General features: G+C 38.3%; 3 protein-coding genes and 1 non-coding gene across 8 annotated transcripts; 1 reads left to right on the top strand and 3 right to left on the bottom strand.

Annotated features, from left to right (window-relative positions):
• The first annotated feature begins 93,437 nt into the window (after positions 1-93,437).
• Positions 93,438-922,032, top strand: HDAC9 (histone deacetylase 9). Of its 5 annotated transcripts, XM_036327963.1 has the most exons (27): positions 93,438-93,751; positions 168,536-168,653; positions 458,343-458,405; positions 547,306-547,547; positions 551,225-551,375; positions 552,349-552,475; positions 555,070-555,191; positions 579,562-579,693; positions 583,890-584,005; positions 593,800-593,922; positions 596,917-597,127; positions 597,517-597,734; positions 614,288-614,551; positions 676,577-676,745; positions 686,378-686,511; positions 701,607-701,727; positions 706,566-706,615; positions 730,653-730,760; positions 760,106-760,161; positions 760,406-760,493; positions 766,335-766,454; positions 766,767-766,864; positions 804,773-804,891; positions 860,038-860,171; positions 877,484-877,568; positions 899,875-900,052; positions 921,590-922,032. In XM_036327963.1, the coding sequence occupies exons 2-27, from the start codon at positions 168,632-168,634 to the stop codon at positions 921,627-921,629; spliced, it is 3,291 nt and encodes a 1,096-aa protein (XP_036183856.1). In that variant the 5' UTR covers positions 93,438-93,751; positions 168,536-168,631; the 3' UTR covers positions 921,630-922,032. The 5 variants fall into 5 exon arrangements, with proteins under 5 accessions (XP_036183856.1, XP_036183858.1, XP_036183857.1 ...); XM_036327965.1 differs by lacking the exons at positions 676,577-676,745; positions 686,378-686,511; positions 701,607-701,727; ... (9 more) ...; positions 899,875-900,052; positions 921,590-922,032 and having other exon boundaries at positions 551,234-551,375; positions 552,349-552,469; positions 614,288-618,026; XM_036327964.1 differs by lacking the exons at positions 676,577-676,745; positions 686,378-686,511; positions 701,607-701,727; ... (9 more) ...; positions 899,875-900,052; positions 921,590-922,032 and having other exon boundaries at positions 552,349-552,469; positions 614,288-618,025.
• LOC118666701 lies at positions 192,910-193,033 on the bottom strand. The gene has a single exon (XR_004971044.1). It is a non-coding gene; the product is annotated as a U6atac minor spliceosomal RNA (small nuclear RNA).
• Positions 922,033-982,231: 60,199 nt separating the features above from the next.
• On the bottom strand, positions 982,232-984,439 carry TWIST1 (twist family bHLH transcription factor 1). The gene is made up of 2 exons (XM_036327962.1): positions 983,410-984,439; positions 982,232-982,892 (listed from the first exon to the last, which is right to left on the bottom strand). Exon 1 carries the CDS (start codon positions 984,052-984,054, stop codon positions 983,452-983,454), a length of 603 nt encoding a protein of 200 aa, XP_036183855.1. The 5' UTR covers positions 984,055-984,439; the 3' UTR covers positions 982,232-982,892; positions 983,410-983,451.
• A 28,119-nt stretch (positions 984,440-1,012,558) lies between these two features.
• On the bottom strand, positions 1,012,559-1,013,052 carry FERD3L (Fer3 like bHLH transcription factor). Its single transcript, XM_036327092.1, has one exon. The coding sequence runs from the start codon at positions 1,013,050-1,013,052 to the stop codon at positions 1,012,561-1,012,563; it is 492 nt and encodes a 163-aa protein (XP_036182985.1). The 3' UTR covers positions 1,012,559-1,012,560.
• Between the last annotated feature and the right edge of the window lie 36,973 nt (positions 1,013,053-1,050,025).

The following is a 1,050,025-nucleotide window of genomic DNA, read 5'->3' as shown; positions in this document are numbered from 1 at the left end:
TTCCTTGACACTAGTGCTACTGGGAAAGCGAGATTTACTGAACACACGGCTGTCATCGCTATGCTGTTGTGCCCTCACCAAGGAAACAAAATGGTTCTGTAGTGAGCCAGAAATTAAAGGAACGTCCTGATTTTACTTGATTCTACTAATTGAGGACAAGTAGGCTTTGTTGTTTTGCTCTACATCCGATCCATAAGTTCCATACTTCTGGGCCAGCAAAGAGGCTGGCCTCTGCAACACAGTAAAATGTGTGAGTGGTAAAATGTGACAGAGTAAAACCATGAATAGGAAATTGGATTGGAAAATACTACCTGGATTAAGATATTAAGGGAAACCAAGAGACACTAGAGACAACAGGAACCTGGAAAAAGATACTCTTCCAGCCTGTAAATAAAACAGAGCAGCAGGCGCATTAATATTTAAGTTCCTAGCTAGTGAATTAAAACTGTAATTTAGGTGTCTGACCCGATATTTAATTTTCTACATGTTTTTCCAATTCCACAAGCAAGGCATTTTCACTTATTTTAAGGGTGATCTAGACACCACTTGAGGTGTATATCAACCTGAAACATGACATGGATATGCATTTAGAAGTGTGTCTGTGGACCTTAGATCAAGCCAAAATCATCAGCTCCCAGCTTTTTCCGCCAGAGTCCTTCCTGTGACCTAAAAACCATTCCTACCGAGTTCCTACAGTCACCTCTCTGACCTCATTTCTACTAAGCACTTTGTTCCAGCACCTTGCTCCTAGACTAGAACCACAGGGAATCCTCTTGCCCTGGGGTCTTTGCACTGACTATATTCTCTTTATCTGGAAAGATCTTGCCACTAGGTACCCTCATGGCTAGCTCCCTCACTTCTGCCCCATCTTTGCTCAAATGTCACCCTTTTCAAGGAAGCCTACTCTGACCACCTCATTTAAAATGCTGCCCCTCCCCCAGCATACTCCCTTCAGGTTTTTTTTTTCTTAACACTTACACCTTCTAACATAAATACTGTTTTTCTTATTGTCCGTTTTCCTTCCATTGGAATGTTGTTTCATGAGGTCAGGATTTTTCTGTTTTGTTCAAAGATATTTCCTCAGCACCTTTCTACAATTCAAGAATAGTGCAATGGCATATAGTAGACAATAAATATTTATTAAGTGAATGGGTAAATCACTTCCTAAAAGATCCCAAAAAGAAAAGACCTAATTAATATTGATTTTTTTAAGTCCTAATGTTGAAAGGTTAATTTTTTAAAAAAATTTGTCATTGCATGTTTTTATCTTGCACTTATGGGGGAATTACTTTTATTGTCACTAAGAATGCTGGAGAAAAGTTTATGTCATTTGTTACCTATTCCTTTCCTTTCACCTTATCCACTGCATATATTTTCAGTGGTGGTAATAGTGGGAGATTATAAAGATAAAATATGTTAAAAACAAACCTATTTTAAGCACACATCAAAGATATTTGCTAGCAAGGGACGCAACAAAGTGAATAAGGAATGTCATTTCAGAGAGTTATGGAAATTTAGGAGTTACATAGTTGGGAAAGAATGCTCACAGAAACAGCTTTTTTTTAAAAAAAGTAAGCAACCTAATTTGGTACAGATTGCAGTTTTATTCTATGTGCTCTTAAAAACATCGTATCAGTTATAGAGGAAACCTGAGACAGGCTGATCTGAGATGCTGGATTCTTTGGCTATCAATCAGAAATTTAAAACAAAACAAAACAATCCATCTTAAAGAAACACATGATAAGGATACATCTGTGTCTATCATTGCAAAAGGTTTGATTCTCCAACAGAGTGTCCCATCTGTCGAATTAACACAGGAAAGGATGACAAAAGAGGTCAAGGGCAGTGGACAGAGCATCGGCCTGTGGACTGAAGGGTCCTAGGTTCAATTCTGGTCAAGGGCGCATACCTCAGCTGCAGGCTCAATTCTCAGCCCTGGCCAGCGCCTTGAAGGAGGCAACTAATTGAGTGTCTCTCTCACATTGATGTTTCTCTCTCTGTGTCTCTCCCCCTCCCTTCCACTTTCTGGAAATCAAAGGAAAAACTCCTCACTCGGGTGAGGATTAACAAAGAGGTCAGGGCAAAGATCAAGCGTCTGATGCTTTCAAATAGGTCACTGCCAGTGATTTCTAAACCTCCAAAGAACAATTTACAATGTCCAGTTTGCTAATTTTTTAGTTTTAAAACAAAAGAATTGTACATAGTGTCACAAATTTGCTATAACTCATTTTGAGAAACTGGAAAAGTGTAGAATCAACCTTCCAAGCAAATTGCATCTATCAATTGTCACAGTTAATATTTTGATTTCTTAAGCCACATTATTAATCCAGTTTCTCATAATGCAGAGTCATTTACCACCTCTACTGAACACTGAGCATTAAATAGTAGGATGCATCCAATGACAAGGTCCAGTATCAAAGCCAGTGAGTCAGTACTAAAGTAATGCATTGCCAACAGAGGAGACACTGTCCGAGAACAGACAACAGCAGGACATCCCGATTCTTCGTTACTGCTTTAGTAGGGCAACAGTAAGCAGAAATCTCAGGGCATTTATGTGTGATCTGATATCTAGCTTCAAATAGCCCAGCATGCACTTTTTTCTTGTATTTTTTGAGGAAATATTGAAGCAAGTTAAGCCTAAAAGACATAGATGAATAATATGAAGTTTTGCTAACAGCAGATGCAGCCATAATAATAATGTTCACAAGTGTCTTCAATAATAGCTCCACAATGATACCAAGATCTAAAGCAAAAGGACCATGTTATTTATATATATACATATACGTATGTAGAGGTCTGTAGTATATTTCAAAAGTATTACTAAATCACTGGCAACCTCAGTCAATAGTTTATAAAATATTATTACATCACAAAAATTAGAGCACTTTTCAAACATTCAATTCTCAATCATGAATATTATTTTTCAGTATCTATTATGCTCCAGGTGCTGTGGGAGGCATTTTACATATATTTAACAATTGAAAAAGACCATCACAGTAGATGTTACCCTCAGAGGCCATGAGAGGTTTAGTAACTTGCCCCAAGTTACCTATCAAGGATACATACTATCAACATGATTTATCACTCTTGATGTTGCCTTAGGCTAAGGCAAACTGTGGCTCGCGAGCCACATGCGGCTCTTTGGCCCCTTGAGTGTGGCTCTTCCTAAGCCTTAGGAGTACCCTAATTAAGTTAATAACAATGTACCTACCTATATAGTTTAAGTTAAAAAAATTTAGCTCTCAAAAGAAATTTCAATCGTTGTACTGTTGATATTTGGCTCTGTTGACTAATGAGTTTGCTGACCACTGCTTAGACCACCTGGCTGAGGTAGTGTTTGCCAGGTTTCTCCACTGCAAACTTACTCTTTTTTCTCCCTTTCCACACTATACTCCTTGGAAGGAATTCACTTTGTGCAGCCCACACTTAACAATCCGGGATTTATGCTCCTCCTCCTTGAGGGTAATCTACATTAATTATTTGGAATTATTTTGCATAGGAAAATTTTCTTTTCCATTTCATGGATTCAATAATTTGTTTATATGAGTATGGACTTATAGATATTTATTTTATACTAGAGGCCTGGTGCATGAAATTCGTGCACTCAGGGGGCTCCCTCAGCCTAGCCTGTGCCCTCCCACAGTCTGGGAGCCCTTGGGGGATGTCCGACTGCTGCAGAGGTGGGAGAGGCTCCTGCCGCCGCTGCTGTGCTTGCCAGCCGTGAGCCCGGCTCAGGGCTTCTGGCTGAGTGGCAATGACCACCAGGGGGCAACTCCTGCATTGAGTGCCTTCCCCCTGGTGGTCAGTACACGTCATAGCAACTGGTCATTCTGCAGTTCAGTCTATTTACATATTAGCCTTTTATTATATAGGATTTTGGGTTAAATCCAGTACTATTTTATTTTGTTACTCAAATTGTCCCAGCTGTGGACATTGGGAGCTCTTTCAGTTGTCCTATATTTTTAAAATATCCATCTATGTGAGGTGGTTTTTTGTTTGTTTTGGTTTTTGAGCACTTCCTTACATCATGCCCTAATCCTAGAATCAACCATTTCTCTAGGGCACTTTGGTTGTTTTATTGGAAAACCAGTGGCCCGGTGAATGGATTCGTGCACATTGAAAGGAAATTAATTAGAAAAAATATTTTAATATTGCTATTTGCCACTTCTCTATAATAGAAGTGTCAGAGATGAAAGAAAATTAGTAAAATGAATATGAAAATAATATATAAATTTATTAATAAATAAATAACAATATGATATAACAACAAAGACATGATCAAAAACAACAAAAAATAATATAAAAACAACATTGATAAAAACAGTGACTGATAAATTGATTAAACTTATTCTGATATCTTCTTGTATATTTCAGAGTGCTTGACTGATTTCCCTTGTGATGAAGTATTTACAACTTTAATTTTAACATCACACGCCCTTTGAACTTGAGAGAAAGCAACACATACTGACCATGTCTGAAAACAGGTTCAGGTAGGAATATTCCTACTCTGTCTAGTGTTTTTCTTGTGATTTATTAATAGTCATTGCAAATGCTGGCATCATGGGAAACTTCCTTGGAATTAATTTAAATGGGAGACCAATGTAAGACAGGGAGAAATCAATTCTTGGAATCAGAATCACCTCTCCACCCACAGATCCTGTTAATACTTCAGCATCGATTATGTTAGCTCTCAATCTTTTGTGCCAATAGTTGGTCTTTAGACATATTCTGTCAATGATGACTCTTTCTTTCAGCTTCAGAATGTCAACAAAAACAACCAAATTCATGACCGACAATGACAAATTGAAACACGTGTGTGCGATTGGCACCAGCAACAGCTTTATATGTATCATGCATGAGTGAGTCAACATTCATTTTTAAACTAGAAGCCCGGTGCACGGATTCATGCACCAGTGGGTTCCCTTGACCTGGCCTGTGGGGATCTGGCCAAAACTGGCTCTCCGACATCCCCTGAGGGGTCCAGGATTGTGAGAGAGCGGTTCTCAAGTGATGCACCCTGGAATCGGGCTCCCTCCTCTCTGGTTCTGGGTGCATCACCCGAGAACCGCAGCTGCCAAATCACCACAGGTTGGCAGCTTCTGAGTTGAGCATCTGCCTCCTGGTGGTCACTGCATGTGATAGCTACTGGTCAGACGGTCAAATGGTTGAATGGTTGGATGATTGCTTAGGCTTTTATATATATAGATTGTCAGCATGCATCATATGTACCGGTCAGTCAGACAGACAGATGGATGGTTGGTCACTTAGTCTTTTATATGTATAGATGGCATTAGAAATCAAGCTATAGTAGGGATTAGATGTGTTCTTTACTACTCAGGGTGTCCTTTCTTTTCAGCCCTTGCAGTTGACAAGGAAATATATGGATGTACACTAATCTACATGTACTCACCTATCTGTGAATATTTCTGTATGGAACTATCTGGATCTATATTAGGCTAAACATGCATTCTACTGATGTATCCAACTTGAACCCATTACCAGAAGAATCATTCTAGGATGGATCACCTCCCCTTTGCTAATCTGTAAAATCCTACTCCAACAGTGACAAACCTGTTTCCTACCATCTGCCATCCATTTACTTAATTGTTCAATTTCAGTATACATGTATATAGGAGTAATAGAATTGATAACCAATACCCCCTTGCAAAACAACTTTATCAACCAGAATACAATGTCTATATACAGTTCCTTTTGTTTTTGTCTTACAAACTTAAATCATTTCCAAAAATTGCTTACTTTAGCGCCTTTTCCCCCACCCTCTTCAGTGAGGTTGTTTCATAAATTTGTAATACTGTTAGATTCTCTTGTTGCAGTCCACTTTCTTTCTTGAGATTCCCCAACCTCCTAAATGATTTGATTTTTTAAAATTGTGTCACTCTTTGTGCTGACTTTTGATAAATGTATGTTATATCATACAGACTATTTTCATAGCCCTAAAACATAAAGGGAAATGCATAATAAAATTACTTTTACATTTTTATCTACATACCCAAACAACTGATGATTTTATAGAAAAACTTCACTTGTATATAAAGATATAAATAAGGATATTATATATATATATACATATATAATCCTATATAATAAAGATGTAATATGCAAATGGTTGTTGCACCGTGAAGCATAATGACCAACCGCATAACGACAGGATCACGGATCAGCAGGAGGGTGGGGCAGCGAGCTACAAGCGGGCAGTGGAGAGCTACAGGAGGGGTCAGGGCAGCAAGCTATGAGGGGGGCGGGGAGGAGGGAGGCAGGGGGAGCTACAGGAGGGCGCGGCAGCAGGCTGAGAGCTACTGGAGGGCTGCAGCAAGCTACTGGCGAGCTACTGGCGCATGGATTCGTGCATAGGGCTACTAGTACATATATAATTCTCTATAATAACTAATATTAAGTTTTAACCATGTGCCAGACTCTGTGCTAAGTGCTTTATAACAATCCTATAAGATAGGAACTGTTATTATTCCCATTTTACAAATGAGAAAACTGAGGTTCAGAAAGTTAATTTTTTTTTTGCCCAAGTTAACACAACTAGTAGTAGAGTCAATATTGAATGGAAAAAAAAGAAATATATACATATATATGTTTATATATATATGCTATATAGTTACATAATTCAGAATTATATATGTATATAATGTGTCTTTAAGTATAATGAATCAGTTAACTTTAAAAAACTAAAATTTTTCAATGATCTTGTCCCCAATTTCTAATGTGAATCATAAGAATTGTAATGAGCTTTTGACCTGTTTTTGCCTTCAGCCAAAGGAGGAAATGAGAAAAGGAATCAAAGACAAAACCTAGTACATCCCCATATTTAAGGCTTACCTCAGCTAGTTCCATCTTTACAGAATAAGGGTGAAATCAAAGACTGTTGTTATATTGCTTCCTACTTTACTAAACTTAATGACTAAGGCAAAAAAATGAGATTGTTCTAAGAATCACTATTGGTTTTAAATGGTAATAAAAAAAACAAAGTTACTTTGACCTGCCTTCATCCTTACATATATGGCGATCTTTCTGTTTTCAATAAAAATTTTTAATTTAAAACTATTTGTAATATCTGTACACGCAATTAAGTGGAAGAACTAATAGATATATGCCCAGTAATATTGACTGTGGAATGAAAAGAATAAAAGCTAGGGAAGATTTGCATTTTGGTTCTGTCTTTGCAGTTAAATAGGATTAAACCTTAGAGTGAAAATTCATCATTGGTTAAGCTGCAGTGTCTTTTTCTGTAAAGTTAAGAACTTTAAACTTGTAATTAGATTAACACTAATATGCTACATACATTAAGAGGTCGGTTGTTATTTGAAGCATTGGGCAATGCCTTGTGGCTCAAGATCAAATGATCCTTAAGGTTTCTTTCAATTTTAAAACTGTGTTGCTTATAATAGTAAGTTGCAGATCATTTTCCTGTCTCTTTCCTTCAAGGAGTATATTCATCATCACCTTTTTAAAAAACCTTGCCACCAAGCACAGATACACACTGCTGTGAACTGTTTTTGCATACGGTAATGAACTTGACTTACCACATTTCCACTTAAAATGAAACACCTCCTACCTAATCATGGTCATGTGTGTAAATACACATGAACAGAGAAATCAGCAGAAATGTCAGGAAAAGGTCTAGTGTATAAAAAACAAACTAAATAATCAAATACAAGGTATGTAAAATCAGGCTATTTATTCTTGAAAGCTATAGGACATTCACCTAATTTAAATGGATAACATTTATCTTGTTCACTAAATCGGCAAAATGCTGAGGGCTTCACATTTTATTTTTAAAAATAGATGTCCTTTTCGGATTTTCCTGTTGCTGGGGAAGTGTTCTTTCTGTTGCTAACAGAGAGCTTAATGTTCTTCCTTGAATGGGACGTGTTTGTTTTTATAGATAGGTGTGGTAGAAGGATGAATGAAGGGAGCCATTTTTTTTAAAACTGTGTTTCTGTAAGTTAGATATTTCCTTCTGGGTAAATGCATATGATTGACTAGTTACCAGAGAGTCCTTTAATATAATCACAAAATTTGCTCATTCGTTTACACATTATTTTATTCACTAAACCCTAAATGGGTTAACTATTCAAATTTTAAAGATCAGAGGGTTATAGAATTCATGTTGAAACCTCTATTACCACTCAACCTCTAGTGGTTAGAAGGTACAAAGAGGATATTGATCATCTTTATATTTTTGTCTGATATAATACGTTTTTGTCTGATACAATTTAGCCTCAAAACGGGGTGCAGATAGATGAGATCTGGCTTTCCCTTCAAATCTTATGATCAATACAAGCCATCTTGCTCTTCATCTTTATGTATGCACTTTATGTTTGCACTGTCTAGGCCAGGAGACTGATGAAGGAAATATCACAGGCAAGCAAATCTGTACAAAAGATTATTGTAGTATATTCTTACGCTTAAAACTACATGGGGGGGGGGGGGGAGGCCATTCTGGCTATCCTAAGCTTAAAATAAGAATTACAGAATTATTTCTAATGTAATTTTATTAACCTGAAATTAAGTTGTATATTCTCTCCATCTTACTTGTGTCAAAATAGTGTTGATTTCTTAAATAAGAGCTTTTATTTTATTTTATTTTTGAAGCTGTGTCTCTGGGTAATTCATCAAATTTTTATTTTATGGTTATGCCAGAAATTTCGGGTGCATTGGAACACTATGCTGTGAAAATATAATTGAGTTTCTGTCTTCCAAATTTCATTTTGTATTCAGAAGCAAGCTGTTATGCTATAAGCCGTTGGCTTTGGGGAAAGAGGGAATATTTCAGAATATTTCTCTGAATCATTTTGTGGCATGATGATGCTGTGTTGACCTTTCATTTCACTTTTCTAGTCATTTCATTTTCCTCCTGGGCATTGAGGGAGATTACATATCCTGCCTATCTAGGTGGAGTAGTATAACTAGCTCAGATTCATGGAATGTAGCAATTCTCTCTCTCCACCCACGATGGAGACACCCACGATACCACCGAGCAGCGTGGAAGGGAAACCACAAAGGAAGCGGCCCGTGGGGAGGCAGTGGCCGCCGGAGGGAGACCGGAGCCAGGGCCGGGCAAGTGGCAATGGCGACAGGAGAGGGATAGATAGAAATATCAATGATGAGAGAGAATCATTAATCAGCTGCCTTCCGCATTCTCCCCTACTGGGATTGAACCCACAATCCGGCATGTGCCCTTGACTGGAATCTAACCTGGGACCCTTCAGTCTGTAGGCCAAAGCTCTATCCACTGAGCAAAACTAGCTAGGGCAAAAGGTATTCTTTAAGAAGAGAAAGAAAAAGAAGATGAAGATGAAGAAGAAGAAGGAGAGATAAAAATATGAACAATAAAATGGCAATAAATACATATCTATCAACAATCCTATATAATAAAAGGCTAATATGCAAATTGTCCCCTCAACTGGGAGTTTGAACAGTGGTGGGGCCGGCCAGCCAATCTCCCACGTTCCTTTTCCCCGGCCAGCCCCGCCTGATCCGCCCCGATTGGTGCGGGCCGGCTGGACCCCACCCATGCACGAATTCGTGCACCTGGCCTCTAGTTGACTCTAAAAATCAAAATAAGTGAACAAGAAATCTAATGAAAAATAAACTGATAAATAAAATAGAATCAAAGGCATGGAGACATGGAACAGATTGACAAATCTCAGAGGGAAAACGTGGGGGAGGGGCTGGAAAAGATTAACTAAAAATCTTATATGCATATATGCATTACCTATGAATACAGACAGTAAGGTGGTGAAGCCTGGGGAAGGCAGGAGCAGGGGGGAATGGGGTGATGGGGGGGAGGTAAGAGGGACCTCTGTAATACTCTCACCCATAAAGATTTTTTGAAAAATAAATAAAAGAGAACCGCTTTAATAAGTCATGGCCTGAGTGTTACAGATTAGACACACATGCATGCACACACACACACATTCACAGAGCACCTGAAGATTTCTGGGGTAGGGGACAGGCCAAAGATCTCATTTCATCCAGTGAACTCTGAGAAGAAAACTAGGGAAATTAATGGAATAGGAAAAAGAGTGAATAAGACAGGCATGAACCAGAATCAAGGACCAGTTGCTCTGAAAATCCTGAGCCTTTCTAGAATTTAATAGCCATTACAAAACGAAGGGCCCAAATTGGGAACTAAAAAGGGAGTACGGTCAGGTGTTTGGCTCAGGAATTTCTGATCACCTGGACTGTGGGGCAGGTTTTGCCCTGGGGATGTCTTAAAAGTGCTCCTCACCTCTGATGGAGGGAGTCTCCCATACTGAGCAGTCCACTCAGGAACAAGGGAACTGTTTATTAAACTCCTCCTCTGTGCCAGGTGCACTGCATATCTGGTTACCTTTAATCCTCATGGTAAGTACTTTTATTTTTAGTCCCATTTTTAAAATGAGGATATCAATGCTCAGATTATTTAATTTTCCTAAGAGTTCTCTGCTAATAAATAGCAAATCAATTCAAGTCTAGACTTTCCTGACTTTGAAACTCACTTTTTTCCCCTACTATTCCTCTCACAAGCTCAGCCTCAGACCTAGGAGTTAATCTACTTTTTGCATAGCCAATAAAAGTTTATCGCTTTTCCCCAAGCATTTCCTGCTTTTTACAGTCCAGGTCTCATGAGGGTCTCTTGAAATAAACTGTCATGATGACTTGTTTTTTCCCGTTTACCCACTTGCCTCCCTACCCCCACATCCCACATCTTATATAAGAAAAGAGTATGAGTCCAACAGTTTCATGATTTCTTCTGTTAATTTGTCAAAATCTAACCATAGTTCTACTCTGATGTAAATACATTTTACCTATCCTGATTGCAAAATGCTAATCTCACATATTTATTTATTTTTTCTCCTTGATCGACATGTATTATACATTCAGCCATTCTTACGGAGCCCACTTAAGGCGTCTTTATCATTGACATCAATATGACTTCATATGCCTGCCTCATGCTTATTGGCCTCTGCCTCAGGCCATGCCTATGACAGTAACCCAAGGTCTCTGGTCCATTTCTTTCATTCTGCTTCCCTTTCCATGTGAGCTGCCAGCTGTAGCAGTTCTATTCTCCTTTACTTTCCTCCCTCAAAGGATTATGCTTTCCTCTTTTTCTAGACCAATTGCATCTCCCACTCCTCATCTGCTCCTGACATTGATAAGTCTAGCATTAATCAAATCTTTCTCTTTCTCATTTAGGCTAATCCCTAGTCCCTCAAGTATCCTCTGTGACCATGGTTACAGGCTGCTTCTGAGCCCTATTAGAGCAAAAAGGGATGACCCTGTGCTCTGTAATCACCAAAAAGAACAAACCACCACCTACAGATGGTACACTAACTTCAACAGCAGGCCTATATTGCTGCAGCACCTGGACATTGACAAGAAGTTAAGTCCAGAGTTAATTGCAAAATCTTCCATTTTTGACATTGCAGACAACTAATGTAGATTTATTTTCATTATTTTCAGGCAATTCTAATGATTTTTCTCCTGAGCTTCAGACTATCTTTTTCTTGTTTATTAGTCTCACTCATTATTTCTTTTCTTTTGAGCCAACTCCTTAGAAACACGTTTGGTGCACTGTATCTCACATATGTTTTTCTTTGCTCATTTTAAGAGATTAAGACACTGCAATTGAAAATGTATACTGAGAAAACTGATAGGTCTTCACAACTGCGTAATGTTTAAAAGTAACAAATCTGTACTCAACATAGCATCAAAGACAAAATAATTACTAAATGACACTATTACTGCACAGTTTTCAATTTAATTTGTTCAGCAATTACTCTCATTTATCCATAGCTTCATTGTTTGAAGCACGTAAGAATTTGGGTCACCAGAAAGCCAACAAGCAGACACTTCTGCATTCAATGCCAAATACATAAAGTAAAAATATCAAAAGCGTTTTTCACTGTTATTTCCTTTATTCCTGTTTCTTAGCCAAGTCATATTCAATATTCACTGAAAGACAGCAGTATATCTGAGATAAACAGCATATTCCTAGTGTTCACTGTCCCACTTTGTCTAGTATAGTTTTTCAGAAGATTATTAAAGCGTGAAAGAGATTCTGATAGAGTTTATAATGTGAAGAAATGGAAGTCAGATTTTAATCACACACATGAATGAAGGAGCAGAGAAGGCTTTCTGAGATTCAGCATTTGCTTCCTTTTCTAACTAAAATATAAAGCTTATGGAAATTACACTTTTTGTAAATGTGATAAAATAACCTCTCAATCACTTGCACTAATAAAAGAGATGAGTGGATTTGAAAAATCCAAAATGGTGAATAATCTAAAACTTGCCAAACTATAAAGTAAAGCCATTCAAATTTGAGTGTATCTGATGCTGAATATCCAGCTAGCTCTATTTATTGTACATATTGTTTTAGATAAATCATACTGATGCCATGACAGAACCTTGATTTCACATGTCAGCTCTCTATATTACAATAACTTCAAGTCATTATTTCTTAACTACCTTTCCGACACAGGCATCATGCAAACGATCACTAGTGGGATGCTGGAGCTGGCTCAGACTGGCTCATGAGCTAGGGCAATATTTAAAATTCTTGAAATTTTATTAGCCATTTTTCAGATATAGTCGTTATTAAAAGTTTAAAGTCTATAAACTTATAATTAAGTTATATATAAAACAAAGGAGTTAAATAATCAGAATCTTCACTTTCTAGTTATTGTACTGCTTTTTACTATTATCTGTTTTTGAGATTATGTTTATAGTAAAACTAGGGACCCAGTTCACAAATTCGTGCATCTTGAAAGGAACTGTGGGCTGTGAGGCTGTGGTAGGCACAGGGGCGGGTGTCGGCCCATCCTCCACGCCCCTGCCCGGCCCTGCCTGCCGTGGTCTCTGGTCCCTTGTCTGCCAGCAGCCCTGCTCCCACCACTGCTGCTCCCACATGCTGAAGGCACAGGCTGCTCCGCTCACACCTGCTGGCAGCCCAGAGCGATTGGGCCCAATGCCAGCAGTGGAGTGGAGGCTGCTGCCCCAATCACCCCTATGGACCAGGGGGAGATAGAGAAGACTTCAGAGGCGATTGGGGCTGGCAGCCACAGCTCGCACCCCCTGACGGCACCGAGCGATTGGATCGGGACTGCCGCTGGGTGCCAGCAGCGGGCGTGAACAGGGCCGGCGGGGGCAGCGGGTGCAAGTGCCGGGTGGGACTGTGGCATGCGAGAACAAAAAAATTTCAGTAACCACCAGAGGCTTGCCCTGATGACAGTGATTGGCACCCAGCTTGGTCTGGTGCCCCTGCTCACCTGCTCCACCATCCTGCTGTGGCTGATGCCTGCCATGTTCTGAGTTCTGCTGCCTGCTGCTGATGCTGCCATGTTCCACATGCGCCCCCTGGTCGTCAGCACACATCATAGCAACCAGTTGTACGGTTGTTCTGCTGTTCAGTCTATTTGCATATTAGCCTTTTATTATATAGGATACCATAAAATACTGTGCTAGTTCACATCTCTTCCAGACTGTTCAGTGACATGGTGTTGGTAGCTTAAATGAGCTCTGGTGGCAGTATTTATACCATGGACATTGAAAAATATTACAAACCAATGCTTGGATTTTTGTCTTGTTGATTTCCTAGAGTTAAGAAAGTGATCAAGAATATATTAATAATTCATATTAAACTAAAAAGGCATCATGGCTAATTGTTACATTGTGAATAACACCAAAATAGTTTGGAATTATCCTTTGAGGATTAAAAACAAATACCCAATTCAGCAAGAAGTTGTTCACACCATTAACAAATGAATGAAGTTCTAACATCTTCATTATTAATGAAGAAGTAAATATCAACCAACATTCATATTTATCAGACACTTGTGTTAATTGCAACCATCATTTAGCTAGGATATAAGAGTTCAGCAAAACTCAAAAACATGCCCTAGCCGGTTTGGCTCAGTGGCTAGAGCGTTGGCCTGTGGACCAAAGGGTCCCAGGTTCAATTCAGGTCAAGGGCATGTACCTCAGTTACAGGCAGGCTCCTCCCTCTTTGGGTACTTGCGGGAGGCAACCTATTGATGTGTTTCTCTCACATCGATATTTCTATCTGTCTTTCCCTCTCTCTTCCACTCTCTCTAAAAACAAAATCAATGGGAAAATTCGGATGAGGATTTAAAAAAACTTCAAAAAATTTAGAAGAGAATCAATTGGCTGAAAGCAAATATTTAATATTGTATCATTTTAATAAATTGTGTGCCACTCATTCTTTATATCAGTAAAATCTATAATAATTTATATGCATCTATAAATAGTTGCATACACTATTTTTCCAGAGAGCCAGTTTACCAGTTCACCACCGTCTACCATGAACACTCCCTCACATAGCCTCAATTTACCCATTGGTTGTCAGCTTATTCCCCTCGCCTCCATTTCACAATTAATTGGTTAAGACTTGAAAAAGTTCTCAGATGAGATTGAAAAGGCTAATTCCTTGGCCCTTATCTCTATTGTCTTAGATTTTTGATGCAGGGACTCATGGATATTTGGTTACAGTATTTAAGGTGATCTAGCCTCATTTTTTAGTTACAGACTCTGTTTCCCTTGCCACAGAGGTGGCAATGGAATTTGGATTTGATTAGTTTCAGCAACTGATTAGTGGATTGACAGTGACCTAAGCAGAGATAGATTCCTTCTCTGACTTTAGTACCTGGATACACAGGAATACTGTTTTTCCTAGGGTTGCTAAGCAGGATCTGCTGGCAGGTATGTTCTATATCACACGAAGAAGGTATCTCTGCGGCAGGAGAAGATTAAATTAATGTGCCAAGAGAAATGTAGATCATCAGAAAAGAGCAGTAGATAGAGTATGTTAAGTTCCCAGACCCACTTCTTCCCATACGTCTTGCTTCCTATAGCCATTTATTCATTTTTGTGTGTTATTTCAACATCTTTCCAGCTACATGGACCACTATATTTATCTTTGCCTTAAGATAACACGAGCTGTTTTTCTCATGCTTCCAATATTAAAGTCCTAATGACACAGTTAATGGACAGGCTTCAGCAAGTCTGCATAATACCTGAAATTGTATGCAAGATTTTATGTGTTTGCGTTTAAGTGCAGAAATAAGGTTTGTTAAGTTCCCGCAGAGTTGCAAAGAGACCTATAAACTCACAAAAGCTGACTTAAGTTTATATGAATCAAAATAAACTAAACAGATAGCTCTCTGTGTCAGAATTTGCTGAGCACATACCACTCCAACTTGAAGATTGTTAATAAACTAAGTAGGAATTCAAATATATCTTTGCCTGATGTTTTTAACCTAGATTTTAAGGTTTCTTAAGAGTTTTGAATCCCAAAGGTACTTAATTTTTATTTAATTCCGTTCTTGTTACTTTCTTCACATCCTAGCCTATTTGTATATGTGTGATATTATTAGCATATTTCTCAAGAGAGGCTAAAATGGGAAGCATTTGTTACTTGACTTATAAAACTTCAAGGAAGATGAAGATCTAATAAGAAGCAAGTATTTATATTTTATCAAAACCTTAAAAGGAATCTATCTTTAAGAATAACTTTCAAGGAAATAATACCAGGCATTAAATTCAAATTTGATAAATACATCTCAGATGTTTTAAGATTAAAATGCAAAATGATTCTATGTTAAAAGGTCAGTGCATTAAGTTATAAGGCAGGAGGAATCTTTATTGGGACAAATTAAAACTGGACTCATAGGAATGAGAGGACCGTGAAATATAGGCAACCCATCTTATTCTCTTGTGATGTTAGCTATCACATGAAACATAATTGTACTTGATAAAAAGCAAAATAAAGTGTTCCCAATACTATGCATTCAATACCTTTTACTTCAGAAAAAGCTAAAGCAATTTCAGAGGATGATTTTTGTCTAAAAAGTAATTTATTGCTTGGATAAGCATGAAACAGAAGGCTGTGCAGGTTCTGCTTACTGAACTGAAGCAATATTTTCTGAAAGTTTTGGTTGATTGTACCTATTGCACCAAAAATAAATTATTTAAATCTCACTTAAAATATAATGGACAGAATAAAATAATACAGCCAAAATGTCTTTAGAAAATAAATTACTTTAAAAAATAAGATGTGGTATATTTAAGTTTCTAAAAAAACAACAACAGCCCACTTATACTCACAGTCAATAGAAAATATAAATATCCTGTCAGGGTTGAAGTGAATAAACAATTTAAGGCTTATACTGAATACAATTAGACTAAGATGTCAGGTTAATTGGTAAATCTAGTAATGAGAGTTTAGGAGCTAAAGAGATCAAATTTACAACAGTTAGACTTCACTTTTACTTGGACTTTATTGTTGCTTCTCTAAATCATATAAACCATCTAGTTACCAGTTGAGAATGATGCACAGAAGGAAATTCTATTCTTAGTCCTAATGCTGCCGGAGATTATACCTGTTTAATGGGTAGGTGGGCTAGTGTGACCTTTAAGGCTAGCTCACATTTTTGGAATCCATATTTTTGTCTATATATCATCTTCACAAATACGTCTTATGCTACTGGCTATAATATTATCCAAACATGTGTACACATAGATAAGCATGACACAGGAAGCTATGAAGACCCTGATCACCAAACAGAAATATTTTTCTATCCTTTCATATATAGCTTAAAGAAAGGTTTGGGTACAATAGGATTAAAAATTGGTCTCTGGATGTTTAGGGAAAAAAACCCTCAGATTTTCATGATGATAGCTCACTATAATAGAAGTGCAAATTAACATTGCTCTAGGTGTTCAGCATCAAGAAGAAAAAGTTAGATGCAAAGAAATCTAGTTTGGGATAAGAACTATGTGACTTGTTATTCTTTATCAAGTACTTATCAATATCATTTCATTTCATTTTAATTTTGATGTCTTACCCTGACATCAAAAATAGTAACTTTATCCCAAACTAAACAAAATGCTGTAAAACTGAGCTTGGCACTTATCCTAAGTGACATGGAGATGGAGTTGAAAAAGCAAAAATATATAACGAATAGATCCGTGTAACAATTCCTCACCAAAGACTTATAGGTACTAAGGAGCATATAAAACACCACACACTCACCCATACATAGCTCCAGTAAAGAGTTAGGATATTTTCACCTTTATACTATCAGGGAGAAAATTATGAGCAGATGATATTCACAGTCCATTGACATGCTTAATACACATACCCTGTGAAGTGTAGAGAAACTATCAAAAAATAAATTATGAACAGAGTTCCGAATGTTTAGGAAGTTAATGTTATATTTCAGAAGAGTAATGATCAAATACAATTTCCTATTTCACACAAATTACTTAGATAACTGCATAAGTTTTGCCCTACATATAAAAAGCTGAAAGTAAAAGGCAAAAACTCATCAATAACATTGTCGTATCCAGAAGAAAGACAATGTGGCATCTTCCACAGCCGACAGCATTTCTGCTAGGCACCTGTTGAATTGTCCTCCAATGGATTTCTTCTTCCACCTCTTTCTTATTTGCAAGTTAGTTCCTGCAAGTTAACAGCCCAGCTAAATTAATAACCCACACTCCGGAAAGAGCCTGTGCCCTGGGACTCTCGTTTGTATTCCATTTTAATCAACAGAGGTCAGTAAGCTAGAAAAATCCTCTTTACTAGTCCCAACTGAAATACATCTAGAATTAGTCCTAGGCCACCACCTTTGTGTTTTCCCTTCTCATATTGATCTCTCTATCTTTTCTGATTAATGAGTAACTTCAAAATTGAAGACGCCCCAGACCAAAGAGACAGAGAGAGAGCCTGCCAGGAGGAGAAAGACATGCAAATGCTGCACCAGGTCAAGCTGGAGTACATACGAGGCCAAAGTTTACCCCAATATATGTCTAATTTTTAAAACTCTACAGTCCATTTTAGTTTTAAAATTTCATCTCTTCTTTTTCCAAAAGTTCCACTCCTAGCCCCGACCACAGCATTTGGACCATCTTCTCTACTATCCTCTAAATTTGAAATTAGCTGAGAAATTAAAAAATAATGAAGTCAATGGGGACCAAGAGGAAACATGGTTCTCAGAGTTGGTTTGGGGTAGGTACAGAATATTTAAAAAATTAGTGTAGCTCGGCCAGCATTGCTCAGTGGTTGAGCATTGACCAATGAACCAGGAGGTCGTGATTCAATGGTCGGGGCACATGCCTGGGTTGCAGGCTTGATCCCCAGTGTGGGCCGTGTAGGAGGCAGCAAATCAATGATTTTCTGTCATCATTGATATTTCTTTCTCTCTCTCCCTCTCCCTTCCTCTCTGAACTCAATAATATACATATATTTATATAATAATAATAATATATATATATTTTAAATGTTTGTTGAGCAAATACCATGTGTTAGGTATTATGCTAGAGAATACAAAAACAAAAGGAGGAAAATAATTTTCCTCATACAGCTCATTGTTACAATAGAGTATAGTTAGTACCATAATAGGGATCCAGAGTGCTATACGAACAATGAACAGGAGACTCTAAAGCAGACAGCAAGGCAGGAATGGCTTCTTAGAGGAGGTTTATGAGCTAAGTTATAAAACATAAGTAGCAATTAGCTAGAAAAATAAGGAGGCGAGGGAAGGAGGGTCACCTCAGGTAGGGAGAACATGAGATGCAAAGCTCAGATTCATGAGACAGGAAGCACTGATGACTCACTAAATATAGCAGCATACAAATTAGTATTTTACTATTTTGTTTGTTATAACTTGGCCTATCAGACTGAACCACAGGCTAGTTCACTGACAGGAAGTCCATTCAAATGATGAGCTAGTTCATGACCAAAGGCAAATTATTATTTCACCTCACTGTGTCCTGTTTACTTCCTCTGAAAGATGAAGGTACTGACTTGCTTCATAAGGATGTTGTTTAATATTTGAAGTTGCTTTGAAAATATCAAGCCCTTCTCAAACATGAAGAACTAGTAGAACTTTCTGGGGAGCTGTGCTGACAAAAGCAGAATGACATTTAAATCTTTAGACTGAAATATGTGTAAAGAAGAAAATACTTGTTGGCTCCCTTTCACTAGTACTAAAAGACTCTACTGCTATGTGTTTCATGATCTTGCACTAAAGAAAATGGTAAAGTTATGATCATTCCATGACAAGGCTGAAACATTTCACAGAAGATGGGAACATTTTCTTCTCTTATTTTAAAAAATATATATTTTATTGATTTCAGAGAGAAATTAATAGAGATATAGAAGCATCAATGACGAAAAAGAATCATCTTAAAAATTGGCTGACTCCTGCCTGCCCCCTATTGGGGATCAAGCCTGCATCTCAAGCATGTGCCCTGACTGGGAATCGAACCCTGACTACCTGGTTCATAGTTCAATGCTCAACCACTGAGTCACATCAGCTGGGCAAGAACATTTTCTTTCCTTCTTTTTTAAATCCTCACCCAAGGATATTTTTTCCATTGATTTTTAGAGAGAGTGGAAGAGAGAGGGAATGACAGAGAGAAATATCCATGTGAGAGAAACACATGGATTAGTTGCCTCCTACACGAGCCCCCACCAGGGCCCAGGCTGGGAAGGAGCCTACAACGGAGGTACATGCCCTTGACCAGAACTGAACCTGGTACTCTTCCAACCGCAGGCTGATGCTCTATCCACTCAGCCAGACCAGCTATGCCTGGGCAAGAATATTTTAAAAGTGACCATCATTGGAAGATGCTCCCAGGGACATGTACTCAAATGGCCCATTTTAAAATGTAAATGCCAATGATGTTGATGATCACTACTAGTAATACCCAATGGGCAAAGACTATGTTCTACTGTTCAAAGTGCTTTTCCAATTATTATCTTTTTAAATTCTCTGGACAGTATTATGCAATAGATTTATTACTATACCTGTCCTACAGATAAGGACATGCAGTCACATAGTTTACTAATGTGGCCAGGGTCACTCAGTAACCGTGGTGGCTCATGGCTCTGGCCATATTTCTGAGTACTCATGGCTCTGAACGCTGTTTCTCTACATCTTTTTATGACACCTACAATTTCCCTGTAGGTCTCATGGGCAAAACAATGCCATTAAGGTGTCACCAAAACTTTTGTGTATGTGACTGGATTAATAAAAACAGTTACTGTAGAAGGCAAACTATATGGAAAATTTAATCTGCATTCTCCTCCTCCCTGCACCTGCCCCCACCCCCCGCCCATCACTTTTGTTGACAATACTTAGTTGTTCCACTTACTTTCCAATTCAGCTTCCATCAAGATCATGGGGGGATTTCTGATTATTTTCCTTCAGAACAATTGTGGGTATGTACTTTTTGATGTACAACTGCTCCTAAAACTTCTGCCCACCTTTGTTTGATGTCACTTCTCAGAATTCAGACAGAACCAGAAACTGCCATAGGCCCATTTTACTGACCAGACCACTTCCCAGGTTTCTTCTTTGCCTATGTTAGGATATGACGTTAAGCAAAAATACACACCAAAATAATCCCCTAGGAAAACATATTTTTGTTTTTTGAACACATTGAACATGTACCCCCTTAGAGCATATATATTTTCAGTGTTCTCAGATGTATCAATGTATGGAAATATTCTTATCATCTTTTTCTTTTTTTAAAAAAAACAAACCACTCTGTATTTATCTGATATTCAATAACTTTTCTTCCCAGAGAAAAAAATATACAATCTGAGGTATCCCATTTTAATAAACCCCTTGCTTCTGGCTTTACATCCTGAATTTCTATGCCCATTAATCAAGGTTTCATATGGTCACACACATTGGCTAGAATTTTCCCCTGAGATCATCAAGGCTGTGTCACAGAATTTCTTGCCCTACCAAATTTCAGGAGAAAATATAGGAAACTAGAAGTCTTTTGGTGCTGATTTACATTTTTAAAGCAATATTGATATTGCTTTAAGTTTACCCTGACAGCATATATTCTGAGAGCCTCATTCAAAGTACACCATAAAAAAAATAATATAGATCAAACTTCAAATAAATTATAATTAGTGGTAAGAGAATAGTATCACATCAATCTGAAGATATACAATAATAAAAGCAGAATAGAATATTAGTCAGGCTTTTAATATTCGGTGATAAATTCACTTATAGGACAGTAATGAAAACAATCCCTAATATTTTTTAAGCACTTACTATGTACCTGGCCCTATGCTAATCATTTGACTTGCATTAGTTTATCTAATATTTAAAAAATTTATGACATATATATATATATACACACACACATATATACTGTGTATACTGATAAATGGTAGAATTTTTGTGTATATTGCTTAACATTACCATTGTGTGCACTAAATAGTTGTCTCAATGGTATGATTTTATGAGAACTATGAAAATTCTTCTAGTCACCCTGCATCGATTTATCACTTATTTCCTACAGAAAATATCCTCTCTTCTCTAGGGGTTTACTTATTATTTCTAGTGAATTTTATTTTTTAGTTACTCCTCACCCAAGGATATTTTTCTATTGATTTTTAGAGAGAGTGGAAGGGAGGTGGAGAGACAGAGAGAGAGAGAAACATCAATGTGAGAGAGACACATCGGTTGCCTCCCACACGCACCCCAACAGGGCTGGGGATTGAGCCTGCAACCGAGGTACATGCCCTTGGCTGGAATCAAACCCGGGACCTTTCAGTCCACAGGCCGATTCTCTGTCTGCTGCCCCTGACCTATTTTGTCATCCTTTCCTGTGTTAAGTGGACAGATTGGACACACTGTTAGAGAATCAAACCTTTTGAAATGATAGACACAGTTGTGTCCTTATCATGTGTTTCTTAAGATGAATTGTTTTGTTTTGTTTTGTTTTACTTTTCTGATTGACAGCCAAAGAATCCAGCATCTCAGATCAGCCTGCCTCAGGTTTCCTCCATAACTGATATGATGTTTTTAAGACCACATAGAATAAAACTGCAATCTGTACCAAATTAGGTGCTTACTTTTTTAAAAAGCTAGCTGCTTCTGTAAGCATTCTTTCCCAACTATGTAACTCCTAAATCTCCATAACTCTCTGAAATGACATCTCTTATTCACTTTGTTGCTTCCCTTGCTAGCAAATTCACTTTGATGCATGCTTAAAATAGGTTTGCTTTTAATATATTTTATCTCTATTATCTCCCACTCCTATTACCACCACTGAAAATATATGCAGTCTATAAGGTGTATAGCTAACAAATGACATAAACTTCTCTCCAGCATTCTTAGTGACAATAAAAGTAATTTTTCCATAATTGCAAGATAAGAACACACAATGAGCAATTAAAAAAGTTAATCTTTGAATATAAAGGATTTTTTAAAAATTAGTTTTAATTAGGCCTTTTCCTTTTGGAGTCTTTTAGGAAGTGATTCATCCATTCATTTAAGAAATATTTAGGGGGACAAGAAGAGATAAACCAGAGAACTTATATACTTATATGCATAGCCCATGGACACGGGCAATAGGGTGGTGAAGACCTGGTGGGGGTGGGGGTGGGAATGAGGGCTGGCAGGAGAGAGGTTAAAAGGGGGAAAATGGGAGACATCTGTATACTCTCAACAGTAAAAATTATATTAAAAAAGAGAACTATTTATTGTCTACTATGTGCCACTGCACTATTCTTGAAGAATAGGTGCTGAGGAAATATCTTAGAACAAAACAGAAAAATCCTGACCTCATGGAATTTACATTCTAGTGGAAGGAAGACAGACAATAAGAAAAACAGTAAGAATTTATGTTAGAAGGTGTAAGTGCTATTAAGAAAAAAACTGAAGCAAGGAAGGGAGGATGCTGGGGCAGGGGCAGCATTTTAAATGAGATGGTCAGAGTAGGCTTCTTTGAAAAGGATGACATTTGAAAAAGGATGGGACAGAAGTAAGGGAGCTAGCCATGGTATCCAGTGGCAAGATCTTTCCAGATAAGAAGAATAGTCAGTGCAAAGACCCCAGGGCAAGAGGATTCCTTGTTGTTCCAGGAGCAAGGTGCTGGAACAAAGTGCCTCCCACACAGGGCCCTGGATCAGGGCTGGGGATGGAGCCTGCAACTGAGGTATGTTCCCTTGACTGGGAATCAAACCCTGGACCCTTCAGTCCACAGGCCGATGCTCTATACACTGAGCCAAACTGGCTAGGGCAAATTTTATTTTCCTTTAAAGTCTGGAATTTAGCAGATGTTGACATGAGTCAAAAATTACAAGAGTGAACAATTAGGAAAGATCAGAAGGGAAAGATAAGGTCTGGGGCCCCAGATCTTTATCAGTTTCGCTAGCAGCCAGCCAAAAGACAGCAGTGGATGGGAAGAGACATGACTGGGACTAGAAAGGGGGCAAAAAGAAAGAGACTTAACTTCATGTTTTAGAATCATAACACAGGCTAACTATAGTTATCTAAATTTCCATTTCACACAAGATGAACTTGAAAGGTTAAATAACCACACAAAACCACACAGGTGATAGAGCCTGAAGTCAAATCCCAATCTGATTACAATCCTTGTAGCAATCTGAAGTGAGCTGACTTTCTCAGCCTCTTCTCAAAGCAACCTAAATCTAGGTTTTCTGATGCCTTTTGAGATTTGTGTGCAGTGGAAACAGGAAGAAGGGCTAAGTGCTGAGGTGTGGAAGCAGTAGAGCCTAGTGACTAAGTCTGTAAACTCTGCAGCCTAACCTTTTGGGGTTCAAATTCCAGCTTTACTACTTGTTGCCTGTGTTCCCCTGGGCAAGTGACTTAGACCTCTGATGTGTAAGTTTCCTTATTTGCAAAATTGAAACAATAACAATACCTAGTTTATGGAGCTTTTTAAAAACAAAAAGTAATAAATACCGCAAAGGACATAGAATAATGCCCTTCACACAGGGAGTGTTCAATTCATGCTGTAAGAGGTTTCAACATAAATGGCAAAATGCTAATATTATGATTGAATTGGAGATCAAGCACTGACATTCTCTAAAGTAGATGACAACAGCTTAGTGGAAGGAAGAGAAGAAAAGAGAAAGTGCAGAGGGACTTGTAGGCAAGTTGAACCAAAGGGTTAAGGTGGAAATGTTAAGACATGAGAAAAGAATTTCAGTTTAACAATACAGAAGTTGCTAGGGAGTGGGAAGGAAACCTCTCTAGCCTCCTCTGTAGCTGATTGTAGAAGCATGGAAGGCAAGGGCTTCCTGGAGGAAACAGAGATGCAAAGACCCCGGCGAAAGCTTAGAGGAGAGAGGGAAGCTCTAAGAAATAGGTAGGATCAAACACAAAGTTGTCCTCAGGGGAATGGGCCATGAAAGTCACAAAGAAAATAATGGAAATGAAGGGGAAGGAGTGTTGAAAGAAAATTTTATGGATAAAAATGAGGATAATAAATGTGTGTTGGGCCCAGCCAACATGGCTCAGTGGTTGAATGTCGACCTATAAACCAGGAGATCACGGCTCAATTCCCTGTCAGGGCACATGCCCGGATTGTGGGCTTGATCCCCAGTGTGGGGTGTGCAGGAGGCAGCTGGTCAATGATTCTCTCTCATCATTGCTGTTTCTATCTCTCTCTCCTTCTCCCTTCCTCTCTAAAATCAATAAAAAAATATTTTTAAAAAATGTGTGTTGGGAAAGTGGGTGGGGAAAATAAGAATGAGGAAGTACTGGAGTCGGAGAAAAAAGCAGGACATTATATGAGGCAGAAAAGAGTCACCAATCTATTTTTCCATGCACCGAGAGACTTCAAGATAAATCAGTTACATGGCTAGGGTTGAAAAATGAGAGTAGTCAGGTGATAGACCTACAATCACAGAGTTGTGTTGGCAAAGAATTATATACCTTATTTCTAAACCCTTATCTCATAGGCACTCTCTTCCTCATCCAGAAATCCTATACTCACCGTAAGACATACATAGACTTACAGCTTCATCCATGCTACACATGAGTGGTTAGGATGTAGAAGTCTTTTTCACACTGTGGGCAGGTAGAAATTTAGGATGAGAATGTGCTATTCACAACTGACACGGCAGAGGTTCTATTATGGCTACTATGTTAATTTCAGGGGTTCTGACAAGGGTACGATTTTAGAGCAACCTAGTTAAGGAAGTGAAAATATCAGCTTTCCAGGCCTCAGAACAAATAACTGTCATATTTAAATCTGAATAGTTCACTCAGATTTTGACAGTGATCTTTGTGAACAATAGAAGTCTTTGGCTCCCAGTGTGGCTGTAAGTGAAGTAGGAAATCAAATAGGTTATGAATGGAAGAGTTGGGCTGAATATATTTTTGTTCCAGGAATTTATAACACAACATTCTAAATAATTTGACTTTTTTGTTTTTGAAGCACTAACCTGTGTTAATCTGTTAAATATATTTTCCCAAAGACTCATTTTTTAAATAACTATATCCAATGAACAGCAACATATTTTACTTCTGGTAGCCTTGTATTTCCTCATAAAAATATTACCCCCTTTCTTGGGCACAACTCCCAAATATATAGAGACATTAACTTTCACAAGTAAAGGACTTCTGTGTACATGTAATATTGAGACATTAAAAGATCTGAGATTGATAGAATCATTTCTATAAAGTATTTTGAACTGAATTAAAATCTCAACTCTAGGTGGCAGTTTACTCCATCACTTACTTACGTTCATTTATTAAGCAGTAGATTCATTCACAGTTTTTCCACGAATACACAATTTGTGTGAAGAGTAGTCCATGGCTCTCAATAGGTGTTAAAAATAGATTTGATTTTAGGAATAAAATCATAGCTTGAGATGCAGGTTTTCCATGTATCTTGTCATCCTTGGTTTCATTAAGTTGATTGGATGAAGTAAAAAGAATAAAGATGAATGTTTTAACCAATTTTTAAAAATATAATCCTCAAATCATGCTACAGTTCTATGACAAGGTTGTATTTCTATCATGCAGAATAGAATTTAGTGTGAATAATTTTTTCATGAATAATTTTCAGAAATATCAAGGATGTTCAAGATCCTGGATTTTCTAAAATTGTTTAACAGTATTGATTTATATAAGAAAAAATGTATTCTACAAAAAGGAAAATGACTCATATCTGTGTTTCTTTGCATCTCATTGATGGAAACAGCCAAAGCTACAGTTCAATTGGGTTGTCAAGGACCAAAATGTTAAGGCTGCCCAATTAAAAACTGTGCTTCTCCCCATCCACTCTCCCAAATACATCTGTATGAGTTTTGTTTTATATTTGTAAGGGCCCTAACAAAAATCTATGCAGAAAACTCCAGTCACACCCCACTCAAATAATTTGCTACACTTCATAGTGCTCTCATTTTTTAGCCCTAGCAAGAGAAAATGGATAAGGATTTAAACTTTATCCTAAATTAGATTTTCTTTAAAATGGGGATAATAGTACCTACTTCTCTGTGTTGTTGTGAGCATGAAATAAGATAATGTTTGTACACAGTAACTGCTACCTGGAATACATGAATATTAGTTATGTGTGTATTCTTATTATTACTATTCCTATTTTTAACTAATAAAGGGTATCAACTAGAATTGCAAAGAGACTGCTCAATGTGACAAACTCATATAGAGCTTTTATTTATGGCGTTGCATACCTTTGGCTCCTGGGCTAGCCCTGTCTCCATACTCTCTACCTATAAAAGGAACATCAGAAAAAGCCATATGACATGGGTGTAGGGGGTGAGGAGGCTATTAGCTACTGAAGTGGGAAAATGAACAATTTCCATGTCTCTAATCTACACTAATAAAAGAGAAAAATGGTAATTGGCATACGACACTACCCTTTTCATTGGCTAATCAGGACTATATGCAAATTAACTGCCAAATAAGATTGGCAGTTAACTGCCAACAAGATGGCGGTTAATTTGCATATGTAGGCACAATGCCGGGAGACGAAAGGGAAAGCAGGAAGAAGCCCCCTGCCACTGACAGTGATCGGAAACCCAGGGGGGAGCTAAGAGCTGGGGGGCAGGGGCCGCCTTTGCCCTGCCCCCCAGCCATGATCGGAGAATCAGGCGCCTTTGCCGCCCTGGCCAGTGATAGCAGGAAGTAGGGGTGGAGCCAGCGATGGGAGCTGGCCACGGTCGAAGCTGGCAGTCCCAGGAGCTAAGGGTCCCTTGCCTGGGCCTAAAGCGGAGCCCACGATCACGGGGCCACTGCAGCTGCGGGTCCCCGCTGCCCAGGCTGGACGCCTAGGCCAGAGGTGTTAGGCCTGGGCAGGGGCGGAGCCTGCAACCGCGGGGAGCTGGGGGTCCCTTGCCCAGGCCTGACACCTCTGCCGGAGGCCTCAGGCCTGGTCAAGGGGCTGATCCGGTGATTGGTGATCGGAGGGTGATGAGGGTCAACTCCTCTGGCTGAGGCATCAGGCCTGGGTGGGGGCGGAGCCGGGGATTGGGGGGATATGATGGTCCCCTTGCCAAGGCCTGAAGCCTGGGTCAGAGGCGTCAGGCTTGGGCGGGGGGTGGAGCAAGCGATCAGAGGGAGATGGGGGTCCCCTGCCCAGGCATGATTCCTGGGCCAGAGGCCTCAGGCCTGGGCGGGGGCCAGAGCCAGTGATGGGGGGGAGATGGGGGTCCCCTGTCCAAGCCTGACACCTCTAGCGGAGGCATCAGTCCTGGGCAAGGGGCCGATCCTGAGATTGGAGGGTGATGGGGGTCAACGCCTGAGGGCTCCCAGTATGTGAGAGGGGGCAGGCTGGGCTGAGGGACACTCCCCCCCCCACCCAGTGCACGAATTTCGTGCACCAGGCCCCTAGTTGTTTATAAAAATGATTATATAAAATATATTTGGCAAAACTGAAGTGGTTTCTGCATTTCTCCTTAATATATACTGTATATGTGTGAATATATATAATATATACACACACACATATATATAATATACACACACACACATATATATATAATATATAACGCACACATTTTTGTGTATATATATATATATATATATATATATATATATGTATATTATATGTGGATGAAGAGAGAAATATGCATTGTAATGTCATCACCATTTCCATTCTCATTTTATTGAATGATCTTCAGGGTTTATGTAGAAATCAAAGGTACCAACCCTAATAATAGAATGTAATCTTTTTTTTTTACTGTTTCATTTCTAAATTAGTCATATAAATATGTCTAAATACAACGTCCCTATGGCAGAGCTTTGTAATTGGAATGCCATAGAGAAAATAGGCAATAGGTATACTGACAAATTGATCCTAGAAGGTGTCAGGGCTGCCAGGTGGGGCCTAGAACATCCGTGCATGGGGTCCTCAGCAGTCAACAGCCTCACCCATTTAACATGGGACACCATACAAATATTATTACTTCTATGTATACTTTTACATGAAAGAGGTTAGAAAGTACTATCCTAGCATAACCAGGTATTCTCATTATCAAGGGCTGAATATGTTCCATCCTTATATGACCTGTCAATTATCTTCCCAAAGAAAAGCACTGATCATATACAAAAACTTTGATGACTCCCCATTGCCTATTAAGCAAAGCTCAATACACTCTGGCTCTATGCTGCCTTTCACACCTTACCTTGTGATGCACTTTCCCCACCTCATTTCCATATACCACATCCTATGCATTTCAAGTGCAACTGTCTCTATATAGCCTTTTTGATTCCTCCCTTTTCTAAGTAACTTCAACATTTTAGTTCTCTCTCTGTATGGCCATTTCCATGTGCTATAAGCATTTTATATTCCAGCATTAATGAGGATTAAGCTCAGCTCCATGTAATTTAAAATTACCAAATTATTCAAAATAATAAGAGTTTAAACAAATAAAGTCCAGAAGGAGGTACTTAAGAGCTATGTCAGTGCTTCATAATGTCACTAACCTTGGTTCTTCTATGTTGTTGCTCTTCCTTCCTTGGCACATGGCTCCACCCTCATGGTCCAAGATGGTTGCTCAACCTGGGGCAATTTAACTAGCTGAATGAAGAAGGGAGAGACAAGCACTACCTTTGCACTTTGAAGACCCTTTCTGAAAGTTGTTTATACCGCTTGCACCTATATTCCATTAGCCAGATTTGAATTATACATCCACATCTACCAACCAGGTCAGCTGAAATGCAACATGTATTCCACATGGCCACATGCCTATTTTCTTTAAATATAGGGATTATATTAGAGGAGAAAGAAGATAATATAGGGGACAACTATTAATCTCTCCACGAGAATTTAAACTTTTTAAAAGATAGATTCATACTTGAATTAACTTTGTAATCCAGGAATGAGGAAGAGTGACATATCCACTAATATCAGATGAATAAATACATGCATAAGGAAAAGGTATGAGGATATTAGTCATCTGTTCTTTTCTTGACCCAGTCATTGCAAGTAACATTTAATATTTAGCTTGAATTTATCTGGACTTGATTTTATATACACTTTACCATGGGGAATTGAGAACCAAAGTGATATTTAAATATAGGGAAGTGAAATGAAAAGAGATTACCCTATAAATATTTTGGTGACAAGAATCTGGAAATCATGTATATTAGACTTGTGTTAATACCAAATATAAATGTTATCACTGGTAAGCTTATTGTCATTGCTCCACTCCAACTACCTGTGTGGGCATGTATTTGAAGTTTACAAACCTGACCCTACCTGATTATTGGAAGCATTGGGACTGTCAATTATAAATGAAAAGAAGAAGAAATGTAGGTCATTCTCCTTCTTGTTCCTTTCTCTCTGAGGCCAGTGACAGGTTGTGTCAATTTGTCACTGATAGTACTTGGAGTAGAAGAAGCTTCCTCAAATACACCCTTCCACTCTTTCCTACCACCAAGGGAATACGTTGGCTTTGGAGGAATTAAGACATATCTTGTAAAGGTCCCATGCACTATAATTTGATTTTTTTTAGTTTCATTATCAGATTGTGATTTGGGTAGAAGACTGCTGAATTTTACTTTCTAGTTCTCATTCTATGGGTCATTATTTCGACCTTTTTATCATGTTTCACATGAAGGTTTAAAGCATGTCCTTAAAAACACACAGACACACTATTGGGAGAAAAGGGCTGTTTGTTTGGGCAATAATAGGAAGAGGGAGTGAGACTAAAAAGCTATGGAAACTTAAAAATAAGTTATACCTCTGTCTCTTACTTTTTCTCAAAAATAGCCACAACCTACTAATTTCTTTGACTTCATTTATGTGCCTCTCACTATCGAGCAGGCTTTATCACTAAAACTTAGAATTTATTAGGTTTCAATTAAATTCAGAAGTTTAATTTTCTGTAAACTGATAGGAAGATTTAATATTGAATCCACCCATTAATTCAACAAACATTGATTGAGTGGCTATAATATGCAAGGCACTAACATAAACACCTAAAGTGAATACAGAGATGAACCGCATATCAGGTTGGCTCTCTGGGAGCCAGCCACACAAAATAAATATACAAGAGGTATCGGTTAGTATTAGGTTTAGATGTGAGTAACAGAGAAACTCAAAATAGTAAGGGCTTAAAGAAGATACTTCCATTTTAAGAAATCTAGAGGTGGTCAGTACCCATGCTTCTGGCAGGGTTACTCTGCTGTGCCTGGCTTTCATTTTCAAGGCTTATTTTTGGCCTCATGTTGCTTTGGCGGATTTCAGCCTTCATGACCAGTCAGCAGGAAAGGGGAAGGGAAAGAAGAATGGTGTACCCTCTGTATTAGTTTCTTGAGACTGTTTTAACAAATTCCCACCAAACTGGTGGCTTAAAACAACAGAAATATATATATTCTCTCACAGTTTTGGAGGCCAGAAATCTGAAATCAAGGTTTGGACAGGGCTCTGCTTCCTTCAGGGATACTTGGGAATCCGTCCTTGCCTCTTCTAGCTTCTGATGGCTCCAAGGATTCCTTGGCTTGGGGCTGCATAACTCCAATCTCCACTCTGTCTTCTGATTACCATTTTCTCTGTGTGTCTTTAGGTCACAGAAGGCCTTTGCCTTTCTCTTATAAGTACACTTGTCATTGGATTTAGATGTCACCTTCAATCCAGGATGATCTTGTCTGAGGACCCTTCACTTAATTACATCCTTAAAGAACCCTTTTCCAAAGAAGGCCACACTTACAGTTTCCAGGTGGACATACCTTCTGGGGAGTAACAATTTATCAATTATAGTCTCTCACATTAGTAACGCTTCCTGAAAGTGGTGCTCATCACTTCCACTTTTATCCCACTGAATAGAGCTTATTTAGTGTCCATACTATTATTTACATTGGGCAGCTGAGAAATGTAGTCTTTATTTTGGGTGACCATGCATGTAGTTAAAAACCAGGAGTTCCAGTAATAATCACAGTAAAAGTGATATTGTTTTACTAAAGAATTGCTTTGAAATGTTACTAAAACATACTGCCCACGTGAGTCAATGTTATTTTAATAAGTTAGACTTGTATGAATTATAAGCATTTCTAAAACTAGTAACTTCTTATGAAGCTGGAGCTGTACTAGTAAAAGCCCTGCTAGGAATTTGGCACACAGCAGATTCCATAACTGTCACATCTTCCTGGGGTGTTTGTGAGGTTTAGTGATGCTAAAAGTCTACAAAAGTCACAAAAGTCTCTTCAGTGCCTCTTCCAGTTGCTTTTTTTCTTCCTCAATTCTAGTTCCTAATAAACTCTGAGAATCCCAGACTTGTTTTTTAATCAAGAAAGAAATCAGTTTACATTTGAGAAGAAAAAACTGTTAAACTCACAGATCTATAATTTGGAGGCTATAAAGTGTTTGTATTTGAAAAGGGGCAATTGGCTCATTTGAATCAGATGGAACAACTGCTATAAAATGAAAAAAGTGGATATAGTAAGCCTAAGGGTTTTAAATGAACTGCACTAAAGGAAGAGCCATTTCTGGGACTCAGTCAGAAAGCAGCTTAATATGTGAAGTTCTGGGCAGTGGATCTTGGTTTATAAAGCTGGGAAGAATAAAACCCCCAAGATATAAGTGAGGACCTACGCATCTACAAACCTAATGATTGAACACATTGATCTTGTAATCTTAGACTTTTCTCTTACTGTCAAAATTTTCAATCAAATTTGGATCTTGCAAATATTATTTGTGTGCATGTATACGTGAGCCAAGAATACATTTAGAGTAGACTATCAATTCCAAATTATTTCTTTATATTGGCTAGAGTTTCTTTTTACCACACTACTGAGGTTCTATTTTTGTACCCCAAAATAGAATGCCTCACCTTAAAGAAGAATGGTTTTGAGTAATTAACAATCTCATAGAAGGAAGTGATAGGAGAAAGAGGAACCTTTCTCAAGGTACATGAAACAATTTATTTAAGAAATACTGAGCTGGTGTGGCTCAGTGGTTGAGCATAGACCTATGAACCAGGAGGTCATGATTGGATTCCAGGTCAGAGCACATGTCCTGCTTGCGGGCTCAATCCCAAGTAGGGGGCGTGCAGGAGGCAGCTGATCAATGATTCTCATCATTGATGTTTCTATCTCTCTCTACCTCTCTCTGCCTCTCTGAAATCAATTAAAAATGAAAGAAAAAAGAAATACTTGGCTGTCACAAAGTTACCAATCAGGTTCAGATTCTAGGTGCATTTCACTTTCTTGATTCTCTGAGCTGCCCATCAGGGCAGACTCTGGTATATGGAAGGGAAATGAACACTCTTCTTCTTGCCCAAAGTATCCAACTTAAGGCTGTTAGCCATCGAAGTTGCAAGAACTCCAAGCTACAAAGCTACCACCCTCTGGGTGCATTGTATGCTTAGTTCTGTCCAGATTTATTCCATGTGCTACCATTTAGAAAACCCAGATGCTGTGTATAGCTAAGTTCTGTGAGGAATTTTCCATTTAGCACTCAGTGTTATACATGGGCAATTCTTAAATTTTAAAAGCCTATTTAACTTTCATTATTACTAAACTTTAATACCATCGTATTAGTCAGACTTATGGGAACTGCAAAACAGGAAGTCTAGTTTTCTTTCCCTGGTTTCCTTGGAAACAGGCACATTTTAAAAATGAAATGCTTCCTGCTTCCCTTTTAGTATCTTTTCTTTTCACTATCTACTACTAGTCCAGATTCGCTATGTCTTCTTCCTGCTCTAAGTGCCCTTTACAGGACCTAAGGCCCATGCTATTCACTAGGGCATCCACTGTTCCCAGTTACCTTATCTCCCCTCTTGGAGTCCACACTCAAGTTTCCTCCCCCACTGCCTTCCTTTAGGTAGTGTGGGGAAATAAATCTGATTGAATTCGTTTGAATTATTGTGTTTCTTTTGTGTTAATTCCTACTGTAAAATTAAGGAGTTAAACTGGATGACTTTCAATGTTCCTTTAGCCCTGATGTTCCTTTATTTTATGACTAAAGCGGGGTTGTATAAGGAAAAGCTACTTTTGATCACAGGCCCTTTGCCTCCCATAACATGTCTACTCCAGGCTAAGTTGAATTGCAGTTCTTGGACCACTTGGACTTCAGGCTGGAAACATGTAAGAAGTTCTAGACCAGCACTGTCCAATGGAAATACAATGTGAGCCATTATGTTTTTTAGCTCTGTTAGCCACATTTTAAAAAGGAACAAAAAGTAATTTTATTTACCCCAATATATCAAAAAATTAACATTTCAACATGTAATTATAAAATGTTTAACCAATAGTTTACATTATTATTTTTATAGGAAGTCTTTAAAATCCAGTGAGTATGCTACACTCATATCTCAATTCAGACCAATGACATTTCGTGTGCTTTATAAATAGCCACATGTGGTTAGGGGCTACCATATTGAACAGTGTGGTTCTAAGACCATGAATCTCCACCTTGGCTGCACATTAGAATAATCTAGGGACCTTTTTAGAGTTCTGATGTCCAAGCCAAACCACAGGTTCATGAAATTAGACTCTATTGGGATAGAACCTGGCTTCAGGATATTTTTTAACTCTACCCTGTTGATTACAATGGACAGCCAAGGTTTAGAACGCTGTAGACTAATGTTTCTCAACTTTGGATTGGAACACTTTTGTGCCCAATCTCTAATGCCCAATCTCCACTCTAGAGATTCTGATTTTAATTGGTTTAGGTTGGGTGGTAGGCAAAGATATTTGTTTTAACTTCTCCCAAGTGATTATAAAGTACAAACCAGGTGGAGAAACATTGGCTGACAGTTTTGAATTCAGTATTCTGTCAGCAACTCTCGCTATGGTTTTCCTTATCAACTGGTAACAGGCTTCTATCTTGTTTCTAAGACCCATTTGCAAAACTACACCCAGCGCCTTGTACTTGAACCTGGTTTTTATTTTCTAAACGGGTCCCTACTTAATACCCATGTAGAAATCCATTTCCCATAGGTCTGTCGTCCCTTGCCTTGTTGGTGTCCCTCTCAAGCACTAGCTATCTCTCCTTATCTCTCACCCAGTGAATGAGTCACTTGCTGGCAGACATTCCCCCAATAGTTGTCTGCCTGCTAGGATTCCCAGATATTTCCCTTCCCTGAATTCTATAGCAGTATGCTTGGTTGCCATTGGACACCTTTCCTAAGATCACAATAGATATTCCCATTGCCAGGGGTTTGCCTCTACTACCACCTACTACCTGTCTCTATGCACTCTGGGTGCCACAGACTTCTTCAGCCTTCAACTGGATTTGTCACCTCATCACATGCCCGACTACAGTATATCCAGGTTACATATTCTCCCACTCTGCTCCATTGTAATGCAGCCAAGAGATCTCATCAAACTCATGAAAAGGAATGTATTTATGACAAGCATACATTTTATTGTCAGTTCTCCATTCCTGGAAGCCCACATTAGAGTAAATTCCCTTAATCTGTTGACCTTTATAGTCACCCCCCTCCCCACTCACCTCCCCCTGGGCCCAGGTCTACTGTTATGCCACTGCATTGTGGTCCTGTGTTTCTCAAGTTTGCTCTTTCTCTTATCTCAGGCACCACTACCAGCATCCACACACTTACGTAAGCTAGGAGAATTTGGAATGCCCTTTACTGCCTCAATCTCTACTACCCGTTGGTAACCATGCTCTTTTTGATTCTACCAACTTTCTTCATGTTGCAACATTTCCCCAATGACTTATCTTTCTAAAATCATTGCTGCATCACATATTTGCTTAAAAGTTTCTGGCTCCCATTTGCCTACAAAGTTAAGTACAAATTCCTGAGGGTGGCACATAACAGTAAAATTAACAATTAATGCTATTCCAGGACTGAGTTAGGAACCTGTATTTTCAACCTGGCCTCAATCTTTGTGTCCAGCCTGATCTCATTACACTTCTGCCTTGTACTTTCTTCCTAGTCACCCAGAACATGCATTGTGCATTAGGTTTGTTGTTCCTTCCTCCCGTTCTTTGCTTGGAAAACATCTCTCTTTAAAAAAAATTTTTTTATTGATTTCAGAGAAGAAGGGAGAGGGATAGAGAGATAGAAACATCAATGATGAGAGAGAATGATCAATTGGCAGCCTCCTGCACGCCCCACACTTGACCCAAAACCTAGGCATGTGCCCTGACCAGGAATTGAACCATGACCTCCTGGTTCATAGGTCTATGCTCAACCACTGAGCCACGCCAGCCAGGGCTAGAAAACATCTTGTTATCTTCAGAGCTTAAATGGAGTAGACATTCTAAAATTCTGAAATTTGACATTCTTCCTCTGTGTATCTTTAGCGTGTTGCATTAAATTATTAATTATTTTTGTCCACCCTAGGATATGAGCAGAAATTTCTGGTTCAGCCCTGTGTTCCCATCCCTGACTTGTTAGATGTTCAATAAATGTTAGATAGTTATTGTGTAAAAAGACCATCCCTTCGTTTACATGGAATTGCATGAATTCTTTATTTCCATCCACTTGAGAAGTCGGCATGCATTCTGAGACTATACAATAGGAATATTTCAAATTTCAGCCTCAGGTTTCTTTTTCCCCTCCTTTTCTTCTTTTCATAAGCATCATTACCCAAACTCTAGTGCTATTCATTGCCTCAGAGGAAGATATAATAGAATCTGGAATAAAGAGCTAATACTTATTCTGAAATTTTATGGCAAAGACAAATAATAGGTCAAAGCACTTTGATTTGCAAGAGCCAAAGAATTTGAAGGAGAAAAATATTTTAGGCCCCCAAAGTCAGAGTTTGTAGAACTGAGAAGAGTTTATACCTGAGCTTTTCAAAATTATTTTAAATAATAATTCACAGAAATATGTTTTACATCTTGATCCAATAAACACACACATACACACACAAACACACACACACAACAGAAGTTTTACAAAACAATAGTTATCCTTATTACTTTTCTATACTGTTTAATTCTATGTAATTTAAATAAAAATAAATTTATTTATAACATATAAATAAATCATAATTTGTGGTTTGAAATTGATGGTTTATGCTACAAACTGTAAAATGGGAAGAATTTATTACCGAATGTCAGGGCACCTTTCTCACCACTATGAAAAGAGATAAAATTTCAGCCAGCTATCAAGAAGGTATAAAAGACATGACTAAGATTCAGATCCTTCTTTAGCTAGAAAACTCAAATAGGTTGAGTAGGGATTCAAGGAGAATAGTGAAGAAGGACACAGGCCCCTTAGAGAAGCTTTGCAGGAGTCTTGGTGCTGAAGGACTCTGATGAACACCGCTGGAGGAGGTGTCTGGGCGGCAGAGCCTGAAGGCACACTCAGAGAGGCCCACACATTCCAGCAAGGGAGGGGAAAATAGCTTAGTGCCCTTCAGTTCTCAAGAGGCACATAGAATTGCTGAGAGGCCCAGGGGCTGAAAGAGGCCTGAAATGAAGAAAACCTACAAACGCATAGGATCTTGTGACCAGGCACCATAACAGGCATCACATATATCAGTAGCACATTCCAGCTCATGATACCCCACAGCCTAGTATGGGCGGCTAAATCCCAGAAGATGTCATGTTATGGTGCCTGAAGACCAGGTGGGACAAGAGACAGCACAGATATGCCTATCCTCACCCTCTCACACAGATACACAGGGTGATACATAAATCCCCTGGGAACTTAGTTTACGTAGTGGAGAGGGAAGGGAAGACTGAAGAGGAGGAAGAACAGAAGGGAAACTAATTTTTTTTTTTTTACAATGCCTGAAAGACATTCCATTTTAAAGAAGAGTTTAAGATATGGGAATGGCAAAAGTACAAGATTTCCACCATCATTTCTGCACATTTAAGTAATGACTTCAAAATTTAAACCTACTAAGAACTGCCAAAGTGATACATTAATGGCTAGTGTCCGTTATCCTCCACTCCTGTTACCAGCAGAGGTTTTCTCACTGATACATATAAGGATGAAAATTTTGGTATTCTTCCTGTCTATCTCAATCAAGGTCAGTCAGGAGACATTGCACTAGCCACTGAGCATGCTCTCTTGTGGCAGCTGGGGGCACTACAGCAGTTAGATTGCGGTAGAAGAGAGCAGAAAGTCCTATTGATAGGGAAGCTATTAATGAAGAATAAGGCAAGGCTACAGAGGGGGTCTGAAATGAATGGTTTGACTAGCACCTGAGGGGCAGAGCAATGATTATAGTAGGGTCCCAAGAGAGGACACTCACAGAACCCCTTATGTTAGGGGGTTCTCACAATGGGGAGAGTAGGATCCAATAATGGGTGACCAAAGAGAAGGACCCTGAGCCATCTCAGGAAGTTGCTTGAATTCCAGTGGAATAGGAGACAGGAAGTATAGAGGAGCTAGGAAATTGATCTCATGATGTGGGTTTTATTGACCACATTTGGACTTGCAACCAGCCCTACCTGCTTTCAAAGGCACACTGCTTATGTCAGGGCTCTCATGAGTTGCTACTCTCCATTCCCACGAACCAATTTCTTTCTTCAACACTTAGATTACTTCTTCTAATTTTTTCTCTACCTCCCTTCAACCCAAGGATACCTATATTCACTTAATATCTTCACTTTTATCCAACTTCTTCCCACTAAACTTGTTTCTCTACAGACAAGGTACCTCACAGTAGATGACAAACCTTCTCTCACTAACACCCTTAAAAGTTCTTTTGCCAATCCTGCATGCAAATTCTCAATTCTGTATCAACTGTACAATTTGTCTTAGTTTTTTCCTCCTGTTATATCCAGGCTGCAAATGAGAGCTCTAAAATATGGCCTAACTGTAGAGAATGAGGCCATTTCAAATATATTCCAACTTCAATACCACATGAAAATCCTTTTCAAAATGTTATATGTCAATATACATTCTCTCCAGAGCTCTATTACTCTGTCAACCCTTTTACTTGTCTTAATATTAATAAATACAAGCTAATATTTATTGAACACTCGTGATAGGCATTTTACAAGCATCATCTTATTTAATTTTCACAATTACACCATGACAAGTACTGTTACTGATCTCATATTACAGGGAAGAAATTTAGGACTGGAGACATTAAACCATTTGCTCCCAGTCAGTTAGTAGATAGAAGAGCCAATTCAGATCAATTCCTCTCTGTTTCCAGAACAATGCATTTTAACCACTAGGCGGCTCTGCATACTTCTCAACAGGCTATTCTAAGTGTTAATGTTCTCTCCTAAAGACCCTCTAGGGATGTAGCCGGTTTGGCTCATAGCTTGGTTGCAGGCTCATCCCTGGCCCAGGCCCTGGTCCAGGTTGATCACATCAAGGATTAAAAAGAAAAGAAAAAGAAAAAAGAAAGACCCTTTAGGACTCCTGCCCTCCAGCTCTTTTCAGCTATCACTCTTACTTTCTACACCATTGCAGGAGTACATGCTGACCTACTGAAGCAACTATAACTCCTTCCCCTTACTCCAGTATCTACCACCATCTTTTACCCAGTATTTATGTGAGAAGATCAAATCTAGATCCTTCTGTCTCCTTCTAGGTTTTACTTTATCATTTAATCCTTCTTTGTATTTTAACTTCTTCCTCTAGCTATTACCTCATAGGGTATATAAGCATGGTAAAAGCTTTCTCAAAAAAAAAAAAAAAAAAAGAAGAAGAAGAAGAAGTTGAACCTGGTCATTCCTTCTAGGTACTTCTATTTTTCCCTTTCATAGCCAAGCTTCATGGAAGAATAGCTTATGCCTCTGGTATCAACTCTCGTTATTGGGAGACCCATGAGGGCAGAGACCACATCTATCTTGTTTACTGCTTTACCCGCTTACCTTCCATGCTTAGCACAGTGGAGGCACTAATAGGAATTTGTTAAAGTTTTATTCAGTTAATAAATGGATGCATTGAAAAAACAAATGGAGATTGTCATCACCAACAAGTGTTTGAAAACTCTGATACTCTTGCTTCATCTGAATTAAACTCCTTATTTTCCTTCATGACTATTTCTCCTTTTGTAACAGCTTCCTCTCCCTTATCCCACATATGCAGCAGGTTACCAGGTAAAACTATTGCATCAAACAAGTATAGCTTATATAGTATAGTAATAAAAACATTTATCTTTGTCTCCCATTCTCCTTGGAAATGTTTTTTTTTTCTTGGACAAGTTTTCATTCTATCTCTGGATGAAATTTTGGTCAAGATCCATGATTTTCTGGTCACTTTTAGTAACCAGCTATATTGGCAGTTCTGAAGACCCAGTCTCCCAGGGCTAATCAAACAAATTCATTCAACAAAAGTGGCTTTCTTCTTAAGGAGAATTTTTAGACCAATTGCTTATATACATATATGTATGTATATATGCATATATGTGATAAACACAATATAAGTTATATATGTATTTTTTCTTTTTCCTTGTTGTTATATTCTTCATTTCTCATTCTTGGCCCCACTTTTTGGATTCATGCCTTTTAATGTGATTTTACGCCCCCCACACCCCCCTGCACCGCACACACAAAACAGTTTCTCATTTGTCTCTTTGCTCTACGTATCCAAATCTATTAACCAGTTTCAACATATTTCTGCTCTTAATCTTGAAGTTGGTGAGCCCAGGTCATCTTGGAGGAGGAGGGTATAATTTCTAATCACTTGAGAGCTCTTTAGTGGAGGGCATCATATCCTTTCATGCCCCCAACAAGCACCCTGATATTGTTCCTGTTTTACACTCGTGCCTTAGAATCCAGCAGAATATTGAACCCTTAATGGTCAAGCTACATATTTTGAGTTTGATTTGTTAAGTGTAAAACATCAGGTTGAACACAGATGATCACAACTCACTTTCCACACTCCAGTGTCTCTGCCATGGGAATGCCACAAATTCAGTACCAAAATCTGCGATACTCAAATACTGAGTTTCAGTATTAGAACTTTATGCAGTTCTTCCTAACTTTTTTCATTAGACCCACTGATGGCTTTCTTCTTCCTCCTTGCCCATCCCACTCCTTGCCTATTGGACCCTCCTGTCACTCACTTTTTGGCATGAGTAACTCAGCCTCTGCTTGTGTCTAGGTGCAGTATGTGGCAGCTGTTTTCATTACCATCTCATTATTTCACTGAGGGGGAGATGTTTCCATGGTGATGCTGAACTACATAAGTAGAGATTTTACTACACTAAGCTTTCATCTACTCAGTGTTCCAGTTAGAGGAGAATTGAGCTAGAACCTTCCCAGTAGGAAAAGCGATTGTAAATCTCCCTTCTGTTCCCAATTATTTGCCTGTGCTTTTTTATCAGTGAAAGGATGATGTAATTATGAATTTTTAACAGATGGAACTTGATGAAGAAAACCAGTAGTTGTTTCTTTTTATGCTAATTAACTTGCCCTTTTTGAATATCCATGAAAGTTTTCAGAGTAGCATTACATATACTAATTGACTGGCACTATTAATATATTTTTTAATAGCTCCACCAGGAAAAGAGAACTTGGAGTCCCCGGAAAAATTCTGTATGACAACTGGACCCAATTACTAATGTGATTGGTAATTGTGATTACTAATGTGATTGGGCCTAAGCTTTGATTGCTTCCAAATTTGTCAATGCCTGGGGAAACAAAGGTCACTACAGTTTTGAATGACTACTTAATACTTTCTTCCACATGAATGACATTCACTTTCCATTAATTGCTTTGTGGTTAATCCTACATTTGCAAGAAGATTTTTATTAATACATTTCCCCTTGCAGTGAGCTTTCAATAATTTAACGTTCACTAAAAGTAAATCTATCCATAGCAGTGAGTTCTTTTTTCACCATTTGTCTTTGGACTTTTAGTCAAATCAAAATGCGTTTGTTTAACACTGAAGTTCTTAAGCATTATATTCTTAATTTAATGTTACAACAATGTGCTAACTGAAGTCCAAAGGCAATAAAAAAGTTTAGAGTAAACAACACTGACCAAATTATTAAACAAATGCACCAATTTATCCACTGGACTTCATGACCAGAAGAATATTGTTTTCACATAATTCTGATGTCTTAGTGTTACTGCTATAGAGATTCTGCTGTGGCTGATTTTCAATAAATATAACCCAACAGGTGGTACAGTAGGGTACAGTGTAACAGAACACTTCTTGAGGAAGGAACTAGTATGCATCAGAGATGGTGGAAAATTTGTTTTCCTATATTACCTCATTTATTCCTTGCACCAAAGTGAGATGAATATTACTATTTCCACTTAAATGATGAAACAAAAGTTTTAGGTGTTTAGGTAACTTGTCTGAAATGTGAAACATCCAGGCAGTACTAGCACTGGTGTTCAAGTTCTAGTGTTCAACTCTACTGTTTCTAACACCTCATTGGAAGTAATCGTGGAATTATGTTAGTCTGGTCTCTAAATAAATTAGACAAGTTTTTGCAAGGGCACTGTGTGAGCAATTACAGGATGAGAGTATGATGGAGAAGCATAGAAGAGAGAGCAAAATCTAGCACAAAAATCTGATTTTATGAATAATTTTCACCTGGCTGGTGTGGCTCAGTTGATTGAGTGTTGTCCCATGAACCAGGAAGTCACGAATCAATTCCCAGTCAGGGCACAAGCCCGGGTTGTGGTCTCCACCCCCAAGAGAGGTGTGTGCAGGAGGCAGATGATCGATGTTTCTTTCTCATTGATGTTTCTATCTCTCTGTCTCTCCTCTCTGAAATAAATAAAAAATATTAAAAATAATTATATGTTAATAAATAATAGTAATATCTTAGACAAATTCATCTCATATTAAAATGAAATATTTTGTTTTTGTAGGTCAGGATTGATTTGGTGGGCAGTTCAAACTTTAGAACAGTTTCTTTTCTCCAGGAACCTCATTTCAAATCCAAGTGCACTAGAATTGTCCATCACTTTAAGCTGCTTCTATTTCAACTAAAGCCCCACTTTTAGGGAGTAAAGCTCCCATCCCATAAAACTCAAGAATTCTCTTTCTTAAATATTTAGATATTATCTATAGAATTGCCATAAGTTGTACATTTGAAATAAGTGTAGATTCAAGACATGAGGGTCTTGCCTTAATATCCCATTTGGCATTCAAAGTTCTATTTCACTAACCCACTGAGCTAGATTAAGTATAATCATTCTTTGCTTATTAGAGTGTTCTTATTTATACTCCCTGCAAAACTTTGTTTTCTACGTCTTAAATTAAGAAGAAACCTTGGAGTTGAGGAAAGAGCTGTGTATTGACATAGGGTTATCAGGATATCTTCTGGTTAGAATATTTCTGAAACATGCAAGATGAAACTAACACAACCAAAATGTTCATTCAAGTGTTCGTAGAATTGAGTTCTTTGAAAATTTTATTTATAGACAAAGTGAAGCTCCATTTGACTACCAGCCAAGTATCACCTGGTACTATTTTTGTATAGTCTATTCTTATCTAGAAATGTCTTCACAGAAAGTATAATGACGTTTCAGTCTTCTAAATGTGGATAAGAGCTCAATGTCAAAATACATTGCTATGCCTCACCACATAGCTAGGAATAAAATTCGTCAAAATTTTATGTGTGCAGATGGAAATGCTTAAGCCAGTTTTACAAACCAATTACTGTTCGGTTCCAAAAACCTGTAACTTGTTTGAGATTTAATACACACCGAGCAGCCTCAGAACTCCTTGAAGAATAATAATTCAAACTTAATGTAGAATGTAAGTTGACTACTATTTCTGTGTTCTTTCTTTCCTATATTTTTTCAGTTAAGGCAAGGATAATTCACGACCACGCAGGAGGTGCCTTTATAGAATGTGTTTTCTGCTGATTGGCCTTTTTACAAAGACTTATCCAGCACATTTTTAGTGATGTAGTACCGTTGCTATTAGGGGGCCTGATTCTGCACTCCTTGTTCAGAATTAATGTCCTGAGAATCCTGGATAAAGACAGCTGAATTTAGGATCAAGAAACAAGGTTTTACTTTAGCATTTGTTGTAGCTAAAGCTTCAGAATTACTATCAGAGAATCGAATTCTGCAGTGATTTTTGTTTTTGTTATTCTTTTTATTTTTGCTTAGAAAAGCTGTTAATGTCCAGATCAAAGAATACACTTTACTGTATTAAATAATTTTTTCTTATAATGTAAATAATATGTGCTCAGGATATAACAGATATACTAAAAGGAAAATAAAAATCACTCATAATTGCACCATCCAGAGATAACCATTATTAATATTTTCATGCTTAATATTAATATTATAATCTAATGAATATATTTCAAATAATTAACAGAACATGCTAAAATTAATGACATTTGTAGACTTAAATTGCGATGTATCGGCTCGGCCAGTGTGGCTCCATAGATTAGCACTGATCTATGAACCAGGAGATAATGGTTTGATTCCCAGTCAGGGTACATACCCTGGTGGTGGGCTCGATCCACAGTGTGGGGCATACAGGAGGCAGCCTATAAATGGTTCTCTCTCATCATTGATGTTTTTGTCTCTTTTTCCCTCTCCCTTCCTCTCTGAAATAAATGTATTTTTATTGATTTCAGAGAGGAAGGGAGAGGAGAGAAAGATAGAAACATCAATGATGAGAATAATTGATTGGCTGCCTCATGCATGTGCCCTTGACTGGAATTGAACCTGGGACCCTTCAGTCCACAGGCCAACGCTCTATCCACTGAACCAAACCAGCTAGGGCTAAAAATACATTTTTAAAAATGGAAATGTATCATATTATGACTGTCATTTAGCAAGCAATATATTTTGAATGTTTTCATGACTTCAATAAGACTATCTGTAGAGTCATAAAATATTAAAGACTAAATATAAGTGTATCTTTTATAAATCTTCAATGTCTCATTTTATTACTCCCTATAAACATTTTGAAAATTTTAGATACTCAATTGCTCATTTTATTATTTTCTTTCTCTCTCTCTTTTTTTCTTTTAATCTTTATTGTTGACCAATTGCTTATTTTAAATCAACATTTAAAATTTTCATTATGGGTTTAATAGTTACCAAATGTGCCATTTCTACAATATTTAAATATTAACATTTTAAATTAAAACTACTACAGTGCTCTTAAATATAGATACTGGAATCTAATTCCATAGTGATTTGATACCCAGAATTGTATATTTAAAAGACACATCAATAAGTTCTTTTGTCAGAAAGTATACATTGTTCCTTTTCCTCCTTATTCCCCTTACACTTGCCTCACTGATTTTTTTGGTTAAAGTCTTTATGTTTTGATAATACCTTTCTACTTTTCTGAAACAAAATATATACACAATATGACATTTGAAAACTCATTTATTATCTGTTACCACAAAGCTCTAAGTGTTAAATAAATTTTTTTGGATTGAGTTGTGATTATATTTAATATTAATTGATCAAAGAAACCTGAATACATTATATTTTTTATAAATAATTGCTATCCACTAAAGTAGATTTAACAGAAATGCATTTATTAATATGATGGATGCAGTTTTTAAATAAAGGGTATGTCTCTGGATAAGTATGCCTTATTTCTAAAATGAGATGAGTTTTAGTGCAAGTTAACTAAAAGGTCACTAAGAAGTGGACAGCTACGTAAAATTTTCTAATGATTGTTTCTAAGTGCATTATTTGCAGAAGAACCTACAACACTTCCTTTAAAGTTAGTCCAAATCACATAAGTATGTAGCGAGAAAGAAAAAATAAGCAGAAAAGTTGTTGACGTGTGATGGTGGGCAGGAGACCTGCTCAAAAAGAAGACACATGTGAACTTACAGTATCAATAATATTTCAGCAAATGTTAATGAAAATATTTCTTCTATGAGTCTGAGTATATGCTAAAAAAAATAAAATCTCACAAACTTATCTCCACTCGAAACACTCAGAGAAAGTTAAAACAGAATATTTTATCCCCTCTTCCTTGAAATCTTAAAAAAAAGCAACGGAAACCCAAAATGTGTCTTAATGATTAAAGGAAGCTTCACAGACATCAAAATTTTGAATTGCCCTTTGTTTGCCATCCCATAGTCTTTACATCTAGGGAAATGCAACCTTCTTAAGTTCACAACGGGCAAGAGGTGTTCCTTGCTTTTTTTTCTTTGATAAAGTGGAAAAAGGCAGTAGGGAAAGTAAAGGTAGAAAGGGAAAATAGATATGATACTTTGACCACAGGCACATTCTCAGGTTTAGGAAAAAGCCACTTAAAATATAAAGATCTGGAAATTGATTTTCTTAAAACTGTCAATACTGACATTCCATGTTAAATGACTTCAAATACTGAACCTTTAGTTGGACATCATTGGCAAAACATTTGCCTAAATACATTGCCAAGTGATTAATATTAAAACATACTTGTTTTTTAGATCGTTACTCAGAGAGAGGGAATTCTAAAATCCTAGATTAAGTTACATAATAATAAAATCATCACAGTTTATGGCTGGTGGAAACTCACTCGATTACTTGATGATAGGTGGAAAGCTGAGATGCCCAGAAAGGGAAAGGATTCTTCCCATGTCACCTGCATAGGTAGTCATAACATAGTAATTGGGATTAGCACTCAAGTGCCCTCTTTTATGAAGGATAGTGCTTGAGAAATAAATTTTATTGCATTTATTCTTTAAAGTCCAGGCTTAACATAGTTGCAAATTAGAATTCAAAAATTTCCAAGTGCCAGGTACAAAGATCCCCATGAAGGAGCTGCTCTGCAATCCAGCTTCTTGCCAGGAAATTGGTCTAAATTTCACAGAACCTGCCTTGTACAGATGTCACCATATCTGTTTATTCTTCATGGATTTGACCAAATCCTGCTTCTTTGGTTTCTGCTGTGGTGTTTGCCTTCTTGGTCCTTGGAGTCTTTAGCTTCTTTTCTCCTAGGAATTTCTTAGAGACTTTCCTCACCATGACAGCACTTACCTTGACAATTATCTTTGGGATTCTACTAGGTCTCATGGAACCTGGCCCAGGTGAGTCTTGAATCCAAGAAAGTGCTGGAGACCCTCAACAAGTGTTTGTGGAGATTCACTTATGCTGCATATCAGGTGCTCTCTTGGTCTTTCCCCATTTTGCATGTCTTTTCAAACTATCTCCCCTACCTCCTCTTGCTGACCCATCAGTGTGTCTGACTACTTCACAGCATTTGTTTACTACTGTTTTCAACCTTTCCATTGTTTTAGCTTTCTCTTGGCTCCTTCTCTGCCGCAAAACCTTTTTTGTTTCCCTTGAATTTCAATTTTAGCGCCTGATTGCTTCAAAATTCACAATTGCAGTTTCCTTAGAACAAGATTCTGATTGCCCAGCTTTTATCTGCTTGGTCAGAGATTTTGATGCCAAGCAAACCTGAGCTTCTGGCCCACTCACAGACTGTCTTCCTATAGGTCAGCAGCTTAGTTTTGGTCCAATCAGATTTGGTAATGGTGGAGCGTGTCACCAGACCAAAGTGAGGAAGGTGACAATGAGGCTGTCCCTTCAGTGAGATGATCAGCCTTGCTAATAAAATACAAATTAGTGGTGTTCTGTAGAACACAGCTGTTTTGCATCTTGGTTTTTTTTTTTTTTTTTTTTGACAAAGCAATATATTGTGAACATTCTTTCATGATAATAAATATTTTTCATATCACCTTAACGCAATGGTTTCCAAATAACATTGCAATTGGGGAACTTAAAAATATCATAATCTCATTCCCAGGAATTATGATTTAATTGGTGTGGAATGTGACCTGGGCTTTAGAATTTTTAAAACATCTCCAGATGATTCTAAATTGCAGACAAGCTTGGGAACCAGGGCTTGTGCAGAGTGTCCTTGAATGGACGCACTATTTAACGAATACAGGGAGGGACAAAAACAAGTTTATAGTTGTTTGTATGGAAAATAATACAATAATTAATAAACAAAATATAAGAATAAACTCTGGGTTTTGCATACCTACTGTAAACCTACTTTTTCCCTCACGCTGAATTTTCTCAATGTATATACTTTAAGGATGTTGTCACATTTTCACTATTTTAAAGAACACTAGCAAATTTTTTTAAGTTGGATTTTTTTTTTTTTGGCTACAGAGTTATATGATTGTTTATATATTGTGGATATTAATCCCCTTTCAGATATATGACTTGCAAATATTTTTCTCCCATTCAGTAGGTTGCCTTTTCATTTGTTGATAGTTTCTTTTACTGTGAAAAAAGCTTTTTAGTTTGATGTGATTCCACTTATTTATTTTTGTCTTCATTGCCTTTGCTTTTAGTCAGATCCAAAATATTATCGCCAAGACTGATCTCAAGGTTCTTCCCGCCTATGTTTTCTCCTAGGAGTTTTTTGGTTTCAGGTCTTACATTCAAGTCTTTAATTCACTGTGAATTAATTTTTGTGTATGGTGGAAGATGGGAGTCTAATTTCATTCTTTTGCATGTGACTATCCAGTTTTCCCAATATCATTTATTGAAGAGACTACCTTTCCCCCATTGTTTATTCTTGTCACCTTCGTCATAAATTAATTGACCATATAGGTGTGGGTTTATTTCTGGGTTCTCTATTCTGTTTCATTGATCTATGTTTGCTAGTTTCTTGACTTAAAAAATAAAACTTTAGTTATTAATTTTCTAACCTCCCTAAAATAACTTTTATCAATAAAATTTATTGTTTTTATGATAAATACATAAAACCTAGAACAATATAATGAGTTTGTATTATTTCACCGTTATTTGCATCCATTTCCTACCAGAAACATAAGCTAAAAAACACAAAAGACATGCAAAAGTTTAACTCCACCAAAGATTTTCCTTTTTGCCATATCTCTGCATTTCAAATACTGTAATTTTCCTGGGTAATAAAGCAATAGGGGAACAACGATGATGGTGTAATAAAGCCAGATGATGTTCAATTGAAGACCGTCTTGCTCATTTTATTTCATAATCAAAATCCTAAACATAAAGTTTAAAAGGGATTTGGTTTCCCATAGTGCCACCCTGACATTTGTGTTTGTCTGTAATGTGATCTGTACATATACATCTTAAGTCCCCTGGAAAGTTAGCATTAAATTACCAGTTAATGTTCCTCTGGAAGAATCGTGTTCCTTACAGCATGTCTTTGAAACAACTCAAATATCCTTATAGTTGTCCTTCAGTTTATGATGCTGAACCTATGGCGCTCCAGCCCTATAAGAAAATAGCAAAGATGAGATTGCCTTGTAGTCTCATTTAGACAGTTAATTTTATCTTTGTTTTCTTAAGTCACATTTCATTGTGCTTCTCGATGGTGCAAAACTAATTGGCTGTTATCACAGTTACATTACCTTCAAAGGCAGATAAAATTAATGCAAAGTAAAAGATCGCTACAATCAGAGATATCTGCTTAAAAGGGAGACAGGCTTGCATAAAGTGGCTGCACAATCCACAGAAGGCTCTGGCAGAATAATAAATCATGACTTTCTCCAGGTTATCATCTTGTGCTCTAGTTCATTATTTTGTATCATTTGTTTTAACCTTGGATTGTCCCTACTACATCTGCTCTGCTGTGATTAATTCTGCTGATGGAAATAAACTGTCGAAGGGCAATGCTGTACTGCATGACTAATTAGCCTACCGAATTATATCCATAAATTAACATTTTGTTTTTATTCATTTAAATAAATCTGAGTTGTCTAAACTTTTGTATAGATCATTCTAATATCCATGTATTTTTATAAACTTTTAGCTAGATCAATTTATTTACCTCTTGGTCAACTAATTCTTAAATGGTTTCTTACCTTCACTTTCTTAAAACTATTATAGCTAGGTTATTGTCCCTGTTGGCCTCAGAGGAAGAAATATATATATTTTTTTTCTGTTAAACTGAGCTTCCTACCAGACTCTCAGCTTGAGCTTACCCTCCCTCAGCTTCCTCCTGCCCCCCAATGCTGGCCACAGACCATCATCCTCTGTTTCTATTGGTTATATGAAAATGACTATGCTGTGGACTGAATGTGTCTCCCTCAAAATTCATACATTGAAACCCTAACCTTCAGTGTGATAGTACCAGGAGAGGAGGCCTTTGGGAGCTAATTAGGCTTAGATTAGGTCATAAGGGTGGGACCCTCATGATGGGCCTAACATCCTTATAACAAGAGGAGGAAAAACAGTGTGAGGATGCAGCACAAAGGAGCAGGAAGCATGCTCTCCCTAGCACCTTGATCTTGGACTGCTCAGCTTCCAAAACTGTGAAAAGTAAATGTTTGTTCAAACCTGAGGCCTGGTCTTCATATAGCACACCTTGGGCTGCACTACATTGATGGTAAAGAAAAAGAATGTGGGAGCCCTGTGTGTAGCCCAGCTACAATCATTGTGTGTAGCTGTTGAATTGCTGCAAATAATTCGAAACTTATACCAGATTGCAGACTCTAGCTTTTGATATTGTTAGGACTGGTTCAGAAACTAGCAAACCGCTGTGAGGGTAGCTGAGGAAGGACAGATAGGAGACATACACTGATTGACTCTTGAACTGATGTGATAATACATGTAGTAAGAGCCTGTAATTGAACTTTTTGAAACTTAAGCCTAATACGCTTTGAAAAAGTACACATGCCTGAGGGGCAGAAGAAACAGAGAAGTTGGGAAAACTTGAGAGGCATTTATATTCAACTTCAATAAAATGATGAATAACTACCTTGTTCAGGTATTGAATTGTTCTGATTCATTTCGATTTCTGATTATTTGAGCTATGTAGAATATTTCTTGGGAATAAACTTTTCTTAAATTTATTTCTCTTAAATTAGCTTAACTTTACTAACTTATCATGGGAGTATAATGCACATAGCATAAATTACTTCAATAATTGAAGATTGTCCATAACTCATAATCATTACTCTACTGAAGAAGTATTAAGTACAGTTTTGAACAAGTCTTTATTAATTCCAGTATGCAGATTTTTGTAAACAAGTCCCTAATTTGAACTTTTTTTCTTATCATATGACTGTAGGAATTCAGTATATTATACTAACTGTGGTGAGGGTCCCATTTAACTATGATTTCTTGGTTCCTTACATGTCTAGGGCATACCCCCATACATGTAAAAAAAAGAGATTAATTCAAGATTTTGCTTGTCTGAATATATATTAGTTATCAAACTTTGAATAAATAAAATTTTAGAGTACTTTTTCAAATTTCCACATTATACTATCCAAATCTGTTACCAAGTAGAGGAACACAGGAAAAAGTCTTATAAGCATGTCTATTAATAGAGGGAGATTTTTATTGCAAAAGAAAAAGAGGAAATGTAGGCTTTATTTCATGTACACACCATGTAACCAAAACTGTTCTAGCTGTTTCACATATATTCACATTGAATCATAGCAACTGTGTGTGACATTTTGTCTCCATTATGGAAATGAGGAATGAAAGAGTCAAAGATATGTATTAACTGGGTATATATATTAACTGGGTAGCAGCCCAGCTAGGATTAAAATTCCTAATTCTAAAGCTTGCTTTTGTTTTCACAGTCACATACTTTAGAAACGTCTGTATGCATAAGCTTTTATCAAAGAAATTTTGAAATCCATTTTTTTTTCAGATAATGCTGCAGTTATGGAATCTATTTCAATATACAGGGTGGGGCAATATACAAGTTTATAGTTCTGAGTACATGAAATAGTTTATTCTTATATTATTATTTAATAATTATTGCAATATTTTTTATATGAATGACTGTAAACCTATGTTTGCGCCCCCCCCCCACTCTGCCCCATATAACACTGACTCCATAAAATCCTACATATCAATCCCCAAACACAAATATATTTTCCTATGTAATAATTCAGTATTGCTCAGAAGAAAAATCAGCTTGAGAAGGCCCCTGGTGTACGGATGACCCCACAGGAGGGATGGCAGATAAGTTTCATCTCCTACGTCTCATCAATTGGTAGTGGCTGCCTGGATCTCTGTGTGGAGAAGAAACTGAGCCCATGTCTGAGCCCATGCAGGAAGCAGCCTTGGGATCCATTAGAGACCACGTCCATGGTCATGGGAGAGGAGACAGCAGCACATGTGCCATGTGTTGGCAAGAGCTGTCACAATTATTAGTAAAATAGTATGTGATTTAGGATGCAACTGCTCAAAACTGCCTTCCGCACTCAAAATTCTCTCTTTAATCTCACTTTTGGGGCTTAGTGTTTCCTAAGCTGGCCTGTTTGTAAGAATCAGCTAGGCTTATTATTTAAAAATACTATTCCCTGGGCCTCTTCTGGAGATTCAGGATGCTAACAGCGGGAGGCCAGGAATTTTATGATCTGGCAAATTTGGGAATATTCAAGTTGCCTTTGTGCTCAGAAAGTCCCTGTGAAGGACAAACATTAACTTATTAAGCAGTGATACTTTAAGGTATAATCTTTTTAGTAGAGATTTGAGTCCATATAGGCCAGGGGCAAACAATGGATCAATTTGATGAACTGGTGGTCAGAGAAATTCACAGCACTTGAGAGCCCACCTACCTTATCTGGCTCTGCCCAAATTGCTGACTTTTAAAATATATATATATATATTTTATTGATTTCAGAGAGGAAGGGAGAGGGAGAGAGAAACATCAATGATGAGAATCATTGATCAGCTGCCTCCGGCACACCCCTTACTGGGGATCCAGCCTGCAACCTGGGCATGTGCCGTGACCAGAATTGAACTGTGACCTCCTGGTTCATAGGTCAAAGGTCAACCACTGAGCCAAATTGCTGACTTAATCTCATTCTGCTTTTCCTTTCACTCACTCTACTCCAGCCACACTAGTCTTTCTGTTGCTCTAACAAGTGCAAGGTCTCACCTCAAAGCCTTTGCCCTGGTAGTTCCCCAACATGGGATGTCATTCCTGGAGACCCTCTCAGGGCGGGTGCCTCTAATCCTCTGTTAAGTTGCAGGGCTATTAAGTGAAAGAGCCTGTTGGTAAGCAGGGGGGAAAGAGAAAGCACAATTTTAAGACTGTGAAGCAGACACTACGCATTGCCCACCTGACAACCAGAGACTCTTTAATTTGTGAAAGGGAGGATCCCTTTCCTAGCTATAAGCAATGAGTTATGAAAGTCATCACATAGCATCTTCAGTGGAATCGGGGCATGGAAAATAATGGCTTTCCCAGAAAGAAAGAAACAGGATGCCGAGAATAAAAAAGAAAGAAGAAAGTCACTAGTTGCATAATAATTAAACCTGGATAAAACATATTCCTTAAAGCCATTCAATCACTGCCTTATCTTTCCTGATCCTTGCAGGGTGCTCATAAGTGTAATCATCTGACTGTATCTTTGAAATAGCATTAGGAGCTGGGAAGCATCTTTATAAGCACTAACTGGAGCAACTCTGAAGAAAACATCATTAATCATGTCATCTGATAAGAGATGCTGTCAGTGTTACATTTAGAAATTTATACTCAGACTGAATTCCAGTAAACATCCCTCGTGTGTGTGCTGGGGATTAGGACAATGAAGGCTTCTTTGTTTACTATAAATCTTTAAAAACATCAGATAGGCATAATTTCTCAAAATGGAACTCACAGAGACACATTTGGTCTCGCAGGTGCAGGCTCTTTCCAGTCCAGTTCACTTTGCACAATGTTGCTGCTGTCTCTTCAGAAAGTATGCCTTTCACTGCATCAGCCACCTCCTGAACATACACTGAAAATGCTACCATCGCTCCCCATTGCTTTTCTGAATACATTTTAAAATCCTTAGGTTGGTATTTAAGACACATACTTACTTAGCTATTGCTAGATTTATTCATCATCAGGTTATAATAATCAAGTTATATATTATATATATAATTATAATATATATATATAATTATATCAAGTTATAATAATCAACCAAAGCATAAGAACCAACTGCTTAGTATATATTAAGTATTATATAAGGCATCTTGAAGATACAAAAAAATATATAAAATACTTTCAACCCTTAAGGACCACCCAAACTAACCTAATAAGAGAAGGAACATTGTAAAGCATGATGCAGACATCAGGAGTTTATGGAAGAGAAAAAGAGAATGGATATTGAAATGTATGTTTCTCCAGGTAGGTCCTTCCATGTTGTCTCAAAGGGTAAGAGATCCATTTTTTTTTTTTTACTGCTGCATAGTATTCCATGGTATAAATGTACCACAGCTTTTTTTACCCACTGATGGGCACTTGGGCTGGTTCCTGATCTTAGCTATTGTAAATTGTGCTGCTATGAACATAGGGGTGCATATATTCTTTCTGATTGGTGTTTCTGGTTTCTTAGGATATATTCCTAGAAGTGGGATCACTGAGTCAAATGGCAATTCCATATTTAATATTTTTGAGGAAACTCCATACTGTCTTCCATAGTGGCTGCACCAGTCTGCATTCCCACCAGCAATGCACGAGTGTTCCCTTTTCTCCACATCCTCACCAGCACTTGTCACTTGTTGATTTGTTGATGGTAGCCATTCTGACAGATGTGAGGTGATACCTCATTGTTGTTTTAATTTGGATTTCTCTGCTGATCAGTGACTGAGCATTTTTCATGTCTCTTGGCCATCTGTATGTCCACTTTGGAGAAGTGTCTTTTCAAATGTATTTTTGTGCATTATTTAAGGAAAGGAAAAAAACTGGTTTCCCAATCATTAGTTATCTAGCATTATTAATGGACCAGTGCATTATTTATATAGTGACATAGCAGTTTTATCAAATATATGCATACTTGACTTAATGTCACTTTGGTAATTCTCTTTATGTATATTTCCCCCTCTTCAACCTCCAAGTACTGTTGTGAACTCTCAGCCAACAGGAGCTGGTATGTACTGAGATCCACTGTACACAACAACTCTCAGCTAGTAAGCATAAGTATACTATAGCTTTCAGTTCAGGAATATGCTACTTAGCTAACTATGAGATGAATATTTTCTGCAGCACGTGTTATTTAAAAGATGCTGTGGCCTCTTTTTCCCTTATTTTATATAATGGAGAACAGTTTGCCCAACAATGGCTGGTTAAATGAGTGGAAATATTAATATGAGCTACACTTCATATAAACAAAGTGTTAGTGTTAAAATAGGCCTTGAAATGAACATTTGAAGAGGATGAAGTTGCCTTTTAGGATATAACCAAGAGAGCAGAAAGTTAAGATCATCAGGAAGCTAGATATTGACAAGGGACAATTAACATCAAGAAGCTCATCATAAGCATCACAATGACCTGGATTGACTATACAATTGTATGAAGATACTTAGAAAAAAGCCATGGCAGGAGTCTTGTCCTCATTTCAGAGGCTCTAAGTAGATTGCAGGCGTGGCTGCCAAGGCAGGATATCTGGAAAGCATCTCCATAGGGACTTGGTAATAGTGATTCTCCTATAGAATTGATTCAGTTATGCTCCTTTTTACAGTAACACAGTCCTTCCATTAAAAAGTGTATGTGTGTACCAAATTCCCGTAAGTACACATGGGTCTGTTTCAGGAATCTAAATTCTGCAGTATGAATTTATGTATCCATCAATATGTTTTAATTACTGACACTTTTTCACATATAATATAAAGACATTTTCAGAAAGAGCTTGAATATATTTTTTAAAATATTTTTATTGATTTCAGAGAAGAAGGGAGAGGGAGAAAGAGAGCAATTCATTGATTGGCTTCCTCCTGTATGTCCCACCTGGAGATTGGGCCAGCAACCTGGGCACGTGCCCTAATGGGGAATGAAACTATGACCTCTTGGTTTATAAGTCAACGCTCAACCACTGAGCCATGCCAGCTGGGAAAGAGCTTGAATATTTTTGATGACTTATTTTCCCAAATGAACTTTAAGAAAAACTTGACAAGTTTTCATAAATAAATTTAAAAATTAAAAAGTTCTATCAGTGTTTTCATTGAACTTATACTGAATAGATGATTTGGGGAAACTCTCATATTGTTTTTCCTATTCTGGTTCATAATATATTTATTTAGGTAGATTTTATATACTTTAGTAAATTTTTATCACACAAGTCCTATAGTTTGTTACTGGTTATTTTGTAAAGTTAATTGCTGTAGTTGTGGAAACTTTTAAAAATTATATTTTTAAATTATGTTTTGTTGGTGTTTAGGAAAGACAACTATTTTATTTACCTTACATGCAGGCACTTTATTGACTTCTTGTGGGTCAGTTTTCCTTTTGATTGCTGGATTTTTTTGTTAACAATCGTGACATATGCAAATGACAGTTTAGCCTCTTCCTCCCCTCCCCCCCCACCCCCCAGTATTGCTACCTTTCTTCTTTTTCTTGCATTATCCCACTGGCGTAGAAGTTTGTCTGATTTTAATGGTTCTCCATGTTTTATCATTAAGCATATCTTTGTATGTCTCTAGTGCATTTTCTTGATCAGGTCAAGCAAACTTCATTCTATTTGTATTTTAGTGCTATATTTTTTCAAGATGACTAGTGATTCTATGTTACTATACATATATGGTCTATATAAATTCCTTTTTAAAAATTTATGAAGTATTTTGTGACCTATTGTTAATATTTGTAAATGTTTTAATTCATTCTGGGAAAAGACGAATTATTTTTTAATTTTCACATACAGTTATTAAATTGTGATTAGGGAGTTACTTAATCCTATATCTTTTGACTATTTAGGAGAACATTTTGTTCAAACTTTCCTCTGTTAATATAGATTATACGTTTCTCCCTACCTTTTCACTGTTTTGTTTTTCATTTTGCATTTCAATTGAGTTGATAGATACATAAAGATTCATAATGGTTGCACCTTATTGAAGGGAGGGGGAGATGAATCAACAAAACACATTCCATTTTACTTTGACTCTAAGTATCACTCCTAGTCTCTCTTTGTCAGCACTTACTTGGTATATTTTTCATCATCCCTTTATATCCAAATTTTTGTTTTAGATACATCTCCTGTAAACAGCATATCATTAGATATTTTTGCTACCCAATATAATAATGTCTTTTATAAGATTAACCTAACATTTTGACTTTAATTGCAATAATATTAAGAAAGCATAGTAAATAGAAAATACCAAATGCATATACCAAATGTTTTCTTCCTCATTTATTTCCTATTGCCAGCTTGATCTATTTGGTTTTGCCTATGTCATTTTTTTTTCTGTCTAGTTTAGCAATAATTTGTCTCATTATTTTCTTCTCTTGCTTGTTTTTATTTTAACTCAGGTTTTTCTATAATGCCAATCATTGCTGTCAATAAGTTTTCACCCAAATTAGATAAGATCTTTCATATCCTTAACCTCTCCTAACCTCCCATGATCTGTGGATATCATCTGTATTTACTTACAGATTTTTAAATAATTTGCTTTACATTGTGGTTCAATTCCTATGTGAATTTTATCTTATAGACTGTGATAACTTTTACAATAACCACAAAAAACCATATTTCTGTCAGTTTCACTTCTTTCTTTGCTCACTATTATCTCCTATTCCACATATTCTTTCTGGTTGTACGCATTTTCATTTTCAGTATCTCAAAGTGATACTTTCAGAAAGCATTCATGGTGATCATTTCTGAGTCCTTTCATATATAAAAATGTCTTATTTTTGCCCTCTAAACAATAATTTGGCTAGGCACAGAAATCTAGGTTAAAAATAATATTCCTTTAGAATGGCAAAAATATTGTTTCATTTTGCTTATTACCTGGGAGATCAAATGAGAAGTTTGACATCAATTTGAATATTATTTCTTTTTTTAAAAGTCTATTTTTATTGATCTCAGAGAGGAAGGGAGAGGGAGAGAGATAGAAACATCAGTGATGAGAGAGAATCATTGATTGGCTGCCTCCTGCATGCCCCCTACTGGGGATTGAGCTTGAAACCCAGGCATGTGCCCTGACCAAGAATTGAACTGTAACCTCATGGTTCATAGGTCAACGCTCAATCACTGAGACAACCCAGATGAGAAATCCCAGTGATTATTCTCAATGTGTTTTCCCCCAATTAAAAATAAACTAGAATATACCTGATGTGGGATGTAGAAAGCCACACTGGTGAACTTTTAATCAAATATCAAAGGAAAACAATGGGAAGGTTATATTTGAATTTTTTTCTTATTTTATTTTAAAATAGAATAACCCCGAAGTTATTCTATTATAAAGGGACATGGTAGGAAACAGATTCCCCATTGTGAGTTCTCCTGATGGCTTCTACAAAGGTCATGGAGATGCCAACTGCCTGTGTTTTAGAGCAATATTTCACCTCATCCTCCTGAGGTATGGTATTGGCAACTACTACCACTTGAAAGCATGCACTATTGATATGGGTAATGGCTGGGCCAGAAAAGATACTCCACTGGGTTGGGTTCATGGATAGGATAAGCTCAGGACTGGAGTAGGCAAGAAAAATGGTAAGATTTGGTAATGTCTGTAAAATATTACTTCACAGAAAAAAAAGTGTTGTATATACAGAATGTACTATTCTTACAAAGCTAAACAAACGGCTATGTCAAGAAAACTACATCAAAATGTCCTGCAGCTGATCCAATCACATCTTTCCCCAGCATCAACATGCTTGTCTCCTCATTTCAGACTCTTCATGGTCGACAGTGCCTGCCAGCTCATTTCTGTCCATAATCCTTCATTCATGTTCTTTCCTATCGTAAAATCAACAGACCCACCAATACCACATACTTCTTATCCCTAGCCAGACCAAATACAGTGATTTTTCTTTTAAATACATTTTTTATTGATATCAGAGAGAGGAAGGGAGAAGGAGAGAGAGAAATATCAATGATAAGAGATAGTAATTGATCAGCTGTCTCCTACATGATCCCAACTGGGGATTGAGCCCCAAACCCAGGCATGTGCACAACCAGAAATTGAACCCTGACTTCCTGGTTTATAGCTTGATGCTCAACCACTGGGCAACACCAGCTGGGCAATACAGTGATTTTTAAAGAAAATACTGTGGCTTAATTTAGCAGCACTAAAAAGTACTTGCAGCTTCAATTAAAATGATTTTTCTCTTAGTGTTCTCAATGTGTCACACATTCTTAAAGTTTAAGAAAAACAAAACAGACTTTTAAATAGACTTAATATTACCTAAATAGGACTGAATACTAATGTAAACATTAAAAACCCATAGTTGGTTGCATTTTCCTTGAGGTGTTAAGTAGGAGAAGTTTTTGTCTTGCTGCTATTTTTGCTTCAAGCTCTCACTGTTTCAACATCTCATAGTTTCAAGGATTTGTCTAGAATCATAAAATGTTCAAGATGAAAATGGCCTTAGAGACCACCAGTCTAACATCCCAATTCACAGGCAGGGAACTGAGCCCCAGATAAATGAAGCAACTTGCCTAGGATCTAACCGCTAATTGGAGGCAGAATATGGACTAGAATGTGGGATTCCTGAATTTTCAAACAGGGATTTTTCTCACTGCCCCACTAATAGGTCTTTTCTTTGAGATTTATCAGAATGAAGGAACAATTAAAAAGTTGTGCCGAAATTTTTGCAGAAAATGTTTACTCTTTCATCAAACAACTAACTACAAAAAGAACAAAACCCCAAACCTGAGGTTGGAAAATTCTCTTACTTTAGACAATTATTTCTGGAAAGAAATGGAGCATTAGTAGGGTCGTGAAAATATCTTTATTACTCTGACATTTCTGCTACATGGATCTATTTAAAGGAGACTTAGCTACTCTTTACTTGAGTCTCTGTAGGTTGTGAGACATCTATCTCATCATTGGCTGTTTCTGGCAAAAGCTACAGGTAGGAATGATGCCTAGAACAACACATTCTAAGACTTTCTTTCCCCTCCCTTCCCCTTCCCCTTCCCCTTCCCCTTCCCCTTCCCCTTCCCCTTCCCCTTCCCCTTCCCTTCCTCCCTTCCTCCCTTCCTCCCTTCCTCCCTTCCTCCCTTCCTCCCTTCCTCCCTTCCTCCCTTCCTTCCTTTGTGTATCTGCATAACACTCTACCAAACTGAGCAACTGGGAAAGGGCTTAAGACATTGTTTCTTCATAAATTACTCTGAAAATAAAAATTGTGATCTAGAGAAAATGCCTTATCTTTCTCCTCCCAAGGCAAGCATATTTAAATGTAATTTCTCCAGATTTGTGGGAATTGTTGTATTTTGAAGGTCCTTTGAACCAATACCCAGAATATATGTATTACCTTGGTAATAGTTTCTTGCTTTACTGATGATTCTTTTACCCTTCACAAGTCTGGCATAATAATTCAAAAAGAGCCCTGATGCAGCTTGATCAGCTTAGGAGAAAAGACATTCAGTCAATTCTTTCAGAAAGTGCAGAAAAATGGTTGTAGTATTTTAAGTAAAATAAATGCTTTCCTAAACATACTTGCAGTTGACAAAATGCTAGATGTTTAGGTGGCAATTATAGTTCTTTGATAAACTGTCACATCTTGTCACAACACACTTTATAAACAAGGAAAGATTTAGATGTCCTTTATGACAGCTTTGTGTAGGTTGAGAATGTTTGGCAGTTAGTTTCCAACAAGGAACATATTTTTCTTTCCAGCAGTTATCTGCTTGTTTATTAGGAAGAGTTTCTTTGTGCCTTTAATCTTACTCATTGGACTCACAGTTCCAGATCGTTATTGTAATATTACCTCCCCTCACTTATTGTTCATAATCATCATCCACAATTCTTTGAGAAAACCATTTCCCACAGAGCTTTACATTGGTAGGAATGCTTTAAAGCTTGTTTGGAGATTGCTTATAATTGAAGTTGACTACTGCGTGTTTTTACTGAGCTTTCTGTTGGAAACCTGTCCTTTTATACAATAGATGTGAAGACAGTGATTAGGTAAATAAAGCGGAGTGAAACAAATAGGGGAAAAAAAGGAAGAAAATTTTGTGGTTCAGAAATGCAACTTTAATTCTGTAGACTCATTTTTGAAGCACACTTTGGAATTGTTTTTTTAATTTTCTGGTGAACTTAAAAATCTTAGTATGAAATAATAATCTTAGAATAACAATGAGATTACATGCGCTGAATCTATACAGTGACAGAGGAATCAATATATGGAGAGGTTTCTAGATTGCAAATAAGAAAATATCTCCCTAGTGTTTATGTGCAATGTTTTAAAACAGTTTTGATAATGGATCTTTCCTTTCTCATGTAGAATATTAGTTGCATGAAATTACTGAAAAGATACTCATGTTAATTATATTTTGACAAAATACAAGCTCCACTTATGCTATTCAAACCTATTTTAAAGACATTTTATTCTTTTCCCTTCAATTGTGACTATTAATTTAACCCTCATGGTAAATATTAAGACCATCTGTTCATTCACATAAGCAAAAACTGAGTGTAGTGTGGTTTGGAACGGGTTAGTGGCTCTCAAACTTCAAGGGCATCAGAATCAGCCGGAGGGAGTGTTAGAATCTAGATTCCTGAGCCTCATCTCCAGTTGCTGATCAGTAGGTCTGGGTGGGGCACCACACTTTGTTCATCATGACACCAGGTAACGCTGATGCTGCCATTCCGGAGACCACACTTTTGAGAACCACTAGATTATATACCCAATATTTATTTTGCTCTTTGCGAAGATAAAAAGTAGAGTTGATTTATTTTGCTTCTACATATTTCACTATTCCTTATAATGTGACATATTTTATTTTGCTTCTAGAACTTTTCTCTTAATATTCTTCTTTTCTATGTATTAATCTTGCTTTTAAATCTTACAATACCCTTTAGGAACTATACACATATATCCTCACAAATGTTCAGGGTACTGCCAGTGAAAAACTATTTTTTTTTCTTTTGGTCTGATATCTTAATTTCACTCTAATTCTTAAATATATTTTTACTAGGTCTGCAATTCCAGGTGGTCAGTTATTTTCTCTCAGCCCACTGAGGTCATCATTTTCTCTTTGGATTTCACTGCTGCTGTTTAGATCTCAGCTTCCTTTGAAGTTACTCCTTTGAAGATAATGTATTTTCTTCCTCTAGCTCAGTAGTTCCCAATGAGGGGCACATGCCCTACAGGGGCAATTTGATTTTTTAAGGGGGCAATTGGAGAATGAGTTATGAACAGTGATTTTTTTTTTGCATTTCTTATGGTTCTAGGGGCCTCATATACAGTATATAAATGTATATTGTGACATAAGTATGCATTTCAGTTCTCTGGTACATGTTTTGAAACTTTATTTGCTATTTTTCATATCATTTCATATTATTATTATTTTTTAAACAATTTCTTAGTGATTTCTTCCTCAGTACTTCAACTGTCCTTTCATTCTTTTATTTTCCTCTTTCATGGATGCCCTGTTCTTTGGAAGCTTGCTTAGACCAAGTTAATGGCCTTTTAAGTTTCCTCCATGTGAATAGGAGTTCACTTTTTGAATAATAAGAATTATATGACATGGGTGGGGAGCATCAGGATTTTAGAAATGCTTAGGTGGGGCCTGGCCAAAAAAAGGTTGGGAACCACTGCTCTAGCTGGTTTTTATGGCCTTCCTTCCTTCCTTCCTTCCTTCCTTCCTTCCTTTCCTCCTTTCCTCTTTCCTTCCTTCCTCCTTCCTTCTTTTCTTCCTCCTTTTCTTCTGATTCAAATTCAGTGTTATATGCAGAGGTCTGGAATTGTCTAAAGTAATTACATGCTTGAGATTCATTTGACTTCTTCAATCTGTGGATTGTTGTTTTTCATCAGTTAGAAAAAAAAATTCTCATTAATTATCTCTTCAAATATTGCCTCTGTCAAATTCTCTTTCCTCCTACTGGAACTCTGATGAAACTTAAAATATACTTCTCATTCTATTTTCCATGAATCTCCATTTCATAGTTTCTTTTAAAAAATCATTTTTTTCACGTTGCATTTTTCTGACCTATCCTGCAGCTTCCTTTATTCTCTTTTCATCCGGATCTACTGTGTCATAAAAACAGTGATTGAAGGTTTTTGAATAACTATTCTTTTAGAGCAGTGTTAGGTTTACAATAAAATTGAGAGGAAGGTACAGAGATTTCCCATATAGTCCCTGCCCCCACACATACCCTCCCTATTATCAACATTATCAACATCACCAACCACAGTGGTATTTTTTTTTTTTTTTTACCAGAGATTAACTACATTGATGTTGTAATTATCTAAAGTCCACAGTATATCTTAAGTTTCACTCTTGGTGTACATTCCATGGGTTTGGACAAATGGATAGTGACATGTATCCATCATTATAATAACATACAGAGTATTTCCACTACACTATAAATCGTCTGTGCTCTGCCTTTTCATTTCTCCTCCCTTCTCTCACCACTGGCAACCACTGATCTTTTTAGTGTCTCCATAGTTTTGCCTTTTCTGGAATGTCATATCGTTGGAATCATACAGCTTGTAGCCTTTTCAGATAGACTCCTTTCACTTAATATGATTTAAGGTTGTTTCATGTCTTTTCATGGCTTGATACCTCATTTCTATTCAGTGTTCAATAATATCCCATTGTCTGGATGGACCAGAGTTTATGTATCTATTCACCTAGTGAAGGACATCTTGGTTGCTTCCAAGCTTTGGCAATTGTAAATAAAGCTGTTATAAACATCTGTGTACAGGTTTTTGTGTGGACATAAATTTTCACCTCTAGATGAATACTAAAGAGTGTGATTATTGGATCATAGTGTAAGAGTATATTTAGTTTTGTAAGAAACCTTCAAACTGTCTGCAAAAGTGACTGGACCAATTTGTATTTCCACCGGCAATGTATGAAAGTCACTGTTGCTCCACATCCTCACTGCATTTGGTGTGTTCTAGACTTAGGCCATTCTAATAGGTGTGCATATCTTTGAGTTTTTCATTTTAGTTCTTGTATTTTTCATTTGTAGACATTTTGTCTAGTCTCTTTTCAATCTGTCTGAGACAATTTTTAGAGTTCATTCATTGTTCTCTGAAGATATCTCCAAACATGTTCTTTTTTTCAAACTATTTTTTTAAAACATAGTATAATAGCTATTTTATAAGCTCTATCTGGTAATTCCAATGTCTGAAGTTCTTGGAATCGGTATTTGTTGTCTATTTTTCTTGCTTATGATGAGTTTTTCTTTTGTGGTTGCTTATGTTTATGTGCCCTCATGTTATATGCAATTTTATTTGAGGAAATTCTCTGAAGCCTCAACTGTAAGTTGTTTTTCTTCCAGAGATAGTTTGTTTCTGACTCCTCTATGGAATGGCTGTTAGTCTGGGACCACCTTCCATGTGCTTAAGTTTCCCTGGCCCATCTGGGTGATATAACCCCAGACTGCAGAACCATGCAAGGGTAGCCTAAGGTCGAGATTCCGCCCATCCCCCAACCCTTTCATCCCCCTTTCTCACACTATTTTTCTCTGCTATGCTCACCAATTAGTCATCCCTCCCTATTATGGACTGTGTAGGCTGGTTTACTTCTGCTTCACCATTAGTATTCTGAAGATGGAGAGCTCTGGGGTCCTAATATAATGAGTAGAAGGTCTCCTATGATACTCTTCACCTTGGATAGGCCCTGGGCCTTAAATTCCATTACCCTCGACCCATGAAGTCTATAAAACTGAAACTTAAGCTAATTATACCTCGTCATAGCTCTTTATCAAGAATTTAGGATGAGCTCACATCCCCTCCCTGAGGGCAGAATGGTGGAAGCAGCAAGCAGCCACTGCCACTGGCAGAGAACACCTGTCCCTGGGAGAAGTCATCCCAGCAAGACTAGTGTGCATAGTGGCTGATGAAGAGCTTGGACGGGGCGAATCTGTAGGATCTTGTATAAGTTAACAGAAACCAGTAGTTTGATATTTTGAGACAGGGCTTATGTTTTGAATTAGCTAGTATAAGCCTGTGCTATTATAGTCATTTACAGTTCCCACCTGGTTTTCCCATGTCAGCTAGGACCTCTGATATCAAGGTTACACACTTATATTTATGATAAACTTAAGGTTAGTGATAAGAGAGACTACATACACGTAATGAGTGTATATTCAATATACTACCTTCTAGTAATTTGTCTTTAAAAATGTTCTTGTAATTGTTATTCACTTTAGCAGTTTACTTTGCCAACAGTCAATTTTTGTATAAATACATTCTGCTTCATATCCTTATATGTTAATTTACTTCTTATCAATTCAATTCATGAGCTCTCATTTCAGATAAACAACAATGAAAAGCAAGAAACAGCTTATTAGCGTCAATCTGTTTTCTTCCTTTTGTAGACATACAAAAAAGGTTTTGCCAGTGAATAAATGAATTTATGACAATAAGCTATTATGTTATTTCTTGAAAATTATGTATTTTTAAAGAAATATTTTATTTTCACTAACTCTGGAGTGTTCTGCTCTGTGCTTGGGGACTAGAAAAATAGTGATTAATGGTACTTCCAAGTATGAGGAGTAGGATGGCATTAGTTGGTGCCTGATTTTCTGTAAGGTTAATCCAACTGCAGAGAGTAGTTTGATGTTATGGATTTGCACACAGGCTCTGATGCCAGACTGGGTTCAAACCCTGGCTCAATAGCTCAATATAAGTGACTTTAGGCAAATTACTTAGCATATTTTTTTTGGTCAATGTTTCCTTAGCTATACAATGGATGACAATAACAGTACTACCAAGCTCTGAGTATTGTGAGGATTTAATAAGCAGAACGAATATAAACCATTAGTAACCAGTACTTTATATATTTTATGTATATCACATGTACTTTATAAATCTTGGTTACTCATGTAAATAGGATATAGGTAGGTGATGAAATTTTTAAAAAGTGGTAGCAGAATCATGTCTGCAAAGAGTCCTGCTCCAGATTCTTTATTTTCCCTATACCTTCCTCCTGAAGGGGCAATAGCAGGGAAGTAGAATGGGGAGATGATTGCTTGTGCTGTAGAGTGAGCCGTGATGAGATGGTCACATGCTGAAAGTATGCCTGCCCCAGAGAGTGCATCGTTCCCTTGGACTCCTTGAGGCAGAGGGAGTCTTCACCCAAAGACTCCTGACGTCAGGCCACGTGGGAGTCGGAAAGGCACTGACATCTTAAAGCATCCTTGAGGCAGCAGGCTCTCTCCACATGTAAGTGTAGAACGAGGCCCGTAAGAAAGAGTTTAGGCATAAGGCCATGTGGAAAATTACTAGTTAGCCAAAAGAGGATTGCTTCCTCATTTTTCTTAGTTTATCTTACAGGGATTAAGCACCTCTTAATAACAGATCATAAAATCTTTTGAATATTTCAATGTTTAATTCTTATAACTATACATTTTCTCAATTTTCAGTATATTTTATAGCAATAAATGGACATTAGAAAACACCATCTTCCTACCCTGAGATTCTATGATAGTAGACTATTGCTCCCAGCAAGACATTGCTGAAACATTTTGAACAAGGAAATATATGCTTTATTTATAATATCTCCAGAGAAAGAAATCTTACAGGTCCTTTTGATAATTTGCTTTTTAAAAAATACATAACTCATTTAGGAAATTCTCTTACGTCTACTCTCCTGAAGTTTAATCTCTTTCTCGCTTATTTATTCTTCAATAAAGATGGAAAGCAGCTGATACCATCCTCTTCATATACTTGGGAACCATTATTTAAAAATTCCTCTACCAAGTAATCTCATTTTGTCAAGGCCTTCATTATAGGTTCTATTTTTAAATCCTTTGATCTTTTTTATTGTTCTCCATCTCTCTCTCTTAAATCTCTGAATTTAAATAACTTGTGCTCCTGTAGGTCTGACCAGTGTAGTATTCTACTGGCTGTGTCAACTACTATTTATACAGCCCAGTATCACACTTGCTTTTTTAGGAACAGTAAAAGCATTTCAATGGAGGTGATACATTATCTCTGAGCATTTATTTGTGTCACAGGTAAACTAAGGCCATTTGAAAACCAGTATCTTCCCTTCATATAAGAGAATAGTTTGATTGTATTTTTTTCTAATTAAACAAGTTGTTTAACAGTTGTTAAAGAACAGCACTATATTCCAGAGCTACTTGGAGTTAATTATGGCTTATAAATTGAAGGACAAAAACAAAACACACCAAAAAAAAGTGTAAAGAGGATAAAGAATGGATTTTTAGCAATTAATTGGATTGTATAATTTTTAAAAAGCCACTGTTCTGAAATAAATAAATCTTGATTGAATTGTTGGATTTCATCAGTGATATGCTTTTCATCTTGCCACTTTAAACGTGGATTGTAGGCCAAGGTTTATGTTTAAAGACTGCATCTGCCATTAGTATAGTTAAATACAATTGGGATAATTATGTTATGAAACTGGAACCAAAATTGGCAAGGTAACTCAGTGAAATTTAAGAGTCCCTTGATTATTGTATTAGCTATCAGATTATTTCTTTGAGTTTATGATTAATATAAAAGGTACATGGCCCAGATTGTTTCTTATTTTAACTCTGTTTGCATGATAGGTTATGATGTTGCTTTGTTTAATGACAAAATTTTATTTACTTATTTCACTTATCTTGGTGTCTTTAAAGAGCTTTACCACTTCTTAAAAACATTGCAATCAGAGAGGATTGTTATTAAATCCTTCCTTCCATAGTTACTCTCTTATTTTGCTGATGAAATCTTTGTTTACTTTTCTTTGAAAGGTTTAGATTATGGCCAACCTTTTACAGCATATTCATAATTTATTTATGATTCAAAATAAAATGAGACCAAAAATTAATGAACTTAACACTTGAAAGGTTCCATATGTTTGGATATGCTCAGATTATTATTTTTCCATATACATTTATACAAATCACTGAGATGTAACTTATGTGGTAAGCACTGTATAAGATTTCATGAATATTTAGTGCTTTGTTTCTATTTCAAAGTCTGTGAAGTTTCATAAATCAGCACTGTTTTTTTGCTTGGTTGCTACATAGCTGTGACTTTTGTGCTGTCTCTTCTGTATTATAAAGGCTGAGTTTCATACAATTTGCATATGAAAAGAGTTCCTGGTAGGTAACAGACATGCTATTTTGGTTCAGTGTTAAGGGTTATGCTTTAAGTATATAATGGAAATGTTTCATGCACATTTAAATTTCACCTTAAACCTCCAACTCTTATATGTTGTTTATAGATTAGTAAATAGAGAGATTTTAAGAATCTATTTCCAATTTCATGATCTGGAATTCAAACTATTACCAAGTATTTATCTATCAGAATGCTCCATTGGCAATTTCTCAGACTCCATAACCATAAAAATAGGCCCTCAGTTATTTTATTGGGGTGTTACATGTTCTAAACCGGATGACACTGGCTAATCATCAGTGTCATCAGGGTTGTTTTCTGAAAATACATATTTCCAGACTCAACCTAGGACATGTTTTTTACTTGGTAGCATTAAACCAGTAATTCTCAACATTGGCTTCTCATTAGAATCCGTCAGGGAGTTTAAAAAACAAAAACAAAAAGCTGATGTCTCATCACCATCCCATGCCTGGGATCCGGATGTAATTGGTTCTGAGTCACCCTAACTCTAACCTGAACCCTGAGAGCTTTTCAGGCTGATGGCTAGCCTCTTCTGAGAACCGCTGCTTTAAACAATACATTTCTTGATTAGAGTGTCTTACAATGCACATTGATTTGTTTTACAACTTTACAATTTCATTACTGTCTTCAAATATTTATCTCTTTTTTGTTTGTTTGTTTATAAAGTTATACTGATAACCCCTGGGAGCAGCAGAGGAGGATGGCTCCATGCACGTTCTGGCATGGAGGGAGGTCTGAGCCTGCTCACCTCAGGGAGAATAGATGACTTCTTTGAGAAGTACAGTAAGTGGGATTGCCTTTCTCCTACCGGACGGAGAGCCTGCGGGCAGGGAAATTAAGGATGGTAGAGTTAATAAATTGATTTTGTTGTACCCAGCACATCCAGGAGAGCTACTTTAGTTTGAATTGGCCCTTGGTAATAACAGCTAGCATTTATTGAGTCCTTGCTATATGCCAAATACTTAGACTTCTTCATCATAATCCCACTGCCACTTTACAGGGAAGCAAACGGCAGGCACAGAGAGGTTGAATAGTTTTCCCAGAGTCACACAGTTAGTATGTAGTAAAGGCTAGATCTAGATCTAACCCAGGCAGTCTGACCCCTGGGCCTTTGTGGCTGCCTATGATGCCCCTTGCTGGACTAGCTAGACCACAATATTGTATAACATATGAATGAGGAGGATATAAGCAGATTGAAGTCTGATCTCCTATAAGTAATGTTAATATATACAACCTACTTGACTTCTCCCAATTCAATGATCCCATCAGTAAAATGGGGCTACTAATAATACCTTCTTCATAGGTTATTATGAGTTTTTTAAATAAAAAACTTGGTTTCTGGGTTATAAAGGTTCTCAGAAAATGACTTTTGTTTTTATAAATCAGCTTAGTTTATGAGTCTAAAAGCATAGAAATCTGAGGCTTAGACTCATTGACATTCTTCCTATAGGTAGGCTAGATGGTAGTTCCAGTCAGTGTATATAGACTGGTTAAGGTTTATTCTAACCCTGAAATTTTCTAATTTTTATAAATTGTATCAGTCACCCAGATACATGACCATTAGCTGGCAAAATTCTTCTATTCTATTATTAATCACTATGATTAATAATTTAACTTAAATACATCTTTTTTTTCCATTGATTTATGGAAGCCACACTTCATATTTATGAAATGTACTACTTCAGGTACTGTATAGAAGAGTTTTCCTGAGGAATTAATGTGGTAACTCTCTTAAAAGTCTCCCATGCTCAGCCGGCGTGGCTCAGTGGTTGAACGCCCACCTATGAACCAGGAAGTCATGGCTTGATTCCCAATCAGGGCACATGCCCAGGTTGAGGGCTCCATCCCCAGTGGGAGGCATGCTGGAGGCAGCCTATCAGTGATTCTCTCTCATCATTGATGTTTCTAATTTTTTTTCCTCTCTGAAATCAATACAATTTTTTTTTTTAAGTCTCCCATAACATGGTGCCACATGAAATTACTGACATGGGTTTCAGAATACTTGGATTCTTTCTTTCTGGTCTTCCTTCTTTAAGTAACTGGCAGTTCCAGGCATGTTCACTTAACCTAGTAAGTCTTTGTCTTATAGTACGCAAAATTTAGAAGCAGTATTATATGATAGTGATGGTTTCTTCTGACTAATATCATGTGATTTTGGATATTACAAATAGCAGCAAGGATATATTTATACATGTAAACTGTATATATAATGGGAACTGCAGTTCTCACCCACCAGTTCATCTTTTCAGTTCCAACAATTTCTTCCTTATTCTGATCTCCTCTGTCAAAACAAAGACGTAGAATTCTGTGATTTCTAACTTCATGATTCTATTAAATTTTTTCCCCAGTATCAGATATTTGCCAAAAATGCAACAGCTCCAGTCTAGAGATTCCTCCCCTGGTTACTCTCTAAAAACTTTTGCAAAATTGCTTTATCTTCTATAATTGAGTATTTTTAGTACCTGATTATAGTGTTTCTCAAATATTGACTTCTGGATATGCATTCGGTTACACAGATAATGAAAATATTTTCCTAATTCACACATATACACACAGACATAGAAGTTGAATTAATGGATAGAAGACTTTTTCCCATAAAATATTTTTAAACATCTGACAGCTGGTACCATTTGTTTGTATTAGAACAAAATATGACAGTGTTCCATTTAACACAGAATTATTTATGTTATAATATAGTGCTCTCAAACTAACTTTATTGAAGAAATGGCTCTTTTTTAAATACCCAAGTCACTGCAAACCAATTCTTCTACAAAATACAAAAATAAGGCATTACTAGAAAAAGGATACCATCAAAAAGACAACAAAACATATAAATCTAAATTTTTAATATTATTTGTTTCAATAGACACTATTTTGTCAAACTGCTCTAAAATTATTTCTCTTAAATTTTTAATCTCAATTTCTATACTTGTTCTAAACAGATAGCAGAGTTCACAGAACTACACTTTACTGTGGCTAAGACACTGAGTTGCACTGGTCTTGAAAAGCATGTTTGACTTCATTGTTTTTTTATAAGGTTGATTTTTTTTTTTTTTTTTTTTTTTAGCAAAAATAGAGTACAACATCTACAATGCTGTGACATTATAGTGAAAACATTCACCTCTTCATTTACAGAAAATATGTTGCCTTATAATATTTGAATAAGAATGACATATAAACTGTAATGAACTTTAAATCTCGTTCCTTTTCCCTTCCTTAATCCCTCCCTCAATTTGTAGTATTTCTTCAAAAGGTTAGATCTGGCCGGCTTCAGACAATCCCTAGATTCAGTGACTGGATCCTTCAGGGTCTTTCCATGATTAAAATGTAAGTAGATATTAAGCCTCACCTCTATTTAACCTTAGTGGGAATGAGTTATTCAGATTCTTTCTTGATAATGGCTTTTAATTAAAAGGGGAAGAGGAAAGCCTGGGGGAACTGAGCAAGTGTGGAGAGGGGATATTACCAAATGTGCTGTCTGTGTGAGCCACATCTTGGAAATAGAGCACTAGAGTTTTATCCATGATTTAAAAATCAGAATCATCCCGGCTGGCATGGTCAGTGGTTAAGGGTCAACCTATGAGCCAGGAGGTCATGGTTCGATTCCCTGTCAGGGTACATGCCCAGGCTGTGGGCTCAATCCCCAGTGTGGGGTGGATGATTCTCTCTCATCATTGATGTTTCTATCTCTTTCTCCCTCTCCCTTCCTCTCTGAAATCAATAAAAATATATTTAATAAAATAAAATTAAGTAAAATCATTGTCCAAGTGGAAAAGAATCCAAAAGGTAGATGATTTGATGAAGGACATACATGTTAAGATGATTGCATTGTGAAAATATATGAAACTCTAAGGCATTTTCCCCCGTTATATTTCTTGTTAGAAAGAACACAGAAATTACTATTCCTCAAAATAGTAATTCTACTGGAAACTTCAAATAGCAAATTGGAAATATAGGTAAATATACGTATTTTTAAAGATGGTTGCTAAGTGAGTAGATTTTCCAGTCCCCTAGTGAAGGATTCATTTCACAATCAGCTTAAGCCTACACTTTTGAAACTTGAACCCTTACTCATCTGGCAGAGAAAAGGATCATAACTGTTGAGAGGAAATATAAAGATCTTTCAGAGCATCCAGATTTTACTTTTAAATTTCATCCTTCGTGGATTTTACTCTACACTTAAAAATCTTATTTATCCACCGTGGAATTTTCTGCATTATCATACAACCAAGTCAACTATTATAATGCAAAATCTACCTTTATAAGGAACCTTGAGATGAATAAAGTAGACACTCAATAACTAACTTTATTTAGCATTATTGAAAAATTCTCGAAAAAGTGAAGATCATATAACAGATTTATGATGACAGGTTAAAAATCAATATGAATTTGGATTTAAGGCATTAGAGTTCTTATAATTAAATTTATTTTAACATGATAAATATGAAAAGGGAGAACCATGTTTTTAACTTCCTCCTAAATAGCATTTCGCATAGCATCATGTGCTAATAGACACTCACTAATGATTTTGATGAATGACCAGCAAGCAATTTGCTTCCTTTCTTCACATCTCCTTAAGGATCTAGTAGAGAGTCAAATGTAAGAGTGTAGACATAGTATTAGAGCAGTAGTGCTCCAAAACCTCAGCATAAGCACTGGTTTCCAGATGAGGCTATTCTTGAAAGACTTAATTTAAGCTTTTCCACTTAGCATTTAATGTGACTTATTTTCTACAATGACAAAGCTGCAGGTGTTAACAAAATCTAAGAGTTTAAAAATGTGCTGTGGTATATTTAAAGTGACCAAAATAACTTTTTTTTTTTAAGATTTGAAAATAAACTGTTGACATAAATCACAGAAATATCACTGCTTGAGAAATAAGAGTTGTCACATTTCACAATTTTCGCTCAGAATTAAAGGTTCTCTGTAATTTAGCCCGTTTAACTTCCCAACAGCTCCAGCACCCATCTTCTTCCTAGACCCTCTACAGTCCAGTCTTAAGATGAACTTTTTCTCCATTTGCCTTCAATTCCTCCTTAGTCTCTGATATATTTTAGTGTAAACACATGCCTTTCCCATCTCTTTATTCCAACACTAGGTCCCTCAGCCTAGCCTGTGCCCTCTCGCAATCCAGGACCCCTCCAGGGATGTCAGACTGCTGGTTTCGGCCCAATCCCCACAGGCCAGGCTGAGACCCCCCCCCCCCCACCCCGGTGCACAAATCAGTGCACTGGGCCTCTAGTACGCACATAAGATCTTTGGTTAATCTCTTTCAGCCCTCTCCCCTCCCACCTTCCCTCTGAGATTCATCAGTCTGTCCCATGTTTCCATGCCTGTGCATTGAGTGTCTGCCCCCTGGTGGTCAGTGCATGTCATAGCTACCAGTCGATTGGTTGAACGGTCGCTTAGGCTTTTATACATATAGATGAGCTGAAGTGCAGGGCCTGGCAGGTGAAGACGCCCAGGACACTTGATTAGAGGTGAGTGACTCAGAGAGCTAAGCTGGGAAATGGAGAAATCAGATACATCCAGTCCTTCTTGAAAGGGACTGGGGGCCTCAATGGAAGGCCAAGAACTAGAGTTGGAGTTGATCACTTTTCTCCCCAGGCTGATAATAAAAGCTGTGTTCAAACTTCCCCAGCAGTATGCTTGATGGAGAACCGGGCATCCTGAGTGGCAGGGGAGCTGAGGTGCACAGACTTGGCCCAGACAGTTCATGAAGGTCAGAAGGGAAAGGGAATTTTGAATGAATCACAAGGCATACCATATAACTGGTCTAGATCTTCTCAACTCCTTCCTTCCTCAGGATTTGTGGCAGAGCCCAGAGAGAGGTCTTTTAAGTGAGAAGACACACAACTGAGAGCCACCAAGTGAGTGGTAGGTAATTAGTCGCTTTAGACAGCAGTGCAGAAGGGCAGCACAGCTGGGAAGCTGAATGGGAAGTATGTGATGCTTTAAAAAAAAAAAAAGATTGGCTTCTTCATCTCCCTGATTCCCCTCACTTCTAAGTACTAAGCCTAAAGCAATTTCCAGAATCTGTATTCTTTCTTAGAGAAACAAGGGAACAACATTTAAAGTGCCTTGTAATGCCTCTGATGAGATTACTTCTTGGTAGGGTCCATCAGATGGAAGAAACTGAATGTGACATTTCACAATATGGGAAGGGTGAGGCTCCTCATCAATTGAGAAAACGTTTCTATTCACAGTCTTTAGAGTGAGAGTTAGGCTATACCAAATTAACATCTGTTGTTGGTAAAGACAGCATGACTAAGCTCAACAAATCTGTTATTTAAAGGCTATGGCATGGCTCCATTTTACCTTGGTGGGTCCATAGAGGAGGAAATACTATCAGGAGTATTCACAACCTTGTGATTACACCAACTATTCTTTTTACATAGAATTACTTATTTCTCCATCGCCTCCAGAAGGAAATCTGAAAGGTTGAGCATTTGTCTTAAAAATACTGAGTCATCCATAACAGTTTAAGAGACTGAGAAATCAACATTTGGTAAGTTTGTATCCCTCACTTGTAGCACTCATTCTCTCCACCAACTTTCTGCAGTATTGGGCTCAATATAACTATTATAGCCATTATAACAAACATACACACACACACACATACACACACACTATTTTCTTTGCATATATGGTGGGTAAAGTGTTAATTTTCTACCCAGTTATATGTAAATGATGACCATATGAAATACTTTCCCGATTTTCATCAAGTATTACCCATCCTTTAAAACTCAATTTAAGTCCTAGACACTTTGCGTTCCTACACTTCCTCACTCCTAGTTTATTAAATTTTCTTAAGTCACAGTAGCATCCTCCTTTTTAAATTTTTTAAATTGATTTTAGGAAGAGGATCAAATGCACAACTGGATGATGTTCCAACCAACTGAGCCACCCATCAGGGCACACCTCCTTTTTGACCTCTGAATTTAAAGCACTGTTACCTATATTTTGTATCTGTCTATTTGATAGTGGCTCAAGGACACATTATTTCATGGTTAGTCTTTCATATAAAAATTTAGTCACCTTAGTCACTTATTTGTTCATACTTGATTGGGTTAGCCATACTGTACCCCTAGAACAGTGATGGCGAACCTATGACACGCGTGTCAGAGGTGACACGTGAACTCATTTTTTGTTGTTGATTTTTCTTTGTTAAATGGTATTTAAATATATAAAATAAATATCAAAAATATAAGTCTTTGTTTTACTATGGTTGCAAATATCAAAAAATTTCTATATGTGACACAGCACCAGAGTTAAGTTAGGGTTTTTCAAAATGCTGACATGCCGAGCTCAAAAGGTTCGCCATCACTGCCCTAGAAGCTAGAAATTTGGGAGTTCTAGTCTACAAAAAGTTTCAAGATTATTTTTTAAAAAGGAATAAATGAAGAGTTGGCAGTAAAGTGACTATCATAAACACCATACTGAGTATGTAGCAGTGGGATTTTTTCCATAGTGAACCTTAGTTCCTAGTTGTTACTTTTTGCATGCAATTTTACATTTTCTGTAAAGCTGTTTATCTATTTCTTCATTTTTAAACTAATCAACATTTATTGTTGAAATTTTGAAAAATGTGAAAAAATCTAAATGACTAGGGAAAAAAAGTAGCTTAAAATCCTACTACTCATTATGGCATATTTCTTGCATTTTTTTTGTTAATCTCTTTGAGACTACACTATACATATAATTTCATATCCTGCTTTTGCATTTATATTATAACACGAGGATCTTCTTATTCACTTAAAACATCTAGCAAACATAATTTTAAAGCAAAAATGGATACTTCTTTGTTTCCTATTCTCATTATATGAATAATTCATGTTAGCTATAGAAATTTGAAATAATACACAAGTATATATAGTAACAGTAATCCTATCATACAGAAATAAATACAGTAAAACTTAGTGTATATCCTCCCAAAGTTTTGCCCATGTGTTTAAACATAAACTTACATGATATATACAGATAAATATCTATAAACATGCAACAAAATGATCACATTTTGTATACAGGTTGGCAGCCTACATTTATCACTTAATACATTTTAAATATCTTACTATCAACTACATATTTATTGTTTTCCCCATTAAACAGCTGCATAGTGTTAAATTCTAAAAAGAATTTTAATGATTACATATAATTCCTTTGAGTGGATGTGTTCTAATGTACTTAATCTTTCCTCACTGCCGCTGCCACGTTCCCACTGGTATAGACTTGCATTGCTTCTTAACTTTTAAACTAAGAATACTTCTACACTAAAAATAATGCTGGGATGAACATCTTTACTTATAAATAGTGTCCACACATAAAATTATTTCTTTAAAATGGAATCTCACTCTTGAAATTATTGATTCAAGTATGTGAAAAGCTTAAGGCTCTTGATAAGTATTATAAATTTTCTATGATTATAATGTTAAAATTTTCTTTGCTATTCCTATTTAATGTAAAAATTCTTGCATGTACCCACTCTTTACTTTTTATTGCACTATATTCTAGAAGTATTTGACATTTAAATTTGCAGTTCTGTCATTATCACTAAAGATACTGGACACACTTTTATAAAATTTAGTTTGACTTTAAGAAACTGGGCAGATGACTGGTGTGTGTGAAATTTGCTGGTAGGTTGATTTGATGCCCATTTTATCTTTTGTCCTTTGTCAGCCTCTTGGGGAAAGTTTATGACACTAAACACAATGTAATGTACCCAGAAATGTGAAATTGGTCACCAGGAACTGCATTAATGGCTCTCATTCTGCAATACTGAGATGACAAGATGGGAGATGAGATTTGAGACCTCATCTACTGAGAGATGAAGTTTCATTTAGACAAGTATTCAAGTCTGAAGTCTCTTGCAATCTCCTTTGAAAGGTGTGCGTTCAGAGTTAAAATTTCTTGAGAACTTTGTTCAAGGAATTACTTTTCACCTCAGTTCAATGCTAATTTACTCTACTTGTAAGCAAACAGAATGTAGCAATACTATTTCTATCCTAAGAACATATGCATGTTGTTCCATTAGTAGTAATGTATTCATCAGAACATTGTTGAACAGTAGTTAAGTGATAACATTTGTAGGCAGTAATCAGAGACTTGACAGCTTTCCTCATCACTAGCATTCTTCCTTCTAGGAGGCGAGAGATGTGAATTCAGAGAAGGATTATGAGCTGATGTTAACACAAATACTAAGTTGAATTATTTGTTTAAAAAATTTACAGTGATCTTCTGAAGTTGTTGTATCCCAGTGTCTGCATTTTATAGGTTACATTCATAATAAAGAATTAAGCAAAATTTCTGAACTCACACAGAGAAAATATCCCATGAGTAGTAGAGCAATAGTACCCTTCATGGCACATAGGAGGGAGTTTAATTAATAATACACAGAGGATGTTTTTTGGTCATTAAGGCTTAAAATTCTCTTCTAGTGAGACCGTCATTGAGGATGACCTATCCCCCCACAATTTATTTCCCTCTCTATGGAGACAGCCACTTTTACCCTTCATTCTCTTCCCCCACCCCTCCACTACCTCTTAGAACCCTCCTTACTACCTAAACAATTTTTAGGCTTGCTTACTCTTCACTTTCTGCTAAACAAAACTTTCCCCTATATTTAACCAAATCTACTTATTTTCACAAAGCAATTTATCAACCTTCTACTGTGACTCAAATTTGACTTTTAGGTGACCAAAATACTTATCCAAATATCTACCCTGCCCTGGCTGGGGGGCTCAGTAAATTAGAGCATCATCCCATACTCTGAAAAGTTGTGGGTTTGATCCCCAGTTCAGGGCAGGTACGAGAGGCAACTGATTGATGTTTCTCTCTCCCATTTCTCTCTCCCTCTCCCTCTCTTTCTCTTTCTCTCTCTAAAATCAATGAAAGCATACCCTCTGGTGAGGATTAACAACAACAAAAAAATCTGCTCAACAGAACAGTCTTCTTTAAGTGTGTGTGTGTGTGTGTGTGTGTGTGTGTGTGTGTGTGTGTATAAAAGGGAGAAAGAGAAAGAGACCCGATGCTGAAGAGGGGACTCTCCAAATCAACACAGATTTGTTCCCAAGTCTGGATAAGGACTACAATGTAGGCTAAAAAGGTATTTTTATTTGGTAATCATTTGAATAAGGAACAATATCAAATGCCAAGGAAATTTTGATCATATCCTCACAATCTTTATTCTCATCTTTAGCATCTTATTACTTATTCATGTTAATATAATTATTTTGAAACTCTCCTCCTCTACCATGTAAATATGTATCCTTGGATACTTGGATATAAACCAGTATATGTTCTATTTTAACATTCTTCCATATACTAGTCTCCTCCACTATCGTGGATACTGCACTGTGCTTTTCAAATCTCCTGTATAGAATTGAGGGACTTGCTCTCTCCGCTGATGGGAAGAATTGTCCTCTGTTGAAGACAGCCTCTTTGCCCCATTCATGCCTTTGAATTAAGGATAAAAATGGCTCAGCCTCTCCACCTCAATTTGGGACAACTTGGGAGGCCCCCATACCTTCAGAAGCTCAGAGCTCACTGTGAGTCCAGCCAAGGCCACACTGTGGCTGCACCACAGCCCAGCGTCTCCCTCTGCCCAATCCTGCTGCCTTCCCTTTCCTGCTGGGGTTGGTCCCCAGAGCTCTGCTTAATAAGCTTTCTGTACACTAACCTCCATCTCAGAGTCTGTTATCTGGGCAAACCAACTGTAACACTCCCTCATTGTCATCTCCTTCCAGAATATTTGAGATTGCGTTTTTCTCACACCTGTTTCTGAGCTGCCTGCCCTCAGCTGTTTCTCCTTATTCTGTGCTTGTCTCTGTCACCACTCACTTAGCTGCTGGCTATTTCCTGGAACTCTATGCTCTCTCCCAGGAAGAACCCCTCTAGAAAAATCTATGTGGGACAGGAACCACTCCCTTTACTGTCCTGTTTTTATTCCCTACAATATCACCGACACCAGGCTACAAGAATATATCTGAATTACTGAAGCATTGCAGGCAACTGAATGGTATCACAACTAAATCTGAATAACTCTGGAGTGCAAAAGAGAGAAGCACAAAATGTTAAACCCATTATTGGGGGACCCTCGTGGATACATCCCAGGTCTTTATTATGCTCTTAATACTCAAATCAATTCTTTCCCCCCTACTAGAACAATAAGCATCTCCTTTTTCAAGCATCACAATTTACCTCTTCTTTCTTTTTCAGAGAAACCCCACCTTCAACCTGCAAGATTTCTAGGATTATCTCCTTCAGTGCATTCCAGGAGTAGTCATCCAATTCCTAAAATCTGCCCATCAGGCAAACAGAACCATGTGGATGCTGGCATTTCAAGTCAGTCTACTGTGTGGTCTGGTTATCAATATAAGTATAGCTATGTCTCAGTTTCCCTGGTCATCCAGTCATTCACTATTAAATTACCCCCTACAGACAAATGAAAATTTCTGAGCAACTGTTATCTAACTCTGTACTCCAATGCCATTTCCACTAGCCATTGCCACTTGTAGAGATACCTGTTACTCCCAATTCTTGAGCAGTGAGATGATTTAGTTCTAGTTTTAGTCTTCTCTTGGCTTCTATCCATCTCATTTTCCAACAACCAAAATTGCACAGTTGTCATCTTCTTTCCTACTTTTTTTGTTTCCATAGTTTATGCTTTAAGAAAATCTTTATTGTCACTTAAATGGGGTTTTAGAGAGCCCTTGACAAATACATGTTCAATCCATTAAGTTTAATTCAAAGTTCCAAATAGAGTACTCTCAGTTAACCTTTTTCCTCATAGACCCTAAGTTTATAATAAAATGGTTGAATGTCATTATTATGAAATATAGGGATTAGTCTCCAAAAGAATGTGTTATAGCATAAATATTTTGGCTACCATTGAGGCTAAGTGATATTGAAATAGTAGTAAGGGAGATTTCCTGTAATTCCATATGAAATATATTAAAATAGCATTTCTATATAAGGATATGTGAATATCACCTATTAGCTCTTCCAAAATTTCTGGGGAAGGCTTCTTCACCCTTTTAAAACTTAGAAGTAAAAAAAGCAAGTGGGAAAGAACATTTCCCCAGCAAGAGTTTGCTTAACATTAATTTATGTCTCTCATGTCCTATATTTTACCTCAGGCTTTGTCAGGCTATAAAACATATTTTTTAAAATCATGGATGCATTTCATATTAAAAGATGACAAAATATGCCTTTCTTACTAGGAAGCTGAAGAGGGAAAATAACACTTTGTTTCTGAGTATTAAATGGACAAGTCTGAGCAATGCACAGGCAGAAAAGATACATATTTAAGATAATACATATTTAAGAGACAAATTACAAATCTAAAATGCCTTTTTAAAGCACTGAAGTATGCAACTGTTATGAGTTGAGTAATACCCTATAAAATACAGTTGCTGAATTCCATCTTTCAAGGGTTTTCAACTGACACAATAAAATTTTTGTTCATGAACCAAAGATCAAAGTCTATTTTTGAAGAGAAGAAAGATGTTCTCGATGGGACTAGGATTTACAACACTCTGAAATCATTCAGAGAAAGTCCATTTCTTTAAGCTACAGAGAGCAAAGCATCCATAAAGGTACAGTGCTGACATTACCTTAAAAAAAGTACAAATAGCCGAAACCGGTTTGGCTCAGTGGATAGAGCGTCAGCCTGCGGACTGAAAGGTCCCAGGTTCGATTCCGGTTAAGGGCATGTACCTGGGTTGCGGGCACATCCCCAGTGGGAGATGTGCAGGAGGCAGCTGATCGGTGTTTCTCTCCCATCGATGTTTCTAGCTCTCTATCTCTCTCCCTTCCTCTCTGTAAAAAATCAATAAAATATATTTAAAAAAAGAAAAAAAGTACAAATAAATACTGAGACTGGAGGAATAGGAAACATGCAGTTCCAAACCAACAGAAGTGGTTTAAAATTTTCCTTACTGTATTAGGGGACTAACCCTCATTCACCGAGTTAACTATATTTTGCTGATTATTTTGTAAACATTACAGACTATTTCTACTTATTACTTTGATTTTGATATGAACCATTATGCTAATAAAACCACCGAGCGGGAGCTAAGCATTTTTCCTTTTTCTTTATATATGGTGGTTAGCCTCAAATATGAAGCTTCCTGACCTCTTCATACCTCATTGTGGTGTCAGACCACCTACCCTACATTGGGTTGGTTGGGAGTATTGCGCACCGTTTTGAAGGTTGACAGGAACATTTCTTTCTTTCCAATTTTGTCTCCTAAGAACACATTGTAATGGAAAGAATGCTTTTCTATGTTAAGTACTTTTAAAATGTTTATTTTTGGTCCACCATTTACATATTTTATATAGATGATTCACTTCCATGCAACCTGCCATGTCAATACTACTAGTATTGTGTTAGAAATACTCATTGAAGGCATACATGTACATCTTAAGTTGACACACATACACACACCTGAGAAATAATTATTCTTCCCTTATTGATGAGGCCAAAGCTTGGAGGACTGCATACGCGTCCCAGATGTCCTAGATACCGTGAATCATGTTGGATGGGAAAATCCAGTGTCCATGGGAAACCTTTGAATACCAGGCTTTGGTGAGTTCCTGGTTGTGCCTTGGATGTTATATACTCTTACTCTGGTGATGGTGACAGATATATATGGTAGCTGACATTAGAGCATTTTGTGGTTGACTGATTTAAAACCTCATTCTTAGTTCAGGTGGTTTTTAGTCCAAGCAGGAAAACAGATGGCACAATCAAAAGGGTAAAGAGGGTTTGAGTGACTCCTTCTAGAGGTGTGGGCAGGGTGAGAGGAGTCAACAAGTCATAGAGAAGTGCCTAGGGCCCAGCGCTAGCAGCCAGTCCTTAATGTCCCCCAGCCTGAACTCCATGAGAGCTGTGTCTGTGGGAGCTGTAGGTTTAAGGAGAATGTTATCACTGCCAAACTATGGCCCAGCAGGCAGAGCTGGAGTGGTGGGACTAAATAAGGTGGCACCTCTCTCTCTGAGCCTGCTACTGGCAAAACCCAGTCCAAGTGATCCAGTCTACAGAGGCCAAACTTCTGGGCATAGAGACAGACTGGGAAGAGAGTGGATCTGGAGAGAATAGATGATATATTCCTTTTAAACCGAAAAATGTGGCCCAATTACTATCAAACTGAAATTACATGGGAATTCAACAAAAATGTGACTCAGTGAAACCCAGCTATTGATTGCCCATTACACAAAAGGCATAACTGACAAAGAGCCGAGAATAAATGTGCAGTTCAGGTTGGAACCCAAAATGAATCGACACATTTAATAATGTGCTCAGTCAATATTGTGTCTTCACTTATTTATCCATTCAGTCATCTATCCATTCTAGGTAAGTGGTTTACCATAGACTGTAACTTATATTCAAAGCCTAACTTAATTATTAATGAAAAGAAAAAAAGAACTTTCCCCTTTGTTAGTGTATCAGAGGATGAAGATTAGAACCCAGGAAGGAGGAATGAAAGAAATATGCTACATTTTATGTGATAATTAAGTTGTAAGTGGATATGCAGACATACCTGGGCAATTGTATGTTGAAGAACTAAAGAAGAAGAAGCAACTGGACCTGCTGGGACAAAAGAGAGAGGACTTGGTCAATTTAGGTTAGTAGGGAAAGAGTGGAACCAACAACCTGAAAAATCCAGTAACAGCGTTATTTACTCATTTGTTCACACTTATAGTCTCTAGAAACAATTCTATAGTAATAGCAGTGGGCTTATCCTCTCCGCAGTGAGAAAATTAATGAGAATTTATTTGCATTGGAATATAATCAACATCAGATCTTTCTTATTCTGAAGGATGTGGGATATCACAAAAGAAACAATGGGCTGAAAAGTGTGGAAAGTAAAGTTGCAGGTTTGGGGAAGAAACTTGCTAATTGATCCTATATGCCTTTCTTGTAATTGTGTAAATCTTGGCTTTAATTCTATATACTCCTGCCTACTTTTCTTAACGCATTCTGGAGAGATACAAGTAGGACGACTGAAGTGACTGTCTACGTCAGTGATGGCGAACCTATGACACGCGTGTCAGAGGTGACACGCAAAATCATTTTTTTGGTTGATTTTTCTTTGTTAAATGGCATTTAAATATACAAAATAAATATCAAAAATATAAATCTTTGTTTTACTATGGTTGCAAATATCAAAAAATTTCTACATGACACAGCACCAGAGTTACGTTAGGGTTTTTCAAAATGCTGACACGCCGAGCTCAAAAGGTTCGCCATCACTGGTCTAGGTACTAATGTAAAAGCTGGGCTGTAATCAGAAGTGGCATCTAATCCTGACCCACCATTTACCTGCTCTGTGACCTTAGGCAAATTACTTAACCCCGAAAGCCTCAGGTTCTTCCTGTGCAGAAGACGGATGATACCGATGCATTTCTCAAAAGGTTACTATTTGGACTGTTTGAGATAATGCATGCAGAGTGAAATGCCTGACGCGCGAAATCTCACTGAATGTTAGCAGCTGTGATGATGATGATGACACCAATGGCGATGTCAGAATGGTTCTGTCTGTAGGTTATTATTACTGAGAGCAATATTGACTAAAACTTTCAGATGTAGTAAAGGGGCAGCATTTGAGAATGAGTCATATGTACAGACAAAACGATTATTTAAATTAAGATTTAAGATAACACTTTAGTATACTTAGCTACAAGTCAAGAAAGATTTGATGTGAATTTAGTTTTGATCACAAATCCCTCTAAACCAGGAGAGGTAGTCTGCCAGCCTGAAAGGCCAAGGATCCACATCTTAGTTAATTTCTGAGGTCCCCTTGGTCTTGATCTTTTTTTTTTCCTCTTCAATACATATTATTTCTCTTATATGATCCTTAGGAACATCTCTCTCCATATTATTCTGGATATTGCAAGGGCTGCATGGCTTGCTTTTGCAAGTAATCAAGTTTACTAAACATGTATATTATGGGGACTTGCTGACTTAGTGCTGAAGACTTATGAGTTTCCTTTGTTTATCGCATATTTCTCAATATTGCATCTTTTGTCTTCTGCATTCCATATTCAGTAAAGTGTGGCATAGGACTTTGTGTGCTACTTCAGCACATCGGTGAGGATGTGGGCCTGGAGTCAGCCTGCCTGCGTCTGAATTTAGGCTCCAATGTACACTTGTTAGCAGTGGGTTTTAGCATTACTGTAAAGCGGTGGGATTTTAGCATTACTGTAATTAATTTTACTCTGTCTCCATTTCCTCTTCTTTAAAGGTGAAGTTATAAGTACCCCAATTGTAGGGTTGTTGTAAAACTAAAACGGGATAATCTATTCACTAGCACCTAGCTTAGTGCCTGGTATCTAGGAAATCCTTAATAACCACAATTGTTGTTAGTACATGACTATCAGTACTGCGTGAGGTTCCTTTGTCTGAGGGGATCATACTTCCCACTACCGTAAAGATAGGCTTGGCTAGGTGATTTGCTTTCGCAAATGAAATGTGAGGGGAATTCATGTACACAACTTTCAAAGGGAAGCTTTTGGGGCCAGTGCGTCTGTCCACCATAGCTTCACTCTGCCGTGAACATGTACTTTCCAGACAGCGATGCTCTCTGGGACGGGCCCTGGAACAGACACAGCATGGAGGAGACTGGCAACGGAATAACCAAGGACCGATTTCCTAAGAATAAAGTAAACCTTTGATATTTGGGGGATTGTTTATCATTGTGCATAATTTAAAGAAGGCTAATACGGTCCTCATACCATCAGAATTCACTCTCAGACAGTTACTTGTTCACTGTCTTTATATTGGTGGGTCTATGTTTATGTTTCTTCCTTATTGAGCAAAATCTATGTTCTATGGCCTCGTAGTAAAGTTGATTATTTGGCCACTGAAGACTTGACCTTTGAGCAGTACCACCCTTAACACATGTCTACATTACCACTGCTCTGTTCCATCATTGTCATATATGGCAATACTCTGTTCAGAGTAACAGGGTAACTTTTGAAAATTTAAGAATAAAATCTTGGTGTTTTCTTTTTAAAGAATTTTCTGCAGTGACACTCAGGTAAATTAAAAGCTTCTTATTGCTATACATTGCTTAGAAGAAATAATGTTTATCTATATAATGGGAATTGATTTTTTTTTAGAGTTTTCCACATCTTTATTTTTATTTTTTTTTAATTAAATCTTTATTGTTCAGATTATTACATTTGTTCCTCTTCCCCCCCCCCCGTAACTCCCCTCCTCCCAGTTCCCGCCCCACCCTCCGCCCTCACTCCCCACCCACTGTCCTCATCCATAGGTGCACAATTTTTGTCTAGTCCCTTCCCGCACCCCCCACCCCTTTCCCCCCCAAGAATAGTCAGTCCATTCCCTTTCTATGTCCCTGATTCTATTATAATCACCAGTTCATCCTGTTCATCAGATTATTTATTCACTTGATTCTTAGATTCACTTGTTGATAGATGTGTATTTATTGTTCATAATTTGTATCTTTACCTTTTTCTTCTTCTTCCTCTTCTTAAAGGATACCTTTCAGCATTTCATATAATACTGGTTTGGTGGTGATGAACTCCTTTAGCTTTTCCTTATCTGTGAAGCTCTTTATCTGACCTTCAATTCTGAATGATAGCTTTGCTGGGTAAAGTAATCTTGATTGTAGGTTCTTGGCATTCATCACTTTGAATATTTCTTGCCACTCCCTTCTGGCCTGCAAAGTTTCTGTTGAGAAATCAGCTGACAGTCGTATGGGTATTCCCTTGTAGGTAACTGAGTTTCTTTCTCTTGCTGCTTTTAGGATTCTCTCTTTGTCTTTTGCTCTTGACATTTTAATTATGACGTGTCTTGGTGTGGTCCTCTTTGGATTCCTTTTGTTTGCGGTTCTCTGCGCTTCCTGGACTTGTAAGTCTATTCTGTCATTATTTCTTCAAATAGGTTTTCAATATCTTGCTCTCTCTCACCTTCTGGCACCCCTATGATTCAGATGTTGGTATGCTTGAAGCTGTCCCATAGGCTCCTTACACTATCTTCATATTTTCGGATTCTTTTTTCATTTTGCTTTTCCAGTTTGGTGTTTTTTGCTTCTTCGCATGTCAAATCTTTGACTTGATTCTTGTGCTCCTCTGGTCTGCTGTTGGGAGTCTGTATAATATTCTTTATTTCAGCCAGTGTATGCTTAATTTCTAGTTGGTCCTTTATCACAACATCGAGGGTCTCATTAGATTTCTTGAGGCTCTCACTATATTTATCGGCGGTCTCACCAGTCTTTTCGAGGGTCTTACTAAATTTATTGGCGGCTTCTAGACAGTTCTTGAGAGACCTTAAAAGTGTGGTTTTGAACTCTATATCCAGCATTTTGCTTTCCTCCATTTCTGTCATTTGTGTCCTGTTTCTTTGTCTCCACATTTTTTATGCTTTCTTGGTGCACCCCCTTGTGGGGTTTGTGCACAGTCTTGTTGTAGTTAAGCCTTGATTGTTGTAGGTAACACTGACGGGGATTTGACCTCCAGGCCAACAGGCTGTGAGAATCAGCTGTGTCTGCAGTGGGAGAACTTCTGTCCTCTAGGGAGATGCTAATCTAGCCTTTGCCTTAGGCTATCCAGCAAATGCCTCTGTGCAAGGCTTGGGCAGGGTGGGTCCCATGGGATCAACAGGGCGGGCCGAGCGAGCAGTTATGGCTGCTCTCAGTCCCAGAGGCTCTGCCTCTCAGTGTCCCAGCAACCACTGCAAGTACCTCAAAGAGAAAGCTGCCCTCGAGTTCCGACCGATGCCAGACAGTCCCGCTTCTCCCGTTTGAGTCTGGGTCCCTAGAGACTCGCCCGGAACTGGAGCTCAGAGCCTGAGATTCCCTCCTGATTGAAAACGACAACCGCGCCCTCAGCCGCCAGCCCGCTCCACACGCACCTCCGCACCTTTGTATTTTACTTCCGCACTGCACCTCCTCTGAGTCTCGGTATGCTTTTCTCTTTCCTTCTAGTTGTAGAATTTCCCCTCAGCCAGCCTTCCTGTGGTTCTGGGTGATGTCCGTTCCGTTTTTTAGTTGTATTTTTGAAGTGGTTGTGTGAGGCAGCAATCTCCGGTGTTCACCTATGCCTCCATCTTTGTTTTCCTCTCTGGGGAATTGATTTTTAAAAAATATATTTGTATTGATTTCAGAGAGGAAGGGAGAAGAAGAGAGAGATAGAAACATCAATGATGACAAAGAATCATCGATTGGCTGCCTCCTGCATGCCCCACATTGGGGATCAAGCCCACAACCCTAGCATATGCCTTGAATGGTATAGAACCATGACCTCCTAGGTTGACGCTCAACCACTGAGCCATGCCAGCCAGGCAGAAATTAATTTATTTAATGCGTTCTATGTGTTCCTGAATTGCATGAAAAGAAAAATTGGGAATTTAAAAATCACTAGAAGAGCTCATCCTATATAATAAAACCCTAATATGCAAATCGACCGAATGGTGGAATGACTGGTTGCTATGATACACACTGATGCTGAAAGCAGGAGCTTCCCTGGTGGTCAGTCTGGTCCCATAGGGGGAGTGCTGCTTAGCCAGAAGCTGGGCTCATGGCTGGCGAGTGCAGTGGTGGTGGCGGGGAGCGGGCCTAAGCTGGCAGATGGACATCCTCCAAGGGGTCCCGGACTGTGAGAGGGCACAGGCTGGGCTAAGGGACACCCCCCACCCCCAGTGCACGAATGTTGTGCACCAGGCCTCTAGTTTTATAATAAAATCCAGAGGTTAAAAATTTTAAACACTTCATAAGTTTTAAGAAAAATTCCCACACATTTTCCAATTATATTTAACAGTACATGACAAATAATGTTTTGTTAATAATCATTCTCCAAATTAATATTTTTTTTAAATTCAATTTTTCCACTAAGTCTATTTTATGGCTGTAGCCCATCTTCTTAGGCAGCAACAAGGAGCTATAGGAAAGAATGTACTCCTTTATAAGCACTTACAATTAACTTTAGAGAAGAAAGGTGCATTCTAATGTTCTTAATTTTCAGAAACAACAACTTCAAAGTTAGTGAAAGATTTAGAATGGGACAGCAGAAGAGCAGGGTTACAATGTCAAACTGTCTTGAAATACGAATCCAAGTAATACCAAATGATTTTTACCATGTATTTGAAATTTTGACTCAGAAGAGAATAACTTAGAGGAGGATGGTAGGCATACTTTTTCTTTCTTTCTTAATAGTTAAACAGAAATGGCTGGGCAGGGTTTACTCTGGGAGGAGGATGCTAACATATGTGTTAGATTGGAGCGGGTTTTAAATTTTGGAGTAATTAAGAGCTGATTGGCCCTGGCCAGGGAGCTCAATTGGTGGGAGCATCACCCCCAATTAGCCAAGGTTGTGGGTTCCATCTCCAGGTAGGGCACATACAAGAAGCAACCAATGAGCGTATAAGTAAGTGGAATAACAGCTCTCTCTCTCTCTCCCTCTCCCGCTCTCGCTCAATCTCCATCTCCATCTCCATCTCTCAAATCAATTCGAAGAAAAAACACCTGACTGTGGTCTTGGGTGAGTTACTTAAAATTTCTGGATCTCAGTTCTTCTTTTGTAAAATTGAGTTGGTTTGATATGATCACTAAAATAGGAGTAATGTACTTCTGAGACTATAAAATTCTCTACCAAAGCACATTTTTTAAAAAAATGCGGAGTAACAAAAATTTTCTAGTACAGTCAATATCAATTTTAAAAAAATTAACTTTGGAAGTTATGGCAGATATTATAATTTGGTTTACTTACCTATTTAAATTCTCTTTCCCTTATCATTCTCTGGTATAGAGGCTGAAAAAATAAATAAAACATAAATAAATATGACATAAAATTTGTTATCTCCTCCCTTGCAAACAGAGTTGATGATTTGAGATAGCTGTGGTTAGAGAGAACTAAGTAGATGTCTGTTTGGGATTTCTGGGAAAGTTTGTTTTTCTTGATACAGGTGTTATTCTTTTTATATTTCATCTTACCTTTGCCTTTTCTTGCCCTCAGTCTAGAACAGGGGTGGGCAAACTTTTTGACTTGAGGGCCACAATGGGTTCTTAAACTGGACTGGAGGGCCAGAACAAAAGCATGGATGGAGTGTTTGTGTGAACTAATATAAATTCAAAGTAAACATCATTACATAAAAGGGTACGGTCTTTTTCTTTTTTAGTTTTATTCATTTCAAACGGGCCGGATCCGGCCTGCAGGCCGTAGTTTGCCCACAGCTGGTCTAAAAAGTAGATTTGATGGTAGGAGCTACAATAGTCATAGTGTGACAATAAGGAAAAGGCCTTAAAAAATCACAAAACCTTGTCCTTCTCTTCTTGAGCTATCAAACCAATACTAGTAGCTTCCTACTTCTTATTGTGTTAAAAAATAAATACATACAACTTTTAGTTAGCTTAAGCCACCGCTCATTTAGATTTTTCCACAGCTGAAAAAATAAACCTTATCTCTTAGAGTGACTGAAAATAAGTTCCTTTACAAAGGCATCCTAAAATTTGTATACGTTTATTCATAAAGCAAACAATACTATGCAACTGGTTGAATGCCCTACATTTAAAATGCAACATTAAATTTATACTCCACATTATAAGGTTACATTATATTAGAGCTGAAATATAACTTAATGATTAGCCCAAGAATAATAAAAAACAACCTGAAAATATTGATTTGTTCATGTTCTTCTCTAACTTAATTGGCAAAAATCTTATTTATGTTAGGAATTATTTTCCAATAAGCACTATAATTTACCTGCCAATATTATTTCTCAATATAGGCACGCACATATAAATATATATCCACATTTTGAAATAATTTTATTTCAATGTAAGTGGATTAGAGATTGAGGTATGTAGATTACCTTAATGTGAAATATCTATAAAAATGGATATGAAAATTATTTTTTTAAAAGACACTGTGAAAGTATCAAAAGCAAAGGCTTTTGATTGTTTCATAATTCAAAAACTTGGTCTGACAGCCTGCTAACATGCGCACAACAGCACTTCACATTTGTATGCGACTAATTGCAGTTCAGAATATTTCATAAATGAGCAATGGGTTGTGATTAAACCTTACTGTGAACCACACATTTTTGCATAAGAAAGGGAATTATTAAAAATAGAAGCAGAATATTCATCCAGTTTCCATTCAGAATTTAGCAAGGGAAAGAAATCCTTAATGGGTCACATTATAACCTCTATTACTGCACAGACCTCTCCCTTCAATGGGGAATTCCTGAACAGATGATGAACAATACAATATCCATTGCTGCAGACCTAGAAACAGACCAAATTAATTGAGAAAAAAAATAGTCACTTAAACCTTCCGAGGAAGCATTATCAGTAGTCATGAGAAAAATTATTTTCAAAATGAAATGATTTCTAGGAAACAATGATCTCAGTGAAAACTGGAACTTTTATGGAGAGGACTAATAATGTGCAAGATAGAACAAGAGTGTAGGTCCTCTTACCATGTTACTTCCCTTAAAACAAGGTTAAATCAAAACTAGGCTACTAATCATTTAGTTGATAAATTGCAAACATCCTGGTTAAATGTTTTTACTTACAATAATGTAAAATACTAGACTAACATAATTATATCTCTCTACCTTACTCTCTCGGGAACTATTTTTGCAGTAATCTAAGTGGCTATTAAAATTACAAGATAAATTATGAATGCCAATTAGAAACCCCTTGACTTTTGAGAATTTGATACTAAATTAATGGGAAAACAAAAGCAATGAAGAATTCCAGACATGACAGACTAAGTGTTACCAAGTCTTGCCTTCTTTCTGTAAATACCTATGTAACTGAACAAAATATATAGGGCAACTATTTTTAGGCACTGGAAAGTTGGCATCTTAACGTGTACTCTCAGATAATTCTGGTATACCTTAGCATCTTATAAGGACTTTTAATCAGCTATTTATAAATGTTTAAGGACTTAAAGGAAAACATCATCTCAATGACTGAAAAAATGGGAAAGTTCAGCAGAGAAATGAAAATTACAATAAAGAACTATATGGAAATTCTAAAACTAAGAAATGTACAATAGCATCAATTTCACTGGGTGGGCTTAAAAGAAAATTTTAGATAGAAAATAAGGATCACTAACTAGTTTTAAATCTGGCCAGGGAATGCAAATGTCATTCTCACCTTCAACAGTACCCGTTCTGGGAAGTCAGATGCATAGATTGTGGGAGTGTCTCCTGTTAATGTTAGAATTCTTATAGCTCTCTGCTTTCATCCTTTTATACTTGGTAGTATCCAAGGAAAGAGCCAGGTTTGGTGGGGTCTGAAGCTTAATCTCACTTGGGGACCTTTTAAATAACATAGTACTAAATCTTGAATACTGGGCCTTAGACAGCACCTGTGCAAACAAGAGTCCCTAAAGCCTACGCTTCGTTAGCTTCCTGGTAAAATAGTCTTCTGGAAGTATATCGCTCTAGCTAAATTTCTTTACCTATTACTTCTAAATGTTATAACTTTACTTTTTAAATGGCATCACCTCTAACTAATCACAAGAATACAATGTACACAGCACTTCTCCTTATAAGGAAAACTACAAAACACCTACCATCACACCACCCCAAACACCACATTTATCTTCTCCATGCCTAATATTTTTTTTTAAAAAAAGTGGAGATTTAGCATGAGGCATATTTTCTCTTAAAGTATAGAATATTAACAGTCTTCTTAGAGGGGCAAAAATTTTGTTTAAATCTAATCATGCAATCCATAAGAGCCTACTATTAGGAAGGCACTATGATGATCCCTAGAAGGAAAAAGTATGAATGAATATACAAAAAAATCCAAATAAATTATGTAGGCAGGACTAATTCCCACTCCTTAAGGGCGGGCTGTGCATAGTGACTCCCTTTCAAGGACTGGGAGCATGGAAAGGGGGGGGGAAGTAAGTCTGTAGTTGCAAACACTCTTTCAGCCAGGTCAGCACGGACAGTGACCCATGATGTCGCTAATATGTACCCTTGAGATGATGTGCTGAAAATGACACTATACTCCTTTGACCTTCCTCCCCAAACCCATCATCCCAGTCTCATCATGAGAAAAATGTCAAATTCCCATAGAGGGGCTTCCTACAATATACCTGGTCATTACTCCCTCTAGTATCTTATAAATTTCTCTGTAAATCTAAAACTGTTCTTTAATAAGTTGGTTCAGTTGAGAGAATAAAATCAGGAAAAAAATCACAATATGGCGCCATAAATCTAGAATACAGGTTTGAACAGAGGACTGTGGGAATTGCATCAGGATTTTAAAATAAAGTATAATCTTTTCTACTTAAAATATTGGAATCTCCAGCAGCACCCAGCAAGTACCTTGCTGAAAGTCAGCAAACATTTCGGAGAATGCTGAGGAAGACAGCACCCTTTTGCAAGAATGACCTAGATGTGGTAGACATAAACAGAGGTAAGTGAAGACAAACTGCTCCCTGTACCACCTTCCTAAATGGTGACGGCAAGTTTCAGTTCAAATTCTGTCATACGCACCTTTATTACATAAAAATTGAGTGAGATCTCAGCAATTTGTCCTTTTTTGTGCTTCAACTATACTTCACATGAAAGTATTTTTGAGAAACCAGAGGGGAAATTGTTTTTCTTTCCATCAGTAGTAGGCAAACAGAATCATCCTCTCTCTCTCTCTCTCTCTCTCTCTCTCTCTCTCTCTCTCTCTCTCACACACACACACACACACACACACACACACACACACACACACACAGGACTGGCCACTTGACCATTTCAGAAAAGACTCCATTTTTGGAAAGTACAGGGTGAAAGGTCACTAGATGTTTATATCTGCTTATTCCGTGTTTATAAGCGAATGAGGAGTGTCTTCAAAATAGTTTAGTCAACACCAGATTTCACCACTGGAACCCATTACTGAGATTTCTCAGGCTGAGGAACACAACCCCCGGTGCAGACAGAAGGCCAAACCAGTTTAACACCCAGCTGCAACAGCCTCAGGAGCCCCATCTTTTCTCTTTAAAGCTGGCTGACCACCCAGGAGTGTGAATTCCTGATCAGATCAAAGTGAGGGTTAAATCTAACCATCGCATGTCTTCATTCTACAGTGACTGTTTAAGTCTTTTAAATTAAATGACAGACACTGTACCGCCATGGTGTCCTATGCTATTCTCCAAGCTATCCTCGTTTGAATCCGAACCCTGCCACCAACTGGGAGGCCTCCCTTACTTCTCTTGATCCGGGTTCCTTCCTCTGAAAACCAGGGCACTGGGTTAGGTCTCTCTGGTTCTTTCCATCCATATACTTTACGAACCTGCCGTGTTCTAGCTGAAGTAGAAGGAAACATAAATGTACGCGTAGAGACACTAGCTTTCACTCTTTGGAGGGCCAGATTACACACACCATAAACATTAGCCTCTTTGGGGGATCAAATGTTAGCATCAGACCAGTGCGTTTAGGGTTACACTTTCAGTGTTCTATGCTTTATAAAGGATTCTATAGGTATTAGTGATGCTAGTATAGAGTAAGTTATAGCGTGTGTGTGTTTAAGTCACAAAATAAAAATAGTAACCACTGAAGGGGCCAACTCGTCGATTCTCAGCTGTACTCTGGGCCTCCCCTTCTCAAGGGGTTGGTTTCATAGCGGATGGTGCTCTCCTTTCAGCTTTCAGACGCGACAAACCTAATTCATGTGTCCAGCAGCGGTCACCATGCTTTCCCATTTGGTCCTTTATAAAATCCCAAACGTAGCCTTTTTCTTTCCAAATTCCCTTGAGTATTCTTTAAGCTCCACGCATAGGTGGGTACCCTCCAGGCACCGACCCACAAAGCTCCCTTCCCTCAAAAAACAAGGCGCGGAGCTGTGTTCCCCCCCCTCGCGCTGCGCGGCGCGCACCTGAGCGGCCAGCCTCCCCGAGCCAGGCGGGCGCCACGGCGGCCGGCCTCCTCCCGCACGTCCACGGTCACGGCCGCCGGCTGCCTGGGAGCCCGGCAGGAGGAGCGCCCGCCGCCTGGCCATCACCTGGCGCCTCGTGTGGGCGTGTGGCGCCTCAGCAACCCCAAGTCTTCGGCGCCCCGTCCTTCCCCTCGGAGGAATCGCTGGTGCCGCCCCGCGCTCTCCTCCTCTCCAGCCCTCCCGCCCCGGTGCCTCCTTCGGGGCTTCGGCCCCGCGCCCAGGTGTTCCCAACCCCGGCCCCCGCCTACCCGGCCTGCGGGTCTCCAGCGCCGGGGCCCGCGCTCCCGCCCCGGGTCCGGCCTCGCTTCCCACCCGGCCCCGCCCCGCCCAGCCTCCGCCGCGCCGGGGCTCTCTCCCCGCCCGGCCTCTCCGTCTCCCTCCCACCTCCGCCCCGCACCCCCCTCCCCAAGAGTTGCTATTTTTAGCGAATCCTCCGCGCGCCGCCACCGGCTCAGCTCGCAGCTCACAGTTCGCAGCCGCGCGCTGCCGCCCTCCGAGCTGCAAGCCCGGCGCGGCGTCCCCGGCCGCGGCGCGTCCCGCACTCGGCGCAGCGCGCACGGACCCGGCCCCCGCTCCCGCCGCGCTCGCCCCCGACTCCTCCTCCGGCGCCCGGCGCGGCCGCCAAGTCCCCGCCGGCGGAGCAGGGACCGTCCCCGAGTCAACTTTCAGTCCCCCCTCGGCGTCTGCCTTGGCCATTCTCTTCTGGAAAGATGGCTGTTTGGAGACGGGGGAGAAGTTAGGGGGTCGCCGCGCGGGGCGAAGGAGGGCGCGACCGCCTCGGCAGGAGCGGGCGGAGGTGAGTGGCACCGCAGCCCGGCCCCGGGCTCGCGCTCCGGGGAAGCCCTGAGAAGTGGGGGCCGAGCGTCCTCTGGATGCGCCGCTGCGTTCCCAGCCCGGGTTCCCCAGGTTCGCAGCATCCCGGGCCGGACCCCGCCGCCGCCTGCCTGGTATCTGGCAGCCCAGAGATTGGGGGGTTCCGGGGAACCCTTGATCAGAAGTTCCGTGCCAGGTGCTCTTTGGGTGTAGACCCTGACATTTGCGAGGCAAGCCTAGGCGAGGGGTCAGTTACGTGAGCCCCCCAACCCCACCTGGCCCCCAACCCCAGCCCCCAGTGTATGCTGGAGCGAGTTATGGATGGAAAGTTGTACTGCCAACGTGTTGCTTGAGGGGCGCAACACTTAGTGGGGGTCGGGGGGCCCCTGATGTTTCGTGGGTGACTTCAGTTCCAAGTCTCTCCATCAGAATGCTGGGTTTTCAGAAAAGTTGCGGAGCCCGGGGGATGGGAGGTCCAGCCGTGCCTCGGCTAGTGGAAGGAGAGTGATGGACCGTAAGCTTATTAATGCCAACGGGCGAATCACACGCCACCCGAGACCGCGGCGGCGGGGACGCGAGGGAGGAGAGGACGGGGGCGTTCCCCGAGCGCCCAGCGGGCTGCGGTCCTTGGGCTGTGAAGCCTCCGCCCGCGGGTGCGCGGGGAGAGGCGCTGGTGTCAGAGGCCTGGGCGTCCTCGGTGGGACCCGCGGGACCCAGCTGCTCTCCAGGTCCCAGGCGCGGCGGCGGCCGAAGAGGTGGCCTGCGGCGGGAGCTGGGGACGCGGCTCCTGGGCTATGGAATTGTGGATTCTCTAGTGAGTCTGCTACGCTCTCATTTCTGGAAGATGGTCGCGTTTGTTTTCCCTGCCGGGGAGGCGCGTGCAATCTCCTAAAATGAACTTTTAGGTTAGGTAACGATAACATTGGAAATCGGTGAGACATCTACATATATCCCACTATACGTGTATGTTGTGTGTGTTGTGTGTGTGTTGTGTGTGTGTGTGTGTGTGTGTGTGTGTGTGTACAGAATGTGGGAGTGGCATAAGAAAGGCTTGAAAAGTTTAACTTCAACTAGAAAAGAAAGTGAAGAGTTAATTTCTTTTTTTTTCTCCCCAAAGGGTATAACAATGCTTATACAAAATACTCTTGGCGTGCTGAGAATTCTCATAAAGGGTAAGATTTAGGAATTACAGGTATTTGGAGTACAATCAATGTTTTCAAATCGTGTAAGCGTTATTGAAATCCAGAAAAAGGGAGTCTGTATACAGAGAAGCAATATTAAAGAAAAGCCATTGAAATTACTTGGAAAGAAAATCATTTGACATTTGAAAAGGTCTGGATGTTATTTTCTGATGCTTTAGAAATCTTTTTAATCCTGTAATTAATAACAGCACAGAATAAGTTGCAGTTAGTAAATGAGGACAATTAAAATACCATGTTTGGAAAGGATATCTTTTGAACTACTCTCTGGTACGTTGCGTGTTTAAGGAAATTATTGTGACTGAAAATTTGTTGTTTAATATATTTGCTTTTTACCACAGATAATTAGTTCTTTTCCTTATAAACCCCTGTTCCAGTTTGGACCAATTTAATTACCCAAACACCAAGTCACTGATGTGCCTTCTGGAAAGCATTTGCATTTAAAATGCTTAATAAGGCTATTGCATTTCCAAAAGGACAAATAATTTAGTTGTAAAACTTTCTTGTGATTTATTTTCATCCATTTTGTTTGAATGAGACAAACCTGAGGGAGAGAAGCAGTTTCTTGGAGTAAGTTGTTTTCTGTGTGGGGGAAGAGCGACTGTTTGCATGTGTCTCTGTCACAAACAGGTGTATGTAGTGTGGACATCCTGAGTCTGGGCTTTGGTGTCAGGCTGCAGCTGGAGGGAGAGATGCGATCACCTGCACTACAGAATGGACATTGTTAGATGCATGTACGATTGTGCAGAAGGAAGCTAAGAGTTTTAAGTGAAGTACCAGTTTATGATTAGGAGGGAAGGTTTTTTTTTTTTTTTTTTTTAAAAAAACTTCTGTCTTCCTGTTTCTTTCCCTCTGCAGTTGAGCCAATGGACCAGCCTTTATTATAAAGTGAGACTGGACACTCTTTGGCTAGAATGTTTGGCATATTGCCATCTTCTGTAAATATAATGATGGCCTTCTGAAATGAAAAAGATAATTTTATACATTTGCACAGACTTTTATGATCAAGTGTTTTGTGAGCATTATTATGGCCTATTATGCTCCCCCTTCCCATCCCCCCACACATTTGGGGTATATTTGGACACAGGGTGTCCCCAAAATGTAAGCATACAGTTTGAATAATTATAAAGGCAGAGTTTATTATTTTTTAATTTTTATTTTTTTATCATATATTTCTTTATTGATTTCAGAGAGGAAGGGAGGAGAGAGAGAAACATCAATGATGAGAAAGAATGATTGATTGGCTGCCTCCTGCACACCCCCTACTGGGGATCCAGCCCACAACTCAGGCATGTGCCCTTGGCCGGAATCAAACCTGGGACCCTTCAGTCCGCAGGCTGATGCTCTATCCACTGAGCCAAGCTGGCTAGGGCAAGGCAGTGTTTATTAAAATACATTTCATTTTCAAAATTGAGCTATTAGCTGTTAAAGTATGTATATATTTTGGGGGGATATATACTGTATTTGGGTTTAAGGGGTTGTTTTTTTTTAATGATTTGAGAGAGAAATATTGATGTGGCAGAGAAACATCGATCAGTTGCCTCCAGCATGTGTCCTGACTGGAGATCAAACTCCCAACCTAAGTATGTGCCCTGATGTGGGTATGTGACCTGAATGGGAATTGAACCCACAACCTTTTTGGTGTATGGACGATGCTCCAACCAACTAAGCCAGGGATAGGATTAAGGAGTTTTAAATCATAAAGTCAACCTACCATATAACCTGTTTAATTAACTAGTTTAGATGATACACACAACTCACAATTGTATTAATACATCTGCATCTAAGGACTTTTATGGTTATAGTGCTGTCATTTCTTTTTATTAGAATTACCTCTATTTTGAATTTGTTTAAATATTACAACATATCATGCTGTAATTTACACCCGTTCAGTGGGGAAGGTGTAGGTTTTTCTTAAATAGAGATATGGAGAAATAGCTAACAAGGAGAGTCATTTGAGAAACATATGGACATCATAAAATCCTTCTGCATGTAGCATCTGTACCTTCTCATTAGTGAAATATGGTAGCTATGGACATTTTTTGATATTACATCCAAATGTGGCTTTTAATTTTTGCTTCAATGGATTTGTTTGTTTTAAAATGTAAGTTATATTAATGTTTAAGTTGGCAGGGGCTTTTATTGTTTGAAACCTTTCCCTTTCAATAAGGATATCATACTGAATTTTTATTGTACACATCCTCTGATACATACAGTTATTTCCTAGCTTATTACTGTAACTCCCACCTTTCATTTGAGAAACAGATAGGAAGACATATTGTTCTCATTTTCGGAAGGAGGCCGCACAGTACATCCAAGGTCACACACTAGAGAACCAGTGTGCAGCCGAGGATAACATCTATAGTTCCTGTATGTATTCACAACAGCAAACTGCTCTAGTGGCTATATTATGACATCTTCATAAATTTACACATTTCTAGATTTTTAATCTACTTTTTTTTGTTAATCTTTACCTGAGGATATTTTTCCATTGACTTTTAGAGATAGTCGAAGGGAGGGGGAGAGACAGAGAGAGAAATATCAATTTGAGAGAGACACATTGATTGGTTGCCTCCTGCAAGCCCCCACCAGGGCCCTGGGCCAGGGAGGAGCCTGCAACCAAGGTACATACCCTTGACTAGAATTGAACCTGGATCCCTTTGTTCCACAGGCCGCTGCTTTATCCACTGAGCTAAACCAGCTAGGGTCATTTCTAGATTTTTAAAGTGCTTAACTTTGTAGATTTGCACATCAGCTTTTATATCAGTAAATATAGTCATAGGGAATAAGCCCTTAGTGTTGCCTGCTGATGAAGGAGAGTGTGACTCCTATAAGTAGTGCTAAAACAAACATACACACCTCTGCAGGGTATCCATTCTTTCACATCTCTCTGCCTACACTGGCCCCACCTTATCAATTGCATACTGCCCTTTTATTGGCCAAAATGGATTTGAAGTTTATTAGCACAATTGTCAAGTTTGAGGATCATCAGGCTCACTGGTGAGAGAGCTCAGAACATGATTTTTAAGAAGAAAGAGTATTGACAAAGGACAGTAATGGACCATCCACTCTAGAGCAAGCCAGTAAGGATTAGGGACCCTATTGTTTTGGGTGTCAGGACACCCACCTTCTCTAATTTGCTCTGCTTCTTTGGCCGAACTTATGGTTCATGATTATCTGGTCATTTGTTGGCCATGTAGACCTGGTATTTAGATAAATCAGAGTGAAAAAAAAGAAAAAGGAGAACAATTTGTTCTTTTCTGGAGAAGATATTCTTATGACTTTTTCTTCATCCTCCCAAATTCCTTCTCCTTCACTTCCCTCCAGAATCTTTCAGGGCAATTGCCCACATGATTTGAAACAACCAAGGTAATAGTTTTCTGAGATTGTATAGTTAGATTCAAAAGTGGAATATATTATCCAGGATACAGAAGAAAGCATTGTAATTTCATAGACATATATATTCTTATGCAAGCCCATATGTATTTGATGAAAATACTTTCAGCATTTTTGAATAAGCAGACAATACAAGGAGCTTTCTATTATATTTTTTGTACTGTTATTTTTCATAGGAGTGTATCCAAATCATTTTAAATATGAAATACTGAAAAAAGTGACGATTCAAGTGTGGTTTCCTATTTACTATGATTAATTCTGTTTAGAGCCCCAAGGAGAGGAAAACTCCCATTCTGTATATTCTTTGCTGTACCAGAGTATAGCATGATGCTAGTAAGGTTGACAAGGGTTAAGGTTGCTAGAAATGGTACTTTCTTCCTACTTCTGTAGAAGAAGGAGAAGGCTGGACTAGTCTAGTTTGAATGAAATAGTGATGAGTGGAATTTGAAATGGCCATTGAAAGCGAGTAAGACTTGGAACACTCAATTATCACTCAAGAAACTTGGTAGCACGCATCCTTGAAACTAATGTTAGTTAATTTAAGCATTAAGTAAATGTATTAGAGGATATTGACTCTAATTATTTTCTATTATTTAGTAACCTATGTGATCACAGATTGAGCAGCTTGAAACAACACAAGTTTATTATCTCAGTTTCATTGCTCAGAAGTCTCCACATGACTCAACTGGGTCTTCTGCTCAGGGGTTTCACCTGATGTTGGTCTTTTCAGAGGCTTAACTGGGGATAGACCTACTTCCAGTAGATTGTTAGGAGAATTCATCTCCTTGTGGCTGTAGGACTGAGGTCTCCATTTTCTTTCTGGCTCTCGATCAGAGACCACTCACAGTTTTAGTATGATAACACAGACAGCACTATTCCTTTCAAACTAGAATAGTCCACATCTTTCTCCTTCTTCTGTAACATACAGGAGTAATATGACATCACCTTTGTCATTTAACATAATCTAATTAAGGAAGTAACATCCATCACTTCTACTATATTCTGTTAGTTAGAAGCAAGTCACACAGAAAGAAAGAAAGAAAGAAAGAAAGAAAGAAAGAAAGAAAGAAAGAAAGAAAGAAAGAAAGCCCTAGTGGGTTTGGCTCAGTGGATAGAGCTTCGGCCTTCGAACCAAAGGGTCCCAGGTTTGATTTTGGTCAAGGGCACCTACCTTGGTTGCAGGCTTCTCCCCAGCCTAGGCCCTGGTTGGGACTTGTGCAGGAGGCAACCAATCAATGTGTTTCTTTCACATCAATCTTTCTCTCTGTCTTTCCCTCTCTCTTCTACTCTCCCTAAAAATCAATGGAAAAATATCTTTGGGTGAGAATTAACAAAAAAAAAAAAAAAAAAATTAAAAGCAAGTCACTTTTTCTACCCAAATTTAAGGGGAGGGGACTATGCAAGGGCATGACTCATTGGAGGTCACCTTAGAACTTGTCCGCCATATCCACTAGCTGATAGAATCTCTTAAATAAGTTATTTAACAGATGTGGCTTAGAAGCTACTCAGTCAGAAACAATGCTCTTGATCACTCTAAAGAACCAATTCTATGAGATAGTATTGCTGTTGCTGTGGCACACCAGCTTCTATAGTGGAAGGTAGGCTCTGCACCATAAGACAGAGGATTCTGCGTATATAATAATAGGTTTCAGTTGCTCCTGGACAAAAAGAATGAAAAATGTCCACTGCTGAAGGAAAGGAGAAAAAAAAATGTGAGCAAGTGATTAATGAAATGTTGACATTTTTGATGAGGATCAGCATGATACCATTTAGAGGTGGGATTGAATTGGAGACTAGCTGGAGTCATGCCATTCCTTAGAAAGAAAACTCTTCTAGGACTTAGGAGAATGGTGGTAGTGAGGCTCTATTTAGGCATGGTGGTGGTAAGAATTGAGTAGAAGCATTTAAAAAGATGAATCACTAGCACATATGTTAGCCTAGGATTTGACTTAATTAGTTCCTTAATGTATTCCATATGTGAACGATTTTTAAGGGACTGGTGCTACCAATCCTTGCAGGGAACCAGCACTGTGATGTGGAGGCCCACAGCCTGGCCTGCCCTTATTTTACAAGAGGGAACAGAGCCAGAGACCACCTCAGACCTACTGTACATCTGTGGCCCAATGACTGTAGAGTGTTGGGTAGAGACCTGGGGGTCTATTGAGCATAGCCTGTTGCTCCAAGCACTTTGCAGGAATGACTTTGTCAATATGCATCTCATCTTTGGCAACTGAGTTCAAATTTCCTAGTTCTGCCTTCCCTCTCACTCCCCAAGAGAATGGAGGCTTTGAAAAGCTAAATTACTTGGTAAGGGTCATTCAGTTAGGATATGAAATCTGGGTCTGATTTCAAAGCCCTTAGTCTTATAGTACACATCCCATACTCACAAGCAGTAAGTGAAGTTTCCAGGGGAAGAGAATTTTTTTTTTCTATTGAAGAGAAAGGCAGCACTATAATTGCTCTTGGATTCCTTCATTCATCATGAGAGAACTGGACACTGAAAGATGAGGGTTAAAGAGAAGAGAGAGAGTGTGTGCTGTATCATGCCTTCTTTTATTTTCCCAGCAGGAATCACAGATTTTAGGTCTCTTCCATGTTACAGTAAGAATGTGGAGTGCTCTGTATTTTTATTTCTACTTGTCATCTTGGCTACAATCAAAAGCGCTATGTCTCCTCTATGTAGATATTCACTATTAAATTCAGTCAGGAAATGTTATGAATTCTCATTGCCTCTTTGGCTATTGGGTCCTTTCTATAGCTTTTTCAGTTTTTGATCCACTTGAAAAGTCTATTCAGACATTCCTCCTTTTTTCTTCTATTACTTGATCCCCCTTTCTACTCTGTGGTGCCTCAGTATTCTATTCATAGATATTCTACTTTTCTTTTTTTCCTCTTCTGTTTTATGTACTTAAATCTCTTCTTTAAATGGTCTAGTTCCATTGATCGGAATTGTTGGCCCAGATCCCTTTGCTGCCAGTACTGGAACATACAAGCTCAGTGTGGACTCATCTGTATTCTGTGAATTTTACGGAGTTGTACCCTGTGTCCCAGCACAGTTGAGGAAGACCAAGATTACCATGGGGATTTGAGTCAAAATGTAAACATTTACGACTGAAAACTCCAAAGCAGTATCCTATACACCTGTTAGGTCAGGTGTATACCTATGGACCACTCCACTGTGGCCAGGTTGACAGAGTGTTAGGATGGCCACATCTGGGCTCAGGTGTCTGTCCTTCTCCAGCAAGACTGTTCTCCCAGAGGGGACTTGTGGACCACCTCTGCCAGATTATGCTGGACTATGATAACCTAATTCAGAGCAAGCTATAACTCAGGAATTCTTTTTTTTTTAATTAAATCTTTATTGTTCAGATTATTACATTTGTTCCTATTTTTTCCCCCCATAACTCCCCTCCTCCCAGTTCCCACCCCACCCTCCGCCCTCACTCCCCACCCACTGTCCTCTTCCATAGGTGCACGATTTTTGTCCAGTCTCTTTCCGCATCTCCCACACCTCTTTCCCCCCCAAGAAATAGTCAGTCCATTCCCTTTCTATGTCCCTGATTCTATTATGATCACCAGATTATTTATTCACTTGATTCTTAGATTCGCTTGTTGATAGATGCATATTTGTTGTTCATAATTTGTATCTTTACCTTTTTCTTCTTCTTTCTCTTCTTAAAAGATACCTTTCAGCATTTCATATAATACTGGTTTGGTGGTGATGAACTCCTTTAGCTTTTCCTTATCTGTGAAGCTCTTTATCTGACCTTCCGTTCTGAATGATAGCTTTGCTGGATAAAGTAATCTTGGTTGTAGGTTCTTGGTATTCATCACTTTGAATATTTCTTGCCATTCCCTTCTGGCCTGCAAAGTTTCTGTTGAGAAATCAGCTGACAGTCGTATGGGTATTCCCTTGTAGGTAACTGAGTTTCTTTCTCTTGCTGCTTTTAAGATTCTGTCTTTGTCTTTTGCTCTTGGCATTTTAATTATGATGTGTCTTGGTGTGGTCCTCTTTGGATTCCTTTTGTTTGGGGTTCTCTGCGCTTCCTGGACCTGTAAGTCTATTTCTTTCACCAGGTGGGGGAAGTTTTCTGTCATTATTTCTTCAAATAGGTTTTCAATATCTTGCTCTCTCTCATCTACTGGCACCCCTATAATTCTGATGTTGGTACACTTGAAGCTGTCCCAGAGGCTCCTTACACTATCTTCGTATTTTCGGATTCTTTTTTCATTTTGCTTTTCCAGTTGGGTGTTTTTTGCTTCTTCGCGTTTCAAATCTTTGACTTGATTCTTGCGCTCCTCTGGTCTGCTGTTGGGTGTCTGTATAATATTCTTTATTTCAGTCAGTGTATGCTTAATTTCTAGTTGGTTCTTTATCACAACATCGAGGGTCTCATTAGATTTCTTGAGGATCTCACTACATTTATCGGCAGTCTCACTAGTCTTTTCGAGGGCCTTACTAAGTTTATCGGCAGCTTCTAGACAGTTCTTGAGAGACCTTAAAAGTGTGGTTTTGAGCTCTATATCTTCCATTTCTGACATTTGCGTCCCGTTTCTTTGTCTCCACATTTTTATATCTTTTCTTGGTGCACCCCCTAGTGGTCTTTGTGCACAGTCTTGTAGTTAAGCCTTGATTGTTGTCGGTAATACCAGGGGTGATTTGACCTCCAGGCTAACTGGCTATGAGAGTCAGCTGTGTCTGCAGTGGGAGAGTTTCTGTGCTGGATCTCTAGGGCGGTGCTAATCTAGCCTTTGCCTGAGGCTATCCGGCAAATGGCTCTGTGCAGGGCTTGGGCGGGGCGGGTCCCCGGGGATCTACAGGGTGGGCGGAGCAAGTAGTTATGGCTGCTCTCAGTTCCGTCCCTAGGGGCTCTGCCTCTTAGAGTTCCAGCAACTGCTGCAAACCTCGGAGAGAAAGCTGCCTTCGAGTTCCGAACGAAGCCAGACAGTCCCCCTTCTCCCGTTTGAGTCTGGGTCCCTAGAGACTCGCCCGGATCTGGAGCTCAGAGTCTGAAACTCCCTCCCGATTGAAAACAACAACCGCGCCCTCGCCGCCAGCCCGCTCTGCGTGCGCACTCCGCACCTGAGTATTTCACTTCAGCACTGCGCCTCCTCTGAGTCTGGGTATGATATTCTCTTTCCTCCTAGTTGTAGAATTTCCACTCAGCCAGCCTTCCTGTGGTTCTGGATGATGTCCGTTCTGTCCTTTAGTTATATCTCTGAAATGGTTGTTCAAGGCAGCAATCTCCGGCGTTAACCTATGCCGCCATCTTGGTTTCTCTCCAGGAATTCTTGAAATACACTTATTTTGTTTATAAGAATATATTTTTATTGATTTTAGAGAGGAAAAGAGAAGGGGAGAAAGATAGAAACAAGAATGATGAGAGAGAATCATTGATTGGTTGCCTCCTGCACACCCCACATTGGGGATGGAGCCCCCAACTTGGGCATGTGCCCTGAAGGGAATCAAACTGTGACCTCCTAGTTCATATGTTCACACTCAACCACTGAGCCACGCCAGCTGGGCAAAATAAACTTGTTTCTTTGTACAGGTTTTAGAATTTCTAGTTTAGCTTAGGCAAGATTTGGCTCTAAAAGCCCAACCTCCTCAACATGCAACCAAATTTTCTCATAGACTGGACCTCATCTATCTTATTAGCTTTACATTTTTAAACTTTTGCCATTCCCTGCCTTATGGCTTTAAGGATGTAGGCCCTAAACTTGGAGCTAGCAAATGGCATAGATTTTAGATAATAGGAACATCAGACCTGAAAGAATAAGTGACTATATAAAAAAGTTAAGTCAAGATGTGTGTGTGCATGTGTCTATGTGTGTTTGGCAGGCAGGGAACAAATGAAAACAGCATTTCAGTTTTTCAGTTCCTACATCTAGTCATTCTTGGTGACTTTGTACCACTGATTTTTCTGGGATTACTAGAGGCCCAATGTACGAAATTTGTGCAAGGGGCTCGGCCCTCACAGACCCGGCCGCCTCGCAGCCCTTTGGCCCCGCCCCCCGCCCACTGGTTGTTCTGGAAGGTCATTCTGCCATCTGGTCTAATTAGCATATTAGCTCTTTATTATATAGGATGTTATGTAAGCAATGAATTATGCCCAAATTGAGTTGCCCCTTGTAATTGAGAGTACTAAATAGCACAGGTTTCTTTCAGCCTAACATTCTCAGTACATTTGCTGAACCTGCTGCCTCCAGAGCTAGTGGTGGTCTTCTCTCAGCCCAAACCAGGCTTTTTCTCCTCTGAGGTTTTATTTAGAAAGTGTGTCTGTTAGGAGGCTGCACCTTCTCTTTTCTTCTTTCCCTCTAGGCCAGCCGTGGGCAAACTATGGCCCGCGGGCGGGATCCCGTTTGAAATGAATAAATCTAAAAAACAAAAAAGACCGTACCCTTTTATGTAATGATGTTTACTTTGAATTTATATTAGTTCACACAAACACTCCATCCAAGCTTTTGTTCCGGCCCTCGGGTCCAGTTTAAGAACCCATTGTGGCCCTCGAGTCAAAAAGTTTTCCCACCCCTGCTCTAGGCCCAACTGTTGCTCCGCTTCTTTGTGATGCTGCCTCCGATTTCTGCACCTGATCATGATCTGACTCTTCTCCGAATTCCCACAGTAATTTAGGATTATGGCAGTGGTTCACATAGGCTTACAAGTTGAAGTTTAGCATTAATTGATTACAAAAAAGGCTGCTGTATGATGATAGCCTTTAAAGGAGTTTGCATTTTATTACCCAGAACGGCATCTTTATACTTTTGAAATATAGTAGTATACTTCAAACATGGAATTATTTACATGTGTACTTGTGGTTTTGTCAGATTCCTCTGTAGCCTGGTAGAAAGCCATGGCCTCCCATGCCTGGATGAAAGGAGGGCAAGAAGGTTTTGCCTCCTAATAAGCTCGCTCTTCAAATAAAACACCATTGGAAAAGTGGTCTGATTTTTAGCTAAGACTACTGCTCTATACAATGTGAACCTAAGTTATTCTTATTACACATTTTACTTAAGTATGTAGGAACATAAAATAAATACAGATGGTTTCACTTGTAGATTTCACAAATTATAAAACCAAAACCAATGAACAAATATTAAATGGGAACAGTGGAACTGATGAAATGAAAATTATGTGGCAAATGATATTCTACTGTTGAAATTATATGGCCCATGCAGGGTTTAAGAGTATAAAGATGTAACTTCAGGTCCTGTTCTTTTTTAATCTGTTTGTATGTTTTATATTAATAATAGAATTGCAGAAAGTATCCTTTTAAAAGTATCCTTTTAAAAGATTTCAAGTCTTTGTTTGCTGGTTCATTAATCAGACTTCATATATGACCAGAACTCTACCAGTAAATTATCTCTGAATGTCAGTTTAAGTGAGACATCGCCTGAATACTCTGTCATATCGTTTTGCTCTCTTAAAGATGTGATTAGCATTGTGGAGTTATTGAATTCTGAATCACATGTTTTAGCAGTCTCCCAAGAATGCAGGAGTGGAGAACAGATTGTGTAGAAACTACACGGAGATAGGATGCATGCATCGTCTTCCAATGATGATGATTTCAACCATAGAGTGCAGGTGCGCTGGATGCCTTTGCTCTCATGTGTTCTATAATGACGCAATTCATCTCCACTGCTTTTCCCATCAGTATTTGTTTAGCAAATTGTATGTTATTTGGCCTTCACCTCATACATGACTGAGAACACCCACTGAGAGTGCCAAAATGAAAATGCGGTAGCCATGTTTAGTTTTAAAACGATTATTCAGAAAATAATTAGAATATATGTATGTTTATTTTAAATTTTCAGATTAACATTTCAGTGTAAGCCTAAAGTGAAATAAAAGTTCACATCAAACTCCTGTCTGTCTGTCTGAAGTACGCAGCTGCAAATATTAATTGCTACTTAATGCATTTCACGTCTAACTCTGTGTAATACGTCATTAACTAGGTTTGTGAGCCCTTTGAAGCCCGAGAGACCTTGTTTACTATTTTTTGTTTTTTTCCTCAGCAGTAAGTGCATTTCAGATAGTGGCTGCCCAGTAGGCATTTGCTGGTTGACCAGTTGTTTATATGTCGTTTGTTCCTTACTGCACTGTGAGCTCCTTGAGGACAGAGACTGTTTTGTTTTTTTGTGAACTCCAAATGCCTAGCACAGCAACTCTTCCATGAGAAACGCTCAATAAATGTTCTGAAATAAAAAAAATGCATAAATTATGAGCTCTGTGTCTGTGTGTGGGCATGGGTGCATGTGTCTTCTTTTCTGTCTCCTCTGTCATATATGAGAGACTTCTAACAGTTGTACAGATCAGCACTGCCCAGTGGAGTTTTCTGACATGATGGAAATATTCTATCTCTGTGTTCTCCAGCTCCATAGTCACTAGCACATGTGACCTTTGAGTGCATGCAGTGTAGTTAGACCAAGAGCCTGCATTGAATTTTAATTATGAAATAGTGTCATGTGGCTACTAGGCAGCCCAGATCCAGATATAATGCCTCTATTCTCAAACTTATTTGCCTACATCTCCCAACACTACTACATTTTTTGGTTATAATTGTATGTTGTTATTAGATATTGTTATTGGGTGGTAAAAGTGAGTCGTGTCATGTTATCCATAGAGCAGTATATTCCATCAAATCAGTTTCATTCTCCTCCCAAATGAAGCAACAACATTGCATACCATGTCTTCACTCATCCATCATCTGGTTTTTAAAATCATTTCCTTGTTATTCTATAGGCCTGACACTGACTACATTACCAAATACTGTAAGTTTCACATACACTTTTTTTTTGTTTGTTTGTTTTTTTAAATATCCTAGGTTTCCTTGTGTTTCTTATTCTCACTGTTTTACTATTTATCTTTCCTAAATATACATTTAAACTTGTGTTAGCTATGTGGTGGTGGTGGTGGTCATCGTTGTCGTCATCGTCGTCATCATCATCATCATCATCATCTAAAATGGTGTTTATGCTCTGCTAGCCTGTATTTGATGCACAAATGTCTGCTGATATTGTGAACAGATTTCAGATTTACTATACTCTTAAAAATGCCTTTGAATATTCCTTCTCTTCATTTCTTTTTAAATATGTTTTTTTTTTTGTTAATTTCAGAGAGGAAGGGAAGAGAGAGAGATAGAAACATCAGTGATGAGAGGGAATCATTGATTGGCTGCCTCCTGCACGCCCCCTACTGGGGATCAAGTCCACAACCCAGGCATGTGCCCTTGACTGGAATCAAACCCAGGACCCTTCAGTCTTCAGGCTGACACTCTATCCACTGAGTCAAACCGGCTTAGGTAATTCATTTCTTTGCTTTTATTGTCCTTTTATTCTTTCTAGCATAGAAAATGAATGAAGAATAACCATATGCATTTAAATATAACCTAATCCTTATCTAAGATGTAATCCCACCAAAACAAGTTTCACAGCTGGTATCAAAATGAATGAAATCAATACAACAGGATTTCCCGTTTAGAAAGGCAAGAATTGCTTCCTATAAGTGGCCAAGTCTTTTATGCAACTTGTAGCACTGCAACTTGTAGCACTTCCAGAGCAAGACTTAGATTAATATCCATCAGACTTTATTGAGTCACAGTATTGGTTATATTCACATATTGTCTCATTTCTTTCAAGAATGCTGAATCTAGTAATACGTAATGGTTATAAAGAGTAAATATTCAAATAAATTGAAATAAACTCTGCTGACAAGCAGAAACACTTAAGCATTTCCCATTCATTCTCTGTTGCTGGAGATTTAATAGTTGTTTTAAATGGCAGGATTTGAAAGCACAGGCGATTTGCCCTAAAGCATGGAGATTTGCCCTTTGTTCATTCTTTTAGTCTAGTGCAGTAGTCCCCAAACTTCAGCATGCATCTGAATTTCTCTGCAGGGCTTTACACACAAAAGACTGTAAACTACTTTATGGCTGAGTTAACTCCTTTTCCAAGGTAATTGTGTACACACTAGGTTTTTATCTTGGAACCTACTGTTTCCTCGCTACCCAAAAGATGCAACTCCTCAATATTTCCTTCTTTACACTCTCATTTCAGCACAGTGCTACTCATTGTGGATATGCTATTTATTTATTTATTTATTTATTTATTATTTTAAAATCTTTATTGTTGAGATTATTACAGATATCCCTCTTCCCCCACCATTGCCCCCTCCACCCAGCTCCCACCCCGCCCCACATCTTTGCCACCCTATTGTCTTTGTCCATAGGTAATGCATATATGCATATAAGATCTTTGTTTAGTCTCTTCCCACCCCCTCACCCCCTCCCCCCTTTGAGAATCCTCAGTCTGTTCCATTTCCATGCCTCTGATTCTATTTTATTCACCAGTTTATTCTGTTCATTAGATTTCTTATTCTTTTACTTTGATTTTTAGGTTAAATTGTTGATAGGTATGTATTTGTTGCCATTTTGTTGCTCATATTTTTGATCTTTTTCTTTTTCTTCTTCTTCCTCTTCTTAAAGAACACCCTTCAACATTTCATATAATACTGGTTGGATGGTGATGAACTTCTTTAGCTTTTTCTTGTCTGTGAAGCTCTTTATCTCACCTTCAATTCTAAATGATAGCTTTGCTGGGTAGAGTAATCTTGGTTGTAGGTCCTTGCTATTCATCACTTTGAATATTTCTTGCCATTCCCTTCTGGCCTGCATAGTTTCTGTTGAGAAATCAGCTTACAGTCATATGGGCACTCCCTTGTAGGTAACTAACTGCTTTTCTCTTGCTGCTTTTAAGATTCTTCCTTTGTCTTTAGCCCTTGGTATTTTAATTATGTTGTGTCTTGGTGTGATCCTCTTTGGGTTCCTCTTGTTTGGGACTCTCTGTGCTTGCTAGATTTGTAAGTCTATTTCTTTCACCTGGTAGGGGAAGTTTTCTGTCATTATTACTTCAAATAGGTTTTCAATATCTTCCTCTCTCTTTTCTTCTGGCAGCCCCATAATGCAAATGTTGGTATGCTTGAAATTGTCCCAGAGGCTCCTTACACTATCTTCATATTTTTGGGTTCTTTTTTTCTTTTTGCTCTTCTGGTTCGGTGTTTTTTGTGTTTTTTTTTTGCTTCCTCATATTTCAAATCATTGATTTGATTCTCAGAATCCTCTGCTCTACTATTGAATCCCTCTATATTATTCTTTACTTCAGTCAATGTATGCTTAATTTTTGACTTGTCCTTTTCCATTTTTTTAGAGGTTTCTAGAAGATTCTTCAGTAACCTTATAACCGTGGTTTTGAATTCTATATCCAGTAGTTTGCTTTCTCCCATTTCTTTCATTTGTGACATGTTTTTTTGTCTCCACATTTTGTCTACTTCCCTGTGTTGGGTTCTATGTATTGGATAGAGCTGCTATGTCTCCTTAAGTTAGTAGAGTGGCCTTGTGTAGTAGGTGTTCTATAGCTGTTTTCTCCTCTCCGTCCTCTCTTTCATGGTTCCCAAACCATTTGTATATTAATATTAGGATCACTGAGGGTCTGGTTATTTATGTCTTTATTCTTTTTTTTGTCTATGTGTTTCTTTTTTAGTATTTCTACTGTTGTGTCAAAATCACTACCAGCCATCACATTTGGTGTGTTTTTCATCTCATACATTAGAGTTTTTATCTCTTGTAGTTCAATTTGGGTGTTTTAAAATCTTCCATGTCTCTATTGAACATTTAAAATATATGGAATGGATTGATAATAACTTTTTTAAAAATATATTTTATTGATATTTTTACAGAGAGGAAGGGAGAGGGCTAGAGAGTTAGAAAGATCGATGAGAGAGAAACATTGATCAGTTGCCTCCTACGCAGCCTCTATTGGGGATGTGCCCACAACCGAGGAACATGGCCCTGGCCAGAATCGAACCTGGGACCCTTCAGTCCGCAGGCCAACGCTCTATCCACTGAGCCAAACCGGTCAGGGCGATAATAACTTTTAATAACCTTGTCTGCAAATTCTAATATTTATTTTAGTTCTTAGTAAATTTCATTTGTTTAATTTTTCTCCTTATGGGCTTTATTTTATACTTCTTTGTGTGCCTGGTAATTTTTAATGGATACTAGACATTGTGAATTTTACCATGTAGGGTATTGGATATTTTTATATCCCTATAAATCTTTTTGATCATTTTTTAATGGGATGTAGTCAGATACTTGGAAACAGTTTGATGCTTTCAGGTCATATTTTTAAGATAAGTTTCTGAGTACTGTACCCAAAATCCCATGAATTCTAAGTTTTCTGGTTTGGCTCGATACAGGCAGGATTCTCAGTTCTTTGTGAGTGCAAGGTACTGTTTCCTCTAATTCTTTCAAGTATCTTCTTCCTTGGCCATGGGTTGTTTCCTCATATATGTGTGCTGAATACCTGAGGCGTATTTATAGATCTCTGGAGATCTTTCTTGTTTAGCTCTCCTCCCCCTGGTACTCTGCCTGAGATTTCTAGGTGCTCTGCTCTCCCTGTTTTTTTTTTTTTTTTTTTTTTTTTTTCAGATACACCTCTGCAACTCAGGGATTGCGTTGGGCTCCACCTCAGTTTTCTTTTCCAGCACCATGGTCTAGACCAGGGGTGGGAAAACTTTTTGACTCGAGGGCCACAATGGATTCTTAAACTGGACCGGAGGGCCGGAACAAAAGCATGGATGGAGTGTTTGTGTGAACTAATATAAATTCAAAGTAAACATCATTACTTAAAAGGGTACGGTCTTTTTTTTTCAATAGTTGTATTCATTTCAAATGGGCCGGATCCGGCCCGCGGGGTCTAGAACCTGGGACAGTCATAGGGCTCATGTAATCAGTTTCCTATTTCGTAGGTTTGCTTTATGTTTCCCATTTCTTCAGAATCATTGCCTGGTGTACAGCATCTTGTAAATGGTTGTTTCATAAATTTTATAAAACACTTGAATTTTTTTTTCAGGAAGATGGACAATTCCCATCCCTGTTACTCTATCTTGATTAGAAGTGGGTGTTCTTCATTCATTTTTCTCTTCCATGTAAAATCTTGGTCAAGATGATTTTGGAATTTAATTCTATTAAATTCTATAAAATTCTATTTTATTTAGGTATTTAATTCTCAATGTAATGCAATTCATTGAGACAGTCTTTTATTTTTCAGTAGTTTCCAAACTTTCTATAAGGAATACTTTCCACTATAAATATATTTTCAAAAATTCAGTTTTAGTTGTACTCAGCCAGGTCTTATAATATGCTTTATGATTTTAATCATCATCTTAGCAATTCAAAAGCATTTTTAAGGCAAGCCAGTCATTAATCAAGAAGTTCAATTGGTTAAACATAATAATTTCCATACTTTTAAGTGGATAAAAGATGTTGTTATAGTGAAGTACTGTGTTCCTGTTAGCTGTTTTTTAGAAGGATTGAAGCCAAGTAACTGAAATGATCTACTTTTGAATTTGTAGGTGCAAATGATCATAAAACAGTTATTAAATGTATCACTCTTTTAAATTGTATTACTTTTTATGGAGTTCCTGTTTATGTTTATGTAGGGAATTCTATAGTTCATGGGTAGACCTTCAGAATATTTATATATCAAACTGTAGTGAACTATTTTAATTTTAGTTTCTCTAGTATTTGAATGATAAAATATAGCACTGCGAGCTAATATGAGAATAAAGTGTCAAAATTCAGAAGCACATGTTGCTATAGTGCGTATATCGTGTTGCCTCAAGAGTTTTCTGGCAGTAAGGGCACAATTGACTCTTACTTTAAAAGAATCCTTGAGGTGGTATAGTTCCATATGCTGTAGGAATATGTCAGTGATTTTTAAATTTTATTTTAGAATTTGAGTTTTTAATGCAGTCCTTTGAAATCTAGTTGTTAAGCATGGCAAGAAGACTAGATTTGCTTTAGAAATTCTTAGGAAAATAATTTTGTAAGAACAAATTAAAATTAACTTTAACTTTCTTCGGCACTGTCATAAATATCAGCATGCGGAAGCCAAAATTGCAGCGATATTATATTGCTGTGTTTCCAATATTTAAGCATATGTAAAGATTAGGCCAGATTTATATTCTCTTGTAAAATTGAACAAAAATATAAATTATTTGTAGAATGTTAAGAACAGAATCTTAAGAACTTTAATACCACTCTGTGGTGGAGGCTGCTAGCTGTTTCCCGATACTCCTTTTCTCCATCATCCTTAGACATAGATCCCCTGAAATTTCAGTGGGGACAGACCCCTACAGAATACAGATGACATTTCTCAGCCTCCCTTGCAGCTAGACATTATGCCATGTGACAAAGTTCTGGCCACAGGATGTAAGCAGAAGTGATTGTGCAGATTCCCAATGGGGCATTAAGGACAGGTGTGGATATGGCAGGGTACTCTCTTAGACCTTGCTAAAGAGGCCAGCATTCTAAGGATGGTGGGGCAACAAGACATTTTAAAAAGCACTAGGACAGTGATGACAACTTCTTGAAGCAGAGCTGCCTTAACAACTTAAGGTTTTATGTGAGCGAGTAAGAAACTTCTATCTTGTCTAAACTACTGTTACTTTGGGCCTCTGGCAAATAGGCAAGCTACATACTCTGTTCCCACATTATTTTGTTGTTTATAAAATGTTAGTAGTTGGTTTTTATAACTGCAAACTTTAAAGGACCAAGTGATCATGCATCATAGATATCTAAATTTCTCTAAAGGACCTGTTTTGTTTGTTTGTTTTTTAATGGGCTAGTTCATTACTATCAGCTGAAGAAAACAATACAGTTCGTCTCATTTGACTCTTCTCTGAGAAATTTAAAGATTTGAGGCACAGAATCCTTATGCTGACTTTTGAAGAAACCCAAGTTTGGGAAAAGAGAGAAAGCTAAATTGTTCAGTTTTCTACTTTGCTTCCAGTCACCAATTATTTTTTTCCATTTCTTCAAATTTCATAGTTGTCAAATCCCAAAGTCCACTTTCAGTTCCCAGTGTAAAGTGGTTCCCTATGCCATTTTACTCCATTTACTGTTCCCCGCTCTGGAAACTGTTATCCCGAGCCTTTGGGATGTCACACCCTTGCAGTTTCATCCTCTGTCTCTGCTCGCTCTGTAGTCTCCTCAGGGAATCTTCTTTCATCTTTCTCTTCTTTGTGGGCACACTCTGATTCTTGGCTCACTGCTTCTTTCTCTTTGTGTTAGGGAGATTACAATTTGACAGGTTGTAGGTATGTTTTGCTGATACACAGAGTTTAAAGAAATATTGTATTAATTGGCAATATTTAAAAATCAGGATATTTAACATGCAATTCAGAATCGGGCTTTTCTTGACCTAGGAGAAGACTTGACAACACCTCACCTACATTCCCATAGCATTAGGTGGTTGGAGCTGAGTTATTGCTACTCTCTTGAGATCGGGCATGTTCTTTCTTCTTGGTTATAGCCCCCACCACTCACTATTGCTTGCATCTTGTTTATTGATTCTTATTACTTGCCTGATTATTTAGACATTTAAGTTTATGATACTCATATTCTTGGGTAATTTAAGTTTTAATTATCTTTTCTAAAAGTGATTTTTCTTTTCTTCGTCTTCCTTTTCATTTCTAATTCCTCTTTCCAGTCACTACTACTACTACTACTACTACTACTACTACTACTACTGCTACTACCCTAATTAGACTATCTTATTATCTCACATAGCTTGCTTGAGTAGAATCTTAGTTAAGTTTTATGCCTCATACTATTCAGATCCTCTGATTATCCTCCACACTGCTTCTAGAATGATGTTTCTAAAATTGACATTTCCATATGACTCTATCCAGCCTCAAGACTTTGAGTGGCTCACCTGGCTTCCAGCTGACTTCAGATTCCTTAGCATTGGTTTCAGTGTCAAGTGATGCAGCCACTTTGGAAAACAGTTTGGCAGGTACTCAAAAAGTTAAATATAGAGTTACCATATTACCCGGCAGTTCCACTCTTTGGTATATTCCCAAAGGAATTGAAAACATAATTTGTGCATGAATGTTCATAGCCATTTATAATAGCTCCAAACTGGAAACAACAGAAATGACCACCCACTGGTGAATAAATAAAACATGATATAGTCACACAGTGGGATATTACTAGGCCAAAAAAAAGGATGAAGTACTGATTCATCTACAACAGGGGTGGGAAATCTCCGGCCTGTGGGCCATGTAAGGCCTGAGAAATCATTTGGTCTGCCCTGCCAAGGCATCATGGGTGAATTAATTAAATGTTTGACCAAATATAGAAGGTTGATTTTTAAGTTGATAATTTTACATGGCCTGCAAATGATGTTCTAAATATCCAAATGGCCCTTGGCAGAAAAAAGTTTCCCCACCTCTCCTCTATAATGTGGACGCGCCTTGAAAACTTTATGCTAGGTAAAAGAAACCTTACTTGGAAGGTCATATACAGTATAATTCCATTATATGAAACAACCAGATAGAAAACTAGAGTAGTGGTTGCCAGGGGCTGCAGGGAGGGGAAACTGGACGTGATTTTGCTGGTTTCTCCAGTCTCCTCTCTGCTACTTTAGTCTTCCCACAGCCCCTCTCTCCCTTGTGGTGGTGTACTGACCTCCTAACTGCTCCCAGAGTTCCATGCCATCGCTCACTGTTATCTGTTTACACATTCCTGCCGGAAGAATCCTACCTGCTCCCTCTCTATGACCTAGCAGTGATGGCGAACCTATGACATGCGTGTCAGAGGTGACACGCAAACTCATTTTTTTTTGGTTGATTTTTCTTTGTTAAATGGCATTTAAATATATAAAATACATATCAAAAATATAAGTCTTTGTTTTACTATGGTTGCAAATATCAAAAAATTTCTATATGTGACATGGCACCAGAGTTAAGTTAGGGTTTTTCAAAATGCTGACACGCCAAGCTCAAAAGGTTCGCCATCACTGACCTAGAGAATTCCTGATTTCCCTTCAAGTTTTAGTTCAGATCTCAACTCTATTGGAGTTTCTACTTTATTTAAGATTGGGATTAGGTAGATTCCCCAGAACTAAGCAAGAACACCTTACAAAATAAAGAGACTCACTTTGATGAGCTTATCCAAATTTTGTAATCAGAAAATATAAAAAGAAAGTCTTTTTATTTTAGTGCAAATGTAAGTATTCATGTTTTATATTTTTTAATTTTAACTTTAAATAAAATATGGTAGGCCAAGTGTGGGGAATCATATTTTAAAGCAAACATCATGTCAGAATCTTAATCCAGCTTTGCTTCCTCTACCTCCATCCCCATCCTGTGTACATTAGGAGAAACTTTTTTTGTGACTCCCCAAACACCCTGGACACCCCTTACCACCCTGAATAGTAACTATCTGTTTTACCTTTTTCTGTCTCCCCATCTAGATTGGAGACTTTTTGGGGATAGCTCTTGTGTCTTTTGTTTATCAGTACAAGTAAATCCTAGTATATTTCCATAGAAAGTGTTTGGCGAATTTTGAATAAACGAATGGACATTTTCAGTGACTTCAAATGCAGTCATATGGGAGAAATAGCTTGCATTTGCTTTATGGAAGGTCAGAGATCCGAGGACTGTTTAAAAAAAAACCTGTGTAATTTTAGATAACTTCATTAAAATACAGCCTAGCCCTGGCCGGTGTTCCTCACTGGTTAGAGCATTGGCCCCCAGATGGAAGGGTCTGAGGCTCGATTCCTGGTCAAGGATACATACCTGGGTTGCAGGTTTAATCCAGTCAAAGTTGGGGGAGTGTGGGAGGCAACCAATCCATGTATTAGTCACATTGATGTTTCTCTGTTTCCCCCCTCACTCCTTCCCTTTTACTCTCTCTCTAAAAATCAATGAAAAAATATCCTGGGCCCTGGCTGGTTTGGCTCAGTGGATAGAATGTTGGCCTGAAGACTGAAGGGTCCTGGGTTCGATTCCAATCAAGGACATGTGCCTGGGTTGCAGGCTCGATCCCCAGTGTGGGGCATGCAGGAGGCAGCCAATCAATGATTCTCTCTCATCATTGATGTTTCTATCTCTCTCTCCCTCTCCCTTCCTCCCTGAAGTCAATAAAAATATGTTTGGGTTGAGGATTAACAATAAATAAATAAATAATAAATTTAAAAAATAAAATCCAACCTTATCTCTCCTTTTCTCTCTCGCTTCCCCTTTCTTTCTGTCCCTCTTTCTCCTTCTCTCCATCTACACACACCCTTTAAAGAGCTCTTTCAAAAAGAGTACAATAAAAAAATGAGAATTTTCACTTTTCTCACAACCTATGCACTTAAGGAAGTTGTTAGATTTATGGCCTAAAGTGGTATTAAAATGGCACTCTCCCCAACAGATTTTTAAGCTGTTTTCTGTATTTTTTGAAACAGTCTTTCATCTTATTGGCAGAAAAGTCTGAAGTTAAAATTCACGTACTAACATTAACTCCCAGTTTGGATCTTTTCACTAAACAGTGGCAAATAGAGGCCAGTTAATGTTTTCTTTTTTTTTTGTTTGAAAAAATGTGGTTATACTTAATTGTTTATCTCATCCCTCACTTCTTTATCTTTCGTTTTTAAAACCAGAAATTTCTTTCCTATTCTATAGTGCCTTGTTTGGGTTCCCAGACTCAGACCCTGAGACAAAGGTTTGAGAGCAGGTGGTGTATTTTGGAGGCAGAGAACCCATGAGTAGCAGTAGGGAAGCCAGTCAGTAGAGGGTGTGTATTTAGCCAGCTACCATTTGGGGAAACAAGCTAATTCTTCAGCAGAAACTGTAAAAGGCACCTCTTAGAATTGTCTCCGTGAGAAGCAAGGGAGCTGGGGTATTGTACCATAGATCCATTACTGCTCAGTTGAGGGTCGCTTCCAGCTGGCTGGGCAGGGCCCCAGAAAACCCAAGGCAACAAAATAGAAGTCCTGGAAGTTGAAGGTGTGTGGGCGTACCTTCCAGTAGTAATGGTCAGGGGATGTGGGTGGGCAGCAACAGTGTTCGCTATGAAAGGAGATGGTGCATCAGAGTGGAAGGAGTGCTGAAGTGTGAAAATACCAGAATTTAAGTGAGTCTTGCTCAAACATTTACTCAGCCATCAGATAAGTACTTACTATGTGCTAGATACTGTGCTAGGTGATGGGATATACCTCTTTGCTTGTTGAGGCACTTAGCTTTTTAAAGCTCAGGCTCTTCTTTTATAAAGATAACTAGAAGCCCGGTGCACAAAAATTTGTGCACTTGCAGGGTGTGTGTGTGTGGGGGGGTCTCTCAGCCCAACCTGTGCCCTCTCACAGTCTGGGACCCCTCGGGAGATAACCACCTGCTGGCTTAGGCCCGCTCCCCTGGTGGCAGATGGCATGCCCGATCCCGTGGTGCCTGCCCCGTCTCCCCCGGTCGCACACGGCAGGCCCGGATCCCGCGCTGGGGTGGGTGGCGCAGTGGGATCTGCCTGCAGTATGCAAATTTAATGGCCATCTTTGTTGGATTAATTTGCATACTGTTCTGATTGGCTGATGAGCATAGAGAAGGTATGGTCAATTAGCATCTTTGTCTTTTATTAGTGTAGACGTATTTCCTTCCTTTCAAAGTTGAGACATAAATGACACGATATTTCCAAAAGTACTCTGAAATGTTCAAGAGAGTGTTTCAAATTTATTATTATGGTATTTATCCACATTTGCCTTAGGAGAGGAGTAGAAATGTGGTTGGCCCAGAAACTTGTCTCTTATCAGGGATATATTAGCCAGTCAAAAGCTGTTTTTACTTGGTCTGTGTGAATCTGGCCTCCGTGCCATTTGTATAAGACAGCACATTAAAAAGTTCTATGAAAGGAATAAGGTACCATGGGGATGGTTATTTTTAGCCGGCTGGCAGTGAAGGGATCCCAGGGAAAGTGGATAAAATGAACCTTAAAGTAATAGGTAGGACTTAGCCACGTGGAAACAGGGCATTGAGGAAGGAGCGGTGCATTCCAGGAGAGCTTTTGTTAAGTCCACATGACAGAGCAGGCCAGAATCCACTCGATGCCCAGGGTAAGCTTTGGGCCTATGGGCTGGCTGGGATAGAGTGACATTCTGTCTCTATTGCTAACTACCATGTGGTATACTAGTATGCCTAGTTGCTTCAGTTTTCTTAGCCTTTCTTTCCTTAACTATAATTTAGGGCTACTAGTACTACCTGTACTAGAAGACTGTTGTAAGGATAAATGAGATACACTATGTAAGGCAGTTAGAATACAGAAAATTCTCAATAGCTTCATCTGTAGCTTTTTGTATCAGTGTAATTTCAGATTACAAGTCATATTCCCCTAAAAATGCATCCAGCCCTGCAAGGTTGCCTAAAGTAATGGCACATTCACCCCACAACATCTGCAAGAAAAAAAGAATTATGAAGAATTTGAAAAACCGTGTGTACCATACATGGACTTCATGGAGAGACACATGAGGATATTAATAGCACTGAGGTATCTGGGAAAGTTTTTTCACTTTGCTTAATACTGTGTTTTAAATTTCTTTAATCACCGGTTGCTCTCTCCCCTCAATTTTTTTTTCCGCCCCTCAATTTAATACTGTTCACCTTGGATACTTCTGGGGACATGCTGATTTGAAGAGCTTCATGAGTTGGATTAAGCAAGTTACCAATACTTATACATCTGCATTAATATTGTCTATCGAAGTAATCATCTGAAGGACTTGTAATGTCTTTCACTAATATGGCCTTTGCTCAAAATATTTTTCAAATCCTCTCTTCAGGTATGCCTCAGCCAATTAATGAGTCAGTCCCCCAATCAGTCATCAATTCTTACATGATCTTTAACATATTTCATTCCTCATTTTTTATATAGAATTATGATTCGTTCTAGGCCTCAGATCTATTCAGAATGATGTTTTTTTGGCCTCACTTGAGATAAATTAAAGAACATTCCCCAGACAGTTCTGAAAGTCAACTTCGAAAAATGCTTGGAGTAATGCCATTGTCATTAAACTAAGCGGATAGATTTCAAGGTGAATGGTTTTAAAAGGGACAGCAGCTACTTGGATGTATTTTCTCCACAGAATAAATAGTTTATCATTTTATCTTCATACAAGGAGTGCTGAGTTCCTAGCATGTGCTTGTCCATGAGGTAGATATAGTTGATTTGGGGCAGATGTTCATAGTCTAGTGGGGGACAAATAACTATTCAAAAGTAACCATGATAGAAGAGGATAAATTTAGTCATAGAAGGATCAGAGAATTTTGAAAGTGTGGAGGAGGGGTCTGCCTCGGGGGGTCACAAGAGGCTTCCCAACTTCTGGGGCACTTACAATGAGCCTTGACTATCATGTGAGCAACAGAGAAGGGATAGTCCAGGCTGAGAGAAATACATGTAAGGAGGCTCTGAGATGTGAAGGAGGGTGGGGGAACAGCAACCCCCTGAGGGCAATAGAGTGCAGGCTCCTCCTAGGAAAGTGGTTGGTGATGAGGCTGGAAGCCAGGTGGAGTTCTGACTACAAGGGATATGTAAGTGCCGGGTAGAGAGTATGGAGTTTATCCTCCAGATGGTGGGGCACCTCGGATAGATTATCACAGAGATGGCCATGGTTGTAATTTCACAAAGGCTGGTTTGGTAACAGTCTGCAGTTGCTTGGGGTAAAGAGAGACAGGAAGTGTGGCAGAGGAGGGGTGTTCCCTGGGCCATAAGACAGTTGCTTGTTTGGGGAGTGTGTGTGTGTGTGTGTGTGTGTGTGTGTGTGTGTGTGTATGTGTGGGATTGAGAGAGAGAGAGGAGAGAGAGAGGGAATGAACAAGTGTCTTTACTTGGATGAATTTATAGCCCTAAGGAGAGGAGCCCCTAGAGAGGGAGAAATTGATGGTACAGAAAAAGATAGAAATAAATGTTGGGAAAAGGTGACAAAGAAGTGGAAGGAAATAAGAACGCAGACCATTGTGAGACAATTACCCTTGAATACAGGGAGTACCCTTATTTCTGTAAGGATGAGGAATGATAGTGGAAGATGTGATAAATTTAACTACATGTACATTAAGGTCATTTACTGTACATCAGTGAACTGTAATTTAAGAAATGGGCAGGGTGAATTCCAGAATATAAATCAAGGAATATCTGTTAATTTATGAATAAATTATAGAATAAGAGGTGATTACTGTGATTGACCAGGGCAAGTTTTCATGATAATTTAATCTCTGAAAGACTGCATTATATTTTTAATCTCTTTTTCTACGTGGAGATTTTTTTTAAATAAAAAAGAGACAATGTAAAGGAACCTCATGCATTTAAATGCAAAGTATTATTTCTTTTGCCTGCTAAATTTTCATGGATACAGGTTGAGTTTCTACACGATGATCAGAAATGGGGAATAATTTGAGGTTGACTAAAAAGCATTCATTGCATGCATGGATAGTTTGAACACAAGGTAAAATGTTATCCAGACTGCTGAAGAAAACAAGTCTTATTTTGGAACATGACTTTCTTCAGCATTATAATTTATGACTTTTCACTTGGATTCTTGCTTTTAGCACACTCATATTTATATATATGCTTCAATCAAAGAAATGCATAACATTTTGCTTACACTGTCTCAGCTCTATTAGTTTTTCACTCTTGAAATTTAGAATCCTTATTTTTCTCTCAATTGCAGTATAGTAAAATAAAGAACTATTTTATATTTTCACAGTGCTTTAACATTTGAAATATTTTCAGGTCTATTTTCTCAAAATATATTTCATTATCCTGATTATGCTAAATTATCCAGGTTATATTAAAATGTTAGATGCAGTAGGCCCTTGGTTGCCTTTATAGCTATTATTTTTTTTATAATATGTTTTTATTGATTTTTAGAGAGAGAGGAAGGGAAAGAGATAGAGACATAGAAACATCAATGAAAGAGAAATATTACCGATCAGCTGCTTCCTGCACACCCCTACTGGGGACAGAGCCTGCAACCCGGGTATGTGCCCCAACTCAGAATAGAACCAGCAACCTCTTGGTTCATGGGTTGACACTGAACCACTGAGCCATACTGGCTGGGCTATAGCTATTATTTTTTGATATTATGGCTGCCTCATTTGCAGTCTGATAGTCCCTTATCCATCTGTCTGAGGCTGCCAAAGTCTTAGTCTTGACTTTTGGAAGAAGAGTCTCTCACTCTGTACTGTGTTGTTAGAGTTAGAACAGTGACTTAGAGTTGTGGCCCTGCTCAGGCAACTGGTTCTTGTGTTTGTTGACTGATTTGTGGTTGAAAGATGCTATTGCAGGTCTAAACATCATGTTCATGTTCAAGTTAGAAAAAAAAGGGTCGGGGGCAGGGAAGGGACAATGACAGGCACGTGTGTCCTGTTGAAAAAGCTTTAGAGACACTTCCCCAGCAGAGTTCTGCTGAGACCTCATTGGCCACCTCTAGGTACAGGAGAGTTTGGGAAGTGAGTATTTAGCATCCCAATGTCTATAGTGGGGGTCAACAAAAAGGAAGTTGGTAGAAAATGGCTTTGGTTAGCCAATTAGCAGCGTTTGCCAAAGGTGAGGATCTCAAGTCCTGTTTAGCTCCAACATTTGCGTTTCTCTAACATCAATTTAAGGCTGTCTTACCTGAAAGTCATCCTTTTTTTGTGTCCTTACCTGCAGGCCTAGGAGAAACTTTGTTGGTCCCCCTCTACACTTTCTTCTTCTTTTTTTAAAATATACTTTATTGATTTCAGAGAGGAAGGGAGAGATTGAAACATCAATGATGAGAGAGAATCATTGATTGGCTGTTTCCTGCATGCTCCCTACTGAGGATCGAGCCCGAAACCCAGGCATGTGCTCTTGACTGGAATCAAACCCAGGACCCTTCAGACCACAGGCCGATGCTCTATTCATTGAGCCAAACCGGTTAGGGGTACAGTTTTCTTTTAATTGGTAAGTAAAGCCATTAGTCCTTTCTGGAGGAGAGGATCCATCCTTCAGTATCAGTCTAGGTCAGCCGTGGGCAAACTATGGCCCGCGGGCCGGATCCGGCCCGTTTGAAATGAATAAAACTAAAAAAAAAAAAAGACCGTACCCTTTTATGTAATGATGTTTACTTTGAATTTATATTAGTTCACACAAACACTCCATCCATGCTTTTGTTCCGGCCCTCCGGTCCAGTTTAAGAACCCATTGTGGCCCTCGAGTCAAAAAGTTTGCCCACCCCTGGGTAGAACCAGCCAGGAATTAAGACACAAGTCTGAAATTGAAAGGGCACCTCCTCCACTAACTGCAACTCTCTACCAAGCATGGCTGCTGGGAAAGCTCCAGGGAACAAAAGATCAGCCTGCCTGGTGTCGTTCAGTGGTTGAGCATCGACCCATAAACCAGGAGGTCACAGGTTCGATTCCCTGTCAGGGCACATGCCAGGGTTATGGGCTTGATCCCCAGTGGGGGGCATGCAGGAGGCAGCCAATCAATGATTCTCTCACATCATTGATGTTTCTGTCTCTCTCCCTCTCCCTTCCTCTCTGAAATCAATAAAATATTAAAAATAAAAAAAGATCAGCAAGGAAGAAAAGTAACCTGAGAATCTGCCAGATAATACTTTTTTATCTGAATGATTTAAATAAGTAGAGCTATATCTATTACTGGTTGTCTTCTGGTTGGTGTGGGACCATATATCAAAGGCTAATTGTTTGAAATATGTTAGTTTCTTTCTTTGCTGCTGAAAATATTAGAAAAGAGTGAAATTTAGGCAAGCTGTCTGATCATGGACCACTTGGGAGCACTGAGAATGGACCTGAAGTGACAATATTTCCAAAATTCATGTTGAGATTATGTCTAAATCTTCCACTCTCACACCTGCAAAATTAAAGTATTTCTCTGTTTTGTATTTATAGAATAATTATTTGTTTTGCATTTATGAGAATGGTTTTTAAATGACAAAAAATGTGCAGTGCATGTAAATGAAAAGCCAATTACAAATTATTTATAAAATTAAATTCCATTATGAGGGTATAATGAGACATATTTTTTCAGAGATCATATTGTATTCCAGTATTTGGGCTAAGCAGTTCAGATATATTGTTTTATATTCTCAAAGTAGTGAGGATTACTTTCCTCTTTTGAAGAACATGATGCTCATCGATGTTAAGTCACTTGTCCAAGGTTTCAATGCCAGTAATTCCTAGCAGCTGTGATTTGAAACCAGGCAGTTCGCCATACCTGCCAGTGTGGACCTGTGCTCTTAATAATAATAATAACAAGTAGGCACTATGCCAAAGAGTTTATATTCATTTCATCTATTATTCATTAAGATCCTACACTTTGGTACTACTATCATGGTCCCTGGTGTACAGTGAGAACACCGGTATTGGAAAGAGATGCACTAGCTGTCTCAATTTTTCACAATGTCCAACTCATGGCTCCCAGCCCTGCCAGTCAAACCTGACCCCATGTGGACCCTAACCACTTCACTACACTGCTTATTATATAGTCAGTCACACATCCGACTGTGTCTCTAGAGTTTTTTTTATAAAATGTGGTGTTTATTTCTGAAGAGAAAATCACATCCACCTTGTTAGCTTTCAGAAAAACCTTCTCATGTTTCTCGATGGTTTCATGCTGAGACACATTTTCTCTGCGTTGATCAAACATGGCAGCTATTTTTCTGGCGTACATTAATAAAAATTTGATACAGATTGCTTTGCGTCCTACATATATGACCCGAGCTTAGATTAGTTTCACTTCTTAGGTGACTGAGTAAATTTTTCTTTATAAAATGCAACTAAATTATATTAGAAAATTTCCAGGCTGAGAAAAATCTGAGATCAAAATCCAGTAATGATGGAAGATTATGCCTGACTGGAAAAGTTATGTTTTATGTTAATTGCTGCTGTTTTATGCAAAGGGAAAAGTGATCATTTTAATTCACTCAAATACCACTTTGTTTTAAGGATATTAATAGAAAATAATATGTACTTATACTGTGAATTATGTTTGGAAAAAAATGTGATTGCTGTTGAGTCTCAAAAAATGTCTACATTACAGAAATATCTATATGAAATTATAGTTCATTCTAGACCAGTGGTGTTTGGTTTAAATGTATATAAAATTTAAAAAAAAGTTACATGAAAAAAATCAACTCTGTATTGTTCCAACCGAATTTCATCACTTAAATCTATTTTACCCAAATCCACTGCTGTATTTTATAGTGATTGACTCACAGATGTGACTTCTGTATCTTGCTGCATGACCTTGGGGAAAATTGGCTTAAATGTATGAAAGGATATTTCAGGTAGTGACTCAGACTAAATAAATGTGCTAAATTTGATACAGTGAGTGGGAAATTTTTCTCACCACATCGAACCACTAATGAGCTTGGGAAGTAAACATGGTTAAGTAGATATAGTTGCCTTTTTGTTACAATAATTCTGAATTGGCCTATTAGCATGAATATCATTCAGTGAATTTCACATTTGTAGCTTTAGGGCTGACCAAAAATCCAAACCAAACAAAAACAAAATAAAATGTCTCTAGAGGAGAGAGAGCTGTTGTGGGTTGAATGGTGTTCCCCAAAAAGATATGTTTAAGTCCTGACCCCTGTGGTACCTGCGAGAGTGACTTTATTTGGACAAGGGGTCTTTGTAGAGGTAATCAACTTAAGATGAGATCATACTGGAGTAAGGTGGGCCATTAGTCCAGGGTGACTGGTGTCCTTATAGGAAGAGAAGAAATAGAGATACTCAGGGAGAATGCCGGGGACAACAGAGGGAGAAGCTGGTGGTGGGGGTGGCGGCAGCAAACCAAGGAATGCTAAGGACTGCCAACCACCACCAGAAGCGAGGGAGAGGCAAGGAAGGATTCCTCCCGGAGCCTCAGAAGGGGCATGGCCTTGCTGATGCCTGGGTTTCAGACTTGCAGCCTCTAGAACTGAGAGGAGAAATACCTGTTTTTTAATTTTTTTAAATATATTTTTATTTCTTTCAGAGAGGAAGGGAGAGGGTGAGAGAGAGAGAGAGAGGAGAGAGAAACATCAATGATGAGAATCATTGATCAGCTGCCTTATGCAGGCCTCACACTGGGGATGGAGCCCACAACTGGGGCATGTGACCTCCTGGTTCATAGGTCAACGACCAACCACTGAACCACTCCAGCCCGGCAGTACTTACTGTTTTCAGTCACTTAGTGCGTAGTAGTTATGGCAGTCCCAGGAAACTCACGCGAGAGGAAAGGATGGAGCAGTGACGGAAAGAGTGAGTGGTGGCACTCTGTGGATTTGCTCTTTCTCCTCTAGTGCCGCGTCTTCCTGCTCCCCCCCATGTTATTATAAACATCAGAAAACTGGGTTTCCCTCTCCATCATATACCTTTGCAACATTACTTAGTCTCCCTGGGTCGCGTTTGCTTCCTTGCTGACGTGAGGACCTGTCCCCCTTCTGAGTGATAATAATGGCCAACATTTGTGAGACTTTCCCCCACTCAGACTTAGGGCTCAGTGCTTAACATGCATTATTTCATTTACTTCTCCCAGGAACCCTATGAAGAATGCTTTATTACTACCCCTACTTTACCAAGGAGCCAAATAATGACATTCACCTGTGACTTCTCACTTCTTTTCTTTCTATCCTTTTAGCGACTTGAACGTGGGAGTCAGAGCTGAAGTAGGCATTTATGTTTCCTTGATGGGACAGGTGACAACAAGTACCCAACTTGACTTAACCAGAAAGGGTGGGAGAGCCACAGGGAAGGGGTCTTACATCAACATGGTCCTCTCACACTGGCCGTGTTACATGTCTTCATATGCAGAACACAGGGCTCATATTTTCATTTAAAATTCCCCTTTGGTATACTTTACCCCTTTTTATTGTGAAAACGTTTTAATACAGTTTTCACATTTTCTAGCCTGCTTAAAAATGTCATTATTGGGGCTACTTCAAGTTAGGATATAATAGGGGAATTTAATGATATAACTGATGATGATGATAATCTCTGTGTGCTACACATACATTATCTATAGCAGCCTACGAGATAATTGATATTATTTCTCAGCTTACAGACTGACCCTTAGCTTAGACAAGTGATTTGGTCAAAATTACTAGTCTTCAAATCCTTGTCTATTTTGCTTCCAGAGTCTATTTTTGCACATTTTTGTTAGAGAAGGCCAGTAACTCAGTGGCATGGATTAATCAATCAGATTAATGATCAATTTGGAAGCTAGGCATATAGGTCCTAAGGAGAGACTGCCAAGATAGGTAAGTATGGGAAATCTAGAAACATCTGAAAAATGGTATGCTGAATAGAGTAGCTTAGCCCTGGGGATGGGGCACAACATGAGGACCCCAGGTGTGTCAGCATCCCCATGTCAAAGGTGGACTGGGCTTATCTCAGAAAACTTAATCGAAAGCTATTCTAGAATTAGACTAACCACCCTTAATTACCATAATTAGGGCCAAGCAAAAATGGAATGTTTCCTGCTTAACTTTTTGTTTGCTTATATTTTCCCACTCAAGAACACGGTGACAGATTCTACACTCTACCCTTAAAATGGGCCTTTCAGTCCATGGTAGGTTAATACCCTATAATAGAAAAGATGCTATGTTTGAAATCAGAGGGCAAAACAACCATTTCATGCTGTGTCTTTCATATATACTTTGTCACATGCCTCTGATATGAAACATTCTTAGAAAATACCGCAAAGCAGTGGGATTTGAGTAAAACTGATCAGACCAAGCAGGGTACGTTGGCTAAGTGAACTATGAAAGACTGTCTGTTCTATCTCAGCTGAGGGTGTCTGCCATGGAAAATGTTTGCTGTGGCACAGTGGAGAGCCCGAAGGTCCCAGTTTCTTGCTACCCAAACTTGCCTTGGTTAAATTTGCCTTCTGTCTTCTAGCCCCTGCGAACTGTCCGTCTCCTGACGAACTGGGCACTATAGTGTAGGAAACAGGAAGAGAGTCTGGGGAGCTTAGCCAGTTTACCAGAAGGATTTTTCTGGGAAAACGCACTGGTTCAATGAATAGACACTGGAAAGTCTGACTGTTCCGTTTGGATTTTCCCTTTATACCTGTCATGGTGAAGTGAAATATCTGTTGGACTGGGACTAAGTGTGGCAGTATTTTGGCCCCAGGTTTGCTACAAATTAACATTAGGGCTGGGAAGTGGCGCTTTGTGGCAGTAACTTTCTTCATGGGTCACAGCTGGGGTTTTCACATTTTCTTTAACTTCCCTGAAATTCCTCCTCCACTTACAGAAGCTGCCATGTTGTCATCAAGTGTTGGTCATCCCCCTGGATGTTTGCCGCGACCTTGCCATCTTTGATGGGTAGCATATTGGAAGTTTGAAATGTGGATGATGCCACATTTTTTTGTTTTCTGGAAACTAGTATCTAATGGATAATGGTAATGTCGAGTACTACTGTGAAGTAAGTGAGCATGTATTAGGGGCTAGATCACTCACTCATACTCCACCCAGGAAGGCTTTGCCCCGGGGACACTGGCAGTGTCTGGAGACCATATGGGCTGTCACAACAGGAGGGAGGTGCTGCTGGCATGGAGGGGGTAGAGGAGGCCAGGGATGCTGCTCAACGTCTTTTTATTTTCTCTTAACCCTCACCAGAGGACATGTTTATTGATTTTAGAGAGAAAGTAAGGGAGAGACAGAGAGACAGAGAGAAACATGAATGTGGGAGAGAAACATCGATTAGTTGCTTCCCATAAGTGCCCTGCCTGGAGATCTAGGTATGTGCCCTGACTGGAAATCAAACCCACAACCATCTGGTGTATGGGATGATGCTCCAACCAACTGAGCCACCCAGCCAGGGCTGTTAAACATCCTTTAATGTGCAAAACAGCCCTCACAGCAAAAAAGTTCTGACCCTAATGTCAGTAATGCCAAGACTGAGAAACCCTGCTTTTTAGCCAGTTTCTTGTTTAATTTACGTACTTGATGATCACAGAAGATGATAAGCCCCTTTTATGGCTGAGGTTCAAAAAGGTTGAGTCAGTTTCTCAGTGTTAGTTTATGACCGACAGCCAGCATTTCATCTCAGTCTCTGAAGCTCATTCCTCTTACACTAAGTGATGTTGCCCAAATACAAACCCTTTCCCCCTATACTGGGAAGTGCCCTTCACCTTATTTTCTTCATATTTAATATGACAAGATTTACCTAGAAGTTTGTAGTAATATATTTTGGTTGGGGGTAGGTCGTGGGGAGGAGAGAGAGGGGGTTTGCAGATTTTCAAAAAGTTGAGGTATTATACTTAAATGTAATATTTTTGGCAAAAATCTGTAGTCATAAGCAGTGTGGGTGAAATACAAAATATATATTTAGCGTTTAGTGTTGCTCATACATATGCATTGTTTTTAGATTAAGAATGAGAGCTTTTAGTTTCTGCTTCTCTTTGTATCTTTCAAAAGCAATTTGATTTGCTCTTCTCTTGGGTGTGATGGTGATTTGTAGAGCTTGCTGTTTGTTGAGGAATCGAACACTCTTTGTGAGCCCTTAAGGATGAGAGTTTACTTCCCTGTAGGTAGTTTTGGGGTATTTTGGACTTAAAGCATAACAGAAGATGTAGAGATAAATTGCCCTTGTGACAAGAAGTATGGAGAACCCTACGAGGAAACTGTTTTATTTACTTTTGATGTCACTGATAAATTTCAATTTTTAGATAAAGCTCAACAGGTAAGGAAGGTCACTGGAGTATGATGCAGAGAAACATTAATATACATTGATTTTATTTGAAAGCTTATATTTCATGAGTGGGAAGTGTAGCCTAGGAAATTGACAAACCTCATCCCTCTCTGATGTGATTTTTTGGGGCCAAAATATTAAATTGTCTTTTGCACAGTGTATTTGGGGACTTGTACATTGACATGTGTGGACAGCTGCCCTGGACATGGTTATACTTGCCCCAGGAGTTTTACACCTGCCCAGTGGGTCAGGTTTTCTTCTGGAGACTTGTGGCAGCAGCTTCAGTTGCTTTGCATGATAATCACCCAGAACAAAGGTGCCTCTTTGATGTACCTGCTGTTCATTCTGTCAGTTGATAGATTTAACAGTCAGAGAAGGGACAGAATTTACAGCCACAGTAAGGCGAGTCCATAACAACATGCAAATGATGCTTTGGAATTAGCTATAGAGGAGTTGAAAACAGGCAGCGCCTCTGATCAGCATCAGCACATTGAACATTTGAAGGGAGCAATACACAGAGATATGCTCAGTGTGGCAGTCACGTTAGCTGAAAGCATGAATTACAGCTTTTTAGCTTCCATTTCAAAGCGTGAAGATGATAGGCCTGGTCTTTACTGCATTCTATTAGCTATAGACATCATTATTTTCACAGGCATCCACTGATCATTGACACTTATTTTTTTATTAAGCTATTACATATCCTTATCCCCACAGACATTTATTTTTAAGTAATAGAAACAGTTACTATATTTCTGGAGAATAGTTTGGACACTCTGAAACTTACTAGTTCACAAGGAAAAGATGAGACCTTGAAGGAAAAAGGAGATCCTCTGGAGCATAGCAAACCTTGATCGGAATTACAATTGTTAATTTGTGTTTTTCATTCTTTCATGAAACAAAGCTACCCCTGTGTTTCTTCATCATGCCGATTCCCCAGAAGTCAATATCAAGATCCATGGTTTCATCAGAATTTAAATGTTACAATAATTACAGTATTGAAAAGTCCCCCTCGCATTCCATCATAGTGTTTTATATAAGGCAGAGAGAAATGTCAGTTCATTTTCACATACAGTTGAAAGATTATGTTAGACTTTATTCTCTTTAGAGACCATGCATAGGTACCAGGAGTAAACTCCGGCTGCCAGTTATATGTGTCAGTTGGTGAGAATTTAGATGCTATATGAGGGCATTATTCTTGTAGGGAGAAGGACTAGAGGGTAGTGGAACTGACACAGGTGCTCACGAGATTTCAGGCACAGCGCTGGGGATGTTGTGTTCTGTCCATGCATGACAGCTCTGGGTCTAGATGGTATTATTCATTTTCCTTTTACAGGTGAGGAAAGAGAGACAAAGGCTACAATAAGCACTTTTTCTTTGTTTTTTTTTTTGTTTTTTTTGTTAAATGTATTGGGGTGATGCCCTGGTCTGGTGGCTCAGGTGTTTGGAGAATCATCCCGTACACCAAAATGGTGCGGGTTTGATTCCTGGTCAGGGTACAAAACTAGGTTGTAGATTTGATGTCTGGTCAAGGTGCATATGGAAGGCAACCGCGCAATGTTTCTCTCGCATAGACGTTTCTCTCTCTCTCCCCCTTCCTCTCTCTTTCTAAAAAAAATCAATTAAAAAACCCAAAACTTATCCTTAGGTGAGCATTAATTTTTTTTTATTAAAAAAATTATTGTGGTGACATTGGTTAGTAAGATTATATAGGTTTCAGGTGTACATTTCTACGATACATCATCTGCATATTGCATTGTGTGCCCACCACACAAAGTCACCATATGTTTGACCCCCTTTACCCTTTATTATCCCTCAACTCCCCTTCCCTCTGGTAACTGCCATATTTTTGTCTGTGTCTCTGAGTTTTTGTTTGTTGTTCTTGTTTGTTCACTTGTTGCTTTTATTTTTTTCCTACTATACCCTAATCCATCTCTAGTACCTGGAGCAATAAATGGGGATTTTTTTTTTCCGGGGGTGGGAGGGAAGGTGGGTTTCAAGTTATAGTTGGTTAATCCTCTGAGGTTTTGGTTTCATCCTTAAATGCAAAGATTTCTGTTAGTTGGAGGGTAGGTTCCCATACTCTCATTCCAATTACTGCTTGAAATATTTCCCAGTCTTCCTAAAGACACATTGGCTACAGGGACAGATTGGGCACCACAGGCACTATTTAATTTGTACGGTAACCCCTCCTCCAACAGGAAGTTACTTCTCAGTGGAAGCTGGTAGGTTTTGTTAGTTCTGACTTTGCATTATTTGGTACTGGAAGATGTCACAGCCCCTTTTTATTCAGAGCTGTTTTGTCCCAAAATGGCAAAGGGACAGAGTTCAATTTAAAGCCAGAAGTTCAAACGTGATTTTTGTAGCTGATAACTTAGTTTCATCCCTGTGTATTTTAATTATAAATAAGTATACAACCTCTCCATTTAAAACAGGTTGCATTCAAAAGTTCATTTGGAACAGAGTAGTTTGGAGTTTGAGACATTTTTCCATAGAAACAATGTTAGGTTTCCAGGCCAACCCACAAAAACCTACTTAAACCATATTGTACAGTTTCTGCTCTAAAATCATCATGGGGCCCACACAACATATATAATAATATTTCCCTGGGAAAATGCAATTGGAGTTTGGCTTAGAATAGACGAGAGTTTCATGGGGGTATAGCAGGGCACTTGAAATCCTTCCTGACAGCGTGGCAATGAGGATTGGTGGGTTTTTTTGTTTGTTTGTTTTTTTGTATGATAATATCTATGGTTCCCATGACCTTTGGTGAAGACTCTAGGAGGAGGAAGTTTAAAGTCAGATATGGGGCATCTTCTAAGACTGGATACACGATTCAACATGCTTTTTGCTGCAAGCAAGAGACTCCTAAAATAATAGGGTTTATTCTCTTGTACAAAGTCTGGAACAGGCATTTTCAGCATGGGTTAATTTAACAACTTAGTGAAGTCTGAGTTCTAGGTTATGTTAGGTTCTTTGAAATCTTAATAACCCCATGGTTGTAACGTGTCCACTGAGGCTTACCACCCCTGGTTGTAAGACTTGTCCTTAGTCTTATTAAGTAGGACAGTATCTCCTAGAAGGCCCTCCCCTCAGCGTATTATTTTACATACATGATCAGAAGTCTGCTCCTAAACCAATCACCGGCCACTGAAAATTAGCTTGCTAGAACTGGCTTGGACTCTAGACCTTAGATGAATTATATTTCATCTTCTGGGGAGTAGGGTAGATGCCTACCTTCTCCGAGCACACTGCCAAGCTCATTTTGGGATCTGTAGACAATGAAGAAGGGATTTCTGTTGGGTGAATGTCTTCCATGTCCTCCACACTGCCACTAGGGAGCCAAGGCCTGGGGCAGGGGGAAGGGCAGAGAATCTGAGCTTTTGTCTTAGCTCTCTCCACCCAGCTGTGTGAGCTTGGAAAAGGCATGTGATTTCCCACCCTTGGCTCCAGTTTCTGTTAAATAAGGGGGAAGGACTGATTTATTCATTAAGCATATGTTCATTGAGCATCTACTTTGTTACAAGCAGTACTTAAGGCACAGAGAACATAACAGGGAACCTTCAACAGTCCTCCCCAACTCTATTACTGGTATGTTCCTGTGTCATTCTGTGTCGTGAGCTGTTGTCATGGTAAAACTTTGGCATTGGAGTAGGATGGTGTAAACAAGTAAGGTTGTCTGAGTGTAAACTCTAGGGAGAGTTTTATTGCCCATTCTAGACACAGTCTCACTGAATTTTTCTTATACGTCTGCCCCCAAAGAAACAGATAACTTGATTCATGTTTTTTAAGGGTGTGTGTGTGTGTGTGTGTGTGTGTGTGTGTGTGTGTTTTAAATATACTGTTAGCAGTAGAGAAAATAGAGGGTAGTTGTGGTGGTAGTTTTCTCTCTCTTTTTTTTTTTTAAATATATTTTATTGATTTTTTACAGAGAGGAAGGGAGAGAGATAGAGAGTTAGAAACATCGATGAGAGAGAAACATCGATCAGCTGCCTCCTGCACATCTCCTACTGTGGATATGCCCGCAACCCAGGTACATGCCCTTGACCGGAATCGAACCTGGGGCCTTTCAGTCCGCAGGCCGATGCTCTATCCACTGAGCCAAACCGGTTTCGGTGGTAGTTTTTTCTCTTACACCTGTAGAGAAAGTTACCCAAGTGCATAAAGAGAATGATAGTACTTCCTTGAATCCAAAGTACTGAAGTAAGATCTACTTATATTTCTGAGAAATATCTAGATTTGGTGAGGAAGGAGAAAAGTGGGTTGGAGGAGGTTGCTTGGTGACTTGAGGAGAGCGGTAGGAGCACTGAGGAATGAGGTTACTCTCCCATCCCCTAACCTTAGTCCAGCCTTATCCATTCCTGCCACCTAGGACACTGCCCTACTGTCTGAGGTGATGTGGGTGAGGATCAAGGGCTGGAGAGGAGAAGGGGTTGTGCAGGTAGCATCAGAGATTGTGGGCCATGAGGGAAGGGCGGGGAGAAGACAGAGATATCCTCTGCTGAGAGAATAGCAAGAGTCCTGCTCCAACCCAGATTTCTTGAATATCTGTTTGTTAAAAATATGTTTCAATTATAGTTGATATATAGTATTACATTAATTTTAGGTATAAAACATAGTTATTATACATTTATATAACTTAAGAAGTGATCACCGCGATAAATCTAGTACCCTGATACCATACAGAGCTATTATAATATTATTAACTATACTAGAGGCCCGATGCATGAAATTTGTGAAAGAGTGAAAGAGTAGGCCTTCCTTCCTCTGGCGCCTGGGACCCGGGCTTCCCTCACAGACCTTTGTCTGGAAGGTCGCCTGGAAGGACATCGGTCTAATTAGCATAGTATGGTTTTATTATTATAGATTCCCTATGCTATACTTTATATCTCCATGACTGTTTTTATAACTGGCAGTTTGTACTTTTGAATCCTTTTCCCTTTTCACCCATTCTTCCCCCCCCAATCTGGCAACCATCAGTTTATTCTCTGTGTCTATGAGTTTGTTTCTCTGTTTGTTTCTTTATTTTGTCCTTTAGTTTCCAATATAAGTGATATCGTATGGTATTTGTCTTTCTTTGTCTGACTGGTTTCACTTAGCATAATACCCTCTAGGTCAGTGGTCGCCAACCTTTGGACCTCATGGACCACCAGTGGTCCACAGACCACTGGTTGGCGACCACTGCTCTAGGTCCATTAATGTTTTTGCAAGTGGCAAGATTTCATTCTTTTTAATGGCTGAATAATATTCCATTGTACATATGTACTACATCTACTTTATTCATTTATTTATCAACTAGAGGCCTGGTGCATGAATTCGTACATGGGTGGGGTCCCTCAGCCTGGCCTGTGCCCTCTAGCAGTTTGGGACTCTCCAGGTCATGTCTGACTGCCAGTTTTGGCCCGATCCCTGTAGGCACTGCTACCCCCGAAGGATGTAACAGTGCTGAAGCGGCAGGAAGCTGGGGAGGAGCCTGAGCCGGGGCCGGGTGCTGTGCTGCTGCTCATCCCGGCCCTGCTGTGCCTGCCGCTGCTGCTCGGTAGCGCTGCTGTGGTGGCTGGAGAGGCTCCTGCCGCCGTAGCTGAGCTCGTCAGCCATGAGCCCCACTTCTGGCTGTGTGCACTCCCACTGTGGGAGTGCACTGACCACCGGGGGCAACTCCTGCATTGAGCGTCTGCCCCCTGGTAGTCAGTGCATGTCATAGCGACTGGTCAACTGGTCGTTCCGGTCGTAATGGTCGTAAGGGCCACTTAGGCTTTTATATATATAGATAGGCATTTAGGTTGCTTCTATGTCTTGGCTATACTAAATAATGCTGCATTGAACATAGGATGCCTATGCCTTGTCAAATTAGTGATTTGCATTTCTCTGGATAAAATATCCAGAAGTGGAATTGCTGGGTCATATGATAGTTCTACTTTTAATTTTTTGAGGAACTCTACACTGCTTTGGAAGTCCATTTTCTAAAGAAAAGCCACATACAACCAAAAATAGCATTTAGATGAGTACTGACATGAGATATCTGTTTTGCTTTTTAAGTGATGATAAAATATATTCCAAAGTACTGTGATGATTTTAATTACCATGCTTTTGAATTCCAGTGAAACTTTTTGGCATGTGTAGATAGTAGAGTTTTAACAATTTTCATTATCTACCTACATATCTGTCAACCTTAGGAGTCAGCATACTTTACTGCAAAGGACAAGAAATTAAATATTTTTGGCTTTGTGGGCCGTATGACCTATGTACACTCTGTTGCTGTGCCACAAAAGTGCCATAGACAGTAGGTAAATAAATGAATGTAGCTGTGTTCCAGTGACAATTTATGGACAACTTCCTGTGTTTCCTTCAATTTTATATACTTTTCACATGTCATGAAACATTCCATTGATTTCCCTCCCCAATCATTTAAAAGTGTGAAAGCCACTCTTACCTGGTGGACAGTGCTAAGACAGGGCAAAGCCCAGATTTGGCCCCAGGGCTATAGTTTGTCAACCCTGGTCTATCTGTTATCTGTTTATCTATTACCTTGCTTCTTTCCTCTTTCCTGTGTGAGCAAGAATCTGGTTCCAGCAAATTCTGTACAAGGAATTCTTACATACTCATATTCATATTCATATTCATATAGTCAACTGCTCTAAACACTTAGGAAGGCGATAGAGCCCCGGCTGAGTAGCTCAGTTGGCTAGAGCTTTATCCTGATACACCAAGGTTGTGGGTTTAATCCCCTGTTAGGGCACACATGCATGTACCAGAATCAACCAATGAATGCATAAATAAGTGGAACGACAAGTCAATGTTTCTCTTTCTCTCTCCTTTCTCTCTCTAAAATCAATAAATAAAATTTATTTTTTTTATAAAAGAAAGTAGATAGAGGATCTATTGAATCTCTAGTATTGATTCACTTCTATTTTCTTAGGTTGAACTTGTATATGCTTTAAATATTATAATTTTGATTTTAAAATACTACACTTAGCATTCTTATAACCAATTTGGAGTGATTTTATTGTAAAATATCCTTCAGGGAGCACATTATATCTAATAATAAAGGATACTGGACCTTAAGACCTGAAAACCACAGGTGCGTGGTCATGTCAAGTCCATTTCTGCATCCTGAATAGGGCACTTGTTTTTCCTGAGTAGACCGGCAAAACTTGGAGAGCAGTATATTACTGTTTATGAGCCTTATCCTTTACTGCAAATCAAGTGTTTATTCCACTCCTGAACTTAATTAGCAGCTAAGAGCTTTGTGCTTTGTATTTTAAGGAAGCATGTGATTTGTTGATTAGTTCAGAAGCAGATTAATTATTATATCTTTAGTCAGCATCTGTAAACACATCTATATTGGTGAGCTCTCTCCCGCTGAGCTACCTTGAAATGCCCTGTGGGGTTTTATTAGCTTTCAATTCTGTGTTTATTACAGTTGGCTGGAGATTTTTCAATTTAGTTTATTGGCCACGGAAAGTCCAATCTTCTGTGAAAACTACCATTTTCTGAGGGTGAGGGATTTATTAATGCTGGCTATCAATTTGCTATAAACATTTTCCCCAAGTCATACTTTTGTTTTGGTTTGGATTAAAGATATTAGTATATCAATTATAAGCCAAGCTTTCAAGTACCTTATGTGCTGTCTGGGTTCAAGGAAGAGCAATTGGGAATAAAATTAGTAACCTGTATGAAAAATGTCTTCCAAGTCCAAGTCAGCCCGAGACAGAATTACTAAGTACATGAGGGCAAGAGGATAAATGAATAGTTATTCATTATGGTGCATTGGCATTTTAATATTTTTAAGTTTTGGTATGGCAAAAATCCTTTCAGGTTCCAAGTGATTTTCAGAGAATTTAAAGAAGTAACATAAGGTCAGTGGTGGATCTGGGATATGAACCAAAGTCATATGGCTTGTGAGTTTATGTTCCTCTTCACCAATATCTAGATTGCCAGATAAAATACAGGATGCCCAATTAAGTTGAAATTTTATATAATTGAGAAAATTTTTTTAAGGACAAGTGTGTTATAGTAATATTGCATGGGGCATATTTTTACTGCAAATATTTATTGTTTATCTGAAATTTAAATTTAATTGGGCATCCTGTGTTATCATTATATGCTAAATCTGGCAACCTTATTAGTGACTTTCCTCTCCCCTTCTCTAGGCATTCAAGTTGTCCAATACCTCCCACTGTGCTGCTGGCTTTGGTTTATTAACTCTGTCTTAGTTCCTTCAGGTTGCTTTAACAAAATACTATTGGCTAGGTCAGTGATGGCAAACCTTTTGAGCTCGGCGTGTCAGCATTTTGAAAAACCCTAACTTAACTCTGGTGCCGTGTCACATATAGAAATTTTTTGATATTTGCAACCATAGTAAAACAAAGACTTATATTTTTGATATATATTTTATATATTTAAATGCCATTTAACAAAGAAAAATCAACCAAAAAAATGAGTTCGCGTGTCACCTCTGACATGCGTGTCATAGGTTTGCCATCACTGGGCTAGGTGGTTTATAAACAACAAATTTATTTCTCAGAGTCCTGGAGCCTGGATAATTCAAGACCAACACACTAGCAGATTTGGTGTGTGGTGAGGTCCTGCTGTGGTGGAAGGGGCAAGGGACCTCTCTGTAGCCTCTTTTATAAGGGCACTAATCCCATTCATGAGGGCACCATCCTCATGACCTAATCACCTCCAAAAGGTCACCTCCATCATTTTGAGGAATTGGATTTAAGTGTATGAATTTTGAGAAACAGAAATATTCAGATCATAGCAAAACCCTTTTTTTTTTTTTTTTTTTTTTTTTAGTTTTAAGTTTGCCTACTCAGGATCATTAAGTGAGGACCTTATATTTCAAAGTTTCCAGTGACTAATCTGATAAAATAGTGTGGGTTGATCTGTTTATCAGGGCTAATGGCTTCATGCATTATTTCTTCCAGGTTACATATTTTATTTAACACAGCCTGCTATCACTAATGCTTCAATGCACAATAACTCTAGACGTCTCAACTTTAGACACCTTGCAAATAAAATGGAGATGAGTTTTGAAACCATTTTTTAATTTATTCTAGTAGCACTTTTTCTTTTTCACAGAACCTTAGTTTTTGAATTTGTTTTTTTTTTAATTTTATCTAAAATTTTATTAATATAGTTGTTGCTATGCGGGTTTTTTTGTTTGTTTGTTTTGTTTATGATTCCTGTGGACTTCACATATTATAAAGACAACTTTGGTGCATGTTTTTTTGAAAAAAACAGTTATAAAATACTTTACATTTTAAGAGATGATTGAGATTCCTAACAATTCTGAAACTATATTTTCGTTTTTGGTAAAAGGTACTATTTTCTAGTAAATCTTTTATTTCTTGAGCAACCAGAATACAAAGCAGAAGTTAGAGTCTCATCACTGGGGTAGGAGGGACCAGCGGTTCTCAGTGCAGCTGATCCAAGCCAGTACCTCCTATACTCTGCCAAAACTCTAGGAAACGTAGCTTTACTAAGAAATCTCAGACATTGGGCTGGAAAACCATTGGTATATTAGAATGATGGTTTCATTATCTAGTTAACATGAAGAATTTAAGAGGCCCCCAAACTCTTTTCAGACCACTAAGCAGAAATGGTGTGATCTTAACTGTAATATGGATCAGCTCATTTCATCTCTGGCTGTTGGCTTTCTCTTTGGTAAAAGAAAACAAAGGACCTGGCTTGTGTGGCTCAGAGGTTGAGCATTGACCTATGAACCAGGAGGTCATGGTTCAATTCCTGGTCAGGACACATGCCCGGATTGCAGGCTTGATCCCCAGTCGGTGGGAGTGGGAAGGGGCTGTGCAAGAGGCAGCAGATGGGTGATTCTCTCTCATCATTGATGCTTCTCTCTCTCTTTCTCCCTCTCTGAAATCAATAAAAATATATTTAAAAATAAACAAATAAAACCAGGTTGGGACTAGGTAACCTCTGAGGTCTTTATTACTTCAGTACTGGCTCCAACTCATTGGGAAGCCCAAGGCATATGAAGCGTTTCCAGAACTACTCTTGAAGATACCTTAGGATAGTTAAGTGGTTAAAAGAACCGCCTTGACTAAGCTCTATTGGAATAGAAACAGTGGATGGGAAAAGGCTGTTCTCCACGGTCTCTGCAGGCAGTAATGTATCTACATTTGACTGCAGACAGGGCAGGAATGTTCACGGGGTTTAAAGGCCTGTTTTATCTAAATGATGGGAGTTAAATATCTTCTTAGTGGGCCTTGAATTGTGCCACGCCTCTTTTCCCTTACAATCATTGCATCAGAATCTTAATTCTTGTCCCTTTTCCATCTCTTCTTCCCCTCTCTTCCTCTTTCCTAGTCCCTTCTTTCCTTTTCGTCCTTCCTTGCCATTTTAACAATGATGAGAACAGGATGTTTAGGGGATAGTCTTCCGGAAATAGTTGTATTGATTGCCTATTTAGATTTCCAAACCTCATTTTTCTCCACGTGCTTTCCAACTAGAGAGAAAACTCAATACAAGCACCTAAGCCTTTCAAATATGTTGAAGAGAATGATGCTGTCATTAGAGCAAGAAGACTGGGCTTTGAATCCTGTGTCCTCTTATTATTACTATTTTATGACTATTGGAGAAGTCACTGAATACATTTCCTTATATCTAAAGTGTAAATATAATCCTACTGCACTAGTACAGTTTCCTTAACATTGAAATTTTATGGGAAAGCACTTTTTATACTGGTATCTACTATACAAATCATTTTTTATGTACCTGAGGAGAATTATTTTCTTTTCAAATTCAGAACAAGTCCAATAATTAAATTTCCATTGATGAAGAGTTCTCTTTCTTGTTATTCATTATTGTTCAAAGTTTAGAACTCTTTATAGATCATCAATTGGTCTCCTTTTGTCTGTGACCCAAATCTGATCTCCTTCACTTAACAGTGTTAGGGACCTGGACTGAACCTTTGTAATGTACTAGGCACATTAAGCATAAAGCTTCCTTGCCCTTCTAAATAAGAGGCAAAACTTGGGGAGTTGTGCATTTTGGTTTTGGATGGTATGCGTAAGGAAAGATACTTAAAGTCTATTGCAGTTTTTTTTTTTTTTTTAAATGGACTCTCTGTTTTGAAGATAGAACAGTGACAGCTCTATTCTTAATACCTGTTAGTATGAACCTGGTTGATAGCTAATAGCACTATTTGGTTGCTGGTTAGATATCCATAGTTTGCTGAGAATCAGAATGTTATGGTTGAAAAACTAGTTTAGGAGCACCAATCAGAATTCTGTGGTTTCTAGGAAACTAGGGGGTAATTCTTTTCTACGTAGGAAAAGAAATGAAGAAGAATTAATCTTCATTTATTTTTGACCGGACCATTTATGGGGTGGAGTGGGAGGTATAGTTTACACTATTGAACCAGTTTCTGAAATCAGTTATAGAAAACATCTCTTGAAGATAGAAAAGGAAGAGTCAATGTCTTTCCTGGTTTAAAGCTTTGGCCATTATCACCATGCCTCCCCAGAGAAGGAAAACATTTCTGATATTATCAGCAAGAGAGGATGGTGAAAGTGCCATTGTAAGGTGATGTGTAGCTTCATCCTAACAGGACTTTAGACCCTCTCCTCACTGCTCATTCATCTTTAGTCTTTGCCATCTGAGCAATGCAAAATTTAAAAATCATGAAGCAATGAAAGATAATTGGAGTCAAAATTTAAGACAGAGCTTCTGCAATTTGTTTTAGGCAAATTGAGGAAGAGGCTGCCATCGGGTAGTTAAGAGCTATTTCAGCTAATGGCAAGGGATAGATTATGGAGTCACTGCTTGTTCTTTGGGCCAAGTGGTAATTACAGACTTAGAGAAATGAGTCGAATGTGTTCCATTCTCTAACACCTTCACATGCTTCTTTTTAAAAAGCACTCTATTGCGTGTTCCTTCCTTTGCTACCAAGTTATAGCAATTAGGGCTTTTTCTTGCCTCCCATGTACCAATGTTTCCTAGAGACATTGTGTCTCTTTTCGTCAATCAGTAGTTTCCAAAATCCACAATGGTCTTTAAATGGCTAACGACAGAAGTAAAATATAACTGCATTCAAGGTGTTTAGAAACTCAGAAGATTAGAGTAAGATGAGGAATAGTAGGCAAAATATTTTGTCATATCTGACTGCATTCAAAAGTTGTTATTGAAGTCTGTAGCCTATTCTTTGTGGAGTTAAAAAAATTAATATTATCTTCTGAGTTAACTAGAAGAAATTAATACTTTCTGAAAAGACAGTGTGTTCTTTCAGGTAATATTATTCAGAAAATGGTATAAAGTCATTAAATGACCTCGCTGAGTCCTTTGGACATGTGAGCCCTTAGTTTTATTATCTATATATATGAAAGCCTAATACGCCAAGTGTCCAACTGAGTGGTCGATCGCTCAACCAGTTGCTATGATGAACAGTGACTACCAGGGGACAGATGCTTCAACTTGTAGGTTAGCTTGCTGCTGGTGTCCAACCAATCGGGACTGGGTGAGATGGGGCCGGACAAGCCCTGGAGCCCTCCCACAGTCCATCCCCGGCCAGATGCCCTGATCAGCCCTGATTTGGGGCCAGCTGGCCCACTCCCGTGGTCCCAGATGGTCCCCGATCGGCTCTGATTGCTGGCCAGGCCTAGCGACAATGCTACCCATGCACAAATTTCGTGCACCAGGCCTCTAGTCTGTAAATGAAGAGCTTGGCCTAAATTGGTCTTTAGCGAGGTGGGTCTTGCAAGGCAGACAGTGAGGAATAGCTCTTCTAAGTGATATTGTTCCTTTATATTAGAATCTCAGTGTGCCCTGCTCTGCCTTCCCTGAATAAGGTGACTTCATTTTTTATTTTATTTTTGTAAAACATCCTAAGGTTAACAGTCTTTGAAAATAACTCTCAGAATTAAATCAACTGGCTGTGAACTTTGGGCCCTGGCCTCACTGGGTCTTCTGGCCTTTAATTTAGATGAAATTGATCACCATGGAAACAGTTGGTATTAGTGGTCTGTTTGTCAAGGAAAGCGAATCTTGATTCATACTTCTGCTCCTCACCACTCCCACCCCCCTCCAACTCATCATCCTTAGCTTCTGTCTTAAATTGCATTGGAAATTAATAACAAAAAAAACAACACAGAGATATGAACTCTGGTTCAGAGCAGAACAAATTCCTCCCAGATTACCCATGGCATGTCAGCAAAGAAAAACAGAATTAATCACAGAAAATAATTGTAGCCTTTGGACATGCCAGAACCTCATAATATATTTAGAGCTGTTCATTCCTCATACCACCTTCTTAAGAAAAAGAAATCCACTGGGCTTTGAGTTAAGTGGTGGTGTTGTTCTAAATGACATATGAGAAGACTTGTCAAAGATCCATGCCTTGGAACTAGAAACAGCATGACTTCTTGTCATTTTAAGGAGACTTAGGAGCTAAGACTGGTAGCTTTGGCATCAGCTTATTTTTAGCAGCATGTGATGTCTGTTTTTCCTGGTTGTTCCCCCCGGGCTTAATTTTGCAATTATAGGATATACACGTTATTCAGCAGATAGGAACATTTTCACTTCTTGTATTTTATAAAGATGAACACCTTTTTACTGAGTTAATGGGATCTGTGTTTGTTGGTTATTTTGCATTTAAAATGACACTTGAGTCAGATAACTGAAAGCATCAAAATGGAGAAAATGATTATTGTAGGAAAAGGGAAAGCAAGCACATTTCTGTAAATGCTTTCACGTCGCTTCTTCAGAGAAACCATTTGCCTGTTGGTAGTTGCTATGGGAAGCATGCAACATTTCTATGGCATTCTATTTTATTTTCTTGTTTGTTTGTTTAAAATTGTTCTTAAAAAACCTATCTATATATTTGTATATTACACATATACCTTTGTACCTACATATATCTGTGCGTATACTTACAGCACACAGGTAGATGGATATATATTTATGTTTTAGATGCCTGAGTGCCCTTATCAGGCACGGCCAACAGAGTGAAATGTAGCTTTGATTGTAGTGTTTCCTCTCCTGGAATTGGTCCATTGTAACCATTGTGTGAATAACCTTGTGCAAGCTTCCTGTGACTGTGCAGGCTCCGTGGCACCACAGCATGCTCTGTGTTGGTGCTGTGGGACTGCTTAAAAGTTCAAGCCTCTGTACCAAGAGGCTTGGTATTTCAGAGAGTAATTCACCTGGGGCTGAGCAATGCAAAAGTGACCTGCTTTGCTCCTAATTTGGCTGGATGGCCTATTATTTTTCACTAATGTCGTAGTATATATTAATTAAGAAGTGTTATTAAAGAACTGCTAGGGAAAGAAATGAGCCTTTGGGTGACCATATAATTTTTTTTTATAACTCTGATGGATTGAAACCAACAAAACTAGTGGTTACTTTCCACCATTAACTGAATGTATTCCTGTCATTATCAAAATTCATGGATTGAATATGGCTTAGAGATTCTCATGTGTGACTCTATTTGAAGCAGTAGAAATTGGATATGACTCTTCAAAGGCAGAAATTAGTTCCAGGGACTGCATAAGAGGAAAAAAGAAGAGGATCAATTAAAGTTGTCAACGTTAGTGAGCAACCTTATTGCTCATTCTTAAACACTGAGAGTGATTCTGAATCAGATTTATGTTTCTCTTTCTCGGCTTCATCTCCATGCCCGTCCCCACCCTCAACCCAAATAATATTTGACTCAAACCAGAAATATACCTCTCTTTTTATTTGCTGCATTAGGGATTTCAGAGGGAGTTCTGTTCACCCAGGGAAAAGAAAAGCAGGCCAGTTCTGCAAAACTAAAAATAAAACTATGCAAAATTGTTTTCAGAATGGAATTCATTGGCATTTGTTTTTATGCACGACAATCCTTTCAGAGTATAGCATTGAATCAAACTGTGATACTGACATCAATGATTTTTATAGTCATTTAAGAATATTGACTATAGATTTTCTTACATGGTTTACATCTAAAGAGATCTAATTTAATCTTTGTAGCATACTAGTAATAATAATGATGAGAACAATAATATTTATTGAGTACATTACATGTGTCTGACAATGTGCCAAATTATTTACGTGTATTTTCTCTTTTAATTCTTTTCAGTATCTTTCCAAGTGGGTAGTATTAGCCCCATTGACAGTATAACAAGGTGGAGCAAATATGTTGACAAAAATAAAAATTTCTCTTAGGAAGAGAAACGTGGTCTTCTACAGTCTGGATAAGGGTTCTGGGGAGACCATCAGCTTCTGACCTACCCAATGCCTTTCTCTCCCTCTGTCCTTTCAAGGGCTTCTCTTATTGTCACTGGTGCCAAGACTTGAGAATGAGAACTGTATTTCTAAGTAGCATAAGCAGGGTTTGGAGTTCCTGGATTTATCTGAGATAGAGGGATTGTGGAATAGAGGTGAGAGGAAGAGGAAAAGGGGAACCAAAGGGAAAGATGGTGGGAAGCTTTTGATAGAGTTATTGTTGTTGTTGTTGTTGTTATTATTATTATTAAAAGCCTGGTGCTTGGATTTGTGCACCAGTGAGGTCCTTCTGCCTGGCCTGTGCCCTCTCACAATTCAGGATCCCTCGGGGGATGTCAGAGGCCTGGTGCATGGTTTCGGCCCAATCCCTGCAGGCCAGGCCGAGGGACCCCACCAGTGCATGAGTCTGTGCATTGGGACTTTAGTATGCACATAAGATCTTTGGTTAATCTCTTCTCACCCTCCCCTCCCCCATTCCCTCTGATATTCATCAGTCTGTTCCATGTTTCCATGCCTGTGCATTGAGCGTCTGCCCCCTGGTGGTCAGTGTGCATCATAGCTACCAGTCAGACGGTCGAACAGTCAGACGGTCGCTTAGGCTTTTATTAGGTAGATAGATTATTTTGTGTGTATGCACATTTAGGCTGTTGTTCAAATACACACAGTGCTGGAGAAATAAGAGACAGTGACAGGCTGCAGCCTCCCAAAGAACTGGTAGCAAAAGAGATAGGATTATTTTGGACTTGCACCAACCAAAGACTTAGAGGCTCAAGTCTACTTCATATTGGATCTTGAATGGCAGGGAAATGCCCAGGAACATCTATCTCTTCACCGATTGGCAAACTGAGCATAAGTGCTTCTCTGAAGTCACTCACCTGTCAGGTGCCAGGCAAGGATGCAAATCCAGGACTCTCTCAATTCAGAGGGCTTGATTCTCTTTATTCTACAAGGATTTATAGCATGAGACATGGTAGAGTCCCAAAAAATAAATGTTATGATTTGATCTGTGTTTCCTAGAAGTTCTAATAATCTCCGATTTCTAAACTTGTTAATCAGACGTGTTTGAAAATATTTTTTAAATTATGTAAATTCAGAGATGAAAGAGAATGGTTAGGAATATTAAGTATTTGATTCTGTTGGCCATCATCATCACACCATTATAATCTATGCTTTTTATGATACTTTATCATACTCCAAGCAACAACAAATTAAGGAACATGTGATGCTTATGATCGACACATACTATTCTTGGCTATTCTTTTGTTTTCTGAGAGTCATGAAGAAATAAATTGGCAGGTTTTTCAAATGGCTTTATAATATATTTGCTTGTATGAGACATCTGTAGTAGGCTGAATAATGGAATCCCATAAGATATCCACATCCCAATCTTTGGGACCTGTGAATGTCACCTTATATGGCCCAAAAGGGACTCGGATGATAAGATTAAATTAGTGAACTTGAGATTATCCTGATTATTCTGTATTATCTAGGCAGGCCCAGCAGGTAATCATATTAGGAGAGGCAGAGGGATATTTGATGCAGACAGAAGAGGAAAAGGCACAGTGACCATGGGGGAAGATTAGAGTGATGTTGCCTCAAGCCAAGGAATGGCAGCAGCTATCAGAAGCTGCAAACATTAAAAAACTGATTCTCCCCTAGAGCCTGTGGTGGGATTGCGACCCTGCTGACATCTTGATTTCATCCATTGAAACTGGACTACTGGCCCCCAGAACTTCTGTGAGGAATAAACAATAGAACAATAAATTCTATTGTTTTAAGGCCCCAGTTTGCGATAATTTGTTATGGCAGCCCTAGAAAATGACTACAACACCAAAGACAAGTCCAAGCCCCTCAACCAATCTCAGTCCATAAAAAGAGCAAGGGCAGGATGCAGGCTCCCCCCCTACCCCCCAAAGCCAGGGCATTCATTGCCCAGGTAAAACTCACATCTTGCCAAAGTGAACTCTGCAAACATATAGGGCCCTCCCACCTGTAGAAAGGAGGCTGTGGTGAGAACCAGTTGTGGCAGGATAGTCTCCTGCTTAGGGATCCTTGCAACAGGGAAATGGCCTCTATCTCCTCAAAGACAGAGTTGGTCTAAAGAAAAAGTAAATGTTATGGATCCTGCTGTATTTTCTTTTAAATTGAGATACCAGCAAACAACTTATTTTACAGGTTTTTTAGTTTGGGCACATCAAACTAAAATAATTATTATTAAATGTATTATCTTCCCCAGCATTTAGAAAAAATTATGTGTCCCTCTTTGATTAGATCCAGATTTCATCTAATCTCTTAATGTCATTTTAATTCTAATAAGTCAAAATAGGAAACTGCATCAAAACTTTGTATTCCGTAGGAGGAATTGTTAGTAATTGTGTTTAGACAATCGATTATTCAAGATTTCCGTTTTATTTAGCTGTACAAATAACCGTACCCATCTAGTTGTAGTAACCTAGACTTTTTTTGAAGTTATTGCTTGGGATGCAATAATTTGAAAAATAAAAATAGGTGTTTATTTTTTTCTCTTCAGTACCAAACATTTTAATCTATAGGTCTATGACATTGGACATCCTATATATTAAAAGCCTAATATGCAAATACGTCCCTTTGGCCAGGAGTTCGACCAAGAAGTGGGGCCTGCCGGCCAACCGCGGGAAGAGAGGCCCTGGCTGGCAGCCGTGGCAGGCAGCCAGGGGAAACGGAGGTCCCGGCCAGCAGCCAGTAGCCACTAAGGACCCTACCTGTGTATGAATTTTTGCACTGGGCCTCTCATACATGTATATTTGTTCTTTAAATTTCTCTAATCATTAATATCAAATTAAAAACAAAGCTGCTCTGCTGACACAGCAAGTAATGTGGAGGTCACTTATATTTTGAATGGAAAATCAAACGGTAAGCTTTTTTTTTTTTTTTTTTTTTAAAAATCAAATGGCTACAGGAGAATTTGACTTCCTGTCCCTTCATAAAAATGACAATTCTCAATGAGCAACATTTTCCTTTAGAATTCACCAGCCACTGTGCAAACCAGCTTCTTCAGCTGGTGAGAAGTTGTATGCCCTGATTAGCAAGCCCGCCACACTAGGCTTCAAGCATTTAAGAATTGAACCCAGGGCCCTGCTGAAGCACAGCTTCTATTGTTTGGTAATGAATATTTTGCAGAGTCCTTTCAGAAGTAACCTGTATTGTTCCTTGGCCAGTTACAGTACATCTGAGTCAGGTGATTCCTAAAAAGCACTTTCAGGACTGCAAAAAAATTATTTGAATAAAGATTCCTCTCCCCTTCCCACCTTGTCTAGTGATAAACTTTAAAACCTTGAACATTTCCTGAGCACTCGAGCAAGGACTTTAAATTTATCTGAAAAGCCTGCCTTTGATCCCAGGTGTGCAGAGTCTAAAAACCATCAGAGCGCTGCTGTTTGGGCAGGAAATTCTGCCTAGTAAATAATTTAAAACTTTGGTATTCAGAAAGTCCAGGGGAGGACTACCATCTCTGAATAAATAGAGCAGGTTACTAGGCGTGAAGGTGCTTATGGTGTGGATATTAAGGCAGCCTTGCTCATCTAATAAAATGGGACATTTGGAACTCATTTGCATTTTCTGAAGGAATGTCTAAGAGGCTCTCAGACTGGGGGTATAGGGAGGGATTGGGGATCAACTTTTACCTCTGTGCATATATCCTTTCTTCTTAGTTACTTGTGTCATTTGATTACTAATAAGTTGAAATAACCACAGTCTTGGTCCTGCTCTAAGAGATTACGTATTTATTAAAATGTTTGCTCTATAGCCCGGCAGGTGTGGCTCAGTGGTTGAGCATCGACCCGTGAACCAGGAGGTCTCTGTTCCATTCCCCATCAGGGCACATGCCCAGATTGCGGGCTCTATCCCCAGTAGGGGGCGTACAGGAGGCAGCCAATCAATGGTTCTCTCATCATTGATGCCTTTCTCTGTCTCTGTCTCTCTCTCTCTCTTTGAAATCAATAAGAATGTATTTTAAAAAATGAAAAATAAAATGTTTGTATTATAGGCTTTAGATATTAGTTTAAGCAGCATTTGGAATACTGGGGGCAAGTCTCCCCTATTTCTCCATCCCCTGCAAGCATATTTTAGGGGACATAGAAGGGATTAAAAGTGTCTTAATTTGGCCCAAAGAAATAACTTAAGTTGACCCAATGACACTATTTTTAAAATATAGGTGCTTCCAAAAGAATCAATTATCAAAGAGTAGTCTCCTGAAAAGACCCCTCACTTCTGTGCACCCTTCGTGCCCCTCTGGCTGTTCTCATTCTTATTCCTGAGGTTCTTCTCCCCATTGAAAAAATACGTGCTTGAACATTAAATACATTGGAGTTTTAGCACTGCCCCAGTTTACTATAGAGACATCCGTTCTCTTGTTACTGGGATGAGGTCACCATCATCACATAGACTTTTCTTGTCCCATCTTCATCGTGCAAGAGAATTAGTCTGAGTTCTGTTAATTCCCAAGCTGTTGCTCTGTTTCTTGCAGAAGGGACAACTAGCCATATCATTGTTTATTTGTCTTTTTCTTTCTGGGACCTGCTCATCTGAGGCCAGTCTGATAATCTCCCAACTTGCCTTCTCCCACGACTCTCAGCTCTGGTGGCCCATAGCGTTGCAGGCTTTTACTTTGCTTGAAGTGTAACAGTCAGCCCCCATCCCAGGAGTTGGCAGGTCAAGAGTATTCAACTTTATGTTTACAGTTTGTGATTCTAGCTCTTCCTGCCCCCAAATCTGTGGAGTATGCTTGTAGCAGCCAACATTGCATGAAACTGAGGGGGCCTCTTCCCCTAAAATCTTCCAATATCTCAGCAGCACCCACAGAAGCACTGGGTTTAGTTGTTGGGTCTATTTAGTCCCACTCTTTAGATCCCATAGGTTTATGGCAACCAAGTGGAGACACTCCCCAAACCCTACCCCTTGTTGTTTTCCCACCTAAATATAAGTTTCATGAGGTAGGGAGTTATTTCTAGCCCCTCTTTTGTAAACCTATTGTTGAATGAACAAATCTCTGCAGTGGCATATTTGCATTTTGTTGCAGATACTACTAATAATTCTTTTCAAAACCTGGAAGGAAAATTTCTCAAAGAAATCAGGAGATGGGGCATAATATTTGTTAACGCGAACCACACAACTGGCTACATTAAGACACTTCTGAGAAATATCTGTCTACCCAATGCTTGTGGTCAGTCTGTTCATGAAGGCAGCATGTTATGTAAGAAGGTCTGTTGGCAGAATGGTAGAATCTTCCTAATAACCCATGTCAAGTAAGAAAGATGAGTTGCTGTTATAACTAAGTAAAAGTTGAAAGCAACATCATTTGCTTATGGGTAGGGAGGGCCCCTTTTGTTTTACATATTAATTTGGTGCAAGACTATGGCTTTGCACGACATACCTAATAGGAAGCATTGCACAGAAGCCCTGTGGCATGTGACAGGGTGTCTCCTTACAGGACGAAAAGAAGCGCAGGTTGACGTGGGTCACCTGGTTGTGTCATCGTTTTTTTTTTTTGTTTGTTTAATATATTTTTATTGATTTCAGAGAGGAAGGAAGAGGGAGAGAGAGAAAGAAACATCCATGATGCGAGAGAATCATGGATTGGCTGCCTCCTGCAAGTCCCCCACTGGGGATGGAGCCCATAACCCAAGCATGTGCCCTTGACTGGAATCGAACCTGGGACCTTTCAGTCCGCAGGCTGACACTCTATCCACTGAGCCAACCAGCTAGGGCTAAATATGCATTTTGAACAATAGTTCCCTGTTCCTCCTGTAGAACTCAGCTTGTCATCCTCAAAGACTTAAGCTTCCCTCATTCTGGGATTCTATAATTTATGGCCAGCACTTGGGCATTAGATCAGTAAGTGATCCTGAATATATCTGAACAGTTAAAAGTATATATGGGCTATCTGTCATCTGCCAGACACTGTTTTCTGGTTCCTGTAAATTAGACAGATGTCACCTTTGCTTTCATGGAGTTTGTGTACTGGTAGTAGGGACAGACACTCAACAGAAGCAATGAATAAGCAAAGTGATTTCTCATGGAGAAAATAATTTGAAGTAATAAACCCAGGGTGATGGGATGGGATTGAGTGCAGAAGAATGCTTTTAAATTGGCTGAGCTGGTAAGGGCTGTGCTATTTCATATATGCCAATCATGTCTTTGGTGAACATATAGTTGGTAGTGAGAACTGTACATATTTATGGGGCTAATGGTATTAGGGGTAATGGCTTATTTGAATGGAGAGTGGGTTTTTAATTAAAATTTGAAGAAACAAATAACATTCAAATAAGTGACTGACTATATAACATACCAGATTCTGGATCTCTCACAGGAGACTGAATGAAGTAGACCCATAAATAGAACTTACAGAGAGGTATATCTCAACTTAATATTGATGACATCTTTTAAAAAGGATTGCAATTTACTCATCAATAGAATGGATTTGGTGCATCTTTGACTGGGGATGTGCTCAGGTCATCTATCAGCGTTCAGTGGGGAATTTCCTCTACAGAGAAAAGCAGACAAGATGGTTTCAGGGACTGCTATTGTGATAAGTTTAGGAAGCGCAGCCTGGGAGGAATAGGAGTAGGTGCTTGGAGAGGAAATTATCCTAGCCAGAGAAGGCAGACCCCTCAGGAGAAGTGGATAGAACAAGACATGACATTTCTCTGGAGAAGAGGACACATGGGAAATATGTAAAATATAAATCCACCAAAAGAAAGGTCTTCATGAGGATTGATTGGAGGAAAAGGAAATGGGAAAAAGAAAAACAGATCAAGCAAGGCAAGGGATCTTGTTGAATTAGAAGGATTCTGAGATCAAGTGATTCTGGGATGCAAAATGCAGTCATACTTTGCATAAATCAAGGTGTTAATTAGAGGCACAAGCTCAGATTATACGATCACATCTGGCTGGGATATTTCTTAAGTCACTACTTCTTCAGTAATAGTTCTTATTGCATTAGTACCCTACATAGTATTATGTAAGTTAAAGTAAACTGGAGTAGTATGTTCATCTTTTATTTTAGGCATAGTGATGTGGCATTCTCATTTTTGATATTCAGAATTGCCAATTGAGGCATACATTTATTTGCACTCAGGTTTGGCTTAACGGGAAAACAACAAAGAAGCATGATTTTCTTTAGAGCTGCTATTACTGCCTTTTAGTTGTGGTTGGTGTTTTGGCAGACATGGGTGGTAAATTGTGTGCCACCCAGAACTAAGTGTAACCCATTTAGTTTTCTAAGGCTTAAAAGAAAGAGACCTTGGCCTTTTAAGAGGTGAAGTAAGCTTTATTTGGTAACAATGGGTTGCAATATATTGCTTCTACTTTTACTCATGTCATATATTTAAGTGGCAAAAACAAATTAAGTGCCAATATTTTAAGTGGTACGCTTCCTAGAGAAAGAGTTGAAATTTTCCATTCATGAGGTAAAGCAAAGTGGAAACCCCCTCATTTTTTACATTTTCCCAAGAAGCAGAATAGTCATTTCCTCATCTCATCATGCCCTCGGGGTATTAGACCTTGCCTCTTAAAAGAGAAATAGCAATTGAAACATGTTTGATGGAAGTATAAATAATGAAGGAAAAATATTAAACCACAAAAAGTAGATTTATATATTTCCCCTCAGTATTTGTGTTTATAGCTAATAGGCTTATTAATCCTTATGGATGGAGGGTTTTGATAATGGTAAGTGGAATGTTATTTTGTTTACTTAACAACTTACTCAAACACTGTATTTCTAAATGAACCATTTCACTTTTTGTTTGAAAGGTGACAGCATATTTATTATGGTCCATTTCATAAATACCCGCTCACAAATAGACTTCTTCACAGCTGGGTGTGCCTGTTTGGAGACATGCAGAAAAAATCCTCCCAATGTGAATTAGTTCTTGACTTTCAGACAAGGAGATGAAATTGCTTAAAATAAATGGAAAAATAAGAATCTGCTTGTACATTTGGAAGGTTACAAAAATTGGGTCAAATATTGATATTTGCTTTTTGGTATTTTTGTCTCTTAATTGGCAAGTTAATAGGGATACTTCTTTGGGTGAGATCACTTTCTGTGAGGTTGGGAAGTATCAGTTGCCTGTTTGCCGGTGGGCACATGGAAAATACATCATTGGAGCATATGTTGTTTATTTTTGGATGATGAAATATTTCAGTAGTACAGAAAAATATTAATAATAAATGTAATCATCATCTATTCACTATGGACTTGACAGACAGACCTTTTTTTTTAAAATATATATTTTATTGATTTTTTACAGAGAGGAAGGGAGAGGGATAGAGAGTTAGAAACATCGATGAGAGAGAAACATCAATCAGCTGCCTCTTGCACACTCCCTACTGGGGATGTGCCCGCAACCAAGGTACATGCCCTTGACCGGACTCGAACCTGGGACCCTTGAGTCCGCAGGCTGACGCTCTATTCACTGAGCCAAACCGGTTAGGGCCAGACAGACCTTTATATTTTGTCTTACTTACCTCGAGACTTTTGTTTTTGTTTCATAAAATAAAGCATTTAAGACTTGCTTGAAGCACTGTGCAATTCACTCATTGCTTTGAGATAGCCACTGTCCTAATGGGTGTTCATCATTTCAATTCATTTATTTATTTTTAATCACAATATATTTATCCACAAATATTATCATATCATTTTGTATGTTTCTGAACCTTAGAGAGATGCTATATTATATACATCATGCTTTAGCTTATTTATTTACCATGTTTTCCATATTGACATGTATAGCTCTAGATCCCATATATTAATAACTATGTATTAGTGTATTAGACAGATTTCCAAAATGTTCATATATCCATTCTCCTGCTGATGAAGATTAGTTCCAGAATTTCTGTTCTTAATAGTCTTGCTGTGAACATGCTTGTGATTTTGTCCAAGAACACACGTGGGAGAATTTCCTGAGGAGTAGAATTGCTGGGTCATTAAATGGTTTCCTATTGCTGCTGAAACAAATTAGCCCAAACCCGCTGGCTGAAAACAACACAGATTTATTCTCTTACAGTTATGGAGATTGGAAGTCTGACTCGGGGTCTCAGTGGGCTAAAACCCAGGTGTTGGCAGGGCTGTGTTTCTTATGGAACCTCTAGGGGAGAATTCCTTCCTTGCCTTTTCCAGCTTCCTGTGAGTGCTCACATTCTTTGAATTGTAGCCTCATTCCTCTGTCTTCAAAGCCAGCAGTACTGCATCTCTCTGATTACTATCCTATAGTCACACCTCTCTCTGACTCTCTCTGCCTCTATCTTCCACTTTTTTAAAAAAATATATTTTTATTGATTTTTTACAGAGAGGAACGGAGAGAGATAGAGAGCTAGAAACATCGATGAGAGAGAAACATCGATCAGCTGCCTCCTGCACATCCCCCACTGGGGATGTGCCCGCAACCCAGGTACATGCCCTTGACCGGAATCGAACCTGGGACCTCTCAGTCCGCAGGCCGACGCTCTATCCACTGAGCCAAACCAGTTTCGGCTATCTTCCACTTTTAAGAACTCTTATGAATACACTGGGTCCACTAGAATAACCCAGGATAATTTCCCTATTGTAAGCTCATTTATTAGCAAACTTAATTTCATTGGCAATCTTAATTCTCCCTCGCTGCCGGAAGCCGGTCCATCCTTGCTGCTTGATGCAGTCGCTGCAGGGAAGAAACATCTGCACAGCATATGTTTCAAGGGACCTGGCGTATATGGCATACTGTTCTTAATAAGTTTGCTCACCTTCTTGGCGCTATGTGTTTTAACCAAGGTCACCTCTCTGGGAAAGGTTGTTTCCCCAGGTAGGGATTTTTCCCTGAAGTTAGGGAGGGAATAAAACCCCTTACCTAAATGCCAGGCGGGTAGTTAATCACTTTAACTACGAACAATCACCCTTAAGCTACATAATCTTTACTCCCTGGAATGGAGATAAGAAACGCCCTAACCTTTGGAATAGAAATTGACAGGATTAAAATCAACTGGTATAAATACAGATGTAACAAGACAATAAAAGACAGAACCTGGCTGGAGAACCTGGACAGAACTTGGCTAGAGATCCTGGCTAGGCTGCTGATCAACTGAATAAATAAATAAATAAATAAAGCCTCAACCAGTTTCTCAACTCATAGTTCATGCTTGTAGCATCACTCCTGCCTTTGCCATGTCAGGCTCAAAAGTGAGAGCTGCAGTATTTGTAACTGATAATGTTTGCCTTTCCCGGGTGAAGCCTCAAATGGGTGCATTGGCTTTACCTTGGTGCCTATAACATTGCTCCATTATTACACCGTGTGTACTCAACATTTTCATTGGGCCAGTCTACAAAAAGTCTTAGTTGTTAAAGCCTCAACCAGTTTCTCAAACATGCTCTGTCACCAACATAGGCTTAAAAGGACAGTCCCGTTTAAAAGACCTAGCATTAAGAGGGGGAGCAAACATATTAAGAACAGTATGGCATATACGCCAGGTCCCTTGAAACATGCTGTGCAGATGTTTCTTCCCTGCAACGACTGTGTCAAGCAGCAAGGATGGACCGGCTTCCGGCACCTTGCTATATAAGGTAGCATAGTCACAGATTCTGGGAATAAGGTCCTAAACCTCATCGTTTTTTTTTTGGGGGGGGGGGGCGGGAATGGGGACATTATTCTGCCTACCACAGGTCATAGGGTATTGTAAATCTCCCACTTGATTAGATAGCTTTAAATTGCTATTCTAGATGGTGCCTGCATTCACAGGTTCTCTGAAAGTGTTTGAATTGTAGTTGTTCCATAACCTTGCCAACACTAGAATTGCACGATTTAAAAATGATATCCAATCATATGGGTGTGATGGGTACCTCATTGAGCATTTTTTTTCAGATAATTATTGTCTGTTGAAATTTTCCTTTTAGGTCATCATTCATTCCTTTTCCTACTTCTAAGTTGTTCTTTTTTGCGTTGTTTTCTTACTGATTTATGGGTGTTCTTAAAATATTCCCATTACTAATTCTTTGTTGGTTTGCATTGCAATATTTTCCTCCATGTAATTTATTTTTACAGTTTTATTTAAGAGCTTCTCTTATTGAACAAAGGTTTTAATTTCAAAGTTGACAAATTCTGTCTTGTTTGAGAAATAACACCCTACTTGAAGTCATAAAGATATCCCTCTTTATTTTTTAAAGATTTGTGCAACAGAGCAAAATTTACATTTTAATAATATTCTTTGTCTCTAGATGTGTACATTTCTATCTACATTTGTGAGAGCTAGCTACACAAACAAGTCTGATTTATTGGATTGGTTCAATTTTATAGGCTGCTACTGAGAACTATATAATTTAAAGATTGATGGGTTTATGAAATGTTATTGCTTAGAAGAACTTTAGAGGCCATCTGGTCCGAAACTGACGCCCAGAGAGACAGGCAGCAGCAATTCTAGAACTAGTATCGACAGAGTGAGCTGCACAGATCCTGCATTCTGTTATCTTCATGGCTGAGGGGCCTGCCTCACCTTTAAGAGGTGTGTGTGTGTGTGTGTGTGTGTGTGTGTGTGTGTGTATGTTTTAAATCCTCACTCACCCAAAGATATTTTGGGAGGGGGGAGGGAAGGGGGAGAGAGATAGAGATAGATAGAGTGAGAGAGTAAATAGTTACTCGTGAGCAAACTGAAGGCCAATGTTTCATTTTAATAGAGACATTGATGCGAGAGAAACACATTAACTGATTGCCTCCCCCACCGACCCAGACCAGGTCCAGAGATTGAACCTGCAACTGAGGTATGTGCTCTTGACCTGGAATCAAACTGCGACACTTTGGTCCATGGGCCAAATATCTAACCACTGAGCAAACCAGCTAGGGCTTGAAGAAAAGTTTTATCTTGGAACTGAGTAAAATAATGGATGCTGATTTACATCCAAGAAAATAAAACATTTACATAGTAGAAATTTTCACAGTATGGTAGCAAATCTCTTTGTTTCTAAGTATCGCAGGGGGGAAAATACAGCATGTGAAGCAAGAAATAGTTGGTAACTGACTATAACACTTATTTATCCTTAAGTGATAAACATGCGACTATAAAAATAACTATAACTAGACATCACTATTGCTGAGAATCACCTGTTTTGCCCAGAGTGCGTATCTTCTTTTGGACGGCTTCTGTCACAAACATGCCTCTACTGTGGACCAGGTTCCAAACGTGAAACTTACTTCAGCCAAGTCCCTCATCTTTCCTGTCTGGGTACTTACTCACATCACTACCTGCACCACCACTGCACTCCCCCAACTCACGAAACATGTTTACTTTCCCAGTACCACTCAATTCTCAGACTCTTTACACTCAGGGCTAAAGTTAAGTGCATTTCTTATGCTCTAAATAAGAATCTCAATAATTTTTCACTATCTTTTTTTCCCCCTCAAAGGAGTATTGCAGAGGAACTTAAGAGTGAGTGACAGTTGACAGAAGATGTGGTTGCCTGGCAACTGGCAATTTAAACAAGTAGGAACTGATCTGATTTACCAACCTGATAAACAGCAAGAACTTTAATACAATCTTAAGGACGGCTACAGATGTTGCATTGAGCTATTTATATGTGCTGATCTGTCTCAGTCTATTTTGATATATATGTATATATGCATATTTTTTTTCCTGCAGGACTAGAATATGAAAGCAAAGGCTGTAGCTCTCCCCTGTGTGACATTAATAGCAGTTGCCTGCAATAAAATGAGTTGTCTTGGCCCCTTTGTTTTTATGCAGATACTCAGTTACCAAGGCGGCTTTTTCACTCAGAGGGGATGCATGTTCTGTGGATTGAATGCTGAGCTTGTTTAGAGTTCTGAGATTATATTTATACACTCAGTAATTGTTGTCACCTTATTTTGCAGGTTTTATAATTTGAAACTTCTCTCCATTTCTTTGAGGTGCAGTAGTAGTTACTCTTTATTCTTCACAGGAATAATGAGGTTTAATAAGATTGGCTCTGAGTTGGCGTAAATGATTAGTGTGTTTTGCTAATGAGATCAAGAGGCTTGATCCCATAATGAGCCAGTTAGCTTCCTGGAGCAAGTAAATCTTTATCCTGACTTTAGGGGACATCTTTCACATGGTTCTTCCAAGAGACCATAGAAAAGCTGCAACCCATCAGTAATGGTAGTAGAGTAACCCAAAGAGTGCCCCCTCCTGGCAGGAGGTCAGGGCTATCATCTATCTATCTCTATATATAAAAGGCTAATATGCTAAGTGTCCAACCGTCTGACTGGTTACTATGACACACACTGACCACCAGGGGGCAGGCACTCAATGCAGCAGCGGTTCTTGGGAGTTGCACCCTGAAACCAGAGAGGAGGGAGCCCGATTCCTTGCGGAGCCATGCAATTCCACCTCTGGCCATGGGTTATGTTGTTGCTGGGCACTGTGGACCCCGAATCTGGTTTACTGCCAACTTTTGTTTGCATTCCACACCCTGTATGATAGCAACTTTGCAGAGTGCCCTCTTGCACTCCAGGACCCCTCGGGGGATATCAGAGAGCCAGTTTTGGGACCCCACCTGCCGGAGGGACCCTGCTCACTCTGCAGATGCCGGGGAGGGACTGTGGGAGGTTGGCTCTAGGGTGTGTCCAGCCCATCTCGCCCAGTTCTGCCCCACCAACCGCCTTCTAATTAATTTCCTTTCAATGTGCATGAATCGGTGCACCTGGTCACTAGTTTTGTATATAAAGAACATGGTATACCTGAGAAGCAGTCTGTATAAACTTTCACATTTTGGTGGAAATGGAATATATGACATAAAACAAGCCACCAGCCCTGGCCAGGTGGCCAAGCTGGTTGGAGCGTAGTCACCAGGAGGTTGTGGGTTTCATCCCTGGTCGGGAGGCAGCTGATCGATGTTACTCTCACATGGATGGTCCTCTGTCTCTCCCTCTCTTTCCCTCTTACTCTCTCAATAAAATCAGTGAAGACATATCCTCAGGTGAGAATTACAAGCCACCAACATCCTGTTTAGCACAGAACTTCAGGTAACTTTAAGGATAACTATCACATTGAAAATATTTTATAATATGGGAGTACAAAAATAGATCATTTTAATCGTGAAATGGTTGAAGGACACAGCAAGTAATTTTTAAGTTGTTTCTTGAAACTATTGACAATTCATTAGATTAGGACTTAGGAACTTCCAGGAAAGGAGGACAGCTCTGCCAGTCATGCGTGTTTGAGTGAAATTAAATACTCTAAAGCTGCATTCCAGCTCTTCCATAGTACCTTCCCCATCTCCCCCCAATTACAATGAAGACTCTCTTCTCCAAATTCCTGCGGCGCTTGTGCTGTTCTGTTCTTTTTAAGAATTAATACCTATTAGGGCTGCAATGTTTCACAATTCCAGGGGCAGTTATTTTTTTTTTTATAATATATTTTATTGATTTTTTACAGAGAGGAAGGGAGAGAGATAGAGAGTTAGAAACATCGATGAGAGAGAAACATCTATCAGCTTCCTCCTGCACACTCCCTACTGGGGATGTGCCCGCAACCCAGGTACATGCCCTTGACTGGAATTGAACCTGGGACCCTTGAGTCCGCAGGCCAACGCCCTATCCACTGAGCCAAACCGGTTTCGGCTCCAGGGGCAGTTTTCAGCACAGAGGCCCTATCATATTGATATCTCACATGTATTGACTACCGTGCTAAGTATTTTACATATATTGTCATTTGTTCGTAGTGATCCTGCAAGAAGTATTAGAGCCAACAACTTACTCGTGGGCAAACTGAAGGCCAGAGTGGTAAAGTAATTTGCCTGTGAAAATATAGCAGGAAAAGTCAGAGAGCTGGTATTTGCATTAAGATCTGTCAGACTCCAAAGCCAGGGCACTTTTTTCACATGGTGTCACTCTCTCTCTGTACGTTTTGTTATGTGGTTCTCATACTTCAGCTAAGTGATCCAGGACATCTTAGAAAAGACTGCATTTTGAGGGGAGTCCTTGGACCAAATTCTGGGAAATCCCTGGTGTAAAATCTGCGAGGCCGAGACTATCTGAGCTACCCGCTCTGCTTTGTACTGGGCAGTCATGGTAAGCACTCAATAAGCACATGTTAAATCCAAGCATGGTTACAACTGTCGCTGCAAGTGCTAAATGTAGCCCTCAAAGTTCCATAGCATGAACCGGAGTCCATCTCAACTTGAACATAAAGTCTGTGCAAGTTAGAAAATTCAATACTAATTGAAAAAGTGAAACTCAGAGATTCATTTCTTGCATGTCAGCGTATTCTGGAAATTTAGGTGTATGCTAAGATATCAGTGTGTGCTCAAAGGAAGCCTGTGTAGAAAAAGGAAAAGCATAGGTGAAAAAAAAAAATCAGATAGGGATGGAGTTGAGAGAAATCTGTGGGTTAAAGTAGAGTTCTTTGGGAGGGGGTGGGAAGGAGATAGAGGTGGGAGTTGGGAGGTTCGTTCACCTTGTTAGTGAAGAGGGGTGCATTGGAAAGGGATCAAGGAGGTGAATGACCTATTTGGTTGGAAGAGATCCTGGAGAAGACTAATGGAAGAGACGGTCAAAGATAAAGGGACGAGGAGTAAAAGGAGTCAGTGATAACCTGGGTGTTGTTGGGGAGGGGTCCCAGGCACCTCGCATCTTTTGGCAGTGGACCTGGTGGCTCAAGACTTAATCCTGTTTTCTTCTCCACCATATGCAGATCCTGCTACTGTGATTTCTTCACACGTGGTGCATATCTGTCCATGTCTGGGATGTCTCTCACTTGGCTGGCTTAAAATTGAACTGACCACTAGCAAGAGTTAGAGCAGCGAGTAAAAGGATCCATGAAATCCTCCTCAAAGTAGGAAGAGAGGCTTGAGAGTCTATTGAAATTCCCAAGGTGATCTGTTAAAACGATAGAAAAGTCCTTTATAGAAAGATATATAGAGTACTCAGGGAATGTGCTTCATGTTTCTACAAAATGATAGTTGTTTTCCCTGCCATCAACACCCAAGTGATTTTTTTAAAAAATATGAATAACACCAAGTGAAAGATTTGGGTGAATGTGGTATATTCACAAGCAAATGAGAACAGTGTATATTTCCTTAGAGTACGCGTTGCCTTCTAAAAGAACGAAGCAAAGAAAAAAGCTTCAGTAATTGGATCCCCGTTGTAGCCCTAGTGACGTGAGAAAGATGAATAGCTGTGCTAAGAGAACTCCCTCCCAGGGTGAGCGGCACCACGTGCCACTGCGTGTTCCTGGGATGGAAGTTGGCCTGAAGTAAAACACAGCCAACGTTTTTGAGCACTTTGCCCTTACTGATCACATTCATTTTCCCCAAGCCTCGCAACCACCTGGTAAGTGAAAGAATCCATGTTTAAGCAACTGAGGCTCTGAGAGGTGAATGGACCTAGTGACCCAGGCTAGTGAGACATTTCACGTGGGCACTTGGCTGCGGGAAGGGACTGTCAGATCTTCAAGGGGTGGGTTGCAGCATGAAAGAAATCACAGCCATTACAAATACATATTCAGTACTGAAGTTTGAAAAAGAAAACCAAGTCAGTCTAAATTGCAGTGGTGGCTAAAGATCTTTCACATCTCTCTCACTGATCATAGCCCGAGTCTCCACCCTGGTGGGGTGGTAGACCTGGAGCCGGTTCTTTGAAGCATGTTTGACCTTGACCAGGCAGTTTTCTGCAGGGAAGGTTACAGTGTAAGAGTTACAAAGCCCTCCCACTGCACAGGTATCAGAGGTTGTCTCTTACAAGTTCCTTCACTTCGACTATTACTTCCTTTTCACAATTCTATTCTGGACTTCTGTCTCGTGTGTATTTACAGGAAGACAAAGCTCCCCCCCCCCCCCTCCATTTCTTTCTTTCTTTCTTTTTTTTTTTTTTTTTAAAACAAACCCTTTGCCATGGCTAAAAATGAGCCTCCTATTTCCCGCAGTTTCTGGGCATTGTGAATCTTGTTCTAAACACAGACTAATGATAATGGTGACTGTGGCTCCCTGTTGCCTATTGCCCAAGGCGGGAAGTTACAGGTAGGAAACTTCAAAGGTGATCCAATAAAGATCGGTGAAGGAAGGCTTTGTGATAAAATGGTCTTTACTAGATAGAAACTGTTTGGGATATGAGAATGGGTACTTCCCTGGGGCTAGTCACAGTGTTTTAAAAATCAAGGCTTACAAAGAAAAGGTCTGTTTTTATTAGTGCAGGTACTGTAGTTGGCAGAATTTCTTCTTATGAAATAAAATATCTAGCAGACCATTCCTGATTATGTTATGTATTTTTAAATGTTACCATTGAGATATATTTATACTATAGACTACGAATCCTATCTTAAATATGCAAAATATATGCATAACTAATCTCCAAAGCTGAGTTTCTGCTCCATATTACACCCTACAATGTAGCCTGTGCTTAAATGGTTCTTCTAAAAAGCGTAGCATGGATCTTATTATTTGCTTTTAAAATGTAAGCACAGAGCTTGCAAGGGAAATGTGTGGTCCTGCGGTGGGGGGTGGGGGGGGGGGAGGGAAGGGGGCACGTTTTCCTCTTAGCTGTATTCTAAGGGGGAAATCAGCAAATATCTGGCAAGCAGACTGGGATTGAAACCAATAGTCTTTCATTGGTAACTGCCCAGAGACCAGGATGAGACCAAAGGAGTAGATGTACTGTTTTTTCTAGTCTGTTCAGTGATTCTGAGCACCAAGTGTCTGCCATGGTGTTAGGGGAAGTTAAGTCAGTGAGTTAACTGACTATATCATTGATGTGGCTCCCGTCTGTGCCCATCGGCTTCCCAGTCCCCAGAGTCTCCCAGGTCCTGTTGCTTAAGACAACTTCAGTCTTGTCCCCCTTCCTGCTACTGAAGTTGAAAAGAATAAGTATCCTTTTTTAGAAACATATTTTTATCTATTTCAGAGAGGGAGGGAGGGAGAGAGAGAGAGAAAGAGAGAGAGAAACATCAATGATGAGAGAGAATCATCGACCGGCTGCCCCCTGCACATCCCACACTGGGGAAGGAGCTGGCAACCCAGGCATGTGTCCCGACTAGGAATCGAACTGTGACCTCCTGGTTCATAGGTCGACGCTCAACTACTGAGTCAGGTCGGCCATGCAGAACAAGTATTCCTAAATCTCTGTATCCCATTCTTCTGTGTCTTGATGAAGAGTGGTTCCATTATTTTGATGTAATCCCGAGGTTGTAGAGCTTAGAGGAGAAAAACTGAAGCTTATAAGAAAGTGGGAAGTTGAAACCTTCCAATGATCTGAGAAAATGACAGTACCTTGGACAACATAATTCAGGGGTGCTTAGGGGTATCTGGTGTCTTCTGCTGATCCAAGAAGGCGCCCACCCCATCTGGATCTGCCCTTTCTAGATGGTGGCCCAAACTCGAGTGTTTTTCTTTCTTCCTTTGATCCAAATCAAAGGACGGTGTTCTAGTCCTTCAAAGTGCTGTACTAACAAGTTGGGCAAATGATTCTGCCCCAAAGTTAGGCAACTACAGATTCATTGATTTAGCCCTTTCCCTTTGTTGATGCATTTATCCATGAAGAATTTGTTGTGTACTTACATGTACCAGTCACTGTACATGGTAAGGGAATTATTGAGATGAATACAGTGTAATCCCTAAACTGAGGAACATTGTCTCATGGTGGATAAAAGTACTTGGCCAACATAAGAGGTGTTAGTATTGCCTAACATAAGGGTGTTAGTATAGTTTTGGTATAAGACACAGTGGCAGCATAGATGAGGAAGCTGACTTGTTCCTTTGAATGGTTGGTTAAGAATTCTCATTGAACATGACCTTAAAGAATTTGAGCTGGGAGGTAGAGAAGAGGTGGTATAGTAGCCTTGGCACAAAAACATGGAAATGTGAATAATACTATACAGAAAAATCAGGACTCACAGTCAGCTGTTTAGTGTTTATTCTGATTAGTTGATGCTTGTGCCTCAGCAGTAGTTCATGATGTGGAATATCACCCTATGAATAACGACAGATTGCCTGGAAACATAGGAGTTCCATGTGAGAGAAAAAAAAGAAAAAAGAGATAACGGGGTGGGAGGAAGCGAATTATGAAGGAACTTGAATGCCGACTAAGGAGTTTGTGGGACATCAGATTTTACTTACCCATTTATTTATTCATACATTCCCTAGAGGCAAGGATACCAGATAGGAGGCTAGATAAAGAATCTAATAAAGACTGAATGATTACTTGAGCCATGGCAGCATTCATTGAAATGGAAAGGAGGACCCAGCTATGAAAGATATTTTTAAGATATCAATGGACTGGCTTTGATGACTATATATGGGAAATATAAGAAACAGAAAATGAAATAGAATATGTGAGGTGTCCACGATGGGTAATGGAGTGTCTTGGATGTTGCCAATAAAAATTTGTTGAATTTAATAGGATGTTAAGAGCAATTTTATCATATTTTTCTCTGAAGATGAAATTCAGGTTCTGAGGCATGAGAGAGAGAGATTGTGGGTCTGAAGAACCTCCTGATATTCAATGAACTGGCACAGTAGGCTTATTCCACTAATGAACTATCTCTGCAGTGGATATTCTGAATTGAGTCAGCTCATGAAGCCTCCTCTTTAGAGGAACTGGAACTAATGGCTCCATCTGAGAAGAAAAGGACCTGCCAAGTGAACTGTGCATTACCACTTGCCCTAAATCTGGGAGAGATGTATTAGAGATTTATTAGAGACACATAGCTTTTGCTAGCTACATAGACTACAACAGCATTCTGCTTCCTCAGTGGCACACTGTCAAAAATAATACCAATTGCCCAAAAGGAAAAAAAAAAGAAAACTGTAATAAGAAGCTCAGACTACAGTTAAAAAACCAACAGAAAGATTGTGGTAGGAACATGACATCTAAGTCAGATTTGAAAGCTTATGCTGTGAGGTCTCTTCCAGACATTTATTTTAACTATTTATTTTATCATCTTTGTATCTGAATTCAGTCTATTCACTGGCTAAATAGGCTCTTTAGACCTGTAACTCAATGACTCATTATCAGAATTGTGATGACTGGTTAGACAGTCTTGATACTCAAGTAGCTCGGCCAGAATGGCCTGCAATTCCTTGTGATGCAACCCAAGAGAGCACTGGGCCGAGAGTCAGAAGACTAGCCCTCTCATTTACCACCTGCATGTCTGTGAACACATTCCTGAAGCTCTCTAAGCGCCCAATTCCTAGCTATGAAATGGGGATAATAATGCCTTACTCACTATACTCCAAAGGGCTGTTGTGATTATCAGAGGAGATAGTCCTTGGGCCAATTCTTCCTGATGTATAAGGCTCTGCTGGTTTGCCATGTGGGTGGAATAGTTAAAGGACTTACAGAATCACGACCACAGAGATAATGAGAGCAATGTGGGCTGGGGCAATGTGATGTGATAGCGCCCTCTCTTAGATTTTCATAGGCAATATAAGACATTGCAGGATGTCACCTCTTAGGCTGTTACCCTGTGCTGTATCTCAGGATAGTATAGCAGTAACCTGCCTGCAGGCCTCTGACTGACTTGCAGTCAGAGATGGTCATTTTGAAGCAAAGACTCTTAGTTTCTTATTGTGGATCCAGGTAGCTCAAGGATAGTCAAGAGCCAAAGCAACAGTTCTTAGATCTCAGTAGGTAAAGGATTCATAGCAACAGTTTTACTCCTGCTGTGTTTGTGTTTATCTCCTTAAATGTGTACATATTTTTATAGTATAGGCAAATTAATGTGAAAATTAATTGAAACTATTAATTAAAAACAGATACAGTCCTATATCTGCTTTGATAATATGTATTCGCAATCAGCATTACTTTTTTTTCTGTTCTTTTCACTTTTTTCATTTATCTACCCACTTGAAGGCCAGTTTCCTATAATTTTTAGTTGAGGATTATTGTAAAAATGACTCATATACTAGGGAAAATATCCCCATTCTCAGAAAATGTGTGATTCTCTGAAGCCCATTGGATAAAGAATTGTGGGAAGATTTAAGAACAAATGGCCCAACCTGATTGACAGATGTTCTCCACCGACCCCTCTTTCTTTCTGAGCAACTAAAAATGGGCTTCATTTGTAAAATTTTTTAAATCAATTTTGTCCCTAAAAGATGTGCATTAGGGCTGCTAATCTTTTGATTTGTTAGCCACCAGGAAAGGAAAATTTAGATAGTTGATATGCACATATGCACGCGCGCTCGCTCTCGCTTGCTCTCTCTCTCTCTCTCTCTCTCTCTCTCTCTCTCGCACGCGCGCTCTCTCTCTCTCATACACACACACACACACACACACACACACACACACACAACACACACGCATGTATGCATAGAGAATCAGTACCTCTGAATCTTTTAGGAAGGCTCGTTTAGGAATCATTTCAGTTATGCAGCTTTGGTTGTGACAACTTTGGCTCATTAAAAATGGAGGTGCAATAACTGGAAACAAGTACATATCAATATAGAAATGCATATTAATTTTCTTTATAATTGTTCAGATAACAAGGCTTTCATAATGTTAGAAGATATGTCAGGATTGGGAAGTTATCAAAAAGATTGAATGGCAAAGAGAGTAGTTTACATTTTAAAAAGGTATTTAATGATGTTATTTTAGAAGTAGAATGTGTATTTCCATCTGTGATTAACTTTGCAACTCAAGTCTAGAGCTCTGAAGGCAAAAACCCAACAATTATGTAACTAGCCATACATCGGCATGTCATTATTTATATTTGTGGAAATAAGAGGCAGACATGGTAGAAATAGAAACATCCTTTTCATGTTAGATTTTGGGACAAGTAGTAACAGTGTAGTATTACTACTGTTAACTGTTGGAGATCATTAGTTAAATTGAGTTGTATTTGTAAATTTATAAGCATCAATTGTACCAAGTGACATTATAGATTAATTTGTTTGTTTGTTTAAACACAGGGTAACTGTGCCCCGATGGAAGGCATCTTTCAGTGCTGCTGTACTTATGTTCTCTTAAGGTTTCCTGTCCCTTGCTTTTGGTTATTCTTAATTTGAAATCAAACCATGCCATTAAGAATCAAGACTATAGCAAGATTCACTCTCTCTTCTTCTACCTTCTTTTTCTGTATACAAAAAAAATCAATTAAAATATTTAAAAAATAGCCCTGGCAAATGTGGCTCAGTTGGTTGAGCATCATCCCATGCACCTGAGGGTTGCCAGTTTTATTCTCAGTCAGGGCACCTGTGCAGGTTGCGGGTTTGATACCTGATCGGGGTGTGTGCTAGAGGCAACCAATTGATGTTTCTCTCTCACATCAATGTTTCTCTCTCTCTTTCCCTTTCCCTTCCTCTCTCAAAAGTCATTTTTAAAAAACATTAAAAAGAAAATATGCATCAAGAGCATTTATGAAATGTTTCAGATTGTAATGTAACAAAGTAAAATAATGGCAAAAATTCAAAGTCCACACTCATTAATTTAGGTGCTCTATAAATAAAAATCTTACTCAATTTTAATTTTTTAAAAATATATTTTATTGATTTTTTACAGAGAGGAAGGGAGAGGGATAGAGAGTTAGAAACATCAATGACAGAGAGACATCGATCAGCTGCCTCCTGCACATGCCCCACTGGGTATGTGCCCACAACCAAGGTACATGTCCTTCACCGGAATCGAACCTGGGACCCTTGCATCCCTAGGCCAACGCTCTATCCACTGAGCCAAACCGGTTAGGGCTTAATTTTAATTTTGATTTATTACCTTTTAATTAAGAAGCAGATGACCTCTCAATGTTCTCACTCATGAAGAAGGTGTAGGAAGAGTTATAAGTACCTATTAGTATGGTTGATGTGAAAACGACTTAAAATGTGGTCTAAAAGTACTTTGCAACTATTAAGAAGTATGCAACAGATTTTTAAATTTAAAATATGATGTGGACATTTTTAAATTTAGAAGCCAAAGTCAGAGTTCTGCTGATACAGAACTCAAAGAATTTTCTGCTCTGCCTTTTTCATTTTTTCCAGAAATATTGCTTTCTGATCACATGGACATTGAGATTCTTTTTTAAAAATATTTTTATTGATTTTAGAGAAGGGAGAAATAGAAACATCAATGATGAGAGACAATCAATGATCAGTTGCCTCTTGCATGCTCCCCACTGGGGATCGAGCCACAACCCAGGCATGTGCCCTGACTGTGAATCAAACTGTGACTTCCTGGTTCATAGGTTGGCACACAGCCACCGAGCCAAAACAGCTGGGCACAAATTAAGATTCTTTAAATCATGTTGACAAAATAAGTACATCAGTAAAACTTTAAAGATTTATGAAAATATATATTTTACTTGCGAAATCTTAATATATATCTAGCACTAAAGATGTGATGAGAAGTCGCCTGCTACAACTGATAAATCTATTTAACTCTTTTAATGAGCATATTTCTATTTAGAGACCATTTACAATATTATAAATATTCTTGGTGAGGTTACATAGTTCTTCAAAGGAAATACTTATTTATATCCTGCTTTATACATTTGGGCAAAAAATAGTAATAACACTTTCAAAATACGGATGAGAAAATGAATCACAATAAATATGTTGGATTCTCAAGATAAAGAGATGCATAATTCTCAGAGTTAACAGCATTCTTTGTATAAAAATAGTGCAATTGGGTTATACTATTTTTGCATGAAACTCATTAAGTGCAACTTTAAAAGCTTCTTCTTCTTCCTCCTCTTCTTTTTTTAAACTTTGACAAGTTCCAGTAAACCGTGAGGAAACTGTCCTTCCAATTGCTTTTCCTTTGCCGAAATGTCTAGCAGTGAGAGTGCATTCGAATTAAAAGCAAAAAGTCCCCTAAATTCCTGTCAAGAAGTCCATCCTGTAAGTGCCACTCTTGGAAGGACTATGGCTGTTATTACTTCTGGCTGGAAAACGGTTGTAAAAGTCTTCAAGAAAAAGTGGAAATTGTGATGGGAGTATTCTGTCACTCTTATAATTTATGGTTTACTTATTCCTTTTTTTAGTCCATTAAAATTCCTTTGCCAAGAAGTCTTATCTCTAGAAGGAAATCTTTGACAATGATAAAAATACTATGTAATGAGATACTCATATCCCAAATTCCAAAAACTATTTTAAATTTCTATAATAACGATAATAAAAAAAATGATAGTGACTAGTAAATAGGAAACATTATAATTCTCAGATTTTCTTTTATTTTGGTGTTCATAATATTCCTCTTTTAAGCATGACTGGTAATTTGCTCTTTTACAGGTGAAATTATAATAAATGTATAAATAATGTTAATTATACATCTCTATATAATATATATCTATATTAAATAATATGTATTGATATAGATCATTATTGGTGAAGATTTAAGACATTTGAAAGGTTGATGTGACTGCCTCAAAGACCTGCGGTGGCGTTGTGGCTGAGCTGAGACTGTTTCTTTTCCTTTGTGGCTCGACATAAGCTATATCATCCACATTGATTTTTCTTGCATTCTAGGTTTCTCTTCCCCCAGCCCCTCGGGACCGAAATTGCCAGCTGCAGGAAGGCTGTGAATCCACATCCCGCCCATCAGTCCTCCTCCTGACTCCCACGATGAGCTCGCCAGTGCAGCCCGGTCAGTCTGATTGCTTTTTAAAACCATTAGTAGACTTTATATGAAAGATGTTGCTTTGGATTGCTTCAAATCAGAAATTTAGGTCATGAAAGGACTGTTTGTTTTTCTGATGAAGATTGCTTGATATAATGAATTTTGAATTTTGTGTTCTACAGTGTGTCCTCTGTTACATAACCCAGTTGGCTTTCTGGGCAACTGATTTTGTTTGTGTTGTTATCTGAGCACTGGGTTTTCATTCCTCTGCTTCTAAGGAAACATTTGGGTAGAACTTTGTGAAGTTATACATTTTTATTAAATATGATGTAGGCATCTAATTCATACCCATAGCCTTTCTTACCTAATGAGTGTCTGTATGCTCTTAAATGGTTCTGTGGGCCTTGAACGTTAGCGTGTGGACTCACTCCTTCATCTTTTGACCCACAGGAAGGATATTCTTCCTCCCCACCCTTCTTTGCTGTCCCTCCTGTTTCCTATATACATAGTTAATTATAATCTCAGCACCTGCTTCCTCCGAATCCAGGGTAACATGTGGCTGGTGTAGTGCTGTGACCAGCATTGCCGACACCCATGCCTCCGGGAACAGGGTGTCACTTTTGGCACAAACACAATCCAAGTCTTAAGAATGATGCGGTCGGATCAGAAAGCACATGTTTAGCATGAAAACATTTTAAAAGAATTTTCCATTTGGGTTATTATAGGAGCATTTACTTACTTCTTTCTATCCAACGTCCAAGATTGAAGCTAATGTAATATTATATTCAGAGTTTGGAAAGGAAAATCTTTTGCCAAGAGTTTCACTCTGTGGAGTGCCACACCCAGATTAGCTGCTCTGAAATGTGCTGGCCTCATCCATCTTTCCCCGCACTCCCTGTGGGCCACCAGCTTGTGTGTTGAACTTGGAACTGGAATTGATTGCAGAGTGTAACTGTGATTGTTGATTCTAACTGATGTAGCAAAGCTATTCCAGAGCCTTTAGTCACAGTCATGATGTGTAATTGGCATTGACATCTGGATAAGCAGATGAAGTGTTACCTGGGCCTCTTATCGCTGAGTCCCTGCAGCACAGAGGTTCTCAAACTTTACCATGCCTTAGCATCTTTGGAAAGGATTGTCCAAATCAAGCCCATGCCCATAGTTTTTGACTCAGTAGTCTGGAGTGGGGCCCAATAATTGTGATTTTTGAGGGTTGATGCTACTGTTGCCCGGGGACTGCACTTGGCAACCACTGTCTAACCTGCTGTTCCTGTTCCTTCCCCTGCCTGCTCTCGCCCTGCCCCGCCCCACCCTCACAGATAGCCCTGTGTGAGCTGCATTGCTCATCACAATGAGAGTATAGTAAAGTGTATCTTCTTATCTTTTCTGTTGAGATGAACTTAAAAACCATGTTTCCATTTTATATATGGATACGTTGCATTTTAAATGTATATTATATATATATATATATATTCATTTATATATAAATTTAATGTTTCAAAATTGCATAATTTAACAGAGGCATTTAATTTAGAACCACCACAGTCAAACTTTTTTCCTTGTGGTGGAATGTGTTGGAATCACTAAAAAACATACTAAAAGCAATAAGAACAAATTGGCTAAGTACAGAAGTGGCAGAGAACATCTTCCATTTCCAGAAGTTATTGTTTAGAATTTACATAGAAGCTTGTCTTTAATTCTCAAGACCAGAAACTAGGCTTTTTATATATTTTAAAAAATTTCTCCATGTTCCTTTTTTTCTACCCCTAATACCTCTCTCTCTCTCTCTCTCTCTCTCTCCTTTCCACATGGTTTGTTACTCCCATCTTTGCTTCAGGAGAGTGACAGGGGGACAGGGCAGATTGAATGACAGGAGAATAGAATTTATGGCAGTAACAACTGTATCCAAATGAAATATTTGAAATGGCATTTCTACCTGTCTTTGTAATCTTGAAATGGACACAGAGCGCAAATACCATCAAGGCTAATGGAGGATGAAGCTACACAGGAAAAATCTGAATCCAGATGATAAGATCACTCAATTTTTAAAACTTATTAACTTTCAAATAGTGCAGGTGTAGCAATTTCAGTGTTTCTGTGGTCTTTATTTACCATCTTTCTAACATGTGTAGATTTGGATACACTCATTTTTTAATGAGAATCACATAGTCCCATTAAAACACTATTGGAAGGGGTTAGATTCCCAGTTTACCGCGCCTCCCCCGCCCAAGGCTATTTAATGGTGACTAGATTGCAATGAATGGATACTGAAATATTTAGATAAACTTAGTTGAAAAAGAAAATCAATTCAAGATAGTAAGAACTATTTTTAAATTTTCCATGCTTAAAGAAAAGAGGGTCAAATGGCAGAAAGTTAAACAGATGATAGATTTTATGGTGATTCTTAATGTGAGCTATGGGCACCTTAAAGAATTTCTCAGGTAGGTCTGTATTACATCCAATTTCATTCTAAAAAAGTAATGCTTTTGGAGAGGTCTGTGTGAGAGTGATATCACTCTTGGTTTTCTCATTTTATGTGTGAAACAGAGGGTGGGGTGAGATTTTTGTTATTAATGTCGCTGCTGAGGTAATTGCTTAAGAGGTAAAGTATATTGGGCAAGAAAGCTATAGAAATGGTGTATATATGTAAGGAACAGATGGTCAGAAGTAACATTTGCTGAACTTTGTGAGGTAAGAGAGAGAAGGAAAACAGATGAGTGCATGAGCTAATTCCTCCTGAGGGAGAAGAAACAGACACGATTAAAGGGGACTTGAGGTTAAATACTATCCACCCAGCGTAGGTGGTTGGTTGTGCATAAAGTGAATGTGAATCCATACTTTGAGGTGCATATGGAAAAGGAAGAACTACACTGCATAGCTTGGCTTCTTATATTCCAGATGATAACAACTTGCAGCATTTTAGAAAATACTCAGAGTTCCTGTATATATATGTGTGTGTGTGTGTATATGTGTATATGTGTATATGTGTATATATATGTGTATATATGTGTGTATGTGTATATATATATATATATATATATATATATATATATATCTTGTAAGACATAAGATAGTCAAATACAGTGGACTCTCAAAAAGTAAAATAATACCAAATACTTGGGTGAATTCCACATACAGTATTACCACAAACTCACAACTGGTAATGTTTGACAATTGAAATCAGCATAATCTGTCCTCCTCCAAGAATATTGACTTTATAATATGAAAATATCTTGCTATTTCAGGCTGCTATTTCAATGGTGGAGTTCTTGCCAGAATGATAATTGTTCAGTTAGGAGAAGGATAAAAGTGGGTGACAAATGAGACAACTGTTGAGTGAAGCTCATTTGATTATAGAGTCATTAAAATTTCTTTGTGTACTTCCTAATACATACTTTTGCTCTATTGAGAACAGCATTATACAGAGGCCTTAATTCTTTTGGGAAGTTTTTATGAATGAAGTCTGAGTTGAGGAAAGTCATAGCGAATGGGCCAGGTGGGTGGCAGTCTTTTCTGTTTATTGCAAGTACAAACCTGAAATACACTTGGCATATATAAAGGAAAAAGCTCGGCCACAAACATAGATACATTATTCTGCTCTTAGTCTGTATCTTATGGCACGATGAATATTCTACTGGTGAGAAATAACCTAATCGTTTGACTTAGTAAAAATGTTTTTCTTACATCTCCTTTTTCTTTAACTATGTAAAAAGAGAATTAAATTGGTCGTATGCATTCGCCATCGAATTATTTTGCTTTTGTTCCAAAAGGGCTCTAAGGAGTTTTTGTGCACCAGAAAAATAGACTCATTTCAGTTATTACAGAAATTCTTTAATAGTTTCTCAGACAGGGTATTTCTGTTTGTCTTGAAAATTGATCCTGGGATAGTGTGAATCCATATTTTCCCCATGCATTGATACCATTCTCATAAAAGTTCTCCATTCATATTCAAGTATAGTTGATATCAAGTACTAAATATTATGCCTTGATCATGCATTCAAAGAATAAGTGCTGAATTTTGAATATAGAATTACTGGTTTTTATTTTAGTCTTGCTGCTCCAATAACGTTTTGAGTCAGGGCACTGGGTACTGTTTTTTGGCCTGAATGGAGGGAAGACTATGTGGATAAAATTGGCAGCTAGCTGCTGCAATTGAGATAGTCATTCGTTCAAAATTTATTAGGCATCTATTTTATGCCAGTCACAGTGTTATTTACTAGGGACACAAAGAGTACTAAATAAATCAAGATTTCTACCTTTCTGGACAACACCCTTCAGTGGGAAAGAAGTGTAAGTAGTTCTGATTCATTCAGAGTGCTGAGTACTTTAAGAAATATATGAGCAGAAATTAATTTCTTCTGTATAGCAATATGGATGCCATTTCTAATAATTTAATTTTTCTCAGGATTACCAAATCTCAGAAGGAAAGACATTAGGCCTCATCTAATCTAGAGTTTCCCAGACATGTCTGATAATAAAAACCACCTGGAGTTCTTGTTAACAAAACAGTCTCAGACGCCTCCCTTAAGGAGGATTGAGTGGAGGACCTGGAGGGGGTTCTCAGTAGCACCGCGTGCAGTGCTCGTCCCTGTGACTTGGTGAAGTGCCGAAATGCTCTTTAGTCTGTCTAATAAAAAATACACCATTAAACCCAGGCTCAGAATAGGTGTTTTCTCCTGTGAGCTGAGATATAACTCAGTTATTTTGCTTTCTGGTAAATAAAACACTAGTGCTGTTGAAAACGAGAGGAGGGTATAATTTGTCCGAAAATTCTAATGGCTTATATGTATATGTACCTAGGCCATTCTGTGTTGTTGGTTTTTTTAAATTGAATTTTAGAGAGACTGGAGAGGGAGAGAGAAACATCCACGTGAGAGTGAAACATCGATCCGATGTCTCCTGCACACCCCCTACTGGGGATCTAGCCAGAAACCCAGGCATGTGCCCTGCCCAGAATTGAACCATTTAGTACACAGGATGATGCACAACCAATTGAGCCACACCACAGCAGCCAGGGGTTGGCCATACTATTTTTATGTAGAAATAAATCAAAGAGATTCTTATAGATAGAATACCATTCTCTCCACCCCACCCCCTCAAAGCAAGTCTTTACTTACTTTAACCCAGATCAGATTTTTAGTATGATACCGAGATTATAGAAAACATGATTTGAGCCTGAGCATTTTTAAGAGTAAATAAATTAGGCTGCATCAACCCTAGAATGACTTTTAATTTCGATGAATCTAATTTATATAAATTAGTTAATGAACATGCACCCAAAGGAATTATCCAAACATAGACACAAGGTACATGATGCCCCCTGGAAGTATGCAATAATGTGGCCTTGTGCGCTTCTAGGTGACTTTGGATGGTGGAATTGCCATAGCAGTGACTGCAGAGCCCTATAACTTTAGTTTTCAAAGCCCATTGCATAAAGGTAGCTAATTTCTCTTTTCTTCACCGTTGTGGGAATGTGTAAAAACTACTCCACCCATATGGGGTGAGAGGACCAGGCTATTTATATGAACTAAATGTTTGTGGCAAGATCTTATACTCTACTCCTTTTCTTTTCTCATTGGCAAATCTTAGGCACAAATTCCTTGGGTTTTCCCTACATGCCTCTGTTTTGCGAAACGGCTGAATTCTCTTACAGAAATGTAGAGTAGGTCTAACTAATGATCAAAAAGTTCTTTGAAATATAACTTTGTTATGAAATGCTAAGTAGTATAAACAATTTGAGGGCAGGCATGAATAAAAGCTTCACTGCAAGCATTTTGAAAGAGGACTAATAAAAGCTTCACAGTTCAATTAATACAGCACCACATTGGGTCTTCTGGAAGCATATGGGACCCAGAAGGCCTGCCCCTGTTTTTAAAATTTACGAACGCTTTAATGATTCACCACTTTTACTCCAGCGCATTACCCACTGTGGTGCCATTTAGTCATTAAGTTAGGGAAGGAAAACCAGGACAAAGCTACAAACAAATATCATAATGTCCAAGTGGGGACTTTTTCTTCAGTTTGTTCACTATGTGTTACCATAAAAAATGAATGGTACACTCAATAAAGTCAATAAAAAATGTTAAAAAATGAATAGGAAATGAAATAGAGTCATAGGACAAATCAAGTAGGTTATAGCTTCCCCAGATGAGCGATCCGTTGGCTTTTTAATGAAATACAGGCCAAACCTCATTGCAATAAGCTCTGTGTAACTAAAATATTTCAGGTTCTTGCTAATTATCTATTTCAGGTGGTCTTCAAGAAAAATATTCTAAGGTAATCAAATACATTAGTCCCTTGAGTTTTGTGGGTTTTTTTTTTGTTTTTTTTTGTAATAGAATTGGATCACAAAGTGTAGTATTGGTGGGAAACACAGAATATTAAATTTATAAATATTGTCTTGGTTGTATTTTTTTTTACTAATATAACTTTCCAGCTAAGTTTTTCATTCTTTTGGCATTTCTAAGTCTAAACTTCTCAATCTGATATTCAAATGAGAAACATAAAGCAGAGTGAGCATTTAATTTTATTAATTCTCCAGTTCCCAAGGGACAGGGCTTTAAAAGTGAGGCACAAACCTTTTCCCAAAATGCTCAGTTTAAATTTATTCTGCACGTTTACTTGTTCCCAGCTTTGCTTTCCACAATAAATTCTGGTGCGTAATTTAGTTTACATATTTCTTCATTGTCGTTACACTACCGAAACCCCCATAATGCAGTTCAAACAGGAAGGAAGGCTCTTTCTCACTCACATAAACACCAAAGAGGTTTTCCTGAGTGGTGGGTGGGCTGTTCTTTTTCTAGTGGCTGTTCAGGGTCCTAGACAGCTTGGGACGTGTGGCTCATGCTTCTATAACTAATGGATTCTATAACCAATGTGCATCTCCACATCATGCTGATGGAAGGGCAGTGGGAGAATGGACTGTGTGGAAGTTTCCACAGGTACATTGCTTCCGTGCACACTGTATTGGGTAGAATTTAGACACATGGTCACACGTCATTACAAAGAGGGTTAGGAAATGTAGTTAGCAGTGGTCCAGGAAGAGATGGAAACAGGCTTGGTGAATAGCTAGCCCGTATCTACCATATTTGTCTTGAACATTTACACCTGGGAGTGCAAATAAGGTATTGCTTACAAGAGGTGGAGTATTTCATAATGTACCTTTGGTTAAGCCAGTTACGGAAGAGTTAAGTAGGATTCCTTTAAAGAGATAGAAACACATTAAAATCAGGGCAGATCAAGTTATACACATTTTCCAAGAGCTGCTTAACTAAACTGTTCTTTATGAATCATGGTAAATAGCGAAGCAGAGTAGCTATTAGAAAAATCTGAGTTCTTGTATTTAGTGGGAACACTCCAGAAAATGGGAATAATATGTATAATGTAGAATATTGTGTCCTTAATTAGTGTGTAAAAGTCATGTCAGTGACAGCTGAAGACTGAAAAAAAAAAAGGTCATGTCATTTATCTCAAATTATAGTTTCATATATGCTGAGGAAGGATTCACTTAATATTCACAATTCTTATGATTGCTCTTTGTTGCATATTTGGTGTCACATTTTTAAACACCTTCATGGTTTTAAACATTACTTTGAAAATCTATGTCAACACAATAGTTGGTAAATATTTGTTTTACACTGATGTTTTCAGGAACACACATATAAAACAATACTAGGCTTTATTTTCTGAGGATTCACAAGCAAAATTTTGGTAATTCTGCAAAGTACACGGGGGCAGCTTTTGTTTATAACATTATGTGGGACCTTTATGGAATTTTTTTTCTCTGTATAATTTAGGGTTTGCTCTTAAGGGCACCAAAACTTTGTATAAGTTGTGTGGTGTGTGTTTGTTTTTGTGTTGCAATGCTATAATAACTCTGAGGAATACAGAGGTATATAGAGCAATATTCCTTTCACTAAATAACATTCAAATGCTTTGCTTTATATGGTTTCTGTTTATTTATTAATATTTGTCTGTCATCTTTTGAGAATGTCAATATGTAGCAGTCCCCTCCATTTATAATTTATTGCCTCTAATTTGTTGTTTGGTTAGAAAGCAAAGAACTATGTTGAATGAACGTAGTAAGATAAGAGTAAGTTCTATACATTCTAAGGAAATGCACACAGGTCTCTTTTATGAGCAAAATACATGTTTGTTTTTTCTTGCATTTAGTAATTGTATTTTAACTGTCTTCTGACACCCTTATTTTCTTGGTTCCCTCTGTCTTTGCTATATAGATTTTGAAAATTCTGAGTTTTTGTAATAGGTGAGGCATTATTATGGTTTTGATAGGCATGCCTTGCAAATTATGATCAATAAGTTTACTCAGTGCATATCCATGTGTTGCTTTATTTGTGTTGTTTCAGAGTCACTTTAATATCCAAAATAAAAGTCACACTACTAAAATATTGGTGTTTTTCTTTAAAATATCATATCGAGTTACAGAAAAGGGAAAAACTGGGATAGGCTGTGAACTTGTTTTAAGTCTTTCTTTTCAGGATCACTTTCAAGCCTGTGTTTATATAAGCCTCTTTCCTCTTGTGATAGATGGTTGCTCCTTAGGTAGTGCTGCATAATTAACCTCTTCTCCCCAGACTCTTCTTAACTTCCAAGAAGACTTTCTCTTCACACTGTATTATAGTCCCCCTGGCAGCTGGCCGAGCTGGGGAATTTCCTTTAGAGTTGGAATTTGCCCTAATAATTTTACTCTCTTTGGAATTATGTGAGTCCTGAGAGGGTGGATAATCATAGGGGCACATATGTAGGCATTCGTCTTTTATCGTTCACTCTTGGATGAAATTGTTCTTCAGAAAGAAATGCTGAAATGACATAGAAACAAATTATTAATAAGAAAAACAAGCTATGAGGTTTGGACTTTGGGAATGTATGCATGTTTAATAAAAGTGATGGCACTTTCTGGGTCTACTTTTACTGGAGAAGCTACTTCCTTACGTAACCTGTGTTTTGCTGATCGTGAGATTACAAGTTTTTCTGGAGATCTAAGACTACTGTGCAGTCAGATGGGCAAAGCCAGAACTTTATCCCGAACCCCTCTTTTTAAAATTTATATTTGATAGGAAAAAATAGGACAAGTCATTGTACTTACTTGTTCGGTTTTTCACTGGGATCCCAAATGTCTGCCTAATGTGTTCATGGACATGGGCGTTTTGGGAATTTTACTATAATTTAGGGTGTGCTGTCTATTGAAATAAACTATTCAGCCAGAGATTGTGAAAGAATTCTTCCTGAAGTCCTATCTTCTCTCATCATATGTTGTAAAATAAGTATTATAATTAAAGACTTAAGAAAATAAAAAGCATGTTGCTATGAAAATTCTTTTGGGGTGGCTTTTATGTTATTTTAATGTATTATAATCTTTGTGCCTATAATATGATGCTTCATTTTTTTTTAAAGATGAAGAAAATTGAATATATCTTATTTTGGTTTTATGTTGAAAATGAAATGATAAATTGTAAAACATATTTTAAAGGAAATAGAATATTAGTAAAAGGGCCTAGGTATTAGTAGAAAATTCAGAAAGCCAATTATAGAAAGAGGAGAAATAATACATACCATAACGTGTTAGGCAATGTGTGCTATTGAATCTCTGAATTTCAATAAAATATGTCAGAGTTCATTTTCCCTTCTGTTGAGGGAATAGATATTTCACCTACCCATCTGCTTTCCTACCTTTCTTTCTTTTACTTTTATGCTGCTTAACTCTAAACCGGACTTGAGATCTCTATCATAAGTTTTTAAAAATAAAATACACGAGGAGGAAAGGGCGTAAAGGAAGGAAAGTTGGATAAAGTAAAAACTCTTAGTACACACACTCAAGTCAGAAAGTTTCTAGAAGGAGGCTAGGCTCTGAGCTCCCTGCTTGCACGTCTGTTTCCTCTTATGAGGTTAATCTTCCTCCAGCCTAAATCTGAGCAAGTCACCGCTTGTTGAAGAAAAAGTCGGTGGCTATCCATCACCTCTACCAGAGGGACACAGGCCCCTGCCCTGTTCAGGGGTGTCTTCCTTCGTCTTTTCAGTGAACCCTGCACCTTGTTCTGGTCGCCTCACGGAGCTGTGCGCCTTCCCCAGGTCCTGCTCCCCTGCCTTTCTCTCTGCAGGGAGTGCCATGTCCCCAGTCCCCACCCCACACCACCACACCCTGGCTCTTGAGGAATCCCTTTACTAGTACTTGTCCTCAAGTCTGGGCTTCAGTTCCATTCTCCTCTGAAGCCTTCCTGGGTGATCCCAGGCCTCTCTGACATCTGTTACCTCTGTTGCTTATAGGACTTACCTCTTACTATAGTGCTGGGAGTTGTCTTAGTAATAGACTAAGCTTTTTGAGAGCTAGGGACAGCTTTCTAAGATTTTTTTTTTTTTTTTTTTAAGTAAAGCAATGCTATTTATTTTACTCGCAGTTGCTCGCGTAGTTAAGTAATACACTGCCTCGCCCATAAAAGGAGCCAAGTAAGTGAGGGGGGGAAAAGGACAGTTTGTGAGGAGGCTGATGATAGTGGTGCTATCATTGGAGGGTGGGGAGGCAGTTGAAAATATCTGAGCGAAACCAAGCTGCTTGATCTCTGGTAAATCATGTCCCTTCCTCATTGTATTTTTCTCATGTACTCATTTGTTGACTTTCTGTCCTTTTCACTTCTTCTGAATGACAGTTTTGAGATGTTCTTTAACCTCTATGTAGTGCTGAAGTGTTTTTTCTTCCTTCTGGGGTGGCTTGCCTATTCCTTGAACAATTACCATTGCAATAGGGTGGTTATAGTTTGCAAGACTGTGGCCACATACTGAGTTCCCTAAATGTGGAGAAGCCTCTAAATTTGGAGCTGCTTTAGCTAGCACAGTGGGGTTGAAGCAACCCTACCAGCCTTTTTCCTTTTTGTAATTTGGACCTCTCCCTGTTCTAACACAAGCTACCTCCCTCCCCATAAAAAAAAACAAAACACGCTGTAGTTAAGAATAGAGGGAAGAGTAAAAGTATTGTGAATAGTGGTTAAGCAGGAAATTGTTTAAAGTTAAAGATTCATTAGTCCAACATCCTTTAAACTTTAAAAAATAAATGCATTTTTGCATACTGTATTAAGTTGCTTTTTTATATATTGTGTTTCCAAGGACTTTGAATAAAATAAGCATAGAAAACAACTGGTTTAAAATTTATGACTTTTCTAGAAACACCAATCAGAAAGGATACATGCACCCCTATGTTCATAGCAGCACAATTCACCGTAGCTAAGATTTGGAAACAGCCTAAGTGCCCATCAGCAGATGAGTGGATTAAAAAACTGTGGTACATCTACACAATGGAATACTATGCTGCGATAAAAAGAAGGAATTCTTACCATTTACAACAGCATGGATGGAACTGGAGAGCATTATGCTAAGTGAAATCAGCCAGTCAGAGAAAGATAAATATCACATGATCTCACTCATTTATGGAATATAATGAACAACATAAAGTGATGAACAAAAACAGATCCAGAGACAGAGAAGCATCTATCACACCGTCAAACCTCAGAGGGAAGGTAGGGGAGGGTGGGGGTAAGGGGTAGAGATCAACCAAAGGACTTGTATGCATGCATATAAGCCTAACCAATGGACACAGACACCAGGGGGGTGAGGGCATGAGTGGAGGGGTTGGGGGTAATGGGGCGATAAGGACACATATGTACTACCTTAATAAGTAAAGAAATAAAAAATTAAAAAATAAAATTTATGACTTTTCAATCTATATATGGTTTCAGTTCCTCTTATTTAAAATAATTTTTATTAACCAATATCACCCAATACATTTGATAAAAATTTGTTTGATATGAGGAAAAAACAATGAGCCTCTAAGTACTTTAATATAATAGTTGAAGTCTTCAGAAATATTAAATTAGGATCTTAAACTTTGTGTGTTTCTGGCTCTGTTATTTGACAGTGTTGTAGTATAATAGTTAATAGACAAAGTGGTCTCTTACCTTATATATCTAGTCAATTGAGGTTCCTTTCCTCTCTGCCCAGGAAATTCATTTTTCTAAAGACCATGGACAGAACAGATGTGGAACAGGCAAACACTACAAGTCTTTCACACAAGGTTCTCTGGGGAACCCCTTCAGGGAGGCTTTTGTTTGTCACACACATAACAAGTATGTCTTTACCCTGAATGATGCAATGGTCTGGCCTCCTGTGGGGTAACATCCACTGACAATAGTGCCATAACCCATTAGTTTGATCGCACACTCCCCGAATCTGTAGGGATTTGCCAAGTCCAAATGAGTGACTACATCTTAAACTAAGAGAGAAACCTGAGGTCCTTGGGGAGCAGGGATTTGTTAAGGTTAGATTGTTTACTTTGCTTGTTATAACTGTAGGATTATTAAGGAAATGTTTGCATCCTGTTTTAGTTGTGTGTTCTTAACCAATATATGATGTGAAGAAGTTTGATCTTGTTGTTTCTGCTTCTGTTATAGTCCGTATTAATCTCTACCCCCTCAACCCTATGAAGAAAAGTCTTCACGCTCGTGAGGTCTAAATAAATCCTTATATCTTGCTTTGAACACTTTGCTACCTTGTCTGTCTATTAATGATAAATTATGCAAATGCATATTTGTAGTCATTAGCAAAGGCCCAAGTATTTAAACAAGCTCTGGAAACAAGTGTTACTTGCCGTCTATCTATTATTCACTAAATCTCCCTTTGTCCCAGTTTCCTTGTTTGTAAAATATGTCATGAGTTTGTTGTATTGGTACATAAAAGGTATAATTGTAAATAAAAATGATAAATGATAGTAAAGGATCTGGTATTCATTTGGAGTTATTACACATAAGCTTGTATTTTTTTTTCTCACCTGAAACCTGTGGCTACCCTTTTGCGAATGTCACTGTAAACTCGAATGTTGGCAGAGCTTTCTACACTGATGAGAAAGACCATCATTTCTAGGTTCTGTCACAATGTCCAGTTTGGGTTCTGTCTCCAATTTATTCACTTTTGAGCAAATGAAATCCTACTATTTTTCTGCTGAAACCAGTTTGGCTCAGTGGATAGAGCGTCGGCTTGCGGACTGAAAGGTCCCAGGTTCGATTCCGGTCAAGGGCATGTACCTGGGTTGCAGGCACATCCCCAGTAGGAGATGTGCAGGAGGCAGCTGATCAATGTTTCTCTCTCATCGATGTTTCTAACTCTCTATCTCTCTCCCTTCCTCTCTGTAAAAAAAAATCAATACAATATATTAAAAAAAAAAGAAATCCTACTATTTTTCTTTCATATTATATGCCAGCTCTCTTTATTCCATCCACAGTGGTGAGCCATTTTCTTACCTTGCTTCACCTTTTTGGTATTTTTTATGCTATTTGCCATGCCAGCATTTATTGTAAGCACTCCCTCCTTCTTTTGCCCTCTGGACATTTGATATTGTACATTAATTACATATGGTTTAATGAAAATATTGGCCAGGAGTATCTTTCTGGATCTTATACTGGCAACATTGCCTTGTCATTTTTGTCGAATGACTCTTTTGTGGGTCAAATCAGGTAACATGCTGAGTGTAAGTAATTTATCATTTTTGCAGTTTCCATCCCATAGCCACAGAAGAAGTTATATTTGGTACCCAGGTTTAGAGCAGAGAGTTGCAGAACTTGGGGAGTTTTATCATCTGGAGCAAGCAGCTGAGTCATGTGGAAAGAGCATGGAAGTGTGCCAGCAAGAGTCAGGAAATCCCTATTAGAAACCCGGCTCAGCCCTGACTAATGCATGGGGCTTTGGAAAAGTCACTTTACCTCCCCGGATATCAGTTTTCCATCTTGCCTTAGTATCTCTGTGGCCACTGTAACACATTACCAGGAAACTGAGACAAAGGGAGATTTAGTGAAGAATAAACGACAAGCACCACTTGTTTCCAGAGAGCTTGATGGCTTAAAAGAACAGAAGTTTATTCCTTCACAGTTCTGCAAGCCAGAAGTCCAAACCTGGAGTCAGTGGGCAGACTTCTGGGTGTCAGCAGGGTGGTGCTCCCTCCAGAGGCTCCAAGGCAGAATTGGTTCCTTGCCTCTTCCACCGTCTGGTGGCTGCCAGCATTCCCTAGCTTGTGGCTGCATCACTCCAGTCTCTGCCTCTGTGGTCACGGTACCTTCTCCTCTTCTGAGTCAAATCTGCCTTTGCCTCCCATTATAAGGGTACATGTGATTGCATTTAGAGCCCACCTGATTAATACAGAATAATCTCTCCATCTCCAGATCTTTAACCACGTCAACAAAGTCCTTTTTTTTGGCCATATGAGGTAACACTCACAGGTTCCTGCATTTGCTCATTCATTCACCCATTTGCCAAACTTTTATTTCATGCCCACCAAATGCTAGACATTGCACTAGGTACTAGGAATAACACACGGCCTTGCCTTTAGTAAGTTCATTACATTGTGGAGGTGTACCATACACAATAAATATAGAGATCAAGGTAAGAGAGACAACTTACTGCAGACCATAAGATTAATCCTTTGTATGTCTCCTTTCGCATAATTCCAGAGGAGAAGTCCCCATCATCCCTCAGTGCTTGTAAATTATTTCAGTAACTGTAGGGCTTATAAGCAGCACGTGGAACAGATACATCGAGACTTTCAGGGACAGTATCTTGTCCTTTTTTAAAGATGCCAGTCACTTAACACATGATTCATTTTTTAAAAATCTTAAATATTAAATAAACAAATGAACCAGTCTTTCAAGCCTGGATTTTTCTACCTATGCTTACGATTCTACTTATTAACTCCAATGGCTCAAAGGAGACAAATCTGAACACTGTCTTAACTTCTGGTACCTGTATTTATGAACCCGATTCAGTTTCTAATCCTTGGATTCCATTTTTTCTACCTTACTCCATGTGTTCCCCAATGGAAAGGGTTGCTCTGTAGAGCGGTTATGCTAGTGTCAGAGGATTGGCAGAGTAGTTCCATATTTTTGTTCTTTTAAAGCAAATAACCCACAAATGGTGAGGTGTCTTGGCTGTTGTCTTTCTCCTCCACTCCTCTCTGAGGACCTGAAACTTTATTTCTTTTGTTTTGTTAATCCTCACCATAGGATTTTTTTTCCCCATTGCTTTTCAGAGAGAGTGTGTGTGTGTGTGGGGGGGGGGGGGGGCGGGAAACAGCAATAATCCAATATGAAGACAAATGTTTCTGTTTAACCAATTAGTTAAGACCAGAAAATTAAAGCTTGTACCTTTTTTATAGGAAAGCTTTCCAAAAGACTGTCCTGATATTCCTGTGAGAACAGAAGATTTTTCTATTGGGGCTAACAAGGATGAGGTGAACATCTCTTGATCGCAGGAGGACAGGTGTTCTCTGGTGCTGGTTGGATGTTGAGAAAACAGTAGTTCTCTCAGCACTTCCTGAAATCCACAACATTGTTCTCCACCCTTCACTTCCAGACTGTAGGAGGGAAAACAGGGTGGGAGAAGCAGAGGAGAGCTCAACTGAAATAACATAAATGGGCTTGAGGAGTGTGGGTAGTGGGAAGCTCGGGACACTTGTGGTCAGAAGACCCCAGTGAAATTCCTGGCTTTGACACTTCATATCCTAAAAGTCACTCAACTTTACTGAACATCAGCTTTCTCATCTTTAAAATAGAAATGAAGGTAATAGTAACCGAATCCCTTAACTCAAGGGGTTGAAGATCAAATGAGATAAAATACTGTAAAAACTCTAAAGCATAAGGTGTTTTTAAAACTGTTAATGGTAATGAAGCAGATTTCTTTTTCTAGCTGGAAGCTCTTACTTCTTTATGCAGAACAAAACAAACCTATAAACTGCAGAAAACATTTTCTCTATAATACAACTGTATTAGACTGTCCTCTCCCAAGCACTTTGACTTATACTTCATTCATGTGCTCAAAACCCCTAGGCATTTAAGCAATCTCTAAGTGTACCAATTACTGTCTAATGGGCAAATCCCATGATCTTTTCTCAGTCTTCAATAGAATTGTAATAGCAATAGTAATTTACTCATTCAACAAGTGTACTGAGTGCCTACTATGTGTCTGGAATAGTTTGAAGTCATTGAAAAAAGTCAGAGAAAGTAAAAGTAGGCATAAATGAAATTATCTATTAAGCACCTATTGTGGATCAAGTGTGTGTTTTTTCTGAAAACAAAAAAAACGTAGACCCTTTGGCCCTTGTACAAGTTAGTCTTAGAAGGAAATAGGAATAGATATTTAATTGGAAGGTGGGAAAATCATTTTTAAAACCCTAAGTAAAACGAGATAGATAATTATACATTTCAGAACAGCGGTTCTCAAACTGTGGGTAGCAACCCCTTTGGCGGTCCAGCGACCCTTTCACAGGGGCCGCCTAAGACCATCCTGCATATCAGATATTTACATTACGATTCATAACAGTAGCAACATTACAGTTATGAAGTAGCAACGAAAACAATTTTATGGTTGGGTCACAACATGAGGAACTGTATTTAAATGGCCAGAAAGTTGAGAACGACTGTTTCAGAATGTGACCAATTAGTGTGACTATGAGTTCATTCTTTCCTGCATCCATCCTTTCATCCACCCATTCATCCACAGTGTATTTATTAAGTGCCTACTATACAGGTACCCTCATTGAACCTTCACAGCAACCTTGCAAAATGGGTTTTAATAGCATTATTTATAAATGAGGATATTGAGGTGCAAAGAGCTTAAGAGATATATCTAGCACCTCCTAGCACAGAGATGGTAGAAGAGGGGTTAAGCCACTATTTCCCTTCCCAGCAAATGTTCTCTCACCAGTCATTTATGAACTCATTTACTCAAACTTCACCTCGTCTAGATCTGTTTGACCTTCTGTCTTTCTGTGAACATCACAGATACCTTCTTAGCCACTGGTGCTTAAAACAGTGGTGCCATTTTTGAAACCCTTACTCTGCTCAGCTCCTTCACATCAGGTTGGCTGGAATCTTGATTGACTCTATTTTCCATATTTGTTGCTAACCGTTAGCACTCATTATTTCTTGCTCCAGCTATTGTAGAAGGCTCCCAACTAGCCTTTCTACTTTTAGCCTCTTCTCCATTCAGCCTAATTGTATAATACTGCCTATGACTCCTATTAAAGCACAAATCTAATTACTTCCTTTTTCAAAAATCTTCCAAGGTTTGCCATGGTCTACAAAAATTTCTAGTACTCATGAGATATTCCTAGTATAGGGTGAAGCACATTTCCAGACTTCTCCATCAGTGCACTCCCTTCCATACTTGACGTCAGTGTTTTCCAGGCTTGTCTGGTACGAATCCTGTGGGGCTTCTTAATACACACGTTCTCTGGGTCCCACTTGAGCCTGCTAAGCTGGAATCCTCAGGGATTCACACGGCCTTGTGGGGCCTGGGAAGGAAGGCCTGGTGGTCCTCTGATAGGCTCAGAACACAGGTGCATGGGCGTGACCACTGTGGAACTCCTTCTGCATGTGTGCTGAGGAAATCAGCCAGTACTGCCTGACATTATGACACTTAGTCATACTGAGTTCTCCTGGCCACCTTTTCACACATCACAGTGGTGTCAACCAAGTACTGAGAAACTCAGACACATTAATTAAAGTGAATTCCCCAAAGAGGTGATTTTCTCACATTTTATGAGCATGAGATATTTTTTATGAGGGTGCATGTGCAATACACAAAGGAGTTTAACTTGTAGATAAATGTTTAGCTAACACACGAATTGTCTCATTTCTAAGTTATATATAGAGAGATGTATACGTATATAATTATATGTATTAAATATATGCATGTAAATGAGTATTGGTATATATGTGTATGAATGTATGGCTTGTCTTTCACCAAAATGATACGAACTGGCTTATAAAAAGACCCCTGATAATGCAAGATAAAAGACATTAACAATAAGATTATGAAACAAGAGATATACTATGACCTGAAAAAAAGATGAAGGAAAGACATTTTTTTTTTCTGTAAAACTTTCTACATTATCATTGAAATGATTAAATAATAGTACATTGAAATAAATATCATTTTCCTTTTATCTTTCTTAATTTGCACCACTAATAAGTAAAATTACCTCATTTAGAAGTCTGTTATATTATCATCTCCATATATACATATTTTTTCTATTCTCAGCAATTTCTATTTTCCCCAAATTACTTTTAAGTATAGTATTTTTTATGAACCCCAATTTAAATTTTATAAGTAAAGAATTAGCATGTAATTGTGTGTGTTTTTTCTGAAAACAAAAAAACTTAGACCCTTGGCCCTTGTTCAAGTTAGTCTTAGAAAGAAATAGGGATAGATATTTAATTGGAAGGTGGGAAAATTATTTTTAAAACCCTAAGTAAAATGAGATAGAGATTTAATTATACATTTCAGATTGTGACCAATTAGTATGACTACGAACTCATTCTTTCCTGTATCCATCCTTTCATCCACCCATTCATCCACGGTGTATTGATTAAGTACCTACTATGCAAAGTGCCAGAACAGATGTATGTCCTTCCAATTTTGCTGTAGCCTTGATAGTCACTGAGTAACACTAACTCCGTTAGAGCTGAAGTTAGATAAATGTGATCTGTGTCACCATCCTAGGTTGATTTGTTTCAGCATTAACATGATTTTTTAAAATATTGATTTAATATTTCAAATATGTACGCATCTTTATTCTCCTGTTACCCAGCTTATGAAATAGTTTTATGAGAATTATAGTCATATTTGGCCATGAAGTCAGTGGCTCTACTGTCTTATTGGGAGGAATGTTTTCTGTTCCAGGTGGAATAGGTTTTTATGGTGCCAGCATTCAGGCCTTAGTTATCTCCTATACAGAGGGATTGTATGTGCTCTGTTTGGTGGCACCTGGCTCGTGGGCCTACTCCATTTCTTGGTAGGGAGAGGCACGCTATGCACACCCTACAGAAGGCAGTGATGGAGGCTGTTGTTGCCTTTGATTAGAGCTCTCCTGTTCTAGTGGGAAAAGGCTAGGCTTTGAAGCTAGGTCGATGCATGTTTAAATCTTTCTCACTTTTTGCCCATTTGACAGATTATCATCTCTGAACCTCAGTTGCCTCATATGTAAAATGTGGAGAATATTGTCTATATTATGGATTTTATTCACTGTCAAAAATTCACTTTTTTATAGTCAGTTAGAGGCCCAGTGAACAAATTGGTGCACCAGTGGGGTCCCTTGGCCTGGCCTGTGGGATTGGGCCGAACTGGCTCTCTGACATCCCCTGAGGGGTCCCAGATTGAGAGAGGGCGCAGGTCAGGCTAAGGGACTCCAGCAGTGCATGATCAAGGCTGTAGAGGGGCGAGGGAGGTTGGCCAGCTGGGGAGGGACCACAGGAGGGTTCCAGGAGTGTCTGGCCCATCTTGCTCAGTCCCGATCACCAGACCCCAGCTGCAAGCTAACCTACTGGTCAGAGTGTCTGTCCCCTGGTGGTCAGTGCACATCATGGCTACTGGTTGAGCGGTTGAGTGGCCTTAGCATATCATTAGCATATTATGCTTTGATTGACTGAACGGCCGACAAGTCGACTGGACACTTAGCTTTTTGGCTTTTATTATATAGGATAATAGTGATAACTATGTATGGTGACAAGTGTGTATTGGAAATATGGGGGGCTCATTTTGTAAAGTATATGATTGCCTAACTGTGCTGTACACCTGAAACCAATGCAAAATAATATTGAAAAACAATAGAAAATGTAATTGGAATTTTTTAAATTTGATGTTAGAAAAAGTATTTTTCTTTCACTATCAACATCTATTTCTTTAATGTTCTTAAATGATAATGTTTTTAGACTTACATGTGTGAAGTTAATTTGATTGTTTGTTTTACCTGTTGGGTTTCTGTTGTGGAATATTTATGTCATCACAAAATTCATATGTTGAAACTCTAGCCCCCCAATATGATGGTATTTGGAGCTGGGGGCCTTGGAAGGATTAGTTTTGGATTAGGTCAGAAGGGTAGCATCCTCATGATGGGATTGGTGCCCTTATAAGAAGAGGAAGAGAGAGATCTATCTCTTCATGAGCTTGGACCCAAGAAAGACCATGTGAGCACACAGCAAAAAGGCCATCTGCAAGCCAGGAAGAGGGTCCTTGCTAGACACTGACTCGGTCAGCACTTTGATCTTGGACTTCCCAGCCTCCACAACTGTGGGAAATCAATTTCTGTTGTTTTAATCAGTCAGTCTATAGTATTTTGTTATAGCCGAGCAGACTAACACAGTTCTCTATCTAAATTTCTTGCTAACTCCTTAGGGTAAGAGCTATAATTTGCATCTGTTTGGGATCCACTGTGTACTTCCTAGTGTGTAGGACCCAATAAATACCTGTTGAACACAACTGAGGGTGTAGAATAATAAATACTCCCCATGTTCTTAGCACCCACAGCCTCCATTAATTGCTCTCTCCACCACTCATACAAAAGGCCCATCATGGTTTAGAAAAACAGGCTAAAATAAAAACCTACCATTTGATCAAAAGGTTCACTGGGAAGAGTGTGATATAGTTTCCACCATGAGGCTGGGTCTGAAACAGAATGGATTTAAATTCTAACTCTGCCCTGTATTAGCTGCGTGGGTGGATCAAAGTTATTTATCTTGACCTACTCCATTTATTCATCAAATAATCTTGGCAGACCTGTTTTTAGCATTAGATGAAATCATGTAATAAAAAATGTGAAGGTTTTCTGGGTAGTTTTATCACTCTGTACCATTATTTAAATATGTTTATGCTATGTCTCAAGCCCTGAAAGACTAATTTTCAAGTCACCCAGAGAATTCTCTTTTGAATATCATTCTTTGTTTTAACTGTATTTCCTTGTGGCAGGAAGCGATAAAAACACATGGCGCAGACAGCTAGTGACTGAAGAGGAAGTTAATGGTGTTTGTTTTTCCTCCAGAATTAGTAGTTCAAAGATTAAAAATAAAAATGTGTCTTGCCAAGTTTGGAAAATACACAGAATGCTTTGATTACAGGATTACAATGGACCTAATTTTTTTGACATTAGTATTTCTTTCATATTTATGAATTGAAGTGCTTTAAAAATTGAAGCTTTATGTTTTGTTTTATAAACTATAATGATTAAAATATTCAAATTCCATTAAACACATGTGGAATGTATTTTTTCTTTACCCTGCAGACTTAGAAACGAAGAGAAGGTTTAGAGGAAAGCAATTTGAAACCACTGACAAACACAAATGATGCTGTTAGGGTTCCATGTGAAGATTGTAAAGCCCCTGAGGAGACTATGATTTAGGTGGTGTTTCAACTATAATGGGAAGAAGTAAACAAGGCCTTTTTCCAGCTACATACTGAAAACCCCCCAGGTTTGTGATTGGGAAATATCATTTGACTCAAAGCCAGCCCATTTTCCACCAGAGATTCCTGCACTCCCAGAAGTTGGGGGCATTTCCAAAGATCGTGGAAATGAAATGATTAGGTAGGGGGTTATTGCAGCAGAAGGCAGCCAATTAAAAATCTACAAAAGTGACAATAGGTTCTACTTTAGAAAGTTAGAATATTTTTATTTTGGGAAAATATTTTATAGTTTGTAACATATTTTATAGTTTTATAGATTTCTACTTTGAACTATCTCTCATTTATTTAAAATCAAGGTTTATGTGGTTCGCTGCTGCTGCACGAATATCATGTTGACTTCTGCGTAGCTAGTGCCTGATAGTTGACACGTATTCAAATGGACTTGATTGTGCATTAAAGGGAGTTTCTTTGGTAGATGTTTAACTTTTTCACAATTCCGTGTGCTCACTTCTACTGTCTAGTTTGGCTTAGTCATGCAGCCTGGGAAAATCATTTTGAAAGCCTGTCGAGTGGAAAGGATCATAGGTATTTACTGTGAGGAAGAAGGGAAGGCAAAGATATCACAGGGGATATATAATTTCACTCAGGAATTAGCGCTGGGAAGGTCATGGAGGATCTATTATTTATTTAGGAGTGCTGGATGTTTTTAGGTTGCTTCATAATAAAATCATGATTTTTTAAAAATGAACTGGAAAGAAAAAATCTAGTCCAGTGTTCTGCAAACTGCCTATCATGAACTATTAATTATCCATGACATCAATTTAGTAGGTGGCAGTAAAACAACAGACTAGAATAAGCCATATCACAACATACCAGGGTACACACACGTTGTAAAATTAAGTATTAATATGATTAATAGGTGAAACTGATGTTGAGTTTATATAGATAGTCAGGTTTATATGTATGAATAAATATGCATTTAATGTGACATGTCTTTCATTTGTGTGAGTAGATATTGAAGAAGCTTGAAAGCCACTGATTGAGTTCTAGCATCCTTTTCAGAGGAGGGCACTGGAAGAGGCTGACTCCTACTTTATTTGAGTGGGTCTCCTTGAGGCGGCTTACCTGTCACCAGCTCTCCTCTGTGAGGAGCTTCATTTTGATCAGCTATCCATCTTCTGTTTCCCTACATGTTTTAAAATTTCTACATTTTTGCTAGCAGAGATTGGGCCAAAGATGCTGATTCTGGGGAACTGAACCTTCACCAAGCCTTTGAGCACCACGCTGGGTAGGTGGTTGGTACTTGTGATCCCAAGTGGAAAAGAACAGAGCCTCTCTATAGATAAGGCAGGTATTTTCTTTGGGTTAAGTCAGGTGGAAAGTTGGAACCATAGTCAACTCCATCAATAGAGACGGGTAATCTGTATTAGCTTCTCCTACTTGTTTCAGTTCCAGCTTGGTGCCAGATATTTTACCAGCCACTTCCTTCTGTATGGGGACTGAGTCTCCAGGTGATGAAAGCGATCCCTCACTGTGCGTGAGAGAAACCCCAGAGGATTTACCGCAGCACAAAGTGCTGGGGTTGTTTGTCAAAGATAAGAGGGATGTAATCCCACGTTTTGTAACACAACATGCCACTTTGGAACTCTGTCAAGCTTTATCTAGAAATGTTCCTGATATCTTGAACTCAGACTGGCACTCATGAGGAAGTCTGCAACGATCAAGTTCACGTAGAATGTTTTTCTTTATCTTTGCTTTCATAACACATTGATTTTCATTGGACTTTCTCCCTGCCGCTATTTACACAGTGTCAGTTCCGTGCTAAGAGCCCATGGAGGTTTTTAATTTTTCTCTGACAACCTGAGAATCCAGGCAGCAGGACCAAGGCAGCTGACTGGATGCCAGTGTGTGTGTGTGTGTGTGTGTGTGTGTGTGTGTGTGTGTGTGTGTGGCGGGGGGGGGGGCGCGCGGGGGGGGGGGGGGCTGTTGTCCTTCCCACATTGTCACTGCTTCTTGTTTGCCTTTCTGTGTGGCAGTTCCTGAAGGTGGCATCTGTTTTCTGTCTCTCCTTCTTTTGTTTTTAAAAGTGTTTGTGCAAAATGTTCCATTCTCTGTAGTTTGGTCATTAGTTGACTATCGGCCACACCGGTCATTGCCAGAGGCAGTTACAGCATCAGGAAGTAGACCCCAGATGGCACCCTGAGCCTGCTTTTTCTTGTTGGCTGTCAGGGTAGAGAGGTATATCCATTAGGTCCAAGCCAGTGGAGGAGATGTAGACAGAGAGCCTGATCTTGTTAGTGGGTAGAGAAAGTGCTTATTTAAAAAAAATTCTCAATCTTTTAAAAGATCTTATATTTCAATTGCAGTTTGCATTCTATATTATTTTATATTAGTTTCAGGTGTACAGCATCGTGGTTGGATAATCATATCCTTTACAAAGTGATCCCCCCCTGAAATTTCCAGTACCCACCAGGCATCATATATAGTTATTAGAATACTATTGACTGTGTTCCCTATGCTGTACTTTACATCGCTGGGACTATTTTGTAACTACCAATTTGTACTTACAACTTCACAATCTTTTTAATCTTTCCTAATTTGAAAGATGAAACATGATAGTTTAGTAATTTTTACTTGCATTCTTAATGATTAGTGGTTTTGAACATTTTCCCCATATATTTACTGGATTTTATTCCCCTGTTTTGAATGTCTGTTTATGCCCTTTGCCCATATTTTCTTTAGCCATCTCTATGTTGTTATTGGTTTTTAAGAGCTTTTTGTATATTACTGAAATTCTTTTTCTATCATGGTAAAATATATCTAACATCAAATTTACCATTTTAACCATTTTTTTTTATATTTTCTTTTTTTTATTATTAGTTAAGGTATTACAAATGTGTCCTCATCCCCCCCCCATTAACCCCCAAACTCCCACCATTTTAACCATTTTTTTGAGTGGGCACTTTAATGGCATTTGTATATTCACAGTATTGTGCAACTATCACCAATATTTCTCCCCAGAACCTTTCCATCATCCTAAAATTGAAACAAACAAACAAACCCATGATTAGATGTCATGAAGTAGGTGGCAGTCTTAACCAGATGGGTGTTGTGTAGGCCTGAGGACCTCTTTTCTTCTGCCCAGGGGAGTGCCAACCTTTTCTTCTTTCATATAGCACCAGAAAAACTTCTTGAATTATATATATATATATATAAATTATATATATATATATAAATTTTTCTTGAATATATATAAATTATATATATATATATATAAATTTTTATTGGTTTCAGAGAGGCAGGGAGAGGGAGAGAAAAATAAAAACATCAATGATGAGAGAGAATCATTGATCAGCTGCCTCCTGCACACCCCACACTGAGGATTGAGCCCACAACCCAGGCATGTGCCCTTGACTGGAATTGAACCTGGGACCCTTCAGTCTGCAAGCCAGTGCTCTCTCCACTGAGCCAAACCAGCTAGGGCTTGAATGATATTTTCTCTGGATGCAGATCTTCCTTAATTACAGCTACTTCACTTTAAAAGATGTATTCATACATTAAAAAACAGGCAGAGACCTGCTTTCATAGGAACATCTTACTGAGCAAGTTCTATTTTGTCGAGTCTTCATAGTTCCTCCACTTTTTATTTAATCTTCTGGAGTTGGATGTTTTCCTCGCTTGCCAATGTGGTTTTTCCAGCTGTGCATGGAAATTAATTTTCTCTCTGAATAGACAATTCCAGGAAACTATCTATTAAGGTTATAGGAGGCAAAGAGAATGTTGTTTGACAATTGTTTTCTCTGGTATTCTTTGCATTATAAGGGGAGGAAAAGGGTTGATGACTTATGGGCTCAATGATTGGCAATTTATTTTTTGTTTTAACTAGTTTTATTTAAGTAAATTAAACTCTGCCACTGATTGCAAATGTGGTTAATAATAATTGAATGCGTGTGGTACTCAAAACTTCTTCATTTAACAAAACAATTCTAAGTGGGTCTTCCATGAACTATGAAACCTTTTTTGGACAATAAGCCCCTTTTAGGACAATAGTATATCTGACTGATTCTGTGGAACCTCAAATCTAAGGTTCATAGACTCTTACTCAAAACCCTAGGGGATGTGTGTGATTTATGATTGAGAATTTTTCATATTTTAAAAAAGTAGTATGAAGCATAGACCCTATGTTACATGTCATGTCACCTTTAATGGGATCTGAGACAGGTCTTGTGGTAGGAAGGGGGGAATATAAGTGTTAATAAAAATTAATACTTCTACAGTGGAATTAATTGATATTAATGCCAGATGAGATAAAGAATAAAGAGCATCATGCCTGTTTAGGCCAGTTTTTGTTACCAGATGAGCTTAAATTTGTCACCAAATAATTTATGAAAAATCTTTGTTCTTTATGATCACGAATAAGGGACAAACAACATTATAACTATATTTTAGGGACTTCCAACTCCCTTGGTTAGAAGTGGCTTGGCTCCATCTCCGGCCATGCCTGCTTCTCCTCAGCCCCATTCAGGTTGTGACTTAGCACTCTCAGCATTACAGACCTTTTGCCTCTGGGTCTCAGTACCTATTACTCAATGATTTTACTGCAGAATTAAATCTCTTGTTTTTCAGCCATCCTGCGTCTGAGTTCTGATTCTTTACCCCATTATGTTTGCCATTGTGGTAAATGTCTCTCAGCATACTACATAAATATATTCTTCATCTCTTCTTTCTGTATATATTCATCATTGTCTCTATTTCTTTGCACTCACTCTCAGTACTTGAAATATCTTTTCCTCTCCTCCTGCTACTAAATGTATCCCCTAACACCTCATTCTATTAGGACACAACTTAGTTCCTTTTGTTATAGGCCCTGCCTTTCCTTAGTGTCTTGTTATGCATGTAATTGCTGCATAATTTGAAAAATGGTCTGTCTCTCTTATCACACTGTAAGGTTCTTGAGAGTAGCATCTCCTTGTATGTCCATTGTCTTACACAGTGCTTGGAATATCACAGTCAAAGATTTTCAGCTCAAAATAAGTAGAAAGTGTGTATTTGAAGGCAATAGGGTGAGAGATTGGGAACCAGGGAAGGAATGTGCAATAGAAATAAATTAGAGAACAAGATAGAGTGGCTTAGAGGAGCAGTGGTTTTGTTTAGCTTAAATGCATATGAGGGTTAGAAAATGAAAATATTTATACTGTTTGGAGAATTAGGAAAACTTCTGAAAAGATTTGAAGGTAGGGACAAACCTTAGCAGGTAGATGGGATTGGGGTGGGCAAAGAAGAGTGAGTGCACAGTGCCTTCCAGAGAAGGGGAGTATGTGGAGGAGAGAATGGGGGTTGGCGAGTGAAGAAGGTATTTAAGCTATTGGCCAGTTATAAATTCCAAATTAGGAGAGTGATGGAAAAAAAAGTCAGTATGCCAAAGAAGGCTGTGTTATATAAAGTAATATATTATAAGGAAAAAAGATGGGTCGGTTGAGAGTAATTGTGAGTTGTGGAATAGAACATAAATGATAAAAAAAAATTCTGAAAATAAATGTAACCACAACATATGCAGCAATACCTGAACTAAAGGATGGGGGGAGGGGGACGGTTTGCATTCTTTTGCTGAAAATCAGTCAGAGATCATAAGGACCTGAATGGAGATAATAGTGTGGGAATGAGAATGGAAAAGAGTGTGAAACTTTTGAAAAGTAAAACCATCCTTTGATTGTTAATTTTCTGTGTCAGTTTGGGCCTCCTGATGCCAAAATATTTGGTCAGAGATTATTTCTGTGTGTGATTTTTAAGATGAGATTAACATTTAAATCTGTAGCCTAAGGAAAGCAGATTGAACTCCATAAAGTGGGTGGGTCTCATCCAATCAGTGGAAGGCCTGCATAGAACAGAAAATATATCTAAGACATATCTAATATCAGTTTGGGCATTTGATTGTGTGATGTTTAAATTGCAATCTTCAAATTGGTAGTTACAAAACAGTCACAGGGATTGAAGGTACAGCATGTGGAATGTAGTCAATAATTTTGTAATATGTATGTGTGGTACCAGGTGAGTACTTGAAATATAGGGAGGGGGCACTTTGTAAAGTGTATGATTATCAATGAAAATAATATTGAATACAAACTGTAATTGAAAAATAAAAAAATAAACTGTCTATATGCCTTTAACAATTTTTTTTCCAACTGTACAACTTGAAATATGGTGAATTTCTAAAGATAGTTTGGAAAAATTATGACTGCTCTATTTTAAGAATGTACAACATGTATGTTTGATATATTTGACACAGAAACTATCCAAAAGTTGTCATAAACTTTAATCCACTAAAGTACTAGCATTAAACTCTAACATTTTAAAATGGAACTTACTGTGCCCCCAGGATACACTCTGTGTGTTAGATATTATTTATCGTTCTGTCTGCCTTCTCACTTTCTGGTTTGCAGGAACACTGGTCGTTCTTGCTCAGTGACCGTCTGCAATGTGCACCTTCCATCTGGAAATAATCTCCTGCCTTGAACTCACAAAGTGCTGATGCTGCTCTTTGTGTCATTCAATGTCTCCGGTATTTACTTGGGGGCTCCTTAATTGAGCCCGATTAACAGTTAAGAATTCTCTCAGGGAGTAAACATTGTCACAGCAGTAATCAGAGATGTTCTTTCCTGGATCAATTCCTCTACCTACAAAGTAAAACCTAAAAATTTTATTTATTTCTAATAGCAATACATTAACATTATTTATGATTACTTCCCACAGACCTCCAATGTATGGATTTCTTATGAAGGCAAACTAATTTATCGTTGAAATAACTTTGTTTTCATGCATATTTATATCCAAGTCATTTAGCCAATTGTCTTAGTTCTGTTTGCATCTGCTTTTACTATTTGCTTTTCAATCAAATATATAATAGTCTTAAAAATAAGATCTACATATTCAGGAACATACAGAAGCATTAGTAAAACTTTTGGGACAACTTTGTTCCACTTGTAAGTCACACTAATGACTGCTTTGCTTCCAGTAATTTTCCATTTGTAACGTTTTATACCTGGATACACAAATGTAATGCAATTGCACAAGGAAGCAATTATCTGCCTGGTGGAAGTAATGTACTTATCTCATTGAAACAATTGACTTGTTTAATAATACACAGAAGTTCTAGTTCTGCTCAGACTGTGGTTACCTGTAATTTATAAAGAACTTCCAGGAAAAATGAAGACCCTCTGCTGTAATGGGATCAGCAACTGAATCCACTGGTTATGAATGATAACTTTCCATGCAAAATTTTCTTCTAATGCAAACTTTTGTTTGGAACTATTTTGGGTTTCAGAGCTTTTTTTTTTTTTTTTTTTTAATCTCTGGATCTTGGCTAGATCTCTGGAAAACTGCACTCAAAAAGCTGTGTCTTGTGGGTTCCATGTCAGTGGAACGTGTCAGCACTATTTGGCCTGGCTCAGATGTTTCTTGGCATTTTCTGAGGACTTTGGCTCATCCCATCTATAGGATCACACTGGATTCTGGAAATGCCCTACATGCCATAATTCATCTGCAAGCTTATTTGGGATTTATTGGGTTTTGTAGTGAGCTAACATCATTGGACAATTAAAGATTCGATATTTTAAAAATATTTCCAAGGACATGCCTACTTTAAAAATAATACAGGGAGAGACTACTTCTCCTTTAGCCCAGTGCTTATTCTTCTTATATCCGATCTTGTCACACAGGTCAATGTTCTATTTTAATTCCTTATTATAATTTTTCCCCTCCTCAGCAGTTTCTAAAGCTATTGCAGGTCAACAGCTTTCTTCTTTTTTTTTTCTTTATTGAAGAGAGATTGCTCTGGCTCTTGGCTGACTCCAGTCTTGTGATGTGGGACTGATGTGGGTTTTTATTTTTCACTTTAAAGGTGCTGCCAAAGGTAGTTGATTTTGGTTATAGCACCATAGAGTGTTGGTTCCTATAGGTGCTCTACAGATGATTTGATTCAGTGTTATTTTATTTTATAAAAAATATGTTTTTGTTAATTTTTTTAGAGAGAGAGAAAGGGGGAAGGGAGAGGGATAAAGAGATAGAAACATCGATAAGAGCGAAACATCATTGATTGGCTGTCTCCTGCATGCCCCCTACTGAGGATCCAGCCCCACAACTGGGGTATGTGCCCTGACCAGGAATCAAGCCAATGACCTCTTGATTCCTGGATCAATGCAAAAGCTACTGAGCAACACCAGCTAGGCTCAGCCTTCTCATTTTACATAGAAGGGGTCCATGCCCAGTTCCTTAGTTGGCCCAGAAAGCCATGGCACTGTTAGGCTGAACGTCTGACCAATTTGCAAGGGAGCTGGTCTGTAGAAGCTCCCAGGACTTCTTAAATCTCTCTACCTCTTCTCCCCATTTCTTGCATCAGATTTTGTATATTTAGGTAGTTTCCTTAATCCCTTTTAAATTTAGCTTTTCATACCTCATATTAATTTGGAAAAACAGCCAACCTTTAATAGCTTTATATTTGTTGGGATTCCAGAGTTTTATGTACTACTCTGTTCTCTTGTTCTTAGCTGCAAAGAACTAAATACAGGACACAGAAAGGGCTCAACATAACTGCTTTATTACAAATAATGTTGAGGTTTAGAATATATAGTGAACCCAAGGCTGAACCTGGCTTCCTCCCCCAACCCACTATTAAACTTAGCCACTGTTAAAACAACTTCCATGGCCCCAGCTTTTCTCCGAGACGGGCTTTATTGAGCCAAATGCTAGCCAGAAGAGGACCACATCCTGGGGCTCGCAGTCTGAGCCAGCAGCAGTGCTGGGTGGAGAAGACAACACGCTGTCATCCTGGGGACGACAGGCTCTTTCATACATTACATTTTAGAGAAGAATGTTTTGTAAGAATTTACCTTGGCTACAGAGAAGGGGGTAGGCAGGACAAATTGAACTAGGGACGGTTCTACGATAGGTGCAAAGTACATACAGAAGAAATATGTACTACTTTTGATTGGTTACAGGCAATAAGCCTGAAAGTTCATGGATTTGTGGGATGTGGGGGCATCTGGTGGACACTGTAGAAGTTGATTGATAGCTCCAGCTTACATTCAGGAGTGTGAGCAGGCTATTGTTATCCCTCCCCTGAACCCTCCCCCGCATCCTCCCATGAACTGGTTAACTACTCTTGTCTCTTTCTCCCACTCTCTGGCCCTCTAGAATATCATTTAGGATATTGCAGAATTTTTCTCTTGTCTCAACCCAGTTATAAGTGGAGAAGTGTGGGACTGCAGGTTTCCACCCAACTTCCATGCAGGGTGATCCTCAGACCAGTGCTTCTGAGACCCCAGGACCTTCTGCCAGGACTCTGACCAATCACAGAAGCCCTGCCCCACCCACAGGAAGCAGTTCCTTTCAAGTAGCTCACCTTTTTGTGAGTATCTTTGTCTTTTCTTCTTTTTTCCCCCCACTTTTTCCTCATGCATGCTGACATGAATGGAATTTACAATTTTTTCCCTGAAAGATGAGTAATTTTCTCATTATTCTCCTGAATAGAGTAAAAAGAGGAAGGGTAGTAAAGTCAGTCTACGGAACTGATTATTTATCATTGAGGATAATAAATGAGCATTAAGCCCCTGGTAATGAGTTGCCACCTTATACATATGACTACTTCATACTCATGGGAAACGAATAACTTCTCCACTTTCTCTTCTTCTAACAATAGAGGCCTGGTGCATGAAATTCATGCACTCGGAGGATCTCTCAGCCTGGCCTGTGCCCTCTCGCAGTCTGGGAGCCCTTGGGGGACATCCCCATGGGGAGTGGGCCTAAGCTGTCAGTTGGACATCCTTAGCGCTGCCGCGGAGGCGGGTGAGGCCCCCGCCACTGCCACTGTGCTCCTCAGCCGTGAGCCCCAGCTTCTGACTGAGCAGTGTGGGAGCACACTGACCACCAGGGGACAGCTCCTACATTGAGGGTCTGCCCCCTGGTGGTCAGTGTGCGTCATAGGGACCTGTTGTTCAGCCGTTCAGTCAATTTGCATATTAGCCTTTTATTATATAGGATGTTTAAGAAGAGAAAGCTGGGGAAGACTTTCATCTTTCTATTTACCATTTTGTTTAAACTCTAGACCCGTACCAGCACCCACCATTATATTTTAATAAATATATTCCCAGTTATTCATAGGCAGATTCGAATGATCTTATGTTTGTTTTGCTTTTGTTTTCCTCTGGGCTAGTGGAATTAAGTAAAATTTCATGTCACAGAACTCTCTTGGAACTTTCAGTTGATTTTTAGGTTTATGTAGGTAGGTTTCTACTAGATCTCCCCCTCTCCCCCCAGACATTTTAAAATTATCTTATTTCTTTACCTTCTGAATTTAAGCCTTTAAGATAATTACCTATGACAGTTCAGAAAACACTTAACAGTTTCATTCCTATTAAAGGATTTTTTTTCCCTTAGGATTTTTTGCCTTGTGGAGCATGTTGTACCTGTGTGCAGATACTTGTACTTAGCTAAGAGGAAAATGAAAAGTAATTTAATATTTGAATGTTCTGGATACTCCTGTTCTGGATTCTCATGGTTACTAGGCGTTTGCTTCCTTTTAGTAGGCTCAAAGACCATTTCGATAAAAAGATACAGAATTGCTGATGAGTAGACTTAAGATTTTATGTTTTAAGATGTTAAGATTTAAGATGTTCCAATACCAGTCTTGGAAACGAAATCATCATCTTTAAGATGAATTGTTTCTGACGTGGTTTAGCTGACATCTTGTCAAACATCATAATGTGTTTGCTTAGTGTCACTATCTGTTTCAGTAGAAACTAAGAGATGGCACACAGAAAATAGCACAGTGGTAGGCACAGTCCACATTGGTTGGCAACTAGGCAGTGGTGGAGACTATGGGCTCCAGGGCTATGCACCTGGGCTGCAACTCAGTTCCAACACTGACTTTCAGAGTCTCTCTCTTTCAGTTTACTCACCTGTACAATTAATGGGCAGAATAATCAGTGGTATGTACCTTAAAAAGTACATTTTGAACACATGTAAAGTACTTTAGAACAGTATCTGAAATATCTTATGTGCTTTAACATGTTAGCTGTTCAATAGTCTTCACATTCCTAATTAGGTTAATGGATCATCTGTATTTAAAAGTGTTTTTCTTAGGACACTACTATTTAGGAAAACCTGCACTAGAAAGTTTTTTTCTGAGGTGGGCTGGCTTGCATTTTCAGAGGCGAACTGTGCATCAAAAGATTGTGAGCCTTAATTTTGTATAATTTGATAATAATAACCCGGGCTCTTTGGTTGTCTGTGTGAAATTATTTAATGATTTTAGGCAATTTATTTATGACTGCCAAACTGTATATATTGTTTTCACCAAACTGTAATATTGTATATATTGGGACTGGTTTGGGTACTGCAATTGTTCTGTCCTCACAGTTGCTCGGATTAGAAGGGAAATATTGAGGAAGTAACCCTCCTGTTATTGACAGACCTCAGTAAGCATACAATAGTTGGGTATTTTGGAGAAATGTAGGATAATATACCACCCAGGGGCATAATACCCCATAATATGATGTATATTTGTTTGTGTGGATGGGGTATTATGTGGTTATGCCAGTTTCATCACATAAGAAATAGTGAAGAAAAAGTTTTAATTTATTTTGCATAATAACTAACTTGGCTACATAAATTCCAGGGAAATAATTAGAATAACAGATTATGTTGAAGGCCTAAAGAAATATGTTTGACAACTTTTAATTTGCTTTCCTCCCACACACCACTTCCTAGTTTGTTTCTGGCACATCAGATGTGCCCAACACAGTGGCCCATCTGGGGGGAGTTGTGTGAATACCCGTGATGGTGGCATAACACATTTTCTCATTTTGGTTACATTAATCAAACTAAGGGTAGAAGGAGCACTATAGTTTGCAGATAATTTTATACAGACTTAAGACATAGCCTGCCCTTTCCTCCTAACCTCTGCATCCATGTGCCTTTTTAAAGTTAATACTAAAGTTTGTATCCACATGGTAAATGTTCACAACAAATGCTGGTTTTAAGCTTCTTACTTTTCATAGTTGGATATCACTGGGTACAGGGATGAAGAGGGATGACTGGGGGAAAACTGGAAAAAAATAGCCACTGGCAAGTTTTTAAAAAAATAATATTTCTTTTTCTATTTTCCAGGTTTTTTTAGACCAGTTAATTTGCTGCTGTTTTTCTTTGTTTGTTTGTTTGTTCTAAGCTTAAAATCAGCTTTAGTTCTTGATTTCCATAGAGAAAGAACTTTCCATCAGCATTTTTGTCTTTCATTTATTTACTGTATTAATTATCCCATTATTCTTAGTCTTTTCTCAATTTAAATGCCAGAGTAAGTGCTATATAGTACTACATCTCAGGAATTGTAAATTTCTTTCAGAGGAATTAGTTTTGTTTTTAGCTTTGGTCTCATATGTGATCCTCCCGTGTATCCCTCAGTTTTGATCATCTACTAATAATTTATATGGGTTTTTTCCTTTTAGTTTTGAATTTTGGAGTAAATAATCGCATAATCAGAAATAAACTGTGCCTCAGCATACCAAGTTGTGCAATATGTCTGTTTCCTTTTAGTTTCAGATCATACTCATTTTCAATTTATATTGCCCTTTACATGTATTAGAGTCTTTAACGAGCAGTTTTCAAGAGCGGTTGTTGAATAATTGGTAGTTTATTTAATTATTCCTCTGATTTAAAGAGCTAGATTTATAATGTTTTGCTCTTATAAATTATATCACCGCAGACATCTACTTGAATAGGTCTGTGTTTCCCCCCACCCTCTTTTTTTTTTGGCAGTTATTGACTCAGTTTAAATTTTTTGGCCTTTAACGTTAGGCTAAAGGTTTTCAATATTTTTATGGGTCAAACAATATATTTTAAAAATAGCCTTTGAACTGTGTTGTCAATTTGCTTTGCAATGAAAATTGCCAACAATAATGTATGGCTTTATCAGTTTTATTTTTCCAAGAATCTGGACAGTGTTGGATATTATTTTCCATAATTGTTGCATGTATTGGTTAAAAGTAAGGTACTTCAGTGTTCCTTTAATTTGTGTTGCTTTGATAAATAAAAATGCTTGAATGTTCTTTTTTATCCTTTGTATGCTTAATAATTTGATTTCCCCTGTGCATATCCTTGTTATTGCTTTTTGTTTCTTCGGGATTTTAGGTTTTTCTGTCAGATTGTTTATCCCATCTTTGTAACATAGAAATCAACTTTTATCTCCTGTATTTGACAAATGTATTTCTGGAACATGTTGTTTTCCTTTTACCATGACTATTACTTTTCTTAGTATTAAAGATTAATCTGTTAAACAAATTTATACTTTTTTGCTTATTTTATTGACAAGGTTTAGAAAGCTATCGTTCTTTCAAAAATGATCAATTTTATTTTTTTGCTAATTTCTATGAGCTAAATTTATATATTATACATACATATTTATACATATATACATAGAGAGGAGATATTAGTATTATAATTATAAAGTATGATATAAAGTTTGCTCCATTTTCCCTCAGATGATCAAATGATCAAAATTAATTCCTCTGAAAGAAATATACAATTTCTGAAATGTAGTACTATGTAGCACTTACCTGGGCATTTAAATTCAGAAAAGACTAAGAATAGTGGGATAATTAGTACAGTAAGTAAATTAAACAAAATTTTACCGGTCATTCTATTCTTATTTACCAATCTACTACAAATTAGATACTACTGCTTTATATAAATGATTAATGCTTTGTGATATGTTTAAAAATCTAGAAGGTTCAGCTCTTCTTTTCCAAAATCATCGAGCTTCTACAATGTGCTAAAAAAGCAGATACAGAAATTAGAATTACCCAGTTTTTCCACTCCTGGTAATCAAAATTTTGTCAGGTAAAAAAACATGTAAAAAGGTATTTATTTTATAATGTGATAAAAACCATAAAAAAAAAGGTGAATACTGATATGAGGTAGCACAGAGAATATTATATTTTCATGCTTATTTTTGTAGAATATATTTTCTACTTCTAATAAAAGTTCTGTTTTAATTCTGATTGCTATTTTATCATATCTACAAGATAAAATGAGAACACTTGATTTTTAATCTTATAATCTTCTCAGAATTATTGTCGGTGTTGTCTCTTTTACTTACCAATTAAGTTCTGTAGTTTTCTTTAATATTTAATATGTGTTAGAAAAATTTCAGGTTAAACATGTATGTATTAGGAATATTATTTGTGGTAATGTCCAGGTAATTCTAAATTTGATTTCTTTAAAAAAGTCTTTATATTGGGTTTAATACTTACCAGGAAATTGGAACACATACTCACTTCTTTATCTTTTCTTTATTGGGAGACGTGCGAACTCTCATTGATAATATTTCTGGGACTTGATAGGACTTAGGGTATATAAAGGGGTTGGCAAAAGTAGGCTTACAGATATGAGTATGCGAAACATAGTTTAATCTTGAGTTATTATTTATTAATTATTGTATTATGTATTTGTCTTACAACTGTAGCCTACTTTTGCCCTCTGTATAAGGTACAAACATAGAGGTGTCATTGATGTGTACTGATAGTTAATTTTTGAAACAAAAAATAGGCCAATGAGAAATTCTTGTGTGGAGAAAATTATATACTTTTGAAATCTGATTGAAATTGTAGAAAACAATCTGTGTTCCATAACCATGGAAACTTTAAGCTGATCATTTTTGGCATGTGAATTATGGCTTCTATCATGGCAGCTGTTAACTGTGAAAAAAAGGGGATAAAAGGTGCTAAGGAGTTTTGAAAAATATAACATAAACACATATTAATTAAATAATAATCATTTCTGTAATGCCACTCATATTAGTTGTTTAAACCCTACTTTTAAAATGCAGAATAAAGCTTATTTTATTACTTCAGTGTTCTAAAAAATTATTTCTATTTATTTAAAAATATTTGTGTATTTGCAAATTAGGTTTGGAATAAGCAGGACCTCAGTGATGACGTAAATAAATCCCAAGGGAAGATTGTCTTTGGATTTTTTTCTTTTTATATTCAAGAACACTTCTCTTGGCTGGGATCCCATTATTAAAAAAAAAAAAAAAAAAGGTAGAGGTGTAGGGGAATAAATAGTCCCAGAGAGACTTCTTAAATTTCAGCCTTTCAATTACTCGATTATTCGTGTGGCTACAGGAGATGAAAGAATAATGAGGCGTTCATTTCCTATATGAATCATAAAAAATAATATGGGTATACACAGGGCCATTGACTTGAATAAATGGATAACCTTTCACAAATTCTCCTTCCGGGGAGCACAGTGTTTTGGGGTGCACACTGAAATTGTTTTAATTGTTTAAGTTCTGTGATTCACGAGTAAGTTCTAGTGCAGGAAGAGGAGTAGCAGGCACATGATAATAAATGTACCCCAGGGTTTATTTTATTTACTATGTGCCCTGCCTAATTCAAAAATTATTTGAGACATCTTCTAAGAACATAGTTTACTTATGAATAAGAGAAAGTATAGAGAAGAAAATATTCATTATTAGGAAAATATAAGTAAGTAGGAAATCCTAACTATAAAAAAAATAAGTATCTTATTTATTTTACACGTCATATCTCATACTACATACATGTATTTATTACAGTTATGTGTTTTATACTTATGAAATCCTATATTTGTATCTTTTTAAAAGCAAATTGCATTGATGTTTCTTAGGAAAAGCACAGCTATATGAATCTCTAATTTCTAAAGAAATTCTTGTACAGACCTTTACAAGGCATGTACCAATCACTGTGCTTACTGTTAAGTGATTCTCTTAAATAGAATTCACTTAGCCTGGCTGGCATGGCTCAGTGGTTGAGCCTCGAGCTATGAACCAGATCACAGTTAGATTCTTGGTCAGGGCACATGCCCCAGGGCTGTGGGCTCCATCCCCAGTGTGGGGCCTGCAGGAGGCAGCTGATGATTTTCTCTCATCACTGATGTTTCTAGCTCTCTCTTCCTCTCTCTCTCTGAAATCAATAACAAATATTAAAAAAATAGAATTTGTTTACCTGTGGGCGATTTCAGATCAATCCATTCAGTACCTCATTTAAGAGTGGAGGGGTAAGAAGTATTTGGGGGAGAAGTGCAGGCATAAATGTGATGTGGAAAAGTTACTGAATCCTGCCATTAAGAGACAACTTCAAATGATTTTTCTTTTTTCATTTTTATTGAATTTATTGGGATGACATTGCTTAATAAAATTATAGGTTTTGGGTGTACAATTCTACAGTACATCATCTGTATATTGTATTGTGTATTCAACACCGAAAGTCAAGTCTCCTTTCACCACCATTTATCCCTCCTTTTTCTCTGGTAATAACCATACTGTTGTCTGTGTCTATGAGATTGTTTTTCCCTCACCTTTTTCACCCAGCCCCCAACCCTCCCTCAAATTTTTAAAATTTAATTTATAGGGTGACTTTGCTTAAGAAAATTATATAGGTTTCAAGTGTATAATTTTCTGATACATCATCTGTATATTGCATTGTGTGCCCACCACACAAAGTCAAATCTTCCTCTACCACCATATATTTAACCTCCTTTGTTTACCCTTTACAACTCCTCCCCCCAACCCCTTTCCCAGTGGTCACCATCATACTGTTGCCTGTGTCTATGAGTTTTTGTTTGTTTTTCTTGTTGGTTCATTTGTTGCTTTCAGTTTTATATCTCACATATGAGTAAGATCGTATGGTTCTAGATTTTTTAAGTTCCAGCTAAGTGTTTTTATTTCAGACAATGTAAGGTAAATTAGCTTGTACCATGAGTTTAAATCCTTTTCAAGTAGAACCCAAATTTTACCTTTAGAACTAAAGGGTGCTGAAAAGAGTTCATTTTAATGTAATTGAGTCATTTACCAGGCCTATTTTAAACCAGCTGCTTCCTTTTCTTTCTTTGTACCCTGTGGCACATGGACTTCCAGAATCAGGAAAGCATTATTGTTGTTTTTAGGGAGTTGCTATATTATGTGGTACCGAGACTAAATTAATATGACTAGCATTCCATTCAAGGTAATAAATTAAATTGAAATTTTCTTCTTTCCCTTTTAATGTGGGCATGAAGTAGTTTCTCATGTTATAAATGGACAATTTTTTATTTATTCATAATGAAATAATCCCTTTTATTTATAGCCAAGCTCATCATCTTAACACTTAATCCTCCATGACAGTCGGGAGGAGAGGAAACTTGGCAACCACTCATTATTATCTGTTTTTACCATCAGAAGGTCTTTATTTGTAAGGAGAACATGGCCGTGATGTTAAGGACAGCAATGAAATACTCCCTAACATTTTCATCCAGGGTGGCCTTTCCTTCAGTGTCATGAAGGTAAATATGACCGTAATTACTTAAAATGCATACAACGTCCCCTGGAAACACAAAAGCATGTAATTATAGCTGTGGAAGGAGAATGTGTAATCATGAAAGGAGAAAATGTCAGTGTTGGATTAGTGATTTGGTAATCCCATCAGTGATGATCTTATACAACAGCATTTCATCTACATTTCAGAGCAGCTTACAAAGTTTTGAGCCCAACAAGTGTTGGGGTATATTGAGGAAAGTTTAGTGTCAAGGACATCTGAACTGATTTGACTTTTCCCCATGCATGTGAGAGTGATGAATGCCTATGAAAGTGCCCATATCTTCATGATTTCCTCCCTATACAGTCATGGTGTTTTATGGCTATTATTTGACTTGGTCTTTCTGACCAAGTTACATAGGAGATCCCTACTGTCTACTTAATTGAAGATGACCAGGAAGAAAGCTCTAATCTGGAGAAAAATTCAAATACTTGGTATTTTAAATTAGTACCTGGATAGAATGACTTCTGTGGTCACGAATTCTGCAAACACTTCTGAGTGTTGATGATTGTGCTGAGCTCTGAGGAAGAAGAATGTGCAGTGAAGACCTGGACATTTCTAATGGCTGGAAAGATATAAATAAGTAATGTTAAAGGAATATGTAGTGTAGATTTGTTCATGTGAACAAAAGCATGGTCATTGTGATTTTTTTATTATGGTGATTACAGGGTGTTGTGAGAGTATATAATGGGGAAGGAGTAGGAAAACAGACGAGGGGCATTTAGCTGAGAAGGATGGGTGAAGAGTGAGGAAACTTGGAAGGGTCTGAAAAATTATGGACAGAGGGGAACGTGAGCATTTGAGGGGCAAAAGACCACTGGTGGATTGAGCCAAGGGGAAAGTGGCCCGAGCTACAGGTTAAGGTTCAAGTATTCTCTTTGGAGAGAATTCTTTAGTTATAAAAAGATCAGGTTGTTTATTGAGATCAGAGCTTCATTGACCGTGTTCCTTGGTCATAGGTCAGTAAAAATTAAAATTCCCATGTTGTGATACGGTATAGAGAGAACCCTTAAGATTCTATAAAAAAAAAAAAAACCCTGTAACTGATAACTAAATTTAGTAAATTAGCAGGATACAAAATATCCAGAAATCAGTTGCATTTTTATACACCAATAATGAACTATCGGAAAGGGACACTAAGAAAACCTCATGTATAATAGCATTAAAAAAATAAAATAAAATACCTGGGGAAAATTTCACCAAGAAAGTAAAAACAAAACAAAAACTGTCCTCAGTCTGTAGATTCAAGGCAATCTACCCCTATGAAAATAAACAGTGGGCTTGATGAAGCAGAGGATTAAATCAGTGATGTGGAAGACAAAATAGCAGAAAACACCCAATCAGAGCAACAACAACAAAAAGAATTAAAATGCCTACGTCTAAATGGTTTTTGCATCTTTCTGTCTAGCACCCAAGACTGACTTCATGCTAATTTGATGATTAGGCTGATGAGGAGGAGGATAATAGAAGATACCACTATAGAGACTTAAATTAGAAGAAAAAGTTTCCTTATTTAGTATTCATCATCTTTATTGTTCTAAGATTCAATTCTAGAGTGCTCTAATATGTTTCTTCCATCCAAATTTAGTACTTCTTTATGCAATACCATTAACTTATTATGATAAAATGAATTATTAAAATTCATTATTAACACTGACAGTGATGAAACAATATACTAACCTTCTGGTTAGTAGCTCAGGCTCAGGAACCAGAGGAGATGGGTGTGATTTCTGGTTGCATTGTTCGCTGCCTTTGTTAGACTGAGCTTGTTATTTAGCCTTTCTAGACCATTGTTTCCTCATCTGTACAGTGGGATAATAATTGTACCGGCCTCCTTGTATGGGTAAGATAATGTTTCTTGAACTATCTTCTTTTGATTATTTCATAAGGCAGAGACAGTGTCTTTTTCTCCCTTGGGTCACATCCAGAGAGGAGCAGGTACTCAAAATTAGGCTTCAGGCTGTCGTATCCAACACACAGTGTATCTTGTGTAGCTGAAGACCAAACCGTAAACCTTTTTGTAATCCAAGATAGTCGTTCACTTATTAATGCCAGTGCCTTGTGCCTTGGAAGTGTGAGCCCTAAAAATATACTTACAGGGATAAAAATAGATCTCTCAGAGTTCTGAGATGCTGCTTAATCAGAACCAGCTGCAAGCTGTCTAGAAAATGCAAGTTATATGAGCCAGATGGCTTTTGCCCTTTTTGCTTTAGACAGCATGTAATTTGGATAACTAGAGCTACAGTAATACATTTTGCCAGTCACACTGTTTGATAAACATATTTGTTGAGAACAGCCACTTCCAATTAAAGCTCCAGTAAAATGTTAATTTATTTTAATAATTTTCCCCTCTAGGGTAAGACAAAGAATACTTTTAACAGGTTCCTGAAATATCTGTTCACAGGGAGAGTACAGTTCAAGAGGTATTGTATGCCAGTGCTTAATTTTTAGGCTTGGCCTTGAAATAATGATGCGGGCTATTCATGACCAACCCTTCCTTTTCCCTTCTTAAAACCTAGTGTATTTATGAGGGACCATGATTTTCCATATTTTATAATTATGTTTGCTTTACTTGTACAAAGATGCTTTGGCTTGTTTTTCACTTTCTTCTTCGAATTACTATAAACTCTGATGATGGTTACTGCATTATTGTGTGTCCACAGACCATTGGTGTTTCTGGGGATTTACTCTTATGACCATGTTCTTTGAGAAGGAATTTTCTCTATTAGCCTGATGACTGATTTTCATAGACTGAAGATGACTGCCTAGTCACTGATAGTGGCAGAATTTTAATTTCACCCAGTTCTCCATCGACTCAGATAAAACTGCAAAGTTGAATGTTTGGGCCATTCACATTCGAAGACCTAAGCTCAAGTACAGCCTGCTTTTCAGAGATGGGAAGCTAGCAGTTCTATTTCTGATGGGGGCACTTCTTGGAAAAGCATTCTGAAGCCCTAGTCTCCCACTACATGTGATGAAGTATTCTCTACTTTATTTCTTGAGACATCTACCAGGCAGCAAATAATAGATTGCTAAGTACCTCTGAAGGATCACTTGTGTCATAATTTTTTCCACAGTTCCAAGCCTCCTAATATGTAAGTTTAACAGTTTCCCACTAGTTTTATTTTCCTTATGCAGATGAAAGGAGAGGATATTTTATCTACACCATTAGCGATATTAGAACCTAACTTCACTATAACAGCAGTTATAGGTTTATTTACTCTTACTGTAGTACCAGGAATGGCGCTGATCACTCTATACATCATCTATACTGCATCTAAGTCTCATGCCCACGTAACATTTTCTGCTGTGTATTTTTATCCTGTTTTAGAGATAAAGACGCAGTGGATTTGGACTATCGTTAATTATTTAATACCATATAAAAGTGTCAGAGTCAGAAATGAAAGCTACTGTTGTATAATGGTCTGCCTGATTCATGCTCTTTCATTCCACCCATGAAGCTATGGAAAGTGGCATTTGACTTAGCCAGAGCTGTTTTTTTCAGAGATATACACATGCCTCTGTCCATCTTGGGATAACGGTGATGCTTCTTAGAATTTAAGCTCAAATGGGAAAGGGTCTAATCTTTCTCACTCCACTTTATTAGATACATTAAAACTGCTTTAAAAGGAAACATCCTACCGTTTGGGAAAATCTCACGGTGGTATTTTCCCAATATGTTGGTAAGAATTATACTGAAACGTAGTCCTTGGAGAAACTGGCTTAATGCTTTTGTGATACAGAACATAGGAAGCTAATGTTTATGAAAGTTACCAAAATCTAAATCCTACTTTTATGTCTCTGTTTAACAGACTGAATAATAAGACACAGAAATTCAGTAGTGAATGCAACAGGTCATACCTACACAATGTGTCACAGGCCGCAGGAAATAAAGCAGAATGTTAGACCAGATATCTTAATTGGCATTCTGTCCACCCAAAGCAGACTGGTGCATCATGTTATTATTTCTGACTATTTCAGATGATAGTGTTGTGATTATGTACATTTGGAACTACAAAAGACTAATGCTTGAAAGATAATATGAAATAACAGAAAAGCTTGTACTTATGTACTATGGTTTAATAATAGGCTTATGCTGTATGTTAGTGAATACTTCATATTATTTGTTGTTTCCTGGAAATGAAAAGGAGAAATGCATAAAAAACATTACTTTCTAATAAGCTGATTATTTCTAAAAAGTATTATACAACATTGTATTTAAATAATTAGTTAACCCCTTTCTTCATATCTCATATAGTTGTACTCAGTTATCAATTGAGATACAGATTCAAATATGAAATCTGCTTGGCCCAACTGAGCAAAGCATTTTTATGTCTTTAGGTGAGAGACATTATAAATGGCCTGGAGAGAACCTCAGTTCTTTCTTTATGTAGAGAGATACAACTTGAAATGACCCAAAAGGCTGATTGAGTCAATATATATGTTTTCTGTTCATATGTGAGGTGTTGCCATTCCTGCTATGAAAATCAGTCTCTGCCAACTTTATTCATATTTATGCTATTGTGTGTGAACTATTCCTTTTTCGCTCTATTAAGTTTTAGTAACTTAATAATTAACTTGGTTTAAATGATTTAATAAGGAAATACTGAACATCAAAAAAAGTGACTGTGTCATTGTCCTCGAAGAACTTTTGGCATTTGGCACCAAAAAGAGCCATTGTTCTTGTGTGTGATTTAAAATGTGGTCTCAGAACATTGTGACTTTTGGAGAAGAAAATAAAGTAGATGAGAGAAACATGTTATTCTCTTCACCCATCGGGGACTTTATTGCCTTTGTCTTCCTGAAGAAAAGATAGGTACTGGCCTGAAAATCTATACTTTATACTCTTGGGCTCTGTTGGCACATTCCAAGCTGTTATTGTTGATTACATAAATACATATTTAGACAATTTATGAAACATTTCTCAGTGCTTGAAAAAAAAAAAAAGAAGTCATCTTGATTTATCAGCTTGATACATATGGTGGCTTTCTAGAGTCATGTCATTTCTTCACCATGGCTTCTCTTGTCCGGTACTTCTGCAGAGGCCTCTTCACCCCTTTCTTTTCTCATTAGACAGCTGAAGTTTTATTTCCAGGTGTGAGGCAGTATGAGGTGTGTGTGTGTGTGTGTGTGTGTGTGTGTGTGTGTGTAAAAGAGAGAGGGAGAAGAAATATTGACATATTGAAATACTGGCTGGTTTTCTGTGATTGAGGCTTTTTCCTGAGAACTTCCCAGCTATTGGTGGCATATTGAAATATTACCAAAATTTCTTTACTTTTCATGGATTTCAGTTAAGTCTCTTGATTAAAATGTGTATATATATATATATATATATATATATATATATTTCTATAGATATAGATATTGATAGATATAGATATATAGTTATTGATTTCAGAGAGGAAGGGAGAGGGAGAGATAGAAACACCAGTAATGAGAGGGAATCATTGATCTCTTGCACGCCCAACACTTGGGATTGAGCCTGCAACCCAGCCATGTGCCCTGACCGGGAATTGAACCGTGACCTTCTGGTTCATAGGGCTACACTCAACCACTGAGCCACTGCAGTAGGGAAAATCTCTTGATTTTTTAAAAGATAAGTGCTGAGATTATATGCACATATAATCTGCCATTCCAATGTTTATAAATCTTGGTTATTTGTCTTTTGTTTTGGTAAGAATGTCACAATTTCATCCTAATGTTAGTGAAGAGAACATGTACAACTGCCATTATTTGAAATGCCTGTTAAATGTTTAATAATATTCTGAGTCTAAGGTGAAGAGAGTTTTTATCACATTATTTACTAACCTGGTTTACTAGTCTATGGACATGTGTCCCAATGACTACTTTTATTTATTTTTTTTGAGGGGTGGTTCTGTTTTAATTGCTTTTGACCAGTTGATGTTTATCAGTAGCTTTTCCTAATATTGAGTCACTAGAGGCTCGGTGCACGAATTCGTGCACCAGTGGGGTCCTTTGGCCTGGCCTGTGGGATTGGGCATCCCCTGAGGGGTCCTGGATTGCAAGAGGGTGCAGGCCAGGCTGAGGGACCCCACTGGTGCACGATCGGGGCTGGGGAGGGACTTGGGAGGTTGGCCAGCTGGGGAGGGACAACAGGAGGGCTCCAGGGCGTGTCCAGCCCGTCTCACTCAGTCCCGAATGGCTGGACCCCAGCAATAAGCTGACCTACCAGTCAGAGCGTCTGCCCCCTGGTGGTCAGTGCATGTCATAGTGACTGGTCGACCAACCAACTATCTGCCCCTGGTGGTCAGTGCACATCATAGTGAGCAATTGAGTGACCTTAGCATATCATTAGCATATTAGACCTTGATTGCTTGAATGGACGACTGGATGACTGGACACTTAGCATATTAGACTTTTATTATATAGGATTCTGGAGTTCCTGAAACAAACTAAACTGGACATGTTTCATTATTTTTTTAATATGCTACTGTGTTTGTTGTATATTTCATCTAACATTTTTGCCTGTGTCCATAAATGATACTGACCTGCAGTTTTATATTTTTCCAGCTGTTTTTCAGGTTTTAGTGAAAGGGTTTCTAGGCCCATCATTTGTGATTGTGCAGCTTGTACTTTGTCACCAATTGTACTGTAATTTGTACAGCTGTGACAGTTCTACAGATGATGCAGTAAAGTACCTTGAGGGGACCTTTTTCTAATAAACTTAAAATATCAGCTAGCAGAAAGGTAAGGATTACTTTAACATCCTAAACTAGATTTTTAAAAATATCTTCAGATTTTTATATTCCTTCAATGATTAAAAAACTAACACATAAAATCACTGTGATCTGGAAACTTTATTTGGCTATAGTTTTTCAATTGCTTTGTGAACTTCAGTCTGTTTATATTCTCTACTCTTCTGGGAGAATTTTAAATTTCATTTAAATTAAATTTTTTTTTTACCAATTAACTATACATAGCACTCCATAGTTCTTTTAATCTCTCCTGTGTTAGTGATTTTATCTCTTATTTTCTCATCTTGCTCTTTGATCCTTTTTTTCAGTATAGAAGTTTGTCTTTTTTTCCCTTCTTTCCTCCTCAAATACCTTTAGCTTTATTTACCAGATTTTAGGTTTTACTATATATTTTAATTATAATTGTTTTTGTCTTTAGTAATTTTTTCTTCCTGTTTTCTTTAGTTATAGTTTGTCCTCTTTAAAAAAAACTACTTGCATGATTGCATAGACTATTTTAGTTAATTTATTTTTATTTCTTATTTGCAAATGGCCTTTCCAGGTATTTTTTGGCTTTCTTTCTAATTTAGTGTAACTGTGGAATTCAACTTAGAGATGACCTGGACCTCTCTGCAGCTCAACTAGCATGTGTATGTTACCTGGTGAGAATTCTTTACCTGGTGAGAAGCATTTAGCTTGAAAAATTGACATTGGAGTTAATCTTAAAAAATCTGTAGTCAGATTACACTGACAAACAATTCTTGTGTGTTAAGATGGCATTTTGTTCTCTCTCTAATTTTAAAGAGCAGTACATGTAATCTATAAAAATTTGGAATGAATAGAGAAACCTACCTTGTTACCCTGATGTGTAACAAATTACCTCAAAATTCAATAACTTAAAACAAAAATATTTTCTTTTTTGTATTTGCAATAAAAATGCTTTTATCTTTTTTTAGGGCTTTTATTTTTAATTACCATTGATGTTTATTTTTTCACACGGTTTCTTAGAGTCAGGAATCGGGGTGTGTCTTAGCTGGGCTCTTCCGGCTAAGTGTCCCTCATGAGTTGCAGTCAAGCTGCAGGCTGGGGCTGTTGTCATCTGAAGGCTTGAATGGTTTGGAGGACCCATTGCCAAGATAGTTCCCTCACATGGCTGTCAGGTGGATGCTTCAGTTCCTCACTGACTGCTGGCAGAACAGGCCAGCCATATAGGGCTTCTTGCTTTTCTCAGAGTGAGTGATCCAAAAGAGAGTGAGGTGGAAGCTATAGCATCTTTTATGAACTACCCTCAGAAGTGACATATTATCCTTTCTGCTGTAGTCTATTAATCCCACCTACACACCTTGATACAGGGTGGGAATTAATAACAGAAGTAAGTGAATGCCAGAAGGTGGGGAAAATTGGGACACCTTAAAAGTTAGTTAGTTATACTTAAGGCAATGAAAATTACCTGAGTTCACTGTTGACACAGAGTGTTTTTTGTTTGTTTGCTTCTCTCTTTTTCCCTTCCAATGCGGATATAACCTTGAACATTTTAAACAAACAAATTAGGTAATATAATGTGTTCAACTTTTCTCATAAGAAAAAAAGGTCACAAACATCTTTCATGATATAAAACAGTGTTATAAAATGGGGTTTCTATATGTTAACTTAGCATCCATTTTGTGGGCATGCCACAGTTTATTTTTTACCAATCTATCATGTTGCTTTATAATTAGGTTGTTTTGAGTTTTTGACTATTATAAATTATTATTATTATTTTTTGCCCATGATTCCTTGAGCACATCGTCTACCATTTACCTATAATGAATTCTTAGAAATGATTGCTGGATCAAGGCATTAAATATTTTAAGGTTTTATATTCACATAACCAAAATATACTCTGGAAATTTGTATCAAATTTATGCTCCCATCTGTATAATAAAAGAGTGTCCAGTTTCTTATCAATACTAGATACTATGTTTGAAAAATAAAATAAAAAGAGCATGATAGGGACATAGTATCTAATTGTAGTTTTAATTATTATTTTTGGATTACTAACAAGATAGGGGAATTATTTTAAAAGTCTTTTTCCTGACTATATGTAGTATGTTTCTTCTTGATTTTTAAGAGGGTATCGTCCTCATAATTACTTTTAAAGGTGTAAATAGTTCTCTTTGAAAATGTCATGTTTTGTTTTCAATGGAATTTTCCATTAAGGCTACAGATTGTTCTGTAGTGAACCTGCAAATACTGGAAAGTAACTGGATAACTGAAGCACTTTCAAAATACTCATCAATTAGTTTGATGGTTACTAAAGTTTCCCTAACTTACATTTTATTGTTTGAACATTTGCTAGACTTGTGGATAAAAATTGAGAAGATGCTTTTTTTGTTGTTGTTGTCAGCCATCTGCCAAAATTTGGGTGAGTGTTGAAGAACATTTGTCCAGGGCTCTAAAAAAGCATAATTGAGAGTTGTCTAGTCTAAAAAAAAGAGAAGCACTCCCAGTGTTCCATGCGATAGAATGACTGTTATTACTTGAAAAGTTTTCCTGCCCAGCACTTTCATATCGCTGATCTTCCCGCTATTGTACCAAAAGAATATTAACCTGCTAACCAGGTTTCTGGATCTCAGCAGAAAACTTTCATTTTGATTTTTTGGTAATAATTGATTGTAAATTTTAAATGTCATTGGGAAGCTGAGGCTTGGGGCAGGGGCGAGGCAGGAGCAGAGTGCAGCAGCAGAACCTTGCAACCTGAAGGTCCTTGTTGGATGGTCAGCTCTTGCTCACCTGTTTTGTGATCTTGGCCCTTTCAGTCTCTGTTAATGCAGTCTCTGTATAAAAGGGGTACAAATACCTACTGTGCCACATTACATAGCTACACACAGTGCTTGACACACACAAGTGCACAACATGTGTATGAAGCAACATGAATGACTATGGAAGTGTATGCTAACCTCAGGCTTCTCAAGACCTAAACAAAATGAAATATTCAGTGATTTGTTAGGTGAATATTAAATTTATTCCATTATTCTGACCAAGAGTTTTTGTGACTGGGGAGGGCGCAAATACTTATATTTGCACCAGTGAAGAATTTTGTCATTATATTATATAAAAGTACTTTAAAGGATTAAAAATAGAATCATATTAGTCATGACTCTCTATTCTGAACTGAGGACCATGTCAGGCAATGAATGATAAATTCTGTGGAAGTGGCTTTAAATGTATAACTCTGGATACATATATGATTTCATTGAGGGAGGGGTGGGTCTCGGGCTGGATTCGAAGAATAGATTGGCTTGCACAAGAGCAAGGGAAGGCGCGTCTTAGTCTGGGGATGGTAGGGGCACTTGCACAGAAACTGATACCCAGGTGGTGTTTTGCAGTGAGTACATAGACCTTAACCTTGAGTAGAAAATCTGCGTTTGGGATTCAGTAAGGATAGGGAAGGTTGATTGGCGATAGAATAGGATGCCTATTATTACTTGAGAAGTTTTTCTGCCCAGCACTTTCATATCACTGATCTTCCTGCTGTTGTATCAAAAAAGGCAGAAGATACTAAGCAGACAATAGACAATCAACTGAAGTTTCTGGAGCAAGAGAGAAGCCATGATTCTAGAGTTTGAGGGACTTGAATGTAAAAGAAGCGAGACTTTGCCTTCGTCCTAGTCCTGATGAGCAGACGCATGCTGGAAGAGTCAGCTCAGTCACCCAGGATTGAGGGGACCAGATTCCAAACACTGGCACCAGCACTTCGGTCCTGCTCAGGAAGCTTCTAGAGTTGTGCTCTTATTCTTTTCTCTTTTGAATATATTGTTTTTAATAAAAGGAGATAAAAATCTGAGATGGTTGGTAAATGGTCGCTTACCTTTAGTTGACTTTGCTTTATATTTTTTTAGCACTTTATTTTCAAGTAAGCCAAGAAAATGCATGCTTTAAAAATCAAAATCACATAATTGTAATTTTACAATCATAGTTACTGCAATATTTCACAATTTTGTTCTGTCTTGGTGCACTCACTGTGAATTATCCTGGCTATCCACAAAATGGAAAGAAAGTAGCATTTTTTATTTTGAGCCCCTCTGTTGTGTTATGCATCCCATGTGGTCTCCATACATCTTATAAAGCAGGTGGTGTTATCCCCATTTTACAGCTGTGCACACTAACCAGCGCTCTGGTGAGTGTTGGTGCAGGCTGCTCTGCTTTGTAGCATGATGCTTCCTGAGAGAATCTAGAGGACACACATCTTTGGGCAGGAGGAAAGAAGACTAAACTCAGAGCAGTAGTGTTCACTTTTCATGCTGTAGAGATAGGGAGGTTACTCTCTCGGTGAAATCCATTTCGGAAGGATATATCTAGGATGAGGGCTGTTCCTCTGCTTCCTGAGGAAGTGAAATTCTTCACTAAATTGGGTGGTGGCTTTCTATATTTAAATTCAGTTGGAGCTTGCTTTAGGCAAAATGTCAAAAGCTATGGAAATGCAAAATATTTGATCTGAAGAAGATTCTAATACTCTTCATTGATGAACAAGAACATCATGTTTTGTTTCTGCTGTAATAATAATGAATTATCCACTTAACTATAGTTTCTGAAAGAAATGAATTAGTGTATCCTTAATGGTAAGAAATAAATTTTTCTCCTGGAAGTTAGGATGAAAGGTACAGGTCTCATAGGATGCAGGGAACCTCTTAGTTTCTAAAGTATAAAAACACTTTGAAAGTTAAATTAAATCGGATCAATTCCAGTTAATAAGATTTCTTTCAATGTTCTGCCTGCTATGGGTTACATTTCTTGGTTTCAAGTACTAATGGAGATGTTACTTACAAGGTAAACTTTGAACTGAGAAACATGTTTGTGAATTCCTTTATCAGTGGCTTTTTAAAATTGTAGTTCTTTTAAAAAGGAAGTTAACACTTAAATATGTATTAATTCTTGACAAGGACCTTATTGAAAAAAAGTGTTTTAAAAAGGCAGGTAGCTGTTAGCATTATATGAGAATCTAAAAATAGGAGAGTAATTATTATGAATTTCTTAATCTTTTATTTTTTCAAAAATTTAAATTGCTCTTTTTCTTATGAAAGCAATTCTTAATGCTAAAAAGTATTAAAACAATACTGAACAGTATAAATTAAAAAGTGAAAGCTTCCTATAATCTTACCTAATCAAGATGACCACTGGTTAATTTCTCTTTGCAAATATAAACTTATATTGCTATCCACATATGTTTAAATAGGGTTGATTATATTATATGTACTATTCTTTAATTTGCTTTTTCTTACTGAATATTGGTCTATTGATCTATTTCTGCTTCAATAATTACAGACCTACCCTCTTAGGTTATTGATTTGCTTCTTTTACTACTTTTTAAAACTCTATATTTTTTATTGATTTCAGAAAGGAAGGGAGAGGGAGAGATAGAAACATCAATGATGAGAGAGAATCATTGATCGGCTGTCTGCTGCACACCCCATACTGGGGATTAAGCCTGCAACCCAGGCATGTGCCCTGACCGGGAATTGAACCGAGAACTCCTGGTTTGTAGGTCATTGCTCAACTGAGCCCCGCCGGCTGGGCTTTAGTTATTTTTTAACTGTGTGAAGAAATACCGATTTTACATCTTTTTACCCACTTCTCTATTTCCTTAGGCTAAACTCATACCAATAGAATTGTTAAGAGAAAGGTCATGTATATGTATTTAAGTTTCCATATGTCCTCATAAACCTCTCTTTGAAAGGTTTTTACCAACTTATTCTCTCATCAGTATTATATAAGAAAGTCTTTTTGCCTTACTCTTTTACAACATTGTGAATTATCACTTTTTTTCTAATCAGAAATGAAAAAAAGAAATGTATTTCTTAGATTATTAGTGAGGTTGAAAAAAATGCAATATGTTTGTGGGCCTTTATATTTCTCTTGGGAATAGCTTAGCTTTTTCATGACATTTGCCCCATTTTTTCTTAAGGTGCTTATTTTTCATATTCATTTAAAGAGCTTTTAGTATATCCTTGATGTATGTTATAAATATCTATGTACTTTTTTCTTTTACCCTTGTTTTGGTGACATTTGTTGCAAAAGTAATTTGAAATTTGACATATTCACATGTTATTCCTTTTACTATGGTTCTGGATTTGTTTTCACACTAAGAATAATAACCACAGCTAACATTTCTTGGGCACTTGATAAGCATCTTACATGTACACTATCATTGAATCCTCACACCAACCCTATGAATAGGATACTATTAATCTTTATTTTACAGAAAATTGGTAAGTAACTTATCCAAGGTAAGTTTTATTTATTTTTTTATTAAATATCTTGGGATGACATTGATTAATAAGATTATATACATTTCAAGTGTACATTTTTATGACACATGCTCTGTATATTGCATTGTGGGACCACCACCCAAAGTCAAGTAATCTTTCATCACCATGTATTTGGCCCCCTTCACCCTTTACTATACCCCACTTCCTTTCCCTCTGGTAACCACCATACTGTTGTCTGTGTTTATGAGTTTTAGTTTTATATCCCACATATGAGTGAAATCCTATTGTTCTTAGCTTTTCCTGACTGACTTATTTTGTTTAACACTATATTCTCAAGGTCCACCCATGTTGTCACAAATGATCCAGTCATCTTTCCTTATGGCTGAGTAGTATCCGATCTAATAAAAGAGTAATATGCAAATTAACCATCACTCCATCACAAAAGATGGTGGCGCCCATAGCCACAAGATGGTGGTGCCCAGTCCCCTCAGCCCCACTGGAGTCCCCCAGTCCTGGGGGGGTGGCCACTGAGAGCAGGCAGAATGAGCATTCCACCCTGGTTGTGGAGAGCCTCTGGGCAGCGGGCACGGAGTGGCCAGGCCCTGCAGAGAGCAGAGAACCACGGGAGTGGGCCTAAGCTGTCAGGGCTCCCGGGTTGGAGAGGGCTCCTCTGAGGGCTCACAGATTGGAGAGGGTTCAGGTTGGGCTGAGCGGTCCACCCCAAGTGCACGAATTTCATGCACTGGGCCTCTAGTTTATATATATAAAGGCCTAATATGCAAAGTGTCTCCTCAGGAATTCGACTGGGAGACAGGGAGTTTGATTCCTTGCTATGATATTCACTGTTCACCAGGGGGCAGCGCACAACGAAGGAAGGCCCTGGCCAGCAGCTGGGGAAGGGAGGCCCTGGCTGGCAGCCAGTAGGCCCCAGTTGGCCTTGATTGCCAGCTAGGCCTAGGGACCCTACCCATGCATGAATTTTGTGCACTGGGCCTCTAGTTCATATATATATATATATATCTCACACTTACCCAAAGTTATTTATAAGTGATAGTATCACAATTCAAATATAGGCAGTTAGATACCCCCCTAACCCTAAGATTACTGATACAGACAACAAAACCTCTTGTATTGTTTCTACTTTTATTTTTCTTAAAATAATTAAATGTAATAATTCTTATGGAATTCATCTTTATAACACTGTAAGGTAAGAGTCTCACTGTTTAATTTCATTTTCATCTTGTACTGAATTTTTATGCACATGTATCTGTGTCTATCTGTGGACTCTCTTTTTTATTATAATAATCAGACTGCTTCAAGGCTAGCATCATATTGTTTAAATTACTCTAGTTTTAGAGTGGTTTTTATATCTAAGGGAAGGTCTTTACTGTTATTTTTGTCTTTAAAACTTCTTTGACTATTCTTACACACTTTTTCTTATAGAATCAATATATTAAATTTGATTTGCAAATTCTCCCTTCAACATAGTTTGTAATTGCACTAATTGTAATTGCACAATTAGTATCTTTACAATATTGATCATTCCATTCGGGAAAATAGTATGTTATTTAATTAACATTTAATAAGGTTGTACAATTGATTTTGGACATTTTATTTTAAGTATATTCCTGGTGAATCTTGATTGTAGTGATTGCTGTTCAAATTTATAACTGAATGCCACTTGATAGTGGATATATTTTAACTGTCATGAATAGTTATCCACTCAGTTTCCATTTTATGACTATTATGCTAGTTTGTGGCCTTTTTTGTATGGTCAGTGTCAGAGAGCCAGGAAGGGTTTCAGTGTCTTGATGGCCAAAGACTCTACCTAATGAGCTATCTGAAAATTCAGTTTCCTTTGCTATATGATTTGTTCATATGCTCATAATTGTTAGTTGATTTGCATCCCTGATACTTATTTAAAATTATATTTGAAATGGTAATGGTCTTTAGGGACCAAAATTCTTGAAAATTGAACTGCAAGTTACATGGCACCAGTAAAATAGGTAAAAAAGTCACATAAAATAGTTCTGTGTGAATAAGTTTGAGCCCCTCCTCCCAGTTGGGGGTGTTTTTGCCTTCAGTGTAGAGTTTGGTATGCTCTTGAAATGGAGGGCCACATTGACATCACCCATAGCACACACTGAAACTTTCTGCTGTTTCTTCCATTGCTGCTCTGAGTCTGAGATAATGGAGAGGAAGGCCTTCGTTTACATCTTTTTTTACAAAGCATGACCAAAGGATCGTAGAATTAGAAGTGAATGAGACATTGATTTCCCAAAGAAATATGAGGCTGGAAAGTAATTACAGTAGTGAAAGAAGCCAGAGGGAGCCAGAAAAAAAGGAGAAGGGACAATAAAAAGATTAAATGGGAAAAGATGGAGGACATTGAAACTCCCCCTCCCCCAGATTAAAAAAAAAAAGCGTGAGAGGAAGTTGGAGAATATGGGGAATAGAAGAGCAAGGAGGGGGAATGACATTATGAAAAAAATGCAGCCAATTAAAGATAATGAAAATGTAGTCAAACTGACTGATTCTTGCAGACAGAGTTGGCTTTAAGAACACCCCACCGGTCTTTCCCTTTAAACGGCTCAGTATCTAAATAAAGAAGTTGTTGACTTCTCTTTGGCAGGCTGTTTTGGTAGGTGCATTTTGGAGATTTCTTCATGGAACGTTGGGATATTTTCCTACCTGACTGAAAGTGAATAAACAGCCCTGGAGGGTCTGTGCTGTGCGCATTTCTGCAGCTTTATTATATCCTTATATAGGTAGAGAGAGAAGTTCTGCACAGAGCGTGCCAAAATGACCACATGCTACACACTTGCACTACCTCTTTTTATGAAGCTAAATTTGGAGTTTTCAAAACCTCCTGTTTAAAAATACATCCCCAAAGACTTCTGCTTATTGCACATTTTTCCCTGTCCTATACAACTTAGATCTTCATTTATAATTCTTTCTTGGAACGTCTTTCCTTTTGTCATCAATACAAAAGGAAGATATTGACATGTAATCCTTCATGCTGTTTCATGCAGTAGCATCATAATTCTCAAATGGTGAGAATATATATATATATATTTTTCTTCAAGTCTAGAAACACATTTTACAAGAATGTTTAATTATGTATTCATGCATATACATGGACTTTTAAATATAATTGAATGAATAAAAATGAAGTTGCCACAAAATAGTTTATGCAGGCATTCTTTACTTAAAATAACAGACACTTTGCAAGAAAAAATTCTCTGACAGATATTTCTATTATATGATTTATATTTTCCTGCTAGATCTTATAAAATTATAGATATTTTTAATCAAAGAGAAAACTTGTTTCATGATTTTAAATAAGAAGTCAGAAAATATATTCAAGAATATATCAGTCCTTTTAAAAACATATTTAAACATAAAATAGTAATTTTATACAATTAGCAAGCGTATTTAGAATATTAACATCTTTCTTATGCTCAATAACATTTTTAAAATTAAAAATGACAGCTTCAGAAAGTCTCAAAATGCAATAAGTAATCTATCTCTCCTAACTTAATTCATAATGTAATTCATGAACCTATTTGTTCTTTCCGAAATGCTAACTTGCCTCTTTTCAACTCTCTTCAACCATACTTAACCATAACATGTTTGCACTTTATTGTATGTCCTGGATAAGACAAATTTAGAGGATGTGAAATTTAAGGCTAAAATGTTAGTGAAATTGCCATTTGAACATTTTTCTAAATGTGTGATTTTTCTGAAACGAAGTAATGGATGAAAATAATCTGCAAATTAGTGAATTCTTAATGTGCAGGCTCATCTATTTCCAATTTAGGGCTTATTTAAATAGAGTGCTATTAATAGGAATTTTTAAAGTATATCAGATTTTTGTAGAGACTCTAAAATTTATTAGATAGAAAATGTTGGAAAGAGTTTTCTTAATATATAAGAAATATATTAAGAATAGCTACAACTTAACTGGTGGTAATAGCCAGAAGAGTGGATAAGCTGGATGGATGATATCTAATTACTTATTCATTTATTCAATAAGCAATAATTTATGGAGTCCCTCCTATTGGCCAGGAACTTACTAGGTTAGAGGGACTACCAGACATATAGTCTCTGCCTTTCAGAGCTTATAGATCATCACCAAAGACAGTACATAATTATAATTTTGGGAGGAGGTTGAGTTCCCAATAAAATCACTCCTTGTCTCTGCCTGATTTATGAACAAAGTGAGAAATGAAAGAAGAGAGTATGGTGGGTGGAAAACAAAACTATCACCTTTATACTGATGTAGCTAGTATCAGAAGGTGTAGCTTGTATCAAGGGCTAAGTGGGCTCTCTGATCCTAAAACCTTTGTGATACTATGCGAGATGCACTCAGACTGTCCCTGGGGTGGGGACAACTGCAGGCTCCTCCACAGAGCGAAGCACCTGACCGCCATGGGACATAGAGCATCAGGAAGCAAAGCACACGTCCCTGTGGGCGAAATGGCTCCCAGGAAGAAAGCGGTGAGGGAGTCTGAGTTGCCCTTAAAAATCCACCAGGTTAGTCTCTTCTTGGAGGAAGAGGAAGAGTATCATGCTAGGAGTGCTCCTCTCACATGAGAGAAACTTCAAGAATGGGGAAGAAGCATTTCTCCCAGCTCCCCACACCCCACACAGTAATAATGTGTGGTAAGTTGGGGTTTATGGGAAAGGAGGCATGGGGTACTATGGGAACATGAGCTCCTCTAGGGCTCTTCGGTAGAAGTGAGATTTAAGCGGAAGGGTTAGGGGTAGCATTGGGGAAAGATTTTAGGGGGCAAGATGAGAACCTCCTGATACATCTGTGGAATTCAGAGCAGTTCAGTGTGGCTGGTTACAGCCTAAACTGTGAGACAAAATGGAGAGCGACACAGCAGTTCTGTGAGCTGTGACCAAATCTCACAGGGCGTCGTGAGCCAAAGTCAAGTGAATCAAGGGAAACTGGGAATGTTTGGAGAGTTTCAAATAGAGCAATGACATAATCAGATTTGTGTTTCAAGGGGAAGGTCATTCTGACTCTAGCTTGGAGGGAAGCAAACTGGAGAGAGGAAGGCCTGTTAAAGTATGCAAGGAAAGCAAGTTTATCACAGGGGGTGTGCAGGAATTTAGTATAATTGTGCACATTTTGCCCTTGAAGGGCAAGATATTCAGGTAAAGGTATTTAGAAGGTTCGTTGAATGCATACATGAGAATCTGCTAGGAATACATTATATTTGAAACATTGATCCATGAATTTATGTTACGCTAGGGCAGCCATAAATCTAATTGCACTTCTCACCTTCTGATAGAATCTATCTAATACTTTTGAATATTTTCTTTAGTTTTCTGGTGAATCCTATTATTTGAATAAAATTACTTAAGAAGCAATGAACACATAAAAATTTACCGTTTTCTGCCGCTGTTTGTTACAAGATGCTGTTGATGTCTTGTAAGTGTTCTAGTTTATGAGAGGACAAAGGACATTTTAAGTTCATTTTTGGCAAGGCACGTTTCCTTTGAAACTAAATTTGCCAAAAGTGCATAATCATACCCAAAGTGTATTCATCGTACAGTCCATTTTTCTTAGATGCCACCAAAATATAAACATTTAAAGGCTGCGCTATTTCAGAAGATAACATTTGTTATCAACATTCTTCTTAGGTGCATATAAAGATCCCAGAACTGCACCTGATAAAACTTCTAAATTTTTAGGAGCATGTCTTTTGCAAAGATAATTTTGTGCTTCCTAGCTGAAGATCCCTCAGTATTAATTAAAAAATGCAGCGTACTGCCTGTCATCATTTTTCCTCTGTTAGAAATATTATCATAATAGTATTTTTTTTTCAGTTTTTGTGTAATATTAGCTTCCAAATAATTTTTCCTAAGACTTTGAAAACTTCTGTCTGCCCTCTTCAGCTGAAACAATGAGACCTGTTAGTGCTCACTGGATGAATTATATATTTTGGATGGCTCTTTTCCTAAACCACTGTGCTAATACACTTTTTTATTCACTTTCCCTTGTGTTGTAATAGTTGCATTTAAGTTTCATGGCAATCTTCTTTATATATGTGCTCAAAAGATTTCTTTGTATTTCTGCCTAGAATAAATCAAAATAAATTTAGCTGGAAATGGCACCAAGTGTATTGAATTTCTTTAGTTTGCAATTCTTAATCACTGTGCTTTATCTGGTGCAAATGTTAATGTTTGATGGCAAAAAGAGTTGCAAATACCTGTAAACCCCTTTAGTCATGTGCCCTTTCATAGAGTAAAGGTGATTGATTGCTTAGTGATCCCAAGATACACTCCTTCTATTCTGATTTTGTTATTATTGCCAAGTGTTTTTATAAAGAAAAATTATCTTTATGACTAACTGCATTTTTATCTGTAACTTCAGTGTTGAATAAAGCAGGTGAACTTACTGAAAATGGAGCTTAAAACTTCATTTTTGTGATGGGTACACACTTCTCTGATTAAAAACCATCTTACAACACCACATCTCTTAAAACACAATTTCACCCATACAGCAGTTTATTCTCTGTGTTATAAAGGAAACCCGTGACATTAGAGGGAAATATTTCTAGAGAAAAATAGGCAAATTATGTTTCCTTCCCTCCAGTGAGGTTTCTAGAAAGCTCAAGCAGGCCATGAGGTGGAAACAGGAAGTGAGAAGACCCAGCAACGCCCTTTTCCTTTTTTTACTCCTTTCCTCTCTGGTTCTAGGATCAGCACGAAAGCGTGGGCCCTCCTGCTCTCGTAGTTATGCCTTTAGTAGGAGGAAGGCTGGAAAAAGCACCATGACTTTGGGTTTAGGACGAGAGCTTAGTCTGAGAAAATTAGGCTGAAGAGGGTAAAGTTTGCGTCTTTTGAAACAATATTGTTATCTTCACAGGTCCAGGAAGGTAGTGACACGGAACTAATGATAGCTAACAGCATAGAGCTGCATGAGCCTGCCATCCTGAAAGGGACGCGGGGGAGAAGTCAAAAGTCTGTCTGACCCAGGCAGAGGAGGACCCAGGTGCTGTGGGTTGTGGATCTTACACAGTGTGGGGGTCCTCTTTAAGCAAAGAGATACATTCTTTATTATAGCTGAGTGAAAAAAATGGGAATGGTACCATTTGCAACAGTATGGATGGACCTAGAGGGTATTATGCTAAGTAGAATAAATCAGACAAAGACAAATACCATATGATTTCATTTATGTGTGGAATCTAAAGAGCAAACTAAACAAACAAACAAACAAACAAAAGAGACAATAGATACAGAAAACAGACTGTATCTTTTGCCAGATGGGAGGTGGGTTGTGGGGCGGGTGCAAAAGGTGAAAGGATTAACAATTACGAATTGGTAGTAAAAATATATTCTCAGGGATGTCAAATACAGCATCAGGAATATAGTACTCTGTTCTCTTAGTGCTGTAATAACTATGTACAGTACCAGGGGATGCTTGGAATATGGGGGAACACTTTGTAAAGTATATGATTGTCTATGCTGTACCTGAAACTAATACAAAGTAGTATTGAATGTAAACTGTAATTGAGAAATAAAAGTTAAAAAAAGAAAAGGCACACAGAATTACAAATACAAACTTAGTGGAAAAGTCTTGCCCTGGCCGGTATGGCTCAGGGAGGGGTTAGAGCGTCAGCCCACACATGGAAGGGTTGTGGATTTAATTCCCGGCCAAGGGCATGTACCTGGGTAGCAAGTTCATCCCCAACCCTGGTCAGGGAATGCGCAGGAGGCAGTGAATCAATGCCTCTCTCTCTCTCTCTCTCTCTCTCTCTCTCTCTCTCTCTCTCTCTCTCTCTCTCTCCCTCTCCCTCTCTTTCTCCCCCCCCCTCTCTTTCTCCCTCCCCCCCTCTCTTTCTCCCACCCCCCCTCTCTCCTCTTCCTCCCCCCCTCTCTCCTCTTCCTCCCCCCCTCTCACTGTCTCTAAAAATCAGTGGAAAAATATCTTCAGTGAGGATTAACTACAACAGCAACAAGTCTTGGGAGGTGCCTATGCAGAGCAAGTCTGCCTCTAGCCTCATACATAAACCCTCACCTATTACCAGTAAGTTAAATACTGAATGGATAAAGCTAAATATTTTAAAGTAAGTTTAAATGTCACATCTTTGGAGAAACCTTCCCTGGTTCCTTCCTTTGTATTCCACCAGGTCATGTGTGCAGTGTGGCAATTATCTGCTTGCTTGTCGGTATTGCCCACTGGATTCTAAGCTACAGACAGGTAGATAAGTCTTGCCCAGGGATGGATCAGTTGTGCCTAGAACTGTGCTTGGAAGAATGTAGTTGTTTAAATGAGAATGGAGGGATGCTGGGATCCAGTACCTTAGACACCCTCTAACAGCAGCTCTGGTGCTGCTCTTGGTGGGCTGATGGAGGCCTCTGGTGCTATTACATGTAGAATCAGTCCCCATTTTTCATGCGGACAGCAGCTGTCAAGCTGTTTCACCTGTTGTGTTATGTATGGGAAAGATGTCTTTCAACTGTGGACAAAAATTCATCAAGAACAGTCTAGGATTCCATCCCTCTGGCAAGAGGAGTAATTAGAGCAGATCTGAAGGCAGAGTGAGGTATCAAATGCCCTCTGAGGATTTTTACTTCTTTTTGAATACATTTAAAAAATGTATTTCTTAAGACAAAAAGATCAACAGAAAAATGCATGGAAGGCATAATTCGGGGATCAGTTTCTTCATTTTGATGAAGTTATGCTTTATCTAACTGGGTAATTGATTTTAAACCAGAAGTCTGCTTACACTTTTACAGCTAAGACATCTAACTATATCTAAGAAAACATCATAATAAATGTGTTATTTCTGATGAAACGTGTCTTGAGCTTATGTACACGAAGGGAGAAAGATATGGCTTTTCTTCTTCAAAATAAACTACGTAATTCTTATGTTAGTGTCTGTAAGATTTAAGATTGGTGAGTTTGGCAAAGGGTGTTTATGTATATATATGGTGAGTGATTTCCTAAAACTTAGAAAAAGATGTAGGTTAAATTCTGCACATGCTACACTTGATGTTGCCAAAGGGGAAACCTGCTAAAAGAAGAAATTTGGGGGCTGATGTAAGAAGGAGATGTTTGAATGACGACAAGGCCATCTCCGTAATTTGCTGTGCCCAGCGCAAATGACAATGTGGGAAATTTGGGAATCCTTGTTAAAAAAAAAATATTAAAATTTCCAAACAACAACAGCAGAGCATTAAGCTAAGGGTGGGGCCCTTATAAGCCTAGGACACTCATGAGGCTCGCATGCCCATGAAACTGACCTTTAGGATGCCTTTGCATGGTTTTTGACCTTACTATGTAACTTGGTGAATTATAAAGAAAGATCCATGTGATAAATTCCTCTTTGATCATGGCAGTAGAATAGTGTTTATCACCCTAACTGACCTACCAATGATCAGGTTCCTTTGAGCTACCAGACCTAAGTGATGTGCTCACATGGGGCCCCTCAGTCAGGACTTCTGATGTCTTTCTTGTCTTTATATTGTTTGACTTGGGTCGTATATGCATTGTTAATGGGTTTTGGTCTTTTGTGTTTTAAGCCAACTCAATTCCTCTCTTGGAAGTACCAGTAGGTAAACTGGATAAATAAACGAAACTCTTAAAACTGGCTTTAAAAGTGGATTTTAAAAGCCTATCATTATCAACATTATTTACTGTGTGCAGTTGCAGTAATAGCTCTATTAATGAAACCAAAGCATTCCAGCAAAGTAATTATTTGTTTAGAGACTTCATAACCTCAGGCAGGAATAATCTTGGAAGCAGAAGGATGCATTCCAGATAAGAAAGAGCACAGGACAGAAATTTTAGTCTTAAACAAAAGCAAAAGTGAAGGTTAAAGGAGGTGAAGGCCAGGCCTTGTTTATACTTGGGAAAGGACAATCCCCTAGGGACAAGCTTAGAGGGAAAGGACCTGTTGGCACACGGCCCTTTGTTGGGGTGATGTAGGCTGACCTCAGACATAACATAGGCTCTTCTATTCCCTCAAGTTTCGAGAAGCCTTAGCCAGCGCCCCAGAAGAGCAGGGAGCTAATCTGACTTATGGAGACCTGCTTTGTGCCTCCCTTCCCAACTCATCCCACAAGAATTAAATGGGATTGTCTTTCAAACACGGCTGCTGTGTTCCGTGACGTGAGGTTTCTCACCGCACAGATCCACTGGGTAGCAGGCAGGTGACACCTGCATTCTCCGCATTTTGTGATGCTCAAGCTGTTTCTCCTCCCATGGCTGTGCCCCACTCAAGAAGGGACAACATATGGGCTAGTGTTTAGGATAATCCGAGAACCAGCTAGGTAGGTTTCATAGCCTAAATATTCAGCAGGCCTTTAAAGTGGGAACATGCCTTTCCTTATTCATAATAAAAAAAATAGCCTTGCTGGCGTGGCGCAGTGGGTGAGGGTTGACCTATGAACCAGGAGGTCATGGTTTGATTCCTAGTCAGGGTACCTACCTGGGTTGTGCACTCAATCCCCAGTGTGGGGGTGTGCAGGAGGCAGACCATTGATGATTCTCTCTCAACATTGATGTCTTGCTCTCCCTCTCCTTTCCTTTCTCTGAAATCAATAAAAACATAAACAAATAAAAATAATTAAAATTGGAGAGCGCTAACAATACAAATATTTGTAGTTAATTTCAGTGTGAATCAGTACTAGTTAAAGTGGAATAGTAAGAGTAGAGTTTCTTCATTTTTTTGCCAGGGCTGTGTTATATGAAGAGACAGAGGCTCTATGTATGAGTTGGTGGCTAGGGAATGGGAAACAGAGGCAGGAGAAAATAGATACAGTGATTTTCCCTATGATGGCTTTGGCTTAGGTGTCCTCTTCCAAAGCTATCTGTTAATTGAACTATTACTTGTATGAGTTAATATTCATACAAGTGACTGATTTGAGTGTAATATTCTCTAAGTTCTTCTTGTTATTCTTCTTTTAAAATGGTTTTATTTTTTTAAATATATTTTTATTGATTTCAAAGAGGAATTAAGAGGGAAAGAGAGATAGAAACATCAGTGATGAGAGAGAATCATTGACTGGCTACCTCCTGCACGCTCCCCACTGGGGATCAAACCCGCAACCCAGGCATGTGCCCTTGACCGGAATTGAACCTGGGACCCTTCAGTCTGCAGGCCGACGCTCTATCCACTGAACCAAACCATCTAGGGCAGCCGTGGGCAAACTACGGCCCGTTTGAAATGAATAAAACTAAAAAAAAAAAAAAGACCGTACCCTTTTATGTAATGATGTTTACTTTGAATTTATATTAGTTCACACAAACACTCCATCCATGCTTTTGTTCTGGCCCTCCGGTCCAGTTTAAGAACCCATTGTGGCCCTCGAGTCAAAAAGTTTGCCCACCCTGATAAGGCAATTCTTCTTATTCTTTAGGTAGCAAAGAAGTCATATTTGTATTCCTTTGTTAAAATAGATGAAGACATATACAATCATGTATGAACACATGGAAAGGCACACACTAATAAATGAGATATCATTTTTTATAATAGCAAAATGAGAGCAAATTAATTTCCATCGATGATAAAATAATGAGCCCATTTGTAATTTGTGCTGCCTGCTCATTACAATGATGAGACACGGCATTTAAACGCACTCACATAAAGTGAGACTGAGCCTGCACTTTCACATTAAAACACTGCTTACCTTCTGGGTAGAATCTTACACTTAGATGGCTGACCTTGCTGCAGTATTCTTCCTCCTTGAACCACTGGGCTTGACTGCCTTCTTCGAAAATAGCGTTGAGCGCCTGCTGTGTGCCAGGCATGCTGCTAGAGGATGTGAAACCCAGAGCCCCCAGGGCTGCAGCGTAATTAGTACATGGGATGATGATAGCCGGTCTTCATTGTTTCTCCCCTTGTTCCTGTCTTCGCCAATACTTCCGAATGTGCACCTTTCAACCACTGTCGCAAGCCTCCACATCTTCGGAAAATTATAGGCTTCTCTCTACTGCTGTCTTTTCTGTAAAAAATCTTTGTCCATTCCCCTATTTGGAGCTAACCTCTGGATCCCTCGTGTTGTCCAGAGCACTTCATATTTGACTTTTTTAACATAGTTATTTTTATTCATGTCTTTATTTCTCACTGGACTTCAGGTTTCTGGATGACATGGATTCTGATGCATCCTTGACTCTCCATTCCTCATGATGTTAGCAAAATGTTTTTCTCATAGTGGGTGCTCAAATACAGTTGAGTATATTAAATTAAGTGGATAAAAAACAACAACAAACAAAACGATTTACCTGCTAACCGTTCAGGGACACAAATTGTTGACCCAGTACACTGTATGTAGAGCCAAGTGGAATTACTGTCAGCATTCCTAATTTGTGCATATTGCACAATGGGAAATGTAATGCCCAATCTCCCATCCCTGAACAAATCAACCATTGTCATCTTTTCTGATCTTTCTAGTCTGGCATATTTGCAAACATAATTTCTGTGAATCTATGAGCATGGCCTTATAATATAGATTCAGTTTTTTGTTCTGTACTATTTGTTCAGATATGTAGAAGGCTCTTAATGAAACTAAAGAAACAGGCAATTTTATTGAAAAGTATAAAACTTGAAAGATTGTTGTCCCAAAGCAGCCTATTAATTCTGAGGGGAGCATGTCTGGAGGCTTCTGATCAAGCTTCAGAAAGCCCATTCTTTCACACATTTCTAATGGCATGTCATCAATGATGCCAACATATGTCAGGGGATCACCCAAGACTGGGGTTTTCCTCCAAGGGAACAACAGTGTCTAATAATTCAGGACAAATTTCTAATTATTTTAATGGGATTATTCTGCTTCTTGGCACATCAAGCAATTTGTTTTACACCTTTCGTCATTATTTTTCATTTTTGAAGACTTAAATAGAGGAGACGTGACAGAGCCGAAGTCCCGTTTCATCTCCCGGACCATTAATTATGCTTTGTTGCTTTCAGTACTGCTGAGGCCCCAGAGAAATGAATCTTGTCGGGTCTTACTTGGCTTAACAGATTTCATTCTCCATACTTCAAACAAGTTTTCTTAGAAAACCATTAATCACTAACCTATGGATTAAATAGTGACAATAATGGAAATATAACCAACAACAAATTGTTCATGGTTGGCTTCTCCAAGGATTTGACAGCTAATTTATAAAAGCACGTTATTTTTATGGAGCAAGACTTTTGCGATAAAGTAAAATTGCTTTGGCAAAAATGCTCAGCACTATCTTGTAGTCTGCAGGGGCACCACACACACGCACACACAGACCATCCTTCTCTCTTGACCTCCTTTTCTGCCACGTTTTCTAAGATTTCAGTGGGTCCTGACTCATTGCTAGCATGTACCCTTGACACAATTACTGTTTGTTTTCATAAAAGACTCTGAAATCTATTTTATGCTGTCAACTCAGGGTCTACATGGGAGAGGTCTCAAGCCATAATGTAGGAAACTTGTCAAATAGGGTGAAACACAAATTCAAGGATTCTGTTGCAGAAGAGTGATGGTCTCAATTCAGGATAGGCACAACCTGGGGAGCGACTGGAGATGGGGAGAGAAGGCATTTTGTGTCCAGGTGGTAGAGGACTTTGAAAGCCAGAATGTGGAGTTTGTGTTTCATCTGTAGCACCACCTATCATCTTAGAGCCACCGGTTTGGGATACCCCCAGAGCTTGTAAAAAATGCCTTTTCAGGATCCTTCCCTAGACCCCCTAGTTCGGATTCTCAGAGGTACACCCTGAAATTTGCATTTTAAACAAGTGCCCCAGATGATTCATTCTTATTCCACTTCATATTGAAATCACTGCCACAGATAAAGGAGATAATTTACTAAAACATTGTATTTGTATATGTTTAAGTATGTTTTGTTTAAATGACAACATTTTTGTGTGGTATAAAAGGGAGAAGAAAAATTTATGTTTATCATTTTATAAAAAACTGACACTGGATAGAGTGCTCTCAAAGATCAGTATGACATATAAACAAACGGTGGTATGCTGGTAATGCTTAACAGCCAGCTCCCTGAAAACAAACAAACCAAACACACACAAGTCCTGATTTGTAGCATTTGTGTGTTTTTTCAAGCTACCAATTTAACATCATTAAATGTGGAGTTAGGAAGTGATGTACACAATTGGTATATTGCATATGTATAGTTTTGCCATATACTATATATACAAATAGTTAAGTTTTTATACACTTAATTATTTAGGCTGATAGGTATTTATGTGCATAATAACAGATACTTACCTTAAATATAACCATCACATATTTTCAAAGCATATTCTAAAACATTACTTTTGACTCATAAAAGTATTCTGTGAAATTTCCATAGTGGGGAAGATAATATCAGCCTTTTTTTTTTTTTTTTGATAGAAGAGAAAACTAAGACTTGATGGAAGTTATCCAAAGTCACACTGCTGTTAAAAAGCAAAGCCTGCCTTAGAAGGTTCCAGAGCAGTGGTTCTCAACCTTCTGGCCCTTTAAATACAGTTCCTCATGTTGTGACTCAACCATAAAATTATTTTCGTTGCTACTTCATAACTGTAATGTTGCTATTGTTATGAATTGTAATGTATATATCTGATATGCAGGATGGTCTTAGGCGACCCCTGTGAAAGGGTCGTTCGACCGCCAGATGGGTCGCGGCCCACGGGTTGAGAACCGCTGTTCTAGAGTACTTACCATTTTTTTTTCTTTCACTCTATACTACTACATCAGCTACAAGATACATCCCAGGGGAGCTATATTTATGTACAATGCTAAGAGGATGACACTGCAGGTTTAGCAATATGATAATTCAGATAAATTCGTTGTGCTTCTACAACTTCTTGTTTTCTTGTGTTATACCATTTGACCCATCCTCAAGTCTAAACAGGGAAGGCATTCATTTCACCCTTACACAATTCTTTCTTGCCACTTGGAGAGGTCAGGGAGACAATTCAGAGAGTGGAAGAAAACGAATGAGCTAAAGTCACCTGGAAGAGTTCTAAACTTATGCCACTACACACTGGAATACTACTCAGCTGAGAAAAAGAAGGAACTCTTACCTTTGGTGATAGTGTGGATGGACCTGGAGAGTATTGTGCTAAATTAAATAAGCCAGTCAAATAAAGACAAATACCATATGATTTCACTTGGAATCTAGTGAACAGAATAAACTAACAAAACAGACTGACAGCTGTCATAGGGGCAGGGGGTTAGGGAGTTAGAGGAAAAGGTGAAGGGATTAAGCAAAACAAACAAACAAACAAAAACAACCAACAACAACATCATAGACACAGATAACAGTATGGTGCTTGCTGCAAGGAAAGGGGGGTGAAGGGGGGTGGAAGAGGGTAAAGGGGCGATGAATGGTGATGGAAGGAGACCTGACTTTGGGTGGTGAACACATGATACAATATCAGATGACGTATTATAGAATTGTACACTTGAAACTGATATAATTTAATTAACCAATGTAACCTCAATCAATTTTATAAAAATGTTTTTAAAAAAGACTTTCAAACAGCATTATAAAAGCTGGAACAGCAACAACAAGAAGTATAGTCCCTGAGACCAACAGCATCAGCATCACCTAGGAACATATTAGAAATGCAAACCCTTGGGCCTCCCACCTAGACCTACTGAATCTGAAACTGGGGCTGTTGCTAGTGACATGTGACCCACTAGCCCTCTAGGCAGTTCTGATGCTTGCTAGAATTTGAGAAGGGCTCTAGGTCTTCCCTCTTCCCAGACCCAGAAACCCTAGAGAGGTTGGGGGATCTTAAAGACGAGAGGACTGATATGTCTCATTCCAAGCTGACTGAATTTAAATCAGAAATAACTGAGTAATTGCTAACTTGATTGCATATACTTGAAGTGACTCAATTAGGTCGTCTGCTATTAGGTCGAATTGGGGATTTAAGGTAGATATTAAGTTCAGTTTAAAGGAAATGAAGATAGTTACACTGCATATACACTCAGGTTTGTGGCTTATAAGATCCAATATTCTATGTGCACTTGGGAGGCACTTGGAATTCTGTCCTGGAATGAACCAAACAGATGAAGTGAACACACAGACCTTGGTACCTCATGTGGTGTCAGATGGCAGTTCACACACTTGACTGAATTAAGATTCATTATGTACAGCTATGGGGTGGGCAGAGAAAGTACTGGAAATAGTAAGCTGGGGCAAACTATGCTCCAGGTGACCTCTCCTTGGCCTCTGGTGTTGTGACCTCTGGTCCGCCCCTCATGCCGTTGGCCTCCCTGACCCGAATGATTGTGCTTTGTTCTTCTTCAGCCTGGCGTGTCTCACCAGGGTCTTAACCAGGGTCAGCAGCTCATCCCAGTAAGCCTGAGATTTTCTCAGTTTTAAAACTGAAAGTCCCATGTCCTGGGCATCTCCTAGTCCCAACAAACTGGCACAGTTGGTCACTCTGATCTCAACCCACTTAAGACCACGCTGGGCATGTCCTTTGCTCCTGTCCCTGGGGCAGGTGGATCTCACATCTAACTGGCTGGCAGCCCCAGCTTGTGCTGCTTGTGGGGGACTCCAGGGCAACAGGCTACTGAGGGTGCCCATGAAACAGTCACTTCCTTCTTGTACCATAATTAATATTTGTAGAAGGCATGATTAGTAGTTATTTTTAGCACCATGTTAAGTGTTTCTTATGATGTGGAAAGGTCCAGTCACATATTACTGACCCAGCCAGATTACGAACTGTAATTTATTAAGGCTTGGAAATGTCTTGCTGTTGAATGACTTCATTTAAGGAAAATCACTCAGGGTGGATTTAAAATGTTAAAGCTGGGCATGACACTGGGTACTGATTACTTGGGTGAGACCTGAAAGCGGGATTTTAAGGAAATTATTCCTGCCATTTGTGGAACAGAGTGCAGGGGTCCGAGGTATAGAGGGCTCGTGAGGAAACACATCTGTTAGTCTAGGGTTGAGATAATAAAGGCACACTAGGGAGTTAATGGTCAGAAAAAGAGAGAAAATAATTATTGAAAGACATTTTGAGGGAAGAATGGATGAAGCACTATCATAGGTTATTGAGAGACTAAAGGTGCTATTGATGACAAAATAGGCAAGTCTAGATTTAGACAGTTGAACTCAATTTTAGGACTTGCAAGTGACAGAAACTCAGATGATTCTAAAGAATTTGAGACTTAGGTTAAGGCTTAGGAGAAAGGAGTGATCTGCATATGACCATTGCGGTGTCTTATTTAAAGGTAACGGGTTTGAAACCTTGGCAATGGCATGGTATTCTTACATCGGTGTCACCAAAATTGTCCAGAGCAGACAGCTGAGTTGTATAGTGTCATTGGCCATAAATCTTTTGGCTGTTCCTCAATACATTTTGTTGCTAGGTAATTAACACCTATTCAAGATTTTATTGTGGTTCCTTCCATGATATTTTAGCAGTAGAAATTTTAGTGAACCACTTAGAACCATGAGCTTGATTGCAGATGCTAATTAGAGGCTTCTTAATTAACTGGTTAATAATAAAAACAGCATCAAGTTTTCAAGAGCTGTTTACTGCCACAGTGATTAGCAAATCAGGGTTTGAGAATACCAGTCATAGTTGAATTCCTTAATTTCTATAGCATTTATACCTTGCAAGACATTTTGCCATGTATTATTTATCTCTGACCAAAAACCCTTTGAGACAGGTGGTTTCATCCCCAATTTATAGATGAGCAAACTGAGGCTCGGAGCGATGGCACTGCCTGCAGACCTATGGTGAAATCAAGTGCAGACAAGTCAGGTCTTTTGATTCCTTTACCAACATGCTTTCCACAGCCAGCTGCCATACCTTCACTCTAGTGGATGACTGGCTCCTCCAGTATTTCCCAGCACAGTGTGGACGTCGGAAGCTTGCAGAGATGTGCCTTCATTAATCATTGCAAGACAGACCCTCAAAAATGGGAAGTTTTAGGCAGATAACTATATCTGACGCTGCTATAAGATGTTGGCACCACAATCGTCCGATTCAGCCATCTTCACTGGAAACCCAAGAATAAAAGTCGGGCTGATCAAGGGCAGAAAAAAGGCTGAACCAATTAAAGAAAAACCCTGGGAAGCCAGGATTAAGCACAAAGATGCAGATGAGTGAGCTGAGGAAATTGCACCCCCAGCTGAAAAGCAGCGCACTCCCAGTAAAACCATAGCCTGACTCTTCTGCTAACTGTTAGCAGCAGGAGTTACATAATGTAATAATTAATTGTCTGCAGCTTCTAGACTTATTAGGGGAGTGTGGGACCCACTCCAGAGGCGCTTCTCTGGCTTTGGTGGTGGTCAGAACATTGCCTTAGGCGTTCATCTTCATTACGGTACTGCCTGTGAGTGGTTTTCCCATCATTTTTAACCCTGGGTTCAGTCCATCTCGGCTAATGGGTATTTTAAGTGCATCCTACGTATTTTTCACTGGCCTTTCACTTACGGTGGAAAATTGCCTAGTTTATAACACTACTTCCAAGGGTCAGATTTGGCCCTGACTTCTCTTCCCTGAAAGACAATGCCCACAATAAAAGGTGACAGAATTATCCCTGGCACACTGGGGAAATACTGAGATCATATACGAACAGAAGGCTACATCCCTTTAAAATAGTTTAAACTGCCTTTGGAAATAGAAGGAACCCCATTTATATGCGTGACTTTGAACAGATCTTACTCTCACAAAGGAGGAATATGCATTCCAACTTGTCAAGGAGGAGCCCCTGTAACCACACAGCATGAAGGGGAAGTTAGAGAGAGGCTGTGAGTGGATGAAGGCTTTCCATCAGTGGGGCCATAGGTCTCGTTTTGCTGAACATAAAAGCTGACCAAGGACTTTATGAAAACTTTGAGCTGCCTTCCTGACCGCCTTGGTTTCTTTCCTTCACCCATAGATCAGCGTCATTGACAACCCTGTTCTTTTCAAGTGGTCAAAGAAGTTAAAAATAAAGTTCTATTTTAGAGGTACCTTTGATTTTCTTCAAACACATTTCAGACGATAGGAAAGAGAAATACAGTGATAAATTTGAGCGGAGACCTGGCAGAGTTTTCCTACAGTTTAATAAAAAATGGGCTCCGCTTCAAATATATTAAGTTGCCACAGGAGAATGGGAGGACCTTTGGGGAACAGCGAATAGTTCCCGGAATTTTATTCTCCTTTTATCATAATACAGGATAAAATTTCCAAGGCAAATGAAGACAAATAATGGTTGAAGGAATATTGCCTGAAATGTAAGAGGTGACAGATTTAGAAAGAGTAATCCTTGTACAGCTGGCCTTTCCTATGCTTTGAGTGGTATATTTTCTCTGGATAATTTGGACTTCATTGTGGACAGCAAATTCCAGTATTTCCTTTTTTCGAGGGTTTTTATTTTATTAAACATTTTTATTTTAATTTTTCAGTTACAGTCGAATTTCAATATTATATTGAAATATATTATCAGGTGTATTGATTAGTGGTTGGACTTTTATATTACTTAAGAAATGATCCTCCCTCATAAGTCTAGTATTTACCTGACACCATGCATAGTTATTACAATATTATTGACTATATTCCCTATGCTGTACTTTACATCTCTGTGACTGTTTTGTGGCCAATCCCTTCAACTTTTTCACCCTCCCCAAACTCCCACTCCCCTGGCAACCATCAGTGTTTTCTCTATATCTAATTTGTTTTGTTTGTTCATTTATTGTATGTTTGTTTGTTTTCTTTAGATTTCACATGTAAGTGAAAACATACGGTATTTGTCTTTCTCTGTCTGATTTATTTCACTGAGCATAATACCATGTAGGTTCATCTATGTTGTTGCAAATGGCCAAGTAATATTCCATTGTATATATGTACTACATCTTCTTTATTCAACCATTTATTGATGAACACTTAGGTTACTTCCATATCTTGCCTATTGTTAATGATGCTGCAATGAATATAGTCATAAATCTTTTTGAATTAGTGTTTTGGATTTCTTTGGATAAATACCCTAATGTGGAATTGCTGGATTATATGGTGGTTCCATTTTTAATTTTTTGAGGAACCTCCATACTGTTTTCCAAAGTGGCTGCACTAATTTGCAATCACACCAACAGTGCACAAGTATTCCCTTTTCTCCACATCCTTGCTAACACTTGATATTTGTTCATTTATTGATGATAACTATTCTGACAGATGTGAGGTGATATGCCATTGTTATTTTAATTTGAATTTCTGTGATGATTAGTGACCTTGATCATATTTTCATGTCTATTGACCATCTTCTACATATCCTCTTTGGAGAAATGCATATTCAGGTCCTCTACCCATTTTTTAATCAGAGACATATCCAAACAAATATTAGTAAGAGCAATGTCAAAGAGTTTACTACATATGTTTTCTTCTATTTTATGGTTTTGGGCCTTACATTTAAGTTTTTAATCCAGCAAAATTCCAGTATTTCTAATGTCCAAGTGGTTGGTCTCATTTCCTTAGAAATTTCAGAAGAGATATTTTAACTTGGAAATTTATAAAGGTAATAGAAAATATTATTTGGAATGTAAATGCGGGGATTTTGGAGTTAATTATTTTAAAATATCTAGCTATTGTCTAGTATATCCTGAAAATAATATACAATCAAAACAGCTGTGGTATTCCTCATGATTTTTCCTACTTGGGTATTGATGAGAGCTATAATCAAAAATTGCTAGATAAAAATCATGGATTTTGGTTGTACTTTGGGTTTATCTTTTGTTGTGCTGGACTTGCATTGTGTGATGATTTCCTTTTTTATATTGCATTTTCCTAGACTGAAAAAATGCCTTCTTTTTATTGGAACTTACTAAAAGAAGGCAGTTATTTGTAATTTGTAATTCACCAGTTGAGGTTTTATTTTTACTATAAAAATATGAAAAATATTACATTCTGTTTTCTGAACAGCTGGTAGGAGAATTCCTCTGAGAAAAAATAGTGCCTATACTTTCTCAGTGGTCTCCTAACTTAACTTCTGTTTCTACCTTGCCCCCATGTGGCTAAGTTTTTCACATGATAGCCAGAGTGATCCTACTAGCAGTCATTTCAGGATACTCCTCTGCTCATAACTTTCCATCTTATCAGAGCATAATAAAGACTTATATTCAAATCGACAGAATGACTGGTTGGCAGGGGGTGGGGCTGGCGAGGGGGTGGCACTAGGCCATCCAAGGTGGGTGCCAGTGGGCAGAGGGAGGGGATGACGATTGAGGGCAGTGACCAGCGGAAGAGGGGTGATGGGGGGCAGGGACTGGCCGCTCACCAGTCAGCGCCATCCCCTGATCGGCCCGCTGGTTGCCACCCTCAGAGGGAGGCCAGAAGCTGTCAGTTGGACATCCCCCAAGGGCTCCTGGACTGTGAGAGGATGCAGGCCGGGCTGAGGGACCCCGCCCCCCCCCCACCACCAAGTGCATGAATTTTTGTGCACCGGGCCTCTAGTCAGAACATAATCTAGAATCCCCACCAACTTCCACAGGGCTGTAAATTATATGCACCGCCCCGCCACACACACACACACACACACACACACACACACACACTTCTGATTGCATCCCCAAAATTCCCTGCCTTGCTTATTTTACCCCTCCTCGCTGGTCCTTGCGTACAGCAAACACAGACCTGCCCCGGGGCCTTTGTATTTCCCTGTCCCTCTTCCCCAAAATATCTGTAACATTTGCCACTCCTCTTTTCCTTCAGGTCTTGGCTCACGTGCTACCTTATCATTGAGACCTTCCTTGACCATCTGAAATTAAATAGCACCACTATGTCAGGTGGATATAGGGTCCAGATCGTGAAAGCTTTCCTCCAGGAATTAGGAGATATTCTTGGGAGATGTAAGGATTCATTCCTGGGGCCTAGAACTGAGGAGGTAGTCCCACTTGGAAAGAAAAGATTGGCGAAGAAAACATGGACCTACTCTTAAGACCAACCCCCAGCGCTACCCGCACAATTGTTTTGCTTATTTGAATGACATATAGAGCTATTTTAAATTCCGGAATAACACAATGGTATCAGTAAAATGCAGCCTAGTTAAAAAATATATTTTATTTTTCCATTTGTGATTGCATTGAGCTGCCGTGAAAATGGAACACACCAGTTTCACAGCAGGAGAAGATAGATACAGCAAGATTAGTAGGCGAGATGCTCAGGATTGGAAGGATCTGTGCGGCTGAAAGTGAGGTAATGATAATGATTATGTGATAATAGTGCCGTTGTGCTGTTTTATGAGGCAGTAATCCAGCTCCCAAAGCAGATACACTATGGGGGTGAGGGCTGAGTTTATCCCATGGAGGAGAATAGATTGTTGCTGAATAACCCAGCGTGACAGTAAGGCTTTTTTGCTTTTTGTGTGTGTGTGTGGCAAGAGCTTAAAAGTTAAGTTTTAAAAGAAAATGAGTAACTTCCCAAATATGAGCAAGTGAACAGCTGAGCAGGGGTAAAAGAGAACCAAATTGTGCAGGGGAGTGGTGAGCTAGAGGGGCAGGGATGAGATTCTGTTTATGCAAAGGAGCCAGAGTTCTAGCAATTGGTGACAAAACTTCCAGCACCCCAGACAAAAACAAAACCCCACTACTGTACCTATTGGCGGTGGAAATGAAATGGTAATTTTCTAGAAAAATATTAAACTACTGCAAAGTGCAAGCAGATTTCCATTCATCTCATTTTCAGCCACTGCTCATTTCTCGACAAGTTAATATGTGAAAGGGGCTGCGTTAGTTACAACAGCAGTTACAGAAAATGGCATAACGTTCTTGCCTTCTATGAGCTCACAGACCAGTATTGCTTAAGAAGATGTTGAAAGAACTCAATCTTCAGTGTCGCTTTTGTAACCAAGACAGACCAGAGAGCAGATGTCACTCATTCTTGGAGATTCCTCCTTCTTCCTCCGTATATATGAGCATCTCAAGGCCTATTCGGTTTTAGAAAACGGAGGATGGATAGGACTCGAGCCTCAGTCCGTGATAGTCACTTCTCCTGGGCTCCTCACTTAGGAATGTGGTGGCAATTCAACTTGGGGGTTTCCCTGGCAGCTGGTTTCCCCGGGGGGCAGCTGGGAAAATTTTGCTGCAGCTCCGAGAGCCTTGGTGCTTAGTACTAATTCTTTCTCCATCACAGGCTGCCAGCAGGCATGGCCTCCGAAGCTTCGCTAGCAAATGGGTGCATCTGTCTTACACCCTGTAGAATCGCAATCCCTATCTTTTCTAAGTATCTGGAAGCTATTAGACCTCCCAAGGGATGAGGCCACTTCTGACACTAAGACCGCATTTGCTCCTCCATTTTCAAACAAACTTCTAGCTCAGCTGCCTGGGGCTTTGGCCTTCCAATGCAGAGGCCCACTAAGGGTTTGTCTTGGGGGCGGCCTCCCAGCTGCACCTTTTTAAAACTAATCACTCAAAAAGGCCAGCTTCAAGGAGACTGAGGTTACTTTTAGGGTTACCTTTTGAGGAATGAGGAGATGAAAAAAAAAAGAGCTTTTATTTCTCCCGAGTGAAGCTAAATTAAAAACAACAACCAAGACTATCTTAAATTCTCAGGAGGTTATTCTGCCACACAGAAATCTCCATAAAGTTCCTGCTATACTTAAGAAGGAGTATTGAGATTATTTGTTCACCACTGAATTCCTAACAACTGGCAAATTGCCTGGCTCATAGTAGGTCTAATATATTTTTCACATAAATAAGGCTGTTAGATAATTTCCAGAAATTGGCTACCCTGACTGGTTCAGCCATCGCCCGTCTCTGGGAGCACCGAAGAGCATTTATTTGCAGATATTTGTGTGTACCAGGCACTTCTCTGAGCACCTGGAATCCATCACTGACAGGATAGACAAAGACCCCTGCCCTCATGGAGCTTCCAGGCCAGCAAAGGAGACAATGCAGATATTCAACGGTTAGGTTATCCAGCATTTTGGAAAATAAGGATTGAGCAGGGTAAGGCTATCCATAGTAAGGAGCAGTTCGTGGTGATAAAGGGGGTGGTCAGGGTTTGCCTCATTGAGATTGTGATATTGCACAGAAACTTACAGGTGGAAGGGAGTTAGGCAAGTGGATGTTTTTTTCCCTCTGGGCAGAGAAAACAGCCACAGCAAAGGTAGGAAGTGTGCTTGGCATTTTTAAAAATTGTAGTAGAATACATGTAACATAAAATTCACCATTTTTACCATTTTAAAGTGTATAATTCAGCAGGTTGACAGTGTTGTGCAACCATCACTACTGTCTAGTTCTAGAACATTTTCATCATCCCAAAAGGAGACCCACTTCATTAAGCAGTCATCCCAATCCCCATTCTCTCCTCCCTCCGGAGCCCTCTGACTCTGGAGACCACGGATCTGTTTTCTGCTTCTATAGATGTGCCTGGCATTTTGATGAAGACCAGGAAGCTAGTGTGGGCTGCAGCATAGTAAGTACGAGGGAGGTTACGAGGGGGCAAGTCAGTGAAGTGACGAAGAGCTGAATCACTTTTAAGCTATTGTAAGGACTACAGCTTTTATTCTGACTTAACTGAGGGGCATTCTAGAGCATTAAACTGAGGGATGAAATGCTCCTTGGTAGAGTAGATGGGGGAAAGTGTGTGTGACAAGGTGGAAGGAAAAAGATTGATTAACAAGTAAGAGAAGATGATGGCTCAGGCAAGATTGGCAGTTAGGGCAAGTTCTTAGAAGAGGTTGAAGTCTAGAAATATTGTGTAGCTAGAGCCAGCAGGAATTGCTAATGAACTGGATTTGGGGTGTGATAGAAAAGGGAAATCAAGGATTATTCCAATGATTCTGACTTAGTGACTAGAAGGATAGTTGCCATCAACTGAGATGAGGGCTTTGCAGCAGGTTTGGGGTGGAATGTCAGGAATACAGTTTAGGCAGATTGAGTTTGAGATGTATGTTCATCCAAATGAAAATGTCAAGTAGAAAGTTAGATGTGAGTAGATTCTAGAAAGTGGCCTAGAGTAGAGATACAATTTTGGGAGTCATTAGCATAGAGATGTGTTTATAGCCGTGAGACTGGGGCAAATCACTGAAGAACTGAAAGTGAACAGATAATGGGAAGAGGTCAAGTGCTGAGCACTAGGGCAGTTTTTCCTCCAATGATGAGGATACAGAAGAGCAGGAGCCAAAGCAGGAGGAGTGTCACGTGTGTGTAGTGTTTTGGAAGCCAAGTGAAGAAATTGAACCGAGGAGGAGACAGCGGCCAACTCAATGGGATGTTGCTGAATTGATTGACTATTGATCTAGCATTTTGTGGGGCAGATTCAGTGGCGTGATTAGGCTGTAATTCAGATTGGAATAGGTTTAAAGGAAAATGGGAAAAGAGGACCTGTGGATAGTGAGTAGAGAACAATATTCAGAAGATTTTCTTGGAAGAGGGCTGAAAGAAATGGGGGCCATGCCCCCTTCTTCAGCTCCTCACTTTTACTAGAAATTTTATTATCTCTTATGTTATAACATAATTATGTAGTTAATTCATGTGGATGATACTTTTATTTGCAAAATATTATTTTATTTTCTTCACCATAGATTCTAAAGACAATCCCTATCATTCAAAAAGAAAGATAAATTTGTTAGCAACAGAGTGATAGGTAAGAAACAGATCAGAGAGAAGATTCTTTTTCTGAATCATGAATAATAAGCGTAATGTTCTATAAAGTAAAATATATTTAAAAACTAAAGGTTATGTTCATGTCCTCTTATAGAGTAATTTGTAAGTATTTCCACAAAAACTAAGAAACTTTGGAAAATTTACACGTCATGGAGAGAATCTGAATAGTCTTTCCTCCCAGCCCCTTGAAAAAACAGGAAATTATATGCAGTGCTTATTTTAAGGCCTTTACAATGCTTACTTAATTTAGGTACATAAAAATGCATTATGTATAACTTTGCTAATAAAGTTATGTCCGGGATAATTAAATTTTTAAAATATGGTAGATTAAGAAAGCAATTGCAAATTTACTAATTAAATTTGCTATCTGATGTTGTTAAGTTTTTAAATTACAAATGGGGTTCTAAATTTCTTGCACGTTCCAGTTGAGAAGCAGATGAATACTGGACAACCATCAATACTTGTATTGCAAATAAATAGATTCTGTTTTAACTAGTTTTGTGATGTTGTGACATTAAAACATTTTAGGGAAGAGTTTTCTGAAAAGTAGCTATATAGCAACCTGGAGGGAACCATTGTATTCATTGGACATGTTCTTTTGACATGAAACTTGAAACTTGGTCGAATTGTTTGCAGTTTTTAGCCATTTCCTTTACAGTGTTTTCTGGGGCATTGTCTTTTTCCTAGCTTGTTTCTTTACCAATGTAAGTGATAAAAGAATGTTTATAAATGCTGACAGATAAGTTTGTGGGTGCTTGAAAACTGAGTTTTTTACTGGATTACTTTTTCATTTGATAATTGTTTTACAAGCTAAATATTTTCAAATAAAGGTCAGTTTCTTTCATGCACTATATGAGATGAAGGAAGTAGAAATAAAAGATGCAAGAGAAGTCTTAGAGAAATGATTCTATAGGAAAAAGAGTTGATTTCACTGAACATGTACTGAGTATCTACTGTGTGCCAGCATTTTGGTAAAGGCTGTGATGCAAAGATGAGACCTCGATTAATTCATTCAATGATTAATTTATGTATTCAGTCAACATTTATCCAGCATCGTTTGAATTATTCAAAGAAATATCTAAAGACAGTCATTCTGCAGCAATTGAAAATAGAAAAAAGAATTATTGTTTGCTTTGTAATTTACATAAAATACTATGCTACCTAATATTATTTACATCTCTAGTTTTGAATCAGAGATTCAAACTTCTTGCAGCTGGGATTTTAGGAATACAAGGGGGAAGCTATTACATTTGTTATTACAAAGCTCATAAGAAAATATTAATTTTAAAAATATTTTATATTTTATATATTTCTGTATTTCAGGATATATTTTTTAAAAAACAGACAAAAAACTGAATATTTTCATAAAATCTTTCTAAAGTATCTTTTTAAAAAAATTATTTTATTTTATTGTTTAAAGTATTATTCATAGTAGTACGTATGTCTCCTTTTTCCCCCCATTGACCTTCCCCTGGCCTCCCCTACCCTCCTCCCCCCCGCCCCCCCCGCACATGCCCTTCACCTCCCTCCCACCCCCACCCCCGGCTAGTGCCTTGTGTCCATTGGTTATGCTTACACGCATGCATACAAGTCCTTCAGTTGATCTCTTACCTTCCCCCCCAATCCTCCCCAGCCTTCCCGCTGTAGTTTGACAGTCTGTTCAATGCTTCTCTGCCTCTGTATCTATTTTTGTTCATCAGTTTATAATGGTCTTTATTATCCATAAATGAGTGAGATCATGTGGTATTTTTCTTTCACTGACTGGCTTATTTCACTTAGCACAATGCTCTCCAGTTCCATCCATGCTGTTGCAAATGGTAAGAATTCCTTCTTTTCTATAGCAGCATAGTATTCCATTGTGTAGATGTACCACAGTTTTCTAATCCACTCATCTGCTGATAGGCATTTAGGCTGTTTCCAAATCTTGGCGATTGTAAATTGTGCTGCTATGAACATAGGGGTGCATACATCCTTTCTGATTGGTGTTTCAGTCTTCTTGGGATATATTCCTAGAAGTGGTATTACTGGGTCAAATGGCAGTTCCATTTTTAATTTTTTGAGGAAACGCCATACTCTTTTCCACAGTGCCTGCACCAGTCTGCATTCCCATCAGCAGTTAAGGAGGGTTCCTTTTAAAGTATCTTTTTTTTTAAATGGGTAGTTTTACAGGTGAGGGGTTATTTCCCCCCCTCTACACCCGCCCCCAGATATTTTTATTGATTCAGAGAGGAAGGGGGGGGGGGAGAGAGGAGGAGGAGGTGGAGGAGGAGGAGGAGGAGGAGGAGGAGAAGAAGAAAAGAGAAGAAAAGAGAAGAAGAGAAGAAGAGAAGAGAGAAACCAGTGCAACCAGGACATGTGCCTTGACTGGACATCGAACCATGACCTCCTGGTTCGTAGTTTGACGCTCAACCACTGAGCCATACCGGCTGAGCTGAGGGGTTACTTCTTAAATTTTCTTCAAGTGGGCAAACTTGTCAGTGTTTGCTGCTTTGTACAGCCATCTACACCTCCAGCCCCAAATTAACTTTTTGTTATCAATGAATGATCTTTCTGTACTTCTGGGGAAAGCATCAATTAAATAATTAGGTAATTAGGTACCTAGTGTTTTTGACATTTCTTTTTAATTCCTGTTAATTTCCTCCTAATGGATAAGTTATACCCCCTCTGCAGGTAGAAAACTAAGATGAGAAAACTAAGTAGATACCTTTAAAATAAGGATTTAACCTTTATAAATAAGCTGGCTAATTTTAGACAAACTTCTGTGCCAGGACCTGAAGAAATAAAAAATGAACTTAATGTTTTTTTCAACTCCAAAGCAAGTGACAATTATGTGATAGCAAAAAAGGGAAACACACATTGTTTAGATGGAATTGCATTAAAAAAAACCTTGCCAATAAATAAAATAAAACAGGAGCACTAGTGGACTATTGAAATCAGAAGGAAAGCCATACCCTATTTAGACGTTCTTTTGTAAAGCTTGTGAAAATGTTTTCATCTCTCTGAATTATCATATTATTGAAGTTGGCACGGGCCTGTGTAATATAAATCAGAAGAGCAAACAGCATTGAATTTCGAGGCAACATCTACAAGGAATAGAAACTAGTGTCTTAGTAAAATAGAATATATCTCCTGGGTGACATATCTTGCATGTTCTTTCGGTATAATCTGAATCCTGAGCAAAAGGCAAAGAGGGTGCTTCTTACTCAGCAGCCTCCCAGCCTTTAGGTTCCTGAAACCTTCCTTCAGATGCTGTTATTGGTGGTTGTTAACACTCGTCTTTCCACCACTCCATTTTTCTCACTCAGAATTATGGGTTGAATGTGCACATTCCTTGATTATCACCAATATGAGAATGAGATTAGTAGACCACTCTGTCTCGTTAGCAGTTAGATGAGGGCCTGGAGTCGCTGGTGCTTAATAAATATTTTTAGTGAATGAGTCACTATCCTAATATCAAAGCCTTTACTATATTAAGCTCTAGGGTGGAATTTGGGGCAGGTAGAGGGTGGGAAGGTTCTAAAAACAATTTTTTGTGATTCAAATAAAAACAAATGAAAGTAACACTGGCATTTGATCCTCTAAGACTTTTCAGGTAGGACTTTACCTACATTTTAAAAAATGATGCCTAGCTCTTAATATTGTGTCTGCTCAATGCTTTCACCTCATTCACAAAATTTATTTAATATTTATGCTTTCATTGTCTGACTGATAACAAGTGAACGACTTTGTATGTGTGTGTATGTGGCTTTCAGATTTAGATGTTTCCCTGTTTTGCAGCTACTATGAAGTTACGTAGCATCAGAAACTTATTTTGTTATGGTTGAGGTATGAGTTAAAGGAAGGAAATAATGTGCACTGGATATGCTTACTGGAGCAGCGGTCGCCAACCGGTTGTCTGTGGAACACTGGTAGTCCATGAAGTCTGAAATGTTGGTGACCGCAGTACTAGAGGACCAGTGCACGAAATTTGTGCACTGGTAGGGTCCCTAGCAGCTGCCAGCCAGGGCCTCCCTCCCTTACCCTGACTGGCCCCACCCCCTGGTTGAACTCCAGGTCGAGGGGACAGTTAAAATACTATGCTTTTATATAGGATGTCCCTTGAGAGCATGCTATGCAAAAATGATGCTTTCCGTTTTTATATTCCTCTAGATTTTCACTTCTACCCCTATCACAAGAAAATATCTACAAATGGTTCTACATGCCATTTAGCTGGTCTTGAAAACACTCAGCATTTATCAGCATGGAGCAATATAAAAGAAGTAAAATATAAAATCTTCTGCCTGCATAAAGTTAACATTTCAATAGAGAAGTTGGACAAAATAATATCTGAGGCTGCCAACATGAGAATGTGTAACTAGGACGGGCTGCAGTGAGCCCCAGATCCAGAGGGTTGGCTTGAGTCACTGCAGTCATGGGGTGCGGTGATGGTTTGGAGACCCATAGACCACTAAAAGTTGGGGAGTATACCAACTTTGTCCAGTCTTTGTGTGACAGATAGTCTTTTATTTCTCATTACAATGTTAACAATACACATACAAATCTTAGATTTTTAATATTTATATAACTAAACAAGAGTATTTTAATTATATACCCTATATAATGAACCTATCATATATATAGCATAAGGTGCATGAAACATAAGCAATATTAACTTAAAAAATAAACACATTAAGAATACTTTCTTATTGCCATGTTTCAAGGTACTACCTATAATCCCTCCTTAACACCTTGAGTTTATTTCTTTGTTTGTGCCAAGCCTACGTAACACCAATGCACACTTATAAAAGCAATTATTTAATTATGAAAGGTAATAATAGCTGGGGAACCTGTACCTGAAATCACAATACTTCTCTTCATAAAACATTTCTTAAAAGAGGAAGTTATTTGTTCATGTTTAAATTAGGGTAGGTGAATATAACTAATAAAGGATTGTTTCTCACCATGTTATCATCCAGTCCAAGTTAGTGTTGGTGGTAGTGCGGCAGGTATTGAGAGCCTTGGCTCTCCCCAGTCATTTAGGAATTCTGGCTTCTTCCATTGAGTGGCATCATTGCCAATGAACGCCTTGGAGGCCCCAGTGAATCCTCTGCATCTGGCCTGTAAGCAAGAGGAACGTGTGGAGGATTATACGGAGGGTATTTCAGTGCAAGTCCAGAGGTCCTAGCTGTCACTTCTGACCATCTTTCCTCAGCTGGAATTTACTCACATGGTTCCACTTAAGGGAGCCTGGATATGTAATCTATTCCTGTGCCCTGAAAGGAAAGAAGACAGGGTTTGGAAACCCCCAGCACTGTCTCTGCCACAGTGATTAAACATAGTGCATTGGTTTAAAATTTTCTGGCTTTTCATTACACTTCAAAAGTGTCCAACTTAACACAGTCAATGAATCAAATGAAAAATAATAATAACCAAAAACATCACAAGAAGGCAGACCTATCAAGTTAATTGGTCATGTTGATGCAGCCATTTTTAAAGAAATGGCTGTCCAAAGACAGGTCCATCTGAAATGAAGGGAGACTTAATTTAGTGTCCCAAATCTTGAATGAAATGAGATAGTGTGGAGAGTTGGCTATCGGGGCAACACATTAACGAGCCATGCGTCCTTGATTAAGCACTCACTTAACTTCTCTCAGACTTGATTACATCCTGTGAAAAATGGAGGTAATACCAAACAAAATCATGTATTTGAAGGGCTCTATAAAATATTAATTTCAAAACAAATTTTATTTCAGGCTAGTTTCATTAAGAAAAAATTACCTCCAAGACCGCTTCTGCCTTTCACCCATGACTCATGAATTTTCACTTGGCCTAGAGTAGCTGGGGAATGTCTTTCAAATATTGTAAAATCAGGGTTGATCTGAGGTAACCTTTGCTGCTGTTGGAAGTATGTGGCTGAGGAATAGTTCAAAAATAGCAAGTTATTTATTTGAGGAAGAACATATGTTCTGTAATAAAATAAGTATTCTAAAGAATAATTTCATGGCATATTTAATCACACTTAAAGTGCTTTGATTCTTGTAATTTGTTCCCTGTAGTACTTTGATAAGAATTTTTAAGTATTTTATTAAGTGCAGTAGTACCACACTGAGTACTATTATACGTGGAATCACATTTTATGAGTATCTCTTATTAACCTCTGTTAAGGAAAACTATGCCATGAATAATCAAAATTGGAATACACAGACTAAATATTTATATGTTTATAAAGTGTGTTTTGCAGGATTATGAATGCTTGCTTATACACACACATACATATAAATCTTAGGGCAATTACAAGAGGCTTGATTCTTAAGTCAAACAAATAAACAAGCAGTCCTTCTTTGCTTTGTAATGACCGACTGGTCATGTCTACCAGGAGTTTGTTGATGGGTTCATTCAATAGACACTTGGAGATGGAGTTGTAGGGAGTAAGGTAGGTGTTTCCAGGATTTTAACAAAAAGAAGCCATAACTTCCTTCAGGGAACTAACCAGTTAGTTGATATCATACATAGAAAAAGACAAAATGTAGTCAGAGGCAGTATTTTTGCAAGGAGTCAGGAGACACAAGTGGTATAAATGTGGCAGAGTAAGATTCCTTTCAGATTGGAGACAAGGGAAAGACAGTGTCAAGATGGAACATTTTTGTTGGTTCTTGGAGGATGAATAGGATTCAGCCGTGTGACAAGCATGTCTAGGATTTTAGGCAGGGAGCATGGATGACCAAGACACGGGCATAAGAGAGGAGCCATTTGAAATGAGTAAAAACATGGATTTGGTTGGAGAATTGGATACATAAAAATAATGGGAAACCTCTGGGCCTGGAAGCATAGGTGTGGCCATAGCCTGGGTAGCCTTGGAAGCCAGGCAGTGTCACGGACAGCTTTGATGAGACATTGCCGAGTTTCTACAATAGAGTGAAGTGATCAAGGAGAGCTTTGAAAGCATTATCTTAAAAAAAAATTAATTGCTTAGGTGACTTCACCATTATGATGGCTTTTTGGAAACCTTGCCATCCTGGTAGATACAGGGCTTTTCTTCTCTTAATAACTTGAAGGGCTGATTCTCTTTGCCTGGGTTTTTATATTTTTATTTTTTTCCCTATGTTGAGTATTTGAAATTATTATACAGTGTCCTCTATGGTAAGGTTCCTACATAAAATAGTAATGCTGTGACTTAGTTAGCAGAAAGTAATAATGATTCTGACTACATGGAAAGTAGAGTACTAGGTGAAGTGAGGGATGCACAAAAATATAAAGACATGATATTATAGTAACAACATTGCATAGCATTTGTGGAGTGGAGTAAGTGAAGTCAAAGACATACAATTTTGTGTAGCTTAATAAGATATGAGTCCTTAGGCAGTTTTGTCATTTTATTGACATCACAGAGTGCACTTACACTAACCTAGATAGTCTAGCTTACTACACACCTAGGCTATATAGTATAACCTACTGCTTCTAAGCTACAAGACTATAGCATGTCATTGTGCTGAAGACTGTAGGTAATTTTAACACAATGGTAAGTGTTTGTGTATCTAAACAAATCTAAACATAGAAAAGGTACAGAAAAAATACAATATAAAAGGTAAAGTGTGTATGTGTGTGTATGCACATGTGTGTGTACACATGTGCACACACCGTTGGGGGCAGAGGGAGGGCTGTGGAGAGAGGAAGGAAGTACCAGAGGGAGGAAGGAGAACAGACATTAGGAGGAGGGAAGGAGGAAGGGAGGGGGGAAAGAAGAAAATGGGAGAGAAAGGGAGAGCAGAGATCAGAAGAGACCCAGAGAGATAAAGCATGCAATGAAAAATAATAAAAGAAAGAGGAGGAGGAGGAGAAAGAGAGAATGCGTATGAAGGGGAACGGGACTGGGAAGAAAGAGTTAAAGAGAAAGGGAGGGGATGGAAATGAGTTTGTGCAGGAGAGTGTGAATGTTTGTGTGTACCCAGGGGCAGATGTGGGTGGGCATGGGTGGGCTTCCACACTCACCTCCACCTAACCCATTCCTTTTGCTCCCTCACCAACTCCTGGTCCCATCCTCAGGCTGGCACAGGGCAGGTGAACAGCATGCTTATCCACTCTATTGAAACCACCCAGAGCTGGCAGACTTTTTCCTTATAATCCATTATCATTTTATGGGACCACCATGATATATGTGGTTAGTCATTGACTAAATGTCTTTATGTGGTACGTGACCATACTCCCTTAGGTTTTTTTGTACTTAATTGCTGAAGTTAAGCAGGGACACTTTAAGGATTTCCTGCATGCATTATGGCTTTATTTTCTAAAAATAAAATGATAAAACTAGATGATTATTCTTTATGATTTTGACATACTGATTTTGCTGCTTATTAGCACAATTTGGCAAAAAAGAAAAGATTTCAAATTAATAAGCAGGTTGGCTCTAGCAAAGATATAAACATATCCTCTAATGTAGTCCCCTTATGAAGGCATTATTTTTAAACCAACAAAGACCATTTAAACATAAATTATACTAAATACTGTCTGTTGCTTTACTCTTTTCTTTTTAAAATAAAACCAAACAGCCCTGTTTGGGTAACTCAATTGGTTAGTGTTGGCCAACTGAATTAGGGTTCACTTTCCAGTCAGGGCACATATAAGAAGCAATCAATGAATGCATATATGAGTGGAAAAACAAATTAATTATCTTTCTCTCTTTCTCCTCTTCCTCCTATTCTTCCTCCACCCGTCCTCCTTCCCTCCTCTCTCTCTTTGTGCTTAAATTTATGCTTTATATTTCATCAACAGTATTTTCCCACTTGTGGTACCTGTTTTCTTTCCAAAGAGTTAAAAATAGAGTAGCAGTGTAATGATCTCTTACCATATCCATGTATCATTTGATAAAAATTGATTTACTTATTTAAGAAATTTAAACCTGTTGTCAGGTTTAATAAAATCTTTTAGAAAGACCAATTTTATCCAACTATGGTCATCAATCATCTAATTTAAAGCCAACTATTATTTATTAACCAAAAGCTTTCATATGTAAAATATCAACACATTAATTTTCATCAACATAACATGAAATCCAATGACTCATCTTAAAAGCAGATTCTCATTTTGTAGGATTCTAGTCAGGTGGAACTGTGAAAATGTGTGAATTGATTTTGATATGCCAGGTTTCAAGCAGTTTTCTTATTTGGCTCACCTCTTCTTCCCATGCTATATCTGGGGACAAAATAGAAAGATGACTTTTTGATCTCAGAAAAGTCCTAGGACAGAGGCCCTGGTGACTTATAGAGAAAGAATTGGGTGTGTTTGACATAGTGGTATACTCTTCCTCATCCTCCTCAGAATACTCATGAAATGATCTCTGAACAAGAATGCAGCAGTGGAAAGATTCAATTATCATTTCTCAAGAAGGTCCCTGAACAAGGCTATGAAGCCAAAGCCTTTGCTTATATAAGTCCTCCTCTAAATAAGCTCTATGTGTTGAGCGTGTGTGAAAGTCACAACACCTGTGGCTAGGCAGCAGGCTGCAAGAGAAGATGCTGCTCTCAGGAGCTTTACCTACACCAGTTTAGAGAGAAGCACTTTGGCATTTTCTGGACACTGTCGTCTTCAAGGTTTTATTGAAATATGCAACCATTGTAACATTTTGACTTTTTTATATTGGATCAAGTTCTGTGTTTTTTAAATCATCTATAAATTATGCAGAGAGAAATTTGTTCTGACAAGCGTAGGAACATGATTCATTCAGAGCCAGGCAGAAAAATATTAGCTAGTATAAAAGGCCAGATCCATAATAAATTAAGTTCTATGTCATTTACTAAAATTCTTATTGAGGATACATCAGTGTCTTGCCTTATATAAAAATGGAACTTTTGTCAGGGTCTACTTTAGGGGAATGTGTAGAGAGATTTGCATATGTCCGGGAAAGACCTGCGAAGGTCCTAATCTCTCACCTCTGTCAGACATTGAGCCTTTGCACAGCAGGAAGTGAGAGATAAGGTAGAGTTACAAACTCCCCACCAGAGTATTGACTCCAACCCAAACATGCATACATGAGTCTCTTGGCAAAAGCTGGGACACATAGTGGTCCAGAGAATTTAAGGAAATCTTGGTCTAATCATTAGCTGGTCACAAATCTAACTCAGCAGTGACTTTGTGGCCACACATGACAAAATACAAACTTTAGAGAATTCAGAAAAGTCACTAAGCAAATAGCAGCAGCAGCAGCAGCAGCAATGACAATAACCACAATAAATAGACAAAACTACAAACCCTGGAGATGAGAGAGAAATCTGATTTCCAGAGTTGCCACATTACATTATTTAACATGTCTAGGTTTCAACAAAAAAGTGCAAGATATGAACAATGGAAAGGTTGGCCCATACATAGGAAAAAATAAGTCAATATAAACTGTCCCTGAGGAAGCCCAGGCTTTGAACTTACTAGAGAAAGAAATTAAATCGCCTGTTATAAATATGTTCAAAAGTTAAGGAAACCATGTCTAAAACACTAAAGGAAAGCATGAGAACAATTTTTCACCAAGTATACAATATCAGGAAAAAGTTTGACATTATATAAAAAAAAGAACCTGGAGTTTAAAAGCATAACTGAATTGAAAAATTTACTAGAGGAGCTTAACAACAGGTTTGAGCTGGCAGAGGAAAAATTAATGAACCTGAAGATAGGTTGAGATTATTCAGTTTCAGGAACAGAGAGATTACAGAATGAGGAAAGCCCTGGCTAGTGTGGATCAGTTAGTTGCATATTGTCCCATGCACCAAAAGTTTACCAGTTTGAATCCTGATCAGGGTACATTCCTGGGTTGAGAGTTTGCTCCCCAGTAAGGGTGCATATAGGAGGCAACCAATCATTTTTCTCTCTCCTCTCCCTTCCTCTGTCTCTGAAATCAGTAAAAAAATATATTTTTTAAAAATGAGGAAAAATGAAGAGTCTCAGAGACCTATGGGACCCCATCAAGTATACCAACATGTTCATATTGGGAGTCCCAAAAGGACAGTAGGGAAATGATGGTGCAGAAATTACCTTTCAGGAAATAATGGCTGAACCCTATCCAAATTTGATGATAAACATTTATCTACATGTCCAAAAAGCTAAAAGAAAATCCTCGTAGGCAGATGCAAAGAGAACCACACCTAGATACCTCATAGTTAAACTGATGAAGCAAAAAACAGCGGGAGAATTCTGAAAGCAATAAAAGAGAAATGACTCATCATATCAAAGGATCCTCAATAAGGTTGATAGATGATGTATTTTCAGAAACCCTGGAGACCAGAAGGCAGTGGGAAACATTTTCAAAGTGCTAAAAGACTATCAACCAAAATTTTTTATATCCAGAAAATTTTATGTCATTCAAAATAAGAGGGAAATTAAAATATTCCAAGATAAAGAAAAGCCCAATTTGTCACTAGCATACCTGCCTGCCCTATAAGAAAGACTAAAGGAATTCCTTCAGTCTGAAATGAAAGCATATTAAGACTACAATTCAAATCCACATGGAAAAATAAAAAACACTGACAAATGTAGCTACATAGATAAATATAAAAAACAGTATAAATTTATTTTTTTATAACTCATTTTTTTCTCCTAGTTGAACAGACAACTATATAAAGCAATAACTATAAAATTATGTTAATGGGATAAAGAAGTAATTTATATTACAATAATAATATAAGGGAGCAGATAGGGGACAAAGCTATATAGTAGCAAAAGTTTTGTATACTATTGAAACTAAGTTAGTATTAATCTGAACTAGATGTTGTAAATTAAGACAATTTTAGTCCACAGGGATTAAAAAGCAAAATATATATTAAAAGAAATGATGAGAGAATAAAAATGTTGCATTATAAAATATATATCTAACACAAAAGAAAGTGGTAATGAAAGAGTAGAGGAACAAAGGAGACATGACATGGAAAACAAATAATAAAATGACAATACTATTTTATCAATAATTTGCTTAATATAAATGGAATGAATAATCTAATCAAAAGGCATATATTTTGGCAAGATGGATAAAAAACATCATCTATCTACATGCTGTATACAAAAAAACACGTTAGATTCAAAAACACAAATAGGTTAAATGTAAAATGATGGAAAAGTTATACAATGCAAATAGCAAAAGAGACCTCAAGTGGGCAATACCAATGCCAGACAGAATAGACTTTAAGGCAAAACTTGTTACTAGAAGCAAAAAAAGTACTTTTATAATGATAAAAAGGGTCAATCCATGAAGACATGGTAATTATAAACATTTATGTACCTAGTAATAGAGTTCCAAAGTATATGAAACAAAAACAGACTGAATTAAAGGGAGAAAGAAATACTCAACTATAATAGTTGGCAACCACCCCACCTTTCCTAATGGATAGGAAAACTAAACAGAAAATCCATAAGAATATGGAAGACTTTGGTAACACCATAGTCAGCTAGGCCTAGCAAAAACCTATAAAACACTCCACCCGACAGCAACATAATACACATTATTTTCAATTGCACAAAGACAGTTCTCTAGGACTAGTCTCTAGGATAGGATATGCATAAAACAAGTCCAATACATTTAAAATAATTGAAATGCAAAGTATATTCTCTAGGCACACTAGAAGGAAATCTATATATATAAAAGGCCAATATGCTAAGTGTCCTTCCCTCCTTTTGCATAATGATGTCACATAGCAACACCCGGCTTCTTCAGCCTGGGAACACAACTTGCTTTATAGCCAGGTGGAAACACTTTACACTGTAACTAAATGTCTGTGAAATGTTTTCCCCTGCGTTATCTCATATGATCCTCACAGAAGTCCTGGAGTAGGTAGATAGGAGATTCAGTGGAATACTATTTTTTTTTCATTCGTCAGAAAATGGAGATTTAGAAAGTTTAGAAACTTGACCCAACTGAAAAGAAGTAAGAAATGGTGGACCTTGAATATGACTTCATGTTTTCTCACTGCGCAGAATATAGTCAAACACTGCTGCAGTTAAATATTTTACCCTTTGTTCTCCCTGCATGCTCTACAATAATAATCAGCTTTGTGTTGATATTTACTGCTGTGTTGCTGACAATTACCTGAAAGATAAGTTGGGGTGCCTCACTGGGCTGGAAAAAGTTTAGCTAAATCAGAAAGCAGGTCTAATTAAGCAAGTTTGTTCTCTATCTACAGAAGACTAAGTTGACTCATGCATGAGTGATACATATAAAGCTCTCGCGCCAATCGCATGCATGTATTTTGATCTGTCATTGTTGATCTTGAAATTGGTTGACACTTCTATAATAGAGAAAGGGTGAATAGCGATATTAAAATATTTCTTCTAATTAATTTCCTTTCAGTGTGCGCAAATTCCTGCGCCGGGCCACTAGTTTTTTTACAAAGAAGGAAATCTGGTAAATTTACAAGTACTTGGGAATTAAGCAACACACTGCTAAATAGCCATTGGGTCAAAGAAGAACAAAACAGGGGAAACATACATACATAAATTAATTAATTAATTTAAAGATATTGTAGATACATCATAGTTTAAAAAAAATTATTGTGCTATTGTACTAGCAAAGTACTTTCTTTACAGCCATGGTAAATTTAGGTATGGGAGATTTTAGCTTGCTAAAAATGACTATACTTATACTCATTATGTAAGAGGGACATGGGTGTAGAGGCCAGGAATTCATTTTGAAGGATTAACACATTTCTATTTTAGGAAGGATGATCCATGTTAAGACAGTCTTACCCATGTATGCTTGCTATATGACTTAGTTCTTATGGGGAAGAATAATTTACTGTCTTATTGACAACTCAAAACTCTTGATACTTATTCAGACTTCAGCAGAATTTAAATTTTAAGATAAAGCTGTTTATATAAGTGGATTTAGAAATTTAACTACATATCTTTTTTAAAATCTTGTCTGCATTTAATGGTGTTAGATAGGCCACATCTTTTTCATTTACTCTTTGCTGTATACTTGCATGCCATTAAGGGAAAAATGTAGTTATTCCAGGGATATTTAAACATTGTGCCCCTAAGTGCCTATGTGTGTCCATCATGATGCATTGTTAAGCTCAGAGCATGTATGTTTAAGAGTCTTGATGCTTATGAAAAACAGCAAGGACTTTTATTAATAGTGAGCTTGATTCAATTTCAGTCTATGTGATGTGGTGAGGAAAAAAAGATCCTACAAGTATAAAAAAGAATACTTACTCTTCTTTCAAAACAAGGAGGAACCAATATTGGGTGTTTCAATATTGATTGAATGAGGTGTAACCTTCAATTATAATAAACTCCATGATTGTTGAACTAGGAGATCAAAGCAAAAACCATGGTACACACAAAAATGTTGTTGGAAATAATATCTTATGAGCTATTTCTCACACTGTTTTCTTTAACAGAATTTTAAGTTTGGAGAACGGACATTATGCTTTTTATTTGTTTGTTTAATCTTTATTGTTGAAAGTATTACATAGGTCCCCTTTTTCCCCCTTTAACTTCTTCTAGCCCTCTCCCGTTCACCCCCCTTCCAGGCCCCTACCACCGTATTGTTTGTGTCCACAGGTTATGCATATATTGGTTGATCTCTTTCCACCCACCCTCCCCTGCCTTCCCTCTGCAGACATTATGTTTTAAAAAAACCAGAGGACCCACTAAGGAAGAATAGTGTGTCAGTTCACAAATAGTTTTGTGCTCTGCTGTGTGTGTGTGGTTGGTAAACACCCAGAAACTGGAGTTATGCCAGCACAAGAGTCTGCACATTTCTTTAGTCTGGGAACTTATGTCTCCTGTGATATCCAATGTATTCCTATAAAGGACTTTTCTGTAACTTATTTCCTCAACTAGAAATGTTGGCTGCTTCTGGTTCTGTCTTTACTATGACTTTATACAGGGTAGACAATAGATATTAGGTGGAAATATAAATACTGTGAAAATATCAACCAAAATCCTTGAAGCCATTTTTATAGTGTATACTAGTCTTCTGCTGATTCCTTTTAATTGATGTCGGTGCTATTCACAGAACTTGGAGTAATTTAAAATGTACATTTCTGGATCAATTAATACTTTCATGAGGACTGGATATTTAATAGAGCTATTAAAAACACCAAACCTATAAGATTATTCAGAAATCAAAAGAGAACAGCAGAAAATATTTTAAAAGTTTCTCCCCAATTATGTTGTATATCTCAGTTATTTTCAAAAACTTGTTATTGATTTCCATGTTTTGTTGATAAACATACAGTTGATATATAAATTGCTTGAGCTGATACTCTCTTTGATAACTGTGTCCTTTTTTCATATACAACTACAGTATTCTACACATTGAACTTTCTCCATAAAATTTAGTTGAGTAGCTTGAATTTTTATCCCTCCTTTTTTTATGAATATTTGAGTTACATAAACTGAATTTCCAAGTGAGTTGAAGAATTTTGCAGTGTTAGAGAGGTTGCCATAACCAAAGTTAGAAGAAAATTGTTTCTGAAAATTCTTTCTTAGGCTCCTCAATTTTCAAATGTGGTTGATTTTAATTAAAGTTTAAAGAGGAAAAGAAACCATTGGAAGGATATTGGAACTAAATAATTCACTTCTGGTGAATAGGGAGTTTGCAGTTTGAGTTAATGGCATTCATTACACTGATGAAAAGTAGTGAGCCATTTTGCCCTGTTTATTTTCCAAACCCATGTTTCCAGCAATGGGGGGTGGTTGGTATTGGATGTTTTATGTGATGAGGTATTTACTGGTGGGATGCGTTGACTTCGCACTTAAGTCGATAACCACTTGGAAGGAACTGAGACAAAAGAACAACTTCTTTGTTGGAGCTGGACCATTTATTCCAGGTTGAGACTGAGAAAACAGTTGAGTAGTTTTTATGGCCACCAGCTGTGCTATGGTTATTTGAACAAATGGAAGACTAAAGGAATTGTACAATCTCATTACATACAGCATTACACAAAATCAGGATGTTTGGGCCTAATAAATAATGCATTTGTAGTTGAAGAACTTATAATTACTTAGTTTTTTTTATTGCTGTGATGAGTTTGCTACCCTTTGAAGGCTCATGTAAGTCTATCAGAATGGAGTTTTCTATACTGCTGCAGGGTTTGTAGCAAATTAATGACTATGTGTCCTACAAATGTACATATCTATCTATCTATCTATACATACTATATTTGCTATATATAGTATATATGAAATATATGGAATATATATAAATATATTCCAAAATAAACAGCATGAAAAATAAGCAAGCTGTCTACACTGACATATTACATTTCCTCATCAAGGAATTCCAGTGATTAATATCATTTGGCTACTCCAGGGCTTTGGAAAAAATGAGAAGTGAGTGTTTAAAATGTTTTAAGAGGTAATTTTCCAAGCAATTGAGCAGGTAGTTAAAAATACCTTGTTTTCGTTTCCTTGCCTGAGAAAATCCTGAAGTCTGAAGTTTAAAGAGAGCAGAAGTGACACTGGAGAGAGGCTGAAGTGTGGGCCCCGGTGTCCGTCCCACACTTGACAGTCTCCAGAGCTCATTCAAACACATGAGTCCTTGTGTTTGAAAAATGAGTATGGGCCCCGGGCCATTCTGTTGACCTGAATATGTAGTTTCATGGAGATTATTGGTGTACTTGTTGTTGTTGTTTTTTAATAATTTATTATCATTGGAGTGAGATGATCTCTCAAATTTCATAGAGTTGGTCAGACCACATGCAGGGTTCCTTAGACTCCTTTTACTGTTGACCTTTGGGGCTGGAAAATTCTTTGTTGTGGGGCTTGTCCTCTGCATTATAGGACAGTTAGCAGCATCTCTGGCCTCTTCCCACTAAGGATCAGTAGGAGCCTCCCCCACATTGTGACAACCGGAAATGTCTCCAGACAATACCAGATGTTCCCTGCAGGGCTAAATCATTTCAGTTGTGAACCACTGTGATAGACAGCGAGTGCCTGGCTTTCATTCATCTCTGGATCTTCAGTGCTTATCGAAGGGCCTGACACAGCGTTGGGCCTCAATAAAATGGTGGCATAAATTTTTAAGAAGATGATTTAGAGAAGAAGGGTGATTTATTTGACTATCACCTTTTCTGCCATTGACTTCCCATATTATTAGTAGAAAGGCATAGAATGGAAAGCCTCAATACTGCATTATTTATAAAGAGCAAAAAAAATATCAGAAAAAAATATTTGAGTGCCTACTCATGGAGAAAAAAGCTAAGTTTATATGAGGCATTGCTTCTGTGGAGTATTACACATTTGTAAAATAGGTCATCTGCCAAATCTTTTGAATGATAGTGCTTTTGTAAAAAGTAGATTATAAACATAAAGGATGAATTGTTTTTTAATGTATGTATTAAAAGAAGAACAAGAGGAAAAATACTAAATGATTAGTCACAGTTGCTTCTGGCATTATGATTAGATTTTATGTGTACCTCTAAATTATTATTGACCAGATGCTTACTTTTCTCTGGTTTTAGAAAAGCCAAATAAAATGAATAGGAAACCAGCTAAGTCTGCATGGATTTTATATCATTATTTGAAATGGCATCTTTGTTCATTCTTTTAATGAAAAGACAAAGATAAATTACTTACTATTCCTGAAATTAAGTTACCCCAATTTTCCTATAATTATATTATTTGATTTTTGTTGTAACATTGTTACCTGGCAAGAACAAATGTAGCATTAAAATTGATTTGGTATGCTAAACATAACCTGGAAAGAATACTCAGTTTCTTTAATAACTCTTAAGTGGAAATTCTTTAAAATGTAGAAGAAATGATTTCTACAAAGTTTGCCTGAGTTGCAAACATCCCTGTCTAATTTTGGTTATCTTTTACTATTATTACATGCCATTATCTTATAGTAAAACCTTTTTGTAGAAACTGTAATTAGGGGAGGAAACGTGGATGCTGTAAGTGCACAGTGTGTGATATTAAAATAATTACACATTTTTAGTTATTAGAGAGATTCACATATGTGTCTATAGTTCTACATGTATACTCTATGTACATATGTGAATCGTGAAGTGAGATTGTATAGGAACTATTTGTGAACTAATCCCAGCTCTCTTGCCTAAGTACATTTTAGGCACACACATCCATTCTTAGAAAGATCCACATCTTAGAACGTTAGGAATCCCAGTTCTGCCTCTCCTCGTCATGTTGGGCCTGAAAGTCCATGCACTTCAGGGTTCCATATGTTTGAGTAAGAAGTCAAATATCAAATACTTCGCACTAGTTTCCTGGTTGCTCCCCTTGGTCCAGCTACACAGACCAACTTTGGAACCTGGAAATGCTGTCGTCTCACATTTCATGCACCCCATGCCTTCCCCTCAGCCCAAACTCATTTTCTCCCCAATTTTCAAGTTTCTTTCAAACCTTAGTGTGAACAGCACTTCTTCAAGGTGGGCACCTAAGATCCCCGACTGCTCTCACAGCACCTGTACTTCCCTTGGCACGCACTTAGTGCAGAATGGTGAGCCCTCCTTTAACGGTTGTCTTTTCCAGGAGCTGGTAAGCTTCTATGAGGGCAGAAACACGTGCATTCCATTCACTGCTGTATCTCTAGCATCTAACAATGTGCCCAATGCAAAGATAGGAGCTAAAAAAATGTTTGATGAATCAATGCATGCCCGGATGAAGGAAGAAGTCATAATTCCAACTTCTTTGGGAGGAAGGAGTCAGATATATCAGAAACAGTTCTCAAATAAGGCAGAGTAATGCTACATTTGCTGAAAAATATTAGGGTATCAAAGTTCAGTTTTCCCTTTACTACCAAAGTTATAATTTGTATTTTGTGGAATTTTGGAAATGTGAATTTTAGGGGCACAATAGATTGTTACAGAATAGCTATATTTCAAATATATATATTTTTTATTTGTAGGATGAGTGCTGCCTATACTAATATGTCGTAGTTTTCACATTTGGATCAAAGATTTCCAGTTTAAATAAAATTTATTTTTGCATCTTAGTGTTGTAGTGGTGCTTTTCTCATCTGGAAAGTAACAACCCTTTCAGTCTCCTAATTGTATTTTAACATTGTAAACACGTTAATTCTTTCTTGATGGAGACATAGTTAAGATTTACAGACACACTCACACACACACACACACACGTGGGTATGTAATAGTAGTAGTAAAACCCCTCCTAGGAGTCAGTGGTATGTAGAGATTCTTTTCTTTCTATACTAAATAAAAATAGACCCTTTAATAAGAGTCAGATTTTTAAAAAAATTGGTTAAATTTTTTTTCTAATTTGGTTTTATCTTTCTCTTCTTGATTTATGAAAAGCAAACTTCTCAACATTTTTCCTCTCCTTATACAGTTTATTTTGAAATTGGCCTGTAAAATTTTGCCTGAATTTTTCTCATGTATTAACCTTATCTCAATTGATATTAAAATGAAATAATGCCTAATAGTATGTCTATTGTTTAACATAACTACATAATTTTATTTCTCACTTAAATATCACAACATTTTATAAGAAGGGAGTTAATTTGATATTTCTCTACTCATAACCAAGATGCATATAAGGAGCACGAAATATATGATGATATTGGATAGAAGGATCAGGAAGATATATTTCCATAGGTAGAAATATAATCGAGGACATCTGTAACATTAACCATAAAAATAAAAGTAACCTTGGAATAAATCTAATAAAAGATACACAATATCTTCATACAAATATAACCTTTAATGAAAGTCATTTGAAAAGACTTAAGTAAATGGAAAAAATACTGTTCTCAAGGATCAGAACACCCAATGTTTTTAAATTAATTCTCCCCAAAGTGAGCTGTGGATTCAATGAAATTCTAATCAAGACTCTTAACGGGTTTTTAAATGGAATTTCACAAGCAAATGTTGAAGTATATTTGGAAAAGGAAAGAAAACACAATGTTAAATTAAAAAATAACAAAGTGGGAAGAATGTCATTATACCATACCTAGACATCATAGAAAAAAAAATCTAATTAAATGAAATTTAAATGGTGTCTAAACAGCTAAAACGTAATGAGGAAATAAATACAAATTAAAACTGCAATGCCATATCATTTCATACACCCATCAGACTGACAAAATGTAAAGTTCAACAATACCAAGTGTTGGTGAGGATATGGAGCAGTTAGAAAGTTCATAATACCAGGGACTGTGAATTAGTACCACTTAGGAGTCACCTAATACAATTTATTCCTGTATGCATAGTCAACTTGTGTATCTTATAAATAAGAGCCCAGCAATTTCACTGGAAGATACAATCTCATAGAGATACTCTCTCAAGTGTACACAAGAAGACTTGTAAAGGAATGTTCATTGCCACATCTAATAGATAAAAGGCTAAGTGGCCGTCTGACCGTCTGATCAGCTGGTAGATATGATGCACACTGACCACCAGGGGGCAGACACTCAACACAGGAGCTGCCAAACTGCAGTGACTTGGCGGTTGCGGTTCTTGAGTAACGCACCGGAACCAGAGAGGAGAGAGTCAGGCTCCTCACAGGGCAGCATGATTCCACCTTGATTGTGGGTTATGCTGTTGCTGGGGCACTGTTACCCAGAATCTGGTTTACTGCTGAGCTGTTGTGACTGCGGCAGTGGCCAGGGAGGGACCACGGGAGGTTGGCTCCAGGGTGTGTCAGGCCCATCCAGCCCAGTCCTGCCCTGACCCGCTGGCCACCTTCTAATTAATTTCCTTTCAATGTGCACGAATCCATGCACCGGGCCATTAGTTGTTTATAATACTGAAACACTGGAATCAAACTAAATATCTGTCAATAGAAAAATGGATAAGTTGATGTATATTCATGAATGGAATATTATGTGGCTTTGATAATGAATGAACTAAGCATATATAGACATAGACATAGATATATGAAATCGTGGAGAAAGCTCAAAAATATGTTTGCACAACTATGTATTATTTAGGGTTACATACATAGGAAATAAAATCAAAAACATCCTTAAGAGTGATAAGCAACCCTAACCAGTTTGGCTCAGCGGATAGAGCATCGGTCTGTGGACTCAAGGGTCCCAGGTTTGATTCCGGTCACGGGCATGTACCTGGGTTGTGGGCACATCCCCAGTAGGGAATGTACAGGAGGCAGCTGATCGATGTTTCTCTTTCATCAATGTTTCTAACTCTCTATCCCTCTCCCTTCCTCTCTGTAAAAAATCAATAAATTTTTTTTTTTTAAAGTGTGGTAAGCACTACATTCTTTATGAAACTAGAAACGGAATTAATGATAGGTTAGGTGTGTATATTGAATAGAGAGCTCATATCAAAGGAGGATAAAGCAAGGAAAAGCTCACCCAAGAGCAGGTGTGGATCTTGGCACAGTATTTCCTCTAGCAATACATTTTAAATTCTTATATGGAACCTAGCAAAACACAAAATCCTCTCCTATTCTACAAATATTCTTTAGAATTTATTGGGTAATACATTCAGCAGGTATCAGCTTCTTGATATTATTTTAACATGTCTTTCTGTAATTGTTTTTTAAGTGAGGCTTTTGAGTTTTCAGGAATGTTCTGCGTTGTGATTAATCACTGTACATGCATTTTGAATGGGGACATCTGTCTCCCAGCATACTGTGTCTTCCGACATGCCATTCCTCAGCCTGACAGCGCACCTCTAGAGGGCATGGGCTTTAATAGGAAAGAACATGTGATTTTTTTCTTCCAGAGGAAGGGGTTGGTGTTACATTTCATAATGAAATAATGAATAGTTGGATTGACAGCTTATCCAATTTCCTTTTATTCGTGATCCACGTATAAAACTAGAAATAATGCTTATTCATTTTAGCCTATATAATATTCACTACAAAAAATTTTAATACAAGAACATTGACTAAATAAGTTTGTTTGTAATCATAGTGGACAGTGACAAAAATGGCTTCTCTTTTTCTCCTAAATTTTTCTTTTTGTATCCTTATCACTTTTATTCTATACCCTAAATTTCTTCTCGCATTTGTTATATGAGCAAACTTAACATTTTAAAACATGGGGGAATGTGGTAATTTTTGAAACATGTTGTCATTTTCATTATTTATTTTAAATTCATTTTGATACTATTACCACCAGTCATTCAGTTATCACAGCACAATTCTTTTTTTCCCCCTTTTTTTAAATTGACTTCAGAGAGGAAGGGAGAGGGAGAGAATATAGAAACATCAATGATGAGAGAGAATCATTGATCAGCTGCTTCCTGCACACCCCACACGGAGGATCGAGCCCACAATCTGGGCATGTGCCCTGACCGGGAATCAAACCATGACCGCCTGGTTCATAGTTCGACGCTCAACCACTGAGACACGCAAGCTGGGCCACAGCACAATTCTTAAAACCAAAAATGGAGGTGCAAGGATAAAGGCATGAGTCTTCTAGAGGATGCCCAGGTTTCGTGTGAGAACTGAGTAAAACACCTTTGTAATGACAAGATATGAACACACAGGCAGGAGTAAGAATGACGGCCTATGATGTTAAAGAAGCAGTGGCAAGCTCTGCTTGAGTGGGGGACAGTGAGCAAGCTGACAGAGAATACAGTTGATTCCAGCCTAAAAAAGTGAATGTGACTGCGCCAGCAAGAAAAGAGGGGAGACGGGGCAGGCAGGGGGACACGGTGCTGATGGGTGGGGGACCGCAAAGTCTTGGCCACTTTAGTGCAAAACTAGAAGTTTCTTGTACACAGAGTAGAAAGCGTTTGGGGAAAACGACAGATGAAACTGGACAAGTGGAATTTCCGTTTATCCATAGAATGTGTAGTCCTTTTCTCCTATTCGGATAGCTTCCGCCTGTCTCTAATATCTTGTCTTGTACTACCCCGACCTCCAACATTTCTCGGTCATTTGAGAAGACTCCTTGGATCGTTATTTTTCCTCCCTTATTTTCTCACTTTTCTAACACCTTCTGTCAACTGTCTTGGTTAACGTCCAAATATGGGAATTAATTTTAGTTACTGTGCTCAAAAGGTTTTATTGAAAAGTCCTACCTTTGATCCAACTAAATAGTTAGCCAACTTACTCATTGAAAGAATTGATTATAGTTATAGTTTAACATGTTTCCAGTTTAAATCAAACTGATTAATGCATCTCTTGGCTTGGTTAATCCACATGTTTCAGAGGGTACCTATTAAAATTTTAAATAATGTGTACCTTTATGCGACTAGTTAACAGTCTTTTTCCACCGCACTTACTTCATCCTACAATCAGGAAGGAATGCAATCTTAAACTTTTCTCGTGTGGAAATCTCTTATCCTTTGAAGCATTTGAATTGTTACTTAACTAGCTATTTCCCATTTCTGGATGTTTCGGTAAATTTTCAGAACATTTAGAAATCATATGACACTTCTTTCAGTTGTAGGAAATTACCTTTTTATTTCAGAACTCTATGATCTGTGAAATGGGTTTTCAGTTACTTTAAAACACGAATGTTTGCTCTGAACAGTTCAAAGGTAACTTTTGTTTGTTCACATTTAGCAATGATATTTTTAAAGGCTTTGAATGGACCGCTTTATTAAAATCATGGAAGAACTTAGTAGAGGAAGAACTCCCAGGGAAGAGGGTAAATAATATAAATAGCTCTGCTGACAGTGCAACAAAGTTCTCTATTGTGCTGTTGCCACAGCAGCACCAGTAATTCAAAACAAGGAAATGGAGTCCCATGTTTAATATAATACAGACTTTCCCCTAGAACTTCTGTGGTCTAGGGTTTTTTTGGGATAGTATGTTTATCTACATATGTCTAAATTTAGACATGCCTTTTATGTAGCATGGTTAAAGAGAAGTACTTAAAATTCTATAAGATGCAGTTATTTCTTAAGCATTTTTTTTGTTTGTTTTAAATTGTATTGAAACCATAAGGAATTTTTCTGCTAAAGTAATGCCTCAGGATATTGTGAACATGTGCATAAACGGAGAGACATAATTTTTTATGGATTTCACATTCCATGTTAAAAGGTCACTTTGAAAGAGGTATGAAGAGGTGTTTGGTAACTTGAGGAAGAAAAATGATTTTTTTTTCTATTGAACTTTTAACCCCATAACAAGAGCTGCCTTTTCTATGGAAGGAGGTATTCTATTCTGATAGTTCATGTCTGAAAACTCAAAAATCTAGATGTAGATGTTGGGGAATTTTTAAGTAAACTTTATGTCATTTTAGAAATAAATTTGAAAGATATTGAAGTTCAATTTCAGGCATGTATAAGATTTAAGTCCCTATATAATAAAGCACAACTAAACCACTGCAAAAAGAAAGAAATTTCAATGCACAACGTTTATTTTAAAGACATTTGTGAATGTAGCAACTTGCTTTTAATTAAACATACTTGACCCAATGCAATCTGGTTGGGAACCTACTTTAAACTTTACACTTTTTTGGTCCCTATCTACGTTAGCTACTTCATCTAGCTCCCCGCCTATGTGGCTTTCAAGCCACCAATTTTACTCTTGTGTTTACTAAAAAGTAAACATGCAGGCAATCCTGATTATTATGGTATAAGAACAAATGAAATGACTAGGGACATTTTCCGGTTCTGATCTTTTCTATTCCGTGACATCATGATGAGCATGAAGCAAAAAATTGGTCAAATATATACTCAGTATGTATGTTTACATTTTATCTATTTAATAAGGACAGATATTATCTAGAAACTAGTTTTCTCAAAGGCTTAATTCACATACTATGTGTAAATTGGCCAAATATTTTTACATGAAATTTTTATTAAGGAATTATGACTACATTTTTCACTTATATCCTCTATCTAATGTTTAAAGGGGAATTCTGAGTCTTGAAAGGATGATTTTCAGAGGTTTAGGAAAATAATTTTGCATTACCATAAAAATGACTGAAAAATTACAAAGGAAATAAAAAATTTATTCATTCAGCAAATATTTGTTAAGAAACAACCTCTGTAGGGTATGTTTCTAGGCATTGGAGATAAAGTATTAAAAGAGACAGGATAGCCTCATGAAACTTACATGTAATAAATATTTAAAGAGGGGATAAGAGGGGATTGGGCTAATACAATAACCTATTGAGATTGTCTAATATTGTTATGATTCCTTCCATTAACCTACTCATTCAGGCAATATTTGCTATGAGTGCATCAAGATTTGTATTATGTATCCTAATCTCCCTTTCTTCATTCAGCGTTATAATTTCCAGTTTCTTATAAAGACATAAAATTTATAAAATTAAATGGATGTCACAAATCATTAGAAAACAGAGTTCTGACCTTTGTTTTATTTTGCTCTTTCCATCCCAGTCATGATACTTTACTTGGGGAAGGTGTGTGTGAGGGAGACTGTGTCAGATTCAAGAACAGAGCTTTGTCTATGAGTTCAAAATAGGATCAGGTGAAGAGCTACTAAGTATATGTGTGATGGAGGATAATAAACTTTCTATATGCTGGCCGTGCTTTCAGTGGTATCAGTGAGCATAACTATTCATTGTTTTCTATTAATAGCTTTTTCTCAAGACAAGGAAATATTGGATGGCCAGTCTTACTCACTACTCAGACGTAGTATGCTTTGTGGAATACACTTTTAGACGTACTCTAAGAGAGAGGGACTGACAAAGGCTTCTGTGACTTGTAGTCTTCAAATGATGAAAATTGAGGACCTGGTGAAGGATTTCAGGAAACCACTTAATTGACTTTCTTTTCAAGTAAAATGTATTTCAAAGGACAACAGCCTAGGATTGACTCCAGAGCTCCAGTGTAGATGAAAAATCCTTCTAGCTAATGCTCAATTACCTTAGCTTCTATTGCACCGTATTCTAAACACCTTCCTTTGTAACTGTCACCTTGTGCCGAAGTCTATATTTTTAGCCTTTGAGCCGAGCTCAAGCACTGTATTTAGACATCTGACTTGAAGACTAAAATTTGCTCAGTGAGCAGAACAAATGTTCAGAAAATAACATTTCAAGGTTAGAGTTAGTGTCCTGAATAAGATTCCTTTTCTTCTCTTTCTCCCTATTGAATATAACATAAATAATGTACCCTGACGGGCTTTTAAGATAAAAAAAAAAGTCAGTGAATAACAGTGAACTTGGAGAGGGAAGTGGGAGTAATTAAAAATTGAAGGGGCTTCTGTTGAACAATTGTTTGCGTGAAACTAAGTACACGTTTTATTCTCATTCAGAAGGAGTATAGATCTTAAAAGGATTTTTAAAAACATATAGTAAAGCTTTTAGAAAAAGGGCCAAAAATTAGCCTACAGCAACCTTAAGAAATATTGGAAGAACACACACACACACACACACACACACGCGTGCGCGCGCGCGCACACACACAATATGTCATAATATTCCTCTCAGAATGGAGAGAAGACTCTTTCAATATTGTTTATGATTATAATAATTGTAGTTATCAAATTTTGACCATTTATAATATGCTAGTCATTGGGTGAAGGCCCTTTCTAGAATTGACCTTATTTAATGTTCACAGTACTCAATGAAGTGGATGTTGTTAGCCACGTTTTACAAATGAGAAAATAAGGGCAGAACATTTAATAACGTCCCCAAGGCTTTATATTTATAGTTAGTGAGTGGCAGTATATTATGGATATTTCTCAGGAAAAGCCCAAAATGATGCCTAAGACACCCTACTGTTAAAAAATAAAAACATCTTGCTTCTTAGGGGAATAAGTGAGAGTTCTACATCATTATTATTATTCTTAAACTTCACCTCTCGGGCAGTCTATATATTGTCTGTCTATGAGGGTTTTTTTGGTTAATCCCTTCACCTTTTTCAATGAGCCCCCTTACACCCTCTCCTCTGACAGCTGTCAGTCTCTTCTCTATCTATGAGTCTGTTGCTGTTTTGTTAGTTTGTCTTGTTCATTATAGTCCGTGTATAAGTGAAATCATATGGTTTTTGTCTTTATCTGACTGGCTTATTTCCCTTAGCATAATATTCTCCAGGTCCATTCATGCTGCTGTGAAAGGTAGTCTTTTTTGTGGCCAAGTAGTATTCCATTGTGTAAATGTGCCACAGCTTTTTTATCCACTCATCTCCTGATAGGCGCTTGGGCTGCTTCCCTATCTTGGCTATTGTATATAATGCTGCAGTGAACACAGGGGTGCATATATTCTTTCCAATTAGTGTTTCAGTTTTCTTCACTTATATAGGGGTGGTCAAAAGTAGGTTTATAGTTGTGAGTAACATTCTTTTGAGTTAATAAAGCTATTGTAGTTATCATAACCTGCAAGTCTTTTTCTATATGAACAACTGTAAGCCTACTTATGCCCACCCATGTATTTCCAGAAGTGGAATCGCTGGGTTATGAGGCAGTTCCATTTTTAATTTTTTGAGATAACTCCATATGCTTTCCACAGTGGCTGAACCAATCTGGATTCTCATCAGCCGTGCACAAGAGTTCCATTTTCTCTACATCCTCACCAACACTTGCATGTTGATGTATTGAAGATAGCTATTCTGACAGGTGTGAAGTGATACCTCATTGTGGTTTTAATTTGCATTTCTCTGATGATTAGTGATGTTGAGCATCTTTTCATATATCTATTGGCCATGTGTATGTTCTCTTTGGAAAATGTCTGTTCGGGTCCTTTGTCCATTTTTTAATAGGATTAATTTTTTTTTTGGTGTTGTATAAGCTCTCAGCAATCTTGAAAAAGAAAAACAAAGTTGGATGAATCACACTACCTGATATAAAACTATACTATAAGGCCCTAGTAATCAAAACATCATGGTACTGCCCTGGCCAGTATAGCTCCGTAGTTAGAGCATCAGCCTGTGCACCAAAGTATCATGGGTTCGATTCCCAGTCAAGGGCATTTAGCTGGGCTGTAGATTTGATTTCCAACCCTAGTCAGGGCATGTGTAGGAGGCAACCAGTCGATTTGACCCTCTCACATCAAAGTGTCTCTCTCTCTCTCTCTCTCTCTCTCTCTCTCTCTCTCTCTCTCTCTCCCTTTTCTGCCTTCCACTCTCCCTAAAAATTAATGAAAAAATATTCTCAGGTGAGGATTAGCAAAAAGAACACAAAAAACAAAAACAGCATGGTGCTGGCATAAAAACAGACATATAAGATCAATGGGACATACTAGATAGCCCAGAAATAAATCCACTGCCCTTATGGTCAATTAATATTTGGAAATGGAGGCAAAAACATACAATGGGGTAAAGATAGTCTAATCAGTAAATAGTGTTAGGAAAATTGGACAGATATGTGCAAAAATGATACTAGACCACCTTCTTACACTATATACAAGAATAAATTCAAAATGGATCAGAGACTTAAATGTTAGAATTAAAACCATAAAAATACTAGAAGAAAACATATGCAGTAAAATCTCAGACATTTCTCATAACAGTATTTTTTTCTGATCTAACTCCTTGAACAACAGAAACAAAAGAAAAAATTAATCAAATGGGATTATATCAAACAAAAAAAAGGTTTTGCATAGCAAAGGAAACCATCAACGAAATGAAAAGACAACCACTCAATGGGAGAACATATTCACTAATACATCTGATACGGCATTACTGTCCAGAATTTATAAAGAACTTATCCAATCTCAGTTTTTAAAAATGTATTGTGATATATGTCAATAAGCAAGATCTTGGCTAAAAATAATCACCTTAGCAACAAGATTAACCATGCCTATATCAGTGTAAAGAAACTACATTTGGGATTGTTTCTTTTGAAAGACGTGCTGCATGATACTATGCTTATGAGGTTTTCATGGCTCCTTTTATTCTGGGCAGTTGGTAATTTTGTTGTTCACCTGGGGTTCCCCAACAGTGTCAAACTAGCAACTTTCAAAACTGCAAACATCTGATTTTGTCATCAAAAATTGAAATATACAATTGAAAGGAAATATTTCGTTCACATTTGTATAATGTTCCCATTCTGAAGAATTGAAATGAATAAACTTGAAAATATATTTAGGGGATCAAGCTCCCATCAGCATATAGACTAATATTGGAGAAAGAGTGGGTTTCTTTTCGAAGTAAACACTAGCATTATTGTATGTCCTAACAAGGAAGGTACCATCCCCAAATAGTGTATCAGAGTTTCCACACTAATAACTATGATTCTAACAGTTTCCTTCTACACAGTCTGTTGGTACATTTTTATAAATTCCAAAAAATCACTGGTAATTACAGAATTTTTAATGTGTATACATGTGTATTTTTAAGGTTCTATTTTGTATGATTTTTAAAAGCTGTTAGCTTATTTTAACAGGATGTTATGTTTGGTGCCTGGAAGAATCAGCTTTGAAACATTTCTAATTAAATATTTCTAATTTGGGTGAAATTAAGTTTTTATAGGAGTAAAGTGTGATCCAATTCTTCAGCAGATTGAAGGATAAGATTGGATTATAAGAAGAGAGGTTTTATAAAGTATTTCTTAAACTTTAGAGGAAGTTAATAAAATAATTTTATTGAATTCCAACATGACTCAGCTTCTAATATTAATTTTGTAAATAGGGAAAGGGTGATTAAATTATTACAGGGTATTTATTTTAAAGGTTAACTTTATTATTATTATTTAGCTCAGAGGGAAATCTACTTTTTACCTTTTTTAAAGCCCTCAGTCTCTTTTAATGGACACACAATTAGAGTGCTTTCTGTATTATGCATTCAGTCTTAGATCCTGCCTGTGGTCTACCTAATAAAGGGGATAAAATAATGACCTATATATCTGGAACACAAGATAATAAAATCCAATTACTTGAGTACATCCATATTCCGTCTTGCAGACAGCCTAATTTTTAGACCTGGTCTTTTTAAAAAAAAAAAAAAAATTTAATTTTTATTGATTTCAGAGAGGAAGGGAGAGGGAGAGAGAGATAGAAACATCAGTGATGAGAGAGAAACATGATCAGCTGCCTCCTGCACGCCCCACACTGGGGATTGAGCCCACAACCTGGACATGTGCCCTGACTGGGAATTGAATGGTGACCTCCTGGTTCATAGGTTGACGTTCAACCACTGAGCCACACTGGCCAGGCTAGATCTGGTCTTTACCCAGTGCTGGCCATGGAACAGAGTGGACCATTGGAGAGGAATTTCATTTGTCCATTTTAACTGTGGTCCGTTCTGAATGTGCTCAGAGAGGTTTGCACAACTACCGTCCTTTAATTTTCAAAAACAAAGTATTCCTTCTATTGCTTATTTCTTACTGTAAAACTTTACATGTTCATTTTGGAAAAATTACAAAGTATTGAAAAGTTAGATGAAAAAATATATGCACCAATATAGATTTTTTTCCAGTCCTGCAAACTGTTTTTTTTCCTTTATTTTACTTTTTCCGTCACCATTTATCCCCCCTAAACCCTTTTCCATCCCCTCCCCATCACCACACTGTTGTCTGAGTCCATGAGTTTTTTTTCTCTTTTTTTACTTCTTTGTTTAATCCCTTCTCCCTCCCCAATTACTGCCCCCCAGCCCCCAAGTTATCTGCCTGCCCTCTATCTATGAGTCTGTGTCTGTTTGGCTTGTTACCAGAGAATTCTTGTTAGCATGTTGGCTGGCACTCCAGAATCTATTCTGTATACTCCCCATATACTTACTTTTACAAAATGGATCAAAGTACTTGGTCATCTGCTTGTTACACTGAGCATCCTGTCTTTGACATTACATATTCTATAAATGACGTTATACTTTTTTAGCAGCTACCACCTAGATCAGTGGTTCTCAACTTTCCTAATGCCGAGACCCTTTAATATAGTTCCTCAAGTTGTGGTAACCCCCAACAATAAAATTATTTTCGTTGCTACTTCATAACTGTAATTTTGCTACTGTTATGAATCTTAATGTAAATATCTGATATGCAGGATGTATTTTCATTGTTACAAATTGAACATAATTAAAGCATAGTGATTAATCACAAAAACAATATGTAATTATATATGTGTTTTCCGATGGTCTTAGGCAACAATCTACCCCCAAAAGGGTTGCAACCCACAGGTTGAGAACCACTGACCTAGATCATGTCAACCTGCAGACAAATTGTTATGGTCTGAAATGTGTTTGCCGATTTTTTGAAAAAGGAGATTTCACATAAAAAAATCCAGATGTCTACTTTCTCTTGAAAACTGGGAAGCTCTGCACTGCTCCTAATGGGCCTGGCATAGTGGGCAGGAGTCCGTGGTGGCTGCGGGTGGTGGCCGCCCTCACTGAGCCTGCACTCTGCGTTCAACGCAGCCTCCTTCGCTCCTCCACGGTCCAGCCTGACTCCCGAAGCCAGCTGAGCTTGCACGGCTAGTGGCTTGTCTAGGGTAGTGGTTTTCAAGGCCACTGCTGCACTGGCTCCTCAGGCAAGGCTGGGAATCTGTGGGTATGTTTTCGGGATGCTACAATGCTTTGGAGCAGCCGTGGGCAAACTACGGCCCGCAGGCTGGATCCGGCCATTTGAAATGAATAAAACTAAAAAAAAAAGACCGTACCCTTTTATGTAATGATGTTTACTTTGAATTTATATTAGTTCACACAAACACTCCATCCATGCTTTTGTTCCGGCCCTCCGGTCCAGTTTAAGAACCCATTGTGGCCCTCGAGTCAAAAAGTTTGCCCACCCCTGCTTTGGAGGGTGCTGCTGGTATTTAGTGGGCCAGTCTCATGGAGATGAGGGATCTTGTAATGTGAGGGACAGAGCTGTACCTGGAAGAATTTTTCTCATGTCCTGCATTTTCAGATATGCCTTTGGATATTCATGTGGGTGAAATACCTGTTTATAATTATTTGAGCCTGGAAACAAAATCTGTTGCACATATAAAAATTGATTTTATTCAACGTAGTGTACACTGGATTTTCAAGGATTAGGACTACCATGTGATTTCATGTTTTATTATTAGACACTTTACTGTGAATTAATTGTCCATTTGGAAAACCATGTCACCGTCAACAACGTAACTCATGGTACCTGAGTAACCAAGAACACACAGCATTATCAGTGTGTGTTTGAAGTTCCCTTGTTCAATATAGAAAAAAGGAAAGTTGAGATGCCTTTAAAATCTTATCAGTTCTTATGTGAGAAGAGTCATCATTCTTCATGTTCTCTCTCTGACTGTAGTCTGTGGTTTGCCTTAGCATGTCATCTGGACTTCAGTTAATCTTATTCTTCTTTTATTTTATCATGTGCCTGTAAGTCTGGTTGATTCTTATTTCAGCACTAGATTGTATTCTGATGTCCACTCACCCTCCAGTCTTTCACTTTCCTACCCTTCTTGTAAGGACTAGCTTCTTATTACTTCTCTTCAATCCATGCTTACTTATTGATAGTAGGGCAAACATTGGAGGATCTCTTACATCTGTGAATACCCATGCCTGGGAGCAATTTATTAATTAAAAAATACTGTATAGAGGTTGGATTTTGAATCTATATGTTTCATTTTAAGAATGAAAGACATTGCAAAATACTTGTTTTAAAAGTGGGGCTTTGGCCCTAGCCAGGTGGCTTAGTTGGTTGGAACACTGTCCCATACACCAAAAGGTTGCAGGTTCAATTCCTGGTCAGGGCACATACCCAGAATGAAGGTTTAATCGCTGGTCAAGGTGTGTGCAGGGGCAACTGATTGATGTTTCTCTCTCTTTCCCTCTCTCTCACTCTCTCCCAGCCTCTCTAAAAATCAATAAAATATATTCTCAGTTGAGGATTAAAAAAATAAGTGGGGTGTTTGCTTGATAAGTTTAACCTTCTAGGTGAGCATAGAGGACATATGTAACTCCTAAAGAGGGTCACAGTCTTCTAGAATGACATATGTCGAACTAATTGATGGCTGGACTTAGAGGAGAAAGAAATGTGCTCTAGGGTTTCAGAGAGAGGCACGTTGGCATGTTGGGTGGAGGAGAAAGGCTTCTGGAAGAGGCTGAGGAGGTGTCCTGAGCAGAGGAGTCTGGGGAGGCTGCATAGAGCTTTAGAGAAGGAGAGAAGGTGTGTAGTTCTTTATTTTTTTCTCCCCTTCTTTCTGCTCTGGAATCTATCTTTTCCTCTTCCTTCCTTGAAGCTTCGAAGCTACAGATGTGAGTGAGAGGGACTGAAGCAATTTAGTCATGCATGTGAAGTATTGATTTTAGGTATTTGGTCTCAGCGTAAACTCAGACAAATATAAAGATGTGACCTTGAGGGCCAATAACTATGTACTTGTTGCTTTTCAAGAGAAATTGGAGGTGGGATGTCAGAGTAAAGCATCGCTTGTATTTCCCTTTAGTACACCGCATTTTCTTAGTTCTAATTAGAAAACAAATGTATGGAGATAGAAAATACATGCAATAGCTCTCCAAAGTTTTCCCTTTACTCATTTATTAGTGAGGACTATTGAGTGAGGGGGGAGAGGGGAATACTAGGAAGGGAAGGGTGACAGTAGTCAATTTCTCGTTTCCTTAACCTGCCTCAGTTTACCAAATTTAAGTCTTTTGGCAACACCATCATCACATGTGAATAAATAAAAACTGCTCTGAAGGGACGTTTTCTTAGCCAATCAGAGGCAAGGGATAATGAGCCTTCAGTGATGGTTTGGTTTTCAGACATTCTTTTCCCTCGTGTCATGATCCTTAGATATGGTGGGAGACTCCCTCCAAAGTGATTACTCCAGATTTAATCCAAATGCCACCCATTCAAGTAGCTCAGGAAACTGAAGGATGTAGGGTTCTGGGGTGACAGTGTTTTGTGTGTTGCAGTCTTTTTGCAGTTGTATCAACATGTCAAAAGTACTTTATCTCTGTAACATCTGTCTTAGGCTTGGTACTTTCCTCTTGTTTATTTCAGATCTTTACAACTAGAAAACAAGTGGCTCCTAGCTTCTTTAGAGGATGTTATCTTCCTCAACAGAGGCACATATCTGCCACATTGTCCTCTGTTTTCATTGCTAATCTTCAGAGGAAGAGAATGGTCAGAGCCAGGGCCCCAAGTTGTGGAAGTTTCTATATATGGTAAACTGGCTCCATTCCAGGGCAGAATAATTCATCAACAGACGAAACACCAGCTACTTCCCACACGTCCTCTGATTGCATTGAAAAGCCCTCCCCTTCCACCCAGCTGACTGAGTTTGCTTAGAGTATGCAGTTGACAGACAGTCTCTCCCCTCCTACTCCTCCTCGTTTTGTTGAATTGCTGGCTTCTGTAGTCTATTAGGCTTCTTATTAATAGTAATAAAACGTTCATTCATTAACTGTCTCATGCTTATGACCTAGATATTGTCACTCTCTTTCCCCTCAAGTTATGCCTTTTTTATAAAGTTGTGCTGTAGCAGGAAACTGAGCTGGAAAACTGATTTTGTGTTTGTAGCATCAGGTACTATTTAACCAGAGGGAGGGACTGATAAAATTAGCAAGTTGACTAACCACTTCCCTTCCTGGTGGCTCTTTAATATTATAACGGATACAGAAAAGTTCAGAAGGACTGGGCTGCTTTTCGAAACCATAGCACGCTCTGGCCAAGAAGGAATGCACAACAGAACGGGTAAGTTTCTTTCTTTTGATTTGTTAAGAGAAACGCGAAAAGGATACTGGAGTGGAAATTTTAAAGTTTGACTCTGCAAATAGTCTAGTAATTCATAGGCTGTGGAAAGACAAACCTGTAAGGAGGAGGGAAGCAAAAGGTTTTGCAGTCAATAGCAGTAGTTTCAACAACATTAGAGTGACTCTGGGAATGTCTTTATTGTTCCAGATAGACAAGATTAAGACATTTTGCAGGGAGGGTTCTTGTATTAGGAAAGTTTTTGTTTTTAATTTAAAAAATAAATTTTCATTGATTTCAGAGAGGAAGGGAGAGGGAGAAAGAGGTAGAAACATCAATGATGAGAGAGAATCATTGATTGGCTGCCTCCTGCATGCCCCACACTAGGGATCAAGCCTGCAACCTGGGCATGTGCACTGACCAGGAATTGAACCCTGACCTCCTGGTTCATAGGTTGATGTTCAACCATTGAGCCACACTGACTGGGCATATTAGGAAAATTTGTGAAAAAATATTTCTACACTCCCAGTTCTCATAATCTAGGCTAGACATGCCAGTAAAGGCACTGACTTATTGACCCAGAATGTCCCTCTGGATCTTGAAACAGCTTAAGATCGTCAGTGATCTTTGTGGTTGAAGTTTTTATTGGTTGTAACTTTATGTTGTTGAAAATCTCAAACACAAACAGAAGTAGCGTGAACATTGTATAGATTTCACAGGGACCCATCACACAGCTTCAAACTAGGGGCTCATGCTATTTCATCCACGCCTCTGGGGCATCCTTCCTCGCTCTAGTTGAATCACAATATTCGAAATGGACCCATTGTGAACATTGAATGAAGAGGCCTGGAATCTCATAAAGGCTCATATCAGTTCAGTAATACGGTTTAAGAGAAATATTGTTACAGAAAATTCAGCTGGGTTTCCAATGGTTATTTTACCAGTGTGAGTGGGACTTGAGGATAGTAGTTAAGATTGTGGACTAGGGAGCCAGGCTCTTTGGGGTCAAATTTTGTTTCCATTGCAATCCTGTGTCCCTGTGGAAGTTTCCTAACTCTTCCATGCCTCAGTTTTCCTCACTTGAAAATGAAGATAATAACAGTCCTGATGGTTCAAGGGTAGGAATCAATGAGACCATGTCTATAAAAGACTTTTCGAATTGCCTAGAACAGGGCGTTCCCTGTAGGTTAGCCACGGAACTGTTCGCTGAAGTTATTAGAGTGAAGTTGAGATGTTTTTAAACAGAAAGCCAAACCTGTGTTGGTGCGCACTTGGTTTTTTTCTGACCATTGTTTTTCTCCTGATTATTTATTTGATGATTTGAGGCTAGAAAAGTCTCCGTGTAATGTCTTACTTGCTCCTGGGCCCCTAGAAACTCCCTGCTCCTGCTCCTGCTCTTCCCCACCAGCGCCGAGTTAACTTTCCCTGAAAACAGTGTCAGAGCTCCTCTGTCCACCCTCTCCCTCTGAGCAGGAGGGAGTAGGAATCTGTCTCAGCTCACAGATCAAGGAGCAGTTGATCTGAGGGAAGAGTCATTAGCTCCTGTCATCCCTGGGGCGGGGGGTAAAGGGAACATGGACTGTTGTTGGGTTTAGGCAAACCAGCTGGGCCTGGCAGGCTGCCTCACAGCCAGGCTCTTGTCCTTTCCTCTCAGAGACAGAGAGGTCTCCAGCCTTGCCTTAGCCTTCCAGGAGCACAAGTTGCCCAGATATTTTTGATTTTTTTTTCCCCTTAGTAATGAAGATGGCACATTTCTGAAGATGGCAGGTGGAGAGGTGAGGCCCTTCCCTCGTTTATGACTTCTCTTTCGAAAGAATAAAAATAAGAATGGCTGCTATTTCCTGTGCATTTACTACGTGCCTGGTGCTGCACTGGGTGATGTTCTCATTTAATCAACCTAATGTCCCAATGTGACACTTACTGTTCATATCTTCATTTTGGGAGGGAAACTGGGGCATGAAGAGATTAAACAATTTACTTTGGTTATCCAGCTAATAGGAGAGAACCAGTATTTTGTTCCAGGTCTGTTTGATGTAACCACTTCTTAGAGCATTTGTCCATAACAAGTCAATTTATTCATATATGTGCAATGCATACATGTGAAGGTGAAAGTCACCAATATTCCTTTAAAGCAAACTGAATGGAAAAGCTGTTGTCCAGCAATAGCTTTCCCACAGTGAATCCTCATAATGGCTAGTTATAAGCTGGAAATTTGTCATACATCTTGACAAATACAGAGGACGGTGGGCCGGGGGTAGAGTTACCACTCCAATGAAGCAAATATTGAACCGAGAGGGTAAAAAAAACAAGAAATGCTTTTTAGTAGATTGACTATGCCTCAGTGGTGGATTTTGCTTTTAAGGCCATTTGTCTCCCTTGAGTTTTTGTGCACAATGAGTGAAATTCATCTAAGTCAATTTTCAAGAACATGCAGTGCTATTGTAAAATAAATGATAAACACGGATGTGCTGCCGAAATTAAAATGGGCTGAATCTTCTGGGAGGTGCTGGAAAGAACTGGGACATGCAGTCAGACATTGTAGAAACCTGGAATTGACTTTCAGGGCTTTTTCTCTTAGAGTGCTGCTACAACTGTAAAAATAGAACCAAATGTGTGAATGAAGGGAGAGGTGAATTTCACAATTTTGGAGAATACCCACCCCCTCCCCAGTGGAGTAATGGTGCTTTACAATTTTTTCTCCTTAACTCAAAGGGACACTGTCTGGAATAACAAGCTAAAAGTGAAAACATCAGATATAAAATGATTGACTTCTCTTATCAGGCAATCTGATACGATCCCCAATCTTTCATTGTTATCGGTCCTTCCTTGGCTACAGTAGTTATGTCATCTTGATAGGATCAGACAAGTTTACTTATAAGAACATTGGAAGAGATTTGAAATGCTGCTATCTTTTTGCAGAGAAGGGAGGAGATAGGTGGAGTTGAGGCTGCCGGGGACAAGGGGAGAGCAAGGGAAATACAGTAGGAAGGTTCATCGTTTTAAGGCACCCTTACCTCCTTCAACATTGAGAAAACAAAGAGGCTATTTAGTATTGATGATTACAAACCATTTTTTCCCCCAGAATTCTTCCAACACCTCTGATTTGGAATTTGTTTGTTTTTTGTTTTGTTTTGTGATGTGTGTGTGTGTGTGTGTGTGTGTGTGTGTGTGTGTGTCTAAGGTCTTTATCTCCTCAGAACACATCATTCATACTTTAAAGTAGGATTTAAGGTTAGAAATGTCCATATTCGTCTGTGGTTAGAGACAGGTTCAGAAGTGCCATTAAGCGGGTCAGGTCCCCTGCTTTGGGACTAGTGTCATTTCTGATGGGCTTAGTGATCCCCCCGATGACTGAATGCTATGCCCTCACACTTCCAAATCCACCCTTTCTCTCCTAAATCCTTAACTTTTGTCACTGCTTAAATGTTTTATTAAAAGTTTTGAATAAATAAAGCATTGGTTTTTTTTTGAGGTGAGTTCTCTCTCTCTTTTTTTCTTTTAACCATTTAGTCACCATTTTTTAGAATCTACCCTAGAGATTCAGAGATCAGTCATCACAGTGCTACCCTCAGAAAGCTTACCCATTAGGCTAGTGGGTGAAGCAAAGTTGCATGAAGTCAGTGAAGCTGCCATTCATAAAATATATTCTGGCTTCACTGGACTAGCTACATGGGAAAGGCAGTGTGTGTGTGGATAAGAACCCAGGTTCTGAGGTTAGAGTGCCGTGGTTCAAATCCTATTACTCTGTGTTTAGGGGTATTTTACTAGCCTCATTAAGCCTTGATTTTTTTCACCTGTAAGATAATAGAGATCATAGGGGTGTTGTGAATTATATGACATGATTGATCTATGTTAATATTAATGTAACAAGGCATGGATGCATTTGGGTCATCAGGGAAAGACTATCTCCAAAGTTCACTTGAAGATGAGCCAGAATGCCACAGAGAGACCCTTCTAGTCACCGGGAACTGCATATGTGCCAAAGTGGTAAAGCGTTGGCTCCTCTGAGAAAGAGAGGAAAGGCCAGCGTGGGCGAAACCATGGAAGAAGGGGAAAGTTGCTCAGAGGTGTCAGCAGCAGAGTCCAGATTGTGCCGGGCCCAGTAGGTCATGGTAGGGAGGTTGCAATCAGAAGTGATTGAAAGTTTACACAGGAAGTTGCATGATTTGAATACTATTTTTAAATTAGTTGCAGAATAGAGACTAGATTCTCAGGGAACAAGAGCAGACACTTCGATTGGTAAATGCTGACGGTAGGCTGATCCAGTAATGATGGTGCCCTGGGCTAAATGGTGCCTGTGAGGTGAGAGCAGTGGACAGAGATGTGAGATCTTGTCTAATCAATACACTTAGAAAATAATTAGGTATGAGGGCGAGGGAAGTGCCAATCATGATCCTATGACATGACCAGCTGGGTCTAGGGAGATTGCCTACATGATTATGGGGGAAATTGGAAGAGGAGCAGGCTTGGGCATCTCAATTGAAATGCTTTTGAAACGTTCAAGGGAATATGTTAGGGAGGCAGTTGACGTCGTGTAGATGGTATGTGAAGCTATGGAATTAGATGTGATCAACTAGGAAGATGATACGAAGTGAGAAAAGCTGAAGGCCCAGTGCTCACGTGGGAAACTCCAAAATTTGGAAGTCGAGTACAGAGAAGCAGTCAGTAAAGGCGATGGATAAGTAGTGGCCAGAGCATAGGGAAAACCAGAAAGTAGAGAGTATTCAGGGAAAGGGAGTGATTACCTATCTCCAGTGTTAATTAAAAGCTAATAAATTATCGCCCTGGCCCAGATAGCTTAGTTGGTTGGAGCATCATCCCATATACTGTAAAGGTTCTGAGTTCGATTCCTGGTCAAGAGCACATACCTAGGTTGGCAGTTCAATTCCCAGTCAGGGAGCATGCGGGAGGCAACCAATCAATGTTTCTCTCTCACATCAGTGTTTCTCTCATGCTCTCTCTCTCTTTCTCTTTCTCTATCTCTCTCTGTATCTCTCCATTCCTGTCTCTCTAAAAATCAATAAAAACACATCCTCCGGTAAGGATAAAAAAAATCTAATAAATTATAAAAAATATTATGGGATTTGGTAACATGGAGCTCATTGGCATATAATAAATATATAGAAAATATAATTTTTTAAAAATGTTTTTGCATTTTAACATATTGACAGTTTTACCATTGACTAATTGAATAAATGGATGTAAACTAATACTATTTAAGAGTCATGTTAGTTTCCTAGTGTGAGTCTTTATAAATTTCCTTATTTTATTTTCATGTAACTATAATATTCAAGGAAGTAGTGATAAACTATTTATGCTTGGCTACATTTAGTTTCCTATAGTGTAAACCGTTTGAAATCAGCACTTTCTCCACATTTGTATTTCCCATATTAAGGCCTCTGGGTAGTTGCTGAGGGCACTCTTTGGGGCGCCATTCACATAGTGGTTCTCAACTGGGGACATTTTTAATTTTTATCTCTAGGTGATGTTCGGCAATGTCTGGAGATATTTTTAAATGTCAAAACTAGAGACAAGGTATGCTACTCTGATCTGGTGGGAAGGGAACAGGGATGCTGCTAAATAGTCTACAATGCACAGAACAACTTCCCATAACAAAGAATTATTTGACATGAAATGTCAATAGCATGGAGCCTGGCATGAGGCAGAGCTGTTCCGAGCTGCTAGGAGGCATTAGCAACAGTAGTTATTCAGTGGGGATCTCCCACTGTGTTTCATTGTCTACCAATACGTTTATGTGGCAGTAGTGGCAGTAGTGGTTTAAGTGGTAGTAGTTTTGGATTTTTTTCCATCTTGAGACTTGGTAGAAATAAGTGAAAATTAAAAGTAAAGTGCTTTCCTATAAACTGCCTCTGCAGAACCAATTTTCAACAGAATTCATCTCTATATGGTTAGAAAAAGAGGGCAGTGCTCCACCCAATGGATGTTAGACTTTCTGCATCAGAGCTGGAAACTTTCAGGTCCTGTGCTAAAGTGCATGTCGGGGAAGTTTAATATTTAAAATTAATTTTAAAATTTATTAGATCGGTTTAAACAATCCCATAATGGTCTAACTCTTCCTTTAAAAATAAACACTTTTATTTTCACTGTATTGTAAATTAGTTTACATATCTAAAATTGTGTGTATAGGTGTGAATATAATAAGTTCCTAGCTACTCATAACCAACTTAGAAATGGAATTAACTATTAAAAATGAGGCCGCCTGTGTGTCTCCCTGCCCATCCTCTCTCCCTTTCAGGGGAGACACAATTCTGAACTTTTGTTTATTTTTTCATTAACTTGTCTTAAAGTTTTACTACATATATATGTATACCTAAGCAAGGTATTAAATTAGAGTTTTTAAATGTCTGTCTATGAAATTAGACCATTATCTTATACCATCCATAAAAATAAACTCAGAATAGATTCAAGACTTAAACGGAATGCCTGAAACTATAAAACTCCTAGGGGAAAACTTCATAATATTAGTGTTGGCAATGACTTCGTGTATATAACACCAAAGGCATAGGCAACAAGAGCAAAAATAGACACGTGAGACTACATCAGACTAAACAGCTTCTGCACAGCAAAGAAAATATTCAACAGAGTGAAAAGGCAACCTAGAGAATAGGGGGAAATATTTGCAAATCACGTATCTGATAAGGGGTTAATATCCAAAATATACAAGGAACTCCTACAACTCAATAGCAAAGTAAAATAATAATAAATAAAATAATATAATTAAATTGGGTAAAGGACTTGAATAGATATTTCTACAAAAAAGACATATAAATGATTAATAAGTATATGAAAAGATGTTCAGTGTTGCTAATTATCAGGGAAATACAAATCAAAATCACAATGATATGTCACCTTATGCTTGTTAAATGGTTATTATAAAAAACATCAGAAAAAACAAGCATTGGCAAGGAAGTGGAAAAAACTGGAATCTTTGTGAACTATTGGTAGGAATTTGAAATGGTGCAGCTGCTATGGAAAATAGTATGGAGGGTCCTCAAAAAATTAAAAATAGAACTGCCATATGTCCCACTTCTGGGTATTTATCCAAAATAATTGAAATCAGGATCTTGAAGAAATATGAGAATTTCCATGTTAATTGTAATATTTAATTCGCAGTAGCCAAAAGGTGGAAAAAAACCTAGATGTCTATCAACAGTTGAATGGGTAAAGAAAATGTGGAATAAGAGGACATTTTGATGGTAGCCAGATGGGAGAGGTGTTGAGGTGGGTGAAAAAGGTGACAGGATTTAAAAGTACAAATTGCTAGTTACAGGATAGTCATGGGGATGTTAAGTACAGCATAGGGAATGCAGTCAATAATATGGTAATAAGTACTAGATTTATTGGGGTGATCACTCATAAGTTACATAAATGTCTAATCATGGGGTTGCACACAAAAAAACTAACATAATATTCTATGTCAACTGTAATTTAACAATTTAAAAAATATTTTTTTATTTCTTTTTGAGTGACACTCCCCCCCCCCAAAAAAAGAGAAAATGTTGTATATATCCACTAGAATATTATTTAGCCATAAACCGGAAGGAAATCTGAGCATGTGCCAAAGCAAGGATTAACCTTGGTTAACCTAGGTCAGTGGTCAGCAAACTCATTAGTCAACAGAGCCAAATATCAACAGTACAATGATTGAAATTTCTTTTGAGAGCCAAATTTTTTAAACTTAAATTATATAGGTAGGTACATTTTTATTAACTTAATTAGGGTACTCCTAAGGCTTAGGAAGAGCCACACTCAAGGGACCAAAGAGCCACATGTGGCTCGTGAGCCGCAGTTTGCCGACCACGGAAGGTGGAATAAGCCAGTCACAGAAGGACAAAGACTGCCTGATTTCACTTAGATGAGGTATCGAAAGTAGTCAAACTCATACACAAAGGAAGAATAATGGTGGTTGCTGGGGCCTAAAGGGGGAGGGAAATGGAAGTTGCTGTTCCATGGGTATAAAGTTTGAGTCAAACACAATGAAAAAGTTCTGGAGATCTTGATGTATAACATTGTGCTTATAGAGAACAATACTATTCTATTACATTGGTTAAGTGAGTAGATATCATGTTACATGCTTTGTGTTCATTTGTCTGTTTTACCACAGCTTAAAAGTGTCTATGAACTGGCAAGAGGAAGGGTGGAAAGAATAAAACAAGCCCACTGACTGAGAAATGTAGGCAGGTACCCGGGAAGCCTCGCACTAAGGGTGGGACAGTGACACCATTAGAAGGAAGTGGACAGTTTTAGAATTCTGTATCTGTGGATCAGGGAGGACCATAAGGTCAAGAGGATGGTGTTTTAAACTTGGGGGTAGAACGGAAGTTTTATTAACAGAAGCACAGAAGGGGGCAGGGGATGAGGCACACACTGAGTGAGATGAAGTCACATGCTGTGCCTTCCTTCAGGAAGGTGGAGGTGCCATGTTGTTCATTATCGGGACTTGGACTTTCCCTGTAGGGCAGGACAGCTAAGACTTTGCTCTCTGGGGCAACCCCAGATATCCAGGAAGGGATATAGTCATTGTTGAGATGGCAGAACAAGAGATGGATATTTGAGAGAATTCGTGCAGAGTTGAAGCTGAAGCCACATAAAGGAAGAAAAGTAGGGCTAGAAGGGAGATGACGTTTGGGGAAACGTCATGGGTAATGGTGGGATTGAGAAAGAAATATTATGACCTTTTCTGTTGCTTTTTTGCTTATATTTATTTTTAAATCTTCTGTCAATTTATTTAGATTATATATGCTTTCTCTGCCTTCCTGTCTTTACAATGTGCATCATTGTAGTGGATGGACATTAAAAACTAGGTCGGACTAAATTTCCTCCTCTTTAAAATAAGAAGTTGGGCCGAAACCGGTTTGGCTCGGTGGATAGAGCATCGGCCTGCGGACTGAAGGGTTCCGGGTTCGATTCCGGTCAAGGGCATGTACCTGGGTTGTGGGCACATCCCCAGTAGGAGGTGTGCGGGAGGCAGCTGATCGATGTTTCTCTCATCATCGATGTTTCTAGCTCTCTCTCTCTCTCTCTCCCTTCCTCTCTGTAAAAAATCAATAAAATATATTTAAAAAAAAAATAAGAAGTTGGAAGAGATAATGTGTAAAATCAATCAAAAACATTTTCTCTGCCTTTTGAGCATCTCTCCCTTCAGCCTTCCTGTGCCTCTGCCCTCCCTCTTAGGGCCTACGCCTGAGGGATTTCACTCTGCTCTTTCCTCCCTCACACCAAATTTCAATGTTACAGTTCACCATTCCTTTTTCTCACAGGCCTGCTAGTTAGTAATGCTAATGTGTTAGGTTTGTACTGTTCACAGTAATTCACAATACGCTATTATTGGCCTAATGTATTCACTCCCAGATGGCATCTTCGCTGGGGGCTGCATTGCCTGCACCTACAGTGATGCTTAATGGTGAACTATTCAGGTACCATCGCAGGTGTAAGCCTAACAGGTCTATATTAATATTACTTATTTACACAAGTACTTTCTGGTCCATATTTATCTAACCTTTATCAACCTAATATTAGCTATTTAAGAAAGACCTAAATTTTATTACGTGAGATGATTTTCCAAATAAATTTTTACTTTTATTGTGATTAACAGTCTTTTCTTCAACTTGTACTTGAATTGATTGTCTAGGTTCTTAATTCAGTTTTTATGTGATCACGTTGCTATGCAGGATGTGATATAGTTTCCAGATATTTAGGTATATGCTATAGCTGCCGGATATTTTTTAATATTCCCACATGAAAAGTTACAAAAACAAATTATAAACTGGCTATTTTAGATTTACCTATAAGAAAATTAAAATTTTATTAAAAACACTATACCAGAATTTCATGGTTTTGTAATAATATCATGAAAGAAAACCCAATGGGTGGGGGGGAAAAGAATTTTATATTTGCAGTTAGTATCAAATGTGTTTTTTTTAAAATATATATATTTTATTGAGTTCAAGATGGAGAGGGAGAGATAGCAACACCAATGAGGAGAATCATTGATCAGCTGCCTCCTGCACGCCCCCTGCTGAGGATGGAGTTCATAACCTGGGCATGTGCCCCAACAGAGAATCAAAGCATGACCTCCTGGTTCATTGGTCAACACTCCACCATGGAGCCACACCTGTGGGCGTATCTGATTTTTTAAAAAATATATTTTTAAAGATTGGCTTCCTCCTGCACTCCCGTTACCAGGGATGGAGCCCATAACCCTTTGGTGCATGGGATGATGCCCAATCAACTGAACCACACTGTCCAGGTCAGTGTCAAATCTATTTGATTCAAAATGATGAGAGTTAGATTTTAAACTTTTCCAGACCCCACTTTTCTCAAGTTTCCAAATGAATAAAGACATTTATGTAATTAAAATTCAGTTTATTAATAAAAACTGAATTCAGATGATAGTGATAGAACAGCCTCAGGTGTGTCACTTTGCATTTTAAAGTGATTTTAATGTTTATGCAAGAGTAAGACTTTTTAAAGGAAAATTTTATTTTAAAAAGTTATTAGCACCTTGGTTGTACAGCTTCTAGGATTTTTTTTTGTAACACTGCATAAAATTTCAAGCCCCTTTTGCTTCAAAATTTGACCTACTTAGAAAAGTTCTGATAATTCCAATGTAATATATTCCCTCCGTTTGGTAAGCGCCTTTGGGTAATGTATTGGAGAGGCAAGTAATCTCATCAAGAAGCGTAATGGACCCTATCACATTTCCAGATATGTTTTTTTTTTATTACTTCTGCTTCAAATTTAGTTGTGTTTAATGATACCACACTTTACTGGCAAGGGTACTTTTCCAGTAGTTTAACTCTCTTTGCATACAAATGGTGTTTGGGGGACTGGTTGCCATTGCAGATATTTTCCTTGAAATGAGGTGACATAATTTGATTTTTTACAGGCAGGAAAAAAATGTTTGTTCATCTTGAGAGGCTAGAGAAAGAAAGGTTGTCCCTGAATGAAATGGACGGCTTGACATGATTTGAAAAATGGGCTGGTGCCAGCTTGAGAGTGCAGGACAGCCTCTTCCTGGTTGAAAAGTAGGACTGGCCTGGGAGGAAAGGAAGACTCTGGGTTCAGTCCTTCTGGGCTCTGCAGTGAGAGTGAGGAAGGAAAGGCAACCAGCCCACCTTCCCCTGAGCACTTTTCCGTGTTGATTCCGGTGAGCTGCATGTTTGAGTCATACATGTTAAGATCTGAAGGCGTCTCAAGAGGTTCTTTTGACATGTAAGATGTTTATTAACTAGACTTTTACCAAGAAAATACTTGAGGTGCCAAAAGTTATTAAGTTATTCAGATATCACCCTAAAATTCAGGTCTTCCTCCTCTGAGAGCTGTCTCTCTGGATATACTGACTTTTCCAAGGAGTGTCAAGGGTAAGATCTGATTTTAACAGCTGGATGGCATGCTTTTATAAATATCACACTTGTTTTGACATACCAGCACCTTAATAAAGAAACATAATGAACAGAAGGACCTATTAGAAGCTGGTTGCATAAGCCATTACAAAAATATATGTCATGCCCTGGTGGGTGTGGCTGAGTTGGTTGAAGCGTTGTCCCATGCACAGAAGGGTTCAGTTTGATTCCCAGTCAGGACACATACCCAGGACACACAGGGAGGCAACGGATCAGTGTTTCTTTCTCACATTGATGTTTCTCTTTCTCTCTTCCCCTTCCTGTCTCTCTAAAATAAATAAAAGCATATCCTCGGGTGAGGATTAAAAAGTGTGTGTGTGTGTATGTGTGTGTGTGTGTGTGTGTGTGTGTGTGTGTGTGTACACGTGCGCGCACACACAAATATATTGATATATAATGTTTTCTCTATAGTAAGCAGAATAAGATTATAAAGCAATATACAGAGGTTTTTGTTTTACCAAAATGAAATTCAGAACACATTGATTCAGTTTTTCAGTTGGCAAATATCTTCATAAGTAAATATCTTAGTCATACATTTTAAAGTTCTTGAACTATATACCACACAAACTATTCAAAAGAAATAATTAGGTTATATTAAAGTAGGCAGAGCCTTATCTTGTCTGTGCTTCCTAAAAAAGACATTTCCTGCATATTTTTGAAGACAAAGATGATCTCATGTCTATAACTGACAAAAAGTTACTTTTAGGAGAACACAATCATTTTACTAATGGTTGTGAAACAACAGTTGAAAACTCTGAAATCGTGGGGTCTAGATAATATAATAAAGAAGCATTTACACAATTCTTCATGAACTATGCCGAGAAAAATACTGTAAAATAAAGAATTAACTACAGTTAAAGAAAGTAATTTGTTTCTTTAAAACTGAAGTTAAGAAAGGCAAACTTTTCTGTCCTTTAAAGGAAAGCACCTTTCCTGCAATGCAATTAAAAAACAGAACTGTGTATTGCATATGCATTTGGAAGACTATATTATACTTATTTTGTGTGAAATTGCTTAAAAGAATAGTCCTTCAAGTTAAATATTCAACTGGACTTTCCAGCTTCTCAGTACAAGCATCAGAATGATATTTTAAGGTAATAAGATCATGAGCTATTGTCTTTGTGATTTTGAAGATGTAATGTCTATTTTCTCAGATGGAGCAGGTTAATCTAAGTATGGTAGTTGAAGTTGCATTTTATGATAGAACATGAAGCTGTCTTTATTGTAACCTCCCACTGAATACAGTTATAGCCAAAAACACCTTATAGATTTTTTTGCATGAAGTGACATAATCTTTTATTTTATTTCAGAGATTTATTTAGTTTTCATTTAGTATTCCACTGAGACAGAAAATAAGTTAATATTTTCTTTCATATTACTATCTGTGCACTTAACTGTAGAAATAGAGACCAAGACGTTGACTCCTATTGCATTTGAATGTATGCGTTTACATATATAAAAATGTACAACAATAAACATATACATAGAATGTATCACCATCTTAGCTTTATGTATTACATATTACAGAGACCAAGGGATCAAAATAAATCTGCCCTCTTATTTCTCCGTCAAACAGTCATATTTAATAATGAACATTAATTAATGATGCAATGGGAAAAGGTCTATCTTGTTATTTAGAAGTTCTTGGATGACAAGGTCTTAACACACCTTTATTTTCCAATTCTCTTTTCACTACCACAGAATTCAATATTTAGAAAAAAATGGATTTTGTATAAATCTCCCTGTGTTATTTTTGTGTGCACATGCATTTGACTAAGTAATTCACTTAAATGTTTGTTAATTCTGAATTATATGTGTAGTTCTCTGAAATGTAAAATATTTAGCTATTAAGAACAGAGGTCTCACCATCAGTTGGCAGTTTCCTTAAGTGGAAATTTCTGTTCTAACTTTAAGAGCCCAAGTTGTAATTAAGTAGACAGTGTGCCCGTGATCAGTTATACTCCCCAGTCTGCTTGTTTGATTACACTCTTGGGTCTGAGCTGCTGTTTTATGCAGTTAATTGCCACTTGTGACGTGTGCCCACGTGCCCAGTTCTCTAATCGTGGTTCCAATGGGGACTCACTTGACATATGTAGTTTTTATGCATCATTACAGTCAGGAAATGAGAAAAAATTTTAGATGATGATGTTAAATGTGTGATCTAGGGGAGGGAGGGGCGCAGTTTAAGTCATTGCTAACCTGTGTGGTGTGTTTGGAGTTGGGGGCGGGGACAGCATGGAAAGGACATTGGTCCCGAAGCCAAGATGATCTGGGTTTTAACATACACAATATAACTGACTAGCCGAGTGACATTTGCAAATTGACTTTACAATTTTGATTCTGTTTCCCTGTCTGTCATCTCTCCTTTGTAAGGTGGTAGCGAAAGTAAAATGAAATACTTTATGTAAAGCTTGAACCTAATCTTCTAGACGACATAGACAAATTGACTTTACTCTTTTTGTTTCATTTTCCTCCTCTGTAATGTTTAGTCTGTAAGGTAGTAGGAAAGGTAAAATTAAATAATTATGCAAAACTAGAAACTATCCTTCTAGAAGGCATACTGTCTCTAGTAATTATTTGTTTGAATTAATTAAGGCACTTAGAATACTAGTTCTAATAAATATTAGTTCCATACGTTTCAGTTTTCAGGGTTCTATATCTAGTTGATTTATGTACTCACAATACTGAAGACCAGATTAAGTAACTTTTTTTTGGGGGGGGGGGACGGTTCTAATTCACCACATATAAAATGTTAAGTGTGATTTTGTCAATTGATCTTTTCATGGCTTTTCCTAAGAGCATATGATTTCACTGGATGCAGTAGCATGAATTGGCCACTAAGAGACTGATGGTTTGTCATAGAAAGAGCAGAGCAGGAGTTAATGCAATTATTAAGTGTGTGGTATATGTATCTCATTGTAACAGAGTCAAGTCAATAGCATAATAAGCTGTTATGTTTTCAGAGATGGCAGAAGTGTAGTGATGGGATGAAACCTTAGATTTTTTATGTTAAAAACCCTCGGTATTGGAGTCCATGGCAGAGATTGCTAGCTGTCTACCAAAATCCATTCCCCTTGTTCCATGGAAATAAAACTGTAGCCCAGCACATGGCTGAGCAGCTGGGCACTATAATCCCCACCCCCCCCCCCGACCCTTGAGGTAGGTGTGACCACTGAGGAAGTTCTCATGAACAAGATGTGAGTGATAGGTCACTCCTGGATCTGTGCTTTGAGAAATTCATTTGTTACTCTCCTTGCTCCTTCCCCTTCTCTTGGCTGGAACCTTAGATGGTTTGGATCCAGCTTCAACTCTAAGGTGACAAAAATGCTCTAGGAAATTTCAGGGCAAAAGGTGAAAAGAACATTGGTCTCAGAAGGCACTGCTAATCTAGAATGCTACACAAGAGAGAAATAAACTTTTCTGTTGTTTAAACCATTGCATTATTTGATTTCTTGTTGTAGCAGCTTAATTTAAACCCAGACTGATACAGAGTCCCACAGACTAGGAGTCAGGAATCATTATCTGGCTTTTATGAATGGGAACTCCAAGGAATGATGCTTGTAAATTACTCTCCCAAAGGTCTAGAGCTGGTAATGACAGTGTCAGGTTACAAGCTCAGATTGTCTGACTCCTGAGCTCACAATCTTAACCAATACCAGCAGCAGCTAGCACAACGCCAGGAAACACTAGGCATTCAGTACATACTAGCAGTGTTACTAGTTCCCTTGGCAAACCCTAGTTGAGAACTTGTTATAGGTGAGACGTAGGGATCGTAGGGATCGTGTTGTGGCCCACACTGTCCTTTTCTTCAGGTCTAGCCGGTTAATAATGTGGCAGACACGACTGTGAAAACTAGTCATTACAGTGCAAATGTTGCATAGATGTTGAAGAAGGGCTTCCCTGTGACAAAAAAAGAAAAAGAAATGTGGATTGTTGAACCTTAGAATTGAGACTCTTATCGGAGAAATTGGGGGGTCCTCTTCCCCACTGGGTCCTGGGGGTGGGGTCTTTACGACAGCTCTAAAAAAATAATTGTCTAAGACTGGCAAGGAAGGATGCGTGATTTTTATTTGCGTGGAATTACATCCCTGGATTTCCAGAGTCCCATTTCCCTGAGTCCATAAAAGAAATGTTGCTGGGGTTTTAGTAAGAAAGCTAGGAGCAAAGCCAGTGTCCAGTTTCCGTTCCATGTTGCACGGGTTGAGTTCAGCACCAGGCTAGTCACAGCCCATTCATCCATTGTGTGAAGCTGGGTCTGTGTTAGACTGCGTGGGAAAGAATTGAAGTATGCCATTTCCAGCCCCCTGAAAGGTGCATCCCTTTATGCGGTATTCCTTTATCTCTGCCTCCTATACATTTATCCTTGGTTTAAGCACCCATTTCCTTCAGGGTCTTTCTAATGAGACTGTATATATTTCCAACAAAAATATATTTTGTCAGTGACAGTTTCTTCACCTTACTTACATAGTTCCAGGAACCGCTCGTTCAAATTTAGATACTGTTTCTGATGAAATGTTTTGACAAAGTAATACCAGCTTGATACTATTTAAAATATTTTGACAGATGGGGAAATTGTTTCAGTCTGAGTGGAGCAATACTCTATTACAGTATTTTGCCACTGAGGGGAAAAAAAAATAATAGTAAAGGTGGCCTCTCTGTTCCCAAAATAACATCCTTCCATTCTCCCCAAGACAAGAAAGACTTCCATTCAGTCATAGATGACAATATGTGTACCACTTATGTTAAGAATTCATGTGGCTTAAACAAGAGGGAACCTTTGAGGATTATTTCCAAACAGGGAACATGTATTGTTCCGTAAGCAAGCGGAACCTGAAGAACTTTTAGGAACGTTTGTTGCTGTGGTACTTGATCGGAGCGCTGTCTTGCTCTGGTGAGTGTGCTCTTTAATTAATGATGCTAAATCGCTAGGATTTAAAACCTGCTTGGTTGAAAAAGAAATCCTCAAACCCAGTGACTTTTATATCTTGAATATTTAGGCTGCTCTTGTAGGGATAAATCACAAGTAGTTCTTCTTTTCCGTACATTTAGCGACTGCGTTGCGGAGAGGATGGGGCAGTGGTCCTCAGTGGCCCAGGAGAGTCAGCATCGCCTGGGAAACTTGTAAGAAATGCAGACCTTCAGGCGTCACACCAGGCCTCCTGCACCAGACACTGGTGCAGTCCAGCCTGCTGGGTTCTAACAAGCCTTCCCCATCATTCTGCTCGCACTGTAGTCGGTCATTCTGCTCGCACTGTAGTCGGATAACTACACAGATAGACTAGAGCAGTGGTTCTCAACCGTCCTAATGCTGCGACCCTTTAATACAGTTCCTCATGTTGTGGTGACCCTCAATTTCATTGTAACAAATTGAACATAATTAAAGCATAGTGATTCATCACAAAAACAATATGTAATTATACGTGTGTTTTCCGATGGTCTTAGGCGACCCCTGTGAAAGGGTCGTTCGACCCCCAAAGGGGTCGCGACCCACAGGTTGAGAACCGCTGGACTAGAGGCTTTCAAAGTATCCCACAGAGTTTCTTCAAGGCCTGCCTTGTGGAAGGAGAAGGAATTGGTGGGGAAGGATCAGAAAGGTTTTCCAATACCCAACCTCCCGTCGTCCCCAAGGCCACTCCCCCCACCTTCTTCAGCTAAGGGAGCCTTGGATTTCTATTTTACATATCACGGCATTTTAGATAGTGTCCTGCCACTAAACAGTGCATTGGAAACCACTGGGATGCACTTTGGAAGCCTGTCGTGGCGGCTCAGAAAGGCTTCTCAGGGTGACAGGGTCTCTTACTGCTCAGATGATTCCAGCCAAGTGGCTCTGGAACTGGTGAGTAAAGGAAGAATTGGTCCGTGTCTCAACCACTGCTTCATAGTCACCAGACTCCCGAGGAACATATGTGCAAATCAGATGGGAGTTTTATTTTTCAAATTATAATGAGGAGCATAAAAAGTAAAACTATACTCATGTTTAACTACTCCGATTTTTTGATTGATTGCTTGATTGGAGAGAGAAAGGGGGGGAGGAAAACATCGACGTGTTGTCCCACTTATTTATGTGCTCATTAGTTGATTCTTGCTTGTGCCCTGAAAAGAGATCAAATCTGCAGCCTTCGCCTATTTGGATGATAATTGAACCAACTGGGCTACCAAGCCAGGGCTCCTCCCATTTCTTCTTACTGTGCACAAGTTAACATATACTAGTAGAGTTGGGGGTATCCTTGTCCAGTGATTGGATCACTGGTGAAACCCATTCAGCTGCCTGCCTTCTGCTTTTGCTGCAGATGAGATTCAGAATGAATGATGGATCTTTCATTTGCATAGAATCAGGGGAAAGAGAAGTTATTTTCTCCACATCATCATGAACCTGTATGATCCTGTACACACACACACACACATGAGTTTATTGTTTACAGAGTGCTGAGGGTCCCTATACTCAGTGTCTCTCTTATCTGAACCATGGTATATAAATCTACTATATTACTTCTTTCTATTTTCTGCTTTAAAAATATTTCAAGTAATCATTGTCACTTATTTCTATAGATATTTTAATATCATTAAACTTCAATAAGATCTTCATTTTATAAATTTTTTTTGCTTGCATTAATTATATATATTTCTTGCTTACTTCTCTGAGTCCTGTAAATGATGATGATGACAACAAAAATAGGTTATCTGCCCTACCCGGTTTGGCTCAGTGGATAGAGCATCAGCCTTCGGACTGAAGGGTCACAGGTTCGATTCTGGTCAAGGGCATGTACCTTGGTTGTGGGCACATCCCCAGTAGGGGGTGTGCAGGAGGCAGCTGATCGATGTTTCTCTCTCATCGATGTTTCTAATTCTCTGTCCCTCTCCCTTCCTCTCTGTAAAAAAAAAATCAATAAAATATATATTTTTTAAAAAGATTGCCAGAAGTTCTCATCACAAGGAAAAAAAATAGGTTATCCTTATTATAACAAAGATCACAAAAGGTAACATTGAAAGTGCTTACTAAGCACTAGGTAGTGTACTAAATACATGGTATTTATTAATACACATTTCCCCCTCATAGTCAACCTATAACAGAGGCTTTTAAGCTTTTGACCCACAATGAAAAGTTGAGACTTAATACTAGTACATATATATTCCCTTTATGTGAATGGAAAAAATTCATGATCAACTTAAAATTCATATTTTTTCTACTGTATTCCATTTTATTCTGTTTCATTCAATTAAAGACATGCCTATTGTGACTGAGCAAATTGATTCTATTCCTCACAATAATGGGTTGCAACCTGCAGAATGAAAGGTTCTTCTATCAGATTAGGTATTATTATTATTATTATTATTATCCATATGTTACAGATAAGAGAATAGGCCTACACAGGTTATGTGAACTGCCCACGTTCACTTAGTAAGTGACAAAAACAGGGTTCTAACTTAGTCTCTCTCCAACACCCTCACTCATAGCACTGGGTTCTGTCTTGCCTACTCACAACCTTCTGACCTTGACCTTCTGTCAAGGAGGACTGTATTAAAAGGGGAATTTTTCTCTCAAGTATGGGGACAGTGGGGTGTTGGCCTCAGAATTCCTAAGTGGAAGGGTTTAGAGATGAAGAGTGGACATTGGCTAAAGAGACTAACACCTCTTTTTTTAAAAAAAAAATTCAGAACATGTGCTTATATTGGGAAGCTTTTATAAGGAGGCCGATGGAGATTAATGTGGAAGGGAAATGTCTGTTGCCACCAAACCACCTTCTGTGTGTTACCAGGGGAAATCTACTCTGAGCAATCCAAAGAACAGCAAGTGGAAACGATGTTTACCCAAAGTTAAAACAGTCTTTGTTATGTGGAACTTTCTGGTGAGTGGGGAGGAGAAGCAGTGGAAATCCTTTGGAAACTGTAGGGCTTTCTATCCTGACTCCTTGTAAGGCAGATAGTTAGGTGGGAAGAAGTGCTGACTACTGGGCTGGATATTTTTGGACATTAGCCTGGCATTAGTCTCTCCTTGATGGTGTTAAATATGATTTTCAAATATGGATTAGACATCCAGATACAAAACTCAAAGACAGACAAGCCATAAAGTGAAAGTTTCTCTCTCTTCTGCCTTTCCCTTGGTTGTCCCTCTCCTCTCTCCAGAATCAGTCCAGCTACCTGTTTGTTGTGTAGATCTCCTGCATGTTGGGATCAGTGGGTGTGTATTAAATAGGAACATATTATAACTCATTTTCTGTGCCTTGTTTTGTTTTCCCCTTACAGTACTACTTGCAGTTTGTTGCATATATTTAAGTACCTTCCTGCCTCCTTTTTCGTGGCTACCTAGTATTTCATTGTATGGATTTTCTAAAATTCCTTTAACAGGTCTTCTGTGAACAGACATTATGGAATTTCTAACTTTTGTAAGCCTGATTATTTTAAGAGCAAATTGCCCTTGGGGCTCTGAGTCCTTTGTGTGGTCTTTTGATTCTCAGCAGAAACTTCTCAGCCCTGAGTCTTGAGCAGGAACTGATAAAGATCAGACTGTTATATTAGGTCAGGAAGTTGCTTGATCTCAATTTTCTCCAGAGCCTATTTTTAGCTTCTGAACACTAATCATGGTAAGAAGTCTTTCTATCTCTTAGCAGATTAAAATATTCCCCTTAAAAAGTTCCAAGAAACATGAGTTGGTAACAGTATTATAAGTTGGTTAGCGACATTGAGTATTTATTTTTAGAAGGACAAAATGTTTGTTCTATGAAAGTTCTATCTCTTTTATTCTTCATAGCCATTAAAAGTTTTTCAGATTTATTTTACTATAATTCATGGAGATTTGGAAAATTAAATGGAAGGTATATATTTCCTTAAATGCATAGTTACCTATTACTTCTTTGTTCTATTCTTTGAAGACAATTATGGGAACTGTTCAGTTTTAACAAAGAAAACATTCATTTACTATCTGCATTTTCTGTCATTTATGCATTTTTAGATCATTTTAGCCAATTTCAGGGAAAATATCAAATATCGGTGAGTGATAATTACATCAGAAATTGAACAGCAAGGCAATCAAATAGAAAGTTGGTAGAAGTATGTGGGTAAGTGATTTGGTCCATCTATGTTTTTCTGACTCAATTATATCCATATCAACTCAGAGATAACAAAATTGGCACTATGTAACCCATAATCTGGAGAAAACAATGCTGTAAATCCTTTGAGAAGTGATTTTAGAATTTAATATTTTCCTGTCAGGAGATTTATGACCTGACACTGAAAATTATTAAGGCTCAGATCCAAATACTTTGTTCATTTCCACTTGCTCAGCATTTAGTAAAAAACTGGAACACGCTAACCAGATATTGGTTAGCCAAGCCTTGGACTCAAGATTTGATATCCTTGTCACCATGTGTGAACGTTGGAATATTTGGATTTTAATATATGCAAATGCTTTTATAATGTGTAATGTGTTAGGTGAAAAATTATTACACATGCCATCAATTTAATTTAAAATGCTTCTCCTGAATATTTTATAAGTCCCTGGAATAACAACATACCCTTAATGAGCATTAGAAAGTTATGCTTTCTTGTCTTGCTAAATCATGTGGTCTCCATTATACTTAATACACTGCCTCAATTTATTCTTTTGTGCTAGGAATTTTATGTTAAAATGGAAAATAATCAACCATCCAAGTTGTTCTGCAATCACATTCACTTGGGAAATTTCATTTAGAGATATTTGATACATTTTTGGAGGAGTTTTAGGGATCTAAATCGGTTCTTTTATATCTGTAATTTGGTTTTATATAAAATTAAAGTTAATCTAAGTGGACAGAATCAATATTCTTCTAAATTTAATTATATGGCCAGCATCCAAGTAAGAAATTATTCTTTTTTGTATCCTCCCTGTCCCTTTTCTTACAGGGTAAAAGAATTCCTTTGCCAAAGTATGTTGGACAGTTCCCTGGTGACAGGTTCTATAGAAACCCATTGCTGTGCTGGTAGCAACATGAGACAGAGGGGAGGAGAGTGTGGGTGAGGAAGCCATTGTGTTTTGGAGATAGTAATATGCCTGCCCTATCGTCACATCACAGCCCAGCCAAGGGGACAATGTTTCATTGGAAATCGATCTTCAGTAACTATTTCTAAACCAAAGTTATTAAAGAAGATGGTATTTCAGGCTGAAGCATTCTGGGACAGAAGGACAGGAATAGTGAGGAAATAAATTATAAGTTAGACTGGACTTGCCGTTTGAAGATCCTACTATTTATAGTTACGTTTGGTGTGGGATGCCTGGAAATGTGGCAATAAATTGAAGCTGAGATTTTATTTCAGGTAATAACTTTTATGTTTATGTCCCTGGGAACATCAGTAAAACAGCCCAAGGGAGTATTAGGAGAGCTGGATTGTACAACCATTGGTCTTTGTGTTTAGTGCCATAAACTGGTTTTTATGTTGTTGAGGAGTAAGTTGCTTACAGTGTTTTAAGAAGGAGATTTGACTGTAGCTCCATGAAACAACTAGGTTGAGTTGTTGTGGTTGACACTATAGAAATTACTGATGGGCAAATGCAATTTTGGCAATAAACTCAAAATAAGTTTAGTAATATATAAGCTACATGAATTATTTCTAACTTTGTGCCTGTCTTTTAAAAAATAAATGGGTTAGGAAATTTATATTATTAATGCAGGTTTTAATTCTTCATTTTGTGTCATCACAGATAAATATGTGTTTAGCCACTACTATGGAGAAGACACAATGGAAGATGCAAGGGAACATAAGAAAGGACTTTGTCCTCAGTAGGTCTCAGCAATCTGGTTGAAAAAAATCCTGGTAAAAGTACAGGAAATAAAAGTAACCATAACCCCATATAGGTTATGATCTTATTATAGGTGTTATGCAGAGTATCCACACATAAATCATTTGTCTAAACTCCCAGGATAAAGGAAACAAATTCCTTTTTATAAGACTAGCAAAGACAGAAGAAATCAACATTTTGTTCTGTTTCATGTACCTTCTTAAAGAACGAGAATTGATTGAGCACTTATGAGCTATCAGCACTGTTCTGTGTGCTCTGCATCCATGAGTCCCTCTAATCCTGACATCTTGTGAGATGGGTACTGTGATTGTTATTCCCTTGGAGCAGATAAAGGAACTGGGGCAAAGGATGATTCATTAGTTGCTCAAGGTCACGGAGCTCATAACTTAGGGAGCTGTGTTAGGAAATAGGAAAACAGCCAGCCCGTGGGACTTCGCAGTCAACACTCTTAACCTCTAGGCTTTATACCATCTCATTTTGCTTATGAGTTAACACCTCTCTTTCAAGCTCAACAGATGTCCAATCTGCCCTAGTCAAATACACGCCATAAGCTAGGATTAGACACTTGAAATTTATTCCTGTATAAAATGATGATATGTTATTTGGATGCAGATGTTCACGGCCCTTCTCATTGGGAAGTAATGTGTTGTACCCCCATCAGTATGGAGTCCTGCTTGGAATAAGATTCCATTTAAAAAATCAGCCGTATTAAAATGTTCCTGTGTGTGAAATAGAGAACAAAAGATGAGATTGGGGAACTTTGTGTCATGTTTTTACTTCGCATAGCCAGATTTTCTTGATGAAAGCAATAATGGGTCATGGATTTCTAATTATTAAAAAAGTAAGATCCTCTTTTGAGAGCTTTGCTCTTGATATAATTTCAATAAGGAAGAGCTGAAATCAAGTATGCTGGATTTTTGTCTGATAAAATGGGATCTTAAAACAGACTTTGGAATACATGAGAAGACAAACTGTGTATGAATACCTAGTGTCTAACATTTACAAAAAAAGGAAGAATCTGCCCGGCTAGAGTGGCTCAGTCGGTTGAGCATCATCCAATGTACGGAGAGGTTACTGGTTCAATTCCTGGTCAGGGGCACATTAGTGGTGGTGGTGGTGGGCAGTTGATTGATGTTTCTCTCTTGCATTGATGTTCCTCTCTCTTTCTCTCTCTCTCCCTCTCTCTAAGCATGACCTCATGTGAAAATTTAAAAAAGGAAGAACCTCTGACTTGCATTTCTCTTTCCCAAACATGGGCTTAGTAACTGGCTGCAGTTTGTCACCGATAACACGCTGCCTTGGTGCTGAATATGTTTTGCCTGACAGCTACTGAATCAACCGCTCACGAAAAGTAATGGAGAGACAGGCGAAAGCCCCTGGCAACCTGTGGAATTGCTGTTAAGGGCGATAGGACTTTCTACTTTGGGGGAAATTGATGGTGTAAGGCTCCATGCTGTGTCTCATGTCTTTTCATTAAACTGCTTTTGTGCTGCCGGGGTTTCTTCATGAATTTTATTGTTCTGTCTTGCACACATGGTCCAGTATAAAAGGCCTTGGAAGTGGATGGTTCTACTGAAAAAATTTGCCTGTAAAAACAGAGATAGGGAAAGAGGCCCGCCCTAGTTATGCCCCAGAAAATATGACAATAAGCCGTCAGGAAGAGCTCTGACTGATCTTGTATTTTCTGATGACATGTGCTCCCTGTCGACACAGTGTGGGAGTAGAGGGGAAAAGCTCCATGTCAGGACCCACTCCATCCCAATGCCCTGGCCTCTGAGGGAGGTTTTAGAATGGAATGCTTTTCTGCATACACCTGCTGGGTACGCCAGCAACTTTGGGATCAGAGCCCTTCCTGAAATAAGGGAGAGTTGCAAAAGGACTATAATTCAGGACTAGGGATTAATGGAAGGGTTACATGTCATCAGAAGATGTTAGAAATGCAGAACCTCAGGCCCTTCCCAGAAACTCCTCAATCAGAACCTCTGCTGGGGGTGGGAAGGCGGAGATTCCAGTGTCCATTTAAGTGTGGCAAGTGCGGATATAGACAAAGACGAAATGTTTGTTAGCAGTGTGTGTGATAACTGTTGGGTGCTTTACAGTTCTGAGCTGAGAACCTTAATAACATCTGACAGTTGAAACAGAAACATTTTTATGCTATTTCTGTGTGTGTGTGTGTGTGTGTGGTGTGTGTGTTCTCTTTATTAATTCTCTTTATTATTCATTACTAACAAAAGTAGTTTCTGTTGCTGGTGAGAATTATTTGAGTGTTTAGTAAAACTTTCAAGATCGCCTCTTAGATCTTAAAATAGCTTTTAGTTATCTCCTCTTTACGTTTATGCATTTAAAGACAAACTTTTAAAGCCAAAGAAACAGTTTAAAAGTAGGTACATGATGTTTACAAATAAAAGTTCATCTAACAACCAATAAAACGGAAACTTGTGAATGTGTTAGGAAAATGCTAGCCAGATTTTTGTAAATCAGATCAAATAAAATATTTGAAAACTATGCTATTTGTTGACTCCCATAAATTTAAAAGTAAGTCTAACAAATTTGCTCTTCTTACAATGCCTACATTTAATGAGTTTCCCATCATTGGAATGAGAAATAAGCATTGCGAACACTGTGCTAAACTTAATTTTTTTATTTGACTTTTTCAACTCACTAATACATTGCTTGTAACTTTGCCCTGGCAAAAATACTAGTATATATAAAAGATTAAATTTAAGAGGCACCTCCATTGTGTTTCTCAGAAAAGTTTTTAACTATGCAACTTTGAAAGGAAGGCAAAGATGCATTTGCCAATCTACAGCTGGACTTAAAATATTACTGAAACCATTTTTGAAGGATTTTGAAAAGTTTCTTTCCAATTATTAAAATAAGCATTTGCTTTTAACAGCAGACAATCAAAACATCCACCCAATTTTTTTTTTTAATATATTTTATTGATTTTTTACAGAGAGGAAGGGAGAGAGATAGAGAGTTAGAAACATCGATGAGAGAGAAACATCGATCAGCTGCCACCCGCACATCTCCCACTGGGGATATGCCCGCAATCCAGGCACATGCCCTTGACCGGAATCGAACCCGGGACCTTTCAGTCCGCAGGCCGACGCTCTATCCGCTGAGCCAAACCGGTCTCGGCCAATTTTTTTTTTTCCCACTTGGAGTACACACTGAGTGAGAAAAGTAATTTTTTTCGCATATAGAATCTATTTTAGTTAGTCCAGCAGGTTTCTGTTGTTGTTGACTGATTTTTAGTTCCACAATATATAACCTTTAACAACTCATGATGGTGGGAACAAAATATATTCTATCAGTTTGCAACTCAAGTCATTTCAGCACCTGCTGCTCCCCCTAGGCAAGCCTGGCTTTTAACAGGCTCATCAGCAAATCTGTGGGAGAAAAGTCTTGAGGGCATTCAACCACACTGAGGTGCCCATGGTGATCATCAAGGATGCTTCCAGGAACAGCCTGTTACATTCCAACATGTTTGAGGATATTAGGAGATCACTGAATGTCTTCCAAGTGAGCTTTGAGCATGCCCCGCCACCCCTATGGTCTGCACAGGTAATTTGGGCTGATCAGATTCTTGCCCATATTCTTCATCTTCTCTCCTCCATGTGCTCCATGGTTAATCTCTCATTACATCCAACAGTGACACTTCCTTCAGACTGGGAAATCTGTCTTTAACTTCCCGCTAAAGGAGGAGCTGTGCTGTGAATGGTATGAGCTCTCCTGTTTCAGGTCAGTAATGAGTGAGGCATGAAACCCTGTGCCTCGGCTCTCCTGTCCAACTCTGAAATAAGTGCCACAGCAGGACGGCTGGCTCTTTGAAGTATCCCTTCTTGTCAATCACATTGACTAATTACCAGCAGAGACTTGTTCACTTGGCAAACTTGGAATTTGCTCTAAAAAACACCACTAACTCATGGAACTTGAGGAACTGTCATTCTTTCTGCTGATTCATTTATTTTATTCCTTCATTGTTGTCCGGTACATGAGGAGGAAGGGAGCTCTATTTTAGTGGATAGAACTTGGTCTCTCAGTGAAATTCTGTGGGTGCAGAGAAGTCTGACGTTTCCTCTTCCTTCTACTTTGTTTCTCTCTTTGGACCCTGCCACTGTGACAACGGTGTTATGGAAGGAGCAGTGGGCAGAGAGGGAGTAAACCCTGGTCTCTGGTACCTGCGCTGCCTGTGCCCAGCAGTGTGGCCTCAAGCAGTCCCATAGCCTTGTTAAGGGATCTTCCCAATTGCCCATTTTTCACCATTTTTATCTCAGTCATGCATGGGAGCAGGAATAGTCAGGAGATAATTAGCGTTTACTAATATATATATATCTTGGAGTGAATCATATGCAGTGACCATTATTGTAGGTCAGGCAATTTGATAGGTTCAAACAAATAGATTTCTCTATCCATACTTCAGGGCCTAAGGATGGATATCTATATTATGTTTATATCTATATCTATATCTATATACTTATACCTATATCTAATATATATCTATATCATATCTATATCTAATCTATATCTATGTCTATATTATATCTATATCATATCTATATATTCCATTCAAATTGTGTGTGTGTGTATATATACACACACACATACACAATACACACACACACACACTATATATATATATATATATATATATATATATATATATATATATATATATGTATTTGGCAAATTATACTTTTTAGGTATTTTCTTACTGTCATGATCAGATCTGTCTTGAGTCTAAATAGTGGAGCAGATAGAAATAGTTCTTAGTATCCACAAGTATTTTTTTCTGTCTTGCCTTCATATTACTCCCCACTTCCAATTTCCTCATCCCCACCCCAGGTTAAATCCAGGCCTTCAGAGCTTCATGATCTTCTCATCTTATTCATGTATCATCAGTCAGTCTACCTCATTCCTGCCCTTGCCTGTCTTGCATGTGATTTCAACACATTATATTCCATGCACTATGTGAGATAAAAGAGGGCATATGAAGAAGAGCTCAAAATTGATGACAAACTCAATAACAGGCTATTTTAAATAGCTATTACGGCATAATGTTGTTAAAGATAATTCCATTTTAACCAGAGGATCATTTGTACGCTTTTAAAAAAAATGTATGTGTGTGTGATCATGGAATTAGAGGGATAATAAAATCAAATGGGAAAGTGGTTGCTTGATTTGGTCCAGAGAACGCTCTTGAAGCTGTATTATTGGTGCATTCTAGAAAGGTTAGTCCTTTTGAGAGTAACACTATATTCTGGGCTTTTTTTGAAGATTCAAATACTTGTCTGTTTAAGGTAGCATGTGCCTAATGGCCTTATTAACTTTTTTTATTTTTTTAACTAAGACACATTCCAATCAAATGGTATAGTGAGGCCCAGACGACAGGCAACCTGATGCACAAGAGAACCATATTCTGGGGTTGGCATCATTTCTTCTAAATCGGAGAGCTGGAATGTTTTTGTGACTGAACATTTCACTTACAATTTATATAAAAGTAGTGCAAGCATTCTTTTTCTGCTTCCTATTATGTGTTAGCCACAAATTCAAAGAGATTTTTAATATCTCAAACTAGTTACATTTGTTTCATTCTTCTTTTAGATGAGCATTCCTTTGAGATTTCTAGTGGAAGAAATGGATAGCTCCCATGTCAGGAACCCTCCCAAGGGCCTTTCTCTTTTACTTGAAGCATCTTCTGACAATGACATATGGAAAAGTCTCATCTGTAGGTAAAGCTTTAATTAAAATCACCCCTTTAGTAGCATTCAACACTGTTCTTTTGCCCAGTTGTGACATAATCAGAAACGTGTGTTTTCCTAGTCAGTGCTTCAGGATTTAAATGTGAGCATCACAATTTGGGTTTCTCAGCTTGTTCCTTTTTTATAATCACAGAACTTGGGCATAGATATTTTGGGTTTTAGATATTGGGATAGGGGTATTGAGTGTAGTTTTAATGATCATAAACTCTCACCGAGTAGCTAATTTTTGAGGATTACTACATTAAATACCACAGCGTCCAGTTTTTCTTTAGGAGTAGAGTAAGATCCATCTTTGGTTGTCAAGGGAAAAAAAAAATTCAGGTTTATCTTAATGAGAGTATATCACTGCTGATGCACTGCAGCTCTCATCTATTTAGGAAGAGTTTATACAGTATTTTATTTTTATTGACTCCTCACCCAAGGACATGTGTTTTATTTATTTTTAGAGAGGGAGAGAGAGAGAAGCATCAATGTGAGAGAGAAACATTGCTTGATTGTCACCCATAGGCACTCCAACCGGGGATTGAACCTACAACCTAGGTCAGTGATGGCGAACCTTTTGAGCACGGCGTGTCAGCATTTTGAAAAACCCTAACTTAACTCTGGTGCCATGTCACATATAGAAATTTTTTGATATTTGCAACCATAGTAAAACAAAGACTTGTATTTTTGATGTTTATTTAATATATTTAAATGCCATTTAACAAAGAAAAATCAACCAAAAAAATGAGTTCGCGTGTCACCTCTGACACGCGTGTCATAGGTTCGCCATCACTGCCCTAGGTGATATGTGCTCTGACCACGAATCCAACCCGTGACCTTTTGATGTATTGGAAGATGCTCCAACGAAATGAGCCACATCGGCCAGGAAAAGAGATTATATGTTCTTATTGAAAAGATTTTATTCCGTAGACAGAAGCAGAGTGGTTTTGTTTGTGTTTTGACACCTCACTAGTGTGCTGGTGTGGGGCATGCTGATTCAGCAGAGGTACCCAAGAGGTTTCCCTAGTGGGGGCGCAAGAGGAGAGCAGGGATGGATAATAGTAAGCAGGGATGTAAGAACAGGACTGAAGGCAAAGTGCGGGGTCACTGTGGGAGACAGAAATGGCAGCTAGTCTCAGAATGGAGAAAGAAGCAAGAATAATGTCCCTGATGGAGAAAAATCATCCAATGAGCATAGGGGGAAACTTGGGAAAAGGTCTGGGACAGAAAGAAGGACTCTGGGAAGAACTGGGCCATCGTCTAGGGAGGCGGGAGGCCTGGTTTGCAGAAGAGCATCAGGAGGAGAGCGATGACAAGGAAAGAACGTCATTATTGAAGGGCAGGCTTTCTTTAAAAACACTGTCCTCAGGGTGGGTTAGCTCCCTTCTGGATTAAATAGTGTCGCATGTTTACATGTTACTTACCCCTTCTGGTCTTCCTTGTCTTTGTAACTAGCAAGCCTCCCAGGCCCAATATCCGATTGTCTTTCATTCTCATTGACTCTACCATAGAAAGATACCAAGACCCACAGGTATTTCTTATCTTCTCCTTTGCTACTTCCCTGGTCCAGACCATGTTCTCTCTTAGCCAGATTGTTACTTGATAGCCCAGCCCTTGGGTTTGGCCCTTGTTCTCCTGTAGACGATTCTCAATACGTCTACGTGAGGGACCTTCCAAGCCCTCCAAAGTATCCCCGCCTCCCCAGCGTGAACATCCGAGCCCTGACTCTGTCCTCTGGGGCTCACCATCAGGGATTCTCTCCTGGCAGCACGTGGAATGCCTTGGGGAGTTTTAATAGGCATGCTGATGCCTGGGTTCTAACCCCAACCAGACAACTTCGAAGCCCTGGGAATGATTCCTGGACGCTCTCAGTTTTGGGGTCTCAACAGTGAGTGAGACCAACTCCCCCTGGATGGATTGGACCGCTGGGTTTGTCTTGGTAGTAACCAGTGAGGCTGCTCAGTCAGGAGCCATAGACTAGTTTTGGGGTTTCAGCAGTGAGCAAGACCAAGTTTCAACTCTCAAGCCCTTGATAACTGGCAAGGAAGACCAGGGCCCCACCCAGGTCATTGTAAAACTCTTTGTCAAGTGCTACACCAGCTGGATGAACAAATTTGGGGGGACACTCAGAGAAAACCAGGAAATGACACATAGTAGAGGAAAGTCAAAGAAATAGCATCCTGCTGGGCCCCGAAGGTTGAGATTTTCCCTGAGAGAGCAGGAGAAAAAGTGTGCCCCAACAACCTCATTTATCTTGGCTAGGAGATGCTAGGAGGAAACAAGTTGATGGGAATAAGAGCTGAGGCCTTTGAATCAAGCAAACCTGGGTTCCATTACGTAGGCAAATTGTTTTACTAACCCGTAGAGCAGGGCCGGGGAACGTCTGGCCCACGGGCCACATAAGACCTGTGAAATCATTTGGTCTGGCCCTGTCATGCCATTAGGGGTGAGTTAATTAAATTTTTGGCCAAATATAGCAGGCTAATTTTTAAGCTGATGATTTTGTATGGCCCTCAAATGATGTTATAAATATCCAAATGGTCCTTGGCAGAAAAAAGGTGCCCCACCCCTGCTTTAGAGCCTCAATTTTCCTATCTGTGAAATGGAGATAGTAATAGTGCCTATCTCACAGGGATGTGAGAACTATCAACTGTATTGGCACATTATAAGTATTCAGTGTTACCAAAGTTAAGTAGGCATTTATTTCTTAGAAATTGGAAGGAATACCTTAAGACTCAGTGGTTCTCAACCTTCTGGCCCTTTAAATACAGTTCCTCATGTTGTGACGCAACCATAACATTATTTTCATTGCTACTTCATAACTGTAATGTTGCTACTGTTATGAATCGTAACAGTAACAAGGGGTCGTTCCACCACCAAAGGGGTCGTGACCCACAGGTTGAGAACCGCTGCCTTAAGTGGTTCATGGGTTGCGGAGCGTGCTGTGGCCTTCAGACCAGCAGCATCAGCATAACCTTGCGGTTAGTTGGTCCGAATGGCAATGCTTTGGCCTGTCCCAGAACCACAGAACCGAATCTGCATCCTAACAAGGTCCCCAGGCGACTCTTGTGCACATTATGTGTGAGGAGCACTTTTGTAAAGCTCAAAAAGATGAATAAGAAACAGCTCGTGCCCTTATGGAGCTTAGAGGTCCCCGAAACAGCTTTGGTGTTTACAGAAATAATTATAATGTGATAAGCGACATGAGACAGCCACGCCAAATGCGAAAATGCCACAGATTGTTTCAAGCTAAAATGGAAAAGCGTATAAAGTTTCTTTTCTGACTGATAAACTCTGAAAGTTCTTAAAGTCGCAGTGAGCCCTTTTCCTGCTCTGCCATCCTGCGCATGCTGTACACTGCAGAGCTTAGCATGTATGGAAGTGGAGAGCTGAATTTGGCCATGCATGTTAGGGACAGTTGACCTGCAGGTTTAAGATGAATCATTGCCTGAAAGAAAAGGAAGTATCACAAGGTAGCAACAATGATCCAAGAATTTTTTCTGTGAAATAAACTACCCACAGAAAGATCAGAGTTCAGATAAAGCATGTGAATGAAAATATTACAGTTACCTTAATTGTTGATCCTCATGCTTTTGAAAAGAAAACTACTCTTTAAATTCAAAAGCAACGAAGAAAACCAAACGCTGCCTACAGTTTCGCCTGTTGACATTGTGAACAAAATATTGATTTGTTAATTTTCTCCTTCTTATGGCACTGATTTTACCTCATCTAGTTTACCAATGCAAGTTACCAGAAGTAAAGCAGTTTAGTCAAAGGGCACGATTAAACTCCTGTAATCACTGCAGGGTACTTATGAGTTTTGGAAGCATTGGCCTCAAAATGGATTTAAATGATTATTAAAATAGAGAAAGAGACTGTTATTGTTTAGTGTATCTGAGGCAAAGAGTGGTATGTGTGGGATTTAAGAGAAACTACACCTACTATCCTTCTACACGTACCCCTCCCCCGCCCCCCAAAACACACCTTCCAAAGGAGATACAGAATAAAAGTTAAGACGACAAGATAATTCTCACGAGATGCAATAATGCAGACCCTTCTCCTGATGAAACGGAAAATTGTCAGGTTTATACAGAAACAGGTAGCTTTGAATTTGAAGGCTGTTTCAGTAATAATAAAAATATCATTGCATTTTACTTGAATTCACTGCACAAGTATTTGCTTTTATATTTTTATTTATTTATTTTCTAAATAAGCAGGTAAATTTTTCAAGTTTGGGGATATTTCACTTCAACTTGTGGTAAAGCCACAAGACCTAGTATAATATAGGCAAAAACAATAAGTTGAAATAAGTCTTTAACTTTCTGTCACTGGCTATAATTACTTTTCCTTTTAATTGAATTTATCAGGGTGACAGTGGTTAACAAAGTTATACAGGTTTCAGGTACACAGTTCCACGACACATCATCTGTGCGCTGCATTGTGTGTTCACCACCCCAAGTCAAGTCTCCGTCACCATTTATCCCTCTTTACCCTCCTCCTCCTTTCACCTACACACCCCCCTTCCCCTGTGACAGTCACCACACGGTTGTCCATGTCCATGAGTTTTGTTTTATTTTTTTTAATATTTTTTTTGCTCAATTCCAGATATTTGATGACTGTGAATAAATTCAGTGGGGTTTTGTTCTCAATATAAAGATGTGAAATACATAGTGAAAGTGATTTTCAGTGACAAATTGGACCAATGTGACTCTGACATAGCAGGAGTGACCTTGTTCATGGTTAATTCTACTTAATATTGTTTTGTTACTAGTAATCTTTAAGATCTGTTATTATCTTATTTCATATTGCAATTTCGTCTGACAGTGGCTTTAGCGTTTACGTTTAAAACTTACTTCAAATTGAAATTTCCTACCTACATTCTTCAATTAATGTGTATTTGAATAAAGTGACCTAAAATAACATGTTTGCCTTTCCAATAATATTCTTAGGACTTCTTAAAAGTTGTTTCAGACAAGGGAAGATGGAAGGAAGTATAAGTTGGATGACAGATAATGAGAAGTATTTATATTATTTTCTTGGCTTCTTATGCACATGAAGTCAGTGCCTCACTTTCTCTTTAGGAATTAGCCATTCTCAGTTCTTCACCACTATCAATTAAAAGTTGAGGGACATTTCCCCCCACATTTCCCATGTGATGATGGCCCATTAAAATTCATATTGCTATGTGACATCTATTCTTAAATTGATTTTTATTTGAGCTCACTTAAATTGGACTTATTATTTATTGGACTTACTTCAAAAGGAAAATCTCTTGCTCATTTTTGAATAGTACACGGAGGGCTTATATGATTACAAATAGTTGTGTTTAGGGAAATAAATTTGCTATAAGTTTAATGTGGTAACTAAAATGTTGTTATTTTTATTTTACATGTCAGAACCTGGATATAATTGGCCAGCAGATATAATGCTATCATTTAGCTAATTTGCTGTAAAAACTGTTTTTCAGTAAATATTAGTTTGAGCCATATGAAATTGCTATTTGACCATTTTTTACCTACAGATAAGGCATTTGCATTTGGTTCAACCTAACACTAAAAGCCAAAACATAGAATGTTATTATAATTAAAACAATAACAAATCAAACCATGGAAAGAGTAACACCTCACACTTGGGGTGCAAATTTTTGTGCTAAAGAAAACAAACACTAAAAGAAAAACATTTCTGAGGAACTTGCTCGTTTTATTATCATTGCATAAATGTGAAAAAGCTAATTAAAACTATTAATAACCAGAAAGTTGAAGGTAAAGTTGAAAGCCTTTACCAACAAAAGTTGGATACACAGCAAAAAATACACGAGTTTCTCTGAAATAACTTTGTGCTTCCTAACGAACATCAAACTAACCAAACTTCCTGATTTTAATTAGCGAGGAACAACCTCTTGGTTATTTTAATCTACTTTGGGTACTTATTTCCTTTTTTTATTGTTACAGGATTAGATGAAATATTAGTAATTACATCAGTTTGTCCCTTTGTAAAAGAGGAGGTTGTGTTACAGTTTTCTGAGGTGCCTTTCACCAATAGGCTGTGTTACAAATAGGAGAAAAAATCTAACATGGTTTAAAGAATATTTACTTAAGCAGTAATTATGACTGGAAAACATTAGAGTGGAAATGAGGTATGTTTTAGAGGCCTCTTTGCTTTAGCTCATTTTTTGGAGCAGGGGGCGGGGGGGAAGTTCATTAAAATAAAAACAAATTATAAACATTTAAACCATAACTATTTTTCTCCTTGAACTTTAGTTCCTGTTGAAATTGGAAAGAAAACTATGTAGCAACCTCTGTGTGCTACCGAGAGTGCTCAGCCACCTTCCAGGGGCTCTCACAAAGTGGCATAGCCTTTAGCCGTTCCTTTGTTAGGTGCCTGTCATGTGCCAGGGCTGCACTCACAGGTTCTAGGACGTGGATCTTAGCAATGGAGATCCAGACACTTGTTTGATTAGCATATTTGGACATGCTTGCATTAACCAAACTCAAAAGATACTAATACATAGACCAAAATGTAAATATATTGGTTTATAGTAAGAGTTATTTGTTCCAAATTATTTAGAATAGACCTGTGAACCTGCTCAGTGCTGTCTCACTGGAAATTACAGCGAAAATTAAATTATAACTAGAAGGCCGCTCAGTAAGTAGGTCTTAAGAGGGAATGGGATGCCTTACATGATTCCTCTGATATTTGGATGCCTTCCATTCCACAATCATGATGCAACTTCCAGGAGGACCAGCTTGCTCAAAATTATGAAACACCGTATGCCTCCTATAGTTAGTGATTGGATGAGGATTATGTCTTTTGAAGATATCCTTTTTTGTCTCAATTTCACATTACGTTTCCCTCCTTGACCAAGTACTTTATATAAGCTTGCTAATCCAACTTTCTAGCTTAATGAATGGCCCCAAAAAGGTGCTCAAGAAAGGCTTAATCAATGGACACCACCATTAAGCAAGCATCAACGTTTTTTATCTTCTAAGACACTTTGTGTACAGTGTATTGGTTCATTCTAAGGTGTGTGTGTGAGTGTGTATGTGAGTGTGTGTGTGAGTGAGTGTGTGTGTGTGAGTGTGTGTGTGTGAGTGTGTGTGAGTGTGTGTGTGAGTGTGTGTGAGTGTGTGTGAGTGTGTGTGTGTGTGAGTGTGTGTGTGAGTGTGTGTGAGTGTGTGTGTGAGTGAGTGTGTGTGTGTGTGTGTGAGTGTGTGAGGTGTGTGTGTGTGTGTGTGTGAGTGTGTGTGAGTGTGTGTGAGTGTGTGTGTGTGAGTGTGTGAGTGTGTGTGTGTGTGTGTGAGTGTGTGTGTGTGTGTGTGTGTGTGTGTGTGTGTAATGGCAAGTACATGATGCCTAACTCCTAAGCCTTGATGCTTGGGGAAAATAAACATTTTCTGATTATATTGTTTTGCAAAAGTTCTAGATATGATTGGGGATTTTTTAAAATTTGCTTGCCAATAAAGATCTAGATTCTTCCTAGAGATGAAGTTTCAAACCTCAGTGAAACAGAGTATTCCTAATTCTCCCCAGTTTGGTGACGTCCTTTTGAAGATAGTGAGGGAGTATTTGTGTGGGTGTATGGGTAGGAGAATCCACTTTTGAGACACTTGGAGGGCATACTCAGGTAATTACTCATTTGCCGGAAACCTGAAATTTGTTCTTGGCTGTAATCTAATCTTCACTAAATTGATGTTTTTTCCCTCCTAAAATGGCTATTGCATTATTAAAATTAGTGAATCTGTGAGATACATTGCCTGTAAATAGAACAGGTAATTTTAATATTTTGCTACAATCCCTCTCAGTATGAGTCTGCAATGCCAACTGATGGGTTGCAAAGATGTTTTCAGAAAAACCTAAGAGAAACCATGAACATCTGTTTTCTATTTTATATTTCTATACCTGAAAAAAAAAACCAACACCTAAAAATATGATTTCCCTTTCTTTTTCTCCCCCTTTACTAAAAATAATTCATCTTGGTTTTTTACTCTATAATACATGCCAAAAGTCAGCCCAGAGTGAATTTTTATAGCCAACTTAGATCCCCAAAATAGAAACTGCTGACAGTTCCTTAAATACAGTAACAGTGGCAGGTGCCTTGGTAATAAATTCACAAGCTTCGAATTCACAAAACAATAAAGTTATGCAAATTGGAAAATGTAGGAAGAATAATCGGAAACAAATAGCAGAGCAGTACGTTTCGCACTGAGGCATCCTGGTTTTACTAACAGAAGGCAAATATCCTGAGGAGAATCTGGGAAATTTAAGATCACGCAGGGAGATGCAGACATAATATATGAACACGCTTTATATTAAATGAGCACGGGTCAGGCTGACCAATTAACAACCGATTTCTGTGTTACCACAACCATAGGCGGAGATGAGAAGCAGATCACAAGGTTCTGCATTTCAGATCTATGTAACAGAAGGCTAATGGGAAATAAAGAGACCTAACTCGATTGAAGTTATCAGAGTTGCTTTGTTTTAATTGTTCTTTCAGCATCATTCCCTTCAGTCATATGCAGGTTAGTGGTTTAATTTTAGTCAAACAATCAAACATGTAATACATTTTTAATTCCATTTATTGTAAATGCCCCTGCTGAATCATCTTTTACTTTTAAACTCTGATATTACTGGTGTAATGGAAAGTTGTTCAGTTAACTTATTTTTAGGCAATACAAGGTTTCATTAAAACTTAAAATAGCTCTCATAATCATAGACAAAAATGGAACTGAGTAATGCAGTGCTACTTTTTGTTAGGTGTGTGGTAAAATGTAACTTTTTGAACCTATGGCTTGCAGGATGTAACAGAAATGTTTAACTTTTCTTCTTTTGGTTTCTATCACCTTTAAGTAATTCCCCCCAAAAGCAATATGGCTGTTGGGTACATAAGACAAATGTATTGGAATAACGATTATTTTTGAATAGAATAAATTAATCATCCCTCTTGAGGAGAAGACATAGTGGGCTACTAGAAATTTCTTGGAGACAGGAACCATGACTGCCCCTTTTCATGTTATATTGCATTACCTAGCCCCATCGTCTGACTCTTGATATATTATTATTTTTTTAATATTTACATTTTATTGGCTCTATTTTAGAAGTGATATTTCAGTTTTTGTTTTTCTTTTTTTTATTTTGTTGAGAGTATTACAATGTCCCCCATTTTTCTCCCATTGCCTCCCTCCTCCCGGATCCCTCCCCCCCGCTGCCAGGCCTTTACCACCCGATTAGCTGTGTCCATGGGCTATACATATATGCATATACATTCTTTGGTTAATATCTTCCCGCCCATCCACCTCACTCCCCATCCCTCTGAGATACCTGTCTGTTCCATGTTTCCATGTCTCTGGTTCTATTTTATTCCTCAGTTTATTTTGTTAATTAGATTCCACGTATAAGTGAGATAATGTGATTTTGTATTTCTCTGATTGGCTTATTTCACTTAGCATAATAATCTCCAGTCCTTCCATGCTATCTCAAAGTGTAATAGATCCCCCCCCCCTTAATATTACCTGAAATAAAAAATATATATATCATTTGCAAATATATGTTCACAAAAATTGAGTTCAAAGGCATGGTGGGGACCATCTCTGCAAAGCCTCTTTGGAAAGGCAGGTCTGGAGAAACATCTAGTGTTAAATAGACACTGAGGTCCCAGAGCCAGGTCTGCAACAAACATACTAGACTTGGTCAGGCTCAGGCTACCTACCCGGGACCACAGTTGCCAGCATTCAACAGTTTGTCTAAAAACAGTGTTATTTTTTGTTTCTAATTAAATTTATTTCTAAGAGAAGAAGATACTGTTTTTTTTCTGATTGTTTCCTCACTTAACATTTTCAAATGAACAACCAAACTATTCCAGTGAAAACAAGGTTGAACAGTAAATATAATGTGTTGTGGCCAGAATTCCCCTACAAGACTTCCTCATCCCACCTCAAAGATTTTTTTTCAGAAGTCTGCAATGTATAGTTGTGCTTGTGTGTGTGTGTGTGTGTGTGTGTGTGTGATTTTTCTAAAAATCCCCTTCCTAGTCACTTAAACTTGATTGTTGCTTCTCTTCTAGCATATAATCTTTCTAATCAAATTAATGAAGAATACTTTAAATTTTAGTGAGTGCATTTCATAATTAAACCAGGATAAAAAAGGGAGCACATTGGAAGAGGACTATGGCAGCAGAATCCAACACAATTGCTCTGCTGCTGCTGCTCTGCACTAGATGTGAGACTGTTAGTAAATCATTGAGGCTCTGTTGATTTCAATTAATGCATCTGTGAAATAGTTTTTAAAAATTCAAGATGATGATTAAGTGTTTGAAAAACACCACTTCTCATTTTGACCTGGCTTTTTGTGTTGAAGCTAAAGGAAGTTCCCTCTTTTCATGTACAATAGACATGGGCTAATAGTTTTGTTAGGGCCAGAGGGAACAGCATGCACCTTCTAACAATGAGAAAATAGAGACCTGGTTTCATTTCATAAGTGGAGGACACTTTGACAAAACATCCATTGTGAGAAGATAAACTTACACAACGATCCTGACTCAAAGTATTTACTGTAGAGTATGAAGTCTGTTTATCGTGCCACATTTAGCTGCTTATGTTGTTAGATATTAAGTTATGTGCCCAACGATACTATGTATAATATGTATGTATGCCATATTCTCCAAATAAAATGTAATAAAACCAGATATTACTATGGAAAAGCTACAATACAAAGTAAACAACTTCTTGGAAGAAATAAGCCATTTAAAACTAATGGGTCAGAGGCAACTAAAACTTCAAGTAGGAGTCATTTAGAAAGTAAATGGGGGGAAAAAACCTGAAATGCAGCAGATTGTCCTCACAAACAAATACATACTATTAAACAATTTCACGAAGTAAAACACAGAATACTTTAGGAATTAAAAAAAAAATGTAACTTATACCTAACTATATAAGGGGAATTGAATGAGATAAAATGAATGAATGAAACAATAAAAAGCACAGTGTATATATCCAAGAGCTGATTCTTAAAAGTAATAATGTAAAATCTTTTGGATATATAACTAAGAAAAAATGTAATACAAAATTATTTAAAAATGAATCAAGAAGTCAAAATGAAATATAAATTTCAATTTAAAAAAGAAAGTATAAACTGATTCTCAGTGAAACCATGTAGCAGGAAATAATTTAGTGGCTGACTATAATTTTGGAGTAAAAACTGCAATATCTGAAATGAAAGAAATTAAAAAAAACATTATTTATGAATAACTCATCAAAATGTTTCACCCATAAGCTTTTCAAATTTTTAAGAAGTAAATTAATGTTTATATGAATAGAAATTGATAAAAAGTATTCCAGTTAAAATTTTTCAAGATCACTCACATAAATCAGAATCTAAAACCTAACCGAAAATATCACAAATATGTATCTATAGACCAATCTCTTTTATGAATAAATACACAAAAAATCTTAGTAAAATATAGCAAATTAAATCTAGTTATATCTTGAAAGAATACTTCACCTCAACCAGAGCAATGGCTTAGTGTCATGAATTCATTAATAATTAATTATAGACATATAGCAAAAGAAAAATTTTACTAGATGTGGATAAAAACATATAAAAGTTAATACGTACTTCTGGAAGAAAATATTAATAAACTAGAAATAAAATAATCCCAATTATGTAAGAAAATGTGTCTCAATCAACCAATATCATAGAGTGACATACCAAAGGCATTCGTGCGAGAAATCTGGCTATTTTTATATTGAATGGCATATTACAGATGATTGGTAGTGATTACTTTTTCCAACTATCAAATAGTTTTCCCAGTGTATTAATTAACTCATACATTTATTTTCATTATTTCCAAAAACTTCATTAAAATAACAATAAAAATTAAAAGTTGAAACTTATAGGAGAAAATAGAAGAGGTAATTCTGGAGGAAGGATGCTGTGCATTTTTTGGAAGATAGGAAGAAGGTATGGGAGTGGTGACTAATGGAGGAAACTCAAGTTCAATGTCTACAGTGAGCCTGGCATTGAGAAAGGAGATATTTTATTCCCCAAGACTCTAAAGGAACCAGGGATTATAGGTGAAGATGAGATGAAGAGCTGTTGAATGATCAGTTGAACGTTTATTTAAGTAGCAGTTAGATCCCCAGCTCACTCCATCTCTTTCTCAAACGACCATCCTATGCTGTTAGGAGACCATCCTTCTTGCCCAGCTTACTTGGGGAAGTTGATTATTTGAAGAAATTCATCCCTAGGATTTTGAGACTCTGGGACACCAGGGATATGGGAATGAGATTGATAAACAGGGGTTTAAAGTCTACATACGGAATGTGAGAAGGGTCAGCTTACTTCCCACCTGCTGGCCTGAAGGTCTGATCTTTCAGAAGAACTTTGAAAGAGCAATGAAACCTCTCAAGCAGGAAAAGGAAACAGCAACAATAAAAACAAACAAATAAAAAACAACTCAGAAGAACTATATTTAATGTAGGCAACAGAAGAAACTTTGAAAAAATTTTAAAAAGTCTCAGAAAGATAAGAAATCCCACTGTCAAAATGGCTATCATCAATAAATCAACTGACAGCAAGCGTTGGGCAGGATGTGGAGACAAGGGAACCCTCCTGCACTGCCGGGGGGAATGCAGACTGGTACAGCCACTGTGGGAAGCAGTGTGCAGTTACCTCAAAAAATTAAACATGGAACTGCGTATGACCCAGTGATCCTACTTCTGGGGATGTATTAGAAGAACCCCGAAACCCTAATTGGAAAGAATATGTGCACCCCTGTGTTCATTGCAGCATTATTTACAATAGCCGAGATCTGGCAGCAGCCTAGTGTGCCTCAGTTGATGAGTGGATAGGTGAGGTGCATTTACACACTAGAACACTACTCAGCTGTGAAAAAGAAGGAAATCTTACCTTTTTCGACAACATGGATGGACCTGTCACCCCAATAAATTCAATAATTTTTTTAAAAGAAGTGCACTGCATCAGTTAAATAAGAAGAGGGGGCCTAAGTTTCTTTTATCATAAATTCTCTTCTCTGCCTTAGACTCATCACTCTTCTCTCTCTCTTTCTTTCTTTTACTCTGTTTACTTAGACTCTAGATTTCTTAGTCCTACACAGTATTTGTGCCATGAGCAATCCTACATTCCTGCCTTGAGGCTTCTTCAGCTGGGAGGATGAGACTGAGAGATCCCACCTCCTGATTCCTCCTGGATTGAGGGATCCAGGCGGAAAATGTCCTCATGGACATGTTCAAGGTTAGACCAGGCCCATGATGGTCTTCGTTTTTCTTAAAAATATATATATATATTTTTAAATTATAAACATAAATATAAATAATATAAATATAAATATAAATATAAATATAAATATAAATATAAATAATATAAATATAAATATAAATATAAATATAAATATAAATATAAATATAAATATAAATATAAATATAAATATAAATATATATATTTCCCCCCTGACTGGGTAGTTAGAGCATTTCCCAGTACAGCAAGGTTGAGTTCCATCCCTGGTCAGGGCACATATAAGAATCAACCAATGAATGAATCAATAAGTGGAACAACAAATCAATGTTTCTCTCCCTCTCCCCCATTCTTTTCCCTCTCTAAAAATGCAATAAATAAAAATTTTGAAAATAGGCAGTTTTTATTGCGAATGTATGTTAATTCCTTCTCTCCATTTTTAAATGAATAAAACTGGTAGAAATTTGGTTGCAATCCCAGCCATTGGGGAGAAAATGAATTATTTTTGCTAGTTTAATCTCATGTAATAGTTCTAAAAAGCTCCTCTCTAAGTTGAGGTGGATTTAGATGAAAATGTCACAGTTGTTGATGAGTGAAAGCTAAAATTTTATCATGTTAATTTTATGTTTCATAAGCCAGCAAATCTATTGCCACTATTTATTTCTCATCTTTTTCTTTTGAGGAAGCCAACTGAACGCTAAGCTGTTGTGGATGTATTTCTTTTAAAAGTAGTGGTGCCATACCATGTACTGTCATTATTTTAAAACCGTGACATTCTGACAGTGTGTCAGAAAAAGTGGTGGCTGTATGAAATTTACATGCCTAAGTTGGTAACTAAAACTAATTTTGTCAGGGAATATTTTATAATTACCAAATTAAAGAACTGTATAATTAAAGTAAAATGAGCTCTGCATGCGCCTAGAAACATAATCTCTTAATGCTTTTGTTAGTTTTTTTTCCCCCAATGACATTATTTTGGGCTATATATAACTTATTTCAGAAATAGTGACAGAAGTAAAATCATTTTCCAGAGATTTGGAGAAATCCGTGAACAACTTACTGTGTTGAATTATTTTCACATTCAATTTAGTGACTTTTAAAAGAGGAACAGCACATTGACCAACTTCAAATGCCCCTCCCTTCTCATACTTCTGTATTTTATTTATAGCAGAGGAAAACCTTTCTTCATGTCTTCCTGTCAGCTGTGCAGAGAGAGGCAGCTCTACTGAAATTGGGTAAAATAATATCCAAAATACTTTTGAGCACTTTGGGTTGGTCTTTGTTAAATTAAGTTAGCTGTTTTCCTAGCTACGTTGATAGGGAGCTAAAGAGCTACTTATTTTTATAGCACTCCTATATATAAAACTTTGAAAAGCCCTTTTAATGAGGAGAATTTATTTTTGCAGATTAACTTTGTCGAAGTGTAGTGAACATTGTCTGTATTTTGGAATCAAATGTTATAATGATATGAATCTTTAGTTTCCTGAACTAGAGTTTCCTTTACATGCACCCTTGCTCACTCTTCAGCCAGTCTGGTCCTCTTATCACAGGGTAAGACTTGAGGAGTGTGAATGTTCTTGTGTGGGCTTCATTACTATTCGGCAGGAAGCTTTATGGCCACACTGGCTAGATTTCATTATTGTGGGTGTATTTGACGGAGCCTATTTAGAAAATAATTGGGTAGGTGCCACTATATTTAAGAAATAATGTGTATATTTTTGAAACCATCTCTCTTTCTGAAACTTGAAGGAGATGGAAAAATACCATCTATATTTGTGAAGAAATTATATAGCTGTGAATGATGGATAAATCAACTCATGTCTCTAGACTTCAGTTTTCTCACCAATAAAAAAAGATGTTGCTACCTTCTCTAGTAAACTTATGGTTTTTGAATTAGATCATAATGTAATGCATATGAAAATGCTTTGAGAAGTGTAAGCACTATGCACGTATAAGGGGTTATTATTTTCCATTGCTGTTTTGTTTTCTAGAACTACAATAGAGCCAAGTGCCTTTATTTTATTCTGCTAAACAAGAAGGGAAATAGAAGTATATTGTATTTAAGGTATTTCAGATCTAAGAAATTAGAAATAGAATGTGGACAGGCCTGCGGCTAGATAGGCAATTTGCATATAAGCATTTGAATATGCAAAAGCAACTTACTATGTTGGCAAGTAGAAGTAGGTGGTAGAGTGCCACACTGTTCATAGAAAGATATAAACACATTAAAAGGGATGATAATGTTGTGATCATAATAACAATTAAAAAGATAGAAGCTCCACGGAGGCAAAGGTTTTTATTTCCCTTAATGTTTTCTGAACCAAGAATTAGGCTCAGTTCTGAACCAAGAATAATGCAATAAATATTAGGCACTTAATAAATATTTGATGATATGACTGAATAAATAGCATTTAATGTAGATACATTTAAAATTTGCACCTGTTTCCCTGTAGCTCATCAATAATTTATTTAGAATTTTTCTGCTTCTCTTGAGATAATCATGTGCTTTTTGTCATTTATTCTATTAATATGGTATCTTTCATTAATTGATTTTCAGATGGTAAATCAATCTTGCATTACTGGTATAAATCTGCATTATATAATACTTTTAATATATTGATGGATAGTGTGTGAGGAAAATTGGCCTGCATTTTCCCTTCTTGTGATGTGTCAGATTTGGTATCAGTAATGCTGGTCTTATATAATGCTTTGGAAGGAGTCACTTGCCTTCACTTTTCTGGAAGGGTCTGCATAGAGTTGGCATTATTTTTTCCTTAATTATTTGGCACAATTCAACAGTAAACTCCACCTGTTCCTGGAGCTTTCTTTGTGGGGAGATTTTTGATTACAGATGCAAATTCCTTAATCGATATAGTACGATTCACACTACCCATTTCTTCTTGAATTTGGTAGTTTGTATTTTTCAAGGGATTTGTCAATTTCTCCTACATTTTCAGATGTATAGGCATTAAGTGGTTGATAATATTTTGTCATTACACTTTGAATACTGTAGAATCTGTAGTGATGTCACGTATTTTATTCCTCATGTTGGTTATCAGTAGTCTTCTCTCTGTTTTTTTCCATGATCAGTTTTACTAAAAGTTTACCAGTACTCCAGATCTTACTAAACAATCAACTTCTGATTTCATTGATTTTCTCTATTATCTTTCTGTTTTCCATTTCATTGATTTCCATTCTGATCTTCATTATTGCCTTTCTTCTGCTTGCTTTGGGTTTCATTTGCTCCTCTTTCTTTAGTTTCATAATATGGAAGTTGAGGTAATTGATTTGAGACCTTCCTTCTTTCCTAATGTACGTAATTAGTACTATCCAACTTCCCTTAAATAGTCATGCTGTCTTAGCTACATCCCACAGATTTTGACATGTTTTCATTTTCATTCTGTTTAGAATATATTTTTATTAAAGTGTATAATGTGATGATTTGACATACATTGTGAATGTGTGAATGGATTCCCCCCATTTCCTCAAAAAAGTTATTCCCATTTCAGTAAATTTATCTTTATATATGTATTTATATCCACCAAAGCGAATCATACTATTTTTTTTAATCAAAAGTAGGAAGAGATGATATTTATCACTAAAGTAATAGTCTCATATAACCTAGAACTAGTTCTAGGATACTTCATTTTTTTCAGTTAGTGAACTCTTGCGCGTCCTGACCAAATTATATCTTTTTATTTTACTAGAATTTTTTCTGTAATGGGCAATTTAATAGGAAGATTCTTATTGAGTAATTACTTGGGTGAAGAGAATGGTATATTTGACAGAAAATGTTCAGTTTCTTACAGAATTTTGTCATTAATAAAATGTCCAAAATCAGGACATTTCAGATTATAAGTGAAAACTAGAAACGTTTTTTAAAAATTATTATTTTCCTTTGGCAAATTCATGATTAGTATCTTGTATCCAGTAGGTGCAAATGACTGTTAGTATATCATAGTAGAGGGATCACTTATTGATTTTCTACCAGGTGGTAGGAACTAGGTTAGGCACTTTATATTTATTGTCTTACTAGTGTCCCAGTGCACGGATTTGTGCACATAGAAAAGAAATTATTTAGTCCCTCCAGTGCAGGAACTAATGCAGGCAGTCCCAGGTAGTGGCCTGTGGGGGTGAGGGGACTGGGCGAGATGGGCCGGACACGCCCTGAAGCCAACCTCCCATGGTCCCTCCCAGGCCAGCTGCAACTGGGCTGGTGCTGCAGCTCAAAGGGCGTCTGCGGAGTGAGCGGAGTCCCTCCAGCAGGTGGGGTCCCTCAGCCTGGCCTGTGGGGATCGGGCCAAAACCGGCTCTCCAACATCCCTCGAGGGGTCTGGAGTGCAAGAGGAATCGCGAGGAATCGGGCTCCCTCCTGGTTCTGGGGTGCATCACCCAAGAACCACCTCTGCCAAGTGACCGCAGCTCAGCAGCTCCTACATTGAGCGTCTGCCCCCTGGTGATCAGTGAGCATCATAGCTACTGGCCAGTTGGACAGTCGCTTAGCCTTTTATATATATAGATTGACTCTTCCCAACAAGCCTATGAGATATTATATCCCCATCTGACAGATAAAGAAATTGAGGCTTTGAGGTTAAGGATATTGGCCATGTAGCAAAGAATTCTTATGTAGTCTTCTGGTTTTAAGCCAGATGGTGATACTGATTCTTTCAGGATATCTGTGTTTACATACGACCTCCAGAAGTAGTTCAAGTAGTATTAATACTAAAACAGCAAATCAGAGTAATCTATAATTCTGCTGGTCTCCAAAAAACCATTTTTTTCCTTTGCATGCAAATTACCATTATAAAGTTTTCAGGGAAGATAGAATCTGCATATTTTGAGCCTTTGTTTTGGCAGAAAAAAAGAGGAGTTAAAAATGTGCAGTTTGTTCAAAGTGCAGATATGCGGTGGCATTTTGGCATGGTTCCAAGGGCACAGATTTAACTTGGGATTTTGGTCGCTGTTACTAGGAATGCACTGTTTATCAAATTCAGTGTTAACTGCACAGTTGACGATTTTCTAGCAAAGCTCTTTTTAACTTAAAAAAATCTTCCACTGACTTCTGGGGGTTGATAAGTAAAATACAGGAGGAGGTACGGTCTTGGCCGAGCCAAATCTTCTATGAAAGCGTCATCCATAAGGTCATGCTACAGAGAGGTTAGATCATCGGAATCTAGATAATTCGGCCTCTCTGCTAAAGCCTCACGGCCTCGCATCTTAGTGGAAATGAGAGAGGGTGGCGTTGCCTTCATGAGGTACTGAAGTAACCAGGCCGCAAACACCTATCAGGTGGTCGTCGGTGCTCCCCAGAGGTTTGACAGGTAATATTTTAATCAGGTACCTTGGTCATTCTGTGACCTGAAAGGGTTATTATGTTTCCCAAGGCCAGCATTTCCTTCCTTCTCGATAGTTTTTGTGTCCCTGTGTTTAAAATGTCTTCAAATTAAACACTCTGACTATGGAATACATTTCAACCTATTGCTGAAAAGTTTTTCCTGGCTTATTTCATCATTACTTTCAAGAAACTCCCCCTTTTTGTAGCTTCCATGGTTGTTCATCCATGTATGTCATGTCATTCACACATGCAAATGCCTGAGAAGGAAAGAGGTCACTGACTTTTAGAGTCATGATTCTCCTAGCTGACCACATGTGGAATTCAAGAAGTTGTTAACTTAATAAATTCCTGTTTAATAATACGATTCATGAACCTGAAACTGCTTTAAAAATCATCTTAATTTTTAAAAGCACATGATTGCCTTCTTGTAGGCAATCTATTCTCCTGACTAGTCAACAGAAGATGAAAAAAAATATTATTTTTCAAAGTACTAGTAAACTGATGAAGAAATTCCCTGTTAATTTATTTTGCTCCCTAGAATATATGTAAAAAAGGTGATTTTTTTTAACAGGGTGAATGATGACTAATTCAAATTTATTTTACCCCAGGCTAAGACCCTAAAGAATCTGTTTATCATTCTTGTTTGATTGTATGATTGATTCTTTTCAGGTTGGGCATGGCTGTATCTCCATTCAGCTTTTTTCTTTATTTTACCTATATTTTGGGGATTTCACGCCCCCTGCTGGCCCTTGGCATGCACGAGAGCTGAATCTTCTCCAAGGACTCTATAGTCTGATTCTATAGTTAATTGTTCCTGTTTGTTGCTCCTCGAGCCTCATGTATAGTAACGTTTACGCTCCAAACACAGCAGCAACCCAAACTTTTAAAGGTAGATATTTGTTGTTTTTAGTCATTAAATTTTCTCAAAAATTTCCTAGAAAGACTAGAGCAGACCAATGCTAATTTTAAAAGTATGGAAAAGACACTCTAAATCGTGTTTGAATGCTAGATGAAATTGGTTTAATTAAAAATCATTTCTTAAAGAAAAGCTATGTTCTTGTTCTTAATGAGGGCAGTGTCTTTCTTCCTCTTAATATACAGCAATTGTGTTAGGAAACCAAAATCTGTTTGCATTTTAAAATAATTCATAAAACTTTTGCAACTTGATGTTGGAAATAAATGGCACCGGCTGATTTCAAACTACATTTACTTTGACAATGCTTTCAAACAAGTATCACCCAAAGCCGTTCTATCTTTTGACTATTTCTTTATGAGATAATTTGGATAATTTTAAATCTCAAAAAAAAAATATCGCCATATGCTATTTTTAGCTCCAGGAGTTTTGCTTCGGTTGGACAGCCCAACCTCCATTACACACGGTTCTCCCGCTTATTTATGTTGGGCTAAACGTGAGTATTTCCTGGGAGCTCTTTGTTTCAAGTGGAAGAAATGTGTGGCGGTTTTCAGATTGTTCTTTTGTTGTCATTAAGGGAAGACAAGTCGTCTGACCAGGAAATAGTATTCTTTAGTAAAATACTCTCAGAATCTTCTTCTCCACCGACCTCTGTAGATTGGTGCTGCTTTTTGATAGCTAGTGGTCCATGGGATGGAAAGACACTTTCCATCTTGTACGTGTATACTCACCAGTATATGTCATCCATAACAGTCATCATTAATATTCACTGCAATATCAAAGTAGGAGAAGCTGGGAATTTCCTATTGTTGGTTGGGAGTCAGAGGATGAGAGTCAAGGTGATTATCCGTGGTCCGAGGACAGTAGAATAGACAGTCTGCTACTCCAGTTTGTTTCCTAGATCCAAACACTTCCCCCCAGTATTTCCTCACTCATGGATGTGGCATGCTTTGGACCATCCATTGTTGCAAAGACGATGCCTCTCAATTTCTTTACTTCAGACCCTGGGGTGGGAGATTTTTAAAAACTGCTCTTGCTTGTTCTGTGCACCACACCAAGCGCACAGTTTATAGCTCTTCTTTGTAGAACATGAAACTATGTGAAAAATATAATTAGTCACCATTTCAATGTAACACCGTCCAGTCCTCGTTACCAGCGCAGCAAAGTAAGTACCGCTCAGCAGTTGCCAGAATATACAGCAGTGTGTGTTTTTAAAGCATATTAAAACTTTCCAAATGGAACCTGTTTCTCTGCTCTTAACAGAAAGCAGAGGAAAAGGAACACGTCATCAGCAACACACTTAATTATGCTACCAAGAAATAAAACATGAAGGAGCGTTTCCAGATCCTGAGACCTTGATCACAGCCTCCTGCAGGGGGATGCTTCTTATAATGACATCTGTGTAAAAACGTCCAATCTTAGAAAATCCTTCCTTAGAGGTTGGCTGGGAATGGGAAAACAACACCCCCAAATAACAACTCCCACATACATTGTTTTTAGGTCCATTCAGTTAAAATCAACAAAGGGATCTTGGACAAAGTTGACACATTGCAACATTTAAAAAAAATTTTTTTATTGATTTCAAAGAGGGAGGGAGGGGGAGGGAGAGAGAAACATGAATAATGATAGAGAATTATTGATCAGCTGCCTCCTGCATGCCCCACACTGGGGATTGAGCCTGCAACCCGGGCATGTGCCCTGACTGGGAATCGAACCTTGACCTCCTGATTCATAGGTTGATGCTCAACCACTGAGCCACGTCAGCAGAGCAACATTGCAACATTTTTAAAATCTGTATTTCAGGACCCTGTGTCGTACAAAGTATTGGGTTTTGAAATGGATAGAGGATTGAAAAGGCCATGTATTCTTCCCCTTTTAAAAGAGAGAGGAGCTAGGTGGCAGTTATAGAGTTGAGAAGAGCGTTGTACAGTAACTATCCAGTGTTTCTCAAAATTCCCTAATCACAAAAGTCTCCTGGATTACTTATTACAAATATCAATTTTCAGGCTGCTCCACCAAAGAGTCAGGGTTCTTCAGTGGGACACAAGCATTCCAGTTGACCCTTATAATCGGAAGAATTTGGGAAACATTAATCTGGTTTAATGAGTTCTAGCGGCAATAGCTGCAATTTGGATGTGAAATTTGGAGTAAAGGTTCATACATCCACTTGAGAAGCATGTGTTGAACACTCACCATAGACTGGGTTTGAGCACACGTACTAGGTGTGTGACTTTGGACGTTTTTCTTTTTACTTTCTTTGAACCTCGGCTTCTCATTTTGAAAATAACTTTAGTATCTTACTCATAGGTTATCGGGAGCATTTAATTACATATACCCTAAGAAATCATTCATTTTTTACTGAGCAATACCAATTTTTTCATCAGTTACACAATAGGGTTATAATTTAATTATCACAATTAGGTGTTTTCATTGTTACACCAGGTGCTCCTTATGAAACCACAGATCTGTTGTTCTGAACAGGTGACTTTGGGAGGTTTATTTAGACATCGAGGGCCCCTTAACATCTTCAGGATTCAAAGCCTGTCCTAATACCAACTTCCTCCCTCCACTTCTCTTCAGCCCTTTTAAAATCTGTGTTTCCTGCCTAAGTTCACATCAAACACATTTTTCCAGCTGCTTACAACACTGTTAAAATGGCAGCTATTATTTATTAAGCACTTATGATGTAATACCCAGGAAGAATCTTAGGTGCTGTTTGTTATTGTTTAATCTTCACTAGACACCGCAGTGTAGGTTTTTTTTTTTTAATATATATTTTTTAAAATATATTTTTATTGATTTTTTAGAGAGGAAGGGAGAGAGATAGAGAGTTAGAAACATCGATGAGAGAGAAACATCGATCAGCTGCCTCCTGCACATCTCCTACTGGGGATGTGCCCGCAACCCAGGTACATGCCCTTGATCGGAATCAAACCTGGGACCCTTGAGTCCGCAGGCCGACGCTCTATCCACTGAGCCAAACCGGTTTTGGCCGCAGTGTAGGTTTTATGACCATTTGTACAGAGCCTGAGAAAGGCAGTCATTAAGCCAGTCTTACAGCTATGACGTCGAAAAATAGAAATTATTTTCTTCCAGATAGGGTAGTTTTCAAGCGCAAGTTCTGGCTACCATGTCACAAACCATCCCTGTAACTCGAGGACAGTCATTCCCCTCCCCCACCCCACCCCCACCCCCAAGATGGGAAAATGCCCTTCTCACCTTGGTTTCTCAATGACTTCCTTCTCACTCACAGTAAAATCCAGCCCCTTCCAAGGCCCAGGAAACACCCCATCCCATGCGTTCAGAGCTTTTGTACTTTCTACATCCCGTGTCTGGAACTGTCTTCTGTCGTCCTCTGTTGTCCATAGATATACACACAGCTGTCCCCTCCCTGGAGACATCTTACCCAACACCTTGTCAAAGATCTGCACACACACACACACACACACACACACACACACACACGGATGTTTCCTTGGTAGCAGGTCCATAGCTAACATCTGCTATGGGTTTTATAGTTTATTTTGTATTTGTCCCCAGTAAATGTCAGTCCTCAAGAACAGTGGCTTTATTTAAGCCACTGCCATATCCCCACTGCCCAGCATGTAGCAGAGATTCAGTTAAAATGCAAATATTGAACACTGAATTGGGGGAGGTGGGATATTTGATATTCTTTATATTAGTAATATTACAATTTTCAGAGCAATGAAAGCCTCATAGGTTATGCCTTGGTAATTACCCTAATATTGTCTGTATTAGCTATACTTTTCATTACAAAGTTCCTGGCTAAAAAATGGGCTGCTGAATTTTACTCTTTGTACCAACAGGAATATCACTATGAAGAAAAAAAAATGCATATCTTTCTAGATAGAATATCTAGAATGAAAAGGCCTCTTAACAGACCCCTTGGTCAAGTAATTGACTAGCTAGTCATATTAATACTCAGTACATTGGGGGCATGAGGCAATGGGGGATAAGGACACATATGTAATACCTTAATCGATAAAGAAAAAGGAACACTCAGTACATTTCCCTTGCTCTTTTCTTTAGAAGCCAGGGTATTAGAATGTACATGAGTATTGGGCATTACCTGGGTATTAGGAGGTCCTCTACGGCTAAGGGAGTACTTCCTATGGGCCAGCTCTCCTCGTCATTCATTAGTAGTATTAGTACTAGTAGTACTAGTAGCAGCAGCAGCAATATATAAATGTGGTACACTAATTCAGTAGGTTGTTCCACCTGTTATTATTTTGTTTTTTACCCTAAAGTTTGCCCTACGGCAAGCATGTCAAACTCATGGCCCACGGGCCACATGCCTCATTTATTTGGCCCGTGTTAGCCTTTGAGTTTGACATGCTTGCCTATGGCAAACTGGATTTATAGGTCCAGCATTAGTGCACCTGCATGTGATTTAATGATTTAAGTGTGCAGTTAGCCGCCTCGTGTTTCCCCACCTAAGTTCTAGAAACATCATTTCATTGCCATCAAGTAATGTAATTGCTAAGTTTTAAAAATCAGTTTATTTGGGGGAGGCAGTATCGGAGTATTTGGATTCCATGAAAAAAACATTAGGAAACTAATCATGCCCCAGGTTCGCTGGCCTCCACGCAGAGCGGTATTTAGCAATGGTCCGCGGCAACGTGCCTCTGATTGCCCTTTCCCACTAGCCAGTCTGTTCTGTACCTTTGTCAATACCAGTATTTTAATTTCCTCTTTCGGGTATCTTCCTGTTTTTCTTTCCTTCTCACACTCCCTTTTCTCCTCACGTTCAGCCACTTTTTAAAAATAATAACTTAGTGACGTTTCGGATGCAAATCACTTTGGAAGTGAGAAGGTGGCTATTTACACATGTGTTCTGTGACAGGGCTTTCTAAGCGCGCCCCGCCGGGGATGGTTGGTGCATTCCACAGCTCGAAGGGGAAAATCCAAGTTTCCCAGAAATAAAGGTCAAAGACATGGAACTACTTTTTCTTTCATTATTTGCTTTCAAAACAGAGGGGGTAAGATTTATGTAGGATATAAGCTGATGTCATAGCTGCGCAGGTGCTGCCGCGGAGCCCTGACCCCGGCTAATCCCCATAGCCACACTGGGCACTGGCCGCCTTTGCTTTGTTGTCAGCGAGCCGCGTTCCCAGGGGTCTGCACGTTTCTGAACCCCGTTCCCAGGGGTCTGCACGTTTCTGAACCCCGTTCCCAGGGGTCTGCACGTTTCTGAACCCCGTTCCCCGGGGTCTGCACGTTTCTGAACCCTGTTCCCCGGGGTCTGCACGTTTCTGAACCCCGTTCCCAGGGGTCTGCACGTTTCTGAACCCTGTTCCCAGGGGTCTGCACGTTTCTGAACCCCGTTCCCCGGGGTCTGCACGTTTCTGAACCCCGTTCCCCGGGGTCTGCACGTTTCTGAACCCCGTTCCCCGGGGTCTGCACGTTTCTGAACCCCGTTCCCAGGGGTCTGCACGTTTCTGAACCGGCTGCCGGGTCGCTGGCCTGCCCGTGCTCCGTGCAAGGACATTGTTTTCAAGGGCAACCTGAAGTACGTTTTCTAATCCCTGTCTGACTTCTATGACTGCCGGTTTGTGGTGGGTCTCTCTGATTGAATCTAAAATCCATTATTAACCCTCTCTTTAAAGAATGAGTTTAATATGAACCTACAAATACTAGCTTTTACATTCCCTTCTTATGTGACTATCTGAACATCATCTCAATGATTTGTTTGTGAAAAGTAAACAGCGGTTTGATATTTACAAGATATATATTTGATACTGACTTTGATGTGTATATTACCAGTAGACTGCAAAATACTCATTTTCTTAAGTGTTCCTGTGTATGCCCTCGAGTCACCTGTGTAGTCTGATTTCTCCTTTACGCACACATGAATAAATGGGCCCTCCTAAACAAGCAAACAATGAATATTTAACATCTTGCAAAAGCTGTAGCAAGTACTACTTTTGAACAGGACAAAAGGAAATGAGGCAGGATGAAATAACTGAGAAAATATGATAGTCTTCTCAGGGGAAAAGCAGTGACTTTTAGATGTATATATTTTAAAATATTTGAGATGGCAGGAGTAAAATTCTAATGATGGTAGTTCTTTGATCCCCACATTCATTGATGAAAGCCTTTGCCAAGCACTCGCCTCTGGAGGGCAGTGTAGTCTCATATTTGTTGCAGGTGCTTTGGGAAACTAAACTGTCCCTCCAGTTCATTTCAAAGCTTGTAAGATGGGAATCACCCCGGGTTTTAAATACTCAAAGGAGATATAAACGGAAAGTAAAGTCTTTTCTGTTAAGGAGGTTAACCTGTTGGATGGGGATGAGGGAGGCATTAAGGAAAGAGGACTGTAAATTCCCGTAAGGAAAGTGTCAGCATTGCTTATTCTGAATTGGTGAAGCTGGGTGTGTAAATAGCCGACTGCTATTTGTCTCTATCTCCCCCCCCCCGCCCCCCACTCCTGGTTCAGATTCCTGTGTCAACTTACTTATCTTTGTTTTGGTCCCCGTGTTACTCCTGAATACAAATCTGTATCTTCTAAGGAAATCTGTGACAACCTAGACAGTTGACCCTGTGTCGTCGTCAAATCCGTTGACACCGTAAATGTTGTGGAGCAGGTCGGTCCTGCAGCCAGCAGAAATCTCCCAGTCCCTTCACAAATCAGCACACTATTTGGAGAAATGCTTTACTTTTATGAACAGAATACCCTGATGGTTATTGGATTTGTCACAGCATCTAAGGTTTCTCTCATAATCATACTGACCTTCCCGTGCTATTAGATTACAGAACCAACTCTGTATGTAATCAAACCAAAGGAAGAATGCTTAATTAGCTCTACACGACCTATGTTACAGTGTAGGCATACACAAGTTATTTTCTTCAGCGCTATCTAACTCTGGTATAAAGAAACGTCTTCATACAACAAGGCCTGGGCTATTTGCAGTCTCAGGAGTAAAGTAATATCCGGATTTTCTGTTTCCTCGGAAGGCTGCTGGCGAGCTTTCAGCAGGGGACGCCACATTTAAAGGCTGCCTAAGATCTCATAACTCCAGGTGTCACAGAGATGTGGAGATTATGAAAGACTTTTCTCTCGAGCAAAACAACTGTACGTTTTAACCCTAAATCATGACATAGGCCTTGTTGTACCACAAAGAATGTAAGAATGTTGAGTAAATGACTTTTTTCCCTCCCTCTGTGCCTCTGAGGATAGTTATTAATGTCAATTCTTGCTGCTGAGTGATCTTGAGGCTACTGTCGCAACCTTTTTATTCCCCGAGTGCAAATGAATCCTTTATGAGGTAATTGAAGGAAATTGATGACATTATTTGCTGTATCTTGGGTATCAACTGCATGTAAATGAAAAACACAGTTATCACACTGATCAACACATTTGGATAGAAAGATCCCAAGCTATTCTCTGCCTAAGCAGATTTTGCACTTTTGTGTAAAGGAAACTACACAACTTTTAAAATGATTAATTCATGGTGGTAGCTTATCATCCCCTGGTATAGGAATAAGTTTTTTAGAAACATCAAGATTCCGGCAGTCCTCTGTTTCATATTCTTCTATTTGCATGTTTCATATTCTTTTATTTGCCAAAGATGGCTTTAACCTTTACTTCTCATCATTTGGGCCATAGCAAATTCTGGGTTGTGCATTTTAAAGGGGGAGGGAGGAAGCACAAAAAAGAAATTTTAAAATACAGATGAAGGATTTAAATAGAAACCCTATTTTAAATTAGCACTTCTGAGTGAGCTACACTAAAAGAACATTCATTTACCAAGCTAGGGAAAAGTCATCTTAAATGTGGTCTCTAGTTACTTTTCTTCTCGGTTATTACATTTGCCACTTCATTGTGACCTTGCTACGACCTTGTAGTTTATGGGCTAAAGGTAACCATTATGTAATAATGAAAATATGCAGGCCCAGCTTTACCACCTAGAAAGAATTGGCTTTTTATATTTTGTTTAAATTAACACTCTTTGCTGTTTATAAAACTCTGTTCCATGGTGCTTGAAAGAGGAGAGAAACATTAATTGCAATTAATGTGCAGATTTGGGCTTTTAGAGACATGTGTTTAGTGGAGGTGAGTCAGCAGGCCTTGTTGCATTAATTATAGTGGTTTGGTCCTCCACTGCTTTTGATTCACAACGATACGTACTGTTCCTAACTTAATCATGCTTTAAAGCATAAATTGCTTAGGAGGGAAAAAGAACCTAAAAATCAAACCATTAATACTCAACTTTCGTTTTGCGTTTGGTTTGATTTGTCTTATTTTACTCATCCAGACCCACATTTATTCCACTCGCACCTTGCTGTGCTTCCAGAATCTGACGTATGTGAAGGAGCACCTTACTACCTAGTTAGGTGGGGGCAATGCCATTATAAGGCTATAAAAAAAAACAGGAAATGCAAACTGTGAGAGTGGGTCAGCACATTCTTGGCACATGAAGTTAATTGTTACCTTCTTGAAGACCGGTCTTGATTTCCTCCTGGTTTGTTCCTTAGGCTTGGAAATGACCTGGAACCATAGCCTGGCCTTGAAGATCCACAAAGCTTGTGATATAAGTAATTATATAAGAGGATAATTAAAAGTCCTCAGTCTGCCTATTGTCAGTCATTTTTCTCCTACCAATCACAGGTCTGTTCTTTACGCAGATAGAAATGATGGTAATTATCCTTGGTGAAATACCAGTGGATTAATACTGATTGGGAACAGTCACTGTGGGCTCTGTCCCAGGCACACATGTCAGCACTTCATTGTATGGATGAGGACATGATACGAAAAGGTTCAGCGCCCTGCCCAGGTGAGCAGGGGAAATTTCAGAGCAGCGTTTCTGCCCCAGAGGGCAGTCTGGATGGAGCTGTAGATCTTCACCTTTCCAGAATCTGGGTTCTTGCAGGGATCTTCACTTTCATCCTTGGGGCCTGTGTCATGCCACTAGAATGAAAGTGCTCTCAACAGATTCAAAATGGAGATTTGTTGTTGTTGTTAAAGCTTGATGGCAAAGAGAATAATTTGGGATTTTTTTCTATAGTTAGTTAAAAATGGATTGCTCATATCCAGTGGAGGCAAATATAAAAACCATTAATGCTTTATAAAACCTTATTTTGAAATAAACTGTTGCCCTAGCTGGTTTGGCTCAGTGGTTAGAATGTCGGCCCTTGGACTGAAGGATCTCCGATTCAAGGGCATGTACCTGGGTTGTAGGCTTGATCCCCGGCCCTGGGTGGGGCGTGTGTGGGAAGCACCCAATCGATGTCTTTCACATCTCTCTTTCTCTTTCTCTCTATCTCTCCCCCACTCTCCTGCTGCCCCCTCCCTTCTACTCTCTCTGAAAAAAAATCAATGGAAAAATATCCTTGGGTGAGGATAAAAAAAAAAAAAAAGAGAGAGAGAGACTGTTGAGCTGTATGATAAAAGTATACCCATAGTCAATTTCTCCATAGACATTAGAGACAGAAGATGAAATATACACTGTGTGAGCTATTAGAAGTAGGTATGTACTTGTACTTCCCCCGAAAGTTTGATTTGATTTTATGACTTTGATCAAAGTAGGGCATTTTGAAGGAGAACCATTACCAAAAGGAAAACTTGTCTTAATAATTGTGTTATGGAGGGTTTCATTGCAGACTTTCATATTTCAAAAATAAAATAAAAGGCAAATCCATAGAGATACAAAGTAGATTAGTGGTTTCCAGGGACTTGGGAGGGAATGGAGATTAGCTACAAATTGGCAGGAGGCATCTTAGTGTGTGTGATAGGAATGTTCTGAAACTGGATTATGATGATAGTAGTACAACCCAGTTTAAAAGCACTAAAAAAGTATTTAATCTGCTCTTAAAATGGGTAAATTTATGGCATGTCATATTCAATAAAATTGTTTGAAAGTGCATGTAAAGCCTGGCCGGTGTGGCTCACTGGTTGGGACCTATGAACATGGAGGTCATGATTCCATTCCTGGTCAGGGCACATGCCCAGGTTTTGGGCTCCATCCCCAGTGTGGGGCATGCAGGAGGCAACACATCAGTGATTCTCTCTCATCACTTATGTTCCTGTCTCTCCTTCCCTCTCCCTTCTTCTCTGAAATCAATAAAAATATATTTCAAAAAATGCATGTAAAAAACTAAAAAAGAAAAAAAAAGATTCAGAATTGTGTTTTTAGAGAGAACTATTTGCAGCAAATTCAGAGTTTCCTCCATATGATATTAACTTGCTCCTCAAATTTAAAGTATGACACTAAATGTAATATTTTCGGACAGAAAAAAACAGTGAAGATGAAGATAAGCATCCTGCCCTCTTTCCCTTTGCTCTTCCCCCTTGTAGTATTTTCAGGTTAAGTCATTTTCCTAGAAGCCTCTAGAGGGCAGCACATATGTTTTTATTTGAATCGCCAATGTCATCTCAGAAGTTTGAACTTCTCAAACTGCTTAAGTTTCAAGGATCAGGAATGCCACTCTGCTTTAGGTAAACCATCTGGTTTTAAGGACTCATCCTGAGGATGTCTATAGTTGAAGGCCTTCCTTCCATGACTCATTGAAAGAATCATCCCTTCCTCCCTGTGAGCTGTCCTTCCCACCTCCAGATATTCATGCCCAATCTCCAGGGGGCAGGTAGGAGCAATTACACTGGAGACCTCAGGGCATTTTTCCTTTACAAGGCTTGGTTCTTAGGTAAGGATAACAGTCAAAGAAAATGACCACTATTTGCACATGGGGTAGTGGGGCGCTCCAGGAAATTGTGATGCGAATCCCTGAACCTCATAGATTTCTAAGGTTACAATAGAAAAATCCGGTTGTGATAGACGCAAATGCAATGTCAGTGTTCTCTTCAATGTATAAATAATTAGGAATGTAAGGACTTTAAAAAAACTTGTAAGATTTTTTTTTTTTTAATTTTGAGATGTAAACATTGGTTTACTTTTTCCCAGCTGTTTTCATGCAACTATTATCTGCTTGTGTACAGTAGAAACCACCAAATAATGGTCAAAAAGGTAAATTAATTATCATTAAGTTATATACCTTCAGGTCATTTTAAGAAATGACTAACTTCCTCTTAGCCCACATTTGATGGCACATTCCCTGTGGTCATTAAGTTAAAAAACAAATGTAACCATTCTAGGATCTTATCAACATACTGGATTTATAAGCATTGATTTTGGTGTAGCAATCTGAAACAAATTTTAAGGTCCACTCACTGTGTCTTATATTTACTTTGGTTCTGAAATTTTTCCTACATACTCAACCCAGTTTATATGTGGAAAAGTGTAGACAAAAGCAGTCAGAAATAACTTGAGAATTGTCTGAACAGACCTCAGAGTCCAAGGTTAAAAAAAATTAAACTTGAGTGAGCCTAACAGTTACATTTTCTTTTCGATCCTTTCTTTTCTCTTTTCTTCCCTCATCTCACTCCTCCTTTCTTCATTTATCTCAATAAATTTTGATTGCATGGTAATTGTGTGTTGGGCATTTTCTTAGGTTCTGCCTATAATGGTGAGAACACAAGCACAGTTTCTACCTTTGTGGAATAGAGCCAGAGGAAAAGAGAGATAAAACAACATTTAAAAGAAAAGCAAATGCATCATTACAGGTTGAAATCATTTCTGATCAGAAAAAGGAACCGAAAGAGTAACTAACTCTTGGAGTCAGCTTTAGGCTAGGTAGGTGGTCAGGAAAAATGTTTTTGAGGGGACTTTAGGTGGCCCCCGACACAAAGAACTGGGGGAAGAGCCTTCTAGGCAGAATGCGAGAGGCCTTGAGTCAGAAAGAGCTTGGCTTATTCTAGGAACTGAACAGGTGTGGAGCTGTCTCACTGTGGATGAGGAAATGGGGCAAGCTGCTGCTGGAGGGGTGATGGGCCAGGTCAGGAAGGTCTTCCCGAGGTGCCGGCATTTGTTTCTAGGTGCAGAGATGGCTTTAAAGAGCGAAAGAAAAACAGTGACATCACCTCCAATTTAGCTTTTGAAAGGGTCTCTCTAGCTGCTGTGTGGAGAAAGGACTGGAGAGGTGGGCAGGCGAATGTGGAGAAGGTAGTGGGCAATTGCAGTAAAAAATCTTATGATGCCGAAACCGGTTTGGCCCAGTGGATAGAGCGTCGGCCTGCGGACTGAGAGGTCCCAGGTTCGATTCCGGTCAAGGGCATGTACCTGGGTTGCGGGCATATCCCCAGTAGGAGATGTGCAGGAGGCAGCTGATCGATGATTCTCTCTCATCGATGTTTCTAGCTCTCTATCTCTCTCCCTTCCTCTCTGTAAAAAATCAATAAAATATATTTTAAAAAAAAATCTTATGAAATAATATTTAAATCTCCAGGAAGACTTTATATGTGTGTGTGTGTGTATCCTATCTAATAAAAAAGAAACATGGTAATTAGCGTACGTCCGCTACCCTTCCCATTGGCTAATCAGGGCGATATGAAAATTAACTGCCAGCCAAGATGGCGGCCGGCAGCCAGGCAGCTTGAAACTAACATGAGGCTTGCTTGCTTCAGTGACGGAGGACTCCAACGTTCCCTGCCTGCCTTGCCGGCCTCTGAGCTTGCAGTTTGAAACATAGTTACAAATATAGAAGCTAAACAAAACCCCAGAAGCCTGCTTTCAGCGAGCTGGGATCTCAGAGCTGGAGTTGATACAGTGTTTTGATTATAGAATACAAACAAACCAGATACCTGCTTTCAGCAGCAGAGGCCTCAGAGCTGGAGCCAGAGCTAAAGCTGGCCCAGAATAAAAAAAAAAGAAAAAAAGGAGCAGTTGGGAGCTTCAGTCACCCGCCAGCCTGAAAACAGCCCTCAGCCCCTCACCCAGACTCGCCAGGCACCCCAGTGGGGACCCCTACCCTGAAGGGTATGTGACCAGCTGCAAACAGCCATCATCCCCTCACCCAGGCTGGCCAGGCACCCAAGTGGGGACCCCCACCCTGATCAAGGACACCCTTCAGGGCAAACCACCCGGCCCCCACCCGTGCACCAGGCCTCTATCCTATATAGTAAAAGGGTAATATGCCTCCCAGCACTGGGATCAGTGGAGCCGTGAGGCCTCCCAGCACCGGGATCAGCGTGACAGGGGGCAGCGCCCAAATACCCTGATCGCCTTGTGGCTCTGTGTGTGACAGGGGGCGGATCCACAACCTCCCTATCCGCCCTGCTCTGTTTGTGACAGGGGAAGGCGCCCCAGCCCCCTGATCAGCCCTGCTCTGTGCCTGATAGGGGGGAGCTCCCCAACCCCCTGATCATCCTGCGGCTCTGTGTGTGACAGGGTGCGGCGCCCCAACCCCCTGATTGGCCCTGCTCTGTGTGTGACAGGGTGCGGCGCCTCAACCCCCTTTCCCCCCACGGGCCCTGCTCTGTGTGTGATGGGGTAGAGCGATAACCTCCCCATCGGCCCTGCCCTGAGTGTGACAGTGGCGGCGCCCCAACCCCCTGATCGGCCCTGCTCTGTGCGTGACGGTACGGAGCCCCAACCCCCCTGATGGGCCCTGCTCTGTGCGTGACAGGGGGCAGCGCCCCAACCCCCTGATTGGCCCTGCTCTGTGTGTGGCAGGGGGTGGCGCCGCAACCTCCCCATCGACCCTGCCTTGAGTGTGACAGGGAGTGGTGCCCCAACCCCCCAATCGGCCCTAACGTGAGCGTGACTGAGGGTGGCATCGCAACCTCCCGATCTGCCCTGCTCTGTGCATGACAGGGGGCGGCGCCCCAACTCCCCAGTCGGCCCTGCTCTGAGCCGACCAGGGGCTGCACCTAGGGATTGTGCCTGCCCTCTGTTACCCGGGAGCAGGCCTAAGCCAGCAGGTCATTATCTCCTGAGGGGTCCCAGACTGCGAGAGGGCACAGGCCGGGCTGAATGTATATATATTTACATTCATGAATGCCTAAAGTATTTTTCAGTAACATGTTAAAATAATAGGAACTTATAAATTTATGAATACTGTTTAGCCATTGTATACGTATACATTGTTGGTGTGGTATGAGCAGAAATGCTATGGAAAACAACATTTGGGATATTTTATACCTGCCACATAAGATTCCATTCTGCTGGGGTAGTTAATGTGACATGGAATGCTAAAAATAGCAGTATCACATCTCTCCACTGAAGCTTCTCTGAGGGACTAGATGCCAGCCAGACCCCACAGCAGCATCGCCCCCTTCCTCCCCCATTCAGATTTAGGAAGGTAGTGCTGAAAGGGTTAATGGTCTCAGATTCTTAAGGTGGACTGCTCTGGAGCTTACTAACTTTGTGACCTTGAGTATGTTAACTAACCTGTCTGTGTCTCAGTTTGCTTCTCTATTAATGGGAATAATAAGTTTACCCCTTGTCATACAGTTCTTGAAGTGACTGGAAGAGTTGTTGTATCAAAAGACCAGTATCTGCCACTTATGAAGCAACACATGTTTGTATCCCCAAGAGCACCAGTTAGTCACTCAACACTATTTGTTAAGCTGAACACATCGGGGGCTTCAGGGTATTTCTTAGGGAACATAGGATTTGCTGTCTCAGGCACCATCTCTGGGCATGCCATTCATTCTCTGGGCACCTTCATTCCTTTGTCAGGTATTGCAAAAGATATGAATAGCATTGCTCTGTTAGAGGCTGCTAGAATAAAAGTGAACCTCTGTCTGCTCATGCTGAGGTTTCGACCCAGCCCAAAAAATTTTTTCCCATATATTTTTATTGATTCAGTGAGGAAGGGAGAGGGAGAGAGAGATAGAAACATCAATGATGAGAGAGAATCATTGATTGGCTGCCTCCTGCACGCCTCCTACTGGGGATCAAGCCCGCAACCAGGCATATGCCCTTGACCAGAATCGAGCCTGGGACCCTTAGGTCCGCAGGCCAACGCTTTATTCACTAAACCAAGCCAGCTAGGCCCAAAGGACTTTTGTATATTGTTTGCCCTACATAGTAGTTTTAGAACACTTTGGATTAGTTGTCATACTCTTTGCAAAGTTAAAGCTCTGTAAACATGGACACATGCCCATGTGGAAACATGGCAACCATTGACTATGTACTAATGGTGACTATGTCTTGAACCTCATTGTGCACTTGGGGTGAGCTCTCCAGTTCCCTAAAATAATGGGTTATTTATGAGCACAGAGTACCATGGAGTACATTTTACCTTCAGTTGTCCCCTCTCTAAATCATTTAGTAGTTAAGAACAAAGGCTTACACAGGCTTGGTGGCTCAGTGACTGAGCATTGACTTATGAACCAGGAGGCTATGGTTTGATTTCTGGTCAGGGCACATGCCCTGGTTGTGGGCTTGATCCCCAGTGGGGGTGTGTGCAGGAGGCAGCCCATCAGTAATTCTCTCTCATCATTGATGTTTCTATCTCTCTCTCCATCTCTGTAATCAATAAAAATATATTTAAAAAAAAAGGTTCTAGAATAGAGAGAGCTAAGTTTGGTTCCCAACTTTACCACTTACTCGCTATAACTTTAGACATATATTCTCACTGATCCTCCTGAACTAGAGAACGATGTTATAAGAATGGGAAGATTAAGTGAAATGGCATATGTGAATGGCCTGTCACATGGTCAGTATTGAAGACATAAAGTACTTTTCCTATAGTCAGTATTTAAGATCAAGTAATTTGCCCCAGAACACCAGCTAATAAATACCAAGGATAATTTATCATCCTTAAGTTGGGGTGGGGGGGGGGGGGAGAGGGAAAAAGAGATGTTTGCTCTTGTCCCTAAACAACCATTTTACTTGTCTTCTTCCTTTCACTTTCATTTCCTCATTTTTCATTCCCATTTTCTAAAACTTTAGAAAGAAATTTTCCATCACACAGGAGAGAGAATAGTACAATGATTCTCTAGTACCTGTTTTCTGTCTCCAGTGATCTACCAAGGTAACTGCTAATTTTCTAACCAAACCCAAGAGCATTTTTCAATTTTCTTTTCCAATAGAGGCTACTGCTGACCAACCCTTCCTCCTCCCACGGAAGCATCACTATACTATACTGTCACCTTCTTCCATCTTCCAGATCTTCCATCAACTCCTTGATTCTTGATCCTCACTCTTATCTTTGTAAACTGTCTTAAGAAAGTTTTTTCTCCTTTCTTGAACTCAACTATACTAGTAATTCCAATTTAGATGGGGACTACTCTAATATCCAGTCCTGACCCCATACCCTAAACATATACTTTCAATTACTTTTAAACAGTTAGGAACAAATTCATCACATCTCTCATCAAGTGGACTTCCTTTGTAACATTAGTTTCCTGATATTATATGAGTGACAATTTGAAGTTCTTTCTATTTTTATATTCTGTCAGTCATTCAGTCCCAGTCTTTATTGGTAATAGTTTTTAGCATCTTCTCTTTTTTTATTTCCCTGCTCCAGACACATCTATGAACCTCATGACTAGACTAATATATACTGACCTCCTGATTGTTATCCCTACTGTAATCTTTCCCCCTACACTTTCATCTCTTTGGCCAAAAGTCTTCAGAAGATCCCCATTTGCTATGGAAAAAGGAAAATTTCAGAATCACCATTTCTCCCTCTGTGCCTCTTTCTCCAGTGCCCTTGCTCTCACTATCACTTTAATAAATTCTGCACTTTTCCCAAGACCCACTTTCAAGAAGGATCTCATGATTTCATGTTCTTCCTTCAAAGAATAACTTTTCCTTTTCTTTAGTTGGTATAGCACTCTCGGTCCCCCACATTTCAGAGTTATTGCACCATGCATTACTGACAATTCTTACTTATTTGTCTTGCTTTACCAGTAAAAACATATGGTGTCCAAGGACTGGGATGACTTTTTTTTTCTACCCATTTGTTCACAGTGTCTAGAGCATCTTTTTTGTGTGTTCACAATTCTTGATTGACTGACTCATACCTAAAATATGGTGGAAGAATTATCCTACTTTGGTATCAGTTTTGTAACATGTTACAGCTACTAGCAATTTTTCAGTTCATTAGGTTCATTCCAAATACCTGGCCCTAGGAGAAGAATTATGTTTCTCCTCTTCTGAGAAAGTGTTAGCCAAGTTTTGTTTTATCCCCTCTAGCTGTTTTTTTTTTGTTTGATTGTTTGTTTTTTGTTGTTGTTTTTTTTTGGTCTCTTATCTAGTAAGTGTTAACAATAATGTATTTCAAAGACTAGATTGAAGTTTCTAAAAACTGAAAAGATTTATTATCCTTTTCTCTGGTCAAGAATAGCAAGGAGTGAAACTAGGTTTTCTTCTAAAATGTTAAATTACCTAAATTATAGGTACTCATTGAAAATCTCAAACAATACACAAGTAAGTGAAAATAGATGGTGACTGATCTCCTTTACCCCACCCACACCTTGAAGTTATTCAGACCAGTGCTCTCTATCCCTTTAAAATATCTAGTCTGTTGAGTGTTGATTTCTTGTTTGGGTAGCTAACCGCTTCCCTCCTCTGGCCCCCAGGAAGAACTTAAAGCTTTAAATTAATGTTTAGTTTAAACATTCTCATTCTGTATGTTTGGCAGATAATTACGTTCAGTTATATTACATCAGGAAAACCAAAAAGAAAGTTTAATTTCTCTTATTTTGGAAACACTTTAACTGACTCAGTGGGCATAAAATTTTACTGAGGGTTAGATTTCTGTTGAATATATGGTTAACACTACTTCTGTTTAAGGAGAAGACCTTAACTTTAATTCATAGAGCAATACTGTTGCAAATGTATAATTTTCCAAATTGTCCATGAAATGCTCTAATGTATTATTTCCATTATTGCAGAGAGAGAAAGAAAAACATTTTGGCAGAAAGCCCTATTACTGATACACTTGGGAGACCCATTGTCAGTGCATGATATGCTCTTTTCCTCCAACTCCTCCTTTTTTCCAACTTGCTCTCTTTGCCAGCTCCCCACCCTTCTGGACTTTCTTGGTTCAAGGACAAGTGCTGAGTCAGCATGGGCCACCGTCTTGAGCTAACGTAGTACTTTTGTTGCTCCTGGGAGTCGCTTTGGGGGGTAATAAATGGAGCACCAGCAGATTTCTCAATTCTCTTAGGAGTCATAGCACTCCTCACTGATTATGAATTGTTTCTGGGAGAACAGAATGAGCTGTTAGGCTGCAAATGATCTAAACTTTCATATTTGGTCATGTGGACTTTCAGCATTCATAAGCTTCCACTCTTCATTTCCAAATTTTCTACAGAATTGCAAAAATTAAAGGTTTTTAATGGCACAGAATAGAAATCTGTGGTGCTTATGTGTTTCTATCCTAGTTTTCCCTATATCTCTGTGTTAGAGGAAAGTGATATGTGTTTATATTATGTTTGTAGAAGAACCTTGGTTTTTAATAAAAATATGAATCTTGCCCAGCTGGCATGGCTCAGCGGTTGAGCATCAATCTATGAACCAGGAGGTCATGGTTCGATTCCTGGTCAGAGCATATGCCTGGGTTGTGGGCCTGATCTTCAGTGTGGGGTGTGCAGGAGGCAGCCGACCAGTGATTCTTTCCCTCTCTCTCTCTCTCTCTCTCTCTCTCTCTCTCTCTCTCTCTCTCTCTCTCCCCTTCTTCTCTGAAATCAATAAAAAAAATATTTAAAAGAATGTGAATCTTAGTAACTTGGAAACACAGTATGCCCAGTCATTAAAATCTTGATAAAGATTCAAACATTGTGGAACTTAGAAATTTATGATTCACAAAGGTATGAAATAATCTATATCTGTACCATTTATATCTATACCTAGATATAAATAGGTTGGAATTATCATGAGTGCAAGTATTAAGTTTAAAACCAGTGATTTGCTTCAGAAAATGAGCAAGAAATGATCTAGGAATACTGAAATTTTTATGTTCACAACCTTTATTCATATCATATACCAACTTATCACGCTGGTTATTTTATTTTTTTAAATATGTTTTTATCAACTTTAGAGAAGAATGGAGAGGGAGAGAGAGAGAGAAATATCAATGAGCTGCCTCCTGCATGTCATCCACTGGGAATTGAGCCCACAATTCGGGCATATACCCTGATGTGAAATTGAACCCGCAACCGTTTGGTGCAAAGGATGCTCATAACGTTGATTTTAAATTTCATATGCTAGCTCTCCTGTAAGTGTATCTTTTAGCAAGAATTTTTCTTGAGTCTCTTATTTTGAAGGTAGAGCAGTCTGGATAATGATATTTCTGGCTAATATTTTTAAGGGTACAAAAATATACATTGTTGTTTAGTTTATATCTTTCTTCTAGTAAAAATCTATGCCTGACAAGTACCGAAAAAGTTCAGTTTATGGGGGAAAAATTTATCCTAAACTAATTCAAGTTTCTAAAGGTGCTGGTTTTAGACCTATATCTATAAAGCTTATTAAAATTGGTTAGCTCACTAACAAGCATTTTTGCATTTTGGATTGATTAAAGAATGTTTATGTCAAGAAAAGCACATTATAAAAGTAATTGCAGCCATTAATTATACTAATTCTATTTATCTCTTTTAAGGAAAAATAGGGTTTAATAAGGTGGTTTTTCATAGAGCCTTTAATCCATGACTTTTATTTTAGCCACAGTGGATTTTCATACAATTTCCTTCTCTACTTTTTCTTAATGTCAAATGAGGTATCTATCTTATGTTAACTTCCTGGTGTCTGATCTCAGATACTTCTAAAGCTAATTGTGAGGATTAATGGGCAAGACTTCTGTCTAGTAATTTTGTGTTTTCGAAGAAATAATTAATTCTAGAGAAAGAACTGGCGCATTTTTGTGTTTAGCAGAATTGGACCTAAATTAGCAACAACAACAACAAAAATTTTTTTGAGTGTCCTCGTTGTTCACTTTCTTAACCGAGAAAGTACCCAATTTTTGTTTTTGTTTTTTAAGGCTTGGTTTTGGTTCTATGCTGTGTAGATAAATCATTGGAATCTAAGTCTGGCTGGATTTTGAATTTCTGTTACTGATTCACTAAGAACCACCAAGTCACCGCATCTGCTTCCTATTTGCAAAGTGGAGATATTTTCTGCTTCTAATTTGCCTCTCAGAAGTGCAGTGTTATATGGATTAATTAGGGAAGGCCAATCGCCGGAGCACGGAGGAAGGCATAAATATAGACCAAAGGCCACAGGCCCAGGTGTCTCTTCTGTTTGTAGGCGGTTGATCTCCATTCTGAGAACTTTTGCTTTGGCATTTAAAATTATATATATATATATATATATATATATATATATATATATATATATATATATATATTATTGATTTTTTACAGAGAGGAAGGGAGAGGGATAGAGAGTTAGAAATATCGATGAGAGAGAAACATCGATCAGCTGCCTCCTGCACACTCCCCACTGGGGATGTGTCCACAACCAAGGTACATGCCCTTGGCTGGAATCAAACCTGGGACCCTTCAGTCCACAGGCTGACGCTCTATCCACTGAGCCAAACCGGTTAGGGCTGCTTTGGCATTTTTATATAAAGGACATCACATTGTGTCTGTTGATTCAATGGCTTGCATGGTAAGGAGATGAACTGCCCAGAGTTTGATACTTTCCCTCCTGGGTAAATGCCCTATCATGAATATTTTTTTAGTCAGAAGTTTAATTCCGAGTGCTTGGGCTGTACCAGATTACTTTGCAATGGCAATCCATTCACCATCTTGTGTTTTCTCAGATTCCCTGCCATAGTGCATAATCCCTCTTATGGCAGCCATTTCCCCTTGTTTATCGCACCTTTCAGCTGCTTACCTTCAAGATGTGAGGTTGGCATCACTGGCTTACTCATGTCTTCTTGAACAACACTGACAGGAGGCAGGATTGCCAAGGTGAAGGTCCCAGGCTTTCGAATTAAATCTCGTGGGGCTGAGTCCCTGCTTCAGACTGGCTGTGGGGTGTTGGTGATGGCACCTCTATTTACCACCTGTAAAGTGAAAGCTTCTCATGGATTTTTCTAAGGATTAAGATAACTAAGGTTTGTAGCATAGTTCCTAGAACAGAATAAATGCTCAAAATATATTATTTTTATTAATATTAGACATTTAAAAAAATGCTTAGGGCCAAGAAAGAAGGAGAAGAAGAAGAAGAAAAAACTCCTAAGGAGGCAGCAAAAGGGCAATCAGGAAATGGAGAGAACTCGCATGGGGTATGTCTTGGGAGTGAAAAAGAAGAATGATCCAAAAATGAAAGAGTTGTGTACAGCTTTGTCACTCAAAGTGTGGTCCGTGGACTAGGAACATGGGCTTTGCTGGAAGCTTGCTAGAAATTCAGAATCTCCGCCTGGCAAGGCCCAAGGAATCTAAATCTGCATTTTGACAAGATCCCCAGGGAATTCATTGGAAGAGCAGCAAAGTAAATAAGTAGGATTAAGACTAAAAAAACAAACGCATAGGTACAGAGAACAGACTGCTGGTTGCCAGAGGGGAGGGGGGTTGAGAAGGTAGGGTGAAAAAAGTAAAGGCATAGAGAAGTACAAATTGGTATTTACAAAATAACAAAGGGGATATAAAATATAACACATGGAATATAGTCAATAATATTGTAATGACTATGTGCAGTGCCAGGTGGGTACTGGGAACATTTTGTAAAGTATAAGATTGTCTAACCCCAATGCTATATCCCTGAAACTAATAGAAAGTAATATTGATTGCGGACTGTAATTTAAAAATAAAAAAATTATAAAAATCATTGAAAAACTTAAAAAAATATAGACTAAGTAAACCATTGAATTTGACTGCTAAACCTTTAGTGGGGACAAAAGGAATGAGTAGGTGGAAAATAAAAGGGAGAAATAATTATTGATCATTATTTCAAAGAGCTTAAAAATTAAGCGGGATTGGAAAAAAAGATGATTCTTTTAAAATGCAGCAGAATTGAGTTTATTTTTATGAGCAAGAATGAGTTGAGCATGTATCACGTAGCGGGCAGAAGATTAAAAAGTAATGAGTAAATGAAGATGTGGATGAATAAGAGATGGGACAAGGAGAAAGAACATTGTTTTCTAGGCTGCAAGGCTATTTGCCAGGAGTAAGTAGGGCAGAGATATGATTGGTGATTGGTTTTGATAGGTTTGGAACCACTGTGGTGAGTGAGAAAGGACGAGAGTGGTATATAAATTTTTGATTCAGTGCTAACTCTGATTGGCAGTGGCTGCACAGAATATCGTATTAAGGATTCTCAGGCCGACATTGCATGAAAAGCTAACAGCTTGATGAGCATCCCTGGCTTTGGTAATCAGGCGAAGTAGTCCTGTATGCTCCACACATTTGCTCCCTGGTATAGAGGATCTCCTGGCATCACATAAAAATTATTGAGTAGAAAGGAATAACATTAACATGAATTTATGGTAACTCATTTTGCAAAATCATTTGATCTTAGCCTAGGAATAGGAAATACAGTCAAAGGAACAAAGTAATAATGAGTTTATTTTGGAAATGCCTGACTATGAGATCCCTATGGCATGCGTAGGCAAATAAAGCATAAATTTGCACAGTCCCATATTCTAGAAAGTGTGGTCTAACGGGAAAACCCCATTCTATGGAATTTAAACACTGGATCTACTACTTATTAACCATGTCATTGGATACATTATAGTCAACCTGTCCCGAGAATGAAAAATGCAGTTTCTTCATCTTTAGCATAGGAATAATAATAGTAATTTCCAAGTAGAGTTCAAGAGAAGTTAAATCTTTGTAACATAATGCCTGATGCACTATCTCACATTAATTCTTTTTCCCCTTTTGTGTTTTTTTTTTCTCCCCTGTCAATTTATCTTCCATTTATTTTAACTTTCTGTGAGCTCCCAAAGCAACCAAGAATCATGAATTAGGATTGAATAATAAAATGGCAGATTCGTATTCCCATGCTCATTCCTCCTGCTGTAATTTAATGACTTCTCCCCTTCCATTGATTTATGTGTTTTGTGGAGATAAACTGGAAGGAAATTGATCATAGGTGATGTTGCTCTGCAGAGCAGTTGTGAGCAAGGCTTAAGAGAAAATGACAAATTCTTTACTAAGTGACTGTTGGATGTAGAAGCTCCATCACAGAACATACGGTCAGTTACTAGCTGTAAATGTTGAGAAGAAAATAGTGGCTGACATAGCCTAGGACTTGAGGAATAAAGTTTCTAGGTCATGGGAACTAGCTGAGATGCAGGACCTAGAATTTGTTCCAGTGGAATATCTCTGCCCCAAAATAACTTGCGGCAATGCCAGTGAAGACTTACGCTGATTCTTCCATGGGCCTCTGGCCTCTCAGTCACACTTGGCTAAGAACCTCCTTGGCTGATGCAGTTCCACATGAATGAATACACTCCAGAGGAGCAGGGCTGGGAGCCAAAGGGTGGGATGCAGACATTTCAGAACCACCTTTTCCTTTTTATTCTTCAAGAAAATGTAAGAACATATGATGCTGACAGATGATGATATTTTTTGGCAGGGAGGTTCGGCCTTTGCTACAAGGCAGCTTTCCATCTTTGCAATTACAGAGTTATAACTTGGTTTCTAAAAGAAATGCTTATAGCTGTTCACCTAGTTCGTATTCCATTCTCAGTTTGAAATCCTAGTGAATTCACTCTTCTATTTTTATGTAAAAGTAATGCTTTTATTTATTTATTTTTATTATTATTTTATTTTTAGAGAGAGACAGAAGGGAGAGGGATAGAGAGATAGAAACATCCATCGGCTACTCCTGCACACCCTCTACTGGGGATCGAACCAGCAACCCAGGCATGTGCCGTGACCAGAAATTGAACCAGTGACCTCTTAGTTCATGGCTCGATGCTCAACTACTGAGTCACAGCGGCTGGGCTAACAGTGATGCTTTTAATTCAATAGTTATATCTTCTACATATTATTTACTCCCTAATAAAAAAACTACTATATAAAATGTTTTGTTTTAAACATGTTTATTAAAATGTTATAAATTAGGCTAGTTTTATTGAAATGGGATTCTTAACATGTAGTATTCACTAGCTTTCCTGGTAACTTGTTTCTCATTCTCTTCTCATCTGTATGGGATTTCTTTATTTTTCTCTTGGAATAGTCATCAAAATAATGCTCATGTTCCCTTCTCATTAGTGATAGTCACTACAGAAGGATAAGAAGCCCAGATAAGCCAAGAGAAGAAGTAAAACCAGTATTTAACTTCACCATTCTGAGAGAGCTATCGTTAATTCCTAGTCATTCTAAGGCATTGCAAACTCAGGTAACTTGGACCAGGATGATAACAAATGAAGGAATCAAGCTGGCCAGGGGCACTCAGACTAGAGGGAGCAGCTTGTACTTAGTTTCACTGATTTCTGTACCATGCGAGAATGGGGGTCTACTAGTATGTCACCAGTTCTTCCTACGTTTCAAGAAAAGAGTGCCAGATTTCTTATATGATATGCCTCATTTTGAAATTTTAATGACATAAAAATTAGTCAAGACCGTACACAAACCAAACAGAAAAGGTATGCCAACAGTTTTCATTCTTCCCTTTATATATATGAAGTCTAGCATTAGAAATTTCAACTCTGTCATTTTTTAGTGTAAGGTTTTATATATACAGAAGAATATACAACATGTAATTTATAATAAAATGAGTGCTTATGAACCCATCACCCCACTTAGGAACTTTACCAGTATGTGTGGTACTGAATTTTACACCAATCCAATTCTGTGATAATTGCTACCCACCTAGTTTGAATTTCTCGTTACCATTTGTTTGTTTTTGTAAAAATGTACTATATCTGGGTATACTATAAAGCGATCTTTAGTTTAGTTTTTTTTGTTGTTTGTTTGTTTTGGAGCTTTGTAAACATAGTATGAGAATATATGCAATATTCTACAATTTTCTTTTTTCACGGAATATTTTGTTGTAAAATTCATTCTAAGGTTATTATGTAGAGCTGGAATTTATTCATTTTCACTGTACTTTAATATTTCATTATTTGAATAAATTATACTTGCTTACCTATTTTCCTCTTAATAGGCATTTTGTTTTAGGCTTTTACTATTATAGTTAATTTTCTTCTAAACATGATGCTTATACATGTTTGCTGCTAGTGGTGTCGCTGTTTTTAGGGTTTATCGGGAAGTAGAATTGCTGAGTCATAATATGGGTACATGCAATTTTACAATGCCAAATTATTTTCAGAGATGTTTGGCATAAGTTTATACACTCACCATCAGGGTCTGAGAGTGCCTGTTGCTCTGCCTTTTCTCCAACACCTGTGCCTTCAGAATTCATTTTGTCATCTGGAGGCTATTAATGTGATCTTCATTTGCACTTCCCTGGTTAGCATGAGGTTGAATATCTTTGGATGTGTTTATTCAACATAGCATGGGGATTTTTTTCTTTTTTTTTCTTATGGGAAAGGCCCTTTGTCTATTTTCCTTTGGGGTGGCTTCTACAAGGTCTTCCAGACATACAGAGGTTATTGGAATAATCTGATACTAATCTTGTGTCAATTTTATGTTGCCAGGACCTCTTTCCAGATTGTAGGATTTTTTTTTCACTTTCTTTATAGTATTCCTTGATAAACAGAAGTTTTTAAGTTTAATTGATTCAAATTTATTATTTTTCTTTAATAGTTAACACTCTTTTATATTTTGTTTGAAGTTTCTTTCTTGTGAAAATGGTCATAAAGCTACCTTCCTGTATTTATTCTAAAATTAAAGCTACCATCATATTTTACCTTTTTAAAAAATATATATATTTTTATTGATTTCAGAGAGGGAGGGAGAGGGAGAGAGAGATAGAAACATCAGTGATGAGAGAGAATCATTGGTTGGTTGCCTCCTTCACACCCCCTACTGGGGATTGAGCCCACAACCTGGGCATGTACCCTTGACTGGAGTTGAACCCGGGACCCTCCAGTTTGCAGGCCAGAACTCTATCCACTGAGCCAAACCAGCTAAGGCATATATTTTACCTTTGAGTCCATTGGGGTTTTTTTGTGTGCAGTTTAAGGTAGGGAATCCAGTTTCCTTTTTGTCTTCCACACGGTTAACCAAGTGTCCCCGACTAATTAGTTATCTCTAATGATACCATTGCCCTGTATCAAATTTATCAAACATAACAGAACACTGTTCTGCTTCTGCAATCCATTCAGTTCCATTGATGAGAACTTTGCCTCTCACCTGAACTCTTTGCTTATAAAGCAAACTGCATTGTTTTGATAAAATGGGCTTTATTTTCTGGGGGAAGAGGTTTAAATTAATTATATGGAACAAAAGACTATCAGTTCAATTTTATGCCTTTTTCTTCTATCCCCTTTGTGTTGGCTTCGAAGATTTATGCTTTCCACTGTCTGAACTTCATGATGATACAGTTGAGTTACGTTGAAGAAGAAAGAACATCTCCAGCTTTCAGACATATATAGGGTGTTCCAAAAATGTATACACACATTTTGAATAATTATAAAGGCAGTGTTTATTAAAATACAATTTCATTTTAAAAATTGAGCTACTAGCTGTTAAAGAGTATATACATTTTGGGGGGACTCCCCGTATTCAGAAAATGAAAACTAAATGTGGAAGCTCTCACATGACCAGTGAGCCAAGTCAAAGAGGGACATGCCTCTTTCTGGTTCCTCTAATCAGGAATGGGGGTTAGAATTGTTCAACTCACTATGTGGGCACAGCCTTATGCTTGGATACACTACTGACAAAAATCCTTATAAGTTTCCAGACACAGAGATTATAAATTATCCTTTTTATCCATCTGTTACTAGTTTAAAAGTCCACTAAACCCATTTTTTAGCCCCTGAAAATCTACCACCTGGCTAAGTGCTTTCACACTCTTTATATATGGGCCATCTATGGTTTTCTTAGTGCTTTACCTTTGTTCTACTTCAGTAACCTTTATGTATTTAAAATGAAAAATACTCCCACATTTTTCATATTTCAGGCTAGGAAAAAATTGACTAGATCATGCTATGTTTTCCTCTATTTTTTGAATTATAAATGAGATGAAATTCTCCGTTATTTGTGATATTAAAATATTTGAGTCCATTCTGTTTTGTGAACAATAGAACATTGAGGTGTTTACGTAAACCATTTCTTACCCTTAAAAAAATTTCAGTTTTGTGAAATCAAATTCAAGAAAAAGGTAATTAACAACTTACATCATTATTTTCTGTAGCAGCATTTAAAATATTGTAATAAAATGGTTATTATGTTGTCCCAAAATGAAACAAGTGGGTTAGATTACAGATTTGAGTGTCTTTTTTCCTTTTTTCCTCATCCCGTTTTGTTTTCTTTCTTAAGTATCGGTATGTTAGTGTCCTTACATTGTAATCTTGAGAATACTTTATCTTGAGCTTCATTTCTAGTCTTTATGAATTTAATGACTCTCTCAGTGGCATTTCTAATTTTGCGTGGGCTGTATTTTCCCTCAGTGCTGTGGGCTTTGCATGAAAGGAGGCCAATTAAAACAAGGTATCTAGCAATGTTATTCTAAAAATTTGTTGAGGATTTTGCAGAGCAAGTCGTGAAAAGTGTTTCATGGTCTATCAAGGTGAGACTCCAAGGATTGATTGAGGAAGTGTGCCACTCCCTGAGTCTGTCCCTGCCATCATCCTGAAATGGGATTGTTTGCATCAGTGTGACTGCTTTCTGAGGGAGAAAAAAGGTTCATAGAGAATCTTTAAATCATTCCAGGGTAGGAAGAAATTATAAGGTCAACTTTCCCACCACCTGCCAATGCAATAATAATTTTTTTTGGTAGGTTCAAAGCACATTCAAGAAGAGTGGGGGAAAAAAAAAGCTGGGAAAAAAAACCCCCACCCAAAATGGTATTTTAAGACTTGCTTTTTTAGTTCCTCTTTGTGGTAACTACTATATAACTTATCCAAAGAGATAATGATACTAAAAAGGAAAAAAAAAGTGTGAATTTTAATAGACTGAAGCACAAGCTATTAAGAAAGTAATTTATTCCAGCAAACCATTGTGCATGTAGTCCTATAGGTTCTTCAAGTCCCAAGTGGGTTTCCTTCTTCCTGTACTCACTAGCAAGCCAGTCAGTGTGGTTCTAGTTAGAATCCCATAAATCTGCAATATAATTAATTGCATATCCTTTCAAGCTAGCAGTGAAAGGAGTAACACTGGCCAGGATTTTGATGTTTTGCCATATTCTGAAATCAACATGATGGTATACGACACTGCTGAAAACATTAATTTAGAGGGTGGCTGGAAATTGCTGAAAATATTGAACTCCAGCTAGTGAACCCAAACATTCTCCTTTTTTTTTTCTACTCCTACATCAGAGAGTCCATGTAGTTAAAACTTCACTCCTAATCTAATTCTGTATTTCACGGATATATGCATAAAACCATATATTTTTTTTATTTAGCAAGCTCAGCACTGCTTCTTATAATATAAGTCTGTAAATCACAAGTGTGAGGCAATTGGATCATTGTGCTCTGTAAGAAGCATATTCCACAATAGTTGGTTTATTTTATTTGACTTTTATCTAGCCCTGGCTGGCCATATACTGGGTTTTGTTTGATGTGTTTTGCATAAGGGTTCTATTTGGTCCATAATGGTTTGTGTAATGAACTATTTGTCCTCTTGTAGATGACATCCAGTTGCTTAAAACCTATAATGAGATGTCAGGTGAATTGCACTGATTGGCATTGATGGATGAGCTTTCTGAAATATTGCAGGGTTTCCTGTAGGGGCAGAGAGGAAGATGGCTGTTTAGAGCTTTGGGTCTCCTAAGCATTGAAACTGTAATCACATAAACAGAACCACTTCTGCAGGTCCAAGGTGTCATCGTGAATTTTCTGGCTAATCCATCCATTCATCTCAACAGTCCAGAACTTGCGCTTCCTGTCACTCTTTGCCTTTGTTCTGCACTTTGATCTTTCAAAATGTCTGTCAGAAGAAAAGTGTTTATGTTGAATTATGTGTGGAAAAGGGTAGGGTGCATACTTCAGAAGCTTGGCATGAAATTTGCTAAATAAACCTTGCCAGTCGCTCTGCTGCAATCATCAAGGGATGGATTTCAGTTTAACAATGTGTAGATATACATTTTCTGCTCAAAACCAGCTTTAATGTAGATATTTAGGTGCAGGTGATTTAATTTTATTGACTTATACTGTAGAAAGCTTCTAGCACCTTTACTGGTAACAGTTAAGGTTAATGTTAAGAAGAAATATAATTTTTTATTGAAATTTTCCTCCTAAAATTCTGATTAAAGGAATGAACTAAATGAGTGCTTGAGAATGAAGATGCACTTCTGTGCATAGTTTATCTCATTGATTCTATAAGATAGTAAGTCTATTTTAGTATCTAAAATGTCCATTATATGTATTAGAACAAAGCTAGAAACAAAATTAGGAACTGATTACACTGAAAGTACTATACAGATGCAAAGGCAGTAAAAATTGCTGTATCCCATCATGGATATTCTTTCTATCTTCCTTATCTCATTATATATATATATATATATATATATATATATATATATATATATATCAATTTCAGAGGAAGGGGGAGAGAGAGAGAGAGAGAGAGAGAGAGAGAGAGAGAGAGAGAGAGAGAGAGATCATTGATCGGCTACATCCTGCACGCCCCACACTGGGGATTGAGCCCACAATCCAGGATATGCCCTGACTGGGGATTGAACTGTGACCTCCTGCTTCATAGATTGATGCTCAACCACTGAGCCATGCCAACCGGGCCTCATCTCATTTAAATAATTATAAAATAAACATTATTGATTTTTTTTTCACCTTTGAGTATCTCAAATGGTTCAAGAAATCTGAATCAATTTTCACTGACATGATACTATGGGCAAGGAAATATAAACTGGTTCCATTTCTTAGACTAACTTACCTTACAATGAGTAAAAGTAATTCAGAGATCTTTTCACATTGACCATATGTCTTTGCTTAATCTGGACACTGAGGTATTGGTGCTCTCTGTTGCTGTTATCAAATTCTCTAGGTAGGGGCAGATTTTATGCCAACCGTAGGACCCTTTTGAATTGAAATTGGCCCGTACCCCCAATGACACTGATGATCTTGAATCAATTATTTTCTCGCTACAAATGAGGGGTTCTTGGATTCTGCATGTCAACCCAATAAGTTTATTACGCCTAAAAGATTTGGTCTTCAGCGAGGCCCAGGCATTAGTATTTCTGAAAGCTCTCCTGGTGATTTCAATATGCAGGCAGATTTGAGAACCATTGAACTAGAGAGACTGAACACAGTGGTTGCAACTATGGGACTATCAGACTGTTCAAGTAGAATGAATTACATGGAAATCAGTGAGCTACACAGAGTGGTAGCTTGCCCTGCTAGTCTTCAGAGGGCTTTTTAATCCTGATAACAAGGACATAACAGAGCAGTAGTCAAACCTGCAGCAGAGAGCTTTTGAGGCCAGAGTAATCTGTTTCCCAGGTTTGGATTTCCCAGCTCAAGATCACTTCAGAAGTTAAATACAATTTTTGATTTTTCATAGGTTTTGACTTGGTTAGTGGAGCCACCCTTTCCCACACCTAGGGTCATTCTCAAATGGTTAAAAACATTTTTATTGAAAAGTAAGAGGGATAGAGATATTATTTTCTGCAAAATTTTAAACATGAGCTCAATGTAGGCTCAGACCAGACCTAGTCTAATCCATTATCTACCAGGAATAAGAGAAAAAAAAAACTTTCTTGACCAGCTAAACAGCTTGGCCAACTTGGTTGTGTTGGATGGCTTAGGTGATCGTGTTGGCAATGTCATGATAGTGGCTAGGTATTAAGATTATAAGAAGGATGTGGCATTTTGTACAGGCAGCATCATTTTGAATCATAGAAATGATTTCTCTATCCAAAGCATTGGATAAAAAAACAAAGCGAGAAATGTCATATCTACACAGCCATTTGTTTAATTTTGGTTCAAAGCATAAATGAACTGGACCCAAAAGACTTAAGTTTTTAATCTATAGTTCTAGCTAAGCTATAAAGAGCATGTTACTTTTATAGCCCAGTAAGACTTGGTTATAGTACAGTAAGAAAAGGTTTGTATGTTTGTCTAGTTAATTTAAAGTTATTATTTATGCAGAGTCCATTTTGTTTCATAAAAATTTTAATGAGGACCTGCAGTATATTTTTATAATAAAGATAAAAGGAAAAATGGATGATTTAAGTATGTCTCTGTCTCAGTTCATTCATCTCTAAAATGGAATTAATGACAAGCTTACCTTATGTGGTTATGATACCTAAATATATATATTTGGAGGGTCTTAACAATGATATTAACAACTATCCTGTTGAGTTTGTGCCCAAGAAATTCAGAACCTTCTTTCATTTGAGTATTGAAGACACTTTTATACTTTAATGGGATTTCATAGTAGTTTAGAGATTCCCAGCCAATGAATGAGATGTTTAAGTGCCACGTCTGCAGTGCTACCTCCTTTGAAATCCAGGTGAGACCCAAGGAACTTCGAAGGGAAAGTACCAAACTACACCCTTGAGGTAACCCTCCCTTACTAATCATTGACATTTTTCAGCTTTGCCTTGAAATTTCATTTGTTTTGATAAAAAATTATAATGCATTATTTCTGGCATTAAAAACACACACTTTTTAAAAGAAATAGTAAACTTATACTTGTGACCCTTTGAATTTTGGGGGGTGATACTTGATATTCTTAGAAATATGAAAAACACTCTGTAATTATATATTTAACCCGAGGACTTCTCAAAATAATGGCAGATATGAATTTATTATAATTTATTAGTACTGTAAAATTTTTAAAATATAAAAATTATTAAACTCATAAAGTAGAATTAAAATGTGACTAGTTCTCTGTTAGATGTGTTCCTTTTAATTGAATGAATGTTTATTCAATACAGTATTCTCTTTTCTCTCTCTCTCTCCACACACACACACACACACACACACACACACGCACACATCTATTATAACCTAAATCTCTCTATATTTCTTGCCCCTGTAGCATGTATAGTAGGAGACAGGAATGTTTCAAAAAATGAGTATGGGCATCGACGTTAGAAATCAGGCTTCATAAAGATTTAGTTTTCTCTCTTATAAACTGAGTATGAAAACGCTTCATTGTAAGGTTGTTTGCAAGAATAAAATAGATAGTTTATATAATGGATGGGCTTAGTATATAGCAAGCTTTTACTAAGTTGTCCCCTTTCCCTTAGCAGGATTACCATGGGACCCTTTACTTTGCCACTGGCAGAGAGGTGTGTGAATATTAATATCCAACCTGCCCTCCTTTTAATCAGCATTCAACCCTATGTTCACACTCGCCTGGGCCTTATAGCCTTGAAGTGAGAATCTGAAGTCCAGGCCTGAAGCCTTTTTGGCCTTAATCAGCTACATGACCCTCGTCAAGTCATTTGACAATTTTTCATCTATTCCTTTATATAAAGAAAAGGCATTATATCTGTCTTCTAATGTGACTGTCATTTTTCGAAGATGAAATAAAATAGTGTCTATTAAAAATATTTATGAAAGTGATGTAAGAAATTCATGTAAATTTTTGTGTAGCAGATTCTTTTTATCCAGAATAGGCAAGATCATGAAAGTTTTTTGATTACTGACATTGAGAGTTATTATTTAGTTGGAGGAATGGCTTTCAAAAAAGAGGCCAAGGGATCATTGTGACTCTTCAGAGCCAGAGTTGCTGTGTGTGAAGAACAAGCACGGATTGGGAATGAGTCTAAGGAGGAGGTGGTCTAAGAAGTAAGAGAGAAGGAGAGACATGCAAGGTCACCGTGAGAGGCAGCAATGACAGATGAGAGTGTGACATTGATCTTGCTAGGGCCAAAAGCCACTGTAAAGGAAGAGATACTCCACTCAGTTCCTATTTTTTTTTTAATATTTCTATTGACTTCAGAGAGGAAGGGAGAGGAAGAGAGAGATAGAAATATCAGTGATGAGAGAGAATCATTAATTGGCTGCCTCCTGAACACCCCACATTGAGGATCGGACCTGCAACCAGAGCATATGCCCTGACCGGGAATCAAACCGTGACCTCCTGGTTCATAGGTTGATGCTCAACCACGGAGCCGTGCCGGCTGGGCCTCAGTTACAGATTTTTCAAAATAAACTCACTCTAGAAGTAGAATTACAGTTTCTCTTCCAAATACTATTTGAAGTGTGTACATTTGTTACAATTCTGTATCAGAGACCTAAATATTATAAAAATAATACTAAATTTGATCTTGTGTTATAATTTTGATTCAAAGAATGAATGCATACTTTTATCATGCTTCACAGACAGAGGGCTTCAATTCATCTAAAATGATACGTATTTCCATTTTTACCCTTAAATTTTTGAATGAATTATTGGATATTTTTATTGCTGTGAACTGTAATGCTAAGTTAATGTCCCTTTGCCTTAGCTGAGATTAAGGAAGAGCTCTCAGAGATGCTGGGGCTAAGATGTAGGTACTAGCCTGCAGACTTATTATGGGCCAACTCTTTGCTCATTTCTAGCCTGGAACTCCTACTCGACAGTCACTTCAATTCATAAATAATGCATTTTCTTTTAAAAAATTGCTACCTTGGTTTTGTAGAGGTTTCCTTTAAAAAATGAGCATTAGTTTTACCTACAAAATGCTATAGGTGTTTTACTAGTTGATAATACTTATTAATTTCTTATTTACTTAGGAAAATTTCTTCTATTTATTTTTCCTTTAAGGATGGAAAATCTTTATATTCTAATTTTTTTACAGTACCAATAAATTGCCCACATATAGGCAGGATACTTGTTTTAGTTGAAGCTTAAGTGTGGTAAAGATAAAAATTTCAATGTAAGTCTTGAACTCTCTTATCAGCGTGAATACGGCAAAGGTGTTTAGTATGATTTGACATTTAAATATCAGCCTACAGAGTTCAGGCGCATTTTATTCTTCCAGTAAATCAGGCAGGCTAAGATATATTTTGAGTATTCTCATCAATCTTTTGTGCTTCGTCCTCCAAGGATAATAAAATGTAATAATGATTCATTGTTAAGGACGTCCTTAAGCATTTAAAAATCTATAGTTATTCATATAAAGATAAGGATTTTTTTATTATTATTTCTCTTTTGTTTTTTCAGATTTAAAGAAGAAACTTAGTCCTTTAAATGGACAAGGGAACATGGAGGTGTTTTTAATTTTACATATTGAGATATACTTAACTTTCATTCCAGAAAATCCAATGAAGGTGTCGGATTCTTCAGTAGGTGGAACTAAACTGGCAAATCTAGAGACTTGAAGTAGCAGAGGGACATAATAGCTAAATGAGATGCCACTCTTTGTCTAGTAAATCCATACTGATAGCTCCTCGGGACTAGCAAGCATGACTGATTCCATTCAGATTTAGGAAAATATAAGAGAAATTTTTAAATTAAATATAAATGCTCCTCCGAGTATAAACAAATGCTACAGCTAAATTTCGGAGAATATATATGTACAGGTTGTGGCAAAAGTAGGTTTACAGTTATTTGTTTGGAAAAGAATACAATAATTACATGATAATACAAGAAAAAACTGTGTTTCACTTACAACTGTATATATATATAATTTATATGCATATATACACATATATTTTCAGTATATGTTATATATATTTATATCTGTGTATATCTTATATTTTAGAAACTATGTGTTTTATATATAGTTGGAAAATACATTTTATTTCATTTCATTGTTGATCATATTATAGTATAGTGTTTTCATATTAATACCAGATAAAAAGAAACTAGGAGTGGATTAAATTCACATTAAGAATAATTAGCTGGGGCGGGGGCGGGGGGGGAGGTGGAGAGCCTAACCCCAGATAATCAAATGTTAGTAATCTAATATTTTCCTGTGGATGTTGACCAGAATATAGTGAATTTTATATATATTGAAATCAAACATAGATTTCTTTATTCACATGTATTTATATGTATATAAATATGTTTTTGTGTATGCATAGTGTACATTTCAGAGTAAACATATACATTTTATAAAGCAGAGCTCATAACAAAACAAAATTCTTTCACTTCAACATGTCTGAGCAATTGAAGCAAGAAAGCACATAGTAAAGGGAGCTTGTTTTTTATTGACATCTGTATTGTTTTTACTAGAACCAAATATAGAAAGCCTCTCTTAATTCAATTTTATCTAAAGCTGTAATTGTTTTTTTTATCTATAGGCACATCAGTTTTATTCAAAGACTAAATTAAACCAAAGCTTATTTTTTGAAAGATTTATACCTAAAAATCATTATTCTCACTACACAAAGGGATCTATGTTTTTATTTGAGGTGCAGTTATTGAAATTTATAACTTCATAATTCAAAAATTACTTCTCTCTTCAGTAATACTTTTGAAAGTCCCACTCAAAAATTCGGTTCTCTGAACAATCGAAGATGCACTTAAGAGAATGAATATGAGGTACATTGTTTTCAGTATGTTGTAGATCAGGTTTTATTGATGCTTAGATGGATAGTTTAACTATATTATCTTACATTAGTGGTTGCTGGTTAGTTTCTAGTATTTCTTTATGTGAAGCAAACAATTAAGTTTGTCAGTGTGGCAAATAGGCCCCAATTCATACATACTGCAGAAACAACTGTTTTGTCTTGCAACAAGAAACCTGTTTATTTTGTGAGCATCTTCTTAGGGAAATCAATACTATTTTTTCATGGATCCTTGAAAATATTATACTATGCTTTATCTAAGTGGCCTTCTGTTCTGTATCAGAAATTGAACTGAGTTAGGTAAGGAATTGTAGGCCACCAATTATGTTTTATTGGACTCAAATGCACACAAAAATCTAACTTCACAATCAGCTTTTAAACTGTAAGATTAACTGTAAGCAACTTTTCTGTCTTAGTTTTAGAATCTGTCACGTTACAGAATTTTTTTTTCAATATTGATTTTTGTATTATACTGGAAAGATTGTTGTCTTTTTTCATAGTGTAGTCATTTCTCTGGGGCTCACAGCACATTCTTGGTAACTAACTATGGTGTCTCTGTTTCTTGACTCTTGCCTATGGTTTTTGAACAGATTTAAGGGATCTTTATTCCATATAGACTCTACGGAATCCCTAATTAATTGTTTGAGATCTCTGCAGTACCCCTGGATTTGTATCTTGTGTGTAACTCTTATCCAAGAAAGTCACCCAAAAGTGAGAATGATATAAAAAATTGGAAATAATATTCTGCATGCTTTTCTCCAAGTGGATAGAATGAGTGAAGTAACTCATTTTAGTCTCTCTCTAAAACCAATTGAGTTCATAAAATAAAGTCTTTGATCCTTAAGTAAAATGAGATTTAATTATGCCGATTTATACCAGTGCATCAAATATCCACTTAAAAAGACAAAGAGGTTCTTTCAGATTAGGCTTAAAAATACCCCGTTTCCAATACTAAGTTTAAAATCAAATAATGGGCTACAATAAAATAGATCAGCTAAGTGCAAATAGTGAAATTGATATAACAACTCATAGAATATACATTTAAAAAGCATTAAATGAGAAATAATGAGCTTATATAATATAAACTTCCACCGTGAAAGCACAATTATGACACGTTGTATATTAAAAACACAATAAAAGGAGTGGGAAATGCAATTGCGTTGGTTGAATTGCATTGGAAGTTTTTTTATTTAGATTAACAAGGAAGAGAGCAGTTGTCATAAGTTTGTCATAAGATTTGCCAGGGGTTCGTGATTAAACAGGAGAGAGTTGGCTGAACAGAGGGGAAGGATGCAGGGAATTCTGTGATGCTTTTCCTTGCCCCTCATGCTGATGCCTCTCCTGGCACAGACATGGTCCTCGCAGGGTAGAAAGGGGGCTGAGTTCCTGCTATGTTGGCATCTGTTCACATGTGGGCTTCCGTCACCATTCCAGAACTAACCCTCAGAATCCTGACAGCCATTTTTCTGGGTTCCTTAGAAAAGTTCATTATTTGCAAAGCTGCATCTCATCTGGGGGGAAAGAGCACTTAATGGGCTGCGGTCCCACCAGATATCTTCACTTCTAGAAAGCTGTCTCTTCATATTTATAGAGCAAAACTTTAGAAAAAGAAGATTAATTGTGTTGGAAACACAATTATTCTGAGTCTTTGACAAATGGTTTGGGGGGAAAAGCTTGGAGGATATAATTAATGTGAATGGAATAAATATTTCAAACTAGAAAGAGCACAGTTTACATGATCTCAACACAAAGCAATAATAAAGTAGAAATTAATAACGAAGTTTTAAACAGAAAATACTAGAGCCATAAAATGCAAACCACTTTTCTAAGTTTTTGGATCATAAAGGAAATCAAAACTGTAATTACTGACAGTTAAGAAAAAATGGCAATGATGGGATCATGTGTCAAGATGTGCGGATAGGATGGAACTGCAATTAACAGACACATTTCAGATCTGTGCTTTGTTATTAAGTATTTAGTGAAAATAAACTACCTACTCAATATGATAACTTAGACATATAATACAAATGAAAGAAAGTGAAGGAAATAATTTTCAAAATAAAATATTGATGACAGGCAAATTTAATAGAGTAGACAAATAAGCTGAAGAGTATATTATAGGAAAAATATATTTTGATAATATGGATCTTATTTTAGGATTTGGCAGTATGTTTAACATTAGAAAATATTTTAATGTTTTATATGATTTTGGATTGCTTGTTTCATGTGGGTGTGTTTTGTTTTGTTTTTGCCTTGGGTATGTGGGTTCTTGGATAGTTAATAAAAAAAAATTAATGCCTTTTCATCAAAAGGCAACTAAATACAAACTTGTTTTTACACAAGTTTTATACAGATTTGTGGATTCAGAGGTTAAATGCAAGCTCCTGCATAAGTGATGTTTTTCTGGGCAGTGTCAATGTTAAGCATCTCAAGGAGATCTGGAAACCCCCCATCTCCAAAATTGTTATTTTCCCTGAAACAGTAAATCCCTTTGGTAGACTAAATGAGAAAACATAGATGGTAACCTTTTTAAGAAATCTCCAAAATGGAGTCCAAGTACATTGTGTATTCAAAAAACATTTTGAAACCAAAAACAAGAACTAAATTAGTTATAGAAAACATGATTTCTAACAGTGACAAATTATTCCTAACCCAATATTTAAGCATTAATCATCTGTAATAGAAAAGTAACATTGACATTCTCAGTGAAGAGCAAGAAAAATATGTACCACTCCCCTCCACATGCTATTCCTGAAGTTCTAAGTCAAGAACCAAGATTTTGAGATATAACTCTTGAAAGTTATGAAGAGGACATTGCTGTTACTTTTGGGAGATAATATTAGTTCAAGCCACAGAGTCGTTTACCAAATACTTATTGCACATCTACTGCGTGGCCAGCGCTGTTCTAGACACGTGAGAGCAGGCTGCGCACAGCATCGGGAAGACTGATCCAGGAAGGGTATCATTCCGAGCGGGTAAGTGGGAGAAGACAGGGGTACGTGAATTAAGGTAAAATTCTAGTGACTTCAGATTGGATGTCCTTGGCTACCTAAAAAGTCACAATGTATCGGCAGAAAAAAATTATTGTCAATAACAGGAGGATGTAAAATACACATGAAAGTAGTAGTTTTGAAATAATCATGTATAAAATGTAATGGACGCATCTCCATTCACAATAGCAACACAAAGAATATGAAATATATAGAAACAAACTTAACAAGAAAGTACTGGACATACAATTTTAAAAAAATCTAGACGTGAATGTATATCACAGGAATACACACTTGTGTATTCATACTTATATATTAATTGAAAGAATACATGACTATATAAATGGAGCAATTTATGTTTCTGGCTAGAAAGACTCATCGTAAAGATGTCATTTATCTTCATATTTTTTATATATTTACTGCCGCTATAATTTTAATAAAATTCTTTGGGACCCTTGTAAAGAGAATATAATATTCATCTGGAATAATAAACATTAAAGAACAGCCATAAATAATTTGATTAAGAAGGGATATAAAAGGGCACCTGGGCTAGGAGATATTAAAATATATCATAAAGCTGCAACGGAATTGAGCTGGAAAATGTAGACACCCATTCATTAGAGCAGGGATGCCACATTTGTTGCAGTTACCATCTTCTTCCATTTTCCTCGCCGTGGCAGACATTCATTGCTAAGTGCCCTAGTGCCCACGCTGGGCCTGGCATGGTCTGAGAATACCCCAGGCAGGCACGGTTAGACCATCAAAGTTGGCACATGGACTAAAACATTCAGGCACTTTATTCAGGTGTGTGATAAAAGTGGCATTTAAGCTCTTAAGGGAAGGAAGGATTCTTTCAGAAATGATTCTGGAAAACCTGGCTAAGTCTTTGGAAAAAAATAGAGGTAGCCTTTACTTTACATTGTATACTAAAAATAAATTCCAGATGGATCAAAGGATTGAATGTAAAAAAAGAGAGTAGGAAAGAGCTTGAAGATAATATACTTATCTGACATCAAAGTAAAGTGGGTCTTAGCAGAAAAGCAAAGGAAGAAATCAATAAAAGACAGGATGGATAGATGACATTACTCCAAAATGTTTCATTTCTGTAAGTCTTAAAAGTACTATTTATAAAACATACTGGGTATGTTTTACAATATTTTGTAAGATATTGTTTGAAAATATATGTGTCTAAACGTGTACCTACTGGTGCTTGCTGCAGCAGCACATAGAATACATATAATTTTAAAAATATTCTAAAGAGATTAGATTGAAACATACAAAAAATATCTTAGCCATTCATTTAAGGTAGGTGATTATGAATAATGTTTTTAAAATTTTTTACAATAAATATGTTGTTCCAAAAAGGAGTGTGTATCAGATTTACAAAGGGAAAAATAGGAAACTAATATATTTTTTTAATTCTTTGTTTTGCCTGGGCAGGGGGCCCCCATCTCCCCCTGATCACCGCTCCGCCCCCTGCCCAGGCCTGATGCCTCTGGCCAAGACGTCAGGCCTGGACAGGGGACCCCCATCTCCCTCTGATCGCTGGCTTGGCCCCCGCCCAGGCCCCTCCAGTTGCCAGCTCCGCCCCCCCCCCCCCCCAGGCCTGACGCCTCTGGCCCAGGCTTCAGTGTTGGGGTCCAGCCCCAACAGGTCCAGGGGTTCCCCAAGGTGTGGATGGAGTCAGCGAAGAAGGAATGAATGGAAGACACGGAGGCAGCGTTCAGTTGATCATCATAGCTAGGTTCTCTCGCCAGGTTCTCCAGCCAAGTTCTGACTCGGAAACTAATATTTTTTTTTTAATCAAATATTCAGTATTTTTACAGACATTATTTCTGAGTTCTTTTAACAACCTTTTGAAGTATCTAATAATATTCCACTTTTAAACATGAGGGACCTGAGGTTCAGTGAGATTGAATAAATGCCCCAGCAGAGCAGTTAGAGTTGTGACCTGAAGTGGAGGTTTTGTGATCCCAAGGCCATGACCCAGCATCAGTTGTGGATCTCTGTTCTGCTTGATGCCAGAATTGGAGAGAAAGAATGGGGGAAGGTGGTTATGTTTATTTCAGGCCTGAACTCTCAACAGTAAAGGGGCTTATTTTATCCCACTCTCTGCCTGTCCCCACTTCCTCCCAGTCAGTCTTTCAAGGGGCTGGGAAGGCAAATGCCTACCTCCTCTACATGTTAGGCTCCTAGAGAGGAAACATCAGAGTTGGGGGAAAGGGGCCTCTTGCTCTTCTTTACCATTTGCAAGATCCTGAGATCCTTGTTTTCCTGGCCCACTGCTTCGTAAATCTTGTATTTGAGTTTTTGTGGTTGCTAAGACTGTTAATGTTTTTTTTAAAAAAAGGCTATTGCTCTATTATAGATGTTCTGGAGCTTTTAATTCTGTGAATTATAGGCACCTTGGTGCAAAATGATGGAATCAAATGTATGCAATATACCAGTAGCTCTAGGTAAGAAATGAGTGCTCTTCAGGAAGTATTTTGAGACTGTTAATTATGCTTAGATAAGTGTGTTTCACTAAATCTTTCTTCTTTCAGCACTCATACTTCTCAAATCCCATCGTTTTCCTTTGGAATGATGGCACCATAAGAAATGAATACACTTATGTTACTATGCTGGTGAATGTAGCCAGCTTTCAGTTTGGGTCTGGGGTATGTTATTCTGCGAAAATAAATTTGCCTGTGTTTTGAAAATATATTTGTGTATATTATGATTGATAGGTGGTATTATCCTCTGGCCTGAGTCTGGGCCATTTCTCTGCTTCTTCTGTTCACAGGGGATCATTATTTAAAAACATCCAATTAGATATGACAAACTTCAAATTGGCTCAAATACGGACCATAGTTATATTTAGGATATTGTTCTTCTAGAACTGTTTGGTGATGGCAGTTTTCTTCCAAGTTAGTTTTAGAAGATATTTCTAAAAGGCATGATTGTGATCACTTTGCTTCAAGCTTCCCAACCTGCACCGAAGCCACTGATCCTTTTAAGTTCAGTTTATGATGCTGCAGCCACTGCTGGCATCTGGGAGAACTGCAGGAAGGACTTGCCTCACACAGGGCCTTTCACGAAGCTCTGTTGTCCTTCCAAAGTTTTAGTTGGGTCCCCACTGCTTGTCAAAAAGTCACTCTTCATATTGCCTAAGGCTACCTTCTAAGCAACTTTTATTATTTAATGTACCTTGAGTTCCAGCAAAATTGTACCAGTCAATATTCAGCTGAGGATGCTCATTTTCTGTTTTCTTTGGTCATTATCATTGTTTTTAAATCCTCACCCAAGGGTATGTTTTTTGTTGATTTTAGAGATAGAGGAGGGGGGAGGGAAAGGAAGAGGAAGAGGAGAGAGAGACATCAAAGTGAGAGAGAAACATCCATGGGTTGTCTTATGTACATGCACCGACCGGGGATCAAACCCACAACCTTTCGGTGTATGGGACAATGCTCCAACCAACTGAGTCACTTGGCCAGGGCTGGTCATTACTATTTTGATTTCCTGGTATGTCATATCTCGTCCTCCATCTCTCTCTGGATGAGATCCTACCTGCCTTAAGCCATCAATGGAGCTTTCCAGCATCTCAGACTTTGAATGCCCACAGATCCTTTGTTTGGATCTCTTATGCCATATACCTGTGTCCACTCTTTATAAGTGCTCTCTGCATCCTTTTCATTCCCTCATAAAAGTCCTCTTTCTTCACTTAGCTTGGTTTCTATTTTCCATTGACTCCAATTTTATGTCTTAAAATGGGATCTTATTCTCCTTGAACCCCTTGCATTGCAAATATCATTTTGTAATTTTTTTTATTTTGAAATGATCTCTCAAGGACAAGTGTTTGGCCCTGTGCATGTCACCTGTACTTTTTTGAGTCCAGAAGGACCTTGAGACCAAACCATAACTTGAGACCCAGGTCACTCTCACTTCGAACCTGCCCTTCATTTGGCCCCGCCTACCTGAGGAGAGGAATTGAACACCCACAAGAATGCTACAGTTAACACTGCAGATTATTAGGTGGCTCCCCAGCCCCTTTTGTGGAGCCCAGTTAGGGTGACAGAGTGACCTAATCTAATGAAGTCACAGTTAGAAAGGAGAGTGTTCCGTCTCTTCCGTTTCAAGCAATCTGTTCCCAATCCCATTGCGTCCCAGGGTGCAGGGGATTCTAGACTGCCTTCTTTGGTCTTTTCAGCTCTTTTACTGGTTTCTACCCATGGAATTTACTCCGAGTCTTTTGGGACACACCATGTGGCCAAATCCACTTTCTACTTTTGGCAGAGGTATCCCTCATGGGTGCTCTACCATTTAGCTCTCCCACCATTATATCCCCTTCCTCCAACCCAGCAGCCATCAGTCTTTTCCTGCCTTTGGACCCCTCTGGTATCTGGCCTTTTATGGAGATTGTTGGTTTCGGATCTGTTTCTGCTAGTGCATAAGAAGTGTGACCTTTAGCTCCAGAGGATAGAAGGCCTCGGGGGAAAGAGTGTATATCAGCTGCTCAAAAGAGTGCCTGTCTCTATCTTTGCTTTAAATGCTCCCTTTTTATATAACCTTAATCTTTCATGTTTTAGCATTGCCTGGGTTAAGGGAAAACTTTCCCTGTCACATCTTTTCTGTTCCTAACTATTCTTGCTCCGCTCATGTTTACATTGCCAACTAGTACCCCACGAGAAGACTTGCCTGTAGAAGGTGTTCAATTAAATGCTGGATTCCTAATCCTGTCCATTTTTTGACTTCCCACATCTTATTCACGTCTGCTATTGCAGAAGCTGAGTACAATTAAAGCCTTCGCCAAATTGCCTGTGTTGTATTTCTCAGTCAGAAACTTGCAAAGAATATTTTAAACAGTTGTCGTGTGGGCTTTTCCTGAAATGCCATGTCACTCCAAAAGTGATACTCTGCTATTTTGACTACTCATAGAAAATGAGGAAGGAGGTAGGCTGAACAGAGAGAAATTCCAACTGACATAGTACTCCTAGCCAAGCCAGTGGGGTAGGCACATTTCTTATCTTTAGAATTTTGGAAATAAGTAAGGCATTGTGAATTCTTCAAGATCTCTCCTGTCTGTGACAAATGTAAATAAGAAATAATAATGATAGCTGGTGTAGGGATAACCTGTCGGTAAAAAAACACCACCACCTCCTTTCTTGACATTTTGTATACTAATTCCAACAGTATTATGTGGCAGTACACTTTGTTAGGCCCTATGTGTTTTAGAGCAAAACAACAAATTATATCAACTCACTATTTGAAAAACACCTTAGCATTTTTTGTATGTTTTAAAATAGGTTACAGGGGGGAAATAACAAACTTTCCATTCACATTAGATTGCAGCAATGCAGGGATTTCCTGTATGTTTAAAGGGTTTCTGAAATGTTAGTTTAAAAAATTCTAGTAATGATATTTTAAATATACATAGGAGATGGGGGAGGGGTTGACATCTTGTCCAGGAGAGAAAAATCTATACCACTGAATTATGGGGGTTGCTTAGTGAAAATAATATAAATATTCTGGCCTAAAGCACTTTGGTGTGTTTGAAAGTGTGGCTAAGATAATCAAATGATACTACTCCCCAGTGATTCCCAGAGGAATTTATTTATGTTCTCAGTGGCTCCTGCCACAGTCCTCTGGAAAGTCCTCCTTGTTCACGTCTCCCCAGGAGCACTTCCGAAGTGGCTGGTGGGGAAGGCCAGGTGCCCATTGTGGAGACTGCATCTCTTCCACAGACCAAGCCCACAGCCCGCGAGCCTCGGTGGGGAGCCCCGGTATTGTCTTCTCAGCTTGTAGGAGAGGAGTAAAGGAAGACCACATTTTTGATGACTAGCTTCAGTGTGCCCTAAGGAAATTCTAATGAGAAAACTTAGCTTTTTTACCAAGGGCTCTTAGATGCCTTAGCAGTTCTCTCATACATTTAGTAAGCTTCTAATGTATTGCTTTCAATGAGTTCCATGGCCATACTCCACGTTTTTATAAACACAGCTCTTAACTCCATTTTTTTTCCCTTCCTCTATCCTTCTTCCATGTGTTTTTCTCAATTCAGTGGTGGCCATCTCAAATCCATCCGAAACAAAGGCCTGGGGAAGAGGTGGGGGGTGGCACTAGGTACAGTCTTATTTTTGTCACAGAGTTAAAATCTTTTTGTTTCATTGGGAATTTTAAATGGAGTTTGTTGTTCAAAGCTCTTGACAATTATATTTACTTTTGTTATTTGGGGAAGAGAAGCAGTCTGATTTTACAGTTTTGCCAAGTCCAAAATTTTTGGACTTCTGTACTCCCTTTCATGTCTGTCTCAGAACAGTTACTTTTGGCCTGAGCTCATCTTCCTTGTCATATGGTGCAATAAGCAGCAAGGAACAAGGACCATGCCCTGATGGTGTGGTCTTCTGCAGCTTCTTCCCTAGAGCTGCAAGTTCATTGGGCACTTGGGTTGCCTTTGGAGTAACTGGAGGCTTCAGTTTTACTGAGTATTTCTCAGTGGCAAGAATTGCCAGCTTTCCGGCTGTCATACCTGTTTTCTTGCTACCTGATTCTGACCAATAAGCCAACATTAACATTCGGGACCTGTGCCCCATTCTGTTCCAAGTGGTCAGTTCATCTCTCTGTGAAGGTAGGGGAGGCATGGTAACAGAAAGACCAATAAATATCAGTGGATGATGAGAATAAAATTATGTTTCTCATTTACGTAAGAGTCCCTGGGTTATAGGAGTTGAAATCAGCACAACAGCTGTCGTCTCCTGTGTCCCCCTTAGACTCATACATATAGTAGTTTGAAATTTTCCACGCACTTCTTCCGTGTTGCGCGGGAACTAGAAGGGAGACAGCATGGAGAGAGCGCTCATGGTCATTCAGTAGAGGCTGGATCTGGAGTGGCCCATGGTATTCCTGCTCACGTTCCATTGGAGAGAATGCTGTTATTTGAAGAACTGCAAGGGAGGCTGGGATGGGTAAGGTAGGTGGAGAGAAGCGTTCGGTAGTTAGCTACTGGTCTCTGCCACAAGATGGTGGGGAGGAATTTCTGTGTGTCTAGGATACGCATAAGGAAAAAAAACCGAGTACCCGAGAGGCAATTGGAATTAAGGGCTAGATCAGTGGTCCTCAACCTTCCTCATGCCGCGACCCTTTAATACAGTTCCTCATGTTGTGGTGACCCCCAACCATGAAATTATTTTCCTTGCTACTTCATAGCTGTAATTTTGCTAACTGTTATGAATCGTCATGTAAATATCTGATATGCAGGATGTATTTTCATTGTTACAAATTGAACATAATTAAAGCATAGTGATTCATCACAAAAACAATATGTAATTATATATGTGTTTTCCGATGGTCTTAGGCGACCCCTGTGAAAGGGTCATTCAACCCCCCAAAGGGGTCGTGACCCACAGATTGAGAACCGCTGGGCTAGATGATAAAGGACTGAAAGGTGAAAAAGGAACTGGTTAATATCAGGTGATATTCTCAAAGGTATAACTGTCCTGATTATTGTCAATGTAGCAAAGGGTGGGCTCATAAAAGTTGTTCTTCATGGTTGTATGTGTTAAAGAGTGCGTGACTGCTTGAGGATATAGTTTTTAAATTTTACTTGGGCATTTTGTAAACATGACTAACATGTTCTCTACACGTATCAATTAGTGGCATTGTTTTGAAAAAATAAGATATTTTCACATACCAATTGAGCTTTCTCCTCTAAGAAGAAAGACCACACACACTCACACGCACACAAATGCTTGAGAAAGGGAGGCAGTGGAGGATGCGAACCAAAACTTTGTTTACAGGTCTGACCATGATTTTCTTGGCTTTTGTTGGGAGAGCTGCATTTAAAAGTAATTGTTAGATAACAATGAGATGATGTTTGCCTGACTCTTGGCAGCCGACTACTCCTTGGAACAGCAGAGGAGGTTTCTGTGCCAGCCCTTAGGCTTCTTCAGAATTACAACTAAGAGTAGTAGGTCAGCAAGTTCTCTCTCACGGGGACTACTGGTCCATAGCAACTCTCAAGGTTTACTTCTGTTCTTGAATGCTTGATTTCCTGCTTCTTGCTTTTCTTTTACTTAAAAAAATATATATTTTTATGGATTTCAGAGAGGAAGGGAGAGGGAGAGAGAGATAGAAACATCAACGATGAGAGAGAATCATTGATTGCTGCCTCCTGCACGGCCCTCACTGAAGATTGAGCCAGCAGTCCAGGCATGTGCCCTGACCTGGAATCAAACTCTGATATCCTGGTTCATAGGTCCACGCTCAACCCCTGAGCCACATGGTCCAGGCCTCCCGCTTTCCTCTCTGCCACCTCCTAGTCTAGCTTACTTTGGGTACCATTTCGAAGTCCTTCGATAGCTTTGTTATGGCTGTGAATGCCTCTCCACTTCAGCCTATTCTGTACCCTGATTTTTTTCTGCTCATAAAAGCTTTCAATGGAGTGCACTTTCCATGGGACATATTTCAAGACCTGTTGCTATCTGTGCCTAGACAGGGCCTGGCCCAGCAGCCAAAGATCTGCAATTCTGGCTTCAGGTTTACCACCGTCTGCTGCGTGAATATGGAGAAATCACTTAGAGTGACTAAATGTCACCGGGTACTCTGCCAAACAATAAATATTACTTGGTCACAGAAGATTAGAAAATATCGTTCACTGTATCCTCCTCCTAGTCATCTAACATTGCAGAGTGGTGTATTTGAAAGGCTCTGAGAGGTTCTGCCACAGAGCGACCTGTTTACCTGGGTTTAAGCCTGCAGACCCTTGCTATTGACCCTCAGATCCTTCTGTTCACATGTCACTATTAACACTCCATGCAAACCGTGTTCCCCAGAAGACACACTTGGAAAAAGTGAACTAGACTTGATGGCACTAAGGACCTTCCAGAAATTTCCCTACTTTGTCATCTTTATCAACGATGGAGAGCGGCAGCCCCAGAGTGAGACAGCTGTACGTTGCCAATCCCAGGTCCCTCACTGACCACGTGGGCAGCCTTGGTGAGTTACTTAACGTTTTTGTTCCTCAGTTTTTTTATTTGTCAAACGAGGGCAATAATAGCTTTGCCCTAATGAGATTGTTTTCAGCACTAAGTGAGCTCATGCAGGTTTAGTGCTCAGAGCCAAACCTGGAGTGAAATAAGCACTTAGCAAATGTTGCCTCTGTTATAGGCACTATCTTCATGTTCCTTTTACTTTCCCATACTTCTATGTTTACATATATCTTTCTCCTTCAATAAAATGACTTTCTTATCCTCACACCTTAGCTATCACCTTGAATGAGATGAGCAAGATATAGTGAAAAGAGAACAGTCTTAGGTTTGTGTTCTCAGCCCAGAACCACAATTTACAAGCAGGGTCCCCTGAGGGAGTTCCTCAGTCTGTCTGACTACAGATCCCCTGGCAAACTGGGATGAGTATGATGACCCACAAGGTTGCTGTGGGTGCTCTGCTGTGTATTCACACACACACACACACACACACACACACACACACACACACTCATAAACACACACACTCATACACACTCACACACACACACACACTCACACACACTCATACACACACACAATTATGTGTTCTGTGTGGGTGGTGCTAATCTCAGTTACGGACACACATAGGTATTTGGTAAATGAGGACTGTTGCTATTATTATAATCAGATTATTAGCTTAAGTCCTATTCTCACGTTGTCGTTTTCCCAGACCACCATTGTCCAAGTAACACAGTTTTCCCCAGAACTGGAAGAGCTTGACATCTGTGTATCACACATCTACATCATTTAATTATTGGCTTTTTAAAAAATGTTCTGTCTTACCAGCAAAGGTTTTGAAGTTAGGGTGTACATTTTACGTGTTTTGCTTTTTTTTTTTTTTTTTTTTTTTTTTTTTTTTTTAAGGACATGGCGTTTCACCCTTTCACACAGAAGGGGCTCAATTGGATGCAATTTAGGCTAAAAAACAAAGGAGCTGAGGGAGGGGGAAGGGCTACAGACTCTGCTGCCCCTGTTTGATTTGCTGGATGTGACAATCAGAGTAAACAGTCCACTAGAAGGCTCAAAAGGCATGAAAGACGGCAGGTGCTGAAGGCCCTTTGGATATGATTGACAGAAACAGTTGGAAAGACTAATAAAATAGTCAAGTTCTGCCAAGATTTAATTAAGAAAATAAGTGTGGAAATACAAATAAACATTGTTAGAAATGGGAATGGGTATAAGGATGCTTTAATAAGGATATTAGTCATAAGGAATATGAAAAAATATGTGCCCAAAACTTTAAAACTTAGATACAATAGTTTAAAAAAAATAAAACCATAAAATGACTCAAAATAGAACCAAAAACTTGATCAGCAAGCAGCAAATACACTATCTCAGGCCAAGGTTCAGGGTGCATTGAACTACTGGATAAGAAATAAAATATAAAACTGGTCAAAATTAGAACTAGTTGAAATGGAGTTTTATCATTTGGGCTGGATGTGATCAGGGACATCTCCATAGAATGAATCAGCCCAAGACGGTAAAGGAGAAGGAAGGATAAAAGAGATTGGGAGTAAATAAGGCACAATGTTAGCCCATTTTAAACCAGGGATGCTTCTCATATTATTTTTGCTACTTCTCTGGATATGGGAACTATCTCTAAGTTTAAAATTAAGTTGTTACGAGAATGGATGAGGCACGGGGGTAAAGGGAGCCAAACACTTCATCTGGAGTGGATTTTGGTTCAGAAGAGCAGGAGGAGAGGGAGCTGAGTTCGAAGGCACGGAGACTCGGAGTGAGATGTGAGCCTCACATTTCCCATCCCTTCTCTGCTGACAGAGCTGCTTTTCATTCCCTAGATGCTGAGAGTTTGGGAAGTGTATATATTTTAAGTGAAATCATTTTGGCCTTCCTTTTCTCGGTAATGGGAATTTGTTTCAGTGAAAATTTCCTACAGGCTGCTTAAAAGCACTGCACGGAACAATGGTCCTTGTGGAGAGTGAAACGCGTGCGGGGAAGTACTTAGAGTTCAATGTGAGTTATTTTTATTTCCATTCATAGGCATGTCTCCGTGAAGTTCAAATTAGCCCTTGGACAGTGGAAGCCAGTCTGTTAATTTAAAGCTAGACTCTTTTTTTTTGGTTCCATAAAGCCAAATTTAGGATAGATTTCTAAAGCTAAATAAACAACAGTCTACCTCCCCATTAAAAATGAGTGTGTCGGGTTTCTGTGTATTTAACTTCTTTAAATAATCTTCACTTAGCATTTCTACAAGGGCCCTTAAATATTTAGGAAGAGGCCATCTTTTACAGGCAGGCCTTGTTTGTTAGAGGGATGCTAAGATGGGAGGGGCCTTCTTAATTTTATCACTAAAATCCTGTAGGTGTCCTGTGGATTTTAACAAGTGAAAATGGAGGCTGAGAAAGTTGTGCATCTTGGGAGGGGTGTCATTGTGACGTGCTGAGAGGCAGCAAAGGCTGAAATCCTTGGAGATGTTGCCTAGCATCCTTTTTCTGTAATGCCGTAACGTATTATTTCAAAAAATTGTCAGAGGAAGCGAATGTTATACTTTATGGCCGTGGTTCTGAGTCTGATTCTTAATCAGAATCCCCTGTGGAGTTCTTTAAAATGTGTACATAGGAGCCCCGCTTTGGAAATTCTGATTCAGTAGTAATTCAAAGGCATGGTGTGTGTGTGTGTGTGTGTGTGTGTGTGTGTGTGTGTGTGTGTGTGTGTTGAAAGTTCCACGAGTTATTCTGGGTTTGAGAGCTATTATAATGTACTGAGTTCCTTCTCTGTGGAAATTAATTGTTTAAGAACTTCACTCTACAGATTTCACACATGCCCAGTTATAACAGGGCTACTACTTAAGAGATTGCAAGGTGAAGGTTTAGTAGAACTGTTGCATGTATGATGTGTGTCATTTTTTCTATCAAAGGACACTTTACAATTCAATCAACAACACAGTTAATTATGTACTCATTAGTTAAATAGTTATGTATTTTAATTTTTAAAATGTTATTTACCATATTTTAAATACAACAAAACCTTCACAGAGTTAAAAACACAGATATTAGGAAATTTAACTATATTCTGATTTACAGAAAAATTTTATCAAAATGATAGGAATTTTACTATGTAGATTTAAGTAGATAATTTCACTATATTTGACATCCTACTGAGAGAGGATTATTTTTGTTAAAATGCTGGGTATTAGGAGGCAGTTAGACAGACTAGACAGAGTTTAAATAAGTTCAGGCTTAGAATCATGGTTCTACCAGTGTGACCAGGCAACTAATGTAACCTTAAAATATGGCCTTATTAAAAATGTAACCTTAACATTATATATATATATATATATATATATATAGAGAGAGAGAGAGAGAGAGAGAGAGAGAGAGAGAGAGAGAGAATATCATTAAGTATTTGGATCAAGACTCACTTTGCATGCTCTCTCCATTGGAAAATGAAGTACATATGTGTATGAGTACATCATGTGGTAATTTTGTGTATGTAGATTATAGAGTTTCAGAAGAAATGAATTATTCCAGACATTTTCACTTTTATACTTTGAGCAACCTAAGCCTTTGAAAAGGGAATTGTTGTAAATAAGTCTACACTTTGGGGAAGGAGATCATTCTTTATTAGAGTATTTTTAGGTGGGAACATTCTCCCTGGAGGTTGGATTCTTCAATATTACTTATGATTACATAAAGGATATATTCAATGTGTTGGAAACTTGACATTGCCAGCACTTAAAAGACATTTCAAACATGAAACTTTCAACCACTGCTTCCCCAAGGCCATTATATTATTTCAGAGAAGGAGCCTGGAGCTTTTAATTTTGCCTCAAAAATTCTAAAGCTGTAGAATTTCATGCTGACAGATAACATCCAATACAACTTTTTCATGCAAGAAAAACTTGGGAGATACCGTCTTCTGAAAATCTATATATTAGTCTAGTAGTTGATTCTACTTCAGGTTCTGTTTTCTTATGTGATGAATCACCATATTTTCAATTATACTTTTGATTCTGTTAGGAAGATTATTGGGAAAATGCAGTCTTATAATATTAATATTAGTTAAGTAGATTTTTCTGACAGTGACTGTGAAATTATTTTCCATAACTCCCAAACCCCTCTCCTTCCTTTCTCTCCCTCCCTTTGTCCTTTCCTTCCATAAATGTTTATTAAGGGACACGGTGTGCCAGGCCCTGTACCAGGTACTGGGAGTAGGTACAGATAAAAAACACAAAGTTCCTGCTCAGATTGAACTTACATTCTAACGAGATAAATAATAAATAGGTTAAAATATATAAGATGATTTCAGAAAATGTAAGGACTATGCAGATATTAGAAAGTGCTGCTGTAGCCAGCACAAGAAATAGTGTGTACTAGTATATGGGCTCATCTCACTGCATGAGATGCAGGATGTGCAAATAGGCCAGTAATACCCCCAGAAGCTTAGAATAAAGAGTTGATATTTTCCACTCACATCCTCTCCCATACATTCTCCTGTATAACGTTGTGTACCCTTTGAGGCTTTTCTTTCTCTTTAATTTGAACCCAATTCTATCCCTGTACATATTTTTAGAGGGTAGAGGTCAAGTTGTTAATTTTTACCCCTGACTGGCCCTGTTAAGAGAGGATGCCCCTGAGTGTCACACTTCTTTATGGGGACCTGGCTTAAACACTCCAGATGTCTGACCATGAGTGATAACTGTGTCAGCCAGTGGATCAGCAGTGGCCTAAGGGGGTCTCTGGTGACAATAATCTCTGGCCAGAGACAGTGCTCTGTGCCCCCAGTTCTTGTCTTGCTTGTAGGAATGAATTCAAACAAGAGCTAACAAATAGCAGCAACAGCAGGCGAGGATTTATTTGTAGGAAAGAGATACACTCAGCGGGCAACTCAGCTGGTGGAGACCAAACTGAGTCCCGAATTTGGCAATTTAGAGGGTTTTTATCCCTAGGCTGGAATGCCCTTAGGCAAGGAGCAAGTCACCCCTCCCTCATGTCTCAGTAATGTATCTGTAAGCCATAAGGCTCCTTCACCCAGGTGTCATGCCACCAGTTAGCCCACATCCTGGAGGGGCTCTGAATCTTTCCTGCTCACAGAGGGCCTGCCACCTCCATTGTCTATTTTCAGTTTCTCACATCGTGCAAATATTTCCTTTAAGCCCCAGCCACCTCTTCCTGGTCATATCTAACTCGCTGCCGACCCTAACAGATACATTAAGGATGGTTAAATACTGGACTTTTTCTTGGGTAAAGTACTTCAGTTAGCATGTTCTCCTTGGAAATACAAAGTCCCCTGCTTGCTTTGATGGTAGAATTAGTGGGCTTGGGGTGATGGTTGTCATCTTGTCCTACAATGTCTTACTTCCCTCCTTGCTCACTCCCATCTCCTTTCTGAGGAGATAATTTATATATATATATATATATATATATATATATATATATATATATATATATATATATATATATATATATAATTTCAGGGAGGAAGGGAGAGGGAGAGAGAGATGGATACATCAGTGATGAGAGAGAATCACTGATTGGCTGCCTCCTGCACGCCCCACCCTGGGGATTGAGTCCGCAACCCAGGCATATGTATTTGACCAGAATCGAACCCGGGACTCTTCAGTCTGCAGGCTGATGCTCTATCCACTGAGCAAAACCAGCTAAGCCACTGAGGGGAGAGTTTGATGCTATGTTGGGGAAAAAACAATTTCTGCTTCCTGTCTTTGGGAAGAACAAGAAGGGAACAGAAGAAATAGATTTGAGATGCATGAAAGTAGGTGATTCAGGGAGATAATGGATATGAATAGAAGTAGATTAGAAGCATATGGGTATAAATGGGTGAAGGTGTGTGAAAGAGGACAGGGCAGAAAGGAGTGGCCATTCTATGTTAGTGTTCATATAGTCTTGTTTCTCAAGAAAATAAGGTATAATCACATTAGCACTAAGTTAATTAATAAATTTGTCGGTAAAATTGCTAGTGTATTTTGAACTCAGAATGCCCTAACTCGCAAGCAAATGCTTATTTATTACAGAAAGAAAAACGTCACAGGATCTGGAAGTGGCAGTGTGAAATCTATAAAGTTCTTCATTAGGCATGATCAGCAGAGAGATTATTCCCTAGGTGAAGTTTAGGCAGGTGGATTATTCACTGTATTTACTGTTTTAGGATAAGTTAAACACCACCACCTCCTAAAAAAATTTCTAGGTTCCCGTCCTCCCTGTGTTAATGAAGATCTTTGAGAATGCAGAATTCTTTCAAAGCCAGACTTCATTCATAAATGCAATATGCTTCTAGAAACTTATGTAATATATGGAAAAATTAAAATATGTGATCTTTAAATGTACAGAAATACATTGCCAGTGGCATTCCCACTGCAGTACCTGATAACAAGATGTTAGTTCTAGTGAGGTTTACATCGGTGATCAATAGACAAAAAATGTCATGTGCCCACTTACTTTTGACACAATTTGCAGTGCTACATCAGTCAGGCGGGCCAGCGAGGAGGCTTCCTGTGGGGCAGTTTTAACAATATCACAAAGCAGAAGGCCTGCAAACCAAGCACTATGTGCATATTTCATCCTAGGGTGAGGATCTGGAAGGGATTCAAGTAATTATTGATCCAACTTCGTCATTTTACTGGCAAGGAATCTGAAACCCACTGAGATTCAGTGATTGTCCAAGGTTACAATACAAAATCTTAAGTTCCAAGTTTTTTCCAAAGTAAATTTATATTTCAGGTAGCATAATTTATTTCTAAACCCTAATCCTAGAGCATATCCCTTGTGCCTTTAGCTCCTGACTCGTTGCCACCATGCTTCAAAATACTGTCCTGGCTCAACAAACAGCATTTTTAAAAAAATTAATTATTGATTGATTTGAGAGAGAGAGAGAGAGAGAGAGAGAGAGAGAGAGAGAGAGAGAGAGAAAGAGGTCAATTTGTTGTTTTACTTATTTATACTTAAATTGGTTGATTCTTGTATGTGCCCTGACCGGAGATTGAACCCATAAGCTTGGCCTATTGGGACAATGCTCTAACAAACTGAGCTACCCAGCCAGGGCAATGAACAGCATTTTAAAATAGGCAACAACTCAGAACACTATTCAAAAAAGATGAGCATATTAATAAGGAACTTTAGCCGTATTTTCTCATATTGTAACTAATGACTTCTTATTTCCCCCTGTAGAAAATAAGGTGTTTTCAGTGTGAACTTTAATGAAACAAAATAAGATTTTGTTCCTCGGAAACTGTGACTTTAAACCTCAAAAAGTGAAACACTGCCTTAGAGTTGAGTTTGTATATTTTCCCTTTTTTCTTCTTTTGTCTTTTAACAACTTAAGACTTGCCAGCTTCCCTGCTTAGAAGCACTGTGTGGACTCCATGGAGCCTCAGATTTGACAAGTGGAAAGACAGAGGATTGTGGGTCTGATCCTTTTCTCAACTCAGTGCTTGAGCTGTGTGAGCCCACTGGATTGTTTGACATATATTTTAGTCACAATTTTATCATTTAAGTGTGACTAAATCGAGGTTAGCAACTTGGATACATTTTTTTTTTTTAAAGAATGAGCTGCTGAGCTAAGACTCTAGATGCCATATTTCAGCCCCAAGCAGATTTTTTTATGACAAAGTAATGAACCCCTAGAAACAGGTTTATAATGGAAAATGCAACTTGACCTTCACTGGAGGAGCCCGAATGCACCTTACAATAGCACATTTTTGAAACACACAAAATCCCTTTCTCCCAAGGGTGGCGTCGCAGGAGGAAGGTGTATAATAATAGTTGTATTTACCGTAAATACCTAACATATTTTATGATGATTTGATGCTATTTAAAAATTTCACCTTATAGATTTTAATAAAGCCGCCTATAGGCAAAGTTATTGCACTTGGATTTCTTTCCCTTTGCCTACTGGTCTCAGTGGAAAGAAGCAAGCAACCCTTATAAAAAGCTTTAGTTTTTAGTACCTGGTTAATAAAAAATAATTTCCTCTCCTTTGGACTTGTTCACGAAGCTGAAAAATGACTCCGCAGGTCAGTGGTGTATGGCAAAGCTAATTTCTATAAGCTTTTTATCAGGTGGTACTGAGTAAAACAATATGGAGAGACTGAAAAACCCGCCCTTCTGTACCACATTTACAAGGGTGAGAGTTATCCCAGTGTCACCAAGAGGGAAAGCAATGACACTTTTTTTTCCTTCCAAATTTCACAACAGAATATTCTGAGATATAAAAGGTACAGAAGGGAAAACGGAAGCATATGGAAAATTTCCACTGAATATAGATTTAAAATCGGACACAAATGGCACTCTTTGTTTAAATCACAAGAAAACTCAGCTTCCATCTGTCGTTTTGTTGACGAGGGACCTCATCGCAGTAAATGGGAGTGAGGCAGGGCATATCCTGGCGACCCAGAAAGTGACTGTCACCCAGAAAGCGCAGGCCTCCTCTGCCAGCCACGCTCCTGTCCCCACCATCGCTGCTCAGAGGAGCATCGGGAGAACACTCTACTGAAGAAAAGTCCGGCTTCTTCCCTGAGGTTCAGCAGATCGAATCCCTCGGTCCCTCCAGGGCATCCACAGGGCCACCTTCAGGAAAGCAGCTGGGAGCAAGGCCACATAACATGCCCAGGCAATACGTAGTCGGCAGCTCTGATCCCACGGAGCCTGAAGTCCCACTTCTTTCTCTACCTCTTCCGGCGGGGGCATTGCAGCGATGCAGAGCACCCATGCTGCTCAGGGAGTGACAGATCCCCTTTCTGCTATCCTCGGGTACACCGGGCACCCTAACACGGGCTATTCCTCTCAGAGCCCAAAGGATGAGTCTGAAATTGTGGAGATCAGGAGAGGTGAGGGGTGAGTCTGTTTTGATTATTTTTTATTTCAGTGGCCAGTATGGATACTCAGAGATGACCATATTAGACAGGATAACAGCTGCTTTGGGGATAAGTCTTAGATGAAGGTGAAAAGACAAAAACAATTAGAAGGCCTTTGGCAGATGTAGCTAAAGAACTTAGTTCTCCTTTTTAAATTCTATTTAACAACAAAAAAGTAAAAGCAGTCATTGTGAGGGATGTTTTGGGTCATCAAGTTAGAAACTATAAGGAGGCCGATACACTGCTGTTAGCAGAATTGGTTGGGATAGTGATTGACAGAGAGAAGGTCACATCCTACTACTGAGAGGGGAGACAAGCATTGAAGGATGGGTGTCAGACAGGTGTATTGTGGGAGCGGGTGGGGGCGGGGGTTGGCAGTGTTCCCTCCCATCAGATGACCTCTTAATTTCACGAAGAATTTGGACATGGGGCATTCACTGAGAGGGTTTGCAGAGGTGCGGATGGAAACTTGAAGAGAGTGGATAAGAGGTTAGTGGACAGTTTCTGGAATGGGAGAGCCCTGCTTCCAATATGTGGATTTACATGAGTCAAGTAGAGGATGGCAGGGGACAAGTAAGTTAGAGGTGTGATGAGAGCAATTAGTCCTGAGGCCTGGAAAAGGAAGAGGGACCTACAATGATTATCTCCTTCAAGAACTAGAGATTGTATCATGTAAATTAAGTCTGTATTTTGTAAGAGTAACTTCCCTCTTAGTTTTTCTTTCCCTAATGGAGTGGGGCATGAGTGTTTAGGTTAAACTATCAGATGTTAAATAAACACAGCAGTCCAATTTGAGTAAGCTAGGCTGAGAAACTTTAGTTGTGGTATGAAATTGATGGGAAACTCTTAAATCTAAACTTAATCATATTTAGGCTATTTGTGACTGTTCTAGAAGAAATAAGTCTTCCTATATTTTTCCCAGCTTTTGCTACTTTTAATCCTTTTGGTGGTGGCATATCAAACATTTGCTCTCTGAAAACTTTGGGGGAATTGGAATTTTATTTAAAGAGGGACAGTCGCTAATTTACAGGCTAATGATCTCCTCCATCAGATCATTTGAAAAAGATTCGTAGTAAAAAAAAAAAAAAAAGGACAACTGGTCCCTCACCTATACACATCCACTGAACACCCCTTTTCCCTTTTGCATGGTCACTGTGCAGGGTTCTATAGTTGTTCACCTTGTTTGGAGAGAAGTGTGGGAGCAGAAATGCTGAGGCTTACAGTGGTCATGATCTCCTACAAAAACCCAGCTCTTTTGGACCTTCTCTAGCCTGGGCTCTTTGTGTTTTGCATATTAATACTTAGTGTCTCCCATTTAGCCCCAAGAAGTGACAGAGCTGGAGTGGTGATGATGGTGACAGGAGATCACTCTAATGCCTCAGCAGCTTTAGACAATGAACAGTGCTCTTTCCTCTCAGAACCATATTCAGAAGTCCGCAGTGGTTCTGCTGGACTTGCATCTTAAAGACTAAACTCATCTCTCTCTCATATATGTATATGGCTAACATGTTAAGTGTCCAACCGTCCGACCAGTCGCTATGACGTGCACTGACCATCAGGGGACAGATGCTCAACGCAGGAGCTGCAATGATTTGGCAGTGGCAGTTCTTGGGTGATGCACCCGAAACCAGAGAGGAGGGGGCCTGATTCCTTACAGGGCCGTGCGATTCCACCTTCAGCCGTGGGTTATGTTGTTGCTGGGGCACTGTTGGCCCTGAATCTAGTTTACTGCACACTTGCATTTGTGTTCCATACCCTGTATGACAGCAACTTTGCAGAGTGCCTCTCACACTCTGGGACCCCTCGGGGGATGTTGGAGAGCCAGTTTCAGCCTGATCCCTGCAGACCCCACCTGCTGGAGAGACCCCGCTCACTCTGCAGAAGCCAGGGAGGAACCACGGGAGGTTGGCTCCGGGGCATGTCCCGCCCATCTTGCCCAGTCCTGACCTCCTGGCCACCTTCTAATTAATTTCCTTTCAATGTGCGTGAATCCATGCACCAGGTTACTAGTTAAATATATGAGCCTTCAAAGAATCCCATGCTCTAAGTCCTATCCTAAACTCCTTTTTATTTTTATTTCACACTATTCAACACCCTATACTTCTCTTGGCCAACATTACTGTTCATAGTTCACAGCCTGTCATTACCTGCTTCTGGGATTTATTTATACAGGTGTTTCCTCTGACCTTCTCTCCATTTTCTCCTATCATGATTTTTGCTCATTTTGAAAGATCCAATTCAAATAGAACTTTCTTTTAGGAAGGCTTCCTTGATTTTCTCAGTCTATTGTTCTTTCAACTCCTACCAGCTTGTATTCATACACTCATTTGTGGCACTTTTTATATTTATTTCCTGATTTATGACTGTATATGTACTTTTCTACTTCCTCTCCTGCCAATCTATTTTGCAAATTCCTTAAGAATCTTTTTGGGAAAGGAAATGACTAATATTTAGTAAGCACCAATCTTGTGTTAAACACCATGGTTGACTTGGGCTGGAAGATACAAAATAAAAAAGACATGCTTGCCTGTTCTTCAGTTCTCAAGGAACTTATAGTATAGCCAGAAGTATGACAGTTACGCAGATCATCCTATATAATAAAAGTGTAATATGCTAATTAGACTGGACGTCCTTCCCGACAAAGCCAGGGCTGCGAGGGAAGCCTGGGTCCGGGTGCCAGAGGGAAGGAAGGCCTACTCTTGCAGGGATTTCGTGCATCAGGCCTCCAGTATCAATATAATGTAATATGTATAGCAATACAGGCATCTGATTGTTCTGAGAGAGTAAGTCACCTAGCCTGGGTAGTGAGCTCAGAGAAGGCCTTCTGGAGGAAAGAACCCTTGAAGTAAATCTTAAAGGTTGATTAGGAATACCAGCCAGGAGAGGGGTCAGTTCTGGGCTGAGAAGAGAGCATTAATAAAGGCACCAAAGCATGAGATATTATGACGAGTGAGAGGAAATATTAAATTTTTAGCCAGCAGAGCATAAAACGCAAGATTGGGTTACCTTGGCTGGTGTGGCTCAGTTGGTTGAGCATTGTCATCCCATGTACCAAAGGGTTGCTGGTTGGATTCCAGGTCAGGACACATACCCAAGTTGCGGGTTCAATCCCCAATGGATCAATGTTTCTTTCTCACATTGATGTTTCTCTCTCTCCCTCTTCTTTCCTCTACCTGTAAAATCAATAAAAACATTTTTAAAACCCCCTACAAGATTGAGCAAGGTTGGGGGTCAGCATGAGTGGAAGATAGGGACTAGTTCATGGAGGCCTCTGCTTGCTAAGCCCAGGAACATGAATTTATCCTGACTGGGTTGGAGCCCTACCACCAGAAGGTTTCAGACATGTCAGAGGCATGATAAGGTTGTAGGTTTAGAAAATTGACTTTTGTGGCAAAGTGGATAATGAATCTGAAGGGGGACTGGTTAATATTTGGGATTGCTGATGGTTGGAATGAATTTTCTATGTATAACAGCATATAAACCAGTTGAATGAAAGTTGCTTTCATGCCCTCCTTCATTGGCTAGGCATCTCTTTGAAGAGCAAACTCAATAAAGTGCTATGTACAATATATTAACCTTCAGAGAGAAAATTTGCGGCGTCATAACAAGACTAAAAAAAAATCCACGGGCCAAACCGGTTTGGCTCAGTGGATAGAGCATTGGCTTGCGGACTGAAGGGTCCCAGGTTCGATTCCGGTCAAGGGCATGTACCTCGGTTGCGGGCACATCCCTAGTAGGGGGTGTGCAGGAGGCGGCTGGTCGATGTTTCTCTCTCATCGATGTTTCTAACTCTCTATCTCTCTCCCTTCCTCTCTGTAAAAAATCAATAAAATATATTTAAAAAAAAAAAATCCACGGGAAATCTGATGTTCAAAACAGAGTGATTATATAAAATGCTAGCATGTGGCATAAGCAAACACAATCATAGAATTGCATAGCTGTGAGTCAGAGTCAGCTTGGTCCTTAAAGTCCCATCTTGATAGCAAATTAGTGGCTTAGGGAAATATGTTTGCATTTCATTTCTTATTGTATATCCGATTGCATGATTTGAAAGTGGGATACTAAATTTCTTTATTTACCAATTTGGAACAGGGGATTATATTGACTGTGTGTGCATATAGACATACATTTCCCAGTTACGTGTATAAATATAGTGGGGTATACCCTTACATAGTAAGATATTGCTAATTTGCCATTTTATTTCAAATGGAAACATATATAAGATACAGTAATTAAATTCAGCCACTCTTATGGCTAAATTATCATTACTATAGAAGGGCACGTTAGGTCTTACGATTTATTTGATCAATAATAATTCATTGTTACAGGAAAAACAGACAAGTATTTTTTAACTATTTCTTCCACCATGGTTCCACATTTCTTCCTGTCATAAAACTTAAGCATCTTACTACACTCATAGTTTTCCTGTACGTTTCTTCTAGATTGTATATCCTTTGAAAGCAGGGCCTGCAATAGTCACAGAGTCTAGCACAGTACCTAGTCACTGTAATTGCTCTCTATATATATTTGTTAAAATTGAATGGAGAAATGACTTAATGAGTACATAAATGTAAATAAAGGAAGATTATGCTAATAATGGAATAAGCAAATGACTGAAGGTGGGTTGGCCTCATTCATAAACATTTATTGAGAACCTACTATGTCTCAGGCTCTGAGCTGGTGCAGAAATAGTAAGCAAGACAGAAACAGTTCATAGGTTTAGAGTTCTTGTGTTCAAGAGCAAGACATATGTTAATCAAATAATTATAGAAGGAAATATGTAATTGAGGTATGCCGGAAGTGTTGTGAAGGAAATGAAGAGTGTGCTTTGCGGGTACTTGACCCATTCTAAGGAGGTCAAGATCAGCTTCTGTGAAGAAGTAACCTTCTAGCTGAAACCTGAAGAATTAATTAATATTGGCTAAATAAAGAGGGGAGACTCTTCTTGAAGATCTTGAGTACTTTAGGAATGTGTAAGTTGGAAGAACAGAAAGACAGATATAGAAAACAGGAGAGTGGATCATGATCAGAAAACAGTAAGGGAGAGACAATATTCTGCTCTGACCTCATGTACTTATAACAATATGAATGTAATGCCATTCAATACAATGATATTATATTCATAGTTAATACCTAGTTATTTCACCAAAAGGTTTCTATTGAGCTACAAATTGATGAGCAGCAAAAATATAAGATAATTTTATTTTTGAGAAGTTTATTATTTACCTGGGAAGGACAACTTTAACATGTTTTTAAAACAAATGCTGTTGGCATAAAATAGAAGTGGGTTTGAGTTCTGAACATATTCAATTGTGTGTCTATGGTCAAATTACTTAACTTCATACTTGCATAGTACTTTCATCATGGAATTATTGGGAGGGATAAATGAGATGAGGTATATAGAATGGTTAATGTTATACTTGGCACAAAGTTTGGTACTTGGAGCTTACTAATTATTATTATTACTAGTTTGTCAGTTTGATCCTAGAAAGGAATGAATTCTGTTAAAACCAGCAAGTATTGAATAACCAGTCTAATGATTTGTCCTCAGTAGCTCATCAGTTACATAAGGCAGGGATGTGTTATCTTTTTGTTATCACTACACCTGCAGTACCTAGTTCTTGGGCTATAGAAGGCACTCCATAAAATAAGAGTGAATGAATGAACCACTTCCTAACTTGTGTCTGTCTTTGGTCTTTACATATGCAGATATTCTCTCAGCCTCAAAAAATAAAAAATAAAAAAAAATCAGACATGATATAATACCTCCACTACCTTTCTGGCATAAATCTTTTAATTACTCTCTGAGGAGGCTAGTTCACATAAATAAAACACTAGAAAAAAAAATAGTTCTGCCTGGTATTATAAGTTCAGAAAAATAACCAATTTCTTAATATGGTAGTAATTCCTAGTGTGACTAGCTGGGTTGGGACTGAGACCAAGGCCCTGACACTAATGGGTCCTTTAAGAAACTTATGTAGCCTGAAGTCATCTTATCAGAATGTTGTTAGTAGCCATCAGCATTGCTGCAGGAAAGAATCAGGAGGCTTTTACTTTCTCATAGTGCTTTCTTTAGATGTCTGTATTTCATAGGCCCCACATTCTGGATCATGGCTTGGATATTTACATAAGAACAAACAGCCCCAATGAATATATAACTAGAGGCCTGGTGCACGACATTCATGCACGGGGGGGGGGGGGAGGGGGGGCGGGGGGGGCGGCATCCTTCAGCCTGGCCTGTACCCTCTCACAATCTGGGCCCCCTTGGTGATGTCTGACGGCCAGCTTAGACCCACTCCCCAACGGGGGTGGGGGGGAGGGAGGAGGGAGAGGTCCTTAGCGCTGCCACAGAAGCTGGAGAGGCTCCCGCCACCACCGCTGTACTCACCAGCTGTGAGCCTAGCTTCTGGCTGAGTGGTGCTCCCCCTGTGGGAGCGCACTGACCACCAGGAGGCAGCTCCTGCATTGAGTGTCTGTCCTTGGTGGTCAGTGCACATCATAGCGACCGGTCATTCCTCTGTTCAGTTGATTTGCATATTAGGGTTTTATTATATAAGATGTCTTTGGCCGCCTCTGGCACACACCTGTAGTGCAACAAAACCAGGAGAGGTGCAGATTGAACCTAAAACAAGTATGATGTGGTCCAAATAAAACCCTTCAGGTAGCAGCTTTTTGTAGATAATCACATTTTTGACTTCCCACCTTTTTTCACAAACTTTATGCCCTCTGTATGGACGTGACTTTTCATATGTATGTGTGTGCTTTTTCTCCTTGGTGACTTTGGGAAGGAATCAGGCCTGGAATATAGTTGCCTTGGGGGAAAAAAAATCAAGGGACTGCTTTCTAAGTTTTGCTGACTATGCCTTGGAAGCAAACACATTATGGTGCAGGGCTGGAACTTTACCTACTTGTTAATTAGCAGGTTAAACGTTTATGAGTTTCTGGTACCCTGGCGATACATGACTATTAAAATTTGCAGGTGGTTCAAGGGGAGAGAGATGTAAGTTCCTGTGCTAGTAATATATCATAAAAGTGTGTATTTCATGTGCCTGTTGTGAAAGTGGAGACTTTAATACTCTTTCACAATATAAGCTGATTAAGGAATCTTTATGGTTCTCATTAACTGTGGGTCTTTTTTTCATGGAAAAGTGAAAAGTGTAATGCTTATAGACAGAAGCGTGGAGGAAAATAATTAGCCACAGTGGTACGTCTTTGAGACGGACTAAAGGCTTAGTGACACCCTTCACATTCACCTCTCAACCTTCGGAAACCGCCCTTGCCTCAGAAGTTGCTTCTACCACATGAAATGCTATAAATCTGATGTTTTAATTTTTCCCTTCAGAAGACAGTGTTTGTTTAATCACACTCGAGTTGGATTTAAATGTTAGCTTATTTCCTTTTTTGAGTCCACCTTTTCATCAGGAAATATGAAGACATATAATGTGGTTAGCGATGTGATTCCACACAGTAAACGGAATTTTGGAAAAAGTGATGTGATTGTAGGTTTTTGGAAGCTATACTTCCTTGTGTTTTATATGTGGTTCAAAGGGTGGGGGGGACCCTCACATATTGGCTAATTTAATCATTTCCCCCAAAATCTTAGAAGTAGCTCTTTCTAATGGGGATTATAGCTTGTTTTAAGATAGGTAAATAGTGGAGTGAATTAGTTTTAATTAAGAAAAGGATAGAAGAATGAATAATAAAAAGTATTTCATTTTTAATTTGACAGTTTCCTTTACCCATTTTTAAGGGGATTTCTCTTTGTTTCCAAGAATAGTTCTTTTGGAACAGTGGATTATAATTTAGCTTCTTCACTCTGTTGGTGAATATTGTATATACATAATATTTTAGGTTGAAGGTACTGCATCCATTTGTTGCTGAGAAAGAAAAGCAATCTTTCTTCAAATTCATTCTTTTAAAAGATGATAGGCCATTGGTCAATGTTAACAGTGACAAAACAGAAATTGTACTAGATGGACCATCTTGTTGGGGCTTTTAGTTCTGCCATCAGTCATGAGATCTGTGTGCCAAGAACCTATAGTACTTTGTTTTGACAACGAATGTTTTCTAAGCATGACAGTTACACACACACACATATATATGCAAACACACCCCAAAACACAGGAATATACTTAATGCTGTTAAGATACTATATTTTAAGGACTCAGGAATCAATTTTATTTATTTATTTAAATTAGTTTATTTTTTGTAATGGTTTTTTTTTTCTCCTCCTCACCCAAGGATATGTTGTTTTTATTGATGAGAGAGAGAGAAGCATTGAGATGAGAGAGAAATATCAATGATGATATGGTGATGCTCCAACCAACTGAGCTATCCATCCAGTGCTAAATTAGTTTAATTTTCAGAATCTCATTTCCACATGGGTAACAGTAGAGCAGTACTACATATGATAAAGTTGTAAGGAAAATAATTCTTTTAAATATTTGTTCCCTTCATCCTTTTATTTTTTGTTAAGAATATTTTGCTTCAGGAAGGAAGAATTAGAGCTTCTTTGGTCTGATGAAATGGAAACATGTGGGAATAGGAATGCACTTTGAGACTTCTATCTTAAAGTATTCTTAAATTGGAAATGTTTTCCAAATGATATTCTTATTAAGCAAATAGTCTTTTAAAAGTGCAGTAAAACTAAGCTTTACCAAAAGTGCATTGCTTTGGTTAGTGGTGTGAGATGCATACAAAAACTTCATTTTCTCAGAATGATTAAAAAAAAAAAAAAGATAGCTCTAGAGAATTGCAATTTAGTTAAGGAAGTGTTTGAGAATGAAAGCCTAGTTTTGAAAATCCATTTGTTGCAAAGTGAAAAGGTGCTAAGCTGCGCAGCAAGAAGCAGTTTGCAGCTCTAGGTTTATAGTCTCAATAAGCCAAGAGTTTCAGCCCTGGGTATTTGGTGTATCCACAGAGTGCTGGTGGGTACCTCACCTTCAGAGAGATCCCAGTCATGCCACGATGGTTATGCAGACATCCTTTCAATATTTAGGACTTCCGTTAGGTGCCTGTCTAGAAGAAAAAATGATTTAAAAACAAGTAGTAGGGATATGTCTTATCTTATGTATTTTTTTTTATTTCCTAGCCAGAAAAACTAACAAGAAATAGCTCCATAGGAAAACTATAATAAGCACCAAAGAAATACAGATAGAGTACGCCAGTCCGAGGGGGAGGCAGAGACTGGGGTTTCAGCAAACTAGGCTTCCCTAGAACTGAAATGGATAGTGGTAGAGATTGCTTGCAGATTCCCAGGCATGCCTTATACCGGTTTGTTTTCATCACTTAGTCTTGTAGAAACCTTACGGTAGAGAAGTGATTTTCTTGCATTGGATGAGGACACTGAAGCTCAGATGAGTGAAGGAACCTGCTGGGCATTGCATCCCTCAGACTCACCCCCATGTCTGACTTCCTGCAGAGCCTGAGCTCTTCGCCACATGGCAGAAAACAACGTGAATGTTATTAAAAATAAAAAGCCTGATAGGAACACTGACCCCTGCATTTTCCTAGTTGGACTGTGACATAAAGATGATATACAAAGCAGAAGACGTGACAGTCTTAACACATGAAAATTCTTCATCTAGTGAAAACTTGAAAAAGTTAAAATCATAGTATAATGGAATTGGTAATTTCTTTTTCTTTATATTTAAAGTGGTATTGATTTGAAAAACTTTAGAAAGCATAATATGAAACAACTTAAAGCACACAATAACAAATGTCATTTCAAGGGTTTAAAATATGGCCATTTTCAGATTAATTAAAAATATGACTTACCTTATTAACTTCTGAGTTAGTTACATATAGGGTGTCCCAAAAAATGTGTACACACACTTTGAATAATTATAAAGGCAGTGTTTATTAAAATACACTTCATTTTCAACATGGAGCTATCAGCTGTTAAAGTGTATATACTCTTTGGGGGTACCCCCTGTATATCTACGCTGATATTTGTTTGAAAGCATTCATTAGTTTTAACTATCAACTAAATAGGGAAGATATCAACATAATTTGAAAGGCATGCAGAATAGTAATTTTCTATAAATATTTCCACTATGAATAGGTATTTCATGAAATGATATCACAAAGAGAAGTAGAGCAAGAGAAAACACAGCAAACTTAATTTGAGAAAAAGTTATGTTAGCTACAATACTATATTTCACTGCTTCTCCAGGTTCAATTTAATATCTATAAGAAAAAAGCAGAATTCTTTGAACTAATGATTGCCACCTGGAGTCCATCTCTGGATTCCTAAGGGTCCACCAACTGAAAATATCGTATCCTAATTAATAATGGAAAGTCCCAACATTAATACTTTTACTCCATTTAGGCTACAGAGGACTTATACTGTTCACTCTTTTTGCTATATCAACAGAGTATGATAACCTCTCTCGTATATAGTGGAAGCTCTGATTGGCTGCTACACATGTCTTTATAAAAACTATGAAATCACATTAGTTCTTATGTTACAGAATTTGCTTGCTAGGAAAAACCTCTGAAATGAATGGGGACTTAGAGGACTAGACGGTAACAAAGGTCGTAGTGGAAAGGCTGGGGAATCACTGTGCTGTATATTTCAACATTTAGATTAATAAAATAACAACTTTAATTCCATGTAGAACTAAGGCTGGTGACTAGGCTGCATCAAACTCAAGATATTTAGCGTTTGGATCAGTAAATATTAATGATTATTTGTGTTAGACACTATTAAATGCTGTATTTTTCCTTGAATATTATACAGGCTAATTGTGATGAGATTTAAGTTAAACTGATAACCACACATAGCCACATGAGCCCAGTGTGGCTCAGTTGGGTGTCATATCTTGCACCAAAAGGTTGCATTTATGTTTGCAAAGGGGTATTAATTTATAGTTTTCTTGTAGTATCTAGTATCAAGATAATCCTGGCCCCATAGGATTTGTTGGATAGTATTACCTCCTCTTCATTTTTCTGGAGGAATTGTGTGAAATTGGTATATTTTCTTTAAATGTTTGGTAGTATTCACAAGTGAAGGCATCTAGGCCTGTAGTGTTTTTTGTGGGAATGTTTTAAAATAAATATTCAATTTTTGGAATAGATATAAGATTATTTAGGTAACATTTCTTCTGGAGTGAACTTTGGTAGTTAGTGTTTCAAAGAATTTGTCCATTTCCTTTAAGTTTTCCAATTTATTTGAAAAGGGTTGCTCAAAATATTGCCATATTATCTTTGTACTATCTTTGGATCTGTACTGGTATCACATTTGTGTATTCTTTTTTCCAAATTTAAATAAGTTCCATTACCTTCTTGTTCATATTGGTTTCAGTGAGATATCTGTTTTGATTCTTATCTTAGTTACTTTTTACTCTGTATTTATAAAATATTTTGTCTTTATAATTTCTTTTGAGTAACTTGATTATATGGATTTTAGTGTAGTTTTCTTTGTGTTTCTTGTACTGGAGTTCACAGATTTTATCAGATTTGGATAATATCCTTTACATATTTTTCTGTCCCCTTCCCACTTCCTTTGGGGATTCCGATTACATATATTACTCCATAGCTCATTGATGTGTTAATATAAGTATTTTATTCTTTTTTCTCTCTTTGTCTCCTTTTGGTTAATTTCTGTTGCTCTGCATTCTAATTTACTAATTTTTTCTTCTACATTGTCTATTCTGCCATTTATCCAATTTCACACAGTGTAATTTTCACCTCTGTAAGTTTAATTTCTGTCTTTTTTATCTTTAATATTTCCACTTAACTTTTTCAACATATGAATTGCAGTTTTAATGACTGTCTTCCTATCTTGTCTACTAATTTTAACATTTGTTTCAGTGCTGTGTCAGTTTCAGTTGATTGTCCCCCCACCCCACCCCACCCCCATGGATATTTTTTTTTCTTTTTTTAAAATGCCTGCTAATTTTTTATTGTAAGCCAGTCACTGTGAATTTTAACTTGATGGATGCAAACCTTGCTTTATTCTGGGTACAGTACAGTTACATGTAAACAGTTTTATTTGTTTCAGGGATTGCTTGAACATTTGTTTGGCAGGACATGATCAGTGTTTAATTTTCGACTAACTATTTTTCAGTACGTACACACCATTCTGGACACCTTTCCCCGTGTTCGTTACATTATGAGGTTTCCTAGCCTGAATAATGAGAGCAGGCACTATTACTGGCTTGTGTGTGTGCTGGTCACTGTTTTTCAGGTATTTTTTTCCTGCCTCAGGCTGTTTCTTCCCAAACATGCACTGACTGGTACTCTGCTGAATACTTAGTGGAAACACTTTATAGATTTGCAGAGTTCTGTCTCTGTGAAGCCCTCCTTCCTCTGGTACTCTGTCCTGAAAACCTCAGCTGCCTTCTTCTCTGGGGAATCTCAGCTCTGTCTCCCCAAGTCTTGTAGTCCGTTGGACTCCTTCTGGGTGTTCCCTCCCTTTGCTGGCACCTGGAAACTCTCTCAAGGCAACAAGTTGGACAATAATAGGGCTCACCTCATTCATTTCCCATCTCTCAGGCTTGCTGTCCTTTGCTGCCTTCAGTTCAGGATCTTGAAAACCATCGTTTCTGTTTCTGGTTTTGTTTGTTTGAGGGTTTTAGTTGTCTCAGGCAGAGGGTGAATTCTGTTCTTGTTACTCCATCTAAGTTGAAAGCAGAAGTTCCTTGGCATTTGGGGCAGAGATGAAGAGGGAAGACTTTGACTGAAGTGTCAGCCTTAGGGAGTAAAACTCAAGAGAATAAATCTTACTATTTTGGCTATTGGTTGTACCTTTATATTATTTTTTTCTTTAACAAAATATAGACTTACTTATTAAAAAATTATAAAACTATACAAACTGAAATAACTATAGTCACACAAACATCCAAAAATTTATTCAGTAAATTAATGAAATAAGCTGCTTGTGGGCTGTCTAAATTACAGGGGTCTTCAAACTTTTTAAACAGGGGGCCAGTTCACTGTCCCTCAGACCGTTGGAGGGCCAGACTATAGTTTAAAAAAAAAAACAACTATGAAAAAATTCCTATGCACACTGCACATATCTTATTTTGAAGTAAAAAACAAAACAAAACGGGAACAAATACAATATTTGTATTTGCATGTGGCCCGCGGGCCATAATTTGAGGACCCCTGGAAAATATATGTAGGTGGTTCCTAAAGTCATATCAATGGAGAAGTATTTATTTTTAAGGATATTTTCACCAGACCATAGAAGAATAAAAAATATATAGGGAGTTTTCATAAAACTAAATTTACTGTTCTTTAAAGACTTTTTATATTACATTCTTTCTACATTTTTAGTGATAAAATTCCATGCTTTATTGACTTTAGTAGATAGCAGATGGATGGCAAGGTCTTTGTTTTCTTAAGTCATTACATGGCAAAAGTACAAGTGGCCCATCCTATGTTGAATCCCCATAAAATTTTTTATTTATTGCTCTTGGTACTCCAATACCCTTGCGCTATGTTTGCTCCAGTACTATAGCTCTTTCTATTTAAAAATAAATAAATATTGATTACCATAACACTTTATTCAGGAAAACAAGTAAACTTTCTCTTTTTGAGCATCCATTTATTTGAGGATATTGTGCTCTTCCTCGTACAATACATACCATCTTTAGAGAATGCAGTATGTCTGAATAGCCAACTTGGGTTGTATTTAAACTTCCTTTCTTTACTCAATAGTAGCTAAACAACTCAATTCTTTCCCAATACTTATAAGTGGTACTTTGGAGACTGATGATTGGTTTTGATTGTTTCCCAACATTCTTTCTCCTTTCTGTGTGACAAACAGGAAATGACTTGGTTTCTTTCCTCTTTGTCATGAACGTATGGCCAGTGTATTAGGGTTTTTTAGAAAAACAACAACACACAAATAGAACCAATAGTAGATAGATAGATAGAGCTATTTGCACAGAAGGAGAGAGAGAACAGAACAGTATCAATTTATTATAGGAATTGGCTTATAGGATTGTGGTGGGTGAAAAGTTCCATGACCTGCCATCTGCAAGCTAGAGGACCAGGAAAGCTGGTGGTATAGTTCAGTGTGAGTCCGAAGTCCTGAGAATGAGGCAGGGTGGGGCTGACGGGGCTGAGAGTGAAAGTTCTGGTCTGAATGAATCTGAAGGCTGAGAACCAGGATATCTGAGGGCAGGAGAAGACTCATGCCCATGCAGAAGCTAAGAAGAGCAGATTCACCTTTCCTCTGCAGTGTTGTTCTATTCAGGCTCTCAAAGGGTAGGATGGCTCCCTCTAGTATTGGTGAGAGCATGCCCTTTATTTAGTCCACTGATTGAAATGCTAATCTCTTCCAGAAATACTCTCATAGACACACCCAGAAATAATGTTTTACCAGCTATCTGGACATCCCTTAACCCAGGCAAGTGACACATAAAATTAATCATCACAGCCAGTAAGAAAAACAACTTTCAATGATGATATGAATAATGGTAATGATATTTTAACGATATTAATAATTATAAATACAAGTGTCAATCATTGATGTACTAAGAAATACATTGTATCATTCAAAACTTACGATAACTTTGTGAGGTGGATATCATTATTCTTATTTTACAAATGAAGAAATTAAATCTTGGGTTTTTTGTTTTGTTTTGTTTTGTTTTTTTTAATCCTCACCCGAAGATCTTTTCCCATTGATTTTTTTTAGGGAGAGTAGAAGAGAGAGGGAAAGATGGAGAGAAACATCGATGTGAGCACATTGATTGGTTGCCTCCTGCATGAGCAACCGAGGTATGTGCCCTTGACCAGAGTCGAATCCAGGACCCTTTGGTCCGCCGGCCGATGCTCTATCCACAGAGCTAAACCGGCTAGGGCAAGAAATTCAGTCTTAAAGAATTTAAGTAACTGGTCAAGATGTCGCAGCTAAGGTACAGCTGTAGAGGAGATTTCAGGTCTGTGTCCATCCAGGACCATGCTCCGCTGCCTCCAAGTGAGATGAGCTTCAGTTTTTCCAAATCATGGCAATGTGTTCCTCTCGAGACACGACTCAGACTCTCCAAAGAGGGGCAAGGCTCCATTCTGTGCGCTGCTTATCGGTCCTTTTATTGCACCGCGCTGTCTATTTATAGAGGAGAATGCTGCTAATGATAAATCACACTCTGTTATTGAAATGAGCCTCTCAGACCTTTGAAGAGGGTTGGAAACCAAAGGAAACAGACATTCCAGAAGAAGCACCACCTCTTTTCTTTTAACACGTCTTTTCTTTTGCTAAGATCTCCTAAAAATATTTCCATTTTTATAAAAGCGTCTGGTTTTTCTGGGAAATAGCTGCATGGATATGTCACTGGGCAGGTTCATTAAAAATTACAAGCCTTCGCCACGACTGCGAAAAGTTCCCGTGGCCCGTTTCCTGCACGTGGGGAAGGGCGGGCTTTCCAGGGAGGGATGCCCGAGAGTCCAGGAGGCCTGCACCTGCAGATTCCAGCCTGGGGCACCCAGAGCAGCCCCCATTTCGCAAAAACAAAAAAGCTCTAAAGAAACGCTATGAGATAAACAAATCCCAGGGACCACAGAGGTTAGATAAATTGCCAGAGCTGAATGGAAGGCCAGGCAGGAACAAACATTCTCTTCCTAAATGCAGTTTTCCCGCACTTGGGACAAACACACGCTCTGATTACCCGGGATGATTTATTTATCTTCCTAGACTGTTGACATGACGTCTGAATCCAGGCACAGGAATAGGTGTACTTCCCGTAGTTCTTTCGTTTGAAGAAATCACTGGCTCTCTCCTGTTCCTTTTTGTGATTCCTGGAGCTAACCTCACGTCATCTGTAAGGACCTGGTTAATCACACTGGGTCTGCAGTTTAGGTACTGGCATAGCAACCTACAACACACAGCACGCCTGCTTTTTTATGGTTTCATCTACAGCTTGTACTAGTGATACTTTAGCTTCTTTTCTCCGTAGGATTTTCATACTAATAACTCATAAACTTTGTGCTGCAGGATAAGCAAAGTCCTGTGAAAGCATTCTTTCATTTATTTGTTTATTCATTGACTTCAAGTTTTTATAAAATATCTAATCTGTCAGAGATTGTCGTGGCTCATGGGAACTCAGTGGTGGGGAAAAAGATCCCTGCTCTGATAGACCTTACGTTTTAATTGGGAAGCAGAGTGGAGGTGAATAACATGAGCAAGGAGCTATCAGGTAGTAATATTGCACAGGAGAAATTAGAACAAAGTGAAGTAGCCCTGGTCACGTGGCTCAATTAGTTAGAGCATCGTTCCTTACACCAAAAGATTGTGGGTTTGATTCCCAGTCAGGGCACATACCTAAGTTGTGGGTTACATCTCTGGTTGGGGCACATGTGGGAGACAGCCGATTGATGTTTCTCTCTTACATCAGTGTTTCTCTCTCTCAAATAAATTTAAAAACTATATTCTCAGGTGAGGATTAAAAAACACAAGCAAAGTAAGTATGTGTAATCAATGTGCCTGGAAGCCAAGTTTAGGTCAGGCTGTCAAGGATGGCCCCTCCAAGAAGTGGCAGATAGGCTGATACTTGAATGAGAACAGGCTTCTATGCAAAGACCTGTTGGAGTAGTATTTCAGTCAGAGTAATAGCAAGCGCAAAGATATAGCTCTAATATGGACATGGCTAGACACATGTCGTGTCTCCTTGACTTATGACTCTGATTTGCTTCCACTCTTACTGTTCAACATGTTCCTTCTGCACTCTGTCCCATCACACCTTAGCCCTTCCAATTAGTTCATTCTTAATGAAAACTATTTTCTTAGGAGACCAGAGAAATGTTGTTTCAGCTAGTTGATTCGACAGTGTTTTCAGGAAATTATTTCACATTTGGAATAATTGTACAAAACAGTTGAGTTTAAAAGTAGTTACTTTACTTAAGAAACAAGTAATTTTCAAACCAATTTCCCCCAAAATCTTTTATCTCAAAACTCCCATTAAAATTGGCAAATATAAGGTGTCTTAAAAACACAAAGAAAGAAAAAAAAACTCAATGAAAGAAAGGAGAAAAAAAAAAAAGGAAGAAAAAAGAAACACAATTCTTTTTATGTCTGGAAAGATACAGGGAACTTTTTTCCAAATAGAGTAACTCTGAAGCTGGGAGACAGATTCACACCTTCATAACGTGAAACTTCCTGGGCATAATTTCCTAAATTATTTCTTTCACTGCCCTCTTGGTAGCTCAGTGCCATGGATGAATGAGTTTACCTCACACGTAAGCAGTTAACTCCCCAAGAACAGAGTTTCACCCTTGGCTCACCACGTGATCAGATTCAGGATGAATGCACAAGATTAATGAGGCCCTGGGTGAAAACAGTCTCTTGTAAGGACAGCACTAAATCTTGAGAGTCTGGTTGCTATTGTTTGTGGAGGCTGAGCCCTGGACCAGCCCCAGAAGGGGCCACTGTGGTGGTGGCTCTTGGCCTGCGTCTGTCTTTAATGCCTTGACCCTGTTTTCTGTGACTGGCATCATGTCATTCTCCGTTGGAATCTATTTTTAGGAGCCACTGCACAGTCTTTCCTTCTCTCACTGTGTCTAAACGCCGATCTTCTTACTCAACTTTTCCTCCACTTATTTTCCCAGATGATAGAAAGATTACACATTCTCACCTCTGGAAGCGCCTGCTTTCGTTCTAGTTTATTCTCCCTCCAAGTGCACTAACGGGTTTTTCCCCCCTTTCCTAGTGTTAGTCTTCCAGCGGACAATAAAACGGTGAGAAAGGAATCTGGAAACTCTTCCCATTCTCCTGAAATATGGAGCAGGGATCGTTGGAGAGGATAGAAAGGAGGCACAACGGGCAACTAACAGTCACAATAACAACTAGAGATTTACACTGGCAGGCAAGATGGCCTGGTTAGACAGTGCATATGCAAATTAGAAATAGATGATAAACAAATACTAATGCACAGGGGGAAAATGTGAATCGAGTCCGCTCTACCCAGTTTCTGTCAATGGACTGCTAACGGTGGTCTCCAACGAGCACTCTTAAGAGGCAAGAATGAGGCACTGATTTTATAAAAACAGAATCTTCAAAGCGGGGGAGGCCAAGCCTGCGGGGAAAGCAAGCGGAAGTCTGGCAAGAGGTCATGGGAAAGGAAGGCATCACCCTGGGGTTTGCACTTGGACTCAGAGAGAAGTAGCAGCAGGCCGCAGCCCAACCTGTCATTAGCTTTTAAAGAAAAAACAAAAAGCTGCCACGAACCTCAGAATGGATTGGGTTGAAGGTTATTTTTCCCCCGCTCTACCCTCATTTCCTATCTGGAGTTTATGTTAATATTTTCACTGTCTCTAGGCAGGCCGAAGTTTGAGGAGCGAGGGACTAGGTCTTAAAACTTCCAATCTAATGGTTCTGTGGATGCCCCCAAAGTGTGATGTGGAAAGGTTTCGACTGGGCTAATAGCTACAAATACATCAGTTTTCTATCAAAAGTCACTTTATAGCCAACTGCTATTGGGTAATTGAGATGGACTTTACTAAAACTCTAACAGGTTTAAACCAGCGGATTTTATTAATACTTGTTTTTGTTTTTTACAATCCAATTACCTGGAACACTACACGTTTACTCAGAATAGGTATCTTTTGTTTTTATTTCAAAATTGCATTATTTTTATCAGTGTTTAAAACTTAACAGCTTTTGTGGAGTGAAAATTTCAACAACTAATTCTTATTTTTTTCCCATGTTGGGTGTGTATTTGTTGTGCTTCATTTATACCAGAGAAATTATATATATAAAATCAGTGATCCTAATTTATTTCTTCTCTGACAGTGCTGAGAAAGGTTAGTTTCTAGGTACTAGATGTTACATCAGGAGACGGCTTTATTCATAAAAACAGGACAAAATTATTAAAGCAGTGGCTTGAAACAACAGATTTACCAGTATTAATCACTATTTTATATTATTTTATTTATTTTTTTTTGATGACACTATTACCAACATCCCCGTTCCATCCTCCTTTAACTCCCCCACTTTGTCCCCCCTTCCCTCTGACCATCACCTCACTGTTGCCTGTGTCCATGGGTTATGTACATACATTCTTTGACTAAATAACCACTATTTTAATTCTCTGCAACAAATAACCCCCAAAATGTACTAACTTAAATTACAACCAATTATTTGCTCTTGGTTCTGCATTTTGGACAGCACTTGGCAGGATGGCCCTTCCCTCACCTCCTGGCACTCAGCTGGGGCTGTGGACGGCAAGTCCACGGCGACCGCTCATTCTCCAGGGCCTTTCTCCACATGGCCTCCTGTCAGTTATAGCCCCAAACTTCTTACATGGAGGCTGGATCTCAAGAGAGTGAAAGCAGAAGGTCTGGGTGTCATAAAGGCTAATTGTGTTTAAAGGTTTGGCTCAGAACCGTCATAGTACCACTTACACCACATCATATGCCTCAAAGCAAGTCATAAGGCCAACCCAGATTTAAGGAGAGTGGAAATGACTCCATGTCTTGCTGGGAGGAATTGTAAACACTTACAAGGAGGGAAGGAATGTTGGCCCCTACATTTGGAGACTATCTAGCATGACCATGGAATAAAAACATCCTTGAGTAGAATAAGAAAACTCCATATCTTAATTAGGAAGGTCTTTTGATACATATTCCCTATAAATTCCATGCTCTAATCTTGTTTTCATTCTTAATCTTGTAGGATGACCTTGTATTTCCTTGATTTGAAGATTGGCATTTCACATTATTGATCTTCAATCTAACAATGAAGAGCTGTACTTCTCACCCAAGTCAGATCATTTCCAAATGTTCCCTGTTATTCACTTGGCAATCAACTGAGTTATTTTATTAAAATATACCATACACTGTGGTACAGTCAAAGAATCTGGAGGCAGATGAATTTAGGTTTAAATACAATCCTGCCTCTTATTGACTATGTACATTGGGCAAGTTTTTAAGTTATGTGGGTCTCATTTTCTTCTTTGTATTATGAGAATAATTATATGTACTATATCAGGTTGGCATAAAGTTAAATAAGTAATTATATAAATCACATAATACATTCACTGGGACACTATGCTGGGAAATAGGCTTTCTTTTCCCTACTTTCCTTCAATGAAGTAATTAAATTTCCTGTATAAAAATTGTTTTTGAACATTTTGGGAGAAATAAGGCCTTTCTGAGATTTGGATTTGATCATTTAGTCACATCTTATAATAGAAAAAATAATAGTATTCTTCCTTTACATGTTTGGAGGACAAAATAAGTAGAAAAATGTAACATTTATTATAAATTCTAGAGGCTTAGTATTTTATGCTTACTGAGATTTTGTTTATATGGAGGTTTTATTTGTTAGAGTTCTTTTTCTTATTCCTTTATAATGACAGCATTCCCCACAAAGGCAAGGCATTTAGAATTTTTTAAAATTTGCCTTTATAGATATTAAATTATTATATGACTTTTGCAACAAGATCAACAAATATTTAATGGGATATTACCCACCATTATCCTTTAATAGTTAAATAAAGCAATAGCAATGATAACATTTTATGATTATTTAATTGGGAATATTTTATTGTGTATTCAAATTACATGGGACTCATGTCACATGACAAAGATATCTGTAGGTTACATTGGAAAGACTTTTGAAAATACTTTATTATGAATTTCAACTTGTAGGTGTCTCAGACACATTCTTTTCTTGTCACAGGAGAGTCTTCAGGAAGTTGAACCTTTGCGTTATGAAAATTAATTGGACAGGAATTTCTAGACAGGTTGTTGGATTGTGTCCAAGTAGATTAAAATTTTTCAGAAAAATGCAGAATTAATATTAACAGAAGTATTACTGCAGAAAGTTTTGTGCTAGCGAATACAGAAACAGTTGTAACACGACGGTTTGCATCTGAGATGTAGCACAAGAACTCTATTTTGAAAAGTTGGGTAAGAGCTAAGATTATTCAGCAAGTACTTGTCTCACCATAAAGAGAAAAATGCGGAGCTGAAGGTGGTGTGACACATGTTCTCATTCACAGCTGAGTGGGCAGGTGACACGTGCCAGGCAGAGCACAGCTTCCTGGCTTTCCTGTGGTGGGGCTTGTCAACGCCGTTGAATTTTGCCTTTTCAAAATAGCACAGTGGCTGGCCTCCCCGGCATATCTTAACATTCGATGAACTCTTACACCTGGCTCCAGGGAGCCTCTTCCTTTTGCGTTACTACCAAGTTAGCGGTGCTTTGGCAGGAAGCAGAAAGTGTCATGTGGGCTGTGATTCTGGAGATTTAACATTTCAATGCTTGTTATACATTATATTTCTAGAAAATATTGAGCTCCATCTGAAGCTTAGGCTCTTTCTAGAATAAACTGCAAGTCTTTTTAACACTGTCCTTGAGATCAATACATATAGGTGGAGCTCAGGCGACATGGCTGGGTGGTTGAACGTCAACCTATGGACCAGAAGGTCGTGGTTCCATTCCCCATCAGGGCACATGCCTAGGCTGTGGGCTTGATCCCCAGTGTGGGACTTGCAGGAGGCTGCCGATCCATGATTCTCTCTCATCATTGATGTTTCTATCTCTTTCCCTCTCTCTTTCTCTCTGAAATCAATAGTGTGTGCATGCGTGCATGCATGCATGTGTGTGTGTGTAGATGTCATATGACGGATCTGTTTCCTACTATAGTAGTTATGTCCCCTTGTAATGAATTCATGTCCACTTGCCTTCTACCAGGCCAGCCTATATTTTCAACTTTGGGAAGAGGCAACAGAAGAGAGACACTTTCACTTTGGACATGACTGAGTAGTCCCTGGCTGCTCAGTGGGGAATAGACCCATATATCAGAACAGCGATACGTAGATGCACAATTGCAGTCACACAGACTCATTATTTGCATTTGATGTTTGGGATTAACCCATGTACAATATTTCTTCTGAATGTCAGGCATAAATATGAGCCACATGTGACTAAATCAGGTCGAGTAATTCCAGGGAATTGATTGGCACACATCAAGAGCTTTAGAAGAGAAATGTCAGTGGTTTATATTTATCATCTTTTGTTCATGGGAACCTCTGAAGGTAGCTGCTCAGCAAAAGCCATTTGTCTTTCTCTCCCTCTAAGTGCCAATTTGTGAAGTGAGCTTCCATATCAGTGACAGCATTTCCACAAATGCTAATCGATTTTTTTTAATCTTAGTGGGAAGCATGCAATCTGAATATTTTACTAAAGTACAATGACAATGGCACTTAATATCAAGCAGCACCTTTTATCCAGGGATATCTGTGTAATTTACAATTGAATGGGCACAAATTATTTACAAACAGGAGGGGAATTAGGTAACCATATTTAGACCATAATTTATTTGACATCTGAACACCCTGAAAGGAAATGTGAATTTTTCATTCAGCATCTTCAAAGAGTATAAAATGACAACCTTGGGCATTTAATAACCAAAAAGTTTAGTCACACTTATATACACAATCTTGGAACTGCTTTTATTTACCACTCTCATCCTTATTTCAAGTCTAGTTGTATACTTTATGAATCCACAAATGATTGCCTTTATGGAAAGGTTTGTGTTATTCAAGATGACTTGTAAAGTTTACTCAATCTTCCCTAGCAAGGGAAACAGGAAATTCCAGAGAACACTAGACTCAGCAAACCTATAAAATCTGAGAAAGCAGACCATTATTTCTGGAGACATTTCACATAACACTTTGGGAAGCAATGACTAATTAGTTTTTGGTCTTAACAATAGCACTTTCAGGGGCTGTGTAGGTTTTTTTTTTTCTCCTTTTATAGCTTTCATATTAGGAGAAGAAGGAAAATAACTCTGAATGATGAAATATTGGCAACGTATGCACTTGCTTCGCTGTAGGAGCTCAACTCTTTGATCCTTAGTACAATTACCTTCAGTGCCTGGCTGGTATGAACTGGCTAGAGAGTAACAACCAATTGTTGCAGACACAACACCATCCTAATATACTTTGTGCCTCTAATAACTGACTACTTCTGTTCTACTCCCAAGTTCCTGTTGTGATAAGTTAAGAGCTAAAGTGAGTGTGGGTGCTTGTTCATGCCTAGAGCCCCATCTTTTCATGGCAACACCTTGCCTACACACCCATCCACAACTGCCAGTGTTTGGTAAGATTTATTCTGAGTTCTCTAAATATAAATATTTGCATGGTCAATCTCCCTCCTGCCTTTCTTCCTTTCTTCCTCATTCATTCATTCATTCATTCATTCATTCATTCATTCATTCATTCTAGAATTCCACTTTTCTACTTCTATCTTAACTCAGTCCTTTTGACTCTTCTCTCCCATTCCATATCCAACCACGAATCCTAAAGCTCCACCTCCGCTATATCCCTGCTGACCCTGGCCTCTACCATGGCCCTGGGATTACTGCAATAGTCTTTTCATTGATCTCCTTGCTTCTGCTCTAAGTTCCTGCCCCTGGACCCCCAAACAGCCCTAGTGAATTCTAGACCCAGAAGACTGAGTGAGCTTTCAGAAGTCAGTCAGACCATGTCCATGTCTGCTCAGAACCCTCTAGTAGCTTCCCATCTCCCTCAGAGTAAAAGCAGAAGTGTTTCCCAGAGCCTATAAGAGTTTCCCCTTTCTAACTCATCTCCTGCCACCCTTCCTTCCACATTGGCCTCCTTGCTGTACCCTCAACATGCCAAGCACACCCCTAATTTGTTGCTTTTGTCTTCGTAGCTCTTTCTGGTTAGAGACAGAAATATCTCCCAGGTGTCTACATTGCTCTCTAAACCTGTCTTCAGACTGATGCTCAATTGTCACCTTCTCAGGAGGCTTTTCCTGGCAACCCAGCATAACATAGCAATTCTACACTCCCCACACCCCCTCTCCCTTTACCCTGCTTTTTCTACAGCACTTACCACCAACCAGCAAGGAATATTTTTATTTAGTTGTTTATACCCTTATCTATATAATAAAAGCCTAAGCAACTGTTATGGCAGGATGACCAGAATGACCACCAGGGGTCAGACACTCAATGCAGGAGCTGCCCCCGGTGGTCAGTGCGCTCCCACAGGGGGAGTGTTGCTCAGCCAAAAGCTGGGCTCACAGCTGGTGAGTGCAATGGTGGTGGCGGGAGACTCTCACATTCCACGGCAGTGCTAAGGAGCAGAGAGCTGAGCAGTAAGTAGTGAGCAGAGTAGTGAGCAGGTGGACAATAAGGAGCGAGGGGTCCTGGACTGTGAGAGGGATGCCTGCCTGCTGGCTTAGGCCCGCTTCCCAGAGGGAGCAGGCCTAAGCCGACAAGCGGACATCTCTCGAGGGGTCCCAAACTGTGAGAGGGCACAGGCCAGGCTGAGGGACACCCCCTCCATCCCAGTGCATGAATTTCATGCACTGAGCCTCTGATTAGAACATAAGCTTCATAGAGACAAAGATGTTTGGAACAACTGTATTCTCAGTGCCTAGAGTAATGCCTGCCATGAAGTAGGGGTTCAGTAAATACTTTGTATTTGTTGAATGAAAAAAATTAATAATAATTTATTTGTCTACTTTCTCCTTTTTATCTTTTCCTTACCTTATGCCTCTCACAACCATCTTTCTTACTTTAGCCAAGTGCACTGTCTCAAGAATGTGATATTTTGTTTCTCTTTAGCCGCAGATGTGCTGCCTATTCTTCCATTTTTGTAGAAAAAGTTACTTTTTGCTGTGCTCCTTTTCATGTTCTCAGTTGCAAATGGCTCCTGGAAGATTGATTAGTGTGTGACTGTCTCTGTATGTTTTTTAAAAGGTTGTCTACACACTGCAATGCTTGCAATAAAAAAAAAAAGAGGAATAAAGATTACATGTTTCTCATGTAACTCTCCTATGTTGTTGCAAGTAAATCAAGAATGAATGCAAAGCATAATGCTTAAACCTAGTGTGGCAGAAATTCACATTTTCTTAACTGAATCATGGAATTCCTGTGCGATTTAGATACATTTCTAATTGAGTCTGAAAACTGGCATCAAATATAAACTCTTCTCAGTAGATTGGATTCTTCTTTCAGGTTTTTGATTTTCTTTTTGTTTTGTTTTGTTTTTAGTACCTAATGACTATTAAAACAAGTCTTTTCAGTTACATTCAAGTAACTTTTCCTAAGAAATTGTAATATAAAATAATACTGATAATTTATTTATTAATGCTTCTCAGGTGTTAGGAAAGCTTATAGGCATGCCATATATTGTTTGTTTAAGTTTTACAATTTATAGTATTTCCATAATGTCAAGAACATCATCCTTATTTCACATCAGGAAATTGAGGCTTTCGCGAGGTTTATTCAAGTCCACAGACCAGGAATGCCAAGGCTGGACATTGACTCAGTGTGAATGGAGCTCCTAGTTATTCTCCTAATTTAGTGTTTCTCAACCTACAGTAATAAAATAATTTGAAATTATGAGTATTTACACACATATACATGTATTTGAAATTTATTATATAATACCCTCACCATATGTCATGCATTCTGAAATTTTCTGTTCTGTTCTAGCCTAGCTTTGCTTTGCCATGCCTGTCCTTTCCTTGTCCCTCTCCTCTCCTCTTTCCTCCCTCCCCTCCTCTCGTCTCTCCTTACTCTATCCCATCCCATCCCATCCTGTCCCGCAACCCACTAAATTGGCTTTATGAGACACCCACTGTTGTGGAAACTGCTTCTGTGTGTGTAAAGCACTGTGGGTACCAGATGCAACAAATTAGACCTTAAGGGCCATACAAAGGGCTGGAAGAAAAATTAATGATTAGATACAGTTATCATTCAAAATAATATATTCAGTGTCAAAGGCCCTCGACTTTGTTACTTCTATGAGGGCATAAAGGTAGGAGAGATTCCTTGGATTCCTCCCCTCCGATTTTTTCAAGAATTTCAGCGTGACAGGGCCATGGAAATTGGGGAAATGACTCCCATAATATTGTTACACCATGCCTGTGCAGCTTTACCATACATTTCTCCTTAGTCTATGTCACTAATTTTGACAGAGCATAGTGCTGTGCTTTAATTTTGTGGATATTATTAATACATATGTAGTATGTCCCCAGTAACACTATGACCTCCAAATCTAGGAAGTGCCAAAGAAGATGGTAGCTATGAATGAGCTTAGAAAACAGAGGGTTAAGCACATGCAATGCATCCTTCCTGACGTTCATATCATTGCTGCTAAAATTTTTATTAACATTGCTATTATTCCTTTATGCCCCTATGATGCCTTAAAACTAAGCATAGTATAACTGCTTGCTGTGTTAATGAATGTGCAAATTATATGCTGGTTTTAATACTGTACAATATTTGCTATAGTGAGTATGACTATGAAGTACATATCAATTTCTCCATATTTCAGCATTAATTTCTTTATCTATTATAAGAAAACCATCCAGTCAGTTTATTCAACAAGCATTTACTGAGAACATTGTATTCATAGAAGAACACTATGCAAGCATCGTCTCCATTGCTTACATCATAAAGTCGGAATTCCTTACTGTGTCATTTTTACCTCTTCAACCTCATCTCCTGTGATTTCCTCCTCACCTGTACCAGCACAAGTGCTCTTTGAAGGGTCCTGGATCAAACATGCCTTGTGTCTTAGCCCAGCTGTTTAGCCTATTTGTCTGATACACCCAGGTTTGTCTTTCGATTGTTGCTTTCTTTCTCAATCCAACTATCTTCCCAACACATGCTCACGGAGGACCCATGAGGCTCCAGCTCTGATCTGGGCAGCGGTGTTATAGCAATGAACGTGTCACAGCCTCTGCCCTGGAAGCACCTCCTTCTTGCTCTTTGCACAGAGCCCTCGTCCATTCCTCTGCTGAGTAGGACTCTGTTGTTTATAACCATTGTATTTCTCTCTTTCTTCTTATAGATTTGGAATCTTCATGAGGCTGTACATTTTAACTAATTTATCTTTGCATTTCTGGAACCTAGCTTTGAACTTGGTAGACACTTAATAAATACTGAATTAATGAATGGATAAACATTTGTAAAAAATTAACATATATTTCTCATCACAAACCTGGTGGTGATGGGAGCGATCCCCAGTCCCTCAGATCCTGGGCCTTTGTTGAAACCACTGATGCACTTCTGTTTGCATCTTCACCTGGAAACAGGAATACTACTACTTCCCACCTACTGAACACAGAGGATTGTTGGAAATTTTAGTTTTATGCCTGAAACATCTGAAAGGAAGGGGTCTGCACTGAAGGATCAAAGTCTATGATTACATAGACTATGTCAACTAGAGTTAAATAAGTAATATTTGTTCTATACTAATAGTAATAGTACCAATAGTGAGAAATATACAATACTTACATTGATAGCTCCTGAAAATTTTCATTGAAGGTTTATGAGAAAGAGTAAATTTTATGAAATTTTTATTGCTACAGTCTTAAGTATTGTTGTTCAATCAAAATTTGATTGAGATGATTTTTTGAGGAGATTTATACTGCTAATAGAGATTAATCTTTGGTCACCAATCTCAAATGTTTGGTAGTAATATTAATAGAAAAAGTTTGCAGTTGTTGAAAGTTGGAACTCTTGTGAATAATCCTATCTAATAAAAGAGTAATATTAAAATTAACCGTCACTCCATCACAAGAGATGGCGACAGCCACGGTGCTGGAGGGAGCAGGAGGCTTGGGTTGCCCCCAGTGATGGAGGAAGCCAAACTTCCTGCCTGCCCTGGCTGGCACTGGGCCCCACTCAAGGCTACAAGTTTCAATTCTAGAAGATAAATAAATCCTAGAAAGAAAAAAAAAGAAAGAAAGGACGGCCATCAGCCCCTCACCCAGGCTGGCCAGGCACCCCAGTAGGGACCCCCACTCTGAAAAGGGTGTGGCCAGCCTGAAAACAGCCCTCAGCCCCTCATCCAGGCTGGCCACACCCCCATGGGGTGAGAGTCCCCACTGGGGGGCCTGACCAGCCTGCAAAAAGTCATCAGCATCTCACCCAGGCTGGCCACACCCCCATGTGGTGAGGGTCCCTTCTGGGGGGCTTGGCCAGCCTGCAAACAGCCACCAGCCCCTCACCCAGGCTGGCCAGGCACCCCAGTGGGGACGCCCACTCTGAAGTGGGTATAGCCAGCCTGAAAATGGCCCTCAGTCCCTCATCCAGGCTGTCCAGGCACCCCAGTGGGACACCCTTCAGGGCAAACCAACCAGCCCGGACCCGTGCACCAGGCCTCTCTCCTATATAATAAAAGGGTAATATGCAAATTGACCTTAACAGCAGAACGACTGGGAATTACTGGTCACTATGACACACACTGACCACAAGGGGGCAGATGCTCAATGCAGGAGCTGCCCCCTGGTGGTATGTGCACTCCCACAGGGGAGCTCTGCTCAGCCACAGGCCAGGCTGATGGCTGCCAGCACAGCAGTGGTAGTGGGAGCTTCTCCTGCCTCCTCAGCAGCACTAAGGATGTTCGCCTGCAGCTTAGGCCTGCTCCCCGCTGGCAAGTGGACATCCCCCGAGGGCTCCTGGGCTTCCAGAGGGATGTTTGACTGCCAGCTTAGGCCCAATCCCCCGGGGAGCAGGCCTAAGCCAGCAAGTGGACATCCCCCGAGGGGTCCCAGACTGTGAGAGGGCACAGGCTGGGCTGAGGGACCCCCCTGAGTGCACAGATTTTTGTGCGCTGGGCCTCTAGTTGTAAGATAAATGGGAAAAGATTCCTCAATTCCATTCATTTTTATTAACAAAAAATCAGATGTGGTTGTTTCGTTTTCATGTTAATTTCACAAAAGACAGATCTTTAGAAAGCTATCTGGCTGTTGTTATATTTTTATCTTAAGTTGTGGAATTATCATGAGGGAATGTTTGTTTGATGGTTCACATATGCCATTAATGTTTCATTTATTTGCAAGAGAAATAATATAAAGCATTTAACATCTGCTAAGAAGGGTCGTTCCTGGTGACTTGTAAATTCAGTAGATTATGTTTTCATAAAAAGTTGCATTTGCTAAATGAAGCTTTATTATAATATACTATTTATAGATTCAAATCACCCAGGTGTTAGTAGCCAGATAATGAAATGTAGATGGTGGTTTAGCACTGTGTGATTATTGAGGAGAGAATAGATGGATGATGGATAAGGAACATTTTTTATTTGATGGAAATAATAGGATTGCTTGTCCTGAGATTCATACCCTGCTACGTATCATTTCCTGGTGAATAAATCTAACTAACTATACTAACACCACTTATATATGTATTATTAACTAAGGAGGCGCTTCAGAATGACACTAAGGTGAAGCAGGGTTTTTAAGATTCTCCTCCACTGGGACTGTAGGTCTGACTAGTTCAAACTCTACAAATCTCCTCCTCGGCCTGGCAATCCAGGATCAGGTTTTCTGAGCTGATTTTAATTAAAGTTGATTTTAGGCTCAATTTCACTTCATCTGAAGCTAAAATGGTCTGTGCAAAGTGGTCTTTTATGTATGAGTGTAAAAGGAAAATTTTAAGAGTGCATTGATATGTGTGTGTGGGGGGGGTGTGTTTATATATGTGTAATGTATTCAAGAACACTAAGATAAATTCTGCCAAAAATATCATATTTCTTTATTGTTACTACAGTTTATTTGAGCTCTGGCCAGAGGAACATACCAACTAAAGTCAGACCCTCTGAATTACCAGTGTATACCTATGTGACTATGGACAAGTCATTTAAACCCATCAAAGTCTCTATGAGCTCATCTGTAACGTTTTTTAAAAAATTTCTAACATCAAAAACACGTCAGAAGTCATAAAGAAAAAGATTACACATTTGACATGTTATAGACTGACAGATAATATCTGTAACATACATATTAGATACTGGATAAATATGTAAGTGTATGCCATAAATATATACATAAACATTCAAAGTGTTCCTATAAATCATCAGACAAACTCAAAACATGCACAAAGGATAGGCAAACAGTATTCATAGAAGAACAAATGTAAATTCCCAATAAGCATATGACATATGCTTAATAAAAAAAATTAACATGAGCCACCTTTATTCAACTTGAGCATTAGTAAATATTTTTTAAAGATTGGTATTGGTCTGGGGAACTGGACACCTAATATATTATTAGAAACATTTTGGGGACCAATTTGTCTTTAAAATTTTAAGTACAATACATTGTAAGCAATTCAGCTTTTTAGAATCAATTTACCATGTGGAAATATTTATGCATTTTGTGCAAACTCATGCATTTAGGCTTTTTATTTACAATCACAAAACAGTTGGAGATGGGATAAATTATGATGCATTCATACTTTAGAATGGGTTAGAGACATATATCAAGACACAAAAAGGTCCAGGACATATTGCAGAAGTGAAAAGAAATTACATGCTACACATATCATATGTTGCTTATATATAGTTGTGTGCACATAAATACTTCAAAAAAAGGGTCTGGAAGGATATACAACAAACTGTTAACAGTTTTTAATCCTGGGAGGGAGTTAGTTTCTTTTTTTATTCCCAAAGCTTCTGAATTTCTTTGACTTTATGAGGCTAAACTTTTAATAATATTTGAACAATTAAGAGCAGTTCTAAATTATTCTTTCCTATATCATCATCATGTTAAGCTCTAAGGGAACCAGTGAGTGTAAAAATTATTTTCTGAACACTACAAGTACCAAATAGACATAAAGTGTGTGCATGTCATTGTATGACTTCATCTTTAGTATCTGGGTTTTTTGTAGAAGGGGCATCACATGTAATTTTCGATGAGTTTGAATAGATCCTACTTGATAAGCAGTTAATTTATTCTACATCAATCATTACTTATTGGATCTGTTGGCTTTTATTTCTCTTCTGTAAATCCCAGAGAATTAAAATGGGAAGGTTACCACACACGGGATTTTTAATCAATCCCTCCATCTCTTTCATGCTCTTTCTGCCTTGCTTTCTCTGTGGCTCTGTGCATTCTATTTCATTCATTCTACCTCTTTCTTCATATCTTCCCTCATTCTCGAAAAATCTAAAAAATAGTTTTCTATAAATACTGCAAGCAAATTGCAATTTGACTTCCTTATAGTAATCTTAAATTTTGAAATGTTTCAAATAGGTGAAATCGAAGCAACAAACTAAAACCTGACAGGCTGTCAATCTTATTATAATCCCACACTTATATAAAAAAAATGTGCACCTCATTTCCACTTCAGGTTCTCTGCGGCTGCTGCACCAAAGATGCTAATATGTTGGAGATTAAACCCTTTGCCAATGTTATCTCTGATAAGGGTTTAATCTCCAACAGTTACAGGGAATTCATGCAACTTAACAAAAGGAAGATAAACAATGCAATCAAAAAATGGGCAAAGGACTTAAATAGACACTTTTGAAAGAGGACATCATTCAGAAGGCCAAGAGACACATGAAAACATGCTCAAAATCACTAATCATCTCAGAGATGCAAATCAAAACAATAATGAGGTACCACCTCACACCTATCAGAATGGCTATCACCAACAAATCAACAAATAACAAGTGCTGGAGAGGATGCGGAGAAAAAGGAACCCTCCTTCACTGCTGGTGGGAATGCAGACTGGAGCAGCCACTGTGGAGAACAGTATGGTGTTTCCTCAAAAATTTAAAAATAAAACTGCCATTTGACCCAGTAATACCACTTCTAGGAATATATCCCAAGAAAACAGAAACACCAATCAAAAAGGATATATGCACCCCTATGTTCATAGCAGCACAATTTATAATAGCTAAGATTTGGAAACAGCCTAAATACCCATCAGCAGAAGAGTGGATTAGAAAACTATGGTACATCTACACAATGGAATACTACACTGCTATAAAAAAGAAGGAATTCTTACCATTTGCAGCAGCATGGATGGAACTCAAGAGCATTATGCTAAGTGAAATAAGCCAGGCAATGAAAGAAAAATACCACATGATCTCACTTATTTATGGATAATAAAGAACATTATAACCTGATGAACAAAAAGATAGATACGGAGACAGAGAAGCATCAGACAGACTGTCAAATTACAGCAGGAAGGCTGGGGAGTGTTGGGAAGAGGTCAACTGAAGGACTTGTATACATGCATATAAGCATAACCAATGCACACAAGACACTGGGGGGGTGGGGTCAGGGCATGTGCGGGGGGGGAGGGTAGGGGAGGTTGGGGGAAGGTCAATGGGGGAAAAAAGGAGACATATGTACTACTATTTGTAATACTTTAAACAATAAAATAACATTTAAAAATAAATAATAAATAAATAAATAAATAAATAATAAGCAAGCTAGCTAATATGGCCACAGCCACCTTTCTTCTTCAGTCCTCTAAGAAACCCTGGATATTTCTTGGTCCAACAACTGGAGAGGTCCTAGCCCTCATTCCTACTGTCTTCTCACTGACAAGGAGACCTAGTCGTAATTTGAGAAATCAAGTTAGTGGGTTGAGACTAGCATTTTAAACACAGAATTGAGAGTATCAGAATGCACATAACACGTAGTCAGAGAAATAGCCTTTCTAAAAAACATTAGTGTCCCTCTCTCTCTCTATCTCTCTATCTCTGTCTCTCAGATGCTGACACCTATGGTTACCATAATAAACAAACATGACAAAACCTGCAAGGCTCTGGAATCTACTTGAGCCTTTTTCTTACTACAGCCTCACATGTCTATTCCATAAGTTCTTATAATCTTATCTTTATCTTTTCTGAAAGCTGCCTGACCTTTGGGCTTCCTCATTAATGTTTTCTAAGCCAATTCCATAATAAGAGTTAATGGTACAGCAGTGCATTAGGGGAAAGAAGATCTTACCTCTTAGTTCTAACTGTACCCCTTTGCTCTTAGAGACTTGGGCAACTCAGTCACCTTCTCTGGACCATGTTTGTTTGTCTGTATACAGTAATGGATATAGTAATACCAAATGTTCATAAAAACTGAAGGAGTAACCCAGGTTGTGACTCAAAGTCCTTTCAAAGATCTAACCTTTGTATGGTCAAGACCATGTCATTCTATTGCCTGTGGCAATATCATGAGCTCTTCATTATCCAGTGCTGTGTAGACATCTGGTCAATTATTTTTAAAAGCATTACATCGCTTCACCCACATCATCTGTCAATTCTTATTATAATATTTTACTTGGACCTCTGTCATTTATCTTGCTCCCCATTTTGGATTTACCTGTATCTTTTATGAGTTTTAATACTTTAACACTTGTGTGACAATGCAACATGTTAAATTTTTAAATAAATGTTTAGAAGGATTTAAGTGTATATAAATGCATGCATATGTGTACATATAAAAATCTATATTTTTTCTACATAGTGGTATGATACTTGCTTGGAAATAATAAGTTGTGATTTATCTCAGCTTCTATTTTCACACATGCATAACACAGGTTGCAAATTACCCTACATTCCAAAGACATTTTTCAGTGTTCACCTGGTTTGGAGGTGAGACTCTCAGGAGACATACATTTTAGAAATCTAAAACAAAAGAAGGCAAATTATATAACAGCCCCACTTTTTCATCCATCTTCCACACATGGAGGGACTTACATGGTTAGCAGGGCTATAGAGACACAGAGGAGAAATTGATTTTCACACAAATTTTCAATTCCCAATGCAGGGACCCTTCAGAGGGAGTGCAAACTAAAGATGATAAGACCACCAATGGCTAGGCTTATGCACATTGCCATTATACACAGGATTTCTTTCCCATTTAAATTTAGCATTTCCCACTGCTCTCTGTTAGTTGTGGGGGTTGGGTAGGAAGAAGTGTAATTTTTTTTTCCTCTGTCACATTCATTCTTTTTATAAGATACATGGCTTCATGCAGCCTGAAATTTGCATTAATGCCTGAAAATAAGATATTTGAGGCAATATAAAAGGCCAAATACACATTCTACCCCCCCCCCGCCCCCATTTGCTAGAATAATTTTTCTGCAAAGCTGAGACTAGAACTTCATGTGACCATGACACATCCTCCTCTTTGCCCTCCCCACCCCTACTGTTGCTAATGTATTCCTGTGTTTATCTTTATCTCCACTGGGGCCCCACATTCAGCTGGATACCTTGGGTTATCAATTGGTTCACAAGAGCCTGTGTTTTCTGAAATACTACAGTTCTCGGGGCAATAAAACTAAACTATGTCTGTAATAGATTTTATTCTTTTGAGTGGAAGGCATTTGTACCATATTGCTACTTTGCAATGTCTATTTTTAATTCTTCGTGCTGCAGTGCCATGGGAAATGTGTATTTTTTCTTCTCTCTAGGGTTTTCAGTGGTCGGATAGTCATGACGGTGCCTGGTTAATTAGCAGCTGGTTTGTCCACATCCCCTGGGGCTCATTCAGTCCTAGCCCAGCCACAAATGTACATCTTCGGATCCGGGAAGGTGACTTTGATGTACGGCTGATACAATTCACAAGGAGGCATATTTGGGGATTCAGCTACAGTGTATGCTTCAGGCACCAGATGAGGGCTGATTGACTCTTAGTCAGAATCTGAAACAGAATTCGCAGTAGCTCCTGCCCTAATACAAATGTACTGCCATTGAATTGAGATAGAATCTTAGTAATCATTGACTAGCCAGGGATGGTAAGTCTACTTTGTCTAAAATGTCTAGTGACCACATTTTTCTGAAGGAAATGCCTCTCACTGCTTTTGATTACCAGTTTCCACAGGGATAAGTTATATTTTAGCATTAATTTGTGTACCATGACATCAGAGAAAATTATTTAGTAATTTAATGTAACTATTTTTCCTCTGACAGAAAATTAAACTGGAGAAAACAAGTGGGTAAATAGTCTCAACTCTCTCATACAACCAGGTTGGAAGCACACACATGCACCTCATAGAAGGAAATAGAGTTAAATAAACAGGAAATAAGTGCCAGTAATACTGTTGAGGATATGGTATATTTTTTAAAGTCTTGGCTCTACAGGTGTTAGTTACGCTCCATTCTACAAAAACATGTTATCCTATATAATAAAGAGGTGATATGCAAATTGATTGTCACACCCTCACACAAGATGGCCACCCACATGTGGTCACAAGATGGCTGTCACAAGATGGCCGGCAGGGGAGGGCAGTGGGGGCCACTGGGCCAGCAGGGGAGGGCAGTTGAGGGCCATCCAGGCCTGCAGGGGAGGGCAGTTGGGGGCAACCAGGCCTGCTGGGGAGGGCAGTTGGGAGTGGCCAAGCTGGCAGGGGAGGGCAGTTGGGGGTGATCGGGCCAGCAGGGGAGGGCAGTTGGGGGCGATCGGGCCAGCAGGGAGCAGTTAGGCATCGATCAGGCTGGCAGGGGAGTGGTTAGGGGGTGATCAGGCTGGCAAGGCAGAAGCAGTTAGGGGCATTCAGGCAGGCAGGCTGGAGAGCAGTTGGAAGCCAGCAGTCCTGGATTGTGAGAGCGATGTTCGACTGCCCTTTAGGATCGGGCCTAAAAGGGCAGTTGGACATCCCCCAAGGTGTACCAGATTGGAGAGGGTGCAGGCTGGGCTGAGGGACACCCCCGCCCCCCAGTGCATGAATTTCATGCACCAGGCCTCTAGTTGTTTAATAATAATAGCCTGGAGGTGAATACTAGCCAAGGTCTCAAGATAGCATCTATCTATATTTAAAACCAGATGTTTAACTCTTATCTTAACTGGCAGAGCATCATACTTTATTTTTAAAATAGAATTTAGGAATATAAAAATGCTTTGTGTGACAATAGAACCCAATTTGCATTTGTACACACATACAAACACATACAAATGTTATGATCTGTATACACACATATGCACACATATGCAAGTGTATGTCTGTATCTATCTAGCAGAAGGAGAAGAGATTAATTGAATATGATAGCTACTAATAATGTGATTTACTATCAATAATGAGATGTCTCTGAGTAGATATCTGAGTGTATATGTTCTACATACTGAGTGGTATATCTTGTAAATAAGAGGAAAACTAGATCACTATATTTTACCCACCAGACATTGTATATACCATACTTATTTTAGTATTTAAATTGTTGCTTCCGAATACATTCCTTTTTTAAGCATATGGGATGAGGTGATGGTATCCTAGATACAATAGATTCTGGGTAATTTGACCTTACCAGAACTGTTTTCCCTGCAGGTTAATAGTTCTTCACACTGTGCCATATCCAAAGAAGCCACTAGCAGATAAATAAAATAGTGCCAATGTGGTGTTAAATGTTTGGTACCAAAATATAAGTTGTGAATGATAACACTATTTTATTATCATTTTTTAAAGTGGTGTTTTGCTAACTCTTTTTCTTGCTCATCAGCATGAAGTACTGTTTCTTATCTTTGTCATAGCATGACTTTCATCTCTTTAATTCAAATGTACTAAGAATAGAAAATACTATCTTTCTCATCTCTTGTATTTAATGACTAAATGTTTCTAGAATACACAGCTAATGTAAGATTCAGGGCTGGAAATGTTAGCTCTATCTGAGGTTTCCCAAATTAGTCAGGAGTTTAATCATTCTATGACCTAAGAAGGTCATGCCCAGTTACCAATATATGTATTACAGAAAGACTGGGGCTTATATTCACCATATCAATGACACAAGAAGTCATAGTGCAGAAAAATGAATTATGCCTCCTCCTAAGACAATAATCATATCATGGCAAAAGATTACCCACTTAATCAACTGTAATCAGCTTTCACTAATCATGGAATATAACATTTCTATTAGTCCAAGTTACAACTTCCTTTAAGTAGTAATATAAATCCAATTACATTGAGTTACTTTAATTTTTATGGTGACTAGTTCATTGTTTTCCACTAGAAGCTATTTTGAATAAGGGGTGTATAACTTGTTTATATGTTTACATTATATTCTATATAGGGATGTTAAGTGACTTTACATATTGACAGATTGCAAAATTTCTTTGCACTCAATAATTTCCTTTACTGTGTTGTGGGAATAAGTAACACTAACATATATAGGACTTGGTGGGTCCTATAATTGTGTTTAAGGTTGCACACAACATCGAAAAGAGAAATACCTGTGATGACATGAGTTGATGTTCACAGAGCTTTCTGAGCCTTTTTTAATGAAAATTTAAGCCCAGTACAGTTCATCCATGCCAGCAATTGTTTTTCTGTGTGTTGTAACCAAGCCTATCTGTTCCCAAATGCCCAGGGGCAGAACTGTTTACAAATAGTCAGAAATGAAGGCATTGTTTTGAAAAGTCAGCTTGCCTGAATCAAATACTTCTTTTATGCTTGGATAGTTAAATGGGTAAAAGAGAGTTGACAGCAATACTTGGAAATATCCTGAAAATGATTTGACCTTTTCATTAGATGCTGGAAATAAAAGCAGCGAATAAACATAAGACTTTTATTTAACCTTTTGAACAAAAACCGGCTCATAAGTCAGACACATCTTGTTTATCTGCATGAGTTGCTGATGGCAGAGGCTCATTTGGCTCTTTAAAGAACAAAATTGGAGCACAGGGAAAGAAAACCTTTCTCTAGAACAAGTAAGCTCTATTTAAAAAGTGTAGGTCTCTATTTAAAGAGAGTAGGGACTGGCAAGGGCCTCTGTCATCTGGCCAGACAAGAGGATAATATGCAGAGACATTTAAATTCAGTGGGACAAACACTACCCTTTGTTGGCTCCCACACTCTCAGACACATACACAGAGCTTCCACTAAAGTTAGAGAACTGTATCTAATTTGGAATTCAGAAGATGGCCCAAAATAGTTTATTGTCATATTCAGATTTTATTCATGGTTGTCTAGGTTGGTGTATATGACATCACTGCTCTAAAGCCAGCCATTCATCGACATTGGTCACTATTCATCCACATGCCAAGTGGGAGGGGAGCTTGGAGAGGTGGTTTTCATAAAGAAATAAAAAAAGCTCTTTAGCATAAATTTGACTAGCCTTGAAAAGAAATGGACGGTTAGGGATACATTTTGGAGTCAGATCCTCTATATTGTAATCCTGCTCTCCCTGTAAACGATACTTAAGCCTTTGGGGTTTTTAAATTACAAAAATCCTAGATGTTTATTGTAAAAGATATTATATTAAGAAGAAATTAAAAAGAAATTAAATGAAGCCCCCTTTCCCCCTCTATTTCTTCCTTGAGGAGAGCACTTTTAATAGTATGGTTCTTTCAAGCTTTTTCCTATAAATTTACAAATAAACAAATGAGCTGCTCTCTCTCTCTCTCCCTCCTTCTCTTCCTCCTTCCACGTCTCCTTCCATCTCTCTTTTGCTTAAAACTTAGCAAAATACCAAGGCAGCCTTCTATGTGTTGAACGTTATAAATGCTCACAATTTATTTTAACATTTGCACATTACCCTCCAGTGTTGGGCATTTATCTTTGTCCAGTTGTTCTGTATTACAAAAAGAAAAAATATTGTCTCAATGAATATTTGTGTTCGTACTAATCAGTGGATGCTTGTGACCATGTGAGCTTTCCTTTTGTTTTGTTTTTTTAAGTTCTGAATATTTTGATAAAGGTTGAATTCCCATGTTGGTAGATTCTTTCTCGAAACCCTAAAAATAATATAGAATTATTGATGTGGTTAAAATAATGAAAATGTTTATTGACTTTAGTATATCTGGGGCATTGTTGACCTTTGAAAAAATCCAAATCTAGTTATGAGTTAGTGGTATGAAAATAAAAATAGGAGAGAGTTTAAAATGATTTATGTTAAAGTATATTGACACCTAAAAATAACCCCTGTGAAGAAATACTGCATGCTCTTTAGTATTATTTCTGTATTTCACAGAAACATTTCTATACCTCTAACCAAAATCATGGTCTATAATATTACCCCCCCTTTTTTTTACTGGATTTTTGGTTTTGGAGGTAAAAATAAATACTGATAATGTTATGCCACTTATAAAAGAGAAGAGATTAAGATGTGTTGCATATAATCACTGTAAAACTATTTGTGTTATTAGTCCATTTGGGGGAAAGACAGAAATGCAGCTATGCCCACCATTTCTTTCATTGATGTGTAGCCTAGAATTTTAAATACATTAAACATCAGAGGAATGACCTTAACCATGCATATTAAAATTATACAGTTGAGATTATTCTTATGAATTGTAGCCATTCTACATTTGCAGTGCTTATAATCTATATTTTATTATCCAGACTTAATATTGTAGTAAGAACTTTATTATTAATTACCATATGCATCTAAAAAGTTGACCATAGATTTCACAAAATCCAACGTTTGATTGCTTAAAAGTCTCCCTTTGTACCTATTGTGTATGTGTTTCTATTATAATATGTATTTGGAAGAATACAGCTAGAGCATGTCCAAAGAAAAGTAGCTAAATTGCACAGTGTCCTGAAACCATGTCACAGGTAGGACTATAGAAGTATCTGGAGGTATTTATCCTGTGAAGAAGAAAGAACCATAACTGTTATAAGCTATTCCAAGAGCTCTCATGTGGAAAATAAGCTAAATTTATTCTGTGTAGCTGCACAGAGCAGAACTAAGACCAATGAGTCAGTGTTGAGAGGGAAGCAATTTTCCTTTAGTCTAATCCTTATAGATATATTCTGCTTGTACAAATAATACATATTTATTGTACAAAATGGAAGTCCTAAAATAAAATAGGATCGCTTTTGATCCCATCAACAATAAATAGATTGGTATTTTTTCTTTCAAGATTTCATATATATATATATATATATATATATACACACACATACAGTTGTATTCAAATTATTTGAATGATCATTATTAGATTTCTAACAGTTATTAAGGTTGCACAGGGATGTAAAGGAAGATAGTATTTCATGGCAAACTGAATAGTTATAAAATTTATTTTCACTCAAATATTCCTACTTAACATCACTTTTTTGTTTGTTTTCATAACTCACCCATTCAGACAGTTTCCTTCTTGGTCAGTGTCCTGATGGCTTTGGATACAATTTGAAAGGGCTCCTTTTAAAAATAGTGCAAAATACAGTGCAAAGTCAAATTATGTTTTTTGGAAAAGATTTTGGATTTTATTAACTTGCTGAGAGTGATGTTGGAAAACAGTGTGAATAGCAAAGCTCCTGAAATTCTGGCAGAATTTAACCTCTTGATTTTCCATTAATGGGAAACCTGCAATGTTTGTGACCTGGTAAATGCTTTAAAAAATGAAGTGAGTGGCTGGGACTGTAATTTGCATGTCAGAAGAATAAGAAGACTCTTGGGGGGAAATTGATAAAGCCCTAGACTATTTTGGCAACCTGAAGACTATGTTATGGAACTCACTTATTTTGCTTATACAATTAAACTCAAAACAACTTCTACAATATGTGAACATACGCAGACTGTATGACCCAGTATTATACCTTTAGATTCAAACCCCAGACAAATGTATACACAAAGATGTGTTTACCAAAACTACATGTACAGAAATGCATATAGCAGTCCTATTAATAAAAGTTAAAAAATGGAAGCACATCAATGTTCCTCAAAATTAGAATAGATAAATTGTGATATCTATACTAACTGATAAAAGCCTAGGTAGCCCTCATGCACGCGTCGTCACAAGATGGCCTAGTGCACAGTAGAGGTGGGGCCCAGCAGCCACTCTGCTCAGTGAGGCCTGGGGGCCCCGCAGCTCCCTGCGGCGTGAAGGAGGCCGGTCCCGGGGTCTCTGCCACCTCGCATGGAGGAGGTGGGTCCCAGCAGAGGAGGCAGGTCACAGCAGGAGAAGGCAGTTGTGGGTGACCAGGCCAGCAGGGGAGGGCAGTTGGGGGTGATCAGGCCAGCAGGGGAGGGCAGTTGGGGGTGATCAGGCCAGCAGGGGAGCTGTTAGGCATCAATCAGGCCAGCAGGGGAGTCGTTAGGGGGTGATCAGGCTGGCAGGCAGAAGCAGTTAGGGACAATCAGGCAGCAGGCAGGCGAGCGATTAGGAGCCAGTGGTCCCAGATTGTGAGAGGCATGTCCGACTGCTGGTTTAGGCCCGATCCTTCGGGGGTTTAGGGATCAGTTAGGGATCAGGCCTAAATCAGCAGTTGGACATCCCCTGAGGGGTCCCAGATTAGAGAGGGTGCAGGCCGGGCTGAGGGACACCCCTCCCCTGTGCACAAATTTTGTGCACCGGGCCCACTAGTATTATTATAATGGAACATCATACAATAATGAAAATGAATGAGCTTTACTGCATACAATATTGAAAGAAAGAAGTGTAACACAAAACTGCCTAGTATATGATTTAATTTTATCGAGTTTAAAAAAAAACAGGGGAAACCAACCTCTGGTGTTAGAAACCCAGCTCGTAGTTACCTAGAGGGGGTTACATAAAGCGACAGAGGAGGGTATGGGAAAGGCTGCTGTGGTTTTGAAATGTTTCATTTCTTGATAGGGCAGGTTTCTTAGGTGTGTTTACTTTGTGTTAGTTTACTGAGATCTGTATCTATGGTTTGCTCACTCTTTTAAAATGTATGTAGCATTGGAATAATAAAAAAGTTTATATAGTTTTACCACCCCTTCCCTAAACACAATACTTAATTCACTCTTTGCTCATTATAAGAAAGAGTTCAGAGTTGTAAGTATAATTAAATTTTATTAAATACATATTAAAACCAACTTATTTTTACATTTTGTTTAATTTTGAATAAAGATCCTTCCCCTCCCCAGTTTATGATGAAATTTAATTTTACTAATGGCCTCCGGAATGTCAGATAAAAATATCCAATTTGTACCTCCAATATATTCAATATCATACTTCTCATATATGCTTCATGTATCATTCTGAGTCCAATTGAGGGAATGCTTTTTAACAGAGATGTTAATAAATGAAACAAGTATCTCAAAGCAGTTTGTTCCCTTTATTGGAAACATTGAAGCTGAGGCTAGCGGCCGCTTATTGAAGTGACCGGAATCAGATGAACACTTGAGTGTCTGACAAATATCAGGCTTTTCGAAAGTGTCTGTGGAATGAATTAATGTTTTTGGAAATTCTTCCAACTCTGATTGCCTAGAATATGTGAGCAAGCAAAGTCAACAAGAATATTGTGAAATGTTCCCTAATTGAGGCTAATTGGTGTATTGTTAGTGCCTGATTCTAATTATTACATCCACATCAATGATTCCTGATTCAACTCCAGCACTTTGATATTTATTCATCAACTTTGCCATTGTTTTAAAGACAAACGATTGACACCATTAATATTGCTGGGAGCCTTTGCTTTTGGGAAATGGTGTAAATGTTTCCAAAACTGGCTTTCATTTCAGTGGAGGAAGAATACTGAACAGAGCTTGTATGCTTTATTTTTATTCTTTACAACTTTTGCATAAGTGTTAGTTCTAGCGCTGACACTTTCAGTAATCTCTTTTGAATGACCCATGTATTTTGTGAGTATAATCTATGATCCCATCATTGTTATCATTAGCCATATGTGAATAAATTTGATTAGAGAACCCAACCTAATCACAAGTACAGATTGCATACAACCCACATGTGGAGTTCCCAGACACAAGGCATCCCCTCTTTCCACATTGTATGCAGACACTGATTTATCTGGATGTGGTAAACTTGGAAAAAAACATGTTCAACCTTCAGTCCTATTGGCATAGTTGGTGAACTGTGTAATGTGGGGAGGCTTAGAGAATAGAAGACACAATTTTAGGAAGGACTCTGTGGCCCCTATGAAAGAATTCATCCAAAGGAAGACATCTGGCTCAGTGACCTGGGCTCATTGGGGAGGTGAGTGCTGGGGGAATTGTGGATTTGGGAGCATTGTTGTGATTTCACTGACTCTGCCCCAGCTCAGCAATCCTTTAGTGGATGCCTATCCTGGGGTAGAATCTAAAGGAGTTGTTTTGCAAAAGTATTATGTCTCTCCCTGCCAGCCTGGCTCAGTGGTTGAGCGTCGACCTATGAACCAGGAGGTCATGGTTCAATTCCTGGTCAGGGCACATGTCTGGGTTGCAGGCTTGATCCCCAGTGAGGGGCATGCAAGAAACAGCTGGTCAATGACTGTCTGTCATCATTGATGTTTCCATCTATCTCTCCCTCTCCCTTCCTCTCTAAAATCAATTTTTAAAAGGTATTATGTCTCAAGCAACGTTGCCCTGAGGGTTGGGTGGGTGGCTGTGGAGCAGGTCATCAAGTTACAGGACAGAGGTCAAGATCAGGGTGAGGAGTGGTATAATGAAGGTGTGACTCACCTTAATGCCTTGGTGAGTCATGGGCTGAGCCATGGTAGCAGATCAAGTTTTGAGCATCATGTAGCAATCTTTCCAGAGCACGAACTGGTTAAGACAGCACAAAGACTATGTCCAAAGTGTAAAGTAGAAGTGACAATAGGAACATTGGCCAGGATAGACCTGTAAAAACACGTAGGATACTCTTAGCAAGCAACCAGAAATATCAAGAAGTGAATCTTAGAGGCCTGTGTGATATAATTGGGACTAAGAAGCTAGAGCTTGGGCCTTATTTGCCAGGAGAACTTTATGTGAAGCTTCAGGTGACATGGAGAGCAGGTGAGTAGCCAGGTGACTTAGAAGCTGCATCAGCATAGAATATAAACTTGGACATGCATGATATAAACTCGGACTCTCCACCAGGGAAAGCCAAAAAAGAGTTATTCCTGTTTCCCAATGCAGGTTAAACATGATTTTACTCTTTTCTCATTGCTGTGATACTTTGCACAAATTAAGTTATAAAATACTCGTTGAATAAATTTATATATTCCAATCAGAATTTTCCTTAGGATTATCTCTGCTCATAAAGTCAGGGTAAAAAAATTGCTTCTTTAAATATGTCTGCTGTTTCAAAAGTCTGGAGTTTACAATTTACTTTTTACTGAATCCAGATAGTCACCTGCTTATTTCATTTGCATTTTTCTCACTGGATTATTCCAAATAATATGAAAGCAGTTCTATGTTTGAAAATGATACCTGCACTAAGGACAGCATCAGCACTGATCCAAGGGAATGTGTGCTCATTCTAGAGGAAAAAGTCATTTGATTAAACAGTTCAAGACCTTACCTAATGGACTGCTGCTATTAATGGTCTAAGACATAAATGGGTAAATATTTTTCTCCTTGAGTGTGAAACCCACAGGATTGGAAGCAGCTGCCTGGTTAAGAAAGAGGCTAAGGATTGGTGGAAAGGAATCGGTAATGTTATCTGGGATTGCTAACATAGTGGCTGGGAGGTTATGGAGGCATAAGTATCACATATATGCCACTCTTGGTCTAAAAGCTTTTCTTAACTAGTTTAACTGATTCACTATCACAATATGGAATAATTACTTATTTTTGTTATTACTTTCCATTATTTTTTCTACAGATATTTTAAGTGAATGTATTTTATACAGCTATCAGTGACTAAATCATCACCATTTATGAGTAAGATTTTGTTCAAACAAATACTTGCCCAAACAATCTATCGATGAAAACCAGTCCCATTTAAACTTGCCTACAAACAAAAGGAGGGACTCATAATTTTGAATACATAGGAAAATTTTTCCTATATCAGTTCAATTGCAGAAATATTTATTTACTTAGCAAGTGCCAAGGTAGTCTCAGCATGAGATTATGTACTGAGAACCTCATAATTGAATATGAAAATAGACGTATTACTCAGAAACTGTGATTGCCTAAGTTAAAAATGATAAAATTACTAAAATTTTCTAAAGTGTTAATTGTAGAATTATTAAAAGCTGGTTTTGATACAGCAAAAAAAAAAAAATCCAGGAGTCATCTGATATATTTATTTATCTTATGAAAATACCAGAGATTTATAAAATCAAAGATTTTTTTCACTTTTGAGCTCAAAAATGATTTTGAATTAATAATTTGATAAATTGCCGTACTTCTTGGTCAATATAATTAACCTTCTAATTTTAGGTGAGTCACTACAATCTTGAGATTAAAGCTTTAGAAAAATGTATAGCAGTATTTTACATTTGAATAACACTTTACAATTTGCGGAGTGCTATGTTTTCAGATACTTTACTTGCTAATGTAAATATCAGCAAGCCTCCTCCTGCCAAGCTTTGCCTGCTCTTCCCATGTTAGGTAACTGGCTCAGTAAGTTTAAATTGTGGCTCAAGTTCCCAAAGCCTGTAGAGATGGAAGTCAACACAAGTATTTGGGCTTTTATTCCCCAATCCTTTCTTTGTTACATTAAGTTGAACCTAACGTATTCTAGAAAACAATTAAAAAATGTAAGCCACTATAAGAAAAAAATGCAACTTTTTTATTAATTGCTTTATTAATTTCCTAATTAAACCGAATCATCTTCTACTATCTTATGCAGCTGTTAATTTTCAGCATTTATCCTTAAAAAGAGTTTTTTTTATAATTAGCTGGTTATACAAGTTTTATTTAGCAATTCTGTTGATCTCATTAGCAGGTTAAATATAACTTTTCCCGTCACTATATAAGGTAGAACATTATAAATTACTTTCATTGTGGATCTTGGTCCTTGCTGACAACAAATATTCAAAATAAATGTTTTCTTTACCTGAAAATGGAAGGGGATGACATCAGAATTTACTTTCTTCTTAACTGATTTCTAATTAGTGGGCCCTGAGCACACAGTTCATACATAATTCATGGGTATCTGGTGTCTGGATTTTTTTCCTTTTCTTTTTTTTTTCTTTCTTTTAAAGCTGAGTGTTTGTTGCCTTCATTCAAAGCCCAATATTTGGATAATAAAACAGGGTCAGGGACATGGAAGTGAATGTAGGGAAAACACCAGATCTCTTCCTGCTTGTGCAAGAAACAATATTCTGCAGCTCAAGTATAGTCCTATAAGTAAAATAAAATGAAGATAAAACTCTTGCTTTTTTACTTTAAGTTCAAGATGATGTTTAAGATAGTTTTTTTTAAATGTTAAGTCTAACTTAATGAATCCTATAAAACTTGAACTAGAAATACTTATAATTGTGGCATCCTTGGGCCCTTTTCCCATGTAATGCGAAATTTTAGCCAGGGCATTGATTTCATTACATGTTCAAAAATATCCTGTGCTACCCCTGACTGGTGTGGCTAAGTGGTTAAGCGTCGTCCCATGAACCAGGAGGTCATGGATTAGATTCCTGGTCAGGGCACTGTTTGCAGGCTTGATCACCAGTTGGAGGCAGCTAATCAATGATCCTCTCTCATCATTGATGTTTCCATCTTTCTTTCCCTCTCCCTTCCTCTCTGAAATTAATGAAAAATAGATTTTAAAAAATATCCTGTGCTATGAAAACATTTAAATGAAATAAAAACAAATGGGTGATTATATTTTCTTCTATAAACTCAGAAGGGGAAGTTCTGACAGTGAAGATTGGTCAGCCAGGTCTATACTTTGGTAATAATCAGAATAAAACACACACACACACACACACACACACACACACACACACACACACACACACACACTATAAATAAGTGTATTTATTAACTCATTTTCCAAAGGATGGATCCAAGTAGGGAATCTATTGCAGACCCAGACGAGAGTGCAAGAAGAATGGGCCAGGGTGGAAAGTGTAGCCAGCCGTCTAATTACACAAATAGGTTCACAGCACAGTTAGGTCACAAATCATGTTTCTAAACTTAGGAGATGAATCTCCACCATAAATTATTGAAAAGCACTCTGTGGTACTCCACTCTCCATTTCCCACAAATTAGATTACTGAGAGCTATAAAGCATCTTCAGAAAGTGTTTTCCTTGCTGTTTTAAAATTTTCCTTTATCATCAATTAGTGTCAACTTTGAAAAAATCAGCTATAACCAGAAGAAGCAAAGAAGTTATTTCTTTTAAAAAAAGAGAGATTTTTTTAAATTTCTTTACTTGCTAGGGAGATTTAGCTTAATAAATTATTTGTGGCTTTCTATGTCCCAAATTTCTCTGGGGTAGAAATATAATAACATATTGCATAAATATAGTTCCCATATTTCATTTTCATGTTGATATCAATGGTTGAAATAAGCATAGTTTTACTGTGAATATAATTTCATTCTATAACATAATCAATTTGTATTATTAGTCCATATTTAGCTTTTAAATCTCTCTCTCTCTCTCTCTCTCTCTCTCTCTCTCTCTCTCTCTCTCTCTATATATATATATATATATATATATATATATATTCATTGTTAAGGGTAGCAAGAAAATAACTTGATATAAAAATAAGTGTTTATTGTTTAGTTGGCCTAGAATTTGAATTAATACAGGTTGGGCCCTTGGTATCTATCCAAAGCAATAACAGAGACATAAAGATGTTGGCTTTTGTTTGCCATTCCCATGGAGGGTTTTTCCTTATTAAACCTGACTTTCTTACCCCATCAGACCTCACTCATTTAGAAAATTGAACCCATAATGAAAAATCTCCCCACAAAGAGAATTCCAAGTTTCACCAGCATTCTTTTCAAAGAATTTAAGGAAGATATAACATCAAGTTATTCCAGGAAATAGAAATGTAGTTCCTGCCTGATAGAATAAAACCAATCCACAGGCAAAGGAAAATGAACCTAAAATTCTTATCACCTGAAAAGCTGTGCGTTCAGACCCAGTTCAGACACAATGAAGTCAGTTGAACAAAACTTTTGACCAATGATTAAAGTGGGTTCTATGTAAACTTAACATTTTTAAAACTCCTACTTTGGATACTATTCTCTGGCTTCTGTAGTCACTTCCCAGGTAGACCCAGACCTTACTCTGTTTCTTTGGAGTTTAACTGAGCATGAGAGGGTGACGTTCCTTCCCAAGCTATTGCTCAAATCTGTGGTCAGCACCAACGTTGGCCAAAACATGCTTGTCCAGTTATGACCTGGGCGACTGACCAAAGGTTTGCCCTTGGGAGTTGGCATGAGTTAGAGAAGCAGGGTTACCAGCTGGGCAAAATGCTAGGGTTGGTTAGGTGTATCTTTCACCCCTCCCTACTCTGTTTATTTATTTATTGGCCTCTTACATCAGGCCTTGGGATCCTTCTCCTTAGCCCCAAGCACTGAAATCTGTTACTTCCTACTAAGTTTTAACATATAAGTCAGACAGAGGTTAAAATGCCACGAAGAAACCTCTCCCTTCAGATGATTTTAAGAGATATCTTAGTGAGATAGGAATTGGGTAAGAAAACATAATACTATATCAAAATAGTAAGAATAGAAGGAATTTTCTAAGAAAAGGATGAACAAATAAATAAAATTGTGTTTTGGTAGGATACATGCTCAGGTGATTTATTTTTCCAGTTGTTGTTTTTGTGTGTGTGTGCGGCGGGGGGGGCGGGTGCCGGGAGGGCGCGGGGGTTGTTTCTGAAGAGGCAATTTTTGTAACAGGCAAGATAAACTTCATCTTACTGACTATAACAGACTAATGGTAACCATAGAAAATGGCCCTTGGCCTCCAGTGTTTGCGGCTTGCCAGTGAGTCCGCCTGCTGAGGACGATGATTTAATTTTCACAGTGTTCAAATTACAAATTGACTTTTGCAGATGTAGATTTTGGGGAATTGTGCTGAAGCTTAATAGAGTTCTCTGAGGATGGTGTGCCCCCTTGGGCTACCTCAGATGACTTTCTGTTAAAGTGAAAGAAAATTGCCTTTCAGTTTTCAGACAGTATATCTTCCAGTCCTCATATTTGAGAAAGACATTCATCTAACCTACAGAATCTTCAAACCCCATAGATTTTCCAGTATCAAAGTATTTCACATATTCAGTTTGCACACTGCTATGGATGAATTAACTTAGAAGCACTGAGAATGTCACACTGTATGTTCACTTCTGATCATCACAGTTCTTCATCAGCACAATGTAGAATTCTAGCCCTCGACCAGAGAGATGATACTTCATAGTGTTACTTGCATTTGTGCTGGTAGTTTAACTTTTATAGAATCATAAAAAGGAAATAAAGCTTTTGACAGTGGCCAGGCTCAGTTTCAGAGCAGAAGAAAGAATTATTTTTTAATAATATAAACTTTTGTGGAGTTATGTTATATAACAACTATATTGGGGGGGGGGAGGCAGATTCATAGGCTTATATATTTTTTGATTTTTAACCTCATTCAAGGTTATCAAGAGTGGATTTTACATAACTGTAATAGAAAATGTTTAGATAGACTAATATTTTTTCCTGTAAGTTAGATGAAGTAGAAAAATTATAAAAACAACCCTAATGCTCTTCTATGACTAACACTTGCAATTCAACCTGTTTAATAGACTCTGGAAAATAAACAGTGGTTTTTAGAAAAGAGTGAAAAAGCCAAAAAAAAAGAAAATTAAATTAGTGGCACTATTTCTTTGGGGAACCCTATTAACTGTGGAAAAGAATAACAAAGTCAGACAAATTCTAGCAAAAAGTCTCCTGTGTGTGCGTGTTGGGGGGGGGGGAGGGGGCGGCAGTGTACAGGGGGGCGGGGAGGGGGCGGCAGTGTACAGGTGTGAATATGTGTGTGTGTATAGAATCCATGTATATGAAATTTTGTGTTCAGAAAAAATTTGTAGTCCTAAGTATCTGGTAACTTTAGACTTGATCCTATTATAAAGTTATAAAATATATGAAATTTAAAAATAAAAGTTTGTTACACAATGCGGAAATAGAAATTGGTAATTTTAAGTAAGTTTAAGCAATTAAGTAAGAGGACTTTTAATGACAATGAATCTTGTAAAACTGAAGTATTTTAAAATTGATTACAATTCAGAAAAAACACCAAAAAAGCTCAAAAAGTTTTAGTTAAATCCAGTATTTTCTAAAATGTTTATAAGACTGTAACCTAGTTATATAACATTTGCACATGATTTTGTAAACAGCTTTATTAAGCTATCTGCTATTTGATAATAGGATTTCTTTATTATTATTATTATATTAAAAAGCAAAAAATTGGTACTATGCAAAGCAACAATTGGTGTTTTTTGTTGTTGTTGTTGTTTTTGTGTGTGTTTTTTTCTACCTTCTTCTTTTTTTTTCCTGGCAAATTCGGACTGGAATTGTCACTTTGTTAAGGTTACATTGCCTACTTGTTTCTCCAGGGCAGCATCTGAAGAGAGATACCCCAATTATTTTAAGATCAGTTTCACTGCATTGCCGTTAGATTTTTTTTTTCATAAAATATTAGAAGAAATATATTTTCTTGTTTGACTTTTGTTTCCCAATCAAACAAAACCAAATCTTTTGTGATTAGTTTTGTTTTATTTTGTGAGCTTATCAGTACTGTCTAACCACAGGATTAAGTGGAACTTAAGCAATTTTTGTAAGAACAATCGTTTAGAGGGGAAATATGGCTCCCCTTACCCATTTATTGCTTATAAAATGCAGATGAAGGTGGGGTAAAAGGTTTATACAGCTGTGATTTGGAGGCATGTGACATTGTTGTTCTGTTTAGGGTAAAGTAATAAATTTGAAATAAATTGAACTATTTGATTGAAAATGTTTAAACTAATATGACAATTTTAGATGATGATGATGATGATGATGATGATGATGATGAGAGCTCACAATTAGGGAGCTTGTTTTGTTATGGGCCAGGCATTGTACTAAACATCTTATTTAGATTATCTCATTTATTCCTCTGAGGTGTTATATTATGATGAGAAAACTGAGGCCTGGGGAAGTTGAGTAATGTGCTCATGGTTGCTGTCTTAGTAAATGGTTGTGTTTGACTCAGTACTTATTATCATTTAAATAACTGTCTCTTACTATTGAGTCAGAAACCTCAGAGTTTGAAACTTCTAATCTTAACATTTAAAAATGAATGAGATGGGAATTATAACTTTGTAACATAAAGATGTGTCTTAACCTTTCAAGTTAAGATGCTATATCATACCATTTCCATAGTCATCCCCCAGTGTTTAATCTTTGATCAGCGGATTATTTGTTACTGCCTCTTATCTTCTTTTTTTGTATCTTGGCTTCCTGTACATATTCACTCTTTAATCTAACTGCATAATAATATTACTCTGATACCAGGTTCACATTATTACCCTCTTATAAAAATAATTTTGAGGATCTTTTTGTTCGTTTGTTTCTTACTTTTTTAAATGAAGTAAAACCCACGTACAGAAAAATGCTTAATGAACATATTCTAGTTATTACCCCTCAGATGAAGAAATATAATAATGCGAGGACTTTATAAGGTAGAGTCAGTCAGGTACCCTCCCAGTCCCTATTAAGCCCTCTTCCACATGAGTATACTCTACTTTGCTTTCCATGAATGTCATTTTGTTTTACCTGTTTATATACTACACATAAGTGCAATTACATGGTGCACACTAGAGGCCTGGTGCATGAATTTGTGCACGGGTGGGGTCTCTCAGCTTGATCTGAGCCCTCTCACAATCCAGAACCCTTTGGAGGCTTGCCCTGTGGGGATTGGGCTGAAAATCGGCACTCTGGCATCCCCCCAAGGGATGTAGCAGTGCCGAAGTGCCGGCGGCCGGGGAGGAGCACAGCTCTGCTGCTGCTCATCCCTGCCCTGCTGAGCCTCCCATTGCCACCTCTGCCTCTGCTCAGTAGTGCTGCTGGGAGACAGGAGAGGCTCCTGCCACCGCAGCTGCACTCACCAGCTGTGAGCCAGGCTTCTGGCTGAGCAGCATTCTCACTGTGGGAGCACACTGACCACGAGGGGGCAGCTCCTGCATTGAGTGTCTGCTCCCTGGTGGTCAGTGCACATCATAGCGACCGGTTGACCAGTCGTTCCAGTCGTTCGGTTGTATAGGTCACTTAGGCTTTAGATAGATAGATAGATAGATAGATAGATAGATAGATAGATAGAGATATAGCTAGATAGCTAGATAGATAGATAGATAGATAGATAGATAGATAGATAGATAGATGATAGATAGATATAGATATAGATATAGATATAGATATAGATATAGATATAGATATAGATAGATTGTTTTGTGACTGGACTTTTCACTCAAAGTTAAATTTGTGAGGTTCATCCATGGTATTGTTTATTTTCACTGCTATGTAATATTCACTCCATGACTATATCAGAATTTATTTCCCCATTCTACTGTTGATGGGTATTCAGGTTGTCTCCAGTTTTGACCAATTATGAATAATGCTGTTATGGAAAGTTTTTGTTCATGTACCTTGGAACATGCATTTGTCTGCTATGAATTGCCATGGTATAGCCCAGCCGTGGGCAAACTACGGCCCGTGGGCCGGATCCGGCCCGTCTGAAATGAATAAAACTAAAAAAAAAAAAGACCGTACCCTTTTATGTAATGATGTTTACTTTGAATTTATATTAGTTCACACAAACACTCCATCCATGCTTTTGTTCCGGCCCTCCGGTCCAGTTGAAGAACCCATTGTGGCCCTCGAGTCAAAAAGTTTGCCCACCCCTGGTATAGCCTGTGAATATATTCAAATGTAATATTTAATATCAGTTTTCCAAGGTGGTTGTATCAATTTACACTTGTTCTCCTTTTAGAGAGCACTGGTGGCTCCCTATCCTTGTCAATACTTGGTATCATCAGTCTTTGTAATTTTAGCCATGCCAGTGGGTATATAGCTTTCGTTATAATTAGAATTTCCCTGAAGTTCACTAAAACTGTTCAAGAAGGAAATCAAAGTTATGCTTTTTATTTATGTCTGCATTTCATTTCTATATTTGTATAGGAGTTTTGTTTTCATGTTCATGAATGAAACAAGTTTATAATTTCCCATCTTGTCAGATTTGGTATCAGGGTATATCTGCATAATGAGTTGGTCACTGTTCCCAAAATTTTCAATTTCTGGAAGAATTTGTGTTATTTATTTCTTAATGTTGTGGTTGAGTTTACTAGTGAAGCCTGGAATTTTTGTTGTTGAAAGATTTTTAAATTATGGATTAAATTTTTTAATGGTTTTATGACTATTTGGATTTTCTTAGTTATTCATGTCAGTTTTGTGTTTTGATTTTTTAGAAATTTGTCCATTTTATTTAATTTTCCACTTTCCTTCTTTTAAACAGAAGTGCTTCATAATATATTTGAATTATTTAGGTCTCCTTTTATATTCCTATTTTATTCTTTGTGTTGCAATTCAATGCTACTTTACTTACTTTGTTGTTCCCGTTGTTGTAGCTTTAGGCATTGGAACGAATAAATTTTTAAATATTTCATTTCCTGGGTATAGTATATAAACTCCAGGAGGATGGGTATGATGTCTGTTTTATGCCAAAAGGGTAGCAAAGAGCCTGGCACCTTGTAGAAGTCAATATTTATTTCTTGCAAAAGTCATTTAATAAATGGTGAATGAATGGAACCTGTAAAGATGAGAAAATAACATCAAGCTTATCTAGTGTTCAATTATTCATGAGTAATATTTATGTTCTACGTGTTTGGTTATTTTTCATTTCTTCTGTATCCCCAGACTATTGGATAGATGAAAAGCAGTTGATATAAAAATAAGCATAAAAAACAAGCAAATCTCTATGTTATTAAGACTATGCATGGTTAGAAGGATGAGATCATTGTTACCTTGGGTATCTGTCTCATTCCAGACTTGTTTTTTGTGATTCTTAGTCATTCTACCATCCCTTCAAGTTTTATAATCACTTACTCTATATTAATTCAGGCCCAAACATAATTGTGGCAGACTTGGTGTTTTTCCATAGAAAACAAAACCACCAGATTTTTGTAATGTCTGGTCTTACTTCATTGGCCTGTGTGACTAAATCAAAACCTATGGGGAGGTGAGAAGGTTTTTGTTTGTGGAACTACCGAGTGTGTGTGTGTGTGTGTGTGTGTGTGTGTGTGTGTGTGTGTGTGTTGACAGAGGAATAGTGTTAGCTTATTTATAATATTCCGCCACTTTCACTTCAGAGAAGAACAGTAAATTTTTATGTTCAAATTTGGGGAGTTCTCACTATTATTCACCATCAAGTACAGATCTCATAAATCAAAGAGCAGTTTTAAATGTCATATTTGTCTATGCTATTTCTGGGAAACACCAGATATAGTCTTATTTGGGGGAAATGTGGGTTGACCTTGCAAAACTCCCATTAACAAGAAAAAAAAGTACATTTTTAACAGTGACACATCTAACAGGGAGCTCAAGAGAGCAAGAGAAAGTGTGTAGGTGTTCAATAGTAACAACCTAATAGCCCCACATTGTATTTCATGAATGAGAGCAGTTCCCACAGTTCCCACACGAAGAACCTCATGCAACAACCTAAAGGTCTAGTAGCTTTCTTTACCACCCGTTCTATCAACATTCCGAGTCCCTACTAAGTACCGAGCAGGATCCTGATTTCTGTGAAAATAAAAACGAGTGAGTTACAGTCCCTTCTTGCACATAGCTCAGTTTAATGGGAAGAACACAGCTTTCATAGGTATGCCATTCATAGTATTTATTTTAGATCTAATGAATTATAGGTGATTAACGTTTAGAATAGAATCATATCACCTAAATATGTCTTCTTGCATTTAATAAACCAATTACCAAAAGGACTATAAGGAAATATGTCAGAAATTTAATAGAGGTAACCTCCATTGGTTACTAATTAGTAGTGATTTTATAAAAATGTTCTATGATTTCTAAACCAAGCATACATTTCTTTAAATTTGAGAAACAAGAAACAAAAAATGACTTATTTTAAGCTACTCTAGTTTCCATGAATAACCTTCATGTTTCCTTAAATTTCCTTTCATAGTGCTTAGCCAGTTATGGAATTTTTGATTTCTTACTATTAAATTAAAATTATGTTTTGAAAGTCGTTAAAATGCAGGGATAGAAGAATTTTTCCCTACAGAAGTTAAAGAGCATGCATGATAATCTCTTAATGCAGGGCTTCACAAACTTTCTCTAAAAAGACCAGGTAGTAAATATAATAAGAGAGGATCATTATAGTCTTCGTAGTCCATAGTCTCTGTCATAACTGTTCAGCTCTGCGTTTTAGCAGAAAAACAATCATAGATGTCATTTGTAATAATGTATGTAATAATATGTAAGCGAATGGGTGTGGATGTGTTCCAGTAATACCTAGATAACAGGCTGAGGATTATATTTGCCAGAGTTGACCTTGCCCATGGCATGGCGTTCATTAAAAATGCAAACACAGTAGTTCTTGGACCTCCCTGAATCTGATTCCAGAGAGATCAGCCCTCGAAATCTGCATGTTTACCCAGTTATCAATATTATTGCTATTTACTCTTTACACTTCAGTTTGAGAAAATCCATTTCCTTACCTACAGGGATACCTGAGCATGAATTTGTCTTGCCAGTATCCCAGAGGGATTTCCATTTAGCTTGACTACTTTGAAGTTTGTGGAGCATACAGGAGGCAGGTGGAATGTCTGTTTCAAATAATTGGTAGAGACTATCAAGGGAAATTTTCTGTTGAATTAAAGTCTGAAAATGGAAACTCTAAGGGAGCAAGGACCTTTTCTCCCATTTACTGCTATATTTCCAGCATCTGAAAATACATTAAGGGCCAAGCATAGGATAGGTGTTTTGGTAAACATTTGAAGAATAAAATGAAGACACTTGTCCATTGCTCCACTCTCAGCATACACTGATGCGCTACATCCAGGTGTTCTGACTGACCCTGCACCAGTAGTTGATATCCAGGCAATCAAATCCTAGCCACAGCCCAGCCAGTGTTGCTTAGTGGTTAAGTATCAACCCATGAACTAGGAGGTCATGGTTTGATTCCCAGTCAGGGCTCATACCCTGGCTCCATCCACAGTAGGGGATGGGCAGTAGGCAACTGATCAATGATCCTCTCTCTTTATTGATGTTTCACTCTCTCTTCCTTTCTGTCTCTGAAGTCAATTTAAAAAAAAAATATTTTAACAATGTCTAGCCACAGCACTTAAGCATTTTTATACTTTATCTTTTAGTTTTTCTCTAAAGTTCCATCTCTTTTGAGTTATGAACCCTGCCTGAAAGTCTCTTGTTGTTCCAGCATTCCCAGTTGCAAAGCAGGATGACATTTATGAGAACTGATTATGATGTTAACCAAGGATCTTTTGGCTGTAATCAATATAACTCAATATGGCCAACTTAAACAAAAAGGGAATCTATTAGAAAAATGAGTTCAGTGAGACCTCAGCCATGGGGGACTTTGCTGTGGAATGCCACCCTACATAACTCAGCTCCAGCCTTTCCCACCTCCAGGCCTTTTGCACATGCTGTCCTGGTGCTGGTTTTAAATTCCTGGAGGGAGATTGGAATTTGCCCAAATAAGGTCAGGTGCCTGCTGTTTACTTACCTAGCCCCTAGGTTGGGGTTACCATTGTGTAGCTAGCCTTTTGGAGAGAAAATCAGAGACTGTTACCAAATGGATGTAGGAAATGGGATAAAGAGATGCTAGGAAAACTCAGCTAGCTTCGACATTCTAATTTGGTGCCTTAAAAAAATTGTACATGACTATGGATGTTGGTTTTCTAAAGCCCATTCCCATGTTTTAAATTGCGCTTCTCACGCCACCTGCAGAATCCTGAGGGGTCCACGGCAGTGCTTCTCTCTCTACTGCAGCTCCGCGGTGGGCGGAGTCGCTCTGTAATTGCGTGGACTTCCTCTGGACCTGAAGATTTGATTTGGAGCCCTGCGTTAGCTGCCGTTAGCAGGAAGATTTGATTTGCAGTCCTGTTTTTGCTTTGCGACTACATTTACTTATAATGTATATCCCTGCCTACTTCCAAGAAAAGTTTGTCACTGGCAGGTTTCCAATCAAATTTCAAGGTAAGAAATAGCGCAGATAATACTCAGGCCACTCCCTCTAATCTGTTCACCTCTGGTTCTGTTCCGGATTAGCTGCCACCCAGATGGCAGTGTCACAGCATGATCCCCAACCTGCTCTGCTGCAGGAGGGCCCTTGGGGAGAATGAAGTTCTTTTCTACTTTATGACCTCATCTCCCCTTTCCCAACCCCTCAAATTCTCTCTAAATTCTGTTGTTGTAACCTGCAGGGATTGGGAGCTTCTGATTGCTTTCCTCTCCTATTTCAGAGAGGAAGAGAGGGAGAGAGAAAGAGAAACATCAGTGGTGAGAGAGAATCATTGATCGGCTACCTCCTGTAAGCCCCACACTGGGAATCAAACCCACAACCCGGACATGGGTCCTGACCTGAAATCGAACCATGACCTCCTGGTTCATAGGTCAACACTCAACCACTGAGCCAAGCCAATCTGGCTAAAGGCAACTTTTTTATGTCTCCCCTCTCCTTTCTTTGCTGCAGTTCTGCTGGCCTGGTTTCATTGCAGACATGCAGAGGGTCTAGTCTAGTCCCTCTGCCTGTGATGTGCCTAAACTGCATATTTACAAGGCTGGCTCCTTCCTGTATTTCCTGGCTTAGCTCAAGTGTCACCTTCTTAGGGAGAGATGACTTCTCTTACCACCCTTTCCAGATCCTTAGTGCCTCCTAAGTCACTCTGTCTCCCATTCCACAGTTTTATTTCATTGTTGAAATGATCACTATTATTTTCTTACCTCCACTAGCCTGTAAGCTCCATGAAAACATGGGTTTCTGGTCTTTCCCAGGGGTTTAGAACAGTGCCTGGCATGCTAACTACTCATTGAACAAATGAATACTTGAATGCAAATTTGAAATTTCCATACAACAATCCATGGGCACAGCCATCCAGGCAGGCTCACCTACCTGGAGTATGGCAAAGCCAGGAATAACAAAGTTAAGTCATCAGCACCTTTCAGATTGTGGAGGGGTGGCGGCTTAGGTCATTGGACTGGCTGAATCCCTGGTCCCAGGAAAAAGCATCCCTTCAAGAAAGGTACTGGGACTTGAAGCACCTTTGATACCTGTGCTGTTGGATCACCTTTTCATTATCAATGCCCCCTCTATGTTTGCAGAGCTCAGCAGAGAATTTTACCAGGCTGGGAAGAAGTAACATGTAGTAGGTATGATGGAAACATAGCACAAGGCACACCTCTAATATTAACTCCGAGCCCTTATTTTTGGTTCAGCCTTTTATAAGACCCAATCATTCCTAATTTCTGCTCAGTGGACAATACTTATATATACAGTAGCCTCCCAAGTCTCTATGGGACAATGTTTCTTTTCTACTCATAGGTACCCCCATAGCCCAGATGCACACATGCATGTACATGTAGACCAACAACATTTCTGAAAAGTGTTGTGCAAGCCAAGCCAGAGCATCCACCACTAAAATGACCCCTGACCTTAGAAGGAGGAATTATTTTGGAAAACTTTGAAGAAAATGTAAAGACAAAAAATAGGTTGAGTTTTCTATATTAACCTTTATTCCTCCCCCCAACCCCCCGCAAATAGCTTGGGCAGCATACGTAATTATTCATAACTATTATGATATATAATGGCTTTAGTACTCACTGACTCAACCTTATGTTTTCCTTAAAGCTTCCTATTGATGGATCAACCTGTTGATGAAAGTATTTTAAATATTTCTAAGAGGGCTTAAAATATTTTAGAAATCAAACTCTTTGACCTCTTTGAGTAGAGGCTAAGAGGGACCTTGTGCTATATTAGATACACAGTAAGTAATGTGCAGTAAATAACATATGGTAAATAAATAATAAGTCTCCTGTACGAGTTAATGGTGATCCACACACATCACTTAAAATGCAGAAATAAAACAACTAGATGTTGACAGGCCCTAGTACTTCTCAGCTTCTTATTCTGCATCATTGATGCCATCTAAGAAATCTTGAAGGAAGGGGATGGCATCCCAGTGTTTGCATGAAGTCTATCTCTGTCTTCTGCCCAACACTGATACTGAGTCTTGAGCCTTGCTAATATCTCACAACTTTTTTTTATGCATGCATGGAACATTCTTTGAAATCTAAATTAAATTTAAACACAAATATAATGTGACACAATGTTAAATATTGGTGGATCTGTGTATCACATGCATTAAGTTTTTTGTATTATTCTTGCACCGTTTTTGTAAATTTTAAATAATCTAAATAAAATGTTAGCTAGAATATCAGCACCATCAGGGCAATCAGATTTGTGGTTTCCCATCGCACTTTTCTACTGTAGCTGCCTCTGCAGCATCTGCTTTTCCCTGGGAAACTCCAGCCACAATAATCTCTAGGGAAGGCTCCACTGAGCTGATGAAATCAGAGACGTAGGGAAATGAAATTTGAAGAAATCAAGTTTGTTATCTAATTTTTAGGATGCATCAAAATGATACTGAGGACATAAAATTTTATAATAATATAATGTTAATATATTCTTTTATTTGTTTATATTTTATTATCTTGGAACTACAGATTTTTTTTCTTCTGTGGGAGGTGGGCTGATTTATTTCCAAATTATAATAAACCTTTACCCTATGAAATAATTTAAAAGCAAGATTGAAATAGGTAATGATTATTTTATATGTTTGTTTTGAGTTGAAATTCATATTATCTAGTGTCAGGATATTAGAGAACTACTTCTTAATAAAGACAACACTAGAAATTGGAAAGTCAGAGGCAAAAACAATGAAATTTAAAATATTCATAGCAAGAATCTGGAATACCCAGAGGAAGAAATGTAAATGAAAATACTACTGGAAGGAAGGGAGAAAGGAGAGAGGAGGTTAGGAGAGAGGAAGAGAATGAAGAAAAGGAGGGACTGAAGGGGAAAAAAAGAAAGGGAAGGGAAGGGAAGGGAAGGGAAGGGAAGAAAAGGGAAGGGAAGGGAAGGGGAAGGGAGGGAGGGGAGGGGAGGGGAGGGGAGGGGAGGGGAGGGGAGAGGGGAGGGAGAGAGGGAGGGGAGGGGAAGTGAGAGGAGGGGAGGGGAGGAAGGAAGGAAAGAAGGAAGGAAGGAAGGAAGGAAGGAAGGAAGGAAGGAAGGAAGGAAGGAAGGAAGGAAGGAAGGGATGGATGGTGGGTGGGTTTGAGACAGGGAGGAAGGGGGAGTAGAAAGAAAGGAAAGGAAGAAGGAATGATCAAAAGAGAAATCTAGAAAGGCATTGTGCAAATATTGCTATCTTCATTCAGTAGAAAGCACACCATATAATTGAAAGAATCAAATAAGTGTTAAACGTTAAAATAATGTTCACCCCATGGTGTGAATTTACCCTGTGTGTTTTATAGAAGCTCAGGCTACAAGCAAGGCCAAGTACAGTGTCACAATCAGGTAGAGCCCTTTGCCCAACAAAGCTTGGAAGGACCCTGTGCCCCAAGGAAACTGCTACCTTAGTAACAAACCTCTGCAAGGGGACCAAGACCGCTTTGCTCTTCTGCCACCGCCCATGAACCCACACAAAGTGTCATATCACCAAATGGTCTGCTTCCGGAACTGATACGGAGCAGTTCTGTCTATGGAATGAGTGAGTTAAATTATCTTAGTCATATTTTTATGGAGATCTAAGAGTTAATTTTTGAGAGGAGGCCAAACTTCTTAGAAGCAATGCTCTGGATAAATATTTTTAGTTACCATCCCCTCTGTCCCTGGAGATAGCCTACTCTCATTATCAGAATTTTTGGGGTATTATTTTAGAAAGAGGTTCATTTTATAGCTCCACACAAGGCCAAGGTGGCAATTGGACTTTAAATCAATGCTTTAGCTGTCAGCATGAAGATGCATTTTCTTCTAATTTTGCTAACACTCTAGCCAGTCACCATGCCTTCCCAGTCCATGCAGCTGCATAATTATACATCAGATCTCCAAAATGAATTAGTTTATTTTTAAAACAGCTAATTGCTTTAGTGGAGTCATGTTTTACCAGAAGCACAAAAGGGCTTTGTTCATTGCAGGGAAATTTTCTTCAGGAATGACTGTGTGAGGCTCCAGCTTCTGTCGTTCATAAATAGAAAAATACCAGCAAAATCCAGTAAGATCACTAATATTCCTGAGCACCCCTTTGTGATCTCAGCATTATTTATTTTACATGTGATCGGAAATGCCCTCCTCTGGAATGTTCTTCGGTACAGTGATAGGCAATAGAGCCCCTCTGCAGGCATGTTTTTTTATGGCACAGCTTAGGTCTCCTGTCTTGAAACCCAACTCTGTATTTATAAGGCACACCTCCCATTGTGTTTGTCCAGCATCATTATAAGTAATAGACCATTTCTTTGAAATCAAGAATTCTCTCTATTACAGTCGTAAACTTGAACGTTTTCACTTTGATTTTGGATGCTGGTATCACATTTAAATTATGCATCTCTGCTTGGGAAAGGTTTTCAGAGAACACCGATTAGGGATTGTTTGCAATAGGTAGCCCTATCAAGTATAGGGCTCTGTTAGCCTGTCTCTGTAGGGTGGTGCTGCCTGGCAAATTCACATCAGCAATGTCCACTGAGACAAATGAATTTAACCAGAATGTCAATGAATAGTCCCAGTGAAAAGTGTTCCTCCAGGGGACAGTACCCTCATGGCCTCTGACCGGCAAATTCTGGGAAACCAGATTATAATTAGAAGGTTGGTGACAGAATTTTGACTGCAAACCATGCTTGTTAGTTATATGGTTTGAATGTTTAATAACATGAGGCAAGGATGACTGGATGGACCTGCCTCTGTGACCCAGATGTGGCAAGACCACCACGGAGAGACTCGGGCTGGCCCCAAACCCAAGCTGACGGTGTCTGGACTTTGTTTCATTGCCCCAAAAGGCAAAGTTAACTCCATAGACTGTGAGGTTCAAAGCATTAGTGAGTATTTTAGACAGCTGTGGAGGAGAGCCTAATGAATAATAAATACCACAAAGTAAAACTTCATTTAAAAATCCCCATTCAATATCTAGTTTCTTCCCTTAGTGTTTCTCCCTAGGAGCCAATAACCTTATCTCTATTTCTGGTGGTGTCCTCCCCCACCCCCACCCCCACCCCGCCCCTATTCTTTGTCTACACAGTCCCTGGAATATATTGTATTGTCCTGAGCAATTCAACTCTGGTTTCATTTTTGTATTCCTGCCCAAAAAAGCAAAGCCTGCAGTTAGCTAAACCCTTCTCTTGTTTTCAAAGTTTTGCTATTTAAGTTTGCCACCTGGAGATCTGTTCTCTTATGCCAAGCGGGTTTTCACCTAATAATTCCTAGAAAAACATGCTGCTGCTAAGAAAAATAGGACTTCCTAGTCCTAATAATAGGAATTCACCGACTTCTGGGACTGAACACCCTCTCCTCTGGGCAGAGCTGAGGTGAGCATTGACAATATTCCCCTCTAGTTTCTATGTTCAAAGATAGCATGACAACCTCTCTGATGGATATTTCATTCAATAGATTAGAGTAATTAATTATATCCAAGTCAAGTGATGGATCTGAAATAGATTACATGTAATCTTCTTTGAGTTTGTTCTCTAAGAACTTCATGTAATATAAATAATAATAACCTCTGAGAGCTAACGTGGCCCATGAACTGACAGCTTAACAACTGACAATCAATGGCTCAAAGCTGCCCAGGGAAGCCCAATGTCCAGTGTGTCAACATTTCTCAATCAGAGTTGGCAGAGGACGTAAAAACAAGCAAACACACACGTACATATTTATTGGATGACGCAGAAGACTGAATTTACCAAATATAGTTGAGGTGGTGTATTTATTAAGATCAAATTGTGTCCATACAGAACCAATATTTCTTTTCTTAGTAAAATACATTTTTAGAATTTAAGCACTTTGAGATGGCTTCAACATTTATTTCTGGTCACATTTCCTAGCATTCATGAATCTTTGAAGCTTAAAAGTGAGATTTCCAGAATTTAATGGTATGTTGGTTCTTAAATGTTGTTGTTATTCTCAAATTCTATTAGCTCAAACATTCATGATAATAAAGAGAATTCTAGAATACTTATTCATTTTCTTTGACGTATTAATACCCTTCCACAGAATATAGCTATCTTTGGCCCAGTCTTCTAGTGGTGTATTTATTTAGCTATTTTAAATAAGAGCTCGCCAAAACCGGTTTGGCTCAGTGGATAGAGCGTCAGCCTGCGGACTGAAAGGTCCCAGGTTCGATTCCGGTCAAGGGCATGTACCTGGGTTGCGGGCATATCCCCAGTAGGAGATGTGCAGGAGGCAGCTGATCGATGTTTCTCTCTCATCGATGTTTCTAACTCTCGATCTCTCTCCCTTCCTCTCTGTAAAAAATCAATAAAATATTTAAAAAAAAAAAAAATAAATAAATAAATAAGAGCTCCAGGAGTTTTCATTTTGTTAACTTAAAAGGTATTTTCCTATCACGACTGTATCTGTATTTAACAATTCTTGCTTTTGACACTGCAGACAAAGATCAGTGAATACTTTAATTGCCTTAGGGCTATCAACAGACATGAAGCCTTCCTTAAAGTAGTAGTCAGCTTTGGAAAGGAAACTGTACTTTTAAGAGAAATTTATGCATTTACTAATTCTGTGCTGCACTCTTGAGATGATGGGCCTCACATTAGCTCTTTCCTTTTATGTTACACGATTTAATTTGGAAATCAACTTTTATATCAGGTGCCATCGTAATTTCTCATTGTTGACAGCAGAATTACAATGAGAAACTCTTAAAAAGAATGTATTTAGTTTGAATTAAACAAAAAAGAGAGGAGAGAGAGGGAAAAAAGTAAGCTTAGTCAAGATTCAATTTAGGATTCTACCTAGAGTATTTAGTTCCTTTAGAAAATACAAAGTGCTGCTGGCTGGTGTGGCTCAGTGGTTGAGCATCCACCTATGAACCAGCAGGTCACAGTTCGATTCTGGGGATGCCAGTTGCAGGCTCAGTCCCCAGTAGGGTGCTTGTAGGAGGCAGCCAAACAATGATTCTCTCTCATCACTGATGTTTCTAACTCTCTCTCCCCCTTCCTTCTTCTCTGAAAATACAAAGTGTTTTCACATGAAATGGGAATTTATTTCAGAAAATCCTTAAAGGAAATGCTTATAACAAATATACTTTGTCTGTGGATGTGTAAGAGTTCTTTGTGCTCAACATTTTTACCATACTTAGTATTGTTATTAGACTAATTTTTACCTAGCCACTGGATTTATGATTGTATCTCATTATGGACTAATTTTTAATTCCATGATTATTAGTAATTTTGAATGTTTCATATTTAGAATGGATGTTAGAGTTTCCTTTTCAGTGTTTATTTTTATCTTTTTCCCACTTTTTATTGGACTGTATCTTTTCTGATTTGTAAATATTATATTCTGAATACTAATAATTGGTTGATTAAATGCACTGTAAATGTTTTCTCCCAATGTCATTAATCTTTTTTTATTTTTAATGGTGTATTTGCACAATTGTATTCTTTTGTCATATTTATCAATCGTTTCCTTTATGACTTGTGTTTTTCCTGTATCTTAACCAATTTATACCTAATCTGAGGATTTGATTTTTTATATATATTTTTCTAAAACTTGTAAGGTTTACTCATTGTAATATAGACTATTAATTTACTTGGACTTGATTTTGTGACTGTGTGTGTATGTATATGTGTATAGTTTAATATAGGGATCTAATTTCTAGGGATCTAATAGTGTAACATAGAGAACCAATTATCTTAGCACCATTTATTGAAAATATTCACTTATCTATGGTATTAGTACTAACATATATAAAGTTTTCATATATATGTGGGCCTAATGTTTATTGGTGTCTTCTGTTATCTCTCCTATTTGTTTATATTTGAACCAATAATACATTGTGTTGAAGGCTGATAAGGCACATCTTGCCTCCAATATAGAATAAGTTGTTAAAACTGAAATTTAGTAAGAGACATCATCTATACTAATAAGAGACAAATACGTAAATTGACTGTCCCTCTGTGATGCCCACAGCCAATCAGGACTATATGCAAATTAACCCAACAAAGATAGCGGGCCTGTGGCCAGAGTGCGCATGTGCCGGTGCTGAATGGCCGGGGTCCCAGGGACGCCACTGGAGTGTTCGGTCCTGTCAGCCCGGCCTGTGGGCGGCTGGAGTTCCCAGTCCTTTTGGTTTCTGCAGCCCCTGGACTGGAAGCGGAAACCAAGAGCGTGGGGAGCACCAGGAATGCTGGGAATCGTAGTTCTGGTGGCAGATGTGTTGCAGGATCTCTAGACACTAGAGCAAAGTGAGCCTGGAGCAAGTTACTCTTGCAGCTGGGGGATGGAGGGAAAGCAAAGGTAAGAGACATAAGTAAAGTCAGAGTGTCTAGGAAAAATTAAAAGGAAGATATCCTGCAACTTCTAGGAAATCTCCACCAATGGAGCAAAGAAAAAAAAGAGACCTCTATTATTCTGTGAGCACCAAACCGAACTGGGTTGAGGGCTCAGACAATTCACTCATATGATTGCAAAGACAGACAGAAACTCCTGGTTTGGAGAGGAATCCCCTGAGGGCTCCCAGATTGGAGAGGGTGCAGGTCGGGCTGAGGGACCCAACCCCCATGCATGAATTTCGTGCACTGGGACCCTGGTGTTGAAATATTCTAAAGCCAGACAACCTGAGCCTGAGGTAGGATCAGTACCTTCCCCTGGCCATGCAGGTCCCTTTGCCAGTTTTAGGAAGGAAAGTGGGTAGGAGAGAAAGTGGCACATAGAAGCTAGATCTGGAGGAGTCCTTCAAAGGTGGAGCAGTGGGTTGGGAATACGTCAGACCAATGGACAGAGGGAGAGGAAATATAGAAAGTTTTAAGATGGTCAGTCTGTTCTGCTACCACTCATGTTCCTGTAACAAAAAATCAAATCAAATGTCACTGGTAAATAGATAATAAGATTATAAAGTGGATGTTGGTTCATGAGTGATTTTTCTCCAGACATTAGAAACGAGAAGATTAGAAATAAAATAATAACTTTCAGTAAAAGGGAAAGGAAAAAGCTTCCAATTGGGCTGATATATTGGCTGCATGAGTCATGGTAACTGTATTTAAGAAATTAAAAGCGAGTGCCTGCATCCAGTGAATCCCAGCCATGAGGCAGTAGGCTCATGGCAGGAGGCACGTCCTCTGAGGTCCACAGAAATGCAGCCCCTGCCTCCATGCTCTAGTTCTCATTGGCTCAGCACCCATTGCTCTAATGCATATGCATTGTTTTGTGCATTTGTCCATCCAGTGTGGCAGCCTCTGGCCAAACTGAGCTGTGGTATTTGTTTATTTTTGGGGGGTGAGAGGCCAACTTATTTCCCCAATTAATAATGATAAATATAAATAATAATGTTAGGTGATGATGATTGCGCTACATTACAAAATAAGATAGGTTTTGAACATTTTGCTAATAACCCTATCATCCCATATAGTAATCATTTAGGGCACATAGTTAACGAAATAATACTTTTTTCTGGAATGCAATTATTACGTTCTAACTGACATACGTGTATCGTTATGAGCTTATTGTTTTGTTCATGGTGTTCAAAATTATACATAAAGGACTTAACTTATTAGGATATTACTTTTGGGTTACTCAAATGCGTATTCCTAACCCAACAATAATGAATGACTGAGCACTATTGGACAGTCCTATGAGGATTCTACTGGGTTCTGTTTCCCCTGAGTACCTGAGTTTCTGTCTCCAGTAATTGGGCTTCACCCCAGTATCCATGATACAACCTAGAAAATTTCTCTTTGACACAAAGCTTTAGGAAGATCATAAATAATATGCAGTAATATACCTGCATCATGATTTATTTATTACATAAAGTGCAGCAAAGTCATGTCTGAGAACTGATGAGTCCTGACACGAATCTTCAGTTCCCATCTCACCTCTACCATGTGGAGTGAAGTCCAGTCTCAAGTTCTGGTTCTGAATAGTCTGAACACTGGAATTTCTCTCCTGGACAGACATCATTATGGCGTGATGGTTTATGTCTGGTTGTTACTTCCCCATGTCAAGACCCTGGCTATTATTTGCATTAAAATGATTAGGCTCTGTGTCTGTAATTGCCTGTGAGTCATTTAAGTGCCAAGTATTCCCCACTAGGATTTCTAAGAGGGTTTTGTGTTTCTCCAATATGTTCATCAAATGCCTGTTTCAGTTGTGTATTCCTGAGCCTCTCTAGTTCTGACTGACTTCTGCGATTTATCTGCAAAGCTAGGCAATGGAAAAGATCAGACCCTGCTCTTTCTGGCAAGAAGAAAAGGGCTCTGAATTCAAAACAGGGGCAGAACCATGAACCTGATCTTTTGTAATGAATGCCAGCATGCCCTGTCTTTCTGTTGTGTTTTTATCTATTTCCCCCTTATGTGGGTCTTGTTTGTATTTTTTGAGTCGATCTCAGCTATCTTCCAGCACTAAATACTTGAGACATTATTCTACTAAAGTATTAGAAATCAATGTAACAGATGGATGAAGAGTCAGTCTATTAGAGGTTTAAAATCATGCCTTTATGAAGAAATACTTTTCCTTCATAATTGTGATGTATCCCTTCGTAATTCACGTTGAGCCCTTATTTACTTATTATTTTTTTCTGGAGCAGCATGGCACATTTTCAAGGATGCAGTGTTAGGATCCAAAGGACATGACCCCTATTTCTGGACCAAAAGAACAGAGTGTGACAGAGTGAACATTAACACCAGGTGTGCCACATTGTCCCTTCTGGTTATGCTCACTTCACGTGAACACCCAAGACCCTTCTTCCCAGAAGCCTTTGCAAGACCCAGTAGTTGTCAAAGGAAACAATATTTGTCGTATAAGTATGGGAAACCCTTAAAATTAAAAACAGAAAATTGGCTATTGTATTTTTTAAGGTATTGATCAGAAATATTACTTTTGCTGCTACTACAGTTTTCCCAGCAAAAAAATTAGCCAAAAGAAAAAAACACTGACATATGTATTTGATGTATACTACAAAGTAAGATAAACGAAGGGAAAAGAGTATGGACACTAGTGGGTAGTAAACATGTGCTTAGGTTTGGGGCAAGAAGAAAACCGACATCTTGTTTTCTGTGGGAGAAAACAAAAAGTGAAAGTTCCAAATTAATTTTATTATTAGAAAAAGTTATAATAAGTTTTTCAGGGCCAGGGATTGAGCCTGCAACCAAGGTACATGCCTTTGACCAGAATCAAACCCTTCAGTACACAGACTGATGTGCTCTATCCATTGAGCCAAAGTAGCTAGAGCTAATACCTTGAGATTTTAGACGTTATTTCCTTTTAATGTTTTCTCCCTAACTTATAATGGGCAATGTCATTAATTTATGCATGAAAATGCCCTGTCATTTAGCCTTCAGAACTCTAATTATTCCTAGACTTTAGTTTCATTTAACTTGGATTGGGTTCCATCAAATCAATGCAGAATTGTGCAAATTTAAATAATCAAAAAGTTATGGAATTTAAAATAAGTGAATTTGGCTTCTAAAGGGTCTCTTTTACTTATGAGAAACACTGTTGAGAATTTCCTCCAGATATAGCCAAATCAGAAGACAACACTCCCCAATTCATTAAGAAAAAAAAAACACACATATTGTTATAATTTCAGGTCAAATAACTAATGTTAGCTATTGATTTTTAGCTAAATAGTCCCTGAGGTCTAATGAAAACATTAGCTGTGGGGATGCATTGTGGATTGAAGGTATTTGTAGGTTGCAATTAAGTGTACAAATATCAAACACATCATGCACATTTATGTAATTCACATAACCATTCAGCCAACATGTGTAGAATGCTAATGGTTTGCTAGGCAGTATGGAACAGGCATGTAGATGAATGACATTTCTCTGTTCTTGACTTGCTGAGGTCTAGTGTGGGGAACAGATAAGTAAACAAATTATTAAGCTATCCAATGGTGTATGTTATGATAGAAGTAAGGATAGTTAGGTCCTCTCATTCATGACTGCTCCGGTCCTGGGAGCTTTGCCCAGGAAGTAATTTTGGACAGAATTTTGAAGAATGAAATGGATTTACCACTTTTGTGCTCAACTAGGGCTGTGTATTCCCATCTGTAAACTTAACCAAATGCAAGGCTTTACTGTGAGATGAAAGGGAAATCTATAAATGTCATACTTGAATAAAGGGAAGGAAAGGGTTAAAATAAGAGCCTACAAAAATATCTAACTGGCAAATGTAAACTAAAAGAAAGTCTGTTCCACAAATTTTGAGGTTAAAACATTTTAAGGGACAAAGAAAGATATTATAATCAGGTGAAATTAAAATAAATTTACAGATAGAAAATAGTGGAAGAGCATTCTCAAATAGAGGAACAGCGTATGCAAAGGTATGGGAAAATGAAGGATTTGTGTAGGTAAAATCTAGAAATTTTTTGTGGCATGAAGTTTGATAAAGAAGGTAAAGGATTAAGCTCTTAAGTCAGGTTTGTGGTGAGAGCATGAATGGCCTGAGAGTTCAAGATTCTCTGTTCTTGTCACTGGAATATAGGAGAAGATTCCATGCCCGTGAGATCTCTGATATACTTAGTGATGTGGCCAATTGCAAATGTTTGTACTTTAGTTATATGCCATTACTATAAATATTTTGATCAGTCAAAAATAAGTAAAGTATGTGTTGGGTTTTGTTATTTCTTAAATTTGGTAGTTGGCACCCAACTAGATGGAATTATGAAGTCAGAATTTAATTGCAACATTTAAAAATGTTACTATTTACAGAGGCAGGCCTTCTGGTATGCTCCTGATTTAACTTGGTGATAGAAATGGTTTGGTATGGTAAATATCAACTTGACCTTTATGGTGAGAAATGACATAAAAAGCTCTGGGTTCACTTTTTAATGTCTGCCTTAATTTATATTAGTGCATGGATATTACTGTTATCACACCTCTCAAATGTAGGATTCATCCAGATGCTACATATGACTATTAATTTTGGTGATCAGAATTCCACTTATTTCCAAGATGATTAAGATCAAAGATGCAGCTACATAAGGAGGCTTACTTTATAGAATAATATAAAATTAAACATTAGAAGCATACCAAATAGCCAAGATCAGAATGCTAATTTTACATAATTGGAACTCTCGCAGAATTTTTATTTTCATAGCTCTGTAGCCAAATGTGGTATTTTGTCTTGAAACTAAGACTTATTTTCAGAGCCTCTGGTCCCATAATACCTGGTCTATACAAAGTTCAGTAAACATAGGATGGTTAGTCAAGGTTGGTTGCTATTTCAGAATCAATGCTGGTGGGAATGCAGATTGGTACAGCCATAATGGAAAACAGTATGGACAGTATGGAGTTTCCTCAAAAAATTAAATATGGAACTGCCATTTGACCCAGTGATCCCACTTCTAGTAATATATCCTAAGAAACCTGAAACCATCAGAAAGAATATATGCACCCCTATGTTCATAGCAGTGCAATTTTCAGTAGCTAAGATCTGGAAATAGCCCAAGTGCCCATCAGTAGATGAGTGTATAAAAAGCTATGGTACATTTATACCATGGAATACCATGAAGCTGTAAAAAATAAGGATCTTTTACCCTTTGAAACAGTAAGGAGGTGGCTGGAAAGTATACTAAGCAAAATAAGCCAGTCAGAGAAAGACAATTATCACATGATCTCACTCATATGTGGAATTTAATGAACAAAATCAACTGATGAACACAAGAGATCAGAGACATAGAAGGGTGGAACAGACTGATGAATATCAGAGGGAAGGCAGGGGTGGGTGGGGAGAGATTAACCAAAGAACTTATATGCATATATTTTTCAAGTGACTTTTGTCAGGAAGGAGATTGAGTCTGAAGCTATATTTTAGAATTTTGAGTCAGAATAGTATAATCAATGGAATTTGCCAATTAAAAAATAGAACCTCTGGTACTAGGCAATGCAATTGATAGCCAGACTTTTCTAAAAGCTCAGCCATCACTGCAGTTATTAGACCTAAACAAATGCATTATTATGTTGATTTATTAGTGCCAACATCTTTAAGATACTTCACAAGAAAAATATTTGAAACTCTGTTCACTCAAAAATATTTGATAACTTTTTTTACTCAAATGATACCATGTAAGACAATTTCTGATACAGTCTGTTGCCTGACCTTTTTCATTGGTTATTCTATCCTGTGAAATAGTGACAAGGCAAGAAAAGTAAATGCAAGAAGTAAAGTTAATTATTGAGTTTTTAATAAGATATGCTAAAATGAAAATCAATGAAATATTAGATGTTGAATATTATATTAGTGTCCTGCTCGAGGTCACTAGTCTCTTAATAGGATCCCCTGCAACTTAGGTACGTGCCCTTGACTGGAGTCAAGACTAACACCCTTGAGTCCCTGGGCCAACTCTCTGTCTATTGAGCCAAACTGACTAGGACCATAGTAACTGTTTTTAAAAGATTTTTTTTCTTGATTTTTAGAGAGAGAGAGGAAGGGAGAGGGAGATGGAGAAAGAGACATCAAGGTGAGAGCAAAACATCTATCAGCTGTCTCCTGCACATGCCTCCTGGGGATCCAGCCCCAAACCGGGCCTGTGCCCTGACCTAGAGTCCAACCAGCAACCTTTCAGTGCACAGGACTAAGCCCAACCAACTGAGCCACACCAACCAAGGCCATTATCAATTTTAAATCACATTTTGCATTAGGATTGGATTCCCCTTTCCATTTTCTATTAAACTGGGAACCATGTCCCCCCCTATTATTTTCATTTGAAGAAATGTAAAATATAATATTTAGAATAATTTCCAAAATATTAAATTAAATTAAAATTTATTATATTAAAATATAATTGAGGGAACGCCTATCTATTCTAGCTTGACATGTGAATTAGTTTTTATGGTTTTTATAATATAGCATTTAATATCCTTTTTTTTCAAGTCAGTAAATTAGTTTTGTAAATGCCCTTAAAGAAATCTAATCATATTTCTTTACTACCATTGTTGAGATGATATGAGAAAAATTAACTCAAAATTCTAAATACTTAAGTTCCTGGATAATGAAACTACGGTAATCAGTGTACTTGGTGGTTGTTTTAATGATGCTTATTTTTCCATTCAGAAACAAGTAGTATCTATTTTATGGTAATTGTCCAAAGTCTTTTCACTCTACACTGAGTTTTTATTATCAAGAGTTGAAAGATAAGACTGCTGATAGAAAAATAAAGCTGAAATAATGCAGGGATGAAATGTAATAGACCTCAAGTTAAATAACTTGGTCAAAATGAAGAAAGCACATTATTCATACTATTTTATGTGGAGTGACCTTTCTTGGAACTGCTGAGAAATAGGATAATTACTAACTCACTCTTTGGAGTTTTATTTTTTATGATTATAAAAGCTTGGAGAGTTTTGTTGTTTGAGGGTATAATTTAAACTCAAAAGGATGAAAGATATATGAGTATATTATAGCAATACTGGGATTTTTGTTATCGATTAGATGTTAATCACTAGTTTTGCATATTCTCTTCATAAGCACTCTGACACAATGAGACAGTGGTTCCATTTTTCATCAGTAGGTACTATTAACATTTATTCTGAATATCTCAGATACTTGTTTGCATCATTTTAATAAGGGACAAGTTGGCAACCGAGAGAACATGAAGACTACACCTACTTAGAGATGAGCTAGTAGAGACGAAGCAAGACTCTGTAGTCATAATAACAGCAATGAGTGCTTTTACAGCCTTCCCCAAGTCTTTTTACTTTCTTCATGGATAAAATAGGGAGCTCCTTTGTATTAGATGAATGGTTTTCAGTTATTTTTTTAATATAACAAGTCATTGTTCAAAATAAATCTTACATATTTAAATGTAGACTCATAAAAGTGAGGCCACCCTGGTGGGAAGAAGAACCTTTTCTGCATGGAGTGTGCGTCAACTCCCAGGTTCCTCAGCATCCTGGGTACCAAGAGCTTGAAGACCATTGTAGACAGTCTCTAAATGTCCAAGGTCTAAAATGCTATGGTTGGTTACATCATCTCCAAGTAAGTTGCCAGATCCACAATATTTCCATCCCTTGAATCTTATATACCAATCCCTTAATTGAGTGAAAGTTCACTTGTAATACCAGATGGAATTAAAAGGTTTTTTTTTTCCACTGACAGGAACATAAGATTCTCTTGTTTAGCTTAAGTAAATGCCGTTTGGAATAAGTTCTTTTTTTAAATCTTGTAATTTATCTGTCCAAATATAATTTTGCAAGAAGTAGGAGTCAATCTATGAAAGAAGGAAAATTCAGTGCCATTTTCTTCAGCAGTGGGTTACCTGCCTAATGACTTACAAGTTCCCTCCCTTCCACCCCAACTCTGTGTCCCCTTGTTCTCTTTCCTCTGCCCCACACTCTTTCCTTGAGGGAGGTCCCTCCTCCATGGGATTGCTCTGGGAACCTTGAAACATTCTGCCTTTTCTCTTTCCTTCTCTGTTGCTACTACTGCCTTGGGAATTACACTTTCCTTGCTCATCTAATTTAGAAAAGGGAGAAAGGCTACCATGATCAGTGGGTTGTCACTTTTGCATTTGCCCTTGGAGTGGCTAGATGCTTGCAACCCAATCTGTGATGTACAAATGATATTGTAAGTGCATACCATAGACTATAGAATTCTTAGGATCACATACTGTAATATATTTACTTTATAGATGAGTTCCCCAATGTGTGTTGGTTTGGGAATCTATCAACTTTTATAAATGCTATTTGTTTTAGAAAAGTGAGGTCTGTTTTTCAGGTAACCAATGTAGAGATGAACAGCTGGGGACTCAGTATATTTATTTATTGATGGTGCATACTTTACTAATTTTGCATCCATCTATAAGAAAACACCCACACCTGCTTCTCCTTTTACAAGTAAATTGAGTTTAGCCTGAGAGGCTGAAAGAGATGAAATATTTTCAGGTCTAAGCTATTCTTTTAAGTGTAAATATCATAGAGGCTGGATGCGATAAAATTGATATTGGGTACCACCATCATATCTAGATTTGTGAAATGGACAATTGCCTTACATAAATAGCAAGTAAAAAAAAAATCAAGCCATCCTTCCTAAATATTTTATTCTGGAGTGTGCTTGTTTTCCGAAACTACCTCTACTAAATCTCCTGTCAGTCTTGAAACTAGAAGGCAGAAAAGCTTCTAGTGCCACAGCCAACTGCAGTGTAGCCAAAGAAACAGGCAACAAAAATAGAACGCCAGGATTGCTGTGCGTGGGTGAGGCAGAAACCACATTATGAGCAAAAGCTTCCAGTATTATTTTAGAACCAATACAGAGCTCTGCACTTCTCTCCTCTCTTTTCCAAAAACACATACTACAAAAATAAAACGAAATGAAATATATGTGCATTTGCCCTCTTAGAATTATGTTTCTTAATTTTTTTTTCTTGCCTTCCTTTCTTTGGATGCAAATCGCCAGTGTGGAAACAGTGTGGAAAGCAAGCTGGGAGGGAGGAAAGAGTTAATTGCTCCTCAGGCCCTGCAATAGAGAATTATGGTTTGAAAGATAGAGGCTGGACAGCTGGGTTTGCTGGGGTATTTTTAAATGCATTAATGCAGGCTCCAATCACTCGGCCAGGCTTGACCTATTTTTGGCTCAGGCCGACCATTGTTCTATTTCTGTGCCTGCGGGCCATGCTGTTGTTGATTCATATGCAAATGGATTATCACTGGGTTTAGCCAACTTGAGCTGAGAGAGACCAGAGAGGGAGGAAGATACACACACAAACAGAGAAGGGCACCAGCTGAAGCCACTCCTAGGACTGCCGCTTCTTGCAAGGAAACTCTAGCAGCCTGAAGAACTTTCAGCCAGGTTTCCTTGGTTTCTCTTTCTCGTGGGTAGAGTTAATATTTTTCTACTTATTCTGACAAAGCAATATCCCCGAAGCACATTCCCATCTCCCACCTGCTTTTTAGTGTTCAGGGTAACCTGAACTCCAGAGAGCCAGAGCATCCACCCGATCCTTTCTGCTCTGCACACAGGTTGGTAACATGGGAAAAGTGTCCAGGTCTTTGGAAAAAGTGTGTGTCCATCTGAACAGAAAGGAAACCGTAGTGGGAGTCGATCCTCTGCTGTTTCTCCTTGGGGAGGAGGGAGGGTAGCCCAGGGAGGGTAGCTCCGGGGCCCCTGCACAGAGCAGAGATGAATCTTTCATGGAGCTGAAGTCAGAGTGATTGCAATATGCTGCAGACAATTTACGAGAGTGACTCGTGTTTTTCCTCAGATGGGGTGGCTGGACGCGAGCAGCTCTTGGCTCAGCAGAGAATGCACAGTATGCTCAGCTCAGGTAAGAGCCCCTCTCCTCTCTGAGACGTTGTACCCAGGAAAGGGGGCTGGCTTGGGGGAGCGCAGCGAAGAAAAACCCCTCTCTCTTAGCTGCTTTTTGGTGCTCGCGCTGCTGTTTCCTTGGTGCGACGGTGGGGTTTATCTTCGATCCCTTTCATTGCTGTTTCTGTGCATATTCAGTCTGCTGAGGGCCGGCTGCTTCTGAATGAAATCGCAAGCTTCTGAGCAAGGATGGGGCTGAGATAAAGTCAGATGTAGTTGGGGGTGTTTGCCTGACTGTGTAACTAGGAAAAGGAGCTCAGTACTGATGGGAAGCATATTCTCATGGGACTTTAAAAACCAGGTAAGTTCATACCGGGGCTCCAGTTTAAATTGCAGCCCTCGCTTGCCTGACGGTTTTGTGTTTACAGTGTGCAGTACAGAAGCACATTTATTTATAGACCTACCTTCTGAAATGTGCGTGCTCCGGAGTTGTGAAGGTAGTTTTAATGTGCCTTTTTTTCTCATCAGCCTGAAATGAAACTATTTAGAATGAAATAGAATTATTATTAGCAGATGGTTATTTTCGTTTTCTTCCAAGCCAGGTGGAAAGTCTAGCTAGCACCGTCAGTCAGATGCAATGGCATAGCACACAGCAGAGGTGTTATATGCAGGTGCAATGTTTTAAAGAACAGTAACAGCTCCCAATGTCTACTTTCTCTGTCTGTGTCTGTGCCGGTGCCTTTAAGGAGGTGTCCTGATGAGAGAGAAAGCTTGTCAGCTTTACCAGGGTCTGTCTGTTCAAAGAGTAGACTCTCCAGGCAATATCACGTATTTGTCACTGGTGCTTTTCACGTGTACTTCCTCCAGCTAGCTCATAAAGACTGGGGTTTGTTTTGGTCCTCTTCTGAATGCGTCCATCTAAATGGACTTAAAGTTCCCCCTCACAGCCCCTAAGTTCCGATGTGGGCTTAATCAGAATCATAGCTCACCATTCAGACTTCCACGATAAAAATGCAACATCAGACAGTGTTTACTTGGAAGAGCTAGATGGGCAAGAAATATTCCACAGGTGGGCAGGGTGTCTGTTTCCCCGTGGAACACCCTACCCTCCACGGATCTGTGTTGGAAGCGAGTTTTCTTTCAAACTCGGTTAATGATGGGGATTTCAAGATTCTCCTGTTGACCCAGTCTTTTCATGGAATTGGAATAAAATAATCCGTTTTGTACGATTTGGTATGTTGACACGTAAGTGACAGGAATTCTATTAATTGATAGTGTCTGTTTACCCAAAGCAATTGTACCAGCAATCCAGCTGTTTATTATCTTCCTGGTTGTGAATTTGACAAGAGCGTGGGGAGGGGTCAGCTGATGTGTCTTTAATGGAACTGGTTGTTTAACTTCTTAGCATTTTACTTTTTAAATATGGACCGACTCTTTCGAAATAACCATTTCAGATAGCTTTTAGTATTGCACTTTATCCTTTTAGTCCTCATCTCTGGGCTGCAAGTTTGATATTTTTTCCAGAGGATAGAAACGAAACGAAGCTGCAATTGTCTCCTGACATTGATTCTCACTACAGGTGTTTACAAGCTTCACTGTTTCTCAGTGTCTGATAATTTTACCTAACTTTCCCTGACTTCAGTTGAGAGTCATCTTTCCAACATTTCATGATTTTTATGCAAAGCAACACTATTCCAAGCAGGGCAGTGCTTGGGGCAGTCCATGCTGCTGACAGTTCTGCAGGAAGCAACATTGAAACACCAGCAATGAAAGGAAAAGTGATGTAGATTGATAAAAACTCCCAAGTCTGTCTGGTATAAAGAAGGAAATTCCACTTTCTATTTATTTTTAAAATTTGAAACATAAACCATTTGCATATTTCCTATCATGCTGTGCAGTGTTTAATTTTGTTTAATATAATATGTCCTTAAATTTAATCTCCCCAGTCTTTATTGTATGCTTCCCCTGAGGAACTTGGCTCTGACACTTGGGGTCACCAGCAGTACTTTACAAAATGCTGATGCCTGGGTTCCATCCCCAGTGTTTCTGATGTAATTGTATAGGAAACAGCTTGAGTATTGGGATAAACTCTTCCAAGCAATCCTAATGTGCAGCAAACTTTGAGTCACTGATGCGAGGAGGGGAGGGGTCCTTTAAATTAATCTCTGGATTAGGGCTGTTTATCTTAGTTTAGTTACAAATCTTGTTCAACTCCCTTTTGGATCAGTGGCATGGATGTGATGGATGGGCTTAGAAACAGATGGAGTCTTTGGGTCTGAAAGAGAGAAAAGAGCTATGGTGACAGTGCAGAGTGCTGGCGAGAGCACTGTTCTAGGGGCCAAAAGCTCCGTGTTCTGAGAGCTCTGCTGCTAGCCCATGGTGGGACTGCTTTACTCACCTGTAACTTGAGGAAGAATGATGTCCTCCTGATTACCTCATGGCATTCATGGGAGGTTGAAATGTGACCTCCTATTATTAAAGTTTGTACTCTATTATTATTACTGTTTCTAGTGAGTGGACCTGGGCTCCTGGCTCTTCAGTCCTTGGCTCTGTCTCTCTGATCAAGACAGATGAGTTAGCTTATTTGTCACATTGGGGAATTATTTTTTGTTTTGGTAGAAAGTTGTCTTTAGTTATCAGTAAATCAGCTGTGTGTTTTTTCTGGTCTGATAAGAATTAAATTGCTTCCTTGTGCAAATTGTGACTATAAGTCAGAGCAGCTAGTGTGTGCGTGCAGGTGTGTGCTCTATGAGATGTCTTAGTGCATTACATAGAATCCAAGGCAAACAAGTTGTAAAATATGCAGTTGAACAGTGAAATCCCAACTAAAGATTTCTTGTGACTAATTGTTCTGAAAGTTTTGTTGTTAGCCACTGTTTTAGAGTTCCCATTTGTTATTCTAGTTATATTGAATACTATGCATTAATAGAGAAGATTTTTCTCCAGAGATCTTTATAGGCTATTGAGTTGTGTTTTATATAGTTCCATTTTTTTTCCCTAATATTGACCCACCCAGGCTAGACATCTTAGGTAGAACTATGTTCTTCATATATAGTCTGCTAATGTCTTTTTAGTTTAAAAGACGTTATAATAGTGAATCTTGGAGTTCAGTATGAGTGACATATTTTGCCAGCCTGTACTTTCATGGCTCGTATGGCCAATATAAGGGATAATTACAGCAGAAACTGAAGCACGTGCAAATATTGACTCAGGTCACCCAGCAGTGGCTGGCAGATCTGGGGTGTTCTTCAGTGGCCAGGCAAATTGCTTAACGCTTTGGACAGCAGAGCTGTCCAGACAGTAATAGAACCATTATTATGAGAGTATTTCCTAGAGTTTGTACAGCATTAATGTAAAATACATTCTCAATAAGGGACACGTTTTCACTATGTCTTCATTCTTTATTGCTTTCTTTTTCCCTTTTTGCTTTTTATTTCTTTAGTTTTACTTTGTATTCTTATTTTAGGGTATAAAAGAAAAACATTTAGAACTAAATCCTGAATTTCTTTATGGAAAGTGTATCTTCACCTTTTGAGACTCTTTTCCCTCTTGGCGTGTGTATTGTCAAGGGGAAAGGAACATTTTAGACTCAGTAGTCGTTTATGTCTGCTTGGAAAGCAGAATCTAATTATGAAAATGTAAGTCTGTGAAATGCTCCTGTCATGTCAAGAATCACTTCTGGTATTCCCCATAATTGCTGTTTTGCTGTTCTCTAACTCGGGTTATCTTCACGTACAAGGCTCTTATCAATTTGAATATTTGATAGGTAGCAATCAAAGAGCTAGTTATAAATAGGCCTGTTCATAATGGGGACAGGAATGAGTATTTTTTTTTTTATTTCTGTGGACACAGGTGGATTATTGTATAATCCGTTAAGTAAGAAGACTAAAAGAAACCCACATTATGAATTTTAAAGGGTGCTTTTGATTTTGGAGATAAAAAATTTGAAAATGTACTGTATAATTTCTCACCACTAATAGAAAATATAGTGATCCTAAAATAGTATAAGCCAGTAACTGCCCCCTCCCCCCACATACACACAATAGTAACAATAACTGAGCAAAGAAAATGAATGGCAGACCTACTGTAATGTACCTCAGAAACTAATAGTCAAGGAAAAAATGGAACCCGTGATCAGAAACAGAGAGACCTATAAGGGCCTGAATCCTGAGAGTCCCATAGAATTTTACTGACAAGATGGCAACTTGCTGAAAATTCTCTCCAACTCTAGAGAGAGCCAAACTGATGAGGTATCTTCCATTTCTGTTGTGTTTTGTTTGGTTTTATTGTTGCTGTTGTTTCTTGTGACTGAGGAATAGCAGGAAGGATTTTGGAAGAGGAACTAGTGAAATGGAAGAAGGTGAACAAACATTGCCTCTCTGGAGAAATGACGGCTTTGGAGCAACACTCCGCATGGGGAAGTGGTCAATAGTTCCTTGCAATGTAATACCCTCCCCCCACTAAGGTTAGAGCTGCCACCAAGAAGAAAACATCAACTCACTGAATCCAGGGAATTGTCTAATAATTGTTTCTTATAAATAGAGTACCTAATTTAATAAGAACATAAATTCTGTAAAACAATAACTCAAAGATGAGATGATGAAACAATAGAGTGAGATGAAAAAGGATATTTTAGATCAAGGGAAACAGATTGGGAATGAAAAAAGCATGATAATTATAGAACAAAAAATATTCATTAGAAATAGCAGGAAACAGAATAGACACCAGCGAAAATCTTTACCAACAAAGAGGAAAGGCTTGAGACAATCAGTTGGAATGAGAAAGGAAAATTAAAGCATTTGGAGTGAAGTCAATGATGAGAAAGACAAAGGCAGTATAACAAAAAGATTATTCATGTCCCTGAAATTGATGTTTCAAAACATTTAAACAGAAGATAATTTTGTGAAAATGAAGAAAGGTCATTTCACTGAAAGAGTAAAAAATAAATCTGCAGATTAAAAGAGTTCCCGTCTTTTAGGATGATTTTCTAGAAATGTTCAGCACACAGTCATACCATAACTGGGCTATTGAATTAAAAATGTCAAATAATTTTCCAGAGGTTCATGCAGATAAAGCAAAGATCTATGGTGGGGGAGGGTAGGAAGGGAATCTGTGAGACTTAATAAAACATCAAACGTTTCCAGTATCTAATACCAGAGGATAATGAAAGATCTCTGAAGTTCTAGAAGTTCAATCCACTGTTCTACCCAGGCAAGATGTTACTAAAATATAGTGAAAATAAACAGGCAAGGTAGAAATTCTCAGACATGAACTACAATGCTTAACAATAAAACCCACACAATGAAGAGATGAACTACAAGCAAAAAAATGGAATTCAGAAGTGGAGAAAGCATAGTAAGATTAATGAAGCAACATTGAATCTATTTAAACAATTATGAGATTGTGGTTACAGGACAGAAAGCGCATTTTATAAAGTAGGGCAATGTAAAAATATTCATAAAGCTAACCAATATGAGACATTGGGGAGAAGTGAGAAGGAGGAATGTGTAAAAGTGTTAATATCTTCTCCCTGAGCAGGGACAGACTCCTTGCTGCTTAAAATAGAAACATAGAGTTAAAAAAAAATAAAAAGACTCCAGCTTTCAGCTCAGTGGAGGCTTAGGTTCAGCTTTCTCCGATTGTCCAGAATCCAGGTTTATTGAACACCAGGTGCCTCCACCATGCCCAAGTTCTACCCCGAGATCCAAATTGTATGCCTGAGGTGCACTGATGGAGAAGTGGATGCCATGTCTGCCCTGACTCCCCAGATCTGCCTCCTGGGTCTATCTCCAACAAAGGTTGCTGATGACTTCGCCAAAGCGACTGGTGATGGAGGGGGTCTCAGGGTTACAGTGAAACTGACCATTCAGAAAAGACAGGCCGGATTGAGAGAGTGCCTTCTGCCTCTGCCCTGACCATCAAAACCCTCAAAGAACCACCACAAGACAGACAGAAGCCAAAAAAGAAAAAGAAAATAAAAATTAAGCAAGTGGAAATATCACTTTTGAGGAGATTATCAACATTGCCTGAGAGATGTGACCAATCTTTTGCTGGAGAACTCTCTGGAACCATTAAAGAGATCCTGGGGTCTGCCCAGTCTGTGGGTGGCGGTGGTGATGGCCACCACCCTCTTGACGTCATGGATGACATCAGCAGCGATGCAGTGGGATGCCCTGCTAGTCAAGAACTACGAAGGGAAGTATTTCCATGAAACATCATTGGACAACCAAATACTGAATGAATGAATGAATGAATGAATGAATTCCAAACACTGATTTTTAAAAATAGTTTATATAATTATGTTTATAGTCCCTTCAACTATAGTTTTTATTGCTAAATGAAATGATATTTAATAATTTTTAAATAAAAATATGTAATATCTCATTTTTATAAAAGTATATATTTTGTCTATTCACTCATATCCCAGAGAATTCATGCATTGATAGAAAGAATCAGGAAAAGGTTTGTGTGTGTTTCCATGGTCTTGGGTGTTAGATGGGCTTTTACTTTTATCATCATACTTTTTTTAACTTGTTTGATTTTTTATAATATGCACGTATCTTGTAAAAATGTGTTTCTTACATTTCCACTCACAAAGCTACTGTGCCTGAATACATACAGTGAGTAATGTAAGGGGTAGGTAGGTATATGAGTAAGGTTCTATTCCACAGCAGGCGATAGCAAATTGTACTCAAAGTGGCAAATGACAAATAAATTTATCAGTTAGTGAACTAGCAGGGTAGTTGGGCGGCCCTAGGTGGTCAATAGTGTAAACAGCATGAAGGTCCTTCACGCTGCTGCATTCTGCTGGCCTTAGAGTTGGTGTCATCACAGGGCTGTTTCCTCCAGGAGTCACAAGTTGACCGTACTAGTTCCAGGCATTGCATCAATTTATGCCTAATAAATTCCAAAGACATAGAAGAGAAAGTTTGCTTTCTTGGGTATTTTCTTAAGGAAGGACGTTTTACCCAAAATTTCTCCAGCAAACCATTCTTCATAACTCATTGGCCAGAGTAACATCATTTGCCAATACCTTCGCCAGTCGTTAAAAGAAGAATGGGATGACCACCCAGATAGCTCTTCAGGGCCATGGCTGAGCCAGGGAGGATCAATACTGCAACTAATTATCTAGTTTCTATTAGGAAGAGGAAAAAGCAAGAAGAATGGATGTTAGCTAGGTACCATCAGTGTATTTGTTGGTGGTTGGAATTCTCTTCTTTGTAATTTTCTTTTTGTTTTTTAGAACAAACTTTTGCTATTGGATTACTTCGCCTTTTTCAATTTTATTTTTCAGTTACAGTTGACATTCAGTATTACTTTGTATTAGTTTCAGGTGTACAGCATATTGCTTAGACAATCATATATGGTATTTTACAAAAGTGATTTTCTATCCCTCACTATATGTCAAGTACCCATCTGTCTATAATTTTCTTTAGCTTGTAATTTTGACAAAATATAATTAATTAAGTGAAGGAAGTGGACTATATAATTTCTCTTTCAATTGAATCTTGGGTCTTCATTTTCATGAAGATACATATCCATTTAAACACTACCTTTTTTAATTTTATACTAGTACTGAATATAAAGACTTTTTTTTAGTACTCTCTGTTGTTAGAAGGAACCCTAATATTCCTGGACAGATAACTCAGTTGGTTAGAGTGTCATCCTGATATGCCAAGGTTGAGGGTTCGATCCCAAATCAGGACATACATAAAAAGCAACTAATGGATGCATAAAATAAGTGGAATAACAAATCTCTCTCTCTCTCTCTCTCTCTCTCTCTCTCTCTCTCTCTCTCTTACTCTCTCTCTCTTTCTCTCTCAATTATTAAATATTTTTTTAAAAGAAGGAACCCTAAGAGACAGAAGTAATTATGGTACAAAACTGGATCTGTCTAGGTTGTAAATCATTTTTTTTTTTTTAGAAAGGAGGAAAATCAGCATTGTGGACTGGCCCATTACAAGCATTTATTATAAGTTTGAGTAAAATATTCCTTTAATATTGGCTTTGAGAGAAACAGAATATTATAGGAGGATTATCTTACAGATATTCAGAATGCAACTTCTTTGCCAGTATGTTGTTTATAATTAATACATTTTACAGTAATGAACAATTTTAACAATCTGGAATGGTAACTGCATTTTAACAATTCTTTTCTGAATTGGAATACTTTGAAAAAAATGTAATTGGGATAAAAGCCCATGAAAAATACTTTAAAAACAAGCTCTCTCTAGATGAAATTCAAAGATATTTTGGCACGTGCTTCAGATCAGTGTGGCTTGCCGTGATCTATTTCATTCTTGAAAGAAACTGGACTGTCAGTGGTTGGCCTAGGAGGCATGGTGGCCTCACAATGGACAGTTTTCCCTTTTCTAATCTTGGGAGATTGACAATCTGGGCATGAAAAGATAAGAAAATACCTTGTGTCCACTACTTCCATTCTTTTTTTCACTAAGTCAGATACACACATAAAAAAATCCCAGTTAATTTAAACAAAAATTTTTAAATACTAAGCAACCTACACTTTTAAATGTTATCAGAGAATATTATATTTTAGGATTACTCTGTGATGCTATGGTTTGTGAATAGAACACTAAGTAAATCTTCTGTTTCATAAGGCTATCAGTTCCATTCATTATTTTAATGTTAATTTTTTCCTAGTAAAATAAGTGATGGGGCTTTTATATATAGTGCTTTTAAAACACCCCATAATTAAATCCAATAAAAACTACATTTAAGGAAGAAGGAAATTTACCAAACCACAAAGTGTAACTAGTCATTTACTTATGATTAAACTGTTTGCATGTTGATGAGGTTGGAAATACCCCAGAACTTCATTTTCTTGCTTCCTCCCCTCATGGTCTACCACTTACGATAGAAATGTTTAATTTATAATTTATATTTAGTATTGACACAATTGTAGCCATGTGGGTGTCATTTTCAATGATTGAAGTAAATTTTAATGAGTGTCTATGGCCTGAAATTTTCACACTGGGTGAAAATATGAGTGTCATAAAGCTTTTTCAAAATTTGACATAAAGAACAAGCAAGAAGATTTCACTGTATTTCCATTAAATTACATACATTGTGGCCTGGGGTTTCTTGCTTTAGTACAAAACTGTTTACCCAGAATGTTTTCAGGGAACCCCATGTAGGGTGAACTAGAAGAGCTCTTGGTGAAGTGAATGCCATTGAAATTGTATTTGTCATAGTGTTTTTTACACCTGCTTACAAATGAAATTCAAGCGTGTATTTTGAATCGTGATTTTACATCAATACCAACCCATTTTAGATTATAAAGAGAAAGTATCACCATTAGTTATCATTATTAGTTTTCTACCACATTCTACTCTGATCTAGTTGTTTAGTCAGAATTTAAAAGGTCAATGATTGGACCCACATTTTTTCATAATTTCTTATCACTGCCATTCTTATTATTATTGATGTAATAAGCTCATGTTTCGGAGCTGTTTCTGTACCAAGCATTGCTTTATCATCCAATCCTCTCCACAATTTGAAGAGGTCTGCAATATGTACAGTTGTCGCAGTGTTCATATTTTGCAGATGAGGAAAGAAGTTCAGAGGAACTTACTGAGGGACAGTCACCACGGCTAGGCACCGACAGGGTCTGGTCTGAACTGGTTCTTATTTACCATGTCCCTAATGCTTTTTCTCCAAGAGGAAAATATTTAGCCTAGGATACTGTTTTTTATATCTGTTTGGTGCTAAAAATATGGACTCAGCTATATTTATAAACAAACATCTATGCACACTTCTTAGTCCTGGGAGGTTTAAGGCACAAGTAGGTTTCTATGTTGAGAGGCTTGCTGGAGGAGCCTTATTTCAACGTTCCCGATGCCTGATGATTAAACTGGTTGAAGTTACCACTATCCAGGGCTGAGACGAACTTCAGGCAGCCTCCAAAGTTCCATGAGACTGATGACACGCAGAGCAGTGAGCAGACACTGGAGACAGAACCAGCAGTCCCCATGCATTCGGTAGCTGTTTGCTAGTGCTCCCAATACATCTCCTATATCATAAGGCAAGGTTTGCACCACTTCATAGTAGCACATTATTACTAATGTATTTTAGCAGAAGGTATTTTTCCAAAGTGGGGATTCAGTTTATTTTGACCCAAATGCTTGAATGCTTGCATTATACCCACCTTGGTTTTTTTGCTAGGTATTGCGTGGGGTTGGGGGTGGGAGTGGGGTGGAGGGTGTTAATAAAGTCTGTGTCTCCATTCAAATCCAGATTTCAACATGCAACATCAAACTCCTGAGCCAAAAGAATGATCTAGCTAGCAAAATTTAGATTCGGTCTGTTTTTAATATATATTGGACATTTGGGGTGAAAAGTGAATGGCGGTGTTTTCAGATACCAACATATGACATTATACTTTATTTTCTTTGCTTGGATGAATATCGTGTGCTCTGCAGGTGGCTTATGCATAAAATTCACTAATTAGATGCTAATCCCATTACTTAAGAGCCAGCTCTGGTTTCCATCAACTATTTTTTATAATCTTATTTGCTGTGAGAATCCTGAGCCATTTTTTATGAATCAATACATTGTAAAAGCATTATTGATTGTCATTTTCATGACCAGCATAATTGATTGCCTTCCTAGGGGGGTGGAAAGCTTTCAGAAGATCATTAAATGCATTAAAATCTGCAGATACCTACATGTCTGTGACTGTCTTTAGCAGGCTGAGTCCTTTGGGTCAGTTATTCTTAGCCTCGGTATTTCTATCTTATGGCATCGCAGGTCTAAGATTAGCTTGTTAGGCGTTATCATGCCATCTGAGTTACCTCCTAATATAACTCTACACTGGAATGATTATTTATAGAAAGAGCATTCTGTCATTTTTGGGTTATTTCTAGTAGTTTAAATAAAGAAGAATAACATTCAAGTGAAACCACAGATTCCTTCCTGCTGCCAAAACAACATGATAACTGTCTGCTTAAGGGGCAATACTGTTTAAATGTGTGCTTAGGGTGATTGCAGAGCTCGTTTTATCTCTGCCACCTTGACAGAGAGGGGAGGCCGTGGGGAGTGCTGGGTAATGCCGTGGAAAGGCAGGAGCAGCCTCGATGCCTCTGTCACAGAGCACAGAACACTCTGGTTGATGATGACAACAAGAGACACACAGGGTTTATTTTTAGAAACAGACATCGCTAAGCTCTCTGTTTGGTGTTAATGTGGCTTATAAATAGGACTGCTGGCTGTTGACCTTTCCAGTGAAAATGGCATTATATTCCACACACACGTACACACTCACACTTCCTTTTTCAACTGGCAAGAATGTATATATTATTAAGAAAATAACTAGGACATTGTAAAGCTAAGAAATCTAAATTCTGTTAAATTCCTGCATTGGATATCCAGTATTTTTTAAAATTTCATGAAGATTGGGTTTAAGAGATGGTGTATTTGAAAAAGCAATTGAATATTGTAAGTACAATGAATCTACAAGTGGGCTATAAGATGGGGGGAAATGGGTGGATGGACTTCATGAATGACTTTTAATAATTACAGTACCTGTAAAATAATATCACGTATGCTTTCTTCCAGCTTTATCACAACAATATATAAAATATAGCTACAAAAGATCTGAAGCATTAATGTCAGTTGCTCCTTTAGGTAGGTGAGATCAAGTTCTCAGTACATAGGAAAGTAGGTATTAGTCTCTGCTCGTTTTTTTGGTATAATGCTGAATCCAGATAATTTTATGAACAATAGCATGTAGTGTCACATTTGAGATCTGTTCTCTTAGCTTACTTAAATTGTGTGCTTAATTCAGACCGTAGTAATTGATATTTCACTATACAATTAGAATTGTGATTCAGTCTGTTTAATGTGCATTTTATATTTTCTGATTATTAACTCATTGTTGTTAGGTGATGACAATGTTAAAATAGTATGTTAACACATTTCATGTTACACATTAATTGAAGTGCTTTAGAATGGATAATTTAGAGCTCCGTAAGAATGTTCATAATTTTATTGTCTACTGAAAAGTACATTTAAAAAAAGACAAATATTGTTGTGCTATGTTCAAGAGAAGGCATCGGATGACCATTAAGAATGTGCAGAATGACAGACAAAACAGGAAGCACACAGCAATTCAAGTGTATTCTCAAAGAAGCGAAGATGTAAATAAATTCAGAGGGTAGGAGGAAAGGCAGTTGTAGGAACCAGTTGCATCCTGGCTGCTCTTAATTAGCAGGTTGAGGGTTTGGGGAGGTGATGTAATTGTTTGAAGCTTTGGAAGCTGAGGTGAAATAGTCAGTTATCTGTTCATTTCTTTCACTCAAAAAATTTTTGAGAGCCAACCATGTGCCTGTATTGTCCTCGGCGTGGAGGATACAGCTGTGAAACAAGGAGATGCGTGGTTGACAGATTGTCCAATTGAATGATGGCTAGATAAGGCTACTTTAGATAGTAGCAAGTACTAAGGAAAAATAAAATCACAAAATGGGATAGAAAGTGACTGATGGCAGCAGGGGCAGTGCTGACTAGGGTAGTCATGTAAAGCTTTGAGGAGGCTAAGATGTAAAGAGCATCTTCTCAATAAAAGGAGGTTTTCTATCAATATTCCGTTTGGGCTCATTCAAACAGAACGCATGCATGGGTAAAATAGAGCAGAAATGTTTTGGAACTCTTTTAGTCTCCACTCACCTCTGTCCTGTGCAAGGAATGGGGGAGCTTTTGTCAGTGAGCAGGTGAGGAAGCCAGGGGAAGGCTGTTTGTTAGCCATGATTTCCTCTATTTCCAAAGAGACTGTGGGACCACTTCTTCCTAGGAGTAATGCTGTTGGCTAGAAATTATGGACCGTTTAGGATCCTTTACCATTGTTCCTTCCTAAAGATTCATATCTGCCCGCGGTGTGGCTCAGTGGTTGAGTGTGACCTATAAGCCAGGAGGTCACAGTTCAATTCCCAGTCAGGGCACATACCTGGTTTGGGACTCGATCCTCAGTAGGGTGCGTGCAGGAGGCAGCCTATCAATGACTCTCGTTATTGATGTTTCTATCTCTCTCTCCATCTCCCTTCCTCTTTTAAATCAATAAAAGTATTTTTTTTAAGTTCATCTCTGCCCCTATCCCAGTATGTTGAAGTGTATTATCTAAGAAGCAATATGAACCATCCTGGTAGTTTACTGAAATGAATAATTCCTCTTCCCTTAGGAGACAAAAAGAAGGGGTACATTATATCCTCATTTGCTGAAGTTAGAAGTCTAAGAACATTTTCTCATAAACACAATATTGCACACTTTTATAAAATACACTTATTGAACACCTACAATGTGCCAAGTATGTAATTCAGAGATATTATGGGTCACAGAGCAACTTGTTAGATGGCTATAGAATGGTAACTTCCTTACAAGATATTTAGAATACATAGTCATTGTGTGGGAGAGTGGATAGATTTGTGACAAATGGCTACAGTCGTTGAAAAGGGAAGTATTTCATGGAGGTGATACTTCTGTTTTTGTTGTGTGTGTGTTTTTTTTAAAAGGAGAAACAGCAATGTGACAGCTAGGAGCTATTTTCCCCACACATTCTGCTTTCTCATGGATAGGGAACAATGATGGATACACGTAGTAGGACGGACAAACATTTTTGAGGGACTGACACATTATCTCACATGCTTGATGCCTCATGGGGTTTTCCCTCGGCATTCCAAGTGGTCTAAGGCAAATGGAATGAAAGCACAATTAGAATAGAGCAGGAAGTGTTCTGGGCTATTTTAATCTCCGCTGACTCTGCCTTGTGGAAGGGATGGGGAAGCCTTTATCAGCAGGTAGACAGGGAGCCAGGGAAGGCTGTCAGCGAAGATTCTTCTGGAGCTTCAGGAAGACTGGGACTGAGCCAGACTCCTGGCCAACATGCTTTGTTGGATTCACAGTGTAGCTTGAGGAAAATAGTTAATAGCTACCTTTATTTTCCCCCAAGGTATTTGAAAGCTAGATGTCTTGTTCATCTGTCATTGTTGTGTGTATAAATATATACGAATAATTAGCTGTTTCCTTTTTTCTGAAATACCCTTTGCTCCATTCCAGCTAGTCTTCACTGGGAGAATTCCTAACTCTTACAAAGGCCAGTTCCAGTGTCTCCAAATTCCGCCCCCTCCCACCATCCTCTGCAGTACTTCCCCAGTTATGTTTCTTTTCCTCTCTTCCTCCCTGCCCTCTCCACTAATACTTTATTATTCTCTTAGAACATTCCCATTTTTTTGTCTTATACTGTGTTATTTAAGTTTGTGACCCCCCCAATTAGTTATATTATAAGCTCCAAGCGGAAAAGGATCATGTTTTACTTCTATTTTTATTCACTACTGTGCCTAGCACATAATTTATCCCTGACACTATTTTTAAATAAATGAGTGAGTGATTAAAGAGTACAGTGGCATTGCGCTGTTTTTATAATTTTTTTACTTTTTAGAAATGATTTCTTCTATGTAGAAAATAAGACCTCGGTTTCATTGTAAATTTGAAAAATACAGACTTTTGGGGAAAATGTTAGAGCCTTTCACTCAAAAATTAAAAACATCCATTCTAGAATGTAAGTCAAGAATGACCTCCAGTGCTTTGACAATATGTATATGACACTTTGAATGATTTAATTATTCTTAACAATCTTATTTGCTGTGGGGAATTTTGGAATATTCTTTTTTGACTTGATTTTTCAATGAATCATACCAATAGAAATTTCATGAGATATGTGTCTGCATTCCAATGTTAAGTGTGAAGTAGCTAATTTAAGAGTGCCTGAATATAAATGCATACTTTTTATCCAAGAAGAAGAATAAATTTGGTTGTGCCACTGATTACAGGTGTATTTTATATTATTCAAACACCCACTTCACACTTAATCCTGTTTTTCTCATTGTGATATTTTTATGTAGAGACAGTTTTCTTAAATAAAAAACGAAAAATGGACGTTTTTCTTTGGCTAACCAAAGTATCGACTGGAAACAGTACCTTACCCCCGATGGCTATTTAGGGCTCATCTGCATTATTTAGGCATTACTTAATTGGCTGTGTTCTTTGGGAAGGAGCAATGAGAGAAGATTTTTTGGTAAACACTTTGATAATCAAATTTCGAGTGCCAAGGGTATCAGTATTTAAAAAAAAAAATCTAACATAAATGTCAGAACAAGGAATTCACAGAGTGAGATATTAAGGGGAAAACAGATGGAAGGAATGAATCAATCTCTATACACAGCTATTCAAGGAGAAAATGAAGTAAATATATTTATGTCTAAGTGGGAGAGGAATGGTGAAGAGAATAAGGTGTAAGTAGGGAAGAGATACATAATTTCATAATTTTTAAGGATTATTATTTCTTTTTTTTTGCTCTGTTTCAGACTTAAAAAACTCAGCACAAGTTAGAATAAACTAAGGGCATTAAGGCACAGAACATTAATTGAGCTAGCTAATAATATAAATATGAGCCAAGCAGGGAGTTGGATAATAAAACCAAATTTTGCAATGAAGCCGTGGAGCGCAGCTTATGAGAGCCCAGGGAACGAATGCTTCCAGCATCCTCTCCGAGACTTTGCGAATGCTGCCAGTTGTGTTTTCTCATCATTGTGAGTGCAGGCTAAGATTTCTAGCTGCTGTAATAATCCGATTGAGATGGAACAAATCAAGACTGGTAGACTATGGATTTAGGAGTTCCCCAGTCTCATATTAAGAATTACCAAGAATTAAGAATTAGTTCAAGCCAGTTTCCAGAGAATTACAATGCAATGGTGGGAGTTATACTCAATTAGAATAACACATTTGTTTTTTCTGTTCTGAAAGTTGAACATGAAAATGTTCGGAAAAATTATCTGGAGATCAACTTAACCTAATGTGTATATTGTAAGAAGGAAAATACTAGAAACAGCCTCAGGCAGCTGATGATTAAACATATTAAAACCAATGTTGCTACTCTAAAATCACTCCTTTCAGGTTTTAATCAAGAGTCAACTCTCACTATCCATTATCCCAAACAAATGGAATCTTCTGTGTCATTGACCTGAAAAGACCAATGATATCTCTCTCTCCCTCTCTCTCTCTCTCTCTCTCTCTCTCTCTCTCTCTCTCTCTCTCTCTCTCTCTCTCTCTCTCCTTCTCTCTAGCAGATGGTCTTAAAGCTGAATATGGATATAACTACCTCTAGAAAACTTCATTGTGAGTTCATTTTCATATGACTAAAAAATATATTAAATTGCCTTGTAGCCATGGGAGAAAACATCTACTTCATTATGTGCTGTCCAGTCAAGTTCCTTGAGCACTTGAACCAATATGTAGTAGAGATTATCTTTACACTTAAACAGTCATGTATGTGAAAACCATTTTTCCCACACCCATGCAGTGATTGGCTGTTGTCAGACTTTAAGTATTTTTGCCAAGTTGAGAGATGAAAATTGGCACAGCATTACTTTTTTTATGTGAATTTCTCTGATTTCTCTGGACTTGAATGATTTTTACATGTTATTAGCCATTTGGGTTTTGCTTTATGGAGAAAGACTTCTAGGAATACAAGAATGTTTAAAGGGAAAAAAAGTCTATCAGTGAATGTCACCCTGTTAGCAGATTAAAATTTAAAAAAAAACAAGATCATCTCATTAGATACAAAAAAAAACAACATTCAATAAAATACAGTGACATTCCAGGATAGAAGCTCTTATTCAACTAAAAATAAGAGAAGAAAGTAAGGGTTTATCAACTACAATTCTTTATGACACTTTATATTTAACTAGAGGCCCAGTGCACAGATTTGTGCACTGGTGAGGTCCCTCGGCGTGGCCTGCTGGGATCAGGCCAAAACCGGAAGTCTAACGCTGCCTGCCTATCCTGCCTGCCACTCCTACTCATCCTGACCCCACTGCACCTGCTGTCGCTGCCGCTCAGCTCCACTGTAGTCTCTGGGCTGCGGTGTCCAGCCATGAGCCCTGCTTCTGGCACTCCTTGGTAGGGTGAGCGGCACTCCCACTGTGGGAGCACACTGACCACTAGAGGGCAGCTCCTGCATTGAGCGCCTGCCCCCTGGTGGTCAGTGCACATCATAGCGACCAGGTGACCAGGCGACCGGTCCAACAGGCAATCGGTGGAATGGTTGCTTAGGTTTTTATATATGCAGATGGCAAAGATAAAACTCATTCTCTTTAATGTCAGGAACTTTGTCTTTGAAGCATCTGGTCAGTGTTCTAAGACAGGAACATTCAATAAGGGTGTGTAAAGAAACTAAGTGAACTAATAGATAGAGTTCAATTAGATTCTTCAGTACAAGGTGAATACAACATAAAAAAAGGGAAAGGATTGCTTTATGCGAGAAATAACCAAACACAAAACAAAAAAAAGTGATACCATTTATAGTAGCATCTGAAACTTTTATGGAGAAATTGATAAAATTATTGAAGGGCATGGAAGAAAACTGAACAAGTTTAAGATATGCTGTGTCCATGAATAGGAAGACTATAGCCCTAAAAAGTCAGTTATTCTAAAATTAATTTAGAAACCTCTCTGTATTTAAAACAGCTAATTTTCTTAAAAAATAGATAGCATTTATAATACAAAAGTCAAATGTGCTTAATTACATAGTAAAAAAGTACATCTCACTTCCTCTTCACCATTCAGTTCCCTGCTTCAGATAGCCTGATAGCAATTTCTTCTCTACTTTAGAGATATATTAGTTCAAATTCAGTTAAAATCCTACCAGGCTCTGTCAGGGAACAGGCCATACTGATTCCAACCTTCAAATGTAAGAGTAAGTGTGCAGGAATGGCAGTTTGGTAACACAGCAAAGGAGGAGAAGGAGATCTGTGAAAGCATACCAAGTGGTGTTAATGATAATTGGTGTGGGCAAGGACAAGGTCAAATAGATCAGAGGGCCAGAATAAAGAGTTCTGTTTAATGACTTTGTATATGATAGAGTTTGCATTACAAATCAGTAATGATAGACTATGGTTTGGGAAGAATTAACATATTCAATTTGTAAACTCATAGATGATATTGTACTCAAAAATATCTATTTTTATAAAACCACTAGAGGCCCAGTGCACAAAAATTTGTGCACTGGAGGGGAGTCCCTCAGCTCGGCCTGCCCCCCTCTCACAGTCCGGGAGCCCTCAGGGGATGTCCTACTGATGGCTTAGGCCCACTCCCTGCAGGAGGCGACCGGCGATCCTGGGAAGGCACTGCCCCCATCACCCCCTCACTGCTGCTGCTTCTGGCCTCCCTCTGTGGGAGGTGGCCAGGTCAAACAGGGGAAGGTGATGCCCCCATCACGCTGCTGCTGCTGCCACTGCCGGCTGTCACGACTGTCATGGTCGCCTGGGCCTCAGCCTGGGCCTCTGCTGTGGCTTTGTCCGGAAGACGTCTGGCCTAGTTAGTATATTACCCTTTTATTAGTATAGATTGTTGTCCAGTTGGACAACTTACAACTTAAACTTCTGCAAAGCCCATGCAATGTTTCATGGATGCAGGGTCTTCCCCTTTATGGAGGGATGTAAAGGAATTTTATGAAGGAACAGGAAGAATTTTTAGTTAAATTTAGCTAAATTAGGTGAGAGAAGTACTCAATATTTAAATAGCACACCAATTTTCCTGAGATAATTTGAGACTAATTTAAATAAAAAGTTCAGAGTTAGGAGAACCTTTACTGTTAATCAGAAATATAAGGTTTTGTCATCGCTTTACTGTTAATCGGAAATATAAGCGTTTATCATCAGTGTGCATTCCCCCACCACCACCCCACCACCCCAGTCTCTGCCTTGAATACAATAGAGGGGTGGTAATTCATTAAGGAAGAAAGATAGATAACGCTACCCTAAGGCGTCACCAAATAGTAGTTGCTAACAATGCCTAAAAAGACGACTGAAGAAGTGAGTTTTAAGGTGAGACCTGAGTGACTCGAAGATCCCAGCCATGCAAAGATGAAAGGACAGGCATTCCAGGCAAAAGGAACAGCCACTGCAAAATATATATGGCTGTTTTCAGAATGAAGGCTAGTGTGGCCACAGCATTTTCCACAAAAACAGAGAGGGAAGGGTAAATAGTTAGGCCTGGTTGGCTTGAACATTGCATCCCAACTGTGTTTTGCAACAATCTTAAAATGATATACCTTCCATATTCCTAACTTGGGGTTTCACAAGCTCATAAGTGTCATATACCACTCTCTGCTGTCCTATGCACGCAAGAACAACTCGTGTGGCGTGGCCTACTAGGTATGAAATCAGGAAAATTGGGTATACTTGTTCAGTCACATTTTTATGGGCCTAGAAAGGTCCTAAGAGATTTCAGGTTTAATGAAATTGATGAAGAAACACCAGACTCTGGTCTTAGGGAGCTTATACCTTACAGGGATGTTAGCTCAGGCTCTGCCAGTGTTTGTGTAAAGGTTGCTAATTTAGTTGTCTTCTCGTGGCATCTATAAACCATGAGGGGAGTTGGCTAGGTTACTATTCGGGTCGCCACCTAATAGTCAATGTCAGTGATTCACCTTTTTAATTACCTAAAATGGATAGGTCACAGCATTATATCTTTTGTGCACACCGAATGTAATTTTGAGTCAGTGGTTAAATTGTCATGCTAACGGGTGGGTATGGTACCGTCAGATTATAATACTACATATTTTAGGCTCAGAATGTATTCTCCTCTAATTTATTTTAACTCGGTTCTGAAGCTTGTGCTGTAACTGGTTTTGAATGTCTTACCTTTCCCCAAATGTTACGGTTAGATGTGTTTACAAAGAACTATTAGTAATTGTTATGTCTAGCTTAATTTGATACGTCAGAACCATCCAAATCAATCTGTTTCTCTGTCCATATACATATATACATGTGCCTGTATGTGTTTGTGTGTTTGTGTATATACTAGTAATGTGTACACATATATAATGCATGTAGTACAGTTATAATTGAATTTATATTGTATCTTCCTGTAGCCAAGAGTCATGGCATTCTTCAAACATAATAGAAGGAAAAATATGATGATGTATTAACCTCAGATGTGGTTTAGGACCAGTTATTTATTTCTACTTTAGAAAGGAAGATTATCACTTTACTGTTAATCAGAAATATAAAATTTTATCATCCGTGTTCATTTTTCCCCATCTATGCCCAATGATCGCATTTGAATTTTCTAGATCTCATTTAGAACTGCATTTCACTTTTAAAAGTTGGGTCTTCTTTCGGGCTAATAAATATAACAGAAAAGCCGATTTAAATAGCACTATAGTGGAAATTATTACAAATAACTGGAAAGTTTAGTTGAATGCTTCAATAAATATTGCCAATTAAAATAATGAATGCAAGTCAGCTGCTAAATAGATAAGAAATCATTTCCAGTTATTTCCTCCCACAATTTATTTAAATCAAAATAATTTTCTTGGTAAAAACAGTATTTTGGAATAAGTACTGCAGAATCCTTAGGAATTTTTTAATTCATAATTTTTTCTATACCCCAGTTTATAGTTAATATGGTTAGAATTTTAAAAGACAGAGATTATATTGGTTATTGGTCCTAAAGTCATATTTTATTGGGTTTTACACTTACTCTGGGTGATATTTAAATGATGCCAAAGCTACATGTTGCAATCAAGATAGCAACAGTATTCTTTCCTTCTTTCTCCTTCCAATCTTTTGAAATGTAATGCATGGAAATTTTTCTTTCATATGTTAAGTGTATTTCTTTGCTGAATATAGTGTGCCTCACTGAAGTATTCCCTTCTTTGCCAAAAACACATCAGTCATTCACAAATATTCAGTACTCTGAGAATGAATTTTTTTTTAGCAACTTGGGTAGTTGGGAAAAGCCAGTTTGCAAAGATTTCTAACTCCATGGTGTTTGATGTATCTGTGGAAGCTGGGGCCGAGTATTAGCACCCAGCATAGAGGTAGAGTCCTAGATACATGGGATCCTGCCGGCTACCATATCATAGACCAAGGTTTGTAGCTGATTAGTATCATGCTACTAATCAGCTTTGTATTTTGTGGATGAGATAAAAATGTATTATAATTTTCAAGAACAAAATAGGTTCTGTCCCTGAACACATTCATTAACATTTCAGGAAAATACCTACAAAGTAAAAATAAAATCCTTGAATGAATTAAAACATGGAAATTCAAATAAGGAAAGCCAAGATCTAGAACAATGCCTGATACATAATAATTGTTCAATGCGTGTTTGTTGAATGAGTAAGTGAATTAATAAATTGAAAATTATTTATAGCAACAAAAAATTGTTTATTTATTAAAATGTACATATACCGTTTTATTTTATGTTTCTAGGCCCCAATATTATACTGGGTTCTCCGAGTATATATTTTAAAAAGCCAATCCTTAATTTAAGGGAATTAAAGCAGAGCCTCTCTTAACTTGTCATACTACTTTTATTAAGGGGATGTTGTTAGGCATAGTAGCTATGTCATAATTTAAATATGGAGATACTTCAATGACACTTAAGGTGTTTGGGGGCTGTTTCCATCAGACAAAAGTGGCATTTGCGGCTGTGCTGTGAACTCTTCGTTCTCCTGCTGGCCTCTTTCTAGTGGACACGTCCTGTTATCCTAATTTATTATGTGCAATAGAGTTAGTTAGGAAAGAGAATGTCACCATATGATGCTACTCAATATCCTACTTACCGGGAACTCTAAAGGAAAACCCCAACTCAACCTTGCTCCACCCCCATCCCCACCCCCGCCAGAAAAATCTCCACAGAGCAATATGATGTGTGTCAAGTTCAGATTCTAGGGTGACCGTAAATTGAGCATCTGCTCTGGCTTAGATAAAAAATCAAACATCATAGTGGTAAAAATTTTCATAAATAGATTATTTTAAAAGACCAACGTTAGATTCTAGGCTTCTTTATTTTTTTGAGAAAAAAAAAATTCAACCCGCATTCTGTAGAATTCTGATTTCCCTTTCTATAAACATGAATATTTAGTCCAATTCCTAATTTCTTGGCTCAAAACTGATGACCTCACACATAGAAAAACTCACTCTCTAATGTGGAAAGGCAGATACGCCTGCAAAGGTCATGTGTGACGAGCTGCCCGGGTTTATGGCATCAGGACTTGCTAGGCTTCAGTGGACTGCCTGACATCCTCCATTCCCTGCTTTCCACCTGAGTCCGTGTGCTTGCTTGTTTGCTTGTTTAAAAAACATCATCTATTCTCTTCCTGATTCGGAGGATGGAGGGTCCTCAGGTCTCCTAAGGCTGATATCTGCGTTGGCTGGGGCAGCACCCTCACATGGGCCGTGGAGTACTTTTCAAGCTCATTGGGGTTGTTGACCGGGTTGGTTTCTTGTAGTTATAGGATGAAGGCCCTGGGGGTTTTTGTGGGCTGTCAGCTTGGTTCATTGTCACCCTGTAGAGCAGTGGTTCTCAACCTTATAGTTCCTCATGTTGTGGTGACCCCCAACCATAAAATTATTTCCGTTGCTACTTCATAACTGTAATGTTGCTACTGTTATGAATCGTAATGTAAATATCTGATATGCAGGATGTATATTCATTGTTACAAATTGAACACAATTAAAGCATAGTGATTAATCACAAAAACAATATGTAATTATATATGTGTTTTCCGATGGTCTTAGGCGACCCCTGTGAAAGGGTCGTTCGACCCCCAAAGGGGTTGCGGCCCACAGGTTGAGAACCGCTGCTCTAGAGGCCCAGCCACATCACATTCTCATTAAATACATGTGCAGCTTCACATTTCTCTGATTTCTTCTAATACTAGTCAGAGAAAACTTCTTTTAAAGGGTCCCATATGACCCAGTTAGGCCCACGTGGGTAATGTCTTAAAGTCAGCTTATTCCTCATATCGCCTTAATTACACCTGCAAATTCCGTCATCATGGAGGTAACACCAGGTAGGGAGCCTCACGTGAACCACCTTACAGTTCTGCCTTCCTCAGGAATTTTTTGAAAATGTATTATTTTTGATGCATTCTGGAGCCATCTCATCCTCCGGCTCAGCTCCAGTTACCAGCTTTGTGCCGACAACTCACCAATATCTAGCCTAAGCCCCTACCTCGCTCCGGAACCTTTAGACCTGCATCAGCAACTCCCACTGTCCAGTTAGAGGCCCCACAAACAGCTAACTTTAGAGACTACATAAAAGACTAGTCACCTGCCTCAGTGTCTATGAATCTAAAAGTCCGAAGAATGCATGATGAAAATGAGTTCTGAGCATGCTTAATTTCTTTACTACTCTCCACTTGGAGGTGCACCTAAAGCATGATCGCTTGCACGTGGTAAGAATCCAGAACACTGACTGGGAATGAATGAACGAGAGTCAGAGACCGCCCTTGAGCCGTTTCCTCCCCTCCGTTCCCACTTGCTGCGCTCAGAGCCTGGCACACCGCTCTCCCAGTTCTCCCAGAAGTTTGTTCTAAAGAATTAGCTGTTTTCTTTATCACACCATCGTCTGCTTCTTGTGTTCTCTTGTTTTCAACCAGGCTTTTCTCACTGCTAATTTGGTCGTTTGCCAACCTTTAGGGACAAGCCCTTGCAGGTAGAGGAGTATAAGAGAAGCCAGGGCACCTTAATTAAAGACGAGGACCTTCATTCCTCCCTCCCACACCCCATTCTCATCTGCCAGGGTTATGACAACAGGGCGGACGGTGGACTTTTGATATTAACTTGGCGAGAAACAGGGCAGTGAGGACAGGAGTCTTCTTTGGCGTGTGAAGGAATTCGGGGCTATACTTCTGCCATTGTGATGACAGCTCTGCCGGCTGAAGTACAGGTTTTCATTTTAAAAATTCAAGTGATCCCCTTCACTTTCTATTCTCAGTCCTCGCATTCACATGCTCACACACAGTGTTCATTTTTCCCCCTTTTGAAGTAATAGGAGAAAGTTTCACCATAGACTAATAATCATATATTTTCTGTTTTACCTGAGAATTTAAAAGGGCATTATTCATTATGATTTCACATAAAATTTCACATATTGGTTTATTGTCCCCCCCAGTGGTTAACTTTTGAGGGATCCATTTTCTATAACTATGTTGACTTCTATTAATATGAACCCAAATCAATAGTTTGATGTAAACCATTAAAAAAGGGGGGGAGGGGGAGAGGGTACCTGGAGAACCCAAGTGGTTCATGAATGGCCTTTAGGTAGTTTCTGAACCCTATGTCATTTGCTTCACAGTAATATATTTATGCACATGCACATTTTTCTTGAGAGACCATCTATTCTCTGTCTAATTCTCAAAGTCATGTGTGACCCCAGCAAATATAACTTATCACTTGTAGAAGAAGTGATCACATATTTGACTATTTGGCATCTCAGTAGTCCCAGATTAACACCAGGGGATGCTACTAGAGCTAGGCTTACCCCCAGCCACAGTGCACAGTGGCAAGCAAGATGTGCCCTCCCTGCACAATATTGAAAAAGTAGAGACAGAACTAAGACAAACAAGGCAGCCTAAACCCAAAAGGACCAACAAGCTTTAAGGGAACCACTGTGTCAGTGCAGTACGTGATGGACACTTTGATGGCCCCCTGTCATCTTTAAAAACAGGAATATGCCTAATCTGTTGTGAAACAAGCCCCTTACAACAGTAAAATGGAATTTAAAATGATCCTATATAATAAAAGCCTAATATGTTAAGTGTCCGACCATTTGTTCAACCTTTCGGCCAATCACTATGATTCGCCCTGACCACCAGGGGGCAGACACTCTGACTGATAGGTTAGCTTGCTGCTGGGGTCCAACCCATTGGGACTGGGTGAGACAAGTCGGACACGCCCTGGAGCCCTCCCTCGGTCCCTACCCTGCCTGAGCATGCACTGGTGGGGTCCCTGGGCCTGGCCTGTGGGATGGGCCAAAACCAGCTCTCCAATACCCCCAGAGGGGTTCTGGATTACAAGAGGGTGTGCACCGGGCCTCTAGTTTCAAAGGAAAACTTCAGCCATCTGAAGTGTTTATTCCCATGTGAATTGAATAGGCATGTGAGATTGTGTGGTGTGTGACCTGACCCTTAAACTGATCCGATGATGGAAAATGAAAGTTGGTGTCCATAAGCCCAGTGCCTGGCTTATTAGTTTTACACACATTTGTCAGCTCTGCTAAATGATTAAACACTTTGTGTGGACAGTGATCCTAAAGCAGTAATGGCGAACCTATGACATGCGTGTCAGAGGTGACACGCGAACTCATTTTTTGGGTTAATTTTTCTTTGTTAAATGGCATTTAAACACATAAAATAAATATCAAAAATATAAGTCTTTGTTTTACTATGGTTGCAAATATCAAAAATTTTCTATATGTGACACGGCACCAGAGTTAAGTTAGGGTTTTTCAAAATGCTGACACGCCGAGCTCAAAAGGTTCGCCATCACTGGCCTAAAGCTTGGTTCCAGGGCCCTACTTCACAGACCAAAATGAAAAAGATGCTAGAAAAAATTATACTTTAGCTACTATGCCTTAAAAAAATAATTCCATTTATATTAATGAGTTTATGGGTGAGGTCACGAGGACTCATTCTAGGAAAGATCTCTTTCAGTGTAATCCTATCTAGAGAGAGTTAAATGAGTGATGTTTGCCTTGGCGGCCTAAGTCAGAAGCAAATTACATGTCAAATAATGCCACAATTTTTTCACTAATGACAGACAGAGGGGAAAATGGTTACCATGTGTCAAACATTAAAGAGGTTAATATCTCTAAGGTACAAATCTAAACTCTAAATCAATAAGAAAAATAACATTAATTTAGTGGAAAGATGGTCAAAGGTATGAAGAGCACCTTCATAGAGGAAGAACCAAAAATGGCCCATAAATAAATGAGTAGATGATCAATCTCAGTCACGATTAATACATTGATGAGCTGCTATTTTTGTGTCCATTATATTGGTAAGAGTAAAAAGACTCCTAATACCCAGTGTTGATTAGGGTTTTGAGTAAAAGGCACCCTTAGTGGAAGAACATACAGATAAAAACTGGTATGAGCATAATTTGTAGTACTATCAAAATTTAAAAAGTACATATTCTGCAGTTCAATAATTCCACTTAAATGCTATACCAAAATACTTGCACAAATGCACAAGAATTTGTGTAGGATATTTATTTGCAGTGTTATTTATAGTCATGATAAATTGAAGGTGATTCCAGTTATTGGACAAAACAAAAATCAATAGCCATAATCCATATTCTAAAATGCTAAATTAAAGTCATTAAATTTAATAAGTAATGACTGAATATATTAGCAGGGAAGAATTGGATAGATATATTATTGAGTGGGGAAAAAACTCAAAATGTATTACTACATACATATAGGATGATAAACTCAAGAAATGAGTCCATAATATCATTTTAGTGCTATAGGAACAGAATAAAATTTTAAATAAGAGAAAAAAAACACACTAGAATGAAACATATAAATTAAAAAAAAGTTGTTAAAGCCATGATTTTATATATATACATACATGTATATATGTATTCTTTTCTCAATGTGTTAACTTGAAATTGAAAGTATTAATAAACTTAATTCACTAATAAGATTAATTACAGATTAAGATAATGATGCTATGTTATTGTTTTTATTCTGCAGATCTCTTGCAGATAGTTTATTATACCATCTTATTCTCCTTTCTATACTTTAGAAAGAGCTCACAATTATACAAGCCAGTTACCTATTACTTGCAGAAATGTCACTCACTATTAATATCACTTTGTAGCACAGAAAAAAATTTTAGCATAATTAGAGGCAACCAGTCTGCTTAGAGTTGGTTAATTAAGTTGCAAAATTCTAAGGGAGATGATGAACTAAGTAGACATATGTATATAGAGCTTTCTGTTCTGCTTTTTTATCAAATGTTTCTGGCACCTGGGTTTCTCAACTGCCCTTCTGTTGAATCTGATTTTCAAATTCATGTTTGGAAGAGCAAGTAGTACTCTCTGGGCAAGTAAGCTCTTCATTTGTAGAGTGATGATATGTCAACACACATTTTCTAAAATAACAGCCCTACTACCCTCAATGTCTTGGAAAGAGTTACCTGATACCCAGAGACTGGAATACAACTAGCTGAGAGCCTTGGACATAAAGCAGGAGGGTTTGTGAAAGAAGATATCCCGGAGAGCTGGAGTCTTGCTCTGCTGTGTCGACATGTCTAGAGCTCAGAATAAAATTGAGTTTCCTGCTTTAGCCATAGCTGGGTCTTAAAATAACCTGAAGAAATTATAGTTCTGATTACATAGAAAGTGAAGGACTTAGAACATTTTCCTAATAAAGCCATGAGAATGACACGAAGCTTAGTCACCGGCAGGCCTTCTCTAACAGGCATTTTAGAGAGAAAAATAGAGCTCTGAAATTGGATAATTTGATTTGAAATCTTGCCTAATAATTTTAAGAATTCAGAAAAACCTTTCTTTTTTGGCCAAAAAAATTAGTGATCTAGAATCCAATTATGAAAGAACAGGCTTTTAAAATCTTTGATAGCTCCAGTAATAGAAAAAAATATAATGACCTGAAAAATCACATTCTACTGGAAATCTCAATCTTGGATGTCTTTGCTTTTTGCATTTTGAATGGGCGCATTTAATGTCATTTCCTTTTGGGAACATGGCGTTGGAAAAGTAGATAGGGTATTTGATTCTGTGATGGAGCCTATCTGCTAGAGTACAGATTTTAGGAGCAAAACACTTCTTGTTTCACTTTAATTCACAAAGGGAGATGTCTCACTTGATGCCTTGACATGTGTCATATCACAAATCGTTTACATGGAATTAGTGCCCATCATCCATCTATTTGATTCACACACCATGAATGAAATAAACAAAATGGATAAAGCTTCTAACACTTCCAGTGAAAAAAATAGTGCTATTACTTTCACCTGTAATGGGCTACCCCACATGGCCTTGATTGCCACACTGTCTCACTCTGTTTATTTATGTGCTGTTTACTTTCTCAGGATAGTTTGATTCACATAGTGCTTGGGATGTAGCCATATCAGTAATATGGCTGATCATAAACAGAAGTCTAGGATTTCCAACTTTAAGAAAGTAACAGGATAACAAAACAAGTAAAGGGAATGTATATTAAGATATTTAATTTTTACCTATAAATAAAAAGGAAAACATTCAATTAATAAGACTTTTTGATTAATATTCAGAAATGGTTCTAGTTATTTTTACTGGATAGTTAGCTGGATTTTTGTATTTCACATTAGATTGAGATTCAACTAAGCCTTCGCAAAGTGCCTTGAAACAGGAGGTTGAAAAAACATTTGTTGAAAGGAAAAAATCAGTTATTGAAATATTGTGTCTTCTGTTACCATTCTTGAGAAACAGTGGTGAGACAACTTAGTAGAAGTGACTAACAACGACAGAGATACAGAAGACAGGATGTAAGTCTCCAAGGTAATCAAGACCATCAGGAGGATGTTAGACCAAAATTAACACCGAGAGAAATGTGTTATGCATATATTACAGCCCACAGGGAGAAATCTGTTCATTTATAGGGAAATTGCCTCGCTGTGAATGGCTAAGTTGGCTCCTCGAGGCGCGCGCGCACACACACACACACACACACACACACACCCCACTTAGGGCCATTCAGAAGTAACAACCATACACTGAAAGATTTAAAATAATAAAGCATCTCATTATTAAATACATGTTTGGATCTAGGGATGGACAGTTTAACAGAGAAATAAATGATAGGGATGTGGAGGACTCCAGGGTTAATTAAGGTCCCAGACTAAGAAATTCTGAGGAGCCAGAATCTTCTAACCATATGCTCAGAATCTACTCCCAGCTCCCAGGCCACGTTTTCATTTCTCCTCTTTATCCCCAGGATTGGTAGTCTGTCCTTAGTCAGCCTTTTCCCAGGTGTACAACCAAACAGGATCTTAGTGTCTTAACTTTGAATCCAATATAACATAAAGTTCTTTTGCTAGTACTAACAGGATAAAGGCAGCTTATGAGCACACGCACACACACACACACACACACACACACACAAAAAAAAAATCTAATTTCTTGCCCCATATAATTTTGATTTTGATTTTCTAGGTAAGGCAGTTGAAAAGGGGACAAGGATGTCTTAAAAAATAGTAATAGTCCATGAGATTCAATGAAGTGGTAAGAGCTTTCAACGTATGCCATTGTACTCCTTCCTCTGTAGGTGGTAAAAAAAAGTGAGGAAACTGAGCGCCTACAGGTTGAGCAACTTAAATTAAAAGCCATTTATCGGATGGGAGGAGAGCTAACTGGAAGCAGATATTTAAAAATATAAACTTCCAGGTATAAAGAAATAAATATTAGCAATAGAATGTGCAGCATGAAGGCTAGAGTTCACAATGCTGTATGATACTATATAGGATATACTATACAGGACAGTTGTTCAGAGAGTAAATTCTAAGCGTTCTCATCACACACAAGAATATTTTTTCTTGTATCTACAGGAGATGGGGGATGTGAACTAGACCTGTTGTGGTAATCATTTCACAATGAATGTAAATCAAACTATCATGCTATATACCTTAAACTCACACAGGGATGTATGCCACTTATCTCTCAGTAACATGGGGAAAAACATTTGTGGGTGCCCACTGAATGAATGGCGTGAATCCAGAGGGAATGATGCTTACAGAGCACACTGTGTACAGTGGAGGGAAAGGTGAAGTAAACAGAATGGAAAAAGCGGATAGCCAAAACAGGATTACGCAAAACTGGGAAGATCTTGTTACCTTTCAAAGGAGGTAACTGAAGGGAACTTCCCTTTGTTTGAGGGGGGCTGGAGGGCTTAATCTGTAATGTTGTCCCAGGAAGAGGTGAGGCTATAAAACAGGCAGGAGACAGATGATTAAGGGCCTTTAATTCCAGGCTGAGACAGTGACTGTGCACCTCCAAAGGATTTCAAGCATTGGAGCTGCATGATCAGAAATACTTCTTAGAAAGGTAACTTTGGCTACAGTGTAAAGGAGGGAGGGGGCACTCCTTAAAATGAGTTGTGTGAGCCCTAGCCAGTGTGGCTCAATTGGTTGAACATCATCCCGTGCACCAAAAAGCCGCTGGTTGAATTTCCTGGTCAGGGTACATACCCAGGTTGTGAGCTTGATCCCTGGGAAGGGGGCTTACAGGAGGCAGCCTATCCATGTGTGTGTCTCTCTCTCCCTTCTCCCTTCTGCTCTCCCTAAAATCAACAAAAACATTTTTTAAATGAGTTGTATGACTATCATTCAGCCTGTTAACTATTAACTATATGTGCCTAGGCAGAAATAGGGAGAGAATAATGAGTGGGAACTGCATGGACCACAAATAGAGAAGTTATAACTTGATGCAAAAATTAGAGGACAAAAATCTAGCATGTCTCTTAGATTTCTAGCCTTCATGTCTGGATAGATGTGATGCCATTATTCACTCATTTGACAGGATATTTTTCTGACCGGTTATGTGCCAGACATTGGTTAAATGCCTAAGATACATGAGGGAACAGAACAAACAACCATGTGCACTTGCCCTGTGGAGCCTGGTGGGAAACATTGACCAGTTTCACCGGGTAAGGGACAGGGAAAGGAGCACAGCAGAAAACCCTTAAGCAGCAAAAGCACAGGAGGGGAGGAATCCCTGTGGAAACTTCAACATCTGGCTGGGTTAGCTGTTGTCAGAATAATCAAGTAAACATTGTATATGGGCATTGGGCCTCTGTGCACGCACACATCCTTACATGTATACATATATTTACACATAAAATGAAGCCGAAGATGATATGTATATACTTCACTACTGTATTCCTTTGAGGACTAGAAGCGATTTTTTATACTTGAAGACAATTCTAACTATAGTCTTAAGGAGTGCAGGGATTTGAAACTCAGAATTACTAGTCAGTTGTAAACTTCAGACGTAGACCATTGCCTTTTGTCATTGAAAGGAACTCACATTGCTTCAGCCCTCTGCTTTGTGAGGGGGGCCACTCTCAGAGTTATACTTGAGAGGCTCACTCCCTGTTGTTATTAGTAGTTGTCCAAGTTATAGGAAGTATGCAACTGGCACAAGGGTTGGAGGTAGGAGAATGGCATATTATGGATTGTGGCTTCAAGATATTTTAGCTTAAAGTCAATAGCGTACAATTTTTAAAAGTATTAAAAAATAAAGTTCAGGCATGGGGAAGGAGGAAGTTTAAGAGAGTAAACATTAAGAGGTGGGCAAAGACACTACCTAAAAGATAAATCATAAGTAAGGATATAAAGTAATAACAACAATAATAAGATGAAGAAAAACGATACAAATAAATAATACAATAATCCTAAAAGGCTAATATGCAAATAGACCAAAATGCGGAACAATGGAACAACTGAACAACCGGTCGCTATGATGTGCGCTGACCACCAGGGGGTGTGCGCAGAACATGGCAGGTGTTGACCACGGCGGGATGGTGGAGCAGGGGAGTCGGGGTGCCAGACCAAGGCGGGGGGCGCCAGGGGCACTGGTTTCTGTCATTGGGGCAAGCCGCTGGTGGTTACTGAAAATTCTTTGCTCCTGCGTGCCGCAGTTCCACCAGGCACTTGCACCTGCTGCCAACACCGTCCCTGCTCCAACCCACTGCTAATGCCATCCCCGCTAGCACCTGCAGCCGGCGCTGGAGCTGCTGCATCATTGGGATGCAGGCACTGATCCCAACCCCTCGGCGCCATCAGCGGGTGCAAGCAGTGGCTGTTGGCCCTGATCACCCCTGAGGGTTTCTTTACCTCCCCCTGCTCCTCAGGTGTGATTGGTGCAGCAGCCTCTGCTCACACCCATTGATGGCACCAGCCCCGCATATACCCTCTGAAGTCGCCAGCCCCAATTGCTCCGCCATCAGCGGGTGGGAGTGGCAGCGGTGGTGGTGGGAGTGGGACTGCCAGCAGATAGGGGGCCAGGGGCTGTGGCAGGAGGGGCTGGGACAGGGGCGCAGAAGATAGGCCGAGACCCACCCCTATGTCTACAGCAGCCTCTCGGCCCTCAATTTCTTTCAAGGTGCACGAATTTATGCACTGGGCCCCTATTTAAGAAATAATAATACAAGAGTAAACTCTGTGTTTTGCATACTCATGACTATAAACCCTCTTTTGCCCACCCTTGTGTATTGTGTGGGTGTGTGTGTGAGAGAGAGAGAGAGATTGTGAGAGACACAGAGAGAGAGACTTAGAGAATGAATTGGATTGAGTGGATATGAATTATAACACTATTTACTAAAACATTTTCACCCCAATACCTGATGCAAAGTATATATGGAGAGTTTCTGCTAAAGATTTTGGCTAGAAAAAGATTGTCATGAAACTAAGTGATTTAAATCTGTATGAAACAAAACTAGAAAAGTATGTACACAGAAGGAAAGTTGCTTTTCTACATTGAATATCATGCTTTTAATACACCACCCAAGAAATCTTCCGAGTCTTCCGAAAATAAATCTAATTCTGCCTGAGAAATGATATTCCTCTAGTTCATCTTCAGGCTTTAGTAAAATTATTCATATGGATATGAAATAATGTCCATTCTAAACTGTTATATCCAATTCATGTGTTTTTTTGTAAACACTGAATTGTTTTGCTTTTTTAAAGCTGTTGGTTTTATATACTCTTACCTCCCCTTTTTCATGGCTAATGTATGCTGTCATTAAAATTAGAAATGCTACTGAAACGGAATATATTAATGGCTTAATGAAGATAGGATTGCTCTTTGGATATAGGGCTGTGGTTTCCCACAAACTAAGCCTGGCCTTGCAGAGCAAGGCAGGATGCTCTCGGCCTGTTCTCTGAAGCTTGGAGTCTTTGACCTTGGGTCCACCTCACTTTGAGCATGCACGGCCCCTGGATTGCTGTTCTACAGGTACCTTTTACTCTCTGCAAATGGTTTCTGGTTCCCCTGACTTTCAGTCCTAACTGCCAGTCCTGCCACTCCAGCAGCTAACACCCCACATTCTCTAAAACAGAGGTGGGGAACTATTTTTCAACCAAGGGCCATACAAAATTATCAACTTAAAAATTAGCCTGCTCTATTTGATCAAACATTTAATGAACTCACCCCTAATGCCTTGGCAGGGCCAAACCCAGTGATTGTGAGGGCCTTACACAGCCCACGGGCAGGATGCTCCCCACTCCTGCCCTAAAACGTAATGTCCTGTAGTTTCTTCATGTTGTGTCTTTACGTGTCACTCAACAGTTGTTCTGTACCAGATGAAGCTCATTCTTTTATGTATTACGTGGTGGTACATTAAGAATCACTTCCTTGAGGAAACCTGCAATTTTCATGGGGAGAGGTCCACAAAATATACAATGGATTAATATATGAACTTCTTGATATATTTTCTTGGCATCCTATAGCAATGTTTTAAGTTAATTTTGAGAATTCTTGTGTCTTGAATCATCTTTTTGCGAGACTGATGTATAAATCCTCCCACTGTCTGCTCCCGACACGCAAAGGGCTCATGTTGTGAACACTGCCCAGCGAACCGCTAAAACCCAGTGGGAATCACATATAAAGGGACTCAAATATGAAAAGGATGGTATTTTATGAGCAGTGGACATTTTTGTCATAGGTATTTCCACTGACACCGGCTTTATTACTACCCTGCGTCCATCTACATCTGAAGACTCAGACTCCAGTAGTTGTAATACAATAGGTGTAAGAGGTGGCAAAAGCCCATTCTTGTCAGTGTGTCACCAAACATATTATCAAAGTTAATCTCATAAGGGTGTCAGAGGAAATTAAAGTTGCCTTTGGCTCTGTGCTGTAGGAACAGACTGAAATTTCAAACTCCCTCAGTAGCTGCCTGCACAGCCGCAGCAGGAACCCTTCAATTAACTGCATCAGTTCTATTTGTAGTACAAAGGATCTATGGCTTAGGATAGCCTACATCACTTAACAAAGGAAAATACCCAACTAGATCTTAACAGTCCGGCGAAGTGCAGCCTGAGAGAAAAAGGATCCACGGGGTCAGGCAGGAGCATGGAGCATAGTAACTGATTCAAAGGCGAAGGGTCTTAGGCGGGGCTTTGAACCATGTTCTGTGTAGTCAATAAGAAATTCAGCCAAAATTTCTTGGAAAGAAGGGTAAGCCAGAATGCAGAGCAGCATTCTCTATTCTAGATAGTATACCAATACAATTCAGTAATATGAAGGGATTTAATAGAGAAAAAGACAGTCTTTTAGAGGAATGGTGTGTAGAAGAATTCTTGAGGTTATAATTAGAGATTCTTATGGATTTGACAGTGAAAGATGATTTCCATATGATGCTCAGCCTGGCCCTGTTTCTGGAACTACAGTTAAGAAAAACATGGAGATGCCCTAACAGGTTTGGCTAAGTGGATAGACTCGTCAGCCTGCGGACTGAAGGGTCCCAGGTGTGATTCCTGTCAAGGGCATGTACCTTGGTTGCGGGCACATCCTCAGTAGGGGGTGTGCAGGAGGCAGCTGATCGATGTTTCTAACTCTCTATCCTTCTCCCTTCCTCTCTGTAAAAAATTAATAAAATATATTTAAAAAAAATAGAAAAAGAAAAACATGGAGAAACATGAAAGAGAAAGCATTAGAGACTGCTAGTGTTTCTAGTATTTTCTTTGACTTTTTGAAACTATACCTTACACTAATTTTTGAGAGAAAAAATTTGGAGAGTGAAACTTGCATGTCTTTTGCATAATTTTAGTTAAAGCCGAATGATCTCAATTTTACCAGCTTTGTTTTTCCTCTTTTGCCTCTTGCTCCTTCTGCGATATGCACTATGGCTAATTAAGTAAATTAATGTTGAAAAAAAGTTTTTGAAGCATTTATAAAATTGGAGGGGATCTCTGGGTAACAGCACAAAATTAGATTTGAAAGTCACGGAAAGAAATACTGTGGCTCAATGAGGAAGTTAGGTTTGTGATACTACTGAAAAAAATCTCTATTTTGGTTTTCTCTAAATTAGGGTTCACAATACAAAAGTCATTCTGAGAATATGATTAAGATAAAAAGTCTGATATTTTGCACAAAATTTTTGGAAGATAATTTTCACAGATGAAAAGATTGATCAAATTAAAAAAGTATCTTTAGGGAACCAATTGATGAGTTTCCTGAATTGATATATTCATGTAGAATTTAAATGATGTTAAATTTTAATATTTTTTTAGCTCTGAACTTATTGGCATGTGTATCTTATATAAATATAGTTTGTATGAGGTGTTCTCTAAAGTAATTATAAGTAAAATTAATGAATTAATTTTTAGAAAGCATACTTTTGGAGCTGATAAGTAGCAAAGATTAATTCTAGTGTACTAGTAACGTAAGTGTAGAGAAACACTTTACTGTAGCATCTTATATGTAATATATTGGAAACAAATAAATTATTAAGGTAGAATAGTACATTGACCCTTGAACAATATGTGATTGAACTGCACAAGTCCACTTATAATGCTGATTTTCCCCCCAATAAATACATGTACAGTTTTCAGTCCATGGTTGGGAGCTGCAGATGCAGAGGGCTGACTGTAGGCATTGATATACACCATTTTATATAGGGACTTGAGCTTTCCTGGATTTTGGTATCTGCAGGGTTCCTGGAACTCATCCCCTATAGATGTCAAGGGACAACTAAGTTTTGGGGGAGTCAAAAGTTGTAGTGAATTTTCAATTGTGCGGGGTGTCAGCGCCTTGAACCCTAGAGCTGTTCTATGATCAACTGTATATTCATAAGCCTGAAGAAGGAATGGACTAAACGCTCTTCTGGGTCTTCAGATCAAATGGACTTTTGGTCCTTCACTTCAAATAATGAGATATGACCTATAATAATAACTTTTCCCCCCTTTTACTTAGTTTTTTGTAGTTCCTATTAGAGCATTAAAAATTACTTACACTCATAATTATATACAAGAGCAATCTCTTTGGTAGGAGTTTTATTTTAAAAGTTATACAAAGTTTCCAATTCATAAATAACTTTGCACTAATAGCATTAGTACTAAATATACATTTTATGGTGGTGATAAATACACAAAAACATAAGAATCAAGAATAAGGATTTATTATGGAATATAGCTTATCATCATTCAACATATGAAGCAATAGAAGGTAATACTTCTCCCTTTTCATTGCTCTTTCCTTCGATATCAACAATTCCCTGATATTTGAATAAAATAAAAAGTTAATGCTTTAAGAACGGCACAATAATATAATAATGTATATTCTACCTGAAACAACATTGTTAACATGCTGTGGAAGCTGCTTCCAGAACTGAGGGAGAGACTTGGGCCTGTGATGTTAGCCAACCCTGTGACCACTTCAGAAAAATAAACAATGTTTTACATACCAGTGTTGAACAAAAAATGATACCCTTACTAAAAGCCACTTCTGCTGCGTGGTTCCAGCAAATGACTTTTACATTTAGTAAGGTGGCAGGGATTTTCTCAGCTAATGAAAAATCTTCTAGGAAAAATAATGCTTGTTGAGAAGTCTCTGAAAGGGTGAGAAGTTTCTTATTTTACATTCATTAACTTTTTATTTTATTCAAAGATCAGAAATAGGTGGTTGGTCATGCATTGGAAACTCACCATCTGGGTCCACCCAGCTCTCTGAGGGATTTCCCCCTCATGTCACAAAATTCTGAAGATATATTTCATGTTTGTGAAAGCATTGGGTGCATAATTTTATAGAAATTTATATAATGTACATTATAAACATTATATATACAAATATATAATTATATACACAAATCTATAATTACATACAAATGTATAATTATGTACTACACATTTATGTGTAGATGCATGAAAAATAAAGTATATGTACCCAACACTTGGAACAGTGTTGGGAGTTTAAATATAGACATGTAGTCTTAAAAAATCAGATCAATCAGTATAGAAAGGCTTACAGTGAGAAGAAGCTGTTCTCTTTCCCATTTCATCTTATTGCTGTCCTGTTTCCCATATCAGTCAATTTTAACAATTTCGGACTTTTATGCTTAAGGTGATGACCTCTATATCTTTAAAGAAAATACTTGATTTATTTACTTTAAACATTGTCTGTTGACCTATTGCATGGTGATGAGAATAACTTACTAATTTTCCTCTTCCCTCTCCTACATCATAATATAGGTACACCACATTATTGTTTTTTCCACTTATTATTATTGTCATCATTATCTCAACTGTTTATTAGTGCTCGGTAAATTCAGGAATAATGGGATTCTTTACTGATCTTCAGTTTGTTGAAGCATATGCAGATTTCAATGATTTGGAATGTAAGACTAGCAAACTGGAAACACCCTTAAATGTGCTTTATTAAGTAAAGTGGTTACACTCAAAAACTACTATTTTTGTTAAGAAAATAAAAATTTAAGCCGCTTGACATAAACTGGAGGAAATTGTTAAATGATGTATCTTAATTTCTTCAAATTCTTTCCTCTGATGTGCATGTAATTAAGAACCAAATAAGAAATGGACTAAAAAAAAAGGAAAAACTTAAAGGAAAATTGACTTTTTCTATTATTGAAAAAAAACACACCACACAACCCTAAAGTTAATGCATGGAGTGTACGGTGTTTTTTGACAGTCTTTCATAAAAGTGATGAATTTCTTATAAATAAGGAAATGGGGAGGAAAAAGAGAAAATCCCCTTTATCCTTTTCTCCGATTCATCGACCAGCAATCCTGTCTTTATGTGCTTGTGTGAGCAAAACTCAATGCCTTGAACCTCCCAGACCATAGAGTTCTTAACTTTTTTTATGAGTTAAAGCAGATTGTTCCTATTTTAATGTACTAGGTAACTTCCTTTATTAGCTATATATTAATTGTAAATAATCAAATTTTTATTTTTTTACCTATACTTTATGCTTTTTCTCTGCCTCCTCCCCCAAGGTTTGTGTTGATCTCTGCCACATATCAGGGCCGCTCAGATTTAGGCATGAACATTTACTCACTGCAAACTCATTATTTGTGTGGCAGTTGTAGACTAGAGGGCCTTTTGGGCAGGAGACTTGAGTAGTTAGCAGTCCTTTGATTGGTGTGTGTGTATGTGGTCCCTGGGGAAGGCAAGGGAGGGGAGAATGTCTTTAGATTTCTTCTCATGAGTTGGTCAGTGTCCTCAGAGAGGAATCTTCTAGGCTTTTGCATGAGGGGAATACATTTAGCTACCAGAGCTCAGGGGGTACAATGGCAAGTAGGCACTGGAGACTGGCACTCATCTATCTACTGCTTTTCAGATCTACCTGTGTCCCATGTTATTCTGCTAAGACTGGGGTCCCAGCTCATCTCAGTTCATCCAGGTAACAATGGACACTACTGTGGAGGGTGGAGAAGGGCCAGGACAGGAGAGTCTCCTGGTTGTGGGAGAAAGGAAATGGAGATGTAAGTGCTCTGTAAACAGGTCTTCAGTCAGTCCCTCTGCCTTTTTTTTTAAAATTTATTGATTTTTTTTTTTTTTTAGAGAGAGAGAGCACATCAATTTGTTGTTCCACTTATTTATGCATTCATTGGTTGATTCTTGTATGTGCCCTGACTGGGATTGAACTACGAGCTTAGCACATTGGGACGAAGCTCTACCCGGCCAGGGCCTAGGCCCTCTGCTTTTGACCAGTCACCTTCCTTCGAGCCTCTGCCTGCAAGTTCTGAGCCTCTTGGGGATTCTCTGGCATCAGGCTGCTGCTTACTTCCTCACTGTACTTACTTCAGTTCCGATGGTGCTGTCTCCATTCAGCAGCGCTGTTATCACTATTCTATTCACTTTCCCTCTTCAAAATTTCATTGCACTCTCATGCTCATTTTTGTTGGTTTTCAGAGTTTTAATTATTTTACTGCCATTGTATGGCATTTCTGAAGAGAGCAGAAGTAAATGTATTTAATTCATCACTTTTATTCAGAAGTAATACAGTTTTAAAATCAACCAAATAAATATTATCAATATGATTCTTGATGTTTTTCTTATGATAACTTATAATGTGAAGGATTTTAAGATAATAATACTGGAACCTTCCCAATAAATTTCCTAAACTAGACTACTGAAGAAGCCCGTTATGGCCATGGACCTGTTTAATATCTATAATTATAATGAGGATGTTGTAAGATTAAAATTCATGATGCACATTTGTGATCCCTATCAGTGATAAATTCAAATCTACATATGTTCATTTCTTTTTTTTATATGTTTCTATTGATTTTAGAGATTGAGGAAGGGAGAAAGAGAGAGAGAAACATTAATGGTGAGGCAGAATCATTGATGGGCTGCTTCCTGCACATCCCCCACTGGGGATCAAGCCTGCTCTGGCTGGAATGGAACCGTGACCTCCTGGTTCAGGAATTGATGCTCAACCACTAAGCCATACCAGCCAAGCTAATAATAGTTCATTGATCCTGACCTCAGCTCTCCAGCAATCTCATTTGATTGGTAACAAATGCCAAAACAGAGAAAGTATCAGAAACATCTTTTAAATAACAAAAGGTTGTATTTGACTCTGCAAATGTTTCTCTGGAGATATTCAATAAGGGCCTTAAGCAAAAAAGCTTTTACTTCTCTTTCATAACCAATTATAACACCTTTTTGAAATGTGCATTCCCAATACACAGACCTTAGACATCAAAACACAAGAAAATAAAAGGGAAGCCTACCAGAGGCAAGAAACAAACTCCGAAATGCTGAAGCACCAAGAGGCACATGGGGGTGAGAAATGATAAACAAAGGCACTCACATTTCTTTTAGGAGCTTGGAGCAGAAGCTGTAGGCGCCCCACCCACATCTCCTGGTGTGGCTCTTGCCAGCATAGATCTCTCTTTGCCTGAGGGATTTCTCTGGTAGCCCACACCAAAGGCCTATTACAGGCGCATGACAGGCCTGAAGTGCCAGAGAATTAATGCCACCGGGAAGTTGCCTGCAACCAATGACTGACAGGAGTTGATGTGTAAATATCTCAGCTTCCTTGCCCCTGGTTGAGTTAAGTCTAAAGAATGTGTTGTGTACTGGTGAGCAGCAGTCCCCAGGGGGATGAAGCTCCAGTTGTCTCTAGTGGTAATTAGCTGCTTTCTTGGCCACCTTCCTTTACTATCTCCTTTGCCTGCTCTCCTGCTGCTGTTTTGTAGAATCATCTCCCAAGTGAGCCACTTGCACTCAAGCCACTTGTCTTGGTTTAAGAGAACGCAAACTAAGAAAGGACTGTCTAGATTTGGGGGAAATGATACATTCTTCAGCAGGACAGAGTTATATGCACACAAGATAAAACATTTAATTTTCAGAATGACCTGCAGGCAGTGTGGAGATATGAAGTGACATTCAGAATATTCTGTTCAAGAACATGAGATTTAGATATATTTAAGAAAGAGTTCCCATTGAAAGTAATGAATACATTACAGTTTCAATGTTTGACCTTTACCTATAAAGAAATTTAAACCGTCCTGAATGATTCATTTGATTAGAATTCTGTATATCCAAGTTGTTACTGTGCTAATTAAAACATATGTGTGAATGTTAAAGTCTTTTAAGAAAATGGGAGATCATTAACTTACCAGTGCTCAATAAAAATCCTACCTAAGTCTCCATAAATCCATGGGAATTGACTAGTGCAAGTAGTAGTGAGGTTAATCCTATAGTTAGTACTCTCCATAGAAGCTTGAAAAATTAAAAAGAAAACTTCACACCTGCTGAAATAAATGCTGATGTGAAACACTGTGTTTATATCTGTGTGCGCTCTTCCCTGCTTCTCCTGGAAATTAGTTTATGAGGATATCGTTATTGCTAGCATATTTCTACATTCTTCTAACCCTCCTGAGGTTATCTGAAGGATGGGACAAAACATATTTCCACTCTACGACAGAAATTTAATCAACGGGAATAATTTTAGAGCAAACATTTTAAGTGTAACCTGAATAAATTTGCCTCTGTGCTTTCCCTTCCTGCTGCCTCATCTTCTCGCTGGGAAGAGTGGAAACAACTGAGGCATGGCTTTTTGGGACAGGTAGTAGAGAGGCAAATCTCTCTGCCAAAACAATGGAAGAAATTTATTTGTTGTTGTCGTTCCTAGAGGAATGGAATTGAATGAAAAGGGTGGAATGGGAGAGAGAACATATGGAAAAGTAATGAGAGGGAGAAGCCAGTGAACTTGAAAAGCAGACATATCACATATTCATATTTTACAGTGTTTATGCTGTATTCTTCAGCCCCAACTCTACAATAAAACCCAGTTCCCACAAAAAGGCCACAAATGAGTGGATTTATTTTTATAGGGATCAAAAGAATAAGTATTTTTTTTAAATTTATGTTAACAAAGGATCAATGCCAGGGCATGGATAAAAGTGAAAAATGCAGAGCAGAAAACAGTAATTTAGTGGAGACAGGAAGTTAAAGCTAGAAGTAGCCATAATATTGTAGGTTCCTGGGAATTCCCTTAAATCTGAGGAAAGCTTTAGAGGGGAATACAAGTCTAATCCAATCTGACCTAAAAGTTACGGGGGAAAAAGTTAAGAGCCAAGGAGATAATATCTGAGTTTTTAACCATTCAGTGCTCACAGACATGACAATTCTTGAAAACTCCCAAGTCCTGAAATTGAGCAGCTCCGTTCATTTTAGCTACAAGGTGAAGAGGCGAACCTGCGTCTTTCCTAAGCTTTGTTGATTGGTGATACTTCTAGTCCGTACTTAACTTTCAGGCGGTGTTGTTCTCAGTGCCTCTAATGATCTCTGCTGTATGCCATGCTGCAAGTTATCACGGAGTTATTTTGCAAAACTCACCCCCTTGAAAATTCTCTGCCATTATTTTTTGTCTACTCCTCTGTCATTCACACTCTGAATTTCTTTTCTGGTCATGCATTTACTTTCATTCTCAAACGGGATTTCACTTTCCCTTGAGTCTTCCTCTTTCCAGATTTGGTGATGTTTATCTGTGTTGTCCGGTATCTGCCCTGATGACAGGGCCTGTCTGTCAGTTTGCTAATTGTCACACAGCTCAGCATAGCCTTATGCAATAGACACGCGGGTTCAAGTGTGTTGGTATGTTAAGGTATGAAGGTAAAATATGTGAGTCGCATACTTAGAAACAGTGGCAGGAATTTATTGCTTCACTTTCATTGGCATTGTTTTTTGGGAAGATGAATGGCCAGTCTGGTAAGGTGACGGACCATGTGCATTTGGGAACCAGATATTCATGGACTTGAATTTGTACTTTTGATAATGAAGCACTGTTTAATTCCCATGAGCCTCAATTTCCCTGTAAAATCAAGATGATAATACTTGTCTAATGTATGCGGTGAGGAATGAATGGAAAGCACCTTTCATATAATACCTTTCCCGTGATAGGATTGTGGATGAGCTAGGTTTGTAACAGTACAGTCATGATGCTAATTTTATTTATTTATTTTTTAAAAAATATATTTCTTTATTGATTTCAGAGAGGAAGGGAGAAGGAGAGAGAGATAGAAACATCAATGATGAGAGAGAATCATTGATTGGCTGCCTCCTGCACACCCCATACTGGGGAACGAGCCCGCAACCCAGGCATGTGCCCTTGGCCGAATTGAACCGGGACCCTTTAGTCTGCAGGCCGATGCTCTATCCACTGAGCCAAGCTGGCTATGGCCATGATGCTAATTTTAAATAAGTGACTCAATAAATGACTCAATGATGGAGTATAAGAAGGGGAAAATAGTAATTTTACAGAGAAGAAACCTTGCAGAAACCTCCATGACCAAGGAATCAAGGTGAACTTCACCAGTGGTAAGTATGGGATCTGCTGTGCTTTTGTGGATGTGATGAGAGGGCCATTTCACCTCTTTTCATTCTTCCCCCAAATCCATTGCCTCAGTCTAATAACGCAAACACATCAGAGAAACCAAAATTGGGGAACATTCAATCTATAACATACTTGAGCAGTATAATCTTCAAATAGTGGGAAGTTTATGAATAATCAGGAAAGACAGGAACTGTCACATATAGGAGGAGATTAAGGAGACAGGGCCACTAAATGCCCTGTGGGTCCCTGATTGGATCTTGGAATAGCAGAAAGGATGCTAATGGAAACTGAGAAAATCAAATAAAATCTGTATTTTAGTTCATACTATTGTATCGATGTAAATTTCTTTTTTCACAGATGTCCCATGGTTAGATAAGATGTTAACATTAGGGGAAGCCAGGGGAAGTGTATATAGGAACTTGATGTATTAGCGTGACAAATTTTATGCAAATGTAAAATTATTGTAAAATGAGAAGTTTAAAAAAATCTCTTTAATGTTTAAAAGTAAAATTTACAGTGACAGAGAACAGATCAGTGGTTGCCAGGGATCAGGGTAAGTGGACCATAAGGGACTTTTGGGGGGTGATAGACCTGTTTTTATTCTGAATCTGATTATAGTTACACTAGAGGCCCGATGCATGAAATTCGTTCAGGGGGCTTGGCCCTCGCAGCCTTGGTCCCAGCTTTGTCTGGAAGGTCACCTGGAAGGTCGTTCAGCTGTCTGGTCTAATTAGCATATTACACTTTTATTATTATAGATTATTTTATACATGTTAAAATTCATAGCCACGTACACCAAAAGAGTCCGTTTAACGCTTGTCAATTTAAAAGAGTAAAAGAAAGGGAAAGTGAATGGAGTTACACGGAACTGGGGAAGAGCTTACTTTGTTTAACACTATTATATTACTTAACACTATTATATTTAGGAAAGGAATGTTTAACACCACAGTGCATTTTGTTGTTGTTTCAAAACTTGTTATTTAAACACTACACTATTTTCTTTTGTTTCAAAATTGCTATGAACTAAATGTTTTTGTTTTCCCAAAGTCCTGATGTTGAAGGCCTGACCCCCTAGGTGATTTCTCAGGAGGTGGGGGCCTTGCTGAGGTAATTAGATTTAGATGAGGTGGTGATGGTGCGGTCCTCTTGGTGGAATTCGTGCCCTTAGCAGCAGAGGCCAGAGATCCTGCTCACTCTCTATCTGCCATGTGAGGGTAAAATAAAAAAAGAGTCATCTTCAAACTAGGAAGACAGCTCTCACTAGCTACTATCACCTCTGGAACTCTGAGAAATAAACCGTTCTTGTTTAAGTCCCCCAGTCTGTGGTATTTCGTTGTAATAGTCCAAGCAGACTAAGACAGAAATGACACTACAGTGTCCAATATTAGTTGGCATTTAGCATATGTAAAAACACAAGGACTTCACAAGTATTAACCAACAAGATTCTTGCAAAAACCCTAACAAATAGATACCGTTATTTCCCTCCAGTTTAGAGCTAAATACACCTAGTCATGGAGCAGTTAAATGAAGTGCCTAAGATCATACCACTTATAATTGGCAGAGCCAGGGGTCTGAGGCCAGGTGTCTGACTCCAGAGCACATACTCCGCCCCACAGAGATACAGGGCATCTACAGTCATGGTGGCTTCATTTTTCAGCTGGAAACAAACATAAAATGTTTCAAATATCAAGAAACTCTCTCTCTCTCTCTCACACACACACACACCTCAAGAAAAACTGCTTTAAAATACAACTAGTTATAAAACACTTTGTTTTTTCTTTCCTGGAAGCAAATGGCCTTTGCTGTGCCCTGAATTGGCACCCTGTCCCCGACTTTTGTGCATGGACCCAGGCCTTTTACTCTGTCGTCTGCCGGCAGAATGTGACCTTGGCAGGCTGGCATGCCAGCCAGGACCAGAATAGCAAAAGTAGCACTTCAGTTCCTGAAGAAACTTTTTCAACCACCAAGTAGCCTTGCCATGTCCATCGACATGGCGATAGTCCTTTCACAGGTGGCTTATTAATTAATGGCTCTAAGTGTGGCTTCATTGTCTCTCTGTTTAGCTATAATGCCCTTGTAATTCTAACATAGCATTTTCTTAATTTTGTGTTTTCCTATTGTTGGATTGCTTAATTTATCCAACATATTTTGTGTGTGTGGATATTACTCAGCAATGACCCTATTTGCTTGCAAGCATTTTGGTGATAAACACAATAATTAATTATATGGGATTTTGTTTTGAATTACTGTTGTTGGAACAAAAACAGGAATTCTAATTGCCTGTACAATTACTAAAAAACAAGGGTGCGCTGTAAGTAAGTTATATGTGGCTAAATGTTCAGTTGTTATAGCCTATTTAATTCTGAAAGCTTAATAATAAATTTGATGCAAGCTGCCAGTGAACGGATATGTAGATAACAGCATATGTTCACAGAGATCCATGAAAATTTAGTCCTTTTATGGTATGCCTTTATATTGTTGATACCAATTCTAGACCACTCTCTATACTAGACCACTTTTCTGAGTTCCAAATGCCTTACTAAATCTACCCATCCTTTACATATATATATTTATCAATATATATTGATTTCAGAGAGGAAGGGAGAGTGAGAGAGAAAAACACATCAATGATGAGAGAGAATCATTAACCAGCTACCTCCTGCACACCCCACACTGGGGATTGAGCCTGCAACCCAGACATGAGCCCTGACTGGGAATCGAACCATGACCTCCCAGTTCATAGGTGGATGCCCAACCACTGAGCCATGCTGGCCAGGCTAAATCTGCTTATCTTGATTGAAGTTTTCCAGCCTTGGCATTATTGATGTTCTGTGCTGGCCACTTTATTGTGGGGGCTGTGCTCTGCATTCTACAATGTTCACCAGCATTTCTGGCCCCGACCCACTAGATGCAAGTAGCACCCCTCCCCCCAGCTGTGACAATCAAAAATTTTTCCAGGAACTTCTTAATATCTCCTGCAAGATAATCCCTAGTTGAGAACCTGACTTAAATGTTCCATAGGCTTATGAAAGATGTACAAACATGAAGCTCATTTTCCCTTCAGATTCTCCCCTCTGGAGAAGTTAGGAACATGTCTGAGGAAAGCCTTGCTCTCCTCCTTTAAGAGCTCAGCTGGGTAACTTCATCAAGCTACTAAATTCTCTACACCTCAGTCTCTCCATCTGTAGATAAAAACATTAATAAAACCTTCATTTGACTTGTGAGGATTGAATGAACTAATGCATAGAAAACATTTAGAACATTTCTTGGCACATAGTATTGCTTACGTTAATAACTGCTTTTAATAACAAAGGAATACTGTTAAGTGTGTACGATGTTCTTACAATACAGCAAACTCCTAAGATTCTTCTTTTTAGAGGATGTATGCAGACAATTTAAAAAGAGGATATATAAGTGACAGTAAATAGGTGAAACGATGTTTAACATAATTACTAATCAAGAAAAAACAAAACAGTATTATGAGGTACTATTTAAATCTATTAAATTTGTAAATAGTTTTAGAATAATCAGAGTCGATAATAGTGTGGCAAAAAGTCACTAACACACTGTGTTGAGAGAATGTTCAGAGCTACATACTTTCTGGAGGGTTAGTGGGAATACGTATCAGAGCTTTCAAATATCAGAGCCTTTAAAAGGAAGCCTAGTTATAGAAAAGTATCCCAAAGGAGCCTTTCAGGACATTTGATTCTGGCCTAAATGTCCCCTGAGCCCCTTTGGTCCTCGACTAAAAGTCCTTGATCATGTGCCATTACCAGCTAGGTACCAAGGCAAGAAGGGTTATGATTGGCAATATAGCCATTACATAATTATTGGAATAAGTGAAACTGGATCATATATTTTATGTATTAATTTAATAAACCAAAGATATAAAAAAACACTATGGGCTATTTGAACCCAGGAATGTATTCAAGTGTGAAAGGTTTGACAGGACCAAATATAAAGGACCACTTGGAGTGGATCAACTATGCTCATGGACATTTTTGATAGCATCAAATTTCAATGACATTTTCTCACTGGATGTTTTAGGATCAAATGTCCACTTATTCTAAGAGAGTAATAAGTTTGAAAATGAAAATGTATGTTGATTACTCTGTTATTTATGATGGGAAAAATTAGAAGCAACTTAACAGGAGAATGATGAAATAACTTATGAGATATATATATATATATATATATATATATATATATATATCATAATATATAGCTATCACATTTTCAATAATATTTATCAAATAGGGAAATGCTGTAACCATCATCCTTTTTGGTTCAAAATGCCAATGTCACTTTCAAGATGAAATTAAAATCTTCAGGTGGGCAGAAGTATAAACACACAAACACTCACCTTTTAAAGTTGTTTTTTGGCAAACCCTGCCTACTTATCTGGCCATTTATTTATTCTCCAAAGTTTCCTTTCCAGTTTCTCAACCCCCTCCCCTTATGAGATTCAGATCCACCATTAGTAGAAGGGCATACATCTGTATTTGAGAATAACGTGGAGATTTTCTGGTAAACAGGTGAATGGTGAATTTACATAATGCAGAGACAAATGGCTGAGGTATACTGATGCTCAAGCTCTACTGACCACGTTAGAATTCCTTCCCGGAATAACTTGCTGCTTCGCCCTCTGCGCTGTGACTCACCAACCCCCTTTTCTCATCGTGGAGTGCTCTTCTTCCCTTTTTGCTTTTCTCTTCTCCTCCAGACCAAGTTAAAAGCATCCCTGCTCTAGGAGGCTTTCCCTAACCACCGCCCCATGCAGACCTACATGTCTTAGTTCCTCTATACTTTTGTGGCTCGGCAGGCAGACATATTCATTCATTCATGCATTCATCTATACTGCTGTTCATGCATTCAACAGATATGTGGTGGGCTAAGACTAACTACTGGATACTGTTAAGTAATGGCTATAGTCGTGATGAGCAAAAAAATAAAGTCAAAAATTTCTGCTCTCATGAGGTCTACACTCCAATGAAGAAGATGGACAGTGCACATATAAATAAATAAAAACTATATTAAGAGGTGATTTTGAGCAGGAGAGGCCAGTGAGAGTAGGGGAGGCAAAACTTGACTTCTGCCCTTGTTAGGTTTTCAGCTGGGACTCTTTTAAAAAATATATATTTTTATTGATTTCAGAGAAGAAGAGCGAGAGATAGAAACATCAATGATGAGAGAGAATCATTGATTGGCTGCCTCCTGCACACTCCCACTGGGGATCGAGCCTGCAACCTGGGCCTGTGGCCTGACCAGGAATCCAACTGTGACCTCCTGGGTCAATGCTCAACCACTGAGCCACGCCAGTCTGGCTCAGCTAGGACTCTTTAACCAAGGCAGATTACCAAGAGAAACACAGTTTATTAATGAATGTAGCACATCTCTCTTCCAATTTCATTTTTGGGACGCAACCAATATTTCTGGTGGCTTTAAAGAAAAAATGAATGCAGCGCATACCATGCAGGAGAAACCTTTATAAAGAGTAACTCAGAACTTTGACTCAGAACTCCAGCTTATGTAGTATCTTCATCAAAGAACAATAAATTTGTAGGGAAGTGACAGGACAAAGGAAGGTAATGTTAGGCTTCCGAAGCAGGCCTCAACGTGGGAGGTAAATACATGAGAGGAAACTAATGGAGAAAAGTTTGTTTTGCAGGTTCCTCTGGTGCATTCTTTGGGCCGTAAGGGGCCGTAAGGAAATCAATAATTCTTCTTTCCAGTAAAAGGAGAATTTATACCCTGCATTTATGTGAAAGGGGGGAGGGAAGAGAGCTTATCCTGAATTTGTTGCTTCTTAGTCGCCTTCAGCTCAAAATAATTTTTATATAAAATCGGCATATTTGAGGGTAACTTATTCTGGTCTCCTTCACAAACAATAGAAATGTCAGAAAGAAAAGCATACGGAACAGCACATGTAAAAGCCCCGGGCTTGCTTCCTATATTCCAGGGACAGAAAGTGGGGTTTATGAGATGGGGATTGAGACCAGTGAGAAATGAGACCAGAGGGTCACCCAGATGTCAGATCTAGAGTGTCCTGAAGGCCATCATAAGATCTTTGGATTTTTACTCAAAATGAGGTTTGAAGCATGGGAGTAACATGATCTTATTTAAGTTTTAACAGCATTCTTGCTGCTTGTGGAGAAGGGATTGTAGAATTAAAGGACAGTCGGTTAGAGACTGTCATAGTGGTTGAGTTAAGGAATGATTGGCTTGTACCTAGGTGACAATAGTGGATCAAGGTAGAGTTGACAAGATTCAATAGATTGGTTAGAGAAAAAATAAGCCTCTTGAAGTTAGGCCTGATCAACTGGATGGATTTTGGTGGTAGTTACTGATAGGGTTAACGCTAGATAAAGGCTATGTTCATGAATGAGAATGTTAGTGGGTTTTAGCTGTGAAATGGGTTAGGTGTGAAATGCCAACCAGACATCAACTTGCATCATCAGATTGCAATTAAAGTGACATCATAGATAGTAATTAAAGTGACAGTATTGATATGTCCACTGACAGGGCTGCGAGTGTAGCTAGATTATGAAAAAAACAAGGTCTGGGCTCGGGGCCACTCCACCACTTAGCAGGAAGAGGATTTAACAAAAAGGTTGAGAAAGGATGGTTAGAACAATTAAAGAAAAACAGGAAATGGGAGAGTAGAAGCTCTAGGAAAAACAGTGTTTTAAGAAGGCGAGGGTAATCATCTGAGTCTGATGCATTAAGAATTTATCACTGGATTTGCATTGTGGAGGCCATTGGCCTACCTCCGTCAGAGGAGTTATGCTATCTCTTGGCAGATGTGATTTACTTATCTGTTCCTTCCAGTAAATCTGGGAATCTCAAACTGGGGCAATTTTGCACTCCCGAGGGACATTTGGTGCTGTCTGAAGGCACGTTTTATTGTCAAAACTATGAAGGGGTGTGTGCGGCATCTGTTGGGTGGAGGAGGCCAGGGCAGGGATGCCGTTAAATATTCTGCAATGTACAGGCCAGCTCCCCCCCCCCAAAAAAAAAAAAAATTACCCAGCCCCAAATGTAAACAGCACCAAGTTGAGAAACACTATGCTAACCTTGCAGTTCCTAAAATTACAGTTCCCAGGGTGGACCCACAAGTGTGCTATGGCACATTTCAGATTTTGGATGGAAACACAGAGACATCTGTTAAACACTGTGTGAACCATTAGCTGAAAGAAGATAACAGTTTGAATATTATAGCTCTTTATTTCATTTAATAACATCGAATCTTTGCAAAACTTGGATTTTAGATCTTGCTATAATAAAAGTCAAGTATTGGGGGAGAATTAGTTTGGAACAGGAAGTGAGAGTGATGGTTTCCAGTCTGATTCCAAGGTTTGAGAAGTTGTGCCGTGCCTAAAAGGTGGTAGGTTGTTAGCACATAAATAGTTATGAGATTGTTTAGATCAGAAAACTCAATAAATTCAATCAATAGGCTTTTCTTTTGACTTAGTAGTGTAGTAAAATAGTAACTGAGATACTAGTGGCACCATGAAGGAGAAAGTTGGGAACTGCTATCCTAGATTCAAAGTTCCTTGGGAATAGATACTCTGTATTAATACTTTATACCCCTAGTACTTAGTATAGTCATAGTCCAGCCATGAGGACTGAGATGCCAAGTGAATGTCCATGTAGAGATTGTAGCAAACTGAATAAATAAAGAAGGTGGACATGGAATAAATGAACAAAGTGGGCATGTGTGCACTCTGGTGTCAAGGTAATGATATGGTAATTAGTAAAACTGTGTGCTACGATATCCCTAACTATCCCTTTATTTTTATTTGGTCAAAAACCCTTTATATTTTGGGGGGAAAAAAACTTGGCTTTCCTACTCTTTGGCCTGTGAGTCTCTAGATTATAATTTCTTGATTTTAGTACTTGCAAGTTTACTTCCTCTAGTTACCACTACAAAATTTTTTTAACAATACAAATTTCTGTTCTCACTTATATTATGCATATTGACACAACTGTGATCTTATTCTGTAGGAATATGTAAGAGGGAACAATTTGAATATCTCAGAAATTTTTGGCTGCCATTCTTCCTGTCCCTTTTGCCAAGTTCTCCGTGCCCTTGCCTAGTTATTACATAGATGCTAGAAAGAGATGTTCTCCTTAGATTTAGTCAGTTTATTTTGTTTCAGGTAAAAAAGAACCTCTTTGGTATAAGAATGTGATTTAAGGGTATAAACTCTCAGAAACATTCTTGGTGTAGCGGAAAGAAGTTGGCTTTTGTAAGGCATAAAAACAGCTCTCTGCATCCCACCCTCACTGAGGGACATAATTGAGCACATTCTTAGATTTGTCTTCTACCAACTTGGAATAAAAATGTTTACCTCTCAGAGTTGTAAGAATTAGATGAGTTTAGCCTATACATGGTGCTGGCACCAAAAGAGTTATTGAATGGATGTTCCCATTCTCTTTCAAGCTGGCCATCCTGACACCTTCCTTCTCCCTTTTCTTATTCTTTTGTTTGACTTTAACACCTAGGATGAAGCTGATACAGCATACCATTTTTAAATAGATTTTAGTTTTGTTGGTCTTTTGTGTTGTATGGTGATGTTTTCCCCTTAATGGTGTGAAACAGTAGTGTGCTATAAACTGTAAACACATCGCAGAAAGTCGCCAGCAGGAGCAGAGTTGGAGAATCGCTGCGTCATCGGGGGCCAGTTCCAGTTTCCTCACCTGAGCGTGTTCACAGCGAACCTGCTGCCCAGTGGTGCAGCCCTTGGTCTTGCTCAGTTGTTGTAGCTAGCCTGGGAGAATGTGAGATCACGGCCCCGGGAAGAAGTCACATTTCAAGATACAGCTGAATTTATATAGTAGTTCTGACTTCCATTAGGGCTTTTTATGGCGCTGCTAAAATGTAACCTGACTATGAAACCTGACTGACTTAGCTTCCTCAGCTCAGTGGGCCATATACTAGCCCTGGTCACAATTCTGCTGGTCACTGTCTGCCCTTTGCCTGCTCTGCTCTGCAGGTGGGTGATGTAGCAAACATCCTTTCCCAGGCTCCTTTGCCAACTGTTTTCTTCATAGGTTCACCCAATGGGAAGCACTGGGTGGAGATCGAAGGGCAGATGGAAAGGACTGGTATACCTCCCACCTCTTTCCCCGCTCTGTGTCCACTCCTTTCCAGCCCCCCCGGAAGTCACATTGTATTGTAATGGCTCTACATCTGCCAAGTGGCTGAATTTTCTCCATGGTTCCAGCTCTAACCTAATGGCCTTGGTCTTGATGCCCATAAGGGTCATACCTTGGTGGCCTTCTGACTTTCTGACTCCATCTTGCCAAACCCAGTCTGGGCTCTTGTGGTCCACGACTTCTCTTTATACCGCGGATCCTGTGGCAGCTGCACTTGTTAAATCTCTGGGGTTATCCTCTTCCTCTATTTTCTCTCTCATCTCTTCCAACACTTCTCCAGCTAGTTATGCCATAATCATTTTATTCTTTGAAATAGCTGCATGGGTTCTCTTTCCCTGAATGGACACTAAGACGATGATGCTGTCTCTGTAACTGCTAATAATGAGTAGTTGATTGAAAGCTCAGAAAACCTAACATTTAAAATAAATTTAGGGAAAACAAAGAGGCTGGAACCTCACTCATGAACACAGGTTTAACTTGGTAATACAGACAGGTTTTAATTTTGTGACAAAGGATTTATGTGTATGAACTCTCTTAAGTTATCAAGAAGAATGTGAGTTATTTGTCACATACAGTAAGAGAGTAAGTTTAATATTCAGTAAAATAGAAACTTATTGAACTTTACAAATACATATGTATGTATTTTTATCGACATATAATTGACATACAAAATCCTATTAGTTTCAGGTCCCATTATAATGGTTAACTATTTATACACATTACAGAATCATTCACATAAGTCTAGTTACCATCTGTCACCATACAAAGTTATGACAGTATTATTAACTATATTCCTTATACTCTACATTATGCGCCCAGGACTTATTTATTTTATAACTGGAAGTTTGTACCTCTAAATCCCCTTCAACTATTTTCCCACCCTCCAAACTGTTTTCTGTATGGTGGCCACTAGTTTGTTTTCTGGATCTATTAATGTGTCTTGTTTTGTTTATTCATTTTTGTTTTTGTTTTCTAGACTTCACATATAAGTGAAATCATGCTATTTGTCTTTCTGTGTCTGACTTATTTCACTTAGCATAATATCCTCTAGGATCAACCATGTTGTTGCCAATGGCAGGATTTCATTTCTTTTCATGACATATGAACAGGGAACCCATTGTTCCAAATTCCACCAAGTGACAAAAGGACAAGATTTGACCATGAGGCGTTTGATACATGCATATAAAAGCTGAGAGTAGTGTGTGGACTGTGTGTGTAGTGGTAGTATGGGTTTATAACATTACATATTATATGCATCTACAGAGTAAGTGTGCATGAATGAATGTAGGATGTACATTTACATATATTTTTATTTTAAATTTTTTATTTTTTATTTTTCCTGAGGAAGCATAGAAAAGTTAAAGAGATAACATGAACAGACACTGAAAAACTAAAGGCACAAACAACAAAAAAGTCATTCCAATATAGTTGTATCTGTTGCGTAATGAGCTCTTGGGCTTATTGCTTTAATAAGTGTATAATATGAGTTTATAAGTGACTGTAATAAAATGAAACACTTTTACGACTACATATATGACAAAGGACTCATAGATGGAATGTATAAGTAACACTCTAAATTCAACAGTTTTTAAAACATATTTTTTAATATATTTTATTGATTTTTTACAGAGAGAAAGGGAGAGGGATAGAGAGTTAGAAACATCGATGAGAGAGAAATATTGATCAGCTGCCTCCTGCACACTCCCTACTGGGGATGTGCCCGCAACCAAGGTACATGCCCTTGACCGGAATCAAACCTGCGACCCTTGAGTCTACAGGCCGACGCTCCATCCACTGAGCAAAACTGGTCAGGGCTAAATTCAACAGGTTTTTTTTAAAAAAGTACTCCAATTAGAATATTGGCAAAAGAAATGAAGCATTGCACTGAGGAAGGTAGACAAATAATTAGCACATGAAAAGATGTACAAAATCATTAGCTATTAAGGAAATGAAATTAAAACCACAATGAGATATCAATATACACCTATTAGAACAGCTAAAATAAAAATAGTGACAATACCAAATGCTGATGAGGAAGCAGAGAAATTGGATCACTCATATATTGCTGATGGGAATGTAAAGTGATACTGCCATACTGAAAAAAGTTTGTGTGTTTTTTTTTTTTCCTAAATTCTAAAAATACACTTACAGTATGACCCAACAATTGTACTTCTGGGAATTTATCCTAGAGAAATTAAAACTTATGTTAACATCCACCAAAAAATGTACACAATTGCTTATTGCAGTTTTATTTGTACCTAAGGCCCGGTGCCCGAAATTCGTGCACTTTGGTTGGGGGGTGGGTCCCTCAGTCTGGCCTGCACCCTCTCACAGTCTGGAAGCCCTTGGGGGATGTCTGACTGATGACTTAGGCTCACTCCCCATGGGGAATGGGCCTAAGCCAGCAGTCAGACATCCTTAGTACTGCCGTAGAGGTGGGAGAGGCTCCTGCCACCGCTGCTGCACTCACCAGCCATGAGCCAGGCTTCTGGCTGAGCGGCACTCCACCTGTGGGAGTGCACTGACCACCAGGGGGCAGCTCCTGCATTGAGCATCTGCCCCCTGGTAGTCAATGCATGTCACAGGGACCAGTCATTCACCATTTGGTCAATTTGCATATTAGCCTTTTATTATATAGGGTAGCTCAAAACAGTAAACCTCCACAATGTCCTTCAACTGGTGAGTGAATAAACAAATTGTTCATACCATGGAATACTGTGCAGGAATAAAAAATGAATGAACTATTGATACAAACAACAATAGTTCATTGGATGGATTTCAAGAAAATTATGCTGAGTGAAAAATGCCAATCCTAAAAGGTCACACACATTCTGTATGATTCCATTTATGTACCATTGTATCAATATTAAGATCCTGGTTTAGATATGTAATATAATTATGTAAGATGTAACCACAGGGGTCTTCTCTACTATTTTGCAATTCTCTGTGATTCTAAAATTATTGCCAAATAAAATTTTTTTTTAAGCCATAGTTTGCACACACACTATTGCTCATTGGGAATGGGTTACTTTGAAATAAATGAGGCATGTAGGCATTTCACTTATTGTGGCCAAAATTGTTTTTGTCTCTTTCTGTGTAGGATTTTCAGATTTCTTGCTTTTCTCATTTAGGAATATGCCCTCACTGGTTCTGGCCTTACTAGTTAGTTCCTTTTTTATTTTTAGAAAGATAATAATTTTTACAATTAGTTAATTAATGTATTGTTATTATACTTTGGATATATGTCTCTTTCGGTATTCAGCCATTTTCTTAACAGATTATAAACAATAAGTCAGTGATATTCAGTGGGTAGCAAAACAGAACAGCCAGTTGCCTCACCACCCTATGCTATTCTGTTCTATTCTGTTCGATTCTGTTTCATCCCATTCCATTTTATTGTGTGGTTTCCCAACTTATTCTATTCCATGTAGGTAATTCTATAAATATTTATTGAGTGTCTGATATGTGCCAGGTATTATCTAGGTGGCTTGGGATGTATCAATGAACAAGTCAGACAAAAATTGTGGGTCTCCTAAAGTTTATAGCCCATAAAGGGGAGTTAAATAAAATAGACATAATACATAAATCAAGTTTATAAGTTAGTAGGTGCTATGGAGAAAAGGGAAAAGCAAAGCAGATGGGAGGTATAAGCAGAAGGGGTGGGGATAAAGGGAAAGTCATAATTTTCAAACAAGAGAAGGTGTGAGAAACTGTGAGGAAGAAAAGGATTTAGCCATAAGTTGATCTGAGGGAAGAGGTTTCTGGGAACTAGGATGGGAGGTACATGCAATATTTAAGGAACAGCTGGGAGGCCACTGTGTCAGAACAGTCAGTGAAAGGAGATCAGTTGAAGGTAAAGTCAGAGAGGAAAAGAAAGGTCTGATCACATGGGGCCTGGGAGGGTCATGACCTTTACTCTGAACACAATGACCAGCTCTATGAGCTCAGCAGAGGATAGCCTGATCCAGAATAGTGTAGGACCATGGTGATCTCCTTGAGAAAGGCATTCCAGTGGTTCTCAACCTTCCTAATGCTGCGACCCTTTAATACAGTTCCTCATGTTGTGGTGACCCCCAACCATAAAATTATTTTCGTTGCTACTTCATCACTGTAATTTTGCTACTGTTATGAATCGTAATGTAAATATCTGATATGCAGGATGTATTTAGGCGACCCCTGTGAAAGGGTCATTCGACCCCCAAAGGGGTCGCGACCCACAGGTTGAGAACCGCTGGATACTATGCTGTTAGCAGTGGAGCAGAAGCAGAGATGTTAGCTATCGAAATTTTTAAAAAATGAGGTCACAGTGTTTTGAAGGTAGAGCCAAAGGATTTCTTGATGCAGTTGACATAGAGGGTGTGAGAGGATGAAATAGGTAAGAGATGCTTCCAGAGTTTTGGGTCAAAGCAGCTGGAAGGAGACAGTTAACCACAGTGAATGTGGATAGCAGCACAGATGAGGTGGGTTTGAGGGGGAAATCAGGAGTTCATTTTTAAACATGGTAACTTCAAGATACCATTTAGACATACATGTAGACATTGCTTGTCAGTGTGTGTGTGTGGCGGGGCGGGGGCGTATATGGATCTAGAGTTCAGGAGAGATTTCCAAAGGGAGATAAATATTTTAGAAATGAAAACACATAGTGGTATTATGAAGAGATTTGATGAGTTCACCAAGGGAGTCACTATAAATAGTGAAAAGGACCAAAGACTAAACCCCAGGAACTCCAGAATTAAGAGATCAAGGAAGAGAAAAGGAACGAGTACATGACAGCAAGAAGCAGCAGCCAGTCCTGCAGGTGGAAACCTGAGTGTATTGTCCTCCAAACCAAGTGAAGAATGTGTGTCAAGAGGTGCCCAGTTGCTAAAACATATCTTACCATCAGTGCAAGTGTGATGTGACTGAATCTTACTAGACCTCTATTTTTTAAAAATTCTATTTTTATACTGGGGAAACAGGATCTTTTTTTTTTTTTCATTAATCATAGCAAATTCTTGGGGTTTTCTTGCTCAAGTTTCAGAGAAAGAACTGGGTTAGGTGTTAATGGTCTTTCTATGGTGATTCTGTATTTATTTGACCCATTATTTACAGTAGGTGATGGTGCAATGTCTCAGTAAGATGCACTTTACACGTACATGACCAGACTAAATTGAAATTATTTTATGTGTGATCATTTGAGGAAAAAGAAATTAAGCTTCTTACCTGTATTATGATCATGCCTGCCATTATTAGCATATTTTATAAATAACACTTTTGTGCTACATTTCTCTCCAGCCTGTGCAGGTTAAAAGATTAAGCATTTGGCCTGGAATTATCAAGTAATCCTTTATAATAACTGTGATTAAAAACTCAAGCAATGACTAATATATGAAAGTTTATACTCTTCTTATTGAATTTCTCCATATATTTTATTCAAGTATAGTGAGCATTCATATGCCAAAAACATGAAGGATGAAAATATAGGTAGAAAATATAAACTTTTAGGAAATGCAATTTTGCTATCTAAGCAAAGGGCTAGATTTTCAGTTAAATTTTTTTTTTCACCCTCAGACTGGTTTAAAATTAATCTGTATGGCCCTGGCTGGTTTTGCTCAGTGATTAGATCAGTACGCAGACTGAAGGATCACGGGTTCAATTCCCGGTCAAGGGCAGGTAACTTGGTTGGAGGCTTGATCCCAGAACTGATGGGGTGCATGCAGGAAGCAACCAGTCCATGTGTCTCTCTCACATCGATGTTTCTCTCTCTGTTTCTCTCTCTCCCCCTCTTTTCTCCTTTTCACTTTCTCTCTAAAGATCAATAGGAAAAATATCCTCAGGTGAGGACTAAAAATAATAATGAAAATAAACCTGCATGTATTCTGTATGTCTTTATGTGGGCTTTTGCTTATGATCTGCGTTATATTTTTCTTAGTTGCACTTTATGAGTAGCCTTTACGGTACCCACAAATTACTGTAACAAAGTAAAACAAAAAAAAACAAAACAAAGCAAAAAACTATAGACCTTAGGAACCAGACTGCTGAGAGGAATAGAGCTGAATAAACACCAGCTTCCTTTTCACAGTGACTGTTCCAAACTAAGCAGAAGCTGCTCCTTTATTCCTGGGAAGGAAAAATAATGACCCCCCTTTCTTTATTTTTCTGGTGAGCAACTTAACTGCTACCTTCATTTGGCCTATTCTCCCACGCCTGTTATTGGAATGTGGCTGTAACTGTAGGTACAGCATTCTTTGCCACATCTATATTTTCTTGACCACAAGGTATATTTTGAGCCATATTTACCAACGCTGATATTTAGTTCTTTCTCTGGGGTGTGGTCTCAAAGCAATTGTTCAGAGAGAAACTCGACCCTGAAACTGGAGGCGCAACCTTTGTTCCAGGCATGTCGGTGTGTGCGCCTGTGTTTGCAGAATTATCATCAAGGGGAGAGAGAAGATCATTCTCCCAGATGGCATTACCTTAATAGAAACCGCTCAGCGGCACAGGCTTGGAAACCATTTCGAGTCCAAATGTTCTGGCAGCATATTCTTTTCGAGTCGTTGAATTAGTCTTTGAACCTTTTAGTTTATTATCTTCCAATTTCAACTGGAATTTTTGAAATGGTGGCTACCCCAGAGGAGTCACCCTCCGTGTGGTGTGTGTGCACCTTGTGCGTGTTTGTGCTGTGTGTGCACCACGTGTGTATTTTGGCCTGGCCCGCGTCAGCAGGACGGCTCCAGGATTGTGGCTGCTTTCATCCTATGTTCCACCCTCACAACCTTCATTTTACCATAATTCTGAAACGTAATGCTCCTGCCACTTTCAACTCAGAACTCTGTTTATTTGCTTGTGGTCTGTTTTATTGTAAAATTAAAATCTTAAGAACCCTGTGTTTTTTCCCCAAGATCAGTATGGTTGTCTTAAAGACTAAATGACTGTGTTTTAATGTATGTAAAGGTTCAGTAAAAAAAATAGATCATGGTGATTTTGTTTTAAGAAGAAAATTTTAAAGGTAATACGTACATGCTGCAGATTTCAAAAAAGCTCACTAAGCCAATTAAGAACAAACTTTACTTGTCTGAACTTATCATTTTATTCTTCACTTTCCATGGTGTGTTCAATATAAGCTTCAGAAGAGTATGCTTCAATGCCAGGTAGCCACTGGTAGGGGATTAGAGCCACAGTTATTATTTTATTTATTTAAAATATATTTTTATTGACTTCGGGGAGGAAGGGAGAGGAAGAGAGAGACAGAAACATCAATGATGAGAGAGAATCATTCATAGGCTGCCTCCTACTCTCCCCTACTGGGTATCGAGCCTGCGACCCCGCATGTACCTTGACTGGCCTCGAACCATGACCTCCTGGTTCATAGGTCGACTGTTCAACCACTGAGCCCACTGACCAGGCAAGCCATGGTTATTTAAAAATAGGTTTTCACAGCTCTTGAATGCTCTAGGATTTTTTTTGTCCACAGCAACTGATAGAGGACATTAATGCTTATTTCTTTCTCTGCCAATGTAACAATTAGAGAGGTGGCTGCCATTGATTGTATTTCGCAGACTGGAAAATTACAGTCTCCTCATTTTCTGATAATACCCCTCGTGTTGATAAGAAAAACATCACTAATTTGAAGCCAAACTAGAGACAGGGAGGAAGGAAAAGAATTCTTTGGTTACTGAAAAGGACCAAATGCTTTGGACAATATGGATTATTTCTGTAGAAAAAAAAAAAAATGGGGGAGGGGCTAGCAAAAAAAGGAGATTTAGTTCATATCTAAGCACTAAAATAATAAAAAATATTGCTAAGGTGTCTTTAATTTTACTTACTAGTATATAACCCTTTGCAAGTAATGCTATCATGTAATGTTAGCCAAAAAAAGGGGGGGTGCATTTTAAAATATTTAAATTAAATAATATTATTTTCAGTTTAACTTTTCAACATTAGTTGGTTTTATTATTTCTAATTACTGGCAATTATTTCGTTACATTATTGAGTAATATGGGTTTGAATATCCATCACATTTGATGGGATCAGAATAATATTTCTGATTTTTCTCACATTGGATATTGTATTGTTTTGTAGTAGCACTTTGTGAGGAAAATGTTTATCGTTATTTTCATAAGTAATGAATTACTAAATGTAAATAATAAGACCGTTGGTGAAATGCTTTCAACATATTGCTTTTTTTTGAAATTTTACTAACTTTTATTTTAATCTATCAAAGAGGTACTCAATGTATATTTACTATCTACCATCCATGTGTTCTAGGTGTGATGAGGGTAACAGATATGTCAAATACGATCTTTTCTCAAGGAACTTACAGTCTGGCTCAGTATGTGTTGAGAAAGGGAGCGTGGGGTACTATTGGCATTTTAGAGAGAACGATCCTTCCTTGTGTGGAAATGCTTAGCACTTTGCTGGAGGTTAGGCTTCTCTGGCCGTTGACAAGTAAAAAGACCTTCATGTATTTATCAGATGTCCCCTAAAGAGGCTGTTCATAGCACCCCTTTGTCCTGAGAACAGCTGGAAGGGCTGAAGTATACTCTACTTGGACAGGAAGCAGTGAGAACTCTCTGATCCTATAATGGCTTCCTATCAGTTATAGAACTCTGTTGAAATGATGTTAAGGAATGATACATACCATAATCGTTGAGAAAACATAGGGGGAAAAAGGCTGAGACAGTTTCCCCTACTTATACCAACTTATATTACAGATTATTCTTGAAGCTCATGCTGGTCCTTCTGCTATGACTATTTTCTCTTTTTCTTTCCTAGTTTTTATTCTTCTGGCTCACTCCTACATAATCATCAAAACTACATCGTTACAGTATCCAAGAAGCCTTCATTAACTTTCTCTTTTCTTAGAGTGGGTTGGATGATTCCTATCTTTGTTCTCACAAATCCTTGGGTATATCTCTGTCATCTTCCAGCATTGTATTGACATCATTTGTTAAGAATCAGGTGTAGCTGCTCAGTAGATTGTATGATTATCGTGGGCAGAAGATGCTATACATCTTCCCCACCTGGTTAAATTCTACCTCGGTAGAACATGTTTAATAAACTGACTTGATCTTGGCAGAAAGACAATGGAAGCACATAAAGTTGTATAGTTTTTCATTGTTTCTTGACATCAAATGAAAATTGTGTTCAAAAGTCTCCTTTAATGTTTAACTATGCTCTTTTTAAGGAAATTCTCATGCCCTGCTGTTGGAAATGTAACTTGGTACAATGCTTTTGGAAAGTCATTTGGCAGTAGGTATCAAGAGATTTACAAGTTCATGGCATTTGATTCATTAATTCCATTTCTGGGAACCTCTCCTAAGGAAACAATTCTAATTATAGAAAAAGCCTTATGCACCAAAGTCTCCATTTCAGCACTGTTACTAATAGCAAAATATTGGAAAGTCTTCAACAAGTCTAGGTCATAAAAATGGGACTTTGCTGGTTTTCAACAAACTAATTCTGATGGGCAATTTGAATTCTGTGGGCTATTTGAGTGGAAATATGATGTTTTGTTTTGTTTTTAGATGAAGTGAATTTATTCTGAAATAGAAACATGGAGATGGTTAATCCATAAAAATAATATAGATACAAAATGATATGTGTATATTATCTTCTTTTAGTTCACAGATACACACACAAATACATGTACACAGATATGTATACAGTAGCCCCCCTTATTCTGAGAGGATATGTTCGAAGATCACCCCCCATAGATTCCTGAAACCAAGGATAGTACTGAGCCCTATATACACTATGTTTTTTCCTACCCATGCATACTTATGATAAAGTTAAATTTATAAATTAGGCACAATAACACATTAACAACAATAACTAATACTATAAAAATTATAACACCATACTATAATAAAAGTTATGTGACTGTGGCCTCTCTCTCCCTCCCTTTCGAAATATCTTACTGAACTCACCCTTCTTCTTCTTGAGATGAAGTGAAGTGAATGACACAGACATTGTGACATAGCATCAGGCTACTGTTAAACTGATGATAGGTAACAAGCATTTTATGGCTTCGCCTTGATATATCTGAATTGCCCAGCATCACTACACCTATACTTTGGAGCCATCAGTAAGTAAAATAAGGACTACTTGAAAGCAAGTACTGTGATACCTAGGCAGTCAATCTGAAAACCAGGATGGCTGTTCTGTGACTAAGGTTTAGGAGCATATACAAGGCTGAAATACTGGACAGAGGGATGGCTCACATCCCAGCCAGGATGGAGCGATTTCATCACGCTACTCAGAACAGCACAGAATGTAAAACGTATGAATTGATCATATCTGGAATTTTCCATTTAACATTTTTGGATTTAACTGTAGGTAACTGAAAGATCAGGAGCAAAACCACAGATAAAGAGGGACTGCTGTATACATAAAATATCCAATAATATATATATTAAGATCTTAACATTGGCAACCTCTGTGTGATAGGAATTGATTTTCATATTTCTGATTGTTGTTGCTTTTTCTAATTTTCTACAATACCCACGCACAGGTGTAATCATAAAGGATATTTTTTAAAAACAAGGAATTGAAAATAATTAGTATGTAACAGTTTCCTTATGGTTAAATTAATTATTACAGGTCTATGTTCTAGGTTATTTCATTACATTTAAGATAGCATTTATGGGAAGTTTTAATAGCATGGTAAAATGTTTCTATAATAACATTCAGTGAAAAGAGCAAGGTGAAAATAAATTTTTACATAGTTTGGTCTCATTATGTCTGTGCTCCAAAAGTAAATCTTACAATTATTTTCTTGTCTTTTTATTTATTTTCTTATATATATTTTTAATTGCTTTCAGAGAGGAAGGGAGAGGGAGAGAGAGAAAAAAACATCAATGATGAGAGAGAATCACTGATGAGCTGCCTCTTGTATGCCTCAAATTGGGGATCAAGCCTGCAACTCAGGCATATTCCCTGACAGGGAATCAAACCTTCTGGTTCCTAGGTCAATCCTCAGTCACTGAGCCATGCGGGCTGGGCATCTTATCTTTTTTATTTTTCTATAATGATTACATAATAGCTTTTATTTGGAGGAAAAAAAATATAGCCATTAGAAGAACTCTAGTATGTGTTTCAAAAGTTTTAAGATATTTTTGTCAGGCAGTTCAAAAAAGTCGTAGTTGCAAATCATGACTGTATTAAAGAAAAAATAACATTTTTATGATAGGAATGCATGTCAGGAGGGGGTTATATCTTCTGCAAGGATAGGATAAAATTCTACAGTTTTCTTGTGGGCAAAAATATTTATAAAATTTTGTATGGATTCAGCATAAAGGTAGGTTCCCTAATATGCTTTTCATTTAACCATTCATTGAGCAATCAGGTATAGAATATAGACTTGGATCTTGGAGGTCAGAAGTAAGAAATGTCAGAGGAGATGTCCTTAAAATTGACTGTTGTCTTATCATTTGGCCAAAAGTTGGGAGGAGGTTAAATTCTCTTATGACAGCAATATCATATGTGATCAAAAGTCCAAAGCATCTTTACTCTGTAAATAATATTTACTAAATTTCCATATGTTCTCTCAGCTCTTTAATTTGGTTCCCTGATTTCTGTCTCATTCCAGTGTTGAAGTCAGCAGCCAAATTCCACATATGGAAAAATGTTCTTCTGGAAGTAAATTGAATATTTTAAAATTTACTGTCACTTATCTTAATATTTAACTCAATAAAACTTCTGTTTCTCAGTGTTTCCCCACACATTTTCATGTGTTTGTTAAATTGTTAGTAATGCTACATAATTCAGCAGAAAACTAAATGGGTTCTACCTCCTAGAGATTGGTTTTAGGGTTAATGTAATAAATCATTCTTTGAAGTACTTGAATAAACGTAGTAAGTACCGCTTGCTTTCTTTTTGGTGTAACCATCTTTATGTACTTCCTTGTTGTAAATTTAGGAGGCTATTCATGTTACTACTTATTCCGAGGGCTTCTGAAATATCTTTTTAATGAGAAAAAATCTACCAGGCAATAGTCAAAAATTAAGGAATCCAGTAGACTCAGTAAGATTTTTTTTAATGGATCTCATTAACATTTTAGTTGTAAGTTAGGAGAGAGTATGCTGTGCCCAACTTCCCAGCTACTTTAGGAATAGTATGATTATGGTTATTTTTAAACCCAGAAGAAGCTATTTTGGTGTCTTATTAGTTCAACATTCTAGATCTATTCTCCATGTGATATTGACTTAAAATTTAAAAAGCAGATGTAGGTCAAAGGAGAATCTGAAAACACTTTCAGTGTTTTATCCTGGGGCTTTGACAACTTTAAAGCAATGGCAAGATGGTGAGGTTTCTTTATATCTAACCTGCATCCCCCTGTATAGGTTGTAGTCATCTCTTCTAACTTTTCTTTATTAGAAGTGAAAATAAATATGTAAATTTTATGCTTGCCCTTCATTTCAGCAGAGCGTTTTATCCCTGATACACAGACAGAAACAACATCACGGGAAAGACAGACCTGGGAAGGACACACACACTGGTAACAGGCTTTTCTTCTGGGAGGGAGGTGGGAGAAAGGAGTGAGAAAGAGAAATTCTGACCTTCTGCTTCATCCTTTGGGCTGTCAAAATGTTTTCCTTATGGACCTACTATTACTTTTATAATGTAAAACCAAAAGGCAAACATTTCATTTATTTACATACAGATGTGACATTTATAATAGGCTTGTGGCATATTATGAGTTTAGTAAATACTTAATTATGTTTCAGCATTTACCTATGTTTACTTTTATCTTTAAAAGTGTGACTACCACCTGCTAAATTTGAAAGAATCTAGCATTACCAAAACTTTAACAGTATGTGAGACCTGGGATAAATAGGCACATGCGTTGTAAAAGCTATTTTAAGAATATTCTTATATTTGTTCAACTTTGGCCTCCAAATACAGAAAGCATTTCTTTTCAGAATAAACCAGAATTGCTGGATCTAGTATTTTCCATGTAGAACTTTATGCAATCAGTACTCTTTTCTGACCCAGTCGTTACTTTTTATTCTTTTTATATTTTACACATTGCATTCTCAGAATTCTCTGAAAACAAACTCATTTTCCTACTACTAAAAATAAACATACAATTTATTCCTAAGTGTCGTGCATTTCCAATTATTGGTGTTTCTTCATAGACTGTGATAATTAACGGGGAGCTGGAAAGATGCAAAGGGTAAAAGGTGATAAGAATGACATTCTGAGAACTTTGTTCTGCCAATATCATCTAAAAGCTAGACCTCAGGGCTCATTTCAAGACTGAATTTCAGAACTATTCCCCTAAATCTTACACCATACTGTACACTGGAAACTGCACTTGAGCCCTGCCTAACACACTAATACCTGGTTCTGATAATACCAAGAACATATATAGATTTAGTCCCTCTTTAAGCAAATTCTTTTTTCTCATAACCAGTGTAACTTTTATATTAGACATGTGGGATTGCAGAGTGCCATAGAAAACCAACTTGAATCTCTTTCCTCTCTGACCATTCAGACTAGTCCTGGAGGAGAAGTCTGACCCAACTCTGGAAATGAACTGTAGTTCCCATGAAGTCCTCAAGACATTTTAACCTTTGAGTGTTTCAGTTCAGTCATCTATATATATATATATAAAAGGCTAAGCGACCAACCGTCCATCCGACCATTCGACTAGCCAGTACATATGACGCACACTGACAATTTAAAAATAAATGTTGAGTCGGGCATGCGCGATACATATAAGCTCTCACTGGCGCCAATTGTACGCCTGTGTTTCGATCTGTCATTGTCGATCATGAATTTGGTTGACACTTCTGTTATAGAGAAAGGGCAAATAGCGATATTAAAATATTTCTTCTAATTAATTTCCTTTCAGTGTGCACGTATCTGTGCACCAGGCCACTAATTATCAATCTAAGAAATAAACTTTATTCAAAGTAGAAATTTCTGTCCTCGTGGGCAGATTCTAACACAGTCCTGGGTCAGTCTTGTCATTTCCCTTTTTCCCTGGCCCAAATCTGGGCTGCACAATACACCTGCACCTTAGACCTGCTCATCAAGTACACCGTCTCTTCCCAAGTGGATTCCATTACCTCTCAGCCTTGGCTTTCATCCTCTAGAGTTCTCAGGCTTGAGTCAGAAACTAATTCATCCCGTCTCCAAAACTTCAGAAAACATACCAAGCTTTCTACGTGTGTTCTCTGAGGTCCTTCTCATTAATCTTAAGGCAGGGGACAAACAAGCCTTCAATCGCTAAGGAGGAGGGTGTGGGGTGTGAAATACAGTGGCGCACTCCCTCAGGAAATTCCCCATGGCTTATCTCCATCTCCTTGGTCAGTTTTCCTGCAGCTCTTTTATACCTTTGAGTGTTGAAGAGCCAAGGGTCCCCACATGGATTTTCAGTTTACTCCTACATGGGTGGTATAGAATGTGGGAGTAGTTGACACCTATTTTTTCTGGAACTTCAGCCAAAATAGAAACAACTACTTATGAACAGCTTTGGGAATATAACTTTTATGTAGTCTATGAGATACTTTTCATTCAGATATCACATTCTAAGGCAGGGGTGGGCAAACTTTTTGACTCGAGGGCCACAATGGGTTCTTAAACTGGACCGGAGGGCTGGAACAAAAGCATGGATGGAGTGTTTGTGTGAACTAATATAAATTCAAAGTAAACATCATTACATAAAAGGGTACGGTCTTTTTTTTTTTTTAGTTTTATTCATTTCAAACCGGCCGGATTCGGCCCGCGGGCCGTAGTTTGCCCATGGCTGTTCTAAGGTCTACTTGTTTTGTATTTACTTGTTAGAGGCAGCAAATGTAAGTTTAGGTATTTAAGATGGATCAAGATGACTCAAATCTTGTATTTTCCTATATTTATTTTAATTGATTATTCATTCACTTGAATAGGTAATACACAACATTGTATGAACATTTATGTACACATTTTTATGTGGATGTGTTTTTCATTACTCTTATATATACCTAGAAGTTGAAGAGCTGGGGTTCATAACTTCTATCAACACTTGTTATAATTTTTTTTATTATAGTCATCCTAGTGGGTGTGAAGTAATATCTCATTGTGGTTTTGATTTGCATTGTCCTGAAGGCTAATGATATTGAGTATCTTTTCAACTGCTTATTGGTCATTTCTAAGTCTTCCTTGATGAAGTATCTTTTCAAATCCTTTGCCCATTTTTTAATTGGGTTGTTTGTATTTTTATTGTGTTTATACTCTTTTCATTTTATTTTAGACATTCTGGATTCTAAACCCTTATCATATATATGGTTTGTAAATATTTTCTTTCATTCTGTAGATAGATGTTAGCATTTTCAGCACAAACATTTTTGTTTTAAGGTACACCAGTTTATCTATTTTTCTTTGTCACTGTGCTTTTGATTTTATCTAAAAAACCATTGTCTAATTCAGGGTCACAATGATTTACTCTTATGTTGTCTTCTAAACATTTTTTTAAAAATATATTTTATTGATTTTTCACAGAGAGGAAGAGAGAGAGATAGAGAGTCAGAAACATCGATAAGAGAGAAACATCGATCAGCTGCCCCCTGCACATCTCCCACTGGGGATGTGTCTGCAACCCAGGTACATGCTCTTGACCGGAATCGAACCTAAGACCCTTCAGTCAGCAGGCCGAAGCTCTATCCACTGAGCCAAACCGGTTTTGGCTCTTCTAAACATTTTTTAGTTTTAACTCTACCTTTATGTTTGTGATACATTTCAAACTAATTTTTTGTTTGTGTATGGTAGAAGGTAGGATTCCAACTTCACTTTTTTTTTTGCATATAGATATCTAGTTGTCTAGCACAGTGGTCGGCAAACTGCGGCCCCTTGAGTGTGGCTCTTCCACAAAATACCACATGCAGGCGCGCACGTACAGTGCGATTGAAACTTCATGGCCACACTCAAGGGGCCAAAGAGCTGGATGTGGCTCATGAGCTACAGTTTGCTGACCACTGTCCTAGCATCATTTGTTACAAAGACTATTCTTTCTCCCATTGAATTGTCTTAAATGTTTTGTCAAAAAAACAATTGACCATAAATGTGAAGCTTTGTTTCTAGTCTGTCCCCATTCTAGTACTTCATTGTCTTGATTATTTATTGTAGTTTTGTAGGAAGTTTTGTGATCAGGAAATGTGCATCCTCCATATTGTTTTTACTCTTCAAGATTATATGGGCTATTCTGGCCCCTCCAATTTCCATATAAATTTTAAGATCAGATTGTCAGTTTCTGCAAAACAGAACAAAACTGACATTTGATAGGCATTGTATTGAATCTGTAGATCAGTTTGGGGAGTATCTCTGAACATGGGATGCATTTCCACTTATTTTGATCTACTTTAATTTCTTTCCAAAATGATTTACAATTTCAGTATACAAGGGTTGCAGTGCCTACAAATGTTATTCTTTTTTGATATAGGTCATATGTTATTGACCTTTTTACTTAGTTTGATTGTATTTAATGTTCAATAATTTTCTAACTGTGACACACAGGGAACTATTTTGATGACTAAGAAAATAGTTAATTTAAATATTCCAATTTTTACTGAGAAAAGATTTTGCCTCTTTAAGAAAGAAATTGTATGTTCTTTTGCCCCTTGATTTAAAAATTAATAAAATAGTTCAACATTGCTGTTAAGAGTACTAACATAATCTAAATATATCAATGATTCTTTAAAAGAATTCCTACTTGTTTCATGCAATTGATCTTCAAACTTTACTGACTATACCTTAAAGATGTCTTTTAAATTTATCCCTTTCTGTTCTATTGTGTTTGCTAGCCATAACTATTCAATGATTATCTTCTTTCTGTTTTTGTTATTGCCTTTACTGTGTAACTCTTTAATTGTTTCCCCATCCTCCAATCTTTAATATCTTTAACTCAGAAGTCTTTCTTATAACCCCTACAGACAGAATTACCTTTTTCTATTTCTGTAATTTCTCAATGTATTTAAGACGCTTAGCACAATAATTTTCATAGAGAAACTCTCAAAAATTGGCACCTATTAAATACATTGTTCCTTATGTCTTCAAATCATTAGTAAAACTTTTATTATATTCTATATTTTCTCACCAAATCTTCCCTCAAATTCCCACCCTGCTTAATTTGTAAATCTTTTTATAACAACTAGTTATTCCTCCTCATCTTTCTAGTTATAGGGGCTTCATAGTTTAGAAAAAAGAAAACTGAGTAAAGTTGTAAGAGTATAACCTAAAAAAATTGCCTGTTATTATAACTTAATCTGTCTTGTTTTCTCTCGGTCAAATTATGAATAGTATCAATTTGTTGATAAATAAATGAGACATTCCAGTTTTCTCAACTTTGAGGTGTTTTTTTTTTTCTTGCCTATTCCTCTCAAGCTTCCAAATATATATGTATTTTGATAGAAGAATTGTATTTCTGGCTTTATTTTACAATTTGGTTTTATCAGTTCTATGTGCATAATAAGGGGAAGCTGGCATATAATAGTCTAAGCTAAGTGAAAAATAAGCCCTCAGTTCTAATGTACAAAAACAGAGTCTAAGATGCCAATTTTTTAAAATAATTTTTCACTCTGAATAATAATTAGGTGCACTACAATATTTATATCCCTTCCAATTATTTTGTACCAAATGCTTATGATGTTCCTTGGGTCTTTATTTTTATTTCTAATTCTTTTGCTTAAGATCCTACCTTTTTATTAATATTTTACTAATGGGATATTAAAATACAATTCATAGTATTCACAACTTAAGTTCTATACCCCCTTTTTCCTGCAAGACATAGCAAGTGCCATTCTCTATGGAGAAAGTTATTTTTAAGCTCCTTTTTGGGCTCCAATGTTCCCTATACTTCCCCTTTTGAACTATAAAATCTATGAACATAAGCACCATGTCTTAGTTTCTGTGTATCTCAAATGCCTAGAATGTATTTTGTAAAGTATCCCGTGGTTTATCATATAATTTAAAATTCAGAATCCAAATATTTTTCAAAGGGAGAATTTCTGAAAGTAGTTTTTTTTTTTTTCCTTAGCATCTTAACACCCAAATTCTGCTTGTTCACAAGATGACTTAATCAGCACCATATCAGAGACAGCTTGCTGTGTTTATCATTGTTAGTTGGGCCAGCATATGTCCCAAACAGTTGGAATGAGAAAAACAGTATTGACTTGAAGCCAAACTAAAGAGTGGGGTGTGGGAGAGGGTTCTTTAGCTATTGAACGGGACCAAATGCTTTGGACAGCACAGGGTACTTCTGTAGTTAAAAAAAGGGTGTGTGTGTATTTTTTAGTAACGACCCCCCCGCCCCACCACCACCAAAAGGAAGGTTCAGCTCATATATAAATACACCAATATAATAAAAATAAATGGCTGATGTGGCTTTAATTTTCCTTTGTAAGCCTTTGTAAGTAGTATTATCTTGTTATGTTAACCAATAAAGGGAATTCTAAGATATTTAAATTATGGGTAAACAAATTTTTTTCCCCAGTTTTACTTTTCAACTTTAGTTGATTTTCTTGTTTCTAATTTCTGGCATTTTTCTGTTACTTTATTAAGCAATGTGAGCTTCTTTGAATATCCATCACATTTCATGGGATCAGAATAATATTTCTGATTTTTCTCAAATTGGGTATTGTATTGCTCTGCAGTAGCACTTTGTGAGGCAAATGTTTATTCTTATTTTCCTAAGTACTGAACTACAGAATGTAGATATTTTTTGTTTGTTACATCCTACTGAGAAACAGCTCTTGTACAAAAAGATTTATTTTCATTGAAGTAAAAAATGGAAAGGGCTGCTTTGCTGTTTGTAATGGAAGGTTTGAGGCGAAGTTTCCAAACAACACGATCGGAATAAAACAATTTTGACTATAATTGAGTTTTATATCTCAGGCAAAGCCTGATCTGGGGTAATTTTTAATTAGATAAAGTTTTTCCAGAGGAGTCCCTGGTTTCCATTCTCTCATTTTCTCCTACGTGGCTGGAGTCCTTCACTTCCCTCCTATAGCCTCTTGCTTTCTTTGCGGTCAGAACCTGCTCTGCTGGTTACTGACTTACCCATAGAGGTGAGTGAAGGCCAACAGTAATGGCCTCTCATGAGACAGACTTTCTGATTGGCACTAATATATCACAATTGTGGGGTAAGGAGAGAATAGCCTTGGTACAGAAAGAGCCTCAGGAATCATTGCTTCAGCTTGTTTGTTTTATACGTGAGGAACCCAAGGCCCACAGGAGTAGAGTGATCAAGAATACACCGCAGCCTAAGCGGTTTGGCTCAGCGGATAGAGCGTCGGCCTGTGGACTGAAAGGTCCCAGGTTCGATTCTGGTCAAGGGCATGTACCTTGGTTGTGGGCACATCCCCAGTAGGAGGTGTGTAGGAGGCAGCTGATCGATATTTCTCTCTCATTGATGTTCCTAACTATCCCTCCCTCTCCCTTCCTCTCTGTAAAAAGTCAACAAAATATATTTTTTTAAAAAGAGAATACAGCCGCAGACACAGTTTTCTATCTGCCATGCTCTGCTTTGATCCTATAGCAAGATATTGGGCATTAGCCACTGACTGAAAGAAGATAGATTAATAGATTAATTTATTCACTTATTTATTCTCTAAAACAACTGTGTCCCATGATAAAGAGAATCAAGTAAGACAAAGACTTGATTTTGACAATAAGATGTCATAAACTGATGAACAAAAATAGATACAGAGGCAGAGCAACATCGAACAGACTGTCAAACTACAGCGGGGAGGTCGGGGAGGTCTGGGGGGGCGGTAAGAGATCAACCGAAGGCCTTGTATGCATGCATAGGAGCATAACCCATGGACACAGACACTGGGGGGTATGGGAGGCTAGGGGAAGGTCAAGGGGAGAAAATAAAAAGGAGACATATATAATACTCTTTGTAATACTTTAAGCAATAAAACAATTTTAAAAAAAGATGTCACTGATGAGTTTGGTAAAAGCATTTTCAGTGCATTGTGGAAGGTGGAAACAAGGTTTGAACCTGGGACCTGGAGCTGAGAGTGGACAGGAGGGATGCACTATGTATTCCCTCAGGCCCTGAGGCTTGGTGATCAGGTCAGGGGTGTCAGGCCAGGCTTCCTCTTTACTGAAGATGAGTTTTTCTCAGGAGGTGCTTTAGTCATTTATGCAAATGGACATCTGCTGTGCCAGCCCCACCTGCTCTTCAGACATGCCCAGAAATTTCTGGCCCTTGGCTTTGACTAAATCCTGCATCCTGCCAAATTTACCTTGAGAGGAATAAACCCAACAGGACGGCCTCCATAAATCTAACAGAGACATGCCTAACGGGGCAGGCAGAATTTCCTTACTAACTTAAAAAATCACCGGGAGTCTTGTCTCCTCTTTCCCCCACCCCCGACAACCCAGGCAGGGAGAAGAAACCTGAATAAGTCCTGTACAAGTGCATTTCTCAAAGGATAAAGCACAATTGCATCTATTTTTCTTTTTGTTCTTTCTTATTTCTTTTGTTTAATATATTTCCTTTTTTCTGAGGTTTGTGAATTCCAAACCATTAATTTAAAACATCTTTTAAAAATAGAACTTAAAATTTTATATAACAAATGAGTTCTCAAGCTGCTGAATGTCCTCTACTGGTCTGATGTAAGTTATAATATGAATTCTGTGGAAAATAAAATTGATACCGTTGGATTCAGAATGGCTTTGCTAAGCTCTATGATTAGCCGTGTATTTCCTATGATCTTGGGTTACATTAATTTAAAATTACATTAATATCTGGAAGAACATTTGGGTAACTATTTTTTCCCATTAGTTTTTTTCTTCTTCCTTACAATGCCTAAATACTGGGGCTATTTTGTTTGAGGCACCAAATTTCTTCAGTGGTTTGGCTGCAGATCTATCACTAGGGTATAATAGCCAACCTTGTAGTAGTATTATTGTAGCTTTGAGGTACATGTGATGTTTCTTTAAAGCCTCAGGTTTTTAAATATTCAATATGAACCAAACCAACCCACACATTGTTAACAAAAATTTTAATGTCGCATAAATACAATATCCTGTAATTTCCAAACATTCCTTTATTAAGCTCATTCAAATCTTGATTTCCATAAGATATACTGACCTTTTGAATATACATAGTATTTTTATATATTACTTATGTTGTTTATATATAAATATACTTACATTTAATATATATGAAATTGTAAACAATTACTTTACAGATGGGAGCAACTTGTTTATTTTCTTTAAAGAGTTTTAATTGAGCAAATATTTATTCTAGATATTGCTTCATGCAGAGTATTTTATCTCTGCCTCATGGAAAAGAGATAAGTTAGAAGGACAACACACTGGAATCTTTTAGTATGGAATATGATATAGTGACTTTCATTTAGCATTATTCAAAATTAATGTTTATCATGCTTTTAAATTAAGTCAACTGAAAAAGTAACACTTAAAAATAATGTACCTGTGCCCTTGGAAAATTATTGTTAGCCTGTCCAGTACTCCTTATCCTCACCTGTAAATTAAGAATGATGATACAGTTGTTGTATCAAATGAAAAAAATTCATGAAAAAAAGTGGTTAGCTACTACTCAGCACATATCGCTTATTTAAAAATGTCATAGTTCTTACTTATATTTTTGTCTTCCAGCTTACTGCTTAATGCAAAGAAATAGCAACAGTCTAAAATTAACATATCAATCCAATGAAAAACAGAGCTTCGTTTATATGACCTTTTCTTGTCAACATAATATGTTTCATAATTATGTTTTATTTTGGCTGCAATAAACTGTGGTAATTTTTAACCTTCTACATGAAACCAGTGGGGTAGAAATTAGAGAAGTGGCTTGGAAATTTGATAATAACAGGGAAGTAGCATATCTATATATTTAAAAGGCTAATATGCTCTGTCCGACTGGTAGCTATGATGCACACTGACCACCAGGGGGCAGACGTTCAACGCAGGAGCTGCAGTGACTTGGCAGCGGTGGTTCTCGGGTGATGCACCCCGTGACCAGAGAGGAGGGAGCCCAATTCCTTGCTGGGCTGTGCGATTCCACCTTCAGCTGTGGGTTATGTTGTTGCTGGGGCACTGTTGGCCCTGAATCTGGTTTACTGCACACTTGTATTTGTGTTCCACACCCTGTATGACAGCAACTTTGCAGAGTGCCCTCTTGCACTCTGGGACCCCTCGAGGGATGTCAAAGAGCTGGTTTCGGCCAGATCCCCATAGGCCAGGCTGAGGGACCCCACCTGCCAGAGGGACCCTGCTTACTCCACAGCACCACCCCAGGTGCGACCAACCAGGGAGGGACCACGGAGGTTGGCTCCAGGGCGTGTCTGGCCTGTCTCTCCCAATCCCGCCCCACTGGCCAGTCTTCTAATTAACTTCCTTTCAATGTGCACAAATCCGTGCATCGGGTCTCTAGTATGAGAATAAAATTGGCCAAGTTTTCCCTGCAGCAGGGTTTGGCAGACTTTTTCTGTCAGGGGCTGATAGTGAATATTTAAGCTTTGCAGGTCATACTACCTGCCTCTATCACACTCAGCTCTGCCTTTGTAGTGCAAAAGCAGCGTTGGACAATACTGTGTTCTAATAAAACTTTATGAACACTGACATTTGAATTTCATATAATTTTTACATCATGAAACGTTTTTCTTTTTCTTTTTTAATATTTTTAAAATTGATTTCAGAGAAGAAAGGAGAGGGAGAGAGAGATAGAAATATCAGTGATGAGAGAGAATCACTGATTGGCTGCCTACTGCATACCCCACACTGGGGATTGAGCCAGCAACCCAAGCATGTGCCCTGACCAGGAATGAAACCTAGACCTCCTGGTTCATAGTTGACACTCTACCTCTGAGCCACATTGGTTCAGCTACTTTTATTTTTTTTAACCTTTTAGTAATGTGTAAAGCAAAGCCCTGGCCAGGTAGCTCAGTTGGTTAGAGTGTTGTCCTCATACACTAAGGTGACAGGCTTGATCCCAGGTTAGGGCACATAAAAGAATCAACCAATGAATGAATAAACAAGTACAATGACAAAATGATCTCTCTCTCTCTCTCTCTCTCTCTCTCTCTCTCTCTCTCTCTCTCCCTCTCCCTCTCTCCCTCGCTCCTTCTCCTCTCCCTCTCTCTTTACCTCTCTCTAAAATAAATTATAAAAAAGAATTTATAAATCATTCTTAGGAAGCAGGTAGTAAAAAAAAAAAAATGAGGCTGGATTTGGCCTGTGAGCTATACTTTGCTGACCTCTGCTCTGCAGAGTTCAGTTCCCATTTAATACTTTAAATAACTTCTCATACTTTTGTTTGCACAAATGGTACCACTTCAAATTATAGAGTGATCATCTCAAAGCTATGCTTAAAATATTGAGAAGCATTCTGTAATGCTGACAGTTCTCTGAATACAGGCTATTTCTATAAACAGATACTATGAGTTCTACCAGAAATAGACATTTTAATGACAGTCTAATTAAAGAGTAGCCAAAGAGAAAAATTATTACATTTTCTTATGCCAAATTATGAATATCTTTAATTAATGCACAGATATAGACACATCCATTCCTATTTATTTATATATCTTTAAAAATTAGATTTTTCTGACAACTTCATTTTCTTCTTTGAGGTAAACCCTCCCACTTACCTAATAAACTGAGCCTTAATGGCTAGTGATCATCTCTCATAATGAACAGGGAATTACAAACCAAAAATAGAAAGCTCTGAAATAAGAAAAGAATAAACCACCCAAGTCTATCCTGTCAAATCCTTTTTCATATTGTCAGAAAACAGCTGCTGCTTCTATCTTGTTACTATTTCCTTTCTTCAATTAAAAAGTAAACTAAAAATGTATGAACAATACATTCAAAGCCCATTAACACTGTGTACAGTTAATTGTGATTGGGGCTCTCTATCTCTGATGCAATCTAGTGGGATTTAGTTAATCAAGTACTAACAATGACTTTATTATTAGGCAGTCTTTACCTGTGAGTTAAGAGATTCAGATTGGATAGTAAGATGAATCTAAAGAATTGTGTAGACACTACTAGAGCTAATAGAAAAGGGTAAAATATCAAATTTTCAATTCCTAGAGTTGTTTCTAAAAAGAGCATTGAAACACACATGTTAAGAAAGATGCTTTAAATTCACCTGAAAATACAAAACTGTCTCAAAATATGCAGAAATGTGTTCCATTCCACATCTCTCCTTGGAATATGTTGGCAGTTACAAGTAATGCTTCTCTTTACCTCTAAAAATAAAAAATGTGTGATGTTATCTTAACAAACATCTTCAGTCTTAATTATATCGAGGAATATCCCAACATGAACTGCATAGATGTTAAATTGGATGCTTATTATATCAATCTCAAGAAAAATAAGAATGCAGTGGCTAAGATCATGGACTCTATGGCTGAATGACGTGTGTTCTGATTCCTGTTGGACCACTTAGTAGCTTAATGACTTTGACCAAATTCCTCCGTGCCTTCATTGTCTTCATCTGTGCATGAGGATCATAACTGTGTCTACCCCATAGGTTACCAGAGAGTACAACCTTCTAACGTAAGGAAGAATAAATGAATCAATATCCTATCTAATAAAGGGGGATATGCTAATTGACCCTCATGCTGTCGTAAAGATGGCAGCATCCACAGCCAATAAGGAGGGAATATGCTAATTGACTGTCCCATCCTCAAATATGGTGGTGCCCACATCCAATAAGGAGAGAATATGCTAATTGACTGCCCTGCACTCAAAGATGGCAGCACCCACAGCCACAAGATGGCCAGCAGGGGAGGGCAGTTGGGGGTGACCAGGCCTGCAGGGGAGGGCAGTTGGGGGGGACCGGGCTAGCAGGGGAGGGCAGTTAGTGTTGACCGAGCCGGCAGGGGAGGGCAGTTGGGGGCGACGAGGCCAGTAGGGGAGGGCAGTTGGGGGTGACTGGACCAGCAGGGGAGGGCAGTTGGAGGCAACAGGACTGGCAGGGGAGCAGTTAGGCATCGATCAGCCTGGCAAGGGAGTGGTTAGGGGGTGACCAGGTTGGCAGACAGGTGAGTGGTTGGGAGCCAGCAGTCCCGGATTGTGAGAGGGATGTCTGACTGCCGGTTTAGGCCCGATCCCACAGGAGGGAATATGCTAATTGACTGCCCCGCCCTCAAAGATGGCAGTGCCAACAGCCAATAAGGAGGGAATATGCTAATTACTGCCCCACCCTCAAAGATGGCAGTACCCACAGCCAATAGGAGGGAATATGCTAATTGATACCACAGGGATCAGGTCTAAATATCACAGAGATTGGGCCTAAACTGGCAGTCGGACATCCCCCGAGGGGTCCCAGATTGGAGAGGGTTCAGGCTGGGCTGAGCGACACCCCCCGCCCCCCCGCCCCCAGTGCATGAATTTCGTGCACCGGGCCTTTAGTTTATTGTATAAAGCTTCAGAACAGTGTTTAGCTCATAATAAGTGAAGTATTGCTGTTGGCTTCATAATTTAAATGAAAAGTCCTATCCAGACGAACTGATATTATGGTATTAGTATTTGGTTTTATGGTTGTTGTTTTTTGCCCATGTTTAGAAAGCCAAATTTAGAATTCGCATAGGGAAGTCACATTTCATTTGAATGCTCAAGCTCTAAAAACTCGGCATAATTCCAGGCTTGCATAATTATTGTAAAACTCACATATCCACAGCTCTTCCTGACAAAGGATAAGTGGGTATTCCTACTTCTGAGCAAAAGTGGTGCCACCATGTGGCAATAATATAAACAGAGGTGCCAATGCATTTGTCTGGCTCTGTTTAAAATTATGCAACGTTAGATGAATTTTTATTTTTTAACATTTACCCTCTCTCCCCCAATTGTATGTATGAAGAGGAACTTTATTAATGTTTTCCAATTCAAAAATTCCAAAGCTCCATAATTCCATGAAACAGTAATGCATTGTTCTTTGAAACAATAGTAATGTAATTTGCCTCTAATTTGAATTTGGCAACTAAAGCTACATTGCAGTTAGAACAATGATTTTCAAACTGAATTCCATGGCGTCTGGATTCCCAGGGAAAGGAGCCAGCGAGCAAGTGAGTGGGTGGGTGGGACGTCAGTTCCCCTTTCGCAGTTTCACTGGCGATGGTTTTCTGAGTAGGGACTATTCATAAGATTTGATTTGAAGAAAGTGTCTAGCTGTTTCAAGAAATGTCTTTGCTTTCTAAAAAGCCAATGCAGTCCTATATTAGGAGGTTGTAGTGGGGCTTTAAGACTTTTGTTTTGTAGTAAAGATTCCGTCCCAACTTAGGAAACAACTGCTATCTGGAAAAGAAAAACAAATGTGCATTGTTTGAGGTCCTCTTCCCATTCTGCAGGGTCAAGGGCAGCAAAGGAAAAGACCTGGTTTGAATGAAAGAGAAGGACAGGGAAGCGCGGTGCATGGCGTGTCTGCCCTTTTCTCTGCCTACTTTCCTGAACCTTTCAAGACATGCCATTGTCTTGAACATATTGAGCAGTGAAGCTTTCAGACAGTATTGGAATACTTCTTTAGTGGCTAAAGGTAATTTGTTCTTGCTGGCAGGACACAAGAGCCAATAATTGCTCTTCTTTTTTTCTTCAATCGAAACAGCAGTTATACACTTCCACAAACACTGCTTCCTGATAGAAGACTGGTAACATATTCTTTGAAAAAAAGTTCATTTGCTGAATAAGCAAATGTGATTTGTTTAGAAAGTGTTGTTAGAAGGGGTATCTGCTGAGGAGGTCGTTTATTCAACTGATATTCATTAAACTTATTTATTAAGTTTATATTACGTGTCAGATGATGGACAAAATTCTGGGGATAGAAAGTAATCCCCTGCCTAAATATTCGGTTTTCATAATGAAAGAGAGAGAGAGAGAGAGAGAGAGAGAGAGAGAGAGAGAGAGAGAGAGAGAGAGAGAGAGAGAGTTTTGTTAGACATTTGCAAATAGTAGTAATCTAGTATTTGTCTGTAACCTAGGAGAACTATAAATTGTAGAAAAAAAACACAGTTTGTCTCATCTCACCTTCATTGTCATTCTTAGAGGAGTAATTTTGCTCTAAATCCTAGATCAGGAGTTTTATATGTGGCCAAATAAATAACTTTTTAAAAATTAATACCCATATTTACTATTTTAAAACACTAAAGTTTTACATCTACTAAAACTTCACTTACAGGTATCATTGTATCAGATTACATCTTCATCTCCACTTACAAAATAATATGGATTAGGTTTTTAGCTCCTATTACCTTGAAGTCACATAAATTGGCTTGATTTTGTTTCCGTGCTGCAAGAAGCTCAATGAAGCTTTTACCTGATTCTCAAATAGTAAGAAACTAGCAAACACTGCAATACTTTAGACCTAAGTGGGTATTACAAATGAGTTGGCAGTTCATGTTTGTGTTATGGTTTGTTATGACTGCTTAATTCAAAAGCATATTTGCAGAGAGGGAATTTGAATTAAGTAAATCAAAATAGTAAGGCTTTGATTAAAAAGTTAGCTTGCTCTAACTTAAATGTTGATATTTCAAGGCCTACTGATATTTTAGTCATTTGTGGTTATTTTTGTTTCCTGTTCAGACCCCTGGGAAATAAGAGAATAGTAAATCAAAGCCCAGATTGCTTCTTGCATTTATTTTCTTTTCACTTATGCCATGTATTAGTGCACTTTAAAGAAACTAAAGACATGTATAACTTGAACAGAATCACTTTGAGGGAGAATTGTATTTCTGGACTAATCAATTTAAATAATTCTTGTTATAAAAATTATACTTTTCCTGTCTGAGAACTTACAAATTCTTTTTATTTTATGGTGATGCAATCATAAATATTAATAGTGGAAAGTCAGCTAAGAATAGTTGTATTACTAAAGTGAAATTTTGGCAGCATTGTCATCAAACTGAGGTTGTATTACTTGTTTTTCCATTTCCCATTTTGTATGCTAGGCACATTTAAATATATTAATTTACTTTTTCAGAAAAGAAATGTACCTTCCAAGACTGAAAGGATATTACACATTTCAGTGAAGAACCTTCAATAAAAATTGCTTCAGTGTTTAAAAAAAAAAAACAATTACTAGTTATTTTTTATAAAATATTAAAGAATTTTGATTAAATAACTTTATGAGAATGTATTCTTTTTTATTTACATTTAGTAATTATTCCTTCATTTTCAAGTTGGAGATTTTAAAAAATTGCTAGCTTGAAGCATATGAGTTCTGGTCTAATTTTCTTTCTTATTTACTTATTATTGATTTTCAGGAAAGAGAGAGAAACATTTATTTGTTGTTCCACTTACTTATGCATTCATTGTTGATTCTTTTATGTTCCCTGCCCAGGGATTGAACCCGCAACCTTGGGCGATGCTGTATCCTGAGCTGTCTGGCCAGGACCATCTAATTTTCTAATAATCTAGCATGGGGTAAAGCATTCTACTGAGGCATTCTATTGACTGTCATTTATTCATTTATTCCTTAATTCCAGGTGTATATTTTGGCTTTACTGTTTTTATGCTGTACTAGGTATGGAAACTATAGTCATGGAACTTAAAGTAATGGTGAAAGGAGGCAGTTAAACAAATGTTAGGGAAAATAACTGCAAAATGTAAGAGGAAAATGCAATAGGACTCAGAAAGACATCCCACATCAAGTCATTTTTAGCTAAGATGTGAAGGATAAGTAAGAACCAGTCTAGAAAAAATGGGGTGAGGTATTTTAGGATAAGAGAGAATGTATGAGGAATCTCTGAGACATGGGAGAGCATGGTGTGTTTAAGGAGCTGAAAGATCAGTGTGACTCAATTGAAGGGACAGTAGATGGTGTTGAAGCCAGAAAAATAAACAGGAAACCCAGTGTAGGGACAGGCCACATGTTCACTATGGGGGGCCCACTGATGGGTTTTAGCCCGGAAAGTGACTGAGGACTGACTGCTTTAGCAAAACAGGCAGTTGTGATAGACTGATCTTGATGAATTAAAACAATATTTGAATAAGAGTAGTAGTAAAAGAATATATATGTGAATAAGAATAAGAGTAGAAGATATCATTTCTGTGGAGTGGATAAGGATAATAAAAGGGAGAGAGGGGAGTCATATCCCTTCCATGTTCTCCTCTGGCTGCAGTAATTGAGACTCAAGGCTCCAGAGAAAGGGCAGCATGAGATGCTGAATGGAGAGCACCAGGAGTAGTGACACATATGGGTCACAAATTTGGAATAGATGCGGAGGCAGGACATAGAATTGTCACAATAGAGGAAGTAAATGCAGTCCTGGGAATGGAAGAGATCACCCTGAAGAATCCTGAGAGAAAATAGAAGCAGCCCAAGTGGGATTCTGGAGCACCAACCTCCCTGCCCTGAATGCATCATGTTTTCTGCATAGGGTCATGGGTTGATCTTCCACATCAGAGTTTGAGTTTCTTGAAATCGGTTCCTTCCTCGTTCACTGAAAACTGTTTTTGCATGTAATAGGGCTTTATAAATATTTGCTGAATAAAGGAGTGAATTAAATAATAGGCCAACCTGATGATGTTATAAAAACAATGACTTAAATATCGTTTTAGATACATGCAGTGCTAAATGTTATGCCCAGATTTCAAGATTCCCAAGAGCCCACCAGGGAGCCAGCGAGTCCGATGCAAAAGCAAAGAGTCCTTTATTTCAAGTTAGCTCGAGCTCCCCGTCCACCACACTCACCGACACAACGGCAAGCCAAGTGGCAGAGAGAGCAAAGCCTGATGGGAGGAGTTTTATAGGGGGGGGTGGAGTAAGGGCAGGAGAGGGGACTGTGGGCCCCGCTGATTGGCCAGGCACAAGTCAGTGTCTCATTACACAGGATGTGGTCATATTGATGGCGTGCACTTCCCTTGATTATCATTGGCTAGTTCAGAGAAATCCTGGGTGTGGCTAGCAGAGGCTTCTTCCGGGAAGAAGCCTTGCCGAGCACATGGGTCTGCTCAAAAATGAAGGACCCAGGGTAAGATGGAGGGCGTAGTCCTCGCCCTTTCACTAAACAGTCTTGATCCATTCTTTAAAAGGTGTAATAGTTAAGAGTTATGAGGCAAAGGATGAGAGGCACAAGATACAAACGGGTACCAGGCCCACCCTGTCCTCAATTAGATTTATGATATAACCAACACCATCTAAAGAATAAATATATAAATAAAATTATTAAACTGTGTTTCTTTGGGTCCAAGTCAGTGTTAAGAAAGGGGTGGAGGGGGTAGCAGGATTTCAGAAAAGGAAATATCAAAGGTGGTTTCAATTAATTTAAATCAACTTCATGGAGTTGAAGGAAAAAACAGACTTAAGTTGTTTATTTCCCAAAACCCATGGCTTCTACCTGACAAACTCTCTCCAATGTTCAACATAACCAATGATGAGGAAGTAATAATAAAACTGGAGTGAGGAGAACTACATATCCCCTGTGACTGGACCCGAGCAAACTTTAAGATTCTTCGAAATGGATTGACATCCCACATTGAAAGTGGTATGGTTAGGCCTCAGACTAGAATGTGCTTCTTAGGGATCGTCTTCCACCCACCTCCCTACACCTCTCCAGTTTCTGCTCAAGAGGGCTCACGATGAAGACTGTACTGATGTTGACCGACCAGTGATCAGTACACTTGCGTAGATGCATCCAAAGAGTTTCATACACAGACAGTATACAGATAACTTCATAATTGGTGGTGTCACTTTGTTATTCCTTATTGATTCTGGTTTGGCTGGAAAGTACAGAAACACAAGACAGGGCAGTGTATACCATATACAGAAGATGACAACCTCTCTGCACTACCTGACAAGCTAGCATCAGGGCATTCGTACTGAGCAGAGTTTCAGAGATCATTAGAATACATGCTGACATATTCTAGTAGAACTAGCCTGCCCTGGCAAAGGCTGGCAAAAAGAAACAAATAGAAAAAGGTTAGTGAAAGATATCTATATGTGCTGAAGTTTTACACAAAATCTTGCCAAATAGGTCATGTAGCCTAATTGTTATTATAGGCTACACTTTGAGGAAGCCCTGATTACATGTATCTGAGACAGTTCATCCACATTCTTTAAATATATCTATATCTATCTATCTATCTATCTATCTATCTATCTATATATATATATATATATAATTTTTTATTGATTTTGAGAGGAAGGAAGAGGGAGAGAGAGAGAAAAAAAAAACATCAATTATGAGAGAGAATCATTGATCAGCTGCCTCCTGCACACCCCCTACTAGGGATTGAGCCTGCAACCCAGGCATGTGCCCTTAACTGGAATCGAACCTGCGACCCTTCAGTCCACAGGCCGACACTCTATCCACTGAGCCACGCCAGCTAGGGCACATCCACATTCTTATCGGAACCCTGAACTACCGATATGACTCCATAGTTGATTGGACAATGTTAAAGCAGAAAACAGCACAGCAGGCAGCCTTTTCTGGTGGGCAGTCAGCAGGCCCCAACGGTCACAGGGGAAGCAGAAGGGATGAGCAGAGCAACATTTGTTTCTCCCCAGACCCAGAATGTGTAGTGCATATGCCCTCATGCCAGTGGCTGTGGACAACCATTTCCTTGGTATAAAGAACTTAATTTCCATACAATCTGGCTCTGAGCAGTGCTGGTGATGCCATGCCCCAAGTTGTAGCTGCTCTAACTATGCATAACTGAGATAGTAAAAGATGATTCCAGTTTTTATGCATTTTTTTCAAGTTTCAATTTTTAACTAAGTTGACACATACAAATTGGTGGTGAGATTGTGCCTATGGCATTTTTTTTGTGTGTGAAAACCTGTATTTTTTCCCTCTGCTGCTTTGAGATCTCATTTCAGAGGAGCAACATGAACAGTTTTCAGTCACAGTTGGGATAGTTGTCAGTGGTCAAAATGGTGCATTCTTAGAATTTTTCCATCCATGGGGTTTGACAGTTGTTCATTCAAAACATTATTAAAATGGAAGGCTTCCTGTTTGCAAGTCAGCTGATAAAGTAGCAACCAAAGATTCCTGCTCTGGAACACAGGAAAATTCTTCCTACTTACCTGTGCTATAACTACCAGCATCGAAAGTGAAGGAGGAAGACACACTGCAGTGCTACTCGATGACCCTCAGTACTCTGAATTACCTCTTTAACAGCTGTGGTATTTAAAAGGAAAGCGTTTGCCACAGAAATTTAATTATAGCTGCACAGGTCTGCATGTTGCTTAAATAAATGTAATTATTATAAACATCTGTATGGTCTGAGATTTTTATTTTGAAATGGAAGCCTTTTGTTTCCCTGATTATTAGGAACTAAAAACTTTCCAAGGAGATTGCATGAGGTGATAATTGCGAAGCCAAAAACTATCAAAGAACAATCTAAAGGACACTGAAGAAGGAATGGACAGGACTTTGTAAATTAGTATTTAAAACTATTAATATATAATATGGAAATGTTCTGAATAGAGATTTGGATTTAGGGTAATTACATATACTATAACATGTTGGCATGTATTTGAAATGTCCGACACATTGGGTAAGTACAAATGAAGTTACGAGGTCTTGCGATCTGTTAAGAAAACATGATTCATTTCTAAGTAATGCTAACACTAATATTTGTTGTCATCAACTTCTTTCTAATTTATGTATCACTGGCCACCTGTTCAAAGTAATTTGTAAGGAATTTGCATGTTCCTAGACAAGAAATGTGTGAACAGGGATGATTCCATTTCTTCACTGTTAAAATCGGTTGTTAATTTTTCCTGGTAAGTTGATTATTTCTAATTATGATAATACAGCAGCTGCGGACAGTGCCCTTTCTTTCACATTCTGGGATATGAAAGGGACTGTAATGTGTTAAAACTCGGTCCTGGTATTGTGTTACTATTATTGCTCCTGGGGAGGCCTATTAGCCTGTCACGGAAGACATAAGAAAAATCCATCATTCCTTTTGGAATACGATGAGTCTTTGTCACCCACAGTGCAATTAATGTTAAAAATAGAAAGAATGGCTATGATATGATTATGATTAGCCAGAGATGAGCTATTGTCCAAGGAGCAGGCACTAATCCAGCAGGCCAAAGATGACCTATGCAGCACCATCAGTTTGCTGATTGCCATTTCTCTCCGAGTTTGATGAAATATTCATGCCTTCGCTCTCCTCTCTGCAAGCACTATTGATTTCTTGTATAAACGCTGCTATATTTAGTCTAGACAAATGGAATGTGGATTGCTGCTGAATAAATTGGATGAAAGACCGGGATCTTGCCTGCCGCTTTCTCTCAGTCTTGGGCAATTATTTATAATCAAGAGCAGTTTCTGTAAGTTGAGGGTGATTTTTCACAATTTAGTGATTAGTCTCTGAACAAAGGCAAGCAGTTAGACACAATCATTTCTGTTGGGATAGCAGGTTAAGAAGTCAAATTACCCTTTGAGGTTGACAATAGCTGTTTTAGAGTCCTGGGACATTTTTCCCTTATCTTTTTTGTTGGTGGGGGGGATTCTTTTAGGGGTTCGATGTTTACAGTTCATAGGTAATAAGAATCCCAGGAAGAAGAGATTGCAGAGTCTCTTGAAATTTTTCATTTGCTGTATAGGGTTAAATTCTGATTTTTGTTTATTGGCATTTTCCTGGAAAAACTGGAGGCTGCAGTTTGGCCTTTTTTAATGTAAAAATGAAATATATCATTAACAGCCTTTGCTTTGGGTTGGAAATGTGCCAGCTCTATAAATTAATGTTCCAAATCTCATGTACCTCCAGGGCCTTAAAGGAAAGTTCTACATTGGACTCTGCAACTAGAGATCTTATGGGCCGTCATCTTCATTTAGTTTGAAACTTGGCTCAATTTTAATAGCTTTCCTTTCACAGAGATCATGATTTAAAAGACGTTATCTACCAAACCATGGTATATTAATAAGTTGCTTACCATTTTCATTAAAGCGGTGTCACCATCCACAAAGACTTCTGATCAATACATTGGGGGGAAAATAACCAGGGTTTGCAACCCGAGACTTACACCGACCCCGCTCCCACCCCCACTCACAGGTGCACACACAGTCCTATGAACACACACAATTCAAAGATACGCAAGGACATGAATGTTTCATTCGATTTGCAGCTTAACTGCTATAGACGGGATTTCTATTAGGCTTTCCTGACTCTCTGAAAATAGCTCTTAAGTTGCATGGAGTATTAACTTTGTGGTCCCCAACCTGGAATCTGGAAATCTAAGTTGCCTCCAGTAGTGGTCAGAGCATTAGATGCCATTTTGGAAAAAGATAGAAAAGTAGAATGGGGAAAAGTATTCATATTTTCACCCCTACTACAACGATCTTCTGCTCTGTATTTCACCAGTCTTTGCTGTTGAAATTCAGAGAGTCATGTAATTAAAACCCCAGTAGATGTGATATGCTCTGTGAGGGCTGGGATTTTTGTCTTTTTTGTTTAACTAGTAAACTCCAACATCTGCAATCATGCCTGGCAACTTAAAGTTCTCATAAATGTATATTGACTAAATTAAATTATATTTATGTAGTTTAAAGAGATATCATAGGGTTTACTTCACTTTTATTACTGTTTTTTTTTTTCATTTAATGCTGTAACAACATTTTTCATGTTCCCATAAACATTTTTAATGATTGCATGTTTTTACACCTAATGGACATGACATATTTTCCTTGGACATTTCCTTGTAGTTGGTGATTTCAATGAAAACAATAGCACTTCAGTAAACAGCATCGAACTGTTTCTTCCTGTTAGTATTATCTTCTTAAGATAGATTTCTAGAGTTGGCAAACCTGAATCAAATGGCAGAAATATTTAATGCCTCTTAATATATATTAATAAATTGTTTTTCAGAAGTTTTAAACCAATTGGCAGTGTATTTTGTGATTTATAGTTGTCTACTTTGTTGGATGCTTACAATGGGACAAAACACACACATATACATCAACCATATATCTGATATTTAATAATTAGAAAATGATGCCTTATTTTGACCTAAAAGTTGCCTTGCTTTTCTAGTGAAGGTGAAATTTTTGAGTTGCTTATCTATTTTCTTTTTTCATTTCCTAGAGGTTTTAGTGTTTTTATTTTCTAATATGTAGCATATACAATTTTATTTTCATACTTGCTCCTAATACTTTTGTTTTGTGACTACACAGTGTTGATGGTTTATTGTACTATACAGGAAATTACCATTTTTCTGTAAATCAAGAAACCAAAAGCATTTATTGAGGGATGTGTAATGTTGTCTTTTAGTGAATTATTCAATTTAACCCTTTTAACAACTCTGTGTTGTTACTCTGCTATAATTATCTGCATTGTACATATGAGGAAACTGAGGCCTAGAGAACTTACATAGCATGCTCATGGTCACAGTCAGAAGGATGGGAACAGGAATTTAGATTTTAGATCAGAGGTTGAAAATAAGCAGCCTGCATGTCAAAGTTTACTTATAGAAGCTTTTTTGTTTTCTTGTTCCCATAGTGTTAAAATATTTTAAGTTATTTATTTATTTATTTATTTTAAATATATTTTTTATTGGTTTCAGAGAGGAAGGGAGAGGGAGAGAAAGAGATAGAAACATCAATGATGAGAGAGCTTCATTAATCAGCTGCCTTCTGCATGCTCCCTACTAAGGATCAAGTCCGCAACCCGGGCATGTGTCCTTGGTTGGAATCAAACCTGGGACCCTTCAGTCCCCAGGCCAATGCTCTATCCACTGAGCCAAACCAGCTAGGGTTAAGTTATTTTTAATTGTCTTCTCTCTACTCTGGATATGTATTTTCTTTCTTTCTTTTTTTCCACCAGTAATTACTTGGGTCTCAGTAGTGGATGACCACTTTAGCAAAGACATGCAGTTCAGTTGGCCTACATTCTCCCTCCAAAATCCCTATTATCTTTATCTAAATCTGTTTTATTCAACTACATACTTTTCTTGATTCCTGTGGCCAAAGGTCATATTCAAAATATTTAACAACCAGTTTGGCATATACACTGACTAATCAGGATGGATGCCAGCCATGAACAGCTGGCATATCTGCATATCTACCCTGTCTGTGAGCTCTTGCGCTTATCCCACTCCTGGAAAGTTATCTCTTAGAAGTCATGCTAAGAATTTTATACACGTTATCTAACTTAATTTTTATAAATTTAAGTAGCTATAGTTATTTTCAGATTATTCAATCTTTCTTTATCCTGTTACTTGATTGAATATTTGTTCTAAGCATCCTAAAATTTTTTTATGCCTTGTTTAATTTAGGAATAAGGTGACTGCTATACAGATCATTACCATTTAAAAACCAGCACAGAGCCCAGCCAGTATGTCTCAGTGGTTGAGCATCGAACTATGAACCAGGAGGTCACGGTTCAAATCCTGGTCAGGGCACATGCCCAGATTGTGGGCTTGATCCCCAAGCGGGGTGTAAAAGAGGCAAGCGGATCAATAATTATCTCTCATCATTGATGTTTCTCTCTCTCTCTCTCTCTCTCTCTCTCTCTCTCTCTCTCCCTCCCTCCCTCCCTTCCTCTCTGAAACCAATAAAAATATATTTTAAGAAATAAATAAAAACCAGCACAGAGAAGCTAGGCAGCCTCATATCTTTATGGCTGGTCTTGGCTTCCTTGCCAAGGTTGATCAACTAATCTGCTCACCATTTCCCACATTTCAGCTTGCAGATTTGTGTTTTTCTTTGATGGATCCAATAGCCCAACATTATGTAAAAAGCTTTAACTTATAATGTATCTTCAGACTCTTGTTACAAACAAATGTGTTTACAAGCATTCAGACTTAGTTGTGTTAGAAGTTCTCTATTAAAACATGACTTCCTTTCCTCAGCAGAGACGCATTTTTGGTCCTAAATTAACTTGACCTTTGTAAGTGATCCAGTAGAATATGTTTTATGAACGACTTTGATGCCTTTAAATAATTGGAATCATCTCTTTGAAAAGGGTAAATGCGGACGATTCAAGGCAGAGTACCAATTGCTGGGGGGGAATTAGCATATGGTACATTTTATCAAAATTGATATACGAAAGACCTGTTATCATCATTGGGAAAAAAAAGACTAGATTTGTTGGTGTAAAATTTGTTGCATGCGTATAGTGTCTTCCTTTTTGTCTGTGTTCAGCATGGATTTGGACAAGGACACATCTCTTACATCCTTTCCTTTCCCCCCCCGTTTCTCCAGTGGATGTAAAGTCGGAGGTTCCTGTGGGCCTGGAGCCCATCTCCCCTTTGGACCTACGGACGGACCTCAGGATGATGATGCCCGTGGTGGACCCTGTCGTCCGGGAGAAGCAGCTGCAGCAGGAGCTACTCCTCATCCAGCAACAGCAGCAGATCCAGAAGCAGCTCCTGATTGCCGAGTTTCAGAAGCAGCACGAGAACTTGACACGGCAGCACCAGGCGCAGCTTCAGGAGCACATCAAGGTAGCAAATGTGTCCCTGCCTCTGACCTTTGCACTCAGGGGGCCCTGGGCGGAAGAAGGAGCACTGAGGGGACAGTTCCCTGTTGTTTACACATGCAAGTATGGCTTGGAGGAAAGGGTGGTTGCACTGGGGGAAACCTTGGTAAGTGCTAGGAAGGCTGACTACACACCTGCTTTGCTTCTTGAAGGGGCCTCAGTCACTCTTTATCCTTTAGTTTACAGCCTCAATAGTAGGGAAGAGTAGCCTCCCACCCTTTTAAAAGATTCTCTAGTGCATGATTTTGTTCGTTTGCCCCATCTGTTCTCCACCAATAAGAATCATTAGCCTCAGAAGGCTCATTTAAATATTTATAAAGAATCTGCTTATATTATTGATCAGAAAGGATAACTCAGTCACTTATTTTCCCCCTCATGTTTCTTATGAAAAAGACCTCATACTGGGTACGTTAGAAACAATCACATAAAAAGCTTGAGAGAATTATATGAAGAAACTGATACAGATATTTTCAGTATTTTTATGTGAGTCTAATGGACTACAGATTATAATTTATTGAAAGAATGTCAGCAGTTGTAGACAATTTCAGACTCAAGTTGTTTAAATTCTTCTAAGAGGAGAAATAGGTCCATGTCCCCAGAATTTTTTATGATGGGTTATTTTCTTGTCAGGTCATTTTAAATGTCTATGTACCTATTTCTTCCCTTTTATCTTCAGAAGTAAGTATTACTTTAGCTTTGTTTATAAAATGTTTTTCAACTTTTTGACAAAGACATTTTAAAAAACTTATTTTCGTCTGATTGAATAGATGTCTAGTTTGAATGTATTATGACAAAACTCTACAGCAGCAAATATTTATAATAAAATATTTATGATAAGTTCAATTCTTTCAAAATGACTTAAATATTTTATTAATATGATAAATTATATGATAGATGCTTGATCTATTACTCACATATCAAATAACAACACATTTATATGGAGTTAATATAGATAACTACATTAATATTATACCATTTTACCACATTAATATTACAGTGTCTGGGAAGGTAAAAATGATCTCTTCTTTCCAATGTCCCTTATTTTATAGGATATTTCCTTAGACTGAAAGGTCTATTTTGTTTTCCAAAATAACATTCTTCAACACCTAATATAAACCATAATAAAATTTTTATTTTATCAGTGAACTTTACTAAATGAACTCTTGCAATTTATTGATCTACAGGATACCTTAAGAATAAGACTGAGCCATGTGGAATCAGTCATACATGGCTATATTTTGTAATAATAGGACCTTCATTTAGTTTATAGACTTATTTTTGAATGATTCTGAAGCATTATTTTTTGACCTTTGAAACAATAATAGGGAAATTGATGTTTAGATCTTCTTCTTCATTTGAAGCAAGTTCAGATGGCAATGATGATGAGTGAAATTTATGTTTTTCACCATAGTTTAAGGTTTAGGTAACTGTGTGGTTCATTCTGCTCTAGTAGATGAGTCATGTTGCCTTAAGTACAGGGCAATACTGATAAGTCCCCACCTACTTCATTTACTTCTTTTCATTCACGTGTGATGTATTTTTTAATTGTAAACATGAAAATAACTTTTTAAATGAATTTATTGTTTCAGTTTACTGAAAAATTAATGGTAGAAAGTAGGTAATTAATTGTTACTTTGGCCCAAGCAAAGTAACATGGTAGGTTTACTGACACCTGGAAAATATTAGAAAGAGGAGGCTCTTGAGAGAAAAAGTGACCCTGAGGTTGCTAAAGGGAAATTTAACTTTAAAAATGATTTTTCAAGACAGTAACTTTTTTTCTCAGAAACTGAAGACAGACATAAGATTTTAGGAAGTTTAACAAGTTTTTTGCTTTTCAAAACTATTATTGTTTTCCATTTATTTATGGGTAAAGCTAAAAGTTGATGATTTTAGCATTCATTTTGATTTTATTTTAATGAGGAAGACAATTCATGAGGCTTTATTTACGTTAGCACTTTGAATCCTTGGCTTCTATTATAAACATCTGCCCAGTTAGATGCTATTATCCCATTTTCCCACCCAATAAACTGAGGCAGAGAGAAATACTCTAACCTTCCCAGGGCCACACAGACAGTGGCTGGTGGTTCCAGTATTTGTAGTCCTACCTTGTTTGTCTCCGAAGCTATCCCAATCGTGCCTGTCCCCTTGACCAAACCGTCTGAAAATGGAGGGGTGACACTTTATTTCTATTTTTTTCCAGCCCCCCTTCCTATAGTCTTCAATAATAAATGGTGGCTATGGAAATTAAATTTAGAGCCTTTCTAGATTCCTAAGATAGATTAAATTTAAATTTCATTGGGGTTTGGGTGAAGAACTGAATCCATTTAACCAATCCTAATATCTGTACAGGATTAACATTCAAGGTAGACTTTAAGCAAAGTTCTGAATTTTTCTGTTACAATGGAATATCTAAAAACATCCAATAAAAGACTAGTGTAGCAAAGCCAAAATGACAAAGATTTAATATAAAGAGTACAGAGAAATGCTTCTAACCCCATCTTTCTGGTAGGGATGGCGCTATCATAGTTAACACATTGCCTAACGCTGATACCATTCCACAGTGCTTTTTATTTTTATTCTGTTACTTTGCATCATACATTTCATACCTTTGGGTCACAACCTAATATGAACAGCATATTGACTAAATTCATTGGTATTGAGAGTTAAAAATAGGAATAATAATTAAAAGTAGTATGGTTCAAACTTAACAAACTAAATTTCATGTATGTTTTGGGCATGATGTGTGAGGGCAATTATTTCTCTGTCTTACATATGAGGAACCAAGGCTCTCTGTAGTTTAGTAACTTGCCTAGATCTGGTAATGTCAGAATCTAAGTAGAATTCACAGTCTTTACTTATTCCTCAGTGGGCATGTTTCCTATTATTCATAGATATCAAATTCTCACCCTGAGTGCAAGCTGGCATCTTACAACAGTTATTAAGAATGCTTCCTATTCATGTTATTCATTGTTTGGAAATGAAATCAAGCGATGCAGACAAGCAAACTACAGTGCATCAAAGTGCAGTTTAATGGAAGTGATCTTAATCAGTCTCTCTCATCTGAAGGATATTGTGTGTTCAGTCTTCTTCTGTTTTGAGAAAAGAGCCTACTATGGATAATAGATTGCACTAATCTATAGAGAATCTTCTCTGTGAGGCTTTGCAATTCTTAACCCTTATTCTATTTCAGGTATAGTTCCCCAAAATTAACTTGTTTCTCATCATTCTATTTAGTTAATACTCATTCTATTTCTTGGGATAGGAATTGAAGATTTCAGTTGTTTATTTGTCATGGGGGAAGAAGTGGTAAAGTAGACTCTGGACAGTTCCTGCCTTTGCCTGGTTTATATATTTCAGATGACAAAGAAAAGCTACTCAGGGAACTAAAGATCTGGGTGAATTTGGTAATGATTTTTGACAGGTCATGACGCTCCCTAAAAACGACCTTATTGATGAGGTTAAGACCATCTGTGGCATTCTGTGCTTGCCTTTAGACTGTAATAATTTATATAAAAAAAAATGGGTAAACATGTCAACTAAATCCAAGCAAGTTCTAAAAGCTCACAGCATTTCGATTTTGGTCAGTGATGACAATGAAGCTTAAAGAAAGTGCACACTCTCATGTCTTTCTCTTCTCGTAAGTTGCAACAGGAACTTCTAGCCATAAAACAGCAACAAGAACTCCTAGAAAAGGAGCAGAAACTGGAGCAGCAGAGGCAAGAACAGGAAGTAGAGAGGCATCGCAGAGAACAGCAGCTTCCTCCTCTCAGAGGCAAAGAGAGAGGACGAGAAAGTAAGAGGCACCAGGGTAAAAGATGACCCTCTTCCCTCCCCTTTAGCCCGTCCTCCTGCAGAAAGAAGCCGGAGAAAGAGTGGAATTGAATTTGTCAAGATTACCTGCATTAAAAACTATAAGAATAAATGAGAGACTCAAATGTAAAGCTTTGACCTCACCTATCAGCTCTCCGCATTTAGTCTGCAAAGCATCTCAGGGAGTAAACACGGCATTGTTCAGCCAAGATACTAATGTCTACGTTTTTGAATTTCAAAAATAATGTTACAGTAAAGCAATCCAGCTCTGCCATACTGTTTAATCATAACCTTTCTCTGGCTCATGTAGTAATGGCTCTGTGAGTCCAGTCTGGCCTCTATTTAGTTTTTGAGTAGTGAGGCCTTGGGAAGATTTAAGGCAGAACATTTGTAAAAATAAAAAGCTATCCACCAGAGGGAGACAGATCCAAATAATTCCCTTGCAGTGAGGTCAGTTCAAAATCAGGGTGTCACAAGGTTGAAAACTGGATGCGTTGAACCGGAATTGTCAGCAGGATTGACTTGTTTAATGCTCAAAAGAGGCTTTTTAAAAAAGTTGGTTTTTCAAAATAGTGATTCAAAAAGATCATTTGATGTGTTTAGTCACTTATAGGGTTCCCCGAGATTCTTGATTTTTAAAGGGCAGTGTTTTGTTTCCCAGCAGGATTTTGTTAAAGCTTAGAAAAAAGTTAGTATTAATTCTGGGACTCCCCTCTCTGCAAAAGCAATTAAGGAAATCATGGAAGGTCTTTTGAAAATTGGCAGTTTAATCAGGAGTTACAGAAGCTTCCTATGCCATTTTCTAACGCCCGTTTAGACTCTGGTTTCTTCTTGTCATAGGAAAACTTCATATGCTGTGACCAGTGGGGTTACTTCTTAATTTTTGCTAAATACGTTAGAAGCATGAAAGGATACAGCTCTAAGCCAGCATCTGTTTCTGTCCGCCTGTGTTTCAGGGGCAGTGGCAAGTACAGAAGTAAAGCAGAAGCTTCAAGAATTCCTGTTGAGTAAATCAGCAACAAAAGACACTCCAACTAATGGAAAAAATCATTCCGTGAGCCGCCATCCCAAGCTCTGGTACACGTATGTGCAGTGTTCAGCTGTTTTCATTACCTGGGGATAAAGAACACAGGTTGTGTACTCAGCCCACCTGGGCCCCGATCTGGGGCTTGCCGGTTCTCAGCCATGGGGTGCTGGGTCCAGTTCTTGAATTCTCTACCCTCCGGTTTCCTTCTCTGTGAATGAAGGATGATAACAGAAGCAGCCCTCTGAGCCTGCTGGGGGCATCCTATGAAATAATGTGGTAAAGTATGTAAACAGAGGTCAGGGCTTCCCAAACGGGAGCGGGTATCATCTTGAGGGCCAGGAAGGATATATGTTCTTCCCTCGATGAGTAACTGACAAGCGTGGGATGGGGCCTAGAAATGAATTCATACTTTGCATTTTTCTAGTCTCAGACGGCGCATCTGATATCTTTACAGTAATTTCTGAACATTTGACAGGTTGAGATTTCATTTTACTTGGCTTGCTATAAGATGGAGAGCTGAGCTATGTTTAAAAGTCCAGACTCTTTTTTTTTTTTTAATTTAAAACATAAAAGGGGAAGGGAAAGAAAGTGAAGGATGGTAACTAACTAAATCGAAGTCCTCAGTGACTAGTTTACCCCTGGGCATATCACCCGATTTCTTCCCTCCCTGTGAAATGAGAGTAGACTGGCTTCTGACACACAGTGGGCCATGGAGGACATTGTGGTATTGCAGTTTTTATGGACATCTTTTCCCAAGTCCAGTAAAGAGACACTGTATAGTACACAATTCTCTCTGCAAAACATACAGCAGGAGGTGTTTTTCAAAATCAGGACAAAACTTACAGGCAAAGCATGTTTGGCTAATAAACTAATAGATAAAAGTTTAATTTCTCTCATTTTATAAATGTTTGCTTCATGACCATAGGATTTTACAATTACATATTTTTAATCTCTCACATCATGAGGATAAGGACTAAATATTTGATTACTGTTATAATGAAATTGTAAGCATCCCAGGAGTTCTATTGAAAGGGCTGTTGTACTTATTTAAGTATCTTCCCTTCTCTGCATCCCAAGAAATGTAACTGAGGCAGATGCTGTATAAATACAGTGGTAATCATAATTTCTGTAGTGTATGTCAGTTCACTTGAGAAACCAATCCAGAAAGACAACTTTCAAATGTTCAATCAACATCACAGCCTTTAAAAAGAAATGCAGTTTTATTACCTAAAACTAGAGGCCTGGTGCACGAATTCGTGAATGGGTGGCGTCCCTAGGCCTGGCTGGCAATCAGGGCCTATCAAGGCCATCTCGCCCAGTCCTGATAGGGGCTGGGCCGATTGGGGCCTGCCAGCAGGGGGGTGAGACAGAAGGAGGGACTGCGGGAGGTTGGCTGGCTGGGGGAGGGACCAGGAGAGGTTGGCCAGCCACAGGAGGTTGGCTGTGGGAGCACACTGACCACCAGGGGGCAGCTCCTGCATTGAGCATCTGCCCCCTGGTGGTCAGTGTGTGTCATAGTGACCATCAACTGGTCATTCCGGTCATTCAGTCCTAACAGTTGCTTAGGCTTTTGTATATAGAGATTACAAACATAATTTATAAGTAATTCATATTCTTTCTTACTTAAAGCCTAGTTTAAGAAGAGAGACTTTTTTTAATCCTTAGCCAAAGATATGTTTATTGATTTTGGAGAGAAGAAGGAGGACAGAGAGAGATACGAAGTGAGAAAAAAATATCTCAGTTGCCTCCTTTCCACACCCTGACCTGCAACTTTGTTGGTGTACAGGACAATGCTCCAACCAACTGAGCCATATGGTGCTGGGTAAAGTTCTAGGAATTATGGACTCTGAATTTAATATTTTTTTGTAAGGTGAAATATTTTTAAACCAGTTAATTCTTGAGAATGCAATTCAGATGAATCCCAGTAGAATAAGCACCTTGTTGGTGATAACAGGCCCCATCCGTTGTTTTCTTCATATATAAAAATTATGGATGTTAACATCCACTGGCTAGTGTATGTCAGTCCTGTAAACTATTCTCCAGTTACACAATTGCATCTCTTTCCCTGTATTTATGCAGAAAAGAGAAAGCATTTTGAGAAATCACTTTTGTATTGAAGAAAGAAGCGGTCCCCAGTCTGCACCTTGGACTGGTATAAGTCAAGAGACCTGAGGCTGCGACAGTACAGTCTTTTCCATAGAAAAGCTTCTCGTGTACTTTCATGTACTAGCTAGCAATTTTAAAAATGAAGTGCTTCCATGTGATTGCTTTTACCTTGGTTGTTCTACATTATTGACTGAAAAGGATTCGGGTGATGACTTTTTCACTAGTATGGCTCTTAAGAAAACATATACAGTAATCTCAGATCATCACAACTCAAGCTTGTGGTCAATTCTCTCTTTCAATAAAACAAACTCTTCTGTGTGACTCTGTGACCAACCAAGCACACGTGGGCATTCTTGGGGATCCTGAATCATTGCGTAACATACTGCTGTTGTGAACTGTTACATGAGGCTGTGGTTTGTACACACTAAAAAGAAAGAACATAAACACAGCTGAGACACGTGTACAGCATGTGCAACTGATTATTGCTGACCAACACGCAGGAAAAACTCCAGTGCAAGTGGTGACCCCTTCTTGTCTCTCCTAGGGCTGCCCACCATACATCATTGGATCAAAGCTCTCCACCCCTGAGCGGAACGTCTCCGTCCTACAAATACACATTACCAGGAGCACAAGATGCAAAGGATGATTTCCCCCTTCGGAAAACTGGTAAGTGGGTTTATTCTTGCATCACATACCTGTCCTTTCATTTTGCTTCTAGACGAAAGTCAAAGGATTTGAATCAGAGAGCTATTATGCGCTTCGCGCCCATGGCCTCAGCATTAACAAGTGTGTGTTTGGTCGCAGGCATGCGCACATGTACACACACACACACACACACACACACACACACACATCCCTGTTGTTCCAACGTGATTCAATCTGTAATTGAAGTACCTTTTGTAATTTAAAAGTTTATCATATTTGGATTTTAGTCAGATTATCTTATTAGCAACGAAGGGTAGCATTAAGGGAAATAGAAATTTTATTTTTCAGAAAATTCTGATCTTTTCCATTAATGAGGACCTTTATAATTTTCACCATTTATCTGATTTTCTGTTGGGCCTCAGTCATTTACCACAAAAATGGGAATGATACAGTTTTCTTTTCAAGGTTTAAAGACCTTACATTTCAATTGTTTAAGTGGTGAAAATAGATAAAGCCAAAGCTACCTTCTGAGTAAGTGACTTGCCTAATGTCTCATAGATTACAAGAGAACTCAGAGTAAGTTTTGTACCTAATAATCTTTTGTAATTATATTAAAATGGGCCTTGGGGAACTGGGACAGTGCAGCCTCTATTTGGAATTTAGCCAGCTGCCTTGTGGCTGTAAAGCCTGTGTTTGTTTCAATATCTTCTCCTTTGTGAGCCCTCTGATATGTGCATATTTAACATGTTAAATGCTCTTACCTCTATAATAAATATATTCTAAGACTTTAGCAAGATGTAAGCATAAATAACATTCATGTACATTTTGTTCAAAAGTGTGTTATTTCTTTCAAATATGGCTCTTTAGAGAAAGTTGTGAATTTAAAAAATTTTATATCCACAGTGTGATCTGAAAGGTATTCATAGAAGATAATTTGGTCCATTGTATTTTACTCAGGTCTACTTGAAGAAGTATAGATCAATGTCATTTGTATATGAAATCTACGGAGAGAAAATGATTTTAACTAATTTTATTTATTTTCCCAAGCAATTTTGAGTACTCAAAGTGGGTATACATTGTAAAAGCACATGCTGAAGCTATTTTCTCTCATATAATTTACCTGTAGCAAAATGAAGATTTAACAATAAAAATCAATCATGAGTAAGAATTTATTACTTAATGTCTATTGTACCAGGCACTGGGAAGGATTGTCAATATTGCAAAGCAATCCATGTCTTTTTTTTTCTTTTAATAACCCAAATATTTTGCCATTTCTACTAGTAAAACAATAGATACAGTAAAATACTTCAAGAAGGGTATGCAAAGGGAAGAATGAATTTTATGTATTGCATCAGAATTTAACACAATTATCTACAAATCAGGTTGCCTTTTATATAAATAAATGTCTCTGGGATAAAAGGAAGAAAGCACAGAGTGAGTCTCCATGTATTTCTAAAACACAGAGTACAGTTTATGAAAATTGATCCATAAAGGACATGAGTTTTAGAGTGTGCGGTCTTTGATCTGCAGCCTTGACATTCACTTGCACCAATGGCTTGTGTAGGAACTATTGACAGAGATTATGTGAATATGGCCCCAGGTCTCGGGGCAGTGACTGGCATTCAAGAGCCCATGGAGTCACTAAAAGGAAAGAAAACACAAGTCCTCTTATGGCAGGAGGTTACTGATGAGTGATACAGTTACATTCACAGAGAAAGCCTTCTACCCTGCTGTGCACACAGCCTTTGAATGTATTCTTTCCACTGGGAGATTGAAAACTGACTGCAGAAGAAGTGGCCTTTGGAGTCAGTAAGCATCCAGAAAGAAAATCTGATGTTTTTAATACTGTAGGACAAGGACAAAAAAAAAACCATACTTTGTGTCCCATTGTTTCCATGAGAACAGTTTAGGATTTTTTCTCTCAGAAGAATGAATAGCAAGCTGTTAATTTATTCTTTTAGACATTCTCATCCCCAACAAAATTAAAAGAGAAATCCTGTTCACAATATGTTACAGAATTTCATTCAAAACTGTACTAATATGAAAGACATTTTCTTTGTCTATGTTTACCCAGTATTTTAAGTTTCTTCCTTTTCTATTGAAAATCTGATACTTAGGAAGGGTCAGACTATTGATTTGTAAAACCAAATATTCTCTGGCATCGTACCAATAGAATTCTTGAGCAACCATTAATAATTTTATCTCTATAAGGGCTTCAGAATATTTCATAATTCAGTTCCCATGATCTAAGAAAAGTATTATATAATTAAATACAGATATTTTCCACACATAATCTAAAATACTTAGAGATACACTTCATTAATTCCAATAGGCAGAACTCTTCCAACTTTTATAAATATAACCCATTGAGTGTATTTCCACTCCACTGTGAGAAAGGTTAGATATATATTTGTACTAAAGAGAACATCGAAATACACTCAAATAATAATTTCAGTTCATCATTTGTTGTATTTTCGTGACCCCAAGAGTTATTACAAAAGAAAGTAATAAAATTTTACCATAATTAAACATGTGTGATGATTGGTATAATTTTTGCAGAAAGCTACACCATATTAAGTGAAATTTCGAGTAGTGGCGTTGATCATATAGTGTAGATACCAGGACAGTTATAAGAGTCAAGCTTTCCTGTTGGGACCTGAGTATCATCCTCTGTGGTCTACTTGAATATCATTGAACTGAATCTTAGATTTAAAGGAACTTGTTAAATGAGTGGATTTTCTAACTTTTGATCTGCATATAATACTAAATTCTTTCAGTTTCCTTTTAACCCACATCAGTACTGAATTACCAGTGTGTGTTAGCAAGATTTAAGGGAGTAAAGCTGAAACCAGAGTAAGAAAATCTTAATGACCTTTAAAAGTGGCCCCAGGGGTGTCCCTTAAGCAGTGAACCAAATTTGGAACCTCTCTTGACCTCTTTGGACCCAGCCAGACAGTGACAACCTAGGAACAGTCAACCATGGTGTCTCATTTGCCTGCAGAAATCTGACCTTTGTCATGCAAAGTGGACCTTTACTTCCTTCCCCTGAGGAGAATCATAGTAGCTCATACCATTTGAGCATTTTGGAAGCATCAGAATGATAGGAATAGAATAGGTAGCTCTAATCAGGCCCATTTCTAACCCAAGGTTCTCTTAAATGGAGGAATTGAGAGTCTTTTGCTCCTTTCTTAACAATGAACATCAAAGACCTTTATAATTAGTTGTGAAGGTGAGAATAAAAGAATTTAAAAAAAAATTTTTTTTCTAAGGCCCTTACTTCAAGTAGCACTCCCTTTTAGAATTACACTCTGTGATACTTTTCATTCTTTAACACAGCATTTGTTGATACTGAAATTTGGAATATTTTACTGAGCTTTCTGGTTTGGCTGCAAATAATATCATGCTATAGTAGGTGACTTTTTCCCCTCTAATATAGTATATTGCTGGACAGATAGTAAACTATAAAATAGGGAAAGAAAGCTTCTGGGTCCAGACACTTTTGAAATAGTCCATAATTCTAACAAAGATAGTACGTATGTGGTGACTTTGAACTGACCTTCAAAACCACTTGACGTAGATTCTGTTCCAACGAGTGTGTGCATATGTCTCATAAAACATTATGGTAAAAAGTTCTAGAGGTTTTATGCTCCATTATATTATTGGGGTCTTACCCAGTGAACTTCGCCTTCCTTTGAATGTTGCAGTCTTTCCATTTAATACTTCTGAACAAAGTGAGCTGGTTGGCAAGATTAACCTCTTAAAGTGCACAAGCCATATAAAGCTTGGCTTAGGCTAATAAGACTGTTCCAGCCCCACTGAAATATTCACTTTAATGGTCAGCAGCCCTAGAATAAGACTCAGAGATGGAAAGGGTCCAAACATAAGTTAAGGCTTTGGAAGGCCAATGTCATTTTCCACATCCAGTAAATTGGAACGAAGGCAGAGATGAAATATATTCCCCTCAGTAAAGCAGTTAGAATTTATGTTGTGGTACTTTGGTAACCCGTTCAAATTATTATAATCCAGAATAAATACCCAGGAGATTTTTTTTTAATGTTTTAAAACCTTTCTGTCATCTTCTTCTCTCTCTAGTTCTCTGTCTTTCTCACAATACACAGAGGTGTGTGTGTGTGCACATCTGGACACACACACACATTTGTGTACAGATGGCATTTTTGTTTCTAAAAATATTCACCTACAATCTTAGTCCAGATTGACAAAAACTGGAATGCTTTTATATGCCTTAGGACCCTCATTTCCATTGTTGTGGCAATTCTTCTTGCCACAACATTGGCAAGAATTATTGAAATATATTCTTTGTGATAAATTTGCACTAGTTTTCCCAGAATTGAGAAGCAGTGTGGCACAGTACCACAGGCTTTGAATCCATCTACCAGTTTGAAATCTGGATCCTTAATCTTGGGAAATACACTCGATCTCTTTAGGCCACAATCCTCATCTGTAAAATAGGAATAATTGTTGCACTTGGTTCACACAGTTATTTTGAGAATTCAGTTGAGTAATGCATGGTATGCACTTCGAATCACAATTCCAGGACTTAGGGAGTGCTTAATAGTTTTATGTATGTATGTATGTATGTATTTATGTATGTATGTATGTTTTTAGGTAGACCCCAGTGACCAGACATTACATAACTTAATGTGATCATCCCAATAAATCCCGCACCCATCCAGCACCACGCCTAGTTATTAGAATATTATTGACTATATTCCCTGTGCTGTAGTTTACGTGCCCATGACTATTCTGTAACAACCATTTTGTACTTCCCTTCATCTTCTTTGCCCATCCCCTGCAACACCCCTCCCATCTGGCAACAACAAAAAGTCCTCTGTATCCCTGAGTCTGTTCTGTTCTGCTTGTTCATTTTTTTTGTAGATTCAATTGTTGATAGATATGTATTCATTGCCATTTTATTGTTCATATTTTTTATCTTAAAGAGTTTCACTTATTTGCATCAGGCTAACACTAAATCTCTTACTGTTGAAAAGTTTTTGAAGTCTTACATTGTAACCTTTATTAATAAAACAAGTAAATTCAGGAGAACGTATGAAGTAGGAGGTCACGTTTTGATTCCTGGTCAGGGCACACACCTGGGTTGTGAGCTCCATCCCCAGTGTGGGGCGTGCAAGAGGCAGCTGATCAATGATTCTTTCTCATTGTTGATGTTTCTATCTCTCTCTTCCTCTCCCTTGCTCTCTGATGTCAATAAAAAGAACTTCTTTTAAAGAAGGGGATAGAGCCCAGCATTTCAGAGCCTGATATGGTGGCCACGGGAGCAGCAGATTTGTTTCTGTCCTTTCCCATAGAAGGAACTCTAATTGATGCCGGGCTCACGAGGGCCAAACTGAGTACTCATTTCTGCCATTGACTTCATTTTTAAATAACTAGACTTTAATTTTTAGAACACTTTTAGATTTACCAAAAAATTTTTTGAATATATAGCCACTGATATTTAGATTGTCTCTACAGTTTTGTCCTCTTCAGAATGTCATACAGTTGGACTCATACAGCGTGTAGCCTTTTCAGACTGGCTTTTTTTACTTGACAATGTGCATTTAAGATTCCTCCGTATCTTTTTATGGCTTGAAAGCTCTCCCCGCCCCCCACCCTCCGCCAGCTGAATAATATTGCATTGTATGGATGAACAAGTGTTTATTTATCAATTTACCTATTGAAAGATGATCTTGGTTCTTTCCAAGTGTTAGCAGTTACAAAGCTGCTATAAACACTCATGTGTAGGTTTTTGTGTGGATACAAGTTTTCAACTCAGTTGGGTAAATGCTTAGGAATGTGATAGCTGGAACTTACAGAGAAACTGCTGTACCATTTTGCACACTCACCAGCAGTGCATCCGACTTCCTGTTGCTCCACATACTCACCAGCACTTGGTATTTTCAGTTTCACTTGTTTGGATTTCAACTATTCTAATAAGTATGTAATGATTTCTCATTGTGGTTTTAATTTGTAATTTCCTAGCGTTAGCAGGGAATATTTTTCTCCATCCCTTTATTTTTACTCTTTCTGTGTCTTTATATTTAAAACTACCTCCACCCGGCCACACGTTGCTGTGGCTCAGGCTGGTTAAATGGAAAAGAAAGAAAAGAGAAAGCACACATTTCTAACACATTTAATTTCACAATGCTTGTGGGCATACAATATTTTTTGTGATCCATTGTCTGTGCAGATATAGAGATTGTCTGATTTGCCAACTCTAGAACACCCAACATATAATTGTCCATGTGAGAAGCAATCCGTGTCTAGATCTAAACCGCACAGTTCTAGAGATTGGCCCTGAGCTTTGTTGATGGTGATTGCAAACGCCAATCGAATTGGGAATTGCAATCTCTTAAATTGAAATGGCATATCTGTTGGAATCATAGGAATGAGAGGAATGAGGACATCTTCACCTTTGAAAGGTCCTGTCAAGATTGTTGCTTCTACAACGTTGCTCATTAATTTTTTTACTACAAGCCGTGTGCCGTTGCAAAGCTTTGGCTGGTTGATATTTTGCAACATGATAATTGGCACGCCGATTTTCAATTGCAGTACGTGCGGTGGCATCCCTGGCAGATCGAGTGAATTCAAAAATCCTCTTGGATAATTAACTGCTTCATCTGCTTCCACAACAGTGTCGACGGACTTGTATGTGACTGCCTCGCTTTGAATGTTAGACTGAATAATATTGTTAAGTTCATAGACATCTTTGTTCTTGGCCGCAAGAATAGCTAGTTCACTCAGCCAATCACAATTCTTATAATTGGTTTGAATATTGGGAAATACTTTTTCAACCAATTCTCCTTTTGACGTCACTAAATTGCAGAAGTTATGAGGCAATGAAATTCGTCCTGAGGTCAGATCAACTGGCACCTTTCCGTTCCCAATTTCCAGCAATTGATGTGAGAATATCTCAGCTGATCGATTGTTTTGCAGCTGGACACGCATATTTGTAGTTAATTTTATCTACAATTTATAATTGTAAACAGAAACATTGAAATGGAATCGTAAAATATTTAGTACAACGTGTGTTGCTTTTACATCCAACAGATGGCACTGTTTTTCAAAAAAAGCATGTTTTTACCTGTCACAGGTGTGACATCTATATAATAGTAGGTATAAGGGATATAAAAACGCGTGCATATTCGAATGCAATGTTTTGTCAAAATTTCAAAGCAATCGGTGAAGAACTTTCAGAGATTTAAGATTTTGAACAAACGAACATTTACGTTTTTATTTATATAGACTAGAGGCCCGGTACACAAAAATTTATGCACTCGGGGGAGAGGGGGTTACCTCAGCCCAGCCTGTGCCCTCTTGCAGTCTGAGACCCCTTAGGGGATGACCACCTGCTGGCTTAGGCCCGCTCCCTGGGGGATTGGGCCTAAGATGGCAATCAGATATCCCTCTGGCAGCCTGGCAGCCCTCGGAGGATGTCCACTTGCCAGCGGGGAGCAGGCCTAAACTGCAGTCAGACATCCTTAGCGCTGCTGAGGAGGCAGGAGAGGCTCCCACCACCACCACTGCTGTACTGGCAGCCATCAGCCTGGCTTGTGGCTGAGCAGAGCTCCTCCCATGTGAGAGCGCCCTGACCACCAGAGGGCAGCTCCTGCATTGAGTATCTGCCCCCGCATTGAGTGTCTGCCCCCTGGTGGTCAGTGTGTGTCATAGTGACCAGCCATTCCCAGTCCTTCTGCTGTTAGGGTCAGTTTGCATATTACCTTTTTACTATATAGAATAGAGGCCTGGTGCACGGGTGGGGGCTGGCTAGTTTGCCCTGAAGGGTGTCCCGGATCAGGGTGGGGGTCCCACTTGGGTGCCTGGCCAGTCTGGGTGAGGGGCTGAGGGCCGTTTTCAGACTGGCGGGCGACTGAAGCTCCCAACCTCTTTTTTTTTCTTTTTTTTTATTCTGGGATTTATTTACCTTCTATGGCTGTCACTGGAACTGAGAGCCAGCTTTAGCTCTGAGGCTCAGCTCCAGCTCTGAGACCTCGGCTGCTGAAAGTAGGTATCTGGGTTTGTTTGGCTTCTATAATTGAAACACTGTTGCAACTCCGGCTCTGAGGCCCGGCTGGCTGAAAGCAGGTTTCTGGGGTTTGTTTAGCTTCTATAATTGCAACATTGTTTCTTAGAGTGCAGTTCAGAGGCCAGCAATGGTAGGCGGGGAACCTTGGCTTCCTCCATCACTGGAGCAAGCAAGCCTCCTGTTCGCTTCAGCTGCCTGGCTGCCGGCCGCCATCTTGGTTGGCAGTTAATTTGCATATCGCCCTGTTAGCCAATGGGAAGTGTGTTGGAGGTACGGTTAATTACCATGTTTGTCGATTATTAGATAGGATTTTTTTCTGACATGCAACATATAGTTGGATCTTTTGTTTTGTTTTGTTTTGTTTTGTTTGTTTTAACCCACTGTGACAGTCTCTTTAGTGTATTAGACCATTCACATTTAAAGTGGTTATGGATATAGTTAGATTAATATCTACCAAGTTTGTAATGGTTTAATAATCATTGTACTTATTCTCTCTCTGTTTTTTAAATCTTCCCTCTTTTTCTGACTTCTCTGGTTTTAATGGAGTATTTTATATGATTCCATCTTCTCTACTATCTTAGCATATCAATTGTACCTCTTTTAAAAAAAATTTTTTTGTGCCCTGGCTATTGTGGCTCAGTTGGTTGAATGTTGTCCTATGTACTGAAAGACTGGTTCGATTCTGGGTCAAGGCACATGCTCAGGTTGTGGGCTCCATCCCTGGTCAGGGTGCCTGTATGAGACAGCCAGTCTATGTTTCTCTCTTATATCCTCACATCAAAGTTTCTCCCTCTCTTTCTCCCTCTCCTTTTCTCTCCCTCTAAAATCAATAGAAAAAATATATATTTTTAAAATTCCTTTTGCGAGTTTAAAGTACACAGTTACATCTAATCCACATCAACTTACCAATAATATTATACTGCTAAATAGGTAAGGTACCTTATAACAGGTATTCCCAGTTCCTCTCTCCCATCCTGTATAATATTGCTGTTGTTAATTTCGCTGTTACATGAGCTAAAATCAGCCAATAAATTGTTGATATTATTATTATTTTGAATAACCTATTATATCAATGAAAAATAAGAAAAATAAAATATTTTCTTTTACATTCATGTATTCTTTCCTTTATATAGATCTGAGTTTTGACCTGTATCTTGTTTTTGTTTGTTTTTTTCCTTGCCAAGGGACTTATTTTAATATTTCTTGCAAAGCAAGTCCATAGGCAGCAGATTTCCTTAGTTTTTATTTATCTGCAAAAACTTTTATTTCTACTTCTTGTTTAAAGGATTATTTCACTCAATACAGAATTCTAGGTTGCTGGGTTTTCTTCTTGTAATTCTTTAAACACTTCACTATATTCTCTTCTTGCTTGCCTGGTTTCTGACAAGAAATTTGATGTAATTCTCACCCTTCTTACTCTGTAGGCAAGTTGCTTTCTATTATCTTCTGGTTTCTTTGAGCATATTCTCTTCATCTTTGGTTTTCTGCAGTTGACTATGTTATATGCGTAGGGGTTTTGATTGTGGTGTTTATACTGCTTCATGTTCCCTGAGATTCCAGCCATTATTCAGATATTCTCTTGCTCCTTTATATTCTTGTTATTCTGAGATTCCCATCAGACATATGTTACATCTTTTGTAATTGTCCAAGAGTTCTGGGGTATTCTGTTATTTTTTCTTTGCCGTTCAGCTTGGGAAATCTCTACTCACTTGTCTTCAAGGTCATTGCTTCTTTCCTCAGTTATGTCCAGTCTACTGATGAGCCCATCAAAGGCATTCCTTGTTTCTGTGCTTTTTATTTCAATTGTTTCCTTTTGATTCTTTCTTAGATTTTTCATTTCCCAGCTTAAGTTTTCCCATATGTTATTGCATACTGTCAACTTTAAACTACCATATCTCATTGATTTTAAGATACTCATTTTTAAAATTTACTTTTATTATTTTATTTTTAATTGAATTTATTGGGATATATGGATTTCGATGTACAGTTCCATAATACTGTATATTGCATTGTGTGTTCACCCAAATTCAAGTCTCCTTCCCCATCACCATTTATCCCCCATATAACCTCTTCTACCTACCCCACCCCTGGTTAAGATGCTCATTTTTCAAACAATATATCTGGAATCAGAGAAAGTCTAGTGAATATTTCATAGTTTAACTAGCAGTGTTTTTGCTATACAAGGTGATTGTGCATGTTACAATTGATAAATTACTATAGTATTTACCCAAGAATTAAATGGCTTAGAATAGTAAGATTCCTTGTGATAAAGAAAGAGCACAAATTTATATGTGTTTTTCAGCTGTCAGAGGGGAAGGAGGTGGGGATGACTGGATGAAAAGGTTTGCCAAAGAACATATATGCATAACCCATGGACGTGTGGTGATAGCTGGAGGGAAGTGGGGCCAGGGGCTGGGTGCAGGTGTACAAAGAGGCAGGGAGATGGGGACAGCTGTAACAGGGTCAACAATAAAAATATAGTTAAAATTGTAAAAAGCATAATAGAAAAATAATGTCCCCCAAATTTTTTTTATTCAAAAGTTAGTTATGATTAGGTTAGAATTAAGAACAAGATGCTTTAGCAGTTCAATAAATACGTTGATCTCACAGATTGTGTATGCAATATGTTTGATGACTAGTTGGAGCTAAGAGCAAGTATTAATTGAGAGTTGTGTGATAATTCATCAACCATGTAAACACTTTGAAAATCTAACTCAAGTTATTTGCTTGTGGGGGAAACTAGTGTGAAGAAGCTAATATAGACTAGGGCAGTGATGACGAACCTTTTGAGCTCGGCGTGTCAGCATTTTGAAAAACCCTGACTTAACTCTGGTGCCGTGTCACATATAGAAATTTTTTGATATTTGCAACCATAGTAACAAAGATTTATATTTTTGATATTTATTTTATATATTTAAATCCCATTTAACAAAGAAAAATCAACCAAAAAAATGAGTTCGTGTGTCACCTGACATGCGTGTCATAGGTTCGCCATCACTGGACTAGGGAGACAAGCATGGAGTGTAATCTCATGGTTTGGGGTTAGATCTGGCCGAGAATTCCACCACAGTGTTACCACTTAGAGCTGTGTGATCATGAGCTAGTTACAGGACTTCTCTGAGCCTCAGTTTTTTCAAGTGTCAAGTAAGGGAAATATTCCCCTTGCATAGTTACTGCAAGCAATGAAGTTACTGCATGCAAGTACCCAGCACAGTGCCTGACATAGGACAATCTCAGTACATATTGCCTGTATAAGTTACTAAGAATAAAGGTGTGGCGTTAGTAGTAGGAAGTATTCGTTGTAGCCATATGGTAAAATTGTAAAAGAATTGAAGTGGCAAAAAGAGTCTAGATTTGTGGTCTTAACCCTGTCACTAATATATGACCTTGAATACAGCATTTAATGATTTAGGATATTTGATTTCTCAATTAATTAAAATATTTGGAGCAAATGATTCCTAAGATTGTGCTAACAGCAAATATATCATCATGCTTTATGAAGAAGAGTAAGATAGAAAAATGTTAATGATTTGAAGAATGTATACGTAAGAAATAAATGATGGTGCTTTTGTAGAATTATATCTAAAATTCATTTTAATTAACTGTAGCAAAATCTAACGACATATTTTTCACTCCCCATAAAATACTCAATTAGAAATAGGCAGGACATTTTAGATAAGATTGGAATGAGAAATTGGCAAAAACAATAATTAAGACTTAAAAGCATTTAGCCATCTGTTGTATAATCATGAGAATGATTGAAAAATGACTCCTCCTTTGTAATATTCACGATTACATAACTTGAAACACTGGAAAAATATCCCACGCTAATATATGCACATATATCGCTAGACATAGATAATGAAATGAATTAAAAGATGACAAAATAAATGATGAAATATTTGTGGCTATATTTTCTTTTAAATTTTGTGCTACTTTGAAATGAAAGTGTCCTCTGTGGCAAAGAAGTCTAGCAGAAACCATTATCAGTTTGCTCAGAAACCTTCTTAACATTTAAGGCAGTACATAATAACAGTTTATACTGCATGCTAGATTTTTTTCATTAAATGGTCTTAATTTACCTTTACAGAGCTATCTTTATTTCTAATGATCTCTTCTTTTAGAAAACTTTTTTTATTTCAACATTTATACTGATTCTTCCATTCTTTACCACCCATTCATACATGAGATCAATTCAAAAGTCATTTTTTATGAATAATTGATTCCCACATTTTCCTTCTCTGTATGCCCATTTTTCTGTAATTTTTGCAGTAAAGGCTGGCAATCATATGTAAATTATTAAATATCATATTTTATGCTATTGTTTTTATCTTATTTTGCCCAATTGGATGAGAAAAATGTCTTTGAGACTTTGTAACATCTTCATTTCTTTCCCCTCTGTTTTTAAAAATACAATTTTATTGATTTCAGAGAGGAAGGGAGAGTGAAGGAGAGATAGAAACATCAGTGAGAGAGAATCGATTGGCTGCCTCCTGCATGCCCCACACTTCCGATCAAGCCTGCAACCCAGGCATGTGCTTGGGAATCGAACCTGGACCTCCTGGTTGATAGGTCGATGTTCAACCACTGAACATATTTATTTCTCATCTAACAAATTACACATTGTTTTGGGCTTATTAGTAGGTATTAAAGACATAAATATGAGTAAAAAGGGTTTTTGCCCTTAAGGAACTCACAGTTGGCGATAGTGAGGCACATGTATAGGTTAATAGAAGGTGAATTGAAAGTTAATTTAATTGAGCACTTGACCCACCTTGCTTTTTGAGGAGCTACTATTTCACTTTTCTAGGTTATAAACATCTTGAGTGAAAGCAAAGATTTAAACCACCTGAAGAATGCATATAAGAGAAGACACTGAGATATTATTTTTTAAGTAATATATTTAACTAAAAAAATCCAGTATATTTAATTGGAATTATCTATTTTGATTATATTACATTACTAGAGGCCCAGTGCACGAATTTGTGCACAGGTGGGTCCCTCGGCCTGGCCAGCAATTGGGACTGATCGGGGCCAGCTGACTAGGGGGAGGGACCGCCGGAGGTTGGCTGTGGGAGCGCACTGACTACCAGGGGACAGCTCCTGCATTGAGCATCTGCCCCCTGGTGGTCAGTGCACATCATAGCAACTGGTCATAATGGTCGCTTAGGCTTTTATATATATAGATTTTAAAATTGATAACACAACAATTTTTCAAAGAGAATTTATTAGCCCACTACAGTTGTATAGAGGGGGTTCTTTCAGGATAGCATAGACTAAACTGCCCAGAAGAATTTTCTGTAATGATGAAAAGGTCTGTATCTACCCTGTCCAATTCAGTAGCCACTAGACCAGGGGTGGGCAAACTTTTTGACTCGAGGGCCACAATGGGTTCTTAAACTGGACCGGAGGGCCGGAACAAAAGCATGGATGGAGTGTTTGTGTGAACTAATATAAATTCAAAGTAAACATCATTACATAAAAGGGTACAGTCTTTTTTTTTTTTAGTTTTATTCATTTCAAACGGGCTGAATCCGGCCTGCGGGCCGTAGTTTGCCCAAGGCTGCACTAGACAGATGTAGGCACTTTATTTATTATTTAATCCTTACTGAGGATATGTTCATTGATTTTAGAGAGAGAGGAAGAAGAAGAGAGAGAAACATTGATGTGAGAGAGAAACACAAATCAGTTGCCTCCCTGACACACACAGACCAGTTTTCAAACCCACAACCTAGGTGTGTACCCTGATCAGGGATTGAACCCGTAACCTTCTGGTGTGTGAGATGATACTCAAACCCGGCCAGGGCTGATGTAGTCACTTGAAATTGAACACAAAATGTGGCTGTTGTGTCTGAGGAGATAATTTTTTGTTGACAAATTTTAATTAATTGAAATTTATATATCCACATGTTGCTAGCTAGAAACTATCATATAGACCACACAGTAATAGACCTAGGAAGGCACATATGTGGCTGACGTGTCACAAAATACCTGCAGTCCCCAAGGCACAAGTCACTAATCAGTCACAGTAAACTCTTCCCTCTGAGCTAGCCTTAGACCCATTCTACATCACATAACCCAAAGAAAAGACAATGCCTGAGCAGAATTAAGATTTTTCAGGACTCTTAATTCTTAAGTAACAAGCATCCAATAGTATAAATTAGCTTAGTTTCAAAAAGGTGTGTGTGTGGGGGGGGGAGGGGGTTGTGTGGATTTGGAGGGTTCATTTAACTGAATCTTTTGAGTGTCCAGATGCTTAAATGATGCTAGTTCAATATGTTCACATGTTGTTATTAGAAATATAAGTTCCTGACCTGGTTTTGCTGGACTTTACATATAGTAATGTTCCCTTCAAATGGTGACTATGATAACCCAGTACAGCCCTAGGCTTACCCCTTAACAGCTTAACAAGAACGGCAAAAATAAGCAAGCTCTTTCCCCCTAGTACAGCTCTGAGCAATTCCCAGGACTAACTCTCTGAAACAGCTGGGTCCTGTACCAACCCTGAGTCACTCATTCACAGTGAGGTCAGTTATGCTGGGGGGAAGGGCTAAGGGACACCACTTGCCACCCTGGGTGTTTGGGTGGAGTCCCCACCAGCTCTTTCTCTTTTTTAAAGTCGGAATCATCATTTTAGATGTGTTTTTCTTCCATAATATCTAGTGTCTAGCCTTGCACAGAGCAAGTGCTCAGTCAGTATTTGTTGATAGGAGTGTCTCATTCTTTTTACCTAACTGCTCTTACTCCTTGTTTAGAAATGTTAAATCATAATTAAAACGAATAAAATGAGAATCAGAGTAGCATTCTCTTTTTTTTCCCCACTCTTAGCTCAAGTACAACATTTAAACCACCTGAAATAGAATAAACTGGTTAGAAAAACAGTGCTGTTCTTTGAGCTCCTATGGAACATAAATTCAGTGAAAACCTGTTCAAACCACAACTCTGATTAAAGGTTTTAGCTGCCAAATAATATGTTCTGGTTAAAGCCAAGTTAGTATTATGGAGTGTTTCATGAATAACAGCAAAGGCTTTATATTTTGCCGTTGATTTTCTCATGGGAAACTCATGTAAAGGAGAGTGATACCTCCCTGTTGACTTTAACTTTTAGAAATGCAAAGCATGCTGAAATTGTACATAATTCTCTTCTAACGAAAAGGAAATAGCATTTCAATGGTTTTCCTCAGTGTCTAGTTGAGTTATGGTGGGGCACAACAATTGATTTACCAGATGGGAGGTTACATTTTCTATTTAGCTGATTAAGTTGTAGGACACTGGGATTGCATCTCATGCCATAAGGATCCCACGTAAAAGCAAAAATATTTTAATTAACTACATTTTGAAAGTGGCTAATTAGAGGTTTAAATTTTCACCCCCTCTTTTTACTTACATTGCACTAGAAAGGGAAATTGTTCTTAGAGACAGGCCTTTTCATAGTTATTTGGCTTAATAATTTAATATCTCAAGTGGAATCTGTTTTTAAAAACAGTAACATGGTCCCACTTGAGTGAGTTTTGGATATTGCTTGCTTATTGTGGCTATTTAATATATACAAAGTACTCTCAGCATTTTAGGGTTAAAATAAATGATCCTTAACTTATACCCTTATGGAACTTTAGCTGAAAAAAGTAAAAGTAAAAAAGCTATATTTTTTTCTCTCCTTTGGATCGTTTTTACAAATAAGCAAATATATTACTAAAACCTTTGTCATTTGTAGAAAACTAGAGGCCCAGTGCATAAATTCATGCAAGAGTGGGGTCCCTTGGCCTGGCCAGTGATCAGGGCCAATCCGGGCTGTCTCACCCAGTCCCGATCTGGGTCAATTGGGGCCAGCTGGCCAGGGGGAGGGACTGCAGGAGGTTGGCTGTAGAGTGCACTAACCACCAGGGGGCAGCTCCTGCATAGGGCGTCTGCTCACTGGTGGTTAGTGCGTGTCATAGCTACCGGCCAGTCATCCGGTCACTTAGACTTTTATATATATATATATATATATATATATATATATATATATATATATATATATATTATATGATAAAGTGGTAAATACTAATTTTAGGTAAAGTATCATCCTGGTATTTTTGCTAATTGATGGGTATATATCATTAATAGTTTTCTTCAATATTCTACTTTCTTACCTAAAAATAATACAACAAAAATATAACACAGTAAAACCTGATCTCATTAGAATATTCAGATTTTCAATGCAATGCCAACCTTGGAATTCATTAGACTGTTTCTATGGCTTCTGTAATAAATTAGGACAAACTTAGTTGCTTAAAATAACACATTTATTATCTGGAGGTCAGAAGCCCAAAATGAGTCTCACGGGGCTAGAATAAAGGTGTCAGCAGGATTATGTTCCTTTCTGGGGGCTCTAGGGGAAATTCCATTTCCTGGCTTTTCCAGGAACAGGGGCTGCCCACATTCTCTGTCATGTGGACCCTTCCATCCTCAACACCAGCAATGACTAGTTGAGTCTTTCTCACACTGCGTCATTCTAACCCTCTTATGCTACTCTCTTCTGTATTTTTAAAGGATCATGTGATTATATCGGGCCAACCTAGATAACCCAGGATAATTTCTTTAAGTTTAAATCAGTTGGTTTTCAACCTTAAATCTATCTGCAACCTTAATTCCCTTTTTACCATGTAAAGTAATAGCCACAAATTCTGGGGAGTAGGACGTAGACATCTTTAGAGAGGAGGCATTATTCTGTCTACCTTAGAGTTTTAATTAGGATGATGTTTTCTACAGGGTACTTTGATTTTCTACCCCTTTATCATTTTATTTGAGGTTTACTTATTCAGACAATCCTCCAAAGAAATGGAGCTAAATCGAGGATGTTTGGCTAAAGGTCTATATGGAGAAGGGTTCTGAGGTGACCTTCATAAATCCAGAGGCAAAAATATTGCCTTTTACATCAGCCTGAACTCTTTAAAGTCAGAGAAAAGATATTACTCTCCACATTTGCAGGCAAGAGAATTGCGGCACAGAAACACTGAGTAATACTTCACCCAAAACACAAAATTAGCAGCAGAGTCTAAACTGGAAAACAAATCCAGACTCTTATGAAGGTAACCAGGTGCACAAGCTGAGAGCACAAGTAAGTACAATAAAAGCTAAATTTATGCTGAGTCCCAGGGAGTTATCAGGAGATAGGTATTAATTTTCTGAATGAGAACGTGTGTGCTGTCCCAGCAGTTGTTTCTATCAAATACAGACTGGGCTGCCCCAGGCAGATCTCACCCACTAAGATGGTCCACAACAGCTAGTGAAATCAGTTCACACCTCTTTTTATACATGTAGCCCTGAAGTGTCTGGGTAGAAACTGTGTTAAAAAGAGTTGCACCCACAAATAATACTACTCATGACATTTCTATTTAAAAGAGTCTATAAAAGATACACCTAATAGAGGATAAATATAAAACTATAAAACACACTGTGCCCTTTTATTTCCATGCATAGACAGGAGTTAGTTCATTACTGAAAAGATGAATAGGATTGAGTAATTCTGAATTTTTATTTATCAGTATAGATTTTTAGAACTAAACAGGATTATTATAAGAAAAAATAAAAGCGTATTTATAAAGTCAGACTTCCCCAAAAGTAGCGTGTTATTTAAGTTGTGAAATACTAGCTCAGCAGTAAGACTGTATTATAAACCCATAGGCTTCAGGCTAAAAAATTTTCATAAACTGAATTGAAGAAAATTAAAACTTGCTCCTAATCTGTTTGTTTTAATGATCATTCTAAATTTTGTATATTTTCAAAATGTAGATCTTCCAAATTCACATTTGAAAAAGTAAAGCATATATAGGAATTAACATATAAATGTATTCTAGACTTTATGGGATATGGATTTCCTGGACTCCCAAACATAGTAATGTTTCTGCATTCCATAAAAGGAACATTCCTTCTCCATTCCACATCTGCTATAGAAGACCTCTTGTAGTACATTCAACATCATGAAACTCTTAGTTAGAAATAAGACAATTTGAAGTTTAGCCAGTTCTCTTCTCGACATTTTCAAACCAGCCTTTTAATGTAAGTTTTCTTTCATGCGTGGACACATGCAAGCATGAATTTATTCACTCAACAACTGTTTATTGAGACCCACCATGAGTCTCTGTAGTTGGTAAGTACTGAGAATAGACATAAAATCAGTTACTACATTTATTGCTCTGAGCACTATGTGTGGTAATTTCAGTGAAACAGTGAGGGTTAAAACCATACTGCAGTATTTTGAGGTTTAGAAGTGGTGATAGGAAGTGTAAGTCTATGTAAAAATAATACAAAACTTGACTGTGAACTAAAGTAAATATGTAGACAATAGCCAATAATATCTGTATCTCAGGAGGGCTTATTTTTACCTGAATGGGAAAGATCTGAGCATGCATACATGCTGAAAAGAAAGCCAGAAGAGAGCGGAAGTTTGAAGGTACAGATTGAATAGCGTCTGTTAGTATGGCATAATTTAGCTAATTTTTGCTTCATATATATCTTTGAAGCCTTAACCTGCATTCAGTATCCCTTCCATACCCCGCTAGCATATTTAATCTTTATTCCTTGAATTTGCCAGTACCTTCCTCTGGGCGAAGTACATAGAACTGCGCTTCCCTCCCACCTCTGTGGGTCAGGATCTCACTGGGCGCCCAAGATTTCCTCTCAAGGCCAATATCTCTATCCTACAACCACAACACTCTGCTTACGCCTATCACATGGCATTAATCACAGAGTATTATTCATTCCTGTAATACCAGCCTTTTCTCGATCATTGATTCAGTAACTAATGGGTTTATTTTTATCTAATAGGCCCTGTATAAATGCTAAATAAACAACGGAAACATAACTAGACATGTTCACACACATGTCTTCATTACCCAGTCTTCATGGAACTTGTAGACTTGGCTCTCAAAATTGTTATTCAAGGCTCTTAATTAAATTTAATTAAACAATGGAACCAACTAAATTGATCATTTTAATCTTAACTGTAGTGATGAAATATTTCATCACACATTATAATTTTAATTTCTTTCTGTCCAGAATCACAGTGTTTGATTAAAGCATCTTAACTGATAAAAATGGTAATTTTTAACTTAACTGTCATAAAAATTCAAAGGAAATAGCTATTTCCTCCTCCATTTGCCCTCATTTTTTAAAGAAAGCATTGAGTAATATTTGTGCATTCATTCATTCACTCATGAGACTTTTTCTGAAAGCTGATAAAGCCAGATGAGCGTCAGGCATTCTGGGAAATCATGGTGAGGAGAAGGAAAGGGGGTTCAGCAGAGAGGACTGCTCTTGCATGAGGAAACTGAGTGGCTTGTCATGGGCCTTTGGGCTCTGGAAGCCCCTGCACTGGCTCATGAGGTGAGGCATCCAGGCACACTGAGGGAAGATGCCCACCCAGAGCTTTACCTATGCCTCCTATTCTCCTTATGATCGTATCCAGTGAGCACAAAGAGCTTCTATCTACCATGATATGTGGTATTAAATTTTTGTCTAAGTTGTTGGTGTAAGGAATATTCATAATTTAGGATGAAAAGTGAACAGAGACTAAATAAACACAGCAATCATTCTTAGTAGATGGTAATGTATTTACAACATAGAACAAAATACTGTGGAAATTATAAACAGGCAAGTTAAAAAAAGTGATGAAAATAAGTAAAGTCAATTATTAACCAAAAAGTGTTTAACATATTCTGAGTAAAAGATCAGAAAAGGATTATTGTTATAGTTGTTGCTGTCATTATAGGTAACATTGCACTCAGCAAAGGGAATAGACCAGTTGTCAGTTGTAGTCTTCAGTCCCTCTATTTATCTTTGCATTTTAGTTGTTTTGTTTTATTTTAATATAAGCTCCCTGATCTTATATGTGGACTGCATTAAGCATTCATCTATTCAACTTCTATCTATTGAACAACTTACCTTTTGACAGACAGTTGAGTTAATAACTTTGTTCCACCCCTCTAATCTTCCACCACAATGCTTGGTGGGCATTGTTACTGCTCTGTAATAGATGATAAAATGACTCATGGAGATAAGCAACTCACCCAGGGTTGCACTTATAGTACATGGAAAAGTTAGCCTTGAAATCTGAGTCTGGCCTGTTTGTTTGAGAGACCTCCTTGCTTCTACAAAAGATAGTATCCATGTCTGTATGTGTGTGCACATGTGTGAAAACAAAACACACACACTCCAATCTCAGGGAAATGAAAAGTCTGGGTCTTGTCACTTTACTGTGCCTTGGAATCCAGATTTTTTAAGCTGTGATTCTGCTACTTAACTTTACTGATTATTTGCTATTGTTTGTTCTCATAACGTCACACCGAAGGTCATTCTCTACCATGGAAATCCGTATGAGAAGAAAGATTTGAAATAAGTTTACTTTATGAAACGGAAGCATTTCTTCTGTTTCCTTTTGTTCACTTATTTTTTTTCTTTTAAGTAAAAAGAGAAAACATTTTTTGTTCTGTCCTCTTTATTTTAATATTGATTGTTTTACTTAAATAATGATAATCAATTTTTCATGCAAGGTTTCCATCTCAGCAGACAAATGCATTTAGATGGGCACACACACTAAAAAGCTTTGCTTCTGTTTCTGTGATTAATTGAGATGCAGAGAGTGATGGGTGTGGAGTAAAAATAGAAATGCAATTAGTGCAACTAGGCATGAAATACGTTCAAATACAAGCAGAATGTCTCCCCAGTTACTGATCTCTTTCGGGGCTCTGGAGGATTTGCATTCCATTAGTAAGTCACTGGAATGGAAATCTTCAGACTTTAGGGAGACCAGAGCATTAAGAAAAATGGAATTAACTTTAACTGCAAACTGAGTCAGCACAATAGGCCATTAATTCTTCTGCTTGGGTGTATATCATGCTGAGCTTTGGTGGGCGGGCTTCTGAAATGTTAGGACTGAGTTTATAAAGCATTGCAAGGACTAAATGATGGTTATCTATCATCCCAGACTTTGCCCTCACCACTGGCAAACTGATATCTACTGTGACTCAAAACCAGTATTGAAATATAGGCAAACATGTTTGCTAAAACCAATGGATATGGACCTTTACTTAGAAAAATTGCATACAGTCTATTTTAAGAAAATTAATTTATGTTGCACTTTATGGAATATCAATCATTCCTAGTATTAAAAAATCCTTGTCCTCAATTGATAGGAAAAAAATCACAATGCCTCAAATATTATCATTTCAAATTGAGAAATTCCATCTTTCTGTATAGCTCCATAACCAATAGGAGTTGACTGACTTTGCTTTCTTTAGAAATAAGTAGTTTTACAGATATTTTAAAGTAAATTTCTAAGTATAAAATGTATTGAAATATTTTGTATTTTCAAGCTACCTATGGCACTCCTGATTTCTGATCATCTTCACTTTCTTCCCTTACTGTGCTCTGCATCCTCTTTGAGAATCTCAATCTCTAACAGATATCATCTCATTTGATCATCCCTGGGAAGGACAATTGTTAACAACTGCCATGCAATGATTGCTTACCACAGGATTTCTCACACTTGGCAATACTGACAGTTGGCTCTGGATAATTCTTTGTCATGAGGGCTACCCTGTGCATTGTGGGGTATTTAGAAAGATTCCTGGCCTCTGTCCACTAGATTCCAGGAGCAACTCCCCATACTAGCAATGTCCCTTGGTGTCATAAATCTTCTCTGATTGACTAGTTTATCTTCTACTAGATAGTATTTCATTTGATTCTACCAAACTTTGCAAAATATGTAAGACTGTGTTAATCAGAGTCTTGGCAGGAAACAGAACCTACACAGTATGGATCATAGACTTACGATGCTTAGGGATGTTGAGGCACGCAGAAAATAGCAATAACAGGAAGCAATAATAGCAATAATTCCCTCCCCTGGGATTGAAGAAGCAAGGAGAGGAAACAATATTCCTGGAGTGCTGGGCAAGGTGGAGCCAGGGATCAGAGGCTTCCAGAGGGAGATGAATGCAGAGGAGACAAAGCTGATGCAGCACTTGTAGAGGAGCGAGCATAGGACATTCTGGTCCCTCCCTCCTCCTCAATCTTTGGATCACTAGCCAGTCCTACCAGTAAATTGAGCACCAATGAAAGAATTGAATTCCACCAGCAAAGGACTAGACTGATGCAACCCTAGAATTCAGCCTCCATGAGCCCAGGTATCCAATCAGATGGTCACAGCCCTGTGAAATAAGGAAGGTGTTAGTTAGACTTCTATGTTTCACAATGAAGAGTCGGGCTCAGAAAGCACTGGAATCTCACTGACAACCCCACAGCTGGAAAGTGGTGTCATGTGGACTCAACTCCACGTGTTTCCACTGAAAACACAATTCCTTTTCTGCTCCACCTTTTGAAGTGGTTAATCAATTGATTTACTCCCTCTGGACAAGTAACCTATAGTTTAATCCATTTAGGGTGCATCATAAAATCATGCCTAAATCCAAGTCTCAGAATCTGATATTTGTTCTACATATCCATTTAGTTAGGGATTCCTATTTATTGGTTATAGCTTTTCAGAGGCAAAATTGGTGTGATTAGGAGAATTTTAAAATAAATATTTAAAGAAAAAGTCTAAGTAAATTAATACAGTGTGGGAGGCCCAGAAAGTGATAAATTTTAGGGGTGCAGTCATTGAGCTTTTTGTTCTCGATCCTCATTTCTTCCCTCTCCCCATTTTCTACTTGTACAATATTTTCAGGACCCCATTTTTTACTTTTTTCAATATTTTCAGTCACAAAATCAGTTGTAGAACACACAAAAAATTTAACTTGTTTTATTTTTTGCAACTGAATATTTCTTTCAAATTCTTATTTCACTTAGCCAGTTCCAAGAAAACCTAGAATACGTGGGTTCTCGGTTCAAGGAGAAGCTGCAGAGAAGTGGTGCAGGTCTGAGGAGAGCATTGAGGGGAGGGAGAGAACAAAGATAAAAACTTAAGTAGAAATATTTAAAGTCTAAAAGCAAAATAAATAAAGAGATAAATAAACTTTTAAGTTCCACCTGTGATACTATTTGTAGTCGGTACAATACAAAATTCTTTCAAAGAAAGCATTCTCACAGATCAAAAAATCTGACTAAATTATAACATTGTGTCTGGTAGAGATGATTAACAATACTTTGGAAAAGCAGTTTTTATATTTTTTAATGATATTCGGACTTAAGGTGGAGGAGCAGTATTATCGGTAGTTAGAAGACTGGACTTGAGCTAGACTACCTGTTACAGCTTCCGGCTTCACCCCAGTTTATCTATGACCTTGGGCAAGTTACTTACCCTCTCTCTGTGTTTTGTTTTCACACTGATATATAATCAAGGTATAAATAGAGTCTATGCCATATGGATTTTTTTATGCTTAAACAAGTTAATATTGACAAAGTGCTTAGAGCAGTTTGTCATAGAAATCAATCATTATATAAAATTTAGCCATAGTCAGAAGTCATTATATAAATGTTAGCTATCACAATATAAATCAGTGGAACATAGGAATCACTATATAAATTTTATATAAAATATATAATGTAGAAATCACTATATAAAAGTTAGCAAACATCAGAAATGTCTTTTCCATCATCATCATCATCACCACCACCACCACCATCATCATCATCATTGATTTCTACTATACAGAAATTCAATCCAATGTTTCCATTTTTCTAAAAGATCATTACTTAAAAACATAATAAATCACGACTAATTATAAAGTATCACTATTTTAAATAGTTTAACCGAAGAAAGAACAACATATATATGAATAATGTGCATTTGTATTTCAGAACATATAACCTAACTCATAACTTTTTAACTCTAACACTTGGCCACCCTTCCTTTCTAATTCATTGTATCCTCAACGTACAGAAAGTTTTATTTAAAGTGGTCAGAATGAGACATAAATTATATGCTACTGAGGTGTCTTCTTACTACCAGAAGTCAGGCCAGAGTCCCTGAAATCACATTAGGGCACTGTTTTTGTGGTTATTGAGTTTCACCCTTGAGAAAATTAGAAGGGCTGACACAGAAGGATAATAAATCTTACTCTGACCCAAACATATTTAGTGATTAAGTTTCCTGCTAACAATTCAATTCTGTTAGATAAAATAAATACAAAACTAATGTTTTAACTCCTTTTCCACTTTACATTTAGAGAAGTATAAAAGCATTTCACACATCTCATAAAAATAAGTACTATATTTGTCTGTTTAATTCAAGGTCAATGCCTTGTTTACATGCTTTGGGTTTTAATTTGAGGTGACAAGGGACTAAAAAAAAGGGGGAGCCACTGTTTATACACAGGAGCAACTGGCTCTCTATTTTTAATTTTTATCTATTTTCTTTGTCTCAATCCCCAGCCTCTGAGCCCAACTTGAAGGTGCGGTCCAGGTTAAAACAGAAAGTGGCAGAGAGGAGAAGCAGCCCCTTACTCAGGCGGAAGGATGGAAATGTTGTCACTTCATTCAAGAAGCGAATGTTTGAGGTGACAGGTAATTGAGGATTGGACAGACACACACTAAAAAAAATGCTGGTGGCAGGAATGAAAAAGAAAAGTTTAGAATAAATATGCCTGTTGCATTTGAGGAGAAACATTTCTTGAAACAAGATTATATTGAAAATTCACTAGTAGTTCAGTATTCACCAACTGTGTTAAACAGGAAATGAATGAAAAACAGAAAAATGTGTCAATCTAGGCATAACTAGGGAAGCCAAAGCTCACCTTAATCTTTTCAGAAACAGGCAGTCCATTCAGGGAATGCCAACCAGGAGGATATAACTTTTAATGAAATTTGATGAGAAATGAGCAGAGGGAGGTCGGAGAAGAACACTTCCCCATACTCAGACATGAATGTACGAAATACATCTGGGAAAATTAAACTACGTGGAACAGCAAACCTTGACTTTTCAACAAATTTACAGAACTCATAAATGACTTTATGTGTTTACTAGTGAACTGGGACTTATGGCAGGAGGGGGATATATTGCCTTTTATGAAGGGAAAGAATCTGTCATTTTCACTAGTCTCAAATGGAAGAGTTCTTATTTTTTTAGCTGCCCAGTTAGTAGTGGGGTGAACAGGTTAGGAAATTCAACCTGATGTCTTACAAAGCCCCCTAGTCCCAGTTGTACCTGGTCTGAAATTAGAGAAAACCTAGGGATACAAGAACCAAAAAGGCTAGCCAAAACAATAATACCAACTACTGTTTGGTGAGTACCTACTTAAAGCTATGCATTATGGCTGGTCATTCCCTTCAGTTGCATCAATAAAGAAGTGGTAATCTACAACTATTTTTCTTCATTCTCAAGGAAAATTGTTCTTATACAAATGTAATCAGTTGCTGTATTATTTCTCCAAGACCAGATTCTATTCTTATCAGATTTCTAAAAAGTATTTTCTGTATCTCCTTTGCCAATGGTGATGTCTACTCTGGGGAGACAATATATAGAGAGGATACTAATGCAATTTATTAGTTTGACGGGTTGTTTAGGGAGAAAAGTTTAGTCTTCTATTAAATCCTGACAGATTAATATGTTTATCTGAAGAAAAGTATTAGTGGGAAATTTTTTCCTTGAGGGATAAGCAATATTAAATAAAGAAAGAAAAATTATTTTGACTAGAGTTTATATTTATTTTACACTATAAAATACAATCACTAATTTAGATTAATTGGATTCTACACTAAGAGTTAATAGACTTTTTTTTCAAGTAAAAATCTTAAGTTTTCATAATAGAGGTCCTTGGTGTGGTTGGAGAGTTGGGGAGTGAAGCAGTGCTTTAATGAATACAAAGAATAATAAACATATTAATTGTCTAATATAATAAATATAGGTGGTTTTTCTAACTGGAGAGAGCAGACTCCCTCATAACAGAAAAACTTGAAGTAAAGAGAAAAACATATAAATTGCTTTTTTTAACTTTAAATTTTTATTATGTAAGGTCATATTTATTTATCCCAATGTTCTTTTTTACTTTCCTCTTAATCTCTTTTCTTTATCATAACCCTTTCTCTACAGTCACATCATTCTTAACAAATTTCAGTGAAATTTAGCTTAATGCCTATCAGAGTTATGACTAATTCTCATTTATAAGAGTTCCCATTTGCTAGTGTTTTACTCGAGTTTATTTTCTTTTGAAATGTCATGTTTTTCTCTTCCTAATTTTGAGAGGTAATGACTCCCCTTTTCATGTGAGAATAATAATGTGTATTCAGAAAGAGGCCTGTGCATTTATTAGACACACATTTCTAGTAAATGAACAGAGACTGGTAGATATTTTAACAGGCTTGTTGTACTCACTCTAAATGTGTTCAGAGAATGTGAATTACAGGACACACAGCTTTCTTCACCTGTCCTCCTTGTCCTTTCTCTGCCAGCTGTCGTGTCATTTGGGTGAGCTCTGTTTGGATCTTAATGCTAATTATTTTTGCTATCTGGTCAGAGAGTAGCATAGCATCCTAGCAGTTAAATCGCTCTTGCTTTTGGCGCTCACCTCTGTATCTCGTCTCCAGTGCATAGGCTCAGTGGCTGCTGTCTGACACCCATACCACCTCTTTCCTCCCAGTAGCTGACATGGAACCACTTGCCACCTTCCTCTGTTTCAAACTCAGGTTTTCTGCCCTTCTCCCTACCCAGGCCATGTTATTTTTTCAGTTCTAGGCCTTAGCACATCCCTGTGCCCATGACGCCCTCTCTCCCACTCCCCCCTTCTCCATTGTCCCATTTCCTGAACTACTCTTAGTTAAGTCCTTGCTGCAATATCTTTTCTGAGATTTTTTCTCATTGTTCCCAGAAAGTTAGTTGCTACATCTCCTCCCAGACCTTTTCCAGTGGGAAGTTGTAGAATCCTGTTCCAATATGTGTTGCCTTCCATTGTAGTGCTTATCACAGTGATTCTACATAAGGAAATCCTTCTGTCTGAATATAACATAAGATCTTATAAATAAGATTTTATAAATAAGATCTTTTAAATTGACAAGACAGAATGTTTAAGGCAATAGTTCCTGTTGTTTTTTTTTAAAGGTAGAGTATGGAAGTGAGATATCAAGGAAAAGTCAGTACTAGTCATATAGGAAAGACAGGAGTTAGGAGTCTGGGGGTGGAAAAGAAGCTTCTAGGAGGATTTTTTTTTTTAAATGTGCATTTTCTTCTTTAAAAGAAAAGTAACCAAGACAGGCAGAGGTTAAAAAAAAAAAACAAGATTGATCAGAATGTATGCAAGATATACAGACAGAAAGGTAGTGGGCAAGATATGTTTAAGAATTTTATGATACCCAAGACTTCATGAAATCCCACAGTAAGTAGGTAGCAGGATCAGAATTCTGTCGTCCATCTCACCTTCTTTCCTTTGGAATGGCACCTCTCAGTAGAGAAATCTTGATAAAAGAAAGTTGAAATTCAGGGGTGTTCCAAGGGAGGACAGGCAAATATTGACCACAGATTGGGAGCTCCTGTTCCCTGGCGGACAGATGGTGTATGAGCCAGGCTTTGATCTTCGAGGTGGGATTGGGCCTGCAATGAAACAAGTGCAGGAGAAGGTGAATGAAAAGCATGAAATGGGGCACTTAATGCAGAGTAGGCGATTTAAATTTGAGCGTAGAGCACAGGAAGGACAATAACAGAAAGTCATGGTAAGTTCCATTTGGAAGCAGGGGAATGTCAAATGGTGTCTGAAGGTCATTAGGGAGGTCAGACTTATACATCTTTGCACCCAGATGAGGTTTGGATTTTGGACTTTCGTGTTGCTTTAGAAGTACATTCTGGAACTTGTCCCTTTCCCTCTTTCCTTAGAGTTTCCTCACCTGGACCTGACCAAACCTTTCTGAACCAGCGCCACACCATGTTAAGTAGCCAATAGGAATAGTTTCTTTGGTTCCAGCGTGTGGTTTTTGCCTTTATAAGCTCTAGCTATCTTTGTCTTCCCTGGGGCACAGGTCGGTTATCCCTCTGAATCTGTGTCTCCCAGATCCAGTTTGTTTTCCATTGCAGATAAACTTCTAATCTAAACTGTTTGACAGCCTCAGACCTTTATTGGTGGGCAGGCACATTGGAAAACTTGTCTCACTATGACCCATCTCACTGGCAACAGTTTAGGGGAAAGTTTCAAGAGGCTACTGTAGTAACTCAGAAATATTAGCAGACTTTTCTAGAGTCTCTGAGAGAATAATGAAGGTTGAGGGCTTAAATCGAACCGATGGTAGTCAGAAGTAGAGGAGAGATCATGTAAAGAACAAATAGAACTAACCTAGTAGCTGATTAGTGTGGGGGTAAAGAAGGAAGTGAGAATGACTCTGAGGGTGGTGGTAAGCAGAGATAAGCAGAACACATTTAATACTGGAGTACATTGAATTTGATTCATATATAAAGATAGATTTAAAATGCCCAGCATCCCAAAAGGATTCAGGCTGGAATTTATGAGAGGTAAAGGCAAGAAATATAACTTTCATGAGGTGATAGGGGATGTCACAATATTAAATGATTTTGCAAAGGAAAGGGACTAGGGATAAGGCCACAAACTTAGGTGAAATATTCACAAATGTGCCACCGTTCTTTTTATTTACCAAAATGGTGCTTGTCCTTCCGTTAGGGGATAAAAACAAGGTTCAAGGCTGTATACTTTTTAGAGTATAACTAAAGTACAGTTTTTATGTTTTTCGTGAATAAATTGGTGCATCCGAATGTTTTTCAGAATCCTCAGTCAGTAGCAGTTCTCCTGGTTCGGGTCCCAGTTCCCCAAACAATGGCCCAACTGGAAATGTCACTGAAAATGAAACTTCGGTTCTGCCACCGACTCCTCATGCGGAGGTAAGACTCTTATTATTTTGGTTCAGCCAAAAGTTAGATCTTCCTTGATAAGCTCCTGAAAACAAAGTGACATTTCTGAATGGAAGATTAAAGCCACCTGTTCTTAGTGCCTTTTCTTATAAATTTATAAAATGTGTAATTGAGTAAACTTGACCTTATTTACAAAGTTTGGACACAATCAGATTTGAAATATTGAAATGTCATTCTTGTACATGCAACGATGCTGAGTATGTGCTTCCCAGAAGTTGAGCAGCTCAGTAGTCCTTCTGCTTGGATCTTGGTTATTTTTATGGGAGTAGACCTATCAGTAAGTATAAAAGCAACCTCATACAAACCTCAAAGAAGAACAGCATAGCAAAGTAGGTTTTATTCATTTAACCTAAAAAGAAATTTTAAAAAAATGGAATATTATAGTTGAAGAACAATGTAAAAATTTGCTCCACTGAGCAAACACTTAAGGACCTACTATGTGCCAGTCACTTTGCCTGGCAAGGGGGATATAAAGATCAATAAGATATGGGCTTTGTCCTTGAAGAACGAGATATTAAAGAAAATTGGTCTAAAATAACACATACTCATGTTTTTTTGTGATTGTATCCAATGAAGTGTATTAACATTTGTTTTTCAATGAATACTTTCTTAAAACCAGTGATAATAAGAAAAGAGGAAAGTAAGTCAGGAGTCAGCAAGAATTTGTCTGTGGAGTTTCTGTATTAGGCTAAGCAAAGGCAATAGCCTAGAAGTAGCTGCTCTTGTGGAATCAGCTGTGTTGAAGTTGCTGTCAATTGATTGAAACTCTCTGTTTTTCTTTTCTGTCATTGTAATGCCTCCTGCCCATGCATTGCTTTATACAGGAAAAGCTGGTGCGATAACTTCTCATTTATAGCTGTGACATGCTTCTTCCCTTGTATTTTATAGAGTCATGGTAACTTGAGGCTGAAATAGACTGATCAAATATCTGATTCTTGGATCATCTATATATTGCTTTCCTGATATGTAATTACGAAACTTCTACTAGAACACTTCTACTTGCAGGAAGCTCACTTCACTGTCTCCCACGACAATTCTGTTGATTTGGGACAGGGAGCGTGACTAACAGAAATGTCTTCTGTATCTTATGCCACGATCTGTGTCTCTAACACACACACTCACACACACATGCACACAGATTTATAATAAATTATTTCTAAATTATTTGACTAAAATACAATTGAAAGCAGAAACCCAGAGTGTATCCATGGAAGCAAAGGGCTGAAGCCAATGAGGTCATGTTTGCTCCTAGGACACATGTGTACGTGGGTTTTAGTTTTCGGGCCTCACAAAACTCAGTAGATAGAAAAGGCCAATACTGACCAAGGAGGATAATGCAATAGGAGACCCTCCAAACCTTAAGCTGGGGTCCCAAAGGCCCATATCTATGCAACATTGACAACCCCACCCCCAGACGTGTCCTGATAGGGACCACAGTGGTGCAGAATCTTTCCCTTAGAAATTGTAACCAAAGCTAGTCCTTGCATAGAGTTATAACCCAAATTTACAGAACCTCAAACTGTTAATTTGGTTTAAAGTGCCCCAGATTTGGAGTTCCCCTAAGTTTCTGGAAAAAAGAAAACATAAATCCTTTCTAGGGAAATATACATTTATCCTAAATTTCAAAAATGTCCCTCAATTTTCCGAGAAAAATGGGTAGAGTATATAGGTACTGTCTTGCTTGTAACCATTGTTGAACTAATTGAAGAATAACAACTCTGGCCTCTACATTCTCTCCAGGCCCTTGATCTGTTTCTTGTTTCTTACTATTACTGTGGCTCTTCATTCCCTTTTTTATTAACTAAAACATAATGCCTGATGGAGTAAATACCTCACATATATTTGTGGCCATAGATGTAAGTGGGATTTTTGGACTTTTGGTTATAGGTATTGTATTTGTTAGTGCAATTATATCTCCAGGATTGGTCAGTTTTTAGCAACCCTTTAGTCCATTTACAGGAAAAGAACAACTTGGTAACAATTATTTCTTAAGAATGTCAGATTTCCATCCGTTGTCATTTTAAAGAATGTGATTCTTGGTAATAGCTGGAATACTGAAGGGTTCTAAAGGGTTTGGCTCTGGATGAATTTGCCCTTGGGAAAAGAAAAATGACACAGTAAACTACATTCGACAGCATATGTGAGTCCCAGAAATGCATTGTTAGTGCGAAAAGGTGCAGACGAGCACTTCCCAGCATGGCAGTGTTTTATAGGTTCGGAAGCAGCAGCGTGGCATTTTGATCAGGAAACCATATGCAGTAACAGTATATTTTTAAAAGGCAAGGGAGTGATGAACACAACGTTTAGCATGGCGGTTAACTCCCAGGAGGGAAGAAGGGGTTAGTGACACGGTCAGTTACTAAAGAGGAAGATGCATATATTCATCCATTATAATCACCTATGTACATGTAGTACTTTGTACCACATGAAGGAACCACCAAGAAATATTATATACTCATGAGATTGGAAATACATGGGAAAGGTGAGAGTTTCCTCTTTCCTTCAAGCTTTTCATGATCCTATCTTTAAATTTCAAAATAGGTACAGTGGAGAATGTATTAGTAAAGGAAAGGAATTTGCTTATATTATTTTTGTCCTTTTTATATTCCTAAAAGGTTGACTGTCACAAATATTTGTTTAGATACCCAAGAATTTCAGCTAATTGTTGAACATCTTATGTCACTAGAAACTTTCCTTCCACCCCCATTGTTTTAAAAAAAAATCCCACAAAAAATAAAAACCACAAAAGCAAATAAAAACCAAACCAGAAGGAAATGTGATTTAGTGCAGTGTGAAGGAGCAGAGGTATTTCTTCAGGTCAGTGCCAGGACATTCACTTCCAAAGCTGGAAAGACTAGTTCAAAAGCAAGTAGTGACTTACCCCATAATGAATTAATTGTGTGCCTGAACTATGAACCAAAAGGCCAGGTGGGCAGACCTTTCTACCCTGATGGGTAGCCTCTCCATGGCCCAGAACAAAAAATTCCATCCTGATGGCTAACATGTGGTTTTCTGCTGCGTTGCGTTTACAAGGGGTCTGTAATGTACCTCATCCTGGAAAGGTGAGGAGACAACACAAGTCAAGCTCAGACTCTCAGCCAATTAATATCTTTGTTACACTGAAAGCTCCCACTTAACCTGAAGAAGAGATAAACAAAATATGTTCAGTCAATTCTTGATTAACAACCATTTTGAACTTAGTATGATTTTTAAAGACATATTATAAGATTAATAATAACATATAATTTTATATCAACCAGTGTTGGAGGTCTGGAAAATTAATAGCATTAACTACACTTTCAAAAATCAAGTGAGTTGCATACCTCACCATTTACAAAATAGTGTAAGTTGCTTAAGTACCAGGGGTGAGTTTTTCTTTGAAAATAATTTAACCATACATGTGCGAATGAATTCTTTATTCTGTGTTCTGTGAGTAGAAAAGCATGTCACCTCATTCTTTCAGAGCCCATGTAAATGAAAGGGATTCTAATCCCTCCTGCTCTTTGGGAACGAGGAAAGCAAGCCTGTTTCTCAGTTTTCTGCCTTGTAATCCACATATGCTGCATAATTTAGGTAAAGGTTAAGGCAGAAGTCGGAGGAGAATTGACTCATAAGTCCAGAATAAGGGCACAGAACCGCGAATTCATGTGGACGGGTCTTCCTTTCAGAAGGCTTCTTGGGAACCTCGTCTGGTAACCAACTACTTTGTTATCATTGGTTAAGTCCTTAAACTTGGCCTGGATCTCAGGTCTAGTGAAAGGTAGTCACACCTACCCCCACGGCTTGTTGGGCGGAATCAGTGTTTGCCAGGCAGGTGGTACATTGGAAGTGGGGCGCAAGTTCATTTTTTGTTGTTGTTATCAGCACTGATGCCTCATAGGGAAAACTCATTAGCATGTTTGCCTTCCAGCCAGCACATCGCATGTGTGAATGGGCCTCCGTCTGCTCTGACCACTTCTGCTCCATTTCTTCTCTTTCTTACATATGCTCAGCCCAAACTCAGATGGTTGGAGCTACCTCCTTTACGCATTGGAACACGTGGCTGGGGAGCTGAAACCTAAGGAGTTTCTATTCCCAACTCCAGTCAGAGATGTCTTTACCTATCTAGTTACTTTATTGTTAATACGGCGGGCTTGTGGGTTCAAATATGTTTCCACGAATCTCAACACCATTATTTTAGTTTCGTGGATTTATTTGATAGCTGTTGTAACAGTAGCCAAGCAGCTGGTTTATTTCTAGTTGAACATTAGTGGCTGGCTCTGCTGTGCTATTTTTTAAATAATTTTTTCCACTAAGATACAAACGATTTTTTAAAAGGATTCTAATAATAAGGTTAAGGACTTTAAAGTCATCGGAAATGGCGGTTCTCACATGACTCATCTGCCTATGGCTTCATAATCATTGTTGTGACATTTGTTGTAAATGTTATGCTCCCTCCTGAGTGGGTGTAGGGCTATGGTTTTAGATGGCAGGGCATGAAAACCCGCTTTCTCCTCCTGGGGGAAAAGAGGTTGCTATGACAAATGAATCTTTTTCTAGGAATAACATGAGTCAACATTGTAAAGCAAGACCTTTTAAATGCAAAGGAAGTCTTGTTAAATGATAATTTCTTTTTGGTCTCCAAACCATATTATAGTAATATATTCTTCAGTCAAAATAAAAATTTAGAAATTTTTTTTTACTGCTTATTTCATTTTTCTATCAGCTGTCTGAAAGGAGAGGAGAAAATAAATACTATCTAGAAAAATAATGTGAAAGCCATAGGCAAACACTGAAAGATTAAGAGAGTTGTTTGTTTTTAATGTGGTATCTTCTTTTTAGATAGTTTAGATTTGGGGGTTGGGACCTTTTAAAGACAAAACAGACATCTTCATGGAAGCTATTCTTTTGTGTGTTTTTTAATTTATCTTTATTGTAGAAAGTATTACAGGTGCCCCCTCCCTCCCTTAACCCCTTCCTCCGCCCTTCCCCTGGCCTTCACAGCACTATTGTTTGTGTCCATGGGTTATGCCTGGATGCTATTCTAATAGACACTGACATTATCTGATAGACTAGTCAGAGATGCCTCCGTCATAGACTGCAGGGTCTGATGTCCAAGGTAGGTAGGCAGCTGCCCAGAGTTAAAAGCCAGTGAGGGGTACAGCTCAAATGCAAAACGTTCAGCATATACTTCTTTTCACTAGGCCTGACCATTTCTCACCAGAACTCTAGATTAGAACGTTCTTTTTCTAAAGCTCATGCATTTTGTAGGTCATTTTGAACGCCCAGCAAACTGAAAACTCTTCATCCACTTTTTCTATGAGCTTCTTATTATTTACATAACCAGTGTTGTCAGGAGTCATCTGTTGACTTCCTTGCCTTATTTTCTGTCTATGTGTATTTCATTTACGTGGATTGCAGATGTTATCCATAAGGTAGGCTTCCAATTACTGTGCTGGTGAGAAAAGTAATTAAATTTTGAAGATCATTATTAAAATGTGAGGAGACCTCCCCTGCCCTGACACCTGGTTCAGTCATATCCCTCTTCTCAGGATCATGCTCTTTCTGGCTAAATGCTCATTACCCATCAAAGCCTGGTTTAAAACCAACACCCTGCTCTGTGCCACTTCAGTCTTTAACCCTGCTCCCGCCATGGTAATGCTTACAGGCCTTTAGCATTAGTTCTCCACTTCTCCGTGCAACTGAAGAACATGTGAACTTAGGTGGTATAGGACATCTAGGTGCTATAGGACTTCTTTGTATGCCCGCCGCCTGTACCACACCATTCATCTAATTGATACTCATTAATTGCTTTGTGACTGTTAAGTGATATCCATGTATATATTTAATGTTTTCACTTGGTCTAACTGCAGCAAGCATTTCTGGTCCTGAAGATTTTTTTAGATTAAAACCATCGTCCCCACATTCTAAGATGTGAAACACTGGCTTCCTAGCACAGCACTGATTTAAGGGCTGGATCTGTTTCAAAACCACTTGCTGGAAAAATCCTGGTTTTGCCTGAAAGCGCTTGTGAGCTCAGCACAGAGCTAAGCTGGGGTAACCATCCAGCCTCACAAGAATCCTGGGCAGGATCCTTCCTAGTTTGCGTGAAATGGCACCTCTCGCCACCTGTTTTCCTGGCTTTCAAGTGTGTCTGCCCTCTGAGCTATGTAGATTACAGCTCCAGGTTCTTAATTAAGATCCATGAACCTGGAACTGATAGACTGCTCCCATCAAAAAGCCAAATTGAGGAAAGTTATAATTAAAGAAGATAATTTGGGGAAAGCATTTTTCAGGTCTGTTAAGTCATTTGCAATGTTAGCCATTGGAAGTCGACATAAATGCTCTGCCTGTTTCCTTATCTGTAGGATAAGGAAAAAAAGTAAGTCACATCCTATTTTCTGAAGTTCACCGTCTCTGTGGGCAGATCTGACAAGTACCAACTCTCCCCTGTGAACTTGGGAGCCTTGCATCCATAGTGATACCAGGTCTTTTGCTTTCTCCTCATTGCCAGGTCAGCTGGACGCTTCTATTCTTTTCCATAAGCCTCAGGCCTGATTTTGCTTCCTTTTCTTCTCTAAAGTCTCCCTCTTCTCCATGGTTTTTTTTTTTGTTTTTTTTTTTGTTTGTTTGTTTGTTTTACCAGATTCCTTATCCTTCAGTAATGCTACAGAGTGGTGGATAGCTCCTGCAGCAGACCCTGACAAAAAGTCATGTCACCTGGATCAGTTCTAAAGTTTTATTACCAATCCCACTAGGAACCAGAATTGGAGAGATCACTCAGTTTCTCCATCTATAACATGAGCACAATGGTAGCTGGAGAATGCCTCAGGAAAAAATAGCTTATCATCCAAAAAAAACCCTGGCACAGGGCTTGGCATGTGCTAGGTGCTGAGAATCAATACCCTATGGTAGGAAATGGACACACTCACATTTTGATGTGAAACTACAGGGGTCTGAAATTCGTTCCCCTTAGCGTGGGTAGCCATGTGCCACTTCCATCATTCCATCTGAGAGTAATACTTTTCCATTTTACTTTTGCATCCTGGGATGCATGGGAGGGTATCACAGAAGTTCTACCTGGGAAACAAAGATAACAGCCTTGTGAGGTCTGTGATATATTTTTCTGTCCTTCCCATGGTGCACATTAAGTCTTAGTGCTGTGGGAAGCAGGTAGGACCTGGAGTGAATATTCTACATCATTTTCCATGTTTATTTATCTTGTATGAATACAGATAACAATTTATTATGAACTAGGGGCCCAGTGCACGAATTTGTGCACCTTGAAAGGATCTATGGGCCCACAGGGGCAGGTCTCGGCCCATCCTCCATGTCCCCGCCCAGCCCCTCCCGCCATGGCCCTTGGTCCCCTCTCTGCCAGCAGCTCCGCTCCTGTCACTGCCGCTGCTCCCACTCGTGTCAGAGCAATTGGGGCTGGTGCCAGCAGCGGGTCCCAAGAGGTAGCTGCTGCCCAGATCACCTCTCAGGAGCAGGGGGAGGTGGAGAAGCCCTCAGGGGCGATCGGACCAGCAGCTGCTGCTTGCACCCACTGACAGCTCCAAGTGATCGGACCAGCTCCAGCAGCAGGTGCGAGCGCCAGGCAGGACTGAAGCTCACAGGAGCAAAGAATTTTCAGTAACCACCAGGGGCTCGCCTCAGTGACAGTGACTAGTGCCCGCTTTGGTCGGGCACCCCTACTCACCTGCTCCACCATCCTGCCATGGCCAATGCCCGCCATTTTCTGAGCTCTGCTGCTTGCTACCAATGCCCATCATGTTCTGCATGCGCCCCCGGGTGGTCAGCACATGTCATAGTGACCGGTTGTTTGGTTGTTCTGCTGTTTGGTCTATTTGCATATCAGGGTTTTATATATATAGAGATTACCACATACTGTCAGTGAGCTAGCTAACATTTTTACTTCCTCATTCATTCTTTCTGTTCTTGTTCAGGTATCTACTTTATACTTAAAATTTATGTTAAAAGAATATTAGTGTAAGCACAATAGCAGCTTACCATTTTAATTAGAGCAAATACACAGCTGTTTCTCATAACCCCTAAAATGAAATTGCAATCTCGCACATTGCAGTGAGGAACTCCTTTCCAGCTATCTTCATGCAGTAGCATTTTAGACAACCTTGAAAAGGGTTACATATAAAGCCAACATGACTTTAAAAGTTTCAGTATACCTCTAGATTTTCATGCACAAATATCTGATTTGTTCTTTAGAGAAAAAAAACAAACAAAACAAAATCGGAGTTATCTTGGAATTTCAAGTTGGAATGAGAAAAATCCACATTTAACCTTCTGCCTTTATGATCCTAAGGCTATGACTCATCTCCAAACAAACGCCTGATTGAGGTGATGTTTTGGAATAACATCCTGTGTTTTGGTGGCGCATCACTCTTCAATGACAGTCTGAGGTCGCATTGTATGAGCACATGATATTCCCCCCAGTTAATTGATATCCCAGGTTTGTCCAGGGGAAAATCTACAGCTCCCCCAAACATGCTTGACAAGTTATTATATTTACTTTAGTCAAAGCCCGTGTGTGCAATCTCCCTCTTGGAGGTGGTCTATTATTGGAGTCCCATATGCTTTTTGTTTGGGAAGAAAGCAGTCACTGTGTCATACTGTTACATGGAGTATTCTTTTTCAGGGATGTTGTTCCCTTGGGGACCATATCAGGCCAGAGTTCCTTAGTCTAATAAGACCTTTGTAACTCTTTTTGTATAAGAGTTCTGGGAGGGAGGCAAGAATTAAACAGAAAATGTAATTCAAGCAACCATATTAGGCCACATGTGGGAAAACATGGCTCTGAGTATTGTATTAAAAAAAGATATTTGTTGTAAAAAAGGAGTGAGATGCCAAAATGTCCAGCATATTTCAGTGAAAATGAAGGCTATTGTGGTACAGGGAATTAATAACATTTTAACGTTGTCTTTCGTTTCTAACTATGAATGGTCAAAAAAGCACCACACAGCTGTCTATTCACAAATTTTATATTAAAACATGATTAATTATTATGGAAGTACTTTATAGTGATATTTAATCTAAGATTTTCTTGTGTGAGTTTTCCCATCAGTAAAATGATGTTTAACCCATATAAAGATAATGATTTTATATACATATATATGTATATATCACTCAGTAATACAAAAAAGTATATATACTCATAAGAATTATTCAGTTTTATTGTTGTACTTTACTGATTGATGAAAAACACACTGATTTTTATTCATGAGGCTAGAATTATAAAAATGAATATTGCAAAATGACCTATGGAAGCCCTTTCTTCAGATTTTGTAATTATGTCTGAGGAAGATTTTGATTCAGTTTTTTTTTTAAATCTTCACCTGAGGACTGGAGATATTTTTTAAAATATATATTTTTATTGATTTCAGAGAGGAAGGGAAAGGGAAAGAGAGATAGAAACATCAATGATGAGAGAGAATCATTGATTGGCTGCCTCCTGCACATCCCTTACTGAGAATCGAGCCCACAACCCCGGGCATGTGCCCTTGACTGGAATCGAACCCGTGGCCCTTCAGTCCGCAGGCCGATGCTCTATCCACTGAGCTAAACTGGCTGGGGCTGATTTTTTTTACTTATAACATGTGGATACAGAAATCATAAAATAAATGATCAAAATACTTAAAATTATTTTGACTAAATATGATAAAATGAAACTGTTGTCTGAAATCTAAACATTCCACAGTAAAACGTGTGGTATTGTAATCTTTTGAGACTCCTCTTTCATTGTTTTTCCCTTTATCTTTTCTTTATAGCAAATGGTTTCACAGCAACGCATTCTGATTCACGAAGATTCCATGAACCTGCTAAGTCTTTATACCTCTCCCTCTTTACCCAATATCACGTTGGGGCTGCCAGCAGTATCAGCCCAGCTCAATGTAAGTCGCCACTCAGAGCTGCCTCACGCAGCCCCGGTGATGCCTTCACAGGGGCACTCTTGTATATTTAGATTAGACTTCAGGGAAACTTGGTAGAGGCCATTATCCTTCCCTGTTTACTGAGTCGTTCAAAAAGATGTTCGGTCGGATTTCAAATTACAGATTTATACTGGTTTGCATAATAATATATAAAAATAACTAACATTTGTATAATGGTTCATAGCCTTTTTTTTTAAAAAAAAAAAAAAGCACTTTCCAGCTATTTTATTAGCTCCACACGACCATCCCATGAAACAGAGATTACAAGCCACATTTTTACAAAAGAAGAAGCTGAGACGAGTAATGTTTAAAAGTCCAAGATCACGGAGCCAGTAAGCAGCAGGCCTGGCACTCCGCCCGGCCAGTGCTGAGGTGTAGCTTCTGTCTAAAGCACAGCACATATGTTTATGGAATTTATTTTTTGGTGAATGACTTTATTTTGAGAATTTATGTTACTGACTCTATCATACTGAAGAGTACGTATCTGGAAAACCTCTTTAAGAACAATATTAAATTCTTCCCAGGAGACTTAAAGCGAAGAAATTACTTTAAAAGTCCTGACAACTGAAATAGGATATTTTGGAGGTAATTGTCCAACTAGCAGAAGACAACAATAATTATTTTATACATATTCCCTAAAATAATGTATATTTTTGTCATTGTAAAAGAGTTGTAAGCTTTTCATAGAGTAATTCATCTATGAGATGTATGAAAATTAAATTGTGCTTATGCAAAGGTGATGTGATACATTAAGTTTGAAGAGAAACTGGTTCTAACCATTGGCACCAATTTTGCCAATCTTGAGAAGCAAGTCTTTCACTGCATGCAACTTGTCAAATTCACATCTTTTATAATATTCCCAGATCAGGATAATATAAAGAGTGGACTATTTTGTGACCTAATTTGTTTTCAGGATATAAGACCTGTTTATGGGATGATAATGTATGTACAAGCACACCTATAAAGTGATACATTTGAAGGTTGGGTTCAATACATATTATAAAAGCAGTCCAAGGTGCACTTTATATTTTTGGTATTTTTAATAGAGTGGGATGTTGCCTTATGTGATACAGGCACTTATACAAGTGAGGAGAATGCAAAATTTGGATGCTGTTATATATCTGGGGATTGAAGAAAAAAAATGTAGAAATACCAAATTCAATTACACTCTTGGAATTCCACACGAAGCATTTGTAAATAATTGGGCCTAGCAAAAATAAAAAGGGAGTTAGGGATGAAACAAAACTTAAATATGCATGGATATTTTCAAATCTTCACTTACTAAAAATTGTTTTTCTCCTATTCCTGTTTTTCCTATCTCTTCCGATGATAAGCAAATACTGAAACAAAAACGTATGACACATGAATAAGCATTTTATATCCACTCCTCTTTGCCGGCTCTCCGTCAGTCCTATCAGCTAACACAAACATACACCACTTTTAATGTGGTCAGGGGGAATTTTTTTCTCAAAGAACCCAGTCCTAAAGCCAGACCATTTAATGTTTTGATGGTAATACAATTTGGTGCCGTTGGATGAGTAAACCAATGCGGTTTGGATTGAAGTTTCATTTTTCTTTGCTTCCATTTTGGTGTGGATGAGGCCATCACAATTAATTTCTCAAGCTTAGCAAGGCTTTGGCAAAGGGAACTCTAATGTTCCATTTCCCCACTGAGGAGTGGGAAATTTTTAAGGAAAAGAGGCCAAGAGAAGGAATCACTTCTAGATTAAACATTGCGTTGACTTGCTGTGTGACTAAGACAAACCATTTACCTCTTTGTCCTTTAATTTCTCCATCACTGAAAATTGCTTTGCTCCCCTGGCGCACAGCAATTTTGAAAGATGAAACATGAGTTTTGAAAAGAAACATGCCACATAATTTTGAGGCATTAGACTTCTGCTTTTGTAATACCCACATGACCACCATTCATTAAATTATTTGACTAGGATAATTCATTATTACTATTGATGATATAATTGTTATTGCCTTATTACTGTTATCATACATTTCAAGTTCTTAATAGTGTTTTTATTTGATATAATTCCACTTGTAGTTTATTTTATTAAATGAAAGTATCTGGAGTGTCATTTTCAATATTTAGAGATTTGGGGATCTGTTATGAATTAATATAAAATACATGTTTAAACCAGATTCCTGCATGTTTTTTTACAACCTCTCATTGAGTTACCTGAAGAATTTTATTTGAAAAATTAAATATTGGAAACTTACAGCTCTGTGAACTTATTAAAGGAGGAGTAGAAAAAGGACCAATTGTCCCTTCTGCTTGAGGCTCCAAAATCACAGACCATTTTATCTCTAACTTCTTAATGGCTGTTATGTGTCCTTAGGTTAGAAATTTCAATAAATTTTAATTGTACAATATACCTTGTACTTAATCAGTATATTAAACTATTTTAGAAGTTAACTTCCTAGTTATTAAGCCTGAAATTAGCATCATTTTTTAAAAATATATCTTTTAATGATTTCAGAGAGGAAGGGAGAGAGAGAGATAGAATGATGAGAGAGAATCATTGATTGGCTGCCTCTTGCAAGCCCCCTACTGGGAATTGAACCCGCAACCTGGGCATGTGCCCTAACTCGGAATCAAACCATACCCTCCTGGTTCATAGGTCAGCACTCAACCACTGAGCCACACCCCCCAGGCAGCATCATTTTTAATGTTAAAGATCTTTTTAAATTCAGAACAGTGATACCCAATACTCAATTGTCTCCAATGCTTCAACTCTACCTTTATGTCTCTTGTGTCAATTCAGTTAGTTTAAAAGACATGGCTGTTATCCATTTCCCCTACTGAGCCATAGGTAAGATGGGTCTTTTTTTTGCAGGGTTGGGGGGGAGTGCCATGGGGTATGGAATAAAAAAGCTAATGATGTACAGACCTAATGAGCCACATGGATGAAAGAGGATTCACATCTTTATTATTTCCTGACACAGGCTTCAAATTCACTCAAAGAAAAACAGAAGTGCGAGGCCCAGGCACTTAGGCAAGGCGTTCCGCTGCCCGGGCAGTATGGGGGCAGCATGCCGGCGTCTTCCAGCCATCCCCACGCCGCTCTCGAGGGGAAGCCCAACAGCAGCCACCAGGCTCTCCTGCAGCATTTACTGTTGAAAGAACAAATGCGACAGCAGAAGCTTCTTGTAGCTGGTAATTAACAAGGGCGCCATTTGGAGATCATAGGGGGGCTTTTATTTTATCAGCGATGCAATGTGATGTCTTTTTAACTCAAGACACTGAAAAGATTTACCATTTACCAAGGTCTCTCTGATACCTGGTACTGTGGGAAAGGCTATAATCCTTAGTTATTTTTCTAGCTCCATGAAAAAAAAAAAGGTTGACCTTATTTAACCTTCACATACCAGAGTGGAGTACGGGTGAGTCATTGGTCAGATGCACGCCTGTTCAATGCTCTGGCACTTCTGCCTTCACCCCATCCAACCTAGCTTTCTTCCTGTGTATCCTTCATATCTGTGTTGTAGATTCTTGTGTTTTCTTAAGCAAAATTGTATATGTGTACGTGGATACTTTTTTTTCAGGTGGAGTTCCCTTACATCCTCAGTCTCCATTGGCAGCAAAAGAGAGAATTTCACCCGGCATTAGAGGTACCCACAAATTACCCCGTCACAGACCCCTGAATCGAACCCAGTCTGCACCATTGCCTCAGAGCACATTGGCTCAGCTGGTCATTCAGCAGCAACACCAGCAGTTCTTGGAGAAGCAGAAGCAATACCAGCAACAGATCCACATGAATAAAGTAAGCTCCCAAGTCAAAGTGTCATGACCACCATTGTGGCAATTGGGGTTCTCTTCCTTGTTCTATGCACTCAAGCGGAGAATGTTGGTGTATATCATAGTTCAAAGGAGATTGCCATCCGGGCTCAAGGACACCATAACACTACCGGGTTTTTCAGCATCTTTGCGTTCATGAAGTAGCATTTGCAGCAATTTTGAGATTGTAGATGAGCAAAGTCTTTTATGACTGAGCACCTATTTTAATACATAAGGATATGCAGGCACATGTGTGCAGAGCCTCGTATCTATAGCAGAAAAGGCTCGAGGCAGAGTTGAAGGTGGTGAATTGACATCTCAAAAGGTTTGCCCAGGTGCTGGCAGAAATGACAAGGTTAGCCAGCAAGGTATTTTCCAGCAACTCGTATGTAGCCATGTTAGAGCTGGGTTTTTTTTTTTTTAGCATTCCCCACTTTGTTCCAAACAGTGTTTAAAACAGTTTCTCAGAACCTTGTGGTCATTTCCTCCTGGCAGCCCTGTTGTGGCTGAAACGGACAGCGAACGAACGTCTGCATAATACCACATCCTTAGGCAGTCTCCTGCTGAGGCAACCACAAGCAGTGATTGCCACCTAACAGCAGCAGGAGGGCTGGTGAGGCGTTTTCAATGAACTTTTAAGCCAAACTGGCCTACAGAGTTTTGCTACTAGGCTCTGCTATGGTTGATGTACGAAACAGAATCTTCTCATTCCTGGAGAATATTAAGGTCCTGAATATCAAGATTCTATCTCCTCACCTTTGTACTGTATCACCTACAAGTGCCTTATGGAGGCATTATATACTGAGGTATCATATTGAGAAGTGGTGTCCTGTTTACCAATAGACAGCTTAAAACTGGCTTAGTATTACAATGTTTTGTTCTATTGTAAACAAAGCAAAACCTCACGGGCCAAGGTCTACTCATCTTTCTAAGAGCAGTAGGAGAAGGGGATTTTCTCATCTGCTTACCTGATTGCAGGTGGGCCTAGAGCAGTGATGGCGAACCTATGACACACGTGTCAGAGGTGACACGCGAACTCATTTTTTGGGTTGATTTTTCTTTGTTAAATGGCATTTAAATATATAAAATAAATATCAAAAATATAAGTCTTTGTTTTACAATGGTTGCAAATATCAAAAAATTTCTATATGTGACACGGCACCAGAGTTAAGTTAGGGTTTTTCAAAATGCTGACATGCCGAACTCAAAAGGTTCGCCATCACTGGCCTAGAGTGTGTCGCTTCTCCTTGGCCTCCACTTTACAAGGCAGAGCCATGAAGGGAGAAGCATGGGCTGAAGATGACACTACTGAACAGAAATTCTTCCAGCCCCGCCCTTGGATGCTCTCAAAGATTATGCATATTTGTGTGGGATGGAGAGTGCGGGTAGGTTGCTAGCAGTGGCAACTACCAACTACCTCTTTTGCCATTTTTCAGTCTACTGCAGCCTCCTTTATATCATCAGATTAATGCCTCTTTTATCACTATCGCATTTCTCTAAATTATCAAATTATTTTGTATCAAATCAGTCTTACCATAGGAGGACCAGCTTCCTTCTGGTATAGTGGTGTAATACTCATGGACATAAATGTGCTGCTGCATCTGTTTGCTGTGTGATGGTAGAGTTAAGTTTGTTTGTGGACTCACAGCACTACTTAAAACTGCCAGGTATTCTTGAAAAATGGTCCTGTGCCTAGTGAGAAAAATGTATATGGAAGGAGTTATTAGGAAGCCTACTTTTTGCCTGGTAATATTCTGATCTGGATATTTGTTAGATTCCTATGAATACCTTTAAGAATATTTTGGCATACATGTTTTATGACCTATAGCAGTGGTCGGCAAACTGCGGCTCGCGAGCCACATGTGGCTCTTTGGCCCCTTGAGTGTGGCCATGAAGTTTCAATCGCACTGTACGTGCGCACCCGCACGTGGTATTTTGTGGAAGAGCCACACTCAAGGGGCCGCGGTTGCCAACCACTGACCTAGAGTGACCACTGTTTCAGGCTCAAACGGTATGCTGGTGTCAGAGTCTTCATACTTTGGTATTACACTTGAGGTTTCCAAGGCGATGCTCATCTCCATCATGTGGTAGGAAGTAAGATGGAAAGCAGGCATTTGCAGTTGAGCAACGAGGAAGGAAAATTTATCAGAGCCCTTCTCCCATGTGGAGCTGATTCCTTGGAATCTGTTAAGAATTCGTCCTGAAATTAGAAACAAACTTATACTTTTAGGTACCTGTTTGTACAGTGGTTTGATTATGAAATCCTGTCTTAATTAAGCAAAATGAAGTCCAGAAAACTTCAAAGCACAGAGCTGATCTTTCTATACCAACCCCTCTCGGCTCGGGTGTTTAGATTACTCATGCAGGTCTCCCCTTGGCTTTGGACCAAGTCTGTATTCCACATGTTTAATCAAGATGGTATATGCGCATTGGGTATCCTCCAGATTTTGAAAACATTTCACCTGCCCTCCATTGTCAAAGGGAACAGAGAAGAATGTGATTAAAGAAAATATTAAACCTCTCCTCTCTTCTAAAGTATTCACAATAGAGCCATCAAGAAACCAATAGCTACAGTTCACCCTACCCCATCAGGTGATGAAAACATTTATTTCACATTAAATGAGGGCCATAACTTAGATGTCAAAGCTACCAAGTTTCTGCCTAAGAAGATATTTATATGTCCTATAACTATTTAGACTATCCACTAATGAGAAATAAACACAAAACTTTATATCATTTTTTTCCTGTTATCTTGGATGAACTGTATTGAATCCATTCAAACTGGAGCCTGGTAGTTGACATCATAAAAACATGGCCTTTTCTTTCAAAATACTTATAATATCAGGGAACAGGCACATGTGAAGATACAGACATGCAGATGACATAGGTTGAAATGTCTCTTCCTTTTACCCCCTCAACTTCCTTTGGGGAAGAGGAGATTTAGGGAAGCAAAAATGGGGAGTGACAAGAAAGAAAAAATAAGTAGGTTTATTTCTAAACCTACATTATATTAACTTTGATTGGTCTTCATGGTATGGAATTTTTAATGATATATTTCAATTGCTAATGATCTTTAAAAGAATTAGAAGCAAAACTATACTTTTCAGAGCATAGTTTATACAATGATTTACTTACTACATTTTGAAGACTTTCCCATAGCTTGCTATAGTTTGAATGCATTTATGAAAGTAAGTCATCCATGCCTGTTATAACTATACTGTGTAAATGTTGTTAATTATAGTAATTAATTTATCTGCTTTTTGCCTGATTTACAATGACATTTACATGGGAAATTTGTGTGTTGTAAGAATTATTTGCCTCATATAATTATGGTGTAAGTACTCAATAGCTTAGTAGAGGTATCCCTGGGATGAGTTTATATAATATTCATGTTATATCTACACTATAGGGCAAGATAGAAAGTTGAGTGGAAATCCTGTCCAAATGATATATCTCTGCTAATCAGTATAAACATTCTACTCTCACTGAAAGTGTTTTGAGAAGCTTAACCATAAGAAATTCATGACTTAAAATGTTTGTTCTTTTCTCTTTTCGAGACATTGGAAAAATTCAGAAATGCATTAAACAGTTTTTATTGCTAATATATGGTACATACATGCAATGATAACTTGTGAGCCTTTTTTAAAAATCACAAGTTTATGTCAGTATCTTTTACTTTTTTTCTAAGATTTTTAAAATTTGATTTTTAGAGAGTGAGGGAAAGAGAAAAACATTAATGTTAGAGTAACATCAATCAGCTGCCTCATATATGCCCCCTACTGGGGATAGAGCCCAAAACCTGGGCATGTACCCCGACCGGGAACCAGCAACCTTTCTGTGCATGGGATGACCCTCAACCAACTGAGCCACACCGGCCACAGCTCTTTTGCTTTTTTTGTTATTGGAAGAAAAACATGGCTTCTAAAATAGAATTTTCTTCATAAATACAAAAGAAAAGAAAAGTAAGAGTGTATTGGTAATTTTCTTCTGAGCTTGTTTTAAGTTAAAGTATTACTACAGATTTTCCTGTAAAGTAAAACTATGACCAGTGAAAACAAAACACACCTCAATTACTTGGCTATATGTATGATTTTTGAAGTGTTCTGACCACTGCCTATTTAAATGATGGGCAACTCTCAAGTCGCGCCGCCATCTAAATGATATACAGAAATCTTCTGAAGTATCTTCAGGCATTTTTATGGTGAGATAATTTGACGTAGACCACTGCCCCCAGACCAATGACATTTTCCTTTTGAATTCCTTTATTGCTACAGTATTAATAGAATAGCATCATGTCTAATAGTTCCTATTTTAACTAGAATTATTGTATCTTTTCTAATACCTATATTTCTCATATTCATTCTTCCAAGTCCATGTGAGCAGGAATTTAAAGAAACCTTTCTTCATTCAGTACTTATTTGAATTAAATAGTGGTCTGTGCTTCTATCCATTTAGCAAATCATATTGAGTTCTTGCTTTGTGCCAGGCACTATTTTAGGCACACCAAGAAAACAACATTCAGTGTCCTCATAGAGCTTACAGTGTGGGGAGCGGGGGAGTGCGATGTTCCAGTCAACAGTCAGGCACCATGTTAAGTATTAGGATAGAAGACATGAGGGAAGGAGCTTGTTTTCTTTGAGGAAATAAGACTTGAGACTTGTTTGGTTACTTCTCAGATTGTCTTGTCCGCTTTACATCTTTTTTTTTTTTTTACCTTTCTCTTTTTCTTTCTCTCTCTCCCTCTCTCTTTTTTTCTTATACATACTCGGTGATAAATATTTTATACATTCCTATGACTGGACACGAGCCAACACTTAAAAAAAAAGTCACGTAAATCATGAGATGATATCTTATATATGTCAAGGTTCACTCCAGATATAAGTATTTATTATATATTTATTACTGTGATACTTAGGCATTTTGACATGAGAGCTATTTTATCATAATAAAAATATATTTAAGACACGACCAGTAAAGGGCAGGCCAAGCAGATGTCCTGTGCTGCCCTTATTCAAACAGGTAGATATTATATCTGACAAGCAAGGCATGAATACAATTTGGCTCAAATGCTGGAACAGAGCAAATGGAAAGCTTTCATTAAGTTTTAGAAGAGAATTTTATACTTTATGTGAGTAGTATCTGTTATATTCCTTTTCTTGACATAATTTCTAACATAAATGTTATATATTCTCTATAAGCCCTCATGATTCATACCCACTCCTTGTCCTCAATAATCCATCCACAGCAGCCCGAGGGAGTATATTCTTTCATGCCTGTGGTCACATACAAACAGAGCATGTATATGTATGGGTGTTACTTTTTTTTTTTATTAAGTGTTCCTGAACTCAGTCCTAAAATAAAGCTATTTTGTGTACTGTTGAGCAAAGAGTATATTTTCCCAAAAAGATTAATTTGAAGAGCAACTATTAGACATATGCATTCCAAAAGGTTTACATTTCTGAGTCACACTTCATATTATCTAACAAGTAAACACTTCATATTAGCTTTATTTTAATAAAGGTAATTCTATCCATGGCTTACTTGTGGCAAGACTAAAATTTTAAGTAAAATTAGATGAGGACCATGGACCAGTCTTGGCTTTGTTCCTGTGCCTATTTCTCCTAATGTGTCTTTCCCTCTTTTTCTTTTATGTACTATGCATCTTCCCAGCACCTTCTCCATTGGTTCCTTCGGGATAGGAGCAGTTAAATAATACCAGCTCCCTTTACATGTAGGATCTACTACGAGCTGGGACACCATACTTATGTCCTTATGGTTGTTATCGCCTCAAACTTAACAACTCGCTATTTTTTAATATCAAGAAACTTAATTTAGCCCAAACCGGTTTGGCTCAGTGGATAGAGCATTGGCCTGCGGACTGAAGGGTCCCAGGTTCGATTCTGGTCAAGGGCATGTACCTTTGTTGCAGGCACATACCCACCCAATAGGGGGTGTGCAGGAGGCAACTGATCGATGTTTCTCTCTCATCGATGTTTCTAACGCTCTATCCCTCTCCCTTATTCTCTGTAAGACATCAGTAAAATATATTTAAAAGATAAAAAGAAACTTAATTTAAATGGGCCTAGGTATGTTGACCAAGGTGACAGGGCTAGCAGGTTACAGAGCTGAAATTCGACATAGGATGTATGTCACAACAGTCTGTGCTTCACCTGGATTTGTGCTTCTGATTTTAGTGTTGTTCCTGTCACCAAGCAGGAGACAAGGTTTTCCTAATTTCATTTTTGCCAAAAAGTAGAAGACTTATAATTAAAAATAAGCCAAACAAACAAAAAGGGAGGTCATCTTTTTTTTTTCTTTTTTTTTTTTTTTGGTGTTTGGGTTTGTCAGAATGAAGAAATCCCATTTCCTTGCCCGGCTTCCCAACTTTCCATGCATTGCCCTCCATCTTGGAAGGTTTTGTTGTCATTGTTACTGGTTTATTTATGGACCTGTGGTAGGACATTCAGATATCCTGTTGGCTTATAATGCTTTCCAACAGTGCAATGGGAGTGCAGTGCAGAGCCAACTGCCGCCAGGCCAGGCTGCATTCCTCTCCTGCACGTTGTAACGTTGCCATTTTTTAAGCGTGGGCAAACATCTCGCAGGCATCCTGAGCAAACCCGGAGTTGAAGGTCTACTGACTTCATCATGCTCAACTGAAATGCACATGTTGGCATCTCATCCATGGGTAGTTGGAAAATGCCTTGTTTTAAGTTCTGAAAAATGGATGAGCAGAAACTTAAACTGGGCTTTCATTTAGGAAAGTAGGCCTTACTGTTGTCAGGTTTAATTTCTCTCTATCCCTTTGACAGCTTGTTTCCATGCAGCGTCTTTAATCACCATTTTTGGATTACATTCTGTCCCTTAGATGGATAGTATGTCCAAAAACGTTAGGTAGCACTGAAAGGCAGTCTTAATTTTATAACAGTACAAAGGCACCTAGGTTATTTATCTATCTCTAGAAGTTTATAAGAGAAACTTTGACTTTACTCTTAAATAGATGCTTTTTTGACATGATTAGCTCAATGTAAATAGATCTGTGTAGGTATGTAGTCGGCTTAAAAAAACAACAACAACAAAAAGACACCACTTAGGCTGCAATACCAGCTTACATCAGCATAGAGAATTCATATAGAAGCATTTCACTATATAATTACAAGTGGATGGTTTATAATATACAGAAGATGGCTTGTGGCTTTATTATTAGATGTGATGAAATCCTGTGTTTGTAAAAGAAACTAAATGACCATTTCAGGGGATTAATGTGTAACATTCATACACGTCCCCTGTGCTGCGTTCATAACTCGAAGATGCAGGGAAGGACCTTGACCTTTCCTCTTCACTCCGCACTGTTAATCTAGGCAGAGACGCTGTTACTGAATGAGAAAAACAATAGTTGGACATGACTATGAGGTAAGAAAATAGGAGAAAGAAACATATCTGGGGAATTAAACCATGCAAATAGTTTGACTGATGTTGATTCCAGGGAGTTCAAAGGGAGAGGGAAGCTAAATAATTTGGTTGTTTCCCAACCTTGACAAGTAGTTTCATTGGACAGAATGAAATAATTAAATCTTAACTAAAGAATTTTTAATATAGCTAAGTGATTTGTGGACATGAAAACCACCAATGTGTAGCTGTCTCCTTGTTGCAGATTTTGGTTACTTATAAGTTCTTGATTATAGATCTCCCCCCCCCCCCTATCTTTCTTCCCTTTCTCTAAATAGTTATGAAATCTGAGGAATTATAGTGACCCTGAAATGTCAGATGGTCTAGAGTATTCCCATTCTTTCTGGCAGAATTGCATCCAGGGCTGTGCTCCCAAAGCCTGAATGTAGCATTACTCGCTTGCTATCAATTTAGCTGTATCAGCCAGCAATAAAAATTCAGTTCTACAAAATAATTCCTGGCATGGAATAATTTATGATGTTCCACGGAGATTTATTAGCAATCATTATGCTGCGCACTGAAAATGAAAATAAAGAAAGCATGTTCTTTCCCTGAATGGGCTCACAGACCTGCAGACAGACAATTCTATTCAGAGATAGTTCTACATAATATATAGCTTATTTTAATAGCAAGATCAGGAATGTGTGATATCCTTTCCAAGAGAGGTTTCTGGTATCCCATAAAATGATTTATTAGTTTTGCATCGTTGGTCAAAATGTCGAACCTCTTTGTCCAATAATTCTCTAATCTGTCCATTTTAGAGGTAGCTGGTGAGGCTCACCCAAGAGAGTGTACTGAAAGTGCTTTGTAAACATAATAAGCAGTACTGAAATCCTAAGTCAGTATTTATATTCTTACATACAACTAAAATTTCTTTTTTTAAATTGATTGATTGATGAGAGAGAGAGAGAGAGAGAGAGAGAGAGAGAGAGAGAGAGAGAGAAGAAACATCGTTTTATTTTTCGACTTATTTTTGCATTCATTTGGTTGCTTCTTGTATGTTCCGTGACCAGGAATTGAACCAGAAACCTTGGCATAAAGGGGCCATGCTCTAACCAACTGAGCTACCCAGCCAGGGACTAATAGTCCTATTTTTCTTATTCTGTTAATGGAGATGATTGTCTGGAAGGACTAGACTATTTCCAAGGCACACATTTCCCACTCGCTTCAATATTGCATCAAGCTTTGTTGTCAACCAAACCACTAAATTTTATTCCAGTTTTCTCTTACATCTTTGTATTCATCATACAGCTGACTTTGTTTTCTCTTTGGAACAATATTATGATTAGTCATTGGATTTTTATTGAGGTATAATTTACACACAGTAAAATTTATTCCTTTTGCTGTACAGTTTAGTGAGTTTTGACAAATGCATATTATCATATAATTACCACAATCAAGATGCAGAACAGGTCCCTCAGCTTCCAAAATTCCCTCTGCTCGCCTTTGTGGTCATTCCCTACCCCTACCTCCAACCCCTGGCAAGGTAGTTGAATTTTGTAAGGAACATATAAAAATGTCACAATTTTGAGGATGATGTATTTTGAAAGCATGCAGACATCAGTCCTATCTGATCTAAACTGCGGAATGTTCAATCAAGAAGGGACCTAAGGGGTTATTTATGGTGGCCTCTAGCTGACAGTCATAGACTCTATCTATTCCATTGAACTGCTGTCTTTGACCCACCTGGTGTCTTAACAGCATTTTGAATTTTTGGTGAATCTTTAAAAGTAGACATATTTCAAATATAATTCTGGATTTCTGGCATCGTTTGAAAAATTAAAAAGCCTTGCCATTCTGCGCACACATTTCCACGTGGCAGTTATCACCTGGCGCTTACTCTTGGTTGTCGATTTTAAATAAGATTTGCAGAGCTGTCCAGTTTACCAAGAAAGGGATTGACCAATGGGGGGAAAGGGAAATGTTCACAAGTCACGTGATAGGAAGATCGTTGGCTTTGAGATCTTGTCTGTCCTGAGACAGTTCACAATCTCCAAGGATTAGGAAAAAGATAAATTAATAAGAATGCCTTTACTTGCTGTGGCTGTATTCATTATCCTTAAAGAGCAAAAAAAGAAAACTTTGAAAGAAAGTACTTTCAGCTGAAAATCAGAAAAGAGATTATCAGGAAAATTCTGTTATGTAATATAAAAGAACATAAAATTACACAGTGCTGTAACAGAAGGAAAAAGAAGTCCTCTGTGTTTCAGTTAAGAGGAACCCCTAATAGTTCTTGTTCTCTTGTTGAGGATTTCATGTTCTGAAAGGTCGATCTTCCCGTTTCCATTTTTGCCCACCTCCATTCAATCTTCCCTAGTGGCCAGGGTGATCGTTTACAAATGCAAATCAAATTATGTCAAAAGCTTGCTGAAGACTCCCCAGTGGCTCCTTACTGCTTCTAGGAAGAAATGCAAACATCTTAGACCTACTAGGCTGTCCTGATCTGTCTCTTGTCCCCCAAGTGACCTCATCTCCTACTGCCTTCCCTTACTTACTGAGCTCCAGCCACACTGGCCTCCTCTCCTGTCTGCAGGGAATCTCATTCCACCTCCAGGAGTTGTGCTGTATGGAAGGTTCAACCTCCAGCCTTTTCATGAATTGATCTTGGTATGGGAGTCTCTCTCAGCTCACGAGTCAACCTCTTAAGAGAAGCTTTCTCTACACAGACAAATTAAACACAGGCACGCCCCCCATCATTCTCTAGCACATGAAGTTCCAGTCCTCAGTTGCTCATTTTCTGTTTACTCCACTGATAATTTGCCTAATGCTCCTCTCTCTTCCCAGGGCCTGGCATATATAAGTGCTCAATAAAAATTGTTGAATGAATGAAAGAATGAGTGGTTAACTTTCTCAATCTAGCTGAGAGGAGGAAATTTTCATTCTCCTCCACAGAAGTTAATACTCATTTAAGTTATTGAAATATTAGGATGTTTTGAGAGCCATAGAAAGGATATTTAAATTCCAGGTATTGTTTTAGACAATCATTTAGAGTTATAAACAAGTTTTTATTAAGAATTTACTTGGTTCCTAGATTAATTTTATGTACCTTCAATATTGGTAAGAAAGGATGTTTTTCAGTTTAAAAATTTAATTTATGTGAATAAGGAACCAATATATGGAAAATCTTTCTCTCTTGTTACTTAATTTTGGATCTCCTGGTTATTTTCCTAACATGCACAGAAGCTGCATAGCATGGCGTATTCTGGCTGGAAGCAGAGTTCTCCTCTAAGTAGACCTCTAGATTTGAAAGCCCTCCAAGCTCTGCATGTTGTTTTTGAGAACATTTGGTGTATACCGAATCTGTTTGTGAATTGAGACCGAATTTTATCCTTATTTTTAAATCTAGTTTCCTTGGAGCTTAAGGGGAAGATTTTATTTTCCAAAAGAAGAATTTTACATTTATTTAAAATTAAAAAAACACACAAAATATGTGCTATTGCCATGCTCCAAGTAAAATCTGCCTTAAAATCTGAGGCAAAATAAGAAAGCATTGAGTTGGGGTAAAGGTCATTTTACATAGTTTAATAATCAATTTCAAACTTGTGCTTAATGATTTGTTGATAATTTCAGAAAATCAGATATCTATCAGAAACAGATTTACTCCCTATACACTCCTGTTCTTAGTTGCCATTCCAAATCTGAACATATTTGTAGGGACATGAAGGATTTCTGTGGCAAAAGTTAAAAAACAGAATTTAAAGGTATTTTATTAAAAAACACTTATGCTTGTTGACCCCTAGACTTTTATCAAACAGTGTGCCTTACACCAAGATGAGCTTAATGGGTTAACGTGTAAAGATTAGCAGCACAGCCTTTAAATATGTAATGAATTATACAACATTTGCCAATAGAACATATGATGTTCAACATGGAATATAAGACATTTAAATTATGGACTTGCTATGGATATGACCATATTAGGGGTTGATAAGAATTGAAGGGTTGAGTTATAATGTCTGGAGTGTTAGACATTTGGATAAATCATGCAATCTGGCCTACAGACTATCTGTGTGTGTACGCATGTGTGTGTCCCAAATCCAGAATGGTCAAAGGATGATAGCATTCTTAGTGTTCATACAGTTGCTGGACAGTAGCATGGAGAACACAGAGCCACAGTGACAGATGAGTAAGGACACAGATAAAAGGGGCAGGAGAAGCTGTACAGCCATCACGTTCTTCATCTCAGCTGGGTTCCCACCAAAGTAACTCACCTGGTGTCAGACAAATGACACGTGGTGTCTCACCCATGGGGCCTCAGCTGAGATGCACACGGGCTCGCCCATTTATCTGCCACGCAGATGGTTCGTCTTGTGTTCTCTCGCCAGCAAGGCAACAGCTCAGCTTTGCTGGGGGATCACCTCCAGATGTTCAACCAAAGAGAGACCCTGCCACCCCACTGAGAGTAAGCAGACAGCCCCTCCCTGCAGCTGGGGCCACTCAGCGACAGTACAAATTCGAAAAATCACCATCTTGGTAATGGTCACGTTTGTAGTTCAAAACCACATAGAACACACCATTGTCTGAGTGCTGACTTTCTTAGGAAGTAGCCAGAAGCTTACAAATAGTACCAAGTTATCTTTTATTTCAAGTATCTTTTAAATAAGTCAGAGCTGGCAGGCAGGTTTTCTGTAACTTTTGCTTGTAGCTTTCCCTTGCTGATGTCACTTGCTAATTTTTCCACATGGGCCAATGTGACTGTTTAAACAAAAACAGCCTTTGTCAAATACCTAAAATAAAGAAGTGCAGGCTAACACCTTCTACGCCTTTATGTTTTGCCATGCCGGCTGCAAGATGTCCCAGGTATCTATGTTACATTTCGTGAAACTTAACAAAGAGCACATTTTATTCCAGCGATGGTGAAATAGTGGTAGTTACGTATTGTTCACATCAGCATTGGCGTTTGTTTCATAACCTGGGAAGAAAAGTGTCAAAGCATTGCTACCGAATATTAAGTTTTCGAATATTTATGAAAAAGACAATTAAGGAAAAATGGGGGTAAATCCTAGATTTTTTTTGACCCAGGCAATTGGGTAACAAAACACTTCACTCAAATGAGAAAATAGGTGATGGATACGTTGGAGTGGGATGGGAATGAAGATGATCTTTGAACTATTTAAAGTTTGTGGTGCCTATTCGATATTCCAGATCTAAGCAAAGACGTGAAGCACGCAGCGGAACATGCAAGTTTGGAGCTTGGCGGAGACGTTGGAATTGTATTTATATTCATTCAGTTGTCATCAGAATATAGTTGTTTCAGAGGAGAGTGCAGAGTGGAAAGGTGTAAAGACATCTAGGTTTCTACTCGTCTTTGGAGATGATTCGGTTTTTCTTGGGTGTCTTTTCTTGAAGTGTCTTCCTTATAAAATAAGGACTTGAAAAATGTTATAAAACTTCCAACACCAACATTATGTACCTAACTGATCTTCATGCGTAAGTGGCTGTTTTATGTCAAGAAACATTTCTTTTTTACAAGCCATGCAGCGGTTGCCAACCTTTCGGACCTCAGGGACCACCAGGGGTCCGCGGACCACCGGTTGGCGACCGCTGCGGTGGTCTGCCCTTACAAGAGGAGCCTTTTGCCATTCGGACTCCTTGTGCAGTTAGCACCGCATCATTCATTCTGGGAGTTTTCTGCCTCGGGTTTCCTTCAGTGCATCGGAGTCAGGGGAACGGCTGGGAAGAGTGGCATTTTTTCCAGGTTGCACTTTAAAGATGTTACACACATTTCCTCTGCGTATCCCTGTCAGTGAGGTTGTACAGACTGATCCAACTTGATTCATGGATGAGATGATGTGGTTTCTGAGCACTTCAGTGACCTCAGAAATATAATCACAGGTCAAATTTTAGAAGGTTTTCGGTTAAAATGCACATATGGTATATTCTGTGAACACTCAGTGTTTTGTCAGTATTAGAGATTTTCTTGGGCATTCTTGCTTTCTATGGGAAATTACATTCCAGTAAATTCACACAGTTTGTCTGGCCTTTGGCTGCACCAACACTAGTAATATTAATCTCTTATTTCAAAGGTGTCTTGTTTTTCTTTCTAAAATGCTTCACCCTCACCGACCCGTATTAATATTCTATTTAAATTGCCAATAGCTTGGACATTCATGCGGTCATTCTTGACTTTTGTAACAAGAATGATTTCAGTCAAATAGTGTGGATGAAAGCCTGTCTGTTGTGAATTCTAAAGCAAATGGGAAAGGAAAATAATGACAAGTGAGAAAACTCAAGGAGTTTTTACTGTGAAGTTCTACGTGATGGTTTATGTTGGGGGGGGCTGGGAGTTTATGCAAGAGTGATGAAAATACTGAAAGTGTACAAATGAGAACACTCCAGCAGAGGGATAATGTGTGATGGAGGACAGAGTGGATGATTGCAGGAGTGGAGAGATCCGGGGCATTAAGCCAATGGATTGGCTGGGACAGGAGTGCAGACATTGCTTTTATTGTAACAGGAGGAGGGTGAATGGGACAGTTGAGTTTCTCTTCCGATGCTTCTATTTTCTCAGTGAAATGAGAAACAAAGGTATCAGCAGGGAGTGAGGAAAAGTTCTGGATATTAGAAGTTTGAGGAGAGAGAAGGTCATTTAAAACAGCCATTGGAAGAGTAGGGGTAAATTAACTAAATAAATGTAGGGTTGCCAGGACCCATTTGAGGGTGATGATCGTGAAATTGAGGAGAAACACTCAGCAGTTTATTTGTTCATTTGTTTCCTAGCTTACTCAGCTGCTTGGGTTTGGGAAAGATTTATTATTAACCCAGGTTAGAAGTCCTAATTTTGAAAAGAGAGGGAGTTAAAGATAAGGTAAGGGAGTGAGTTTTAATGATGGGGAATGGGACCTCATCCAGCAAGGAGGGAAGTGAGGGAATGAGGGGAGGAGGTGATGGGCACTGAGAATGGGGTTGGCTCCATAGTTTTTGGGACCCTCCAGGTTGGAGTCAGAATGGTTACCGTAAGAATATTCTGAGGATGAACCAGAGCAAAGGAGTAATGTTTGAAATTGAGAGTTAGGTGAGTGTTGAGTTACAGATGAGGGCAAGTCTAGGGTGTGATCCTGAGTTGGGAGCTGAGGTACAGCAGAGGGCAAGGCCACTGGAGCTGAGGAGGGCAAGGCACTGAGAGGCCATGTTGGAACTGGGAAGGAGAGGAAGAACAATACAGTAGTCTTCACTGAGCAGGTGGTATGTGTACCTTCCTCTTGGTTGTTAAATACTCCTGCAGTCAAGCATCCAGAGCTGGAGAGGATGCGGGCCACCCTTCAGTAAGCAGGGACTTGTGACGGGGCATTTCCTGGACAGTGTCCCAATGCTTTCTGGCTAACTTTTCACGCATGGCCCTCAGTTCCTGGGCTATGACCACACATACGATAGACGGTTTTCTTTTCTCTCTTGTCCTCTTCACCTTTATTTCTACCCCTCACGCACATAACTAACTACTCCTTTCCGTTGTCCTTCATCTTTCATGGCTCAGGCTAAACGTAGCACTTCCTTGATGAAACCTTCCCTCACAATTCACATTCGACTCCATTCCAACTGGTACATACTCTTATAACACCCTCTGCTTTTCACTTTTTTTTCTCATTTACCATACTTGAAAGCAAGAATGAGTTTAGTTATCAGTCTCTAATACACTCCCTATGAGCTCCATGAGGGCAGGGCGATGACTGTTTTCCCAGTGCTTAGAGTGGTCTCTTAAACGTAGTTGGCACTCAATAAACAGGTGTTGCACAATGAATGAAAAGTCCCAATCGTTCTACCTACAGTGAAATTGAAGGGCTTCATCAGTGTGTGCAGGGCCTTTTGAGGTTTTTGCCTAAAGCGGTTACAACTCCCTTCAAAGTTTGAATACTTAGGTATTGTAACTCTAAAGCGTGTATTTAGTTTTAAAAATATAAGTAGGTGTGAGTGAGAGGTAAACTTGAATTTTACACAGAAAAGTCTGTATTCATGACTTTAGTGGTGGTATTCTGAATGTGCTGCTTATAACATAATTGGCATGTTGCTCACATGGGCACTGACTCAGCGGAAAACTAACCACTTTTGAAAACACAGTTCAAGACCTGTGCAGATGAGCAGTCAGCAGACTCATTGTCAAATAAAACAAAAGGCCTAAGAGAGGTGCAATCACCTGAGGATTCCCTCCACCCCTATTATACCATGGTATTTTGCTATTGTTTAAATTAAATTAATGTTACCAGTTATCTTTTTTAATCAGTGAGCAGTTATTGCAGATTATGTATGATTTAATTTACAAGGTAAATAAAGGTCTAGATAACACTTCTCAAATTAAAATATAATCCTTTGCTTCTTTCCTAATATTTAATTTCCCTTTGGATATGTTCATAAAACATTTTTAGTGCTGTCAAATTTTTTTTAAGTTCTGCATATTTTTAAAGTTCAGGATTTCAAAATCAATATTTCTATGGTTTACAAGTATGTATAAAAAGGTGTTGCCTGGCCGGTGTGGCTCAGTGGTTGAGCATCAACCCATGAACCAGGAGGTCACGGTTTAATTCCCGGTCAGGGCACATGCCCCAGTTTCAGGCTCCAGCCCCAGCGCGGGGAAGGGAGGGGGTGTGCGCAAGAGGCAGCCAATTGATAATTCTCTCATCATTGATGTTTATCTCTCTCTCCCTCTTCCTTCCTCTCTCTGAAATCAATAAAGATATATTTTAAAAAAAGAAAAGAAAGAAGGTGTTTTATCATTTGACCACTTAGGTATAGGACAATTAGATGGAGAAGGACTCCTAGGATTTGTGCTGTCTTTTATAGTGGTTGACATTTGTTGAAAAATGAGATTTTTGGAAAATTTTCAGTAGCTTTCCTTTATTTTCATTACATTTCCTAGTTTGGGGGTGGGGGGGGGTGGGGGGGGGGGGACAAAGTCCAGGTTTCTTTGGATTAAATTGACTCAGTACAACCTGTCCTTGTGAACATTTTATGATTTCCATAGAAAACGTTTATTATTTACCTCTTTTCCACCATTTTCTAAGTGTGTTAAAGAGTCGTTAGAAATCAAAGTGTATGTTGCTGCTCTGTTACCACCAAGAACGACTGAATTTTGAACCCCTCGACACTCTCTTCTAGCTGCTTTCGAAATCTATTGAACAACTGAAGCAACCAGGCAGGCACCTGGAGGAAGCGGAGGAAGAGCTGCAGGGGGACCAGGCGATGCAGGAAGACAGAGCGCCCTCTAGTGGCAACAGCACTAGGAGCGACAGCAGTGTTGGTGTGGAGGACACACTGGGACAAGTTGGGGCTGTGAAGGTCAAGGAGGAGCCAGTGGACAGTGATGAAGATGCTCAGATCCAGGAAATGGAATCTGGGGAGCAGGCTGCTTTTATGCAACAGGTAATAGGCAAAGATTTAGCTCCAGGATTTGTAATTAAAGTCATTATCTGAACATGAAATGCACTCCAGGTTTTGGTCAATGGATATAATTTCCTATCACTGAATAATTTGATTTTAGTGTTTAAGGGTTCTAACTAATGTGTATATATCTATATAGAGGTCTCTCTCTGTACTGATCTCTGTATAGATATCAAGGTTTCATTGAAATTTCACGGGCCAGGAAATACCTGCTACACTAATACGATACCACATAGTTATCCAAGTAACTAACAGGCTTTAAATCCATCCTCAAGCCTGCCACATCAATTACTTCTAAGGAAAACGAACTCACTGTTGTTTTAGTTTCTCTGTTGAGATCAGTGACTGCTGGATAGTGTCCCAGTCTGATCAATGACACATTCTATTAGTTCTTGATTTCTTTTTGATATGTAGAATTCAATTTTCCCAGCGTTGTACATAATGTATCATGCTACAGTCTTGAACACTGTTAAAGGTAGTCTGCCCCTTCCTTCCTCTCTCATTTCTGTTAAGTGAAATGTTCTGGTTACCATGCCAATAGTCCTAGGTTACTGTATAGATTGCAATTGAAAATATTAGGAATAGAGGTGGTTTTAAATATATAGATGCAACGTACAGCACTATTTTAAATATTACATGATGTCTCACCGAACACTGCTCATTTTACTTTATCTTGTGTTATTTGATGACACTGTCTATCAAAAAAAGATCAAGTGAAGCAGATGCAAATGCTGTTAAGAACTAACGTGCAGCCTACGGGCCAATCAGATACCCTATTGTAGTATCTGCAATTATAGAAAACACAGCAACAGTAAGATTATCATCTAATATGAAGTCAAAATCACATTTAAAAGAAGCAAGCATATCATATTTTATTATCATTATCCCTAGGATCTCTTAAGTATAATTCCATGATGACATGACAGACGCCATACCATTTTGGCAAAATTAGCAAGGTGGCCCTTAACAAAAGAACCTACTTGTACATAATGCACCTTTAGAAGGACTGTGTCCTTTGAAGTTATAAAATACAAACAACTTTGAAGGCAACAGAAGACTGTTTATTTAAGTCACTTCTTTGTCAGGTTCCTGCTGTTCTCCTACAGAAAACGGATTCTATGAGGCTGAGCAGGAAATGCCTTGTGGAAACAGGAAGTCCAAGTGATTCATGTGCTGGGGAATGTAGGGGGCAGAAACGGAGGATAGTGTTTTACTCTTTCTGTTTTTAAAGGGCACTCTATGAATTGATTTATTGTCTAAGAAAATAACACCACAAGTCGGGAAATTGTTAAGGAAGCTTTTCACTGGAACATTTCCTTCAATACTCCTTTTTGATATGTTTACCTTGTTTTATAGGTTTACTTTTGTTAAGCTAGTTAAAGATTTGTCATATTAAGGCCCCTTTAATATGAATAATCCAAATTGACCTAGAATCTTTGTGACTTTTTTTCCTATTAAAATATTTATATTTCTAAATCCGAGGTATTAAAAGGTGTAGTATCCTGTTTCAAAGGAGATACAGCAGTTTTGCCAAATGTAGACATTGTACAATTGTATGTTACTGGCATGTGTTGTTTACATTTTGCTGTGACATTTAAAAATATTTCTTAAAAAAAGGTTACTGCTAAAGATACATTATCCTTTTTTAAAAAGTCGCCATTCAAATTAAATTAATATAACTAGAAGTTAGAAAGTTTAAAACTTTTCCATATAATGAAAAAAGACCTGATAATTTGACAAATAGCTATAACACTTCCTATTACCAACATATTTTGGTTAGTATATTCCTTCAGATTAAAATGACTTTTTGTCAGTTATTTTGCATTAAAATATGGCATTCCTAAGATAAAATTGTATATTTTCTCCATCTCATAAATATACATTTTCTTTAAAGTCTTTTTTTCAATTTCATAAAAAAGGGATAGTGCATCTTTTAAAATACATTTTATTTGGGGAGGAACATGTGGCTGAGCAGACTTTTGTATAATATTACTTCAAAGATATGTAACGAAGAACAAAAAAAAGCCTATTTTTTATAATGTCACTTGAGAGAGCTTCATCAGTACAGTTGGTGGACGTTAATTTGTTTGAATTTGATATTCTTTGAATTTAATCAAGAAACTACCTGGAACCAGTGAAAAGAAAAGCTGGACTTAAATAATCTTAGAGCTAATTGATAATTGTCTCTTTTAAAATCTACTGTATTTATTATAATTTACACCCTTGATGGTGATTTCTTGTTTTGTGTTGTAAATATATTGTTTGTATGTTTCTCTTCTTGCCTTCTGTTATAAGTCTCTTCCTTTCTCAAATAAAGTTTTTTTTAAAAGATCCCCTTTCATACATATGGCTTTGTGTAAATTTGATATCTAATCGAATTCGAAGCTCATGCAATAGGTGTCACATACCAAAATATATTGCCATTCTTTGTTGAAACAGAAAAACAAACATATTTTGAGTAGTTACTTCTATGCCATTAAAAATAATAAATCCAACAATAATGATTTTAAAGTATTTATGTCAGCCATGATCAAGTAGCAAATACAGGTAAAATTTGTTGCATTTTTAATACCCCAGTGTGGCCTTTTCCATGATATGTTATCATCTTGATGTCAATATAAAATTTTATGTAAATAGATGTCAATTCCTAACTTTTCTCAACTTAAAAAAGTTATTTTAATCAGATTAATGTAATCCCTTGAATATAACAAGCACTCAATAAATATGAATATAAATAATTTATCATGTATTATAACAGTACTATCTACTACAGTGAGAGTCTGACCTCTAAGTATAAAGTGATAGTACATAAATTTAAAGAGAAAGGAGTAATTAAATTACCTCACCTTAGATGGAAATAATTATTTAATACGACTGTGAGAAATAAGGAGTCTGACTCAGGTAAAGGGAACTGGGCCAGACACATCCCCCAGGCCATGCCAGACCTTGTTCCTCTTCTGGTCAATTGCTAGCAAAACTTATTAGCCAATAGTTCATAATGTGTTGTTGTGTATTTGGTTCAATAGGTTAAAAATATTTGTTGTATTTTCTTTGATCCCCTTAACCTAACTGATAGTGTCATACAAATTAAAGTTACTCTAAGTCATAACAGTATTGCCCTAGACTGTTAAAAATACTGGAGCTAATATCATTGACTATTATAAAATGGACTATCATTCCATAATGCCATACATTTGATAATTTGGTCAGAATTGTGGGAATATCTTCGGTATTAGTCATGCTTTCCTGAAAATTGCCTTTGGACTGTAAAATTACAAGATGAACTAGGTACCAGCCATCCTCAAAAAAGAGATGGAGGATTCAATTAGATAATGGTTTTATACTGTATGTTTGATTTCCAAAGTGTAAAGTGGCTATTTCAATAAAAAGCATCAGTCTCAGCTTTTCTGAAGAAAGTTTTTCTCTTTTCTGAAGAAAGTTTTTCTTCAGAAAAGTGGTTTTTGCCAGGACTCACAATAAATATCCATTACATTTCCTTAGTGGAGGTGGCTGCTGAAATGGAGATTGCTGCTTTTCATAGATCTGAAAAAGATAGTCTTTAAGATATTTTTATGTTTCATCTTTCTTTTTTTCTAAAGGCTGTAATAGGAAGAAATTCAGACACTACACATTTTTTTGAAACCTAATACTCAACAGATATACTATAGACAACAGTATTATTTTTGATGTGGCATTTCTTTGTGATATTTTTTCATTACTGGAAATATGCAATTGTGGGTATATAATTGTAGGCTGACGATGATAAATAATCAAGGTCTTCAAATTATAACCAATTATAATCAGGAACTCAGAGATGCAAGGGAAGGATTTTGAGAGGTAGGTTGCCATTTCTTTCATAATCAATAATTTTAAAGGGAAGGAATGGGAGAGCAGTCAAGCAAATAAAACAGGATATTGGGAATGTGACTTTTCAGAACCTACTGATTTCAGAACCTATTCTCATTTTATAAAACAAAACAAAACAAAACAAAAAACAACTTCTTAAAGGCTTATAAACTGTAGGGTTTAGACAATGAAAATTTGGGGGATCATCTTGATTTGCAAAAAGACTTTTAATTAAATTTTAACTATTGCAAACATACACTGTACCACATTTTGTTTTAAGTATATTGCATCTGTTAACTGAGTCCTCAGAACAACCTTATGGGGTAGGTATTATTGTCCCATTGTAGAGTTGAGGGTACTGGGTCACAGAGAAGTTAAGGTCAAGGTCACCCAGTTAGTGACACTCTAGCTCTCATTCGTACCCACAAACCCAGGCACTAGAATCCCTGTTCTCAAACTTCACCATCACACTGTATTATGTAACATCCTTTTACATGTCCAAGTTTATTAGTACATTACCCTCCCCCCCCCCTTTCTCTGTCCATCTGCATTTTCAAACTGTTTTGAATCAGTTTTCTCTTTTAATCATTGCTGTAATTTAGGAGATTAGCACTCTTATTTTTTCCTAATTCATAGATGAGAAATCTAATTATTGTAAACATTTATGCTCAATTTTTAGAACCGTGAAAATTTGTGAGTTTATCTTTTCTGACCAGTGGATGGACACTGGATTGTTTTCATTTGGGGGGTATTATGAGCAATGCTGCTATGAACGTCCATGTACAAGTTTTTGTGTTAACATATGTTTCAGTTCTCTTGGGTATATACCTAGGAGTGAAATTGCTGGATCATAAGGTAACTCTGTTTAACTTTTGAGGAACCCCCAAATTATTTAACACAATGGCCTCGTTTACATTCCCACTAGCAGTGTATGAGAGGTTCCAATTTCTCCGCATCATCTCCAACACTTGTAATTGTCCCCTTTTTTGTAGCTAAACTAGTGGGTGTGAAGTACTAGCTCATGGTTGTTTTGAATTTCTATTTTACTAATGACTAGTGATGTCGAGCATCTTTCCATTTCTTATTGGATGGCTGTACATTTTCTTTGGAGAAATGTCTATTGAAGTCCTTTGCCCATTTTTAAATCGCCTTGCTTGTTGAGTTGCAAGTGTTTTTAAATATATTCTGGATGCCAGGCCATTATCAGATATATGAATTGCATATATTTTCTCCCATTCTGTGGGTTGTCTTTGATTTTCCTGATAAATGGCATTTGATGCACAAACATTTTTAGCGTCATTGAAGTCTAATTTACTAATTTTTCTTTTGTTGCTTATGCTTTTAGTGTCACATATAAGAAACTGTTGCCAAATCCACTGCCAACAGAGATATACACCTATGTTTTCTTTTAAGATTTTTATAGTTTTAGCATTTACTTTCAGGTCTTTGGTCTATTTTGAGTTATATACATTATTTTTTAAATATATACTTCCATGCGTTTGAGTTATTTTTAGAGATAAGAGCTTAGTAATTATTGGACTCCATTTTCTCATGCATGAGCTGTTTTCCTGATTTCTAAGTTTGGTTTTGCTTCTTTGCCTTCCTGTTGCTGCTTCTTATTACTTCCTAGCTTCTGATGCTGTTTCTTTTTCTCTTCCCAATGAATCACTTAAATTCTACAATCTTAATGTTTATTATATCTAATATAAACCAAAGAAAACATAAAGTTTATTTTTCTTTTAAGAAATGCCTTTTATTCTGGTGACCTTTTGAAACTAAATTGGAGTTATTTTTCATTTATATGGCTTTAAAATTCTACCTCGGTTACCCATTTTTATTTGTCTACTAGTCCTTTGCACTTAAAATTTCTGTTGAACTAATGTTCACGTCTCTGCTTTGGACTTTGTGCCTTCATTGACAGAATTTCTGCCAAGACCGCTATATTGTACTGTCCAAACTGATAGCCACATGAATCTATTGAGGATTTAAAATATAACTGGTACAAACAACATGTGTTTTAAGTGTACAATACACAGCAGACTTCAAAGACATAGTATAAAATATATATTCCTATCTAAGTAACAAAGATATATATTGATTACATATTAAAATGATAATATCTAAAATTTATTAGGTTATGTAACATGATTAGCATTCATCTTACCTGTTTTCTCTTACTTTCTTAATGTAGCTCCTAGAAAAGTTAAGATTACATATATGCTTGCATTTGTGATTCACATATTTTCCATTGTGAATGCTGCTTTAGATTGTATTCCTCTCATTTTAAGTTATGTTAATAGGTCTCACACTACATTCCTTTGGAAATACGTGGGCTATAATACCTGAGCAAAATACTATTTGCTCTTGCCAGTATCTTTCTATTGCTGTCACCTAATCTAACATACAGGCAAAAATGCTATGTGGGAGGAGATCTGTGGCATCTTAATGGTTAAAAGGTTTAAATATTTCCTTCTTTATCTTAAAAGCAACTCAAAGTCTATCAGATGTTTTATTAACACTATCAGTTGAAAGGACAATTCACTTATTCACTCACATCTCCAAGTTAGTAAATTCATCATCTGTAAAATGGGCTTTTTTTTTTTTTAAGCTCTACCCTTTCTGTCAGTGGAACCACCATTTAGACTCTGGATAAATTATCATGAAATCATCTCTTTTTATCTCCTCTTCATTTTTTATAGTAAGCAGTTAGTACTCCTATTTCTGATTTCAAAGCCATCATATCGCTTCATTTTCTCTTTGGCTGTACTTTCCCTAATCTCTACCTTAATAATAAATTGAACTTATATAATAAAAGGGTAATATGCAAATCGACCGAATGGCAGAATGATCAGTCGCTATCATACGCACTGACCACCAGGGGCAGACGTAGGAGCTGCCTCCTGGTGGCCAGTGCACTCCCACAAGGGGAGCACTGCTCAACCACAATTATGATTTTTCATAATTTACCTTCTATATGGATCACTGATGATTGATTTTATTTTATTGTTTTTATTTTATCTGAGACATATTTTGGTAAAAATACAACATATCAAATAATTTTCATTTAGCACATGAATTTTTCTACATCAATGTATTCTATTGGAAAGATGACAACGTGATTCAAATTAATCTTAGAAGGTGAATTGACCTCGTCTTTTTGAAGATTTAAATAAAGAAAACTATACTGACCATGGGAAAAAATAAGGTGTTGTTTTTGACTATATATGCGCTGAACTTGAAGAGTGGCATTTGTTTGTGATTCATGTGTGGGATTGCCTTAGAGCAGGGGTCCTCAAACTACAACCTGCAGGCCAAATGCAAATACAAATATTGTATTTGTTCCCGTTTTGTTTTTTTACTTCAAAATAAGATATGTGCAGTGTGCATAGGAATTTGTTCATAGTTTTTTTTAAACTATAGTCCGGCCCTCCAACGGTCTGAGGGACAGTGAACTGGCCCCTTGTTTAAAAAGTTTGAGGACCCCTGCCTTTGAGATATACCTACCTGGTGGTTACAATGCTGATTCTGTAGGACTTCAGGAGTTCCAACTTTATTGTCAATTCGCAACTCCACCTGGAGCAAATTGCTTAGTTCTGCCAAGCGTCAGTTTACTCATTTGTTAAATGTGATCACTGTAATTTTTTCGTCAGGGTGTTGTTTCTGTAAGTAATATATGTGGGCATCAGAATTAGTACCGAGGAAAAATGAGCAAGTGCAGATGTCCTTGACTCTCAGTGGGGTCATGTCCCAAGAAACTCATGATACATTGAACATATTGTAAGTCAAAAATGCATTCATACTACACCTTAGAGCAGCGGTTCTCAACCTTGGCTGCACGTTAGAATCACCTGGGAATCTTTTTAAAATCCTGATTTCTGGGTCTCATCCTCCGGAAATTCTGTTTCTTTGTTACTAATGTTGTGGCCCCACCCCATAACAAAGAAACAGAATTTCCAGAGGATGAGGCCCAGAAACCAGGATTTTAAAAAGATTCCCAGGTGATTCTAATGTGCAACCAAGGTTGAGAACCACTGCCTTAGAGCAGTGGTCAGCAAACTGCGGCCCCTTGAGTGTGGCTCTTCCACAAAATACCACGTGCAGGCGTGCAAGTACAGTGAGATTGAAACTTCGTGGCCACGCTCAAGGGGCCAAAGAGCCGCATGTGGCTCGTGAGCCGCAGTTTGCCGACCACTGAAAAGTATTGGTGGTTCACCTCTTGTTCTCTGATCACTGCTGCCCGGCATCACGAGAGTGTCCTATCCCATATCCCTCACCCAGGGAAAGATCAAAATTAAAAATAGGGTTTCTACTATGTGAGATTGATTGCTTTCACACCATGGTAAAATCATAAGTCAAACCATCGTAAATCAGGGGCTGTCTGTACTCAACTTTTCAGTGTTTTTTGCTTGTTACCAAATGCTCTGAGCTTTTTTTTTTTTTTTTTTTTTTTTTTTTTGCAGGAGGTGGGTGGGGGAGTTTTCTCTATCTCCAGTTTGGTGAATGTTAAACTAGTTCCATCTGAGAACAAGAATACCTGAGATGATTTCTTGATCTTAAATAAATCACTCCCTGATTTTGAATAGTCATCAGTTCTCCTTCTAATACAGTGGGGCCTTGACTTAAAAGTTTAATTCGTCCAAGACCGAGCTTGTTAAGGAGCTCGTTAAGGAGCTCATTAACTCAAATTACTCTGTCAACTCAATGCAAAAAATCGACCAAGGGACAGCTGATATCTCAAAAAACTCGTTAGTCGGGACACTTGTAAGTCAAGGCCCCACTGTACCTTCATTTAACATGATAAAGAATAAGTCTACATTATATTTTTAGCACCTGACATGTTTTGGTCATGGTGGAGGTAATATCAAATCCCTCTTTATTTATACTTTACAAAGTAAACTTAACATTCAGTTATTTTGGTATGTATTTTAAATGGTTTGATTTTTGCTTCATTGCTTGAGTTATCGGACTAACTTGTAACAATATCCAACTTCATTCCTTTATTTTTGTATTTTATTTACCTCATTCAAATTGTAAGTATCTCCATGTATTTTATACCTTCACTAGAGGCCCAGTGCATGGATTCGTGCACTGATGGGGGGCATTGCCTGCGGGGATCGGCCTGCTGTGGGAGTGCCGCTCATCCCGGTCAGCCGAGCGGCACTCTCACTGCGAGAGCTCACTGACCACCAGTGGTACAGTCCCCAGGCCTGGCCTGTGATCGGGGCCATCTTCCCCGGATGCCCACAGCTGGTCCCGCCCCTTGCCGCCACCCACCCCTGCTTCCCCGTTCGCCATCGAGTGATTGGAGCCTGCCAGCTGGAGGGAGGAACCGAGAAGTTGGCCATTCCACCTGCTCTCCAGCCCCACTCCCCGCACCACCCACCCTAGTTCCCCGTTCACTCTCAGGTGATTGGAGCCTGACAGCCAGGAAAGGGACTGAGAGGTCGGCTTTTCCCACCTGCTCACCGGCCCTGCCCCCACCATGGGTCACCCTCTCTGTGTGGGGCGACCGGCGGGAAGGGGGCCTTGGCCTGGCACCCCCTGCAACCCCCACCACCCACCCCCAGTTCCCCATTTGCCATCGGGCGATCGTAGCCTGCCTGCCAGGGAAAGGGACTGAGTGGTGCCTCATAGTGACTGGTCAAGTGGTCGTTTTGGTTGTTCCCCCATTAGGGTCAATTTGCATATTACCCTTTTAGTATGTAGGATAGAGACCCAGTGCACAGGTTGGGGCTGGCCAGCCTGCCCTGATGGGGGCCCCAGATTGGGGTGGGGGGGGCCCCTGCTGGGGGGCGGGGCTGGCCAGGGCAAGGGGGTGCAGGTGGTTTGTAGGCCACGCACACCCCTGCTGGGGGGTGGGGCCAGCCAGGGCAAGGGGCTGTAGTCATTCTGGTCTCTGGTCATTCTGGTCGTCCCACTGTTTCAGTCTCTGGGCTTTTATTATATAGGATAATTCACATACAAAAATCCACTCCTTATATATGTACAGTTTGATGAATTTTCACAAATGTGTACAGCACCATCTTGATATAGAATATTTCTGTCACTCCAAAGAGTTACCCTCCTGCTCCTTTTTAATCAAGTTCCCACTCCCACTCCCCACCGAGCCCCAGGCAATCATTCATCTGTTTTTTGTTACTAGGCATTCGCTTTGATTTTTCTAACATTTCATATAAATACATCATTTAAAAAGAGTCTGTGATATTTTCTGTCTTGATTTTTTTTTTTTTCATTCAGAAAATGCTTCTAGAGATCCATACGTGTGTGTATCAGTAATATGGTCTTTTTATTGCCGGATAGTGTTTCATTCTATGGATATGCCACAATTTGTTTATGCATTTTTTTAAAATATATTTTATTGATTTTTTACAGAGAGGAAGGGAGAGAGATAGAGAGATAGAAACATTGATCAGCTGCCTCCTGCACATCTCCCACTGGGGATGTGCCCAGAACCCAGGTACATGCCCTTGACCGGAATCGAACCTGGGACCTTTCAGTCCGCAGGCCAACGCTCTATCCACTGAGCCAAACCGGTTTCGGCTGTTTACGCATTTATCTATTGATGGAAATTTTGGTGATTTCCAGGTATGGGTGATTATGAGTAAAGCTGCTATGCATTTTCTATACCAGTCTTGGTAGACATTTATTTCTTTGGGGTAAATATCTAGAAGTGGAATAGTTGAGTAGTATGCTATTTGTTTAACTTTGTAAGAAACTGCCAAGTTATTTTGATTGCTTATTACTTTACATTCTCATTAACAATGTCTTTAGAGTTCCTGTTTCCAACACTTGGTATTGTCAGGTAATTTTTAAACATTATGAATTCTAGTGGATGTGGGGTAGAATCTCAGTGTGCTTTTATGCTGTGTTTACCTAATGTCTCTTCATGTGCTTATTGGCAATTTGTGTATCTGATTTGGTAAATTGTTGATCCCACTATGTTGCATGCTTTTTATTGGAGTGTCTTTTTATTATTAAATATAAGAATAACATACATTCTGCACTCAATCCATTTCTAGATATATATGTTGCATTTTTTTACCTGACCCATAGCATGTCTTTTATGATTGAGAACAGAATGTTTTAATGTTGATGGATCCCATTCTATCAATTTTTTCTTCTATGGTGAGGGCTCTAGTGTCCTATCTAAGGAAGATTTGCTTCTGTTTTCTTCTAGTTAGTTTTTATATTTTAGGTAAAGCCATCTTGAGCCAGATAATTTTGTGTATGATGTGAAGAAAGGTACCCAAATTTTTCAGCACTAGTTAAAAAAAAAAGTTATCTGTTCATTTGAATTATTCTAGTGCCATTTAAAAATCATTTGAAAACATATATGTGACCGAATTTCTGAATACTTTATTTTATTCCATTGATCTATATGTCTAACTTTGCACCATTACAACAGAATCTGGATTACTATTGCTTTATAGCAAATCTTAAAATCAAATGGTATATTTGAGGTGCCACACAATTTAAATTTGTTATATTTCTTTAAAGATGGTTGATCATGTTGATCCTCTTAAGACTTTAAGTTCTGTTGGAGAAGGTCTGCAGTGGTCTCTCTCTCTTTCTCTCTCTCTCTCGTTCTCTAGGGTTCATTGATTGTCCTGTGTGTTTACAGAGATGGATAAAGTGAAAGATTTATCAGTCTTAGCCTAGGGCCCTGGGACAGGAATGAGGATGGAGAAGGAACATGGGATCCGGTAAAGGTGTGAAGGGCTCAATGCATTTATGGGAGGGGAGGAGGGTGGAGAGATGGCTCAGCTCACTCCTAGGTCTGGCTTCTACCACATCAGATCTTTATTTTATTTTTTATTTTTTTTGGCTTGACCATTTTCTCCCAGGCCTTTGATTTCCTAGATATTTGGTTATCTTTACATTCAAATATTGATTTTGAAGGTAGACATGGGGAAACAAACATTCATAATTGTGTATTGATTTCTGGTATGGTCCACAAACAGACTGAACGGGCATTGCTAACCCAGGTGTACTGGCTAACATTTTGTCATCCTATCATTATATGGAATAAACCGAGTAAAACATAATAATACTGATAACTTTCCCAAATCTCAGTTTAAAATTAGATTGTTTTCTTTCTCTTTCTTTCATTGAATGTCCCTGAGTAGGGTGTGTTTTTGTAGTTAAAGATCATGTATACTATAATTTTATTGAGTCATGGTTCATTAATGCAGTCAGCTCTTTCATATAGCAAGACATAATAAATCTAGTGGAAATTCTTAAATTCAGGTTAGAAAGGCATGAATAATGGGATATTTATAACATCTGAATACTGGCTACCATAAATGTCATTTTCATCAAAAAACATACTGAGTACCACTTACATTTTGTATATTATATTAGATATTTAGTGTATGTTACATAATTCTGTTTAAGCCAATAAGCCATAGTGTGCACTGATTCTGGATTTACTGTGTCTCTCAGTTAAAATTATAATGCAATCCTCTGATTTAGGATCCCTATGAAAGCAGTTTCTTTGTCCTTATTTTTCCACCGTAATGCTTCTAAGATAACAATTACTATTTTATCGTTCCCGTTCTTTACATTAGAATTCAGTGCTAATGAAAACCCTGATTGGTAAACATTAGTAGTACCTACCAACCCACAGAAAGGCTTCTAGATACATGCAGGTATGGATTTGTTTAAAATTGTATCATCTTAAGCAAGAGCCTAGAACTACCATGACAAACTTAGAGAAAAGTATGTTATTGGATGAGAAATGGTGGGGAATATAGGAAAAGAGTTTTCTCAATAGATGCTTAAGACTTCATGCCTCCTTTTTCCAATTTATTTCTTAATTTTCTGTAGGGAGGTAGGATAGAAAACTGATGGAAAGTGAGCAATACATTTTATTTTAACTTTAATTCAGAAGTACTGAGGTGTTGAGTTAATTTGATGTAAAAAGGCGTCCTTAAAACAGTCAGAATGTTGGCTCAAGTTAAAGTGCTGGTAGTGGGGCTTTCTTTTTCATCCTCTCTAATGACCATGGACCATGGATGGCTCCTAAAGTGGACTGGGAAGTCCTGACACACTTGGCATTAAAGTCCAGGCCCAAGGAGTTTATGTGGCTATGCAGCTTCTGAATCTTGGATGGTGTGTTGATACTGTATATTTTTTAATGGTTACGTTTTTCCCTGACTCGTATAAAAGATTTACTGTTACAGTTTGTGTGTGGCCAGGCAGTGGCATATGGAAAAGCTGTTTCCTGCTATTTAATTTAATTAGCCCCATCACGTGCCAGCCTTCGGGCATGTCACTCTGGGCCTCTGAGGCTCGCTGTCTGTCAGAGAGATGGACAATATCTTGGCTTTGTTTGGTGGCTGGGCATGCCGCAGATAAAGCCACTGAGATTCTGACTGTTTGTTTAACCAAATCTTTGCATTTTTACCATTTGGCTTTGATTTTCTTTTACAAAAATACACGACATTTTGGCCTTGGGAAGGTGAAAAATAAATATTGAGAAGCTAAAGAAGAGTAGTTGCTCTTTGTGGTTTAATATAGTGTTGAGAATGTTGTCATTTTCTATTCAGAGATTTTTAGTTATTTTGTTACTGGTTTGTTAGTAGATATTCAAGATAATCATCATTGAATCATTTTAACTCTAACTTAGCGGACAAACTGTCAGTTTAAATCAAGCCTCCTTTTTTGGTTCATGTGCTATAATTTGATGTGATTGCTTCATCTTGACAAATCTCCAAATCTTTCAGTGCATTTATTGTTGAAGAAAGAAATATTTCTTTTGATATTTTGGATGATATTTTCATTTGTATTTGTTTTGTTCTCACAGAAAGGACAGTGGTTAACACATTTAGTCAAGAATTGTTCCCAATATTTTAGTCTGTATTAGAAGGTCAAAGATATTTAAAAATTTTTCTCTTTTAATTGATATGTTCATAATTTAAAATTTCTCAATCATATGTCACAATGAAATCCCTAATATTTTTCAAGATTTAAAATTATTCAAGAACATTTGAAAATAGAGGATTAAAAGTATATTCTGCAATGTAGGAATCTGATATGCAATGAGGACACGTTTGCATATATTTCCAGCTTAATTAACAGCAACGTCCTTAGTCGAAGTGACTTGTCAAAGGTGATGAACTCCTTTGAATGCCTGCTTTTAAAATTAGATGTCCCAGATGTAAGATGCTTAAATAATTTAGAAACATGCACAGTTTAGAATGACAAGAGGATTTGCACGTGGACTTAATAAGGCGGAGAGAGTTAAATTAATTAAATCACACAGAACATCCAGTCATTGTGTCCCACTGTGTTAGGTGCCAAGACAGAGGCCCTACCCTCTGACATCTCTTGGCCTTTGGAGCAGCCCACAGGACCTACACTGAATAAGTGACAATCAGTATCAAAGGAAATATCATCGTCCTAAAGCTAATAGTTCTACTACTTTTCAGTAGATTAGGAATTTTTAAGAGAATTATTGCAGATTTGACTTTGATACCGTTTGCCAATTAGATCCTTACCTTTAATAGTTTTTAATTTAAAAAAGTGAAGGGATAAAAGAAAAGGAAATTAAAACCCAAATATGTAAATCCTCTTAAGCAACATCATCCTTAAACATAATTTACATTCATAATACAGACATTTCTAAAGATCCCAGCATTAATATGGCTACCACCAGCCATGCAAAGTATGTTTTATTATAGACCCATGAGATATGTGGACTTTGTGTTTTGTTTAAGGACAAGTAAATGTCACCAACAAAATGAAAGCTGTGCTGTTTATCTCCTAATGCTTTTCATCATGTGTTTTCCAGTGCAATTGTATTTCAATCACTGAGCCTATTTTCAGATTCATTTTTGTATTCTGTAGTTTTTATATATGATTTAATCTTTATTTTTATTTTTATTTTAAATTTAAAGTGTGTCTTTTTCTGAGGGCACACACACCACCACCATGCATTGGTTTTTGAACACGGTAATATCCATTTAAGAAAATTAACTTTGCTGGTAAGTTTTTAAGTATAAATATATTTTTAATATTGAGACACACCCATATCCGCTACAAAAAAGATAAACTTATGGCAGATATATGGTAACTCTTCATAAAGCTTTGCTTTTCAGTGTTGATGTTTTATTGAAAATGTTATGAGGTATAATGTGACTGAGGTTGAAATGGAATTATATTGAGGTGACTGAATTCCAAACTAGAGATCTGCTTAAGATATTTTTAAGGAAAGCATATCCATTATTAACTTAAAGGAATAGCCTTGAATATAGGTATCAAAATAGTACAACTTGCTTTCTTCTAGAAAATAGAGCCCTTGTAAAATCCTTGTGTTTTTTTTACAAAAACTAACTATGGTGACGGTACTTATGCAATTTCAAATAAATAGAAAAAAACTGGGACAACAGAGTATTTGTAATTATACTTGTGAAATAATTGGATTTATAGCAAACAATTCACATTTTTCTTTACACGTCAGCATACATTGTTTTTCATATACTCCTATGGGTGTGTTAACTACGTATGTAAATTGGCCAGTGTCCCTCATCTATTCTTTTTTATAATTGCAGCTTAACTTAATAAACAGTAATAGTTCAGAACAATTCCATAAATGTGTACTGAACAGCTACATATGCCTGGGACTTCTGCCAGGGACTCAGAAGGTGACCAGAGAGTACAAGCTAATGAGGTAGCCATATGGACTTCAAAATTTACAGTTGCTTTGAGAAATGGACAGGTAAACAAATGAAGAAAATCAAGCAGCATTTATGCTGCCATGGTTATATATATATATATATATATATATATATATATATATATATATATATATATATTACTGGTGGGGTCCCTCGGCCTGGCCTGCAGGGATCGGGCCAAAACCAGCTCTCCTACATCCCCTGAGAGGTCCCAGATTGTGAGAGGGCAATTCTTGAGTGACACACCCTGGGATTGGGCTCCCTCCTCTCTGGTTCCGGGTGCATCACCTGAGAAATGCCACTGCCAAGTGACTCCAACTTGGCAGCTCCTGCATTGAGTGTCTGCTCCCGGTGGTCAGTGCATGTCATAGCTGCTGGCTGGTTGGTCAGCTGGTCGCTTAAGCTTTTAGAGATAAGCTGGAGTTATCAACATTGGAGTCAAGATATGGGGGTTGAGTTTTCTACATGTAATATATGTTAATAATGCCTCCATTTATGGAACTTTTTTAATGTGGTGAGAAAACATAAAATTTAGCATCTTAACTATTTTTAAGTATACAGTACAGCAGCGTTAACTATATGAACGTTGTTGTACAACAGATCTCTAAGGTCTCTCATCTTGCAAAACAGGGACTCTATACCCATTGAACAACACCCCATTTTCCCCTTGCCCCCAAGCTCCTGGTAACCAGATGCTACTTAAAAGTTGTTCGAATTTTTGACTGTTTTAGATATCTCATATACATGGTATCATGCAGTATTTATCTTTTGTTACTGGCTTATTTCACCTAGAATAAGGTCCTCAAGGTTTATTCATTGTCATAGTATATGTCAAGATTTCTGTCTTTTTAAATGGTTGTGTAATATTTCATTATAGATATACATTACTGAGATACACATATTTTCTTTATCCATTTATCCATCAGTGGACATTTAGGTTGTTTCCATCTCTTGGCTATTGTGAATAATGCTACATTGAACAGGAGTGTGCAATTATCTCTTTGCCATTTTGTTTCCAGTTTTTTTTTTGGATATATACCAAGAAGTGGAATTGCTGTATTGTAGGTTAACTTTTTTTTCCCAGTAACTTCCATATTGTTTTTCATCGTAGATGCACCAGTTACATTTCTACTAACACTGCACAAGAGTTCTTATTTCTCTACATCCTTGCCAGCATTTGTTACTTTTTGTTTGGCTGTTTATTTTGAGAACTAGAGGCCCGGTGCACAAAATTTGTACACAGGTGTGTGTGTGTGTGTGTGTGTGTGTGTGTGTCCCTCAGCCCAGCTTGCACCCTCTCCAATCTGGGACCCCTTGAGGGATGTCCGACGGCCCTCTCACAATCCAGGACTGCTGGCTCCCAACCGCTTGCCTGCCTGCCTGCCTGATTGCCCCTAACCCAGTGGTCGGCAAACTGCGGCTCACGAGCCACATGCGGCTCTTTGGCCCCTTGAGTGTGGCCACGAAGTTTCAATCGCACTGTATGTGCGCGCCCGCACATGGTATTTTATGGAAGAGTCACACTCAAGGGGCCGTAGTTTGCCGACAGCTGCCCTAACTGCATCTGCCTGCCAGCCTAATCACCCCCTAACCACTCCCCTGTCCGCTTGATTGATGCCTAACTGCTTCCCAGATGGCCTGATTGCCCCTAACTGCACTCCCTTGCCAGCCTGGTCACCCCCAACTGCCCTCCCCTGCAGGCCTGGTCCCCCCCAACTGCTCTCCCCTGCTGGTCTAATCGCCCATAACTGCCCTCCCCTGTCAGCCATCTTGTGACCACATGGGGATGGCCATCTTGTGTGTTGGAGTGATGGTCAATTTGCATATTACCTCTTTATTAGATAGGATGGTCAATTATCAGGTATGAAGTGATATCTTATGTGGTTTTGATTTGCATTTTCCTGATGCTTAGTGGTATTAAGCATTTTTCCATATGCATCTTGGCCATTTGTATATGTCTTTGAAGAAACATCCATTTAAATCCTTTGCACATTTTTTAATCAGGTTATTTTTTGTTGTTATTGATGTTGAGCTGTTGGGATCTTCTATACATTTTGATTGTTAATCCCTTAGTGGATATATGATTTGTCAATATTTTCTCCCATTCTCTATGTAGATTGCCTTTATACTTTGTTAATTATTTCCTTTATTTTAGAAATGTTTTTAAGTTTCATGTAGACCCATTTGACAAGTTTTACTTTTATTGCCAGTTATTATGGAACTATTTTTAATTTTCAAATTTTATTTACTCTAAAATAAGAAAGAGCAGCAGCATGCTAAGTGAAATAAGTCAGAGAAAGATAAATAACACATGATCTCACTCATTTGAGGAATATAGTGAACAATGTAAACTGATGAACAAAAATAGATCCAGGGACATAGAAGCATCGAACAGACAGTCAAACTTCAGAGGGAAGATGGGGGGTCGGCGGGGGGGGGGGGTCAACCAAAGGACCTGTATGCATGCATATAAGCATACCCAATGGACACAGACACTAGTGGGGTGAGGGCATGTGCTGGGGGATGGGGGTGGCCAGGGAGAGGTCAATGGGGAAAAAGGAGACATATGTAATACTATATGTAATACTTTAAACAATAAAGAATTTTTTAAAAAGAGAGAGCAGCAATCACTAACTCATGAGGATCAAAAAAACTATTCTATTAATTTTATTGGCACTGAAAAATGTTATCAAAGCTATAATAAATTACTAAAAGGGCCTTCATTAACATAGAAACTAATACTTTTTAGATGATTTAAAGGCATATTTTGAATTATGTACTAATAATTATGCTTTTCCTTTGAGCTAGATGTCTAGTTTTTAAATGATGCATCTCTTAATTTTAAACATAAGATCAAGGTCCTAAAAGCTGATATGGATTGGTTATTTTTCAATAGCTTGAGAATCTTATTTCCTACTCGAAAAGACAGTTGGCTTATAAAGTAATCACATACATATGTGTGTGTGTGTGTGTGTGTGTGTGTATGTGTGTATAGAGATACACATTAATATATATATAGGTATGTATGTATGTGGTTCTTTATATGTATATATATGTAACACAGCCTGACATATAAAGATGATAAATTTTTACACATTTATTGACAGCTATCATGCAGTTGGACCAATATTGAATAACAATCCTATTTTTAAAATTTTTCTTTTACTTTCGTATGGTTTCTTTCAAAAATCGAACTGGAAAAAAGTAAAGGCTTATACAGTGTTAAAAAGGCAAATGAATGTTTATTTACTATTTTGAACCAGTATGGACAAATAGATTTTTCACCTATGTGGGTGGGGGAAGATAAGAGAAACACATTATAAGCTGACAGAATTTTTTATATTCCTTATGAGTGAAAATAATCCAACTAAATTAATCACAAGATAAATGTAAAAATAGTGAGTGCCAGTATTAAAGTTTTATAGAAATCAATATTTAAAATGGTACAGAATGACAAAGTTTTATTATTGGCAGTAATGCTATTAATGATAATAACAACAAGAAAGTCCGTCTGTATGGAGTTAATAAAATCCCAAAGACCATGCCTAGCAATTTACATATATTATATCATTTAATCATCTCTTAATTATAGATGAAGCATTGAAGGCTGCAGAATAGTGAAATAGTTGCACAGGTCTAGAAATTAGTAGAACTCAGATTCCAACTCCAATCCAAATCCAGGAAAGTGGGGAGATGGCTTGGAGTTTCTGACTCATAGACCACTGAATAAATTCAAAATGTGCTTCTTCATCTTCAAAGCAGAAAGCCATTTACTACTGTGCTGAATTTTCAACCATGTCTTTCTTTCTCCTCCTAGTTACTTTGATGAGAATGTGCTAGCACATGTAGAAGGAAAAGTCAAAGTGAAACTGAAAATGAGTGAGGCAGAAGTCTGTGTATGAATGGCTTCACAGTTGTGGTCCTGCATTTTCTCTTCATATGAAATATATTCCTACCCTCTTAATTCTATTTAACTCTAGCTCATAAAACTTAGTGGTCACACCTTATAAGACATTGCAAAATGTCATTTATGGGATTCTCAACACTTCACTGCTTACTTTTCATAATGGTGAGATTTACTTTACTTACTAAATTTGTATTTGATTTGCAATATATGTCCACTTCCTTTGTCTCTTAACATATATAAAGAACACAAATTTAAATAGTTACATTGGCAAAGCATCTTTGCTGTTGGCTGAACTACCCTTAACCTACCCAGTGAATTGCACAGTTTTTACTCTGAATACCAACATTTATACAAAGTCATTCTCTCTCTCCTGTTCATAATTATACTAAAACACTCAATTTAAAAGAAAGGTTGGGATCCTCTCTCCTTAATATGTAAAAATATTTATAAAATAATGTTAACTAAGCTGGTTTATATCTTCATTTCTTTACTTGTTAATTGCTTATCATATAACTATAACATGCAGGATATTGTTTTAAGTGTTGAGTACATTCCTGTGCAGTTCTAATAAAGTTATAATCTGGGAAGAGGATAAATCACACACACTAATAATTATTAGATAAAATATTTTAGGTACCAGATGATAGGGACAGATATAATAGTATTGGGGGGGGGATTACCTGTTTATATAATATAACTATTAAAGATGGAATTTTCCAAATGCTCTCTAACTTAATACAAATATAGTTAATGAACATTTATGCTTTCTAATCCCATTGAATTCTTAATTTATCTTATTAAATGTTATTTCTATGTATAAGGATTTCCTAGGTCAACACATTTTCCAGCACAAGAAACATATTCTTTAGTATGTGAGCTAGTAAGTAGCACTAATTCAATTGTTTTAAGTAGATATCATTTAAAGAAGTGTTCCATTCAACTCACTGGTCATACTGGTTCCCTTTATGTATTTTTTCTTGCAAAACTACAGACTAGTTTAAGATTCTAAAAACCACAAATATTCAGATGTGTAAGACTTAATTTACAACTTTTAAAAAAATAATTGATATTGTCATAGAACTCTTATTGATGAGACAGGGATTTCTACATTGGGGTAAATAATACATGTGCTATTTAAACTTATTTGAGTGACTTTTGTATTCTTTCATTTTTACAAGTCAAGGCATTTTAGTATATATGTAATATATTATTTCGCCAACATAGTCAATATTCAGGTATCTTTAATATTCACTGAGAAGTGGAACTTTTCCATATATGAAGAACAGATCCAAGGAGGTGACCTCTAGGGCTTAAGGTTAATTAATGGCCTAAGATAGCCTGACTGAAAATAAATAAGAATTCAGAAAGGGAGGTAGGGGGGGGGAAGCTGTGTATTTCTTCAGGGTTTCACAGCTTGTTAGATGGATGTATTTTATGTTTTCTCACAAGGGAGACTTTTCCTCTATTGTATGTTGAGGTGTGGTCTCTTGTAATAAAGAACGTTTTAGTATTTACCTAATAAATTTCCCCATTATCTACTATAAAGTATAGCTAGATGTTCTTTTTACTTTACAGACTTTTTCCATAATATAATATGTGAAGGAGTGAGGTGGCTCAGATTTCCCTTTCTAAGCTAACTAAAAGCAAGAAAATCCCAAAACAGCCTATATAACTTGAAAATTGAATAAAAATAACAATATATATGATTTTTCGCGTTGTGTAAGTGTATACTATTTAAAATAATTTTCTCTATTTAAAGTAAATGGTCATCATTTTGATTTACTCTATTTCTAATTACCTTAGTTTATTATCAACAAGGAGAATAAACAATTGGATTTAAAAAACGATACCAAGAAGTATCATATTGTCAGAGAGCAAGAAAAGTGGGAGGGAAAATGCTATTGTATAAAGCTACCAGGGACACAGGAAATGCCTGTCTGTACACTCCTAAATAATGAATGTTCCAGTTCTAGCATATTTTATACAGATTTTTTGAATAATATGCAAGTGTACGACCGATGATTTGGTTAACTCTAATTTCTGTTTCATATTTAAATCAGTTGTTTCAGAAATAATATCACATGTGACACATATCTTACTGATAAAAGCAACTCATGAAAGGTTTCCTGTTTATTATTTCTCATCGTTTTCCTTTCTTATTTTGATATTGAATTCTGGGCTCACTTCTTAGAGTTGGCATATCATGTTTTGTTTTGTTTTTTTTGTCATCTTCCTGAACTTCCTTCTTCCAATGTACAGCTACATAACCTCACAATTCCTTTCAAATAGGAGGTAATTGGTTATACAAGTAGATCCTACCGCTTCCACAGAAAATCTAGAAGAAGCACACATTCAGTGGGAATGTCTTTTAGTTTATCTTTAAATTGGAGTAGGGCAGAGGTCACTAGCTGAAAGGAAGTCAAAATGACAAGGACCCTACCAGTTGCAAGGAAAGGTTAAGACAAATAATATCTTTCCAGGAGACACTTGGACTGTTAGCTACCTGGCACAGACTCTTTTTCCACTGAAATAAATTAGAACATCTCTGACTTGGTAAAAGTGAGGAGAAGGTAGTCTAACTTAATGGAAGTCTCAATTACAGTCTACTTTAAAAGTGATTCCAATTTTACTGCTTCTCAACCTGCTTTCCCTCACATAAATGTAAACTAATGTGTAGAAGCAGCTAAATTAAAAATACAGTTCACAGAAGACTTAAATTAAAAAATACTTATCATAAACACAAATACCATTTAAAAATTTGTTTTTACAGCCTGCCCTAACTTCAGGGGGAAAAAATACTTATTTTGGATTTTTAGGATTTTTTTCTTTTAAACATTGTAAAGAATTCCCAATGAATACATTTTCCTTTCTCACTATGGAATAAATAGTGAGTTTAAACTAAGATACGGGAGGCAGCAGAGAGATTTCAAGTACTATGGCCTCCTTTACAGTTTTTAAAATTTAGAAATTATGAGTTTTCTAGTAAGACATGGCTGAGAAGCAATGTCACCAGGGTCAGTGGTAATTGCTGTTGAGGATCTAAATGGTCAGAGTGGAATGTTCACATTCAGAGAGGAAGGAAAATAATTGTAACCAAAGGATCCCATCGAAAATGTTTTAGAAATGTACTGAAAGTGCTCTAATCAAAGAACAGTGCCTGAGATTCTTGGAAAGATTTTCACACTCTGGCTAAAGCTTCTGTTGGTTTATAATTTTACAGCAATGTTGATTCTAGCTAATTTTGTGCAACTATGGTAGCAATAAAGGCTAGTGCTTAGCATGATGGATTTATGGTCCATGTTTTGCTTATAACCGTTAGGATCATGAGCGGCCCTAGTTTCCTTTGATTTAAACAGGATATCTTTGGTATTTTTCTGTGGCTATGGTTAACTTAAAATAAGCACTTTTAATGTACTTGTCAACTCTGTCTAGGGAGAGGGAATAATCCACATTGTCCAGATTTTATTAAGAAAAGGAATCACGTTCTTGCATACATCCTACAAGGGAAGACAAAAATTCCAATATATTGTGTTTAAGACATTCTTCCATGCGTAATTTTATCACCTTAAATCAAGATTTATTGACATCACACAGCGGTATTTCGTCACATGGCCTGACCATCCTTGAGAAAGGCATAGAGGCAGTGCCTGGAATGAGGCGGCCCAAGGCTCCATTAGCAGCCCTGCCAGCCCAGTTCCAGCCAGCACGTTGCTGCCTGTTTCTTAACCCTTTCTGCAGGAGCCCCCTTATCTGATGGTAACTGAGGAGTTTTTCATTCATACTTCATATTCAAGAAGACTGCGTGTGAACTGAAGTGCATTTTGAGTCCATGCAGTAAGAAGACGCTACTGGCAATACTATGCCAAGATGCAGAGGCGGCAATGTGCATTTATGAAACTCAGATATTTGCAAATCGTATCCCACAACTGTTCACTGATTAAAGAATGTATATTGAGCCATTTTATTTTTGCTTTGATTGGAAAATGGTATCTTGAAATGTTGACTCTCCTCTGCAGATTGAGGCTGGAAAGGGGACCGTGAGCATAAGTTTTTAGCCAGCCCATCTCTTGTGGAACGACATTCCATCAGGCATTTCTTTAATGATAGGAGAAGCCCACATCCACCGGGGCTTCCTCACCGAGAGCTCTTCTTGTGTCCTTGCTGTGTTCTGAAAGAGAGGAGCTTCTTTCTGTTTTCACCAAGGTCAAATTGCTAAAGTGCCACTCATGCAAAAAAGTTGTTATAATATACACTAGAGGCCCGCTGCACAAATTTGTGCATGGGTGGGGTCTGGCCCACCCCGATTGGGGGTGATCAGGCTGGGCCAGGCGAAGGGAGGGCTTGTGGGCAGTTGGCCAGCCAGCCCCGCCCCCTGGTCAAACTCCAGGTTGAGGGTGCAATTTGCATATTAGCCTTTTATTACTAGTATATAGGATTATGCATTTCTTTCTTCCTAGAGAAGGGAAATTGTAATTATTTAGAGAGAAATGGCTCTTCAAAGTTGAACAAAGATAGCAATGAAATAATTTTTCAAACAATGCATAGAACATATAACTAGCATATAACATATAACAATGCATAGAACATATAACTAGCATTGTGCCTTTTTTTCCTATTAAAAAATACAACAGGGTTGCTAATAGAGTGTCTTAATGTCCTTTAGGGAATTTTCCTGTCATCACTCATAAAAATGGCATATTTCCATGTTACATTGTCCTGTGTGATTATAGTTTTCCACTAAGGGATTATAGGGAAAATTACTAATATTATTAGATATGATTTGTTGAATGAACATTTCCTTCAAAATTATTCTTGTGGAATTCTTCTATCTTGGAGAATTCTGAGAAAATGCTACTTTTATTGGATTTGAAGTACTTTTGCATGTATAGATGATCTTACCTATGAATGGGAATTCAGGTTGGAGGAAAAGTGTCTGATGTAAGACTTTTAGGACATTTGGGAAATGGCAAATCATTCTGATCAATTGTGGACACAAACTCATTTTATGCATGTGAGGGCTTTGGTTTCCTGATAGAAAAAAAAAATTCTCTGCAATGTAAGAATGTAATATGCCCCAATGAATGCTAATAGAAGATGGTCCTGAAGTTTGATTTGTTTTCAAAAAACTTGTCTGTTGGGTTTGTTGGTCACTTTGTATCACTCTTTCTGATCTTATATTCACCTTCGTTCCAAAGAATGGAGGGACTGACGTGCACAGAGACTAAATTATATGTTGTTGTGAGATGGAAGGAGGTGCTTTGTGGGTTTTGGCTTGATAGTATTAGGCTTGTAGGTAAAAAGAAGGAAACATAGGCTTCCTCTGACATGAATGCTAATTTCCAACTGCTTTTTAACATAATTTTTTTCAGATTTATCTTTAATTAGCATTTCAATATGGATACATCCCCCCCCCCATATTATTCTGTGTGTCCTAAATGGCAGTCCTTTAGAATGTATAGTGTTCTGAATAAAATTATCGTCAATGGTGCTAACTTTTCCATGCTAGAGAGAAACCAAGGGAACATGGTTTACAAGGGGAGAAGACCAAACCATCAGGACTGCCATTGCAGAGTAGACCATCTTGATTCCAATTAGGTTACATGAACTACACATACCAGACACGCCTCTGAAGAGTTTCACCAAAACAGAGCGGTTTGTACAGCACAGTATCAGGGGAAGATGTTGGACTTTTCAGAGAGCACATGTTTTGTTTAAGTCCTGGCGTGGCCTCTCATTTGTCCTCAGACCTCTTAAACTCTATCTCTAGTTCCTCCTCTAGGAGATGGAGTTGATACTATCTATCTCCCAAGGTTGATGGTGACTTTTAGATAAGACAGCATATTTGATGTCCATTCACAGAGCTGGTGCTCAGGGTGTCACAGGCAGGTTGAAAATAAATGGTGTTACACTTTCTTGAAGAGCACACAGAAGTAGAAAGGCTGGATGACTTCAGAGAACATTTTCCAAACTGTGGTGTTAAAACATCCGTCCAGAGAGATGTTCTCTGGGCCTGATGAATTTTGCAAACTCTGCATTCTCTGTAAGGTTTTTAGGAACACCCACTGTACTTTAGGAAATGAATGGCTCTGATAAGTCCTGCAACAAAGCAATTTATTTATGTTGTTTAGCCTGACGTTAAAAAATATGACCATGACATTTTTCAAATGCTGCTGTTCTAGCAAACATGCTTTGTGAAACACTGACCCAGGACAGTGAGCTCCTCCCATCCTCGTCTTTACGTAGCATGTAACTGAAGTGACATGTAGCCTATCATAAACCATCTCTCTTAACTATAGTTGTGGCAGGTAGGAAAAAGGAGATGTGGGTCTAAGTCCATTTATCTTAGACCGATTTTGGCTTTCCTTGTTAATCTCTCTTTAAAGAGACTCTGTGGGCTACGGAAAACCAAACAGACAAAAAGCAAAGAACCTACTGGAGATCTGGCTGGCATGCAGCACTTTCTCAGCATGGTGTGGCTCAGTGTGGTTGCTCGCTGGTGTCTATGGGAAACGGGCTCATAAAGCACCCAGAACTGTTATTCTAGGATCTTTTTCAGCAATTTACAAAAGTACCTCTTTATTCTTTATCCTAAAACGAAAAGTGCATCATTTGGGTGCTGACAAGTAATGAATTTTTTTTTTTTTTTTTTTTTTCTACTTCCTTTTTTTTTTTTTTTTTTTTTTTGAAAAAAACACCCTAATATAATTAGATGTTTGCAATGAAAGATACTAGCCATATTCATTATCTGGTAATCAATGCATTTCCAATGTGATCTTTTGTGTACTAATTTTGAGAGGAATGTTTTAATGTTTTGTTGTGGTAAATATATATGATATATAAATTTATTTTTGGATAGTAGCTGAGAATGAAAACTAGATATTATTAAAGCCCTGAGACCTGCAGGAAACAATAATTTGCGATAAGAGTCATATCAGACACTTAATCGTTAAAAGGAGAGACAATGAAATCAAACAAAAAATATCTTTATTTTTATTTAGTTTATTGCAACATTTTCCTAATAGAATTCTGAATTACATTTCTTTAAACTCTTTGATTATTATGTAAAAACAAACACAAAAAAACCTTGAGGAGGAATATAGAATAAAATACACCCTTCAGCGGGAGAATAGAATAAATGTAAGACTTTTAGTTTAATTATTGGGTAAACATAATACTATTCATATTTTGAGGTCAATATATCTTTATAGGATTAAGTGGTGTATCTGTTTCAATATTAGAAAAGAGCATGACAATTTTTAAAGAGAAAAGGAAAAAACTCCAAGCCCCCTCCCTCTCCAGGGAGGAAAGAGAAGGAGAAAAAGGGGAAAAATAGATGCGTTTAGTCTAGCAGTAGCATAAATTGATCAGCTGTCCAGTAGGGGCTGCTCATAGAGCATAAAGGCTGATTCTTCTAGCTCCATGTTTCATGACTTCAAGGAGACTGTGATTTCAAGGCCACGTCAATGTCTGCAGCTGAAATAACCTCTTCATCTATTCCTAAGGTGACCCAGTCTCTGATATCGACTCTAATAAAATAGTATGGGTAAAATTAAAAAATGACTAAATAAGTCATTTGCATCCTATTATCTGCCTTCAAATGATATTTTCCAAACCATATTTAAAATGTTGCTGTGCAATAGTGAGGAGAACTCGTAACTGCATTTCCAAACAGAATCAAAGTGTTGTTAAATTGTTTTCAAACACAGATTTAGAGAATGAAATTGAGGGTAGTAAACTAGTAGCCAACTAAAGCAAAACCAGCTGGAATGTTGGTAACCGATTGCACATACAGGATCCAAGCAAAACATCTTGAATTGCTAGTACCATAATAAATTATCGTTTTCACATTTGTATTTTGCAAGTGAAAACAGCACTAAGTCAAGCTTGTGAAATACAGACCAAATGATGACATTTTTTATTCACCCACACCTATGATGACTGAGTAGACCTGCTGCATCATTCAACAAATTGGATAAGTAAGATTGTCAAGAAAAGGCCAACAAACAGACCCTCCGTGGCTAAAATGCAGGGGTAGATGGGAGGAAATGGGCAAGGCAGGCAAAGAGTTAATTGCCACATAGAATCTAATGAATGCGGCGATTTCTCCTCCCCCCAAGGAGGCCTATACCACATCCACCTAACACCCAAGGGGCTGTTATCTCATTTTCTTCAGAGTTAATTTTCTCTTTAACATAATGAGATAAAAGGCTGAATGGGGTTAGAGTCCTGGGAGTGTTCAGAGGGCAAGAAATGGTCAAGAACTGGCTTATCTCCAAACTTGATTAAGCCTATTTGATAACTGACGCAGGGGCCTCCAATTAACTTAAAGAATGAGACATCTAAGGGTTGAGAGTCAGTCCTCACAATAATGGAACTTGGCCTCCTGTTTCAGAAAGGAGATTCCCAAATCCCCTTGGTGGAGCGGGGCCCTCCTGGATGGAGAGGATGGGCTGATTTATGTCCCTGCGGTGTCCTGGAGTGTATCTGCCTTGATTGCCTCCCTTGATCTTGGCATCAGTCACTTTGGAGTCAAGATAATGAAAACTGCATTAAAGAGGCCCCTCCAGTTTATGCAAATGGTACTTTATCTTCAAAGAGGCAATATCCTTAGGAGAGTTTCTTTGCTGTTTAAAAAGTATTAATCAAGGAAAATGTGTTCAATATTTCCTTCCTTCTTTCCGTTTTTCTTTTTTCTTTAATTTGCATAGCCATGAGGCTGACATTTTTCTTTTCTTTTATTAAAACCCTAAGCTTTCTTGGTGCCTCATGTAAGGAAATGTAATTGTATTTAGTTGGAAGGTCTTTGTATGGGATTAGTAAGGCATGAACATTACTCTACAAATGAAGTCCCACACTGCACTGGATCTTCTGAACTGACATGGCTGGCGGGAACTCAGAGCCACACCTGGGCAGGTGTTCCTTAGGGTGAGAAGGCCAAAATCATGGCACCATTAGCAACGGCATCTGCAGATATTCCTTGGGCTACAGCTCAAGTTAGAGAAGAATCATGTTATGTCTGTTCATGGACTTTTGGGGGAGAGAACACAAGATAATACAAAAGGAGGAAATACTGGAATCATGGGGGAGCTCTGGGTTTCCCTGTCTTTTTGGCCAGGCTATTTACCAAGTCATAGCTACACAAAAAAATGCAACAATAGATGTGGATTGGTGCTTACGGGACACAGTCCGTGGTTACCGGGCACTGTAGTGGATTGGTTTTTGAAAGTGTTTGCTTCCCTGGAGGTACATAGAAGGAGCCTGTTACACGGCTTGCTGACACTTCAGTGACCAGAATGGGACTCGGAAAGCAACAGCAGTTCTCAACCTGTGGGTCGCGACCCCTTTGGGGGTCGAACGACCCTTTCACAGGGGTCACCTAAGACCATCGGAAAACACATATATAATTACATATTTTTTTGTGATTAATCACTAAGCTTTAATTATGTTCAATTTGTAACAATGAAAATACATCCTGCATATCAGATATTTACATTACGATTCATAACAGTAGCAAAATTACAGTTATGAAGTAGCAACGAAAATAATTTTATGGTTGGGGGTCACCGCAACATGAGGAACTGTATTAAAGGGTCGCGGCATTAGGAAGGTTGAGAACCACTGGAATAGAGGCTTTGCTTGGGACTCTCTCTGGTGTTTTGAGAATGTTACCAAGGTTAGAGATGCAGGGTTTTCTTTGACCTTGATGTCAGGTGTGTGTTCCTTAGTTTTCGGAACTTAGAATGAATGGGTGGTTTATGACTGTCCAACAGGAGCTTATCCTCACCTGAACTTTCTTTAACAACAACCAAAAAAAGAAAAAGGAGTAAAAAAATGGCACAAAACCTTAGGAATGGTTCCTTTTCTTGAAAACAAACAAACAAAAAACAATCTAAAGAATAATGTTTTAGTTTTCCCTTGTATTTTTCTTTCTGGTGATTTGAATATACCGTACTAAAATGGTAACATGTTTCTGCGACTATTTTGCATGTGATTTCTTTGTTGAGTGCACTGAAACTCCTACTGTATTTTCGCAATCAAGAATCTGTAATATCTTTTGCCATTACGTTATACTGTTTCATGAAACATCTAGTTAGAGTGTGATAGGATCCTTTCCCTTTTAACATAATTTTTGTCTTTTTCTTAGTACTTTCAATCAGGTGGTAACATTCACACAATATTCCAAAATGATATTTTCTTTAGATCAAATAGACTTTTACTTCAAACTGATCACTAAAATAGATTGGCTGTGAAATTACAATTAAGTTACCTTAAACATCACCACAAAATGTAAAACTTGATTATAATTATATGCTGTAATCATTACCTAGGATAATAGAACATATATTATAGTTATACAGCTCCTATAATGATTAACCTGAGGTCATTCTGGTGATTACCTAATGAGGTATGGCTATGCAATTATAGGTGGTATCCACACCATTGAACAACCGTTAGGCACGGGCAGTGACCAAACAGAACAGATAGTGGCAGCAACAATAATCATGAGCTCATTGAACATCATCAGCCTCGGGCAAGAGCTATGAGTCCCAAATATTTGTAGGAGTTATCATCCTTCCCATGAACAAAATCAGCCTTTGGAGGGGAAATGAAGAAAAGAAAGCTGGAGAGTTTCTTTGCTGGTGAAGACACAAATGCTAGTTCCTTAGAGCTGGGCCGAGCATAAAAGACTGCCTGAGCAGTGCACTCAGCGTCCCAAACACTGAACTTGGAAGGACCTCCTTCCGAAAGCGGGCCAGCCGTTTCCCTTCAGCAGCCAGTAAATCCTGGAGCAGTTTCTCTGAGGTTATGTCAAGGCCGATGTCCCTCATGACGAGGCCTCGCCTCTGGGAGATGGGATCACGGGTATGTCTTTCACATTAAAAAGGCTGATGTGCGCTCCCTCTCATTTATGTGTTTCCCTCTCTTTTATTCTTTTAATCAGGACTACATCATCTTTGCAGAAAATTGGCAAAAACAGACAAGTGTAAAAAAGCAGGTGAAAAGTCTCCCACCCCCAAAGCAAGCACAGTTAGCATTTTTGCAGGTTTCCTTCTAGACTCTCTGTCTCTCTCTGTCTCTCAGATTACCTTGTTGTTTTGGAAAGATGGCAAATATTCCCCCTGAAATGTTAGGTAACAGTCCCCCTCCAACTCCTTTCAATGGCAAACTACAGATATTAACGCTGTTTGACGTGGTTCGTCTTTTAGACACTAATCTTGCTCATCTGGTCCCTGAGCTCCCAAGCTTTGCTCAGTTTTCAGAGGGCCTGTGAGAAAATTCTCAGGTCTCGTGGCGTGAGCCAGCAGAGTTCAAGCATTGCCGTCTCTGGTTCGAAATGGAAGTAAACAGATTTTTTTTGGTATGCTCATCACTGCCAACATTTTAACTTCAGGGTTGGCTGTCATGTGGTGGATGTGATCCGTGGTAAAGCCTTGTCTGAAAAAAGAATTTTGGTGGCAGTCCTGGAAGTGTGTGGTGAACCCTAAACACTTCTCGAACCGATGACATCAGGAATAATGCTCAAATTTTCCCGCTAGGAAAAGATGCAGGAACAAAAATTATAGGATTATTAAGGCATGGGAGCGGGAGGGAAATGTATCCATTATCATAAGTGTAGGTTATAACCTTGGGAGCATTTCACTAAATACATTAAAAATAGGTTCTGATCAGAGGCTAATATATGCTCAACCAGTTGATAATAATGTAAGTAAGCCCCTTTGTTCTTTCCCTCCCCCTCCACCAAACGCCTAAATAAACTTTATTTTCAAGTTGAAAGGACTTTTCTGAAATTCCTCATTCTTAATGCTCTCTAAAAAGCCCGGGTTCAGAAAATTCAATTACACCATTTTTTATCTGTCGGAGATCAGCTCGGTTTCCTCCTTTGCTTTGTGTTTACTTTCCTGCAGTAGCTGACATCAAAATGTTTTCTGGAATGCTGGGGCTAAATAAGTTATGCTTAACTCAATATCTAATACAAATAGCCCTGGGGAGCTTCAGCGACACAATCATAAAAGCTATAGTTTCTTTTAATAGCTTGCCACACTTTGCTGATATAGTATTTCTCTAATCACCAATCTTTATGTGCCTTCCTGACCTTGGAGCTCTCAGCCCAAATGGCTCTGTGGTATCAAAGGCCCATGTCATTGGAAGAGTGAATGGCTTTCATTTTTCCCCTTGAAACTTCCGGTTCCTGGCATCTGTAAAGAATTACTCCAAGTGGGGTTTCGCTGCCTTGCGGCCACTGCCCCATCCAATGGAAGTGACTTTTCCCAGAAAGGTCACAGTGGTCAGTAATAGGTGGATATTGCATCCAGGGAGGAGGAAACTCTGATTTCTCTAGTCTTTCTGTTACAATATTCATGACTCTTGCATCACATTTGTTGTTAAAAATCCAAGTCACGTTTTATTTGCAAAATAGATTTCAGCAAGAAAGGGCACACTCTGTCATGGAGTAAAGCTGAAAAGGTTAGCGACCAGCTTCATAAAGTCATCCTATCTGTTGGGAAAAAGCAAACTTCCCATTTACACCTTTGGGGGGATTAGCTTTTGACGGTGCCCATGAATTAATCTTTGGAATCCGTTACTCTCCAGGACTTTAAAAGCACACACAGATATTGGGCACTGGAATCAGGAATCAGAACTCTGCAGATTCTGTCCCCAAACTGGTACCAGTCAGGACAACTATTGAAACCCCAGACTTCTGACTCTTACCTTATTTTGAAATTGCATTTCTCAATACTATTACCTTTTAAGTATTCTGCGTAGTTAATAGCTAGGGGCTGCATGGATGTATTTCTGGGCTACTGGTTAACGCTGGGTAATGGGTAACATTTCCAAACATTCCAATGATGAAGTGAGTTGCTTTTAAAATTTTTCATACCTTCTCTTTGCATTAAAATCTTAAAAGAGAGAGAGATTGGGTAGGAGGGGCGGGGGGCGGGGGGGGGGGGCAGAAAGAATGTAGAATACTAAAGAGAACTGTAAAGCAATTCAATAACCTTCCATGAGAGATTCTTAATGCAAGGAAGAAGTGTGAGTTTAAAAAAATCAACTTAGAAGAGCATGATTACAAAATTTAGCAGGACTTATAAGAAATGCAATTTCATTGATCAGTCTATTTACTTATATAAAATATGTACATGTTTTTACTACTGTAATGAACACCTCCCACTCCTGGGAATGTTCACTGTTTATAATTTAGTGCAAATTTCCTGATCCTCCCAATGGTTCTTCAATGTTACTTTACGTATTAGCTATTCCCCCACTGATTTAGTTTATACTGATTTATTTTAATGTATATTTTTAATACTACTGAGGATTTAAACTTGAAAGTAAAATTCTTCTCTAATTCCAGAATGTATGTCCTTTACTATTTGGGCAAATTTTCTTTAAAGCTTTTATTTCTGTATATATATATATATACATAATTTACACAAAAATTGAATTCATATTAAATGTACAATCATATACAGTTGTTTGTTTACTATATATATTCTGGGATTTTTCCATGTTTGCTGAATATTCTTAAAAATCCTGTTTTACTGGAATAGCCATAATACCTTAAAATTAATACCTATTTAAGAAAATGGGTATATATTAAAAAGGTATAGGTATATCTTAAAAAGGAATACCTACTTAAGACAATAAGTCTTGTAGATGATTGTGACAGAGTAATGAGCAAACTTGTTCTGGTGTTGGAAGCTTCCAGAAGAAAAAATGCCTACTTTATGGAAAGGTAGTAGTTCTGAAAGTTTCAAAGTCTTAGAGCAATTAGAAAATTTGAATGTTTCCTCTACTTGCACACCCGTGTGTGTGTGTGTGTGTGTGTGTGTGTGTGTGTGTGTGTGTATGAGAGAGAGAGAATTTTTGAAGTCTGGATTTCTGTGAAGCCCAAGAGTCTCATGAATGAGCTGCCTTGTTCTTATTAACTTGCCACCCCCTGCAACTCTTCATTGTCCCCTGCAGCCTTTTGCATAAAGATTGGTGACAGTGCAGTTACATATCTAGAATTTAGTTTCCTAAAAATAACTGAAATAGCTAATCTGTTTATCAAGATAAGATCAAGAGTGAGGCTATCTTTCTGTGTATTAGTAACATCTTTCAGTCACTTTAAGCCTTAGATGGATTTATATTTACAGTTTTGAAGGAATGGTATTGAGTTGGTTACCTTTTCCTCTGTACAAACTCACTTAAAATACAATGGCTTAAAACAGTAAACCTACTTATTTCTCATGTATCTGCTGACCAGCTGGTTCTAAGCCAGCTCAGGATGGCTGAATGGTCTAGGACAGTGGTCGGCAAACCGCGGCTCGAAAGCCACATGTGGCTCTTTGGCTCCTTGAGTGTGGCTCTCCACAAAATACCATGTGTGGGCGTGCACGTACAGTGTGATTGAAACTTCGTGGCCCAGGCGCAGAAGAAGGTTTTCGGAAAGGAGATAGACGAAACAAGTATACAAGATGAGTGTGGATGGGAAAGTTGGAAGGGGTCGACCTCAGCCAATGTACCTCAATCAGATAGAGGACGTTTTTAGCAAAGGCCAGCTTAGGAGTACCCTAATTAAGTTAATAACAATGTACCTACCTATATAGTTTAAGTTTAAAAAATTTGGCTCTCAAAAGGAATTTCTATCATTGTACTGTTGATATTTGGCTCTGTTGACTAATGTGTTTGCCGACCACTGGTCTAGGATGGCCTTTGTCGCAGGGTTGGGATGCGGGGGGCCTCTCTCCACATGGTCCCTCATCTTCCAGGGCTGGCCCCGGCCTGCTCATACACTGTGGTACAGGGGTTCTCAGTAACCACAAGGGACGTGTGGCCGTGGGCAAACACTTTTCAGTGTTTGTGGCTGTCACATTTGGAGTTTATTATCTCACTGGTCAAGGCACATCGCATGGCCAAGCTCAGAGTCACCATGGAAGGAGACTACTTTAAGTCTTGTTTATAGGGAGGAAAGAGGCAGGGGTCCTTGCTGCTACGTTATACCATCCTCATCTCTCTAATTTCTGATATCCATTTCAATTAGACAAATACAGAGCCTAGTTTTTAAAACGTTTAATAATTGTTGCATTTATGTTTCTGCAAAGTTTATATTAGGATCAATAAGCTGAATATATTGAAAACCAGAAACTTGTTTTTGAAAAGAAACCTGAGAATTTTATTTTTCTCCTTAAGCAAAAACAAAACCAGGAAAACAAAACAGAAAAATACCCAACCTGTGAGAGAGTTAGAATTTCTCCCAGCTTTGTCCTATCATTCTAGCCATTTGACATATTTAGGAAAATAATGAATACATGTGTTTAACACAACTGTAATCTGGCATGAGGGGAAGGGCATTTTTAATTCTATAAATTATCATGAAATATATTCTGTTATACCCATCTGCTTTAAAAAATAACAATTTACTGTACAGTAGTACTATGGGACTCAACTGATTAGTATTTATATGTAGTTTTAGATGAAGACACAGTTTCTTAAGGATAAATCATGTTTTGCCTAACGGGAACTGCAATGCTGTTTTAAATTTTTAATTTTCAAGAAAATAAAAATCAGTTACAAATATTTTTCCCATCTTGGGAAGACAGAATCCTGGGTAATTTGTAGATAAAGGCATCTCTCAATAACATGCCCAGTTCATATATGAAATAGATGGGGAACATCTATTACATTCCAAAGACATCCCAGAGTCCAATGGATCTGTGATATCCTGTAGATATGATTTCTGATAAATCCATCTGTAGAGTGTGTGGAGATAGAAGCATGCATACTGGAGACAGACTTGGGTTACAATTCTGACTGTTAATTGCTGCGAAACACTGAGCAATACCCTCTAATTTTCTGTTTCCAGAGGGATGAAATGAAGTTAAATACTCAAAGGGTATGTAGAAAAACGTCTCAGTGTTAGTTGCCTTTCCTCCTCTCTTTTCACTCAGCTTCTTACTTTTTACTTCCTTCCGCTACTAACAGCCGTTGAGACCTTCCTGATAAGTTGCAGGTAGGTAGTTTGAGAGCAAGGAAGGAGCCTGGAAGTGTGATTCTGAGTTAGTCTGAATACTGCCGCCCAAGCACAGGAACAGGCTGCCGCCACCGGGGCCAGATCTGTCTTTCCATGGTTGTTTTCCTGTGTGTGCTTTTGCACAGACCTGGTCAATTTGTTGCATACTGACCAATGCATTGCTCTGCCTGCTGGAGCACTATTATTACTTCAGGAAAAAAAGACACTCTTGGACCATAATGAGAACTTAAAACATAAAAGCCAAACCTTACATGATTTCATGGATACACTGGTGGTGCCAGTAGCACCCCCAGAAAGTGGCTGGATGAGTGGGATGAAAGCTGGTGACGCTCTGGGATGCTGCCTGTAAGGCCTGAGCATTTCTGTGACTTGCTAGTAAATTTGTGTTTTCGCTAAACATTAGATGGCTTAATTTGCCAGTGGGTCAGAATCAAAAGCACTTCAGGACAACCATAAGGCTACCCTGAGAGAACCCAGGGACAAGCTAATTAGGAATAAAGAGGTGAGATGGAGAAGAGGGGGTATCTGGGTAATTTCACAGGGTGAAATCCCCACATAGGTGGTGGCAGCTCGGAAATCTGCATAGTAACAAACTTGTCACAAATCAAGGACAACTCGACGGAACAATTAGAATTAACATTTTACTCTGACATTTACCAAAAATCCTGTCCACCTTTTACTCTCTGCAGCAAACACTGCAGTTTTAACACTTACCATTTATTAAGCTGCTGCCTAGCATTCATTTGTAAGGTATGCACTTCCTGCTACAAGAGTAAAGGAAGGTTATATCTTTTGAAATCCTCATATCCAATATGAATTATAAACTTATTCAATTGAATGACAGTTGCATATTTTGAAATCCGTACATACTAGAGGAATCCTACACTTACTCCATTTGAATGACAAATGTTAGAAGAATTCAAGAAAATATTAAACATTTTATGGTGGATAACATCTGTTTCAATGACCTCTTCTTCAAAACCTGTTTCATTTTACTCTTCCCTAAAACTCTCTAAAAAGAATAAAAGACAACCAGATATTCTGAGTATATTATTTACTTTCCCTTAATAAAAAAATCTGATATTCTAATGTCCATTCAATATAAAATAATATTTTAAATGTTTTATTTCTGAATAGAAGCTCAGAGGAAACTAAAAGCATTATGGGATTTTGTAAGCAGTAATGTAATTATATACCTGACTTCATATTTGCATCACATTATTATAGATAGTCAAATATCAGGAGAGCCCTAGCTGGTTTAGCTCAATTGATAGAGCCTTGGGCTGTGGACTGAAGGGTCCCAGGTGCGATTCCCAGTTAGGACACATGGCTGGGTTTCAGGCTAGATCCCCGGTAGGAGGCATACAGGAGGCAACGGAGCAGTGATTCTCTCTCATCATTGATGTTTCTATCTCTCTCTCTCTCCCCCTTCCTCTCTAAAATCAATAAAAAATATATTTAAAAAAACCCACAAAAATCAGGATACACATTTCCCCCAAATAATTAATTTTTGAAATTAAATAAAATAATCAAAAATCAAAATAAGGGTAAAATTCTGTTGACAAATTACAATTATGCAAGTTAACAACTGATCTTTAAGAAGACAAGGGTTTGTTAGAGCAAATCTATGTTTGCATTTCTCTGAATCTCTTGCCCATTCTTCTACATTGGAGTACAAACTGATATGTTCCCAATTCCATCTCTTTAGTATTATCCAATTTTTTAAGACAGTGAGCGAATGCATGAAATATTATAGCGTATTTACCAAGGATTCCAGATCGAAAGACTTGGGGAGAAAACAATGCAATGAGGTTAGCAGACAGGTCTAAAAACCAAAGGGAAGAAAACTGATATCCACTCACCAAACCCCCACCCCGACCTCCCCGCCCTCCTCTTGGGCAGTATGGTATTCCTACTTCTTCCTTCAGACAGAACAATGTAAGTGTGATCAGGAGTTGTTCCTTCCCGCCTCCTCCTTCTCCACAGCACAAGCAACACATTCAGCCCATTACTAATTTTAGCCACTTCCCTTTGCATGTTCCCACAACCAGATCCTAGGCCAAGCCCTGACCTTGTCCTGCTTGACTAATGGGGCATCCCTGCCACTCCTGGGCTAGGGGAGGAGGGTGGCTGGGAGAAAAACAATATAAAAAACAGCCCTTCTAAACAAGAGACATGCCCTGCTGCCATGCAAGCGGCATCCGTTAAATCCTCTTTATTTGACCTCAATTATATGCTGCACACTGGCTGCCTGCTGGACAAAAGCTCACAGCATAGCACTGTGGATCTCAACCTGGGGGGATTTTGTATCATGGGAATTTGACAATGTCTTCAGACATTTTTGATGCTCCCAACTGGGGTGAGTTGGTATTGACATGTAGTTGGTAGAGGTGAAGGGTGCTGCTAAACATCATGTAATACGCAGGACAGAGCCCACAACAAAGAATTATCTGCCCAAAATGTCAATAGTGATGAGGATGAGAAACCCTGGAAAGAGGACAAGTCACCCCTGGTTTACATGAAAAGTGGTGTATGTCATGCATGATAAGAGTTCTGATAGGATACAGTAAGAAGAGGGATAATCATTCAGAGTGCATGACTGAGACAGGAAGGGCTCCGAGAGGAGATATGGTAGGCTGGGTATGCAGGTTGGAAACCAGAGGCATGAAGGATGAGGTACTGGTTACCCCCAGGAAGAGAGTGTAGAAATAGAGCCAAGAACTAGGGATGGAGCTCCAGGGAAGCCACCTTCTACAGGCAAGGAAAGAAGAATGTGCAAAGGGGGTGATAGGGAGAATCCCGAGGGTGGAAGGCAGGAGCTGGGCTCTTTCTAAGGGAAATAGAAGCCAAAATAGATGATAGTTCAAAGGAGAATGGTTCACAATGTCAGTGTCTCAGAGAAGCTGAGTGAGACAAACCAGAAAAGTCTTTCTGACATTGCTAAAGAGTCATTGGTAACTTTAATAAGAGCAATCTCAAGTGAAGGAGGTTGAAGATAGAAGTGAATGGGAGGAGAGACAAAATATAGATTTATCTTCAGGAAGCATGTTTATGGTTATAGAAGAGGAAAATTGAAAACATTCTAATAAAGAATATATTTAAATTGTTACAAAGAGAGTGTAATAACATACAACCATTAAGGAACATGTTGGTGAGGCATATTTAAGACTTTTGAAAAATGGTCACAGTAAGTATAAAAAACAAGATGCAAACCTTTATGCAATTCAATTCCCAATTCTTTTTATAAACAGAGAACAAGAAAATTAAATAAATAAAACCAAGAAATTAACAGTTATCATCCCCTGGGTGGTGTATATTATGGGCAATTATTATTTTCTTCCCTGAAAAATCTTTATTTTCCAAATGTTCTAAAATGAGTGTGCATTGCTTTTAAAATTGGAGTAAAGTGTTTTGTTTTTTTTAAAGAAGCTTGGCTGAGAAAGAAAAGAGAAAGTTTTGGCAGTAACTTGAAGAGAATACAGGGAGGGGAAAGGGGTGTGTGTGTGTGTGTGTGTGTGTGTGTGTGTGTGTGTGTGTGTGTGTGTGTTTGAGTTGGAAGCAATGAGAGCATTTTAGTATGTTGAGGGGAGAGAGCCAGTACACCAGGAGAGGTTGAAGATACAGGAGCATGGATGATTGATGGAGCACATCCCTGAGGGAGCGGGAGGGGATGGAATCCAGATCATAGGTGGTGGGATTAGCCTTGGCTAAGAGGAGAGGCATCGCTTCAACTGAAAAATGAGGAAAAGAGGTAAGGATGGATGTGGGTGCTGATAAGAATGTAGAGGAGGGGGCAGGAAGTTGAGGGAGTTGATGTCTCTTGGCCTCTATTTCCTTTGTGAAGTAGAAGGTGAGGTCATTTGCTGATTGGGGTCAAGGGTTTACAGAGAATGATGGGGATTTGGAAGGGCTGCTAAGGGAGAAGAGGGAGGAAGGGGACGTGGGACACATAGACAGATTATCCAGCTGACTTGAGAGGCCAGCTGAGGCTGAAGACGGAATTTTTAATGGAGGGCACCTATTTCTGTGTCCACATGACGTTCTCTCCCAGCATGCTGCGACATTAATTTAAAAATAAAGAAAGTAAATGCTGAGGCTGGTCAGAAGGTTGCAGACTTTGGGGGAAGACGCTGAAGAAACCCCATTGTTTTGAGTGCTTAAAGCGATAAACAACATAGTTTATGCTGAAAGGGTGCAAAAATAAAGCCAGAAGAGAGAGGAAGGAATGAAAGTCACAATGAGGTCATAGCCAAGGGAATGGGACACAGGGAGGGAGAGAACTTGAATCATGAGAGGTTTTAGCTAAGAATGGGGTACTGGGAGGTATGATTCTAGTGATGAAAAATTACTAGTTAGAGGTGAGAGGTGTAAGTCAGCCAATGCCTCCAGAGACTCTCTAAGCTAGAATGGTCACTGGACAGTGAAAACACAAGTTATAGTCATATGTGGATCACAAAACTCTAACCCTATAAAATAAAGTTCTTTTTCTTTCTCTCTCTCTTTGCCTCTCTCTCTCTCTCTCTCTCTCTCTCTCTCTCTCTCTCTCTCTCTCTCTCCACACACACAAACAGACACACACATATACACACACACATTCACACACACACACACACACGTATATAATTTGAAATATTGGTAAGAAAATAACATAGCTATTAAAACAGTTGCCCAACCAAGCAAAAAGACCCCTGGACCTTGTTTCAATTCCAGGTGCTTAATTGCTCTATATAACATGAGCAAGTCACTTTCATATTAGAAAACAATTTTCTCAGTGGTGAATTACATTCCATCTATTTAACAACTTTTAAAAGAACTAGATTAAAATTTTAAAATAGATCTCAGAATTTTGGAAACCCCAAATACTAAACTTTGATTCACTCACTCAACAGAAATCTATTGAGCTCTACAATATGCTTATAACTGTGACCAGTGAATCTAGTAGTGAACAAAACTGATTTACTCTTCTCCTGCACAGGTTCAGAAGCAAATGGGGCAATTTAAGGGATTATCATACAAACTAGCGGCCCAGTGCACGAAAATTCATGTATGGGGGTGGGGTTGTCCCTCAGCCTGACCTGTGTGCTCTCACAGTCTGGGAGTCCTCAGGGGTTGTCCTACTGACTGCTTAGGCCCGCTCCCCACAGGGAGCGCGGACCTAAGCCACAGTCTGGCCTCCCTCTGCAGGAGGCGACCAGGCCAGCTGATCAGGGGACGTCACTGCTCCCATCACCCCCCTGCTACCTCCTGGCCTCCCTCTGCGGGAGGCAATCAGACATGGGATCGGGGGACTGTGCCTCCCCCATTACCCCACTGTTGCTGCCCAGCCTCCCTCTGCAGGAGGCGACTGGACAGGCCAATCAGGGGATGGTGCTGTGCCCCCCCCCCCATTGCCATTCCCTCCCTCTGCCTGCTGGCATGCACCTGGGCTGGCCTGGCACTGCCTGCTTGCAGGCCCCACCCCCCACTGACTGGTTGTTCTGCCATTCGGCTGATTTGCATATTACACTTGTATTATATAAGATAATAAGGAACCTTACTTGCCCTATGATTCAAATCCTTACCACATCCCAAGACCAATGTCAGGGTTCTTCCTAGGACCCTCCTAGACAGAGACCTTTCCTTTCCTGAGAAATATTAGGAAAAAGGATTTCGGATATTTGTAATAAAAATTTGTTACTGTTTAATTTTATGTTACTTTTATATCTATTCAAATATTTAAAATCTTGAATGTAAGTTTATAATCTCACTTCCAAACTTTTATTTTCACATGCTGACACACACACACATACACACACACATGAGTAGATGTACACAAATGCACACACAGACACATATACTAGTATATCCACTCACACACATATATTCTGGTAGGGAAAAAATAAAACAAAATCAAATTTTAAAAGAAATTAAATATTCAGAATACTAGCCTATCAACAGTCAGCATATTGGAGATAGGGTCTATGTTGGTACATCTGTTCATCTTACAGATTACTAGCATTCATAACTAGGAGTTTAATTAAGGCTCTTTGATGAGCTAAATGAGAAAAATCATGTGCCATGCCTCTAACAAAAAAAGCCACTGAGTTTAAATAACAATGAAGAGTGCATGGACTAGAGAATGAAGTCTATGTAGCACATTTTATTGCTTTACTAAACAGTGGTAAAGATTAGCTAATTGTGCATGTGTAAATACATGTATATATTTACACATATAAATAAATGTGAATTTTAAATTAGCAATTATAAATAACATACATTTCAAATTTGCATACAAATAGGACTTTTGAAAATTAACAATTTGATTTCCTTGTAATCTGAATAATTTCTGCAGGTCTAGTAATAGTTGCTAATAGGTTCTGAGTGCCTACAATGTGCCTAGCAGTGTGCTAAATATTTTCAGTGGATCATCTCATTTATCTTTGACAAAAATCTCAGTGCAGTAGATACCATTATTATTCAAAATTTACAAATTAAAAAAATGGGAAAACCAAGGTTTCAAAGAATAAGTGATGCCCTATCCTGTTTGGCTCAGTGGATAGAGTGATGCAGACCCAAAGGGTCCCGGGTTCAATTCCAGTCAAGGGCATATACCTTGGTTGCAAGCTCCTCCCTAGCCTGGACCCTGGTCACAGCTTGTGCAGAAGGCAGTCAATCAATATGTTTCTCTCACATTGATATCTCTCTCTGTCTTTCCTTCTCTCTTCCACTCTCTCTAAAAATCAATGGAAAAATATCTTCAGGTGAGGATTAAAAAAATAATAATATGTGATTTGCCTATCATTGCTCAGCTGTTGAATGAAAGACCCAAAGCAATTTGATTTCAGAGTTCATGTTCTTCATCATTATTCCCCTTTGCCCCCAAAAAGAAAACAGCTAATTATGTTGACTCTCTTCTAAATGTCCTCTGGGACCACCTCCCTCTTTTGAACCTCTTGCTGAAATCCCAGCTCTGACTAAGGTCAACAGGAATATTGCAGAGCCAGTCCCCTGTCTTTCTCTGGTAGTCTGATTCCTTGGGTTCATTTGTAACCCATGTGACTGGCAGTGGTTACAAACTTGGTCATATTAGCATCCATTACCCACCTTTCTCTTTCTTGATAGTCCTTGACACTATAATGTTGAAAAAAGAGCCTGATTGACACTACTCAAGTACTTCTGGATATGTTTTCAGGGCTCTCACATGTGTTCAGGAATCAGAGTTGAGAACCACCAATACCTGCCATGATCAGCCTCGCCTACCTCCATCCACACTTCCGTGGTTGCCTCCCGAATTCTCCAAGCTTTCTAATCCTCACCGCACCAATTGGCCTTTCCTTGCCTTTAGCTCCCAATGAGATCTCCTGCCAGAAATGAGAAGAGTCCCTCTAGACCAGTGGTTCTCAACCCGTGGGCCGCGACCCCTTTGGGGGTCAAATGACCCTTTCACAGGGGTCGCCTACGACCATTGGAAAACATATATCATTACATATTGTTTTTGTGATTAATCACTATGCCTTAATTATGTTCAATTTGTAACAATGAAAATACATCCTGCATATCAGATATTTACATGACGATTCATAACAGTAGCAAAATTACAGTTATGAAGTAGCAACGAAAATAATTTTATGGTTGGGGGTCACCACAACATGAGGAACTGTATTAAAGGGTCGCGGCATTAGGAAGGTTGAGAACCACTGGACTCTATGACCCATTTTGCCACTAGAGGCACAGAAGAACAGTGTTTGTACCCTAAATCTCATTTAAAGATATAGCTCTTGCCCTAGCCGATTTGGCTCGGTGGATGGAGTGTTGGCCTGTGAACAGAAGGGTTCAGTGTTCCATTCCAGTCAAGGACACATGCCCAGATTGCAGGCTCAATTTCCAGTAGGGGCCTGCAGGAGGTAACCAATCAATGATTCTCTCTCATCATTAATGTTTCTATCTCTCTTTCCCTCTCACTTTCTCTCTGAAATCAACAAAAATATATTTTTTAAAAATCGCTCTTTTACTTTTTACCTAAAGGCCCAGCCTCCTGGAGCTCAAATAACCACTCTGGGGCCAAAGAAGAAGCAGACTTGTTCCTCTTCATTTCTCACGTTTTCTTGTCTGTTCTCTCATATCTCACCAGAATTCTTCCTTTTCCCTTCACCAAATACAAAGGGAAATCATATAAGCAATGCACATGTCCAGTGTGTACAAGGACAAGAGGGCAGGATGAAGGATATGTGCTTCTCACCTAATGCCACTGGTCATGGCTCATCAGCTCTGCCAAGAACCAGTCTTAGAATCCCCATTCAACTAAACTGAAGCATTAAGTCCTCCTTAAATGCAAACATAACCATGCTCTTCAACTCCTTAAAATATATCCATGAGTACTAAATATCTTCAGAATGATGTTAAAACTCTTAAAATGGTTAATAAGGAATTTCATTAATCAGACACTTTCAGTTTTCTTCTCTTCCCTCATCTATTATAACCTCATCCATCAACCTTACTTCAAACTCTATGTTCTAGAGAAGGTTTGGGCTATGGCATGTGGAATCATTGTGGGACAGGCTAACAGTTGTCCATAGAGCTATTGTAGAATGCCATATTTACCTATTCTGCAAGTTAACAATAATGCCTCTCTATCAATCAGTTTAAAAGTAGCTAATACTAAAAGCATGGTTTAAAATTTAAACCATGAGAAGAATTTAAGTTGACAGAGGAAGTTGACAAACTTACTAGCTAATAATGAAGAGAACAGTTTGAGCCTTGTGAACTAATATTGGTATTATTTCTTTTAAAAAATATGTTTATATTTATTTTAGAGAGAGAGGAAGGGAGAGAGCGAGAGAAACATCAATAGGCTGCTTCCTGCAGGTCTCCCCACCGGGGATTGAGCCGAAATCCTGGCATGTGCCCTGACCAGGAATTGAACTGGTGACCTCTTGGTGCATGGGACGATGCTCAACCAACTGAGCTACACTGGCCAGGCTTACTTATTATTTATCATTTTGATGAAGAACCAAGCAGATGAAAAATAACATCAGTAAACACTAGGTATTGCAGGTTCACTGATTTGTTATAAATCAAATATAGTAAGTTTGGTGATAACTGAATATAACCACTTTTACTATGTTATTCATTTTATTGCACATTTTCAAGTTTACATTATAAGTACAATATATTTTTTCAGTAGTAATCTTGATACTCTATGAGTACATAATATTATATGCAAAGATGTGCATAATTATATAATTTTATATTTTCAGAGAGGTAAAATACTTTTAAATTGAAGAGTTTTTCATGTAAGCCAGGAATCTACTTTAGCGAAGTTTACTTTGACTTTACTCATTCTATTTAGAATTGCATCCTCATACTAAAACCAAATAATACCAGACAAGATCTTAAATTGTTAAGCATGGTCTAATAATATTATACTATCAATGTATTCTTTGTAAATATTTTAAGATTATTTTGTGAATACTAAGTTTTAGCTGTATCTCTGTTTGAATTTTTAAAAGAAACCTATTGATCTATGTTCATGGAGGTAGATATGTGTAAATGCAGATTAAAACACACACATTTTAAAAGCAGTAAACCATGACGAATAGAACAATCTTAGGGAAGATGGAATCACTGAAGATCAAATGTAAGGATAAAATTGGGAAATCCAAGAATATCAAGCAAAGTGCAATTAACATTGCCCTACTTATTAATTTCACATTACAAGGTTGAAAAATTAATTGTAGCCTGGCCGCAGTGGCTCAGTGGATGAGCATCCACCTATGAACCAGGAGGTCACGGTTCAATTCCTGGTCAGGGGACATGCCTGAGTTGCAGGCTCAATCCCCAGTAGGGGTGTGCAGGAGGCAGCTGATCAATGATTCCCTCTCATATTGATGTGTCTATCTCTCCCTCTCCCTTCCTCTCTGAAATAAATAAAAATATTTTAAAAACATTAACTGATATTGCTGATATGTTCTGGTGAAACTGACCAAACAATTATAACTACAATTAATATTACATAATGCTCAATATACATGCCAGGCATCATTATAAATTTTATACACACTCTGAATCCCATGTCTTTTAAATGACTTTCTTTAGTTTGCTTAGGACGGTGCTTGAAAATTAAAATTACCTACCCTACATAAAATATGAGTTAATATTCTGCTGGAATGATCATTTTCAATACAAATATGTTCTTATCAACTCTACTAAATGTCCAATTTCCAGACCTAAATTCTTGGGAGCTTAAAACGATTCACTGAGTTGCCATTACTCTTAGGATTAAGATTCAGCCTCTTTAAATAGGGTGCAAATTTTGTAAGGTCTCACCCTACCTTTTCCTTCAGTTTCCTCTTGAATTCAGCCTCAACAGCCTCCTCTCCTGATGAATAGCCGCACATACCTGTACCTGGTCCATGCTTACTGGGTGCCCTACCACCAGAGCCACTCTGAACATGCTGTTCCCCCCCACATGGGGCATTCTTCTTCCTCTGTATGTCAACTTAAATTCTTCTCATCCTTCATATTTTGGCTTAAATATACCTTCCTTAGAGAAACTTTTCTTGACTCCTTTAAATTGGGACCTTATGCCACCCTTTCATAGCCCTTAGCTCAGTTGCTCTTTTATATTTACGTTTGCAGAACTTTGATGAATATTTGTCTCCCTCACGGACTATAAATTCCACAGAGGAGAGACCGTATCACTTTTATTCACCATTGAATCTTCTGGCTTCTGACACAGTGCCTGATGCCTAGTAGACTCTTCATCTGGTGCAGCGGTTCTCAACCTGTGGGTCGTGACCCCTTTGGGGGTGGAACGACCCTTTCACAGGGGTCACCTAAGACCATTGGAAAACACATATATAATTACATATTGTTTTTGTGATTAATCACTATGCTTTATGTTCAATTTGTAACAATGAAATTGGGGGTCACCACAACATGAGGAACTGTATTAAAGGGTTGCGGCCTTTAGGAAGGTTGAGAAACACTGATCTACTGAATGAATGAATATGTTAATTAATTATTTTGATCCCACCTAAGTCAAGAAATAGTTTCAGAGTTGTTTTAAATTACAATGCCTTTTCTATGATATTTAATTTTAGGTTTAAAGAAACACTTACAAAGGCATTTCTTTAAAAAATTAAACATAGTCTTTTGAGGTGTATTATGTTACATTCATCTTAACAAATGTGCCCTAGGATTATTGTTAAAGGTTTGGTTGTAGAGGAAACAGCAATTTTTCAATTTAAAAAAATCAGTGACAAGTGTTTATTCTATTTAGGATGTTTTCTTACATGCTTTGAGTTGAGCTGTGAGCTTCCTCAAACACTTGTCTATTTTAAGGGGAAAATTTATTTTTTAAGAGGATGCTTGTGGTTAAATGTCAAAAGGAATAACAGTTAAACAATATTTTTTCTCTTTTTTCTTTCTTTCTTTTTTTTGTTAGCCAAATATTTTAGCAGTAATTGGTTTCTAGTTCAGCGAAAAAAGAGACTTTGAATATCTTGCCTTTGACCCATGCATGCTTTGGGAGAAAGGGGGAAATGGACAAAAAGTCACACATTTTCTGGAATTTGACATGTTTGGAAATGTGCATACAGCAATTGGATCCGGAGACTGGGGATGAAATATTGTGATTCTCCTAATGTTGAGCTTAGGAAGGTGCTTTTCTGGGCTGAGAGGTGAGGGCTTAAAACTTACTGCCTGATTCTGCAAGAATTCTGATCCTACTCCCTTGATTCAGCTTGTGATATGGTTGAACCCATGAGTTTCAAACAAATTCATTCACAATATATTGTCATGGTTAAAACTTGTTTATTAACAGAGAAACCTAAAAGTTGTAACTAGTAGGATATTATCTGGCCAATAACTGCATTTTTCTTAGAATTGTGATTCATAACTCTTTTTTAAAAATTATGGACCACTTTGATGAAAGTTATGGACTGTGTCTCCAGAAAAATTCACAGATGCACATACTCGTATGACTTTGCACACCATTTCAAAGGTTTCATATATATTAGAATTCTTCCAGATCTCCTAGACTGGGAACACCTCTTCAAGATAAGTCCATCTAATTCATTTGTGTTAGGTAGCAATGATTTATATTGCTTGTCATTTCTCTCATTATAATTTATTTTATATCTGGACTTTAAATATCAAAGGGGAGGAATAAAGGAAATGTTCAAGAGATTCATCATAGTCAAAAAAAACCCTATCCCCCCTCCCCTTTATCTCCAGGCTATTATTTCTAGACCATAGCTCCATTGTTCATGCTGTACTGTACATTGGCTACCAACCAGACAGAGGATGCTAGTCTAGGCCATTGCACAATTTCATCTTCCTCTGGACTGTTATGTAATTAAAATAATTTCAATGCACTCTCTTGAACATTTTTTTTTGTCTGCAGGCAATTGTAAAAAATGCAGAAACTGAAAAGCAAATAAAAGAACAAAATATAACTTGGGTTTTTTTTAGTTTTTATTGGAAAAAATTACTCATTGTGGACTAGGTATTTGTTTAATTTAAAAAGTTGAATGTGGTTTCTTTTGTATCCTCTAGTGCAGTAAAATCTCGATTGATTTCAAATGGTCATTTTTTTCAAGCATGCTCCGAAGTGGCTGGATCATAAGCATTTTAAAACCAACCATCCTTTCACAAGTGCACATATTCATATTTATTAAATATAAATGTAGAGTGCAACTGAATCAGTCATTTATTTTCCCTTGGAACTATTCTATCTGAGGATATCTATGAATGTATTGGAAGCTATTCACATACTCTGTATATAGGTAGTAACTTTTACCCAATTAAAGAATTATGTTATTAAACAGGTTCAGTTTTACAGTATTAAAATAAACTTTTAAGCCTCAACCCAGAATCACAGGCTAACTACACAGCACACACACTCCCACTGTACACACACATAAACACTGGCTATGCTTGAAACCAGTTACTTCTGATTCTGCTGGTGATGCTTTAGCAGAAAGCTTGTAGTGTTCAGCTACCCACAGCCCTGCCTCATGAGTCATATTGCTGTTTATAGATTCCTTACGATCTAAAAATGAGGATAGTTTTTGAAATATAAAATCTTACCAATCCTTTGTGCTTTGTGCTTTTTTTTTGGATATTGTTTGCTGGCATGAATAATATGTTAATAAGACGAAGACCTCACTGGAAGCAACCAGTGAGCACCAGAGGCTAATAATTCATCTACCTTCAGCCCATCCTGTCTACAAGAAGCCACCACTTGGCTCTGGATGGAGGGTTGGTAGAGAAATAGTGTGTGCTTTCTGTTGTTGGTGAGCACAAGCTCATTAATCCAGCTTATCTGGTCTGCATCCCACTCTTGTGGTCTAGAATTTAGAAATAATGCCCTTGGATATGGGAGAGGAGGCATAATAAACATTCTTAAGTATTTGTCAAAGGCACCTTCTAGCTTACCAAATTTTTACTTTATAAAAAAGCACTTCACTTTCCAATTCTTATACATTGATCTACAATTTTTTTCCGATTACAGTTTACATTCAATATTGTTTTGTATTAGTTTCAGGCATATAGCAGAGTGCTTAGACAATCATATGCTTTACAAAGCAGTGCCTCCAATACTTCCAGTACCCACTTGGCGCCATACAGAGTTATCACAATATTATTGGCTATATTCGCTATGGTGTACTTTAACATCCCTGTGACTATTTTGTAAATACCAAGTTATCTTCTTAATCCCTTCACCTTTTCCATACAGTTCCTAACCCTCTCCCCTCAGGCAACCATCAATCTATTCTCTGTGTTTATGAGTCTGTTTCTTTTTGGTTCATTTATTTTGTTTTTTAGATTCCACATATAAATTAAATCATATGATATTTGTCTTTCTCTGACTGACTTATTTCACTAGGCAATAATACCCTCTAGGTCCATCCATGCCATTGAAAATGGTAAAATTTCATTCCTTTATGACCCAGTAATATTCCATTTGATCTACATTTTAAAGATCACAAGCAATAAAAATATTTTAGCATGCACTCATGTACATAAATATGATACAGACATATAAAAATATAAACTATATATTTACAGATTATAATTGTACCACTCTTATCAATGTATTATGTTATAAAACGTGTATAAAATAGAAATTAACGAAGTTGAGACGAAAGTGAAATAAACATTGTAAATAAATATTTTTATAAGTGAATGAGATAGAAACCTTTTGTACTATGATGAAAAAAGTGTTATTTTTAACAAGTTTATAGAGATGTAATTCACATAAGTTAACTCATTTCAGCATATAATTCAATGGTTTATAGTTTATTCACAGAATTGTGCAGCCATCAACATAGCCAATGTTGGAACATTTCCAGTCCCCACCAAAAGAAACTGTGCCGATCAGCAATAATTACCCACTGCCCCCACCTGGACTCTAGGAAACCACTAATATACTTTCTGTCTCCATAAATCAGTCTATTCTGAACACTTTATGCAAATGGAATTCTACAATATGTGGTCTTTTGTGACTGTCATCTTTCACTTAGCATAATGTTTTCCAGGGCGCAACCACGCTAGGGTCCTTTATTACTTTTTTTCTTTCTAATTTACACCACAGTATTATTAACTGTAGTCAACATGCTGCACCTTCCATCCCTAGGACTTATTTAATCTAAAGCTGGAAATCTGTACCTTTGAGCGCCTTTATTGATTTTGCACCCCACCCTCCCAATCATTAGCCTGTTCTCTGTGGGCCCTGGGATCCTGGCAGAGAACTGTGAGCAGTCGCTGCAGTTCCCATTCCTGCCTCTGGGTGGGGCTGGAGGTAGCCTCCGCGCCGAGGCTGGGACCGGAAATTCTTCCCGTAAGGCCCGCGCCTGGTGGACCTGCACCTGGACAAGGATGCAGCAGGTGCCGCTTTCAACAACAGAGACTCCACCTGTTGGGGGCCAATGCGGATCTCTCCGCGCCCCAGAAAGCTGGCCACCAGCGGCCTTGCAGAGGAAGGTGCTGGGGCAGGCGGAATTCTACACTCGCACCTCGCTCAGGACATTAGGACGACATTCAAGAACGAGACAGGCAAACGGCGTGCACCAGGCCTGGTCGGCCTCGGCTCCTCCTAAAACCAGGCCGAGTCCCTCTGTGTTTCGCAAGGAGCTGCACAACATCCCAGATGGCACGACCAGGAGGCCCGGCGAGACGCCAGCATTTTTGCAAGAACCGGACTCCAGGGCGTGAGGACAGTGCTGGCGCTGAAGGCAAGTTCACCTTCCCCCACGTGCAGCGCCGCCAGGCTCGGGGAGCGTGGCCTGGGAAGAAACCGGCTCCTGCCCGTGCCCCGAGGGAACTGGGCAGGCATCCCTGTTGCTCCCGAGGTGGGTGATAGCGAGAGAGGGGACTGCTGTGTGAGGCCCATGTCCCCACGCGCAGGAGGCCGCTGGCACGTGGGTGTCCCCGTGGCCCCCTCCACCCCCCCGCTCCGGTCCCAAGTGTTGCTCGTGCTGCTCCGGCCAAGGCAGAGGTCACCAAAAGGCAGTTCCTGGTGCCACGTAAACAGTCCGTAATGGAGATCTGGCCTCCCGGGTGGGACTGCAGCACCGTGGCCCCGGGGCCGGGTCTGCACTGGGTGCCCGCTGGGTGCACTGGGTGGGTCGGGAAGCCACGGCCTCCAGAGGCAAACCCTTGGCGGTTTCTCGCGGCCTCCACGTGCTCGCTTCCCCTGGGCCTCTGCCCGAGGCCGGGCCTCCATTACAGCCGGGCTCCCCGGCCTGACCCGGGCCTGGAACGGGCTTCTGTGTTTTTCTCCCCGGAGAGAGGCCTTTGCAGCCCCTCTTTCCCAGTGAGGATAGACTACCCAATGCGTGTACTGTTTCTGAAATGTCTAAAGGCGTTGCTGCATTTTGCATTCAGCTGGGAAGTCACGTAAAGGGTGGTGCAAGCCAGCTCGTGGCGCTGCCAGTGCCCTCGCCGGGCCTGGGAGGGAGGTGGCCTGGGGAGGCCTGTGCACCTGGGAGGCCTGCGCACCTGGGGAGGCCTGTGCACCTGGGGAGGCCTGTGCACCTGGGAGGCCTGTGCACCTGGGAGGCCTGTGCACCTGGCTTCTGGAGCCAACCCATCAGGTGACATTGAACAGGGGATGTTCCCAGCACAGCGGAAATGCCTCCCTCTTTCTGGCCATTCTCCCTGTTCTTGGCAGTTCTGATATTTCTGGGAGGTTTGAGACTCCACTCTCCCTGCCCACCTGACAGGACAGACCCTGTGGCAACTAGATTTCCCTTAAAACCTGGGGTCCGCACGCTGTGAGGACGACCCTGGCCCCACAGGGACTGTCAGGGTGTGGGGGACCGGAGACTGGGACTGCAGCTCTTTGCTTCTTGGCCTCAGGCTTCCAGGGCGCTGCGCACACTGACCAGGTGGGCTGCCCACAGGTAGGTCAGAGGCTCAGACACCTCCAGTTCCATTTGATTCTGGAAGCTTCTGCCTGTGCCCTTTTTTCCTTCACCGATAACCTCATGAACCAAGTTCTCCAGCACCTAAGACGTACCATTCTTCTTTTTAACATACAGCTCTGTTGTATATTAAATGTTTGGCATCCACAGCCTTCCTATAGAACACATTAGCTCCGGCCCAGCTGGGGAGGAGGGCAGCCACTGTTGGCCTGTGGGGCGTGCCCTGTGAGGACTGCTGCCTGCTTAGCATTGTTTGCTCTGCGATCTTGACATAATAGATTGGTTTGTGTTTTTCTAAATTTAAAAATATTAAGACTGGATTCACTAAAATTTATTCTAAGAGAATATTTTGACTTTCATATTTGTTTTAGGTATCTGTGTTTCATCAGATTACAGTTTAATGCCTACTTCACCTGAAAATAGCATATGAGATTGTGTATTTATGAATGAGCAAAACAAGACAAAAACTTACTTTTTAGAAGTTGGGTAGTGTTAATAGATGAGTATACCATATTTTATTTCTCTTTCAGTTGATGGACATTTGGGTTGTTTCTACTTTGGGCTACGAGGAAGCAGTGTTTCTATGAACATTCATGTATACGTTTTTGTGGGACATATATTTTCATTTCTTAGTTATGTACGTATTTTGGAAATTGGCTGTGTCTTTTGGTAGCTCTACATTGAACTTTTTGTTCCAGGCTCTAGGTTTGCGGGTGGGAGTATAACAGTGTAGTTAGGTTTCTCTTCACAGGTAGCTGGCGTCCAGTAGTCTCTCTTGGTCCAAGTCCGCATTGATATCTATGCTTGTTTATTATAACTCACACCTACCACTTACCATATTTAACCACTTAAAATTGATACTGTAATAAAGTATAATATTTCAAACTTTTAAAACAGAATTAAAATGTATGTTTATTAGGCAATTTATAAAATATAGGTCAGCCAAAATAAGAAAATATTAATCAATCAATCCTAGTGTCAGTATTTAGAAATAATTGCTGTTAAATGTCTTTGTTTCTTTAGATTTTTTCTTAAAGTTTGCCCATTTGAGTATTCTGTTCCAAATCCTCATTTTAAGTTCCCAGTTTACATCCTTCTGCACTAATTTCTCAGTCTCTTCAGTATCATTTTTTATCATTTAAATGTATTTAATAATAATACCTTGAAATTCTAAAGACAAAGTATACTTAATTGTATGAGTTATTATATTAATTTATCTATCAGTGAAAGTTGGTACAAATTAATGGATATCTTATGAATATCCATTATATTCAGGTATTTAAACTTATTTTTAAAAATATATTTTCATACTTTATTTTCTCATTTACTTTTACATTTCTAGATTTCTTTATTCTCTCTCACTTATTTTTTCTTTTTGTATTTTCCAATGAATGTTTGTTCCTTCTCTACAAAAATGTAGTTTTCAATAAAAACCATTTGTAGGCCATAATAATATTGATGTTTTGTATGTGCCAATGTATTATATATTTTAAAATATATTAATATACAGAGAAAGTAATAAAGATTATAATAATTAACATCCATAACAGCTTGAGACATAAAACAGAATAAATACAATTGGTATTTCCTATATATTTCTCTCCTATTTCATCTTGTTCCATTCCTTCTCTTCTGAATTTGCCTTTCACTTTTCTCATGTATTTCTTCATATTTTTATATTAGCATATTTATTCAAATAATATCATATTCACTTGCACATTTTTAAATGTAAGTAATTATCTTTATATACATTCTCTTGGTTGCTTTTCTTTCACTCACTATTTTTACTGTAGATTTACTATCCATCTTCACTTTTACTAAATGTCAGCTGGCTGTTCTTTAAAGTGAATATAGCAATTTAGTCTCCTGTAAGCACTCTGAGTTTCTTTTGCCCTATATTTTCACTAGTGCTTGGTATTATAAGACCTTTCATTTTCTGATCAGTCTGATTAGTATAAAATGGTATTTCATGTTGGTTTTAATTTGTATTTTATTGATTACCAGTGGAGTTGTTTCTATTGATATGTTTGTTGGATTATTAAAATTTCTGTGAATTTTTTGTTTGAACCTTTTGTTCATTTCTCTGGTCCTATTTGTTTTTAGAATTTGTGTTGTAGACATTAAGCATTGCTTTATGTCATGTCTGGCAAATATTATCCCTACTTTTCTGGCTTATGATTTTAAAAGGTATTTGAATTCTTTCCTAAAGATTAGAATGCATTTTACATTTCAGTTTTTAAATCCACTTTCACTTGTTTTTTTTCGTGTGTTTTTTTTTCAGGTAATATTAGGCAGGTATCTAAACTCATTGTTCCCCTTATGGATAACCATTGCCCTGACGCACTGATTGACATCCCTTGTTTATCTCCTACTCTGTAGGTCATCTCTGTTACATATTAAGTTTCCATATGCTCAATCTGCTCTGGGCTCTCTATTCCATTAGTCTATTTTGTATAATACCCTGTGGTCTTAAATGGTTTAGCTTTTAGTATGCATAAATATCTGGTTGGGCCTTAGTCTTTATTTCCAAAATTCTTTTGGCTATTCCCTCCTTTCCTCTCCTATACAAAATATAGAGTCAGCTTAGGATTTCCAGAAATATAGTTTAATTTGTGAAGAACTGTTATGCTTATGATATTGATTCTTTCTGTCCCAGAATATAATGTATCTTTTCATCCACTTACTTTACATTTCTGACTATTGTGTGGTGAGAGTACACGCTCTGTATGATATTAATTCCTATTTTTTCAGTAAATATATATAACAAAAAACTTACCATTTTAACCATTTTAAGTGTTTAGTTCAGGGGCATTAAGTATGTTCCCAATATGTGACCATCACCACCGTTTATCTTCAGAAATTTTTCATCTTCCCAAATTGAAATTCTGTATCTATTAAACAATAACCCTCCATTTCTCACTCTCAACCCCTCACAGCCACCACGTACTTTCTGTCTCTGAATTTAACTACTCCAAGTATGTCATATAAGTGGAATTACAAAGTATTTGTTCTTTGTGGCTGGCTTATTTTTCTTAGCATAATGTCTTCAAGATTCATCCATGTTGTAGAACATGTCAGAATTTCCTTCTTTTTTAAGCTGAATAATATTCCATTGTAAATATTAATTTCTTAAGTTTGTTGACAGTTGCTTTATTGTATTGGTCAATTTTTAAATCATTACATGTGTGCTTAAAAGAATATATGTTTATCAGTGGCAAATTCTAATATATCTCAAACCTAGTGAATTGTGTTATTTAAATTGCCTGTAACCTCAATTGTTTTGTTATAAATTTGTTGTAACCCCATTCCATGATGTGGATTTTTCAGCTTTCCTTTAGAGTTCTGCCAATTTTTGCTTTTTACCTTCTGAGCCTATGTTATTAGGTTTAGGAAAAAAATTGGTTGAGTTTTTGTGCTACTTATTTCATATGTACCCTTATATGGTCTCTAATATTTTTCAACTGAAGTTTATTTTGTCTGTTTTACCATGCCTGCACAAGGCTTTTGCTTTTTTTTGTTTTGTTTTCCTTAGTATTTTTCTGATGTCTTCGAGGAACCTTTTAGTTTATTCTTGCTCTGTCAAAGAAAATAGACTTTCTGTTTTTAAAATTTGATTTGACTGTCTCCATCTTTTAACTAGTAAGTTGAGTACATTCACATCAACTGTGTTTAGTGATAAATGGGGATTTGAGCTTTTTCAGAAAATGCTTTTATTTTTCTCCATTTATTTTTAGATTGCTTATTGGTTTTGCTTCTCTTTCAAAATCTTTTGTCTGCTTCAAAGTTATGCACATTATTTCCATTTATTTACTAGTTACTTTTAAATGATTAATATGTTTAACTTTAAAAGTCTAAAACTAACCAATATTGATTGCTACATCCATTCTGAATAATACAAAGATTTTAGAACATGTAAATTCCCACTAGCCTTTGGCATCTTAGAAGATAACCTTAGGCATATTTATGATTCTAATTTTCTATAAAAGCAAGACTTTGGAAATTCAAAACACTGCAAACCAGAAAGAAAACTCAGTTTGCTCAGAACTCCAAACAAGGAGGAAAATATACTTTAAAGACGTGGCTTTAGAAATAGAATTTTATTTTTTCCTAATTATTTTTCATGATCTTCTTTTTTTTACTTTGAGCTCATATCCTTTATTAAACTACTTCAAATAATTCAGATTACTTCAAAGATTAAACACTATAATTGGTGATTTCTGTTCTTGATCTTGCAGAAATTGCATGATAATATTGATTATAGGACACAATGAGTAACCACCCACAAGTCTGGAAGAATATGAAACCATCCAGAACAAAGTGAAAACCCAGAGGCCATAAAATAGGTCCCTAAGCAGTGGCAACAAGAAAGCAAAACAAATCCAAACAGAAACAAAACCAAAATGACTGCTATTATAAAAATAAAATAAATTTAAAAAGAACCTTCAAGTCTCCTTAGCCCAGGGGCTTTATGAACTCATATTTGCCATTAGTAAATCACCCCCAATAAATATTTTACTCTTATCAAGAACATTGTGTTCATCATACAGAGAGAACTTCAAGACTTATTCCTACTCATTTTCCAAGTAGATGGCAATGCTTATCTACCATAATTTAGGAAGAATTTGGGCCCCAATGACACTGATGTCTTACTAGGCTTCATTGAAGAATTTATAAAATAAGTGCATAGTAACACTTCTGTGAAAGTTGCATTTTTTATCAGGGGGAGGAGACAGATTATGTTCAGGCATAGAGGATTATGTTCAGGCATAGAGGTGTTAGACAACTTCATATAACAAAAGATTGTCTTATACATCTCAATATACTTGAGAGATTTACCTGAATCACAGTCTGGCAAAGTAACCAATCAAAACAAAGTTCCCAATTAACGAAAGACTAATATATGCATAAGGAACAGACTCAATATTGCATATTTAAAAAGACAGTTTCATCAAAAATGCTTTTTGGAAGGAGGGGATGTTAATTATTCATTTAATGGGAAAACACATTTCCAGTGGCACTCAATAGATGAAAGGTTAATTTGGGTATCCACTAATTTTGTAATAACAATAGATTCTGGACTGATTGACATTTTATTTTTCTGACAATTCAAGAGAGAAGCATCTTTCATATTTGCTAGAAGTATGGAAAATAACCAGAGATAAGATTATTTAATTAAAATTGCTAATAGAAAAAAAGGTTTAGCAAAACATTTTAATCAATTCCAGCTACAAATGAAAAAAAAAATCTAAATTTTAAACCTCAAGAAGAATGCTTTTTTATTGGGGAGGAGTAATCACCATCAGAAATAAAAGTGGCCTACCATTTTGTGATACTTTGATGACTAACATGCACCATAATAATGTGTGCTTTACTGGATTTGTCAAGTTTTTCCCTTTACATAAAAAGCCATACTTAATTTGTGACAGCATATGATCATAGTCAACTCTTTTGAAAGTGAATAAACCCTTCTCTCTTCTATAGTTTTATTTTTCTGGCAGAAGCTTAAAAAAATATTTGATCCATGTCTACTCTTAGGTCCAAAGATTATGAATCTGTCCTAATGAAGTGTTTGAAAGTTTCACCTGTTTATTTTAAATAACATTTACCATTTTTCTTAAAGTTTTAATGTAAGGGAAATGCAGAAAATTTAGAGACTGCATAAAAGTACAAAGGAAAAGCAATCCTCAAATCACTCATTTATTTCATTATTGCTTGACTGTAATACTAAATCATTTCAAGGTATTGTTGTCCTTTGATACTTTTTTTGTCTGTTATCTATTTTCTTATATTTTTCATTAACCATTCCTTGATTCTCTTATGTTGTGATTGCTTATAATATGCTTTCTTGATTTATCTTATTTTACAGTGAGATCTTAAGGATGACCACATATCTCCTTTCTAGTCATTATTTTATTCTTCGTAGATTAACACCAGCTATGTGTGAAACACTGCATAGGAATTTATGAGTCAATGGGCAAAGCTCATACCCTTATGAAACTTACTAGGGATAAAATGCTTGAATTTTGGATAGCAGCATGAAAGATTAGGTGTCACGCTTAATTCCTTTCTCTGTCTATACAGCGCAGCATGGGATTTATTTCTTTCTACATACACAATAGATGCTGGATGGACACATATGTGATGAATAAATAGTGACTATTGAATAAGTAGTTATCTGTCTCTTACCTGCACTGTCATATTCCTAAAAGCAGAGATTGGATAAATAAGATTTTTCTTGCCTCATTGTGAAGTTCTATAGTAAAATGTAACATTTGTATCTGCTTATCAATTAGCAAACTGTTGTTCCATTATCTCAAAGGCGTCCAGTGAAGCCCAAGTAAAAGAACAAATATGCACTATTAAACGAGAAGGACTATATTGGTGTTATTTACATGGAGTTCTTACAGTGTTGAGCAGTCATCCTATATAATAAAAGGCTAATATGCAAACTGACCAAACGGCGGAACGACCAATCTCTATGACGCGCACTGACCATCAGGGGGCAGATGCTCAACACCGGAGCTGCACCCTGGTGTTCAGTGAGCTCCCACAGGCAGAGCACCGCTCAGCCAGAAGCTGAGCTCACAGCTGGTGAGCACAGTGGCAGTGGGGGGAGCCTCTCCCACCTCCCTGGCAGCGCTAAGGATGTCTGACTGCTGGCTTAGCCCCCCAAGGGCTCCCCGACTGCGAGAGGGCACAGGCCAAGCTGAGGGACCCACTTCCCTCCCTCCCCCTCCCCCGAGTGCACAAATTCCATGCACCGGGCCTCTAGTTGAGAGATAAAGACATTTAGTAACCCCAGGTATCTAAAACATGGTTATGTTATTGGAAAAACAACAACCATGGCCTTTAATTTTCAAATATCTGTTGAATATTTTTAATGCATAAATAATTAGCTTCAAGAAAACACAATAAAAGACATAAAAAGCAACAGAAAATAAGTTCACAGATGAGTTAGATAGAATCCCTGTTTGAAAAAGCTTTCAATATTATACATGAAAAGATAATTTCTCACGCATACATATATAAAATGTATCTAGAGCTTCCCTCCCCGCATTACCTGGCTAATTAAATTTCTCCTTCACATCTCAAATTGAACATCACTTTCATAGAAGTCCCTACTTCTACACCAGGTTTTTTTCTATCAGGTTCTTTATGTGTGTGTGTTTTTTTATGGCATTCTGCATTTTTCTTATACAAACTCATTCATAATCACATTGAATTTATAAATACTTAGTATTTGTCTTTTCATTACAGACAATAAACATAGAAAATGCTCAACATGCCAACAATGTGTCTGGTACAGAGTATGACCAATAAGTAGTTATTGCATGTAATAAGTCTAATATAGAAAAGACGATGATAGGGAAAAGGATTGAGAAAAAACAAAATGTGATGGGAATTTAATGGAAAGTGAAAACAGATTTAATGTGGGCCCTCATATGTGGGTCTATGTAAAATCTGAAGTGGACCTTCGAGGATGTGTGTGAATGCCACTTGTGAAGCTCCATGGACAAGCCTCCAGGGGATGGTACAGAAAAGATAGATTGATGGGAGCACTAATGAGCAGGGCCAACATAACCATTAGGTACAATAAACACTGTGCTAGAGCCTATAATCTCCCCCTCCCTTTTTTTAAATCCTCACCCAAGGATATTTTTCTATTGATTTTTAGAGAAAGTAGAAGAGAGAGGGAAAGAGAAAAAGAAATATCAATGTGAGAGAAACCCATCGATTGGTTGCCTCCTGCACGTGCCCTGAGTATGGCCCAGGCCAGGGAGGAGCCTGCAACCGAGGTTCATGCCCTTGATCGGAATCAAACCCAGAACCCTTCAATCTGCAGGCCAAAGCTCTATCCACTGAGCCAAACAGGTTAGGGCCCCATAATACTTTAAGGGGCCTACTTCACATTATAAATGCTAGTTTTTGATCAGAAAAAATAAACATTATAATAATGAACTTAGTGTATGCCAATGTAAGCATAAAATATAATTTTTAATTTTATTTTTTATAGAGGAAGGGGCCCAAGAAGGTAAAGGTGCCCAAGGCCCATGAAAGTCTTAATGCAGTGCTGGGATGAGTTTGTTATGTGGTACATGGTATTTTGGCCAGAACGTAGAAAAGGAATAGATCTAGGGCTGCAGATGCAGGTTGTTCTCAGGGCAAGGAGAGACCACATGACAGGCTGGGGAAGTTCTTCAAACTTTGATTTACCTTCAGGGAATTTTGTGTTAACTTTTCCTCACAGAAAAAGGAGGGCTCTAGGAAGAGAATTCTTGCAGGAAGGAAGAGCATGGATTGTGTTTAGGAGTAGGGTGATTAATTAAGGGCCCTTTTGCCATTGTTCAGATGAGGGTTAAAGAGGAGATCATGATAGGAAGAGACAGAGGGATGGATATTACTATCATTCAGGTATATATCTACCCATGTGTTTTAGATCATATAGTACAGAAAAGCTGCCTTTTCCTGAAAGAAAACTCCAAAAGTACTGATTACATATTTGCATTCTCGCTTCTTATAGATCCATGAGAGAAGGGACATTCGCCGTGGAGATGATCAAGATAATCAAGAGAGTTAGGCTCTTGTAAAAGTGTTAAACTGTTATAACTAGAAGTAGATCTTGACCAAGACATCCTAATCATTGAAGCAAATGCCCAAAGCCTCAGCATGTGACAAGTGGCTGCCAATTGATTGATGGTTCAGTTATCTACAAATCAAAACAGAAGTAGCAATATATACATCAATTATAAGCTATTATAAAGTTAATTTTAAATGATTCTTAATATATTTCTAAATTGGAACATCTCTGCCTACCTATGGTCTATAACTAAATATATGTTTATAATCATAACTCTTGTTTCTATGTAGCATGGACTCCTATGTGGAGAAATGTATAATGACATTAAACCAGATGATATGTACTGTGTTGTAGATAGGTTAGCATTCTCAGCAATTAGTACACTTAGGATGTACCAAGCCTGATACATCCTAAACTAGAAATACAAGATGAGTATGACTATAATGGCATAGAGTGGGTGGTAGGGGAACACCTAACCTAACAGGAAGTTTGAAGTAAGGCCTCATTAGGGACAGGTGATGTTTGCATCAAGTCTTGAAAAAGTAAATGCTAGCCAAGTAGATCAAAGCAGAAGGGCATGTACATTTTTTAAAAAATTATAGGAATATGAGTTGTATTTAAAAGACTCTGTTAATCTTTTGGAGTATCAGTTTCCTTATCCAAGGCACGTGATGGTCATCTTTGCATCACTGTTCAGTTGTTTTTCATGTTAAAAATAAAAGAAACATAAAAAGCAACTCAAAGGTTATGGTGTTACAAGGAAGAAATAGTCACTGATAGTTAATAGTTATCTGTATTTTAGAGATTGTCTTTTTTGGAGACAGGGGAACAGACTAAATGAATCTTCCAAATTCTGGTTCTTTGATTTGATAGCTTGAGAACTATGAAACATGATAACATTGTTAAATCACTGAGATTATATTTAATTCTCTCCAAAAGAAACGAATGATTTTTATAGTATTGAGATTATATCGGACAACCCACAAAAATTCATCACCCTATATCATGATAAGAAGAGTGAAAGGTGTCAAATTGAGCCCTTTAATTGGTAATTTTTAGCAGCTCATAGACTTCATTAGCAATATTACTGAAATGAATCAAGACAGAATTTTCAGAATCGAGCTCATTGGCAGTTGGAAAGCGGTTGAATTGTTCTCCCAGTCTGTGTTGCAACAATTCTGGGGCTGTATTTAAAACGTTGGTATCAAAATAGGAAATGAGTCCAAGTCGACGTCCCTGTTGTTCCTCTTAAGGTTAAAGGTCTGTTTCTTTCAATCAGTTCAAACTGACAGGCCTCCTGCCATCACCTCCTCCTTAGCCAGGCAGACAGGCCCTGGCTGTCAGTGTGAAAACATCTGTTGAATGGATTTATTGACTAGATCTTGTTTTTTTTTTTTTTGTTTTTGTTTTTTTTTTCTCTCTCTCCCTTTCTCTATGTTATTTTTTTCTTTTGCCTTCACACCGTTTATGATGTTGCTGACCTGATGAACTTAATTTGTTGACATGTCGTCCTCAGTGTCTCCCTCGATGCTGATCTCACATTTCTTTCTACTGTGCTTTTTTCTTGGCAGCAGCCCTTCCTGGAACCCCCGCACGCACGTGTGCGCCAAGCTCCGCTGGCTGTGGCTGGCATGGATGGATTAGAGAAACATCCTCTTGTCTCCAGGACTCTCTCCTCTCCTGCTGCCTCCATGCTGCCCCACCCAGCAGTGGGCCGCCCCCTCCAGCCTGGCTCTGCAACTGGTAGGAATCCCCAAAGACTCTCCCTAATAGGCCGGCTAAATGTACCGTTCTTGTAGGATTAACCGATTTAAATGCTCTGAATAACTCCAACAGCAGAACGCTCCATTTTAACCCAAAGCAACCTACATTTTATGAGGTTAGATTGGCTGCAAGACAAACAGCACATCTGATAAATCTTGGGCTTAGTATTAATAGCCTCATAAATTGTTATCATTCAAGGGCCTGGAAAACACATCAACAGGTGCATGGGTCCCTTTTGGAAACAAAAATCCCTACAACTTTTTTTTTTTTAGCCGTGTTCCGCAATCTCTTCCTACTCGCAGTGCTGGCCGCTAGGAAATTTATGATGCTCAGTTACATTGGAATCTAAAGAGTGTCCCTCTCTCAGTTGTTTTTCTTGGGGTTTTTTTTTGTTTTGTTTTTTTGTTTTACTGTCTTCTTCTGACTTCCCATGCAAGTGCCTCATAAAAGACAAAGGTGCCAAGCAAACCAAACTTAATTCTATATGATTAGTTCCACTTCCATTTATTATGGCACCACCAGTTGGGCTGTTCAACCAATCTATTCCTTTGCTTACGGCTGTCTTTAATATTTCGGCACCTGGCTACTGAGGACAAGAAACCAGATAATTCCAATGTCAGAGGAAGGTCAAGTCTAGAACACATACAAAAAAAAGGGGTGCTGTTCCCTCTAAAAAGGAACTGTGCTGTATTCCTTTCTATTCCTTGGAACCTGTTCTTGCTCCAGACTCTCAAACTGGCTGTTCAATGAAAGCTATTGTGGCCTAAGGAATCTAATTTAGATGAGGCTCATAATTTAGATGCAGCTCAGGGAGAATTCATAGGGACCTCCCCCAGAGGCTCTCGTAGGTTATCTGACTTATTTTTTAATCAATTTGGAGGATTCAGAGTTTCTTTGTGTGGCTTCTGTGACCTCATGCAACCCTTTTTGCTTAAAAAAGTTAAAATACCTTTTATGAAATTACATTCCAAAGCCTTGGTATCATTTTTTTTAAATTTAAAAATCAATGAATGAAATGGGCAAGTTATTTAACCTTGACAGACATCTTTAAAAAGTATGTATGAGAGCTACTTTTTATAATGTGTTTTACCACAAGCCAACATTTTATACTAGGAGCTACGGGCTGGGCATATTTGGATATATTTCTTTTACCACATTAGCCACTGCCTCTGATCCCTTCATTTCTTGGAGCAGAGCAGACCTGTCCCCAACGACCCAGGGCTGCAGCCCAGTGGGAGCGGAAGCCACTTGGATCCATCATGCCTGGTTCTATCCCTGGTCTTCAGAGAGTTTTTGTTCAAAGCCAAATACATGATGTAGAGGAATGCTTTGGGCAGGAATGCTTTTGAGCATAGCCTTTAAGAATTACTTACTTCTCAATTCTTTTTCCTAAAAGTGATTATTATTCAGCCTTAAGCTTACAGAGAACAAAAAGTTACAACTATCCTATCATCATGCCAATTCAATTCACTCCAAATTATCTCCTTATTTTAAAAGCGAGCTTAACTGTACATTTTTTGTGGCACTATTCCCACGTAGGCTGCTGTCTACTATTACAAGTCTACTGATAGATTTTCTTTTCTTGGTTAAGAGGAACAGCCCTTTTCTGATATGCTTTGGTTCCCTTTACTTTTACTTATTTCTTCAATATGAGTGAAGCAAAATCTCTGAATATTAGAATAATCCTAGAAGTTTAAGAAAACAGTGTTGCCAAATGGACAGGCTCTGTAGGCCTTAGAACAATCCAGGTGAAAGGGTATATTGCAAACCGGGTATTATAACCGACATAAGCAGAACCTAATCATTCAATCTAAATACTGGTCATTTCAGATGATTATTTTCTTTTTCTTAATGTCAGCATCCTAGCATTTATCAGAGTTTATATTCTAAACACAATCAGGGAGATGAATTTAAGATTATTTTTATATTTAATGGACTTGAGAAGGCATATTTCTGGGCTAAATAAGAAATTTCATAAATCTACATTTTAAAAACACAGGATTTTATACTTAATAGGCATTCAATAAATTTTAGTTGAATCAGCAAATGATGTGTATAGGAAATATAACACATAGATATATATGTAGTCATAAAAACATGAATTTACTACATCAAATCTAATAACTGTGAAAGTAAAATTTACTTTTAATTTATTGTTCTGGTTAAAGAATAGTTAATTGATTTCTTGGTTATATAATTTAATAGAGAAAACCCTGTTTATTATCTTAACTAGAGGCCTGGTGCACGAAATTCATGCACGGAGAGGGGGTTCCCTCAGTCCAGCCTGCACCCACTCAAGTTGGGGACCCCTCGGGGGATATCTGACCACCAGTTTCAGCCCGATCCCACAGACATCCCTCTCACAATCTGGGACCACTGGCTCCTAACCACTCACCTGCCTGCCTGCCTGATTGCCCCTAACCCCTCTGCCTGCCTGCCTGATTGCTCCCAACTGCCCTCCCCTGCCGGCCTGATTGAGTTCCCAACTGCTCTCCTCTGCTGGCCTGATCTCACCCCCAACTGCCTCTGCCTGCCTGATCACCCCTAACTGCCCTCCCTTGCCGGCCTGATCTCGCCCCCAACGGCCCTCCCCTGCCAGCCTGATCTCACCCCTAACTGCTCTCCCCTGCCAGTCTGATCTGGCTCCCAACTGCCCTCCCCTGCAGGCCTGATCTCACCCCCAACTGCCCTCCTCTGCTGGCAGATTTGGTTCTGATTGGTCAGTTTCTATGCCAGTCAGCATCAAAAGCTCTGCCTCCTAGGCAGTCATTGGTTCCTCACAGTTGACCCAGATTTGGTTCTGATTGGTCAGTTTCTATGCCAGTCAGCGTCAAAAGCTCCGCCTCCTAGGCAGCCATTGGCTCCTTACATTCACCCAGTTTGGTTCTGATTGGTCAGTTTCTATGCCAGTCAACAACTCTGGGCCTATCAATGGGGCCTGATCAGAAAGGCAAGGCTGATCAGCAGCCCTGGTGGACACCTTGGAGAGAAATGGAGGCTCAGCTGTTGGCCAGGCTGGGAGAGAAAGACAGGCAAGTTCTGATGAGTGGCTGCCACAGAGGCTACTGATCAGACCCTGCCTCTCTCTCTGCAGGCCTCTTTCTGGGCCTGATCTGCAGCCCCCTAGGCCAGTGATGGCAACCTATGACACGCGTGTCAGAGGTGACATGCGAACTCATTTTTTTGGTTGATTTTTCTTTGTTAAATGGCATTTAAATATATAAAATAAATATCAAAAATATAAGTCTTTGTTTTACTATGGTTGCAAATATCAAAAAATTTCTATATGTGACATGGCACCAGACTTAAGTTAGGGTTTTTCAAAATGCTGACACGCTGAGCTCAAAAGGTTCGCCATCACTGCCCTAGGCAGTCAATTCTGGGTTGGATGCCCACAGTGGCCCCAGTCAGTGCTAGGTCGCCAGGGCAACCCAGCACTGACTTCCGGTCTGGTCGAGCCTTCAGTCGTTATGACCTTGGCTCTTTATTATATAGATTGACATTAAAAATGTTGCACCCTAACACTTGAATTTTTAAAATAAAAAGGCACAATAATTTTTTTAAAAAACAATGCAAAGTATATAATTTATATATCCACTGTGTATTAGCCCCTCCACTGTCATTGGGATTAAAAGCATGTATATAGTTGTTAACTTTCATTTAGTAGTTTTCCAAATCCAGAGGAAATGAAATGCACAGTTTTCACTTTACTCCTCCACATATTGTTCTGGCTTTAATCCAAACTTAAATTTCCCCTGTAGCCTTCATACTCTGACAATCCTCATGATCTCAAAATTCATTGTAGTGTTTCTAATGATCTTCATTTTAGAGATAAACCCTTAAGGCTTTCATTTGTAGTATGTTTGTAAACAACTATTTTTAAGAATTAAACTCCTTTATTTTGACACTTTAATATCTACTTGTTGTACATTAAAAAATCAAAAGTGACATTCAATTATGTTCCTTGGGCATATTTAGTGGTGTTTTGGTTTTTTTAGAAGAAAGTGATACAATCTCACACACTCAAGTTGTTCCACTAAAAAGTAAGGAAAACAAATATGTTTAAAGGTATTTGCTTAAATCCATTCTGTAAAAATCTATGCTTTTTGATACAACTAAAAATATATTTAATACTAAACTCACAATTTTCAAGGCACACCATTCAAGCCTTCACTCTTCGTGTGGATTTCCAGCAGCCAATTGTAGTAGCCACACTGGCCCCTTTTTATGAAGAACAAAGCGATGTTCCAAGGGAAAAATGTCTGAGTCAGTCTGTTGTTGAAAGATGAAGTCTCCAGTTCATTTCCTGTGAGGACTTGACTGGACCAAGAAGCAGAGACTGAGAGGTAGCTTCTACCTGGTGGCCCTACAGGTGCTGGGTAAAGAGGTTTCTAAGATGCACACGAAGAGTACATCACGCAGCTGCTGTAGTGACAATGAAGGATGTGTGTTGTAGAGTCAGGTTGCCGCATGTTCAAATGGATTTTATGTTGTATTTGAATCTGAGTAATAATACTCAATTTAAGAGGTGCTCTTTTCATTCTGTTTAAAGTCAAGGCATGGCATTTTTATGTGATCTGATAACTAAGGGAAAGGCAAAGTATTCTATCTTAGTCATCTCTTCTATTCAATGATTCCTAACAGAGATGAGGCTCGGCCATCGCTTCACAACAGGCAGTCGATGATGTCACTGTGCTTGTTCATACCAAATGGGATTCATTGAAACAAGAATTTAATGGCAAATAAACTTGATTGACTTTATCTTTCCTACCACCCAGTACAACTTAAAGCCTTTACCCCAACACTAGGTTACTTTACGTAATCTGTGAGTAAATTATTTCTTTGTAATATTATCTCTTTAGTCAGAGTCTAATGCACAATAGAATCATGGTGTGCAACTAAACCAGCTTCTGTGAAAGCTAGTAAGGTACTTCAAATACTTACCTTATTTAATAAAACTAAAATCCATAGAAAGCACAAAGTCCAAAATATCTATCAAATTTTTTTGAGGATGTTTTCTTTTTGTAGAAAATAAACTAGTAGGGTTTAAAATGCAGGTAAATACTTTATGTTAAGACTCTTGTATTTCCACAAATCCTAATTTTAACTCATCCCATGGATCACGAGAGAGATGGATCCACTGGTTTATGTTGCAAGTGGTAACCCATGTGGCAGAAAGGGTCAAAGAAAAGTAGAATTCCATATGAATCCCAAAGAGAAGAGAAGAGCAGGATTGTTTCTCACCCTATAAGTCTTTGTTTCTGAAAAGAAAAAAAGAAAAAGGAAAAGTATGGAGATGAAGGATGAGGTTAAAGTCTCACCTTGCAGTGTACCTGTTAACACCTCATTGCTACATCATTAAGATGAATAAGTGCAGGTATAGGGTTCCAGACTTTATTTATTTCTCCTTAAATTCAAATGTCTTTCCAAGAGCTCCTGGACTTTGTGTTATAATCTCCAGATACTTGGCAATAACTTCCAGCTACTATAACCTGTTTCATAATTTTTGTTGGCAGTGGTTTATAGAGAAAATATTAAAAGAGGAGTAGTTACTATCGAGATGAAGTTAGATATGTCAAGAGATGAAATAGTAAAAAAAATAAATAAATAAGCAACTTAATCATTTGAATCTCTACTCCTGAAGAATATGTCTTCAAAATGAGGGAGATACTATATTTTCATTTTTGTGTATTGCTAATGTATTTTTTACTTTGTGTATTATGAAACTGTGGTTGAAAATATGTTAAATCATGTTTGTTATGTAATAGCAACTCATAAATACTTGATATATCTGAATTGTGAAGACAAGTCCTTTATATATTTACATTTTGGAATTTCTTTTTTATGATTGCCTGCTTTCCTTTCTGCCTTCTTTCATGTCTTCATTTGAACTTTATTTAAAAATATTCATTCACTTCCTTTAGTGCAAAGTGTCACATCCTATCTAATAATAGAGAAACATGGTAATTAACCATAACTTTGCTACTGTTCCCATTGGCTAATCAGCGAGATATGCAAATTAACTGCCAACCAAGATGGCGGCCAGCAGCCAGGCAGCTGAAGTGAACAGGAGGCTTGCTTGCTCTAGTGAAGGAGGAAGCCAAGGTGCCCCGCCTGCCGCTGCCGGCCTTTGAGCTGCTGTCTAAGAAATAATGTTGCAATTAGAGAAGCTAAACAAACCCCAGAAACCTGCTTTCAGCCGTCAGAGCTGGAGTTGCAACAGAGTTTCAATTATAGAACCAAAAAAAACCCAGATACCTACTTTCAGCAGCGGAGGTCTCAGAGCTGGAGCCAAGCCTCAGAACTAAAGCCAGCTCTCAGCTCCAGTGACAGCCATAGAAGGTAAATAAATCCCAGAATAAAAAAAGAAAGAAAAAAAGGAGAGGTTGGGAGCTTCAGTCACCCGCCAGCCTGAGAACAGCCCTCAGCCCCTCACCCAGACTGGCCAGGCACCCCAGTGGGGACCCCCACCCTGAAGGGGGTGTGACCAGCTGCAAACAGCCATCATCCCCTCATCCAGGCTGGCCAGGCACCCAAGCGGGACCCCCACCCTGATCCGGGACACCCTTCAGGGCAAACCAGCCAGCCCGCACCCGTGCACCAGGCCTCTATCCTATATAGTGAAAGGGTAATATGCAAACTGACCCTAACAGCAGAAGGACTGGGAATGACTGGTCACTATGACACACACTGACCACCAGGGAGCAGACGCTCAATGCAGGAGCTGCCCTCTGGTGGTCAGGGTGCTCTTACATGGGAGGAGCTCTGCTCAGCCACAAGCCAGGCTGATGGCTGCCAGTACAGCGGTGGTGGTGGGAGCCTCTCCTGCCTCCTCAGCAGCGCTAAGGATGTCTGACTGCAGTTTAGGCCTGCTCCCCGCTGGCAAGTGGACATCCCCCGAGGGGTTCTGGGCTGCCAGAGGGATGTCTGATTGCCATCTTAGGCCCAATCCCCCAGGGAGCGGGCCTAAGCCAACAGCTGGTCATCCCCTGAGGGGTCCCAGACTGCGAGAGGGCACAGGCCAGGCTGAGGGACGCCCCCTCCCTGCCGAGTGCACAAATTTTTGTGTACCGGGCCTCTAGTAGATATATAAAGATGAACACATTAAATGCCCATTTTAGAGATACTTGCCACTAGGATGATAAGATATAAAATAAAAGGTATTATGCTAAAGAAGGCTACAAGACTTCTAGGAATCCAAGGAGATCTATTAGTTAGGTTCATCAAGGAAGGCTTCATAAGGGAGATATCTGACCTAGTTCTTGCATCTTTTCATTTATAGGATGGGGCAAAAGTACGTTTACAATTGTTCCTATGGAAAATAAATACAATAATTAATAAAATAATAATATGAGAGTAAAATCTGTGTTTCTCATACTCACTACTTTTGCTCCTCTGTACGTATGTTTATTTATTCATTAAAAATATTTTTGAGAATCTACTATATCCCAAGCATATTTCCAGAGACTAAGAGTTCAGAGGTTAAACAGTACAACTCTAGTCTGTGCTTTCATAGATCATACCAGATGAAGAAATACATAATTTACAAGTTATACACCAATTAAATAATGTGATAAATGCTCTGAAAACCTAGAAGATGCTGTGAGTGTATGTGGTAGGAGACCCAATTTAGAGATCTCAGGGAATGCTTTGTTGAGGAAGTGACATTAAAACAGCCTTGAAGAATGAATAGGAATTAGCCAAATGAAGGCTGGAAGGAAGAATTTTGGCATAGATGGAACAGCATGTATGAAGAATGCAAGGCTGGTATGATTATGATCCCTTTGTGAAATGGAAGGTAGGCCTTTGTGGGAGAAGTAAGAGATCAGGAGATGGAGGTGTGTGCTGTGAAGCTGGAGAAAAGGGGAGGGGCCTATCTATATGCTGACCTTGAGAAAAGGCAATCCCATCAGCTACTGTTGTGTGGCAGATGGGATAGAGTGAAGTCGGGTAACCTATTACAGGGCTATCTCAGGAGTTCAGATTAGAGGTAATAAATAGCACCTTGGGTTGATTGTATATGGTTTTGGCATTGGAGATAAGAAGTAATTCAAGACGTACTTTGGAAGAAAAATACACACTACATGTTTTTTCATTGGATGAGGAGTGTCAAGAGGAGACTAAGATTCCTTGCAGGAACAATGGTGGATCATGTTGTCCTTTCCCGAAATGAGGAAAAGGTGTGAGGTTTAAGATCATGAACTCAAAGCTGAGACATCCAAATAGAGACTGTGAATGGGTAATTGAATAGACAACTGTGCAAATGTACTGCTAAGAGAAGAGATCGGTTCTGAGGCTGACAGTGTGAAAGACTCAGGGGTCTAGAGATAGATTTTGAGGCTATTTGAGGGTTAAGAATGAGTATTATATATACTTAGATGTAATTATTACCACATGGTTTCAAAATATATATGTCATTCTTCTGCATGATTTTAGTATACTCAGGAACAAATATTTTCACTTCTGGAGTAATATTTTTCTAACATGATACTTAAGTCAAAGGGGGAATAAAATTCATTCATTAATTAAACTTACTTTATAACACAAATACTTGGTACTTAGCTGTTTTTGAATAGATACTTGCTTTTGCTTTTTAATACCTTAACATGGATTCATTCCCCAGAGAGTGTATTTTGATGCTAATTTATTGGAATATGGGTTAAATAATTTCTTATGACAGGTAATTTTGTAATATGTGTCTTTCCCCTCCCCCTCCCCCGCCAGGAATTGGATTAGGGGTGGAAATCTTTACAAAATTAACCAGTTATAATTATAATGTAATTTGTTACTTTAATAAGTCCTATTTTATGTATCTTTAATAGTTCATTTCATCAAATTTTTATAAAATCTTTCCCAGCATAGGGTCTAACTGAAATATGAAATATGTTAACTCATGGTTAAAAGCAGATTTATTCATTAAGTATCTCTGTAATTTTTACTGAAGGGATTGCAATTGACTTATTTTTTTTAAAAGAAATACTGCAATTGTCCCACAATATTATAAGATCTACAATACCCATATTGCTTACAGATTGGCCTAAATTATTTAAAAAAAGCACAGTAAGCAAAGGAGAAACCTTTTCTGCACAACTTTGAAGGCGTTGCTAAGCAGAACAGGCAAGCAGTTGGAAAATCTTCCAATTTATTACAAAGATGTAACCTGATCTAAAAATGAGGCTAGAATTACTCATGAAATAAATTTGCAATTGAAAGTCAGCTCATTTTGTGGCTTTAACGATAAAATGTAAACCTCTACTAAATTGAGTTATCTGTCAAAAATACTTCATAATGATTTAAGATACCCTAAACTTCGTTTTTGTTTTTTAGTCTAAAGTTTTAAAATATGTTTTTTTAAATATCACTATCTTCATGTACTTTACAGATTTACTAAGCTAGGGTCTGAGGGCTGATTAATCCAGGGGTTGATTTTTTGCTTATATGTCTAGATACACAGGACTCAGTACCTCTTACATGCTCCTAGGAATTGATGGATATGTATTATTTCTCTATTAGTAAATTTATTTGAAAAAGAATGCCTTTCTGAGTAATCATATTGTCATCTAACTATGTATCGTTACTCAGTCTTGTGCTGTGTGTTCTTTGTCCGGCAGGGATTGCCTATGACCCTCTGATGCTGAAACACCAGTGCATTTGTGGCAATTCCACCACCCACCCTGAGCATGCTGGACGGATACAGAGCATCTGGTCACGGCTGCAAGAAACTGGGCTGCTAAATAAATGTGAGGTAATCCTGAATTGGCCACACTCTTTTACTTACTTAAATAAATCATGCAAAGGGGCCAGTATTCATTTGGGTAGCAGTAGAAAAATGTTAGCTCTGTAGCACCAACACCATGATTGATGAACCATCATCCATCGGCACTAGTAGCATAGAACTGATGACCTGACTGGCTTGGGCACACAGTAGGTACTTAGCCAGTGTTGACGGACTGAGTAGCTGCCTAATGCGTGTGCTATCATTGCAGCATTTGTTTTGTAGACATGCTAGCATTCCTATATCCAGGTAGATATCATTTCTTGAGTTAATGGAGAAACTCTTCACAAACTCTTAAGTGCTAAATGCTAAGTAGTTATTATTTTGTGTTATAAGCTCTACTGAACTCATATGTCAGTGTTGTCTCATGGAAATGAATTTATTTAGAAGATTAACTGTCCTTTTACCAAGAAGAGTCATTGTTTTTACTGATGTGGCTGTTGTTTTTATATTTGTATGGTACAGGGTTGAATACTTTTATCAATATTTCTTTAGACTCATTTCTATAGGTTCCTGATGAGTCCCATTTTTTATTTAGAAAAATCTGTTTATTTAGGCTTTCAAAGATTAAAAGTAAAAGTGATGAACAATTCAAAAAGGCTCCCATTTTTAAGAAGAAATTAAATGGATAATATTTTTATTATAGTTATGTCATGAGGAAACTGATACATTGAAACCATATTAAAGTTATTATACTGTGATTAAGGAGGAATCTTTTTTTTAATTATTTTTTGAGTTAATTAGTTTTTGGCAACCCAAAATGAAGTCAAGAAAATTCCCATTCGAAGCTAATTTAGTTTTAAGTGAAACTCTATATTTCAGTTGAAATAGGAATGCCAAAGCGGATGGGATGCCTTTCAGAGTAGCTGCACTGGCTGATGTTTGATAGCATGGGTAACGCCCATCTGATCATCTTCTCTGCAAAATAGTAAAAATAACTAACTTTTGAAGATGCACTTATTCGTTCAATGCATTCATTTCTAATGATAAATTATTTTCCTCTTTCATTTTCTCTTTCGAAGATGAATAACCTATCTCATCTTACAGGGGAACTAAATCGTTCTATTGAGTACCTCAAATCCTAGATAATGTCCCTAGGTCATTGAGCAGCTGGGACGGGGAATGAGTACTCCAGAGCAGTGGTGCAGATTTAGTTTCACAAGTTTTATTGTATGTTTATAGTGGAATTGTCAAATGTTTTTCGTATTTAGCGTTCTGATTTTGACTAAATGTATCCTTTATCTCTTTATCTCAAAACCCCAAGTGAAGGAATTTGAGCGAGATTTATTTATCTCATTCTTTCCTGAATGAAAGTGTGTTAGTCACCTTTTGCTGGTAGCATCCATATTAAATGGCAGACGGCTTTCATACTCTTTGCTAAATTTTATTTTTTTTATTTTACTTTTTGTTCATCCTCATTCAAGGCTATTTTTCCATTGATTTTTGAGAGAGAGCAGAAGAGAGAGCAGAGGAGGAGAGAGAGAAATGAAACCTCGATGTGAGAGAGACACATCAATGGGTTGCTTCTCACACTCACCCAGACTGGGCCTGGCATCAAACCTGCAACCCAGGTATGTGCCCTGGACTGGAATCAAAGCTCTGACCCTTTAGTGCTTGGGCTGATGCTCTAGCCACTGAGAAACACAGCCAGAGCTCTTTGGTAAATTTTAGAGTTAGTGTTAAGGTTGCCATGGTATTAACAATACAGTTTGGAGGCCAAACCACTCTGTTGTCTGCACAATCCCATCTGGAGCCCATAAACCACCAAGGGACTCATTTGCAGTGGACTGGTCTTAATGGACATTTATTCATGTGAACATTCCTGTCTCACTTTTTAAAAAAATATATATTTTATTGATTTATTTAGAGAGAGAGGAAGGAAGAGGGATAGAAAGATAGAAACATCCATGAGAGAGAAACATCATCGATCAGCCACCTCCTCCACACCCCCCACAGGGGATTGAGCACACAACTCGGGCATGTGCCCTGACTGGGAATGGAACCAGTGGCCTCTTGGCTGAACTACACTAGCTGGGCTCACTTTTCACATCTACTGTAAATGTTTCCCAGCTTGGCAGTCTTTCTGTGCTTTGCTCAGGGAAGGCATTGCTGTTTACATCTTTTCACTTTCAGGTCTTTGTTGTACCCTGGAGCCTTACCCCGGCCACTCCAAATTAGCAATGACTTGTCACAGCACTCAGTGGGTTGTTAGATTGTGGTGTTTTTTACATCTCTTAACTGAAGGAACACTGTTTATAAGCGGAGCAAAGTACAGAAATATATGGTCCACAACCGTCTTCAAATCTGTCTGTTACCATCCATTTCTGCCCAGTCTTCCTTTTCATTTCCTCATACATCACATTATTTTAGTCGTGTATTATTGGAAACCACGAAAGTTCATCCATAGGACACATGGACTGATGTAAGAGCAGACCCAGGTGAAACGCCAGAAGCACTGGGGGTTTGATGAGGATATATGAGTGAGTCTGGTCCCAGACCAGTAAGCTAGGTAAGAGTCTCTTTGGCAAACAACCACACAATAAGTAGTGCACTTGAAAGCCCAGATCAGAAGAGTTGATCTTAATGAAGACCAAGCACAAAAGGATGGTCCAAAACTTCACAATAATGCTAACATAATGCTTCACTAGATGTCTGCTTTATTTTTTTTTAAACTATATTTTATTGATTTTTTACAGAGAGGAAGGGAGAGGAATAGAGAGTTAGAAACATCGATGGAGAGAAACATCGATTAGCTGCCTCCTGCACACACCCTACTGGGGATGTGCCTGCAACCAAGGTACATGCCCTTGACTGGAATTGAACTGGGGACCCTTCAGTCCGCAGGCCGACGCTCTATCCACTGAGCCAAACCGGTCAGGGCAGATGTCTGCTTTCTTAAGGGATGAAATTGTTGCCTATGTGTGTTTATTTGCTCCTCTATTATCAAATATCAATGACTTTATGCTGACCTAATCCAAAATATAAAGTAGAATTTCTAAAATCATTAAAAAATAATTTAACTTTAAGGCATCTAGGATGCAACATCCCTTTGCCTCTGTATGAATGATTTTAAAATATAAAGTGGCATTTTGGGAAATGATCATTAGCTAAACAAATGTTATCCTTTTCTATAGATTTTAATGTTCTATATAAGAAAAAACATACTATCAAAAGATATAAAACATAGAACCAAAAGAAACACGACTTAATGTCTCTTCTTGATTATTTCTACCAGAAGAGCAGAGGTTGAGGAAATGAAATAAAAGGAACATACAGGGATTGTTGTAGACCAGTTTAGCACACTCAGAAATAGCAGAATCTATTTTCTTAGCCAGTAATCTCCCCAGTAAGCACAACTGATACATGTCCATTGTGAATTTTATTGTAAAGTTTTTATTTGACACATTAATTCTAATATACACATTTATTAATATACTAGGGGCCCAGTGCATGAATTCGTGCACCTTGAAAGGAACTGTGGGCCACGAGGCTGCAGTGGGCCCAGGGGCGGGTCTCGGCCCATCCTCTGCACCCCTACCCTGCCCCTCCTGCTTTGGCCCGTGGTCCCCTGTCTGCAAGCAGCCCCCTCCCACTGTTGCCACTCCCACGCACTGATGCTGACAGCGCTGGCCTCACTCACACCTGCTGACAGCGCAGAGCAATTGGGGCCATCGCCAGCAGTGGTGTGAGCGGGGCCAATGCGGTCAGCAGGTGCGAGTGGTGGCTCCTGCCCCGATTGCCCCTCAGGAGCAGGGGGAGGTGGAGAAGCACTCAGGGCAATTGGGGCCGTACTGGGTGCCGGCAGTGGGTGTGAGGGGGCTGTTGCCAGCAGCCGGTGCAAGTGAGGCCATTGCTGGCAGCGGGTGTGAGCAGCGCCTGCTGGCCCTGATCACCCCTCAGTAGCAGGGGGAGGTAGAAAAGCCCTGAGGGGCGTTCAGGGCCAGCAGTCGCCGCTTGCACCTGCTGACTGCACCAAGCAATCAGGGCTGGCGCCGGGTGCCGGCAGCAGGTGTGAGCGCCGAGTGGGACCGTGGTGCGCAGGAGCAAAGAATTTTCAGTAACCACCAGAGGCTCAGCGACTGTTGCCCTGTTTTGGTCTGGCGCCCCCACTCACCTGCTCCACAATCCCACCGTGGCCAATGCCCACCATGTTCTACTTGCGCCTCTGATGGTCAGCACATGTCATAGCGACCGGTTGTTCGGCCGTTCAGTCTTTTTGCATATTAGCCTTTTATTATATAGGATTTTTAAACCCTCTCCAAGGATTCTAACCTTTCTATCTCAAGCCACATTAATTTGAAAATTTCAATGCTGTGGGGGAAAAAAGCAAACCCCAAAACATGCAACAAACCTTTCAGCAGTTCACCACAACTCATTATAGTCAGAAGCTGAAAAGCCAGGAGAAAAGCACACCATAAATGGCAAGAGATTGGGTTCATGGGGATGCATTATCTGATTGAGAGGCAAGAAGGTTCTTATGCTAACGAGCCTCCTGGCTAGTGTTCATGAGCCTTCTAAAGCAATCAAGGCCAATGACAGTATCTTCCAATTGAACTTGACTTTCTCAGTCCAAGAGAAGTTAAGTTCCAGTTTGGATGTGAATGAACATTTACCTTGATGGCTCAAGGACTGACGGAGAATCAGGTCTGCCTTTCTAAGTTGCCTAGAGTTAGCGTCCAGCTCTGTTCCGTGGGTATGTCTACAGCAAGCTTTCCTGAGAAGGTAAACTCTGTGTGTCTCGGACTTCGGGGAATTTGAGTACGAGTCGTGGTGAATACATTATGGCTCTCTCTTGAGTGGTATGGACAAATTCCTCTCCTGGTTGTGAAAATAAGAACTCAACTCAATTGTTTTATTAGATTTTATTGAAAAGGGTATGTTCAAATAAGAAATAACATATGCAAGTTGGGCAATGTATTGTTTTCCACTATCCAGATAGCAATCTGCCATCTTTGAACACAATTTTCCTGCCATTGTCTGTATAGCTGCCATAGATAGGGATCAACCTGTGCTTTTTTTTTTTTTAAATAACATAATCAATGTGTGTGTATATATATATATATATATATATATATATATATGTGTATATATATATATATATATATATATATATATTCATCTCCAATTTTTATTACAAGGCATTTTTAAAAATTATTTATATATATTTTTTGTTGATAGTATTACATATAGCTCTCATTTTCCCCCTTTACTCCTTTCTCTCATCCCCTCACCCTCCCTTCTCCCAGTTCTTCACTATCCTATTTTCCATGTCCATAGGCTATATATACAACTATATAAGTTCTCTGGTTTCTCTCTTCTCATCCCACCACCCCCACATCGAGGTATGCCAGTCTGTTCCATGCCTCCATGCTTCAGGTCTTATTTTGTTGGTCAGTTCATTTTGTTCATTAAATCCATGTGCTTTAGAGAAGGAGTTGACAGAGCTCTGGGGACTTATACCTGGCCAGCAAGCAGAAACCTGTGGCTAGGTAAATGATTCATTCATTGATTACAGTGGGGCTCAAAATATTAGCATATATTAGAATGTTAGCATCCCCTGGAGGCTTGTTAAAACAGTGGTTTGGGGGGCTCCAGCCCGAGTTTCAGATTTAATAGGAGTAGGGTTTGAGAATTTGCATTCCTAACATGCGTGTGGGTAATCCTGATACTGCTGATCTGGGCACCACACTTTGAAAACAGGGATCTATCCATTGAACAGTATCTATCAAGAATTTGCATTTTCCAGGCTTCTGTGTTCAGAGCTGCAGATACAATACTGAGAAGAAGCATCCCCTGCCTTCAAGGAGGTTACCATCTGGTGGGATCACAAAAATAAATAGGTCATTAAACTCCCAAGGGGATTTATATTGCAGCAATTTTAAAGACTCATTGATCGAGCTGGGGGAATACCTAAAACGAGAAAGACTGTGGTCAGCAGCCTCCGTAGTCTTAACAGCCTCAGAGGGGCCCTCTGAGCAAGAGAGAGAGGAAGAGATACCATATATCAGAGTGCAACGGAGGAAGTATGCCAGACCTCATGTTGCAGATCTTGCCCTCCTTTATTCTATCTATAGTCAAGCTCCTTTGTCTGTTTAGATTACTGTTTCCCTGGGACAGAGTGCAAGGGGTCCCGGTTCTGCTGGCACACAGAGAAGAGCCAGCTTCCCTCAGTCAACAGCGTAGCCAGTTTTGCAATTCAACAATGATATGATAGAAGAGAGAGCAATTTGAAAGCACTGGGAGAGCTCAATTGTTTCAAAACAATAGACTGGTCCACAAATCAAATTTATGTGTTGTGTCATTTCATTTAGCAATGTAGCACATTAACCAAAATGGATGCCTCAGAGGTTATTGTTCAACATTAGCGTTGACCTTAGTCCTGCCCTCAATTATCTGTGTACTTTTGTCAAAACATTTAACCTCACCGATGAGGGTGCCGGGCAGCATCCCTTCCAGCTTCTGTGTTGTATGGAGTTAGATGGCTGAGGAGTTCATTTAGAACATAACCCTTTCTTTGGTTAAGAGCAGACAGCATTTGTCGGCTGTTTTAGTAAACACACTGCTTTTAGTTTGTAAGCTGTAGTGTAAATTGGCCGTGCTTACTAGTCCTGATTAGCAGCCAGAGAAAACCTTGGTCCTCATTGTGTTAGGTTACCATGGTTCCGTGGGTTAACTTTTTTTGGCATGACGTGGCGCTGTTTTTGAAAAATTGAAGTGCTTCATATTCCTCCACAACCAGTACCATTTACTTTCCCCCTGCTGAAGCACCCATACTTAGTTTAGTGATTTGGTCGGGAGCAAAATGCAAAACCAGCAGCTCTCTGGTCACCGTGAGAAAGAGATCTCGAGAGGTCCTTTGGTGTCCTCTTGAGGAACAGGCTCGTGGACAAGGTCCCCAGGTTTCTGACGTGTGTGTGCCCCCGAGGGAAAGAATGCGCTCGCCTGGGTTTGGGAAATTGCGGAGATGGACCCATCATCTGTTAGAAATGCACTGGCAGTTGTTTTTCCAGAAGTGCTCATGACTCTCAGCCCCACCAAGCCACCCACAGACATTTGCTTGCTCTCACATTTGTTTTGAGAATAACAACGTTTTATAATGCTTTTGTTGGATTGCACATTATGTGGACTCCGCGTTGCCTCTTTGTGACCAGTATTGAATAACTTTGCTTCGCTTAATTCCTAAGTAAAAAGCATAAGCAGCACGCTGTGCTGCAATCTTTTAACTCTTATTTAAGCACCAACACAAAGTAATGACAAAACAATTCTGGGCCCCCAAACCAAGCGCCCGCTGCCCCTCTAGAACTCCTCTGCAGTTCCAGTGAGAGAAGTGGGGAGCTGGTCCAGTGCAGTCTCCGGACGCCAAAGAGCTCAGGGCTGGCGTATCCAGCACATGTTCCTGCACACTCACAGGTGATTTTCAAATACCTTTTGCAAATCGAAACAAAGAAGTGCAATACCCTTCGGAGGAACCCTTTGGAATGTGCAGGTTTTCTGACCTCAGTGCTACAGAGCACTGACGCCTGCAAGTTCACGGAAATGCAATTAAACATTTGTTTTATAGAGAATCTAACTAGATGGCAGCACATAACAGCTTACTGCTTTGTTTAGTTTGAAAAAAAAAGTGTTTTTGTGTTTTAGAATCGAACACAAAGCAGTAAAAAAACTCAAGCAGAAAGGCTTGTGAGTTGTCTCTAAGGATGTAGCAGACTTAGGATGCAGTACAAACGATCGAGATGTGATGAGTAAACCAATGTGTTAAGTCATTATTCTGAAGGAGATTTGTACACCACAGCAGAGTGGCCCCGGGCAGATAAATACCTTAATGCTTGCGCAGCCTATAATAAGAATTAAGGTGATTCAGAATTGTTTGTTTGGATTTTTATTTCTGCAAAAAAAAAAAAAAAAAAGAAGAAGAAGAAGAAGAATATGGAAAATGACCAATCAAAGGAAAGAAGACACACTGCCCTTCAGAATCCCTCTGGAAAGTAATACAGGGTTTTTAGAGCATTGGCCTGTGCACTGAAGGGCCCTGGTTCAGTTCCTGGTCACATACCTGGGTTGCAAATTCAATCTTGGGCCAGGTCTGGGTCCCTGTGGGAGACAGCCAATTGATGTGTCTTTCTCACATGGATGTTTCTCTTTCTCTCTCTCTCTCTCTCTCTCTCTCTCTCTCTCTCCCCTCACCCCATCCCTCCACTCATCTCTCCCTCCCTTCCCCTCTTTGTAAAAAAATCAATGGAAAAAATGTCCTCAAGTGAGGATTAACAACCAAAACAAACAAATAAACAAACAAAAAACCCCAGCAACTTATTTACCAAATATTTATTGAAAGCGAAGTTCTGTTTTTCAACCATCTGAAAATTGCAGTGTTAAAGTAACAGAAAATGTTTATTGTGACAATTTACTTTATACATGATTACTATATTTAAAAAAGCAGTACTTTAACCTAAACCATTGCAATGCTCATTTACAATGATGTTTAAAAATAATTATAAATGTAGGAGATTCAGTTGCATGAAAATTGTGAAAATTGAGCAATTCCACTTAGAGATAACTTTTTTTTTAACTTTCTGATGAGCATAATCATTTGAAATGGGTGGGAATCAAATTTTAATATATATATATATATATATATATATATATATATATATATATATATATATTATACTTTTTAGCACTCAGACTTTTTACTGGAATTTGTTTTTTTTCTGAAATGCTTTTGAAATTGCTCTATGTCCTAAAATATTTTTAAATAAGTTGTAATGACTGAGCCTGGGCTGTGTGGCTTAGGAGTTGAGTGTTGCCCCAAGGACCAGAGGGTGTGGTTTAATTTCCTGGTCAGGGCACATGCCCGGGTTGCTGGCTCAATCCCTAGTAGAGCGCATGCAGGAGGCAGCCCATTGATGATGCTCCTCTCTCATCAATGTTTTATCTCTCTATCCCTCTCCCTTCCTCTCTCTCTAAAAAAATCAATAAAAACATTTTTTAAAAATAATGTAATGAGTGAATCAAGAAGTGTTACAGGCAAGTAGAAGCCACTTACAGATTTTTTTTTTTACCTCCCAGGCTTTTCCATGCCCACTGTTTAACTACTCTTTAGTCCCTACTGTTGGCCAGTCAGTACAGCATCACTGTCTTGAGCTCACTTACAAACAGGAAGAAAGGACATCCAACACGTGGTTCTCCACCGAGGCTGCCCTTGGACATCCACAGGTGGCTCTAAGCACCTGAAGGCCCAGGCTGTGCTCAAAGTTAAGCAGAAGCTCTGGAGGTGGGACCCAGGAATCCATAGTTTTTCAGCTTCTACAGCTTATTCCAAGTCACAGGTGATGTTAAAAATCTTGGCCCCAAAAATGCAACTTAAGTTTATGAAGTTTCAACTTCATACGCTAACTGCAGTCGAGACAAGTGAATGGAGCCAAATATTTGGAAATGGAGAGGAACCAAAGTTAGCATTTACCTGGAAAGCATCAGTGGCACTAACTCCAAAGTTACACATATAAAAATATTTTAAATTGGGAAAATTGTCCATCATTTTAAAGTTAAAGGCTAAGAATATGAGTTTAAAAATTACTCTTCTTTTTCAATTATAATTAAATATATAAAAATGGACTTCAAAGAATAGAGTTTGTTTGAAAACTCTCATAGTCAGATCTCCTCCCTTGCCTCAACCATAGTAATCCATCATTTCAATTATTATATTTGCTTGCCTAAGGCAAACATGTAAATTAACATAAAGAATATTTTATTGAGTTTTTATTGTGTTTAAGGTTATTTCACATAGAATCTTATTATTTTGGGCTGAAAGGAGGCTTTGAAAAAATTTGGACAGCCCTGGCCAGTGTGGCTCAGTTGGTTGGGTGTCTTCCCATGCACGGAAAGGTTGCGGGTTCAATTCCCTATCAGGGCACAAGCCCGAGATCTGGGCTGGATCCCCAGGAGGGGGCATGCAGGAGACAGCTGCTCCAATATTTCACTGTCTCCCCACTCCCTTCCTCTCTAAAAATCAATTAAAAAATTAAAAGAAATAATTTGGGTAAACCTCCTTATGGTTATATATGAAGAAACAATGGTCCTGAGATGTAACTCATAGCTGGCTATGATCACATTAAGGACCCATGAGAATCAGTACCCAGAACTCAGGACACTTGGCTTACAATCCACTGTCTTTCCATGTGACCAACAAAAAGAACCAAAAGCCTGCTGGGCCACCTGCCTCCCTCCAGTTTTCAGTACCTTTTCTTTATCAGGAAATTGTGGGGAGAACAATTTATTAGATGCTGAAGAATCTATAGAAGGAGAGAATGCAGTTGGGGGAAGAGCATAGAACCTTCTTTTATGTTACATTGAAAGAAGCAGTTATGTGAAAACTCCAGTAGGTACACCTGGGCATATGCATGTGACCACATTTTTTTCGTTGTTTAAGAGAGAAAAGTGTATCAAGAATAATGACCAGGCCATGAACCAATTCATTAAATGTAAGTATGGAATTTGTAACAGTGGATAACTGTGACACTCATAAGTCATTTATGATTTTTTAATTCTGTAAGTTGCAGCCCTGTGGATTTTTGTTGGAAAAAAAAATCTCCCTCTATTTAGGGACATTGGATGAAATATTTCCAGAAAATGGAATATTTTAGTGGAAATTCTTGCCTACTATGTCACCACTTTGAAAATGATTAAAGAAAATGGGGTCTCCCCCAGCAGAGGCAGGTACTTTTTTGACTTGTCAGATTGAAGCTGGACATTTTCTCTTCGTTTGGAACTGCCACAAAATGAGCCCTTTCATGTCCTCAATAATACCAAACCAATGCAATCCATCTGTTCTGCTAAATTATTTCTAGTTCCCTAACCAAAGGCACTGCTTTTTCATGCATTTTATCATGATTTTATGCCCTTTATTATATTTTACAAAAGGTTCTGATTCCTCCAGGGCCAATGAGAACTGATTAGGACACTGGCCTCCGTCCAGGCTTTGAACACAGAAGGGGAAGGAATAGAACTGTTTCCTTTTTTCCCTGCTCCTTGGCAGAAAAAAAAATGTTTAAAAAGAATCTATACCGTGTGTGTGCTCTGTGTGTGGGTGGGTGTGGGCAGGCTGCATTTTATCCTGTCACAGTATGACTTTGTAGATCGTGTTCAGAACATTCCTTCTATAATCAGGTTGCATTAATGGGTTTCTTTCAGAAAGACTGCTTCTTTAGGAAAGAACCGGGGTGTTGTGAGACTCAATGACATGGTCATTTTAAACTAGTCAAACTTCAAACCAGAATGCAGACTGGGGTTCGGAACTGAGCCGGCATCCCCAGGTGCGCAGCACAGGGTAGGCACCTCCCTGAACATTCATTCCTTCCCGAACAGGAGAGAAGGAACTGCCCAAGTGCTAGGCACAGAGGATGAAAACAGAATGACGAACACATCCCACATTGCAGGGTCTCTTGATTAAGAACATGAGAGAAGAGCTAGCCATAGGCTTGCTTTCCCAAGTCCCTAACAGCAAGGTAGTGAAGACCTGTATTTGGAAATACCCAAAAGAACGCCATCTCTTCAATGCATTGTGTTTCCAAATATACTCAGAATTCTCAAAGAAAACATTTTGGTCAGAGTCATAGAAGACTTTAGATAGACATCCTACAGACTGTCTCTGAGAACGGAAATCAGTATCTCCCTAAATTATGATTATCTGAGCACTTTACCCCATTTTATGACTCATTATGCCATTGACCTTTGACTCAAGAGAGCATCATGAGAGAAATAAGGGATAAAGGGTACACAGGAAATAGAAAATATGGGAAGGGATTAAGTGAAAATATCTATATTTAAACATAAACACGTAACCTAATAAATTACTCACAATAATACCAGAAAATGAAAACTGTTGGAGACCTCAATTTGAGAGGAAAAGTGAAGTTGACAAATGTAAGACATCTGATAAAAATGAGGCAAAATGGAAGTACTCCAGGGGACGCTGAGTAAGAGAGAAGGAAAGCTGTTGCCATTTCAGTATTTTCAGCTTAGTCATCCTTCAAGTTCCCATAGCAGTGCCCTGTGAGATATAAATCTCAAAACATGCTTTCTCCAGATCCTTTTTCCAGGTAGACATTTTTCATATTGCATTGTTTTTCACCCCACAGCTTTCTGTAGGAATATGCAGGTCCTGCGTGTGGGTCTTACTCTCCAGCAACCATAGAAGCAGACGTGATGATTAAGAATAAGTGTTCCTTATCTTTAGTGTAATTGTTGTTTAAAAGAACTATATTTTATAATAATAAAAAGGGCCAGTGTAAAATACTTCCTGGGAGTCAAAAGGAAGGAAAGAAGGGGGGAAAAGTGAAATCAAAACAGTAAAATGAACCGTGTTACATTTTAATAGTGACAAGTTACACTAGAGTGTAAACCAGAATAAGCACATGTCCAATAGGCTGGCCAGTTGTTCTATCCTTACTCTTCGTTAGCTGATATCACTTAAGGGGATGACTGATACTCAAGTATAGCAGGAGTTCTCTTATGATGTCTCAGCACTTGAGTTATTGTCAATAATTGAATCATGATAGCAGGTTATTTTTTCAAATGTGCAAATGTGTGATTGAGAAAATGAGAAAGGAGTTGGGGCAAGCATAGAGTGTATGACTGTAAATATATGTGACTGGTGAATGAAACATAAAAGATATATTTCTTATTACTGGTATTTAATGGCATACCAGAGGCAGAAATTCAGTTTCAGAGCTGAAAAATATATTTATAGAAAAAGAAGAAAAAATCAATGAAACTTTATGATATCAGTCAAAATGTGGGTCTGATTATTAACTTTAGAACTGACATTATTTAAGACATAGATGATTCACTGTATGAACTTATAAAATATGAGTAGCTATGGAATTCTTAGGTTCATAGAAGTGAGATCTGGAAGCCCTGTGGTTTCACAGTGTTCATTATTCTGCTGGATAGAACTAGTTGCTTCAGTCTGGTTTCCAGTCCTCTGCTCTTTCCAGTTTTAGATGACTCAGACCATGGATTTGCCACTGTTTATCTTGGATTTTCCAGCAGCTGAAATCTCAGTTAAAATGTTTCTCTTTAATATTGACTTTGAACGTTTGCTTCCTATTTTTCTCTCATGTCTTCTCATTCTATTGCTTTGGTTGTTCTGCTCTTCCATAAACATTTTCAAATTTAATGTTTATCATTGAGTCACAGATGCCAATAATGTGTTTATTTATTGATCAGGGCAATGGTTGATCAGATGGCCATCACACATTTGCCTTTGTCTTCAGCATCACTTACCTGGTTTCATTTCAATTTAATTATTGCCTACCTTGGAATAATTTCTCTGAAACATAGTTTTATTCCTCTAGAAATGTAAATTGGGTGTCAAAAGGGGGGAACTTCAATGCTGTGACAAAGGAAATTCCATAAGCATTTATTTGTTTAGCAAGTAATGGCACAGTGTCAAGAAATTTCCATTTTCTATCACTCCTGTTACCCCTTGGGTCTCCCACCATCTCCCCCCCCCCCCCCAGCCCTGTTACATGACTTATTTTCAGTGACAAGCACAGCTCTGCCCTCTACACAGTAAAACCCTAGGAAGTGTCAGTAAGTCCAGGCTTCCGGCTGCTCACACATCCACAGCTGCCACATCCCCGTAAATTAGGGAGGTTGAATATGGATGTGCCCTGGTCCTGAGGGAGGTGCTGTTGTCACGTGAGGTTTCTGTGTCACCTGGTGATCCCTGGGCAGGGACATGAAAGGACAGATTCTCTTCGAAGTTCACTGAATGCCGTTCTCTTCTAATCCATTGCCTTATAAGTACCTTATTATGATACATATTTTAAGTGAAATATTAACACTATCTGGGTAATTTTAGGAAACAGCAATTTTAAAAAGTTGGGCTAATTCACTTCATACACCAACATGATGTTTCTTGGGCCCACAGACATGCCAGCTGAGAACTGTGGCCACAGACTGACTAGCTGAGCTTTAACTTAATGTATGGTTTTGTCTTTCAAAGGACTGTTCTTTCTTAGGTGAAGTGAAAGTCTGTACCTAGCAGGTGTGTAGAAATATTGCCTGGGTCTAGAGTGTCTCAGCCTGTCTCTGGTTAAGCAGTGGTTATCATTTTTGTTTCATTCCCATTCTGTCACAAACTAATGCTTTTATAAAGTGTATTAAAAATGAAACACTACAAAAATGAAAATTGATTGAAGGACATACAAGATTATATTAGACTCAACAGACATAAAGATACTCTGTCAATTTACTATAAAAGTTTCTAAATGTTTATACTTCGAATTCTATACAGACCTCATCAGACCATAAACAGTTTCTGAACTGCTACTGATCCCATAGGTCACACATTGGTCTAGATCAGGATGGGGAACCTCCAGCCTGGGCGCCTTATCATTTGGTCTGGCCCTGCCAAGGCAACAACAGGCAGAGCTCAAAATTCAATAAATCTAGGAGCTTTGTTCATAGAAACATAAATATATGATAAGTGAATTACATTAAGTGAATGATGTTATAAATATCCAAATGGCCTTTGGCAGAAAAAAGGTTCCCACCGCTGTCTAGATGAACACTACTATGAGGTGCACACATATGGAGGAGTGATCAGCATATTTGTTCTAAACAAATACATTGAAATGTATTGGTCTCACTTAAGTCCTTTAAGAAACAATAAGGAATTTGTTTCAACAAATGTTTTAGGTGAATGTAAAATAAGATGTTGATTAATTTACTTCTCAGCAAAACTACAGACCCTGTTTAATTTTAAGCTGATACTTTTGCAAAGAAGTTAGCTATTAATTTCTTTGTTAAAGTTTTTTTTTTATGCCAAAGAAGAATATGCTTTATGTCAGTTGCCCATTTAGGTACAAGCAGCCCATCGGTCCTGAACGTTGCCTACTCTCATTTTTCAAATATTATTATGGTACTTTACTAAGCAAATCAGTGTCACATTCCTTCATGAAGAAACTCAGCTCATTATTAATCATCTTAAATGTGGCTTGGGGCCTTATTTTCTTCGAAACGTTGTCAGTGGAGTACTGTAGGCTTCTGCTGTTTTCTTTCAGCGGATACAAGGTCGAAAAGCCAGCCTGGAGGAAATACAGCTTGTTCACTCTGCACATCACTCACTGCTGTATGGCACCAACCCCCTAGACGGACAGAAGCTGGACCCCAGGACGCTCCTAGGTCTGTATGGCCTCTCTTCTACTGAGAACAGCGCATTCCAGCACTATCATTAGTCAAGGCGGGAGTCAGTTCAAAATACTTGGCAAGCAGTGCTCTTTGGAATGAGTGAGTCCCTTACAATAAGCCAATGCAGATGAAGAAGGATCTTGCATTAGAAAAAATGACCATGCCAGTTCCATGATGTTAACATTTAAATTCATGTTTATTTGAATAGCTTTTCTCCACTGCATTTTAGCATACAGGAATAAATGCACAGTTGAGTTTGTTTGCTTACACTTTTAAACCAAAAGAAGAGAGGTTTTCACAATCTTTATGCAAATTTATCTTCACCTTTTCCATTTGTTTTGTGTCATTCAGTTCTTTTTCTCTGTGACCTTAACAGACAGAGGGCACAGTACAACTTCTTTTAGGTGAAAACTCCTTAGTGCTATGCCTAGAATATGGCATTTTATAGTTAGATTGCATTTTAAAACTTGATATAATCTTTTTAATGTCTTCACTGTAGAATTAAACAGTAAAGTAAGTGGCAGAAGTAGAAAACTAATAAACATAATTTTTAGTTAACATATTATTTTTCAAACTTCTGCCATCAGATTTTAAAATAAAATGAATGTTGAACAGGGTTATATAAATGAACAATAGAAGTAATAGATTTGGAAAAAGTTCAATACAGAACCTTATTTTAGCTGAAACAATTCTATTAGTAAGTTTATTAACAACCTTTTATGGTGGAATAACAATACATAACATAGCTATACATACCAAAAGGATATTTTAAAAACAACTTTAACTTAAAAAAAGGTATTGCAGGGCGCTTTTTTTTGTCCCCTTCTTTCAATAAAACCTATTGTGTCAATTCCAAATTATTGGACTCTCTCACCTAATTCAATATTTCAAAATGATTTTATATTAACTGGTCCTAAAGAATTCAAAAGCAAATATTTGGCATGCAGTAGGCAGGTATCCCTCACCTTATGAAGTAAAGGAAAATGAGTTAGTGTGTGTATGCCTACATGCATTCAGGGGAGGTACTGGAAGAAACTGACAGAAAGGGGAACACATGAAAATTATTCAGTGTTTGCACTAGCCGGTTTGGCTCACTGGATAAAGCATCGGCCTGGGGACTGAAGAGTCCCAGGTTCGATTCCGGTCAGGGGCATGTACCTTGGTTGCAGGAGGCAGCTGATTGATGCTTCTTTCTCATCGATGTTTCTAACACTCTATCCCTCTCCCTTCCTCTCTGTAAAAAATCAATAAAATATATTTTAAAAAGAAAGTTATTCAGTGTTTTAGCAAACATTATTAAAATTTGATGATGAGAAACAATTCATATAGAATTAAATCTATATGTTAATAGAAAGACGAATAAGTCAATCTGAACATATGTACTCTGTATTTTTTTCCTTCTGTTGAAGGAAGGAATCTCTGCATGTAAAGTACTTCATTTACTGTAGATACTACATAATAAATGTCTTATTTTTACATGAATTAATAATCTAACACAATTTACCCAAAGATGAAGTTAACCACACATTACCGTTCATGGTTTTATGAGTTCAAAATACTCACACACTTAAAGATAGGAAGCTATGTTCATTTTTATTTATTTATTTATTTTTTGGTTAATCCTCTTCTGAGGATATTTTTCCATTGATTTTTTTTTAAGGGAGAGTGGAAGAGAGAGAGGGGAAGACAGAGAGAGACAATTGATGTGAGAGAAACACATCGATTGGTTGCACAAGCCCCAACCAGGGCCTGGACCGAGGTGGAGCCTGCAACCAAGGTACATGCCCTTGACTGGAATCTAACCCAGGACCCTTTGGTCTGCAGGCCAGTGCTCTATCCATTGAGCCAAACCGGCTAGGGCAATTTTGATTATTTTTAATTAAGAGAAAATAAGTAGCACCCCCCCCCCATTTTTTTTTTTTTTTTTTTTTAGTATGGTCTTAAACCATAAATCATTATAGATATAGGACTAAATATTTTGGATTTATTTGGGAAGAACTTACACGTAGGTGTTTGAGAGATATTTCAAAACAACAATTTCCTACATTTTAAGAGAAAAGACATGTTTGTGAAAGAAATGAAGTTTAAATTTTGATGAGCTAGAACTGTTTACTTATGAAACATGGCAATGCCATCATTTTTTTTTTTCAAACGAAATTTGTCACTTGAACAAAACTGATTTTCTCAAAATATTCAAGATAAATGTCATTTAAAAATTTGATGGTTTAAAAAGGAATTCCAATGTATAATTTAGACCTCTGGCAACTCTTTTCATGTATGTATGCGATGAAACACTGAGTATCAATAACTTAATTTTTAAAGTTTAAATCCCAATAATCTGGCCACTTATCTCATTAGGTTTGAGTATTTAATGTGAGATATAAAATTGAAGATTTTAGGGTTAGCTTTGGGTATACATGTGGAGTTAGTTCCACAGGCACCTCTCAGCGCTTAGTGCAACAATTGCAATATTAGGTATAGGCCACATGAGTAGATATAAACAAGGACATTGCATTGCTTAGTCTTGATGTCAAGCATGAAATTGTGCGTTGATACCACTTCTGAACTACTTCACTATCTCATGTGAGTCTAGAGATAGACACAGCACGTTTTCCTCCAATCAAGTTCAAAGTGAAGAATTCCATTGTGTTTTTAAGTTTAACTTTTCATACTTTTTTGTTCTTTATAAAATTTGAATTCTCATGGCTTATTTTTTATTTTTATCTAAAAAAACCAGACTGCCATGTATAAGTATAGAGATGTAGAACCATCAAGATATTTCTCTTTCTTTTTCCCTTTCTTTCACTCCTGTATATTCCTCTTCTTCCCCCATTCCCTCCCAATGCAGAGTGGGGGTGGTGAGGTGGGGAGAACTTGTCAGTGTGCACACACATTGAATTTAAATTCATTCCATTTATGAAATTTCCGAGTTGAATTGATAATACTACTCTTCCTAGTTACCTTCCAGAGTTAGGGGGATTTAAATAAGAGGAGTTCATTATGACCAGACCTATCAGTCTTTGTATCTTGAAAGATATCTATAGATTATAAAATAATTAGATTTGAAAACATGCACCATTTATCTCTTTAAATACTCTAGACCCAGTAAGGTAGCACTTTAAAAAAATTCTCTCCAACCATTTCTGGTACGAGGTTTTCCTTAGCATTAATATTCCTGTCGTTCTTACTACCAGTTTTCATAATCCCGTGGCTAGCCAGATCTCAGTTCATGGGGATGGCAACATAACATTATTTTTAAAAATGCCAGTCAATTAAAATTTTTACACACCACTAAATTTAAATTATTTGGTTTTTTTGTATTATGTAAACATTACTAAATACAATTCTCCTTAAGCAGCTTAACATTTATTCTCGTTATTTTCTTTGAGTTTACATAAATTTTTAAAAATTACTTTATTGCATTGTAATATTAACTTTATTCCTTTTAATTATGGAATGAAGAGTTCAGACATTAAATATACAATATTATATATTTTAATTTCACATATGACATGTGAATGCATCCTTGCAAAATATTCAATAATATAGAAATATCTTTGTTATGAGCAACAACTTAAGTAAACTTTATCCCTCCCCAAGCTATTCATAAATTTTTTATATATCTTTTACTGATGTCAGCATTTCAGGTTTAATATGTTTTTATGACTTGTTTTCTATTGCTTATTTTTTTTCATGAATACCCTTATATATAATGAGGTGTATCATTTTTTTTCATTTGTACTTAAAATTTTGTTTATCATTTTCCATCTGGTAGCTATTGCGTTTGAAAATATCAACTCATGAAATTTCTTGTTTTCAAAAATCAAATATTTTCTGTGACATTAAAATCTATTTAGACTTTTATTGACACGGCATGTGAATTCCACCACAAGCCTGTTTTCATTTTTCATTATTATTTCGTTGATCATCAATAGAACAAATGAATTGAGAAAGGTGAAATGGAAGTTTGAGCCTCTTTCTACCACTAATCTCCTGAGTGACTCATCTGAGTCACTTCAGAGCCATTTGACTATGACAAGGAAATTCCTACTCCTTTCCCTCTAATTATTTTGCAAGGCAGATTTTAGCCTAAGAAATTTAGGAGTAGTTATTTTTGTTTTCTCTACTCATGAACTAGATAATGTAGAAAATAAAAATGCAGATAACCAAAAGGATCAAAATGCCTTAAAGTATTAATACTAAGAGACAGTGACAAGTAAGATTTTGGCATATATTTTAGAGAAGATATATTATTGTATTATATAGATCCCTAAATAGTATTAACCTCATTGCAGTGTTTTGTAACTTGTTTGTTTGAAAACTTATAAATATTGGAGAGGCTAAGTATACTTAGTCGTAACTATGTCTGAAATAGAAATTTAAATCTGTATTTTTAATAGATGTTTTAATATTTGAAACATTAAAAAATGGATGTCTTTCATAAATACTGGCTTGTAAAGCCGCATTAGAGGAATATACTCAGTGAACAGCTGAGTTATTCATAGTAAGGTATAAACTTAAAAATTTTGTGGTGCATTGTAAAATGTGTGGGGCAGTTAAAACAAACCTTAAGACTCAAGTTTCATAGGTATTTGTTCATGTGGGGCAGTAGACGCTACATGTAATATTTTTATTTATTTGCTGTGCGCTTTTACCTATCTAAAATTCAATCGGTTTCCTCCTGAGTTAAATGATAAATACCATGTGACATAATACCATGTATTAATAAACACATAAAAAATTATAACTTAGCAGTTAGAAATATTAAAAATTAATATTTAAAGACTATATATTCCCAACTTATATTTTTTTCATATCTTCTTGCTATATAGGTGATGCCTCTCAAAAGTATTTTTCTTCATTACCTTGTGGTGGACTTGGGGTAAGTATGAGTTTGTTCACTGCTCTTAAATAACAAGTTTCCAAAAATATCTCCTTTGATTTATCTATTCAATTATGTTTAAGGCTGTTTTTCAGTAGAACTTACACTAAACTGCATGACTAGCTCCATAATTTCTAGGGCTCCGTGCCAAATGAAAATACAGATCCCCCTGTTCAATAACTAATAATGCAAGATGGCAACAGTAGAGAATTAACCAGTGTAGGCCCCTCTTGCTGTAGGGCCCTGTGTGACTGCACAGGTCACTGCTCACAAAGCTGGCTTTGCTAGGCTTTTCTATACCTGGGGAAGAGGTAGTATGAGAGGGTACAATTTCGTAGCAGAATTCAGTTTGCAATGCAGTCACACTGAATATGCAGATACATTATTTATATTCCTGATGAAAATGGCATAACCCTCACAAAGTGCTTGGAATTGTGGGACATTATGCTTGTGAACCTCCGGGGGCCATTTTTGTCTTCAATAATTAACAATGTTTTTGACCCAGGATATTTATAACACCTTGCAGGGACAAAGTTGTTTGAATCCAGCAACATATGAAGAAAAATGTCTACATTCTGTGGATGATTAGAACATACCCAATGGTCTGCAATCTATTTAAAGTTAACCCTTACCATTAATAGACCCACATCCTGTAGAGCTGAGTGCTAAGTCATGCTGGGACAACATATACTAGACCAGGTGTAAGGACTAAGGAGTTTAATTCAACTAGGTTTCTTGGATATGGAAGGGAAAGAACAAAACTAGTCTTTTGTATGCCATGTATTAGGCTATAACTAAATTTTATACAGGGAATCCCCATGTATTTTCAGGAAATTCTTTCATTTTAGTGATGTTAGATTTATCCAGGATAATCTTTCTAGTCCTTTACCTGTGATTCTGCCCTCTAGAAATAAGAATGGAAACTACAACGAACAACGGATAGGACTTTACAGTTTCTCATGTACAACAGAGGTCATAACAACTTGGTAAAATAGTCATGATTATTAGCACCATTTTGCAAATGAGAACCTGAAGTGTCAGAGAAGTGAGGTTATTTTCCTGAAGCCACACAGTACAGGGGGAAAACTGGGAAGTATGAGGTGGATGGGAAAGTCCAAGTGGAAGAGTTCCAAAAGAGCATTTTAGGTGCTTCCATGGCTTCCATATTGAACAGGCTAGCCACAGCCCCTGGAGCCAGCAGAGCAGCCACATGGCTGGTGTGGGTGAGGTCCCCTCTGTGGCAGCTCACCAGTGAGCTTGGCTTTTTGACCCCCAGCACAAGACAATCACCACCCCATATGTGTCCTCGCTAAGTTTTAGCAAGCCTCCTGTGAAGCTAGGAGCTTGCAAATTATTCTAGAAAGCAGAGGACAAACTGCTTTGTACCATGAGGTTCATTGGCTTTGAGATTATTTTCTAACATCCCAAGTGACCATCTTATGAGAATGGCTGGTTACCTGCAAACGAGGCAAAGAAAGAAACAAAGCTAAGGATGACTTGTGGGTCTGGTGATGGTGAGGAAATCAAAACTGTTGAAAGAGTGGTGGTCCCCATACCCCCACTCCTTTACAAGTACCTTTATCCCAGGACCCAGAGCTTAAATGAGGACAGCTCCCCAGGATCCACCTCCCAAGTCTGAACGGGGCTGTGCCTATAACTCACTATCCCTTGAACACAAAGTTCCTTCCTCTACTCTGCTGCACTAAACCCATAGCAAGGTAACTTCTTATCTTGAGCCAGAACTGCTCTAGTAAACTCTTAGATGTGCCCAGTGAATGAACAGTGCCTGTCACTTCTGACAGTGGGTGTCACAGAATAGGTCCTTAGTAAGGTCCTCAGTCCTAATTCAGATGGTGTCAGTGCTGGTGGGAAAGTGTAGCTTGAGCAGAGGCAGGAGAAGGCAGGAGAAGTTTGCCTGCATTAATACTGGAAAGGGCTATAGAGAGTTACCTCTGTTTATCAAATTGGCCTATAGGTCTCTGGTGGTGAGTTTGTAGGTCTGTGTGTGTGTGTGTGTGTACACAAGCTTGTCCTGTTTATGTACCAGGGAACTCATTGGATTCAGTCTTCCTGTGGTTGTTTTTTTTTCTTTCAGAAATTAAATTGTGTTCTTATACTTGAAGGTACCATATTGCCCCCTAATATCTTTGGTTTTGATTTAAGTCCTAAGAGAGACTCTGGATCCTCTGGATTTGTACTGGTCTCCGTTTTTACCTCTCAGACAGTTCTAGACATACTCTGTATATGAAAGATACCCAGTATGAACTTGGTGTGGCCCAACTTGGCATGATAGGGGCACCCTAGTGAGCTTGGAAACCACTAAAATGGCTTTTTTCTTAGGCCATCGTTCTGCTTCAGATTATCTAATGAACCCACTGGTTTAAATTCTAAAATACTTAAATGCTCCCCAACTGTTAAATAAATTCCAGTTACCTTTCTACTAGATGGGTTTATTACATACTTACTGAATGCTGATGATTAGATGGCTTTTGAGGAGACTACCTGAAACTTTATGAAATCTTTCCCTAAAATTCCATGTGACAAGTCAGCAGTGTTGTTCAGGCAGCTCAGTGGGTGAGTGGTATACAATGTACTTTAAAGTATGCCCTCCTGAGTTGCATTTTGAGCAACAACCTCAAGGTTTCTGAATTCTTTTGTGTTTGGTTTTCATGTTGTTTAGTTACTATGGCATGACTCATTTCTGATGACTGTGTGATTGCACTACAAGAAAATGCGCCGTTGAAATGAGCCTTGTACCAAATCCCAGGACTTGGTCGGAGTATAGTGAAACCGATAATTAAGGGACTCCGGAAACAAAAGCCAACGCAGGACCATTTTAGTTCTCACTCCTCAGGGTATACATATCACCAAAAATAGTGATCATTTTCCTGGCCATCTGACCTGCTGCTGTGTGAAGAAATCTTGAAGTCATTTCTCAGCCTTATTTTTCCCTCTTCACTTGATAGGCCACAAAGAAAAAAAAAAAAGAAAAGAAAAAGAAAAACCCACAAAAGCAAGGACGAGCAGGCTTTTATGATAATGTCGTCATCAGCTCCCAGCTTCAAACGCTTCTGCGGCTTTTGAGTTGTCATTTATAACTTGGAACTGAATCGACCCATAATTCCCCTGATACACTTAGAGAAATTGATAACAGACTCCGCACTTCTTTTATGGCTCGGAGGAGGCAACTCCAATCACATCACTATTGGCAGGCAATATTATTTTTTGACATGGTTGTAAAAGTATAAAGGGGCTTATGGCATTTGTTTAGATGAGGAATGGGCTCTCAAGCTGTGCTGGGGTTTACAGGACCAGATTAGTGAGAAGCAAAGGGAATATGATGTTTGCAAACAGGATATGATTTTATATATAAGTTTGGGTTTCATGCTCTGGTCCCTGGGGAAAGCCCTGCAGACAGCAGAGAATTCCACTTTCATCCTACGACAGACAAGCTCCCAGTGCCAAAAGGCAGACACAGCACAGTGGTCAGTGGGCAGCGTCAGACCCTTGATTGGAGGAGGAGGAGCTGTGGAAGAGGCAGAGTAATTCCCTAGGAGGAATGAGGAATTGCAGAGCCTGGGCAGAATCCCGGCCAGCCTAACTGGTCAAAGATGTGCCAAAAATGAGGCTCCGTGAGTTTAATCAAGGCGCTTTCTCCAGCAGCAGCGCGGTCGGACTGGGAACAGGAAGCCGGCTTTTTACTGCAAACTTTTACTCGGCCCGTATTCTATCTGATTGCACCTCGCTCTGACACACTGTGGGGGTTAGGGATGTCATTTTTCTGTGATTTGGGAGGGGGAGATGGGGAGAAGAATTAGGTGATTGTGGGGAGGTAATTTAAGGCTCATTTCAATTGCTCTGAGGTTTTCAGCAGACGTTTCAGCCGTATACTAACTACACTCACTGTACAGGAGGCAGGTTTGGATGAAATAGCTCAAATTTTCTTTCATTCTGTCAGGTTTAAAATGTAAGCTCTCCCATCTGATATATACAATTTACGTATGTGGAAATATGATATATGTACATATATTTATTCAAAAGAAAATTCTGTTATTTTACATTACATTTATATGTTCACATTATTTTTCCATTTAATATACCACATTGGTCCTCCACGTTTATTCTCCCCAATAACGGTAAAAAGAAAAAGTCCAGTGATCAGCCTTTCAAAAGACTGCTTTAATTTTTCTCTATTGTATTATAATATCAGGAAAGAATTTATTTTATTTTTTAATACATTTTTATTGATTTAGAAAGGAAGGGAGAGGGAGAGAGAGATAGAAACATCAATGATGAGAGAGAATCATTGATCGAGCCCGCAACCCGGGTATGTGCCCTGACTGGAATCAAACCGTGACCTCCTGGTTCATAGGTCAACACTCAACCACTGAGCCACGCCAGCTGGGTGGGAATGATTTATCTTACGACCAAATCTACGATTATATAGTTGAATTGAATGTAACAGATAGGTTTGGTTAGGACACATTTCTCCTGCTATTTAGAGTGGTTGTTTTTGGTGTTTTTTTTAAAACAAAATTAGTATTTTATTTTATTTTATTTATTTATTTATTTTGTTAATCATCACCCAAGGATATGTTTTCATTGATTCCTAGAGAGAGTGAAGGGAAGGGAAGAAGGGAGAGAGAGAGAGAGAGAAAGAGGAGAGGGGAGGGGAGGGGAGGGGAGGAGGAGAGGAGAGGAGAGGAAGAGAAAGAGAAACATTGATGTGAGAGAAACACATCGATTGGTTGCCTCTGGCATGCACCCCTACTGGGACCTGGGATTGAACCTGCAACGCAGGTATGAGTCCTTCACTGGAAATAGAACCCAAGACCCTGTGGTGCACAGGCCAGCGCTCTAACCACTGAGCAACACTGGCCAGGTCAACAAAATTAGTAATTTAGAAGGCATACCATATGCCATCATAAGAGGAGTGAAAGGGCACGAAAAATAAGATAAGACTTGTTGTCAATGGTTTACCAAAGTGCAGGAATGAGATAAGGAATAAGACGAGTTGCTCAGAGCCTTTTCATTGGGCTGATTTGGATAAATGCTGTGCTGTGGGGGCACAAAGGATGAGACTTCCAGAACAGAAGAGAGGTGTGAGGGTTACTCAAGCAGGCATAAGCAAAACTGTTAAGAAACAGCTAGGCATGAATGTGTTTGTGTATTGCAAGGGGCAGTTACGAGTGAGGGTCAGGGAGAGTCATCCAAGTAGTAACTGTTCAGGTTATAACAACACACCATATTTTTGACATTTGCACCAAGCCATTGCCGATTAATATGGCTAATTTTTCTGCATAAAAACCTAAATCAAAACCTATGCTTATGCCAAAATTGGGATGTTCCTAAAGTTTTGATAATGACTCAGAGACCCCTGCCTTTTATCCTAAGTGTGTGCATCTCGTGTTATTCTGCCCGGTTATCCTGAGCACGCACAGCGCTTTTTGTTGTGTCCACAGGAGAGGAGGGGGTCACATCTGTTTCTCACGTGCTGTAATCAGGATAATGTTGATTTCCTTCGTATTAATGTGCAGCTCGGCCCTGGCTTGCAATCAGTACTTCATTTCCTCCACTGCTGTTATCAAAGATCCATCACAGTCCTCTTCCCTCCAGCACAATAAGAGGATCCACCCTGATTTGGAATCTCTCTTTTCCTCATCTCCCCTTCCTAATTGTATTTGGGTTTTCATTAGTTTTCAAACATGATGCAAATGACACCAGCAGGAACAACCCCGGGCACCTGGGAAAAGGAAAACAGATAAGCCGCCTTAATGAAAGTATTTGAAAAGATTTTTATTTGTGCTGTGGATTCCGCAAAAAGATCATGTTGCGCCAGAGTGGGAAACTAGAGTACAAAATACTATGCAAGCCAGGGAATTCCTGCTAAGTGACAAAGGAAGTTTCCAGTATTGCATAGTGTATGCTCCCACAGAGATAAACATATGCACATTACTCTGTGTTTACTAGAAGATGTAAAATTTCATAGAGTCTTTAAGTGTCTGATGCCCATTGCAGAAGAGAGGAAAATTAGAAATGAAAACCTTCACATCCTCCCTAATTCACGTAGCTGTAGCGTCCCATCGGCGATGAAATTCCTTTAGTTGCTTTGACAGTATGGCTGAGGACAACTGGACGCATTTTGAAATTTTATCTTCATTTCCTTTTTAAAGTAAACCTCAGTATAGCAAAGGTATTAAAATTCTTCTCTTTTCAAAATGAAATCATCGTCAAAGCTTTACCCATGTGTCTTTTATATTCTTGGTGGCACTACAATGTCTATGGAAAATTGTATGTGCAACTATATCAACCAAATGATTCAGTAGCAGGGAAGAAAACATATATCCTTTTTTTTATATATCCTTTCTAAAATAATTTTTTGCTCTATCATTTTCCTGTTCTATAATAATGTTCTCCATTTGCCTATGTGTCTTGATGATAAGCATCGAGACAAGAAGAAATTGCTCCTTAGATTCTGTAGTTGCTGAAGGTAAATGGATTGGAGAAAGTTAAGCTTCTGCCTAACTCAGGAAACCTATGGTTCTATGAAACAAAAACTCTGAAAAATTAAAACATACTTGAATACATTTGAATATACAGTCATCTACTGATTGCCACTTCTGACTGTCCAGAAAACATAAAGCCTTAGGTCAAACAGAAGTTTAGAGTTTACACAGGAAATGGGGCTACCTAGAGAAGGACTCTTGCTACAGCTTCTCTGTTGTGCAGCCTGAAATACAGCTACGTCCAGCCCCAATCAACCTTTCATTCTGATGGAAAAAACTGCACTTGCATTTTCCCTTTGTCGTATTTCTACCCAGGATAGTTCCAGGTCTAGATAGTCATCCTGTAACAAACTAGTAGTAGTATATCATTATCGGATGTGCTATCATGAAGTATTTTGACAGTAAGTTGAGTGAGGCATGATGGCTGAATTTTCAAATAATAATTTTTCTTTCAAAATCCAAAACAAAAATACAGTGGTTTTTGGAGTGCTTGAAACGGCAAGTAGTTCATGGCCCACTTTCTAGGAGGTAATCATTCCCAATCCCCAAGCAGACCCCATAGCTTCTGCCTTGTGGGCCAGCACCTTCTTGTTATTGTGCAGGCTTCATTTTAAATATAAAATAAGTAAAGTCAAGGACTTTACATTCTAAGCAATGGCTCACTTATCTTAGAAACAAAGCATATATTGAATCATTGTTTATATGAATACTAATGAGACTATTAAAAGACTAATAAAAGACTATTAAAAGAATGATATATATCCAACTCATTTGGTTAGTTTATTCTGTTACATTATCAATAATATGATTTGCATGGCCTCTAATATTTCTGTGGACACATATCTACATATTCTTTATATGGATCTGTAAAGATTTCTCAAAATGATCCTACACTAGTTTGAAATGTAAGCATTTAAGGAACTAAAAATACAAGGCCTGCAAGTAGTGAAATTTGCTTTCAAAGAGACCACTTTTTTACTTAACCTGTTGCCTCCCCTTTAAGCATTTCAACATCCATCCATCCATCCACTTATTAAGTAAACATGTACGAGAGACTCCTGTCTGCCAAGTATGGAACAATCTTTAGCCTCATGTTTTTCTCTTACATTTTGATGTGTTTTTTTTCCCTTTTTGATTCCCACTTATATCTCATTATTTTTATCACTTTTTGTCTATGTTAATACTCTATTTTTATTTATCAATTTAAATGAGAAATACTTGGGAGTTAATAGAGATATGCATCAAAGGTAATCAGAATATGTGGATTCTTAGTTGAAAAAGATTGAGAGTCATTTCCCTAATGAAATATTTCTAAAGATAGCTTGTCTCAGCTTTCCTCGGCAAAGGCCTCAAGTCTGTATTCTGAAAGCTAGCAAGTGCAGGTGACAGCATCTGGCACTATCCCATTAATATCAAGTCATAAAGAAGTCAAATGCCAAATACTAATTGACACTAGTCTCTGTGCCTTTGGATTTAATATATGCACAGCTTCTCTTGGCTATCACAGATTAGGGCAGGATTCATTGATTTTCTTATTCATCTATTCATTTGCTTACAAAATAAATATTTATGGAGCGCTTATTATGTGCCAGGAACTGCAGGTACATCACTGAACAAAATTTTATCCTGATGGTTGAACTTATATTCTGGTGGGGGAGACAGATAAGCAAATACACATTGTGTAAATATGTGTGTGTAATGATGAATGTTACAGAGAAAAGAAAGCAAAGAAGTGGGTGTGGCATGGAACTGGTGGTTGCTGGGATATGTTGCCCTTTGAAGACTGGAATTGATGGGGGAGGGATAGTCTGGGAGTCTTGGCTTCTTGTGGTGACTAACTTAAAGAAGGACACAGGGAATAATGAGATCTGTACCCAGGGCCCGAGGCAAGATGATGGGAAAGCAGTTAAAGCTTGTCAAGACTGCTCAGAGTTCTTAGTCCCCATCTTCACATCTGCCCATGAAGATGTGAACAGCCAGGGGTAAGGCTGTCCCATCCAGAACACACAGAGCTCTTGGCCTCCTTTTTGGCTGCTGGATTGAGTTGTGGTGATGTGGGGCCGGCACGCTGGATTTACAGGCATAGCCTGCAATCCTGCGATCTCCTTTAAGATCTGACCTTGGGGGTCTGGAGGAGCTTGAGGCTAGGGGCACAGTTCAAAAGGACTCAGAGATCTGTGCCTCAGCAGCAGATCCTGGGCTGTGAGACATCTGGGTGGCTCCACATCTTAGCAGCATTACGTGCTTTGGGGTTCCCAGTCCCCAGGGACGTTATTCAGACATAGTTTCCTGTATAAATTGTGCAGCTGCAAATTAGATACAGTATTCTAACACCTGCCCGTATTCAAGTATAATGAAAATGCCCTGACATTTGCATGACATTTCCCAGTGCCTTTTCATGTTCATTTTAGTGGCTTTTTGAGTAACACTGTTATGTTGTGGCCTCAGTTGTCTCTGGCTGGTCCCTGCTAATTTGTATCCGAGTTAGAAGATTCGGGGTAACTGATTTGTTGATCCCCTTAGATTAATGCACGGACCAAAGGGTGGTGACTTCTCAATTTCTTCAGGATTATTTCTACATAATGCAAGGAACTCCAACTTTGGAATCTGAATTCCAGGGACGTTTCTTACTAACAACTATCAGTTTCCGATCCTTAGTATCTTCAATATTAAATGAAACAAACCAATAAAAAATGTCGACTAAGTTACTTAGGACTGTTCTCTAACCATATAAGTAATATAATAACTCTTAAGTTGGACCCTAATGGGGTTCAGATGATTGACTTTAATGAATTATCTCTTAGGTAGAGGGACAGGTGAGATACCTTGGCTTAGTCAGGGGCCTAGAGAACTCTTTACTCTCTTGGTTCTCATATAAAACTGGTCTGGTTCACATCCTCACATCAGAAACTATTCTCTACATACAGCCTCCCGTAAATACATATAAAATATATATAAGCTGCCTTATATATTTTAATCCTTATAGCAATCCCAGGAGTCTGATTGTGAAAGTTGTAACTGAGGCTTCCCTTTCTACAGTAAAGGAAACTGAGCCTCAGAGAGGGGAGTGAGTTGTTGAAGTCACACAGTGAGTAGGTGGTGAAGTCGAAATCTGATTCCCAAGCTCTTCACCACAATGCTGTGCACACACACTCTCCATAATTTCAACCTCATCTGATTGTCAACACTCCTTTCCCAAATGAGAACAGCCCTAGCCATAAGACAGCACAATTGTTTATTTTGCCAAAAGCGTTCTGTTCTTTATTGAAATTCCTGTAAAGTATGAAATCCGTGTACTCAGACATGATTAATCTGGGGTAAAATATTATGTAGCCATACACAGCATTTCGTCCCTACCTAGAACACTGAAAAATCTCTGCCTTTGGACCAAACCACTGTGAGATGAGTTAGCGAGGACTCATTTCACACAGCAACCGAGTCAGAGTTAATTGTATTGAGCTGCTCGGGATAGGAATGGGGTTCTAACACGCACTGTTTAGAGAATAAAAAGGTCAGCATATTATGAAATACCATTTATGCAATATGTACATCAGATTAAATGAAGAAACAGTAGGGAAAATGTATTATTTGGCTTTATCTCTGACTCAATCTTGGAAAGACTGAACAGCAGGTCACCGAAGCTGTGAATAACAGTGGTGACTCCAAAATTCCTTGACTGACCACATAACCCACAGGAATCCATATATTATTTGGCAAATCCTGTAGTTCACCAGTATCTTAAGTAAGGATCCTTCAAATCTCGAAGTGTAACACTTGGCCACAACAAACATGTTCCTCTATTCTTGTCACTGGTACATAAATAGTAAAGAATATGTTTTTGGAGACGGAGAAATTGCACATGCAAGGTCAGTAGAGCTTCCAGAAAGCAGCCGATCACACTGTGAGGCGGTCTGTAGAACATCAGCACACACGGCATGCCCCTCGCCTCCTCCAGCTGCTGCACTGATAGTTAACGCCTTCTTTCCATATGGAATTTCGGTCACAGTATTCATTCATCATATCCATGGTTTGGCCTGGAATCTGGAGGTCCTCCCCGTAGCTGCTCTTTCTTTTTCATCTCACCATGACTAAAGCAGCTAAGGTGTGGGCATTATAATCTACAGGGATCCCAAGGGAATGTGCTGTCATTTATGTGTTCCTTCCAGGGCTGAACAAAAGAGCGAAAGCATGTGGGTTCACCCACGCATTGTCATCATAAATCCATCCCAGCTCCATTTCAAAGGTCTCAGGCTTTTAGCAGAACATCTAACATGAAATGAATATATGCATCCAAGGAGCCGGCATGTTGGATCACGTGGGCAAAGGGAGGAACGCCCATTGTCACAGGCTGCAGAGCCATCTGAAGAAGAATACACTAAAGAATACCATAGGGCCTCAGCTCAGAAAGATGACTTTCATTAGTATTCTACAGGAGAGAAAAAGCGATGGTCATCGGACACTTCCTCACGCTGACAAGTGGCCCTAATTAGGTCTGGTTTTGCAGAAAATAAATAGGCTGCTGTCTCAGGGATATGATTGAAAAGCTCTTCAAAGCTCTGATACCCTGCAGTCTCATCTGGCGTACCTGCCCAACTGATGTTCTGCCACTAGCATCAGGGCACCTTAGGGTGACTTGTACCAGGGGAGGGGGCGCTGTTTTCAGAAGCCACCGTGATGAAGCCCATGGGCAAAGAACCTTGATTTAGAAATTAGAACATTTGGATTCAGACCCCCCCACTGTCATTGCTTCCGAAGTCTTTCTCCAACTCTGCAACACTGAAGTGTAGATTCTGATTCAACAGAATTGGCAGGGCCCGAAATTCTGCATTTCTCACAAACATGCATGTGATATCAGTGCTGCTTACCCATGGACCACACTTTGTGTGGCAGGATCCTATATGATCAGGAATGGGCAAAGCATTTGATATTTCTGGGCCTCGGTTTCTTTACTTCTGTAAAATAGAGGTGATTAATGAAATGTGCTTATCATCCTCTTTGGGGATCAACTATGGCATACTTGGGGAATTGGTTGACTAAGACTTAGAATGCAATCCATCTCCTTTGTGCCAATAGTTATAGGATAGGAAAGTTTCTATAAGGGGCAGGGGTGAACTATGACAACAAAATTCCAGGGAGGAAGGGACATTCCAGATGTTTCTGAATACCAAGCCAGGGAAGGGAGGCACCTAATGCTGGCAAATGAGAGCTGCAAGTCCCGGTGTAACACTAACTAAATTATACATGTATTGCAGGACCTGAATGGGGTAGAGTTTTTTATATCACATTTTAGATTTTTAGCCACATTAAAACCCTGCCAAGAAATTGAGGGTGGGCAAATGTAGGTTTACAGGTGTGGGTAAAATTCTTTTGAGTTAAAAGCTGTTGTAATAATCATAACCTGCATGTCTTTTATGAACAACTATAAACCTATTTTTGTGCACCCCTGTATATCACTATAGAATGAATTTTTCTCAATTAATTAATTTCCTTGACAAAAATTCATTATAAGCATCTATTATATGTCAGACCCTGCACCCATGGGCCTTAACACCAGCCTTGATGGGATATCATGAAAAAGAGATCTATAAATCAAACAATTTAGAAAAACTTTTTAAAATTTATATCTTAGAAATTATGTCTTGGAAATTAAATCAAGCTAAAATTATTTTAGTGACTTAAAAGATATTATATAATTTCTAACTTACCAAACCAAGATGCTGTATGAAGAAATATCTAGTCCACAATAGATGATTTATTTAAAAAATACACTTTACCCAATGCAATACAGAAGTTGAAAATATATTCACTTTCTCTCACACTGAAACTTTTATACATTAGAGGCCTGGTGCACGAAATTCTGCACTCAGGGTGGGGGGTCCCTCAGCCCGGCCTGAAACCTCTAGCAGTCCAGGAGCCCTCTGGGGATGTCCCCACAGGAAGCAGGCCTAAGCCGTCAATCAGACATCCTTAGCACTGCCATGGGCGTAGGAGAGGCTCCCACCACCACTGCTGCATTTGCCAGCCATGAGCTAGGCTTCTGGCGCACTGACCACCAAGGGGCAGCTCTGCCAGGGGTGAGCGTCTGCCCCCTGGTGGTCAGTGTGCATCTTAGCGGCCGGTCATTCCACCATTTGGTTGATTTGCATATTAGCCTTTTATTATATAGGATGGTTAAAAGGGCACAGAATCAGTACTATGATGAAAAACCTTTGTCTTTGTTGAGTCTGGTGTCTGTAGGGAGATTTTTAGGGGTATCTGATTATTACTCAACTTCAACCCAGTTAGTCAGAAATTCCCTGTGGCCCTAGCAGCAGCATGAAGCAAGAGCTTACTAACAATGCTTACTATTGGCTGAGGAGTTTTCTCAATTTTCAGGGTGAAACATTCAAAACATCCTAGGAAGAATCGTGTACCACTTAGCCATGCCCACTTAGTGCATGTGAAACCTGTTCTGTTAATGGGCATAATAATACTATCTTTAACTCTGGAATATTTCGGAAAGGAATCAACAAGCTGCGCTTATGTTATACAAAGGAGACTGTGCCCAAATTCCTTTTCTTTTAAGTCATTCTGTTTCCCTGTTAAATACTTTCACATCCACTTTCAGTACAGGTAGCTTAATTTCTATCATGTGCAGCTTTTCCGAGCATTAGCTTTGTTTCAGGTGCCAATGATTGAGCTACACTGGATGTGCTTGGAAAAGGTCCACATTCATTCAGGAAACTGTAGTTGAACTAGATCCATATGTAGCTTTAAAAAATGTAGTGTTCTGATTGGAGGTAGTTTCTGGCTTCCAGCATGATCACATATGATTTTGCTTTTGATGTGCTGTGGAATAGAAAGTAATGTTGGAACCAAAACTCTGGGATCATTTTTTTTTCATACTTACCATTTACTGAGAACTTCCTACTTTCACCTTTGTGTTGTATTATGTTAAGCACTTTACATGCATTAACTAATTTAATGCGAATAATAATCCTGTGAGGAAGGTAGTATGATCTCCATTTTTCTTTTTTGTTATGTATTTTTATTGATTTCAGAGAGGAAGGGAGAGGGAGAGAGAAATAGAAACATCAATGATGAGAGAGAATCATTGATTAGCTGCCTCCTGGATGCCCCCTACTGGGGATTGAACATGTACCCTTGACCGGGAATCAAACTGTGACCTCCTGGTTCATAGATCCAAGCTTAACCACTGAGCCACGCTGGCCAGGCTCCATTTTGGAGTTATTAATGAACATGGCTAAGTGTGAACAGCTTGTAAGTGGAAGTGGTGGTTTTCAAGGTCTCTAACTCTAAAGTCAACAAATATAAATATGGTGTTATTGAACTTAACATTGATGATTCCCTTGCCAAAGCTACCACCCCCCAAAAATGGGATAAGGTAAAGGAAAGTTTGTCCAAAGATTACTTCCTTGGGAATTCTATTATAAAGTTTATTAGAAAGCCTGTCAGTTTCTCCAAATCCTGGAGCCTCTAGATATAAAGTATTGGTGTAATACTTAGATAATTATTGGTAGTCATTGTATCTTGGTACAACTTATCTTGATAAGGCTGACTTATTAATAACACTCTTAACACATCCTATTTTTACCTCTAGTTTCACCTTTTCTTTCTTCCCCTCTTACCCAAATAGAGTTCTTTCTTTGTACAATTTGGAAGAAAAAGGGCTTTCTCTATGAACTTAACCCTTCTCAAATAATGGTATGTGAAGCATAAGATTTTGTTTGTTTATGTTTTATTTCCTACCCATTATAAAGCAGAACTTTCATAAAATGCATTAAAATGAATTACTAAAAGTGATTTACAAAATGAAAAATTCAATTATTTTTATTAGATTCAACAGATATAAAATTATTCTAAACAGATTGCTATAAAAGCTTCTAAGTGCTTGCTTGTTGTGGACTGGGAATACTCTGAGGACCACTCTGGTTCCCTGGACCACACTTTGAATAGAAATATTCTAGGTCAGTGGATATTGAATTTAAATTCAAAGATATCATATTTGAATTTAAATCTGTCATCTTATTAGCTTCCTATTTTGTCTCATCTGCGTTTGTTGTTGTTGCTGTTGCTGTTGCTGTTGGTGGTGGTTGGTTGGTTGGTTGGTTAGTTGGTTAGTTGATTGCTTTCCCCTTCAATATCTTTTTCTGCCTTTTGGATTGAATATTTTTAAAAATTATTTCATTTTAATTCCACTTTTGAATTATTTGTTGCACCTCTTTATTTTTTCAGTAGTTTCCTTAGCATTTACACTTATTAACGCTACCACTGTCTACTTTCCAGTAGTTACTCTACTGTATGAATAAGAATCCTTCGGTGGCGTTGGTGGTATAGTGGTGAGCATAGCTGCCTTCCAAGAATCCTACAGCAATTTATGTGCTTTTGTTGTCCTACATTTGACTGTTTGTTACATGTGCCATAAGCCCCACACATTTTTATTTTAATTTTTTGCTTTAGGTAGTCAATTACCTCTTTTTAAGGGAACGGAAATAAGAAAACGTCTCACATGTGCCTGCGTTATTATCATTTTTAGCACTCTTCACTTCTTTGTGTCAATCCATGTTTCCAGCTGGTATTATACTACTTTTTTGTCCTGGTATTTTAATAATTTATTTTACCAGTTTTTGTAACTTAGGTGTGATGGCAAAACAATGGCATGGCTTTTATTTTCTGAAAACTCTATTTTTATCTCTTAAAGTTATTTTAAAAATATTTTTGGCTTATATATAATTCTGAGTTGCATTTTTTTCCCTTTGAAAATGTCATTGCATTGTCTTTGAGCTTGAACTTTTTCTATTAAGAAATCTGCTATCTTCCTTTTTTCGGTTTTATGTAATGTGTCTCTTTTTTCTGACTGTTTTCAAGATTTTTTTTTGCTGAGTTTTCAGCAGTTTGGTTTTTCTCATATGTTTATAATTGATTTTTTGGTACGTGTTTTTTTTTCTATTTATGCTTTGAATATTTTAGATCTGTGGTTTCATTATTTTTGAGAACTTCTCAGTCATCTCTTAAATATTTCTTTTGCCTCATTTTTCTCTCTTTCCTCCTTTCAAGAATCCAGTTAAAATGCTTAACAGTTTAGGTTTCTTTAGCTCCCAAATGATACCCCCACATTAATATTTTTTCAGCATTTTTCTTATTATGAGGGTGAGTACATCATTCTTTGCATTTTTCTATACCCTAAATAATAGAGAAAATTTAGACCAATTATTCTTAAGTTGTGTTTACTAAGTGAAAGGCCATGAGGTTATTAATTATAAGAAGCCCATGAATTCATTTGCACACCCTACATGGTCTTAACAAACATTATGTGTCCAAAATATGAAGCTACATTTTGTTTGTTTTTGTTTTTGAAGCTACATTTTCAAATTTTGCTGCAATTAATATGGTTCAAATGAATTTAAAATGATTGCTGAATTATTTATAATTTTTGCCACTATATATTTTCTCAAATGACAATAATGCAATACAACTCTATACTGCTGTGAATATTTTTAGCATTTACTTGAAATGTTAACCTGAGCATCCTTGCTCCAGTTGTATCTGCAGGCAGAAGCTAGAATCCTTTATAAACTGACCCCGTGTAATGACACACTCCAAGTGCCCCACCCTAAGACATCTCCTTGAGTTAGGCTGTGATCATTGTGTACAAAGCACCAATCCAGCTAGTTCCTGTGAGACACTGTTTTCCCTTTCCTGCTTTAGAATTTTTTAACTTTGTGTAAAAATAAGTCTCTCTGGACAGCAGAAGTTATGTATTGGCAGCCCAGCATCCATATTGAAGAAACAGGTGTTTTTCTTGTGTGTGGTGTGTGTGTATGTGTGTGTGTGTGTGTTTAAATATATTTTTATTGGTTTTAGAGAGGAAGGAAGAGGGAGAGAGAGATGGAAACATCAGTGATGAGAGAGAATCATTGACTGGCTGCCTCCTGCACGCCCCGCACTGGAGATCGAGCCCACAATCCAGGCATGTGCCCTGACAACTGTGACCTCCTGGTTCATAGGTTGACGCTCAACCACTGAGCCACGCTGGGCAGGCTTGTGTGTGTTTTTTTAAGCCTGGCTGACAACTTTTTAAAAGTGTATTCTCAGTATTTATAATTGAAGAATTGCAACTAGGGTCCCATCTCATTTTCCTGACTTTACATTACATCGACATTACTGATCTGGCACCAGAATTATTTGAATTTGTGGCTACTGCTGTAGCCCTAATCTGTACCACTTCCATATATGGGTCTCTCTAGGCTTTTTTTTTTTTTTGTACTTTGTCCCTGTTCATAGACTCCTTTTGTCTACATTGGTCTTGTTACTGTTGTTTTTTAAACCATAAATTACATGACAATGTATATTATCCAGTGTCAGATCTATCTTTGGACAGTTAACTTACTTTGAACTTGGATTATTTTGTGTAGTGTATGTTACACTTGCATTTTGCTCTCCATTTTTTTAAAAATATATTTTATTGATTTTTTACAGAGAGGAAGGGAGAGGGAGAGGGATAGAGAGTTAGAAACATCAATGAGAGAGAAACATCGATTCAGCTGCCTCTTGCACGCCCCCTTCTGGGGATGTGCCCGCAACCCAGGTACATGCCCTTGACCTGAATCGAACCTGGGACCCTTCAGTCCGCAGGCCGACGCTCTATCCGCTGAGCCAAACCGGCCAGGGCTGCTCTCCATTTTTATGTGGCCATTCTCAGAATAAAGTACAACAACCACCAGAATAATCAGCCCTGGCAGGTGTGGCTGAGTTGGTTGGGGTATTGTCTTATACACCAAAAAGAGGCAGGTTTGATTCCCAGTCAGGGCACACACGCCAAGTTGTGGGTTTGATCCCTGGTTGGGGCATGTATGAGAGACAACCCATCGATATTTCTCACACTGGTGTGCCTCTCTCTTCCTCTCTCTCTCTCTCTCTCTCTCTCTCTCTCTCTCTCTCTCTCTCTCTCTCTCTCTCAAAACACACACTAAGACCATTCCATGAATACCCCACAGGTTATTTGGAATAAGAGGTGATGGGGCACTCAGCATCTTTCATTTCTTGCTAAATCCAGATTATGAATTTTTGATCATTTAAATTCATGCACCTAATTCTGGGTGAAATAAATAAGCTGTGAAAACTGTAGGTTTTGACATATTGTACCCAGCTTTCAAATGCTCAGAATCTGTTTCAAAGGAAGTGGAAGGGTGAGGATACTCAGAAGTGGCGCTTGTACATTTCCACCCAACCAAGTGAATCCTGGCTGCTCGAAGGCACCAGGCCCTCCATGTGCTCCCAGCCTCCTGTGTGTAGTGACAGACCCAACATTCTCAGGAACCACTTTCTCAAGGACCGGCTTTCAATAGGTAGAAATTGTCTGTTTCTTTTATTTTCTTTTTTCCTTCTTGGTATGGATGCCAATAATCATCTGATGTCCTTGATCTTTTATTTTGCCACTGATATTATATAACTATTTCCTTTTTGAGGCCATTAAAAGAAATTGCAGTCCCCTTTCTTTGATGTATTAAGGAAAGATAAGTGGAGATTGGAGCAAAAGAATGAGAAGAACTGTCAAAGGTTTTTCCTGGCTCTGTCACTAACATTTGTGAAACTGAAGAAATGGAAAAGGGCAGAACAATTCTTAACATAAGTTTATATTAGTGTTGATTCTATTCAGTAGACATAATCATTTGGGTAAATTCTGAATAAAAAAACAACAACACACACACACAATACTGACAAAAATAATTCTTGGTTGCCTTCCAAATAAAAAGCAAAAGAGAGAGCACAGCTTTAAAAAGGTCACAATGAAAATATAAAGCATTTTCCTCCCTGTTCCTTCTGTCTCCCTTCCTCCACCCTCTCTGGATTCGCTCTCTGCTTTCCCTCTTTTCTTCCCATTCCTTATTTCTATTTTCTTTTTAGTGTTGCCATATTCCATAAAGGATTGTAAGCAGCTTTCAAAACAAATAAATATGAATCCTGTGTGTGTGTGTGTGTGTGTGTGTGTTTATAGAGTAGGTGTGGTAGTCATTCAGAAATGAAAATACAAGGAGTCAGGGATGAAATTAGTTTCCTACAGTGTGTGCTATAGTAGCGACTATGTTTATGAGAGAAAGGCCACAGATTTGGCTTTGCCGTTTCGAGCAGCCAATGTGGAGGAGGCAGCACTGTTGCTTAGATGGGCCTCACTTTCCCAGGCGTGGCAGGCATTATTGACATTTTGAGTCAGATACTTTTTTTTTCACGCTGGCCTGTTGCATTATGAGATGTTTAGTGGAATTCCTGGCTTCTACCCAAGAGAAGCCAGAAACACATCTGCCCCTCAGTTCTGACAACCAAAAATGTCTCCAGAAAACTGTCAAGCAGCTCCTGGGGGACAAAAGCACCCCACCCCCATTGAGAGCCTGTGCATTAGAAGAATGGCACACACATTACAACACTGGGAAAAGCCCAGCCAGTCCAGATACAACTTGTGGCATTTGAATTTGTTGAATATATTCTAAAATCTTACATGGTGAAATTCAACACTTTTAATATAAAACATTCATATAGGTCTTAGCTAATTCATTTCATTAGGGAAATCTTTGATTCTACAAATATGGTTAGGATGTGTTTTAAAATCATTGTATTTTTTACTTATTAGATTATGATTATACTAGCATAAAAATCAATATGAGTTAATGCTTATACTCTTTTTTTCTGGGTTCTCATTCCAACTCCACTAATTACTAGCTGAATAACCTCTCTGATTTTCAAAGACACAACTGCTTAATAGTAGCATGTATGTCAGTGGTTATTGTATGAATTATGTGTGTTAATATAGACAAAGAGCTTTGCACAGTGCCTGGATCTTAATAAGTACTCTGTAATCATGAGATGATAACTAAAATAATTGTCATTATTATTTTTTATTAATAAAAAAGACCATAACTTTGTAGAGTAGATTAATATCTCTCTATATAAAAGGCTAATGTGCACACTTACATGTGTACACACACACACACACACACACACACACACACACTCATCAGGCAAAAGAATGAACCAGCAGACCAAAGAGAAGTAAATGTGGTGCATAGAAAAAACAAAGATAAAAGCACATAGATTAGATTTTTTCCCCAAATTATAGTAGTTCTGGCTTTAAGAATTTGCCTTGCATGTCTTAACAACTGTAACAAGGTCTTAGTAGCCAGCTAGTGTAGTTAGCAGGATTGCTTTCTGCTCCACTATGATTTCTTTCCCCTTTCTTGGCCTAAAGTATTGCAATTTACATTATTTTCCATATCCAGAGCCAACTCTGTGGCACTCCCTTAACACCTCTACTTTCAACTTCCAAATGCTGGAGCACCTGTCTTCTTACAGTTATAAGTCCTTCTGGTCTCTCCTTCCACCATTTTTGTACTCTGTCTCAGATTCTTCATCCTGTTTTCATGTGCTCCTTTGAGTGGAGTCTTTCTTGCTCTTTCCGTTTTCTTTACAACCTGTTACATCCCATTCCATGCCAGGAGCCACTGTCAGTCAATGGAGGCAGCCGCCCTCTCTCACCCAGTTTGTTTGTTTGTGTGTTTGTTTTTCCTGCTGACAGCAAATCTTGGCAATAGTCGGAATTAGAATTCTCATATGATTTTCTTCTTGACACTGTCACTAATATAGGGAAAGGTTTTTGGCAATCTCTATAGCAGGCGTCCTCAAACTACGGCCCGTGGGCCACATGCAAATACAAATATTGTATTTGTTCCTGTTTTTTTTCTTCTTCTTCAAAATAAGATATGTGCAGTGTGCATCGAATTTGTTCATAGTTTTTTTTTAAACTATAGTCTGGCCCTCCAACGGTCTGAGGGACAGTGAACTGGCCCCCTGTTTAAAAAGTTTGAGGACCCCTGCTCTATAGCAATAGAGGGATAGAAGGGGAGGAGAAATACATTTCACCATTGAATATAGCAGAAAGTAGATTTGAGAATATCTTCTAGCAACAGAGATTATTCTTGAACCTTTTTTTAAAAAAACCTTTTGGGTTATTATTAAATCATAGCATGGCAAATACACATGGTTAGCTTTTGGTAACTAATGGCCCTGAAACACCATTTGGAACACAATTTCTTGGGAAAATATGCTTATAAATTGATTTATAAACAAGCTTTTGGAATATAAATTTGCTCTGGACTACATTGTGTTCCCCCCCCAAATTCACATGTTGAAGCCCTAACCCCAAATGTGATTGCATTTGCTAGGACTTTCAGAAGATAATTAATGTTAATTAAGGTAATAAGGGTAGGGTCCTAATTTTATAGGATTGGTGGCCTAATAAGAAGAGGAAAAGAGAGCTATCTCTCTTCACTTGCACTCGCAGCAGAAAGGCCATGTGAGGACATGGTGAGGAGGCAACCATGTGCAAGCCAGAAAGAGAATTAAATCAGAATTTCAAAGAGAAGTTGAATTGGCTGGCAATCTGATGTTGGACTTTCTATCCTCCAGAACTGTGAGAAGTAGATTTCTGTTGTTTAAGCCACCTATTCAATGGTATTTTGTTGTGGCAGCTTGAGCTAATACAAACCTGTTCATAAATTAATAATTGAATACAGTTACCATTATTGAATAGATTTCATTCACAGAACTTGATCATTGTTACCATTTAGTTATAAGCTAAACACTCATAAAACATACATTCAAATGGTATTTAGATAAATGTTTTTATGTTTAAATATCTATCTATATAAAAGCCTAAGTGACTGGAATGCTGGAATGACCAGAACGACCGGCCGCTATGACTAGCACTGACCACCAGGAGGCAAACGCTCAATGCAGGAGCTGCCCCCTGGTGATCAGTGTGCTCCCACAGCCAACCTTCCATGGCCAGCCAACCTCCCGCAGTCCCTCCCCCTATCTGGCAGGCCCCGGCCAGGGGGAGGGGTCGTGGGAGGGAAGGCCCAGGCTGGCAGCCAGAAGGCCCCAATCGTCCCTGATCGCCAGCCAGGCCTAGGGGCCCCACCTGTGCATGAATTTCGTGCACCGGGCCTCTAGTATAAAAATAAATGGATGACAAATTTCATAGATTCCTAAAGAGAAGCTGTTTAGGGATAAGCATAAACTTTGGATGTGGTCAAAACCTCAAGCATCCATTGAGCATCTATGTGCCCAACACTTTTTCAGTCAATAGCTATATCCTTATTAGAAAAGTAAACTTCATACTCTAACCTTAGCACCTATTACATTGCAGATGCCCAACAAGTGTTAGCTGAATTTAAAAAAAAAAATGAATATTTTTATTATTAAAGGTTTATACACAAAAATTGATGGCAGAGAGTATTATCTCTACAGGGATACTTTCAAGAAGATAGAAAGACATGGACAGGAAAGTGGATGTCAGATAAACCTGTGTGTGGCTATCTAATGTCCCTTATTATATGGTTAAACATACATTGTTCTCAGCTGTTGCAGCATTTTTCTAATCAAGTGTAGTGTTTATAATGTTTGGAAGGAAATTTTTTACTGCTTAAAAAAGAAAAAGAAAATTTACAGTGTATTCCAATATCAAGTTAAAAGGGTGTAGGAATCCTTTGTGGTTTTGAGTTACCCATTAAGTGTTTTTGGCTTATTGATTTGTTTTATGTTTGCTTGTCCTTACAAATAATTTGAAGTCAGATTGGTGAGAACTTTTTATGACACCTATAGCTCTATAATAGTTGGAAATTGGTTAAAAACTGTGTGATGCCATGCAAATGTTGGTTGTTACTTCAACTTAAGCATCTTCTGCAAGGCTAAATCCACATGAAGCTCAAATAATACTTATATAGACTCAGTAAAAAATGAAACTTTCAAATTGAGGGCAAATTATTAGGTTTCAATGTCCATTTGATGATTCCTCCACTTTTTAGCTGATAGCATTGACCACGAAGATGTTGACTAGGGCATGGGCTGAATGTTCTTAGAAAGTAAGGCTATTTCATCAGTGTGGTAGGGTGACGGGGGCTGTTAGAGGTCTGTGTGAGGGTCCTTGGGCCTGCTGAGGCCCTCTCTAAGCCACAGTGCGCTCATTCAGTAAACACTTGCTAGGCATTACAAAATGGTGTAATGGCAGCCAAAATAGTAGCAGCTAACATTTGCTTACCACTTACTTATTTAATCCTCACCTAAATTATAAGCTGATGGTACTTTAAAAAGTTGCCATTTCACAGGTAAGGAAAACACGGCACAGAGACATTCATTAACTAATTGCCCAATGTCGTTCAGGTTTATGTCCACCATGATTTCACCCAGACAGTTTAATTCCAGAAACCTCTGTCTTCACCACTCTACTGTTGTTGAGAGGATCTGAATTTTCTATTTATTTATGTATTTATTGTTCTCATTTATTATTTATTTATTCATCATTCTTGACAGAATTGAGGTTGGTAAGTTTCTCATGAGAAAAAGCATGTGAAAAATGCCTAGAAAACTGCTTAGTGCATCGTGAATATGTGTTATTGTTATTTATTGTATTTATATCATTAAGTCTCTTTAATTCTTTATAAATATCTTCATTTTGTGTGGGATTTTCCTCTTTCGACCTGTTTGAGAAGTCTTAATATTTAAGTAGTCACAAAAACTATATCGTATTACATAGTCTTCAAGTAATTTGTCCTAAAATTAGAGACTTCTGCCATTTGATACTATTATTTTTTATATTAGGAAATACTTTGTACATAAAAATGTAACATATATGATAATTATAAACTATAACTATTGTGTTTTTCTTGTCCTTGTTATGTGTGTTCCCTTATGGCACATCATTTTATAGTAGTCAATCCAAAACATTGGTTCATGCTTTGTTTTGATAATGTTCTCTAGAATAGAAGCAACCATGTATTTTAATGGCCTCTCCAATTTTAATAAAACCATTTGCACTAAGACCAACTGCCAAACTATACTGAATGTTAGAAAATTGAACCTTACATTTTGAAAAACAGATTGCTCCTTGCGTTTGTACACTGTGAATATGTTTAAGTGTGAGGACCACACACCTTCTGTTAGTTGGAGAACCTACTGTGGTTACTACTTCCTCCTCACTGATTGCTACTGCTACCTGCCTAATAATTGTCTTTGGCTCTTTGTAAACCAGGTATATGAATTTTCCCCCTCTGGCACTTGCAAATCCGATTTTTATGTATAGCTAAGTGCTCTTAGCTTTTACTCTATCTACGACGGGGGCCTGGTTTCTAGCAGGCCTGTAACGACGCCAGATCTAGCCTATGTAATGCTGTTTGTAATGAGAAATCTAAACAGGGAATGGCAGTGAGGCATGGCAGGAATGTGTTTCCATTGGAGAAGTCAGTGTAGAGAGAAAATATAAGCAAAGCTGTGTCCAGAAGGCCTTTTCAGCTGGCCAAGACGGAAGACTAATGTTATTGTACATAGGCTGTTACTGTGCCAGCCCTTCCTCACAAATTTGCTTTCTTTCTCTTCCCCCCTCTCCCCCACCCCCTCCCCCTCCCTCCCTCTTTCATCTATTCCTTCTCCTTCTCCTTCTCCCTCGCTCCTTCTGTGGGCTCCGCGGACTGTTTGCTCAGGTGGACAGTGACACCATTTGGAATGAGCTGCACTCGTCCGGGGCTGCACGCATGGCTGTTGGCTGTGTCATCGAGCTGGCTTCCAAAGTGGCCTCAGGAGAGCTGAAGGTGAGGTCTGGGTTGCATTAAGTGTGGGAAATCCAGAGAAGAAGCTGAAACAGAGCTGTTGTTGTTTGGGAATTGTGGGGAGTGTGGTGTGGTAGGAAAAGGAAAGGGGCAGAGGGAAGAGGGCAGGGAGATGGCCACTGAGGTGCGATAACAGCTAGTGTGTAGGTAGGGAGGAGCTGATCCAGCTTGAAGGGCCTTCCTCTCCTTAGGGAAATCTGCGGTCAGGGCACACTGGTGTGTTTTTAAGAGCATAGAAATGGTGAGTAATGCTATGGCCCAGGTTAAAAATACCCCGTCTATACATATCTGTTCTGCCCTCCTGGGATTTTCTTTTGAAGTGATTTAAAAAATATGATTACTGAGTACTGTGTATAAGCTCAGAATACCACCCAGAGAGAAGGGGGATGGTGGAGAAAGGTAAATACCAGACGGGAAGGATTGGGAGGAAGAAGGAAATTGTTGATTAGAAGGGTAATGATCCAGAGTATGTTTTTCCACGAAAGAACTTCAAAAATGAGCTACGCTTTATTGTTCTTTTCTTTTTTATGGTCTCTTCTTTTCTACATCATATGAAAAGAACAATGTCCAAACCCAACGATTCCCAGTCTAAACAATTTATAAGAACCAGAGACCTGACAGACGTTGACATTTTATTTGGTATTTTAACAGTGCTATTTAAAGGTATGCTGTGCATCTTGAATGCAGTTGCCCAGTAAACTTTGTTGGTTCTAACATGGCTTTTTAATGCACTGGTTTACACACTTCGTAATGAAATCTGGGTGCTGATGGACTTGATATTTTTAGCAATTGTGGAGTTTAAAGGAAACATATTGTGATCAGCAACATAGGTACTGTGAATTTTGTTAATCTAAAATAAAGTCTAATTAGGATTATTATTTTCTTTTTTAAAAAATTGAATTTAATGGGGTGACATTGGTTAATAAAACTATATAGGTTTCAGGTGTTACAATTCTATAATACATCATGTGTATATTGTATTGTGTGTTTACCAAGGATTACTTTTCTCTATGTCTAATGAATTATTATTCTATTTCACCTGACTATTCCACTTGCGATTAAAAATTCAGGTTAGGAATGTATACTTTATAATGAATTATGTCTCTCAGAAGACTTTGCTCTAACTTTTAGGAAGTCAGAATTTACAGAAATGTAATTTTGATATGATAGGCTATATTAAAATATATATATGCCTCCTGGGCAGTTGGCATGATTAGCATCAGGTCATTAATGGAGTACGTACTTCTCAGTCTTTACCTTTGGTAATGAGCTATTGAAAAGAGGAAAGGAGCTTGGCCTGTGTTGCTCAGTGGTTGAACATTGATTGACCTACGAACCAGGAGAACACAGTTTGATTTCTGTTTAGGGCACATGCCTGAGGTTGCGGGCTAGTCCCCTGTGGGGGCCATGTAGGAGACAGCTGATCAACGATTCTCTCTCATTATTGATGTTTCTATCTCTCCCTCTCCCTTCCTCCTTGAAATAAATATCTATACTACTAAAACAGTAATATGCTAATTAGATCAGATAGACCAGACATCTTCCGGCTGTCCTTCTGGATGTCCTCCGGGACAAAAGTCATGGTGGCTGCAAGGTCTGAGGAGGGCCAGCAGCCGCGGCAGTGTGAGGGCCGCGGAGGGCCGGCAGCTGTGGTGGCTGGCAGTGATAGCAGCAGTGGGGTGATGGGGGTGGCACCTTCCCCTGATAGGCCCAGTCGCCTCCCGCAGAGGGAGGCCAGACCATGGCTTAGGCCCGCTCCCATGGGCCTAAGTTGTCAGGACATCCCATGAGGGCTCCCGGACTGTGAGAGGGAACAGGCCGGGCTGAGGGACTCCTCCCAGTGCACAGATTTTTGTGCACCAGGCCTCTAGTATATATAGAAAAGGACTCAGCCTTATGCAGAGGTTTTAGCCATCTCACAGTAGCACTTTAGCAATAAATCTGTCTGTTGGAGTATGTCACTTGTAGCACTGGAATAAATTGACTTTTTAAAAGAATAATGTTTGAAAGTCTTATTTTCAAAAGAATTCAAATGACAGAAAACAGCCAGGCCACAGTATTAGTTTTTAAACGACTGTGCTGGCCTCCATCTACTTCATAGCAAAGAAAAATGATTGTTAGCATTCACAATTTCTAATTGTTTTGATTTTGTGGAAATTTAATCAGTAATTCAGAAACATTCTTAAGTAGAAGGCCCACATATTCCACTTAAAATCATCATCATAATTATTGGTTTACAGAATACAGAGTTGCCAAATGTATATATGAAGACTGCTGAACAAAAACCTAATTCTGCTTTTTAGGAGGTAGTCATTTAGAATAGTCAACTGCAAACAAAGTGTCAACAACATATAGTATGGACATGCTGACCACCAGCTGTACTAACATTGACTATTTATGTTAAGAACAAGGAGTCATACAAATGCTCCCCCCTCCCCCCGCCCCTTCATTGAGAAATCAGTAGCTATGCTTAAACAAGAAAAGAAAAGAATAGGAAAAAGGATCCAGCCTCAGAATGAAAAATCTTAGTCCAGGCTTCTCCACTTATATGCTGTGTCATTTGGGGCAAACCCCTTAACTTCTCTGGGCCCCAGTTCTTGTGTAGGATGAGCAGGGTCTACTAGTTACTGTGGAAGGCAGTGTGAGGTGCTGACATTCTGAGCTACTTGCAAGTGAAAAATGGATCTGATTCTCAGTTGTACTCACTATGAGCATACCGAGTAGTAGATATCTGAAAACTAATTTCAGCTTACTTTGGTGAGTATTCCAGATTTTGCAGCTGGTTTATCTCTCTGATTGTTAAGCCCAAAGTAAAAGCCCAAAGCAGGCAGGATCATAGCAAAGGCACCACTGCTGACAGGCCAAGAGACTGAACCCCTTAGCTGCTAATCATTTGGGGAGACCTATGGGAATGCCATTTGGGAATAGTAGCAGTTGCATGAGATTTGCGGCCACAGTGAAGACCTGAGGTCTAGAGTTATGTTTAGGAACCCCAGCTAACCAAGCATGTTACTCAGTGTCTGCCTGTGCCAAACTCCATATGACCTTCTGTGTAGTCACTCTTGGCTGTGTAGTCACTTCATTCAGATCTAGGAAGAAGATATGAAAGCTCATTTGAGGACATTGGTAAGTTATCCACTGATAAGAGATATAAAAAGAGAAAACATTAAGTTTCATTTTTCATTTTCTGAATCTGTGTTCAGTTTTCATATGCTCTATCACCTTCTCCCAGAAAATCAGCAACTTAGTGAAACAACATTGGTATTTCTGTATTTTGTGAGACTGTACTAATTTTTCTTTTCTGGTAGGGGAACGTTCAGCAGGCAACCAATCGATGCTTCTCTCTCTCTCAAATCAGTAAAAAACACATATCATAGGGTGAGGATTAAAAAACAAAACAAACTACAGCTTATTATCTGAGCATGGGGTTGCTTTTTTAAATGCTTAAATGGATATTGTGATGTCATGTTCCTAATATTACTGCTTTGTGTTTAGTACCTCCTATAGCAGCGGTTCTGAACCTGTGGGTCGCGACCCCTTTGGCGGTCGAACGACCCTTTCACAGGGGTCGCCTAAGACCATCCTGCCTATCAGATATTTACATTACGATTCATAACAGTAGCAACATTACAGTTATGAAGTAGCAATGAAAATAATTTTATGGTTGGGTCACAACATGAGGAACTGTATTTAAAGGGCCAGAAGGTTGAGAACCACTGTCCTATAGGCTCAGCAGTTTGCATGTAATTTGCCGAAGTATGGATCACCAATTGGATACTAGCTCAGAGACATCAAGTTACTATTTTAGATTCTGAACACAATGTAGTAAGTGGCAAAGCCTGTACATTTTTTTCAGTCATCTGCTTTCTTTAAACTATTCTAGAAATAATTTCTTACAGAAGTAGCACAAATATATGAGAAAAAAGGGAGAAAGCAACCTCTTTCAAATGGGGTAGATTTTTTCTTTTTTATTACTATTAAACATTTAATATATACAAAAAGATAAGTTACATTAATAACTTACAAAGCATAATAATAAAATAAATACTTTTGAGTTCTTCATCCAAATTAAGAAATACTACTTGACTGACACTATTAAAGTTCTCATTATTTATTTCATTCATTTTTGACCCATGAGTAATCATTAATCTATTATATTTTTAAAAATCATTCTTTTCCCTTTATTTAATAGATTAACTATATGGTTTAGAGTCCAGTGGTTCTCAACCTTCCTAATGCTGCGACCCGTTAATACAGTTCCTCATGTTGTGGTGACCCCCAATTTCATTGTTACAAATTGAACATAATTAAAGCATAGTTATTAATCACAAAAACAATATGTAATTATATATGTGTTTTCCGATGGTCTTAGACAACCCCTCTGAAAGGGTCGTTCGACCCCCAAAGGGGTCATGACCCACAGGTTGAGAACCGAGAACCGCTGGTATAGACCTTTGTAAAACTGGAATATCATTGAATATTATTTTTGAGATTTCTTTCCCCCATTTAGATTCACACTATGATGATTTATCCATATGTATTTACATAGCTCTAATTCATCCATTTTTATTGCTCAAAGGTAGACCCTAGTACATCATAATTTGGTGATTCATTTTTCTGTGAATATTTTAGTTGTTTTCAGGTTTTTGCTCTTTTGAACAATACTGCTATGAAAATCCTTGAATATACCTGCTGTTTCACTATGGCATAACTATTGAATAAACTGACAAGCAAGCTCCTTGGCTAGGAATATAACAAATACCAGTAAATAATGCAAAGTCATAGAATTCAAAAGTCATTTTGCTACAAGGACATCAGCTAGAATGGCAGTTTAAACCTCTGAAAATTCCTTTTTATAAAATCAATGGCAAAAGTGGCAAACATTTGTCACGATTACTTTTTTAACTCTGGAAATTAATCAGTAGTTTGCAACAACTCAAGAGGCATGTATTCCAAAGAAAACTAGCTGAATCTTCGTTTAAAAAACAAGCTTGGTGGTGGTTGAATTCACCCTATTCTCATTTTACCCTTTCCCATCCCATCATAGTCTTAACAAATAGCCTGTGTTCTCACGGGACACCATTAACTTAGCAGTTTCCAGAGGTGGCGGATGAGGTTGGAGCTGCTTCACAGCCTCACTTGCAGAGAATGGTCATGATGTGGCCCTTGTCGTGCTTCCGTGCAGACCCCACTTGCAAGTCTGCCTTTATTTCACCTGATTTGGAGTCCATCAGACATGGAAAACCCTTTCCCCAGAAGCATTTGTTGAAAAAAAATTAAAGGCAATTTATTAACTTCCTGGCTGCCTGAAGTGGTGAATAACAGTGGAAGAAAACAGACTAACCAAAAGCTTCAAAGGAAAAACTTGGGAATGAGATATGCATAGGGCTATGAAATGCCCCATCTGACTTCTAAGACTCTAGAAAGCCACATGTATGACAAGGCTGTGTTCATACAGACTGGAGAAGGCCCTAAGCTCTCATCTCAAACTGACTTTGAGGCTCTGCTTAAATAGGAAGTGAAGGCCAATGTGGAGTTTTCAGCTAGACCGCCAAATATTGAAAGTGAGTCCAACATACACACAAATGGCCCCTTGGAAAAGGCTAGACTAGAGCCTGTATTGGTTGCAGGCATTTCAAGAAATCTCCGTCCAATCATTAACTGACCACCAAACTAACCAAGCCACACTCAGCATGCAATGCAGACTTCATAGAATTAGTTCGGAAAAGTCAATAAACAAACAAAGCAACAACTACAAACCTGGGGAGGAGTGAGATTCTGATCTCCAAATTGCCAGGTTGTGTTGTTTAAAATGCCCAGAGTTCAGCATAAAATCATGAGACGTGCAAAGAAACATGAATCCACATGAAAAAAATATAAGCATTAATAAAAGTAACTACATAAATAAATATAAAAGTATAATTGTATTTTTTGTTTGTAACTTTTTTTCTCTTCTTAGATTAAAATATAACTGAGTAAAACAATAACCATAAATCTCTCTTGATGGGTACACAGTGCATAAACGTAATTTTTAGGACAATAGCAGCACAAAGCATGGCATTAAGAATGGGGCTATATAATAGCAAAACAAAGGTTTTGGATTCTATTGAAAATTGATTCATGTCTGAACTAGATTGTTAAAAGTTAGGGTGTTAATTATAAATCCACTGAATAACTAAAAATATATATTAAAAGAAATGACAAGGAAATTAAAAAATTATACACTGGTGAATACCTATTTAACTTAAAAGAAGGCAGTAATGGAAAAATCGAGGAACGACAAAAAAATTACACAGAAAAAAATTACCAAAATCACTGTGCCAATTTCAAACCCCACTAGTGGCATATAAATATTCCCAGTGTTATTCATTCTTGCCTGTATTTATCATTTTTAGATTTTAAAATGTTCACCAATCTTGTGGGTGTAAAATGCCATCTTATAATGAACATCTGTTTTCAGATATAGGTCAATTAAATTTGTTATCTTCTACTTAAATCTTTTATTAATATTTAATAACTATCTCAAGTTAAGCTTTTTGTATAGCATCACCAGCCCATTTTTTTCTAGTATTTGCTTAGTTCATTTACCATCCCTTTACTTGCATACTTTCTATCTATTATTTTATATATGTCTCGTATAAATAGCTCATGCCTGGATTTTGTTGTCTAAGTTGACTATATATTTAAACTGAGGAGTTCAATTCATTTCTGTTTATTATGATTGATAGTGTACACAATTGTTTTCTATCATTTTTTGTCTCATCCTACTCCTACTATTGAGTATATTTCCTTCACTCAACACTTGCTTTGTTTTCAATTGAATTTTTTTCTCCTATGTTACCTCTAGGTGTTTTTTTTAAAAAATGCACACATTATTTCAATTATTTCAGTAATTACTTTTAAAAAATTAATCTATTAGTAAATCTTAAACTTAATCACTCTTTATTATCACTAACAATGTAAGATATTTAGAATGCTTTAAAGGCATTTATCTGTCCTAACTGATATGGCATGATTCAGTATTTAAAAAAGTAAAATCACTGAGAAATTATTATATTGTTTTAAATCATCACTGTTTCTTTATACCTGTCCACATTTTCCTTATTTTTTTTCTTTATTGATTAAGGTATTACAAATGTGTCCTTATTCTCCGATTGCCCCTCCCACCTACCCCCGCTCATGCCCTCACCTCCCTAGAGTCTGTGTCCATTGGTTATCCTTATATGCATGCATACAAGTCCTTTGGTTGATCACTCCCACACCTCCCCCACCCTCCCCTGCCTTCCCTGTGAGGTTTGATGGTCTGATCGATGCTTCTTTGCCTCTGGATCTGTTTCTGTTCATCGGTTTATGTTGTTCATTATATTCCACAAATGAGTGAGATCATGTGATATTTATCTTTCTCCAACTGACTTATTTCGCTTAGCGTAATGCTCTCCAGGTCCATCCATGCTGTTGCAAACGGTAGGAGTTCCTTCCTTTTTACAGAAGCATAGTATTCCATCGTGTAGATGTACCACAGTTTTCTAATCCATTCATCTGCTTATGGGCACTCAGGTTGTTTCCAAATCTTAGCTATTGTAAATTGTGCTGCTATGAACATAGGGGTTCATATATCCTTTCTGATTGGTGTTTCTAGTTTCTTGGGATATATTCCTAGACATGGGATTACTGGGTCAATTGGGAGTTCCATTTTTAGTTTTTTGAGGAAACTCCATACTGTTCTCCACAGTGGCTGCACCAGTTTGCATTCCAGCATTGCATCAGAAAGATCATACACCATGACCCAGTTCGATTTATCCCAGGGATGCAAGGATGGTACAATATCCTTGGATGTCTGGATCTGAGTTATCTGCAGAGGGGCAAAAGGAGTTGATGTTAGAGAGAGAGTCAATGACCAGATAATAGGATACAAACACACACACACACACACACACATTATACAGCATCACCATTTCAAATAAATTTTGCCACCAATTTGGCCTTTCTTAAAATGTTATACTGTTTAGCCTAAAATAGTATTATGAATAAGGTAGAGAGTGGAAAATTCGTGTTGACTCCAATTTTGATCAAGGTCTCAAGCTGAGGACACATGGATGTTAATAATGTGTGGTGGACACTACTTGAAGGAATTAATGAAGAAAGATAGTCAAATAAGCCTTTGATTATCTTACCTAATCCTGTTTATATAACAAAAGACTAGGTAATAGTTTTGTGCCTGATGGGAGATTTTTTAAATGTACCTTCTGTATTCTGGCAATTCTTCTCTGTTCCTGTGCTTCCCCCAACCTAAGCTAAATGTGCAGGAAAAGAAGAAGGTGTCCAAGGAAGCCACTTAGGCCTGCAAAAGGGAGGGGTTGCTTTTCAGTCCTTAGCTTGATGTATGTTGAGTTACAGAAATTTGTAGGATCACTCCAGACTAATAGTTTTTAACCTTTTTCATCTCATGGCACACATAAACTAGTTACTATAATTCAATTCTACAAAATTATACCAAAAAATATAATTTTTGCCGATTTGACAAAAAAAATCTATGATTTTGATTCATTCACAACAGATGGTTATTGATCTGTTGGCTCTTGTCATTTCTTAATTTGACAGTCTAAGGGAAAGGAGGCCAGTGCCCCTGACTAAATAGTCAGGTATTGCACGCTTTAAAAATTCTTGTGACATACCAGTTGAAAATCAGTGCTCTAGACTACTACCAGGGTCGGGCATAAAGGAGTTCACTAGAGGCCCTGACATACATATCAGGAGTTTGGGAGCTGTGTAAAGATGGAGGAGTGCCTGTGTTTGTCTCCTGGAGAATGCAAAGTGGAGGGCTGGCTCACACTGCCACGCGGGCTTGTTGAAGAGAGAGGGGTGAGCAGCTACACCGAAACTGACTCTGTTGGTGAGGCGGGGGTGTTTTTCCTCCCCTTGTGGGCCAGTGGACTCTTTGGATGAGAGCCAGATTTGAATCATTTTCAAAGGATCTGACCAAAGAATTCTACCTTCCACGGAAAATACATGCTCCTCACTACTCCCCAGCTGACTGAGGCTGGAGATGTGTGGAAGAGCTGATGGGATTACAAAGTCTACCAACAAGTGCATTGCCCACGTCAGTGAAGTTTGCAGGCTGGAGGTCACTGGCAGTCTCTCTGAGAAACCTGCAAATGCTCCCAGTGAAAGAGGGATAATGTTTGAATTCTTGCCCTGACAAAAGTCATTTGAAGAACCCAGGGAGATCTCCCAATTGCGCTGCTAGTCCAAAATCTTTATCCTTTCCATTCTTTTAGTGTGCAGAGCTGAAATATCCATAAGCCCGGCATGAAGGGAGTGGATGGAGCACTAAAGGAAAAAGTATAAACTAGCAATATCATAGCTTCTCTCTGCACACGGAGACACCACATTTGCCACTGCTGGTTCCTGGTTCTGTGGGTCAGCAGGTCCGTGAGGGACAGCTTTAAATTAGATGTAACATTGAAGAGTTTAAATAGACTGAATTGGATTTTTTAAATGAAATATGTTTTTATTGAATTTTTTTTGAGAGAGAGAGAGCAAGGGGAAGGGATAGAAAGATAGAAACATCCATGAGAAAGAAACATCATGGATTAGCTGCCTCTTGCACGATCCTATTGGGGCTCAAGCCTGAAACTCAGGCATGTGCCCTGACTGGAGCCCAATGGATGACCTTTTTGTCCCTGGATTGATGCTCAACCACTGAGCCACACCAGCTGGGCTGAATGGGACTTTTAAATATGTAAATGTGAGACTGTTCCTATAGCTGAAAGTCATCTGAAAAGCTGTGGGATATATCAGATAAAGTGTAAAGAAAGGTTAGTGCTCAGGGAAAAATAATACTCTTTCCTATTATAACATTCCTAATTCAGCCCATTCATTTTACCAGTATATTTGTTTTCTGTTGCTTCTGAAACACATTATCACAGATTTAATGGCCTAAGACAACACAAATTTATTATTCTCAGTCCTGGAAATCAGCCCCCTCTGACATCTTGATTTTAGCCCAGTGAGACTTGTACAGCTACCTTGCTGAATCAGTTGCCGGCAGAATTAATTTACACATGGTTGGAGGACTGAGGTCTCCATTTTCTGGCTAGATGTCAGCTGGGGGCTGCTCTCAGCTCCTAGGGGTCGCTCTCTGTTCTTTGCACTTGGCACCTACCTTATAGAGCCAGCAAGAGGGCATAAAGCCCTTCTCCAGTTGTCATTCTTCTGACAGTGTTCTGTCACTGCGTCTCTCTTTGACTATATCTGGGCAGGTTTCTCAGCTTTAGGAATGCATATGATTTGAATGGGACCACCTGTATAAAGCTGGGTGCCCTTTCTTCCTCAGGGTCTCCAATCTTAATCATATCTGCAAAGTCTCTTTTGCCATTTAAAGTATCATTCACCGATTCTGGGGCCATGGATATCTTTTGGGGGACTTCTGCTTACTACAAATAGGTACTCAAAATTCAGTGTAGATTCATCCTTTTAATATTCTCGCTACTTATGGCTATAAACTGTTTAGGCATCACTTGAGATTTTTCAAAATTAGATCATGTGACTGATTCTTTAATAAATATATAATGTACATTGTATAGATATACAGATTTTTGACAGATAATGTGTTTTCACATTTCTATACTTGGTAACTACTATAAGTTATAAAACAAGTTCATAGTGTTTGTGTGTATTTATGTATTTGTGTATGAGAGAGAGCACGGATGTGTGCATACATCTATGATATAAAGATAATTAATAAAATGTCTTTAATATTTGCCCACATATTTAATCTTTCTAGTCTTCTGTATTCATGTGGGGGCAGATCCAGGCTTCCATCTGGTATCATTTCCTTTCAGTCAGAAGCATTTCCTTCAACATTCTTTGTATTGCAGTTCTACTGCCAACAAATTCATCTTTGGTTTATAAGAAAATGTTTTTCTTTTTCTTTAATCTTTGAATGATAATTATCATTTGACATGGAATTCTATATTGGCCATTACTTCAAACTTTAGAGATATTTTTCCAGTGTTATCTTTTTTCCTCTTCTTTTTTTCCTTTTTTGATGCTGAGAAATCAGCTGTCATTCTTATCATTAATCTCTATATTTAATGATTTAGTGCATCTTTTCTCTCTATGTCTTTAATACTTTTTATAAATATTTGGGTTTTTTGTAGCTTTGTGATTAGGCATTGTTTCCTCAGTTTTTATCTTGCTTGGAGTTCACTGAGTTTCCTGTATCAGTGGCTTGTTATTGTTGATAAAATTTGGAGAACTTATAGCTAATATTTTTAAAAAATATTTTATTCCACTCCTTTCTCTATACCCTCTGTTTCTCTGTACTTCTATTTGGATAATTCCTTTTGCCCTATAATCAAGTTCATTGTTTTTGTCTTCTGTTGTACCCAAGCTGCCATTAATCCCATTCAAATATTTTTTTTTTTCATTTCACAGAGTGTACTCTTTACTTTTAATATTACTGGTTAATTCTTTTTTTACAGCCTCCAGATAGCTTTTGAAACTCTCCTTCTTTTCACTATTATATCTCTCTTCACCATCTTTTCCTACAGATTCTTTAAGATGTCTATCATAATTATTTAAAAACTAGAAGCTCGGTGCACAGATTTGTGCACCGGTGGCATCTCTCGGCTTGGCCTATGCCCTCTCGCAATCCAGGACCCCTTGGGGGATGTCGGAGAGCCCGTTTCAGCCCGATCCCACAGGCCAGGCCGAGGGACCACGCCAGTGCATGAATCCGTGCACCATGACTCTAGTATGCATATAAGATCTTTGGTTAATGTCTTCCTACCCACCTCCCTTCCCTCTGAGATTCATCAGTCTGTTCCATGTTTCCATGCCTGTGGTTTCAACTCCTGCGTTGAGCGTCTGCCCCCTGGTGGTCAGCGCATGTCATAGCTACCGGCCAGTTGGCCAGTAGGCTGGTCAGCTGGTCGCTTAGGCTTTTATATCTGATAATTGAGTCACTTGTATGTTTCTATTACCTCATTTTTTACCTCTCATTATTTTGCTGCTTTATATGTATTATAATATTTTATTATATGCTAAGCATTGTATTTAAAAGCAAGTAGACGCTATGAAGGGATTCTTTTTGTTTCTGTGTTTTGTTTTAGTTTAATTCTTTTAAAAATTTCTTTGTGTCCAAAGTTCTTAAGTCATTTAAAGAAAAACATGTTTATTTTGGTTTATTTTGTATTATATTGTTACTATTGCAGAACTGAAATTTTTTACATGCCTTTTTCTTCTAAATTACATGAGAATCTCTAAAACAACTCTGATTTTGAGAGGATGTTGAAGGTCTCTCCTGTTCCCAGTTTTATCTCTCACACTCGCTCATAAGGAGCAAATGCCAGTGATTAGAAAGGGGCACATTGACTTATTACTTTATTTGATTATTCAACTTGAATGAAGGAGAGGACAGATATGTTACTAATTACTGTCTGCACTGTGAATGGCTCCCCAAACATCAGAGAAAGGGGGAAACCATGGCAGTTACATGCTTACTCTTGTGGGAAACTGCCTTGTTCTTGACCTGCTCACTGCCAAGTGCTCCAAATTTTTGTGAAAACTTTTTTAATTAGTTTACTTATGGGATTCCTTACACCTCAGGAAAATGATAGATATACAAATACTTTGCAACTCTCTGATTAAAAGGTGAGGCTACCTATTACTCTGATTATTTGCTCAGAGATCGAGACCCTTTGGTTAGTTGGCCCGCGATGATCCTGCTGCGCAATCTGCTTCCCCTTAGTTTTATTCTGCCCACCTGCTTTTCTGATGGCTAATATTTCACTTTCTGGTTTGTAGTTTTAAGTGCCTGCTCCATGGTAATTGGATCTGCCTAGTCCAGTCTCTTCGTCTGGTTCTTGGCTCTGGGCTGTCCAGATTTCATTACTTGTATGTGGTTTAGCTCATACTGACTAAGAAGTGCTGCATCTGCCCTCAAAATCTGTCTACAGCTCTCTTCTCTCTAAACCTTGCTGAGTTTTGCTCAGTCCCTGACACCTACTTTACACTTTTAGTCAAAGTCCTGATGATAGTTTTAAAATAACTTAGATTGGAAAGAATAATTCCTGAGATAAATTCCACTCTCAAATTTCACATTTACTTACAAGATTTTCTACTGCAATATTTTCTATACTAATATGTGCAGTATAAAGCAAATCTATACTAATAAAGAGCTAATATGCTAATGGTCGGGACGCCATAACAGGTAACAACCAGACCATTAGCATATTAGCTGGGGCGTTGCTCTGGAGACGGGGCAGAAGCAGGGAGGCACCCGGAGGAGACAGGATCATCCTGTGCTGGGGAGGACAGGTTTGAGAGCCCATAGCGCCCCCTTCACCAGTCCTTTGCCACCCACCACTGGCACTATGAGTGCCCCGCGGCCCACCTGCCAAGGGAAGGAGCACAGCGCAGCAGGTGGTAGGCTTCCACACTCTCCTCCTGTGCCATGACGGGACTGAGCCGCGGTGTTGCTCTGGAGACAGGGCGGAAGCGGGGAGGCACCCGGAGAAGGTGGGACCAGCCTGAGGGGACTCGAGGGACTGAGGACTCGAGGGACTGAAGCAGCCAGAGAAGGCCAGAGGGTTTGGGGGCTGGGCCAGGCACGCTGGAGCTCTGTGTGGACAGGTTCGGGTGTCAAGGCAGGGCTGCAGGTGGGTGGGCAGTGCCGCCCGATTTCGTGCGCTGGGCTTCTAGTATTATGTAATAGGAAAAAATCTTCCAACTAATTTGTGTGTTTTTTATCTTTAATAGTATTACATTTGTTACCTGCTGGTTTATCATCTATAATGTAGGTTTTTCCTTGCTTTTTTCTTTCCATCTTTACAAAAGTGTCTTGCTTTTGAAAAAGTATGTTTTTATTGGTTTTGGAGAAAAAGGAAGGTAGAGAGTGAGAGAGAGAAACATCCGTTGGTTGCCTCCTGTACATACCCTGACTGGGGATTAAACTAACAACCTGGGTATGTGCTCTGACTAGGAACCAAACTCGCCACGTTGTGATGTACGAGAAGACACTCCAACCAACTGAGCCATACTGGCCAGGGCAAGAGTTTTGCTTTTTGATACCAGTGTCTACATTGTATATATCAAACACACTTGGAGAACATAAGTATTTTACATCATTGTAATTTTACATGGCAGTAAATTTCACACACACACACACACACACACACACACAGCATGAAAAAAGACTGGTCAATTGATCTGGTATTCTTTCTACATGATCTTGTTATGTACGTGATACTACATAATTTAATTGATTTGGTTGAAATTTTATTTAGTTATATACTTTTTATTATTGATTTCAGAGAGGAAGGGAAAGAGAAAAACATCAATGATTGGCTGCTTCCTGCACACCCTACACTGGGGGGTCGAGCCTACAACCCAGGCATGGCCCTGACCAGAAATCAAACCATGACCTCCTGGTCCATAGGTCGATACTTAATCACTGAATCATGCCAGCCAAGCCTGTTGCCTATTTTTTTACTAAGTAGACCAATTTAATTGTTTGTAGCTATTTTTGTTATAGTGTGTGGTGATGGAGAATTAGAATTTAATGGAAGAAGAAAACTTACAATTATAGTAAGAATGATATGGACAAAGTTAAAACTTGTGTACATAAAATTTAGAAATTTTGACAATAGTTATAGAATGTACATTGCTACTCTAAAAGTTTTTGGAATTTCATGTATCTAAATGAGTAAATGTATATACCAAAAGATACCAAGAAACTACCACTGATTAAATGCAAATCTGCTGTAGTAATATGTGAATATGATGACAACTGTGATCTTACCAAAGGACATTTAGTGATACGGTCTTTTCCCCTCAGTAGCATCTATGCTCAGGTCTTGGTCATTACTATCATCTTCCTATTATTATAATATCATATTATTATAATTACTATTACTATAATGTCATGCTAGCATTTTGTGTTATTATAGTCTTGGAAGACTCTGATTATCTGTCTTAAAAATGTTTTGTTTTTATTCTGGTTCTTAAAGAAAAAAAAAAAACAAACAAAAGCAAAAACTCTTTTGCCCTACTTTCTTGTTTTCAGAAAGTTTTCATACTGAGGCTCTTTTGTATGTGATGAAAAATACCTGATTTTTTTCGGTCATTGTGGTCCAAAAACCAGTCATGTTTTTTAAAAGTTAAAAGAATTAAATTGGTGGGCTTCTTGTCAACTGAAACCACTGGTTGATAAACTAAACAAATTGCTTTCAGTGGGTTATTATTGCCTTACCACGACCCACATCCTGGTGTCTTCCCCCCACCACACTCACAACAAAAACTTCTTCATAGTTATTTCATTGTTATTATTTTCATTCAAGGTTCAACTTACATTGTGCAATATAAGAACCACCACATGCCCTGTCCCCTTCCACCAGGAGACTGGTTCTCCATGCACGTGTTTATTCCTATCTATAGCCACATGTCTGCCAAGCTCAAGGCTGTGGGCATCAGGGCCCACAGCTGCCAGGCTTCCTAAGAACTGCTCTCCAGCACTGTCATCAAGCTCCTTCCTTCTGGATCCTTCGGGAGGAAGGGCTGGCAGCTGTGCATGTGCTTTGGGTTCCGCCATTCAGTTAAACTGCTATTGCTGGGCTCCTGTTTTCCTGGCTCCCTTGCACTCACTCAAAGAAACAAAATGGTATTCCCATATGTACCTTATTTTTCTCTTGGCAAATCTCCCTGCTTCCTTTCACCTCCCAGATTCTAGGATGTGAGAGACAAACTTTCTTTGTGAAATGTTTCTTCCCTCAGCGGATGTAGATTAATAGCATTGGTTCTAAAGCGAACTGTCTGTTTAGAAATCCCCTTTTAAAGACTAAAGTTAACTGGTTTTAAGGAGTATATTAGCATATTCCGAAATAATATGCATCCCAGTGACTTGCGGTTTTGGAGGACTCAGAAGGCTTGATTTACTAATTTGAATGTAAAATTTTACAAGTGGTCCAGATATCTTTAGGTGATACCTATTGACTGAGTGTTCAAGTATTCTGCAGTACAGTATTTTATCCTCATGTTCCTATTCAATTCCAGAAAGAATCCCAGGTCTAGATTTTATATGTTTACATATGGAATTAACAACAAAGAGAGTACACAGCATTTCTTACAGACAGGAAATTGAGCACAAGTGGATAAAGTCTAGCGTTTGTCAATCGTAGATCCCTAAGATGGTATTATTTCATCCTCTCTTAAAGACTGACATGGTAGGGCAAACCAACTATTCATGAGGTGAAGTAGACCTAATGCACTTCTTTTATTTCTAAAGTAGAGGCCTGGCACACCTAATTCCTGTGCAGGAATGGTCCCTAGGCCTAGCCTGCTATCAGGGTCATCTTCCCCAGCTGCCGGCAGCCAGCCCCGCCCCCCACTGCCACCCACCCAGGTTTCCAGTTTGCCATTGGGCGATCGGAGCCTGCAGGCCGGGGTAGGGGCCAAGAGGTCAGCTATTCCACCCACTCACTGGCCCCACCCCCACTGCGGTCGCCCTCTGTGTGTGGGGTGACCAGCGGGGTGGGGGCTTTAGCCTGGTGCTGTCTGCACCCCTGGGTCCCCATTCACCATCAGGCAATGGGAGCCTGCTGGCCAGGGAAAGGGACCCAGAGGTGGTCAATGCACCTCATAGTGACTGGTCGAGCAGTCATTCGGCCGTTATGGTCGCTGGGCTTTTATTATATAGGATAAGATTTTATTGCAAAAAATTAAAGCTTAGAAATCATGTGGAACTGTTTTTCATCACAGATATCGGTGTAGCTGAAGAGGAGGACTTCAGAATGTAACAAAAATCGTCAGTTACTTTTTAATAGGAGCTTTCAGTGGGAGCTGGTACAGTCATCCCCTCTGGCCCACAGTTTCTCTTCCTGTGGTTTTAGTTACCTGCAGTCAACTGTGGTCCAAAAATACTAAATGGAAAATTCCGAACAGAAACAATTGAGAAATGTTAAATTGAGCACCGTGGGAGTGGCGAGAAGACACCTTGCGCTGCCCTGCTCCTTCCTGCACAGGATGGGGACCATCCCTTTGGGCAGCATGCCCATGCAGTGCTCGCTCCCCACCTGTTAGTCACTTAGCCATCGGGGCAATCGGGTCCACAGTCCTGGCATCGCAGTGCTTTTGTTCACGTGACCCTTATTTTACTTAATAATGGCCTCAAAGTGCAAGAGTAGTGATGCTGGCAATTCAGACATGCCAAAGAGAAGCATAAAGTGCTTCCTTTAAGTAAAAAGGTGAGCACAGCACAGTAAGATATTTTGAGGGGGAGAGAGAGAACATTCACATAACTGTTTGCTACTATAGTATATTGTTATAATTATCCTATTTTTTTAAGTTATAATGTTAATCTCTTACTATGTTTAATTTATAAGTGGATTGTAAACTATGTCATAAGTATATGCACATAGGAAAAAACAATATGCAGAGGGATTGGTACTATCTGCAGTTTCAGACTCCACTGGGGTCTTGGAATGTGTCCCGCACGGATAAGAGGGGAACTACCGTTTAAGGTATGTTGACCAAATGATTAGCTGTATCGTATCCATAACAGTCAACTCCAGATAGCAGGTTATTTAACAGGTCATTTACAATGCTGCTATGCCTGGGCCATTCCTGAAAAGTAGAACCAGAGACAATTGTATGGGCTCCTACGAGGTCAACGAGTGGGGAAAGCAAGGAGAAGGAGTCAATATCTGTTTCTCTTTCTCTGCTCCTGAGTTGGTTTCTGATCATCTATATCCCCCAATTCATTAGCAGAATGAAGGGGAGGGGAATAGCATTCACTCATGTTTAATTTATGATCTGACCTTAAAATTTTAACATCCAGTGATATGAACAGAGACACTGGACAATTGCCGCTGAAAAATTTTCAGTTTTGTTAGCCAAAAGAATCTCATACCACTATGATGAGTGTAACTGGCACCATTTGAAAGGGAAGCAAAGTTCAGTCAAGTTCAAATGAACCACCATAGGCATTCCACAAGATGCTAGAGGACTTTGATGGACATTTTTGCCTTATTCAACTTTACCTGAATGGGGGGAGGGGAATTCTTATGAACAAAGTACTTAATGTAGCAAGATGAGCAGTATTATTTATATTATATATCTTTTTACAACAAATATCATTACCCCGACCCAATCAAAAAGCAAAAAGAATAAACAAAGAAAAACCCCATACAACAACTAAAAACAAAACAAAACAGGGTTCAACAGAAGACAACACAATCATTTCAAGCCATGATTTTTAAAAACAAAATTTTATTATAATAGGAGAACATTAGGATCTTCTATCTAATTAAATATTTAAAAGCATTGTCTTTACCAAGTTTCTGACTTCTTAACCTCTGCACAACTCACTATAAAGAACCAGAAGTTTATGACTATGATTTTTTAAAAATGTGCCAAATCAGCTAAAGCATGCTTTATTTTCATTGCTCTTTTGCGCTATCAAGAGGTAAAAGACTTCATTCTTGGCAAGCACATTCAGTGAGACGTTAGAAAGGGCACTTAGGAGAAAACTGATTTGTTAGAGGGTAAATTGTGCTCTTCTTGGGTTCTGGCTGTTTTCTGCGCTTCTTTATAGGAGTACCAAATAGCTTGTGTACCAATATACCTGATATAGTTATCATTGAATATCAACTTAGCTTAAAATATGCCCTGTTCTTTAAAACGTATATTTCCAGTTCTTTTTTAAAAAAGCAATCTATATGTATGTAGGTAAAGAAATACTTCTTGAAGTCATTTTCAAAATTGATAATGCATCAGTATGAATCAGAGGTACCTCCTATTTTGGCTTCCAGTGAAATATTTAAAGCACTTAAGTCATTGCACATGACATTCCAATTCAGCAAATGTATTGGAAGTAATAACTCAACCATCACATCTTTACTTGGAAATGCATGCTGTAGAGTTTTTCCATGCTGTGCTTGGTTTTATATATATTTCATTGAGGATTGATACTTTAGTACATTCAGAAATACTTTAGTGGTAGTACTTAGCATTGGGAGGTAAATGGCTGAGCTCTAAATTAACAATGCACTAAAAGAGAAATTTTAAAAACATAATTCCAATCAACTGGTCTGACATCTTCAATTACTCTTTGGATTGTAGGAAGTTATATATAAAACATTTTCAACAGGACAGATTTCTTTGTTTTTATTCTTGCAGCTTCCCAAACTAGAGTTACATTTTACAAGTTAAGTTAAAAGCTAAAAGTTAATCAACTACTGCTAACAAAGTAACACAATCTCTTGTCAGTTTATTACACAGACTTTCTATATGCAGTTATGCTTTCATAAAGAATAAATCAATCAAAATTAGTAAGTGGCTACCGGGCCTACTGGATATTATAAGTAGTTTAAACTCTAGTTTATCGCTTAATATTTTAAGAGTTTATAAATAATCTTTGCTTTTCTCTTTCTGGATTCTGTATATATTGCCTGATTCTGTTATCCAATGTATACATTTTCTTGACTTTCTACATCTCTCTCATAAGTGGTGATTAGGCCATGGTTATCATGATTTCTGAAACCTAAATTACTCTCTATAAGTTGGAATTAGTAATGCTTCTTATTATCCATTGAATACCCACTTGACCATGGGGATGTTAGAAAAATGAAGATATGCATTTCTGCTGTCCATGAAACTATCTTAAGGAATGTCACAATTAAAATAATCAGATTCTTTTCTACTTGTCTAATTTTCAGTTACCGTCAGTGCCATGACAATAAACAGAGTTTATGGAGAGGAATCTGAACTTTGGTCAGGTGGAGTAAAAAGTGAACTTTTAAAGTGCTTCTAGTGATGTGCTTAGTGCCTATTCTTTACTTTCCTGGGGAGGGTTTGACTACGGAATTCACAAATATATTTGACATTTTGGTAAAGTTGACTAGAAAATGAAAATGTCATCAGTTATGCAAATAGTCAGACTCGTCTAGAATGACTAGACTCCTTTCCTTCTCATTCAAATTCATCTTTTTTTTTTTTTTTTGCTAATCCTCAACCAAGGATATTTTTCCACTGATTCTCAGGAAGAATGGAAGAAAGAGGGAAAGACAGCGAGAAACCTTGATATGAGAGAAATACATCGTTTGGTTGCCTCCTGCATGTGCCCCAACCAGGGCCCATGCAGGGGAGGAGCCTGCAACCAAGGTACATGCCCTTGACTGGAATGGAACCCAGGACCCTTTTGTCCCCAGGCCAAAGCTCTATCCACTGAACAATACTGAATAGGGCCAAACTCATTTTTACATACAAAGTCCTACTCCCTTCCTTGGATGCCACCTGGCTGTATATGGGGAGCAGATCGTCTCTTGCATTAGCCCTTAGGACATCAAAAAATACATCCTTGTCTTGAGGAGAAGCATCCATAACACTAATGTAGCCAACAACAATGACAAAAATAAGAATGTGAGCATACTCAGTACTTTAAATATTGTTACTCTTAGTGATGGAAAAATACTGCCGGAAGTCTATGATTAGTGATATTCGTGACTAAAGAGAATCGAAACCTTAAAAGACTTTTCATAAATTAGAATATTAAGATAAAAATTACATCATCATTAAATTGATATAAATTCACAGAAAAGTACATTGGTATGCATTTGTTTAGATTAACTGCTTGGTCTTCATGACTTTGAAAAAAATATAAAGCAGATTGTATGGAGTAAAGTAGAAGAAAATTAAAATTGTGTGGGATCATTTCTAGGTTTTACTACTAAAGTTTGAGATGTTCACAGATTAAAAGAGGAAACATCCTACGTACTCTAAAGTTTAAGAAAACAATATTTTTTACAAAAGTAAAATAATTATTAGCATTCGATGAGAAAATAAGCTGAGCCATTGTCCTTTATTATGATATATAAGTTTTTATATAGCTTGTGAAGCTAGTAGATTATTGTTATTTTAAAAGACAGAAAATTATCTATTTAAAAACATTCCTTGAATAGTCTTGAGACAAGGACAATTTTGGTTCACGTGATATCATATACAATAAATCTTTAAACATGACATTAAAGGGTACAGAAAATTACAAAACAAATTCCTTGTCAAGAGGTCCAAAATCCAGTGTAAAAATCAGATTATTCTGTAATAATAATAATATCTTATTTTAAAGCACTTTCCACAATAGTTCATTGAATAAAAGACCCCATGAACTGTAAGGACTAGAGAGTTTTATGTCTAAGAAAGAAGATGCGAGGAAGTCTAAGAGGCAACCGCCCACAAAAAAGCTGGCCTGCAAAAGCTGGGACCCTTGAGAGAAGGCAGACAGCCAAGGTCAGAGCGGAGGAGTGGCCACAGGAAGAGGGGCCGAGGAGCATCTGTTCACATCTATTTTATTCGTTCCCGATCTCTGGCTGTGCGCCATGCACGCTGTAAGTGTAGATGATAAAACCAAGTCATAAAGTGGGGACCCCACTGTGGGAAGCAGGGGTGTGGACAGAAATCATAAACCACAATAACTGATAATAAAACAAATCAATCAGTTGCAGTGACCAGTATATCATTACAAACTAAGACACATTCTCAGAAATGAGGGTCAGCAGATCTTTAAGGGCATAAACAGAGGAACCTGCTCGGGGCCGGCCAAGGCTCAGAGAACCCTGTGGAAGTGATGTTGGGATGGAAATGGGCAGAGAAGGAGGTGTTATCCAGGTGAAAGGAGGGGAGAGCTAAGTGGAGAACATTCCGCATTGAGCTAGGAGCATGTGCAAAGGCTGGAGTGGAGGAAACACACTGGATAGTGGTACAAGGTGAAGCTTAAGAAGTGGGCAGAGGCTGGGTTGAGTAGTGCGGCCAGTCTTAAATGCTGCTTTTTATTAAATGCACCTGCTGACGGTGCCAGCCTGTCTGGGATAGAATCCCAGCACTGTCACTTGCTGGTCATAAACTTTAAGCGAGTTCTTTAATCTTCCTGTGACTGGATTGTTTCATTTATGAAATGAGGATAATATTATCTGCCCTCAGATGTTGTTAGGATTAAAGGGGTAAAACACATTAGAGCTTATTATTTATCACATTATTTTTTGCAAATATGATTGTTATGTATTATATGTTACATTGTAGCATAGTACAGAGGTGGGCAAACGTAGGTTTACAGTTGTGAGCATACAAAGACACAGTTTATTTTTGTATATTTATTATATTTTTTATACAAACAACTGTAATCCTACTTTTGCCATACCATGTATGATACTGTTATTTTGATTTTTTAAAAAACATTTTTTATTGATTTAAGAGAGGAAGGTGAGGTAGAGATAGAAACATTAATGATGAGAGCGAATCATTGAGTGGCTGCCTCCTGCACAACCCTGACTGGGGATTGAGCCCGCAACCCAGGCATGTGACCTGACCAGGAATCAAACCATGACCTCCTGGTTCATAGGTCGACTCTCAACAGCTGAGCCCCACCAGCTGGGCTTGATTTGTTTTTATGAAGAGGAGATGCTTATATGTTTTTACTCTGGTGGCAACAATCCAATCTAGGAAAAAACTGATGGTACCAGAGAGAGAGGGGAAACTGTAGGTGAGGTGTCCTTGAATCAGTCAGAGGGGGTGCCATTAAATACTCAGGGGAATTAATGGTTCTTAGGATCAGGGAATGGTGGGGAAAGAAGGGTAGATTTTATTATGGAAAGGTGAGGAATTTTTATTCTAATTGCTTTTATTTTCTAAGTGGAATATAAAGCAAAGTCATCAGCAAGGGGTAAAGATTGAACAAGGGTTAATTTGAAAAAAGAGAAGATAGAAATACTCTACTGAAAGAAGAGTTAATTGACTACAAAATACAGTGTGATTTCTGGATGTCCTAAAGAGCCTACTTGAGGTTTGTAATCATGAAATTAAAGGAAGACTGGCTATGTTCCATATATATATATATATATATATATATATGCTTAGGTGAAGGAACAGAGCAGATGTGAGTTGTTCTTAATCAGTGTCGCAATTTTACCAGGGAAAAATGTTGAAGGAAGAAAGGGACAAAGTGACTGAAAGTATGTTGTGGACCAGAGGTTTGTGTCCACCCAAATTTATATGTTGAAGCTCCATTTGGAGATAGGGTCTGTGTGAAAGTGATAAAGGCCATAAGGGTGGGACCCTAACCTGATAGGGTTGGTGTTTTTATAAGAAGAGTAAGAGACACCAGACTGTCCTCCTGCCTCCTACCTCTCCCTCTCCATTTCCCTCTCCCTCTCCCAATTTTGCAAATGCATCAGAAGAAAGGCCATGTGGGGACTCCAAGGAAAAGGCAAACATCTGCAAACCAGGAAGAGTGCACTAGACCTCAATCTCGACTTCCAGCCTCCAGAACTAGAGAAATAAATGTATGTTATTTATGCCACCCGGCCTATGGTATTTCATTATGGTAGCCAGAGCAGACATGAAAGACCAGAGGTGTATAACTGGAGGGGAAAAGGGACAGGGTGTCTGAAAGTGCATGCAAGGATGTGAATACACGGGACCCTCTAAGTCCAGAGAGGAGGGAAGTGAACATGGTGGTGAGGTAAATGACAGTAAAAGTTAAGTAAGATCAATTGATTGAAAGTCTTAAGGCATTAGCTGGAAAATAGAATAGTAGGAAAGATAGATGTTTGACATTGAATTATGGAGGAGTTGTTTTACTGGTAACGGTAAGGTCAAGGAGTATGACTGTAAACAGAAGACAAATTTATTGAAGGTGAGAAGTCAGAGAACTGAGAAATCAGGGTATTGAATGAAGTGTTCATGTTGACATTGAAATCACTAAGAGTAAATACTGGGAGCTGATGGAGAGAAAGACAGAAATTCAGGAGGCAAAATATTCAAGGGGTGGATATAGATATAAGTACATGGATTTTGCCGGGAGCCGGTCCATCCTTGCTGTTTCAAGGGACCTGGCATATATGGCATACTGTTCTTAATATGTTTGCTCACCTTCTTGGCACTATGTGTTTTAACCAAGGTCTCTGAGAAAGGTTGTTTCCCCAGGTAGGGATTTTCCCCTGAAGTTAGGGAGGGAATAAAACCTCTTAACTAAGTGCCAGGCGGGTAATTAATCACTTTAACTATGAACAATCATGCTTAAGCTACATAATCTTTACTCCCTGGAATGGAGATAAGAAATGCCCTAACCTTTGTAATAGAGATTGATAGGATTGAATCAACTGGTATAAATACAGATGTAACAAGACAGCAACACACAGAACTTAGAAGACAGAACTTAGAAGACAGAACCAAGAGGCACAGAACCTAGAGACAGAAGAACTTCGCTGGAGAGAACATGGCAAAAGATCCTGGACTGAACCTGACTACAGAAATTGGCAAGAGAACCTGACTAGAACCTGGTGACTGAACCTGGCTGGAGAACCTGGACAGAACCTGGCTGGAGAACCTAGCAAGAGAACATGGACACAGAGCCTGGCTGGAGATCCTGAACCAGAACTTCGCTGGAGATCCAGACCAGAACTTGGCTGGAGATTCTGGCTAGAGATCCTGGCTAGGCTGCTGATCAACTGAACACTGTCTCCGTGTCATTCCTTCTTCGCCGACTCCGTCCACACCTTTGGGGACCCCTGGACCTGCTGGGGCAGGACCCCAGCAGGATTTGAGTGGCATTTGGAAGCAATATCAACAGGAATTGGTCATGAATTAAAATGAGATGGCGGAAAGCCAGGGAGAGGGGCCATTAAGGATAACTCGGGATAATGGGTTCCTTACTTCAGAGAGTGGATGAATCATGGTACCTTTGGTAAGTTAGAGAAGGCTGGGAAAAGATATGTTGAATTTGAAGTGATTTGGGGATATCCAAGTACAAATATTGAATACATGGGCTGATATTTTGGTCTGGTGCTCAGTGGAGTGTTCATCCTGGAAATAGATATCTGTGGAGTATCTGGTGATAAGTGGTAATTGAATACATGAGAGTGGTGGCATTGCCTAGGAAGTAAGGGTAGAAAGAAAAGAGAAGTCTAAGACGATGTCTTGAATAACTTCAGTATTTAATGAGCAGGCTGAGGAGTATGGGCCTTCAAGGGACACTGATTGGGAAGGGGAAAGAGAGATAAGGAAAGCAGAAGGATATGCAGTCACAGAAGCCAAGAGAAGGGCGTTTAAAATGGAAGGTGTAGCTAATATATGTTGAAAGTTAATGAGGAGCCAAATAGGCTGAGACCATAAAAATATCATTGGATTCGGTGACATGGAGGCCATTGGTGACCTTAGTAAAACTTCTTTAGTGGACTAATGGATGTGAAGGAGAAAGTAGAGACTGGTGACTAAGTCAGAGGAGAAGAAAAGGAGAAATGAAAAAGCAAGGTAGACCAACCTTTGAAGAATGTTGCTAAAGGGGATGAAAAGAGTGGTACTTGGAGGGATCAATGGGGCTAAGGATGAATATATATATATATATATATATATATATATATATATATATATATATATATATAATTTTTTGTATATATGTATATATTTGTAGTGTCTTGGTTAATATATAATTTTATTTTCAAGATGGCAGAAACTTGAGCATATTAAATCTTTTTTTTTAAAATATATTTTATTGATTTTTTACAGAGAGGAAGGGAGAAGGATAGAGAGTTAGAAACATTGATGAGAGAGAAACATCGATCAGCTGCCTCCTGCACACTCCCTAATGGGGATGTGCCCACAACCAAGGTACATGCCCTTGACCAGAATCGAACCTGGGACCCTTGAGTCCGTAGGCTGACGCTCTATCCACTGAGCCAAACCAGTCAGGGCTAAATCTTAATGAAATATATATAATTGGGAACTTAGCATAAATTATAGTGGAAAGGTAGGAGGGAATGGAATCCTAACTGCAAGTGATGGGATAGATACTAGTGTAACAGGTGGGAAAGGGAGCGGGCTGGCCCAGGGTACAGTCTGTCATCTTATTGTGTTGTGTCTTCTTTCTTCCTGTGCGATCTAATCCTTTTTTATAAGAGAGTATTATTGGGGTGGGTGGGTGCAGTGGGATTTATGCTCTCAAAGCAGCTGTGAGGAACAAGGAGAACACCAGCCCCATCTTCTGCTGCAGGCAGGTGTGTGAGGTGTTGGAGAAGAAGGAGCTACCACTTGAGCAGGTAGATCATAGGAGAAGCAGCCTTGCCAGGTTTCAGCTAAGGAAAGGGGGTATTCAGAAAAGACATGGAAAAGGTAGGGGAGTTTACCATTTCTGAGAGCACAATGGAAGGTTTAGGTGGCTCATGATGACTGAGAAAAGGTTTGTTATTGGCAAAAAGAAGACACTTTTCAACCCCAAATGAAGCAGGTTCAGAAGCATTTGAGAAGAACGGTGGTGGTTACTATGGAAGATTATAAAGTGAAAGGCAGACCCTTTCTTTGTTCAAGAAATTTGACTGTAAGAGCAAAAAGGAAGATGGAATTAGATTCTATTTGTTTGTTCTCTATAATCCAACTAATTACCTATATGATTTCATTTCCATTTTGTTGTTTAACATGATCTTTATTTATATGGATTTCTTGTACGTAAGATTTTCCAAAATCCTTTCTTCTGAGCCATTGTTCATGCTTTCCCTCCTGCCCAGAAGACCCTGCACATCATTTTTCAGCCTTTTTGAGCACATTTTCCCTAAGACCCATTAAAATCTACCTCTCCACTTCCTCTTTGTTTTATGTTTTTTTTTCACTGTGAAATAATCTTTGTTGTAAAACCATTTGGAAAAGTCATGAAATTAGCAATTAAAGATAACCCACATAGTACTGTCATTTAGATATATCATACTGTATATATTATTTTTTAACACTAATACTCCTAAAAACTGATAAGTACTTCTGTTCACTAAATATTTATAATAACAGAATTTTAATGACTGCCTAATTTTCTGTGGTATAGATGTAGCATAATTCATATAAACATTCTTCTATTATTAGTTAACTTAGATAATTCTCATTTTTCCTATTGTAAATAAAACATTATCTTTTACATAAATACTTGTCTACAGTTAATAATACCTTTAGGGCAAAAATCCTTTAGGTAGATTACTTATTCTTATATTACGTATATAGTCAAAGGATATATAAATATTTTTAAAGGCTCTAGATACCTAGGGGTGGGTTATTTTCCAGAAAGGCAATAATAAATTATCCTTCTATAAGCAGCACTGATGAGTCTATAAGGCGCAACTCCATTGTCAGCTTAGTGTATTTTTTAAAATTCCAGTTTCCTGGTTTGGAAAAAAAAAAGTCTTTCTATTGGGCTTCTCATCTGCTTTTATTTGATTACTAATATAAGTTGAATATTTTTTCTTATGGTTATTAATCACTGAATTTTTTTCTTTTTATTGTCTAGTCATGCCCTTTACTCATAAAACATAGTATTTTAAGTCAAATAGTACAATATAATTATTAATGTTAATCCTATATAATAAAAGGGTAATATGCAAATCAACCGAACAGCGGAATGACCAGTTGCTATGACACGCACTGACCACCCGGGGGCAGACGCTCAATGCAGGAGCTGCCCCCTGGTGGTCAGTGTGCTCCCACAGGGAAGCCAGAAGCTGGGCTGATGGCTGGCGAGTGCAGGAGTGGTACCCACCTCTGTGGCAGCACTAAGGATGTCTGATGACCTGCTTAGGCCCACTCCCCACAGGGACATCCCCCAAGGGCTCCCAGACTGCAAAAGGGCACAGGCCGGGCTGAGGGACCCTCCCCACCACACGAGTGCACGAATGTCGTGCACTGGGCCTCTAGTCTAATTATAAGATTGTTACATGCTAATTATATTGGCTTTATTATATTTGTTGTTATTTTCACTGTTTCCCCCAATAAAATATATTGCACCTATCTGAATCTTTACTGAATTCGCCATTCTCAGAAGCCCTTTAATTTCTTTCATATTTATCATATATATCAGAGAGATAGAAAGTATCTTAATAAGAAGAATAGGGAATGTATCACCACTTGTAGATTAATCATTGATTTGGTGTTATTTGACTTCTAATTTGCTTCTGAGTTAATCAGTATATATGTGCTCATCAAAATATATAACAAATTAACTTGTGTGTTGATTACCAAAACATTCTAGAAGAATGTATGTATACTTAAAGTCCTAGGTCAGTGATAGCGAACCTATGACACGCGTGTCAGAGGTGACACGCGAACTCATTTTTTTGGTTGATTTTTCTTTGTTAAATGGCATTTAAATTTATAAAATGAATATCAAAAATATAAATCTTTGTTTTACTATGGTTGCAAATATCAAAACATTTCTATATGTGACACGGCACCAGAGTTAAGTTAGGGTTTTTCAAAATGCTGACACGCTGAGCTCAAAAGGTTTGCCATCACTGTCCTAGGGAATAGATAATTTTTCCTGATATTATCTTTGTGTTTGTAGCAAGATTTGGAAAAATTATCCCTGGGCTCTAGTAAGATTATTTCAAAAGTTTTAGGATTGTATATTAAAGAAACATTTTCTTTTGAGCAAGTTACTTGAATCATAGTTAAGTGAAAGGTGGTGTGAACCACCTGATAAATGATTTTCTTTTCACGTCAAGCAACCCAACTTTCCTGAGCATGCCAGCTCTGCAAGGATTTATAGACCCCTGCCTTCCTTCATGCTGGAGTTCCCTCGGCTTCCCGTGTGACGCATTCCAACGCCTTCATCTGGAGGTTAAGGCATTCCTTGATCAGGGATAGATCTGATTGCTACTCAGCCCTGGAATTCTTTATAAAATTCCAGAACGTGGGCTAGAAATTGACTTAGAGAATCCAATAAAGTTGCAAGTCTTGGCAGTCATCCAAGCCAAATTTATAGACTGGAAGAAATATGGGCTCTCCATTGTTCTCCTTTTCACCTTTCTGGGGTTTCTTTTGTGTGCATGTGAGTGTGTGAGTGTAAATCTATCATTTCGCTGACACTGGAGTGGAAAGAACCATTGAGGGAATCCAGCGAAAGAATTTTCACTTTGGATCTTCCCTGGTTTTTCCGAACTTTGACCCAAACCTGCACCAAGAGTGACTTTCTTCTCCCTCTGTGGGATGTTGGTGTCGTAAAATAAGAAGTTGTTCTGAAAATGTATTATGCTAGTCTAACAGCTGACCTGCACATTTGCCAGCTAGGTACAACCCCCAAATCCCTTGGCTCTGTGGGAGCCTCCTTCTTGAGGTACAATCGGAGAAAATGTGGCCGTTTATATTATTTCTGTTCGTTTTATGAAATGGTAATGGGGCAAGAAAACAAGTTCTGAAGCCTCCACCGACTTCAGTCTTTGTGTGCCTGATGCTCTGTGGTACATGGAGATCCAAGCAGTCCTCCTGTATCTGATTGTTGGAAACTTATCTTGTTCTTACAGAATGGCTTTGCTGTTGTGAGGCCCCCAGGCCATCACGCTGAAGAATCCACAGCCATGTAAGTACCAGGGACTGTTGCCCATCTCCGAGCGCCACGGTTCCTGGCAGTCACCTGCCCCGTGCATGTCTCTGAAGCCTCTAATTGTTAGCAGATGGAATGAAAAATCTTGCGAGGTACTCCCAGAAGCAGATTTATGGCTTCAGAGATCATATAGCATTTTTAAAAATGCTCTGAACATTATTTATAATGGTTTTCCCGGCTGATTTGCTTTCTTATTTCTCTGTTCTTCTCTATTCCGCAGGGGGTTCTGCTTTTTTAATTCAGTTGCAATTACCGCCAAATACTTGAGAGACCAACTAAATATAAGCAAGATATTGATTGTAGATCTGGTATGTATTCCTGGCCAGAGCTGCATTTTCAATGACTCGAGATAAAAGGGAATGCATTTGTATTTCTCTGTTAGGTTGTCTTGCTTTTAGCACTTGCAAACAACTGAAGGGCGGGTTTCCTTTGAATGTGGAAACTCATTAAATTCAGGATTGCAGTTCTGAAACCATAAACATTCACGTTTCACTTTCATGGTGTTAACTGCAATTTAATGAGAAGAAGGCGCAGATCAGGGCAACTTTTATGATCCTTAAATGAATTGATACTTCCACAGTTAAAATAACCCAACAGAACCTGAATTTACTTTTCCCTACAGAATATAGACTTTAAGCAGTCAGATATGCTGGAAAGAATGCTGTTGCTTTGGTAACCAATTGGCCACTTCCCTTGGTTAGCAATCATGTTGCTTGTTGTGCAACAGTGGTATTATTAAAACAAGTCAGCATGTCATTCTTTCTGAAAAGAGTTCGGATCACGGATGCCAGTTTGGGATGACTCCCGGCAGGGACCCCGAGTGATTAAAAGTCACAGGCATTAGATTAGTCTTGCATTTTAACATGATCCATTCTTACACAATACAGTTATAATTTGTTTAACAAATGGTTTGTTTAAATGCAGATGACACTTGGCATGTTGTCTATAGTATATTCATGAATAATGAGCTGGAGATCTGCCCCATACAAAAGGACCAGCCCAGGAAAGGGCGAAGGAGAGCTGACTGGTGATTTATGAGCCCCGTTTTCGGTTTGCCTCCAGTTCACGAGGAGGTGTAATAGGTTGTCTGACAAAGCATAGACAGGAAATGAACCCTGGCATCCAAAGAGAACCTGCTACATCTGCACTTAATTAATTTTTGCAGGTGATAAAAGATTTAAAGGCAAAATATGTTAAAAGTTTTTTTGAAGTGCAAGGCTTAATAGTCTAAATCTTGTTCATATCTGCACTCATAATTAAATCTTATTGGTAAGTCGTGGCCTCCCCGTCCAGCCCTCCGATTCAGTTAAGCAGGCACACCAAAGGGTTGAGAGCACAAACAAAGCCATGTGAAGAAATGCTCAGTTAAGTTAAAACGAAGATAAAAGGAATGGCAGGCTGATAAACATTTCTAGTGCTCAGTAAGAATTAACCTTTTCCACGTACAGTAACGGAGCCTTACTGCAGCCGCTCTGGAGCTGAGATATTGAAAGCTCACTTTGTATGGTATTTTCCAACTATGCTTAAGTTTCGATGTAGGTCATAGTTCACCATTAAAGAAATGTGTTGAAGGCCTAGATATACTACAGCAGCAAGGTCTTAAAACTTAACAAAAAGGAAGGCATCAGTAGCCATTTTCCCATGTATAGACAAAGTGACATTTGAAATAATAATTATTGGCTTGCATATTTATAAGAGAGCAAATTAAAAAATAATAGCCTTCTAATACTGTTAAGTTCTGTTAGAAAGATAAGCAGAAAACTTGAAGGGAGAATGGCAGATGAAGACCAAGGATTGTGGGAAAATTTTTCTAAGTTTTCTAAATTTATCCAAATCATGGGGGAAGAAGATTGGTAAACTGTTTATCCTATCCTTAAGAATCTTCTACTATTACTTCCCAAGGGATCTCCTCTGCTACCATTTTGTGGTTCTATGAAGATGATCAATAACTGTTGAGTCCCTATGAAAACACATTTGTGACATCCAAACTCTAAAGTAATGCATTTTGCAATGGACTTAAAAGCTAAACTGTTAGGTTACGATAGATGGATATTTTGCACCTTGGAGGATTGGTCTGTAAAGTTTTATTTTGTACATTAATATAAGGATAAAACACTGCTGGAGATAATTCTGTCTGATTTATAAATAAGTTGCTTGGTAGCTCCAATCCTGTAAGATTACTGGCCTTTGATTGTGAATTAGCTCCATTATCCAATGATAAAGGATACTGGTGTCCCAGCAGGCTGTAGTAGAGAGGTTTTTTGTTTCAAATTCTCTAAATATATGAAGTTCTGTCCAAAGGGTTGCCTCTGAGATCACCACCAGCCTGACTTTCAAGGCGTCCAAATCCTGCAGCTGCAGGGATACTTTGAGGAAATTCCCCTGTTCCTCCCAGCTGCTGAGAAGGAAGTTTTAAAGTGCCACGTGGCTCAGAGACATCCGTTCTCCCCGGCTGACAGGTCTGTCCTATAAGCTAGCAAAAGAGAAGAAGGGAAGGTTCTCCAATGGCAAAAGAACTTCATTTCTGACTACCCAAAGTCACTCATTTTAGCTCAGCAGTATGAGCTGGCTCCTCAGATTCTTGGACCACCAGAAGACAAAGCTACCCTCTTGTCCAGCAGCTAGTTTCTGCATTTTTACCTGCCTAGTAAAGTGAGAGCAGAGGTGTAATTCTCCTCCTTTGGGGGCCACAGCCAAGTTCAGAGGCATTGAGTGTCTGAGGCAGGGATGATTCTCATTGATCTGTGGAGTGTATTCATTCCAGTTCTCTGTCTGGGGAAGATTCCAGAAACATTCAGATTGGTGAGGAGAGGAAGCAGGTATACTTGCTTTTCAATTCACAAGAGACTGGTCACTGCATTCAGGGTTGAACCTGTTCTAGAAGTATGATTTGCCTGCATGACTCAGGTAGCTTTTATTTAATGTGACCTTGTTTTTGAATATAATGTGTTTGGGGCTTTCTTTTTCTTTAATGTATTTTTATTGATTTCAGAGAGGAAAGGAGAGTGAGAGAGAGAAATAGAAACATCAATGATGAGAGAGAACCATTGATCTGCTGCCTCAGGCACACCCACTACGGGCGATTGAGCCAGTAGCCCAGGCATGTACCCTTGATCAGAATCGAAACCGGGACCCTTCAGTCTGCAGGCCAACACTCTACCCACTGAGCCAAACCAACAAGGGCTGGTTTATAAAAGTTACTTCAAATGTCAAAATGGGGCATTTCCATATTGATCAAGCACCAAACTTGACCAAAGAATTGTCACAAGTGCTAATACTAAGTACTTATAAGTGATAACTTTAGTTAATAGAATATATGATTTATTCAAAGCTGTTTTAACATTTTAATACGACATATTGGTCCTAAATTCTTACATAAAGTAAATTTTTGCAGTATATTTTTGAGCATTAAGATATTGAAATAATTTTCAGCATTTTCAAGAAAGTCTTATACAGTATATAAGGTTTATTTTTTAGGCTTTTAATGATTCAATTACTTTCATTATTATAATACAATCATCAATGATTTTCTTATATTAGTCTAGTGTATAAAATCCTCAGATCATACCTGAGCGCTTATTACCTTATATGAATATTTTGCATCAAAGAAAGTTGAAACATATATATATTTCTATTTTCACGGTTATATTATGTTGTTAACCAAAACAAAAGACATATTTGTTCTTACCTTTACCTCTTAGTGTTTTGAATATGAAATTGAGAATTATCTAAGTATTTTTAAAATACATTTGTGTATTTCAAGAAAAAAATGTCTGTTGAATCCTTTTTCTGCTGTGGACAAGACTGTATTTCTTATTCAGAAATGTATACAATAATGTGCCCAACACATTTTTCAAGAACAAATGATTTTATATCTAAGATAGATAATTATCTTTTATTTGACATTCTTAAACTTTTACAACACCACTAAAGAAACAAAAGTAATCAAGACAATATATTTTTGGTGTTCAAAAGTATGGATGCATTTCGGCCCAGAGGAACAGTTTTCTTACAATACTACTAATAATTAAAAATTCTATCATGTAGTAGAAATGCAAACATTCAGTTGTTTTTCAAGTTCTTTTTTGTTCATCCTCTAGGTATCCAGTAGCAATCTCAAAAGACATTTGGCTGAAACTTTTTCATTTTTGTTCACATAAAGGAAAATAGTTTTGCTATCTCCCCCTTCCTTTCTTTTGAACATTCAGAAATCTAGGAATGATATATTTTCAGTAAGCTATTTGTATTCCTGATATGTATGCGTTGAGCTAGAATAAGTTTCTGGAATGATGCACATCTTCCCCAATGGTTTGTGATTCCCTAATTGATTTGGATTCATGTACTACATAAAGGGAGAGAGGACTAGTATATGTTTACAGTGTGGAGAGCAAACTCGGTGCAGGCTTTCAGGACCACCACAGGGAGGCTTTGGTGGTGTCTAGTGAGGGAGTTCTGGGCTGGAGGTTGAAGTGGAGACAAGTTATATGAATGTCAATAAGGAGCAATAATGACCACCAATCTTACTTCACAGGTTTGCTAAGAGGATCAAAGAGATAATGAATGTAAGTTAACAATATAATGGTTATGAGTTTGGCCTTTGGAGTAAGAGGTGGATTCAAGACCAGTCCTGCAACTTTTTCTCTATATAGCCTTAGTAAATTATTGTGAAACTCTCTGAGTCTCAGTTTACTTTTTTCAGAAATTAGCAATTGTTTTATTTACTAATTTAAAATACCATGGGAATAATACCATATGCATCATAAGGTTAAGTAAGTCATGCAAGGTATTTAATGTAGTGCCTGACCCCAAAATTGTAGGAATCACTGTTGAAAATAGTATGATTCTTACTGATATAAAATTTAGTACTATGTAAGGATATAGTTATGAGTGACCAAAAATTTTTATAAGAGAACTTGAAACTATACATGTTGCATACACATATAACAGTAATATTATATTGAATACAGATATATAGATTGTTCACTTTTAAGAGTCATCTATTTTATTTTTGTTCAGGAGGTATTAGGATGTATATTAATTGGAGTATTTTAGTGAAGACATGCTAAAAAAATGCTACTAGTTTCATTTTTCCCATTTCTTTGACGATTTCAGCATATATCTATATTATAAAACAATTTTAAAAAAGAACTGTTAAGTTTTGAATTGTTATCATTTACAAATGTTTGGAGAATTTTTTATCTATTAAAATGACAAGGGTTTTTTGCTGTCTTGTTTTTGGAAGAGGGAATGGTGTAGGGAAAGAAAAAAGAAGAGGAAGGAGGCTGGGAAGAGAGCCATGCTATAATATTAAAATTAGGCACATTGGACAAGATTGCATAAAGCCCCATGCCATCTTTCTGCTTCAGACCAAATGATTTAATAGCTAATGAGCTCATGCTCCTGTGCCTTTGACTTGCCGTCACGATTTTACCAAAATAAAGTATGAAGTCCTTTTTGCATCTGGCATCTCTTTTGAAGTGATTCTAACTGCTGAGGGATTGCTAACTGAACTGAACGCTTCAAGAAAGCCAATTTACTCAGCTGGTTGCAAAGCCTTTGACCTTAATGGTGGGACTTGGCAAATCAATGCATACACGCATGTTTAGTGTTCTGTCAAGAATTGCAAAAATGCTCTGTAAGCCATAGATCCTTCTGCAAAATACTAGTTTGTAGTTTAAACATTAGTCTTTCTTCAGAGGCCAATGAGGCTAGTTAATTAAGCCTGAGGGGTTATGAACTGTTGGCAGTTAATAAGTCATAAAATTCCTCCATAAAACAGGATGCGAGATTCCATCACCGAAGCAAAGAGTACAAAGGGCCGGTGTATAAATATCTAATTGTACCAAAGGACTGGGCTTTCTCAATGACTGCTCATCTGGAGTCTCCAGGGCATGTTCGCTGTGGTTTCCTGATTTTTAGAAGCCAGTTTAAAAAATGAGTGCATTAAAGGGTAATTTGCCTGAAAGTTCAGGAAGTAAAGGGGGTGGTATGGAAGCAAGCTGAAGGGGAGAGAGAAAGAGGACCTAGGGAAAGGACAGACAATGAGAAGGAGGGTGGGGTAGAAAGACAGGGAACTCAAAATCAGAAAAGTTGTCTCCACACCGAGTTAGACATGACTGTATTTGTCATCTGCTTTCTTTTCCCTGTAGGATGTTCACCATGGAAATGGTACACAGCAGGCCTTTTATGCTGACCCCAGCATCCTGTACATTTCACTCCATCGCTATGATGAAGGGAACTTTTTCCCTGGCAGTGGAGCCCCCAATGAGGTTCGGTTTATTTCTTTAGAGCCCCACTTTTATTTGTATCTTTCAGGTAATTGCATTGCATGATTACCCATAATTTTCTTGTCCTTTGCTGGTGTTTTAAATTACACGAGATTACTGACTTGTCCCACGGGAGCAAGAACCAGTGCAGAACAAGTGCATAACCCAGAGCACTGGTTGTCAAGCAAGGGTGGGCTGATTTGACATTTTGTTTGATGTTTATTTCAAGAGCTCACATGTGTTTGTTTTCCCCTCTTCTCGCTTTCTTCCTTGTGCCTTCATCTACCCACTGTGGTGTGGGTTTTCTCTTCCCAGGTTGGAACAGGCCGTGGAGAAGGATACAACATAAATATAGCCTGGACAGGTGGCCTTGATCCCCCGATGGGAGATATTGAGTACCTTGAAGCATTCAGGTTGGTACTTCTTTCTATGAAAGTGGCAAATTAGAAAACAAACGTCAATGGAAACAACACCAAACATAAAACAGAAATGTAAATTTTTAACTAAAGTAAAGTAGCTAAAGGAGCCTTCCATCACAGCTCCAAATATTATATGGTTTGGGGGCCTGAATATTGCTACAGAGCCAGTAAGAAATGCATGTAAGAAAAAAGGTACATCAACATCTAGATGTATCTTCAGTGAATATTCTTCTCCCATTCAGTAGATTGTCTTTGTTTTGTTGATGGTTTCCTTTGCTGTGCAAAAACCTCTTTAATTTGATGTAGTCCCACTTGTTTATTTTCTTCTTATGTTTTCCATGCCAGGGTATATATTTCTCAAAAACATTACTAAAAGCAATGTCAAAGAGTTAACTGCTTATGTTTTCTACATGTGTCTGTCCAGTTTCCCAACACCGTTTATTGAAGAAACTGTCTTTACCACATTGTAAAGTCTTGCCTCCTTATTTATAGATTAATTGACCATATTGACAAGGGTCTATTTCTGGGTACTGTATTCTGTTCCATTGATCTATGTGTATGTCTTTATGCCAATACCATGCTGTTTTCATTGCTATAGCTCTATAATATAATTTGATATCAGGTAACATGATACCTCTAACTGTTCTTTCTCAAGATTGCTATGGCTATTCAGGATTCTTTTGTGGCTCCATGTAAATTTTAGAATTATTATTAATTTTTTTTAGTTCTTTGGAAAATCTCATTGGTATTTTGATAGAGATTTTATTGAGTCTATAGATTGCTTTGGATGGTATGGACATTTTAATGATGTTAATTCTTCCTATACATGAACACGGTACATCCTTCCATTTATTTATATCTTCATTATCTTATAGTTTTCCAAGTATAGGCCTTTTACCTCTTTGGTTAAATTTATTCATAGGTATTGTATTATTATTAATTAAAAATATAAATTAAAAGAGACCTGGTTGTAGTTATATAGGTATATTGGCCAATGGCCTGGTCATGCTCCCCCTGAAAAAAAAAAAAAAAAAGAAAAGAAAAAAGAGGGGGAAAAAGATTTCATTATGAAGTAGTTCTGGAAAACTCTGCTATTATAACATAAAACACGATTTAGAATGGACATTAATTAGCATATTAAATGCTCTGAGAAGTTCTTTGCTACCTATTTAACTTTGTTGAACGGATATATTCCAAACTTCATTGGACTGTAGAATCCTAGCTATTGTACATCCCAGCGTTCTTGGTCCTGAAGAGCTAGCTCACTTTTGTGGCATTTCCATTTCATGGTAGAGTGTCTGCCATTCCTTCTCCTAAGAGGTATATTTTCCCTCTCACATTAAAACATCAACTGATTAATTGGTGTTTTCAGTTTGTCTACAAAATGTAGACAGTCATTGAGATGTAGATTTATGTATACACATTGCCCTTTGCTTTTTTCTAAGCAAAGAACTGTTAAAATTAATTTAAGCAAGAAATACAACTAATTAAAAGCATTCTTTGGGGTATGGATTTTAAAATAAATATTTATTCTCTGGAATTAAAACAAAAATTAGTCCTTGGAAAGGTCTCTGTTTTAAGGAGAAATCAGATTGTGTCAATATGTGCCTCATTTGCAAGATTTTAGATTTTAGCCTATTGGTAATGTATGATTTTTTTGGATTTTTTTAGTAGAAAATAAAAGCAAACAACTACATAATAAGAAATTTTAGAAGCCATATTTTTTGTGAAATTTACCATTTATAAACTCCCAAGGAGAAAAATCCTGTTGATGCATTTATAACTGAAGGAAACAATAGGGCAGTGTTTTAATAAACAAAGTTTTGGTGGGTTTATGCTGTCCAGTGTACCATGCATATTTCAATTTCATTTGAGTCATTTCTCATTCAAAAGCCAGCCCAGGAAAAATTATAAAAAAATTCTAATTTCAAGAGAACACATTAAAAATAAATATATTTGAGATACAAAGGACAATTCTAGTCATATTCCAGATTTGTATTTTGGGAGAGAAAATATATGTATATATATTTTATATATATATATATAGATAGATAGATAGATAGATAGATATAGATATATATTTATTATGTAATTGAAAAAAGCAGAAATAAGTTTATGTATTTTAAAACGTGGGTTGTCCATGAAGATTTTATGTTAATTAGCAGTAAAACTAAAAAATTATATTAAGAAACCATAGTGGTTTCAATGTTAAGAATTCCTTTTTTTTTTCTAGTTGTGTTGATTTTCAGAGACAGAAAAGGAAAGAGAGCGAGAGATAGAAACATCAATGAAGGGAGAATATTGGTTGAGCTGCCTCCTGCACACCCCCTGCTGGAGATGGAGTCCCCAACGCGGGGCATGTGCCCTGACCAGGAATTAAACAGTGACCTCCTGTTTTATGGTGCAGCACTCAACCACTGAGCAACACTGGCCTGGGGATAATTTATATTTAGTACCTATTTTTAAAAAATATATATTTTTATTGATTTCAGAGAAGGTGAGAGAGAGAAAAACATTAATGATGAGAGAGAATCATTGATTGGCTGCCTCCTACATGTCCCACACTGGGGATCCAGCCCGCAACCTAGGCATGTGCCCTGACCTGGAATCGAACCATGACCTCCTGGTTCCTAGGTCAACGCCCAACTGCTGAGCCAAGCCAGCTGGGCTATATTTTGTACCTATTGCTCTCACATGGCAAAATGAGTGGTCAAGATTTTTTTAAAAGAATCCTTTTGAATATTAACAATTTCATTAAATAATGTGAAAACAGATATTACTGGTAAATATACATTATTATTGTTTTTTTATTAAAATCGTAAGTGAATCAACTGCCCCTGAAATTTACTGAATGTCCTCAAGAATGACACCTTCTCTTTGCCTGTAATGTACACACATATTAGCAAACTTTTCTAAATTTCCCAGTGCAGTCACCATATCTAAGCTTAATTAGAGGAGCAGCACTATTATTTGGTGTAAAATGTGAAATTGTGGCTTTTAATATTCATAGTTATTTAAGAACCATATTTAAATCATAGTAATTCTTTTCATTTTGAACTGTTTACTAATTAATGTATATGGCTAGAAAAACTTGTGAACTTGTTATGGAGGAATCAACAAAGTAAGTCATTCATTCAAAAATATTGATTGTCCCTAGCTGGTTTGGCTCGGTGGATAGAGCATCAGCCTACGGACCGAAGGGTCCCAGGTTTGATTCTGGTTAAGGACACTTACCTTGGTTGCAGACTCCTCCCCGGCCCAGCTCAGGGCATGTGCAGGAGGCAACCAGTCAATGTGTTTCTCTCACATAGATATGTCTCTTTTCTTTTCCTCTCTCTAAAAATCAATGGAAAAGTATCCTCGGGCCAGGATTTAAAAACATATATATATTGATTGAACAGATATTATATACCAGGCACCGTGGAAAGCACTTGGAATTCAAAATTGACTTACTCTTAGAGAACATAATAGGGCTGATACTTTATGTTCTTGAGAACAGATGTCCTGAGACACAGAGAGAGAACCCTTCTTGCACGGTTTCAGGAAAGGCTTCATCAAGTATTGCTTGACTAGTGCTTTCAAGGTTGAGTGGGAGGTTTCAAGGGGAAAAGGAATTGGAGTAGGGCAGATTCATACTGGCAGGGAGAATAGACTGAAAATCATGCAGTCATTAACTGGCCATGCTGTTTGCTCAAGGTCATTAGGGTGGGATTGTATGGCCAGAATATGGATAATACTTCATAAAGTGTTTTACAGGCAAAGAATTGCCAATTTAAATGTATAAATTTCTTTCTAATATGGGGCCTTAATGAAATAGTATCCCAAATAATTTCGATGTAGTATTATTTATCCTTCTTAACACAACCATTGTTTCCCCAGTATGGAAACTAAAGATCCTTCTGGCTTCTGTGTATGGGTGTAGGATATGGAGGTCGGGGGGTAAACTAAATGATGCCTTTTCTTTTTTCTTAAATTTTAATTGTTTCTGGACTGTGATGAGTATCTTTGAAGGGGTGGCCTCTCTGTGAAACTACATTTATAGTGGGATATAAGATGGTTGCTCATTTTCCCAGCCAACATGTGTTCCCTGTATTGTCCTGTGATTTCTGTTATGTCTATGGCAAGAAGAAAATTTCAGGCAAACCAAACATTTTCATGTTTGTTATACATTTTAAAGATAATTTTAAAAACATAATGGAATACCTAAATTAGTTCAGATAAGTAGTTATTTCTTCCATGCAGTTAATCATTCGTCTCTGAAATAATGGAAGGATATATTTAAGATTTTTCACAAGAGTTTTCAAAATAGTCAGTAATATCAAATATCTCATGTTCAACTAAAATATATTTCAAGGTTACCATTTTACAAAATAATTATGGCTATTTTTTTGAGGTCTTACATGCCAAGTCCTAGATTAGAAATTTTATAGACATTATGGCTGATTCTTAAGTGGTTTGTATGAACCACAGAACTACTAATTGGAAGGGTCATGATGTGAACTCAGTTTATGGCTCTGAGATCTTTGCTCTTTTTTTCATGCCAGACTGCTACTCTTCTACTGCTCATGATTCAAAAGACTAAGGAGCAGTAGAGCACAGAGAACTTTGAATGAAACATAAGCCCTCTCCCCGCTGACCCAAGTCACAAATGCCTAGTACACATCATGGTAAAGAAGAGCTATTCAATATAGGCTGAATGAATCAATGAATAAATAAATGAGTCAAAGAGGGTAGACATCATGCTGACTCTAAGAGAAGCATTGGAAACTCTTGGTATTAAGTGAGCCTAGCAAAACTCTGAAGGAGCTATGTGCAACCTAACTATCTCTTGGCCCCTAAAGGAGTATTGTTTGCAAAGAACTCTGAACATCCAGTCATTTGCTTATAACAATGTCAGATGTCTTCTCTTCATTCAACAAATAATTTTGCTGAATGCCTGCTCAGTATTCTCTGTTCCAATCACTTCAAAAGTTTGTTCGACTGGTTTTGTTTTATCCATAATCTCTAAATGATCCCTGGATAGGTTATTTTAAAGATTTCCTATTTAATTAAGAGTCCTGCAAATATTAAAGTGATTATTTATATACGACATTTAAATAGTTTGTATATCACGGGCATGAGACAATATGTTTCTCATGCTTCTAATTAAACCTAAAGAGGAAAAGATCTTCAATTGTTTAAAAAAAAATGAGTAGTCATTTTCTTTTCTTTTTTAAAAAATATTTTATTGATTTTTTACAGAGAGGAAGGGATGAGAGAGAAACATCAATCAGCTGCCTCCTGCACACCTCCTACTGGGGATGTTCCTGCAACCAAGTTACATGCCCTTGGCCAGAATCGAACCTGGGACCTTTCAGTCCACAGGCTGATGCGCTATCCACTGAGCCAAACCGGTTAAGGCTTGAGTAGTCATTTTCAATGTAGAAGCAAGATATTAGTAGTTCTTGAAATTCTCCCTATTTTATTGAAAACTAAATGAGTGAATGAATGTCATCCTTCTGTGACTTTTTACATAAAAGAAGAAGTACAAACCCCTTAAATTCAGAGGGTTTTGATGAAATAATAAACGGCTCATGTGGTACACAATGAGAATGCTCCAAGAGAGTAGCATAGAACTGTTGATCTGGTTTCCTTTGATGCGAACATGTTGTGATTTAACGAGGCACAACTCCTCAAGCCAGTGTGTTATAGTCCATAGTTGCCATAATTACTTAACCAAAATATTTTGTGCTTATGTATGTAGCTTTTGCTAAAATACTTTGACCTTATAACCAATTGGAATGTTTAAAAATTAGAATATTCGTCACATAGTCAAAACAGTTGAATCAGTTGAGCACATAAAAACAGTCCAGACAGCCTATTTTCTTTCTCCTCTCCTGTCTTTAGTTCAGACTTGTTTTCTTTAATAATAGAAGCAAATTTAAAATCCATTAATACAGAACTGTGGCTTGAAACTTGACTAGATAGCATGTCTATTCTTAGAGCATAAGTCAAATGGTCAATTCTAAGTGTGGCATCTTTAAAATAGGAACCATAGTTTTCTATGACTTCACCCCTGCTCGTGGCAAAAAATTAATAATAATGTATTTAATTGAATAGCAGGGGATAGAGCCCTATTGTCATGTTCATAGAGCAAGTGTTCTTCAAACAACTAGTCAATAATGGTCAGCTGGGAGTTTTCTTAGAGTGGTTGGGTTTAGCATGGAATGATGGTAGATAATTTGGGGCAGGGCACATAAATAAGTGCATTATTTTATTTTTATCTCCTTGTTATTTTATCAAACATATCATCATTATTATAATTAATTTTAGAGCACCGATTTCTGAATATTCTTGTCACATGCATAGACTGAAGAGGGGGTTGCTAAATTCTGTCTGAGAAATGAGATGGGACCATAGAAAACATGTATTGATAATAATGACAACCAGTAAATTTTTATGGTCATTATTCTTATTTATATTATATTTTAATTTAATTTCATGCTAACTGAATGGAAAATATTGCCACTGTAAAAATAATGACATAATATAATGATACCAATAACATAGTAATATAGAACATTCATTAAGGACTGAATATTTGCTAGTCATTCAGTTCTTTTCACCATTATCAGTTGTTGAGCTAAGTGCTTCCAGTTTCCAGATGGGAATATGAAGTCCCTTTTGAGTTTCAGTAGGTTTTCTCATGTCACACAGCTAGTATGCAGTGATCAGGGACTGGGTGCCAACAAGTTTGAGTATATAGACAGTACTCCTTTATCCCCAGCTATAGAGTTCCTCTGTCAAGAGTAGGGATGACAAAACAATAATATAGTGAGAAATTCTTTGCAAATGTATTTCAGTCTATCTAGCATTTGGCTTGGACATCTACATTGGTAACACTATTTTAAAATTGAAAACAACTCCTAGACTTTCACTAACCTTGTATCAATGATAACTCCAAACCACTTCTTTTTGTGCCTTTCCCTCATCTGACATACTTAGAGAGCCTTGCCAATGAAACCCCTACAGTTTTTCTTCCTTTGGATAACTTAGACTATTTACAATGGGAAATACATTTCCCTGCTTTGTTAAAAGAAATATTTTCTTTAAATGTACATACATATATATATACACTTAGATTTTTTGGAATGTGTATGTAATTGAACTTGAGAAATACCAAATTAAATTTTAATAGAACATAGAGTGATAAATGAGCTTTTAGATCCAATTTTGAAATAAAGAATGATTTGTTGTCATCTAAAAATCATACTCAATACTGCAAAATGATTTGGGGTCTTATTTTGTCTATTAGAACTGTGCTTGATGCTTCCCACTTGGAAATGGGTTATCAATTGTTAATGACAACCAAATATATTATGCTCATGATAGTATGTATTTTCCCAAGGATGTCGAATACATTTTGGGAAAGGGTGGAATTTCTTGAAACAATTTGCCAATATGAAATACTGTACATATCAAATTGGCCCTACTACCATCTTTCCCAGACCATTTATCATAGCTCACAAATCAAGCCCACATTTTCTCTTTCTGAAACACTTGGCTAATAAAGAAGATGTGGGCTTCAAATTCGGACTTGTCAATCCATCTTGGGAACAAAGCAGTAATGATTTTCTTCTATTGATATTTTACTTCAGTGAAGAGCAATATATATGAATTTACTGCTGGTGTGATCTACATTTTTATTCATTGTCCAGTTTCTATTCTTTATACTCAGCATGTAGAGATCTTTTTAAAAGTTTTACCGGAACATGTCAGAAGAAAAAGTCTATAGGAATAAATTTTTAGAGAGCTGTCAGCTCTATCTGCTCTTTAGTTTCACCAATAAGTATACTCTAAGAACACTTTTTTCTCTTTCATCTGTGCAACATATTGTACCAATTTTCATCAAAAAATTACAATTTCTATAGGTGTGTGTCTCTAGATACCCTTAGAATTCTGCTCTTTGACCCTGGGAGTAAATTGATCTTATGCACACCTGTCTTCCTTGGGAAACTTGCAAACTTTATTTTTGGGCTGAGCATCAAAGAGATATGATATTATTAGACAGTATAGAACTCAGGTAAAAGATCCAGGAAGTAACTTGAAGTGCTTGAAGTTCTGAAAGGTGAATATTATTTTCAGTGAAGAACTATTTAAAATAGTTCAAATTCTGCAACATTGTATTTAATATTATTTTAAAAGGTCAGATCAACTATAAAAATTTTAAGACAACATTTTTGCCTTCTAACTTAGAACAGTTTTAAAACCAAATATTTATAGGAATTTGTGTACCAGTTATACAGAGTTCCAAATAATAAGGACTAATTAAAAGAGAAGCTATGTTCAGTGAACATTTTCCTAGCAGTTCTAAGAAAGAAAGCAATTTGCGTGACTAGAAATGATTTGTTTTTATTTGAAGATGGAACAATGGGTTATAAAACCCTTGCCTTGCACAAAATCCTCCCAACATATGTGTAATACTCAAAGATATCAGGAAATGAAAGTTTTCCATGAAATCTTATTGTGAAGTGTTTTAGGCCAGAAGTAGCAGATTTTTTGGACTGTCAAGCAGCTCAGATCAATTCATCAACTTAAATCATCTCATCTAGTAATAGTGGAATTGTTGTGCAGTTAATTATGATATTGTCATATCAGCCAGAATGGAAAATAAATATAATTAAGAAACTATGGAGTCAGCCTTTATTTTTCATAGCTTTATTGAGGATTTTAAGATTATGCTTCCTTTACTGGTAAGAGAAAACCCAGTAAAAACTTACCCTCTGTCTTGTTGAATAGCTATTAACCAAATTTCAGTGCATTTAGGGCTTAGATGTGTTTTCTTGAGACTGAATCATTCCCTTGCATTTTCATGATTTCACACCTACAGTTTATTATAAATAAATTTATCGAGATGACAAATAAAGTGAAAAGATATATAATTTTTAAGATGATTAACATAAATGTGTGTTCTTTTTTTGAGACCTAGACAAATATAACTTTTCCAATAAAAGTTTAGTTACTAACTTATTGAGATTGAGGAGTCATCTTTGGGAAACTTCTGTTCAACAGAAAATCTCATATATTACTAATGAGGTGGAGGGCTGAAGTGGACACCATTTTCTGGTAGACAGGACTTTCGCAGATTAGTTCAAGTCTTTGCCTGACATCAAACATCTGGATGATGGACTCAGTTTTCCGTATTTCATCCCAATGATTTCATGTCATGTAGATGAAATTTGTATATCAACATCTGTTCCCATTTATGCAGACATTTAAACTTCTAGAAGGGTGAGGACTTGTCTTTGTGTCTGTTAGGAATCTGTTCATCTTTCTTGTGAGCACAGCAGTCCTGGGTATTGATTGTTTATTCTTATATACAAAAATAGCAGAAAAGAAGCCAATGGAGGGCAGCAGGCTCATGGACTGCATAAGTTCTAGTGGAAAGAGCTTAGGAAAATAACTTTCTTGTCATTATAGTTTATATTTCACAATTTACAAAGCAGGTGGGAGAAGAGGGGCAGATGGGTGATTTAGTCACCTTTTGTTCTCAGCAGAATTTTAAATCCATCTGCACCTCGATTTTGGAATATTTTGTATCCCAAAACAATTGTGGAAAAGTCCATCGAGAAAGTAGCACCTATGCATTATCTTATCTATTAAAGAAAGATAAATATTGTACTTGAAACAAAATATTGGCTCACCTAGGATATGTTATTTTTTGTTCATAACTTCTTTAAGTGAAAGCTATATTGGAATTATTTAAATGGCCTGAATTTAAGAAACAAGTGAGCATTTTTATTCCAATGATAGCCAAAGGCAAAGAAATGAAGGATTTCTTTGCAATCCAGAGCAAGAATGGAGCAGGCACAGATATGTAATTTAAAAGTTTTGTAGCCCAAAGAGCTTGGTCACTGGATCCTCTGTGCTTTCAGTTTCATAAAATGTGTCTTAGATATTAAAGTTGCCACACTGGGCCTCTGACTTTGCTTTGTGTCCCCAGGTCCTCTCCCCTGTACAAGTTTCTGATACTCTTTATTCCCCTTGATATTCTAGGATTTCTAAATTGAAAATAACATTGAAAGAAACTATTCAGTTGTGACTTTCTCTCTAATAAATATAATTACACCAAGTGTCAGCAGGTGAAAAAGTCCCTGACTTAAAAACAAGCAAACAAACAAAATCTTCCTACAGAAGTAATAAAATGTGGTGTGTCATATTTTACCGAGTTAATTAAAAATCATCTGGTTAAATTTTAAATTATTCCGAGAACTCAAGTCTGCCAAAAGTTTGTTAATTTATTTCACTTAATTTAGTTTTTTGAGGATATGAAAACTGATAAAATATCAAATGACTATATGTAGAATATTGATGAAAAGTTAATATGAAAGAAGGATCATCCACCTATAGGTTTATTAGTATCAGTTAAAAAAACACATAACATATTTCATCTGTTTTTCAAAATAGAAAAGAATCACATAACTATATATTGATGTATGTATGTGTGTGTGTGTGTGTCATTGTAATTACATATGTTTGACATGGTTCTCTAAACACCCTTTTGAGAAATTGGAATGCAAAGCGATTATCCCACTGTCAGTACTGCGTATGCAATCCTGTACCAAGTTGGAAGGGCTTATTAGGTCCAATTTAAAATTTTGTTGTTTTATAATAACTTTGGAAAAGTGTATTGTTCCTTGTAAAATACCCACATGTTCTCCGTTGGAAAGGCTCCAGACTGGAACTGAACCGCGAGGTTGCCCCCTGGTGCTTTATGTATTGTTTAATTGTTTGCCGTTGGTGGATGTTTTTATTAAAAGCCTATTATTTGGGATAAGACCAAAGTGTCATTTTAAGAACAGCAGAAGCAGAGCCGTTCAGTCCCATAGTTCTTTTCATAGGTGTGCTAGTGAGCACTGGATGCAGCTAATGAGCCTGCCGACATTTTTTCTTGTAATACTTCAAAAAGAGCAACAACAACAACAAACAAAACCTGGGATTTTTATTTTCTTCCAATAAAACATGACTGGATTGGCTGGAAGAGCTGGGAGCCTACATGGCGGTGCCCAGGGCAGGAGGGAGGAGAGGAGTCTTCGTGCTGTTCTGACTCTGTTTTGGTCCAAGAGGAGCTAGTCTAGAGACCCAAACATGCTGACGCAGGTGGCCCTATCAAGCCAAGGAGTGCGGGGTGCAGGGAATCCACATGTTAGGAAGGCCTTGGTGGGCTTCCCTGGGTGTTTACCAAACCCATGTGTGCATGTGTGTGTCAGAGCTATAAAGACAGTGCAATTGCAAGAGAAGTATCATTCTGAGATTTTAAGATCACCCTGAATATAACTTAGGTCTGGGAAAAGTTTTTTCATTGAATAGTTTTAATGCCTGAATATTTTCTTTTCATCCCTTCGTTCACTGATTCCTCAGTTTGTTTCTGGAAAGCATTCACAGTGCTCTCTAGCAGGTCCTGCCTGGCCACAAGGCACCAGCAAGAATCGAATCAGTCTTCTTCCCAAGCTGGTCTTTGTAACTGTGACCTACCCGCAGGCAAAAACTTGAAGGCAGTATACCTTGATACAGTTTCTAGGACTTAAATGATCTCATTAAATTCCGATGCTAGATATCATTGACATTTGAGGAAATATGATTATTGACAAAATGTAAGCCTGTTATATACTATATCACTTCAAAAGGAGAAAGGCCATTAGGCCATAATTACATCAGAAACAGTATACACATTTGGCTGGTTTATAAACTGTCACTTTCAGAAGTATGAAGACATATAAAAGTTTCCAAAGGCTCCATTATGACCCTATTTCCAACAGTATTCTCTGACAAACTAAATAAATTACTGCATATATTGGACCTTTGAGGCTTGGGGCAAAGAATGGAAAAATTATTTACAAAAGCTTGAAAATATTTAATCACTAGAGGCAGGGGGGCAACAGTGTTTTAATTAGCAGGTCCTCGGGCCATTGGCTGACTGGAGGCTTTCTCAAACAACCACACAAATGCACCGAATAGCTGTTTGCCAGCCTTAGGGTCAGGCCTGAGATGAAACAGATAAGATAATTGGCTCTAATGAAATCCAGAAGGCCTTGGCTTTCTTGTTTGAGCTTGGATTTGAAGAGTGCGTGTGGAAGTGAGGCTTAATTCAAACCAGAACTGAGCTAGGCCCGTTTCTCAGTGACTTTGATATTGTTTGAAGTTCTAAAAGTGTTCGCCACACCACTAGCCTGCTGGGCTGGGCCTCCCTGGTACCCTTAATTACTAAGCTTTATTGCTGACTTTACTACACAGGAAAGGGGCCATTATATGTTCCATCAACATCAGCTCTTCTCAGATTGGAGGAAAGGGCAGGGTTAAAGGCCACTGTAGGAAGGCAAAAACTTCACTTTGAGGTAGTCAGATCATTTACCAGGGTTGAATTTCACCGTTATGCACATACATTCCTCACAACACAGAAGCCCAATTTCCATTTTTTAAACAAGTGATTACTTTTCAAAACATTTTTGTTTGTGCCTGTTTTTTGCAGAGAGAACATTTATTTTTTAGGGGCTAAAATGATTACACCTGATATATTGAAGAAAAAAAAAAGAAGAAAGAAAAGAAAAACACCTCCCAATTAATCATCACACCAGAAAGGTCTGGTTGAATTCTGTAATAAGGAGGATTATTATTAATGCCCCTTTGAAGTGGAAATAAGTGAGGGACCCTCCTGTGGCTTTAGGGTTGTCCTGACACCCCGAGGAATAAAGACCCCTCAGGAGACTCTACAAAATTAAATCCCAGCTTCCAGAAGCTCTCACAAAGGGGTTACACAAAAAGTGTTCCCAATTCGGTCCGAAGCCAAGAGGCAAAAATGAGAAATCTCCCTCTTAGGGGATGGCTGTAGAGTCACCAAGGAATTCATCCTCCTGAAACTTGGTACTGCTCCTCTTTTGGTCCAGTTGTTAAAGATGGATTATGCATCTTAATGAATTAATAATTATTCAGCCCTTCGCCCTCTCATAGGAGGAGACCTGGTCATGCTGTGGAAGCTAAGGGACATGGAGTCCAGGCCTATTTCCTGCCCTACTTATCACCTTTTGGGTAGCAAAGTCATGAGTGATACCATCTGACGTGGCTCTCCTTGAAATAAAAAAGTTAATTATTTTTGCATTCTTTAAATAAACTTGACATTAATAAGGTCTAATGTTATACCTGATCCTGGTGACCATTCATCCAATACTCCTTTCTGAGCATTCTTAGTCACAGGCTGGACTGGACCCTAGCCCTTTGCAAGGAGGTATCTGGGCCGAAGTAACCACATGGAGAGCCCAGGGAGATCAGCTTTGGGAGGACAAAATCGAGCCTCCACTCCGTAACCTCTCCTGAGAGAAATTCAGAAGGCCTGACTGACTTGGGCCAGTGATGAACTTATGTCAGTTCACACCAGAAGAAAAATCTTAGAATAATCAGCTAATGCAAAGAGTGCTTTTTTCATTAGGCACTGTTATGAGGTGACTTGTTTCCCCAGAATTCACTTTTTGATGCTCTAACTCCCAACGTGACAGTATTTAGACATGGGGCCTGAGGGAAGTAATTAGGGTTAGATGAGGTCATGAGGGCAGAGCCCTAATCTGATTCGATTGCTGTCCTACGAAGAGAAGCCAGAGAGTTCGCTCTCCAGTCCCTCTCCCCACTCTCGGCCTATCTCTCTGTGTGTGTTTTTGTCTCTGTCTCTCTCACTCTTTCTTGCTCTTTCTCTCTCTCTAGCTCTCCACCCCTACCTCTCCCTCCCTTGTGCATGCACTGAGGAAAGAAAGGCCATGTGAGCACATGGCAAGTTGGTAGCTGTCTACAAACCAAGAAGAGGGCCCTCATCAGACCTCAACCTGCTGGCACCTTGACCCCTAACTTCTAGGCTCCAGAACTGTGAGAAAATACATGTCTGTTGTTTAAGCCACCCAGGCCATGGTGATGGTGGTGGTGGTGGGGGGGGGGGGGGTAATTAATAACCATTTCTGAGCAATAAAAAATATCCTTAGATGTACAAAATCTCCTCCTGAAGATAAATAATTTGCAAAAGCAAAGTAAAGACTTTAAGTATTCCAGTAGTAAGGAAGTAGTAACTAAAACTAACCTACCCTTAATAACCTCACACTTAATCTAATTAAAAAGCAATAAATTATATTGTTGTAAATGCATCAAATAGTATTTTATTATCTGATAGGCTAAGCATTTGGGTGAGCGAGATTCTACAGATTTTCTTCTCCATTTCCCACTGGTTGTATCTGGGTTGTTCTTAGATAACACAGGCTCATAATGACAAAGAAGGAAAGGAGAAACAAAAAGTCAACAAGAGAGGGAAAAGCAGAAAAAGGGTCAGTTTCCTTTGATATCACTATTAAATCATCCAGTGAATTTTCTTAGGGTAAAGTTACTGCCATTCAAAATTATAGCAAATTGGTGATATTTTACAGTCAATGTGTATATTTTATTTCAGCTTAAATATGTGCATATATCTCCCAAACTTATGTTAGATCAGATATGACACATTAAAAACATGGGTTTGTTTTTCTAACTCTTACAATTAGCAACTAATTGCAATGTGAACATATAATTGGTTTTATGGGTAAATCCATTTACGGACTTACAAAGTTTTAGGACCTCATTCCTTATTCATGACTATGTTTTACTGAGGGGAAAAAGTGAACATAGTTTGTCTGAATGTCAATAGGGGAGAGTTTCAACGAAGTGAATAACCTTCATGATAAGAAACCACGCCCTGAAATAAGACAGTAAAATGATGAAATATATTACTATTCCTGCTTAAAAAAGAAAAGTGGCTTTGGGAGTGGACCCTACAGTATCATGGTGTGCCAATGTCATTTCGTTTCCAAAGATAATATTTCTGGTTGTACAGATGTTTTGAACTTTATTAAACCACAGCTGTGGTTATCACATATTTTTTTCAAAAGATATTACAGCTATCAAAGCAATAAATCAGCAAAGTCCTTAGTCATTTGCTTAAAATGCTCTTTCGTTTTACTCCATGCATAAGTCCTCACCCAGTGCCTTTAAGATGTCCATGGAAGGTGAATTATATAAGTGGAAGGAAAAACCCTAATAAAAAAATTAATGAGAAAAAACATATTATTTATATCAGAGCATTCAGATGTCATTATAACATGAGCCTTTATGACATTTAATACATCCCTTCCCCAATAAAGAGAAAACATTTTTCTTGAATAACACAATTGAATGCAGCCTTCCCTTGCTAAATTGGCCCTCGTTCCAATATGTGGAGTAGGGGATGTGCTCGGGAAATCACAGTGTGGCTGGGAGGCTCAGTGTTCCGGGAGATGAAGAAGTGTGACAGTGATCTTCCCAAGGTGACTTGTTCCCTGGAATAAGCCTACAGAATACTTTCTTGCATGACTCATCAATGGATTTTTCCCGGGTTCAACATAACGAAGTGTCTTTCTTCCCAAAGCCCCAAAGCTCTGTATCTATTGAACTATTTTATTTGTCCTCAAATATCCTTATAAATAGGACAAGTTACTCACCAAGATCATACAGGAAATTAGTGTCAGGACTAGAACAAAAGCTTGGATGTTCCCTCACCAGTCATTCAAAATGGGAACCTGAGTACATTCCAAAGACGAACATGACTGGATTTAGAAAGTTGCCCAGATGAAACCATTCTGGATGCAGAGCTGCCCGGTGCCCAGCAGTGTCTCACTCTGCCCTCATCACATTTCTATGTGGAGAATCTGGGCCGCAGTGTCTGCCACAACTTCTCTGGTGGTTTGCTTTATGATTATCTCCCAGCAATTATCATCCTTTATTTGCCATCCCATGATACTGTGTCTTTAATTTTCAAAGGGTGCATGTAAAAGGTGGAGACCTGGATTTATATAATGTAATTTTCTAAAACGGTAGCTGCATATTGATTTATATGACATCATCTAATCAACTTTTAAAAATTCCATTTACATAATTTTGAAGTTGGTTTCCTGAATGCTTCCATTCATTAGACTTTTACCCCCTCTTATAATACAGAACCCACCACTCAGCAAGGCCTTTTTCCCTTCTGGCAGGCAGGGGTGCCTGTGGGGAAAATGCCATATACTAGTAACCCGAGATGCATTGGGAACTTGTTCCTGGATAGAGCTCTCCTGATGTGGTGCTGAAGGTGCGGAAATGGCACAGCTCTCTTCTGACTGCTGGGTCAGTGTCCCGATTCAGCCTTGGGGGCCTGAGGCATCTTTCATGGGTGTGGATGTGCTCAAGCTGCCTGACAAGTTACTGACCTGTCACAGGCTCAGTGCTGAGCCAGTGCTGTGGAGGAAAATGCAGAAGTATTCAGCAGTCTCCCTGGAGAAGTGTACAGTGCTGATTGGGAGTGAAAATTACTGTGAGACAATTAGAGAAGACACAAAGCATGAAATACTGACCATCCAGTAAGAGAACGCAGATAAAGGAAAGGATGCTCACCCAAGCCTTATAAATAGCTCCCCCCCCAACCCCTCAGGCATCCAGGGGAAGATGATGTCACACAGCACAGGCATGCTGTCATTCCTACTCAGGGGCATGGGGCTCCATCTTGTACAATAACGGGGACTCTCTTTCAGAGAAAGAATACAAAGGAAAAAAAGAAATAGATACAGTGTCAAGGATAGGGTCCATGTAAGTGAGGGACTCTGAAAATTATGCTTCACTGGTTTTATGGTAAAGATGCCTTGATCCATAGAACCTGAATGCCTTGTATTGCCGTTATTTGGAATGAAACTACAAAGTAAGTGTCATATAATGAGCCTTCATAAAGGTAGTGACTGTGCTGGCTAGTGATGAGAAGCAGAGGAATTCACAGGATGGAGGATTTCTTAGAAAAACTGCACTGACAGAGAATGGTCTTGACATAGAAATTTAACTGGAGATACATTTTCATCTGGGGGCACATGCCAAGGAGATCAAAGTAAAGGATTTTTTTTCATCTGTCTTTCCAGTGTATGCTAAGGTAGAGTTAAAACAAATAAGCAAAAAAACAAACAAACAAAAAAACCAAAACCATAAATGATACAGCAAGGGAAAAATAGCAAAATCAGTTCAAAGAAAATTAAACAAATCCAAGTGGGGATGGGGAGAGCAACCAGTATTTTCAGGGGGAGAACCTTTTCTATTGATTGTGGTGTGAAGGGCCTGCACCTGTTTGTGAACATGCCTTAAATCTGGGCTCAGGCGAGTCCCTGAGCTGGCCCGGCTCTGACTCTCCTCCTGAGGGTAGAGTTGCTTTAATGCAGTTCACATGTAGGGTGTTTCATCTTAACCAGAGTGATTTATGTTAATGAAATGAAACAGAGAAAATACCCTTGACATCCTACTCTCTTTTTAAAAATATTAAATAAATATGTCCAGGACTTTTGTACAATTATATTTATTAAAACAAATGGAAGACTTCAATACATTCCAGAATACATTTGTAGGTGACCCTGGGTAGGGTTAAGTCCATTAGGAGAAAAAAATGAGTGGTGCCGTTCCTTACCAATTCCAAAATTTCTAAATAGCTATTAAGATCAAATAATGAGCATCAAGTCCAAAGTAATTTATTCTATGATTTAGAAGTTTTGTTTTGTTAGGTTTGGGGGTGGGGGTCTGGCTTCTGAAAATGTGATCCCCAAATCATGATTCACAAAAATGTATTCAGAACATCTTTATAAATCTGATACTAGGCCTCCTTGTGACCTCATTGGGAATTAAGTATGGGTCATCTTCACCTATAAAATATCTCTTTGAAAATGTTATAATTTAAGAGTTTATGTTCTGGTGTTTAATTTTTTACTAATTATAGAACTCGTCACTTTAACAGAACTCACAAAGAAGCAGAAGGACTCTTTTCAACTCATATTTTATTAGTATACATTTGCCCATCCCTCTACAATGCAATTATGTAATTAAATTCCATGGAAATTAAATTAGTCAAATGAATGGATTTTAAAAATATCAGTTGATTGGAATTTTTCTCAGAAGTTACCTACCTTTAAAAAAAACATTAGATAAAGGACATGTCTGATTATTTTAATTGCTGACTAAATTGTAATTTATCCATCTAATTGGGACATTTAGAAAAATTCAGGATTAGCCAAGGAAAAAGTTTACTTGCTAGGAACACATCAACATAGTTTAAATTCCACTAATATAAGTAAACACTAATCTTTTTTTAGAGGACTATTTAAGGTCAAGATTAAGAAAATAAAACTGAATAAAATTTGTATCTTAAAAAAATCTTTTTGTCCATTGCTTTGGGGACATTTTAACAGATATTTACCAGGAATTTGCCTAATGCTCTGGAGCTATAGGTATTTGGCAAGTATGTCAGGTGGCAGCTATCTGCCATTATGCAGGACAAGAAAATAAAATGAAAGGGAATTTCATAACACATTCCTGGGAAATGCTTAGCTCTTTCTGCTGGTCAATATATCATTACACTATCATGTGCTAGCAACTGAAAAATTACTTTTTTGATATCGTGGATATAAACATTAAGTAAATGAATTTGTAGGGCTCACAGTGTTGATGGCGATGGTGATGATGTTGATGATATCCATTTGATGAGTACTGGGATTATTATTGCAACTTACAGTATAGAAAATACGACCATAACACTTCAAGAGCTTAACCTTTTAGGAAGAGAGTACAGAAGATAGGTCCGTATGTGGTAAAGAAAGTATTAAAATGGCTAAGTGATGACAGATGAAATGGTATAGGCAAAGGGAAGTGAGGACAAGCTATAAAACTAGAGCATGAAATGCTAGAAGAAAACAAATAAAGGAGGAAAATAAAAAAAGTCTAATAGAGGACTAAATAATCAAATCAGGGGTAATTTTTTAAATGGGTGGGAGTAAGGAGCCATTACAGCAAGGAGAGAGACAAAAATAGTAAATGCCATGATTTCCAATTCCTGCTAGACTTTATCATGGTCATTGGCATTATAGCTTTCATGGTCTGTACGTTTTGTCACTACACTTAAACCCCCAAAGAAGGCAATGTGGTCGGTGCCTGTACAAATTGGTCAGGTCTTGTGATTGTTAAATACTTCGAATATCAGAAGTTTAAAATAATGCTTTTATAACATAATGGGAAAACTGAAGCAATGGGTTGCTAACCTGATTGGAGTCAGATTTCAGATGGCGATGGAATTAGCTAGAAGGGATCCTTTAATCCCACCACACAGTACTCTCCCAGGCAGAGTCTGAAACCAGAGAAACAAAGGCCATGCCTCCATCACACAGCCGGTGAACGGCAGGGCCTGGTTTCAAACACAGGTCGTCTGACTCCAAGCCCAGGGCACTTTAAACTAGATTACATCCAGCAAATTTTTCTAAATATCCAGCCCCCAAAGATCTGTCTTGCCCCAGAATCATGTTATTGTAGAAAAGGGAGTTTGAAAGCTTGACTAATTGATTAGTGGCTGTTCTTTGTGAACCTGACATCAACACACATTGTCCCTATTTAAAGGAAAAGGTTGCAATAATTTCTGTTTTACCTGGACCCCTGTCAACAGCCCTCCTCTCTTCCTTCCTGTCATTGCTAGGGATCATTGTGCTTTAAGACTTCACCATGGGCTCTTCTTTCCTGCTTGTCCCCTGCAGATGCTGTTCATGGAGTTCATCGCACCCCCTGGGTTTAGAAACGATGGCCGTGCTGAACTCGAACACTCCTTTTCTGCTGCCTGTGGTTTCCCCACTTCTTAATATGTTAAATTTAATTAGACTGTGGTTGCTAGCTCCTTACTTTCTCGCTTGCCATTCTGTCAGTTAATGTTTCCCTTGCACAGGTCAGGAGGCACAGGGGAGGAGAGGAGAGGGGAAGGGGATCCTTCGCCAAATTCAGGTCAAGCTGTTTAACCAAACGGTAGCTGATTTTACTACTGACTCCGTCTCTGTGTCTGAGCCCCTGCAGTACCAGGAGACCTTTGCAGGAATGGAAACATTCCTCCTTTTAGTCCTATGCGCCGTCGTCTTCCTTGACTTCATGCCGAGAAACGTGAGGGGCGAAATAATTGTAAGCATTACAGCCTTTCACTCTAATGACCTTGACTCTGCACTGGAATACATGTCTTCATTATGAAGAATTTGGCCCAGACCACATTAGCAGGGCTGCTGTTTGCTTTGCACACAGACCAACACATGTTGTGTCTTTGTAGTGGGGCTGTTGGTTAGGGGAACCGAATCCTTGCTGTTCTCTTAAAATGCATGTTTTGGAAAGGAGCTTTTATAATACTTTGGTCCTGAGGTATATTGCATCATAGGCCCAAGCTAAATGTTTACAGCCTCCAAGAAGCTAGGAGGAACTGGTTAGATTTTGACTCTAACCCCTAAACTAACCCTGAAAATCAAAATGCATTTCCTAAACTAACCCTAAAAGTCAGAATGTGTTTTGCTGTTTTGTTCATTACCATGAGCAGACAGCTGAGCACGCTGCAGTCTCCTCACCACTCATGGCTACTCCGTGAAAATGGCCTCCAACGGTGTGAATGTGATTGATTGTAGATTGATTTTAGAAACTGTGTAGATACAACTTCAGTTTTCTATGACTAAGCTTGGAGTGGGCAAAAAGAAGCCTATTTCCTATAAATGCCTTAGCATCTTCGCTTAATTTCAGGTTATTTGTTTGTGAGATATATGGCAGGACACAGAATTCCATGTGCACTTTCCTTTGGGAATACCACAGTGATTTAATCATTTTCTATTAACAAATTTTGCTCAACAGTACTATCAAGTATAACCTCAATTCTGGCAAAAACTATTTCTTTGGGGGGAACCAACTTTGTAGTTTGCCACAGTATTTCTTGTAAAGCACGTAACCTAATTACTTAAATTATTGGGAACCTGAGCCTGGTTTCAAACCCCAGCTCCTCCATTTACTGCCTGTGTAACCTGGCCAAGTCAGTTTAGCCCTCTGTACCTCAGTTTTTCACATCTGCAAAATGGGAAACATGCATAAGAATACTTCCCAGGATTCTGTGTGGAATATATGAGTTCATTTAAGTAATGTACTTAGAATAGGGTGAGACACAAAGTGCCATTCCAGTTTTTAATTCTTCACCCCCATGCCTGTGGTGATTCAACTCCATTGAAATGTTTAACATTTTCTGTACACGTCATTCCATGACTGGCACATGAGGTTCCCTTTGTCTAGAATTTTCATCAAATGGATAACTTGATTCTCTTTTTTTTAAACTACCTAGTATTTTTTAAACTGTAAGTTCAACTTATTATTCAAGACTGGCTCTTTTGGAATGGGGAGTGGAATATAATAGAAAATGTAAGGGTGTAAGTATTTCATGAAAGATGTTTAGAGAGAGAGAGAGAGAGAGAGAGAGAGAGAGAGAGAGAGAGAGAGAGAGAAGGAGAGAGTATATGTTAGTTTACAAAGTGAAATTTTTTTTGTTGCGTGTATTTTGAGAATTTTGAAGCCCCTGAGTTACTGTATAAGCATCCAACTCAAGTATAATTTTATCTATAAAGCTTTCCTCTATTCCCTAGGGACAATTTATTCTCTCTCTCTCTCTCTCTCTCTCTCTCTCTCTTTCTCTCTCTCTCTCTCTCTCTCTCTCTCTCTATATATATATATATATATATATATGTATATGTATATATACACACACACATACACTAGAGGCCTGGTGCACAAAAATTTGTGCATGTGGGGGGGTGTCCCTCAGCCTGGCCTGTGCCCTCTTGCAGTCTGGGACCCCTTGGGGGATGACCACCTGCTGGTTTAGGCCCGCTCCCTGAGGGATTGGGCCTAGCTGGCAGTCAGACATCCCTCTGGCAGCCCGGCAGCCCTCGGGGGATGTCCACTTACCAGCAGGGAGCAGACCTAAGCTGCAGTCTGACATCCTTAGTGCTGCTGAGGAGGCGGGAGAGGCTCCCACCACCACCGCTGTACTGGCAGCCATCAACCTGGCTTGTGGCTGAGCAGAGCTCCCCCTGTGGGAGCGCCCTGACCACCAGAGGGCAGCTCCTGCATTGAGCATCTTCCCCCTAGTCAGTGTGTGTCATAGTGACTAGTCATTCCCAGTGGTTCTGCTGTTAGGGTCAGTTTGCATATTACCCTTTTACTATATAGGATAGAGGCCTGGTGCACGGGAGGGGTCCGACTGGTTTGCCCTTTGGGTGGGGGTCCCCACTGGGGTGCCTGGCCAGCCTGGGTGAGGGGCTGAGGGCCATTTTCAGGCTGGCTAAAAACCCCAGCCACAGAAGCTCCCAGCCTTTCCTTTTTTTCTTTTTTTTCCTGGGATTTATTTACCTTCTATAATTGAAACTTTGTAGCCTGGAGTGGAGCTCAGAGCAGGCCAGGGCTTGGCTTCCTCCATCGCCAGGGGCAACCCAAGGCTCCAGCTCAGTGGCCACAGCTGGCTGAAAGCCGGTATCTGGGGTTTATTTACCTTCTATAATTGAAACTTTGTTGCCTGAGTGGAGCTCAGAGCTGGCCAGGGTGGGTGGGAGGGAAAGCCTCCTGCACTCCAGCTCCGTGGCCACGGCCAGCTGAAAGCAGGTATCTGGGGTTTGTTTAGCTTCTATAATTGAAACTTTGTTGCTTAGAGTGGAGCTCAGAGCTGGGCCGTGGCAGGCGGAGAACCTTGGCTTCCTCCATCACTGGAGCAAGCAAACCTCCTGCTCATTCCAGCTCCGTGGCTGCCGGTCGCCATCTTTGTTGGCAGTTAATTTGCCTATCTCACTGATTAGCCAATGGGAGGCGTAATGAAGGTATGGTCAATTACCATGTTTGTCTATTATTAGGTAAGATATTGAGTGTCCAGATTATTATGACCACCTGGCGTTTGTAGGCAAATTAGCTATAATTTTGCACTGAAGTTGCTAGAGGGCCAGACCATTATAAATAGGGAAGCAGGTTGTTTACCACGACAGTAGAAGTTATTTTTTTCTGAAGATATGGGTAAACAACGTGATTTAACAGCCTTTGAACATGTGATATATATTATTATGAGTGGCCAGATTATTATGACCACCCCATCAGTACTTCGTTGAGCCACCTTTTGCCTTCAATACTGTGGCAATTCTTTCTGGTATTGACTCCATGAGATGCTGAAAGGTGATGCGAGGGATCTGCCACCATGCCTGATGAATAGCACTGTCCAGTTCTGTGAGATTTGATGGTTGTGGAACCAGCTGCCTGATGGCTCTTTTAACTTCATCCCACAAATGCTCAATTGGATTGAGATCTGGTGATTATGAGGGCCACCTAAGCAAGGTAAAGTCTCTCTCCTGTTCTTGAAACCACTCCTGCACAATACGAGCACCGTGGCATGGCACATTGTCTTGTTGGAAGAAGCCATCTCCATTGGGATACGCCATCAACATGATAGGATGAACCTGATCAGCAATGATACTTAGGTATGTTGTGCTATTCAGATGTTGTTCCACACAAATTAAAGGGCCCAAATCATGCCAGGAAAACATGCCCCAAACCATAACACTGCCCCCACCAGCTTGAAGGGTTGTACTCATGCATGTGGGGTGCATGCTTTCATGCTGTTTCCTCCAAATTCTCACTCTGCCATCTGCATGATGCAACTGGAAACGTGATTCATCGGACCACATGACTTCTTTCCAATGCTCGACTGTCTAATCCTGTGTTCCTGTGCGAACTGGAGACATTTTATCTTGGTAACTGCAGATAGCAAAGGTGTTCGAATAGGCCTTCAGCTTCCATATCCCATACGATGCAGTGTACAGCTAATTTGCCTGCAAATTTCAGGTGGTCATAATAATCTGGCCACTCACATTCTAATATATCCCATGTTCAAAGGCTGTTAAATCGAGTTGTTTTCCCATATCTTCAGAAAAAAATCACTTCTGTCTTGGTAAACAACCTGCTTTCCTATTTATAATGGTTTGGCCCTCTAGCAACTTCAGCGCGAAATTATAGCTAATTTGCCTACAAACGTCAGGTGGTCATAATAATCTGGACACTCAATATATATATATATGCACATATATATATATGTATATATATATATATAATATATATTAACGTACTTATTTTGAAATGGGAGTAAAAAAATTTATATCAATATTAGAGAACATCACTTTGAACTGGGAGAAATTTATTTATAGATCTATTTCACATATGCCATGTGAGCTCCTTAAGTATGGAAATCTATCACAATAGTATGAAGTCTAGCTGGCAATGAGGTACAGCGTAGATGCTTAATGAAGACCTGGTTAAATGAATGAATAAACAAATGTATGAATAAGAAAACTGTCAGAGTCAGCTTCAACTTTGTTTTCAAACAGGAATATGATGCACACAAACCAATTTGAAAATATCTATAGAATATATGCTCCTTGGAAAGGCTTTTAAAGTCAACTTAAATCTTTTTGACATGAGGGTGCAGAAATGCTGTACAGGTGATTGTAGAAGATTATTTGGTTGTAAGATAAACATGCATGCACAAAGGAAGATTAGTCTTCAAGCTTTTTATCCTCCAGAATCTCTGTTTCTGCCAAGTGTTCAGATGCTCATTTGGAATGTCACTGTATCTCTACAGCAGCATCCACATGCCACCACAACCTCCAAGTTTTATAAAATAGTCACATAGCTAGCTATTTGTGTATAAGGAGCCAGGCTTTTGGAAAATGGATATGATCAACATATTTTTACACTTACGTGGAATGTTTGAGTGTACTGAGGTATTTTTTTGGTGCTAATTCAACTGGCAATCCAGAGTCTAACTTATTTGTGGTATGTTATATGTTTGTCACAACTACTTAAAGAGTAAATACCGATTACTCTACCAGGACACCATGGAAAGTCTAAGCTCCTTAGTGGAATGAACATTGTGGTTGGAATTGTGCCTGGAGATAAGTTACTGCAGAATAAATGTTCATAGTCAGTCTCATTTCTGCCATCTCTTGTAAAATGGTGCATAGCATCCCTGCTTCATTTCTAACTCACAGAAACATTGAAATGACTAGTGTGATACATAGTGATATGCCTCCATTTCCTCACAGAAGGAGAGCATTTTAGAACATTGATTTGTCATCCAATAATGCAGTTAAAAGGCAGTGAAATTGTTAGGTTTGTGAAAACCTGGTCTTTGGATTCAGACAAATCTGGGGTTGACTCCCAATCCATGCCAGTTACTTGCTGAATCAACTTGACAATTTTTTTTAGCTTACTTGAGTCTCAGTTTAATTATCTATAACATGGGGGATCAAAATACATGATTTCAGATATATTGTAGGCATTACAGAATTAGACATAGTGTATAAATTGTCTAACTCCATGCTTGGCACATGGCACATTGTCAAAATGGTTGATAATTGTATTGTTGCTAGAAGAAAAGAGTTAACTTGCCTCTAACATACACGTATTATTTCTTTAGCTTTGGGAATAATCCTACTCGCCTGTCATTTTAGATGAGAATAAAATGAAAACTCCTTGATTTGGGGCTGGTCTCCTGATGGAGGAGGTACTCAGTCTGCAACTCAGATTTCATTCAGCTCCAAGTTCTTCCTTCCTTCTTGATCTCTTTATGGCTAGTCTTAGGGGTTTAAATTACTAAATGAGCTTGCCTTTTGTCTTGTTTGTCTCATATTTTTACGCAATTAAAAGAAAAAAATCTTGATGATGCCGCCGCCTCCCTCAGAAAGGCCACATCAAAAGGTGCAGTTGACCAAAAATAATACACACTTTTTCCAAAGACACAAACAGTTCCTTGAAAAGGATGTCATGCTGTAATTTATTTTGTAAATTTTATAAACCACAGAACATTTACTTACAGTAAAGTTTGACCTTTCCTTCTCCTTCTTTTTATGCCTACAAAGCTCCATCTTCTCTTCTTTTGAGAAGAAATATAATGGCTAACATTCTCTTTAAGTGTGTGTGTGTGTGTATGTGTGTGTGTGTGTGTGTGTGTGTGTGTGTGTGAATATATATTCTAGATTGAATTTTATTGGAATACCGAGTTTAATTTTTAACCAGGATCCCTTGGCTTCATGCAATAATATTTTATGGAATGCAATCACTTGTGCAAAGACCAAAGAGAGGCCCATTTGAAACTTTACAGAAAAAATATTCTGTGCGCCTCGGGTGATGGGAAATGCAATATGTGTACTAAGCTCTCCATTGCACCCTACCGAAAGCAGAGAAATCCCTATGACTGATTTGATGGCAGTAAAATCTCTTGAGGGGTTTTTTGGATAAAGAAAATAATAACAAGAAATGGGCACATAATTAAGTTCCCAAAGCGCATGTGTCATAAGCATCTTATTGTCCCTTTGGAGGAGAAATTTACTATTGATTTAGGTAGACGTAGTCCTGTTCTGAGCCCATTAATAAAAAAAAGAAAGTCAGCCTTTCTGAATTCTCTAAACAATTCCCTGTTATTTCAGTTACAAGAGCATTTTACTGTCATTGGTGTTCTCTTTTCTACTCATTACAGCAGTGTTTTACAATCACAAGGTTGCTGTAGAAACAAAAAATAAACAAAGATTTGGAAAGAGACATGTTGTAGGGGCTTGTTCTGCCTCTCCTCCTGAATATGTTGACTATGTTGTTCTTTGAACATATTTTCTTCCTTGATTATCCAGTTGGTCTTCACATAAGGAAATAAAATTGAAAATTTTGTGAGCTGATTTGTGTGCAAATTTTCCAAAGTCTTCTTAACTTATTTTCATATCCTTTAAGAATGAATTGTACTAAGAAGAGAGAGAAATTAGAAAATTAATAAAGGAAAGAGAAGGAAGGGAGAAAAGAAAGAAGGAAAGAGGGAAGGATGAGAGGAGTGATGAAATAGGGGTAAGATAAGTTGAGTTTAAAATGTTATGAGACTAGCATCTCCATAGCTGTTCATTGTAACCATCAAGAAAAAGCATTCTAGTTGGGGGGGGGGGGGGGGGGGTTACAGGCAATTTTGAAGGGATTTAAGAGGAAATCAGTGGTGCATAACCTTGGAGAAGACTTAGTCCTTCCTCTTTTGCCTCAGCGGAGGTTACCTATGACTCAGTCCTTTGTTAGTTGGATAGTGGCATACCAATTGTTCTTTTCCAGCCCTCACTTTTTTGCAAATTTGGAAGAAATGATTTAGCAATACTTTTGAAACCAAAGACAGAAAACCATCTGTAAGTTACTGGACCCACATTTGGAATCATAATAAAATATTTTTTTGAAAACCACTCTTGCAAAAATTATAGCCACATTTTTGGCATATTAAAATGCATGGCATTTATGTACTTTCATAAAATAATGATTGGAAATGGACATATATAATCATCTATACATTTCATTCTATATTGCAAAATAAAGAATATTCATGGCAATAAAATTTTAATATAAACTCTTGAATGACTTCTAAAAACTCCAAATTAAGCATGTCTCAGAGTTTCCTCATTCTGGTTTGTTAATTTTTCTATGCCAAATTTCAAAATAGAGTTCAACAAAAGCAAAATCTATTAATTTTGTTACCACTGTATTTGTTTATGGTAATTACAGAAGATTCACTTTATCGATTTTGATAGGCTAGTAACCTTATAATTTTTCTCAGCTTGCTATGCTTGAGTGGAGTCTGCATAGAAAGCCAGCATCATTACACATTCAGAGGGACAGCAAATATAATAATATAAATACAATATGACACTCATTGACAGCATCCAAAAAGCCAGGAAGAGTTATTGTTGAGAAAGTTTTTACTCCCAGCTCCCAGCTCCCAGACACATTGAGTAATAACTTTGAATTAGTCAAAATTGTTACTGGCCATATGACACATCTTAGGCAAGGAAAGTCCCTTAGTCCCTTCAAGTATTCATTCTTCTTAAATGACAGAGTTCTAAAATTAGAAATGACATTTTAATGTTCTAAAGCAAACTTACCAAATGTCATATTTCAAACTCGTATTAAAAGAATGAACTTTATGGACTATGAATATATATATTATTAGATATTATATTCATATAAGTATATATACATAGATATTTAGTTAAGGTATATGTTCCTAGAATATATTGTGTGGTATTAAGGTATACACACACTTAGCAATATAATTAGATCTTAGACCTATTATTATTTAAATTTTTAAAGTATGTGGTTTGTACATAGTTTCCTTATCCTCATCAAGGATTCATTCTTTACAAAACACAGAGTATTATAATCAGCATTTTAATGTAGCAAAATCATAAATATAAACTAACTGAATTCATATTGAGAACTCCAAAAGTCTCTTTAAAAATGTTTATTCTGCCGTAACTGGGTTGGCTCAGTGGATAGAGCGTTGGCCTGCGGACTGAAGGGTCCTGGGTTCGATTCCGGTCGGGGGCATGTACCTTGGTTGCGGGCACATCCCCAGTGGGGGGTGTGCAGGAGGCAGCTGATCGATGTTTCTCTCTCATTGATGTTTCTGACTCTCTATCCCTCTTCCTTCCTCTCTGTAAAAAATCAATAAAATATATTTAAAAAAAATAAAAATGTTTATTCTGCACTAGGAATAAATACTTTGTTCTTAGAGAGATTTGCATTTGACTCTAGAGTCTCTAGTCATCAAAGGAAAGACATACTTACTGGTAGAATTGAAATCAGAAAATATAATGTCAAGTCAGCGAGTATGTAATAAAGATTTTGATAAGAAATAATCAACCAATAAACTCATATGTGTATATGCGTAAACCATAGTCACAGACAATATCATGGTGAAGACCTGGGATAGAGGGCAGGGGTGGGATGGGAGAGGTCAATGGGGGGTAAAGGGACATATATAATACTTTCAACAATAAAGGTTAAAAAAAAACCAAAAATAATGTTGAGCTTCAGGCAATGGGTTTTTTAATAGTATATTGAGATATAATTGATATATAACTTTTTAACGTGCACAACATAATGATCTGATATAAGTATATACAGGTTGGTTTAAAAGTAGGTTTACAGTTGTTCATATGAAAAATAATACACTAATTAATCCTATATAATAAAAGCCTAATATGCTAAGTGTCTGACCGTTCAACCATTCGACCAGTCACTACAGTGTGCACTGACCACCAGTGGCAGACGCTCTGACCGGCAGGTTAGTTTGTTGCTGGGATCTGGCCTATCAGGACTGGGTGAGATGGGCCAGACATGCCCTGGAGCCTTCCCAAGGTCCTTCCCCAGCCCCAATCATGCACCAGCAGGATCCCTCAGCCTGGCCTGCTCCCTCTTGCAATCCAGTACCCCTCAGGGGATGTCGGAGAGCTGGTTTTGCCCGATCCCTGCAGGCTAGGCTGAGAGACCCCACTGGTGCACAAATCCATGCACCAGGCCTCTAGTAAATAACAATACAAGAATAAACTGTTTTGCATACTCACAACTGTAAACCTACTTTTGCTGAACCATGTATTGCAAATTGATTGCAGCAATAAGATTAGTTAATATCAGTCACCTCACAAGGTGACACTTTTTTAAAAAATATATTTTTATTGATTTCAGAGAGAAAGGGAAAGGGAGAGAGAGAGACATCAATGATGAGAGAGAATCATTGATTGGCTGCCTCCTGCACACCCCCTATTGGGGATCAAGCCCATAAACCCAGGCATGTGCCCTTGACCAGAATTGAACCTGGACCCTACAGTCCACAAGCCAACGCTCTATCCACTGAGCCAAACTGGCTAGGGCTTTTCTTTTTTAAGGTGAAACTTCTTTTGTCCTTGTGGTGAGGCATTTAGGATTTACTTTTAACAAATTTCAAAAATGCAATAGAGTATTTTTAACTAGTCATCATGGTGTACATAACATCCCCAGAACTTATAACTGGAAGCTTGTACCTTTAGACCACCTTCAACTAATATTCTCACCTACCCCCAGCCCCCAGGCAATGACTTTTCTTATCAAATATAAGAGAAAGAGAATAAGAAGAAGAACAAAATGCCCCTTTGATGTCTTAGCTTTGAGACATAAAAAAAATCATATTTTGTGTGATTTTAGAGACCATCTAGATCCGCAGTCAGCAAAGTGCGGCTCGCGAGCCACATACGGCTCTTTGGCCCCTTGAGTGTGGCTCTTCCACAAAATACCACGTGTGGGCGCACGTACAGTGCAATTGAAACTTTGTGGCCCATGCGCAGAAGTTGATTTTTGGCCTGGGTGAGTCTATTTTGAAGAAGTACTGTTGATATTTGGCTCTGTTGACTAATGAGTTTGCCGACCACTGATCTAGATAAATCCCTCTACCACCCTTTTTTATAGTTAAGGAAACTAATAGTTGAAGGAAGACAATTTTCTAAGGTCATACATTTAGGAGCAGTGCCAAAAACCAGAACCAGGCGTCTTGAGTTGGAATCCTTTGATCTTTCTACAGTCATAACTGAGGCCAGATAATTCAGTTTTGAGATGGCACTCAGTTGCAGGTGCTGCAGAATTTGGTCCCTTTTTCTACAGGCTTTTGGAAAAACCCCACATTCCGCGCTCTCCCTCCCCTCCACACGTGTTCCAATGCTCATCAAAGTAAGATGATTGAAGAATAATGTCCTTTGTCTGGACAGAGTTCCTATTCTAATGCTTGATTTGCACAAATGCAAAAGAACTAGACACAGAACATATCTAGTGAACAAAAATACTGAGATAAGAGGAAATTCATATTGAGCAGAATTATAGAGACAAAGTAAAGGCATGTAGACACAGGAGAGGAAAGTAGACAAAATATTATATAAAGAAACTAGAGGCCTGGTGCACGAAATTTGTGCGGGCGGGGGGCGGGGGCATTCCTCAGCCTGGCCTGCACCCTCTCGCAATCCAGGACCCCTTGGGGGATGTCCAACTGCCAGATTAGGCCCAATCCTGTGATCCAAACTGGCAGTTAGAAATCCCTCTCACAATCCGGGACTGCTGGCTCTTAACCACTCATCTGCCTGCCTGCCTGCCCGATCACCCCTGACCACGCTGCCTGCATGCCTCATCCTCCCTAATTACCTGCCTGCCTACCTCATTGCCCCTAACCACTCTGCCTGCCTGCCTGATCACCCCTAACTGCCTCTACCTACCTTCCTCATTGCTCCTAACCACTCACCTGCCTGCCTCATCACCCCTAACCATTCTGCATACCTGCCTGATCTCCCCTAACCACTCTGCCTGCCTGCCTGATCACCCCTAACCACCTCTGCCTCGGCCCCCGCTGCTGCAGCTTCATCCACAAGGATGTCTGGAATGACATTCAGAAGGTCGTTCAGCTGTCTGGTCTAATTAGCATATTATGCTTTTATAATTAAAGATAGCCCTAGCCAGTTTGACTCAGTGGATAGAGCCTCAGCCAGCAGACCAAAGAGTCCCGGGTTCAATTCCAGTCAAGGGCACATAGGTTGGTTGAGATTCTTCCCTGGCCCAGGCCCTCCTCAGGGCTCATGCAGGAGGCAACCAATCAACGTGTTTCTCAGTGCTGACCCACTTCCATATGCTTTCCTTTGGTGCTTCCCCAGAAGGGGACTGGTCCAGTGGTGAGTGCAGTCCTGGGGGCAACATGAAGCGCCCGCAGCCACAGCCGCTCCCTGGAGTCATTAGTGGCAGCTCTTTGAGGTGCTGCCTCCACCGCTTGTCCAAGCAGGAACTGTCAGGAAGAGTTTCCCTTGGGAGCATCCTTCTCCTGCACTTCATGCATAGCATGTACACATGGATGAGAATGTGTGCCTGTGGCATGTGCCCTTTTTAGAAAAATCTAAAAAGAACAGAAGTCCTGTGCCATTTGCAAATGTGCAATTTTATAATCTGATGCTTTCCAGCAATGATGTACAATTAAACTATAAAGAAAAACATAGGCTTAGCTTTTCACCTATAATCCATATTTGCATGATTATAATATGCCATTCTATATTATGCAGGGGTTCAGAATCTGCTGTCTCAGAAGTCAAAAAGACCTTGGATTTCTAAAGGACACTTTCAAATGCATCGCTTAATTGATGAGGACAGAAATGACCTATATCTGATCACATCACCGCTCTCGTCAAACCACCCTTTTCCCTTCTTACGCAGAATGAAGTCCAAAGTCTAACAAACTGGCTTTCCATGGGCACATCCTTCTCAGTTATGGACTCTTTGAGGGCAGAGCTACAACTTATTCATATCTTTGGATGCTGGCATAACCCCAATGCCTCTCACATAACAGGAGCTCATGAATGAGTTCTGAATGAAAACTAGGGTATTGTTGAGTAGCTCTATGGGGTATAATGCTTTCATGTGCTTTAAAATGCCTTCTGTTTCCCTTAAAGTCAGAGCAGTCCTCCCCTGCACTGAGCATACCCAGTGAGTGAGTAACATCCTACACCCAGCACACACCAAGGGGAGTCATGGGAGATCACTTGCTTGGTTCTGCTGAAGCACGACACGTGACTCAGTGCAGCCAGTTCTTTGCCCATTGGCCACTAGACGAGAGAAATCCAGAGATCTGATTCTAACTAGGGAGGTTCCAAGTCAGAATCCCATTTCTTGGAAGGAAATCCAGATGGGAGCCTTTTCTCCTTACAGGGTTTAGTGTCTGGTTGCATGATCTATGTCTCCTTTTATTAGTAGTGGTCACAGTGGTATTTTTGTCTCTTTTTATTTTTATGATTTCATTGTACCCTGTGAGTCTCACCTGGGAGATGACTTGTAAAGAAGAGGCGAAGGGTTGACAGCAGGACAGAATTTCCAGAAGGCAGGTGATGATGACAAGGCATATATGCCGTTATCATTGCTTCCATCATCTGTTTACTAGCAAGTAAATAAGTATTCAAATCACCCGTGGGCCCTCTTTATCGCGCTCCTATGGTCTGTCCGCTACTTTGGTCCTATGCCTGCCTGTCTCTTTGATTTGTTTCCTTGGTGGCAGAAGTACATTCTCAAGGAAATTATTCAGGGAGGGTGATTTGGAATGAAATTTCTGAGTCCTTAAATATCTTCTAAAGTATTTTTTATGTAAGTGACATACTTGATTGCTAGTATGGAATGGCTGGCAGTAGAATTAAAGTTTAAAAATAATTTTCCCTCACAATGTGGAGATAGTCAGTGTTGCTGATTGGACTTGGATGTCAATATCATTCTTCGTCTCTTTTGAGGGTGACTTTTTTCTTTTGTAAGGATCTCTGGGGATTTAAGTATTATTAGAATATGTCTAAGTATGTATATGTTTTTATATACAGAGCTTTGCATTGGTTGGCCTAATCAGAACTGTAGACTTGAATTATTTTTCAGTTTCTAAAAATTATTTACTATCATTAGTTGAAAACGTTTTCTCTTTTCTCAGCATTCTCAAGGACCCTATTAAAATATAGGACTTCTGCATTGATCCTCTATGTCTCATATTTTCCCACTTATATAGTTTATTCACTTGTTTCCTTTTATGAGGGATTACTTCAATTTTATTTTTTCAGACCTTCTATTAGTTTATGCAGTTGTAGTTTTATCTCGGGGTGCTTCCCTTGTTCTTTGTTCTTTTTCATAACAGCATGTCTGTGTTTTAAAAATAAAATCTTTCCTTGAATCTCTTTGAGATTATTATTTCTGTTGCCTGAATTATCTCTGCTTTTCTAAAGGTGTTTATATTTATGTTTATTTTAATCTTTCCTTTTTCTTCAGACTACTGGCTCTCCTTATATGCTGGGAAGTTTCTGCTTTGACATGAATATTTATGAAAGTAGGAACTGGTGTCATTTTTCCCTGTGGTTGTGTAAATGGGTCAGTTGGGAGCTCATGTCAGCTGGTGTGGGATAGAGCGTGTGGATGGCCAAACCCTTCACTTTGGAGTGAGCATTCCTGAAGATGGCTCACAGTCTCTGAATCTCCTTAAGTGATAAAATAAGGAAGACTGTATTTGGGTCAACAGTATCCACACTAGAAGCCTTGGCTTTCTCCAGACACATCCGTTTCCTAAGAGAGAGCCTCTGATTAATTTGCCTAGAATAAACACTGGTTGCTGGCCCAGAGGAAAGGCGATGAAGGTGTTGGGATGTAGTCCTGGTCCCCTTAGCCAGGTAGCATTTCTTTAACTTCTTGTAGTCAGTCCTGCCTCTCATTTCCTTCACTATATTTGCTTTGTTCCTAGGAGGGTTTCATTGCGTGGAGTGTTTCTTATTTCTTCTCTGGTGTCATGAGTCATGTTCAGGTAGCTTTCTTTTTTGTTTCATTTTTTAAGTACGCACCCAGTCTATTTCCCTCTTCTGGAAATTTGTGTGTGTGTGTTTTTAAAATCACTGTTTGGCCCTGGCTGGTGTGGCTCAGTTGGTTGAGGATTGTCCCAAAAGGTCCTAAGTTCAATTCCAGGTCAGGGCACATACCCACGTAATGGGCTTGATCCCCAGTAGGAGGCCTGTGGAAGGCAGCCGATTGATGTTTCTCTTTAACATCAATGTTTCTCTCTCTCTTCCTCTTCCTTTCTGGTTTTTTTTTTCTTTATAATATTTAGGGTAAATACTTTGGTATTATGTAAATCTCATGTTTCTTCTCAAACTTTTGTCCACTGATTTCAGCATCCCTCTGTGGCTTTTTCCTGCATCAGTTATATCTGTCTTGTTCAAATAGTGATTTACTATTTTCTTCAGTCCTTTGAGTTATTAGTTGAAAGTTTTTATAAGACAGAACTGTTTTCTTCTTTTCTCTATTTGTTCTGCTATTGTTAAGTCTCTGTGTAGACTCATGGATACTAATTTCACTGTTTGGATTATAATCCAATACTGTCATTAGTTATTTTGCTCCTTCAGTTGTTCCAACTTTGGCCCTTGGGCGCTCTTTCCCATTGGTCCATATTCCCTTCTGACCTGACCCATCCCTTTTGAGCATTTCACTGTTTTCTGTCATCACAAGATGTTCCAGAAATGCCTTCTATTTTCCTTGATGCAGTCCTGGAATCAACCACCTCTCCAAGGATCCCTGGATCCTTCCATTGAAGATTGATATTAGAAAACAAGATCTGGGCATTAACTGTGCTCTTTACTACTGGACTGTCATTACTTTTAGCGAATAAATAAGAAACCACGCATACACACATCAGTTGTTTCTGTGTCTGTTTATGTGTTATATACAGGCATGGGCAAAAATAGATTTTCAGTTGTGAGTAGGTGAAACACAGTTAATTCTTGTATTATTATTTATTAATTATTGTATTATAACTGTATACTTTTTTTTGTCCACCCCTGTATTTAAAACCATGAGTTTGTATACTTTCCTTGCAGTGGAATATTAGGAAAGATGGAGGGCAAACACATACTTTGTTTGCTATCTTTAATCAGAAAACCCAACTGTTCAGATAAAAATTGTAAATGGTCCAGCTGGTGTGACTCAGTGGTTGAGTGTCAACCTGTGAACCAGGAGGTCATGGTTCAATTCCCGGTCAGGGTACATGCCTGGTTTGTGGGCTGATTCCCAGTAGGGGGCATGCAGAAGGCAGCTGATCGATTCTCATCATTGATGTTTCTATCTCTCTCTCCCTCTCTCTTCCTCTCTGAAATCAATAAAACCATATTTACAAAATAAATAAATAAAAATTGTAAATGAATGCTTTTGAGGATTTGTTCTATTTAAGAAAAATTACTTTGTTTTCCCAATTATACTCCCAAATGTGTAGACACACTCATGTTTTAGTTTTTCCTTTTGTAGATCAGCACTGTGTTTTCAATATTCTAAAATTACATTGGCAATCCTTGTCTCCTATTTCCTGTTTTTGTCCTTCAATAATGCATATATATATATATTTAATAACCATATGCAGAGCAGATCCTTTGTAGAGAAGGTAATAATTGAGCTCTAACTTGAGGATGTTTACCATTCAATCACTCTTCCAAGTGTAGATTGATTGGGGAGATAAGAAGAGGAAGGGAGAAAACTTCTAAACAGAGGGAAGGGAGATGGAAAATGCGTTGCTATGATGCATGTGATGGATGGGCAATCTTGCTCATTCATCTACTCATATTTTCCTAAGAGTATTGTATGTTATCTAAGGGAACATATAGGATTAATTGAATTAAATAGATAAAGTACCTAGATAAAAACATTCTTGATTGTTTGAGACGACTTATTCCAATATCTGATATCCCAACATACATCACATGGCTATTTCACTCATATGAAAAGTAGGGAATTGGTAATATATGACACTTTCATGAAAATTTTAATGTAAGAGTTGGTATTTTTAGGAAGGAAAAGAATTGGTGAAACTGCTCCTGATAATGTAGCTATATTAGAGATTTTTAATTTTATGGAAGAATGAAATTGTGCATAGGAAGCATAATTACATTTTGACTTAGTTTCACTGATGGGCCAATTCAGATATAAGTGCTTTCCAATTGTTGGAAGGACTTCCACAGAAGTCACTTACATGCACATCTGAGTTTGAAGGATTGAGCTTTTATATTTCTATTAGTGGCCCGTGCACAAATTTGTGCACCAGTGGGGTCCCTCTGCCTGTCCTGTGGGATCAGGTCAAAACCGGCTCTCCAACATCCCCTGAGGGGTTCCGGATTGTGAGAGGGCACAGACCAGGCTGAGGGACCCCATCAGTGCACGATTGAGGCCAGGGAATGACGTGGGAGGTTGGCCAGCCGAGGAAGGACCACGGGAGGGCTCCAGGGCGTGTCTGGCCTGTCTCGCTCAGTCCTGATCAGCTGGACCCCAGCAGCAGACACTCCTACTGCTTGGAGCGTCTGCCCCCTGATGGTCAGTGCAGGTCATAGTAACTGGTTGTCTGCCCCCTGGTGGTCAGTGCAGGTCATAGCGAGCGGTTGAGTGTCCTTAGCATATCATTAGCCTATTATGCTTTGATTGGTTGAACAGACGACCAGGCAACCAGATACTTAGCATATTAAGCTTCTATTGTATAGGATAATAGCAGTGGAGTTGTGAAAAACATTTTATTCATTTATGTCTCCACCTAGGTAAGTTTCAAATAAGTAGTTTTTATTTTGTAACTTCACCTTCTGTTTATATGCAAAACATTTAAACTATCAACCTGATATTATTATTAGAAATTTGCAAATATAAAAAATTTAAAATAACTCAATTATATCACTACTTGAGAATAATTATTTTAATATTTGGTTTAGTCTTTTCTCCCAAACACAATAGAGACGTTACTACTTTTTAAATTTCCTGTGCTCCCAGTTTTCCCATTTCATTAAATTGTTTTGAAAATTTGAATTCTATGGATGGTCCATTGGTCTTGAAGCCTGCATTTAGAAAACATTTACATTTTATAAAGCCCAGTTGCATTCATTAGGCATTCTCTCTCAAATCCAGCACTGAGGAGAAAGGGATGAGGGAGGCCTGAGGAGGCTGAAGAGGTGAGTGTGAAGGCTGACGAAGTGAGGCCAGCAGGGCTGCTGTCATGGCTGAGACTGCCACATGCCTGGTGTCTCTGACCTTGGACTACTTAGCATTATGGTCTGGATTCTATTAAAGGAATTTCATGTTTTTCCTTTGTAAGAGTCACCCCCTACCATGACAAATATTTAAAAATGTTTTCTTTTAGTTGGAAAAGCAACATTTTCCCCAAAAGAAATTTATAGTTCAAATTTACACCAAGTTCTCATTAACTGGAGCAAGCCGGGTTTTCCCTGGCGCTTCAGCTTTCCTCCGTGAAACATTAGTCACTCCCCTGGAAGAAGCAGCGTTTTATAGGCAGGCAGTGGGATAAAGCAGCCACAGATGTGCATGTGAAATGGTGGGCTTGAGAATGTACCTGCAAAGCATTTTTTTTTTTAATTTGGAGAAACAAAGATGAAAGAGAAAAAAAGACAAATTGGGATGCTAAAATAACTGATTTGGTATTAAGGAAATGATAAGCTTTTGATCCGTTTCGAATAGCCTTTTCATTTCCCGCTTTCTTTATTCTTGGGACGTTCTTGAGATTGTGCCAAGTCTTTTCCACTGCACAATTTTTAAAGGTATCCGCCATTCCCATGTGTAACTGGTTGCCTTTTTACTGCGCAGGACTGTAGTGATGCCTGTGGCCAAAGAGTTTGATCCAGACATGGTCCTAGTTTCCGCTGGATTTGATGCACTGGAAGGCCACGCCCCTCCTCTGGGGGGGTACAAAGTGACAGCAAAATGTAAGTAGATCCTTCAGGGCCTCATGAAATGCTGTGATGTAATAACATCTTTTAGGTCTTTAAAGTAGCACCCTTTGCATGTCTAATAAAGTTAGGTGAGACCTGAGACCGTTGAAAATGTTTCAGATGGTGTTTACTGCTCTGTCAGATTCTACTCTTTGTGGAAATTGGCCTTTAAGAAAAACAAAGTTAATTTGATTCCTTTGGGGGACTTGGGGGGACAATTCAGAACCTTTATGTTTTTCAGGAGTCCCGTGTTACCATGTAAAGACAGAAGTGATAGAGCTTCTGTTTAAAATATGTTGAATGGCCTGAAAGGTCATGAGCCTAGAAAAGCTACTGGACTTTTTACGAGAATAGAAGTAACTGTTTTTATTCCATTGTACATGGAAGTTAAAAAAGAAAAGAAAAAAAGAAAAATTTCCCAATAATGCAATGCACTTTGGTTTTGAATTGAAGTGTGGTTCCCAGAGCTCACAAACTCTGTTCATGCCTATGGGCAATGCTCAGGATCTTCTGTTGTGTTGCAAAGATTAATTTTTTGGCTGTGTTTCATTAGCAACTAGCTACCAAATGAACAAATGAATTTTGTGTTTTATTGTTTTTGATTGATGTGACAATGTAATTTGGCTAGAAAGAGTTTTTCTTGAAGAATTATTTCCTTGTTCTCTGAGTGAGAAAGCAAGACATATGCATAGTCCATGCATACAAATGTTTGCTAGCACTCTGGATAGCTATTAAGAATAGAAGGAAAAATAAAAATTACACAGAGAATAAGATCCATCATCGTGGGTTATTTTAGTGGGTTGGGGGGGGGGGGATGAAAACAAACAAATAATCCAAATAGTGTTAAGTGAGAGGGATGAATTTGGATAGAGCATGTCTTATTAATTGGACAAGAACCAAAGAACCAGCATCGTGCCAACCTTTGTTTTCAGTTGGCATCTCATGTGAGAGAGTTTTCTGCACTCTAATTATTCCAGTAACATTGTTAGGTAGTAGCTATTTTTAACATCTATTCGCTACCCAGGGTTCTTAGTGTCTTATTGTCTATTGAAAACATATTAAAAGAAGCAACTCCACAAACACAGACAAAATATAATTCACAATTTTTGTACAGTTTAATAGAAAGGTATTTAGTAAAATCAAATGCCTTTATAACCCTTTAATTTTCTTCCTGGAATTCCACTCAAACGTTAGTCTTTCCACTAGAGTTAAACCTCGAGTCAAGATTGGTGAATAGTTTAGTCTAAATAAAGGAAAAATAAGAGCTTGTACGCCAAACTGAGGTAAACCCAAACGACAGAAAGCGCATGGAACAATGATGGAAATCCAGAAAAGGCGTTCCTTGTTATTAAATCCAAGAATCTCCCTCAGGAGTGAGAAATAGCAGAGGAATATATGTATTTGGGTCTTTCTCCCTGCCAAGGAAGCAAGTGGTAGCAAGTCCACTTCTCACAATTAACTCGAAGGAATTAACCTTTTTGTTTACTTGCTTGTTTGTTCATTATGGTTTTGTTGTTGTTGTTGCCAAGTCAAGTTCAAAATATCAAATGTCATCTTGGAAGGTAGAATACCAAGTAATAGCAGCATGATTCCTTTTGGTTATAGACATAAGAAATACTTTTTTTTTTTTACTTCTTGTTACTTTCAGTACAGTGTATCAAGACCTTCCTTATGTTGTGTGTCTTTATCCATTTTGGAGAACATTGGTCATTGCTTTCTATGCCAGGATAAGATTGTCTATAATCTCCCCAACCTCCCACCCCTCCCTACCTAATTCTTCCCTTCTGTGTGTTTTCTAATCAACAGGCTATATGCATCCTTACTAGGTGATATTTTACTAAGAAAAACAGACACACATTTTAAGTGATTTAATAACTGGCCCTTTCTTGAGTACCTGCAATTAATAAGGAAAAATAAACAATGAGGAGAGGAAATCTTAGAACCCAAGGAGATTGTAGTCAAGGGTATCTAAAAACAGTTCACGTATTTTATAGATGAGAAACCTAATTTATATTATCATCTGAAATAATTGGGGCAAAACCAAAGTGCTTATCCTGAATTTGTAATTAGATGAAATGACTTAAGACTTTTACTGGATTTTTTCACTAAAGAGAAAACGTTTCCTAAAATGAGTGAGAATAGGGAACTTGGATGCACACTGCAGAGGCCATTTTGTTGCTAAGACACTTACCACAGTCTGTGATAGACACTGACTAGCCCTTTGATACTTAAAGAAAAAAAGAACAGAGCATAACATCTGGGCAACTGTTTGTATATGTCATCTCCTGCAGGCCTGAGTTTGCCAGCTGTGTTTTCTAGAGATGCTGCCACATTAACTGGGCAGAGGTTAGCATTACTGGACAGCTGTATCCTTATTCCCCAAATAGCTCACCCCTGGGTCTCTTTGTTCAATTTCTAACACCTGGCAGATGCATTTATATTGCTTTGGTCTGAATGTTCTGCACAGACCATTAATATTGGGCCTTCATTGTCCCATCCCAGAAGTCATCTTCCCAAAATGAAACTAGAAATGGGCTTAACCTAAAAGTAGGTGGAAATTGTAGAAGCAAATTCCTCTCCTAATGTTTTTCCATTCTGATATAAAACCTCTCCCTTGTCCCAAGTAGAATGTTTAAGGACTTTAAAGAGTGGTTTTGTGATCATGTCAGAGATGCTAAAATGTTATTGTCTTAGCACATTAAATATTTTTAAATAATTTTGTTTGATATGCAGAAAGGAAAGGATAAATAAAGTCAAAACAACTAATGTCTTTGTTTTTAAACATCTAATTAGCCACCTAAAATCGTTTTAAAGAATTGGTTGAGACTATGACATACGTTTCAGCCCAAATATAGAGGTGGTTTAACATTAAAGTTGGTTCTTGGCTAGTACTATTTTTTCCCCCTCTCTTTTCCCATTTCTATACATATTAACTGTTCTCTTTGAAACTACAACAAAAATATTCAGGTTTGTTTCTGATAAAATTTAAAATAAATTGTCTGAATTAAATGTTTGAAATCTATGGTGTTCTTGCCATTAACCACCAGGATGAAGGCCCACGCTGAAAGGAATAAGTCTCTTTGTGTCCTACCAGAAGCCCCACCTCAAAATTTACCTTGAAGTTATCGCTTTCTCTTTTAAAATACTCTCATTTCCATCTGATTACCTTCCAGTTACAGTTTAAGAAGGTTGGCATGACAACTGAGTGCCATGTTCAAACAATAAAATTGATTCACCATATTGCAGCACACCCTAGCTTTACTGTGCTATCATTAAAAAATATAATAAAGGTTTTTAGTTCAAATTTATCTTACAAAAAATATATTTTTCTTCCTTTTCAATACATTTACATATTCTACATTTTCATTGGCTGCAGGTAGTGAATTTATATGTGCAAATTGTTTTTATCGTGTGAGTAAATATTTTCATTTCTTTGAAATAAGCAAAAGTCATTGTAAGATGATAGCAACATCTGATTACAAAACATGTTTCTTTAATAAACATGAAGTAGTTTACAGTTCTTGAGATGGAAACCATTTCCCTCAGCAAATACACAAGTGGGATTTTGACAAGTAAAGAATAGCTAATAGTTGGGGAAAATATCAAATAACACATCTTAGAGTCTTGCATTAGCATCTTCTCCATGATAGAATGGTTTATCCTCTTTAGTGATTCTCTTATTCCCTTTATCCCTGTGAATGTCTGACGGGGAGAGAGCACCGCTGTGGGGCAGATACATCTACAAATGAATTCCTACTTAGCTGCGAGTTACTAGTACTGCTAGTAACACCAATTCCTAGGTGAGCTGATCTTCTGAAAATAAATCGCTAAGAAGTTTAAGTGCTAAACCAGTCAACAAATAGGTGCCAAGCAATAAACCTTGTTAAACAAATGAAGCTATGCTGGTCTGTTTCAGCCACGAATGATGGATGGATGTACTAACAAACTTCATGATCTCTACCATTTAGAACTGGCAACAGCTAGGTACTTTCATTATATTTACTCCACATCTTTTGTTTATAAAAGAAATAAAAATCACTGCCCCTAAGTCCTTCCCCTCCTAAACAGTGTCATAATTTGTGTTTTTTCCAGTACACACATACACACACACACACACACACACACACACACCCCATACAGTATTATATTTATTTTTGAGAGTGTGGTTTCAAATTTACCAAATGTAGCACAAGGTAAGTATTAAATTATTATTCTGTACATACAGTTTATGGAACTTGCTTGTTTTGCTTTTAATATCTTTGTTTTGACATATACTCAGAAATATTTATATATCCTTCTACTTTCTATATATTAGGCCACTAAGGATGGATACTATTAGGTATTTTATCTGTCCCCCTATTAATGGATCGTTGTTTTCAGGTTTTCACTATTGTAAATGATGTTGAAATGAACATCACTTCACAGGTTTTCTCTTGCCTGGGTGTTACCTCCTGCTGGCTGTTTAAGTCAGGTTGGGCTTCTGTTTCTTTTTCAGTATGGAGCCCTTGAAAATATAAGGGAGGTAGCTAAAGAAGGAAGGAATGCCTCCATCTTCCTTAACTGTTCCTCAAACTATAGCCTGTATCCCTTATCTCTCACAAACACAATCACCCACACCTCGAGCCTTTCTTCTGCTCTCGACCATTTTATACTCTGCATACCACACCCCTTCTTTCCCATTAAAATTGTCAGAGAGCATTTTGTTTGTACTAATTAATATTCTTCCCATCTAATCCAAACATTAAGAGGGGAAATGGGCTAGAAGTCATGTGACAGATAGATTAAAAAATTGTTACTTTAAGATGTCTTCAAGAATACTTTGGGCATTACATTTAAATTGAAAAGATGATTTTCTACTCAAAGCCAATTTGATTGGCTACTATCAGTGACTATGGAGGGCATTATTCCCTGAGTTGAAAGCACAGTCTGATAATCCAGTAGAGAGTGACCCTCCTGGCATGGGCTCTTGGCATGACAAAGGAATGCCACTCAGCCTCTTGAAGATTGTTTTCTTGACCTTAAAGAAACATTGATTTCATCCTGGCAGTGTTAGTGTTATATTTTTATTTTTTAAATATATTTTTATTGATTTTAGAGATGAAGGGAGAGGAGACAGAGATAGCAACATCAATGATGAGAGAGAATCATTGATTGGCTGCCTCCTGCATGCCGATCAATGATTCTGGGGACCAAGCCTGCAACTGGGGCATATGCCTTGACTGGGAATCTAATAGTGACCACCTGGTTCATAAGTTGACATTCAACCCTGGGCCATGCTGGCCAGGTGAGTTTTTAATTACTGTACAAGTATATTCTAAAATGCGGAAAATAAAAGGAAAATTTTCTCAACAATAAATTACTTATCTGAATGAAATTTTCCAAGTCAAAAGTATCAGCAGAGATTTCCAAATATATATGATAGCTTACCAGTTTGCAGATCCTACTTGCTATTTGTCATGGAGCATTCTACAGAAGAACCAGTCAGGGACTTAGTCTTTGGCTCAAGATTTTCACATACTAGCTTTTTTCTACTTAGAAGCAAGGAGGAGGCCCCCCTGCAAAGACAGGAGGAAGTGGATTTGCAGGAAATTTATATTTATAAACATAAATATGTTTATGCAGCATAGTTACCTTGCATACATCCAATGGCCAATATAAAGAAGCAGCATAGCTAATTAAGGGGGAAAATGCGAGTGTATAAAAAAATAACAAAGGTTAGATTTGGGAATGATTTGATTTTGAAATGACAGCCAAAAGATGCATTCAATGAGTGCTCCACATTTTACTAGTACCCTGCCTTCATTTTCTCACTCAATTGCCCGTTTCCTTACACCACATGACAACTCAGATACCAAATTGTAGAAGAATATTTTCCATCTGCCGTGCTTAGTTACTGATGTCATGAAACAATCCTTAGGCTACGATGACTACTACTTAACTTTGAAGAGCAAAATTACTATAACTGTACCCTAACTGGGGCCAGATCAACATTGCTTTTGAAAAGAAAATACATAAGCAGTGTTTGCCCCGAGGGAAGATGCCAGCTGCAACAGGAGAGCACAATGTGTCCTGAATTTCCTTGATGCTACAATGCACTTTTTCCTATTCTAACAAGTCTGAATTGGGATGCTTCTTACAATTGATGACATTTCATTGTTGGATTAACAATGTTCTTTTTATTTTATAATGGTATATTAAAAATGGTCATAGTTATTTTGTGCTTATTTGATGATATCTTAAAAAAATATAGTAATTTACTTTATGAAATGTTGTTTTAAAAATACCAGTCAAAAACCATAACTAAAATTGTAGCTTAGATTTCCATTTTCTATTTTCTTTCCAGGCTTGCAATGACTTAATGAAATCCCAAGAAAGTAAAAATTAAAATAACAATTTAAACAAACAAACAAACAAGCAGAACATTATCAGGGAGAGATTTTAGATAGTGGATTCCCTTAATGTGCATTTGCTGTTAGCTCAGACAAAAATTGTACTTTCTGGGCTGAAATCTCAATGACCGTAGTATCTGACTCTTTATTGTAATGATCTCACTAACTAAAATAATTGGTTTCCAATTTTACAAATCAAACCAATACAAGGGAGAGTCAGGCAAATAATAATTTATTAAATCACTAGAGGTCCAGTGCACAAAATTCATGCAAGGGTAGGGTCCCTAGGCTTGGCCGGCGATCAAGGCCGATCTATGGGGCAACCAGTGGGGCAATTGGGGCCCCTGCTTGCACCCGCCTTGGCCTGGCACTGCCCACTCACCTGCTCCACCATGCCACAGCGGTCCTGCTCTCATCTGGGCCCATCAGGGCTGTCAGCGCCTCCACTGCAGCCCACTGCCAGCGCCACATCACCGACGCCTGCCATGGTTCACACCGGCCCCTGGTGGTCAGCACACATCTAACTCCCAGTTGGTCAAACTCCTGCCTGTGGGGACAATTTGCATATTAGCCTTTTATTATATAGGATAGGTCAGTGCATTAGTAAGCATATGGACCATAGCTGTGTGACTAAGAATCATCTTTTAACATATGAACTGTAATGATTATATATCCAGGGGCTAAACATCACCTCACTCATTGTCCAGGCTCAAAAAAGTATTTTTTGACTTTCAGTTATTAAATGATTATTCTCTTTTAAAAAAATCAAGTGACCTAATTTAAAGTGTATTTAAGTTCTATATAGTCCATCTATTTTTTTCCCCTTTTATTTGAAAAGTTTGGTGCCTGGGTATATATTCAAGATGTTTCCATAAGTCCCTGTTGTACTATATTTGTTGCTATATGGCGAGTGGGGGAACAGTATTCATTCTGCATAATAGTAGTGTTTGGGTAGTAGTTTAAAAAAGCAGGCTGTGGAATGTAACTTTCTAGGTTCAACAGTTGGCTCTGCCTCTTTGTGTGTGTGTGTGTGTGTGTGTGTGTGTGTGTGACCTTGAGCAACTTATTTTACCTTAGTGGAACTGAATTTTCTCAAACACAAATGGGGCTATTTCATAGGTTTGTGAAGATTAAATAAGACAGTCCATTTTTCAATCTAAAGAGTGACATTTAGTAATAAGCACTCAAAAAAGTTTGCCAATGTTAGATAGTCTGAAGTTTTTCATGTGCCCGGAAAGAGCTCTGGATTATAACAAATGGAATGCGTGCATAGCATATTGCTCTTACTGGAGTTAAGGAACTCTAGATCTGCCTTGATAATAACATGTAGCTGTCTAGCTTTTAAATGCTTCAAACTAATTTACAGATGAAAACTATAATAATGAGCACTGTTAACAAAATGCATGCATCCATAGATTTTGGGAGCTCACTTATGTCAATGGAAGGAATCTCCCAGACTTCTGCTTACCAGGGAGGCAGTCTAGCTAGCCAAGCTCATATACAGGCTAATAACGTAGTAGTACAGCTAATGATATTTGGGACAAATAGCAGAATTTTTCATTTATGAGTATTTCCATAAACATCTAAAATATTTTCACATACAGAAAAAAATACTGTTCATGTTACTTAAGATAAAAAGAAGGAATACAACAGAGGAAAAATTTCTGTTGGTGACTGGGAATATATCACATCTGTTGTTATTGATTACCTTTTCAAAAGCAGATTTTTAACACTGTACAGTAAGGAAATTTGCTACTGTATAAAGTATGAAATAATGTTTCTTTTGGAACAATTTATGGAAATTACCTTTGATACTACTACGATATAAAATTTTGAATAAGAAAGAAATTAGAAAGCCAAAAGGGTAGTTGGAGCTAGTGATGACAAAAGAAAGATAAGCCCAGAGAGACCAGATAGTGAGGCCAAGATAGTGTACTGGGGATTTAATTTATGTGGCTGGCCCTTACTTAACTTGAACAGTATAGGATATTTTGACAAGTCTGTCTGGGTTTCAGAGCACATATTTGTGTGTGTGTTATGTGCCAGTGAGTCAGCTCCCACTCCTGGCGACCCTATGAATGAATGATGCCCACGATGTCTTATCCTCCACAGCTCTGCTCAGCTCCTGTAGACCCACGCCTGTGGCTTCTTTATGGAGTCATCCATCTCATATTTGGTCTTCCTCTTTCCCTGCAGCCTTTTGTTTTTCCCCAGCATTATTGTGTTCTCCCAAGAACCCAGCCTTCTGGTGATGCGCCCGCTGTAGGACAGCATGTCTGTGCACTATATAAAATCCAGTCAGCTCATTTAGCATCGCTTATCTCAGAGTCAAAAAGAGTTGCCAGCTCTGTTCATTTATTTGCAGTTTTCTGGATCTACTATAAACAGTTTTCTCAGATGTTGTTATTTCTAGTCAGAGATTTCTTCCCACAGCACTGCCCTTATGCACAATATTTCCTTCCTGTTTTAGTGTAATTATCTAAATTAGGCACACATCAGAGTCCTAAAAATTACTTTATTGTCCCAGTAGCCAGCAGAGGGAATCATTTATTAAATGTAGCTAATTTCAGTAACTGACAGGCACATGAGGTGCCTAAAGAAAACAGAGGGGTGTCAGACTACTTGAGATGGTTCCAGGAAGGTTGTCTACATTAAGAGCCACATTTCACTAAGGATTGTGATGGTTATGGAAACTTTGCCTGTTGTTTTACTCAGTAGTCTCAGGGGGACTATTTGGCACTAGGGTGCAAAATGAGATCAGCAATTCAGAAAAGACACCACAGCAGGCACTTGAAGAGTAAGTCATTGAGTACCAGACTAAATAACTAGTGAGTGCCAGGCCATCGTAATAGCTCAAGGTTGTGTGAGAGTCCCGCTGGCTTCATCTTGCCAGTGTGCCTGCTGCTGTTGCTCATTGCATGACCATCTCCAGAGGTGGTGTGTGGGTGTTGGGTGAGAAGAAAGTCAGTTGCAATCAACTCTTGTTCCCAATAGAATAGATCACCCAAAGGTTCAGAAGTTTAGAAACTAAAAAGCCTTACACTGGCCACAGCTGTGTCTCTAGGGCAGTGGTTCTCAACCTGTGGGTCGCGACCTCTTTGGGGGTCGAACGACCCTTTCCCAGGGCTCGCCTAAGATCATCGGAAAACACATATATAATTACATATTGTTTTGTGATTAATCACTATGCTTTAATTATGTTCAATTTGTAACGATGAAATTGGGGGTCACCACAACATGAGGAACTGTATTAAAGGGTCGCGGCATTAGGAAGGTTGAGAACCACTGCTCTAGGGGCAGCCCTGGAGCCACCTTCCACACAGGACAGAGACACTGGTTTCCTAACAGCCTGACAGGGGTGTATGTGAATGAATCCCCACTGGTGGGAAGGAGAGCACTCCCAGCTGATCTGTTTGATGGCTCCGGCATTGGAGAAGCAAATGTTATATAACCTCTTACTCGCAACCAAAGCCACAATTACCCCCTCCAATTCTAGATGTGATTACTCCTACTTCCATATGACAATCAAGAAAAGAATGGGGAGGAATAAGAGGACACAGTGAGTGGTATATTGGAAATTACACTAGGAAGAAGGCAACTTTTTTTTAAAAAATATATTTTATTGATATTTTTACAGAGAGGAAAGGAGAGAGATAGAGAGTTAGAAACATCGATGAGAGAGAAACATTGATCAGCTGCCTCCTGCACATCTCCCACTGGGGATGTGCCCGCAACCCAGGTACATGCCCTTGACCGGAATCGAACCTGGGACCTTTCAGTCCACAAGCCGACGCTCTATCCACTGAGCCAAACAGGTTTCGGCAAGAAGGCAATTTTTATTCTAATCCTCTAAACAGGTATATATACACAAAATACCTGTTTTAAAAATTGATGTATCCTTTCCTCATCTTAAAATGAAATATTTGGACCAACTGATCGAGTGTAGCAAGAGCAGCAAGCATTTAATACATGCATATAATCTATAGTAAGCACATTACATTTACTTTTGAAATTTTTATAACAACACTCCAAGATACGTGATGTTGCTATGATCGCCATTTTACAGATGAAGAAACTAAAACATTTAAAAATATATAAGAAATGCCCAGATTTACAAAAAAAGCCACAGCTAGTAATTCCTGAGTGGTCTGGCTTCAGAGCTGGTAAAAACATTTTTATGTCTATGTTTCTGTCAGAAACTGACCTTGGAAAGGACAGGCAAAGACCATGACACATGTAGGACTTGCATCACCATTTGGATCCAGATTAATTAAGTTTACTCCTTTGACTAAAATAGCCCCATCTTTCTCCCTTCCTGCTCTTCCCACTTTTTCCTTCTCTCCTGGAAGGTCATTTTTGTGTATGGAGAGCATACAACTCTCCACCATGAAGAATTTGGGCCATGCCCTGTGAAGACAGAAAGAGGTAAACCTGGGCCCTCATGAACTTATTCTTTCATGCGGCTTTATTAGAAGATGAGTAAAAGGGCATGCAGAGTGGGAAAAGGAAACTCATTGCACAGAAACAAATGCAGGAGCTCGGCAAGGTGTTCTCGATGTGTCCCAGACATGCAGTGCCATCAAGTCTTCTTGTGTAAGACTGATGAAACTCCTTTCTTGGTAGAGAGAGATGAGATTTATATTCTAAGGATAATTACTATTGAGTTTAAGGAGCTTAAGTTTATGTCTGATTTTTTTTTTTAATACTAAGTGTTTCTCGTATTTGGCCTTTCTTCTAAAGCTGTGTCATTGAGAGTCTACACAAGGTTTCAAGTAGGCAAAAAGATTAAAGTGGGAGGAGGGGTTCCGGGTTTGGGGGAAGCTCTAAGTGCTTTTGTCGCGAAGGCAGTGATAGTGGACAGATAAGCACACACCTTTATATCTGGGGCTCTCCCGCTGTGTCCTTGGCCTTCTCTTTATATTGAAAGTGATAGTGGTGCTGAAGGAGAGAAAGCTGCAGGCTCTAAACAACTGGTAATTATCTGCAAACCTAAGCCTCTCGCTCAGGGTGACCTTCTGTAGTTGTGCAGTTTGCTTTGCACAAAGGGCTGCAGGGTGAATGGGAGCTAACATGTAACCTGTGCTCTATGCATCAACCAAATACCATGGCCTGAGACAGTGTTTAACCAGGAAAATGGAACCAGAAAAGAGAGTGCTTAATTCATTCAACAGATACCAGTATAATTAGGCACCTACTAGGTGGCTGATGATGTAGATCCTGGGGGTTACATAAATCTGAGAAAGTCAAAACTCCCTGTCCTCATGCAGCTTATGTATCCAAGCTATGCTTTCTTAAAGCATACCCACTCGCCACATGTGGTAATTTAAATTTAAACGAATTAAACTGCATATGTCAAGTGCTCACTAGTCATGTATAGCTGACAACTGCTACATTGGACAGCACTGATGTAGAACATTTGCATCATGGCAGAAAATTTGTTTTGGAGAGCATTTCCCATTGGTTAATGGCTAAACAAAATAAATAAGTACCATAGTATATTAGGAGTGGATATGCTATGAATAAAATTAAAGTAGAGAAAAGATCAGATTATGCTGGAAGAAGTGAGATCTGCACATTTAGAGAGGATGATCAGAGATGGCCTCACTCACAAATGGCATCTGCATGAAGATCAGAAGGTGATGATAAAGCTAGCTGTGAGACCACCATAGGGAACAGCACTCTAGGTATGAGAACAGACAGGGCAAAAGCCCTGAGGCAAAGGTTCCTTGGAGTGCTCAAGGAATAAGGAGGCAAGTAGGACTGAAGCTGAGTGATCAAGAGAGAAGGAAGGTGGAAATGGTGAAGAGTGGTTATATTATGATTTATTGTAAAAGTAAGTGAATTGGATTTGCTGACACACTAGATCTGGAGTAAGAGAAGGGTGGGGGTAGAGGATAAAGGATAACTCCAAAGTCTTGAGTCTGGACACCAGGTAGGAAGGAGTTGATATTAACTGAAATGTGGAAAGTTGTAGAAGCAGGTTTGAGATGATTATAAGGTGTTTGGCTCTGCACATGTTAGATATGAAATGTTTCCTAGACACCTAGGAAGTGGAGCTTTCCAGAAGGCAATGGGATGCATGTGCTTTTAGTTCAGAATAGAAGTCAGAGCTAAAGGTATAAATATAGTTATTAGCAGCATGTAGGTAGTAGTTAAAGTCATGGCCTCAGATGAAATCACCTTTGGGGCAAGTGTAGTTAGAGAACAGATCTGAAGGCTAAGACTTGGGATCCTCCAACATTCTGACATCAGAGCCATGAGGAGTCAGAGATGGAGCTGCTGATTTTCAATAGCAGAGCATGGTGTCCCGGAACTCAACTGAAGCCAGCGGTTCAAAGAGGAGAGCATAATCAGCGATATCAAATGTTGATGGGTTAAGTTAGATAAGAACAGGCTGCTAAATTCAGTATCACGTAGGTGACTGCTCACTTTGCCAATAAGGGGTCTGAAGAGGTAAAAGCCTAGTTAGAGGAAAGAGTTGCAGTAGAGGAATTGAAGACTTTATGTATACACTACTCATCTTGTGAGGAATTTTCTCTGGTGGGGATCAGATAAATGGAGCAGTAGGTGGAGAAAGGAGAGTGAGTATTTTTAAAAAATATTAGTAACATATCTCGTACAAAACCAAAAATTGATGCTGTTGAAGAGAGAGAAGAGAATTAATTTCTGAAGAAATATCCTTGAATTTATGAAGGGACTGTCACCTCATGCATACATGGATGGTTTAGACTTAAACACATGGACAGTTTATCCATAGTAACAGTAGGAAAAGCAGAGCACATGGGACCAGATGCTGGCAGGTGTGTGAATGTAGCAGTAGGAGATTTATGAAGTGTGCTTCTGATTGACTTCTTCCTCAGTGACATGGGAACCAAGGTCATCACTGACAATGAGAATAGGAAGGAAATTTTGGAGGTTTGAAAACCAAAGAGAAGAAAGATATAACATAATTAGTTAAGAGAGTGAAAAAGGGAATCTATTAGAGAAGATGGCATGAAGCAATGATAAGGGCCCGTATAAGTTTCACTTCAAAGTGAGCCCATTCATTTTGGCCAGCCATGTTGGCCAAAATAGTTTGGTTGAACTAGAGATATAAAGGCAAAGAAGCGATTATGTGGTGCACTGTGAATTTTAAACTAGTTAAAGGAGGGAAGTGAGAACATGAGGAATATAAGGGAAATGAGAAATTGACAGGATCAATGAATTGCTGGTGTCTAAATTATTGCAGTTGGAGTAGTAGTGGAGTAAACTGAAAAGATAGGAGATGATGCCATTGGAGGAGAATTCTTGGAGTTGATATTATGTAAGGGTTCTGCTTAAAGGGACAAGGGCATAATCATAAGAGTGAGTCACTAAATCCTATTCTAAAGTTCAATTCACAAAGGGAGTTACTTTAAATTTATATTGGGCTGTTGTATACTCTGACTTGCAGTGTTATCTCTTTATGAAGAACATTTGTAATAGATACAATCAGTTGATGCTTAAGTTTAAAAATCAAAAAAGGAATAGTGTTGCACATTCCCCTCAGCATCGGGGAGATCTCTTTGGTCGCTCTCTTGTGAAGCTAGACAGTGCAACGCTGGGGTTGCATTTGATCAGAAGCTTAAGCTTCTTGTTCCGCCCAGTTTCCAAGAGTTTCTTGTTATAGGGACTTCGAATACAAGCCCAGTAACAATGATGATGCTTAGCCACTTTCTTTATGAACATATTTCTAAAAGAGGGGCATGTCAGTGTCCTGGGTATGGATTCTGGACTACTTGACTCCACAACCATAAAGAGACAATTAATCATTTGTATAATCAGGAAAACTGAGAGAAAAAAAGAGCAGGTACATGTTTCTTTAATGCAAAAGAGAAAAGTCAGGAAGATACATTTCTTAATATGTAGGAAATTCTAACTATTTGTGAAAGAAGGAAATATTTGATGACAGACAGTTGATACTTAAGTTTATATTTTATTTTCCATTCGAGTCTTATTTATGTTTCCAAAAAAGGACAAATATTTATGTTTATTCCAGACCAAAATGTGGAAATATTTCTGCCTACTGGTTTGAAGATTTATTGGCAGTCAATAGAAAAAAAAATAGAAAGTGAACAATTGCTTTACTTAAGACCCATGAAAAATGTGTACATTTTCTCCAACTTTAAAAAGACTTTGATAAAACACTCAATTTGGTCTGGAAGGATTCTGTCACCATTTCCTTTAAAAATATAAGGTAGAACCTTATCTTCATTAAGTGCCACTGAATGTCTGGCACCACATAACTAACCAGAGAATTGGTAGCTTAGGGTCCAGGGATGCCTCAAGTTCAAAGGGAATAGAGACATCCTGTTTGGTGTTGTATTTCACTCATGCTTTAAAACTGCCCAGACCCCCTTCAATGTTTTTTTTTCATTCTTGAGCATGATCTTCTTTGTTCCTTGAGAAATAACACAAAGCGTAATAAAACCCAATGTCAGAGCAAATAATTTTCATAATGTGTCACAAGATTTTATTTTTAGGTATAAAAGTCTTCTTTCCTTTTATACAAAGAATCTTTTTTTTAATGATGTTGAAAACGGGTCATGCGCCACTCCTGAGGACCTGTGACTTGTTAGAAAAGAACGAACAGCTTTGGAGTTACCAGTTCTGACCCAACACCTTAAAAGTGCAGATTCTATTATTGAAACTTTAGTACAAAGGAAGTCTATTGAGAAACAATGAAGGTAGATGAATTAAGCTCTAACTTTTCCAGTGAGGGAAATTCATTCTCAATTCCTAAGACCATAAACATGAACAAAGTAAATTAAGGTGTTTTAAATTACCTCTGCATTCAACAACATTCTAAAAGATTTAGTCAAGTGTTCATTCACTCCAGAAAATTCACATGCTATTTTTTAAAATATAAAATCATGACCTGTAACTTTCTTGAATGTCTCAAAGCTTATTTTCATTAACATTTACTATTTTTAAATTTTAAATTATGGAAAAATGCTGGCTGAACAAAGCCTGGTCTGACTTAAGTTTTCGAAATGGCTTGTGATATTTTCCTACATATTAATTTGTAGCAGAGGGAGATAAATAAATAGAAACATATACACACTATACATGAGAAGTATCTTGAAACTTCGGTGCCATTCAGGAAAAAATTAATAATGTCTCTCAAATTATTATTTCTTGAATAATTTCTGAAACCTAAACAATGCTCAAAGACGAGAATTCATGGTACGTCAAAACTCTAAAACTGTACATGTTTTCCTAGGAAAAAAATATATGAATAGATAAATAGTACAGAACTCCTTTAATGCAGTGATACAGTTACCACAAATGGTTTAAAGGAAGCTGTATAGAGGCTTCTTATCCCTTCATTTGTAGAATATCAAATGATCAAAGTTGTAGGTTACATTCAATTTGACCAGGTTCTACTGGAGATGGTCTGGTTAAACTACTTGATTTGGCCGCTAAAAAGAATGAATGCTTGGTTATAATTCTACTTGTAATATTTTTAAAAATTATTTTCCAGCCCTAGCCAGTGCTCAGTGGATAGAGCATTGGCCTGTGGACCAAAGGGTCCCAGGGTCCATTATGGTCAAGGACACTTACCTGGCTGTAGGCTCCTCCCCAGCTGGGGCCCTGGTCAGGGATCCTGCAGGAGGCAACCAATCAATGTGTTTCTCTTGCATCGATGTTTCTCTCGGTCTTCCCCTCTCTCTTCTACTCTCCCTAAAAATCAATGGAAAAATATCCTCAGGTGAGGATTAACAAAATAAAAATTATTTTCCATTTTAAAATTTCATTTGGCATTGGCCGGTTTCGAGTTTGATGCTTAAGAGAATCAACCAATGAATGTATAAATAAGTGAAACAGCAAATCTCAATCTCTCTCTCTCTCTCTCTCTCTCTCTCTCTCTCTCTCTCTCTCTTCCTCCCTCCCAAAATCAATAAATAAAAATTTTTAAAAAAATTTATTAGCAATTTGTTACATATGTTAAATGGGTATAATTAGATTTTAATACTGATTATAAAATAAATGTTATTTTTTCCCACCCAAATATCCTTAAAAAATTTTTTTTGACATTGTCCCCATTCCAGTTAAGAGCCTTTGCCACCACTGTGCAATAGCATGGATCTAATGCTATTAAAAGTCTATGTTCATCTGTGGTCTTTCTAGATTGCTGCTTTTTTACTGTGCTTCTTAACATGTTTCCTATGAACATCTCAATCTCTTCAAGAATAAAGAAGCATAATAATACTATGTAAATTTTGTACATATAGAATTAGCACAACATTTTATACATTTAAAGAAATCACCTTTTCTAGAGAATTAACTTATTCATTGCTACAGTATTCACAAAGCACCATTTTTGACATTTCTTGGTGAAAATAGTTCTTTTTCTTTTAATCCTCACTTGGGGATACATTTATTGATTTTAGCAAGAGGGGAAAGGGAGAGAAAGAGAGGGAGAGGGAGAGGGAGGCGGGAGAGGGGGGAGAGAGAGAGAGAGAGAGAGAGAGAAAGAGAGAGAGAGAGAGAGAAAGAGAGAGAGAGAGAGAGAGAAGTATTGATGTGAGAGAGAGACATCCATTGGTTGCCTCCTGTAAGCACCCTGACTGGGGATTGAACCTGCAACCTACATATGTGCCCTGTTCAAGAATCAAAACCTCAACCTTTTGGTGTATGCGAAGATGCTCCAACTAACTGAGCCAGGGAAAAGTCTTAATTATTGAATCATTTGTTGATCATTTGTTTCATTATTGAGTCTTTAAAATACAATAAATATTCCTGCTCTATTAAGAGAGACATGTATACAACTATGGCAATATAGATGAAAATATTTACATAGCCTATGAGAACACAGATGAAGGATTAGATCAGTTTACCTGGTTGAGGAAAGACCTTGCTGACAAGGTAACTTAAGTATGACATAAAATGTTGAATGGTGTTCAGCCAAATGGAGCAGGCAGCCAAAGAAATTTCACATAAATGGAAAAAATTCTAAAAGTACATTGTGTTTTCATGAAACTGACAAGTGGCCTCATGTAGATTGTAGAGTATATGATGGAGAGTGATTAAGAGAATGCATTATCTCTAAGGGAGTTTCCTGTAAACACAAAACAAAGTGAGTTTTTACTCAGCAATGTTGAGGGAGGCAGCATCTCTTTGTATAGGTTACAAAATCACAAAAAGGCTTTGTGCCTCTATGTATGTATGTATTCACATAAATAAATAAATTTTATTTGGCACTACCTGGGTAGCTCAATTTGTTAGAGTATCATCCTGATATGTCAAGGTTACGGGTTCAATCCTTGGTCAGGGGACATACAAGAATCAACCAAGTGGATTGTATAAATAAGTGGAACAGCAAATTGTGTTCTCTCTCTCTCTCTCTCTCTCTCTCTCTCTCTCTCTCTCTCTCTCCCTCTCCCTCTCCCTCTCCCTCTCCCTCTCCCTCCCTCCCTCCCTCCCCTTTCCTCTCATACAAACATATGTTTGTTTGTTTGTTTGTTTGTACCTACCAACCTGTTTTATCTGTTCATCCATCCATTGTTATCCTGCTACCTATGTGGAATTCACTTCCACAATATTTAAATGTAAAAAGGCACTAAGTGACTAACACTTTTTCCTGGCTAAAAAAAAGTAATTCTGATTTAGTTGATTGGTGTGAAAAAGAGGACTGTTATTTATTTTAAATATTTGTATTGATTTCAGAGAGGGTGAGGGAGAGAGAGATGGAAACATCAATGATGAGATAGAATCATTGATCAGCTGCCTCCTGCACAACCCACACTGAAGTTGGAGCCCACAACTCAGGCATGTGCCCTGACTGGGAATTGAACTGTGACCTCCTGGTTCATAGATCGACATCCAACCACTGAGGCATGCCAGCCAGGCAAAAGGACTGGTCTTGTCAATTCGATTGAATGGTAGACATTTTCCACAAATCAAATATGCTGGATCAAGAGGTCCACTATTTTAAAGCACTTATATAATATGTTTAAAATACATCCCTTATAAATACTAACTCATAAAAACTAAGTCATCCCTTTAAAATATACAAGACACTATGTAGGTTTTTTAAAAAATTCTATTAAGATTATACTATCAAAAAAGTATGTAGGTTGCTGAGTTAGAAAATTATTTTATAAGGAATGTTTCCAAAGTATGGACTTCAGTTTTGGAATTTCCACTAAGTTAACTGTTATTAATGGGAAATCATGTTTTAATCTTAGGATATATTTGCTCTGGTTTTGCTAATTGAAAACATAACCTTTGGATGAGTTATAGACTGTTCTCTCTCAGAATCAAAATGCTAATTCAGTGTCCCATCGATAGAGGGCACTTGCTTTGTTGTATTTGGATGTTTGGACTGAGCTCATATGTGGTAAATAGCAATCAATATGATTGAGTTAACTCTGCCCCAGTGTTAGGATTGGCATCACTTTTTCTGAAAATTACTCTTCCTATAGCTGAACATAAACTTGATCTCTTCTTTTTCATTATCTTTACTGACATTCATGAATAATCTGACAGCCTAGGCTAGGTTCCGTGAAATATATTGATACGGGAAGACTATTGTCTACTAGTAGCAAGATTTAGTTAACTTTGTATTGATTAAATAAGTCACATTTTAAAATTTTATAGACTCCAGAAGATTATAAATTCCAATTGTTTCAGTCCAAAATTAAAATCAGTAGTATTTTATTCTTTTAGAAGACACAGTGGCTGACTTAATTTATAAAATAATATGATTATAATGATTTAATAATACTTAAAATCAATGTAATAGTTTTGAATTATTTAATATAATTACTGCCATCTATCAAGTAGTGTGGCTAAAGGCAAATATCACATTAATTGTACCAATTGTTAATAAGTTAGACACTCCCCATAACTTGGCATATAAAATTTTTATTTTGGGTTTAAAAATATTAACAAAAAATTCAGGTTTCTGTGTTTTATTTTCATATCTCGGAAACTGAGAATATATTGTGTTTTCTGAAATGAAATATTCTTTGAAACAGTTGGTAGATAGTACATACAACTATTCAAGAGGGATTCCTCTGTATATGAATCTAAAACAGTTTCTCTAATTTAAAAAAAAAAATGGTCACATAGTACACTCAAAGGAAACAAAGAATTCCAGCAGCACAGTATAGCATTCCAGTGTTTTTTTCCCTGCCCAAAGGATATATGAGTTTTATGAATACATAAAACTTTTAAGTCTACAAAGGACAACTTAAACCCCCAAAACACACACACACACACACACACACACACACACACACACACACGCACACACGCAGGCGCATTTGTACCTACATATGCTGTCATTATTTAGAGAGGCTAAGGTAAGTAAACTTCAAGGTATGTATCGTTAGGACTGGGAAGGCTCTGCAGTACTGACACCAATAAGCATGAAATGTACTTGATCCTGGGATGGTGTGAAAACCATGAGCAGATTCAAGAACAGATGGCCCCTATTCACCCCATGTGGCTAAACACACAAATGCCAACCTCAGAGACGCCTTACCTTTGCCCTGTCTGTCCCTTCTAGGCTGGTTCTGTTATATTAAGGGTTATTGCCTTCTTGGCCCTCCGTGCAATCAGCTTTTGAAGTCCATGGCCAAGGAGGCAGTGTGAGACACCATTATGAGAGAGGTGTTTGCTTAAAGATATAGTCTGAACAAGATCCCCTGAACCTCTTGGTAGTCTAGCAGGGAACCACAAACTCTAGCCAAGATCTTCTAATCCCCCGAGGATTCAGAACTGCCCACCATAAAAACATAATGGGCTGTTTATCTGAGCAGCCAGGAGATAACATCTTAAAGTTACAATCTGGGTTACAGACGGGTGACATGAAGCAGTAAGAAATTCAAATACCTCCCTTGCCCTGGGAAAAACAACATGTGTGCAACCAGCATATAGATACCACTGGACGCTCCTTTCTCATGCTAATGAGTCACAATTTTCCCAACATTTTTCTGTTAAATAAATTAAATGTACTTGGGAAGAAATGGATGGGCCCTGGCCCTTACTCTATTTGCACGCTTTATACTATTTTTGAAGTTTGGGACTATGTTAGGAAATATTCCCACTGGCACAATCAAGCGAATTTTTGTGGCACATTTGACTCCTTTTCAAAGATTGCTTCAATTCTGTAACATCAATCATGATTGTCTAATAAAATACTACAGAGATTCCCAAAAAGATGCTTTATTCCCAGGGCTCCCATACTGCAACAGATCAGACGCTCATTATTGTGTGTGTGTGTGTGTGTGTGTGTGTGTAATACATTTTCTCCTGTGAGTCTTTGATTCTCTGCTGGGGGAAAATTTAAATGTTTCAAAGTTAAAAAATCCTCCAAAGGCCTGTTATTTGTCTGCAATGCTGACATTAGGAAAAAAGAAAAGCTACACTTGATATTTAAATTATGTCTATTGAACACACAGTATAGTAGAGATTCTGCAACCATTTGTTTCTGGTGAGCCTGTTTGTTATTATCAGTCAGCTGGGAGAATGCCATGCCTGTAGGGGATTTTTCCCCCTCAAATAAATGAATCTCTGTAATTATGGACAGTGATCAAATTAACCACTTATTTGCTAGACTTCTCCTCATTGGACATTATGGGTATTTTAGCATATATAAATATGACCATTAGCTACTTATATTGCAAACAACTTGGTGCATTTTAACATTTCCTAAACACTCAGGAGGATTGTTTTCATAATCAAGCCTGTTTAATCATAAAAATGGGCTCCATGTTTCAATCGAATATGTTTAATGTAATCTTTTAATCCTCAGACTGGCATATATATACTTCCACACTTCAATATTTAACAAGTAGCTTTCTTTTTCAGTTCTCCCAGGGGTAAGTCATATTATTTTACCTCAGATCCAGCTTAATCACAAGCTTTGCCTGACCTTCCCTATTTTAGTTTCTTCTACCCTTTAGATAACCCTGTGAAGTGGCAGAGGAAAGTTACATATAAATTGCTCTGAAACCTGTAGAAATAGCTAAAGTCACAACTGTGTAGTCCTAATCAATAATAGCTACCCTCATGGGCAAATGCTTCTCGAGTCAGAAGCCTCTGAGCTCATCTGAGAGAGAATGCACTCCATCCCAAACCCTGTCGCTTAATGAAGACTGAAAAGGGAAATGTCTGCCCTCCTTGGGAATGTGAAGCAATGCTGTTTTCTCTTAGAACTTGAAAAGGTTTTATTGGCTTTAAGAATTTGTTTAATCAAATCCTAGTGAAGGACCTTCTCACTCCTGGGGCTCCTTAGTAAAATATGGATTAGGGCAAAGCCCTCTAATGTGTCCTTAGGAGAGTCATCACGGTGAGATCCGTGGAGGGGTGGGGGGAAGTGAACAGTCTCCAGAAAACAGCTCTTAGCCAAAAAGAAGGAGAAAAATGAGGCTTTGGCAGGGAAATCGCCCCGTGTTTAAAACAAAACTATGAAAGGAAAGTATGTCAGTAAAAAAGATTTCCCCAAAGGTTCGTTTGGAATAGAATTTTCTATATAATGAAGATAAAGCACTTTTTGAGAACCCCCCTCTAACCATATTTCATTCCTAATAGAATTGCCTCAGAGCGACTGAAGCAATTGATGGAGGCAGGGGGAAACACTTGATTGAATAAGCTGTATCATTGAGATAAATAAAAACATACTTACCTCAGTTAGACATCTTGTTGGATTTCCTAGAATATAATTATTTTCCTACGGAATTAAGTTAGCACACAAACTAAAGAGGAACACTTTCGATTTTACTACCCAAGGAATAGAAAATGTTAGGGAAAAGAAATTTCACACTATAAGTGCAACGCTTCTCTACCCTAAATGTGTAAGCTTTCTGAATCCAAGGCTCTCACTGATCTCATTCCTTGGAGTGTTTTCTAACAAGCGTAATTATCTGCAGGAAGAGCACTTATTTGGGTATGCTATTACATTGCCAACAGTTGAACAAAACAAATTGTGTAGAGATACCCCCTGCCTTGTAGGAACGGGAAGTCTGATACAGTAAAGTGCTATACAAAGTTATTCAGGGGGAAATTAACAAATATATTCAGCCATGTACTTGCATGAGCTTTTTGCAAACAATTTACATGTTCAGGCCAGAGTACAAATTTATTGATCACAGTAGGAGAAAGGGAATGCTTTGGAAACTGATGAAAATTTCAGTTTGGTGGTTAAATATAGCAAGGGCTGTGGAACTAAGCAAACCTGGATTTGGGTACTGACTCGGCCTTTTGTAAACTACATGACTTTAGGCTTGTTGGTAACCTCCCTAAACTTAAGTGTTCTCATTTATAAAACAGAAATAACAAGTATACTCTACTCATCGTTCACGTAAAATACTTGCATGGTGCCTAAGCAATAGTAAGTGTTAGACCAAAATTAGTTCATCAGTAATAATCCTCTCATGCTTTAACCCATTCTCATCTTCTTGACTTCTTTGTTACATATTCTTCTTGACGCTCTTCCAAATAGACCTTCAGTACAATTTCCTCTTTTACACTGAGGACACCATAGATTCATCTGTTTTAACTTTCTTAATTTTCTCTTTTACCATTATCTCACAGAGTGCCAGTATTTGACCATGAAAAGGGTGAGTTTTCAAATCTGTGCAAAAAAAAAAAAAAAAAATGGTTAACAGTTTTCTTGTCCTTCTTGCCAGCTATTTACTCTCATGTCTCCAGTCATCTTTCCGCCAACTACTCTCATATGTCTTCGTACATCTTATACTAAAATGGAGCTTCTATTCTGCCCTGAAAGTCTCCTCTCCCTTTCATTGTCAGTCACCATTAGTCAAGAATGTACCATTTGGCTCACTCTGGCTTGGGATCTTTGTAGTGCAGCGTGCTGTTCCCTCTCTCTATTTTATAAATCTGGAGTCACTTTAATGTTTCAAGTGGAATTGGAGCCAGATACCTCATATTCTGCTCACCTCCACATGACCTTTACACAACTGGCAAAGGATCTAGAATAAGAATAGTGCTGGCTACATGCTTCTGCTGAATGTCTGAAGCTGCAATACTCATAATTACAATAGGCACAATTCCTATCTTTCCAAAAACACCCAACGATTGGAACAAGTACAAGCTTTAAAATACCTTGGATTAAAAACATGATTTCCCCTATTTCTTTTAAATAGATAAAGATTGTTGTTGGTTTTTTTTTTTTTACTTTAGTAAGTAGTATAAATTACTTAAATGGTAAGGTTTCTTTTCTATTTCACATATCCATACAATGCAAGTAGGAGATAATTAGAAAAGACACATTGCTCTTCACATTCCCAATACATAAGGAAAGGAGAAGCAGCCAATAGAGCTAACAAGTCAGAGAATCCAGTGTAGCTGTGGTGGGCAGGGCACCATGCTGCCACTGTGAGGATAAAATGTGACTAACATACAGTGAGGTCTTAGATGTTATATTAGTTCGCTAGGGCTGCTACAACAAAATACCACAGGCTTACACAACGGAAACTTACTTTCTATTAGTTCTGGAAGCCACAAGTCCAAGATTGAGGTGTCAGCAGGATTCATTTCCCTTGATGCCTCTTCCTTTGGCTTGAAGATTCATTTCCCTCTCGTAAGGATACCAGTCATATTATATTAAAGCCCTACCTAATAGCATCATTTTAATTTGATCACCTTTTTAAGGACTCTGTCTCTAAATATGGATGGTTTCATTCAAAATATGAATTTTGAAGGGGAACACAGTTCAACCCATAGTAGCCCTCAATAGAGATTAAGGTCCCTTTGGAAGAATATGATCTATATCTCAGGGATGAATTTGCCCGAAAACCCTTGGATTTATGAAAGATTGCACTGGTTTATTTTTCTAAATCAAATGTGATCTGGCTCTAAATTTCCTACTGCTGCATCCTCAGCATAAGTCAATGAGTCCTCTAATGATCCCCAAAGTCATGCTGAGACCTGAGTGTGAGAGTAGAGGAGGGTTGCAGAGTTAAAGTTTCAAAGGAGGCTGTAGCCTTTAGACCAAGGGTGGGCAAACTTTTTGACTCGAGGGCCACAATGGGTTCTTAAACTGGACCGGAGGGCCGGAACAAAAGCATGGATGGAGTGTTTGTGTGAACTAATATAAATTCAAAGTAAACATCATTACATGAAAGGGTATGGTCTTTTTTTTTTTTTAGTTTTATTCATTTCAAACGGGCCGGATCTGGCCTGCGGGCCATAGTTTGCCCACGGCTGCTTTAGACCATCACTGTTGCTGTAGTCCATGGTCCAAACTCATGTATCCATTGCAAGGCAGTACTTTTGACTCTGTGCCAAGCAAGAGCACAAGGATATGGCTCATTTTCCTTTGTCTCTCAATTTCACAAACTCTTGGTGTTCTGTTATCAAAATGTATGTGCTGCCCCATCCACACTCCTTTCACTTCCTGACAAAATGTTCAGGGAAGGTAACCCCCTTAGCCCCTGTTGTTTCCAGAACCTAGTCCTTCACTTAGGGGATTTGAAATGTGTGCAGTATCCTCTCTCTACCCCTCTACATCAACTCTCCAACCTGCCCTGGAGCCTAGGAGACCAGTCTCTACAGTCTGCAGCACTGGGCTCCCCTGATTCTAGACGAGTGTGGCCAGTGGAGGTACTGACAGGAGCTCAGAGGGCAAGAAGAAAGAGGGTCTGGAGTGTTTAGTCTCAAAGGCTTTCTCCTACCCCCAATTGGCTTTGGGCGAGGGCTACATTCTTCTGCCTAAAACCACAGCTTCTGTCCCTGGGCCTTTGCCCTGCAGCTACAGGTCATCTCATTCCTTCTCCCAGCCCCTCAAGCCTAAAGGTTGCAATGACTTTCCACTGCTGGAAGTATTGTTCCAATCTCAGTGAAAGTCCCTTTATTACCTCTGTTCTTGTAGTCCCTGCCATCTGTTTCCTGATGGAACTCTAGGTAATGTTACCAGGGGTGCAGTTGTGAGCATGAGAAAGAAGTTCACCCTCCTCATTGAACTTACTTTCTGGGAGTAATGACAGTGTGGGAGTTAGACAATAGCAAACAAACGTGGGTAATATTAGTAACATTAAGTGCCAAAGGAAAATTAAAATTAGGTGACATGACAGAGTGACTTAATGGCTACTTTAGATTTGGGATTCTCCCTTCTATCTCTGTGAAACCACACCTGGGATCAGGCCAGTTTCTCTCCCTTTAACATGAGCTCCAGTCTCCATTTCCCTTTCTCTCAGTAATAATCTATATTAAATGACCTTACTAGGGTTGGACTTCAAAACAAAAGTCTGGCTTATCTTCTGTTATCTGGCATCAATAGCCTCTGAAGACTGAAGAACCTAGCACTCCGAGTCCTGGGATTTCTCTGAATAGAAAAAGGCATATGTATGGGGGGTAAAGAGAAGGGATGTTGGAAAGAAAATATTTTCATTTTCCCCAAAAGAAAAAGAGGTACTAATTAACATCTGCATAGATTCTTTTCCATATAAACATGCAAGAAAATTTAAAGTAAACCTTACTGACTCTCATTTTTATCATCTATGTTTGGATTTATTCTGGTGCTAAAATTCCATGAATTTGTGATTTTTGTGTGATAAATGAGTGACAAAAGTAAGTGCTCTAAGCTTTCAGAAGATTTCTTCCTGTCAAGATGGTCAGGGATAGGCCAATTTATATAAATGATATTCAAGAGACTCCCTGTGCTGTTTGCAAATGCCCCTTACTGTGATGTTTGCCCTCTTCTACATAAAGCTCTCCTTTATGTCTAGTGACCCAACCCCAAATCCTATGCCTTTTCTCTCTGTAACTTGCACAGTGTACTCTCAGCCCTCAAAGCCTTTTTCCCACTTTCACTGGCCAAATAGTACCAATCCTAGAGCTATCGGGTAAATACCCTGTCCTCCCAGAAGATCCAGCCTCCTGATTTCCCAGCTGGAAGTATTCTGTGAAAGCTCATGATGCTTTGGGGATCTCTTCTCTTGCTCATTCCTCGTCTCTTTCTGTCATAACCTATGATCTTGCCTTTTGTCTCTTATGGGCCTGCAGGTTCTTGGGAGTTAGCAAAGCATCCTAGAGTAGGAGTTGTATACTGAAGATACCTGTAGATAAGACGCATTCAAAAATCCTTTCCAAAGACTTTGGAAAGTCTCTCTTTCTCCCCAAGATTATGAAGTGTCCAGGGTTGAGATGGTGAGAATACTGGGTTTTTATAGTTTCATGAATGTCTGAAGGTTTTTAAGCACTGGAAAGCTCTAACTTGCATCAATGAATACCAGAAATCTTGTCCTAGAGATGCGACACTTTGAGCGTAAAACTGGGGAAATGGGATGGAAGGAAGACCTCTCTTTTCTTTGTACATCAGGAGCATCCTCACATAAAAAGAAGAAACCAACCCCATGTGCATCCAGAAGCTTAGCAACCACATGCAGGTGCTATGAAACAAACTCCAGTAACACCCAAAGGATCCCACAGGCGGGGATCCATTCTGTAGGACAGAGTACCACTCAAAGCATGGAAAGGTGGATTTAAAAACGTTTTGTTTGCATGTAAACAAAGGAGTTTACCCTAGAGGAGGAGGGATGAGGTCCTCACACAAATCACTAGACTACCCTGATTTGGAGAATATTTTCTAGGTAAAATAGACAATGCCCAGATTAATTTTCTTCTGAAAACACTTGTCACTAGGGTTAGGTATAATAGGAATTTTAAGCTACTTCTTAAGTTACGAGTTTTGTCTACTAAGATTTTTAAAGAGAGGCCACATCACCAGATTCTTTGATGAATATCAAGATTACATCACGCATGCTATTCCCAGTTGAGTCACACTGCCAGTATAAGAATTCCCCACAGATTTTGTGATGTCATATTATTTGACAGACAAAATTTAACTATAGTTGGATAACACCACGACTTCAGAAAGCAAAATAGAATCTGGAAATGATGTCATTGTGGCTCATCCTTAAGAGAAAGGCCACAGGCTTTTGGAGCGATAGCTAGGAGAAGGGTGAGCCAACCATTCTCAGTGGCATACAACCCAATGAGGTAGAGTCAGCTCATCCTTGAAAGACAAAATGCACCAAAGGGCCGCATGCCCAGGATGTGAGGCATTCTTACACTTTATCTTACTCTTGGTTGTGTAGTGACATAGTGGTGGAATCGTGAGATCTCAAGAGTAGGTATAAGTATGTAGGGTCATTTTCAGCATCGTCCAGGTGCAAAACAACCTTTAGAATGCAGGTTGAAGGTGACTTCCACAGAATTGGTTCTGAACAAATTTATACCTATAATATATGCCATAGTCATAGTATATTTTACTATGTATACATAGTATGTACACCTAGTATGTTTTAGATATTTTTACAATATAATGCACTACCAGGAATTGTGCATTTTATTCTAAAAGAGAAGACATGATATTTGTACTACTTTTAAACATATAGATTAAAAAACTTTATATGAAGCTCATTTTTAAATGTTGCATGGATATTTAGTACTTCACAAATGTGTGCATATGTTTTAAAAGATTAATGTTCTAGGAATAAGTATAATATAAAAACTAAGAGCCACAACAATTACACTGCTTTTACTTAATGCTTAATAATTTTTCTTGAGTATATAGGTAAGAATTTTATAACTAAATATGTTTAGATCTAGCACAGTGACCGAATGATCTTTGGGAAGTTGTTTTCTTCTCTATTTACAGTTTTTCTCTTCTATGGAGATGGTCATAAAAGCCTGTATTCCTAGGTTGTTAGGAGAATTAAATGAGATAATGTTTTTGAACTTTTTGGAAACTACAAAAGTATTGGAAGAAAGTACCTTTATGATGGGGGTTTTCTTCTTTATCAATAGATAAGAAACCTCTAAAAAGATGGTATGTGTCAAATTAATATTTTCACCGAAAACCAGTGTAATTCAGTGGTTCTCACCTGACAGTGACTTGTGCTTCCGGGGATATTAGGCACTGTCTACAGACACTGCAGTTCTCACAACTGGATGGTGCTACTGGCATCTAGTGGGTAGAGCCCAGGGTTACTGCTAAACATCCTGCAAGGCACCGGAGAGAGCCCTATAATAAAGGACTATCTAATCCAAATGGCAATAGCAGGGAGGGTGAGAAATATTAGTGTGGTTTTACATTTTTAAAAAAACCTTGTATGTGATATTAGTTATAATGATTCTAGTAAAAATTATAGTAATCCTCTTGCTAGAATTGGGATAAGACAGAATTGTTTTGAACCAAGGTAGGCCTAAGATTTAGGTATTTTGGTTTTCGTTTCACCAAGAACATGCTCATGCTCCCTAAAAATGATGTTACATTAGAGCTTTGGTAAAATATCTAGATTAATAATTCTCATCTGTCTACTACAAATAATACTAATTTTAAATACTAGAAAACTACCTAAAGAGACATTTTCAGTGAAAAAGTTCTATTTAATTGTAGCTCATACCAATGAATATTTTCTATGCTTTAAAAAATGTTCTACTTCTCTTTGGGGCATTGAGGGGAATCTAGCATTTTTGAGAAGTAGACCAAAGGCTATACAAGTACCTATAAATAATCCAGTTTTCTCAACACGTGTCTAATTTCCATGGTCAAACTTTCTCCGGTTCTTGTCCAAATCTTTTCCGCATCCCTTCTGGAGAAAGATCTTAATTTTCTATCTTTAAAATCTGTTTGCATTCAAGACAATTATTCATATCAGAATAATAGAATTTAAACTACTTGACATGAGAATGTTTTTCATTTGCAGATGGAGGCTGTTGTCAATGTAGAATGGGAGGAAGCTTGGCAACCCATCTGACAATTATTTAATACTTAAGGGATTAGGCTACTTGACATACTTGGTACCTCCCTTCCAGACACTTACAGTCCAAGATTCTAAGGTAATGACTTAGCAATACATATTTTAGTCCCTGCTCCTTAAACACACACACACACACACACACACACACACACACACACACACACTTCTTTTCTTTTTGTTTCATATGGGCCACATGTGCCAGATCCTGTGCCAGAAAATAGAAGGAATCTTATACTAACCTTATTAATTGCTATTGACATCACAGGGTATGTAAGGTTTCATTAAAGCTTTAAGAGGTGGTTCAGTAGATGTGAAAATGCAATTTTATTCTAGGCAGAAGAGGCGTTAAAACCCTAGAAGCTGGGGATGTGAAAAGAATTCAATACAATAAGTAACAGTGAAAGGTGAAAGGCTAGTTTGCAGATAAGGAAGCATGAGGAGTTTCAGGCTGCAGGCAAGTAGAGATAGTAGACATATGCCACACACTCCACTTCTCTCCTTCAGTCCTTCCCTAAAAAGGAAGACCAACAAAACTAAATTTCAGCTTTTAATTCTTACTTGAAATACTCAAGATAAAATATAAAGTGATCATTATAAATTGTTGAACCTAGGGAGGCTGAGATTTGGGTATTTTAGGTATAATATAGGTATACATTGTAAATTAGTTCTTTTGAATAATTCAGGTACAGAGTGCAATTAGTGGTGTTCAGTTCAATGTTTAAAAACAAATTCTCCGACATAAACAAAGGAAAATAATTAAGCCTGTTGTGAAACCCGCCCACTTGGCCAATTTCAGCTATCAACATGAAGTCCCCAACACAAGTTGAGAAGACATGTTCAATGACAAAGTATCTCACAATATTCCCACTATAAAAATATAGTCTATGTAAATAACCCCAAGAGCATAAACAATAGCAAATTTACTAAAATAATTAGGGAGTGTGGTTTTGAATCTTTAATACTTTTATTTTTAATATAGTTTATAATTTATAAGTTTATATATTTTAATATTAATGATGGCTATGCTTACACCTAGCTTACAGAATTCCTGGAACTTTAGCAATCAGTTCTCACAAACCAGAATGAGCTGACCACTGATGGGGGGTACTTTTTCATCTTCCCACTTTACTTTGTTGTATGGAGTTGGAACTTGATATGAAAGATGACAGAAGTCACTGAGGATATCTTGAAGGTCAATAGATTGGATGGAAAGCATAATTTTTTAAATGTTGACATTAAGAATATACAGAGAAGGAAGTCCAGAGTAGAAGTTTCATGATAAAGGTGGAAAGAATTAGAAGAAAGTATAGCAGAATTTGAAAGAGTACAAGTATTATAATACTTTATATGATAAAACCAATCAGAGATTATAGGAAAATATATATAGAATGAGGAAAATGATTTTAGGGACTAAGAATCTATAAAACTATTCATACTTGCATATAGATTTAAAAGGAGCTGATGGATTACAAAATTCCTGTGTACCCTGTTTAAATATGTTAGACCAGTGAGTGGCATTAAATCAATTTTTATGTGTTTGTGTGTGTGTGTCTGTTGTCTTTCTGTCAATCTATGTGTTTTCAAATGTGGTATTCACCAGACCAAACTTGAAATTCAGTTTTATTAAGGATCCTTGCAATCTTTGGTAAGGATCTTTTGTTATTAGAGCATGAAAATGAAGTAGACATTTTCTTTGGACTGCCTGAAAATTTAAGGTACATTTTTGTTTTTATGCCAAGAGAATTGGGTACTTTAAGAGCTAAACCCTATATTACTATGGCTTTTATCAAAAAGGTTCCATTTAGTATATTGCTCTGGATTTTCCAGTTCTTTTCTTGTCTTCTGAAAACCACAGTAAACTATTTTCTAATTGATTAAAATAAAAGTAGAATGCTTCATGTTGGAGGGGAAAGAAATAGCTGAAGATTAAGCTTAAAGGGAAAGAAATTACAAAAAGGTATGTGCCACAATGAAGCTTTGAAAACGAAGCTCTGGCATATTGAAAGAAGGACAATTTGTAAATCAGGAGCCCAGAAGTTCTGGTTCATGATTATGTTGCAGTTTAATTTCTTTATATCTTTCTTCTATTGTTAAAAAAAAAAAAAAAAAAAAAAAAAAAGGCAGCCAGAACTTCAAAGGGACCTCGCATGTGTTCCGAATCAGGGCTTCTGAGCTGATGTCTGACAGCCTAGAAGTTAAAACGAAATAAATGTGCTGTTTAAACTCCCATTTTCCCCCCAACAACAACAACAAAATCACTTTTCTGTAATAGGGTTTTGTTGTTGTTGTTAACTTTAAAATTCTGTTCCCTTGGATATTTCCTTACTTACCAATTATAGGCCTGGGCTTATGGAGCCAGCATTCCCATAGACTTTGGAGGGAATTGAGACAACCAGAGGGGATGAGAAACTTCAGGATCAGCCTTTGTTACTTTTTACCTGGTATGTACATTAAAACAGATTGCCCCTCAAGAAAGGAAAGGAAAGGAAAGGAAAGGAAAGGAAAGGGAAGGGAAGGGAAGGGAAGGGAAGGGAAGGGAAGGGAAGGGAAGGGAAGGGAAGGGAAGGGAAGGGAAGGGAAGGGAAGGGAAGGGAAGGGAAGGGAAGGGAAGGGAAGGGAAGGGAAGGGAAGGGAAGGGAAGGGAAGGGAAGGGAAGGGAAGGGAAGGGAAGGGAAGGGAAGGGAAGGGAAGGGAAGGGAAGGGAAGGGAAGGGAAGGGAAGGGAAGGGAAGGGAAGGGAAGGGAAGGGAAGGGAAGGGAAGGGAAGGGAAGGGAAGGGAAGGGAAGGGAAGGGAAGGGAAGGGAAGGGAAGGGAAGGGAAGGGAAGGGAAGGGAAGGGAAGGGAAGGGGAAAGAAGGAAGAAAGAGAGAGAGAAAGAAGGAAGGAAGGGAGGGAGGGAGGGAGGGAGGAAGGAAAGACAGCCATAGTTGTTAGGTCATGCCCAAACACCTGTGTTTGACTGTTCTTGCATTATCTTGGGATGATGGAAACAGACATCTCCAAAGAACAAAGAAAGGCTTGGGATGGTTTGTGTTTAAAAGTGCAGCAGCGTGGATGTGAAATGTCAGTCACTAGCCAGAAATTTGGCAGCCATCTCTTGGAATGCCGAAGAGAATATTCTGAGTTTAACCTGGTGAGCTGCTACGTGGGGGTAAAGATGAGGCCCTCACTGAGTAGACCCATAGGTGCAAAAGAAATTCCAGGTCATCTACAATTTCTTAGTTTTACAAATGAGGAAGGGAAGACATTGCATCTCAGAATGGCAATGTAGTTTGCTCAAAATAATGCAGTAAAGACGTTGAATTTTGATGGATTTATCTTGAAGCTCATGAAGTGGATATAGAAGCTGCTGGTCTTCAGGGAGAAAGAGGTATATAAACACTGGGCTTAGGCACTGCTTTCTACCTGCCTATCAGAGCTATTACTCCCAAAGCTACCCCTGCTTCCTCTTTTAACCAATAATAACAAACATCTAGGAAGTATGGGCAAATAGCAGCCAGGAGCAAAGGGCTTCCCGCCACGACTGTACAGAGTAGCCACCCTGGGAACATGCTGATTTCATGGGCTTGGGTTCTTTCTCTCCTCTCCCACATGTCATTCCATAGTCTGCACATCTGGCCTGCAGAGCATCCCAGAATATTTATTTCCGGACCCTAAGAGGCTTTCCTGAGCATTGCTTGGGGAGATTCCACACTTTATTTCTGTTAAGTTACATTTTGAGAGTCTATCGTGCCCTAATAAAGGAGATGATATACTTCCGTTTTTACATTATCTTAAAAGTTCTTTGAGTCTGTGTGATGGAGAGAAAAAAGTCAGTAAAGATGAGTAGAGATGCCTTCAGAGTTTGTGAATAGGAATTCGTTCTTCATCCCGGGGGAAAGCAAAGAAAACGCCAAAGCACTGATCTCCCTGACCCACGTGTCACAGTGTTTGCAGTCAGTCGTGACTAAGAACTCAGAGTCAAGCACGGCGCTGCTCAGTCTAAAAGTCCCTTTCGATATACGCATATGCCTCTGAGGAACACTGACATTTCACATATTCAGTTAGTACTACTGTTTTGGTTTACTGGCTGTCATGGCGAAAATTGGGATGTTGAACCACTCTTTCAGAATCTCACAATTAAATTGAAAGTAAAGAGACATCTATATGAGCAAAACGCAGTATCTGAAGAAGTGGATGCTGCAGACAAAATATGTAGTGATGGGGGAACTTCTCTAACTAGAGGGATGGGGGCAGCAAGGCTGCCTCTTGAATGATGAATTAGACATGGATGAGAGGAGGAGGGAAAGCAGATGGAAAGACAGAAACAAGCAAATGTGGCACATTTGTTCTTCAGCAACTGTATCCTCACATTGTTCCTAAGTAGACATGTCCATTCTTCCATGTATTCAGCATGCCCCCAACTCACAGAAGCAGAAATGGAGACTCGGCGAAATTAAAGACCATGCCTGAGATGACACTGATGACAGAGCGAGAGATGGAATTCAACCTCCCAAATCTGTGCTCTTGTCCAATTCACTATCCAGAAGGAAAGCCTGTTTAGGAATGTTGGTATGGCAGTATGGCATAATGGGGTCTGGATTACCAAACCAAGCAGTGTGAGCATCATCATTGGCAGATGTCAAGAGGAGTATAGGAGGAGAAGCTATGGAAGACGGATAATGGGTAATATTTAGACATAAATGTGGGCGTGCAAAGAAATGCCCTACTGTGAATTTGTGTCTGAGAATTAGATGTAGAAAAGGATGGTAAGGAGAGCTGGAGAATTCAGTCTCTGACTCAGTGATAATGGATGTAACTATGACAGTGAAAAGATTCCCCAATGGACAGTGTTTGCAGAGGGAGAGTAGAGTACTGAAGGCAGTGCCCATATTTGTCAGGTGGAAGGAGGTGGAGGAGTCAGCAACTAGACACAGAAGAGAAGGGGAGAAAGGGAGAAAACTGGACAGTGTGATGTCACAAGGCCAGTGGGGAGGGTCTCTTAGAGCAGGGGAAATGGTAACGATACTGAAAGTCAGAGTATCATTCAAGAGATATTGTATAGGTCAGTGCATTTTTTTATTGTTTTATTGCTTAAAGTATTACAAAAGGTATTACATATGTGTCCTTTTTTTCCCCCGCCCTTGACAATCCCCTGGCTTCCCCTACCCCCCAGTGTCTTATGTCCATTGGTTATGCTTATATGCATGCATACAAGTCCTTTGGTTGATCTCTTACCCCCCTCCCTCCTGCCCCCCAACCCTCCCTGGCCTTCCTGCTGCAGTTTGACAATCAGTTTGAGGCAGCTCTGCCTCTGTATCTATTATTGTTCATAAGTTTATAATGGTCTCTATTATCCATGAATGAGTGAGATGTGGTATTTTTCCTTCATTGACTGGCTTATTTCACTTAGCATAATGCTCTCCAGTTCCATCCATGCCGTTGCAAATGGTAAGAGTTCCTTCTTTTTTACAGCAGCATAGTATTCCATCGTGTAGATGTACCACAGTTTTCTAATCCATTCATCTACTGATGGGCACTTAGGCTGTTTCCAGATCTTAGCTATGGTGAATTGTGCTGCTATGAATATATGGGTGCACAGATCCGTTCTGATTGAAACTAGACCACCAACTTACACCCTATACAAGAATAAACTCAAAATGAATAAAGGACTTAAATGTACAACAAGAAACATAAAAATTCTAGAAGAATCCAAAGGCAACAAAATCTCAGACATATGCTGAAGCAATTTCTTCACTGATACAGCTCCTTAGGGCACTTGAAACTAAAGAGAAAATGAACAAATGGGACTACATCAAAATAAAAAGCTTCTGCACAGCAAAAGAAACCATCAACAAAACAACAAGAAAGCCCACTGCATGGGAAAACATATTTGCCAACGTCATATTGGATAAGGGCCTAATCTCCAAAATTTATAGGGAACTCATACAACTTAACAAAAAGAAGATAAACAATCCAATCAAAAAATAGGCAAAGGACCTAAATAGACACCTTTCAAAAGAGGACATTCAGAAAGCCAAGAGACATATGAAAACATGCTCAAAGTCACTAATCATCCGAGGGATGCAAATCAAAACAACAATGAGGTAACATCTCACACCTGTCAGACTGGCTATCATCAACAAATCAACAAACGACAAGTGCTGGAGAGGATGTGGAGAAAAAGGAACACTCGTGCACTGCTGGTGGGAATGCAGACTGGTGCAGCCACTATGGAAGACAGTATGGAGTTTCCTCAAAAAACTAAAAATGGAACTCCCATTTGACCCTGTGATCCCACTTCTAGGAATATATCCCAAGAAACTAGGTCAGTGCATTTAAGTGATATTTATATAAGTTATTTACAGTTTCCTCCACTTATTTATGCTAACAATAGACAAGAATTTTAGGCTTTTTAAAGGTGATAGTGAAAAACTGCCCTAGCAGTGAGGGCCTGGGGTAGGGGCAGGCTGGAAGGGATCAATGGGGGAAAAAAGATGACATATGTAATACTTTCAACAATAAAGAATTATTTTTAAAAAATCATTTTAGAGGTAGTATTTGTAAGCTGAATATAAAACAAACCAGGCTACTATACTTCCAAAACATTTTTTAAAATTTCTGATGCTTATTATACCAAGGAATGGTTCATTTTAGTGTGAATAACGTGGAATCATTGCCTGTTCATTTATGCATATTCTCAGTAAATATTTATGGATCACCTAAAGAATGCCCCTAAATTAAGTCACCAAAATAACCATGATTTGTTACCTTTTCCTGTGTGTTGTATGTTCGCCTCTTCTCCACATAGCCAGTTTGATCATATATCCTTTTGATCATATATCCTTACAAATGCCATTACCCCAGTTGTTTCAACCAGAAACAGAACTTTAGCAGATCCAATATCTGATTGAACCAACCAATTGAGACAGTGAAGTATCCTAAGAACCTACTTTTCCTTGTACACACAATTATTGCAGTCGGTATTCACCAGAATTCTCTTACCAATAAAATTTGTCTTAATTCCAAGGTCCTGAAAAGTTATTTTCTATTGAGAATCATGGCCTCTCACATCTAGTTTTCTGATTGGTTGAACATAAGCCAAGTCTGTTTTGTTTATTAGATGTCTCAGATCCTCTATTCACATCAAGCATTGCTCTTTGAAGTAGTAGGTGATAAAAAGGCACATATAATGTCATAATATAGAATACTTTCTTCAATAAATAATTATTGAATTAATAAATAATAAGATAAATTTAAAGGCCTAGTCATAAATGAAATTCAGTCTGCTCAGGGAATATTTTATTATCTTTAGAAACATAAAGTCAGAAGGGCACTTAGGTATCGTTTTGCAAACTATTGTTTCCAAAGAGCTGCCCTATTATCATTATAACTTACATTATTATGATTAGTGGAAAGTTTTCTTCATGTTGGCATTTTACTCTTCATAATTCATCTTAAGAGTAACCAACATGATGCTAATAACGTTTTGAGTAGTTTCCTTTAAGACTATATTTTGGGAAAACGAAGACATAGTTCCACTTGAGAAAGCTTCCTAATAGGGGAAAAAGGCTTTTGTTATTACAGAATCAGTAAACAGTTATATTTCTCTTCTTACAATGAATCAGGCGCTTTTTATGAGTTTTACAAGTATTAAAATTTAAATATTGATATGAAGTCTCCATATCTAAAGCTTTCTGAGAAAGAGAGCCCATTGACATAAATTTAATGTGTGAGAGCCCTTACTGAAGTGGTATATTTCATGGGGACCAGAGGGGAGAGGAGAGCACTTGAGAGGGAGGGTGGATGTATCCCAGGCCAGGGAAGCAGTGAGAAGTCAGGTTGAAATACTACCTTCTATGCAATTTCATGGAAGCCCAAACCTGGAGTAACAATGTAACCTATTACTTTAATTTTTTAAATATTTTTTATTCATTTCAGAGAGAGGAAGGGACAGGGAGAAAGAGATAGAGACATCAATGATGAGAGAGAATCATTGATCGGTTGCCTCCTGCACCCCCGCCCCCCCATTGGAGATTGAGCCCACAACCAAGGCATGTGCCCTGACTGGGAATTGAACCAACGTCCTCTCGATTGATGTTCTACCACTGAGACACACCAGCTGGGCTCTGTTATTTTTATTTTTCATGCCTATCTATCTTATTGATAAAAACAAAACTGGGTCAATTTTGCTTGTTTTCTTGGTAGGTTTAAATTGTTGACTACTATGAAGTTACAAAAATATCTAAGGATCAAAACCCAACTGACAAAACTGAAAGAAGCCTTTGAAATCTTGTAGTCAGATGTCTCTCAGCCTTCAGTTTATTTCAGAGTTTGGGTCTCACACCAGAGATTTGGATTCCATGTGGTTGTTAATGAGGCTTAGGAATCTGCATTTAATAAACACCCATATGATTGTGATTAGCCAGAGGCTAATCTCATTTTAAGAAATACTGACTTAGTCTAACCCCTTTATTTGACCCATAGAGAAATAAAAACCTAGAGATGGGAATTGGCTTTGTCCAGCAGGTCATAGAACTTGAACTAGAATTTAGATGAGAGTATTCATTATTATTGTTGATGTAACATTATCCAATGTTATTGAAATTCAAAATCAGTGGTGCCATACTGGTTATGTCACTGATGCTTCACAAGACAGGTTAGATATTTTTTTTCTAGAAACTAATATCTATAATAATAAAGGCATAATATGCTAATTAGACTGGATATCCTTCAGGATGAACTTCCGGATGAAGCCAGGGCTGCGAGGGAAGCCCAGGTCCCGGGTGCCAGAGGGAAGCCGGTGCCAGCAGCCTGCAGAAGAAAGGCCTACTCTTTTTTTATATATTTAAATGTATTTTATTGGATTTTTACAGAGAGGAGGGGAGAGGGATAGATAGTTAGAAACATCGATGAGAGAGAAACATTGATCAGCTGCCTCCTGCACACCCCCTACTGGGGATGTGCCCACAACCAAGGTACATGCCCTTGACCAGAATCGAATCTGGGACCCTTCAGTCTGCAGGCTGACGCTCTATCCACTGAGCCAAACCGGTGTGGGCAGAAAGGCCTACTCTTGCATGAATTTCGTGCATTAGGCCTCTAGTTCTTTCAATAATAACCAACAAATGTCTTGGGAGTATTTAAGCAGCTGACAGACAACATCTGGGTATCTCTTAAGAGAAGTAATTTCTCTTTAATGAATTTGAGGTTGAAAGTAGTTATGTGTTACACAACTCTTTTCATACATAAAAGCCATATTCTTTTAATAGTTTGAATTTCTTTTGTCATATATTATTAATTAGGTAATTTTGCACATCTAGTTGCTTTTTTTTCTGTAGCCATGACACTTATGATTGGGATAAGAAAATGCTGATGGTCACAGCTTAATAAAATTCTCAAATTTTTTCAGCTATAGGTCCATCCATTAACATTCAGATTCTTAAATTTTAACTACCTTTGGTAAATCTGAACTGACACTGGCCTCTGCTTACTTCATTCTCTCAACATTCAATTCTGGAGTCCTGTCATCTTTCAGATCTCTTAAGTGCCTGGAAGTGTTTGACCTAAAATACCACCACCCTCCCTGAAATATTGTCTTTGCCATGTTGAAAGTTTTATAGTATTTTATGTAATACAGGCTGGATATTGGGCCTCACTCACAAAGAAACTGTGCTTAAGATACAAGACCTCGCGCATGGTCAAAGGAACCACTTCTTTTTCATGTCACACATCTCCAAGTTGGAAAAGCGGGAAAAACAATGCAGGATAAAAACCACAATGAGCCTGGCTGGTGTGACTCAGTGGTTGAACATTGACTCATGAACCAGGAGGTCACAGTTCCATTCCTGGTCAGGGCACATGCCCAGGTTGTAGGCTGGATCCCCAGTAGGAGGCATGCAGGAGGTAGCCATTTGAGATTCTCATCATTGATGTTTCTATCCCTTTTTTCCTCTCCCTTCCTCTCTCTGAAATCAATAAAAATATATATATTTTAAAAATCACAATGAAATGTACTCTGGAATATTTAAATTTTTCCCCGAAAATGATAGTTATATTCAAGTGATTGATGGATATGTGACGGAGTTTCTGTTTTCAACTACCTTTAATTTATTCCTTTTTTTTTTTTTTTTAAATATAGTTTATTGATTTTTCACAGAGAGGAAGGGAGAGAGATAGAGAGTTAGAAACATCGATGACAGAGAAACATCGATCAGCTGCCTCCTGCACATCTCCCACTGGGGATGTGCCCGCAACCCAGGTACATGCCCTTGACCGGAATCGAACCCGGGACCTTTCAGTCCACAGGCCGACGCTCTATCCACTGAGCCAAACCGGTTTCGGCAATTTATTCCTTTTTTTTTAAATGTCAGATAGGAATAGCATATAATAGACCACACCCACTTTGACGACAAATATTTAAAATGAAACCCTTTTTGGGTCCATATTGCCAATTTGAATTATGGCATTTATAAAGATTTTATATGGTCTTGGCCATATTCACACTGCAGATTTTCTGCCAGGATGTTGGAGAATGGGATACTTTTTAAAGAGCTACTCTGTTGGGCTTATTAGATTGTCATGGGTTTTGCTAAATGCTATACTTTCCTTTGTAGATGTTCTTTAAATATTTCAACTAAATAGTGACTTATTTTAAAAATCAGAAATAACAAATGTGTAAGAGAGGCCAAGTATTCTAGGATTCTTAATCTTTAACAAACACATTCAGAGCCATTTCATATTTATTTAACATACAATTGCTTTCTAATTTAATCTAAATTAAATGGTTGCTTGCAACCTATAATTTATAGGGTTTCTGAACCTCCTTTTATGGCAGGGAAAAATAAGAAAGTATCAGTTTTTCCCAGAGGGTAGATATTTATCTTTTAAAATCAGGTATTTTGTCTTGAAATTAAAAACCTAGGTCATAGGGAAATAAAAGTCCAAGGAATGTTTTGGCAATGAGACATATGTCCTTATTTTCCTTAGAAAAAACTAATTTGTTTTTCTACCACTCAACAAACCTTTACAATTTATCTGATACTTTGAAGATAAATTATCATGTCTCTTGTTTACAGGCACCTACCCGTTGTGAGGAGTGTACACATTGAGATTCAATAGCAGGGTGTGGGGTTGTTGTGTTTGTTGTATTATTTATCCAAATAACTTTGGATACTATGTGTCAGGTAATTAGTTGGAAATATCAATTCTTTAAAAAGCAGTTAGTCATGAATTAACCACAAGGACAAGTACTACAAACTAGTGGGAAAACTTTTTGAAAATGGTCACTACAAGTGTTCAGTTGACCATGGTTATCTGAGCTTAATTGAAGAGTGCTGTTATGAATGAATGCCATACTGAAGTGGAAATGAAAACTTAGTTCCAAGGGTTACTTTGAAAAGGAACTAGGAGGTTTTTTTGAGCAGTGGGGGCAGTAATATATTTCCTTCCACTGACAATATCTGAAAAATCAAAGTGGATATTTCTTTTTCTGAAAATTAGTTTTTATGAATGTAAGTTAATGCTTGAGTAAGAAGAATGCGTAACATCTATGTATATAAATGACTAAGCAAGCGGCCAGTAGGTATGATGCGCACTGACCACCAGGGGGCAGACACTCAACACAGAGTGACAGCAACTTTGCAGAGTGCCCTCTGGCACTCCAGGACCCCTTGGGGAAAGTCAGACTGCAGGTTTTGGCCTGATCCCCTCAGGCCAGGGTGAGGGACCCCACCTGCCAGAGGGACCCCGCTCACTCTACAGATGTCCTTCGAGCCCCGGCACTGCCCCAGGTGCAGGCGGCCAAGGAGGGACCGTGGGAGGCTGCCTTCAGGGGATGTCCGGCTCTTCTCACCGGCCACCTTCTAATTAGTTCACTTTCAATGTGCACCAATCCCTGCACTGGGCCTCTAGTTCATTGATATTTGAATATTATTATTCAGACACAATTGGTGCTGTGACTATAAGAGTAATACATTAAACTAGTGCTTTAGCATTATTTGGATTTATACATAGATGAGTGGATTCAAAGACAGGTCCTGGAGTCAACCAATTAATTTCTTACTAGTTTGCCATTGACTGTGTGGCTGGGGCAAGTCAATTTCTTTATAACTCAATCTCCCACTTTGGCAGTTGTGTGATGATTAAATGAGATAATGCATTTCAGGCATATAGGATGGTGCCTGGTGATGTTAGCTCTTACTAATATTAGTTTGTAAGTGATATGAGGATAGGGACTGTCTTTGTTGTGCTCAAAACCATATCCTACTTGGCCATCACAGTCCCTGTTACATAGTAGCTTCTCAAAAATCGTTTTTAAATTAATTTATTGGGGTGACTTTGGTTAATAAGATTATTTGCCTTTAAGTAGTGGGTACACAAAGCAATATACAGATCATGCATCATAGAAATATACACTTGAAATCAACAAATATTTTTTGAATGGATCAACCACAATTATTTTGAATCCTCTTAAAGACAGGTGTTCTAGTTTCACTTTATGTATAAAACTAAATGAAATTATTTTAAATTTTACAGGACTGTGTAAGAAATAGTCTGTGAAAAGAAGGACTTAACTTTCCTCTTTGGTCTTTGTATTTCTTTGGACCTGAATTTCTTCCCTAGACACTGGTCCGCCCCAGTCTTTGAAACAGGTTTTCTTCTTATAATGGCCACAGTATATTTGCAAAGTCGTTCTTTAAAAAAGAAAAATATATATCTTGTAGTAGATATATCATAAGAGCATAACATTTCTAGGGCCTTGCTTTTCTCTGCTTTTCGCCCAAACTTGCTATCCAGTATCACTATGGGCCCTGAATTAAAAAAAAAAAAAATTAGTATTGTGCTTAAAAGCATGGACTCCAGAGTCAGAGGGTTTAATCATACCTTTGCTATTTTACCTTGGGCAATGTACTTAACCTTTCTGTGTTTGTTTTCTCTAAATAAGAATAATGTTAAGACCTCTTTTATGTTTGTGAGTGTGTGTGAGCATCAAATAAGTTATAACACACAGCCTACCCTTTAGTAAGTTCCACATAAACTTAATTGTTATCACACATTCAGCCAAGTCTCTCTATTATGTATACATCAGTCACTTCATTAACATACTGAAAATTTAATCCTGAATAGTGTGAGCAGCCAATGACAAGTGGTTTTGTGGCCGGTGTGTTGAGCTCATTGTTCTATGCTAGTGAGATTAGAGTTTTTGCTAGCATGCTTACCCACCTCCAAGCCCACGGTCTTCTCACTTGTACAATCTTTCAGCCATATAAGAGCTCCTAGAATCCCTTGAGCACAAGGTATATTAGTTAGAAAAGCTTTGCAGCCTCCAACCTGATGTGGCCAATGATCAATGGAGTCCTTGGATCTTTAGAAGAGTTCACAATTCTATAAATATCTGCTTGAGAAAGGTCATGTAATCTACATAAACTCAAGTTCATCCAAGAGTGAGCTCTCATTTTCTTTTAAACAAAGTGACCTACAGATTCTGGCTTTGGTTCAGGGTAATAGTGAAGCAGCACTGACTCTATGTGAAGTGTCTCATCACAAGTGAAAACTCATCACAATCTTATTTTCTTCCAACAACCCACCTCCTCCAGATCAAACAGACTATTTGTTGAGGACCTGTCTTATTCCTCAGCATATTAGCACTTGACACTTAGTGTGGGGGAAGTGGGCAGAAAACAGTGAGAACAGATGAACTCTTCGGGCACATGGTGACATGCATCGGTTACATCATCTCATTCTAAAGGAAAAGTAAACATACTTTATGTGTGTGGATTTTTAAAACTATTATGTGGGGCTCTTCTCATTCATTTTAAACAGGTGTTATGTTCAGTGGTTAAAACCTCAGACTCTCACCCTAGCCGGTTTGGCTCAGTGGATAGAGCATCAGCCTGCTTACTGAAAGGTCCCAGGTTTGATTCCAGTCAAGGGCACATGCCCAGGTTGTGGGCTCAATCCCCAGTGAGGGACTTGCAGGAGGCTGTCAATCCATGATTCTCCCTCATCATGGATGTTTCTATCTCTCTCTCCTTCTTCCTTCTTCTCTGAAATAAAAAAATAATAATAATACATATATCAAAAACAAAACATAAAAAACCCTCAGACTCTAAATTCAGACAGCAGAGTTGAGTCCTGACATTCCTAATTTCTAGTTGTGTGACCTTGAGAAAATGATTCAACTTCTCTTTGTTTGCTCCTCTATAGAAAGTTGGGTATTCCCTGTAGCTATCTCATGAGGTTGGTGTGAGAAGTGAATGAAACATCTATCTAAAGAATAGGACCTGACATCAGACAAATACTGGAGAGTCACTATTTGTTATAATTTCCATTGTTATTCCTTTCATCTCAGTTTACCTCATAAGGTGAAATTATAATAGACCTGTAGTTATTCAGAGATGTGTGAAAACTTGCAACTTAAAACATTGTCCATTCACCACTGCACAGTTCTATAGGTCACAAGTCTCGGCAAATTTCATTGCATTCTCTGCTTTTGGGTCTCACAAGGTTGAAATCAAGATATCAGCCAGACTGGATCCTTAATCTGGAGGTTCTTAAAAAGACTTTTCTTCTGAGCTCATTCAGGTTGTTGGCCAAAATTCTGTACCTTGCAGTTTTAGGACTGAGATTCCCATTCTTGTGGGCTAGAAGCCACCAGCATTCCTTCGCACATGGATCCCCTCGATTCTCAAACCATGGATGGTGCATCAAATCCTTCTTATGCTTCCAGTCACTCTAATTTCTTTGTATATGACCAGCTGAAGAACATTCCTTGCTTTTAAAAGGTCTCCTGTAATAGCTCTCTTTTGTTTTATTCAAAGTCCACTGAAAAATCTCTTTGCTATATCACAGGAATATATAGTATTCACAGGTTCTCCCACATTCAAAGAGGAGGGGATTATACAAGGCAAGAGTCATTTGGGGATGTTCTGAGAATTCTACTTACCATACTCTCCAGTTAAAATGGAATCAAGTAAACATGCATCTATTAAGCCTTATAAAAGCTTTATAAAATGTGTTTATTTTATAACAATTATCCTTTGTTAAATTATAGTCATCTGTGTACATGTCCCTTATATTTTAGTTCATTGGAAGCAGGAACTACATCATTCATCCTTGTATATCCCTAGCTACTATTAGTGTATGTGCCCACTAAATATTGGTTGAATTCGAATAGTGCAAACTACTGTAATGGGATCATCATTGCTTAGCATGATCTGTCCTGCTCTTGTTCCATCCCACTTGGCCAATTACATATGAGCATCGATGAGAGAATAGATCCCATGTGTTTGATGCATTATTGAAAACAGCAGCAAAAACTAGTGATTGGCAAATCAAATTGCAGTTGGGGTTTGGCAAAAACAATTTTGTTGAAGGCTGGGAAGGAATGCTTCTATAACATCCAAAAGCACTTTCTAGGGATTTTTTTTCTCACTGGTTTTATATTTGTGTTTTTTAAGGGAAATTTAAATTCACATGTTTCAGCTTTGTTTACACTTAAAACCACATAGCAATGATTTGTTAAAGCCATTTGGTGTCTAGGAACTCTTTCTAAAGTTTCCTTTGAACTGGAACTCATGTCTGAAAATATGGGCAATAATAATATCTATGATTTGGCTGATTGGTGGAAAACCCACTCCCTGAGAACTTTGGGTTCCCGCTCGAATTCTGTTGTTAACTGTTTGCCTTGATAACTCACATTCTGGGTCTAAATTTCCTCATTCTTAAAATGAAAAATTGGACTATATAAAGATAAATTCATTTCTAGATTTAAAATTACATGATTAAAATCTTTTATTAAAGAATATAAAAACTAATTACCCGTTATGTGCCAAGCTCAGTTCAATGTACTGTGCTTATCTTTTTTCCCATTCATATATTTATTAATTATAAAGTACTTACTAAGGAAATGGTTGACATATAATCTATTTTTTGAGATGGCTTTTTATGATTATATATATATGTATATATATAATTATATATATGTATATATATACACACACACATATATATATGTGTATATATATATATATATATATATACACACACATTTCAAATCTATGAAATAGACTAAATAATCCTTATATTTACAGGTGAGAAAACTGAGGTTCACATATCCGTTTTAAGTAGCAGATTTATATATAAATCTGTGGCATATAGTAAGTATTTAGAAAATAATTGTTGATTTGTAGATGGATGGATGTATAGATGGCGGGATGAATGGGTAGATGGTCAAAATTCCAGTCAACCTTTCTTGCCATTTCACTCTCGGAAATTCCCAAGGATAAGTGTTTTTTCATTTAATTGTTCAGTAATAATGGTATTGGAATATTGTCTCAGGCTTTGTTTAGGTTACAAACCTACTATTCATTTGTTTTCAAAGGTGCTAAGACTGTAAACTTACCCCCTGGAGTATTACTGACTACAACAGTAAAAGGATTTTTACTATGGTTGAAAGTGCCTTCTTTGGAACATATGCAGTATTTATTGGGCTGCTTGGAATAAGCCAACTGAAAGATTTAGTGATAATAATCTCCATATTTCTTCTAAAATTGATTTCCGGCTTCGATGAACTTGGAAAGAGTCCTGGGACATCAAATAAATAAAGATCATAACATGAAATGAATCTTCAGAATACGTTCATAAATTTACATTTTAAACACGACCAGAAAAGATATATCTTTGCCCATTATTAAGGTGATACTTTAATGAAAAATTTTCATTTGCATGAAATAAACCTTTTTGGCTTCAGATGAAAGGATTTTATGGTAGTGACAATGGTTTTGTGAGTTAAATGATCCCAACATCATCAGGAATGAATCACAAGTGCCTACCATATGAATTACAGCGCCATGCATCTTAAAAAGGTATTTCTGGGGAAAGCATTCTTCCCATCTGCAACAATCAGACTCTGCTTTGAAGTCTTGCTCACGAGCCTCCCCATGCATGAGACAGCCACATGCTACCCGGACTTCTCTCTCAACTTGAGTTTGACTGCATTTTCCTAAGAACAGCATGGAAACTTAATGACAGAGGGGTTTAGAGAGGAAGATGGCTACAGTTTTGTAGTTATACTTCACAGTACGTGCATGTTTCAGAGATCCTTTCTGGACATAACTATAGAAAATATGCCAGTGGATGTGCAAAATGAACTTTCAAGTTCAGATGGGACAGAAATCTGTGCCTCCTTTGATCCCACTATATGAAATCTGCAACGAAGTCTTCACAAACATCTCAGGCCCAAAGGAGACTAACCGGTTAAAAAAAAAAAAAAAAGTGCATACATTGTTATTGAGGCTTCTAGCCCTATCAGAAAGTTTCAAAAATGATATAAATCAATAACATTAGGTGTCAGTATTTTAAAAGAGACTGTCACTACTGCCTTCACTCCGCGACCTCTGCCAAATGGCAGTGTGAGGGTGGGACTCGCTATCATTTTTGTTGTTTTTTATGCTTGAAGCTTTTCCACAACAGACTCAGAAAATATAGATGGGAAAAAAACACACACACACAAGAAGTGAATGGGAGACTGGCATGAGCAAAGTTATGGTATTTATATGCAGAGATTAAGATTTGTCCAGCCCTGGCCTGTTTTCTCAGTGATTAGAGCTTTGGCCCTCGGAAAGGTCTCAGGTTCGATTCCCGGTCAAGAGCATGTACCTTGGTTGCAAGTTCCCCAGCCCCAGTGGGAAAACATGCAGGAGGCAACCAATCCATGTGTTTCTCTCACAGCAATGTTTCTCCCTCTTGCTCTCCCTCTCCTCCTTCCCTTCTACTCTCTAGAAACAATGGAAAAATTATCCTCGGGTAAGGATTTAAAAATAAAAGAATTGTCTAATCAATCACTTTGTCTATTCTTTATTAACCAAATGAATCATGGCCCAAGTACCTTTCTTTGGGAGTTGGCTGCTGATTCTAACCTCTGATCTATTACAGAATGGCAAAATAGCCATGGTAATTAATTGTATGTTGAAGAGGGACTTCTGTCCCGCCTAGAGCAGTATTCTCTCAGTTTTGGCATCGCTGGAGAGTTCCAATACACTATTTGCAATTTCATAATAGAAATAGATTTTTTCAGAGTATCTCTCATTTCCCTGAGCTTCTATAATAATGTTTTAGTTATTCACAACAGGCATTGCTGAACATACAGAGGTTTTAAAAGAATGAAGTTTAGGGTATAGGGCAGCCGTGGGCAAACTACGGCCCGCGGGCCAGATCCGGCCCGTTTGGAATGCATACAACTAAAAAAAAAAAAAAAAGACCGTACCCTTTTATGTAATGATGTTTACTTTGAATTTATATTAGTTCACACAAACACTCCATCCATGCTTTTGTTCCGGCCCTCCGGTCCAGTTTAAGAACCCATTGTGGCCCTCAAGTCAAAAAGTTTATCCACCCCTGGTATAGGGGGATAAATGGTGATGGAAGGAGACGACGTAGGGTGGTGAATACACAATAAAATATATAGTTGATGAATTATAGAATTGTATACCTTAAGCCTGTATAATTTTAATCACCAATGGCACTCCAATAAATTTAATTTAAAAAAGCAATAAATTAGAGTAAGACCCCATCCTATATAAGAAAAGGCTAATAGGCAAATAGACCGAATGGTGGAACAGCCGAACAACTGATGTGTGCTGACCACCAAGGGGCGCACACGGAACATGGTGGGCATCAGCAGCAGGCTGCAGAGCATGGAACAGGGTGGGCTTTGGCCATGGCAGGGTGGTAGAGCAGATGAGCGGGGGCGCCAGACCAAGGCAGGGCTCTGGTCACTGTCATCGGGGTGAGTCTCTGGTGGTTACTGAAAAATCTTTGCTCCCGTGCACCACAGTCCCACCCAGTGCTCACACCCACTGCCAGCACCAGCCCCACTCGCACCCACAGCCGGCGCCGGAGCCACTTCTCCCACCCGCTGCCAGTGCCTGGCACCAGTCCCGATCACTTGGAGCCATCAGCAGGTGGGAGCGGCAGGTGCCGGCCCCAATCCACCCCTGAGGTCTTCTCTACCTCCCCCTGCTCCTAAGGGGAGATTGGGGCAGCAGCAGCCACTCGCACCCACTGAAAGTGCCAGCCCCGCTTGCACCTGCTGCTGGCGCCAGCCCTAATTGTCTGCGCCCTCAGCAGGTGCAAGTGGGGCTGGCACCATCAGCATGTAGGAGCAATAACGGTGGGAGCAGGGCTGCCAGCAGACAGGGGATGGGGGTCAGGGGCGGAGAGGATGGTCTGAGACCTGCCCCTGTGCCCACCACAGTCTTGTAGCCCAAAGTTCCTTTCAAGGTGCACGAATTTGTGCACTGGACCCCTAGTTGTAATATAAGAAAATAGGTAATAATAAATACTATTTTTGAGTGCTTAAAAAAAAGAATGAGCCAAAGCCGGTTTGGCTCAGCGGATAGAGCATCGGCCTGCGGACTGAAAGGTCCCAGGTTCAATTCTGGTCAAGGGCATGTACCTGGGTTGCAGGCACTTCCCCAGTGGGGGATGTGCAGGAGGCAGCTGATCGATGTTTCTCTCTCATAGATGTTTCTAACTCTCTATCTCTCTCCCTTCCTCTCTGTAAAAAATCAATAAAATATATTAAAAAAAAAAGAATGAAGTTTATAAAGTTTTATCTGCAGTCTGTTCTCTTTTTGCCTATATGTGCTTTACTCTTTTTAAAAATATATTTTTATTGATTTCAGAGAGGAAGGAAGAGGGAGAGATAGAAACATCAATGATGAGAGAGAATCATTGATTGGCTGCCTCCTGAAAGCCCCCCACAGGGGATCGAGCCCGCAACCCGGGCATGTGCCCTTGACCGGAATTGAACCTGGGACCCTTCAGTCCACAGGCCGAAGCTTTATCCACTGAGCCAAACCGGCTAGGGCTGTGCTTTACTCTTTATGTCTATCTCATACTTTGGTAAAAAAAAAAAAAAAAAAAAAAAAAAGCAATAATATTCAGAGCAGGCCTCTTTCCATTCTGAAATAATACATAAGAGTAGAATTAGGTAAGTGCTAGTATGTAGTGGCCACTTCAACCATACAAGAGGACATTACTTGCAATCTTATACAGTATGTAAAACCAGAAAACCTAGTAAAAACTTAAGTACCTAAAAATAGAGAATTGGTTGGTATATTAGTACATTTTAAATGATATTGTACAGGTCATGAAAAATGTTTCACACTATATTGGTGTTTGTAAATGAAAGTTTTAAAAATTACAAAATGATCCTGTTTCATTTTTAAAATACATAAAAACAAGCATAAAATACCACAAAGTGGAATTGGCTACTTCAACTACAGGTTTATCATTTTATGTATAAATTATTTTACTGTATTACTATTTTTATTTCTTATTTATTAAGTAATATACAATATATAGTATATAACAACATATTTATTATATGTTATATGTCACACTATGTTTTCTATTTTCTAAATTTTCTACAGTGCACATGTGCTAATTTTGGTTTTTAAAATAGTTGTTTTTAAATGAAATTAAAATAAAGCTAGGGTTGTTTCCTTTCATTACCACTTTCTCTGGGAACAATTTGGGAAACATTATAGAGAAGTGTTTGAGACGTGCTATTTCAAAGAATGAATCTCTTTGTGTCTTAGTTATTAAATACCTATCTAAAGTTACTCTTTGAGGCTTCTTAGATCAACCTTTCATTTCAAACAATTTTTCTGAACGACTAAAAATGCTGACACAATATGACTTCTTAGGCAGAAACAAGCCCTCATGGACCATCAGGAATTCAAGCTGAAAATTGTTAAACTACTACCATATTTACAACTTATTTCATATTCTTTTTAGAAACAAGAATATTAAACTTGCTTCTAGTAAATCAATAAAACTGAACAGAAGACTTTTAACTAAAAAAATGCCCTTCCAATTCTCTTTCCTTCTTCCTTTTTAAGTTTATCTTTATTATTGAATGTATTAGAGATGTTCCCTTTGTTGTTGTTTTTTTCATTGACCCCCCTCGATCCCGCCCCCTCTTTTCTCCCAGGCCCTCACCACACTATTGTCTGTGTCCAAGAGCTATGCATATATGAATATAAGTTCCCCAGTTCATCTTTCCCCACCCTCCCCCCAAACCCACCTTCCCTCTGAAATTCCTCAGTCTGTTCCATGGTTCTATGTCTCTGGATCTATTTTGTTCATCAGTTTATTTTGCTCATTAGATTCCCGCTATGATGTGATCATGTGATACTTATCTTTCTCTTACTGACTTATTTCGCTTAGCATAATGCTCTCCAGGTCCATCCATGCTGTTGCAAATGGTAAGAGTTCCTTCTTCTCTACAGCCACAGGGTGTAAATGTACCACAGCTTTTTTTATACACTCATCCACTGATGGGCACTTGGGCTGTTTCTAGATATTAGCTATTGTAAATAGCACTGATATGAACATAGGGGTGCATATATTCTTTCTGATTGGTGTTTTGGGTTTCTTAGGATATATTCCTAGAAATATATCAGTGGGTCAAATGGAGGTTCCATATTTAATATTTTGAGGAAACTCCATACTATTTTCCACAGTGGCTGCACCAGTCTGCATTCCCACCCACATCCTCCTCGTCAACACTTGCCATTTGTTGATTTGTTGATGGTAGCCATTCTGACAGGTGTGAGGTGATGCCTCATTGTCATTCTAATTTGCATTTCTCAGATGATTAGTGACTTTGAGCATGTTTTCATATGTCTCTTGGTCTTCTGTATGTCCACTTTGGAGAAATATCTATTTAGGTCCTTTGCCCATTCTTTAATTGGATTGTTTGTCGTCCTTTTGTTAAGTTGTATAAGTTCCTTATATATTTCATGCCAGTTGCTCACCTGAGCCTGCTCATCTTACCCCAGGCATTCAGGCTCCTCCTTAAGTGATGACCTACCTCCCAACAGAAATTCAGAAGCTAAACGTATGTCTGGACTCAATAATCCAGTTCCATTCCCATACCCAGTGATTGCGTGGGCCTAAGATATCACATTTACAAACATGTTTTCTCACTTGATCACTTCTTTTTCATCAGCCTTCATACCAAGGATGCTCCAACGCTATTGAAGAAAGCAATTTTTGCTCTGGCCTCTGCTACAGTTTTTCAACTGTGCAAATTAAGTTTCTTATGACAAGTACAATGAGCTATTGTGCCTTTTGTGAAGCTAAAAGTAAAAACTATTAAATGGAACTTGAAATTATGCCTATTACAATGTTACATGATCTCCAATCAAATACACACACACACACACACACACACATACACACACACCCACACCCACACACCACTGAAACTTTTATGCCACACGTCCTGAAAAATAATACCTTGAGATTGGTAGCCAAACTTGGCTTCCTAATCATATATATACATGCACATACATACTGCGGAAATGGGCACTGTAGAACTCAGGCTACTAAAAATTATTTTTGACTTCTTTAATTGGAAGAGAGCGCACAAACCTTATAGAAGTTTCATTCTTTATTTCATGTGAATGTTTTGTGCATGCTTAGCTCAGAGTTCAGCTGCCTCAATCTGTGGCTCCAGAGATCACATGGGCAACATGTGAATGGAAATAAACCCTGTAGGTAAAAGAAAGAGGAATTTGGATAGAGATCAAAGATTAGCTTCATTCCATTCTTTCCTTCCACTTTTTTTTTTTTATCCCATCTAAATTTGGTATTTTATGGGACTTTTTTTTAACCCCAGAGGAAAGACTGAACTTAAATCAGATTTGGGACTTTCTCTCTCCATTTTTCTTTAAATCCATGTGATTTGATCTGCTCAGTCATGACTTAGATCATTGAATTCTCAATTGCTAGGACCCTTCAGTAAGAAAGATATGGTGTACTGCCTTGATTCATTATTATATCTTTTTAAGTTTTCACTGTAGCCTGGTTTAGGTTATAGGAAATGTTGTCCAGAATATTTACCAGTATGATTAGCAGAAATATTTGCCTATGAGTATTAAGGATATTGTTTGTTTTTTTAATCTTCTAGAGTGGAACTAATTGCTATATGCTATTAACCTTGACTTAGGCCAAGGACATTTCTAAGCTTTACGGATCAGAACTTTGCATTACACATTTTCCAAAAGCTTACTGTTCTTTTTATAGTAATCAGACAAGAAAGTGGAGTTTAGTGTAGTCAGCCTCATTCCTAAGTGGCTTGTGGAAAAGATTCTTATTGGGGTCAAAATGACGTCCATAGGAAATGAGAAATGTTGCAATATTTTACCTCATTTTATATTAATTTTAGAATAATTTTTGCCAACTATTTAGAAACATAGGATAATTAAAAAGTGACTGTTTGACTTCATCAAAATAATAGCTAAATGGATACAATCAACACGTTGCAATGTTTCAAGGTATGGGGAAATGAACTCATCTTGTCCATGGCTAGCTAGATTCAAGTGCCAGATTAGAACTGAAATACTATGCATTCTAAAGCTTAAGAATGGTATTATTTAACTGTTACAAAATGGAAGCAATGTAGTTTGGTTTGGTGGGGTTTCATTATTTGATAATTTTATAGACTTTCTTTTAGTTCTTCAAACTCCATTATGAGCATCTTTTTTTCTTTTCAAACAAAAGACCTCAAGACTTAAGAGAGGAACAGAGGCTTGAAAACAGAAAGATATAAAATATAACCAGCCCTGCTGGCATGGTTCAGTCCTTGAGCATCAACCTATGAACCGGAAGGTCACGGTTTGATTCCTGGTCAGGGCATATACCCAGGTTGTGGGCTCAATCCACCAGTGTGGGGTGTGCAGGAGGCAGCCAATCAGTGATTTTCTCTCATCATTGATGTTTCTATCTCTCTCTCCCTTCTTCTCTGAAATCAATAAAAATATATTTAAATAAAATAAAATATAGCCTAATAGAACATCTTGGGTTGAACAATATAATCACTGAAATGATTATAAATGAAAATATCAATAAAAGTGTTAAACAGCAGTTTAGATACATCTGGAGAGTAAGTCTGGATGATAGATCTGAATCAAAAGTACATATAATTCTGGACAGAAAGACACAGAAAATATGAAATAAAAGTTAAAGACCATTGAGGATATAATGACAATGATCACGTATGTCTAATTATTGTTCCAAAATAAGATAATGGAAATAATTAAAACTTTATTCCAATAAATTTGAACACAAATAAAAAGCCACAAATTTCTAGAAAAATATAACTTAGGAAAATATCGAAAGTACTCCTAAAATCCCTGAAGAAATTTTATCAATAGTTAAAAATCTTTCTCAAAAAGAATACAAGATTCAAATAGTTTTACAGAAGATTTCTACACAATATTCTAGGGTCAGATAATGGTAAAAGAGGGTCTTAACCACATCAAAAGTCAATGATCAATACAAGAATGGAAAATAATAGATTAATCCTATTCATGGACATAGGTGGGGGAAAAAAGCATTAGTGAAACAAATCTATCTGGTAATACATCACAACCAAACATTTTTAAAAATATATGTTTTATTGATTTTTTTTACAGAGAGGAGGGAGAAGGATAGAGAGTTAGAAACATTGATGAGAGAGAAACATCAATCAGCTGCCTCCTGCACACCCCCTACTGGGGATGTGCCCGCAACCACGGTACATGCCCTTGACTGGAATCAAACCTGGGACCCTTCAATCTGCAGACCGACGCTCTATCCACTGGGCCAAACCAGTTAGGGTACAACCAAATATTTTAATCCATAAATTCAACCTGGGTTAATGTGAGAAATATTAATAATGTTATAGTGTTAATAATGCCACTCACAACATTATAGAATTATAGGAGAAAAAACATCTTTTTGTACAGAAATAATTTAAATTCATCATCTATTTAAAATAAAATATTCAAAGTAGAAATAGAAAAGTCTCTTCTTATACTGAATGAGAACAGTTATGTGTCATTATTCTCCTACCCATTTAGCAAATCACACCACATGTTTTGAAGGATGTGTCTAAACTGGAAATCTTATATACACTGCTTCTCAGAGAGAGGATTGGTAGTAGCCCTTCGGAAATAATCTGGTATTATTTATCAGATTTTAAACCATGACAATTTGACTCCACTATTGCACATGTGCACAGAAGACTTGTATAAGAGTGTGTGTGGAGGCATTCTTTGTATAACAAAACAGTGGGATTTGTAATAATAGAAAACTCAAATACCTGTCAACAGGAGAATGGGTAAATAAATTTTTCTATACTCATAAAATGGCCTACCAGAATAGCAAAGAATTATACCTTTATGTATCAGCAGGGATGAGCTAAAAGAAAATGTTGTGTGAAAAGAGCAAGTTTTAAAAGTATAAAACCAGTTTTACAAAGTTCAAAAACAAGCAAATTCAACAAAGGAAAGCAATTATAAACACAAACTCAGGATCCTGATTCTGTGGAGAGGAGGAGGGATGTCATTCGAGAGAGGCACACAGGGGCGTCAGAATTATTGCTGACAATATTATCCTTAAATTGGGAGGTCAGTGACCAGATGTTTGTCATATCATTATACTTTATAACATATATAGATGTTATTTTTGGCATTTATTGACTATTTCAGAATAAAAGAATGTCTATAAAAATCTAATGTGATGGTAAAGTAATTTGAGGTGGTACATAGAAAACTTCCTTTATAATAAAGATAAAGACAGATGATGGAGAAAGGAAACAAATGTCAAGCAAATGGCATTACTTACCATATTAACATTGGCCGTATACTGATTTTTTTCATCCAGGTACTTGTAGACTGTGTTTTGCATGTACTGTGCCATGGTGAGTGGCATATTGACCTGTGCAAATTTTGGCCATGATACTTCTTAGCTGTTAGGATCTTACGCTTTGGTTTCCTCATTTGTAAATAGAGATAATAACATGACCTAATTTATCAAGTTATTGTGAGTATTAAATGAGCTAGCACGTGGAAAGTGCTGAGAAAGGACATGCACAGAATAAATGCCCAAGTAATATTAGATTATATAGCCATCCTCTTTGATTTACTACTTTGAAATGTTTTCTTTGTATTATGATAGGCTTTGGTCACTTGACGAAGCAATTGATGACACTGGCTGACGGACACGTGGTGTTGGCTCTAGAAGGAGGACATGATCTCACAGCCATCTGCGATGCATCAGAAGCTTGTGTAAATGCCCTTCTAGGAAATGAGGTAAAAAACAAAAGACACAAAACTAAACTAAACTAAACTAAACTAAAAGCACAAAAGAGCAGGGGTCAAGGACCAGGAATGTATGCACGCATATTTTTAAGTGGGTTTTTTTTAAATCCCAAGTACTCAGAAAGCACAATGTTTCTCTTACAATTCTAAGAAAGAAGGTAAGCCTTAGGTAAGAGAAGTTTACCTGTTCTCATGTGATATGCAATAACTTTTGCCCAGTTATACAATCCACTTGCATCCCCATCAATCAAGTTATTGGCAGAACTCAATAAATAAGATAATCCTTGGGAAGAGAAAGGCTTTGCATACTTGACCCAACTCTTGAACATTGAAACACTGAAAAAGAAGTAACTCAGAGAAAATTTCTCTTGACATTTTCAATATGATTATAAGGGGGGCGGGAGGGAAAGGTTTTAAAAATGTTTTAGCTTTATCAAGGTATAATTGACAAATAAATCTGTATTTTATTTAGAGTATACAATGTGGTAATTTGATATACATTGTGAAATGATTTCTGTCATTAAGTTAATTTAACACATTCATTACCTCCCATAGTTACATTTTGGTTTTGGGGGATTTTTGGTGAGAATACTTTAATTTTCTTGGCAAATTTCAGTTTTACAATACGGTATTAACAACTGTAGTCACCATGTTATACATTGGGTCAAGCATGTCAAACTCGTGGCCCACAGGCTGCATGTCTTGTTTATTTGGCCTGTGTTAGCTTTTGAGTTTGACATGCTTGTATTAGATTCTTAATCCTTATTCATTGTATAACGAAAGGCTTAAAACCTTTTTACAGGCCTCTCCCTATCTTCACCTACCACCACCAAACACCCCTCTTGCTACCCACCTCTCCCACCCCTGGTGTCCATCATTTTACTCTTTGTTTCTATGAGTTTGACTGCTTTTTTTTTCTGTTTTGTTTTCACATAAGTGACACTATGTAATATATTCACTTAGCATCATGCCCTGAAGATGTTGCAAATCACAAGATTTCATCTATCTTGTTGCAAATCATGAGATTTCCTTCTTTTTAAAGAATAAGTAATATTCATATATTTATATATCTACATATCTATATGTCTGTTTTCTTTATCCCTTCATCTGTCAATAGACACTTATATTGTTTCCATACCTTGACTCTATGAATAATGCTGCAATAAACATGGGAGTACAGATAGGTCTTCAGGATAGTAATTTTGTTTCCTTTAGATATTACCCAGAAGTGGGATTGCTGAATTATATGGTAGTTCTATTTTTAATTTTTTGAAGAACCTTCTATTGCTGGATGATGGATCAATTGTTGAAAGTGGGGTATTAAAGTCCTCTACTATTATTATATTTTTTTCTATTTCTCTCTTTATATATGTTAATATTTGCTTTATAAATTTAGATTCTCCTACATTGGGCATATAAATATTTATACTTGTTACATTCTCTTGAAGAATTGACCACTTTGTCATTATATATTAACTTTTTTGACTCTAATTATAGCTTGTGGCTTAAAGATCATATTTTTCTTATATACCTAATTCTGCTTTCCTCTGGTTTCCATTGGCATGGAATATCTTTTTTATGCCTTCACTTTCCATCTGTGTGTCTTTAAAACTGAAGTGATTTTCTTGTAGGCAGCATAGAGTTAGGTCTTATTTGTTTTATCCATTCAGCCACTCTGTGTCTTTTGATTGGAGAAGTTAGTCCATTTACATTTAAAGTACTTATTGATATGTATGGGCTTACTATTGCCATCTTGCAGTTTTCTAGCTGTTTTGTAGTTTCCTATTTCCTCTCTTAATAAATTGATGATTTTCCATATTGGTATGTGTGATTTCCTTTTCTTTATCTTTTGCTTAAATACTATCAGTTTTTGCTTTGTGTTATTATGATACTTGCATAAAACATCTTATAGTTATAATAGTATATTTAAAGCTGATAACATCTTAAAATTTAATGTGTATAAAAACTCTACATTTTTTCACTACCCTCCTTCAATTTATGTATTTAAAGTAAAAAAAAATTAAATCTTTTTATATTGTGTATCCATTATTATAGTTTTAGTCATTTTAATACTTTTATCTCTTGCTTTACACTAGCGTTAGAAGTTATTTACCTACCACAATTACAGTATTAGAGTATTCTGAATTTAATTATGTATTTATCTTTACCAGTAAGTTTTATATTTTTCTAAATTTTCATATTACTAGTTACCTTCCTTTCATTTTAACTTGAAGAATTCCCAATAGCATTTCTTTTAAGGCCAAACTAATAGTGATGAATTCTTCAGCTTTTATTTGTGTACAAAACTATTCTTAAGGACAACTTTACTGGGTAGAGTATTCTTGGTTGTCAGTTTTTCCCCACTGAACTTTAAATATATCATCCTACTTCTTACTGGTATGCAAATTTCTGCTGAAAAATTCACTCATAATCTTAATGAGTTTCTCTTACATATAGCAAGTTGCTTTTCTTTTGCTGTTTCCTCTCTTCATCTTTAACTTTTGACAATTTAATTATAGTGTGCTTTGTGTGACTCTATAGGCTCATCTTAATTGGTAGTTTTTGGGTTTCCTGGATTTGGATATCTGTTTCATTTCCCAAATTAGGATAGTTTTCTACCATGATTTCTTCAAATAAGCTTTCAGGCTCTTCCTTCTCTCTTCTCCTTCTGTGACCCCTAGAATATATATGCTGGTCTTCTGGGTGGGGTACTATAAGTCTTTTAAACTATCTTTACTGCTTTTCATGTTTTGCATGTGTTTTTTTCTTTTCGTCACTCTGATTTGATGAGTTTCACTGCCCATTACCCAGTACATTGATTCTTTCTTCCATTTGGTCTAGTTTACTGTTGAACTCCTCTATTAAATTTTTCAGTTGTTATATTCTCCAGCTCTATGATTTCTGTTTGATACCTTTTAATATTTTCTACCTCTTGTGTTAAATTCTCTGTGTATGCATTGTTTTCCTGACCTCAGTGATCATCTTTATGACTTATATTTGAATACTCTGGGGTAAATCAATTATCTTCATTTTATTAATTTTGAAGAATTTGTCTTCTTTTGCTTGGTATATAGTCCCCTGAGTTTTTGTTTGTTTATTTTTTATTTTTCTTGACTTTTTTTGTTGGTTTGTGCACTTTGGCTAAAGCAGCCACTTTTCCCAGTCTTGTATAGAAGATGAATATCATCAATCATCCCAGTGCAAGCTCCTGTTTACCATTCAACCCTTTGTGATTGTCCAACCTACAGTCATTGTTATTAGTGGCTCCCAGTAGTTGAGTGTATGCCAAGACCTGTCAGTGTCCTTAAGGTGAGGATTACAGTCAGCCCCTAGGTGTAGTCTGACTAAAAGCTGGACTCCCTCGATAAAGAAACTGTAAGATGGGCATTTTTGCCTGTTCCTTCTGCATTGCGCCTGGGTGGATAGCCCATGGGTTTAGGGAGGTGTGCCTGTGCTGGTTTTAAAACTTCTTTGTTTGCTATAGTCTTGTGAGACTCATAAATGCATGCTGCTTTGGCTATCAGGGCTGGGTTATATGAGGTCCCATCCTTTGGGTAACAGCCATAAAGTTGGGGTGCTAGATATGTGAGCATACTCATTCCAGGTAGATATTGCCGACTTGGTTTTATTGTTGAAGTAAACCAGAAAGAGGTGTCACGAGCTCTTTTAGGCTCTGGGGAAAATCATGGTCAGCACCTTTATGTGTGCTAATTAGAAGCCAGACTCCTCAGGCAGCAGCTTGTAAAGTGTGTACTTCCCTTTCCAGGGAAAGACTGGGAAATGGGTTGTTTTGCTTGCTCCCTCTGCACTGAGCTCTTGGGGGATAGTTATGGCAAGTGCTCACACACCTGTTAAGGACTGTTTCTTTGTTTGCTAAAGTCCTGTGGGACTCACGGACATGAGCTTTCTCAGCCAGATATTTTTGAGAGACCATTCTTGGGAAGAAACTTAAAGTATATGATGCTAGATGTATGTTCCAAACCCTTCACTCCTCAGGGAAAAACTGGAAGTTTGGGTTTCCCTTCCAAATGTATGGTGCTGTGTCAACGGTTTGTTTATGGTGAAAGTATGTCTCGACCTTTGCTACCCTTTTGATGTGGGTATTTTCTCATTCATTCAGTATGCTCAGTATGTAGGAGTTACTCAGCTACGTGCTGGATTCTCTCAGAGGGAATTGCTCTATTTATCGCTATAGAGTCGGTGCATCTGTGGGAAGAGGAAAATTCAGGAGCTTCCCATGTCACCATCTGGGTTTGGAGTCATAAAAATATTGATAAATATGTTCTCACCATTTATGAGTTCTCTATGCTAAGAGATATTACTTCCATCTTACAAATGATAACAATGAGTCAAAGAGGTTTAAGAAATTCATTCAATATCATGCAGCTAGAATGCATTAGATCCAAGATATGAACTTAAATCTATATTGTCAAAGGTAATTTTTTTCTTTCACATCACATACATATTTTCCTGACTAATCAGCAGATTTCACATCAAATCATCATGAAGTTCACTTCCAGATCACAGCAAGCTTTTGGACCAATTAATTACAATTCCACAAATATTTCAGTTTGTATATATTCATTAATGTTATTAGTTCATTTATTTTTATAGTGAATGTATAGAGATGTTATGACTATTTTATATATTTTACTTTTTTTATGAACTTGAAATACTACATTTTAATGAAATAAACATATACACAGTCATTTTAAAAATCTATGATTCATAATGTTTTGTAACAGTAGCTAATGCTTGGGCCAATCCTATATAATAAAAGGCTAATATGCAAATCAACCAAATGGCAGAATGACCCATCACTGTGACATGCACTGACCACCAGGGGGCAGATACTCAATGCAGGAGCTGCCCCTTGGTGGTCAGTGTGCTCCCACAGGGGGAGCACCGCTCAGCCAGAAGCCCTAAGCACTAAGGATGTCTGACTGACGGCTTAGGTCCGCTCCCCACAGGCTCCCGGACTCCCACAGGACTCAGACTACGAGAGGGCATAGGCTGGGCTGAGGGACCACCCCTCTTCCCCCTCCCCCCCCCCACCCCCCAGAGTGCAGGAATTTTATGCTGGGCCTCTAGCACTATTTATAAAGGGAAAACTATTTTCTGCTCACTGAATATATATGTTTTATTGTCATCATTATCTTATAGAGTTTTGACATGGTTATTTTACCATATTTATTGACGAGAATATATACATTTTAAATTTGAAGGAAAATATGAGAGAGAAAACTTGAGTGCTATTAAAGTATTTACTCTGTGTATAATTTTAGACAGCTCAATAACCCAAAGGATGTAACTACCTAATGATTTGTGTTGTTATTAGTGAACTGCTATTTCAGATCACACATAATTCAAGCTGTCTAAGGTTTTATAAATATTAGAGTCTTTCTAAAATTCCTATAAACAAATACTGTCAAACAGAATATTGGGGGTTTTTTGGTGCCAGTTAAGAGGTGTAAAAAATAAATGCTACTTCTAATTATCAGTTGATGTTGGGCTGTTCTATTTGCCTATCAGATATATTTTACATTCTCAAATTACTTATTTGACTTTAAATATAGAAACATTTTAAGAAAGCCAACTGTTTTTAATATTTGCATTAAAAAGGCTTATGCCAGATGTGCAGAAAACCTAACTATAGGTTGTAGATTATGGCCTACAGATGATTGACCTGCCCAGAAGGAAATGTTACCCACTTGCAAAAGCCAACTATTTTTCCATCTATGTGAAAGGAAATTATAGATTTCACTGGCTGTCTTTGAGCACAATGCTCTTGTAATCTCTGCATTTTGCCCATTCTATTATTTCAGGGGAATATTTCTAATGAGGATGGAATAATTTTTCCTGTAGTCTCTTTCTTTTAGAAATGACTGTTTCAGAACACATTCAAGTCAGTTGTGTGGTGTTCTTAATTTATCTCAGTTTACTAAAAAGCAAATTGGATGTGTTTTATATCTTCCTTTCATGTATGCTCTTTTGACTGGGATCTCTGTGGTCATTTTATTATACGACCTAATACTACAGATCAAGTAAACTGTTTTTATAGAACAATTACTGACATTAGAAATATGTCACCTGATTTAAAGTTTGAAATATATGCCGTTTCTCTACATTTTTAGAAAGACCAGGCTTGAGATAGAGGAAGGGATAAAAGTATCATTGGCCATGTGCGTATATAGATGTTAAAAATTCTATTATGTGATAATTGAAATGATTATTGGCAATATTGACTGCTTAATCAACTTTAATTATCTACAAGTCTTATAGTAAATTTGACTTAGTTATTATAATACCCTAAATACCATCTTGCCCCTTTTTATTGGCTATCTTCAATTACTTAAGCACAATCAAAAATTTGTTCATAGCCGAAACCGGTTTGGCTCAGTGGATAGAGTGTCGGCCTGCGGACTGAGGGGTCCCAGGTTCGATTCCAGTCAAGGGCATGTACCTGGGTTGCGGGCACATCCCCAGTGGGAGATGTGCAGGAGGCGGCTGATCGATGTTTCTCTCCCATTGATGTTTCTAACTCTCTATCTCTCTCCCTTCCTCTCCGTACAAAATCAATAAAATATATTTTTAAAAAGATTTGTTCATAAAGCACTAAAGAAAGAAAAGTTTAAAGAATCTATGTCTTTCTGTATTTTTTTTTCCAATTGAGATTTCTTAGGGATATAAACAAGACTATAGATTCCAACAAGGTACTTTAATAATAACAGATGAATTTGGAATATTGAACTTTGAGAAGTAAATTTTGGTGTGTTAAGTCTGTCAATATACAGAGTTACAAAACTTAAGAGAAATAAAGATTTCTAAAAATGAAAAATGGAAGAAAAATACATATGTGTTGTACATTATAATTCATTTGAAAAAAAGGAAATGAAAATGTAATATTTGAAACAACTTAAGGAACAAAGAGTTATTCTCACTTTCATTGACAATATAATTTATAATCCAATGCCTGGTTTTCTGTATTTCTTTTTCTAGTTCAAAGGTCATCATGACCAACAGCCATGACTACATTGAAGTTTTAAATTTCATTCCTTTGGAAAAGTAATATATAAGGCATATTACATTTTTAAAAAGTACCTACATGTAGTTTTTACAGTAATTTTACTTGGTAAGCTCTAGGTAAGAAAATAAAAACGGTTGTCTTTCAGATACCAATTATGCAATTTCAAATCCTAATTTTCCTTCAAACTCCCTTTTCAAGTGATTAATAGGGCAATTATAACTTATTATCTGGGATTTCACTTTCACAAATAACAAAACGTAGTAAAGCTTGAGACTAAAACATTGGCAGAACCTACTTTGGCTTCTCAACACTGAACATGCAATTGAACTCAAATTAGGAAGGTCAAGAAGGGCCTTTTTGAGGGACTCTGCACTTTGTCAGATGTATTTATTCATGTGCAGAGGATTAGAATTCATAAACATTTTGCCAGTTTTTTAAATGCTATTTCTTTTCCTTGTTGTTCTTGGCCAGGCCATGTCAATACAGCAAAATGCTGCTTCATATGGCTTATTATCAGCAGAATAATATGAATTACATAACCCAAAGGAATTGTAAAATCAGCAGGAACTCTTGGCTCTGCATCTCAGTGTAGATACATAGATGGGTACCAAAAACTTTATTTTTTAAAAAATTAAATTATCTGAGTGTTGCATCCAAAATAGGCATTTCATATTTTTAAATATTTTTATCATGAAAGTGATCTAGTTAACAAAACATCTTTTAACTATTCTTTTAAGAAATATGCACTAGGTCAATCAAAATAATATACTGTTGGATTAAAATTAATTTGAGCATGGTACAGGAAATTCTAAGAGGCAACTGATTTTGAAGACATACCTGAAGTCCTTTTTTTCCCCTTTTCTTGGCAAAGTTCAGACATAGATTTGTCAGTTCCATCAGTGTATGATGAATATTTTTGAACTTCGTCAATGAAGCACTTAAAAACACCAGCTTGGAGTTTGCAAGAAATTGAAGTGACTACCCAAATGAGAAGACTCATTAGGTTGCTTGGTATGGCTTCAAAGATACTAATGTGAATAGTCACATCTTTTTCAGAATTAGTTACAGAAAAATCTGTAGGGTTCTCAAAAGAATCTGATTTTGGTAATCTGCATTTGTGCTGGCTGGCAAACAATGCCACAGTTTCTTTAAGGCCAAATTTGCCTGCTGTGACACCCTGGGCTGCTTCCTCTGGGGGTGGGGTGGGGTGGGGCGAAGCTTTCACAAGAAGTGAGAAAAGCTTAAGCATTTGGCATTCCTATGGAATCTGAAAGGAAAACATTGAAAAACTTCAGGAAGGTTAAAAGAGTAGACATACTGTAGGTAAGAGCCTGGTGGAATGAGTTGAGAACATAACCATTGAAAGACCTCCTATCAAAAAATCAAAAAATAAAAGACCATCTGTCAAAACAGAATAAATGACAGTTTTAAGCTTGTTAGAGAATATATACAAATTCCCGTAAAGAAAAGCTGTTGAGATGATTCCAAAGCCTCTAGTACTGAAGGTTCAGCACAACATATTTGAGTCTATAGCATATTTTCTCTTGATCTCCCCCATTCTTTATAAAGTTGGCTTCTAGATCTTTTCCTTCCTTCCTCCCTTCCTCCCTCCCTCTCTTCCTCCTTTCCTTCCTTCCTTCCTTCCTCCTTCCTTCCTTCCTTCCTTCCTTCCTTCCTTCCTCCCTCCCTCCCTCCCTTCCTCCCTCCTTCCCTCTCTTCCTCTGTCTCCCCTCACCCCTCTCTATCTCCTCTCTCCTCCTCTTTTTAATAACTGCTGTCTCCTGTTGAGTAGGCTCAGCTGCTTTCATTTGACTTGGATTTCAGCAACAGTGGCTAAACTTAGTGATTGTGTATGTTGATAATCTTTCCAAGATGACTTTTTGCTCTAAAGCTGCTGAAAAAGTCTGTGGAATTGACTCTAGTAAGTTTTGACAACCACCCTGGAGGTGAACTCTTAAGATGTTGTTGTCCAAGTTGCTCATCGGGGGTTTGTTTTCATTAGAGTTTGAATAGGGAAGTAGTGTTGCCATCTTTTTCATCCTTTTAGATTATGTATGGCTGGCTCCATTGGGGAATTGGTGTGAATCTGGGAAAGCTTACAAGCTCCTATTTTGGAGCTTGTAGTTCATGAGTAGAAGAAGGGGAACTTAATACAGGGAAATGTGTGATAAACCAAAATCACACATGAAGATCATTCCATGATCTTCTCTTAGAATTTGAAAACCTATCCACACTCAGAAGAGAATGCATAAATACTTTAAAGGGATTAAAAATATTTTGAAAATATTATTTGAAGATACTTTCCATTGCAGAAAGGGCCTACGATGTTGCATTTATTATATTCAACAAGGCTTATGAGAAGCAGAGCCAAAGTAACTAGTTTTTTGGTTTGTTTATGTGTTTTAGCAAATGCTAAATGAAGTAGAAGTTACCTGGATAATTACAATTCCATTATGCAGATCTCCTGTACTGTTTGTCTTTAGGCTTTTCAGAAGGTGTTAAAAGGAATGTGGCTGGAAACCTGGACCCATCATAGGGTTCTGGTTACCAACACAAGCAAGGGAGCATTTCTTTTCAGTGATGGAGCAAACATGTTATGACATTCATTTATCTGTACATTCATTCAGTAGTCTTTTATTGGGCATCTATTTTGTGCTCAATTTCTAATACAAGTAAAAATAAAAGAAAAATTAACAAAGTACTTTGGAAATGTATGATCCTTTGTTTTTAGCTATATTTGGACAGAGGAATATTTTACTAGTAATAGAGGAAGTAACATTTAACTTTGATCTTGAATAAAAATGAGATTTTGACAAGCTAAGGTACAAGGAAAGGATGTATCTTTTGTAATGGAAAGGCAGAGATTAAGACTTCTTGAAATAGTGGATGGCTCCTTTTGGATTTGTTTGTTTTGTTTTTGGCAGAAGAAAGGCTGCTGTAAGTGTAATAAAAGTAAACAATGAGGCTGGCTAAGTGGAACTGAATATCATAAGGAATTAGAATTTCTGTGGAAATACAGAAGCATTGAACAAATGATTCCCATGCTTCGAAGTACTATAATAACCAAATAATGTATGATTTGGGAGATGGCAGAATCTCATAGGAGAAAACAAAAATGTATTATGGAAATAATCATTAGGATTAGTTTGCCCCAGATTATCAATGAACAAAATTATACCCTACCAGTGATATGCTGGACCTGGCTCTTAATAGCTTGTGAGAGCTAATTCTGTGTATCAGTACTCAAATTCTGTGTATTAGCTACTCAAATTTGAGTTCAGTGACATCACATTGTAGCCTGAAATAGGCATGGTGGGAATATTTACACCATAGAAATCAGCAAATACTACAAATTACAGCTATTTTTTAAATAGCCAGCTGTTAAACATTTACCAGCACATCACTGCTACATGATGTGAAACAGCTCTTCTTAGCACAAAAATCAACATTTGGAAAAGAGTATAGTACAAATCTTTCTACTAAACAAAAAAAATAAGGAAAAACAGTTTTAAAACATGCAAATTAGTAGATTAAAGAACAGAAAATTAAAAAAGCAAATGAGGACAAGAAAACCAAGGATCAAAGAAAATGAAACATGAGGACTTAACCAAGTTTGGGTATTAAATTTAAACTTATTTGTAAAAATAGGGACAAGGAAGCAAGATTTTGGCACATAAAATGTACTAGCCTTCCTTATAACAATTGATGTCAAAACTATGGACATTATGTTAGAAAACTATACATATAGCACTGAGCAAATTTCCTTTCAATGTTCCTGAAACTTCTATTTAACATACACCTTTCTATATATATAGTATTTCCCTAACTTAACTGTGTGGTTGAAATTTTTTCTAATTATATTGCATACCCTCAATCTTACCTCAGTGCTTAAACAAAAATATTGATAGTCTGAATTACCCAACTAATTGCATTTATTATTTTCTTTCCAATAGACCATTATGCCTACTTCTTTTTTACCTTTAAATACAATTTTTATTATTTAGCTAATTATTGCCATTGGTATTTAAGTATCCCATTTCTTCCAAACTTTCCATAGGTAAGTGCCATGGAAACTATGGGATACTATTTGGAATGGAGGCACTTCCTCACAGTCTTTCTTCGTCATTCAATGGCTGATATATTGTGTAACCTACAATTCTCCAAGGTGTGGTAGTTTGGGGTAAAACTCAACTAATAGAAAAATAGCCATAGTAGTAATCTCAGAGTCTAGCCCACTTGCCTCACTTATTTTATTCAAGGAATTCATTCAGTATCCAAGGTGAACTGAATGGCCATGACTGTACACTTTGCTTCTTGGTCTTCTTGGTACTCTCATAAGACTTGTTAGATTTATGTCACTCCTCTTGGCTAGATATGTTTCTTTATTGCAATGTGATGTAACCCTTCATCATCCACATGTACATAGGCTGCAGACAGACTCAATATGAATAATCTCAGTAGTCTGTCAGTATCATAACTTTATTACCAATACAATCCACCCTGATTTACTCTTTCCCCCCAATCTATTTGTCCAAGGATTTTAGTGACTTCAAATGAACAAAAAGGGATTATTTTGAGAATGACTCATGAATCACAATATGGATAAAATTATAACCAGATCTACTTAAGCAATCAAATTAAACATATACAATTAATTGCAGACCTCTCTAAGACAATTATTTAAATGGAAGTTGAGTTTTAACCACCAAGCCCTCCTCACTAGGGAATTTATAATAGTTCATTAACATGGAGGGTCAGGTCTATATTGCAATCTGTTTCCCTTATCCTCTTGGTCTTGATCATCATATTCTTCCAAAGTTCCACAATATCTTTGATCCTGACAACTGAAATTTTCTGAATTTTTTTCTGAGTTGCTTTGCATGTTGGAGGAGGACTTTCAGTTCCCTTTGTAAGTGAATGTGTTCCCTGTATATACGAATATAACTATTGTGGCTCTTGCTGCAAAACTTCTAATCTCACTTTGTTATTAGAGGCACCATAAAATAGTGGAAATAACATAGACTCAAGAACTAGACTTAGTTTCCCTATTCCCTATGTCAGAAAATACTGTCTCTCTTAAAATTAGTTTTAGTTATAAAATGTAATATTCATATGGAAAAATGTATGACATAAATGTACACTCCAATGCAGGGGTCCTTAAACTTTTTAAACAGGGGTCCAGTTCACTGTCCCTCAGACATTCCACACATGTGCACTGCGGGCCCGGGAGGAGTCGGCTGCTAAGCAGGACAGGCAGCTGCGGCAAAAACACCCGGCGGGCCGGATAAATGTTTTCGGCGGGCCGCATGTGGCCCGTGGGCTGTAGTTTGAGGACCGCTGCTCCAATGAAATATTGTAAATAGAGCCCATATACAGCCATCAATTAGGTCAAGAAATAGAATAATATCTGCACCTCAATAGACCCTATATCCCCTTTCCTAACAAGTACTCCATTTCTCATTTCTGAAAGTAATCAATTTTCTGATTTCTAACTAAAGATTTTAATTGACCTGTTCTAGGACTTTATATGCAATAAATCACAAAATATATATCCCTTTGCATCTGACTTCTTTGGCTCAACATTATGTTTGTGAGATTCACCCATGTTGTTGTAGCTAGCTATCTAGTTCATTCATTTTCATTGTTAACATAGCATTCCATTTCATAAAAAGAATTTCTAGGAAAATGTCACAATTTATATCTATTCTACTTTTGACAGTTATAGGGAATTTTTTCCAGTTTGGGGACATTATGTACAATGATGTGATTGACCTTTTTTTTGGGGGGGGTGGGGGAGACCAGCATAATACTGATATCCAAAACTGAAAAAAAAATTATAAGAAAGGAGTATTACAGGAAAATATTTATCATAAGCATAGGAGTTAAAGCCCTAAACAAAGTAGTATTAGTAGTTCATTAATATCTTAAAAGCCCATAACAAAATTGGGTTTAGACCAGTATGTAACATATTAACATTGTGAATTAAGTCATTGTAATTCACCACATTAAGAGAACCAAGAAGAAATATAATCATTTCAATAGATGTTTAAATATCAGTTGAAAGCATGATGAACTATTTTTGGAAAAGTAGAAATAATAGGAAGTTTATTAACTTGATAAAGCTTATCTACAAAGTCTATAGTGTGCATCAGACTTAAAGGTGAAATATTGGGATTTTTTCTTTGAAATAAAAAACAATACAAAAATGCCCACTCTTGCTGCTTCTTGTCACCACTGAACTGGTGGTCCTAACAGTGCAATAGGGTAATAAAAATAAGTTAAAAACATAAGGGTTGGAAAGGAATTAAACCTCTTATTATTCACAGATTATATAATCGTGTATATAAAAAATCTATACAAAATTATTGGTATATACATTAGAATTAAGTTTATCGCAATTGAGGGTCAATTTAAAATCAATTAAAACTAAAATAATCATTAAAACATTAATTAAAAATCAATGATATTCATTTAAAAATGAATTATCACTGTTGTTCTTGCTAGTTTTTCACCCTAAAACCATGCCTTGATTAAAGCAGGCAACCAGGAGGAAGAATCTATTTCATTTGGGCCTGTAAACTACAGAGTGCAGAATAAAGGCTACTTCTTCCATGTTTTCGTTCAGTTAATTCTTCCTTCATTCATTCTACATTTTTTAAAAAATGCCTATTGTATATCAGGCTCTATATTTGCCTTTAAATGGCTCACAAAGAAGTATAGAATGGCAGACATGGCTGACTATAATATAATGTGTTTAGTAGAGTAAACAATATTTGAGACATGGGTGAAAGCAGTTTGCCCCATCAAAGACTTTAAGGGAAAATTTCACAGAGCAGGCAATGATGCAATAAGTTATCACCAACTCAGACAAGGATGGGAAAAAATAGAAACCAGAGGGAATGGAATATAAATAGATGTATAGAAGTGTGAATATACTTGGCCTATTTGGGAAACACAGTATAAAAGCTAACATGAGTAATTAATAGATCTTTTGTTTGGTTGATGTATACATCTATTCTCATGTATCTGTTATATTTACAAGATCTCTGTTTAGCTTCTTTTTGTCTTGTTCTGAGTCATGAATTAGAGTTGATTTTCATGTCTCAGAAGTACAGATTGAATTTTAAAACTCTTATTCAAGAGCTTCTTTAAGGACATTCACTACTTATTTCCCTAAATACATCTTAGCCAAAATTATTTTTTTTAAATCCTCACTGAGGATATTTTTTTACTGATTTGAGAGAAAGAGAGAGAGAGAGAGAGAGAGAGAGAGAGAGAGAGAGAGAGAGAGAGAGAGAGAGAAACATCAATGTAAGAGAGAAACATCTCTTACCTGTACCTGCCCCAACAGGGGATCAAACCTGCAGCTGAGGTATGTGCTCTGACCATGAATCCAACCCACAAACTTTTGGTATATGGGATGATGCTCCAACAAACTGAGCAACCTGGCCAAGGCTAAAATGATTTTGATGATATAAAGAATCTGAAAATTACTTATTCAAAACATGATCGTCCAATTTTATGGTGTTTTAAAATAGCTGTAATATGTAGAAATTACAGGATATGTACAACTTAACAAACATCCGAATTTTATGAATATATGATTGCAACTTTTTGTAAAAGATGTAGAAAAAGAAACTTCCCTGACACAGCCTGAAATTTTGTATAAAGAATTGCTGTAACTAATGGTTATAATTAAGCTTTAGATACAATAAAGCTGAATAAGCACTTTATGTGACAAGAGGTTATGTTGAAATTATTTAATGTTTCTTATAACTCCATGATAATTATTATTACATGATGAAATTGCTCAACAAACTCTTACTGACATTGATTAGGCTTAGTAGCCAAATTTTTTGCTATATCTTACTGGCCAAACTAAATATACAACCCAGCTTTACTGGATATTCTTATTTTTGCTCCAAATTTATAAAAAGATTATTTACTTAATATCATTTCATTACAGTTAGTTATTAGATTACTAATAATGACCAATATGCATAAATATTTATTAAATAGGTGCTTCAATCAAATGTTTTTAGTTCTTATAATTATGAATGATTAAATCAACAAACTCTAGAAAAGACAACTCGATTTGCAAGGTCCTTCTATGCAAGGTTTTAATTTATGAAAACAGACTCGAAATTCTGCTTGCCTTCTTGCCAACTGAGAGTACTACCCATTGCCTTCTCCACAGAACTACCCAAGAAAAAATAAAGAACCTACATTGAGAATTTTCTGAATTCAGCTCTGTGTATATATACCTTCAAAATGAAACAAATTGGAGCAATTTACTGAAGGTTAAATCCCCTAAATGACATCCACTGAAAACACATTGGGCAGTGGTTTGGGAGGCTTAAATTATCAATTTAATTGCCTTAATTCTCTAGGTTGCTTTTATAAGTAGACACAACTTTATCGAATCTGATGATTCTGAATTGGGGGTTTAGGGTTGTTTGTATATTTACTCTCAACTCCCTGAATCATGTTTACTTGCTACATGCCCCAAGCCTTATAAATAGATTTTAAACCAGAAGTGAGGTTTTTACATTAATGATCTGTCTGTGGCTTTCTTTCTAGCAGCCAGCATCTTTCAATCTGTCAGCCTTTTAACCCCAAAATCACAGGAAAGGTTTTGGAAGAACTACGATTACTGATAGCACCTTGTGATTTAGTTCTTCAACATTTGAACATAGAATGATGTTTCAAAACAATTCATTAAGGATGCCTACCTAATTTCTATTAAAAATAGTCACAAAGGTCTGAGACAGAAATGAAAGGAAAGATGATGTATGAGGAAGGTAGCTCAACCCTGCCTGATTCTTGAGTAAGAGTTTTCCGAGTAGTTTTTCTGAATTAAGAGGTTTTAAGTAGGATAACATATTCTTGAAGACACAATCTGAAAAACCAGATTTTTACAAAATGATGTTAACATGTCTTAAGTGTTTAAGATTGCAGAACCTTTTGCTGAACACTGTGTTGTTTTCTTTTCCTCTTGCCAAACTGTATTGCAAATAAACCTTTTGATGTTGTAAAGGTTTTTCTTTGTCAGCTAAGAAAAACACTCTGGAAAGTTCTATTTAGTGAATTTACCCATGTATAAATATCCCTGAGCTAGTCTGCTATCCTGTGGCATCTGGAAGAAAGGTGCTATTGTCTTAGATTCCATGATTGAAGTTTAGAATAATCAATTCAGAAAGACCCTGGGGGGAAGATCCACTCACAGATGCCGTGGAAACTTGGAATCCTGAGGCTTTTCCTTTTTTCTACATTATCAGGACATAGAAGAGTTCATGCTTCCCCACAACGTCTAGTGACAATGGTTCCCGTTCATGCCATTTGATTGTTTGACCCTTAAGTTGTATTTGAGACCACTAACTTTAGATTTTCTAAGAAAACTCCTTTTTTGTTAATCCCCATGTTACTATGACGTTTCTGGTGTTCTGGGTCACAGTAGCTAGATGGCTATTCTGGTTGCAAACTCTCTGGCTGTGCAGTGTCTGCCACTACACACTAAGCTACATCACCAAGGTATTTCCAAGGATGCATCATCAGAATCCGTTCTGCCAAAGCACTCCATAAATAATTCAGAGCTCCTCTTCGTTTCTTGCAAAGCAATGTATTTTGAGCTTCTCCATGAAAAATCAGTGTAATTCCAGAAGATCGTGATAGATTTGCAAGACAGGAATTTGTCCACATAGACATCTGCACAGTTGTGAATACGGTGGGCACTTAAGTGTACAGTTATTTGACCTTTGGTTTTATTTGAACATTTACTCTTAACACTTGTTCACTGGCAATTGAACAACAGCAGCTGTGTCTCGTGGTGTTCTACTGTGAAGTGTTCAAAAAAGTATAAGGTGATTAGATATAAAAACACTGCAAAACTATGGATAGTAGACTACCCACTTTTTGCCTACTGCAACTTCCTATAGTTTCCTTTGCCAGGCCCAGCTGCCTAGATGTTGGAATTTGGCTTGTGAGGAACTTACAAAAATTGCACAAATAACTCAGAATTTTAATGAATAATACACAGACATGCACCTGCTTCAGGGACTTCATAGATTAGTCTGGTGACCAATAGAAAAGCCATTTGGAATTCAATTGCATGGCTGCAAAACAGAAAATAAAACTGGCTACACTCTTAGGAGTGAAATCAGAAAAATGTGAACTAGTTCTTGGAGCAATTTTTTTAAGTTGTTTCAATCGCTTTGCTTCTGTCAGACCTACTGTAGTCCGAATATGCTGCTCATGTTATCACCTACTGTTCTTGCAGCTGGAGCCGCTTGCCGAAGACACTCTCCACCAAACTCCGAACATGAATGCTGTTACTTCTTTACAGAAGATCATTGAAATTCAAAGTATGTCTTAAAGGTTTTTTTTTAATTTGTAATCGGATATAACCCATTAAACATATATTGCGAACCTGAGCATATGAGCAGCACATTTGAGTTTCTCACATAGGAGAAACATACTTAGAGTTATTATAATTTGCACATGTTATGCATGCATACCTAAGTGTGTTACTGCCTTGCTCTTTATATGGCAATCTTATCTTACAGTGATATGTAACTCAGAGGCTCTAGATTTAGAATATTTCTTTTTCTCATATTTCAAAGTACTTGGATTTTTCTATTATTAGCACTAAGCATCCACCAGAACATTCAAAGTAGTATAAAAACTGGTCATATGGCCCAGTCTTAACTAAGATAAGGTCTTTCCTAATAATGTTGAAATTCAGCAACCATTTACTGGTTTTAGGTTTGGCAAGAGGGGAGAAATTAATGAGAAAGCCTCACTATTAGAAAATCCAACTAAACAAAGCAGGAAATGTAAGAGATTTTATTACTACCAGTTCCCTTTACTGCTGTTACTTTTTTTTTTTTTTTGCTTTGCTTGTTTTTTTTAAATTTATTTTTATTTATTTTTATTGCTTAAAATATTACAAAGAGTAGTACATTTGTCTCCTTTTTTTCCCCCTTGACCTTCCCCCAGCCTCCCCTAGACACCCCCCCCCCAGTGTCTTGTGTCCATTGGTTATGCTTATATGCATGCACACAAGTCCTGTGGTTGATCTCTTACCACTCCCTCCAACCCTCCCCAGCCTTCCTGCTGTAGTTTGACAGTCTGTTTAATGCTGCTCTGCTTCTGTATCTATTTTTGTTCATCAGTTTATAATGGTCTTTATTATCCATAAATGAGTGAGATCATGTGGTATTTTTCTTTCACTGACTGGCTTATTTCACTTAGCATAATGCTCTCCAGTTCCATCCATGCTGTTGCAAATGATAAGAATTCCTTCTTTTTTATAGCAGGATAGTATTCCATTGTGTAGATGTACCACAGTTTTCTAATTCATTCATCCATTGATGGGCGCTTAGGTTGTTCCAAATCTTAGCTATGGTAAATTGTGCTGCTATGAACATAGGGATGCATATATCCTTTCTGATTGGGGTTTCTGGTTTCTTGGTATATATTCCTAGCAGTGGGATCAATGGGTCAAATGGGAGTTCCATTTTTAACTTTTGGGAGAACATATTTGCCAATGTTATCACAGATAAGGGTTTAATCTCCAACATTTATAGGGAACTCATACAACTTAACAAAAGGAAGATAACAATCCAATCAAAAATGGGCAAAGGACCTAAATAGACACTTTTCAAAAGAGGACACTCAGAAAGCCAAGAGACATTGTTGTACCATCTCACACCTGTCAGAATGGCTGTCATCAACAAATCAAAAAACAACAGTGCTGGAGAGGATGCGGAGAAAAAGGAACACTGGGGCACTGCTGGTGGGAATGCAGACTGGTGCAGCCACTATGCTGTTACTTTTTAAGTGTTACACTTTTTCGATGATAACATGCATGAGTGTGAACATGCGCACATACACACCCATTGAAATCAAGCACAAATCAACACAAGTTAGTATGAAGAGGAAAACCAAGGGCAAAATTAAATGTGAAGGAGGATCAGGAAAACCCTCAACTTGGCTACTGTCCTGTAGAAGCATTTATTAACCACCACTGGAAAAGCCACAATCCAGCCATCTCTCCAAGCCCTTGTCTTTGCTTGCTCAGTAGTAATTTGGAGATGTGAGTGTGATTGGGATTCTATAGTATCCATACAGCTGATTCTGTGACTATTTACAAATCATGCCATATAGACACTGAACATAATTTCCCACCTTACTTAATTCATTCATGCCCGGATTGAGGACCAGAAGTACTCAGTAAATATTTACTGACCTTATATTATAACTGGAATAAACTCTGAATTTCAAAGATTTTCAGAGTGCAGACTAATAAACATTCAAATGCTAGGAACCAAAGCCTCTGAGAGAAGGCTCGGATAAAGGAACTGGCACAGATGAAGAAGGAAAGGCTGGGAAAGGTTTCATAAGCTTGAATACAAATTACACTGACTTGCCTCATTTCCACTGAGGGTGGATTTAGAGGCCCTATTATATGTTAGTCCAGATATCAAGGAAAGGAATCTTGAAGTGATAGTCTTCTCACACTCATCCACCCCCAATCTAATGTCTCCTTTAGGTCATCAATCAAATAGTACAAAAATACCTAGCTTTTGTTTTGTTTTTTTAATATAGTTTTATTGATTTCAAAGAGGAAGGGAGAAGGAGAGAGAGATAAAACATCAATGAGAGAGAATAATTTATTAGCTGCCTCTTGCAGGCCCCCTACTGGGAATTGAGCCCCCAACCTGAGCATGTGCCCTGACTGGGAATCAAACCATGACCTCCTGGTTCATAGGTCAACGCTCAACCACTGAGTCACACTAGCTGGGCAACATCTAGTTTTAATGCATATTATTCTCATTTATTCTGAGCATTCTTTTGCTATTATACACACAGATTATTAAACATTGTTCCTCTGTATAGTCTAATCATATCATTTTCAATAAGCATTCTTGAGTACTTATTACATGTGGATACATGATAAATTGATCAGTTATCAAGGCCAGAGGGGTTATGAAAAGGAAAAAGACAAAGTTTCTGGCACCAGGGCGTTCACAACCCAGTGAGTGAGGGACACAGCCATAGATCATTCTACTGCAGGATCATGAGGTGCACTAAGATCAAGGAGGCGGAGCAGTCCCCTTCCTAAGCCCCTTTCAGCTGGGAAGAGAGGCACTACAGAGTGAGGGGGGTTCAACGAAGGTTCAAGGAAGACTTCTTGGCAGTGATCGAGCCTGAGCTTGATCTTAAAGACTGAGCAGAATTTTGTTCAGATGAAGAAAGAGCAAATGTTGTGAAAGGAGTAACAGAAGCCAAGGACTATTTTCGATGGGTGTGAAAAACCATAATGAATCATCATCTACATCTTTAGAAACTGTACTGTTGCCTTTCGTATTGGATATAATTTCCTAGTAATGGAGTGATTTTTTCCCTTTCACCACTGACATGTTCAAGTGTCATATGCAGCCTGCACCAGCCAAACAAACCTGTTCGACTCTTGAAAAGAATTCAATCAACTATGAAAAGTTGCTATATGAGAATTCTGCAACTGTAGATTCTGACTCTGTCTCCTGCTCCATAAGGTCATACCACCCAACACTGACCATTTCCCCCATTTAAAAATCCATCTCCTCCAAAACTCCTATTGAGGATTCAATCCGGTGCTTGTTAATTTAATACTTCCATAAACTCTCAGCCCTAACATGGTGGGTTTCAATTAGTGTTGTTTTTATTATAAATTTTTCTATCATCTGAGTTTTTGGATATTTTGCAGCCTGTTAGTTGTGGTTCCTTAATTCGATGGTGATCATGGGGAGGGCAGGAATCATATCTCCTCACCCCTGCATGTACCTGCAGTATGGATTGGCTGCAGGGAGGAGGTTGAAGTGCATGGGAGCCTGGGAATTGAGTGTAGGCTGGTTTTAGTAGGAAGGATTTGAATAACTAAGTCTTCAAGGCTCTCAGGAAATAAAACTTGTTTTAAAGGGAGCTTTTGAAGAATTCTTCCTTCTGAGTCATGGATATATGGTATAAATGGATACAGTTGTTGGCTACTCAGCAACCTTATCTTCCTTACTTTTACCCAAAAGAAGCCTCCAGGTACCATGCAACTCAGAAGAAGATGAACTTATGCCTCCAGGAGAGCTGTCCTTAGTGTAAGGCTAAACTAGTCATTGATTAACAGGGACCAGTCAGATTAAACAAAAATTTAAACAGTAATTGGTTAAGATTGGGTATATGACCCAATTCTGGCCAGTGAGAATCAGGGCTGGCTTCACCAGTGGTCAACCTGTGCAATCACATAAACCCCACACGGACAAGGGTTCTATGCATGGGCAAATGCTATCATTGTTGCTGCCTTGAATGTCTTACTGAGCTTTGAATAAGGGCACACATTTTCATTTTGCACTGGGGCCCCATAAATCATGTAACCAGTTCTGATGAAAATCAAGGTGCTGGTGACACACAAAAAAAATATTTCCATAAAAGACTGATAGTAACATCACCACAAGGAGAAGGAACTGAATGGTAGGTTGAGGTTTAAAGTGAAAGGCAAGCACAATGTAATCGCCCTCTCTTGCCATTGAGGACATGGGGTGAAGATCAGTACAGAGAAAGTGCTTTGGTGCTGTGGCTTTGACCATGGTGGGACACATTTTTATGTGGATCTATGGAATTGTGTTTCTTTGGGCTGCTCTTCCAGAGTAAAGAAAAAGAACAGGGCTGTGTCAAGTCCACAGAGAAATAAAATACAATGGGTATTTCAGAGTTGGAAATGTCATAATGGCTTGGGAAATTAAAACTGTGAACTCCTGGGTGAGTAAACAATGCTGGATTTCTTTACAAAATCTAAAGTTGCACTTTTATTTTTCTCTATTTTATAACCCACTCTTGCTTTTATTTTTCTCTATTTTATAACCCACTCTTTCATTTCAAATATTCCAATAGGATTCTGGGAGCTTGATCAGGCTCCCACTTTCCCCTTTGGTGGGAAAGGTAGTCAGGACTAGCTATATAATTTGTGGTTCCCAATGCAAAACGAAAATGTGGTAATGCTTCTTTGTTAAAAAAAAAAAAATGTTAATAATTTCATGACGGTAACAGCAGAGTACTGAACCACGCATGGGGCCCTTCTGAGTACGGGGCCTTTGGGGACTGGACTGTCCTGGTTGCCGGTTTATGGAGTCAGCCTTCAAGGTAGCCTTTGTTGAACAAGGAGACCCTCCTCTTCACATATGTCTTGAGCATCACACAGGTGCCTCCTTTTAACTTTAGGAGGTGTTTGAATTTCAGCCCACCTCCTAGCCTAGGTTCTGAAGGATTCTTTTGTGCTACAGTTCGGGACTACAGTATCAGGAAACTATGTAGATGTTAAGAAGCCAGCCTTGTAGCATGTGGGAAACATTCAGGCAAGTTCCTAGATAGCCTTGTCCCAAGGCAGACAGCAAGGTGCTGACAGGCTGTATGCGGATTTCTCTTTGAGAACTGAGCCCCCCAGCTGAGGGTATGCAGGTGCGGGAGGCTGTGATTAGCATTGGCCCTTTGCCTGGCCACATGTATGTGAGTATTTTGCAGCAGGATTATCACTGTTGTCCTGTCCTTGTTTATGTTACTCAGTTTGCTGAGAAGAAAAGGTCTTACAAAGCACAAACAACAAGGCAAACATTTCTCCTGACAGGCAAAGACCCCATCCAACAGGTGAGTGTCTGGTTCCATCTCAAGATGATAGGTGTATGCAAACACCAACCATAGTTGAGATGACAAAGTCTTCCGCCTTATTCCTATTTCAAGATTTAACTCAGATTTTTATCCCTTTTGGGAAGCCCTCCCTGAATCCCCCTTCATCTCTATTCTACATTAGGTACAGTTCCTGTGTGTTTCCATGGCAAAGATTCTTTGTTTATTGTTTTTAATCTTTAAATTAAAAAAAAAATCAGTTAATACTCACTATTATTTTGTACTAGTTTCAAGACTCTTTGTTTTTAATTGTCATATCCTTTGCACGGTGCCTGGCACATAGTAGGTGCTCTGCAAAATGAATTAATGAATCAGTCAGTCTGTCAATGTTTGCCACATTTTTTCCCTAAAGCCCAGACTAATATTTTAACTAACCTAAGGTAATTATATTCCCGGGCTAGCCCATGCAGAATGGGAGATTTAAAAGAGCAGGCAAAATTCCTGAAAGCCCATTTCTTCTCTTTCCTTCACAAAGTTTCTAAGTCAGGAAGAACATGAATTATTTGTGAGGTACTATTTCCATGGCTAAGCATGGAGGTAACAATTCTCCAAGCTGAATCTAGTAGTTGGCTGGCTGGCTGTCACCACTAGCAGTGATGCCATGGATTAGTCAACCTACAGTAGGATAAAGGCCCCTGATGTATATGTTTCCATTCCTGAAACCCATTCTAACAAAATACAGAATCCATTCAACTCTTCCTTTTTTGACATGCCATGGTGAGAAGCAGGGTTCCCAAATGCCATTTTTCACACCAGTGTTGGTCCATGATAACATGTTCACGAATTTTGGAGGGGAAGAACCATGAAGTAAGTTTTCTATAAAACTAACTTAGTTTGCAATACTATAATTTTAAATCCTATAAACATATAAGGAATGATATTCATCTGTGAAGCCCCAGAATATGAAAACCACAAGTACAGAGCCATGGTTTCCCTTTATCTATTTAAGTTTTTAGTAAGAAGAGTACTCCTGTTAAGTGTCAACCAATTTTTGTAGACTTCTGTGTGAGAATAGTGATAATCACAGTATCCTTTGATTTGTGGATCAAGAAAATATATGTATGTAAGGATATGAGGATTCTTTTAAGGTTTTACTGCAACCCTCCAGTGGTTTGCAGCTGATAAGTGGAAAAGCACAAGTGTAGAGGATTTTAAAATTATATGAATTCTAATATAATCCTGTCCTCCTCTCATCAACCCTATGACAATGAGCAAGCCACTTACCTTTTCTGAGGACTTACAAGAGGAATGATGTGGCATATTACTATACTGCTTTTCTAAGTTGGTGCTACGGTGGCAAAAAAAAAATGGCAAATAAGAAACAGAATTATGAAAGAACAGTAGGAATGTCCCCCCTTCATTCCACTTTTATCTTTTTCCCACTCTAGGGATTCTTCCCTTGTTTAGTGGGTTGGGTCTTCTTAGAATTCCTATTTATGCTAGACATAACAAAATAGTGACCCAGGCCAGAATGGGAAAGGGACAGTATTTACAATGTCATTGCATCTTCATGTCAGACTTCTTCTGCATAAATTGAGGAACAAACTTGATGTCACCTGTATGTGAAATTTATCATTATGCTAATTGCCTCTCATTTCTTTAAACACATACATACAGCATTATTTAGGGCAATGAGAGGTGAATTTATGTCCTCTGAATTTATCCAACTTCTGAAACCAGTAGGAAAAATCATATGATTGTCTCATTGCAGGAGAATATACCATGTGACTATGTAATTGACTCTAAGGTAGTCAGTTATTCACATGATTCAGGCACCTACACTGTGCAGAGCATACCCTTTCATGCATTCTAAAGAAATAAAAATAAGATCATATTTTCTCTGGGACATCAGAAGTAATTATGACACCTACTCCTTTTCAGAACTATGTGGAATTTATGTTTTATATATGTGTTATTGAGGAATGACTTCTTCCTCCTTCTTCTTGTTGAAATTCTTTTTCTCTTTCTCCTCTTACTTCTCCCCCACTTCCTTCCTTTTCGCATTTTCTTCCTTGTCCTCCGCCTCACATTATTGTAATATTATAATATCTGCTGTTCTGAAACTATCCTTAGAAGTAACAACTGATGCTAGAAAAGATCAAATAAATGTAAATATTGTTGATTCCATTTCTACTCTATTTTCAGTGAGAGATAACTAGCCAGAAAAATAAAATACAAACAGTACTGATGATATTTTAGAGTGGCTAATCAGAGTAGGTGCTATCCAATTCTCTTGGTGATGAAGATATCTAGATGGCAATTAAGCGGGGAGGGGGGGGAGGAAGCTATGAAAGTGAGATAAGACTTGCTCTAAAGATAACAACTGTCTTTTTATGTGAAATGCCACCCTTAGCCATATCCTCCCATTTCTATAATGCTTCCTACCTACCCCCTTCCCAGGGAGAAGGAGCATTTACATCAGACAATCCAGGAGAGCATCCAGATTGTTTCTAAGCTGAAAGGAATTTGTATACATCTCTTGTTGTGGGGAAATTGTCCAATATTTTGACCTCATGGGGCTATGCACACAGTTCAAAGGGCTGTTCCCCAGATTGCAACATGTGCTGCATAAATCATCTCACAAACTTTACTAGCTTCTTGACTCCACACCCAAATGCTAATCCACACTCAATGTTTCCTCTCCCTTTTTGTCCCTTCCTATTTCATTTTTGTTTTCTATCTTTTTATAGTCCCTTTTCCAATCCCCTCTCCTTTCCATTGAGATCCATGGAAGAGCAAATACACCCACAATGTAGGAAGCGGGCTTTTAGCTCATAAGGATTTGAGGTTCCATGTCAAACAGTGAAGAACATGATGAAACTTGAATTTCTAACAATTTCTATGCCTGCAGTAAGGACAGGGGATTCAGCAGGGCTTATTGTCAGATGTGAGCAGTTTAATTAAGAGTAGAAATGGCAAGGTATGGTAATTAATTGGCATGGAAATCATTAATGATTTCTAGCGCTTGGACAACTGAGTAGATGGTGGTGTCACCTGCTGGGAGAAAGAACAGTGGAGGAAGAAAAGTGAAGGGGGAATTGTTAGACTTAAGAAAAAGAAACCCTTTTGATTGAAAGGCTTAAAAGTTTGGGGGTGGGGAGGGGACATCATCCTAAACATCAGTTGTTCACTGCAGTGAAGTTGTGGAGGGACATTGGATGAAATGATTTACATGATGCAAACCCTGTAAGCTGTTAGCAGATAATAAAATCGCAATTATTGAATGCTTTCAATGTAAGCACGTTTGTTAATATAAAATGAACTTACTTAATTTTCTCAGCAACTCTATGGGATAGATATTGTTTTTTTCTCATTTGCAGCCAAGTAAACTGAGGCACATCTACACTCATTAACTCCCCCCTAAGTTAAGCAGTTAACAAGTGGCTTAAGCTGTCAGTTGGACATTCCCTGAGGGCTCCTGGACTGCAAGAGGCGCAGGTCGTGCTGAGGGACCCCTCCCCCCATGTACACGAATTTCATGCACCGGGCCTCTAGTTATGTTATAATATTTTACAAATAAATGTGTTCCTTTTGCAATTACTGTGTACACTTCCCCCCATTTCTTCCAAAAGTGGTGTGTTTATTTTAAAACATCAATTTTAATGAAGATTTGGAGTTTGGAAAGTTCTGGTTAATTGAGGGTTAGCCACAGTCCATTTTAGAAGGGCAGTGCCAAATTACAAGGAGCCATGGAGTTATGGATCCACTTTGGAGCTCCTTATAAACTTGCAAAATACATCTAATCACAAAAAAATGCAAGGATTGGCAGAATTTCAAATCCCTGCCCTGTTGAGTTTAAAACCCTGACTGTTGTCAGGTGTGAGCTGCTATTTGTCATGGATTCTTTGGCTTTAGACAGAGGCCTTGACGTTGCAGCCCTGGGCCAGGCAGACCTTCATTGAAGAAAAGCAGTGTTAGACATTTTCCCACTATTAACCCCGCCAACCCTTCTTGTATCAGAGCCAGGTCAAACTTGTACACATGGCTTTTCAAAAGTTGGTTTTGAACTTCTAATTAACCATACTCTTGAAATGTTGAAACTCTGATTATTGTTTGGTGGAGCCCTAATACTAGAATGTACCTGAATAAAAAAGGGAAATCTGCAATCTGCTTAGAGGCTTAACTTGTCTGGATTCTTTTTTTATTATTATTCCAACTGCATCTGTAATTATGAACTTTCTTTCACTCATGTTTCTACTAAGGCAAAACTAATCAAACCAGAGACTAAATAAAACTAAGCGTGTTTCTAGTACTGAAAACTCTTCAAGAGTGCTTTGTGATTACATACTGAGCACGCATATGAGCTTCACACACATGTGATACCATTCACTGAGATAGGGCATGTTAGAGGGTCAAGTTTGGGGGAAGATTATTTGCTAGGCTATGTCTATAATTTGTAATCCTCATGCAACTTATGCATAGTTTCCTCGTCTGTTCATGAATACATTGGCAGATAATAGATTTGGGTCTTTTGTTGAAGGTCTTTCAACTAGTAAGCGGTAAAACTAAGATCTGAACCCTGCTCAGGCTGTGCTGTCAGAGCTCACTTTGTTTCTACTAAAGAATGTAACTTTTCTGTTCCTACCTCACTTCACTTTTAAGAACATAGTTCCACCCAACTTCGTATCCCCAAATATCTCAGAATAGACCATTTCTAAAACATAATTGATTTCTGCATACATAAAAACAGACTATTTTAATACATTATTGGGCTTGCTAGAATATAAGAAAATGGGAGAAAAAAAGAAAACATCAGCTATATTAGGGGGAGGTAAGCAGTAGCTAACATAAAAAAGCAGAGTATACTGCCCAATCGGCATGGTTGAGTGTCAACCTGTGAACCAGGAGGTCACGGTTCAATTCCTGGTCAGGAAGCAGATCAATGATTCTCTCTCATCATTGATGTTTCTATCTCTCTCCCTCTGTATTCCTCTCTGAAATCAATAAAAAAAATATTTTTTTAAAAAGCAGAGTATGCCTGGGACAAATGATGATATCAAAGTTGTAAATGCACCAGAAAGTTGGAGATGTGAGTTTATGGGTTCTAAAGACAAATAAAGCAGTCTACTCCTAGAATCTGGAAGAAGCAAATGCAATTCCTTTCTAGAGGAAGTATCCCTAATTTAGACCCTCAGTATACACAGAGATCAAGCTCAAAATGGTATGAGCTCAAATAAATAAATACATACGTATTTAAGTAAATGAATCAGGTCAAATACACACACACACACACACACACACACACACACACACACCACTAGGAAAAGTCAGCAGAAAGGAGAAATAAGAAAATAATAAGCTTTATTTGTGGGCTTAAAGCAGAGGAAGGGCACTATTTTTAAATAATGATAAGAGATTAAAAACACTCATTTACTTTCACTCTTCCATGAAACTCCAAGAAAACAATAATAAAGAGGTGTTTTGTTTTGTTTTGTTTTTAAGATATGCACTCGTAGGGATAAAGCATGAAAAAGGAAATTTTGGGAACCTGGAGAGAAGATGACCTTCTGTTACTGTCTTAGCAAACCTGAAAAATGGAATCCTAAGACAGTACTGGCAGGCATATCTCTGCCAGTGAGGGATACATCAGACCCATATGCCATTGAATAATTACCCTAACACCTAAGGTTTTTTATGTTATTTCATTTATTTGATCATTTATTGAAAATATATTTTTATTCATTTCAGAGAGAGGAAGGAAAAAGGAGAGAGATAGAAATATCAGTGATGAGAGAGAATCATTGATCAGCTGCCTCCTACACACACCCTATTGATCATTTCTTCTAATTCATTATCCCTTTTTTTTTTTTTACTTTTAACTATGTCCTACTTAACAACTAACAGTTAAATTGGTTTATCATTCCACCTTTCAGTGTGCCTTCACAACTTTTCCCTTCTACTTTCCCAATAAAATCTCAATCCTGAATATATTCTACAAAGAGCTTTCTCCAACACTGAGCCTACATAAACAGGTCTGTTCAAGATTGTCATGAATCATGGTAGTTTGACCTCCTATAAATCTATGATCACCAAATTCAGATAGGCCCATTGTAATCCTTCTGTGTTCCTAGGGTCAATTCACTTTGCCTCTCTCAAACTACTCTTTCAAACTTCACTCTCCTCAAACCTCCATCAGGCTCACCCCCCCCCCCTTAATCTCAGCAGCACACCTTACGTAAAGTATAGCTACCAAACTGTTTTCTTTGAGCTGTTCACTCCCATCAACATTAAAAGACCCCCAAATCTCTCCCATCTTAAAACAAACCCTAGCAACTTCCCTCCTTCAGTTTATCATCCTATTGCTCTTCAATAGTTTAGGATCAAATTCTTGAAAAAGATTTCTATCTAATTATCTCCATTCTCTCCAAATCCCTGTCAGAACCACTATAGTCTGGTTGTGATCTCATTATGGTTACCAGCATCTTTTCTGCTGCCAGATTAAAAAGGTTTTTTTACTTATTAGTTTATTTATTTATTTTAGAGAGAGTGGAAAGGAGAGGGAAGAGAGAAAACATTGATGAGAGGGCGAGACATCTATTGGTTGACTCCAGCATGTGCCTTAACCAGGGCTGGGGATCAAACCTACAACCCAGGTACATGCCCGTGACCAGGAATGGAACCCACAACCCTTCAGTGTGGTAGCTGACACTCTAACCATTGAGAATACCTGCCAGGGCTAAAAAGTTGTTTTATTAAATTTTTATTTTGAAATTATTTTAGATTTAGAGAAAAGTTGCAAAGAGAATACAGGGCTTTGTGTAACCTTCACCCGGCTTCCCCTAATGCTGGCATCTTGTATAACTATAACACAATTATGGAAATTAACAGCAATACAATCCTGTTAACTAAACTGCAGACTTCCTTTGGATTCCACCAGTGTTTCACTGATTCCCTTATTCTGTTCCATATTTCAGTCTATAACCGACACATTGCATTTAGTTGTCATATCCCAGTCTTTTCCCATCTGTGATAGTTCCTCAGTCTTTCTGTGCCTTCTCTGACTTTGACTCTTCTGGAAAACGCTGCTCAGTTATTTTGAAGCTTGTTTCTCAGCTTGAGTTTCTCTGGTATTCCTTCATGAGAATATCTTTTATAAGATTGCCACAGCAGTGAGGCAGTCCCCTTAGTGCATCAGATCTATGGCACATAATGTCAGCATATCTTATTATTGGGAGGTTAACATTGACCAATTGATTAAAGAGATCTCAGTATTATATTACAACGTTTCCCTTTGGAATTAATAAATATTTTGGGAAGATTTCTTGAGATTATGCAAATGTCCCGTTTCACCTCAAACTTTTGCTCATTAATTTTAATAAAAATTTTACTCTCATCCTAACCTGTTTGGCTCAGGGGATAGAGCATCAGCCTGCGGACTGAAGGGTCCCGGGTTTGATTCTAGTCAAGGGCATGTACCTGGGCTGCGGGCACATCCCCAGTAGGAGATGTGCAGGAGGCAGCTGATCGATGTTTCTCTCTCATTGATGTTTCTACCTCTCTATCCCTCTCCCTTCCTCTCTGCAAAATATCAATAAAATATATTTTAAAAAATTTTTTACTCTCTTCTTTATTAAACTAAGGCAGGTCTGCCATATCTAAATCACTCACTGTGGGCCACCTTTCAGTCCATGGTTTAGCCAATCTGACAAATGGGCTGTTAGAACCCCTCCTAACCTCTCCTATAGCTGCAACATTAAATGCAGAATCTCCACTAAATCCTTTTCACACTATATATTCTTTTTCTAAGTATGCAATATGAATAATTTAGTTCAACCCTCTCCAGTTTTCTCATCTGAAACATAAGGAAAATGATAGAATCTATCTCACAAGAGAGTTTTGAAATTATATGAAATTACATGTAAAATTCACGATCATAGGCACTCAATAACTGATTCTTATCATTTTATTTATTGTTGTTTTGACCCAGAACATAGCTTTATAGTTATCTTACCATGATAACTCCAAAAACCTGAATTCCAGATGTTTATTGAACTTCTAGCTCAGCATCTTTGCCTTCATATCACAAAGGCACATCTAGTCAACATGTCCAAAGCCATTGGCATTATTTTTTCCCCAAACCTCTTCCAGGTTTCGTGATTCAAGTAGAGGGCATACCATCTTTCCAGTTTTGTTAGACAGGAACATAGTAATTACCCTTCATGTTGTTCTTTCCATTGCTATCTACATAGAGTCCATTACCCCATTCTGGGTTTTTTTCTTTGTTTGTTTGCTTTTTTACTCTTTAAACATTTCATTCATCCATCCCCATATTTCTGTTTCCATGACCACTCTCTCCAATCAGGCTTCCATCTACTTCTCTTGGGCCATTTCTATATCCTACAAAGTAGTCTACCCACATCCACTCTAGCTTTCTCTAGTTTATTCTCTAAATTGATGCCTGGGTGATCTTTTACTAAATAAGGCATACAAGTCTGGAGGTGAACAAGGTTGTGCTGTACAATGTTAGATAATATATATATATATATACATATATATATATATATGCGCACATACACACACCGAGTGGCCAGATTATTATGACCACCCCATCAGTACTTCATTGACACTTCCAAAAATACTGAATATTGAAAACTTCCTAAGCAAATACTCTCAAGGTGTTATTATTATTATTATTATTGTTATTATTATTTGTATAACTAATTCACTGATGGGGTGGTCATAATAATCTGGCCACTCAGTGTGTGTGTGTGTATGTGTGTGTGTATAGTTGTGTTTCAGCTGCGTAACTGTTTCACTGTAGCAAGGAAGTATAGTTGTGTTTCAGTGAAACTTTATTCACAAAACCAGGGTGTGAGACCAATTTGGTTTCTGAAAAATGAAAAATCTGAAACAAGTGGTAGCTGGGTAGAATGTTGAAATAACAGACATCAACCAAGACTCCAGTTGTAAAGGACACCTACATTTCTGGTCTGAGCAGTGGAGGGAGAAATATTCAACATTGCTGCCACCTGGTGCACCAGACAGGTGTGCTATAGCCACAGCTGTGGCATGCGTGAAGCCACCAGACTGCCAGAAGGTGGGGTCCTTGGGAACATAGAATCCGAGGTTAGGTGTGGATAAAATATGTTCAAGGAATAGGGGGAGCAATCCTGAATGCAGTGCCTATTCTCTGAATTTTTTTCTATAGAAGTTTTGACAACTTTACATTATAATTCTGCAACTATTTTATGGTTAGTTACCTTTTTTCTTAAATTTTGCCATCAACACTATAGGTGGAAATGTGCGCACAACTGTGCACGTTAAAAAATTTAGTGCTCAGTTGCTATTTCCCAAGATATATTGGTAATTAACATATAACTTGCACAAAATATTTCTCAATATTCATCATTCATCACAGGGACATAGTTATATGAGTGACAGGAACAATGAAGATACATGCTGCTGAATTAGTGGCAATATCTACAGTACTTTAAAAATTATTAATTATTCAAAACAAATATAGAAACTAAGTCCAAAGGAGAAAGTTTAACAAGTGCAATTGCGGAAAGTGCACTTAAGGATCACACGATGAAACCCAAATTTTTAAATGAATTTTTACTTCCAAGTCTGTTTGTTTTTTCCCAAGCTCCAAAGTGAGGTAATAGTTGTTATTTGTTAACTCCACCAGAAGAATCTTCTGCTTAAATGATAATAGTGTTTTCAGATATTTCAATTAGAATCACCAATTAATTCTAATGGTTTTTGTAACATTCATGGAATCAAAGTGAAACTTTGGACATAAACCTGCCAAAAATAAAACCTAGAGCATTATTGTGAAGACTGTTGTAAATTACAGTGAAAATCTAAAACTGACAATGAAATCATTTGACTTTGTATTAATATGCAAATTTAAACTTTAGGGAGTTTCAAATTTAAATTTGAAACTGTTTAAATTTAAACATAGAAATATGTTTGGCATTAGCTATGGATTGTACAAAATTAATAAATTTTGTGACTTAATAAAAATTATGAATTTAATAACATTTTATTTTTAAATTCCTTTTAAAAAGCAAAAGGCTTGTTATCCTAATGGAAATTAAAGCTATTCTCAAAACTTTAAATACTCTATATAAGCACAGTTAGGGTGAAATGCAGTTAACTGAAATACAATGCTTTTTAAATACAGCTGTTATTAATGGCAAAGAAAATAAAACAGCTCAACCCGACAGTATAAAATTTCTCTCTTTGTTGCCCATTATCAACTATAGTAATATTTAACTACTTTATAAATGAGTTTTCTGGATTTTTATTACTTTTTTTCTAATTAGTTAGAAATAATCAAAATATTCAATAAGTGGACCTCTTACCCCAAATATGATGGAATTAACTACATTCTATAGGAATTACTCTTTGATCAGAAATAAAAGAAAAGCAGAAAAACATATATATGGAACCTTGTCTTTGGACACTGGGCAACAGGCAGTGAAAGCCTGTGATCCTCAGGGGAAACAAACAGGGAAAGAGAAATAAACAAAATGAGTCCTATAATTGCCAGAGTGTACTAATGAGAGGCAATTCCCAGGCTGCCATCATAGAGGAGAATCCTCATAGAGTCCAATGGTTTTTCTGAGTTGAAGATAAAGTGATCAGAATTTGGGGAGATTGAAATGTCTAGAATTTGTGAGGTAGAATATTTGAGATGAAGTTGCTAGAAAGAGCTCCATGCATCTGCACAGGTATTTCTTAAACCTTTGTCTTACTTATCTTTACATGCATGAGGTGAAACACCACAAGGAACTAACCAATGGAAAACAGTAAATTAAACAATCCACGTTATTTACACAGAATTGGAACTAGTTTGTATTCTTGCTAGCCAGAGTGGAGAGACCTTGTAATGCACAAGGCATCATGTAGAGACATCACAATGGCTTCATCTTCGTTGTAGGGATAAATCAGCCTGTGCCACAGCCTGCTCTGATGCACTCTCACCGAGTACAAGCAAGCCTCAAAAGGACCATACTAATGGCATGTAATTTACAAGGCCAACAATTCCAAAGAACACTACAAAATTCAACCAAAAATGTTCCAATTGCCAATGTCAAGAATTCAGGTGAAAATTACCAGCCATGACATGAAGTGGGAAAATATGACCTGTGACAATAAGAGAAATCAATGAACAGAAACTGACCCAGAAATGCAAGGTATGATGGAATTAGCAGACAAAAATATTAAATAGTTCTACTGTGAAGCGGAGAGAGCACATATAATGCAGAGAGATTAAAAACATAAAAACCAAGGAAATGCAAGTTTTAGAAAAGAAAAACACAATATTTAAAATAAAATTTTATACCCTGGAAGGACTACTGGCATATTATACATACAAGACAAAACCCACCAAAATCAAATCAAAAAAGAAAGTGACATTGAAGAAGTAACAGAAACTATATATAGTATATCAGCAATATATTGGACAACATCAATCAGTATAACATATGTACAGAGTCCCAGGAAAGGTGGTAGTTGGGGAATATTTGAAGAAATAATAGAAAAGGGTTTTATAAATTTGGTGGAAAACTACAACTCCACAGATCTGTGAAACTCTATGAATCTCAAGCAGAATAAACATGAATAAAATCATACTGAGAAACTTCCTAATGAAATCTTAAAAGAAACCAGAGGGGAAAGGAAATCATATTACATACCAGGAAAAAGATAGAGATGATAAAATAAATATAAGAAATGTTTTGAATCTCAAAAGTATTATGTTGCCGAAACCGGTTTGGCTCAATGGACAGAGCGTCAGCCTGCGGACTGAAGGGTCCCAGGTTCGATTCCGGTCAAGGGCATGTAGCTGGGTTGCAGGCACATCCCCAGCGGGAGATGTGCGGGAGGTGGCTGATCGATATTTCTAACTCTTTATCTCTCTCCCTTCCTCTCTGTAAAAAAATCAATAAAATATATATTAAAAAAAAAAGTATTATGTTAAGTGAAAGAAGCCAGATATTAAAGACTGTGGTTCCATTTATATGAAATTCTAGAAATGGCAAAAGTACAGTGGCAGAATTTCAGTGATTATTAGGGGCCAAGAAGGAGAGTAAGAAGTTGACTCCAAAGGCCAAAGGAACTCTTTGTGGTGAAGAAAATATTATATTATATTTTGACTGTTGTAGTGGTTATATGACTGCATACATTTGTCAACATGCATCATAACCTGCCCTTAAAATTGGTAAGTTTTTACTGACTGTAAACTATACCTCAGTGAAGCTGATAAGAAATAGTCATGAAATGAAGCAAAAATATCAGTGTCAAAGGGAAAACTTTTGGTAGATGTGTTATTTCTAACACATATGTCAGCAACTACCTATTTTTTAAAATTCTTTATTGTTTAAAGTATTACATATAGTATTACATATGTCTCCTTTTTCCCCCATTGACCTCTCCCCAGTCACTGCCACCCCTCAACACATGCCTTCACCCCACTTAGTGTTTGTGACCATTTGGTGCTTATATGCATGCATACACATCCTTTGGTTGCTCTCTTACCCCCCTCCCCACCCTCCCCCTACTTTCCCTCTGAAGTTTGATGGTCTGTTCCATGCTTCTCTGTCTCTGGATCTATTTTTGTTCGTCAGTTTATGTTGTTCATTATATTCCACAGATGAGTGAGATCATGTGATATTTATCTTTCTCCGACTGGCTTATTTCGCTTAGCTTAATGCTCTCCATGTCCACCCATGCTGTTTTCAACGTGCTCATTACCAAAACCAAACTGGTTTATACTGAAGTCTGATTTTATCTGCAAGGCATCCTCTCATGGCTTCTATCTGACTCTGTGACACTCCATTTATGGCCCCCACCTCTCTAGACTTTCTGCATTCCATTATCTAGTTTTTACCTTTATTTTAGATTCATTCTTTAGTTTACCTTTCACCAGACAAAACACAAGGGCAGAATAATGAAGGCTGATCATCCAAAAGAAAAAAAAAAGTGCTGAAAAGTGGGAAGATTACACAGTAAGGAAAATGAATAAAGATAGGGGATATGACCAAAGAGGGAGTGTGCCTGTCTGGTTTTAATGGAAAACTCTTTGCCAGCTTTATTACCTTAGAAGAGCAACCCAGTGGTGGCTGGCTACTAATATTTTACCTTTTGAATAGCAGCTCCTGAAAACTCTATTAATAAACCTTGGTTCATTTCTCTTATGTGCTAATAGGCATATTATTCCCATGTCAACTTATATGATTTTATTGCATACATTCCTGAAAGAAAAAAAAATTATACCCATTGTGTGAAAATATAATCTATAAATTGGGGGTTTGAATTGGCTGCATATTTCAGCCTGTGCTATGCATACTTTAATTATTCTCCTTTACAGATAGAGATAGTGGTTTATAAATACATTATTAATGCAGAATATTTCCCTTGTTTTTATAGGCTTTGCCAGAGGCCATATTGAATTTAAAGTTTTGGGTTATTTCTGAGTCAAGACCCTCATATACATCTGGATAAAAGCCAAACTTCTAATATTTATTCTTAACTTAGCAGGATATTTTATACACATTATGTTTTATTCAAAAAGGTCTTGGCCATTTAAAAATTGTTGTACTACTCACATACATAAAGATCATGTCAGTCATTCTGCTGAGAGATTGTTATTAATGGTTCATACCTTCTGTCCTGATTGTATTTTGGGATAAAGATGTTTGTTTTGTCTTATAACCAAGAGATCTCCTCTTGAAGAAAAAGTAAAATACTTGCAAATTAAAGCCAATGGTTATTCTAGATGTGCCATATTATCTAAAAGTATTTGCTGACCTCTTCAAGGGTTCATAAGCTAACAGAAAAGTAAGATTTTCTGCCATAATAAATTTATGATAATATCCAAGAGTGATTCATAACGTGAGATCAAAAGAATCACAGTCATCGAGAATTAGAGCAGAAAGTGACCTTTCATTGTCATCACCCATGCCTAGCGTTTTATAATTGTGAAAAATGTTTCCCAGAGTGTTCAAAATGCTTTCTCTGGGACTCATGAGGACTCTCCAATCTGAAAATCATGACTTTTAGTTCAGGACTCTATCTTTGATGGACTTCTTATTAATACTCTTCAATGAGCAAGCATTTGTCTCCAGTTTTATGTGAGCTTTGTCAGTGACTTATACCTGGTAATCATGTGCTTACAATAGTATTAGGTTATAAGAAAGGAACAGCAAAAAGATTAGTCTCAACATGGTTGTCTCATTTGGTGCAATAAACCCATGCCATTAAGCCAATAAAAGGTAGATCAACTGAGTCATATATCTAAGGAAAGGGTAACTGTCATTACCAAAGGTGATTCCTTTGTGAAGAGTATATATAATTCTTTTGCAATGTGTAAAATTTTTAAGTTGGGATTTCATATACTGAGTCTGTCTCTCTATTTTTATATGTAGTAAGAGGAGGATAGAGGAGGACGAAATAATGGACAGCCACAGAATACAGAGAAAGAGACATTTTGGAATCAGGCAGTCCTAACTGAGGGTTTCAGCTCCTCTGCTTGCTAGCCATGTAACCTTAGAAAAAAATTATCCAACATTGCCTACACAGTCATGAGGATTAAATGAAATTCTAACTATGAAAACACCTAGCACAGTACTTGCACATATTCGGAGCTCAGTAATAGCAGTTTCTCTTTCCTGTAATGTTTATAACATAATTTAACCCATAAAACACCAGCTCCCTGTTTGTCAGGGGCCCCATATTAGTCACTCCAGAGAAAAAAGGAAAGCATGTCATCCAGCATCACCAGCTTCATGAGCTAAAATAATGTTTAATAATAATATTTTTTGAAACTCAGTACAACTGAATGCACTTATAGACAGAACACAGCATTTCCAACCAGGGCAAGGTGATAACACATAGTGACCTAGAGAAGTTAGGGTCTTGTCATGGAACCGTCGATTCAGGGTCATCTTACAAAGGTGAGAGAGGTGGGAGGGGAGGATTAAAGAATAAGCCAAGGTACATGTTCATTGCCTACCTCCTAAACCTCTCTTTAGTCCCTCCTCATTTCTATTATGTCATTTCCTTTTAATTTAGAAATCATTTCCCCCTGGACTTTTGCCAAGATGTGAAATTGGTTTCCTGCCACCACTCTCCTCACCTTCTAATCTATCATCCATGATCTCTCCAGAAGGTTCTGTTACAACTTAAACTTGATTCCCTACATCTTCTGCTTAAAATGGCCCTCACACCCACAAGGTGAAGTCCAAAGTCATTGGCATGTTATTCAAGATTGTGTGTTAATTACCCAGAACTATCAGTCATCACATCTAGACTTCTTTTTCTATGTTCCAGTTATGCCTAGCAGTGGATTTTGTACCCCAATAATCTACAGAAACTCAAGTTTCTGCACATTTGTATACAGTGTTTTCTTTTCCAGGGATACCTCATCATCACCACCTCCGTCTCTTTCAGCTTGACTAAATTCTGATGGTCTCTCCAATACTCAGTCAGGTGTTATTTTTTCTGGCAAGTCTTCTCTCACCTTCCCGTCATCATAAGTATACTAGTATGTTCTACTTATTTCCTCTCCAGGACACATGGGTCCTTTTTACACAAAATTGTCATTGTTGGTTTACTAAAAGCGCCGTTTCAACTTGACCATGAGTTGCTTGATGCCAGGGAAGCATCATTGTGTCCTCAACATCTGTCACAGCCTTAGCTTTCAAAAAATAGTTTGTGGGTTCATTCATAGTTAAAACTGCGATTATGTGATCCGAATTAAAAGCTTTAGGATTCTCAGACTTGGGTCAGACCAGGTGATCACAGCAGGAGACAACTATGTCAGGAGCTGAGGAGATTGGGTCTCCTCCCCTGACAGGACATTCATTTCTCTGTGAAGCAGGAAGATGAGGAAAGGTCAATCAGGAAATGTTAGTAAGAGCTAGAAGGGTTTGAGGCCAGTCCCTTGCTCTGTGTTGGAGAGCGTTGTGCTAGAGAGCGTTGTCACCATGACGTAGTGCTGGGTCCAGAACCCAGTTATCTTTCTTTCCGATCCAGTATTCATCCATTTGCCTTTCTTCTCTGGTGGAACTTGTTTTATTTTGTTGTTGTTGTGGGGTTTTGTGTGTATGTGTGTTTTGTAACTAAGGAAACAATGCCTGCCAACTTTCTGCCTAACTGGTCAGGCTGCAGAGGTAGTTCTAACCTGGTAAGTCATGTTAGCACTGAGGGCGATTCTCCTGCTTTGATTTGGGGTGACAAAACACTTCCCCCCAAATAGCTTAGGGGCTGCAAGAAGGTCATTAACTCTGCTCTTTCATATGTATCCCACTGGCATGTTCTCGTGAAATGACCTCCTATTTTCCTCTCATTCTCCTTCCCTGCCTCAAAAAAAAGAAACATCCCTGTGACATATGGAGGGGTTCCAACGTCAGCCAGTGCATATATTAAAGTTTTAAATCAATTATTGTTCTAGTACACACCCTGGGGCTAAGAAAGAAAGAACATCCAGGACTAACAAACCTGATTGTTCTGGCAAAGTTGCCATTCGATTCATGCTGGCAATTCTGGGCTTTTCTTTTTCTTTAATATTCCAACCTCATTAAAAAAAAGTTAATGGCTCAAGTAGCAATTTTCAACATTACTATTTCATTCAGTTTCTCCCCGAGACTTCTGCCTGCCAGTCTCTTGAGAGTTCCCAAGGGGGCACAGTGCCCAGAATTTGCTTCATTAGTTGCAGAGACAGCTGTCAATCTGAGAGTGAGTTCATTAGACCTGGATTATTCCTCACTTATTACCTTCTAAGCAAGGCAGAGACTCCAGGTTGGGACTATGAGCACTTAACAATTTGGCATTCTTAAACTGAGTCAAAGACTTAATCATAACAGTTAAGAAACCAAATTACAACCATGTATAGCATGGTGAATTTTAACTTAACAGCTACTCTGAGTTGGACCTAGATGAGTATTCTGATTAGTGCTGCTCTAGCTAAAATTCCAATAAAGTTTGATGCATGTGTGCGTGTTTTCCTAGGCAAGTACTGGAAGTCAGTAAGAATGGTGGCTGTGCCAAGGGGCTGTGCTCTGGCTGGGGCTCAGTTGCAAGAGGAGACAGACACCGTTTCTGCCCTGGCCTCCCTGACGGTGGATGTGGAACAGCCCTTCGCTCAAGAAGATAGCAGGTATGGATCCAGCATGGGGGAATCATTAAGGTCAGTAACCTCCAGGCTCATCATTCACGTTCCTGAACCCCTCTCCAGACTTACCTTCACCTGTCTCCGCCCCTTCCACCACCTGTCTTCTCCAAAGCCACAGATGCCCCAGCACATGCTGTCGGCTGTCAAGAATTCATTCATTTGTTTCCTTTTTCCTGGGAAACATGAGCTGGAGCATGTGGTTGCAGTTCACAGAGAAATGGCAGGGATGAGATAGACGGTGAGAAAAATCACTTCTTGTTGGATAATTTCCTGCAGATTATTATGGAAAGAGCTGCTTATGGGCTTACCTTCTATCCCTAGTTATCTATGTTTTTCCAGATGTTCTTTTCTTTCTCTCATCCTTTTGAAATTACTGATATAACCAACAGAAAAAGAGAGAGTAGAAGCTGGAGGTATTGTTAGTCAGTTGGATCACCTATATACACACAAGCTCTTACATGTATGACTCATTGAGGTGCAACAATTAGATAAAGATGGAAGTTGCCTCCAAAAGAGAAAAGGATGTGTGCAAAGGAAAGGTGTGGACTTGAGTCTGATTTTATTTCATAGCATGATAAGAAGGGATTGATTTCAGTTAGTCTTCATATGAATGAATAGAGCTTTCAGGGGGGGGGGGGAAATAAGGTTGACAGATTGCATTTGCTTATTTTCCTTTTAAGAAATGTTATTGGTTTATGCATTTTGATGTTCACCGCACTATCCTACAGACAATGCTATAAGCAGAATTTCTTTTGAATCTACTATGACCAAAGATACCACAAATGTCCATCCATTAATATTGGTGCTTTCTACAGCTGACTTCAAAGCCCCAATTCCTCAATTTGAACAGTTTGCACTTGAAAATTACTTCTGAGAATGAAATCCAACACCCTCTGTAAATAACATCACCATTAATTACACAGATCCTGCTACTAGTACACACATTGGCAATTTTCCCAAGAATGCACAAATTTGAACAGTTTTAGCTTTATTTTACTGAGCATTCAGAGAGTAATGGATTTAACATCTTGTTTTGGTCAAGAGCAGGAGATACACTGAATAAGAGATTTCACTTTTATTTTTTCTTACCATAACCACTTAAATAACAGATTACCAGCAGGGAAAGAAAAGTTGCACAGTATTGTATTAAAAGGCACCATCATATGGGCATCTGGAACGTACGGGGAAACTTATTTTATGTCTTTGATAATATGAACTAACCCCCTGCCGTTCCCAGCTAAGAACTGAACCAAGTTCATAATCCAAAGGTGTTGCAATTATTCCCAAGGCCAAATCCAGTTAGTGTCTGTCATTTGAGGGCTATAAAACTGAGGGAACTAGCATCTGTTAGTGTTGGATACAAAAGGAGAATAGCAATTCTTGAGAATTCATTTAATGTAGAGAAATGAAGCTAAATTCCAGCCTGGGTAAAATGAATTATAAGTAAAATTTCCCATTAAATTGAAGAGTTTAGAATAATTAAGAATAACAATGCCCAGGCTGGGTAGCTCAATTGATTGGAGCATCATCCATACACCAAAAATTTGCAGGTTCAGTTCCAGGTCTGGACACATACCTAAGTTTTGGGTTCAATCCCTAGTTAGGGCACATATGGGAAGCAACCGATCCATGTTTCTCTCTCACATCCATGTCTGTCTGTCTCTCTCTCTCTCTCTCTCTCTCTCTCTCTCTCTCTCTCACATCAATAAAAACATATCGTCGGGTGAGGATTAAATAAGTAAATAAAATTAATTTTTTAGAAAAAATAATATGTCATGAGCCCTACGTAATGTAAAAATCTGAGCACTTTGGCAGGACCTAGCTCTACGTGTGCTTGTTTACCCAGGTAAACAGGGTGCCCGACTTCTGCTAATCCAGAGGGACTCAGCCCTGGCCTCAGTTCACAGTGATTTTTAGCTCCATCTCATGGCAGAGAGAGAATGGGAATGGGAATGGGAATGTTTTGACATACAGGGAAACAGAACTGACATTTGCTGCCTCAACTCTTATTTGTTTATCAGTTTTAGACAGACTGTATCAATTTTGATTGATTTTTCTTGTGGGAAGGAAAATGGTTTTGCTTGAAATATTTTCTATGGCTTTGAATTCACTGTTTCAGCAGAGGAAAAGAAAAATTATTCTAGAACTGGCTTTTGCATTTCTATTGAACCATGCATGGATTTCATCAGAGTCAGAGAGAAACCTTGAAAGTCATGAGGCATTTATTCCTTTTCAGGGGAATGCTATCCGAATTGTCCCCCGACTCAATACAGGAAAGATGACTTTCAGAATGAGATAGAAAGGTGGATATATTATTGGGCCTTTGTTATGAATGCAATGTTCTAAGTGCACAGGAAATTGAAAAATTAGAAAAATCAGAGAGTTAAATGGATGGAAAAGGGTGAAGGCAAGATTCTTTTTATAGGCTATTCTTGCCAGTTATTTTGGAGGATATATTGGTGTTTGGAGTGAGATGACTCATTTTGTACTAAGATTTTGGGTAAAGCAGCTCTTTTCCTGGCCAACTCATATCTGACTCATTTACCACTAGTGAATACGGGATAAAATGCTCCTGGCTCAGAACCATTGTAAGTATTTTTTGTTCATTTTTCTTGGATGGGGGATGGGGGTGGAGATGACAACACAGAGCAAAACAGTCCTTTCATTTTTATAACTCATTAGTGGACCATTATTTGAAAATATTGATTTTGGGGGATTCATTCTGGGGGTGACTGAAATACAGTTTTCAAAACCTAATTTTCAGATGGCAAAGAACTTGAGTGGGAAAAACGATTGATGGATCAGCAAAAGCAAAACAAAAACAAAATATGAAAAAAAATTAAGTAGGCCAAGTTATATGTTCAAGGAATATTAAGCAGATAGGTCTGGTCGTATACAGCATATTGTTTTTAAAAGAGAGTTGTGATCTTAGCAGTTTTTTGTTGGCCAGGAGGCTGTATCTTTAAAAGATTATAATTTGCATTGATCACATATGTGTTTCAAATGCTTCTACTTTGAAAAGGTCAAAGCAGTATTGAGGTTTATTCTTGGATACCTGTTCAGAATCTGCTGAAAATCAAGAAAAAGGTTGCTCTGTCAAGTAAGACTTCAGGATGTTCAACTATTGAGTTCCTGGAAACACAACTGAAAGTTAGGTTTTTCAAATGTGAGTTTGGCCTATTGATTACAGCAGGAATCATGTTATGTTTCCTTAATACAGTCTGATCTGGTTCTTTATTTAATCATTTCATCTTCAAATTCAGGTAAATTCTCTCATGAATGACATAGTTTCAAATCATTATATAATATAAAAGCATGAGAAATATATGACAGGACATTTTGTATCTTGAGTAACTATCTTATTCAAGAGTATGAAAAAAAAAGTGTAACAATACACTGGAAAATCCCAAGTATCACCTGTTTTAACTTTGAATGGCCTATCTGTAGTGCCAAGGACATTGATAACCCCATTTTCCTGTATCTTAAGGTTTATATAGAAATACAGACCACTATTAAAAATACACATTCATGTCTAATGTCTAATATATTAGAAAATCAACTTTGTTTTCCATCCTTTAGGAGTGTGTCTCCAAGGCTTCTAGACACTAAAATATTGCACAAAGTATGCAAGTTTCTGACTTTTCTCTATGATACCATTATTTTGAGCACTTGTTTATCTAACTACACAAACATACCAATATAAATTTTATTCTTAATTTTCATCCAATGTCAACAAATCCTTAGTTGAAAGGTGGGCTGAGATTTGGAAATTCCTGGGAAAAGGAAGGATAGTCTGTCCCTTATTATCTTTTTCCTCCTCTTCCTAGGACCATCTGTTTAATCTCTGTTTTCAGTGCTGAACAGGCAGTCTTGCAACATGTGTGAAGTCTGACTTAGTATTTTCACAGCTATCATCTTACAATTACAGAGGAAGGACAGAGTGTGACTCCACAATCAGCTGGCCTAGATAATAATAATCTCCAACTTAATAATTGTGTGGTCAGGGGCAAGTTACTTGTCTCTCTGGGCTTTATTTTCTTTGTCTTCAAAATGAAGGGAAAATTTCATAGGGTTTTTTAGAATGAAATGACAAAAATACATCCTAAGAACTTAACAGAACACCTGACACATAGTAAGAACTCAGTAAAGGATGGTTTTTATCATTGTTTTCTATCATATTTCTTAGTCTTCACTTTGCTCTATCTTTTCCCTCCTTTAATACATCATTCATCATAATGATCTATAATACTAGGATATAGTGACTGTGCCTGGGTATCTATATATTTAACTGTTTGTAGGTTAAATCAATAGTATAGTCATTAAAAACAAGATTTGGACAAATAATCACTAAGCAGTAAGTTGTTTCAATTAACTAATCTGTGGTTAGCTGATTTAAGAAACTTCCATGATGCCAAAGACATTGTAGGTAATAAACAAATACTTATTAAATGAATAAATCCAAGATAGAAGGCAAAACATTGTTAAACATAACATTGATAACATAACGTTTTGTGATGAAACCTAAGCTCTTCTCCCTATTTATTATGTTTTCTGAGGGAATCAGCATTTTTATAATTTTATGAGTTTATGAATTTTGTGAGTTTAAGAATGTGTATTTTACCTTTATTTTCTTTCATAGTACTAATTGACAGTGTGCTTTTTCAAATATGTTGAATAACCAGAATCCATAGTACTCACATCAAAAACATGGGTTGACTGGGGAAACACAACAAAGGAAGAAGGGGGCAGTCAAGTATCTCTTGGAATGAAAAAAGGAATTGACTTTATGGGGGAAGGAAAATTCAAAAGAGATGCTGGCAGATCACAGGATTATCTTCCAACTTACAGAATGAGGAGGAAGAAAATGTGCTTTGTGCATTCTTTAAACACTTCCTGATTTTTTCTATGTGGGAGACAAATGTTGGGAGCCAGGGTCACAAAGCTTCCTTGCAGTCCTCAAAACATTCACTTACTTGGGGATTGTATTAGTTTCCAATTGCTATCTTTAAAAGTTACTACAAACTCAGTGGCTTAAAGTGGCAAAAGGTCAGAAAGCTGACAAAGATCTCTTGGGCTAAAATCAGAAGCTGGACGGGTCTGGTTCCTTTCTGGAAGCTGCAGGGAAGAATCTGTTTCTTTGACTTTTCTCGTGTCTAGAGGCTGCCTGCATTCCTTGGCTCAGGAGCGCCTTCTTCTATCTTGAAAGCCAACAACTTTATATCTCTCTGACCTTTCTGCAGTCATCACATCTCTCTCGAACTGAAGAAGAAAAGCTAGGAAACTTGGCTTAAAAAACAAACAAACAGGAAGATTCTCTACCTTTAAAGACTCATATGATTACATTAGACATACCAGGATAATCTATACCAGTGGTTCTCAACCTTCTGGCCCTTTAAATACAGTTCCTCATGTTGTGACCCAACCATAAAATTATTTTTGTTGCTACTTCATAACTGTAATGTTGCTACTGTTAAGAATTGTAATGTAAATATCTGATATGCATGATGGTCTTAGTCAACCCCTGTGAAAGGGTCGTTCAACTGCCAAAGGGGTCGCTACCCACAGGTTGAGAACCGCTGATCTATACTAATAAAAGGGTAATATGCTAATTAGGCTGAATAGACCGGACATCCTTCAGGGCAAAGCCATGGTGGTGAGGGCTGAGGCAGAGGCGGTTAGGGGCGATCAGGCAGGCAGGCAGAGCAGTTAGGGGCAATCAGGCCAGCAGGGGAGAGTGGTTAGGGGCAATCAGGCCTGCAGGGGAGAGCAGTTAGGGGCGATCAGGCTGGCAGGAGAGCGTGGTTAGGGCCATCAGGCAGGCAGGCAGAGGCAGTTAGGGGTGATCAGGCAAGCAGGCAGAGGGGTTAGGGGCAATCAGGCAGGCAGGCAGAGTGGTTAGGGGTGATCAGTCAGGCAGGCAGAGTGGTTAGGGGTGATCAGGCAGGTAGGCAGGTGAGCGGTTAGGAGCCAGTGGTCCCGGATTGCGATAGGGATGTCCAACTACCAGTTTACAGCTTAAACTGGCAGTTGGACATCCCCTGAGGGGTCCCGGATTGGAGAGGGTGCAGGCCAAGCTGAGGGAACCCCTCCCCACCCCCGTGCATGAATTTTGTGCACTGGGCCTCTAGTTTAGAATAATTCTCCATCTCAAGGTCCTTAACCTTAAGCACATCTACAGAGTTAGTTTTGTCTTGCAAGGCAACATATTCATAGCTTCCAGGATTAAGTTATAGATATCTTTTGGGGCTGTTATTCTTCCTACCACAGGATCAGACATGAGCAATCAGCTATAAGTGACAAGTCATTTTAATAGAGTGAGCTTCAGAATGAAACAAGACCTAACATTGGCCAAGAACTAGGGACCAAATCATAGGATTAGGACAAATGAGCCAGGATGAAAGAAAATGTAGGATTTTACCTAGTAAATAAGAAGAAAGGCAGCCGAGAGAGAGGCACTATTGTGTGTGGTGTGTTTTTTTTTAACTTCTACTGCCAACACAGTCCAGAGTACTTTCATCTTTCATCCAAATTCACAGTAGTTGCCTTACTAATTCCCATATACATTTTGCCTCTTTTCTAATCTATTTTCTACACAGCAATCAGGGAGCTCATGCAAACTATTCAAAAAACAACTAGAGAGCAAATCTTGCCATGCCTCCACTTGAAATGCCTTTCCATCCATTAGCATTAAGATTGGCATCCTTAACAGGACCCATAACCCTGGCATGATCAGACGCTTACCTTCATTTTGTGCCTTATCTCTGACATCTTTCCTCTTTGTTTGGTAATCTGCTTTCCAACATGACCTTGTTTCATTTTTTTTAACTACGATATACCTGATAAACCTGAGATGCACAAATCAAAATATTTGTACTTATTCCATAGTCACATACACACCACCCAGAACAGATCAAGAACATTTTCATCACCAAGGAAGTTAATTTGTGCATCTTATTAGTCAATGCCACTCCCACCAGAAGTAACCTTTTTTTTTTAACACTGTAGATTAGTTTTGCTAGTTCTTGAATTTAATCTAAAAGGAATCATGTAATATATATTGCTTTTTATCTGGCTTTCACTCTACTAAGCATAATGTGTTTGAATCCATTCAGTCAGCAGTTTGCTCATTTCTATTATAATGCATGATTCCAATGTATAAACAAAGCCTAATTTCTTTATTTATGCACATGTGGATGAGTGTTTGACTTGTTTCCCATTTGGAGTTGTTAATTTTATTTCTGCTTTTTAAAATTGAGATATAATTGACATGTAACATTGTATTACTTTCAGGTGTACATCATAATGATTTGACATTTGTGAATATTGGGGGGAAAAAACACACCACAATAAATCCAGTTAACGTTCATCACCACACGTAGCTACAAATTGTGTTATTTTTTTAGGAGAATTTTTTTTAAGATTTACTCTCATAGCAACTTTCAAATATGCAACACATTATTATTAACTATGTAGTCTCCATGCTGTACATAGATTCCCATGACTTATATTTAATTATAACTGGAAGTTTCTACCTTTTGATCACCTTCACCCATTTTGCCCTACCTCTGGCAACCACCAATCTGTTTACTGTCTAAGTTTAGGGTTGTTTTTTTAGCTTCCATATGTGAGATCTACAGTACTTGTCTTTCTTTGTCTGACTTACTTCACTTAACATAATGCCCTCAGGGTCCATCCATGTTATTGCAAATAGCAAGATTTCCTTCTTTTTTAAGACTGAATAATATTTCATTTTATATATATATATATGTGTGTGTGTATTTATATGTGTGTATCTAATTTTCATTAAGCATTTATCTATTAACTAGAGGCCCGATGCAGAAATTCATGCAAGAGTAGGCCTTCCTTCCCCTGGCTGCCAGCACTGACTTCCCTCCAGCACCTGGGACCTGGGCCTTTGCTCTAGGCCAGAGCCACCGCCTCCATCTTTGTCATGTCAATTTGCATATTCCCTCCTTATTGGCTGTGGGTGCCACCATCTTTGTTGCAAAGTGATGGACAATTTGCATATTCTGTCTTTATTAGATAGGATGAACACTTTGGTTACTTCTATGACTTAGCTATTGTAAATAATGCTACCATGAACATGGGGGTACAGATACCTTTTTGAATTAGTATTTTCATTTCCTCCATGTAAATACCCAGAAGTGGAATTTCTGGATCATATGTAGTTCTATTTTTAATGTTTTGAGGAACCTCCACACTGTTTTTCATAGTCATTGCAAAAATGTACATTGCCACCAACAGTGCACAAGGATTCCCTTTTCTCCTCATTCTAGCCAATACTTGTTATTTCTTATCTTTTTTATAATAACCATTCTAACAAGTAAGAGGTGATATCTCATTGTGGTTTTGATTTGCATTTCCCTGATGATTAGCTGATGTTGAGCACATTTTCATGTACCTGTTGGCCATCTGTATGTCTTGTTTGGAAAGATGTCTATTCAGGTCCTCTGCTATTTGGGGCTATCATGAATAAAGATGCTATGATTTTTCTTTTTTTAAATATATTTTTATTGATTTCAGAGAGGAAGAGAGAATCATTGATTAGCTGCCTCATGCATACCCTCAACTGGGAATCGAGCCCAAAACCCAGGCATGTGCCCTTGACCAGAATTGAACCCGGGACCCTTCAGTCCACAGGCCAATGCTCTATCCATAGAGCTGATTTTTCTTTATTGTGGTAAAAAGCACATAACATTTATCATCTGAACCATTTTTGAGTGTACAATAACTACCATTAAGTATATGTCCATTTTTGTGCAACATATCTCTAGAAAATTTTCACCATGTAAAACAGAACTCTAAGCCTATTTAACAATAGCTTCCTTTCTCCCCCTCACCCCAGCTCATGGCAACCATCATTCTGCTTTCTGTTTCTAAGCATATGACTACTTTAGATACCTCATATAAGTGGAATCATTCAGTATTTGCCTTTTTGTGACTTGGCTTACTTTACTTAGCATAATATCCTCAAGGTTCATCCATGTTGTAGCATATGTCAAGACTTCCATCTTTCATATGGCTGAATACTTCAGTGAATGAGCGTGCAAGTATCTCTTCAAGATCCTGTTTTCAGTTCTTTTGGATATATACCCAGAAGTGGAATTACTGAATCACATGGTAATGACATTTTTAATTTTTTGAAGAATCTAACTCTCTGAAATTTTGTTCACATTTTTATTTTGTGAACAGAAGCACTCAATTTCTCTGACACATACCTAGAAGTGGAATTGCTGAGCTGACAGGGAGCCATGTTTTACTTTGTTAGAAACTTCCAAAATGCTTTCCAAAAGGGCTATGCCATTTTTCATTCCTATCAGCAATGAATGACAGTTCCAGTTGCTTCATATCCTCACCTACACTTTGTATAATCAGTCTTTATAACTAAGCCTTTCTAATGAGTAGTCAATAGTATCTCATTGTGGTTTCAAATTTTCTCCAAAGAGCCATATTCATGTTCACATCAGACCTTCTTGGCACATACCCTTTCCTCTGTTTGGATTACTTATCTTGTCTTCCTTATACTCCCACTAACTCTATGCTGGCTTCTCCATTCTCTTCCACTTATAGTTTAGATCACAGATCAAATATTTCTTCCTCTCCTTGGAGAATGTCCACTGACCATCAATCCCAAAATTAGATCAGGTCCCCTGCTTTACTTTTTATGTCTCCTCTGTAGTTCTAGTGCCTAGAACAGAGCTATATGAATACTATATACTCAGTAATTATTTCTTGAATCAATGAAAAGTTCAGTATACAAAGGCATGCCAGCTTTTGGGGAGCTGTGGGGCTTTGGAGTGAGCCCTCATAGCTGTGGAAAGGTAAATTATGACAGCCATGCTAGAAAGCAATTTACTACCAGTTAGTATATGCAAAGCATATGACGTAATAATCATGCTCCTGGGAATGTATACTGAAGACATTCTCACCGAGGGTCATTCGAGTACATGTTCTAAGACGTTCACTACAGCTTTATTAATGACTAGAGGCCCAGTGCACAAAAATTTGTGCATAGGGGGCAGAGGGTCTCTAAGCCCAGCATGTGCCCTCTCGCAGCCTGGGAGCCCTCGGGGGATGTCCACTTGCCACTGGGGAGCAGACCTAAGCTGCAGTCAGACATCCTTAGCGCTGTTGAGGAGGCGGGAGAGCCTCCCACCACCACCACTGTACTGGCAGCCATCAGCCTGGCTTGTGGCTGAGCAGAGCTCCCCCTGTGGGAGCACACTGACCACCAGAGGGCAGCTCCTGCATTGAGCATCTGGCTCCTGGTGGTCAGTGTGTGTCATAGTGACCAGTCATTCCCAGTCGTTCTGCTGTTAGGGTCAGTTTGCATATTACCCTTTCATTATATAGGATAGAGGCCTGGTGCACGGGTGGGGGCTGGCTGGTTTGCCCTGAAGGGTGTCCCGGATCAGGGTGGGGGTGCTGCTGGAGTGCCTGGCCAGCCTGGGCAAGGGGCTGATGGGTGTTTGCAAGCTGGTCACACCCCTTCAGGGTGGGGTCCCCACTGGGGTGCCTGGCCAGTCTGGGTGAGGGGCTGATGGCTGTTTGCAAGCTGGTCAAGCCCCCGCTCAGTGGGGACCCTCAACCCATGGAGGTTTGGCCAGCCTGGGTAAGGGGCTGATGGCTGTTTTCAGGCTGGCCACACCCCCTTTAGGGTGGGGGGTCCACACTGGGGTGCCTAGCCAGTCTGGGTGAGGGGCTGAGGGCTGTTTTCAGGCTGGCCAAGCGCCCCCTGGTGACTCTCCTTTTTTTTTTTATTCTTGGATTTATTTACCTTCTATAATTGAAACTTTGTTGCTTTGAGTGGAGCTCAGAGCCAGCCGGGAAGCTTGGCTTCCTCCATCACTGGAGCAACCAAGCCTCCTGCTCACTTCAGCTCCATGGCTGCCGGCCACCATCTTGGTTGGGTTAATTTGCATATAGTCACTCTGATTGGCTGGTGGGCATGGCTTAAGGTGTAGCAAAGGTACAGTCAATTTGCATGTTTGTCTTTTATTAGTTTAGATGGGTAGATAGGAGGAGTCAAACCCAGGGCCCAGTATTGGGAGAATGAATAGTTAAAATGTGGTGAATGTACACAATGGAGATGCCACATAGCACTTGGCAGCTACAGGCTAGAAAAACATAAATACAGCACTGGGTGAGAATATTAAGCAAGATTAATTATACCTGTGTATATAAAAATAAAATTTGCATAAAATAAAAATACTATATATGCCCACAAAACAGTAATACATAGCGTTGAAGAATGTCTTGTGAACAAAATCGTGTACAAAGCATGCATTATATTGCTTGCCTTGGAGGAGGACGAGGAAGTAGAATATAGGGATTAAATTAAACCAGCAAGGATTCGGGCCGGTGGCTGTGGCGGCAGCCAGAGCAGTGGACTGTAGGGGTGCATGCAGTCCCATCATAGAGGACGAGCTGAGCTTCTCGGACATCTATTACTCCCCGTCCTGCTGCGAGTTCTGCCTCAGCTGTCCTTGGCTCTCACTGCGCTCACTCACCAGTGTCACCTGCTCCATGTGGTTGGTGGCTCTTCACCCTCTGCGAGAACAGCATGATTCTCTCCGCTGCCATAGTCATCACCCTCAGAAACCTGCTTGGTTACCTCCATTTTGTGAAGCTTGATCAGAAGACTCTGCTAATCACTGATTCCCTTGGCGTCCAGATGACTTCATCCTATGTGTCTGGCAGAGAAAGCACCACCCTCATTGGGGTGGGTAAGGTGAAGGATGTTATCATTAATGAGGCTATTTACATGCAGAAGATGACTGCCTACCTCTGCATTTTATTGAATGATCCGGTGGAACCAAATGGGATATACCAAGTAGTATCTGTCTTCCAGAGTGCCAAGCCCCAACTGGACTGCTTGATTGGCATGTACAGGAGCTGCCAGGAGACCCTGGCACACCAGAAAGCCCCATCCACAAGCCCATGCGCCCAGCTTTCAGAAGGCCCGTACTGTCTTCCGTGGGAAATGACTCCCAAGCCCCCGGGTGGTGTATTTTCTGTATTCAAACCATCATGTGGACACTGGCCGAGGAGCCGGGATGGAAGCAGTGGACCTGGGAGACACAGAGCAGGTGACTGGAACCCAGCTCACTGTGTGATGTTGAGCAAAGCATTCCTGGTATTTCAGTGCCCCCTTGTAAGGTATGTGTACTTCACCAACTGAGAGGAGACCATAAGAAACGATATGTCAAAGGTCATGTTGACAAAGAGCACTTTGTGAATTTCCTAAGCACATTCAAGTTTACTTTTTGTTGAAATTTGTGGAGCAAGACAATGGGAAACTGATATCAGATCTCCTGAGAAAGATAATTTCCAAATGTTTAAAAGTTAAGAAAAAAAGTCCAGCCCTTCAGAAGACTGGTCTCTGTCCCCCTAGCTCCTGTGTCTGTACAGTGTTAAATATGATGCCTCTCTTAATAAACAAGTCTCCTTCAAAAAAAAAAATTAAACCAATAAAATAAGATGTATCTTACTAACTGACATTATTAATATTAATTAAATACTGTTTTAAAAATCATAGGATATGAAATACCCATTTAAGGGGAAATAAAAGAATATAATTTTATGCTATATCTTAACTGAAGTTAAATTCTTTCTGAGTTTTATTTGTGTAAAATATCATAACCTATGATTGGTGGACTGAACTCATTCTTCCCTTAGTATATAAAATGTTTGCCCTTCATTGAAAGAAGACCCTTTAATGTTAAATTGGCTTGCTGTAGTAGAAGTTTATATCTTTCAATTAGTTGAACTATTGTACTAAAATTTACTTTTAGAGGTTCTATTTGGACCATACTATATCTCTACCTCACTTAATTAAAAATAGAATTAAATTCAAAGATAAAAAGATTCATATCTCCCCTTCCCCCATCCCTTTCCACAACTGTGTTTTTGTTCATCAAGGTAAACTTTTTTTTTCCCTTTTCAATATTCTTTTTTTAATTTTTTTTTATTGCTTAAAGTATTACAAAGGGTATTAAATATGTGTCCTTTTTTTTCCCCGCCCTTGACAATCCCCTGGCCTCCCCTACCCCCCAGTGTCTTATGTCTATTGGTTATGCTTATATGCATGCATACAAGTCCTTCAGTTGATCTCTTACCCCCCTCCTTCCTGCCCCCCAACCCTCCCCGGCCTTCCCACTGCAGTTTGACAATCTGTTTGAGGCAGCTCTGCCTCTGTATCTATTATTGTTCAAAAGTTTATAATGGTCTCTATTATCCATGAATGAGTGAGCTTCTGCACAGCAAAAGAAACCATCAACAAAAGAACAAGAAAACCCACTGTGTGGGAAAACATATTTGCCAATGTCATATCTGATAAGGGCCTAATCTCCAAAATTTATAGGGAACTCATACAATTTAACAAAAGGAAGATAAACAATCCAATCAAAAAATGGGCAAAGGACCTAAATAGACACCTTTCAAAAGAGGACATTCAGAAAGCCAAGAGACATATGAAAACATGCTCAAAGTCACTAATCATCCGAGAGATGCAAATCAAAACAACAATGAGGTACTATCTCACACCTGTCAGACTGGTTATCATCAACAAATCAACAAACGACAAGTGCTGGAGAGGATGTGGAGAAAAAGGAACACTCGTGCACTGCTGGTGGGAATGCAGACTGGTGCAGCCACTATGGAAGACAGAATGGAGTTTCCTCAAAAAACTAAAAATGGAACTCCCATTTGACCCTGTGATCCCACTTCTAGGAATATATCCCAAGAAACCAGAAACACCAATCAGAAAGGATATATGCACCCATATGTTCATAGCAGCACAATTCACCATAGCTAAGATCTGGAAACAGCCTAAGTGCCCATCAGTAGATGAATGGATTAGAAAACTGTGGTACATATACACAATGGAATACTATGCTGCGGTAAAAAAAGAGGAACTCTTGCCTTTTGCAACAGCATGGATGGAACTGGAGAGCATTATGCTAAGTGAAATAAGCCAGTCAGAGAAGGAAGGTAAACTTTTATGATTGCAGTAGAGAGCCCCCACACTTCTCCGGATGATTGACAGAGAGAGCCCCCATATTTCCAGAGTAGCTCTTCTCACTCTTTCACCAAAAACAAACAGTAAATGGTCACCCCAAGCAAGTTCATTTTCTAAGTGTTTTGTAAAGATGATTTCTTTAAAAGTCACCTTTTAAAAATATTTAGACATATAAAACTTTTACTTAGGGACAAGGATTGAGTAAAAATAGCACCACCTACATTGGTAGCCATGGATATGAGAAGGGAGATACTATAACTCATTGCAATGGTAGACATAAATAACATAGTTTTTCTGTAACTATTTAACACTTTACAATGTATAAAGCATGGTCTCTTAAATTAACTCACTCGAACCTCATACCCTTAGGTCAGGAATTATTATTTCCATTTTAAAGAGAAAGTGGTCATCTAGAGATAGTGATTTGCTCAAATTCAATTTTTAGAAAGTGGCAAAACTGGGACTTAAACCTTGAAATCCAGGATATTTTCCTCATTTGCTATGCTAACACTACTTCCATGCTTCAAAACATGGAGAGAATAGTTATATGCATATGTATTTGATTCATTAGAAGGTGGGGAGCAGTAAATGAAATACTTTCAGAAAATGGTTACTATAAAATTATTTTGAAGGAAAGAGACACATCTGATAGAAAGCTATATATTGTACTGGCAAGTCCACCTGTTTCAACAGAAGAGGCTCCAGTTCTGCCAGTGATGGGGTTGCACTGCAGACACCCTGATGCTGTCCTCCTTCCCCAGAACCAGAGCAACAAGAATCATGAAGAATCAGGGAAACCTGACACCACCAAAGGAACACAGTAAATGTCCAGTAACTGGTCCCAAATAAATGAAGATACATGAATTGCCTGAAAAAAAATAATTAGAAATAATTGTTATAAAGATGCTCATAGAGTTTTAAGAGAACAAGGATAAACAATTTAACAAAAAAATCAGGAAAAACAAAATGAAAAATACAAGAAAGAGATAGAAAACCTTAAAAAGAACCAAACCAAAGTTCAGAGCTGAAGAATACAATAACTGAACTAAAGAATTAAGTACAGAGCTCAACTTTGGACTGAGCCAAGCAAAAGTAAGAATCAGCTAGCTTGAAGTCAAATCATTTGAAATTATCCAGTCAGAGGATCAAAAGGAAACGTAATGAAAAAGAATTTGGAAAGCCTGTTGGACTTATGGAGTACCATTAAGCAAACAATTTTTGAATTATTGGAGTCCCAGAAGGAGAAGAGAGGAAAAGGATGAAAGGGGCAGAAAACTTATTTAAAGTAACAATGGCTGAGAACTTCCCAAACCTGAGGAGAGATTTGGACATCCAAGTTTATGAAGCTAATAAGTCAGCCCAAAATTTCAATCCAAAAGGATCCTTCTCCAAGATACATTATAATAAAGCTGTCTAAAATCAAAGACAAAGAGAGGATTGTAAAAGTAGCAAGAGAAAAACAATTCTCTCATACAAGGGAACCTTTATAAAACTACCAGTGGATTTAGCAGCAAAATTCATGCAGGCCAGGAAAGAGTGGGATGATATAGTCAAAGTGATGAAGAAAAATACTGCCAAGCACAGTACTTTACCCAGCATAGCTGTCCTTCAGAAATGAAGGTGAGATAAAGACTTTCCAAAACAAAAGCTGAGGTTGTTCATCACCATAAGACCTGCCTTACAAGAAATGCTAGAAGTTCTTCAAGCTGAAAAGAAAAGATGATAACAAGTAACATGAAAATATACAACACACTGGTAAAGGTAAATATATAGGCAGCTTCAGAATACTCCAGTACTATAATGATGATGCTATGTTAATCACATAACTCTAGTATAAAGGTTAAAGGACAAAAGTATAAACACAGGTATAATTTGTTAATGGATACAAAATATAAAATGATGTAAATTGTGGCATCATAAATATAATCTGTTATCAGGTTAAAATAGTCTGTTATGTCTATAAGAAGTTTCAAGTAAGCTTCAGGGTAACCATAAAACAGAAACCTATAGTAGATACACACAATCCAATGAGAAGGTAATCCAAGTATACCACTATGGTATCATCAATTGAAATCATCAATTGAAAAGGAAGACATCAAGAGAGGAAGATAGGAACTACCAAACAGACACAAAACAGTTAACAAGGTGACAGTAGTAAGTAATAACAATCATTAATTATTTTAAATTTAAGTGGATTAGATATGCCAATCTAAAGGCATAGTGTGACTGAATGATTTTTTTTTAAAAGAACCAATTATATTACTGCCTACAAAATACTCACTTTAGTTTCCAGGTCACACATAGTCTCAAAGTGAAGGGATTTAAAAAAAAAAAAAAGATATTCCATGTAAATGGAAACCAAAATAGAGCAGAGGTAGCAATAATGGTATCAGGAAAAAATAAGACTTTAAGTCTAAAACTGTAACAGGACACAGAAAAGGTCATAGGGATAACTTGTCAAGAGGAAACAACAGTTGTAAATATATATGCACCCAAAATCAGACACCTAAATACATTATGCAAATACTAACAGATCTGAAGGGAGTAATAGACACCAATACAATAATAGTAGGGGAATCAAATACCCCACTTTCTACAACGAATAGATCATCCAGACAGAAAATCAATAAGGAAACATTGGACTTAACCTTTAGACCATGTGAACCTAACAGACATACGCAAAACATTCCATGCAACAAAAGGAAAATATATACATTTATTTCCATGTTCCACATTCCCCAGAACAGGTCATATCTTAGGTCACAAAAAAATCTTAGAAAAATTTAAAATATTGAAGTAATATCTATTATCTTTTCTGACCATAGTGGTATGAAATTAGAAATCAGTAACAGAAGGAAAACTAGAAATTTCACCAATATGTGGAAATTAAACACCTGTTTACAACTGACCAACTAATGGATAAAGGATTAAATCAGAAGAAAATTTAAAAACTTATCTGAAACAAATGAAAATGGAAACACAACATAGCAAAACTTATGGGATGTAACAAAAACAGTGCTAAGAGGCAAATTTACATCAATAAATGCCTATATTAAAAAATAAATATCTCAAATAAACTAAGTTTACTAACCTTAAGGACTAGAAAAAGAAGAAATTAAGCCTAAAGTCAGCAGAAGAAAGGAGATAAAAATCAGAGCAGAAATAAATGAAATAGAGAATAGAAAAACAATAGAAAATCTCAATGAAACTAACAGTTGCTTTTTTAAAAGATTTTAAAATGCCAAACCTTTAGCTATAATCACCAAAAAAAGAGAAATAAAATTATAAATGAAAGAGGAGACATTATAACTGATACCACACAAAAAGTGTCACAAGAAACTACTCTGAACAATTACAGGCCAACAAATTGGACAACCTTAAAGAAATAGATAAACCCCTTGAAGCATACAACCTAGCAAGTTTGAATCATGAAGAAACAGAAAATCTAAACATACCAGTTACTAGTAAGGAAATTAAATCCGTAATCAAAAATCTTCTAACGAAAGCCCAGTCCCATGGTTTCACTGGGGAAATCTTCTAAAAATTTAAGGAAGAATTAACACCAGTCCTTCTCAAACTCTTCCAAAAAAATTAAAGAGGAAGGAACACAACCAACTAAATTTATGCAGCCAGCATTATCCTGGTAACAAACCAGACAAAAATAGTAAAGTAAAGAAAACTATGTTCATATTCCTGTTGAACATAGATGCAAAAGCCTCAGCAAAATATTAGCAAACCAATTTTAACAGCACATTGAAAGGATCATACACTGTGATCAAATTGTGTGCAAGGATGGCTCATCATATGCAAATCAATCAGTATGATACACTACATGAATATAATGAAGGATAAGAATCACATGGTCGGAAAAAGCAATGGACAAAATTCACTATCTTTGATAATAAAAACTCTCACCAAACTGGGTATAGAGGTAACATACCTCAACATAATAAAGGTCACATATTATAAAATGTTGAAAAATTTCCCTCTAACATCAGAAATAAGATAAGTGTCTCTGTTTGCTGATTACATGATCTTGGATATAAAAAATGTTGAAATTCCACCAAAAAAAAATCTGTTGACACTATTAAACATTCAGTAAAGTTCCAGGATACAAAATAAGATCTATACACCAAAAACAATGAAGAATCTGATTAAATAAACTGAAGAATGCACAAATAAATGTAAATATATTCCATGTTCATGAATTAGGAGAGTTTATATTGTTAAAACAACCATACTACCAAAGTCATCTATAGATTCAATGCAATTCTTACCAAAACTCCAGTGGCATTTTTCACAGAAATAGAAAAAATCCTAAAGTTCATATGGAACTACAGAAGACCCTGAATAGCCAAAACTATCTTGAGAAAGGACATAGCTAGAGGCATCAAACGATATTAGAAAGCAAAAACAATCAAAACAATATGGCACTGGCATAAAAAGAGACACATAGACCAATGGAACAGAACTGAGAGCCCAGCAATAAACCCTCACACATATGGTCAACTGATATTTGACAAGGGAGCCAAGAATACTCAATGGGGAAATAATAACTTCTTCAATAAGTGGTTTTGGAAAAACTGTATATTCACATGTAAAAGAATAGAAATCAGGCCCCTATCTGACACCAGTCACAAAAATTAGCTCAAAATGGATTAAGACTTAAATGTAAGACCTGAAGCTATGAAACTCTTAGAAGAAAACATAGGGAAAATGATCCTTGACCTGGGTCTTTGCACTGGTTTTTAGATATGACGACAATGAAAAAGCAATAAAAATAAACAAATGTGATTACATCAGACAAAAATCTTCTATGGAGCAAAAGACAATCAAAATGAAAAGGCAACCTATGAAAAAGGAGAAAATAGTTGCAATCCATATCTAAAAAGGGATTAACATCCACAATATACGTGGAACTCAGACAATTCAATAAATAATAATAATCACTAATAATAATCCAATTTCAAAATGGTCAAGGACCAGAATATTTTTCTAAAGAAGATGTACAAATGGCTAACAACTACATGAAAAGGTGCTCAATATCACTAATCATCAGGGAAATGCAAATCAAAGCAACAATGAGATCTCTAATTGCATGTGTTAAAATAGCTATCATCAAATAAAACAATAGATAAAAAATGTTAGTGAGGATATGGAGAATACAGAACTCCTTGGTATGATAGGTTGGAACATAAATTGGTGCAGCCGCTGTGGAAAGCAGTATGAATGGTCCTCAAGAACTTAAAAAGTAGAACTACCATGTGGTCCAGCAAACCACTTCTGTGTATATATCTGAAGGGAAAAAAATCACTTATCTTGAAAAGATATCTGCAGTTTCATGTTCATTGCAACATAATTCACAATAGCCAAGACATGGAAACAGCCTAGTGTCTATTGACAGATAAATGGACACAGAATACGGTGTATAGGTGTGATAGAATATTATACAGCCATACAAAAGAAGGTTCAACATGGTTCTTACTATAACAACACAAAATAATGGTAATAATGTAAGGTAAAAGATTAGTTAATGTAAATATTTAGCAATATATGTGTATATCAAATTATCACACTAATTGTACACCTTAAACATCCCCTATGTTATATGTCAAGTTTATCTCAAAAAAAGATAGAGGGGAAGAAATCAGAAAATTCAGTCTCCACCAGAATAGCTAAGTTTAAGGATTCTATATCTAAGGTATCCACATATTCTCAGATGTAAATAAGTTTGCATGTTTACAGATATACTAATTTGGTTACTTAGTTTTCCTTAGTTTAAAATGTTTCTTCTCAGAATGCTGAAATTTTAGTTTTGAAGGATTTTAATACAGTATTAATGATTTAGATAGCTTTTATCTTTTATAGCAACTCGAAGCACTTACAACTTTCTTATCCAGTACATTTTTAAACACACTATAACTTCCTTAGAGATTATCAGTAGTAGTAGTAGTAGTAGTAGTAGTAGTAGTAGTAGTAGTGGTAGTGGTGGTGGTGGTGGTGGTGGTGGTGGTGGTGGTGGTGGTATTTAGTGTTTCACATGGACTCATTTGGAACTCTCTTTTTGGTAATGTTAAATAATGAATACCTAATAGTTCTCATTCTCCAGAGGATGCATTAAAATCTTCTTCTTATCATTCCATAGATAAAAATCTTTCAGTATTTTAAATTTGTTATTAAAATGCTAAGCTAAAATGGCAATTACTTTTTAACTGCATAGAAATCTTGGCTTTTTTCCTTATAAGTCTATAAAATAACATGACTAAATCATTTGTTTTCATAAACAGCTGTGTTTTAAACATAGCATTTTTTCTAGTATGAAAGTAATTCATTATAGAATATTCGCAAGTAGATAAACAATAAGAAAAAGAAAATGAAAACCACCTACCCACCATTCCACCACCCAGAGGAAACAGTCATCCATGTATGTATAGTGTTTCCTTATGGCAACGTAGTCATAATTCTGTATCTGTAGGCTATTCAACACCATTTTATACGTTAGATGGCAAAAAGATAGATTCAAAGTATTAAATAACTAATGTCCCATCCTGTTTGTTGTTTACAAGTCAATTTTACCTCCTTTTCTTTAACCTGCACTAATTCAATAAGGAACGTCTTTTTTCTCACGCTCATAAACGTGAAACCACAGCCTCACAGAAGTGCAGTTACAACATTAACAAATTGCAACATTAGCAAATTGCAGCGTTCAGACTCAAACGCAATTCTCCCGGCATCTAAAATTCCAGTATTGTTCCCTCGTCAATCCAGCCACCTCATGTATGTGGGTTCCTACTACAATTAGTCCTTTTGGCTAAATTAAAAAATCATTCTGAAAGTTTGCCTTAAAACACCCTCAGAGTGTTACTAAATTAAGGTTAAATCTCAAGTATAAATTTCAAGCAATTAGTTTTGGTTTTACCCGAGCAGAACACCCCACAGATGATGCCGAATAAAAACTATTTACACACTACCATAGTGCATTTCTTGTAAAAACGTTGGGTCTGTAGCAGCGATTTGCTAATCAAATTCAGAATTTGATTTGAAATGCCTCCGGCAGGCAGCCAATCCAGTTATGAAAGAACAGAAGCAAAAACCAGAGCCCTGGTGAGTTTCCTCCAGAAGCTAGCTGGGTCCTTTGCTCCAGTTAGCAACCTGGTTCCATAGGAAATCACTGCAATTGCTCCTAAAATAAAATATCGTAGTTAATTTTTTCAATAAATTATTGGACTGAACTAGACACAAAACATGAACATTTTGGAATCTACAGTTATAAAATATTCTGACATGTTTTAATATAAACAGGAACATTTTCAATGATTGCTTGGATCTAAAATGTTTTTCCACTTGACATTTGTTTATACTTCCTAGGAAAGAAACTCTATTTATGGATAACTGAATAACACAAATAAACATTAGAGAGAGCTGAAAAATCAGCTTTGATTATGCATGAAAATCTACAATGTCATTGTGTACTCTTATGCCGTATTCTGATTGCCTGTTTATTTTTACAGAATCGCTGGTGAGCCTATGGAAGAGGAGCCAGCCTTGTGAAGTGCCAAGACCCCCTCTCTCCCCCCATATTTCCTGTGTGTGACATCATTGTGTATCCCCCCACCCCCCACCCCAGCACCCACAGACATGTCTTGTCTGCTGCCTGGGTGGCACAGATTCGATGGAACATAAACACTGGGCACGAAATTCTGAACAGCAGCTTCACTTGTTTTTTGGATGGACTTGAAAGGGCATTAAAGATTCCGAAAATGTAACCGCTGTGATTCTAAAGTTACAGTAAACCACGATTGGAAGAAACTGCTTCCAGCGTGCATTTAGTATGCTGGGTGACCCACTCCTGGGCCCAGAGCAGGAACCAGAAACGTCTAATACAGCATTAGATACTGTTCATTACAAACGCTCTGACAGCCAGTGAAATTTTGGGCAAAACCTAAGAAATACTCATTCCTGACATTCTGATCTGGTTTTTTTTTTATTGGGTAATTTTTGTCAAACAGTCTCAAATTGTTTACAGGATTTGCTTTCAGCTATGAACGGATAGCAATTCCCGACAGATCGCAGGGATTTTGTTTGGTTTGGTTTTGTTTGTTTTTTGGCCTTTGTTTTAACACATGGTTCGACTCTTGCTAGTTAAGAGTTCAAGATGGAGGAACTGGGCTGACGCTTTTTCAGTGGTACAAACCATGCCATATCCCCACCTCCACACGCCAAACAAACCTCAAACACTGTATAGGATGGTGCAATATTTTATGTCACTTAAAAAAAAAAACTACCCTATTTCCCTAACATCCCCCCCTGTGTTCTCACACACAGATGAGATTTGCAACTGGGAGGATGAGACCTCACTCCCTGCTCACATCCCTCCCTCTGATGACGACAGTAGCTCTGAGCATATGTTCCGTGGAGGATTTCCAGTGTCTTTGAAAACTTTTCAAAGACGGTCCTAATTTATTCCAAATCTATCAAGTACATATTCTCTCACTTTTCTTTTTCTGTCTTCCATCACTTCCTTTCCTCTAACCTTTCATCCTTACTTCCTATAGAAAAGCTAGATTACCCATAATCTCCCCAGTTTCTCAGGAGCCTTGAGTATTTTTTTTTTTTTTTTACTCTCCAGGTTAACACAGTTGCTTTGTCTAGTGTGTTCTTATAGCTGTGAAATCTTTGAGGTGACTATGGCTTAAGCAATGTTACTGAATTTTCTAGACTCTGAAATGTGTTAATGAAGGCACTGAAGTCACCTTGAATTGAGTTAACCTTGAAGTTGTGCCTTTATGTGAAAAAAAACAAAACAAAACAAAACCACCAGGAACTTAACCTTTGCACATATTGCCTTAGTGTCAAAGACTAAAAATAAAAGACTTTTATTTCTGAGATTTAAAGTAACTTACTACATATAAGTAGGTTATCCCCCTACCATCCAAAATTTTATTTCAATGTATAACTCGAACACATAAAGACATTGATATAGAATACCTTGCAGTATTTAATATCTGACAATGCTTTTGAAAGAGTTGATGTTTCTTTTTATATATTTTCCTAACTCAAAGGATATATTAAAGCCATAAGTGAAGATTGTCATGCTTTTATTCAGAAATCTGAAAGAAACCTTAATTAAAACAAGGTTTTAGGGAAGGCCATGATATGAAAGATATAGAACAATATGGTTTTAGTTAAAGAGGATTCTAACCTGTAAATCAAAGATGAAAGATTTCACTCAAGTAGAATTATATAACTCCCCTTTGTTATACAGTCAGACCATTTTTTTTTCATGCATTTGGTTTTTTTAGGATTACCATTTTAATTTTAAAGACTTTTATTACATATACAAAAATGGCTCAATACTTGGTTTAACATCTTAGAAATTTGAGTCGCCCTTTGAAATAGAAAATCTAAAGTGGAATGTAACTCAGTATTAGGTAAAAAATTACTTTCATTGAATAAGAGTAAGATCCATCTCAATTCACAATAGTAATGAATTTTTTGTAAAAAAATTTCATGATATTTTTCAGAGAAATTCATGCCAGTCATAGTTGCTAGCTCTTGCTATTTTGCGTAATTCCTTGAAATTTACTTACAAAAAAACAAATAATGGAGCTTAAAGGCTTTTCCAAAAGACTTCCCTCTTTAAAACAGAAAATTATATAATTTTAATTGGAAACATAATTATGACTTTTACAAATAAATTGATATTTATAAATCTCTATTATTGCTCTCAATCCTCCCAAATATTTTTTAGATGTTGAATAAAAGAATGAAACAGTATAGCGCAAGCATACTAATTTACTGATGTTTCCTACAATAATTTTGTTGCATTCTTATGCGCAACCAACAATCTGATAGAGCCAGATCACTAAGATATCTCTATGATTATTTAGATTTAAAACATAACACATTAATGAGTTAATTCCACATTCTTCCATATGATACTGGACCCAATTGGTTGCACTGAGAGTCTAGGACAGGGGTGGGCAAACTTTTTGACTCGAGGGCCACAATGGGTTCTTAAACTGGACCGGAGGGCCGGAACAAAAGCATGGATGGAGTGTTTGTGTGAACTAATACATGTTAACACTGCTGCTGGTGAAGGAGCAGAGGGGAGAGCAAGAGAACCCTTCGCTCTTTCGGCTCCGCGGGCCAGATAGAACAGCCGAACGGGCCGGATCCGGCCCTCGGGCCGTAGTTTGCCCACGGCTGGTCTAGGATATGTGGAGTGGCAGATAAACTATGGAGAGGATTAGTCACAGCTGAATGTAGCTGTAAGAACAGAAGGTAGTGCTTTCTTATTATATCCTTACAAAGGGTAGGGTAGACCTCAGGGGAAGAATGGGGGCTGTTGGAGAATATCAGCATGTCTTTTGAAATAGCCAGCCCTTCTTGAAAGGGTATTTTCACTTGGTATAGTTTTCCTAACTTACACATTTAATTTTTATTGCTCAAAATAGTTCCCAGTAAGAGGCTATTAGAAGAATTTGGCCCTAAGTTTTATCAATAATATATTTTTCTGATCCCTATTTTGAAGGATAATCCCATAGGCTTTCTCACAAACTCATAATAACTCACACACATTTTTGAGAAATATATTAGTAAAGAATGTGAGGAGTTCAATTTAATAAGATTTAATTTTAGGTACAAAAAAGAAAGTGTAAGAAACTTAATTTTCTCAATTTTATAGTACAACCTGGGTTTATATATTACATTGAAAAACTGTTTTTATTAGATAATAAGTAAATGATCTCAAATGGTAACAGAGGCTACTTAATCACTGCTTATTAAGTGAGAAGAACATTTTGAGATAAAATATGTTTTAATATTTTAACAAGCCTGCACCATCCATAGTAGGGATAGAAATCATCTTTTAGAGAAAACAGAGATACGTATGAAAAAACACTACCAATCGCATCTCCCTTCCAATCCTAGGAACTGAAATGTTACCTTCAGTTTTGACTCTAAGCCTTTACAGAATTCTCACACTCCTCTCCATGACAACATGGTGGATTTGAAAACAGAACACCTCACACAAACATTTCAAAAAACTATGGAGCTGGTCTCTCCAAAGAACTGAGTAGTTTGAAGGTCATTCATAAAGCTGTGTAGATCCCCTGGGTGTCTTTACAGCGACCATGTGGAAGTGAGCAGAACGATCATGTGAACAGTCTCCTGGGAGACAACTTCCCTTCAATCAGCACTTTATACTCATCTTTCTTATCCCAGCATTTATGTTTAGGACCATTTATCTAAATAGTTCTATTTACCTTTTGAAGGTTCACTCTCAATTTGTCTCAGTGAAATTATTAAATATCTAATACTTACTAAACAAGCCAAAGGTTTCTGTCTTTAAAGTGATGCATTCTGCCAGACCAGCATGGCTCGGTGGTTGAATGTTGACCTATGAAGCAGGAGGTCATGGTTCCAATCAGCTGATCAATGATTCTCTCTCATCATTGATATTCCTATCTCTCTCTCCCTTTCCCTTCCTTTCTGAAATCAATTATATATATAAAGTTATTCATTCTGAGCTTGAAACAATCATTCTGTCAGAGTTTGACATTGTCGTTTTAGCAGCATCTATCTCAACATCCTTTTCCTGCTTCAGAAATGAAATCATTTAGTATGCTGAGAAAATAAGAAAAAAAAAACTAGGAAACAACATACCTGTTCAACTGTTCCATAAAGAGGGCATTTCACCTCCAAAAGAAATGGACACCAGATGAGCTATGCTGAGTAATGAAAGCATGTTGTTGTTGTCTTCAAAACTTATCATCAGCATGTCCGTGATCCTCATCACATATTTCTTGTATTCTCAAGGGACACAATTATAATGCGGGCTCCAGCAGTATTTTATACCATTTACTGCCTTTTCAATGAAGTATCATGAGTATTGCATCACCTTCATCAACACCATCAATGAAATATAGAAGTGGCTATATAGGGCTTCTTTTCCTGGTCATATTTACACAGGAAAGCATACATACCCTTGCTTCCTAACAGCTGTCTTTTATTCCATCTAATGTTTCATGAAATGCAGAATGATTGTCATGTGGCCTCAGTAAAATCTTTTAGATGAACAGCCTTCGACTGTTGATCTGGTGCTCTTTGGACTTGATCTCAATCACAGAGTAATAGGGTTATAACAATTTCTCAAACCATCTTAATTCTCAGCCTGAAACACATATATGGTGAATTTACCTTATAGTGCCAATCATTCAAACCAATAATTTCCTTTCCACTCTTCTCTCTTTCCCCTGTTCAACTGCCAATACCAAATTGCCATATCTAATCTATCAGAACAATTTTTAAAATCTCTACTTTATGCTTCCTAAGTAGAAATAACCTTGGCAACTTATTTTCTGAGATACCACTAAGTATACTTTCTTTCATGCCATTTTATATAAATTCTCTATTAGCTACTCTTTGTCTTTGTTTTTATCTCTTCCTTTTTAAGAATCACTTGACTTTTGTACTATTCTTATCTTAAACGATAGATCAAGTTATTGTGTTTTGGTCTATAATTTTGGACCTGGCACTTGGTTTTATTAATACAGAATTTCTCTCTTGGTCTCAAATATCATTTTCTGCCACTCTTGTTACTACCCATTGTGTTGTGCTAGTTATCACAGAGAGAGCATTGTACATAGATTATTCTTGCCCTTTGGATGATGTCTTTATAAGTCAAACCCACAAGCATAAACTCTGAACTGAAGAAAAAATGCAAAAGAGACATTTTAAATAAATATAATTTGAAAGTAAGATATTTCCAGACTATTCAAAGAAAATTGAAGCCTTTCATTTTTCTATTTGGCACATTGGAGGCAAATGTTGCAACATCAAATAAAATAAAGAGGGTCAAATGCTTTGGGAGACATTATGGTCATTTCCTTTAGGCTTCATGGTGCCCTTTCTTGGAGTTGGCATTTTATGACAATTGGTAGAAATCTTGCAGTGATTTCTGGCTATTGCTTTTATTAACTTAAAATTGTGCAGCAATGGAGTAATTAAAAAAAAACACCTTAGGAATTAAGAATTCTAAAATCAAAGGAGGAATGGCAGTTCCTCCGGTTTGCAAACATTGTTGTAGATCAAAATCTCCATATGCTCTTCCCAAATGGTAAGATTGTCAAACTCTTTGTGGATAAGCAAGGCTAGTGCTGATCCTCTGCAGCAGCTGGGTTCTATGAAATCGCCCTTCCAGTGGTTGCTGGGCATACGAAGCATGCTATTAAAAATGAGTGACCATTTAGTAGATTATAGCCTAGGCAGTTTGTGTCATTTGAAAGCAAATATCCTGATATTTTTAAATAATGTGGGCAGGGCAGGCAGGAATCCAATATTTATTACTCTTGTGATTAAACGCTCTAGGCCTGGCTTGTTGATGTATACCCCAGGAATCTGGAGTTTCTGGCTTAGTGTAAAATTTAAATGTCTTTTCTATCATGGCCTGATATCTGTTTCTGTAATAAGATCAGTATGATGTCCTCGGTGCACCAGTGGTTTTGCCCTTAATTTTTTTGGCTAGCAGTCACCAAAATCTGTCATCCAGTGCTGCTGAGAAAAAAACACGTTGCCAAACTTCTTTTCTTAAATTGTGCTGCCAGTGATGTTTTCCCACATGTGAAAAATAATTATCCAATAAAGGATTAATGCCTAATCACAATACCATCGTTGGAACATTTTCATGCAGTGTTCACCTTCTTTCTGATTCCTGTTTTGTATTTGAAAAAAATGAAATGGAAAATTCAATGGTGTGTTCCAAATTATAGTTGATGTTGTTAATATCATGACTTTCTTTCAAAGAGAATGAAAGATTCCCTTTTGTCTTGTGTTTTCTACTGAATTAGATTTTCCTCTAGTACTAGTGTGAATAAAAGCTATTTGAAATAAAAGTGTTCTTATTTTTCTGCCTCTTTGATGCCTACCATTAGACTCTGAATACTAGATATTTGACAAATATTTGTTGAATAAATAAAGTATTACTAATTATAAATTATTGTGACATATACTGTTCCACTTTTAAAACATGAAGGGGTTATTTGCAAGTAAATCTCCATTTTACTGAAGTGAGAATTCACAAAAGGAGGAAAAGTAAATGAAAACAGAGTTGCTATTTGAATGTCATTTGCTGGCCAGGATAAAGAATAATAATAGCTAACCGTGGCCTGGTCAGTGTCTCAGTGGTTAGAGCATCTGTCCGCACACCTAAAGACAGGTACCTGGGTTGCAGGTTTGATATGAGTAGGGGAGTGTGTAGGAGACAACCAATCAATGTGTCTTTCTCACATCGATGTTTCTCTCTCTCTCTCTCTCTCTCTCTCTCTCTCTCTCTCTCTCTCTCTCTTCCCCCTCCCCACTATCCCATCCACTCTCTCTAAAAGAATCAATGAAAAAAATGTCCTCAGGTGAAGATTAACAAAAATAATGATAATAATAATAACTAACTGATTAAACACCAGCCATACTGAGCACTGTACCAAAATTAGGTTTTCCATTACATGAACCCTACTTCATGTATTATCACTACCATTTACAGATGAGAGCACGGAGCATGGAAAAGGCTAAGTCATTTGCTTATTGTTACAGATAGTAGGAGATAAATTAAACCCTTATCTATATCTATGTAGCTCTAAAGTCTGTTCTCTCTCCAAATGACATACAGAATATGTCAAAGATGGTATACTAAAGTCAGTCTTAAACTACAAAAACTGGAACTAACCTTCAGGATAGACTGTATGTTCAATCTCTGCTGATCTTACGATTTTATTAAATTATAATTTTAAATGGATCTGGTCATTGTGGCTAGGTTTGTAAAGTAAGTACAAGTTACAAAACAGTTCTTTTTTCCTCTGTTTCAACATCTTTCTTTATTGTAGCCAAGAACCTTAAGATGTCTTTGGAATACATATTCCAAAAACTAGAAATCTATTCCAAGACCAATACTTATTTTTGTATTTTATAACCCCCTGCAATGTTTAACATTCTAAAACATAACTGTTTCCAGTGGACAATGGCTTGGGTTCCTTCTGGGAATAGGCAGTAATATTTTGTCTAACGGAAAGTAAACTTGAGATGGAGTGGGTAGGTAGAGTCAGTTTCAACGGTCAACACCCTTGGTTTAATCAGGTTTGTCAAATGGCAAATGTTACTTCATGGTTCTTTGTTTCGTTTAAGTTTCTGTGGTGAAAAGCGAGCAATTGGAAAAGTGGAGTATAAGTAAGAAATAAGAATGAATGTATTATTGTTATTTTTTAAAAGTGGTTTACACTTAAAAATAGAATTCCAAGGAATCTTTTCACTTCCAAGGAATACTTTCAGAATTATTTAACTCAAAGAACTTCCAAGTATTGTAGTTACTTCTTAGCTTTGTAATATCAATATTAATTTTATGGTTGTCCCAGATTACCATAAATGGATCATTCCCCACATATCTTAATAAGTACTTTGGAAATATGGATGCCTTTTTTTTTAATCTTTAAAAACTTGAATTATAATAAAATAAAATGAAGATTGCCTTTGAAGTCAACTTTAAAGTTCTTAGTGCATCTAAAAACGACACTATTAACTTGATATTGAGAGCATATACAGTACATTTGAAATCTGATATAGTCCCACATTTAATTTTGCTTTATCTTCCAAAATATTTTTTCCAAGAGAATAAGATTTAAAAACTTAAGTTGTGCTAACATAAATGTATTTAATGATGTAATAAAAATAAAATATTAATAATTATATATTTACGAAGATTTATTATTAATTGGATGCTAAGACTTTATATCCATGTTTAATGACGTTGTTTCTTTTAAGAAGGTATATTTTAGTGCACTATTTTTTATTTTTCTTCTTTGTCAAACATTTGTTTTATTTCAGTTATTTTAGTTATTCTAAAAATAAAAGCATTAATAGTTATTAAACCCTTAGCCTGTGCTCACATTTAAATCTCAAAACACTCCTGTGAGAGGAGTAATTTAATAGAAGAGGAAACTGAGGCTTACTTAAATGCTGGGGAGGTGAGAAAAAACATTTTCTTTACTACTATCCAAACGAATGTATTCAATGTAATCAACATTCACTGAATGCCTACTATATGTCACACTAGAGGAGTGATGGTGAACCTATGACACGCATGTCAGAGGTGACACGCGAACTCATTTTTTTGGTTGATTTTTCTTTGTTAAATGGCATTTAAATATATAAAATAAATATCAAAAATATAAGTCTGTTTTACTATGGTTGCAAATATCGAAAAATTTCTATATGTGACACGGCACCAGACTTAAGTTAGGGTTTTTCAAAATGCTAACACACCGAGCTCAAAAGGTTCGCCATCACTGCACTAGAGGCCCAGTGTATGAAATGTGTGCACTCAGGGGGTCCCTCAGCCTAGCCTGTGCCCTCTCGCAGTCCGGGAGCCCTCAGGAAATGACCAACTGATGGCTGAGTGGGCCTAAGCCGACAGTAGGACATCCTTAGCACTGCCGTGGAGGCTGGAGAGGCTCCCGCCACCGCCTCTGCATTCGCCAGATATGAGCCTGGCTTCTGGCTGAGCGGTGCTCCCCCTGTGGGAGTGCACTGACCACCAGGGGGCAGCTCCTGCATTGGGCATCTGCCCCCGGTGGCCAGTGTGGGTCATAGTGACTGGTCCTTCTGCTGTTTGGTTGATTTGAATATTAGCCTTTTATTATATAGGATGTTTTCAGTGTTGTGTTCATAATAGCATGGAACCTAGCAAGAAAACTGGCAATATAATGATAGAAATGAAAATTTCATTAAGGCTCCCTCTTTACATAGCTGAGAGTAAATATTATCAGAGAATAGATTTTGCAAAGTAAATATCAGAGAATAGATTTTGGTTTATAATAGTGTGATGCCAAGGCTTTAAAAAAAAACCTGTGACCTGTCTTCTTTCTCCATCAAATTACAACATAGAGGCACACATAAAAATACATTCAAGAGCTGAAACCGGTTTGGCTCAGTGGATAGAGCATCGGCTTGTGGACTGAAAGGTCCCAGGTTCAATTCCAGTCACGGGCATGTACCTGGGTTGTGGGCACATCCCCAGTAGGAGATGTGCAGGAGGCAGCTGATCGATGTTTCTCTCTCATCGATGTTTCTAACTCTCAATCTCTCTCCCTTCCTCTCTGTAAAAAATCAATAAAATATATATTTTTAAAAAATACACTCAAGAGATATTTGTTACGTTACATATTATGATTTTACTTTTCTAGTACTGTTTACATTCAATATTATTTTGTATTAGTTTCACATGTACAGCATAGTGGTTAGACCAGTGGTTCTTAACCTTGGCTGCACATTAGAATCACCTGCGAATCTTTTTTTAAATCCTTATTTCTGGGCCTCATCCTCCAGAAATTCTATTCCTTTGTTACTAATGTTGTGGCCCCACCCCATAACAAAGAAACAGAATTTCTGGAGGATGAGGCCCAGAAATCAGGATTTTTAAAAAGATTCCCAGGTGATTCTAATGTGCAGCCAAGGTTGAGAACCACTGGGTTAGACAATCATATACTTTACAAATTAGTCCCGTTGAAGTTTCAAGCATCCATCTGGCACTGCACATAATTATTGCAATATTATTGATTATATTCCCTGTGCTGTACTCTATGTCCCCAGGACTACTTTATGACTACCAGTTCATAGTTCTTAATCTCATCACCTTTTTCACCTAGCCACCAAACCTAGTAACATATAGTTAATTATATTCACGGGAAGATTTGTGCAAAACTCTATCAAAAGAGTAGATAGCATTTAGGGTGTTTGTTAATGTCCATTTCACCCTCATGTCTACCATTCTTTGTGTCAACATTTAATTGAAAACATATGATGCTGAGAATTAGAAAGGCAGAAGATAAAATTTATAGAGATCCCCTTAAAAAATTGCTTTCTAAATTATAGCCACTTACATTTCTCTCATTATTTTTTTTAAATTAATGGTAATTTCCTGTATGTCAAGTGCCAGATAAGTTCTTCAACAACTATTAGTGCTTTATTTCATTTGCCCTTTAATGAAACACAATTTCCAATACATTTTTTACATTCAAAGTACTGATCTTGATAAACAGTAATATCATTAATTTCATTAGACCCCCAAATCCTGATAGACTGTAACATCCTCATCAGGCAAAGATGATGGAGGGTCTCTGTATAATTAAAACTATACTGCCATTTTGATGTTTAAATTCTCCAGTTTAAAAGTCTGCCCATTTTAAATTAAATGCATTCTAACATTGTTTTATGGTTACATATATGTTCATCTCTCCCACAAGACTATTAGATTCAACCCAGAAATCTTGCATAGCCAAAAACACTGCTTTGAAATTACTGAATATAAAAGAACTGCGAGATCCTATGAAATACTCCCTTCTTGTCACTACTCTAAGTTCAGTGGAAAGTGGATGGAAAAGTATATATATTTAGTTTCGCTTTGTTTTTAAACCATGATTTTATTTGTAACAATTATTGCTACATATCAGTATGAAGGTTTTTCATTTGTAACTACAATAATAAGAGTAAGTCAATAATTATTGAGTTTTACCTAGTTTGTCAATTTCTTTGCTCCATAATTTTGTGTGCAGCCTATTTCTTTCTTATTCAGGATTGGAGCAGTTAATTTTTCTCCCACGTTTCCTGTCTGAAATGTATTTATTTTTCAGGGCCTCACTGTTAAATGATATATTGGCTGGGTATTGAACTCTAGATTGTCACCTATTTTTTTAGCACCATGATAACATCGTTTTATTGTATTATCTCTTTTTTCACTATCAAACATCTGTAATTGCTTTGCAAGTAATGCATTTTTTTTCTTTAGATCTATCAAGAATTCTGTGAACAAGTATGATCTTTGTGTTTAACCTACAAGACACTTGATGTGTTTCTTAAATCTGAAAATTAAATTATTTATTCTGTTCTAAGTTATTTATGATTGAAAATAGCTCCCCAATCTTCTATCCCCTTCTTCCCTAACACCTACTAGATACAACTCCTATTAGACATATATTGATAGGCCTCACTCTGTACTTTATGTCTGTAAACTTGTCTTTTACATTTTCCATTGCTCTTTCTCTTTATGCTGTCCTCTTCATAATTTTCTCTAATCTTTCATGTCTGATTTTGTGCATTTCTATCCTAAATGTTAACTTTCAAAAACCATATTATTAATTTTTAAAAGATGTACTCACTTTTTTTTCAGTATTCCAATATTCTGGTGTCTTAAAACATTTTGTTTTACATTTTAATCATTTCCTATACATTTACTTTATAGTGTCTAGCAGCATTCTCTATGATCTCAAATACTCAAGTGATGTGTATAGTAGTTTATTTACTCTTCCTAAAAACTTTTATTGTGAATTTTTTTCAATAGGCTTTTACCTGTGAGAAATCCATGTTATCTGTATTGAGGACATATCCCTCCTAAGCAGTTCTGAATTTTTTTCTGGCAGGAATCCCAACGGTTGTACTACAAAAGATCATTTTGATGCTCATTTTTCTGCTTATGGATCCTTTAACCAAATGTCTAATATGAATTTGAATTACAAATCTATGTGCAGCCTTACCAAGTCACAGGAGAAACTTTTTTTCCCACCTGGTGTCCACAAAGAAATGATCAGCTTCATTGTTATCTTTCTGTTGTGAGTGGGCAGATATATTTTTTAGTCTATCCTACAACATAGGGGGCAGCCTTTCAAGGACCAAGATTAATTGTAAACATGAACACAGGATGAGTTTCTCATTTCCATTTCTCTTCCTCAAGAAGTCCAATTGTTCATCTCTTATCTCTCCATAAGTATTAAAACATAATAAACCCTTACGTTACTTATACTGGCCACACCTCACAATCCCATCCCAAGACAATGGCAGCATCCACTCTCCAACCAACCACTCTTATTTTGAATGCCTCCCTCCTTCCTGGTACTAGGAGGGTTTCCTAGCTTTGGTGAATTTATCTATACTTTTTTTTGAAAAAAATATATTTAATTTCAGAGACTAAGGGAGAGAGAGAGAGAGAAACATCAATGATGAGAGAGAACCGTTGATTGGCTGCCTTATGCATGCCCCATAGCGGGGATTGAGCCCACAACTTGGGTACGTGCCCTTGACCGGAATTGAACCGTGCCCTTCAAACCACCGGCCAACACTCTATCCACTAAGCCAACTCATATTAGACCATCAATACATTTAAATGACAATTTCATCCAACATTTCTTCATCTTATGGCAGAAGTATTGCAGTTTTAATGGTGCTTCACATTAGTAGCATTGGAAGTGGCCTCAGGCTCTTTTCTGTGAAAAGACAGCATTGTCTATCTATTCTCTGTGGTTCCCTTTAGCTCTAATGGTGTGTGAATTCTTCCTGTGTATGAAATTGACACTTCAGTTTCTGAAGCTGCTGGATGCTCCATTCCTTAAGAGAGCTCCTCACTCCAGGTAATGGAGAGGAAACTCGAAATGATGAGAGAGTTTTCAGGATATTGCAAGAGAGAAAAGGTTAGAAGCACATAGGCCATCTGCAGAGACTTGAGTACTAATTATTTGGTGTTTCTTGCTCCCTGTGGAAACTACCTCTGAAGATGCAGTGCTGGCAGTCCTTCCTTCGGGTGTGTGTGCTCAGTCTCACTGTTGGCAGCAAGCGGAAGGAGGAAGGAATAGTAGGGAGTGCCACTTGTCTAAACCTTAGATGTGAGGATAGGGTTACGGGCATCATTTTTCTCTCTCTCAGAACATGACAGGGAAACAGATACCCATCACATGTCAGAGAGCAAAAGATTGGACTAAGGCTTGGCAGGAACATTCATAGCTGAGGTTTCATTTCTTTGCTCTCTAGTACATACTGTGGCCATGTTAAAGTTCAGGCTTCACATTCCTTTCTGGTGAAAAAAAGGATTTAATGGATATGCTACATGTTCTTCAGGATGCTAAATGACATGCATCTTCCTCTCATTTTGGCTACCCTTTTTTGACTACTTTGGACACATAACTCACGGGTATCTTTCCAACTAAAATTTACTTATTGAGAAGGAGGAGGAATCATTGCTGTGGGACAAAAACATTTTCCCTCAAAAAAAGAATGTACACGCACACACAAAAAAAGATGTGGGATTTTTATGAATCATATCCTGTAATTTTTCACTTTTTTCCAGCTACCTCCTTCTTAGAACAGAATCCAAGAAAACCAAAGAAAACTATTTGTGCTGTGAGCAAAACTTTTGCCAAATTGAATTACATAATTCATGTAGCAGTTTTGATGAGTTCCTGGATGCAATTTGCAAATTTGCATTTTGGGCACAAGGAAATAATGCATTTGTTATATCTGAAAAAAATACTGTGCTTGTTACAAAACCCTATTTTGTAACTACTCAGGAATGCCTCTGTACATGTATATATAGTACATATAGTTAGGCATGAAACTTGGCTATTTTTCATGTAACCTTCAAGATATTTGACAGTGAGCATAGTTTACTCTGGAACCAAATTCAAGAATTACTAGAAATTAAGCATGTTTAAATGTTTACAAATGTATAATATTAAAACATTAGTAAAATATGCTAACTAAATATGATTGATCAGCTTTCAAAACTTCCGGGTAAAGGAATATAATCACATTGATGTGTCATGCTTGAATTTATTATACACTATCCCTTATTTCTAAAAATAAACATTTTAAATTATGGAGAGGAGGGTTGATGTCAGCAAGATGGTGGCGTAGGCAACTCCAGGCTCTTATTTCCCTAAAGAATTATCAAATCACTAACCACGGACCGGCTAAAATAATTTCAAAGAGCTCTGGAAATCAGTTCAAGATCTATAGCAATGAATTAAAGGCCCAATGAAGAAAAGGCCACATTCAAAATTATAGGAAATTTCCTGGTGCTCTTACTCACCTTTGCACCAGCTCCTCCATGTCCTTGCACAACTTTCTGTACCGAGGTCAGGAGGAAGTGGCCTGTCTTAGGATGCTCAGACAGCTCTACCAAAATAACATCAATACCCAATTAACAACCTAACTTTACACTTTAAGAAAAAAAAAATAAACAAAGAACTGGCTAAATCCAAAGCTAGCAGAAGGAAGGAAATAATGAAGATAAGAGCAGGGATAAATAAAATAAGAACAGAACGACAATATAGTAAAATCAACATAAACAAGAGTTGGTTCTTTAAAAGATCAATAAAGTTGATAAACCTTTAGATAGACTGACTAAGAAAAATAAGAAAGAAGACCCCCCCCTCCAATAACAGCAGAAATGAGAGAATATTACTAGAGATTTTATGGAAATAATAAGGATCATAATAAAGTATTAGAATAATTGTACACCAACAAATTGGATAACCTAAGTATAATGGACAAAACACTAAAACACATAATAAACCAAAACTTAACATGAAGAAATAGAAAATCTGAATAGACCTAGAAGTAATAAGGAGAGTAAATCAATAGTCAAAACCTTTCTAACAAAAAGAAAGGTATTCTACCAAAGAACAAATGGCTACAATGATAAATTCTACCAAACATTTAAAGAATGCCTATCCTTTACCATCTCTTCTAAAAATTTAAAGGGGAGGGAGCACATTCTAACCCATTCTAGGAGACCATCATTACCCTGATATTAAAGGCAGACAAAGACTAAAAGAAAATTTTAGACAAATATCCCCTCTCAATATTGGTGCAAAAATCTTCAACAGAATATTAGCAAACAGAATTCAACAGAAGATTAAAAGGATTATACACCATGACCAAATGGGATTTATTCCTAGAATATAAAAATAGTTCAATATACAAAAAAGCAGTCAATATAATATACCACATTAACAGAATGAAGAGAAAAAAATCTACATTATAGTCTCCATTAACAGAGGGGAAAAAAGCAGTTGACAAAATTCAACACCCTTCACAATAAAATTTTAACAAAGTAGGAATAGGAGGAAGTTACGTAAACATACTAAAGGCCATATATGGAAACCTACAGCCAATATCATACTTGCATTAGTCAGGGTTCTCTAGAGAAACAGAATCAACAGAATACACAGTTGTTCCTCCATATCCATGGGGGATTGGTTCTAGGACACACAGACCCAGATACCAAAATCCACAGATGCTCAATTCCCTTATATAACTGATATAGTATTTGCATATAACCTGTGCACATTCTTCCATTAAATCACCTCTAGATTACTTATAATGCCCAATACAATGTAAACACTATGTAAATATAAAAATGTTGTATAGATATATAATGGACTATAATTCAGCCTTTAAGTGAAATTTTGACAATGCTACAATATGGATGAACTTTGAAGACATGCTAAGATGCTAAGTGAAATAAACCATAGTGGCCAGGGGCTGGAGACAGGGGGAAGTTAGTGTTTAATGGGTACAGTTTCAGTTGCAGAAGATATAAAAAAGTTCTGGAGGGGGATGGTGGTGATGGTTACATAACAATATGAATGTACTCCATGCCACAGAACTGTACACTTAAAAAATTTAAGTGGTAAATTTTATATTGCGTATATTTTACCACAATAAAAAATATCCTAAATTTTTCCTAAAACTTTTGGAAAAAATTTGGAGTTGGAGAACTCTTAAAGAGAGTAAGAAACTGTGGGTGGGCAGATTGGAAAGAACATTGGCAGAAAATGGCTCATTAATATAATTCTCATTTAACTTTGGACTTCACTCTTCCAAGTTTATTTCATGTCCAAATGTAAGATGCTGGACTAAGAGTTGCGAGGGTGATAGTGAAAACATTTCATTTCTGATATTTACAAGATACTTTTAATATTATTGTTTATTGCACCATTATTTTACACTATATATATAAACATTACAAATATTATAAAGTTTATACATAAGGCAGTGAGAATAAAGCAAATATCCTTGCAGTATAAGTGTCTGATATTAAGCTTTTTGATTGTAGTGTAAATACCTGACATTAAACTTTTGATTGCTGAGGCAACCTTTTCAAAAGACATCCATCTTGAATAAACCTACTGCCAGTTCTAAGCTGCTAACAAAACAACCAGATAAGGAATCATGCTATTCCCACCCATGAAGATGCCTAGTGTAGAAAGCCCTGGGTAACCTGGACCATTTGAGTGACCCTGCTTACCCTCCCTGTGCCCTAATTCCTGCTCTTATGCTTTAAATGGGCCAATAAAGAGTGAACTTGTAAAACTCTAGCCACACCAAACTCAGACCCTAATCAAGACAGAACCCCAGGTCTGCACACTCTACCCATGGCCTTACTGTGTGGCCCTTGGGCACACTGTGTACCTTCTAGGACATATGAGTAATAAAAGTAATTTCTCAAAGTTCCCTCATGGTTTTTGCTGAAGTGTATTCTGCATCAAAACAAGAACCACAAGGACCAGCGCAGCCACAATATTGACCCCAGTGGAGAAACAGTGGGGACTTGCTACAAGTCCTGGGGGCCAGGGGAAGTGCCTTAAGCATTCCCAGTTGATAGCACCACTATCAGTAGTCTGGGACCCACAGTCTTGGCAATCCTTCTCCAAGCCCTTGGCAAATCTAGTAGGAAGAACCAAGGTTTGCTTTCTATTCTCAACTATGTCACCATATTTTAAACCATTTTGCTTTGCCTTACTATTTTTCTGGACCCACTTCCCACGTTGGAGGCTATTGTGAGCATTTACTGGGCAAGTCAGATCACCTTTTAGATAGAACTGTGCCGAAGCAATCCCTAAACTACGTCAAGGCCATTTCAGCCCTCTGCCCCAAATTATCTCCCTCCCAATCTTATAGCAGACAATCACTGAACAAGAGGAAAGTCATCAACCTCATAAGGAACAACACACATACCCTTAGGGGAAAAACATGCATTAAGTCTAAGCTCACCTACCCGCAGGGCAGTGTGTGCCAGCAGAACTTAGGAGATAGAAATACTTGCAAACACTTGAAAGAAAAGCACCAGGAGAGCAGAAAATGCCTCGGAAAAGAAAGCTGGAAGAGCTAAAAATAAACTTCTGCTTTACCCCATTAATGGGTAAAATCTTCAAAGGGACAAGCTACATATTACCCTTTGCAATGATTAATAGTCTTCTAGTAGCAAATGGAATCACTTGCCTTCCTCTTCATCTGCACTGAATCAAGAAGTTTTAGTAGAAAAAAAAAGTTCCTTATATCCATCTGTTTGTGTAGCAAGAAAATCTATATGTCTGGCCTATTGAACAATTTCACTTGAAGCTGCCCACACTGAACAGAAGTGGCCTTGCTTTCCAAGACTCTAAGAAGTCGTGGAGCCTGTGCAGATCACTGGGTGACAGATAAAACACCATCACTTATTAGCTGGGGATTTCTCTATGAAGAGCTTCTGCCCTTGGCCGTGGCCACAGTGGGCTTCTCCTGCCACTAGAGGAAAGCACTGTCCAAAATGTTAATTTGATCATTATGATTGTTGTGAGCCGAATCATATGAAGGACTAGTCTAACTGGGCAGCTGCCTTGGAAGCCAGCTGTAAAAGGTACTAAAATATGACTAAATATGACTGGAAAAAATGGTAATATGACGCCAGCTAACACTGATTTCCACACGGGACTTCTTACGTAACTGGCAAAAGGTCAATTAGACTGATTTCCCTGAAGCAGCACCCCAAAGTGGGATTAACACACACATCACCCTCCCAGCCTCTCTACTGAAAATTTTTGCCACTGGTATGTGCAGGACACGTGGTGCTACTATAGGTCTTGATTCCCAGGGGCAACAAAACCATAGTTTCCCTAAGTTGGCAGCCTCAAGGCAGGTTACCGGACCAGGTGATTTACATTTTCATATAAAGATGGAAACCATTTAATTTGTCTACAAAAAATATATTGAGCTCAGAAAATCACACCAAAAAAAAAATCACCTTTGTGGAAGCTGGGGGTGGGGCAGATGGTGGGAAAGAAAATTTAAACATTAGCTCTGTCTTCAGTGAGTGTGAGTGACTGGCACGATATGACAATTAGTAGGAGAATATTTTGTGAAACAAAAGCAACCCCAAATAATGTGAAGTGTTATGTTGTATTCTATCCAAGTAGTCTAGTCCTACCATGGGGTGCCAGCAAGCTCCTTCTCATCCAGCTTGAATCCCGAGCGATCCCCAGTGCCTTTGCATTCAGAGGAAACAGGAGCTAGCCCCGCAGTACAGTGGGGCCTTGACTTACGAGTTTAATTCGTTCCGTGACGGAGCTCGTAACTCAAATTACTCGTATATCAAATCAATTTTGATGTTGTGGCGTTCACTGTGACGTTCGCTGCGCCAACTAGTGGTGGGGTATCTGAAGCTGGCTCGTAACCCGAATTTTAGCTCGCAACTCAAAGCAAAAAATCGGCCGAGAGATGGCTCATATCTCAAAAAACTCGTTAGTCGGGACACTCGTAAGTCAAGGCCCCACTGTATTTGTTAGAGAGTCATGAAATATCATAGACTTCAGGCCAGCAGGTTGATTTAAGATTTTATGATACACTTTAGAACAATAAATACCTAGAATTTTGAAAAGAGTCCCTAGTTGGCAGAAATGACTGAACTGAATAATCTGAAAATAGAGGTTTAGAGTTATAGAATTCTGTAAGCATGAGACTTATTTGAAGAGAGGTCCCTTACTAATTATAAATTGTTAATGTTAAATTTATGGGAGAAGTCACACCTTTAGTATCTTCATCACAAACATTTTCCATTTTATTTCTGATATGCAATCTTATTTGCATGAATCCCTTCCTACTTCAGGTTTTACTTTATCCGTTTGTATTATTTTCCCCACAAACATTATAAAAAGCCAAAGAAATAATTTGGGGAGCTCCTCTATGTTTAGAAAAGTTAAGAAAGTAAAAATTTCCGAGAAACATATTTAAGATTCTTAAAAGGAAGTTCGTACAAATAAAGGTAAATTACATATATAGAGATTTGTCTTTTTAAAAGTTTCTTCCCATTTGATTTTAAATACTTTTGTATGAAACTTCTAGTTTATATAAACTATTATTTCCCAAAATAAAAAATATGAATATAATGTTTAACATTTCCAAAATATTGTTTGTTTTTCTGACCTTGGAGAAGACACCTTTGTGTCAACACATGCAAAGTGCATGAACTTGATATGTTTATTTTATCATTTGTAGCTGGAGAAATGAAATTATTTAAGTGGATATAATTTAATGTTTTGGCATCCCTCAAATTACAGTATGAAAATGACTTTACAGTTAGCTACAGAGAACATGAAAGAGTCAGAAAGAAAATTTAAAAGAATACTGCAGAGGGAAGTCAGTTCCACTAACATGGAAGACATCTCAATGACATCTGATCAAGAAACAATTGTATAAGCACATTATTTACTTGGTGTGTTTTTATCATTCTCCCACCTTTTTATAGTTTCAAATAGTCCTTATTGGGTCAGCATGATGGAAACATTTGAAAGCAATGATGCCTTGGAAGACCAATAGTTAGAAGTCTATTAAACCCTTAGTGAGATACCTAGGCAGATTGAAAGTGGGTGCTTCAAACACTAAAGTAATTAGACACATAATTTCAGAGAAAGTATTGTCAACATGGAATATAGGATTTTTCAGATAGGTGAGTGTGCATACATACATTTTCCTTTCTATTGTCTCTAAGGGAACTTGTCTGAAGTTGACATACTTAGTCCAATCTTTGCTCATGAAAACCCAAGCAATGTAAAAATATACAAATAAGAAATAATTTACCAATTTTCAACTCTAATATTCTCTACAATTTTGAAATGGTCAAAGTCAGGGCAGCTAATTTTTTTCTAGCAATTCAAAAAGGCATTGCTCTCACTTTGCCATTTCTTCAAGTTAAAGTTCGTGTAAAAATATTGAGAGTTGCTTATAATTTTCACATATGCCTATCTCACAGAAAGATAAACTTATTTGTCTTTTCTTTTCATTCATTCAATCAACAAATATCTATTTACTTCCTACTATGTGTCAGATATTGTATAATGGGAGATACCTGAAAGTAATTAGGCTGTTGTTCTCATAAATCTCATATCCTAGTTTGCAGAGATCATTAACAAATAATAAGTATAATAAATATATTAAACAGTAAACGGTAGGAAAAAGAAAAAAGGAGAGCAGGAGAAGGGGAACTGGGAGTTAAAGAAGGAGAGCATGAAAATTGCAATTCTAAATGAGGTGATCAGGGTAGGCCTGGTGTAAATCCTCCCACCATGGTCAATTTCAAGTTACAAAAGCTTTGAAAAAATGGCTTGCAAAGTTCCTGAATACTTAATGATTGGCACTCGTGAACTGGTAAAAGCTGGCTCTGGAACAAATTTTGAGCAAAGACTTAAAAAAATTGAAGGTGTTCGCCAAGCATACATCTGGGCAAAGAGCCTTCAGAGGGAGCAGCTAGAGCAAGGCAGTACCGGGGTATTTGGGAACAGCAAGTGGGTATGCAAGCTAGTGCGCAGGAAAGAGGTCACAGAGGGGAAAGGGTCAGAATCTGTAGGGTCCTGTAGGCCTTTGCAAAGAGTGATTTCCCCCCTGATTGGAGATATCCGTTGCAGGGTGCTGAGTAGAAGGATGAAATGAGAACATTTTCAAATGATCACATTGGCTGCTTAGTGAAGAACAGATTTTAAGAGAACAAATTTGGAAACAGGGAGACCAGTTTGGCAGCTGAGCCATTAATCCAGATGGTGATGTAAGCTTTTGAAGGCAAAACTAACTGACTTTACTAATGGATTGGATGTGTGTTAAGGGAGAAAGAGGAGAGTTGAGAATGACTCCAGTGTTTGGGAGCTGACATGGAAAGATGGAGTTGCCTCTGAATTAGATTGAGAAGCAAAAAGGCCCATAGGGTAAGTCGGCCTGAGATGCAGGCCCAGTAAAACCTCAGCCAGCCCCACAAGGAGATGTGGAATTAGAATAGCCCTTCCGAGTTATCTAGCATTGAGCTAAAATGGTCAAGCTTTTATATTCACACCTTAACCCATGATTGGATGTGGGCTGCTCAGGAAAAGTGTGACTGTAGCCCAGACAGTCCCTATAACTGAGGAAAATCCTGACGGGGCTGCCAGCTGACAGGGTAATACATCCTCCCCTGAAATGAGGTCTGGGTGACACACGTCCTTGTCCACCACAATGCTCCAACTTGATTCCTGACACCATGTTAGGCTCTTTGGATAGTGCCATTGTACATGCTCTTTTGAATTTTTGAATGCCGTTCTAAGAAGATACCATTTTATGTATTTTCCCCAAACAGCACTATCTAAGGGACATAGGTTTTGATTCCATTTTTCACATCCCAGGAGCTTCCTATTAAGCCACCCATTGCAATGCTTCTCCTTGATTAGCAAGATGCAGGCTGATCTAGCGATTGGAACCCCCCATTCCAAGGGATCCTGGCCTTGTCTTATTGCAAGGCCTGGCAGTGCTGCGCCTTATCAAGTGTGCATATGTGTATGTTCTGACAAAGAAACAAAATGTCAGGAAAGAATCACCACCATCTGGTGAATTAGAAAAGGTTAAATTTTCCAAATGAAGAAATAACACATTTTCTCACATTCCTTAACTCTAAAAAAATGACATCTGCTTTTTGAGGAAAGACAATTATAAAGACTCTCTGAAGCTTTAGCACACACATATTAAGGATGCATTCAACAAGGCCAAGGAATAGACTGAGCTCCTGAGAGGTAAATAAGGATAGTTAAGAATGTACTCACATTTGATTTTTAATACTATAGAATCTAATTTTGTGAGTCCATAATAAATGAATAACTATTTTTTAAACTTTTACAATATCTTCCATTCCTGATTGTGTGCTAATATATAAAAGATTCAAATATCTTATTATTTTCTAGAATGTTTGGAAAGGTTACATTAATAATGTTCTTGGTAAATGTTCTCCCTTATATTTCCTTATTGTGTGTGTGCCCTGAATATACTTAGTCATTTCTGGGGGAGGGGAGGGAATGCAGATTAATCTGCTAAAACCTTCCTCATCAATCTGTCTTTGAAATTTTAAATCATTTTAGCCAAAGAAATGAAAGGCTCTATGTAGCATAGCTCAAAAAGAGTAAAGTGTGCTTGCCTTCTGTGGCTTCTTCCCTGAGTACAAATAGCTTGAGGTAGTATAAGTCAAGTGAAACACCAGCGCTTAGGTGCATTCACAATTTTGAACCTAGACATTTGTAATCTATGAATTTTTGTACACTAAATCCCATATTTCCAGTGACTTAAGAGCCATGAGAATCTGCAGATGTCACTGGCAGTAGTACCCATCAAAGAGTGTTCGACATCTGCTCATGGTGGAAAAATATTTCTCAGTGTCTTGATGTGTAATGCCACGGTGCAAGATGCTTTGTGCTGCACACATGTGATTATTTGTGAACTTGCTATTCTCCTATGAGGTGTTCTTTCTGGCCTTTGGAATTCATAACCTCAGCATTTGCTCTTTTTGCTCCATCTTGTTTAGTTTTTTAAAATCAGATGTTTTAGTATCAATCCCGAATACTAAAGTATGGTGAAGTATTCTAACAACTGTCAGGATTTGGCCCTCTTAAAAATATTGCTGATCTCCTCATACATTATTTTGCCCCAAAGTGTGCATCCTTCTCTATCTCAGAATGGACTTGTCTTGATTGATTTGCAGACAGACTGACACAAAACACAGCAGTCATGGCAAATTTTCCCTGTTCCACTTTATGGAGTGTTAACTGAGAAGCATAATTTTGACCTTTTAATGATTGGACTTTAGGTATTTTCCCCAAACAGCACTATCCAAGGGAAAGGAAGTTATTTCTATTAACCTATAGGACACACTTAATTGGGAGAACTGTCTAATTGAGACATCTTCCAGATACTCAGTTTAAACATAATGATGCATAATGGCAGTAACTGCCACTTAATTAGGAGAGAGTTCTACTACATCTGAAGGTAACCAAACCATTGAAGGGTGTTGCTTTCCTATTAAAAGGGTAAATTTCCTCTAGGCTCAGAAAGTATAATTTTACTTTTCTAAACTCTCAATGCCTGTGATGTTGGGGGTGCTTCCTAGTATTTTAACGCCATCACTATACTGAAATATCAATTACTAAGGGTTATTTGATTTAATTAAGACAATTTTTACATGGAATATTATATTAGAAAACATAAAGGAAAAGAATGAAATGACCAAATATCTGTGCTGTGTCAGGGGCTATGTTATGTATTTAAACATACATTATCTTATTTGATGTTCACAAAATATTATTACTTACTTTAAAAATGGAGAGCCTGAAGCTTAATGAGGTTATGAAACTTGAGAGTATCCTATATAATAAAGAGGTAATATGCAAATTGACCATCACTCCAGCACACAAGATGGCCGCCCCCATGTGAACACAAGATGGCTGGCAGGGGATGGCAGTTGGGAGGGACCAGGCCTGCAAGGGAGGGCAGTTGGGGGGGACCAGATCTGCAGGGTAGGGCAGTTATGGGTGACCAGGCCGGCAGGGAAGGGCAGTTAGGGGTTGATCAGGCTGACAGGGGAGTGGTTAGGGGTTGATCAGGCTGGCAGGGGAGTGGTTAGGGGGTGATCAGGCTGGCAGGCAGAAGCGGTTAGGGGCAATCAGACAGGCAGACAGGTGAGTGGTTGGGAGCCAGCAGTCCTAGATTCTGAGATGTCCGACTGCCCGTTTAGGCCTGATCTCACTGGGTCCCAGATTGTAGAAATAGTTCACACTTTCCTATAATCAACTCAATTCTAGTAGGTGCATGTGAAATTAGAAAAATCAGCTTGAGAATTATACTGCTGCCACCACTACAATTATATTTTCTGAGTTAGGGTAACAGTCAAAAATATTATTTACCTAAGATCTGAAGGCACAATCCTAACCTAGAACATAATTTTAGGTCTTACTGAGGCCAGCAACCTTTCTTCCCTCATAAGAAATGATACCCTAAGTTTTTCTGGGCTAATGGAGGTTTTTATGTTGGCTTTCAGAGAATCACACGCACGCACACACACCATTCTAAACCCCACTAACCCAAGGCAATAGCTGTTATTAGACATCTGTGATTGTCCTTCTACTAGAAATAAGTATAAAGAGTGGAGGCAATTTCCCTAATTGAGTCTCTAAATCTTGTTTAAGAAAAAAAAAATCAGTTTGCCTGTTGCATTGATCAAATTCCCCTGTTAAATGCTTAGTTCTATATTTTGCTCTACCTGTATAGACATATTAGAATTAAGCCAATAATAATTATAGTAAGTACTAGAGGCCCAATGCATGAAATTTGTGCAAGAGGCTTGGCCCTCACAGCTGCGGCAGCTTGCCTCAGCCCTCGCAGACCTGGCTTCATCCAGAAGGACGTCTGGAAGGTCATTTGGCTGTCCAGTCTAATTAGTGTGTTACGCTTTTATTATTATAGATAATATCTAAAAAATTTTTGAAACTACATCAACATAGTTTTCAGTAAAGTTAAGCTAGAGAAATAACACAAATTGACTCCATTTATTAGATTTTGCAGTTATCCTAAGTCATAAGTAATGAACTACTTTAGTTAATTTCTCATTATTCAAGTGATCATTTTTCTGATTTTTTTAAATTAAAAAATATGGCAATAACCCCAAGATTTTGCTAGAGTACTAGGACTTAAATAATAGGAAGCAAGCTTTTCTGTAATGCTGAACATAATTGTTTTATTTAAGTATATTTGGTATATAATATTATATTAGTTATATTAGTTTCAGGGTATAATATAGTGATCTGACATTTTTATACCTTATGATGTGGAATTTTGATACTGGATACTAAAATATGTCAACATTTGGAAATTCTGCATAACTTGGTGAACCAACATTTTTCATACTATCAATGCATAATGTGACAAAATCATACATTGGTAAAAGAGCTACTCAAAGTACAAGATACAAATATATTTTAGTGTAACAAAAAAAGGAAAAGTGCCTTTCTGTGGTTTCAAACTCTATATTGAAACTATCTTTAAGAAATTACCATTGTTGAGTATGGGTGTAGTAACAAAGAAGAATATTGACAATCATCTAAAAGGCTAGTAAAATATTACTCCTTTGCCTAACTACATATCTTCGTAAAGCCAGATTTTTGCCATTTGTGTCAATCAAATCAACATATTGCTATAGATTGAATGCATAAGCAGACCCAACTATTTTTTTGTAGTTGTTGTTAATCCTCACCCCAGGATATTTTTCCATTGATTTTTAAACAGAGTGGAAGGGAGGGGGAGCGACAGAGAGAGACACATGGACTAGTTTCCTCCTGCATGTACCCTGACCAGGACTAGGGAACTAGCCTGCAACTGTGGTACATGCCCTTGACTTGAATCAAATGCAGGACCCTTTAGTCCATAGGCCAATGCTCTATCCACTGAGCCAAACCAGTTAGGGCTCAACTATCTTTTCTTAAATCAGGTATCAAGAGAGTTGCAAAACTGTAACACCATGTCACTTTTCTTTCACTACATTTCTTAGTCTTGGAAAATATAGTTATTCTTTAGTAAAATATGGTCAAGGTTTTCATTTCTAATTAAGTAAATATCAATACATGTAACCCAGATAAGCAAAACCTCTTTGAGGTGCCCAATCATTTCTAAGAACCGGTTGCCCCATTCTCAAGAGATTCTGGCTACCTAAGAAAGGCCCTACGGGGAGTTTAACTTTCCACTTGGAAATTTTAGGGGAAAAGAAAAGAAAAGAAAAGAAAAGAAAAGAAAGGCTGAAAACCAATGAAGGACATTCAAGGAGATAGGTGCCTCTTGGGTTGATGATAAAATTCTGTCATAGTTATTTCCAAACCCCAATGTTTCAAGGGGCTGAGGTGGCTGAAGATGACCCTTTCAGCTTTGCCTTGTTACAGAGAGAAAGGCATAGCAGCCAAATTATGATGTGCTGAGCTAACCCTGGAATCCAGGTTTTCTGACTCTGGAATCTGCAGTTTTATGAATATAAAAATGACACCTTAAAAAATTTTATCCAAGAGATTAACTTAATCTTAAATCATCCGAATAGCTCTGACCAATGTAAGTGTTCTGCAAACTAGATTTGAATTCACTGATGTCAAAGCTAGATTAACTAGCACAGACTGATTTTGTCATATGAAAAGTTTAAAGAGGAATGTCACACATCATCTGCATGTGCAGCCTAAGTTCTGTTCCATTAATTCCACCTGCAGCCACTTTTGGTGCATTTTTTAATAGTATAGGTCACTTTTCCCCCTTAAATATATTGCATACACCCTTGCTTATGATGCAGCAGTACTATCTCCCAAATGTTATGATACTAGCCCATTTCCATGCTCCAGTTAATAGGTCACGATGATGGTACAATGTGCAATCCAGAAAACACTTGAATTTCCACATTAAAAGAAAGAAGGGGGTGTGGATAATTAAAAATGGTGACTAATCCAAAAGACATTTAACTTTGTAATGTGTTTTGTGCTAACATTAAACATGGACATAATTATGTTTTGAAAATTCTCTTCAAACAAATGAAATCACTCTCTAAATGTCTCCCTTTTCCTTGTTTAATTATCCATACCCTATCTCATATCCTCCCTTCATGATAGTTATGTCTAAAACCTTCAGAGGAACTCTTATTTAGAAGTATAAAGAACTTGATAAATTAGATAGTTGAGATATAGCAAATATTTACTTCAAATGTAACTATTTCTTATCCTTCAACCCTAGCAGATATCTCAGTGATGGGAGTACTCTTAAACAATTGGCCTAAATTCTGCTTCAGATTCCTTCTCAGCACAGGACTTTCAAACAGCTGTGTTGGACTAACACGAGAATTAAAACCTGTTTGACACTCCTATCTAATCAATGACACTTTTCCCAATGATGCTCACGCCTTATCCAATAATACAGTTATTTAGCTACATAACTAACTAGAATTTAGCTACATAACTAAGTCTAGAAACTGTAATGTTTTTCATAGAATCTCTCAGTGTTAAAAGTCTCACTTCTTGAGATTTTAATGAGTTAACTCAGTTAACCCACTTAATACCAGTTATATGAGTGCTACATGTAAAATGACAGTAAGATTTTATTCTAAAATTACACTGTTGATGATTACAGTTAACCTATATTATTATTTATCTTAAATTATTCTTAATTTTTTCATGCTGTCATATGTTCAAGAGCATTGAAGGGACTAATTACTTGCAAATTATTTTTCATTTAAGTCATATTTTAATATTAAAGGACCTTAAATATCAAAGATGATGATAATTAGAGGAATTAGAAGTTACATTCACCACCTCCCAGGACCACAGTGGAATTACAACTAAAATATATAGAAATCAACCTTAACCAGTTGAAGACTAGCTGAAGAGAAGTCTTATAACCAAGGACTTACAGAAGAAGTCACATCGAGACTGGTAGGAAGGGCAGAGAAGTTTTGCTTCTTTGACTGGAAATTGTACTGTTCCATAGGAAAGAGATTATGGTAGTTTCATCTGGGACATTTCCTGTTTGGGTAAATACATGGAACATGGAACTAAAATCCAATTAAATATAAAATGAGGAAGGAACCTAGATAGAGGAAAATATTGAGGAATGTAATAGTGATCCTTCAAAGTGATTTAACAAGCCTGTGAATTGACATGCATTCATAAACATCTATTGCCGGGAGCCAGTCCATGCTTGCTGTTTCACGGGACCTGGCATATATGGCATACTGTTCTTAATATGTTTGCTCACCTTCTTGGCACTATGTGTTTTAACCAAGGTCTCTGAGAAAGGTTATTTCCCCAGGTAGGGATTTTCCCCTGAAGTTAGGGAGGGAATAAAACCTCTTAACTAGTGCCAGGTGGGTAATTAATCACTTTAACTACGAACAATCATGCTTAAGCTACATAATCTTTACCTCCTGGAATGGAGATAAGAAACGCCCTAACCTTTGTAATAGAGATTGGTAGGATTGAATCAACTGGTATAAATACAGATGTAGTAAGACAGCAAGAGACAGAACTTAGACTACGGAACCAAGAGAGACGGAACCTAGGCACAGAACCTACACAGAACGTTCTCTAGAGACAGAAGAACTTCGCTGGAGAGAACATGGCAAAAGATACTGGACAGAAACTGGCCTCAGAACCTAGAGACAGAACCTAGCGAGCGAACATGGCAAAAGATCCTGGACTGAACCTGACTACAGAAACTGGCAAGAGAACCTGACTAGAACCTAGTGACTGAACCTAGCAAGAGAACATGGACACAGAACCTGGCTGGAGAACCTAGCAAGGGAACATGGCTACAGAACCTGGCTGGAGGACTGGACACAGAACCTGGCTGGAGATCCACAGAAGAACTTCGCTGGAGATCCTGACCAGAACTTGGCTAGAAAACCCAACCATGCTGATCAACTGAACGCTGCCTCTGAGTCCCTCTTCGCTGACTCCATCCACACCTTTGGGGACCCCTGGACCTGCTGGGGTTGGACCCCAGCAATCTATCCCTAGTGAATATGAAAAAGTATGCAGATTAATAATTAATCTAAAAAGTGTTTATAAATATAAATGATAATATGTATGGGCCTCTGGAACAGAAGTGGCTTGAAAGAAAGAGGAACCACTACCTGAAACTGTAATAGGCTCTCTTTCAAATTTCCTATTTTCATTTTTCTTTGCCTATCTTTTATATTTATACTAGAGGCCTGGTGCACAAATTCATGCACAGGTGGGGTCCAGCCGGCCCGCCCAGATGAGGGCCGCTGGGAGTTGGGCCAGCTGGGGGGAGGGGCCGCAGGAGGTTGGGGGGGCCAATCGGGGCACCTATTGAGCCTGTTGACCGCTGCAGTGCGCATCATAGCGACCAGTCGTTCTGGACTTTCTGGTCGTTCCATCGTTCCTTGGCTTCTATATGTATAGATTTAAAGATGATGTTATAAGATTTCAATGTTTTAAGTCCTTTTTAACAGTCATTCTAAATGTTTTCATCAGCTAGAAAATGCAATACTATTTGAAATCACTCGTGCTAAGGACATTTTAGAGAGCATGCCCAAATGCTACAAATCTATGTTACAACATAAAAGCTAAACAGAAACTGCTGCCCAAAGTGATTATACAATGATTTAAAAATACATAAGACAAGAAACAAAGCAATGTCAAAAATTGACAGTTGGCAAGGTGTTAGCATTTAAACAGTATCCACCCAATAAAGTATTTTATTAAAAAAACATTTAAAAAAACATTTTTAAACAATAACTTCTGTCATCTTGAGGATGTAATTCCAGTTTCCTGTCTCCTCCACATTGTAGGACTTTGTGTTCTTCAATGTAGGAGGAGAGAGTCAAACAAGAATTTTGTTTTTAATGTTAAGCACATCTAAATACAAACTAATTTTTTTAAAATAGCATGAAAAATTATTGGAATTCTTCATCTAACTAGGTATTTAATATTCATGAAATTCATCCTTTTACATGCCCCAAACAAAGCAATTTATACAAGTCATCTAAAATATTTTTATAATCTACCAACTCAAAATTTGTTGGTCACAGCAAAAGAATTTTATATAGAGGAAAATTTGCAGTACTATAAAAATAAATTTGATTGGAATGCAAAGTAAAACATTTTGAATAACACAAACAATTATGAAAAATAATACCCATGATCATACCCATATTTTAGTCTTTTTTCTATGAATACTTTTAAAATTCATAGTTAAGATTACATATACTAAGACATATGGTAACTAAATTTATTTTGGTGGTCATTTACACTGTTTACAAATATTGAATTATGTAGTGAGTCTGAAACTAATATAATATTATATATCAATTTTACCTCATTTTTAAAAAGGATTACATATAATACTAATTTGAAATCTTGCTTTTTTCACTTATCTCATAACTACTTTCAATAGCATTTTAAAATTATTTCTAAAACTAATGTGTTACATAACATTTCAACATATGAAAGGCACCATGATTTATTTATTCTAACATATGATAGCAAATATAATTCTATTATTGATATTATAATTAAGTCTACTCCAAATATTTTTATACATAAATTATTCATACATCCTCAAGGAAAAGTCTAGTAGCTATCATTATTGGCCCAAAAGGAATAAGTAAACATCATTGACATGCCTTTCAATACTATTTAGCAATCAAGATAGCTTTGCTAATCTGAAATATAAGAGTTTAGAGGAAGAAAAAAATAATTATAATACATTAGATAACATAGATGAAATGGACAAATTCTTTGCTAATACATAAGAACATATAAAATGGACAAATTCTCGGAAAAACACAAACTACCAAAATTGATTCAAGAATACACAACCCAAATAGAACTATATCAGGTAGAAATTGAATTGGTAATCAAAAACTTATCCACAGTAAAACATCCACATTCAGATGGCTTCAATGCTGAATTCCACCAAACATCTAAAGAAGAATTAATATCAATTATTTCATAAACTCTTCCAAATATTGGAAGAAGATATAACACTTTCCAACTCAGTATGGGGCCAATATTAACCTGACACCAAAACCAGACAATCACTATGGATCAGCAATTTTCAACCTTTTTTCATCTCATGGCACACATAAATTAATTACTAAAGTTCTGTGGCACACCAAAAATATATTTTTTGCTGATCTGACAAAAAATAGGATAATTTTGATTCATTCACTGGTAGGCTATTGTTGTGTTGGCTGTTGTCATGTTTAAATTTGAGAATCTAAGGGAAAAGAGGTCAGTGCCTCTGACTAAACACTCAGGTATTGCATGTTTTAAAATTTTTTGTGGCACACTAGTTGAAAATCACTGCTACAGACCACTAACTTTTGTGAATATGGATACAAAAAGTCCTCAACAAAATACTAGTCATCTAGCAACACATAAAAAGAATTATACACTATGACAAAGTGGGATTTTTCCCATAAATGCAAAGTTAGTTTAGTATCTGAAAACTAATTAATATAAAACACTATATTGACAGAAATTTTTTTAAAAAAATACAGTAGCATATCAATAGACTCATTTGGCAAAACCCAAAACCCTTTTATGATAAAAACATTCAACAAAGTAGGAATTGAAGGGAATCTTCTCAACCTGATAAAGGGCATCCAAGAAAAGTCCACAGCTAAAATAATGTGTAATGGTTTTCCCCCAATGATCAGGAATAAGACAAGGACGCCCACTCTCACCACTTTTATTCCAAATAATACTGGAGGGTCCAGGGAAATTAGGTACTATGAGACATAAAAGACACCCTTGACTAAAGAAGATTATAAGGAATTTACTAAAATAACAAATAAACAAAAACTAATAGAACAAATAAATGAGTTAAGCAGGGTTGCAGGATCAAGATATAAAAATCAATAATGTTTCCATATACTTGTGATAACCTGAAAATAAAATTAAGAATTCAGTTTACAGTACCATCAAAAATTTTTAAATGTTTAGGATTAAATTTAATAAAAGAAGTACCAAGCTTTATTCTCAAAATTATAAAGATTATTGAAAGAAATTTAAAAATATCTACATAAGTGGAAAAAGTATTCATGGATAAGAAGACTTAATATTGTTAAGGGGCAGTACTCCCCAAACGGATGTGTAGACTCAGTGTGCTCCAGTAGCATCCCAGCTAACTTTCTTTGTAGATGCTGAGAAGCTGATTCTAAAATGTATATGGGAGTTCAAACAATTCAGAATATATAAAACAGTTTTTAAAAATAAAAAAGATCTAAGTGGGAGGATTCACATTTCTCAATTTCAAAACTTACTACAAAGTAATATTAATCAAGGCAGTGCAGCGCCAGCATAAGCATAAACATATATAACAAACGAATAGGATTGAGAGTCCAGAAATAAACCCATGTGTCTATGGTTGATTGATTTTTTAGCAAGGGTTCCAAGACCATTCAATGGGGAAATAATAGTTGTTTCAATAGATGGTATTGGGACAATTTGATAAGCAGATGTAAAAAAAAAAAAAAAAAAAAATGAAGTTGGGCCCTTACCTCACAACATATTAAAAAAGATTAACTCAAAATGGATCAAAGACCTAACTGTAAGAGCTAAAACTATAAAACTTTTAGGAAAAATGTAGGGATAAACCTTCATGATATGGAACTTGGCAATGGATTTTTAGATATGATACTAAAAGCATGAACAACGAAAGAAAAAAAAAACAGATAAGTTAGACTTCATTGAATTTAAAATTTTTGTGCTTCAAGGACACTATCAAGAAAGAAAAATTGCCCGGCCTGCATGGCTCAGTGGTTGAGGGTTGACCTATGAATCAAGAGGTCATGGTCCAATTCCTGGTCAGGGCATGTGCCCAGACTGCAGGCTCAATCCCTAGTGTAGGGCATGTAGGAGGCAGGCAATCAATGATTCTCTCTCATTATTGATGTTTCTATCTCTTTCTCCTCCTTTCTTCCTCCTGAAATCAATAAAAATATATTTTTAAAAAGAGAAAGAACTCAAAGAATGGGAGAAAATAACTGCAAATCATATATGTGATAAGGATCTCAGATCCACAACATACAAAAAAACTCATACAATTCAATAACAGGAAAACAAATAACCCCCGTTTAAAAATGGGCAAAGTATCTGAATACAGTTCTTCAAATAAGATACAATACAAATGGCCAGTAAGCACACAAAAAAAAGATACTTAACCCCATTAACCATCAGAGAAATGCAAATCAAAACCACAATGAGATACTACTTCATACCCACTAGAATGGCTAAAATCAAGTCAGATAACAAGTGTTAGCAATTGTGAATATGAAAAAATTGGAACCCTCATTCACTGCTTATGGGACACACTCTAGCAGTTCTTCAAATGGTTAAACATGAACCATTTCATGACTCAATAATCCGACTCCCAAGAGAAACAAAGACCTGTACATCAATGTTTATAGCAGCATTACTTATGAAAAGAACCCAAATTTCCATCAGCTGATGAATGGATAAACACGATGTGGCATATCCATATAATGGGGTATTATTTGGCCATAAAAATGAGTGAAATGCTAATACATGCTACAACATTGATGAACCCTGAAAATACTATGCTAAATGAAAGAAGCCATTCATAACAGACTGCATGTTACATGATTCCATTAAAATAAAATGTCCAGTATTGGCAAATCTCAAGAGAGGGAAAGTAGATTGGTAGTCGCTTAGGGCTGGGAGGCCTAGGGGCCTAGGGAGGTGACAATTAAATGATAGGTGGTTTCTTTTTGAAGTGATGAAAACGTCCTAAGGCTGACTGTGGTGGTCTTTGTATAAGCTCGCGAATATACAAAAAATCATTGATGTGTATGCTCTAAAGGGGTGAACTATATGGTATGTGAACTAGAGATCAATAAAGCTATAAAAAAAAAATCTACTTTTCAACATATCAGTTATAGAACTGAACAATATATAGAAAATTTGAAAGACCATATGGCCAAATACTTTCCCTTTGAAGTTTTGTATTAATAATAACTCTGTTTATGATTCATTTACATGTAATTCATCAACGTGGTTCCCAGCATTTGATGACTAAGGGAACTGATAAACCTCTTATTTGGACGTTTTTCTTTTTTCCCTCTGAACCGTGATGTCCTGCTTGACAACATTAGTTTTAACTTAGTTCTGGAAAGGTTCATTTCCACTTCCAAACTCAGATCTTAGGAATTGCAAGGGAGTCCTACATTTTGTAAAAATGCGGAACATATTATTTCCTCTGATTTGCATGATGAAACAGATTACATGTGACACTGATGTGGAAGATAGCAAGTTCAAATGCCTGGAGATTTTCTCCATATGCAAAGTGATACATAGCACCTAAGACATGCTTTGGACGAGTTCTCTCTCCTGCAGCTGGGCCTTGGGGGTTGGGAGGAGGAGAGAAGGGTTGCCACATGGGTACTTCCTAGAAGAGGCAAGAGGGACAGTCGCAGGAAGTGCTTCTTCTAACTTACTGTCACTCAGTCGGTGACCCTCTGCTAGACCTCTTACATGAGTTTTGTCTGTAGGAGGATAATAAAAGCAAGATGTACGGTAGAGAAGGGACAGTGAGATATAGCTATGAATCTGGCATTTCACTGTAGAAATGAAGTGAAGCAGAGACACTAACTCAGGGGTATTTAGGAGCCACCGGCTGCCTCAGAGCCCAAGACTAACAACATTGAACATGCTCCATAGAGCAACTGCTCTGTGCTCCATATGGCTGGAGCATGCGCTCTGTGCTCCTCTGGACATTTCCTGGGGTTATCCTCAAGGCATAGAAATATGTGCTAATTGCCCTCAACCTGAACAGTTTGCTGTGCTGCCTAGGTTTTCCTTGCTGTTGACTGTTTAAATGCATGTTCGTAGCAATATTGTCAAAAGAACCAGCACAGCTTGCAACGAGGGATATGCATGTCCTTCTATTTTCTAATCCCCTGTGTCTACACCCAATGGCAACAATTCCGACTCTCTTTGCAAAAATTTGCCAAGGTGTTTCATTCTTATCAATCCAGAAACTAACCTGTTAGTGACTGTGTGGTCAGTAACCAAGAAAATAGGGGGTTTTATTAAGTTTGCCTTAAAACTTGAGTAGGCAGTAATGTGTTTTTTTTTGTGTGTTTTTTTTTGTTGTTGTTGTTGTTTTTTTAAATAATCAATCACATCGAAGACTTGTAGGATAATGGTGGGTCCTGGGTGGCAGAGAGGTGACTCAGCCTGGCTCATTCTCAGACTCAACAGAAACCTTTCCATTATTATTAAGTCAGACACTGTTTTACAACCCTTCCCATTGTTGGGGAACAGCCTAATATTTACCTCCACTGTTTTTGAGTCACCGCAAGTAAATCAGATTTACCAGGGGAGGAGGAAGGAGAGGAAGGGAAAATATCCATCCCAGTCAACTGTGCTGGTTTTGCTCAATGGATAGAGCACCAGCCTGCTGTCTGAAGGGTCCCAGGTTCGATTCTAGTCAAGGGCACATGCCTGGATTGTGGGCTTGATCCTGTGTATGGGAGGCAACTAACTGATGCATTTCTCTCTCTCTGTCTCTCCCCCTCCCTTCCACTCTCTCTAAAAACCAATGGGGGAAAAAATATCCTCAGATGAGGATTAACAAAAAAGAAAAAGAAAAAAAAGCTAAGAGTGCTTGTTTTTGTTTGTTTGTTTTCACATCTTCTGTGATAACCCCAACAGTAAAATGGGCAGAATGATATGACAGACAGTGGTCTCCATCCTTTACACTTAACAGACATGAAAACTGAGTGTAGAGAAATGGAGCGCTTTGCAAAACATGATGTTGCCAAGCAGCCACAAGGGAGATTTGAAACAAAAGAACAAACTTTGGATGCCAAGGGCCTCACCGATATGTGCATGAAAGGAGGATCTGGGGCCAGTGAATGAGACACGTAGCCATATTAATTCAACTCCACTGCCATTTACTGCAAGCCTCCTACCACGGCGAGTATATACATGGATACCCTCATTAAAATTAATTACAGGAATTAAGAATGGAGGGAAGAGAAAATTTACTTATTCTTTTATTTTTTTATTATTATTCTCTCAAATTTTATTCCCTTACGTTTCTTTTAATGCAGCATCCTTTTTTTCTTTCCTTATTGATTACGGTATTACATATGTGTCCTTACCCCTGCGCCCATGGCCCCCCCACCCCCACCCCCAGCTCATGCCTTCACCCCCCTGGTTAGAACGTATGCTTATGAGCAGGAAGAAAGGCTTTCGGCCATATACACAATACTGAGTTTATAAAGCCTTGAAAGAAGCAGATGAGACTCTGGAGTGGCAGATTGATAGAAATTACATAAAAATGACTAACGGGTCCCCTCTAGTTCCATAAAGTTAAAAGAAAGCAAGTCTCCCGGCTGAAGAGGCCTGGCAGAGTTGCTGTCTAAAATTAGATCAATCAAATGACTTAACCAATTCCTCTAGAGGATGGGAAGGGGACATGAAGAAACAGGAATATTTAAAATATTAAAAGAAAAAGAAAAGAAAACTCTTCCAGAGACTTGAGAACAAACAGGGTTTTAACAATGTGGGCCTCGAGCCCAAAACTGCCACGTTGCCTTTGGGGATAAAGACACTTAGCTGCGTTCCTGGTCGGATCACAAAACAGACTGTTTCCCCTTCTCCTACCTCCCTGCCATAAACAGGCAAAGATGCATCGTGTGAAAACACTGCATTTGGGCTGCGAGGCCACATGCTGACACTGAGAGTCTGGAACAGGCTGACTCACGGGCCTTGTGATTTTTTTTTTATTTCCTTCATTGTCCTGATTAAGAAGGTTCGTTGAAGTCAAGTTATGAGAAAAACCAGTTGAGAAAAGATGACTTTTCATTTCTTTTCAGAAAATACCACCCGGCTTTAATGACACATGCTGTGTTTACAACAACATGCCAATATTTTGTTTGCCTTTACTGAGGAGGAAAGTAGTATTTTGACAATTTTTTTTTTTATCTTTTGAAAAAAGCAGGATGTTTAAAAGTTTCATCAGGTTGTAATTAGCTGTGTCCCCAGCCCCAGTAGAATGGCCATTTTGACTAGAAATAAATTTGGAGCAGGGTAAGGTTATGCTATTTTGAACCTGACAAACTTACATTGAAATCCTACCACTGTCCGTTAATGGCTGTGAACTCCTGGGTAATTTACTCAACCTCTCTGAACGTTAAGACCTTATCTGTAAAATGAGGATTATACACATCACACTGTAAGTTACTTTAAGAATTAGAGATGATGTACACAGGGCTCATATATATGCTAATGTATTTAGAAACAAATTATTTATCTGAAGAACTGATTGGCTCATAGGTTTGTCTACTAACCAAGATGTTCCTCAATCTGCCTGAGATTGCTACCAGAGTTTTTGAAGTCTTTTATAAAGAACTGCTTCAGCCCGGCCAGTGTTGCTCAGTGGTTGAACATAGACCCATGAACCATGAAATCACAGTTTGATTCCAGTCAGGACACATGCCTGGGGTTGTGGGCTTAATCCCCAGTGTGGGGGCTGCAGGAGGCAGCCAATGATTCTCTCTCATCATTGATGTTTCTCTCTCTCTCCTTCTCCCTTCCTCTCTGAAATCAATAAAATATATATATATTTTTAAAAGAACTATTTTAGCTAAATAGTTTGGAATTACAGGAGACACAAGCTTTTTTAAAAAATATATATATTTTTTATTGATTTTTTACAGAGAGGAAGGGAGAGAGATAGAGAGTTAGAAACATCAATGAGAGAGAAACATCAATCAGCTGCCTCCTGCACACCTCCTACTGGAGATGTGCCCGCAACCAAGGTACATGACCCTGACCGGAATCGAACCTGGGACCCTTCAGTCCACAGGCTGACGCTCTATCGACTGAGCCAAACCGGTTTCGGCGAGACACAAGCTTTTTGGTTGTTGCTGTAACATACAAGGTACAAGATGCAGTAGAGAGTAAATTAGAGCTCCGAATTCCTAGTCCCTAATGTTGAACAACAACCTTGCTACTTATTTGTGAATTATTTACTTAGGTTTCATTGTATAGCTAACATGGGGATTACACAGGTGAACAAAACAGACATAACATTTACATTTGTGAAACAGGGTTGGGGAGAGGGCAGAGCTACCAGGCTGGAGACAAGAAGCAAAGGCCATGGGGAAGTATATGGTGAGGTAATAGATGGGCTATAGATTATTTATGTGAATTGATCAAGAAAGAACATGTTTGAAGTAGCTCTCCACTTATACAACGAAAACCAAAAAGGTTTAGATTTTCTAAATTTTATCATATCCTGGGTGGCACTGCTGATTTTAACTCAGTTTCGGCATAATTACTCCAGCTAGCTTTTTCTTTTAATCCAAAAAGTCTTGTCAATATACCTCCTAGGAATCTCACTTATAATTGTCATAATTGTAAATTCAATGCATTTGAATTTTTCTGCAATGTCAGTAAGACTTGAGGGAAAATATTTCTTCTTCAAGGTATTTGAGGCAAAATTTTTCAGTTCTCTTCAGACAAACAAGGGTTCTATGATGGGCTGAATTGTGTCCTCCCCAAATGTGCATGTTGAAGTCCTAACCCCCCAGTACTTAAAAATGTGACTCTATTTGAAGATAGAGTTTTTAAGGAGGTAAGATTAAATGTGGTCACTGATGTGTCTTCATTCAATATGAGTGAGAAGAGGAGATTAGACACCTAATTGTCCATCCATGATGAATGGCTAACGAAAATATTATTCAGCCACACACACACACAAAAAGAAAATGAAATACTCCCATTGGCAACAACATGGATGACTTGAGGGCATTATGCTAAACAAAATAAATCAGACAGAGAAAAACAAATGCCATATGATCTCACTTATATGTGGAATCTAAATTTAAAAAAACCAAACCAACAAACAAGTGCATAGATACAGAGAAAGTTTGGTGATTGCCAGAAGTGGGGGTGTGTGGCAGTGGGATAGATGGTTGATCGGGGTCAAAAGGTACAGATTTCCAGTTACAAGAAAAGTCATGGAGATGTAATGTGCAGCATGGTGACTAGAGTTAATACTGTATTGCATACTTGAGAGCTGAGAATAGGTCTTAAAAAGTTCTCATCACAAGAAAAAATATTTGTAACTGTGTATGGGGGACAGATGTTAACTAGACTTCGTGTGGCGATCAGTTTGCAATGTATACAAACACACTGGAGCATAATGTATTGAAGAATAATGCTGTACGCCTGAAACCAATAAAAGGTATATGTCAAGTATACCTCAGTTAAGAAAGAGAGAGGGAAAGAGATCAGGACATAGAAACACACCGAGGAACAACCATGTGAAGACACGAGGAGAGAGTCCCCAGAAGAAACCAACCCTATTACACACGAATCTTGTGCTTTGAGCCTCCAGACTTGTGAGAAAAGACATTTGTGTTGCTTAGCCCAGTCTGTGATCCTTTGTTATGGCAGTGCTGGGCTAACTAATACAGGCTCCACAGTCATATGCAAGCCATTTTGTGCATTTGGCTTCTCAGTCATTTATTTTTCAGATTACTTATCATCTGCTCATAATGAGGATGTAGATTACAAACACTGTTTAATATTTATGAAAAAGCTTCAGTCTTCACCCTCCAAGGACAAGATGTGCTTTCCTGCTCCAATCCCCTTGATCTTTGCCCCTTTTGGCAGAAAGGTACAGTATCAGACTAGGAGTAGACCTCCACATTTCTTCTTTATGAAAGAGGAGAAATATTTTGTAAAAAAGGACACTTCCATTTTGATTTTTGAGATCTTACTGGAATGTAATTTTAAAGGCCCTATTCTTGGGGGGAGAGAGAAGTCTGAAACCACAAAACTGTCTCAGTTGACGTTGAAAAAAATCTATGTTTATTAGTTCTCAATTTTCTCTCTCTTAATACTACTTTTTTTAAAAAGGCAGAAAAGGCAACAGGTTACTAAGAAATATCTGTCATCAGGAAATGATTTGGGATGATATCAGCCAGTTCTTTGCCATTGATTTCTCAGAGTTTAACAGAAAGTTGGAATGCTGGACCAGCAGAGCAGGAAATTCCTTACAAGCCCCCACTTCCACATCTGCAGCCTCCTTTTAAATCCAGTGACTGCAATTCAACAGTGTCCCGTTTGCCCAATTAATCTGCCAGTTAGCAGTTCCCTACAAGTAACCCTGTATTTTTGATAGATGAAAGATCCCCACGTCCCTTTTACAAAAAGATTGATTCTGCAAAAATATTTGCAAAGAGGCAATGAGTATGGAACACTATTTGTATACAGTCTGTGCCACTCATATTCATACAGTTATCAGAAAAGTACATTTGTAAGGTGCTTTATATCTCTAAAGCTCTTCTTATCCATTCTCTCATGTAACCCTCAAGACAACTGTTTCAGTAAGTAGGCAGTTGTTGGTCTGGTCTTACTGATTTCAGAGCAGTGTGAGAGATGGGGAGACTAGTGGCAGAGATGTCAACTGCCTCAATAACAAATAGGTGGACCTAGAACCCAGGTCTCTTGCTCCCCATCTAGTGGGTTTCATTACATAAACACTATGCTTGTGTCACCCATTTGACCTTTCCTGAAAATCTGAATATGTCAGCAATTTTTTTTAATCTGGTAGTTTGATTGAAATGACTGATCAATCAAGTGAAGAGAGTTACTCTGGTCATACATGTAACCACTGCCTTAGGGTCTATACTCCCTGGGACACAGGTGTGCTTTGTTATGTCAGTGAGACTCAGGGCAATTCATGTTTGCTTTCTCCTGTCGCCTATTTAGCACACAGCGAAGTTGGCCTCTTCCAGAATCCTCATGTGATCCTTGATTGCATTACAAAATATGATCAAAAGACTCCACCTCAATGGGCATGATTGTGCTGCTTGCTAAACTAAATGGCAATTTATTTAAATATGATACTCCGCAGGAGAACTCCTTCAAAGAAAAGGCACAACGGGCAGTTTATCATTTCCATGCGAGGCATTTCGAGTTATTGCCTCTTGAAAGCTTGGGGAAACAAGGATAATGCTGGTGGAAGAGTTAAAATGTGATATGATCGTAAGCCTCGCTCTGTATGAACAATGCTAGTTATGTCCTAGAGTTAATAGCTTGGTGGTCCCTTCTTAACACAAATCAGCCTCCCAAACAGAGGAAAGAGATGGGTGTGGGTGGTAAGGAAATTAGGAGCATGGATTCTAGACAATAATGCATCTGAGATAATCGAATGATGCAAGCACATTACTATTCAGTGTGTGGCAGAGTGCCGCTAATTCACTAAAAAGCTAACTCAGACAAATATAAATTAAAGCATGTGCAGGGCTGGATTGTAAAAAATAAGAGCAATTAGCACTGTGGTATGTGCACATCTGCAATAATCCTGTTGGATGCATCTTCTATTAATTAACTTTATGGGAAGAAAAAAATCAGGTCAACAGAAGGAAATGCACAGCTCTTGGCCACTACAAAGCATTTCCAAACATTGACTAAGTTTGCCATGTAAATGTGTCAAATGTCCTCCTTTCAGCCCAGAATAGAAAGGCGAAATGCCTCTTACTTCTAAAGCTGTGACTTTTAAGCTTACAAAGTTTAATTTTTAGAAGTGCATTATGACGACTTTTGTTCATGTACTCATTTTTCTTCCTGGTAACGTGTTTCCTGTGTTTACTGGGGAAATTATATTAAAAAGCAGGTTGAATAATTTTATGTGTTTACAAATGAATTGCAACCCCATCAAATCTATGATTTGGAATATGTAATGTGAAAGATTATAATTATGATCCTGAATCTGGAAATAGTTCATTGTATAGTCTTTATTCAATATTGCATTTTAAATATTTCTATATTCAAGTATAGAGAACAAGATTATAGATCAAAAGTAATATAAAAAGATTCAAACAATGTGAAAGTAGTTTTGGAATACACCAATTAATCCTTTCCAAAGTATACAAATAATTTAACTCCTAGCTTAATCGGTTGTGAAATACTGCTCTCTAAATATTTGTTACTTGATCACTATTTTTTGAAATCTCTAGTATAGGCAGGCAAATTATCAGTTCTTGATAAATTAAATTATATATTGAGAATAAGTATTTCTTAAATATATCTTCCATTATGTCTCACTCTTATAGTTAATTTGCTTTTAAAACAGACACAACTCTAATATAAAAATTGTATTTGGGCCGGTAATGTTTATGTCAAAAACCAAAATTTTTTTTTCTTAACCAGAATTGGAAGTAGTCTATGCTTTATAATTCAGGTAAATTCATCTTTATTTTTCTAATTTTAAATATGCTTACTTTAAATAACTGATACATTTGGTTTTTACCATCTTTCTTGTGCATTTACAAAGATAGCAAATAATATGGCTGTGAATTAAGAATGCATTAATTAACTAATTATATTGTTTCATTCCTTTGACAAAACTTTAGCTCAACAGAAATACTTTTAAAAATGTATTATTTATATTATGTGACAATGCACTTTGAATAATACCATGAATAATACATAATTCAAGAACTGTCAGTCTTTTTATATATGCAGATAATCAAAATTGAAAGCATTATATACAATCCAATGAGATACTTTACTGTAAATTAAGCTTAATTCTGATAATAATTATGTATTTAATAATTTATTTAAAAACAGAACCACTCTTAATGTAGATGTTCTTATTAAAATTCAAAATATGATTTCTGCACTAAATAATAATTAAATATTAAAATGGAAACAATAAGTAAGTTAAAGTTTTTGAGGAATAAATTCAATAGAATGTAATAAACCAGATAAAATGTTTTCATCAATAGAAATGCGCTCTTTATTAATGAATTTCAGTTTCTATATAATTATATATAAGATAATGTTGGAAAATCGACACTTAAAAAATATATCCTTCACAACCATTGAACTTTTGCCTTCTGTGTTATGTACATAAAGGCGACTTTATTTCCTGAGACCTAATCTTTGTTAATAGTAAAATAGATGAGTTTGAAAGGATGGCTTCTCCTATACAACATAAGCAAAGATTGTACAACTAGTGAGAATACCATTTTCGTCAAGTTTGTTCCATTAAACACATCTGTACCACACATCAAAATCTATACTGTGTTTTAGAAGTCTTTTGAATTTGTGACTTTTGTCTATATATCAAGGTGAGACAAGAAGTGGTGTTTAGGAAGAGCATTATTTTATATTGCGTGAATATCAGTGTCTCAGAAAAATAGTACTAACCATGTGTATCTTCTACCACATTATCCTGTCAATACTATTGGTTTTGTAAACATTGTTATGTCTATATGAACTGGGCACTCACTATCTTTCATTCTTCAGAGATCCGTAAACCTCTTGGACACAGAGCCAGATAAGAGCTTCTGCATTAACTCTCAATTTCCGGACTCTTGAGGGCTTCGGCAGACCCATAATATTTCTTTAACATTGGGTTTTTCTGTGTGGTTTAATATTTCTAAAAGCAGTAAATTATTTCCAGCATATGTAAAAAAGACAAATTTCTCTGTGGTTAGTGACCACAAAACAAAACAAGAAACAGAAATACTTCAGAGCATGAATCCTAAGAAAAGTTTCAAGTTTTAAACCCTTACTTTGATGTCATATATGGAAAAGGAAATTTCGATGAAGAATTGTGAACTAATATTTGAAGACGTTTTGTAGGCAATATACATTTTTACACACATCATTTCATTATCAATAGTAAGCATGGTAATTATTTGGTAAACATGCATACTCATCGTCTCTCACAGGCATCTAACGTAGCTATGAGCTACTAAATAAGATACTACTGGCCAGTAAAGGTATGTTATAAATGACTTAAGATAGACTCAGTCTTCAGTTTAAGGGATTAATAACAAATACTTTCTGTTAACAACAAAATAGCAAAGTGAAGCTGTTAGCAAATGACGTCTAAAAGCAATGAGATGTTACTGATTTATCACTCCTTTTGTACTTGCTCCCAGATCTCGTTTTTCTTTTTGTTTTTTAAGTACAATCATTTGAAATTGAGACAGTTTTTGTATTTTTAAATAATGCTTCACTTCACAATTTTTAAGTTACAATTTTAGAAAATACAACATTTAAATATTTCTTATGGATTTGAAAGTTGGCATGTTACAGAGAAAATTTATTGACAAGTTATTTTACAATGATAATTAAAAAATGTATTTTATTAAAGTATCATCAGAGGTATTAGATTATACAATGACAGAATGATAATGCTTGTGATATAATCTAGCATGCTCCCTAATTTTAGAGAATCTGATGCCCAGATAAATTCAGTTAATTGGCAAATGACACAGCTAGTAAGTGGTGGAGCTTAGAATAGACTTGTTCTTCTTTTTTCATTTATATCCTAAACAAATCCAACTCCACATCAGAAAAGGGACTTAATTTAGGGCAAGTGAATAATGCAAGAAGACCTCATAGCCTCAAATCAAAGATACCAATGCTAATTAAAACGACAGCAGTAAGGATTGATTGCTCCATGTAAGGAAAAAAAGAGCAAAAATCATACTTAGATTATCTAATAAAGCAGGAAAAACTCTTTAGCATCTTTGTTTCATGTTGCTAAATCCTTACCTTCTTTCTCAAATGTGGCCTCATTGGTAGAGCACAAAACAGTGGAAATTCATGAAAGAAAGAGACCATCAATGACAAAATGCAGTACAAATTCTAGACTCTCAATCTCAAGCAAAGTACAATAATCAAATGTTTTACTTTTTCCAACATTATTTCTGTTTGTTTATGCATATTTCTTCTGGAGCAGATCAAAACTAAGCTGAGAACCTAGATGGTATGTACCGATAAAGAAAATGGGCATATCACTTTGAGATTTCCACCTCTGATATATAAAACCAATGTTATATATGGAACAGCTTTTTTCTAAACTTCCTAAATTACATATCTGTGTCTGTGAATTTCTTAGCTTAGAAAAATAAGAAGACACAGACCCAGTATTTTTTTTCTTTTTATATATAACTACCAGTAAAATTAACTGATGACAGTTTCAGGATGTGTGATATTAGAATCTTCCAGAACATTTTTCTGGCTTTTTGTAATAATCCTTTATTATGAATGATAGGTTCTACTTTAGAATTTCGAATTGAATATTCAAACAAAGAAAGAAAAACAAAACAATGAAACTTTTAGTTTAATACATTGTTTTCTTTCAAATGTATAATTATTCTCACATAAAGACTATAGTCTCATTTATTATATCTTCTCTATTAAAAATATGTACATATTCCTTCCATTAGCTCTTCTTACTGGAATAAAGTGCAGCAGTTACTTTGCAAGCAAAAGCAGAGTTGGGAATTCCCTGCCCCAAACTTGACAATGAGTTTTAAAATTAAAGGCAAATTAGGATATGGTATTTTAAAGGACATTAAGACTTTAAATGGAATATCACAGTCCCACTTGTCAAACACGGTGTTAACAGGAAATCATATAGTGCTGCCAAGGAGGAATAATCCAGAATTCCTATTAGGGCTCTTTAGACTAATAACTATGATGTTAAAGCAAATGACTTTGGAGATAAAAAGTGAAAACACAATTCCAGGGAAGAAAAAGACAGTCATAGATAAAATATAAGTGAAAATGATTTTAAGTTTTAAAATGTGCAAGTAGCTTAAAGAGTTAAAGTTAGATATAAACTTAGTGACATGCATACACACATTCTACCTATGCTCACTGGTTGAGATCAATACAATGCTCTCTTACATATAAGGAATGGAACCTAAAGATCACACGTCTACTTTCTATGTGCATGGGATATCCCTTTTCTATGTTAGGCTCACTAATTCAGTTCAAAGCTGTGTGATTTTTCTGGAGAAGGAAGGCCCACACAGCTCTTTATCTTCACCATTTCCAAAGTTGCTACTCTATTCCCCTCCCTGGCACTGGAATCTTTTCCATACACGCCCAAGGATGCCATTTCTTAGAGATTTTCATTCTGAAAGGACAAGGAACAGAAAAGTGGGATGTCCGAAGAAGAAGCACAGCCATTGCTAATGGTCTGGTATATGTGACTACTGTTTCCAACAGTAACAAAGAAGCCACTGTGTGCCCTCAGGTGAGTCACTTAACCTGCTGTGTCACAATTGCTTCACCTGCAAGGTAGATAATTGCCTTTGCCACCCATCTTCCTCTCCGGGTTGTTTTGAGAATGTCACAACTGGTCATTTCTTTGATCTGTTCAAGAAACACTCCCTGCCCTTGGCCCTCTGAATGTGCATACCCAAGTGCAAGCTCAGTTAGGAAACGACACCCACCAGGAATGTTTCTTTACTGAAAGAGACAAAGGGCAGCCAGTTGAAGAATGCCAGACCCAAACGACATCTTGAAGGTCTTTGAGATTCTCAGATGAAAGGCTTTATATAAAAATAAAGTATTATTACCTAGGCAAAGAAAAATGCACACATTTTCTGTTAGCATTCAAGAGCCAAATATGGGGGTGCCCTCTGCTATTTCGTGTGCATTTTGCTTGATGGCAATATAGATAAATCCTCTATTTTGGTGCTATTGGACCCGGGTTACATTTCAGTGTGTAGAAAATGACAAAATGAAAGAGAGGAGCCTTTGAAAGAAAGTGAAAATAAATGTAATAGCCAAAAGCCAAATAATAGTCATAGTATATTTAAAGTCTATTAAAGAGCAGCAGCCACGGTATCAAATGCACGCTCTCTCATCCTCTGTGGTCAGCCTACTATGTGGACCACCTGCCTTAAATTACACACGTTCACCGCATCCTCGGGGGAAGGCTGGAGAAGAACAAGGGTGGAGAAGCAGCTTTCTCCATTCACACTAATCATACCAAATTTAAAATATTCTTTGAATGCCTCTTTTCAATTCACAATCGATTATATTTGATTCTCTAAACCACCACTCTTGGGTTTGGAACGATGTGTGCATATATGCAATAAGGAAGGAACTTGGAATTTCAGTTTTCCAGTAGATACTGGTTGAATGAACGGTGTAGGTATCAGTATTATGCTCTTTTAGGAGGTGATGGGGCAGTGTTTATAGGGCAGGAATGGAAGAAAATGGAACCCCATTTGGCTCGATCAGGAGAAGAGACCCTTTTGGACTGACTGCCCCATTTTGGTTAAGAAGCACATGTGGAGAGCCTGTGTCTGCGTCTTTCATAGAAATCAAGTGGAATCAATTTCACAGATACGAAATGCACTGATAATATACTAGCCAGATTACTTATTAAACTAGACAACTATTGCTTTTGGGGTACCAAGGCTGCTACATAGGAGGGATGTTCATTGATAAATGGCACTTGGTCCATGTGGTAATGGGGCCTGAAATCAGCCCTGCTCTGACAGGAAAGCCATAGGACCTGGGAAAATAAGGGCTGCTATACTCATTCACACAAAGAAATACAGGCAGATGGCAGATATGGGCTCCATACAGGAAAGCAGTCTAACATACTTAAGATAAATGTCTGAATCTCAATCCTATCTAATAAAGATGGAATATGCAAATTGACTGTCACACCATCACAAAGATGGTGGCGCCCAGTCCCCTCAGCCCCACCGAAGTCCCCCAGTCCTTTCAGCCCCACCGGGGGTGGCAGGTGCACAGTGCGGCCAGACCCGCCCTCAGTCCCCCCAGACACCCAGGGCTAGCCTGATGCACAGGCAAGCCTGGGATGGCGGCTGCCCAGCCTCCCAGGGCCACCTGAGGCTCAGGTAACCAGGGCTGGCTGAGGCTTGTGCTGCCGGCAGTGGCAGCAGCAGAGGTGTGATGGGGTGTCACATTCCCCTGATAGCCAGGTTGCCTCCCACCTCTGAGGGCTCCCAGACTGTGAGCAGGCCGGGCTGAGGGACACCCCCCCCCCCCCACCTACAGTGCATGAATTTTCATGCACCGGGCCTCTAGTGTTTTAGTAAATGTCTTCTTTTGTACTTACTTGGGCTTTCAGTCTAAACATCAATCTGAGAGACAAGCACAGTATATGAATTTGCCCACCTTAATAGTAGCAGGTGGTCATACATATAGTTATTTTTTGAGTCTTTTAGATATGGATTCTGACTCTCTGCCCCAGTTTCCTATTAGTATAATAGTGATATTAGTTCAAATCTACAAAAATGCCGTGTGACAGGTGCTAAGCAAGGGGTTGGAATTATACTGATGAGCTGGATAGGCACCTGTCTACAAAAAGCTTAAAGTCGAATAAGTAACTATGAATCTAGAGGATATTGCTACAGATTGATGAATGTGCATTGGAAAAAAAGTAGTAAAGGCCTCTTCTCTCTGTCCTTTGCATTTAGCATGCTAAATGCAAAGGAGCCACTTTTGCCTCTCCATTCCTATGGTTCCACAAGTGAGGGGTGGGGAGGAGGCTAATTTTCTGCACCATCCAGAATTTCAAAGCAAACAGAGGGCCTCCGGTGCACACAACAGCAAATATCCACAGGTGAGACCAGGCTTCTGTGATTAGAGGCTCCTTTGTTTGTTATGATGAGCCTGACAGAGTCACTTCTGCATAGCCTTTAGACCTTAGAGAGACCCTCAAGAAATGTTTGTTGACTGAATAATCACGCTTGTATTTAGCTGAAGGCAGTGTCACAGTGGCCACCCACGCAGCCTGTCACTTGGGGCAAAGTGCTTGGGAAAGAGTGAACATTTTGAAATTGCTTCTGCAGATCTAAGTGGTATTTAACTCTAGCTGTGCAAGCAGACAATTGAGTGGATCTTTTACAAGAGGAAAATGAGTCTCTCACGGCTGTGCATTTGAGTAAGTTCACACACTTTAACTTGGCTGGTATTTTTCTGAACATGCTACTCCAACCCGGTCTCACTCAGGCTGCCCTTTGCATCAGTAACTCATGAAAACAAAACTCACTGGGAAAGCATGTCAGACATAAGAATGGCATCACAGATCACAAATTGAAAAGACCTCTGGGATCATTTTCAATGAGTAAGAAACCCCACTTGTGATCACTCTCCTTTGGTTCTGCTTCATTCCATAATCACTCCATGGGGCAAACTACACTCCTGGTTTTTCTGTCCAACAAAGAGTTTCTGCACATGCTAGTTAAATTATCTTGCTTTTTCCTTCAGTCTTGAATTCATAAGAGTATTGTTAGTGGCAATTATCCTTATAAAAGACAAAAATAATGGTCTTAGGGCATTTTTTTCCCATGAACTAGGCTTTGTTTCAGTAATTGCAATGATCAAAATAAAGTAAAAAGTATCCTGAAAGGTACACATATTCATAGTATTACTATTAGACTCTGTAGTGTATATAAAGACATACTCATTTTCAATCTTAGGATGTGAAAAGGCAAAACAGCTAAATAAGATCCTGGCCTTTACAATTTACCAGGTGTTACTAGTATGTCTATATACAGAGTAGTGTCTCTAGACCAGGGGTGGGCAAACTTTTTGACTCGAGGGCCACAATGGGTTTTTAAACTGGACCGGAGGGCCAGAACAAAAGCATGGATGGAGTGTTTGTGTGAACTAATATAAATTCAAAGTAAACATCATTACATAAAAGGGTACGGTCTTTTTTTTTTTTTAGTTTTATTCATTTCAAACGGGCCGGATTCGGCCCGCGGGCGGTAGTTTGCCCACGGCTGCTCTAGACTCATTTATAAAGAGATAGTCATGGTCTTGTTATCTCTTATATTTATGCAAAACTTTGTAGTAAAAATGAGAGTGAGTCTTGGGGAGTAATTGCTCAGCTGAAAGATAACGGGTAGTTCTGGTACTCAGGCCAATTCTGGAATTTACTATCCCATTTAAAATCTTAAAACATGCTCCCAAGTAGTGAAATGAACACGGAACTAGGCCCAATTAGTCTTCAGCAAATATCTTTAAACACTCTGGACTTCAGAGTTCTTAGCTCTAAATTAAATGGCTGAATTAAAGGACTCTAAACCTTGAGAGAAATGGAGACTTCATTTCCAATGGTAGAAGCCAAATCAAGGAAGGTATGTAAATCACCATCAGGCTAATGTTCACATCAGGAACCTCTTCTCTAGAGAAACAGATAACCAGGTACCCAAAGCAACTCGTGAAGGCATTATAAAGTGAACCACAGGGAAAACTGGACATAATGACAATGGTGTCAAATCAACTGTCAGGATTTATCAGAGGATTGGCTCAGGCGCCGCAGCTGAGGAGCAGTCACCTGCAATTCAACTGTTAAGGTTTGATGTATTTTTAAGAAATCTAAAGTCCTATGGAAGCTCTAAGTGGAAAAGGTAGCTACTTATATTTTGTAGATTACTGCAGGTCACACATCAGTCCTGCTCATCACAGCCAACTGCAGAAATAATGCCACCAGTGTCACCTTCCCGTATAAAGGACCATCTCTCAGCATGGAAGAATTACAGATTGGAAAGACTATTCGTAGGAAACATTTCAGAAGTCAATGAGTGTTAGCTATTGAAAAGCAATGCACACCTTCAGGCCACACCAATGTACACCTTTCCTCAACCCCCAATGAAATACTGTTTGCTATGATAGACACTACAGTCTTCCACAGAAAATAAAAGCCAAACTCATAGGAGTTCAACACTAACTTCTCCTTATACTGAATACAGATGACCCTTTTGATCACCAACCTGTCTTTCATGCTAGTTTTAGAAACCTTGTCAGGAAGAATAAAAATTTCTGTGGCTTGTGGGACTTTGGGGAGGGCATAAGGTCTTGCCCAGCAAATATGAAAGTATATTGTTCAGTTTCCTCTCAATATCAATACTTAGTATCACATTTTTGGATCCTTTAAGTGCTCCCATATGTTTCAGAAATAATTAAATTTTTATTGACATTTTGGCCTGTCTCCTAAAGATGAATATCCTTCAGCTGTTAAACATTTGATAGGTTTGAAGTTGGGAAAGTTTTTTTATTTAATATTTTTATGCTCTTGGATATATACACGCTGAAAAGACAAGAGGTGACCTGAATCTTTTGATGTAGGGATGCAACTCTAGGAAGAAGGCAGTGACTTTCATACTAGTACATGTCCTTTGGGGGAGGGGAGACAATAACCAGTCTGCCTTTTGTCATATGATGAAGCTTATCAAATCACAGTCGGTTTTACATAAACCAATCAACTGGTCTGGTTCCTCGTTTTGTAACGTTTTTGAAGAAAGCTTGTACATTGGAAAAGGAGATTTTTTTTCTAAAGTTAATCCATTCTCTTCACCCAGGAAATCTGGCTTATTTTTCAATGGGGAAAGCAAACTGCTGACCTTCAGGTTACTAACTTCGAAGGGACTTGGGAGGTGGGACCTTGGATGTTCATTAAAAGGACTGAAACAGGCAGACACTGTTCCCCATATATTACATGTCCCCAGCCTTGTGGGACTGATTCTACGCCAGTAACCTGGACATCACTCAGAGCTAAACCTGGCTGTGTAAGCATACATTCCCTCGCAGTGCCCTGGCCTCCACTCTCCCCACCGTGGTCTCCAAGCCTGCGCGGTTAATTCCTTCCTTAATTTGCCTTCCCCTTGGGGAAAGAAGAAAGAAAACAAAGTTCCTCCTCCCCGATCACCAATCTCTTATATTTCTAAGAAAAAATGGATAGAAAACCTCGTTTCCTCCGAGAAAAGCGTCCGCTGGAGGGTAAGGCGGGTCGGGCCCATCTTTAGCTTCAGGTTGACAAATGTCTGCAGCGCGTTCTCAGATCTGCCGGCCCAGGGGGGTCCCCTAAAATCGAGCTAGCGTCCGCCCTGTCTGACCTGCCTCCCTGCTGAGGCGCACATTTCAGCTTTCCAGCTTCCTGGTGGAGCTTGCAGGAATCGAGTCTGAGGGTTATTTTTCCTGGCCTCGCCTAGCCCTTCCGAGCCTGCAGGAGCTTTAGGAAAGATATCGCCTCCTTCCCCTCCCCACCACCCCCCACCCGCCGACGTTCCCGACAGCTTCTGAGGGCCGCCTGGGTCTCCGCCCCGCGGGAACCCGGATTGCGATCCGCGCAGCAGCGACCAGAGGCTGAGGCCGGAGGGTGAAACCACCAGGGGTCCCACTGGAGGGCTATTCCCGCCCCGTTTCACATTTGGGGGTCAAATCGCGTTAACACCAAACCACCAACGGGGCGGGAGCAGGTGGTTAATTGCACAAAATAGGGCTAGCTGCAAGAGACTAACTTTCCGGGAGGGTGACTTAGTTTCCCGTAGTTTGGTCATTTAAAAAAAGAAAAAGAAAAAAAAAGGTCCCTCCCCCGTCCTGAGTTGAAAGGCGGGGAAAGGTTATCAGCTGCTGCAGGAGGCTGGTGCTCACGGTCAGTCTGGGTGACTGGCGGGCGGGCGCGCGGCTATCTGCAAGCAGGCTTCCCTCGCCCTGCTTGGAAGGTAAGAGCCTTGGCATCTGCAAGTGTCGGAAAGGAGCCTTTTGCCATAAATCATCCTGAAAAGCATTCAAATCAGACAAGCGTCTAGAGACCCCTTAAGACACTCCACCCCCAAAATCCTAGATCAAAGTGCAATTCCTGGAACCATAAACACCTATTATAACTAAAATCCTACTTATCTGGAGGATGCAAAGCCGAGGAAAAAGGAAGGGGCAAGGGGGCATTTGTCGCTGTAAGTCCCCCCCCCCCCCCCCCCCCGCACAAAATCAGGAACCCTATCTTTTCTTAACGTTGTCAAGTGCTTTCTTGGAGTCAGCCAACCACAGCGCTGCTCAACTCGCGGAATGAGCGTTTCTGGGGTCCTGGGAACAGCTGGCCGGGGCGCTTAGCACGCGGGACTGGACATTCGCTTCTGCTTATGTTTTTCAACCAGGAGGAGCAGGTGCGAGAGAGTCCGGGGCTTGGGAGGTGGGGGGCGGAGAAAGAGAACGCCTGCGGTCCCAGCGCGGAGGACAGCGAGCGTTCCTTGCAGATCACACTAGCGCGGCAAGCCTCCGTGCAAAGAACGGTTCATTCCGAGTTTACCAAACGGATCGGAAAACATTCGACCAGTCAATTTCTAGTCCTCGTTAATCTCTCCCAGAGGCGCTACACTTTGCAAATTTCCGAGAGGGACGAGGACACTGGGAGGGGACCTGGGGGTGGGAGGTGGGAGGTGGGGGGAGGGAGAGGTCTCCGATTCTGAGAGCACAACTTTCTCGCCTCGGAAATGAAAAGACCCCAACTTTTTTCCCCGGAGACTTCCTTGGTCAAGCCAGACTCAACCGATTGTATTAAAATCTCAAGCCTGGAGCAGGGATGGCCCCGTGGGGCGTCCGTGGAGGAAGCAGAGGGTGGCGGGGAGGGGGTGGGGGCGGGGAAGACCGAGAAGCGATACCCCCCACCCCCACCCCGCCACACAATCCCCGGCTGGGAGACGCGCTGGCCAAGCGGGCCCCCGCCGGCGGGCAGGGACTCCAACGCTGAGATTATGCGACACGTGTCTTTTACTCCTCGAGATCCATTTCTTACGGGTGATTTATGCACGAGCCACTTTGATCAGGGACGGTTTTATCTAAGCCCTGCTACAGATGACAGACGCGGCAGCTAACATGCCTCCTCGGCTGCTGCCTAAAAGGTTGCTCCCCCCGCCTTCCCAAATGCTGTTGCTTCTTCTCGGGTGATCCCCACCCCCTGCCTCTGCGCTCCCCTCCCTCCCCTCCCCCCAGCCCCGTTTGCTATATTAGTTGCAGTCTCTCCGTGTGTTTTAAGTCAACAACAACAAAAGCCCTGGGCAGGGTCATTTGGGAGCCAAGGAAGGCAGATTTGGGGCACGCCGGCCCCTGGGTGCCACGTGTGTTTGGGGTCCTAAAAAGGGCTCCAGCCAGGGACCTGGAGAGCTCGCTTCCAAAGTTCGGGTGCCCGCCTTTAGAAGAGAGATGGCGAAGCCCGTCCCCCCCCCCCCCTCCGCTCCCCCCCTCCCCCCATCCCCCCAGTCTAGTTCCCAGGGGCCGGGGTTTGCTCAGAGGAGGGAGCTGAGCCGGGCTGCAGAGGAGAGTGTCAGTCCGCGGTTATGTGGACCGGGACTCATCAGAACAACCACTTTGGTTTAATTGGGGAGGAAAGGAGGCAGGAGGAAAGGGGGGGAGGGGGGGAGATCACGTTACATGTTACGGAACTTCCTAGTCCCTAATAGGTAAAGGAAAATCAGCGGCGTCTCAGAAGCGGTTATATTAATAGTCGATTTTTTTGTGTGTGTGGTAGTAGTATTTCATTAAAACCATATCCTGGAACAAAGAGTTGTTCTTTCATATGTTCTCCCCCCCCCCCCCCCCCCCGCTTTGTTATTATTCTGACAGGAGTTCTAAAAACAGGATTTTCCAAATCAAAGGATCCCTGGAGTCCTCTGCCCCCAGCCAGCCAGCCCCCTCCCCTTCCCTTCCCCAAACGCTCTTGGTATCATTATCCCCGTACGGAGCTTTATACTCTTGATTCAGCCCGAGGACATTTAATAGCTGACTGGATTAAATATTGCAGACTCCAGCCTGGGCTATTTGAAAATCCGGGTCGTGGACTGTGCCTAACTTCAGAGAAGGAAAGCTGATCTATAAGATGTGTTTTAAGTTTCACTCAGTCGGGGCCTGGAGAGAAGGAAGAGGAAGAGGGATTCTCTGCTCTAGATCTTTTATATGTGACAAAGTTAGAAGTTTTAAAAGGTGTGTGTTGATGGGGGGTAGCAAGAGAAGTCAAGGGTGGAATGAGGCGAGAGGCTACCCTAGCTAGAGGCTAACAGGAATCTCCTTCTGTCCTGATGTGCAACGGGTTTATAAGAAGGTTTTAAAGAATGCTGCCCTGGAAGGTGGGCTTCTGCCCCAGGAATGGAACCCTTTGGTGTAGGGTGCGTCACCAGACTTCTCTGAAGGGTTCATTGTCATTGCTAAACCTGTAACACTGTTTGCTGCTTGTTGGCTTTGAACAATAGTAACAACTCCTTGATTGGTGTTAAATTTCAGGCACAAAGGAGGAAAAGAAATGTAAACTTTCTTCCAGCCCCGTGTTTAGACGTGGAGGTCTGCACGCCCCAAATGAAAGCCTGATGTAGCAGAGTCAGGGTCCAAGCCAACATTCCACCTGAGGTCTTCCTCCAGGATGCTTCGGGGGCTCTAACCAAATATGGTATGTACCCACAGGTAATAAATAAGGTTCCTCCAACGATGGCTGATGGGTATTTAAAGTAAGTGGAATAGGGAGAAAAGATGTGTCTGTTTATGTGGTCTTGTGCATTTTTAACCCGGTCAACCCAAAGCTAACGTGATCACTTTGGATATATTTCCATTCTGACCACGCTTTTGGAAACCCAAAAAGGAGTAAGATAAACTCTCACAGTAAATTTAGATTTAATATTGTGGAAGGAAATACCCTAACTTCCCAACTTTTAAATTTTGTTTAGAGAGCTGTATGGGTGGCTATATAATAACGATAAGCCAGGTGCAATGTCAATTTAACAGAGACTTAAGGAATAGTGCTGCATTTAAATTTAAGAGTCACAGCAGTTCATTTAATGTGCAGTCTTAAAGGTATTGTGGACAAATATTTAAAATCTTCATATGCACACATACCCAGGCCCGTGCCACATGGTAATTAATATTCACAATAACCTCTATCCGCATCTCTCTCAAGTAGAGAAAGGAATTGGACTGCCTTCCACAACTGGGCAACTGCTAATTCATTTTAATTTTGTTTATAAATGGAGCTTCCTTGTTGCAAAGAGAAAAAGCAGCCTCCTACTTGTACAAGTCACTTAAAAAACCCTTTTCAACCAAACCTGATTTAACTTGGTAAAAACCCTATTCCCTGGGCAGCTGGGACCCACAGCGCTGGGTTCCACCCCAGGAGGGCGGGATCCCTGCTCATCTTTCAGCTCATCCAAGCATCTTGGAGGTTTAGGGTCTGTTAGGCCTGGCATTCCTTCACTCTTCTTATCACTCTCTACCCCTTCAAAAGGCAATTGATTAGTTTCAGCTTTTCCAAACCGAGATCCGATACCTTTCTCAGGATCAAAAGTCTTTGAGAAGCCAAGAGAGAAACGTGGGGGAAGGGGAATGCGATGCAGGAAAAGGAGTGGGGAGATATTTGCCCTCCACCCCAACCCTCCGAACCCCAGGCACCTAGGGGCTGGGGGTGCTGGGCAGGGGATGGATTGTGACTTCTCCCAGAAAAAGGCACTTAATGTAAAAACGTGCCTTCCCTTTCCGGAAGCAAATATTTAAAGGAGAAAAGAGATACTAGAAAAGGAGGTTGATGATTTATGTCTGAATTTCCCTCTGAGCTTTTGCCTCCCTTGTATTTACAGGCGTGGCCCCCTTTTGCAAGTTGTACATCTGTTCTCTTCACGTGACATTTCATAAAAGCCTTAACATCTGGGCAAGATAAACTTCCTTCAGGTACCTGCTTAACTTTTCACTTGTGACACTTGCGTCACCTCCCCCCTCCTGCCTGCCTCAGTGGCTGGGTCTGGGGTGTGCTTTGTTCCAGCCCCCAAGCCCCAGGTGAAACCTACCCCCCACCCCACCCCACCCCACCCCCCGCCCGCCCTGCGCCAACCTCTGCCAGGGCCTGGTTCTTGGGCAGGCCCCATCCTCACGTCTCCCACCTCTGGTTCCACTCTGCAGGTCAATGAGGGCACCATCTTGAATCCAAGGAGAAAAGTCATATTTCGTTCGATTCCAGCTTCAGAAAAACAAAACAACTGCCTAATAAGCTACTCTCTAACTCGCGCGTAGATCCAGCACATCCCTCTATTCCCCTGTAAAATGCGAAAAGGGAACAACTGAGGTTGACCTTCGTCTTTTACCTGAGCATGCATTCGCTCTCTCTGCTAGATGTTTAAACTGCATGTTTTACAGAAATTTAATTTCACTCGCTCCAATCTCTCCTCCCCCAAGAAGGCTGCCTTCTGGAATGAATGTTCTTTTTTTTTCTAATCTGGAATTTTGTTCCCCTGGCTCAGCCTACACCGCACGCAGAAGGACGAAGACGCATCCACAAACTGGAGAAGGGGGAAAAAAAACAGAAGGAAAAGAAAATAGTCCACGTAAACAAGCGAGCCGGCTGCTCCAGGCCCTTGCTCCGGCAACCCCCCAAGGATCTCATTGCAGGGCGCCCACGAAATCCCGGCTGTAATTGAGTGTTTTCTTTGAGGTTTTCTGACCATGTGCTTTTTACCATGGTTACCATGACTCTGATAGAAGCTGGATATTCATTATGATCGCGCCCCATCCCTTCCCTGAGACTCATCTCCGTGGCCCTTACAAAGGCGGATCTAAAGGAGGGGGCTTTTGTGCCAGTGATCTTAACCCGCCCCACCTTTCAGTGACCTGCCACATGCTCCTTCTTACTTTATAGACATCTGGGAATTCCACACATGCCTTAACCTCCAATTACACACCTTCTTCAAAAGACACGTGCTTTGATTTGCTGAGAACGTTAAGTGGGCCCACGTCCTGGGGTCTTGGGACAAAAGCAACTGGAAAATGTATCCCACGGCCTGTTTCCCGGGTCTGCCCTTTGCTGTTCAGGCAATAATGCTAATTGATCCATATATATATATATATATATATTTTTTTTTTTTGCATGGGGACGGCTGGGTTTCGCGGTTTCTGGGAAATGGTGGGGTTGCCGGCTTTGAGAAATGACGAGGAAACCGAACTCTCCTTCCACTGGGCCGGCGCACTTTCCTTCCACTTTCGCTGGTGCTGGGGGTGGGGCACGCGTGATGACACACAGCAGAAAATTCTGGAAAAGTGGCCCGCGGGGAGCCCCCTGCTGACCCCCGTGTGTCGCACATGCGGGCCTGTCTCTGGGAATCTGAGGCTGGGCCTTGGCCTGAAGCTGCTGCTGCTCCCCGCGCTACCGCTGCCACCGGGCCCCGCCGCCTCTGCGCCACCGCCAGACGCGGGGCCCGGGCGCCGCGCGCGGCCCGAGGGGGGCGCGGGCCCCGTCGCTGACCCCGCGGCGCGGGCCCGGCTGCCACCCACGCAGGGGAGTCGGGGCCGCGTCCCCTCCGGAGCCCGCTGCAGGTGAGGCTCCCGCTCCCCACCGAGCTCTGTTTGGGTTTCCGTGGCGTTTGTTCCCCGCAGGTTTGTTTGTTTTTCTTCAAATTACAGATGCAGGGAAAACCGCCTGACATCATGAGAGCGGGACAAACGCTCACTTTGAAGGATTCCTGGGCAGGACTTCAAGTGAAATCATATGCCTGAGAAGAACTTGATACCGGTCTAGAGAAAATAACCAGTTCTGAGTTTGCCAAACCGTGGAATGTGCAAAATGCTCGACTTTTTTGCAAGGGGCCAAGTGTCCCCTTAAAAAGCTCCAGTATGAATATGAGCCTGAACACCGAAGGCGCAAGAAGCCGGTGCCATTGCTGGGTGTGGGAAAGAAGTGCACACGTTGTGTGAGTTTCCGTTATTTTACATGCTTCACTTGGGGAAGGGTACCTGCTACTATGCATGAATTACCAACTGCATGTGCTTAGCAAGCCTGTGCACAAAGCGGGGGAAATGTGTGTATATGGGAACAAAAGCTTAGTGTTTTCTTATGACAGACGCCTGTCAATCAATCCTCTCTGGACATTGTGAATGCCAACGACATTAACAGCAAGACCAAAAAAATTATGTGCACTTTAAGCATTCTTACTCAGTTGCTTAGAATTCACCCAAGACAGTTTAATACAATATTTGTCCTCCAGTGAATACATTCTGGTTAAGACTCCTGGGTCCAGCCACCAGATGAAATTCTAACTTCTAAAACAGAAGTCATTTTAAGTGTCCTTCAAATAAGGATAGGTAGCAAAAATAAAATGAAATAGGAAATAATGGTGGAGGGGGAAAAACACAAGTGGCTTTACTTCTAAAACAGAACTGGCATCATCATGGGTATTGGGGTTGGGGAGGTTGGAAATATAGAAATAGTCTGCAAGCTGAAAATTGTATTTTAATAGTTGATATTTCCCACACTGAATTCTTCTCAAAGTAAAACTAGCCACCACCTTGCTTTCATTCATTTATTTCTCTGAAAATCTAGGGGAAAATATTACCTTCAGTTTAGTATTTAGTATTACTCAATATAAATGTGGCATTTGCTTTTCTCCAAAGTGTTTTCTCTTATGAAAAAGAAAAAAAAAATGGAGAGAACAAAACACCAGGAAAAAAGAGGCACATGGAAGACTACCTATTTTTGAAACTTCTGGTTTTTATGTCATCAGAGTTAAGACAGAGATTACCTTCTCAGCAATGATGGTCAGCTCCATCCTGATGTACGTCAAGAAATCTGAAATATCAAATAGTCAGACCAAGCTAGTGAACAAGGAGATTCCTCCATGAACAATTTAGAAAATGGAGGTGGTTGGATAATACACACACAAAAAAGAATTACCATCTTGATGCTCATCCTTTGAGAGCACTCTCCTCACATTTCTGCCCTACACACACACACTCACTCACTCCACAAATACACCCACACATAATTACTTCCCCATCTCATTATTTGGTAAAGGACTACCAAAAACCAAAAATTACTTCCCCAAGCCTTCACTCATCTTTTAATACGAGTAAATGCTATCAGCCTCCTATGATAAAATATGGTCTAAACTATTCAGAATAAATTTACAATATTGTTAAGTCAGCATTCTGTGAAGGTGTGTGATGAGGGAAACAAAAAACCTTTGGCAATATAATAACCTCAATCTGAGCTGAGCAAACTCGATCTGTTTGCATTCATACTTATCTGCCACAGTCATTGTTTGAATTAGGCAGAAAAATTACTTTCCAGTTTGAAAGTTTTTCTATTTACACTTGAATGCAGTAAACTCGCTGTAAAAATTATGAACTAAGCAATACAAACTTAGCATTTCTAATAATATTAATGATAAAAGCCAGGATTTTCCTGGCCCAGAAATAACCAGAATAAAATAAAAATCAAATACCATTTGTCCCTGTTGTTTTACATAACTTTATCAGATTTCGTATAAATAATGTTAACAGGAAAAAACTTGGTGTAATTTTGAATAAAATGTTTGCTAATGAACTGACTAGAAAATGAATAGCTATAGCATTTAAAACTGTAATTGTCCCAATCCTTACCAAGGAAACTGAAAGTTCATGTTCTTTGTTAATTGTATCTGACGCCACATGTTCACTATATTTAAAGAAGGAACATGCCTCCCAAATGGATAACATCAAAATGGGGAAATAGTCTTAACTTTGGCTATCCCTTTGAACAAGCATGGCACTAATTCCATTTTCATTCACGAAAGAGGAGTTATTAGGCAAATTACTTTACAAATGGAATTCTCTTTCCTGCTGAATTAAACTTCATCATTTTCTCAGCATTTATATTCACTGAGATGTGTATATAGGTTGATAATTTTAATAGCACTTTATGCATCCTGTCAGTGAAATAAATTCATTATCTAAGAGTCCTCACAAAAACGATAACAATGCAAGACAGTAATAAGACAAAATAGTGCTGGCCTCATACTGCTTATTTGCATTTAACTGTTTTATAACTGCCTCTTCAAAATATATGCAAGAGGAGTGGATAACAAATTTCAAGTTTTTGCCGTTTGGGGACCTGATGCGAGATGGAGAGATGCTACTAAGCCCTCTGAACAACAAACTGGAATAATAATAAAGCTGTCTTTCTAAATCACATGCCTGTACCTGTCAGTAGCTAGTTTATTTGAGTTTTTCATTCCTTTGTTTATATTAGTGCCTCCTCCCTCCTGTGTGCCTCCAGAGTTAAACAAGCAGGTCTTTATCTCCAACTTAATCCTAAGCTTTAAAAATATAGACCAAACTCTACGGTTATTAAAATTTTCAGTCATATTTATTTATTGCAGAAAAATAATATACAAAGATATTTACAAGACAATCATAAAAATATGAATGCATTTAGACACCGGATCTATTTGCATTTTACCATGGGTCATCAATAAATAAATAGAATGTTGTTTTTTGTATTTTAAGGGTTTTTTTTTCCCCTCAGAGGAAGAATGAAAAAAGGAATTCACTGACTGTGATTTTGCAAGTCAGTTTGATTCTAGCATTTTTATTTCTAAAGGTGTTCTTAAAAATTCCTCTGATTGTTACCATTTTAAAAAGGAGAAAGTCCACAATGATGCCTTTCCTTTCAGTGGCTGCTTGGCACGACCTCTTGAGAATGCATGCATGAAAAAACAATAAAAACATTCTTCGTCATAAAAAAAAAAAGGGAACACAAACAACTGTTCAAACTTCTATCAGAATGTAGAGGTGTGAGGATGGTGCCGCTGCCCGTCTGGGAATCACAGTCCACGGGCCTGTCTCGCTTTCTCTTTTAAAAGTGCGCCCCACGCCCTGATTCTTTGAATTTGGATTCTGCTCTTCTAATTTCCAAGAAAATCTTTGGCATATAGATTTATTTTTAGTTATCCAGCTCCAGAGTCTCTAGACTGTCCATTTTCTCCTTCTCTGGAAACAATGACATCTGCAAAAACCCAAAAGGGGGTAAAGTTGGTTATTGTGTAGGTCTCTGTGGCTGTTTGCTAAGAGTAGGGAGCCCTGTTCTTATCACCACCACCGAGAAATTACGCTGAACAACCTGGAAGGATTTCAGCCCAAGGGCAAGAGGAAGTGGGTGGGCGGAAAGAAGGAGGTGGAATTTGGAAACATATCGGTTGTAAAAAAGAACGAAAACTTTAAAGCCAAAAGAAAGGGAGGCGCTGGCCACTGTCCTTACCCATGACCCTTGACTCTCTCCGTCTCCCCTCCTGTCTGTCACGCACACTCACCCACACGCACACCTTCCCAAGGGCGCATCCCTCGCTCCCTAGCTTGACCGAACGGCCTCCAGGGACGCCGGGGGAGGAGGTGGCGGTACCAGGCGGGGTGGGGAAGCTAGAGGATAGCGGGGGAGGGCGAGGGAGGCGCGGTGGGCAGGGACCCGCGGCCTGGCCGTCGGTCCTTCTGCCACCTGAACCGGGAAGGGTGGCGCCGGTCCTTACCTAGGTCTCCGGCCCTGCCGAGGGGGTGGGGAGCTCCGCCTGCTAGTGGGACGCGGACATGGACCAGGCCCCCTCCATCCTCCAGACGGAGAAGGCATAGCTGAGCCTCTCGTGGGCCACATAGCTGCAGCTTGCCATCTTGGAGTCCAGCTCGTCGCTCTGGAGGACCTGGTAGAGGAAGTCGATGTACCTGGCCGCCAACTTGAGGGTCTGGATCTTGCTCAGCTTGTCCGAGGGCAGCGTGGGGATGATCTTCCGCAGCGCGGCGAACGCCTCGTTCAGCGACTGCGTGCGCTGGCGCTCCCGCACGTTGGCCATGACCCGCTGCGTCTGCAGCTCCTCGTAGGACTGGGGGCTCCCGCCGCCGCTGCTGCTGCCGCCGCCGCCGCCCGCGCCGCCGCCGCCGCCCGCAGACTTCTTGCCGCGCTTGCCCTGGGCCGGGCTGCCCGGCTCCTCGCCGCCTCCGACGCCCCCGCCCGCGGCCCCGCCGGGCCCCGAGCCGCCGGCTGCGCTGCGCCGGCTGCTGCGCCGCTTGCGCCCCCCGCGCTTGCCGCTCGCGGGCTGCTGCCGGTCCGGCTCCTCCTCGCTGTTGCTCAGGCTGTCGTCGGCCGGCGAGACTGGTGAGCTGGACACGTCCTGCATCATCTCTCGGGCGGCAGCGTGCGGCCTCGCAGGCCCGGGGCAGAGGGGCGGCCCGGGGAAGAGGAGGAGAGCGGGCGCCTCAGCCCGCCAGCTTCCCCCGCGCGCGGCGCCGGCCCGGGCGGTGCGGCGGCGGCCGAGGAGGGACGGGAGGAGGGACGGGGAGGATCTCCGCGGGGAGGGCGCGCGGGGGAGGCGGGGAGGGAGGCGCGAGGGGGAGGGGACGGTGTGGATGGCCCCGAGGTCCAAAAAGAAGGCGCCCAACGGCCGCCCGCGCACCCCGCGAGGCCTCCTGGAAACGCGGCCGGTGCCGGCGAGCCCGCGAGGTGTCTGGGAGTTGGACGAAGGCGGCCGCCTCGGAGGCTCTTATATCTCCGTGCGGGCGGAAAGTTCGGGGGCAGCGGTGTCATTGGCCTGACGTGGGGAGGAGGGACTTTGCGAAGTTTTATAGGAAAGTTTCCGCTTTCCAGCCCCCCTTCCCCGTCCCCACCCCCCTTCCTCGGGGTCTAACAATTCGTCCTCCCCAAACCATTCAAAGCGGACCGGGCCCCGGCGGCCGGCCCCTGTGCCCGCCTCCTCGCGGCCCCCCCTCTTCCCTCCCCGCGCCCTCCTCCCGCGGGCGGGCTCCGGCTATTTTCTTCCGCGCCCGAGCGCGTGGGCCGCGCCCCCGCACCCGAGCGCAGCGCCGGGACGCGCCGGAGGGACCTTGGCGGCCGCGGGGGTCGGTCCCTCCCGGAGCGCCTGTGACAGCAGCGAGGGCCGCCGCTTCTGCGCAGCGGGGGATGTCTCCCGTCGCCCCGGTCGGTGCCCTCCAGGTTCCTTGGGCCGGTCGGGGATTGCCGGGCGGGGGGCAATGGCCAGAACACCGGCCACCGAGTAGCCAGTTCAATGGTCAAGTAGACGGGCCCGTGGAGTCCCCGGGGCCCAACGACCGCGGCTGGCCCGGAGGTCCTGGGCGTTTCTGGAGACGTGGCCGCGCCGCCGGGACTGCTGCTCCGCGCCCCGGCCTGCTCTGTCACCCCGGCCCCAGCAGCATCCGACTCTTTCTCGTTAACGGTGACCCAATGGCAAGCTCCCCAACACCCAGGGGACGACTGCCCCGAAGGTGCTAGAAACAGGCAGAGAAGTCCGTTCTCCCTCGGAAGGCTGCCCTGCCCTGGGAACAGGCAGTAGGGCCGGAGGGGGGGCAGCGCCTCGTCGTCGCCGCGGCCCTGCTCGCCTGAGCTGCCCCCTCAAGGTGGAGGGCCATTTCGTCCCCACCCTGTTTCCAAACGAGGCCTCGCGTGGTAACCACGAAAGGTCGACTCCAAAGACCGTGGGGGTTCAACATCGCCTGGACGTACGGGGCTGCCGGCTGTGAGGGCCTCCTTCCCCACCCCCATCCCTGGAGGTCCATTGGTCAGTTGTGCTTTCTGCGCCCCAAACGCATACTAATTGCTTGGACACTTTTACATTTTAAGCATTTCCGTCTCATAAGATAACAACAGAGAACCCCAAAGAGGGTGTTCTTGTAGAATCTGGCGAATTGGAAGCAACAGCCGTTGGTGAGCTGGTGACGGGGAGGGAAGCCGCCATGGAAGGGAAGTTCATTTTTGCAATGCTAACATGCTTTTTCTTCTTTTTTGGAACCAGCAGGGATGGAATTACCATTTCATGTTCATGCCTTGCGTTGCAAAGCAAAGGAGAGGTCAAAAGCAGTAGTCCGTTGGAGGGGTCAGATTTGGGGGGTTCCAGTGTTGAGTGCCCTGGGCTCAGATCCCTTGCACAGGCCGAGGTAAACTCACGCTCTCCCCGGTCTGGACTAGGGGGTTTGAATTTTCTCAGCGAAGCGGCTCTTTCGTGGCCCGACCGAGGGTCTCCTCCCCGGGCGTCCTCAGGAGGAGGCGGGAGCCCAGGCGACACGCGAGCAGGCCACGTGGCTGTGCCCCTCTGAGGCTCTCAGCTTTGGCCCGGGGAAAACCCAGGAATCTGCAGTGCCTGGGGCCGTGAAGGGCTCAGCCTGCTGGGGGAAGTGAGGGCAAGAGGCAACCTTCTTGTGGGGGGGCGAACGAGGCTGTGCTTTCTTGGGAGTGGCCACTTATGGGGGTTTGTCTATCACCATTTTTACAAATATTCAGAAACAATGACCACAGCGTGCTCTCTGGCCTGCCTCCTGAGTCACTGCTTTACTTTAAAATCAGTGCCTGTCTGAAAATCAAATTCGACTTGACCTCCACTTAATGGTACTCAGGCATGTCTCCTTAAAACAAAAGGCACTCAGATAAGTGACCCTATGTTTGCATCTTCTGCCTGGAGGACTTTATCTCTTGGAAGCAGAGATTCTGCCCTACCTCTCTACCAAGTGTTCTTCCGTGCAAATCTGAATTGAGTATTCTCTGCAATTCTTATTTGAAAGTCGCTGCTGAAATCTTGAAAAATTTCTACCGTTTACTATCTTGGTTGTTTTTTTTTTTTTATTTAAGAGATCAATCTGAAATCTTAATTTTGTTTTACTTTTTTCCCCTTTAGTTGAATTCTCAAAAATAAAGAGATCAAATATTTGGATGCTTTCCTTTGTGGCTGTGGGTAAGCAAGACAGGCAAGTGTGGGCAAAGTGTAAAGAAAACCATACCTGACCAAGGGGAATTGGGGTGGAGGTTCCGGGAGCTAAAGATGGGGGCAGAGAAACCGGGCCCAAGACAGCGCAGCAGGCAGGGATCATTAGCCAGCCGGACTTGCAGAGTCATCAATCTCTAAGACTAGTTCTTAAACAAGTGAGCCCAGCCCTTCTCCAGGCACTAAACTTCTAGAGGATGAAGAGCTGGGGGCCATTACAGGGACCCTGAGGGCTGAAGCAAAGCTCTGGATGACAGAATTCTTAGAAGAGGATTTAAAATGAATGACCTAACTAGAACCATCCCAGCACGAAATCTTCCTGACCCAGTCACAATGAATGACTTCAGTACTGAGAAGAAATTTCTCTTGAACTCTTCCAAAGAGTGGAGTATGAAGATGAGACTGGTTTCTGATTGTTCAAAGGTTACTTTTTGAGCAGAAGGGTGTAGCTGTGGGATGAATTATCTCTCAGAATGTCTGGGGCTGGATACTCCCTAGTTTGCAAACTACGGTTTCCTGATGGGATTATCCATCTCACTTTGCTCATTCATCTATAGCTATATCCTACCTAACATTATATCTAACAATTTTCTTAGCTACTCTTAGAGTAAAAGCGGGGTCCCTTATTATGCGCTGAGGAGGCAAATGTTGCATACATTGTAAACGCAATAATAACGATAACTTCAAAAATACTCAGTTTAACATATGAAAGCTAAGTTTTAAAAGCCTAATGTCAAAACGCTTAAAAACAGTCTTTGAAATTTCCCTTTGAGCATGAACTCAGCCTGACTTGAAAAATGTAAGTGAAGCATTACCTTCTTTGGCAATACAGTATTAATTGCAATTTAATCTTTTTTTGCCTAGTTCTACAACTGAAAACAAAAGAAGTTTTCCCTTTGCACTGGATAATCAAAATGAGCTTTGTTTTCAAACTGCAAACTTGGCATGTTTGCAGTCCTGCCTGAGGAATGTGTGCAGTGTTAAAATTTTTAAGAAAACTGTTAGAAGTAACAGAGTTAGGAATCTCATACTGAGCATATGCAATAAGTGTGTATGTAGCTATATCTTTAAAGTTTGAATATGCACTGGCATTCTCTTAACAACAGACACTTATAAATAATTTTAGAGAAGGAAAAGAAACACACATACACACTATGGATCTCTTAGCAAGCTGGTAAGTTTTGCTATTTTGGGTCTTGCACAAAAGATGAGTAATTGAATCTGTGTCTACTCTTTCTCACCAGTCTTTGGATGACCTACCACCTGCTTGTTGGCTTAGAGTTCTGTGCAATAATTTCTCCGAATTGCATGAATGAAGCACAGGATCATTCACACAGAAGGGTGCGCAAATTGGAAAAGGCTGCAGTGAGTGGATCTCAAATGAGGCTGCACACCATAGATTCAGTCTGGTTTAAGTGAGAGGATTTATCAAAGGGCAATATAAAATTTGTGTCAGCACAAGTGATTTTGATAACTTTGTGCAAGAGCAGATTCGTTCTCTGTGACACTTACCTTAATGATGTTTGAACACCTTGCCCTAAGGAGTCATTCTCTTTCTCTTTTACTGATAGACTAATTCATGAATTTAACTGATTCTACCTTTCTCTTTCTGAATTTCTTAAAGAACCCCCCCCCCCGAAGTTAGAAGGAACTAAAATTTGAAGCTTGCAATCCAGAAATAAATTGGAAAAAAAAAATAAAGCCCAAGAAATTGAGTTGCCAACACCTCAAATGAGCAAATCAGAATTTCAAATAAATATTAATTTTTCAAATATCTGGCATTGCATCACTCAAAATGAGGATGAGATAAGGAGACATAACTTGCCAGACTTGTAGGGAGAGAAGAATTAGAGTGTGGAAAAGTGTGGAGTTTTGAAAAACCTTCCCCCAAACTCTTTATTCCCTTAGTCTGTGCCCATCTTTGCTGCCAATTAATGATAAAATGCAGTCTCACTTATTTCAAAGAATTGTGGCAATAATTGAAGAAATAATGAAAGAAAGTCAGTTATTCATAGAGGTTTTTATCATGGCCACAATCTTCCTACATCATATGCATTTTTACCTCCTTTTTAATCATCTGATACTCCAGCAATTTAAATATAAATCAACTGATTTACATTCTGTGTTTTTCCAGTTAAATTTCCCTTTCTCATTACAACTTTCATCTCTCTTCACTTCAAGGAGTTTCCTTTTTTCTCTAATGGCTTTTACTGAAGTCTTAAATCCTGTATTCATAATTTGGGTTGATTCTTTCCTCAGAAAACATGTTGTTTTTGCTAGTGACCACAAGAGGACACAATTTCCCAGAGAACTTCGTTTAAAAAAAAGCTTGTGGAAGAGGAAAGCTAAAAACATAGCAAAAATACTACACAATCAACGAATGTCATTTTAGAGATGTCTAGTTGATTTATGTCACTTTTATTAATTTTTAAAAACAAACATGAGTTGGCATTCAAGCTATAGATTTTTCTGGAAAAGTTAATATATATTTTTTATTGTAGAACATAAAAGAAAAGCATACATTAATGAAAATATACTAAAATACCATTTTAAGGGATAGTGTTTATTTTACATTAGCAGAATTTTGTACAAACTCTCACTGACCAGGAATTTTATTTTCTTAACTTTAGAGCCATGTTTGGCAATGTAAAACAGTTTTTAAAATATATATGATCATTCCAAAATGCCTTTGAAAGTTTAAATTTTTAGTTTGGGCGTTTGGAATGCCTTTACATTAAAAAAGTTACATGGAAATTATGTTTTATGTTCTGTCAATTAATTTTAATTCACACGGTAGGTTAAGACCTAAAATTATGTTTCCAAACATATAGGAAAATAAGATATTTTAAAAATATTGACTCCCAGTACTTTCCCAGAATTATTAACACAGAATCCTTTACTTAAGATTGTCTTCCTTTTTACTACTACCTCTCAAAAAAGGTTTCAGGGTCTCTGATTACTTTGTAAATTAAAGTAAATTAAAATGAATAATGTCTTGATATTTTTCTGGAAGAATTTTATAGTTCTGGTGGCGTGCCATGACTAACTGAACTGGGGCATTTGGGGTTCAGTTGGAACCCAATGTTTTTGTTTTGCATTCGTGTCTTCTTGCAGATAAATTTCTCATCACTTTCTTTTATCCCTGCTGGAGGGACTGAGGAATGGACCAAAAGACCTGGGGGAAAAAAGAGGAAAAGACAAGAGAGAAAAAGTAAAAATAAGGAAGCAATGAAGAGAGAAAGAATCTGGAGAGAGGGTAAAAGATGGAGCTGGAGCAAGTGAGCAAAAGGGAGTAGATGGAGAATAAGAGAATGAGGCTTGATATGCAGGAGGAATAAAAGGCTTAAATGACGTCAGAGAAATAATTGCACTTAGTGGGGAATAGAAAAGCACCAAAATTATTTGCCTCAGTTTCTGCTCAAAGAGATTTTTGTAAGTAGCTACCTGTTCCTTATTGTAGACATTTAGTTTTAAAAATCCATGTCACTGTCACCCAAGCCATAACAAAAAAGAAATAGGGGGAAGGGCCATGAAACTTTTAACTATCATTGGTGTTCATCTAATAGGAATGCTCTGTCCGGAATTAGAGCAAAAATGGCAACATGTTGTCATTACTGGATCTCAAAACGGTGATGGGGAAGACATCTGGGGGAATACTGACACCATTACTTCTTGAAAAATGCTATGAACCATGATAGGATTTCTGAAATCTTGTGTGGTTGCTAAGACTCCTAGCTCATTAGTTATTTTCCACTTGACCTCCAGAATGGAGATCAAACTGGATGCTTTTCCCAGTAGTTAATCAGGATCAATGCCTTTGACCTCTCCACCTCAGATTCCTCAGGGAAAGGCATAGTGTAAGTGATGAGTCTTCTTCTCACTCACCTCTACTCGAGATCTTGAGAGGCTGTAGGTTCTGGTTCTGCCTAATGGTGCACCAGGAGATCTGAATTCTGGTTTCAAGGGCACTAATTAATTGCAGCACATTTATTGTTTGTAGTTTAACAAATTTGTCAGGTTCTTTAATAATTGTAGGTGCTCTGAGTAAGAAGATTTGGTCTCTGACATCAAGGATGTTACGGTCTAATGGGAATTAAAACGTGCAAGCAATTTTATAACATGGAGAGCTAAATGCTGTGATAGATGTTTTCTCCTCCCCTCCCCCTTTTTTAAGTTTGATTTTATTGGGTGACATTGGTTCCTAATGCCATGTAAGTTTCAAGAGTACAACTCAACAAAACATCATCTGCAGACTACATAGCACGCCCATCCCTCAAAGCAAAGTCTCTTTCCATCCCCATTTATCCGCTCTTTGCCCACCTCCACCAATCCCCAACCCCCTTTCCCTCTGGTTATGTAATAGATGTTTCTTTCTATATTTTTTCCCTTAATCCTCAACCAAGGATATTTTCCCCATTAATTTTAGGGAGAGTGGAAGGGATGGAGCGGGAGAGAGAGAGAGAGAAACATCAATGTGAGAGACGCATTGGTTGGTTGCCTCCAGCAAGGGCCCCAACCTGGGCAGGGGATCTAACCTGCACTCCAAGTACATGACCTTGACCTGGAATCATATCTGTGACCCCCTGGTCCTAGGGCTGATGCTCTAACCATTGAGCACACCTGCCAGGGTTGTAATAGATGTTTTTAAACAGTGCCAAGGAAGGAGAGTGGACCTGATCTGAGGTGACAGGATGCCTTTAGATTTTGGGAAATCACCTCACTGAGGTGGTACCTTCCAGATAGACTGCCAGGAAACCTATCCCAGAGAGAAACGCACAGAAAGGCCCCCCGACCATATGAAGATGCACATGTCACATGGTTTACTGAGTCAGTTTGAAACATACAGCCAGAAAGGGAAATAGATGAAGTAGATTAATATCCTAGGACAGCTTGCAAACAAGCAGGAAGGCCCATGCTACCCAGATCCTGGTGTACACAGATCCACAATGTTAATATCCTCTCTCTTGCTCTCCTACCCCTCCTTTCTTTCTATCCGTCAGCCTTCTTGATAATGGGGGAAGAGGTCCACAGTGTACGGTGAGCAATGCTGGAGGGTGGCTGGAGCTGAAATGCACTTGCTCTGCCAGAGAGACCCAGAGCATACATGCTCTTTCACAGCAGGGCTTGACATTTAGCCTGCCGAGCAGCTATGTATTTTATCTTTCTCTCTTGGACAGAAGCCAGGTGGGCCAGATTGGATGTCACCAGTGGGGATCCTGCTTAAGCGCTCGTGAATATGGATGTCTCATGAATATTGGGTTCCCTGATTGCTGCATGACTATTTGATGCACACATAGTCTTTCTGTCCCTTCCTATTTATTGGCGTCTAAGATGCCCCTCAGGTTACTTCATATTTCCAGGCTTGATGTCATCTCTCCTCCTTGTTTCTCTTCTTCTCTTTAGCAGAATCAGATATTCGTAAATAATACAGCAAGCATACATGACAGTTTTCCTGAAGTACACGTTGTTTGAGCTTTAGTCTTGAAGGATGGATAGGGGTGAACCAGGTGAGAAGTAGAAAGGGTAGGAGGAAAAGACATCAGGAGCGGCATGGGATGGGCAAAGGTGTGGAGATATGAGCATGCATGGTGGCCTTTTCAGAGACCTGTAAGGAGTGTTGGATGGCTGGAGGTGGAAGGAGTGTGGAAGCAGCCAGAAATGGTACAAAGTTCAGATCACAGTAACTTTGGTTGCGCGTGTGGCACGCTAAGGGATTTAAGTGTTATTCTAAATGCAATTGGAAAATGGAAGAACGTTAAGCAGGGAAAGCAAATGATCAGATTTATATTTTAGAAATATCAGTCTGTGGATAGACACAGTGTAGGGGATGGATTAGGCAGTTACGTGGTTAGATTTAGGAAGATCTTGCATCAACCCACAATATACCTAAGGTAAGTACATCAGTTGACTTATGAGAACTTACATCATTGCTGTAACCTTGGGATATGGACAGGATAATATAAAGTTGAGAGAAAGTGACCGGATTCAGGGAGATTTGGGGGCCTCAGTTCTTTAGCTATAAAATGAAGTCAAAGGATAATTTTAAAAAGTTAAAAAATATGTGAACTTAAAGGATTTTTGAAATTATCTGGTCTGGCTAGTCAATTTTGTACATGAAAATGTTTTCGCTATGACTGCGTATAAGTAAGATTCAGCAATACCTGGAACCTGAAAGTATTTTCCTAAGTGATGAGAATGAGTTTCCTTCTAATTCTGGAAACTGTGTGTGGCCAACTGTGGGCCTAAACTTTGATGCCAAAAAATGAGTAAAATGGGCAGTTACGTGCTTTGAAGGGGGACAAAAGAGGCTCCTTCCAAAACCCACCTTATCCCTCCCATAGTCATGCTTTAAATCTATCATTGGAAACTCATTAAGTTGGAGCCTGGCATTGTCCTCTCCAGGCTCCTTTTGTCGATGGCACAGTCCCCAAGGTGAGGTCACACATTAGTTCACTAACACCTTTGAGTGAATGAGATTATATGATGTTTTTCTCAGCACTGGAGGGGTTCAGGGTGGCCGAAGGACACTGGGACATACTGGAGAGGCCAGACTGAAAGGCAGGGAGAATTGTGAAGAAAGAAAAGGTGATGGTACTAGGGCCTTTGTGATTTTCCAAGTGTGGGCCTTGGGAAAGGTTGTAGCTCATGGCCTGGGGGGAGCTTCCCTACCTGGGATTCAGGGTGGCTGAAGATAGCCAGTTCTGTTGTTTGAATTCAGATCTGACAGGTAGAGCACAATGAGATATAAGGAAACCAGAGTGTACTGGCCTTGTCTCATCATCTCAGTTTCTGTCAAGGTCTTAGAACCTTGACATGTGTCCATCAAATAAGGGATACTCTTGTATTTACTATCAGGTGTAAGTTAAAAGCAAATAATAAATCATTATCTGTTTGTTTAAACTAAATGGGTCTGTTTATATGTAGTTGTGTCTAAGATAGAAATATTTTCAGGGAACATGAATTGTATATAATGACTGAAAAAAATAAATATATCCACTAGTGTGCATAAGCAACCTTAATGCAATTTTAGTCTTAGCCAAGTTTCTGGGGAGAAATCATTGTTAAGAAGGAGAGAGAGAGAGAGAGAGAGAGAGAGAGAGAGAGAGAGAGAGAGAGAGAGAGAGAGAGAGAGAGAGAGAGAGAGAGAGAGAGAGAGAGATGTTAATTCTGAAGTATATCAGCAGGCTTGGAACATCTGAAGAGCAGATAATTACAAATGAATTATATTTAATTTATTTTTCAACTTGGCCATCCTCCAAAATAGACTCCACAGTCTGATATAATTATTAGGAAAAATAAACCCTACTTTTAGATTTATGTAACATTTATAGTCTTTATTTTCATTATACTGATTCTTATATGAAAATTGGACACCCAGATATTTTATAGAATATAAAATCTTAAACAAGAGAGAGAGAATTTCATGGGAAGCTTCAGTAAGGCAGAAGGACTATCAGATTTTATATGTGAATACATCAGCAATAAAGCTGCAATCACCAGTGTGCCTTAGCTTGTCATTTCCATGAGTTAATAGGCATGGCAGAGGATCATAGTATTGGAGTAATTCCATAGAGTGAAAGCAGAATGAAAATAGGAATCTAAGTAATTTCCCTAGATTAAATTAGATGATCATTTTACTTTAATTTCTTAAAAAAAAATTAAAACATTACAATTGCAGAATTGGAGAAACTGCTTAGAAAAATCAATCAGTAAAGTCATAGATGACTAGAGTTAGACTAAGTTTTAGAAGCCCAGAGCACTTCTTCCTTTCCTGGCAAGATAGGGTGGCCATAGAGAACAGTGTAGTGGATGACAGCCTGGATTCCGGATCCAGTTAGTGGAGTTTGAAATATGGCAAAACTTCTCACTGTCTGTGACCTTAGATATGTTACTCTTTCATCCTTCCAATGAAGGGGGAGAATAATGTATCTCAGATGATGAAATCCTATCTAATAAAGAGGGAATATGCTAATTGACCCTCATGCTGTCACAAAGATGGTGGTGCCCACAGCCAATAAGGAGGGAATATGCTAATTTACTGCCCCACCCTCAAAAATGGCAGCACTCACAGCCACAAGATGGCCAGCAGGGGAGGGCCATTGGGGGTGACTGGGCTGGCAGGGGAGTGGTTAGGGAGTGATCAGGCTGGCAGACAGAAGCAGTTAGGGGCAATCAGGTAGGCAGGCAGGCGAGTGGTTGGGAGCTAGCAGTCCTGGGTTTGGGCCTAAACCGAGGGGTCCCAGATTGGAGAGGGTGCAGGCTGGGCTGAGGGACACCCTCCTCCAGTGCATGAATTTCGTGCACCAGGCTTCTAGTGAAGTCATAAGTGTTAACCACTTAAAATGGTGCCTTCTCATATTCAACTGTCCACTTGATACCTCAATGTAGTTTTTCACAGAGAAGTTGAATTTATAACTTGTTCCTTCCACCCCTGCAAGTCAGTACATTATTTATATAATTGTTTTCTTTAATTAATTTCTTTTCAATTAGAGTTGACATTCAATATTATATCAGTTTCAGATGTACAGCATAGTGGGTAGACATCTATATAATTTACAAAGTGATTGCCTCAATAAGTCTAGTGTTCTCTTGACATCATATATAGTTATTATACTATTCACTGTATTCCCTATGCAGTACTTTACAGAATCTACACAGGTTCATGAAGTGTATGTTTCTCATTCTACTATGAGCTTCTTTTAGGTAAAAGATACTAACTGAACTAGAAAATTGTGATGAGAAAAGAGTCAAGTCCAATAAATATTTGATAGATTTTTGTTAAGTTGGTAATGAAAGTTAGAACAAGAACTGGATGCGTAACAGAGCAAGAACACTCAAATCTGACCTAGTCCATTTAAACATAAACCAAATTTACATTATTGCTACTTTTCACTCTCTCACTATGACAGTTATGTGCTTGGGTAGCTTAGAGCTACATGTGAGAATGACCACCAACATTTGACTTGGGAAAGTGGTGTCAGGAAATTGTTCACCTTCTTGGTTCATTTGTCAAACCCTCTCTTACAAAGGAGATATTTATAACTTCACTAAATGTAATAAAATATATATGTTTTCTTTCTGTATAATTTCTGTTTAAAACATAATTTGTGTGCATTTTTATAGAAGGACAAAGTCTTAGAAAGAGGAGAAACTTTTTAATTCTCACCTGAGGATATTATTTCCATTGATTTTTACAGAAAGTGGAAGGGAAGGAGAGGAGAAAGAGGTATTATATGAAATGCTGAAAGGTATCCTTTAAGAAGAGGAAGAAGAAAAAGGTAAAGATACAAATTATGAACAACAAATACACCCTCCGCCCTCACTCCCCACCCACTGTCCTCATCCATAGATGCACTATTTTTTCCAGTCTCTTCCCGCATCTCCCACACCCCTTTCCCCCCCAAGAATAGTCAGTCCATTCCCTTTTTATGTCCCTGATTCTATTATAATCACCAGTTCATTCTGTTCATCAGATTATTTATTCACTTGGTTTTTAGATTCACTTGTTGATAGATGTGTATTTGTTGTTCATAATTTGTATCTTTACCTTTTTCTTCTTCCTCTGCTTAAAGGATACCTTTCAGCATTTCATATAATACTGATTTGGTGGTGATGAACTCCTTTAGCTTTTCCTTATCTGTGAAGCTCTTTATCTGACCTTCAATTCTGAATGATAGCTTTGCTGGATAAAGTAATCTTGGTTATAGGTTCTTGGTATTCATCACTTTGAATATTTCTTGCCACTCCCTTCTGGCCTGAAAAGTTTCTGCTGAGAAATCCGCTGACAGTCGTATGGGTATTCCCTTGTAGGTAACTGTGTTTTTTTCTCTTGCTGCTTTTAAGATTCTTTCTTTGTCTTTTGCTCTTGGCATTTTAATTATGATGTGTCTTGGTGTGGTCCTCTTTGGATTCCTTTTGTTTGGGGTTCTCTGCACTTCCTGGAGTTGTAAGTCTATTTCTTTCACCAGGTAGGGGAAGTTTTCTGTCATTATTTCTTCAAATAGGTTTTCAATATCTTGCTCTCTCTCATCTTCTGGCACCCCTATAATTCTGATGTTGGTACGCTTGAAGCTGTCCCAGAGGCTCCTTACACTACCTTCGTATTTTCAGATTCTTTTTTCATTTTGCTTTTCCAGTTGGGTGCTTTTTGCTTCTTCGCATTTCAAATCTTTGACTTGATTCTTGCGCTCCTCTGGTCTGCTGTTGGGAGTCTGTATAATATTCTTTATTTCAGTCAGTGTATGCTTAATTTCTAGTTGGTCCTTTATCACATCGAGGGTCTCATTAGATTTCTTGAGGATCTCATTAAGTTTATCAGCGGCTTCTAGACAGTTCTTGAGAGACCTTAAAATTGTGGTTTTGAGCTCTATATCCTCCATTTCTGTCATTTGTGTCCTGTTTCTTTGTCTCGGCATTTTTTATGCTTTCTTGGTGCACCCCCTAGTGGTCTTTGTGCGCAGTCTTGTTGTAGTTAAGCCTTGATTGTTGTGGGTAATACCGGGGGTGATTTGACCTCCAGGCCAACTGGCTGTGAGAATCAGCTGTGTCTGCAGTGGGAGAACTTCTGTCCTCTGGGGAGGTGCTAATCTAGCCTTTGCCTGAGGCTATCTGGCAAATGGCTCTGTGCAGGGCTTGGGCGGGGCGGGTCGCAGGGGATCAACAGGGCAGGCGGAGCGAGCAGTTATGGCTGGCTGCTCTCAGTCCTGTCCCCAGAGGCTCTGCCTCTCAGAGTCCCAGCAACCGCTGCAAACCTCGGAGAGAAAGATGCCCTTGCGTTCCGACCGATGCCAGACAGTCCTGCTTCTCCCGTTTGAGTCTGGGTCCCTAGAGACTTGCCCAGAACTGGAGCTCAGAGCCTGGGACCCCCTCCCGATTGAAACGGACAACTGCGCCCTCAGCCGCCAGCCCACTCTGCGCGCACCTCTGCACCTTTGTATTTTCCGCACTGCGCCTCCTCTGAGTCTTGGTATGCTGTTCTCTTTCCTTCTAGTTGAAGAATTTCCCCTCAGCCAGCCTTTCTGTGGTTCTGGGTGATGTCTGTTCCGTCTTTTAGTTGTATTTTTGAAGTGGTTGTGCAAGGCAGCAATTTCCGGTGTTTACCTATGCTGCCATCTTGGTTCCGATTATGTGGTATTGAGGTTGTAGCCTTCTTATTAGACATTAGGCAGTAGGAAGCTATCTACGTATGCCACTCACAAACACACACAGCCACATACAGACATAAATATATATGTATTTCTGAAGCATTTAAGAAAACAGCCCAATTTTTGTGCAAAGAACTAGTTCTTACACATTCTGTGAACATAAAGCAAAGGTAATATAGAAAACTAGAGGCCCAGTGCATGAAATTCGTGCACGGGTTGGGGGGCTGGGTCCCCTCAGCCCAGCCTGCACCCTCTCCAATCCGGGACTCCTTGGGGGATGTCCGACTGCCAATTTAGGCTGGGATCAGGCCTAAACTGGCAGTCGGACATCCCTCTCACAATCCTGGACTGCTGGCTCCTAATTGCTCACCTGCCTGCCTGCCTGGTTGCCCCTAAATGACCCCTGCTGCCGGCCTGATTGCCCCTAAATGCCCCCCCCCCCCCCGCTGACCTGATTGCCCCTCACTGCCCCCTCTGCCAGTCTGTTCACCCCTAACTGCCCTCCCTGCCAGCCTAATTGCCCCCTACTGCCCTCCCTGCCAGCCTGGTCACCCCAAATGCACCCCCCCTGCCGGCATGGTTGTCCTAACTGCCCCCCCTGCTGGCCTGGTTGCCCCATGCAACCTGCTGTTCAGTCATTTGGTTGTCCCTCATCCCCCTGCTGGCCTGGTTGTAGGCAGCCATCTTGTGAGGGCATGATGGTCAATTTGCATATTACCTCTTTATTATATAGGATGAGAGTAGGGGAACATAATACAAATTGCATGAACCAGAAGTCATCCGAGTAGCAACAGATGTACTATTTGAAGGATGGTATAAATTGAAACCATAGAATATAGGAGAGAAGGTGCCTATGCAAGTGGAGGCAAAAAATCCAGCTAAACAAATAAAATTGAATTTATCAGTCATTACTTTTTATTTTGTCCTTTATATTTCTTTTGACTAGTAGTGAAGTAATGGAGTTATGAAAGAGTAAATAAACACTTATTTTTTGTGTGATCATTTCTCTTTAGAATTCACCCAAATTTTCATAGACTCAATGGCCAATTAATTTTTTACAATGAAATGAGAACAAGGAAGAATTGTAAATACTATGTTACATTCATGAATCAATAGAAAGGGTTTGTTTTGTTCAAATTAGCTCCCTAGGGGCTAATGTGAGCATATTCTAGGTATTAATTTAGCTTAAGTGGCTCCCACAGAAACTGTTTCGGTTTCTATGGAGACCTTTGCTCTGGTTTACTGATATATAACAGTTTCCTCACCTTTTCATTTCCTGAAATAGCACCAAGTACAGTATCTAAATTTTGGCTAATATAAATCAAAGCACATGCTTACCTTTCAGTAAAGTCCTCTATTTCAACACGTGTGCAGGGCTTTCCTTTTTAATGCCTTAGACATCTGTTATTGCTAATGGGAATAAAATGTCACATGTTAAAAACAATAAAAGTTATTAAAAGCAGTGATGGTTTTAAATATTTCAAAATTATGTTAGAAATGTAATTGTATTTTTTTTTCCTTTTGGTTTATGGCAGTTTTCAAACCATGAATACGAAAACTATGTGAAAACAAGTATGCATATGAATATGTGAAAGTGAATATGTAAAGTTTTCTTATGAGTGCATTTATCGGATTCTACTTGTAGCCTTTAAAAATGAAGTAAATAGCAATGTTACACAATCTCTATGTATCTACACACACACACACACACACACACACACACACACACACACACACCACGGGGGCCCATGCAAATGCGCCCACACAAGCACACTACACACATTGTAACCCACATGGAGCTAAATAGAAAGCAAGACTGTGGTAGTTTAAAAACCACGAATTTCACTAGAAATTCGAAGTGTATTCCTGACCAGTCAATAAATGTCTTAGCAGTAGTATAGTTTACTGTACCTATTTTTATTAGGTGTGTGTGTGTGTGTGTGTGTGTGTGTGTGTGTGTAAAGTTACAGGTGAACTCAGACGTGTTTAAGAAGGAACACCTCACATTGTTAAAATTTCAATTTCAGTATCAATGAAATTAAAGTGCAAATTTGCTAAGTAATTTTCCTTTTAATTTTTAACTTTCTGTTGTAGATTTAATCGTTCTTTCTAATTCATTTTAACTTCTCATTTGGGTGGACTGTCAGAATACTTGTTTTAATGAAGATGTTTGTAAATGAAAACCAATATTCTACCAAAATGCAGTTATTTCATTCATGTGAAACAATACAAAAACGCTGAAGCTAATGGAGGCTGTTAGAAATCATGTCATTAGGTATCCTTTCAGGGAGAGAAGGGCAATAGTCTGAAGGAATCACAAGATGGGCTTCTAAGATGCTTGTACGTTCTGCTCCTAGGATCCAAAGAAATTACAGAATATTATCTATAAGCATGTTAAGTACCTAATTTAAATGTTTTAGAGTAAAGAAAGCAAGAGTTTTCACCAGCATCCTGCCGTACAACTAAGAGTACAACTCACAATTTGTATTGTTGTGTTGCTATTTTTAATTTAAAATAATTGTATTTTCTTCATTTTTATGGTGATAACAAGTAAGATCTATTAGCAACTCTCAAGTATGTGATACAGTATTGTTAACTATAGACCCTCAGAACTTATTCACCTGATAACTGGAAGTTTGTATCCTTTGGCCAATATCTCCCCATATCTTCCACCCACAACCCCTGGCAACCACCATTCTATGCTATTTTTATAAGCTGCACATTTTTATTTTTAAAATATTTTTATTGTTACTTTTTAAAAATACTTATTTTTATTGATTTTAGAGAGGAAGGGAGGAGAGAGAGATAGAAACATCAATGATGAGAGAGTATCATTGATCAGCTGCCTACTGCACGCCCCACACTGTGAGCCTAATGCTATGTCCCCCTGACCGGAATTGAACCCAAGGCCCTTCAGTCCACAGGCTCATGCTCTATCCATTGAGCTAAACCAGCCAGGGAACTAAGCTGTACATTTTTAGATTCCACATATACCTGAGAACATACAGTATTTGTCTTTGTCTGACTTATTTCACTTCGCATAATGCCCTCAAGGTCCATCCATCGCATTGGAAAAGGCAGGGTTTTCTTCTTTTTAATGGCTTAATAATATTTCATTGTAGGTATATTCTATGTTTTCTTTATCCACTCATCCATTGATAAATACTAGGTTGTTTTCATATGTTGGCTATTGTGAATAATGCTGCAATGAACATGGCAGGGTACAGATATCTCTGATATGAAATCATTTATGACTGATTTCATTGCCTTCAGGTATTCATTTCCACTGAGACGTGGAATTGTTGGATCATATCATAGTTTTATCTGAATATTTTGAGGAATCTTCAAAGTATTTACCACAGTGGCTGTATCAATTTATATTTCTACTCACAGTGTGTCAGGATTCCCCTTTCTTGACATCCTCACCAATACTTCTCTCTCATCTTTTTTATGTTAGCCATTATAACAGTGCAAGACGATATCTCACTGTGCTTTTGATTTGCATTTCTCTGATAAGTAGTGATGCTGAGCATCTTTTCATGTACCTAATGGCCGTCTGTATGTCTTTGGAAAAACGTCTATTCAGACCCTTTGCTCATTTTAAAATCAGATTATTTGTGTTTTTGCTATTGCATTATATGTGTTCCTTGTATATTTTGGATATTAACCTCTTATCAAATATATGGTTTTCAAATATTTTCTCCCATTCCATATGCTGCCATTTCATTCTGCTGGTGGTTTCTTTTGCTGTGTAGTAAAGCTTTTTAGTTTGATATAGTCCCACTTGCTTTAAAATAATTTTATTATTTTTCTAACCCGAAGGGGATGGTAGAAAACAGGAAGAATACAAACAAGTACAAAAATGACCAGTTCCTCTATAGCATATGTAAAATGAACATTTATACAGGGGGTCCCAAAGAATGTATAGATACTTTAACAGCTGACAGCTCAATTTTGAAAAGTAAATGTATTTTAATAAACCCTGCCTTTATAATTATTCAACGTGTGTGTATACATTTTGGAGGGCACCCTATATTTATAGATATAAAGATAGGCATACATACCTATATATACTTACGCACATTCCCATATGAAACAGAAATGAAATCATGCTTACATATTGATTTATAAAATACACTTTTTACGTATTATTTATTGAAACCATCTTTCCTTAGCACAAACTATTTTGTATATCAGCTTTTTAACAACTGCAACAATTTAAGGACTCACATTTGTAGATATCTAGGCTGTTTTCTATATTTAGGTATAATAAACAAGGCTGAGATACATATTTTGTCATTTAATCTTTGTATATAGTCTTCATTATTTCCTTAGGCTAAATTCCTACTGGTGAAATTTCTGCAAGCAAGCTTTAAGAACCCACATCATGTCCCAACGTTGTAAAATACGGCTTAGATCTTCCCAACCGGAGCCAAGGTTCAGAGAGCATTATTGAATCTTTTCTAACTTCTTTCTTGATGTGGTAAATTGCCTAAACTCCAGATACTCTTTTTCTTTTTTTCTCTTTACCTTCAGATACTCTTGAAGCTCTCCAAGAGGAAGCAGTTCTGCTCCGAGGGAAAATTCTGTTTTTCTCATTGAGTCAGTGACCCTCATCTAATCAATATGTGTTCTGTAGGTTTCCCGAATGGCAATTCCAGACACTTTCTTTCTAAAATTGACTGGCTGCTGGTCTTAGTAATTATATTCAGGCCCGATATACTTATGTGAGCTTAATGCTAAATCAAGAGCGGGAGTAACCTGGGGACTTGTTTTCCATGTATGTAAAAACAATGATACTTAAATTCTGGGGCCAAAAAATGGGAATGTTGAACAGTCATTAATATTATGACATGGGAAGTGTTCAAGAAAGAGATACCCCTCAGTAAAAAAGGGTGAAACTACCAAAGTATGGAGGAAAAGGAAGAAAAATAAAAAGTTTTAAAAGTTTGAGCTATGAGTAAAAAATTTACATATGTAACACCCATGCTAAAATGTATGTTAAGGTATTCTGATGCAAAAACTTTTACATGTATGCTAGTTTGCATATATGTGAATCATACAGTAATGGAAAGAGGGATTATAACTACAGAAGTAGAAATTCTGAGATGTCTAGGTTAAGAACCCTGAAGCATGGATTGAGGTATGTGCATATTTTCATGTGGGTATAATTTGGGAAGGTTTTAGTTGTGTTTTCTTGTGTAATTCTCTGAGTTCTGGGCATTTTCAGCCTGTTTCAAGTTAATTTTAGAAGCAGTTGATGGAATTTGATGAAATGTAGTACACTAATAAGGGTATGAAATTTTATTTGTGGTTGTGTCATCTTGAAATAAAGTGGTATACTATATATGTTTTTTAACTGAACTCATCTGCTCTAATTGTAATAGGCTTTGGTGAAATTAGGTAAATGAATAGTGATGAAAGAACTGGTGTGGCATGTTCAATAAGGTCTACAATTAACAAAACCACTACTTGTCAAATGCTTGTTAACTATAGTCACCACATTTTTGGTCAAAAATATGAACCCATGGAGAGAATATTTGAAATTGGGTATGTTTCCCAAGTCAGAAAAAATTTAATAAATTTCAGAAGGTCCATTACCATCCATTTTCAAATAAGCCACTTGAAGTTGAATCAAAGCATTTTAAAGGGCCAAAGATTTAATAAGTATTCTTTTGACTTTCCATGCAAGGAGGGACAATTATCATAAAAATAGTAGGTATGAAAAAAGTTATCCATTTTTTAAATGTTGAGAAATTATGTATGCATTAAGGCCAACTTTATCGTTTCAAAAGTTGATATTTCAATTGCAAATAAATCTAGGCCAAAGAATACACCACTTTTCAGAGATTTTGTATAAACCTACTAATGTCAGAATAAAAAAAAAAAAATCTGTGTGCATACAGAGGATAAGGCCAAGTGCCAAAGTATGTTCAAGGATGCACTTTGGGATTCAGCTTCCCTCTCTGCTGCTCCAAAAAGGAGCCTATTCTCTTTTCCTCGCCGATTTCTTTCTGTTGGAGGCAGGTGGCAGCCACTCACCCTTCTTGGGTGCGCAGGGATTCTTATGTCTCTTGGGACCCTAAAACAAAGCATGAGCCTGCTATCCCATTCCCAGTTTACTGGGCTTAGTGAGTGCTCAGATTTCATGTTGGCCTAGATCAAGGCTTAGTAGGGCAGTCTTATTTGTCACTATCACCAGCACCTTAGCTTTCAGGATGAGTTTGCGCCAATGTAAACTCCTAGAGGATTTACCAAATGAGGTATTACTTTTTCATAAAAAGAGCTTTATATGCAAATTTTACAGATTATTTTAGGAATGCAGGGTTTAGCGTGGTTACATATGTCATAGATCAGAAGTCTTCCCTTTAAATATCTATGTTTTAAAAACAATATTAAACAAAAATACGTTACTAGGACAACAGCTTAAATTGGGCACACATACCATGCTATGTAAGTCTCTGATTCTGTTTAGGAAAAGTAGGGAAGACTATCAAATATCACTTTTTTGTGAGTTTTCACGAGCCCTTCTAAAAGCCTGAATTGTCATTTTGCTCTGTATAAAAGTTCAACATTGGGCTAGCATAAACAACAACATTGGCTAAGTATTACTTTGTGTGAGGCCCCGTACTAAGCACTTCATAGGATCTTTCCTGATATTTGAAATAACCCTGTGTTTATCGCTCCATTTTATAGATCAGGGTAGGTACTAAAGCCCAGATGTCTTAAGTGAGTTATCTAATTTAGTAAATAGGAGCATTAAGATGTGAAGATCCTCCAACACTACAAATCCATACTTAAGAATGCCTTTTGCCAAGAATGCCAGCATGGATGGATCTTGAGAATCCCATGCTAAGTGACATAAGTCAGAAAAAGTAAAGAACCATATGATTTTATTCATATGTGGGATATAAAAACTCATAGACGCAGACAATGGTATGTTGGTTGACAGAGGAAAAGGGGCCTGGGGGTGGTAAAGAGTAAAGGGGGCCAAATATATGGTGACAAAGAGGACTTTCAGTGGTGTGCACACAATGTAATATACAGATGATGTATCAGAAATGTCCAAGGGACCCAGAATCGGATACTCTGTGCTTGGCTATGTCCTTTAGGGGTTGAGTCCTGATTTTTTATTTTTATCCACATAATACCATGCATAAACCTTGGTTTTATGTTCATGAAACACATGAAGAAAAATTGTAAAACATGACATGAATCAAGTATACATGAATGTCTCCCTAAAATTAATAATATATATTTATAAGATGCTTTATAGGTTCAAAGGAATGTCATAGTTATTATCTTATTTTTTTTCACTCTTTATTTTGAAATAATTATAGATTACAGGACATTGCAAAGATGGTACAGAGAGGTTCTGTGTTCCTTTCTCTCAGTTTCCTCCACTAGTTACTTCTTACACATTATAGTACAACTAGAGGCCCAGCGCACGAAATTCGTGCATGGGTAAGGTCCCTAGACCTAGCCAGCGATCAGGGCTGATTGGGGCCTTCCAGCTGCAGGCCCGGGCCTTCCTTCATTCTGCGCTGCCCCCAGGTGGTCAGTGCATGTCATAGTAAGCGATTGAACTCCTGGTCTCCTGGTTGAACACCTGAGGGGACACTATGCATATTAGCTTTATATAGATATAGATATAGATATAGATATAGATATAGATATAGATATAGATACAGATGATATAGAGATAGATGATATAGAGATATATATATATAGATATAGATATCAAAACTGGGAAATTGACTTTGGTGTAAAAAGCCTTAGTTCTATAACTTTCTATCACATATATAGATTAGTGCAACCACCATTGCAATTAAGATATGTACTTATTTCATCAGGAATTATCTGATTTGAATAAATGCATAGTAATTTGGAAAACATGTACTTAAATATAATGTCTGGGCTGCTGACAAAATAGAACTTCTCTCTGAATGAATTCAGATTTTTTTTTTTCAGATTTAAAGTTACTTACCTACCACTTGTTTTTAATATATGTGCTTTATGGTAGCAGGTTATATGAGTGAGTTTGATCTCTGTGTTCTCAGTTGGGGGTGCATTGTTCCACTTAGAAAAATGTGTATACCAGGACTAACTTCTGGCAGTCAAGTATTCTAGGCATAAAAACTATTGGGGGATAAAAGAAATCTATTTTAATTTTTCCAGTTTATTTAAAAGCATTATAAATGAGTGCCGATCTTTCTGTAGTATTTCATGCTTTTACCTATTGCCATTGTTTGTAGAGTCTTCATTGCCATAGATTTTGAAGGAATCTATAATAATAAAAGCATAATATGCTAATTAGACCAGACGTCCTTCCAGGTGACCTTCAGGACAAACCTGCGGCTGTGGGGGCCGAGGCAGAGGCGGCAGAGTCTGCAGAGGCGGCAGAGACCCCTGGCCACCGTGGAAGGTGGGGGCCAAGGCAGAGGAAGCTGAGGCAGCTGTGGCAGCGGTGGGGGAGCCCCTTGCACGAATTTCGTGCATCGGGCCTCTAGTATAACAATAACAATAACAATAATGATAATGATGATAATGTGTATTCTGATAGTGTACCATTTACTGAGTGCTCACTATACATCATTTTTTCTGCATTCATATTTAAGTCAATCCTCATAACAGCCCTATCAGATAAACATTATTATCCTTATTTTAAAGATGAAGACTCTGAGGGTCGATAAGCTTAAGTCAGTTATACTGGCTTCCATAGTATTATGTGATGTATTTATGATTCAGACTCACTTCTGTCAAATTCCAAAGCTTGTGTTTATAAGTGCGTGTCCATCAAAAGAAAGTTGTGGCCTCAAAATTTCCATAGAACATTGATTCAAGGCCTCTTCAAGTCCGTCTCCTGGGTTTTACTTCAGAGACTATATCCTTCTGGTATAAGAGAAGCCCATGTCCATGTTTTTGAGATCCTCAGTAAAAATAAAGAATACTCATTTTCACGTAATTTCTGCTGAAATATAATAATCATATAATCATTTACAAATAACCCCAGTCCCCAAGAATTTGGGCTCTGAGATTCTTCTCTGGGTATAAATCTTAGCTTCACTATTTATTAGTTGATTGAGCTTGGGAAATTATTTAACTTCTCTATTCCATAATGTCCTCCTCTTTTTGAGGGTAATATGAAGATATTAATATGCTAAAGTTATGAGAAATTTAATAGTTATGTAAAGAACTAAACACAGCATTTAGAACATGTGCTTTCATGTAAGTAATTATGCAAATAATAATTACTACTAATTATTATAGGTATTATTTTATCCAGAACTAATAATCCAATTACTTGGTCCTACTTGAGCCCATTTCTAGTTTCTCCAAAATTTCACTAAACTATGGGATTAAATTAGTCAACATTTTACTAAATTATAGGACTAAATATATTTAAGAACTGACCAGTAACAAATATAACTTGTGATTTTACTGTTTTGAAGAAATCAAAAATTATCTACAGTAAAATAATTGTATAATCATATTGATTCATTCATTCAACATGTTTCTATGATGTCTCTGCATTTTATTGTTCACCAACTCTTTGATCTATTTCCATATCTTATAGATATTTCCCTTTTGAAGACTGGATAGCATAAAAAGCTGTCTTTAATAGCTGCTTTGAGGTCATCTACATTTGCTGGCTGCAGGTGGAAATCTCCTTCATAGAGCCTGAAATAGAAGGTTGTAAAATGTGGCCTTTGAGGGAGCCAGACCATACCAGACTTTTGTATAATTTATCATCCACCGAGTGTGCGAAGGTGCTTTTGATCTTTGAAGGCAATATCTTTCAAAGTCATGTGCTGCTTATATGTGGCCATGGGTCCTTTTTAGGAATCTCAGTATCATGCTGATTTCAATGAGTGAATGAATTTTTAAGAAGGTACACTGATAACTCAATTTAATTGAGGCCCTAGGTCCTCTTGAAATCTAGTTGGGAGGATCAAATGAGAGAAAGTACATGGATGGTGCTTTGAAAACAACAAAGAACTGAGTAACCGTAAGATAGTTTATTATGATAATTTCTATACCTTAATATTCACCAATCTGTTGATTTCACAAAATATTAAAGGTCCTTTAATTCTACCAAATATTAGCTGTAAAGAGCGTTTTAAAATACTTTCACACTGTTCTGTTCTATTCCTTATACTTCTTTACAGAGTGTATTTTAAGCACAGAACTAAAAGTTGGTGTCACAGAGAAAGTTGCGGTAACTTATAAGCTTTGGTTTCTAGAGACTTGAAGAAGTTTTTCCATCTTTCTGGTATTTTATTCCTGTCAGTTTGCATTGCTTCTTTCCTTTCCTTCTTCTCCTCGGCCAGGTTTGGTTTTGAGCTTTGGATTCAAAGAAACCCCAAATTCAAAACAAAATGGTCAGAACTGCTGACTCTTGTTTTGTAACCTTTTTTAGTCCAGCATTCACAGGAAGACAGGGCACTGACCAGAATTTGGGCCTAACTTCACCCAAAATGTTGGCAAAGTTCAGGAACCTTGGAATGAACTTGGGCCAAAGATACCGATATATACCAAAACTTCAACACTTTTTCTAAGACATTTAAATATATTTTTAATAAACTATCACCCTTTAAAAAGTAGATTTTTTACTTAACATTAATTATTAATCTGCCAGTTTTTTGATTAAAATTAAATTATCTAATTTACATTTTGTATTAAATTTAGACTCTCTTGTTCTTTGAAGTTACAGGTACATTTTGGAACCTCACTTGTAAAATGTACTTAAGTGTCTTAGTTACTTTTTTAAAAAGATTTGTAATTACAAAAAATAAAGTTATATTAAACTGGCTTATCGAGTTTCAACTCAGAATTTTTATAGCCATGTTATAAATCTTCCACAATAGTGTTTTTATAATGGGAATGCTGACAAATGCAATAATAAACACCAACCCAAGGATCTTAATTGTATGTTCATGCATGCTAGCATAATATTTGGTTCAATTTCCAGTGCTCATTTTGCCAAAATCTGCTTTCACATTGGGCAACTGTAAACGATGATCAGGCTGAATGACTGCCTGTTGATGGCAAAGGCTTCTGATTATTTTTACTTTCCTTGGAAAGCCTGATTATGTCTTCCAAATATGATTTCATTTAGATCCTTTTTTGGTTTACATGTTTGAATACTAATAGTAACCTGATAGTTATGGGGAACTTAGTTTGAGACCAAAAAGCAGTTTTCAGTCAGCAAAGAGTGTATAAAAAAATTGACTCCAAGCAACATCTAAAATGATACATTCCAAGTGTCCAAATAGCTTTAAGATTTCTAAAACTAATTATTACAGTTTTTTTCAGAAGTAATTTACACCATTAGGATTTTTTTAAAAAACTGTTAGGAGGTATTGAAAAACCAATGTCACCCTGGCCGGGTAGCTAATTGGTTAGAGCACCACCCGGAAACTCCAAGGTTGTGGGTTCAATCCCGGGTCTGGGCACATATGAGAATCAGCCAATGAATGCATAAATTAATGGAACAACAAATCTGTCTTTCTCTCTCTTTCTCTCTCTATCTCTCTTTCTCTTTCTCTCTCTCAAATAACAAATTTTATTAAAAAAAGAAAAACCAATATCTACGGACATTTCTATCAACGTTGATTTAGGAGATGATAAGGATAAAACAATTTTAACATACGTTGTTTTATATAATAAAATCACTGTATTATAAAGTACACTGAATTTGTGAATCTAACATGGGAAAAATAAAAACGATCACATTGCTTAGAAAAGCTGAGTGTTGAGATATGGAGGTGCAATAGATTCATGGTCGCAATGCAGATCATTTTGTCTTACCTCTAGGGATAATTTTGTGTAAGGAAAAAATCTATCAATTTCTCTGTGTTTCTAATCCTTATTTAGCTTCAAATTATTCTATTAATACAATGATTTAAAAATGCCTTGACACTTCATATTTTAAAGGAGCTTCAATCATATTAAAAATGTACAGAGAACAATGCATTTATAAGCTGTAACAGTTTTCAGAATGGTGAACATACTTCTATTAATAACAGGAAAATAGCTGTTTATTTGGATGTTCTTCAGGCATTCTTTACTATGCTGAGGAGGTGTTCACTGCAGGACATTATGTGCTTGTTGAGAATATAACAATGGTTCATAACTTGAGGGAGAGGATTAAGGCTGATGGTTGTACTTACTCTTCAGAACCCAATGATGTTTAGGTCCGTTGCAGTTTTAAAAAATCATGGTTTTCAAAATTGGTTTTTTCAACAAAATGTTAATGATTCCTAGAGTTGAACCATTTTTTTTTTTTTTTACTTATTTAAAACTTACAGATTATTTTTTAAATGATGTTTAGGTGTCAGGACTTTAAGTGGAAGAAGAAAGGGCACTTCTGTAATCTGTTTTGAAACCATGCACACTATATGTAAAATATCAACACAATTTTTAATTGAATAAATGAATAACTGGTAAACATGAGGGACCCAAGGAGCCACTAGCACTCTATAAGTCACAGTGTTGATGATGAGATGAAAAATAGTTACTTTTCCTTTAACCTATTGTAATGAGTAATTTAGTTTTATTTTTAAAAATACAAATATGCTTGCCTTAGTAGCTAAGATGTTGTCTAGGAATAGGAAAAAAATGAGTAATTTACTTTATAAAACTGATATAGAGGTCATTGTCCAAATTTCAGTTTTTTTTTCTTTTTTTTTTTTCAACAAAGGTGCTGGAGAACAACAACAACAACAACAACAACAACAACAAATCACATGACACTGCCCAGTGGTGTTGTTTGGTCTTAGCTGGTTACATTTTTTTCTTTTACCTGTTTATCCTCATGTTCTTGTAGTAGAAGTAGAAAAATCCAGGTGAAAAGATACAAAGTAAGAAGTCACCTTTAGGAGGGTGGCCATTTCAGGACCAATCCAGTGCCTATGGGCAGGAGAATTGGGAAAACTTGTAAATGAAGGCATTGAGAGGCAGGCTGTCCCTGCGATGCTGGGTTGCTGGTCGGAGGGAGTGGGAACTGGCAGAGCCTACTTGGGAGTCAACCTGGCCATTTGTAGCCACAAACTTGAATGTTCATTTGATGCAGAAATTTCATGTCTATTTAATATTAGGAAATTATCATAGGCAGAGCTTTATAAGAATGGTCTCTGTAAAGGACTTGTAAATATGCACTTGTAAAGGATTGGAGGTAAGTCGTGAAACACCAATATGACAATAAAATACAGTAATTAAAGTTACATTTGGATCATATTTAAAGTCAAAGGAAATGTGTTCATTCCATAATGCTGAGTGGAAAAAGATAAGTACTCGAAACAAGTCTCAAATTTGTTGAATGTATTGAATTTACATCTGTATATATTTTTTAAAATGACTAGAAGGATATAGGTAAAAATGCTTTATGGAATAGTAGAGTGATTTAAATGTTATTTCTTTTTCTAACCTTTGTTTTTCCAACTTTCTAAGATGAGTATATATTACTCCTTAATATATGAATTATATTTCTAAAAGTATGATAGGGACAGTGTGTGTGTGTGTGGGGGGGCGCATGGGGGGGGGGAGAAAGCTAAATAAAGTGTTGGAAAACGGGGATTTATCCTTTAGGGTTACTGAATTTACAGTAAGGTGGGCATTATTCACTTCTTTTCCTCTCCTCACTTAAACCTACTCTTACTTGAATACCCCCCACTTCAGCTTAGCAGGTGGCCCAGAAGAACGAAGTGGGGAATGGCAGAGTCCAAACTGGAGGCGGCCCCTCAGCACGGTCCTGCGTCAACCGCATCTCCATTGCACACAGTTTTGGGAAGTGGAAGAATGCATCTCTTTGGACTTTTTGCCTCGTCTTTTCCTGGATGAGACTAGATTAGAAGGAAAGATACCTTCCCTACTTTAAAAGTGCGCGCTCCAGAGACGCTGCGCTTGGGGAGACCCTGCGGGTTCCCCCCTGCGAGCCCCGGCTCCTCACCCCGTGGTCCCCCTCCCCCTCCTCTTCCCCCTCCCCCTCCTCTCCCCCTCCCCCTCCCCACACACGTGAGGAGCATCGCCAGCTGCAATCGCCGGGACGTCAGACGCCCCCAGGAGCACCTTGGGCGCCTGGGGAGGAGCTGCCCCCGCCGGCCTCCGAGTTCTAGCGTCGGGCTCCCGGACGGCCCGAACAGGGTTGCAAGCAGAAAGAGGGGAGGGGCGTGGCCCCGAGGCCAGGTGGCTGTCCTCCCGACTCCCCTTCCTCCCGCATCTTTTTGTTGTCTCTTTAGGAGCATGACTGGCCGACCAGAGACGGAGCCCCTTGGCCTCTCCGGAGCCCCGTACCCAGCACCCTTCCCGGGCCCCCGCTCCCGGATCTCCCGAAGGGCGCAGGCCGGAGCGGAGCGCCTGCCAGGAGACTCTTAAGTTCAAAAAACAAAAATTCTATTTTTAATTTCTATTTTTTATAAAAAGCCAAGGAAGAGAGATTGGACTCCACAGAAGCCCACGAAGGCTGGAGTTTGCGGAGATGATTAGCGTCCCACCCACCGGGCGGGCAGACGTAGCTTCTGGGCGCGCGCCTCGACGGCCCCGTGGCTCTCCGGGTTCCAGCGGGCGCCGCCCGCCCGCCCCTGGCCAGCGCTCCCCGGCGAGCGAGGGGGCTCTGGGGAGGTCACACTCCCGAGCCGAGCTCAGAAGGTCAGACGTTGGGCCTCGAAGCGTCCCTCCAGGCCTTTCCGCCGCACCCGCTGCCACGTCCCCAAAGACCTTGCGCTCCAACACGCCCGGGCGAGGCGGGCGGGCGAGCCCACCCCTGCGCGGCTCAGCGGGTTTCCTTCTTCTTGCAGCTCTCCAGGAGCTCCGTCATGAAGGAGATGTAGACGATGGCCAGGCGGAGGGTCTCGATCCGGGACAACCTCTTCTCGTAGGCAAAAGTGGGCACCTTCCTCCGCAGCCGGTCGAAAGCCTCGTTGAGGTTGAACATGCGCTTCCTCTCGCGGATGTTGGCGGCCTGGCGCTGGGCATAGGTGATCACCCGCTTCCTCTTCGGGCGGCCCAGCAGGGAGGAGCTCCTCCCGGGCTCCTCTTCCTCCTCCTCCCCCTCGTCTGCTTCACCTTCCTCTTCGTCTGGATCCTCTTCCTCGAAGGGCGCCAGGCCCCTGGGTCGTTCCTCCTGGAGCGCCAGGCCTCGGTCCCCGAAGTGGAGCCCGGGAGCCAAGTCGCAGAGGAGGGGGTGCCCCGGGGAGGCGAGGGATAGGTCTGCGACGAAGTCCAGCACCGTGGCGTCCACGCAGCTCTCCCGATACGCCGCCATCGAGTCCTCTGGGTCCTGTGTCTCATCGGTTTCTCGCAGGGGGAGGCGAGACTGCGGATCGGCTGCCTAACAGCCCTGAATCTGATGCGACGGCAACCACGAAGGGTCAGGGGACGTTAATATTTAGGACCAAACTGGTAACAGGATTAGTTGCACCGATTGGGAAGGCTGTGGCGACGTCTCTCCTCTCGAAGCTGATGGAAGGAGACAGCCTGACCAGGCCGGGAAGACCCGTAGAGACAGGCCTCCAAGTCCAAGATCCATTTCGCTGCGCCACCTGGGACAGTTCCTTCTTGGCCACGACCCCCAGCTCTTACCTGCTGTGCCTTTTGTGTCTCTCCTCGCCCTGCGGCCAACTCATATCCTTCAGGCTCCTTGTCTCACGCAGTTCTTTCATTGAGATGTGGCTTTTCAAAGCGAGGATGTTTTCCACCTCCCTGGCTTCTCCTTGGCTTCTGAGTCCGAGTCCTGAATCCTGCCACCCGACGCTGCCAACCAGTATGAAACAAGTGCTTTTAATGATGTCCTGAAGAGGGGCCCTGTCTGCCGGGGTCGAGGGGGAGCTGTTTGTCTGGTATCCCAGTGCAGCGCTTGGTGAAAGGCAAGCTCTTCCATTAGCTTAAGTAAGCACGGCTGGGGGCCCCAGGGCGCATTCCCGGGAGTCGCTCTTGGAACCGGCTTTGGCCTCCTCCGGCATCCTAACCATCTCTCCTGCCGGGTTACAAACCCTGACTTCTAAAGTCTGTTTTCTCCTAGGCAGCCTCACAATTCAGATACTTGACTCTCCTTTTCCTACCCTTGTCTTCTACTCATGTAAAGTAGAGGATTTTACTTCGAGGGCAAAAGTGAGGAGGGCAATGAAATGAAAAGGGGAGGCCGGGCGCATTTTCTCAGAGCTTGCTCTATGCATAATCCCAGCGTGGAGGGCAAAGCAAACGCTCCCCGCCCCCAAACAAAACAACTTCGATCTCCTTTCAAACATCTGATTTGCCCTTTAGAAAACCCAGGGGTCCATGGCTCAGCCTCTGCTGAGAAGTCTTTCGAATTTTAAATTGCTGATCAGTATTTGTGAAGAAAGAAAAATCCTGACATGTCCACCTGGCTTATTTTCCTCATTGATCTGTACTGCCCTACAGGACATAAGAGCAAAAACCAGACTTCCTTTCATTCTATTTATGGGAGGGTCTTATTTTTGTTCTTGTTGTTACCCTTAGATCATTTTGTTAAGAGGAACAGGAAATTTAAATGTCATACAATGAAAATGAAATTCTACTGACTGTATAGTATCTCTAATATTTTAACAAAGAAGGGTTTATTTTTCCTTTTAGAAGACATAGCCAAAATATAAAAATAAAAAAGATGAGCAAGGAGACGCATTGGTTCCAGACAGAATGGAATCACCATGTACATCAATTCCTATTAAGGAGGTAAGTTGTGACTATGATCGTTCAGTTGGTACACTGGACAGCTCCCAGAAAACGCCTGTTTCTAACAGGTAAGCTCAATTTTTCCTGGATTCCCAGTATGCGCTCCCAGGCACCATTATTAAAGCAGTACCATCTAGAATTCTTCTTTTTCCTTCCTTTTTAACCCACTTGTGTCTGAGCCTCTCTTGTTCTTTGTCCTTTAACTGACTTTCTTTTTTCTTGCTTGCGTTTACTCTTCACTCTCCAACTTTTGTTGTAATAACTCAAGCAGAGAAGAATTGAAATTTACATTCCTGAATGATATTAATGAGAAAGAGATCTTTGATTATGATTCCCTATTTTGTTTTTACTAAACTTCTTTCAAAGAGAAGACTGAAAAATAAAAATGAATTAGAATTTCAACAATGGCTAAGGAATAAGTAAGTGAAAGAATTCATTGTTGTTTTGACAAGCAGTAACATGCTTTCTAACGTTTGTATAACTTTGTGTTGTTAGATAGTTGGACACATTTTATAGTTGATTTTTTAGTTGTTAAATGTTTTTCATGGCTTATATTTCCCTTTTATATGCATACATAAGTGGGTTAAATAACTGGTAAGAATCTAGTTCCACAACAAAATAAAATAGGATAAGTAATCAAAGGAAATGACAAAAATTTACATTTAAAATTTAATAAAATAGGTGTTAGACACTATCATAAGACCCTAAATAACCACTTCTCTTAGACTAAAATTCTTTAGATTTTATCCAAGGTAATGAATATTTCAACAACTATATCACACAGAAATTGTAGCAAAATTAATGGAATAAGCATGCATAATTAGTTGCAAATAGTAACATTAAAATACTGAGAAATTTGTAAAATTGTTAATAGGCATGTTCTTAGCAATAGTTTAAAAATACTTTCTCTTTAACTTTTTCATGAAATCAGAAGATAAACACTTCTGTTTATACCACAATAATTTCAGTTTATCTTACAAGGTTTTAATCCTGGTGATAGAATTAAAGCAAAAATGTTAAAATCTAGGTTATAATGATTGAATTTTTTGTTTATAAATATAATTAATTATGGAAGAGAAACAAGTGAAATTGATTTTCTCTGCTTATTTTGAAGCATCCACTTTATATATAGATGTTTTTGTGGATATTTGGTTCCACAGTAAATATACATACATGTATTAAATGTATAAAACACTAAGTGGTTTAAAACAGTTCATCCCATTGGAAGGAACCATTATTTTCATTTCTAGCTTTGAAAGTTAAGAGAGAAACATATTTTCAAAAACCCAACTGAAGATTAAAGGATGCCAATTTGAATTTGTCTCTTTTCAGTGCTAGGCCTTTAATTTATAATTATCCAGTTACGTACATGGAGGCTTTTGTAATGGGTTTGATAAACCCTCCATGAATTTTGCTCAAGATGTTTAGGAAATGATCCTGAAAGTTTTGCTTAATTTATTGCTTCTTTAACTGTATTGATGGTCCCAATTAAACATTCAACATTTTGTGTATACTCTTTTCTTGTATCCAGAATCAAAGCAGAAAAAAAAATGACTAATAATTATTTGAGCAGAAACTCTTAAGGGGGCTAGCGGGTAGGATTGAGTAGTAAGGAGAGAAAGGTAGATTTAAAAGTATTCAGAGAGTAAAGTAAATACCTAACTCTCCCAAATGTATTAACCTTCCTTTCCCTCCCTCTTTGATGCTCCTTCCTATATTCTTACAGAATCATTAAGCAATTTAGCGAAAATGATAAAATAGGACAAAGGTAGATTTTTGTCATGTTTGTGGGGAGAAAGGTCTAAGAAATAATCCTTTAGGTGACATAAAAAAGGGGGCTATACCCTCTTCTTACTCAGTGTCAAATTGTGTGTGGTTTGTGGCCATGGCTGATTTTAGAATTAAAAGAATATATATATGCATCTACTTTATTTTTCTATTTTAGGTAGACTTTTTTAAAGTTGAGTACGTATTTAAAAATTCACCAGTTATATATGCAGCTTAGTTTTCATAAAATAAACATACTCAGAAAACTAGTGCACAAATCAAGAAATAGAGTTCTTTATTGAAATTAGAGATAATATAAAAATAGATCAGTCTTAAGTGTATCATTTGAGACGACTTCAATTTCCCCTACACCCTCATACCCAGTGACTAGCCACTCTCCAAAGTACCACTCTCTGAGGTATTATTCCTGATTTATAAGATTAATTTAGCCAATGTTGCACATTATATAAATATAACCATACTCTGTGTACTCTTTTGTGTCTTTCACTCAACTTTTTATGAAATTTATGCATATTATTATCATTGCTGAATAGTACTTCATTGTATGAATATACCTTCCACTATTGATGGGCATTTGGGTAGTTTCCAGTTTTTAGAGATTACACATTACATTGATATGTATATTGTACATATTTTTGGTGAGAACATTAGCTTCCATCCTTGTCAAAAGTTGGCTTTTTCAAGCCATCCTGAAGATGTGCATTGTACTTTTAACTTGCATTTCCCTGATGACAAGTGATCTGCTCTTTAAAATATTAGTGTAATGAAGCTCTGGGTGAATTACATGTAACTAGAAATAAGACGAGGCAAAGTTCCTGGACAGAGCCGGCTTCCACTTTGTGAAATGCTCCTCATTGTCAAAATTCATTCATTCCAAAAAGAAGGCAGCTACTTGAGGAGGCTTCTCCTTCCCACCCTTATTTCCACCCACACCACCTTCTTTCAATAAAGATAGCTGTGGCAGAGACCGCTCCTTGTTCTCCGTATGCACTCACCCTTGGTCCTTGGTCCTTTTAGTGACAGACCCACCCGCACACTGTTCAGAAGGCACATTTCTCTGCCACCACATTCACACCAGTGGGACAAATGAGACATGAAATGTGCAAGTTCAAGTTGGCCTTCTGAAAATGAAAACGTTTGCCTTCCACTTGGTCTTTTGCCTGGAATGTGGGGACTTGGGTGGAGAGCTAGCACTGACATGTAGACAAGGACATCACTCTATGCCAGGGGTTGGATGAACGTTTTTGGTCAAGGACCAGATAGTAAATGTTTTAGGTCTCGCCAACTATATCTCTGTGAGAACTGGTCAACTCTACCACTGTGGGGTGAAAACAGCCATAAATAATACATACATGGGTGAGTGTACTGGAGTTCCAATAGAATTTTGTTTACAAAAGGAAGGTGGCAGGCAGAGTTTAGTTCTCACGCTAGAGTTGGCTGGCTGCTGGGGATGGCAGAGCGACAGGAAACAGGGAGTTGGAGTGGTCTAATGGAGCAGAACTATCCCTCTTAAACACAGATTAGTATGTCAGAAAGGTTGGACTTCCAGTGTATCCCAGATCTCCTTATTACAGTGGTGTGTTTTCTGCTGGCAAGAAAGCGTAAACAGTTAGAGATACTACTTTATTTCTATTTTACAGTATTATTTATAAAAACTGCTTAAAATTAGTTATACATTTTTTTATCTTCGGCTTTCCCTAGTTATGTGAAATGGTTTTCTTCTTAATATGAAAGTTAGCCTTAGAACAAATCTATTTTCCAAATTTTCAATTATATTAGTTCTTACATTAGTGGCTGTTTGAACCCCCTCCAAATTCTTCACTTCTTTATGAAAAGAATGTGGAAAATTAGAGAGGTGTAAAGGAAACAATATCCCTCAGGATGTTATAAACTATTACCCCACATAATTTCCTTTATTCCTCTCATTTCCTGTATTATATTTTTAATAGAGGCTTTCCTTTGAAATAAATATTATAGGTTTGACAGTCATCCTTAAATCCATAAGTTCTTTGTACATTTGGAGTTTAAACACTGTATGTGTGATTTTGCAATTTAATAAATTTTCATCATACTCTTCATTTGTGACATGGGGAAAATGTTAGTATTAAGTTGAAAAATGTAACTGCCAAAAATCAGACCATTTTTTAATCTAAAAGAGTGGGCCATTTAATTTGATTCAATCTAATATATTCAAAGACACTCCTACTTAAGAATATGGAATTAAATATAATAAAATTAATGTTACACATGAATGTACTACTTGCATCAATAGGTATGCATTATAATCTGTTATTCTATTGTACATTACATTTATTTTACACTAAATTAAAAACATACAATTTTTTTCAACACATTTTTACTGAAGGCCTATGATGTGCCTGATCCTGGGCCATTGATTTAGGAGTTTGGTTTATATCAATGAATAAGATAGGAAACACAAAAAATTATTGTGTTGAGGGAGTTAAGTGCTATGAAAAAAACTGCTTAGTATAAGTGGGATCATGAGTTGCTATTTTCAATGGGGTTGTCATGTACAAGTCTGATAGGAAAGTGATATTTGAATAAATACTTGAAGGTATAGGGAGGGAATTAAGTGAGTATCAAGTGAGAGTGTCCAGGCAGAGAGAACCAACATTTCAGAGAAGGTGGCAGGATGCCTGGGATACTGGAAGAACATCACAGAGGCCACTAGGCAGAAAGAATTGAGGGAAGGGGGAAGACCTAGGAGATGAGGTCAATGTGGTCCTATGGGGCAGGGTTGTGCACCTGTTGGCATACCCTTCTCTAATTATGAGTGAGGAGCATAGTGTTACCAGGCTTAGACTTTGGTAAAGAGATCTTGAGGTACTTCATTAGATAAGCCTCCAAGACCAGCCCGGCTGATAGCTGAGGGAGGGAGGAATTTAGAATGGATAGTGGAAAAGGAAGACAAGAAATACCAATTGCAACCACAGGAAGAACTGCAGTGGTAGGGCTATAGTTCTATTAATCTCCCTTTTCCAAATTTCTGCTCAAGAAGAGACTATCTTGGCACCCAGAGAAGTTCACCACTTCACACTTGTATGGAGAGGTGAATCCATGTGGCACAAAGAGGGAACGGTGGCATCCATGGATGCACACTGCTCATATCTCTCTCCTAGAAAGGATGTACGCAGCTTGAAGAATGCAGTTAGCTGACGTCTCCCTTTGCACTGTAACTCCCCATTGTATTGGCTGAGATGTTGTCACACTTGCTTCACAGTCTAATTCTCTTTCTGCCCAGTTTTGCTTCCTCACTGATGTCCTTTCACAGGTGTCATGTCTGTATCACAGACGGAAAGCTTTCTAACCCACTCTGCTTCCCCCCTCTACCTTTCATAGGTATGACACCCCCACACCTCCACCCCCACACAGACATGAACCTCTTTCACTCCTAACTGGGTCTCAGCAGCTGCTTCCTGGAGGACCCAACTGCCCTACTCCATGAGGGCAGGCTTTTCTTTGTGATTCTCAGCTGAATCCTCAGTTCCTTGAACAGCATCTTCCAAGTTAGTCTTTAAATAAGTAGATTTTTAAAGTTGTAATCTGAATTATTCATGATAAGTATTTCCCTTCCTATTAGATGTGGATTCCAATAATAATAATAATAATAATAATAATAATAACAACAACAACAGCAACAACAAAGATGTTAAGTGCTATGCATTTATTATTTCATTTAGTACCACAATCTTATGCAGAAGTTTCTCTCATTTTCCTCTTTTCCGAATGAGTCTCAACATGGTTGAGTTCACAAATGTGTAAATGCTTCCACCATGATTAAAATGTAGGTCGGATCCCAGAGGTTTGATTAGCACACTAGAATACTTCCACAAACACAGGTCTTAATCTCTCTGATAGCAGCACCTAGCAGAGAGCCTAACACAATATTTCCTCAATAATTTTCAGTGTTTCTTTGACATTTTCACCTTCGGTGTTATTTGCATTGTTTGGAAGTTTTTATTTATTTTTTATTTGTTTTTTTTTTTTATCACCTTCTTCAGTAAAGAATACTGTATTGGCTTCACTAGGTATTTTCATTAAATAACTTTCTTTAAGTAAGGATGCCAAGGGTATCATTTAGATTTATTTCTGTCCTATATTATCTCTTCTAAATTTAAGTGATTTACTTAAGCTTAAAAATGCTGGCTGTATCAGAACTAACAACTTTGAAGTGAAAGGCTCCCTAACCATTTTCCTGCTTCTTGAGTCACCCATCCTCCTTGGGCTGGGTTTCCTGGTTATCCTGCCACGGTCTTTAGCCTCTTTGTGGCTTCTTACACCCATCATTTGAGGATTACAGAATCTCCATATTGGTCTGTATGATGGATGGAGAAAACCATCATCACAGTGCAAGCCGTTACTGTCATTATCTCTGCGGGTCCTGAAAGATGATGACCCTCCAGGGCAACTTCTCAAGTGTTGCTCTAGGCCTACAGAAAATCCCAGTTTTTAAACAAATCTCTCCTCGACCCATTCAAGTGTTGTTAACGTCCTGTCAGTCAGCTTGCTTGGCAAAGTGGTTTATTACTCACTTTTGTTATCCTGTTCCTAGGCCTCTTTCAATATGTCCCCAAAACGTATACACACACTTTGATAATTATAAAGGCAGTGTTTATTAAAATACATTTCATTTTCAAAATTGAGCAAAGAGCTGTTAAAGTGTGTGTACATGTTTGAGGGACACCCTGTATTGCCTTGGGATTTCAGGTAGTTCTGAGACCAAAGTTGAGGCTATCCTGCTTCTGTCTTTTAGAGCTACACTGGCTCACCCACATAGCATCAACTTAAGGAACCTTTAAAAGTGAGTTGCCACATCCACCAGTGGCCAGATCACTAGAACTATTCCCAACCTTTTATCCCACACATGTGTGTCGTCTCAGTGTATCTCTCTCTCCAGGCTTCAAAACTTAGTCTGTTACCCCCACCTGCATTTATGATTATGTACCGCGGGTTTGATCTTTTCTTCCTCATGGGCAGTTTGAAGTGGCCCTTGGGGCCATTGTCTCCAGATTGGCTATCTTCGGCCAAATCTACTCCTAGGGAGTCTATAGCAAATTTCTTTCAGCTCGTGGCAAGGTAGAGTGGAAATAAGGTAATCACATTGAAGATAACGAGATGATTAGACACTAACACTTTTTAAAAAAATATTTTTTTTTATTTTAGAGAGGGATGGAGAGATAGAAACATCAATGATGAGAGAGAATCATTGATCGGTTGCCTCCTGCATGCCCCCTATTGGGGGTCGAGCCCACAACCCAGGCATGTGCCTTTGGTGGGAATCAAACCTGGGACCCTTCAGTCCGCAGGCCAATCCTCTATCCACTAAGCCAGCCGTGGGCAAACTATGGCCCGCGGGCCGGATCCGGCCCGTTTGAAATGAATAAAACTATTGAAAAAAAAGTCCGTACCCTTTTATGTAATGATGTTTACTTTGAATTTATATTAGTTCACACAAACACTCCACCCATGCTTTTGTTCTGGCCCTCCGGTCCAGTTTAAGAACCCATTGTGGCCCTTGAGTCAAAAAGTTTGCCCACCCCTGCACTAAGCCAAGCCGGCTAGGGCTAGAGACTAACATTTTTAAGATTCTAGAGGAAAGAAAAGGTCAAATGATTTTTAAAATTTGATAATTCATGTGTGTACTTTATAGGTAAAACAAGACGTGCAAGATCATTTTGTTGTTATTGTTGTTCCAACTCTAGCTCACAGTCTGGTGACTTTGACCTTGTTTGGATATTAGGTTTGGGTTTGGCATGAAATGGAAACCCAAAACTATGTAGGGAAAGTGTGAGTAGTTCAGTGCTGTCTTTGGAATTAATAAAGTAAACAACATTGAAAGCAGTGCCGTCGTGTTGTTAGCCATTGCCAATTTGCTTTCTCTCATCTGAGAAGAAGCATCCCAAACAAACACAGTATCATAATGGCCTGGGCCTCGGGGCGGAGACTTTTCTAGGGCTCCACACTACACTTTCCTCCCTTCTTTCTCCTTTTGCTCTGCTCTTCTTGCCAGGCTTTTACTCATAGACTCTCTGAGCTCGTAGTGATCTCCTCTTCCATTGGCCAGTGGTTCTCAACCTTGGCTGCACATTAGAATCACCTGGGAATCTTTTTAAAATCCTGATTTCTGGGCCTCATCCTCCGGAAATTCTGTTTCTTTGTTACTAATGTTGCCCACTCCATAACAAAGACACAGACTTTCCGGAGAATGAGGCCCAGAAATCAGGATTTTAAAAAGATTCCCAGGTGATTCTAATGTGCAGCCAAGGTTGAGAACCACTGCACTAGACCGTGGGCTCTGTGCCTGGTGCTACAGTATTAAAATGAACTCTGGAGTCACCTGGAGGTTAGGCTGCTCGGGTGTTCGCCTGTGGCCGGGTGGACTGCGCACATCCTCTGCGCCTGCGCTGGTCTTGGTGCAGGTGACGGAGCAGCTGCGGAGGGAGAGCTTCTGCTCCAACCGCGGGGCCCTGGGGCGCTGCTGCTGCTGGGCAGGTAGGCCAGGTGCAGGGAGATGGGGCGCCGGGTGGGCCACCGACTGACCAGGCCGGCTGCCAGCTGACCTGCATGGGCCACCAGCGGCCTCTTAAGGTCTGAGGACGGGCGCCCGTCTTCCCTTGTTAGGGGCTCGCTCAGGGGCGCTGAATGGCAGACTGACCGGGTCCCCGTGTTCCAGCCAGCCCCTTGGTGCTGGTAGTGGTCATCAGAGTGGTTTGGGGGGCTGCAGTGCAGGCTTGAGGAGGGCCAGGGACGCCTGGATATGGCCGCGGCCTGGTTAGCCTCGCCGGCTGCGGGCGTGGGGGTCGGCACTCGGGTCCACCTTGCAGCTAGCTGCCGGGTGGGGCGTGGGGGCCTGGAGGTTGCCGCGGGGACCCTCGGCCTCTGTGTCTCTGGCCGAGTCTGGGGTGCCGTGGGCGGCAGGCAGGGGTCTGTGGCCAGTGTGTGCTGACTCCCGTGGGCGGCATCTCCTCGGCCCCAGCGTGGAGTCTCCTCCCTGCTCCTGGGACCTGGCGCTGCCTTGCGTTCATTGGGGCGCATTGGGGCGCCGGGGACGCAGGTGCTGGTGCAGTGGGAGGGCCTCGCGGTGCTCAAACTCGCAGGGCAACGCTAAGCACAGGTCTCTGGGCCTGTAGGCCGGAGCCGCACGCGGGGGCTGAGCGCAGCTGCCCGGGACCGCAGCAGGAGGCCCAGGCTGGCCTAGCTCCTGGGGTTGCGCCGTGGCTGCGCTCTGGAAGGAGACAGACAGGGACTAACGCCTGGGTGCAGTGTGGGGGCCCCACCTCGCCAGGCAGCCAGGGCACGTCACGGGAGGATACGATGCTGTGAGCACTTACTGTGCATTAGACACTGGGCATGCGCTCTTTACCTCCTACGGTCCCTTCTCTTCGGAGACCCATGGCACCATCCCTTCCAGACCAAGTGTTTCTCTTAGTATGTCTCAGTCCAGACTAAGACTTTTTTTTTGCATTAAAACAATCGGTTTGATTTTCATCATGAACACCCAGAAGGAGGTGTTCTTTTTCTGATGGGATATGGCTGTGGTTCATACTGGAGTCAAGTAGTGGAGGGGTTGTATCACCTCAGTAAAATATTGGCCTGCATGTTCCATTTCAGGGTTCTCCCGGGAGAACAGGTTGTTTTGGCTAAATGTTGAAATCATTGTGAGATGAAGTTGTACATTTATACCCTAAACCATGCCGTCTTTAGGGTCTTAATTTGTTTAAAGAGATGAGGAGTTAAAGTTCACACTGTGCTACTCCACCTCCGGGGAAATCAACTGAGGTTTTTTGTAGTAACAGTGATGACAAGGAAAACACTGGCTTTTAGGAAGAGCACAGGCCTTCCTCTAGGGCTGTTATTTCTTTCCCAGGAAGAAGTTCTGGTGCAGAGTCAGGACATTTTATCGGTAGAGCTTGCACACGTGTTACTTCTGCTCACCCGGGTATTTTCTCCTCTTCTTACTTCTCTTCATTACTGAAGCCCTCACAGGTCAGCCTGCTCTCTGAGTTCACTTTCTCACTCTCTGGGTCTCTGTTCCCCCTGAAACTGGGGCGTTATTTTACACAAGCCTTACAGAGAGATTGGAACAATACAGAGGGTGGTCTTGAATTTAGGACAGTGATTCTTATTTGATCTGTAGACCGCCTGTCTCAGAATGAACTAGCTAAAAGGCAGATTATTGGACCTCAGAATATCTGATGGTAGACAGGGTTTGCCCTATCCAGGACATTGTTATGTGCGTTCAAGATTTTGCTTCATGGATTAAGTCTAACAGTGGCTGCATATAAGAATTATCCAAGAATTGAAAACTATTGATAGTGACATAATATTTAGAAAAAATAACTCAGCATTTAAGCCAAATTCCTCCAAGTGACTCTAATATGCAGGGACAGTTGGAATTCATGGATTAGGAAAACCGTATTGCCTAAATACTGACATCTTATTTGGACTTTGCTTTCTTTCTGACCTCATGATAAGTGGTTTAAAGTCATACTCCTATTGAATCAGTTCATTCCCTACTTCCAATAAGAAGAAAGATGAGATACATTTCGAACCAATAATAACACAAAAACTAGAAGGTTTGTGTTGAGTTTTTAGCCTGTGACAGTTTGTTTTAGATAAGTTGTAAAAATAAAAATGTGGTCATTGTAGCTAACATCAAGTTAGATAAATTTTTTTTACTACAAAAGGGAAGAGGTTTTTAAACATTTCACCAAATATTCCCTCATGAGCTTTAAAAGATAATGATTAAAGTATCATATGCATTGAAAAATGAAAGCCTTTCCATTCATTTTGTTTCTTTTGTACGTGATGAAAGTCTGATGCACAAAGGCCTGGTTACCACAACTGATGCTGAGGGTTTTTTCTGACCCTTATATCACCAGGACATAATTAGTGCTGATTCATGTTGTATGTTTGTGTATCAGGTGACCTCCTAAATGACTTCCAGTGGTTCTTAGGTCATTTCCTAATGGATTCTAGCATTGTTGTAATCATCATCATCATTCTCTCTCCCTCTCTCTCTCTCTCTCTCTCTCTCTCTCACACACACACACACACACACACACACACACGGATACATATTTACCTATACTGGTACAGTTACTGAATTATCATTCATGAATTTTAAGTCTGTGGTACTGATTTTGTTGAACCTGAACTTTAATTTCATTGATGTAAAGTAGCATTTTGGTTTTGAAAACAGTAATTACAATTTAGACTAAGGGAGAAAATCAGTAGTAGTTTCTATAATGCAAATTGTGAATCAAATAGGCAAAACCAACCTCAAATTGTAGGACACAAAATATATTTTCTTCATCACAGAGCTCAATTTCCTAAGAATATTTTTCATAAAGTGAAAGGGGGAAATGCACATATATTACTCTATTATCATTTTACTTCATTGATAAATAATGATGATCATGAAGATGTTAATTTGTTTTATTTGACTATTAATCATTTTATCGCCATTAATCTATTAAATGCTTAAACAGATTAGTGTATACATTAATAAATAGATGGATATATTTTTATACTTAGGATGCTAAACAATCAAAATTATTTGGGTTGAAATAATGTTAATACAGTCTGACATTATTTGCACAAGATAGGAAATATTACAAAATTCTATAATTAGGGTTTAAAATATTTAAAACCTTTTGAGCATGAATAATATTTTAGGTTTATAAAAGACAAACAAGGCAGAATTGAGAAATGTTTAATGAGTGACTGTGAATAAATTGTGAGGCTTTAAAAGTAGATAAAGATTTCTGTCCTGATTTCAATTCTGATTTTCACAAATCTACCACAATTCTGTATTGCTTTGACTCAATATCTGTAATTATTTCCAAATGTCCTTGAAACTCATCTTCATCTCTTAATCCATGGACCATATTATTATCAACCTAAAGAACTTCTCTGACATTCCTCCACACAAAACCTTCAATTTGCTCAATATATAATGTTGTCATTCATATAATATGAAATCCTTTGAGTACCATTACAGACCTTCCGAACTTCCTGTGTCTTCTAACTTACCATTAAACCTCACATGCTCTCTCTTAACCATGTCAGGAATATGTTTTCTCCTTCCTGATTATTTGCCTTTGATCATGGTACACCCTAAACCCCTCATCCTGACTTACATTATGTCATGCATCTGCCCAGAAGGTTTCACATTTCCTAAGTTGTCTCTGAATACCTTACCCCACTGTAATACATTTTTTCACTCTACATCTAAAACGGATTCTTTTAAAATCACAAATCTAATCACAACTATCCTCTGTACATCCTCTCAGTGACGTCAGTCATTCTTAGGGTGGAATTAGAAATCCATGATGCAACTTAAAGTCTTCAGTAATATGATGTCTGTCAACCTCTCTGGAGGTATCTCTTACCTTCTCTCTTTGTTCTGAACTTGCTTGGGCCTTTTGAATTCCCTGGGTAGGCCACAGTTACTCTCCAGACCTTCTGATGTGAGGCATTCTCTGCTCCCGTGGTAACATGTCCTTCTGGTCTCCCCCTAGTTCTCCAGGCAGAAAATGAATACAGAGACTGTGCAGTTAATGTTCTGGATGAATGGGTAAGTAAACAAAGGTGTATCTAAAGCATTGGATACTAAATAATAAAAAGAAATGGACTATTGATACCAGCTATAGCATAGTTGTATGTTAAAATAATTAAACTGAGTTAAACAGTAAAAGAAATATCATATTTTATTATTCCATTTATATAATGTTCTAGAAAATGCAAATTAAAAAGCTGGAAGCAGACCAGAGGGTGTCAGTGAATGAGGATATGGAGTTGGGAGGAAGAACTTACAAAAGAACAAACTAGTTGGTGATAGAATGTTCATTATTTTGACTGTAGTATTAGTTTTGTAGATGTATATCTATGACAAAACTTCTCAAATTGCATTTTAATGAGTTCCTTGTTATATGTCAATTGCACCTTTAAATAAAGCTGAGCCCTAGCTAGTGAGCCCTATGCTCACTGGTAGAGCATAGGCCTGCAGATCAAAGGGTCCCAGGTTCTATTCCAGTGAAGGGCATGTATCTTAGGTTCAGGCTCCTTCCCAGTCTGGGCCCTGGTCCAGGCATGTGCAAGAGGCAACCATTCGATGTGTTTTTCTCACACAGATGTTTCTCTGTCTTTCCCTCTTTCTTCCACTCTCTCTAAAAATATCAATGGAAAAATATCCTTGGGTGAGGATTAACAATAAATAAATAAATAAATAAATAAATAAATAAATAAATAAATAAATAAATCTGATTAGAGACAGATGGGGGTGGGTGGCACATTTCCAATAGGCAGAGCTTCCCTTGAACTACTTCTCTAGCTTTCCTGAGTTAATGAGAGGTGCAATTACTCAGCAGAAGAATGTGGCTTCTACTGGCTTTAGAATAAATCTGGGTCCTTGAGGTACAGACCTGGGAATTCCCCAAACTTCAAAAGTTGTTATCAGCTTAGAATTTTGGTTCGTAGTCCAATTATGTATTTCTTGAATTCAGTTTCCCAGTTTTGGGCCACTGGCAATTGAGTGAAATTGCTTTTTGCCCTCTTGTTTAGATTATGTATATAACACTTAATACAGACAATGTTGTGGAATCCAATTTTAAATTGCCTTCATTGTTTTTAGTAATTCTGGAAAAGTCCTTTATATTATAATTTTAAGTTAGTTTTTTAGTGCTTTACACATACTGAGCATATTTTAAGAATGTCTTTTCATGACTTTTATTGTCATGCTAAACTTTGATGAAATATAACGTGATTCTATTATTTTGGAAGCTTGGAAGCTTCCCTATGTGGTGAGGAATTAAATCTAGGACCAATGGTTTTAGTAAATAGACTGAAAAATATGAAAACCACATAACCCAAGTAGTTATATAATACTAAACAAACTTTCTGAAACATATTTTTAGGGCTATATTCAGTCCAAAAACCATGGAATCAGCACTTTTCCCATGGATTATTTTTTGATGGCTTAATATTCTGGTCCTTGCATGACTGAAATTATAGTTGGAACACTGGAATTTACATGACTGTAAAATTCCTTCCCTTTACTGTTCAATGAGTATTGTTTTTAACTAATATGATGGCCTTTAATGTACCTCATGTAAGAAAAAATTATTCCGTTATTATGTTGAAAATATTCAAATAATTGAAGTTTTGGACCACATAGAACAATATCGATTAGGATTTTTTTTAACCAATAAGTAGTATTAGATATGTTTCCCATCAAACATGAAATCTATACTATTATAACATTGCTCATATATATGATATTAGGTATTCTTAGCAATCAGTAATAAGGTAATGGTATTAAATAATTTGGTGGGCAGTTATTTATAATGGCATTAAATAATTCGGTGGCAATTATTTTAAAAAACACATGTTTTTAATTGATTTTTAGAGAGAGAGGAAGGGAGAGGGAGAGAGCTGTGAGAGAAACATAAATCGGTTGCCTCTGGAACACACCCCAACCGGGAATGGAACCTGCAACCCATGTGGTATAAGGAGCAACACTCCAACCAACTGAGCCACCCGGCTGGGACTGGACATAGTCATTTTATAATGAAAGGCGGTTTCTTGGTCTTCAAGGCTCTACATATATGAAGCAGAGAAAGTTATTTAACTTTAAATACAGGCCAGAAGCAGAGCCAATAGTCATTGTAAATTACTTTCAGGCAACTAGTCTGGCTTTAATCAAGGAATTGGAGATGTATGTTTAGCTGTATTTCATAATTGTAATAGATCTGTGATTATTATGAGCCTTCCTTTCTCCTTCCTCCATTTTTTTCTTAATTTTGTTTATTGTGGTAAATTACACATAACATAAAATTTACCATCTTAACCATTTTTAAGAGTGCAGTTCAATGATATTAAATATTCATATGTCGTGCAACCATCACCATCATTCATCTCCAAAACTCTTTCCATCTTTAAAACTGAAACTATACCCATTAAAACAGTAACTTTCCATTCACTTCTCCCCCTAGCTTATGGCAACCAACACTAACTTGTGTCTCTATGATTTTGGTTATTCTAAGTAATACATATAAGTGGAACCATAGAGTATTTGTTTTTTTTGTGACTGGCTTATTTCATTTAGCATAGTGTACTCAAGACTCACCAGTGTTGTAGCATTTGTCCTATTTTTCTTGTTTAAAGTTGAATAATATTCCTTTAGATGTATATACTACATTTTATGTATTCATTGATCAATCAATGTATACTTGGGTTGCTTCAATGTTGAAGCAATTGTGAATAATGTTATGAATATGGACATAAATATATCTTCTCAAGAGTTTGCTGTCAATTCTTTTGAGTATATACCCAGAAGTGAAATTGCTAGATCACATATATTTTTTGAGGAACCTCCATACTGGTATTACAACAACTATACCATTTTATAGTCCCACCAACAATGTACAAAGGTTTCCATTTTTCTACAGCTTTGCCAACACTTATTATTTTTCATTGTTTTGTTTTTTTATGGTAGTTATCCTAAGGTGTGTGAAGTGCTTTCTCATTGATTTATATTTCCCTAATGATTAGTGATGTTGAGCATCTTTTCATATGCTTATTGTCCAGTTGTATATCTTCTCCCTCCCCATTCCCCACTCTCTTCTTTAGAGAGTGTCTATCCCGGTCCTTTGTCTATTTTTTAACCAAATTTGTTGTTGTTGAGTTTTGGAAGTTCTCTATAAATTCTGGATATGAACCAATTATCAGATACATGATTTGCAAATATTGTATGCCATTCTGTGGATTTACTTTCCAATTTGCTGAAAGTATCTTTTGCTGAACACAGGTTTTTTTTCCACTTGTTTAATTTGAAATTTAATTTGTTTTTTTTTCTTTTGTTGCCTGTGCCTTTGGTGTCATATCCAAGAAATCATTGCCAAGTCCAATGCCATGAACCTTATCCTCTATTTTTTTCTTCTGAAAGTCTTATAGGGCAGAGGCTTACAATGATTTGGGGAAAGTATGGCAAAAATGGTCGCCCACCTCTTTGTCTTCGTCTCTGTGATTCGAAGCAGTAATCAGTGATCAGAGCACAGACCCCTGATATTTGGAGGACAAGGCCCTTTTTACCCACTGTGGCTCCTGCAAACTATAAGCTGCTGCTGGGAAGCCTGCATGTCTGCCTGCTATGGGGAGAGGAGTAAGGATGGATAGCTGTTACTCTGCTAAGAGCTGAAATTGACCGAAATTAGCTACAATTTACCCCCAGACCTTCTCCTAGCAGTTGTAAGCTTTCAGTAGACTCCAGATTTCCAAAATAGTTCCAGCAGAAAGATTCTGCTAGTGCTGTTTTTGTCTAGGTGGGAATACAGACAGATTCCTGGTGTCTCCTACACCACCATCTTTTCAGAACCCTCTCTGAGGCAATCTCTTTTTGATCAATCTCTTGAAGTGGTTGTTTGGACATAGGCCAACATTTAAAATATGTTTTTAAGAGCCCAAGTTAAATTAACTTGAGCTGGCAAGGTGTAACTAAATCATGGAAGACAGGCCCCTTTGAGTCTCTATTATATATCATTATTTTAATATAACTGATTTTTATGTTCAATGATCTAATAATTTTATTTGTTCAATATGACATTTAATCAATAACTAGTTGTATTTAACAGTTTCTAGAATAGAATCTATAATATCTAGCCATTTATAAATTTAAATTGATAATAGTAATTGAATCATAATTTGTCCTATTTGGTCAAGAGGGTTGAGTCAAACATAACTACTCAGTTTAGGAGAAATCATTGTCATTGGCATATCAAAGGTTTCTCTGTTACTTAAAACATTTTATCCCATTTCATTGGCAATGTATATCCTATACCCTCACCCTTATGAGCAATCTTAGAGTATGTCTGAGGCATATCATTCTGTTTGTATTTAACCTTGCAAAGTCTATATACATTGTATGGATTTTTAGTTTACATAAATTGTATTGCTACAGAGGACTAATTTTGTTTCAGATTTTCTTCTACTTAGTATTATTTTAAAAATGTGTCGCTCTTTTTATATCTGTTCAGTATTTTCCCTGCTACCGCACAGTAGTTTACAGTATGCATACACAGTTTATCTACCTACTTTTCCAAAGGTAGACTCAGAGATCTCCTATTTCTTATTATCACAAACAATCCTTGAACTTCTTCCCATGTGGACTGTATCATACATTTTATTCAGCAAAGAACAGTGCTGTTAATGCTGCATTTTAAGTAGCCTACATCCATATAGGCTATTTTGAAAACTACTTTAAAGACTCATATCCTAGGTTACTCCCTGGGAATTTAAATTAAAGGCCATAGGAAGAAACCTTTTTTTAAAAAAATATATTTTATTGATTTTTTACAGAGAGGAAGGGAGAGGGATAGAGAGTTAGAAACATCAATGAGAGAGAAGCATCGATCAGCTGCCTCCTGCACACCCCCCACTGGGGATATGCCCGTAACCAAGGTACATGCCCTTGTTCGGAATTGAACCTGGGACCCTTGAGTCCGCAGGCCGACGCTCTATCCACTGAGCCAAACCGGCAGGGCGGAAGAAACCTTTTAATCAGAAATTAAGGGGCCACTGATTTTTCCACAGACTTATTAATGAAGTGGATCAAGCCACTATGGTCTAAAGTCTGTGTGAAAATCAAGTATTGTTTAAATAGCCATTAAAAAATACTTCTGGAAAGAAAAATCCTCCCATGGAATTGTATGAAAATCGTTGCTATCATTATAAAATCATTTGAAAGAACACACTATTTGCTATGCAGTCTATCATAACTGCTAACTCTAAAAAAATATTTTTAAGTACTGTGAAACAGTTGCCATTTTCTTCCCTATAATCTTGAGTGTTGGCATCTTTGCCAATTTATCTGGGTTGAGTTGAAGTTATGATCCATAAATAACACCATCCATCAAATTTTCAGACTAGTGGCTAACATAAATAAGCACTTGGGCTGCTAGTCAACATTATATACTAGTTATAAGCTCATTAAACCTTAAAACTCTAATAGAATATAAATTGCTTCCTTCCTGTGAACATTGATGAAGCATATTAAGTTTCACTACTTTTTACTTCTCTTTTAGAAATTTGGTAAGTGAAAAAAATTTTTTCAAAATAAAATTCAAGGCCTTATTTCCAGCCAGGTACTTAGGGTGATATAAAAAAGGTAGTCACAGGTTGTTTGACCTTTTCCCAATGGGAGGTCGGGCTTCTTCCCCACCTCCGGAATCTTCGTGAGCTCTGTGACTTCTTTGATCAGTAGAATATGACAGTGTGACCTGTATCTGTTTCTAAGCCTCGCTTTAAAGAAAAAGTCAGCTTCCAATTATAGCCTCTTGGAATGCTCATTCTGAGGACAGCCAGTATGAAGATTGATGATGCGAAGAGAACCAGGCTATGAGGAAGCCTAGGCTAGCCACATGAAGAGCCAGACGAAGGTGTACTTAGCTGTTAGCTGTTCCACCCGTGTCCGCACAAGCATCAGACATGTGAGTGAAGAAGCCTTTAGATACCCTAGACCCAGCCACTCTCTGACTGTAATAGAATTAGAAACCCCAAACGTGAACCACTCCAACTGAGCTCAGTCAACCCACAAGATAAATAATTGTCTTAAGCCATTAAGTTTGGGGGTCATTAACACCCAGCATTAGACTACAGGAACACTTGATCGCCAAGTTGTTGTTCAGGCGTATGTGAGGCTATGGGAATTGTGTTAAAACAAAATCTGTCAGTGGGGCCACATGTGCTCTCTTTTAACCAAAGAAGTTTATTTCTATCTATGGGAACCAGGACAAAAAGCAGGAGACAGTGAGTAGTTTCTGAATGCTTAAGGATTGGTCTCAGTTTGAAACTTACTGTTGCTGCGATCTAAGGAGTACAGAAGACCAGAAGGAAAGGAGAAAACTGTGTTCCAATTGCAGATAAGTTTGCTGACCCTGAAAATGATTCACTTCTTATGTTAAAGTATATTTCTCAGGAATTCTTTCATCAGTCCCAGGGAGCATTCATATTTCTCTGTGATGCTGTATGGATTTGGGAAGTTTTCGTTTTATGAGATGAATCTTTATTCATTTCCCTATTCGGGACTGTGTGCATGGTATTAGAATATGTGAAAAATCACCATTGCTTATTTATACATTTTCAAATGTCTTATCTTTAGTCTTGGAATTGTACTTATTAGACATGCAATCCACCTAGCTCACTGATCCTCTGTCTTAATCTTAAAAATGAAGATAATGACTGTAACCAGTTTACGTACTTATTAAGAATAATGGGAGAATTCAGGAAAAACTCAGGGGAGTGCCTGGCAGATATTATATGCCCAGTAAAGTTTATTATTACTATTAATACTACTATTATCATCATTATATAAATAATAACCATAGAAATACTAGTAAAAAGTTGCAGCAAGAGATTGTTTCGGAAGACATTCAGTCTGCAGTTTCTCCATTTTCAAGTGGAGTCTAGTGGAATTCCAGTCCTTCCCCATTGCTATTTGCAATTGTCCTAAATATTTTAAATGTTTTCTTGAGTAAGTAGTAAATATTTGGACACCAGTGCAAAATGTACCCTGTACCTTTCTTTTATTTTAAATAGATTGTCTACATTTTAGAAGAATGTGTCTCTTGCAGTCTGGACCAGGGAGTCCTTATCTAAGGCTGAAGTGAGTGGTAAGCAGTGCAGGTTGAGCTGAGGTGACATCCCTCCCTGGAGTAGTGGAGATGAGAAGAAATATAAAATTCATCATGATCTGGAAATAATTCTTTATCTCTGTACATTAACCCTCCCCATTGCTTGCCTTGGAGTCCTCATGTTCTGCTTGGGGGAAGAGTAGGCTTACAGTTGTGAGTATGCAAAACACAGAGTTTATGCGAGTATTATTATTATTATTCATTAATTATTGTATTGTTTTCTATGTGAACAGCTGTAAATCTACTTTTGCCCCGCTCTGTATAAACGTGCTGTACTTTCTCATCTCGGGGAAGTCACAGCTCTTTTCCTTCTGCCGTGATCACTCACTCCTTTCCCCTTCACTGACTAATGCCTGGGGAGTCTGCTCAGCTGTACCCAAACAGTTAGCAGCTGTCTCCTTCCTTAATGTTTCCGCGGCTCACCTGAATTTTGCTAATCTAACATCGACTCTGTTATACAGAAAAAATGTAGTGTATTTGTCTGTCTCTTCCAATAGAGTGTAGTTCCTTGAAGGAAGGGACTTTGGTTTTCACTGGTGTTTACATTGTTGGCTGACAGAAGGTGCTCAGTAAATATTTGTTGAATTAATGAACAGAGATGCTAAAGTCAGAGAGTCAGCTCCTCTGAGGCCTGCGCAGGAGAAGAAGAGCATGCTGCTATGGGAATCATGTACTGTGCTTGCAGCTCTCCCTTGTCCAGCTAGCTTTTCAAGCTAGTTGAGTTTTATAATTTTTTCTTCTTCCCACTTACTTTAGCGTTTGTGTTTCAATATCTGTCTAGTCTATATCACGTATTGTTTATGGGCCTGGGCTACCTCTCCCTTAAATAAAACATTGACCTGTTTTTATTTTTAAGCCCAAAGCATTGAATTTATTTTTGCAGTAATAGTGGTGTTGATTTCCATTGCAAATACGGATGTTCCCTTAACACACATTAAAACCGTATCACACTCTATAGTATTCCAAAGAGGAAGGTGAACTGTTTTCAAAGGCCATAAATAGCTTAACAACAAAGGATGTAAACACCTCATGAAACAAAAAGTCTCCAGTCATATGAATGACTTGTGGCTGAATATTTCAACAGGATCAACCTTTGCTCCTTTGATCTTGAGGTTTCTACTTTTGAATGTCCGCACCTGGCATCTGCAGTAAAATGCACAGCATCTGGGTTACAGAATGCAAATACCATCCATTCAGGCAAACCTTCAAGAATAGCTGCTTTGGTATTTGCATCATGCATTGGAAATAAATGGATTTGGACTGCAGTAGAAACTTTAGAAGATTTGGGGTCAACTTTAACTTTTTTGGAATGGCCCTATCATGCCTTCCTTTTTGGTGTTGAATAGGATTTTTTTATTATTATTATTCTCAATATCACTTTAATTCTAAACGCGATTAAACTAGCATATTTAGCAAAAATGATTACTTTTGTTTCTTCAGTTTCTGTGTACCTTTCTGCTTTAAACAGATTTCTAAAATTCAAGGGAGAATTTTTGTTAGCAAGATATTTAAACATTTCTGTTATTTATTGTCTGCAAGGTTCAGGTACTTTGGAAAAATGTAGAAATTTGAAGCAAGCTGACATATTATTTTCCTATTATACAGCATTATGACTTCTTTTCCCCCCAAAACCTTCATTGAAGGACAGTTAGGAATGTGCGGGGGTTGGCAAAACACAGAGGAAGGCAACTATTAATTGTTGTGTATGATTGGGTAATATGCCTTAGCAGTGGTTCTCAACCTTCCTAATGCCGCGACCCTTTAATACAGTTCCTCATGTTGTGGTGACCCCCAATTTCATTGTTACAAATTGAACATAATTAAAGCATAGTGATTAGTCACAAAAACAATATGTAATTATATATGTGTTTTCCGATGGTCTTAGGCGACCCCTGTGAAAGAGTAGTTCGACCCCCAAAGGGGCCGCGCCCCACAGGTTGAGAACCACTGCCTTAGAGGCAAATGTTTCTATGATAGGTTTTATGTTAAATAGGCAACTAAGTGATGTGGTGTTTCAAGAAAACTTATAGATCAAGTTCCCTTTAAGAGAATTGTTAAACTTGCTATTCGATATAATAAAAGTGATACTAATTTGCTCAAGCAATTTATAATAGAAACTTTAAGGTCTTTTTTAAATAATGCTGTTTGGTTAGTATGCTTGTATATGCGACTACTGCCGTTGGGTTGTGAGTTTTTACTTGGATTATAACCTGGCCATTTTGTAAAGAAGGTATGCTAAGAAACATTATATTCAAAGTGAATAAAATTATATGCAATTAAAATCTATACATTCAGGCAGTGCTTTAGGTCTTGTTAATTTCTGCCCTATCCCTATCCATCTAAATATCCAGATGTTTGATGTTACATGTGATTGTATGAGAGCTCTGATCTGAAATCCTCTGGCTTACTGGATTACCCTTTACCCACATGGTTTAAATTAATAATAAAAAAATGAACCAGGGCAATCCTGCAACAAAAGAACAAGACTTTATTGTATAGCAGAATTGCAGATGTGGAAAGGTGCTCATAATAAAGACAGAATATTTCTGTTTCGGAGAGCATCTGGAATGCCACAGGACCTCTCCGTTATCAGGAGCTAATGTTAGACAGCCTCGGTTTGTGATTAATTTAATATTCAGAGAAACTTTTTTTTAAGGCCTTGTGCCATTCATCATCATAATGTCATTTTTGCAATCCTAAAATGATTTACAAAGTCAACTCTCCCCCCTAATTTCTAAAACAATATTAAGACATCAAAAAGTTTCAGATACAAACTTCAAAGGGCAGCCAAATCAGAGATTTCTGGCTAAGACAGTTTAGACCATTTAATATCCTTTGGTTTTCCAAGGATTAAATTGCAGCCCATAGAATTCCGGGAATCTGGCTAAGGAAGTATTATGTAATATAGCATGGCAATTTTGGAAAGACTGGAAAGGACGAAAGGAAAGAGATGCCATCTTTTCAATTTACCCACCTTTCAGTAAATGGCTGTGGAATATTCGAGACAGTGAGGCTTTATCCCAGGGTGGACACCAAGCTCTGATAACCAGGGAAATGTTTGCGTGGAAGCTCAGGGTGGCATTCATTTGGAGACTCGGCCTCTCTTCTTATAGCCATCACATTGCAGTGAAGCTGGGATTCAGGGCTCATGAATGAAAATCGAGCAGGAACCGATAAGAGAAACCCACTCTGGCACAGTCACAGAGGCCGCGCTTCCAGTCCATGTGGTTTTCCAGGGGCAACAGCGAGTGTTGGTTGCTGGTGTAAGCGCCATGACGTGGCGTGGGAGAATCACACCACATGTCATTCTGTGTGCAGGAAGAATCCTGCATGTGGCCACCGGGCTGTCCTGGGAAATGTAGTGTTCCCTGAAAGGACCACATCCAGCTTGAAGTTGAGCCAGTAAAAGAAAAGATCTGTGAAACAAATGTTGGCTCTCTGACTAAACCAAAATATCAGTGATTGTTACAGGAAATGACCTTCTACGAAGGACTTTCCCCCACAAACACTTGCCGCCAGAAAGGCGAGCGTATTACAGGTTGTGATGTGCTTAAATGTGAGTTCAGTCACTCTTAGGATAATGTAAGATCTTGGTGACCTCAGACTACACTGCTGGTCTGATAATCAGGTTTGCTTTTATGCCTTAATTGTAACAAACAAATTGCATGGAAGTTTCTATGATGTAGAGAGATCAACAACAAAAAAAATATTGAAATTACAGAGCATAGTTACAGAAAAATTACTTTTCACAATTTAAAATATGATTTAACATTTAAATATGCGCCTCCTAATCCTAACCTCAATGCTTTGTGCATATGCATAAGCGCATCAGAGCCCTTAAGCCACAAGAGCATGATTTGAAGTGATTAAAGTGTGAGATCTCCTTAAGCATTCAGTGAATCCCTAGTCTCAGGAAACCAGAGTTCACTTTGTAGATATATTTCAATTTGGCATAACTAATTACACCAAACCCTTATTAGTTCAAGCTGCATTTTATACTGTTCCTAACTGTTCCAGCCAATTATTTTATTTTCAACTTCAACCGGGATAATAGTGTGGTGATACCCTCCTTCATCTAACCTTATATGAAGGTATAGTAGGGATGAATAGTGATGGACGAAGACTTGACTTGGGTTGGTGAACATACAATACAGTGTACAGATGATATGTTGTAGAATTGTGCACCTAAAAATGTTTAATTTCATTACCAGTGTCACCCCAATAAGTACAATAAAAAGGAAAAAAATACCTGAGGAGATACCCTAAAATATATTATTTTTTCTCCTGTTGAAGTAACACATTAATGCTTAACAGAGACCAAGCAAGCGATAGAGAATAGGATAAACATGTCCTACTTGGAAGTATGTTTTTTAAACAATATTTTGGAAATCTTGGATTTGAAAACACTCTTTCTTTAAAAGGTGTAGCTGGTATCTCAAGGGTGTCCACTTGCTGCTATAAGGGAATGTGCAGTCTGTATATCTGTAGCTCCTAACCACATCAAAAAAGAAACAAAAACTTGATTTTCCTACTATTAAAATGCAGTAGAAAAAGTCAAAAGCCAGTATAAATTTTAGTATTATGTAATTTATTCCAGAAATCTTCAAATCAAGGGAAGCCTAATTCAATCACATAGTAACATCAAAATTCTGAGTCTGGATATATAGAATTCATGGAAAGATACATATTCCTTTCTTTGAACATAAAAAGAACTGTGGAGGATGTAGAACAATATGAGATCTTGGATATCTAGAAAGGAAGAATGAAGGCCTTGTGTTTTCTGCATTCTATCAGTTCTTATTTTGTCAGTTCTTTCTCTTTAAGATTGGCTCTCATACACAATTGAGGAGCATTACAATACAGGTTGTGTATGAAAATTATATCTTCCTCTGTCTGATTTTTTAAAAATCTCATATGCTATAAAACAAAAGGATATTAATTTCAATGATCATGTGAAGGTGGTTTTGAAGGCACTGTTATAAGTCCTCTGAACTTACACAAGTTCCCCCATAGGCATATGTCATCAGATATCTGAATTCCTTCAGAGTATATTTCTCAGAACTGCATATTCATTGACAAGAACATGTGTGCCAAATGCAAATATTTGTTGTTTTTTGTATTTGATTCAAAGGTAGGATTGAACAAGATTCGCTATCTGTTATGTAGAAGGTTGCTGTGTCTGTATTACAAGTGAGAGGGTTTGGGGACATACCTTTTAAAAATCATTTAGGAGGACCTTGATAAAGGACCTTGGTAATGCCTGTTTGTCAGTTGTTCTGCTGGTATGTTCATTCATTGGGAATCACTTGGACCCAATGACTCACACAGCCTCTAATGTAGGGGATTTCTATATTGTTTCAGGTGAGTCTACTTTTTTTCCAATGAGAACTGGACCATTTTTTTTTTTTCAAATAAGAGTATTTTATGCCCAAGGAAAAATGATAGTTACATGTGAAACGTGGAAAGACCACAACAAAGAATTACCTTTTAGATATGTTTCTATGATTCTTCATCAAATACTAATTTTAAATAGAGCACCACATAAAGTAAATTTATGGCTTTAACCACATGGTTTTAGGCTTCTTAAGTGACAGGAGTAAAATCTCTTTGTACCTATGTGCCCTTTTTTATTAAACATAAATATGGAGAGATATATATGAATTAATTCAAATGACTCAGAAGCTGATAAAACTCTCTTTAATTAAAATAAATAAACTAAAGAGGCTAGGTGACTTCCGGTATACTTAGACTTCCCAGTCACTATTCACAAGAGAAAATATAGATATCGGTATATTAATTCCCTCTGAAGACTTGTGTTATCCAAGATCTCCTAACATCAAAGACTCTTCCTTTGTAGTTGCTGATGTCCAGGTTCATCTCTTACGTTGTTAACTGCAGGTTTGGTCTGGACCCTGACTTGTTTGGTGGGAGGTGCCAAAGAACATTGTACTGTGCTCTGCTTGTCTGAACAACATTAAAATTCAATTTCCCAATTTTGTTTTAACAATACAAGGAGCCTAAGGAAGACGCCAACAATATAGCTCATTTAAATCATATTATCTTAGATAATATTGGCACATTATCTTATGCCAATAGCCTTTCCCCCTCTTTTAGAACTCTCAGTTGGCCTCTCTTTGCAGTCTGATCTTTTACTTTTTAAGAGCTGTTGTCTTCTTTCTTTTCCAAGTTGCTCAGTGGTCAGTGGTTTGTTGAAGAGTGCACTTCAGACATCTAGAAAATACTTTAATGATTTCATGAATCATAACATTGGAGTTTTGACTTTACTTTTTGAAAAATTGAAAAGTTCCTATGTAGAATTTATATTTCTTTAAAGGCAATGCGTTCTACACATGAAAATTTTTGATGTCTACTGCCAATGATTTTTGATGACCAAATTTATATATATATATATATATTTCCCCTAAAGATTTTAAAGTTTTGAGAGAGAGAGAGAGAGAGAGAGAGAGAGAGAGAGAGAGAGAGAGAGAGAGAGAGAGAGAGATATCAATGGGCTGCCTCCTGCATACTCCCTATTGGGGATCCAGCTTGCAGCCCAGGCATGCACTTTGATGAGAATTGAACTGCCAACTTTTTGGTGCATGGGACTATACCCAACCAACTTTGCCACACATGCTAGGACCAAATTTATATTTCAGTGAAACCTTTCCTTGGAAAAATTAGAATTTTTGTTTTAAGTCAATATATGTTTAGATATGTTGTTGAATTATGTGCTAAATAATATTAAATTATTTCGTTATCCATCTACTTTGCTTGGCCAAATTTGTGTGTTTGTTTGTTGTTGAGTATACATATGTATGTAATAAAAATATATGGATTTTTTACATTGTTGTAAATATTTTTTCAAGTCATTTTTTAATTGGACAGCCTAACTGTGTTAGGGTCTACTAGACAGTGCTTCTGATAGTTTTTGTTGTCTTCTGATAATGCTTAAAAGTAGAATGTAATTAGATAAAGATAATAGTGCCATGGTTTGTTTTGTGAGTATTTCTGCTAAGGAGGAGAAATAAAAGTAGAATCTTTAGAGCAGAGTAATATGGTAGGTAGATGTTCAGTGGATGGTAAACTGTTGCTGAGGAAGAATTGTGAATTAGGATAGAGGGATAAAGGAGGTGGGCAAGAATCCACATTTATCCTTTGTGCATATGTCACACTGTATCCCTCTGTTTATTTAAAATATTGCTTTCTGTGTTTTAGGCATGGTTTGCTCTCTGTTTAACAATAATAATTTCTTCCTTCATAAACTTGATTTAATTTTGGCTAAATCACCCCTTTCCTTTCTATTTTATTTTCTTTGTCCTCATTTTGTTAACATTGACTTAGTGTTGCTTTTGTTACTTAACTCTGTGCTCCATGGTGATCATTTAGAAATTATGCAAAAACTTTGAGAATAGGTACCTAAATCTCTTTCCAGGCACTCTGGAGGTTAGGAAGGTTGCCTCAAAGGTAGATTGAGGAATGGCTGTATGTCCATATAATAAATTTGTACAGTTTCAGATCAAGTGGCAAAGGAGATGTAGTGGCAAAAGCGCCGGCTTGGATTCCAGTGTTATACAGAATTGGATGTTACCACTATGTGGTATTGGAAAAAGTCTATAAAATTTTCTAGTCTTACTTCCATCCTCTATAGATTAAAAGCGTTTAGATATAGGTTCACTAGGGTCCCTCCCATTGTAAAATTAATTCTGATATTTTAAAAATATAACCTTAGTCATAGAGTTGAATATCTGTAAACTATTCATTTGGTAGATCAGGGACTTATTTAAATTAATTTATAAAATGTGAATTAATAGCATCAGGTAGGACTCCCTAAGGTTATCTATTTCATTCATATTTAAGAATCTGGATTCATCAGGCAGTATGACTACTGGCAATTTCAGGACTCACTTGTGGAATGCACATGTATTTTTCAGTACTAGTAAGAAAAATATGTAGCCATTCTCATTATTATACCTCAGTTTCTATAAGAAACAAACTTTCCTGGAGTCATCTAAACTCACTTTCTTGTTTTGAATTTCTCAAAATATAAAGAGCGTTATATGTCAATTTCTTTCATATATCAGCTATTTATCATTATTGGTAGCCTCCTTCACATTCTATGAAGTCATACCTCTGGGTCTCTCCTCTCTACAGTAAATAATCTTTTCAAAAATTGTATTTGCCAATTTAAGGGATTTTCAGTAAAGGTAGATTATCTAAAATGGATGTTTTGTGTAATTGTTACTCAGTGAGCTTCACTGTATCACAGTGCATAAAACAGAAATATGATCTCCTTAATCTTGATTCTATTTTCTACATGTTCCATAACTTCCTCCATCAATACAACCAAAGCAGCTGAAAGTTAGAAAACTGTGGTACTTGTCTTCAAATCCCTTTGCACTTAGGTAGTGGGTGTGAAAACAGAAATGTAAGAAACAGAACATGTGTGATATATGAATCAAAGTGTAGAGGCTATTTGGTGTGAAACAATGTGATCCTTGTAGCTCCTGCTAATGCATCATTCGGCAAATGCCTGAAGAAGACATTTTTCAATGGCAAAAACAGTCTCCTGGAAATAGACCCTTTATTCATTCCTTTGCATGAAACTTTACAGAATGAAAACAAAGGAATATCTTCATTTTATGAACTTAACATAGGTGTCTGCAACTGGCTACATAACAAATACATGGAAATGAATTGGTTCACATCATTACCTATTTTCTGTAAAACTATCTACTCTCCATTTCAATTAAAATTCTTAACAAGTCAACGTATCATATGTAACACATGGAAACAAATAACTATGGCTAAGGTATATTTTCTAAAGGGTGTAACTTGACTGTTTTTACTGACCTTAGGCCCTCAAATGTAATTATAGCAATTAGGTAGAATTCACACAGCCCAAGACATCTATAATAATAAAAGAGTAATATGCTAATTAGACCAGACAGCCGAACGACCTTCTGGACATCATGTGGGGGCCGAGGCAGAGGCGCTTAGGGGCGATCAGGCAGGCAGGCAGAGTGGTTGGGGCAATCAGGAAGGCAGGCAGAAGTAGTTAAGGGAAATCAGACAGGCAGGCGAGTGGTTAGGGGTGATGAGGTAGACAGGAAGAGGCAGTTAGGGGAGATCAGACAGGCAGGTGAATGGTTAGGAGCCAGCGGTCCTGGATTATGAGAGGGTGCAGGCCAGGCTGAGGGACACCCCCTCCCCCATCCCACCACCACCATGCATGAATATCATGCACTGGGCCTCTAGTCTGATTATAAACACTTGGAAGTATTCTTTAATCTAGAACTTTTATGAAGTGATATGCATAATCATTGAGAATTACCAAATTAGAGTATAAATAATATATATTTCTAGTCTGTTAACCTAAATATCCTATATAATAAAAGGCTAATATGCATATCAACTGAACGGCAGAACGACCCATCATTATGACATGCACTAACCACCAGGGGGCAGACGCTCAATGCAGGAAGCACCACTCAGCCAGAAGACCTGAGCCAGGCTCACAGCTGACGAGCACAGCAGCGGTGGCAGGACCCTCTACCACCTCCGTAGCAGTCAGACATCCCCTGAGGGTTCCCAGACTGCAAGAGGGTGCAGGTCAGGCTGCAGGACCCCCCTGAGTGCATGAATTTCATGCACTGGGCCTCTAGTTACTACATATTAACTTACAGAGCTCTCAAGTCATTTTATTCAGGAGCTGGTGAAAATGAATACGGATAAGAGAGAGTCTGGATAAGAGAATTGTTCTGTTCTGGTTTTATGACCTTTTCTGTGTGTTCCCAGCATTGCTAATCTCATGCTCTTGTGTGCCTCATTTTTTCCTTTACTTCAGTGACCCTGTTTGTGTTTGTAGACAATTTTTTCTCTCCTACTGCAATTGCTCTAAGATCTCTAAATATTGGTTAATACTATTACTATGGAAGGTGCCCTCACCCCCAATAAGCCCTGCAGAATATCCTTTTTTTTTATTGCTTACAGTATTACAAAGGGTATTACTATGTGTCCCTTTTTTTTCCCCCGCCCTTGACAATCCCCTGGCCTCCCCTGCCCCCCAGTGTCTTATGTCCATTGGTTATGCTTATATGCATGCATACAAGCCCTTTGGTTGATCTCTTACCCCCCTCCCTCCTGCCCCGCAACCCTCCCCGGCCTTCCCGTTGCAGTTTGACAATCTGTTTGAGGCAGCTCTGCCTGTGTATCTATTATTGTTCATAAGTTTATAATGGTCTCTATTATCCATGAATGAGTGAGATCATGTGGTATTTTTCCTTCATTGACTGGCTTATTTCACTTAGCATAATGCTCTCCAGTTCCATCCATGCTGTTGCAAATGGTAAGAGTTCCTTCTTTTTTACAGCAGCATAGTATTCCATCGTGTAGATGTACCACAGTTTTCTAATCCATTCATCTACTGATGGGTACTTAGGCTGTTTCCATATTCTAGCTATGGTGAATTGTGCTGCTATGAACATATGGGTGCATATATCCTTTCTGATTGGTGTTTCTGGTTTCTTGGGATATATTCCTAGAAGTGGGATCACAGGGTCAAATGGGAGTTCCATTTTTAGTTTTTTGAGGAAACTCCATACTGTCTTCCATAGTGGCTGCACCAGTCTGCATTCCCACCAGCAGTGCACGAGTGTTCCTTTTTCTCCACATCCTCTCCAGCACTTGTCGTTTGTTGATTTGTTGATGATAGCCAATCTGACAGGTGTGAGATGGTACCTCATTGTTGTTTTGATTTGCATCTCTCGGATGATTAGTGACTTTGAGCATGTTTTCATATGTCTCTTGGCTTTCTGAATGTCCTCTTTTGAAAGGTGTCTATTTAGGTCCTTTGCCCATTTTTTGATTGGATTGTTTATCTTCTTTTTGTTAAGTTGTATGCGTTCCCTATAAATTTTGGAGATTAGGCCCTTATCAGATATGACATTGGCAAATATGTTTTCCCACGCAGTGGGTTTTCTCGTTGTTTTGTTGATGGTTTCTTTTGCTGTGCAGAAGCTTTTTATTTTGATGTAGTCCCATTTGTTCATTTTCTCTTTCGTTTCAAGTGCCCTAGGAGCTGTATCAGTGAAGAAATTGCTTCGGCATATGTCTGAGATTTTGTTGCCTTTGGATTCTTCTAGAATTTTTATGGTTTCCTGTCGTACATTTAAGTCCTTTATCCATTTTGAGTTTATTTTTGTGTATGGTGTAAGTTGGTGATCTAGTTTCATTTTCTTGCATATATCTGTCCAATTTTCTCAACACCTTTTATTGAAGAGACTATCTTGGCTCCATTGTATGTTCTTGCCTCCTTTGTCAAATATTAATTGAGCATATTGGTTCGGGCCAATTTCTGGGCTCTCTGTTCTATTCCATTGATCTATATGCCTGTTCTTGTGCCAGTACCAGACAGTTTTGAGAACAGTGGCTTTGTAATACATCTTAATATCTGGTATTGAGATCCCACCTACTTTGTTCTTTCTCAGGATTGCTGCAGCTATTCGGGGTCTTTTTTTATTCCAGATGAATTTTTGGAGAGTTCATTCTAGATCTGTGAAGTATGCCGTTGGTATTTTAATGGGAAGTGCGTTGAATTTATAGATTGCTTTGGGTAGTATGGACATTTTAATGATGTTGATTCTACCAATCCATGAACACGGTATGTTCTTCCATCTGTTTATGTCTTCCTCTATATCTTTTTTCAACGTCCTGTAGTTTTCTGAGTAGAGGTCTTTTACCTCTTTAGTTAAGTTTATTCCTAGGTAGCTTAAGTTTTTTGGTGCGATGGTGAATGGGATTGTTTTTATAATCTCTCTTTCTGAAAGTTCACTATTGGTGTATAGAAATGCCTCAGATTTCTTGGGGTTAATTTTGTATCCTGCTACATTGCCAAATTCATGTATTAAGTCTAGTAGCTTTTTGATGGAGTCTCTAGGGTTTTGTATGTATAATATCATGTCGTCTGCAAATAAGGACAGTTTTACTTCCTCTTTTCCAATTTGGATGCCCTTTATTTCTTCTTCTTGCCTAATTGCAATGGCTAATACTTCCAGTACTATGTTGAACAGGAGTGGTGAGAGTGGGCATCCCTGGTTAATACTATTACTATGGAAGGTGCCCCCACCCCCAATAAGCCCTGCAGAATATCCTGAGTCATTTATTGCTCTAGCACAAACTTCCCTCACTTGTTCAGTACCGTGAGTCCACTTTCTAACCAGTGTCAGTGTTTCTGGTCACCTACCTCTGCAGTGATTGCAAAGAATCAGGGGCCAGAATGCTCTAATTCTCCTGATTGAGGTCACAGTTTAAAGTGCATCCTCCTTTGGATGGCCTCGTAACACAAACTTTGTAATTAATTCAGTTAAACAATCCTGAGTTCTCCATCCTCCAATATCCTCATCCCTCACCTAAAGAATTTCTGAAATGGTACTATGTAACAGTGTCATCACTTCTTGTCCCTCCCCCCCTCCCCCATTTCCAACTTCCTTCACCAGTGCCAGGCCTGTGAAGTACCAAGTCCGGACCTGTTTGCACCATTTTTTACATTTATTGTTTCACTTTCTTTTCCTGGGGAATGTTTGCCTTTGTTTCCTCTAAGTATGTCCTCTGCTTTTCAGTTTCCCATCCATTGCTCTCTGAATCCACAGGTTGCAAGGGTGGATAGGTGGTGGGAACTGTTGTTGGAATGCGGATAAATTGAACTTGGAAAGTGATCTATTCAACGCTGAAACCAGGGGTCTAGTGTGGATTAATTATTACCCCTGACGATCTTATTGTTTTGGGAGGGTGAGGAGGAGACTTGGAAATGGTCACCATTGTTCTCCAAGCTTCCAACATTTGTATTGTTGGGGGACTACACGATATCATGGACGTGAAGTTTCAAACACCCCGTCTAGAATATTGCCGATTATTAGTTAAACAAATATTAGCCTTCTTCCTTTTCATGGGGGACTTTTTGAAGACCAATGAGGTAATACCTCTGACACATTTTGTAAGCTTTATGCACGTCATAATTGGCATTTGTCAGTTGTTACCCATACATATGACTACTCTTGCAAGGCCCACAATTCTGCTTTGTACTTCTGGCTACCCAAGTCCCGATTCCTTTTCATAGAGATGCTGCTCCATTAGGTTTTTCAATACTGATATATGTGTTTTTTAAAAGATGGAGTAACACTTGTCCAGAGTGGTTCAGTTGGTTGAGCATCATTCTTTGCGCCAAAAGGTTACCGGCTTGATTCCTGGTGGTGGCACATACGGAAGGCAGCCAATTGATGTTTCTCTCTCACATCAATGTTTCTCTGTCTGTCCCTTCCTCTCTCTAAACATGTCCTTGAGTGATAATTAAAAAATAAATAAATAAAAAAGATGGAGTAACACTTTTAGAGATTGCATATGATTGGGGCATGCTGTATATCTATCTGAACCTCAGAAGACTCCTTAGCAGTTAGAATGCCTCACATTTTAAATCTCAGCTTCACCTGAGCATCTATGCATGTCAGAGATGATGTGTTTTTGTAAGCTTTTTTGAATATTTTTTTGGGAATAATATTGTGTATAAAATGAGTAAAGAAACAAATCATAATTAAGCAGGTGTTTCTTCTGTCATCCTGTGTGTGGGGATTTATTCCAACTGCTGGCTAAGCTTACAAATTCAAAAATAAGATGTTATGACTCTTGCATGACGAAAAATTCATTGGAATTATCTGATTTCAAGGCAATTTTGTATAAAATGCAAAAGTCAGAAGATTTAGAAGAGAGGTGAGAATTTTTATCTCATTTCACATAGTTAATCTATTAAAATTGTATACTAAAAAAAGAGTACACTTTATAATTTAAATAAGGCAGTCAGAGAAAGACAAGTATCACATGATCTGTCTCATATGTGGAATCTAAGGAACAAAATAAACTGATGAACAAAATAGATCCAGAGGTACAGAAGCATGGAACAGACTGCCAAGTCTTAGAGGTAGGCAGGGGTGGGTGGGTGGGAAGAGATCAACCAAAGAACTTGTATGCATACATGCATAACCCTTGTACACAGACAATGGGGTGGTGAAGGCCTGGGGAGGGCGGGCGGGGACAGGCTAGGAGGCATTGATGGGGGGAAAAAAAGGAACATCTGTAATACTTTCAATGATAAAGATTGATAAAAAAAATTGTTTGCTCCTATTACTTTGACTATAATTCTGGAAATCTGGTTTTGCTACAGGAGCCTCTAGTCCTCAGTAATAGTTAATATAATATAAACTATGTTATTATATAACATTAATTTTATAATATATTGCAATAGTAAAGTAAATAGTTATTAACATATTACACTAATATATTTATATTAATATAACATTATCTATATATATAAAAGGCTAAGTGACTGACCATACATCTGTCCAACCATCTGACTGACTGACCAGCTGGTACATATGACACGCACTGGAAATTTAGAAATAAACGCTGACTTGCACATGCACCATACATATAAAGCTCTCACTGGCACCAATCACAAGCATGTGTTTCGATCTGTCATTGTGGATCATGAATTTGATTTACACTCCTATTATAGAGAAATGGTGAATATTGATATTAAAATATTTTCTTCTAATTTCCTTTCAATGTGCATGAATCCATGCACTGGGCTACTAGTAGTAGTGTAATCTATAAAATGTATAAGTACATTTTAATATATTTTAAATATTTATGGGAATAAATATAACAATTCCGGTTTTTTATCAGAATGAGCTATACACATATCAGTCTTCACCATGTGACTCTGAGCTCTCTGAGGATACAAACTATATATTCTGGGTCAGTCTACTGCACTTAATGGATATTCCTTAAATTTCTGTTTGTTTGTTTTAAACTCTATTCCTTAGCATATCAAGTCCTCAACACATTAATAATTCCCCCCTCAAAAGAAAAAGTGTTCTGTGTCAATTAAGTTTTAAAAATCCTAGGTTAAGAAAAGGAAGCAGGTTTCTTTTACAACAGGGCCTCGCTGGACCCTTGATTAGCTCATGTGCGTGTGAATCCCACAGGGAAGTTATAGTATGTGTGATTGCATTCATTTATTCATGCATGCAACAAATATATTTTCAGTGTCTTTAGGGTGGCTGTAGTGTTCTCAATTATTCAGACTTGAGCAGAGAACAAAAAGGCATTGTCTCTTCTCCATGGAGTTCTCTTCTCCATGGAATTTCCACTGGCACAGTAATTTTCTCCAGAGCATATGTCTTAGAGGTAACTACTACTCTTCCTTAAGTAATTTAAAATTAATATATATATATAGTACTATATACTTATCCTTTCCTCTGCTCATGTTTTCACTCCTTTTTATAGATATGCAGATCCCCAGTCACCACTATAAAGACTAACAGCAAGCAGTTATTGAATACCCATATGCTAATTATTGTCCATAAATGAATGTTAAGCTTAATAAAAAAAATACATGGCAAAAATGGTATGACCCTACATATCTCTCATATTATTTTTGTCCCAATTCAGTTTCCATCATTTGTCATTTTATTCCTAAACTTCCACTAAGTCTTGACATTTACACATTGGAATTTCCCCCCAGGTATGCATTTTCTCCTAGGACTCTACTCACTACAGAATGACAGGAGTTCTAGACAGTTAACGAGTTTGAATATTTTGGTGCCAGATCAGCTTAAGAAATGATTCCCAAACCAGCTTTGGCCAAGAGTAGAGACACAGCACATGACCTGTGTGGAATCTCCAAAAGTCCCACAAAAAGATTATTGCTTGAAGATGATGTAGAGCTGAGAGGAGAGGCACTAGACCCAGAAGATGTTTCATCACCAGAGAGAGGAACAGGTTCCAAACAGTGGCGCTCCACAGGGAGTTGCTGATGGCCGTTGTGTCAAAGTTCTCGTTCTTACTTTTCACTGACAGGGAGCTGGCACGCATCTCAGCTGTGTCAGGAAATGTGTTTTTGACATTTGAGAGGTGAGAAGAGAGCCAGGAAGGAGACTTTGGGACCTTTTAAATGATTATACAACTTAAGCCAGATTCTTATTCTATCGAAATAGT

Source organism: Myotis myotis, unplaced genomic scaffold, assembly GCF_014108235.1.
Source record: "Myotis myotis isolate mMyoMyo1 unplaced genomic scaffold, mMyoMyo1.p scaffold_m19_p_11, whole genome shotgun sequence".
In the NCBI taxonomy this organism is placed as follows: Eukaryota; Metazoa; Chordata; class Mammalia; order Chiroptera; family Vespertilionidae; genus Myotis; species Myotis myotis.
The sequence above is the reverse complement of the archived record's forward strand: the minus strand, read 5'-3'. Positions and strand labels throughout refer to the sequence as shown.

Excerpts from the sequence above, each read along its gene's own strand:
- HDAC9 (XM_036327963.1), top strand. The coding sequence starts at position 168,632 with ATGAGCTCGCCAGTGCAGCCCG. Across the intron at positions 760,162-760,405 it reads GCTGAAGAATCCACAGCCAT|GGGGTTCTGCTTTTTTAATT; the intron begins GTAAGTACCAGG and ends TCTATTCCGCAG. Across the intron at positions 877,569-899,874 it reads GAAGATCATTGAAATTCAAA|GCAAGTACTGGAAGTCAGTA; the intron begins GTATGTCTTAAA and ends GTGTTTTCCTAG.
- TWIST1 (XM_036327962.1), bottom strand. The coding sequence starts at position 984,054 with ATGATGCAGGACGTGTCCAGCTCACCAGTCTCGCCGGCCGACGACAGC.
- FERD3L (XM_036327092.1), bottom strand. The coding sequence starts at position 1,013,052 with ATGGCGGCGTATCGGGAGAGCTGCGTGGACGCCACGGTGCTGGACTTC.